The following is a 1,001,116-nucleotide window of genomic DNA, read 5'->3' on the forward strand; positions in this document are numbered from 1 at the left end:
CCATACACACACAAAAAAAGCTCAAAATAGACTAAAGACCTATAAATGTAAGACCAGATACTATGAAACTCCTAGAGGAAAACATAGAACACTCTTTTACATAAATCACAGCAACATCTTTTTCGATCTGTCTCCTAGAGTAATGAAAACAAAAGTAAAAAATAAACAATTGAGACCTAGTTAAACTTAAAAGCTTTTGCACAACAAAGGAAACCATAAACAAAATGAAAAGACAACCTACAGAGTGGGAGAAAATATTTGCAAATGATGTGACCGACAAGGGCTTAATTTCCAAAATATACAAACAACTCATACAGCTTAATATCAAAACAAACAACCAAATCAAAAAGTGGGTAGAAGACCTAAACAGATATTTCTCCAAAGAAGACACACAGATGGCCAACAGGCACATGAAAAATGCTCAACATCGCTAACTATTAGAGTAATGCAAATCAAAACTACAATGAGATATCACCTCACACCAGTCAGAATGGCCATTATTAATACGTCTACATATAAAAGTGCTGGAGAGGGTGTGGAGAAAAGGGAACCCTCCCACACTTCTGTTGGGAATGGAAATTGGTGCAGGCACTATGAAGTTTTCTTTAAAAAGTAACAATAGACTTACCATATGATCAAGCAATCCCACTCCCAGGCATATATCTAAGAAAGATGAAAACTCTAATTTGAAAAGATAAATGCATCCCAATGTTCATAGCAGCACTATGCCTGAATCACTTTTCTATACATCTGAAGCATTGTAAGTCAACTCTATTTTAATAATTTTTTTAAAGGGAAGAAACGTTATTTAAAAAATAAGCACAAGCAGCATTTTCAGGTTGTGGTGCAAGTTGTTCTGCAGCTTTAACCAACAGTATGGAAAGTGTCAGTGGAGCTCCATTAGAATAGCTGGCAAGCCCTCCTCTGCTGACAACTACTTTTCACTATTAAAGCAGCCTATGGCTGGCTACTACCATCTGGTAGAGGATTTACACTCACCAAGGGCTTCCTTGGTAACTCAGACAGTAGAGTCAGCCTGTAATGTGGGAGACTTGGGTTTGATCCCTGGATCGGGAAAATCCCCTGGAGGAAGGCATGGCAACCCACTCCAGTATTCTTGCCTGGAGAATCCCCATGGACAGAGGAGCCTGGTGGGCTACAGTCCATGGGGTCACAAAGAGTTGGACATGACCGAAGAGACTTAGCACACACAAGGAATACCAAGTTGACTGTGCAACTCAATTGTCAGTTATATGCTGTGTCCATCATGTTTTAATTATCCATCAAGAATTAAATCCACCAAACCATCAAATCAAAGTGTGGCAACTTTCCATTCTTAACTGAAAGTGGTATTAATATATATGAAACCAGAACTAAGCAGGTTCAGAAAGTTCAAGCAAACTATACCAACAGCTGGCTCTGACTTCCCGGCTTCACCACCTCCCACACCCCCATGGCCTCAGGGTGAGTCCATCATGTCCAATTATCAGAAGAAGGTAAAGCACATGCCTTGTCTACAGATGAATTGATGTGATACGCTGGGACCAGCAAGAGTGGAGCCTACACCACCACACCACGCTCAGAGATGGCCCTAGAAAGCAGTGATAAATTAAATAATCCTGGTGGGCAAAACTTCAAGTGACACATCTGGTCATCTACTTTGTGTGGAAGGAGAAATGGCCTAGGATGTAAATCTATAATTATTCATAAGCCACGCCTGATGATTGGCTGCTTGCTCGGAGACTTACAAAACTGGTGACAGGGAAGTCTTAGGTTAAGATATGTGGGTGGATCTTTCAGAATAATTACAGAGCATGAAGATGTTAATGGCCCAGGTCCATGTCTGCCAGAGACATTCATGATAGAGAAGGTTCTCAATAATCAGGTAAAAAAGATAACCCATTCTTTGCATGTCAGTCAGCCACCCTAGGGCTTGATCCAAAGAGGTTACACAACATAGTTTTGTCTTCAATAAATCTAACCTGGCTGCCACCACTCCTCAGTACCTGAGCTGTCAGAAACAGAGGTCAAAGCTGAGAGGCCAAAATGGCATCATTACCTGAAGGCAGCAGTCAGCACCATGGAAGGGATAATATCAGTCCTCATGTGAATAGACTCCAATTCAGGGTATGGATCGGAGAAGGTACTGGCGACCCACTCCAGTACTCTTGCCTGGAAAACCCCATGGGCAGAGGAGCCTGGTAGGCTGCAGTCTATGGGGTCACTAAGAGTCGGACTTCACTTTCACTTTTCACTTTCATGCATTGGAGAAGGCAATGGCAACCCACTCCAGTGTTCTTGCCTGGAGAATCCCAGGGACGGGGGAGCCTGGTGGGCTGCTGTCTATGGGGTCGCACAGTCAGACACAACTGACGTGACTTAGCAGCAGCAGCAGGGTATGGCTTTGCCTTCCCTCTCAGCACTTCTGCTAGCCTCTCTTTCTCAGACATGCAGAATGCTTAATTCATCCTCTAATATTCTTTACCTTGAAGCATATAAATATTTTAGCTCAAGTATTTTGAAAAGAATCATCTTTTGCCTCTATTTTTAACAAATATTTCTACAAGAAAAACCTCCTTAAATACATGGTCTCTATTTATGATTATGTTCAAGGTTTCACCAAATGAAGACGCTGCAAAATCAAAGACCTTCTAAAATCATTCCATTCTAAAACCGAACATAAATGTTTAATTAAAGTAAAGGTTCCATCAAGAGATTCTTCCCACAGTTCAATATATTCCAAGATGCAATTACAGTAATTCAAAATTAAATTTTAAATATAGTTTGCGATCTCATTGTTTCATCTGTTCTGTTTTTCTCTTGCCTTTTATAGAGATAATTTTTAATGCCTTCCTATTCACAAGCTTTTTTCTACCTCAGTAATTAAATTTTACCAAAAGCTTTCAAAAGCTGAAGTTTTTGGTATTTCATAACCTTTGAATACAGTAATTTAAAACTTTCAACTTTATTTCGAACAAAATACAAACAAAATTTATCAGAATCTTTTGCAGAAAGTTCAATACCATTGTACAACACACAGGTTGGTTTTCAAAGGTTCGAGCAAACATGAACTATGGCTTATAGCTGGCAGCCGAGAGAGAAAGCATGTTTGATCATCTAAAATATTGTTTCATATTCATCAAATGCATCATTTTTTGATGAACACACACACAAAAATACTTTACCACAAAAATTTTGTCACTCAATTACAACAACTCTGATAATGTATAAATATTTGTAAATTTTGACAACTAAATCTTCTGTTTTGATTAGTAAGATATTATAGCTTCTTTGGATGAAATTATAAAATATATGTGCATCACAATCAATAACAAATATGTTTATGCTCCATAAGCATCTTAATTTACTAAAAGCATTGTTCTTACATTACTTGGCCCCACCACAATTTGTATTTGTCATTAACACCATAAAAATAAAGCATTTTTCTCTAATGTTAAACATACATCTGAATTTATAATAGCATTAACAATCATGTTCCCTTCAACAGAATGAACTTCTAAAAGCTTCATTTTAATACCATGGAGCAGATGAAAAAACACACACACTATTGGAAGTGACTTGTTTGAGGACTCTCAGGCCATTAATATGAATCCATCTTTACTTAACTGTTTATGAATTTCCTCCAATACTGGCCGAAGATATCAACAGCTATTATTTCACTATCCATAAATAAAGAAGAAAATTTGAAATTGAAAATGAGCAAAATTCATTTAGAATAATAGTTATTTGATCTAAATGATAAGTCATGATGGGCAGAGTGATGTGTAGAAGCGCCACCTACAGCTGCTGATGTTAGCTCATCATCTTCAGTGGTCTTCTTTTTTTAATCAATTGTTTATTAGAGTTTAGGTGATTTACAATGTTGTGTTAGCTCCTGCTACACAGCAAAGTGAGTCAGCCATTCATATACATACAGCTACTCTTTTCTAGACTCCATTCCCATATAGGTCACTGCTGCTGCTAAGTCACTTCAGTTGTGTCCGACTCTGTGCAGTGCCATAGACAGCAGCCCACCAGGCTCCCCCGTTCCTGGGATTCTCCAGGCAAGAACACTGGAGTGGGTATATAGGTCACTACAGAGCAGTAAATAGAATTCCCTGTGCTATACAATAGGTTCTTGCTAGTTATCTTTTATATATTTGTTGTTGTCACTGTTTAGTCGATAAGTTGTGTCCAACTCTTTGCAACCCCATGGACTGCAGCCTGCCAGGCTCCTCTGTCCGTGGGATTTACCAGCCAAGAATACTGGAGTGGGTTGCCATTTCCTTCTCCAGGGGATCTTCATGACTCAGAGATTAAGATTAATCATTAAGATTAAGATTAATGTGTCTCCTGCATTGGCAGGCAGATTCTTTACCACTGAGCCACCTGGGATGCCCACCTTATATATATATATATAAAATCCATTCCTCTGTTGATGGACATTTAGGTCACTTCCATGTCCTTGATGTTGTAAATAGTGCTGCAACAAACATTGGGGTGCATGTATCCTTTCAAATTATGGTTTTCTCCAGGCAAGGGCTTCTTAAAATAACCACTAGCTTTTGAAGCAGATATGATGTTTCTTCGTGAAATTTGTATCTTCTGGTTTTCATGCGGTTGATAATAACACTATGGGTCCCAGAGTGGATGGTAAATATTGACAAATATTTTGGGTAAAGTTATATATTCATCATCAACTTTCTTAAGTAGACAATTATTACTTAATTTCCCATTAAACGTGGACTGCCGGTTTTTTAGATTTTTGCCAGCAGGCAAGTGAATCAAAAACAAACTAAGGGACTTCCCTGGTAGTTCAGTAGCTAAGACTCCTTGCTCCCAAAGCAGAGGGGCTGGATTCAATCCCTGGTAAGAGAACTAGATCCCACATACAACAACTAAGAGTTTGAATATCAAAACTAAAGATCCCACATGCTGAATCTAAAGGAACTCACATGCCACAGTGAAGGTAGAAGGTCTGGTGTGCTGCAACCTGGCACAGCCAAATTAATTAATTTTAATTAATAGTTGTAGTCATTCAACAATACAATAAGAGATAATGCAAGCTCATTCAGACTACTGCCTGCATTATCCATGACAAGATAGCCTCTACTTACCACACACATTTATGTGTACCTATCACATAATTTCCTATATTTCCCAGTGACTGACTGCACACATCTTGAGTGTAAGTATGGCTTCACACATCTTGCAGACCACAGTACAGGCCACTGTGCAACTGTCCAGCAAACCAAGTGCCTGATGAGGGCAGCAACACTGAATACATCTCCCACTACCATCTGAAACTGGACAGGGTCATCTGTCCCCAGCCTGCCATATCTTGAGTAAATGTTTTATCAACAAACATCCTGCATGCTGTCCTTGAAAGGAAACTGCTACTTAGATTGCATCAGGAAATTGGTTTTTTCTCATCACTTTTCAGATTAACCACATTTTCATGTAAGAATTGTGTTCACTGCATCACAAACTTTTACATGAGAGTATGGTAGAAGCTAGATATATGTAGTAGAGGTCTACGAAGTCCACCTCAGCTTGTTTTAATGCAATTGCTAATAACAACAGTTTGTTTAGAAATTAAAAATCTAGAACAAACAATAAACTTGTCATCACACAAGCAGAACAACCATAAAATGAGATTGACCAAGGAAAACTGCTCTCATCACCCTGTCAAAGGGGAACTTTATATGGAAAGCACTGACAGCGACCATCTGAACTCTTCCATCAACATTGTTGTTTAGTCGCTAAGTTGTGTCTGACTCTTTGCAACCCCATGAACTGTAGCCCATCAGGCTCCTCTGTCAACGGGATTTCCCAGGCAAGAATACTGGGGTAGGTTGCCATTTCCTTCTCCAGGGGATCTTCCTGACCTAGGGATTGAACCCAAGTCTCCTGCACTGGCAGCCGGATTCTTTTTCACTGAGCCACCTGGGAAACCCTCTATCTACTGTATGAACCCTGAAAGTAAGACAGGCAAATGGTATATGTGTACTGCTGTGCTGCGATTCATGGGGTCGCAAAGAGTCGGACACGACAGAGGGACTGAACTGAACTGAACTGAACTGATGGTGCAATACTGTAGCAAAAGTACTGTTGCTAAGAATTTAAAAATTAACCTGAATCTAATCAAGCTAATTGGCAGTTCCAGGAAATGTGATGAAGCTATAGGATAGTCCTCTAAAGTTAAAAGTTACTTGATTCCTGGGCACCCTGCCTACTTAATAATTACAGAAAGGAGTAATAAGAAAATGACTTGTAAGACTAGGAAAAAAAATTTTTTTTAACTTGTCTAGAGTGAAAATTTAAATCACTTCTTTTTCTGAATGCTATTTTCCAAGATTGGAAGGCTTGTCTGAAGATGGTGTTATGCCAGAACCCAGTGCCAAAGATAAAAAGTTTTGATACACTTGTAAGAAAAATGTGTAGTAAGCTTAGCCTTCCAGAAACATGTCTAAAAGTACTCAGAACCATGGATGGACCTTGGAGGTCATCTCATTCATTCCCTTCACCTTACAGGTGAGGAAATTGAGTCCCAACGCGATTAGCAGTTTCCCGGGTTACCAGATCTGGATCCAGGTGGTCCCCTTTCTCACTTTAAGCAGCCAGCGGTGGTACAGGTAAACCAAAGGTTAATATTCAAATCATCCAGAGGTTTCACAGTAGGAGAGGCAGATACTCTTTTAAACCCATAAACAATAAACATCCTTCAGAGCTCTTGGGGGAATAGAACATAAAAATACAAACTGACATTTGAAACATAGTGGGAAAAACTTGGGAGGGCTCACCCTGAACATTACCTAATACGAGTGCTGCAAACCAAAATAATTCCTAGGATTTTTCATACATATCACAAGTCATTTCCAACCAGTCCCTATCTTGATTTCTCCAGAATAAACTCGGTGGACTCCAAATTACTGTCATCAGTTCCAGTGCTCAGTATTGCTTTCAAAATCCTAGACAGAAGTTTTATTCACTGTGGATGTCTTCTACCAAGTCTGAGAGCCAAAAAGGAGCTTGGGAAGAAAGATGGAAAAGATTTGCTGGATGTCTCATAGACCTAGTCATTATATGTAAGCCACTTATTTCAAAGGGGACTTAAAGTTTTGGTGGATAGGTAAGAGGGAGGGGTGGGGTGTCATGTGTTTAAACCTTCCTGAGAGGCACTGCAGTGTCCTGCTAAACAGCACAGTTCTTGGAACCAGTAGTGTTAGTCGCTCAGTCATGCCCAACTCTTTGCAACCCCATGGACTGCAGTCCACCAGGCTCCTCTGCCCGTGGGATTCTTCAGGCAAGAATACTGGAGTGGGTTGCCATTTGGAGCCAGAATGTCCGAGTTTAAATCCCAGTTCCATAACTTGCTAGCTGTGTGATCTTGGGCAAGGTACATAATATCTATTATGTGCCTTAGTTTCCTCATGTGTAAAATCATAAGAGAACTTAGCTCAAACTCTTGTTATAGAGATTAAATAAGCTAATGCACACAGAGCCCGTGGAACATTGTCTGGCATACAGCAAATGTGTAATTAAATGTTAACGGATACTATCAGAGGTCATTTCTCTGGCAACCACTGTTATTTGGAAAAATGCCCAAGGAAGCCTTCTACAAGACCTGGGCACTACCACCTGAGTCAACCTACCACCTGAGTCATAGGCATGTATCAGCTGACTTTTAAATGCTAACATGTATCTTGCTCCCACCATACAGCAAATTATGAGTAACAGTCAATGTCTTCCTCCAGTTGTCAGCCCTTGAAACAGCTTCATAGTCACTCATTCAAAATGTTTTTGGGGAGGACTTCCCTGATGATCCAGTGGTTAAGAATCTGCCCGTCAATACAGGGGACATGGGTTCAATTCCTAGTCTGGGAAGATTCCACATCCCATGGAGGAACTAAGCCTGTGTGCCACAGCCACTGAGCCCACGCTCTAGAGCCCATGCTCCAGAACAAGAGAAGCCACTGCTATGAGAAGCCTGCATACTGCAACTAGAGAGCAGCCCCAGTGCATCAACAAAGACTCAGCACAGCCAAAGATAATAAATTTAAAAAATGAGGTTTTAAAAATATATCTTTGGGGAGTGCATGTGTTCATTCCCTGCAGTGTGTGTCCGACTCTTTGTGACCCCATGGGCTGTAGTCTACCAGGTTCCTCTGTCCATGGGATTTTACATGCAAGAATGTTGGAGTTGATTGCCATTTCCTCCTCCAGGGGATCTTCCTGACCCAGGGATCAAATCTGTCCCCTCTGCATTGACAGGCAGATTCTTTACCACCAAGTCACCTGGGAAGTTCCTATTCCCCAAAACAGTGGGGAAGGCCAAATATTCACCTACAGCAGGAGTTCCCTATCTGGGAAGAAAAGCAAACCATACACTTAGGTGGGAACAAGAGAGTTAAACAGATGAATGCTGAGAAGCACCAGGCTGGATGTGACCCAAGAGAAAGTGAAGCAAGTGCCCCTCCTGGACGTGTGGGACCCTTGGAATCAGAGCAGACAGGAAGCTAGACATCTATATGCCCACATATAGACAGGACGGACCCCACCCCCACCAAGATTAATTACCACTGGGCTGCCCAAAATAAGAGCAATATTATTTTTTAAAAGATATAAATAAGCAAACATCTGTGTAAAACCCAAATAATCACATAAACCCACAGTGAGACCTAGGACCACAGACAAGGCTATACTGAGTCACCTCTGGGTTTCCTTCAGGTGGTCTCCTTAAGGGGACATGCTGGGCCTCTGTGAGCACTGGGATTTCTTCCAGCTTTCAGAGCTGTGAGGCCCCAGCTCTATGACTCACCACATCACTCTGCCCTGCCCCAGCTCTCCCAGAGTTCTGCAGATGCCTGCCATGAATGCACATCTTCTAAACTGTCGATTTGTTCCTTTAATAACTTTTAATGTCAATTTATCCAGCACAGTCTGTGCAGCAATTTATGAGTGAGTGGGAGGCAGAGCAAAGCCGAGCTAACCAGGATGAGTCAGCTTTCCCAAGTCTCCCCCTCTATTAGCAGAGTCTGGAGTGGGAGAGGGACTCCTGAAGGCTTTAAAACTCACATTGAAGAGTGGGCTTTTGCCCAGCTGTCTTCACACAATCCAGCCTCTTCAAAATGAGAGTTTATGATGGTCACTTTCCTGTCTGGGTGGTTGGCCACAGCTACCCAGAGCTGGCCTCCTCAGGACCCTCTTGGAGAGGTCCCCGATATCCTCAAAAATCCCAACCTCTTTTCTAAGAGGCATCAGAAACAGTCTTGTACTTTCAGCCAGAAAGACTGCTTGTCATGAGCCTGAGACAGGAGGCTAACATGACCCTGAGTTTATAAGCTGACCTCGAACTGGCACAAACATGGTGAAAGACCCAAACTATGGCTCTGGAGTGGTCAGCACTCATGTTCAGGTCCGTCCAGGAGGCTACAGGACATTCTCTTGCCTATGCTAAAGGAGAGATATTCCATTCTTCTTTTTTTTTTTTTTTTTTTAGTACTGTTCATTTTGTTATTTGTACAGAGTCATTTTTGGTAAGTTTTATTTCTCTAAAGGTGGATCTATTTCCTGTGAGTTTTGAACTTAACTGGCATAAAGTTACTCCCTATATCTATATGTTTAAACTCTGCAACATCTATAATTGTGTTCTTTCTTTTTTCTTTTTAATTTTCTTTTGAGCCTTTTTTAAAATGAGTAATCTTACATGACTTTTTCCTATTTTAAAGAATCACATTTTTTGCTGAATTGATATTTCCCATTTTCTGAGATATTCCATTCTGAGGCCACTTGCTTGAGACCTGTTCTCTTGCAGATAGCACTGGTCCCTTAAAACATGACCCTAAGATTCTGAAAACATAATAGGAATGTAAGAAGTCTGTGTGAGGTGAAAGTGGTGCTGAAAGAAAAGCATTGCCACTTCAAAGTAATTTGGTTTGTAAAGAGATAACAGCTTGAATGTACCTTCAGAAGACCCTTTGTTCTAGAAAAACCACTCAAATAGGCCATTTGAGTAGGTAAATATAAAGCTGAAACTTTTCACGTGCTCCCTGACCTCCAATGGTTCGACTTAATGATTTTCCAACGTGGGAAAATGATACTTATTCGGTAGAAACCACTCGTTGAATTTTGAATTTGGATCTTTTCCCAGCTAACAATATACTATCCCATCATCTCTCATGATGCTGGGCAGTGGCAGTGAGCCACAAATCCCAACCAGCCACAAGACCACAAGGGGAAACAGCCAACACACTTAAAACCATGCTAGACTCACACAGCTGTTCTGTTTTTCATGTTCAGCACAGTGTTCAATAAATGGTGTGGGATATTCAACACTTTACTATAAAATAGACTTTGTGTTAGATAGTTTTGCCTAACTGTAGACTAAAGTAAATGTTCTGAGCATGCTGAAGATAGGCTGGGCTAAGCTGTGATGTTCAGTAGATTAGGGGTATTAAATGCATTTTTGCCTTATGATATTTTCAACTTAGGATGGATTTATTGGGACATAACTTAAAAGATGGACTCGATAAAGTACAGAAATGGTATGGACCTAACAGAAGCAGAAGCTATTAAGAAGAGGTGGCAAGAATACACAGAGGAACTGTACAAAAAAAGAGCTTCACGGCCAAGATAATCACGATGGTGTGATCACTCACCTAGAGCCAGACATCCTGGAATGTGAAGTCAAGTGGGCCTTAGAAAGCATCACTATGAACAAAGCTAGTGGAGGTGATGGAATTCCAGGTGAGCTATTTCAAATTCTGGAAGATTATGCTGTGAAAGTGCTGAACTCAATATGCCAGCAAATTTGGAAAACTCAGCAGTGGCCACAGGACTGGAAAAGGTCAGTTTTCATTCCAATCCCAAAGAAAGGCAATGCCAAAGAATGGTCAAACTACCGCACAATTGCACTCATCTCACACGCCTGTAAAGTAATGCTCAAAATTCTCCAAGCCAGGCTTCAGCAATATGTGAACCGTGAACTTCCAGATGTTCAAGCTGGTTTTAGAAAAGGCAGAGGAACCAGAGATCAAATTGCCAACATCCGCTGGATCATGAAAAAAGGAAGAGAGTTCCAGAAAAACATCTATTTCTGCTTTATTGACTATGCCAAAGCCTTTGACTATGTGGATTATAATAAACTGGGGAAAATTCTGAAAGAGATGGGAATACCAGACCACCTGATCTGCCTCTTGAGAAACCTGTATGCAGGTCAGGAAGCAACAGTTAGAACTGGACATGGACCAACAGACTGGTTCCAAATAGGAAAAGGAGTATGTCAAAGCTGTATATTGTCCCCCTTCTTATTTAACTTATATGCAGAGTACATCATGCAAAATGCTGGGCTGGATGAAGCACAAGCTGGAATCAAGATTGCCAGGAGAAATATCAGTAACCTCAGATATGCAGATGACACCACCCTTATGGCAGAAAGTGAAGAGGAACTAAAAAGTCTCTTGATGAAAGTGAAAGTGGAGAGTGAAAAAGTTGGTTTAAAGCTCAACATTCAGAAAACAAAGATCATGGCATCCGGTCCCATCACTTCATGGGAAATAGATGGGGAAACAGTGGAAACAGTGTCAGACTTTATTTTGGGGGGCTCCAAAATCACTGCAGATGGTGACTGCAGCCATGAAATTAAAAGATGCTTACTCTTTGGAAGGAAAGTTATGACCAACCTAGATAGCATATTCAAAAGCAGAGACATTACTTTGCCAACAAAGGTTCGTCTAGTCAAGGCTATGGTTTTTCCAGTGGTCATGTATGGATGTGAGAGTTGGACTGTGAACAAAGCTGAGCACTGAAGAATTGATGCTTTTGTACTGTGGTGTTGGAGAAGACTCTTGAGAGTCTCTTAGACTGCAAGGAGATCTAACCAGTCCATTCTAAAGGAGATCAGCCCTGGGTGTTCATTGGAAGGACTGATGCTAAAGCTGAAACTCCAATACTTTGGCCACCTCATGCAAAGAGTTGACTCATTGGAAAAGACTCTGATGCTGGGAAGGATTGGGGGCAGGAGGAGAAGGGGACGACAGAGGATGAGATGGCTGGATGGCATCACCAACTCGATGGACATGAGTTTGGGTGAACTCCGGGAGTTGGTGATGGACAGGGAGGCCTGGCGTGCTGCAGTTCATGGGGTTCCAAAGAGTCGGCCATGACTGAGCAACTGAACTGAATTGAACTTGATCATAAGTAGAGGAAGATCGTAATTGGAGAAAGAGACTTTTGAAACACTGTTGTGGTCTTAGGAATGAAATCCTCCGTGTCATCATGAAAAATATTGTCTATATATAAAATATACTTTTCACCCTACACATGTATTTGCCTTTAGAGAGACTTTTTTCATTTTAAGTTTTAAGACTGACTTGAGATACCTTTATGCAGGAAACCTCCTGTTTACTCTTGGGAGGATATGAATGTTTTCATTTGACCAGGGCTATCAGGGAATTTGGGCATGAGAATCAGAAGCTGAAGGAGATGTTCTCAAGAGAGGTTAGATGAAAACCCAAACACCAACAGTGCAGCTGCAGAAACCTGCAAGGGGCATGACACTCATCTATACTGCTATCCCCAGGATACAATATGATTTGTGTTTTACCACCTTTGGGGCAAGGATGCAGATTCAGAGGTTTCCACTGAGCTTCTCCACTATATTAGCTCTTGCTGCATACTCCTAGGCTCAGATATGGGAATTCTTCCAACTACCAAGTATGTCCAGTTCAAATATGTGTTCAGGAATCTGGGAAATAATTGCAAAGTAGGTCTTCAGGCCAGTGGAACCATGGTGAAACAGAGTCTGACCAGGACTTCATTTATTATCTGGCTTCTATATCTCAGCAGTGGTGCTAATGGTAAAGAACCCACCTGCCGATGCAGAAGATGTAAGAGTTGCGGGTTCTATCCCTGGGTCAAGAAGATCTCATGGAGAAGGAAATGGCAACTCACTCCAGTATTCTTGCCTGGAGAATCCCATGGAAAGAGGAGCCTAGTAGGCTACAGTCCATGGAGTCACAAAGAGTTAGACACGACTGAAGTGACTCAGCACGCATGCACATGCCTCAATTCTACCAAGGGGGCCATAACAATGCTTTAGTCACACCATCAGTGATTACAGAACTCTGTGCCCAACAGTATTTGAAATGTCTGGTTATTTTCCTCTCCCCAGAGTAAAATTACCCAAGCAAATTGCCGGAGGTTGCTTTGGAAAAGGACTAAGAGACTCATTACCGTATGGACTTGCTGTAGGGTTGCAGGATTCCTCCTCCCAGGAACCTTCCTTCTCCTTCAGCCAGTGGGCCCTGAGCTTTAAAACCAGATTAGATGAAGAAACAGGGCAAGGACCTGACTTTTTACTGAGATGCCTTCAGCCTCCTGATAATCTATCCTTGATCTCTTTTACTTGCTTTATTTGAACAATATTCTTGTCAAAGCATCTATCTTGCCCTTCAGACATGTTTCATTACTCATCTCCATGGCTCTCAACACGTCATGTCCCAAGGAATCCATTCAACTCTGTTACTCATAAAGAACGCTGTGCCACCTAGACTCTATTACTCAGAATTTTATTCTCTCATTGTTACCATTGTTGCTCCCACCAGTGCACTCTCTTCTATCAGTGGTATTGCAGTATCCTATTCTAATTCACAAGTGAAAGGTTAACAAGTTTAATTGTCCTGCTGCTGCTCCTGCTGCTGCTAAGTCACTTCAGTCGTGTCTGACTCTGTGCGACCCCATAGACGGCAGCCCACCAGGCTCCCCCGTCCCTGGGATTCTCCAGGCAAGAACACTGGAGTGGGTTGCCATTTCTTTCTCCAATGCATGAAAGTGAAAAGTGAAAGTGAAGTCGCTCAGTCATGTCTGACTCTTAGCGACCCCATGGACTGCAGCCTACCAGGCTCCTCCGCCCATGGGATTTTCCAGGCAAGAGTACTGGAGTGGGGTGCCATTGCCTTCTCCAATTGTCCTGCTACAGCCTGCCAAAAACTCTCCAAACTCCTCATCTACCAGTGATGGGCTCCTCGTTGCCAGTCATCCAATAAGAAACCCAGTTCCAAAATCCTACTTCTGGTCCTAAATATCTTAGATTGAGTTCCTTAGGAAACGAACTATGAGATGGAGATCTTTTTTGTTGGAGAATGTTGTAAGAACAACTGAAAGGGAGTTTCAGAAAAAATCAGATTAGGCAGAGAGAGAAATTGAATTATCATGGAGATGCAATGAAGGTCTTAGCTCTGGCCCTTCAGGACTGTCCTCAGATGAGTCGAGGATGATTTTGCACCGCATTTCATCCTGTCAGTGAATGTAGGATGCTTAGAGAGAGGTATACCTCTGGGTGAGATGGTTCCCTTAGGCTAAAGGCAAGACCCAGAGAGCTATCTGCAGCTAATACTCCAAGCAGCTGAGAAAATGAGTGTCTCTACACTGAAGAGGACATCTGGGTGGTGTACCACAGCATCCTCCACTGGGACCAGGAGAAGTGAAAAAGCAAACAAATCTGCAACCCTAATGCCAACTGGACCAGAGCTGGCTATAAGCAACACTAACAGAAGAAGTCTTGAGAAGTTTTATTTAATTTGTGTTTTTTTTGAACAGTTCGAATTAAATATGGAGGAACATTACTTACGCTCAATCCAAAAGGTCTACAATGTTCAAAATTATCTTCCTTGTATAAAACAGAGAGGAAACAGACATTCCAAATATTATTACAGACCTGAGTTTCAAAACCTCACTCTACAGGTTCATGTCTCAATAAATAACACAAACAAGTAATTATTTATTTTAGAGTTTATGGTAAAAAGATAAGTGCTTAGGGAGAGGTCACATGAGCACAGGATAGAAGGTGTGTCTCTCTGTCTAAAATCCAATAAGCAGATTCTCACCAGTACCTGAATCTGCCAGCACCTGGATCTTGGACTTCTCTGTCTCCAGAACTGTCAGAAATAAATGTCTGTTGTTTAAGCCATCCAGTCTATAGAACCTTCTTATAGTAGCCCAAGCAAGCTAAGATATTATATTGCAGCTACTAATTATTTGTTTGATAGCCTCTTCCTTCACTTATATTACAGTTCTTCAAGAGCTAGTCTTATATACATTTGCCCTTCATGGTGCCTAACCACAGGCACCTGACTACATAGATGCTTATTAAATGTTTGTTAAACCTTAAAAAAGAATGAAAGGGAGAGAGAGAGAAAGAAAGAAAATGCTATTAAAAAGAAAAAAAAAACAGCAAGATAGGGGCATTCCATAGTTAAGGGAAAGGAGTGCAGGGCAGTTTGCACATTAAATAAGATGATCATGGTAGAGTTCATTATGAAAACGAGTTTTTGGACAAAGAGAGGTTAAATGAGGAAGTGAACCTTGATGAAACTTAAGTGAAGGGCATTCCAGGCCGAGAGAGCAGCCAGTGCAAAGGCCCCAAGATAAGACAGGAGCATGTCTTGGTGTTTGAAGAGCAATAAAAATGCCAGTGTGGCCAAAGTTCAGTTCAGCTCAGTTCAGTCATTCAGTCATGTCCCACTCTTTGCAACCCCATGGACTGCAGCCTGCTAGGCCTCCCTGTCCATCACCAATTCCCAGAGTCTACTCAAAGTCATGTCCATTGAGTTAGTGATACCATCCAACCATCTCATCCTCTGTGGTCCCCTTCTCCTCCTGCCTTCAGTCTTTCCCAGCATCAGGGTCTTTTCCAGTGAGTCAGTTCTTCACATCAGGTGGCCAAAGGATTGGAGTTTCAGCTTTAGCATCAGTCCTTCCAATGAATATTCAGGACTGATTTCCTTTGGATTGACTGGTTGGATCTCCTTGCAGTCCAAGGGACTCTCAAGAGTCTTCTCCAACACCACAGTTCAAAAGCATCAATTCTTCGGCGCTCAGCTTTCTTTATAGTCCAACTCTCACATCCATACACGACTACTGGAAAAACCATAGCTTTGACTAGATGGACCTTTGTCGGCAAAGTAATGTCTCGGCTTTTAAAATGCTGTCTGGGTTGGTCGTAGCTTTTCTTCCAAGGAGCAAGTGTCTTTTAATTTCATGGCTGCAGTCACCATCTGCAGTGATTTAGGAGCCCCCAAAAATAAAGTCTATCACTGTTTCCATTATTTTGCCATTTATTTGCCATAAAGTGATGGGACTGGATGCCATGGTCTTAGCTTTTTGAATGCTGAGTTTTAAGCCAGCTTGTTCACTCTCCTCTTTCACTTTCATCAAGAGGCTTTTTAGTTCCTCTTCACTTTCTGCCATAAGGGTGGTGTCATCTGCATATCTGAGGTTATTGATATTTCTCCTGGCAATCTTGATCCCAATTTGTGCTTCATCCAGCCCAGCATTTTGCATGATGTACTCTGCATATAAGTTAAATAAGCAGGGTGACAACATACAGGTTATGGACCTGAGACAAGAGACTCAACCAAGAGCATACATTCTATTTCAACCAGATTCAGTTAAGTAAATAAATTTGGGAAAGAATACACCACTCCTCTTACACAAATTTCATTTATGCTCAGTGCTTTGATAGCTTTTAATACATTCTATGTTTGCATAAAAACAATTTCATGCACTTCTTTAACATATTATTTTAAATTCAAAAGAAATTATATATCATTGTTTTCAAATTACATATTTCCCCTTGGATATTCTGATACAGCACCTCTCCACCCCGTCTCCTCTCCTTTCCCAGAGCAATATTTTCTCCAGTGAGTCCCTTAGGGCTACCAAATGAGCAACCCACTCCAGTATTCTTGCTTGGAGAATTCCATGGACAGAGGAGCTTGGCAGGCTACAGTCCATGGGGTCGCAAAGAGTCAGACATGACTTAGCAATTAAACAAAAACAAAACAAACAAACAAAAGTGAGTCTTAAACTAATTTGAACTATCCTCCATTCTTATAGGTCCCTCCAACTGGCACTCAACCAGTCTTTTAACACTACTCAGTAGTAATAACTAAAAGATTTATGGGTAGAAACCAAAATTAGAGTTCATTAAACCAAAATTAACATGGAATTACTGAATTAACTGGAATTTACTGAAGCCACTTATTCATTATTCTAGTAAGTCCGGCAGCCACACAATCTTTAGCAAAAAAAAAAAAAGCACAAGGGTACAGATTTGTAATTTCCACAATTTTCTGGAAGCACCCTCTGCTACTAGAGTACGGTAAGCATTGTTGTCAGTTGGTTAGAGTTTCCAGTTGCTGGGGTTTTTTAAATCATTATTATTATTATTTATAATTATGAATTACAGTTACTATGCCTTTATCATTAGCAATTTAGTTTGTCGTGAATTATTTGATGTATTCATATATTTTTAAATGGTCTATAATTTTTAGAAAATTAGACTTGACTTCCCTTGGTGGTGCTGTGTACTTAGTCACTCAGTCGTGTCTGACTCTTTGGGACCCCATGGACTGTAGCCCACCAGGCTCCTCTGCCCATGCGATTTCGCAGGCAAAAGTGCTGCAGTGGGTTGCCATTTCCTTCCACAGGTCCCTTGGTGGTCCAGTGGCTAAGACTTGGAGCTTCCACTGCAGAGAGAGCAGGTTCAATCCTTGATTGGGAAACTAAGATCCTGCATGCAGTGTAGCACAGCCAAAAAAAGTAAAACTAGAATTGAAAGCAATTTAGACAGGAGTTATCCATACTACCATTGCTAAAGCCATTGTAAATGTAACCCAACAAAAATCGTGTGTATAGTCATTGTTGGAACCGATGAAAAGAAACACCTTTGCTTTGTTCAGAATCGTAGGAGGAAAGTATTCAGTCTTTCACCGTTAAGTATAACGTTAGCCGAGTTTGTTACGGATGAACTTTATTAGAGTGAAGATGGTACCTTCTACTTCCAATGTTCTGAGAATATTTATCAGGAATGGGGGCTAAATTTTATCAAATACCTTTTCTGCATTTATCCAGATGGTAATGTGGTATGTTCTTTTATATTAACATTTGATTGACATTCAAATATTAAAACAATTTTACATTCTTTTAATTGATTCTACCTGGCTATGATCTATAATTCTTTTATTATATTCAAATTAGCTGATGCTTTGTCAAGGATTTTTACATCTGTGTTCATGAGGGAATCGGTTTGTCATTTTCTTTGCTTGCCATTTATTGGTCAGCTTTTGGTAACAGTACTATTTTGGCCTCATAAAACAAGTTGAGGCATACTCCCTTCTCTATTTTTTAGGGGAATTTGAGTAAGATTGATTATATCTCTTAAATGTATGATATCATTCACAAGTGAAACCATCTGGAACTGGAGTATTAATTTCTTTAATAAATATAGGGCCATTCAGATTTTCTACATTGTTGTGTCAGTTTTGATAAATTCCACATGTTTCTCATGAAATTTGCTCAGTTCTTTACAAGTTGCTATATTTATTTGCATAAAGAATCTCATAATATGCCCTCTATATTGTTCTAATGTCTGTAGGATCTGAGAAAATATTTCCTCTTTGATTCCTAATATTTCTGAATTCAGTAATTTGTGTCCTCTCTCTCTGAATATAATGTCTGTTTTACCCTTTAGTTTTTGCCTCATGGATTTTGAAGTTCTCTTAATAGATTCATAAACCTATGTATTTATTATAAATTGACCTTTATAATTATGAAATGACTCTTTTCATCTTTGATAATACTCCTTACCTTCAAACCACTGTCTGACTTTAATATGGCCATTTTTATGATTATTATTTTTATGATTATTATTTTTATGATTATTATTTTTATGCTATCTTTTTCCATCCCTTTACATTCAATCTATATCTTTATATTTAAAGTGCATCTTGTACACACAATGTTTGGTTTAATCTTATTTTTCAAATAGCCTGACAATATCTTCTTTTAATTGAAATAATTAGCTATCAACATTTCATGCAATTACTAATAATACTGGTTTTAAGCCCACTACCTTGCTATTTGTTTCCTATTTTTGCTGTCTGTTTCTTGTTCCTCTGATGCTCTTTACTGTAGTTAGGTTTGTTGCATATTTTTAGTATTTAATTTTAACTACTGGCTTTTTATATGTACTTTTTTAAGTAATCACTCTTGAGATTACAATAGTTATTCTTAACTTAGTTCAGTTTCAATTCAGTTCAGATCAGTCGCTCAGTCGTGTCCGACTCTTTGCAACCCCATGAATCGAAGCACGCCAGGCCTCCCTGTCCATCACCAACTCCCGGAGTTCACCCAGACTCACGTCCATTGAGTCAGTGATGCCATCCAGCCATCTCATCCTCTGTCGTCCCCTTCTCCTCCTGCCCCTAATCCCTCCCAGCATCAGAGTCTTTTCCAATGAGTTAACTCTTCACATGAGGTGCCCAAAGTACTGGAGTTTCGGCTTTAGCATCATTCCTTCCAAAGAAATCCCAGGGCTGATCTCCTTCAGAATGGACTGGTTGGATCTCCTTGCAGTCCAAGGGACTCTCAAGAGTCTTCTCCAACACCACAGTTCAAAAGCATCAATTCTTCGGCGCAAAATTTTACCACTTCAGGTAAATGTATAAATCTTACAAGCTTACAACTGGGAGGAAGATCCCTTTAAAGATCTGTTCTTTGTGCTACTGTTGTCATATGTTTTTACTTCTACATGTGTTATAAACCCCAAAACACAATGTCATATTTTGTTTTAAACTCTGAGTTGTCTTTTAAATAAATTGAAATTTAAAAATATTTTTAAAAAACATTTTAAAAAGTCTTTTATATTTACCTACCTAATTTCTTTTTCAAAGAAAAATTTGAAATTTCTTTTCCTTTTTTTTTGGCCGTGCAGCATGTGGGATCTTAGTTCCCTGACCAGAGATTGGAGCCAAGTCTCCTGCCATGGAAGCATGAGGCACTAACCACTGGACCACCCCAGAGAGCCCCTTCTTTGAGGGTTCTACATTGCATTTTCCAGCTCCCAATTCCTATTTGGAGCCACTTTACTTCAGTTTGAAAAAGTTTCCTTTAACATTTCTTTTGCAGGTCTTCTGCTGATGACTTTTAGCTTTTGTTTCTCTGAAAATATTTTTATTTCACAGACAGTTAAGGCTGTTTTCTTTGGACATATAATTCTGTGTTGATAGCTGCTATTGTGGTGTCTTCCCCAGAACTTTAAAGACAGTAGTTGCACTGTCTTCTGGCCTCCATTGTTTTTGAAGAGAAGATACTCAGTCTTCTTACTGTCGTTCTTTATATGAAATGCATTTTCCCTGGATGACCTTAAGATTTTCTCTTTGGTTTCAGCTTTTTTACTTTAATGTACTTAAGTGTGATTGTTTTCTATGTATTTATCCTGATTCAGTTCTACTGAGCTTCTTGGATCTACAGATTTTTTTCACTAGATTTGAGAACTCTTCAGTCATTGTTTTTTCAAATATTTTTTCTTCCAATCTCTCTCTTTTCTACTTCCGGGGCTCCAGTTACATGTGTGTTAGATATGCATATCATAACAATCAATATCATCATGTGGGGCATTGAGACTGTCTTTTTTGAAGTCCATTTTCTCCATGTTCTTAAGATTAAATAATTTCTATTGAGGTGTCTTCCAGTATGCAACTAATATCTGGACTACACTCCCAGAGATTTAATCTGTCTGGGGTAGGGTTCATGTTTAAAGACCTTCAAAAGCTCTTTATATTATTCTATTGTGCTGCCAGGATTGAAAACCATGAGTGCAAACTATATGTAACATAGAAGAGACAATGAATTCAGCCTTGAGATGGTTTAAATTTGGGGATGCAGACAGGAGTCTCAGCACCACGAGGGAGTAGTGGTGCTTTTGGTGCAAAGATGCTAACCTAAGGCCCTTCTCAGGGACACTCAACTTCGGATTCTGTTGGACCTACTGCTGTAGCTTCATTAGAGCGACCATAGCTTCACCAGCTCTTACAGAATTCTCGTTCGGTTCCCTCAGCAGACTCCTGGTCTTCCTCTGACCACCCAGTCCCATCTGTCTTTGTCTGTTTACTTTCAGGGCTCCCACCTTCACTTGCTTCCTGCTCGTTATCTCTCAATTCTGGATTCTTTGGACTCCAGCTGTCATCCTCACTTCAACAGTTCATCTATCAGCCAGAAATGCTCTGGAGGTTCCCTCCATGGAAGTTGTATGATCCTGGCCCACAGAAAATTGTTTCTCCTATGAAATAACTTATACCTGATCCTTTATTAAACTGTTCTTTTTAAAAATGCCAATAATATAAATAAAACTTCATAAGAAACTAAGCACGAAAAATAAAGATAGATCTTCACAATGTCTAAAAGAACCTATAAACATAATTTCTTAACCAAAGCCCTTTTAGAAATCTGATATAGGGGTTAAAGCATGACTTTGACCACCAAAAAGATCTGGGTTCAAATCACAACTCTACCACTTATTAGTTATGTGATCTAGGTCATATTATTTGTGATTTATCAGAATCAATTTCCTCATGCTTAAAGTACGTAAAATAATGTCTATTTCACATGACTGTAAATATTTTAAAAGTTAAGTACATGCAAAAGAGGAGACTTTTGTTTCTGACCACAACAGAGTAATTGGCACTGGACTTTCCTTCCTACCATGAACAACTATAAAACTGCTTAAAATACACAAAACAGTTACTTACAAGAACTGGACAGAGGTAAAGCAGGACTGTAATCCTTGAGAGAAAGGAAATACCACATAAGGTGAGCCCCACATTTACCCTGGCTGTCTGACTGGAAACCACTTTAAAAAGCCAAGTAGAAATTACAAAAAGGCTAATATCTCAAGCGAAAACTTAACTGGGTGAGGTCAGTAGGTGACTGGAAACTGAGTGATTAAGTACAAAGTCCTAGGTTAGGTACTTTCTCATATATTGTCTCATTTAATCTGGAAGTCATACAGGGAAGTTGGTGTTACTATTTCTACCTTTTTGGACTCACTCAGCCATTTGCTTTGAATAGAAATCATTTTATCAGAACCAAACATCTGACTTAGAGTGTGATCTTCTTTACCAATGTATTAAGTTTTTTTGTTTGGTTGCTTGGTTGGTTGGGGGTTTTTTGTTTGTTTGCTTGTATTTATTTATTTTGGCTGTGCCTGATCTTAGCTGTAGTACTTGAGATCTTCGATCTTCATTGCCACATTCAGGATCTCTAGTTGCAATATGTGGGATCCAGTCAGTTCCCCAACAAGGAATTGAACACAGGCCCCCCCCAAGTTGGGAGTGCAGAGTCTTAGCCACTGGACTACTAGGGAAGCCCCCAACCCATTTTAACATGGGTATAAATGTCTTTGCAGATTGGGGACTTCACTGGTGGTCTGGTTGTTAAGAATCTGTCTTGCAATGCAGGGGACACAGGTTCAATCTGTGGTCAGGGAACTGAGATTCCACAGGCTGTGGAGCAACGGGGCCTGAGCATTGCAACTACTGAGCCTGCGCACAATTGGAGTCCATGCACTGTACTGAAAGATCCTGCATGGTGCAACTAAAACCTGACACAGCCAAATAAATGAACAAAAATAAGTAAATAAATATATTTTAAAAATGTCTTTTGAGTTTCACCCACATGCACAACTTCATCAAACAGCAAATGGTGGAAAGGATAGTGGTGCTTGAGGCCATTCACTCCTCCAGCCAATATTTGCACTAAAGCAAGGCTCATCTGTAGATTTTTAGCTGTTTCCATTAAGTCTTCATATATTGCCAAGGTGTGCTCTCTACAAGAAAGCATGACCTTGATTTCTAGAAAAATTAGCATGTTGAAAAAAATCACAAGGAAACATCACAATGTCTGTGTTATACTGAAATTATTCCCCATTTCCAGTTACACTTGATGAAATTCTCATTAAAGAAATCAGTATTGAGGTAGAGTGGGCTATAACAACAAAATTCTATGAACATCCTAAAAAGGAAGCAATGGCTTTAGTCAAGAAACCAAAAGGCTTCCCAAAGAGAAAGAAACCTGGAGAAATAACCAGCAAGTCAAGAGCTGAGCTTAAGTGGAAGTCCTTTCCCAAGAACAGGAGAAAAGAGTGGGGAGCCAGCTGTGAGCCTGGAAACTAGGGAGAAGCTGAAGAAAGGAAATATTTGGACACTATGCGGAGTTTGGACTTTGTCCAGTGTGAAATGAGTTTTCAGTGATTTGGAGGCAGAGAGTGGCATGATTAAAACAGCAACAGAAGCACAGAAAACTGACTAAAGAGGAGAGAAGTTAGTAACATGGAGAACACTTGGGAAGGCATTACAAATTCAAGGCAAAAGATGCCAAAACTTACACCTCTCTCTTTCTTTTTTTTAACTTCCTCTATTTATTTTATTTTGGGGCTGCATTGGGTCTTAGTTGCAGCATGCGGGATCTTTTGGTGCAGTGCAGGGGGCTTCTCTCTAGTTGAGGTTTGTGGGCTCCCTGTAACTGAGGGATCTTGGCTCTCCAGTGAAACACAAAGTGGAAGTGTTAGTTGCTCAGTTGTGTCCAACTCTTTGAGACCCCAGGTACTGCATCCTGCCAGGTTCTTCTGTTCATGGAATTCTCCAGGCAAGAAGACTGGAGTGGGTAGCCATTCCCTTCTCCAAGGGATCTTCCTGACCCAGGGATTGAACCAGCATCTCCTGCATTATAGGCAGATTCTTTACCATCTGAGCCACCAGGGATGGCTCAGGGATGGCACCAGGGAAATCCCTTAATTCCCCAACCAAGGATTAAACCCATGTCTCCTGCATCAGAAGGCAGATTCCTCACCACTGAACCACCAGGGAAGTCCCATACTTATACCTCTTTTATTCATATTCAGTTTCCAGTTGGATTCAAACTATCTGCATGTGAACTTGAACTCGTCACTAAGCTGCTGCTCTGGGTTAAAATGAACTCTTGGCAACCGGGCGTTCATTCTTTTCTCTTCCATCCTGGAAATATCAGATTGGAGTCTAGGATGGAAAATCCATTTTCTCCAGGGACAGTCCATAAAGTATAAATGCTGTCTCACACTTTGCATAATGTAATGCATGGCCAGTCCTGAGCTTCTGGCACAGAGCACGTTCTGGAATCCAGAAGTACCTTGGAAGCAGTGGGGCATTCAATCAGGGAGCCACTGATTCCCTTCACTCTTTCAGGGTTGGCGCAGAGACAAGGGTTGCCAATGCCTTCACTCTGGGCATCCCACATTTTGACACTCCCTGCCTCTAAGCTTAGTGTAAAACGTCACTTATTCTAGAATGCAATGTCTCAAAAATATGACCCAGTGACCTGGTATCAAAGGATCTTTGCTCCGAAAGCACTGAGCACCTATCTTTCAGACACTACTCTGAATACAAAAGATAAAAAGATCTGGTTGTCCCTGTCCTTAAAGAGCTCAATGTCTAGTGGGGGGAAAAACTGCCAGTGAACAATCACTATCCAATCCAATATTACACATGTTCCAGGGCAGATGTATCCTGAGGTATATGAGCTCGTGAGAAGAACACATCTAACTCTGTGAAAGATGGGGAAGAGTGCGAGACAATAGGCTAAAGCTGTCCAAAATGATAAAAGCAGGAGTTTGTTTGGTGGACATGGGCATGCTAGGGAAGGAGACTTCGTGGAGCAAAGGACCAGGGGCAAAGTACAGTATAGTACAGTACGCCAAACTCCAGGAGCAGGAGGCTCTCCTTTGTACTTGGGAAAAGGGCAGAGATGAATGGACTAGTATATGAAGATCATGAAATGATCTATGATTCAGATTTAGAACTAAGCCAAGTGATCTAGTTTCTGTGGGATGCCATAAAAAGGACACAAAATGAGTGGCTTAAAACAACAGAATTAAAAAAAAAAAAAAAACAGATTTTTAATATCTCTCAGTCCTGGAAGCTACAAGTCCAAAGTCAAGGTGTCAACAGGGCTGTTCTCTCCCTAAAGGTTCTAGGGAAGAATATTGGCTTGACCTCTAGCTTACACCACTCACAAAAATAAACTCAAAATGGATCAAAGACTTCTACCGTAAAGACCAAACTATAAAACTCCTAGAATAAAGAGTAGGGAAAAGCTCCTTGGTGTTGAACTCAGCAGAAATTTCTTGGACATGACACCGAAAGCACAGCAACAAAAGCAAAAATAAATAAGACTACATCAAACTAAAAAGTTTCTGCACAGCAGAAAAAAATTATCAAAAATAAATAAATAAGAAGGCTATCTATGGGAGAAAGTATTTGCAAATCATATAGAATGAATACACGATAAAGGATTCACATCCAAAATGTATAAAGATCTCATACAACTCAATAGCAAAAAAAAAAAAAAAAAGCACAATTTAAAAATGGGGAGAGGATCTGAATAGACATTTTTCCTGACAAGTCTTTTCTTTCATACAAAAGACAAATAGTTACATGAAAAGTTGTTCAACATCACTAATAATCAGGGAAATGCAAATCAAAAGCACAGTGAGACTTCACTTCATATCTGTTAGAATGGCTGTCATCAAAAAGACAAGATTAACAGTGTTGATAAAGATGTGGACGAAAGGAAATCCTTGAGCACTGTTGATAGAAGTGCACGTTGGTACAGCTGCTATGGAAAACAGTATGGACATTCCTCAATCCATTAACAATAGAATGACCTACGACCCAGCAATACAGCAATGTGTCCAGAGGAAAAAAAAACAGGATCTCGAAAAGATATTTACATTCCTTGTTCACTGCAGAATTATTCACAATAGCCAAGATATGGAAACAACAATCAAAGGATAAACAGATAAAGAAGATGTGAGATATATACATATACACAGTGTAATATTATTCAGACATGAGAAAGAAGGAAACTTTAGCATTTGTGACAATTTGGGTGAATCTTGATGGCATTATGCTATCACTTAAGAAATAAGTCAGACAGAGAAAGACAAATACTATATGGTGTCGCTTATTGATACATGTGGAATTTTTAAAAACCTGTAGAGTGGCGGTTATCAGGGGCTGGAGGGTGGGAGAAATGGAAAGATATTGGTCAAAGGGTACAGACTTCCAGTTATAAGAGTAACAAGTTCTGGGCATCTAACGTACGGTACATAATAATGCTGTATTACATACTTTAAGGCACTAACAGCATAGTTCTTAAATGCTCTCACGATCAAAAAAACAAAAGAAATGGTAATTTTTTAAAGACTTTTTTATGTGGACCATTTTTAAAATCTTTATTGAATTTGTTACAATATTGCTTCTGTTTTATGTTTCAGGTTTTTTTGGCCACAAGACATGTAGGACCTTATCTCCCCAACCAGGGATTGAACCTATATCCCCTGCATTGGAAGGTGAAGTCTTAACCACTGGACCACCAGCAAAGTCCCAAGAAGTGGTAATTATGAGATGGGATGGAGGTGTTAACTAATGCTGTAGTGGTGACCATTTTGCACTGTATAAATGTATAAAATCAACACACTGTATACCTTGCATGCCCAGTCACTATAGTTGTGTCTGACTACTTGCAATCCCACGGACGGTAACCCACCAGGCTCCTCTGTCCATGGGGTTCTCCAGGCAAGAATACTGGAGTGGGTCACCATGCCCACCTCCAGGGGATCTTCCCAACCCAGAGATCGAACCTACATCTCTTATGTCTCCTGCATTGCAGGCGGATTCTTTACTGCTGAGGCCCACTGTATACCTTGAACTTATACAATGTATATGCCAATTATAGCCCAGTAAAACTAGAAAATAAAATATAATGAAATATAGCAAAAGCAACAAGGACTTTTCAGCTCCATGCCATTTGGTGCCAGAGGTGCTCTCCTAGGGGCCCTTAGGCTCCAGAGAGAGCAGCCTGCACACACCCGGGGGCTGCGGCTCTGCTCCTGAGCTGCTCCTTCAAAGAGCCAGTGGTGGAGAAGGAGGGCACACATTCAGGCTTCTGGTGCTGGGACACTGGTACCCATCCTCCCACCATCAGAAGGAACAGGAGAAAGGCAAAAGTCATGAGTGTGGATCCTTTCTATTGAAAGAAGCAAACAAAAACTCAGTGGATCCATCCAATGTGTGTGCCTGTATGCTCAGTCGTGTCTGACTCTTTGTTACCCCATGGACTGTAGCCTGCCAGGCTCCTCTGTCCATGGGATTTCCCAGGCAAGACCACTGGAGTGGGTTGCCCCTTCCTTCTCCAGAGGATTTTCCCGACCCAGGGATTGAACCCACATCTCAGGTGGATGCTGCACTGAACCACCTGAGAAGCCTCAACAGTCTCTGTAAATTATTCCTTAGAGACATCCTAGCTTCCACCCACACTAGCCCCCAAAGAGCCCTGCCCTGCGCTATCTCAGGCAGGCCCCCTCTCAGGCCTGGCCCGCACCATCCCCACCTCCTGTTCTGTATGCAGGTGAGGGTTTGATAATGAGATCAAATGGAACCCTGTCTCATCCCTCTCAGGCCGAGCCACCTGGATATTTTTGAGGCTATTTATAGATTGATAAATTAATAATAATAATAATACTTCAATCATTCTGTAATTCTCAGCGATGGCTTGTACCTAATTTGCATCACAAATTGTTTCCCCAGGGCACTGGGAAAAGAGCCACGTGAAGAATAGGTTATTTATTCATGAGAACAGTAGAAACTGTTCTTCCCTTGCCTCCTAAAGGAGTCTTGATTGCTCAGCTGAGAGAAAGGTGCATTAAAAAGACGAGTGGGGAGCGGGGGGCACCCTTGACATTTTGTCCACGATCATGAGCAGGCTGCCTTCTCAAGCAGGCACAGGAGGAGAATGATGCCCCCGCAGAATCCCGACCCAAGGGCAGGAAAACAAAAGAGAATCCCATTTAGAATTACAAGGTCAACAAATAACTCTCAGCTGCCTCCCACTCTTTTCAAAAACTCATCTGGTTTTCCTGAAGCCTTGATGAAAAAGTTGTCTTTCCAGCGGCCCTGCATGACTGATGGGGAAGCCTCATCCTCTGTACCGACGCTGGAATAAAATGGGCTCTCCCGGAGACAAAGGAGAGCCTGGCAGTTTGGACACATGCTGGCTTGCGTGTCCTCCTCCCGGTGGGGCTGAGCCTGCTGGCCCACCGGGGGTCTGCTCCACGATCTGGCCCAGGGTCTTGCATCCGGAAAGTGCTTAGAGAAGTTGCTGAATTGAGCTCATTAAGCCCCCTATCTTCCTCTAAAATCATTAAAGATCATCCAATTTTCAAAGGCAAGCCTCAGGACTCCCAGCATCACTGCTCACAGTGTGGTCTTTGGACTCGCCACTTGCCTTGGGGGTTTGTCAGACGCAAAGAATCTAAGGCCCCTGCCTGGAGCTGAAGAGTCAGAATCTGCAGTCTTGTAAGAGGCTAGGTGGTCTGCATGTGCCCAAGTGTGTGAGAAGCACTACTTTAGAAAGTCTACCCTTGACCTCTGAGTCACAGGTCAGTGGACTTCACATTCTTTTACTGACTCAGAAGATGTCTATGAAGCAATATATGCATTTGCTACAGCTGTCACAATAAAACATCAAGACTAGGGGGCTGAACCCCACCCCCAGTACTTTAGAATGCAACTGTGTTTGGACATAGGGCCTTTAATGAGGCCAGTAGGGTGGGCCCTAGTCCTACAGGACTGATATCCTTATGAGAGGAAGTAATTAGAACACAACAGAGATCTATTTCCTCACAGTCCCAGAAGCTAAAAGTCCAAGATAACATATTAGCAGGGTTTTGTTTCTCCTTGGATTATAGATGGTTGTCTTTCTGCTGTGAGCACACATGGTCTTTCCTCTGTGCACGTGAGCCTCTGGTATCTCTCTGTTGTGTTCTAATTACTTCCTCTCATAAGGACATCAGTCGTGTAGATTAGAGCCCACCCTACTGGCCTCACTAAAGGCCCTATGTCCAAACACAGTTGCATTCTGAAGTACTGGGGGTGGGGTTTAAAGATTCATTATATAAATTGGCGGGAGGTGGGATGACACAATTCAACCTTAATAAGCATCACCATGTCCAGGCACTGTGCTAAGCCTAGGGTTACACCCATGAAGGGGACAAACTCAGTCCCTATTTGCAAACAGCTTATAATTCCTCAATGGTCACATCTCCCCTCTCATCTTGGCTACTCTGATCGTGGCGTCCAGCTGGGCTCTGGTCCACTGTTAGACCCCACAGGTCTGAAAGGGCTGGGCTGTCTGCACTGACCTCTCACCCAGCCCACCTGGAAGAACAGCTTGTTTCCTCACCCCTTGGCTGGGGAGAGTGGGTAAGCCTTGAATGGAGCCCAGTCAAAACAGGAAGATCCCCCCACCCTCCCCAAACAAAAATTTTCTATAGGTGCTGGGGAGTTCACTGGTGGTCCAGTGGTTTAGCCAATGCCAGGAACACGGGTTCAATCCCTGGTCCGGGAAGATTCCACATGCCGCGGGACAACTAAGCTCATGTACCACAACTATTGAGCCCAAGAACGGCAACCAGAGAAGGTCTGGGAGCAGCCATAAATAAATAAAAGCCTCTAGATGCAAAACATTATGGGCAAAGCTATGTGGAGAAACAGGATATTTGCAGACCTTAATTCCTTTTTAGGTAATCCATCTTTTTTTCTCTGGTTTCTTCGAATATTTTTCTTGCCTTTGAAATCCTGAATCTTCAATAAGATTTGTCTGGAAGTGGAATTATTATTTTCTTCAGGAATCATTGTGTTTCTTGAAATTGAGGATTGATATCTTTTACCAATACTAAGTTCAAAGTTATTAGCTCTTCTAATATTTCTTTTCCTTTTATAACATTTTCCCTCTGAGAACTCTTGGTAGACATAGTTTATATATTTTCATTCCATCATCCATGCTTCTTAGCATCACTTATATATTTTTCTATCTCTTTATCTCTGCATTCTTGGAACTCTCTTCAGAAATTCCAGTTGACTATTTCTGTATTCAACTATGTCTATTCTGCTGTTCAAACTATTCACAAAATTTTTTCCAATATTTTTCTAAAAGTTCTATGTGATTCTTTAAAATTTCAGTTATTTCCTCATGCTATCTTGCTCTATAAGTTTTAAACCCTTTCATATTTTTAGTCACTTAAATATATTCATCTTATATTAACAATATGAATTTTTATTATCAAAATATGAATCTTCATTTTCAAAATATTAATTTTCATTATAAAAATATTAATTTTGCCATTCAATTATCTAAAGATTTTAGGGGTCTAGCTTGATTTTTTGTTGTCTCCACTGTACAAATCTTTTACCTCCCAAGTTGGGAAAACACTGCCCTTTCAGAACATCTTTGCGTTCATTCCTACAAAGACTCCTAGCTCTTTGTATCCTCAGTCTGGGGACAATCTTTATTAAAAAAATTTTTGGCTTGGCATCGGCCAAACCATATGGATAGTATAAACTCACTACCCAAAACTCAGGCCAAACATACAGTGTGGTTATGAATTTTGGTAGAACAGAGGGAGAAGGGATTTCTTTTCTCCCACCCCAAAATAGTCAAGCTTCCTGTTCTCTTCTGTGCCAATGCAGATTTTCCTAGTCCACTCTGTCACTGAGGGTATAACCATCTGAGCATGTGGGTTTAGGGAGGAGCTTAGTTCCAGCTTCAGTTCCAGCTCTTTTTCATCAGCTCATGGCCTCATAGCCTATCACCTTGTGGGCATTAAAATCCAAGTTTCTAGAGCTACGGGGTTTCCTCTTTCTCTCAAAGCTAGCTAGTCATTCAAAAAGATCTTTGCCATATTTTGTCTAGAATTTCTAGATATTTGCAGACGGATTTGAGATTACCCAGTTCTACATATCTGGAACCAGCATGGTCACTGAAACAGGAGTGTTCACTACCTGCCTGGTTTTCCTCCAGTTCCATTCAGATCCCAACTATGACAATCTGGCTTTTGCTCCTCTCTTGTCTAGAGCACTCCACTCTAATAATGCCAAAATGCACACACCAAATCAATCCCTCAACCTCAAATGCCCCTGTACTCTTCTTGACCTGTTTACTCAACTCTCAGTTATCTATTAACCTCTGCAGGGCACATTTCATCTTCTCTAAGAAGCCTTTCCTTGAAACCTCTGTCGTCCCACAGATGCTGGTGCTTATTTCTGTCTGACTACATTATAATGAAAGCATATTTCAGTGTCTCCCTTCCCATTTAAGATCCTTGAAGTCTAGCACCATGATTTACTCATTGTTATCTCCAGAACCTGTATCTGACACATTTGTTTTTGTTGTTCAGTTGCTAAGTTGTATCTGACTCTTCATGACCCCATGGACTATAGCCCACTAGGCTCCTCTGTCCATGGGATTCTCCAGACAAGAATACTGGAGTGGGTTGCCATTTCCTTGTCCAGGGGATCTTCCCGACCCAGAAGTTGAACCCGCGTCTCCTGCATTGGCGGCGGATTCTTTACCAGACACCTTAGTTAGCTGAATAAATGAACACAGGCCAGTTCCAGAATTATTGCCTTTAAAAGGTGTAGTAGTCCCCTCAGAAACCTGAAACGCTTCCAATTTCCTACAAGATGGTTATATGCAAAATAACCACTGGAGGAAGAAGAGGGAAGTATGTGAAGCTCAGAACACTACACCCCAGGGACAGATAGCACTCCATACTCCCTGTCCTCACAGACGACAGCCTGAGATATGAAAGATGTGAAATCCAATTATTAATAAATGAATGTTGGTGACCCTCCCATGACTTGCCATAAAATGTATTCCAAAGCTTCAGCCCGTCATTCAAGGTCATCCAAGACCTAACACTTAAGTGGCCTTTCCAATGTGGTTTTCTGCTCCATAAACCTTGTTTCCCCCAAATCATTATGCATCTCATATGATCACCCCTTGTCCCAACCCCCCTACTCAGGCTATGTACAACAGCTCAAAAAGAGATGAGTTTGTCATAAGCACACTGTTTACCTTTGTTTCTCACTGCTGGCTTACTTTATGCCTTTTACATATATATCAAAGGAAACAATACATTTAACTGTGTCACTCTTGGCTGTAACAAAACCCTCTGCTCTTTTTCTACCCTACCATAAACTTCATATCAGAGTCTGTGAGAAACCCTCCCACAGTCTACTCCTACAGCTCTGTTCCAAAGGAGAAAGAGTGAGGAAGGAAAAGGGGCTGACACTTCAGGCCTAGCGTGGCTCCAAGTGGCAGAGCCATCTCTGCCTCCCCTGACTGCCCTAAGGACAAGGCACTGACTGCTAAGCTCCCTGATCTGTGGCACACCGGAGGACTTCTGTTCTTGAGATGTCACTTTTCCCAGTGAAGTGTGCTGTCCTGTTGAAAAGGACTCAGATGAACTGATTACTCTGGAATAAGTATGTAATTATTTTTGTGGTCAGCTGAGACAATATCGCATGGGAAATGTGAACAGATGTTGCCCAGAAAAGAATTTAGTTTGGCACATGGAGAGACATAGTGGGGAGAAAACTTCCTCTGACTGCCTAAGGAACTGCAAACAGCTGCCAGTCTGCACAAAGCTCAGTCTAAGAGGACGTCCAGCAGGGAGGAGCATTCATGCCCCAGCGGCCCCACCCTTTCCTGGTACAGACAAAGACACTGAGGCCACAGAGAAAGTAGGGTCAGGAACCATATCTGCTTCTTTCATTTTAGGCTTTCTCTTTCTGGAAAATGCAGAAAGAACTGATAGCCCAGAGAATTGTTTTCTTTGGATTTTCCTACACAGAGAGTCACAATGAAGCATTTCCAAGTATTTTTAGGCTATTGAGAAGCCAGTGGACTCCATGAGTGATTGACATCCCAGAATAGCGTCTGTCCTTGGTGAGGCTTCTGCTCACTTCATGGCTGTGTGAATGTGGATTGCTGAGCACTGAGCTCTGAGCACTGAGTTCTAAGCACTGAGTTCTGAGCACTGAGCACCAGGCACTGGGCTCTAAGTACTGAGCACTGAGAACCAAGCACCAAGCTCTGAGCACTGAGTTCTAAGCATCAAGCACTGAGCTCTGAGTGCTGAGTTCTGAGGACTGAGAAAGACCTCCTAGGTTGTCAAGCTCATTAGCCTCCCTGTGAAAAGGAAGCAATCATTCATTGGATCCTGCCAGGTTTAATGGAACTTGTCCCAATGCTGGGAAAGTATATATATGTATTTCCTCTACATTCAGAAAATATTCTGAATATCTTTTCTACTCTCTGTTTATCACTGAATGCCAAAAGGATCCTGAATTTATTTCAGGCCCTTGGTGCATTCCAATAAGAGTTCTGTTTCTCAAGGTTTCCCTGGACTTGGCCCTCTCAGAGGAGACAGCAGGCATGGGTGAAGACCTTCTGCAAGAACTCACCTTCCCTCTCTTCCTCCTCTGCCAGGTCTTCCCTTCTGGCCCCAGTACCATTAATCCTTCCTTCCTCTGGTTTCCCAGAACACTTTTTAAAACCTCTATTATAACACAACAGTCTTGTGTTCAAGAATCGATGTCCTCACAGGGCTCCCCAGCCAGTCTCTGAAATCCAGGCAGGAGGGACTGAGTCAGTGACTGTTATACCCCACAGAGCCCAGCACATCTCTGGGTACATTCAAGATGCTCAGTAATAACATGGCTGATGATGAAGGCGTAGGTGAACACATGACTCACCATCTTTCTCTTCCTCCTCCTCTTTCTCCTGAGTCCCAGGCTGCCTTCCCATCCCCATATCTTCCTCCCTAGACTCTGAAAGCAGGAGTTTTAAGAGTATAAAGTGCACAACACTCCTGCAGGTAACCTACATTTGCATTTCAGGAATGTATTTCCTTTCCAACCTTGGCCATGACCCTGACCCACTGGAGATTTTAAAAATTATTTGCACATAGTTAACAATACTGTATTTATACTTGAAATTTGCTAATAATCTTAATTATTCTTACCAAAAAAAAGGTAACTGTGAGTTGATGGATATGTTAATTAGCTTGACTGTGATGAATATTTCAGTGTATATCAAAACATCACACTGCACACCTTAAATATATACAACTTTTATTTGTCAATTTTTCCTCTATAAAGCTGGGGGTGGAGAGGAGAAATTATTTGTACAGATGAGAAAAATAATCATCTTCATGCTCTCTTCTGTTCTGAATGTTTCTAGAATTACAGAGGCTTGGAACCATCTGAAAGCTCTTTGAAATTCAAACCTAGGGCCCCTGGAAGTTTCTTTGAAAGCAAACTCTAGGGTGAGCAGAGGGGAGGCAACTGTTTTGCATAAGGGCCAACTTAGGGGAAATAAACTTTTAAGGGCTGTATTTTTCTCCCTTGGTGGGACGTGCATAGAGATTTACCTGGTTTATTAATTAGAAGAATGTCTAGGAAGCAATTGCCACTGTTTTTCTGTCACACCCACCTACAAATGTTCAAATCTGGGTTGATTTTAGGAAAGATGCCATCAACTAAGCTTTCTAACTTTCCTGTCATCTCTTCCCTACCGGGAGACCAGCCCCTGGCTGTGAGCTACTCAATCCTGCTGCAGAGGGGTTTCTAAACCCCAGCCAGCCTCAGTACACAGAACACAGATCAACCCCATGCTTCCTGTTCCAGCTGCCATATACTCTTTAGATACTAACAGTTAAGGACCCCAGAATTCCACTAACAGCAAAATCCTGCAGTCATATGGCAGATGTTAAAGAGCACAATGAATTAGGAACCTTTAGTTAGAGATGTTCAGGTGGATACACCATTTTCACCAGACATTCTAGTCCTTCATTGCCAAATTAACCCAGATCTCAAGACCCTGGGGATCAAACCCTGCCAGGTGTATGCCTCCTTTGTAAATATGCTCCACTGAGAGGAGGAGGTGAAAGGGGGAGGGGGGAGGAAAGCGGGAGGGGGAGGAAGAAGGGAGAGAGAAAGTGGGAAGAAGGAAGAGGGCACATTTGTGGTGCTTAGCTTAACCACATCATCAGAATCAAGACATACATTCAAAACAACGCTGTGTTCATCTCTACCTCACGTGTGCACACACGCTCACAAGACTAGTGTCTTAACTGGAAGAGAGTTATGACAAGGGAACTTTCAAAAGGCTTCTGCTTTTATTTGCATTTCCGGAGCTTTTCTCTTTCAGTAGGTATAAGAGGCACTGCTGAGAAGCAGATCATTTGTCAGCGAGCCCTTTAATTTAGGCAGTGTTTACCTGATGCACACATTACACGAAGACAGAGCCTGTGTCTGCTGTCTGAGCTCAGAGCTGAGAAAGGCAAGGTGCTGAAAAGGTGTGATGCAAAAGGCTGTATCCGTGCTAGGGGGACAGCCTCTGATCAAAGCCTCATCCCGGTACTGAGCTGGGACTGTGCGATGCTGAGTGCTTCTCGCTTGATGCCAGGTATTCCTCTCTGAGTACAAGTGGGCAGTGCTAAGTGCTGGTTCCTCCTATACCACTGCCCCACCAAATGCTCACATTCTTGTTGCCTGATAAGACGTGCACTGAATACAGCCATACATCCGACATTCTCCTCTCTGCCTGCTGTTTCCCTTAGGTCAGGTTGTTGGAAGCTTTCTGCTTCTCCTCCTACCTCTGGTTCTGCCCCCAGAGACCTCCTATGAACCGCAGGAAACCCAGAAGAGAGCAGAGCCAAACTGGCCCCTCCCTGGGGATCAAAAGTTAAGTGCCATCTCCTGCTCTCCGGAGACCTGCCTGTCAAGCTCTGGAAGTGAGTTTGAAGACCAAAGGAGCCTTGCCCCAGAAGCCTTTGCCCTTCACTGTAAATTCTTAGCCCTCATGTCCTGTGTCTGTGGTTCAACAAATATTTCAGTTCAAGCTGCTGATACAGGAGCAGATCCCTTGCTCCTTATGTGGTCAGAGCCAAAAGATTCTTGAAAGAGAAAATAAATCAGGTTGTTCCCAGAGCTCACCCTTGATTAGCTGCAAATGTGACTAATTAGTTCATGAGTCAGTCTCAGGCAAAGGTGAGAGCCCTTGAATTTGGATCTGAAGTGTCCTCACAAACAAGGGGAGTGGGCACATTGCCCACTGTGAAGCTCCCCCTGAACCTCGAGCTTCCTGTCATTCCATCAGTCACAGATGACTTGAGTTACAGTCAACAAAAGGTTGCAAGAAAACTGAGTCAAGAGTTCAGCAGAGGAGTTACAAAAAGACTAAGGCTGTCAATAAAATCTTATCCTGAGATTCAAGGGATGAAAGGAAGCAGCAGGAATCTGCAGACGTGTTGTTGATTAGCACAGTTACATGAGTGGGAATAACCCCTCTGCACCGGGAGGTCTAACAGTACCCTAGGGACCATGAAGGAGGAACCCCACCTTCACCCCAGTGGAGCAGCTACACTCTGAGAGTGGGAACTGTCTGCCCCATGTTGCATCTCCACCTGCAGTCACTCCAGTGCCCACCCGCAGTGCCCTCTACCCGTGGCACTGAATTGAGACCCACACTGAGTAGTTCCACAGGACATGCAACCTTAGACCTCAGTCCAAGCCTTTTTAATACACTGTGTCCTTAGCATCGTGTTTTGGTGCCCTAAAGAAAAAATAATTATGAGGTTTGAGCCCCGCTTCTAGTTTAATTAAGAAGACAAGGTTAGTCCATGAGATGTCAGAGAATGATATTAGGCAATGTTTAATTAATTGCTAAATTGTGCAGAACAGAGTTGATTGGCAAGGAAACCAGGAGATGGAAGTGAGAACTGAGAAACTGCTGGCTCCCATGTTAGACCTTTCACCTGTGTGGTTCCTGCCACCTGCCATTTTTTCCACTTAGTTAACTGCATCGCCAAGGAAAATGAGCAAAGCTTGAGACTTGAAAATAACAGATGGAGGGGCAGAAAGAATGAAGAAGGATCCCAAGTTTAGAGGCTGATTAAAGAGCGACCAAGAGGAGATAAATAAGCAAGAGGAGCTGCACTAGGGGGATCAAGGGAGAAGGTAAAGAGTTCAGTCTTGCCATTCTAGCAACAAAGGTCACGGGGAGTGTATCAGTTATCTATTGCTAGGTAACAAATTACCCCAAAACTCAGTGGCTTCAACAGCATGCATTCATTATCTCACAATTTCTGCCGGTCAGGAATTGGGCACAGCTGAGTCCTTCTCCTTGGGGTTTAGAGCTGTGCTCGAGGAGTCGGCTGACCTGGGTTTTCATCTGAAGTCTTGGGGTGGGGACTAGGGCACTTACAAGCTTATTCCAGTGTCTGGTATCAGGATTCAGTTCATGGGCTGTTGTGTGTTGAAGCCCCAGGTTGTTGCTGGCTGTTGCATGAAGGTCACTCTCAGTCCCTCACCACACGGGCCTGTTCTCTATGTGGCATCTTCACCAAACTGGGCAAACCACAAAGGCAAGAGGGAGAGTCTGCTAACAAGGTGGAGGTCACACTTATTTGTAACTTATCACAAAAGTGATACCCTCCAATATTGCTATATGATATCTGTCAGAAGCAGGTTACTCAGGAGGGTACAATCATACACAGTCATGAGTACCAGGAGGCATGGATCACGGGGCTCTGTCTTAGAGGATTGTGGAACTGAAGTTGAAGAACAAGAGAAGATTCATCTAAATGGAGAGGAGGGTTAGATGATTAAAAGGAAAGAGTATTTCATATATAATATGTTTGTGTATATATGTATGTATATATTGCCTGGAGGATCATTCACATTTAAAAATGAGAACAGAGAGGTAGGGAAATGGGAAATACAAAATGGGACAAAGGAAAATTGAGAGGATAATTTCACCAAATCAGAGATTATCACTTTCTTCTAAATCTAGGAGGAAAGTCACCTCCTCCAGGAAGCCCTCTTAGACTGATTTGGCTATATCTGATCCTCTACTAGATACTGGTTCATCACAGAGTATCCAAGAAGCTTACAAGTTAGGAAGTTAAGACAAATTCATAAATAAAATTGTATAAGATAGAAAGCAATAGTGGTAGGAGAGTGGTATACATGAGATGGGAGCCACAGAACAGCTTAGTGGGAGAGACTGCTTCTCCTGGGAAAATTAGACTTCTGTATGTATCAGGCCAGTCTATGGGTTGTTTTTATTTTAACTCTTATTGCCATGCACAGTTTTTGTGCCTCTGGGATGCCTCCCCCGCTGGGTCACGTGGCTAAGTGTAGGCAGAGCCCACATTTTCGAGACCCTTCCTACATTCCTTGGGGTCCAGATGATGTCCCACATTGGCCAGTTCTCTGGAACTGCCTGCTGAAGACAAAATTTCCTCTTGTATCGTCTAACTAGCAGAAACACAGGACACAGAAGAATGCCTGAGAATAACTGCAGCATTTGAAATATGCTTCCAGCATTTTAAAGTCACTAGGCTCTTAGCAGACAAAGGCCTTCATTGGAAGAAATTATTTTTTTCCCCTAGCAGGCTAAGTGATGCTTTTGGTGAATCACTTCTTTACTCAGTTTTTAGATTGCATTTCACAAAATCACCTCAGGGGCAAATCTCTCCAAATGAAACTGTTAATAAGACTAGATAAAATCATGGCAGCTTTTCCAACCATCCCTGGAGGTCAACCACATCACAAGCCCAAACTCAAACTCCATTTGTAAATCTCCTGTACCAGTTCTAGGGGGGTACACATGACCCACCTGTCCTTCTTCCCTTCTCTCTGGGTCCCTGGGTGCTACTTTGAAGAAAGCAGATCCTGGAAATAAACATAAAAAGGCAAAACCACAGATAGAAGGAAAATAGGCATAGAGGGTCAAGTTTCTTCCGAGAAAGGGCTCCTGATGACCCAGGGCAGAATTGAGGCAAGCATCACTCCCACAGCAGAGGCAGGAGGGCGAGAGTAATTTGCACTCTGCCCCACGCAAAGCCGAGCAGACAGCAGTAGGTCTGTCCTCAGCAAAGGCTGCCTCTGAGTTGACCACTCCAATGATGTGCTCCCTCTCTGAGGCCTGGAGGGAGGCTAATAAGAATTGGCAAGTTGCCCACATCCCATTTATCAATTCATTGATAATTCCTCTGGGCTGCCAGTGTATCTATTTGACTCCAAATAGATCACAAAAATCAGCACTGAGATTTCTTTACCCTTTCTAACATTTCTTGAGGGAGGAGTAGAAATTCACTCTGAACAGTCTGGTGACCAAGGGTTAGTTTTCTCTTTTCTCCTAATACACAGGGGCCCTGGTCCACTCAAATATGCCTCCCGGAGGTGAACTGCTGCACTGGCTGGCCCTGCCTGCTGCTTATCTAGTGCTTCAAGTCTCAAAGTGTAGTCTGTGGACCAGCAATATCAGCGTGACCTGAAACTTTGTAAAAATGTAGGCTCTCAGGCCCCACCCGACACCTGAAGAATCATATCCTGCAGTTTAACAAGACTCCCCAGAAGATTCGTGTGTGTGTGTGTGTGTGTGTGTGTGTGTGTGTGTGTTAGTCACTCAGTTGTGTTGGACTCTATGCAACCCCATGGACTGTAGCCCGCCAGGCTCCTCTGTCCATGAGATTTCCCAGGCAAGAATACTGGACTGGGTTGTCATTTCCTTCTCCAGGGGATCTTCCTGACCCAGGGATTGAACCTGGGTCTCCTGCATTGCAGGCAGATTCTTTACTATCTGAGCCACCAGGGAAGCCCCAGAAAATTCATAGGCACCTTAAGAAGCACTACTCTAGACCAGTAATTTCAGTCATAAGAATTTATTCTCAGGAAATCATAAGATGCACAGATATCTGTGTTCACTGAAGAGTTGTTCATAAAGATAAAAATTGGAAACCCATCAAACGTATTGAAGCCATATTTATTGAATGCCTACTATGTGACACTGAGGAACCAGGAGTGACAAAACAGATAAAGTCCTAAAAAATACGTTGCTGGTTTTGTTTCAGATGGAACATTTCATAGTCATTTTTAAAATGTCCTTTTAAAAAAACATCCTACTTTTAGAGCCCTATTTCCTTCCCTCCAGGATGGCTCAATAGTTGTGATCCTCTCCAGGCAAACAGCTCATGAAGGCTGCCAGGCTGGGGACGTTTCCCTTTACTAAACAAATAAGCAAACACAGAAGGGTCACCGCTGTTGGGGCACACTGGAATTGCATGTGAAATGAATCAAGATTCACTTCCAGGGCTTGTGCTGTAGGAACGTGACTGTTTGCTTTCCCTTTTCCCCTGATTTTCCCATCCCCCAGGACATAATCTACTCAACCTCAGCTGCACATGGTCCCCTCCGCCTTATCTCCACAATGCTGGGCAGATTTATGTCACTATATCTGTTGTTTGTGTGTGTGTGTGTGTGTGTGTGTTTCCCTAAGAAGACAAGTCAGATAAGCATGTTCAATTTATAAAAATGTAACTTTATTCAACTACAGCCACAAGAAGAGTAATAAAGCCTGAGGAGAGGATCTTCTAGAGAAGATAGCAGTATTACCTTGCCAGCCCAGGGCTGGGGTTTATGGCTACTCTCAATAGTTGCCCATAAATCACTGCTTTGCTTAGTATTATCCAAACACAACAAAGGTTCTCAAGCAACGCTTCTTATAATAAGGTAAACTGTCAATGGCTATACTAAATAAAAAACAAAAACAAAAAAACACCCAACAGTACAATCCCCAGCCAGAGGAAAGTCTCCTTGTCTGTATCACAGCCACGGCCCAGGTGGTTCTACCTGCAGGGCTCACACATGGAGGCTACTCCCCACCCCCAACAGGAGCCGAGGTCCCCTCCCGGCTTCTCAGGGAACATGGATGCTGAAAATATTCAGTTCAGTGGCTCAGATCAGATCAGATCAGTCGCTCAGTTGTGTCCGACTCTTTGCGACCCCATGTGTGCAACTTTTTGTGACCCCATGGACTGCAGCATACCAGGCTTCCCTGTCTATCACCAACTCCCAGAGATTGCTCAAAGTCATGTCCATTGAGTCAGTAATGCCATCCAACCATTTCACCTTCTGTTGTCCCCTTCTCCTCATGCCTTCAATCTTTCCCAGCATCAGGGTCTTTTCTAAGGAGTCAGTTCTTCGCATCAGGTGGCCAAAGTATTGGAGCTTCAGTTTCAGCATCAGTCTGAAAATATTAGACCAGCTGAAGTTCACCTTATTGGTTTCTTATCTAATTCCCTTCCTCGATCACTCAAACTTATTTGGTCTGCTACAGCACTTCCAGTCTCTTTATTCTCACTTCATTATCTCCCATCTTTATTGATTAATCTCACTCATTGATTAATTCAACAATAAAGGCCCAGACTGTGTTGGGTGTCCACAAACTCTAATAAGCCAAGGAGCTCACATCCCATGTGTGGAGAAAGACATGTGAATTGAGCCGGACGGCCTCGGTGTACATGATGCCACCAGTACTGGGAAGCCATATTTATTCTGTAAGACTTAAAATGGCCTTTCCCAGTGGGGCCCCTTCCGGTCTTCAAAGCTTCTGTTTTGTCTACTACTCATCCTTGGCTCTGGAGAAGGCAACGGCATTCCACTCCAGTACTCTTGCCTGGAAAATCCCATGGACAGAGGAGCCTGGGGGGCTGCAGTCTCTGGGGTCATTAAGAGTCAGACATGACTGAGCGACTTCACTTTCACTTTTCACTTTCCTGCATTGGAGAAGGAAATGGCAACCCGCTCTAGTGTTCTTGCCTGGAGAATTCCAGGGACGGAGGAGCTTGGTGGGCTGCCGTCTATGGGGTCGCACAGAGTCAGACATAACTGAGGTGACAGCAGCAGCAGCAGCAGCAGCATCCTTGGCTCTGAGTTTCAGCACCTACTGAATTCTCTCCCTTCATTGCTCCACCTGTGTGAGCTGTCCCCGGGCCATCTGCATCCTGTGACCCACTCTGGACACCACCCTACCTGTGTCACTCTGAGAGGACCTCCGCCTGGCTCCCCGTCTCTCTCTGGCAGAAAAACTTGACTTTTCCCCACTTTTATCATAAAGAGTTCTTCCCCTGCCTGCCTGTCTCTCCAAGTCTTGTTATAAATCTGTGGCAAGTTCCAGCCGTGGGCAGCACAAATTACAGTCTTTCAGCTGTTCTCTTCACCTGAGAGCTTCTCTGCAGAAGGATATAGTAGGGATTTTCCTTATCCACCTTTGATTCATGACACATTTGCCCACACACATTCATGCACACTCTCACACACTTATACCTACACTCATACATGCACACATGCACACTTTCTAGAAAGACGAATGAAACTGAGTTAGGTTTTTTATCTTTCCCTTTCCCTACTACATACAATTACAATGCAAATATGAAGAGTGATACAGGCAGAGAGATTTTTCTCACAAAAGAAGATATCCAAATTGCTCACAAATGTATGAAAACATAGCTTCACGAGCCATCAGGAAAATGAAAATTACTGTGGCATACCATTACAGACACACCAGAATGGTTAAACAGAAAAGACAAACCATCTCAATTGTTGGCGAGAATATGAAGCCACTGGAATTCTCACAAAAGGCCAGTGGGAGTGAAACATGAAGCATGCACTTTGGAAAAGTGAAAGTGAAAGTCCCTTAGTCATTGTCCGACTCTTTGCGACCCTCGTGGACTATACAGTCCATGGAATTCTCCAGGCCAGAATATTGGAGTGGGTAGCCTTTCCCTTCTCCAGGGGATCTTCCCAACCCAGGGATCGAATCCAGGTCTCCCACATTGCAGGCGTATTCTTTACCAGATGAGTCACAAGGGAAGCCCGCACTTTGGAATACTGACACTATTTACTGAAGTCAAACATATACATATGCCAGAAATTCCACTCTTAGATTTATACCCAACAGAAACACATACAGATATACCAAAAGACACAAACATCAGTACTTGTAGCAGCTGTATCTATAACAGCCAAAGCTGGAAACAATCCACATAAAATAAACTGTCAAATATTCATACAATGGAATATTACACAGCAACAAGAATGAACAAGCATTATAACACACAACAGCATGGAAGAATCTCACAAGCATAATGTTAGGTGAATGAAACCAAATGTAAAAACTACACACTGTATGCTTTTGAAATGGAGCAGGAACCTCTGGTCCTTGCCTCCACTGTGTCCCAGCAGGACCCTCTGGTCCTTGCCTTCACAATGTCCTCTGCCTGCCTTTTGTCTGTGGAAAACTTTAGTCAAAGAATAAGTTTAATCAGAGAAATGAGAGCATGCAGAAACAAAGGAAAACAGTCAAAGGAGACCGATAATAATAACGTAGTCATTAAGCGTAGTCAAGAACCTTTAGGTCCTTCTCAAGAGCTATAGGTAATATTCTGAGCCATATCCTGGGAGCTGTCTCATAGATACTGAAACGCCCACCAGGTGGAGGTTAACTACATAGTGCCTAGACTGTAGCCATGACAAAAGCTGCTGCAGTCCCCAGAACTGGCCTCAAAGAAATGGAAACAAACCAACCTTGGAAGTGAAGATTAACTGTACCTAAAACAATAAAGATGACACTGGTCAGACCACCAATGACCAATTTCAAGATGACTGTCAGAGCTGATTGTGCTGTTTCTGCCCGTAGTCCCCTCACTCAGCCTATAAAATCTCTAACCCACTGACTGTCAGTGGGGGGAGTCAGCCTTTGGACAGACATCTGCCCTCCGCTATGGTTGCCAGCATCTGATATAAAGCAAACTTTCCACTAACCTGATCTGTTTATTGGCTTTTGAGGCAAGCAGGTGGAGGCAACCCAAACCTTTCGGTAACACTTTCACTTATAGGAAGTTCAGAATAATTCTATGCTTCTAGAAGTCTGACAGCGGTTCTCTGACTGGGAGAAGTCTCTAGGGTGGGGCGCAGGTAAAATTCTATTTCTCAACCTGGGTGCAGGGTACACAGGTATCTTCTAATTTTTGTATGTTTCTGTGTGTTCATTATCCTTCAGTTAAAAAAAAAAAAAAAAAGTTTTCTCTTTTAAAATCCCATGTGATTAAAAAGAAATTCCAATGCAGACATTTCAATGAAAGAGGATCAAATCCAAGTCCATAAGTGGCCTCCAAGTCCTGCAAGTCTGGCCTGGCTCTGTGACCTTCACCTTCTGCAGCTACTGCCTGGTCACTAAGCACAACCACACTGTCTTCTGGTTGCTCAGACACCTCTGGGCCTTTGCTCCCCTCTCTGTCTGGCGTGTTCCTCCTCCAGGTAACGGAGGCTCACTCCCTGATTTACTCAGAATACTACGCACACACCCACATTCTTCCTGACCACTCAAAAACTCGAAAACAGCACACACACAAGCTCCGTGGTTACCTGTCTTATCCTTCTTCCCAAGACATATCACCACCTGCTACTGTATTATTTGTTTCTTGCCCTCACTGTGATATGAGCTCCCCAAGGGTGGGAACTTTTTCTATTTTACTCATTGTGGTATTGCCAGTGCCTAGAGCAGGGATTTGTTCAATACATGAATGAATAAAACTCAAGGGTGAGGATGGGTCTTTATTCAACTTCCCATCCCCTGTGCCCAGCACAAAGCTTGGTCCTTTGCAGATGCTCAACAGATGTGTAGTTGCTTTGGCGTGGAAACCACTTTGCCAATAAACCTTCCCGTGGAAGAGGACAAGGTCTTTTGTGAGCAGTATATGTATGCTACCATTTTCATGTTGGCTCTGAAAAACAAGGCAAGCTTCTTGAGATCTACAGTAAGGCCACAGATCTCACTTAAAATACACAAAACCAACTATAAGAAGACATATCAATGCAATGATTCAATATTCCTCAAACCTAAGGGAGTAAGAAAACAATCCTCCTGCTTGGTTGAAAGTTTCCTGCAGAGACGACTCTTGAATGACAAGCAGTGAGAACACACTGGAATATCTATTTGTCTGATAACAAAGGCTTCCTCCCTGCGGTGCAATATTAAGTCCGCGTCTTCAGGAGAATGACAGAAAGCCACTTTCTCCCCATGCCCCAGTGACTCACCCATCTTTCTTTGTGTAACCATCGCTGGAGTAAATAAGACTTTGCGGAGCTGTGGAAAGATGCGTACAGCAGCGACTAGGCCAAACCTAGAGCTTGCAAGTCACACGGCTGCAAAGGCTGTGCGGTGGGCAGAGCAGTCAGAGGCAAGCGCAGGTTGTCCACCGCCCAGGCACCACGAGCACTCCTGCAAGCAAGTGCTGGAGGTGGAGCCAGGCTTGGCACAGTCCTCAACCCCACCCCCGGCAGGGCAGCCTTGGCCCCAGGAAAACTGGAGCAGACCTGCCCCTCCACCTCTTCCTCCTGGGCAGCTTTGGGAAGATGGGAAGGAGCCCCCTGCTCACCCCCAGCACTGCCCCACTGCTCTCAGGGCTTCAATGACGCCCACATCCACCCTTCTAAAACCTGCTCTCCGGAAAGGATCCCAGACTCATTCACACTGAGGTGGACAGATTGATAACAGCTTAAGCAACTTCTTCAGTTAAAGGTACATCGGTTCGGATTTCTTTGGGAACCCAGTTGAACTCATCCTTTACTCTCTTAGGTATTCACTGGTGGCTCAGATGGTAAAGACTCTACCTGCAATGCAGGAGACCCGGGTTCAATCCCTGGGTGGGGAAGATCCCCTGGAGAAGGAAATGGCAACCCACTCCAGTACTTTTGCCTAGAAAATTCTATGGATGGAGGAGCCTAGTGGGCTACAGTCCATGGGGTCGCAAAGAGTCGGACATGACTGAGCGACTTCACTCTACTCTCTTAAAATCATCTCTGTCACATTTATCTACCTTTCCTGAGCTTCACTGGTGGCTTAGGTGGTAAAGAATCCACCTGCAATGCAGGAGACCTGTGTTCGATCCCTAGGTTAGGAAGATCCTCTGGAGAAGGGAATGGCGACCCACCCCAGTATTCTTGCCTGGGGAATCCCATGGACAGAGGAACCTAGCAGGCTACAGTCCATGGGGTCGCAAAGAGTTGGACACAACTTAGCAATGGAGCACGCAGGCATACATGCATGCACATAGAACTGTATATGGATTTTAGGGAAGGAAGGGATGGTTTCTGGTTGGGAATAATCAGAGGAGTGTCCAGGTTGGCCAAAGTCAGTGAGATGGACCCTGAAGAATAGAATGGATTTCCATGGACAGTGATGGAAAAAGCATGAAAGGCAGAGGACAACCAGGAGCAAAGATGGCCTGGTAAGAAAGTACAGCACACGTTTGGAGGTCAGAAGTCACTCACACCATGTCCTTTAGGACCATTTGTGTGAGATGGTGGCAGATGACAAGGCTGGAAAGGGGGACATTCTTGCAAAGCCTATAGACTTGCTACGACTGATATTTCATCCAACCTGAGACATTGTAGATTTTGAAGCATATGCTAAGATGCTTTGGCTATGTCTGACTCTTTGCAGCCCTATGGACCATAGCCCGCCAGGCTCCTCTGTCCATGGGATTCTCCAGGCAAGCATACTAGAGTGGGTTGCCATGCCCTCCTCCAAGAGATCTTCCTGACCCAGGGATCAAACCCACATCTGTCATGTCTCCTGTATTGACAGGTGGGCTCTTTACCACCAGGGCCACCTGGGAAGCCCTTATGTAGCACATGGTTACTTTATGTCCCAGAGCACCAAATCAAACCGCGACAAAACACTGATGGTAAGACATACCCCAATTTCAAAGATGCTAAAATATAATCCCCCCATGTCTTAGAGATGATAAAATACAGTAAGTGAGGAGACTGAAGCAGTGTACTGGGGAGAAGAAAGCACAAAGGATCATTTCAGTGACATGAATTTCATTGGCCTCAGAACAACAAGAGTTGCTCTGACATTATAAGCATGAGTGAGGCAAACATTTGGGGCTAGGAGCCTTCATAGTCCAGTATCCTTTCCTTAGACAATTAGAGCCAAGGAGACTGGTGCTCTGCCCTGCTCAGGCCATGCTGCCCTCCTACCCAGACTATAGCAAGCTTCTCATGAACCCCTACAGAGAGAGAGATTGAACTCAGAAGCATCCCCTGATATCTTCTCCAGAGCAGACAGCAATGGCTCTGTTAATAATACACTGAAAGAAAGAGGACTGGCCTGTGGGGCTATCTTGTTGCATTGTCCTCAGATTATGGAAACTGAGATTGTTCTTTTTTTTTTTTTTTAATTGAAGGATAATTGTTTTACAGAATTTTGTTATTTTCTGTCAAACCTCAACATGAATCAGCCACAGGTGTACATATATCCCCTCCCTTTTGAACCTCCCTCCCATTTCCCTCCCCATCCCACCCCTCTAGGTTGATAGCCCTTGCTTGAGTTTCCTGAGCCATACAGCAAATTCCTGTTGGCTATCTATTTTACACATGGTAATGTAAGTTTCCATGTTACTCTTTCCATGTATCTCACCCTCTCCTCCCCTCTCCCCATGTCCATAAGTCTATTCTCAATGTCTGTTTCTCCATTGCTGCCCTGTAAATAAATTCTTCAGAACCATTTTTCTAGATTCCATATATGTGGAATACGATATTTATCTTTCTCTTTCTGGCTCACTTCACTCTGTATAATAGGTTCTAGGTTCATCCACCTCATTAGAACTAACTCAAATGTGTTCCTTTTTATGGCTGAGTAATATTCCATTGTGTATATGTACCACAACTTCTTTATCCATTCATCTGTCGATGGGCATCTAGGTTGCTTCCATGTTCTAGCTATTGTAAATAGTGCTGCAATGAACAATGGGATACATGTGTCTTTTTCAATCCTGGTTGCCTTAGGGTATATTCCTAGGAGTGGGATTGCAGGGTCATATGGTGGTTTTATTTCCAGATTTTTAAGCAATCTCCATACTGACTTCCACAGTGGCTATATCAATTTACATTCCCACAAACAGTGCAAGAGCGTTCCCTTTTCTCAACACCCTCTCCAGCATTTATTGTTTGCAGACATTTTGATGATGGCCATTCTGACAGGTATGAGGTGATATCTAATTGTGGTTTTGATTTGCATTTCTCTAATAATGAGTGATGTTGAGCATATTTTCATGTGTTTGTTAGCCATCTGTATGTCTTCTTTGGAGAAATGTCTGTTTAGGTCTTTTTCCCGCTTTTTGATTGGGTTGTTTGTTCTCTTGGTATTGAGTTGTATGAGCTGCTTGTATATTTTGAAAAGTAATCCTTTGTCAGTTGTTTCATTTGCTATTATTTTCTCCCATTCCTAGGATTGTCTTTTCACCTTGCTTACAGTTTCCTTTGCTCTGCAAAAGCTTTTAAGTTTAATCAGGTCCCACTTGTTTACTTTTGTTTTTATTCCCATTACTCTAGGAGGTGGGTCATAGAGGATCTTGCTTTATGTCATCGAGTGTTCTGCCTATGTTTTCCTCTAAGAGTTTCATAGTTTCTGGTCTTACGTTTAGGTCTTTAATCCATTTTGAGTTTATCTTTGTGTATGGTGTTAGGAAGTGTTCTAACTTCATTCTTTTACCTGTAGCTGTCCAGTTTTCCCAGCACCATTTATTTAAGAGGCTATCTTTGCCCCACTGTATATTCTTGCCTCCTTTGTCAAAAATAAGGTACCTATAGGTTCATGGGTTTATTTCTGGGCTTTCTGTCTTATTCCATTGGTCTATATTTCTGTTTTTGTGCCAGTACCATACTGTCTTGATGACTGTAGCTTTGTAGTATAATCTGAAGTCAGGAAAGTTGATTCCTTCAGCTCCATTCTTCTTTCTCAAGACTGCTTTGACTATTTGGGTCTTTTGTGTTTTAATATCAATTGTGAAATTTTTTGTTCTAGTTCTGTGCAAAATGCCATTGGTAGGTAATTTGATAGGGATAGCATTGAACCTGTAGATTGCATTTGGTAGTACAGTCATTTTCATAGTATTGATTCTTCCTACCCAGGAACAGGGAATATCTCTCCATCTGTTTATGTCATGTCATCTTTGATTTCTTTCATCAGTGTCTTATAATTTTCTGTGTACAGTTCTTTTGTCTCCTTTAGGTAAGTTTATTCCTAGATATTTAATTCTTTGTGTTGCAGTGGTGAATGGGATTTATTCCTTAATTTCTCTTTCTGATTTTTCATTGTTAGTAAATAGAAATACAAGTGATTTCTGTGTATTGATTTTGTATACTTCAACTTTGCTAAATTCACTGATTAGCTCTAGTAATTTTCTGATACAATCTTTAAGGTTTTCCATGTACAGTATCATGTCATCTGCAAACAGTGAGAGCTTTACTTCTTTTTCAGTCTGGATTCCTTTTATTTCTTTTCCTTCTATAGCTAGGACTTCCAGAACTATGTTGAATAATAGTGGTGAAAGTGGACACCCTTGTCTTGTTCCTGATCTTAGGGGGAATGGGAATGCTTTCAGTTTCTCACCATTAAGAATAATGTTTGCTGTACGCTTATCATGTATGGCCTTTACTATGTTGAGGTAAAGGGCCATTATATGTCCATTTTTTGAAGAGTTTTAATCGTAAATGAGTGCTGAATTTTGTCAAAGGCTTTTTCTGCATCTATTGAGATTATCATATGGTTTTTATCTTTCAATTTGTTAATATGGTGTATCACATTGACTGATTTGCATATATTGAAGAATCCTTGCATTCCTGGCATAAACCCATCTTGATCATGGTATATAAGCTTTTTGATGTGTTGCTGAATTCTGTTTGCTAAAATTTTGTTGAGGATTTTTGCAACTATGTTCATCAATGATATTGGCCTATAGTTTTCTTTTTTGTGTTGTCTTTGGTTTTGGTATCAGTGTGATGGTGGCCTCAGAGAATGAGTTTGGAAGTGTTCCTTCCTCTGCAATTTTTTGAAAGAGTTTTAGAAGGATAGGCACTAGCTCTTCTCTGAATGTTTGACAGAATTCTCCTATGAAGCCATCTGGTCCTGAGCTTTTGCTTTTGGGGAGATTTTTGATCACTGCTTCAATTTCAGTGCTTGTAACTGGGTTGTTCATAATTTTGATTTCTTCCTGGTTCATTCTTGGAGATTGAACTTTTCTAAGAATCTGTCCATTTCTTCCAGGTTATCCATTTTATTGCCATATAGTTTTTCATAATAGTCTCTTATACTCCAATACTTTAGCCACCTGATGTGAAGAACTGGCTCATTGGAAAAGACCCTGATGCTGGGAAAGATTGAAGGCAGGAGGAGAAGGGGATGACAGAGGATGAGATGGTTGAATGGCATCACTGACTCAATGGACATGAGTTTGAGTAAACTCCAGGAGTTGGTGAGGGACAGCGAGGCCTGGCGTGCTGCAGTCCATAGGGTCACAAAGAGTTGGACATGACTGAGTGACTGAACTGAACTGAACTGAATATTCTCTTATACTCCTTTGTATTTCTGCATTGTCTGTTGTAACCTCTCCTTTGTCATTTCTAATTTTGTTGATTTGATTCTTCTCTCTTTGTTTCTTGATGAGTCTGGCTAAAGGTTTGTCAATTTTGTTTATCTTCTCAAAGAACCAGCCTTTAATTTTATTAATCTTTTATTTCTTTTTCATTTATTTCTGCTTGGATCTTTATGATTTCTTTCCTTCTACTAATTTTTGGGTGTTTTTTTCTTCTTCTTTTTCTACTGTTTTAGGTGTAAAGTTAGGCTGTCTATTCGATGTTTCTCTTGCTTCTTGAGGTATGATTGTATTGCTATAAACTTCCTTCTTAGGACTCCTTTTGCTGCATCCCATAGGTTTTGAGTTATGTTTTCACTGTCATTTGTTTCTAGGAATTTTTTGTTTTCCCTTTTGACTTCTTCAGCAACCTGTTGGTTATTTAGAAATGTGTTGTTTAATCTCCATGTGTTTCTGTTTCTTACAGTTTTTTTCTTGTAATTGATACCTAGTCTCATAGCATTGTGGTTAGAGAAGATGCTCGATATGATTTCAATTTTCTTAAATTTACTGAGGTTTGATTTGTGACCCATGACGTGGTCTATCCTGGAAAATACTCCATGTGCACTTGAGAAGACGGTGTATTCTTCTGAATTTGGATGGAATGTTGTGAAGATATCAATGAGATCCATCTCATCTAATGTATCATTTAAGACTTGTGTTTCCTTATTAATTTTCTGTTTTGATGATCTGTGCATTGGTGTGAGTGGGGTGTTAAAATCTCCTACTATTATTGTGTTACTGTCAATTTCTCCTTTTATGTGTTAGTGTTTGTCTTATGTATTGAGGTGCTCCTATGTTGGATGCATAGATATTTACAATTGTTATGTCTTCCTCTTGGATTGATCCCTTGATCATCATGTAGTGTCCTTCTTCATCTCCAGTAATATTCTTTATTTTAAGGTCTATTTTTTCTGATATGAGGATTTCTACTCCAGCTTTCTTTTGCTTCCCATTTGCCTGGAATATATTTTTCCACCCTCTCACTTTCAGTTTATATGTGTCTTGAGGTCTAAAGTGGGTTTCTTGTAGACGGCATATATATGGGTCTTGTTTTTATATACATTCAGCCAGTCTATGTCTTTTGGTTGGAGCATTTAATCCATTTACATTTAAAGTAATTATTGATTTATATGATCCTATTGCCATTTTCTTAATTGTTTGGGGTTGGTTTTGAAGATCTTTTTTCTTCTCTTGTATTTCTTGACTATATAAGTCTGTTTAACATTTGTTGTAAAGCTGGTTTGGTGGTACTGAACTCTCTAACTTTTGCTTGATTTCTCCATCAATTTTGAATGAGCTCCTTGCTGGGTACAGAAATCTTGGTTGTAGATTTTTCCCTTTCAGTGCTTTAAATATATCCTGCCATTCCCTTCTGGCCTGCAGAGTTTCTGCTGAAAGATCAACTGTTAAGCATATGAGGTCTCCGGTGTGTTACTTGTTGCTTCTCCCTTGCTGCTTTTAATATTCTTTCTTTGTGTTTAGTCTATCTTAGTTTGATTAGTATGTGTCTTGGTGTGTTTCTCCTTGGGTTTATCCTGTATGGGACTCTTTGCGTCCCTTGGACTTGATAGACTATTTCCTTTTCCATATTGGGGAAATTTTCAACTATAATCTCTTTAAAAATTTTCTAATACCCTTTCTTTTTCTCTTTTTCTGGGACCCCTATTATTCCAATGTTGGTGCATTTGATATTGTCCTAGAGGTCTCTGGGACTATCTTTAGCTCTTTTCATTCTTTTTACCTTATTCTGCTCTTCAGAAGTTATTTCCACCATTTTATCTTCCAGCTCACTGATTTGTTCTTCTGCTTCAGATATTCTGCTACTGATTCCTTCTAGAGTATTTTAAATTTCAGTAATTGTGTTGTTTGTCTCTGCAGGTTTATTCTTTAATTCTTCTGAGTGAGTGAGTGAGTGAGTGAAGCCGCTCAGTCGTGTCTGACTCTTTGCAACCCTGTGGACTGTAGCCCACCAGGCTCCTCCATCCATGGGATTCTCCAGGTAAGAATACTGGAGTGGGTTGCCATTTCCTTCTCCAAGGGATCTTCCCAACCTAGGGATCGAACCCAGGTCTCCTGCATTGCAGGCAGACACTTTAACCTCTGAGCCACCAGGGAAGCTTTGTTAATTGATTCTTGCATTTTCTCCATTTTGCTTTCAAGGTTTTTGGTCATCTTTGTTATCATTATTCTGAATTCTTTTTCAGGTAGTTTGCCTATTTCCTCTTCATTTATCTGGACTTCTCTGTTTCTAGTTTGTTCCTTCATTTGTGTAGTATTTCTCTGCCTTTTCATTATTTTTTTTTTTTTAACTTATTGTGTTTGAGGTCTCCTTTTCCCAGGCTTCAAGGTTGAATTCTTTCTTCCTTATGGTTTCTGCCCTCTAAGGTTGGTCCAGTGGTTTGTGTAAGCTTTTTATAGGGTGAGATTTGTGCTGAGTTTTTGTTTGTTTTTCCTCTGATGGGCAAGGCTGAGTGAGGTGGTAATCCTGTCTGCTGGTGATTGGGTTTGTATTTTTGTTTGTTGTTTAGATGAGGCATCCTGTACAGAGATGCTATTGGTGGTTGGGTGATGCTGGGTCTTGTATTACAATGGTTTCCTTTGTGTGAGTTCTCACTATTTGATAGCCTCATCTGACTTAATCTTTTTCCCTGGAGCTTATGTTATAAGGTGATCAAATGAAGGAAAAACTTGAGTTTATCTGATTGGTGATAAGGGGATCCAGTCCCCCAGGTGATTTTGGAATTAAGCACAAGGTAATGGAGGAGCCTGGTGGGCTGCAGTCCATGGGGTCGCTCAGAGTCGGACACGACTGAGTGACTTCACTTTCACTTTTCAGAGTCGGACACGACTGAGTGACTTCACTTTCACTTTTCACTTTCATGCATTGGAGAAGGAAATGGCAACCCACTCCAGTGTTCTTGCCTGGAGAATCCCAGGGACGGGGGAGCCTGGTGGGCCTCCGTCTATGGGGTCGCACAGTCGGACACAACTAAAGCGACTTAGCAGCAGTAGCAGTAGCAGCATGGTTAGTCCTCTGGTATTCTAGGGTCTTGGAATCAGTGCTCCCAGTCCAAAGGCTCAGGGCTTGATCTCTGGTCAGGAACAAAGATTCCACAAGTGGTTTGTTATGGCATTAAGTAAGATTAAAACAAATATCCAAAAATGAGAAACCAAAGATGAACCCCAGACTAAATGGCAGTTACAAAATCATGCAAATAATACTTAACATAATGGAATATACATATATACATATACACCCATAAGCAAAGTCAAAACAGTCCAACAAAAATAAAGTACAACAGATTGACCTGGAGAATAAAGGAAATCAAAAATTATATTTACCAGTTAAGAACAAAACTAACTAAAGCACAAACTGGAAAACAAAACTAAAGCAAGGTGCCAAGTCGGGAATAAAGCAATGAAAACAAAACTAACAAATATATTGAAAGAAAAGAAAGAAAGAATAGCTATGCAAAGTTAGAGGTAGATGAAAATTTATATACATTAAAGATTAACTGCAAGGGGAAAAGAACAGTAGGAAAGGCAAACAAAGGAATAACTGTAGAAAAAATATAATAGGTTTAAAAAAATTAAAAGTTAAAATTATAAAAAAGAGAAAAGATTTTTTTCAAATGGAAGAAGAAAAGGAAAACTCCACAGAACTGCAAAAGCCCAATGTAGATGCAGAGGTTTATAACAACAATAAAAACTGTGACTGAATATACACATATTTATATATACCCATCAGTTCAGTTCAGTCGCTCAGTCGTGTCCGACTCTTTGCGACCCCATGAATCGCAGCACGCCAGGCCTCCCTGTCCATCACCAACTCCCAGAGCTCAAAACAGTTCAACAAAAATAAAGTACAATAGCTCGACCCGGCGAACAAAGGAAACCTAAAATTATACCTACCAGAACAAAACTAACTAAAGCACAAACTGGAAAACAAAACTAAAGCAAGGTGCCAATTGGGGAATGCTGCTGCTGCTAAGTCGCTTCAGTCATGTCTGACTCTGTGTGACCCCATATACAGCAGCCCAGCAGACTCCTGCATCCCTGGGATTCTCCAGGCAAGAACACTGGAGTGGGCTGCCATTTCCTTCTCCAATGCATGAAAGTGCAAAGTGAAAGTGAAGGCACTCAGTCGTGTCTGACCCTTCAAGAGCCCATGGACTGTAGCCTACCAGGCTCCTCTGTCCATGGGATTTTCCAGGCAAGAGTACTGGAGTGGGTTGCCATTGGGGAATAAAGCAATGAAAATAAAACTAACAAATATGTTGAGAGGAAAGGAAAGAAAGAAAAGAAAGAAAGAATAGCTGTGCAAAGTTAAACAGAGGTAGATGAAGAAGATTCATATACATTGAAGATTAACTGCAAGGGGAAAAGAACAATAGGAAAGGCAAACAAAGGAATAAATGTAGAAAATATAATAGGTTTAAGAAAATTAAAATTATAAAATAGAGAAAAGAAAAAAAAATGGAAGAAGAAAGACAAAAGGAAAAAAAGGAAAACTCCACAGAACTGCAAAGGCCCAAAGTAGAGGCAGGGGTTCATAACAAGAATAAAAAGTGTGACTGAATATACACATATACATATACACCCATAAGCAAACTGACCTGGCAAACAAAGGGAACCAAAAATTATGTCTACCAGAATGAAACTAACTAAAGCACAAACTGGAAAACAAAACTAAAGCAAGGTGCCAATTGGGGGTATAAAGCAATTCAAATAAAACTAACAAATATGTTGAGACTAAAGGAAGAAAAGAATAGATATGCAAAGTTAAACAGAAATAGATAAAGAAGATTTATATATATTAAAGATTAACTGCAAGGGAAAAAGAACAGTAGGAAAAGCAAACAAAGGAATAAATATAGAAAAAATAATAATAGGTTTAAAATTTTAAATTAAAAAAAAAAGGGAAAAAAAATCTCCCCAGAACAGCAAAAGCCCGGTATAGAGGCAGAAGTTTATAACAACAATAAAAAATGTGACTGAGAAAAAAAGAAAAAAAAAATCCAAAAGAATCCATAGAACACATCAAAACATAAGAACAATAAATGTTTTTCTTGAGTCACTGCAGTCCACTTCACCTCCCTAGGATGTCCTCTAACAAACACTGTGCTCATCTCTGGACCTGCTGTGAGGGTAGCTCAGATTCTAATCTGCTCCTACTCCTCTGTGTTCTTGCCTCTAATGTCCACAGCTATCAGAGCTAGTGTGTTTTCTTTTGTGGGAGCTCTCAATGACCTTTTATATATTCCACAGAGAGTCTGCCTAGTTGATCTGCAGCTGTACAGCTGGTGGGAGGGTTTGGGGGTCTTCTTCCTTAGTCACACTGCCCCTGGGTTTCAACTGTGGTTTTATTTCCACCTCTGGATATGGGTTGTCCACTGGGGTTTACTCCTGAGGCTGCCCTGGAGGCCTTGGGTTTGCCCCTGTGAGGGCCAAGTGTGGAGGTGGTGCAGCTGCCTGAGGCACAGGGGTTCTGGCAGCACCAGGGACTCAAGGGGGTTGGCGGCCAGGGCAGCAGGAAACACAGTGCTCTAGAAGGGTATGGCAACCCGCACTGGCCAATACGCTCCAGCATTCTTGCCTGGAGAACTCCCCTCCCTGACAGAGAAGCCTGGCAGGCCACAGTCCACAGGGTCGCAAAGAGCCGGACACTACAAACCGACCCTGTGTGCATAGGTGCAAGACTTTTGTTGCCTGTGGCAGCTCTGCCCCAGTGACAGTTGAGTGTGAAGGTAGTGCAGATGCTTGGCTTGCGGGGGCCCTGGCGGCGCCAAGTGTGCAGGGACACGGATTGGCTCCAACTCAGGAGTTAGGGCCCTATCAGAGTCTTTTTTTGAGCCTCTTGTAGCTGGCGGTCAGAGGGGCTCTTTGCCCAGTCTTTCTCTGTAGCTCTGCCCATTCAGGCACTTAGAGGGCTTCCTTGCCTGGGGTCCTTCTCTGTCGTTGGGCACATCAGGCACATAGAGGGGCCACCCCTCCCCTCTGGGGTCCTACTCTGTGGATCAGGGCATCAGGCTTTGATGGGCCAGTCTCTCTATTGTTCAGCTGCCAATGCGGGCGCGTGGCGGGATAGAGGCTATGGTTATGGCTCCACCCCCTATGCAGGACTCAGCAGTATCACCTTGCTTCCATGACTGCCAGGCTTTCCTCCACAGGCATTTCCCACCACAGTCTCCTCTCTCACATCCCCTCCATCCATCTCTCCACAGTCGACAGCAGCCCTCCCCCTGGGATTGCTCCACAATCCCTAAACTCCAGCTCCCAGCCACCTTGCTGTCTAGGGTATGTATGGCTGTGGCAAGGACTGTCGAATTCTCATCCCATTTAGGCTGCCACAGATCAGCTGTTCCCCTCTCAGCCTTAAATGTTTCTCCTCTGACTCAGGCAGTTGCCCCAGTGTGGGGATAGGACCCTTGCTTCAGTTCCCCCACCCTACATGGGCAGGTCCAGTCCTACTAACAGTCCCTTTTCCCCCCTAGTTCCTTTGTACTACCCAGTTTTGCATGGGTCTATATCGAAAAAGCAAGAGAGTTCAAGAAAAACATCTATTTCTGCTTTATTGACTATGCCAAAGTCTTTGACTGTGTGGATCACAATAAACTGTGGAAAATTCTGAAAGAGATGGGAATACCAGACCACCTGATCTGCCTCTTGAGAAATGTGTATGCAGGTCAGGAAGCAACAGTTAGAACTGGACATGGAACAACAGACTGGTTCCAAGTAGGAAAAGGAGTACGTCAAGGCTGTATATTGTCACCCTGCTTATTTAACTTACATGCAGAGTACATCATGAGAAACGCTGGACTGGAAGAAACACAAGCTGGAATCAAGATTGCCGGGAGAAATATCAATCACCTCAGTATGCAGATGACACCACCCTTATGGCAGAAAGTGAAGAGGAACTAAAAAGCCTCTTGATGAAAGTGAAACTAGAGAGTGAAAAAGTTGGCTTAAAGCTCAACATTCAGAAAACGAAGATCATGGCATCTGGTCCCATCACTTCATGGGAAATAGATGGGGAAACAGTGGAAACAGTGTCAGACTTTATTTTTTTGGGCTCCAAAATCACTGCAGATGGTGACTGCAGCCATGAAATTATGACCAACCTAGATAGCATATTCAAAAGCAGAGACATTACTTTGCCAACAAAGGTTCGTCTAGTCAAGGCTATGGTTTTTCCTGTGGTCGTGTATGGATGTGAGAGTTGAACTGTGAAGAAGGCTGAGCACCGAAGAATTGATGATTTTGAACTGTGGTGTTGGAGAAGACTCTTGAGAGTCCCTTGGACTGCAAGGAGATCCAACCAGTCCATTCTGAAGGAGATCAGCCCTAGGTGTTCTTTGGAAGGAATGATGCTAAAGCTGAAACTCCAGTACTTTGGCCACCTTATGCAAGAATTGACTCATTGGAAAAGTCTCTGATGCTGGGAGGGATTGGGGGCAGGAGGAGAAGGGGACACCAGAGGATGAGATGGCTGGATGGCATCACTGACTCAATGGACGTGAGTCTGGGTGAACTCCGGGAGTTGGTGATGGACAGGGAGGCCTGGCGTGCTGCAATTCATGGGGTCCCAAAGCGTCGGACACGACTGAGCGACTGAACTGAACTGAACTGAACTGATATATTCTTTTCTGCTGTTCAGGTGCTCCTGTCTGCTCTCATCTGGTGTTGTGCGTGTACTTCTGTGTCTGAAGGCTTACTCCTGATGTATGCGTGGAGAGAGTGAGATTGTTCTTAACAATACATTTCCTAAGGGAAGCAAGGGGCCTTTTTTGTTTGTTTGCATCGTTATAATAAAAGAACCTCAGGACTCCCCTGGTGGTACAGTGCCTAAAATCTGCCTGCCAATGCAGGGGGCACGGGTTCTATCCCTGGTCTGGGAAGATTTCACATGCCATGGAGCAACTAAAGCCCACACGCCACAACTGCTAGAGCCCGCGTGTTGCACTATGGAAGCTCTCTCCACAACAAGAGAAGCCACTGCAATGAGAAGCCGATGTACCTCAGTGAAGAGTAGCCCACACTTGCTGCAACTAGAGAAAGCCCCCACGCAGCAATGAAGACCCAGTGCAACCAACAATAAGTAAATAATAAGCAACCAAAAATAAGTAAACAAGTAAATGAATAAGTAATAATAATAAAAGAATCTCCTCCAGCTCCACCTTTGAAGCCCAGAGAAACCACAGATTAAATCTTTGATAATCATCAGTAGACATAAGGGAGGAGCAAGCAAATCTTAATTTCAGACCAGAAAACATCCCTTAGACACACACACACACAGTGAGGGAGAGATTTGTAGGAGAAAAATAGATATTTTTGATTCTGAGTTGTTGGCTGTCATGAGATTTTCAGACACAATCTAGAAATGGTTGACTTTCAATTTACCTTATGCAAGTTACTGCTGGATACACATTTGTCTACAGTGACATTAGAAGCAGCAAACCAAGGACTTACATGCATATTTCATTAGTAGATAATTATGTTCCTTATAATTGGTTTCTAAATCAGACCATTTCACACAATTATGGTGTTTTCTTTGACTATTCAGTCAATCAGAAAGATAGTAAGAAAGTTCTTTGTTATCAAAAGGGTATATTCTTAACCTCTATTACGGACTAAAGGAGATAAACTAAAATAAAATACAACTATTTTTGCATTCATAGAATACTCCTTGTTAAAATACATCATAGATTCAAAAGGAAGGAGAAAAAGACAAAGACAAATGTTTCTAAATATATTTGGAGTGACAAAATACCAAAAGGGGAATTTGATGGTGGGGGCAGATTAAAGATATCAATAATGAAGTCAGGCTGTTAAAATGCCAAAATCATTTTTCACTCGAATGAAAAAAGAAAACTGGGTCATAATGAAGGCCGCAAAATAACTGCTAACGAAGGAGTAACGTGAGCCTGGCACTCAGAAGAATCGAAGTTTAGTCCTTAATTAAGTCAACAAACATATCCTGAGCACAGTGCTGGGGGCCAAGGACACTGTTGTGAGCAAAACAAAGTCTCAGTGCTGTTGGAACTTAATGCCAACACCTGAACTCACACACACACACACACAGGACTTAGTGAAACAGCAGGGCAAGTTCTCAGCAAGACTGTATAAGGCAGAAGGTAAGAGAAGAGACTGCAAATCTCACCTTTACTAACTCATCTTGGGCAACTAACTCTCTGTGACTTTGTTTTACCATCTATAAAATGGAAATAGTACAAGTACACCTACCTCATAAGGATGTTTTATCAATTCCATGAATTAATATATGTAAAGCACTTAAAATAGTGCTGGAATGATGAATAAACAAATAAGGGAGGAAGCAACTTTTGGAGGTGATGGATATGTTTATGGTACTGATTATGGTGATGGGTATATACACAGTCTCCAAACTCAAGTTGTATACATTAATTATGTCCAGCTTTTCATATCTCAATCATATCTTAAAGTGGTTTTAAAAAAAACCTGGGTGTAGTGTTGTCATTATTTTAAGTGTTAGCTATCAGTATTCTTCCCAACCTCTTTACAGCTTTCCTCCAGAGTAAGAATGCAGTCATGGAAATTCTAGGGACCTATTTGCGACCCTGTAGCCCGCCACACTCCTCTGTCCATAGAATATTCCACGCAAGAATACTGGCATGGGTTGCCATTTCCTTCTCCAGGGGCTCTTCCTGACCCAGGGGTCGAATCCACATCTCCTGCACTGGCAGGCAGATTATTTACCACTAAGCCACCTGGGAAGCCCCTCTCCTTATTCACTCCCCGCTTAAAATACTGTCTATCCCAAAAGTCCACCAATAGCTCTGCTGCCAGAATTCCATAATCCCAAGTCTTAATTTGGAAAAGGGAGAACTATGTTCATGGATGAAATTTTGTACTTTAAAATTTCTCAAAATACATTTTTTCCTATATTGCTGATATCTTTTTACCTCAAGTTCACCCACTAGAGATTAGTGTGAAATAGTGTCTGCTTTAGGCTTTCCTGGTGGCTCAGCTCAGTATGGGAGACCTGGGTTCAATCCCTGGGTTGGGAAGATCCCTTGGAGGAGGGCATGGCAACGCACTCCAGTATTCTTGCCTGGAGAATTACATGGACAGAAGAGCCTTGTGGGCTACAGTCCACGGGGTTGCAGAGTCAGACATGACTGAGCGACTAAGCCCAATGTCTGCTTTAGCCTAACATTTGGTATTTAGATCTTAAAAATTAAATGAATAATATGTCACTGTTTTCCAAACAAGTTTGAGAAACACCCCTTCAAGTTCAAGGTGTAGTCGTGGATATAGGTGGTGTAACTCCTATGGGCATTCTGTGATGCAAAGGGAAGGAAAAGAGGAGCAAGAGTTAGAACTGCCTCCAAGACCATGAAATGTGGTGTGTTTGAGGGTTATTTGATGAAGAGAGTAAAATTATGGCAATGAATGAGGCAAGTATTTAGAGTGAGGTGGTCTCTCAGAGCAGGGTTCTCTGAATAGAGAACATCCATGCCTTGACCTGGCTGCCTGACACAGGAGATGGAGGTCCAAGCATCAGTGGCCAAGAATGGTGAGGCCAAGGGGACAGTGGGACAACAGGGGGACAGTGAAGCTTGGCAGGGATGGGTGAAGCTGGAGGGTCCAATACCAACTTCCAACACATCTTGTTCACCTGCAGCAGCAGCCAGTGCTCAGAAAACACCACAAATGCTGAGCACCCCTCAACTGTCTTATGTAAGGCAGGGAGGCTGCTGCATGAGAGCTGGAGGGGACGGCCTGTTTCTATTCAGAACACCCTTGGGGGCCCCAGAGAGACTTTTTCTCAGGTTCTCAATAGCCTGCTTCCATCATACATGTTGTTGTTGTCATTGAATCCCTAAGTCATGTCTGACTCTGTGACCCCATGGCCTGCAGCACGCCAGGCTCTCTTGCTATTCACCCTCTCTCTGAGTTTGCTCAAACTCATGATGTTGAGTCGGTGATGCTATCAAACCATCTCATCCTCTGTCACCCCCCTTTCCTCTTGCCCTCAATCTTTCCCAGCATCTGGATCTTTTCCAGTGAGTCGGTTCTTCGCATCACATGGCCTAAGTATTGGAGCTTCAGCTTCAGCATCAGTCCTTTCAACGAATATTCCAGGTTGATTTCCTTTAGAATTGACTGACTTGATCTCCTGCAGTCCAAGAGACTCTCAAGAGTCTTTCCCAGCACCACAGTTCAAAAGCATAGGGCTCAGTCTTCTTTATGGTCCAACTCTCACATCTATACATGACCACTGGAAGAACGATAGTGGCAAAACATGATCCACTGGAGGAGGGAATGGCAAGCCACTCCAGTATTTTTGCTGCAGGAACTATCTGTGAGGACCCTCCAAGAACACAACAGGAGCCCCCTACAGAAAGAATGAGGTTGGCAACTTTGTGGCATTTTTCTTCCAGAATCCAATTTAGACATTTAAGCTGTTTAAAGAGATAGTGTGCAGTACGGAGGGAATAAAGGGGCCCACAGGAACAACACACAAGCCATGCTTTGAGGGCTCACTTCAGAGGATCCCCAAGGTCAGGACACCAAGTGGGCTTTAACAAGATTTGGTCTTGGCTCGGGTCATTCACTTTGGCTTCACCTTTGCAGAGGCACTGCCCACCAACTGTCCATTGTTCCTTCAGGTACCACTCAGCCCCCTGCTAATCAAAACCCTAGTTTGCCACATCACTGCTGCTATCTCACCACCACAGGCCACCGTACTGATCTTTTCCCTACTCGCACCCATCCATATGCTCTCCTTCATTTGTTTCTTGGCTCCCATTCTAGACAAGAGTGATAGTGAGACTCTGATTAAAACACACACACACACACTCACACCAGGCTTTGTACACCCAGATGGGTCTTATCCATCATAGCCCTTTTGAGGTTATACTCATTCTAACAATCTGATAGCAGAGTCAGCTCTCCTCTGCGAATTTACCTTCAGACATTTATCATCCACAAAAGAACACTGTCTCACTGTGTTTTATCAGACACCCTCACCCTAGTTGAATGCAAAAAGCCCTGATCTTGGAATCAAATGACCTGGCTTTTTAATCTTAGATTCACTACCTACCAACTTAATAACCTCAGACTTAATCCACAAGAGTAGATGTCTTCATTTCTAAATGGGAACAGTAATACCTGCCCTAGTTTATAGGTGTTTGCAAGAAAAAAGTAACTCTATAAGAAAGCAGATTTAACACCACAGAGCATGATATTAGATTTTTAAGTTGTTTTTCTCTCTTCACTTTCCATTTTGTTCATGGGGCACCTTACCAACTGTCCTCTCACCTCTACTCTCTAGAGAAAATACCCATTCATTCATGAAAGATTTATTGCATCCCCACTATGTGCTGGGAACACAAAGCTGAATAATTGTGTCCTTGAGGAGCCCACAGAAGACAGAAGTGAGCAGATACACCTGTGAATGGATGAATAACAGAGTAAATGGATAAAAAGTCCCAGGAAGGCCATCTACATATGCTAGAAAGTGACTATTTTTGTCCAAAGGTGCAGGTGGTATAGGCGAGTCAATTAAAATTTCAAAAAAAAAGACAGATGATAGTGGAACTGAATTTATTTATTTATTCTTTCAATAAACATTGATTGAGCACTGACTATGTGTCAGGACTGTCCAAGGCATTGGAGACATAGTAGAAAACAAGGCAGGCAAGATTATTGGCCTCATGGACTGCATAATAAACAAGTAACAAAAGTCGAAGAGAATCTCTGACTGTGACAAGAGCTAACATGGAAATAAAAGGAAGATGTGACAAGGGAATGGCAGTATTGAATCATGCATGTGGCTGCTTCTCTCCTTGCCAGCCTCTCTATGGAGCTGTGTCTCTATTCTGATGAGCTGATGCTGTGAGGAACTGTAAAAAGTGATCCTCAGACCACAGGACACTGGTGTCAATCAAGTACTGTCAGTCACAGAGACCTTGTTCTTAGACTACATTAAGCAGGTAAGCACATACTGTATAGAACACCCAGGTTGGTTGATGTGTCTCTTTCTTTCATTTATTTATTGAACATATTAATTATAGAATACCTTCAAAGCCCCAGCAGTGGCATCTATTCTGTGATAAACAGGAAAAATTGAAGGCATGGTCCTTGGGCACATAAGCTTACAAGTTAGGAGAAAACAAGACCTAAAAACCAGATTCAAAGAGTTACCACTTTAACATGTGTAGTACAGACTGCATGGGAGCAAGATCACCTGGAAATCTTCTTGGCAAAGTTGAGTCTTAACCCAGCCTCAGAGGATGAGGCAGACAGGGATTACCAAGATGCGGGTAAGGGTACCTGAGAGAAGGACAGAAGGAGGCGGGAGCAGGATGGATCCTAAGTCAAGCCTAGGGAGAATGCAGGAAAGAGACAAAAGAAGGAACTGATGCACAGTCCCTTGGACAGCAAGGAGATTCAACCAGTCCACCCTAAAGGAAAGCAACCCTGAATATTCATTGGAAGGACTGATGTTGAAGTTGAATCTGCAATACCTTTGCCACCTGATGCAACAGCCAATTCATTGGAAAAGACCCCGATTCTGGGAAAGATTGAGGGCAGGAGAAGCGGGTGACAGAGGATGAGATGGTTGGATGGCATCACTGATTCAACGGACATGAGTTTCAGCAAACTCCAGGAAATAGTGAAGGACAGAGAAGCCTGGCATGCTGCAGTCCATGAAGTCACAAAGAGTTGGAGATGACTGGGTAACTGAACAACAACAAAGGTCCCGATATGAGCCAGGTGCTGCGAAAACCTCATCTCATTTACTCTTCCCAGCAATCTGGAATAAACTGTATAAGCTCTAACTCACAGATGAGAAAACTAGCGTCCACGGTGGGTAAATACAGTTGATCCTCATTCCCTGTGGATTCCATACTTAGGAACCCACCAACACCTTAAACATGTATTTGTAGCCAGAAATCAAAACTCGCGGCACTTGCAGGTTCATCTGGGATCACATGCAGAGCCACAAAAAATTTGAGTCATCTGACATGCTCCTTCCAGGTGAGGTTCAACAAGGCAATGCTCAGCCTTCTGGTTTTATATCTCATAATATTGCATCCTTTTCATAGTCTAGTACCATCCTTTTTTCCTTTTTTCTGCTTTTTATTGGTGACTTCACTGTTTATATGGCCCCCAAAAGTAGTGCTGGGGTGCTGTCTGGTGTTCCTACGTACAAGAAGGTTGGAATGTGCTTTACAGAGAAAATACGTGCGTTAAATAAGCTTCCTTCAGACACGAGTTACAGCGCTGTGACTCTGAGTTCAATATTAATGAATCAACAATATATATTAAATAAGTTGTCTTCAAACAGAAACACACACAAAACAAGGGTATGTACTGATCTGTTGACAAAGATGCTGTGAGCAGAGGCTCACAGGAACCTCACCCTGTATTTTCCCAGGAGCAGTGGTTCAGTATTTGCTAATTCAGGGTTCACAATGACTTTGTAGAAAAGAATTGCCATGAAAAATAAGAATCAACTGGAATTTGCTTAAGATCACAAAGCTCAGACTAGAAATCTATCCTTTCTGATTCCAGAACCAATGTTCTTTCCACCTGCTCTGAAAGATGGAGGTGATTCCAGGTCATCCCAAAGTGAATGTTACCATCAATTTACATGTGCTAGAAAAGAGTATCTCTAAAGGGCCATTTTCAAACTGCTGGCCAAAGAATTGTTCAGTTCAGTTCAGTTCAGTCGCTCAGTCATGTCCGACTCTTTGTGACTCCATGAATCGCAGCACGCCAGGCCTCCCTGTCCATCACCAACTCCCGGAGTTCACTCAGACTCACATCCATGGAGTCAGTGATGCCATCCAGCCATCTCATCCTCTGCCGTCCCCTTCTCCTCCTGCCCCCAATCCCTCCCAGCATCAGAGTCTTTTCCAATGAGTCAACACTTCTCATGAGGTGGCCAAAGTACTGGAGTTTCAGCTTCAGCACCATTCCCTCCAAAGAAATCCCAGGGCTGATCTCCTTCAGAATGGACTGGTTGGATCTCCTTGCAGTCCAAGGGACTCTCAAGAGTCTTCTCCAACACCACAGTTCAAAAGCATCAATTCTTCGGCGCTCTGCCTTCTTCACAGTCCAACTCTCACATCCATACATGACCACAGGAAAAAGCATAGCCGTGACTAGACGGACTTTTGTTGGCAAAGTAATGTCTCTGCTTTTGAATATGCTATCTAGGTTGGTCATAACTTTCCTTCCAAGGAGTAAGCGTCTTTTAATCTCATGGCTGCAGTCACCATTTGCAGTGATTTTGGAGCCCAAAAATAAAGTCTGACACTGTTTCCACTGTTTCCCCAAAAGAATTGTTGCTGCTGCTGCTAAGTCGCTTCAGTCGTGTCCAACTCTGTGCGACCCCATAGACGGCAGCCCACCAGGCTCCCCCGTCCCTGAGATTCTCCAGGCAAGAACACTGGAGTGGGTTGCCATTTCCTTCTCCAACGCATGAAAGGGAAAAGTGAAAGTGAAGTCACGCAGTCGGGTCCGACTCTTCACAACCCCATGGACTGCAGCCTACCAGGCTCCTCCGTCCATGGGATTTTCCAGGCAAGAGTACTGGAGTGGGGTGCCATCACCTTCTCCAAAAAGAATTGTTACTCATATTTAAAACCAAAGAATAAAAAACCACTCCATAAGCAGGAGCTAGTTGTTCTTCCCTCTGGCTTGCAACATTGTCAAGGCAACGTGCTCATTATCCACAGGTGCAGAGGCACTTTCCTCCACAAAGCAATGGTGCCTGGCATTTGCAGTATTGGATAGTCCTTTGCAAACCAATCAACATTGAAGTTGGGTTTAAGTGGCAATGACATGGTTGTCTGTGTGGTGTCAGGCCATCTGTCCCAGCCCTGATCCTCTGGATTTAAGAATGTGGGGCCAGGAGGCCCAGAAAGGCAAGCCCCATGGATTCACAGAGGTTGTCAGTCAACAAGGAATGGATGAGCTCACATTCAGAGAAAAACACAAGAGCACGAATCCGGGAGAAGGACAGTCTTATAAATTACCTTCACTTCTAGACCAGCCCAAACTATTCTGAGTATTTTTCTTTTCCTTTCCTTCTCTTGTTTTGAGCAAACAATACAGCTTTGCAATGCAATCCTCAGTGGTGCAAAAACATTCTCTGTTTGTGTTTGAGCCTGAGTGACATAGATGGAAAAACTACCAGTACAAAGAGGATATTCATTCCTGTACACCCTAAGATGCAATTTCATGCTTTTATAACATTAATGTTTTTACAATTAGGCCCAAATTTTGCAGAAAGGACAACTCTTCTCAGAAAGGACATTATAATGTGCTATCCTGGAGGCTCTTTTCTCCTGTTAGCCATTATGAGCTAATTTAACTACATTAAAATCCTGCTGGGTATGTGTCTAGGAGTATAAAAGAAAATCAAGACAAGTAGCAGAAAATGCTGTCTGCTCTGGATCTTGCAGTTCCACTAAATATATTACCACTTCCCCCAGTGTAAATGAACATTCACACACATATTCACATATACAACAAAAAATTTTTATTTAATAAATATGGTTGTGTACTCAGTTGTGTCTGCCTCTTCGCAGCTCCACGGATTGTAGCCCGTCAGGCTCCTCTGTCCATTGTATTTCCCAGGCAAGAATATTGGAATGGGGTGCCAGGCCTCCTCCAGGGGATTTTCACAACCTAGGGATCAAACCTGCATTGGCAGATTCTTTACCACTCGCGCCACTATATTGCATAATAAATTCAATATTTTCAATAAATTGAAAGATGAGTTATAGCAAAGGTGGATATGTATTCCCCAAAGGTTTTGTGAGTACTGATTTCACTGTGAATAATATTTTCATAAATCTTTAGAAAACTACTTAAACTATCTCTCACTTTCAATTTAGTAGGATATACCTACTCATACACTGGAATAAAATACTCCTAACATGACACTTTGTCCCAAATGAATAGTGAAAATTCAAAAGAAAAAAAAAATCCTGTGAGAGATTGTGTCCCATGAGGTAGAAATTATAAGTTAATAAATCATCAAGGCAATTTTAAAATAACTTTTTGGATTATAATGACATGTATTGATGGGCCTACACAATAATGATAACCAAGATTAGATAGTGTGGAAAGTATCTTTATTGAGCTCCTTATTTTCTGTGACCAATTTCCTATTTCATAATTTTAAAAAATTTTGACCTAATAAATTAATATAGCTTAGCCACCTCTGAAGGGAATTACTACTTATGACCATGTCTTTTTCTTACCAAAATGTAGTTGAATATTGCCTATGCCCAAAATTCATTTAATTAGATGTGACAAAGAAACAAAGACTATAGTTCTCCACTATTAAGGAACAAAGACTACATCTACAAGTCTTCTTAGGGAAACCTATATGCTCTATGACTTATGACATTCAACCTCATGCAGTAAAGAATGTCACTTCCTGGCAATCCAGTAATATTAACAAATGTGGGAGTCTTAGAGAAAATAATACTGATGAAAATGATAAAATCTCTTTCACTCATAAAGGTAATTTACAACTCTCGAGGCTTTACAAAGCCTCCAGACAGAAGTTGATTCTAAAGCTTTACTCACATGTAGCTCTAGCTTCATTATATACAAAAAGAAAGTATTTACATATTAGTCAACACCTCTTGTTACACCTATATAAATTAACTTGCTCAAATAAAACAAGGTATCAATTAAATTAGTCATGATAATTTTATTCCTCTTACCAAGTAACTAGCAAAGGTATGACTATTGATAGATTCTGGTCAGTGACGTACTAGCAAAAATCTGACTGGAAGTAGGGAGACAGTACGGAAAAGATATCTTTGTTAACAAAAAGAGACACACAGAAAATCCTCTCTCCTTCTGCTATTATCAGGCTAATTGTGGTGACAGGAACTGCTGCAGCCATTTTGCAACCATGAGGACAAACCACAATGCTAAGCAGTAAGGAACCTTAGGTTCTTGAGCCAGACTTCCTGTTATATGTGATACATTTTCTTTTCTTTTTATATGCCAGCATTTATTTCTTTTTTATTAAACTTTTAATTCTGTATTGGGGTACATTTTCTTTTCTTTTTACATGCCAGCATTTATTTCTTTTTTATTAAACTTTTAATTCTGTATTGGGGTATAGCTAGTTAACAAACAATGTTGTGATAGTTTCAGATGAACAGAGAAGGGACTCAGCCATACTACAGTTTCTTTTTTGTGTACGTCAATTGAATGGGGATTTTCTTTTTCTTGTAGCACAAACCAGATGTTCTATTAAAGACTCCAATTAACTCTATTACCATCAGGATTCTGGAGCTAAAAGTAATCAAACCAGGTAAACAGTACCAACAATGTAAAGTGTCCTGGACACTGTATTCGCTCTGAGATTTTATAATAGAAGATACGTATATAAGTAGAAGGAGAGAGTGCTGCAGGGCATATATGTGGCACTGAAATAGTGAGAGCCAAAAGGTAGCCCCTGGATCCAGATAGAAAAGATGCTAACACCCCCAAAGAACATAACAGAGGTGAGGTGAACTAGTATATGCTTCCAAGGATATAGTTAAAAGCTCATGTGATGAGAAAAATCATAACACAGAGAAGCATCTTCAGAAACATGTATTGCTTTCACCTGTGCCAAGACCATGAATGACATAAAACTGCGTTTCTATAATGCACACACATTAGGAAGTACAAAGCCTGAGGTTCTTGATTTGCGTAGAGATAGTTGTGCTCCTCAAGATGGCTTACTGCTCGCTAGGTGCCTTGGGCAAGACCCCAGTGGCAAGCTCCAGAGGCACATAGCACCCTTGGAAACATCTACACATATCATTTCTCATCCAGTAGGTTGAAGGGTAGTGTGTGATACAAGAAACAAGACTGGGCATCTAATTGAGAGCTCTAGGGCTTCCCAGGTGTCACTAGTGGTAAAGAACCTACCTGCCTATGCAGGAGATGTAAGAGATGCAGATTCAGTTCATGGGTCTGGAAGATCCCCTGGAGGAGGGCATGGCAACCAACACCAGTATTCTTGCTTGGAGAATCCCATAGAGAGAGGACCCTGGCAGGCTTCAGTCTACTGTGTCACAAAAGAGTTAGACATGACTGAAGCGACTTGGCAGGCTAAGGCTTATTTCTCAGCACACAAGCAATCTTGTTTTATACGATGTGGTAATTTCATGTACCATCAGGAGCCCCTAGCAGTTCTTCTGTTTTTGTATATAAGGAACCCCCTTCATTTTTGTTTCAGAAAAATAATGTTCCCTAATGGACATGGAACAACAGACTGGTTCCAAATTGGGAAAGGAGTACATCAAGGCTGTATATTGTCACCCTGCTTATTTAACTTATATGCAGAGTGCATCATGTGAAATGCTGGGCTGGATGAAGCACAAGGTGGAATCAAGATTGCCAGGAGAAATATCAATAACCTCAGATATGTAGATGACATCACCCTTATGGCAGAAAGCAAAGAAGAACTAAAGAGCCTCTTGATAAAAGTGAAAGAGGAGAGTGAAAAAGTTGGCTTAAAACTCATATTCAAAAAACTAAAATCATGGCATCCAGTCCCATTATTTTATGGCAAATAGATGGGGAAACGATGAGAGACTTTATTTTGGGGGGCTCCAAAATCACTGCAGATGGTGACTGCAGCCATGAAATTAAAAGACATTTGCTCCTTGGAAGAAAAGCTATGACAAACCAAGACAGCATATTAAAAAGCAGAGACATTACTTTGCTGACAAATGTTCATCTAGTCAAAGCTATGGTTTTTCCAGTAATCATGTATGGATGTGACAGTTGGACTCTAAAGAAAGCTGAGTGCCAAAGAATGGATGCTTTTGAACTGTGGTGTTAGAGAAGACTCTTGAGAGTCCCTTGGACTGCAAGGAGATCCAACCAGTCACTCCTAAAGGAAATTAGTATGCTGAAGCTGAAACTCCAATCCTTTGGCCACCTGATGCAAAGAACTGGACTCATTTGAAAAGACCCTGATGCTGGGAAAGACTGAAGGCAGGAGGAGAAGGGGACGACAGAGGATGAGATGGTTGGATGGCATCATTGATTCAAGTTTGAGGAAGCTCCAGGAGTTGGTGATGTACAGGGAAGCCTGGCGTGCTGCAGTCCATGGGGTCGCAAAGAGTCCAACATGACTGAGCAACTGAGCTGACTGAATGGAAAGATAAATTAAGATTATTGGGTCTAATTAACCACTTCACACAAGGAATCTAAGGCTGAGAAAAGTCTTGTGACTTTTTCAGGATCTCAAGCCAGCACTAGCACCTACATCATTTCTCTCACCCACAATATACTCTTGCTCCCAATAAACACAGTTTGACTTAATTTGCCAATAATTCATTTTGTCAATATTATTTTTACTTTGATTGTATATTCAAAGATGGTAACAACTTTATTTACAACCAACTGGGAACTAATATAGTTTTCAGACTCTTTTTTTCGGTTCAATGGTGGAGCAAAAAATAAAAGCCCCAGGATCTACTGTATAGCACAAAGAACTCTACTCAATACTCTCCAATGGCCTACATGGGAAAAGAATCTAAAAAAGAGTGATATATGTATATGTATAACTGATTCACTTTGCTGTACACAAACTAACACAACATTGTAAATCAACTATACTCCAATAAATTAAAAAAAAAAACAAGAATTAAACCCTGACAACCACAAAGAAAATAAATACTAAAAAGGTATAAATCTAATGAAATATGTATACTCTTTGCTACTCTCTCATAATGCCAGGTCCTTCAAAATAATATTTTAGAAGATTTGAAAAGCTTCAATATTAGAAACATTCACAGAAATTATTCTTATTAACCTCAGAGGTGTTCTTACCACACATGTATATATGATCAGAGGTCCCTCTAGGTCCACAGAAATTAGCCAGTAGTTAATGTTTACATACTGTTGACACAATCCTAATCGTTATCTGATAAGTAGCTCAACAAAGCTCATGTAATTAATGAATCTGATGCTTTTTGCTAAAATTTAAGGATTTCTACAGGCTTCCAATGGAAAAAGCTGACCTTACAAAATGCCAGTTTTATACACCCAGCTGTAATTGTTTGAATGGCGAGACTGCCATTTCAACGTTAAACTTATTGATCTGGCAACCTCATTACAAGTTGATCTATGAAAGATTAACTGAAAACTATGTTGCATGATGAATAATCCTAACGTTATAGAATAACTCAATTGCAAGATCTCTAAGAGGTGTTCTGAAAGTCTCACAGTTTGTCACAGGCTCTTGCTTGACATAAGTGACTATTGTTAGGGCTTGACAACTGTTAGCTGTACAGAGATTCGAGTTGTTTAACTGGCTTGGAGCATCATCATTTGATGATGCAAGAGAACAATTCTCTTGCCCTGAGAATCAATTAGCAAGTGCTCAGTGTCTCTTGGACTCTGGCATCCTATTATATTCTCTAGATGGGTAGATATATTTAGGAGCATATAAAATGCCACTTCTCAACTTCCAAACAAGCTTACTCCGTTTTTAATTAAATTTCTCGAAGCAGTTTGTCAACCTTGGCATTTACACACAGAACATTGACAATTATGTAAACATTCTTAAGAGATCTGTTTAGAATGTTTCGAGCTAAGAAGCACAATGCCAGAGAAAGGGCAAAATGAAAACACTAATGCGGTCTTGCTCACATCACAGCTCTGGAAACAAAAGCCGTTCAGCAGAGCATCCCCACAGACGGGAATTGTGCTCACGCTTCACACCCATCCGGTAGACTGAGGGAGAGGGAGGGAGCCACGGGGAAGGGGAGACACGTTGAAAGCATGGCCAGGCACACTGGCACACTTCCTGGGGAGCTGTACAATTTATTTCTGGAAAAATATTTAGAAACCCCTGTAAGAACAAGCAGTATCCACTAGGGGCCTAGTGCTTAGAGCTAGTGTCACCGGCGAAGCCTATTAACAATTCCTGGGAAATAAAAACAGTCTAGGTAATTAAATTAGTCTAACCTTCCCCCCACCACCCCCGCCCTTTTCCTTTGTGCTTAGTCTAGTCTCACTTGCTCACAGGGGGCCGCATGCAGAGGCCGTGGACGCGACACTTCAGTTCGGGTGTTCAGTCCAGCATGCCCGGTGTGAAATGACACGCTGACACAATTCCGCGTGTAGAAGCATCAGGAGCAGCACCTCAGCCTAAGATGGCGGCGGTGGCAGGCCGTGTGCAGGGAGGCTGCCCGGACACGGTTTCTGAGGCAAGTCCAGCACAGCCCTGCGGCCTCGCGAGAAGCCCTGGTCCTTCCCGGTGAGCAGATCTCTGTATAGCAGCCCCGCCTTCTGAGAGAGCGAGTCCTCAGGGCAGAGGGTTCACCTGTCCACTCTTTGATCAATTAACAAGACTTTCCTTCGCTTCAGAACCAAATTTGGTCTCCTTCTGCGGGTGCGAGGGACCCCAGGCAGGAGGGCCTGGTTGGACCCGGCTGGAAAGGTCGGTAACACTAGCCCAACATTCCTATCAGAAGGGTACAGGGAGATGAAGGGAGGGAAACAGAGACAGAGATAGGACTAATGCTGATACTACGTTCCTATAAAGGAAAATGCAGCAGCTTGTAAATATCGTTCTCTGAAACAGAAATGTCACCTGGGTTGTGAGTATAGATGAAGTCAGAGGAGTAACTCTCACCAGATGTGGCAAGGCACTTCCAAGGGTCTCTTCTTGCTCTTGTGGACACACAGGGCCGCTCCCATGCATGTTCCCTGGGCACTGAGCCTCCATCCGCTGGCACCTTAAGTGTCCAAGGGGTACTGCCTCGTGGAAGGGCCACAGGGCTGCCTCTGGGAACCTACACCCTCCTGTTTGCCATTGCCGCTCCTCGGACCCTCACAGTGCACTCAGAGCTCCACAGAGGGGGAAATATCTTCCTTTCCTTTTTAGGTGACATTCAGTCAGAGGTGTTGCTAATCAGCGCAGCTTTTCTACCAGGGACTTGCAGGGTTTTGGTCACAGAGCCGTTGGCTGTTTACTTCCAGGCCTCTGTTTAGTGCACAGACTTGGGCCAAGAGCTAGTCGAGTGAGAGAAACCGCAAACCCTGCTCAGAAATCCTCTCCTTCTGGGAACCAGGGCTCCAGGGTGCAGGGTACCGGCTGCCTCATTGTCCTTGGGTTGAAGGGTCTTGACTCCAGCACACTGGGCTCTTGTATCCACCCTCCCCTCCAAATCCACCAGATACCCAGAGACACCAGAGTCCAGAATTAGAGATATTTTCCATGTGTTTCTCCTCTATATCTCATTTTAACACCCTTACTACATAAACAAAAATGTATATAATGTGCTCACAGCATAATAATAAATGAAATGCCTGTTATAAAACCACCCGACTTAAGTAGAACAGACCCACTACTACCCTGTGTTCCTTTCCTGTCCCAGGCTTGGGCTCCTAGCAGGTATAACCTTTCTTGAATGTCAGTTTTCTCATTTTCTTGACTTTTTTACATATACAGTTTTATCACATATGCTTATACTCTCTTATTCCTAATTTTAAAAGGAATACTTCTAATAATTACTTATGGAAAATATTTGTTATTGGCAGATATTCTTTATCAGATTAAGGCAATTCTATTTCACTAAGAGTTTTTATTTAGAATGTTTAATTTTACCACATGCTTTTTCTGCCTCTGTTGAAATGATCATGTTTTCTTTTTCTTTTACTCTATTAAAATGCATTCCTGGAATAAACCCAGAAATTTGAAAGCCCATTGGTTTATCTCTTCTTTTTAGAATATATGACTAGGCTCAGTTGTTAATGTTTGTTTGGGATTTTTAATCTACATTCATAAATGTAATTGGCCTGAGGTTTCCCATGCTATATTTGTGTGGTTTTGATATCTAACTTATAAGTGTCATAGCTTATGTCATGATTTAGAGTTTCCTAAAACTCTGATAGGACTTGCCTGTAATTAATTAGAGCCTTCTCTTTAAGGATATCTTTACTGATTCTCTATAATTCTAGTTATACTTTTTTCCTTCGAAATTTGTCAGTTATCTAAATTTTCAAGTTAATTGGCACAAAGTTGTGCATGATATTCTCTTGTTATCTTTTAAGTCTTTTCTCTGTCTATATGTATGTTCCCCATTTCATTCCCTACCTTATTTGTGCCTTTTCCATTAATATATCTAAATAAATAGATTCTTTATAAAGAATCAATTTTGTTGGCTTTAAGTCTGTTAGATGTTTGTTTTCTGTTTCTTTGATTTCTACTCTTCCTTCCTTATACTTTTTAAAGAATTGTTTTATTTTCTAGTATCTTGTTGCTTAGTCGCTAAATCATGTCCAGCTCTTTTGTGACGCCATGGCCTGTAGCCTATCACGCTTCTCTGTCCAAGGGATTTCCCAGGCAAGGATACTGGAGTGGGTTGCCATTTTCTTCGCCATCCTAGTATCTTAAGTTAGGAGTTTTGCTTACTAATTTTCAGAGTATTCTAATGTAACCTTTAATGCTATAAATCTCTTACGTATTGCTTTTGCTCCATCTCATAACAGCTGATATCTATTATCATCATGGATGATACTAAAATTTTAAATCTCCCTTATGATATATTCTCTCAATCTTCAGATGTATGGAAAATTTAATCTTATCTTTATGGAATTTCAGTCAGAAAACAAAATGTGGTTTACATAATATCAGTTCTTTGAAATTTGTTGAGAATTGCTCTATGGGCTAACACATGGTCAGTTTTTGTAAAGTATCCACATGTGCTCAAGAAAAACATGTTATTGAAGTTTATTGCACATCACACTAATTGCCCAACACATCAATATTTTGTTCAGGTACTCTGTATCTTTACTAATTTTTCATTTAACTTAATAATTGAGAGAATTAACTTACCTATTATAATGGATTTGTCCCTTACTCTTTTTTCATATAATTTGATGCTATTTTACTAGTGCACAAATTTAGAACATATGTTCCCAGTAAAAATGATCCTTTTATTATGTAGTGATAATGTTTTTTGTCCCAAGGTATCTATCTCCTCCTTATATACCATTCTCAGCTTTTATTTTGTTAGTATTTGTCAGGTGTATTTTTCCACGTTTTAATTTTCAATGCAGCATGAGTTTCATGCTGAGTCAGGGAAGAAATGAACTTTTTAGCATTTAAACCAATAATAAAATTTTAGGATTTTTTTTAAAGACATTTCAAGTTATTTTTTTAACATAAAGGAATTTGTTAGTTTTACATGTCAAATGAAAACTAATCTAAGACAACAGGTCCATGGCTCAATCAGCCAACACTCTTGCCTGAAAACAACTGACATTGTCTTCCAATCTGTTATTCCCATCTTTTGGACCTTTGCTTTAACAATTTTGCCTAGACTCCTAATGTATCAATTTTATCATTTAAAAAACTTTGTGACTTTTCTGCTCACTTTATTTTCAATAACTTTTAAAAACCATAAACAGTAAAACCCACCCCTTACCCCACGTTAAACCCCAAGGGCTTCCCTGGTGGCTCAGAGGTTGAAGCGTCTGCCTACAATGCGGGACACCTGGGTTCAATCCCTGGGTCGGGAAGATCCCCCGGAGAAGGAAATGGTAACCCACTCCAGTATTCTTGCCTGCAGAATCCCATGGACAGAGAAGCCTGGTAGGCTACAGTCCAGGGGATCGCAAAGAGTCGGACACGACTGAGCGACTTCACTTTCACTTTCACCCCAAGTTAAGATGTTGAATTTCCTTTTCATGTTTAGTCCATGCATACAAACAATATGCCTATCTCTGTAGAAACAGAGACAGATTAGATGAGGGACCCAGACAGACCTAAATTTAGATCCAGGTTGCCGTTTTCCATGTGGCACTGCCAAGATTAATGGGTTGTTAAATCATCTCTTTCGGTTGTCCTGGAATGTTGTGTAGGGCTCTGCGACAGAAAAAGCAATCGGATCACCGGTGCTGAGAAGACGAAAAGCACCCAATTGGAAGGCACCCGGATGGTGATATCACCCGCGGTTCAGCGCGAGCTCCCTGCCGGCTGGGAGGAACACTCAGCTCGGGGAGTCAAGTGGAGACAGGGAATTTGGGAGGTCAGCGGGACAATGGTGTGACCCGGCTGTATCTGGAGTCCTGTATGTGGATGCGGGAAGTCCGAGGCACCGGGGACCGGGCCTCGAAGGCAAAATATGCCTGTCTGTGATCACCCTTCAAGGGCCCTCCCAAAGAGCTCTTGAAGGAGGAACGAAGGCTAGAGTCCAGGGTGTGGGGTCACCTTCTTCTGTGGTCAGGGTCTCCTATGACCCCGGGCGCCAACTCAAGAGGCTGTCTGAACCAGGTTACAAATAAATTACATTTGTTATCAGAACCCCTGAGTTTCGGAGATAATAATAGTAGCTATCCCACAGAATTTCTGGGAGGACTCAAAGAGATAATAATAAAGTACTTTTTCTGGGTGTTCTCTGGACCCCCCTCCTCAACTTTGGCTCTTGGAATCCAACACAGCTCTTAAGGATGCACAGTCCTTATCCTGGCAAGCCACTTTCTCAGACAAAATCTCTTTTTAAAAAAATGACCCCAAGCTATTCTTTACCCAAGCTCAACATCTGGTGCCCAGATTCTGTGCCGTGGACCAGCCAGGCCAGCGAGAAGGGGAGGGGGGTGGGGGAATTACTTGCCAGGCACTGCCCATGTGCAGCCTCCCTCCAGCTGTCTTCTTCAGCTCCCTAGCCTGGGCCAAGACACCCTGCAAGCCCTTCACCACGTGTGTTGCAGAGTAGGGGTTGTGGGGAGAACTTAAAAGCATGGCTTTTTAAGGAATTCTCCAGGCAAGAATACTGGAGTCGGTAGTCATTCCCTTCTCCAGGGGATCTTCCCAACCCATGGATTAAACCCAGGTCTCCTGCACTGCAGACTGATTCTTTACTGTTTGAGCCACCAGGGATCTTATATATAAGATCCCTTATAGCTTTTCTAAACCATTCTCAAACCACATTTTAACACCACATTTCCTGGAGGTGGTGAGGGTCAATCTAGTCTTCCTCTGATCATGGCTCCACATCCTTGAGCTCTAAAAAGTTGTGCACCTTATTCACTGATCTCTAAACACATCAATCTATGAAGTTTGTTCCACATTTGAAATCCTTCAGCCAAGAAAATAATCCTCAAGTGAAAACCACCTTTTTTTTTTTTTTTAATTAGTCACTCTTCATTTGAATGCTCTAGTTTGTTGGGTTTTTTTTTTTTTTGGTCTCGTTTTTGTTTTGTTGTGCAGCAGAAAAAACTGTAGACTGAAGTAGAGGAAAGGGGAAATATAAAACTTTACAGGCAAAGAGGGATAATTACTTCTGTTGTATTTGTCTTTTGGATTGGATTACTGTGATTGCAAACGTTATTTCTCTTTCTTCAGCTCTACAGACATATCAGTCCAAGTGTCAATGATATTTAGACCAAGGATAGCCATGAAGAGTCGGACACGACTGAGTGACTTCACTTTTCACTTTCATGCATTGGAGAAGGAAATGGCAACCCACTCCAGTGTTCTTGCCTGGAGAATCCCAGGGATGGGGGAGCCTGGTAGGCTGCCGTCTGTGGGGTCGCACAGAATCGGACACAACTGGAGCGACTTAGCAGCAGCAGCAGCAGCCGCAGCCATGAAGAAAAGAAAGAAAGCCAAAGAGAAGAAAGCTGACAGGCAGGGAATAAGAGCCAAGGAACAGGAGTCAGAAAGGTCAACATTTCCAAGGGCTTCAGAGCTCACAAGAAAAATGGAATTGAGGGTCAGTGCCAGGCAAGGGAGCAGGAGCCAGAAACTACAAGAGGCAAGCACACCTGTTGCTAAGGCGCTCGCTGTGGCAGGTGGAATTTCCTGGAGAGCCACACCAATATTCATCCCTTTCCCAGGCTCGTCTTACAATATCACTGATGCTTCTCCAACAAGAAGTGGGGGCTGTATTCAGGACAAATGGCAAGTATGAATGTAGAATATATATCTTCAGACATTCATTCATTCAGACATTCTTAGTTCATACTATGCTTCCCTGATAGCTCAGTTGGTTTTAAAGTCTGGTTTTAAAAAGAATCTGCCTGCAGGGAGACCCCGGTTCGATTCCTGGGTTGGGAGGATCCACTGGAGAAGGGATAGACTACCCACCCCAGTATTCTTGGGTTTCCCTTGTGGCTCAGCCAGTAAAGAATCCACCTGCAATGTGGGAGACCTGTGTTCGATCCCTGGGTTGGGAAGATCCTCTGGAGAAGGGAAAAGCTACCCAGACCAGTGTTCTGGCCTGGAGAATTCCATGGACTGTAGAGTCCACGGGGTCGCAAAGAGTCAGACACGACTGAGTGACTTTCACTACACTTCACTTCAGACATTCAAGTACTCACAAAGTATACTTTCCATAACCCTTTCTTAGGAATTTACTTGAAGATGACTTCCAGCAAAATAAGGAAATTATCTAAGAGGAAGACCTGAGATTTAGGAAACAGATTTTACCTAAGAGAAGGAAAGTCCAGAATGAGAGCTGTACAGAATGATAAAACTCTAGGAGAGATGTTCAGGTTTAAGCATTGGGGGTAGGGTGAAGATGGGATTCAAGAGATTTTTTTTCTGAGAGTTTGGGACATTTAATTGCAGGTCATTCTGTAATACTAGATTTTCCCAACTATGTATTCTTTATAAAAATTAAAAACTATCTTATCAAATAATATTGATATTCTTCATAATTTGTGGTATATACTTATGGCTATTTCTTTGCTTAGCTCTTATGAAGTTTTCTAGTTTTCTACTTATTTTAATCCTTTTTTCAGTGGTTGCACTGGTATAGAAAAAGTCTGGTTTTAAAATGTAGGATAAATAAGATTTCATGAAGGTCTATAGCCAAAGTATCAAGTTGGGCCATTTAAAAGGATAACCTAATGTTTAACAGATCATAAGCAGAAAGCACAGGGCTTAGTCTCAGATTCAGGTTTGTTTAGGATTACAGAAGAGATACAATAAATAGGAACCAAGACAGAATCAGAGGTGTGGAGAAATCAGAACCCTTGTGCACTGTTGATGGCACAGCCACTGTGGAAAACAGTACAGAAGCTCCTCAAAAATTTTAAAAAGAATTACTACATGGCTCAGCAATTCCAACTTCTGGGTATATACCCAAAAGAATTGAAAGCAGGATCTTGAAGAGATATTTGCAACATTCATGTTCTAGCAGCATATTCACAGTAACTAACATGTAGAAGCAACCCCAGAGTCCACTGACATGAATGGTGGTTGCCAGGGCCTGAAGGAGGGGGAAATGTGGAATCATTGTTTAATAGGTATTGCATTTCAGTTTTTCCAAAAGAAAAACGTTTTAGAAATAGATGGTGGTGATGGCTATAATTATGAATATAATTAATACCACTTAACTATGCACTTACATATAGTTAAGATGGTAAATTTTGTTTGGTGAATTTTACCATCATTTGAAAAAATCAGAAAAAAAAACAAGATGAGTGGGCAAGGTGAACTATAATTTGGACAGTGGGCAAAGGTCAGCAATTTGAGCAATTACCAAAGGTGGATAGTACTGAAGACAGCAACATAGTCTGTATATTCCCTACCTCTGTCCCAAGGCAGCAAATATAATACAGATACCCTAACACACACCCACACACACCCACGTGTTAACTCAGTTCCCCATGACTGTATCTCATTTTTTCAGTTAAACATATTTTAAGAACCAACCATTACCCTCTTGTCCAAAAGTGGGTAATGATCCCAATAACTGAATTACTGACACCTGAAAACTTCATCATCTACAGTTTTTTTCTTTGCACACACAATTTTATTTGATTGACTATACTTTGAGGTTTTAGTCAGTTATTTACTGCCATTTTATAGATAAGGAAACTGCAGCGCAGATATGTCAAGTAACTTGACTGAGATCATACTTCTACTACATTTGCAGAGCCAGTAAAATTAAAGCACTGTTTGTCCACACTTTACATAAGGAGTATCACATGGAATGAACATATCTACATAAAGTTTCAATAAATGTATTTTCCATGTATGTAGCCATATCATTCAAATGTATATAGACAGGAATAAAAACTTATCGAGTGTGGCAAATCTAATGTTGACATATAAATTTTAGGTAAACTTGAAAGTACCCTTAAGGATCCCTTACATCTCCATTGGTTTTATATACATAACCCAAAGCAGTGATTTCCATGCATGCTAAAATTTGACTTATCAATGTCCTAAACCTATGAAAGGCACAAAAGGGAGTATTCAGATGGCCAAAAAGTTCATTCAGGTTTTTCCACATTTTATGGGAAAACCCAAACTTTTCAGCCAACCCAATGTATTTAAGATGTCAGGGCAGTTAAACAACTTTGCCTTTAGGATAGCTATGAAAACACTGACAAATGGAAAATAGATACTGCTTCTTGCAATATTTACTTCATTTTATTTAAATATTTGCCTTTTATACACTTACTCATTTTTTTTTTTTTTGCCACACCAAGCCACTTGTGGGATATTAGTTTTCAGACCAGGGATTGAACCTGTGCCCTCAGCAGTGAACGTGCAGAGTCCTAACCGATGGACCGCCAGAGAATTCTACTTACTCAGTCTTTAATACTATATGTTGCTGAGGTGATTAAAGAAGCTAGTGGAGTCACATCCCCATATCTTTCATGGGGACTGGTTTTAAAATCAGTGTATAAGTTAAATATGATGTGGCTCTACTCAAGTATTATGGCTTTATATAAACTTTATCAATGGATATTTAAAAGTACAATTTCTAGTGTGCAATAGTCAGTAAAATTGTCTTCTTGCCTTTAGAAAGAGGACAGAAAAGTTGATAACACTTAGGTGAAGTTATAATGTCAATTAAGGAGTGGGTGAAGGAAGAAAAACCACTATAGTGAAAATAACAGACATTCAGAAGGATAGGAAGAACATCCTAGTCTAACAGTGTCACAAGGGCCAGTCAAAAGCAGGTGATAAAGAGAAGTCCTGAAGAAAGAAGATTGAGAAGAAAGGATTAGATTTGGTCATTGGTGATCTACAGTAATAATTCCATAAAATAAGCTGCTCTGGACAGTAGGAACTCTGAGAAACTGAAGTGACTCCAACTTTCAATGATAAACAGCAGTAGCACACCCAGACATGCTGAAGATAATTAGCTTTTGTTTTTGTTTTTTTAAAGCGGCTCTGGAAGGCTCTGAGATGATGCATTAAGTATAAGCTTAGGAAACTTTCATCCCCCAAGCAAACAAAAAGAAAATGGGTAGGACTACAACGTAAGTGCTGGAGTCAAGATGGGATTCCATGGGATTCAAACAGAAAATTAAGTGCTGGCAATTATCTTCCCTCATAAAATGAAAGCAGATAACACACACATGCACATGTACTCCAAGATAAATCCACAAGAGAAAGAAATTTAAAATTTTGTCAAATTCAGGCAAGAAAAAAAATCTTTAACAAGAAACACAACCTAAAATGCATGCTAGAGAAGCATTGCAAGGTTCAAGTTTAGATGTGGAAGACTATTAGAAAATCTCTGAATATCTGAAAGGAATTCTAGAAACAGAACAGAGAAAATGAAGGGGAAAAAATAAGTAGTAAAGATAGTGATATGGTATTTTAAAATCAGATGAGAAACAAAATGGCAGAGGGAAGCTGGGAAAGGAGTATCAAATACTTGTATCAGGCATAGAGCTTTTAACATCCCAACTTTGAAATATATGAGTTAAAACTGATATAAGGAGAAATGGATAAGTTCATGGTCTTCATTGGCCACATAAAAAGACTATCTCCTAAACTAATAGGTTTGACAGACAATAAAACCAAGATATATACATTTAAATAACCAAATATGTTCAATCCAGAACATTCATACACACACACACAAAATTTGGTACACAAAGCACTGTGAATAAAGCTAAACAAACCTTCTTTTCAGACACATATGGAAACATGCAACAAAAATTTCTTCACACAGACCAAGAATCAAAATTACACAAGTGACATTCTTGGCCTACATTTAGTTAAATTAGAAGTTAATCACAAAAAGATAACAAAATAACCAACCCCCTCCCCTCAATCCTACCAACATTCAGAATTTTTCTTTTTTCAAGTTTGCAGGGAGAAAAAGCCCCACTAAGCTTAAGACTCAAAACAAAAATTATAAGCTGTTTAGAAGTGAATAGTAAGGGATAACACTACAAAACCAAACCTTTGGATTGTAATCAAGCTGTAGTTAGAAGAGCAACATATATATTAACTAAAGATTAAAGGTAATGAAGTAAGGATATAGCCCAAGAAACTAAAGAAGAATTAAAAAATTCAAGTTGAAAAAAAGGAATAAATATTATTGCAGAAATTACAGAAACATGAAACAACAAAATTGCCTACATGAAACCTCAATCCAACAAATGTTTAAATCTAGACATGCCAAGGAAAACATGAGTTACCAAAATCTCACTTCAGGAAGAAGTGGAACACTTGTAGATGAACTATAAAAGAAGCTAAAAAGATGATAAAAGTTACAGCTCCTAGAAAAGCTTTCAAGGCCCTCAAGGAGTAAGAGTAAAGGAGTGAGGGCAGACTGAGCCGGGGTTCCTTATCCATCAGCGACAATGAGGAAGAATAAGTTGAAAGGAAAATGGGAGTTTGCAAGACTGTTATGAAGTAAACCATACAAAACTACTTATGGATATTAAAGATAGATACCAACTACCCTGTCATATTCACAAATGGAAATATTTCAATATTGTAAAAATGATCATTTTTTTCAAAACAGTTTTTTAGTTCAGTGCAATCCCAGTAAAAATCCTAAGGACTTTTCCCAGACTCTGGCAGCTTGATTTTAAAATTCATGTGGAGGTGTAAAAAGACAAAAATAGCCAAGACAATTTTGAATGGTAATATTAAGGAAGATGCCTTACTATAAAACTATAGTAATGAAAATATACTAGTTGCAGAAGAACATACATAAACTAATGGAACACAAAAAGAGAGCCTGCTGCTGCTGCTAAGTTGCTTCAGTCGTGTCCGACTCTGTGCGACCCCATAGACGGCAGCCCACCAGGCCCCGCTGTCCCTGGGATTCTCCAGGCAAGAACACTGGAGTAGGTTGCCATTTCTTCCTCCAATGCATGAAAGTGAAAAGTGAAAGTGAAGTCGCTCAGTCGTGTCCGACTCTTTGCGACCCCATAGACGGCAGCCCACCAGGTTCCCCTGTCCCTGGCATTCTCCAGGCAAGAACACTGGAGTGGGTTGCCATTTCCTTCTCCAATGCATGAAAGTGAAAAGTGAAAGTGAAGTTGCTCAGTCATGTCCGATTCTTAGTGACCCCATGGACTGCAGCCTACCAGGCTCCTCCGTCCATGGGATTTTCCAGGCAAGAGTACTGGAGTGGGGTGCCATTGCCTTCTCCCAAAAGAGAGCCTAGAACATTATAAATATTATAAATATAAGTATTATTTTATACTCCCAACCTATAAAGGCACTTGGTATATGATAGTATTTAAATCAAAGCACAAAGAATAAACCAGTAAGGAACAGTGCTGAGGTGAATGGCTATGCATTTGAAAAAGATAAAATAAGACCCCTAGCCCACAGCACACACACAGTTAATTTTAAAAGGATTCAAATCTAAAAATTAAAAGCAAACAAAAGCTCTTATGCACTGCTGGTGGGACTATAAAGTAAAACAACCTCGTGCTTTAATGAAGCATATTCATTAAGTTTAACATTTCCATTCAAAATAATTGTCTATGAGACAGGTTGTTCACTTTGGCCCTGGTTTGTAATAGTGAAAGTGTAAACAATCTGATAACAAGGATAAAAATATGAAAAATGATTATTGGTGCTATAAAAATGGATTAACTGTGGTATATAGTCAAACAATAGAATGCCTCACAAAAGCAATTAAGGGAATTTTGGACTTCATCAAATCTGACATCACGATTTAAGAAGCATCCTAATTTCAGAGATGTTGAATCATGAAAAAATAGAACAACATGTAATAAGCATGGCTATACCTATTCCTCAAATACACAGTATTGGGTGAAAAATAGGTTTCAAAATTATAGATACAATGCATTTCCCCATAAAGTTTAAAAATATACAAAATAGACCTATGCATTTAAAAATATATACATATGTAAAACAAGGATGAAAACATGAATGTAAATGATACACATTAATATCAGGATATTTATCTCCTAGTGAAGGCAATGGCACCCCAATCCAGTACTCTTGCTTGGAAAATCCCATGGACAGAGGAGCCTGGTAGGCTGCAGTCCATGGGGTCACTAAGAATCGGACATGACTAAGCAACTTCACTTTCACTTTTCACTTTCATGCATTGGAGAAGGAAATGGCAACCCACTCCAGTGTTCTTGCCTGGAGAATGCCAGGGACAGGGGAGCCTGGTGGGCTGCCGTCTATGGGGTTGCACAGAGTTGGACGCGACTGAAGCGACTTAGCAGCAGCAGTGAAGAAAAGGGGACAAATGAAAAAAGGTTATAAGTTTTAACTATATCTTTTAGTATTTTATTTCTTCTTTAAAAAAAAAATTAGGAATGCATCTTTTGCATAGTAAGTTTACTCTTAAAATATAGTAAATAAACATTGCTTGCTAAACATTCCTGAGAGATTTTACTGCTTACTCACAGCAAGAGCAGAGAACGTGTGTGTGTGTGTGTGTGTGTGTGTGTGTGTGTTGGGGGTGGGAGGAGATACTGAGAACTGAAACAAATACAGTGAAGTATTAACATCTTTTATATTTGGAGAATGAGATCATGATGGTCTGCTATATTATTTCCCAGATGCTGAAAATCTTTTTTACTGGAAAAGTGAAAAAGTAAAATTTTAAAAGGCACCAAGTACAATGTAAAATGTGAGCTTCATGAAGACTTCAGGAAGTAGATAATTCCTACATTATATAAATTGTTTTATAGAAAAATAAGAGACAGCTTTCCAACTCATTTTAAAGGCTAGCAAAACCCTTCACACCAAAACTGGAGTAAGGAGAACACAACAAAGAGAATTACAGTCTCAATACTCGACATGAACATAAGGATACTGAGTAAAATGCTGGCATGCTGGATCTAGTAGGATGACCAAGTTGGGTTAATCCTGCCAAAGCAAGCAAGAGTGATTCTATTTATGAAATCTATTAATATAATTCATTACACTGATAATTATATATTTAAAAAAACATAAACTGACATGCAAACATGGAATTCAACACACATTCCAGATTTTATTTTTTAATAACCCTGATTAGACAGAAATAGAAACTTTCTTAAACTGCAGAAGACAGGATGCTTTCTATTTAACAATGCTCTGGGGATGCCAACCAACACAATTAGATCAGAAAAACATGATGTAAGTATCAGAACAATCTGAAATACTGACAAAACTGTTTGCAGACAGTGTCACCTAACGAATCCAAGAGACTTAACTGAAAGACTCTTACAACTAGTAAAAGTTCAGCAAAGTGGCTGAAAACGTAACACAATAGGTATAACCAGTTAGAAAATAGAATAACAACGTTAGCAATGACCAAAAAAACTTGTAAAATATATGTTTTAAGATGCAAAGCCTATTCTTATAAAGAAAATAGTAAAATTATATTGAAAGGAAGGACTTTTAAAAAATCTATCTCAGTGGGCAGACTCAATATTGTAAAGATGTTGATATTCTGAGTAATAGAAAATAACCAGAATAGCAAAGAACAACAAATAAGACACTGTTAAAATTACATTTTAGGGAAATATCTCAGACTAAATATAAAACCTTATCATATTGATATAGTAACTACATTATATGTTGGTTATAGGCAAAGACAAAGAAATCAATGACACATGAGCCCAAAATCATATCCAGGTAGACAAAGATATTTAGTTCATGATACCTGTGGCATTTCAAACCAGTGGAGATAAAAGAAATTAGGCAATAAACTGTATTAAGAAAAGCAACCACACACTTAGGAGAAAATAAAGTTAGAACACAATCACACACAATATACAAAAGTAGTCCCCAGATGGGGTAAATGATTTAATGTTAAAAAAAAAAAGTATACATATTAGAAAACAGAAAAGTATTTTTAAAAATCTTGTAGATAGCACAAAACTCCAAGGCCACAGTGAAAAATACTGACAGATTTGAGCTCACGAAGAGGAAAAACTCCCAAATTATTACAGAAATAATGACAGAAGACATCAACTGGGGATTCCCTGGCAGTCCAGTGGTTAGGATTCAAATGCTTTCACAACCATGGCCTGGATTGAATCCTCTGTCAGGGAACTAAGATCCTACAACCTGTGTGATACAGTTAAAAAAAAAAAAAGCTTAAGAAGATAAGTGAGTCACCAGAAGGTAACTTCCACAGATTTAACAAGCAAGTAAATAATGTGAGAATATGTACAGAGCTCATGGAATAAAAAGTAAACTCACTTTATTATATATGCTAGCCAAAACCTACAGTACTTTTTATAACAAAATGTAACTCGGTATAGCTAAAGTCCATAACCCATCCCTACCTCCTCCCTTTTTGCCCAGAGATGAGTAACAACAACGATAAAAAGAAACAGTTAAATAGAAAAACAGGTAAATACAAACAAGTAGTTCATGGACTAGAAAGAGCCAATCAAAAAGAAAACATATGTGACAATGGTCTTTCATTTCTAATTGGAGAAATGCAAATGAAAACAAAGTAATTTTTATCAGCTGACAGAAGTTAAAACCAGCATTAACTGGTAGACTTTGGGGAAAGCAATTTGGCAAAACTTAAAATTTCAAGGAACTCCACAATCCTCTACACTGGAGTCTATTTCTTATAGGAAATCTGGCACTTCAGCACAAAGACATACAGGAAAGATCATTTACTGCCTCATTTGTAACAGTGAAAAATGTAAATAACTCAAATGCCCATCAATAGAACATTGATTAAATAAATCATGGCATAACTACACAATGAATTTTATGCAGCTGTTAAAAGTGTGCAATAAACCCATATGTGCTGATAGCTTTGTAAGTAGAGGAAAAAATGGTAGAAGGGCATAACATGGTCCCACTTACATAAAAACAAAAGCTATACAGGTATGCATGAGGAAGTGTAACTGAAATCCTGATCAGGTGAAGGGTAATTTTCATATTTTTGCTCTGAATTTGTGTTTCCACCTCCTTTCTCTGGTGAAATATTTAGGAAGTACATATGTTAAGGTTTCAAATCAAAAAAGATGTTCAACTGGCTGTTAGTTACTGTGAACACTGTCTTTATCTGACTAATGAAACTATAGAACTCATCTAACAATTACTAATTATGAACAGTCTGAGGCTTGATGACAAGGTAATTGCTTCTTCAGAGCAAACTACTAAGCTAATCTTAAGAGTTAACTAATTGGACTCCCTATTTATAGCCCGTTAAACTGTATTACACATTCTTCTAAAGCTGTTGCATTAAAATTCCTAACATTAATAGTTTAATAGCTTCTTTTGCTCTAAAAAGTCATGGGTAGCTCCCTGAACTGGCTTTGTAATTCAAAGCCCCACACCATGTTCTCCCAAGCTACTTTTGCACAGGTTATCTCCCCACTACCCAACCACAACTCAGAAAGCTCTCTTGAGCCAAGTTGATTGATCTCACATCCCAAATGAACACTTTTAGTATGCAGCACCCTCCAAACATTCACATACCATCTATAAAGGGTGAACAGTATCATCTCCTCTCCAGGATTTTTATTCATGATACCTATAGGCCCCCAGGGGGTACAGAAGACTATCTAGTGAGACCAGTTAAACCCATCTATTCAAGAATGGAAGCTGTCACGTAAATAAAACTTACATTTTTATCCATCACTTTCTAGGATCTCAGTCTGAAGCATCGAATATGCTTTCAGTAAAAAGCAAGCAGTATTGGTTTCAGTAAGTTATTAGTATTTGAATTCTAGTCCAAATGAGCAGCATAAAGATCACTTCAGACCATCAACTCTGACTGGCTCTACCCTGTGACCTTTGGGCAAGTCTAGGTTGCTTTGTAAAATGTTGAAAATATACATTTCTCAATGGGAGATATAGTAATAGGGTATCCAATAAAATGTGGCCCAGTATTTCCTTGACTGGGAAATTCCAACATAATTTGAGAACTGTATCATGACTTCTTTAAGACACATTAACATTTATTCCATCAATTGGTTTGATGATTAATATCTGAGATAGCAGAAAGAGAGCACACTTCTGGAGTAAAACAGATGTGATCAACCCCTCTGGCATCACTTCTAAGATGAGGAAGCTTGAGTAAACCACTCTCTGACCCTCAAGTTCCCTCATCTGTTAAGGAGCACACCATCCACTACCACACTGAGCTACAGTGAGGGCGGGCTACGTGACCTAGTACACGGAAAGCCTTTAGTAAGGCTATCTGGCACAATAAATTATCTGACTTCATCTTAAATAAAATAATGTCATGTTATTTATCTACATTTTAATAAGGTAAATTTAGACTTATTCAATGAGTGTTCTTGACTACTAAGTACAAGGCACTGTGCTGCGTGCTGGAGATAAAACTAGTGAACAGAAACCCCATCTCTGTCTTCATGTAACTTACAATGTTGGAGGCAGTAAGACCATCCAAATACCAACTGGGCTAAGAGGCTCTATAAAGAAGTAAACTAAGAGGGCATACAATAGTAGGGTTTGTCCTCATCACAGAAACCTACAACAGCTTCCTCGGGGAAAATTCTTGTTGTGTGAGTATGAGACAACTAGATGCAGCAGAAAAAGGAAGAGGGCTTCAGGCACAAAGAACAGACTATACTTTATCTTTTGAATGTCCATATCCCTTTATACGCACCCTAATACCTAATACCTAATAGCTTGTACCTCCGGCAACTAGGTGTAAGGGAACAGTGTGGCTGACACAGACTAAGAAGAAAGGTCTGGCTAGACAGGAGTGACCAAAGATGCAAAGCTGTGTAGGGCGCATTATCCTAAAGGCAACAGTGGAGTGTTAAGGGATTGTAGGGTTTACACTGCAAGATCTGTTGTTGCTGCTGCTGCTGAGAGGATCACTCTATTTCACAATGGTCTGGCTACACTGTGAACATCAATTTGAGCTCAGGCAAGAGCAAATGTGACAGACAAGTTTGGAGACAAAGACATGAGAACTTAAAGTAGAAAAATTCCAGGAGCAATCAGAAAGGAAAATCAACAGGACTTAGTGACAGATGAGAATGTAAGCATAAGGACAAGGAGGAGAAAGAGGGAAATTTCTAGGTTTCTGATTTGTGTTACTAGCTGAATACTAGCTCTACTTTCAGATGTATGAAGACGACTAGATCCCGGAAGGAAAGGTTATGCATTCAGTTTTAGACATGTTCAGTCCAACATCTTTTTATTTTTAATTAAAAAATAAATAAAAGCAGATTCAGATCTTGCCATTCTCCTACTCATCAAAGACAATGGATTCCCATCAAACTCTGAACAAAACTCCCAAGAGCACACAGGTATGGTCTAGCTCTTTGCTGGCTTCTGACTTTCCCTCCAGCCCTTTTATCCGTTGTTCACTTTCACTTCAGAAACACAGCCTTCTTGAAATCCCTAATGTGCTCATTCTCCCCTAAGGACTTTTTGTACGTAACTCTTCCCTCTGCCTATAATACTCTTTTTCCCCTCATATGGTTTGGTTCGATTCCCTCACTTCATCAAAGCCCACAATCAGATGTCACCTTCTCAGAGAACCTTCTTTGATGATCCTTTGTAAAACTACCCTCCTGTTGAGAGTCTGGGCTGGAGGGAAAAGCTGAATGAAATTATAGTCTTGCTGTGCTAAAGGGAAAGGCCTTCACAAAACACAAGTCCCAAGACTTTTGAAACAAGTTTGAGTCTAACATAAGCTGCAACCCAAGCCCAATTCCATGGATTGAGGTAATCAATTGCCTAACAGAAAACAAAGCAAATTCTCTCCTGGGGGGGTGGGGGTCGGGGGGGGAATCACATCAACTTCAATCCTTCAGTTCTTTTATGCACATTCTCCTGCAATAGAGAAAAAAATTAAAAGCCCTGTAAGGTGAGAGAAAGGAATGTGACCAGAAAAAATGTGACTGATAATGAAGAAAAAAAGAATTAGGCAATAGTATCAGGTCCACAGATGATCAAGAGTTAGTTATATAATTCCAATCTCTGCCAGTTGCATATTTTTATAAATGAGAGAAAAGCATAAAAAGAGACATTCAACAGAGAAATGAAATCTATAAAATATAACTGGACATTCTAAAACTAAAAAGTATAATGTTTGAAATCAACTAATCGGGTGGGTTACATAGAAGACTGGATGGGGCAGAAGACAGACTTGATAAATCTGAAGACGGGTTAATAGAAAATATTCAAAACAGTGAAGCACAGAGAGAAAAACAAGTAGAAAGAACAGGGAAAATGAGAGTGAAGTGAAAGTCGTTCAGTCATGTCTGACTCTTTGCGACCCATGGGATAAGTCCACGGGATTCTCCAGGCCAGAATACTAGAGTGGATAGCCTTTCCCTTCTCCAGGAGATCTTTCCAACCCAAGGATTGAACCCAGGTCTCCCACATTGAAGGTGGATTCTTTACCAACTGAGCTATCAGGGAAGCCGTATTTATAACTGGAGTGTCAGAGAGGAGTGATAATAGAGTAGAAGTAATTTGTGAGGGTTATCTTTCAAGACTGATGGAACATATCAATCCACAGCTTCAAAAGCTCAGGAAACCCCAAGCATGACAAATAAAATGAAAACCACTCAGCAAAGTCAAACTGCTAAATACAAAGATAAACAGAAAATTCTAAAAGCAGCCAGAAAAGACAGACATGTTACCTACAAAGAGCAAAAGGGTTTTAAGCTGACTTCCCAACAAAAAATACAGAAATGAGAGGACAAGAGAATGCTAACCTTTAAGCTGCCAAATAAAACTGCCCATCTGGGAATTCCACATCCAGGGAAAATACCCTTCAATAACGAAGGTGTGATTAAGACCTTTCAAACAAACAAAAAAAACCTGAATGAATTAACTGCCCCCAACCTGCACCATAAGCAATACCAAAAGTTCTTCAGGCCAAAGGAAAATGAAATACGTGGAAACACAGAACTATCTAAATTAAAAGAAAAAGGCAAAGAGAAAATTATGAGTAAACAAGTAAGAACACTGATTATTGAAAGCACTGATATTCTGACATTTAAAACCAAAAGATGTATTAAAAAAAAAAAGAACAAAAAGTAGAGGCACAGCAAATGAAGTTGAATTGTTTTCAACTTCTTGCATTGTTCATAAGGTTATAAAAACATTAATACAGGGTAGACTATAATAAGTAAAATATAGATATTGTAATCTGCAGGTTAGCCACTGAAATAATAACACAATCAGGTATAACTAAAAAGCTAGTAAAAGAGAGAATATAGCAAGAAGTACTTTACTGAGCCAAAAGAAGGTAGGAAAAGGAGAACATAAAGGAATGAAGGAAAAAAATGGCAAAAAAAGAAAATACCAAAAAAAGCTACCATATCAGTGATTAAACCAAAAATAAGTAGCCTAAACACTCTAATTAAAAAAACAAGATTCTGAGATTGGCTAAAAGAACAAGACCAAAGGATAAAATGTTTACATAATAACACGCTTTTAAACATAAGGACACAAACGGGTTGAAAATAACAGGACAGAAGTTTTGTCATGCAAAGAACAGTTACAACAAAACTGGTAATGGCTATATCGATTATCAAAGCCAGCATGATGTATTCATACAGACAACAAGTGACATTTTATAATTATAAAAGTGTCAACTCAGCATAAAAATGTAATGAGCCTAAATTTTACTGAAAAACATAGCTTCCAAGTGTATAAAACAGGTTCTCCTCCAATCATTTCTACTCTCTATCCAATCTGTCCTTTTCTAATCTCCACACTTTCTACCATATGATATGATATTAAATACTGCTTGTTGTTCTCCTTATTCCCCCACCTCTCTGTGGAGGACGTGAGCTCCGCAAGAGCAGAGACTCACTATCCTGATCACACTTGTCCTCTGTAGCCAGCCTAGCACATAGTAGGAATTCAATAAATATTTGCTGAATACATTAACAAAACTGCCACAACATTTCTTAGTGCTTACTTTTGAAGTTGATACATTTCTTTTCTTCAGTTATGCAATCATTTACATAATACTTAGTAAATCTCTGTCGGCCAAGATTTTGCATGAGAAGTTCAAACAAAAAGTTTGAAAAATGTTACTAGGAAATACACTTTTCTCTTCATGAACCAAAGGCTCCAAAAGTAAAAATCATTAAAATATGACCTCCTCCACTTAGTAAACATTTAAATATAAATGAATATAGATTCACATAAATAAAATAATACAATTATATATTAGCTTCCATGTTTATTCAACTTCACAGAAAATCCAAAAATGTGTCTGAAAATTGGTTATCTACCTAAATACCAATTGTTCATTATGGTGACATAATACTATATGGTAGGGGACATATGCCTAAGTTAAACAAATTCTTAAATTCCTGACATTCTTTAAGTGGGCAAAAGGAAATCTTAAAAATCAAACTTAACAAGTTGTAAGAAAATACAGAATGTAATTTAACCTTTAATGCCTGGAACAAGTTGTACAGCCACATTTGTAATTTACATATACAGTGGAGATCACTGAAAAAGCTTCCTGTTGCACTGCAGCAAGAAATTTTATTATAATGTAGATTAAACGGATTTGCTACAGAGTGCAGCAAGATAACCTCACTGAAGAATCGTAAGATTTTCATAGTGGAACTTGTTACAATGAGTTAAATATTTTCTTAATTTTATACAGTACATATTTTCAAAATGAACATTATCACTGAAGAGTTTGCTAACCACTGTTAGCAATTAATGTTTTACACATACTTAATTTTACTTTAGTTATAGTATGTGGCTCTCCAAATGTTAGTACATGAAATGTTAAGTTTAAACATAATAATAAGATAATCCCCTAAGATTACTCAGGACATCAAAACTTTGATCATTATTGCACCTATTTTTCTACAGAAAAATGGAAAATTTACATTGTAATCCTCCCAAAAAGTGAACAGACAAGTTACAAAATCACAGACTCATTGGCATTGAACAAAATCTACAATGAGCATTTTGTGTGAACTAATATACAGAATTAAATGTGCAATGAAATTTGGTTAACTATGATCATGCAAATAAAAATCCTCCACAATCATTTTTTCATTATGTTTTATAAAATGGTCTTAAGGATATACTTCCATAAACATTTCTGATGCAATTTAGTCAAAGACGAAAATACAAAGCTATCCCTTATTCTTTATTTTATAGATTTAAAAACATGCCTTTGTACTGCTGAAATAGAAATAGCGTGTTTGGGAGAATTGAGCTAATGACACGTTTAAAAACCAGCTGTATATTGGTCCAACATTAGCTGCCTTGATACATAGCAGCCTCCCATTATCACTGGTGTCAGTACTGTTGTAAATGAAGAATAGTTAAATATTGAGAGATTAAGACACAATTCAAAACTTTTTTTTAAATAAAAGGCCCTTTCATAAACATGAAGAAATTTTTAAAAGAAAAATAATCACATCAATTGTGAGTATACACTGGAAAATAGTAAACCTCATTTTCCAAAATAGTAGTTTCTTTATTATATCCCCCATCTATTATAACCAATCTTGGAAATATACCTTAAACATAATGGTATATTTAAATGAAAATGCTCCATTATTCACTGTGATAAATAAGTTAGAATATGATTTTCTTTTCTGATGGTAACCATGAAAAAAATGAAAGAACAGCACCTGAAATACTAAAATGAATGTAGGTAAGCATTAAGTCATACCCTATATGTTTTGGTTGAAAATACAGTTCATAAAACTGTATAAAGGATACTGCCTTTGTTTCTATATTTTGTAGATTACAACAAAGAAAAGAAGAAAGATATGCTCTAAACCCAAATAAATTTCCACTTCTCTCAATCTGGACAAGTGGAATTTCATTCAAAGTTCATAAGACTGTGGTACCTACAGTAGCTCATATAGTTGGATATATCACTCCCACCCTGCCCCTCCCCCCAAAAAACAATTTTTGGCTCCAAAATAAAGTACAATAATAAACTCTTGATGAAAAACTATGTTATGGGGCAATCTATCATATACTATGGCTAAATATGAATTTACAGAAAAGAGCACATCCCATTTTCAGCACTTTTTCATAAACATGCAACTCACTATAAAATACAAAACACTTGCTTTCAAGAACAGCTTTATAAAGACACACTGCATCAATAAAATTTTTTTCTTTCTGATTAACTTTACACTGTTATGGAGAACCGAAACATTTCTAATGTGTATATATCAGATTTTATATTATAGTGTAATAATTTGCATTTTCTGAACATAACGTTCAAGAGGAAGTATCTATACACAATAACATTCTAGACTATCAGAAACTAATTCAAATTACAGAATTTTATTGATACAGTAGATTAATAAAAACTGAAAAGGGATGATAAAACGGGATAAAGAATTCAGTACATTATTTTAATAACACACTCTTTAAAATTAAAATATTTTAAATCTCTCTCTTTTTAAAATTTTCATTGCCATGACAGGCCAGAAAATTCTGGGACCAATACTGAGGTGTAAAATAATCAAACAACTTCAGGACTGTTTCACCATTTGTGTGGCGTCCTCCCATCAGAGGCATGATTCAGGTGTGATGGCAGACCACTTAGCACCTCTGCAGATTAAGGATGCCTGGGAGTAAACACCAGCTAATAGACGTACGGGAAAGAGAGCATTTCAACGCTCCAACAAACAGTGACATCAAGAAAATGACACCATTTGTTGAAAAAAATTTTTTTTCACAGTAAATTGCAGAGAATACAAATACAAACACTGACAGATTACTGCTTAAGATCTATCCTAAAGAACTCTTTTCAAATCAATAGATCCAATAAACAGCTGGGCACTGTCAGTTTAAAGCCGCAGATAAAAGCTATACAAGCACTTTAGAAGTCAGAAACATTTAAAAAAAAAAGAAAGAAAAACATATTTACAAGTTTCTTCTTTAGTTTATGTCTACATAGCCATCACACATTAGACTCTTTCACAGACTCCATAGTCAATGTTGTCACCATGCGCATGGCTAAAGTGTGTGACCACAGACACATGAGGTCATCAGAGTAAGGTCCAACTGTCCACTCTTCAGCAGTCCCATTTTGTGCATCAAAGGCTTTACTCAGCCTGAAGCTTGACAACCATTTTTTTCAAAGCTCTCACACAGAAAGTTATTAACGGCATCTGTTCATCGCCTTTCTCTTTTAGAACCTCGCCGCCGCACCTTGAAAGAAACATCAACGGGTGTAATTACCATTGTTTTATAACCAATTATTATTCTTAACATGTTCCTGATAGTCCTTTCTTAAAATCTTTCTCCTACATTAACTTTCTGTCTTAGCATCACATACATGAATGCTCATAAACAGCCTTTCCCAGGATTAGCAAAAGAGAAAATATTTTACTTTTCTGTTTAATAATTTTAAAGAGAAATGAACAGAAGTCAATGTCAACAGCAAAAAACAATGACAAATATCACCTTGTTATTTATGTGTCTGTAGTAAAGGATATGAATTTAGGCTTATAGCTACCTTTCTCAGAAACTACCTATTGAGTTTGGATCATAACAACTATCAAAAACATATAAAAAATGTGGCAAGTACTAATGAAAGCATAAAATTTCAGATAAAATAAGTTTAGTATTATCAAGAGGAACATAAACTTATAGTTTAGTTTTCCTTTAATGAAGCCCTCAGTTACTATGTACTCATGAGCCTTATTTTTATATCTTCCCCCCATAAAAACCCTTTACAAGCCAAACTAGTTTGAGACCAAAATTCAACATATTTTTTTCCTCTGGTCTTCAACTAATTCAGATAAATGAATCCTGATGCAGACAGAGGTGCTGATTATATTAAATAAGACAGAGAGGCAGGGGTCAACTCTGGGGCTTGATCACAGGACACACGTTTCTCAAACAAAAAACTAAAACTAGCTAAGCTGATCCACAGATTCAGCATGAATATTAGCAATACACAGCTCTTACTTAGATGCATCAATTATATTTCTTCCAAAGAGAAAAATCGGAGATGTGACAGGCAAAGTCATTCATTATTTTAAAAAGTATCTTAGGAGGCATCACGTTCCTACTTTTGTGAAAGAAAGGTCTATTGCCAATTTTTATGAATCCCAAACGCTAATTTTATTTGAAGACATGACTTTATTCTACATGACTGACTAACTTCTAGTTGCTACTGAGAAACTGAAACAAAAGATGTATACGAAATATTACCAAGAGTATATATAACAGATACTGGGAAAACTTAAGTGCATGCGGTGTCGTCCTGAGACTATCACTTGCTCTTCTCTGTATTCAGTTGTACACTGGACATTTACACTCTCACTAGGCTACGTCTATTATTCTCACTTGGTTTCAGGTTTTCATAAATTATATTTTCTCCACAATCTAAGCTGATAGATGAACACACTACAAACAAATGAAAAAATACATATATATTCAGAATTATTAAGTAACGGCAAGTGCTAAAAGAATCTGACCACTTATCAACTCTAATTCTATTGAATACATTCCATACTATCACACATGGCACTTTAAAAAACACATACATTTACTGTAGAGACTTCCTCTTCTTCTGTTTCTTCCTGTGGATTTTCATCATTGACAGGAGAGCTACCCTGAAACACATCTATTTCTTCACTTGAGTCATTTTCTTTAGTAGCTGCTTGTTTAGAGCGTCCTACACGGCTAGAGTAAAACACAGGTAAAATAAAATGAGCATTGTGATCTTTAAGTGGTAGTTTACTTCATAAGAGGAAATGCTTTAAATACTTCATAGACTTTCCCTTATTATCATTTTTACCCTGAATTACCATGTAAGCCAAGAAATATTTTCCTTACATTCTAAACCCTAAACCAGTACTTAACCCTAGATTGTACTGTTATTTGGTAGATAACAAATAACAAAAGTCAGGGTGACTGAAACCAACGCCATAAAGGATTTTAAAATATAACCCAAAGTCTACTCTTCCTTTTATCTTTCCCAAGTCTGTAAAAGGCATCTATGTCTACTGAGTCACTCAAACCAGAAAATTTAGAGTCTTCCTTAATAGCGTGCAATTCTTTGTCTGACCTAAAGATTCTACTTGTAAAGAAATCTCAAATCCATTCACTTCTCTCCATCTTCACTGTTACATCGTACATATTTCTAAACCATTCTCATCTTTTGCCTCTCTCTAAGTAATCTTTTAAAAATGTAAAACAGCTGATCTCAACACCCCTGAGAGAGGCCCCTACTGTACTGAGAGTAACTGCATTAACCTCCTTGATAAGTACATAAGGACCTTTAGACTGGCCTTGCCTACTTGTCAGTTCTCATCTTTTTCTATACCCCAATCCCCTGAAACTACAATACAGCAAAAACTTTGCCTTCCTTCGGCTCTCTGAATTTGTCAAGATTTTTCCCACTTCAGAACCTTCCAAAACAGGGTCCCCTCCACCTGAAATGTTCCTCTCCCTACTCTCTAGAAGTCTAACTCCTACTGTTCTCAAGGAATCAACTTGAGGAATCAATTTGTTCTCAAGGAATCAACTTTCCAAAGAGAAAACTTCCCCAGTTCCCCAGCCCTCTCATTACACTCTCTTACAGCACCCTAACTTTGTCCTCCAAGGTACAGTTCACAACTTATTATTTCACATTCATGTGTGATTATTTAATAACTACATTCCCTTTTAGATGGTAAGTACTTTAAGGATGTCTGTTTTCTGTCACTATATTCCTTAGCACCTAATACTCTCTGATACATAGAAGATACTCAAAAATATGTAACAGATACCACCATTTAATTAAACGTATATATCTGTTGGTATTTAATTTAGAATTTCCTAATCATTTCTATAAGCAATTGAATATATATACTGTTTAATCTGTACTCAAGCCAATTTACTCAAATTTACTTACTTGATTCAGTTTTTCAGAATTAACAGAAGAAAATACAGGGAAAATAATACAATCTTGCTCAATTCCACTAAGATCAGAACAAGAAAACAAGCAAATCGTAACATATGTGATCACACTACCTCTAAAGAGGGGCTTTCCAGCAAAAAGAAGTTAGGCTGTTAAGACAGGATCATAGACACTCTCTCTGTGTTGATTTTTTTTTAACAGAAAATACTTGCTTCATTTAAAATATTCCCATGAGGAGGACTTGTGTCATTTTACAAGATAACATGATAATCATACAAGCCCTTCATTTTATGATGCCCAAATATAAACAAATTAAAGTTACAAGCATGAAAGATATTCACCCTATTATTTTGTTATAAAATTAATCATCGAAATTTAAGCTATCTTAGGAATTTTTTTTTTAAACAGTGATTTTTTTCCATGGCTGAATACAAACACATTTATAAAGCTGCCACAAAAATGTACTTACCTTTACTTTTTACGTGAAGGAAAATTAAACGGAAAAAGGTGGGAAGTACTAGCTAGATACTTGGTAACTTTTCCTATGGAATACATAGGAACAGGAAAAACTATGAACTGAGTGTTTAACCAAGGTGTGCTGCCAACTCTGAAAAGTCAAGCCACTGAAGTATGGGATTACTTTCAGAAAAACTGTAAAATTTCTAACAGACAACATTCTACTCTGTTTTTGCTTTAAATGAGAAAGAAAGTGCCAAATTTACAAATTACAACATTGATGCCCCTGCCACTTTAATAATCTTGGACATAGATTTGTCACTGTAACTCTCCTATAAACGTGTACTTGTGTGATCATCCAAATCTATATATAGATACAGATGTGTTAATTTGATTAGAAAACAAACAATATCAAGACATCAAAAGCTTGAGATCACTATGTGATAATTTCCACCAATATACTTAGGAAAAATGACTTTCCTACACTGATCAAAGAATGAAAGCAAAAGTGTATAAGCTATTTTTTTAAAGCTGCTGAGGAAAGATGGAAAACCTGTGGTGTGGAGTAACAAGAAAATGTGATCTATGGTATGATTATTTAAAGATACGCCATCGTCTCTTTAGGTACCAAAAAGTGTGTACTGGAAATAATAAACTATTTGGTATTTATAACCATTTGTCTAAAACCTATAAAAATGTACAAATGTCACCAAAGGATGATTGGGATATCAATCACCTAGGTAAGTTTACAAAAATTTTATCTTACCTAGTATACTAGGCTAAATATACGGGTGGCTCAGACAGTAAAGAATCTGCCTGCAGTGCAGGAGATCTGGTTCAATTCTTGGGTCAGGAAGATCTCCTGGAGAAGGGAATGGCAACTCACTCCAGTATCCTTGCCTGGAGAATTCTTCCCTGGAGAATGGACAAGGGAGCCTGGTGGGCTACAGTCCAGGGGGTCACAAAGAGTTGGACACGACTGAGCAACTAACACTTTCAATATATATTGCTATACTTAGAAATTTATGAATTCTTGCAAAATAATTTGAAACTGGTTTGAAACTTAATATTATTTACAACTTACACCTTTTTGGGGGGTTGTGATGGTGACGGTGTTTTTGACGGTCCTCCTCGTCCTTTCTGTGGTGTGGACTGTGTGGGTTCAGCTGCAGTAGTGTCAGGAGACTCTGCTCTGCTTTGGGGAAGACCCGGATGCAGACAGCACCAAGTTATGATTTACAGTACAATAACGGACGCATGCAGTTCAGAGTTGCACACACTTACCTCTGCTGTGCTCTCCTTGAAGTCCGGTGCTGTTTACTTTTTGACTTCTGCTCTGTGTTTCCACTTTGTCTTTCTTCTTCCTCTTCCTCTTCTGCTGCTGAAGGTCCAGATTTTTTTTTGCTTCCTTTTTTGGATGTTTTCATCGTTGGCTCTTCTTTGGGTGTACCCCCACCAAGAGGTTTTGGTGGTCGGCCTCGTTTACCTTTTTTTGGTGGACTGTTCTGTTCATCCTCATTTTCTAGTATATCTTCTTTGAGCCTCTTTTCCTCAGGCCACTGCTGTTCGTCTGACTCTGAAGCTGTATGGCCTCTCTTTCGTCCACGCTGACTGCCTTTAGGTTTCTGTTCCTGTACCAACTTGGAAAGGTCATCCATGCCTAATTTCTCTTCTGAATCTGTTACAGGTGTCTTTTTCCGGCTTCTTGGTTTGTCCAATTCAGACTAGGAATAAAAGCCACGATTTCAAATATAAAACTTAGTATACATTATTAGTGTGTGTGTATGTGTGTATATATATATATGTTCAAGAATAAACAAACGAACAAAATCTGTTATCCACTTCAGTTATAAGAATGTACCTAAATAAGGTCTAGAGGTTTTAAGCATATCAGAACCATAACTACCTACTTGCTTTTAATAACAATTTTCTAATATAAAACATAATCTGGGGGTAAGAGGGTAAATTTTTATTCTTACTCAAGCTAAAGAGCCTCAGATGAAACCTCTCAAGATCAATAGATGATTAGATGATAAATTTTTGATGAAGAGCTAGTCCATTAAAAAGAACATTCTAAATTCAACGCTTAAAAGGAGTCATAGTTCAGTACTCATTATGAAGAATTGCAGTTGTTTCTTATTAGTATCTGTTGTCTCTACCAAGTTTTAATTGGCAACTTACTTTCAAATATTTCACAAATGTCTATACTGTTTCAATAATAAAATCAATGTATTTTCTTGAAAAAAGAAAAAAAAATCTATCTGGTCTACTAAAAAAAGAGAAAAAGCCAAATTCAATGCTTAAATAATAGACAACTACACTGAGTATAGTGGATCTGCATTTGATAGTCAATTTAAGTAATCCTAATTTTACCACACAGTGTATATAATAAGACATAAATATCAACTATGTAATGCATAATGCATACACATCATAAAAGAACTATTTTATTTCATAAAGGAGGTTGCAAGATACAAAAGTTAAACATATTCATCATTTATTAAAAATTCTGAAAGCATTTCTGAATCAAAGATATCACTTCTTCCCAGATACAACAATACAAAAATCAGTGACTTTCAAATTTAACATAAAATCCCAGTCTACATTCACAAAATTTAAGCCTTGACTCGTAGATGGAGATTCTTTAAAGAAATTCTTCAAAGAAACAAGGAAGAATATGTATGAATTTGTAATTTTCTCCATAGGTATACCATGCATGTAAAACATATAAAAACATGTTTGTAGTACTAAGTTAATTTCCAAATGGTTTGTTCCAATTTACATTCTTAAAACATCAGTGAAAACAAAAATTATCAGATTACTTACAATTCTTCACGTTTAATTAGTCATTTGTGTTTCCTATCTGTGAACTGCCTAGTTATGCCCCTTGTCTGTTTATTGGAGTTTGAGTTTTAATCTACAATATTCTACACTTTTGTGTATACTTTAGATTTTATTTCCTGTTTGTTGTGAACTGAATTGTGTCCCCACAAAATTCACAAGCTGTAGAATTCTGATATTCTTTGGAGATGGGATCTTTGGGAGGTAATTCTAAAGTCTAAAGGGTGGGGCCCTCATGATGGGATTAGTGTCCTCAGGAAAAGAGACACCAGAGAGATCTCACTGTCTCTCTCTTCACCAGCTTATTGTTGTTCAGTTGCTCAGTCATGTCTGACTCTTTGCGACCCTATGAACAGCAGCACGCTGGGATTCCCTGTCCTTCATCGTCTCCAGAAGTTTGCTCAAACTCATATCCTTTTACCACTGATAAGAACACAGCAAGAAGGGAGGGTGTGTGAGGGTGTGTGCGTGTGTCTTCAGTCGTGTCCAACTCATTGTGACCACATGGACGGTAACCCGCCACACTGGTCTGTCCACGTAATTTTCCAGGCAAGAATACTGGAGTGGGTTGCCATTTCCTACTTCAGGGGGTCTTCCCCACCAGGGATCGAACCCAGGGTAACCATCTGTAAACCAGGAACAGAGATCCCATCAGCAACTGAATTGGCCCACACTTTGATCTTGGACTTTCCAACCTCCAGAAACATGAGAAAATTTGTGTTGTTCAAACCTTCCAGTCTCTGGTGTATTGTTATGGTAGACATTATCATATTTTGTTTTAGGATAGGATGTGAGTTGAGGTTCTAAACTGTTTTACCTACTCCCACTGCCAAAGATACATCCAATCACTTCAAAATCAATGATATATTATGCTTCCTTTACTTTGTATTATTTTTCAAAAACAGTAATATTTCTAGGTATTAGTAAAATACTATGCAACAAAAGCACAGTATTTTACTAATTATAACTAAGTATGTTTGTCTTTGGTTGGGCTGATTTTATCATTACTCCTCCTTTGCATCCATTTATTCTACCCTTGAGCTTCCTTAGTGACTCCATGGTAAAATACACCTGCTAATGCAGGAATACACAGGTTTCATATCTAGTCTAGGAAGATCCCCTGAGAAGGAAATGGCAACCCACTCCAGTATTCTTGGGAATATTGGAAATCCTGGGAAATTCCACGGACAGAGAAGACTGGGCGGGCTATAGGCCATGGTGTCACAAAGAGTTGGACACAACTTGGCAGCTAAACAACAACATTCTTCGCCATGGACTTAAAATCACACTGGAATTTTACAATGATATTTTCACTTAGAACTATCATCTTTTTTTATTCATTTATCCCATGAAGGAATATGGCATGTCCTCTGTCTCTTCTATGTTTCTCAGTTTTGATGTTTCCTCCACATAGGTTCCTCCTCCTCCTTTTTAAGGTTATGTTTAGATCCCTCTATCTAATTCCATTGTAACGGTTATTGCTGTAAAGTAAATCTCTTTTCCCCCAAGTGTCTATCTGATATAAAGTAAAATGACTGGAGTAAAGTTAGTTATATATATACATACAAACATACATCTACCATGCTAAATTTAGTTTCTCTATTGCTTCTTATTTTTTTTAAGAGTATAAAAATAAATATCTCTTCTTTTTCATCATCATACTTTTGGTTCCTATTTCATGTCTTTCAGAACTGGCCAAATATTCTAGAACAATAACAGTGGTGGTAACTGGTTGTATGTTTTGTTCCTGATTTTTAATAAAAATGCTTCAAGTATTTTGCCTTTAAGAATAATAATTTTGACCAAATCACTGACTACTGACTTCAACAGATAAAACTTTTAGCATATAATGAAGTATGTTTCTAGCATTAATTTACAAAGAGTTCACTTTTGCCAAGAATGAAATTTTATTTATATCTGATTGACATGATCTGAGATTATCTTGTTAGCATCTTTTATTTAGGATGTTGATTTGTTATATAAAAAGATTTTTTAGCATTTAAATTATCCTTGTATTCTGGGAAGAAAAAAGGCATATAAATGTTTGGTTTTAATTTGTTACTATTTTTCTAGAGTTTTGAACATAAATTAAAAATTAATTGTCATTACTTAGAGAAGGGAAGAAAAATATTAAAATAAAACTAAAGTTTCCAATTATAAATATTACAATTCATTTTGACGTCCAAAGATCTGAAAAAAATGGCTGAAATCTTAATGTTCTGGAAAAGGCTGGTGGTAAAAAGGAAATTCAATGTCTGTTTTCTTGACAGTATCATAAAATAATCTAGCTTCCTAAAGCACTAAATTCTCTAATTTTTCATTTGTACTGTACTGTTTTCAGAACAGAGGGGGTATAAAATCGACATCAGAAAAGAAATGGGGAAAATGTTAATTGTAAAACTAAATTATTATTGTTCAGTTGTGTCCAATTCTTTGCGATCCCTGTCTTCATTATCTTCTGGAGTTTGCTTAAATTCACATCCATTGAGTTGGTGATGCCATCCAACCATCTCATCCTCTGTTGTCCCCTTTTCCTCTTGCTCTCATTCTTTCCCAGCATCAAGGTCTTTTCAAATAGGTCAGTTCTTCGCATCAGGTGGCTAAAGTATTGGAGTTTCCATTTCAACATCAGTCCTTCAATATTCAGGACTGATTTCCTTTAGGATGGACTGGCTGGATCTCTTTGCAGCCAAGGGATGCTCAAGAGTGCCAACTGTTGTGGTTCTCCCACACCACAGTTCAAAAGCATCAATTCTTTGGGGCTCAGCCTTCTTCATAGTCCAACTCTCACATCCATACATGACTACTGGAAAAACCATAGCTTTGACTATATGGACCTTTGTTGGATAAGTGATGTCTCTGCTTTTTAATACATTGTCCAGGTTTGTTATAGCTTTTCTTCCAAGGAGCAAGTGTTTGGAGCCCAAGAAGATAAAATAAGTAACTGTTCCCACTTTTTTCCCATTTACTTGCCATGAAGACTGGATGCCATGATCTTAGTTTTTTGAACGTTGAGTTTTAAGCCAGGTTTTTTCACTCTCCTCTTTCACCTTCATCAAGAGGCTCTTTAGTTCCTCTTCACTTTCTGCTGTTAGGGTGGTATATCATCTGCATATGAGGTTGTTATTTCTCCTGGCCATCTTGATTCCAGCTTGTGATGCATCAAGCCTGGCGTTTTGCATGATATACTCTGCATAAAACTTAAAAAAGCAGGGTGACAATATACAGCCTTATCATACTCCTTTCCCAATTTTGAACTAGTCCACTGTTTCATGTCTGATCTAACTGTAGCTTCTTGTCCTGCATACAGGTTTTTCAGGACAGGTAAGGTGGGCTGATATTCCAATTTCTTTTAAGAATTTTCCAGTTTGTTGTGATCCACACAGTCAAAGGATTTAACATAGTCAGTGAAGCAGAAGTAGATGTTTTTTAGGAATTCTCTTGCTTTTTCTATGATCCAACAGATGTTGGCAATTTGATCCCTGGTTCCTCTGCCTTTTCTAAATCCAGCTTGTACATCTAGAAGTTCTAGGTTCACTCTCTGCTGAAGTCTAGAAGGATTTTGAGCATTCCCTTGCTAGCATGTGAAATGAGCACATGTATGGTAGTTTGAACATTCTTTGGCATTGGAATGAAAACTGACCTTTGCAGTCCTGTGGCTGTATTTAATATAAATGTACATGAACAATAATTTTGCAGTGAAATTTCAATGTGAAGCTGGTAGTATACAAAAAAAAACAATACTTTTCCACTATCTATTGGTCTTTAAACTCAACTTCTGTTTCATAATGTCAGCTCTCTAAAGACATTTCAGTTGGAACAAGCTTATTAATAAGGTTCTTCTGAAAATGGATGCAAAGTTACACAAAAGATGGCAAAAGCCTTATTAACTACACGTATCAATCTCAAAAGCTTGTAAATTCAGAACTGTTCTGTGAAAACATGGACTTTATTCTGCATTGCTCCAAAATGTAAACTAGATATGGAATTTATAGGATAACAAAATATTAACCATGTTTTCTAATTTGGGGGGGAAGAAGAGCAATATATGTGGGTGTGGGTAACCTACCTGAGGTCTCCAACAAATGGGAGAAATTACAGGCTTTCCACTTAAGGCATTTTCAAGCACATGGTAACTAACTCTCATAAATTATAGAGAAGGAATTTCTGCACTAAGGGAGAGGTCAGATTAGAAGACATAAATAGCTTTTCCCACTCAAGGATTCTTCTATAAATCCAGATAACAAGGTTCCTTTCTGGCTAAGCAATCAATTTTTAATTCTGCTTGGGTGAAATTTTTAAACAGCCAATAATAATCAGAATTAACACTATGGTTAAGATTGAGTAAGAATTTTAGAGTTTTAAGTAGAAAGAGAAACAATTTTCTAAAATAAGGTATTGGGAGAAACCTGAAAAAAACTGAAAATCATTTAAACTTTGTGGGATATGTAAGTTTGGGCCACTGGAAGACAAGAAGTACAAGAACTATTTCAGAAAAAGCAATGTATTTATTAATAATTTTTCCCTCTATTAATCAAGTAGATGAAAACACATTAACTTTTATTATGATAATTATTAATCAAAAATATTAATCTTGATAACAATGAAACAGCAGCAACCACCATTCATTTGGGCTAATTCATTTATTCTGATAAACTTTACCAGCTGAGTATCCACACTTCACTAATAAAGAAACTAATTCAGGGAACCTAACAAGTTATTCAAGAAATGTTTAGAGCTAACCTAGAAAGTCAAAATGTACTCCATTATTAATGCCATTGAGTTGTGTTGGAATACGTAACCGTATTCTATATCCATACTAAAAATGCCAAATTGTCTTCAAATGATAACTATAAATTATGTCTATAACACATATCAGTATCACTGCTATTAAGATTTAAAAACTAAACAAGGACTTTATGAAAACTGTAGCATTTCCAACATTTACTGGAATCATATTTAGTAATTAAAGGCTCAGGAAATCAGCTAAGATGGAAGAACCTTTAAGAATTCTCATTCTAGTCTCTTCTCTAAGGCTAAGTCTAAACTCATTATGTTTAAAGAAAAAGAAAACAAACACAAAAGCCAAGCAGTTCTGAGAACAGAACAGGCATGTTTGAGTCCAAAGCTTTAAAGAATAAAGACTGCTTACTAGAATGATAAGACACACAAGAAATTCAATATACTTAAATTACATGGTAGAGGATAATTATAAACTCAAATTTGTGATTAAAACCACTGAAGTAAAATCATATGTCAAACTTGAAAGTAACACTCACTAGTTTCCGTGTAAAAATTATTATTTACATAGAAAGAATTACTATTATTGTACTTATTATAAAATCAAACGAAATATCTCACCCTTACAAGATCAGAGTCATCTCTCTTGTCACTTTTTTTTCCCGGCAAAGGTGAAGACATTGTGTAATCTTCATTTTCACTGTGATCCATTTCAGAACTATCAAGCCTTTTAATACAGATATTTGTTATTATTATTACAATCAAACCTTAAAAGTTCTTCCTGTTCCCAGAGTAGCTTTATAGCTTTATGAACAAAAAGTTTCATTCTTTCCAAAAAGTATCCACTTTATTTTCATGGTGGTTTAGTCCCTAAGTTGTGTCTGACTCTCTTGCCATCCCATGGAATGTAGCCTGCCAGGCTCTTCTGTCCATGAAATTCTCTAGGCAAGAATACTGGAGAGGGTTGCCATTTCCTTCTCCAGGGGCTCTTCCTGACTCAGGAATCGAACCTGGGTCTCCTGCATTGCAGGCAGATTCTTTACCAACTGAGCTGCAAGGGAAGCACTTTAATATATTTAACACCATTTGGCTATTTTCCAACCTTCTCCCTTTTCATGCCTACCTGAGATTACTATTAGCTGATTCTAGCTCCTCTATTCTCCATCAGTAACCTAGGTAATCTTCTAAAAGCACAAATTAGATCACTAGACTCTACATCTTCCAGTTTTACTTAGAAGTCAAACCAAATCCTTTACATTATCCACAAAGGGCAAACATAATCTGGCTACCTCTCAACTTCATCCCTGACCATTATTCTAATCCCTATTCTCCAACCAAAGTGATCTCTCACACACACCTAGCCCATTCCCTTAGAAAGAGTCCTGGTGAACAAAAAACAACACAACTTAGAAACTAAACAACAAAAATGCCAAAACTAGTTAAACTGTAAATTATTTTCCTTTTTTCTTTAGAAAATAAAAAATTGAAAGTACACAGCACAATTTGAAAGCACATTTTTAAACTTTTTTAAAACAAAAAAGTTACATGCATGCACAGTAAAAGAAATTCAAAACCACATCAGAGCATCTTCCTCCTTCCTACACTAGATTACTGTATGAACTATGGAGATGTTGGGCATTCTTCCTAAAACTTTTGATGCATGTACAAGTACACGTAAATACAAATTCTTCTTAAAACCCCAAAATACTTTACACTGTTCTATTCTTTGTCTTTTCCACTCAATCACATATTGTGGAAACTCTTCATATGAGCTCATACGTCATCATTTTTTAAAGGAGTATGTATTCCACTGTATAGATGAGCCATAATTTAAAGATTTACATTCACTGGACACTAAGTTTGGAAACCAGCTTATGTCTTACAACGGATTGCCCCAACAAGCTAAAATATGAAAGGCTATGGAGTACCCATCTAAGTGAGTAAGCAAATACATTTACCTTGTAAATGGCTCTCAGTGTTAAAAAGGAATGTACAGATATGCACTGACTTTCATTCACTGACATTAAAGGTAGAAGACGTTATTTTAGATCTCATAGCCTTGGTGGATTCCTTAATGTAAAGCATGGTATTTCTTGTGTACTTACCTCCCTTTTATTCTTCCAGGAGAGCTTGGATTTGAGCTGCTGCTTGCGTTGCTTACAGTTTCCATTCGTGATGATTTTGTCTGAGATTGTTTGCCTGCTGATGAAAGCGGCTTATTAACAGCTCCTAGAACATTGGTTGTTTTGGGCTGAAATGAAAAATGTGTATCTCTTTCTATTTGATAAAAACCAAAAGAAATTTAGATGCAAAGAATCACAAATAACACCTGCCAAAGTATTTCCATATATAAACCATGAAAAGCTTGCCTATCCTTAAGCAAAATAAGAATTATAAACTGAGTATCACTTGAATAAATAAAAAACTGTATTAACAGAATAACAGTTAAGTTTCTAAGTTATCTACGGTAAGAAGGCTTACAAAGAAAGTGAGAACACAAAATGTATAGTCAACAATGAAAATTGACAATTAGACTCTTGCCAGGGAAGGATATGTCTTTTTACTTTAATACTACAGAATAAGAAATTTAAGAAAGAAGATATCCAGGGTTTTACCATAAGTTAAAAAATATGTTCTATATCTCAACCTACATCTATATAGTAAAAATAACTTTTTCTTACTAAATGGAAGATACTGAATATTTGTATTTTCTTTTGATACACCAATTTAAAAGAAATACAAAATAATATAATAATACCAACAGTCACACTAAAATAAACTACCACATAAAAATTAAAACAATTTTCAAAACATACTTTTCCAGGAGTGAAAAATGATTTCATTTCTGGAGGCAGATAATTTTTGGTGTTACTGAAGTTCTGGAAGCAAGGGAAAAAAGACAGTCAATGACTTCTGAAACACTGTATCTACAAAGCAATTCAAAAGTCAATAAAACTTAAATTAGAACAGCTTTTGTTTTAAAGTGCATTATAAAATACATATTTATTGAAACTAAAAATCAGTTGAAACACAAAATTTCAGTCACTGATTTTAAATGCTGTAATAGCTAAAACTAACCTTGTACTAACTCTAGTATTAACACAACATTTTTGAGCTCTAATATGCTAGAGCTGTAAGAGCACCTGAACAAAAACATGCTTATATAATAATACTCTCCAGGGAAGAGACCACATATATATATATACTACTTTTATCTTAATCACAAAAAAGTGAATGCCTAAATGCAGACAGTCCCTTTTTAGGTGAACCTACAAGGCCTATTCCAATCTCTATACACTGGGGTTAAGATATTAACTGGTATTCTGCTTTAAAAAAAAAGGGGGGGGGGTAATGACTGTTTTCCTCTCACTTAGATAGACTATAAACCTCCAAGAGATTCTTAAAAATACCTTTTTTAGAATAATACTATACTTCAGTTTTCTGAAAGTGGTTTGGGAAGATCCCTGTAATGCTTCCCAGGTATTAAGCCTGCTCCAATGTCAGTTCTCTGATTGTTTCACACCAGTTAGAAATTTCAAGGGCTTATAATTTCAGACTGTATCAGCATTCTCCTTCCTGTTTTGAATCAATGGCCATTAACTCATTAATTTATCAGCTTTGATCACATTTTTGCCTGTGCTCTTAAGACTAGCATAAAACTCAGAAAACAATAAAAATTTTAGATCATTTTAACTCATTTCTGAACCTATTTGTGTCCTCCAGCTTAGCCCACATTCTGATCTTGAACATGGTTAAGATTCACGGTGACCTTTCCCCATGACATAAGTAGTGGGTCAAGTCTTGACATTGATTCCTCCTGATCTTCCCACAACCTAGTGGTGACAATATATTTTATTTCAACTTACACAAATAAATCCTAAAATAACTACCTTGTCAGGCTGGGTGAAAAAACGAGCTGGCAGTACCGGGTCTTTAGGAGATTCCAAACTATATGTGGTGCTTTTTGACATGATGATATTCATGGCAACATCACATACAGTATACAGTTTCTGCAATGGGTGTTAAACAAAAAGAAAAAATCAGGTACTTAAGTTGGCAAACTAGACTCTGTGAATTAGGAGTAATTCCAGAACGTGCATTAAGTATGTAGTTTTCAGGACAACAGTGTAAGTTAAAATACTTATTCTATTATTGTAATTAGTTTACTAGTAACAGCATTACTACTATTCTCTACTGATTCTATATTAGTAAGTCTAATTACTAACATGAATACTACTATTTACTACGAGCAGCAAAGACTCATGCTGTCTAGAGAAGTCTTATACCCTATGCTCAAATGCTTAAAGTCAATACAGAATCATAACTATTTACAAAGAATTACATACTTCATTCATTTTTGCATCATCTGGTCCTTGAGCATCTTTTGTTTGTTTAATATTTTCTACCATCTTTCTGATAAACGCATGACTATTATTTTCATTTTTAGCCATTAGTATTTCCAGAACAAACCAAAGACACCTAAAAAATACCAAGAAAAAAAATTCACTATTAAATATGGATATAATTCTAAATATAATGAACTCTAAGAGCAGACAAAATTAAAAAGAAACAGCTAAAAATCAATAGAGAAAAAAAAAGTACATCACATACATATTACAACATATCAGCAATGTAGGTATGAGTTCATAACATCCTTTCTCAAACTCTCACTAATTTTCCTAGGTAGACAGAAAAGTTAAAAAGAAACAGAAATGGTAGAAATAAAGCAGTGATCTTAATCCCGAGCTGTGGCAGGGATGGAGGGCTCCCTGAAGCAGTAACTGGGTCACAAAGTGAAGACTCTCATGTGCTAAGATTGACCGCGGTTCTGACTGCAGTCTTTAGGAAACTCTAACAACCATTAAGAGTCTTCATCAATAAATTGAGGGAAAAGTCAGGGCTGACAACTTACATACTAAAGAGAAAAAAAAGTTTCACTACTTCAGTTTCAGGGTAATTATATTAAATTCTATGCAAGAAAAAAATGAAAGTCCTTTGTCTCTGTATTATGCATACAGAATGGGACAGAGTGATAGTACAGAGGAGAAAACGGGAGAAGAGGGAAATGTGAAACAAGGCATCAGTTCTAGAAGGGAGAAAAGTAACCTCTGAGACTGCAGGCATAGGTTACGGTTTCTTTTCTCTGATAGAAAGGAGATCACTCAGGGCTGTACTAGACCATTTATAAATACAGCCCCAAATATTTATTTAGTAAGTTTCAAGGAATATTTTATCATTAAAAAAAAAAAACCCAAACCAATGTGTTCTGAGAAAGAGGAATGGCTAAAAGTTTTCCTTAGTATAATCATACTAACACAGAATTCATTTTGGGAAAACTAATTGCTTATTCTTTAAAACTAGAAACTGTGGCAAAAAGAGGGCAAAAGCCTTTTCTCTTGTCATGAGAAAATTACCAGTAATTTAATTTTATTCTCTTGAAGCACCACAAATACTTAACTATAAACTATTTCTATGAATCAAGAAACCAAGAGTTATTTTTTCTTTAATAAAGAAGCTAAAAGCATAAGAAATTAATTTTTCAAAACCACAGAGGTCACCCTTTACTATAACAAAAATAGGATTTCATCTCTATTTAAGGAAGTCTTACAAAGACTTCTCTAAATATCATTATATTCCCCCATCCCACACCCTGGCAGGTATATTCTTCTGGCATCTGAACAAGAATCTTTCAAAGAACTACAACTGTCATAAACCTAATCAACTAAAGTATGGGAACAGTTCCCTGGTTATCAACTTGGCCCATTATTAAAGTAGACCATCTTTCTTCCTTGTGGAGAAAGACAGGAACTGCAAAGGAAATATGCTTACCATGTGAATAAGAGTATTAATTCACTCCACATAAAAATCTATACAGTGCTTCAGAAGAAAGTAGGAAAAGATAAGAATTACAGACAAACTTTTTAATGGATAACTTCAATAGAAAAGAAATGCCAGACTGGTAGAGAAACAGGACAGTAATACAGTAATTATGCTAAGTTGTTTTGGGAATTATATAAGAAATGAAATATGAAGAAATGGTAGGAAAAAAGAAAAAGAGAACAAATAAGGTAAAGAACCTTAAACTCCTAAAAAATGAAATAAATTTAATATACTAATTATAACTGAGATTCCATTATTAACAGGAAACAACTTCAGAAAATATGAAAATGGGATGGAAAAAGTCTTTACTCTTTAACGTCTTTAAGTTGTTCAATATCTTGTACTTTGACATAATCCGGGTCATGCGCCAAAAGGTGAATTGTATATGGAACAACATATTCAGGTAGAAGAGACAATAATTTTTCTGAAAAAGAAATAAAACAAAAACATCTAGGTTAGAAAACCAAATCTTACTCGTTCTCTTTCTCTCTCTGATACTCTATTTCTTGTATCCCAATAATATACCACAATATCACTGGAAGAAAAATACACTGAAAGGTCCAGTGCTGAGGTACATCATAGAGTTTATCCAGTTATCCATCATGGCCAATACTGATATGCCTACTAAGTGCACCCTGTGCCAAGCCTACAAAGATACATATTTCAATTTTCAACAGATATGAGGAAAAAGTGACCCAAACTATACTCAAGACTAAGGAACATAAAATCTATTTTTCTTATTAGTAACTCTATGTTCAACATTCCCTTGTAAGTTGCTGTGCAAAAGGTAAACAACTAGTAAATCTTTCAGTCAGTATGGCACAAAAATAGGAAGTAAAGGTTGATACTATTTAATACAATTTGCAACATAAAAACTGACAGAAAGGAACAGACATTGTTTCTAGGGCATTTTATATAACAATGAAGTATCTTTTCAGTTTAAATTCAAATGTTTTGATTTTTTGACTGAGGATCAGTAGGGGCCATTACACATAGAAATGGAAATCCTAACTAGTTTTAATAAAGGTTACTCAAAAGACCAAGATTCATACTCTGAGCAATTCTTTTTATATTTCCTACTCTTGCAATTTTAAATCAAATGTTCAGTCTAGAGTAAAATAATGTATGTGTCAACAAGGCACCAAATTTTCTTTATTCCTATCACTGAACTCAAAGAGAATAAGCTTGTGTGTAATATTCATTTCAAGGTAGGTACAGAAGAAAAAAATAACAAGGTTCAAAATTCAGTGAAATCTGAATTAAAGGCTATCTAACATGTACTGAGTGTTTACTCTTTTCCAGACCTACTATTTTAGTAGGGCTTACTATTTTAAATATAAAGATGCGTAAGACTAGACACACACACATAAAAAAAGACTAGACAAAGACCTCACACTGAGCACAGACAGGACCAGGACAGAAGCCCACCTTCACCATGGACAGTACCCTAAAATAAGAACAGCTAATGACTTCTGAGTACTTTTTTGAACCATGCATTATGCCAGGTGCTTTATATATACAACTTTTTAATCATAACCACCATAAGATACAAGTAAAACTATACCAATCTTACAAAAAGGAAACTAGGGCTCAGACTGCATAAACAACCCGCCCAAATACAACCGGTAAATGGCAGAGGTGGCAGAGGTGAGATTTAACTCCAGAACTCTCAAGGCGAAGTAGGAAGAGAAAGAAAGAGGGTCTCAAAACTGTATTTTAAAGGATTCAAAAGGGGCAAACTTCTCTCCTTGGTTTTGTTTATTTGTTTGGCCAGAAGGGGGAGGCAAAATTTCCAGAGTTGACAACAGAGAAAAAAGCTGGCTAGACAAATTTCAAATAATCCAGAGTACAAGGAGCAAAGAATTTACATTCTGGAGTAGCTAGAGAGAAAGTTTAAAACTCAGGCTGAGAGTTCACTACAAAGTGTCATGCTAATGAGCTTCTACTTGATCCTCTGAGCAGAAAGGAGCCAACCAAGGTTTCAAGCAAGAAAATGACGTGAGCGGATCTGTTTTAGGAAGATAATTTTGACAGTGGTGTGGCTCGGCTGGAGGCAGGGGAACATTTACAACACGGAGTTAGTCAGGAGTAGATATGATAATTCAAGTGAAATACAGCAGGATAGGGGAGTTGGGGAGAAACAGTGAAGACACCCAAAAGAAGAATTAAGAGGATTTAGTGACCAATGAAAGGAAAAAAGGAGGCATGAGGAATGCCTCTGACTTCTGACTTGCGTAACTGGATGGCTTTTAATGCTGTTGATCAAGTCACAGAAGTCAGGGACACAAAAACTAGTAAGTGTGGACGGAGTGAGGTAAACAAATTTTAAAAAGGCACACAGGACCCTGATATTAATGTCAGCTACAGGTGAGGACAACCAATAAAGTTTAAAGACCTGGACTTTTTTAAACTAAAAGAGAACTTAGACAATCTTCATAAATGTACCCCTTACTGCTTCATTTACCTCCAAAGCTCCTGCTTTTTCCCCTTGGCCTTTTAGTCAGTTGCATAAAAAACTATGAGTTGATATTTAAATACCCATGCATTTATATTTTAAAATGACCTTTTACGAGGAAAAGTTGCTGCTGAAAAACAGTAATAACAACTTACTTAATGAGGGCTGATTAGAATATAATAAACAACAGTAACGTCATTTTGTGCTCCACAAAACTGAAACTGGCAAGATGGGAAAGTATACTCTTCATTTTCACACAAGCTTACCGCTAACAGCTGCATGCTGTTTCAGATACTCGCGTCTCACATTGATATTTTTTACCAGACACTGCCTGGCATGAGCTCTTCTTTCTTTTACAGGGTCTTTTGCACAAAGTGCACAAATTGCCATATACTCAAGTGGAAGCCGTAATCGAGAAAGGCCTTTGTGAAGTTTCTGAGCAAACACTTGTCTTACTTGATAGCATTCATCCTGGAAGACATAATTATTCCACATGTTACCTACATGGTATCAGAGGAAGTAACAATTTTGGATAAGAAATCCACTATATCAGGTAATCAGAAGAATAAACATAGCACATGTACCCACAACCAGTGCTCCAGTTCACAGGACTAAGATGTGACAAGTTAATATGGAGGCCAGAGTGATAACTTGGACCTTAAAATGACTACCAGCTACCTGTGTGAGAACACACTGAATAGATAAAAACTAGTATATATTAATCCACCTTAACTTAAATGAGATATGTAAAAACAAGTCTGAACACTATCTTTTATTTACCTTTTTCATTTACTAAGATAAAACTCTGTCCAATTTATATATTTAGTTCTATCATTTAAAAAAACTGTTCAGATTAAAATGCACAACTCCAAAGGCAGGAGTTACTAATCCATTTCAGCAACATCACATTCCTCTTAGTTAACTGCTCATCACTGTGCCTGCTTTTCTCACACCACTCGCTCTCCTAAACCACCCACCTCCACTCTAGTAGCTAACCCGTCCTCATCTTCAAGGACAGCTCCCATATCTTCTAGAAATCACTGTGTAAATCTTTATCCTGAACCCTCTGTGCATATCTAGTACTTTGCTCTGCTAGTACTCTGTGCATATCTCCAGCCTAGGATTTCAGTTCAGTTCAGTCGCTCAGTCGTGTCCGACTCTTTGTGACCCCATGAATCACAGCACACCAGGCCTCCCTGTCCATCACCAACTCCCGGAGTTCACTCAGACTCACGTCCATCGAGTCAGTGATGCCATCCAGCCATCTCATCCTCTGCCGTCCCCTTCTCCTCCTGCCCCCAACCCCTCCCAGCATCAGAATCTTTTCCAATGAGTCAACTCTTCGCATGAGGTGGCCAAAGTACTGGAGTTTCAACTTTAGCATCATTCCTTCCAAAGAAATCCCAGGGCTGATCTCCTTCAGAATGGACTGGTTGGATCTCCTTGCAGTCCAAGGGACTCTCAAGAGTCTTCTCCAACACCGCAGTTCAAAAGCATCAATTCTTTGGCGCTCTGCCTTCTTCACACTCCAACTCTCACATCCATACATGACCACAGGAAAAACCATAGCCTTGACTAGACGGACCTTTGTTGGCAAAGTAATGTTTCTGCTTTTGAATATGCTATCTAGATTGGTCATAACTTTCCTTCCAAGGAGTAAGCGTCTTTTAATTTCATGGCTGCAGTCACCATTTGCAGTGATTTGGGAGCCCAAAAAAATAAAGTCTGACACTGTTTCCACTGTCTCCCCATCTATTTCCCATGAAGTGATGGGACCGGATGCCATGATCTTTGTTTTCTCAATGTTGAGCTAGCATTTAGTACACAGTATGAAAAGGACTGGTTTATCTGTCTTATGCAGTGCTATTTCTTGAAGCCAAGCACTGAGATTTTATTCCTCTTTGTGCCTCAAAACCTAACACAGTGTCTGCTACACATTATGAGAATTTTTTCTAAACTATAGGGAAAAGCTCAATATGACTTTTGAACCATATATGAGATATACAAAGACTTTCATTATTACACTCCATCAATGAACATAATGTGTGGTGTGTTTCATATTATTGCAACTGTATGTTTATTTCTTCTATCTAGAATGCTAATTTTGCTTTTCTTCAAAACCCAGGTTGCAACATCTTGCCCTTATCTTTAAATCCTTATTTTGTGCATCTTCTTTCATTTACTTTAAACCTCAGTTTATTACAATACCAAACACCCACTTTTTAAAAAAGTAGTCAAGTGCAGCTACTATGGAGAATAGTATGGAGGTTCCTCAAAAAACTGAAAGTAGAGTCACCATACAATCCAGTAATCCCACTCCCAGGCACATAATCAGCAAAACCATAGTTCAGAAAGAGACCTGCATCACCACGCTTACGGTAGTGCCGGTTACGACAGCCAAGACCTGGAGACACCGGAAAGGCCCATCCACAGACGAATGACAATACAACTCAGCCGTAAAATTAATCAAATACTGCCACTTTGCAGCAGCAGGAATGGACCTGTGGATTGCCATACCAAGTGAAGTAGGTAGGTCAGAAAGATACTATCACTTACATGTGGAATCTAAAATAAGACACAAATGAACCTACCTACAAAACAGAACAGACACACAGAACAGACTTATGGCTGGTTGCCAAGGGGGAAGGTGGAGAGGGGGAGGGAGGAAATGGTAGTTTTGGGTTAGCAGATGCAAAGCATTATACACAGAATGGATAACAAGGTTCTACTCGATAGCACAGGGAACTAGATTCAGTATTCTGTGATAAACCATAACGGAAAAGAATATAAAAAGAATGTGTGTGTGTGTGTGCACTACTGAATTATTTGGCTATATAGCAGAAATTAACACACTATAAATCAACTATACTTCAATTAAAAAAAATAGTAACCAATAGACAGAACTACTATCTGTTATCTATCCTTATCCTCCACAAAACAAAATTAAACTTATATTACCCCTTCCTCATTATTACTCCTATAGGGAGAGTAATTTTCAGTATCCAATTATTCATTATGAAAATATCCAATTACAAACAAACAATATAATTAAAAGTCAATATATCACAAATATATTCATAAATGAACAAGCTACTTGTAAGAATATATTATAGATACAAACTAGTCAATATTATACTGGAGAAGAGAATGGTTACCCATGCCAGTATTCTTGCCTGGAGAATGCCATGGACAGAGGAGTCTGGGGAGCTATTGTCTATGGGGTTGCAGAGAGACAGACATGACTGAGCAACTCTCACTTTCACTCAATACTATTATCTAATATAATAAGCTATAGTGGAATATAACCGCAGAAGCAACCGGCATCACTACACTAGTCATACCTAAAACTAACACAATACTGTAAATTAAATATACCTCAATAAAGCAAGCAAGCAAACAACAACAAAACACTGAAGAGCACTCAAATATCCCTCCACACTACTTAGATACATTTCCAAAGCCATGTTTCTGTCATTCTTCAGTAATCACTGACGATCTAATAGTACAATGCAAATTAATTACAATGTCAACTGTGAATCACAGCAAAGGTAGGAGAGTTTCAAAAGGTCATTAAGATAATGTTAGAAAAAAACTGTCCAATCATATGCAAGGCAATTGACATTTAACAACAAAATATGAGAAAATTGACAAGAATGATGATCCAATGGGTACAGCGAAAGAGAATCACCTAAATAAAGATTTAAAAGATGTGCTCCTGGGAAATGAGGAAGTCTTCCAATGTTTGCTCTTATTTTTGCAAAGATTTACCCTTTTCACTAGTTTATAAAAAATAATATGAAGTAAAGAACATATTTATCCTTTCAACTAGGTTATTAAACCAGTCAATCTAAAGGAAATCAACCCTGAATATCCAATGGAAGGACTGATACTGAAGCTGAAACTCCAATACTTTGGCCACTGATACAAAGAGCCAACTCATTAGAAAAGACCCTGATTCTGGGAAAGATTGAAGACAGGAGGAAAAGTGGATGACAGAGGACAAGATGACTGGATGGCATCACTGACTCAATGGACATGAGTTTGGGTAAGCTCCAAGAGACGGTGAAGGACAGGGAAGCCTGGCGTGCTGCAGTCCATGGGGTCACAGAGTCAGACACAACTGAGCAACTGAACAACAAGGCTATTAAAAATATGAAGTAAAGATTTACACTTTGACTACGTTATAAAAACATGTGAAGCAGAGGATAGAGTGACACAATTTTTATCAGGAAAAATACACTCTCAAAAAAGCAGACACTTTATACTTTCATGTTTATGGTTATAACCAGTAATTGGTTCAATATAAGGAAAGTGAAAGTGAAAGTGAAAGTCAACTCAGTCGTGTCCAGCTCTTTGCGACCCCATGGACTATACAATCCAGGGAATTCTCCAGGCCAGAATATGGGTAGCCTTTCTCTTCTCCAGGGGATCTTCCCAACCCAGGGACTGAACCCAGATCTCCCGTACTGCAGACAGATTCTTTACCAGCTGAGCCACAAGGGATCTAATACTACCAAATACTTTTCTGAGATAAAGTTCCAATCAAAGCTTTTACTCCCTACTAAGAAATTCATTTTAGTCTGCATATTAAATAAACTTTTGTGTTAATTTCTGCTGTACAGCAAAGTATACGTTTTAAGTGTAAATTATTCTCAGAGTTATTTGTAGTATCTTGTAAACAGTTCAATTATTGTGTGTATTACATTGTATTAACAGCACTTATATTTTCTGTTCTCCTAAGAGCTTATCTTCTTAAGGGCTATAGCCATGACTCACCTTTGTATCTGAAGAACCTAGAACAATGCATAGCACATAGAAGTACACAGTAAATTTTCATGAAGTGCATTCAAATTCTAAAATACCTAGACTGGCCTGGAGAATTGTAGAACTGTATAGTCCATGGGATCGCAAAGAGTCAGACATGACTGATTGACTTTCAAGGGCTTCCCTGGTGGCTCAGCTGGTCAAGAATCTGCCTGCCTGCAATGAAGGAAACCTGGGTTCGATCCCTGGGTTGGGAAGATCCCCTGGAGAAAGGAAAGGCTACCCACGCCAGTATTCTGGCCCGGACAATTCCATGGGCTGTATAATCCATGGGGTTGCAAAGTGTTGGACACAACTGGGCCACTTTTGCTTTCAAGATTGGTATTGAATTTTTATTCTTCCAGATTTACTTTCTATTCAAATGCATGACAAAGGCCACTGAGATACAACATTGCCTTTAAAGAGCTGAACTCAAGTAAACACAAATAAACCATAGGCATGTAACTAAGACAAGGCAAGTAAGTATGTATCGGGACTGTAGATAAAATCTGTAGGGGATCCAAAGGAGATCTATTGTATGAATTAGAGCTAGTTTCGTGGAGAAGACTGTGTCTGAGCCTTGATTTGCAGAAAGGGTTGGATTTGGGTATGCAGAAATGAAGAGGGTGAAAATAAAATTAGAGGGAGGCAAACTACAGGTACATAAAAGAAAAAAAATGTTTGGCTTCACTGAAATAAACATAGGTAAAGGGTGGTGTGCTAAACAGAATTTTAAAATGTATCAGATCAGATCAGATCAGTCGCTTAGTCGTGTCCAACTCTTTGCGACCCCATGAATCGCAGCATGCCAGGCCTCCCTGTCCATCACCAACTCCCCGAGTTCACTCAGACTCACGTCCATCGAGTCAGTGACGCCATCCAGCCATCTCATCCTCTGCCGTCCCCTTCTCCTCTTGCCCCCAATCCCTCCCAGCATCAGAGTCTTTTCCAATGAGTCAACTCTTCACATGAGGTGGCCAAAGTATTGGAGTTTCAACTTTAGCATCATTCCTTCCAAAGAAATCCCAGGGCTGATCTCCTTCAGAATGGACTAGCTGGATCTCCTTGCAGTCCAAGGGACTCTCAAGAGTCTTCTCCAACACCACAGTTCAAAAGGATCAATTCTTCTGCGCTCAGCCTTCTTCACAGTCCAACTCTCACATCCATACATGACCACTGGAAAAACCAAAGCCTTGACCAGACGAACCTTTGTTGGCAAAGTAATGTCTCTGCTTTTGAATATGCTATCTAGGTTCGTCATAACTTTCCTTCCAAGGAGTAAGCATCTTTTAATTTCATGGCTGCAGTCACCATCTGCAGTGATTTTGGAGCCCAGAAAAATAAAGTCTGACACTGTTTCTACTGTTTCCCCATCTATTTCCCATGAAGTGATGGGACTGGATGCCATGATCTTCGTTTTCTGAATGTTGAGCTTTAAGCCAACTTTTTCACTCTCCTCTTTCACTTTCATCAAGAGGCTTTTGAGTTCCTCTTTACTTTCTGCCATAAGGGTGGTGTCATCTGCATATCTGAGGTTATTGATATTTCTCCCGGCAATCTTGATTCCAGCTTGTGGTTCTTCCAGTCCATATGCAGGTCCAAATATTAGAAGGGCTTGAATGGCCTTCTAGGTAAAATATATGCAATTTTTCTTTCTTATGAGTACAAGCCCATAAATATTTCTGACCAGGGGAATAACATGACCAGAAGTTGATAGGGAAATTTAACCCACCATAGAAAAGTCTCCCAATGGCACAGATGACAGCTAACGATGGGTACAGCAATCAGAATGGTTAAGGTTAAGAAGGTATGAATAAAAAAGATGTAACAGATATCAAAGGACAGAATTATCTAGATATCAAAGGACAGAATTATCTAGATATCAAAGGACAGAATTATCTGTACTTTTGTGACAAGGTGCAAACACAAGCAAATAGTCAAATATAAATCATGCTTTTAGGTCTAAGAAATGCCATTCACCTTTACTTAATGTTTACTGAGGTTCTCTGTGTGTCAGGAAAGAATAGATTTGGGAGAGATTCAGTCTTACGTTCTCAGGAAATAAAAGTTTGAAATTTCTGTTTGGCATTGGAAGTGGGTCCAGAAACTTGAGAAGGGCCAAAAAATGTAGTCGTGAAGTATGACAAAAATCAGGAGACAAAAGCCAAAAAAAAATATTTCAAAAATAAAGGTGCAATGAGTCGTGTCAAATGATGCCAAAAGGACATGTATAATAAAGATTAAGACCATTGGACTGGGGGACTTAATTAGATCATTTTTGGAAAACAGTGAAAGCAAATGCTAAAACGTGAGCAGGTTAGAGTGAGAGGATAAGACAGCAGAGACAAGCCTGTGGTTGAAAGGAACGACAAAATTAGGAAAAAGCTTTGTTTACAATAGGGTAATCCCATATTTGTAAATTGTGAGAATGTGCTAATAATTAACGTTTTACAATGAATACATGTTTCACAGTCAACAGAATTCTAAAACAACCTTTAAACTTAGGTAATCTGAACTTTCGCATTGGGAATTTGATGACTGAGACAGTAACATATACAGTATGCTAGAAAACAAAGTCTCTAGAATTTAACAAGCATGGATGTTCTCTGGACAGAATGGACATTTAACTGATGATCTGCACATACTGACTACACACAGCAAGTTTCAAACAAAGTCCATCTTTCTTAACATCCATACTTGCCCTAATTTTTTAAAAAAATTTCTACTTAACAACCAATACCACTAACACCCTAAGAAATATCAGACCAAGAGTCCAATAAATCGATAGACTGCAAGTACTACCAATTTGAAAAATTAATTACATACGTTGTTTTCTAAGAAATTTAATATGTTATTTTTTAAACAATTCTCATTTTATGGCAAAATAAGGTTATCTCCAAAATTAAAGAGGGAATAGTAAACCAGAAAATTATGGGCTTCGCAAAAATCTCATTTCTCATATTGACTAGTCAAGTATCTGAATAATAGTACCAAAACTAAAATCATAATAAACAGATGTTTTAAATACTGAAGTACCACAAATACTAAAAGTCAAAGAACACAAAGAATCATGTTCTGTACAACCAACCATTTTCCTTACATTGATAGCTAAAGCACACAGCTGATACTGTTCTAACGTGATAATCTCATGGTAACAGGGCTCCTGGGCCAGCTTCACAATTGCGCTCCCAGCAGCGAGTCTCAGGCGTGACATATCTGGTTTACTGAAAAATAAGCAAGAAAGAATATGAATTAGATTTCTAAACATCTGCACAAGAATATTCCTACTTTGTGTATCTAATTTTATAAAAATTCCTCTGGCCTAAAAAAAAAAGGCAGAAAACAATTCAGTGGTACTGACCACTATATTATGTTTGGAAGATGGTGTCCAACAGAACAAAATTCTTTGCTTGAACACAAGTCTAAGCTAGTCATTGAATTCTCTTGTTCTATACAGAAAGCTTTCAGCCAAGCCTAGGACGAATCTATTTGTATGTTCAGTTATTAGGTCTCAAGTCTTCCACTATGGATTTTTTCGGGGATATGTGTTTACTTATGTATTACGCACAAAATATCATAACTTGCTGATCATTCAACTAAAACTATGGTGTTAAGTACAAAAGAAGTTAACATAAAAGCAGGTACAGTAGATTAAAAAAATTACTATTTTTAGCTAGTATTCAATTTTGAAATATCATCAAGAGCCTCTTTTTAAGGGAAGAAAATCTGTCGTAAAATGGGATATATTTCAGCAATTAGGAAATCCTTGACTAGTAAATATATTTAAATAATCCTTCCTAATACAGAGACATATCAGATGAATTACTGATTCACTGAAATATTGTAAGGAGGGAAGTTGTAACTACTTAATTAGGACTCCCTATATAGCTCCATAGTAAAACATTATTATTTACTATACATACAACAAATACACCATAATGAGAGGGATGTGAAAGAGATAAATCTTAATCTTCCAGGATGCAAAAGAAACAAATCTTAATCTTCCAAGATCTAAAGATCTAGTTGGTTTAAGACTCTTCCTTTATCTTTCTAACAATTACGTAAAAATATTTACAGAGTGTATGACAACATTAAAGGTTCTGAAGTTACAGGTTGCAGAGATATTTTCAGTTCATCAATAGCAATATTTCAAGTAGTTATTATAAGATAAATCACTCAACCACCGCTAAGGAAAATCTGATTTCCTTGTTGGAATTTAGTAAATTTAAAAAGTAACTAATTAAAATACTTTGTGTGTGTGTGTGTGTGCGCACTCAGTCGTGTCTGACTCTTTGTGACCCCACGGAATGCAGCTTGCCAAGCTCTTCTGTCCATTACAACAATGTTTTTGAAGACTAGTTTAAGAACACAGACCCAACAAGAGCTCCTGCAGGTGGACGGGTCTGGCCTTAGCAGCTGTGGGCTTTGTGGGCACATACACTCGGGGACTGGGCCAGGTCAGGGTCTGCAGTGCCTCCATAGCTCCCACAGCAGGTCCAGGGGTCCAGGTATGCAACTACTACAGTCTTGGGACCTGACTTCAGCGTATCTGCACTGGTGACCTTGTGAAAACAACTCCTGAGAGACACCAAGACCAACTGCCAGCATAGCCACACTTGAGGTGAGGCGAAGGCAGTGCCAACAACAGTGCACTTTGTGAGTTCACACAAAAGGTGAAGCTGACACAACGGAGCATACTCACAGGTACACAGATCCAGTGGAACAATACTCAGTGGCTCCTCTTCTGGTAGGGGGTTCCAATCCTACCTCCCTTGTAGTGCAGATCAGAAATGGATCAGGGGCTTCTACTCCCAACAACTTGGGAGCAGACCCTGCCCCAACAGGGCAATGACAACCACAGACCAAAGAGGAGGCCTGGTTGATAGTTTGTGCAGGCTCTGGTCACTACAACATCTGTCACCGCTCCTATCAAGGGGATAATGGCCAGCATACACGGAAGAAACAGGCTGCAGGCATCCATACTAAAAAACTGCCCTCACACCAAAAAATATTAAACTCACACAGGCTACACAGGGTCACCCCCACAGAAAAACAGCCCTCAAAGACCACAGCAGGTAACTGCTCTAGACTCACAGAGCAAAAGAAATAAAAGTAAAATAAAGAAGCAGAAAAAGCGCTCTCCATTAATAGAGAGAATTCCCCTTTTGAAAGAACAATGAAACAGACTTCTTCAGTCTAACAGACACTGAATTCAAAATGGAGAAAATGAATGAAAATACTACAGGAATTAAGAAAGGCCACTGATACAGATGCAGATTATTGTGAAAAGGAATTGGAAACTATAAGCAGGGGCCAAGGAAAAAAACAGAGAATTCATTAGAAGAGACCAAAGCTGAACTAAAGGCTATGGACAGCAGAAGGAATAATTTCCATTTATTTAAATGGAAAAATGAAAAATTTCCATTTTTCTGGAAGACAGAAAAATGGAAATTACCCAAGTAGATCAGCAGACAACCACCCCCTAAAAAAAGGCAATATAAGAGACCTATGGGATAATATGAAGCATCCAAATCTATGTATGATAGGGATTCTGGAAGAAAAAAAAGAAAGGGGAATGAACACGTCCTTGAAGAAATTATGGCTGAAAACTTACCAGGCCTAAAGAAAGAAACAGATATCCAAATAGAGGAAGCACAAAGTGCCCTTCACAAGATAAATCCAAACAGATTATACCAAGACACATTATAATAAAAGTGGCAAATGTTAAAGAGAGATTTTAAAGGCAGCAAGAGAAGAAAAGTTAACTACAAGGGAACCCCCAAAAGGCTATCAGCTCATTTCTCTACAGAAACACTGCACGCCATAAGGAAGTAGCAAGATATATTCAAAGTCCAAAAGTGAAACATCTGCAACCCAAGATACTGTACCCAGCAAGACTATCCTATAGAATAGAAGGAGAAATAAAGAATTTCTCAGAAAAACAGCAACTTAAAGAATACAATACTAAACCTATCTTAAAGGAAATATTGAAAGGTCCTTTCTAAGTAGAAAAGATGCAAGAATCTATAAGAAAGAGAAAATCACAATTGGAAAGTAAATCACTGAAATAAGTACACAAATTCTTCAAAAAATAAAATTACTGTGAAGCCAATGATTACCAAAACGAACAGCCAAAGTGTCACTATGAGGATGTATAAGGACAACAAAATTATAAAATGTGGGAGAGGAGAGTAAGAAAATATAGATTTGTCTTTTCCTAGAATGTGTTTCAGTTTGTACGATTACCTAAATCTAAAGCAAGTAGGTATATTAACAGGTTTAATATATTTGAAAACCAGGGCAGGCACAAATCAAAAACATAACAACAGATTAACAAAAATCAAAAAGAAGAGAATACAAGAATAATACAAAATAAAACCATCAAATCACAAACCTAAAGTCAGCAGATGGAAGGAAATAATAAACATCAGAGAGGAAATAAATAAAACAGAGATTTAAAAACAACATCAAAAAAAAAAAAATCAATAAAACCAAGAGCTGATTCTTTGACACGGCAAACAAAAATTGACAAACCTCTGACCGGGCTCAGCAAGAGGACAAGACTCAAATACACAAAATAAGAAATGAAAGAGGAGAAATCACAACTCAAACTGCAGAAGTACAAGGAAACTGAAAGAGAATTACTATGAACAATACTATGAACCTAGAAGAAAAGGACGACTTTTTAGAAACATACAGCCCACTAAAAAGCAAGAAGAAACAGATAACCAGACCAATCACTAGAAACGATACAGAATCTGTAATTAAGAAAACCAAACCAAAAACACTGCCTACAAACAAAACTTCAAGACCAGATGGCTTCACTGGGGAATTCTATAAAACATACAAAAAAGAACTTCTTAAACTCTTCCAAAAGAGTGAATAGGAAGAAAACACTCCCAGAGACATTCTATGAAGTCACCATCACCCTGAAGTCTGGCAATGAAGTTACCGAAACCAGACAAAGACACCATCAAAAAAGCAAATTACAGGTCAATATCTTTGATGAATAAACACAAAAGTTCTTAAAGTATCAGCAACCTGAATTCAACACATAAAAAAGGTCATACACCACAACCAAGCTAGATTCACCCCAGGGTCACAAAGACAGTTCAAATCATGCAAATCAATTAATGTGATACACCACATCAACAAAAGAAAGGATTAAAACCACATGATCACGTCAGTAGATACAGAATTGATAAAAGTCAACATTCATTCATGATACAAAACCCTTATGAAAATGAGTACAGAGAGAACATAGCTCAACATAATAAAAGCTATTTATGATGAACCCACAGCCCATATAATATTCAACAGTAAGAACTTGAAAGCCTTCCCAGTATACTCTGGAAAAAAAGGATGCCCACTGTCACCACTTCACTTCAACATAGTATTGGAAGTCCCAGCTAAAGCAGAGTAGGAAATAAAAGGTATTCAAATTGGTAGAGAAGAGGTAAAAATTATTATTATATGCAGATGATACTACATAGAAAACTCTAAAGACTCCACACAGAAACTACTAGAACTGATAAATGAATTCAGCAAGGTAGAAGGAGACGAGATTAATATACAGAAACAGGCTGCATCTCTTTACAGCAACAGTAAAATATCAGAAAGTGAGTGTAAACAAACAATCCCTTTTAAAACTGTACCACCAAAATAAAATACTTAGGAATAAACCTGACCAAGGAAATGAAAGACTTATATGTTGAGAAATACAAAATATTAATAAAACTGAAGATGATTCAGAGAAATGGAAAAACATCCCATCTCTTGAATTGAGTATTAAAATGGCCATACTATTCAAAGCAATCTACAGATTTAAGGTTATACCTATCAAATTACCCATGAGACTTTTCACAGAATTAAAACAAATAATCCTAAAAGGTAAACAGAACCAAAAAAGATTCAGAATTGTCAGGTAATCCTGAGGAAAAGTATAAAGCAGGAGGCATTGTCCTCCAGACTTCAGACAATACAAAAAAGCTACCATAATCAAAACAGTATATTATTGGCACAAAAACAGACAAGTGGATCAATAGAACAGAACAGAGAGCCCAGAATAAATCCACAAACCTGTGAACAATTAATCTTTGACAAAGGAAGCAAGAATATTCAATGAGGAAAAGACAATCTTCATCAAGTGGTGCTGGGAAAGATGGACAACTGCATGGAAGTCAATCAAGTAAGAATACACTCTCACACCATACACAAAAATAAACTCAAAATGCCTTAAAGACTTAAAAACAAAACGACACGATAAAACTCACAGAAGAAAGCCTAAATATTCTGACATAAATCACACAATTGTTCACAGGTCAGGCTCCCAAGGCAATAGAAATAAAAGCAAAAATAAACAAATGGGACCTCATTAAACTTACAAGCTTTTGCAGCAAAGGAAACCACAAACAAAATGAAAAGACAACCTAGGGATAGGCAGAAAATATCTGCAAATGATGTGACAAATAACAGCTTTCTTTCCAAAATACAGAAACAGCTCATAAAACTCAACAACAAGCAAGCCAATCAAAAAATAAAAAATCTAAATATACATCTCTCCAAAGGAGACATACAGATGGCCAACAGGTACATGAAAAGATGCTCAATATTGCTGATTACTAGAGAAATGCAAATCAAAACTACAATGATGTACCACCTCACACCAGTCAGAATAGTCATCATTAAAAAGTATACAAACAACAAATGCTGGAGAGGGTGTGAAGAAAAGTTCCTTCACTGTGTAAGGACACTGTTCTTACACTGTTCGTAGGAATGTAGATCAGTGCAGCCACTATGGAAAACAATATGGAGGTTCTTCAAAAAACTAAAAACAAAGTTCCAGCAATTCCACTCCTGGGCATACATCAAGACAAAACTAACCTTAAAAAGATAAATGCACCCCTATGTTCACTATTTGCAATAGCTAAGACATGGAAACAGTGTAAATGTCCATCGACAGATGAATGGACAAAGAAGATATGGTACATGTATACAGTGGAATATTACTTAGCCATCAAAAAGATGAAATTCTGCCATTTGCGACATGAATGGACCTAGAGATTACCATACTAAGCAAAGTCAGAAAGAGAAAGACAAATACCATATGATATCACTTATATGTGGAATTTAAAATGTGACACAAATCACAAATCTACAAAGCAAAAACAAACTCACAGAAATAGAAAGAAGACATGTGGTTGCCAAGGGGGAGGAGGTGTAGAGGAGAAAAGGAGTGGGAGTTCGGGATTAGCAGAGGCAAACTTTCAGCTGTAGGATGGAGAAACAACAAGGCCCTACTGTATAGCACAGGGAACTATTTTCAACATCCTGTGACAAACTACAACGCAAAAGAATATGAAAAGGCATGTATGTGTGTGTGTGTGTGTGTGTGTGTGTGTATTTAACTGAATCGCTTTGATGCACAGCAGAAATTGACACATTATTGTAAATCAACTGTACTTCATTAAATTTTTTAAAAAAATGCAGACAGATCCAATGTAATTCACACACACTTACAGAATTCAAGAACACATGTGATTTTGTTAAAGAATACTATGAATAAAAACAGGTGGCATGAGACCTAAGTATGCACATAAATAATGTAATTAGTAAATTTGAGACAAAATGTATCAATACTAAGGAAATTTTTCTAATTATTATGTAACTCTTGGATGCTAACATAAATTATAAGAGTAGAAGGTAGAGACAACTAATTTTACTGAAAAGGTAATAAATGAGTTATACATGTGGAATACCTTACAGAACTTTCTTTTTATTTGATCTGTTTGAGAAGAATGTGTTAATGCTAATATTCTATGCAAAAAGTACCGTATGCGCAAAACATATAAGAAATGAAGCAAAGATGGCAAAGTATTAAGCAGCTGACAATTACCATTTATATTTGGTCCTGAAGACTTTAAGCTAGATGTGTACACACACACACATATATATATAAAAGGTGGGGGAAGTTACTCTTATATTTTTAACTACCAATAAGATGTTATAAATGGTACCTGTATTTTCACAGAGGACAAACTTCTAAATTTTAGCTAATTCTGACATAACCACTACCATCAATATATCTAATTACTATTTGCTGGACAGTGTTTTAAATACATTAAATATACTACCTTTTTTGATTACCATAATAGCTAGATGAGATAGGCATTAATCATCATCTCTGTTTTATAGCTGAGGAAACTGAGGTACAGAGCAGTTACAGTAACTTGCTGAAAGGTACCAAGCTGCTAAGATGTGGTCCCAGGATTTGAATCTGGAATCCAGAGTTCATGTTTTCAATCACTAGACTATACATCTTTCAAACAAAACACAAACAAAAAAGTATATGTATTTTTAATACTTTGTGTCAAGTGTATTTTCCACGTATGCATATATTTTTACTTCCAGAGAGCCAATTCCATTGCAAAAGACACTGATGTTGGCAAAGACTGATATCAAAAGGAGCAGGGGATGAGATGATTAGATAGAATCACCAACTCAATGGACATGAGTCTGAGCGAACTCCAGGAGACAGCGGAGGACAGAGGAGTCTGGTGTGCTGGAGTCCATGGGGTCGCAAAGAGTCAAACACGACTTAGCAAAACTAAACAACAACAACAATACTTTTGGAAACAGATTCAGATAAGCTGTTTTCTATTTGGTCTGTTCTTTTGTATTTAAATATTAACAAGAATGTAAAACACCAGTTACTGATTGGTACATTAACAGTTTCATATAAGGTATTAGAAAAAAGTAAACATCTACTGTTAAAAATACTTAAAAGCATTCAGCAGTAATCTGCACTAGACATGGGACTGTCATTTTGAAATAACCACTATACAAAAGCCTATTACAATAAAAGTATATGCATATCTACAAATCTGTATTATTTTGTTTAAAAAGAAACCATCATTCAAAAATTACATCAGATGTTAACATACTGTGTAATCCAAAGAATGCTGGAGCTGTATTTACATACCTAATTTTCCCTTGTTCTGTCAAGTCTCCATCACTGTGCAATATTGTTGTAAGCAATCTTAAAGTAGAAGTTCCTGATTTACTGTGATTATTTTTCATTCCAAGTAGCCATCGAACCATCATTTTAATAGCCTGAATCTATTTAAAATACAAATTGACACAACATTGCTACTGTTCAAAGAAACTCTACATTAGCTTTGAGAAAGAATGAAGAAATGTTTTTAATAGATGTGTTTTAAGAATAGGAAAGAAAAAATTATTTTTATTTGCATGTGTGAAGATAACTGAATGTTTTAAAAATGTTCCACCTCCTGGTAACTGACGAATGGTTTATCTAAAAACTGGTTCTTACTGCTTTTTAAAAAATGTTTCTCAACACTCTACCCTTTAGAATCCACAGTAAAATCATGTTAACTTCCCTAATCCATAAAGTTCCCAAATGCAAACCGTATTTCATCTTTTGTGTCTAAGAGTTTATACCACCTTACATTTGTACTGCATTTTTCATAATTATGCAGTACTTACTATCAATATCAGTACTTTAATACCTGTTACTGCCTCTAATATTTGGAACAACCCTTTCTGAAGTGGTACAACACATTTTCTCTTTTTTACATATTACCTTACTTTTTATAGATCTGAAGCTTCAGAGCTAAATGGGTTTCAGACTATGGTATGTGGCTTACACTCTTCAGATTCTCTTCCTTGGCCACTTCATAACCATGAACTTAAGTGCAGGCAGCCTGCCTTCTAATACAGTGTTGTCCAACTACACAAAACTGCTGCTTGAGACCAATGCAGAGAAAACTGGTTCACACTTGAACTCAAAAGTTTCCAGCATCATTCAATGATGCTAAAGGAAGACTGCTCTACAGGTCTGGAGAAACAGTATCAGAATCTGAAACTGCAATAATGTGAAAAAGTAGTTCACAGTATGAAACATAAATATACAACAAAATTATTTATAAGAAAGTATAATTAGAAAAACAATATTTAATGTATTTGTTCTTGGCCTTCACACCTTGTAATATAGACTGAGGTCTATATTACAGACTACATACGGTTTTAGAGAGGTAATACTCCTACAGAAGCGATAAGCAATCTTTTATATACAACTTCTAACTCAAGAAATTACAGGTTGAATTTTTTTAAATAAAAATGTTTATCAAATCCCATGGAAAAGATGTGCGTGCATGCTCAGTTATGTCCAACTCTTTTGTGACTGTATGGGCTGTTGCCTGCCAGGGTCCTCTGTCCATGGGATTTCCCAGGCAAGAATACTGGAAACGGGTTGCCATTTCCTCCTCCAGGGTATGTTCCTGACCCAGGGATTGAACCCTCGTCTCCAGCACTGACAGGCAGATTCTTTCTCTTGCATTGGTAGGCTGATTCTTTACCACTAGTGCCACCTGGGAAGCCCTGCTGAACAGTCTTAAAACCTGGATGACCATCTTTACTGAAAAGAGAAGGTACTTAAAGCCAGCATTGTCTTCTGCCATTAAAATATTGATATCTAAGAAAAAGTAACATGGAAGGAGTTTTCACTCTTTTTATTTTCCAAACTAGATTATGTGCAGCTCCCCAAAGTCTCAGGTTTCTCAGTATCACCCTACACTCTCATGGCCCAAAGGATGTCATAGAATAAACATAAAAACTTGAATTACTTCAATAGCCATATCTTTATAACAGGAACTATTAACACCTATAATATAATAATAATAGGGTAAGTAGATTAAAATCAGCAGATCTGTGCATGTCACTCACTTTGACCATTGTTTCAGGTGAAACCTCTTCATCTGGAACCCAAAGCTTAGTTGTCTTTTTTCCTGGAAGCTAAACAAAAATTAAGGACTTTAAGATACAAATTCTCATATGTAATTAATATATAGAGAATGAATGAAATCTTTACCTTCTACAGCAACAGTCATTATATATGACTACGTTTTCTGTTACTTACGCAAAAAGTTTGAAAGACCTGTCTTCACTAGCACCAAAATGAACCTTATGCTCCCAGCTCCAGTTGGTTCTTTGCAAGTATGAGACAGGACTGACTTTAACAACTTATGTACACTTCCTTGCTTAACCCCCTTTAAGACTAATGTTTCATTTATTTAAGGCAGCCGGCAAGGAATAGGATAAAAATCAATGGAGCCAAAAAGGATACAGATGAGCCTTGAATAAGACAAGTTTGAACTGTGCAGGTCCACCAACATGTAGATTTTAAGTGAATACATACTACAGTAATACACTATATACAATCTATGTTTGACTGAACCACAAACGTCCAAGGAACCACATACAGAGAGCTGACTATAAACTGTAAAAAGATTTTTCCACAACACAAAGGGTTGGCAGCTTTAACTTTGATTTTGCTCAATGGTCAGCTGTAGTTCATAAACAAGGGGAAAGGTAGCTGCAAAAAGTCTTGAGCAGGGAACAAATATAAAGGCTTGCAGCTGAAGTAACAGAAAACATACATCAGTATCTTCCTACTTAAAGGCAACACACACTCACACCCACACACCCCACCCCACACCCATCCCTCTTACCCCGGTAGCTGGGCTGGGAAGCAAAAAAGTCAGTGTTAGTCAGTCATGTCCAACTCTTTGTGACCCCAAAGATTGTAGCCGGCCAGGATCCTCTGTCCAAGGAATTCTCCAGGCAAGTATCCTGGAGTGGGTAGCCATTCCCTTCTCCAGGGGATCCTCCTGACCCAGGGATCAAACCCAGGTCTCCTGCATTGTGTACTGTTTGCCGTCTGAGCCACCAGGGAAGCCCAGAAAACAAAACCAAAACCATAGAAAAATTTCAAAAAACAGAAAATATACAGCAAAAAGAAAACAAACAAAAAAACAGAGCTAGAGGATTGACATCTCCAGAAAAACACAGAAAACACCCTCCAAAAAGTCATCTTTTTAGAACAATCATAGAGTAATATGGAGATGATAAACTGAAAGTATTAAGAGATGTGAATTTACAGTAGCAGCCAGGGAATAAGTAAGGTGATCAAAGAGCTGAACCCAATCTTGGAACACAGGAGATCTCATTTTCCCCTCAACCTGACATGCGCCATTTCTAGTTGGAAACAGAAATTTGTCAAAGAGCACCTCAGATGACCTTCTAGCAACAGGATAGGTAGTTCCAATACAGAAGGCAAGTTCCCCAGACACACAGAGCTATTTACAAATAGTTTAAGGACCAAGTCTTCAGGAGAGAAGCACCTTCAAAGCATGAAGTGGAAATAATGAAAAAAAGAATCTCATTAGAAACATACTGACGAAATTTCTGAACCAAGAACATCCCCCAAAATCCCAAAGCTCCCATAGAGGAACCTACCAAAAAAAACAAGAACCAGATCAACTTCAGATTTCTTGGTGGCAAGACCACATGCCAAAAAACAATGTTCTGAATTTTCCACAGCCAAGAGAGTTGAAAAATAAAATTCTAATATTTAAGAATAGGGAGAAAAATATTTTCAGAAATCTTTCAAATTACAAGCCAGTTTGAAAGAATTATTCAAAGATGCCTTCCACATAAATATTTAATTCACAAGAAAATTCAATCAGCATAAATTATTACAAATAGAAAATAAAAAACATCGTAAGATCTTCCCTGGGTTGGGAAGATCCCCTGGAGAAGGAAATGGCCATCCACTCCAGTACTATTGCCTGGAAAATCCCATGGACAGAGGAGCCTGGCAGGCTACAGTCCATGGGGTCGCAAAGAGTCGGACATGACTGAACGACTTCACTTTCACTTTCTTTTCACAAGATCAATAAACAGACAGGTTCAAAAATTAAAAAAAAAAACATAATAGATGCAATAAAACTAAAAACAAACACACAAAAAATCTAAAACTAATGGACAAATATACTAGTCAAGATGAAAAAGCATATAAACGGGGTATGGAGTTAAATGGGATACTAATATTTTAATAAAAAGTTTACTGACATATTTTTCTTTAATCTTATAAGATACAAAATTATGAACATCTGTAAAACTAGCAGGATAATGTCAAATAAAAATGATTTTTTAAAAAAAGATTAAAAATTTCATCATTATAACAGAACACTTGAATATACCTCTTTCAAAAACTGATAGATTAAGTTGAGATGAAAAAAGGTAAGTACAGAAAATACATGTAGAAATATAAGAAAATATGTAGCAATAAAATATTTATGGATAAGGAAACGATCAAAATGAGCCTTTCTCATAATTATGATGAAAAGTGAAAAAGAGTTTAGCACAAGATAATAAGATTAAAAACTATAAAATAACTGCCCAAATTCACCACCAACAAAATAATTCTTAAAACTGAAATACCTAACAAAGCTGTATAAGAGAAATATTTAAATCTGCTTACAGAGAAAACTACAAAATTTTAATTAAAGACACATTGTAGATGAGCAAACTAAGCAATGGGAAAAAATACAGGCTGTATAAGAATGATAGCACTGCAGATGATTGGAAGGAGAGAACACTCTAGAAATTATGCTGGGAAAGTTGGTTCTCCTAATGGAGAACAGAAAGAAATGGAGTTCTTGAGTCACAGCATACAAAAAAAGCAAAAAAAATCAAAACCAGATGGATTAAAATTTTTATGTGTGAAAAGAAAACCTTAAAACTTTAAAAACAACGTATGAGAGACTATTTTTATGACAATGGCATAGGAAATAATTTCTTAAGATATAAAAAGCACTAACTACAAGATAAAAGAATGATAAATTTAGTTACATTAAAATTAATAACTTTTGTTCAAAGGACACTATGAAGGGAATAGAAAGATACACCATAAATAGGATTTTATACATTTTATGAACACACTTTAACATGTACCTGAAAAAAATATGTGTGTTAAGATTACCTGTGAGAAAAACATAAACAACTCAAGAAAGAAAAAAAGGCAAGACATCAAGAGGAATTTCAGAAAAGAGGCAACATGAATGATGACTAGACACATTCTTAGTAATCAGGGAAACGCAAATTAAGAGATATTACTTTATATTAATTAGACGGACAAAAATTAAGTAATTTGACAATAATGTCATATGCTGCTGAAAGGAAAATAAGGTTTTACAACTAGTCTGAAAAATACTTCAGCAATAAATTGAAAAATTAAATGTATAGACTGATGGTCGTAAGTATACCACTCTTGTGAATGTAACCTGGAGAAATTTGTACTCATAATGCATCGGAAGGTTCTATAAAGAAGAAAAAAAAAAATCACAGGAGCACTGTTTAAAACAAGAAAGAAATGGAAATATACCATGTGTCCATTAAGAAAATGAGATATACTTCACACAATGATATAATAAAGAGCAATGAATGAATGAACTACAGCTAGATTCAACATCAAGGGTTATTCTAAGAAACAAATCCATAATGATAACAGCAAGTCACTATATACCATATATTGATATATATATATCATAAACCTTAGGAACAAGCAAAACTAAACAGGTACATTGTTTTGAGATAAATATACAGTTAAATGGTGCTTTGTGGTTAGCTGGGGCAGGAAAAAAACAGAAAAGTTAGGAGAGTAACATCACCAGATGCTAACAGTTCTTGGGTATTGAAAAGAGAATAACTGAGATGTGAGCCTGGCACTAAAATTGCTTTTCTGATATATAAATGATGGCTGATTCTGAAAGTGAAAGAGGTTTAAAGGTTGAGCAATGTTTTGCATCACTGTCACAGAGCTAGAAGGAAAAAGAAAATGGAATTCTGAGTCCAATAAAGAGTAGAGTCTTTGTGTGGATCACAACAAACTGTGGAAAATTCTGAAAGAGATGGGAATACCAGAACACCTGACCTGCCTCTTGAGAAACCTATATGCAGGTCAGGAAGCAACAGTTAGAACTGGACATGGAAGAACAGACTGGTTCCAAATTGGGAAAGGAGTACATCAAGGCTGTGTATCATCACCCTGCTTATTTAACTTATATGCAGAGTACATCATGAGAAACGCTGGGCTGGAAGAAGCACAAGCTGGAATCAAGATTGCCGGGAGAAATATCAATCACCTCAGATATGCAGATGACACCGCCCTTATGGCAGAAAGTGAAGAGGAACTAAAAAGGCTCTTGATGAAAGTGAGAGGAGAGTGAAAAAGTTGGCTTAAAGCTCAACATTCAGAAAACGAAGATCGTGGCATCCGGTCCCATCACTTCATGGCAAATAGATGGGGAAACAGTAGAAACAATGTCAGACTTTATTTTTCTGGGCTCCAAAATCACTGCAGATGGTAACTACAGCCATGAAATTAAAAGACGCTTGCTCCTTGCAAGGAAAGTTATGGTCAACCTAGACTGCATATTAAAAAGCAGAGACATTACTTTGTCAACAAAGGTCTGTCTAGTCAAAGCTATGGTTTTTTCTGTGATCATGTATGGATGTGAGAGTTGGACTATAAAGAAACCTGAGCACCGAAGAACTGATGCTTTTGAACTGTGGTGTGGGAGAAGACTCTTGAGAGTCCCTTGGACTACAAGGAGATCCAACCAGTTCATCCTAAGAGATCAGTCCTGGGTGTTCACTGGCAGGACTGATGTTGAAGCTGAAACTCCAATCCTTTGGCCACGTGATGCGAAGAGCTGACTCGCTGGAAAAGACCCTGATGCTGGGAAAGATTGAGGGCAGGAGGAGAAGGGAACGACAGAGGACGAGATGGTTGGATGGCATCACCGACTCAATGGACATGGGTTTGGGTGGACTCCAGGAGTTGGTGATGGACAGGGAGGTCTGGCATGCTGCAGTTCATGGGGTCGCAAAGAGTCGGACATGGCTGAGCAACTGAACTGACTGACTTGCTAAACAACCTTGAGTTTTGGGTGGATCCCAAATAAAAACACCCTAAACATAAAAGTGATCAGAAAAACAATCAGCCTCTCAAAAACTGAAGCCCAGTTTCCAATCACTGCATTCTTGATTGAATGAAAATTATTTCAGAGCAGCTCAACTGCCTATCACAGAAGCAAAAATAAATCTTCTTTGGAAGAATTATAAAATTATCCAGAGCTTCCAATTATCTCTATAACTTTTCATATACAAAGCGTGCAGCTCAATCAACAATAATGTGTACAAGGTAAGACCTGACCAACAATCAAGCGAAAACCAGACAGAGAAAAAGAGCCACTGGAGATACAGATATTGAGACTAACTCACATAAATTTTAACATAATTAGAGGTGCTGAAAGATTAAATGGTAAGAAAAAGAATTCTGGCAGGGAACTAAAAATTTTATTTAAAAACTCTAAGGAAATTACAGGAAAAAATATATAAACATTGCAATTAAGAATTCAATTTTATGGGTTTAACATAAGACTCAACAAATCTGAAGAGAGGATGAGTAAATTCAAAGATGGGTCAGAAGAAAGCAAAAATGAAGCATGAGCAAGCAGAAACAGGTATACCTCGGAGATACTGCAGGTATGGTTCCAAGCAACCACACTAAAGCAAGTATTGCAATAAAGCAAGCTACACAATGTCCTGGTTTTCCAGTGTACAAAAAGTTATGTTTACATGATAATATGGTCTATTAAGTGTGCAATAGCATCGTGTCTAGAAAAACAATGAACAAACCTTAATACAAAAATATAAACGAAAAAGCTATAATAACTATTAATAGTAATGACTATTCAGGTCTTTCGCCCATTTAAAAAAATTGGGCTGTTCGTCCAGTTGTTGAGTTTTAAGCCTCTTATCAGATTTTATGATTTTTCAAATATTTTCTCCCATTCTGCAGGTTCATTTTTCACTTTTTTCAAATTAATAATTCTCTTTTTTTAAAAGGATATAATTGGCATATGACAAATCAGTTCTACAGGTATAATGATTCAGTATTTACATATATTGTGAAATGATCACCACAGTAAGTCTAGTGACTACCCATCACAACACAGCTACAATTTTTTTCCTATGATGAGACACTTTCAGACCTACTCTCAGCAGAAACTTTCAGATATATCAGGCAGTATTAATGATGATAGTCACCATGCTGTACATGACATTCCTTGACTTATTTTCTAACTGGAAGTCTGTACCTTTAGAATTCCTTTACCCAATTCACACATCCTTCATCCCTAGCCTCTGAAAACTACCACTGGATCTCTGTATCTATAAGTTTGAGAGTTTTTGTTGCTGTTATTTGGGGTTTTTTAAAATTTGATACTGCATGTAAGGAACATCACATGGTATTCATCTTTGTCTATTTAACTTAGCATAATGCCCTCAAGGTTCATCCATGCTGTCACAAATAGCAGGACTTTTTCCTTGTTTTTAATGACTGATCAATATTACATTGTATATATACACCACTTTTTTCTCTATCCATTCATCCATTAGATGGACACTTGGGTTGCTTCCATGTCTTGACTGCTATAAATAATGCTGCATTGAACATGGGGGTGCAGAGATCTTTTTGAATTAGTGTTCTCATTCCCTTCAGATAAATACTCTGAAGTATTTATTACTGGATCATGTGGTGCTTCTATTTATTTATTTTTTCCCTATTTTTAATTTTTTGGAAGATTCTCCATACTGTTTTTCATGGTGGCTGTATCTATTTATATTCACACCAACAGTGCAAAAGGGTTCTTTCTCTTCACATCTTCACCAACACTTATTATCTATTTTATATTAGTCATTCTAAGAGAAATGAAGTCCTATCTTTTTGTGGTTTTGATTTGCATCTCTCTGGTGATTACCGATGTTGAGCACTTTTCATACAATTACTGATGACTTGTTTGCGTTCTTTGGAAAAATGTTGCTTCTGCCTATTTTTTAATCAAACTCTTTTTCTGCTATTGAGCTATACGTGTGATTTATACAATATGGACATATTAGGTACATGATTTGCAAATATTTTCTCTCATTCTCTCAGTTTTTGTCTGAAAATGTGTTTATGTTGCATTCCCTTTTTAAAGGATATTTTCTCCAGGTTTAGAATTCCAGATTGGTACTTTTCTTCCACTCAATAATTTGAAGTTATTATTCCATTATCTTCCATTTTCTAATCTTTTCTCGAAGTCAGGTGACAGTCTTGTTCCCTGGAAGGCTTTTGATTGGTTCTAGTTTTACTATGATGTATCTAGTGAGCTTTGTGTTATACTGATCCTACTTGGAGTTTGAATGTATAGCTTTGATGTCTTTCATAAATTTTGAAAAATTTTCTGGCATTATCACTTCAAATACTATTTCTGTTTCATATTCTCTTTCCTATCTTACTGTAGTTCTAATTACACACTCTAAATATACAAATTTTTACTGTAATCCAACTGTCTGACATACTTTTTCTATACACACAAGAATTGTCTCAATAGGCTTCACAAATGCTGTGTTTTCTACAAATTGAAGGTTCGTGTCAAGTATCTATCAGTGCTATTTTTCCAACAACATTTGCTCACTTCATATCTGTCACATTTTCATAATTCTTGCAGTATTCCAAATGATTTCACTATTATTACATTTGTTATGGTGATAAGTGACTAGAGATCTTTAATGGTACTACTGTAACTGTTTTGAGGTGCCATGAATCACACTCTTTAACACAATGAACTTAATCAGTAAACGTGTGTGTTCTGACTGCTCTACGGACTGGCCTTTTCCCCATCTCTCCCTCTCTCCTCAGGCCACCCTATTCCCTAAGATACAACAACACAGAAATTGGGAAAATTAGCAAACCTATCATGGACTGTACATGTTTAAGTGAAAGGAGGCACTGCACATCTCTCAACTTCATAGCAAAAGCTAGAAATGATAAAGCCTAGTGATGAAGGCATGTCAAAAGCTACTATTAGCTGAAAATTAAACCTCTTGGGCCAAGTTATGAATGTGAAGGATAAGTTCTTGAAGGAAATTAAAAGTGCTTCTCCAGTGAAAATGTGAATGACAAGAAAGCAAAACACACTTACTGCTGATACGGAGAAAGTTTAATGGACTGGAGGGGAGATCAAACCAGCCTAACATTCCCTTAAGCCAAAGCCTGATCCAGAGCAAGGCTGTAACTCTCTTCAATTCTGTAAAGACTAAGAGAGCTAAGGAGGCTCCGGAAGGAAAATCTCAGGCCAGCAGAGATTGGTTCCTAATACTTAAGAAGCCATCTCTATGATACAAGGTGGAGCAGCAAGTCCTGATGCTGAAGTTGCAGCAAGTTATCCAGAACATCCAGCTTAGATTATTAATTAAGGCGGCTATGCTAAACCGATTTTTAACACAGAAAACTATCTCCTATTGGAAGAAGATGCATTCTAGAACTTTCACAGCCAGAGAGAAGTCAATGCTTGCCTCAAAGCATCATAGAACACGCCTACTTTTGATAGGGGCTAATGCAGCTGGTAACTTTAATCTGAAACCAACGCTCATTTACCATTCTGAAAATCCTAGTTTTACGGTATTTTTTTTACATATATGTATATCTAAAAATACACAAACACATGCATAAAACTCCACATGACTGTAGGGGTCAATTCTCCAAGACACCCAAACATACCCTGCCCCAAATATTCACACAATGAAGACAGAAAATCACTATATTTTTCCCCAGTATTTTCCCTCAGGGATCTTTTAATTCTCTATTGTATGCATAAAATGCAACAACTACTATCATGACAACCATACTGCAAACTAACCTGTCAATCTTCACATATTTAAAAAATAGATGCCATTACAAAACTTACATCCCTATAAAGTTGAAAGAGACAGAATCTGGTGGTATCTTGTATTTATCAAGGAAAGCATTCCAGGTCATAGCCCTGTGCTCAACTAAAGAGATGTTTCAATGTTGTTTCACTTTTAATGAAGATGCAGCATGGTAAAAAGATGGGAAAAGCTAAAAACAAATCAACCAAACTGAAGTGCTATTTACATCATTCCACTTCTCTTTTTGTTGCATAAAATTTTAGAAGATAGCATTATGAAGAATACACATCTAGAAAACATAAATTACCCGATCATTCATCAGAAGATCCTTCACAATGAAAGTAGCTACCAAAGACTTCAAAGGAGCAGCAAATTGATCTGGTGCAAGGAGAGCAATGTGACCAATAGTCACCAGTGGTGTGATGAGATGCTCCAGGTTGCTCGGATCTAGGCTCTTATGCAGAGGCTGAAAATGAGGAAAGGAAAATGATAAACTCCATAAACATGCAAATAAACTGGTCACATGTCTCATCTACAAAAGCTAAAAACCACACAAGTTCAATACATGGTATAAGCAGTGGTTCAAGTTACATCTAACTTTTACTGACAACTTTTATTAACTAGAAGGCATCATATTTAAGTACTTTCAGTTTTTCCCAAATTATATTTTAGATTGCATATATAAATATGTCAGCAACTGCTGAAAGTTGCTCAGTCATGTACAACTCTTTGTGACTGCATGGACTGTAGCCCATGAGGTTCCTCAGTCCATGGAATTCTCCAGGCAAGAAACTGGAGTGGGTAGCCACTTCGGCTCACCAATGCCTACTTCTATTCTACTTTCTGGGCATAAGGATGCTTTTCTATGTGCAGTCAGAAGTTCTGGTTACCAGAATGGGGATGAAAGTAAGGTATGCCATGTCTGAACTGAGGCAGACATGAACAGTGTATCTTTTCCACATTTTCACTCTATTTACTCACTGGTGGCTTAATACAAAGGATCCAATGGGACTCAAAGAGAAAAAGTGAAAGTGAAAGACAGTGAAGTCACTCAGTCGTATCTGACTCTTTGCGACCCCATAGACTGTAGCCCACCAGGCTCCTCTGTCCATGGAATTTTCCAGGCAAGAATACTGGAGTGGATTGCCATTTCCTTCTCCAGGGGATCTTCCTGACCCAGGGATCGAACCCAGGTCTCCCACATTACAGACAGATGCTTTACTGTGTGAGCCACCAGGAAAGAGAAGCCACTAGTCAAAAAGGGTCTGCGTGGCTAAAACACTGAATAGAATGCAATCAAAACACCCAAATGGACTTTTATCACGAGCAAAAAATAAGCTTTCATTATGGATAGTTACAAGCATTTTTGTGGATTTTTATAGCATCAAACATTAAGTATTATAACTAATAAAACTATTTTATTAATCTTATAGTAAAATAAAAATATTATTTTAATAATCATTTTGCTATAACAGAAGGAGACTGCTTATTTACTCACATAAGTTGATACCTAAAACATATTGCTCAATTTTTAAAATAAGATAATCAGAAGAGTGGCTATAGCACACTATCATTGGCATGAGAGAGGGGGAAGGGGACAAAAGATGTGTTTTGTGTATTTATATTACTTGTATAAGAATAAAATAGCTCCTGAAAAGTACAGTAGAAACTGGTAACACTGGCTGCCTCTGAGAAAAGAAACTGGGTAGCTGGGGAAATGGGGTTGAGATAAAGGTGTAGGTATTCTCCTATACTGAACACCAAGCATTCTAGGCTTGAAAAAACAACACAAAACTGTTCTTTTCCAACACATTGTGGCAATATGAAAAGCTTCACTTAATCAAAAGTAATGACAGTACTTCTTGCTGTTCTCAATGACTCCCTCAATACCTCCATTGCACATCTAAGTGATAACTTGTTTACATGAGAAACAGATAACTGATAGTGTACTTTTTTCCAATTCATTTATTATATTGTGACAATTTTCCACAATAAGATATTAAAATCATTTCTGAAAAACCAAAATTAATGATCAGTCTCTGGATTAATCAGAGAAGGCAATGGCAACCCACTCCAGAACTCTTGCCTGGAAAAATCCCATGGACAGAGGAGCCTGGTGGGCTGCAGTCCATGGGGTCGCTAAGAGTCGGACACGACTGAGTGACTTCGCTTTCACTTTTCACTTTCTTGCATTGGAGAAGGAAATGGCAACCCACTCCAGTGTTCTTGCCTGGAGAATCCCAGGGACGGGGGAGCCTGGTGGGCTGCCGTCTATGGGGTTGCACAGAGTCGGACACGACTGAAGCGACTTAGCAGCAGCAGCAGCTCTGGGTTAACAGTAATCTGATAAAGGTTAGATGTGTCTGTGAAACCTTTTCTCAGAAAGCCAGCCAATCTTCTATGTTATAGGAGAAGGATTACCAGGTAGGTTCTTGTAAAGATGAAGTTACAGATATTAAAATTAAAAGTAACCAATAAAGTCAAGCTATTATCAGCATTTTCCTCCTCCTCATCATTGGAGGGAACAAAAAGATTATTCAAGAAAAAAAAAAAGCTTTCTAGAAATCAACATGAGTCCACTGAAGTCATTCTCTTATTAAAAAATTAAATACTATAGAATATTACCTCCACCTCAATTTTTAATTATATTATGATTGAGTATCTATAGCAAAGATGCTGTTTAATAGATACAGAAAACTTTTTTTCCTCCTTTACTCCGCCTTTAATATAAATCATGAAAATATGACAAAATTAGCATAAATACTTCTAAAATAGACAGCAAGTCTGTGTATTTATGGTGGGTTAGTTTCAGCATAATTTCCAAATTGTTTTGACTTCATTCAAGGCTCCTAGACTATAACTACAAGATTTTTATAAATTTTCTGTTTAGCTTCTATTTGCAGTAAGAAGGCTAAAACTAGATTATAATAGCTTATAGTGAAATTGCCATACTTAGAAAGGGTACTGGTAATTCAAAGTACAGAAAAAATAAAATACATGCTGAAAAGACAGTCAGTAGGTATTTGGTCCTGTCCCAATACACCCAATAAGACATTTGGTCTACACACAAAGGTCCTTGATATTTGTTCATATTTGGTCCTGCCCAAAACATTCCAAGAGACATTTGGACCACACCAAAAGGTCCTTGATACTTGTTCCTGTCCAAAATATCTGGCATGGACCTAAACTGCAGTGGGTGTTTTGGAGAGCACCAACTATCAAGGATCTTTGGGTGTGGATCACATGACCTGCAAAGGAAAAGGCACATTTTAATCTAATATGAAATTAGGTCAGTCATTAAAGTACAAATTTATTTAACTTTAATTATAAATTATTATTCATGTATAAAACCCCACACACTTCAGTAGTATTTCATATATAGAAATCTAACTTCCAAAATCTGTAAACTGATAGAATAATCACCTATTACCTACTATATGAGTAACTATGATTTTATATGTAATTACTTATGAATGAAAAAAGTTTCCTAATACTAAATGTATAAAGTGACTTCAAAACTATTATACAACTGCTTGATTTCTAAAGAGCTAGCATTAAAAAGCTGAATCATCAGATATTTTCAAATTTTAACCAATCATTAATATTGATTATACTGATTCAAATTTGGAAAATTACAAAATGATACATCTCCAAACATGAACATTCTGTAAACTCATTCATATTTTTTTAACAATAACATGAAACAAAAAAATTTTTCTCTTTTTACCTCAAATATCTGTGCAAACTGGGTTTCTTTACTAGAAAATATTGCATGGATACAATGAATAGCGTATTTGGCTTGACGGGGGGGTCCTTTTTTAGACTTGTGATGTAAAACAGGAAGCAAAGCTCTAAAAAAAAAAAAAAATTACAGAAAAACAATAAACCAGAAAAATCATTATGACTTCCACTAGATACTTTAATGCTTGTATTTTTAAAGTAATGTTTCGTAAGAACAAAGAAACAAAAGTCATAGCATCTACTCACTCATTTTCAATCATCTATAATTTTGCTTTATAAACATCTATATTAAAATATAATACAAATACAAATAATTTTTCCTTTTTATTTATTAGTTATGAATACAAACAAGAATGGTAACCCATTTCTTCTTTTTAATGTCATTTCCATTAGCCTTTTCTATTTTATTATCATTGCTATTACTTTAGCTAAGCTTTTGCTACCTTACACCTAAGACCACCATAATGGGACTTAACTTGCTTCTTCTTTCTAAAGTCTCTTCCTCTTGCAGTTCATCTTTTAATCTATCCCCAAACAATCTATATGAAGGGAAATTTGATCATTTAACCAATACAAATTGAGTACTTGCTATAATGCCAGGCATTATTTAAAGTCCCAAATTGGTGCATTCATTCTACCAGCATATTAGGGATAAGACAAATGATAACACATTAAGTTAGCAAAACATCTGTTATGTTAAATTGTGGTAACTCCTATAAAGGGGGGGAGAAGAAGAAGAGGACAGCAATAGGGAACAGGCGTAAGTTTGTGACTGTGTTACAATTTTACATGTGATGCCTACAGAAGATCACTCTAGTAAAGCAACACTTGACCACAGTTATCAAAGAGGCAGGGAATGGGTCATCTAGCTACCTGGAAGAACACTGATGTATCATATCACTTCATTATATACAAACTTAAAGTCCTGAATAAGGCAGGCTCTCTTAGTTCAACTATTTTATATTTATTTCACAGTGGAATTAACTTCTGAATTCTCCTTGCCCAACTCACTGCTCCAGTTTAAAAAACAATCAGAGATAAATAATTCATAATAATAATAGCAGTTGCAGAAAAGATAACAATAAAATATAATAAAAAGACAAGTGACCAATTGAAGGGAAACGTCGTATTTCTGGTTACAGAGAAATGGTAAATATCCATAAAGTGTAAACACCTACAAACAGATAATGAAAATACCAATAGTATCACAGAAAAATGGGTTGGACATAACAGTAGAAAGCTCTTCAAAACCACCAAAAGTTCTTCAGTACCACCAAACCAGTTTTACAACAAACGTTAAAGGGACTTATATAGTCAAGAAATACAAGAGAAGAAAAAGATCTACAAAACCAACCCCAAACAATTAAGAAAATGGCAATAAGAACATATGTATCAATAATTAAATGTAAATGGATTAAACGCTCCAACCAGGAGACACAGACTGGCTGAATGGACAAAAAATAAGACCCATATATATGCTGTCTACAAGATACCCACTTTAGACCTCAAGACACATATAGATTGAAAGTGAGAGAATAGAAAAACATATTCCATGCAAATGGGAAGCAAAAGAAAGCTGGAGTAGCAATCCTCATATCAGACAAAATAGACCTTAAAATAAAGAATTTTAGAAGAGATAAGGAAGGACACTACATAATGATCAAGGGATCAATCCAAGAGGAAGGCATAACAATTGTAAATATCTATGCACCCAACACAGGAGCACGTCAATACACAAAACAAACACTAACAGACATAAAAGGAGAAGTTGACAGTAACACAATAATAGCTGGAGACTTTAACACCCCACTCACACCAATGGACAGCTCATCAAGACAGAAAACTAATAAGGAAACACAAGTCTTATATGATACATTAGATGAGATAGATCTCATTGATATCTTCAGGACATTTCATTCAAACACAGAACACACCTTCTTCTCAAGTGCACATGGAACATTTTCCAGGATAGACCACATCTTGGGTCACAAATCAAAACTCAGTAAATTTAAGAAAACTGAAATCGTATCAAGCATCTTCTCCGATCACAACACTATGAGACTACATATCAATTACAAGGAAAAAAAACTGTAAGAAACATAAACACATGGAGATTAAACAACACATTTCTAAATAACCAACAGGCTATTGAAGAAATCAAAAGGGAAATGAAGAAATTTCTAGAAACAAATGACAATGAAAACACAACAATACAAAACCTGTGGGATGCTGCAAAAGCAATTCTAAGAGGGAAGTTTATAGCAATATAATTCTACCTCAAGAAACAAGAAAAACATCTAAATACACAACCTAATTTTACACTTAAAACAACTGGGAAAAAAAGAACAAAAAAACCCCCAAAATTAGTAGAAGGAAAGGAATCATAAAGATCAGAGCCGAAATAAATGAAAAAGAAATCAAAGAAACAATACTACAGATTAATAACACTAAAAGTTGGTTTTTGAGAAGATAAACAAAATTGACAAACCTTTCACCAGACTCAAGAAAAAAAGAGAAGAATCAAATCAACAAATCAACAAAATTAGAAATGAAAAACGAGCAGTTACAAGAAACCACGCAGAAATACCAAGGATGATAAGAGACTATTATGAACAACTATATGGCAATGGCAACCCACTCCAGTACTCTTGCCTGGAAAATTCCATGGACGGAGGACCCTGGTAGGCTGCAGTCCATGGGGTCCCTAAGAGTCGGACACGACTGAGCAACTTCACTTTCACTTTTCACTTTCATGTATTGGAGAAGGAAATGGCAACCCACTCCAGTGGTCTTGCCTGGAGAATCCCAGAGACAGGGGAGCCTGGTGGGCTGCCGTCTATGGGGTTGCACAGAGTCGGACACGACTGAAACGACTTAGCAGCAGCAGCAGCAGCACGGCAATAAAATGGATAAACTGAAAGAAATAGATTCTTAGAAAAGATCAATCTTCCAAGACTGAACCAGGAGGAAATCAAAATTATGAACTACCCAACCACAAACACTGAAATTGAAGCTGTGATCAAAAATCTCCCAAAAATCAAAAGCCCAGAACCAGATGGCTTCACAGGAGAATCTATCAAACATTTAGAGAAGAGCTAATACTTGCCTTCTAAAACTCTTTCAAAAAATTTAGAGGAAGGAACACTTTCATACTCATTCTACAAAGCAACCATCACCCCGATACCAAAACCAGACAAAGACAACACACATAAAAAAATCTACAGGCCAATATCACTGATGAACTTACATGCAAAAATCTTCAACAAAATTTTAGCAAACAGAATTCAGCAACACATCAAAAAGCTCATACACCATGATCAAGTTGGTTTTATGCCAGGAATGCAATGGTTCTTCAATATATGCAAATCAATCAATGTGATACACCATATTAAGGAATTAAACGATAAAAATCATATGATAATCTCAATACATGCAGAAAAAGCCTTTGACAAAATTCAGCACCCATTTATGATTAAAACTCTTCAAAAAATGGACATAGAAGGAACCTACCTCAACATAGTAAAGGCCATGTATGATTAGCCTACAGCCAACATTATTCTCAATGGTGAAAAACTGAAAGCATTCCCCCTAACATCGGGAACAAGACAAGAGTGCCCACTTCCACTTTCACCACTATTATTCAACATAGTTCTGGAAGTCCTAGCTACAGCAATCAGAGAAGAAAAAGAAATAAAAAGAATCCACATTGGAAAAGAAGTAAACCTCTCACTGTTTGCAGATGACATAATACAAAGAAAACCCTAAAGATAATATCAGAAAAGTACTAGAGCAAATCAGTGAATTTAGCAAAATTGTAGGATACAAAATTAATACACAGAAATCACTTGAATTTCTACATACTAACAATGAAAAATCAGAAAGAGAATTTAAGGAATCAATCCCATTCACCATTGCAACAAAAGAACTAAATATCTAGGAATAAACTATCTAAGGGGACAGAAGAACTGTACAAAGAAAACTGTAAGACGCTAGTGAAAGAAATCAAAGATGACATAAACAGATCGAGAGATATTCCATGCTTCTGAGTAGAAAGAATCAATATTGTGAAAATGACTATACTACCAAATGCAATCTACAGATTCAATGTGATCCCTATCAAATTACCAATGGCAGTTTTCACAGAACTGGAACAAAAAATTTCACAATTCATATGGAAACACAAAAGACCCAAATAGCCAGAGCAGTCTTGCAAAAGAAGAATGGAGCAGGAGGAATCAACTTTCCTGACTTCAGATTATACTACAAAGCTACAGTCATCAAGACAGTATGGTACTGGCATACAGACAGAAATATAGACCAATGGAACAAGACAGAAAGCCCAGAAATAAACTCACGCACCTATGGGTACCTTATTTTTGACAAAGGAGGCAAGACTATACATTGGGGCAAAGACAGTCCCTTCAATAAATGGTGCTGGGAAAACTGGACAGCTACAGGTAAAAGAATGAAATCAGAACACTTCCTAACACCATACACAAAGATAAACTCAAAATGGATGGAAGACCTAAACCTAAGACCAGAAACTATAAACTCTTAGAGGGAAACATAGGCAGAACACTCGATGACATAAATCAAAGCAAGATCCTCTATGACCCACCTCCTAGAGTAACGGAAATAAAAACAAAAGCAAACAAGTGGGACCTGATTAAATTTAAAAGCTTTTCCACAGCAAAGAAAACTATAAGCAAAGTGAAAAGATAAGCCTCAGAATGGGAGAAAATAATAGCAAATGAAACAATTGACCAAGGGTTAATTTCCAAAATATACAAGCAGCTCATACAACTCTGTCAGAAAAACAAACAACCCAATCAAAAAGTGGGAGAAAGACCTAAACATACATTTCTCCAAAGAAGACAAACAGATGGTTAACAAACACATGAAAAGGTGCTCAACATCGCTCATTATTAGAGAAATGCAAATCAAAACTACAATGATATGTCACCTCACACTGGTCAGAATGGCCATCATCAAAAAGTCTACAAACAATAAATGCTGGAGAGGGTGTGAAGAAAAGCAAACACTCTTGCACTGTTGGTGGGAATGTAAATTGACAGTCACCATGGAAGATGGTATGCAGACTGCTTAAAAAACTAGAAATAAAACCATCGTATTGCCCAGCAATCACACTTCTAGGCATATTAGCCTGAGGAAATGAAAACTGAAAAAGACACATGTATCCCATTGTTCATTGCAGCACTATTTGCAATAGCTAGAACATGGAAGCAACCTAGACTCCCATTGACAGATGAATGGATAAAGAAGTTGTGGTAAATATACACAATGGCATATTACTCAGCCATAAAAAGAAACACATTTGAGTCAGTTCTGATGATGTGGATGAACCTAGAGCTTATTACACAGAGTGAAGTGAGCCAGAAAAAGAAAGATAAACATTGTATTCTAACACATATGTACGGAATCTAGAAAAATGGCACTGAAGAATTTACTTACAGGGCAGCAATGGAGAAACAGACATAGAGAATAGACTAATGGACATGCGGAGAGGGGAGGAGAGGGTGAAATGTATGGAAAGAGTAACATAGAAACTTACATTACCATATGTAAAATAGATAGCCAACAGGAATTTGCTGTATGGCTCAGGAAAGTCAAGCAGAGGCTCTGTATCAACCTAGAGGGGTGGGATGGGGAGGGAGACGGGAGGAAGGTTCAAAAGGGAGATGATATATGTATATCTATGGCTGATTCATGTTGGGGTTCGACAGAAAACAACAAAATTCTGTAAACCAATTATCCTTCAATAATAAAATTAAAAAGAAAAAAAAGAACTGGTTACTAATACTTTTACTAATTCATTTTATATATATATAATCATCATAGATTTAAAAGTTTTTAAATAAAATCTTAGATTATTAAATAAAGAATCTCTGGCTCATTCAGAATATATGTAAAATCAAGTGTAGTCTACATTATTTTTTCTTTTTAAAACTGCTTGCCAGTTACTTATTCAGTGATTTAAGTTTTCCTGACTAATTTCTTTGTTAAATATTATACTCCTCACTACTAAAGGGATAGTACAGGGTTGTCAATTTCTCATACACTTGACTTTTAAATCTTCTGATTTTTTTACTCCTATATTTTCTGAATGATTATTAGTGGAATATAAAGAGAGCCTTTATATCGGAGAAGGCAATGGCACCCCACTCCAGTACTCTTGCCTGGAAAATCCCATGGACGGAGGAGCCTGGAAGGCTGCAGTCCATGGGGTCGCTAAGACTTGGACACGACCGAGCGACTTCACTTTCACTTTTCACTTTCATGCACTGGAGAAGGAAATGGCAACCCACTCCAGTGTTCTTGCCTGGAGAATCCCAGGGATGGGGGAGCCTGGTGGGCTGCCGTCTATGGGGTCACACAGAGTCAGACACAACTGAAGCGACTTAGCAGTAGCAGCAGCAAAGACAGCCTTGGATTTCTAGATACTCATATGGCCATCTTGTTTCTAGTAGTTCTGCAGCTGATTCTCTTGGATTTTTCTCTTAGAAATATGATAACTTTGCTTCCTCTTTTCCAACAAATGCACTTTTTAATTTTATTTTCTTATGTAATTATATTGGCTAATGCTTTCAAAACAATGTTAAATCATGGCAGAGTTAGTGTATTTTCTCATCCTGCTACTGATTTTACTGGGAATGCTTGTGTATTACCATATGGTGGTAGATATTGGTTTGAGATATTTGGAGAAGGAAACGGCAACCCACTTCAGTACTCTTGCCTGGAAAATTCCATGGACGGAGGAGCCTGGTAGGCTACAGTCCATGGGGCCGCTCAGACAAGACTGAGAGACTTCACTTTCACTGGTTTGAGAAGTATGAAGGCATTAAAATCCTGTTTTGTTGGGTTTAACTATAAGTAAACTGATTTTCCTTTTTATTAGAAGCCCTTTCAGCATCTGTCAAAAAGATCTATTGTGCAGCCTCTCCCTTTTACTCATTTATATAAATGAATTATAACATGAACATCGAGTTTTCTTCTAATAGTAACCCTTTTTGTATTCCTGGAATTAACCAACATTTGGCCATAGTGTATTCTTGCTTTACTATAGTAAATTCTCTTTTTGCATTCAATTTTCATCAATATCAAAAAAATTTGTATCAGTTTTCTTTTGGAGGGGTATCTTTTATCTGGTTTTAGCATTCCTACCAGTTACCTTGGCTTTATATCTAAATGCTTTCCTTTCCCCCTCATGCCTGGAACAATTAAAAAGATTTAGAATTTCTACATGGTTTTATATATTTTTTATATATATATATTTGAAATACCCCTTTAACATAACTTTTATTGGCCCTTATTATTATTAGAGGGTAATTTTCTGAAATTCTTTTATAATTATAGCCTATTAGGATTTTTCCCCCCTACCTTCTTCCTGAGCCAATTTATTTACATCACCCTTTAAAAATTCAGATTTTCAAATCTCTAAAACATAGATATAGCCACACCTAAAACTTGAATACTGAAATTAAAATGAGAAAAGACAATCAGATATGCAAATAAGAAAACAAAAAGTTTGATTTAAAGGCATAAGCAAAAGTGAATGCAAAGGGAAAAGGGCACACAACTTGGTAGAAAGAGTGACCTCACAATAAAAAGGGGATAACACATTTTCTAAATCCTTGAATTCTAAAGAAAATCCTTCATTTGCCCTTAGCACAACTTAGCTAATTAGGAAAAACTTTAGTTACATTCATTTTCTGATCAAAACTTCCTAACTGTTGAATCATTAACTGTGGAAATCTTACGTGGTTGAAAAGAAATGTCAGCCCCATTACTGTTCTTGCTGTGCAGGATTTACCCTTTTTTTTTTTTTTTCCTTGATGTTTATGAAATCACTTCCATAATCTCTGAAAATTCAGTAAATTTCATTAGGATATTGAGAGAGCTAATCCTGAGACAGGTTGATAAGGAGTCCAGGACTATCAGTGAGGAAGAGGTCCAGAGTCCTCGAGAAGGACAAAGGGTTCTAGGGCTCGAGAAGGAGAAAGGGTTCTAGGGCTTTCAATAAGAAGAACTGCTTTGTCTCACTCAATATAACAATGTATCTTGCCTGAGAATATGTTTGTCCTTCTTAACAGGAACCTTCTGACTTTTCTTGTTACCTTGAGATGTGTATGTTATGGGAGTGGGTCTCTTAAGACCTTTCTATTGTTAGTTCTAATCTTGCTAATTTAAGATATATGTTGTGGGAGTGGGTCTGGGAAAAGTATATGAGGCCTTGGTAAGACTATTGGGGGGGGGGCACTCTCTGTCCCCCTTCTGATGAGTATGTCAGAAGCTTTCTCTGTCCTTTTTCACTTTAATACAACTCTGCTGCACAGAAGCTCTTGAGTGATCAAGCCTGGTCCCTGGTACCAAAGTTAAATCTTCTTTGGAGATCACAAATCCGACACCATTCACAGTAAGCTATCAATACCTTCCTAAAACATGAGTACTCTTCATTTCCAGATTCATGTTTTCATTCATTATTATTATTATTCATTACTATTATTTTTAAAAATTTTCCACTTTCCATTATACTGTTGTCTTCTCCACAGAAACCAATCATGACTTTCCATCAACTGCAATTCCTTAACTGCATTTCTTTCTTTCCCCACTATACCCATGTTCTATGCAGTTTCCTTAAGTTCAACAGACACCTTCCTGATTATTTTCAATACTGTTTACTCTGCTCCTTGCTGTTTATAATAAATTTCATTCTATAACAGAAATATGTTCCTGCTCCTCTTTATCCTTAGTTCTGTCATTTCTCTTTTTATGCTATATTATTTTTGTTCCTTTTTCCGAGATGTCATTTGCTGCTTAATTTTCTTGGCAGCTTAGAAGATATGTCTAAAATTCTCTTTTATCCAACAAGAATTTCATTCTTCCTAGTGTTAATCACCTATCTTTTGAACACTAAAATATCCTCAAAGGATCCATGTTTGTCTATTTATCTGTATTCTGTTAATTCATCTTTAAATAAAAGAAATTCTCTTTGGCTCTGCCATTTAAACAAAAATGTAGATGGTGTCTTCCTGATGACTGAACATTGGACACTTCTTTCAAAAAATTAACAGCAGAACTCCCACCTGAAACTACACTTGCTTAATCAAGTGGATAAGTAGCATGGAGAAGGAAGGCGGGAATAAAGGTAGTGAGTCCTTTATTTCTGTTTAATTTCTCCTCCAAGTCTGCTTAAGCTCCTCCAATTGAGAACCAGCTTCACTTGGACTATGACTGTATCCTATGCTAGAGGGGACCGTCAGTGTTGGCACATCTAACTATTCTCGAGTGAGCCAGATTCCTGAGAGACTTACTGAGACAGAATGGAACCCATAATTCACCATCATTTTAGTTTAGTAGATCAGCACTTACTTTTTTCTTTTCCTGTAAAGTCGGTAATAAGACATTTGATTCACAACTCTAAGCCTTACCTCACCCAAAAGCTTTACCCCTATTAAAACCAGAGAAAAAAGGTACGACCACAAAGTTTTTCCTTTAGTTCTGCTACAGAAAAATAAGGTTCCCCGACTGCATCACCGATACAATGGACATGAACCTGGGCAGGTTTTGGGAGGTGGTAAGGGACAAGTCATAGCAAACACCCTCTTCCAACAACACAAGAGAAGACCCTACACATGGACATCACCAGATGGTCAAAACCAAAATCATATTGATTATACTCTTTGCAACCAAAGATGCAGAAGGTCAGTCAGCAAAAACAAGACCGGGAGCTGACTGTGGCTCAGATGATGAACTTCTTATTGCCAAATTCAGACTTAAACTGAAGAAAGTAGGAAAATCACTAGACCTCTCAGGTATGACCTAAATCAAACCCCTTATTATTGTACAATGGAAGTGAGAAATAGATTTAAGGGACTAGAACTGATCGACAGAATGCCTGATGAACTATGGATGGAGGTTTGTGACAATGTACAGGAGACAGGGAACAAGACCCTCCCCAAGAAAAAGAAATGCAAAAAAGCAAAATGGCTGTCTGAGAACCCTTACAAATAGCTCTGAAAAGAAAAGAAGCCAAAAGCAAAGGAGAAAAGGAAAGATATACCCATTTGAATGCAGAGTTCCAGAGAATAGCAAGGAGAGATAAGAAAGCCATCCTCAGTGATCAGTGCAAAGTAATAGAGGAAAACAACAGAATGGGAAAGACTAGAGATCTCTTCAAGAAAATTAGAGATACCAAGGGAACATTTCACGCAAAGATGGGCTCGATAAAGGACAGAAATGGTATGGACCTAACAGAAGCAGAAGATATTAAGAAGGGGTGGCAAGAATACACAGAAGAACTGTACAAAAAAGATCTTCACGACCCAGATAATCACGATGGTGCGATCACTCATCTAGAGCCAACATCCTGGAATGTGAAGTCAAGTGGGCCTTAGAAAGCATCACTATGAACAAAGCTAGTGGAGGTGATGGAATTCCAGTTGAGCTATTCCAAATCCTGAAAGATGATGCTGTGAAAGTGCTGCACTGAATATGCCAGCAAATTTGGAAAACTCAGCAGTGGCCACAGGACTGGAAAAGGTCAGTTTTCATTCCAATCCCAAAGAAAGGCAATGCCAAAGAATGCTCAAACTACCGCACAACTGCACTCATCTCACACGCTAGTAAAGTAATGCTCAAAATTCTCCAAGCCAGGCTTCAGCAATATGTGAACCGTGAACTTCCTGATGTTCAAGCTGGTTTTAGAAAAGGCAGAGGAACCAGAGATCAAATTGCCAACATCCGCTGGATCATGGAAAAAGCAAGAGAGTTCCAGAAAAACATCTATTTCTGCTTTATTGACTATGCCAAAGCCTTTGACTGTGTGGATCACAATAAACTGTGAGAAATTCTGAAAGAGATGGGAATACCAGACCACCTGACCTGCCTCTTGAGAAATCTGTATGCAGGTCAGGAAGCAACAGTTAGAACTGGACATGGAAGAACAGACTGGTTCCAAATAGGAAAAGGAGTACATCAAGCCTGTATATTGTTACCCTGCTTATTTAACTTATATGCAGAGTACATCATGAGAAACACTGGACTGGAAGAAACACAAGCTGGAATCAAGATTGCCGGGAGAAATATCAATAACCTCAGATATGCAGATGACACCACCCTTATGGCAGAAAGTGAAGAGGAACTCAAAAGCCTCTTGATGAAAGTGAAAGTGGAGAGTGAAAAAGTTGGCTTAAAGCTCAACATTCAGAAAACGAAGATCATGGCATCCAGTCCCATCACTTCATGGGCAATAGATGGGGAAACAGTGGAAACAGTGTCAGACTTTATTTTTCTGGGTTCCAAAATCACTGCAGATGGTGACTGCAGCCATGAGATTAAAAGACGCTTACTCCTTGGAAGGAAGGTTATGACCAACCTAGATAGCATATTCAAAAGCAGAGACATTACTTTGCCAACAAAGGTCCGTCTAGTCAAGGCTATGGTTTTTCCTGTGGTCAGGTATAGATGTGAGAGTTGGACTGTGAAAAAGGCTGAGCGCCGAAAAATTGATGCTTCTGAACTATGGTGTTGGAGAAGACTCTTGAGAGTCCCTTGGACTGCAAGGAGATCCAACCAGTCCATTTCGAAGGAGAACAGCCCTGGGATTTCTTAGGAAGGAATGATGCTAAAGCTGAAACTCCAGTGCTTTGGCCACCTCATGCGAAGAGTTGACTCATTGGAAAAGACTCTGATGCTGGGAGGGATTGGGGGCAGGAGGAGAAGGGGACGACAGAGGATGAGATGGCTGGATGGCATCACTGACTCGATGGACGTGAGTCTCAGTGAACTCCGGGAGTCGGACAGGGAGGCCTGGCGTGCTGCGATTCATGGGGTCGCAAAGAGTCGGACACGACTGAGCGACTGATCTGATCTGATAGTTTATACGTTTAGTGTGTGTGTATACATGTATCTCCAAACTCTGATCTCTGATCTGTACTGGAAAGTCACAGTTCCATTACAAGGAAAATTCACGTTCTCCAGGCTCCCTTAAAAATTAAGAAGCCAGTTACAAAAAATAGTTTCTTGCCTTTGCCAAAATATACTGTTACAATATTCTGGGTGTTTCAATTATCATTTAAATAATGCTCTTTTCCTATGTATCAATAGTTTCTAGAACTGATTAAGCTCATGTGAATAGAAAGGGATAACAAAACCTATACCTGAGCCTCTAAAATGCTAGCTTTGTCCAAGTCTCTCTCTGAAGAAAAGAGCCATAGTCAACTTCAACATGAAGAAACACAGTACCCCAACCACTACTAACTAGACCAGAAGCAATGAGCTACAGGTGAAACCAGTCACCAGTGACTAGGGCAGTATCAGGACCAACTACCAGCTATGCTCCCCAGGAACAGGATGGAGAGATGAACACACAGAAGCAAGGAGGGATTCATAAGGAATGAAGATGTATTCCTTCTGAGCTATTATAGAATCCTGAACCATAATCAACCACTATTAGAGATCTCCAGGATAACAGCATAATTTCCAAATTTTGGAAATACTAAAACACACAAACACACACAGAAAATATATTGCTGTTAGGATGATTATTCCATGCTTCTCTGCTTCCCTGTGTCAAGTAAAACAATACTTCTGAAAATTTTCAATTCAATACTCATAATAAGAAGAAAGTAAAGTGCTATGGACAATCCTGCTGAAATTCCTCTGGAGTTTCTCACTGGACCTTAAATTCGCATTGTTTACCCTATGGCATAATATGCCAAGGAACTCTTTTGCTATAAAAAACTGTTTTCATTAAAATCTTCAAACAAAATTGATGCTTCAAAAGGAAATGCCATGGTCATCTTACATTTTTATGAATCTTCTAAAATACCAATCAATGCCTTCTCCAAGGAAATAAAGACTCTAAATAGTTTAGACTTAAGATAAAACTCAGACATTATTTCCTCAAAACTTAAAATTGACTCCAACTATTATGTAAATCAAGAAACAGCAAGTTATTTTTTATTTTCTAGAATATTTATCAGAAAAAAACTCAACTCACGATCTGATGTGTGGGAAATCCTCTTCAATTTTGCCTCCTGTGTTTTTGAAAATTTGAAGTGCAGCTTCTGCTACTTTTTCATCATCCATTTTCAGACAAGCCAGGAGAGACTCAAATGTTTCAGCAGAATGAAATGAGATTGGATGTGTAAATGAGAGTACCTAAAAAATGATCATAAAAATGATCTATAAATCCTTTTCATCTTTATAAATCCAAAATGTTACACACTAGAAATGTTACAAATCAAAGTAAAAACACAAGTAATTATGCTAAAAATAAAAGAGAGCACTGTAAGTAAAATTTAAGACTTACTCAAATATATAACAGAAACATTCTTGTGTAGGAAGACTGTACAATCTAAAGAAAGAACTATCTTCAAAATTAAACAACACACTAACATAATTCTCAAAATAATCTGGATTTGGTTAATGTTTGGGGAGGAGGGGTGGAAGAAACTCAAGGTAGGAGAAAAGGAAAATGAGAAGAGAATTTAACAAAATACCTCTATTATTCTAAATATAGGTCATTAGAAGAAGATAATAACATTTTTGGAAAAAAGTAATCTAAGGAAGAGGGTAAAATATCAAACAGTAAAAGAAATTATAAGGTTACAATAATCACACCAACATAGGACTAAAGAAAAAATAAAGCAATAAATAGACTTTACCACATTTAAGGTAGAGTATAATAGATTATAAAGACAACAGAAAATAACTGAAAATGGATGAAATTTTTAATAAACAGACCTAGTAAAACTGGGTATAGCAATCTGAAGGAAATCAAATTAGACCCTCCATTACAATCACACTTTCAAAATAAATATCTGCTAAGACATTAAGTACATGATTTAATTTAATCCCTGTGAGATAAGTATTATTTCTACCTCCATTACACATGAGGAAGCAAAAGCAATTAACTTAGAGCAACTATCTAATAAATTACAGTAAAAAAAAATCAGACCTGCTTTATGACACTCTTAAAAACACTGTCTTAAAAAACACTGAGAAAATGTTAATAATTTATTATGGGAAAAATGAAGATATAAAATTGTATATTCAGTCTCATTTCAACTGTACCAAAGAGTATATTTTTCTATAGATTAAAAGGAAACAAAAGAAATATTTATGAATGATAGGCTTCTCAATGTTTTCTTCTTTATGACTTTATATGCTCTAAGTTATCAACAATTAACTGATATTTTTGTAATAAGTAAAAGGCAATGGTATATTTTAGCTAACGAAATAACATATAAAATGGACTTTAAAATTTTGGTGCTTTCTGTGGTAGAGTTAGCAAGTTCTTTGCACACTAATGAAACCTTCAAATTATAATCCTTAATATAATTAACACTAGGCTATATTATATAATTTAAACATAAAAATATTAATATTTAGCTTACAATGTTAGAATACATAATTTCAAAATTACCTAAAAGTGATTAAGAAAATTTTACTTTAGATTCTATTAATCTAGAAAAGCAAATCTCAAGACTAAAATGTACAAACTATATATGTAACAGTTATCTCATTAAGCACTTAAGTGCCTAAATTTCAATGTAAGCATATTTACCTTAAGTAGTTCAAGACCGGCCCTGATGGCTTGATCAGTTGGAACACCCTCATCTTCATCATCTGCTGTTCCATCTATTGATTTGTTCACTTGCTTTATAAGAGCACTAAAGTATGACAAAAAAAATTTTTTTTCCATTTTTTCAACTCTTTTTTTATTGGCAATGTTTAAGAAAAATAATCCCGAGTATTTTCTATACAGACCAGAACTAAACCACACACAAATTTGATACAGCTGTTTCCCAACCATTATGGCAAAACAAAAAGCTGTAATAAGTATTTCGAGATGCTTCTTTTTGAAATTGTATTTCCCTGTGTCCATTCAAATGAGGTTAAAATGTTATCTGACTTGCTGTTTATTAACGCTGTATTTTTATTCTTGTATTTGCTGTGTGAAGTTCAGGTCCAAACATGTGAATCCTAAGAGATGTTTTCCAATTATCTAACGTTCATTATGGCTCCAATATGTAGAACAACATATATGGAAATAAAGGATAAATGGTAACATAAAGCACTTTCAAACAACCTAGCAAATATTATTGTGTCCGGCACTGTTATGAAAGCCAGAAAGGACTGCTTCTGACAGGTGTAAAAATGTCATACAACAAACATACAATAAATCCTCACTAGAATAGATGGAACAGATCACAAAGGAAATACAATATTTTAAAGTTTTCTTCTAAAAACAAGCTTAAGTGACTTTAAAATAATCATTTGAAACACACTGTCAATTATCCAAAATACTCATTTTGTTTTTACTACAAAAAACAAGTTAACAAATATCAAGTCAGAGACCTAATATAAACCAAAATACAAGAAAATTCAATTATTTAATGTTTTTTAAAATGCTTAGTAGATTTATGTTTCTACAAAAATATGTACTCAAATCTAAGGTCAAGATATGAGTCAAATACATCTGTTTTCCTTGCAATATCCTCTTAAATTAATCATTCCCTTAACAGTTAAAATCACTGAGGATGTTTTCTGTCCTGTTCTGCCCATTTTTCCTCCTTAACTATTTCTCATAGCTCCAACTACTCCAAATAAAAATCTTCAGCCTGAATTCTCTTCCCAAATATTCATCAGTTCCAAGGTTTTCTTTACCTAAACGTACCAAAGGAATGAAAAATGCCATATATCCAAAATGAAATTCATTTCTTTCTTCCATGACTAAGAGCAGGAAGCTCTCTGTCTAGTAAGGGGAGGCCAAAGGCCAAAATAAGTGAATAAATACATTAAAAAAGATAATCAGGCAACAATAAGGACTGGAGAGAAGGCCAGGACAAGTGAGGCTGGTTAGCAAGAGCAGTGAGGAAAGGCATTCCCGTAGGGGTGGCGCTGCTCTTGTTTAGTTGCTACGTCATGTACAACTGAGCTAGTAACCACAGAGTCAGAGCCAGTGATAAAAAGCACCAACCTGGAGAATCAAAGAGAATCAACTGAGAAACTATTACAAAACACCAAGAGTTCAGTGAGGTGACGCCAACAACACTAAAAATCGACAGAGCTATTCTGTATTAGCCAAAGCCACCTTAAAAACACAGGGGGGTGAGGGGTGGAGGAAATCTATTTATAATGACAAGTCAAAATGTATAAAAACTAGGAATAAAAAGTTTTAAATGCACAGAATCTGTATATAACTTCTAAAATTATTAAAGGGAGCAAAGAGATTTTAAAAAATCAAGACAAGTATTTTCGTAAGATGGAAACAGTATTACACGAATAGCATTTGCCACTGTATCTAAAAATATCTTACAGGAACACAACTTGGTGTGGGATAAGATTCAACACATGCATTCTATAACTCATCTGGAAACATTAAGTAATGTTTGAGAACAGCTAGTAAATATTAAGGGAGGAGGGATGAAAGAACTTTCTAAATGAAATTTAAAAATTTATCATAAAAGCCTTAAAATACAAAGAAACAAAGGGAAAAAGTCCAGTAAGACCCTAAATATTGTTAAGAATTTATCCTACAATAAGGGAATGTCTCAAATCAAATAGGAAGGAACCAATTTTTCAATAAATGGTTTGATACAACTAGCTACTAGGCTTTTAAAAAAGGATGGATATCTTATCTCCACCTTACAAGGAAATGGATTCCAGAACAATTAAAACCTAAATGTAAAAAACATAGCCACCTAATACAATGGCAGAAAGAAATAAAGGAGACAAATCATGTAATTTAGTATTTATTAATGTCAAGCACAAATTTAAAAGGCAATCAAACTGTGTTAATAGCCTTATTTCATAAAGCATTCATATAATCAATAAAAAATGACAATTTCTCTAAGCCACTTACAGAAAAATAAGAAGAAAAGCAATTAGCCAAGAAACATATGGGGAAAAAACATTCAACTTTTAAACAGTGCCATCATTCACTGCAGCCATAAAATTAAGACACTTGCTCCTTGGAAAGTTATGACAAACCTAGACAGTGTTTTAAAAAGCAGAGACATCAATTTGCCAACAAAGGTCTGTTGTCAAAGCTATGGTGGTTTTTCCAGTAGTCATGTACGAATGCAAGAGCTGAACCATAAAGAAGGCTGAGTGCCGAAGAACTGATGCTTTCGAATTGTGGTGTTGGAGAAGACTCTTGAGTCCCTTGGTCAGCAAGGAGATCAAACCAGTAAATCCTAAAAGAAATCAACCCTGAATATTCATTGGAAAGACTGAAGCTGAAGCTGATCTTTGGCAATCTGATGCAAAAAGCTGACTCACTGGGAAAGATTCTGATGCTGGGAAAGATTCTGATGCTGGGAAGGATTGAAGACAGGAGGAGAAGGGGACAGCAGAGCACGAGATAGTTAGATGGCATCACCAACTCAATGGACATGAGTTTGAGCAAGCTCCAGGAGATGGTGAAGGACAGGGAAATCTGGCATGCTGCAGTCCACAGGGTTGCAAAGAGTTGAAAATGACTTAGCAACTAAACAACATCATTCACCTATAAAATGGCAAAGACTGAAAAGGGTACAGCCACTACTAGGAAAAATTAGGTGAACTGGACACTCCATGACTACTGGTGGGGAAGAGGGTGGAACCTTTCTGCAGTGTGATAGTTAAACCAAGAGGGCGCTGCAGCCAGACTTCCTCTGTTTAAATGCCATTAGCTACTTCCCAGCAGTGGGAAAGTTACTCTAACATCAGTGTAGCTCACTGTCCCTTTCCTGTGAACTGGAAATAGTAATATTTTTTGCCTTATAAAGAGGTAAATGAGTTAAAACACATAAAACAAAGAGTGCACACTATAAGCACTAATGGCTATTACCTGTTATTATGAGTTATGACTGAACATATCTTATGTATTACCAACCTACAAAGACATGCTTTGGTCCTCAGTCTTTTTGTTCATAAAATGCATTACTTCTGGAAACTTTATCTTAACTTTCAAAAATACTGCAATAACATGGTTTTATCTTTCTGTAATTTGATTTTAAAAAATTGTCATGCCCAAACAAGAAGCATATCCTTTCTCAGCAGCTCCCTTCATTCTTTTCAAGGTACTACTATTCTCTTCATCATCTGGATTTGACCCCATAAACTTCTCACTCCTCCTCCATTTTATTCCCCATTTCCAGTAAGAGGACCCGTTTCTAAGGTTGTTCTTTTAAAACCTTCCTCAAATATGTTCTTTCCTTTTCCATCCCACTATCGTCATCCAAAGAAAATTATAACAACACCTTAGCAGGCTCTCTCTTCTATTTCCCTCCTCCTGTTCATCATCAATCATTCCTGCTTCTCAACAGACCAAAGAACAAAGTAAAAGCTCTAAAGTCAGATCCTAAAGGCTTTCCACAATCTGACACCAAATGCTTTTTGAGGATCACCTCATAACACTTTTACATTTCTCCACAGAGTAACTTAAATAGATGGCAATCATTTTCTAAATATCCTTATTCCTTCCTATCCAGTTAGCTTGGCTTATATAAAACTCAACACCTAGAATTCTCCTCCCATTTCTTGTAGAAATAAAATCTTACCCATTCTTCCTCTCACGTCAAATACTACCCTCTCAGAGAAATTCTTTTAATCCTTTGAGCACTATCTGCATCAATTTTATGCAACTATAATATAATCTCTTAATTAAAATTCTTATTCCACTACTAGACAGAAGATTAATGAAAAGCATAAAGTATGCTTTGCCAATACCTAACTAGCCTTGTTTTAAATTAGAAGACATTGGATTTAATTAATGAATTTCAGTCTGATTCAGATTTTTCCTTGTAATAATATAAAGGATTCCAGTTTTCGTTTTGTGCCCTTTTATTTTTGAAACTGAAGAATACTTTCCTCAAACAAAAAACAAGGCAAGACGAGTCCAAAATGAAAAACAGGCATCCAACGTAGTATCCTCCTCCACTACAGAGGGTTACAAGCCAAGAGCTATACCTTACGCCCTCCCTCCAAAAAAATCCCCAAAAGGGCTTTACTGAGGACAGTGTACCATTAGTAGTATTTTAGATTCTAATATACCTCTGAAAGGTACTACTGCTCACTAAAAAAAGAACATGCTTTCCATATTTTATAAGTAGTCCTGTTTTCAACTGGTTGAAACATTTCAGGAAAAGTTTAAAACAAACAAAAAAAGGTTGTTGGGGGTTGGGGGGGGACTTCACTGGCAGTCTAGTGGTTGAATGGCTCCACACTCCAATGCAAAGGGCATGGGTTCAATCCCTGGTATCATGCTGTATGGCATGGCCATAAATAAATAAATAAGAAAAGAGCTCTTCCCACATTTTACAAAACCAAGTACAGACATAAAAAGAAAGTATTTTCCAAGATGTCAAAGTCAAGTGATATCAAACCTGAAACTTTAAATGAAGGCTGTCTTAAAAATAACATTTTTAGTTCTCAGATACCTATGAAATGCATCATATGCTGTTTTATAACATAATCACTTTATTTTCTTTTCCAGAAGGTAGAACTGCAACTTGTTTCTATCAGTTAACCTATGTGAGCGAACTAACCAGTATACTGTTAACAGATAAAAATTAGGCTTGTATTGACAAATTCTCATCCAAAAAGACTACATAAAATTAAAATAACATGAAATACTAAATACATACAGATATATACACAGATGAGTATATAGCCATTATGTATATACATAAATCTATATGGATTAGTGCCTTACAAACAGCAGACACTCAATAATGACTACTAAAGCATGAATAAATTAATGGTAATGAAAATTCAATATTTTCATTAAATACCTGATAGACTCAGTATCTATGTGCACAGGTGCTATCCTCTCCAAGAGAAACTTGATCATTTCCAGAAAAGGATTTGTAGGCTGTTTGGGGTTGCCCAACTTCTTAGTTATTTCACGCTGTAATGGAGATGTTTAAAATATTACAAAAGTATGTTTAAATAATTCATTACATTAAAATGTTAAGAAACTACTATAATTAAAATCACATAGTGCCAGTACTATTGGTATAGTATTGGTGCAGGAATAAACAAATCAATACAAAAAGACTAAGAATTTAGTATAGGAAAAAGGTAACATTTCAAGTAAACAGGAAAAGGATTATTCAATATATTGTTATACTGAATATACTGGAATAGCTCAATAGACATTTTTTAAAAATAAAAGCAGAGTTAGATTCCTATCTCACATCTTACACCAAAGATATTCCAAAAGGATAAAAACAAACACAAAAGAATAAAACCAATTGGGATATCAAACTTCAACAAACAAAATTATCAGGGGAGCGTATTAAAACTACAGATTCCTGGGCCTCACTGTGAAGATTCTCATTTAGTCAATCTGGGGTAGAGCCAAGAATCATCTTTTATAGAAGAATTTAGGAAGATACACGGGCAACAGATTAAATAATACTGACGTAAGTAAATATTGTCATTGACCTGCAATACAATGGGATTTCATAAGCAAGACTTCAAAGGCAAAAACCTTGAAGAGACCGCTGACAAACTTAGTGAAATAACAAAACTATCATATGTAAAGGGCATCATAAACAAATGAAAAGGGCTAAGCTACAATTGTTGGAAAACTACCTGCAGCCTAATTAACACACAACGCCATGACATACTAACGAGCCAATGAGATAAAGACAAATAGTCTAGAAAAGTAGGCAGATTAAAAACACAAAATTTACAAAAGAAATAAGAATGACTAATATATCCAAGGAGAAAAAGTGCTCATATGATTAGCAACCGATTTTATAAATGCTATCAAAATAATGTTTTTGTTTGAGTTTTGTGTTTCCAACAGTGATACTGGCCAATAGCAAATTTATCCTTAAGAAAAGAAATCAAGATTGTGTAAAATTATTAAGCTATAAAGATTATTTATTTTTTACATTAATCAAAGACTGGGAAAAAATTTAAATGTGTAACACAAATGGGGACCATTCAATAAATTATGGCACATATACTCAATGGTGTGCTATGTTGCTACTAAAAAGAATATAGTAAAAGACTAATGAAAAAGTAAAATATACAAAGCTCTGTATAATATAATCTTATTTTAGAAGAACATACACCATAACATTAACAACTGTGTCCACAGAGTAATTACAGTTTAATACATTATTATTTTTGTGATATTTCCTAAATTTTACATAATGAACATAAATTATTTTACAAAAGGGGACAAAAAAGGATTTGTGGGCTTCTCCAAACATTATGGAGGAGCCTGGCAGGCTACAGTCTGCACAGAGTCAGGGCTGCACAGAGTCAGACACGACTGAAGTGACTTATCACCAAACATTAACTCTTTTAAATTTCTCTCCTTACCACACAACCTTCAGCCTGTTTGCAGGAGCATGTTGGACTGACAAGTACTTCTAACTGTTTTCTTATTTTCTCATCATCTTCTAACACTTGTGTGAATTTCTTCATGAAATCCTGAGCCTTACCAGGATCTGGCAAATTTCCTTAAATTAAATTAAAATACAATTTTAGATATTTCCTGAAATAATAAAACAGCAACATTTTTCATTCTTTACTTTGATGAAGAATCCTAACATACAAATTCATTTAATTTAATGAGATAAAATTATACAGATCCTTTAATAGTGAATTTTCACAAGTAAAAATTTTTTCCTACAAACATTAAATAAAATCATTGTGAAGGACCATCTAGCCAGAGAAAGATCAAACTGGTTAACTTTAAATAACTCCATATAATATCTGAAGGCCTTAAATGTCAACCTGAAAAATGCCAATTTTATTACTGTCCCATGAGCTTGTACATACATTGTTCTTTTGTGATTCACAGCAAGAGATCAAGATCAGTAAGATTTACCTTGAAGAAACTATGTTCCTGTTCTACACTGTTTACTGTTAAAACATCCACAGAAAATGCACACATGCATCTGCGAGGTACCAAGACAGGCTGAACAACATGGTCCAGGTGTTACTGCCAGATATGCCACTACCACACGAGAAAGTCTGAGCTCTTACAGAATCAAAGATTAGTTTTATACTGCTCTCCTAATACATCACTAACCAAAACACTTATGAAAGCTAACAAAATATCCATCATAACATCGTTTTTCTGGCTGCTCACAACTGTAATAGAGAATCAGACTAGGTAGAACCCTGCTAATAAACAGGGTAATACAGAAACATGGACTCTAATAAAAGTAACAGAAACCTGTTGAATCTTAAAATATGAATACAGTAAATGCAGTCTTCAAGTTCATATATGACTCTGAAGTTCCATTTATATCTTGGCTACACGACTGAACATGGTAAGAACTAATCTCCTCCCCCCAACTATTTGACTCTATAACCTTTCCCTATTTCCATAACACAAAAATTCTACTGTACTGTTTATCAACAGTTTTGGAAAAAGTCACTTTACAGCCCCTCCACAGCATCATATTAAGGCTACAATAAAGCATATCACCTAAGAAACAAAATGAAAAGAAAGTGAAGGGAGAGGGAGAGAGGAAGCAAAGAGAGGAGAAAAGGAGGAAGGGAAACACAGCAACAAAAAAATCCCTTTAATTCAAGATTCTACAAACATACTTGACCACTGGAACTCTTTTTTTTCTGATGGTACGACTAATATGTTCAGGATATTAACATCCCTTGGAGCAGAATTTGGGAAATATTGTACTTGTTGGAAGAAAATGGATACAAGGTTAAAACAGAAAGACTACAGGAGATTATCTCCTTTAGGGGATACTGTCCACAGCCAAACCACCAGGGAAATACTTATTTAAAAGCAATAGCATGAAATCACTTGCTTTAAGTTATCCAAAGGGACTGAAAACTAATTTAACTGCTTAGGACTACAAGGTATTTTGATGTGAAATTTCTACTCATGCCAGAGTTTCTATCACTTAGTCTAATACCCAATGAATTAGGTTACTATTCTTTTTAGTGTCTTAGCATACTTCCACATACATACTGGAACATTTGTTAACATCTCAAAAATCCGCCTAAGATCTCTTCATTAGCCAAGTGGAAGCTCGGTGCAAGCACTTCCCCAGGTGCTCCTGATCTTCCCTCCACCTTCATGCTGTACACAGTGATCTCTGAGGTGAGAGAAAAAGCTAGTGCCCTGCAAAAAAAACTACTTTTCCCTGCCCTGGACAAAGGAAACGTGCTACACAACCCTTTAATATTCCCTGTTAAAGGCAATTAAATAACATTTTATTTGACATAAAACAAATGTTTTATTTGAAAACATTTTATTTGAAAGCAAAAAAGTGAATTAACTTTTTTTTTCAAAAAGAAATTTGCAGTTATTAAGTACATCCTTCATTCTAAACTTTGACTCACAATGAAATTAAAGCTTCAGAGAGATTCACATTAGAGCAAACAATAGGTAAGCACAGGCTCAGTTTTTAACAGCAAGCTTACATAGCAATTTGAATGAATTCTCAAAAATAAATTTATGCAATAAAACCTTTATCTAGCTCTTGCTCATACCAAAACACAAAATAATTCTGTGCAGAATGCAAAATACATGAAAATAAGGGGAAAAAAAGGAAAGCTGAGTATGCTGGGGGAAAGGAAAAAAATAAAAATCAACTAAAAAACTTTAATCTTTTCCTATATTATCATAGCCTAAAATGGAACTTTGAGGAATATTTTATACTACCAAAGAAAGAAATGTCTCAAATAAACCTTAAATTTTACATATAATATTTGAAGTAACTTACTTGTAATAACCATCACTTTTGAAAATATGGCCTTGACACTGGCATCTGTCTGAAAAATCACACAAAAAAATGCAAAATTAAAATCTCCTAACAATAATCTTCATTATATTCTTCAGAAAGTTAAGCATAACCCACTCACACTCTAGGCCCACGCCAGGACCACCAGTATATGCTCCTTCTTTAGACATGTTTAAACCCCCGATAAACTGAATGAAAGAAGTGAAGTCATAATCCACCCTCGTCACTTCTTCCCTCATCCTGTTTTGTCATCCTCCCAAAAGGGAAAAAAAAAAAAAAAAAGATATGATTGCTGCATCAACCTTTTGGGACACAGAGGTATTTTGTTTTTCTTAAGTATACTCAAAGGACAGGACAACTTAGTTTAAAAGGGGAACAAAGTAATCTGGAAATGTTGGTTTTCACATTTGTAGTCTATCTCAAACAAAAAACTGACAAGTATATACTTCTGATTGAACTGAGGTATTTAAGCCTGAGGATTATGATACATAAGTCAGGAAGCCACTGGGAAGACGCTAGATGAAGACAATTAAGATGCCACTAACATGTACAAAAGATTTTTCCAAGAGGGCTAGTTATATGCTGCATCAGTGTAGTATAATATTTCAGTGAATGAATGTCTTCATTACATTGTGCTTCATGTAACATATTCTGTAAAGTTATGGGTATGAATGATGTTTCTAAGAATGCTAGTTATTCACTGCATCAGGTTAGTGTTATTTAATGAAAAGAAACATCATCAACAAAGTACAATACTGCAAGTCACTTTGAGAGACACTGAGCAAATCAGTTAAGTTAAATGAAATAAGTAGAAGGGCTACATTGCTAAGAAAGAATAAAATTATCTTAATCAGAAGGAATAAAGAAGTAGTCAAAGAAAAATATTAAATATCTAGGAGTCTTCCTGATAAAATAGGCAGAATTATAAACAGACAAAAATTAAATACAGCTTTGGTTTTTTTTTCTAACTTTAACTGTATAACATCTACTAGAACTCTCAACATAAAGTGAGTATTAAGTATGTTGATACATGGCAAAACCAATACAACATTGTAAAGTTAAAAAATAAAATAAAATAAAATAAATTTTAAAAATAAGTAATAGACTTAATTCTCCTTTCACTACAATGCCGCTTTAGAGTACCATCCTCCTCCATTCTGTTTCTTCTTCAACCCCACCACACAAGAATGAGAATTCTCTCTTTGATTTAGATAACATGTTAATTATTTTAAGACAATTTAAAGGAAAATACCGCAAACTAGAAGGGAATAAAACACTGTAACTGAATTGAGACTGTATTTTATTCCTAGACTGAACAGGAATATCATGAGACCCTGCCAAGTTTTTATCAACAAGCAAAGAGAAGAAGCTCACACTAAATAAATTTTAAAGGGAGAGTGAGAGTCAACAAAGCTATTCTTGATTACAGTCTCATACATCACACTGCTCAACACACAACCTATACACTTAAAATGCTATTCGGCTGCTATTATGACTTTAATAATGCTTTCAATCAGGAATAATTTTATACACATGCAAATGAGAACATCTCACATTCTAAAATAGTATGTTTGCAACTTTAGAGGTAGTAAATTAATACGTCTCTAGGTGACAAAGAGGAGCACTTTATCTAGAGCTTATTATCTGAAACACTCTTAACACTGCATTATAACACTGACTAAAACAAATGTTTATTGGCTGAAACACACTAACTTAACTGAGATTTTCCAATTTCCCTCCTTCGCACAGAAGTACTGAAATAGCACAATTACTAAAATAATTTTAAAGTCATTGTGTAACAAGGAAAAACTTACTCTAGTAGGTTCAACATAATCAGGAATCACAGAAGGTTAAATTATGTTCAATAAGTCATAAACAAAGAGATAATTGTTAGCCTATAAAACAAAAATACTACTCAGTTGTAAAGCTTCAATCAGGCAAACAAGGGTCAAGAAATGTCTTATTACTACTACTGATTTAGAGGTTAAGAAAAAAGTGAGGTCACCATAAACCACTCAAACAACTACTGTTAGCTCACTGATTTTTAGGGCAAATGGCAAGATTTACACCTAGGAAAACTGGAGATGTTCTCCCTTAGATGAAAAAACTCCATTCTATTGACTTCTGTCCTATGAACAGAAAGTGTATGTTGTGGGGAAAGGGTGAAGGAGTCAACTATGTGCTGAAAAAGAAACAAAAATAACACTGCTGTTTTCCCTGGATGCCATGTAAAATGACTAGACACACTGATTTTTCAATGAATTGTATCTTTTATAGGCCTACATACAACATTCTCAAACATCAATTGGATGAATAACTACCATTAAATTATAATTATGAAGACCAGGTAATACATTAAAATTACCATAATATTAGTTGTAAGTAAAAATATCAAAATACTAAACTATAATTACATGATTTTAAAACTTTCTATAACCACAAGACTATACAAAGACGATGGCAGCATTTCAGTGCAGCAACATTAAGTGTAATTTTACTTTTTATATGCTTTCAATAATGCTGAGTTATTCATCTTTTTTTTTTTAAAGTTACCAAAAAAGGCTTAATTCTGAGTACACAGAAGCACATTCTGTTTCCTGTTGGATATCACCTTTTGCAGATACAGTGAATTTAAGTTTTTCTATGTAGTAACTTTCTTAAAAATTTCAGTGTTCTAAGTTAGAGATCATAGGTTCTAGAGTCAGAATTGTTCCACCCAGAAACAGCTGTTCAACACATAGCAGAAATGGTGATAACGTACTTTGGGTTGCTTAATTAAGTCAAGCAAATCCTTTACTTGATGTCGGAGCAGATTTTGACACTTCCACATTTCATTCAATGCTCTGAAAAACATAAACACATAAATTTAAATAACAAAATGGGATAAAAATCCTTCTAGGATATTCCAACTATATTATTTTTTTCTATAAGTTCAGATTATAAAAGGAGATGACAAAGATAGGGTAAAAGTTACAGGAGCTAAACAACTGATGATACATGGAGAGAGAGAGAGGAGTCAAATAGAAGAGATAATAACATTTGGGGAGATGCGCATATCAAAAGAAAGGGATTCGTGGTGATTGTTTTTCCTTTTGTATAGAAATAGGGAAAATTTCTCATTAACTGGAACACATTTGCAGGCAAGGGCATAGGAATTAACTGAGGTGATTACAAACTTGAGAAATAAAGCAATATTTAATGGAATAATATCTTGCAGTAGGTAGGATGAAAAGGAATAAAAGACAGAAAACAGTGAGCTCTGAGATAATGGGGATACTTTTTCCTGAAAGAAAAATATCATAATTTTACATAATATATATTATATACTTTATTAGTTATTTATAAATTATATTGTTATATAAGTGAATATTCATCTTACACAGCAAAAATTTTGATGTCCCCATAACACTTTTATTGTTTTCGGGCAGAAATTTAAAAAAGAGATTTACATAAGAAATTTATATTTATATATAAAATATATATAAACCACAGAGAGCAGTTAATGTTATTTAAATGCTGAGTTATAGAATATCAGAACCATTTATATTTAAAATTTTAAAAAAGAAATTTTCCAAAACCAAATACTACTTCTCATTATTGTTTTCAATTATCTATACTTCTATTGGGGCTTCCCAGGTGGCACGAGTGGTAAAGAATCTGCCTGTCAATGCAGGAGACCAAAGAGACTCAGGTTCCATCCCTGGGTCAGAAAGATCCCCTGGAGAAGGAAGTGGCAACCACTCCAGGATTCTTGCCTGGAAAATTACATCGACAGAGGAGCCTGGTGGGCTATAGTCCACAGGGTCGCAGAGAGTCAGACATGACTGAGCACATACTTTCTATTAACTCCATTATCACAAATACAAAGCACTGCTCTGAGACAATAATTTAATGCAGACATATATAAACCATGTAAAAACATTCATTTTCTTTTGATAGACAAAGCAATTATCTGCTTAATATTTTCATTCTCAACAGCGTGTCTTAAAAGTACTTTTGTATTTTTTTAAAAAGGAGATAAATTAGCAGAAATTTGGACACAAATTCCTTTATAGTAGTCCCTTATAAATGGTACTAGCAAAACAACAGTACTGGGGCATTTTCATCTTAAAATACTATACTTTACTGTTTTCAAGGTACTAAAGTTCCCTAAAGTTTAACAGGCACATTTCAAGAATGCAAACATCAAAAGAAAAATGAACATTATCCAGAGGACTGAAAAAGTCTCACAGCAAAGTAGCAGTTATGTAATTAAAACAATAATTTTGAAAGAAACAGAGCAGTCATCTGTGAAATTACTTCTGAACCCCAAAGTCAATGAATTCTCTCCATACCTACACATTTTATCACTACTTGTAACCCTAAAACGCCCTGGATTTTGAAACTTGCTTTCACTTAAAGCAGAAAAATAAAAAAGAAATTATCTTACCTATTATAGTTGTTTATTAATTTAAAGATGAAATCTTAAGTAATTCTAAACCTTATTATAAACTATAACAGTTGCAGCTTAAGTCAAAAAGTGACCATTACATACCAAGAATTTGTACTGTAACAATCAGGAGGGACACCCCCTCAAGCATTTTAATCAAATTATATTAAGCAGCAAAGACAATGTGTCCTTGTGTTTTGCCTTTCTAAACAGCACTTAAGGGAAAAAAACTGTACTAGTGGAAGCAGTATTACTATACTAGGAAGACAAGTATCCATCCATTCATTCAATATTAGTCTGAATTCCAGCTCTGTCACTAAATAAAAGTGAAAAATCTGACTAGAGCCTGGATACTCTTACATTTGTTGACTTTTTTTTTTTTGATTAAGTGACATTTTAAGTAGACAACTAGTCCCCTCACCCGGCTTCTCCTCATTTGCACCAATGCACTACATGTTTGTGTCATTTCAAAGAAACAGAACTGCCACTGAGCTACAGAAACCTGTCAAATGTTAACGAGAACCTCTCCTCCAATCTTCTGCTCTCAAATGGCAAACTACCCGTCAGACTCAGCAGTACAGAACTGTCTAGAAGAGAGTCTGATCGATGAAGGAGAAGACACCACCAGGACACCTGATAGTACCACTTACTCTCACGGATAACAGCTGCTCTGGGCAACTTGGAGGAGGTGGGAATACACAGCATGATCAGAGGGCACGCAAGCTGCCTCAGTTCTCCTCTCTAATCATCAAGATACTCAGTTAACTTAGTGACCCAAAAGTGGGTACATATCAAAAAGTCTAAAATACAGAAGACACTTTGTCTCCCCCAAAAGAACGTCATCACAGAATAAAATATATGGCTCTTTCAATAAATAAAAATCCTTACCAAACAAATTCTTAGCAGGAACCTGCTTGTTACACAGGAGCTATTTTAAATACCATTCAAACTAATTAGAGGTCATAAATTCAAATGACTTTCTGGGTTTGAATGGTAATACAAATGCATGAAGTAGGACAGGCATTATAATACAGAGTAGTGAGCACTGTGGTGAAATCAGAAACATTAAGTAAAACATCAACATCATTAGTATTCAGGACAATGGAAAGAAAATGAGACAAAATTTCATACCCAAAAGATTCACAAAAAATAAAATGCCAGACAGAGGATGGAGAAACTTAGAAACCACTGGCAAGAGTATAAATTAGTATAATCATATTGGAAAATGATTTGACTAGTTTATAATGCTGGAAATGTGCATCCTCAGCAGTTCCACTCATAGCTGTAACTCCAATGATCCTAAACCTTGTCTGCCCATTAGAATCCCCAGAAATGCTTTTCTAAAAACCCCAATGCACACACTACAAACTAGACAAATTAAATGACAAACTGAGGGTGAGATTCATGTGTCAGTGTTTTTTAAACCTTTCCAAATGATTCCAATATGTAGTCAAATCTGAGAACCATTCACAACTATACCTCAGAGAAGTTCTTGCATGTTTACTAAACTGGAAAATGTTCACAGAGGCATTATTTGCATTATTAAAAAATGGAAACAACACAAATGTCCATTCTTTCCATGCACTCAGATCTGCAATGTCAAGATGATGGAATAAAACCGTGGAATAATGACAAAGTAATTCAATACCTCAGTGAAAATGAATGACCCATAAGCTCTGTAGAGAGAGTGGATGAAGTTTAGGAACATTACAGAATGGTGTGAAAAAAAAATCGCAGAAGAGTATACCCACAATCACTCCATTTTTATAAAGTTCAAAAATGATCAAAACCAAAAAATATATAACTAAGGGATACATATATACATATAATAAAACCATTCTTTAAAAGGAAATGAGAAACACAAAATTAAGGTTAGTGGTTTCCTGAGAGGAAGGAGGATGAAAGAGGGTGGGTGGTAGATTCATAGACAGTTATTACTATGCTTCAAAACTCATCATTTCTTTGGGTGCATAAAATACTTCATGACAGTGAATGTAAAGACTTTTGGAGAAAATAACCACAGACAAAACGTAAAGAATAAGTAATAAACTGTTAAAAACCATCAGGTATATAGTTGGTCAGTTAATTCGAAAAAGTTGATTAATAGGAAGTAACAGACAAAGAGACAAATCGAATTAATGGAGAACTCACAAATGGATAACACAGTTGTATAGAAACTTGAGAGTGTGGGTATTACAGGGAAGTCATTAGAGAGAATAATGGACTTGAATATCCATGTAGAAAATAATATAAGATTTTTATTTTACATCATGCAAAAAATAAATTACAGGAAGAATAAAGATCTCAATCTGAAAAGCAAATCTTTAAAATTTTATTCAAAAATATAAAACAACAAATTAACCTCAGCATAGAAAAGAATTTTTAAAATGCAGAGAGAGCACAAGCAAAACCAAAAAGACTGATATATTTGGTTATATTAAAATTAAAACTTTTGGGAGGAGGGTTCAGGATGGGGAGCACATGTATACCTGTGATGGATTCATTTTGATATTTGCAAAACTAATACAATTATGTAAAGTTTAAAAATTAAAAAAAAAAAAATAAAACCACTGCAAAAAAAAATAAAAATAAAAAATAAATAAAATTAAAACTTTCGTATGTGCTAAGACATCATAAGCATTGTTAAAAACATAACTATAAGCTCTAAGATATATTGTGCACATACCTGACAAATGTTTTAGTCTATAGAATGTATAAAGAAACTTTACAAAAAGTTGATTTAAAAAATAATTTCAAAAATGTTATACACACACACACACACAAACACACACACACACACCCCTACCTTACTTATTTTAACTTAAAAGAGATAAGTATTCATGCACTAACCAGCCATTTTTGTAGAAATCAATTGATCTACAGATTGGAATTTACTTTCAGCTTTTCCATGAAATTATTTTTCAGTATATCTCAAAATATATTTTCAGTATATTATTTTAGTTCTGAAACATTTATGTTTTGTGTATTCTATTCACAAATTTTTAAATTTTCTTTTCCATTTCTGGTATTAACGGTTTCATTAGTTGTTTGCTCCTATGGGTTTGCAAGTTATACACTGAAATTTTTTTAGGGGTGACTCAAATTTTTAATAGGTATAGCTGGTCTAATGAATCAACATGTCATATCTGTCCTCACTCTTATACGACAAAAGAACATCAGAACACTACCTGCCATCTTAACATGTTGTTATCTGACAGTGTGCCCCCTCCCAGGGAAAGAAAAGGGTATCTCAGGGACTCTCACGAGCTCACAAATTGTCGTAGGTTGACTCAATGTCAGCCTAGATGCTAACCTACTTTTTAATACAGATCCCAACACTCGTTTAAGAAAACTATCCTATTCCTTCTGGATTTAGTTTCCTTTTTTATTCTTTAGTAATTTTTTCAAGTAGGATCTATGAGTGGTGAACTCTCACTTTTTGCTTAAAAATGTCTGTAATTCATTACTACTCATGAATGACAGCTGAACTGACTCAAGGCATCTAGACTGGCTGTGACTTAAAATAGTTTGTTCCAAAAGGGATATACATATATATATCATACCTCATCCATGCTAAGAGGCCATCAACTGCGCCATGAAGAAAAGGATGCATTCCAATTTCAGAGATGTTGGCATATGAAAACTTAAGGTTTTACAATCAATTAAATACAGTGGAAACATATTTTACAATATGCATGGAAAAAGAATGAGTTTTGGAACCAGGTAGAACTGAATTCAAATTCTGGCCTTGTCTCTTACTACTTGCATAATTTTATGCAAGTTAACTGATCTCTGTGGGATTCAGTTTATCACGTGGAAAACAGAAAAAATATCACTTATGCTAGGAGTTGCCAAGTTTTTTCTGTAAAAGGCCAGATGGTAAATTTCACAAGCTTTGTGGGTCATAAGGTCCCTGCTGAAATTACCCAACTCTGCCAATTGCAGCAGGAAAGCAGACACAGTTAACATACATTCCTGTGCCTGAAATACAGTCAATATTAAGAAATGTACATTTTCTCTCCTACAATCTTTTTCTCTACATTTCTGTAAAAGATATAAACAGACATGTAACAATTTCCATGGGGGAAGTGAAGTGAAAAATCCGATTAAGCTGTGACAGGAATGAAAATTAGGTACAGCTCCCTAGACTTCTAATTTCTTCATCTGTAAACCCCATTAGCTGAGGGTTAAGTTACCCATTTACTAGAATACTAAGGATCTATACTTTCTGAAACCTAGAGCATATCAATCTCCAGGCCTCAATTTCCTAAGCCTCAGTACAATTCAACTGGCAATTCCTCTTCCATGTACAAAGTGCCAATTCTTTACAAAGGCCGTCAAAAGCACTTTTTGAATGAAACATGGTCATAAAAATATATCTTTGCTTACATTTATGCAAAACTATAACACCTGTTGAGATTATGCAGCACAAAAATATGTATCCTACTGGTTTACACTATAATTCAAATCGGTATCAGGTAAAAATAAGAAAGTACTACTTTCACAATATGGACCCTTCTGATGCCTTAAGGAATATAAGCAGAAAACAAAAAATACATCAATATTTCTTGAGATAACAGAAAAAACTAAATCCTAAAAGCTACCCAATCAATCAGCTGTTTTTCAATTAGTTACAAAAATCCTTGTTAATCCCATGTTAGTAGCAGTACTTTCTGAAAAAATATCCAAGTATTCTATTGTGTCTCACCATTTAAACAATGTACATTACATAAACTGTCGACATTAAAAATACAGTTGTTTTCATTTCCATAAAATCCAGTATACTGCAAAAGATGGAGAGAACAGAGTTTGACATTTGAAACATACTTCACTGCATTTAAATCCAGGGTGGCATACAAGTAATACAAGCATTTCATGCGTTCTGTTGTTTCCAAATTGTGGGGGACCATGTATTGAGCAAAGATCCGTTCAACAAGCAATCTATGAAAAAACATAAAGTACTCTATTAATTTCTATAAATATGTGTATTACATATGTATATAAATTTCTAAAACATATAAAAATACATATAAGAGAGCTTCTTCTTTCTGAGTGGAGATGAGATTTGCAAATCAAAAGATTTCTTTAACAAGAAGAGCCTCCCCCATCCCACAAAAAAAATGGTAGCTGGATATACAAGAAAGCTCCTATACCTAGCAAAGATAGCTACTTCTGCATGACCCTGGGCAAGTTATGTACTAGGGGATCAATTTCATTAGCTAAATAATAAAGGGTTAAAAAACTACACTAGAACTTTCCAAGTGACAAATTCTAATCTAAGTTAAAACTAACAAGGAAATATTTGTCTTCTGAGTTTCCATAGTGATCATCATGAAAAACGACCTAGATGAACAAAAAGAATAGGGGAAAGGGGAGCTACCAAATCAAAATGCAAATCTCTGTGCATTATCACATGCTCAAAAAGCTTAAAAATGTCAATTTTTTAAAAATAGTAACTGTGAAATTTCTTAGATAGTATCAACCTAAGAGTTTCTACTTCCTATACCTCTTAAAATTCTAAGATGTTCTACTGGTTCTTAATTTTCTTATTTTGATCCTTATGGGTAAGATCATTTGGACCCCACTAAAAATTCATCAAGTCAATGCAGACTGCAAGCAGGATTTACAAGTCTACTAACTATAGAATGGATAGGTTCCATACAATATCTAATCTTATATACTGGAATAAAAAAACACAAAGACTATATTCAGATAATGTGTTTTTATATATAAATTTATAAATTATTTTTTAGCCTTAAGTAGGAACTGTTTTTATTTAAAATGCCTAAATATAAAAGGTGTATATTTGACTTTTATTTGAAAAACAATGTGAATCCTTATAATACAATTACCTATGAAACAAAATTTAAATTATAATTGCATACATTTCTACTTTCAAATATTACTCCATTAAAATACAGTATATGAAAATGACCATAAAAGATGTATCCATCCCTAAAGTTATATGTACATCACTACTTCATTTATGGCTTTGGCAGGAAAGCAACTAGTCACTCAAAATTTTTAACTTGCAGTAAAAACCAAAGATGGAGTTTAAAGTTATAAAAAAAAAAAAATAGTTCACCTAAAACAACAGCTCAACAAGTTATATAAAACCAAAAAGCACCAAACATTTTACTTATGGTCTTTTTAACTTACCTATCATCAATACTATTTTGATAATATATATGGAGCAATTTGTCTTTGATCCATGAAATCTGTTTTGCAGCATCTTTCCCAGCTGCTGATTGTAAAGCATATTTCTTATAAATCTGGGCAAGTCCCATCATGGCTTCTTTGCGTACTCTCCACTTAAAATAAAAACATTTTTTTTAATAATTCAAAAATGCCTCCTTATATTAATTCCTTCAAGTTTAGTTACCCCCTTTTTTATTTACTTTACACAATATATTTTAATCATACCTCACTTACTAGATGTTAATTTGCAATAACTATGAAAAAATACTATTTTAATATTTACTGCATCAAGCATAGACATCTATTAATATATAAATAATTTTAATGCTTTGATATCTCCTGGAGAAGGAAATGGCAACCCACTCCAGTATTCTTGCCTGGAAAAATCCCACGGACAGAAGAGCCTCTTGAGCTGCAATCCATGGGGTCGCAAAGAGTCGGACACGACTGAGCAATTTCACTTTTGATATCTTAGACCCTTACCAACCTCTAAAAACAAATTTTAATCACAATCTACTTAATGTCATTTAGAATTAGTGAGGGAAAACATGTTACACCAACTTTTAAAAGGCAAAGACAGTTAAGCGCTATTCCTTATAGAATTTTTCCAAATTATGGTCTATATTAAACATACTTGTAAAGGTACATAGAATAGTGGCTTTATCAGATGCTGAATGTAAAGACACATTAGTGGTTCATTTACCTGGGAAAGACATTCAGGTGTCAGAATAACATATTCAAACTATTTTTTTAAATGAGTACGTATCTGCTATATATCTAACATTAATTATCTCGGTATGAGATTAACCTTAAATTTTACAGCACTGTAATCAGTAGGATGTTAGTAATATTTAGAACTTCACGAATCTGCAAAGACTATTCATTTATCCTTTGCAGTCATAGCAACATTTTTCTTTTGGTTTCTCTTTTAATTACAGTAAAGAGTAGTCCTTATTTCGTCCATCCATTGCAAAAACACTGAAATAAAAGACTTCAAAAGCTTTACTCAAAATTCAATACATTTGTAAAAGCTGTATATCCAATTTCCTATTTTACCTCTAGTTCCTGAAACTGGTGTTTTAGGGAGAATTTAAAGATACAGAGCAAATTGTAATACTACCAATAATGTAAATACATTTAACAACATTTTGGTATTCAATATATACAGAATGACCCCAACAGTCCTACAATGAACACAACACGATGATCAAACACATGTGAAGCATGATCCCAACAACACACGAACTCTGACCATGAAAAAGATTACTCGGAAGGCTGTCACCCTAGCATGATGCAAACCTCTTTTTCTTCCTTTACAACTTTTGGCCTTTTCATTGTTTAGTACCCTACTGATATATTCAATAAAGACAAGTCTAAACTTATAAGTTGCTCTAAATACCTACAGATTTCACAAGAAAACCATGCAACTCCTGTCCATCTATTCTCCACCCACAACCAGCATGATCAAAGAGAGAATTAAATGATGAAGAGAGCACAATCAACCCTGTAAGCAACTGTCACAATGTTGTAAAGTATTTGCCTGGTTAAAGTTATTCATAGCTACCAACAAGCCTCCTGCTTTCTTTGCCAATTAACCCCTAAATACATCAAAGATTTTCATCTTTCACCAAAATTACTCTTAAGTCTAAGTCTATAAAATCCATGCCATGAAGGAAAGGCTATGGGGAGGAGGGGAGAATGAATATTCACTGAAATACTAAGCACCGAATACATTCGAGGCAACAAGGAATACAAACACATCAAGACACAGTCAGTCCCCTGTTCGAAAACCACTAACTAATGAGTGGAGCTATTTGGTGCTCAAGGAAGAAGGTCTGGGGTCATGGAAAGTAGGCGAGAAGCATGCTGCTCTGCTCGGGTTAGCTTTGCCATGTTGAAAACATCTTTTATTTTCTATTCCATAGAAATTATAATACAATCAGCTAGAGGACTATGAATTGATACCCGTATGAAAGGAAAAAGAGAAGTTGTGTCAGAGTTCTTTACAAAGTCACTTATTAAGATTAGTGTACAGGTTAAATATCTGACTAATCTACCACTTAGACCTGTCCCATTTGAGGATGAACAAATAATATGAACAAAATTTAATGTAACAAAATGTAAAACCTTCTTATAAACATTATTTTAGATATTAAAATGCTGCCCCCCAAAAAAGAGCTAATTTCATTTAAATCTCAATATTTGCAAGTGAAACTCTATTAAAACTTCGAGTATTCAAAATACAAACCTACTAGTAATTATTATTCCTACTTACCCGTTTGTCTAATGTTCTCTCTCTCACAAAATTAAGTAAGTGATCATTGACCAGAAGAATATCTTTTTTAGCAGCTGTAACTATAGACACAATAACATCATGCCTAATAGCTTCTTCAGGGTCATGTGACCTCACTTTAAGATACTCTGAAAGATAAAATTTTATTTTATTAAAATGGAACTTTGATAATTAAAATGTCTTAAAAGATTGCATAAGACCTTTGAAAGTAAACCACAACCACAACAAAACCTAAGTAGAAAGTTTAATGTTTCAAAAAATATTAGTAGCAGGAGAGACAGAAAGGAAGAAAGAGAAGGAAGAAGGAAGGAAGGTTAGTCCTTCAGTCAAAATACAGTAGTTTACATGCAACTGAGTAGTAAATCCCCTCCCCATCTATGGGGCAGGGTGGATGACTTAGGAGTTCCTAGGCTCATTAATTCAACAAGCCACATAAATGAATCAAGAAGTATATCAATATTTCACTTTTTTTTTAATGGTTAAAATATTCAAGTCAAGTGGTTCTGTTGGGAAAAGACTAGAGAATATAAGTTTCTATCTCCCTTAACTAAGCAAACCCTTAGTGAGGTTATTGAAAGATTAAGTTAATTTAATGGCAGCAAAAAAACAGGATTACAGGCAAGAGCATAAGACAATTCCACTTAACTCAACTAAAAGAAAGACCAAAGGGATGACAGAAGAAATGAAACATTAAGCAATTATGAGAGACTGGAGGAGAATATTAAAGCAAAAAACATGGGAGTTCAGATCTGGCACTGAGAAAACTGAAAAAAAAAAAAATGAACAATCTTCAGTAATGATATATTAGGCTTAAGGAAGAGGTACCATAAATGAACATATTCCCTGGTGGCTCAGATGGTAAAGAGTCTGCCTGCAATGCAGGACACCCAGGTTTGATGCCTGGGTCGGGAAGATCCCCTGGAGAAGGAAATGGCAATCCATTCCAGTATTCTTCCCTGGGAAATCCCATGGATGGAGGAGCCTGGCAGGCTATAGTCCATGGGGTTGCAAAGAATCGGACAAGACTGAGCACCTTCATTTTCACTTTCACCACAAGTGAACATAAATTATTATTCAGCTTTTTAATTAGAAGACTAGTAAGATATAATTTTGTTGTTCGGATCTGGAGTAACATATATAGCCATGTCTATAAACAACACACAGTGCTTATGATTGTAAATGGATTTACTACTCAATAAATGAACAGTTAACAAATACAATGTAAAAGCTCATAAAACCAATGCCCAGGTCCTAAGCTCCTCCACCTTGAGCATTCTCTACCAAATGGAATTATTTCAAACAGTGAGAAAGACAGTATGTGTGATAGGCAATGAAAAGTGGATACAATAATACAGTACAATAATACAGAACAGAAGAAATCGCAGAACAAGACACCAAAGGCCAGTCTTCATCCAAAGGTGATGCTGTATATATGGTGGAACTGGAAGGGAGTCCTTTATTATAAGCTCCTTCCAGAAAACCAAATAATTAATCCCAACAAGTACTGGTCCCAATTAGACCAACTGAAAGCAGCACTCAACAAAAAGCATCTGGAATCAGTCAACAGAAAACACAGTCTTCCATCAGGATAATGCAAGACTGCATGCTTCCTTGATGACCAGGCCAAAACTGTTACAGATTGGCTGGTAAGTTCTGATTCCTTGCATTATTCACCAGACATTGTACCTTTGGTTTTCCATTTATTTCAGTCTTTACAAAAAAAAATTTTCAATTCTGTGGATGACTGTAAAAGGCACCTGAAACAGTTGTTTGCTCAAAAAGATAAAGTTTTGAAAAGATGAAATTATGAAGTTGCCTGAAAAATGGTAGAAGGTTGGGAAACAAAACAGTGAATATGAAGTTAAATAAAGTTCACAGTGAATATAAAGTTTAATAAAGTTTTTGGTAAATGCAAAGTGTGTGTTTTATTTTTAAGTTAAAAACCTGAAGGCCAACCCAATAATAATAACCAATAATATGAAAGTTGGGGAAGAGACTGCTCAGAGTTCAAGTATTCAAGGGTCCTTGATTGCTCAGAAAGAAGCTAGTATTCTGATTAACTTTAGACTTAATTAGTCAACTATGCGGTGAAAGCATGAAGGAGAATGTAACTTTCAGGCCCATGGGGATAAAAACAGAAAAAAGAGAAGAAAATACACTGAGCAGATGAGAGGAAAAATAGAAATAAGAGAAGCAAAGAATAGGTGTGTAAAATAGAAAACACAAAATAAGATCATAGGAATAAGTTCAACTATGTCAAATTCAATATATATTTTCAATAAAATTTTTAAATCACTTTAAGAATACTACATATAATTTATAGATACGTACACATGCAACATAGAAAAACATGAACAGGTTGTAGACCAAATTTAATAGAGAAGTTACTTAAAGTAGGAAAAAAGAATCCCTTGTGAAAAGTGTTTCAACTGTATCTACAATACAATCTAAAATGTATTTTCTTTTTCTCTTTTAATCTCCTAAACTAATACAGCAAAATACTAACATTTCTGAGGAAGACAGTGGCTGCTATATTCATCTATATTTTCTGAACTATTTCATGATTTCATATCTGGCAACAGTTAGATACATAATGAGAAGGCAATGGCAAGCCACTCCAGTACTCTTGCCTAGAAAATCCCATGGATGGAGGAGCCTGGTAGGCTGCAGTCCATGGGGTCGCTAAGAGTCAGACGCGACTGAGCGACTTCACTTTCACTTTCACACAATGGAGAAGGCAATGGCAACCCACTCCAGTGTTCTTGCCTGGAGAATCCCAGGGACAGCAGAGCCTGGTGGGCTGCCGTCTATGGGGTTGCAGAGAGTCGGACACGACTGAAGTGACTTAGCAGCAGATACATAATATTCCCATTACTATAAAAAGTGAAATACCTTATGAATTTACAGATTTCAGGAAAGTTATCTCCATTAAGCATGGTTAGTTTATAAATTAATGACTCTCACATAAGTTTTCAAAATATTAAAGACCACTGAAGTCTTATAATGTATTCAAAGTCAAGACCTATTCAAATCTGAATGTCTGAAATACTTTCAGAATTGCTCTTAAATTAAGAAACCAACACTGCCTCTGATAACACTACTTTTTATGTATGTGATTGTAGCCTATGTACTAGGAGGCAAAATTCCAGCTTCAGAGAGTAACTACCATGATGGTGAATTTGAAGACTTCACCCACTAAAATCACAAAAAAGGTACAAAACAGAAGGTTTTTGTCCTATACATAAAGCCTATCTTTTTTTTTTCTCCAAAGAGCACCAAGGAATATTTGCCATTATGGGTATAAACTACCTGTTAAGTCCTTTGCTAAATCAGGATGGTTCATGAGACAATGGCTAGCAAATTTCACACATTCCAGGCGGATTGGTACATGGATATCGTTAAACCTGAAAAAATACAAAAGCACAGAGTAATCTTTAGTATAAGAGAAACAGATGTGTTCAATCTGCACTTGATTTATATTTATTTCTCTAATTAAAAGAAAAAATATACAGCATAATTCAAAGCATAAAAGAATATCTTAACAAAGATTTGTAAACTATGTATGTACAAATGCTATGGAACCTTTATATTAAACTAGGTCAATCTCCTGTGAGAACTATGTACTTTTGGCAGCATGTTTAAACAATACACATTAGGCTCAAAAATAAGAACTGGAATGACAAAATTTTTCCTATAAATATTATACTTTCAAATATATATGCTTATGCAAGTGTTAAGTATATACATAGTTCATGGATACATTATTAAATCCCATATTGAAATGAGAACTCTTCCTCAAATTATTCTTTCTTAAATAGAGAACATTCACAAATGTTTCACAGATCCTGTACTAAACCCTGTATTATTTTATGACTTTAAAATTGTGCCAATAATTACTTCTATCTATTATAGTTAACCATCATAATTATTTACACTAACATTAACTAACATTACACTAACATCAACTAAATTAATGACTCTCACGTTTTCAAAATATTAAAGATTCAATTAATTATTAAAATTTTAAATATTAAAATTAATTCAAAAATTAAAATATTAAAAAATATTAAAAATTTAAAATATTAACATCAAATGTTTACATAAAAATGTAGGTATCTCAGTATGCATCTCTGGAAAGTTAAAACTTTTTGGCTGATGTGTTAACTATCTTTAACTTTTATATTTCCCCTCTCTTTTTCTTTTCCCTTATAACCTGGTGAACCAACTGTTTTGTGTTTATGTGTGTAGTGGCTTTTCACAGTTTAGACTGTACTAATCTTATCATTCTGATGTCAACTACCAGGTTCCCCTCTCTCCTAAATCCTGCAAATTAGTAATCAGGTCTACAGATTTGATCATATTCAGGTTCATTTTTTTTAAAGCAAAACTACTGGATACAGTATCATGTTCCTCCATCAGGAAACATATAGTCTAGTTATCTCTAAACCACCAATGTTCAAAGCCTATAATATACCTAAATTCATTATGAAGTACAAAACAGAGATTAAAAAAAAATACATTGAGTAAGAAGAACAAGATTTTCCATTCAACATTTTTGGATGTCTTAATTCTCAGAGATCAAAAAGTTTCCCAATCTTATACCACCTAATACCGTAAGAGACAAAATTTAGCAACAAAAAGATAAATAGCAGTCTACTGAATGAGTAACAAATTACTCATAAAAGCTTAATATTATGGGAAACAAAATGCTTCATGAAGTATACTCAAAAAAAGTTACATAAAATCTAGTCTTTATTCTCATATGGTTTCCTGAGTAATTTGAATCTAAATACTCAATCTATGTACTCTACCTTCTCAACTAAACATGTACCATATAACCATTAAAAGACATCTTTAAATAAATACTCTAGCTCCTTAAAATGGGTAATATATGATTGTTTATGCCATTAATAATACAAGGAAAAACTACAATATAATAAAAAGGTAACAAATTTAAATTAAAATTCTACAATGGTCTGGTGAATCCAAGTCCTGATTTAAAGATATATTAAATGTCTTTACGTAAAATTATATTTTTTGTTTTTAACACATCAAATAAAATACATTTTGACTTTATTAGTAGTTGCATAATTTAAACATAAAATATTGTGCCCTCTTGCTTATTAAGGTGAAAAAATCCAGAAATCAAACTCAAAATGACAATGGGCTAAGATTTATCAGCTTAACACGCCTTGTTAAATATTATTATTGAGCTACATAAGAAATAAGAAATCAAAAAAAAATTTAGCGCTTAAATGTATAAAGGCTTATCTCTTCATTTAACAAATTAGAAAAAACAAGTCCAGAAGAGATTAAATGTATTATAATCACTGATGGCTCTGGTAGTGAAATAGAAAGAAAAATGGCAGTAACAATGCAAATATTTCAATACAAAGAAAATAGAATAAGATTCAATCTTATTTACTTGTTTATTTATGACTTAACTGCATTATTTGTTATAAGCATAATAAAAAAAGAGGGGGTGGGGGGTGGAATCCTCCTCTATCCTCAAGGTCAAAGTAGGTTTCAGCCAGGACACTGAGAAGTGGTTTTAATATATTCAAGATCAGGGACATCTTTAGAAAAGTAATAAATTCCTCACACAAAAAAATACACATACACATTCAAATTTTGCAACCAATTTCAGAAGGTTTGTAGATCATTAAAAGCATACAAGAAAGCCCAGATTATCAATTCTTCATTATCATAAGAAATGTAGAAAGGAGGTTAGTAGGGGAAACATACACAATCATTTATTTACCCATTCTATGGATACTCTTATCCTTACAAATCTCCAAATAATCTAACTAAATATAATTTTTTTTTTGTGGAGGGGCTATATCTCACAATGATGTATTTGCAGTTGGAATGAATCACCGCTATGTAATAATACACTTCCATTTCATGATTATAATACTTTGTAAGATGGCTATTTAAATATATCATCTTTTTTTTAATTTAAATATATCATCTTTTAAAAATTACTAAAAAAAAAATTTTTCTGAAGACAAAGAAGGGGAATTTGTAAACATGGCCAATCACTATAAGCATCAAAAATTTCAAAATACAAAATCCTTCATTTACAAAAAAATCCTAAATGTGGATGTTGTTTTATTTTATTTTATTTTTTTTGAAAAGCATACACGTTAAGTTTTTTTTTTTTTTTTTTACAATTGATACACAAGTTTATTAATTTAACACTAATTTCTATCCTCCAAATGGAGTCATTCTCTACCTGACTTTTGCCCAGGTCAAAAACAGATGGGTTAAATTGGATAAGAATAGGAGTCATCACCTCTGAATCTTTCAAGTCTTTTGATGCTACCATGAACCTACCATGTTTTAAATTAATAAGTAGACATAAACACATATTACTTTAAAATAGGACACCAAAATCATATACCTGCCCAAGTAACACTGCCAAAGTGGTTTGTTTTGAGAAGCCAATTCTGAATCCTTTGCCCCAAACATTTTTGCCAGTAGTTTAACAACTTGAAGACGTTCCTCATTATCATTGCTCTAAAACAAAACACAACCACAGCTTTACAACCATGAGGTAGATATACTCAGAATAATTTTTCCCATTATTTCCCTTAAAAAACCTTGAAAACTTTCTATGAATTTCAGTTGAAAAATTATACACAAAAAAATGTTCAATATATTTTTCACAGAATTAAATGTTATCTTCAATGCTCTAATCATCTCAAATTACATTAAAGGAGTACTCCTCTACATGAAAATTCACCCCCAAGTTTGATTAACACTTAATGGCTTGGCCTACAATTGAGGCTTGTTTCCATTCAAAATCAAAAACTAATTCACATCAAACCAACTTGGGACCCTTGAAAAACTATCCGTGGTTTTTAAGAATAGACACTGACAGAGGCCAAGCCTACAGTAAAGAGAGAATTATGTATGACTGTTTAAGCCCTTTGTAGAAATAAATAAGCACTAAATCTCCCAAAAGGAGAGTCAGTTCATCTACATACAGCAGATTCCTAATGGTGTTTAACAATGTGATGAAGCCTCACAGATAAGAAAACTAAAGTCTCTGTTATACATACAACACAGTACTCTGCAGATAAGAAATCAAACTTCATTATTGATTTTGGTGCCTCTAATACATGACAACATTTAAATGAATGAGCCAGCCACAATACTAGACTTAAACACAAAATGTGAGACTGTTACAAAGCATTAATAATCAAGTTACTTAGATGGCACTGTATAGATTTCTTTTAAAATTTTAAACCAATGCCAAAGCCAAGCATTTAAAGACTATGATATGACCTGACTCCTCTTTATTATTTCTTTCGCTATTCCTCCAAAAAAGTACATTTCAAACCTGACTGAACATTAGAATGACCTGTAAGCTTTTAAAAATAAAAACAGCTAACCAAAAACTCATCTCTGAACTCCACTGCCTGAAATTCTGATTTAGGTTAATGCCTGCACATCTGTCTGTTTCTTAAGGCTCCACAGGTAAAGATTCTAATGGGCAGACAAGGATGATTTAAACTGACTTTATGCAACCACGAAACTGTAATTTGTGTTCTGCAAATTCACTCAGCACCTTCCTACCTCTCTGTGTTTCTGCATGCTGTTCCCTTTGCTTTAACTGTATGCTGTTTGTATCTTTTATGATACTTATAATATCCGGCCTCTTATTAGATAGATATGGATTTTTCCTCTCCCTCCCATAATGGATGTTAAATCTGCTGGAAGCAGCAATGCTAATTTCCTATTCTTATATTTCTTATAGTATTTAATATTTTTATTAGATGAAATCAAGCCAACAAATAATTAAAGGTATGACTGCCTTCAGCCTCATCAAAATTGTTAGTGATATGAAAAGAGGAGGCATAGGAAGGCTAGTGAATCAAATGGCTCAGTTGGCAAATACATCAAAAAGATACCCAGAATAAAATAATTATTTGCTGCATTTTGGAGGTAATTACACTATCAACACAGATTATTCTGTAGCTTTCAAAGAGACAAATTCAAAATTTTAGAAACAAGAAACAACACATAAATCATTTAACAACTTTTCTGGGTGGTACAGTGCGGTTCATCAAAAAGTATTAATTATAACCAGATTTATTTAATCTTTATGTAACAATCTGAAAGAGAAAAATATGCCCAAAACCTGCAAATGAAACTCAATTTGATGGCATAATTTAATGCCAAGGCAATAGATTCTAGAAAGTCACCTGAAAAGCAAAGGCACTTTCGATACAGGCTAGGCAAGCAAAGATAACACTCATAAAGAAAAATATTTCACCCTATGTGGATAACAGACTCTAAACCATTTTTATGGCACAATCAAAGGGTCTGGGGAACCACTATAAACTATGCCTTAGAAACGAAAAAATTAGTCACAACCCAGAAAACATCAACTGGAAAACTTTCATCCTGCTAATCATTAATTATAAGCAGATTCAATCTGCTAGGCACCATGACAGCCACTAGCAATACACAAACAGGCAAGGCACAAACATGTAAATAAGTAACAGTAATACACCATCACACTTAGAACATTCAGTTAAAACCACTGAAGGATTAAAAAGCCACAAATAATGGTTTTTGCTAATCTAGTTGATAAAACCATGTTTTTACAATAGTTACCTTCAATTTAAATTCAAGCTGGGGTAAAACTGAGAGCAGCAAATGACTATCAATATTATAGAGCTCCAAAATTAAGTCAAAGACATGCTCTGACAAATCGCTGATAGATGTTTTCCCAAGCATCAGAACCTGATTAAAAAACTTTTGAGAAAAAAAATTTATTAATAGAAGTACCATGGATAAAGTGAATTTTCTGAAATTTTATTATTTCATTAAATTCATTAATATTCTATACAAAGTCAAAACAGGCATATCAAAATGTTTTCTAACAGAAGGTGGGAAACCACTACAGATCACCAAAAAAGATAAAACACAGAATTCATCTCATACATAGTAAAAGACAAGAAATTTCTATTGATTTATCAATTAGCATATCAATAAACATCCTACTTACCAAACACATTTTATTCCCCATTATGGTACTTACCATATTTTACTGTGTATCACAGTTATTTGCATACACGTCTTAGTTTCTCTACTAGATAAATTTCTTAAGGGCAAGGATCACATTTTGTTCATCACAGCAGTATGGGAGAGAACAGCATGGAAGACAAAGCCTTACACCTTCATAGTAGGAGCCAATGCCACTTTTAAAATATGTAATTTTATATTTACAATGTAAAACAACGTCTAATACTTTTTATCTTCTTTTATATTCTGATAAACAATGTGTATATACATATACACCCACACAAAGGTTTATAGCACTAATTAAATTCCAATTAAAAGCACACACAAACAAAAGAAAATCCAAATGTGAACATATTTCTTCTATAAGCAGCCAGCACTACCTTCTACACTCAAAACATTTATCACATTACTACTGAAAATGGTAAAAAAAAAAAAAACCCCATGGCGTAATGATCAAGTTCCTATCTATTTAAAGTCTTCCAAAGATGTAAAAAAATTAACCCACAGAATATCCTACATATTATCTCCTTGAAAAAGGCATTGAGTATTCTCTACATCATACAAACTGCTCTGATCTCTTCTTTCTGTGACAATTAACATACAACTTGGCTTAATTAGGTTTTCTATCTGGAAAGTACAGTCAAAGACTTCCATTTCAACATCTTCTCTGCTGGCCTGTAGTTCTTGGGTTGTTTTTAAATGAAGTTCTTTGGACTTATGAACCTGTACAAACTACCTAACCATGAGGGAAGAAAATAAAAAATTCTATTCTACTATTATTTATTGGTTTTAAAAATAAGTTGTTTGTCTGTGATGTTCATCAATTTTGTGTGAAAAGAATTTCAAGACATCAAAGATTAAATTCTCATTCAAATTGAAGATAAAATGGCTTTTTTTTTTTTCCATTCAAAAACTTTCTCCTGTTTAAAAATAAATATAGCTTTCCTTAACAAAAGATAATTCTTTTCAATCTGGCCACCTTGGTGCTCAAATCATCAGTCTGGGAAAAACTTCCATCAGTCTGGGAAAGCTCATTTGAAAATGGAAGTGGGGGAAAAAAAACATTGCCTCGTTTAACTTCTTACAAATTTCATCAAAAACATTTATTTGACACTTACAATCTCCACGTATCTCCAAATCAGTCTTTGCTGTATAACAAGAGCCTAGTACAATGCCTGACAGTTTAAATTCAGTTTAAATGAATGAATGATGTGTAACAGGTACTATGATACAACTATAAGTAAAACAACTTCCTGAGGTGTATACTTCAGCAGAAGAAGCAAATACATATTTGACTGAAGTATCTCCCTCTAAAAAACATGAGTCTTTCCATTACAAATGGTAACTAATTTTCACATAACGTTAAATAACAACTGCCTCCTGATGAAAGAAGTAAGGGGAATAAGTTAAACACTGGTAAGAAATTCTACCTTAAATTTAGATGATCAACTTTAGTTACAAAATAACTGACACTAAGTGAGATTAAGCAATTTAACCAAATTTTAACTATATCAAGACAAACAACATATTTTTTCAATGCAACAAAATAATTTTGTGCCATCCCCTAAAACCTGCCATTAAAAAGATCTGGTAAAAAGTAATATTACCAAGAAGTGATCCATATAGGGAATTTTTTGAACTGTCACTATGTACTTTCTGTTTTTGATACTGTTGTACCTTTTTAATTACGTACATGTACTTTTTAGTTTTGTGAGTTGTCAAATTACAAATTCTATTTTAAAAAATAACTTGTAACACCAACATGACTTCTTAAGTTCTATATATAAAAACATCACTATCTATAAAAAAAAAAAAACTTCAATGTGTCTATATGCATGAGAGTGAAAAAAGACACAAGTAAAAAAGAGAGAAGTGGGGTTATATTACCTTGATAGCCTACCTCTATTTTTGCTTGTTAGTTCTCTACTAGGAAGATAAATGAACAGTGGCTTTACATGTACAAGTCCAAAAAGACTGAGAATGATTTTTACACTGTACTAAAACCCCACAAGACAATTAAGCTCACCAGAAAGTATTTTACATGTAATTGTAGAGGTCTGCAGTAGAAAACTTAAGTAGATTTAGAAGGGAGAACAGGAGAAGGGGAAAAAAGCAATTCTTAACGACATATTAGCCAACTATCGAATAAAGCAGGGGAACAAGAAAAAAAGGAAAACAGGGAGAGAGAAGAAAATAGTGACAGAGTACTTGGAATAAATATGGAACTGAAGGTGTGCTCAGACCATTCTACTCATCCTGTACCTCCTGCCCCCATCCCCAGCTTCTGATAAAGACAAAGTATAGAGTGGGCTGTCTATTATCTGTAGCAAGAACTAAGAGCAGGAAACATAAGGTGTAAGTGACAGGGAAATGTTTTTACCTTGATATATCTGGGATTATTAGAAGTGTTTTTATCTTTCTTTTAGCTTTTATCATAAATATTTTCAGACATACACAGATGTTGAGAGAACAGTATAATGAACCTAATCACCTCATTCTATTCCAAATGTTTTTTTTATTACCCAATCAAATGTTTATTTTCCCAATCCTAGAAAACATACCAACATAGTATACAGTGTTATTTTCTTATTTTTGTACCAGAAAACGGCATCAGAAAAAGTGTTTCCCTAAAAAAACTGGCTTGGCAGTATCAGCTTAAATAAGTGACCACCAGGAGGAGCTCACCTAGTGTATCTAAAATCCATGGAGACAATCATTCACAGGCACTTGAAGCAAAGGAAAAGGGAAGGGGTACTTAATAAGAGTACTTAATAATGCTTAAATGTGGCTCTACAGATTTCAAGTGCCATTGTGTCATACAAACAGAACTCAATCCACTCAATCTAAGCAATTTATTCCAGCCAATACACAACACTCACAAAACTTGCAGAAATCAGTATTTAAGAATTCCCTGGAAATCTTACTGGAGCTATTCAGACAGATTACATAATTCAAGTCTCCAGTTTCTCAAAGTTCACTCTTCAAAACAGTTTCTTTATAAATCAAATACATTTTTCCAAATCATCACGTGCTTACAACTATTTAAGCAGTAAGCCAGCAACGAAGACTGGAATTTACCAAGGTATTGTTCCATTTCCATGATACATTTTTATATACCAAATTAAATTTTGTATGCTTCAAGAAAAAAATCTCCTTCAATAAACTTCTAGAAAATTAAATACATAATTACAAAAGACTTTCCTTCTTAAATTTTTCCAAGAAGACATATTTACATACTTTACATTTTCAGATGTGGATAAAAGTGGAAGGCAGGGTGGAGACAGACCTGCTACACAATTCCAGAGGCCAACATCAAGACTGTGTTCTGGATCTGCTCCATTGGATGGAACCAATTCACATGGAATACAATGTGAATGGTGCCATCTAGAGTTGTGCAGCTCACCAGAACTGCGGGGGTAAAATAAAACCTCAACAAGCTTCTATCAGTGAACCTAACAGACAGAATACATTTCTCCTGAAAACAGAGAAGAAGGTCAATCTTCAGTAAGTAGACCTGAGATGATAATGAAAGGGCTTTTTCACTGCAATTCTTTCCCATTCTCAGAAAAGGTAGATTTATATGGAATCTATCCCAAGGAGAATAAGATAGGCAACTTTCACCACACTGCTGTCATTCATACTTGCCTTCAATTTTTATGTCTTGATATTAGTTCATATCTTCTTCTTGTACAAATCAATTTAATTTCCAAAAAGCTGTAAGCAACTTCTCTGAATAATGAAAAGTTCCATATGATTTATCTAATTACATTTAACTCAATTTCCAACAATAAAACAGTATAGTTTGCTAACCAAAATAAAAACTGTTTTAGTTACTACACAATTTGAAAGAAGAAAATGAACAAAAAGATAGAGGTAATCTAGAAAATATTAACCAATAACAATTTTAAATAAGAAGGGGAAAGAAAATACACTTAATGATTAAAACAATAAAAATCCTGAAGTATGTACTACTTGCCAAAATTCTGCTTCAAGCAGTCTTTAAAATTTTGGCTACTCTTTCTGATAACCAATTGGACAAGGAAGACTTACATTCGTAATATATGGTTCAATAGCTTGAGCTGTCCTCTTCAGTAAAGCCTTTGCCAAATCGTATGCTTGCTTGTTTAAATTCTGAGGGTGGAGGGGAAAAATACCTATATTATACACCACTAAATATGAAAAAGAAATGTTACCTGTATTCAAAAAGCTACTCTTAAGTAAATAAATGAATGAGAAAACTCTAAAATTCAATTTGAATAAAAGGGAGACAGCAAAGACACTTTTCTCTGAAGACTAAGTAGTCTAGTAGATCTTAAGATCCCCATTTAGTATTTTAATACATAATATGGGCATGCTTAGTCGCTAAGCCATGTCTGACTCTTTTGCAACACCATGGACTGCAGCCCGCCAGGGTCCTCTGTCCATTGGATTTCCAAGGCAAGAATACTGGAGTGGGTTGCCATTTCCTTCTCCAGGGGATCTTCTTGACCCAGGGATTGAACCTGGGTCTCCTGCACTGCAGGATTCTTTACTGTCTGAACCACCAGGGAAGCCCATATAGCATACTATAGCTTATTTACTCATTCTCCTATCCATAGACATTAAATTGTTTTGTACATGGCTCCTTGCACATAAAAGAAATAATCTTCTATAAATACTACCTTTACCATTTTTCAAATGAGCTGTTTTGCCTTATTCGTGTGAAGTTTCTCTATAAATTCTATCCACTAAATATCTGTCAATTATATGCACAACATATCTTAGAGTTACATTTTTACAATGCTTATGGTGTCTTAGGACACAGAACTTTTAATTTTAATATAACCAGATATATCAATCTTTTCCTATTTGGCTTGTGCTCTCTCCACTACTTGGCTTGTGTTCTCTCTACATTTTTAAAATTCTTTCTACACTGATGTTAATTTGTTGTTTTATATTTTTTGATAAAACTTTAAACACTGGCTTTTCATATTTAGATCTGTATTCTGCCTGTACTTTATTTTTATGCATGGTGTGAAATAAGAATCTTGTATTATTTTCCACATGGACATTAAAGTCCATTATTCCCTCCAGAGACTTCCCTGTAATATCCATACTCAAGTTTCTATACAACTATGTATCTATTTGTAAAGTATCCATTACTTCCATATGTCCCTTGGTCTATTACTATTACTGCCTGATTTTACAGTCAAAGAGACATATGGAAGCAATGTCTTAACATCAGGTTAAGGTAAGTCCCCGTTTTCTTACTCTTTTTCAAAAACCAATTTGTCCAACTAAACACACATGCTCACATACACACACATTCACAATATCTATTTTGACTGGATTATCTATTAGTATGCAGAGGAATGACATTATTATGATACTGAGTTTCCCATCACATAAACGTAACAAATCATGCAACATACTGAAGTGTTCTTTTATACTTTTACATCAACTGCAATAATTTTCAACACTAAGGTCATGTACAGTGTTATTAAATTTCTAAGTAGCTCAAGTTTTTGTTAAAAGCTACAAATAAAATTTTTTTCCAAATTACACTAACAGATTTTTATACATTGATCTTATACCTAGCAACTGCAGAATTTTCTTACTTGTTCTAGAAACTAATTCGTACATTTTTTTTTCTGTACAAGCAGTCAGAACAGAACATCTGCAAATAATTTCAGTTTTGTTTCTTCTTTCTAATCCTTTTTTATCTTTTGTTTGTATTGTTTTATTCCACCAACTTAAGGCCTCCAGTTAACGTAGATTAGAAACAGCATACTTGTTTCTTTCCTGAGTAGAAGTGACATTTTTATAATATCCCTAACTTCAAAGAGAATGCCTCACATTTCACCATTAAGTGCAGTACCATATACAACCTTATAAGGTTAAAGAAATTACTTTCTATTTCAAATATGCTAATATTCTTTATCATAAGTTATACTGAATTTTAGCAAATAGTTTCCTTTATAGATCTACTGATATTTTTTTCTCTTTGCTCTGTTAATTTCCACAAATATCTTAGCCTACTATTAACCATCTCTGTATTCCTAAAATTAAGTCAATTTGCTCATTACCAATATTACTTTGTATCGTTCTAGATATTGTCCATTGCTATTTTATACTGGATTTACATGAGTATGCTGCTGCTGCTAAGTCACTTCAGTCGTGTCTGACTCTGTGTGACCCCACAGACGGCAGCCCACCAGGCTCCTCTGGTCCTCGGATTCTCCAGGCGAGAATACTGGAGTGGGTTGCCATTTTAAATTAAATTATCCTCCTTTCTTGCACTTGGGTTTTGTCTAGTTTTCCCATGAAGATTATATTCTGCTTATAATGTGAATTGTAGAATATGCCTTCCTTTTTACAATCTGGAAAAACTTTCTAAATATCAGGATTACATGGCACTTAAATGATTAATAGAAATCTGCTAGTGATGAGTTTTAAGTTCTTTTAAGCTCGGTTTGCGGAGAAAGCAATGGCACCCCACTCCAGTACTCTTGCCTGGAAAATCCCATGGACAGAGGAGCCGGGTAGGCTCCAGTCCATGGGTCGCAAGAGTCGGGCACAACTGAGCGACTTCACTTTAACTTTTCACTTTCATGCATTGGAGAAGGAAATGGCAACCCACTCCAATATTCTTGCCTGGAGAATCCCAGGGACAGAGGAGCCTAGTGGGCTGCCATCTATGGGGTCGCACAGAGTCGGACACGACTGAAGCGACTTAGCAGCAGCAGCATGCTCAGTTTGAGTCCTGCGGCTATTACTATTATTACTGTTATGGTTGTTTGGGAGGAAGAGTTTGTTTGTTTTATGGACAGAGTTTCTAAAACCAATTAATTTTTTTACTGGTTAAAGGTTATTCAAAATTTTCTCTCTTGAGAAAAAACTGGCAAGTTATATTTTCTAGAAATCTGACCAATTTCAAATATGTTAGCATAAAATAATGTTCATGGAATTGTTTTTGATCTTTTTAATGTTTGTTGTTCTTCATTTCATTCTAAAACTGTTTATTAATACCATCTCCCTTTTTCTGATTTGACATGACCCTGCTTATTTAACTTATATGCAGGTACATCATGAGAAACGCTGGACTGGAAGAAACACAAGCTGGAATCAAGACTGCCAGGAGAAATACCAATAACCTCAGATATGCAGATGACACCACCCTTATGGCAGAAAGTGAAGAGGAACTCAAAAGCCTCTTGATGAAAGTGAAAGTGGAGAGTGAAAAAGTTGGCTTAAAGCTCAACATTCAGAAAACGAAGATCACGGCATCTGGTCCCATCACTTCATGGGAAATAGATGGGGAAACAGTGGAAACAGTGTCAGACTTTATTTTTCTGGGCTCCAAAATCACTGCAGATGGTGACTGCAGCCATGAAATTAAAAGACGCTTACTCCTTGGAAGGAAAGTTATGACCAACCTAGATAGCATATTCAAAAGCAGAGACATTACTTTGCCAACAAAGGTTCGTCTAGTCAAGGCTATGGTTTTTCCTGTGGTCATGTATGGATTTGAGAGTTGGACTGTGAAGAAAGCTGAGTGCCTAAGAATTGATGCTTTTGAACTGTGGTGTTGGAGAAGACTCTTGAGAGTCCCTTGGACTGCAAGGAGATCCAACCAGTCCATTCTGAAGGAGATCAGCCCTGGGATTTCTTTGGAAGGAATCATGCTAAAGCTGAAACTCCAGTACTTTGGCCACCTCATGCGAAGAGTTGACTCACTGGAAAAGACTCTGATGCTGGGAGGGATTGGGGGCAGGAGGAGAAGGGGACGCCAGAGGATGAGATGGGTGGATGGCACCACTGACTTGATGGACATGAGTATGGGTGAACTCCTGGAGTTGGTGATGGACAGGGAGGCCTGGCGTGCTGCGATTCATGGGGTCGCAGGGAGTCGGACACGACTGAGCGACTGATCTGATCTGATCTGACCTAAATTACCAACTTTTGGTTTTTCTGAAATCAGTCACTGTGTTTTCCATTTGATTAACTTCCATTCTTCATTGTTTACTTTCTTCTACCATTTGTACACTCTAACAATATTTTTATAACTTTTTGAGCTGAAAACTATAAAGTTGTATTCAAAATGTTTAACTTGAATCCCAGAGGATTCAATATATATCATTTAATGATCATTTCTAAATATCTAGTAATTTCCATTATGCTTTATTCCTTTGACAGATTAATTATGAGTGCCACAGCACTGTTAGCTTTGTGTTTTAAAATCCTCAAGAACCACTAGTCTATTAGATTTATAATTACTGGGAAGTTTTTAAAATGGCCCACCAAATTGTGAGTTTGTCCTTATAATTTTTCAATATATGCTTTATATATTAATATTTTTAGCCTATGTAATTGCAAGTTAGATATCATTTTAGCACTATAATTTATCACTGTATAAATCCCTTCTCTACCCACTAAAGACTATACTACCTAAAATCAATACAAGCTACTTCAGTTTTCCTTCAGTTAGCATGTGTTGGCAAATACTTTTCCCATCCTTTTAGTGTCACCTTTGATGAAATTATTTTTGTTATCTCTTATTAACAATGACCAGGTGGATTATTTTTAATCTAATCTGATAACCTGAAGTAGTAAATTTGGTCCATTTACATTTATTTTAATTCTTCCCTGCATTGTAATCCTTAAAATTTTAACAAAAGTATTTCATTTAAAGTCCAAAGTAAATTTTTTACAGCTTTATCCTCCTGATCATCACCAGGATCATATCACTCACTGACTCCATTAAGTCATTCAATCTTACATGGTATTTTTATCCTGTGGTTTAGGACCATTTTGTTAATATCCCTTTAATTAATAAGTACAATTTTTACTACTATTGTTTTTGCTTTATATCAGTTCTTACTTAGAGCATTTTGTTGCTCACCACTACTACTTACATTTCACTTCTTTCAAGTTTCAATTTCCAGTATTCTAAAGTATTTGAAGAGTAGTAGTTCTTTCAGGAAGGGTATATTGACAAGTTGTATATTTAATGTCTTAAGTTCACTCAAACTGGATAGCAACTGTGTCTGTGTAGTTATTTTATTAGCACTTTGTGAAATACAGGGCCATTATCCTCTGGCATCTGTCCTTGCTACTGAGAAGTCAGTCATCACTTTAAGGTTTATTCTTTGTCAGGGCTATGCTTTTCCCCTCTGGATGCTTTGTATGAATACATTATTTCTATTTCAGCATTCTACAATTTCTCCAGGATGTGTCTGCACTGAGTTTTGTTTATATTCTGATCATGACCCTTTGTTACTTCACTCATAAATTTATGCTTCTCATCAATTCTAGAAAATGTTAAGCAAATATATACTTGCATATAATTTCTGTTTCCATTCTTATTTGGTGTTCTTTATCACTTTTAGATATACTGGACCTTTCCAGTCTCTCTTTCACCTGTTAGAATCTTTTGTTTTCCTTATCTCACTGTATTTGTATAATTTCCTCAGATCTATGTCCTAGTTCTCTAAATGTCTGTTACAGTCCAATAAAGATTTTGATCTCAATGACCATTTTTAATTTACACTTTTCTTTCCCCCAACCTTACACCTTCTCCTTTCCTATGCCTAGCTACCATGTTTTTAACTCTTATACTCAGAGGCATTAAGACATAAAATCATTATATTTAATTCTGTTAAAGGCATTTATCATTTTTAGCTTATAAATATATTATCTGAATTTTTAGTTAGTGCCTGATTTTTCAGTATTCAGGCACTATTTTAAAAGTTTGGAAATTTTAGATTATGAGGTCATTTTTCACTGGCAATATTTCTGAGAAAGCAGTATAGCTATAAACTTAAATTATATTTTGCAAGAAAGGTCTTAAGTTTACAAAGACCTTTATACTGGTGAATCACAGAACCAGAGTGTTAAGTCATTTTCAAAGAATAAAACACACAAACACATATACACACACAACTTGATTAATATTACCCAGGCAAGAAATACCAGTGCCATCAACATTTCCTTCTTTCCAAATTAGTAAAGACTTCTCTTTTAATTTCACCCCTCCTTTCAAACTATACTATCACTATCTTTTACCCAAGGCCCTAATTGGTTATGTATCTCCCAACATATATAAGAGAATCAAAGAAAAGAAAATGAAAGTGTTAGTCGCTCAGTCATGTACAACTCTTTGAGACTCCACAGATCATAGCCTGCCAGACTCCTCTGTAAATTTCCAGGTAAGAATACTGGAGTGAGTTTCCACTTCCGTCTCCAGGGATCTTCTCAACCCAGGGATTGAACCCATTTCTAAGTAGCTATTAATATATTCCTTGAAACATAATCCCATACAAAACTGAGTTATTACAGATATTTTATCACATATATTACATCTGTTATCTCTTCTTTCCATTTAATTAATGACTATTAAGTGTTTCATGTTTTCAGTTCAGTTCAGTCACTCAGTTGTGTCCGACTCTTTGTGACCTCACGAACCACGCCAGGCCTCCCTGTCCATCACCAACTTCCAGAGTCTACCCAAACCCATGTCCATTGATACAGTGATGCCATCCAACCATCTCATCCTCTGACGTTCCCTTTTCCTCCTGCCCCTATCCTTCCCAGTATCAGGGTCTTTTTCAATGAGTCAGCTCTACACATCAGGTGGCCAAAGTATTGGAGTTTCAGCTTCAACATCAGTCCTTCCAATGAACACCCAGAACTGATCTCCCTTAGGATGGATTGGTTGGATCTCCTTGCAGTCCAAGGAACTCTCAAAGGTCTTCTCCAACACCACAGTTCAAAAGCATCAATTCTTCAGCACTTTCTTTATAGTCCAACTTTCACATCCATACGTAACCACTGGAAAAATGATAGCCTTGACTAGATGGACCTTTGTTGGCAAAGTAATGTCTCTGCTTTTGAATATGCTATCTAGGTTGGTCACAACTTTCCTTCCAAGGAGCAAGCGTCTTTTAATTTCATGGCTGCAATCACCATCTGCAGTGATTTTGGAGTCCAGAAAAATCAAGTCAGCCACTGTTTCCACTCTTTCCCCATCTATTTGCCATGAAGTGATGGGACTGGATGCCATGATCTTCGTTTTCTGAATGTTGAACTTTAAGCCAACTTCTTCTCTCTCCTCTTTCACTTTCATCAAGAGGCTCTTTAGTTCTTCTTCACTTTCTGCCATAAGGGTGGTATCATCTGCATATCTGAGGTTATTGATATTTCTCCCTGCAATCTTGATTCCAGCTTGTGTTTCCTCCAGCCCAGTGTTTCTCATGATGTACTCTGCATATAAGTTAAATAAGCAGGGTGACAATATACAGGCTTGATGTACTCCTTTTCCTATTTGGAACGAGTCTGTTGTTCCATGTCCAGTTCTAACTGTTGCTTCCTGACCTGCATACAGATTTCTCAAGAGGTAGGTCAGGTGGTCTGGGATTCTCATCTCTTTCAGAATTTTCCACAGTTTATTGTGATCCACACAATTATGTTTTACTAAACACAATTAATGTTCATTAACATTAATCAATAAATCTCCAAAACTAAGAATAAAGCAGGACAAACTGCATTTTAAACATAAGTAAATTCTGGACCCTACTGTTGACAGATTTTAGATATATATTCAAGTATATTTTGCTACTTACCTTATGAGCAGGTACCAGATTTACCAAAACTGTATCCAAAAGCTCCTGAGATACTGTATCACCTTCACAAATAATAGAACTCATGAGATCCACCATATGCATATGAACTTTCTGATTGTGGCCATTGCTGAAATTCAAAATTGATATTTCATTTAAATTTAAGCATACCTGAAATTTATAGGATTTAATCATAACATGGAACATCACACTTTATTTTACAATGATATTAAGGTATTAATTAAATACAATTGTATATATTCATTTAAAGCTTCCTTCTCTCCAAAATCTTACAGTAGCATCCAAAATATTTTTTAAACTACATTTCCAAGATTACGTTTGCTAATTTTTATCAGTCTCACAATCAAAAGTAATTAAATCAAATGTAACTTTAGTTTGGCCTTAAATTCAGAGCATCAAACTGCTTTGTTGAAGTTAATTCTAACAGATGATTACAAGGAATACACAAAAAACTAAATGATTCACAGGAATTAAGGGGTCAGTAATATGTGATTTAAACAAAAGAAAAATAATATAATAAAAATATTTTTATATCAGATTAATGCCACTCTTGTATTATTCTCTACAATACAAAATTAGCTGTATTTATTTTCAAAACGTATCTATAAAAATCATGTTAATGAATTCTTAAGTTACAAATATAAGCCTTCTGATATTCATCATAAAAACACAGTTTATGCAGATTCATTTATAAGCTAAAAATTCTTTATATTTAAAAAAGATTATAATTTTAGTAAACTTACTTTATAACTGAAAATAATGTTCTGTATAATTGGGTAAAAATTTCATTGCTGTCTTCCAACTCAAAGCATATGTTATATGACTTGACCCAAGCAATGTTCTAAAATTAAGAGGTGAAAAGGGTAAAATTTTAATTAGTAAAAATATACATGTTAAGAAACCATTTTAAAATGTCACTTCAAAATATAACATACTGCTTACCTCAAGTAAATAAAAATATCTATTGAATTGTGGGCTCTTTGTATCTTCTAGTCCCTTCAACTGCCTTGTTATAAACATAAATATATCCTTAAAAAAAGGGACAAAGTTTTGTTTAGATTATGAAAACATCCACTAAATTCTTAAAGATAATTCAGCACTCATATGTATCTATGATGACAAAACTGTAAAGAACCAGTTTAAAAAAAGAAAAAAAAAACTTGCATTTGCCTCAAATTTTTTAAATGTGCATTATCATGAAAACACCAAATTTCTTAACCCCCTTTAAAGGAAGACAGTAAATCATTTACCATGATCTAAAAGTAGAGAAAGAAAAACATCTTACAGTAAGTTAAAAACAACAGCCCTGAAAACCGAGTAAAGTAAAACTTATGCTGTTATTAGAACGAACCCGTTGCAATGACTGAAAGCTGATTTGATCAGGTTTGTGGAATGGCATTATATATGGTAATTGTATAGAAAGAACACAGTTTAGGAAACTTAAAATTGCAAAACAAAATCACCAAGTGGAAAGAAAATAGACTGCAGAAACTTAGAAATTTTAAAAAGACCCTTAGAAGTTAACTTGTCAGGCTTCCTACCCAGTCATTATAATTATTAATACTTGTTTTTCCCTACAATTTATCTATCTATCTCCATCTCTTGCTTTTGACTTTTTATTACACATCCCTTTATACCCGCGTACAATAGGTTCAGCATCACTTTGAGTCAAATTTGTATGGAGATGATGTCTTTGGAAAATTTGGAAAAGGCTAAAATTATAAAAGCTAATTTTAGAAAGGAAGCATGCTCATCTGTCAAAAAAAAGACAGAGAAAAAAATTCCCTTATAAGTAAAATGATAAACCTTATTTAAAAGGGAAGAAACAGAATATGCAGATTACTAAGTAGCTTTCCAAAAAAAATACTATCAAAAGTACATTCTTCAAAAATGGTTACTAAATACAACTACTCCTTAAATCAATTAAGTACCTCAAATTAGAGGTTCACAATTCATCTGGGTACACAACTGCACCGACCAGCTCACATTATCTACTTTAAGTCTCCGAGCATTCTCAAATCTTATAATTCACTTTACTTTTAAATGACAAATATTGTTCCCTATCTCCCCAATTGTGAGATATATAAGACAAACATGCCCACAGCAGTTTGGGCATTCCTTACCGGAATCCTGGCTCAAGGGATCAAATGAGCAGGTTTCTCATTTCAGTTTTTAAAATGCAAGTCCCTGACTATAGAACCAAGTCCGGGCTGTTTTTCACCAAGGTAAACCCAGTTCCCAACAGGTAACTAACATAAACACTTGTTAAATATAATAAATCTAAATTGTCTTTTTTAAATTCATACTCAGTAATCTTCCCGTGGGACTCATTTTCTAACCCACGGTTTCCGCAGTTATCTTTTATTACTGCTGGTCTTTCTAATGTTCTTCTAACCTGCCTTACTCAATATTTTTTTGCACAGTTATACTTATTTTCATTCTTTTTATCCACTGGATTTACCAGGTTATTCCCTTTCTTTTTCCATCTTTTAAGAATCATTTCATTGACATGCCTTTACTTAAAACTACCATAATAAAGTATTAGGTATGTTTTCTACCTTTCATTAAAAATTTGCCCATTGTATTTTCTTCAGAACAATGCACATCACATCTTCCATTATATGAATTAGGATTCATATAAATTCACATTTACAGTAGATACTGTCTTTTCAATAATGAACATGGTCTTCACATGAATTTTTAAAAAGGAAAAGGAAGTGTACCCCAAGTGATAGCACTAATGATGACATAATTTTAAAAGTATAGGAAATTCCCTGGCAATCCAGTGGTTAAGACTTGGCACTTTCACTACCATGGCCAAGATTCAATCCCTGGTCAGGGGACTAAGATCCCACAAGCAACACAGAGTGGCCAAAAAAAAAAAGTATACAATACACTTTACTAATCAACTTCTTATTGTGAAGATCAGAACTTGTTTTATAAAATTAAGTACTAATGGGGAGGAGGAAATTCTACAGAAAATAAAGAAAACAAAAATAGTTTAGCAAAAGACTGCTGCAATTAATGTCAAAGACCCCAAACAAATAATCTAAATACTTTAATACCCGTTTCAGTTAGAAAGATAAAGTATCAGTCAATCTTGGCAGTTCTCTGAATCAGTACTTGCCTTTAATTTATCAGGGGATGTATAAGGAGCTTCAGGAGCATAAATTCGGAAAATATCAGCAAGGCAGCAGGCTACCAGTAAGCGAACATCTTTATCAGGATGCTTGAGGAAAAAGTCTGAAGCAAGATGTAAAGCTAGGTTTAAATAAAGCTCCTTTTCTTCTTCAGAGTCCTGGTCCATATCCATGAAAGTTTTCACAACCATCTATATAAAGATAAAATGAAATCAAATAATGACATCCTCTATGTAAACATATATTCACCTGAAAATAAAAACCATATTAATTACAAAGGTTAACTTTCAATAAATACACTTTGTTTCCTCTAAAAGTATCTATCTGTAGCATCCAATGAAGTACTTCCTGTGCTACAGTAAAAGAGAACATGAGGTGGACAGTTCATTAGTAAGACTCAATAGCATGTGTAACAAGTGGGACAGAAACAACAATCATGAAGAATTACATAGTTGAACTCTGTGAAGGGCTTTCTCTAATTTCAATATTAGCAGCCTGCACTATTTCTACTTCACATGAGACTTAACAAAATTGCCGAACTTGTCAGGGACAACGCAAAGGTGACCATCTGGCATCCACTAGGTGGTGCTACAAATACCAATGAACAAGTAGGACTGGACTGGGCCACTGAGACACATGGCACATGGATCTCCACTCAGCTGCAGAGTGAACACTTGTGGGTAATGAAATGCCCAATGTCATACTGAGTTCTCACAGCAGCTGTGGCTAACAGTGTTCCTCACAGGACAGACCCTCAGTTCTACAACACCGGAATCCAGGACCAGGCATACACTAATCCTTCCAGTCTGGCACTACATTAATTTAAGGGTACACTGTCCAGGGCTACTCTCCTAACCTCTTAATTTTATTACTTTTAAGATATATGCTTTGACGGACTTAGGTGTATTATGGAGGGAGGAAGGGAAAGCTACATGCAAGGAACTCGTTCTTTCCTTGGAATCTCTTCACAAGAGTGAGAGAGAAAGTATACTTTGAATAAAATATTACAGGAAACTCTAGGAATTATAAAAACAATGACATCTTACATATTAACAAGATTTTCTAAAACTTAACAGACGGAAGTGTAAATTAGAAAAAAAAAGCAAACTAAGCAGATTATTGCTGGGCATAAATGTCTACAAAATAAGGAAAGGATACTACAAGCACTGTATGTGAACACAGTGGCAATCATTCCACCAAAATAAGCAAGGGTTAGATAACAGGAATTTCTCAATACTGTGTACAACTCAAATGGTGCTACAAACTCTTGAATACTTCATGCTATGCTATGCTAGGTTGCTTCAGTCATGTTGACTCTGTGTGACCCCATAGACGGCAGCCCACCAGGCTCTGCCATCCCTGGGATTCTCCAAGAAAGAACACTGGAGTGGGTTGCCATTTCCTTCTCCAATGTGTGAAAGTGAAAAGTGAAAGTGAAGTTTCTTAGTCGTGTCCGACTCTTAGCAACCCCATGGACTGCAGCCTACCAGGCTCCTCTATCCATGGGATTTTCCAGGCAAGAGTACTGGAGTGGGATGCCACTGCCAAAGTCCTTAAATTAAAAAAGATGTCTGAGAAAATAACATCCATAAAAGACACTAAATGCTAAAAGCTTATAAGTGGAATCTATCTCTGTGTTTACCATTCATTTCTTAGCAGACAATAAGGATGATATCATTGCTGAAATATAAACAAATGTGAGGAAATAAACATACTTTTTCTCTAAAAATTTAATAGGTCAAGAAAATGTAGATACTCAGAAATGAAAAATACCATATACAGTTTGCAGCTTAACCATTTCTAATAAAATATACACAAACTCCCAACTAGATAAAAGATCCACATATTGGTAAACTTAATCTGCTCAAAGATGCCTTTTGCTTTGAATAATAAACACCTTATATCTGTCATTCCAGTATTGTATGCATAGGCTACAATACTAAGATTTTATGTGAAATTTATAATAATACAAGGGGTTTTTTTCTTCTAATAAAAATAATCATGCAGCAATAAAGTAGTATTGTAAGGCTCCTGGGCCTTCAGTGATTAATTATGGCAAACTTTCTACACTGGAAATATACATAAATATTAATAACCGGCAATATGTCTAGGTGGATACAACACTGAAGGGAAAAAAAATGCTTAAAAATAAAGAACATCTGAACTAATCAGTTTAATAATCTCCTTGGCCACTCTGCTCTTCTAACCATTTTAATCATGAAGACCATCAATGATGGTGAAAGATGAAATATTATTCAAGCAAACATGAAGAGTTTAACCATACAGTGACTGCCTCATGAATGGAAGTTCGCCATCCATCTTGACTCACTGCTGCACATCAGAAACCGAGAGCTAAAAGTAAAACTCTTTAATTTCATTTCAAAATACAAGAAAGTAAAATGTAGACTTAATACTCAGTAGAAAGAATTAAATCTTTTAAATTTAATTTTTAATAATTAAAAATCAAATTAAAATGGTTGTTTTTATAAAATAAATGAGATATCGGAGAAAGGAGACAACTTTCGACAGATAATAAGGAGTATAAGCATACTGGGGATTTGTCTTTTATACCCAAGTAGAGCCTGTTGGGCTACCGTCTATGGGGTGGCACAGAGTCAGACACGACTGAAGCGACTCAGCAGGAGAGGAGGCCCTAAAAATCCTAAGCTTCACCTTTCCAACTATGCTCCAATTAACAATAGCTAAGGAAACTCTACAATTCTTTACCTATTCCACTTTCTTAGCTCCTAATTACAGCTAACTAGTTTTGGCCATGAAATATGCCAAGCTGCCTTACAGCCCTTTATGATTTACCAAGGCGCTTTACCAAGCTGCCTTACAGCCCTATATGATTTCTGCAGGTGCTCTCCCCAACTCCACTTATCCTAAACGGATGCCCAAAGGACATAACCTAATTCTACTCACCTTTAACCGTCTCACCATCTCTTCTTTAGATATTTTATCTGAGATTTCCTTGACACCAGGAGGATAGGTAATTTTTCCATCATTGGTCCTTGTCTTTGAATGAGCCATGATGGAAATATTTTTACCCCTAAAACAAGAAAACTATTAGATGCAAACCAAAAAAAAAAGCATTAACAATATTCATAATAAACATGAAAAAAATTATAACTATTTCCTAATTTATAGTAATTCATTTATTTAATTAATGAAAATCATTTTATTGAACATTTCTCCAAATTTTAAAATTTTATTTTTACTTTCATTTCCATTAGTGACAAGCTAAGTTATTTGAACTAATCCTTCAATTACAAAAAAATATGATTTTATTTAATTATATACTTACCTACATATATAAAATAGTATATAATATTTATAATATATACTACAAAATTATACATATATATAAAATACATTTTTTTTTTTTTACAGTATTACAAATTACTTGGGCCAAAATCTAAGAGAATTCAGGAATCCAGAGAAGTAAATGGAACATTATATCTACTTACACCCTGAGCCCATCTGCCAACCCTGACAAATCTAGAGTTCAGTTTCCATGATCTTACAGGCAAAGGAGGACAGACTCCTGTCAAGATAGAACATCAAACAAGAGACCCTTCCTGACATTAATGTAGAATACTACCCCAACCCCCCAAAGATAATGCTTTCCAAGAGTTCGCTGCATTCCAAAGCACGGATTTTTATGCTACAGGAATAAACCAACTTATTTCTCATTAGCAAAAATGTGTTGACTGTAATGGTTCCTATTTTGATTAATAAAGATGTGTTTGAGCCTAGCTGTGTGATTTAAAATTCACAGTCCAAAACCACAGTTACTCTTTCACCAACCTAACAATTTTATCCAGCTAACTAGCATAACCATGATACTAACACCCAATGAGAAAAAGAGAAAGGGAAAAGAACCACCAACAGGTCTTTTCTGTTTACAAAGTTTTTAAATAAAATACTAGGAAAAAAAAAAATACTTAGAAACCAAATGTAGCTGCAGATAAAAAACTGGGTTTAATCCCAGAAATCCAAGGTCGAATTCACCATATTAACAGAATAAAAAAGAAAAATCATGTGATAATCTCAAAAAATTAAGAGACAATGTTTGAAGAAAATTCAACATCAATTTACAACTATAAAAGAAAATAAGGAAAAAAGTTCAACAAACTAAGAATTATATGAAAGATTTCTGAATCTGAGAAAGGTAAGATGCTACACCCTACAGCATAAATCATGCTTATTGATGCTCTTCTGAAAATGTTTTACCTATTTTCAGGACAAAAAAATACCTGCTGTCATCACTTGTTTAACCCTGTAATAGAGATGCTGCTGAAAACTCAAGATGAAAACTTATAAAAAATGCAGTGACAGATTAATTATACATCAGCATGAGCAATCTTATTGGACTAATAAAAATATTCTAAAATTGGACTATGGTGAGTTTCACATCTCAGGATATTTACTAAAAATTACTCAACTACACACTTGAAATAGGTCAATCCTATTAATTTTATGATCTATAAATTACATCTCAATAAAGTTGTTTAAATTTTTTACATTCTGAGACTTTCATATCTATATGGAAAAAGATGACACTGTACCCATACATCACACCATACACAAAAGGAATTTCAGGTCGATTAATGAAATAAATATTGAGGCAATTGGAAAGGATTTTAAAATATAACGTAGGAAAACAACTTCACAACCTCAGGTTAGGAAAAGCCAAGAATCAAACCTACAGCTGTTTGTGTTCCTTCAACCAAAGAAGATATTCAGTGAATGCCTAGGATAAACCATTCTACAGGAAGGTAAATATAAATGTGATAGGATTCCCAGTTTTCCATAGAACCTGGAATATAAGAAAGTCTCTCTACCTTGCCTCAACAGAAGCAAAAGCTGTTCATCTTCCTTAACAACAGACACATGATTATGACCACACACTACAGCTTAATAATGTAGACATGGTTCCATCTGTACAATCAAAACTTTATCAAGAACCTATTATTTGCATGCCATTCTAGAGTGGCTATAGGGCCACATGAGTTAAGATAGGTCTCAAAATTGACAAAGGAAACAGACATTACCCCTAAATGATTAAATCACAATAAATCCTAAAGTTATCAACAGAAATAACAAACAACGAGCCTGGAAAAATAGAAGATTGAAAGAAATCGAAAGTAGATGGGGGTGAAGTGTTAACAACATACAGAACAAAAGGACAGAGAAAAGAATCTGAATAAATCCCAGAGAACAAAGTTCAGAATTTGTTACTGGTCTAAAGCCATGACTAAAGGAAAAAGTGGAAGGAAGTAAAAGGGAGCAAAGAAGGAAAGGTAGAGCAACAAAGCAGCAGGGCTCTCAGTTTGCACTTCAGCTTCATAAGCAATGGTTTTGTGAGCAGAGGTTTGAAATACTTCTGTGAGTATACACATGGGCTGTTTCCTCAAAGTAAAGATAAATTCACTGGTCCCTCTCTATAAACAAACTCCATGTACCTTGAATTTTCAAGATTATGTTTAAACTTCTCCCAACCTCCTTAGGCTGAGCTTGGCTCTTCCTCCTACAGCTTGGAAAACTGTGAACATATCATAATAAGCATTTAATCACATCGCATTTAATAAATTCATTTGTCTGTTTCCCCTACTTGACTATAAGCTCCTTAAAACAAGGATTTGTTGTTCAGTCACTAAGTCATGTCTGACTCCTTGGGACCCCGTGAACTGCAGCACGCCAGGCTTCCCTGTCCTTCACTATCTCCAGGAGTTTGCTCAAAGTCACATCCATTGAGTCAGTGATGCCATCCAACCATCTCATCCTCTGTCACTCCCTTCTCCTCCTGCCCTCAATCTTTCCCAGCATAAGGGTCTTTTCCAATGAGTCAGCTCTTTGCATCAGGTGGCCAAAATATTGGGGCTTCAGTATCAGTCCTTCCAATCAATATTCAGGGTTGATATCCTTTAGAACAAGGATAGTATGTATCATTTTAGGCATCCTTAGAACACAGTAGGTGCTCAAGAAATACTTGCTGAATCAATGACCAGAACTATTTTAAGAGCTGGTGGCTCCAATAGGAAGTACAGACTAGGCAGAGCAGAAATCAAAACAGTAAGAACAGGAAACTGCTATAAAATTCCAATAAGAACTAACAAGGAACAGACTGCAGGGAATGACTAAGAATAAGAAAACTGATGCAAAGACTATGAATGCTTACTTGAGAGAAGTAGAAGATGATTACAAGATTCAAGAAAGTCAACCATTTAAATATCTACTGAGAACTTACTTGGTGTGACAGCAGTTCTCTAGGCACTAAGGATACAATGGTAAGCAGAACACATAAAATAATTGCCCTCATCATAAGAGAGATAGGGAAAAACCAGTGAGAAGTCAAGTTTTTGGAAAAATTAAGTTTGGAGTACAAGGCAACTAGAGATGTTAAGCTGAAGTTCTAGAGAAAAGTCAATGAAAGAAAATACTTTAGCACCACATATAGCTTACGCTTTGGGGGCTTACAGAATCAATAAAGAAAATGTGTAGGGTGAGCTGAAATACAGAGAATAAACTCTAAGAAATATCTGTACTGATGTGGCTGGGTTGGGGGTGATCAGGAAAGAAAACAGAAGAGGGTCAGAAAAGAGAGAAAAATATTGCTTTTTAACTAGGAAAAAAAAATGTTTGAAGATAGAGAGATGGTATATAGTGTTAGTGACTTTGGAAATACACACCACTCTTTCAAGATAACCCCAGGCTCTTGGACTTGGTAAAGTGATCTCTTTATGTACTTCCCAGACAACAACAGGAATAAACACCAAATAATAATGTAAGAGAAAAAAGGTGGAAAGGAGAAAGAGAGAAGAAGGAGAGCAATGCAGAAGATGAAAGGAAGATTACAGTAAAGAAACAGGCTATTCAACTGTTACGGGAAGTCAAAGGGGAAAGATACATTGACACACAGCTGTTCCTCTGAAATAGTGTCAAAGAAATTATTTGACATTCATTTTGTGTTGAATTTCAATAGTATACATTATGATAGAGCAAATGAACTACAAATAAGAAAGTAGTAACTTAAATTATTTATATACAAACAGGCCTGTGTCAGAGTCCATTTACACACTGTATATAAATGTACTAGAGAGTACATACGTATATGGACTTCCCAAGTGGCTCAGCAGTAAAGAATCTGCCTGCCAGTGCAGGAGATCCAGGTTTGATCTCTGCCTGGGAAGATCCCCTGGAGGAGGGCATGGCAACCCACTCCAGTATTCTTGCCTGAAAAATCCCATGGACAGAGGAGCCTGGCGGGCTACACAGTCCATTGGGCTGCAAAGAGTTGGGCACAACTGAGGGACTTAAACACCTCACACATATATGTATATATTAATTTCAAATACCATTATGTACCTATCATTATAAAACCTACAGTTTTGTATACAGAATGAACAATGAAAAGCAAACTATTCTAATACTAAAGAGTTTACACAACCACTGAGTAAGTTTCATACAGTCAGCAAAAACAAGACCAGGAGCTGACTGTGGCTCAGATCATGAACTCCTTATTGCCGAATTCAGACTTAAATTGAAGAAAGTAGGGAAAACCACTAGACCATACAGGTATGACCTAAATCAAATCCCTTATGATTATACACTGGAAGTGAGAAATAGATTTAAGGGCCTAGATCTGATAGAGTGCCTGATGAACTATGGAATGAGGTTCATGACACTGTACAGGAGACAGGGATCAAGACCATCCCCATGGAAAAGAAATGCAAAAAAGCAAAATGGTTGTCTGGGGAGGCCTTAAAAATAGCTGTGAAAAAAAGAGAAGCGAAAAGCAAAGGAGAAAAGGAAAGATAGAAGCATCTGAATGCGGACTTCCGAAGAATAGCAAGAAGAGATAAGAAAGCCTTCTCCAGCGATCAATGCAAAGAAATAGAGGAAAACAACAGAATGGGAAAGACTAGAGATCTCTTCAAGAAAATTACAGATACCAAGAGAACATTTCGTGCAAAGATGGGCTCGATAAAGGACAGAAATGCTATGGACCTAACAGAAGCAGGAGATATAAAGAAGAGATGGCAAGAATACACAGAAGAACTGTACAAAAAAGATCTTCACGACCCAGATAATCACAATGGTGTGATCACTGACCTAGAGCCAGACATCCTGGAATGTGAAGTCAACTGGGCCTTAGAAAGCATCACTACGAACAAAGCTAGTGGAGGTGATGGAATTCCAGTTGAGCTATTTCAAATCCTGAAAGATGATGCTGTGAAAGTGCTGCACTGAATATGCCAGCAAATTTGGAAAACTCAGCAGTGGCCACAGGACTGGAAAAGGTCAGTTTTCATTCCAATCCCAAAGAAAGGCAATGCCAAAGAATGCTCAAACTACCGCACAACTGCACTCATCTCACACGCTAGTAAAGTAATGCTCAAAATTCTCCAAGCCAGGCTTCAGCAATATGTGAACCGTGAACTTCCTGATGTTCAAGCTGGTTTTAGAAAAGGCAGAGGAACCAGAGACCAAATTGCCAACGTCCACTGGATCATCAAAAAAGCAAGAGAGTTCTAGAAAAACATCTATTTCTGCTTTATTCACTATGCCAAAGCCTTTGACTGTGTGGATCACAATAAACTGTGGAAAATTCTGAAAGAGATGGGAATACCAGACCACCTGATCTGCCTCTTGAGAAATATGTATGCAGGTCAGGAAGCAACAGTTAGAACTGGACATGGAACAACAGACTGGTTCCAAATAGGAAAAGGAGTACGTCAAGGCTGTATATTGTCACCCTGTTTATTTAACTTATATGCAGAGTACATCATGAGAAATGCTGGGCTGGAAGAAGCACAAGCTGGAATCAAGATTGCTGGGAGAAATATCAATAACCTCAGATATGCAGATGACACCACCCTTATGGCAGAAAGTGAAGAGGAACTCAAAAGCCTCTTGATGAAGGTGAAAGTGGAGAGTGAAAAAGTTGGCTTAAAGCTCAACATTCAGAAAACGAAGATCATGGCATCCAGTCCCATCACTTCATGGGAAATAGATGGGGAAACAGTGGAAACAGTGTCAGACTTTATTTTTTTGGGCTCCAAAATCACTGCAGATGGTGACTGCAGCCATGAAATTAAAAGACACTTACTCCTTGGAAGGAAAGTTATGACCAACCTAGATAGCATATTCAAAAGCAGAGACATTACTTTGCCAACAAAGGTTCGTCTAGTCAAGGCTATGGTTTTTCCTGTGGTCATGTATGGATGTGAGAGTTGGACTGTGAAGAAGGCTGAGCGCCGAAGAATTGATGCCTTTGAACTGTGGTGTTGGAGAAGACTCTTGAGAGTCCCTTGGACTGCAAGGAGATCCAACCAGTCCATTCTGAAGGAGATCAGCCCTGGGATTTCTTTGGAAGGAATCATGCTAAAGCTGAAACTCCAGTACTTCGGCCACCTCATGCGAAGAGTTGACTCATTGGAAAAGACTCTGATGCTGGGAGGGATTGGGGGCAGGAGGAGAAGGGGACGCCAGAGGATAAGATGGTTGGATGGCATCACTGACTCGATGGACGTGAGTCTGGGTGAACTCCGGGAGTTGGTGATGGACAGGGAGGCCTGGCGTGCTGCGATTCATGGGGTCGCAAAGAGTTGGACACGACTGAGCGACTGAACTGAACTGGAGTAAGTTCTAAGAAAGTGGTCATTAATTAAAAGAAACATATTGGTAATTTAAAAAATCATACTAACAATCCTAGAAAGGGAAAAAAAAAAATCAATGAAATCATCATTCTACCCTAGATGTAAATAAATGTTCACAAGATGCAATAAAGACTGCAGTAAAAATATCAAGGTCCTTTCAATGAATGGGAAAAAAGAACACAGCATTCACTGGATTAAACCACAAGGGTGAGAACAATATCAACAGTCATTGGTAAACTGATCTGGGAAGAAATAACAACAGGTATCTGTCATTTTCATAATAATTTTTCTTAAACACCCAGTATGTAGCAACAAGTTTATCAGAGTCACAGAAATCAAATCTAGTCACTACTAGAATCTCTACTTGCCCATGTTTATTATTACAACTTGCTTTTCCTTCTGGGACTTTACTCCAGGTTTAAGGTGGAGTTGGAAAAAAAGATTTTGTGAAGTCTGACAGCTGTAAAAGGTAGGCTTCCTACAACTGGTACCTCTTATAACCAGCAGATGGTGCCCTCCATAAATATCAATACAACCCTTCCAGTACACTGACAGAGAGAGTAAGAAGGGTTTCTTCTTGGCCAGAGATAACTGAAAAAATAATAAGAGCGTGTTCTAAAAGAAAAGAGATAAAATAAATTACATTTTTCTCCTTTAAGTATATAACCTTAAGGCTACATTACACATTTTCCAACTACTAAAACAAAAAGTTTTTTTTCCATATAAATGCTACCACTAACCCAACCATTCAGACTGAATCATCTTTATTAATTCAAATTAAGTATATTTAATAGTTATTCCTCTATGTTTTGGTACTACAAAGTAATATTAAATGCTTCAGGAAGTCATTTTAGAAAGCAGACCCATTTTGTTCATATTTTTGGTAATGTTTATTTATAAATGATTAAACACACGGTCACTCTCCTGCCTACATTCTTTTCAAGGACCATCACGGAAGCAGAATTAAAAGCCTGAGAACATCTCAACTAGCACCACTTTCTAACTAATAAAGTGTTCTGACAAATCCCTTTAAAGTAGTATTTTATTTTAATAATGATAATATCTCTCATTTATTAAATGATTGGTATTACAGTCCATTGGGTCACAAGAGTTGGACACAACTAAGCGACTAAACAACAACAACAAAATTTCCTAGTCAGTGGTCAGCTCAATGTCCCATTCACTGAGGGATATTATGTAGTTTCTCTGTTCACATCAAACCTCAAGCACACATTCTTATTAAAACTCCCACTCTCAGTAGACAGCCTCTACTTCCCTGAGAAAACAGAAGCTCTGTCACACAGAAACTTTCCCAGTCTCCCATTACTAAATCTGTTGTGACTGGCCATAAATTTTGTTCGGGTTTTTCCATACAATCTTACAGAAAACCAGAATGAACTACTGGCCAACCCAATACTACAAGTGTACCAAGTCCCTCCTTCCCTTGTGTTAAGGGAAATATGTAACCCTCTTCACGTCAAAAACGAATCCCTCCACAAGTGCACAGAAGCCCATCTTCTACAGGTTTCTTAGAGACTTTCACTTCATCCGTTCTCTCTTCTTGCTCAGCATCTGTATCCTCTGTGTCTACTAGATCCCTTCCCTCAGTGTTCAGCATAAGCACTCTGTTCTTGTGCGGAGAGAAATTTGGGCAAGAAGGGAAAGGAAAGAAAGTACAACATGCCTGTTTACTTTCTACATGCCTCTAGCTACTGTCTTCTCTCTCAAACCACCTTCAGAGCCAAGCTTTCCAAGAAGTAATCTGTACTTCCTCAGTTCCCATTTTCTTATCATACTAACCCAATCCTGTTTCCAGCATCCTCCAACACCAGCAATACTGCTTTTGCCATAATCACTGAGGCTGACTTCAAAAATTACAACAGATTTTTCTCTTCCCTCTATCTACAGCCTTGCAATGTGATTTTGTGGCTCCTCTCATCAAGAAGAGTTTTTCCAGCACTTGAATTTGAGACGGTCTTATGACTTTGGTCACTGGGACACTGGCAAGCTTAAAAAGTGCTTGTGTTTTGGAATTTATTGACTTGCATTCTTGAAACTCTTCCTAAGAAGAGCACACGCATGGAAGTTATCCCACTGTAAACTGAGACATATACAGAGAGAGATCTCAGTTATACCAAGCATGACCATCATGAAGGAAGCCAGTCCCAGACAAACTTTTGGGTGATCACAGACACATACTTGTAGATGTATGAGCAAGCCCAGGTCAATCAGCTAAGGCTGACCCAGATCAGAAGAACTACCCAGTTAAGCCAAACTCAAGCTGCCAACCTGGAGAACTGCAAGAAATGTTGGGTGTTTAAAGCCATTAAGTTTTGGGGTGATTTGTTATGCAGTAATAGCTAACTAAAAGTCATCACTGCCCTCCACGTTGCCAAATAAAACACTTTTCCAATCCTAATTTTATTGCTCTGAGCAGTATGACACAGTGGAGAGCAGACTCCTTTCTGAAACATTCCTTTCCTTTGATTTCTACTACATTTTACCTTTTCCTGGTTTTTCTCCTATTACTAGTAACTGTCTCCTTTGTTTCCTTTTCTTCTATCCAACCTCTAAATACTAATTCACCAAGGCTTAATTCTATTTCCTCTGTTCACTTCTTGGTCTACATGTTTTTCTCCCAAGGCTTCTGCCCCAAGCTTTCTTAAAGCCACTTCAAAATACCCCACCAAGAGGTCTCTTCTGAACTCCAATCCACACATACCACCGCCAACCTAACATTTCTATTTAGGTATTCTCAAAGGTATTCTCTTCCCCACCCCGGGAAGAGAACCTGGGTCTCCAGTATTGCAGGCAGATTTTTTACCAACTGAGCCATGAGGAAAGCCCTATTCTCAAAGGGATCTTGAATCTAAAAAAACTCAAAACCAAACAACAAACCAATTTCTTCCTCTTCCATTAAGCACTCTTCAATCTTCTCTCTGCATAGGGAGTCCTGGTGCATCCAGTGTTGCTCCCAGAAAACTGGGCCTAACCTTTGACTATTCTCTTTCAACACTTAAACGCAACTATCAAGTCCTGTAAATGCCATGTACAAAACAAAATGGAATTCAGCTTCATTTGTCCATTACTTCACTATAACCTAATCTTAGTCACCTCCAATTCATCCTTCACACAGCAGCCAGATGATCTTAATATGCCAATCTCTTCATATCTATTGCCTTAAACAGGTTCCCACTGACTTAGAAATAAGTTCAACATATAATAATCTGACCATTTTATCACTACACTTCTATGTCATAAGGCATCAAACCAAGATCCTTCTAAGTGTCTGCTCTTCTTTCTGCTTCCTCTTCTCTGTCTCAGAGACACTTTACCAAATTTGCCCAAGCTCAGTTAAATCTCTACTACATGCTCTCACAGCACCCTTGCACGTTTCCCTCAAAAATGTAACCATAACTGTAAATATTTATCCTCCAATGTCTGTTTACCCTTCTAAAGTATAAAATGTAACAGAACAAGTATCCTATGTTGTTCACTGGTGCATATCTAATGCTAACATGAAGGATAAAAAGAGCTCAACAAATATTCTGTCTTTATTCCAAATACTAGTAATAATATGATGAATCCTATATTATGCCCACTTTAAAAGTGAGGAAACTGAAGATCAGAGATCAACCATGCTGAAGTTATTCAGCAACTAAACTGAGAATAATCAATATGTGATTTTCAATACTTATTCCCTTAACCTAATTAACTTCCAATCTTTGGAGCACACTGAATCCCCTAACACTCATGACCACAGTTCAAGAGCATCAATTCTTCAGCACTCAGCTTTCTTTATAGTCCAACTCTCACATCCATACATGACTACTAGAAAAACCATAGCTTTGACTAGACAGACCTTTGTCAGCAAAGTAACATCTCTGCTTTTTAATATGCTATCTAGGTTAGCCATAGCTTTTCTTCCAAGGAGCAAGTGTCTTTTAAATTCATGGCTGCAGTTACCATCTGAAGTGACTGTGGAGCCCAAGAAAATAAAGTCTCTCACTGTTTCCATTGTTCCCCCATCTATTTGCCATGAAGTGATGGGACAAGATGCCATGATCTTAGTTTTCTGAATGTTGAGTTTTAAGCCAACATTTTCACTCTCCTCTTTCACTTTCATCAAGAGGCTCTTTAGTTCTTCTTCACTTTCGGCCAGAAGGGTAGTGTCATCTGCACGTGTGAGGTTACTGATTTTTCTCTGGCAATCTTGATTCCAGCTTGTGCTTCATCCAGCCCGGTATTTCACATGATGTACCCTGCATATAAGTTAAATCAACAGGGTGACAATATACAGCCTTGATGTACTCCTTTCTGAATTTGGAACCAGTCCATCATTTCATGTCTGGTTGTAACAGTTGCTTCTCGACCTGCATACAGATTCCTCAGGAGGTACATAAGGTGGTCTGGTATTCCCATGTCTTTCAGAATTTTCCACAGTTTGTAGTGATTCACACAGTCAAAGGCTGGTTGTACTCAATAAAGCAGATGTTTTTCTGGAACTCTTGCTTTTTCTATGATCCAGTGGGTGTTGGCAATTTGATCTCTGGTTCCCCTGCCTTTTCTAAATCCAGCTTGAACATCTGGAAGTTCTCGGTTCACATATTGCTGAAGCCTGACTTGGAGAATTTCAAGCATTATTTTACTAGCATGTGAGATGAGTGCAATAGTGCAGTAGTTTGAACATTCTTTGCACTGCCTTTCTTTTTTTTTTTTTTATTTTTATTTTTTTTTGCACTGCCTTTCTTAGGGATTGGAATGAAAACAGACCTTTCTCAGTCCTGTGGCCACTACTGAGTTTTCCAAATATGCTGGCATATTGAGTGCAGCACTTCAACAGCATCATCTTTTAGGATATGAAATAGCTCAACTGGAATTCCATCGCCTGCACTAACTTCCACCAAGCACCACTAGCAGTGGTGCTTCCTGAGGTCCCTTGACTTTGCATTCCAGGATGTCTGGCTCTAGGTGAGTGATCACACCACCCTAAATATCTGGGTCATTAAGATCTTTTTTGTATACTTCTTCTGTGTATTCTTGCCACCACTTAATATCTTCTGCTTCTACTGCTGCTGCTGCTGCTAAGTCGCTTCAGTCGTGTCCAACTCTGTGCAACCCCATAGATGGCAGCCCACCAGGCTCTGCCGTCCCTGGGATTCTCCAGGCAAGAACACTGGAGTGGGTTGCCATTTCCTTCTCCAACACATGAAAGTGAAAAGTGAAAGTGAAGTCGCTCAGCTGTGCCCGACTCCTAGCGACCCCATGGACTGCAACCTACCAGGCTCCTCCGCCCATGGGATTTGCCAGGCAAGAGTACTGGAGTGGGGTGCCATTGCCTTCTCCATCTGCTTCTACTAGGTCCATACTATTTCTGACCTTTATTGTGCCCATCTTTGCATGAAATGTTCCCTTGGTATTTCTGATTTTCTTGAAGAGATTTCTATCTATGTCTTTTCCATTCTATTGTTTTCTTCTATTTATTTGCATTGATCACTGAGGAAGGCTTTCTTATCAATCCTTGCTATTCTTTGCAACTCTGCATTCAGATAGATATATCTTTCCTTTTCTCCTTTGCCTTTAGCTTCTCTTCTTTTCTCAGCTATTTGTAAGACCTCCTCAGACAGCCATTTTGCCTTTTTGCATTTCTTTTCCTTGGGGACGGTCTTGATCACTGCCTCCTGCACAATGTCACGAACCTCCATACGTTCTGACAGAATGTGGTCCACTGGAGAAGAGAATGGCAAACCACTCAGTATTCTTGCCTTGAGAACCCCATGAACAGTATGAAAAGGCAAAAAGATAGGACACTGAAAGATGAACTCCCCAGGTTGGAAGGTGCCCAATATGCTACTAGAGAAGAGTGGAGAAATAACTCCAGAAAGAATGAAGAGACGGAACCAAAGTGAAAACAATGCCCAGTTGTGGATGTGACTGGTGATGGAAGTGAAGTCCGATGCTGTAAAGAACAATATTGCACAGGAACCTGGAATGTTAGGTCCATGAATCAAGGTAAATTGGAAGTAGTCAAACAGGAGATGGCAAGAGTGAACACTGACATTTTAGGAATCAGTGAACTAAAATGGACCATCATGGGTGAATTTAATTCAGATGACCATTATATCTACTACTGTGGGCAAGAATCCCTTAGAAGAAATGGAGTGACTATCACAGTCAACAAGAGTCTGAAATGCAGTACTTGGGTGCAGTCTCAAAAATGACAGCATGATCTCTGTTCGTTTCCAAGGCAAACCATTCAATATCACAGTAATCCAAGTCTATGCCTCAATCACTAATGCCGAAGACACTAAACTTGAAAGGTTCTGTGATGACCTAACAAGACTTTCTAGAACTAACACCAAAAAAAGATGTCCTTTTCATTATAGGGGACTGGAATGCAAAAGTAGTAAGTCAACAGATACCTGGAATAACAGGCAAGTTTGGCCCTGGAGTACAAAATGAAGCAGGGCAAAGGCTAATAGAGTTTTGCCAAGAGAACACACTGGTCATAGCAAACACCCTCTTCCAACAACACAAGAGATGACTCTACACATGGATATCACCAGATGGTCAACACCAAAATCAGACTGATTATATTATTTGTAGCCAAAGATGGAGAAACTCTATACAGTCAGCAAAAATAAGACTGGGAGCTGACTGTGGCTCAGATCATGAACTCCTTATTGCCAAATTCAGATTTAAGTTGAAGAAAGTAGGGAAAACCACTGGACCATTCAGGTATGACCTAAATCAAATCCCTTATGATTATACAGTGGGAGTGACAAATAGATCCAAGGGATTAGATGTGATAGAGTAGTTGGCTAGGGGTGAGAAATAAGTGACGACAAAGGGACACGAGTGATGTTTGGAGGGCAATGACTAAAAATCATTAGCTTGTACACAAAATCAATGTTTTAAAGGAAAGACAAATGAAGGAACAATCCATTCTATCAGAAACAGCAGGGAAAGCGGTCAGCCACATTGGAATTTAAGCCGTGGCAGACAACAAGGTGGCTAAGGGAGGACTCCGGGCAGAGAAAACACGGAGCAATGAGCAGAAGCACAAAGACACGCTGAGTGTGAGAAAAGACAAGTCCAGGCATCTGTGACAAGATATGTGTGTTTCCAAAAATAAAATATGAATCAGTGGAACAGGATAAGCCCACACACCTATGGTCAATTAATCTATGATAAAGGAGGCAAGACCACACAATGTTGTAAAGACAGTCTCTTCAACAAATGGTGCTGGGAAAACTGGACAGCCACAGGTTAAAAAAAAATGAAAGTAGATCATTTCTTAACCCTGTACATAAAAATAAGCTCAAAATGTATTAAAGACCTAAATGTGAGACCAGACACTGTAAAACTCCTAAAGGAAAACATTGGCAGAACACTCTCTAACATGGGCTCCCCTGATAGCTCAGTTGGTAAAGAATCCGCCTGCAATGCAGGAGACCCCAGTTTGATTCCTGGGTCAGGAAGATCCACTGGAAAAGGGATAGGCTACCCACTCCAGATTTATGTTATTTCTCTAACATAAATCACAGCAATGTCTTTTTCAATAAGTCTTCCAGAATAATGGAAATAAAAGCAAAAATAAACAAATGGGACATACTTAAACTCACAAGTTTTTGCACAGGAAAGGCAACAATAAGCAAAATGAAGACAACCCACAGACTAGGAGAAAATATTTGCAAATGATGTGACCATGAAGGATCAGTCCCAGAAATTTACAACCAGCTTATGACACTTGATAGCATCAAAACAAACAACCCATTCAAAAAGTGGGCAGAAGACCTGAACAGACATTTCTCCAAAGAGGACATACAGATGGCCAACAGGCAGGCACATGAAAAGATGTTCAACATCACTATATTAGAGAAATGCAAATCAAAACCACAATGAGCTATCACCTCACATCAATCAAAATGGCCTTCATTAAAAAATTCACAAACAACAAATGCTGGAGAGGGTGCGGAGAGAAGAGAACCCTTCTGCACTGTTGGTGGGAATGTAAACTGGTACGGTCACTATGGAGAACAGTAAGGAGGGGTTCTTTAAAAAACTAAAAATAGAGCTACATATGATGCTGCACGGAGAAGGCAATGGTACCCCACTCCAATACTCTTGCCTGGAAAATCCCATGGATGGAGGAGCCTGGTAGGCTGCAGTCCATGGGGTCGCTAAGAGTCGGACATGACTGAGCGACTTCACTTTCACTTTTCACTTTCATGCGTTGGAGAGGAAAATGGCAACCCACTCCAGTGTTCTTGCCTGGAGAATCCCAGGGATGGGGGAGCCTGGTGCGCTGCAATCTATGGGGTCGCACAGAGTCGGACACGACTGAAGTGACTTAGCAGCAGCAGCATGATGCTGCAATCCCACTCCTGGGCATATACCCAGAGAAAAACATGATCTGAAAGGATGCACGTACCCCAATTTCACTGAAGCGCTGTTTACAACAGCCAAGACATGGAAGCAACCTAAATGTCCACTGACAGACGAATGTATAAAGATGTAGTACATATATTCAATGGAATATTACTCGGCCATTTACAAAAGGGAAATAATGCCATTTGCAGCAACATGGATGTAGAGTGTCATACTGAGTGAAGTAAGACAGAAATATCATATGACATCCCTTATATGTGGAAGCTAAAAAGAAATGATCCAAATGAACTTACAAAACAGAGACTCACAGACTTAGAAAACAAACTTTAGAGTTGTCAAGGGGAAGGGATAGTGAGAGACTTTGGGAAGGTCATGCTCACTGCTATATTTAAAATGGGTAGCCAACAAAGACCTATTGTACAGCACATGGAACTCTGTTTATGTGCCAGCCTAAATGGGAGGGGCATCTGGGGGAGAATGGATACATGTATACGTAGAGATAAGTCCCTTTGCTGTTCAGCAAAAACTGCCACAACACTGTTGATCGGCTATACCCCAATACAAAATAAAAAGTTTAAAGTTACCAAAAAAAAAAAAATTTAAAAAGTGTTTCCAGAAGAATCTCACATTCTGCAAAATTAACACTTAAAAATAACCGTTCTAACAGAACATGAGCAAAACAACCACAATCGTAATAAAAGACAAGCACAGTGAGTATCCACTGGCAATTGTTACCAGCATCATAATCAAATTTCTCAGCCTTAAATCTCAGAGTTCAGGTTTCCCTTTCAAATGCAGGCTCCTGAAGGCACTTACTTCTAACAGGAAACACTGTGGCAGAATTAAAAATGTAATCCAGTGACAGTCTTCAATTTTTTGTTAAAAGTAGAGAAAACAGCCTCACAGATATTTTGCCTATATTCGCAGCTGTACCAGAGGCTTAACAGAAATGATCAGAGATTCTTGATACTACTAATAAATCTTCTGCTTATAATAAACAGGCAATTTCTCATCTGATTTTGAGCTTTCTCCCTTTTGCACTGCATCTACAGATCACTCACAGAACATATTTTCCTTCAGAGCACAATAAATCTAAACAATCTTTTTGTCTCACATCTAGATCTAATATGACTTCAAACATTAATACATGGTATTATATTTTAAGATTTTTTTTTAATTTCACTGAGATATAATTAACATATAACATTATATTAGTTTCAGGATTGCAATATAATGATTCAACATATAGACACATTACAAAATGATCACAATAAACCTAGTTAATATCCATCACCATACAAACTTTTTCTTGTGAAGAAAACTTCTAAGACCTACTCTCTACTTTTCAAACTTACAGTAAGATGTTAACTTCAGCCACCATGCTGTGCACCCCGTGACTTATTTTTTAAGGAAGACTGTGCCTTTTGCTCTCCCATCCATTTCATCCACGTTCCCCTTCCCAGCTCTGGCAACTATAAATCTGTTTCTTGAATCTATCAGTGTAAGTTCTGACTTGATTTCAGATTCCATTAACAGATATAAGTGAGTTTACACAATATGTCTTCCTCTGACTTATCCATCCATGTTGCTGCAATGTGAGAATTTCCCTTTTAACAGCTGGATAATATTTCAGTGTCTGTGCATGTGTCTCACATTTTCTTTAGTCATTCATCCATCAGTGGACACGATGCTTCCGTATCTTGTCTATTGTAAATAATGCTGCAAGGGATGTGGGAGTGCATGTATCTTTTCAAGGCAGTGTTTTCATTTTCTTGGGATAAATATCTAGAAGTAGAAATACTGATCATAGGTCAGTTCAATTTTTAATTTTCTGAGGAACCTCCAAACTGGCTGCACCAATATATATTCCCATCAGTAGTGTGTAAGAGGTGCTTTTTTTCCACATCTTCACCAACATTTCTTGTCTTTCTGATAATAGTCATTCTAACAAGTGTGATCTGATCTCACTGTGATTTTGATTTGCACTGAGGATTTTCAGCTCTTATCTTCAATGTTAAAATAATATCTTTGGAAGAAAGACTGCCCTTGAATGCTTCCAAACATTGATGTGCTAGAAAACAGACATTTATGACCAATGATACTTCCACATTACACTTAAATTATTCCTCCACTTACCACAGAGCTAATTATGCTACAGAAACATGTGGGACAGCAGAGCAGGGTTAACAGTAATTTATCTGGATGTGCATGTGTGTATGTGCCTACGTGCACATACAGGTGAGGAAGATTATAAAAGAAATTGAGACCAGTTAATTTCAGGCTTTCCTATATCCCTGATAAGGAGTGTGGTCTTCATCACATAAGGTGGTTATCGTTTTTCTTTGTTCTCTAAAGAACACAAAGAGCAATCACATTTGTATTTTAGAATTCCCAAAGACAAGAGACACACCACCTGGAACACAAGAAGACTACTGGAATATATGAGAGGTTCATAGACATAGCAGGAAGAGAACGAAACATCCAAAGAAAGAATATAATAGAAAATAAGAGAGAAGTATGATTTAATGGAAGAAAATAATTAAGACAACAGCAAGCAAGCTTTACCCCAGAAGAGAATAGAAATTATCCTGACCCTTTCTCAGACCAAGACAGGGATGGTCATTTATCTCCATGGCATCCCTGTGACTTCCCCTAAAGCTCTCCACACCTAGAGAACTCAGAATGAAAACAAAATCTGTTTACAAAGAGTTGCTGTGTTCAGTAAGGTGCTCAGTGTAAGAAAAATCAACAATGTCAACTCAGAGAGACCTAAACTTTCAATTCAAAACTCAATATATCCTGCATAAAGCTACATCTACATCTCTTTAAGACTACAATAAAATGGGCATAAGTGTATCATTCATACTGATATTTAAGGGACATACCACAACATTTGCAGAATAAAGTATAATTATTAATTCTACTTAAAGTGTCAATCACTCAGTAGTGTCCGACTCTTTCGTGACCCCATGGTCTGTCGCCTGCCTAACTCCTCTGTCTGTGAGATTTCCTAGGCAAGAATACTTGAGTGGGTTGCCATGCCCTTCTCCAGGGGATGTTCCTGACCTAGAGATCAAACCTGGGTCTCCCGCATTGCAGGCAGATTTTTTACCAACCTAGCCATCAGGGAAGCCCCTACACATCATTAAAACTAATAGTATATTCACAATGACAATCAATAAATCTGCTTCAAAAGTTATGTACTTATTGTATTCTAAACTTTTCAGAGAGTAAATTTTATGTTCTGCTCTTACCATGATGAAGTTTAAAAAAAAAAGTTAAAAACCTTGTAGATGAACCATAATGAATAAACTGGGCAATGCTGGGAGAAACTGGAAGATAATTGTGGATGTAAAGGGCACCAAAATGTTTAATAAACTGCTCAATAAATTTCTCCTAATGGGAAAACATAAAAAACTATCATAGTATATCAAGTATTTGAAAATATTCCTGACGACATTAATTTTGAAGATATGTACAAGTTTTTGAATCTAGTCTCATTATTAGTTTTCTGAGTGATTAGTTGAATTATGTCTAATAATTCCAAATTATTTATTTGCCCCTTTAGAATATTTTGCAACTGCATCATCCTAACTGGGAAGCTGCTTCTTACTTCATAGGAGAATTTAAAAGATTTTTCTATGGTTAATAGACATAATTGCCAATCATCTACCATATATTCTTCCTGACTAAAATCAACTCAACTTTTTTCTGTCAGTGATGTCCAAACAAAGATGCTGCATTTTGTTTTGTGCTTCTTTTATTTTTCTAAAACAGCTTTACTGAGATATAATTCACATACCATTCAATTCACTCTCCATTTAAACACATTTTGTTTTTTCATTCATCTGTTGATGGACATTTGGGTTTGTTTCCACTGGTAGCTACTGTGAATAATACTGCTATGAATATCCAAGTACAAATATCTCTTGAAGACCCTGGTTTCAATTCTTTATGGTATATACTTAAGATTTTATGGATTCTTTCCAATCCACAGATTCTAGAGAAATGTGTGTTCATGTCCTTTCCCCAATTTTTAAATTGCTTGTTCTTTTATTGTGGAGCTCCAAGAGGCCTTTAAACATTCTGGATATCAGACATCCCGAAAATCTGGAAGTTCGTATCAGATACAATTTGCAAGTTTTTTCCTCCCATTATGTAGGCTGTCTTTCACTTTCTTGATAATGTCCTTTGAGTCACAAAAGTTTCTAAGTTTTATGTAGTGAAACCATTCATTTTTTTCTTTTATTGCTCATGCTGCTGTTATCATATCTAAAAATCTAATATCAAACCTCCAAAGTCATGAAATGTTACTCCTGTATTTTCCTCTAAGCATTTATGGTTTTAGTTGTTTAGGTCATTGATCCACTCTGAGTTGATTTTTATGTACTGTTTGAGATGGAATCCAACTTCATTCTTTTCCATGTAGAAATCCACCTAGCTGCTTCACTATCCTCTGTTGAAGACTACCCTTTTTTTATTTGATGATTTTTTTTTTAATTGAAGTATAATTGACTTAAAAGGCTATGTTAGTTGCAGGTGTACAGAAAGTGATTCAGATATACATACTTATGTGTATGTTCTAAGTTGCTTCAGTTGTGTTCAACTCTTTGCAATCCTAAGGACTGTAGCAGGAATTAAGACTCCTCTGTCCATGGGATTCTCCAGGTAAGAAAGAGTACTGGAATGCATTGCCATGACTTCCTCCAGGTGATCTTACTGACCCAGAACCGTCTCTTATGGCTCCTGAATTGGCAGGCAGGTTCTTTACCAGCAGCACCACCTGGGAATCTCATGTATATGATTACACACACATATATATTTTTTCAGATTCTTTCCCATTATAGACAATTACAACATACCAAATACAGTTCCCTGTGCTATACTGCAGGTTCCTATTGCTTATGTGATACATAGTATATTTATATTTATAAATTCTAGGATCCTAATTTATCCCCTCTCCCTTGTTGTTTCCCCTTTGTTGTTCAGTTTCTCAGCTGTGTATGACTCTTTGTGACCCCATGAACTACAGCATGCCAGGCTTCCCTGTTTTTCACTATCTCTTGGAGTTTGCTCAAATTCATGTCCACTGAGTTGGTGATACTATCCAATCATCGAGTCCCCTGCTGCCCCATCCTCCCCTAGCCCTCAATCTCTCCCAGCATTAGGGTCTTTTCTAATGCGTCAGCTCTTTGCATCAGGCGGCCAAAGTACTGGAGCTTCAACTTCAGCATCAGTTCTTCCAGTGAATATTTAGGGTTGATTTCCTTTAGAATTGACTAGTTCGATCTTCTTACAGTCCAAGGGACTGTCAAGAGTCTTATCCAACATCACAATTCAAAAGCATCAATTCTTCAGCATTCAGCCTTCTTTATGGTCCAACTCTCACATGAATCAGATCAGATCAGATCACTCGCTCAGTCGTGTCCGACTCTTTGCGACCCCATGAATCGCAGCACTCCAGGCCTCCCTGTCCATCACCAACTCCCGGAGTTCACCCAGACTCACGTCCATCGAGTCAGTGATGCCATCCAGCCATCTCATCTTCTGGCATCCCCTTCTCCTCCTGCCACCAATCCCTCCCAGCATCAGAGTCTTTTCCAATGAGTCAACTCTTCGCATGAGGTGGCCAAAGTACTGGAGTTTCAGCTTTAGCATCATTCTTTCCAAAGAAATCCCAGGGCGGATCTCCTTCAGAATGGACTGGTTGGATCTCCTTGCAGTCCAAGGGACTCTCAAGAGTCTTCTCCAACACCACAGTTCAAAGGCATCAATTCTTCGGCGCTAAGCCTTCTTCACAGTCCAACTCTCACATCCATACATGACCACAGGAAAAACCATAGCCTTGACTAGACGAACCTTTGTTGGCAAAGTAATGTCTCTGCTTTTGAAGATGCTATCTAGGTTGGTCATAACCTTCCTTCCAAGGAGTAAGCGTCTTTTAATTTCATGGCTGCAATCACCATCTGCAGTGATTTTGGAGCCTAGAAAAATAAAGTCTGACACTGTTTCCCCATCTATTTCCCATGAAGTGATGGGACCGGATGCCATGATCTTCGTTTTCTGAATGTTGAGCTTTAAGCCAACTTTTTCACTCTCCACTTTCACTTTCATCAAGAGGCTTTGTAGTTCCTCTTCACTTTCTGCCATAAGGGTGGTGTCATCTGCATATCTGAGGTTATTGATATTTCTCCCGGCAATCTTGATTCCAGTTCATGTTTCTTCCAGTCCAGCATTTCTCATGATGTACTCTGCATATAAGTTAAATAAACAGGGTGACAATATACAGCCTCGACGTACTCCTTTTCCTATTTGGAACCAGTCTGTTGTTCCATGTCCAGTTCTAACTGTTGCTTCCTGACCTGTATACAAATTTCTCAAGAGGCAGATCAGGTGGTCTGGGATTCCCATCTCTTTCAGAATTTTCCACAGTTTATTGTGATCCACACAGTCAAAGGCTTTGGCATAGTCAATAAAGCAGAAATAGATGTTTTTCTGGAACTCTCTTGCTTTTTCCATGATCCAGCGGATGTTGGCAATTTGATCTCTGGTTCCTCTGCCTTTTCTAAAACCAGCTTGAACATCAGGAAGTTCACGGTTCACGTATTGCTGAAGCCTGGCTTGGAGAATTTTGAGCATTACTTTACTAGCGTGTGAGATGAGTGCAGTTGTGCGGTAGTTTGAGCATCTTTGGCATTGCGTTTCTTTGGGATTGGAATGAAAACGGACCTTTTCCAGTCCTGTGGCCACTGCTGAGTTTTCCAAATTTGCTGGCATATTCAGTGCAGCACTTTCATAGCATCATCTTTCAGGATTTGAAATAGCTCAACTGGAATTCCATCACCTCCACTAGCTTTGTTCGTAGTGATGCTTTCTAAGGCCCAGTTGACTTCACATTCCAGGATGTCTGGCTCTAGGTCAGTGATCACACCATCGTGATTATCTGGGTCGTGAAGATCTTTTTTGTACAGTTCTTCTGTGTATTCTTGCCATCTCTTCTTAATATCTTCTGCTTCTGTTAGGTCTATACCATTTCTGTTGTTTATCGAGCTCATTTTTGCACGGAATGTTCCCTTGGTATCTCTGAATTTCTTGAAGAGATCCCTAGTCTTTCCCATTCTGTTGTTTTCCTCTATTTCTTTGCACTGATCGTGAAGAAGGCTTTATCTCTTCTTGCTATTCTTTGGAACTCTGTATTCAGATGTTTATATCTTTCCTTTTCTCCTTTGCTTTTCGCTTCTCACATCCATATATTACTGGAAAAACCACAGCTTTGACTACATGGACCTATGTCAGCAAAAGATGTCTCTGCTTTTTAATATACTGTCCAGGTTTGTTATAGCTTTTCTTCCAAGAAGCAAGCATCTTTTAATTCCATGGCTGCAGTAAACATCCGCAGTGATTTGGGAGTCCAAGAATATAAAATTTGTCACTGTTTCCATTTTTTTCCCCATCTACTTACCATGAAGTGATGGAATCAGATGCCGTGATCTTAGTTTTTCAAATGCTGAGTTTTAAGACAGTTTTTTGACTCTCCTTTTTCACCCTCATCAAGAGGCTCTTTAGTTTCTCTTCACTTTCTGCCATTAGGGTAGTATCATCTGTGTATCTGAGGCAGTTGATATTTCTCCCGGCAATCTTGATTTCAGTTAGTGATTCATCCAATTCAGCATTTTGCATAATATATTCTGCATATAAGTCAAAAAGTAGAGTCACAATATACAGCTTTGATGTACTCCTTCTCCCATTTTGAACCACTCAGTTGTTCCATGTCAAGTTCTAACTGTTGCTTCCTGACCTGCATACAGGTTTCTCAGGAGACAGGTAAGGTGGCCTGGTATTCCCATCTCTATAAGAACTTTCCACAGTTTATTGTGATCCACAGAGCCAAAGGCTTCATTGTAGTCAATAAAACAGACATTTTTCTGGAATTCCCTTGTTTGTCCTAAGATCCAATGGATGTTGGCAATTTGATCTCTGGTTCCTTTGCCTTTTCTACATCTAGCTTGTTATCTGGAAATTCTTGGTTCACATACTGCTGAAGTCTAGCTTGAAGGATTTTGAGCATTACCTTGCTAGCATGTGAAATGAATGCAATTGTGCAGTAGCTCATTCTTTGGCACTGAAATGAATATTGACTTTTTCCAGTCCTGTGGCCACTGCTGAAATTTCCAAATTTGCTGAAATATTGGGTGCGGCACTTTTACAGCATTATCTTTCAGGATTTGAAATAACTCAGCTTGAATTTCATCACCTCCACTAGCTTTGTTCATAGTAATGCTTTCCAGATGGCGCTAGTGGTCAAGAACCAGCCTGCCAAACAGGAGACATAAGACATAAGAGCAATGTGTCCGGGTAAGATCCCCTGGAGGAGGGCAGGGCAAACCACTCCAATATTCTTGCCTAGAGAATCCCATGGACAGAGGAGCCTGGCAGGCTACAGTCCATAGAGTTGCAAAGAGTTGGACATGACTGAAGCAACTTAGCATGCATGTAACGCTTCCTAAGGCCTACTTGACTTCACACTCCAGGTCATCTGGCTCTATGTGAATGACCACACCATCATGGTTATTTGCATCATGAAGACCTTTTTATACAGTTCTTCTGTGTGTTCTTGCCATTCTCTGTGGAGAGTTCTGACAAAACATGGGTCACTGGAGAAGGGAATGGCAAACCACTCCAGTATTCTTGCCTCAAGAACCCCATGAACAGTATGAAAAGTTACTCAACTATTTACTTGAAAAATAATTTTTAATCTTTTTTAAAAAACATTTTCTCAGAAAAACAAATTTGCAACAGGAAGAATGTCAATACATAAAATGGTTTTATTACCTTTTACTTTGAAAGACACTTCTTTTCAATCCCCTGGCAAATAGACATTTTCTTCCACTACACAGGTTAAAAACTCACAGAAAATGAACTATATTTTTAAAATACCAATCAGAAATAAACTTTAAAATAAAGACTGTCTTCTGAGATGCGAGCAGACAGCCCAGTAGACTAGCCTGGTACAAATATCTGTAGCTTATCCTATGAGGGTGGTTGATTTTCAGTCTTCTAAGTAGAAAGTAACTATCTGCTTAAATGCTATACAAACTGTAAAGTGCTACACCTATAGTTACCAAACTGTACACCAAGACATCTCAGAACACCCTGGACTTCACAGCAAATTCACAGATATTGTTGGATATTTTTAATTACCAAGAACATAGCAACTGTTAACAGCTGTCAGACACCAAGTGAAGCACTAGCTCAAAGGAGTTCCATCTCAACATGGAATGATCGTTCTACATACCTTTTGATGGTCACCATGTGCAGAAGATATTAAGAAGAGATGGCAAGAATACACAGAAGAACTGTACAAAAAAGATCTTCACGACCCAGATAATCACGATGGTGTGATCACTGACCTAGAGCCAGACATCCTGGAATGTGAAGTCAACTAGGCCTTAGAAAGCATCTCTACGAACAAAGCTAGTGGAGGTGATGGAATTCCAGTTGAGCTATTCCAAATCCTGAAAGATGATGCTGTGAAAGTGCTGCACTGAATATGCCAGCAAATTTGGAAAACTCAGCAGTGGCCACAGGACTGAAAAAGGTCAGTTTTCATTCCAATCCCAAAGAAAGGCAATGCCAAAGAATGCTCAAACTACCGCACAATTGCACTCATCTCACACGCTAGTAAAGTAATGCTCAAAATTCTCCAAGCCAGGCTTCAGCAATACGTGAACCGTGAACTTCCTGATGTTCAAGCTGGTTTTGGAAAAGGCAGAGGAACCAGAGATCAAATTGCCAACGTCCTCTGGATCATGGAAAAAGCAAGAGAGTTCCAGAAAAACATCTATTTCTGCTTTATTGACTATGCCAAAGCCTTTGACTGTGTGGATCACAATAAACTGTGGAAAATTCTGAAAGAGATGGGAATCCCAGACCACCTGATCTGCCTCTTGAGAAATTTGTATACAGGTCAGGAAGCAACAGTTAGAACTGGACATGGAACAACAGACTGGTTCCAAACAGGAAAAGGAGTACATCAAGGCTGTATATTGTCACCCTGTTTATTTAACTTATATGCAGAGTACATCATGAGAAACGCTGGAATGGAAGAAACAAGCTGGAATCAAGATTGCTGGGAGAAATATCAATAACCTCAGATATGCAGATGACACCACCCTTATGGCAGAAAGTGAAGAGGAACTACAAAGCCTCTTGATGAAAGTGAAAGTGGAGAGTGAAAAAGTTGGCTTAAAGCTCAACATTCAGAAAACGAAGATCATGGCATCCGGTCCCATCACTTCATGGGAAATAGATGGGGAAACAGTGTCAGACTTTATTTTTCTAGGCTCCAAAATCACTGCAGATGGTGATTGCAGCCATGAAATTAAAAGACGCTTACTCCTTGGAAGGAAGGTTATGACCAACCTAGATAGCATATTCAAAAGCAGAGCCATTACTTTGCCAACAAAAGTTCGTCTAGTCAAGGCTATGGTTTTTCCTGTGGTCATGTATGGATGTGAGAGTTGGACTGTGAAGGAGGCTGAGTGCCGAAGAATTGATGCTTTTGAACTGTGGTGTTGGAGAAGACTCTTGAGAGTCCCTTGGACTGCAAGGAGATCCAACCAGTCCATCCTGAAGGAGATCAGCCCTGGGATTTCTTTGGAAGGAATCATCCTAAAGCTGAAACTCCAGTACTTTGGCCACCTCATGCGAAAAGTTGACTCATTGGAAAAGACTCTGATGCTGGGAGGGATTGGGGGCAGGAGGAGAAGGGGACAACAGAGGATGAGATGGCGGGATGGCATCACTGACTCAATGGACGTGAGTCTCAGTGAACTCCAGGAGTTGGTGATGGACAGGGAGGCCTGGAGTGCTGCGATTCATGGGGTCGCAAAGAGTCGGACACGACTGAGCGACTGATCTGATCTGATCTGATGTATCTTTGAGAAACTGGGTTTAGGCAGTTGATGTGATAAAAAAAAAAAAAAAGTACTGCATAGAAATCAATGTAAAATAGGAAATGCAGGTGGCAGTGTGTAATTTACTTCAGAACGTGCACGTGCCCAAAAGGCACACATTGAAAATAAGAATAAACCTTAAATCTTTTTCAGTAGAGTTTCTGATTTTACAGTGGTCAACGAATAATAACATTTCTCTCTCCTCTTCCCCAAATCAATTAAAATAGCCAAAGAAATAAAAACTATGGGAAAAAAGTATAGCAGTGTTAGCAATCAGAAGATCACTGACAATGCTGATAGTCAACACAAGTAAAACCAGGTCTCACTAAACCACCCAGACTCAGAATTAGGGGATGGGGAACTGCATGAAGATAGGAAGATAAAAGCTCCTTAGATCTGGGCCATCACTATCAACAAACAAGCAAACAGAATCTTCCAATAGCACACTCTTACCACTGCTGCTGCTGCTGCTAAGTCAGCTCAGTTGTGTCTGACTCTGTGCGACCTCATAGACGGCAGCCCACCAGGCTCCACCGTCCCTGGGATTCTCCAGGCAAGAACACTGGAGTGGGTTGCCATTTCATTCTCCAATGCATGAAAGCGAAAAGTGAAAGTGAAGTCGCTCAGTCCCGTCCGACCCTCAGCAACCCCATGGACTGCAGCCTACCAGGCTCCTCCATCCATGGGATTTTCCAGGCAAGAGTACTGGAATGGGGTGCCATTGCCTTCTCTGACTTCTACCACTACAGCAACTCTTTTCCTAATTCCTGCTAATAAGCTCAGGTCAAAAAAACACAGCAAACAGGATTCTGAAAGTCCACCAGAAACCAAAAGAAAATTAAGATAGGTAAAGACTCTACATCTGAGCTTTCCTGACTTGATGTAGTTTCCAAGATAAAACAAGTTGGGATTTTGCGACACAAATGCTCTCTCAGCCATCTGTTTTGTTCACAGGAGACACAAGCCTTACCGGTGTGCTCCTAGCCCACACACCCTAAAAATAACCCTACTTTTAAAGCCTGTCTCAGTTGGTTTACCATACCAGGGATAACACACAGAGAAGGAACTAAAGCTACCCATTCCCTTAGAAGGACCCATCTGGAGAAAGTGACCCTAATTCATACAATAGCTAAAGATGCCCACACCTGCTATCAATAATGACTAATTTAGAATTCATTTACAACTATAACTGCATAAAGAAAAATCAACAAGCACATCAGAAGACTAAAGGAGTCCAAAAGAGGTACACAAAATAAGAATCAGAGCACAAGGCTAAATAAAATAAAGTCAATACAAGAAGACACAACAGAAATACATTTTAAAATCTTCATTAATTTTAATGAAATTATTCACTGTATTCAAAGAAAGGTGGATAGGTTTGTACATACAGTAACTAAAGCAAGCTGGAGTGAAAAGCAGCAACAGTGAAATGAGAATTCTAGTGACTTGAGAGCAGGACAGTTCAAACTGGAAGGGATGAAGGGAGAGAGAACTAAGTACCACCAGAAGCAGTGAAAAGCCCAACTGAGAAGACTGAACACCCATATCCAGCAGTATACAGTCAGTGTATTATGAAAAGCCCAACTGATTCAGCAGAAAACTGTTACCATATTGCTAAACACATACAAAGAAAACTCTACAAGGACATTTCCATACTCCATCATCACTTCCATACTCCCTACCTATCCAACCCCGTAACAATAGTATGCTGAAACCTGGGCAGTAAGCATTATGCACATGGAGATGCCAGAGAGTAAATGTCTGTATCAGCACTGTGCCATCTGTAAGAAGCTGAACCTGACAGTCATCCTTAAAGTTCCCAGGGCATAAATCCTGTTATCTGAGCAGATACAAAAACAAATCTTCTGTGGGCTTAAAAAAAAACCTTCTCAGCGTACTTTCCCAAATCTTCCACATACTAAGCTCAACAAAACATGAGTCGTACTCAAGGATCAACAAACACACAAGGAAACGAACATCACTGAGAGACTGAAGCACCACTGAATTCAGATATCAAAATTTAATCAAAAAAAGGTAAAATATAGCTGAAATGTTTGAGAAAATTTTTAAATGAAATTATAAAATATGATAACAAAGAGGATGCTGAAAATAACCAGAAAGACTGGGGTGGGGAAAGAAAACAAAAAAATGTAATGAAAAGTAATAGCTTATTTCAAAATTTCAATTGACCAGTTAGATTAAAGATGGATGTGTTTTAAAAGGCAGCTATACATATCACAGCACTGCACAACAGAAGTTTCTGCAATGGAAATGTTCTGTATCTCCAATGTTAACATGATAACGATAACCACTAGCTACAATTAACACTTGAAATGTGACTAATAAGTCTAAGAAACTGGATTTTTAATTTTACTTAATTCTCATTAATTTACATTCAGACTTCCAAAAGTGGCTAGTGAGTACTACATTGGACAGTGTAGCTACATTATGACCAAAATGGGTTTATCCTAATAATACAAGGTTTTGGTTTATACCCAGAAAAATCTATCAACATAATTTACAATATCAAGAGGCTGAAGGAAGAAAGAAACATCTCAACACATGCAGGAATCAATACCCATTTGTTAAAAATACAAGAAAATATGCTTACCTACAAATATATTCTACTAAAAACCAGAAACAAACATCATTCTTAACAGGGAAACATCCTCTAAAGCCAGAAACAGTAGTAAATCCTCTATCACTTGTCCTTCATGTGCACTTAGTCATGTCCAGCTCTTTGCAATCCCATGGACAGGAGCCTGTCCATGAAATTTTCCAGGCAAGAATACTGGAGTGAGCTGCCATTTCCTCCTCCAGGGGATCTTCCCAACCCAAGGATCGAACCAGCGTCTCCTGTATTGGCAGGAAGATTCTTTATTACTAAGCCACCCAGGAAATCACTACTCTTTAATATTTACCTGAAGATTCTATCTAGTACACTAAGAAACGGAAACCAGTAGTATAAGGAATAGAAAGAAACTCTAATTATTTGCTGCATAGAAACTCATAAATACCAAAATATTCAAAATTAAAAGTCTAAGTATGCAAAAATCCACTGTATTTCCATATACCAAAGCAACTGAAAATGTAAATTAAAAAAGTGTATCTCAAGGTATACCTTTAAGATCTAATGAAACATATTTAATTAAGAGCTATATGATGAAAACTCTAAAACCTTACTAAAAAACATTACATAAAATCTAAATGCTTACAAATATACACTATGTTCAAATCATTAATATGTTTGATATCAAAGATGTCAATTTTCCACCAAAGTATCTTATAAATAATGCAAGAGAGCATGTGAAAGACTTTAGCACCAGATTTAAAAATTATTTTTGTGTGCAAAAAGCCAAAACACATGTGAAGAAGAGTGGGGGGAATTTGCTCTAACAGGAAAAGTTTTATGGTGAGGACAGACAGATTTGGAACAGAAATGAGTCCAAAAATAAACCAATACACATATGGTAACTTGATTGTGATAGAGTTAGTTTTGCAATCAATACAGAAAAAGTGTACCTTTTAATGAAAGAATCTGAATATTCATAAACAAAAAAATGGATTTCAACCTCTTTCTCACTACTGATGGGAGAAAAAAGAAAAACAAAAGGAATTCAGTGAAATGAAAGGAAAAGACAAAGGTATAAAACAAGAGACATGTTTTATTACCCCGACGGAACGATTTCTTAAACCAAGTTAATATAATATAGAAACCATGAAATAAAAAATTGATAAGCTTTCAGTTCAGTTCCATTGCTCAACTGTGTCCAACTATTTGCAACCCCACGGACTGTAGCACAGCAGGGCTCCCTGCCAATCACCAACTCCCGGAGTTTACTCAAACTCATGTCCATCGAGTCAGTGATGCCATCCAACCACCTCATCCTCTGTGTCCCTTTTATCTTCCTGCCTTCAGTCTTTCCCAGCATCAGAGTCTTTTCAAATGAGTCAGTTATTGGCATTAGGTAGCCAAAGTATTGCAGTTTCAGCTTTAGCATCAGTCCTTCTAAAGAACACCCAGGACTGATCTCCTTTAAAATGGACTGGTTGGATCTCCTTGCAGTCCAAGGGACTCTCAAGAGTCTTCTCCAATACCACAGTTCAAAAGCATCAATTCTTCGGCGCTCAGCTCTCTTTATAGCCCAACTCTCACATCTATACACAACCACTGGAAAAACCATAGCTTTGACCAGACGGACCTTTGTTGGCAAAGTAATGTCTCTGCTTTTGAATATGTTCTCTAGGTTAGTCATAACTTTTCTTCCAAGGAGTAAGCATCTTTTCATTTCATGGCTACAGTCACCATCTGCAGTGATTTTGGAGCCCAGAAAAATAAAGTCTGACACTGTTTCCACTGTTTCCCCATCTATTTCCCATGAAGTGATGGGACCAGATTCCATGATCTTCGTTTTCTGAATGTTGAGCTTTAAGCCAACTTTTTCACTCTCCTCTTTCACTTTTATCAAGAGGCTTGATAAGCTCTACTTCATTAAAATACCTCAATATGGGAGAATATATTTACAACTCAACTTTTTTTTTTAAGCCAGTAACCAGAATATATACAAAGAACACCTGTCAATATGGAGGAAAAACACAACCCAACAGAAAAAAAAAGTCACTATCAGGTGCATTACAAAAGAGGAAAAAATACCCATTAAACATTTGACAAGTATTCCCTCTCTCCTTTGTAATGAGAAAATAAAAATTAAGACCAAATAGGGAAGGATTTTTGCACATAGTTCAGTTCAGTCACTCAGTCATGTCTGACTCTTTGCGATCCCATGCAGTATGCAACACATACTGAACCAGCAAAAATTCAAACAGGTAATAATGCCATTATTAAACCAGATGCTAGCAAGGGAATGAAACTGCCACAGTTGCTTTAAACTACTCTTAGGTAATCCTTGAGTCTCAACAGGGCCCAGCCTCCTCCCAAGCACAGGTAACAAACCAGAGCTTCACTTGCAAAAAAGAAACCAACAACATTGTTTCCCACACTGGCCCCTTCCTTTCCAATGCACATGATTTTCAATGTTTATAACTTATTTCTCATATTTTTATACTGCCAAGACACCCAAACAATGAGGGCATGTGCCTGCCTCCTCTATGACCACTGCACTCCTCTTTGATAATGAAGCTGCAATGAATTCAAGGTAGTAGTCATTTCTGTTGCTGTTTAGTCATTCAGTCATGTCCGACTTTTTGTGACCCCATGGACTGCAGCATGCCAGGCCTCCCTGTCTATCACCAATTTTCAGAGCTTGCTCAAACTCATGTCCATCGAGTCAGTGATGCCATCCAACCATCCCATCCTCTGTCATCCCCTTCTCCTCCCGCCTTCCATCTTTCCCAGCATCAGGGTCTTTTCTAATAAGTAGGCTCTTTGCATCAGGTGGCCACAGAACTGGAGCTTTAGCATCCACCTCAATTAAATAGACCCCAACTGGCCAAGATAATCTGAAATAACGCCACCTCTCTGGAGAGTAAATAAACCATTTACAGTACAACAGATTTAAGCTGATAGTTCAGTTCAGTCGCTCAGTCCTGTCTGACTCTTTGCGACCCCATGAATCGCAGCACGCCAGTCCTCCCTGCCCATCACCAACTCCCGGAGCTCACTCAGACTCACGTCCATTGAGTCGGTGATGCCATCCACCCATCTCATCCTCTGTCGTCCCCTTCTCCTCCTGCCCCCAATCCCTCCCAGCATCAGGGTCTTTTCCAATGAGTTAACTCTTAGCATGAGGTGACCAAAGGATTGGAGTTTCAGCCTCAGCATCAGTCCTTCCAATGAACACCCAGGACTGATCTCCTTTAGGATGGACTGGATGGATCTCCTTGCAGTCCAAAGGACTCTCAAGAATCTACTCCAACACCACAGTTCAAAAGCATCAATTCTTCGACACTCAGCTTTCTTCACAGTCCAACTCTCACATCCACACATGACCACTGGAAAAACCATAACCTTGACTAGATGGACCTACGTTGGCAAAGTAATATCTCTGCTTTTCAATATGTTATCTAGGTTGGTCATTACTTCCAAGGAGTAAGCGTCTTTTAATTTCATGGCTGCAATTACTATCTGCAGTGATTTTTGGAGCCCAAAAAAATAAAGTCTGACATTGGTTCCACTATTTCCCCATCTATTTCCCATGAAGTGATGGGACCAGATGCCATGATTTTCATTTTCTGAATGTTGAGCTTTAAGCCAACTTTTTCACTCTCCACTTTCACTTTCATCAAGAGGCTTTTTAGTTCCTCTGCACTTTCTGCCATAAGGGTGGTGTCATCTGCATATCTGAGGTTATTGATATTTCTCCCAGCAATCTTGATTCCAGCTCGTGCTTCTTCCAGCCCAGCATTTCTCATGATGTACTCTGCATGTAAGTTAAATAAGCAGGGGGACAATATATAGCCTTGACGTATTCCTTTTCCTATTTGGAACCAGTCTGTTTTTCCATGTCTAGCTCTAACTGCTGCTTCCTGACCTGCATACAGGTTTCTCAAGAGGCAGATCAGGTGGTCTGGGATTCCCATCTCTTTCAGAATTTTCCACAGTTTATTGTGATCCACACAGTCAAAGGCTTTGGCATAGTCAATAAAGCAGAAATAGATGTTTTTCTGGAACTCTCTTGCTTTTTCCATGATCCAGCGGACGTTGGCAATTTGATCTCTGGTTCCTCTGCCTTTTCTAAAACCAGCTTGAACATCTGGAAGTTCATGGTTCACGTACTGTTGAAGCCTGGCTTGGAGAATTTTGAGCATTACTTTACTAGCGTGTGAGATGAGTGCAATTGTGCGGTAGTTTGAGCATTCTTTGGCACTGCCTTTCTTTGGGATTGGAATGAAAACGGACCTTTTCCAGTCCTGTGGCCACTGCTGAGTTTTCCAAATTTGCGGGCATATTGAATGTGGCACTTTCACAGCATCATCTATTAGGATTTGAAATAGCTCAACTGGAATTCCATCACCTCCACTAGATTTGTTCATAGTGATGTTTTCTAAGACCCACTTGACTTCATGAATTCCAGGATGTCTGTCTCTAGGTGAGTGATCACACCATTGTGATTATCTGGGTTGTGAAGCTCTTTTTTGTACAGTTCTTCTGTGTATTCTTGCCACCTCTTCTTGATATCTTCTGCTTCTATTAGGTCCCTACCATTTCTGTCCTTTATTGAGCCCATCTTTGCATAAAATGTTCCCTTGGTATCTCTAATTTTCTTCAAGAGATCTCTAGTCTTTCCAGTTCTGTTGTTTTCCTCTATTTCTTTGCATTGATCACTGAGGAAGGCTTTCTTATCTCTCCGTGCTATTCTTTGGAACTCTGCATTCAGATGCTTATATCTTTCCTCTTCTCCTTTGCTTTTCGCTTCTCTTCTTTTCACAGCTATTTGTGAAATAGCTCAGACAGCCATTTTGCTTTTTTGCATTTCTTTTCCATGGGGATGGTCTTGATCCCTGTGTCCCGTGCAATGTTACAAACCTCCATCCATAGTTCATCAGGCACTCTATCTATCAGATCTAGTCCCTTAAATCTATTTCTCACTTCCAGTGTATAATCATAAGGGATTTGATTTAGGTCATACCTGAATGGTCTAGTGATTTTCCCTACTTTCTTCAATTTAGTCTTAATTTGGCAATAAGGAGTTCATGATCTGAGCCACAGTCAGCTCCTGGTCTTGCTTTTGCTGATCGTATAGAGCTTCTCCATCTTTGGCTGCAAAGAATATAATCAATCTGATTTTGGTGTTGACCATCTGGTGATGTCCATGTGTAGAGTCTTCTCTTGTGTTGTTGCAAGAGGGTGTTTGCTATGACCAGTGCGTTCTCTTGGCAAAAGTCTGCTAATTTTTGCCCTGCTTCATTCCATACTCCAAGGCCAAATTTGCCTGTTACTCCAGGTGTTTCTGGACTTCCTACTTTTGCATTCCAATCCCCTATAATGAAAAGGACATCTTTTTTGGGTGCTAGTTCTAAAAGGTCTTGTAGGTCTTCATAGAACCGTTCTACTTCAGCTTCTTCAGCATTACTGGTTGGGGCATAGACTTGGATTACTGTGATACTGAATGGTTTGCCTTTGGAACAAACAGAGATCATTCTGTTGTTTTTGAGACTGCATCCAGGTACTGCATTTCGGACTCTCTTGTTGATCATGATTGCTACTCCATTTCTTCTAAGGGATTCCTGCCCACAGTAGTAGATACCATGGTCATCTGAGTTAAATTCACCCATTCCAGTCCATTTTAGTTCACAGTTTCCTAGAATGTTGACTTTCACTCTTGCCATCTCCTGTTTGACCAACCCCAATTTGCCTTGATTCATGGACCTAACACTCCAGGTTCCTATGCAATATTGTTCTTTATAGCATCAGACCTTGCTTCTATCACCAGTCACAAGCTGGTAAGGCTTGTGACTTAAGCTGATGAGTGAAAGTAAAGTTGCTCAGTCATGTCCGACTCTTTGCAACCCCATGAACTGTAGCCTACCAGGCTCCTCTGTTCATGGGATTCTCCAGGCAAGAGTACTGGAGTGGGTTGCCGTTTCCTTCTCCAGGAGATCTTCCCAACCCAGGGATCAAACCCGGGTCTCCCTCATTGCAGGCAGACGCTTTACCATCTAAGCCACCAGCCAGGAGTACTGATTCAGAGGTGGTTCAACCACAGCTCAGGAATTTGTTTTAGATGAGACAAATAAGAAACATGCACATGGTTTCACTTCTCACTAGAGTGCAATCTCTCTCTTGCAGATGAGTTCTCTCTGCAAATACTGTCAACATTTATAAATGGATGAATTATATAGACAGGCAAAAGAAACAAAAAAAACACTAGATCATCTAAATTAAAACTGTTCACTACTACTGATTTATATATCTCTATATAAATCAGATCTATAAATGGATGAATTATATAGACAGGCAAAAGAAACAAAAAAAACACAAGATCATCTAAATTAAAACTGTTCACTACTACTGATTTATATATCTCTCAGAGTAAATCAGGAAGAGAAATTCCTTAATATAACAGTAATTCAGAATTAAAGAGCAAATAATTAAACTTAGTTACAAAACACCAGAGCATTTCCATTTAAACAAGTGCAAGATACAAATGCTCACAATAACTATTTGGATTCGTAAAGTGTCAAAGAACAAAACTTCCCAGTCCAACTATATTCAACCAGAAAAAAAGAGGGTTTACTACCTTGGGAAAATAAATAGTAATCCCGAAGGCTTTTGGTATGATTATATTACTCTCTTGACTCTAATTCTATCCCATTTCCTTGACTCTTTCTCCTCCACATGCCAGTTTCAACCCCAAGATATTAAGCAAGAGCAGCATGAACTACATTCTTTTGTATTTACATGTAGACATGGGTTTAACAGAAAAGTAGTGAAAATTACCTACATGTCCTACAACAGAAAAGTTAAGCAGTTGTGGATATAATTGTACAAAACTAAAACTGATGATCCAATTTATGAGCTGACTCAGACCAAAGACCAAAATACATCAAGTTGGAAACGCAAAACAATATACACAGCATTATCTCCATTTGTGTTTTTAAAATATTAAAAAAAAAAATTTTTTTTAAAGAAAAAGTAATTGCCAATTCATGCTTAGCATCTTGACATATTTCTAGAACTCAAGATGTAACTACTAGGAAAGTGTTTGGCTTCAGGTAAGTACGTTATGAATACAGTATTCTGAAAACAAAAGTCTACTCCTAGGTTGACAAATTACCTTATTTAACACAGTAAATGAAAGAATAAAACTAGCATTCACTGCACACCTATCTGCCAAGAACTACATAAATTACTTTAATGTACGCATCTTTCCAGGAACCATGAGATGTATGAGTAGGTTCATGCTTAGAAAGGATTAATAGAAGCAACAGGTCCATAAGCCCAACAAGGTCATACCATTTGTAACTTGACAAAGCTGCAATTTAATTTCAAACTTAATTCCAGTGGAGTGTTATTTAGCCATCAAATTAAAGAAGGAAATCTTGTCATTTCAACTACACAGATGGAGCTTGAGGGTATTACGCTAAATGAAATAACTCAGAGAGAGAAAGACAAATACTGTATGATCCCACTTACATGAGGAATCTAAACAAAACAAAACACAATTCATAGACATAGGGAACAAATTAGATTGGTGGTTTGCCGGAGCTAGAAGGTGAGGCTGGCAAAATGGGTGAATGTGGTGAAAAAGTACAAACTTCTAGTTATAAAATAAGTTATGGGGATGCAAATGCAGCATGGTGACTAAATACTGCACTGCACACTTGACATTGGCTAAAAGAGTAAATCTTAGAAGAAAATAAAGTATAACTGTGTGGTGATGGATGTTAACTAGTGTGATCATTTCACAATATATACAAACATCAAATAACTAAGTTGTACACCTAAAACTAATGTTATATGTCAATTATATCTCAATTTTTAAAACATGTTAACTTTAGTAATTAGCCCTTATATTGCAGTAATTCTCCAATATTAACTTCCCACAATTTGCCAACCCTTAGAAACTCAATGTCCTTTTCCTTCTCCTTGTCACTTCTCTAAAAAATTCACTGTTCTTTCATTAGTCTTATTTGTAGGGTCCCAGCCAATTAATTTAGAATGGAGAGAGAAAACAGATTTTTCTTCTCCCATACAAAAGATTAGCAAGAAAAAGGACAGATAATACTCACGTATGTATAGGAGCTCACAGAAGAATGTGACTCAAGGGGATGTTTAAAATCTGGGTGGGGCTTATGTAACATCTTAATAGGGGAAGGGCACTGATAGGAAAATAAATGACTTTTTGAAAAGATTAATGGGCCCTGACAAGAGCAGAAGGGAGATTCAGTTTTGGGATAGTAGCTGTGGAGACCTCATCTCCAGGGGTAAGAGTCAACCTTCCCTACGTTGACTGCTCCAGTTCAGTTCAGTCTCTCAGTTGTGTCCAACTCTTTGCATCCCATGGACTGCAGCATGCCAGGCCTCCCTGTCCATCACCAACTCCCGGAGTTTGCTCAAACTCATGACCATCAAGTAAGTGATGCCATCCAGCCATCTCATCCTCTGTCGTCCCCTTCTCCTACTGCCCCCAATCCCTCCCAGCATCAGGGTCTTTTCCAATGAGTCAGTTCTTCACATCAGGTGGCAAAAGGACTGGTGCTTCAGCATCAGTCCTTTCGATGAATATTCAGGACTGATTTCCTTTAGGATGGACTGGTTTGATCTTCTTGCAGTTCAAGGGACTCTCAAGAATTTTCTCCAACACCACAGTTCAAAAGCATAAATTCTTAAGTGCTCAGTCTTCTTTATGGTCCAACTCTCACATTCATATATGACTACTGACCTGCCTCTTGAGAAACCTATATGCAGGTCAGGAAGTAACAGTTAGAACTGGACATAGAACAACAGACTGGTTCCAAGTAGGAAAAGGAGTACATCAAGGCTGTATATTGTCACCCCGCTTATTTAACTTACATGCAGAGTACATCATGAGAAACGCTGGGCTGGAAGAAGCACAAGCTGGAATCAAGATTGCCGGGAGAAATATCAATAACCTCAGATATGCAGATGACACCACCCTTATGGCAGAAAGTGCAGAGGAACTAAAAAGCCTCTTGATGAAGGTGAAAGTGGAGAGTGAAAAAGTTGGCTTAAAGCTCAACATTCAGAAAACGAAGATCATGGCATCTGGTCCCATCACTTCATGGGAAACAGATGGGGAAACAGTGGAAACAGAGTCAGACTTTATTTTTTGGGCTCCAAAATCACTGCAGATGGTGACTGCAGCCATGAAATTAAAAGACGCTTACTCCTTGGAAGGAAAGTTATGACCAATCTAGATAGCATATTCAAAAGCAGAGACATTACTTTGCCAACAAAGGTCCGTCTAGTCAAGGCCATGGTTTTTCCAGTGGTCACGTGTGGATGTGAGAGTTGGACTGTGAAGAAGGCTGAGCGCCGAAGAATTGATGCTTTTGAACTGTGGTGTTGGAGAAGACTCTTCAGAGTCCCTTGGACTGCAAGGAGATCCAACCAGTCCATTCTGAAGGAGATCAGCCCTGGGGTTTCTTTGGAAGGAATGATGCTAAAGCTGAAACTGCAGTACTTTGGCCACCTCATGCAAAGAGTTGACTCATTGGAAAAGACCCTGATGCTGGGAGGGATTGGGGGCAGGAGGAGAAGGGGACGACAGAGGATGAGATGGGTGGATGGCATCACTGACTCGATGGACGTGAGTCTGAATGAACTCTGGGAGTTGGTGATGACAGGGAGGCCTGGCATGCTGCGATTCATGGGGTCACAAAAGAGCTGGATACAACTGAGTGACTGAACTGACTGGAAAAAGTATAGCTTTGACTAGATAGACCTTTGTCAGTAATGTCTCTACTTTTTAATATGCTGTCTAGGTTTGTCATAGCCTTTCTTCCAAGGAACAAGTATCTTTTAATTTCATGGCTGCAGTCACCATCTGCAGTGATTTTCAAGCCCAAAAATAAAGTCTGTCACTGTTTCCATTGTTTCCCATCTATTTGGCATGAAGTGAAGGAACCGGATATCATGATCTTCATTTTCTGAAAGTTGAGTTTTAAGCCAGCTTCTTCACTCTTCTCTTTCACCTTCATCAAGAGGCTCTTTAGTTCTTCTTTGCTTTCTGCCATAAGGGTGGTGTCATCTGCATATCTGAGGTTATTGATTTTTCTCCGGGAAGTCTTGATTCCAGCTTGTGCTTCATCCAATCCAGCATTTCACACGATGTACTCAGTATATTAAGTTAAATAAGCAAGGTGACAATATACAGCCTTGACGTACTCCTTTCTCAATTTGGAACCAGGTCGTTGTTTCGTGTCCAATTCTAACCATTGCTTTTTGACCTGCGTACAGATTTCTCAAGAGACAGGTTAGGTGGTCTGGTATCCCATCCCTTTAAGAATTTTCCACAGTTTGTCGTGACCCACACATTTCAAAGGCTTTAGCACAGTCAATAAAGCAGATGTTTTTCTGGAATTCTGCCCCAGGAAGGGGATTTACAACTGAGTTCTTCAAGGAAGCTCCACTTTTAGGCAGATAAAGAAATCTCAGGAACTCAAATGTTTTCTTCTCAAAATAATTTTTATACCATGAGAGCTTATTTCTGGATCTCTTTATATGTCAAGACAATAGCAAGAGAAGAGAGAGACTGGGCTCAACTCTGAATACAACAAGGATAAGTGGAGATTTATAACCAAAAAAAAAAAAAAAAAATAAAACTTTCGTGTTTCAAAGGGTAACATCAAAAAACTGAAACGAATACCAACAGAATATATATAAATCATATATATCTGCTAAAGGGGCTTGTATCTAGAATACATTAAAAAAACTACTAAAACTCAACTGTAAAATGGACACAGGAACTGAATAGCTTTCCAAAGAAGATACTGGATTGCTCCACATCATTAAGAGGAAATGCAAATCAAAACCACAATGAGATACCTGCTCACACCCACTAGAATGGCTATAAACAATTATCATTCAATCAAAAATAAATAATTTTTTTTAAAAAACAGACAATAACAAGTGTGGGCAAGGATGTAAAGAATTAAAATCTTCATACACTGATAGCAAGAATGCAAAATGGTGTAACAGTTTTGAGATTTCCTCTAACAGTTAAATGGAGTTAGTATCTGATCCAGCAATTCCATTCCTAGGTATATACTCAAGAGAAATAAAAACATATGTCGGTATATAAACTTATACATGAATGCTTATTACAGTATTACTCAATAATAGATAAAATGGCAACAACCCAGATGCCCATCAATTAATCAATGGATAAAATACAGTCTACCCATATAATGGAGTATTTGGCAATAACAAAAATGAAGTATGATATATACTTCAAAATTGTGAACTTTGACAACATCAAGCTAAAGACACGATTACAAAGAATCAAATATTCAAAGATTCCACTAATATGAAATGTACTGAATAGGGAGATCTACAGAGACAGAAAGCAGATTAATGGTTGAAGTGGGGAAGGGAAAGGGGAATGAGATGTTAGGGGGTACTGGGTAAGAGGTGTTGGGTTTCTTTGAGGGGTAATGAAATGTTCTAAATTGACTGCAGTAGCAAATGCACAATTCTGTAAATATACTAAACCACTGAGCTGCACACATTAAATTAGTGAACTGTATGGTATGAACTATACCTAAACAAAGACGTTTACAATACCAGTGGGATGAAAGTGATAATAAATCATACAAGCAAAGAAGAGAAGTCTGAAAGTGTACACCTGGAATAAGGAAACCTCTGAAAAATTTCACTTGAGCTAAATTTTGAAAATGATGCACAAAGTTGCCCACAGAGCAAACCAGAAGAGGACTGCAGGTGAAATTAAAAGCATGTGCAGATGCACAGACATGCAAGAGAATATGACAGTCCTGGATAATTTCACACAGCCAGAACTCAGCAATTCTGTTGTGAAGTAACTAAACATTCTGCTGCAGAGGGAAACAGAGACAGATTCACCAAGAGCCATGAACGCTCAACTTTATTGTTTTTAACTTGCATTTATTTATTTTGGCCTTGCTGGGTCTTTGTTGTTGCAAGGACTTCTCTAATTGTGGCACAAGGGTTTAGTTGCCCCGTGGCATGTAGGATCTGTGACCAGGGATTGAACCCATGTCCCGTGTACCGGGAGATCCTTAACTGGACCACCAGGAAAGTCCTTCAATTTATTTTTTCTTGTAAGCAAGGTGAAGTTAACATTCTAACCAAGGGAATAAAATGATCAAATGTGTTTTACATAAACTATTTTGACAGTTCCTGGAGGACAGACTGAAAAAGGTAGGAATGGAGTTAAGAGATTGATTCAGAGGCTACGATATTAATTTAAGAAAAAATAATGAGCTCTTTTTTGTGGCACCTCGGAGGTGGTGAGCAGCTTCAGGATGAAACTGAAGATCTCCTTCCCAGACATTAGATGCCAAAAGCTCATTGAAGACAATGAGAGTGAACTTTGTACTTTATGAGACACGTGTAGTCACAGAAGTTGCTGCTAATGCTCTGGGGGAAGAATGCAAGGGTTAGTTCTGTGGCAAGTCAGTGGTGGGAACGACAAACAGGTTTCCACGTTTTTTCACCTATGGCCATGTCCATCTGCTACTAATGGGCAGTCCTGCAAAGACCAAGAAGACCGGAAAGAAAGTGCAAACATGTTCAGGGTTACACTGTGGACACCCATCTAAGTGTTTTCAATTTGTCGTTTTTTTTTAAAGGGAGAAAAGGAATATTCCTGCAGGCACTGATACTGCTGTGGCTCAACAACTGGGAACCAAAACAGAACTCCCAAACTGCTAGAATTACCAAACTTTTCAATCTCTCTAAAGACCATAATGCTCTCAAGCACGCTGTGAGAAAGCCCCCAAACAAACAGGGTCCGAAACTTAGGGCCAAGGCACACAAGAGTCAGTGTCTGTATTTCACATGTTCTGCAACACAAACATCAGTATATTACCCTGAGGGAACAGTGTACCAAGAAAAATAAAGGCTGACTGCAGAATATGCTAAACTTGTGGCCAAGAAAATGGAGGAGGCCAAAGAAAAATGCCAGAAAGAGACTACCAAGAGAGGGAGGCTGTCCTCTCCAAGAGCTTCCACCTCTGAGGCCAGTCAAAACTAAGATGTGAGTTGGTTCCAGGACAGAGGTGACCCGACTGCCTGAGGCTCATTTGGCAGGTGCAGAAGTCTCCATGCCCTTCCCAATCATGTCTGAACCAATCCGAGTCCTTGTGACTGGAGGAGCTGTTCAAATTGCATATTCACTGTTGTACAGTATTGGAAATGGATCTGTCTTCAGTAAAGAATGGCTTATCATTCTCGGCTGTTGGCTATCACTCCCATAATGGGTGTCCTGATGGAGCTACAAGACTGTGCCCTGCCCCTCCTGAAAGATGTCATCACAACAAAGAAGAGATTGCCTTCAAAGACCTGGATGTGGCCACTCTTATGGGCTCCATGCCAAGAAGGGATGGCATGGAGTGGAAAGATTTACTCAAAGCAAATATGAAAATCTTCAAATGCCAGGGTGCAGCCTTGGACAAATATGCCAAGAAGTCAGTTAAGGCTATGGTGGTGGGAAACCCAGCCAATACTAACTGCCTGATTATCTCTAAGTCAGCGCCATCCATCCCGAAGGACAACTTCAGTTGCTTGACTCGTTTGGATCACAACCGAGCTAAAGCTCAGACTGCTCTTAAACTTGGAGTGACTTCTGATGATGTAAAGAATGCCATCATCTGGGGAAACCATTCCTCAACTCAGTATCCAGATGTCAACCATGCCAAGGTAAAACTGCAAGGAGTGGAAGTTGGTGTTTATGAAGCTCTGAAAGATGACAGCTGGCTCAAGGGAGAATTCATCAAGGCCGTGCAATAGCATGATGCTGCTGTCATCAAGGTGCAGAAACTGCCCAGTGCCACATTAGCTGCAAAAGCCATCTGTGACCACGTCAGATACATCTGGTTTGGAACCCCAGAGGGAGAGTTTGTGTCCATGGGCATTATCTCTGATGGCAACTCCTATGGTATTCCTGATGATCTCCTTTACTCGTTCCCTGTTACAATCAAGGATAAGACCTAGAAGGTTGTTGAAGGTCTCCCTATTAATGATTTCTCACGTGAGAAGATGGATCTTACTGCAAAGGAACCAGCAGAAGAGAAAAAAACTGCATTTGAATTTCTTGCCTCTGCCTGACTAGACAATCATTTCAATGTTACTAAATGCTCCAAAGCTGAAGAACCTAACTTTCATCTTTGACTCTAGTGCGAAATAATAATGCCATATTTAAATTACTTGTGAAAAACAACACACTTTAAAGATTGTGTGCTTCTTGGTACAAGTTTGTAATGGTACATGTTTATTATCATACTGTTACTGCCGCATTCTAAAATAAATATATATTCAAGTGAAAAGAAAAACAAAACTAAGATGTTCTCAGAGTAACAATAAGGTCAGATGTTAAAAAAAGAAAAGAAACAACAACAAATAGGAGGAGCTACACTAAACCGGAAGCAATAAGCATACAGGAGAGGAGACAATGTGAGGAAAAAAATTAATTTTAATAACTAATGGAGAGAAAAGAAAAACTAATTAAGGAATGAAAATCAGGAGTAAGGTCAAACTTCAGATGTTGATTTGAGGGTAACCAACGTTGAATAGAAACCATAGAAATGAATGACACTGTGCAAGAAAAGCTCCGAATGGAAAGGGTAGGGGGGAGACAAAATACTGTGGAATAGTTTTTCCTCAAATTGAACCATCCCTATAAAACCAATTCACATTAGTAAAATCCATAATTAGTGTATTAAGAAACTAACCATAAAGGTCAATACTACTTCATGAAAAAATTAGATGGCTCTAAAAAGAAAAGGGTGATAATTTCAGTCTCATTTAATCTTTTCAACTGAAAAGTTTTTACAGTTTCAGCCTAAACACAGCAGAGGAAAAGGAATAACAACATACTTCATACCTACCTAGCCTGAGCTAGTTCTAAACAGTTAACATCTATTAATTCATTTAATCCTCACCAGCAACCATGTGACCAAGGTATGAAATCTCCTTTCCTAGAAAGTGAGGCATAAAGAGGTTAAGTAATTTGCCCAAGGCTAAAAGGCCCATAAGGTGTGGGACAAGGACTAACAAAGCTCCAGAGGCCACATGTTTTACCACTGTAGTGGCTCTCAAAGTCAAGTACTAGGCTTTCAGGGTGAAAACAAAAAAAATGTTGGTTCAAATGTTGGGTCTACCACAAGCTTTCGCATATTGGTAACTTAAGCAATTCGGTCTGTCTCCTCAGCCATAAGAAGGAAATAATGATAGCATCATAGGATTATTGTTAAGTATTTTAAGTCATAAATACCACACACCCAATTATTACCTTCCATGACTTGCTTGGTGGTTCAGATGGTAAAGAATCTAACTGCAATGTGGGAGACCTGGGTTCAGTCCCTGGATTGGGAAGATCCGCTGGAGAAGGGAACAGCTACCCACTCCAGTATGCTTGCCTGGAGAACTCCACGGACAGAGGAGCCTGCCAGGATACAGTCCATGGGGGTTGCAAGAAGTCGGACACGACTGAGCAACTTTTACTTTCACTTACTACCAAACAATAATAATAAACATATACTGAGCACATATTGGCAGACATCAAGACACAACCAAAGACACTTCACACAGACTATTTTATCTGATCTTCAAAATAGTCTCAAAAAGAATCATTACTCTCCTAGCCATTTTTACAGGTTAGCAAACAGATTCGAAGAGATGAAGAGACTTGTGCATGGTTGTGTTGTATGGTAAAATGACTATAAAATGGCTCCAATTCTCCACCCCTCCTAGATCCAACTCCTGGCAATGTGATAATGCAGCTCCCCCCACCAAGAGGTAGAGCTGATTTCCCCATATCCTGAATGTCGTCTGGCCTCACAACTTGACTTGAACCAACAGAACGTGGCAGAAAAGATGTTGTGTCAGTTCCCAGGGTGAGGTCTACTTGTTTCCTCTCTATCCTAGGTGACATCAACTCAGCTGAAATGAGCCAAATCTAGCCCAGATGATCGGAACCATCCATGTGACCTACAGATTTATGAGTAATAACACGCACTCTGATGAGTAATCACACACACTCATTTTAAGCCACTGACATGGGGGTGGGGGGATTGCTACAGAGCAATAGTTAACTGAAACTTAGGATAAGCGTGACTATAGCCATGAAATTAAAAAACGCTTACCCCTTGGAAGGAAAGTTACGACCAACCTAGACAGCATATTCAAAAGCAGAGATATTACTCTGCCAACAAAGGTCTGTCTAGTCAAAGCTATGGTTTTCCCAGAAGTCATGTATGGATGTGAAAGTTGGACTATAAAGAAAGCTGAGTGCTGAAGAATTGATGCTTTTGAACTGTGGTGTTGGAGAAGACTCTTGAGACTCCCTTGGACTACAAGGAGATCCAACTAGTCCATCCTAAAGGAGATCAGTCCTGGGTGTTCATTGGAAGGACTGATGTTGAAGCTGAAACTCCAATACTTTGGCCACCTGATGCAGAGAACTGACTCACTGGAAAAGACCCTGATGCTGGGAAAGATTAAAAGTGGGAGGAGAAGGGGACGACAGAGGATGAGATGGTTGGATGGCATCACCGACTCAATGGACATGAGTTTGGGTAAACTCCGGGAGTTGGTGATGGACAGGGAGGCCTGATGTGCTGCGATTCATGGGGTCGCAAAGCGTCGGATGTGACTGAGCGGCTGAACTGAACTGAGGGATGAAATTTAAAGCCAGGTAGTCTGACTCTAGGCTCACCCTCCTAATCACTGCATTATTATAATTTCTAGTTTCAGAGTAGATATGACACACAATGCTACTATACTATTTTCAGTTGTGAAAATAAATGAAGTCATTTATGTTCATTGTTCTGTATTCTTTAATTTATAAAAGCTCAAAATAGTAAATGTAAGTCTCACCCTAGAGGTAAACAAACAAGTAAAAAAAATCTAAAAAGTATATCAGATCTAGATTCAGAACTCAACTGTTACCAACCACCAGTCCATTATTAAATACTGGATAGTGAAAAGTAAAAAAGAAAAAAAATAATGCACATTTTGAATATATTTACACTTCTTTCAAAATAAATATTTAGTACAGGGTATCCTGATTAACTCCCCAAGTATTATGATATGTGCCTATATTAATTTGTATTAACTGTCACTCTAAACTAATTCACTTTGCTTCCCAAATCACTGACACACATAACACACCACATCACTTAGCCACCTATATGCATCTATGGCCATACTGTTCCTTTGTTAGATTTTAGTTTCCACCAAAGAATGCAGAAATGATTCCATTAAACTGGAAGTTAAGACTGCCACCCAGCCACTTTGGGTTATTCATGCCAATGAATCAACAAACAAAGAAGGGGTTACAGAACCGATTAGGGTGACTGACCTCACAATCAAGGGGAAGTCTAGTGCCTACTACACAAGAGGGGCTCCCAGAAAGTATGTCTGGAATGCAGGAGTTTCTCTGGGAGGCCACTTAGTATTTCCATGTACTGTGATTAAAGTCAATGGAAACAATCAGGCAGGACTGCTAATGACCCAGACCCTTAAGGAATGAAGAGTCATTCATTGATGAATGACTGAAGAGTCAACCATCAGGCAAGAAACCACCATGAGCTGAGATACTGCCAAGAGAGGGAATACGGAGTGACAGCAGAAAGTAATTATAGACAGCAACTACTACAACATGACTAGTTGTAGAAATGAAAATTCTAATGAGTATTCTTATGATACAAAATATTTCTACTTATATTAACCGATTTATCTCCCTTTTGATAATCATCTGATAGTACCTAATCACATATCATATCTTGGTATCTGAATTACAGGAAGTTAAGTAGAAAATGTGACACAGGTAGAAAGGAAATTAACCCACCTATGGATAAAGAGATTTTGTATTCTCTCTTAAAGAGAGGATTTGTATGTTATCAGATGAACAAAGGATAGTTGAGTTACGTTCACCAGAAGTATAGTTTCACAACTGTCTTTATCTGTAAGATAAATACGATGAAAAGAGGTGTGCATTGGTGCCACGGTGACAAAGGATGGTCTGTGATGGCTTTTTAACTTGCTGGGTAGCAATTATATTTTTCCAAATACATTTTTCACAGTTCTGGGTTTGGTTCAGTTCAGTTCAGTTGCTCAGTCGTGTTCGACTCTGCAACCCCAGGGACTACAGCATGCCAGGCCTCCCTGTCCATCACCAACTCCCAGAGCTTGCTCAAACTCACATCCATCGAGTCGGTGATGCAATCCAGCCATCTCGCCCTGTTGACCCCTTTTCCTCCTGCCATCTATCTTTCCCAGCATCAGGGTCTTCTCCAGTGAGTCAGTTCTTTGCATCAGGTGCCCAACGTGTTGGGAGTTTCAGCTTCAGCATCAGTCCTTCCAATGAATATTCAGGACTGATCTCCTTTAGGATGGACTGGTTGGATCTCCTTGCAGTTGAAGGGACTCTCAACAGTCTTCTCCAACACCACAGTTCAAAAGCATCAATTCTTTGGCGCTCAGCTTTCTTTATAGTCCAACTCTCACAATCATACATGACTGTCGAAAAAACCATTATTTTGACTAGATGGACCTTTGTTGGCAAAGTAATTAATGTCTGTGCGTTTTAATATGCTGCCTAGGTTGGTCATAACTTTTCTTCCTTTTAATTTCATGGCTGTAGTCACCATCTGCAGTGATTTTGGAGCCCAAAGAAATAGTCTTGTCACTGTTTCCACTGTTTCCCCATCTATTTGCCATCAAGTGATGGGACCAGATGCCATGATCTTAGTTTTCTGAATGCTGAGCTTTAAGCCAACTTTTTCACTCTCCTCTTTCACTTTCATCAAGAGGCTTTTTAGTTCCTCTTCACTTTCTGCCATAAGGATGGTGTCATCCGCATATCTGAGGTTACTGATATTTCTCCCGGCAATCTTGATTTCAGCTCGTACATCATCCAGCCCAGCACTTCACATGATGTATTCTGCATGTAAGTTAAAAAAGCAGGGTGACAATATACCCTGACAATATAGAATTGGCTTAAAAAAAAAAAAAATCAATCCCCACGAGATACAGAAGACAAAAGAAAAGCAGCCACCAGGTTTGGAATGCTAAAGTTCAGGGGTTATGGCAGCCCTCACACATTGTCAAGGATCTCTGGCTCACCTTCATGGGCACAGGGCGGCAACCGGCCTACAGTTTTCCTAGCTTCTGTCAGATCCCCATCTCTCCTTTGCCAAGTAATACTGAGGCAGGCCTTTGTGCATCTGCACAGTTAGGTGTATCACACCTACTGCAGGATACCTACATCATCAAGGTTACAGGTGTGGAGGCAGTGAGAGCCATGAAGGTTCAAGTCTGGGCTCACAGGTTTCAACTCATTTCTATAAGTTCCGAAAATTCTTTGTAGTTCCAGGTTAACCTTACTCTCCATCACTCCATGTCCGTGTTCAGTTCCCACTTACCAGCCCTGCTGACATCAAGCCCAGCATCAGATTTAGTGTATATAACCAGTTCCTACAACTGGGAAACATTCAAAAGAAGAAAATCATGGCATCCGGTCGCACCCCTCCATGGCAAACAGATGGGGGAAAAGTGGAAACAGTGACAGATTTTATTTTCTTGGGTTCCAAAATCACTGCGGATGGTGACTACAGCCATGAAATTAAAAGAAACTTGCTCCCTGGAAGACAAGCTATGACAAACCTAGATACATATTAAAAAGCAGAGGCATCAGTTTTCCAACAAAGGCCTGTATAGTCAAAGCCACAGTTTTTTCAGTAATCATATACAAATGTGAGAGCTGGACCATAAAGAAGGCTAGGCCAGAAGAATTGATGCTTTTCAACTGTGGTGCTGGAGAAGACTCTTGAGAGTCCCTTGGGCAAAGAGGTCAACACATTTCAGTACTTTTTTTTTATAAATACCAAGAGAAGTAAAAGTCAAACACACCTGAAAACCACGTTTTCTTCCAATAGTACCTAGTCCTGGGTTCCACTGCTATCTATCAGAGGCTGGTGCTAAGAAAGTGGAAAAGAAACAGCAGAAGAAATATGGCTGTCCCTTTCACAAGTTTTTGCAAACACTGTTCAGCTCCAGGCTTTTCATTAAATAACTACCTACTTAATCCAAATACATGATGTAATAATACTGTGAGTCTCTATCTTATTCTAAAAACACAGGCCTAAAACAAGGTGTGTGTTAAGTCAGCAACTGTGCTTCAGGCCAGGTGAAATGAATGAAAATGAGTCTGAAGAATTCTAACAGCTTTTATCAACTCATTAACCCTTCCTCATAAAACAATTATTAAAAAAATTCTGGGTAAAATACTTTTAAAAATGATTTGAAGGCAGAAGAAAGCACCAAGAGTAGGAAGAAATTGGAAATTTGACCACTGAAAGAAGGGAAGTACATTGGAAGAGGTTCAAAGTTACACAGCTTTTTCCCTGAGGGTACTCCCCATCTACAATGGCACAAGACTACTAGAACTCAAGCAAAAAGCTGCAGGCTTATTAATGTCATGGCCACAGAGTGGTTAAAAATTTAGAGGGCGAATTCAGAAAATGAGTGAGTCACAGAAGCAGAAACCTCAAAAACTAATACAAACTCCTTCCAATTCCTCACTGACCCCTGAGTTGAGTATGCTCACAGAAGACTCTAAGGAGCCCAATGGAAACAAGAGGAAAGCTAAAAGAGCCTTTGAGCAGCAATCTCAGCTGCTCACACTGCAGAGGAGACAGGAACCTGGCCAAGTCATGAGGGCTTAAAAACACCTCAGGTGCTCTACAGACCCATCTGAGTCTGCACAAGCTCAAGGTGATCAAGCAGTTAGTTAATTACACTCATCAGAAGAAAAGAGAATTTGGAGATAAATCATCCACAGTGTCCACTCTACAATCAAAACTTTCTAGACATGAAATGTAGCAGGGAAATGTGACCTACTGTCAAGAACGGGAAAAAAGCAATGAATTTTAAAAAACATGAAACAATTTAGAGGAAAGGATTAACAAGCAAAGACTTTAAGCTGCAATAAATTTGTTCAAAGACTTAATGGAAAGCACGGTCACAATAATCTCAATAGATAAATGTAAATAGTTAAAAAATGAAGTACTTGAGGCTGGTGGCCTGGAGGCTCAGAAGTAAAGAATTCACCTGCCAATGCAGGCGACACAGGTTCAAGCCCTGGTCTGGGAAGATTCCACCTGCCAAGGAGCAACTGAGCCCGTGTAGCACATCTACTGAGCCTGTGCTCTAGAGCCCACAGGCAGCAACTGCTGAGCCCGTGTACCACAGCTTCTGAAGCCCACGCACCCTGGAGGCTGTGCTCCACAATAAGCCCACGCACCACCGCTAGAGAGGGGCTCCCACTCGTTGCAACTAGACAAAGTCCAAGTTCAGGAACGAAGACCCAAGCACAGCCAAAAGATATTTTTTAAAAAATGAAATACTTGAACTGAAAAGTACATTATTTTAAAGTGGGTTTAGAGATATCTGCATCCCTGTGATCACTGCAAAATTATTCACAATATCCAAGGCATGGAAATAACCTAAATATCCATCAGTGGATGAATGAATAAAGATGTTGTGTATATATTCAAGAGAACATGAGCCACAAAAAAGGAGATTTTATCATTTTGTACAACAGGGATGAACCTTATGGACATTATGTTAAGTGAAATAAATCAGACAGAAAAATAAATACCGTGTGATCTCACTTTTACATGGAATCTAAAAATTCGAACTCATATAAACAGAGTTGACAGGGTGAGGGGGAGTGAGAAGAAATGGAGAGATTTTTGTCAAAGAGTACAAACTTTCAGTTTCAAGATAAATTGTTCTGGGGCTCTCATGTACAGAATGGTGACTACAGTTAACAATACTGTACTGTGTGCTTGAAAGCTGCTGAGAGTAAATCTTAAATATTCTCACCACACATACAAAGTAATGTTAACTATGTAAGATGACAGATGTGTTAGCCCACCTAACTATGGTAATGACTTAACAATATATACATACGTATCATGCTATATATCTTACACTTATCCAATATTACTTGTCAATTACATCTCAATGAAATTGGAAATTAAGTATTTATAAATATATGGGGGTGGAGAATGGGCTTGACAGCATATTAGAAGCAATATAAAAAAGAGGTAGTGACTGTGAAGACAAATCTGTATAAGTCACTCAACTGGAAGAACTGAGGGGAAAAGACTGAAAAAATCAAAAACAAGAGAGACTCACAGACCCATAGTACATTTTTTTTTTCCTAATAATTTTACTTCCCTTATTTGTCTGTGCTGGGTCTTCGTTGCTGTAAGGGCTACTCTCAGGTTGCAGTACGCAGTCTTCTCATTGTGGTGGCTTCTCTCATTGCCAAGCACAGGCTCTAGGGAACAAGGGCTTCAGCAGTTGCAGTGAGTGAGCTCAGCAGTTGTGGCTCCTGGGCTCTAGACCAAAGGCTCAGCAGTCATGGTGCACGGGCTGAGTTGACCTGAGGTATGTGGGATGTTCCTCAATAAGGGATTGAACCTGTGTCCCCTGCATTGGCAGGAAGATCATCTTACCACTGAGCCAGCAGGGCAGCCCCCCATAGTACTTTTAAGCAAAAGATCAAAAATCTCAAAGAGAAGAGAGAATGAGGCAGAAAAATCATTTTAAATAATGGTCAAAAAACTGGTGAAAAAATCAATTTGCAAATCCAATGAGCTCAACTCTAAGCAGAGTAACAAATGAGAGAAAAAGAAAAAAGAATATCAAACTGTCAAAAATTAAAGATGTAATGGATACCAGAAGACAATTAAAAAAGGATCTTTAAAGCAATTAAAGACTGTCAACCCAGAATCTACATCCAGCAAAAATATTCTCAAAAAATGAGAGTAAATATATATATATATAAACATTTACTAAGAGTAATATAATTTTAAATTATAATTATAAAAATGTAAGAGTAATATATTTACTCTTAATAAATGTATGTATATCTACTCTGAGTGTGTGTGTGTGAACATACATAAGCTGAAGACTTTAATCACTAGACCTAAACATTATGCCGTGTTAAAAGAAAATTCTTCAAGTTGAAAGGAAATGACATCAAATGAAACTTAGATCTATACATATAAAGAAAATCCAAAATAATTATGTAATTAAAAAGACTCTCGTTTCTCTCCCTAAAAAAAGGCAAATGACTAAAGCAAAAATAGCAATGTGTTGAAGCAAAAGTTAACATACCAATAGTACAAAAGTTAAATGTAATTACGTTTTTTAAGGTTCTTTCATTTTACATCAAGTGGAATAATGTTAATAGTAAGTGAACTGTAAAAGCTAATCATGAATACTGGAATCCCTACAGCAGCCACTTATACAAAGCCATACAGCTTAAAAAGCCCAATGGCAATTTATTTTTAAAAATCTGATCAACATAAAAGAACTGTGGGCAGTAAGAGAAGGAAGAGAGGAGACAAACTGATAAAACAGAGTAATATGGAAGACTTTTAACCATATAAATAACATTAAATGTAATGTTACCAAATCCTCCACTCAGAAGCAGAGATTATTAGATATGGTTACTATTAAGGGAGGGAAGGAGGAAGGAAGGAAAGGAATAAATCCATTAAATATATGCTATCTAAAAGAAACATACTTTTAAAAACAAAGACACAATCAGGTTAAACATATAATAATCAAAAATTATACACCATGAATATAAATAGTAAACACAAGGGAAATGGTATGAATAAATCAATTAAGTGAATAAATTAATAAATAAAGCCAACAAAGTTATTGGAAGAAAATAAATCCACAGTTATATTTGCTAATTTTAATAACCCCCCTCTCGCAGCTACTGAAATGATTATAAAGCAATTCATAGGCAATAAATCAGGTGCAGCAAACTACAGGACCGCTACCCATCTCTGTAAATAAAGTTTTATTAGAATGCTGCCACACTCATTTATTTACATATTGCCACGTTACTTTTGCACTACAAGGGCAGGGTAGTTAAAACAGAAACTGTGTAATTCACAAAACCTAAAATATTTCCTATACTGCCCCTTGCAGGATGTTTTCTGACCTCAAATATCAATTATTACTATTTACCAACTTGACTTAATTATATAAGACCATATATCACACCATAAAATAAGTCCACATTTTAAAAGATGAAAATTTTTCAGAGTTTAATCTGTAATTACAACAGAAATACATTAAAAAAAATCAATTACAGGGACTTCCCCAGTGGTCCAGTGGTTAAGGCTCCACACTTCCACTACAGGGAGTGCGGGTTCAATCCCTGGTCGTCAGGAAAGTAAGATCCCACATGCCACACAGCGTGGCCAAAAAAAGAAATCAATTACACAAGCTATTTGGGAAAAACCAAAATATTTGAAAATTAAGCAACACACTTCTAAAAAAATTCATGAGTTAAGGAAATCAGAAAATAGTTTGAACTGATAATGAAAATATATAGAAATGTGTGGAAAATATAACTTTTTAAGTGCTTATTTAAAAAAAGAACTCAAATTTAAACATCTAAGTTTCCGAATTAAATATATAAATTTCTAGCTTAAGGAGCCAGGGGTTAAAAGAATACATTAAGCCAACAGAAGATAAGAGTGAAGGAAACTATCAAGATAGGCACAAGTCAATTAAATTATTGAAACCAAAAGCTGTGGAAAGAAATCAAATTGCTAAACTCATAGCAAGAATGACCAAGGAAAAAGAGCATTAAAAAGGGGTCACAACAGCTCCTACAAAATTTAAAAGGATCACAAGGGAAAATTAAAAACCTTCTGCCAAGAGGGTTGATAACCTAAATGAGATACATATATACCGCCTGTAGAAAAAAAAAGACAGAAAATCCATATAATCATATAACTCAACATTCAAAAAACTAAGATCATTTCATCCGGTCCCATTGCTGCTACTGCTGCTAAGTTGCTGTAGTCGTGTCTGACTCTGTGCGATCCCATAGATGACAGCCCACCAGGCTCCCCCATCCCTGGGATTCTCTAGGCAAGAATACTGGAGTGGGTTGCCATTTCCTTCTCCAATGCATGAAAGTGAAAAGTCAAAGTGAAGTTGCTCAGTTGTGTCCAACTCTTAGCCACCCCATGGACTGCAGCCTACCAGGCTCCTCCATCCATGGGATTTTCCAGGCAAGAGTACCGGTCCCATTACTTCATGGCAAATAGATGGGAAAACAATGCAAACAGTGACGGACTTTATTTTCTTGGACTCCAAAATCACTGCAGATGGTAACTGCAGCCATGAAATTAAGACACTTGCTCCTTGGAAGAAAAGTTATATGACAAACTTAGAAAGCATATTAAAAAGCAGAGACATCACTTTGCTGACAAAGGTCGGTCTAGTCAAAGCTATGGTTTTTTCAGTAGTCGTGTATGGATGTGAGAGATGGACCATAAAGAAGGCTGAGCACCAAAGAACTGATGCCTAACTGTGGTGTTGGAGAAGACTCTTGAGAGTCCCTTGGACAGCAAGGAGATCAAACCATCAATCTTAAAAGAAACCAACCCTGAATATTCATTGAAAGAACTGATGCTGAAGCTGAAGCTCCCAGAACTGACTCAATGGAAAAGACCCTGATGCTGGGAAAGACGGAAGGCAGAAGATGAGAAGAGAGGATGAGATGGTTGGATGGCATCACCAACTCAATGGACACGAGTTTGAGCAAGCTCTGGGAGACGGTGAAGGATAGGGAAGCCAGGTGTGCTGTAGTCCATGGGGTCACAAAGAGTTTGGACACAACTTAGTGACTGAACAACGTAATTATATATTTACCAAAGAAATGAAATCTGTTAAAAAAAATTTCCCCGCCACACAACATAAAACCCCTCCATGCCTACATGGTTACCAAACATTAAAGAAATAACAGTAGTCATATATAAACTATTTCTGAAAACAAAAATTCTTTTAGAAAGCGAAACATGTTATCAAAAGGCATTACAAAAAATGATAATCATAGACCAACATTCCTCCCACACACAGACACCAAAATCCTTAACAAAATATTAACAGATCAAGTTCAGAAACAGATAAAAAGACAATATATTTACGACCAAATAAGATTAACTCAGGAATGCACAACTGGTTTAACTTTCAAAAATAAATAAATACAATTCACCATAATAACAGAATAAAGTCATCTCAGTAAATGAAAAAGGGGAACATCTGACAAAATTCAACACCCATCTATAAAAATTAAAATATCAGTAATCTGGAAATAGAAAGGAACACCCTCAATGTGATTTCTTTTAATCTACAGAAAAACCACTGCTGACATTCTATTTAATGTTAAGATACTGCTTTCCCCTTAAGATGTGGAACAAGACAAGACTGACTATTATTACCCTTTCTCTTCAACACTAAATTGAAAAGGCTAGATACAGCAATAAGGTAAGGCAAAGAAATAAAAAGCTTATAAAGATGGGAGAAAAGGGAGTAAAACTGTCTTATTAGTCACAGATGTGGTTATTTTTGCAGAGAAAATCCTAAAGAAGCCACAAAAAGGCAATTGGAACTTAGTTCAGCATGGTCAAAGTATATGCACACAAGAATTGTTACAACTACTGTATTTCTACATACTAGCAGCAAAAAATAAAATTTAGAAAATAGCATCAAGAAGAAAAATCTTCAGGAATAAATACAACTGCAAGATCTCTATGAAGATCATTAAAATGTTACATGAACAAAATTATATTACATAATAAGTGTATTACCATAACATATTGATACAGAAAAACCTATTTTACTCCACTGATGTAGAGGTCTTGTATATATACATACATGTATATAAAATTTGTTTACAGTACATATCAAAAAAGATGACCCAATAAAAGGAAAGGTAAACAACTGTATTAATCAGCCACTGATGTGTAATAAATTCCAAAACTTTAGCAGTTGAAAATATTTATTCTCTCACACAGTTTCCAAGGGTCAGAAATCCAGAAGCAGCTTAGCTGGTGGGTCTGGCTCAAGGGTTTCTCAGGAGGTTGCAAACTATAGTTGGGTCTACATTCAACTGAAGGCCAGAGGATCTGCTTCCAAGAGAAAGCCTCAGTCCTTGGTCACAAGGATGTTGGGAGACAATATTCCATTTGTCTTTCACATTTCTGCACACTTGCAGCTGAGGATCTCACTGCCCCTTGTTCCCGGCTTTCCAAAGATGTTTATAGATTGGGAAAGATTGGGAAAATAAAGTCTCCTTCAGAGCAAATAGCAGGTATGCTTACTGTGCATTAAAAAATGTCCAGGTGCCCTATGCTCAGAATTCCTTTGTAATGCAAGCTCTGCATGTGCAGCTGTCATCCGATCCTCTTCACATGAAGTGTGATCTGGAGACTGAGGAACTGGTGCAAAAATGCTCACAGCACCCAGGCCACTACAGTAGCTGTGACAATGACCTGTCTTCCGACTCAGACCCAAGATTCGTATGCCTTCTATCAGCATCCATGAAACTGCAGCAGGCTAACCTGTTAACTAGCGAGTAGGGTAAAATTTCAGTGGGCCTCTCTACAACATGGTAGCTGGTTTCTCCTACAGTTAGCAACGAGAGACAGAAAGTGACCAATACACAAGCCGCTGTGCCTTTTATAATCTAATTTCAGAAGGGACTTTAACCATATTCTACAGGTTACACAGACCAACCCTAAAATCATGTGCAAGGTAAATACAAAAGGGTGCAAATACAAGGAGGCAGGGATCAAGGGAAACCATGTTAAAGGCTCACTATCAAATTCAATATTGTTACAGGTCATTTCTCCCTAAATGTAATTCTAGAGCAACACAATCACAATCCCAATCAATATCCCAAAAAGTTTTTTTTCCATAGAAAATTCACAAACTGATTTTAAAATTTATATAGAAACACAAAGGAACTAGATGGCCAAAGAATATTAGAGGATTCACACAATTTGATTTCAAGACTTATGGCAACAGAGATAATAATAATACTAGCATAGGGGGACAATGAGATCAAAGAAACAAAATTGAGTCCAGAAACAGATCCACATGTGTGCACAAGCAATCCTAGACCAAAACACAACAGCAATTCAGTGTAGCAAAACAAAAAAATATTTTCCAACAATGATGTTGAAATTGGATATTTTTTTTAAATGAACCTCAATCCCTACTTCACACAACACACGATAGTTCAAGATGGACCACAGCCCCATCCATAAGACTATGAAATTTCTAAAATAAACAAGGGAAATTAGTTTCATGATTTCTGAGTATGCAAAAGCTTCTTAGAACTCAAATCTATTAAAGAAAAAGAACTGAACTGCATCAAAATTAAAAACTTTAGCTTATCAAAATACACTGGTAAGGAAAAGACAAACTTACAAACTGGGAGAAAACACTCCCAGGACATTGATGCTACAAAAAACTTGCATCAAGACTATATTAAGAATTCTTACACATCAATAATAGAAAGATAACCAATTCTTTTTAATATGCAAAAAACTTAAGAGGTATTCTACAAAATTATTAACAATTGTCAACCATATGAAACATCATTAGCTAGCAAGGAAATCCAAAATAAAACCACAAAATACCATTTCACATCCACTAAATAGCCAAAATTTAAAAGAATGACCATGGGCTTCCCTGGTGCTCAGTGATAATGAATGTGCCTGCCAATGCAGGAGACAGAAGTTTGATCCCTGATCCAGGAAGATCCCACATGCCCTGGAGCAACTAAGCCACGCGCCACCACTGCTGAAGCCTGTGTGCAAGAGCCCTTGCTTCACAGCAAGAGAAGCCGCAGCAATGAAGAGCCTGCGCATCGCAACTGGACAGTATTCCCCACTCGCCGCAATTGGAGAAAAGTCTTCACGCATCAAGGAAGACCCAGCATGAACAAAAATGAATCTAAAAAAAAAAAGATCATTCAAGTACTGGAAAGGATGTGGAGCAACTAGAAAACATAGTCACAGTGAAGAGTATTTAAGAGAAAATTCCAAAAAACTATGCAACAGTTTTTTACATAGTAAAACACACATCTGCTTGTTTTTTAATTTTATTTTTAAACTTTACAATATTGTATTGGTTTTGCCAAATATTGAAATGAATCCGCCATAGGTATACATGTGTTCCCCATCCTGAACCCTCCTCCCTCCTCCCTCCCCCTACCCTCCCTCTGGGTCGTCCCATTGCACCAGCCCCAAGCACCCAGTATCGTGCATTGAACCTGGACTGACGACTCGTTTCATACATGATATTATACATGTTTCAATGTTATTCTCCCAAATCTTCCCACCCTCTCCCTCTCCCACAGAGTCCAAAAAGACTGTTCTATACATCAGTGTCTCTTTTGCTGTCTCGTATACAGGGTTATTGTTACCATCTTTCTAAATTCCATATATATGCGTTAGTATACTGTATTGGTGTTTTTCTTTCTGGCTTACTTCACTCTGTATAATTGGCTCCAGTTTCATCCACCTCATTAGAACTGATTCAAATGTATTCTTTTTAATGGCTGAGTAATACTCCATTGTGTATATGTACCACAGCTTTCTTATCCATTCATCTGCTGATGGACATCTAGGTTGCTTCCATGTCCTGGCTATTATAAACAGTGCTGCGATGAACATTGGGGTACACGTGTCTCTCTCAATTCTGTTATGCCCAGCAGTGGGATTGCTGGATCATAAGGCAGTTCTATTTCCAGTTTTTTAAGGAATCTCCACACTGTTCTCCATAGTGGCCGTACTAGTTTGCATTCCCACCAACAGTGTAAGAGGGTTCCCTTTTCTCCACACCCTCTCCAGCATTTATTGCTTGTAGACTTTTGGATCGCAGCCATTCTGACTGGCGTGAAATGGTACCTCATAGTGGTTTTATTTGCATTTCTCTGATAATGAGTGATGTTGAGCATCTTTTCATGTGTTTGTTAGCCATCTGTATGTCTTCTTTGGAGAAATGTCTATTTAGTTCTTTGGCCCATTTTTTTATTGGGTCATTTATTTTTCTGGAATTGAGCTGTAGGAGTTGCTTGTATATTTTTGAGATTAGTTGTTTGTCAGTTGCTTCATTTGCTATTATTTTCTCCCATTCTGAAGGCTGTCTTTTCACCTTGCTAATAGTTTCCTTTGTTGTGCATTAAACCAACAATTCCAATCCTAGTAATTGACTCAAGAAAAATAAAAACATGTTTGCAAAAAGATCCATACAGGCCTTATTCTTAAAAATGAAAAAACTGAAAATAACTCAAATACCCATCAACAGAAGAAAAAATAAGCTTGACACATTCATCCAATGGCATATTACTCAGCAATAAAAAGGACTCTGACACATCCACCCTCACAGATGCGTCTGGAAATATATGTTAAACAAACAAAGCTAGATACCAGAAAAGAAGACACTGTACGAGGACCAAACAAAATACCTACAATGTTAGAATTCAGAGTTTTTGGGGGAGAGGGGAACTGAATGCAAAGGGTAACCAGTGAACTTTCTGGGATGAGATGAGAATGCTTTATCATCCTTTGGTTACCAGTTACATGAGTACAACTGTCACACCTAAAAGTCACATCTAAAACAACTAAGGTCTGTACATTTTATTGTATTTAATAAATATCTCAATGTAAAAATTAAATTTTTAAATAAATGAGTTCATAGTATTAATTTTCCTTTTTTTTCCTTTGTCCTGGGTTGTCTACATGTAGTGTATGTATACATGTATCAATGGGTTCTCGGTAATTATCTCTCATCATCTATGTGCCAAACACTAGGCTAGGTTCCGTAAGTCCGTAAGTTCATGCCCTCAAGAGGGTAACAATCTAGGGCAAAGAAATACACACCTAGTAACAGTACACAATGCGAGGGTTTCCATTATAAGGGTATACACAGGGGCCTGAGCGAAGACTCAGGCGACAGAAAAGCCTCTTCATTGGGTGGAGAATGACAAGCGCCAACTGTGGACATGTAGACAAGCAGGAACGGACCATCATAAACAGAGAAATACCCCACGCAAAGACACGGACAAAGGGTCGAACTCGACAAGGAGCTAGGAGCAGTCCAGTGTTCTGGGAGCTGGAGAAGCTATGAGGTGCCATCCTAACGCTACGGCCCTTGGGCTATGGAGCCAGTGAAGAGCCACTCGACAGTTTTAAGCAAGGGAATGATGCTTTCAAATTTGCAATTAGAACTATCACTTTGCTAACAGTGTGAATGACAGAAAGCCTAGAAGGGAGTAAAAATGGAAGCAATCTGTCAGAGGACAACTGCAACAAGCAAGTTGTTTCCTTTTAAAAATTCAACCAAGGCACATGGACTGAAGAGAAATTGAAGAATCCCCAAAATGGACAGGAAAATGACTAAAGATTCAGATCAGACAGTTCACAGAGAAAAAAAAATGAAGCTCAAAATGGCCCAAACAAATGAACGGATGCTCAACTTCACTCACAAGAAATGTAAAAAATGAAAGCTACACTGAGGTATCGTTTTTCACCTATTATACTGGCAAAAACCCAAAAAACTGGACTGTATGCTGTAATGACAAGGCTATGGGAAAACAAGTGTTCTCACACATACATTATTGTTTCAACCCCTATGAAGGGCGACAATATCTATCAAAATTGTATCTCATTTATTCTTTAACCCAGCAATTCCACTTCTAGGAAATGAATCTACAGACATGCCTGCATATGCACAAAATAACAGGGGTACAAGGTTGCTCATGCAGTATTTTTATAATAGTAAAAACTAGAAACAATCTTACTATATACATCACTGGGCTAGTTAAATCACAGTTCATAAACAAAATGAACACTGCAGCTGTGGAGAGGGACAGAGCACACATATAGCACTTTATATACTGATACTGAAGGTCTCCAGGGTGTACTGTTAAGTGAGGAAAATAAAAGGCAAAGCAGTTAAAGTTTCCAGCATTAGTGTAAAACGTGTGTTGGGGTAAGAGAAGGAATGGGGTGGGATAAATGTGTTTGTACAGGGCTGTATTTTTTTAAATCCTCAGAAGAATATAAGAAATCAATAATATTGGTAAACTACTGTAGGAGTCTAGGAAATATACAGATGAGGAAGGATACAGGTAAGAGACTTTTTATTGTAAGTCTCTTTTTGCTTTTTTACTTTTGAAGTATTACTGCATATATAGTGTTTAAAAAAAAAAAAAGACTTTGAAACTACTGTATCAGAATCAACAGGATTTGGTAACTCAAATTTGATTTAAGAAGTAAAGGAGATGGAGGGGTCAAGATAACACTCAGATTACTGACTTGATACAAATCTAGTCATTTAACTCTCAAAAAACAAAAATATCCTGTGTTAACCAGATGTTAAAGGAGACAGCAGTGCGGCTCAGCTGGGACATGCACTGGAGGTGCTGTGTCTGATGGTGCATGAGAAAAAGGACAGGAAACTGAAAAGAAAGGTTACGGAAGCCTTGGAAGGAAAAAAAGAAAACATTTTATATGAGCCTAATTTACCGAGGAACTATTTATTCTATACACGCAATTAACCTGGAGAATAAAACTAAAAAGGCAACTAACTCAAAGTGACAGCATGGCCACATAATCACATCCTGCTCTCACAGACACCAGGCTCTCACTACACACTTGTTTATTTCTTGTACTTAGGTAATTTGCCAAGTTCAGAACAGATTAGGAATACCAGTGCTTAGGACTCAGTCCTTTCACTGTTGAGGGTCCAGGCTCAATCCTTGGTCCAGGAACTAAGATCCCACAAGCCTCAAGTCTAAGCAAAAAATAGACAAGTTATCTTTTAAAAAAGAATGCAGGTGTAGCTACCAGAGGCAACCATTTGGGAGCAGCATGAGGCAGCAAAAAAAAAAAAAACATTATGAGGATACTACCAGTATTTCAAAAACCAGCATTCTTCAGGTGGTCTTCACAGAGCCAAAGTCCCATATTTTATCAACTAAGACTTGGCCAGAATGGTCTCTACTTTAGAGAAGTTTTTCAAGGTTCCTATACTCTTAACCAAATCTCCCTTTATCAAATTTCCAATTTCAATAATTTTTATACCTTCCTGAAAGCACTTATTCTACCTCATTTTATAATTATCTTACAATTATAACTGGTATAACTAGTATTTTAAAATATGTCTCTTTCTTCCTACTTGAATAAAGATCTTTTAAATGAAGGAATATCTTTCATCTTTATATCTGAAAACAATTTCTTTGGATAGTATAGCATGTAAATATCCATTCAACAGAAAATTATCCATCTTTGCCTTCTCTAAAGTGATACAAATGGTCTTGCCACAAATAGTCTCTCTGCCCCAAGTTAAAAAGTTTTTAAATTAAATATTACATATTAATCACCAGGGTAAGCATTTGGCCTGATTTATACCTAAAATTAATGAGATAAGGGGTGACTGGAATCGACTGCTAATGGATTCAGGGTTTCTCTTATAAAAGACAAAGAGCAAAAATCGTGGCAATGGTTGCACCTACAAACATATTAGGAAAAAATAAACTGCACACTTTCATCAGGTGAACTGTACGGAATATGAGTCACATCTCAATAAACCTGCTTTTAAAATGAGATATCTGCTATTATTCCCACTTTACAGATTAAGAAACTGAGGCTTGGTGAGATTAGGTAATTTGTCCACAGTGACACAGCTAGCTACTGATGGAGGCAGGATAAAAACCAGTCTAGACTCTTGTCTATATGCTTAACCACCTTGCTCTTCAGCTCTCCTTAGCAAGGGACTTCACTCCTCAAGCACCCTATCAAATAGCTAAATATGTTTCGACTTCAGTTCAAGTCTTCAATGCTAGGGACCTTCCAAACCACAAAGCCCTGACCTAATTGTTAACACCATAAAAGTAGAGGAGAATGAAAAGCAAAAAGCTGAAAAGAAAGGGACCAAAGAGACAGAGGAGGGGAAAAAAGTACTCAAGAGCTATTAGTTCAAAACTTTCCATTCTGAGCCTAAGACTACATGAAACATTACTACTGCTTGACTGCTACCATCAAAGCTGGTGGGCAGGCCTAATTCTCCCAAACTGGGGGTTTCCTGAACTAGTTCGGCCAAAACCAGGATTTTTTGGCAACAGACACATTTAGGACCAGATCATTTTTTGTTGTGGACGGCTGCCCTCCTCATTGTGGGATGTTCAGCAACACCCTTGTCTCTATTCTCTAGATACCAGCAGCACTGCTCTCCCCCTCCTTCCAGACCCTCCCGGTGGGACAACCAAAATGTCTCCAGGCATTGCCAAAGGTCCTGAGGGGAGAGACCAGGGAAGGAAAGGGTGTTCAAAATCACCCTGGTTTGAGAGCCTAGACTAAGGGTACAAATGATAAAGGGCCATCCATTTGATCGGTCGTGCTCAACAATTTGCGACCCCTGTAGCCCACCAGGCTCCTCTGCTCATGGAATTATCCAGACAAAAATACTGGAGCGGGTAAGCCATTCCCTTCTCCATGGGATCTTCCTGATCCAGGAATGGAACCCACGTCTCCTGCCCTGAAGGCAGATTGTTCACCATCTGAGCCACGAGGGAAGCTCCACTTTAAGATAATAGTGTATATAATAATTGAAGATAGATACGAACATTTTTTTAAACTTTACTGAGACATCTTTGACATATAAAAATGTAGATACTGAAGGTATATGGCTTAATCTTTTGATATATGTATGCACATATATATCATGCATATATCACATATATGCATATATGTATATGTGTATATGCATATACATACATATGTCATACATATGTGTATGTATGACATGTATGTATCATTGTGAAAAGATCAAGGTAATTAACATCATCTCTACATGTCACATTTGGGGAGGGTGAGGTGGGGTAGGGGGTAACAGATAAGAGTCTTTTAAACCAATTGCCTCCCAAGCCTAAGAAAAAACTTAATTCATTAAAAAAAAAAAAAAAAGTAAAGCTGGGGTGGGGACAGCATGGGGGATTAAATGGGAACAAAGCCAGGTATTCATGCCAACATCCCAGGTTTCTGCAGTTCAGCACGTAAGGTCCCTGACACTAGCAGAATATCAACTATAAAGAGGTACTACTGAAGATCACAAAATAGATCTAAAGGATGTTAGAAACGAGAACTGTTCCCTTTGACTGAAGGAAAATCAGTTTCCCTTATAGAAAAACCGTCCCTCATCTCTGGAGGAACTGAACTATCAAAGTCAAGGTTGCCACCCCCACCAGGGAAGAGGAACAAATCAAATGACAGCATAAATAAAAAATGAAATGACAGTTGGGGCAAGAGGGGTGAGTGGTGAGAGAGAACAAGCAGACAACAGGAGACAGAGCTGACCCTATATAACATTTACTTGCCCTGACTCTCAAATCTCCATTCCTGCCTTTATATAATGTTCTGTTAAGAACAAGTTAAGGGTTCTCAATAACCTCATGTTAACCTTTGGTTACCGTTCACAGCCCAACACTGTAGCCTCTCCATTCAGGGCATTATTCCCCATGGGTTCTGAAATCTTATTCCTCTTGGCAAATTCCATCTCCCTCAAACCATTTTATGGAGAAAGGGGGGCATCCAGATAATTAACCTACTCAATCTAAAGTATGTGCTGCAAATAACCGCTGCCCAATAAGTGTACGAATTTTATCACCATCCTCATAATCAGCAAAATGCAAACCCGAAACAAGGTTCGGGCATGCAGAGCTGCTCAGTTTTGTCCAACTCTTTGCAACCCTTTGGATTGTAGCCCACTGGGCTCCTTTGTCCTAATGGTTTTTCAGGCAAGAATACTGGAGTGGGTTGCCATTTCCTATTCCAGGAGATCTTCCCCACCCAGGGATCTAACCCACGTCTCCTATGTCTTGTCTCCTGCATTGGAGGTGGATTCTTTACCCACATCAGGGAAGCCCTTTTAAAAACAAGGTACAAACCTCTCAAATTAAATCAGCAAAAAATATAGCTTAATAAAGCCCAATGTTAGCAAACATGTAACAGGCATAGTCATATACTGTTGGTTTGTATAAACAATTACATCCTAAATACCACTCCAAAAAAGTCAGAATATAGTGATATATGCATATAATACTCTAATTATTTTTAAATTATGTTGATCTATATGTGCCAATATGAGAAGAGCTATGTGATATTAACTACAGAAAAAAAGTAAACTGCAGGAAGAAGTAAACAAGATAGTTTTTTATAACAACAACAAGTAAGGTATAATACTTTTCTGTATAAATATTTTGAAAAGTAAACTTTCTGAAAACTGCTAACAATGGATTACCTTTTAGGGGGAAACTGTAAAGTAGCTTTTATTTTTACCTTTGTGTACCATAAGAATTTTATCATATACATGTGTAACTTTTAGCTTAAAATCCACGATTCTTTAAAGTACTTCTTTCCTCCTTCTCAACCTTAACAATTACTCTCACTACCAACTCTCCACACACACACACCCAACTCCCATCCCAATATTTGAAGGCTAACTGAAATTGCCTGATGGAATTTCAACTACTTAGGGATGTATTTTGTAAATACATTTTGGATAAGTATCTGGGACTTTCTTTAAAATCTCTTCACTTACCTCTCTACAACAATCTGAGAGATGAAAGAGAAAAAGAATCCCTACCCTGCCCAGGGAACCACAGACTTGTCTCCTTTTGGGCCGCCTAACCATTCCCGCCTAGAGACAATGCTTGTGGTTATAATGTCTCCTCCTTCGCTCTCCCACATAAAGAAGAGCAACTTCAGCTGCCACTGCAGAGGGAGGAGAGCCTGCCCCTCACAGAATCACTTAACAACAGGGGTCCTACTCTGGTTCTCCTCAGCTCTCACGGCCTTGGTGCAAGTGGCCAACCACCACCCTAAACTTCTACAGAGCAGAGCCTCAGTCTTGTTGGTTGCGTCATCCCTGGTACAATGGATACATGAAGCTTAATATTTGTTCATTAAACTGAATCAGGTCAGAGCACTCTCTGTCAAAGAGAGGAAAGTCAGTAGAGTACTTCTAGATTATGGGCCTTTAACAATGCCTCATATTAGCTTCCTGCTTATCAGTCTTTCCTCCACTCCTCTGAGCTAACTTGTAAACTTTACACTGCTAAACCAAGTATTCTAATAATTGCTTACTACTGATGTGCTCAGTCATGTCCAACTTTTTGCAACCCTATGTTCTGTAGCCTGCCATGATCCTCTGTCCATCGGATTTTCCAGGCAATACTGGAGTGGGTTGCCATTACCTCCTCCCAGGGATCTTTCCCACCCAGGGGTCAAACCCAGGTCTCCTGCACTGGCAGGAGGCTTCTTCACCGCTGAGCCACCTAGAGTTAGGGCACTGTAACTATAATGTATATTTTTAAGTATCTCAGAGTTATGGCTATAAGATTTATTTTTTAAACTAAATTTAACTAATCTGAGCTTAATCTTCATGTTTTTCTCACTGTGTATGATCACCCCTACCAACTGAAACAATTAAAGCAAACTTATCCTTAATTGAACTAATTAGTAAGAAAGGGTTATAAAACCTTTTTCAACTATTGGGGAAAATGATTATAACCAGGTGGTTCATGACAGTGTAGTGTGAGGAAAAGCTGACCTCTACACTCTAAGGAGACAAAATTTTGAACAATTTGGCAGCTTCTTAAATAAGCGTAACAAGTAAATACACTCTCAAAAAAATTACTGGGTTTATTTTTGGACTAAGGATTTTTGGACTTTTTAACATTCCCAAACAGGAATACTAAAAACCAAATACAATTTTCTCCAAACACCTACTGTAATTGGAAGTGACAAATGACTTGTGTAGCAAATTGAGTTTAAAAGTGAAAAAATACACACTCATGTATACATACATCTTACAACAAAATAAAGTTCAACACTAACTTCCAAGTTACTCTGGCTTATAAGTTTAACTAAGAATAAATAAATGCCTTTTGTAAGGCATTTATTTGTCAAGCATTGTAACACAATAAAAAGATCAAGCAACTACAGAAGACAGAGACATGCAAGAGGTTATCTTCTGAGACAATTTAAGTGGACTGAATCCTGGATACAAATTATTAAAACCAGACTCTCAAACAGATGGTTAACCTCCAAACTTTATTTCTTGGTTGAATGAATGAAAAAGGGAGAAGGGAATAGAGAATACTACGCTGTCTGGCAATAAGTGTACATGTTGCTTAAGTCCTGAATAAAACAATACAGGCCATGTGGATGCCTCTAAGCCTCCAAGAGATCTAGAGGCTGTCTCAATTCCATCATAAGAATATGACTGTGACTTTGGATAAATCAATCGAAATACAATCTGAACTTAATTTCTCATGCATATGATGATTGGAGATCTAAGTTTCCTTATAGCCTGCTAACACTAACAAAGGAAATACAAATTTATTCTTTTTTAATACAAATTATACACAGTACTTGTCATCCCAGTCAAACCACCGTGAGCTCTCCTGTTAGTTCTAGGCATCCCTGGTTTAAAAAAAAAAAAAAAAGGAGCACTGAGGAAGACAGGACAATCCTAATCTTCAAGAAAAAGAAGCAGAAAGAACACAATCTCCCAAAATATTCCCCTCTGCACAAAGTTTTGCCCTCTTCACCAGAGCAAGCCCTGTCTATTATAGAGTATCACTTTATTTTAGGCTTAACAAATTATTGACAAAGCCTGATCCGCAAAATGTAACTCTCTGTGACAGTTAAAGATGAAAAATAATTTTTAAATAAATTAAAAATTTAAACTTTTAATCAACAGCTAATTCAATAGAAGTGCTTGTCAAATAACCTTAGTAAAAAACATTCCACGACAATATGAATCATGTTCAACATCACATTACCTCTAATTCTTGAGGTGGGGGGGGGGGGGCGGGGGCATAACCAGACAAGAATGAAAGTGACAGCTGCTGTAAAAAATAAAGTTAATACAAACAGAATCAACCTCAACAAGAAAGGAGAAAATAAGAAAGGGCAACAACAACAACAAAGAAAGGGCACAAAAGTTCTTTACGAAAAAACAAAGGCCAATACAAACACTAGGGCTTCCCTGGTGGCTCAAATGGTAAAGAATCTGCAAACATTACCTTGTCATTTAAAATACATGTTTAAGTAAAACACTGAGGATAATTTTTTTAATGATCAAAAAAGGCCAAAAACAAACAAACAAACTACTCCAGTAATCAAAGAATGTCTAAAGTGCACTCTTCCACATACATTTGTAAATTTATTTTGAAAGAATAATGCTCTAATTCAAGGGGATATTTTTTAGTTAAGTTTTTCAGAATAAATCTACCTCAACATAAAAAGTTCCATGTTGAAACTTTCACCTATAAATCGCTACAAATTTTAACTAAGTTTTCTGCTATCACCAGACGATACCAAATTAATTGTTTCACAAACTGACCTGCATACACCGTAAGAATGCTCATTTTATTGTCCCTAAAACTGCTAACATCTCTGACATACGTACAACCTAAATAAGTGTCCTTTCTAGCCCCCCTTTTTTTCACTTAATACCATTTTTATGTTTTTAACCATTTTATTTGACCACTCCATACGTGAGTAGGATCCTCTGGAGAAGGAAACGGCAACGCACTCCAGTACTCTTGCCTGGAAAACCCCTTTGACAGAGGAGCATGGTAGGCTCCTACAGTCCATGGGGTCGCAAAGAGTCGAACACGACTGAGCGACTTCACTCACTCACTCACATACATGAGTAAGGAAAATGCTCTATCTTGAAACTTCACCTACATGTGTTGAGAACAATGATTACACTGCCATTCAAGTTTTAAATAATTATGACTTATTTACAGCTCGTCTCATATATAAACACACTTGAATTTTTAAAGATTAGGAAAACAGCAGAAGACCCCCAACTCACTCAAGACCGCAGACCCACCGTCTAAAGGCTACATCCAAAGTTTCCGAAATGGTTTACTAAACAGGGTTTATAGGGTCGTTCAGGACAGAACTGCCCATCCATCATTCCATAACACAAGTGTGAGAAGAGCGTTCAAGGCACGTTCTCCAAAATGAGATACAGGGTTCCCTTTGGGGGTTGGCTAAGATGCCTAAAACGTGTGTTAACTGGTTAGGGACCTGCTCTTCCAAACCCTACCCCGAGATTACACAGAACACAAATGGAACGCAGGAAGGGGCAACTCTGAAGACGAGGAGGTGCCGGGATTCAGGGTTCAGATTCATTTGCCTCGAATACCTGGACGGCTGCTGAGCGCAGCTTTAACGCATATACCAAAAGGCAGCCAACAGCTAGAGAACCACACACCAAATCCTTCTCCCGATCAGAAACTTTTCAGGTTGTCACCCAGACAAGAGACGGCACGAACGTCAACTCCTACAGCCGCACAGGGCTGGCACGGGTCGTTCCGACTCGGAGGCTTCCTAAAGGAAACTCACCCCCGGGGAAGGACTCCTTCTCAAACCGGGTCCTCGGGTGCCCCCTGCACCAGCTGCGGGAGGCGCGGCGGGCGCGCTTTATACCTCCGGACGCCGGCAAGTAACTGTACGAAAATGTCACTCGGTCGGCCCACGGTCGCCGCCCGGAGCAGAGGAGCTGCGCGGCGCGGGGGACCCGGCGGCGGGGTCCAGGGCGCCGAGGCCCGCACAGCGCTCGGGGTCCAGCCGGGACCCGCGCTCCCCGCCCCTCGCCCGGAAGGGGGGATGGAAAACCCGCCCGCCCGAGAAGGATTCAACAGGAGCGCCGCGCCGCCCGCCTGCCGCCCGGGAAACAGCCGCCCGCCCGCCGGCCGGCCGGCCGGGCGCGGGGGGGAGGGGAGGGGAGGCGGCGGGGCGCGGGCGACCGGCGCGGACCCCCGGCCGCGCGCAAGGTCACCGCCCCGCCGCCCTCGCCGCCGCTGGCGCCCCGGCCCGGCCAGGGCGGCAAGTTTAATTTCTAGTCGGCGGCGGCTGGAGCCCGCGGCGTGGAGGGAGCGCGCCCGCCCCGGGGCCCTCCCCACCCCCACCGGGCAGCCCCGGCCCACGCCCCCGGCCCGCGCCCCGCTCCTCCCGGCGCCGCCGCCGCCGCCGCCGCGCAGCCGGCGGCTGCAGCCCCCGATGCCGGGAGGCGAGTCGCGGCTGCCAGGCGGGCGCCGCTTTGAGCCCCGCCAAGACACAGCCGCGGCGGCGGGCGCTGAAAAAAATGGAGCGCGGCGACTGGAGAAGAGAGAGGTTTTCTCTTCCCGTTAACTGAATTGTTTCCTACCTCCGGGTTCCCGACTCGCTACTCCTCTCACTCCGCCGCTCTCCGGGATCCGCCGCCGCTGCCGCCGCATCCAATCGCCTCCTCCCCCTCCCCTTCCGCAGCCAGCCCGGCCGTTCCTCCTCCTCTCCGCTTCAAAATGGCGCCAAGCGCTCTTCGGCGGCTGCTCCAATCGAACCGCCGCGGACAGCACCCGGGGGCAGGCAGAGCGCCGCGTTGGTGCGCAGCGCCCCCTACCGACCCGCCGGCCCCGCGCGCGCGCACGCGCGCCCCCGCTGGCCCGCCCGCCTCCCCTGTGCCCCGCCCCGCCCCGCCCGGAGCGCGTCCCCGCCGCCGCTCCGCCCCGCCCAGCTCGTCGCGCGCGCACGCAGCCACACGGGCACGCCGCCGCTGCAAGACCCGCAGCTGTCAATGCTTTCTCTGCCTCTTAAGACTTTCTTGACTTTTCCCCAAAACCACACAAATTGTTATATATTTCTAGCTTTATGGATAAAAGTTGGAAATTTTTCAAAACAGTGAAATTCAGTACGAATGTTGTGCTAAGTAAATAAAATTGGGGTTAAGTACTTTGCTCCTTTACTTTTTGAGATGACGTAGTCATCTCAAAATGTCATAAAATAGCTTTTTTATCCACTATGTATGTTATGTCTTTAACCCCACAGCTTCCCCATTTTCAGGTATTGTTTAGGAAGCGGGAGGAGGGAGGAACATAATAATTACATCTGTAACAAAGCATTCCATTCATTCGTCCTATGACAATTGTTATTGGAGAAATAATCTGAAGATCACCGGACCCCTTCCAGAAGGTGCCGTTCCTTCCGCCTTCAGCTGTAAGGTGGTATGTTAAAGTTGATCTATCGATTACTATTAGGATGGAGAGAGGAAAAAATAACTTTAAAGGCCTCAATGAAGCATAGTTGCTAACGAAACTGTTTTATGCAACAGCCAATAGATTTGAAGAAATTAGTAATATAAACTTTCATTTAAAGCAACACTTTGGGAAATTTTGAAAAGTTGGTGTTAAAAGAAAAATAAATTTCTGTGTTAAAGGCTTTTTAAAAAAACAACCAAATATGGCAGCAGGGTATAAATGGGAAATCTCTGTACCTTCCTCTGGATTTCCTGTACACTTACAGCTGATCTAATAAAAATGAAGTCCAAAAAATAACCAAGTTGTAATTTATCAGGAGCAATATAATTGAAAGTGGCACCTGTCGGCCCATGCTTCTATCAGCTTTCCACTAACACTCCACTAAAAGATTATTTTCCTTTCCATAGGGATTGGCAGATAAAAGAGACAAGGAGGACAAAGGCAGTGTGATTTCCACACAGGGAGAAGAGCTAGAAGGGAAAGGATGCCACAAAGGGAAATAATGTTAAGGGTTCCAAGGTGACTTTGCCTACAGTACAGCTCAAATGCCAAAGCCAGCAAACGTTTAAGCCAAGACAGTTTCCTGCTGACTTTCTTTTTAAACACTATCTTAGAGGTCTCATCTTGTTAAGCTCATTTGGTTAAGTCTTGAAGCATCTTTTACCTACCTAGTAACCAATGGTACTCCTGATCTCTGATACAGACATTAAACTGAAAGTCTTAACTTCTTTTATTCTGAAGAAATCTCTGGGATCTTTGGGAATATGTGTATATATGTGTTATCTACAGACTTGTAGAGTCTTCCAGATCTCCTTGGAGTTAAGTAGCATAGGTCACCATTATAATTGAGGTTCTGAGCTGCTGACTGAGAATTCCTGATGCACTGGGCAGAACAGTCAAAGCAAAAACTGTTCACTCTTATCCAAGGTTAGCACTCAGCAGTGTGTGAAGTCAATGGGCCTGATCCTGGTTAATGAGAGCAAATTGCGCTTATTTACACTGTAAATCCACACTGTCCAAAAGAAATATGAACCATGTATGTAATGTGAAATCTTTTCATTTTAAAGAGAAAAGGAACCAGTGAAATTAATTTTAATATTTTATGTAACAGTATATCCAAAACGTTGTCATTTGTGTTTGTAATCAATATAAAATTTTGTTATTAATATACAATCACAGATAATTTACATTCTTTTGTTCATCTTGTGAATTTTACACTAAAAGCACATTTCAATGTTTCAAGTGCTCAATAAGTACTTGTGGTGGGTTTTCCTGGTGGTCCAGTGGTTAAGAATCTGCCTTGCAATGCAAGAGACACGGGCTCCATCCCTGGTGTGGGAAGATCCCACATGCCATACACCCCCTCACACCTTGCCACAACTGGAGAAAACCAGCATGCAGTAAAGAAGACCTACCGCAGCCAAAAAATAAAATAAATAAATCTTAAAAAATAAAAGTACATGTGGCTAGTGGCTTCCTATGGTGAAGAGTACAGCCTGTAGACTCTGGAATCAAAATGCTATTTTTTAACAACTTGTAATAAATATTCAACATTGTTTCATGGTGTATTCTTTGCAACTGTTGAACTCTGTTAAGAATTATGCCAGTACCAGTTGAAGTGCATGTATTTAAAATACATAAAAAGAAATGAGGATAATTTGAGACCTCTGGGACAACATCAAGAGCACTAATACTCACATTATATGGGTCCCTGAGGGATAAGAGAAACAGGAAGGGTCTGAGAACATATTTGAAGACATAATAGCTGAAAAATTCCCTGACCTATGAAAGGAAACATTCACCCAATTTCAGGAAGCACAATCCCATATGTGATTAAACCAAAGAGGAACACACCAACACACAATTGTATTCAAAATGACTAAAATCAAATACATATGAATAAGAGTATATATTCATATAGTATTATATATATAGTGTATATATATTATTTTATGCTCATGTTTTTCATATTGAACAGTGACTTACTCTAAATTTCCTATGGACATGAGTCTGAGTGAACTCCAGGAGTTGGTGATGGACAGGGAGGCCTGGCGTGCTGCGATTCATGGGGTCGAAAAGAGTTGGACACGACTGAGCGACTGATCCGATCTGATCTGATCTGATATCATTGGCTTAGATATTTAAGAAAGCAAATGAGAATTTATTTAAAGAGCATTGGATCACAATAAACTGTGGAAAATTCTGAAAGAGATGGGAATACCAGACCACCTGATCTGCCCCTTGAGAAATTTGTATGCAGGTCAGGAAGCAACAGTTAGAACTGGACATAGAACAACAGACTGGTTCCAAATAGTAAAAGGAGTTCGTCAAGGCTGTATATTGTCACCCTGTTTATTTAACTTATATGCAGAGTACATCATGAGAAACGCTGGACTGGCAGAAACACAAGCTGGAATCAAGATTGCCAGGAGAAATATCAATAACCTCAGATATGCAGATGACACCATCCTTATGGCAGAAAGTGAAGAGGAACTCAAAAGCCTCTTGATGAAAGTGAAAGTGGAGAGTGAAAAAGTTGGCTTAAAGCTCAACATTCAGAAAACGAAGATCATGGCATCCGGTCCCATCACTTCATGGGAAATAGATGGGGAAACAGTGGAAACAGTGTCAGACTTTATTTTTCTGGGCTCCAAAATCACTGCAGATGGTGACTGCAGCCATGAAATTAAAAGATGCTTACTCCTTGGAAGGAAAGTTATGACCAACCTAGATAGCATATTCAAAAGCAGAGACATTACTTTGCCAACAAAGGTTCGTCTAGTCAAGGCTATGGTTTTTCCTGTGGTCATGTATGGATGTGAGAGTTGGACTGTGAAGAAAGCTGAGTGCCGAAGAATTGATGCTTTTGAACTGTGGTGTTGGAGAAGACTCTTGAGAGTCCCTTGGACTGCAAGGAGATCCAACCAGTCCATTCTGAAGGAGATGAGCCCTGGGATTTCTTTGGAAGGAATCATGCTAAAGCTGAAACTCCAGTACTTTGGCCACCTCATGCGAAGAGTTGACTTATTGGAAAAGACTCTGATGCTGGGAGGGATTGGGGGCAGGAGGAGAAGGGGACGCCAGAGGATGAGATGGCTGGATGGCATCACTGACTCGATGGACGTGAGTCTGGCTGAACTCCGGGAGTTGGTGATGGACAGGGAGGCCTGGCGTGCTGCGATTCATGGGGTCGCAAAGAGTCGGACACGACTGAGGGACTGATCTGATGATTAGCCACTAGAATTAGTGATAATTCTCAGCAAGCAGTTAAATTTAATACCAGAAGCATACTAATAGTAATACATGAGCTCCTTTAAACACATCTCATTTAGAATAAAATTTCTTTATATGGTGTTAAAAATCATTAGTAATAGAACAATCTGGCCGGATGACTGAATGGAATAAAAATGAGCACTCTCTCCCTAAACGCCTAGTTATATTTTGACTTTTAATTAAGTGTCTGGCATTCAGGGCAGCTCCTGCTACTTGTTGACTACGTAGCTATGAGGCTATGAGGGCGCTACCTCTATTTATTCAACCAGATTCGCTTACTCAGCTTAGCCACTTTACTCGTCATTACTCTGAATTTCGCTTCCCACAACCATGCTGCTTTGGCCCATGACTTCCTTTGCCTGTAGATTTACCCTTAATTTTAATTTTCTTTTTCTCTCCATAGTCTTACTGCCTATGTTATTTATAAATAGAAAATGTTTGCCTCACTATTTTTAAAAAGGGCAAAAAAGGAAACACTCTCTATCCTTTTTGAAAGATCTCAATCTTCTCCCCAAACAGGGTATGGATTCTATGTGTATGTGCTTTTTTTTTCTTGGCCATGTTGCACAGCATGTGGGATCTTAGTTCCCAAGGAGGGATGGAACCCACGCCCCCCTGCGCTTGCAAAGTCTTAACCCCGGAACCGCCAGTTAAGTCCTTTTGTTTTTCTCTGTGGCATGAGAACTCTGTATATGCATATTTTAAAAGTCTGTTCTAAGTTCATATCACATCTATCCATTGCAGAGGGGAGACTTCCTTTATATAGGATCAAATGAGGTGTGATTTCTTATTAAAAAATGTACTTCAGATCAGATCAGATCATTTGCTCAGTCATGTCCGACTCTTTGCGACCCCATGAATCGCAGCATGCCAGGCCTCCCTGTCCATCACCAACTCCCGGAGTTCACCCAGACTCACGTCCATCGAGTCAGTGATGCCATCCAGCCATCTCATTCTCTGGCGTCCCCTTCTCCTCCTGCCCCCAATCCCTCCCAGGATCAGAGTCTTTTTCCAATGAGTCAACTCTTCGCATGAGGTGGCCAAAGTACTGGAGTTTCAGCTTTAGCATGATTCCTTCCAAAGAAATCCCAGGGCTGATCTAGTCCTTTATTTACTTGATGGTTGCTTTTCAGATTTTCGGTTTGTTTATATACATATGTATATGTATATACATATACACATATATAATGGTGTTAGAGCTGGTTAGGAAAGGGTGTCAGAAAGATGCCATGAAAAGATTTTGAGAAGTTTAGGGTTCATAGAGCATAGAAATGATCACCTCTTTCAATTTATTTTATATAAAGAGACTGAGACTCAAATAGATAAATGATTTGTCCAGGAAATCCATAGTCAGGGGAAATTTTTTTAGTGACTCTCATCATCTTCCAATTAATTTAGAAAGAATGTAATTTAAAGGGATTCCCTGGTGGCTCAGATGGTAAAGAATCTGCCTGCAATGCAGGACACTCAGGTTCAATCCCTGGATCAGGAAGATCCCCTGGAGCACAGAATGGCTACCCACTCTAGTATCCTTGCCTGGAGAATTCCACGGACAGAAGAGCCTGGTGGGTTGCAATCCACGGGACTGCAGAGAGTTAGACAGGAATGAATGACTAACACATACAGACAAGTAATTTAAAAATCTCATTTCATCTCACAAATATGTAATTTCTTTTTAGATTAAGTCCCATGTAAGTCACAAACAAATATAAACTTGTGGAAATATTAATTGAATTTTGAGAGGATAAGAAAAATGGATCCTTAAGTGTAGAGTATGGTTACTTGAATATTTTCTCTCAAATTTGTTATATATATATATAGTATATATATATATTACATATGCAATATATGTATTTTTAGACTTTACTTTTTTTTATTGTGATTAAACAAATAATAAAATTTACTGTTCTAACACTTTAAGGTGCCCAGTTCAGTAGTGTTAAGCATATTTACATTGTAAAACAGCTCTCCAGAACTTTTTCATCTTGCAGAACTGAGACCCTATACCCATTAAGCAACAACTCCCCTTTTCCCCTTTACTCCCATTCTATCTTGTTTCTATGAGTTTGACTACTTTAGATACCTCATGTAAGTGAAATTATACCGTACCTGTCTTTTCATGATTGACTTCACTCAGCGTGATAGATTTTACTTTTTAAGAGTTCCAAAGCTAGATAATTGAGAGATTTTTAAGCAAAATATAATATCTCCTGTAACCATATAAAGAGGAACTTTGTTTAGGAAAGCATTTATCATCAAGTCAACTGCAGGAAATTAAAGAGGTACGGCTGTGCTTAGTTCCTCAGTCGTGTCCGACTCTTTGTGACCCCATGGACTGTAGCCCACCAGGCTCTTCTGTCCACGCGGGTTCTCCAGGCAAGAATACTGGAGTGGGTTGCTACGCCCTCCCCAGGGATCTTCCTAACCCAGGGATGGAACCCAGATCTCCGGTATTGCAGGCAGATTCAAGATGTAGAATTAAGAACAATTTCACTTGAAAATAATGAGAATGACACAGGATAGTTTAGAGTGAAGCTCTGAATATGAGTGCCAGAGTATATTAGTTCCTATACTTCATATATATCAGTACTCAACCACCAATCTGTCTTTATTTTACATAGTCAACAAAATCAATGTGCCAGTGTAAAATAGCCAAAAGCACGAAACCAGTTCTTCGGTGTTATGTTTCTATTCGAGGCAGTCTATTTTTGTGCATGGGGTAATAGCCCACTGTATATCCAACCAAGTTTGTATCACTTTTCATTCTAGGTAAATTCACTTGACTCCTGATAGTCCTCTTCACAGATCTATAAAAAGCATACTTTGTTCTAATACAGGAATTCTCTTTCTTGTCCTGGTTACAGTAGAAAAAATATAGTAATATTTGAAAATTAACTTCATTCAGCAGCCAGCAGATGGAGCTGTTGAAAAATGTTGCCGTTACTTTAAAAAACAAAACAAAAACTAATTTTACTGAAATAAAACCAGTTTTCAGTTCAGTCGCTCAGTCGTGTCCAGCTCTTTGTGACCCCATGAACTGCAGCACGCCAGGCCTCCCTGTCCATCACCAACTCCCAGAGTTTACTCAAACTCAGGTTCATTGAGTTGGTAATGCCATCCAACCATCTGGTCCTGTCGTCCCCTTCTCCTCCTGCCTTCAATGTTTCCCAGCATCAGGATCTTTTCAAATGAGTCAGCTCTTCGCATCACGTGGCCAAAGTATGGGAGTTTCAGGTTCAACATCAGTCCTTCCAATGAATATTCAGAACTGATTTCCTTTAGGATGGATTGGTTGAGAGTCCAGGGGACGCTCCAGAGTCTTCTCCAACACCACAGTTCAAAAGCATCAATTCTTCCGTGCTCAGCTTTCTTTATAGTCCAACTCTCACATCCACACATGACTACTGGAAAAACCATAGCTTTGACTAGATGAACCTTTGTTGGCAAAGTAATGTCTCTGCTTTTTAATATGCTGTCTAGGTTGGTCATAACTTTTCTTCCAAGTAGCAAACATCTTTTAATTTCATGGCTGCAGTCACCATCTGCAGTGATTTTGGAGCCCAAAAAGCTATATTTTTGATGTGTAGATAATGAGTTTATGGTAAAGAAATCTGAAAATGCAGTAAAGATTAAAATGAAAAAGAAATCAATCATAATCATGCCACCACATGAAGTTACTTTTAATGCTTTTAATATATTCTATTCATATATTATATATGTTACAAAATATAATTTTATATTTTATAACATAATATATATTTATCTATTATAAAATATAATTTCATATGTATTATATGTATATATAATGAATTTATTTTATATTTTATATATATTTTGTAAATTTAATATATCAAGCATACATTTATAATGTTTTATAATCTGCCATCTCTCCTTGAAAACATCAGATATTTGCTTATACAGAAATCTCCAGGGATAATATTTAAAATATATGTAACTATACAGGACAGGCAAGGATCAGTCAGACAGATACAAGCTGTAACTTGAGCAAGATGCTGAATACTCCCTGCTGTGCCAGGCGTTCACCCTCTAGTTGAGGATAGTGGGTAAAGTCTGCAGGGTGACAGGGAGGGGCTGGAGTACCCAAGGAGGAAGGAGAATACTCAAGGTGCCAGGAATGTGACCATATAACAACCTTATAGAAGTATTCTACTGATACAGCCACAGCATGGCACAACAGCTGAACTATCAGCTCTAAAACATTTGGCAAAATATACAGATCGTCCCCAGCCTATGGTTCAACTTATGATGTTGAGTTTGAATCTAATGATGTGGGTACGGTACTCTTGGGGTGCTATGCAGTGGAGGCAGGCCATAGTCATATGATCATGAGGATAAATAACCTATATACTTACAATCAGTCTGGACCCATACGATCATTCTTTTTTTCACTTTCAGTACAGTACTTAATAAATTAAAAGAGATAGTCAACACTCTATTATAAGGTAGGCCTTGTGTTAGATTTATTTTGCCCAACTGTAGGCTAATGTAAGTGTTCTGAGCACATTTAAGGTAAGTTAAGCTAAGCTGTGTTTACTGTTCCAAAGGTTCAGTTCAGTTCAGTCGCTCAGTCATATCCGACTCTTGCGACCCCATGGACGGCAGCACGCCAGGCCTCCCTGTCCATCACCAACTCCCGGAATTTACCCAAACTCATGTCCATTGAGTCAGTGATGCCTTCCAACCATCTCATCCTCTGTCGTCCCCTTCTCCTCCCATTTTCAATCTTTCCCAGCATCAGGGTCTTTTCAAATGAGTCAGTTCTTTGCATCAGGTGGCCAAAGTATTGGAGTTTCGACTTTAGCATCAGTCCTTCCAGTGAATATTCAGGACTGATCTCCTTTAGGATGGACTGGTTGGATCTCCTTGTAGTCCAAGGGACTCTCTAAAGTCTTCTCCAGGCTAGGGGTATTAAATTAATTTTTGACTTACTGATCTTTTCAACTAACAATTGGTTTATCAGGCTGAAACCCCACTGGAAGTTGAGGAAGATATGTACAAGAATACACAAACTTAGAGGACTTCTAGGAAGGAGTCTGAGTAGCTTGGGAACAGTGGTGGAAGAGAAATATATCACTACATTCCCTTTGGTACCATGATTGTGTATTTAACGTTAAAAAGATTTTAAATAAAGTATCGTGAAAAACTTTTAGGTGAATAAATATGCACTTATATCATTACTCTAGTGACCATATACCACTATTTCCTATGTAGCTATACCATAATTTACTTAATGAACCTCTGTTGTTAAACAGTTCAGTAATGAATTGTAACATAAAATATGTTTAAATTCATGCATTCACAATATATTTTAAAAATAAAAACACTTAGTAACTGCTGGAGGTTGCTAATGAACCAACTCATTATTTTGAAATCTAGCAAATAAAGAGGAAGAATCCGTCATTTAACCTGCCTGTTGTGTATAAACTATAGCAGTGGGTAATCAAATAGTTTTCTGTGAACAGAAGTAATCCAGCTAATAAATGAAGAAGGAATGACAGAACTAGAATATCATCATATTTTGAAATCAAAATGAAAATAATAGATCCAGACACTGAACAAATACCTGCTAACATCACCTAGAAAGACAACTGAACATTAGATGCTCCCTGACTGAAAACGTTAACTGTACCTATTCAGTAATATTGCTGAATAACCCAACCTGAATCTGATCAAGTCTCTAGATGCAAGTACCAGTTTACAAGAAGTATGGAGGGACATAACATGGTTTCTTAAATTCCAAGGGTTAACACCCAAACCAGAGGAAACAAAAACAAACAAATGGGACTACAACAAACCAAAAAGCTTCTGCACAGTAAAGGAAACCATTAACAAAATGAGAAAAGCAATCTACAGAAAGGGAGAAAATATTCGCAAGTCATATATCTGAAAAGGGATTAATATCCAAAATATATAAAGAACTCAGGCAACTAAATAGCAAAAAAAACCCACCAAAACCTGATTATAAAATATGCAGACGAACTGAATAGACATTTTTCCAAAGAAGACATACATGTGGGCAATAGGTACATGAAAAGATGCTCAACATCTCTAATCATTAAGGAACTACAAATTAAAAACACAATGAGATAACATCTCACACTTGTCAGAATGGATATAAATAACATGTTGGCAAGGATGTGGAGAAAGGAGTATCCTTTTGCACCACTGGTGGTAATGTAAATTGGTAAAGCTATTATAGAAAAAGATATAGAACTTCCTTTAAAAATTAAAAATAGAACTTCCATAAGATCCAGCAATTTCATTTCTGGGTATTTGTCCAAAGAAACAAAAACACCAACTTGAAAAGATATATGCACCCCTGTGTTCACTGCAGCATTATTTACAATAGCCAAGATACAGAATCAACTTCAGTGTCCATCAATAGATGAATGGATAAATAGTACATGGTTCATATATATATACTATGGGATATCATTCAGCCGTAAAAATAATGAAACCTTGTCATTTGCAACAACACAGATAGACCTTGAGAGGAAAGGACAAATACCATATGATCTCACTTTTACATGGAATCCAAAACAAAACAGACGAAAAAAAGCTCCTAAACACAGAGAATAGATTGGGACTGCCAGGGGTGGGGATTATAGGGGAAGGTGAAACAGTAAAGAGGGTCAAGGGTACAAAGTCCCAATTGTAAAATAAGTTATGCGGATATAATGTATAGTTGATAATACTATATTGCACATTTGAAAGTTCCTGATAAGTTTTAAAAGTTCTCATCACAAGAAAAAAATTCTGTAACTATTTATGATGATAGATGTTAAATGAATTTACTGTGGTGACCATCTTGTAATACATACAAATATAGAATTGTTGTATTATCCACCTGAAACTAATATAATGCTGAATGACAATTACACCTCAATGAGAATATAAATTTAAAAAATTAATTCCAAGGGAGAATAAATGAGAGATGAAAAGGGAACCTAATACTAAAAGAGGTTAACTGAACGTTGTGGTATTTGGACTTACTTGGATTCAGATTCAAGAAAATAAACTGTAAAATGTAATTATAACATTTATGATACATTTTGGAATTATAAAACTGAATACTTAATATTATTGCTTATTTTTAGGTATAATAAAGTAATGGTATAATGGTGATATTAAAAAATTTAACTGATACAAAGTGTTCTGTTTCTTGATTAATTATCCAGTGTGTTTAGTTTGTAAAAATTTGGTAAGCAGCACCTGATTAAAAAATGGACCAAAGAATTTTATATAGATAACCCATTAGCATAGGGAAAGATATTCCACATCATATGTCATCAAGGAAGTGCAAATTAAAACAATAATAGGGTATCACTACACACTTTTTGCAATAGCCAAAATTCAAAATACTGACAACACTAACGGAGAAGGCGATGGCACCCCACTCCAGTACTCTTGCCTGGAGAATCCCATGGACGGAGGAGCCTGGTGGGCTGCAGTCCATGGGGTCGCTAAGAGTCGGGCATGACTGAGCACCTTCACTTTCACTTTTCACTTTCATGCACTGGAGAAGGAGATGGCAACCCACTCCAGTGTTCCTGCCTGGAGAATCCCAGGGAAGGGGGAGCCCGGTGGGCTGCCGTCTATGGGGTCGCACAGAGTCAGACACGACTGAAGTGACTTAGCAGCAGCAGCAGCAGACAACACTAAATGCTAACAGGTAGCGGGGAACAAGAACTCTCCTTCATTGCTGGCTGGAATGCAAAAATGGTATGTTACTTCGGAAGACAGTTTGGCAGTTTCTTACAAAACTAAACATACTTTTGCCATAACATATAGCAATCCCACTCCTTGGACTTACTCAAGGGAGTTGAAAGTTCATGAAAACCTGACAAATGTTTTATAATGGGAACCAAGGCAGTTCCCTGATCTTGGAGGTCTTAGGATTCCACTAGACTCAAGGCAATGGCATGATCTCTTTTCTGATGTCTTACCTAGGCTGTTCACAGAGTCAGTCCCTTCCACTCTCTGATGATAAAGAAGACAATGCTTTCAGAGGAGCTCTTCCTCTTAAGTGTCATTCGAATGAGAATTTTAAAAGCAAGAAAAAAGATTGATAATAATCTTTCAGTCAGTTCAGTCTTTCAGTCGTGTCTGACTCTTTGCAATCCCATGGACTGCAGCACGCCAGGCTTCCCTGCCCATCACCAATTCCCGGAGCTTACTCAAACTCACGTCCATCGAGTTGGTGATGCCATCCAGTCATCTCATCCTCTGTCATCCCCTTCTCCTCCCACCTTCAATCTTTCCCTAATAATCTTTAGTGAAAATGAAAGTAAGAATTATCATTTGACCAAAAGGCAAGCTATTGCAAGTCTCCTTCCTCCCATTATTGGACGCCATAAAAAGGGCTGGCTTCGTGGATGTGGAGCCTGCACAGCAGTACAGGGACCTGTGCTCAGAAGGACTGGTACTTCATTTAATGCTCTGCTGTCTTGAATTATCTTGATTCTTTAACAAGGGGCCCTGCATTTTCATTTCGAGCTGGGCCCCACAAACCATGTCACCGGTCCTGCCCATGAGCTTTCTGCAGGTAACTCTTAGCCTCCTTGGCTGCCACTGGTCTGTCCCAGGTTCCCTTTGGGCCCTGCTGAGGACAGAAGTGCCAGCCAGTGCCAACCAACCCATTCTATCCATTGGCATCAGAAAGTGAAACTCCTAAATCCCCTCTTCCTCCTAGACAAATACACAAGTGCCTTTTGTTTATGGATTTTCCTGTTTACAAGGAAAACAGAATTACCAAAGGGACCACTCCAGAGGTTTCAGCTACACAGTGCCATAGTGATGGCCCGTGTGTCTGCAGTTACAGTGTCCCTTCTGCAGTGGTCACAGGATTAGCTCAAGTGACTGTGAGTGATAGTTGCTCAGTTGTGTCCGACTCTTGGCCACCCCATGGACTGTAGCCCAGCAGGCTCCTCTGTCCATGGGATTCTCCAGGCAAGAATACTGCAGTGGGTTGCCATTTCCTTCTTCAAGGATTCAGTTCAGTTCAGTTCAGTTCAGTCACTCAGTTGTGTCCGACTCTTTGCAACCCCATGAACCGCAGCACGCCAGGCCTCCCTGTCCATCACCAACTCCCAGAGTTTACCCAAACTCGTGTCCAGTGAGTCAGTGATGCCATCCAACCATCTCATCCTCTGTCGTCCCTTTCTCCTCCTGCCCTCAATCTTTCCAAGCATCAGGGTCTTTTCAAAAGAATCAGCTCTTCGCATCAGGTGGCCAAAGGATTGGAGTTTCAGCTTCAACATCAGTCCTTCCAATGAACACCCAGGACTGATCTCCTTTAGGATGGACTGGTTGGATCTCTTGCAGTCCAAGGGACTCTCAAGAGTCTTCTCCAACACCGCAATTCAAAAGCATCAATTCTTTGGCACTCAGCTTTCTTTATAGTCCAACTCTCACATCCATACATGACTACTGGAAAAACCATAGCCTTGACTAGATGGACCTTTATTGGCAAAGTAATGTCTCTGCTTTTTAATATGCTGTCTAGGCTGGCCATAACTTTCCTTGCAAGGAGTAAGCGTCTTTTAATTTCATGGCTGCAATCACCATCTACAGTGATTTTGGACCCCCCCAAAATAAAGTCAGCCACTGTTTCCACTCTTTCCCCATCTATTTGCCATGAAGTGATGGGACTGGATGCCATGATCTTAGTTTTCTGAATGTTGAGCTTTAAGCCAACTTTTTCACTCTCCTCTTTCACTTTCATCAAGAGGCTCTTTAGTTCTTCACTTTCTGCCATAAGGGTCGTGTCATCTGCATATCTGAGGTTATTGATATTTCTCCCGACAATCTTGATTCCAGCATGTGCTTCTTCCAGCTCAGTGTTTCTCATGATGTACTCTGCATATAAGTTAAGTAAGCAACAAAAGTAGGAAGTCAAGAAAGACCTGGAATAACAGGCAATTTTGGCCTTGGAGTACAGAATGAAGCAGGGCAAAGGCTAATAGAGTTTTGCCAAGAGAATGCACTGGTCATAGCAAACACCCTCTTCCAATAACACAAGAGAAGACTCTACACATGGACATCACAAGATGGCCAACACCGAAATCAGATTTATTATATTCTTTGCAGCCAAAGATGGAGAAGCTCTATACAGTCAGCAAAAATAAGACCAGGATCTGATTGTGGCTCAGACCATGAATTCCTTATTGCCAAATTCAGACTGAAATTGAAGAAAGTAGGGAAAACCACTAGACCATTCAGGTATGACTTAAATGAAATCCCTTCAAGGATTAGCTCAACCCTGTCCCATTTCCACTCGCAGACCCAGGCTGCTGGGTTGGCAGGACTCATTTCTCCCCAGAGGCCCTTCTGCCCAACACAGGTATCAGAGGGAACTTCCACAGAGAAACTGATACACTATCAAAGTGAAATGCCCCCCACCAAAGGGGATGATCTCATTTTGTGAACAGAAGGAACAGAAAAGAAGTGGCAAGGAAGAAACCCATTCACGTGTGTATATATTTGCACAAACGTTGAATGACGTGGAAGTGGACTTTCCACGATGTTAACATTGGTTATCTCAGAGTATTAGGGTTGGAATGAGGGCTATTGGGAGATGATTAGCTTTTCCTGTATATACCTCTGTAGTATTGACTTGTTACAGTGAATATATATACATTATGTACAGTTTTTACAAGTTCAAGTACATTTTATAGCATCCTTTTTACAATGATCAAACCAAAATTTTATAATAAGTTTTACATGAACACATTGAAATTCTCCTAAAGTTAAATTTGGGCTTCCCAAGCGGCTCAATGATAAAGAAGCCATCTGCTGAGCAGGAGACATGGGTTCATTCACTGATTTGGGAGGATCCCCTGGAGGAGGAAATGGCAACCCACTTCAGGATCCTTCCTAGGAAATCCCATGGACAGAGGAGACTGGTGGGCTACAGTCCATGGGGTCGCAAGGAGTCGGACACAACTTAGTGACTTAACAACAACAAAGTTAAATTCATTTACACATTCTCTACAAGACATACTTCTGCTTTAAGTTAGAGCCAACACAGTTATGTAGACCCAGAGGGCAGATTACATGGTTCCAAATTCCGGCGCTGCTGCTTACTGGCTCCTGACCCTGAACAAGTTCCAGTTATGAAACCCTCCGGGGCCTCAGTTTCCTGCTTTGTACCACAGGGATGATAATAGTATCTCCTTCATAGGACTGCTCAAGAGATTCAATGATCCAATTAAGTAATGTATGTAGAATAGTGTCTGGCACAGAGTTAAGTTCTGTGTTAGTCACTTTTATGCTTTCTGGGTTGAGAACTTATCATTTATGAATGTAGATTACTGTACAAAAGCTGAGGGCTTTGAAATACAATATTATTTATTGCCACAGCACTAAAAATCTCCATAGTAATATATCTGGGCAAATGCACATGAAAGTGCCAGGCAGTATGAATTTTAGGTGACACGCTACCTATATAACAATTTTACTAAAAGCCTTGACTATTTACTACGATGTTTAGATTATTATAAAAGGAAGGTTCTCAGGTTATAGCGTATAAATAGTAAACACGGAGTAAAGCAGGCAGCAAGAACACTTTTGCATGAATATCAAATCTGGCACAGAAAGCATCACTTGATGTTTCAGGATTATAAAACGGCCCGGCACTGTGTGATGGGCCGAGGGAGGACCCTGGTAGGTGCAGAGATGTGGATGTGCTGAGGAGGTAACAGTATGTAGGTTTGGTGATGCCTTCTGGAACACTTCTCCACATTTTCACAACCAGAAGGGTGGAAACAGGCTTTGATACAAAGAGGCAAAAGACACTGCCTGTAGACTGTCATCTGATATCGTTATTGGGTATTGTTCCCATAATTCCTTCTTAATCTGGCCAGAGTTGGTGTCTATGGCTAGCTCCAAGTAATGTAACTTCTCTATCCTTTCACTATTTCCACTCTTTTTGTGATGACATTCACTGTAACAAGATGAGGAAAAAAATTAGGAAAAACACTACTGAACCATCCTTTAATCACTCTCCTCTCATCAGCCTTAGATAATGACTGAACTAAAAATAAATTCAGCTTCTGCATTTCTAGATTCTAAAAAAAATACTGTATTGATGTAATAAAATATCACTATTTTAAAAATAATTTTTACTGTATGATAACCACAAATATTTATAATGGAAAAATCAATAGATCACATCACTGATGGGAAATTAGTGAAACCATAAAAAGTCAAACGTGACATTTTATTGGAGCTGCATGTTCTTTTAAAAAGCAAATATATTGACTAGTTCTTCTGAAAGATTGCTTATGAGGTATAATTTCCAATGACTTTGGCACTAAAGAGTCAAGAAAGATGTTATTTCTGCAACTCTTAATTAGAAGCATAAAAAGCTTCATGAACAGAATCAATAAAAGGTGTGGGAATTAATTACTTTCCATGAAATAAAACTATAAAGTATATTACTGCAAAAGTAATATATTTCTTTTTACTTAAATTTCTTGTTCTGAAAATTTTTGTTCTAGATATAAAATTTAACAAATGCAGATTTTCTTTATGAAGGAAAAGAAAGTGAAAGTGAAGTCGCTCAGTCGTGTCCTACTCTTTGTGACCCCATGGACAGTAGCCTGCACCAGGTTCCTCCCTCCATGAGATTTTCTAGGCAAGAGTACTGGAGTGGGTTGCCATTTCCTTTTCCAGGGAATCTTCCAGACCCAGGGATTGAACCCAGGTCTCCCACATTGTAGACAGACGCTTTACCGTCTGACGAAGTCTTTATGCTGCTGCTGCTGCTGCTAAGTCGCTTCAGTCGTATCTGACTCTGTGAGACCCCATATACGGCAGCCCACCAGGCTCCCCCGTTCCTGGGATTCTCCAGGCAAGAACACTGGAGTGGGTTGCCATTTCCTTCTCCAGTGCATGAAAGTAAAAAGTGAAAGTGAAGTCGTAGGATTAAAAACTTATGTGGCTTTATAGCAAGATAGTTTTAAGGAAAGCTTCCTGAGTGATCTCTGAAAATAATTGCTTCTTCCAGTTTTCGTATCATTTTATTTGTGTGAAGTCTGGAATACCATATCCATGTTTGTTTGTTTTTTTTAAGACTGACAGGAAGTGGGGATAATAATGAGAATGTACTGGATAGAAGATGCAACGGTGGGCAGACCAAAACCTGGACCAACTGGAGAACTAGCTGGCCCTTGCCTTGGTGTCTTTACCACCTTCCTCCCTGTCACTCCTGCTAGGGAAAAACTTTCTCCTTTGTTTCTCTGAAGGGAACAGTGTTACCTTAAGGGACTACTAAGCACCATTAATTCAGTTCAGTTCAGTAGCTCAGTTGTGTCCGATTCTTTGCGACCCCATGAACCGCAGCACGCCAGGCCTCCCTGTCCATCACCAACTCCCGGAGTCCAACCAAACTCATGTCCATTGAGTCAGTAATGCCATCCAACCATCTCATCCTCTGTCGTCCCTTTGTCCCCCTGCCCTCAATCTTTCCCAGCATCAGGGTCTTTTCAAATGAGTCAGCTCTTTGCATCAGGTGGCCAAAGGATTGGAATTTCAGCTTCAGCATCAGTCCTTCCAATGAACACCCAGGACTGATCTCCTTTAGGATGGACTGGTTGAATCTCTTGCAGTCCAAGGGACTCTCCAAGAGTTTGCGCCCAGCTTTCTTTATAGTCCAAATTTCACATCCGTACATGACTACTGGAAAAACCATAGCCTTGATTAGATGGACCTTTGTTGACAAAGTAATGTCTCTGCTTTTTAATATGCTGTCTAGGCTGGCCACAACTTTCCTTGCAAGGAGTAAGCGTCTTTTAATTTCATGGCTGCAATCACCATCTACAGTGATTTTGGAGCCCCCCAAAATAAAGTCAGCCACTGTTTCCACTCTTTCCCCATCTATTTGCCATGAAGTGATGGGACTGGATGCCATGATCTTAGTTTTCTGAATGTTGAGCTTTAAGCCAACTTTTTCACTCTCCTCTTTCACTTTCATCAAGAGGCTCTTTAGTTCATCTTTACTTTCTGCCATAAGGGTGGTGTCATCTGCATATCTGAGGTTATTGATATTTCTCTCCCAATCTTGATTCCAGCTTGTGCTTCTTCCAGCCCAGCGTTTCTCATGATGTACTCTGCATAGAAGTTAAATAAGCAGGGTGACAATATACAGCCTTGAAATACTCACTTTCCTATTTGGAACCAGTCTGTTGTTCCATGTCCAGTTCTAACTGTTGCTTCCTGACCTGCAGGAAGCAGGTCAGGTGGTCTGGTATTCCCATCTCTTTCAGAATTTTCCACAGTTTATTGTGATCCACACAGTCAAAATCTTTGGCATAGTCAATAAAGCAGAAATAGATGTTTTTCTGGAACTCTCTTGCTTTTTCAATGATCCAGAGGATGTTAGCAATTTGATCTCTGGTTCCTCTGCCTTTTCTAAAACCAGCTTGAACATCTAGAAGTTCCTGGTTCACGTATTGCTGATGTTTGGCTTGGAGAATTTTGAGCATTACTTCACTAGGGTGTGAGATGAGTGCAATTAATGGTAGTTTGAGCATTCTTTGGCATTGCCTTTCTTTGGGATTGGAAAGAAAACTGACCTTTTCCAGTCCTGTGGCCACTGCTGAGTTTTCCAAATTTGCTGACATACTGAATGCAGCACTTTCACAGCATCATCTTTTAGGATTTGAAATAGCTCAACTGGAATTCCATCACCTCCATTGACTTTGTTCATAGTGATGCTTCCTAAGGCCCACTTGACTTCACATTCCAAGCTCTCTGGCTCTAGGTGAGTGATCACACCATTGTGATTATCTGGGTCATGACAATCTTTTTTTGTACAGTTCTTCTACATATTCTTGCCACCTCTTCTTAATATCTTCTGCTTCTGTTAGGTCCATACCATTTTTGTCCTTTATTGAGCCCATCTTTACATGAAATGTTCCCTTGGTATCTCTTATTTTCTTGAAGAGATCTCTAGTCTTTCCCATTCTATTGTTTTCCTCTATTTGTTTGCATTGATCGCCATGGAAGGCTTTCTTATCTCTCCTTGCCATTCTCTGGAACTCCACATTCAAATGGGTATATCTTTCCTTTTCTCCTTTGCTTTTCACTTCTCTTCTTTTCACAGCTATTTGTAAGCACCATAAGGAAATATATATATTGTTTTCATATACAAAATGTCTCGTGTCATTTTGGGAGCAGGGCAGTCCAAGTCAGACACGCAGGACAAATAAACTGGGCCCTGGCTTATGATCTTTTGTAAACTGTCTATAATTTATTTTCAAATACTTTAGCATAAATAATATATCACTGTGTATATGTTAGTTTAAATCTGTATCATAAGGATGCTCTGTATCTTACTGAGGAATATATATTTTAGAGATGGTTAGCTAACATTTAAAAAAAAGGTTACATTCCAGAGTATGTACTTGAGCATTGTTAATTAGCATATTTGGTGTTAGAAATGAATTTTTGGTGATGAAATTACTGGTGTTTAAGATATTAAAAAGCAGAGATATTACTTTGCCAACAAAGGTCCATCTGGTCAAGGCTATGGTTTTTCCATTGGTCATGTATGGATGTGAGAGTTGGACTGTGAAGAAAGCTGAGCCCTGAAGAATTGATGCTTTTGAACTGTGGTGTTGGAGAAGACTCTTGAGAGTTCCTTGTACTGCAAGGAGATCCAACCAGTCCATCCTAAAGGAGATCAGTCTGTGGTGTTCATTGGAAGGACTGATGCTGAGGCTTAAACTCAATCCATTGGCCACCTCATGTGAAGAGTTGACTCATTGGAAAAGACCCTGATGCTGGGAGGGATTGGGGGCAGGAGGAGAAGGGGACAACAGAGGATGAAACAGCTGGATGGCATCACCAACTCAATGGACGTGAGTTTGAGTGAACTTTGGGTGTTGGTGATGGACAGGGAGGCCTGGCGTGCTGCAATTCATGGGGTCGCAAAGAATCGGACACAACTGAGCGACTGAACTGAAGATATATGTGTAACTTTACACATGGTTAAGTATGTTGAAATATAGGAACAGTCCTCACCCTCGCATTAACAAGGTATCCTTTGAACTGGTGTGAAGCTTTATTCTGAAAAAGTTTGTGTTCAGCCATTAATTTGGAGAGTTCCTGTTACTTGTCATCCATAAAGTAATAATTCACCTCTATTATATTGGTCTTAATGAAGTCTTCATGTAAGTTGTGTTGGTACATTTGTGTGTGTGTATGTGTGTGTGTGTGTGGTTGCACCTATGGGATCTGAGCTCCCCGACCAGGGAATGAACCAGACCCTCAGTTGTGAGAGTGCAGAGTCCACACCGCTGGAACACCAAGAAATTCCCTGTGTTGGCGCATTTAAGGACAAAGTTGGGACTTTGAGCTTACAAAATAGGTTTACAATTGTTATTATTTTGTTCTGTGGCAGTTTGCTAATAAATGTCTATATGTGTGTCAGAATTTAGTCTGAGATTCACTTTCTTTATAACTGGTAGTAAAGCTGTGTCAAGGAGACATATACAAATCTCCTCCATCTCCAGACATTGCTGGCTACTTTTGGCAGAAAAGAACTTCGTAATTGCAATAGGCAACCCTGGCATGGGTCCATTCCTAAGACTTATCTATCAGGATGGAGGAGGGGCAGGAATTCTCTGGTGGTCCTGCTGCTGCTGCTAAGTTGCTTCAGTCGTGTCCAATTCTGTGAGACCCCATAGACAGCAGCCCACCAGGCTCCCCTATCCCTGCAATTCTCCAGGCGAGAATACTGGAGTGGGTTGCCATTTCCTTCTCTGGTGGTCCAGTGGTTAAGAATTGATACCTTCACTGCTGTGATGCAAGTTCAATACCCAATTGGGGAGCTAAAATTGCACAAGCCTTTTGGTGTAACCAAAGAAAAGAGTGGGGGTAATAGAAGAGTGGCTGGAAGAAAGGATATGGACTTAAGGTATGGGCCTACATATAAAGGTACAACCAGATGAACCAGTGTAAATATCACCAGAGAGTGTTCAGAAACCAGGAGAAAACAATCCTATCAATTTTGAGTTTGTAACAGCCAGAGATGGAAAGGTTAAACATAGGAACATGAACAAAAAATGTGAGGAGAGCAAAATATGGTAAATTAAGGATGTTTAGAGAAAGACTGGGAGAGACTGGGAAAGTGGGACTCCTTATCTATTTTGTTTCTAATTTCTCCATCAGTTACTATATAAACCTGATTCAGATATAATAAAAGAATTACAAACCAACATCACTTACAAATACTTTACTGGAAAAATCCTAAGTAAAATATAGTGAACAATTCTAGTACTACATTAGAAAAGAATGTACTATGAACAAGTGGGTCATATTTGAAGGTATAGTTCAAATTAGGAAATATTAATATAATACCCTGTATTAATATGTCTTTTAGATGGACCGACAAAGGTCCATCTAGTCAAAGCTATGCTTTTTCTAATAGTCATGTATGGATGTGAGAGTTGGACTATAAGGAAAGCTGACTGCCAAAGAACTGATGCTTTTTAACTGTGGTGTTAGAGAAGAATCTTGAGGTCCCTTGGACTGCAAGGAGATCAAACCAGTCCGTCCTAAAGGAAATCAGTCCTGAATGTTCACTGAAACGACTGATGGTGAAACTCCAATACTTTGGCCACCTGATGAGAAGAACTGACTCATTGGAAGACTCGGATGCTGGGAAAGACACAAGGCGGGAGGAGAAGGGGACGACACAGGATGAGATGGTTGGATGGCATGACCGACTCAATGGACATGAGTTTGAGCAAGCTCTGGCAGTTGGTGATGGACAGGGAAGCCTGGCATGCTGCAGTCCATGGGGTTGCAAAGAGTTGGATGTGACTGAGTGACTGAATTGAACTGATATTAATATGTCTAGTTGATGAAAAAATGCTTTAACAAAATTCAACACTCAGTTGAATAAAAATACTAAAAAATACTAATAAAAGAACAATAATAATTAAAAACTTTTACATAGAAAAAAACCCCTAGGTACAGGAAAAAAAGACAAATTAGGAGAAAATATCACAAGAAATATGCTAGATATAGGGGCTTTCCAGGTGGTGCTAGTGTAATGGATCCGCCTGCCAAAGAAGGAGACGTAACAACACACTGGTTTGACCCCTGAATTGGGAAGATCCTCTGGAGGAGGGCATGGCAATAGACTCCAGTATTCTTGCCTGGAGAATCCCATGGACAGAGGAGCCTGGTGGGCTATATTCCATGGGATCACAAAGAGTCAGACACGACTGACGCAACTTAGCACACACACACATGCCAGATGTAAAGCTAATATCCTTTTTTCAGTTCAGTTCAGTTCAGTCGCTCAGTCATGTCCTACTCTTTGCGACCCCATGAACCGCAGCACGCCAGGCCTCCCTGTCCATCACCAACTCCCGGAGTTCACCCAAACCCATGTCCATCGAGTCAGCGATGCCATCCAACCATCTCATCCTCTGTCGTCCCTTTCTCCTCCTGCCCTCAATCTTTCCCAGCATCAGGGTCTTTTCAAATGAGTCAGCTCTTCACATCAGGTGGCCAAAGGATTGGAGTTTCAGCTTCAACATCAGTCCTTCCAATGAACACCCAGGACTGATCTCCTTTAGGATGGACTGGTTGGATCTCTTGCAGTCCAAGGGACTCTGAAGAGTCTTCTCCAATACCACAGTTCAAAAGCATCAAGTCTTCGGTGTTCAGCTTTCTTCACAGTCCAACTCTGACATCCATACATGACCACTGGAAAAATGGGACCTTTGTTGGCAAAGTAATGTCTCTGGTTTTTAATATGCTATCTAGGTTGGTCATAACTTTCCTTCCAAGGAGTAAGCATCTTTTAATTTCATGGCTGCAATCACCATCTGCAGTGATTTTGGAGCCCAAAAGAAGACCTCCGTAATTTGATGTAAAAATGATATCCAGAAGATACTGTTAGCTGAAAAAAAAATTGAAAATTGCATATATGGTATGTTCACTTTGGAGTAAGAAAAGAGAAATAAGAAAACATACATATGTCTGCTTATTTTTTGCAAAAAGAGACATAAGGAGGATACATCAGAAAACAAGAAAATTGTATATATATAAAAGGTTGTAGGAAAAAGTGTTTAAGAGAGAGGGAAGAGAGTGATATTTCTCTGAATATACCATTTTGGACGGTTTACACTTTGGGAAACATATTATTCTACATATTTCAAAAGTAAAATGAAATCATCAGTAACGGAAGGAAAAATAAACCAAAACTGGAAATAGAAAAAAAATAAACTCAGGTGTATTTCAAATAACATAAACCCATGGAAATGTAATAGGGTAGTGCAAGAGAAGTAATTCAAGTTATTTTTGTACCTAGTATTTTGACTTTCAACCCTCAATCTATAGAAGAAAAACTACAACCAAGGCTTGAACCCTTTTTAGTAGGTTTGCTTAGGTAAATATGTGAATTTAGCAATTTTGATGTGTAATGTAGGATTTTATGTGTAATGCAGGATTTTATGTGTAATGCAGGATTAGGAAAATGTGCTATGAGGAAACAAGGTTCTCACAGTTGAAGAAGGCAGACACAAATATGAAACGGGAATGGCAACAAAGAACACTGTAAAGCTACTATACATAGAATGGATAACAACAAGGTCTTACTATATAGCGCAGGAAACTATATTAAATATCCTGTGATAAACCATAATGGAAAAAAAATATAAAAAATGTATTATACATAAAACTGAATCTCTTTGCTATTTAGCAGAAATTAACACAACACTGTAAATCAGTTATACCTTAATAAAAAATTTTTAAGAGAACATTGTGGAATTATATTGGAATTTTAAGTATCAATATTTATGTTTTCTTAAATAAAAAAAAAAGAAATCTGTTGCCCTCTCCCCACCTTCTGTCTACTGAGATGACCTGAAAGCAGTAGTACTCTAGTATCAATAAGCACTCTTAGGGCCAAAGTCTTAGCTTCTAAATACCATTCTCCAAGGGGGAGGGGGGGCAGGGAAGAAACCAAGATTTGGAGAAATTTTTGATTCCAGATTATGAGTAATGAATGAAGCCTGGAAAATCCTGTGCCACAAGATAAGGAAGTACTCAATGTGTAGGTCAAAAGGAGCCACCCCAAAGCTGGGCAAACCTCAGGTAATTTGAGCATCAAAACAAATAAGGATGGGGATTTCCCTGGTGGTCCAGTGCTTAAGAATCCGCCTTTCAAGGCAGGGGATGATGGTTCAATCCCTGGTCAGGGAACTAAGATCCACATGCCAGAACTGAGTCCTAGCACCACAGTGAAGATCCAGTGTGAAAAAATAAATAAATAAGGAAAGGAGAGAAGAGACATGTCTCCTATGCAGGAGAATTCACAGTAAATTACTTAAATACTCTAATGAATGGAGAGCACTCCAGAAATGTGTGCTGTGCACAATAACTTCCTTCCAAGGAGTATGGCAGGGCAAGCAGGGGAAAAAGAGTAACTTTACAGTGAAGAAACCTGACCAACACTACTCTGTTGATCAACATATACAATCACAAACTATGTTGGTAGTATGTACACCTGCTATAATGTTATGAAAATGACACTTTACCTCTGTGGTCTCCCTCTCAAAAACCCATAATTTCAGTCTAATCATGAGAAAAGAATCATATAAGTTCTAATAGAAGAGCATCCTACAAGGTTCCTGACTAGTTTTCCTTATAATTGCCAAAGTCATCAAAACCAAGTGGAGTTTGAGAAACCGTCACAGTCAGGAGAGACTAAGGAGAGATGACAACTCCATGTAATACTGCATACTGGATGGAACCCTGGGACACAAAGGACATTAGTGCAAAACTAAGGAAAAACGATGGTCTGTCCTTGACGTCAGTATATCAATATTGGTTCATTAATTGTAATGATGTACTATAATACTGTAATACTATATATATATATATATATATACACACACACAAAACATAGATCAGATCAGATCAGATCAGATCAGTCGCTCAGTCGTGTCCGACTCTTTGCGACCCCATGAATCGCAGCACGCCAGGCCTCCCTGTCCATCACCAACTCCTGGAGTTCACTCAGACTCATGTCCATCGAGTCAGTGATGCCATCCAGCCATCTCATCCTCTGGCGTCCCCTTCTCCTCCTGCCCCCAATCCCTCCCAGCATCAGAGTCTTTTCCAATGAGTCAACTCTTCGCATGAGATGGCCAAAGTACTGGAGTATCAGCTTTAGCATGATTCCTTCCAAAGAAATCCCAGGGCTCATCTCCTTCAGAATGGACTGGTCGGATTTCCTTGCAGTCCAAGGGACTCTCAAGAGTCTTCTCCAACACCACAGTTCAAAAGCGTCAATTCTTCGGCGCTCAGCTTTCTTCACAGTCCAACACTCACATCCATACGTGACCACTGGAAAAACCATAGCCTTGACTAGACGGACCTTTGTTGGCAAAGTAATGTCTCTGCTTTTCAATATGCTATCTAGGTTGGTCATAACTCTTCTTCCAAGGAGTAAGCGTCTTTTAATTTCATGGCTGCAGTCACCATCTGCAGTGATTTTGGAGCCCAGAAAAATAAAGTCTGACACTGTTTCCACTGTTTCCCCATCTATTTCCCATGAAGTGGTGGGACCGGATGCCATGATCTTCGTTTTCTGAATGTTGAGCTTTAAGCCAACTTATTCACTCTCCTCTTTCACTTTCATCAAGAGGCTTTTTAGTTTAATTTGAATCTAATCACGAGGAAACATCATAAAGGTCGATGAGAGAATTTCTATTTGAGGATGAGTCTGTCGCTGTAAGGGGATGGATTGCTCTTGGTGAGCCCTCTCGGTCATAAGGCTGTTAAATACTCCAATGCAAACATTAGAGGCTGTGATTTTAACTATAATATTTATAAATTAAAACGCTATGGCAACGGGTTTACTTACATACGTATTTAAATACGTGTGACTACTACTACTACTAAGTCGCTTCAGTCGTGTCCGACTCTGCAACCCCACAGACGGCAGCCCACCAGGCTCCCCCGTCCCTGGGATTCTCCAGGCAAGAACACTGGAGTGGGTTGCCATTTCCTTCTCCAATGCATGAAAATGAAAAGTGAAAGTGAAGTCGCTCAGTTGTGTCCGACTCTTCGCGACCCCAGGGACTGCAGCCTACCAGGCTCCTCTGTCCATGCGATTTTCCAGGCAAGAGTACTGGAGTGGGTTGCTATTGCCTTCTCCGCAAAATACGTGTGAAGAGATAAGCAATTTCTCTGCAGGTGAAGGAGTGGGTCTAGAGAGAGTGGGGAGACGGTGGGAAGAGAAAAGGGGCCCTGAGCAGAGGACTGCCAATTGTTCGGTTTGTGGTTATTTCTAATCTAACAAACACTTACATAGCACTTACTTTTTACCAAGCCCTGTTCTAAGCGCTTTCCACAAGTTGACTTTTAACGAGAAGGCTCAGAAAATGGTCTTTAGTTCGCAAAACAAAATACAGCTATGACATTTTAAGTTATTTTATCACAAGTACTTTTATCTGTATATCAAGGCTCAGCTGCAGTGATTCTCTTCTTGGACAGAAAAACATGAACCTAGAAACGATAGAAAGCCTAGTTGGCGAGGTGAAATGTTAAGACCCTTTTGAAAAGTTTTTGAGTATCCCTAAAAGCCTTATTTTGAGGATAAGGAAATGGCAACCCACTCCAGTGTTTTTGCCTGGAGAATCCCATGGACAGAGAAGCCTGGTAGGCTGCAGTCCATGGGGTCGCACAGAGTCGGTCGGACACGACTGAAGCGACTTGGCAAAAGCCTTAAAGCATGTACTCAGAACAGTTTATGTATCTGCATATATTCAGAACAGCTTATGTATGTGTTTTGGATGTCAGGCACTCACAGTGTCTTTTCATTTAGGGGTGAACACCAGACCAGGTCGATGCCTATTTTAGCCGAAGTTGGTATTTCTAAACAACGTCCCGCCTCCAATCTAAGAACTACTTCCGGCCTTCGCTTTTTGTCCTCAGCGCGTATGTGAAGCAATGCATTCTGGGAGACGTTGAGATTTCCAGGCTGGGTGTGAATTCCGGACTTCGTTTCCCACAATGCCTTGGCGCGAATTCGTAATTCCTGCCGGGGTAACTGTGAGGTGGTCGCCATCTTGCGTACGGAGTGGCGGCTTGTTTCTCGGCTCCTGAGGTCCCGGCTTTCAGTCCCACCCGGTATCTGTTTGGGGAAGGTCTCTGCGGTTCTTTCACCTACTGTTTTGAGGTCAATGCAGAACTGTGGTATAAGGTGAGTAAACACACCATTTTAAGCGAGGTGGGGTTGTGGTGGGGAGGTTTTTCAGTTTCTTTCTTCTTCCTTAAGTGGCTTGGCTTCTCGCCGGCGCTTGACTGAACCCTTTAGGTTAGCTGTATACAGAAGCCGGGAGTGAACCTTTGGGTCTCGGAGCTCTTTGGAATTCCTAGATAGAACCTGAACGTGTCTCCTTTGGGACAGAAAAATTGGATGAAGCGCTTTTGCCCGGGCTGCCCTGTTTGGAGGTCAGGAGGCCTTAGGATTCAAGTTGTGTATAGGCCTCTCTCCTTTCTCTTCCCTGGGTCTTTTCTGCTGTTTATAATGAGGAAATGAGAAGCTGAGAAGTGGCCTAGGAGGGGCCTGTTTCTGGGAGATTGGCGTTCTCTTCAGGTGTATTTTCTTTCAGTCCCCTTGGGGCCGTCTTGTCCCACTCGTGTTTTTGCCCTTTCCTTTTGCTCTCGTGTTAGAGAAAGGAAGACCAGAGAGCGGGCGGAATGAAGTACTGACCAAAACAGGCTTTTGAATTGTACTGTTGAGGGTCCCCCAAAATTTTCAAGGGAAGCAGAGTTTATTTATCTACGAGATGGACGAACCATCTGGAAAAGATGAGGGCTTTGATTTGGGGAGTTGCCAGATTTCTAAACATCACATATTTCTGTCATTCTCAGGACAACTTAAGTTACTGTTTTTTTCTTTAAAATCAATGTAATACACACACTTGGGGACACTTTTACTCTCCTCGCAAGAATAGGGCCTATAAAGACTGACATTTCAGTTAATCTGACGTTTGATTGCTAACACTTGTGGTTGTGTGAGGTTTGCTAAGGACCTAGTGGTTTTAAACAGGAAGACATTTATGATACAGTTTATTACAACCAGTTTGGATCTTTGTCATTTTGGTTGGCACACTTACTGTCCTTTTTAGTACACGATTGTATATCTGTGTCATTGAAATGTGTATTACTGATTGAGCTTTCCAAGCTTGCTTTAGTTTTTGCTTAGGTTCTCGAATTCAGAAATACATGAGTTAGATTAAATAGGAGATATAACTTTCTTTAAAAAAGGATGTTTATTTACCTTCAGTGAAACTCCTGCTTTAAATCACAATGTCATAACAGTAGTACGGGATTATAAAATTACAACTTTAAAATTTTCGTGTTTTGTGAAAATGGTTTTTAAATGCTTATATCAAATTGTTTTCTTCTGTTGTTTCTGAGGAAATTTTTGTTTAGGTTTTTAAATTATTAGTTGTGTGATTTTCTCCTCAGATGCCTTATGGTGAAGTTGAAGCTAAATCCATGGGACATGAGGAAGAACTACTAAGTGAACCATGCTCCAAGAAATTGAAGTCTACTGAAGAGGCATATGTTTTCCCCTATCATGGTAGTGGTAATTTTTACAGAAAGCAAGAGAAAACTGGAAGTGATTGGACCCCTGTAACCATCACTAATGTTAGAGGACATAGTTATCTTCAGGAGGACAAAACCCAAACTACAGATTTGCTGAAACCTGAGCATGATGGGATGCCTAGCGACAGACCGGATGTTATTGAGTCTGTTGATTCACAAGTTGTACAGGATATACATCCTCCATTGGTATCCACAGATGATGAGATATATAGCACAAGTAAAGCATTTATAGGACCCATTTACAAACCCCCTGAGGAAAAAAAATGTAATGACGGGAGGAATCAAGCAGACACTATCAATGGTAGAGATGGCAAAAGAAAACAAAACAAACAGAAATTTAACTCCAAAAAATCAGAGATTGACAATGAATTGTTCCAGTTTTACAAAGAAATTGAAGAGCTTGAAAATGAAAAAGATGATTCAGAAAGTAGTTGTAAGGAACCCGAACCCTCTGAGAAACAACTCATTGCATATTATCAGAACCCTAATAATGATCTGTTAAAATCTGAAGAAGAAAAGAAAAAATATCTTAGTAATGGCCTTCAACCACATTGTGGTTATCAACAGTGGGTGGAGAATGAGCCAGGTAAATATCCTTGTAATGGACAAATGATACCTACATTTTGTGATGATTCATTTACTTCCTTCAGGCCTGAGTGGCAAGCAATGGATTCTTTTGTAGTACCACAAGACCCTCATCTTCCCAGTTTTAACTATCACTTAAATATTGAAAGATTCAGTGTTCCACCAAATCCACCATCAAATATTTTCCATTCCCAGGATGACTTTGAGATGCAGAATGGATATTTTATAAATAGTTGTCATGCTAACTGGGATTGTTTGACTTTTGATGAGAACAATGAATATACTGACTGCAGTAGTGATCATCCCTCTAGAAATGACTACAGTGTGCAAGATGGGTATGCGAGTAATGGTTTCTGTGAAACCAGTGAAAGATACTGGAAAGATCCTTCTGTGGAGGAGTGTAATGGAACAGACAGGTTTATAAACCAGCAGTTTGAAGAGGAAAAGTTACATAAATTGCAGAAGTTACTTATTCTTTTAAGAGGTTTGCCTGGTTCTGGGAAAACGACATTGTCTCGGTAAGTAAAGGATACCAAGTGAATACTTGGTAATTTATTGCTTTAAGATCATGATAGTTGTAATCAATGGCAAATGCTTTTATGTGTCTTGTAAAAAATCTTTAATTTGTTATACTTGAGAATGGCATATGATGGTAAATATTTTAAAAGATGTTTTCTGATAGAGGAAAGGAGAATTGACATATATATTCTTATTAAGATCCTGTTAAGGACTTTAAAAATAGATTCACCATGTGAAATAATGGCTGTGATGAAAGCAAATGCTATTTGAGAACTGTGCTGCCCTTCAAGTCAGCTATTCAAGAAGAGTTGGATTCATAGGTAGAAAACTTGAGCTTTGACTCAGTTATTTCAGTTTGTGACCTTGGACAGGTTTCGCCGTTAATGAATACTTATTTTTCTGGAATTATGAGTAGCAATGAGATAACCCAAGGAGAGGAATTTTGAACTTGTTTTAAGAACTGTGTCGTGTTTGTACCATTGTTGATGGAGGGAACCTGTTTGCAGTTTCTTTAAGAGTTTGAAGTGAGCAATATCTGAAATTAGTGAAGTTAGAACTGATGATGTTTTATTGTGTGGTGAAATGTTTCAAATTCCTGTCTTTGTTTACATTTTTAAAATATTGATGCAGTCAAACACATTTGTGCAGCTATGAAAAGCAATACAGATTCTTTGTAGTTTATATAGGATGATTTCGAGGTTTATGCTAGATAAGAGGGAAAAGAGTTTATTTGATGTCTGTGTGATGATAAAAAAGTCAAGGAACTATTTTGTAAATGGTTTATATTTATTTGCAAGACAGTCTAAAAAACTTACACAGTATTTCTTCAGAAGCAAGAAATTAGAGAAAGATTTAAGTTATATAGACATTTCAAGCTAGATTGTAAACTGTTATTTTGTGAATGAATTTTAAGTCTGCATTTTGATTCCTTTTTAGTGAAAATTTTGTAGAGAAAATGATATTTCAACCCTTCTTTAGAAAGGATAGAAATTAGGAATGAAGTCTTAAAAACATGAGCGTTCTTCTAGATTTGGAATATCAGAAAAGAGATGGTTGGAAATTGGATGAATGCATCTTCTGGTGAGGACCTCTGGTATAGAATGCAAAAAGAAGGATTAGGTTTGGAACAACATATTGGAGTGTGTTGAAACTGAAAATGAGTCAAGTGTAGTGGCAATTCAGTAGAAGTTCAAGGAGACGTAATTGTAGTGGGAGATGAGAGGTGATTATATTTAATATGTTGTTGTTCAGTCACTAAGTCATGTCTGACTCTTTGCGACCCCATGTATATTTCTTTATTTGAGAAATTAGGTGTAATAAGAATGGAAGTTACAGTCACAACTACCATTTATTTATGTTACTGTTTTTAGGTTATAGAGTACTTCCGTATATAACCATCTTGGGAGATGAATTAGCCTTTTCACTTTTTAGAAGCAGCAGAGGCTAATAAAAAATGAGTTCAGGTTCAAGGACTTGGGAGAAGTTGTAAAAACTGATAAGAGATCAAAGTGGGGATGTAAATGAGGGTGTGTATCTTACCTAATCCTTCACTTTAATATCTATCACATGGGTTGCTCTATACCTGACTCCTGGCTTTGAATAGCTTGGTTAAAGCAGCAGAAGTATCTCTTTAGGTCAGCACTTTTTTGAATGAAGTAGGAATGGTTATTTGGGATTGGATATGAAGCCACATATTCTCTAGTGAGGAATGGTTTCATGTAGGATTTAGCTTTTCAAATGAGCTTTGAAAAAAGGAGTAAAGATTTGGAGGATCAGAGTTGAATTAATTTGGGGCACTAAATTAAAATATAACATTGTTTAGTATTGATATGTGGTAATGAGTTATAGTGAGTTAGATAAATTTCAAATTCTTTGGGGATAGTATTCAAGTCCCTTTCTTCCTTTAGTCCTTACCTACCTCTTTATCTTCATATCCTTGTGCACTTGAACTAGTACCCTGCCCTCCACTGCAGGAGACATAATATGTGTCCTTTCATTTTTCTCAGGATTTTACTTATTTAGAGGTTTTCTTACTTGCCTCCACTTTTGATGTTTTGGTTTCTCATCTCAACCCTCAAGACAGCATTATCTTTATTTACTGATAACTGACCTAAAAGCCAACTTGGTTACAAGTGGCAGACGCTTAGTGTTTACCACAACTTAATGAACAGATTTTGATGAAACCAGTCTTACATTAAGTTTGAATACAAGTACAGAGTTTAAATATTTACAAGTAAACCTGTGCAAACCAGTTCACACAACTTCTGTAAGTATGACAAGGTGCCAGCTCTTTATCCTCTTAGGTAAACTGACGGCCTTTTGATGAAAGGTTCATTTGAGGCAGAATTCAACAATATTCTAGAGATAGAATTTTGTTGCTGTTGCAGTTGGCAATCAGCCAAACTGAATCCTTTGATTCCATGATTGGTCTCAAGACCATTTAGGGATCAAGTTTGGGGTATCATTCTTAGGGGTGTGGGCTAAAGATTTTGCTAGATTCTTATACTGTGTTCTTGCAAGGAGGAGGCATAAATCGAAATTACTTCAGCAAATCCACATTCCTTTATGCTACAGATTTCACCAGAGTATTATCAGAAGCAGTAATTTCATCATATTAGCAAAATGTCTGGAGTTGATCAGGAGTAAAAGATAGTTGAAGTACTTGTCAGAAAGAGAAAGTCCTACTCTGCTGGCTTTGGTGATGAAGGGACCATGAGTCAAGATGGATATGTAGGTTGCTTTTAAAGGAATGCTAATCTGACCACAACTGATATTAACCTAATGAAACTGATTTCAGACTTCTGACTTTCAGAACAGTCGGATAATAAACCTGTGTTGTTTTTAGCCACCAAGTTTGTGATAATTTGTTACAGCAGCTATAGAACACAACAGTTTGAAGAGAGGAAGAGATTTCATTTTTCCTTCCTTCTGTTGGAAAAGCTCTTAGTTTAAACTCCAGAGGAAGGATTGACTTTTTCTTATGTAGAGTAATTTTCTTCTTTCAAGGAGTATTTTGAGAATGAAGTGTCCCAGTAGTCTTGGGCCAGAGGATATGCAAGGCCACTCAGTACATAAGGAGGTAAAGAATTCATGCAGTATCAGTTTTACTCAGAGGTTTTTTTTTTTTAATCACTTCTGTTTTTAAATATATATGATGTGTTATAGAAAACATATAGTTTTTAGAAATTAAAAAAAATAAAGCAGGAAAATTACAGTGATTCTATATATAGTAGACCATTTTGGGGAGTAGGACTCTCAAAATGACGCTTAAAGAATACAGCTCATTTGTTACTCAAGTGAAAGAGTGTAAGTACAGAGTAAATTTTTTATCTATGGTTGTGTTACAAAGTTCCCTGAAGCTGACTTGTTAAAGCAATAAACATTTATTGTCTCACAGTTTCTGAAAGACAGGAATCTGGATGCCTCTTGTTCAAGGTCTCCAATGATGCTGTGATCACCATGTTGCTTTGGGCTGTGTTTTGGTCTGAAGGCTTGTCTTGGGGGAAGACCGGCATGGAATCTCTCTCAGAATTGTTGACAAGACTCATTTCCTTGTGAGCTGTTGGATTGAAGGCCTCAGTTTCTTGCTATCTGTAGGCTGTAAGGTCCCCTCAGTTGAGGGGATTATCCAAGGGTGTGGACGCCAGGAGGTAGGGATGTTATGAGCTATTGGTTTTGGCTCTTCCACCATTGTTTATGTGATTTTGGTGGCCTGATTTCAGAAATTATTTTCATTTCTGAATTTGTTTAATACCACATTGTCAAGGTTGTTGTGAGGATTAAATGGAATCATAAAGGTATATATATAAAATGCTTGGCACATACTAGGTCCTCAGAAAGATAGCTATTTTGAAAAAATACGAATCAAGTGGCCAGTGGGACCACATCTGAAGTTTTTATTGTATACTTGATTTCTTAAAAGTCTAAATTTTGGCATTCTGAGAATCCATTTTAATACCTGTCGTAACTTGGGAGGGTTCTAATAGAATCTAAGAATTTTGAAAATACTGATAGTCTTAAATAATTTACTTTTGGTTCAGATGGTTGATATGACATTAGATATATCTAGATTGATAAAGGTATTTTTGAGATAATTCAGGGAATTTTGAAACGATGCATGAGCAGTCTAGGAGGAAAAAGTCTCCCCAAGCTAAAATTATTTGCTGTTGTTATGATTTATACACCTAAGATATTCTTCATTGAGATTTTCTCATGTTTGATGTTGACATGGGTTAATGATATAAATTGATTTACTATCCCTTCCCTCCCCACTTTTTTTTTTTTTTGGGAGGAGGTTAAGCATTTCTTGGGTACAGAAGATCCTATACTCTTGTAGTACGGTATTATTAAACCTAGAGGATCACCTGCTAGTAAAGTAGTAGAACAGATGGGAAAAAAAAAAGAAACATATATGTTATCTAGGAAAGATAGTATCAGGTTTCTGGTACTTTGAAACATAACTAGGTATCATCTAGTTGGTTATGATCAAAATATTTTTAGACAATTGAGCTTTGGTTTGGAATGCTAATATTGTGGCATTTTTTATCACTTATAAACAAATAGGATGCCAAATGTGTTAAATGGTATATTTTGGGAAAATCATGGCCAGTTAAAAGAGAAATCTAGCTTTATCCTCAAACAATTTAAACCATTTACTTTTTTTTAAGATTTATTTTTTAATTGAAGGATAATTGCTTTACAGAGTTGTGTTGGTTTCTGCCAACTTCAACATGATAAACCATTTACTTTGGTTTGTTTAAAGTAATTTGAATCAGAATTCTATAAGTGGAAGTATACAGTACATTTTTTACATTTATATATGATTTTATTTTTGTATAAAATATATGCAGTTTTATCTGAGGAAAGGAGAGATGTTTGTTTTAATAGTTGAAATTCTTTGTTACTTTTATTAGGAAGTATTCTTGAATCATCCCAGGACAATATCATCTCTCCCACCACCTTCTACTCCCTTCCCCTTCTCAAAAAGAGATTATAGAATTACATATGCTCAGTTGCTTTAGTCCGCTCCATGAACTGTGACCTGCCAGAGGGACAGAATCCCTCTGTCCATGGGATTCTCCAGGCATGAATACTGGAGTGGGTTGCCATGCCCTCCTCCAGAGGATCTTCCTGACCCAGGGATGGAACCCACATCTCTTAAGTCTCCTGCATTGGCAGGTGACCTCTACCACTAGCGCTACCTCAGAAGCCCAATACAATGATAATCCAACTGCCTAATGGTTGAAGGAGGGGAGATAAAGTGAAAGTTGCCTCAGTTGTGTCTGACTCTTTGTGACTCCATGGTCTGTACAGTCCATGGAATCCAGGCCAGAATACTGGAGTGGGTAGCCTATCCCTTCTCCAGGTGATCTTCATGACCCAGGAATCAACCAGGGTCTCCTGCATTGCAGGCGGATTTTTTGTTATTGTTGGATCCAAATTGTTCCTACTGTCTTTTCCCTTTTCTCAGCACATCTCTAATCTCTTTCATGAGTCGCTGGTTATGGGAATTCTCTTACACTGAACACTTGTCAATCTCTCTGTGCTTAGGAGTTAAAGGTGGTAAATCGTGAGAACAGACCTTGATTACCACTGACTTGTTCTGAGAGTGTGTTCTTTGTTCAGTATTTAGTAGTTAATTTCATTTAGTAATTTAATCTCTTAAAAGTTAAAAACATGATTATACTCTGGAGGATCATTGACTGTTTCACAGCCTTAAACCACAAGTCTCACTTTCAGGTCATGCATGTTTGTGCTTTATAGAAATAGTATATCAAAGCTGTCAAAACTTACCTTTATCCAAATGTAGTTTTCCCCAGATGAATTGCTTCCTTAAGCTTGCTTGTCTTAGGTTACCTATTGTGTTAAATTTAGGCAATTTTAGACACCAAATACAAATTCACTAAAGTTAAAACATGGAAAGTTGACATCATTTTGAATTGAAGAATGTTTTTAAAAGTTGCAATATAAAAAGAAAAAAGTTGCAATATAGAAGCCACTTTAAATAGTTTTTATTACTGGCTATTATTATGTAGATTTAAGTGTGAAGTAATATTTGGAATCTGAAAGCTTTTAAAGGTTCAACTCTTGTGCTGTTCTGCCTCCAATATATTAACAAATATGTACCAGCTATTCATTTAATAATCTTTCCTATGTGGCTTATTTCTGATGGTTATAGATTTTATAAATGGCACCTTTATGATTTCTTTTATTAACAGAATTCTGCTTGGTCAGAGTCGTGATGGCATTGTGTTCAGCACTGATGACTATTTTCACCATCAAGATGGGTACAGGTATAATGTTAATCAACTTGGTGATGCCCATGACTGGAACCAGAACAGAGGTTTGTTTTGGGCCAAGTCTCCTGGGATAGAATATTTGACTAGGAGTCACAATACCTGAATTTTTATTCTTGACTTTTTTTCTTTTTACCAACTGGATGACTTTGACAAGCCATCGAAAGAGCTTTGAGACCCAGTTTTTCATCTCTTAGAAGCAGTGATAATCATACTTACTCTACCTGATTGAGGTGAAAATCAGAGAATGTAGTTAGAATATTTTTTAAACTGTAGATAGTGTACATAAGCCAGTACAATAAAAGTATAGGATGTTTTGATATACTGCTTTATACCTCATGAACAAATTCAGAAAACCTCTGATATTACCTCATGAACAAATTCAGAAAACTTTGATATTTTTGTAATGTGTTACCAAAAGTTATTTCCTCGAATAATGCTAATATTTTCTAAGGCTTAATGTCCATGAATATTAAACATTTTTTTCACTGATACAAAAAAATTACTTAATACACTTTTTAGAGGCACATGGGTCAAATTTGCTTTAATTTCGGAATAGTAATTATTAACCTTGGCTGAACATTTGAATCACTTGGGGATTTTTTTTTTTTTTAAACTCATGCCCAAGTATTAGCCTCAGAGATTCTGGTTTAGTTAGTCTGATGTCCTTGTGTGCTCATTCACTTCAGTCATGTCCAATTCTTTACGACCCTGTGGACTTCCAGGCTCCTCTGCCCATGGAAGGATTCTCCAGGCAAGAATGCTGGAGTGGGTTGAGATGTCCTTCTTCAGAGATCTTCCTGACTCAGGGATCGAGCCTGCGTCTTCCCAGGCTCCTGCATTGCAGGTGGATTCTTCAACCACTGAGCCATTGGGGAAGCCCCTGGTTGGTCTGGAGTGGATCTAAATATTAGTGGTTTTTTTTTTTTAAGTTTCCTGGATATTCTAATGTTACAATCAGAATGGAAAACTATTAATCTAGAACTGTGTAGGTACATGCTTACACTATAATCTGATTTCTTTTTTAAAAGATTAAGAATGCATTGATGATGAAACATTATTTAAACCTAGAGTAAAGCGATTACAGTGAACAGCCTATTTGCTTCCTTGTGGTAGTCATTTAACTTGTAGGATTTATTTGGTTCAACCTTTTTTTCTTTGTAAGTAAACGGTTGTCCCATTTTTAGTGATGCTAAGATCAGTAGCTTCAGAAGAACAGTCTGCTCCCTGTTTTATTCAAGAATGATTGTTTCCTTAATCAGTTATTTCATTAAAGTTGCAAAATGATTTTTCTAGGTCTGTCATTCCTTCTGTGTTCAGTGGCTAGAATTCTTCTGTAATGAGGAACGTCCTCTTACCTAGAACTAGCAACTAGTGTTACCCTGAAGTACAGTATGTACAGGAAAAAGCAGCATAAATGCTTTTCTTTCTAATTCTCACTTTTCAAAGTAAGGAATTTCAGTGAGGATATTTTTGAATAAAAAGTTTAAATGTCAGATAAGTTTGATTTTAAGACTATTTTCTAGTATTGATTCTAGGATTTCTCCAAATATTTATTTTAGAAAAAAATTTTTTTTAATTAATTCTTTTTTATTTTTTAAACTGCTGCAGTGTTACTACCCAAGTCAAATAAGGATCATACTGGCAGTTCCCAAAAATGCTTAGAGTTATTGGCCCAGAGTTAAGAGGAACAGAAGTAGATGATAAGGGGAATGAGGCAGTATATCTTTGGTGAACTGGAAAGTTTGTTTGTGTGGGACATTTTTTTTCTTTCTGCAATACTAGACTATTTTATTAAAATGTTTGTGCCGTGTGACTTATACTTGCTGAACATATTAGTGTCTAGATAAACAACTGGTTTTATTAGTATAGTAAGTGTGGACTTTTCCAAGGTAATTTTTAACCCTTTCAAGGTAATGATAACTGGCAATTGCTGGACATTTTGAAAGCTGTGAGCATTACGTTTAATTTACACACATTTATTGAATACTTTTAAGTGCCAGTCATTATTCTGGGAATATCAGTCTGCCTCATGTTTATTAGAAGAATCTAAATTCACCTTTAACTGCTTATAAATTTAAAATATCTCTAAGATGTCGTTATTCTCTTTCTTAGAGTATGGTGGTTAATTTGTTTGAGAAAATGACTCTCTTTATTTGAGTATTCAGACATTGTTTTCTTAGGACCTTTATTTTCCTGGAGTGCACTGGAATGTGGTATTGGACGATAATTATTCATGGAAAGAGAATAATATCTCCATTCCTGCAAATCAGATATTTATTTGGTTAATAAGCTCCTTTTGTAGAACTTGACTCCTTAGAGGTGTAAGCCTGTCTATCAGACATTAGGAGAATTACTTTAATATTTTTTTTTTAAATGAAAGTATGATCACTGTTTGGGGTGAAGCAGTGGGAATTGATAGCATCTTGGTATCCTGTTTGTGACCCAAGTTGTAACTTTCTTTTAATATTTAGAGACGTCGTCTCCCAAATATGTATTTACATTCCACATTAGTCATTATTACTTAGCTTTTAAAATTCTATCTTCCCTTAGACATCTGTATAAATGTTTTCATTATGTGAAACTTAGTGGTTTGAATTCTAAATCCCAGCAAAACTTACATATCATTGCATTTTGCCTCAGCCTTTTAAATTTTATAGTGGGGAGAAGGAAATGGCAACCCATTCTAATATTCTTGCCTGGGAAATCCCATGTACAGAGGAGCCTGGCAGGCTATAGTCCATGGGGTCTCAAAAGAGTTGGACATGACTTAGCCACTAAACAACAACAACCATCCATCCATAGCCCCACCTGTTAGAGGTAATTTGTGTTACTCTTTTGGAGTGATGCTAAATGACCTGTTTGTTAACATGTAAATTCAAAGCACTAACTGATTTGCTCTTGGAGCATCTGAAGCTTCCAATATGAGGAATTCTCAGGTTTCTCTAGGAAGAGGCATGATACATGAATCTGAAACAACAGCCAAGTCAAGAGGTCCCCCGAGGGCCAAGGTCAGAGAGGTCAGAACCATGAGAGGGTGATCCTTGAGCAGACGCCCAGGATGGAGACAGAGCCAAAGGGTGGACACCACCCCTCCTCCAGCTGTGGCCACTGCAGGAAGGTTTCTGAGAGTCACAGGTCCACTAGCCTCCTCCCCATCCAAGTGACTGCTCTTCTACAGCTTTCTGTGAGAACAGTCTTAAATGGAGTCTCTCTCATAAATGATGGAACTCGGTAAAATAAAATAAATTTTATAGTGGGCTCTTAATTGTCTTGCCTGTCATTAACAGGAATCGCTGTGAAATAGTTCTCACCTCATACTGGAATCAATAGCTAGAGACAGGGAGATATAGTTTGAAAAGTTCTGTTTAGCTCAGCTCCCAATTTCAGAAATCATTGTCCTAAGAAATATCCACAAAGTCAGTTGAACTTTGGAATTTAGCTGCTTAGGATGTGAGTAGTGATAAATCCATAGCACTTTTTTTTTTTTTTTTTTTACCTAAGTCTCTTATTTCGAAAGAATTACTGGGAATTTTACCTATAGAAGACAACTTTTGGTGTCTTAGTAACTTTTCTCATCTTTATAGTTTGCCCAAAATGAAATCAGTTACATATTATCTTGTAAATTGCCATTTTCTGTTAAAAGTCTCCATCGTTCCATATCATTAAATGTTTGTCTCTTTTCATACTCAGACCATATTCACATGTAACTTGTCCCTACATTTTCTGTAAATGAAAGCTCTAGACTGAAGTCTTCATTAGCTGTAAGTTCAACAGAATATTTCCCCTAAAATGTCCTTTACAGCTAGTTTTTCAAAACCAGCATTTGGTCTGAAGAAAACCCATTACATATGTTTATGTCTCTTAATTCCACTTAATCTAGCAGAGTCCTTTTATTTCCATGCACTGACTCTAGAGATTGCACAGTTTTGTTTTTAAGTACAAGGATGTAGAAAATTGCTTAATGAATGTTTAAATTTTATTTTATATATTTTTATCTAATCGTTCTGTTTTTTGCTTTTTAAATTTATTTTTTATTACAGCAAAGCAAGCTATCAATCAGGGGAGATCGCCAGTCATAATAGACAACACTAATACACAAGCTTGGGAAATGAAACCATATGTGGAAATGGTAAATATGAGATATGAGAGAGTTTTTCTATTCTTTTCAGCTTTTTTCATATTCTGAAATTTCAGTTACTTTGATGTTTACTATTAAAACATTTGTCCTTGTTCTCTAAAGAGGTGTGTCCATTTGCTTAATTTTTTAAAAATTGAGAATGGTGCTTATTAAGCAATATGTTCATCTTGTTAGTTTTGCCTGTACTTGAGAATAGTGATTGGAATTTGACTGTTAAGTAGCCTGAAAATTTTTATAAACCATATTATTTTAAAGATAAATTTGTCTTGGTTGAGCAAATTGAGAAGTATTGTCTAAGTGAAATTTGTATCTGTCTTCCATCTTTTTACTTTAAGAAGTGTTCTCTGGGTTTTTGTTTTCTTCCTTTCTTTTGTGTAGGCCATAGGAAAAGGATACAGAGTAGAGTTTCATGAACCTGAAACTTGGTGGAAATTTGATCCTGAAGAATTAGAAAAGTAAGGCACTCAAAAAATTTTTAATCTCGTCTTTTTTTTTTCTTTCTTCTTTTCATGATCAGTTTCTTTACTAGCTTTTGTTTGTTAAATCTTTGATACCTATGAATAGGACTATTACTACTACTACTCACTTTGTATTAAGAGGAGCATTGGCTTAAATGCAGCTTGTTTGAGGCTCTTTGCAGTATTAAATTTCCTTAAATGTTCTTTGTTAAGTGTGTTTGTCACTTCTTCTTACGTGACTTCCTGCATTGGTTCCCAGTTTATTGAATGCTAGTGGAGATCCAGAAAACAGACAAAAACTAGGACTTTCCCTTCAGCTTTTTTGCTAGGCCACTTCTCTGCGTTGCCTTTCCAACTTCATCTCTTTCCCATTTTAGATCCCATCAGCTTTTTACCTGATGCTTTTCTCTGCAACATATCCATTATCCGATAGCCAAGATCCAGGGAATCAGTGTGTTTAAGAATTCAGATTTTTTTTTTTTTTTTCAATTTTAGAAAGGTAATACAGAGCCTGTATCTAATTGTTAGCACTCCTAGCAAGAGTTTGGGGCAGCATGGCATAATCAAACATCTCAGTGTTTCTGCAGCAGATTGTGAATGATCAGTCTATTCAGTTGAGAAAAATTTACATGGTTTAATGTTCGGAGTAGATCATGCTGCCATATGAGTACAGGCATGGTTAGACTTTGCTTCTGTATGAGTCAACAGAAAACTGAATTTTCAGAGTATTTTAGATTTCAGGATTTGTGAGGGATTGTGGTCTTGTATTATTTTCAACCCTGGTCTTCCATTTGTGTTTACCTTTATCCATTTTCCCTGGTTTTCCTGACAGTAAATCATTTTTCATTTCTTCATTTTCACTCCTCCCACCCCATCTTGGGTGACAACTTTTAACTCACATACCTTACAGTTTACCCATTAAAAGTGTACAATTCAATGGTTTTCAGTATACTCACAGAGTTACGCAACCATCACCTCTCTTTTTAAGACCATTTTTTTCTCCCACATGTTTCCCTCTTCTGCTTAAAACTGTTATTCTGTGTATGGTGTTCAACTGCTTTCTTTCCTCCTTGCCTTTTATTCTTTTTGTATCTTTGAATTTTTATTCCTTTGGTGATCTTTCTTTCCCTTTCTAATTTGCATGCCAAATCAAATTTATGAAGAGTTAAACTGGTAGATATTATTAATATCTGGTATTCTTTGCCTGCCCTCTGTGTAATTATTGCTCCTCAGGTAGAAAGAAGAGAGAGTTTAAAAACTAAAGATATTTGGCTTATGTTGAATAAGTGAGTTAATGAAATTGTTGTACATTTAGGCTTTATTTGCATTTGAGACTGTTGAAACATTATAATTCTTTTTTTTTTAAATTTTTTTATATAATTCTTAATATAAAATAACTTTACAAAATAAAGTCAATTTAACTGCTATCTAGTATAGTTTGACAGATTTTTATGTCTTTTTTTCTGGGAAGATGAGTTAGCTTTAGTAAGTCTAGAACTTGATTTTTATGTCTTTTTTTCTGGGAAGATGAGTTAGCTTTAGTAAGTCTAGAACTTAATAAATGTAAAATATGTTCTGTGTGTTTTGCCGTGTCCAACTCAAGTTACAGAAAACTACAAGGGTTAAATTCTTAAAAAATTTTTTTTGAGAGACAAGAATAATTCGTAAACTACTTTTTGCTGTCAAAATTAAACTCACAGAAAAGTATATAAAAAATACGTAGCTTAACAAATTTCATAAGTCAGATATTCATTTAACTATTACTCGTGTCACGAGAGCTTTACTAACACCTAAGAAGTTTTTTGAATTCCTTTTCCCAGTAACAGTTCCCTACAGTTACTTGCTTGCTGTTCCTTAAAGCTTTTTTTTTTTTTGCTTTTAAAAAAATCCTTCACTTTAGCACCATAGTTTAATTTCTTTCAAAGTTTATATATTAATAAATAGAATTACACAGTATATAGTCATTGTCTCTAGTTTCTTTCATTCGATACTATGTTTGGGAGATATGTAAAAATTGTATCTCTAATAATAGTTTGGTGTTGATAATAAATTTTTTAAATGCAGATGTGTTAAAAATAACTTTCATAAGTTAAACATATTTTATATTGATTTTTGTAAGTCCTAGAAACCCACGCGCAATTCTTCTGCAATTCTCAAAACGGTGTTGCATAATCTTTTTATTTTGTTGTTTAAAAGTTGGGGGTCATTAACTCAGTGGTTCAGTGAATCAGTAGTTAGTTCTATGTGAAGAAAGTATAATCAGTTAACATTTTGCTGTGATATATGGTATTTTAAGCCTTTTTACTATATTGTTTAAAACTGAGAGAGCCCTTTTTTTAGAGGTGTATCTTCTAGTATTTATTTGCAAAATATAATTTAGACTCTATTCTGCTCTGTTACTCTAAAATAGGTTAATCCTGTACATTCTTAAAAAATAGAATTAAAATCCTTTTCTTTTTTGGTAGGAGGAATAAACATGGTGTGTCTCGAAAGAAGATTGCTCAGATGTTGGATCGTTATGAATATCAAATGTCCATCTCTATTGTAATGAATTCAGTGGAACCGCCACACAAAAGCACACAAAGACCTCCTCCACAGGAGAGACAGAGGTGGGGAGGCTCTCTAGGCTCACATAATGAAGTCTGTGTTTCAAATAATCATTAAGTTGGCTATTTTCAGCTAACGCATTTGTTGCTTGCCCTTAAAAAAAATTAGTGAGCCTGTCTTGAAACTTAAGCAGTTTCAGATTTTAACAAAAGACCACGTTGCCTCACAAAAGATGTTCCCAGCAAGTTGTTTAAATTCTGAAGTGTAAATAAAAATTATATAAAATTGTATTTTAAATGTTTTTATAATCTTTTGTTGTAATGCTTTTGGTTATTATGAAGACCCCTGAGTAGAGTGGGTAGGAACCAGAATGTTTTTCTATAATTGAATTTTAAACTGATTTTATCTTTTGTAGATGTCAGACAATTTTATAGTTCATACCTAAATTCAACTTTTCATAAAACTTTAGTATTTTTCTTTGACTACCTTAAATATATAAGAAATACTGACTTGTTATAGGAACTGTAGTTGATTCCTCTATTCATAATACCGGTAAAATTATGTTTTTCTGCAAATTCATCTTTGTAAAGTATTTCTAAGCTGTAATTAGCATATCACTTACTAAAACAAAATTCTTTGTCAAATACCAATACAGTAGGTATATCAGTCACCAGGGGTTTTTTCTCCGTAATTTACGTTTTCATCACCCTTCTTCTTAAGGCATTCCCTGTCTCTCCATACTCCCCAATTCTGGAATGAAAAACAGGGCAATCACTATATAGTTTACAAAAGCTCTTCGTGTTATTCTGATAATATATTACTTTTCTCTATTTAAATTAACACAGGATAATTCTAGGGTAAAAAATATTTTAGACAGCTCCTTAGCATTAATTGTAGGAAGATTTGTCCTCTGGAATGTTTTACTTCTCCAGGTTTTAGCTTTTCTTTAAGGACAACTGTGTATCTCACTTTATCATTTTTATTAGATTGTGTTCCATCACTTAAAATTTTAAAATCGAGATGGAATTCATTTCAGAGATCTTGGGCAATTCATCCTAATTTTGCTTTGATTTATCCATTTTTAGGAAAAAAAAAAAACAAGCTATTTACAACGGTTGAAAATTTTTTATGTGTTTTATTTACATGGTAATAGTTCATGTCCTTTAAGTCTTCTTTCTCCTAAACCAACCTATCCTAAATCCTACAGTATATTTTTTTCTTTAATTTTATTTTAGATGGAGTATAGTTGATTAACAGTGTTGTGGTAGTTACAGGTGTAGAGCAAAGTGGTGAATCCCATAATCTTTCGATGTTGTTTTAAAACTTTTTAGTGTTTTTTTTCCAGCTTTAAATGTTCTCTCGCATCTTTATATTACTTTTTAAATAATATTAAATTATTAAGTAATACTACTTGCAAGGCTCAAAACTAAACATAGTACTTTTAACAAGGTCTTTATTACATTGCCTTTAATGAGATAATATGATTTTTATTTGTAGTCTCCAGTACTATTTACATTTAAATGAGTATTACTGTATTTTATTTTAACACATATGTATGTTTGTATATATTTGTTCATCCTAACTATGATACAGTAGAAATATACTAACTCATGTTTTATGTATAAATGTATATACAATTATGTGTTCATGTTTCCTTTATTCACTATTTTCATAATTCTTCTGTTTCAGAGTAGTACTTCCTGGTATTTGGGCTTGCTTTTCCCAGCATTTTATTATGTAAATTGACATTTTGAAATAGAAGGATTTAATTTTGGGACACGTGAAACAACTGTTAGGTATATATTGTGTGCTCCTTTCTCTTTGTCTTTATAAAACTTTATTTAGAAGTAATAGTACCATTAGGTTTTGAACAGCAGCCAGATTTATTTCAAGGATCTAGAGAATTGCCTTTGGAAGATACAAATGATGAAGCAACTTGTTCGTAATAGTAAGTCTGTGAAATAAATTTCCAGATTTTATTACAGATTAAATGTCATCTAATATTTCTGAGTAGTAAAGAGATCGTTAATCATTACCAAATATTTTTAAAAGTTATAAATGTTTACTGAGGTGAGGTGGTAACATTCTAGAAGACGTTTTTGTTGGGGCTTTTTGTGTTTTTTTTTGTTTGTGTTTTGGCCACACTACTTGGTAGTATGTAGGATCTCAGTTCCTTGACTAGGGATCGAACCTGTACCACCTGCATTGGAAACATGGGGTCTTAACCACTGGACCACCGGGGAAGTCCCAATTTTTTTTTTATTTTAAGACAGAGTAAATTAAAAGTTCCCCCAAGCATTCTGACTAATGTTATTTTTTACTTTTAAACGGTAACAGAACAGAGAAATAAATATACAATAAAAGATGAAATTCACCAATTAAAAGTTTTTTCATCCAAGTTTTTCCTTCTATTCAGACATTCTTTTTTAAAATTTAGATATTTTCTAATGGACTAGCTCCCTCTGCTGCTTCCTGCCATTCTGAGTTGGTCTCCATCACACAGAAAAAAATGGGCATTACTCATCATATTTAACTAAGGTGAACAATTTAAACAGTATATAGATTCTAGTCTGGTTCAGAAAGATTCTTTTTGAAAAGTAAATTTACAGTTTTCTATATGTCAATACTGTCAATAAAAATATTTGTGTGGTAATTAAGTTGAACTTTTGATGCTTTTTAAATTGATCTTTCATTATTCATTTTCCTAAAAGAAAATATTAGCTTTTTAATATGTGTTTTAAAGTAAGATTGTTTACAGAAGATTGGGTTATATTTTGTTGATGATATGATAGGGTGGATTTAACTATTTGAAGTGTGCTTATCTCTTACCTAATTAATATATATAGGTTATGAAATTTTCCAGTTTTATATATAGGTAAGTTTTGAAAGAATTTATGATATCAAAGCATATAAAATATTTGTTTCACCCATAATTGAGTTTTTGCTATGGTGGAAATGTCTGATTTTCTGAGCCTGGTTTTCTAAGTATTTTCAGAGAAAATTGGTGATGTTCTGTTTGGAAAATGTTGAAGAAATGTGGTTCATGTATTAGTACCTTGATGAGATAGGTGTCCCAGGGTTTACTGAAGTATCATATAGTAGTGTAACATAAATGCAGTCACTGAGGACTCAGTTATTAGGGCTGGAGTGTATGTTTGTCTGTGTTTGTCTGCAACCCTTTATAAATAGAGTAATACCTCTTAGTCTAGAATCATAACAAAATACAATGTTACTTAGTTTTGTTACAATGACCATTCAAAATAAACATTTGATGGCAGCAGAACAGCAGATCATTAGTGGGTTTTAGAGTTAAATTTTGTACATTACAATTTATAAATAAAACTTTTTTTCTCATTAAAATTGTTAGCTGTAATTTTTGTGAAAGGAAAGATTATATTAAGGGATTAATAGATATCCTCTTTGGTGATGGTTTTCTTTTTCTTTGCAGTTAAATAAGACTTGCATATTTTATTTTAAAAATTAAGGTATTATTAAAGCAATTGGCTTCCCTGTATGTATGCCAGATTTTTTTCCTTAAAATATCCTAAGGATGGCAAGAAGTAGTATTAAATGAATTTGTTGAAGTAGACTCTGAAGAGTAATTAGTGATTGTCTTGTGTGTATTTTTTATTCCTTTGTTTCCTTTGCTAAGCAGCATTTAAATTAATTCAATTCAGTTGATTCAAATTGCCTAAGTCTTAAGTCTAAACAATTTTCAGTTTTGCCTAGCTGTAAATTTCAGAGCAAATCTTGAAAAGTTTATAATTATGATTTTTGCAACTAAAATTAGAAAACTAAAAAAAAAAAAATAAAAAATAAAATAAAATTAGAAAACTTAGATTCAGTATCTTTATATAGATTGTACTGAATGGCCTAATTTTTGTAATGGAATATACAGTTTTGAATATCACCTATGGAAATTCTCAATACAGTATTGCTATCAATTTACACACAGAAACAAGGGGAAAGAGTAGCATAAAAATCTCTGAAAAGATCCTCAGAGAAAAAATGAGTTATTTTTGAAGCTAGAACTGTGTCAGTTTGCAATGTTTTGACTTTTTGTTATCTTTAGTAGAGGATAAATTTTGTTTATTTTGGTCAGTTAGATTAGAAATAATCTTTTTCTTCCCTTTCCTCCTAACAAATTTTATTCTCTGAATGATAACCCTGTCTCCTTCCAGGTGTAAAAATTGCAGTCATTACAATGCACTTCCCAGCATGAAGTCCATTAACTTTAATAAGCTGTCTTAAGTGTGTAAAAAAGTAAACTGTTTTATCTAATATGGACACAGCCATACTCTAACCCCTAATCTTAGAATTAGATATAGTCACATTACCAAAGCATTGTATCTACTTTGGAAATGACTGAAGACTTCATTGGTATTGTGCAGTTGTTAATATTTCCTTGTTTTTTTTTTTTCAATTGAACTGTTTGTAAATTAATGGGAAGATGGAGAGGTTTTTGAGACAGCCTATTGGGCTTTTTGCCTTTCAACTTTATTATAGGTAACTAAGGGGGAAAAAAACTAAGAATAATCTGTTCATTCGTGGTTAAAATTGTGTTCAAGTTCAGTACAGTCTATTAAAATACACTTTATTTGGATTATTTTTTTGTTTTGCAGTTTCATCTGTATCCTCAGATACGACATGTAAAGATAAAGTTTTACCCTACAACAGTAATTATAATAATTATACAACTTTTTTACCGTCTCTTCAATTGTAGTTCTGGATTCTTCAGTCTTTTTTAGTATATCAGAATGAAAGAAAATTTGATTTGGAAAAGGATCATGAGTTCTTTCTTTTTATTTTTTTTTCTTTTTTAAAAAAATAAACATTTTTTCATTTTCTTTTTTCTTCTTAATGGTATTAGAAATCATGTTTCTTTCATAGTCTTTTCCTATACATATTTTCTTTTTCTTCACTCCATTTTCTGCTCAGCTATCTTCATGTTAACTTCATAACATTTTTAATGAAGATGGTGGGATGGTAAGTTTCTGTCAAAAACAGAGGTAACTTTTCCCTTCTGTGTACGGTTGAAGAACTTTGATATGAAAATAGTTGGAAAGGTTTATAAGAATCTCAGTGTTACTCGTTTGTTGTTGTTGTTTAGTCACTAAGTTGTATCCTACTGTTTTGCCACCCCCTGTGACCCCAACCTGTTTAGCCCTCCAGGTTTCTCTGTCCTTGGAGTTTCCCAGGCAGAAATACTGGAGTGGGTGGCCATTTCCTCCTCCAGGGGCTCTTCCAGACCCAGGGATCAAACCTGTGTCTCCTGCTTGACAGGCGAATTCTTTGTTACCACTGAGCCACCTGGAAAGCCCTATTCACTGGTTAGGAATCCCATAAGCATACTGTAGTACTTGGATGTATGTATTTGAGAAAAACTTATTTTATAGTACTCAAGCCTCTTCCTGATAGACTACTTGATAAAAGTAGTTGGAAACTCACTCTTATGGAATTCACTGTTGTCATGATTCTTTTATGTGGCCTTAACTGAATGCTTCTGAAAGAAAGCTGAAAGCTATTTTTGAGTTCAACTTTTACAGGTGATTCTTCATATTCTCCAATACTACTACAATGAGCAATAGGAATTTAGTACAAACAAGCCTTAATTTAATAATATTTAAGTTGCCACCATTTAGTTAACGCCTGTCAGTGCCAGTCCCTTTTCTAATTGTAGATGTGATTTTTATAAAATACCCTCACTGTAATTTTTTATAAAGAGGAAACAGAAACTTAGAGAAATTAAACAATTTATCTCCTGTGACCATAGTTTCTCTGGGAAGTGATGATAACTAGGAGTCATATCTAGTTCAGATGTATTCTTCATTGTAGCTCATTTTATCTTTTAAACCACGTAGTTATCTTTGGTTAAATTCTTGTTATTAATTTAGGGTCTTTTTCTAGGCAGCAAAGAAATTCCAGTGGAAAACTGAGTGCATCTTTATGATACGTTTTTGAGTGTATAGGGTTAGAGGTATTTTGACTCACCAGTGAAGCTGAGTGAAGAAATCTGAAAGTGACCATTTATTTAGAATGCTTCAGTTCAGTTCAGTTCAGTTGCTCAGTCATGTCCGACTCTTCGCGACCCCATGAATCGCAGCACACCAGGCCTCCCTGTCTATCACCAACTCCTGGAGTTCACTCAGACTCACGTCCATCGAGTCGTTGATGCCATCCAGCCATCTCATCCTCTGTCATCCCCTTCTCCTCCTGCCCCCAATCCCTCCCAGCATCAGAGCCTTTTCCAATGAGTCAACTCTTTGCATGAGGTGGCTAAAGTATTGGAGTTTCAGCCTCAGCATCAGTCCTTCCAGTGAACACCCAGGACTGATTTCCTTTAGGATAGGCTGGTTGGATCTCCTTGCAGCTCAAGGGACTCTCAAGAGTCTTCTCTAACACCACAGTTCAAAAGCATCAATTCTTTGGTGCTTAGCTTTCTTCACAGTCCAACTCTCACATCCATACATGACCACTAGAATGCTTATTTTAAGTCAAAATTGAAAGCTTGGATGCTATTTAGTGTATAATTATTTTCTGCAAAGTATACATTGATAGTTGATAATCATATTTCAGCAACATCTTTTGAATTGCATTTTTATATATGCTGTTGTGCTTTTACATTTTAATATCTCCTGATTTTAGCTAGCACTTGAAATATGTAGTATTTAATAAATGGATTGTTAAATTGTGTAAGCTATTTGTTTTGCTGATTAATTTTGAGAGAGTATGGGGCTTTCCTGTTAGAGGAGTCTTTGAGGGAGTTATTTCCTAAATAGACCAATACTGTTTTAAGTGATGTTAGTGTATTTTTCTTTTAATGGCCACTTATTTATTAAGTGTGCTAGCAGTAGCTGTCATGGAAATCACATCAGTTTTCTGAATTTCTGAAGAATTTATGTTTTTTTACCTTTTGTAATAGTGTCCTTTTTTCTTTTATGTTGTTTACATTAATTTTCTAAAAGAACAATAAAGGTGCCTGTTAAGTTTTCTATAGAAATAAAATATTGAATTAATTAGATTCTGTAAGGAAAGCCTTTGAGTACAAAATGAAGGACTCTTACTGTTGAAAATGTGCCTTATTTTGTTTTAGTTAACTTAAAAAATAGAAGGGCTGGATCTTACTTGATTTTTCTTAATTCCTTAGAGTAGTTTCTGGATTTTCTTTTTGTTGTTGTTTCTAAATTGGAAATCAGAGGTAGAGTTTTTGTTAGAGTGGAGAAGAAATAGCATTGGTTTCATGAATAGATTAAAATAGTTTTTGGTTCATGAAACTGCATTATGAGATTAAGATTATTGAAATATTATATAATGTAACACTGACAAAGATATGGTTAAAACATTTCATTTTGAATATAAGTAAATTGAAGCATTTATAAGAAATGTGATAGGAGACCTGGGTTAGACATTTTGAATTAATTAGAAAACAGTAAGGAAAAAAAATTTAGTTCTGGGGAGTGATAGGAAAGAAATTGTTAAAGCTGGAGAGCTAGTGGTCAAAAGTGGTAATTTCTCCTTCTGCATCTTCCATTTGCTGTGTAAAGACCAGTAGAGCCCAGGCATTATACTAAGAAAGATTATCTTTCTCTGGTGGCTCAGCTGGTAAAGTCTTTGCCTGCAGTGTGGGAGACCTGGGTTCGATCCCTGGGTTGGGAAGACCCCTTGGAAAAGGTAAAGGCTACGCACTCCAGTTTTCTGGCCTGGAGAATTCCATGTGCAGTTCATGGGGTGGCAAAGAGTCAGACACAACTGACTGACTTTAATTTTCACTTTCTTAAGGGCATGAAAGCATGGTCTTCCTTGTGTTGTCTTTGAAGCTTTGTCCTTTAAAGAGTCAATAAATATTTGTTGAATATTAGACGTCTTCTCCAGAAAATAATCAACCTCTTGATACTAAGGGCCCATTCATCTAATTAGAACAACTGTATAGGGCAGTTCATAATTTAGGAAACATGGAAATACAAAGTTTGAATTAGTTGTGTTTGATTGATACTTGCTAAGAAAGAGCGTCCAAGCAGAGAGGACGGCTCATCCATCTAACTTGTTTTATCTAACAGTATCAGAGCCTTTTGTGTGAAATTTTGAATCTTGTTAGTAGTCTTTAGATTTGTGATCTATGATCAAAAAATTAAATACTAGAATACAGGTAAGTAGGGCAGCCTTGAGACTTTGTTTCTTTTAAGATCATTTAGAGATTTTTTTTTTATATTTTCTTTAACACTTCTATTCTTCCTCTTAACTTTCCCCATGAGACTTCATCATGTCTCACTTGGACCTAGTAGTCTCTCCACATTTATCTTTGCCACAGGGTATTTAGAGAAATGTATAACTTAAACTTTTTTTTAAGTATAAATTACATCCCTCCTGCTTAAACTCTATGTGATCTGGCCCTTGGCTTCTTCCCTGACCGTGTCTTGTATCCTCTGCTCTTCATTTACTACATTGTGTCTATAACTGGCCTTTTGCTATTTTTCAGATATGCAAAGTTTGATCTTGCTTTAAACACTAAGCTCTTTTTTTCTTTCTGGAATGCTCTAAATTTTTTTTGTTGTTCCTATGCCTAGCATAATTCTAAGTATTTAATCTCACCTCAATGTCACCTCCACAGAGAGCCCTAACTATTCCGATCTAAAGTAAAGTAGCCCCACCTCTGTCACTCTGTTAAACCGTCCTGTTGTTTTCATCACAGTACCTGTTAGTAGTTGAAGTTACCTTATTTAATACAATTTGTTGGGGGTCTTTTGAATTAGAATGTAAGTTCTATGATAACCTACTTGTTCTGTTTATAACTGTCCTCAGAACCTAATCCAGTGCCTTTAGTACTGCAGGGCCTCGTGTGTGCGTGTGCTCAGTCACTTCAGACTATTTGCGACCCTATGGACTGTTGCCTGCCAGGTTTCTCTGTCCATGGGATTTTCCAGGCAAGAATACTGCAGTGGGTTGTCGTGCCCTTTTCCAGGGGACCTTCTGACCCAGGGATCGAACCCAGGTCTGCCGCATTGCAGGCTGATTCTTTACCACTGAGCCACTGGGGAAGCCCTTCTTTTAATAGTATTACTCCCCAACGGTGTTTTCTTTTTAAACCTGTCCTCTGTGCTCCAGATTATATACTTAACTGCCTAGTTGAGATTTCTACTTTAAAGCCTGAAAAATTGAATCTGTGATCTGTCACATCTATGGAACTCCAGAATTTTCATTCATGGAGAATGGATCTACCATCCATCTATTTTTGTAAACAGATACTTGAGAGTCTTCTTTGATGCCTTCTTTCCTCCTTCATATTCAATCCATCAACTGGGGTATTTGAATTTTACCACTTAATTATCTCGAGTCTCTTCATTTTTGACTGCCATCTTTGTATTGCATTGGCCAAAAAGTTTGTTTGGGTTTTTCCATGAGAATAGTTTGAATTATCATCTCTTTTGATGCTGGGGTCCCCACAGCTGTACTTTCTGTATTCTAGCCCTTTTTCTCCACAGTCTTAGAAGACTGAAATATAATGTATATATAGAAAAGTGCTTAAAGTTTAAGTATATAGCTCAGTAGATTTTCACAAAGTGAACATACCCATTAAACCAGAATCCTACTCAAGAAGTAGAACATTCCCAGCAAATTAGAAGCCCTTAGTGCCCCCTTTTTTCCAGAGTGATCTTTGTAAAATGAAAATATGATCATGAATAAAACCTTTCAGGTGCTTCCCATTGCTGTTAGGATAAAGACCAAAAACCATAATGTGGTTGATGTGGCCCCTACCTTCCTTTCCAACCTCATGTTTTATTACTCCTCATACTTTCTGTGTTCCAGCCCTACTGTCCATTTCTCAATTTCTTGAATGTACTGTTCTGTTCCTTTTTCCTGGAAAGTTCTGTGTGCACACACCCTTTCCATACTCACCCTTCAGATTTGAGCTCTTCAAGGAAACCTTTTTGGATGTAGCAGGCAGGCTTGGTGAAGTCCAAAATACATATTATATGTTCTCATGTAGTTTTTTTCATTAATTTGTATGAGTATATGATTATTTCCTCTCCCTTTTATTCTTAAGTACCATGTGTCGGAGGTTGTACCAGTTTTGTGTGCAGTTACATGGTCATCAGAACAATGAGAAAGAGTGGTATTCAGTGTTCATAGAATAAGTGAATATAGAATAAGTCTCACCTTGTTCTGGGCTTAATTGTGTTCTCTTAAAATTTCATGTGTTGGAAGTCCTGAACCAGTATTTTGTAATGTGACTATTTTCAGGATGTAGGCCCTTTAAAGAGCTAATTAAGGTAAAATGAAGTCATATGATTGGACCCTGATCTAATATGATTGGTGTCCTTAAGAGGTGATTAGGATACAGACACACAAAAAGGGAAGACCTTAACAACACTGGAGGAAGACAGCTGTCTGCAAGCCAAGGAGAGAGGCTTTTGAAGAAACCTATCCTGCTGACATCTTGAACTTCTAACCTCCAGAATTGTGAGGTTAATTGCTGTTGTTTAAGCAACCCTGACTGATGCTTTGTGGCTTTGGAAAACTGACACAGATTTTGGTACTGGAAAGTGGGATGCTGCTCTAACAAATATCTAAGAATGTAGAAATGGCTTTAGAACTGGCTATTGCAGAGGCTGGAATAATTTTGAGCTTCATGTTAGAAAAAGCCAAGGTTGCCTTCTGTGATTATAGGTAGAAATATGAACATTAAAGCTGATTCTGCTGAGGGCTCTGAAAGAGGGCTATCAGGATTATACACTTAGCATGTATAATCATATTGATAGAAATAAGAAAAGGGTGCTTCTGATAAGGTCTCAGATGAAAGTGAGGAACGTGTTACTAGAAACGTAAGGAAAGGCAGTCGTGTTATATAAGGTGGCAGAAAGCTTGGCTAAATTGTGTTCTTTGGGTTTGTGGGAAATTGAACTGTTAAGTGATAAACTTGGATATTTAACTGAAATTTATAAGCAAAGTATTAAAAGCGTGGCCTGGTTTCTCCTTGCTGCTTATAGTAAAACACGAGGACAAAGATAATTGCAGAAAGATTTATTAAGCAAAATGGAACCAAAACTTTGAAGATTTGGAAATTCTCAGCCTATGCATGTTGCAAAAAATTAGTGTGTACTGGAGACAACATCAAGGCTGTTGCTAGACAACCATTTGATAAAGGGAGTATGGACATGTGACTTAGGGATTTATAAAGCCATCTCAGCAGGACCTTAGATGGGGTTATGGCAGCAGAAACACTACCAGCTTGGACTGAAAGGGACAAAGAGGATGAAATGAGGGAGGCTGTCAGACTTCTGAGATTCTATAAGACAAGTCAGTAGAGCTATCTTTGTCACCTGGCTGAAAGCATGTGTTTTCCTCCAAGAAAAGAGTAGCATGACCCTGAACGTAGTTTAGAGGTCAACAGGGCTGCCACGGCCACCATGGGATCAGAGCACCAAGCCTAAGAGGGTGGGGCTCCAGCCCAGTGGGCCCAGAATATTGGGTCATAGATTATTCTTTATTGTTGATTATTAAATATTATTCAACATTAAAATCTTATGAAATTTGCCTTATTATAGACTTGCTTGGGACCCATCATCTCCTCTTTCTGATTTTTCCTTTTTGGAATGGAAACATTTTGAAAGCAGATAAGTTGTCTGCCGTCACATGGTTAAATAATAGCTGAAGAGAAATTTTGCCTCAGGATAAATCATATCTCAAGTTGACCCACAGCTGGTTTAAATGGTATTTAGATAAGATTTTTGGATTTAAGAGTTGCTGCTGCTGCTGCTGCTGCTGCTGCTGCTGCTGCTAGGTCGCTTCAGTCGTGTCTGGCTTGTGTGACCCCACAGATGGCAGCTCACCAGGCTCCTCCATCCCTGGGATTCTCCAGGCAAGAATACTGAAATGGGTTGCCATCTCCTCCTAGAGTTGATGCTAGAAGGGGCTTATACTTTGTGAGCTCTTGGAATGGGATGAATGTGTTTTGCATATAAGAAGGACATTAGTTGATGGGAGGCAAGAGAGTGAAGTGTTGAATGGGCTGAATTATGACCCCTCAAAATTCATATGTTGAGGTCCTAACCCCCAGTACCTCAGAATGTAATTATATTTGGAGATAGCACCTTTAAAGAGATAAATTAAGATATGGATGGGCTGTAATCCAATATAACTGGTGTCCTTATAAGAACAGGAAATTAGGACACAGCCATAAACAGAAGGAAGACCTTTGAAAACACTGGCAGAAGAAGGCCATCTACCAGTGAAAGAGAGAGGCCTTAGAAGAAACCAACCCTGTGGACACGTTGATCTCAGACTTCAAGCTTCTAGAATTGTGAGAAAATAAACTGCTGTTAAAGCCACCCAGTCCGCATTTTGTTACAGTCCTAACAGTTATTGTATCTGATAGTTGAGAGGTGCTTGTAAGGCATTTCTTCTGCAGTTCCTTTATGTGTAAAATGAGGGCATTTGACTTGGTCAGTGATTCTTAATTTTTAATTTAGTTCAAAACTTTCTGAAAATGGAATGTGTTTAATTAAGAAATGTATAGCGGGCTGCCTGCCCTGTGAGCTCTTCATTGTGCAACCTAGTTCTGTGTTTCAGACACTATCTTTGCTGTACCTCAGAAACTTCCACTTTTAGTGGAGCACAGAATTTCAAATTGCAGCTTGGGCAAGTCACTTAGTTTTATGAAACTTTTCCTCTTAAATGAGAACACTTTCTTAAATAGGATTCAGTTCAGTTCAGTTCAGTCGCTCAGTCGTGTCCGACTCCTTGCGACCCCATGAATCGCAGCACGCCAGGCCTCCCTGTCCATCACCAACTCCCGGAGTTCACTGAGACTCATGTCCATCGAGTTGGTGATGCCGTCCAGCCATCTCATCCTCTGTCGTCCCCTTCTCCTCCTGCCCCCAATCCCTCCCAGCATCAGAGTCTTTTCCAATGAGTCAGCTCTTCGCATGAGGTGGCCAAAGTACTGGAGTTTCAGCTTCAGCATCATTCCTTCCAAAGAAATCCCAGGGCTGATCTCCTTCAGAATGGACTGGTTGGATCTCCTTGCAGTCCAAGGGACTCTTAAGAGACTTCTCCAACACCACAGTTCAAAAGCATCAATTCTTCGGCGCTCAGCTTTCTTCACAGTCCAACTCTCACATCCATACATGACCATTACTAGATGGATTATATGAGTATGTTAGAATTTCAGCTGAAGTAGCTTTTGTGTTAACCTTGAAACTGATTTTGTTTGCCTTTTGATGATTTCACTTCCTTATACACTAGAGATGGCAGAGAAGGAAACAAAGCAATTGGTTGAATTTTATACTAGTTATGTCTAAAGGATAAAGTCTGTTTTTTTGTTATTTAACAAAGATACTCATAATACTCATTAGCAAGACAGTCAGAAATTAAGCTGTGTAATACTTCAAAACAGTTTGGGATGTGTGCCTTTTTGTGGAGTGGCACTAATTTTTCATTTGTGTTGTATTGACTCTTGGTATGATCGAGTCAGTTTGATATTCTCATCTTTATTGACAAATATGATATGATTAGTTTCACAGAGCAGTGTATTGGCCAGATCACACAAATCCATTTCTTTAACAGAAAAAAATTTTTTTTTAATGTCAAGCATAATAAAAATAAGGAGCTTTTCCCCACCACCCTTAGTTTTCATGAATACATTTTTTCGTTCTGTTTTTCATCACAACCTTCTGTGTCATGTTCGTGTGACAGTGAGATAGATATCAGCTTACCTGTAGTTATGTGAAACTTAAGTTAATTGTACGCTAGGCGTCTGTGAAATGAGTCATTCAGATGGGAATATCAATTTGACTGGATGTCAGCTTTCTATTTTGGTAGTGCAGTCCAGAAAGTGACAGAGTTGTCACAAGATTCAGTAGACAGGAGAAGAAGGCATTTTTTGGAGGGTCAGAGAGGAGTAATATTTTAAGGTGTTTTTTTTTTTAATTTGTAATATTTTAAAGTTTTTTTTAATTTGTAATATTTTAAAGTATTAATTATTAGTATCTTGTGTTTATTATTTTAAATGATAGTATTTTAAATTTTTGATAACATACCATTCTTTTTGAATCATTTCTTAGATTATTTTCTACTCTTAATAGTGCAGTAGAAGAAATTATTATATATTTAGAAACAGTTTACCTATAGAAGAATGAGGTTTTCTAGGGGCAGTATAGATAGTGCTCAATGGAGAAAGGAAATCAGAAGAAAAAGCAGCTAATCAGGTTTTAATTAATTTGCTGTTGAGGCTTTGTAAGTAAGATGTTGGTTGTGTTGTGAAAATAACGTGGAAAGTTCAAGAAATGTTTGGTCATATGAATTCTTCCCTTATAGGAACTGGATTAGACCTGCTGAAGTCACAGAGTCTGTAGCAGGTCTTTCGCCTGAAATTCAGGTGAGCATCTTACCAAGCGTGGTTTAAAAGAGCCGAAGTAGGTGTTAACATAGTTTGAGAAAAAACCAAGCATAATTCTGAGGAAACAATAAATCCAGTCAATGAATAAAAAACAAAAGCATAATAAACTGGGAGACAAAGAGGGACCAGAAACTGAAATGCAGTGGAGTAAATGAGTAAGGTTGAGTGCATGCAGGGGTGACACTAGGCCATTGGCAGGAGTGGTACTGAAGGACTGGAGGCTTGTTTTCCTGATTGTTTCAGTGTGTCATTTCTTGGTGAGTGATGGACTGATACTTTGTGGGCCTTCTAGCTTCTGGCAGTCATGAGAACATGAAATACTGGCGGGGGTGGGGGGGTGGGAATAGGGCTTCCTCTGAATTGTCCTGCTTGGTGCATATCAGAATGATTTATGTTGTTTCTAAGAACATCAGGTGTATCTTGACTTTTGGGACAATCTGTGCAGATACATAGCAGAAGTACTCAGTGCAGTGAGAAAACATCAGGTGTAAGCTATAGTTTCTGGAGATGGAATGGTGTTTTCTGATTGAAGGAATGTGGTTGAGAAATAAGAACCAGTAGTGAGAAGGGTCAGTAGAATGATTTCTGGATGAGTGTGTTGCAGTGGAGTTAATTACTTTTCCACTGTTGATATAGTACATTGGTAGTCAGTGAGTGAAATGTGGAGGACTGGACATAGGAAAAAGTGGAATTTAGTAAGGGAAAATAAGTAAGGGGGAAAGGCTGTAGACAGTAGTAACTGAATGGTCAAAGGCTCAGAGATGGGTAACAGTATTGAATTTATTCATGCATATATGTATTCATTCAGCAGTGTTTCATGAGTGCTTACTATGTGCCAGGCATTGTTTTAATGATAGCTGCTGCTGCTAAGTCGCTTCAGTCATGTCCAACTCTGTGTGACCCCATAGACAGCAGCCCACCAGGCTCCCCCATCCCTGGGATTCTCCAGGCAAGAACACTGGAGTGGGTTGCCATTTCCTTCTCCGTTTAATGATAGATTGGTGAGCAAAGCAGACAAAACCTCTGCCCTTCCTACCTGAGTCAGGGTAGGGAAGCAGACTGAATCAATAAACAGGTATCTGGGAGGTCAAATGGTAAGTACTGTGGACAAAATTGAAGCAGCATAAGTGGTATAGGGAGGATGAGGCTTAGTGGAATGTGTACCACTTTACTTGAAGTGATCGATAAAGGCTGAATTGACAAGGTAACATTTGAGCAGAGACTTGAAGAAAATGAGAGTGAATTAGCAAAGAGAGAAGCAAGGATGGAGCATTCCAGACTGAGGGTCCTGCAAGTGAGAGCTCTGATGAGGTGGGACTGTGCTTTGTGTGGTTAAGGAATAGTAGGATGTCAGTTTTCTTGGAGCTAAGTGAGCAAAGGGCAAGGTGGTAGAAGAGAGAAAGAGGAAAAAGGAACAAGATAATAATGGGCCTTGTAAATTATTGAAGAAATACAGACCTTTACTCTGCTTGAGATGGGAAGCTGTTGGAGAGTTTTGAGCAGGGGATGATGTGATCTGACTTGTGTTTTAAGTTATACAATGTCAGTTCTGGCTGCTGTCTTGAGAATCACTTTAGAGATATAGGAATGGAAGCAGGGACTAACTAGACAGCTCTTGGAATAATCCAAGTGAGAGGTGATTGAGACCTCAGCTAGGGGACAAGGGTAGAGGTAGTAAGAACTGGTTGAAGCTAGAACTGACAAGATTTGTTAAATACATCAAATAATGGGTATGAAAAGGATGGAGTTACAGTTTACTAAGATACAATATAGGAGGAGCACATTTAGAAGGGAAAACAGGTGTTTTCCTGTTTAGTTTTGGGCATCTTAAGTTTTAGGTGCTTTCTGGACATTGAGTGGAGATGTAGAATATATAGTGTGTTTAGAGTTCATGGGAGAGGTCTGGGTTGGAAATACAAATTTGGGTGTGGATGGGAGAGCAGGCTTTCTATTGTTGGTGGAGCATAAAGTTTAGTCTAAAGTGTAACCAGAAGTAACTCCAAGACATCAGCAGTTCTCAATCTTGTCTACATTGTAACACACACAGAAGACAAAATTTTTAGAATTTGCTGGAGTAAATGGACCAGGCTACTCTTCCCAAGGCTTCTGGTCCTGGAGCTCAGGAACTCCACCTGCCATGGGCTCCATTTAGTAGTCTTATCTGTCAAGCACACTAGTTAGGAAACTCTACTTTAGAGAAGGGGCCTGATAAAGGAGACTGAAAACACAGTGTTAATGAGCTAAGACTTACCTTGCTGACAGTAGGGATCACAGAAGAGATTTTTACCAGAAATATGACAGTTAATATTTGTTTTAATTGGTGTTTTTCAAACTTTTCGTGGTGAAAAGAGTTTTGTTTTTTTTTTTAAATTTTCCAATGCATTGCAGTCATAATTTAGTAAAGTATAATTCAGTTCAGTTCATTCACTCAGTCGTGTCTGACTCTTTGCAACCCCATGGATTGCAGCACGCCAGGCCTCCCTGTCCATCACCAGCTCCCGGAGTTCACTCAAGACTGACGTCCATCGAGTCAGTGATGCCATCCAGCCATCTCATCCTCTGTCGTCCACTTCTCCTCCTGCCCCCAACCCCTCCCAGCATCAGAGTCTTTTCCAATGAGTCAACTCTTTGCATGAGGTGGCCAAAGTACTGGAGTTTCAGCCTTAGCATCATTCCTTCCAAAGAAATCCCAGGGCTGATCTCCTTCAGAATGGACTGGTTGAATCTCCTTGCAGTCCAAGGGACTTTCAAGAGTCTTCTCCAGCACCACAGTTCAAAAGCATCAATTCTTCGGCGCTCAGCTTTCATCACAGTCCAACTCTCACATCCATACATGACCACTGGAAAAACCATAGCCTTGACTAGACGGACCTTTGTTGGCAAAGTAATGTCTCTGCTCTTGAGTATGCTATCTAGGTTGGTCATAACTTTCCCTCCAAGGAGTAAGCGTCTTTTAATTTCATGGCTGCAGTCACCATCTGCAGTGATTTTGGAGCCCAGAAAAATAAAGTCTGACACTCTTTCCACTGTTTCCCCATCTATTTCCCATGAAGTGATGGGACCAGATGCCATGATCTTCGTTTTCTGAATGTTGAGCTTTAAGCCAACTTTTTCACTCTCCACTTTCACTTTCATCAAGAGGCTTTTTAGTTCCTCTTCACTTTCTGCCATAAGGGTGGTGTTATCTGCATATCTGAGGTTATTGGTATTTCTCCTGGCGATCTTGATTCCAGCTTGTTTCTTCCATTCCAGTGTTTCTCATGGTGTACTCTGCATATAAGTTAAATACACTGGGTGACAGTAAAAAGTGAATTTACTAGAGAAAATTTAATATGTCAAATACTTTATAATTCAATTCAACAGATACAAAAATTATTTTCAAATTCCTGCAAAAGTTACTGGTTTCTCATGGACTGGCATTAGTACGGAAAACACTTTGAGTAGCATTGTTTGGGATGGAGCATACTTTACAGAGTAGTAATAGAAAGAAGAAAACTTCTATGGACATGTTACAGTTAGTTGGAAGAGCACCAGGTGTTTTGTGGTGTTTGTTGAATGACCTAAGATAAGATAGCCTAGCTGGATGATATTTTGGCAGAGGCATGAAGCTTACTGGTGGGGACTTATTCTACTGACAAGTGCCCTGGCCACTCTAGTGTAATCTCCTCCATTTCTCCTCCAGCATTCTACTCTTTGGGAGTCACCCTCGAGTGGCCTGTCCTTGGTCAAGTGTAGCTTATGTCTAACCATATCTTGATTGATAGAAGTTTGATTATTTGTTCTGGCCTCTTGTGAAGTGACTACCATGAAAGAAGAGTAGAATGGTTAGCCCTTCTGCACAGTTAGCACATGAAGCTACTCTTATCCTGGTAGAGCCAGTTTTCTTGCTTCTCTGTTTTTGTTCCCCTACTAAAAGAACCAACATTTATCAGGGAAAAATAAGAGTTCTCCTGAACTGCTGTTGTGTTTTTCTTTTTTGTATTTTGGAGGACCTGAACTACACTCTGGAAGTGAATATACCTATCCCAACAGGGATGTTATTTACTTAAACTTCCTTTTTTCTTTCTTTAAATATTATTTACTTAGTTGGCTGCACTGGGTCTTTGTTGCAGCATGCCAGATCTTAGTTGTGGCATGCAGACTCTTAGCTGTGGCAAGTGGGCTCTGGTACCCTGACCAGAGATCAAACCTGGGCCCCTCCATTGGAGAGTTCTAGCCACTGGACCACCCAAGAAAGTTTCAATTTTCTTTTTTTCTTGATTAAAAAAAAGAGCTTGTTTGTCTGTAATAAGCACCAATCTACCTCAGTTTGTGCAAACCACCCCCTACCTAACCCTGCCTACCTTAACTTACGCTGCTGCTGCTGCTGCTAAGTCACTTCAGTTGTGTCCGACTCTGTGCGACCCCATAGACAGCAGTCCACCAGACTCTGCCGTCCCTGTCTTAAGTCTTGGGCAAGAATAAAGAGAAGGCACTATCAGGTTAGAACCCATATATTTAAGGTAGCTGATAGATTCACAAGTTGTCCTTGGCATTACACTCTGAGTCAAGAAGTCATTGCAAAATGGCTCTTGACTATGAAGTCTGAATTTGGAATGTAGTGGCACGTCAGTTGACTGACCCACCCCTTCCTCACCAGGGCTGAGTCTCAGATATGTCAGAAGGGTGGTCAAAAAGCAGAAGTAGCCCAGTTGCGCACCCTTTTTGCAGAGGTAGTCAAATTATGTGGTTGGTGTGGTGGGGCCAGTCAACCAGCTGGCACATTAGCGTCTTCATAGCCTTCTCAGGGCTTCCTTTGTGACTCAGCTGGTAAAGAATCCACCTGCAGTGTGGGAGACCTTGGTTGGGAAGATCCCCTGGAGAAGGGAAAGGCTACCCACTCAAGTGTTCCAGCCTAGAGAATTCCATAGACTGTATAGTCCATGAGCTTGTAAAGAGTTGGACAAGACTGGGCGACTTTGACTTAGCTGTCTTCAGTTGAAATCCCGAGAGAAGCTGCAGTTGCCACAAGTAACCACGTGAGGGCAACTCGGGAAACGGTGGTAAGAGATCACAGCCTTCTGGTCAAGGGCTCAAAAGGGCACCAGGTGTTTGCTTGCTGGGGTGCCACTGCCACGACCACTGATACCTCATCTCCCACTGTGTTCCAGGCCATCTCGGGCCCCTTTGTTCCAGGGGACGCAAAGGAACAAGAGCTGATTGACTGCCTGCTGAGGTGACTGGTGCGAGGTCTGTTCTTGACAAGAACCATTTGAATATCTCCAGGGGTAGGAAAGGCAGGAAAAGCATAGGTTAGCCCTTGAAGTCCCTGAAGGGAGCCAGTGGCAGTGTTCAAAAGGCATGATTTTTGGGTGGTTAATTTCATGGGTACCAGTCAGTCATAACAGACTGGTTACTGTGCTAGAGAGAAAACCTATGGGTCCTTTGGGATCAGTCCTTAACCTGTTAGTTGATGGTAAGTGGAAGATGGGGTGGGGGTAGTGTCTGGAGAAGGAGTTGGTCAGTGAATTAAGAGGGAGTGCAGGGTACTATATGCAGAAGAATTGAAGCACTTTAACAAACTGTGTGGCCACAGAAACATACTAATTAGTCCTTTGAGATCTGAGACTCATGGTCTCCTATATCCATGGCAACTTTTACAAGCCTAAGAAAATTGTGTGGTTTCTCCAGTTTCCCCCTAATTCTTTTGTAGGGTAGGTAGAAACAAACAGCATAATAGAATTTCTGCCATCCTTTTCAGTCACTTGATTTTTTGATGTATTGGGTATAAAGGTACAAGCTCTAACCCTGTATATCGATGGATATAAAGATGGTCGTGACACACCTTTCTATATTTACTTGACATTTATATAAAAAATTAATAGAAATTAGACCGAAAATGTGACAAGTACTGTACCTGGAAACCTAAGACATATATATAGGAAGCAGATGAAAAAGTATCTTTGATAATTATGCTGATACAATTGAAGGAGAAAGAATGCTATGGAGGTTTCAGGCAGTAAGAAATTGAGCGGGCTAGGTTTGAGTATGTTGGAGATGGCTGAATGAGGGTGAGAAGGGATAAAACATTGCTTCTAAGTAGAACAGCAACAAAGATAGTATAGTGAATAGAATACTACAGTCACAATCAAGAAATTAGAATCATTGCTCTCATACTGCAGTTTTGTGGCCCTGTACAAGTTGCTGTCCCAGTTTGTGACTCAAATGTTACATATAAATGTCCTTTTGTTTCCTCATGAATACTGTGAATATTAATGAAATGCTATTTATAACATTCTGGATTCTTCAAAAAATACTAAACATTATACATATTACTGGCAGAGTATTTTGATATAGTTTTTTTTTAAAACCCAGTTTTCAAAAGTGGATTATTGGGGCTAAAAGGGATTTACAGGCCATCTAACTCAAATCTCACATTTTGTAAATGAGGTAATTAAGATCCAAGGAGGTAAAATAACTTACCACCTAAATTCAGTGGAAGAACTAGGACTAGCATCCAGCACTCCTAGTTTTCAGTCATTTTTTTCCTTTACCAAAATTCTTTCCAGTAAGTATATATAATGAGTAATATTAGCCTGTAATGTTTGAATAGTTCATCAGTAAGTGAATCCTTGACAGTTGTAAATTGACCACCCAGAAAAATTCATGGAAATTCTAAGGCAATTTTATGAAAGTTGATTTCCTCCTTAATTTTTATATCAAAAACAACATAAAGCATCATTGAAGATAGGCTCAGTTTTAGTATTTTCTTGAGTTCATTTAACATTTTAACAAGAAACCTTGACGAGATATTGCTGTAATTTGAAGATAGTAATGGAGTACTTACCCAACTCAGCAATGCTTGACATCAGAGTTCTTTGTGAACTAATTTGTTGAATAATTGTGGGAATATTGGCTGATGATAAAAGCCTAAGACCAAAGTCATGTATCAATATAAAACCTGAATGCACTGTATATAGCTAAGGTTCTCATCACTTTTACACAATGTAAAGGTAACAGTTCTACATGTGCAACACAGTGATGCACAGGATACATGGAGAAGTAGAAACGGCATCAAAGAATTGAAGCTGTATGCTGTATGCTGCCTGGAAGTCAGCCAGATGTGTTGTGAACCATCTCTTAGAAAAGTAAAACTGTGGAGGAGTGTCATTTTCTGAACTCTTTGACCATAAACCTGAACCCACTACAGATTCAACTTTTTAGACAGTTTCTTCTTTGGAACATAATCTTAAAGGGGGAAAAAAATGAAACCGTTTTTCCCCCTTTAAGATGATGGTACAGGAATGCAGCCAGCCCATCACAAAGGTTATATATAGTCTGCAACCCCACTGACACTGTATATGCTAGGGTCCTCTTAATAGATAGTATGTCATGAAACAAAAGGAGCAACTGCAAGCTGGAAAGTGAAAGACCTATCAGTGTACTCTGAAGTATGACTTAAAACCATGCTACTGAGCTATGACATGAAGGAGGAAAAAGTGATGGTAAAGTTACTATACTATGCAGCATTCACAGGTCCTTCTGAGTATTTCAGTAAGACAGCTCGCTCAATTGTGACTGACAGGTATGCAGTGAGGGCAGTCATCCCAACTACACAGTGTAGAAATGATCTTTTGTGCTTGCATTGCTTTTTTGGACACAGAAACCTGGATATAAGTTATATGTATAAATGATTTAAGCCTGACCTAAAAAATTTTCATACAAAAGGAGATGAAGCAAAAGTCAGTCCTTTTTATTCATGATGCCCTTCATAATCTAGTTAGACAGCTTTGTGTGCATCCTCCAGGCCCTTTTTGTGTCTGAAATAGACACACAACATGTACACACATGATGTGTATGTACATTGATTGAGAACCTCCTGTGTTCCAGGATCTGTGCCAGATGCTTTTTCACTCAAACACAACAGAATGGTTCACTCACTGGGGAGTCATTGCCTTGTGAACTTTGGCACATGGCTAAACTATCAAAAGATTTAAGAGTTTACTGATTTGCTAAATAAATGTCATGTGCTCTGTACACCCACCAAGTCCATATGCAGTACCATTCAAAGACTTTTCTGAGGCAATTTACTTTTTTTTTTTTTTTTGTACAAGACCTGAATGAGGCTATTTTAATGATTTCCCTACCACAAATATTTTAGCAGTAGCAGGAGGTAGTAAAGTTGGGGCAGTCCTAGAGAGAATAGGGCTGATAACCTGAAGACATCTGAGGATGCAAATGCAGGTAGAAGAACTCAAGAAGCTTAACTATGTGGGGTGGTTTAAAAGAGCCAGTGAGTAGCTCCCATCATTTTAAGTCATTTAAGATGTAACTATAGACCGGTATAGTAATGATAACTTATTTACAGTGATAACACACGGAAAGCAAAAGTTTGTTAAAAACTTCTAAGATCATCAACCATTTTCCAGTGAGTGAAATTGTTGTGTCTGTCAAATAGCTAAGTTGTGTATGGTTTGTGCTGAAAAATTCGGGCAACAAAGATGCACACATTTTGTTGCTGTCAGTGCTTTCTACTTGCATAAATGATGAGCTTAAAATAAATCCACAGTTTTAAATGTATGAAGTTTAAAATTTATGCTTATGAGACCAGTTTTGAAAGTTTTATTCTTAGAGGGCATGATTCTTTTTTCTTAATCTCATGTTTGAAAAGAATTTTCAATTTAGTTACTGTATTCATTTTAAAACAACAGCTGTGACTGTTAAATATGTCAAACATGTTAAGAACTTGAAAAGTTGTAGCAAATCAGGGCTGTCTTAACAATGCCAGCTACTAATGAGGTTTACTAAGTAGGTGTAAGTTTGTGATTTGAAAGGCTATTAGTATCCTTTTTATGCCTAGTATAGGGATGAATTCTTACTTTAATCATGTTAATTTCTAATAAGAAAATAAAGCTAGAGAATATGTAGGAAAATCAGTTTTGAAAGTTTATCTTGGTGTTTTGGAATGTTTATAAGATTGTGCATGGATATCACAAATAACATTTCAGTCTTAGGACAAGAAGTAAAATTAAACAGGCTTACCTAATGCATTTTTCTTTTCCTATAGTTTTCAGAAAGTCATTTAGTTTTAGTATTTAAACCATTGTATTTTAAATCTGTCAGGCCTTTTGTAGGGGTATGTGAAAAGACTTCTTTTGCAAAGCAATATTTCTCTGTTCCATATATTCACATTCCATAATAAATGAACATTTTAAGTAGGAAAATTTTCTGATAATAACACTTTTTGCTGTGTTTTTGTTGTTATTATTGCGAACTTCTGGGATTTTTGTTAGTTTTACTTTTTCCCTACTGACTATTGGCTTAGCTGCTTTTGTAGCCTGAAATTTCTTTGATATGAATAGTCCCAGCAAGAGGTATTGTTCATAATTACACATTACTAGAGCTTGTTCTGTATCCACGGAAGTTCTCCCTTTTGTATATGGTCTGTGCTTAGGATAATGTGAGCAGGATTAGTCAGGTAATAATAGTGATGTTGGAATCCATTAATTCTTGTATCTCATGACAAATTACATGGTCATGATGAGTGGGGGAGCAATATTTGCATAGTGTTTTTAAGATGCAAACTTTAAATGCCAGAGACCTCTACCACCCACCAGATGTTTAGGGAAAATATTTAAATCTCATTGTCTCTATAGATTGGTGTGGTTAATAGTAAATTTCTTCTAGGGTCATTATGACAGTTATTAAATAAGGTAGTACATGGAAAGCATGTACAGTAAGCACAATGAGGAAGACTATTGATATGATTTATGGTTAATAACTGAGTAAGAAGAGTCATTTGAGACGCGAAGAATAGCAAAAAGAAAAAGAAGCACCCTGACCCTTTTTCCTGGAAGATTCCAGACTTCTGAATTCTCTCTGCCTGGGTTAATTGTACATTTTCAGGTTCTGAGCCACTATCATAGGGACATATGTTCATCTTCAACCGTGGAAGCATTAATACATCTCAGTTGAGGCTGCGAGAGTGTTTTTCAGCTTAAGCAGGGTGAAAAATGAGGATTTACTCTGATTACAAAATTAAATATTTCACTTCCCACATATTTGTGTAAGTCACCAACCTGTGACTCAGAGAAAAGCAACAGCCTCCACCGTTTATCTCGTGGTAAAATTTTCATTCAACAGCAGCTCTAAATCACAAGCACTGTGCTAGGGACTGGGAGCAGCTGGGAGCAAAATGGACAAAACTTCACAAGAAGTCAAAGAAGACAAGTCAGTTATACTGTCTGTTAGATGGAAATAAGTGCTGAGGAGAAAAAGGAAGAGACTAAGGAGGGCCTGGCCTGGGGTAGGGGTGTTTGGGTTGAGGGTTGGGAGGGAGGGGTGGCTGCCATTTTAAATACAGGGACAGGATAGGCCTTACCTGAGAAGTGATATTTAAGCACCTTAGTTTTCCTAATTTTGGTTTAAACAGCTATTAAGGGAATTTTTAAACAACATATAGTCCAAGCCTATGTTTTTCAGTGTTTTATTATGATGATATAACAAAATAAATTATATTTTTCTTTGTGAATAGTGGGTGTTTGTGAAGTAATGCCATTAGTATAAATTGTTGTTCATTAGCAGTGAAAATGAACCGCAAGTATTTTTAAAAAAGAACTAGAACTGCCAAAATCTTGGCAATTAAATTAGATTTGTAACAGAGAGGAGAAATGTAATTGATAGAATTGGAGTTAGTATCTTAGAATATTGAACTCATTTGCCTTATTAATCATGGATTTTATGCATGCAGTAGTGTGATCTTGTCAAGGGAAAATAAAAAGACTTTTCTGTATTTGAAGCAATCCCTTTGCTGTAATGAGAATTTACTTGAAAAGGTGTTAGAAGATTTGGAAATTAGCTACTTCCCTTGGAGAATTTAACTTTCAGGCAAATGTTATTTTAATCTGATATATCTTAAAATATATGCTGCTTTATATCGATACGTTTTTAAAGAATTTGACTAAGGGTGGACATAACAAAATCAATGTACTTAAAAAAAATTAGGTTTTAATTTTGAGAACTTGCAGTTATTATTGGCAGTAATAAAAGCATGTCAAGAATTATCTCAAAGTGAAATCTTTGAGATAGAAAATGGAAATAGGAAAATTAATTTAATATACTATACTATAATTTGAATTGGAATTATTCTTGTTCATGACTATTGAAAATATAGAGAAATCACCAAATAGTAAAATAGCTTTTTTTTAAGAAGACAGTTATTAACAGTAATTGCTGAGTCTTACTAGCTAGAACTGAGTTTGCACACAGGCTTTTTTGTGTGTTTGTGGGGGGTGGATTAGATTTATGTTTATTAGTTCAAATATGTTCAGTAAATCCATAAATGGATTTGTAATTCTAGAGTAAGGCTTAAATATTGAGAAAGCACTTTTGTATGTTTTTTCTCTTTGCTTTGCCTAATTTGTTTACTGAAGAAAGCCTTTATTTTTCTACTACAAAAGTAGTACATCTTCAGTGTAGGAAATTCTGGACATACAGAAAATGAAAAATACAATGAAATCAACCTCCATAGTTCACCACCATTAGTATTTTGCATATTCCTGTGTTTTTAAACATATATGTGCATATTTAAAAATATGTAAATATGCAAATACATCAGACCTTTATCATTGTGAGATTTGTAATTTTGACAGCTGTATAGCATAATTTATTGTTTTTACACACAATAGTTCATACCTCTTAATCCTCTACTCCTATATTGCCTCTCCCCCTTCCCATTGCCTCTCCCCCTTCCCTCTCCCTACTGGTAACCTTTAATTTGTTCTCTGTATCTTGATTCTGCTTCTTTGGTTATATTCACTTGTTTGTTTTATTTTTTAGATTCCCCATGTAAGTGATGCCATACAGTGTTTGTCTTTTTCTTTCTGACTTATTTCAGTTAGTATAAGTCTCTCCAAATCCATTCATGTTGCTACAAATGGCAAAATTTTATTCATTTTTTATGGCTGAGTAGTATTCCACTGTGTGTGTGTGTGTGTGTGTGTGTGTGTGTGTGTGTGTATGCAGTATGTCCCTGACATTTGAATGGGCTCTGTTCTGAGAGTGCATTCATAAGTCCATTTAGTTTGTAAGTCCAACAAAGTTAGCCCAAGAACCCCACTAACACAATTGACTATATAGTACTGTACTGTAATAGGTTTATATTTCTCACACAGTAATACAGTAAAACAAAAAATTTTAATCTTACACTAACTTGAAAAGATTAGTAGTACAGTACAATAGCTGGCATATAGGGGCTGCCGTTAAGTGAACAGGCAAGAAGTGTTATTGACTGGAGAAAAGAGGGTAGGAGGAAGATGTTCGAGCTGAAGGAGCATCAGCGATAGGAGATGGCGGGCAAGGTGGGATTGATGGAACGCACATATGCATCTTCTAAAGTTTGCAACTTGGAGGTTCATGTGCAGGGGACTCACTGTATATAGCACATTGTCTTTATCCATTCATCCGTTAATAACACTTAGATTGCTTCCATATCTTGGCAACTGTAAATAATCCTGCCATGAATGTTGGAGTGCATGTATTGAATTAGTGTTTCTGGTTTTTTTTGTTGGTACATGACCAGGAGTGGAATTGCTGAGTCATGTGGTAGTTTTAGTTTTTTGAGGAATCTTCATACTGTTTTCCATGGTGGCTACACCAGTTTACATTCCCACCAACCAGTGTACCAAAGTTCCTTTTTTTCCACAGCATTGCCAGTGTTTGTTACTTCTGTCCTTTTTGATGGTAGCCATTCTGACAGGTGTAAGGTGATATCTCATTGTGGTTTTGATTTGCATTTCCCTCATGGTTAGTAATACGGAGCATCTTTTCAGGTGCCTATTGGCCTTTGCATGTTCTCTTGGGGAAAATGTTTATTCAGTTCAGCTCATTATTAAATTAGATTATTTATTTTTTATATTGAGTTATGTGAACTGTTTATATATGTTGAATATTAACATCCCTTATCAGTCATATCGTTTGCAAATATTTTCTCCCAATTCAGTAGGTTATCATTCAGTTTTATTGATGGTTTCCTTTGCTGAGCAAAAGCTTTTAAGTCTAATTGGGTCCTACTTGTTTATTTTTGCTTTTATTTCCTTTGCTTCAGGAGACAGATACAAAAATATATTGCTACCATATGTCAAAGAGTATTTGCCTTTGTTTTCCTTTAGGAATTTTATGGTTTTCTAGTCTTACATTTAGATCTTTAATCTATTTTGAATTTATGTTTGTATATGGTGTTAAAAAATGTTCTAGTTTCATTCTTTTGCATGTAGCCCTCCAGTTTTCTCAGCACCACTTAATGAAGAGATTGGCTTTTTCTCCATTGTATATCCTTGCCTCTTTTGTCATAGATTAATGGACTATAAATGTGTGGGTTTAAGGGATTTCCAGTTTCTGGTAATGTAAATTGGAGGAAGAACCCAAAGAAATCTTCAAAGCGATAGGAGTGCAAATTATAGGTTTTTGTGACTTTTAAGCAAAACCTTATGGTTATCCTGCCTAAACTGGATTTTATAACAATTGTTTAGTACTTCATCTTTATTGGGTCATTTATTTAAATTTAATTTTTTATAGAAACTTCTGTTCTTGTACTCATTCTACTGATTGACATAATGTTTAATCAAACTACATAACTGTAGTACAATTATGATTATTAGTGTAAACAGACTTGGGGGTAAATTCCTCTGACTCCTTGTAAATATGCAGCTCTAAATAATAGGAGGAGAAAGGTATGGTTGTACTAGAAAAGAGCCATCTAGCTGCAAACATTTTGTGTCATTGGTATTAGTTATTCTTTTCTGCAGAGGCAATGGAAGGAATCTGTCAGTTAGGTAGAGGTCATTTAAGGGCATCCATATTAATCTTTACAACTCTGCAAGAAGGTAATGTTATCTCTGTTTCAGAAGGGAGACCTGGTTTGCTCAAGATCCCCCTTCTACCTTATTAATAAATCAAGACTAGAACCTGGACCTGGATTATTTCAACAACAGTCATTCCATAAAGCTGTGAGACCTCTCTTTTTTTTAACTGAGTTTTACTTCATGGGTTGCCCATGCTTCATAAATTTAGTATCTAGACTTCTGCAATAAGTAATAATCTTCCCGGCTCCCTTAATTATTTTCCTCATGAAGAACATGAAGCAATAACTTTTTTCTCCCCCAGCTTTGGCTATATCTGGATGTTCTCTCACCTTTGTCTTCAGGTCACAATTCACTTGGTCAGGTTAACTTTCCCCTGAGCAAACATTATCTTTCTGATTCTTAAAAGGTACACTCCATCCCTACCCAGGAGCTTGAATTCTAAGCCATTATCTAAAAGCTAAATCTTATTTTCAGAGATATGTCACCATTTGTTCTTGTCTTATTTCTTCCATTCTTTTTGAAAGCTACAGCTCATTCCTCCAACTCTCCTGATTTCTTCTCCATAACTAACTTATATTTCATGATGCTTCTTTTCTTTTAATGGTGCCATTCATCCCTAAATAAATCAGCATGAGTGCAACATAGGTTTGATGAGCCTTTTACACTTTATAAATAAATGTGTATACTGACTAGGCACATGTAGTGCATATACATTCTTGAAGAAGTTATCCCCACCATTACCACTTCTCTTATCTCCCACATGCTTCACAAGTCCCTGTTACTGGTTTGTGTTTCTTTCCAGAAGGCCTGTTCCAAGTACTGGGACAAGTGTGGTCACTATACAGGTTTGAACCAGAACAGGTCTCTGACACACTTCCTTGTACAGTTAGTCTGATTTTCATACTTCTGGGCTTTGTATTTTTAATAAAAATCCCAGTCCTTAAGACTCCTTGGATTAAGTTTTAGCAAACTGCTTTAATAAATTGCCTGATCTGTCAGATTTTAATAGTCTTTTAAGCCACCTCTTTCTTTCATGATCCATGTTAAATTCTCTGCAGGTATCATGAGTTTTCATCATTGGTAGGTTTCTACTATCTTTTCTCTAATTAGATATCAGATTGTTCAGTTAGGTTGCTCAGTCGTGTCCGACTCTTTGTGACCCCATGGACTACAGCACGCTAGGCTTCCCTGTCCATCATCAACTCCCAGAGATTACTCAAACTCATGTCCATTGAGTTGGTGATGGTGTCCAACCATTTCGTCCTCTGTTGACTCCTGCCTTCAATCTTTCCCAGCATCAGGGTCTTTTCCAGTGAGTCAGTTCTTGGCATCAGATGGCCAAAGTATTAGAGTTTCAGCTTCAACATCAGTCCTTCCAATGAATATTCAGGACTGTTTCCTTTAGGATGAACTGGTTGGATCTCCTTGCAGTCCAAGGGACTGTCAAGAGTCTTCTCCAACACCACAGTTCAAAAGCATCAATTCTTTGGCGCTCAGCTTTCTTTATAGTCCAACTCTCACATCCATACATGACTACTGGAAAAACCATAGCCTTGACTAGATGGACCTTTGTTGGCTAAGTAATGTCTCTGCTTTTTAAAATGCTGTCCAGGTTAGTCATAGCTTTATTATCAGATTATAATTCATTTAAAAAAACATAGGAACTCATGAGGAATATTAGAGAAACGCTTATCTTTTCTGCTTTCTATAGGGACAGATTAATTTGCTGATTAAGACTCTGAGCTGGAATTTGAGGCAACTGACTCAGCAGCACTCCCTCCAAATCCATACCTTGCACAGATTTCTTTGTATCAGCAAATGGCTTCTTCATCCTTTGAGTTGTTCTGGCCAAATCTTTGCAGTCATTATCTTTTTTCTTACTCTCTAACCAATTGATTTTCAACTCTTACATGTCTTTCCTTCAAAATATGTCCAGAATAGGATTACTGACTCTACCCCATGACAAATGAATTAACTCCAGGAGGAGCCCCTGTGTTCATCAGCCTATCTGAATTATAAGCCATCTACTCTGGTCTTTCCATTTCTCATATAAAATCTTGAAATAAAGTGATTAGCAAGATGGTTCCTGCTTCACACTACCTTGTCTCACTTTCTGTTGTTCTTTATTTGCTTTGATAACAGAGAAAAAAAAAGTCTCAAGACAGTGTTAGGTTAGTGATAGCATGAGTTAAGACCAAAGAACTGCTTCGAAGAAAAGGACTCAACTCTTAACCAGCTGGGTATCTCTGTGTTTATGGACATGTGAGAATTTAAAGATGAGAGGAGGAGAAAGAGAAGCAAAGTGTTTTTGTAAAATTCTCTTTTTAAGTTGACGGGCAATTTTGTATAATGGGTAAAGAATATAGAATGGAGAGCCAGTGAGCCTTGGTCTGAATCCTGCCAGTAGCCATGTGACCTTGGGATTTTTTTCCCCTGGCTTTATTGAGAAATAATGACATCAGTTCAGTTCAGTCGCTCAGTCATGTCCGACTCTTTGCGACCCCATGAATCGCAGCATGCCAGGCCTCCCTGTCCATCACCAACTCCCGGAGTTCACTCAAACTCACGTCCATCGAGTCGGTAATGCCATCCAGCCATCTCATCCTCTGTTGTCCCCTTCTCCTCATGCCCCCAATCTCTCCCAGCATCCAAGTCTTTTCTAACGAGTCAACTCTTCGCATCTGGTATATCTGAGGTTATTGATATTTCTCCTGGCAGTCTTGGTTCCAGCTTGTTCTTCTTCCAGCCCAGTGTTTCTCATGATGTACTCTGCATATAAGTTAAATAAGCAGGGTGACAATATACAGCCTTGACGTACTCCTTTCCTATTTGGAACCAGTCTGTTGTCCCATGTCCAGTTCTAACTGTTGCTTCCTGACCTGCATGTAGGTTTCTCAAGAGGCAGATCAGGTGGTCTGGTACTCCCATCTCTTGAAGAATTTTCTACAGTTTATTGTGATCCACACAGTCAAAGGCTTTGGCATAGTCAATCAGTTCAGTTCAGTTCAGTCGCTCAGTCGTGTCCGACTCTTTGCGACCCCATGAATCGCAGCACGCCAGGCCTCCCTGTCCATCACCAACTCCCAGAGTTCACCCAGACTCAAGTCCATCGAGTCCATGATGCCATCCAGCCATCTCATCCTCTGTCGTCCCCTTCTCCTCCTGCCCTCAATCCCTCCCAGCATCAGAGTCTTTTCCAATGAGTCAACTCTTCTCATGGGGTGGCCAAAGTACTGGAGTTTCAGCTTTCGCATCATTCCTTCCAAAGAAATCCCAGGGCTCATCTCCTTCAGAATGGACTGGTTGGATCTCCTTGCAGTCCAAGGGACTCTCAAGAGTCTTCTCCAACACCACAGTTCAAAAGCATCAATTCTTCGGCGCTCAGCCTTCTTCACAGTCGAACTCTCACATCGATACATGACCACAGGAAAAACCATAGCCTTGACTTGACGAACCTTTGTTGGCAAAGTAATGTTTCTGCTTTTGAATATGCTATCTAGGTTGGTCATAACTTTCCTTCCAAGGAGTAAGCATCTTTTAATTTCATGGCTGCAGTCACCATCTGCAGTGATTTTGGAGCCCAAAAAAATAACATCTGACACTGTTTCCACCGTTTCCCCATCTATTTCCCATTAAGTGATGGGACCAGATGCCATGATCTTCGTTTTCTGAATGTTGAGCGTTAAGCCAACTTTTTCACTCTCCACTTTTACCTTCATCAAGAGGCTTTTGAGTTCCTCTTCACTTTGTGCCATAAGCGTGGTGTCATCTGCATATCTGAGGTTATTGATATTTCTCCCAGCAATCTTGATTCCAGCTTGTGCTTCTTCCAGTCCAGCATTTCTCATGATGTACTCTGCATATAAGTTAAATAAGCAGGGTGACAATATACAGCCTTGACGTACTCCTTTTCCTATTTGGAACCAGTCTGTTGTCCCATGTCCAATTCTAACTGTTGCTTCCTGACCTGCATACAAATTTCTCAAGAGGCAGATCAGATGGTCTGGTATTCCCATCTCTTTCAGAATTTTCCACAGTTTATTGTGATCCACACAGTCAAAGGCTTTGGCATAGTCAATAAAGCAGAAATAGATGTTTTTCTGGAACTCTCTTGCTTTTTCCATGATCCAGCGGATGTTGGCAATTTGATCTCTGGTTCCTCTGCCTTTTCTAAAACCAGCTTGAACATCTGGAAGTTCACGGTTCACATATTGCTGAAGCCTGGCTTGGAGAATTTTGAGCATTACTTTATTAGCGTGTGAGATGAGTGCAATTGTGCGATAGTTTGAGCATTCTTTGGCATTGCGTTTCTTTGGGATTGGAATGAAAACTGACCTTTTCCAGTCCTGTGGCCACTGCTGAATTTTCCAAATTTGCTGGCATATTGAGTGCAGCACTTTCATAGCATCATCTTTCAGGATTTGGAATAGCTTAACTGGAATTCCATCACCTCCACTAGCTTTGTTCATAGTGATGCTTTCTAAGGCCCACTTGACTTCACATTCCAGGATCTCTGGCTCTAGGTCAGTCATCACACCATTGTGATTATCTGGGTCGTGAAGATCTTTTTTGTACGGTTCTTCTGTGTATTCTTGCCATCTCTTCTTAATATATTCTGCTTCTGTAAGGTCCCTACCATTTCTTTTCTTTATCGAGCCCGTCTTTGCATGAAATGTTCCCTTGGTATTTCTAATTTTCTTGAAGAGATCTCTAGTCTTTCCCATTCTGTTGTTTTCTTCTATTTCTTTGCATTGATCGCTGAAGAAGGCTTTCTTATCTCTTCTTGCTATTCTTTGAAACTCTGCATTCAGATGCTTATATCTTTCCTTTTCTCCTTTGCTTTTCACTTCTCTTCTTTTCATAGCTATTTGTAAGGCCTCCCCAGACAGCCATTTTGTTTTTTTGCATTTCTTTTCCATGGGGATGGTCTTGATCCCTGTCTCCTGTACAGTGTCACGAACCTCCATCTATAGTTCATCAGGCACTCTATCTATCAGATCTAGTCCCTTAAATCTATTTCTCACTTCCACTGTATAATCATAAGGAATTTGATTTAGGTCATACCTGAATGGTCTAGTGGTTTTCCCTACTTTTTTCAATTTAAGTCTTAATTTGGCAATAAGGAGTTCATGATCTGAGCCGCAGTCAGCTCCTGGTCTTGTTTTTGCTGACTGTATAGAGCTTCTCCATCTTTGGCGTCAAAGAATATAGTCAATCTGATTTCGGTGTTGACCATCTGGTGTTGTCCATGTATAGAGTCTTCTCTTGTTTTGTTGGAAGACAGAATGATCTCTTTTCATTTCCAAGGCAAACCATTCAGTATCACATTAATCCAAGTCTATGCTCCAACCAGTAACGCTGAAGAAGCTGACGTTGAACAGTTCTATGAAGACCTACAAGACCTTTTAGAACTAACACCCAAAAAAGATGTCCTTTTTATTATAGGGGACTGGAATGCAAAAGTAGGAAGTCAAGAAACACCTGGAGTAACAGGCAAATTTGGCCTTGGAATACGGAATGAAGCAGGGCAAAGACTAATAGAGTTTTGCTGAGAAAATGCACTGGCATAGTCAATATATCACTTTAAATTTAAGATGTACAATAAGATGATTCCATTTACATACATTGTGAAATGATTACCACAATAGGTTTAGTTAACATCCATCAACTCGTGTAGATGCAAAAAGATGAAAAAAATTTCTCTCTTTGTGGTGAGAACTCCTAGAATCTCCTCTCTTAACAACTTTCCTATGAATCATATAGCAACTATAGTTACCGTTTTACTATGTTAAATCCCCAGTGCTTACTTATTGAATAACTGTAAGTTTGTACCTTTTGATCACTTTCCTCCAATTCTGCCCAACCCCAATCCCCACCTCTGATAACCACAAATCTAACCTCTTTTTCTATGAGTTTTTCCTGTTCATTTTGTATTAGAGTCTACATAGAAGTGAGATCATACAGTATTTGTCTTTCCTTGTCTGACTGATTTCAATTACCATAAAGTCTTAAAGGTTCATCCATGTTGTCACAAATAGTAGAATTTCCTCATTTTTTATGACTGAATAATAGTCCATTGTATATGCCACAACTTCTTTATCCATTCATCTATTGATGGGCACTTGTTTCCATGTAATGCTTCTGTGAACATGGGGTACAGATATCTCTTTGAATTAGTGTTTTTATTTCCTTTGGATATTTTCCCAGAAGTGGAATTGCTGGGTCACATGATAGTTCTATTTTTAACTTTTTGAAGATCCTCGATGCTATTTTCTATTGTGGCTGCAGTACAGAAAATCCTGAAGTTTCTCTTTGTTTCAGTTGCCTTTTTGAGATGGGAGTAAAACTGGCATTTGCCTTATTACATATGGTTGTTATGAAGAAGATTAGGTAAGTTTGTACATATAAAGGAGTTAAATAATCTTAATACAGAGTAAGTGTGCATTAAGTAGCTTTTTTTTTTTTTAAAGAAAAAAAACAGTTTTCAAAGTAGCATTGTGGACCTTAGAATTCCTGGTGGCATAAGGAGGTCTAAAAATTTTTGTGATGAACTATATATAGGAACCCAGTTCCTTAGTTTAGAGTTCTCCTTCCTTGTGCAGTAGAAAACTGTTTAAAGGGACAGTGGCTACACATTAAGTGCATTCAGCTCCACAAAGTCACAAGGCCTGGAGTGAATCTTAAGTCCATTTAGTCCAATAAATAAAGCAACAGCAAACACTCATTCTTTTATACCATTTAGTCCAATAAATAAAGCAACAACAAACTCGACTCATTCTTTTCCTCTTTGCCCTACAACAAGATGGTGCATGTTTGGACGAAGACAGTGGAGTTTGTTTTCAGAACAGCAGACCTGTCTGCAGTATGTATTTTACAACTGACTGCACCTTGGACTTCAACTAGACCTTTCATTGGAGTCTGCTAGAACTGACCATGAAGGAGAGTTCTGCCAAAATTGCCATTCTTTACTCCTCATCCTTTTTATAGAAACCCCATCTTAACTGCTTGTCAGAATTTGCTGTCCTTAATGTTCTTTTTTATGTTAAAATTTTTTTTTTAAATGAAGAATAGTTGATTTACAATCTTAATGTTCTTTCTAAACCAACATCAAGGAATATGTAAACAAAGGCAGCAGCAATTAGTTAACAACGAATGAGGTATTCAGGGGTCTTGCCTATTGAAAATTGCCCAGCAACATGGGATGGAATAAATCAGGCTAGAGGCTGGGGTAGTTTTAATAAGCTCTTCTGTCCAACGCCCAACCAATTTGACTGATTTCTCTTTTCCTCATTATCTTTCTCTACTTCAGTATTTGTTTGCTTGTCTAATTGTTTATTTTCCGTTCCTCTTCCTGGGATTTTTTTCCCTCAGCTACGTCTGTTGTCCTTCCTCCACTACATTTTAACTCTATCTGTACATTGTGGAAGAGAAGATAACCAAACCTTTATATTTTAAATTAGAATATTTCCTAAGTCCTCTGTTTTTCCCTCAGGATCTAAGATTGCTTTTAATTAAGGGACACTGTGAACTTTTAGTGTGCTTGATGTGAACACTACTGCTCATTTGGGTAGAAAAATTTTCACTTGAAACTGTCCCTGCCATTGTAGGATAGTTAACACCCCTGACTATAGTGCCAAGTGCCAGTGACCCAAAAATGCCTTCCCACATTTCCACACACCCCACAGAGCAGTGGTGGAGCCTCTGATTTAGAACCACTGCTTACTAACCTATTAGAAGCATATCATCCCAATACTGAATTTGGCTGCTCATCATCAGCTGTTCTTTACAATTTGATGGAGCATCTTAGTTGGCAAAATTTTTATGACTAGAGAAAATCTACTACTTGAGCCATTAAAGCTGTGTCATTTAGACTGTATCTGTCACTTTTCAAAATTCAAGATGTTGGGAAAAGTAAGTTGTTTATTGGTGTTTTGCAGTGCTTAGTCACTCAGTCATGTCTGATTCTTTGTAACCCCATGGACTATATCCCATCAGGCTCCTCTGTCCATGGGGATTCTCCAGAAGAATACTGGAGTGGGTTGCCATGCCCTTCTCCAGGGGATCTTCCTTACCCAGGGATCGAACCCAGGTCTCCCTCGTTGGAGGCGGATTCTTTACCATCTGAGTTACCAGGGAAGCTATACACACACACACACACACACACACACACACTTCATATATATATATACACACTTCATATATATATATAAACTTCATATATATATGTATACTTCATATATATATATATTGAGTATCTTAAGGAAAACATTAGATTTTCCTAAAGTTACTTGTTTATGAAATGAGTTGTAAGTTTCTCAAAGTGTATTCATTTTTAATTTAGAGGATTAAAGTTTATAGCTCAGTCAGTAAAGAACCTGCTTGCAGTGCAGGAGACGCGGGTTCGATCCCTGGGTCGGAAAGATTCCCTGGAGAAAGAAATGGCAACCCACTCCAGTATTCTTGCCTGGAAAAGCCTATGGACAGAGGAGCCTGATGGGCTACAGTCCATGGGGTTGCAATAGTCGGACATGACTTAGTGACTAAACCACCACCATAGTACAAAGTGCACACACACTTTAGACTCTCTTGTACTAATGATTTGTAAATCTGCACATTGAGTATAATGTTTTAGTTTATATTGTTATACAAGTAATTAAGTTATAATTTTCTTTTTATATTTCAGAGAAAGAGATTTGAAGAAAACTGGGCACAGGTTCAGCAAAGCCAGGAAGAGAAACAGAAAAAGAAGTAAAAAGCAGAACAGTCATAATAAAATCATGGAGGAAAACTCATTTGAAACCTTAAATTATCTTACACCAGGAGATCAGGACCCATCTCAGAGTGAAGAGGAAGACTTAGAAGAGACCAAAAGGGAATCAGAGTGTTCCTTAACTGTTAGTCTGAGAAATGAAGTGGGAGATTTTTTGAATGTCCATAAGGATAAAAGACAGGAAGACATAAATTCTGAAAACAGTTTGCCAGATGTTATGTCTGTTGTTGAGTTGGACAGTCCACCAAAGAATTACCTCCCTAAAGATAATGATGACTTGTTTCTAAGTTTGTCATTGATGCCAAATGAAAGTTCTGTTTCTCATCCAACAGTGACTCAAAATATTTCCTGTGTAGCAAGTGATGACTGTTCTGTTACAGAGGTAGAAAAGCGTATTGAAAATAGGAGTATCATGACATTAAACACCCAGGACAAATTTGCTGAAGCCCCATGCTTATTTATGCAGAAGGGAGAGATGGTAGATGAGAGTCTCCTGAATGAAACAAGTCTGTGCCATCAATATACATCTGGAACATCAGATAAAGCTTTAAGAAAGGAACAAGCAGTAAATACAACTAAAAACAATAATTGGGCTTTTTTCTCAAATGATTTGTCTGATGGTGATTTACAGTTGGGCTCTGATAGACAACCCTATTTTGGTAGCTGGCCTGAGGGGCCTCATAAGTTTATATGTGAACAGAGACCAAAGAAAGATAGACGGCAAAAGCTGGCTCATCCTGACAGCAGGGGGCAGTTGATCAAATTGATCTCCACTTCGGAAGGGCCGGGAGACAGTCCAGAAACATTGATAGAAGAGAAGCTATCGATAGAAAATGAAGACTTGTCATCTCCAACTGAGAATATAGATTCTGTCATAGAAACAGAGACAAATATCTTTGAAAGCCAGATCTTTAAACTGGATATCCTGAAGAGTACCTTACATTCAACAGAGAATAAAAAGAGGCAGAAAAGGATTTTCAGTCTGGCACCAAACTTTAACTTACTGGGACAGAGTCATACCAATGTAAAAGAAATGGGGAAATGTGACTTGTTAACAGAAAGCCAAGGACTAAAAATTATTTTGGAAGAAGAAAAAGATGAAATTTCAGAAATAAATAATGAAGAGAATAAGCAACACATTATGACCTTCGATTATCATCCGTCATGGTTTTACTTTGACATTTACTTTGACATTGTCAAAGATTCTCTTCTAAATGTTGGTGGACAATTTTATTCTCATTACCTGCTATTTAATAGAGTAAGGCATTCTGTGTATTTTTACAGAAACCCCATTCCTTCTCTTATGCTACACTATCCATCTAGCTTTTGGAAGATATCTTTTTCAGGCAAGAAACTGTTTTCGACTTTCAACTCTCAGAGAAGAGTAGATGATAAACTAAATGATGTAAGGTTTACTTCTTCAGAAATTTTAAGTAGCCAGCCTGATACTTTGTACTCTTCTAGTGTCACCTCTGATCCTCACTCCTTAAATCAAAGTTTTGTTGAAAAGCTAAAGACATGGGAAGAACCTAGGCCTTTATCGTTCCTACAAACTCAGGATAACCAAGATTTAACAAGCCCTGACTACTTTGATTCTCTTGAGCTACCATTATCACAGGAGTTTGCCTTTCAACTAGTAAAGCTTTTTGGATCTCCTGGAGTTCCAGTGGGTAAATTGAGTTTATTTGGTACAAATAAAAAGTCCAGTTTAATATATGTGAGTAATTTTTGAGGTGTTTCTACCTCATGTTAGTGATTTCTTACAGTTAACTGATCTTGCGATGCTTTTCAGAGATGGAAGTGGAGGATGTATAGCAAATGGTGCTTGATGGAGTCAAGCCCCAAGTCCCACTGCCAGATCGACCAGTAGTCTGAAATGTCTTTGAGCATGTTGAATACTTGGACTCTCAATTTAAACAGACAGTAGGAAGAATGAAGAATGAGACAGGCTAACAGTGATTGGTAACAAATAGAGATGGACTGCTTTATTTTTGGAAAAATCTTTCTGCTTTCTACATTTCCCTTGTTTAGCATATGACCCTTTCTCATTCACAGTTGGGCTTGTAGATATGAGAATAGTAAAATGATGGACAATGAAAATTAAGTGATGAAAAAAATACCTGAAATCAGTTTTAATTTTTAAAGACTGTCTGAGAAGGGTAGTGAAAAGAAGGTTAGGAAGGAGTCTGACTGGTTGACTTTTTTTAATATTATAAGTAATATTGTTATAACATTATAAGTAAATATTCTAAGTAAATTTCCTCTAAATAATATGCCTATTTAAGATACTGAATATCTTAAAAAGTAAATGAACATATCCCAATTTTTCCTTGTCTGTAAGTCAGTTGCACATGTTAATGATTTCTTGTAATTATATGTCCCCTTGCTTGGGGACAGAAGCTGTAAGAGCTAAGAAGTAAAGCTCCAGTCCCTGCATCCAATATCTTCCTGATAGTCTTTTTCTTCTGCACCTACCATTGAGCCTGTGATTCTCTCACACTTTAACTTCCAGTGGTTTTTACTTTGCTCCTGAACTTCTGCTGTTTTCCATGTATTTGGTTAAATCAGCTCAGACCCAAGATTGGTTAAATCTCAGAGTCTGAGGACTGACAACTATCAACCTGTTCTGGTGTCATTCTTACCATTTTTATAAACTTTATGAACAACCACATCGTTACGGTTTGCTGCCATTTTCTATCTTCCTAGATGCACCAAAGAAACATACCAATTTAAAAAGTTAAATTGCATTTGCTTTTAAGCCAGGAATCTTATTCCAAAGTTCATATTCTGAAATTATATGCATAATTCTTTGTGTCGTTTTGTGCCATTTTTCTGGGAGAAAGTCCTTAGATTTTATCAGGTTCTCAGGGATGACTGTGACCCCAAAATGTTAATAATCACTGCCTTAGATCAGCACCAGAAAGCATGAAGGCACTAGTGGGAAAAGATTCTAAACCTCCTCCCCTGAATGCACAATACCATCATAATCAACAATAATGATCCAGCATCCATTAATTAAGCTTTGGAAAGCTTTTTAGAGGAAATAGACCTCATTCATCAAGTAGCTTACCTTCTAAATGGGGAGACAAGACTAACACAAAACAAATTATTGTGCATAGAAAATATAAATGATAAACTTATGAATATTTTACGAGTGAGGTTAGCTGTGCCAAAGGGATTGTAGAAGAGAATATGGGGTTGTGGTTTTGTCTGGGATGGCTCCAAATGGGAGTGAATTGTAAACTGTGCTTATATCATACAAATGTGACTTAAAAGAAAAACAGAGGGAAAGAATTTTACATTTGGAAATAGTGTATGCTTGAAAAATTCCTGCCTGGCTAATCCCATGGACAGAGGAGCCTGTCAGGCTGCAGTCAATGAGGTCACAGAAATAGGATCTCTTTGTGAAATGAGGTCTGAGCACGAGCACAAGATGCTTAAAAAAGGAAAGGAGAAAACTCTTAAGTGGAGGCTGTAAACCAATTCGTTTATAGCCGAAGGTCGAAGGAGCAAAGCTCTGGCATATCTACGGCCTTGTCAATAAGACAGGGAACTTGGATTCTATTATTAGGAAGTCTGTAGAAATTGTATTGTTGGAGAAGACTCTTGAGAGTCCCATGGACTGCAAGGAGATCCAACCAGTCCATTCTAAAGGAGATCAGTCCTGGGTGTTCTTTGGAAGGAATGATGCTAAAGCTGAAACTCCAGTACTTTGGCCATCTCATGCGAAGAGTTGACTCATTGGAAAAGACTCTGATGCTGGGAGGGATTAGGGGGCAGGAGGAAAAGGGGACGACAGAGGATAAGATGGCTGGATGGCATCACGGACTCGATGGACGTGAGTCCGTGATGCCATCCAGCCATCTTATCCTCTGTCGTGTGAGTCTGGGTGAACTCCGGGAGTTGGTGATGGACAGGGAGGCCTGGCGTGCTGCGATTCATGGGGTCGCAAAGAGTCGGACACGACTGAGCGACTGAACTGAACTGAACCGAACTGAGACACAGTAGGATTATATAGTAACCATATACAGACCTGAAGAAACCAAGCTACTCGTGTTGCTAGGGATGTGCAAGTATAGGAAGAATATCTTGTATGGTTTAATTTGGCTGATTTGTTTAGATCAATGTGTGGACTTGCTTATGAGTATCTTAATTGTGAGGATTTTCCCCCCCATACACTCTTACGTGGAAGGAGCAATTTGCAAGAAGACTGAACTTGCTGTGCTTGCAATATTCTATACAATGTCTCAGGAAAGGATGCCTGCCTAAATTTTATGCCCTGTGACAGTACCTGCTGCTGATGTGCATATATTTGTATTTACACGAGAATATGAACTAAGATACACATCACTTTACATATATACCTAAGCATTTTTATTGAGTCTGGGTAGCGTTTGCTAATAGGAATCTGAGACAAACTAATTCCTGCTTTAGCTGTCACTGAAATAGCTTCAAAACCAGGCTTTTATCATTATGGAGGTCTAGATATCATGTTTGCATATCTTCATATTCAGGGTAAAACTATGTGTGACAGGAGAGATGAAATTTGTTCTCTTCCCCCCGACCCCCAGAATCTTTGTTGCCAGAAGACTGTGTGGTTCCCCTCGACCGGAAGACACTAAAGATGATCTACCTACAGTGGAAGGCGTCAGTAGAGGTATATTTTTATGCTTTCAAAGATCTCTAACTGGTTTCTCTTTTTTTATTATTAATTTTTAATGCAATTTGTAAAAGTTACTTTCCATTTATAGTTATTAGAAAATACTGTCTATACTCCTTGTGTTGTATAATACATTCTTTTTAAAATAATTTTATTTATTTATGGATGTATTTTTGGCTGCTTTGGGTCTTTGTTGCTGCACGTGGACTTTTTAGTTTCTCAGAGCAGGGCCTACTTTTAGGTTGCAGTGTGTGGGTTCTCATTGCCATGGCTTCTCTTGTTTCAGAGCCTATAGGCTCTAGAGCACAGGCTCAGGAGTTGTGGCACACAGGCTTAGCTGCTCTGCGGCATGTGGAATCTTCCTGGTCCAGGGGCCCAAGCCCATGTCCCCTGCATCAGCAGGTGGATTTCCAACCACTGGACCCCCAGGGGAGTCTGTATAATACATTCTTGAGCTTATCTTACACCCAGTGGTTTGTACCTCCCACTGTTCCACCCTTATATTGCCCCTGCCTCCCATAACCACTAGTTTTTTCTCTGTATCTGAATCTGCTGCTTTTTTGTTTTATTAATTAGTTTGTTGTATTTTTAGGTTCCACATATGATGTTTATAGTATTTGTCTTTTCCTTTCTGATTTATTTCTTAGCATAATGCCCTCTAACTGGTTTCTTAAAAAAAAAGAAATCCTGTTCATCAAATGTAACATGAAGAGCTACATCCCTTGTATTAGAGAAAGGATGTATGTGAATGGTTGGATAACCTATGCATGTTTCTTTCAATTAGTCCCAGAGAAAAAGTTGCATTTAACTCCCTAACGTTGTTGTAGTGTAGGCTGGTATAAGGGTCAACTGTGGGTGACTCAGGTGCCTGTTTTAGGAGAGTCATTTATTTTTCTTTACATCTTTTTCTTCTGTCCACCCCTCAATCTTGTTATAATAGAGTAACAGCTACAAATTAGATTCATATTTACTTAACTTGGAAGCACCTCATTATTGGTACTCTGGTGGCCCATGATGGTTCTGACAGGCTATTAATTTCCCAGGCAGCTGGAGGAGGACTGGCTGAGAAGGTTAGAAAGGTAACGGAGACTCTGGAAAAGCCAGTCCTCTGTATCATGTAATGAGGAGAGGCTGGAATTCTGTTTACCTTAGTTGGTAGTTACTTAAATGTGCCCAAGGGCCATGCTAGAGGTACATTTTGAAATAAATAGTAAAATCAAGGTTTAGGGAACCATTATAGAATTATATGTTCAGGATAGTAGGTATTTCTTATCTTTTCATGTAAACACAGCTATGGGAAAAGTAGATTCATTTGTGTGCTCAGGTAGTAAAACCAAATACATTTTTTAAAAATTTCTTTTTTCTCCTCATTTGCATGGTGACCTTGTTGCTACCTAAATACATACACACACACACACACAAACGCATGGATACTTTAAATGTTTAAACTGACATTTGTGTTTATTAGGTTTCTTTCTCATTTGGGGAGTGTTCCTAGTGAGTTAAATGATGGTGTAAAAACTTAACCCCAGTGCCCTATAATTAATCATTATTATTATATGTATTTTAATTATAATTTCTAGAAAAGACAGAAGAAGATTGGTTAAAAAAAATGAGAATTCCTTGAACTGTAAGTACTACTTATTCTGGAGACCTGTATATGATCAGAAGGAAATGGATGTTGACATTATTTGGTTGTAATAGCTCATATGTACAATTGAAGAGTAAATATAAAAAATGTAGTCTGTTCCCATAGCAACCCTGTGTGCTGTTCACATGTGATGTTTTTATTTCCTTTAAATGTAGATCTTTTTGTGAAATACAACAAAGCTTAGATTGTTGCTACCAAATTTATTTTCCAACTTTATTTGTTAGAATATATTTTAGAGCATTCTGTCAATACATAGTTTATGATGAATTCTCTTCCCCATCGCCCCCCTGACAGATTGATATATGATGAGGGCTGGGAATTAGGGATATAGGTTATATTTAAATATTAAAAGATTCTCTAGGAAAAGAGGTAAAATATGTAGACAAATGCATGTTATATTTTAAACTTGACACAAACTGACATTAAAATAAACACATTGCACTTTTTTTTCAAATACCTAAATTATGAGATAAACACAGCTGCTACTATTTCAGTATATATCTGCATTTGATAAGAATTGAATATACTCTGCATTAACCATATGTTTTCTCTTTTCATTATAACTCTTATTTCTAAGAGTATTCTGTGTTTCCATTTCTCAGCTAACTCAGAAACGCACATATACCCAGTAAAAATATTTCTGTTTGTTTTAAATAAGGTTCTGCTGAAAGAAGGGGAAAGGCTAAAGATTTGGGAGAAGAGATTAGATATTTAAAGGACCCACAATGGCAATCCACTCCATTGTTCTTGCCTGGAGAATCCCAGGGATGGAGAAGCCTGGTGGGCTGCCGTCTGTGGGGTGGCACAGAGTCGGACACAACTGAAGCGACTTAGCAGCAGCAAAAAATGTGGGATAGATAGAGGAGGCGAGGAGATTCCAGAGAAAGGACTTGAACAAATTCATTCATTTGTTCAGCAAATGTTTATTGAGTTGCCTCAGTTTAGACATTTTTCTACACACCGAGGATGTAGCAGTGAAAACTGGCCTCATGGAGCTTATGTGAGGATTGAAGTTAGGAAGTGAGTGTTTACCTTTCCCCTCTGTGTGACAGCAGGATAAACAGCACACAGTAAGCATGGGCATATTTGGCAGTGGCTAATTCGGCAGGTCTTTTCTATATGCTGATTTTGTGTCAAGGACACTTTATGAACCATACTTTTGACTTTTGTGTTCATCTTTTACATTCATGCTAAACTGACTGCCCTCTGTGAACCTCATAGAGCAGACATCTCTAATTATTAGTCTTCTCTTGTTGGGGAATTTTATGAGTGCTGTAGCTATGTACAGGATTTTTATAATTGTAATGATAATGGGCCTTTTGGTTTTGTCTTTGGCATAATGATCAGTGGGCCTCAAGTGGTAAACAGAAATTTAAAAAGAAGGAAATAGCAAGAGAATGTGGTTGGCTCTTGGAGCCTCAAATCCTCTTCCTGCTGGTGGCCAGAGTATTTATACTGCCTCACTCCTTTAAGGAGGTAGGGCAGCCTGCTGGAAAGAGAATGGGGATTCCCATCTTGAAGTTCCTGCCGACCGGGTATGTGACCTTAAACAAATTGTCTTCTCAAAGCTGCAATTTTTTCACCTGAAAAAAAAAAAAAAAAAAAAAAACTGGTTTATGATACTCATCTGTCATGGGGATATTAAATGAGGATTAAATGAAATAAATTGTGCAAAGTTTTTGAAAAATAATAGGCTCTTAATAAGGGTTAATTCCCTTCCCCTGAGTATCTTTGTTGGTTGCAGCTTTGATTTGAAGTGCTCCTGGCAGAGCAATGTATTGACTTAATAAACTTGTTAACACATTTGCATGAATTAAGTGTATTTATTTTTAACTTTACAGTGTAAAAAGCTGGATCATCAGGGAATGGGACATAGACCAGGTTTTGATTTAGAAACAGAAGGTTGGGCAGAATCCAGAGGACAGGCTCTTGAATGAAGCAAGACCAGGCAGGGTGTGGGAGCTGTGGGGACAGTGTGAAATTCTGGATGCTAGTTGTAGGGGTGTGTAAATAGTCATGAGCTTGGGAAACTGACAACAAACTCCATTCTTGTCACCATTCTGTCTGGACTTGTCTGGGCTTGTGTTTGTTTGCAGTTGAATTCTCCATCTTCCAGGTACTGTTGAAGATCCTGATCATCAAGAAAGAGAGCTCAGTGCCAACCCGAAGGATAATGTAGAGTGATATAGTCATTGGACTGAAATTGGTTTGAATAATCTGTTCAACTATTCTGATCAGTTTCCTGAATACTAATAAAAAACTCAGCAAAAGAGGTAATAACTTGAATAATTTATTATCTAATTTTGAAGATACTTGCCCTATTTTATTTCATGAAGAAAATAAGACCCAGGAAACTTGAGTAGATTATTTTAAAAACTGCATTGGAATAGAAGGATAGGCCCCTTTACCCAAATGTGGGTCAATGATTCCATTTGTAGAATTTCAAATCCAGAAAGCTCTGAAAACCAAAAGTTGTTTTGTTTTGTTTCTTAAATGTCTGGCATTAAAACTAAGTTGGCAGCAAAATTTGACCTGAACAGTCAGGTTAGTTGTACTCCTTATTTACCCCAGTTAGTGTGACTTTTCAGAAATTTCACTGGAGAAATATTAATGTGTTTAATTACCAGGGGTGCCCTAGACCTCACTCAGAACTTTCTGAATTCTGAAACAATTCTTACCTCAAGGATTTTGGTTAGGGATTGTGGGACTTGCACTATACTACAGTAACTATTATTTTTATTATTGCTATTATTTTAGTTTAATTGTACTTAACAGATTTCAAATGTGAAAATTCATATTTGAAAAACAAGGTGTGATTTCTCATTATCCAACATGTAGGCATTTATGTAATCCCTATTTTCAGAAAGGGAGCATTGCCTACCTTATCTTACCTTCTACTCTTCTCATCCTGTTTTATCTTCTCCAGGGAATAAACCTCCAGGCTTCTCTAGAGGGCCGGCAGCTGCCTGTCTGTGGATGTTTGTTTCTTAAACAGACTTTTAACTGACTTTCCTATTTAGAGCCCCACCTCTAGCCCTGAATTTTCCAGTTGCTGAAATTTTAGGGGTTATGCAGAGTAAACGGTATTTCTTCTTGGCTTTCTATAATTCAAGTTTTGTTTCTTAATTGTTTTTCCAAATTAGTTAACACTAGGCCTTTTGCTTTCCAGTTTTTAATTATTTTGTTGCTGTGATCTTTTTTCTTACAGTTTATATTAATACTTAAAAATAATAATCATATCCCCATTCTCCTAATGCTCCCCCCACCCCCCAAAAAAAGCCTCTACATTCTCCTGGGGTTTCAATGAGAGAGTGGAAGCTAACTATTTGTATTCCTTCTGCTTGGTTGGGAATTGAGTGTTCTATTTAAAATAGCTCAACATTTTCCCTAGTTCATTTTGTACAGTTTCAGTTTATCTTTCTGCTAGACCATAAGTCTGATCCAGACAGAGACCAAGGTATCCAATGTTTGATTGAACTCCCTGAGATCTTGCTCTCTGTGCAGGCTCCTAGTGCTGTTGTGAAACTGGACTCACCTTTGGCCTAGAATGGAATGATTTCAGACAAGAGATGATAAGTATTAGGGTTGAAACACAGATGGCTGCAGAGGAGACTGGCATCTGGCAAATCTTTGCTTTCTTAGGGCCCTTCAGTAGCAACATTTATGGATTTCTAATGAATACACCACCATGGCTGTGCATAAGGGTAATAGTATAAATATTTAACAGTGAGTATGGCATAGCTAATGACCAATTCTGAGACTCTGTGCCGTATTGAAGCGTATCAGCTAACTATCCACCCAGGCTTGTACTTAGGGTCCAGGATGCCCCCAGCTTTCTCCAGCCACTACCTTTATTACCTTGCCCTAATTTCCAGAATGAAGCTTTAGAAAAATGGGCTGGGATGACTTTCCCCACCTCCCAGGCTTCCTCTTCAAATCTTACACTCCTCAAGTGTCCCTATGCATAGTGGCAAATACTTGGTGCTTGGAAACAGATTATGGTTATCGCCTTGGGAGAGGCGTATGACCTCAAATAGAGGGATGGGATGTAGGAGGCAGTGGTAATGTGAGGTTAGAATGAGCAAAGTCAGTCTTATCCAGAGGACATTTCTTTGTTGGCAGACTTATCCCAGGCCACCGAGTCCTGAGCATTTCCCCTGTTGATTCAGCCCAGCAGACACTCTGCATGACTGCCGTCCCATTGTCCCCCTTCCCTAATCTCTTCCAGCTTCCTGTATCCTTCATCCAGCTTCTAGGGGAAGGACGAGGGAAGAGCCAGAAAGGAGGAGTTTTAGTAGAGAGGCGCTACCTCTGAATGGCCAAATAGTGCAGTGCAGACTGGTGGAAGGTGAAAGCTGGAGGTGCTAGAGCAACAAGGGGTCCCCCAGAGAAACAGCTACGGAGGCACAGATGGATGCTTTCCTATTCTTTCAATTCATGTCATTCATATATATATATATATGTAACAAGGTAAAAATGTATATAAGACATGTTTTTGAGTAAAAATTCAGATCAAAACTTTTGGTAGGGAAATCAGATAAAAGCTTTCGGTAGGGGAAGAAAGGACATAGAATGAGAATTGAGAAGCTACTACCTCTATTTTAAATGATTCTCCTCTGTTACAGGGTCTTTGGTTACACCGCTTTGGAAGCTTCATCTTGGTTTCAGACTTTCTGCCATATGGCATCTCCAGGGGAGAAACCTGGGGCTGATTTAAGCATTCCAAATTGTGGAGTATTTGGAACTGTAGATTCAAGGGTTAAATTTCTGGTTTCCATGAGCTCTTCCTGTGTACCCCCTTGTTTTTCCACATCTTGTTAAGCAGTAATAATTAGAGAAAGATTTGAATGTTTCTTTGCTTGCCAAAAACTACTTCTAAGATTATTTTCTTTACCTCATCATAGCAATGGTTTGTAGGACAGCAAAGTGAGATTGTGCTGGTCATCACATTCTAGAGGAATAGAATAGAACTTGAGAGCTGAAAAACCTGGTTGGATGAACTGAGGGCATGAAGGAGTGTTAATCACAGGGATCCTCTGACCCGGGGTAGCCCTCCTCTCTGGAGGCTGCCACCTTGTTAGGGCAGTGAGGATCTGACTGTAGACGTTATCTGAGAGTACTGTGACCCTCAGAACTGCTGATGTGGTCACTGACTGTGTTTACATTACTCCTCAGTTGAAGTTGTCCCTATCTTTGTTCAGTCTTAATCTTTAGTAAAGCCCATGCTCAGACTCATTCACTGAGAAGGCAGTTCAGGTCCATATACAATTATTGAGCACCTCTGAACGTCAGAGGCTGTGTTAGCTCTTGGGGTGACAAGGGTGACGCTGTCTTTGCCTTTGAACTTAGTCTAGTGGGAAGAAACAGATACACAAACAGCTTAAACGAACTGTGGTTCTGAGGAATAAATTGGGGAAAACAGAGCCTATTGACTAGTTAAATCTGAGAGCTAAGAGAAAGAAGTGTCTAGGGTCACTTTCAGATACTGCCAGCCTTTTTCTCCTCAATTCTGTCTGTCCTTTGTACTTTCTTTCAACAGATCCACTTTGCTGGGGGGGAGGGGGCACAGTCCTTAAGTGTGATCCCTGAGCCCCGACTTCAGCTGTCTGCTCTATTCTCCATCTTCTCACAGGGCAGGAATTTCCAAAGCTCTTGCCTCCAGCTCCAGGCCTCTCTTCTAACAGCACACTCACATTTCCCAGGACCTCCTTCATTGCTCCAGCTGCCCCCTACACTGCAGTCTCAGTGTGCCCAAACTTCTAGTCCCCAAAGCTGTGTGTCCTGCTGCCCTATCCATGCTGCCTGGGACACCCTCTACAGAAGGAAATGGAAATGGACAGAAGTCGCATGCAACATTGTCCAATGTATGTATGTCAGCCACATACATAATTCAGACTTTTCTACTAGCCACATTAAAAAGCAAAAAGAAACAGATGAAATTAATTTTAATAATATATTAACCTAATGTACTCACCATACTATCATTTCAACACATGAATATAAAAGTTATTGAGATATTTTACCTCATTTTTTTCATATGGAACCTTCGAAATTCAGTATGTATTTTAATCTCACTTGAAAGTGAAAAGTGAAAGTGAAAGTCGTTCAGTTGTGTCCAATTGTGTCCAATTTGCGACTCCTGGACTATACAGCCCATGGGATTCTCCAGGCCAGAATACTGGAGTAGGTAGCTGTTGCCTTCTCCAGGGGATCTTCCCAACCAAGGGATGGAACCCAGGTCTCCTGCAGTGCAGGTGGATTCTTTACGAGCTGAGCTACCAGGGATGCCTCAGTCTCACTTGGACCAGTCATATTTCACGTGTGGCTTGTGACTCCTATATTAGAGAACACAAGTCTAGAATGGAAAAGGTAGTATTTGAGGCTGGGCAAAAAGTTCTTGTAAGAAGTATGCTAGGATACATAGAAGTATGATAGGATACATACATGATAAGCATCACATATTTTTATGATTCATCTATAGTCTCTGTTCCTTATGGTTTTCCCCTAATATTTAGAGAAGCTTTTGAGATTTCAGTGTTTCTCAGCAGTGCTAAAAATCCTTGCTCAGATGCTGGGAAGGGATATGTCAAGAGAGAGTAGCTCACCGCCCTGTCCTCCTCTGCCCCTCCCTAGTAGAACCCCAAGAGGAAGGTGAAATTCTGAGCATAGAGCCCCTCCCTGCTTGGAGAGTGCCTTCCAGAGCTCATTGTGCAATTCCTGGGTTTTGTTTTAGAAGTAAATTGCTTTTCTTCACAGTTCCTTTTCAAAATTTTCATACCTTAGCTGCCTGAAACAAAATGTATTTGCTTTACAATGGTTATTACAGCCCAAGCCACCATGTATCTGGGATTTTTCCAGGATGGTGTTAATTTTCAATACTGTCTCTTTCAGTCCACGCTTCTTAGATTTTAGTTCAGAAAATAGGATCTTTCTATCACACTCTTGAGTGTGAAATATTGGAAGGTACTGTGGTGATCAACCAACTGGCGCTCACCAGTTCCCAGAACTTAGAACTGAATTCTGGATGCTTCTCTCTAGTGTCAGTAGACTGCTCCTTTCCCTGGGGAGCTGAAATAGTTTCTGGGGAGACCATGTCTTTTCAGGCAACAAAGCGTGTACCTGGGCAGTAACCCTTCTTTCTCAGGAGGCCTAGTTTATACTACTGTTCATAAATCTGTCTTGAGTTTTAAGGGGTGCCTTGTTTTAAAGAAGAGATTTCTAAAGTTATGTAGAAGCAACAAAGCTTTCTAAAAATATTTTTGGCCCGCTGATAAAGAAGAATTAAAAAAAAAAAAAAAAGGGTGGAGGAGGGGAGAATTATACAGGTCCTGGGAGAGTGGCATTAGCCACTGGGACACCAGCCAGATATTGGTGCTCACAAACTGGGGGAGACTATGGTTTTTACTGTTACTGTTCAAAATGCTGTTCACGTTCTCTTCCTCAACTAAAATTATTTCACTTTCAAGGCCTAGTGGGCGGTGGGATGGGGTAGGGCTTTTGCAGAAGGCCTGCCTTCCACACGGGCCGCCCGGGGAAGTGACCAGTGTCCTGCTCGGTGGGCCCAGGGCGACAGGGGCAGGGAGGCATGGTCTGGGCTGGAGGTGAGGGTGGGCGGTGGGAGGGGAGTGGAGGTTTTCCCGGCTGTCAGTCTCCCAGCGTCCCCGGCTTTCCAGGTAGGGACGACCCCTCCCACGCAGCGCGGTTCGGGCGGGTGGGAAGGAGGGGCTGGGCTGCGAGCGCCCGCCCCTCCATCTATCACATGGCCGGAGAGCCACAAAAACAACAGCTTTGGCCAAGACCGTGACTTCAGGAAAGGGAACGCAGGGCTCTCGCCGCCAGCCCCCACCCCATGGAGGAGAGTTTTCTTGAATCCTTTGGGAGGCTGAGCCTCCGGCAGCAGCAGCCACCGCCGCCTCGGCCGCCAGCCCCGCCGCCCCTGCGTGGGACACCTCCGCGCCGCCACAGCTTTCGGAAACACCTCTACCTCCTGCGAGGCCTCCCGGGCTCGGGGAAAACTACACTGGCCAGGTAATGATGCGCCGCGCGCCGAGTCCCCGTCGGGCTCCGGTCCAGCCCGCGCCTGCCGAGGGGAAGCCGGGCCACCCGGTTCCCGGCCGGGCCGCGGGCCTGAGACGCGGCGGCCCGTGCCGTGGGTTCCCAGGCTGCGCCCTCGCGGGAGGACGGTGGTCTGCACCGCGCCTGGCGCGAGCCCCCATGGCACCGCCCCCCCCCCGCCCCCCACCGCGCGGACCCCTGCCAGCGGGGCTGGACGCCTTCTCCCCGACTCTCGCAGCCTGGGGTCGGGGGCCCAAGGGCAGCCTTCTTTGGGAAAGCCCGATGGCGACTGCAGAGGAGACCGCCGGGCCGCCCGCTGGCGTGCAGGCACCCGCCACAGTGCGTCAACAGGCGTTTTAAACCAGAGCGGAGACGCTCGGGCCGGGGGTCGGGGCCGGGCCAGGGCGCGCGATCGCGTAGAATATCTGGCAGGTCGAGGCAGCCCCGCGTGTGCTTTGGCGACTGCGGAGGCGCACAGGTGCCCCTGGAAGGGGGTCGCGTGGCCTCGCAGGCCGTCACCGACACAGCCTTTCAACTGTCCCCAAGGCGCCCAAATTAGTTTACCCGCGAATTGCGTCAGCTGCCCCCGTATCGGGGCAGCGTGAATGACACGGGCTTGTTGCCTTGGCCACCTTGCTAGGCCTGCCGCTCCAGCCTCAACTCCCACCACTCTGCAGCGTTGAACTGTTTCTCTCCTTGGCTTTGCTGACGCTGGCCCGCCTGCCTGGTTTGCCTTTGCCTGGCTTGCCCCTCCGTTGCCCTTTCTCTTAACTGATTACAACAGCGCTTTAAGACTCAAGTCTGTTATCCTCGTACTCAGGGCTCCTCCGCTTCCTGTTTACACCTCTGCGGCTGTGCTCAGTTTTGCACATGGTTTTGTTTATCCTGTAAGTTTCTTGAAGGTGGGGGCCATATCTTACCCTGCAAAAGCGCAGTGTCTGGCAGTAGTATGTGTTCAGTAGAAGTGGTCCCTGGCCCTCAAAGAGCTTTCCATCTCACCAGAGACATAAGGCTAGCTAGCTGTAGAATCATAGGGGCTGGCCGTGGAACTGTGGAACCTTAGAAAAAGAATCCAGGTGGCAGCGTACAATCAGAAGCGGATTTGAATGGTACACAAAGAACGTGGGAGGAAGGGTTGGGTCCTGTAGGGTCAGGGAAAGATGACAGCCCTGGGGATGTTCTTCCAGTTTTAATTAGGATTCCTGGCTGATTTGCCTTTAGCAAAACCTTATTGCTACATTTTCACAGATTCAAGGAACTGGTGACTTCCAAATGGCCATTGGTACCCTTTTCTAAGAACGACACACATTTCAATAGGTCTTTTCTCTGAGTGGAGAATGGGGAAGCTTTCCTGGAACCTGGCAGAACTTGATTATTTTATGATAGTCATGGTGGGTACATCTGTTACCAACCAGATACTTCTTGCAGTCAAACCCTCTTCAGTTTTACTTTGGCCTTGCTGATCTGTCGCCTCTCACACACTGTGTCCAAGAAGGGAATAAACGTCTTTGGCCAGATTTTGTTTCGAGCTACCCAGAGGGGAGTAATATGGTGAGTGCAGGGTGCACAGAATTGAACAGCAGAAGTGGTGTGTTTTAGGCCTCAACTTTCTTCATTTCCAAAGCTAGTGCATTGGCCTGGTTGATCTTAAGGTCCCTTCTGGCTCTAACAGCTACACTTTTAAGATTTTAATTCCTGGTTGACTTTTGGCCAAGTGGAAGACACCAGATAAGAGACCAACTTATTAAAGAACGTCTCTCTAGGAATGGCTGCCATGAGCACTGGCCTGGAAGTCTGAAGACTTTGCTTTTAGATCCTCATTGTCACAAAACAGTTTGGTGACTTTGGACAGTCACCTGTTCTTTACTTTCCTTATAAGTGAATAGTAAGAGATTAGGTTAGATGATTTACTGAAGATCTTTCTAGCTCTTAATTTCTAATTGTAAGACTTAAAAGTGTTTTGTTAGTAAAGGCTAGGTAAAGAGCTCTGAACTTTGAGTCAATTTATGGCTTTTCTTTTTTTCTGGCCGCACCCAATGGTTCATGGGACCTTAGTTCCTGGAACAGGGATCGGGCCTGTGCCTCTGCATTGGAAATGCAGAATCTTAACTACTGGACCACTAGGGAAGTCCTAATTTATGGCTTCAAATCCAAGCTCTGCCATGGAATAGCTGTGCTCTCAACTCCTCAGTTTCTTTCCCTGTTAAACAGGGAAATCTGCTCCATCTGCTTCAGAGGACTCCTGTGAGGATTACATCTGTGTGAGAGAACTTGTTAAACCTTAAACCGCTGTATACATTTTAAGAGGTGTTCATTTCTGCTGAAGATGTTGACCAGCTGAGATCATCTTCATGGTGTTCCTGGGGAGAAGCCTGACTCTGAAGTGAAGGAGGCAGCTGGGAGCTGACGTTGTGAGGTCTCTTGATAGGCTGGACCTGGGCAATTCTGAGAACACAGAACTTTGGCCCTGCTTTGAGGTGGGTTGTGTATTTACATGGAAATCAGGAGAACAGGCAAGGATACAAGCCACAGCTCAGCAAGGAGAGAGGCCTGCAGTGAGGATGCAGAACGTCACAGGCCATTTGTGGGGAGAAAAGGAGGATTGCAAATTGTTTTTAAAAAAAATACACGTAGGTAAGAAAGTAGTAAAAACTGTAAGGCTATCTTATGTATTGTTGGATTCTGGGAAATTCATATTTTTATTATTCTATGTATATTCCAAATTTTCTATAATGAGCATGTATTTCTTGAATCAGGAAAATAAAACTTAAAAAAAAAATTGGAGGAGATCTGCTTTTACAAATGCAGGTTCATCTTTTTTTCTACTTAACTTTCATTTCTCATTTGATTAAACAAATAAAAATGCTTTTGAAATTAGGCTCTGTCTGGTGTCCCAAATCAATGTTAGATTTCTGTGCTTTTCATCTGTATGTTTTCACACTTTGCAGGGACTGGAATGTGGAAAACATCTATTTAAATTCTATGGGCATGTTAAAAAACAGTTGAAGTTTTTATCTGCCTTAAAATTTTTAAGTACATCAGAGTACTAAAAAATTAGCTTCCCTGCTATATGTGTTTTATCACCTTTATTTCATTTAAAAAGCATTTCAAAAATAGGTTATTGTCATTGGCCTGTAAACTCTACTTCCAGGAATTCATCCTAAGGCAATAACTGGACAAGTGCATGAGATTAGAGGGATGTTAAGCACAGAGTTTTGATGTCCTAGAAAAAAATGTGAGCCAACTTAAGTGTACAAAAATAGAGGATTGGCTTATAAGTCACGTGTTATTAATGAAAACATAGATGTACGTTTGACATCTATGTTCTAATATACACAAAAATACCATTTTTTGTTTTAAGAAATGTGTAAAAAGATAAGTATCTATAGTTGATTTTTAGGCAGTGGGTAGAATACAGACTTTTGCCCCTGACTTTCTCATTTTTTTCTCAACTTTTTCCATAAAAAGTTTGCAAACTTTTTAAAGGTGAAAATAACTTTTTAAGTTAACTGCAAGTAGTTTTATTCAATAACTTGGCTCGATAGACATAGGTTGTATGATGAAGCATTTATTAAATAACCAAGTAAATCAGTAATTTTTTATATAAAGGGCTTCCCTAGGGTTATTCTTGGTTTGGACATACAAAGAAGTTTTTTTTAATCTGTAAGGAGACTGATTTTAATTACTCAGGGCTATTAATTGTTTAATTATGAACTATTTTATTACATTTTATTAGCCTGTGAACTAGTATAGATCATTTGATTGAACACCTCAGGTTCTTTTTCATTAAAATGGAGCTAATATTCCTTTAGTTAGTTTATTGTGAGGATTTAAGATACTGTGGTAAACAATCATCCTGTTGCTTGGGGCTGGTGCCCTGGGATGACCCAGAGGGATGGGATGAGGAGGGAGGTGGGATGGAGGTTCAGGATGGGGAACATGTGTACATCCGTGGTGGATTCATGTCAGTGTATGGCAAAACCAGTACAATATTATAAAGTAATTAGCCTCCAGTTAAAATAAATTTATATTAAAAAAAACAATCATCCTGTGATTATGAATGTGAAAGCACTGTAGAATGTGTGGTCTTCATAAATACCAACTATTGTTAATTATTCACTAGTCAACAATAGAAGTATTTCCTAAGTACTGATAAGACTATTAACACCTCAGATGGTAAAGAATCTGCCAGAAATGCGACCTGGGTTCAATCCAGGGTTGGGAAGATCCCCAGGAAGAGGGCTTGGCAACCCACTCCAGTATTCTTGCCTGGTGAATTCCCATGGACAGAGGAGCCTGGTGGGCTGCAGTGCATGGTGGCTCAAAGAATTGGACACGACTGGTTGGATGGCATCGCTGACTTGATGGACGTGAGTCTCAGTGAACTCCGGGAGTTGGTGATGGACAGGGAGGCCTGGCGTGCTGCGATTCATGGGGTCACAAAGAGTCGGACACGACTGAGTGACTGATCTGATCTGATCTGAAGTGACTAAGCACAGTAAGGTATATATAATATAAGGTTGAGAGAAGGAGCCTACACATGACTAACAAATGGAAGATAGTAACCAGCACACTGCTGTGGGTAAGTAAAGTCTCATGGGAAGTAGCCTCTTCTGTGCTGGTGGTGGTCAAGGCCAGTGGAGTCACTGAGGATGGTTATTAGGAGGATAGGATAATTAGGGAAGAGCTAGTCTCTTCCATGTGGAGGTGGTTCTCAGACTGCCCTGGAAGACCAGGAGGATGTCTGAAGACCAGAAAGCCAAGGAAAAGGATTAGCATCATACATAAGATGATGGGGATAGGAAAGACCTTGAGTGTTCTAGGCTCACGAGTAGCAGGGCTTGATTGCAGTGAATTGTTCATATTGAGTGTGTTGGTTAGGTAACCCCATGGCCAGACCACGGAGAATGTTAAAAAGCTGGATAAAAAAGTATAGGATTGAGAGAAGAAATAGAATTCCAATTCCAAGACCCTTTTACCCTCAGCAGGTGATCCAGAACTATTTGTTTCCACAGCTGAACTGATATATACTCATTTGGATCTGCACCTGTTCTTTCCTCTGACTTCAATGAAAACATCTGTGGATTTCTGTTTACTTCTGTGCTTTCTTCTGTGTGTGTGTGTGTAATGTCCCCCCTTTGAGGACATTTTAACCGTTTTTAAGTGTGTCCGATTCAGGGCTATTAATTACGTGATATGCTGTCATCACCACTGTCTTTTATAAAAAATTTTTATCACCACAAACAGAAACTCTATCCATTAAGCAATGCATCTCCCTTCCCCTCAGCTCCTGGTAACCTACCTCTGATCAGTTTTCTATTTCTGTATTTGACTACTCTAGATACCTTATGAAAGGGGAATCATATGGTATTTGTCCTTTTGTGTATGGCTTATTTCACTTAGCTTAATGTTTTCAGGGTTCATCTATGTTATAGCATGTGTCAGAATTTCATTACTTTGTGACTGAATAATATTGCCTTACATGAATATATGACTAAAACATCCTTTTGAAATGGCAATAGTTTAGGGTAGTCTTTTTTTTTTTTTTTAATTTTAATGGTCTTGTTTGAAAAATTAAAAGTTCTCAACCTTAAGTCAGTTCATGCATTTTAAATCTTTAAGTTTGAGTCAAAGCAAAGCCTGGGGACCATGCTTTTATGACACACATCCTTTGCAATGTTTGTTTAGGCACCATCAAAAATGGTTTGTGATATGGATTCAGTAGGCTCAAAGGATATTCACTGACAGCTGTCTTTTCTCCTTATTCATATGTCTGGATGACTTGTAATTTTCCATCAAGAGAAATAAGTTTTCATTATTTCTTGGCACCAGAGCTGTCCAAGGAGGTGAAAGGATGCTTTCCTGATGTGATGCAATGATAGAACAGAGATGGGGACGAAGGTACACTTTAAACCAAATGCAGTTTAAAAAAAAAATATGAGAAGCAGTGGGAAGAGGGGATTAGTTAGGTTAACTAAGTAGTGAGTAATTAGACCCCAGAGCATATTCGCTCCACAGTGCTCTGGACCATGGTGTTTTTAATTATGAGGCTAGGGTTCTCATAAGTAAAAGCAAGGTCAAAATAGAGAGTTTGTAGTATTCCAGGTCTGTGTGTATGAAAATTAGAGCATCAGGCAGGTGCCATCTCAGATTTTTAGCCACTCAGGTCTACTTGGAGAAGCTACTGACTTTTTATATTTTTAGTGATTTTTTTCCTAAGGTGGTTCCTGAATCTCTTCTCCCCAGTGCTGAGAGTCCTTGCAGTGCCTCTCTCTGAAGGTTGGGAAGAAACAGGACTATATATGCTACCTGTGATCACGGAGAGTAAGAACACACAGTGCAGTGTCTTTTCTCAGTCGTGTACTAGAAAGGTAACAGGAGAATCACCACCACTATAGTCTTTGAGCTACTGGGGTATGGGAAGAAGATCCTACTGAATTTGGGCCATGTAATGTCATAGGTGTGGTTACGATTAGAGAAGCAGTAGAAATAGAGAAAGAAACGAAAGGGGAAGAATATTCTCATAGGAAAATCTCAGGAAAGGATCAGGAAGTTCTCACAGAGTTCATCTAGTCCAAGCTGAAGACACTAAACTCTAAGAAGTTATATATCTTTTTTAAAAATTGTATTAAAGTATAGTTGATTTACAGTGTTGCGTTAATTTTTTCTGTACAGCAAAATGACTCATATATATATATGTATATATTCTTTTTCACATTATTTTCCATTATGGTTTGTCACAGAATATTGAATATAGTTCTCTGTGTAGGACCTTGTTGTTTATCCATCCTACACATAATTTCCTCTGCCAATTCCAAACTCCCATTCCTTCCCTTCCCTCCCTCTTCCGCTTTGGTAACCACAGGTCTGTTCTGTATATCTGTGAATCTATTTGTTTTTCATAGATTATGTTCATTTGTATTGTTATTTTAGATTCTACATATAAATGATATCATTTGGTATTTGTCTTTCTCTTTCTGACTTTGTTTAGTACGATAATCTTTAGGTCTGTTCATATTGCTGCAAATGGCATTATTTCAAGAAGTTACATATCTTGATCAAGGTCATAGTGGATAAATTCTCCTTATTTCAAATCAGACTTTTTTCTTCTGCACCAAAGGAAGAGGCCAGTGAGAGTGACCTGATCAAAGTGTAATGAGGTTGATTTCAATCTGTTGTGTAATGAAAAAACTTGTCAATACCCTATAAAAAGAGCTTGCTGCTGCTGCTGCTGCTGCTGCTAAGTCGCTTCAGTCGTGTCCGACTCTGTGTGACCCCATAGACGGCAGCCCACTAGGCTCCTCTGTCCCTGGGATTCTCCAGGCAACAATACTAGAGTGGGTTGCTATTTCCTTCTCCATTGCATGAAAGTGAAAAGTGAAAATGAAGTCGCTCAGTCGTGCCCAACTCTTAGCGACCCCATGGACTGCAGCCCACCAGGCTCCTCCGTCCATGGGATTTTCCAGGCAAGAGTGCTAAAGTGGGTTGCCGTTGCCTTCTCTGATAAAAAGAGCTTAGTTTATCTGTATTTCAACCGTCAGGGTAAGGAACCCACATGTTATTACGTGATTCCTTCTCGTCGGAGCATGACTGAGTTGACCAACAAAGCATTAAACATAGGAGAAACCTGTGGCATTGCTGAATTCTCTGGAAAGTTGCTGTTCACACACAAGACATTGAAAGGAATTTCTGCTGGAAAGTGCAGTGGAGCCACTCTGGCACATGAGGGCTAACTAGGAGTCTGGTTTGGAATCTCATAAACATGCCCTGCTTTGGAGGTGTGAGGACGAGAGTGAGCCTGGGGTGGCCTGGGAACTATTTACTGGAATGCCCTTAGCCCCTGTGGCTTGGCGGCGTTCATGAAGCTGGTGATGGCTGAGCTCCATCTGCCTAAGGGCAAGGCTTAGCCTTGGCTTTGCAGTTGGCAGCACCAAGAAGATCAGCCACACCTTGATCAGGCTCAAGATTTTTACAGCTATGTCTCCCTCCCCATTCTCCTCAGGTTGCTGAGTTGCTGAACCTGTTTCCTGCCTCCCAGCTTACAGTCATTGGGGAAGATTCCGATAACATCTAGAGGAAGTACTGGAGTCTAGGAAGAATGCTCTTTCCCAGTCTCCTTTGGGGATAAACCTGAGGTTTTGGTAAAATTCTCAACACATAAAGAGTAAATAGAAATTCTCAGAGATTCTTTTCAACCCTATACAAAGTTTGCATAATTAAGGCAACAAAACCTGATATTTAAGAACCACTCATACACTTACCAAATATTTATTATGTCTCATGTAGAGTAGAGCATTGAACAAAAAAAGACAAAATCCCTGCCTTCATGCACCATATATTCTGTGAGAAAAAAAATTTTTTTTCTTTTTTCTGAAAGGAAGGAAATTTTAAATAACACCTGCTCTACTTTTCAAAAAAACCTAAAATATTTCCATTTCTATTCCACTTGAGGATATACCCTCAGGAGATGTTCTACATATTCACAAGGAGATTGGCACAGTGATGTTCACTGAAAATTTTGTTTATGGTACAGAAGATTGCAGACAACCTCAGTGTCACTAGAGAAAGAAGATAACTGTGGTTTATTTTATGGCCCTCAGTTACAGTTGTTTAGTGTAAAGCTCTGAGGCCAGAAGCCTGGGTTTTAATCCATGTGTGCCACTCACTTGTCTTTTTTTTATTTCCAGGCTTTATTGAGGTGTAACTGATAACATTATGTAAGTTTAACTTGTAAAGTGTGTTGATTTGATACCTTCCTGCGTTGAAAAATGGTTACCTCTGTAGTCTTGGCTAACACTGCCATTGTGTCACATAATCACCATTTCTTTTCTGTGATGAGAACATATTAAGATCTACTCAGCAGCTTTTTGGTGCATAATACAGGATTAGCAGTAACCACCATGCAGTGCATTAGATCCCCAGAACTTAGTCATCTTTTACTTGGAAGTTTGTACCCTTTGACCGACATTTCCCACACCCTCAGCCCCTGGAAACCATCACTATACTCTGTTTCTATGAGTTTGACTTTTTTAGATTCCACGTATAAGTGAGGTCATATAGCATTTGTCTTTGTCTGATTTATTTCACTTAACATAATGACCTTAAAGTTCATTGATGTTGTCACAAATGGAAGCATTTCCTTTTTCCTGGCTGAAAAATATCCCATTGCATATATTTACCACATTTATCCACTTGCCCACTGCCAAACACTTGTTTTCATATTTTGGCTATTGTGAATAATGCTTTAGTAAACATGGGGAGTATACAGATAATTTGAAGATCCTGTTTTCATTTCCTTTGGGTGTAAACCAAAAGTGGGATTACTGGATCTCAGGGTAGTTCTATTTTTAACTTGTTGAGAAATCTCCATTCTGTTTTCCACAGAGGCTGCAATAATTTACTTTCCTTTTAACTGTGCACAAGGGTTTCCTTTTCTCCACATCCTCATAAACACTTTTAATATCTTGTTTTGCTGATGATAGCCATTCTAACAGGAGTGAGGTGATAGTTCATTGGGATTTTGATTTGCATTTCCTTCATGATTAGCACTGTTGAGCACCTTTCTATGTACCCGTGTGCCATTTGTGTGTCTTGGGAAAAATGTCTATTCAGATCCTCTGGTCTTTTTTTAATTGGATTTTTTTTTTTTTTTTTGCTAATGAGTTGTATGAGTTATTTACATTTTTTGGTTATTAATCCCATATCAGATATATGATTTGGAAATATTTTCTTCCATTTGGTAAGTTCAGTTCAGTCACTCAGTTGTGTCTGATGCTTTGCAGCTCTATGGACTGCAGCACGCCAGGCTTCCCTGTCCAACAACCAACTCCTGAGCTTATTCAAACACATGTCCTTCGAGTTGGTGATGCCATTTGGTAGATTGCCTTTTTATTTTGTTGATTGTTTCCTTTGCTGTGTAGAAGCTTTTCAGTTTGATGTAGCCTCTTTTACTACTTTTTTGCTTTTGTGGCTTGTGCTTTTTGATGTAATACCTAAAAACTGATTGCCAAGACCAGTGTCAAGGAGATTTTCCCCTACGCTTTCTTCTAGGAGTTTTATGCTTCAGGTCTTACACTTAAGTCTTTAATCCATTTCAGGTTTTTATTAGTGGCTTGAGATAAGGATCCATTTTCATTCTGTTTTAACCACATAAAAGCTGAAATTTTAGATGGATTGAGGAGTGAAATATAATAGAACATAGATGAATATTTACATAATCTTGGGTTGGGAAAGACTGTTATAAATGTATTATCAAAGACAGAAAGTAGAACGTAAAAGATGAGTTCATGTGACTAAGAAAAGTTCTGTTAATTGAGACTTGTATGTTAGAGTTCATTATAAACAAAATTAAAAATAAATTGAGGTACTTAATAAAGATTTTACAAATTAATTTAGCCATAAACCTCCCAATAAGGAGGTTTTATCAACAACCACAGGACATGAAAATGCAGTTCACAAAAGAATATCTCTAAATGAGCAGCACACATAAGGAAAAATACTTAAACTTGCTGAGAATCAAAGAAGTTGGGGACAAACTAAATACCTGACCACAGAGTATTGGTTAAGTAAATTATGGTTCATCCATATGAATAACTCATCAAAAATAATGTCATAATATGACCCAGCAATCCCACTGATGGGCATATACACCGAGGAAACCAGAATTGAAAGAGACACATGTACCCCAGTGTTCATCACAGCACTGTTTACAATAGCTAGGACATGGAAGCAACCTATATGTCCATTGGCAGACAAATGGATAAGAAAGCTGTGGTACATATACACAATGGAATATTACTCAGCTATTAAAAAGAACACATTTGAATCAGTTCTACTGAGGTGGATGAAACTGGAGCCTATTATACAGAGTAAGTCAGAAAGAAAAACACCAGTACAGTATATTAACACATATATAAGGAATTTAGAAAGATGGTAATGATGACCCTATATGTGAGACAGCAAAAGAGACACAGACATAAAGAACAGACTTTTGGACTCTGTGGGAGAAAGTGAGGGTGGGATGATTTGAGAGAATATATATATGTTTCAATGTATATTATCATATGTGAAATAGATCGCCAGTCCAGGTTTGATGCATGAGACAGGGTGCTCAGGGCTGGTGCACTGGTACGACCCTGAGAGATGGGATGGGGAGGGAGGTGGGAGGGGGATTCAGGATAGGGGATACATGTACACCCATAGCTGACTCATGTCAGTGTATGGCAAAACCCACTACAATATTGTTAAGTAATTAGCCTCCAATTAAAATAATTAAAAAAAATAATGGCATAGAATCATACTTCATGAGGTGGGAAATAGTTGCTGTGGAAATAAGTTTAGTGAAGAGAAGTTGATATTCTCTGCATTATGTTTCTGTTTTTATGGAACAAAATATCAGATGAGAAAAAAAAATTCTATCTCCTGGAAAGACAATCAAAATATTAGTAATTATTTTTAGGTTGAGGAATATAGGAACCTCTCCTGTGTCTCAGTTTTCTCTTCCAAAATATTTTGCCTTGAATATGTGTTACTTTGCTAATTAGAAAGGAAAAGTAATATTTTTAAGGTTGGTGTAGAGCAAGACACAGGAACCAGTTTGAGGGGGCACCTGCTTGTCAAATTTGGGACAATTTGAACATCATAAAGAATGACGATGGTAAGCATTATTAAAAGGGGAAAGGGAAGAGTGCTCTTCTTTACTAAACAATGCCACCTAGTAAATACAGAAGAAATTACATGAAGTAATAAGTATTCTGCTATTCCCAGTGTAATAACTCACTTGGCAGTGATCAGCAATGAATATAAAGCTCATTGAGGGAAAGGTTGTTGGGGAATAGGATGTTACACGGGGCCTCTCGTTACATCAACTCCCCACCCCCACCCCAACATAATGTAGTATCACAAGGGGAGCAATACTAGCTGATGCCACCTGTTAGCCAAATGATAAACTTAGCAGGATGGTACAGATGGTCATCATGTGCAGTCAGGTACGCAAACATCACCTCTGTATTTTCCTTCCACAAATGTTTAATCTGGATCTAATTATGAGGAAAATAACCAGGCTAATACAGAATGTGGGGCATTCTCAAGCCAACTGACTAGACTCTTCAAAAAGGGAAAGCAGGGAGGGAGGTTCAAGAGAGAGGGGACAAGTATATACCTATGACTGATTCACGTCGATATCTGGCAGGAACCATCACAATATTGTAAAGCAATTATCCTTCAATTAAAAATTTTTTTTAAAAAAAAGGGAAACCAAAGAAGGCATGAGGACAGTTCTAGATTAAGTGACACCAAAGAGACGTTAATAACTAAATGCTGTACTTGAACCTGTGAAGATGTTATTCGTACCATGAAGGACATTTTAAATTTAAAAATCTATTAACATTGGCTATTATAAATAGCTAAGGCCTTCCCTGGTGGCTCAGAGGTAAAGAATCCACTTGCAGTGCAGGAGATCCGGGTTCGATCACTGGCTCGGGAAGATCCCCTGGAGAACGGAATGGCTGCCCACTCCAGTGTTCTTGCCAGGGAAATCCCATGAACAGAGGAGCCTGGTGGGCTACACAATTCATGGGGTCAGAAAGAGTTGGACACAATTGAGCATGCATGCATTATAAATAGCTGTAATATAAAATTGTAATATAAATTAGTATATAATTTATGTATAGTATATATTTATAATATTTATAGTTTATAATTCAGTTTTTAAGTTGTGATGTGATTATTTAGGATAATGTTCTTATTTATAGAAGATACTTGATAAAGCATGTAGGAACAAAGTATCATGATGTCTGCAACTTATTTTTAAATGGTACATCAAAAATACACATGTGAGAGAAGTAAAATAAATGAGGCAAGACGTTAACATTGTTAACAAAAATGTTAATAATGGAGGGTAAGGAGTGTTCATAGTATTCTTTCAACTTATTTCTATAGGTTTGAACATTTTCTAAATGTAAAAGGTTGTGGGGGGAAAGTTTAGGTGGAAATAAAAAGGAGTGGGAAAACTATGGAATAAATGAGACTTAAGGGATGTGGGGACCAAATGCAAAGCATGGATCTGGTTTAGCTCTTGATTCAAACAAACCAATTGTAGGAATTCTGAAGATCAGCCCTGGGATTTCTTTGGAAGGAATGATGCTAAAGCTGAAACTCCAGTACTTTGGCCACCTCATGCGAAGAGTTGACTCATTGGAAAAGACTCTGATGCTGGGAGGGATTGGGGGCAGGAGGAGAAGGGGATGACAGAGGATGAGATGGCAGGATGGCATCACCAACTTGATGGACGTGAGTCTGAGTGAACTCCGGGAGTTGGTGATGAACAGGGAGGCCCGGCGTGCTGCGATTCATGGGGTCGCAAAGAGTCGGACACGACTGAGCGACTGAACTGAACTGATTTATGAGACAATCAGGGAAATTTGAACACTGAAAAGATATTTGGTGAAATGAAGTATGAAGCAGATGAAGCAATACTGGCCATATAATGATAATTGTTAAAGCTGGACTGTGGGTACATGGGGAATGATGATGTTATTCTATTTTGCATGTTGGAAAATTCCAGTAATAAGGGGTACAACTCAAAGTTACATACTAATGTTGGACTTTGTCAATGAGTGGGTGAGTGACTAATAGATATCTAAATATATTCAAATGTTTCTCTATTGTTAAACTAAAGAATTACACAAAAGAGTGATGTTATGAAATCAAGATTAGAACCTAAGTTACTCTCATAGTAGTAGTGTCAGGTGAGTTTGGGGGGCACTGCAGAGGTGAAAATTATGTGGGTGTAATTGTCTTTTTTTTCCCCCCTTTTTTCATTCTCAATTTCCCTAATGCATGAGGCTCCTGACCACCATTAAGAAAGCTAGAGCTGGGGCATTATGCTTGTCACTTCTGAAGCTTATGGAATGGTATTTATTGCTTCCACTGAAGTGTTAGACTCTCAGGATTGCCTATTGAATCAGTTCTTCATTTAGTTAGGAGAGCTTTTAAGTCTTGAGTATTCAAAATGTACCATGACTGCCAGTGCTGATTTAACATTCAGGTGAAGGTAAAACAAGTTTTGAAAGAATGATCATTCAGCAAGATCAGAAAGTCCACCCTTTGATCTTCTCCAGTCCCCCAGTTCCATTAGAGTTGTAAAGGTGAAAAACAGTCCTATTTTTCCTGCCTGTTTGTTAGGAGGACCATATAGGCTATGGTCACATGTGTCTTGGGAAATGATGAGCAGGTGGTTCAGCTTCATAGTGGTCCTGAACAATTTAACTTTTACTCTAAGGCAAAATTTTGCAAACAAGGCGATACTTTGCTGTGTTTTCTTTTTTGCTTTCTAGAAGGGAATAGAATTCAAATAAAATGTGAATTGAACACATGCCTTAAAAGTTTTTTTTTTTTAATGAAAAATTAGAGTATTAACTTCTAGTAGATAATATAAACCATAAAGAGGAGATAAAGCTATGTCTATGCAAAGAAAAACTCCATTTTGAAAATGACAAAACCAGAGCTGTAAGTGGCAGACTTAATAGGAAAACAAATGAAGCCAGATTTAGAAGGGATATTTAAGAAGTTCTGGAACTAATATCCAGAGTTGCTTAACTTAGTACACAAAAGATAAGGAAAACAAGTTACACAATATTATTTAAACTCTGAATGAGACTTTCATGTTTAGACTAGATAATGATGAAAAGAATTCAAAAACCGTAGAGCATTTACGAATATAAAATCCGCACACCTGAAAGTGCAGTTAGTGTTGCCCTTAGGTTTTCTTCTAAGGTGTCTTTGTAATAACTGTTTGCCCTGGAGGTTAACGTTTGGATATCTGATTTGAGCTTTTCAGTTTGAGTATCTTTACGGTTAAAAGACATTTACAAAGAAACTATGCAAATCCGTTTTATCAGATCTTTATACTTGGCTTTTGTGTCCGTTTCTGTATCTGTGGTGTATTTAAAATGGCCAGATTTTCTTTGCCACCGCTCCTAGCACTCCTACATTGGAGTGTACACACTCCAGTGCACTTTACTACGATGGCATGTAAACAGTTTTGGATGGAAAATCTGACTTCATTTGTTATTAATAAAATAACAGTACCTTGTGTTTGTAAAGTACCTTACCTCTTGAAAAATGTTTTCCCGTACCTCACCTCATTTCGCTCTTACTAGAAGCTCTGATTAATAGGTCGTGATATTATACAAGTTTTCAGTCAGGAACACAGAAGCTTGGAAAGAGAGGCCACATGACCGTGGTGGAAGAGTCAGGAACTGAACCCAAGTGTTTCCAGCAGCTTAGGTGCTTTACTCATTATCTGTGGTTTCACTGCCTTATGCTCTTTCCTGATTAAAGAGCATTCTTCTTGATGGAGAAGAACAAACAGAGCTGAATAGTTCTGTTTTCTTTTTACATTTCCTGCTCTTGTTATGTTCCAACATATTTTTTCTCTTGTTTTTTTAAAAATCTTACTTATTTTTGGCTGCGCTGGGTCTTCGTTGCTGTGTGGGCTTTTGTCTAGTTGTGGCAATCAGGGGCTCCTCTCTAGTGGCAGTGCGCGGGCTTCTCATTGCAGGGGCTGCTTGTTGCAGAGCATGGGCTCTAGGCATGCTGGCTCAGCAGTTGTGGTGCACAGGCTTAGTTGCTGTGCAGCATGTGGAATCTTCCCGGACCAGGAATCAAACCCACATCCCTTGCGTTGGTAGATTCTTAACCAGTGGATCACCAGGGAAGTCCTTCCTCCAACTTTTAAATATCTTTTTATTCTGAGCACGGCCGTTTTGTTATGGACTGTATCTGCCTGGTCAATTTGTTTGAAGTTAGAATTACGCTGGGGAACCACACAGGGAGAAGGGAGAGAACCATGTGCTCATTGTGTCGGGCACTGCGCAAGGCGCTTCCCCAGGTTATTAGGTAGTCATCCTTACTTAGCAAGATGGGTGCTGTTATCCCCAGTTTTTACAGGTGAGGAAAGGAGGATCAGCAATTTACTTTGTTACTGTCTAGCACAATAGCCATCTTCTCCCCCAAAAAAGTCTGAATAAGGATTTCATGTAGAAATATCTTCTCTTTGAAGTTATTTTGTGCAAAACTTCATATGCTTTTTTTTTTTTTCTTTCCTACGTTAAAGAGGGGACTCCATGATGCTTTTTCTTTTTTTCTGTGTGGTATTTTCATATTCAGAGAGAGTGATAGAAGTTTAGGAAAGCCTAGGGAATGTTGCATCTGCATCTTTTCTTCTGCTGGTTTTAGAATTTGGTTTAGGTCACTGCTAAAGTACCTGTGAGGGGTAGCACACACATCACTTTTATCTACATTTCATACCTCAGCAAGAACCAGTGTCTCACATGGGTCCTTATGGAGAACAGAGCTCCAAGGCGAGGGGACCCAGGACAGGTAAGGGGGTGCAGGAAGGGGCTGCAGCAGGGGTACTTGGGCAGTGGTGCATCACAGAGGAATGTCAGTGAGGGCTGTGCCCACTCTTGTCACCCCTGCAGCGAAGCCTCCAGAGTGTCATCTAGAATCAGCTCTGGTAGCTGCAGAAATCAGCATGGTGGTGATCAGCACTTGTTAAAGAGTTGGGCAACACACACAGTCCCCTCTCAGCCCTCTCCTTACCCCTATGAAGGAGCGATACCTTCTAGAGAGACTCTCTCTTTTTAAAATGAATTTCAACAACTCAAACCTGGTGGTCTCACAAGTATAAACTGCTAAATGTTAGAGATAGAAGGAAATGATTTATAGTATGAAAATGCATAGTCATAAAATAATCTCTTGTTTCCCCACTCTCCAGACAGTTGCAACACGACTTTCCCAGAGCCCTGATTTTCAGCACGGATGATTTTTTCTTCAGGGAAGATGGTGCCTATGAGTTCAATCCTGACTTTCTGGAGGAAGCTCATGAATGGAACCAGAAAAGAGGTGACAGATTCCTTTCCAAGCTCCTGGGAAATCCTCTTGTGCACATAGATTGTAGCTCCTGCAAAATGAAAAAAATTTATGGAAGGAGCTTAATCTAAAGTTCTGCCATTTTTCTTTCTCAAACAGAATGCCAGAGTGTAATCTCCCTAGATTCCAGGAAAAAGAAAATTATTGATAATGGGTTCTGAAATAGGTAGTATTAAAGTTGTGTAATGAGGACATCCTGTAATAAAAATAACAAAATATGGAGTACACTCGCCCTTCTGTGATTGTTGCATGTTGTTCACTGTTATATAACATTGTGTTGCAGCAAGAAAAGCAATGAGGAATGGCATATCCCCCATTATTATTGATAATACCAACCTCCACGCCTGGGAAATGAAGCCCTATGCAGTCATGGTAGGAAGAAGTATCATTCTGAATTTTCAGTTCTGGACATTTTGTGAGAAAGTTGAAACATTTGTTCTTTCTTCTTTTTTTGGTCTTCTGTGATCTCATATTCATTAATAGTAGTTCTCCCAGGAATCAGGTAAAGAGGTTTTATTTTAGTGTTTCTCTGCCGTTCAATGGCTGAAATTTGCTGAGATGCTAATACTACCTCAGGGTACATTTTAAAAATAGCCCTTGGTCTGAATTCTTGACAGCATTTCTGTCTTGGTTGTTTTCCTAAGGGAAGGCATCCGTAGGAGCATCTGCTGAAACCTGCTGAGAAGTGCTGGACTAGGTGATGCCTCCAGTGGAGCTGTAGATGATGTTCTTAGGACAGTTGTCTTTGCCACGCTGGGGACTTCAGTGCTATGTGGTGCTGCTGCTGCATGGAGTTCCAGGGCAATGAATTTCTTAGTTTAAAAACAGATTCAGGAGTAACGCTGTAACCCTATTAAGATATTAGAATACAAATATAAATGCACATATAAAGGTAACAGTTAAGCCATCTACTGTCAGAACAGATGAATGAAGCAATGTGTACATTTTTCTTTATTTATGAAGTATGTATGATCTACTTTTCAGACATATTTCATCTTTTGTGCTAATATGTTTTCATTCCTTACTGCATGTAATAAGGAGAAAAGATCCACAAACAGGGAGAGGAAGAAAACAGCTGAGTATTCTCCCTACTTGGCTAATTTTAAAGTGAATCTCTAAAACTGGACTCATGGCAGCCTGTTTTTAAGCTTTTTTTTTAAATACTTTGGGCACAGTAGCTTAAATAGAGGTGTGCTTTTGTCTAGATACTTTCATCAGTTTTACTTAGGCCCAGACTGTGGGACTTTGCTGAATGTAGGACATAATGAGCATCAACTTTGTGGTTACTTCAGTTCATGGATCAAACATCCACTTAGGAGAAAAATGGACAGGGATATGAAGAGTCAGGTTAATTAAGGCACAACCCAGAACCAAGAGGCAGGGCTTAACTGAGAGTAGCTTAAGGGAAGTTATTTTACTTTTTGTTTTCTAATTTCTAGACATGCACAATCTTTCCCAGCCATCCACAGCTACTACTAAGACACAGAAACTAGATATTTTTCACATATGATATTTGATACCCTTCTGAAATTAGAAGTGTCCATCTAAAGAATGAAGAGGAAATCCCCTTACTTAGCACATTTTATTCTGTATTTTATAACACAACAAACAGTAGTCATAACAGAAAGTTCAACTGGAGATAAAATAAGTAGTAGTCCGTTAATTAATGCAAAGAACATTTGATGTTTCCATGGAAATGGTAATCATTTTCTAAACTCAAGGAAATATGGCACAGTGAATTGAGCCAAACTATGTGGCATGGATGGGAGAGCTACTTTTTGGAGGGAAGAATGTGTGAAGTATGTGGAAATCATTTTTATTTCCCAAGCTCTGTGCCTCTGGTACTCTCACTTTGTAAACCAAGCTGTGAGGACTAGCCAAGGCACTTGATGCCAGTGAACCTATGATAATCACATATACGGGACTTTGGGAAACCATTGGAATTCATTGCTCATTCCTATGGACAGGGAATTTAAAACTAGTTCAATGATCTATCTTTTTAAAGGTTCAAAACAAAGAACTTTGTCGTTTTCCTACATAGTAGATAGAATTACTGAAAAGTTATCATTGGGAACCATAATATAATCTGAGTGTGGCTAAGTATGGATATGTACCAACTGTATTTGTTAACATAAATTAAGGCATTAAATTACTGGTTAAACAAAAGGAATGTTAGAAAAGATTTGTAGTAAATGTTAAATGGCAGCATAAACATTCCCAAACATACATACCATGTCTTCAATGTTTTATGTACTTTTGAAAAATCAGGCACTTGAAAATAACTATGAAGTTATATTCCGAGAACCTGACACTCGCTGGAAATTCAACGTCCAAGAGTTAGCAAGGTACTTCTTTGTTTTTCTAGCTCCTCATTATGTATCCTGCTATTTTCAGGTATTTCAGACCGAACAAAAGAATCTTTTCAGGCTGGAAATGGACATGGTAGTTTTCAGGCCAGAAATGGTAATTCTTGGAAATTGATAACTTTGGAATTATTAATGTGAAAGACTTTACTTTGGGGTCAGTTTTCTAATATAATGCTAAATGCTAAATCTTGGCTTGGACTTGGTCCTCAAAAAGGACATATTTAACATTCTGCTAAAATGCTTCTTCATTAATGGACATTTAAAAGCACTTTCCTCTGCATGGGATTGCACTTGTGAGTGGTGTTTTTGCACTTAGGCTAAACAAAGACCTTCAGATATTGAACAGTCTGTGGTTCATTTATGGTCTAGATGCTGCTTCTAGTTTGTAAAGCAATAAATGTCCAAATAATACTAACTTGTTGATTGAATGCATGGGTTCTGATAATTCACCATCTGTGCTATTTGGTAATGTCAATGATTTAAAGTAACCAGTGAGGTCAGAATTTACTTTTTAGGAATAAGTCTAATTCATCTTATGGTTACAAGCAGATAGTGTTTCCCAAGGGATGTGTGAATCACCTCTGTCAGAATCAGCTGAGGTGACTGTTAAAATCCTAGTTCATGGAGCATCCCTGGTGGTCCAGTGGTTGAGAATCTGCCTTGCAATGCAAGGAATGCTGATTTGATCCCTGGTCCAAGAGGATCCTATGTGCTGCAGAGCAGCAGTAAGTACGTGCATCACAACTACTGAGTCTGGGAGCTGTATCCACTGAGTCCACATGTCACAACTCCTGAAGCCACACACCTAGAGCCCGTTCTCTGCAACAGAGAAGCCACTGCAATGAGAGGCCTGTGCCCCGCTACTAGAGAAAGCCCCTGTACTGTGGCAACAAAGACCTACCACAGCCAAAAAATAAATAATAAGATTAATATTTTTAAAAGTCCTGGTTCATGGACCCCATTCTTAGTTGAAATCTCTGATAATTACATTTCAAAACTATATCCCCAATTGATCCTCATGTCCATGAGAATTGAAGAAATGTTGTTTTAATAAGGATCTAGAAGTATCTAAGACTGACATAAGTGATTATAGATATATGCATAACAAATTGGCAAACACATAAGAAGAGCTCATGGTGCTCTTATGTTTTGAAGCACAGAATTGAGATTTCCAGAAACAGAGCATTTTTTGATGTTTTAGCTCTTTGCTAGCCCCAGGGTAGTTCGGGGGTGTGCAGGGCCGCATGAAAAACAATTGAGCTGAATGATAACTGCTTAACATGATGTTTTGCTTTTGTCAGAGTTCCATCCTGAGAATAGGGAGTGCATATCTGTGTAATAATACAGGACTTATAAACTACAAACACTTGTAAAATATAACTCATTTTGATATGCTGCCTTAACTAAACATTTGCATTTCTTTTTTCCACGTAGAAGAAACATTCATGGAGTCCCAAGAGAGAAAATACACCGAATGAAAGAACGGTATGAACATGATGTTACCTTTTACAGTGTGCTGCACGCAGAAAAACCAAGCAGAGCAAACAGAAACCAGGACAGGAATAATGCATCTCCTTCCAACGGTGCAGGGTACTGGAACACCTATGCAGAGTTCCCACACCGGAGGGCGCATGGCAGCTTCACTAATGAGAGCTCCTTTAACAGAAGGGGTGGTTGTCACCATGGGTATTAGAGGCCTCTCTTATGGGCATTCCGAATTTTCCTAAATCAGTTTTTACTTCAATTTTTGGTATTTATTCTCCGTTCAGTGGTAGTCAGAGCTCTAATTCCAGTGTAAATAGTCAAGCCTGAGAGTTTCTGTGCAGAAGTCGTTAGATGCCTCTTCAACAAGCATTTGTTAAAGTGATCCTATGTGCATGGTCTGATGCTGGGAATTCTGCCGATTTGATTAAACAAAATCCTTTCTCTAGGGAAAGAACTAATTCAAAACTGAAACCTGAGAACATACCCAAGAACGTAATCAACCACATAGGCTCATTAATGAACTGTTTTTAATATAAAGCTTCAGTAGCCCTTTCTCTGAAGCAGTCTATTTTTTCAGGAAATTCATCTCCATCAGGAAAGTTGGAAAGATGGAGGAGAAATAGTAGGCAGGAACAATTTTTTAGTGCCACTGCTACTTTTGATCATCTGTGTATCCAAAAATGTGAGATGTGTGGCTGTAATGATGATATTGATTTTCCTTTAAGATGAAGACATCAGGAAGTATATAGTGAAGTCACTCAGTCGTGTCCAACTCTTTGCGACCCCATGGACTGTAGCCTACCAGGCTCCTCTGTCCATGGGATTTTCCAGGGAATAGTCCTGGAGTTGATTGCCATTTCCTTCTCCAGGGGATCTTCCCAACCCAGGGATCAAGCCTGGGTCTCCCGCATTGCAGGCAGACACTTTATTGTCTGAGCCATCAGGAAGTATACACCTAAGGGAATATTGTCTTTCGAGGTAGACACTTTGGGAGATTATCCCTTTATTTTAGCGATGTGTCATTGTTAGAAATATCTGTTAGGAAAATCAGTGTCATTGTTTCAAGTCACATCTTGTGTTTTAACTACCACTTTATCAAACAGGGTTAAACCTGTTTGATAACAGGGATAAACCTGTTTGGCTGTTGAGCTAACAGTGTATATAAAACAAGCCTGCCTTTATAAAACACCAATTTTTAAGAGGAATAATTAAGCAATTTTTAAAAATTATTCCTATAAACGTGTATTATCAGTTGGCAGCGCCAAAGTTTTGGGCGTACAAGGAATGAAGCATCCAGAATGTCCTCACATGGAAACAGGAAAAGTCATGCTCCTCTTATAAGGAGCAGTCTGAGTGTTTTGTGAGGCATTAAGACAAAGTTCTACTACAGTTCTTATATTAAAATTGAATTTATGAATCCAAATCAAATTTTAACAGGTTGGAATCAGATTAATTTGGTGTGAGACCACAGATAAGACCATGTAGGATGTATGCTTTATTTCTTGTTGGCCAACAACTTCTTTCTAATGTTTTGTGAAGCATTATTTTAAGTGTTCTATATAATGGTGCTTTTATGGTTATTAAAAATTATATATGGTATTGCTTTATATGGACTTGTCACTGAATCTAATTTTGGGGGGTTTAAGAAAATAAAAAACTTATTTACCATAAATTCCACAAAATTCTACCCTATTAAGAACTAGTTTTTCTATAACTATATTTACCCATCTTCTTTAATGACTAGGAAACACAGAGGTAAAGATAAAAGCAACTTTATATTTTACTTGTGTGTATAAATTATTTGATCTCTATACATTAGAAAGACTGTATTACTTTAATATTCCATATCTAGTATTATTGAAATCTATTCAACATCTTGATGATTACCAGCAATGATCTGTAATTTTTTCATTAACATTTAAAAAAATTGATGTCTCCTTTGAGTAGCAGAATTTGCCCAACAAACTAAAATTAAGTGAATTTGAATGAATCTAAAGTATAGTTTGGCTAAATTCTGTGTATCCAAGCTTAACACATAATAATCTAATAATGATGATAATCCACATTAACAGTACTCCTGTTTTCCAGACCCTAGATAGTCCTGGGTAATCCTAGTCAACATGGTCCCTAGTCAGTGCAGAACTAGGTCAGTGTGGGTGGCTTGACTCATTTAGGATAGTAGAGGTGAGAAGTGTCAGAGGGTCCAGATGAGAGTGCCTTTGCTCAATCCCATAGGAGCAGCTGAAGGATCATAACTCAAGCCCTCCTGATTTACTTCTGACTCTCTGCTTAGGGTTTCTGGTTCACCTGGCCTGGGCGGGGCTACTTTGTATTTGTCCTACTCTGAATGAGCTCAGAATAGTTCCCTGCTACATTTGCCTTTTGGGGAGCATAAAATTAATAAAATGCCACCAACTTTGTTTATCCCATCTAGAAATGACCTATTTTTTCTTTCAACACCCATGACTCCTGATTTTAAAAAATTTTTGAACACTTAACACTGACTTGTTTTGTGCATTCACATTTGCATTACTCACAGGGTTGGCAGAGTGCTTTATACACAAGAGGCTCTCATTAAGTGATTGTTGAGTAACACAAATCGCTTTTACCATTTACCCCTTATCATGCAGTGTACATTGATGACTTTGTAATCATTAAATTGTCACTTTTGAGGGGACAATATCCATAGGTACTCAAGCTTCACATTTATATAGCTTGGCTATATTATTTACAGTTTATAAACAGCAGAGTGTATGTTAGATGTCTCCATTATGGGTAGTCTAAATGCTAATGAAAAATGAAAGAGGTTATAGGTTAAGTTTTTTCAAGAAACAAAAAGGCTGAATTCTTATAATTCTTTCTGTTCAGCTGAGACTCAAGTTTTATTCCCTGTTCTAGTGTGTGGATCATTGGGAAAATGATTAGGACATGAAGACCAAATTGTTTTATGAAAAAAAGTTAAATCACATTAACAAGACTGGCAGAACACTTAAGTTAAAAAGAACAGCAGAAGAGACTATTATGTTAATTTTTAGAAGCAAGAAAAAACATGGGTCACAGTTATGGAAGGAAGAAAATTGCTTTTTAAAAGGATTTATTCTTGGCTTTAAGGTGTGTTTATAATGAGATTTAAAAACAGGATATTGTATATAAATTTAAGACATACTAAAACACTTTATGCTCTTAGCTCCTAGTTTGAACTGCTTTCTCTTTTTCCTCTTTTTAAAGTAACAAATGAGAATACCATCTTAAATTGAATGGTTCTCATCTGCTTTGGTGGTTGGAGAAAACTAGGTTTAAAAGGGACTGCTTGCTGACTCCTGTGATAGGACTAAAAGCAAGGAAAATCAGTGCCAATTTGAAAGAAAGATTTTCTCTTAAGTTGCAGTCCAGATGATCATTTTGTTAAGAAATAAAGACAAATTAACACAATGAAGTCTGTTTCTGATTTAAAGTATTTCAACTTTTAATAAATAATTTAATTTTACAGATCAAAATGGCATCAAAAAAGGAAGTGCACAGAGGGTTCTGTTTTTCTTGTAGTCATGCTGACTTAAGGATGAAGAACTGGTCGAAAGAAAACACCACTATAATATCTTACTCATCTTGACTTTTTTGATCAGGAAAAACCTGTATTAGAACCAACATGTGCATTATGAAAAACTGGTTCATAGTGGGTTACCTCTTAAAAACAAACCTAAAATGGAACTAAACCAAAAAGAATTATGTGAGTCAAAATAACTTTACTTAATTTCCTGTAGTTACAAGGACACAATCTAAAAGAAACAGTTGTGTTTACTTCATTTGTAATACTTACAGTGATCAAACCCAGTCATAAAGATTTAAAGGAGATTTTCTTGATTAGTTAATATACAGTTACACAATTTTAAGATATATAATTGAAATAAGAATATACCAATAAAGAAAAAGGGAAAGAGCATTTCTGTGATATACAAACCACAGATAAACTTTTAACTATTTCCTTCCTTTACTCATTATGCAAATTCCGATATACAGTTTGAAACTGTGTATGTTTTACAAACTGGAAAGGTTGAGTCAGTAACTAATTTATTGTCATTTTGGTTTCTGTCGCCTTTGCAGTCTCTTGGATCTGTTTTTTATTGCACTTGTGTCCGGAATATTAGTCTCCTGTTCTTCAGTCCTGGCTGGGGAATTCTCTCGTTCTTTGATCACAGATGTAGTGTAAGGCCTTTTCAGTCCAACATAATCCTTAGGACTAGTGGGAACAGTCCTGGTGGTCTTACTGATAGATGTAAGTTGATTTCCTCCTGCTGAACCAGATAAAAGGGCTTGGGTATTTATCAGTGCAAGTTCTTCATCAGCTATCGAATCACTTTCCAAAAGAGAAATGTCGTTAAATTTTTTACGTGGAGTCATCTGAGGAGAATTCAATTTGTTTTTCTTCATAGGTGTTTCATATTTGGTGCCACAACTCCGTGGTGGCTGAAATGCCTTCTGTGCAGCTTGAGAAACAAATGTACAAATGGGACTAACAGGTGGGGGTACAGGCAGTCTACTCAAGAAATCCAAGGCTCTTCTCTTTTTGCAGCTTTTTGGGTCATCAGTCTCTCTTTCCCCTTTGCAACAAGACTTTGAAGTCACTTGGGCTGATACAGGTGTGCAGACAGACTTCTCATTTAGCTTACAAAGTGATAATGGACTTTGGTAATTCATCTCACTACTGGGAGAAGACAGCTAATGGAAAAAAAAAACAAAGAAGTAGCCTATATAATTACGTCCTAATATATGAAATAAAATCAAATTAGCTTTTATTAAAAAGTATTTAAACATACAAATTCCACACACTTTCACTCCCCTAGTGGCTATGATTTCAAGAGACATTAATATTATTATTTTTATTCCAGAAGGAAAGATTGTTGCATAAGAGGATATAAAAATGACATGAAAATAAAGATGAAGAATAATTGTAGTAAAAGCAAAAAGGAGGTCGGAGACATAATTTATGCTTTAATCTTTTTGTTATTAACAGGTTAAACAAAAATAAGCATTTTTAAATCATTTTAAGAACACAGCCTATGTTCCTACTTTTCTAGATTGTGACTGGAGGCAAATGCTTAACCCCTGTATGTCATAGTTTCCTTGTTCGTAAACTGTAGATAATTTTTATCTCAGGGTTGTTGTGAAGGTTAAATGAGTTAATATATATAACTTAGCAAGTTTAGCTACTTAAGAACTAGTCTTTAGCCAAAATTACAGACTTTAGCTCGATTTGCCTTTATTGTGATTTAAAGAGTTATACTGAGCTTAGAAACAACCCTAATTATATAGCATAGTCCTCTGAGCAAAAAGACATGGGCAAAAACGTCTTCTCAGTCACGTGTACTGGGAATGCTAAAAATGAAAGCACCCATTTACAAAATTTGCCCCCACAGAGTGTTACATTCTGGCTTCAATAAACAAGATAAACTTTCCAGGTAGTCTATACCTATAGGAGGCACTAATAATGACACTTTCTAATTAAGTTTAATTACATTTTATCATGTTTACTAGGTATACATCAGAATATATTGTTGCCTCTCTATAGAATATTTATAAAATCTGTTAAATTTAGATTAACTTACCGGAAACTTATTTCCTGAACCAAGGACTGTTTGAGCAGTGGGTGGTGCTGAAGTACAGTCTTTAGTTGGGGTGGACCACTTGGGATTACTTGCATTAAGTAAACGAATCAGCTTGTTTTTTGCATCCTCACAAAACGTATCAATATTCTAAGAAAATAAATTGGAAAAGCTGGTTTGTAAAATGCAAACCTATACATTCATATGTTTTCAGAAAATGTTACCTTTAAAACCTGAAATAAAAAAATGCAGACCAGAAAAAAAATGAGACACCCCAAATTTGATAGCAACTGTCAAATAATTCACCAGTATAAAAATGCAAAAGCTACATCAGTGATTAAGAAGACCTTAATTGTTAGAGGGAGAGAAGGAAAGAGGGTGTGTGTGTGAGGGAAAGAGATATCCTGGGTCAGGAAGATGTCCTGGAGAAGGGATAGGCTACCCACTCCAGTGTTCTGGGGCTTCCCTGGTGGCTCAGCTGGTAAAGAATCTGCCTGCAATGGGGGAGACCTGGGTTTGATCTCTGGGTTGGGAAGATCCTCTGGAGAAGGGAAAGGCTACCCACTACAGTATTCTGGCCTGGAGAATTCCATGAACCATAGAGTCCATAGGTCACAAAGAGTCGGACACAACTGAGCAATTTTCACTTTCAAAATGAGAACGTCTTCATGTCTGTTCTAAGAATTAACTGAAATAACATACAGGCTATACCACTTCCTAAACTGTACTTCCAGAAGTCACAAAGGGTCAAATAGCAGCAGTTTGGTTATGGTTTAACCTAATTTATCACTATTTTGTTAAAATTTTAAATGATATGTAAATGAACTGCCCTTGAAAGTTGTCAGAGAAAATGTAGGGTATAAACAGTAAGTACTCCACAATGGAACCAAATAGTGAATGTAACCCCCAGTTTACATTTACAGCCCCCAGTTTAGAAGCCATAAATAAATTAGGGTGTTGTTATTCATGATGTACATTGAGTCCAGGTAGAATATTATACAAACTTTATATAGCTAATGCTTTTAAAATAGAATTTTATTTATATGAATTCTGAATAACATATTTCAAATATTAAATTACAGAACTAAAAGGCTTATCTTTTACAGATTTTTATTTTTACAAGTTAGCATTTATAAAATGCCAAATTTTATTAGGAGGCAGCACTGCATGGTAGTTAATAATAGTCTGGACTCTGCATTCAGATGGCTTAAGCATGAATCCTGGTTCTACCAATGTGGATGTGTGACTTCTGTTTCTCATCAATGAAATGGGAAAACAGTTCCCTACATTATAGGGATGGTGAAAAGTGAAGTTGCTCAGTCGTGTCTGACTCTTTGCGACCCCGTGGACTCTAGCCTGCCAGGCTCCTCCGTCCACGGGATTTTCCAGGCGAGGACACTGGAGTGGGTTGCCATTTCCTCCTCCAAGGGATCTTCCCTACCCAGGGTTGGTGGGGGCATTAAATGAGACTGGCTTACAAGGCCAGATGTACAGTAAGTACTCAGTAAATTTTGTTCTCCTATTTGGTATTATTTTAAATCAAAGAGGTATAAATGATAAAATAGTAGATATGGAGTTTAAAATGTTAATTTAGAAAGTGTTTTTTTTCTTTTATGGCCATTCCACATGGCATGCAGGATCTTAGTTCCTGACCAGGTTGAACCTGTACCACCTGCAATGGAAGCATGGAGTCTTAACCACTCAACTGCCAGGGAAGTCCCTAGAACGTAAATTTGCAATCTACATATTAACTGATTACATTGCCATGTGCTGTAAACCACGGGTAACATATAATTCTTGTTACCAATTTCCAGTTTGCCTACATGGTCTACATCCCTGAACATCCTTCTCACAATTTTTCCTAATTTGGTTCCTGTCAAATCATTCTTTCGTCCCTGATGGCTGTCACTCACCATCTCCTCAGGTTCATGATTAATATATGATAAAATCTCACATTATATGTCAACTATCCAATTTTCATAAAAGCTGCCACTTGCTTGACATCTGACTGTCAAAATAGGAAAATGCCAACATGTATGGTAATGCTCAAGGCTAATTTTACCTCAACAGTATTTTTCATTTTGTGGAATGTCTCTTGAAAATGGCCCTCCTTAGGACTGGCAGAAAACATGGAAAAATCTCCAGCAAATAAAGTAGGAATTCCCAATTTACACCCTGGTCGCCACTGGAGGTTGCTTGCAGCAATTAACATGTGAGGTTTAATAATGTCCTCATTAAGATCTATCCAAAACTTTATTGCCAATAAATTATGGCATTCATCTGACAAATAGACCAAAGGAGCAATACCTAAAATGGAAAAAACAAAAGCCAGAAAATAAAAAACTTCACTTATATATACTGGATAAATTTTTAAATATAAGGAAACTCTTAAGTATGGCCATTTATTTTGTGTATGCTAATAGTAAAAACAAACCAAAATAACTAAATTTAGGAAAAGCTCAGGATTTTAAACAGCTCAGGACCTGTTGCTTATGGTGCTAACATTTCAACGCAGTATGACAACACATTCTGTTACAGAGGCCATGGGGAAGCAGGAAACATGTAAGCTGAGTAGTGAATAGGGAAAATTCATCAAGATGGGAAGGAAGAGGGCATTCTAAGCAAAGTGAATGACTTTTTCAAGGTAGGAATGTTAAATATTTTAGTGTGCCAAGAATGTAAAACTAAGTAGCTGAGGTTTGTGGGGCGGTGGCTTAAGGCAGGAGGCTGAAGGCTTTTTCAGGCATCGGAAGGAGTTTGTATTTCATTTTCTAAGGGACAGGGAGCCACCGAAGATTTTAGGCCAAGAAACCTCATGATCAGAGTTGGGTATTGGAGAACTGGTACTTCAGGTTTAGGGTGGCACTTTGAAACTTTCTAATAGAAATTTCTCCCACTAACACTTGACATCAAACTAAATAAAAAAAGAAAGAAATGTCTACCAATAACATACAAATAAGGCATATCCTAATATAAAGTTTAAGAACTGGTGATGAAAGAAAGAAACAGGTTGTAGGACAGAATGAAGCACAACAGGGCTCAGCTTCTAGTCTCCTTCTCCACACTGGTAAGAGAACACACATTTTAAGAATTCTTTTATTCTTAAATCTGAAGAAAAGCAAATAGAAATAATCAGAAATAATGAAAACGGCTCTAGTCATGGGTTGAGTTGTGTCCCCATAAAAGATGTTGACATCCTAACCTGTGAATGTGACCTTACTGGCAAACAGTGTTTGCTAAAAAATCAAGTTGAAGTTTCATTTCAGTACATCCTGACTGAATGTCCTTATGAAAAGGGAGAATTGGACACAGACATGCACACAAGGAGACTGCCAGGTGAAGAAGGCAGAGCCTGGGTGAGGCATCTACAAGCCAAGGAAGGCCATAGCCTCCTGGCAACCATCAGAGGCTGGGAGTGAGGCACAGGACAGATTCTTCCTCAGAAGGAACCCACCCTGCCAGTACCTTGATTTTGGACTTCCAGCCTTCAGATAATATGTTGCTTAAGTTTGTGGTTCAGCAGATGAATGAATACATGGGGCTACTTGCTGAACTAGGGAAAATGATCTGCAACACAGTAACTTCCAGGGATAATGGGAATAAACAGTGGATAGCAACTAAAACACCCCACCTTCATACAGTAACTAAGAGGGGAAAAACTGTTCTTCAATACCACAGAAAGAGAGAGTCAACTGCATGAGGTGTTGGCAGGTCCCTCTCACACAGCTCACCTCATCACCACAATCTGCTGTGGGACCATTAGAACTAGTCTTACGTCTGTCTCCAAGAGAAACTGTGCATCCCACACGTGCAGTCCCTGGCCTCTGCACACTGCCTCTCTGGACACCGTGTCTCACCTCTCCCTTGTCAGCCTCACCTCTCTCTGTGGTATCAAATGCCTCTGACAGGCCTAAGTCAGGCCCTGGCTCTTTTCTCTACCTACTCCCACACCCAGTGACCTCATCCTGTCTCCTGAATTAAAGCATCACCTGTATGTTGATGACTTCCCAACTTTTATCTTCAGCCTAGACCATTCCCTTACAATATCCAGCTGTCAAGTAGAAATCTTTAGTTGATAAAGCTCCTGGCCTTCCCTGCCCACCTGTTTTTCTTGCGTACTCCCCTCTATATAGTAACTCCATTCCTCCAGCTGCTCAGACAAAACCTCGGCCCTCACTCCTTGATTCTTCTCTTCATCCACACTGTCCCCCTACCTTCAAAATACAACCACAATCTGACTATTCCTGGCCACTCCCTGTTGCTTTGTTTGCTCCAAACTATTATCAATTGCCTAAATTTCTACAATAGCCTCCAGCTGATTTCCCTGTTTGGAGTCTCACGCCCCCCTGCAGTCTATTCTCAATAGAACAGCCTGCGTGATCCTGAGAAAACCTAGTCAGAGGGTGTCACAGTTCAGTTCAGTGGCTCAGTCGTGTCTGACTCTTTGCAACCCCATGGACTGCAGCACACCAGGCTTCCCTGTCCATCACCAACACCTGGAGCTCATTCAAACTTAAGTCCATCCAGTCAGTGATGCCATCCAACCATCTCATCCTCTGTCGTCCCCTATTCTTCCTGCCTTCAATCTTTCCCAGCATCAGGGTCTTTTCCAAAAAGTCAGTTCTTCGCATCAGGTGACCAAACAATTGGAGTTTCAGTTTGAGCATCAGCCCTTCCAGTGAATATTCAGGACTGATTTCCTTTAGGATTGACTGGTTTAATATCCTTACAGTCCAAGGGACTCTCAAGAGTCTTCTCCAACACCACAGTTCAAAAGCATCAATTCTTCAGTGCTCAGCTTTCTTTATAATCCAACTTTCACATCTACACATGACTACTGGAAAAACCATAGCTTTGACTAGACGGACCTTTGTCGGCAAAGTAATGTCTCTGCTTTTTAATATGCTGTCTACGTTGGTCATAGCTTTTCTTCCAAGCTATGCACTCAATATGCCAGCAAATTTGGAAAACTCAGCAGTGGCCACTGGACTGGAAAAGGTCAGTTTTCATTCCAATCTCAAAGAAAGGCAATGCCAAAGAATGTTCAAACTATCACTCAATTGCATTCATCTCAGGCTAGCAAAGTAATGGTCAAAATTCTCCAAATGAGACTTTGACAGTACATGAACCATGAACTTCCAGATGTTTAAGCTGGATTTAGAAAAGGCAGAGGAACTGGAGATCAAATTGACATCAGTTGGATCATAGAAAAAGCAAGAGAATTCCAGAGAAACATCTGCTTCTGCTTTATTGACTATGCCAAAGCCTTTGACTGCATGGATCACAACAAATGGAAAATTCTTAAAGAGATGGGAATACCATACCAGACCACCTGACCTGCCTCCTGAGAAATCTCTATGCAGGTCAAGAAGCAACAGTTAGAACTGGACATGGAACAACAAACTGGTTCCAAGTTGGGAAACGAGTACATCAAGGCTGTATATTGTCATCCTTATTTAACTTGTATTGACTTATTTAACTTCTATGCAGAGTACATGTGAAATGCTGGGCTGGATGAAGCACAAGCTGGAATCAAGATTCCCGGGAGAAATATCAATAACCTCAAATATGCAGATAACACCGCCCTTATGGCAGAATGCAAAGAACTAAACAGCTTTTTCCTGAAAGTGAAAGAGGACAGTGAAAAAGATGACTTAAAACTCAACATTCAAAAAACTAAGATCATGGCATCCGGTCTCATCAACTCACAGCAAATAGATGAGGAAGCAATGGAAACAGAGAGACTTTATTTTCTTGGGCTCCAAAATCACTGCAGATGGTGAATGCAGCCATGAAATTAAAAGATGCTTGCTCCTTGGAAGGAAAGAGGGTGTCACTCCTCTACTTGAAACCTTCAGAGAGAGAATTCATGCAAGGCCCACACCGTAATTCAGTCCTCCACTGCCTCTTCCCAGCTGTTACTGCTCACTCGCTGGCCGCTGCTAATGCTTTTAGGCACCAGGGTCATTCTCTAACGTGACCTTTGTCACTGCCACTCCTTCCTGGAATGTGCCCCCCTGACCCCGACCAAGATGCCCACATGCCTCTCTCCCTCTAGTCCTTCAGGTCTCATCCAGATGCCACCTTTGCAGTGAGATCTTTCCTCACGTTGCTGTCTAAAGCTGCAGTCCTCTCCCCTTCCCCCATCCTACCTGTCACTCCCTCCTTCATTTTCTTCCTTAGCCACACTAAGAAAACTGGACGTGCTACTTATTTTGTTTGTGATCTCCCTCCCTAGCCATAATGTAGGCTCCATGAGGGCAGGGATATTTGCCTGTTTCTCATTGCTATGCACCTAGGCATTTAGAACAGTGCCTGGCACATGACAGGCATTCAATAAATGCTGATTGAAAAAACTGAATAAACATTACCCACCCTCTATAACAATAATAATGATGTTTGGAATCACCCAAATATGACAAGATGAAATAAAAATGCTACAAAAACCATGTAGTATATTAACATACTATGGTTAAAGAAAAACCCACAAAGCACTAAAACGCAAGTAAACAAAAACACATTAAGCAAAAAAGAAAAGAACATAGCACAGCCCAAAAATAAAACTAAAAGAAAATTTCTGAAGTCTTCAAAACTGACTCATGCTATTGTACTTAATAGGAACATAATCAATAAAATAAAAGCTTGGATATGAATATTGGATGAAAAGTAGTCCTGTAAGACAAAAAGGAGACTGCAGGATCAAAGAAAGAAACTGAGGACACCAATAAACTATAATGGGACAAATGCATGCATTACAAATCACAAGGAATAAAACATATTGCAGAAATTACTAATATACAATCATGGTGAATGGAGATGGAAAAGACAGAAGCAGAGAAAAGGTTAAAAAAAAAATCCAACATAAGACTAACTGCTGGCTTTGAAGTAGAAATCCTACTAAGTGAAATAAAAAATTTATTCAAAGATATTACAGAATTTATCTGATACAAAGAAAGCACTGAATCTACAGATTATTATTTAGCTGCACAATGTAGTTTGTGGAATCTTAGTTCCCCAACCAGGGATTGAACCTGGGCCCCCTTAACAATGAAAGCACCGAGTCCTAATCACTGGACCACCAGGGAATTCCCTGAATTTGCAGATAAAAAGGCCGTCTGTGTTTCAGGAGAACTGTATAGAGTGTTTATAAGATACAGCTTGAACTTTTGGACCTCAAAACATGTTCTTCAGACATCTAAACATAAAAAGAAAATCACCTAAATGGGAAATTTTAGACTGTTCAATGTCAAAAGAGGAATTTCTACAAAGTTCTGAGGGGAGGGAAGGAAAGAAAGCAAGATCCTATATAATTATGCCTGCCAAGACACAGTCCCAGAATTAGGGCAATAGTTTCACATTTCAAACATATGAGGAACTCCTGTAATATGGCACAGTTGAAGCCTTCTTGAAAAAAAGACTGACGATAAACCTTAGCCAAAGAGCTGAGAAAGCGAGAAGCTGTGACAGAGAAGTTGATCAACAAGGAATCCATGGATCTGAGACCCTACCCTAACCTGGCACTGTTTTAAGAGCTGACGATACAGCAGTAACAAAGTCTCTGCCCTTAGAGAGCTAACATTCCAGAAGAGGGAGATCAAAAAAACATAGTTAGGTGCTGGTGGGTGCTATGGAGAAAAATAAGGCAAAAAAGGGGAGAAATAGTGCTCAGTTGGGAGCAGGGGAAATACAGCTTTTACAAAGGGGCTCAATGAAAGGCCTCTTAGGCGGCTGCGTTTCACCAGAGGCCCGAAGGAGCCAAGGGAATGTGGGGACAGGGTTTCTAGGAGAGGGAGCAGTGTAAAGGCTCTGTGATGAAAGTGAGCGCAAGAATAGCAAGGAAGGTGTTAGCACAGCTGAAGGGGAAGGGGGCCCAGAGTTCTGGGGGGAGGGGTGGTGAGACCAAATGCTAAAGGGCCTGGCACAAAATTACCAATAAATGGAAGGCTTTTGTGCTAAAGTTGAGACATAAGCTGGGCACATAGTTTGCAGATAAAATCTATGGAACAGGGTATGGAAGGAGGAGTGAACCATGTCATATTGATGGAATAAAGTAGAGATTAATTTGCCTAAGATGTTAAAGAGTAATAAAAACTGAGGTAGGAGGTGAAGGCTTGATAGCTCAGTTAACTGCAGAAGGAGATTATTTTGTAATCATTACTGTGGTACAAAACATTTTCTAGCAATTTCTTTAAGTAGCACAGAATGGCATATAAGTTGTTTCCTTGTGATATTCTAGAACTGCCTTTAAGAATCAAGTTAAAACAAATGTACTTTCAAATCACTAGTTACCAAACTTGTCAATTAGTGGCTTCAGTTAATCATAAGGAAGATAAATTTTCAAATATAATGCTTTTCCCAAAGCATCCATAAAAAAGCTACCATTAAATACACTGTATATTACCTATTTTTTTCACAACAGAAACTACAAATCCTATTAGGTCCACCTCAGAACAAGGCGGCTGGAAGTCTGAATCCAATAATTTGTTGAAGTGAAGGGGCTCCCTTGGCTGATAGATTTGTAATAGAATTTCATCTGAAGCCTACAAGAAAAAAAAATCAGAAAAATACATGGATTCTATAAACTAATACGCATTTATCAAAATTGAAAAATTATGAGAAGTTTATACCGGTAGTTGTTGATACTGAGTCTTTTTTGTTGCTGTCAACTGTATGTTAGCTTTTTCATATTTACTCTTAGATTTTGATGCTGTGAGATGATAGATTCTGTATCTCTTTCCCTCTGTTAACAGGGAGTATAGTTCTGATGATGGACGCCAGATATTTAATATAACTATTGAGAGAAAGAGGAAAAAGACAAATTATAATGGAAGAAATGATAATCATTAAGAATCTTGTTTAAAAATAAATACTGAGGACTACAAAGATCCAAGGGATATATTGTCATTTTGTGGGCACTGGGAGCCCATTTTGTCTCCCCTGATATATACTCACTTAACTCTTGATCTACCATTTGAAATAATTTAATAAGATAATAATTTTTTAAACTTAAAATTGATTAAAAACAAAAACTCTCCATACTGACCTGAATCTTTTTCCTTTCTCTTATAGCTCATGATACGCAGCTTCCATACAGGTGTAACGTCCCTTGGCAAAATCTGTTCCCCTTGCTCAGCAGACTCCATAGCCTTCCTGAGTTCCACCTGGATCTGGGCTTGCTTCTTATCATTCAACATCTGTCTGTGATTATTCAAGGCTCTTAACTGCTCTTCACTAAAATAACCCTGTGGCCAATTGGTATATTGAGGCAGATGATTTTGGAGTATAAAGCAAACAAAACAGAAATAAACCACCTCATCTAGTGGAGACGAATCTCTTTAAATGGGGATAAAATACAACAGAATTGAGTTCATGTTAAGGATGTGACAATATAAAAATTGAGATTTATGTAGTCAGTTTATCACATAACAGGTATTTTCAAGTGCCTTAAACAGTTTACTAATCCTTGTGACAAATTTACCTAGGGCCAAAACAACCCCTACGTATAAATATACTGTAATAATCATAATGATCAACACTGACATTATAAATGCATCTGAATGCTTATGATATTTCAGAAACAAGTCTATGTATGTGTAATGTATTAATTCATTTAATTCTTACAATAATCCTATGAGGTAGGTACTGTTATTGTTTCCATGAGGTAGGTGATGAAGCTGAGGTACAGACACAATAAATAATTTGCAGAGCCATACAGGCAGGGGTTGGCTCAAGAGCCCTCCATTTTTAGCCCCTGTAGTATAATTTCATTAACTCTCTGGAACAGTAGATACAATTTAAAACAGGTATGTACTATAAGCACTTATCTCTGTCTCTACATTTCTCTCCCAGTCATTTAGCAAACTGGTGTTTGAACCTCCTAGGAATCTCACCCAGTGTTAACAAAAAATAAAGGAACCAAAAATAAAATAAATGGGAATTCTGACACATAACCCACTAGACTGCTGCTGACTCACCCATGTTAATACCTGAGTCTATACTGGGAAGGGGGACCCTGTGCCTTACAAAGATATTCCTAAACAGGCAGTGTTTAGGTTAAACGTTAATTTTAAAAAAATTATGTGATTTCAGATGCCCCACAACAACTAAACATTATCACTGAAAACATGTCCTTTTAACAGATATTTTAGAAACTGATGGCAATTTCTTTCTCTAAGAATGATAATGATACCTTTCTTTCAGTGAATCTCTTAGAACCACATAAACTTAGACCCTTAGAGATAAGCCACCCTCAGGCTTTCCCAGGCAGATGGTGGTGGAGGAGGTCTGAGGTCTGTCCAGCTACACAGGGCCAGGGTCTAGAACTTAGTCTCCCCGCTCTCATCCTGCCCCCTACTTTCTCCTTGTAAGTAAATTCTATAAAAGGAAACCAGAATAATATTTTGTTAAATTTTATGGATGAAATTAAGACCATGTTTTCATAAGCGTCAACAAACATAAAGAGACAGAGACAAATAATTTCTCAGGAAAGCATAACAAAGCCATACAGACTTGTAGCAACTGTACTCGCAGGCTTGAAAATCAGACTCACTATCCATTGAGACAGTCTGTGTTGTAACATTTGGGAATACAGGGGAATTCTATTCAGAACAGCACTGCTCACTCTCTGAGCAGAGCAGTGTTTACTTTGAGGGCCCACTTAAAGCCATATACATTTACTGTCATCAAATAAATGATATTAATCAATAAACTGTCTTCCTAAAATTTCCCCTCTTCTCCCTATTTAGCAAAGTAATCTTAGAAGTTGCATTAATTAGATACCCAGGTGTCTAAAAATTTGGGAAGTAGATTACCTTAATATATGAAATGATGTTTTAATAATAACATTTATATAAAACTTTGCAACAATACTCTGTATATACATTATCCAATTTGATTCTAAAACATCTTTTGTGGCCATTTGACAGCTATTTTATCTATTTGCTTAGCTAATAAATGGTAGAGCCATGGTTCTAAAGCCTGTGCTGTTTGTAACACACTTTAGTGTTACAACTAACTATCCTTGAGTAGAGGATCATGAAATAAACTCTAGGCAGGATCTGAAGAGCTGAGGAAACTGAGACAGTGCTTTGAAGATACTTGTTTTACCTTAAAAACAAGTTCTGACCACATTTTAAACCATATTTAATATATAAAATTATTTAACCCTCTCATCCTCTGTTTGGTACAGAAGTAGAAATGTACCACCCTGGTTTGGTACATCACTGAGGATCCTAGAAATGTACACATCCTCTTTGAGAAACACAGCATTTCAACATACTGTCTCCCGTAATGACCAGATGAGTGATGACAGCTTCCCACCTTGAAGGATGAAGACTAAGGCTTCACTTACTTACTTCCTGCAGGCCCACTTACTGTCTCACCTCAAGGTAACTTGGGTCTGGCGCGTTCTTCACAGCTTCATAAAGTTCTGCACCATCTTGCAGAGCACGGACTTGCTGTCTTGTTAGTGCACGTGATGGTATACATTGTTCTGTCACATTTTCTAGAGAAAAAACACTAAGTAAGCTAAACTATGAATTTAAGAACACTGAAAACTATAGAACTCAGCAAAAAAAAAAAAAAAAAGCACCCAAAGAAGGGAGGTTAAAAATAAACTACTTATCTGCTAAAAGTTCTCCAGGAAAATTTGAAACTAGTGTATTAATGGTTTAAAAAACTGTCATACAGAATTTACTTCATTAGAACAATTTGTAAATTAAAGTAAATGATTTCATGATTCACCTAATTATGAGCTAGTGGTAATTTTAAGCAAATCAAATATTGAGAATCCCATTTTCCTTCAAATTTATATAGAACATGAAGCTAAATAATAAAATCATGAAGAAATGCAGAACATAATATTTTCCACAATAAAAAAGGTAGATAAGAAAGTAAAATTTCATGTCTTTTAAGCATAAAACACTATGATTTTTATTATTCAAATTGATGCCACTGGGGAAAACAAGCTCAAGCTCCAGGTATAAAAACATAAAAATTAACAACTACAAGAGCAAAAATGCAAGTTCTGTAACACAGATAAAGACACAGAGGATAGAAAATGACAAATGGTTTGGGGAGAATAATCTGATAGTTCTTTCCCTTGTTTTCCTTTCTCTAATACCAAAAATCGATGCCACAAATACTCTAGTTACTAAAGCTCAAGGGGGAGTTTAATTAAGACTTCTGAAAAGTGCTGTAGGTCTATAATGTTTAATTGCCTAAGGCAATTTGTGAGGTTCTAAAAACTGTGGTGAATAAAGATCTGATATTTTGGGGCCAATTCAATGCTTATCTGTATATCTATGTAATTTTTTTTTTAATCAAAAAATTCAGATTCAGAATCAGAAAAAAAAAATCTATTACTCAAAATGAAACAATTAACCCAATTAGAAGCTTCTAAAACTTTATTTTCATATGAAAAAAAGATCTTGTAAACACAACTCATTTTACCTTCATGGTCTTCAAATTCTGCTTGAATTTTAGTGAACAGGGCTTCCAGCTTCTTTTGCTGAGCTTCTGCATATTTTGTTGCTTCCTTTTCTTCTTCTCTTTCATTGCGAAATATGTATAATCCAGTTGATGTCTTCTCCATCCACTGTTAATAATGTGTCAAACAGAAACATATGGTAGGGAGGGATCATTCAAATTAATCGTCTCTATGGGAAGAAATACTCCCATGGATACAGGAGCCTAGTGGGCTCTGGTCCTTGGGATCACAGAGTCGGACATGACTGAGCATGCAAAAGAAGAAATACAGAGTAAGTTTCAAGAATATATCATACCTGTATAGGGTATGCTCTCTGAATAATTATATCAACGCAACCAACATTTCCTCCATCGCTGAAGAGTGATGACAAGGGAAGAGGAAGAGGTCTGGGATCAGGGGAGAATCCAAGTTTGGCATACCAGCAAGCAGGTCGAGTGCTATTAGCAGAAATCTAGACAAATTAACAAATTGATTTATAAGTGAAATATATATTCACTTCTACTTCAGATTTCATAATTTTCCTTCTTTTAGGGTTGATCTCACTGTGCAACTTCAGAATCATGGAGACAGGCAGTCTAAAAATGTCTTAGGGACAGATCCATAGTGAAGGGCTGGGAATAAGAAAGACCAACACTGAACTTAGCAGAAACTGTACTAGAAGCAAGGTAACAGAAGAAATGTCTTCAAAATTCTGAAGGAATTATTTCAACCTCAAATTCTGTATTCAGTCAACTTTGTAATAAGATAAAAAATTACTGCATGTTTCCTTTCTCAAGAAGCCTATGGTAGTTGTCTGCCTTAAAACCAGGGAACAAATCTAGAAAGATACGAAATCCAGGCTATGGGGCTTCTAACACAGAAAGAGGTGAAAATAATCTCAAGAATGGTAACTGTGCCACATACATGGACAATAACCAATTGGGAACTGAGCAGGAATATGGAGAAATCCGAGGAATCTTCAGGAAAAAGAAATGAAACTGATAAAGGTATTTTAACATAGTGAGATGATTTTTATGTGGCTCTTGTGTGGAAATGAGTTGGTAATAAGGATAAAAGAAAATTAAGAAAAACAAGACAAGACATTTAATAACTCCAGGGAAAGCAGTAAGTTGTAAAGAAAGGAAATGTAAATCATAGTATATTGTATGCTGAATTGAAGCCCAAGTTAATAACAAATTATCTCTTTAACTTAAAAATGATTAATTTATTAAAATGCTTTCCTGAAATAGTGATTCAAAATATAACAGAAGTAAATTCTTTACAAGGTTATTTCATAAGTGAATCTGAATGTGCAACATTGCAATCATTTCTGATAGCAATATTGTAGACTATTCAACACTGACAAAGTCCTGTTACCTAGGTTTAAATATACATAGAGATGAAAAGTGTACTTTAGTATTATATATTCAAGAATCACTGAGACTTGATGTTCTAATCACACTGAAACAGAGATCTGGCCTAGTCACCAGGGTGGAAGGTGAGCAATATTATGAGGACAACATGGTGGCAAGAGCTCCAAGTATAAAAATCAAGCATCTGATGCAAATTTACTCCTATTCTTTAACTGCAACCCACATTGTTTTAGCTCAATAAATATCTGTGGCTTTCCCCCCAAAATATTTAACTATCTGAGAAACCTGCCACTTACACATACAGTATCAGTACATTTTTCAAAAACTGAAACATAATAGGCATAAGTAAATTTAAAATGTAAATGTAAAGCCTCTCTAGAATTTAACTGAATCAGTGCCTGATTTTTACCAAGAGTGTGCATGTATTTAACTTACCTTTAACATAAGAGATTCTGGGGCTTCAAGAGGTGTACAGGCATCAGGAGAGCCCACCAGCTCTGCTCCGTGAATTACGATCTTCTGACCCACAGTCAGTCTACCGTTCTTTAGGAGAGCTGAGAGGGGAGGGTCCACCTGGGCCTTAATAGCATACCATCCATCTGTAAGTTGGACAACGGCCACCTTTGTGGTATCCACACTGCTAGTCTTATTGCTAGAAGGTTCAGATATATCTGTGCTTAATGAAATTATTTCAGAAACACAGAGAACAAGTGTTTTTGCAGCTGTGTCATCCCTTTCCATTATCTTTTTTATCGCTGATCTTTTGCTTCTATCGATTTCCACATCATATCTAAAAAGAAATAGAAAAATGCATTATTTTAGGAATTGTGAGTCTAGAATTTCACTGTAAGAAAAAAGTCACTGAAAAATTGAGAATAAAAATTAAATAACCTTTACTGAAGAAATACCAAGACCAAAGAGAATTTCAAAGATGATAGTTGGCATTATATTAAGTTTTATACTGCTAAAATGAGTTAAATATTAATCTTCCCCAAATGCAATAATGCTTTACTTGTCAAATTCATATTCTCACGTGCCAAGAGTTTGAGAAGAGGGGAGGACAAAAGGGAAGCAAGAGGTATATAAATGTGCAATTGATCTTAAATGGGGCTGGAGGGTAACATGAGAACTATGCTATGCAAGTGGGGTAGCAACTATCATGACAACTGGCTAGTCATCCTTTATGATGGACAGTCACAGGTGGCTTACAAGTCTGACCCATACCACAATACAGGATTACATAATAGGATGCTTTAAACTTGCCTGTATTTTAGTTGAAGAAGTACCCTTTCTGGGTTCAGGCATCTATTAGCAAATTTCTTAGGAAAGGCAAATTCCATAGCTGCTAGTTTCCATATAATCCATCTATAATGATTATAGACCCAAACTCTAGAAATAAGCTTTGGATCCACACCTGGGGTGTCACACAGAGCTCTGAACAAATAAAGGGAGAATGAATAATAAAAACCACGTAAGATGATACTGAGTTCAATAGCCCCAACTATTCTTTGCACAAAAACTAAATTGTATAAGATCATTCAATAAGTTTTTTATAAGTTAATATATAATCAATAAGCAATTTAACTTTAGAAAATGATTTGACATGTATCAAAATATGCTAATGAAAATTTCACATATTATTCAATACACTTGTTTCAACTGAAAAATAAGACATTTAAAATAATTATATTTTTAGATTATATATTTCTTATTAAAGAGATTGTTTTTAGAAATCACCCAAGAATTTCCTTCTCTAGTCCTGGTTCTCTTAATATCTACTCCTTTCTGCTCAAATCTACAACCCCTCTGCCTTTCCCATTCTCACTCTCAGTACTAATGTGACTAGAAGTAATTAAGAGAACATCCATAAACATTCACCCTCTGGTCTACCAACCATTGGAACTGGTACCCTCACATGTTGCCTTCTTACTCTGTTTAAAAAGTTGTACCTCTCCTCACTCAATTCTCTCTACCCCACTTTGCTAGTTTTATCTTCAAAGTACTTACCACTTTTTAATATACTATATGATTTACTTAGTCCTTTCAAAAATTTTCCTTCCTTGTCTCAAACCCCTCCACTAGAATATATGACTTACTAGGGCAAAGATTTTTTTGTTTTGCTAACCCTAGTACCCAAGATATGAGCAGTATCTGGGTATAGTAGGTCTTCAGTAAATATCTGCGAACTGATAAAAAGGCAAGCAGATAAAGAGGCAGCCGCTCTTTACCTAACTATCTCTGAGAGACTCTTCTTGCTTCAATAAACTTTCACTTTCTTTTTTTTTTAAAAAAAAGCTTGAGCTTCAACACTCAAAAGATTTTTGAACCATGCCCACTTGATTACAAAATAATCACTATTAACCTCTAAACTATGTGGTCTTCTTAATACAATTAAGCATTTGCCCCATATGTCAAATATTGATTCTAGTTGGAAAAGTAATAGTTGTTACTTTTCCAACTAGAATCAATATTTGACATATGGGGCAAATGCCAAGATGTAAATACATTCCTGTTTTAAAATACTCTAAAAACAAGAAAAATTTAGAGAAAAGATGCTTTACCACTTTTCCAAAGCTGTAAATTTTGGAAAGATAAACCTAGATCTCAAAAATAAGGGTGCTAGAGAAAGTTTCCCATTGCTTGTCACTGGCATTAGGTAATAAATACCTTCCCTGATAGCACTTTAAATTCTGTTTGTATAAACATTAGAATCCTAAGAGGATAAACAGTTTCTAAACTGTTGGTTGAAGTTTTAGGGCCACTGGGGTTCTCTAGTTATTTGGTATTACTGATATTTAAGTATTTCTAATTTTAGTATTCATATATTTACTGAAATACACAATGAAAGAGAATATGCACGGAAGCGTGTCTGTGTGTGTGGTTTTACAAGAAGGCCAACCCATACTTAATTTTTCTTATCAGTCTTTATTTTGTATAAGCAATAAGAATAATATCCTAATTTAAGCAGAACCAATTCAGTAAATCCTAAGACAAACCAAAATTCATTTTTCAAAAGATTTCAACAGAATATCAACTGAACCACAAAGTGCTTAAAATGATTCAATGTATAAGCTTTTTGATTTCTAGTCAAGTTTTTAAGTTCGAGAGAGAGAAAGAAAGATGAAAAAGGGACTCGTAAGAAAGAGAGAGATGATGGAATATATAATATAAAATTTCTCTTTGCAGAGAGTACCTATAAAATTCTTCTTTTCCAGCCTTTCCATCATTGGAGGGTATGAGCCATCCACCATCAGCCAACTGTATTCCCTTTCCAGTCCATAAACTTTCCTTACCAAAATAATCCTGAGTGTGAAACTGAAAAGCCTCTGCATTTTTGCTGTTAATTTTTACACAGTGTTTAGAAACACCATACATATATAGCTGGACAAAATAAATGATAGAAAATTTTGAAAATGAGTAAAAAATCATCAAACAAAAGAACATGTTTCACAGAAAAAAACAATTATAACAAGCCAAAACTGAATTTACCCAAAGTTTTTCATTTAAATATGAAAACATTCACTATAAAAATACATAACTTGCTTACTGGAAGCTAAAAAATTTTTGTGTAATATAAATGACCCTCAAGAGTCTGCAGCACCTTTCTCATTCCCTTGGGGTACCTGCTTCCAGCGCTATGTGTGGTAGAAAGTCGTTGTGGGGATAAAAAAGTAACCTAATGTTTTAGAAAACCTCTTAAGTTAAAAAACTTAGAAAGGGCCCAGACTCTCATCTCTTCATTGCTCCAAATTCTAACTAGATAGAGCTGGCTTAGTAAGAATCTCTTTTAAAACTGTAAATGGCTCTTAGCAGGTTCAGGGTTATGAGTTATTCACACTTCCTCTAACACCTAGCTGAAAGCACTTATAGTACTAAATGAATACATTTTGAAGGGGGAAGAGAAGCAGTAACTTTAAAGTACAGATCACTCTGGTGGAATAAAGCAGCAGACAGGAAGGAGGCTGCCAAGGTAGGCCGATTAGGACATGATTTTACTCGTCCATTGCCCCAATTTGTTCTTTAAACAAAACAATTTGGAGATGCCAGTTAATAAAGCAACACATTGCTGTAAGAGTTATTAGCACTGTAGACAAAGGCATACCTGTTTGTGAGAACACGCAGAGGGAATTCGGCCTTCTACTGCCTCTCTGAGAGGGATTCTAGGCATAGTGGATGTTTTTGCAAGATACAGACTGCCTGGCTGTGGAAAAATACATTGCCTTTGTTTCTTTCTAATTCGCATATCCTGTATATCTCTGGCATTCTGAAGATTTGTAATTGAATCTATTAAAGAACAAACAGCAAAAACTGAAGTTGAATATAAAATTTTAAAAGTACAACCCTTGTTTTATAAAATCGTATCAATTTGCTCTAACTTTAAATCTTAAGGGATGAAAAAACTTTCTACTTAAAAAAATGTATAAAAGAACAGAAATAGATTGTTTTTATTTTGAATTTGGGAGAAAATTAGCAGCCTGGTAAAAATATAATCCAATAATAGCAGTCCTAGATTGTATGTCTAAAACTGTTTTGTTTTTTTTTTTAAACAAAAACATCTACAAGTAGTTACCTTTGGAAAAAAACATTAGAATAATTTAAGCTTTGGACCTGGCATTACAAAAGATTTTGCAATTAGTAATCACAATGAAAGTGGGAAAAATCCTCTCAAGGCATTATTTAATATAAGAAATAAATAGCTGAAAGGCAAAAATATGTCAACACAAATTGTTACACAATACCTAAAGGTTCTTCTTCACCCTTGGTGAAAAGTATAGTTGTTGTTTGATGAATTTCACAGTTGTTAACATTGTTTTCACTGTCACCAGAGCCATGCTCATCTATGTTTTTTTGTTGTTTGTTTTCCTCCAAATTAGTATTCTTGCCAACAAACTGCTCATCTCTGTGAATGTGTGATTTAGTTTTAAAAGGTGGGACAAAGACTTTCATGGGTTTGCCTATAGTTATCGAGTGTCTCCTTTTCTCATTCCTTGGGTCAGGAACCTTGCCAAGTGGCTGCCCTGAAATTGATAAATTGCTTGAAGACTTTCCCAAAGTCAGGTGTTCATAAAAGTGAGACTTAGATAAAAATTCTTGACCAGGTGCAGTGAAATTTGGGGTCTGTATTTCTTGACGTTCCGTAGTTATGCTACAACAGGGAGAAAATATTTAAGTTTATTCACCAGTAAATGTATAAATGTTTCTGAATATTTTTTTTTTTTGAGACCCTCAACTGCTACATGGCAATCCTATTCTGATAACCGTTTTGCATTTCATCATGGTTGCTCTCCAAAAGAATACCACACTCTGCAAGTCTGTCTCTCTCACACCAACTCCCAGCCTGACTTTATCACCTGCAAATAACAGAGAAGAGTCTCTCCTCCAGTTCAATCACAGCTCCTCACTTACCTCCTTCACCAGACATCTCTCTACCCGTTCTCATCTCATGGTAACCCCTTCACCTATACTCCTGGCCCCATTTCGTATCTCAACCTTGGGAGTCTCACTCTTGCAATGATCATTCCATATCCTTCCCTTCTCATTCATCATCTGTTACACCTTTTTCACTCAGAAAGTCTTGCCCACCCTTGACTTTTTTCTCAGCCTTATCTCCCCACTTCAAGGTAATACTGTTACCTATCCCTCGTGGTCAACCTTCTTCTACAGGTAATCTAAACTAGATGTTTTTACTTCTTCACTTTCTACTCATTGAACTCTCATTTCCCCCATTATTCTGTAGAAATTGTTTTCAATAAAGGTGCTAATGATCTCCCGAAGCCAAAATAAATAAAACTTCATGTGTAAATACATTCAGCTTGACCCCTGACAGTTTTGAAAACTTCCTTTTTAAAATTCTCAGCACCAACATTTACACCACGATTTTCCCTCTTTTTCCTTCTGTCTTTTTTAAAGTGTTTTTTTTTTTTTCTTCTTCTTCTTTCTCTTAAAAACATTCCTACCTCTAAAGTTGGATTTATTCTGTGGACACTTTGCCTGGGTGATGTGAATCAGTTACATTGCTTAAATCACCATCTATCTAACAACAAAAACATTAATCTTTGTTTGACATTCCCCAGATGTTATTCCTACACTGTGAACTGCATCAAGTATCAGACATCCCTACCTTGATGTTGCACACTCATCTCAAACTCAGCCTGTCCAAAACTAAAACTAATTACCTTCCCAAGCATAGAAGTTCTTCCTCCATACTTTGTTGAAAACCTCATACTTTCTTTCACCCAACCCTAAACCCTTGGAACTTGAAGTTACCCTAGAATTTATTTAGTTATCCATTCATCTAGCCAGCAAATAATGTGTTCCACTACATGCCAGGCAGTATTTTGGCTGTAGGATATAGTGACAAACCAAACAAAATCATTTACATTCTAGTGGAAGGAAACAAACAAATGTCAGCTGGTATAATATGCTATGGAGAAAATTAAAGCATGATAAGGGGGACAGAAAGTGTCCAGGAGAAATAAATAAATGATATTTTATACACTGATGAGGTGACATTTGTATAGAGACCTAGAAGAGGTGAGAGAAAGACATGTAGGGGCTTGGGAGGAGGCTGTTGGAGCCAGAGCGGACACCACATGCTAGGCTGGACACACATGTGCCTGGAGCAGAGTTCAAGGGGAAGTCAGCAGGTGAGACTGGAGAGGGAGCAACAAGGCCAGATCACAGAGAACCTGGGTAGCACGGCAAAGAATTCCAGCTTGTATTCTGAGATGAAGTCATGGAACAGTTTTTGAGTCCAGAAATGACATAATCTGTCATATCAATACTTTAAAAAGGACCCTGCCAGCTGCTTTGCTGAAAATTCACTGTGTCTAGGGAGGAGGGAGGAGGCAAAGTCAGAAGCATGGAGACCAAATCTATTGAAATAATCCAGGGAGTTTTATGATGACTTGAACCAGGTGTTAAGGGTGGGAGGGGTGAGAAGTGATTGGATTTCGGGTATATTTTGAAAGCAGACTTGTTAGACTTTTACATTTATAGGATAGGACATCAGCTTTGGAGATGTTAAGTTTATGATGGCTACAAGTCACCCAAATAAAAATGTCAAGCAAGTAGCGGAATGAATGAATATATTGTTTTTCGAAGAAATCTGGCTTAAAGATATGAATTTTGGAGTTATCACCAAATAGATGGTATACAAAAAGTCATGAGAGCAGATGAGACAGTAGTGGGGAAGGGCAGGAAGAGAAGCCATTTGGAGCTGAACCATGGGGTAATTTAATACTTAGTGGCTGGGGGAAGAACTAGCAAAGGAAAGTAAGAAAGATAGCCAGTGGGACAGGAGGAGAAGCAAGAGAGATGGCCCAGAAGCCAGAATAAAGTGTTAAGAAAGCAGGAGTGATTAACTGTGTCAATGCCACTGACAGGTTAACACAAGGATGGGGGACAATGTGGACTTCACTGGTAATCTTGATGAGGGGTGGTAGTGGGTGGTGATAAAAGACTGAGATGGGTTCGGGAGAAAAAGGGAAGAGATTAAGTAGAGAAGCTGAGTTGAGACAATTCTAATGAGATGTGCTTTAAGTGGGGCATGGAAATGGACTGGTGGGATAAGAGGAGTCAAGAAAATCTTTTCAAGATGGGAGATTTATAGCAACTACCTATACTGATGGGCTTCCCTGATAGCTCAGTTGGTAAAGAATCTGCCTGCAATACAGAGAACTGGGGAGACCCTGGTTCAATTCCTGGGTCAGGAAGATCCCCTGGAGAAGGGATACGCTATGCACTCCAGTATTCTTGGGCTTCCCTTGTGGCTCAGCTGGTAAAGAATCTGCCTGCAATGCGAGAGACCTGGGCTCGATCCCTGGGTTGGAAAGATCCCCTGGAGAAGGGAAAGGCTATGCACTCCAGTATTCTGGCCTGGAGAATTCCATGGACTCTATAGTCCATGGGGTTGCAAAGAGTCAGACACAACTGAGCGACTTTCACACTGATGGGACTAGTCCAGTAGGAACGAAAAATTATCAATGCAGGAGGGAGAGGTGACAATTGCTGGACTTGTTTCCTTGAATAGATGATCTAGATGTGATCAAATGCACAGGAATGAATAAACCTGCTCCAAAAGTTACTTTCATTGATTTCTTTTAGTCTATTGTTTTTAAATATGAAGACTATTGTGAAAATGAGGAGTCTGCTTTGCAGCTTCTATAATCAAGACATCTATTTGAATCTACTTGGGACATATTTTGCCACTCTCTGTTAATGACTATCTGGCCATATGGGGAATCTATCTTCCACTCAATCTCTACTCTACCACACGTACTAACTAAACGAAGCCTTTGTTGTTCTTTAGTTGCTAAGTCATGTCTGACTCTTGTGACTGCATGGACTGTAGTCTGCCTGGCTCCTTTGTCTATGGGATTCTCCAGGCATTCTCCAGGACTGTCCATGGCAACTGAAGTAGGTTGCCATGCTCTCCTCCAGGGGATCTTCTTGACCCAGGGATCGAACCTGGGTCTCCTGCACTGGCAGGTGGATTCTCTACCACTGAGTCACCTGGGAAGACAATAAATGCCTTTACTTCCTTACTAATCTCCTTGCAGTAGTTTCTCTCTGATCTAATTCTAAAACATACATCTGGTTATGTCACTTCTCAGAAACATCCAAAGACAAACTATTGCCTGTCCAGGTTTTGATTTGTCAGAAATGATATCCAGGAAGCTTTCCTTTTTAGTCTTAAGTGTTAGTCGCTCAGTCGTGCCTGACTCTCTGCGACCCCATGGACTGCAACCCACCAGGCTCCTCTGTCCATGAGATTTTCCAGGCAAGGATACTGGGGTGGGTTGCCATTTCCTTCTCCAGAGGATCTTCCCAACCCAGGGATCGAATCCGGGTCTCCTGTACTGCAGGCAGATTCTTTACCGACTGAGCTACAAGCGAAGTCCTTTTTAGTCTGACTCTCCCCATTTCTTTGTTTCCTCCCTATCCTCACCCCACCCCCATGCCTGACAAATCCCATGATGAAAGTCACACAGCTTCTTACTGCATCCAGATTTGCAATGACCTGTTTAACCAGCATTCTTTACATTCCATCTGAAGTACTTTCCCTATTAAGCTTTTGTCACATAATTAGCTGCCAATTTTTCTGTTTTCACATCACTTTGTTATATTCATTTTAGTATTTATAGGACAATAATTCTTGTCATGCCTGGCTCTAAGGCAAGCAATCCAGTTGGACTTTTGAAGTTTTCTTCTTTTTGCATGGTCTGTTTTCCCTAAGCTCCTTTTTTGCCTTCCCTTTACTTTGGATACTATCTCTCACAGGAGCTTTCTTCCAGTGATGAGTGATTTTTGATTTTCTGTTCTCACTTAAGAGTGAAGCACTGAATAGCTGACTGGAAGCTGTGTGCTGGTGAGCTTGTCAATTGTTGGCTTCACTGTCTGGCAACGCAGTTTAATTTCAATACCTGCGACTATCAGTAGCCTTTTCTATTGGGCTGGTCCTAAGACCCAGAAAAAGAATCATTCAGTCTTTTGCCTAGAGGCCCAGCTGCCAGCATTTGGGAGCCAAGTGTGGGAACCAGGCTAGGGGTTCTCACCACTTGAAATCCAGATTTTTACTTAATCTCTGTTTTCAGAGCCTTCCCGCAGTCCCATGCCCAATTCAGAATCTCTCCAATTCATCTTCTCCAGAGAACGACCTTCTGGTCTTTTGGTAGAAGAGGGATTTTTTGCCTGCCTGCAGTGGGGGAGGGGAAAATCTTACATGGATTTTCAACTAATCTTCCTATTTTCTACTTCACCTTCAGAAGTATATGTTGCTGCCAATTTGAGTCTTTTTCAGGTTCTTTAGGGCAAACTGGGTAGCTTCTCTGCCTGTTCTAATGTTAGGCTTTAGATTTCTATGTCTTTCTAAGTCATTCATGATTTTAGCTTCAAAAGTTTTGTTATTTCAGGATTTTCCTGGTGCTTCAGTGGCTAAGACTCTGTGCTCCCAATGCAGAAGGCATGGGTTCAATCCCTGGTCCTGGTCAGGGAACTATATCCCACATGCCACAACTAAGAGTTCGCATGCTGCAATTAAGACCCAGTGCAACCAAATAAATATATAAATAAATAAAATAAATATTAAAAAGAATATTAATTTTTAAAATTTGTTGTTTCTTCTGAAACAACACTGTACTTGCAGACTAATACATTTAAAAAATTCTGTTGTAACTAGTATGGTTTTGAGAGGGAAGAGAGATAAAAGTATATTTTTAATATATGTCATCTTTAATTTTTCTTTCACTTTTATTAATATAATTGAGATATATGTGTGTGCTTAGTCGCTCAGTCATGTTCAACTCTTTGCGACCCCATGGATTATAGCCAGCCAAGCTCCTCTCTCCCTGGGGATTCTCCAGGCAAGAATACTGGAGTGGGTTGCCATGCCTTTCTCCAGGTGGCTTTCCCAACCTGGGGATCTAACCCAGCTCTCCTTCATTGCAGGCAGATTCTTTACCATCTGAGCCACCAGGGAAGCCCATGAATACTGGAGTGGGTAGTCTATCCCTTCTCCAGGAGATCTTCCAGACCCAGGAATTGAACCAGGGTTTCCTGCATCGCAGGCGGATTCTTTACCAGCTGAGCTACCAAGGATATGCCACCTTTATTAATTGGTTTTGAGTAATTTCTATATCCTGCTGAACTTTAGTACCTTATCCATAAAATTGAAGTAAAATCTATATGTCTACAAAGTTATTAAAGATGAGATAATAATATGTGTAGCAGTATCAAGTACTACCAGAGTACAGAATTACTTAATCCTGATGCAGGCTCACAAAAAAGGGAAGTGTTAAAGTCTTCACCGTATGTTAGAGCCAGTATATCTATAAATATATTTTAAAAACCCACACTTTAACTACACTATATTAGTAGAATTAAAAAAAATTAAACATGTCTTACCAAGAGGGTCCACAGGTAACTGGCTCTAAAGAAATGTGATGCATAAACAACCTTCTATCTTTCATTGTGCCTAAAAATATATATTTCAATTATGTATTAATGAATACATTTTATATATTAATGAAAATCTAATGAGAGATTTTATTTCCTATGTCTGTTCATTATACATTATTGTAACTAACAAAAATTTGAGAAAATTATACATTAAAATTTTTTCAATGCACATAATGAATGCTTAGTTCATAACTATCAAAAAATTTGGTTCTCAAATTGATAATGATTAATACCAAATAACTCACAGTGCAAACATATATATGAAATCAGTATAAATTTAGTCAGCTGATATTAATCAGAACTTGAAGGCATTAGTGAATTGCCAATGAAAATATAAATCTTTAGTTTTATGAAGGTTGACAAGCTAACCTGTAGATATTATTCATTTTCAGTAGGTAACTTGTGATTCTTAAACCTTCCACTAGTCTATTAGTAGGGAGAGGACTGGTTGAATAAACCAGAATACACTGATACCGCCATGTGATCAAATACTACATAGTCACAAGACAGAACAAGGAAGATCTCTCAATGCTCATTTACGCATGATCTCCAGATAAATTCGAACTTAACAACAAAGAAGGTACAAAACCCTGTGCACACTGATATCTTTTGAGTGAGAAAGAAAAGTAATGAGAATATATATATATATATATATACACACACACATATTTACTTATTTTTACAAAAAGAAGCCCTAAAAGGATAGACCAAAAACCATTAAAAATAGTTACCAATATAATAAGCAGGAAGTGAGGAAGTTGGTGAACAATATGGAGGAGACAGTGATGGAAATAAGACTTCTCTGAGTAAATATTTCTATAGTTTTGATGAATGAACTACATAAACATTCTATTTATTCAAATATAAAATTTAAAAAGGCAAATCTTAAAATTGAAAACAAAGTGAAACTAATTAATCTAACCCAATTATTGAATTGTTAACCACAAAAATTCTTCTGAGTGACATCTGAATAGAGAACTTTAACTATACATTCCTTATGATATATGTTCTTAGGACAAAATCTGCAAAGAAAACTTAAATCTCCATTAGTAGTTTATGAATAGTAACAGTGGTACTGTAAACTTGAAGCTATTATACATATACTATAAGACGGTGATTCTCAGAGTGATCCATGGAACACTGGAAGGGAGTACCCACAATCCTTAGAGGGGATCCAAGCTGTCAAACAACCTTAATAATAATTGTGATTAATAATAAGTAGTAGTAGTAGTTATATATATCTTTCTCACTGTGTTGACACTGGCATTGCTGGTATGTCCTGCTGCATACTTTAGTGTGATAATTGTCTAAAGGAAATGCACTTTATGTGAACTGCACTAATCAACTTTCCCCCAAAGAATTCCATTTTTACTTGAAAGCATAACCAACAAACGATTTATTCAGAGTTGGGTATTCAGCAAATACTTCTTCAAAAATGAATGAAATAAGTTCATCACTACAAAAAAACAAGTGAGTATTTGCTGCGAAACAAACTATTGTAAAGTTCAAGCTTTTAAGCAAAATGACAATTTTAGAATGCTTATATCTGGTTGTTACCTTGACAATTTCCTAATACTACATTTTTAGATTAGATCAGTGGTGACATTAACAAAAGTAGTTGTTTAAGATTGTATAATGTATCAATGTTGGAAGAGCTACATAACTCTGAACTAATACTCTCAAAATGACTTAAGTATAATATTTAATATTTATAAATACTAAAATTTTTCAATTTTAATGTTGACTATGATAAACAGAAATTGAAATAATCCACATAATCAAATGCTCTTGAGGATCGTCAATAATTTTTAAGAGTATAAAGAAATTTTGAGAGCAAAAAATTTGAGAATCTTGGCTGGATAATAAAGCAAATAAGTAAATATGTTAATGTTATTAGAACCAAGAATACAGCATTTAAAAAAATAATAACACCAGCAGCTCTGAGTGTAGTTAGCACTCAAATCTTGTTTTTTAAAGAGTATTAACCACTGAAAGGATCTCTGGAAATTCTAAGGACTCTAGAACTGGGGTGAAGAATTACAATGACTTCCTAGAAATCTTTCTGTGATAATACAAAGCAAGAAAGTGTTCAAAGGTTAATTAAAGCATATTAAAAACAAAAACTCTTAAGAAATACTTGAAGAGGTCACTACTTACAAATTTGAAATGATGTGAGCATCAAAAAGAATGTTACCTTTTGTAAAGAAATACATTATTTATAGTGTTCTTTTAAACTTTATATCCACATTATAAATAAGAATCTAAGAAATCAACTGTATCTAAAAGAGAAAGAAAAAAATTCCTTTACTACTCTTAGTAGTGATTATTATACCAACTACTCTTTACTCTGAAAATTGGGTGAGTGAAGAGAAAGAATTCAATATTTATCCTGCCTTTTTAGGAAGAACTATATAGATAATCCCCAGCTGTTAAGGGAAAGCCCTTCCTTGCTGAAGAATCCCAGCTAATAAATGTATAAAAAAATAACAGAATTTTAAAGTCACTATTTTTCAATCTCCAATTAAATAATCGAGTCTGGTAAATATTATGAAATCAACTGAATTGTAGAATCCAGCTTTTTATTTTAAAACTCCTTATTTGAGTATCATTTCACATTTCTCAATTATGGAAAAACCTCCACATTATACTTGGTAGTATGAAGGAAAAGCTCACATAACAAATAAAGCATGATAGCAAGACACAAGTTTTAATAAACCACACTGTAAAGTCTTGCCCAATTATCCATATACCCAAAAAAGGTGAGAAAAACAACTTTAAGAATATTAAGTACAGTAATTAGAGAAGGAGAAAAGATACACATTAAAAAGCATATTTTACCATCTGGAGTGCTTTTTGAAGCCTTTAAGGATTTTCCTTGATTTTCTATTGTCCTGTCAAATTCATTTAACAAGTTTCGTTTGATTGGGGGTTCTCCTAAAAAGAAATTCCCATACATGTTTTTAAAGCAAATAACATCAGTTTTATTTTTCAAAAGCTATAGTCCATTTTTAAAAACTAAAGTACTGGCTCTTACAATATGTTAAGTAAAAAATACATAATAATTATAATTTAAATAGTGAACATTCTATTTTTAAGTGATTTTTATAATTTTGTAATTAATTTTTCAATGTCAATTTAATTTCTATTATTTTTTGACCATTTAAAATACTACTTTTTAATTGGGTCCAGGAATAAACAGATGTACCAGATATCACAGATAATCTTTTTTTTAATAAACTGCCACTTGATGTAACTTCAGGCATATTGGCAATAAGGACAAACAAAAAAATGTCTTCAAATAAACTTTTTTTTTTTTTTTGCATTACACTCAAGAAGGAATTTATTATATAGGTCCTTGAACTAGAGTCAGTGGGTAGGAGAAAAGATTTTAAATTACCAAAATTAAAGTACTGGCAAAAGTAATATGTACTTCTTATTTAAAAACTCTTCAAAGGCTTAGAATAAACTTAAGCCATAATTGAAGTTACGAATTTCTATGCCATACTGAGATAACGTGTTAACAGATACCTTAAAAAATATATATATTTGTTTATTTGGCTGTCTTGGGACTTAGTTGAAGCATGTGAGATCTAGTTCCCCCACCAGGGATTGAACCCAGGCTCCGTGCATCGGGAGGGTGGAATCTTAGCCACTACACCACCAGGGAAGTCCTGATACTTTGTTTTAAGATGTTTTTTGATTTATTAAAGGAAGTGAACTTGAAGGATTTAATAAGTAAAAATGTCCTTGCAAGCCTTTATCAAATGTCCGATTATAAAGTGATTTAATTGTTTGACAAGAACCTGTACTATAAAGTAACCAGAAGCTGATTGTGCCTAGTCACTCAGTCGTGTCCGACTCTGCAACCCCATGGACTGTAGCCCGCCAGGCTTCTCTGTCCATGGGGATTCTCCAGGCAAGAATACTGGAGTGGATTGCCATGCCCTTCTCCAGAAGCTGATTAAGCTATATATATTTATATCTAACAATAGTGAGGGAAATGAAACAATGATGCTGTTGACCACACTTAGTAGAAATCTGAGTTGTTATTCCTAGGCATAAGGCCAACTTACTTTAGTGCACACATGAACAAAACAGGATCCTATAAATAAAGACATTATTTTCTATAAAAGAATTATGAGTATCTTTAGCATCTGCACCTCAGAATTTTGCACTAGAGAACTGCAACAATAAGGTAAGTATTGTAAACTTACTACTCTGCCTGTAACATGAACTTAGTATAGAATATGGCATGGATAATACTTGATTAAGGAAGTCTCTATCCACCAGGATGACTTAAGGGCAAAATGTACCAAGTGTAAGAATGAACTGACCATCTTCAGTGTTTTTGTCTAACCATCTTCAGTGTCTTTCTCTATAATGTGAAGGGCCTGGACAAGAAGACTTGTGAAAACTCAACTACTCTATGAGTCTAGAGTTTTTAAACAGGATTGACATGCTTCAGATCATTCACTTAAAAGCTGGAGAGTTACTTTTGGCATTTACTTTAATTGTAACTAATCAACAGATTTAATTATTTAAGATCATTCCTAGTCAAAGATACTAACAGAAAGAAAAAAAAAAAATCAAACATCCAATTAACTTCATAATTGAACTGAGTTGTTAAATATACTATATTTAAAAGAGAAGTCAGAACATAGTCCAAATGGCATTAAGATCAGAATACTATTTACTAAAAACAAACTTATCTTAGAACACCTGCTAGATGAAAAAAAAAAAAAGGCAAGCTAACCAACATCTATAGTCAGAAACCAGCTTTTAAAGTTCTTAATAGCCAGAGTCTGAAACTTTGTTCTCTCTCCCCATCTCTATGTGTATGTATATAAACATGACTTAACCAATGACTTCCTGGTACACAGACTCAGCAATATCAAGAATGAAACCAAACTGCACACACAAGTCTGAAAAATGTACTTAGTGTATAATTTCCTAATTGTTACAAGCTAGCATACCAGAGGGAAGAGGCAATGGCAACCCACTCCAGTACTCTTGCCTGGAAAATCCCATGGACAGAGGAGCCTGGTAGGCTGTGGTCCATGGGGTCGCAAAAAGTCGGACGTGACTGAGCGACTTCACTTTCACTTTTCACTTTCATGCACTGGAGAAGGAAATGGCAACCCACTCCAGTATTCTTGCCTGGGACTCCCAGGGATGGGGGAGCTTGGTGGGCTGCCATCTATGGGGTTGCACAGAGTCGGACATGACTGAAGCGACAGCAGCAGCAGCAGCAGCATCATACCAGAATTATTAAGGACTTCACAATTTAAAAAGCAACTGGGAGACCAAAAGGCAAAAACAGACACTTACCGACTGTGACAAGTGCATCTCCTCTTCTTTTTTCTATTCTTGAATTTGACAAAACCGTTTCCTTATTTTTTTGGCATGTAAAAGGAGAGTGTTTCGCATGACTTGGAAATTCAGAATCTGTCAGCTCACCATCTTCCATAAAAGCTTTAGCAATCTCTACTGCTTCTGTTTCAAAATAGTTCTCTGGGTCTTTGGAGTCAGTAGAACAAATTTCTGTATTTGTTTTCACAAGATCAGGAAAAGTTTCCGTTTTCCCAATTTCCTTTTTTATATATTTAGGCAAAGTTTGCTTTTCCCCCAAAAGATGAATGTTGTCAGTGTGTGATACTCTGGTTCCTAATACTGACTGTTGTTGGTCTTGCTTAAATTCAGAGAGATACGAAGAAACTTTAATAGAGTGATTATTTTCTGATGAAGCACTTTCAATGTTATAGTTGTTTGATAATTTAAATTCTTTATTGTAGGCTTTTTCCATTTTGGAGCTTACAGAGTGTTCTGGGTTTCTTTTATCAGTACAAGAGACAGGAAGTATCTTTGATACATCTTGCCTAGAAGTAGGTGAATGCTGGAGACTATATTCAGTTCCGATTAAATCGAATTCTTCAAACATTCCCTTAACTTTGCATAAGGCACTCTCAGAAACTGGAACGTGTTTTCCACTTGCTGTACTAAATCCAGAGAAAGCAGATGATAGTAAATTTGGGGGGTTATGTGTCATAGTATTTTCTTTTCTTGTGAATATGTCTGAATGCTCGTCATTACTTTTAAATGATACTCTGGAAAAGAACTGCTTGGCACGGTCTTCTGACTTAGAAAATACCTGTCTCGCTTTTTGTAATGCAGAATCTGACACTTGGACAGATTTTCCACTTGCTGTGTTAAAAATCCCACAAGCATTCATAGAAGAGACAGACCTGGGATGCTTTCCCATGTTAAATTTACATCTATCAGAAGTTTTCAAATCAACATGACGAAGTGGTATCTCAGAAACTTTCTCCAATCCAGAAATACTTTGGTCATGTTGTAAAATCGGTTCACTTTGAATGTCAGGAGAAACATCATGTGAATGCATATTATGTTCTTCATTATCTGGAGAGTTAGGGAAAATAACATCCTCTGAGTCACCCAATGCCTTATGAGAATCTGTCACAGTTTTCGTTTGGTCAGTGCCTGATTTCGTCTCAGTGTTTTGCTTAGTATATATGTTCCTGCAGTTGTCTGTAAACCTCTCTCTGACTGTTGTTTCACGTGAAACAAAGGCTATTTGATCACTTGCTGTACTGTATGCAGGTGGTTCGGTCTCAAAATTATTTGAATTAGATAAGGCCACTTCAACAGCTGTCTTTTTATTTTTGCATGGTGAAAACTTAGTCACAAGTTTCAGAACACAACTATCTTTGTCTACAGCTTGTGGGTTTATGTTTGCTTCTCTTATGGTGGGTATTACTTCAGAAAAACTAGTGTTTTTCCTGCCTTTGACATTCTTTACTACTGGCTCAATACCGGAATTATCAATTTTATTTTTTGAGAGATTCTCTGATTTATTAAATCCCTCACTGGAATGACAAAAATCAGAATATGAATAGCTGTTAGGCATGCTGTTGTTTAAGGAAGTTGAATCTTGCTTTTCAGAGAGGCTTTTGTCATTTTCAGTTATACTGTTTGAACTGTTTCCACATGAAGGATTTCCTACGTAATCCCTAGTATATTCCTTTAAACATATAATTTTGGAGGAATTTATTTTTTCTGGTTGATCATTCAATTCTCCTTCTCTAAGCCATTTCTGGGCTTCAAGTAGTGAAGCCTGACTCACAGAAATTTTTCTACCATGTCCTGTGTAAAACGCTAAAGCTGAGTTTTCAATGGCTGAACAAGTGGAATGGTTTGTGTAACACGTTATAGGACTTTTTGCTGTTTCTTCTTCCATATTTTCATGTACTTTAACTTTCAGAGAGACACTATGTGATGTGTGGAGATTTTCAGTTTGTCCTTGTAAATGATCACTTAAGAACCTGGGTGGCATGGCAGTCTCCTCAGAAACAAGCTCTTTCTCCTCTAGAGAATTCTGCATCTCTTCATGCTTTGGGGCAGTTCCTTTAACTATCTCACATGCTAAGTCAAGCCCTTCCTTACAAACCTCTCTGTCCATTAGCATTTTTGCCCCTTGGATAAAATCAGTCACTTCACTATTGTCTTGCTTTGTTTCATCAAAAAGATTTTTCACTGTGTCCAAAGACTCTTTGGCAATTTTTACTTTTTTCCCACTAGCTGTATGGAAACCCAACGTGGTTGGTTCTTTGATCTTTTTGAATTCACATTTTTCTCTTTGCTGCAGTGTCAGTATTTGATTTTCAATACCAGCTGGGCTGCTTTCTTGCAACATTTTGTTTTTGAACATACTGGTTTCCTCATGACTTGAAATGTCTATTTTGTTGATATTTATGCCAGAAAGTAATTCAGAATTTGAGGAATCTGAAAAATTATTCAATTCTTTTTCTGTACATTTTTCATCAAAGAAATTTACAACTTTATTTAAAGACTCCTTAGAGACCCTTATGTTTTTCCCATTTGCAGTCCAAAAGGACAAATCAAAAACACCAAAATCTTTTATATTTTGCCTCATCTTATTAGCAATTGGCTCCTTTTTATTTGACTTATTAAATGTTTCTTCAGCTTTCATAACTTCCAAACAAGTTAAATCTGACAAACTTTCTTTAATTGGAATGTTTTCCTCTTTCATAAAGTGATGAGATAATTTCAGATGTATGTTGTATTGATCAGTATATGGTAAGCCACTTTCGTCTTTATGAACATAAACTGTATCATTTTTACTTGAAGCACAGCCATCAGATTCTCCTAAATTACAAACAAAACCAATACATTTGTTATCTTTGTTTTCAGTATTTCTCTTGAAATCTTCAGTATTTTCTTTGACAAAAATGCTGGTGGTCATTTCAAAGTTACTTTGTAGTATCAGTTGGCATTTATTATTTTCCTCACTTAAATTTTTATCATTGCTATAATTTTCTACCTTAAACATAGAAACATCAGAATTGTTACACTGATTTGAAGAGAAACTTCCTGGATCTACTTCTGCAGGAGTTTTCTCACTAACTTTCTCGATGTCACTGAACAGTTTCATGGCTTTCTGCAATGCTTCATTAGAAACATTCAGTTTTGTGCCACGGGCTGAATAAAAGCCCCTAAACTCTTCACCTTTATCTGTTAAAGAACCAGAAACACTTTTGTTACAGTTGGTTGTTGACAAGCAGATCATCTTTTGCTCACGTCCAGCTAAACCTTCACATTTCTTGCTATCTATGTGACTGAGAGATGGGGTACTGGCTGTGAGATGAAGATCAACATCTTTCTGCTCCTCAGAAGTGGTATTCAAGACAGTCATCTGGGTTTCAGGCATTTCAAATGGATTACTCTGTAAAATGTGGCTTGGTTTTCTGAACTGTGTAAATTCAAACTGACTTCCTGATTCTTCCAATATTGTAGAAAGTTCTGTAATTTCTGCCTTCTGGCTGGGTGTTAAATTATGGTTTGAATTGAAGTCTTGCTTTAAAGATAAAACTGGAGGAGTTGTGTGACTGTTTTCACCATCAGAAACAACTGCACCACTCTGCACATACCCACACACTGTATCAACTGACTGTGAATCACGATCATGAGGTTGGCCTCCTTTCCTTTGATTTTCTAATGATTTTACAATTTCAACCCAAGGTAAGCTAGCAGGATAATGTTCTTCAATATCCTTGAAGAGCATTTTGCTTTTCTTAATGTTGTGTTCAGAGAGTTTTATCTCTTTATTAGAAGCTGTTCTGAAGCCATTTCCAAAACTGTGACTTGAAGTCAAATCTGAGAGTCCTGCCCATTTGTCCTTGCAAAAGTTATTTCTGTTTGATTTTGTATCTGTATCTAGGGACACATCTGGCTTTGAATCTTGACCTAGAGTCATCTTTGGTTGTTGCTTTACGCTATTTCTATTCTTCTCTATAAGACCATGGACTGTATTTGATGAGACAGAATCTTTTGTAATGGACACTTTGGCTGCTTGTCCACCATCCATATCTGTACTTGTTACTCTAACAGAGTTTTTGAGAACAGGTTCTCTTAAACAACTGAGGTCTGCCTCATGAACTTCCTTAATGTTTCCTAAAATAGGAATATTCCTTTCACTAGTTGTTTGAAAGATATAATTATTTTCACTGTCTGGGGAGAGTTCTTCAGAGTTTGGGTTGACAGTTCTTTTTGAAATTAAAGTAGTTTCTTCCTGGTCTTTATGGATGACTGTGAGATTCATATTTTGGTGGCATTGTACTTTCACAGAAGGTAATGCTCCTGTTATATATTTTTCAGGTGACAACATCTCAGCTTTCTTAGAATTTTCATTTAAAACACATGTTTCTTGATTGTCTTCCATGGAAATATATTTAGTTAATTCAAAACCTGCTTCACAATTCTTAGATTTTATTTTCTCTGACATTTTATATGATTGTTTTCCTCTAGGAATAACAACTGGATTTGACAGAAGATCCTTGGAGCTAGGAGTTAAAATGGTGGTATTATCATGGTCATGTAAAAAACTTTCCTGGAATTGGAAGACAGTATCATTACATTCCTCTGAATGTGGCAATTCAGGGCAACATACTACAGGCAAGACTTTTTCCTTTATATCTGAAACACCTTGGCTTTTTGGATTATCTTCACAATGCTTGTCCTGCAAGCATGATACATAATCAGTTTCTGTGGTTATAAATGACTGCCATTTTTCCTTATTAATGTTTGTTTCTTTACAATAAAGATCCTGAGATATTGTTTTATTAGTAGAAGAACTGCTTTCATTATTAAAACATTTTCTCAGAACTGTCCCAAAAGAGCTGGTTAAAGACAAAGTTGGTTCTTCAGAATCATTCTGTGAACATTTTTTTTGGATAGAAGAAGGCAATGAACCTAAGCATGAAGACACAAAGTGACAAGATAAAATTCAAGTATCATCAATCACATTCACTAAATATTTTAAAGATAGTGTCTAAAAAGATAGTGTTTAAAACAAGAATTACGTGAAAATCAAGAAGTGAATGTCAAGTTTAAAGGAGAGAATTCTAAATATTCTCTATTTTGAAGTTACATTTCGCAACTAAAGATACAGAGGACCTAGTATTTTTAAATAATATTTATCATGTCAATTAAAATTAGTATGTAGCTAGTTGCCATAAGTAAAATTCAAAGTATTTTTGTTAGAAAATAAACTTGGAAAAGAATTCTTTGCTAATATTGATGTAATAGGAGTTAGAAAATCAAGGTAATGAAAAGGAACTAAAAAAGTAACCATTTCCTTTGGTTCAGTCTTTCACATTGAAGAAAAACAAAAAATGAACTTTAAAAACAGGTTCTACACATGAAGGGCCTGAAATATTACTTAATCTCAATTATATATGCAAATATTTAGTTAATTTTATTGACCTTCTGAATCTATTAACAAGTCAAAATTATTAGTCTCATTTTATTTATTCACTAACCACAGTTTTGTTGGTTTTATCTCTGATTTATACATTTTCCTCTGGAAATTAACCTAAATCTCAAACAATTCTGTACTCCAGTTCCACAAAGCCCATTGTTCATTACAATATTATCACCCACTCAAATATTCTCAGAGGGAGATAAAATCACCTTTTAACATACAGTTTGTATGTGTTAAGTCATGTCTGATTCTTTGCAACTAAATGGACTATAGCCACCAGGCTCCCCTGTCCATGGAATTTTCTTTCTCCAGGGGATCTTCTCGACCCAGAGACTGAACACACATAATAGCTACTGATAAATAAACTTTTGCTCAAATAAAAAATGGCTTTTACTATGCACACTGCTGACACTAAGATATAGTAATAACTCTAAGCAACCTCTAAATATTTAAGAAAACTGTGTAACAACAACAAAAATGTCACTATTTTATGACTGCCTTACATTAAACTTAGCTAACAATTAGCTTTTTTTCCTGTTTTTTACCTGCTTTAGAGAAAATACATATTAAATAGCACAACATATTTATAGAACTGTCCAACTTGCATATAACAAATACTGAAAATTAGAGCAGGAATTAAGTAGCCAAGCTCTTGGTGTTTATCAATCACATGCTCTGTCTCAAGAGTTATGATTTTATATATATACATATATATATGTGTATATATATATGTATATATATATATATATATACACACACACACACCATGCAAATTGATCCAACAAGTTTGAATGGAATGATTCTGAACACTGGTAATTAAAGGCCTAAACAACGTCTGATATGGAATATATAGATTTTTTTTTAAATGACAGAAGACCAAAAAAATTATAGAATGAAAGTAAGCAGTATGTTTTTAAAAAAGGTTAAAGATACACATGTTCAAATTAAAAATTTATCACCATCCATAAAACTATATACACTATTTACATACACACAAAGAGGTACCTGAATCAACATTTGTAAATGTATGTGGTGCCTCCAAAGGCTTTGCTTCAAATTGGGCTGAAGAGTTAGTTAGTTCTGATTCTTGGTCTTTCTGTATTTTCAGTCCTTGATAAGCTGTTTTATCATTTATAACATAAATAAACTTTTTTGTTTTCTTTTTCAAAGTGGATATTAAACCTGTGTTCTTCAAAGCTTCTGAAGTGTATTTGGTAGTGGCTGGCCAGCTCTCATTATCCCCTGAACTTGAACATACAGAATCCTCTTTCTGTGAGTAAATAGTTTGTATTTCTGATTCACTTTTAGAGTCTTCTGGTTCTTTTTTCAAGTTTGAATCAGTCACATTATTTGAGAAATCTTCTCTAAATATCTTTTCAGGAGATTCTCTTATCCTGAAGATAGATTTTTTGGTGTCCTGAAGTGGAGAAGAGTCACTTAGTATTTGCTTTCCCACAGTAGTGGGATCTTCATGAGATTCAAGACACTGCCCTTCATCTGTCTTGTTTACCACTGTTTCCTTATTTAATATCTTCACTGTTTTTGATATGCTTGAAATATGTGGCAAAGAATTTTCTAAAGTAATGAAGTTGGTACACTCTTTCTCTGTGCCTATGAGGTCTTCTTCTGAATTAGTTTGGTCACAAGAGGAAATATGCAGTAGAGACGTTTTCTGCACCTGGGTTCCATTTAGACCCGAGAGTGTGAGCTGAGACCATTCAGAGACTGAAGATGGTAAAACTTCCCTGGAGATTATGTCAGTTCCATTCCCAACGGGCTTTTGCTTTATTACATTTGAATCTAATGGATCACTGTCATTTGGTTCTGTTTCAGATACAAATGAATGTTTACTTTCTGTCATTTCCTTTTTAGCTTCTTCACATTCATCTGTTTTTGTTTCATGGAAAATATTTTTCCTACCCTTGCCAGTTTTTCTTTTTTGTAGCTTTTTTGTTTTATATTTAGAAACACATACTGGCAAACTATCTTCTTCAGAGATACCTGCAACTGTTTCATGTACTTCATGTTCTAGGACATTTGGCATTGACTTTTCAAAATGGTCTTTGCAGCTATTTACTTTACGAAATGAATCCTCTAACATTTTCTCCAATCCTGTTAAAATTTAAAATATAAGTATTACTAACAACATTTTATAACACAACCATATAATTTATATTACCCTCAAACCTTTTTCATAGAAATAGTATAAACTAAATAATGCATAATTTAGCATTTGAAGAGCTATCCTGAATGCTAGCTATGTTTTGGGTAGGGAGACACCAACCTTGCCCTGTTCTTCTGGTCAAGACTGATTCCAGTGTACTCATAGCCTTTTATTCACACTCAATCTCTAATAACCTTTCTTTACCAGGTCTATACAATAAAGTTTACTCAATTTTACTATATAAACACAATTTAATATTAAAATTTATCAGATTGTAAGTTCCAAATTAATTTTGTGGCCCTACAACCAACAGTAAAATCTGATTTTATACAAACACACACATACAAGATACCCAATCCTACACATTTATACAGTTATACACACATACTAAGAACATGCAGTGATCAAGACCATCCCCAAGAAAAAGAAAAGCAAGAAAGCAAAATGGTTGTCTGAGGAGGCCTTACAAATCTGAGAAAAGAAGAGAAGCTAAAGGCAAATGAGAGAAGGAAAGATAAACCGATTTGAATGCAGAGTTCCAAAGAACAGCAAGAAGAGATAAGAAGGCCTTCCTCAGTGATCAATGCAACAAAATAGAGGAAAACAATAGAATGGGAAAGACTAGAGATCTCTTCAAGAAAATTAGAGATACAGAAGATAATAAGAAGAGGTGGCAACAATACTCAGAAGAACTATACAAAAAAGATCTTAATGACCCAGATAACCACCATGGTATGATCATTCACCTAGAGCCACACATCTTGAAGTGAGAAGTCAAGTGGTTCTAACGAAGCATCACTATGAACATGGCTAGTGGAGGTAATGGAATTATAGCTGAGCTATTTCAAATCCTGAAAGATCATGCTGTTTAATTGCTGCACTCAATATGCAAGCAAATATGGATAACTCAGCACTGGCCACAGGACTGGAATGGACCAGTTTTCATTCCAATCCCAAAGAAAGGCAATGCCAAAGAATGTTCAAACTACTGCAGAATTGCACTCATCTCACACGCTAGCAAAATAATGCTCAAAATTCTCCAAGCCAGGATTCAATAGTTCATGAACTGAGAACTTCCAGATGTTCAAGATGGATTTAGAAAAGGCAGAGGAACCAGAGAACAAATTGCCAACATCCACTGGATCATCGAAAAAGCAAGAGAGTTCCAGAAAAATATCTACTTCTGCTTTATTGACTATGCCAAAGTCTTTGACTATGTGGATCACAACAAACTATGGAAAATTCTGAAAAAGACGGGAATACCAGACCACCTTATTTGCCTCTGAGAAATCTCTATGCAGGTCAAGAAGCAACAGTTAGTAACTGGACATGGAATGACGGATTGGTTCCAAATTGGGAAAGGAGTACATCAAGGCTGTATACTGCCACTCTACTTATTTAACTTATATGCAGAGTACATCATGCAAAATGCCAGACTGAATGAAGCACAAGCTGGAATCAAGACTGCTGAGAAAAATATAAATAACCTCAGATACGCAGATGACTCCATCCTTATGGCAGAAAGATAAGAACTAAAGAGCCTCTTGATGAAAGTGAATGGGGAGAGTGAAAAAGTTGGCTTAAAACTCAACATTCAAAAAACTAAGAACATGGATGGCATCTGGGCCCATCACTTCATGGCAAATAGATGGGGAAACAGTGATAGACTTTATTTTCTTGGGCTCCAAAATCACCGCAGATGGTGACTGTAGCCATGAAATTAAAAGATGCTTGCTCCTTGGAAGAAAAGCTATGACAAACCTAGATAGCATATTAAAAAGCAGAGACGTTACTTGGCTGGCAAAAGTCCATTTAGTCAAAGCTATCATTTTTCCAATAGTCATGTATGGATGTGAGAGTTGGACTATAAAGAAAGCTGAGTGCAGAAGAATTGATGCTTTTGAACTGTGGTGTTGGAGAAGACTCTTGAGAGTCCCTTGGACTGGAAGGAGATCAAACTGGTCAATCGTAAAGAAAATCAGTCCTGAATATTCATTGGAAGGACTGATGCTGAAGCTGAAGCTTCAATACTTTGGCCACCTGATGCGAAGAACTGACTCACTGGAAAAGACATTGATGCTGGGAAAGATTGAAGGCAGGAGGAGAAGGGGACAGAGGATGAGATGGCTGGATGGCATCACCAACTTGATGGACATGAGTTTGAGTAAGCTCTGGGAGTTGGTGATGGACAGGGAACCCTGTCATGCTGCAGTCCACAGCGTCACGAAGAGTTAAGACACAACTGAGCGACTGAACTGAACTAAAGAATATGGAACATTCCAATAACCTGATTGAGTAACTTTTGGTGTATCTGCAACCATGCTTACTTCCTAATTAGAGATAAGGTCTTAACATTTTGTTAGAAAAATTCTAAGTCTTATTGTACATCTCTAAGTTTTGAGTTATGGATTTTGTTTTGGGGTCACAATAGCATCTTTGAATAGTATTGTCCTAGCATGATGTTTAAACATTTTAATCTAAATGAAGTTAGTTTCTGTTCTCAATACCTTCAGTAATAAAGAAAGGAGAAGTAACGTTTTTTCTCTTTAAGAAAAGATGAGCAATTATTTCAATGATGTCAGTTAAGAACAGTCATTCAATTAAACAGAAGGGCTTACCATGACTTTCAGCTTTTGTTTGATTTTTGTTGTCACTGTCTGGCCCAGAAGGGATAAACTTATTATTTTTCAGACTTTCATCATGGTTAGAAAAATATGTTTTCAAAATCTGCAAAAGTTATATTTTAAAATCACTAGTATAGAAATTGTCACTATGCACACAGTATATTCAACTTATTTTTAAATAGAGAGACAGTAGATTTTCATAGGAAGTCAAAGAAAATCACATATAGAAACAGGTTTAGAGACTTTCCTAAAGGCTTATAAAATCATAAATTAAAGAATGAAAAATTCAAGATAAATAATTTCTCAAGGCATTCAAAGCAACCACAACAGTTTAACCACTTTGTCATATTTACTTACAGCAGTAGTATCCCTAGGAAACACAGCTGCAGATGCTTCCTCATCTTGGACTGTAAAAAAAAAAAAGAGTTCAATTTACCTATACTGTATTATACATCATACACTAAAATTAATGTAAAACTTCTGTATTTTTCAGTTAGACCTCAAAAGAAACATGCACTGTTGGGTTAAATAACACATTTAAAGCAAAATGAATTAATCCAAGTATAGTAATTAGAGAGGTCAATCAACACAGTGGATAAGTTATATTCACATTTCCTTAGTACCACTGATAAGCTGGTAAGAAACTATAGTTCAATGATTCTAACTTGAAGATAATACTGTCCACAAAGGCTTAGAGAATCAGATTAAGTTGTGAAACCATGATTTAAAAGCCAAAGCTTATAGATTTTAGTATTTATTTAGATAATACAGTTGAAAGGTATATCATGTTAAATACTTCTTACTTTTCAACATGCTTTAACCTATATTATTTCATATAAGCAAGAAAAGAAGACAGTTAAATGCCCAACTAAAGAGGAATCAAAATGTAATGTAGTTTTGCTAAAGTAAAAAAAATCCCAGTTTGTATATAAATAAATTTGATGCCTCTAAAATACTATTTGCTTCCCTGGTGGCTTGGATGGCAAAGAATCTGCCTACAAGGCAGGAGACCTGGGTTCGATTCCTGGGTTGGGAACATGGCAAACCACTCCAGTATTCTTGCCTGGAGAATCCCCATGGACAGAGGAGCCTGGTGGACTACAGTCCATGGTGTTTCAAAGAGTTGGACACAACCGAGTGACTAAATATGGCAAAATACTATTTGATTCACTTGAGATTTATCTCGATCAACACTACATAGAACAAAATTATTCTGAAATAGTAACATACCTAATGAAGATAGATTCTCTAATCTGGTTACTTATTATCTTTTCATAAAATGTTTTAACAGAAGCATTACAGGTGATAATTTATCAACACTGTCTTATATAATATACATTCACAGGTATTACCTATGAGCACAGTAGAACTAAGTGTTGGTGGTGTGGCCAAAGAACTTGACCAAGACATATCAGGATCCACCTCAGCTCCTAAACTTTCAGAAATACGTTTCGGTGTCTGACCCTGGAAATAAGAAAAATCATTTATTTCACAGAAGTGAACAGATGCTTGAGAATTTTTCTTTTCACTTATTTTTTTTCATGTATCACTTATCGAATGCCTATGTGAGTCAGCAGGTACATAACGGTAAGACTCAGAGCAAAATTATGACAGCATTGTCAAATTCTCAATTACTACATAGTACTACACAGTAAAAATAAACTATTTACCTTTATGAGCTTTGGTGTATGAAATAAACTTCCACATACCACTGGGGATAAAACAAGAGACAAAATTACTAAGTTTTATATTTATTAGAATTAAGAGTATATGAAAAATAAAAGGCCCTGTTTTTAATCATACCTGACTTTTCTCTTTGTGGTGTTACATGTGTACATCGCAGAACAACAGGACTAAAAGGAAACAAAACAAATCCCTCAATTATTCAAAGAGAATGAAAATAGCAAAAAGAAAAAAATACTAATCTTATTTTAAAAAAGGAATCCCAGTCATATCAATTAGAATTATACTAGTTTGTAATATTCATAGATTACTTTTTTAAAAAGGAACTATCTCATGAAGAATTAAGTAACTACTAAGTTATGTTTAAAATCCCTATTGAAAGTAATGTATAAAGTAATCACAAATTTTAGGTGCTAGGAATCGTATATTTTGAATTTAAAAATTATATAAAGTGAATCTATGACAGCATCAAACTCTCTGCACAGATTCAGAGTATACAAATTATTTTAAACTGGATATTTCAAAGACATTGCTTTTCATCATTTATTTTTGTTACATAAAAATTCCACAGATACACAGAAAAACAGTGAATTAAATGTTATAAGAAAAACAGAGTAAATGTTTCTAATGTAAAAATTATTGTACTCAAGGATTCAATCTAAAAGGAAATTATTTTAAAATAGAAGATCCTCTACCAGGCTCTAAGGCAAAATATTACAATGATGATTAGATTCATCTCTATAAAAAAATATCACATATACGAAAATGTTTAATACAATCGCTTCATCATACCTTTCACTAAGAGAGGAATTTGGAGGTGGGCTGATAACATCATTTGCTTGATTGATTTTAGCCTTCACCCTGCAACAACTTTTATGTTTACTGTTGGCAATATCCTTTCCTGAAACATACAATAATGCAGTGAGGATGTGTATGTTCTGGATTGTGAATTTTTATTCTGTAGAAGTATTTAAAAACAAGTCTCATCTATACTGGAAGGAGAATATATGCGGAATTCAGTTTGAAGTGAATTCCTTTCCAAAAAGTGATGTCTCAAAGGATGTCTGACTCCATTCAACATTTATGTATATAAATGCATAGAACACTTTGAATATGGTTCAAGATCGGTGGTTTCCAGGGGTCTAGGGGCAAGGAAGGGTGAATAGGTAGAACACAGGGGATTTTCAGGGCAGTGAAACTATTCTGTATATACTGTAATGGTGAGTACATGACATTACACATTTGCCGAAGTTCAAAGAACTATACAAAAAAATGAACCCTAATGTAAACACAGGATTTTATTTAACAAAAGGTATCAATACTGGCTCAGCAATAAAAAGAAAACACAAAAGAATAGAAACTGTAAGAAATAAAAAGCAAAAAAAAAAAAAGAAAAAAGAACCGGGCAAAACAAAGTTCACATCCTAGTATTTTCCAAATAACCTGAGAATCTCATAAATAAGCAAAATGATGGTTAAAATAAACTCATGTGATTTTATGCAAAAGGAAAGACTTATGAGAAGAAGAAATAGCAAACTTCCTCATGGAATTTAATGGATAATTTTTTAAAAATATTTTAGATATTAGAAGTGAACTAAGTAGGTGAAAAATAGCTTAAGTCTTACATATCAATACTGAATTTAAAGTAAACTTAAAAGCAAAAGGTCTTGAGACTAGTCAACAGAATTATTAATGTACTATAAGCTTAAAAAAGTTAATGCTTCTGTTGTGAGTCCACAGCAGCCTTATTAATTCATTCCTATCCTTCCCTGGTTATAGAAAGACCAATCCCAGCAGATTACAATTAGAAAATAAACCACCAATTCTAGGTATGTCTTTCAAGGTTCAGTTGATTCATTATACGCCATTTTACAGAGGTTTTCCTGACCACACTAAGACAGATGGCTGTTTCCTTTGCTATGCCTACAACACAGCGCTTTGTACATGCTCCTATTATAACATACACCAACCAGCATATTTGTGTATTTTCTCCTATACAGGACTGAGGTCCAGAGGTCAAAGGCCATCTTATTCAGTTTGTATCCTTAATGCCAAGCAAGCTACTAGGCACAAAGTAAGCACAGGATGTTTGCTGAATGGATGATTCCCTTTCTCAAATGGATGATTTCCACATTTCATTTGTTTCACATTCCCTGAGGCTCTATCCTAGCCCTCATCATGATCAGTTTTCTCACCAGATGTGATGACTTTTTCACTTTTCAAACAGAGTTGATTCCTACAGCTTTCCTACCTGTATTCTTTCTTTAGCTTCAGACTTATATCCTCCAAAAGTTCTTAGGACATCAACACCTTCACATCCCAGTACTATCTAAAATTGCAGTCCAAACCTAACTTTTTTTCAAACCTCTTCCCTCTCAAACCGGCTTTTCCCCCAGAGCTTACAATTTCTACGAACGTCACCACTATGTTCTCAGTCATGCCCTGGACCTATGATTTGATTCTTTCTTATGAATTCTCTATATTGAGGTTACTGCAGGGTCCCCTATTTCTACCTTCCATATCCACTTTCACGACCATTATTCTAACTCGGGCACTTGCCTCCCATCACCTGGAACATTATATATATGTCTGCTAATTGATATCAGTCCTGGGTGTTCATTGGAAGGACTGATGCTAAAGTTGAAACTCCAGTACTTTGGCCACCTTATGTGAAGAGTTGACTCACTGGAAAAGACCCTGATGCTGGGAGGGATTGGGGGCAGGAGGAGAAGGGGACGACAGAGGATGAGATGGCTGGATGGCATCACTGACTCGATGGACATAAGTCTGAGTGAACTCCGGGAGTTGGTGATGGGTAGGGAGGCCTGACGTGCTGTGATTCATGGGGTCGCAAAGAATCAGACACGACTGAGCGCCTGAACTGAACTGAACTGAATTGATCTCCCTGCCTGCAGTCTTGTCTATGAGTCGCCAATTAGTTTAAAATGTACCATCATAACCTCTATTTCCAGAGATTTTAATTTAACAGATTCAGATAAGTGCTTGGAATTGTCTTTTTCAATCAGCACTTCAGGAGAGTCTAATGGTCCAGGCATCACATTTTGAAAAGCACATCTCCAAAGACAGCTGCCAAATCTTTAGGCTTTCTAAACAAGATATTCATTTATTCTACAAATACTTACTGAACACCTACTATGTATGCCATTAGGTATGCAATAACATGTTAAGAAAATCTTTGCCCGTTACCTATACCCCCTTTCATGTGTACGCTTCCTAATACCATGAGTTTCCTCTTTCATAGCACTTATAGGACAATTGCTTAAGTAAGATTCCTTCACTAGAAGCTAAATAAGTGAAACAGAGAATACTTCCTAGAAGCTAGGAAGTATACTTCCTAGAGAGATGAGTCAAGATCTGAAAGATGAGTGTCAATTAGCTAGGCAAAAGCTTAAAAAGTAAGTACTAGGCAGTGGTAACAATATGTAAAGAGCCACAGAGCATCAGTTCAGTTCAGTTGCTCAGTCGTGTCCGACAATTTGCGACCCCATGAATTGCAGCACGCCAGGCCTTCCTGTAGTTCCAAAAAAACAAAATTCAGTATCACTGAATGGTAAACTGAGCGTGTCTAAGAAGGAAATTACGGCAAGATGAGGCAAGCATTAATGAGAGAACAAATTATAAAGGACCATGTAGATCGTATTAAAGAGTCTGGATTTTATCATGAGGGCAAAAGGAGGTAATCATAGGTTTGAAGCAGGAAGTAGCATGATTAAATTTACATTTGTTTTCTCTGTTCAACAACTTATCAAATAAATTTAATTTCTTTAGCCCAGCATGCAATGTCTGCCACCGATCTGCCTTTTTTTTTTAAGCCTCAAGTTGTTTACTAGTCCTTTTCAAACATATAACACTCCAGTCTGAATTACTTGATATTAACTTCACAAACTACATATTCTTCCTCATGTTCTTTCTATGCCTAGAACATGCCCACTCTACTCCATCTTCAAATTTCTGAATCTCACTTATTCTTCAAGGTTTAATTCAGTTGAATTATTTCCTTAACTGCCCTCAGTACTATTTATGCTTTCTTTCTTAATTCTCATTATCCTTTTTGTACTTTTCTTCTGACATGTACCACATTCAACCTTAAACTGTACATAATCTGTATACTGTTAGCTCCTCTTACTAGAGAGTAATACTCCAAAGAAAGAGTATGTTATTTCAATCAAGCAAGTGATAAGTATATAATCTTCTTATATGATAAGTTGGAGAAGGCAATGGCAGCCCACTCCAGTACTCTTGCCTGGCAAATCCCATGGACAGAGGAGCCTGGTAGGCTGCAGTCCATGGGTTCGCGAAGAGGCGGACACGACTGAGTGACTTCACTCTCACTTTTCACTTTCATGCATTGGAGGAGGAAATGGCAACCCACTCCAGTGTTCTTGCCTGGAGAATCCCAGGGATGGGGGAGCCTGGTGGGCTGCCATCTCTGGGGTCACACGGAGTCGGACACGACTGAAGCGACTTAGTAGCAGCAGCAGCAGCATATGATAAGTTGTAAACACCTGGCATACAGGCCAGAGAAAGTGCTACCAAATCAAAAGACATTATAACTATTGTTAAAAAAAAAAAAAAAAACTCTGTCCTCTGTGACAGCCTGCAAAAATACAGTTTAGTTCAACATCAAAACAAGCCCTAGGTTTTTCTATATAGGAAAGATATAATTTATCAAGTCTCAGTGGGTAGGATATATTAATCAAAGGAAGGACAAAAAGGAACATTTATCAAGGACCTACATTATTTTCTTTAATCAAAACCTAGGTAGTATTTTAATCATTTCCACTTTTCGGGTGAGAAAAGTGGCCAGAGATCAATGTGACCAACCTGATGTAGTTAACAACAGAGTTGGGATTTTTAGCACAGGTTTGTCTGAAGTACTGGGTCATATTTTCCTAGTCAACTACATCACATTACTTACCTGAATCCAATCTGAATTTATGTAATTCCTTTAAAGGAGATTGGTACAGTGGCAGAGTTAGACTTTGCTCTTTGAATATTACAGGAGTTGAAGCCAACTGATGATAAGGTTTCCTTTGTGGTGTTTTAAATGGGTTTGTTTCATTACTGCTGATTTTATATTCTGATTCTTCTAAAGGTTCAGAATTACAGAGTGGAGCTTCTGAAGAAAGTTCTTCAAACCAATTAAGGCTTATTGGTCCTAAATCTGTAAGGAAAATAAAAATCGTGACACAATAAAACCCATCAGCCAGTGAAGATTATGATACAGAAAAGGATGCTTGAGATTTTGACTGTGAATTACATTTGCTGCTGCTGCTGCTGCTAAGTTGCTTCAGTCGTGTCCGACTCTGTGCGATCCCATGGACTGCAGCCTACCAGGCTCTTCCGTCCATGGGATTTTCCAGGCAAGAGTACTGGAGTGGGTTGCCATTGCCTTTTCCGGTGAATTACATTTAAGGCATACTAATTAACACATTATTAACTGGAGGATTTTTGCAGAAGCTAACACCAGTGATTTGTTATACAAGTAAATACTGAAGCTTCCCTGGTCAGTAACGTTTGTGTAACAAAGACGTATTAATACTTATTTGGTCAATAATGAGTTCAACAAGTTCATTAGTCTGTTCTTTTATGAATCTGTAGGAAGGTAGAACAGAAACTTCTTACAAGATTACTAGCTATATTAGTTCTTCTAAAGTTTTCTTTTATATTCACGATTCAGAAATAAAAATCATCCACAATAAGAATGCAACCCACAGATACTACATAAATGGCTGTGACAAATCTACAGGTACACAAGACATATAAACTCACAAATCAAGTGGAATAGATTCTCTGCTAGAGAACAAAATGTCTCTTATGTTCTGTACTTAAAGTAGTGGTTCTCAAAATGTGGCCTGTGGACCACTTAGGGGGAGGTTCCCCAAGACCCTTTCAAGGTATCTGTAAGGTCAAAACTGTTTTCATATTAGACATCATTTGCCTTTTTCCCAATGTTGACATTTATAGCAGTGGTGGGTAAAATTGGAGACAGCTTTGCCTGAATCATGGCAGTGGCCACAAACTGTACTAGGAGTTACTATATTTTTCATCACCATGAACTTGTTACAAAAAATCAAAAAAGCAAGTTTAACTTAAAGTGTCCTTAGTGACAAAATGGAAAGCACACATAAAAGCATTTCTGCATAACTGAAGTACAATAGTTATTCGGAAAAAGCACTCATGTGATGAGTTGTGAGCTGAATTAGCACTTTTCATGGAAAGCCCTTTTTGCTAGAAAGAATGACAAGTTATTTTGAATTGGGTATTTGGTGGACATTTTCTTGAAATGAATTGAGTGAGTCTGTTACTGCAGGGAAAACAACAGTTTGCTGCCAAAGATAAAATGTGAGTTTTCAAAGGAGAATTAGAACTTCGTTCTCTGTGAGCTTGACATCTTCCCAACCTGAAAAGACTTTTCTGATGAGATCAGTGAAGTAACCAATGTGATTTTTTAATAATGTCTAATGGAATGTGTCAATATTTGGGATATTTGTGTAATTCAGAACATCAGTATTTTTCAAATAATCAAACCATGGATGATGTCACAACATGGGTAAAAGATTTATTCAGGAGCAAGAAAGACTAATTGAATTTAATGTAAAAAGAGTATAAAAAATTCATTACATGGTTTCCCACATTGCAACTTTTAAGAAACTCCCACTTAAGTTTGGTATAATACCAAAGAAAACTACCCACAATAAAGTGAAAACAGTTAATTAAAAACACTCCTTTTTCTAACTACATTTTCTGTGTAAGGTATGGTTTTCTTCATATACCTCTATCAAAACATATTGTAAAGAATTAAATGCAATTCTTTGAGAATGAGCATGAGAATCCAGCTATCTTCTATTGAGCTAGATAGTAAAGAGAACTGCAAAATTTTAAAGTAATGTCACTCTTCACATTTTTCTTGGAAAAGTTATTTTTCATAAACATATTATTCATGTTAATATGCAATGAGTTTATTTTTGTTATTAACTTAATGTTCTTAAAAGTTCTTAGTTTTAATTTCTAATATGGTAACCTAGACAAAAGCTCTCAGTCCTCAATCATTTTAAGAGTGTAAGGCGAACTGAGACCAAAAAGTTGGGACAACTTCTGCTATTATGTTACTAATGCTTCTGACTTGCTAGAAAGTCTGCTTTAAAAACAGTTCTACTCATCAAGGGGCCAGTTTCCTCTTTATCCACCACAGGTTCTACACCGATCATTTGGTTAACTGTAAATGATTACTTTTCTGATTTATGACTTCATAAAGCACAGTTTATGGTGTAAACAAAAACGTGAAGCACTGGACTCTTTTCAACAAGCATGCATAATTACATTTTTCTGAAAACATTTTTCTCAAACGATCAATTCGTATAAAAAATCTGTTAATACCTGCTTTGTTGCATCGCGCCTTAAAAATGTCAAAAAAAGTTGGCCTCTCTTTGCATCCAATCGGCATTTTTATCTACACTATTGCTTCAGAGTTTGGTGAGTCTGCAAAAGAGAACACCAAAATACACTTTACACAGATGCAGTCCTTGCTAAATGAGTCTGAGGTAAAACCGGAAGCGGTAAACCTGCCTGAAGCTACATTGTTTATTTTAAAACAAGAATCGAACTCACCGCGGGGAATTAAGTATTCTGTATTTGTGCAGTCCAATAGAGCAGCCATTAGCCACATGACTCATCTCAACTGTGGCAAGTCTGCTCAAGAACAGAATTTTTAATTATTATTTAATCTTCATTAACTAGTCACGTGTGGCCAGTGGCTGCGCAGTTAGCAGAGGGCTATTAGATAAACACCGGGTAACAATTCCCAATCAGTAAATTTTCGTTAACACAGCAACTACCTGGGAACTAAGCGATGAGGCAGATACAATGTGCCACAGACTATGAAACATTTTCCAAAACAGCAATGTTCCGGTAAAGTAACTTCATCGTGATTCCAATGAAGGAAATTTCAGCCTGGGACATGTGGGCCGAGCGGAGCCCGAAGCTGGGCCACGGACTTCCGGGGACGGGGCGGGGGGGCTGGAGCCTCCGGCCGAGGAGCTGGTCCCTTCTCCCTGTCGGTGCGGGGCTGGCAAGGACCAGCGAGGGCAGGAGGCTCGGTTCCCACCCGAACACCGGAGGCGCTCCCCGCCGCCTGAGACCGCGGAAGGCTGCCCATCTCCACCCCTGCCAACACTAACCGCCTTCAGAGGTGAAGCTGGTTTATTTTTTTTGGCCAGAGGAGTCTGACAAAACGCGCCGGCACTCAGATAAGAAACCGGATCCCTCACGCTCCTTCGCGGAGACCCACCGCCCCAGACAGCAAACTTCAGCAGCCGCACCTCCGCCCACCGGGTTTCAGATTCTCGCGCCAAAAGCCTGCTCTCGGGATATGTCGCGCGATGACGCCATGACGCAGCACGCAGCGTATACGCCCACCGGAATCAGAGTTTGGCTGCGCCGTAAGTGCTGCCGCTTGTGGCGAGGGCTAAACCTTGTGTCATTCCGGAGTCGCTAAAGAAAGAGTCGGGATACTCGTTCTCTTCTTCCGAGCCTTCAGAGTACCAAGCCGCGCTGTTTGGAGGGACCACGCCCCATGTATACGCCCTGCCTTCCCCTCCTCCGCTCCGTCTCTCGTTTGGATGGCCGCCCCCAGCCCCGACGCGGCCTGCGGTCTGTGAAAAGTCTTTGTTCTCTACTAAGAGGGCGTCGCCCAAAGTGGGCAGACGTTAGAAAACCCCGCAGTGGTCAGTCGGCGCGGATAACTTCTTCCCCAACGGAGAGCTCCTTATAGAGTGGAAGGGGCTGAGATTTGAAGCCGGAGTACATTGGTTATAGACTGCGTGTTGCTGTTGGGCAGCAGAATTTCAAAAACCTCTCAGACTCTCCCGGCTTGAAAAGTTGTTAAGCCTATCTCAAGTCTCTTGTAGTTTTGGATAATACTTCCTCCTGCAGGCTTCCGTAGTATCCTTGACGTATCCTTGACGCTCCTAGGGTACTAAGCACCTGTTTTGTGCCTGACTTGCTCTTGAAACTGCCCTGGAAGACAGCAGTCTCACTCACAGAGTATGGGCTGTGGCTAGCACAAGGCTTAATTCAGGTGTTTATCGTAGGACCTAGAAAGCTTTCAACTGGATTCTGAAGGTGATAGTGGCTCATAGGGCTTGCTACTATACAAAAGCTCCTGACCAATGAACAGTGAAAGCAACTTTGGATTCGAAAAAGGGTGCCATTTACTTGGTACCTGAGGTGTCATTTTAGTTTGATTATAATCCTTGGCTGTAGACACCTTTCCAATACACATAGATACAAAAGCATGTGATCATCTAGGTCTAAATAGCACAGATACCCAGGCCTGTGATCTTTAGCCAGTAACAGCTACCTCTTAATGAGCATCTGTGAGTTATTCTTTATGCTTTATAAGTAATATCACATTTAACCTTATGATAATCTTATAAATTTTTTAGTATTGTCAGATGGGGAAACTGAAACATCCAGTTGATTTATAAATAATATCACATTTAACCTTATGATAATCTTATAAATTTTTTAGTATTGTCAGATGGGAAAACTGAATCATCCAGTTGAGTAAGTTGTCTAGTAAACAAGGCCCAGGTGGACAGAGGGGTCCATGGGGTTGCAAAGAGTGGAACACTACTGAAGCGATTTAGCATGCAGCATGCAAGTTTCTGTTCAAGTCTTTTACTTAAAATACTTAACTATCCTGTGATTAAGTCTGCATTTAACCTCTAAGAACAGTTTGCTTCTGAAATTTCCCCTTTTGGGGAGAATTCTCACTAGAGTGGACTAATGAGACCGGTTGGCATGTTATACAACCCTCTGAAATATATTTTTTCGCTAAGTACACTGTCCCCCCAACCCCCATAACTATGCTTCTTGCTGCTGCAGAACCAGGTTTTTTACATTTATGTGTCCTGCCATAATTCTGTCTTCTTTATGCTCACTCTAATAGTGCAGCAGCTCAAATTTTGCTGCTTGTATTCAATCTTTTTTATTTTTAAAACACAGTCTCTGAAATTGTAAGTCAGTATAAGATTAAATTGGAGCTTCCCGGGTAGCTCAAATGGTAAAGAATCTGCCTGCAATGCAGGAGACCTGGGTTTGATCCATGGGTTGGGAAGAAGGGCATGGCAACCCACTCCAGTATTCTTGCCTGTAGAATCCCATGGACAGAGGGGCCTGGTGGGTTGCAGTTCATAGGATCACCAAGAGTCGGATGACTGAAGCGACTATGCATGCATAGGAATAAATTAGAATTTGCTAATTAAGGCATGTGTGTGAATAAGAAGTTAAATGAAAAACAGCTTTGAAAAAAAAAGATTCAAGAGCAGTGAATTGAAGAGAAACAGAGATCCCAATTAGGGATCAGGTGGCAATTAGGCCTCTCTAGGTAGGGATATCGCCTTCCCTCCTCCAATTTGGGTAATAGGCAGCAGCACTCGTCAGAATCTGAAATAAATGGAGAAGCTCCGGAAGAACGTGAACCAACGTGACCCGGAGAAAAAGGGGGCGGATGAAGGTGGAACACAAAACAAGGCCTGAAACAAACTGCCTCGGGATATTGCGCTGCGCCTGGGCGCCAGGTGGTAGGATGGAGCGCATCTTCTGTGTTCCCTACAGCTTGTACCCGGGCTATGGGAACATGCTACGTTTGGGCCAGTCTGGACTCTCTGAGCCCAGACAACCGCACTGGAGGCAAACCAATGTTCCCCCGACTTTCCTGGCCAGGCCCAGGCTGCTGATGCCCTCCAATGCCTCCGACTGCTGCGTGGACCCTTACAAGAGAGCCCAGCTCATGGCCGTTTTCTCCCATATGAACCCTGGCCTGAGCCTGCGGCTGCGCAAGGCCAACACCAAGGATGTGGGCGTGCAGGTGAGCCTCCGGGTGGGCAAGTCGGTGCAGTGCTCTCTGGGGCCTCGCACCCTGGACAGCCTCTCCCCCTGGGGCAGCGCAGGCCACAGGGCACCCGCATCTGCATGGGGCGTCTCTTCGTCGGTGCCCGGCCACTGGGGTGAGGTGCGACTGCGGGAGGAGCTCTCGGGTCCTCCCGAGGCTGGCCAGCCGCCCCCGCCACTACCACCACCATCACCACCACCAAGGTCGGAAGAGGATCCCCCTGAGGAACTTCAGCCACGTGAGGAGCTGGTGGAGGAAGACTCCTCGAGTCCTCGGAAGAGGAAGAGCAAGCCGGCCCCGGTAGACTCCAGCCAGCCGCTTGGGAGGCCCAACTTCCAGGTGAGCTTTCTCTCCCCTAGCCTTAGCCTTCTTTTTTTCCCCTGCCATTTCTGGCTCCATGAGAGCAGAATCTTATTGCGCTTCCTCCCTTTATTTGATAAAGGAGAGAGGAAGTTCTGAAAACATGTATTTTACATGTCCTGTGCGGGTTTTTAAAATTTATTGATTCGACTGCTTTGGGTCTGACTGGCGGCACGCGGGATCGTTCCTTGCAGCGCGCCTGCTTTGCTCTAGTTGCGACTCTTGCTCTAGAGCCCCTGGCTCAGTAGTTTCGAATGTGGGATTCTTAGTTTCCAACTAGGGGTCCAACCCACCTCCCCGTATTGGAAAGCAAATTCTTAACCACTGGACCACTAGGGAAGTCCCTGTGTTTTTGCTTTGTTTCTTTAGCTTTTTGGTAAAATAAGCCAACTTTAAGCCTGTGAAACCCCCAAAGTTTGGGAACCATAGCTGTTGCAAATGAGGCAAAAGAGGGGTTTTGGGTTTGTGATCAGATCTTCATTTTGTGCAGCTGGTGCTCATGGCCTTGGGGAAAACAGATTGGAAAAGCCTGAGAAGCTAGAAGGGTCCCAGAGTAATCAGTCCTTGACAGCTGAGTTCATGTACTGACCTTGAGAATAGCTATGAGTGAGGTTAAGGAAGCTTCCTGTGTTTTACTTATACAAAACCACAAGGATAGCAGGATCTGGCTTTTTATCCTCCTCCTTCCTTCACCCCTCAGGGCTTCCGTTGTGTGGCTTAGTTGGTAAAGAATCCGCCCGCAATGCGGGAGACCTGGGTTTGATCCCTGGGTTGGGAACATCCCCTGTAAAAGGGAAAGGCTACCCACTCCAGTATTCTGGCCTGGAGAATTCCATGGACTGTATACAGCCTATGGGATCACAAAGAGTTGGACACGACTGAATGACTTCTCACTTTCACTTTTGACCCCTCAAGATAGTAAAGGATTTTTCCTCCTTATTTGCAGTTTTTAGAACCCAAATATGGCTATTTTCACTGTAAAGATTGTAAAACCAGATGGGAGAGTGCTTATGTGTGGTGCATCTCTGGAACTAATAAGGTAAGTGAAAGTGAGTGGGAAGTGGGAGAATGGGGTGGGCATGGATGTTAAACGGAGGAAGACTGTGTGTCTTAATGGAATGTGACCATAACGCAGCCTTAGTGCCAAGGACATAGTAGGTGCTAAGCAAAGGCTTGGACTGAACGAAATTGGGCTGTCCACAAGAGCTTGAGCTCCTGAACCACATCCTGGTGTTAAATTTGGTTTGGTAGTTGCATTGGACAAAATGTTACCTTATTTAGATGAACTCTTGACCTTGTATACATTGGGAGTTGTTATAATTTTTTTTTAAATTGGGGTATATTAATAGTTGCCTTACAGTGTTGTTAGCGTCTGCTGTACAACCAAGTTAATTAGATGTGTGTATACATATATCCTCTCCCTCTTGGACCTCCCTCCTATCCCACCCCCAGTCCGGCCCATCTAGGTCACTACAGAGCACTGAACTGAGTTCCTTGTGCTATACAACAGATTCCCCCTACCTGTATAATCAGTTTTTAGTTGGTGTATTGTAACAGATTTGGGCTTTAGCTCTAGAAAACTTCCTCTGTCTGTCCACAAGGTGGGGCAGTGAGAGAAATAATTTATTGTGAAGGTTAACATTGAGAGACTGACTCATTTAGGCTCCATGCCTTAATTTGAATCAGTTGTCAACATACTAAGTTTGGGAAAGATTTCACATTCTGCATTTTTAGATTTTCCTGAACAGTCAGACTTCTGTGTGAGGAGCAGTAGACGGGGACTGAACAGCTTCTGTCTCCCTTCACTCCGCACTTGCCCTTCATTTTGCAACAGCCTACACCTAGTCTCTCTGATTAACCTCTATAAGCATTTAAGTTTGAGGCCCTTATGCTGTTGCATTTTAGATAACTGCTTTTCTGACTTAAGGAGTATAGAGGAAGAGAGCAAGGAGGTATGCAAGATGTGAATGAAAAGTTTTTTTTTTCCTTTTGCACTAGCCATTTACTAGATCCTGGAGGTAAAATAGATATTTTAACTAAACTAAAATTACTTTCCTTTTCTTGCTATAATAAAAACAGTGGGTTTAATTCAAACACTCATGATTTTAGAATACAAAAAAACAAGACATAGAACTCATCCTGAAGAAATTGATTCTGATAAGAATGATGCAGACAAGATGAGATTGGTGATCTGTGCATTGGCACTGGTGGCATGGAAGTGGTACAAAAATAATACAGGAGGGGGATGATTAATTCTATCAGAGGGAAGGCATCTTGTTGTCAAAGTATGATTTTAAAGGTTTATAAATTGAAGTGAGAATGCGCAAAGCCTAGAAACATGTGGATTGGTGTGTAACTGTAATTAATTTGAATTTCAAATGGAGAAATACTGAAAAAATTAGAAACGGACAAATAGACCAGGACAAAAGAAGGTCAAGTGTGTTGTCTGCACAATGAATAAAATTCAAATAGCTGCTGCTTACTGAAGAATTTTACTGTAGTACTTTCTGTACATTATTGGGTAGTTGTCAAAACTATAGAAAAAGAAAGTGGCATTGTCTCGATTTTACAGGTAAAGAAAATGAGATTCAAAAAATAAGAAAAAGTGACTGATAGCACCACAAGAGCTTAAGACTTCAGCATAGAGATTGGGCAAAAGCAAGCTACAGGGTGAAGGAATGGATTACTTAAGAACTGGGAGCCTAGGGTACACATAAACCCTGTGTAAAAGACAAATTTCTCTTTAGGTTTATTTCAAACAACTCTGTTGCAAATGCCAAAAGAGTTTTAACCCTTATCGAGTGGAAGCAATCCAGTGCCAGGTAAGCAAACTGTGTATTTCCATTGTGTCCATAATGTTTTCATTATTAAACATGAAGCTTCTGTGGCAAAATATTAGGATTTGCTAGATGTGGATATTTGTGTAGGAGTGTTCGGTTTGCTGTATGCCGGGGACCAGCCCCGGCTGATCCAGGGTATTCGAAGGAGAGACGGCATAGGCGAAGATCAGGAAACAATTGCTTAATTAAACGTTAATTAAGGATATAAAGAGTAATAGAATGAGGATAGCTCAGTGAGGAAATTTCAGTGAAGAAAAGAGGCTGAAATAAGGATAGCTCAGTGAGGAAATTCAGTGGAGAAAAGAGGCTGAATAATTCAGCCAGAAGGTAAGAGAAAGAATGACATGGTGAGACCAAGTTTCGGTGAACAAGGCCCGCACTTTATTTTCCAAAGTAGTTTTTATACCTTAAGTTATGAATAGAGGATAATGGGGGAAGGGGTAGAGTCATGCAGCAAGCCAGGCTTTCTTCCTGCAAACTTATCATATGCAAAAGCTTAGGTGATTTGCATCATCTTCTGGCCGGTAACATTTTAAGACCCTTTCTTCAGAAAACTTATTTTTCTCTAAAGGTGATTGGTCAGGAGCCACCCTCCAAAAGCATTAGATAAAGTTGCATTCCTACAGAGCAAAGGTGTGGTGGGCTATAACAAGAAAAAGAATTAACTCAAGGGTCCCAGGTTACAAACATTAAAGCTACTACTTACACCAATTATATTAATCAATACACTGCCAGGGACACAGCAGGTAAAGGATATGGAAACTTAGCAGCAAACATTGGCCCAACAAGTGAAAATCCCTTCACCAATACAATTTCTAATCAATCTTTTAACTACTCAAAAGAATCTGTGTTTAGACAGTTTAGAACATCTCCTGCCTCTCACAGTTGGGAGGCTCTGAACAATCACATGTGGCCGGAAAAACCTATTCAGGCAGGCTAGAGGATTTCCAAAGGAGTTTGTAGGTTAAACACTGTCACACCCAGGAATTATTAACTGGAACTGTAAGCTAACTTTTTTCAGAGAGAGGTAGTGGGGGATAGCCCCCCGTAAAGTCAGAGGTGTAGGTGGAAGCACAAAGCAGAAAGTAGGCAGACTCTGGTTTTGGGGGTAGATGCTCGAGAATTTCCAGGGAGACTCCTGAGGCTTGATCCCGCCTTTGCGTATGCCAAGCCTCCTTCCTCATGACCTTTGCCAGGGACGGAGCTCGCTCCCCGCAGCTGTATGTTTGAATTTTTGTAATATTTTAGAAAATAAAGCATAAATTCTACTCTTTGGGGGGGAAGGAGGAGATTTAAGTTGCCTAATGTGGTTTTTTACATATGTGGTATGTGTGTTTTTCCTCAAACATCTTGTGAATAGTTCGCATGTAACTTAATAGGTAACCTTTACTAAGCTCTTGGTAGTGGTGGTCATATCTGACTCTTTGCAACCCCATGGACTGTAGCCCACCAGGCTCCTCTGTCCATGGGATTTACCAGGCAAGAATACTGGAGTGGGTTGCCGTTTTCTCCTCCATATTAAGCTATGTGCCAAACTTGGAGCCATGTGCTTTTCATTATCTCCTGTAACCTGACCTTTGAAGTAGGTGTTATTCCCATGATACAGAACAAAAAGCTAAAGTTCAGTAAGAAAGTAAGTTGCCCAAAGTTAGACAAATACTAAATATTAGAGCTGTAATCAGATTCCATGGTGTCTCCAAAGTCTAGGGTGTCACAGAATTCGATGAGCTCTTAAACAGCTTGCAGGAGATAACTCTTTAAGCTTTTCAGAAAAGTGTGACATCATTGATTTTCATAGTAAGAATTTTTACCTAAATCTTTCACTTAAAAATATTTTTATACTACTTAGAAGTAATTTTAAAAATTAGTCTAATATTTTTAAACTATTGTCTTTAGTTTTTCTAGTCTGACGTTCTCAGTCAATTTACTATAATTACTTTGGATTTAAATATATCTTCTTACTATTATAGACTTCCCTGGTGGCTCAGATGGTAAAGTGTTTGCCTACAATGGGGAAGACCCAGGTTCAATCCCTGGGTTGGGAATATCCCTTGGAGAAGGAAATGGCAACCCACTGCAGTATTCTTGCCTGGAAAATCCCATGGATGGAAGAGCCTGGTAGACTACAGTCCATGGGGTTGCAAAGAGTCGGACATGACTAAGCAACTTCACTTTCTTTCTTACTATTATACTTCTTTTACTTACTGTGTTCGCTTGAGTGTTTTTTTTTTTTTTTTTAATCACTCTCCCTTATCTTGGCAGTTATTCATTCTTTAGTGTTCTTCAAGGTTCATATTACAGCATGCTTAAGCAATTTATGTAGATGTTGATCTTACCATTCCTTGACAACGCAGTGACCTTAGAACACAAAGTCGCTCAGTCATGTCCAACTCTGCGATCCCGTAGACTGTAGCCTACCAGGCTCCTCAGTCCATGGAATTTTCCAGGCAAGAGTACTGGAGTGGGTTGCCATTTCCTTCTCCAGGGGATCTTCCCAACCCAGGGATCGAACCCGGGTCTCCTGCACTGCAGGCAGATGCTTTACTGTCTGAGCCACCAGGGAAGCCCAATCCCTTATCACTTCATCCTAACTTCTTTGCTGTTATTGTTGTATATTATTTTTAAACTTCAAAAGACATTAATTTTGTAGTCTAGTTAGTTTTAACTGCATATTTACTGTTTCTGCTGCTTTTAGATCCTTTTTGTATCTGGGACCACTTTCTTTTTACCTGAATACCTAATTTTAATATTCCCTATAATGCACGTCTGAAGGTGACACCTTTTGTTTTGTCTGGATAGCTTTTTTTAAAGGTTATTTTTGCTGAGTGTAAAGTTTTTAGGTTGGTAGTAGTTTCTTTCTGCCCCTTAAGGATCTGACGTTCATTGTTTCTGTCAAGTGGCTGTTGGTCTCATGCAGCTCCTTTGAAGTAATAGCTCATTTTTTTCACCTTAAGTCTGTTTGCTTTTAAGATATTTCTCTCTGCTTTAATTTTTAGAAGTTTTATAATTCTATGCCTAATTGTGGTTTCTTTGTATTTACCTGCTTACAATTTTGCAGTTCTGTAACTTGGAGACTTCTATCATGTTTGGAAAATTATCCGTCATTGTAACTTAAAATATTACTTCTACCTCCATTCTCTTTTCTTCTAATTATTTATGTTAGAACTGTCACCGTATCCCTTAAATCTTTTATGCTTTTTTTCTGTGTTTACTATGCTTTTGTCTCTCCTTGCTGCAGTTTGGATATCATCTACTAAACCATCTTTCGTTTCTCTCGTTTTCCCTTCTGCTTTTCCAGTGCAACTACCTATTTAGTTATAGATTCCCCTTACTTCATTTTCCAGTACTAGAATTTTTATGTCTTTATAAGTGTCCATTTCTCAGCTGGAAATACCAGCCTAATTTCTTTGAGCATATTAAGCATCATTTTCTTAAAATCTGTACCAGAAAACCCCCATTAGCTTAATCACAGAAGATTGTAAGGAATCCACAGAAGGAATGTAAACCTCTTCACATTCCTTGGTTTTCAAGGAATTGTTGTTCTGTCTCCTTAGATACTTGGTTACTTTTGAGTGCTATATATTGTATGTGAAAAATTATAGTGATAATTTGAGGCCAGAATAGTATCTTTTCACAGAAGACTTGTTTGCTTATGTTAGGCAGATGAAGATACTAGCAATTTCTGAATACTATTTGCCAGTTATAATTGAGCTGTTTTGAAGTTAGGCTTCAGCATCTGTGAAGGCTGATGAATTTTTGTTTCATTCTTACTCTAGGGTGTAGCCTTTCAGGGTCCCAGCACAAAACCTGAATTGTTAACTGGTGCTCTCCCATTTTGACATATTTAAGATTCCTCAGCCTCATCAGCTTGTGAAGCTCATTTTCAGCTTCCTGTTGTCTTAAAAATTTACCTGTTACAGAATTGCCTTTGAAGAGAAACTAGTCCCAAATATCAGGCTCATCTCTGTTTCTCGGTTTCCTTCTCTGGGATACTTTGGTAATTCTCCAGTGCCTTCAAGTAGTTCTTGTTTTTAATTAGTATCTTTGCTCAGCTTGTCTAGTTGTCCTAAGAAGACTTAGTCAGAACTACCTAACCTACCATTACCGAAACTAGAAACCTACCTTTAGAGTAAATCGTGATTTTTTTTAAATTACAATTTTTTTTTCATTGAGCTTTTTATTCTTTATAAAGGTGATGTGAGTACTAAATGGACTTATATATAAAGTGCTTAGAGCAGTACATAGAGTAGACACTATGTGAGTATGTTACTGTTAGAATTTTCTTAAGGATGCATACTCGTCAGCCGGAGGGTGGAAGATATCCAACATTTGATAAACCATATGAGACTCATTTGGAAAATAAAAATGCCTGTTTTCACAATATAAAAGGTAAAGCTTGACTTATTCTTTTTGGCTATGGACATATGCAGAAAATATAGCAGTGATCATAAATTTTCACAGATTAACAGGATTGGGAAGGTGGACCAGGGCAGTATACCAGTCTCCTTGGGGTGTGATTTTTTTTTTTTTTTTTATATCAGAAGATAGAATGGGATAATGGTTAAAAACACTTCAAATTCCAGCAAAGATTAGCCATGTCTGAAAAGAAAACATTTAGCTTCCTCTAGAACAGGGGTCCCCAACCTTCAGGACCTCATGCCTGATGATATGAGGTGGAGCCAATATAATAATAATAATAATAATAATAGAAATAAAGTGTACAATAAATGTACTTGAATCATCCCCAACCCACCACCCACCCCAGTCCATGAAAAAATTGTCTAAGAAACTGGTCCCTTGTACCAAAAAGGTTGAGCTGCTGCCTAGAACATCCCTCCCTCCAGTCTTAACCAAAAATACTCCAGATATTCTGAAATGTCTGCTAGTAGGTAAAATACTACCAGTTGAGAAACACTGCAGTTCAGGTAATCAAATCACTTAATACTCACTACTCCTCACTCCCACATGGCTACAAATGTGAAAACCTACATAATGAAAAGACTCTACACAATTTTAACTTGTATAACTTCTCTTATATCTTCTGGATTGGCTCAGCAATCTTTTCTTAAAGGTCATCTTTGGCCATTCATCTGGGAAAAAAGTGCATGACACTTTATGGGCAGTGAGTGGTTTTGTAAAACTTAGTCTTGGACTTCTCATGGGATTCAAAGGATAAAGATAGCAGGGATGAGTGGTAGGGAGGAATATTTTCATTTGAAGAACTAAACTTGATCATTTAGTGCCCAAACTGTTGCTTCTTTTCTAAAGACCTGTTCAAAGTCTCGTTGTTCCTGCCCTCAAAAGAAAAGACACATCAATCTAAGGAGGCCCCATCGGCAGGAACTGTGTGGCCGCTGCAAAGACAAGAGATTCTCCTGTGGCAGTATTTACAGCTTTAAATACATCATGTGACAGGCAGTGTGCTTTGTTCAGGAGACCTGAACTCTTCTTGTGATTTACTGTATAGTTCCTTTCTTTCAACTTGACCCTGACCTGGTATTGGAAGATGGATTATGCTTTTGTACTTTTTGTAGTTTGTGTGACAGTTGTCGATGTGAATAGAATTAAATAAATGCATGTAAAATAGACTGTGAAGGGACATTAATTGGTGAAAGTCACTCAGTCATGTCTGACTCTTTGCGACCCCACGAATTATACAGTACATGGAATTCTCCAGGCCAGAATATTGGAGTGGGTAGCCTTTCCCTTCTCCAGGGGGTCTTCCCAAGCCAGGGATAGAACCCAGGTCTCCCACATTGCAGGTAGATTCTTTACCAGCTGAGCCACAAGGGAAGCCCAAGAATACTGAAGTGAGTAGCCTATCCCTTCTCCAGAGGATATTCTAACCCAGGAATCGAACTGGGGTCTGCTGCATTGCATGCAGATTCTTTACCAACTGAGCTATCAGGGAAGCCCCATTAATTGATGATCCTCGGGTAAAAACATCAATAAAGCATTGGGAAATGGTAGACTCTATCGCTAATACAAATGGAACAATGAAAGGGAATAAGAGTCATTTGACAAACTTTTGTAAACTGGGTGTTCTAAGTGTCAGGAATATAGAGACAATCAAGGGGGTTCTTGCCTTCAAATATATGTAATCATTATATCAAATGCTTAAATAGCACTTAGTATATGCTAGGCATTGTTGTAACTCATCACAGCAGTTGTATTGCACTTATTTTTAATAGATGAGGAGAAGGAGCCACAGGAAGGTCATAAAGTCAGAATTTAAATCTGGGTAGACCAGTACATTCTCTACAGCTTTAGCTACTAGTGATATGTTTATATTTTCAGATTTAGATGTGTTAAGTGCAGCGAAGGAAATGGAGCTGTAGTAGTGACTCCTTTAGAAAGGGTGGTTGAAAAGAAGTGACATGAGAACTGAGATCTGTAGGATGAGGGAGAGCTGGGAGAAAAGATGATTTGGGTTCCACAAAAACAAGAAGAGCAAAAGCCCTGGGGGTGGAGCATGTACTTGGCTTGTCTCAGGAACGAGAGTCCCTGAGGCTAATATCAGACAAATGCTGGAGAAGGCAGGCTCAGGTCAAGCATATGGCAGCCCATAAAAGTATTTAAAGAAGGCACTAACATCAGATTCTTACTGTAAAAATTGTACTGCTATGAGAGAAGATCAGGTAGAGTGGAAGGAGGAAGACCAGTTAGGAGGTTAACAAACATACAAGCAAAATGATGGCTTGGAAAAGAGTGGGTGACCATGGAGATGGAAAGAAATACATCAATTATAGATAATGTTTGAAAGTGGAATGTACAGGATTAGAAGTGGGAGATGGTGAAATGATGACTTTATATTTGAGTTTTTGGTTGAATGGAACTGAGAGGTATGACAGGAACATATTCTGGAGTCAAATTACCTAGCTTCAAATCACTGGTGATACTTAGGAGATGTACAGTTGTGGGTAAGTTACTTTCTCTCTCTTAATTACTCCTCTGTAAAATGGGCACAATACTAGTAACTATCTCTTGTGGATGGTGATGGGAGGATTAAAGCAGCTGATACGTGTTAAGCACTTAGGTTATTACGTGTAACAGGTACACAGTAAACTTAGCAGTCCTTTTTTGGTGGGACTGTGTAGTGAAAAGGGAAAAGGCTTTTGTTTTAATAGTAACTTTGAAATATTTGAGACTCCTTCCAAATGGAGTTGTCATGTAGGCTATTGCTTATATGAATCTGGAATTTAGGAGAGGAGGTTGGAGCCAGAGAGAGATTTGGAGATTAAAAAATATATAGTTCTTAAAGCTGTAGCCCTAGATGGAGAGTACACACAGACGCCTGGGGCACACCAATACTTGGAACAATAATTCTAAAACTTTAACGTACCACGAGTTACCTGGTGATCTTGTTTTTTTGTTTTGTTTAATAAAATCAATTAATTTGATTTCAACCATTATTAAAAATTCTTTATGCTGTGATCCCTATCGTAAGTTGACTTGTTTTTAGCTTAACTTATCTTTTCCCTCTTCTGTGTTAGATTTTTAAAAATCATTATATTTATTGGCTATGCTAGGTCTTCATTGCTATGAGGGCTTTTCTCTATTGTGGTGAGTGGGGGCTACTCTCTAGTGGTGGTACATGAACTTCTTGTTGCGGTGGCTTCTCTTGTTGCGGAGCACAGGCTCTAGGGTGCATGGGCCTTCAGTGGTTGCTGCACTTGGGCTCAGTAGTTGTGGCTCCCAGGCCCTAGAGCACAGCCTCAATAGTTGTGGCACACAGGTTTAGTTGCTTACTCCGAGGCCTGTGGGATCTTCCTGGATCAGGGATCGAACCATGTCTCCTTCATTGGTAGGTGGATTCTTTCCCACCAAGCCAGTAGGGAAGCCCTACTATATATTCAAGATTTTAATTTAGAACTTTTATGGTCATTATTATGGCTCTGCCAGGACCTATGATGGGTTTTTCCCAAAGACACTGATTTTCAGCTTGGATCCACATTGCCTTGTTTTTTAATTTATTTTTATTGTTTATTTTTTTGTGATTTCATTTTGTATTGGAATATAGTCGATTTACAGTATTGTATTCATTTCAGAGATACAGCACAGTGATTCAGTTATACTTGTACATGTTTCTATTCTGTTTTAGATTCTTTTCCCTTTTAGGATCTTATGGAATATTGAGTAGAGTTCCCTGTGCTATACAGTAGATTCTTGTTGATTATCTATTTTATGTATAGTAGTGTATATATGTGGAGAAGGCAATGGAAACCGACTCCAATACTCTTGCCTGGAAAATCCCATGGATGGAGGAGCCTGGTAGGCTGCAGTCCATGGGGTTGCTAGGAGTTGGACACGACTGAGCGACTTCACTTTCACTTTTCACTTTCATGCGTTGGAGAAAGAAATGGCAACCTACTCCAGTGTTCTTGCCTGGAGAATCCCAGGGATGGGGGAGCCTGGTGGGCTACCATCTGTGGGGTCGCACAGAGTCGGACACGACTGAAGCGACTTAGCAGCAGCAGCAGCAGTGTGTATATGTTGATCCTATCAGTCCTACTTTAGTCGTTCAGTCATGTCTGACTCTTTGCAACCCCCATGGACTGCAGCATGCTAGCCTTCCCTGTCCATCAGCAAACTGCCTTAGGTTGCTCAAATTCATGTCCATTGAGTTGGTGATGCCATCCAACCATCTCGTCCTCTCTTGTCCCCTTCTCCTCCTGCCTTCAGTCTTTCCCAGCATCAGGGTCTTTTCCAGTGAGTCAGTTTTTCTCATCAGGTGGCCAAAGCGTTAGCGCTTCAGCTTCAGCATCAGTCCTTCCAATGAATATTCAGGACTGATTTCCTTTAGGATGGACTGGTTGGATCTCCTTGCAGTCTAGCGGACTTTCAGGAGTCTTCTCCAACACCACAGTTCAAAAGCATCAATTCTTTAGTGCTCAGCTTTCTTTATAGACCAACTTTCACATCCATACGTGACTACTGGAAAAATCATAGCTTTGACTGTACAGATCTTTGTCGGCAAAGTGATGTCTCTGCTTTTTAATATGCTGTCTAGTTTGTCATAGCTTTTATTCCAGGAGCAAGCATCTTTTAATTTCATGGCCGCAGTCACTATCTGCAGTGATTATGGCTGCTGCTAAGTTGCTTCAGTCCTGTCCAATTCTGTGTGACCCTGTCCCTGGGATTCTTCAGGCAAGAACACTGGACTGGGTTGCCATTTCCTTCTCCAATGCATGAAAGTGAAAAGTGAAAGTGAAGTCACTCAGTCGTGTCCGACTCTTAGCTACCTCATGGACTGCAGCCTGCCAGGCTCCTCCATCCATAGGATTTTCCAGGCAAGAGTACTGGAGTGGGGTGCCATTGCTTTCTCTGCAGTGATTATGGAGCCCAAGAAAATAAAGTCTGTCACTGTTTCCATTGTTTCCCCATCTATCTGCCATGAAGTGATTGTTAAGTTAAATTGTCAAGCTCTCTTTGCTGTATTCCCCAGTTGGCACTCTGCTCATGCTCAGTTTTCCAGATCTCTGCTCATGCTCAGTTTTCCAGATTGAGCATTAGCTAGCTCTGCTTTTAATTGGTTGATAGCACTTTTGGTTTCCCTTCTTCACCAAGTCAGTCTCCTGTAATCTTTTCTTTAGAATACTTTTGTTATAACTGTATGTATGGATGTGTGTGTATATGTCCCATTATTTCTGTAATTACCTCCTTCATCTGCTTGATCTCCTCCCACTAGAACACAGGCAAAAGTCACCTCTAACAAGAAATCAGCACAAACCACTCAATCAATCTTTCCCTCCAAGGGCAAAAACCAAATGGAAGAAAGAAACAACCCTAAAGTGTGGGAAAAGACCTCAAGTGGAGCATGTTAGAAAAAAATGATGAAAAGACAGAGAAATACAGCACAAATGAAAGAATAAGGTAGAAACACACAAGACCAAATAAACGAAGATGAAATAAGCAATCTACTTGAAAGAGAATTCAGAATAATGATAGTAAAGATGCTTCAAAGACTTGAAAATACAATAGAGAAAATGCAAGAAACATTTAACACAGTTAATAGAATCACCAAGGACATACAAGAAATAAAGAATAAGCAAACACAGATGAATAGCACAATTACTGAAATTAAGAAATACTCTAGAAGGAATCAATAGCAGAATAACTGAGGCAGAGGAATGGATAAGTGAGCTAGAGGATGGAATGGTGCAAATAACTGCTGAAGAGCAGAACAAAGGAAAAAGAATGAAAAGAATTGAGGATAGCCTCAGAGACCTTTAGAACAATATTAAATGCATCAACATTCAAGTTATAGGGATCCCAGAGGAAGGAAAAACAAAGTCACTGAGAAAATTTTTGAAGAAAATAAGTTGAAAACTTCCCCTACATGGGAAAGGAAACAGTTAATCAAGTACTAAAGGGACTTTATAGCCAGTAAACACAAGAGAAAGGAAAGACCTACAAAAACAAACCCAAAACAATTAAGAAAATGTCAACAGGAACATATATATTGATTATTACTTTAATATAAATGGATTCAATTCATCAACCAAAAGATACAGAATAACTGAATGAATACAAAAACAAGAGCCAAATATATACTGCCACAAGAGACCCGCTTCAGACCTAGAGACACATACAGACTGAAAGGAAATGGATGGAAAAAGATATTCCATTTGAATGGTAACCAAAAGATAGCCAGTGTGGCAACTCTTATTTCACACAAAATAGACTTTAAAATAAAGAATATTATAACAGACAAAGGACACTACATAATGATCAAAGGATCAATCCAAGAAGAAGATATAACAATTGGAAATATTTATGCCCCCAACATAGAAGCACCTCAATACACAAGGCAAACACTAACAGGCATAAGAGGGGAATTCAACAGCAACACAGCCATAGTGGGGGACTTTAACACCCCACTTACACCAGTGGACAGATCATCAAAACAGAGAATCAATAAGGAAACACAAAACTTCAATGAAACATTAGACCCAATGGATCTAATTGATATCTTCAGGACTTTCCATCCAAATGCAGAAGAATACACTTTGTTCTCAACTGCACATGGAACATTCTCTGGGATAGACCACATCTTGGGCCACAAATCAAGCCTCAGTAAATTTAAAAAATTGAAAATATATCACGTATCTTCTCTGACCACAACACTATGAGACTAGATATCAACTACAGGAGAAAAATGAAAAAAAACACAAACTCAGGGAGATTAAACAATTCATTACTAAATAACAAAAAGGTTATTGAAGAAATAAGAAGGGAAATCAAAAGATTCCTAGAAACAAATGACAACAAAAACATGACCACCCAAAACCTATGGGATTCAATAAAAGCACTTCTAAGAGAGAAGTTGATAGCAGCACAATCCTACCTCCAGGACAAGAAAAACTTTGAACAGGCAACACTCTACATTTAAAGCAGCTAGAAAAAGAACCAAAAACCCCCAAAGTCAGCAGAAGGAAAGAAATCATACAGATCAGAGCAGAAATAAATCAAAAAGAAAATGAAGGAAACAATAGCAAAGATTAATCAGACTGAACACTGGTTCTTTGAGAAGATAAGCAAAATGGACAAACCACTAGCCAGACTCATCAAGAACAGAAGGGAGAAAAATCAAATTGACAAGATTAGAAATGAAAAAGGAGAAGTTACAACAGACAACACAGAGATGAAAAGGATCATAAGAGAATGTTATGAGCAACAATATGCTAATAAAAGGGACAACCGAGAGGAGATGGACAGATTCTTAGAAAAGTTCAACCTCCCAAAACTGAATCAGGAAGAAATAAAAATTACAAACAAGCCAATTACAAACACTGAAATAGAAAGTGTTATCCAAAATCTCCCAAAAACAAAAGCCCAGGGCCAGATGGCTTCACAGGGGAATTTTATCAAACATTTAGAGAAGAGCTAATGCCTATTTTTCTGAAACTCTTCCAAAAAATTGCAGAGGAAGGAACACTTCCAAACTCATTCTATGAGGCCACAATCACCTTGATACCAAAACCAGGCAGAGACAACACAAAAAGAAAATTACAGGCCAATATCACTGACAAACACAGATGTAAAAATCCTCAACAAAATTCTAGCAAACACAATTCAACAACATATTCAATAGCTCATATACCATGATCAATTGGGTTTATGCCAGGGATGCAAGGATTCTTCAATATACACAAACCAATTTCAATGTGATGCACCATCTTAACAAATTGAAAAATAAGAACCATATGATCATCTCAATAGAGGCAGAAAAAGCCTTTGACACAATTCAGCACCTGTTTATGACAAAAATGCTTCAAAAAATAGACACAGGAGGAACCTTCATCAACATAGTAAAGGCCGTATAGAATAAACCCACAGCAAACATTATTCTCAATGAGGAAAAATGAAAAGCATTCCCTCTAAGATCAGGAACAAGACAAAGTTGTCCATTCTCATCACAGTTATTCAGCATGGTTTTGGAAGTCCTAGCTATGGCAATCAGTGAAGAAAAAGAAATAAAAAGAATCCAGATCTGAAAAGAAGAAGTAAAACTCTCTCTTTTGCAAATGAAATGATACTACACATAGAAAACCCAAAAGAAACTATCTATTTTCTAGTAAAAGAAAATTACTAGAGCTAAACAATGAATTTAACAAAGTCATGGGATACAAAGTCAATACACAGAAAATGCAATGCCTATCAAACTACCAATCTTTTGCAGAACTAGAACAAAAAATTTCACAATTCATATGGAAACACAAAAGACTCCAAATAGTCAAAGCAGTCTTGAGAAAGAAGAATGGAGCTGGAGGAATCAACCTTCCTGATTTCAGATTATACTACAAAGCTACAGTCATCAAGACAGTATGCTACTAGCACAGAAACAGAATAAAGACCAGTGGAACAAAATAGAAAACCAAGAGAGAAAACCACACACTTATGGGTACTGTTTTTGACAAAGGAGGCAAGAATATACAATGGGGCAAAGATAGACTCTTCGATAAGAGGTGTTGGGAAAACTGGACAGCTACATGGAAAAGAATGGAATTAGAACACTTTCTAACACCGTACACAGACATAAACTCAAAATGGATTAAAGACCTAAATGTAAGACCAGAAACTATAAAACTCTTAGAGGAAAGCATAGGCAGAACACTTGAACTTAAAAGCTTTTGCACAGCAAAGGAAACTACAAACAAGGTGAAAAGACAGCCCTCAGAATGGGAGAAAATAATAGCAAATGAAACTGACACTTTCCAAAATATACAAGCAGCTCATACAACTCAATACCAGAAAAAAGCCCAATCAAAAAATGGGGAAGTGACCTAAAAAGGCATTTCTCCAGACATACAGATGGCTAACAAGCACATGAAGAGATGCTCAACATCACTCATTATTAGAGAAATGCAAATCAAATCTATAATGAGATACCATCTCACACCAGTGAGAATGGCCATTATTAAAAAGTACAAACAATAAATGCTGGAGAGGGTGTGGAGAAAACAGAACCCTCTTGCATTGCTGGTAGGAATGTAAACTTATACAGCCACTATGGAAGATGGTATGGAGGTTCCTTAAAAAGTTAGGAATAAAACCACCATATGACCCAGCAATCCCACTCCTAGGCATATACCCTGAGAAAATAAAAATTGAAACAGACACATGTACCCCAATTTCGACTGCAGCACTATTTACAATAGTTAGAACATGGAAGCAACCTAGATGTCCATTGACAAATGAATGGATAAAGAAGCTGTGGTATGTATATACAATGGAATACTACTTAGCAGTCAAAGGGAATGCATTTGAGTCAGTTTTAATGAGGTGGAGAACCTAGAGCCTATTATACAGAGTGAAGTAAGTCAGAAAGAGAGAAATATAAATATCACATGCTAATGTACGCATATGGAATCTAAAAAGATGGTAATGATGAATTAATTTTCAGGGCAGCAATGGAGAAACAGACATAGAGAACAGACCTATGAACACGGGGATGGGAGAAGGGAGAGGGTGAGATGTATGGAGAGAGTAACATGGAAATGTACAACACCATATGTAAAATAGATAGCCAATAGGGATTTGCTGAATGACTCAGGAAACTCAAACAGGGGCTCTGTGACAATCCAGAAGGGTAGAATGTGGAGGGAGTTATGAGGGACGTTCGGGACAGAGGGGACATGGGTGTACCTATGGCTGATTCTTGTTAACGTATTGCAGAAAACCACAAAATGCTGGAAGCCGTCCCAAGATGGCAGAGGAATAGCACTTACTGACATAAATCACAGCAAGATCCTCTATGACCCACCTCCCAGAATAATGGAAATAAAAGCAAAAATAAACAAATGGGACCTAATTAAACTTAAAAGCTTTTGCACAACAAAGGAAACTATACTCAAGGTGAAAAGACAGCCTTCAGAATGGGAGAAAATAATAGCAAATGAAATAACTGACAATTTCCAAAATATACAAGCAGCTCAATACCAGAAAAATAAACGACCCAATCAAAAAATGGGCCAAAGACCTAAATAGACAGTTCTCCAAAGAAGTCATATAGATGGCTAGCAAACACATGAAAAGATGCTCAGTATCACTCATTATCAGAGAAATGCAAATCAAAACCACAACGAGGTACCATCTCACACAGGTCAGAATCGCTATCAAAAAGTTTACAAATAATAAATGCTGGAGAGGGTGTGGAGAAAGGAAACCCTCTTACACCATTGGTGGAAAAGCAAACTAGTGCAGCCACTATGGAGAACAGTGTGGAGATTCCTTAAAAAACTGGAAATAGAACTGCCATACAACCCAGCAGTCCCACTTCTGGGCATACACACCGAGGAAACCAGAATTGAGAGAGACACGTGTACCCCAATGTTCATTGCAGCACTGTTTACAATAGCTAGGACATGGAAGCAACCTAGATGTCCATCAGCAGATGAATGGATAAGAATGCTGTGGTACATACAATGGAATATTACTCAACTATTAAAAAGAGCACATTTGAATCAGTTCTAATGAGGTGGTTGAAACTGGAGCCTATTATACATAGTGAAGTAAGTCAGAAAGAAAAACAGCAATACAGTATATTAACGCATATATATATGGAATTTAGAAAGATGGTAATGATGAACCTATGTGCAAGACAGCAAAAGAGACACAGATGTAAAGAACAGACTTTCGGGCTCTGAGAGAAGCCGAGGGTGGGATGATTTGAGAGAATAGAATTGAAACATGTATATTACCATATGTGAAATAGATGACCAGTCCAAGTTCGATGCATGAAACAGGACACTCAAAGCCAGTGCACTGGGATGACCCAGAGGGATGGGATGAGGAGGGAGGTGGGAGAGGGGGTTTGGGATGGGGAGGTACACATGTACATCCATGGCTGATTCATGTCAATGTATGGCAAAAACCACCACAATAATATAAAGTAATTAGCCTCCAATTAATAAAAGAATTGATAAGCTGGACTTCATTAAAATTAAAAACTTCTGTGACAATATCAAGAGAATGGGAAGGCAAGCCACAGACTGGGAAAAATATTTCAAAAGATGATAACATCTGATAACTGTTATCCAAAATATACAAAGTGAAAGTGAAGTCGCTCAGTAGTGTCCAACCCTCAGTGACCCCACGGACTGCAACCTTCCAGGCTCCTCCGGTTCATGGGATTTTCCGGGCGAGAGTACTGGAGTGGGGTGCCATTGCCTTCTCCAAAGAACTCTTAAAACTCAGCAACATGAAAACAATCTGATTAAAAAATAGGCAAAGACCTGAGCATAGACCTCACCAAATAAGATATATGGATGGCAAGTAAGCTATGAAAGGATGTTGAACATCACACATCATTAGAAAACTGTAAATTAAAAAGATTCCACTATACATCTATGAGAGGCTTCCCTGGTGGCTCAGTGGTAAAGAATGTTCCTGCCAATGTAGGAGACATGGGTTTGATCTCTGGATTGGGAAGATCCCTTGGAGAAGGAAATGGCAACTCATGCCAGTATTCTTGCCTAGGAAATCCCATGGACAGAGGATCCTGGCAGGTTATAGTCCATGGGGTCACAAACAAGTCAGACATGACTTGGTAACTAAACAACACACCCTTATGAGAATGGCCAAGATCCAGAACACTGACAACACCAAATACCCTAAGGATGTGGAGCAAAAGGATTTTCATTCACTGCTCTTAGAAATTGCAAAATTGTGCAGCCACATTGGAAGACAGTTTGACAGCTTCTTACAGAACTAAACATACTCTTACCATATGATACAGCAGTTGCACTCCTTGATATTTACCCAAATAAACTGAAAGCTTGCGTTCACATGAAAACCTATACACGTATGTTTATAGTGACTTTACTCATAATTAACAAAATTTGGAAGGCACCAAATTATCTTTTGGTACATGAATAGATAAATGAACTATGATACTTGAGACAATAAAATACTATTCAGAACTAAAAAGCTTTGAGCTATTAAACCATGAGAAGACATGAAGGAAAGTTTACATACCTTATGATTCCAAGTATATGATGTTCTGTAAAGGCAAAACTATGGAGATAGTAAAAAAGAAAAATCAGTGGTGTCCAGGGGCTTAAGAGAGAGGGAAGGATGAATCAGCAGAGCGCAGAGGATATTTAGGGCAGTAAAATTATTCTGTACATCACTGTGATGGCAAATGCATGTTAAAATACATTTGTCAAAACCCATAAAACACCAGGAGTGAACCTCAGCATAAATGATGGACTTTGGGTGCTAAAATATGTCATCATAAGTTTACTGATGGTAACAAATGCACTCTGATGGGGGATGTCAGTATTGGGCAGATTGTAAGGTGTTGGGGGAAGGGGCTATATGGGAATTCTCTGTACTTCTGGCTCATTTTTACTGTAAACATAAAACTATTCTAAGAAATAAATTTTATTAACAAAAATTCAAATAAAAACACAAAATTCTGTAAAGCAATTATCCTTAAAAAAAAAGACTGCATAGCAACTAGGATAAAAAGTAAAAAAAAAAAATTAAAGGGGGGAAAAAAAAACAACTTATGGTTACCAAAGGGGAAAGGTTGGGGGAGGGGAGGGATAAATTAAGAGTTTAGGATTAACACTGATTCATTATATTCTTTGCAGCCAAAGATGGAGAAGCTCTATACAGTCAGTAAAAAAAAGACTGGGAGCTGGCTGTGGCTCATATCATGAACTCCTTATTTTGAAATTCAGACTTAAATTGAAGAAAGTAGGGAAAACCACTAGACCATTCAGGTATGACTTAAATCAAATCCCTTATGATTATATAGTTGAAGTGACAAATAGATTCAAGGGATTAGATCTCATAGATGCCTGAAGAACTATGGATGGAGATTTGTGACATTGCACAGGAGCCAGCAATCCAGACCAGCCCCAAGAAAAAGAAATGCAAAAAGGCAAAATGGTTGTCTGAGGAGGCCTGACAAAAAGCTGAGAATAGAGAAAAAGGAGAAAAGGAAACATACACCCATCTGAATGCAGAGTTCCAAAGAATAGCCAGGAGAGATAAGAAAACCTTCCTCAGTGATCAGTGCAAAGAAATAGAGGAAAACAAGAGAATGGGAAAGATTAGAGATCTCTTCAAGAAAATTAGAGATACCAAGGGAACGTTTTATGCAAAGACTGATACAATAAAGGACAGAAATGGTATGGACCGAACAGAAGCAGAAGATATGAAAAAGATGTGTTGAGAACACACAAAAGAACTATACAAAAAAGATCTTCATGACCAAGATAACCATAATGATGTGATCACTCACCTAGAGCCAGACATCCTGGAATGCAAAGTCAAATAGGCCTTAGGATCCATCGCTACCGACAAAGCTAGTGGAGGTGATGGAATTCCAGTTGAGCTATTTCAAATCCTAAAAGATGATGCTGTGAAAGTGCTGCACTCAGTATGCCAGCAAATTTGGAAAACTCAGCAGTGACCACAGGACTGGAAAAGGTCAGTTTTCATTCCAATCCCAAAGGCAATGCATAAGAATGTTCCAACTGTCACACAGTTGCACTCTTCTAACATGCTAGCAAAGTAATGCTCAAAATTCTCCAAGCAAGGCTTCAACAGTATGTGAACCAAGAGCTTCCAGACGTTCAAGCTGAATTTAGAAAAGGCAGAAGAACCAGAGATCAAATTGCCAACATCCATTGGATCATCGAAAAAGCAAGAGAGTTCAAGAAAAACATCTACTTCTGCTTTATTGACTACTCCAAAGCCTTTGATTGTGTGGATCACAACAAACTATGGAAAATTCTGAGAGAGATGGCAATACCAGACCACCTGACCTGCCTCCTCAGAAATCTGTATGCAGGTTTCAAGAAGCAGCAGTTAGAACCAGACATGGAACAACAGAATGGTTCCAGATTGGGAAAGGATTATGTCAAGGCTGTATATTGTCACCCTGCTTATTTAACTTCTATGCAGTGTACATCAAGTGAGATGCCAGGCTGGATGAAACACAGGCTGGAATCAAGATTGCTGAGAGAAGTACCAATAACTTCAGATATGCAGATGACACCACCTTATGGCAGAATGAGAAGAACTAAAGATCCTCTTGAAAGAGGAGTGTGAAAAAGTTGGCTTAAAACTCAAAATTCAGAAAACTAAGATCATGGCATCCAGTCCCATCACTTCATGGCAAATAGATGGGGAAACAGTGAGAGACTTTATTTTCTTGGGCTCCAAAATCACTGCAGATGTTGACTACAGCCATGAAATTAAAAGATGCTCCTTGGAAGAGAAGCTGTGACCATCCTAGACAGCATATTAAAAAGCACGCACATTGTTTTGTCCACAAAAGTCCATCTAGTCAAACCTATGTTTCCGGTAGTCATGTTTGGATGTGAAAGTTGGACTATAAAGAAAGCTGAGCACTGAAGAATTGATGTTTTTGAATTGTTAGAGAAGACTCTTGAGAGTCCCTTGGACTGCAAGGAGATCCAACCAGTCCATCCTAAAGGCAGTCAGTCCTGAATATTCATTGGAAGGACTGCTGCTGAAACTGAAACTCCAATGCTTTGGCCACCTGATGCGAAGAGCTGACTCAATTGGAAAGACTTTGATGCTGGGAAAGATTGAAGGTGGGAGGAGAAGGGGATGACAGAGGATGAGATGGTTGGATGGCATCACCGACTCAATGGACATGAGTTTGGGTAAACTCCTGGAGTTGATGATGGACAGGGTGACCTGGCATGCTGTAGTCCATGGGGTTGCAAAGAATTGGACACGACTGAGCAACTGAACTGAACAGTTGATTAACAATGTTGTATTACTTTCAGGTGTCTAGCAAAGTGATTCAGTTATACATGGATCTGTAGCTATTTTTTTTTTCAGAATCTTTTCCCTTATACATTTTTAGAGAATATGGAGCAGAGTTTTCTGTGCTATATAGTAGATCTTTTTTGGTTATCTATTTTAAATATCTTAGTATATATATGTCAATCCCAAACTCTCAATTTGTCTCTTCTCTCCACTTTTCCCCTTTGGTAATCATCAGTTCATTTTCTGAGTTGTTTCTGTTTTGTAGTAAGCTTATTTGTATCTTTTTCTTTTAGATTCCTCTTACAAGTGAAATTGTATTTCACTTATGGTATTTGTCTTTCTCTGTCTGACTGACGTAATACTATAATCTCCAGGTCCATCCCTGTTGCGCTAATGGTATTTCATTCTTTTTAATTGCTGAGTAGTATTCCATTGCATATATATCCCATCTTCTTTATCCATTCTTCTGTCCATGGGTGATTAGGTTGCTTCTGTCTCCTGGCTGTTGTTAACAATGTGGCAGAACAATAGGATGCATGTATTTTTTGAAACCATGGATTCCTCCAGATACATGCCCAGGAGTGTGATTGCTGAAGCATATGGTAGCTCTGTTTTTAGTTTTTGAAGGAGCCTCCATACTGTTCTCCATAGTAGCTGCACCAATTTACATTCCCACCAACAGTGTAGGAGGGTTCCCTTTCTCCACACCCTCTCCTGCACTTATTTGTAGACTTTTAAAAACATTTATATTTATTTAACTTTTGGCTGTACTGGGTCTTCATTGCTGAGTGCAAGCTTTCTCTAGTTTCAGTGAGCAGAGGCTACTCTTGTTGCAGTCCTTGGGCTTCTTATTGTGGGGGCCTCTCGTGGAGCACGGGCTTGAGGTTCATGAGCTCTAGAGCACTGGCTCAGTTAGCTATGGTCCATGGGCTCAGCTGCCCCAGGGCATGTGGAATCTTCCTGGACCAGGGATCAAACCCATTTTTGCTGCACTGACAGGTGGATTCTTTTTTTTGGCTCTGCTGGGTTTTTGTTGTGGGTTCTCTCTAGTTGTGGTTGATGAGCAGGGGCTACTCCCCATTTCGGTGTGCAGGCATTGAGGTGGCTTCTCGTTGGTGGAGCATGAGCTCTAGGTGTGAGGGCTTCAGTAGTTGCAGCGTGAGAGCTCAGTAATTGTGGCACATGGGCTTAGTTGATCCGAGGCATTCCCAGACCAGGGATCAAATTTGTGTCCATGGCAGGTGGACTGTTATCCGCTGGACCACCAGAGAAGTCTGGCAGGTGAATTCCTAAGTGCTGGACTACCGGAGAAGTCCTGTTTGTAGACTTTTTGATGATGGTCATTCTGACCAGGGTGAGGTGATACTTCATAGTTTTTAAAAAATAATTTTATTGAAGTATAGTTGATTTACAATGTTGTGATAGCCTGAAGTGTACAGCACAGTGACCCAGTTACACATACACATATATTCATTTCCTCACAGACTCCCATTCAAATAAGCCACATAGAGTACTGATTAGAGCTCCCCATGCTGTACGTAGGGTCCCTGCTGGCCATCCGTCCCATAAGTAGTAGACCATGTGTGTCCCTCCCAAATTCCTGATCCATCCCTCCCCATCCCTATATTTGTTTCCCTCATCATCTTGGCAGTCACAAATCTGTTCTTGATATCTGTAAGTCATTTTCTGTTTTATAAATACATTCATTTGCATCATTTTAAAAAAAGTTAGATTCCACATATAAGTGATATCGTATAATTTTCTTTTTCTGTCTGACAATATGGTCATTTGGTAATGTCTAAGTCCATCCATGATTTTGCAAATGGCATTTTTTTTAATGGCTGAATAATACTCCATTGTATATATGTACCGCATCTTTGTTCATTCCTCTGTCAGTGGGCATTAAGTTTGCTTCTGTATCTTGTCTATAGTAAATAGTGTAGCAGTGAAGTCTGGGCTGCATATATATTTGGGAATTATGGTTTTCTCTGAGTATATATCTAGAGTAGGATTGCTGGGTCATGTGATAGTTCTATTTTTAGTTTTTGAAGGAATCTTCATATTGTTCCCCATAGTGGCTGTATCAGTTTACATTCCCACCAACACTGGAAGAGGATTCTCTTTTCTTCATATCTTCTCCAGCATTTATTATTTTAAGACATATTGATGATGGCATTTCTGACTGGTGTGTAGTGATACCTCATTATAATTTTGATTTGCATTTCTCTAAAAAAGAGCTTCACGACCCAGATAATCATGATGGTGTGATCACTCACCTCAAGCCAGATGTCCTGGAATGTGAAGTCAAGTGGGCCTTAGGAAGCATCACTATGAACAAAGCTAGTGGAGGTGATGGAATTCCAGTTGAGCTATTTCAAATTCTGAAAGATGATGCTGTGAAAGTGTTGCACTCAATATGCCAGCAAATTTGGAAAACTCAGCAGTGGCCACAGGACTGGGAAAGGTCAGTTTTCATTCCAGTCCCAAAGAAAGGCAATGCCAAAGAATGCTCAAACTACCACATAATTGCACTCATCTCACACACCAGTAAAGTAATGCTTAAAATTCTCCAAGCCAGGCTTCAGCAATATGTGAACCGTGAACTTCCTGATGTTCAAGCTAGTTTTAGAAAAGGCAGAGGAACCAGAGATCAAATTGCCAACATCCACTGGATCATGGAAAAAGCAAGAGAGTTCCAGAAAAACATCTATTTCTGCTTTATTGACTATGCCAAAGCCTTTGACTGTGTGGATCACAATAAACTGTGGAAAATTCTGAAAGAGATGGGAATACCAGACCACCTGACCTGCCTGTTGAGAAACATATATGCAAGTCAGGAAGCAACAGTTAGAGCTGGACATGGAACAACAGACTGATTCCAAATAGGAAAAGGAGTACGTCAAGACTATATTGTTACCCTGCTTATTTAACTTATATGCAGAGTACATCATGAGAAAGGCTGGGCTGGAAGAAGCACAAGCTGGAATCAAGAGTGCTGGGAGAAATATCAATAGCCTCAGATATGCAGATGATACCACCCTTATGGCAGAAAGTGAAGGGGAACTAAAACGTTTCTTGATGAAAGTGAAAGAGGAGAGTGAAAAAGTTGACTTAAAGCTCAACATTCAGAAAACTAAGTTCATGTCATCTGGTCCCATCACTTCATGGGAAATAGATGGGAAAACAGTGGAAACAGTATCAGACTTTATTTTTTGGGGCTCCAAAATCACTGCAGATGGTGATTGCAGCCATAAAATTAAAAGACGCTTACTCCTTGGGAGAAAAGTTATGACCAACCTAGGTAGCATATTAAAAAGCAGAGATATTACTTTGCCAACAAAGGTCCGTCTAGTCAAGGCTATGGTTTTTCCAGTAGTCATGTATGGATATGAGAGTTGGACTGTGAAGAAAGTTGAGCACCAAAGAATTGATGCTTTTGAACTATGGTGTTGGAGGAGACTCTTGAGAGTCCCTTGGACTGCAAGGAGGTCCAACCAGTCCATCCTAAAGGAGATCAGTCCTGGGTGTTCATTGGAAGGACATGCTGAGGCTGAAACTCCAATCCTTTGGCCACCTCATGCGAAGAGTTGACTCATTGGAAAAGACCCTGATGCTGGGAGGGATTGGGGGCAGGAGGAGAAGAGGACGATAGAGGATGGGATGGCTGGATGGCATCACCAACTCGATGCACATGAGTTTGAGTGAACTCCAGGTGTTGGTGATGGACAGGGAGGCCTGGTGTGCTGTGACTCATGGGGTAGCAAAGAGTTGGACACAACTGACCGACTGAACTGAACTGAATAACTAGTGATATTGAATATATATTATCATGTGCCTGTTGACTGTATGTCTTCTTTGGAGAAATGTCTGTTTAGGTCTTCTGCTTATGTTTTGAGTCAGTTGTTTGTTTTTTTATATTGAACTGCAAGAGCTGATTGTATATTTTGGAGATTAATCCCTTGTCAGTTGCTTCATTTACAAATAACTTCTCCTATTCTAAGGGTTGTCTTTTCATCTTGTTTACGGTTTACTTTACTCTGCAAAAGCTTTTAAATTATACTTGGTCCTGTTTGTTTATTTTTGTTTTTATTTTCATTACTCTGGGAGGTGGGTCCAAAAAGATCTTGCTGTGATTTATGTCAAAGACTGTTCTGCCTATGTTTTCCTGTAAGAGTTTTATAGTGTGCAGCCTTACAAAGATATTTAATCCATTTTGAGTTTTTATTTTTCTGTTTGGTATTATGGAGTGTTCTAATTTCATTCTTTTGCATGTAGCTGTCCAGTTTTCCCAGAACCATTTATTGAAGAGCCTGTCTTTTCTCCATTGTATATCCTTGCCTCCTTTATCATAGATTAGGTGGCCATGGGTGCCTGGGCTTATCTTGGGATTTCAGTCCTGTTCCATTGTTCTTTGTGTCTTGATTTTAATGCCAGTAACATACTGTCTTGATTACTGTAGATTTGTAGTACAGTATGAAGTCAGGAGCCTGATTCCTCCACCTCTGTTTTTCTTTCTCAAGGTTGCTTTGGCTGTTCAGGATCTATTGCGCTTCCGTACAAATTATGAAGTTTTTTATTTTAATTCTGTGAAAAATGCTGTTGGTAATTTGATAGGGATTTCATTTAATCTGTAGATTGCTTTGGGTAATATAATTATTTTCACAATAGTGATTTTTCCAGTCCATAAAACATTGTGCTGCTGCTGCTGCTAAGTCACTTCAGTCGTGTCTGACTCTGTGTGACCCCATAGACGGCAGCCCACCAGGCTCCCCCGTCCCTGGAATTCTCCAGGCAAGAACACTGGAGTGGGTTGCCGTTTCCTTCTCCAATGCATGAAAGTGAAAAGTGAAAGTGAAGTCACTCAGTCGTGTCCGACTCTAGCTACCCCATGGACTGCAGCCTTCTAGGTTCCTCCTCCATGGGATTTTCCAGGCAAGAGTACTGGAGTGGGGTGCCATTGCCTTCTCCGATAAAACATGGTATATCTCATCATTTGTTTGTTTCATCTTTGATTTCTTCCATCACTATCTTACAGTTTTCTGAGTAGAGGTCTTTTGTATCCTTAGGTAAGTTTATTCCTAGGCACTTTATTCTTTTTGTTGCATTGGTAAATGGGATTGTTTGATTTGTTTTTGTAGGTCTTTTCTTTCTTCCTTCTCTCTATGGTTCCTTGTGATTTGAGGGCTATCTTTAGTGTTGTTTGGATTGCTTTTTCTTTTTTGTGTGTGTATCTCTTGCCGATTTTTGATTTGTGGTTACCGTGAGGTTTTAAATTTTTTGTTAGGATTAAAGTCACATAATATAAAACATAGTATTTTAACCATATTTAACTATATACTTCAGTGGTACTAAGCACATTTACATTGTTGTGCAACTCTCATCATCACTCATCCCCCCAATTTTTCACCTTCTTAAACTGAAACTCTGTCCCCATTAGACGCTAACTCCACATTCCCCCTCCATAGATCCCATTCCCTCCATCCCGTGGCCCCGTCTATCAGTGTGCTTTCTGACTCTATGAATTTGACTATTCTAGATATCTTATATAAGTGGAATCAAACAGTATTTATCTGTATTTCTGATTTGCAAACAGGTTCATCTATACCATTTCTCTAGATTACACGTATGCATTTATATGATACTTGTTTTTCTCTTTCGGACTTATTTCACCCTGTATGACAGGATCTAGGCCCATCCACATCTCTGCAGATGGCACAATTTCATTTCTTTTCATGACTAAGTAAGAGTCCATTGTATATATCTACAACATCTTTATCCATTCCTCTGTCTCTGGACTCTGAGGTAGTTGACTATTATAAATAAAGTTGCAGTGAACATGGGGTGTATGTATCTTTTGGAATTAAGGTTTACTTACACACACACACACACACACACACACACACACACTATAGTTCTATTTTTAGTTTTTTAAGAAACTTCCATACGGTTCTCTGTAGTGGTTGTATCAGTTGACAGCAGATGGCCATTCTGATTGGAGTGAGGTGATACCTTATTGTGATTTTGACTTGCATTTCTCTGATAATTAGAGATGTTGAGCATCTTTCCATGAGTCTCTTGGCCATTTTTATTGTCCTCTTTGGAGAAAAGTTTTATTTTGGATTTCTGCCTAAATATTTTTTAAAAATGTTCATTAACTCAGCTTCATTTTATTAAATATCAAGACATAGTTATATTACAAAACTGTATCACATAAAATTCTATTAAAAAAAGGGTTTTATAGTTTATTCTTGCTTCTAAGTCACTTCAGTCGTGTCCGACTCTGTGCGACCCCAGAGACAGCAGCCCACCAGGCTCACCCGTCCCTGGGATTCTCCATTCAAGAACACTGGAGTGGGTTGCCATTTCCTTCTCCAATGCATGAAAGTGAAAAGTGAAAGTGAAGTCGCTCAGTTGTGTCCGACTCTTAGTGACCCCATGGACTGCAGCCTACCAGGCTCCTCCATCCATGGGATTTTCCAGACAAGAGTACTGGAGTAGGGTGCCATTGCCTTCTCCAAGTTTATTCTTATGGTTTGTTAAATGTTTCTTGCCAGTGAATTGCATTTAATAAAATACACTTGATTCTAAGGCATACTGAATGTAATATCATGCCCTATGTTTCATCATTGTGTATATTATTGTATATACACACAATCACAAATGCTTACATATATATGCACATATATATGTACATGCACATACATATATCCACACATGCATATTTATGAAGATAAATATATTTGTTGTTGTTTAGTCACTCAGTCATGTCCAACTCTTTGTGACCTCATGCACTGCAGCATGCCAGGCTTCCCTGTCCTTCACTCTCCTGGAGCTTGCAGAAACTCATGTCCATTGAGTCAGCGATGCCATCCAACCATCTTATATTCTTTATTCCCTTCTCCTCCTGCCTTCAGTCTTTCCCAGCATCAGTATCTTTTCCACTGAGTTGGCTTTTCGCATCAGGTGGCCAAAGTATTAAAGTTGCAGCGTCAGTCCTTCTAATGAATATTCAGGATTGATTTTCTTTAGGATTGACTGGTTTGATCCCCTTGCAGTCCAGGGGACTCTCAGGAGTCTTTTCCAATACCACAGTTCAAGAGGATGGTCCAACTCTCACATCTGTAGATGACTACTGGAAAAACTGTAACTTTGATTAGATAAACTTTTGTCAGCAAAGCGATGCCTCTCCTTTTTAATACGCTATCTAGGTTGGTCATAGCATTTCTTCGAAGGAGCAAGTGTCTTTTAATTTCATGGCTGCAGTCACCATCTGCAGTGATTTTGGAGTCCAAGAAAATAAAATCTGTCACTGTTTCCATTGTTTCCCTATCTATTCACTATCAAGTGATGGGACTGGATGCCATGGTATTCATTTTTTGAATGTTGAGTTTTAAGACAGGTTTTTCACTCTCTTCTTTCACTTTCATCAAGAGGCTCTTTAGTTCCTCTTTGCTTTCTGCCATAAGGGTGGTGTCATCTGCATTTATGAGGTTATTGGTATTTCTCCCGGCAGTCTTGATTGCAGCATGTATTTAATCCAGCCTAGTGTTTCCCAAGATGTGCTCTGCATATGAGTTAAATGAGCAGGATGATAGTATACAGCCTTGATGTACTCCTTTCCCAATTTGGAACCAGTCCATTGTACCATATCTGTTTCTAACTGTTGCTTCTTGACTTGCATACAGGTTTTTCAAGAGGCATGTAAGGTGACCTGGTATTCCCATCTCTTTAAGATTTTTTCCAGTTTGTTGAGATATACACAGTCAAAGGCTTTAGCTTTCTCAATGAAGCAGAAATAGATGTTTTTCTGGAATTCTCTTGCTTTTTGTATGATCCAACAGATGTTGGCAATTTGATCTCTGGTTCCTCTGCCTTTTCAAAATCCATCTTGAATATCTGGAATTTCATGGTTCGTGTACTGTTGAAGCCTGGCTTGGAGAATTTTGAGCATTACTTTGCTAGCATGTGAGATGAGTACAGTAGTTTGAACATTCTTTGGCATTGCCCTTCTTTGGGATTGGAATGAAATCTCATCTATTCCTGTGGCCACTGCTGAGTTTTCCATATTTGCTTGCATATTGAGTGCATCACTTCAACAGCATCATTTTTCAGGATTTGAAATACATCAGCTATAATTCCATCACCTCCACTAGCTGTGTTCATAGTGATGCTTCATAAGACTTGGCTTTGCACTCCAAGATGTCTGGCTCTAGGCGAATGATTACACCATGATGGTTCATGAAGATCTTCTCTGTATACTACTTCTGTGTATTCTTGCCACCTCTTCTTAATATCTTCTGCTTCTGTTAGGTCCATACTATTTCTGTCCTTTATTGTGCCAGTCTTTGCATGAAATGTTCCCTTGGTATTTCTAATTCTCTTGAAGATATCTCTAGACTTTCCCATTCTATTGTTTTCCTGTATTTCTTTGCATTGATCACTGAGGAAGGCTTTCTTGTATCTCCTTACTGTTCTCTGGATCTTTGTATTCAATTGGGTATATCTGTCCCTTTCTCCTTTGCCTTTAGCTTCTCTTTGATTCTTAGCTATTTGTCTGGCCTCCTCAGACAACCATTTTGCCTTTTTTTTTTTTTCCCCTTGGGGCTGGTCTTGATCACTGCCTCCTGTATGATGTCACAAACCTCCATCCATAGTTCTTCAGGCACCTGTCTATCAGTGCTAATCCTTTGAATCTGTTTTTCACTTCCACTGTATAATCTTAGGGATTTGGTTTAGGTCATACCTGAATGGCCTCATGGTTTTCTCTACTTTCTTCAGTTTGAGCCTGAATTTTAGAAACTCTAAATAAAACTTTAAATCACTAGTTTTTGAAAATGTAGAATACACTCTGTTAGAGTTAATAATGTTATATATTTTACCTAATCAGAGTGGCCAGTTATTTAACAGTCAAAGATTTTCAAAGAGTTTACATTAGGTAAAATGCAGTTCATTGTCAGGAAAAGTACTGAAATTGTTCTAGGGGAGTAACTTTGAGAAGATAATATCAATGATTCAGATTAACTCTATTGACATATACAAGTTTATTCCTGTTTTTATTGGCATTTTACTTATTTTTTTTAAATTTTATTTTATTTTTAAACTTTACATAATTGTATTAGTTTTGCCAAATATCAAAATGAATCCACCACAGGTATACATGTGTTCCCCATCCTGAACCCTCCTCCCTCCTCCCTCCCCATACCATCCCTCTGGGTCGTCCCAGTGCACTAGCCCCAAGCATCCAGTATCGTGCATCGAACCTGGACTGGCGTCTCGTTTCATACATGATATTTTATATGTTTCAATGCCATTCTCCCAAATCTTCCCACCCTCTCCCTCTCCCACAGAGTCCATAAGACTGTTCTATACATCAGTGTCTCTTTTGCTGTCTCGTACAAAGGGTTATTGTTAACCATCTTTCTAAATTCTATTATTGAGGTATAATTGCTTTACATTGTTGTGGTAGTTTTTGCTGTACAGCGAAGTGAATCTGCTGTATGTATTTATTTGTATATATACACACACACATATTCTCCTTGCTCTTGCACCTTTTCTTCTATTTCTGCCTTCCCGGGTCATTACAGAGCACCAAGCTGAGCTCTCTTTGGTATACAATAGCTTTCCTCTAGCTATCTGTTTTACACATGGTAGTGTATATATGTCAATCCTACTCTCACAATTCATCACACCCTCCCCGTCCCCTTTGTATCTACATGTCTTTTCTCTACATCTGTGTCTCTGTTGCTGCACTGCATATAGGTTCATTTCTACCATGTTTCTAGTAACACATATAAGTGTTAATGTACAATGTTTTTCTCTTTCTGACTTACATCACTGCATATGACAGATTCTAGATGTATTCACATTATTATAAAGGACCCAGTTTTTTTCTTTTTTATGACTGAGTAATTTTCTCATTGTATTCATGTAGCAAATCTTTTTTTTTTTTGTAGCACATCTTCATTCATCTGTTGATGGACATTTAGGTTGCTTCTGTTTCCTGGCTATTATAAATAGTACTGTAATGAACATTGAGGTACATGTATCTTTTTGAATTTAGGTTTTCTCAGGGTATATGCCCAGTAGTCGGACTTCTGGGTCATATGGTAGTTCTGGCATATTGAGTTCAGTACTTTAACAGCCTCATCTTTTAGGATTTGAAATAGCTCAGCTGAAATTCTATCACCTCCACTAGCTTTGTTCATACTGATGCTTCCTAAGGCCCACTTTACTTCGCACTCCAGGATGTCTGGATCTAGGTGAGTTCTTGCCTCCCTACTTTTGCATTCCCCAGTCTCCTATGATGAAAAGGACATCTTTTTTTTTTTGGTTTAGTTCTAGAAGTTCTAGAAGTAGAAAAACATCTACTTCATTGACTACACTAAAGCCTTTGACTGTGTGGATCACAGCAGACTATGGAAAATTCTTAAAGAGTTGGGAATACCAGACCACCTTACCTGCCTCTTGAGAAAACTGTATTCAGGTCAAGAAGCAACAGTGCCGGACTTGGAACAATGGACTGGTTCCAAATTGGAAAAGGAGTATGTCAAAGCTGTATATTTTCACTCTGCTTATTTAACTTATTGCAGAGTACATTATGCGAAATGTTGGGCTGGAATCAAGATTCCTGGGAGAAATACCAATAACCTCAGATATGCAGGTGACACCACCCTTATGGCAGAAAGTGAAAAGGAACTAAAGACCCTTTTGATGAAGGTGAAAGAGGAGAGTGAAAAAGTTGTCTTAAAACTCAGCATTCAGAAAAAGAAGATCATGGTATCTGGTCCCATCACTTCATGGCAAATAGATGGGGAAACAATGGAAACAGTGACAGACTTTATTTTCTTGGGCTCTAGAATCACTGCAGATGGTGACTGCAGCCATGAAATTAAAAGAATCTTGCTCCTTGGAAGAAAAGCTATGTCAGACCTAGACAGCATATTAAAAAGCAGAGACATCACTTTACTGACAAAGTAAATAGTCATGTATGGATGTGAGTGTTGGACCATAAAGAAAGCTAAGTGCTGAAGAATTGATGCTTTTGAACTGTGGTGTTGGAGAAGACTCCTGAGAGTCCCTTGACTGATGCTGAAGCTCCAATACTTTGGCCACCTGATGGGATGATGCTGGGAAAGATTTAAGGCAGGGGAACTGGGTGACAGAGGATGAGATGGTTGGATGGCATCACTACCTTGATAGACATGAGTTTGAGTAAGCTCTGGGAGTTTGTGATGGACAGGGAAGCCTGGCGTGCTGTAGTCCATGGGGTCACAAAGAGTTGGACACGAGTGAGCGACAGAACTGAACGACATGGTATTTCTATTTTTAGTTCTTTTAGGAACCTCCATGCTATTCTCCATAGTGTCTGTATCAATTTGCATTCCCACCAACAGAGTAAGTGGGTTTCCTTTTCTCTACACCCTCTCCAGTATTTACTGTTTGTAGAGTTTTTAATAATGGCCATTCTGACTGATGTCAGGGGGTATGTCATTGTACTTTTGATTCACATTTCCTTAATAATTCTTGACGTTGAGCATCTTTTCATGTGTCTATTGGCCATTTGTATGTCCTCTTTGGAGAAATCTCTATTTAGGTCTTCTACCCGTCTTTTGATTGGGTTGATTGTTTTTTGTTTTTTTTTGGTATTGAACTGCATGAGCTCTTTTTGTATTTTGGAGATCAATCCTTTGTCAGTTGCTTCATTTGCAAATATTTTCTCCCATTATGAAGATTGTCTTTTCATCTTGATTATGGTTTCCTTCACTGTGCAAAAACTTTTAAATTATCTCCCATTTGTTTATTTTTATTTGTATTTTCATTACCCTAGAAGGTGGCTCAGAAAAGATCTTGCTGTGATTTATTTTCAAGAGTGTTCTGCCTCTGTTTTCCTCGAAGAGTTTTATAGTGTCCAGCCTTACATTTAGGTATTTAATCCATTTTCAGTTTTTATTTTTCTGTTTCGTGTTATGGAATGTTCTAATTCCATTATTTTCCATGTAGCTGTCCAGTTTTCCCATCACTTACTGAAGAGACTTGTCTTTTCTCCATTATGTATTGTTGCCTCCTTTATCACAGATTCAGTTCAGTTCAGTCGCTCAATCGTGTCCGACTCTTTGCGACCCCATGGATCGCAGCACACCAGGCCTCCCTGTCCATTACCAACTCCCGGAGTTCACTCAGACTCACGTCCATTGAGTCAGTGATGCCATCCAGCCATCTCATCCTCTGTTGCAGATTAGATGATCATATATGCATTGGTTTATCTCTAGTCTTTCAATCCTGTTTCATTGCTCTACAGTCCTGGTTTTGATGTCACTGCCGTCTTGATTGGGGCTTCCTTCATGGCTGAGTTGTAAAGAATCTGCCTGCCAGTGCAGGAGACTTGAGTTGGATACCTGGGTTGGAAAGATCCCCTGGAGAGGGAAATGGCAGCCCTCTCCAGTATTCTTTCCTGGGAAATCCCCCATGGAGGCTGACAGGCTGCAGTCCATGGGGTCACAAAGGAGTCAGACATGACTTAGCGACTGAACAGTAAACAACGGTCTTTGATTACTGTAGCTTTGTAGTATAGTATGAAGTCAGGGAGCCTGATTCCTCTAACTCTTTCTCTCTCAAAATTGCTTTGGCCTTTCAGGGTCTTTTGTGTTTCCATACAAATTATAAAAGTTTTTGTTCTAGTTCTATGAAAAATGCCATTAGTAATTTGATAGGGGTTGCATTGGATATGTAGATTGTTTTGGGTAGTATAGTTATGTTCACAATATTCTTCTGATCCAAGAACATGGTAATCTCTCCATCTGTTTGTGTTGCTTTTGGTTTCTTTCATTAGTATATTATAGATTTCTGAGTACAGGTGTTTTGCATCCTTAGATAAGTTTATTTGTAGCGATTTTATTTTTGTTGCAAAGGTAAATGGGATTGTTTACTTAATTTCTGTTTCCAGTCTTTCATTGATGGTGTATAGGAATGCCAGAGATTTCTGTGTATTAATTTTATACTCTGCAGGTTTACCAAATTCATTGATTTGTTGCTGCTGTTGTTATTTAGTCGCTAAGTTGTATCCAACTCTTTGCTACCCCATGGACTGTAGCTCTCTAGGTTCCTATGTCTTTCAGTATCTCCCAGAGTTTGCTCAGATTCATGTCATTGAGTCAGTCATGCTATCCAACCATCTCTTCCTCTTCCGTCCTCTTCTCCTCCTACCCTCCATCTTTCCCAGCATCAGGGTCTTTTCCAGTGAGTTGGCTCTTCACATCAGTGGCTAAAGTATTGGAACCTCATAATCAGTCCTTCCAATAAGTATTCAGGCTTGATTCCCTTTTGCATTGACTGGTTTATCTCCTTGCAGTCCAAGGGGACTCTCAAGAGTCTTCTCCAGCAGCATAATTCAAAGTATTAATTCTTTGGCGCTCAGCCTTCTTTAGTCTAAATCTCACATCCATCCAAGACTACTGGGAAAACCACGGTTTTGACTATATGGACCTTTGTAAGCAAAGTGATGTCTCTGCTTTTTAATAGGCTGTCTAGATTTGTCATAGCTTTCATTCCAAGGAGCAAGCATCTTTTAATTTCCTGGCTGCGGTCACTGTCCAGAGTGATTTTAGAGTCCAAGAAAATAAAATCTGTCACTGCTTTCATTTTTTCCCCTTCTATTTGCCATAAAGTGATGGGACCAGATGCCATGATCTTATATTTTTGAATGTTGAGTTTTAAGCCAGCTTTTTGACTCTCCTCTTTCACCTTCATCAAGAAGCGCTTTAGTTTTTCTTCACCTTCTGCCATTAAAGTGGTATCATCTGCATACGTGAGGTTGTTGATATTTCTCCTGGCAGTCTTGATTGTAGCTTGTTAAATAAGTAAGCAGGGTAACAATATGCAGCCTTGTCGTATTTCTTTACCAGTTTTGACCAGTCTGTTGTTCCATGTCTGATTCTAACTGTTGCTTCTTGACCTGCATACAGATTTTTGGAAGAGACAGGTTAGGCAATCTGGTACTCCCATCTCTTTAAGAGTTTTCCACAATTTGTTGTGATCCACAGAGTCAAAGGCTTTAGTGTAGTCAGTGAAGCAGTAGTAGTGTAGCTTGGAATCACTTTCTTTCTCCACGGTCTAGTGAATGTTGACAATTTGATCTCTGGTCAAATTAGAAGAGGGTGTTTGCTACGACCAGTGTGTTCTCTTGACAAAACTCTGTGAGCCTTTACCCTGCTTCATTTTGTACTCCAAGGCTAAACTTGCCTGTTATTCCGGGTATTCTTCTTGACTTCCTACGTTTGCACACCAGTCTCCTGTGATGACAGTTTTTTTTGTTGTTGTTGTTAGTTCTAGAGGATGTTGTAGATCTTCATAGACCTGGTCAAGTTCAGCTTTTTTTGGCACCACTAGTTGGGGCATAGATTTGGATTTCTGTGATTTTGAATCATTTGTCTTGGAAAGGAACTAAGATCATTCTGTCGTTTTTAAATTTGCACCCAAGTACTGCATTTCAAACTCTTGTTGACTATGAGGACTTCTCCATTTCTTCTATGGGATTCTTACCCACAATAGATCAGTAGTTTTCTGGTGGTATCTTTAGGATTGTCTATATAAAGTGTCATGTCATCTGCAAGCAGTGACAGGTTTACTACTTATTTTTCAATTTGGATTTCTTTAATTTCTGTTTATTCTCTGCCATGGCTAGGACTTCCAAATGATGTTGATTAATAGTGATGAGAGTGGACATTCTTGTCTTGTTCCTGATCTTAGAGAAAATGCTTTCAGTTTTTCACCATTGAGAATGATGTTTGCTGTCAGTTTGTCATACTTGGCCTTTCTTATGTTGAGGTAGATTTTATCTTTTTGCCATAAATGGGTGTTGAATTGCGTCAGAGGCTCTTTCTCCATCAAAATAGATTTTTGTGGCATTTTTATTCTTTCATTTGTTAATATGCTGTATCACATTAAGCAGTCCCCAACCTTTTTGGCCCCAGGAACTGTTTTGTGGAAGACAGTTTTTCCCACAGACCCAGGGTGGGAGATGGTTTCGGGATGATTGAAGCATATCACTTTTATTGTGTACTTTATTTCTATCATTATTATGTCAGCTCCATCTCAGTTTCTGGGTCACCTACGCAGCGGTATTAGATTTGATTATATCACAAAGCCACCCCTCCTCCTATCCCTTTGCCATTTCTTCTGTCTTTGGATGTAAAATACCTCTTTTGGTAGGTTCCAGTCTTTTTTGTTGATGGTTATTCAGCAAGTAGTTCTAATTATATTTCATGAAGAAGGTGAGTTCAAGTTGTTTTACTCTAGCATCTTGTTTCCCTTCTTTTCCCTGGTGGTCTGTCTTATTAGTTGGATGTTCTGATTCAGTGGGTCATGGGTCTCAGACTTAGCATTTGGGAACTTCTTAGATTAGCAGTCAATGCCACTAGTCTCCTGACTACACTTTAGACAGAAAGAAGTTTTTAGGTTAGATGAAAGAGGAGGTCAACAGGATGGTGTCATGAAAGCAAATATAAAACAGTATTTCAAAAAGGAGGAAGTGTTCTGATCCTTTGGTGAGTAAGAAAGCTGAAGATAGACACGTCTTTTAGATTTTGTGACGTGAAGGTGTCTGGTCATCTTGAAAAAGAGAAGCTTTAATGGACTGTTTGGATAGAAGCCAAAAGTAATAATGTGAAGGCAGTAAATAAAGAGAATACTTTCTAGAAGTTCTGTTAAAAAGCAGAGAAATAAGTGATGCACTAAAAGGAGGTAGAATTGAGTAAGTTTGTTAATGGAAATAATTCAGTAGAGGGAAGCTGATGTTACAGAAGCAAGAAAACATTCCTGCAAGTACAAAACCTGTGAAAAGGGAGAAGAGATATAGTCCAGACCTGGTGGGAATAGTGAATTTCTTCTGTCAAAAGATGGTACAGCTGGAACATGGACTTGAATTAGATAAAGACAGGTTTATAGATTTGGGAGTAAAGATAAGATTATCTGATTTCTTAAATTGATGTATAGTTGATTTACAGTGTTATATTAGTTTCAGGTGTACAACATGATTTGATATTTTTATAGATTATACTTAAAATTATAATAAGATCCTGATTGTATTCCCTGTGCTCTACAGTACATCTTTGTATCTTAGTTTATACCTAGTAGCTTGTACCTCTTGATTCCCATTTCTGTATCTTGTTCCTTCCTCAAATCCTTCCTCTCCAGCAACCATCTGTTTGTTCTATGAATCTGTGATTGTTTCTGTTTGGCTGTGTTTCCTCATTTGTTTTTTAAATTCCGAATATATGTGAATCATATAGTATTTGTCTGACTGATTTTACTTAGCATAATACCATTTGGGTCATCCATTTTGTAAGAAATGACAAGATTTCATTCTTTTTTATGGTTGAGTAATATTTATCCATCTATCAATGGTGCTTTGTTTCCATATCTTGGGTATTGTAAACAATGCTTCAGTGAAAATAAGGGTACATGTATCATTATGAATTAGTGTTTTCATTTTCTTCAAATAAATACTGAGGAGTGGAAATGCTGGATTATATGATGGTTCTATTTTTAATTATTTGAGGAATCTCCATAGTGTTTTCATAGTAAATCCTTACCAATTTATATTCCTACAATCAGTGTACCAGTGTTCCCTTTTCTCCACATCCTTGCCAGCACTGATAATTTGTTGTCTTTTTTTATGACAGCCATTCTTGAGATGAGGTAGTATCTCGTGGTTTTCTAAAAAAATTTTATTGAAGTATAGTTGCTTTACAGTGGTGTGTTAGTTTCTCATTATGGTTTTGGTTTGTATTGCCCTGATGATTACTGATGTTGAGCATCTTTTCATGTGCCTATTGGTTATCTGTAAAGTCATCTTTGTAAAAATGTCTGTTCGGATTTTTGCCCATTTTTAAATCAGGTTGCTTGTTTTCTTGTCAGTTTGTGTGATCTCTTTATATATTTTGGATAGCAACCCCTTATGAGAGTGGTCCCCACCTTTTTGGCACTAGGAACTGTTTTCATGGAAGACAGTTTCTCTAGGGACTGAGGTAGGGGGATGGTTTTGGGATGACTCAAGTGCGTTATATTTATTGTGCACTTTATTTCTAGTTTAATGCTGCTGCTGATCAGACAGGAGGTACTGGTCCATGGCTCCAGAGATTTGGGACCCCTGCCTTATTGGATGTATCATTTGCACATATCTTCTTCCATTTAGTAGCTTGTGTTTGGATTTTGTTGATTTTATTTACTGTGCTAAGTTTTTAAGTTTTAATAAACTCTCATTTGGTTATTTTTGCTTTTGTTTCCCTTGCCTGATGAGACAGATCCAAAAAAATATTACTAAGACTTAGGTCAAAGAATGTACTGCCCATGTTTTCCTCTAGTGGTTTTAAAGTATCTGGTCTTACATTTAGGTCTTTAATCCATTTGAGTTTATTTTTTTGTATAATCTTTGTAAGTGTTCTAATTTCATTCTTTTATGCATAGCTGTGCAGTTTCCTCAGCACAGCTATTGAAGAGACTGTCTCTTCCTAATTATATATTTTTGCCTTCTTTGTCATGAATTAATCAACCATATGTGAATGGCTTTTTTGGGGGGATCTCTTTTCTCCCACATTTCTCTATGTTTGCTTTTGTACCAATATCATACTGTTCTGACTACTGTAGTTTGTAGTATAGGCTAAAATCAGAGAGCATAATACTTTGACCTTACTACTTATTTCTCAAGATTACTTTGGCTACTTGGATCTTTTGTGATTCCATACCGATTTTAGGATTATTGTTTTGGTTCTGTGAAAAGTGTCATGGATAGTTTGGAGATTGTTTTAAATCTGTAAATTGCATTGACAGAAGTATGGACAGAAGAATTGTAACAAAATTCTTCCAATCCATGAACATGGGATGTCTTCCCATTTATTTGTATTATAGTATCTTCAGTTTCTTTCATCAGTGTCTTAGAGTTCTCATGGTGTAGGTTTTTTAGCTCCTTGGTTAAGTTTATTTCCAGGTGTATTATTCTTTTTTTGATGTGATTGTAAATGGAATTGTTTCTTGCTTTCTATTTTTGATACTCCAATGCTAGTGTTTAGAAAAGCAACAGGTTTTTGTGTATTAGTCTGGTATCCTGCAATTAATTTATTTCTAATAGCTTTTTGGTGAAGTCTTTAGGTTTTTTTTTTTTTTATGTAATAGCATGTCATACACAAATAATGACAGTTTTACTTCCTCCCTTACAATTTGGATGCTTTTTATTTCTTTTTTTCCCTTTAATTGCAGTGCCTAGGACTTTCAATAACTTGTTACGTAGAAGTGGTGAGAGTGGGCATCCTTACCTTGTTCCTGATTTTAAAAGAAAATCTTTCAGTTTTTCACCACTGGATATGATACTAGGTGTGGGTTTGTCATATACGGCCTTTATTATGTTGAGATGTGTTCTCTCTGTACCAACTTTTCTAAGAGTTTTTAATCGTGATTGGGTATTGAATTCTTGTCAAATGATTTTTCTATATCCATTGAGATGGTTGAGGCTTCCTCGGTGACTCAGTGGTAAAGAATTTGCCAACCAAACAAGAGAAGTGGGTTCGATCCCTGGGTTGGGAAGATCCCGTGGAAAGGAAATGGCAGCCCATTCCAGCTTTCTTGCCTGGGATATCCCATGGACAGAGGAGCCTGGCAGGTTACAGTCCAGGTTACAACCCAAATAATTGGATATGACTTAGTAACTAAACAGTAATTGATATGATCATGTGATTTTTTTTATCCTTTCTATATAATATGTTATAGCACACTGATTTGCAGATACTGAACCTGAACTGTCCTTGCATCTCTAGAATAAATTCCACTTGATCATGATATATGATCCAGTTTGTATATTGTTTGCTAGTATTTGTTGATTATTTTGCATCTATATTAATTAGGGATATTGGCTTGTAATTTTTTTGTAGTGTCTTCATCTAGTTTTGGTATAAGGGTAATGGTGGCCTTGTAGAATGAATTTGGGAATGTTTCTGCCTCTCTAGTGTTTTGAGTAGTTTGAGAAGATAGGATTAACATACAAAGAATGATTAACTCTTCCTATATGTTTGATAGAATTACTCTGTGAAGCTGTCCAGTCCTGGACTTCTGTTGGGAGTTTGTGATTACTGATTAAATTTAAATACTGAATAATTTAGTCCCTTCAGATTATCTATTTATTTTTCTCCTTTCCACTTAAGGTCAATTTATTCTTTATTTTTAATTTTTTTTTAATTTATTTTTCATTGGAGGATAATTGCTTTACAATGTTCTATTGATTTCTGCTGTACAACAGTGTGAATCAGCCATAAGTATACATACGTCCACTCCTTCTTGAACCTTCCTCCCACCCCACCCCTCTAGGTTGTCGCATGGAGCACTGAGTTGAACTCCCTGTGTTATACTACAACGTCCCACTAGCTATCTATTTTGCATATGGTAATATACATGTTTCAGTGCTACTCTCTAATTGTCCCATCCTTTCCTTCCCTCACTGTGTCCACAAGTCTGTACTCTATATCCTTGTCTCTATTCCTGCCCTGTAAATAGGTTCATCAGTACCATTCCTCTAGATTCTGTATGTATACATTAATGTATGATACTTGTTTTTCACTTTCTGACTTCACTCTTTAACAGGCTCTAAGTTCATCCACCTCAATTTAGCTGATTCATATTTGTTCCCTTTTATGGCTGAGTAATATTCCATTGTGTATATGTATCACATCTTCTTTATCTATTCATTTGTCAGTGGATGTCTAGGTTGCTTCCATGTCCTGGTTATTGTAAATAGTGTTGTAGTGAAGATTGTGGTACATGTCTTTTTGAATTTTGGATTTCTCAGGTTTTTTTAAAATTTTTACTGAAGTATAGTTGACTTCCAGTATTATCTTAGTTTTGGGTGTATAGCAAAGTGATTTGGTTGTCTGTGTGTACTCTTTTTCAGATTCTTTTCCCTTACAGGTTACTACAAAATATCAAATATAACTCCCTGTGCTATTATATAGTAAGTCCTTGTTGGTTATCTCTTTTATATATAATAGTATGTATATATTAATACCAAATTCCTAATTTATCCCTCCCCCACCCCTTTCCCCTTTAGTAGCCATAAATTTGTTTTCTATGTCTGTGGGTCTATTTCTGTTTTGTAAATAAATTCATTTGTTTGTGTGTATGTATACACACACACATATATATATTTTAGATTCTAGATATAAGCTATATCATATGATATTTGTCTTTCTCTGACTTCACTTAGTATGATAATCCTAGATCATCCATGTTGCTGCAAATAGCATTATTTCATTTTTATGGCTGAGTCGTATTCGTGCGTGTCTGTGTGCATCTCACATCTTCTTTTGTCTGTTGATTGACATTTAGGTTGCTTTCATGACTTGTTTATTGTAAATAGTGCTGCAGTGAACTGTGGGGTGATAATCTTTTTGAATTATTCAAAATTTTTGAATTTTTCTGGATGTATTCTCAGTAGTGGGACTGCAGAATCATATAGTAGCTTTGTTTTAAATTTTTAAGGATCCTCCCTACTGCTCTCTGTAGTGGTTGTACCAATTTACATTCCTATCAACAGGGTAGGAGTGTTCTCTTTTCTCCACACACTCTTCAGGATTTATTATTTATAGATTTTTTTTATGATGGCCATTTTTACCAGTGTGGGGTGATACCTCATTGTAGTTTTCATTTGCATTTCCCTGATGAGTAGTGATATTGATCAATTTTTCATGTACTTTTTGGCCATCACTGTGTCTTCTTCTTTGGAGAAATGTCTATTTATGTCTTCTACCCAGTTTTTTTATTAGATTGTCTTATATACACATACATATATATTGAGCTGCTTGAGCTGTTTATATATTTTGGAGATTTAATCCCTTGTCAGTTGCTTCATTTGCAAATATTTTCTTCCATTCTGAGAGTTGTCTTTTTGTCCTGTTTATGGTTTCTTTTGCTGTGCAAAAGCTTTTTAGTTTAATTAGGTCCCATTTGTTATTTTTGTTTTTCCATTATTCTAGCAGATGGATCCAAAAATGATATTGCTGTAATTTATGTCAAAGAGTTTTCTGTTGTGTTTTCCTTTGGTAGTTTTATAGTATCTGGTCTTACATTTAGATCTTTAATCCATTTTGAATTTGTTTTTGTGTATAGTCCTAGAGAATGTACTAATTTAATTCTTTTACATGTAGCTGTGCAATTTTTCCAACACTACTGATTGAAGAGACTGTCTCTTCCTCATTATATATTTTTGCCTCCTTTGTCATGTATTGATCAAACATATGTGCATGGTTTTCTTTTGGGGATCTCTGTTCTGTGCCATTGCTCTATGTGTCTGTTTTTGTGCCAGTATCATACTGTTTTGATCACTGTAGTTTTGTGGTATAGTTTTAAGTCAGGGAGCCTGATTATTCCAGCTGTTTTTCTTTCACAAGTTTGCTTTAACTTCTTGGGTCCATCCAAGAAAAACTTTGTGTTTCCATCCAAGTTAAAATTTTTTTTCTAGTCCTGTGAAAAATGCCATTGGTAATTTGATAGGGATTGCAATTGAATCTGTAGATTGCCTTGGATAGTACAGTCATTTTGATGATATTGATTCTTCCAATTCATGGACATGGTATACTATATATTTTTCATCTGTTTGTGTCATCTTTAGTTTCTTTCATCAGTGTGTTCTCCTTAGGTAGGTTTATTTTTAGGTATTTAGTTCTTTTTGATGGTACATGGGATTGTTCCTTTATTTTCTGTTTCTGGTCTATCATTGTTAGTATATAGAAATTTAACAGATTTCTGAGTATTAATTTTGTAATTTTGCAACTTTACTAAATCCATGGATGCACTCTAGTAGTTTTCTGATAGTGTCTTTAGGATTTTCTACGTGTAGTATAATGGCATCAGCAAACAGTGACAGTTTTATTTCTTTTCTTCTCTGATTTCTGTGGTTTGGACTCTAAAACTTTGTTGAATAACATCCTGTCTTGTTTCTGATTTTAGAGGAGATGCTTCCAACTTTTCAGAAAATAAAATTGATAAGCCTTTAGCCAGACTCATCAAGAAAAAAAGGGAGAGGACCCAAATTTTTTAAATTATAAATTAAAAAGAAGTTACAACCAATACCATAGAAATGCAAGGGGCCATAAGAGATTATTCCAAGCAACTATACGCCATTAAAATGGGCAACCTAGAAAAAAATGGACAAATTCTTAGAAAGGTACAGTCTCCTATAACTGAACCAGGAAGAAATAGAAAACATGAACAGACCAGTTACAAATACTGATGTTTAATCTTTGATTAACAAGTTCCCCAAAAGCAAAAGTCCTAGACCTGATGGCTTCACAGGTAAATTCTATCCAATTTTAGGGAACAGTTAACACCTAGCCTTCTTAAACTATTCCAGAAAGTTCAGAAGAAAGAACACTTCCAAACTCATTCTATGAAACCGTTAATCACCCTGATACCAAAACCAGACAAAGATCTGCAAAAAACATCAGCCAATATCACTATTAATAATATACTTAGATAAAAAATAATTAACACTAGCAAATGGAATCCAACAATATATTAAATTGATCATACACCATGATCAAGTGGGATTTATCTCAGGGATGCAGGGACTTTTCAGTATCCATAAACCAGTCAATGTGATAGAATATGTTAATAAATTGAAGAATAAAAACCTTATCATCTCAATAGATGCAGAGTACCTTTTGGTAAAATTCAACATCCATTTGTTAAAAAAGCTATAGACAAATGGGTGTAGAGGGGACCTACCTTAACATAATAAAGACTATATATGACAGACCCACAGCTAACATTATACTCAACAGATTCTTTCTTTCTGGTTCAGTCTTGGATGATTGTATGATTCTAGGAGTTTATCCATTTTTTTAAAGGTTGTCCAGTTTGTTGGCATGTAACTATTCATAGTATCCTCATGATTGTTTGTATTTCTGTAATATCAGTTGTAATCTCTTTCACTTTTTTCTCTTGTGTCCTCTTTTTTTTTTTTTAATAAACCTGGCGAAAGACTTATCAACTTTGTTTTTAAAAAATCAGCTCTTGTTTTCATTGATCTATTTTTTTAGTCTCTGTTTTCTCTTTTTGATTTTTATTATTTCTTTCCTTATACAGACTTTGGGCTTTGTTCTTTTTCTAATTTCTTAGATGGTAGATTACGTTAGGTTGAGATTGTTGTTTCTTCAGGTATGCCTATGGCAACCCACTCCAGTACTCTTGCCTGGAAAATCCCATGGACGGAGGAGCCTGGTAGGCTGCAGTCCATAGGGTCGCTGAGGATTGGACACAACTGAGCGACTTCACTTTCACTTTTCACTTTCCTGTATTGGAGAAGGAAATGGCAACCCACTCCAGTGTTCTTGCCGGGAGAATCCCAGGGACGGGGGAGCCTGGTGGGCTCCTGTCTTATGGGGTCGCACAGAGTCAGACACGACTGAAGTGCTTAGCAGCAGCAGCATATTGCTATAAACATTCATCTTAGAATTATTTTTGCTGTGTGTCATAGATTTTAGAAAGTTGTGCTTCTGTTTTTATTTGAGTTTGATATTTTCTAATTTCCTCTTTGATTTCTTCATTGACATATTGGTGGTTTTAGTAGCATGTTGTTTAGTCTCCACATGTTTGTTCTTTTCTCATTTTTCTTCCTGTAATTGATTTTAATTTCATACTGTTGTGGTTAGAAAAGATACTTGGTATAATTTCTGTATCTTATAGTCAGTGAGACTTGTTTGTGGCCCAGCATGTGATCCATCCTGGAGAACATTGCATGTGTATTCTGATTTTGCATGAAATGTCATGTAGATATCTATTAAGTATAACTAGTTTACAGTGTCATTATTAACTTTTCCTTATTGAAATCCAGTGTTTCCATATTTTCTGTCTGGATAATCTGTCTGTTGATGTAAGCTGGGTGTTAAAGTCTCTGCTCTTGTTTATTGTTCTCAGTTTTTCCCTTCATTTGCTTTATATACTTAGGTATTTATATATTATAAGGTACTTCTTATATATAATATGGTATATTATACTATATATAAGGTACTTGTATATTATTATATATAAGTTATATAGGATTAACTAGCATTATATTCTCTTTTTTATTTATCCCTTTATCAGTATATAATGCCCTTCGGTGTTTTTTGTTATAGACTGATTTATAATCCACTTTGTCTTATGTGAGTATTGCTACTCTAACTTTCTTGTCATTTACATTTGTGTGAAATATCTTTTTCTATACCCTGATTTTCAGTCTGTGTCTTTTGTTCTTGTTTGGAAGAATTAATATTGTTAAAATAACCGTATTACCTGAAATAATCTATAGATTCAATGCAGTCCCTACCAAAATACTCATGACTTTTTTCACAAAAATAGAGCAACCCCCAAATTTATACAGAATCAGAGTTTTGAAAAAATAAAGCAATATTTGTTAAGAACAACAAAGCTGGAGGTATGCCTGATTTCAGTCTATGTTACAAAGCTATAGTAAACAAAACTGTTATGGTATTGGCATAAAAACAGTGACACAGGTCAGTGGAGCAGCATAGAGAACCTTGGGTAAACTCAGGCACATATGGTCAATTAATTTATGACAAAAGGATCAAGAATATACAGTGGGAAAAATAACAGTCTCCTGAGTAAATGATGTTGAGACAATTAAACGGCCATGTTTAAAAGAATGGAACTGAACCACTATTTTACACCATACACAGAAATTAACTTAAAGACTTGAATATAAGTCTAAAAACCTTAAAACTCCTAGAATAAAACACAGGTGGTAAATTTCTGATGTTGATCTCGGTGTTATTTTTGAATCTTACTTCAAAGGCAATGACAGCAAAAGCAAAAATAAACAAATGAGATTATAAACCAAAAAGCTTCTGCACAGGGAATGATACCAGTAACAAAATAAAAAGCCAGCCTATTGAATGGGAGATGGTATTTGCAAATTGTATATTGAATAAGGGGTTGATTTCTAAAATATATAAAGAACTAATACAAGTCAATAAAATATCCAGTTAGGAAAATGGATCTGAATAGACATTTCAAAAATGACATAGAGATGTCCAACAAACACATGAAAAGATGCTCAACATCCCTAATCATCAAAGAAGTGTAAACCAAAACCACAAAGAGATATCACCTTACACTTATTAGAATGGTTACTCTCAAAAGGAGAAGAAATAGCAAATGTTGGCAAGGATGTGAATAAAAGAAAACTCTAATGCACTGTTGATGAGAATGTAGATTGCTGCAGCCATTGTGGAAAACAGTATAGAGGTTCCTTGAAAAATTAAAAATAGAACTACATATGATCCAGCAATATGACTTCTGTTATTTATTCAAAGAAAATAAAAACACTAATTTGAAAAGATACATGCACCCCAGTGTTCAAAACAGCATTATTTACAATAGCTGACATATATAAACAACCTAAGTTTCCATCATTGGATGAGTGGATAGAGAAGATATGATGAATATGTACAATGGACTACCATTGCTGCTGCTGCTGCTGCTAAGTCGCTTCAGTCGTGTCCGACTCTTTGTGACCCCATAGATGGCAGCCCACCAGGCTCCCTTGTCCCTGGGATTCTCCAGGCAAGAACACTGGAGTGGGTTGCCATTTCCTTCTCCAATGCATGAAGGTGAAAAGTGAAAGTGAAGTTGCTCAGTCCTGTCCGACTCTGAACGACCCCATGGACTGCAGCCTACCGGGCTCCTCCATCCATGGGATTTTCCAGGCAAGAGTACTGGAGTGGGGTGCCATCACCTTCTCTGGACTACCATTCAGCTGTACTAAAGAATGAAATCTTGCCATTTGAGACAACATGGATAGACCTTGAGAGTATTGTGCTAAGTGAAATAAGACAGAATCAAAGACTGTGTAATTTCACTTATTTGTGGAATCTGAAAAAACAGACAAATCAAACCAAACTCATAGGTACAGAGAAAAGATTGATGGTTGCCAGAGTTGGAGGGGGCGGTTGGAGGGTAAGCAAAATGGGTGGAGATCAAGAAATATAATTTCCAGTCATTATATAAATAAGCTTTTGGGAGGTAATAACATCATGATCAATAATTGTTGTTGTTCAGTTGCTGAGTCATGTCCAACTCTTTGGACCCCAGGGAGTGCAGCATGCCAGGCTTCCTTGTCCTTTACCATCTCCCTGAGGCCTCTCAAACTCATGTCCACTGAGTCAGTGATGCCATCCAATCATCTCATCCTCTGTTGTCCAAATCTCCTGCCCTCAATCTTTCCCAGTATCAGGGTCTTTTCCAGTGAGTCGAGTCTTCACATCATGTGGCCAAAGTATTGGAACTTCACCTTCAGCCTCAGTCCAATGAATATTCAGGGTTGATTTCCTTTAGGATTGACTGGCTTGATAGCCTTGCTATCCAGGGGACTCTCAGAAGTCTTCTCTAGCACTGCAGTTTAAAAACATCAGTTCTTTAGCACTCAGCTTTCTTTATGGTCCAGGCCTCACATCTGTACCTGACTACTGGAAAAACCATAGCTTTGACTGTATTGCTTTGTTGGCAAAGTGATGTCTCAGCTTTTTAATACACTGTCTAGGTTTGTCATAGCTTTTCTTCCAAGGAGCAAGCATCTTTTAATTTTATGGCTGTAGTCACCATCCACAGTGATTTTAGAGTCTAAGAAAATAGTCTGTCACTGTTTCTATTGTTTCCCCATCTATCTGCCATGAAGTGATGGAACCAGATGCCATGATCTTCATTTTTTGAATGTTGAGTTTTAAGCCAAATTTACTACTCTCCTCTTTCACCTTGATCAAGAGGCTCTTTAGTTTCTCTTTGCTTTCTGCCATAAGGGTGGTGTTATCTGCATATCTGAGGTTATTGGTGTTTCTTCCAGCAGTCTTGATTCCAGCTTGTACTTCATCCAGCCCGGCATTTCGCATGATGTACTGTGCATATGAGTTAAATAAACAGGATGACAATATACAGCCTTGACATACTCCTTTCCCAGTTGGGAACCAGTCTGTTGTTCCATGTCCGGTTCTAACCACTGCTTCTTGACCTGCATACAGGTTTCTTAGGAGGCAGGTAAGGTGATCCCATCTCTTTAAGAATTTTCCACAGTTTGTTATGATCCACCCAGTCAAAAGCTTTAATGTAGTCATTGAAGCAGAAGTAGATGTTTTTCTGGAATTCTCTTGCTTTTTCTGTGATCCAGCAGATGTTGGCAATTTGTTCTCTGGTTCTTCTGCCTTTTATAAATCCAGCTTGAATATCTGGAAGTTCTCGGTTCATGTACTGTTGAAGCCTTACTTGGAGAATTTGAGCATTACTTTGCTAGCATGTGAAGTGAGTTCAGTTTGTGTGGTGGTTTGAACATTTTTTGGCATTGCCTTTCCTTGGGATTGGAATGAAAACTGACCTTTTCCAGTCCTTTGGCCACTGCTGAGTTTCATATTTGCTGGCATGTTGAGTGCAGCACTTTCATAGCATCATCTTTTAGGATTTGAAATAGCTCAACTGGAATTCTATCACCTTCACTGTGTGTGTTTGTAGAGATGCATCCTAAGGCCCACTTGACTTCATATTCCAGGATGTCTGGCTCTAGGTGAGTGATCATACCTCGTGGTTATCTGGGTCATGAAGATCTTTTTTGTACAGTTCTTCTGTGTATTGTTGCCACCTCTTCTTAATAGCTTCTGCTTCTGTTAGATCCATGCCGTTTCTGTCCTGTATGGTGCCTATCTTTGCATGAAATGTTCCCTTGGTATCTAATTTTCTTGAAGAGATGTCTAGTCTTTCCCATTCTGTTGGTCAATAATATTCTGTTGCAACATTTAAAGTTGCTGAGAAATTAGCTCTTATAAGTTCTCATCAGAAGAAAAAAATTTTTTTGTAATTTTCTGTGGTGACAGATGGTAAATAGACTTACTGGGGTGATCATTTTGCAGTGCCACAGGTGTCAAATCATACCTGAAACTAATGTATGTCAGTCATACCTTTTGTTGCTGTTGTTTAGTCCCTCAGTCATGTCTGACCTTGTGAGACCCCACTGACTGTAGCCCGCCAGGCTCCTCTGTCCATGGAATTCTCCAGGTAAAAATACTGGAGTGGGTTGTCGTGCCTTCCTCCACAGGATTTTCCCAACCCAGGGACTGAACTCTTGTTTCCTGCATTGGCAGGCAGATTCTTTACCTCTGAGTCATTAGGGAAGACCCAATTATACCTTAATAGGAATACAAAAGAAAGGTGTGGGAAGGCTGTAGATAATGGGAATTTGAAATTATCAAGAGCATAAATTGTATTTTAGGATTGACTGATAGCATTGAGGGCTCATTTTGAGGGTTAGCACTCTTAATTAGGCTTGGTTACAGTTGTATTCTAGTAATATCATGGTTCAGCATGTGTACATGTGGAAAGGTTTGAACTAGTTGAGTAAGATGGGGGAAAGATATTTTTGACTGTCAGCAAGGGGGTGATTATAATCCATGAAATTTAACTTGTTCAAAAGTGGAGTGAAGGTAGGTGGTGGGTAGTGGCAAAAGCAATGAGGTCTACAGATCCATTATGCATGATAGGAAAAGAAATGCTGGAGAGGGTAGGGTTCCAGAGTTAAAGGGGCCTGGAAGTGAGTGAGTGAGATGCTTAAACATGAGATTCTAGAGCTGTTGCTATGGGTAGGATTTTGGTATACTATGAAGCTGAGTGAGCTTCCCAGGTGGCTCAATGGTAAAAAAAAAAAAAAAAAAAAAATCTGCCTGCCAATGCAGGAGACTCGGGTTTGATCCCTAGGTTGGGAAGATCCCCTGGAGAAGGAAATGGCAACTCACTCCAGTATTCTTCCCTGGGAAATCCCTTGGACAGAGGAGCTTGATGGGCTGCTCTCCATGGGGTCACAAAAAGTCAGACACGACTGAGTGACCGAGCATGCATGTACATGAAATTGGGTGGCCAAGTTGGGACAGAGGGAAGCAGAGATTCCTGGAGGTAAGAATGTTAAAGCCGAGAGGAAAAAGATACTGTTCAGGTTAGCCACGAGAATGTTGCAGTCCCTGGGAATGATATCAGGCATTTTAGAGGAAGACAGTGAGCAATAAGCTATGGTTTTAGGTCAGCTGTTCTCAGCCACAGCTGCAACTTAAAATCCTCCAAGGAACTTTATAAGTAACCATGTTTGGGCGCTATCCTGAGGGTTTAGTTTAAGGAATCTGGAGTGGGACCTGGGCTATAGTATTTTAAAAGTTTCCCCAATGACTCTAATGTGCTCTGACATTCACAGACCACCACTGTGTATGATCAGGATGGTGATGGGCTTGAGGAAGGAGGATGGTTAGTGCAGCTGGGCAGCGTGAATTTTAAAGTGTCTGGACAGTGTGAAATAGAAATATGGAGAGATGGGTTGGAAATCTTAGAAGGGAACAAGGAGGAACTTTGTCAGCCTCCTGGCCCAGCCAGTAACTCCCAGAAGCCAGTGGCAAGTGGCCAGTGTTCTTGGAACCCAACGTTAACATACTGTTTCAGAGCAAGAGTTTGTTGTTAAAAGCAATTCTAGGCTAGAGGAGATGGTGACAGAGAAGGAAACGTCTGACAGGAAACTTCTTTTAGTGTACTGTGTGAATTCTAGTCACTAACTTCCGGTGACCTCAAATGCTAAACAAAGTAACAGTGACAAATTTGGTGTTGAATCACACAAACACCCTCTGTGGAAAAATGATGGCGGCATGAACTTTACTGGAGAGTAAATTTCTCCTAATTCAATGACTTTCAAAGTGAGATGGTTATTAAAATGCTAGTTTGACGGACCTTGCTCTGGATTTACCTGAGTGGGTACTTTTGATGACTTTTGACTCTGGTGATTCTTAGGTTCAAGAACCATCAAAGAATGTTTCAGTCTTGGCAGTGGATTAGAATTACTTGGGGAACTTGAAACAGCCCTGGAGTCGTACACGTCGGGCCAGTTAAATCAATCTCTGGAGGAGTGGAGTGGGGCATTGTTGTTTTTTTAGTTCCCTGCACAATTTAATGTGCAACTAAGGTTTCAAACTCATTGCTGTACACTCTGATTCTTACAGGAGAGACAGGTGTGTACCCTATTTTTTCCTCAGAGGCTGTATATATCATATATATGTTTATAAACTTCTCAGTCACTCACTCACACATCCACCCATTTGCTCATCTGCCTTGTCTTGGTTGTCTGATTTGGCATCTCAGAGTTAATGTGTGATAGTAAAGCTTGATTTCCACTTCCCAAATGTCCACTTCCTCGTCTTGGTAAGCAGCCACTCTATTTTCTAGTTACTTGGGCCAGATTTTAGAGTTGCTGACATTTCTGTGTGTCATCATCAAGTTCCGTGAGCTCGATATCTGAAATACGTCCAGAGTAGGCTCATTTCTGATCACCTCCGTTGCTACTGTGCTAGCCCAAGCCACCATGTCTCATGATTACACTGTGGCAATAGTCTTTTAACTAGTCTTCCCACTTCTGCCATTTTATAGTCTACTTTGCATATAGCAGCCAGAGCGGTCCTTTTTTTTAAAAACAAATTTCTTTATTTTTGGCTGTGCTGGATCTTCGTTGCTGTGTGTGCTTTTCTCTAGTTGTGGCCGGCCCACGCTCTAGTTGTGGTGCATGGCTTCTCATTCCTGTGGCTTCTCTTATTGCAGAGCACAGACTCCAGGGCGTGTGGTCTTCAGTAGTTGTGGCACACGTGCTTAGTTGCACCAGGGCCTGTGGAGTTCCTGGTCCAGGGACCGAATCTGTGTCCCCTGCATTGGCAGGCAGATTTTTTTTTTTTTTCTCTTGGAGGATAATTGCTATACAATGTTGTAGTGGTCTCTGCCATACATCAGCATGAATCAGTCAAAATTATATACATATAGCCCTCCCTTCTGAGCCTCCCTCCCAACCCCATCCCACCCCTCTAGTCATCACAGAGAGTCAGGCTGGACTCCCTGTGCTGTTCAGCAGCTGCCCGCCAGCTATCTGTGTACACATGGTAGTGTGTATATGTCAATGCTACTTTCTCAGTTTGTCCTCCCCTCTCTTCTCCCACCGTGTCCATCCCTACTTGTGGCAGGGCAGACTGTTCTCTACGTGTGCGTCTCCATTTCTTCTCTATAAATAGGGTCACTAGATAGAATCAGTCATTTTACATTCCATATATATGTATACATTAATATATGATATTTTCTCTTTTTGACCTACTTCACTCTGTATAACAGGCTTTGGCAGGCAGTCTTAACCACTGGATCACCAGGGAAGTCCCAGAGTGATCCTTTTTTAAAAAATTATTTTTTTGTGGTTAAAAAAAAAAAAATATATATATATATATATAAAACATGAAGTTTACCATCTAAGTACACAATTGAGTGACATTAAGTATATTCACCATGTTGTGTAATGCTCACCACTATTTCAAGAATTTTTTCATCATTCCAAGAAGAGAGATCCTTTTAAAACATAGGTCAGAGGTCAGAGGGTGTCACTGCTCTGCCTCCTAACATCCAGTGGCTCTTCATTTCACTCAGGAAAGGCCCAGATTCTTCCTGGGCCACATGACCCTTTGTGCCACCGTCTGGCCACTCGCCTCTACACTCAGATCACTCAGGTTTCTGGCTTCCTTTCTGTCCCTTCAGCAGGGGATCAAGCTCCTGCTTCAGGCTCTTTGCACTTGCTTCTCTCTTTTCTGGATCATTCTTTCCCCAGATATCTATTCTGTGTCCTCACTTCATTCACACTTGCTTAAATACTATATTAGAAAGGTTTCTCTGACCCCTTTTCTGACCCAGAACCATGTCCCAGTTACTCTGTCCTGTTTTTTTGTTCTTCATGGCCTGGCATAGATAAAACAAGCTCATCTTCTCCATGAAAACATAAAATCCTTGAGGACAGGGATGTATCTGTTTTGGTATCTGCAGTATCCCCCAAAACAGTGCCTAGCTCAGAAAACTGATATGTGATAAATATTTGCTGAATAAAAGAAAAAGCTCAGCTCATGATAGGCATTCACATAGTAATTGATTCTGAGTAAGTGTATAAAAAAGCTTTAAAAAGCCTCCAATTTTAATAATATATGATTAAGATGCTGTAAAACCACCCATGGATACCGACATTCATGTTTTTTGGACAGATATTTAGAAGCAGGTGTAAGTAACTAATACAAGCAGTCTGGAGGTCCCCTTATTTTTTGTTTGTTTTTAAGTTTTATATTGGAGTATATTTGATTTATAATGTTTTAGTTTCTGGTGTACAGCAGAGTGTTTTAGTTATACATGTCCATATATCTATTCTTTTTCAAGTTCCTAACCCATTTAAGTTATTAGAGAGTCCTGAGTAGAGTTCCGGTGCTATACACTAGGTTCCCATTGTTTATGTTTTATATACAGTAGTGTGTATATGTTGACCTCAAACTCCTAATATATTCCTCTCCACCCAGATTTTCTCTTTCTTAACCATAAGTTTGTTTTCAAAGTCTGTGAGTCTGTTTCAGTTTTGTAAATAAGTTCCTTTGTATCTTTTTTTTTTTTTTTAGATTCCACATGTAAGTGATAACATATATTTGCCTTTTCTCTGTCTGACTTAGTATGATAATCTCTAGGTCCATCCATGTTGATGCAAATGGCATTATTTCATTCTTTTGTATGACTGAATAGTATTCAGTTGTGTATATATACTGCAACTTTATCCATTTATCTATCGATGGACACTTAGGTTGCTTTCATATCTTGTGCTACAATGAACATTGGGGTACACATATCTTTTCAAAGTATGGTTTTCTCTACACATATGCCCAGGAGTGGGATTGTAGGATCATATAGTAGCTCTATTTTTAGTTTCCTAAGGAACCTCCATACTGTTCTCCATAGTGCTGTTTTAATTTACATTCCCACAACAGTGTAGGAGGCTTTCCTTTTCTCCACACCCTCTCCAGCATTTATTTTCTTATTCTTCTAAGGGAACCCTGTTTAAAAAGTTTTTTGTATTTATTATTTATTTTTGGCTGTGCTGGGTCTTTGTTGCTGTGTGGGCTTTTCTCGTTCCAGAGAGCAGGGACTACTTTAGTTTTGGTGCATGGGCTTCTCATTCTGAAGAACAGGCTCTAGGGTGTGTGAAGGTCAGTAGTTGTGAAACATGGGCTCAGTAGTTGCAGCTCCTGGCCTCCAGAAGACAGGCTCAGTGGTTGTGGCACATGGGCTTAGTTGCTCCACGGCATGTGGAATCTTTCCAGATCAGAGGTTGAACCCGTGTCTCCTGCAATGGCAGATAGAGTCTTTACCACTGAGCCACCAGGGAAGCCCTCCACCATTGATTGTAGTTTTTTTTTTTTTTTTTCTTTAATAATGGCCATTCTGACCAGTGTGAAGTGATACTTCATTGTAGTTTTGATTTGCATTTCTCTCATAACTAGTGATGCTGAACATCTTTTCATGTGCCTCTTGGCCATCTGTATATCTTCTTTGAAGTGATCTATTTAGATCTTCTGCCCAGTTTTTGATTCAGATTTTTTTTTTTCATATTGTGCTTCATGAGCTGTTTGTATATTTTGGAGATTAATCCCTTGTCAGTTGCATAGTTTGCAAATATTTTTTCCCACTCTGTGGATTATTTTTTCAGTTTGTTTATGATTTTCTTTGCTGTGCAAAAGGCTTTAATAGGTATCATTTGTTTATTTTTGTTTTCATTACTCTAGGAGGTGGATCCAAAAAGATAGTGCTGTGATTTATGTCAGTGTTCTGCCTATGTTTTCCTCTAAGAGTTTTAGAGTATCCAGTCTTATATTTAGGTCTTTAATCCATTTTAAGTTTATTGTTGTGTGTGGTGTTACGGAGTGTTCGAATTTCATTCTTTTGCATGTAGCTGCCCAGTTTTCCAAGCACCACTTATTGAAGAAATTATCTTTTCTCCAGTTTTTATTGTTGCTTCTTTTATCATAGATTAATTGACATTAAGTGTGTGTGTTTATTTCTGAACTTTCTATTCTGTATGATTGTGCCAGTACCATACTGTTTTACTGTAGCTTTATTTTTTTTTAAGATTTATTTATTTTATTTTTTGAATGTGGTGGCTCTTTGTTGCAGTGTGCAGGCTTACTCTAGTTGTGGTGAACGGGGATTCTCATTGTGGTGGCTTCTCTTGTTGTGGAGCGTGGGCTCTAGGTGCCCAGGGTTCAGTAGTTGGGCTTGTGGGCTTAATTGCTCTGCTGCAGGTGGGATCTTCCTGGAGTGGGAATTGAACCTGTGTCCCCTGCATTGGCAGGCAGATTGTTAATCCTTGAACTACCAGGGAAGCCCTTGATTACTATTGTTCTATAATACAGTCTGAAGTCAGGAAGCCTGGTCCTCCAGCTCTGTTTTGATTTCTCAAGATTGCTTTGGCTATTCGGAGTCTTTGTGCTTCCAGACCAAGATGTTTTGTTCTAGATCTGCAAAAAATGCCCTTCCATCATTTGGTAGGGATTACATTGAATCTGCAGATTGCTTTAGGTAGTATAATCATTTTGACAATATTGATTCTTCCAGTCCAAGAACATGGTGTATCTTTCTATCTGTTTGTGTCATCTTTGATTTCTTTCATCAGCATCTTACAGTTTTCAGAGTACAGGTCTTTTACTTCCTTGTTGTTCATTGTTCAGCTGCCCAGTCATATCTGACTCTTTGAGATCCTGTGGACTGAAGCATGCCAGACCTCCTTGTCCCTCACCATCTCCTGGAGTTTGCCCAAGTTCATTTTCATTGCATCAGTGATGCCATCCAGCTGTCTCATTCTCTGATGCCCTCTTCTCCTTCTGCCCTCTATCTTTCCCAGCATCAGGGACTTTTCAAATGAGTCGTCTGTGTGCATCAGATGACCAGAATACTGGAGCTTCAGCTTCAGCATCAGTCCTTCCAGTGAATATTCAGGGTTGATCTCCCTTAAGATTGACCGGTTTGGTCTCTTTGCTGTCCAGGGGACTTTCAGGAGTCTTTTTCTGCACCACAGTTCGAAGGCATCAGTTCTTTGGTGTTCTGCCTTCTTTGTGGTCCAGTTGTCACAACCATACGTGACCACTGGGAAGACCATAACCTTGACTATATGGCCCTTTATCAGAAGAGCATTGTCTCTGCTTTTCAACACAATGTCTAGGATTGCCATCACTTTCCTGCCATGAAATCAGAAGATCTTCTTGGCTGCAGCCACCATTTGCAGTGATTTTGGAGCCCAAGAAGAGGAAATCTGTTACTACTTCCACCTTTTCCCCTTCTATTTGCCATGCAGTAATGGGGCTAGATGCCATGATCTTAATTTTTTTAATATTTAGTATTAAGCCAGCTCTTTCCCTCTCCTCCTTCACCCTCATCAAGAGGCTCTTTACTTCCTCTTCGCTTTCTGCCGTTCGAGTGGTATCATCTGCATGTCTGAGGTTATTGATGTTTCTCCCACCTATCTTGATTCCGGCTTGTAACTTATCCAGCCCAGCATTTCTCATGACGTGCTCAGTGTATAGGTTAAACAAACAGGGTGACAGAAGACAGCCCTGTCATACTCCTTTCTCGATCTTGAACCAGTCAGTTGTTCCATACAGGGTTTAACTATTGCTTCTTGACCCACATACAGGTTTCTCAGAAGACGGGATGGTCTGGTATTCCCATCTCTCCTAGAGCTTTCCACAGTTTGTCATGATCCACATAGTCAAAGGCTTTCATATAGTTGATGAATCAGAGATAGATGTTTTTCTGAAATTCCCTTGCTTTCTCTATAATCCAGTGAATGTTGGCAATTTGATCTCTAGTTCCTCTTCCTTTTCTAAACCCAGCCTGAACATCTGGAAGTTCTTGTTTCATATAATGCTGAAGCCTAGCATGCAAGATTTTAAGCATGACCTTACTAGCATAGGAGTAGAGTGCAATTGTCTGATGGTTAGCACATTCTTTGGTACTACCCTTCTTGGGAATTGGGATGAGAATTGACCTTTTCCAGTCCTCTGGCCACTGCTGGGTCATCCAGATTTGCTGACATAATGAGTGTAAAACCTTGATGGCATCATCCTTTCTGAATAGTTCTGCTGGAATTTCATCACATCCACTAGCTTTATTAACAGCACTGCATCTTAAGGCCCACCGGACTTTGCACTCCAAAATGTCTGGCTCTGGGTGTCTAAACACACCATCGTAGTAATCTGGTTCATTAAGTGCCGGGGTCCAGCCCCGGCTGATCCAGGGTATTCGAAGGAGAGACGGCATAGGCGACCTATTTATTTAAGTATTTTTCAAAGATATAAAGAGTAATAGAATGAGGATAGCCCAGTGAGGAAATTCAGTGGAGAAAAGAGGCTGAGTAGCTTGGTTTACGTGGGAGACCAATAAAACTTCAAGACAAGAAGTTTGCACCACTTACGTAGGCCGCAGGCGTCCTTCCGTTCTCCCGAAGGAGAGGAGACACTGAGGCCTCCCCGGTCGGATCTTAGAAGCCCAGGCATAATTAGCAAGCATGGCGGGTTCCGCGCTCCAGATGGAGACTCAGCCAGAATTTGGGAGAGAGAGCGACATGGGGAGACCAAGTTTCGGTGAACAAGGCCCGCACTTTATTTTCCAAAGTAGTTTTTATACCTTAAGTTATGCATAGAGGATAATGGGGGAAGGGGTGGAGTCATGCAAGGACAGCAGTTCCTGGTTCTAATCGAAGCCAGGCTTTCAAACTCATCATATGCAAAAGTTCAGGTGATTTACATCATCTTCTGGCCAGGAGGCCTGTTAATATTTTAAGAAACTTATTTTTCTCTAAAGGTGATTATTCCAAAGTCAGGCACTAGCCTCCAAAAAAGCATTGGACAAAGCTGCATTCCTATAGGGCAAAGGTGAGGTGGGCTCAATCAAGAAAAGAATTAACTCGAGGGTCCAAGGTTACAAACATTGAGGCTACTACTTACATTTCTGTACACCCATTATATCAATCAATACACTGCCAAGGACACAGTAGGTAAGGAGTATGGAGATTTAGCAGCAAACATTGGCCCAATAAGTGAAAAACCCTTCACCAATACAATTTCTAATCAATCTTTTAACTACTCAAAGGAATCCGTGTTTAGACAGTTTAGAACATCTCCTGCCTCTCACAGTTGGGAGGCTCTGAACAATCACATGTGGCCGGAAAAACCTATTCAGGCAGGTTAGAGGATTTCCAAAGGAGTTTGTAGGTTGAAACACTGTCACACCCAGGAATTATTAACTGGAACTGTAAGCTAACTTTTTTCAGAGAGAGGTAGTGGGGGACAGCCCCCCGTAAAGTCAGAGGTGTAGGTGAAAGCACAAAGCAGAAAGTAGGCAGACTCTGGTTTTGGGGGTAGATGCTCGAGAACTTCCAGGGGGACTCCTGAGGCTCGATCCCGCCTTTGCGTATGCCGAGCCTCCTTCCTCATGACCTTTGTCATGGGTGGAGTTACTCACGCTGGCTCCCGGCAGTGATAGAATTCCAGTTGAGCTATTCCAGATCCTGAAAGATGATGCTGTGGAAAGTGCTGCACTCAGTATGCAATATGCCGGCTCCCGGCAATTAAGATCTTTTTTATACAGTTCTTCTATGTTTTCTTTCCATTGCTTCTTGATTTCTTCAGCAGCTACTAGGTCTCTACCATTTTTATTCTTTATTGTGCCCATCTTTGGGCAGAGTGCTCCCTTAATGTTTCCAATTTTCCTGAAGAGATCCCTAGATCTCTAGGGGAAAGCCCTTTTGCTGTTTTCTTCTATTATTAAACATTGTTCATTGAGGAAGGCCTTCTTGTCTCTTCTAGCTATTCTTTGAAACTCTGCATTTAATTGGATGTACTTTTCCCTCTCTCCCTTGCTTTTTGCTTTTCTTCATTCTGCTATTCATAAAGCCTCCTCAGATAAACCACTTTGCCTTCTTGCTTTTCTTTTTCTATTGGATGGTTTTGTTCACCACTTCCTGTACAGTATTATGGACCTCTGTCCATAGTTCTTCAGGCCCACTATTATCTAGATCGAGTCCCTTAAATCTACTCATTAACTCTAATACAAATTCATACAGGATTTAAGTCATACCTGGCTGGCCTAGTATTTTTCCTGGTTTTCTTATTTTAAGCCTGAATTTTGCTATGAGAAGCTGATGATCTGAGCCACAGTCAGCTCCAGGTCTTGTTTCTGCTGACTGTATACAGCTTCTTAATCTTCGGCTACAAAGAATGTAATCAATTTGATTTCAGTATTGACCATTTGGTGATGTCCATGTGTAAAGTCGTCTCTTGTATTGTTGAAAAAGAGTATTTGCTATGACTAGTGCATTCTCTTGGAGAAGGAAATGGCAACCCACTCCAGTGTTCTTGCCTGGAGAATCTCAGGGACAGAGGAGCCTGGTGGGCTGCCATCTCTGGGGTCGCACAGAGTCGGACACGACTGATGTGACTTAGCAGCAGCAGCAGCAGTGCATTCTCTTGGCAAAATTCAGCTAGCCTCTGCCCTGCTTCATTTTGTTCTCCAAGGCCAAACTTGCCTGTTACTCCAGGTATATCTTGACTTCCTTCTTTTGCATTCCAGTCCCCGATGATGACTAGAACATCTTTTTAGAGGTTTGTTCTAGGAGGTCTTCTAGGTCTTCATGCTATGCTATGCTATGCTGAGTCACTTCAGTCGTGTCCGACTCTGTGCGACCCCACAGACAGCAGCCCACCAGGCTCCCCCGTCCCTGGGATTCTCCAGGCAAGAACACTGGAGTGGGTTGCCATTTCCTTCTCCAGTGCATGAAAGTGAAAAGTGAAAGTGAAGTCGCTCAGTCGTGTCCGACTCTTAGCGACCCCATGGATTGCAGCCTACCAGGCTCCTCCGTCCATGGGATTTTCCAAGCAAGAGTACTGGAGTGGGGTGCCATTGCCTTCTCCGCTAGGTCTTCATAGAACTGATCAACTTTACCATTGATGGTAGGGGCATAGACTTGGATTACTGTGATGTTGAATGGCTTTGCCCTGGAAATGAACTGAAATCATTCTGTCATTTTTGAAGTTACACCTAACTACTGTATTTTGGACTCTTTTGTTGATTATGAGGGCTACTCCATTTCTTCTATGGGATTTTTGCCCACAGTAGTAGATATAATGGTCATCTGAATTAAATTTGCCTATTTCTGTGCATTTTAGTTTGCTGATTCCTAAGATACCTATGTTTATTCTTACCATCTCCTGCTTGACCATGTCCAGTTTTCCTTGATTCATGGACCTACTGTTCCAGGTTCCTATACAATACTATTCCTTGCAGCATCAGATTTTACTTTCGTTAGTAGACACAGCAACAGCTAGCATCATAGCCACTTTGGCTCAGCTGCTTCATTCCTTCTGGGGCTATTGGCAATTCTCCTCCACTCTTCCACAGTAACACATTGGACACCTTCAGACATGGGGGACTCATCTTTTCATGTCCTGTCTTTTTGGCCTTTTATACAGTTCATGAGGTTCTCACAGCAAGTATACTGGGTTGGTTTGCCATTCCCTCCTCCAGTGGATCGTGTTTTGTCAGAACTCCCTGCTATGACTCGTCCATCTTGGGTGGCCCTGCACAGCATGGCTCATAGCTTCATTGAGTTACACAAGCCCCTTTGCCACGACAAGGCAGTGATCCATGAAGGGACTTACGCTTCCTTAGGTAGGTTTATTCCTAGGTTTTTATTCTTTTTGATGATAAATGAGATTGTTTCTTTAATTTCTCTTTCTGATCTTTCATTGTTAGTGTATAGAAATGTAAGATATTTCTATGTTAATTTTGTATCCTACAACTTTACAGTCAGTCCCCTGCATATGAATGCTTTCCATTCCAAGAGCATGTTTGTAAGTCCAGTTTGTTCATAAGTCTAACAAGGTTAGCCTAGGTACCCAGTGAACACAGTCAGCTATATAGCACTATAGTAGGCCTGTAATATTTTTTACACAAATAATACATAAAAACAAACAAAAAAATAAACATTTTTAATCTTAAAATTGTTGTTCAGTTGCTAAATCGTGTCCAAATCTTTGTGACCCCTTGGACTGCAGCATGCTAGGCTTCCCTGTCATTCTCTATCTCCCAGAGTTTGCTCAGATTCATGTCCATTGAGTTGATGATACCATCCAACCATCTCATCCTCTGTTGCCCCCTCTCCTGCCCTCAGTCTTTCCAAGCATCAGAGTCTTTTCCAATGAGTCAGCTCTTCACATCAGGTGGCCAAAATATTGGAGCTTCAGCATCAGTCCTTCCAATGAATATTCAGGGTTGATTTCCTTTAGGATTGACTGGTTTGATCTCTCTGCTGTCCAAGGGGCTCTCAAGAGTTCTCTAGCACCACAATTCACAAGCATCAGTTCTTCACTGCTCAGCCTTCTTTATGGTCCACCTCTCACATTTGTACACGACTACTGGAAAAACCATAGCTTTGTACAGACTTATGTCTGCAAAGTGATGTCTGGTTTTTAAAACACTGTCTAGGTTTGTCATAGCTTTTCTTCGAAGGCATCTTTTAATTTTGTGGCTGCAGTCTCCGTTGCAGTGATTTTAGAGCCCAGGAAAATAATATCGGCCACTGTTTCCACTTTTCCCCCAGCTATTTGCCATGAAGTGATGGGACCAATGCCATGATCTTAGTATTTTCAGTGTTGAGTTTTAAGCCAGGTTTTTCACTCCTCTTTATCCCTCATCATGAGGCTCTTTAGTTCCTCTTTAGAGTGTATCATCTGCATATCTGAGGTTGTTGATATTTCTTCTGGAAATCTTGATTCCAACTTGTGATTCATCCTGCCTGGAATTTTACACCATGTACTCTGCATATAAGTTAAATAAGCACGGTGGCAGTATACAACCTTGATATATGCCTTTCCCAGTTTTGAACCAGTCTGTTGTTCCATGTCCAGTTCTAACTATTGCTTCTTGACCTGCATACAGGTTTCTCAGAAGGCAGGTAAGATGGTCTGGTATTCGTATCTCTTTTAAGAATTTCCCAGTTTGTTGTGATCTACACAGTCAAAGGCCTTACTGTAGTCAGTGAAGCAGAAGTAGATGTTTTTTCTGGAATTTCCTTGCTTTTTCTATAATCCAACAGATGTTGGCAATTTGGTCTATAGTTCCTCCGCCTTTTCTAAATCCAGCTTGTACATCTGAAAGTTCTCGGTTCACATCTGTTGAAGCCTAGCTTGAAGGATTTTGAGCATTACCTTGCTGGCATGTGAATTGCGAGGAGGTGTTTGGTATTTTGAACATTCTTTGGCATTGCCCTCCTTTGGTGTTGGAATGAAAACTGGCCTATTCCATACAGTACCTTGAAAAATACAGTAGGGTACAACATCTAGCATACAGGGGCTGACATCGCGTGAACAGGCAAGCAGAGGTACTGGCTGGAGGAGAGAGAGGAAGTGGGATGTTGTAGAGCTGAGGGATTGTCATCAATAGGAGATGTAGGGCAAGCTGCAGTTTCACTCAAGCTTCATATTGATGGCACAGGTTCTGGGTCCTTACTGGATTCAATTCTATCTACCCTCTTGAAAACATCCAGTGATGTCAGGATAGTAGCTCTTTTTTTCTCAGTTAGGGTTTGGGTTAGGGTTAGGGTTAGGGTTAGGCTTAGGGTCAGGGTTAGCGTTAGGGTTAGGGTTCATGTACCCCTCACCCCAAAACACCGCACCCCCAAATTCGAGTTCAAGTTAGCGTCAGACTTAGGGTCAGGGTGAGGGTTTGGGTTAGCATTAGGATTAGGGTTCATGCACCCCCTCACCCCAAAACTCCGTACCCCCAAATTCGAGTTCGAGTTAGCGTCAGGCCTAGGGTCAGGGTGAGCATTAGATTTAGGGTTCATGTACCCCTCACCCCAAAACTCCGCACCCCCAAATTCGAGTTCGAGTTAGCGTCAGGCTTAGGGTCAGGGTGTTAGGGTTAGTGTTAGGGTTAGGTTTAACGTTAGGGTTTGGGTTTGTGCACCCCTCACCCCAAAACTCCGCACCCTTTCTGGAGTTTTTTTTAAATCATAAATGGCTATTGGATTTTGTAAAAAACTTTTTCTTCATCTATTGAGGTTGATTATGGTTTTTATTCTTCAGGTTGTTACTGTGGTATATCACTGATTTGCTGACACTGAAAAAATCCTGACGTCCCTGGGATAAATTCCACTTGGTTGTGGTTGTGATCCTTTTAATGTATCTTTGGGCTTGGCTTGCTAGTATTTTGTTAAGGATTCTTGCTTCTATGGTCAACAGTGATATTGGCCTGTAATTTTCTGTGTTGTGATGTCTTTGATTTTGGTATCATGATGATGGTGGCCTCATAGAGTGAGTTTGAGAATGTTCTTTCCTATGCAGTTTTTGGAAATAGTTTCAAAAGGATAGATATTAATTAATCTGTAAATTTTTCATTGAATTTGCCTATGAAGCTTTCTGGTCCTGGACTTTTGTTTGTGGGAGTTTTGAAATCACTGTTTCAACTAAAGTGGTTGTGATTGGTCTGTTCATATTTTCTATTTCTTTCTGGTTCAGTCTCAAGGGATTGTACCTTTCTAAGAATTAGTCCATTTCTAATAGGTTGTCCATTTTATTAGCATATAGTGGCTTATAGTAGTCTCTTACGATTCTTTGTATTTCTGTGGTATCAGAAAGAGAAAAGCAAACATTGTATATTAATGGATATATGCATCATGTTTTCATAGGTTTTTTCTCTCCTTCCTCTTTTGTTCTTTTCTCTTGTCATTGATGACTGTCTCCAGTGATGTGTTTGGATTCCTTTTTCTTTTTTGTGTGCACATCTGTTACAGGTTTTTGTTTTTTTCCCAAAGACTTTGTTTTTGCCTGTGGTGCATCTTCTTTGCTGCGTGCTCTCCTGCTCTGGTGGTTGTGGGCAGGGGCTACTCTTTAGCTGCAGTGCACAGGCTTCTCACTGTGGTGGCTTCTCTTGTTGTGGAGCATGGGCGCCAGGGTTTGGGCTCAGTAGCTATGGCGCATGGGCCTAGTTGCCACAGTATGTGGAATCTTACTGGACCCAGGATGGAACCTGTGTCCCCTGCATTGGCAGGTAGATTCCTAACCACTGGGACACCAGGGAAGTCCTATTATACATTTTTGGTTTGAGAGTACCATGAGGTTTTGATATACCAGTCTGTGTATGTACAAGATTGTTTTAAGTTTGCTGGTCTCTTAATTTTAAGTGTATTTTCAATATCCTGCGTTTGTACTCTCATTTTCGATTTCTGGTTTAAGTATCATATTTGTGTGTGGATACTTTTCTACCCTAAATATGTGTTTGCCTTTACCAGTGAGCTTTCTGGTTCATAATTTTCTTGTTTCTGATTGTGGCCTTTTATTCTCTAAAGAAACTTTAGAGAAGTTTCTTTAGCTGATTTGGTTGTGTTAAATTCTCTTTAACTTTTGCTTGTCTATAATGCTTTTGATTTCTTTGTTGAACCTGAGAATCTTGCTGGTTAGATAAAGTATTGTTGGTTGTAGGTTTTCCCCTCTCATTACTTTAAATTGTGCCACTCTCCTGTAGCCTTCAGGGTTTCTACGGAAAAATCAGCTAATAACCTTATGTTATCAGATAACCTTGTATGTTATTTGATGCTTTTCTCTTAAAAAAATTTTTTTTTCTATTTGTCTTTAATTTTTGTCAATATGGTTAATATGTGTCTTGGCTGATTCCCCCTTGAGTTTATCCTGTGGGGACTTTACACTTCCTGGACTTGGGTGACTATTTCTTTTCCCCTGTGGGAATTTTTCAGGTATTTTTTCCTCAATTATTTTCTCAGGTCCTTTCTCTATTTTCTTCCTAGTACCCTTTTAATGCAAATGTTTGTGAGTTTAATGTTGTTCCAGAGGTCTTTTAAAGTGTTCTAATTTCTTTGCATTCTTTCTCTATTCTGTTCCATTGCAGTGATTTCCACCATTCTGTCTTCCACCTCACTTATCTGTTCCTCTGCCTCTTTAATTCTGCTATTGATTCCTTCTAGTCTGCTTTTCATTTCAGTTATTGTTTTGTATATCTCTGTTCTTTAAACTTTTTAGCTCTTTGTTAATCATTTCTTGTGTCTTCTCAGTCTGTACCTCCATTCTTTTTCTGAGATCTTTGGTTCAGTCGCTCAGTCATGTCCAACTCTGTGACCCCATGGACTGCAGCACATCAGGCTTCCCTGTCCATCACCAACTACTGGAGGTTGCTCAAGCTCATGTCCATTGAGTTGGTGATGCCATCCAACCATCTCATCCTCTGTCATCCCCTTCTCCTCCTGCCTTCAATCTTTCCCAGCATCAGGGTCTTTTCCAATAAATCAGTTCTTCACATCAGGTGGCCAGAGGGTTGGAATTTCAGCTTCAGCATCAGGCGTTCCAATGTATATTCAGGACTGATTTCTTTTAGGATTGACTGGTTTGATCTCCTTGCAATCCAAGGGACTCTCAGGAGTCCTCTCCAACACCACAGTTCAAAAGCATCAATTCTTTGGTGCTCAGCTTTCTCTATAGTCCAGCTCTCACATCCATACATGACTACTGCAAAAACCGTAGCTTGGACTAGACGGACCTTTGTCAGCAAAGTAATGTCTCTGCTTTTAATATGCTGTCTAGGTTTGTCATAGCTTTTCTTCCTAGGAGCAAGTGTCAAATAATTTCATGGCTGCAGTCACCGTCTGCAGTGATTTTGGAGCCCAAGAAAATGAAGTCTCTCACTGTTTCCATTGTTTCCCCATCTATTTGCCATGAAGTGATGGGACTGGATGCCATGATCTTAGTTTTCTGAATGTTGAGTTTTAAGCCAGGTTTTTCACTCTCTTCTTTCACTTTCATCAAGAGGCTCTTCACTTTCTGCCATAGGGTGGTGTCATCTGCGCATCTGAGGTTATTGGTATTTCTCCCATCAGTCTTGATTCCAGCTTGTGTTTCATCCAGCCTGGCATCTCACATGATGTACTCTGCATAGAAGTTAAAGAAGCAGGGTGACAATATATAGCCTTGACGTACTCCTTTCCCAGTTTGGAGCCAGTCTTTTTTTCCATTTCCGGTTCTAACTGTTGCTTCTTAACCTGCGTAGAGATTTCTCATGAGGAAGATAAGGTGGTCTGATATTCCCATTTCTTTAAGAATTTTCCACAGTTTGTTGTGATATACACAGTCAAAGGCTTTGGTGTAATCAATAAAGCAGAAATAGATGTTTTTCTGGAATTATGCTGCTTTTTCTATGATCCAACGGATGTTGGCAATTTGATCTCTGGTTCCTCTGCCTTTTCTAAATCCAACTTGAACATCTGGAAGTTCAGGGTTCATGCACTGTTGAAGCCTTGCTTGGAGAATTTTGAGCATTACTTTGCTGGCGTGTGAGATGAGTGCAATTGTGTGGTAGTTTGAATATTCTTTGGCATTGCCCTTATTTGGGATTGGAATGAAAACTGACCTTTTCCAGTCCTGTAGCCACTGCTGAGTTTTCCAAATTTGCTGGCATATTAAGTGCAGCACTTGCACAGCATCATCTTTTATGATTTGAAATAGCTCAGCTGGAATTCCATCACCTCCACTAGCTTTGTTCATAGTGATGATTCCTAAGGCCCACTTGACTTCACATTCCAGGATGTCTGGCTCTAGGTGAGTGATCACACCATCGTGGTTATCTGGGTCATGAAGATCTTTTTTGTATAGTTCTTCTGTGTATTCTTGCCACCCCTTAATATCTTCTGCTTCTGTTAGGTCCACACCATTTCTCTCCTTTATTGTGCCAGTCTTTGCATGAAATGTTCCCCTGGTATCTCTAATTTTCTTGAGGATATCTCTAGTCTTTCCCATTCTGTTGTTTTCCTCTATTGCTTTGCATTGATCTCTGAAGAAGGCTTTCTTATCTCTCCTTGCTATTCTTTGGAACTCTGCATTCAGATGGGTATATCTTTTCTTTTCTCCTTTGCCTTTAGCTAGTCTTTTCTCAGCTATCTGTAAGGCCTTCTCAGACAACCATTTTGCCTTTTTGCACTTCTTTTTCTTGGGGATGGTCTTTGATCACCACCTCCTGTAAAATGTCATGAACCTCTGTCCATAGTTCTTCAGGCACTCTGTCTATCAGATCTAATCCCTTAAATCTATTTCTCACTTCCACTGTATAGTAGTAAGGGATTTGATTTAGGTCATACCCGAATGGTCTAGTGGTTTTCCCTACTTTCTTTCTTCATTTAAGTCTGAATTTGGCAATAAGGAGTTCATGATCTGAACCACAGTCAGCTCCTAGTCTTCTTTTTGCTTACTGTATAGAGCTTCTCCATCTTTGGCTGCAGAGAATTTAGTTAATCTGATTTTAGTATTGACCATCTGGTGATGTCCGTGTGTAGAGTCTTCTCTTGTGTTGTCGGAAGAGGGTGTTTGCTACGACCAGTGCGTTCTCTTGGCAATACTCTGTGAGCCTTTACCCTGCTTCATTTTGTACTCCAAGGGCAAATCTGCCTGTTACTCCTGGTATCTCTTGACTTCCTACTTTTTCATTCCAGTCTCCTATGATAAAAGGGACATCTGAGATCTTGGGTCCTTTATTATCATTACTCTGAATTCTTTTTTGGTTTGACTGACCATCTTCATTTAACTTATTTATTCTTCTAGGATTTTATCTTGTTCCTTCCTCTGGAATATATTCCTCTGCTGTCTCATTTTGTCTAACTTTGTGTGTTTACTGTCCCACAGTCTGCCGCACTATAGTTCCTCTCATTTCTGGTGTCTTCCCTCTGGCAGATGAGTGTGGTCCGAGGCTTGTTCAGGCTTCCCGGTGGGAGGGATTCATGCCAGCCCATTGATGGATAGAGTTGGGTCTTAGCCCTCTGGCTCTGTCAGTTCAGTTCAGTTCAGTCGCTCAGTCGTGTCCGACTCTTTGCGACCCCATGAATCACAGCACGCCAGGCCTCCCTGTCCATCACCATCTCCCAGAGTTCACTCAAACTCACGTCCATCAAGTCAGTGATGCCATCCAGCCATCTCATCCTCCGTCGTCCTCTTCTCCTCCTGCCCCCTATCCCTCCCAGCATCAGGGTCTTTTCCAATGAGTCAACTCTTTGCATGAGGTGGCCAAAGTACTGGAGTTTCAGCTTCAGCATCAGTCCTTCCAATGAACACCCAGGACTGATCTCCTTTAGGATGGACTGGTTGGATCTCCTTGCAGTCCAAGGGACTCTCAAGAGTCTTCTCAAACACCACAGTTCAAAAGCGTCAATTCTTCGGTGCTCAGCTTTCTTCACAGTCCAACTCTCACATCCATACATGACCACAGGAAAAACCATAGCCTTGACTAGACGGACTTTTGTTGGCAAAGTAACATCTCTGCTTTTCAATCTGCTATCTAGGTTGGTCATAACTTTCCTTCCAAGGAATAAGCGTCTTTTAATTTCATGGCTGCAGTCACCATCTGCAGTGATTTTGGAGCCCCCCAAAATAAAGTCTGACACTGTTTCCACTGTTTTCCCATCTGTTTCCCATGAAGTGATGGGACCAGATGACATGATCTTAGTTTTCTGAATGTTGAGCTTCAAGCCAACATTTTCACTCTCTTGTCTAACTTTCATCAAGAGGCTTTGTAGTTCCTCTTCACTTTCTGCCATAAGGGTGGTGTCATCTGCATATCTGAGGTTATTGATATTTCTCCCGGCAATCTTGATTTCAGCTTGTGCTTCTTCCAGTCCAGCGTTTCTCATGATGTACTCTGCATATAAGTTAAATAAGCAGAGTAACAATATACAGCCTTGACATACTCCTTTTCCTATTTGGAACCAGTCTGTTGTTTCATGTCCAGTTCTAACCGTTGCTTCCTGACCTGCATATATGTTTCTGAAGAGGCAGGTCAGGTGGTCTGGTATTCCCATCTCTTTCAGAATTTTCCAGAGTTTATTGTGATCCACACAGTCAGTGACTTTGGCATAGTCAATAAAGCAGAAATAGATGTTTTTCTGGAACTCTCTTGCTTTTTCCATGATCCAGTGGATGTTGGCAATTTGTTCTCTGGTTCCTCTGCCTTTTCTAAAACCAACTTGAACATCTGGAAGTTCACAGTTCACGTATTGCTGAAGCCTGGCTTGGAGAATTGTGAGCAGTACTTTACTGGCGTGTGAGATGAGTGCAATTGTGCGATAGTTTGAGCATTCTTTGGCATTGCCTTTCTTTGGGATTGGAATGAAAACTGACCTTTTCCATTCCTGTGGCCACTGCTGAGTTTTCCAAATTTGCTGGCATATTGAGTGCAGCACTTTCACAGCATCATCTTTCAGGATTTGAAGTAGCTCCACTGGAATTCCATCACCTCCACTAGTTTTGTTCATAGTGATGCTTTCTAAGGCCTACTTGACTTCACATTCCAGGATGTCTGGCTCTAGGTCAGTGATCACACCATTGTGATTATCTGGGTCATGAAGATCTTTTTTGTACAGTTCTTCTGTGTATTCCTGCCACCTCTTCTTAATCTCTTCTGCTTCTGTTAGGTCCATACCATTTCTGTCTTTTTTCAAGCTCATCTTTGCATGAAATGTTCCCTTGGTATCTCTAATTTTCTTGAAGAGATCTCTAGTCTTTCCCATTCTGTTGTTTTCCTCTAATTCTTTGCATTGATCGCTGGCTCTGTCAAGAGGTGTGTTTATAGGTATCTGTGAGCTCAGGAAGACTTTAAGCAGCCTGTCTGAAGGGCAGGCCTATGTTGTTTGGCCTCAGGCATCTCAGCACTGTAGCCTTTGTGCTGTTGGGTGGGGCTAGGTCTTGGCCTCAAAATGATGGCCTCAAGGACCGTTCATGCAAATGAGTACTCCCCAATACCTCTGCCTCCAGTGTCCTTGTCCCTGCAATGAGTCATAGCAGCCCTCTGCCTCCCCAGGACACCATCTAAAACTAGCAGGTAGGTCTGGGCCAGGCTCTTATGAAGCTACTGCTTTTTCTGCTGGGTCCCAGTGTGCATGAAATCTTATGTGACCCTCCAAGAGTGGCATTTTTGCTTCCTCCAGTTCTGTGGAGTTCCTGCGGTCAAGCCCCTCTGGCCTTCAAAGCCAAATGTGCTGGGGGCTCCTCCTCCTGATGGCCAGACCCCCAGTCTGGGGAACCTGACCTGGCACTCAGAATTCTCACTCCTGTGGGAGAACCTCTGTGATAAAATGATTTTCCAGTTTGTGGGTCACCCACTCTGTGGGTATATGATTTGATTAAATGGCAAATGGAACCCTCCTACTGTGTTGTTGTGGCTTCTTTTTTGTCTTTGATATAGTAGATTATCTTTTTTGGTGGGTTCCAGTCATTTGTTCCCCATGGTTGTTCAGCAGAAAGTTGTGATTTTGGTGTTTTCGTGAGAGGATAAGCTCAGGTCCTTGTCCGGGGATCTCTCTGAGGGTTCTCTTAAACTGCAGATTCTGAATCTGTAGGTCTGGCGTTAGGACCTGAGGATCTGTGTTTTCTGCCAGGCTCCCAGAAGAGGGAGCTAATGTTGATCTGTGTGCTGAGCAGCGAGGTTGTAGAAAGGATAATGCCAAGCTTCGGAGAGGGATGTGCCTTAAATAGTAGTGCTGTTTACTGCTTTTTTGCTAAAGGATATGATCAAGGATACAGATGAACACCCACAGGGAACAGGTGTGTAGCCAGGGTTTGGGGAGAGGGCACAGAGCTGCCATGACCTTTACCCTCCCCCCACCGCCACCTTATTTCTGTAATTCCACAATTCACTGAAAGGAATAGCGTTAAGGTTTGGAACCTGAAAAGCCTTTAGAATCAACTCTGTGCATGTTTGTACACACGTGTGCAGTGTTAAATTACAAGGATCTTTACCTCACATCTTTACTAACAGTAACAGTCTTACCTGTCGGTGGGAATAGGACATTCACATGCCTCTAAAATGTATGGTGCTTTTACTGAAATACTCAATTTGGACACTACAGGCTAATCATGTTATGTCTTAAGTTGCAGTACAGCTGCCTGAATTGCCTTTTTGTGCCAGTGGATAAAGTGTGTGACATTCTGGGGCTAAAAAGCATGATGGTAGGAGGAGGTGTTCCTCCTCAGAGGTGAGGAGATAGGCATCTAAAGGAGAGGGCAGATATCCTACTCCTCCTCTCCTGTGTCTACCCCTGGGGAAGTGAACATTAAGGCTTCAGTAACAGAGGGAGAACACGATACCCCAGGAGACTTGAGGGCAGCTCTAAAGTCACTGATTGTTGGGCTCCGCTGGGGCCTGTCTGCAGCTTCAGGGGGCCCTTCTGCTTCACTAAGGGAGAGGAGATTAAGAAGCAGGAAAAGTAGAACTCTTTCACATTAACCTGTTTAAAAAAAATAAAAAAACAGAAAAAAAAAAAAACCCCACTACTACTCATAACTACAGATGATATTACTGAAAAACTCTCTTTTTAAAAGAATAACCCAATCATGGTGGTTCGTTGCTGGGTAAAAGGCCACGGTGGAAAATTCAGTCACGACTAATCAGTCCTTTCTAGTGGGGGTCCCAGCAGAACTCAGAGTTGCCTAGTGTTGTTAACCACAGAAACCTGCATTTTGTGAAATTTCCACCCCCTCTGCCCCCCAAGAGATTGTGATTCAATTTTTTCCTACAGATTATGGTTAATCATCTTTAGGGTAAGTTGAAAATCATCAAAATAGTATGTTGACAGCAATGTCCAGAAAGTCATTAAAACCCAGTTAATAATTGTATCTGTGCTAAAATTAAAATCTTGGATCAGACTCTGTTGTGGATACTTCTAGAGAATTACTACTTATGATTTAGTTGTATATTAGGAAACAAGTTACGTTGGTTAATCTAAGGAGTATAAGTAGGAAGACCATAGAAGTTAGATTGTTGTGTGTTTCCATGATCCCATTTTTTGAGTTGGGTGAAGAATAGATGGGTTGTGGTGAAAGAATAGAACTCACTACTTTTTCCTTATCATTAATGGGTCTCTTTCAAAATTTTAAGGATGACAACCTAATGATAGGCTGTGGATAATGAGAGCTCTTGTTTTCTGGTTTCTTGCTTCTGATTGTAGTGAGAGCTGGTTGAGGGTTACAGTCTTTGGTGTCCACCTCAAGAGGTTACAGAGACCTCCTGTTTCCCAGGGTCATAGTACTTGCTTCACAACCCCCTGGCTGCCAATCATGGAACACACGAGTGTGGTACTCCTTGAGATTGTCACCATGGCAACTCACATGCAAAAATATAAATCAAAGCAAAAATCTTCATTAAGTAGAAATAAAACCTGTGGTCAGTATGATTTTTTTTTTTTTTTTTACTTTAAAGGCAGTTCTAAACAGAATGTCAACCGAGATTACATCACAAAAACTTTAAATGTATTTACAGAGTGAATAAGTTACATAGATAAACTTTGAATATGTTTCTGATGTGCAACAGGTTTACATGCACACAGCTAACACTTGACAGCATTAAATTTAAGGAGAAAACTTAAGAATGGCCCTTTACATATATATTACAAATAAAATGACATTTCTTAAGAAACAAAGTGACAACTCATATTTTACCTTTATGTCCTATTTCTGGCTATCCACGTGGATATTAAAATATGCATGCGTAACAGGTGGAGAGACTTGGAATTTATAATGTGGATGTCTTTCACTTTTTTCTACAAAATGGCAAAGTTGGTTAAAATTAACACTCACCCTTCTGTAGTATAAATATGTTCATAAAAGCAACATTCTAGTAAAAAGCAGCCAAGATCCTTAAAAAAAGGTCTATCTGGACCATTTTTGGTGCGAGGGTCTTAATCACAGACCCCTGCAAAGAGATCCAGGGCTTTCCGAGACAGTAGCCTAGCAACATAAGAAAGGTACTTCGTAGCAGCTCCTTTTAGATACAGTAATGGTATTCAAATTTCAGTGTACATTAAATTGTCCATTTACAATTCCCTTTTCACATACACAGGCTGTCAGCTTTTGACCGTCTTACAGTTTTCAGTGGCCAGCTTCATTCTGCCTGCTCCTTCCTCAGCTCACCTCACACACACACAAAAAACAAAGGTTAAAAAAAAAAAAAGGAAAAAGAATGTACAAGTTTTAGAATATAAAATATTTTTTAGTGAAGAAAACATTGCACTTTTGCCAATCTAAAATTGTTTCTAGAAAGGAGGGTATTGTTCAGAGTAGTTGGCTTTGGTATGCAATGGAAGTCACATCTTCAGTAGTGAGTTTTTGCTCAGTAAAAGGTTAACGCGATTTTGTGCCACACAGGATGACGGATGGAGGCTGTTCCAGAACGGTCCTATGCTACCTTGGTTCTTAAGAGTATTGCTACACGTGGGAAGTTCTGCCATCCTCTTTATGAAAAGTCCTGCAGGTAACAAGAGGGAGAACAGTCTGACCAAGCCTTTTGAAGGCTGAGAAGACACCGAATGACGTCATCCCAGCACGGCAGCACCCCCAGCTTGGCGCCCATGGGGGATGGGAGGCTCCTGTCAGAGGCTAGTGCCGGACACGCTGGAGTCGGGAAGGAAGGCGGTGAGGACCCGGTAGCTCTGGGCCCTGCGGATCATGTCCCGGATCTCCATGTTCAGCTCCATCAGCTTGGTGCAGATCTCAGTCAGGCTCTGTTAGACCCCACCAATGCGTAAGTGCCCGTCTGTCCCAGAGTTTGATGACGGAAATAAATATTCAGCAGTGTCTGGACCTCGTCGTCAGAACTGCTTCCAAAGATGTCATTGGGCCACAGACTTCTGCAGGCAGAAAAGAGTAGCAGAAGTTAGAGGCACTGTTATTTATAAGGTTGAGTCTTTTTTTTTTTTTAATATAAATTTATTTATTTAAATTGGAGGCTAATTACTTTACAATTTTGTATTGGTTTTGCCATACATTGACATGAATCCGCCACAGGTGTACACGTGTTCCCCATCCTGAACCTCCCTCCCACCTCCCTCCCCTTTATTAGTATAAGAAAACTACTTTATGAATACAAAAGCTTTATTGAGGTAAAATTCACACACTATACAATTCAGCCATCCAAAATATAATTCTGTGGCTTTTTTGGGTAATCAGAATTGTGTAAATATAACTATAATCAATTTTAATATTAATTGTTATTGGTTTTGGTTAAAAAAACTAGAGAAGAATATCAGGAATAGGGGGATTTTCCTCACTGTCTAGTGGTTAAGCCTCTGAGCTTCCACTGCAGAGGGGAGTAGGTTTGATTCCTGGTTGAGGAACTAAGATGTGGCCAAAAAAAAAGCCAGAATGGAATCCTATAATCTTAAAACATTTATTTGCTATAGCATTGTGGTTACAATGAATGTGAATATACTATCAAAATGTAGGGAGAAAGTCCCAAAAAGGATACATTCAAAAAATTAGTTTTAAAATTATTTTGGAGTATACTTTCAAGTGTTTAAACATTTTAGAGATGACAGATAACCAGAACCAACACTCATATTTCAGACAATAAGTTCTGAAACCTGATGTTTCTGTCATGGTAATCGGAAGGATCTGAGGAGACTTTATATAAACATCTCAATGTTCCTTCCACAGTGATTTAGTACCTAGCCCTGACAAAGTGACTGTTAGGCACGCATGTATTTTAACCATCTCTAACTAGCAGGCTTCCCAAGTGGCACTAGTGGTAAAGAACCGGCCTGCCGATGCAAGAGACTTAAGAGATGCAGGTTTGATCCCTGGGTCGGGATGATCTCCTGGAGGAGGGCATGGCAACCTACTCCAGTATGCTTGCCTGGGAAACCCCATGGACAGAGGAGCCTGGAAGGCTACAAGTTCATGGGGTCAGAGTCAGACGTGACTTAGCAACGAAACAACAATACAAATAGTCCCGTTACCTGCATTCCCTTATTTGCCGTAAAGCCTTGCCAAGTTCATTGTTCTTCAAGCACTCAAGCATGGACTGGATGGCTGCCTCAGTGGATGTGAAGGTTGGCTCGGACCACACCCCCTCGACGTAAAGAGGGTCAGCTGCAATGGCTGCAGTGGCCTCCTTCAGGTTTTTCTTTAGGTCACTCAGTTCCCTGGACATATTTAGCAGCTGTTCAAAAAAAAAAGTATTTTTAGTATATTTAGTTGCAGGCTGGATTTTACACCCCCAATTAAAATTGTATGATGTCTGGTTAAGCACAAGCTTAATATCTCAGTAAACTAAAAACAGGACTGATGGAACTATACTGCTTGATATATGTAGGGCTATGGAGCTGTATGCATTGAATAACTGTATCAACAGCTGGCATACTCTGCTTGTATAAAAGATTGACTCCTCTTAATGTTTTCTATTTAAGTAGAAGGGAACACATAGAGATAAAATGCACTAAGAGAACAGGCGGGGGAGCTGGGTAAAGCTGGGTTTAGATGCCACTTGTGCATTCTTGACTACTACATGGTCAAGCAGATAGACTCTTATGTGCCTTCAGTGCTGTGAGACTGAAGATGTTATCCACCTCACAGCTTATTTAAACAGTTGGGCACATAAGTGCCTAATAAATGTAATCACGAACATGGACCTGTTTGAAGAATAAATTTTTATCCCTAACCCTATGCATTGGGAAAAGATGAAAGACATAATTTTAAGAGAGAGGAGGAAAAATCGTAATGTCACATTAGTATTAATCACAGAGGTAAGGATATTTTCCCTCAGATTCACTGGAACCAGAAGATCCTGTGTTATTAAGAAATAAACCATAAAGAGAATCTGTGTCACTTCTAGGGCCCCTGAAGTGTACTGTTGAAGATAGCTGTATTGCAATTTGACCTCAAGAGCATTTAAAAAAAGAACAGATGTGAATTTAAAGGTTTTTTTCCTTTCTAATGCAAACTGAGGATGACTGTTTTCTTTGGGAAGTTGATTTACCCAATATCTTTGCCTTTCTTCATTCCCAGCTTGCTCACTGAACAAGCTATAGAACTGAAGCCCTCAAGGACAGTCTTCACGCAGATGCTGCTTAGACACAATGATACACTCCAGCCCCAGGCTCAAAATTAAAAGAAGTTAATAAGCCTTTTATATAGTTGTTAGACTGTCTTAGACACATAGTTTTTAAAGCTTGAAAGTTAATCTCTTATTTGAAATCTAGGTAAGTTTTAAATACTGAAGGTGTGTGGATCTCATCGCTAGGGTGAGCACCTCCCTCAGCGCTGTGCCAAGCTGGCTCCCCGGGACCCTCAAGGCTGTCCTTGCATTTTGTGTCCAGGTAGGTCACTTGCCTCGCCCAGTCCTGGCACCACCAAAGGAGCATGGAAATAAATAGGAGACACTAGTGTTTTAAGACTTGTGCTTAAGTGAAATGATTATAAATGTTCAAGTGATTTTATTACACACAGACTGGTCGGGGGCAGAACAAAGGAAAAGCAGTGCCGAGCTCATGGCAGGACCTGGGGCTGGGGGTGGGGTGCTCACCTCTGGCGTGGAGCTGACTTCGTGCACCTGGCCGATGAGCTTACAGTAGGACTGAAAAAGCAGCAGCAGCTGGAAGTGTAGCTTATACAACCTCTGACACAGTTCCAGTTGCTAAAGAGAGAATTTGTGTAGGAAGAAATAGTTACTAAGGATCATTCTTACATAGTAAGTGAAATCTTAGTGGAGACGAACATTTTTTCTTTTTAAAACAAGGAAGCGTAACTAGCTGTTACCATTCTAAATAACACAGAACAATAAAATCCAATCAATGAATATCAGTGAGAAATTCACAGTATAATATAGAATAAAACAAATCCTGTAAGATTACTAAATAGAATTAGTAGCTATAAAGGGACTTGGTGAACTGCCAAATTTCCATTATATTTGTCCATTAGATTTAATATCTACAAATTACAGCTGTGGTTGTGTTAATTTTTATAAGCTATATGTCTTTTAAAACATTTTCTTTTTATTAAAAGTATATTTGAAAGGCACGACATTAAGTGGTTCTAGGTGTCAAAATTTATCAATTCAGGAGACACTCGAGAGATTATTCCTCGTGACGATTTTGGCTGCCACTTACGGTGCAGGCACGGATCTTAAAGTTTGTAAACACCGGAAAAGTCATGTGATTGTCTAAGGTTCTGTGCCAGTTTTACCGACAATGTTTCTACTCAGTGCTCAACAGATACATGTTGAATTAGATATAAAAAGGGCCCAAAGTGCTTACAAAAAGGAGAAATGATGAAAAGCATGCAAAACTTTCTGTGGAAAGAATTTTTAAAAACTATTCCTACAAAATGGGCCTTAAGCCCTATAGACACCTCTGGAATTGAAAATGTTTTCATTATATAGCATACATGTACTGTAAAGTAAGGATAAACCATGAGTAATTCCAACACCGATGATCATGACTACTGTTTGAGCTGTATCTGCTTAATGGCCTCTAAACTTTGCCTGTTTATCCCAGGAAAGGGTTAGCTGCTAAGTAGAGGATGGGATTCTGCCAGAGGAAAAAGGACAGCCTTCACCAGATAGAACTGCATGGCTCAGCAGTCATCAGTGAAAGTGGGTTAAATATGTGGCTTAAACCAACACTTCACCATTCAAATGTGGTTAAGTAAGGATAAACAGGGCCTTTCTTTTACTCTTGGTGTGTGTGTGGAAGTTGCTCAGTCACGTCCAACTCTTTGTGACCCCATGGACTATAGCCCACCAGGCTCCTCTGTCTGTAGGGATTCTCCAGGCAAGAATACCGGAGTAGGGTGCCATGCCCTCCTCCAGGGGATCTTCCCAACCCAGGCACTGATCCAGGTCTCCCGCCTTGCAGGTGGATTCTTTATCATCTAAGCCACCAGGGAAGCTTAATATGACTAAAAAGAATGCAGAATTGAGAGCTGCTGAGGTGCTTAGGTGACTGCTGAGGTGACGTAAAATTTTTTTCCCCAGATCACTTTAAGGAGAGAAATGACAAGAATTTAAATTTAGGTTTTTAGGAAGAATATTCCATTAATGGTATTATTAACATACGTTTGATCCTAATTTTTAAAAATGACTCTAGTTCGTGCTAAGACCATGCTGGATAGAGTTTTTCTTTCTCCTTTCTCCCTGGCCCTTAGGGTAGGGGGAAATTCTACTTAAATTTATGTGATCTCTCAGTGCTTATAACAAGCCTAAGTTTAAAGAAGTAGCTATACTCACTCGTTAATGCAAATTAGGTCTTTGGTTGTTTTAGTAACACATTTTATGATCATTTAAACTTTTGTTTGTGGAAACCTGTCAAAATCAGGTATTAAAGACAACTTTCAGATAAAAAAGTATCATCTAAAAACAGAATGTTACCTTTCACAAGTTAGGGTGAAACCCAGCTATGAAAACCCTGACTTTTCTAAGTGTTCAATAATGGTAGTTATTACTAGAAATACCCCACCTAGCGCATGGGAGTTCATAGCAACATAGGTTTCTATTTTGGGAGGAAAGCAGCCTGGAATCTAATAAAAACTACATGTCTTAGTCTACCAAGTAAAAGAAAATGAAACAAAAAAGGGAAAAACATGCTAAAAGATATAATAGTCACAGTAAAAATAAGATTTGTTATGGGTCCATGCCTAAATGGACAAAGTATGAAAGAAAGTTAACTTACTGCAAGAGATTCCATTTGCTACACAGCAAGCATGGCACAGGAAACAAAGGAAAGGAAAGAGAGTACAGGGTCAGTGTACTGCATGCAGCAGAGAGCACGGCCCTCTTCAAGAGCAGAGCCGTCCAGCAGTATTAGCATCGCTCGCCCCACCGTGATAAATGCTTGCAAATGTTGTACCCATTCAACATGCACAGCAGTCCAGTTTAAGACAAGCTCTAATGGGAAACGTGTCATTGGAAAACATAATTTGCGATCCTTTAGATTCTCTTGATTAGTTGCTTTGTTGATCTTGGAGGCCGTAAGTGAAAACTTGTATTGCTTGAAGATTTTAGTGTTTAAATGTGAATAACATGTAAATGTAGTAAAACTGTGAAGATGCCATTGGATTAATTTGGAAGAACTACCCGCCCCAAACAGTCATTGCTAAATGTTAGTTAAGGCAGAGTCTCTTATGTGCTTGGCTCCGTATCTGCTGAACTATGACTATCTAATTAGCATATAATTAACAATCTAAGTGGCATTTTCTTTAGTCCTATTGCTTTCCACATTGAGAATATCTGACAGGAGTGAGTGAAAGTCACTCAGTTCTGTCCGACTCTTTGCGACCCCATGGACCTTATAGTCCATGGAATTCTCCAGGCTAGAATACTGGAGTGGGTAGCTTTTCCCTTCTCCAGGGGATCTTCCCAACCCAGGGATTGAACCCAGGTCTCCCGCATTGGAGGCCAATTCTTTACCAACTGAGCCACAAGGGAAGCCCTCTGACAGGAGAGCTATATATTACTTCAAAGGATTGAATGTTGTCTTTATCCTCCCAAACAAGTGTGAGCTATAACAAGTAACCTTGCATTTTATTTTTTATAATTTTTCCCCCATTAGTGAATTTCTAAAAGTCTTCTAGAACCAACCATTAGTCTAGAAGAATATAAATTTGTACTTGGGCCATGTTCAGCTACAGCTGTCATATTTTTGGTGTCACCATATTGTAATCATAGACTTGTTAGGGAAGGTTTCTGTATGTGGTAAGAGATTACCACAACCTGACTGAATATTAAAAAAAAAAATCCACTTGGCCATTTCTAACTATGGGTCAATACATCTGGTTCTGGATTTTCAAAATATTTAAGGATCTTCTATTTCTAATCACCGATAACAAAAACCACTTACTTTAAAACTCTTTCCCAAAAAAACCTAAATTATCATCAGTTTAATATGTTGTACTTAACATAAGGTACAGTATACAAAAAATAAAGCCAGCAAATTATTATTAATAAAACTATCAAATTATTAGTATCTTCAAACATAAAGCATCATCAGTACCAACTCCCTCACCCCCTGCCTTCTCAGGGTCTCTTCTTGTCTCACTTGCTAGTAATACCGTGTGGGTCTGGCACATTGATGACTGCTGTATCAAGTTTATTGAGTAGTTTTTTTGACCCTGGCTGTAAATAGCTTTTAAAGCTTTAAGCCTGTGATAAAGATTATACAACCCAAGTTATTTACTATTTTCAAGAAAACTTTATAACGATTATGCTAGACATTTTTATAACCAAACCTTACATACGACTGAAAGACAGAGTCACATAAGAAAGGATTACAAGGCTAGTCTTAAATCTACACGTACAGAGTCTCCACTGTGAGGACTTTTTAGAAAACATCAAATTTGATTGAAATGTTAGTAAGCACCTTAGCATGTAACTGCTTCTCCCATGGAATTTACTTTCCAGAAGCATGGAAAGAAGCAAGTACTGAGCAATTACAGGGTCTTATGTGAAGAAACTGCTGTCTTTTTACTGGTTTCCAAAACAAGGTTGTAATCCCAGAAGGTCGTCAGATCAGCTAAAGGAAAATCTTCTCTGTTTAATGAAGGCCAACGAGACTTTCTGACTCCAGCCTCGTGCTAAGGAATTTCATTGTCAACAAATTCCTCCCACCTGGCACTCAGGGCACAAAATTGTGTTTCTTGGGAGCTGGCCAACTTGATGAACACCAGTTCTCCGAGTCCTTCTTACACACTCCTTTTTAGGTAGGCTAGTCTAAGCTGCATTGATATTTACTATCTCAAAAATCCTTTCCTTGGCCTCAGGCTGGGACCAAGTTTGCATTTAGAGTTTCAAAAAGATAGTGAAAAATGCCTTTCAAGGAAAATGTTAAGCTTTTTCCCCGCCCTGTGCTAATATTTTCTGGTATCCAGGTTGTAAAAATAATCCCTTGAGAAATCTTTACAGATGTATTTGTTTTTGGTGATTCAAGATTCTTTTGAAAATGTGGAAATGTCACTGTTTTATTTGGTCACAAACATTTTCTTTAAGCCCTGTTCCTATACACCTGATACAGCGTGATTTATTGAACTGGATTTAGAGGTATGTTTTCTCAAAATGAGAAGAAAAATTAAGTCAAGATATTAAGAACCCACCGTAGACAAGGTAGCTTTAAAGCCTAGACATCAGCGGTAGCACAGCCATTCTTGTTTGTCTGTACTCTGCTCTGAAAGGAGTGCTTTGCTTATGACAGCTAGTTAGGTGAAAAATCTAAGAATTTTTCTTTTTTTTTGGCATGCAGGATCTTAGTTCCCTGACCAGGGATCAAACCTGCCCCTCCCTGCATTGCAAGTGTGGAGTCTTAACCACTGAACCACAAGGAATGTCCCCCCCTTAGAAATTTTTGACATGTCAGAAGGTAAGTCACAGTATTACTGTTAATATATTAGCTATGGTTTTCACCATGTTTAATCTCTGAAAGTCACTGGTTTAAACTAAACTTGATAGAATTTAGAAAATCTAGCCAAGTGTTGAAGCTTTCCTACTTTTGTGTTGCATGTGTTGCTTCAGTTGTGTCTGACTCTGTGACCCTAGGAGCCCCTAGGCTCCTCTATCCATGGGATTCTCCAGGCAGGTGTACTGGAGTTGGTTGCCATGCCTTCCTCCAGGGGATCTTCCCATGCCAGGGGTCGAACCTGTGTCTTTTATGTCTCCAGCATTGACAGGCAGGTTCTTTACCACTAGCACCACCTGGGAAGCCCACTCTGTTATATAGATGCTTGTGACCTCCTGAGCAGGTAGAAACAATACGTTCTCACTGTTGCTAACATCACTTGGCTCTGGCACATTGATGACTGTTGTATTACATTTATTGAGTAGTTCTTTTGGACATTTGTCATGAATATCTTCCAAAATTTTGAAAGATAAATACGTTTAAGCCTCTAATATAGATTGCACAGCTTGAAGTATTTACTTTTCAAGAAAACTTCCACTTCAGGAGGCATTTCCTTAGTCAGTCTAGAAAAGAGATTCCTTATAGAGAACGACTGACTATCTGAAGTTTAATGGGTTACAGTTTAGCTGGAGAAACATTTTGTCTTGTTCAACATTTAGCTTGTTGTTCAATCTGTAGAACAGAGGTTGCAGGCTTCTCCCATTCATGGATTAGGCAGGGATAGGAAACACACAACCAAGAGGGTTAGTGTCCAAGAAGATTCTATGATGATTTGAATGTAATAAAATGTAGTGGGGCTAAATGTAAATTATTGTACTTGAGTCCATAGGGTCGAGTGTTCAAGTAGTGCTCAGAAATGGCTGTGAAATTCCATGTCCATCAGCTAAAATCACTTACAGCAGATGAAGCGATGACCTCTGCAGCTTTCCCAGGGCCAGCTCTGCAGAACCAGGAGGTGAGCTGTGCTAATTCACTGAAGGCTTGAGGTTGTGGCCTGGAGAGCCCAGAGCTGCAACGCTTTACCCTCACCTACATTTCTATGAACTTCAGCTCCCCAGAAGCCACTCCACAATGAATTCCACGGGCAATGGAGAGGTCAGTGCTGGCTTTTAAGTCATGTAGAGATGTGTCTGTCTTCAGGATGTGCACAGGTGGAGAAAACACTGGTAAAGCCATGTCTGGGACTCACACGCCCACCTTGTTTTACATCTTATTAACTGTGCGCTGTGCCTCATTCTAGAACTGGTATTGTAGTCACCCAATAGCCTAAAGTATTAACTAATCATGCCTGCCTTAAAAAAAAAAAAAAAAAAAACAACTTCTGTTCCAAAATCCTTCTCACATATTAGAAGCACTTTTTTCAGGAGCATGGTTTGTTCTGTTTTGTACACGCACTGGGAATCCTCCTCCAAGGCTCCTTCCAGGAGGGAGCCCAGCACGGGGGCCCTTGCGTCTTAGTACACAGAGATGGTTCTCACAGCAGCAAAGAGGAACACTGGCGTTTTTCTCAAAAGGCACAACTCTTTCTACTTGGCGTTCACTTCCCCATTTTGGGGCCTAGGTACAGAGGCACATGTTCCTGTCATAAAGAAAACAACATCGTGATGGTTGGCTCTCACCTGCAGGGTCAGGAACTCACTGCACAAGGATGGTGGAGAGCCACCCAGCTCAAGGTGGCTGCCACTGCTGCTGCCACTGCTGCCACTTTAGGAAGGCAGGCCTGGTGTTGCTAGCTTTTAATTTTTTTTATTTTAAGAGATGCCATAAATGCTGTTTTGAGGGTATGTGTGAACAATTTCAAGTTCACACTTGTTCAAATGTGTTCACACAAGTTCAGATGTGTTCACACAAGTTCAAAATGTTGAATCAATTAACTTGTACAAGCTGAATAAAACATGTCTGTGAATTGGTTATAGCTTATAGGCTACCTAAGTGTAAACTCTCCTCATTAATTTGATGTCACAACTTTATACTGAGAATAGACAAAAAGTCAGAAAATATTCAACATCTAGAAAACAATTATATTCTCTTCCACAAATTCCACAGTAATTTCTCACTTATGTCACCTGTTAAGAATGACTAGAAATCGGCTACTGCCATTATGGGGCAAGCCTTGGGGTCTGGAGACTTCACATGCCTGTCTGTACGTGGTCATCATCTCTGGCCAGCTGACATCTCTAACTGCTCAAGAGTTTGCTAGGTTTAGTAAGGTAAGCACTAATCCTTCCACAAAGTCCACGCTTGTCTGAAATAGAATATACACGTGGAGTAATTTCTGTCATGTTGACTTTGCAATTTATATCCAGATATAATTTTATTTTCCCCAGACATAGATTCTTCAAGTGAAAGCTTACTTCCTAATCCCTGCTTCCATCTGTCGTCATGCAAAGAGTGCTCAGAATAATGGGCACCATCAAACTATTCCAGAAGACAGAGAATCTGACTTAAAAAAGAGAGCTGGAGTAAATCACTGGAGGATAAGCAGTGCTCTGAGGTCAAACATTTGTTCGGTTTTTCTTTGGAATGGAAGCCAAATGGTAGCTCCAATTAGAAAAATAATCTCCCACCAACTCTGGATATAAGATCAATATTGAAATGGAGCAACACCATCATTTCTGCACAAGGCCCACCTTGAAGGTGATTTCTCATCCTTTGAAGGCCCCACACTCTGACATGCTTTTCTCGATGTGATAGTGTAATTACAAGTGGACATCTCTGCCTTGACTAGTAAGTAGCCTCCTAACCTGTCTTCCCAAATCCTCGCTTGCTCACTAGGTCTATTTTCACAGGAGTGTGGGAGAGCCCCAGTCTAATCACACCCTCCTGTTAACAACTTTTAATTGGTTCCCATTGATGTCAGGATAAGCACCCAAGCCCTGCATGGTCTGGCTTCTGCAACTTTTCTCCTGGTCACTTCCTACCTGCCTTGCCACACAGGATCCCTTCAGTCTTCACAAAGGGTCATTTTCCCTGCCACTTTGGGGCCTTCACAGGCTCACCGAGCCCCTGCCTTCCACCCTGCAACCCCTGGCACACTCCAGCTCAGAGCTGAGATCTCTGCCTGAATGGCACCTCTGTGGAGAAGCCTTCCTGGAACCGCCCTCTCATTAGGCCAGGTTTTCTGCTATATCCTTTCATAGCTCACTGTTCCCACCTTTCCTTAATGGCACTTGTCACAGTTTACACACATATGACTGTTAACGTCCATCTCCCTGAATAGATCAGAAGCTCTACCCAGGCAGAATTCACTGTTGTACCCACCATGGGGACCACTCAGCAGTAACTACAGAATGAGTGACTTCACGCTTTTCTGCCGAGTTTCTTTTACAAGGCGGCACACATTTATAAGCCAGCTGGACTGAGGTGTATACTTAAAGCAGTTCTAAATGAGAAGAAAAATCTGAGTGACTGCTGAAAGGTCAACAGAGACTTTCTTCACTGAAAGAAGTGGTTCAGTGAAGAATTAATGATTTTTTTCCCTCTTTTTAAAATTTTTAATTGAAAGATAATTGCCCTATGACATTGGTTTTATATTCTGAACGAAGAACAGTTTTATTAGGAAAATGGTTAGTATAGTTAGTGTCCAGCAGAAAGGTTATTTTTATACTTCTGCTTTTCCAAAAAGAAGACCCTCCCCCACCAATCCCATCAACACACCATCATGCTTGGCTCATGTCATTCTTGCTTACTGTACAGGTCTCGTGGGAATGTATGGGATGATGCTTCCTCCCTCTTCCCAAGTTCCACGCTTCTTGGGTATATCAAAACCAACACACAAAGTCAGAGCACAGAAAAGATGAACTCTAACAGGTGTTCATTACCTTCTCCTCTGAGTCCCCGGGTTGACAGGTAATCACTCCATCTCTCGAGCCTCCTGCAAATGTCGCCTTACAGTTTGCGAGCCACTGTTGTCAGAGAGAGAGACACGGGTGAATTCAGTGGTGGCTTAAGAATGTGTTTACTGTAAGAAAGACCTTACAATAATAGCCCAGCTATTTAAAGATTCTGCCAGCTTAACTATCTAGTATAGTAACTAGTATAGATGTGAAAGGAACCTTTGGGTAGAACACAGCAAGCCCCGAAGAGCTGAAACTCACACTTGACATCAAAAGACTGGCTTGTTCACCAACCAGAATTAAAGGATTACTTTTATTAACTGATGCCCGAGAAGCTGGAAAACAGTGAGTGAAAGAGCCACAGAAATAGAAGACAAAGGGAATTGCTGCAGTAGAATGTTAGAACTCTCTCTTTGACAGTCATGGAAATGTAACAAGAAACAAAAACTTAAGAATGAATGTCTTCTGTGTATGAGGTACTTGTGCAGGGCAGTTTACATACACTCTTTCTATTTCAAAGGCAATATTGAGTTGGAGTTAACAGCATGAACCTTTGAATCCCACAGACCTGGGTTTAAATAACTACTTTTCAACCTCCCAGCTAATGAGAAGAATAATAGCAACTCCCAGGGTAGTTGCAAGCATTACATGATTTGAGAGAGATAACTCTTACCAGGTTATTGGATATATAAAAAGGACTCAGGAAAATGACAGCTGCTGTGACTATTATAGCATATCACTGTCTTATAGATGATGAATCTGAGATGACAAGAGGTTAAGTAACTTATCCAGGGTTACTAACCCTTAAGAAACTGAACTGCAGTTTGAGTTCAAATTCCATCTGACTTCAAAATCCACGATCTTTTTATAGTGTCTGGTCTACGATGGGAAGTGCTCCCTGGAAATTACACACAAATATTTGTTGGAAATCAGGAGGTCTACATGGATGGTTTCTGAATCACTTCTGTCTGTAACATTTTACAGTTTACATCTTTGAAGGAAGGAGGAAGAAAAGAGCAGGAGCTGAGGCCAAGAGAAACCACGGTGATGGGGAGAGACAGCTACTGAGAGTGGTGGAGGAGAGAGATGAGATCCATCTCAACCAGTTTTGGGTGAGGCGAACACTGGAAGGACGCAATTAACAGTTTTATTAATCAATTTCTGAGAAAAGAGAGGTTATAATGTTGATAAAGTGATACATTAAACAGATACCCACTTTCCCCAATTTCTTGGTTAGAAAAATTATAGGGCTAAAATTGAAAGCTGAAAAAATTTCTCTTTTGTAGGTATCATTTTTATATAACCCATACTATTGATAGTTCTACCACCATTAAGTTGGAAGACTGGATACGTCTGTCTTCTCCCAAAAGGGCCTCTCTTGTGTTATTCACATCGCCTCCCAAGAGCTCATGGTGGTTGGGTTCATTTGGTGTTAATGAAACTTATATGCACAGAGACACAGACGCTTACTGAGAGAGTGGCCTCTTTCCTGTTGTTGTAGGTATCCAAATATTCTTGCAGTTCTAAAACACTGAACTTGAGCTTGTCCAGAAGTCCACAAGAAAGGAGCTAATAAAGACAGGAAAATAATTTGTATTAAAATAACTTCCAGAGAGACACCTTGACAAAGGCATGGCCACACAGAGAGAAAAGAGAAGTATATTTAGATGTAATATAGAGTGTGTCGGGGGTGACATCTGTTTTAATAACCCGTACAGTCTGTAATTTTGCTCCACTCTCAGAAGCAATTGCACTTGAATATGACTTGCTAATTTAAATTTCCTGTGAAGATACCCATTTCCCCCATATCAGTTTAGACAGACAGATCTTAACAAGCATTCTACAGAAGCCTGCATTAAGAATCGGCATCCATTTTATGCATGGACTCCAGTGTCTTCATCCAGTAGTACTCCGGGAAATGTGAAGACAGACCTCCAACTAGGTCTTTGTATTTAATTTGCATTTTAAATCATTTAAGATGGAAAGATTTCTCATATCGTATTCTTTGCTGCAAGACAGCCAACCACTAATCAAGTTCTTGGAAAGAATGACTCTTCAGAGACTTTCAGAAGTGAAGCACATCCTCACTGTCTCTAAACCCCAGTAAGTCCTGAGCAGATGAGACGGTTCTGTGATATGCATGGGGGTTGGAAAGAGGTGCCCCTCTCCCCTACAGAGAGCTCGCCGGTCTTGGAAGGTTAGCATTGTGTTTATATAGTCACGATTCAGCAGTCAGCCAGCGACTACTTTAATTATCCTTCAAATTTATCATCTGCAGTGGGGCTGGACGAATCCAGCAAGAGGGCAGGTGGTCTCTTAAAAGAAGAGAAAGTGATGACATGGTGCCTCTGGGGATCCATCTGGCTGGCTGACCTGGCATCATGGGGACTGGCTAGGGCTGCTCTGAGAGGTTAGCTCACCATGTTCACAGCCTTTAGGGTCATCAGAGAGAAGCACCATGGACACAGAGGGAGCACAGGGCTGGGGAGGGGGGTCTCTCCCTGATCTCCTGCAGTGACAGCCTTGGCTGGCCACGCACAGCCATTCCTGTGCAGACCCAGGCCTCTGGGGCTCCCATCACCACACAGCGCTGCTCACAAACACCGGAAGTATCTTTCCAACAAACTGTAATTACACACGTGCTTCCCTGAAGTTCCACACTCTCCGCTGGGCAGGCCGTTGACCATGGGAGTAGGCTTGGGATACTCACGGTCTCGGCGTCCACGAAGAGTGTGGGGCACTCGGAGCAGGAGGTAAGCATCTGGGAAGAGCTGACAAACTTGGATCCAATGCCCCGGAGGTTATCGCCAAGGTAACTGGCTGCGTCACAGGTTAGGAAGCAGAACCTCTTCTGAATATTCTGAAAGGCAACATAATTACTATTTGTAAAGGCCATGTTTTAACTTAGGCACTAGAAAAAAACTTCTTTAATTCTTAGGAAAATATCAAATCAGCACAGGTCCTGCATGTAGTGGCAGGCCTGTGTGTGTGTGTGAGATAGGAACAGAGTGAGTGTGGACAGTTTCTTCCTAAAATGTCATTTCCCAATGTGTGGATGCCCATGTATCTTTTAAATAAGTGCTGCTTTGCTTTTTTGCTGATGGCCAGTGCCAGCCAGAATCTTTTGCCTAGTGTGTTTGTCAGATGAGTAAGTTCTGAGATTACTTCAGTATGGGTGAGAGGAAAAAGGTCATGAGATACGACTCCTTTCTATCATTCCCAGATCACAGCTCCCAGAGACAGGAGGACTAAAATGGAGCCACAAAGTCTCTGAAGAAAGAAAGAGTATATTCTGTGTGGGACCTGTCTCCCTGAGAGCTTTGCACATTGTCACCTCATCAGTGCTCACAACCAGGTAAAGAACCTGAGGTTAAGAGAGGTCAGAGGACTCGAGATCATGCAAACAGTAAGTGATGGAGTAAGGGTTCTAAGTTCACATCCCTTTCATAAGTGATAATGCTTTGTAAACGTTACTATTCCTCCTATACTGCCTGAAGAAAAACCGTAATTAGGAAGAATCTGACTCATGGGGCCTGTGTCAGTGACAAAATGAGAACATTTTTAGCCCCAACTTCCAACTCAAAATATCTTTTAACAAAAAGAACAAAATATTTAACCAAATAATAATTCCAGATCTAGGCATTCGCTTTTCCCAAAGAGATTTCATACCTTTTGAGTTGGAGAATCTAATCCACAAGAAATCCTCTCTGCCCTGCTATGGGGTACTTAGCAGGTCCCCCAAACAGCAGCAGGCTCTTGGTTCCTTATCAGTTATACTAGAAAAAAATGCCAACCGTGCTGCATATTATTTTTATTTAATATATCTGAGAGTCTTGTTATAACGCATAACATTATGTCTTATGGTAGTGTTCGTTTTATGTGCAATTTAAAATACTTGACAGAATGCTGCAGCTGAGAGGAGCAGGAAATGCCGTGTATTACAGAGCTATTAACAGATGACTGGCAGAGTGAGGAGGAGCCAGGTCCTCCAGGAAGTTGGGTTCTTCTCTCTCACCCAAGAATATGGTCAGACCTGGGTTTACATTTTATTGGACTGAGAGGCTGGGAACTTTAGCGCCACCTATGACTTCCATATAAAAGCAGCATGTGATTTGGTGACATTGTGCACACAAATGACAATATTCTAACCCAGGAGCACAGGAAGGAAGTAGAGTGACGGAGACGCTTGGAAAGCCATCCCTGCTGGACCATTAGAAACCATTTCCTTATTTTTAAAAGCAAAGTATTTTTGCAGTTAACCTCCTCTCTACTCCGTCCAGAATCCACCAAATACAGGGCAACGTGGTGTCCAGACCACAGGGGAATATCGGGAAACTAAGTAAACAGCCCCAGTGAGGGTGTGATGAAAGAACCGTAGACTGTGTGTCTGAAATGTGCTTCATTGCCAGCATACTGGAACAGCGACTTTGCTCTCAATCACAGAGCATCTGATGGTAGCTGAGAAAGTTCTTAAAGAAAAATGTAATATTAAAAAAAATAGGAGAAACACAATTTGTATTATTATTGCAGATAAATGTCTTAGGAATTGATCCAGTCAACTGATAAAAAAAAAATCCAAACTCTAGTGTTCCTCCCAGTACCCAGCCCCATGTACCAGCTCACATGACAACCTGTTGCTGTACTGGCATTACGTGGAAACTATACTTTTGAGATGTACATTAAAAAAGTTTTTTTCCTGCTGCATTTACTGAGCGCCTATTGTGTGTGAGCCACTGTGCCAGCCACTGGAATCAAAGCAAGACACCGTTACCTGCCCTCCCCTGCAGGAGACAGACACCTAAACAGGTAATTCCAACAGTGTGGCAGATGCCTGGGATCCCAGGTCAGGAGTGCAAGGGGAGAAAGAGCTAAAGGAAGGCCTCATTCATGGAAGTGCCACCCCATCAGGGATCTGTATGTATTGGGAGCACAGCTGAGGGAAAACAGGAGGTGATGGTTCTCGGCAGAAGGAAGAGTCCTGCTCAGGACTATAAAGTTGAGCGTGCAGTCTAGTAACTAGTAAGACAGGATCACAACAGCCAAACATAAATAAACACGATTAACCATTACTTAAACACAGACTTTAGAACAATATAATAAATTACATTGTTCCTGAATCTTTACAAATTTACCTCAAATGGTAGCTTTGGGATAGTTTGTTTTTAAATTTCAGTCTGGCTTAATGTTAGGGTGTTTCTGGATTCTTATCTTTCAGCAGCCCACTGTTTCCTGTTTTAAGGCTAACAGTCCCTCCAGCCCCCAGTTCATCCCAGACAGGTCTCATGAAAAGTAAACTGGAAAACTTGTGAGTGGGCCACACAAATAACAGAGAATATGGAGACACTAGCTATTAGTACTATTGGTATACAATCCTCTAAGAATGGAAGGGCCTCCAGGCTCAAAAACCGATTTTACTTTTATATTAACTAAATTATGGCTTCCTGAATTTGCAATTATTTAAAGCAGATGATCCCATTTTTTCCACTTTTCACATAATTCCTTATTTTCCTATCTCTCCCTTTTGCCATGGTTCTTCCTGAAGGTGATCAGAGGGCCCCATTCCTCCATCCAGCACACATTACCATGCCTTATCTCATGATGTCCTCAAGAGAATCAACCTCTCAAAAAGTGTCACAGGCCGGCAGGTTGAAGGAATTCATGGTGAGTGGGGATAAAAGATAAGGAAAAACCACGAAGAAGAAAGAGGTACACCAGAGGTCGAAGTGGAAAGGAGCTGGAGGATGGGCTTGGCTGAAGACGCCACCTGTGGTCCCGAAGGCCTGGCTGCCTGCCTGTGCCTGATGACGCCAGTGAAAGCCGGAGGGGCCAGCGAGGATCACGTTCCGGCAGCCCGAACCACCCAGCACAACATCTCCACAATGAACGGAAGAAAGGATGAAGCAGAGGAAACTGAGGACAAAGTGTAGTGTAAACCCAGGGAGAGACCAGCTGGCAGCCGCGGAGCCTTTGTGGGCAGCGCACCTTAAACAGGGAGGAGAACACGTGGAACGTGTACACAGCACAGGAGCCGTCCGAGTCGCACATGAGCTGGTTGATGTGGCTGCGCCAGGCCTCCTCGGCGTCGTCACAGGCCGTGGGCTGAAAGGCGGCAAGGATGGCCGAGAAGAAGGGCGAGGGAGGGGGCGACACTCCCCTCTCACCTTCCCCAAAGCTGGAAAAAACGCAGACAACAAAGTCAGGAACAGCGTCCTCCTCACCTTTGCCAGCAGTGTCGGTTCTCACCCGAGGCACCCTCCTGCCCTCTCCTCCCGTGGGGGTTGCTTCTGGAGCCTGGCTCTCAGTCAGAGGTCTTGAGATTCTGATTCTAGAAAAGAGAATTTTTCACCTCTAGGATTCCGTAATTCCCAAGATTCCCCAATTCTGATACGGGACCGCTTTTTAGCCTTCAGCAACTGACCCTCACTTTCCTGCCGGCCTTTCCCCAGACACAGGGCACATTCACTCCTGTGCTTTGACCCATTTCAGTCTTTCATTTTTCACTTTAAAAAAATGAGAAAAATTTTGAATCTTTTCACTTTTCCTTTGTGGAGGGAGAGTAATAGTGGGTGCATACACATAAATGACTAGGAGAAAAAGGGCAGAGAAAGGAAAATAAGAGAAATTCACAGTGAGACAGAGGGAAACAAAGGAGAGAAAAATAAATGAACTGAAAAGTCAACATTTCTTCTCTAGGTATCACCCTAAGCTGTTTCTCTGACAAAAGGATACGTGTCACCATAACAGAAAGCCTCTGTCTAGCCACGTCAGAAGCAGTGTTCAGAGGAGTGATTTTAGGATTCTGACTTTCTTCTCCTGAAGCAGATCTGTAGCATTATCTGTGATTTATCCTAGATGCCACATTAAGTTTTTTTAAAAAAATCTATTCCTTTATGTTTCCTGTTTATATTCTCTGACTAGATCTCACTTGTCTCAGAAATGTCAGTCTTGAAGCTGAAAGCCACCCACATTAAAAAAAAAAAAAAAAAAGTAGGTATGTAGCTCATAAAGGGCCTCTTGTTCTGGTCTTTTAACTCAAGATGGGAAGAACTCCATTTCCAAGCCTTGCCAAGCTAGCTTATCTTCAAAGCTTACAAGGTCTGGACCACGTCCCCAAGGGCTCCTTTTTGGCTTTTTATGTTATTCCAGGGCTTTAGGGCTTCCCTGGTGGCTCAGTGGTAAAGAATCTGTCTGCAGTGTAGGAGACGCAGGTTTGATCCTTGGGTCAGGAAGATCCCCTGGAGAAGGAAATTGCAACCCACTCCAGCATTCTTGCCTGGGAAAATCACATGGACAGAGAAGTCTGGCGGGCTACAGTCCATGGGGTTGCAAAGAGTCAGACACGACTGAGCGCCTGAGTACATTATTATTCCAGGGCTCTAAGAGTTCCTATAGGCATAGCCTTACTGGTTCCGCATAAGGCCCTACACTGGAGCTGGAAGATTCCTTACTGGTTGACAGCCTTCCAAGTCATGTCAGCCCGGACTCCTTTGCGAGGAGGTCCCAGAGGCACAAGCCTGACGTTAAACTGGAGTTGGAGCAAACCCAATATGACGTGCCGTGTACACCCTTTACCTGGCAAGAGTGAAGTGGTCCAGCGCTCGGTTGCCTTTTTCTTCTGCGTCAGTCGTATCCAGGCTAAAGCTGTCGCTGCATTCGAAAGTGGCCGGGAGTTCATTGATGGAGCTGGAAAGGTCATCCTCCTGCACGGTGGCGTCCTCCTCTTCCTGGACGGCATCAGCCTGGGAGCAAAGGAGAGAAAGGAATCCCCCAACATGTAAGGATATCCAGAGGCAACTCTGAAATCCAGAGAATAACGGAAATCGGGGGCATCTGTCTTCTAGCTATGGTATAGTCAATTTGTGTAACCAGACTCAAGAATTCTCTGAAGCATTGTTCTTTATCTTCTTTTCAGCCTTTTCTGAGAGAGTTCCCAAAGAAGCTGTCAGAAGATTACCATATTTGATCCACACTTAAGGAGTATAAATGCTAAACTTGGAAGCGACCCCCTGGGTCTGACCTCCACTTTCAAAGATGAGGAAGTAGATACTCCACACAGGAAAAGGACATGCCTAATACCAGGTATGTAATCAGAGCCAAAGCCAGGGTGAGAGACACCCATCTCTGGATTCAGAGCTCTCTTCGTTGTACAAGCCCAGTGTTCTAAAGCAAGTTACCTGGAGTTAACTCTCCAGTATATAATTTGTAGTATGTCCAATGTTACCGATAGAAACTAGAATTTAGAATCATCAGTGCCTGGCATAGTAAAGGCTCCTGAAGTCTCTGCCATGCCCATGAGTGACCCAGAGCTATTCACTGAGCCCGCCTCTTTGACAGGCCTTCCATACTGAGCATCCTCTGAGCTCCACATACATATATGCTTCACTCTTGGGAATATCCCCTGAAGGCAGCGCATATATATATGAGAGGCTGCTCTTGGGTTGCCGTAAAGTGTAGAATGAGCAGGGAGATGAGACGTCTCTAGGGTGGCAGAGCTGGGACCACTGAGAGGCAGGAAAGTGACTGGCAGGTCAAATGGAAAAAGAGGCTGGGCTTGAACCCGGGCCAGAGGGAAATCATCTGGAGGACCAGTTGTTCTTCGGGAGAGGAAGGAAGGCAGCCTGACCACAGAACAGAAGAGAGGAAGAAAGCTTGTGTACGTGGTTCAGTGAGTCATTTTCTTAAAGACAAAACCAGGGCAAAATAGGCATATGAAATAGAGCGTTATCACGGTTGACATCTGGCTGCCCCTTTAGTATTTTGAATCTAGGATTAAATAGGGAAATTAGGAATGTTTACAGATATGTTAGGGAAATAGGTTATCTCATGTCTTTGAAGGAACTGCTTATAAATACTGAGTTTCAGGGGCTTATCCATATCTGTCTCTTCCTGCTCTTTAAAACTAGACTGGTGCCAACGAGACTGCCGACTGGTCTGGGTTATTAATGTATGTAAACTTAATCTACTAGGGATAGGCTGAGATCTTATAAAAACATCTTGTTTTCTCTAACAATACAGATAAATCAAATTTTGCAGAAGCCCAGCTGATGTAAAAAACAGAGATAGCTTTTCAGAAATTAAACTCAGCCTTGCCCTGATAGATTTCTTTGTGAGTCCATGAAAATATTACTTAGGCAGTGCTTTGTATGAGAAATCTATATAACTTAGCATTCAAAATAGACAAGTTGACTACTGCAAGACTGAGAAATAACATATGCTAATAATAACTTCACATTTATTTTGTGATGTCCGTTCCATGAAGTTTAATTTCAAAGGTTCTGGCATTTTAATCTCAGGTTTCCTTTCTGGTCCCCTTTTTGGCTAGAAAAGGATTCTGCTAATTCTCAGAATCCTGGTCACAGTCCTTTTGTAATGGGGAAATCTTAGAAATAATTATTTTTTAAGCTTCAATATTTTTAGGTGATTGCAGTTTGGTTGGTTGCCCTTGGTTTACAGTATATAGATTTTGCTAGATCTCAGATATATTTTTAGTACACTGTATAAGGATGCAGAATAGCCAGTATTTTATTTTTCTGTAGAAGCATCAGAAAGAATATACTTTTATAAATCTGTTTTCTATGTATGTTTTCCTGTTTTCTCTTTTAAACTTAAACTACCATAACCAAATTCAAGTTAAAGAAAACTTTAATCCTAATAGTAATAGGCAATTTTGGAATATCTAATATAAGAAAATAAAGTTCTATACTATTGGCCATTTATGTGGATACATATGTGAACACAGTGTGGAAGTTGATAGTTTTATGGACAAAATGGCTTATGCAAATCAATAAAATAAACCTTAAATGAAATACACATTTTAAAGTTTTTCTAAAAAGCTGACCTTTTAAATAAGGAAATTCTATCCATTACTTACTTTTCTCCTCAGAGAGCCGATTAAGACAGTTTTGTGCATAATACTGTGATTGATACTGAAATTTGTGATAGCCCAACAAAAGGCGAGAATGCAATCAGTGCACAGCCTGTATAATTGGTTCCTACATAGGAAAAAATGTCACCCAATCTATGCATACACCCACACCTCACTTAACAGATTGTTTTATAAAAGTCATGACAAAGAACATCAGTTTCCCTGTCTCAGCCATCTGAGACATTTGTTTTGCTGTTAATCAGCAGTGTTTGTGCTCTCTGGAAAATGCAAAACGTTTCATCTTAAAAGGACCTCAAATCAAATCTCTTTCAACCAACAAGAAGATGGTTGCTTAGGTCTTTTGAGAGTAAAGCAACTTCAAAACCTAGGCTCAGGGGCACTAACAATTATTTCATAAAAGATAAAGATAGTCCCTCCACTTATAACCTGCTAAGAATGCTCAGAAAATTGGAAATACGTTTTTTTTTGGAAAGAAAACCACAACCAACAATTGCCAAAATCTCTTCACCTTTGAACCCTCAGAAATATGAAGATTATTCATATCAGGCAGAGCAGCATCAAAGCTAGCCATCCTGGTGTTAAAGGAGTGAGGGTCAGCAGGGGTCAGATCACAGGCGGTCGTGAGTGATTCCATGGGGTTAGTCTCCTCCGAAGGGGAGAGATTCATGATCTGTCGAGAAAGCAAAAGAAACATGTCGTGTGACGTTCCCATTCTTTACAAGCTCTGATTACTTTTTACATAAGAGTACAAACCAGTGTACAAGCTGGTTGCTAGGACAGGTACTAACTATTGAACATAGTAATACATACTTCCCTGTCATTAGAACTTAAACACCGCAGCTGGCAAGGCCCAGCACTGTAAGACACAAAGACCCCTTCTCTTTCCAGATAACCCCAGCAAAATGTCTTATTTCCTCAAACTTCAGATGTTGGAGGAATTTTTTTTTTTTTTTAAAGAAAGAGTTCAGCATAATAAGTTATTTAAGGAAAATCTAGGCCTGAACAAATCTGATGGCATTCAGGGCTGATGAAACCCCTAGTGGTTGTCTCCATTTGCACCCTCCAAAGAAGCTGGTTAGAATCAGACAGACCCCACCCGACAGTCTCAGATTTGAGTTTGGCAGCTGTGGGAAGTTTCTTTAGTTGCAACTGGAAACTGCCCTGCTGCCTGAATGACAAAGAGCAGTCTCCCAGTTTCTTGGGAAGAAGAGGTGGAGAGTTCCTACTTACGAGGTCAGAGTGCTCCAGGATCTGGCTGGTGGTGAGGTCCTCCTCCTCAGAGGACTCGTCAGAATCCTCGTGGTTCATTTTATTGAGGCTGGGAGAGCTTCCTGAGAGCTGGCGCTCCTCCAGCAGCTGCAGGTCACACTTGTCCAGACTGTCCAAAGAACGCCTGCGGACTCCCCAGTTGAAGTTGTCCATACTCTCGCCCTGAAATCACACCGTCAGCTGCTTTTTAAGGCCAGAATTCTCCCACATGTACAGCTTCACACATCTAATCAGTCATAGCTTAGCATCGATATTTTCATTATGAATTCTCAAGCCCTCACCTCATGGACACGGGCACCAATGATTTTGCCTACGTATTGTGAAGAGTAGTAAACAGCACACTGTTTTCACCTAAATACATGTTAAGTCACAGACAGATGTGATCATACACTCTTCTTTGGCACAGTGGGTAACACTGTTTTACAAGTTGATTTGGGAGTACTCTTAAAGAGCCATGTTAACAAAAAGCTATCAGAAAGAGACTGTTAATATCAACAGAGGTGTTCCTTACCTACTCCCTGACCCCCACTGTTTAGTACTGTTGTCCAGAGAACAAAGTAAGGGCTATGCTTGTGGCACAGTCCACAGCTTCTGGGTATTAAGTTGAAGAGCATTAGGTACACATTCCAGCCTGTTTCTGCCACAGCAGTTTTCACAGATAAAATGCAGAGTTAAAGGGTGTCAGAGAGCAGCTGGGCACAGTCAGACGATCATGCACGATGCAGAGGCCAGAGCAGCAAGGCTTCAGTTTTGCTTTAGGCTCAGCTTTAAACAATTGTCCCAACACAGGAAACAGTTCCCTCCCTGGACCTGGAAGGATTGACCTGGTACCAGGGACTGTTGCTGAATTGTACATGTGTGCTGAGAACTGGGCTAAGCGGCAAGGTAGAGTGTTACAGAAAGATTCCAGATATATCTCAGGTTGTCTCTACAAATTATCATATATTAAGTAAGTTCATTTAATTGAATATAATTTCTTCCCCCTAAAAACAAATGTGGGTTTTATTTCTCTCCAGGAATAAAGCAAGAGAAATATTACTCACCCATTGGTGAGCAAATTTGAACCTAAACCAAATAGGTAATCTGAATAAAATCTAGCACAGAATCTTATCATGTACATTAGCCATTTTAAACACAGATGGTTCACTGAAATAAACTTTCTGATGAGAGCTCAGTTAATAGCATAATCATATAATTTCAGGGAGAGATGTAAATTACTATTAAAATTAATGAGTTTTTTCCTCTGGTTTTATGGGTCTATTTTTTCTGGCTTCTAATAAAATAAAGCCTACCATTCTAACAGATCTCTGGTATAATGCAACGGGTAAGAATCCTGAACACATTCTAGATATTATGTGGAAATTATCATTATTCACACCATTTATGATATTTATGATTATCCTTAGGACTGTTTGATTATACGACTCAGTATTTGATTTCTATAGTTTATAGCTCTGTCTGTACCTTTTATCTGTAACTACTGTGCTACATTACCACCAAATGATTGTTTTTATTTATTTTTTTTATTGAGGTAAGTTGATTTGCAGTGTTATACAATTGAAGTGTACAATATAGCAATTCACATCTTTTTAGATTATTCTCCACTTAAAGTTATTGTAAAATAGTGGCTGTATTCCCTGTGCTGTATAATATTTCCTCCTAACTTATTTTATACCTAACAGTTTGTTTTTTAACCCTGGTAGGGAAGGCTTACTATTGTGCTGGTATTTTAAAACAGCTGTTTCACGGAAAGAATGAAAAAAATGTGGAAGAGGCAAGAGTTCCAAGAAGAAAAAGAAAACACAGTATGTGAAGAAATAAAGAGGGTAAAGAAAAATGAGATTACAAAACAGAAAAAGGAATGTGACAATTACTGGGTGAAATGTACAACTGAAACAAATTCACAGCACTGATTCTCTTGCACTGAATCAATGGATGGATTGGATGAACTGTCTCAGGCAGCAGTTCTGGAAGTCGCCCACCCTGAACCTGGCTCACACTGAGCTGGCAGAGAGATATATCCAGGGCCAGGAGCGCTGCACTGGGCACAGTGCCGCTGCGTTGATCTGACCACAGCTCAGGTGAAGAGGAACTGGGAGTCAGGGAAGCTGTTCTCGCAGGGATAATATTTGGTGTCCTGCTGGAGGATGCAGTAACTGCATCGGAGGCAAGGATGTTGAAACCGTTTCCCTAGTGGCGGCTGAGGGGTTGAAAGCAACAGTAGCCTGGCCTGTGCTGGAGTCTGTGGTGATTGAAAGTCCTCCGGGCCTTCTCACAGCACAGGACCACCCCCACTCGCAGAGCTGCCTTCTAGCTCCCCACACCCAGATGTCGTGTTTGCATTTTACGTCACCTTTGGGGTCAAAAGCCAAAACTGTGTGTGTGTGAGAAGACTGAGAAGGTGGCTGGCTATCCTTGATGGACAGTGTGCATATGTCGGTTATCAAACCTAAATAACCACTCAGGCAGAGTTCATACCGAGATGAGAAAATACTCACAATGGAATACTGCAGAAGTGCTGGAAATCATATTCGTTGATATTGGAATACCAAAAAAAGAATTATTGTTGAAGGAACGTAGAAGTCAAAACATGTTCCCCAAAATGACCCTACTCAGACTTAAGCCTATAAGACTTGGATATAGTGTGCTCATAGGTCACTCTGTCCAGGATAACACTGGCTTATGCCTGTTGTCTGGGTGTAATCATTACCAGACTCCTTTTTAGTTGCAAAAGGTCCTCACTTGGATAGTCATTCACCCTACAAAGATAGCTCTTAATTCCTAGAAAATAAAAGCAGTTGATTGGAAGTGGACGTGGTGTATTATTTAGATAAAGCTTGTTGATTTCACTTTTAATAAAAGAATTAAACCACAAACCCAAACCATTCCAGTTGTGCAGCTGCCTAATGAAAAATTATAGGATTTCTATGGATCATACTTAAAAACTCACCTTCCCTCAAGGGAGAAAATTATGCAACTTCCAGAACTAGACATATAAAGATTTTAAAACTACATTTTAAAATGTATTTACACTTTCAGAAAATATTTTCTTCCTCGAGCAACCAAGAAAAATACTTCTATCACACACATCTCAATACAAATGTGCAAATAGGCATACATACTCTCCAAGGGGAGAAAAAGCAATTATGTTGTTATAAATCTGCAATGATGCAAAACACCTACTAGCGTATCTGAATTGAAAATAGTATCATCTTACCTGAAGTTCCTGGGTAGCAGATTGAATGGACAGAAAAACAAATAAGAGGTCTATTTAAAATGATTATATTACAGATACTCAAGTGCATTTGTCTTAGTTTTAACACAACAGCCACTAACAGTGCTACCAGTATATACTTCAGTAGAGGCGCCTTAAGAAGCAAAGATACACAAACCCGAAAGAGGAGAAGTAGTACCAAACACCGGAAATTCAAGGCCTCTTAGCAGTGGATGACGTAGCGGGTAACAAATCACAAATACAGTTTCTGAAATAGCTTTCCACTTCAGTGACAACTTTGGCCTGTCTCCTCAACACTTTTTTTTTTTTTTAGAATGTCTAAATTTTTATTTGTGAGAAAACTGTGAAATGTCATGGAAAGACTAATGAGGGTCATCTGCTGGGGGAGAAAAAGGTGGCATCACCTCATCCTGCCCACAAAACCAGAAGTGTTTGTGATCGGGCTGTTTCACTGCTGAGGTGCAATTAACAGCAAAGACCCAGCACCCTTTAAGGATTCTGAAGAGTTCAAGGCAAACCTTTCAAGACTTAGTCATACATTGAGACTAACGAAAGGAATAGACATGACAAGAAACTTGTTTGTCTTTTTTTATAAATGCGTTTTGATCTAGAAGCCAAATATGCTTACCTTTTGTAGAGGAGGAAATACTGAAATTATTCATCAGTGACAGTACAGAGGAACAGACACTTAGAATGCCTATTCTGTGCCCAAAATTATGTGAGAAGCTTTACATAGGTCACCTTACTTGATCCCTCACATCAGCTCTACAGGCAGGTATTATCATCCCCATTTGATAGATGAGGAGCCAAGAGAAGCTGCTTCGCAGATTAAACTGGGTCAGAGGCTGAGCTAAAGTCAGAGCTGGACCTGCTTTGACCATCTGCGACTCTGTAAGTAGGCTAGAATCCCTTATTGTAACCTTGTGGAGAAGTAACATTCTCAAATAGTTTATCTTATTTGGATAAAATACATACTGTCACACTCTTGTGTTTCTTTTAAAATCATAATCATACAAAGTAACCACTATTTTTTTTTTCTTTCTAGTTCTTATTGGCTAGGACAATAGAGAAAACGCTACAAGGAAGGCATAGTATCTATCACTTGCTGTCCCTGACAAACATTAGCATAAAATTTGTTTTCAAATGATGAGCATCTAAGGTTTTCCTTATTTTGATAGAAATTAACTCTGCAATTGTGTCTGATTCTTCTACTTGATAGCATTCCTGCCAGATCCCTTCACACAGCCCATTTGTCTTTGTATGAGACGGGAAAAAATGATGCTTCTCTTGTTTCATCAATTTTTCCCTCCTCATTTTAACTTACAGAGTGAAAAGGGTACTACCTAAGCTTGAATTCTAGCCTGAGAGCAAAGATGAGGTCAGTTGCCAAAATTAGGAAGTTAATCTTTTGACATTCCATTTGACATTCCAAAATGACCTCTAGCTCATTTTGAAAATATTCAAAACAGCTGTATTTTGCATTACACTTTTTAAACAGTTTTCACCACATGTACTTGTTGATTTCTTTATTGCTAGTTATGGTTAACACAGAAAACTGCAGAACTGTTTCCTGGTTCAAGAAAATTCAAGGTGAAGAGCTGACATGTTTTAAAGGTGCTTTGCAGTCAGTGCCTTTAGACTCTTAAAAGGACTGGATCTGATAGACCTGTTTCCAGGGGAAGAATTGGGGAAGGAAACATTCTTCATTCTGAGGACATGACTCTTCCTTGCTGGCACAGACAGCCAGGGTCGTCAGTGGCCAGTAAGGACAAAAATGGACAGCTCCGTGACCTAGCCTTGACACGAGTGGATTGGTCAGCAGGTGTTCTTTTAGGGAAGGTAAGCAGTTACCTGAAGTATCATTTCCCACAAGTTTATAATTAGGAGGTGCCCACCTGCCATAGGGCTTCCCTGGTGGCTCAGATGGTAAAGAACCTGCCTGCAATGCAAGAGACCCAGGTCCGATCCCTGGGTTGGGAAAATCGCCTGGAGAAGGGAATGGCAACCCACTTCAGTATTCTTGCCTGGAGAATGCTATGAACAGAGGAGCCTGGCAGGCTACAGTCCAAGGGGTTACAAAGTCGTGTCAGACTTGACACAAGTGAGTGACTAACACTACTACTACTACTTACCATAGGATATGACAAGCTTGGAATCTGGGCTTCCATTTGAACTGTGTGACTGGCAGAAAGCCCTCTGTCTGGGAAGTATAATGTGGAGCCCAACACACACCAGGCTGGGTAGCAGGCATTTTTACAGATGGCAACCTCATTGAAGGGAGCTTAGTGCCCATCCCAGGAGGAAAAAGCCTGCCTCTCAGCTAGAATATGCCCCCAAGCTACTAAAACAATGCTCCTCCTTCCACTCCCAGTTTTCAAAAACATGACTCATAACTGAAGCAGCTTATTACCACAATTATCACTCAGATACACAGATCTGCATCTGCCTGTTCAGACTTGAATTCAGATGCTCCAGGTGTCAAAAACCAGCCAAAAGCAGAGCCAGGAGCTCTCTTACACGTTAAATCTAATTTCAAGTTCTGAGGAATTCAAACAGCACAAAAATGCCAGGCCCTCGGGCTCCGGTCGCAGGCTGTAGCAGGCAAGCTTTGAAATCACCACATAAGAGCAACTTCATGCTTAATGAAATGCTTTGCCTGTTTTTCCCAGGCACCAGAGAACAGGCTGAGACCCTCAATGTTTCTGGTTTTTTTTTTTTTCAAGTTCACCTTTGGACTAGACACACACAGAGTCTCCGTGTGGCCATTCAAAGTCAGATCTCTGCCATTTAGAAAGAACTTGGAACCGCTTTGGCCCTGGGCTCAGACAGGAAGGGTGGGGTGACTTTTGACCAAGTTAAGCTGCTGTACTTTAAATAAACTGATCCAAAATAAAGTTTACAAGCTTTCTAATTAAAGAACTCACTATTTAGCAGGTAGAAAGAAACCGTTTCATTAGCAAAGAAAAGGCTGAGCGGATGGTTTTCACTGAGCCTGTGCCTACCTCGCCATCCTCCAGCTCCACGTCTAGGAAGTCGAAGTCTCTGAAGACCCGGAACTGCTGCTCGCTGTTGGTGTCATCCATGTTCTCCTGCTCCCGGGCCCCGTCCTCGGACGACACCAGGCTCGTCTGATGCTCCAGCAGGTCCAGGTCCCCGCACGACGAGAAGATCACCTGTGAACCGAGAGGGCTCTCCTGAGAAACCGCTCTCCCTTCGGTGGTTTGAGCTACAGAACCCGTAACTGGCTCCTCGTAGCACTGTATTTCCAGTACACACCTAATTCCTTAAGTGGGTATTTTTAGAATGTTCTCTTATTATTTATGTTGGACAGGTGCCTTCAGATTAAACTCGTTGCAAAGACGCAAGTTCACGTACTAGGAAAATGTTAGAGTCAAATCGTTGCTTCTTAATGAAGACTGGATCCTACGTGTGTGTGTGTGTGTGTGTGTGTGTGTGTGTTTGAACTGAGCGTGTCTGTGTTCACAGACAGTCTACAACAGCCAAGAAATTTTCCATTGTTTCTACACTGACTGAGGTTAGAAACTGTATAGATTCACATACACATACACATCACATACATATTATCACCTAAGAGTTTAAGGACTACTGATGCCAACAAAATGTGTTACTATAGAACGAACTGTGAGAGCAAAGGATTTAACCCTTCGAGAGAGAAATCAGGAACTGGTAAAGAAAAAGAAACCTAAGTCAAGAAGTACAGAACTTGTTCATTTGAATTACAGAAGAGAAGCTGAGCAGCCGTGTTCAGAATTCACACTCAAATTCCTGTCCTGTTGACTTAAACAAAACTTTTTTTTTTCTACTAAAATTTTAGTATGTCAGCATTTTAAAATTATATGTATAGGTTCATTTTTCTTGGGCCATTTTAATATAACTTCTTAGGAATAACAGACTTGACATAAATCTAAATGTTTTGCTCTGCAGCCTCTCCTGAACATATAGACTGATATTAAACAAAATGAACAATGTTCTTTTAATTTAACCATTATAACCTCTTGGTCTTCCTTGAAAGTAAAATTTCATTCATAAGAATTTAAATATAACAACTGTCTCTCAACAGGAAAAAGTAAATGGATTTTAAATATACTTTTTTTTCCTCCTGTGTTTTAAGAACAGTCATAGGATTTGCACTAGGTTTTATACAACGGCACAACACACAGTCCGTACAGGGGTTGCAAATGGGTACCTGAGATAAAACAGCACTGATGACCAGCCACCTAGTCAGGGAGAGATGAGAGACTAGAATTCTTTTTTTTTTTTTTAATGTTGTGTCAGTTTCTACTGTATAGCAAAGTGAATCAGTTATATGTGTATATATATCCCCTCTTCTTTAGATTTCCTTCCCATTAGGTGACTACAGAGCGCTGAGTGGAGTTCCCTGTGCTATACAGGAGGTTCTCATTAGTCATCTATTAGTATTTTATACATAGTATCAATAGTGTCTGTTCAGTTCAGTGGCTCAGTCGTGTCCGACTCTTTGCGACCCCATGAATCGCAGCACGCCAGGCCTCCCTGTCCATCACCATCTCCCAGAGTTCACTCAAACTCATGTCCATCGAGTCAGTGATGCCATCCAGCCATCTCATCCTCTGGCGTCCCCTTCTCCTCCTGCCCCCAATCCCTCCCAGCATCAGAGTCTTTTCCAATGAGTCAACTCTTTGCATGAGGTGGCCAAAGTACTGGAGTTTCAGCTTTAGCATCACTCCTTCCAAAGAAATCCCAGGGCTGATCTCCTTCAGAATGGACTGGTTGGATCTCCTTGCAGTCCAAGGGACTCTCAAGAGTCTTGTCCAACACCACAGTTCAAAAGCATCAATTGTTCGGCACTCCGCTTTCTTTATAGTCCAACTCTCACATCCATACATGACCACTGGAAAAACCATAGCCTTGACTAGATGGACCTTTGTTGGCAAAGTAATGTCTCTGCTTTTGAATATGCTATCTAGGTTGGTCATAACTTTCCTTCCAAGGAGTAAGCGTCTTTTAATCGATATTGTATATATTGTCAATCTCAATCTCCCCGTTCATCCCACCCATCCTTCCCCTGCCTGGTATCCGTATTTGTTTCTACATCTATGTCTCTGTGTCTGCTTTGCAAATAAGCTCACTTGTGCCCTTTTTCTAGGTTCCACATACAAGTGGTATCACATGGTGTTCTTCTCTTTCTGACTGACTTCACTCTATGACAGTCTCTAGGTCCATCCACGGAGAGACTAGCACTCTGATTGCCTCAGCTGAATGCTCCCTTTCCTAGTTAGTGTGGCTTTTCGTATTTGTAACACAGTAAACAGTTCTAGCTTGAAAGGCCACAGCACAGAAGCAGGCAGTTGGGATCTGAAGGGGAAAGTGTAACCACAGGGACAGAGAGAAGTGGCCCTCGCTGGCTGTGCTGCTGTGGAGATAAAGGCTGCCATTCCCCTTCCTGGTGGGCTGGGAGGCACCGTCCGCTCTCCCAGTTGTCATCCCTGGTCCCTCTGCCCTCCGTGATGTCACAGGAGCAGCAGCAAACCCACCAGTCAGCAACTTGGAAGGTAACTTCAAAGGAGGCAATGCTTCTTGCTGGAGCACATTCCAGGGTGATAATAAGTATCAGCCTTTACTCTAGGAATCTATGAGTCTCTCAAATTTCACACAGTCATGAACTACATTAGCATATACATTTTGGAATTTTAAAAGCAATTCCACAGAGAAACCGTTTGCTGGTTCTTACTTTACTTGAAAATAACTTGGTTTGCAATCTTTTCTGGTTACTAATAAAGATGCTATAATACAGATGAAATAAAAATACCTGGCAAAACCAAACCTTTTGCCGCAGTGTTCGCACACATAATTTTAATTTTCTAAATGTTTAAAAAAGCTTCAGAAGTTAACTTCTGGTACTTATTATTCATTTTATTTCAAAGCCCAATGGTATATATATTTTTCCAACTGTAAAATCAGTAGAAGTTTATGCAAGAAAAAAACATATCACTGTTTGCACCTTTACATGAGTAAAATAGTGACATCACGTTAAGAAATGTGTGTACAGAGTCAAATTATACGCCAAAGGAATGTATATCGCGTACAGCAGTGCAGCAGAGTCACATACACCTATTTTAAGAAAGTCTGGGTATATTCTTTAAAAATCAAGATACTAAAAAATAAAAATAACTTGAGTTTTTATTTACCAACTTGAGTTTCTATTTGCCAGCTGGAGCAGACAGCCAATAACATCTTTCAGTGTTTCTGAACTAAGTAAGATTAAAAATCATAGTGTGGAGACAAGTCTAAGAGATTGATCAAGATGATGGATATCACACTTGTAATTCATAGTTGAATCATCTAAACTACGAGACCAAAAGCAATACCAAAAGCGAAATAAATATGACACACGACAGAACTTACGGATGGATTCTTGCTTAATCCTACTTCCTGGCCACACAGAGAAAGGACGTGCACCAACTTCTCTTTGGTCCTCTTCTGGAAAAGAAGCACACAGGTTTTAATCTGGGGACCTGTGATCAAATCTGGTCTCATCCTGTGGCCATCAGCCACACGGGGCTAATTACTGAGATGTACCCAGTGAGAACAGAGAGATGTAAAACACAGGAAGAGCTGGTATGAAAGAAGAGTGTGAAATAGCTCATCAATGACTAAATACTGATTATATGCTGAAAAATATTTTAGACATATTAGCTAAAATGTTACTAAAATTAACTTGACCTGCTTTTTTTTTTTACATTTTTCAAAAGATGACTGTTAAGAATACTTAAATGAGGCTCACATTGTATGTCTACTGGACAGTGCTGATCTGAACATTCCTAAGGGAGAAGATATGAAAGTCAATCCCTTGGTTCTTAGCAGATACTCATTACTCCCCTTGGTTATCTTTCTTGTGTGCTACAACTTTCAGTCATTAGCAAGCCCTTCATTACACCTAAATTAAATCTCTTATGTTACAATACAAATCTCTTTACCCCAAATGGGAGGATAGCTTTACTTTGCGCAGATTTATATTTGATTATTTGCAAGCCATGTTAAATCTTTCTCAACTTATTCTTCCTATAGTTAAACAGATTCAATTCCTTTTGCTTTTCTTCATAAACCTTACTTTTCAGTTCCTTAAGCATTGGGATTCTTCACAAACCATCACATTTTCCAATGACATAGATAAAGTAGGTCTCAGAATGATGGGTGAGTTGAGAATGAAAAAGATGAGTAACCAGAGCCTAAAAAATGTCAACATGCTTCAGAACTACTCTTAAAGCAATCACCCTAATCGCTTGAAAATGACTTTTTTCCTTTTTAACCTGATTTAAGTTAATAGAGAGCCTGCAAGGAGGCCAGGATCATTCACAGATTTTCCTTCTTGATGTAACTCAGTTCCCTGCATCCTTCTTGAGACACTCAGTATGGTGTCACTTCAAGGTCAAAGACAGGAGGCCCTTGGTGTTGAAGAATGGCAGAAGATTCCTTAACCTCTTTCTCTAGGTTTTAGTGGGCATTCTGCAGTTCTGGGAAGGAATCAACACAGAGGAACATGGAACGGGGCTGTGCATGTGTCTTTTTTCCAAACCCCCAAGAGAGTAGAGCAGGTTCTCTGTCCAGCCCACAGTGAACACCCGCTGAGCACCAGCTCGGCTCCAGCAGGGGCTGTGCTGGGGGCTCCATCTTCCCAGCCTCTGAGAGAGAGGATGAGTCCTGCTGGGCGTGCACACTAAGGGGTTTCCCTCTGCACAGCGTCCACTTCTCCTTCTCCTAGTAACGCAGCTCCTTTTCATATTGGGATGGCTCTTCTCCCACCAGGAGACACTTTTCCTCCCTCGTAGGGATTGCAAGAATCCTTTCTCTATAATGGGGCTTCCCTGGGGGCTCAGATAGTACACGATCTGCCTGCAATACAGGAGACCCAGGTTCGATCCCTGGGTTGGGAAGATCCCCTGGAGAAGGGAATGGCAACCCACTCCAGTATTCTTGCCTAGAAAATCCCATAGACAGAGAAGCTGGTGGGCTACAGTCCATGGGGTCAGCCAAGAGTCAGACACGGCTGAGCGACTAACACTTTAATTTTCTCTAGAATTGCTGTGGATGTCAGGGAGGGAAGGCCTCTACCCCGAAATGGTCAGAGACAAAGACCATGTAAATCTGGAGCTGCCAGAGGTCGCTGGTACCTCACAGGGAAGAACCTGCCTGAGGATGAAGTCAGCAGAGAGGAAAGCAGGACTTTGGGACGGGAAGGTGGGGCCATAAGGAGGAGGGAGAGGGTCTAAGGATTGTGTGTGCTAGAATCCAGCTCCACTTGAAGCCACAATACAGGAGTGAACACATGCCTTTTTCACTTCAGGCAGTTTTTCACTGGGCTTCTGGCACATGTCACCCAAAGAGCCCTAAATAATGCACAGGTTTCACTCGACAGCAAGTCCGGTGACATCAATAACCCATAGAGTGAATAGAGACAAGGCAAGCACGGAGGAATCTGGGCGCCTGCTCTGCTCATGTCAGCCATGCGTGAACCCCTTGACTGGATCCAGGGCCAGTCCACAGGACAGCGTGCAGCCCTGCCACAGAGGATTGGTTGGGAGAACTAGGATTTATTATTTGGAGGAAAGAGGACTCATCTGGGTGAGTGGTAGAGGGGGTAGGTTAAGTGTCTGAAGGGCTGCCATGTGAGAGATCTGATTTGCATTTTCTAAGCCTTAAGAGAACTAGGATCAATAAGTAGAAGCAACAGAGTATCACACTTCAACTCAACATAATGAACTCTTCAAAGAGTAAAGGGGTCCCCTCGGAATACGGATGCCATGAGCTCCTCATCACTGAAGTGCTGATGCCCAGGTGGGTGACATCAGGAGGGTGGCTGCCCAAATCGCGTATCACAGCTGGATTCAATGGGCCCCCTAAGCTCCTGTCCAATCCTGCGAGTCAAGGACTCTTTACCTGGGAGTACTGGGGCCTTTTCCAGCTGACAGGGACAAGGACGTTGGAGTTGGAGCCTGAGGAGGTGGAGGATGCACTCCGGGTGACGGCCATGGCCCTGGGCTTCCCATCACGCCCAGAGGAGTTCTGCAGTTCATCATACCGTCTCCCAATGATGGGCGTCTGCAGGGAAAAGAGCAGAGAAGCATACATTCTTCTGTCTCATCCACAATCCTTAGTACGTGGCTCGGTCTCCCAGCAGCAACCAAGAACTGCTTATTTGATGAAAATGTAGAGAAGTTCAGTGTTACACGGAGGCTCATTTCCCTGATGTTCAAGAACACATCCTAAACCATTTTGCTTCCCTAGTGGCTCAGATGGTAAAGAATCCGCCTGCAATGTGGGAGACTGAGGTTCAACCCCTGGGTTGGGAAGATACCCTGGAGAAGGGAGTGACTACCCACTCCAGTGTTCTTGCCTGGAGAATTCCATGGAAAGAGGAGCCTGGTAAGCTACAGTCCCTGAGGTTGCAAAGAGTCAGACACAACTGAGTGACTAACACAAAAACCATTTTGCATCTTCAACACCTTCCCACCCTCTTGAGCAACTGAAAACAAATCCAATTGCTTGTTCTTAAATGCACTTCAGAAATGACTGTAAAGATGAGAAGGGAAACATGCAGGAAAGCAAATTATTTTCAGATGTTTAAGCTTGAAAGACTTTTAAGACCAAAATTCCTTCCCTTCATTCCAACCTGTAATCACCAACCTTATACTCTCAAGTATTTAAAAATTTATTTAAATCTATGTTTTCAGTTATTTAAATGAAACAGTCAGGGCCAGGTTCTTGGGCAACATTTAAGAAATTTCACTTCCTGAGAGGTCTGTAATGTGGTAGCTGGGGAGGCAGCACCTCCCAAACTTCAGCCCCAAGGGGGTCTCTGCAGAAGCCTGTTCACAGGCCCACATTCAGAGATGAGAGACACTGGCTGGGCGTGTTCCACCTGTCTCTCCAGGCCCATCTTTCTGGAGCAACTGGGTATCTGGGGCGTGCAGCTGACTGGCTACAGGTCTTCTGTACCTCTTTTGAATAGAATGCTAACCGGTGCTGCTAAGTCGCTCAGTCGTGTCTGACTCTGTGTGACCCCATAGACGGCAGCCCACCAGGCTCCTCCATCCCTGGGATTCTCCAGGCAAGAACATTGGAGTGGGTTGCCATTTCCTTCTCCAATTTGGAACAGAATAAACTTTAGTAAAAGAGTAAGCACCCCTCTCCTACCCTAGCAATATAAACTGTTTAAAATGGAAAAATACTGATTTGATACCTTAATGTCATATATAAACATCACAACAGTAGCAATAAACAGCATCTCACCCTGAGTGTTGAATGGTCAATGGGACGATTGTTTGAAAAAACCCAATCTGGCTGCAACTGAGCCGATAAGTTGCATGTCAGCAGACCTAGTTTATTCCTTCAGTGAACTGATTCATTCAGCCAAGCTGAAGCATGTGCATGAAGTACGTTCATGCATTAGACACTGTACAGACCGTAATTACAAAGTGGACAGACCATGGTTTCTGCTTTAGGGGGCTTAGCGGTCATGGGGTAAGAGAGACAGGAAAGCAAATGTATTTTTATATCTTAGACTAACATACTTAAGTGCAGGTTTCCAAAAGTTTGTTCATGGACCAGCAGGTAAATCGGACTATTTTGTGTCCTCTTTTCTTCCTGACTCCTTAGTTTGGTTCATAGGTCTCTTCTCTCCACACTCCTTTCTTTCTCAAGGCAAGAATTTAAATGGTGGTACTGTAAAAAGCAGTGTGGGAGACTTCCCTGATGGTTCAGTTTTTAGAACTCCATGTGCCCACTGTAGGGCCCGTGGGTTTGATCCCTGGTCGGGCAGCTAAAATCCTGCATGCCATGTGACCCCACCAAAAAAACTGAACTTAATAAAAATGAAAACACAACATATCAACTTTAAAAAATTGTTAAAGAAAAAAAAGCAGTGTGGCTTGGGGAAATGACCATAAGGGCAGATTCCATAAATCTCGGTCATTCACTGGTTTGGCTACAGTTCAGGAAAGAAGGTTGCAGATACCAGACAGGACGTGGCAGCAGTCAGATAAAGAATGAGTGAAGCTCACGGTTTAAAATGCTTAAGATCATTCCATTTTAAAAATTGTCTTTTCTGTGGAATCGTTTTTACATAACTGAGGCTAGCTTCTATTTTTAAAAGCTGCCAAATGAGAGCCCCTGTGAATGTGTTCTTAAAAAAGAAAAAAAATAGGACCTCATTAGGCCTTAGAAGCTTTCATGTGACATAAATGTAAAGGAAGCCCTCCTTCTCCAGGCAGCTAGTTTAGAACTTTGCTCCTATGCATTCACGCTAAAGTTCACGGGAACAGTTAACATACCTCTGAGATATCAAAGTGGAAGTCTAGGGTTTTTCCAGGTAATTCCTTGGATGAGCTCGTCCACACTCGATGTATTTCTATCTTTGAGAGGTCGCTGTGTTGGTAGGAAGGCAAAACGAGGCTGGCCGATCGAGAAACCACCAGCTTCAAAATATTCAGAGCTTCTCTCCAGTGAATGCTCTGAAGGAAATGAAACAGTCAATACTTAAAAACTTACTTCATTAAAAAAAAACTAACATGCTCCTAGCTACTGAAGCTTCTCATGACCTGTCAGAACTCACTGATTTAAAACAGTGCAGGAAATCCTTTGATAAGTAAAAGGCAAATGACATAAAAAAGATAATTTATCTGTAGGAGGAGCTACATTTAGGAAACAAGCAAATAAAAAAGAACAGTTTTGTCCACATTCAAATAAACAAGTTTAAAATAACAAGGTACCACTTTTGCTAATGAGGTACTTCCTTAATTTGAAAAGCAAAACAAAACAAAAAAAGCTCCAGCCCCCATTGCAGTTACGCTACTGTTCCCTCACTCCTCAAGATTCTCCCTGCCTCCAGTTTCCATCTACGCTTCCCACTTCTCTGGCTCTTTCTGCTCCATTTGCTTCCTGGGCGTCTGACCTCTGCCCTCAGCCCTCTTCTCTTCTTGTCCGTGTCTTCCTCATGACCTAACCCCAGAGTCTGGGAACCATTCTTAACTCCCCTCTTCCCTTCCTCCTGAGAATCTGACCCCTACCCCTGCCCACCTCCATTCCTGTTGGCACTGCCTCAGCTGAATCCTCCTTGGACTATTTCAGTGGTCTCTTAACTGGCTTCCCCACTTGCAGCCTCTCCTTGGGTCCATCAAACCCATTCCAGCTACAGTGATCGTTCCAGAATCTTCAGCTCAAGCCACTTCCCCGCTTAAACATCTTCAAGAGCTCCCCCTGGTGGACAAGGAGGAGTCCACACTCTTCGAGCAAGGCCTACGTGGGTAATCTCCCCCGGAATTCGCCATCCCAGCTGATGTCTCTAGCCTCTGTGCGTTTCCTCATGCTGTTCTCTCATCCTGGAATGCCCTTCCTCTCCTTCCTTATCAAACTCCTACTCTTCCTGAAAGTCTCACTGTGTTTCACCATCTTTGTGTCTCTGACAACTCCCAGGCAGACCGAGACACTTTTCCCATAAAAATACTGAACATGGATAACCAGCCTGATAAACGTTATTATTTGTCTAGGACTTGGAATAAAAGCACATGAAGTAAAACGCATTCCCTTCATTGTTAACTTCTGCACAAGGGAGGTCATGGTTTGATATGAAATTAGCCACCATTCAGTAAAGATCTCAAGTACCAGGGATGATCCACAGGCCTAAGAACAGGTAGTCTAATAAAACAAATTTTTTTTTTTTTTGAACAAGGGGCAAAGATGTGAACTGCCCCTCTGTCTCTCGTGAGTGTCAAGTGAGAAAGCGATAATGAACATCTACCACATGGTACAACTGTTACTGGAGCAATGCCACTTGGAGGAAAAAAAAAGCTTGAAAATCATTTTTAGTATTTGCAAATTCTTCAAGTAATGTGACTGGTGAAGTGAAGATGGGGAAAAAAATGTTTAAAGTTGTCAAGCTTAGTCAATGAATTTAACCAGAGAAAGCCGAGCATTTGCCCTTGAACTCTGAAACTCACCAAGTACACAGTATGTTTTGTTTGTTGGAGTATTTTCAAGTATAAGTATGCCGTTTCTTAGCCTTAGTTCCTTCGACCCTAAGTGACAATTTTCTCCTCTGAATTAACCCTTCTCATCTAAAACACCTGGTCTGGAACCAGGCACACACAAGTTGCTTCTTCCTTCTTTGAAATAGAACCCCTCAAACAAGACCCTGCCCCTGCCCCCCAAGCCAGGACATGCTTTCAGTATCTGGCCTTTAAGCGCGGGAGGCAGAGACGTGTCCTCTGAAGGCTCAGGAACGCGCTGGGGCCTGGTCCTGTCTTTCTCCTCAAGACACCGCTCAGGGTGCTGGTCAGCCACTGTCTTGGCCGCTCTCAGTGTGTTACGGACATTGATAAATGAACGCGCAGCCTGGCACCCATAAAACCATGGCCAAGTACAAGCTGCATACAGAGGATGTCTTTCTGGAACAACTATCTGGAAACATGCTGGTTCAATACTCACTTGCACGTATTTTTCAATGGTCTTCAGAACTTCCACGTTGAACTGCTTTACAGGAACGACAGAAAGGTCCATGTAGCTGAGCAGACTGTGGATCACCTGCAGGAGGGGCTGCTGCATGCTGGGGAGGCCCTTCTCCAGCAGCTGTGGGGGCAACGGCAGGGTGAGTCATCTGACACCAGGTTCCACACAGAAGCACCACGGTCTCCTAGTACCTTTACGACTGCGCATTTCCTTAGAAAGGAGAAGAAAATCCTAACTGCTGAAGAGGGGGAGATGTTAATCAAAGGCAATGCTGTAGGTCTGATATATAAATGTAATATTCAGGGACTTCCCTGGTGGGCCCGTGGTGAAGACTCTGTGCTTCCACAGCAGGGGGCACAGGGTGTGATTCCTGCTTGAGAAACTAAGATCCCACAATGCCATGCAGCACAGCCTAATAAATAAGTAAATAAAAGCTCTTTTAAAAAAGAAAAATGCTTATAAAAATTTTTTTAAAGACCTAAAAAAATTCACACAATGGAATACAACAAAATAAACCTCAAAAGGAAAGCATCAAACACCACCAGTGACTGAAAATTACAAATGAAAACAAAAGAGATACATTTACAAGTTATCAAATTGATGATGGTACTGGGGAGGCTATAGTAGGAATAGAAATCATCGGTGGAAACGGTAACTTGGATAATCTGGCGATTGAGGTCCAGATAACTAAACGGGTTCATATCTTTTGAAATAGTAATTACATTTTTAGGAACTTTTCCAAACCTAGAGACAGATACCAAGATTTAAGTATGAGATTTCACCAAGGCATTACTTATAATGGTAAAAAAAAAAAAAAGAAAGAAAAATCCCACACAAAACAAGAAAGCTCTGTGAGCAATTTAAATATCAAACACTAGGGAAGTGGATACATAAATTATGGTAATCTGTATGATGAAATACCATGTATTCAATAGAACATTTTTAAAGACAGTAAAAGATACTAGCTATATTAAGTGAAATGATAAAGAAGGGATATATAGTTTCTGTATAGTAAATGATGCTAACACTGATGTAAATGGGTGTGTGTTATACAGAAATAACACAGGAAGGACACCCAACAAAACCTTACTAGTCTTTCTCTCTGGATATTTTTAATTATTTTGGATGATTTTTTTTTAACTGTTCTGTACCTTCTGAATTTTCTGCTATGAACACACACTGCTTTTATAATCAAGGAAGAAGTCAATGATATTTTCAAAAAGGAAAGAAAAATAATGAGCAAATTGATGTGACAGACATAATGAAAAAAGTTACTGTTCAAAACTAAAAGACAATAGAAATGATTTAAAGAAATGCTGAAATTCCACATCAAAAGTGGAGGAACTGAACAGTTAACAAATGAGGAAATAATTGCACAAACATATTGGGTGGAAAAATGAGTATCTTCAAAAATATATGCTCTGTTAATGAGTTCAGAGCTCACAGCCATTAAACATAGTTAAGTCCTTAAATAAGATTTGAACACCCAGAATAATTTGAATAAAATCTTCCTGTCTCTGGCATGTGCTGACAGGTACCAGGGTAGTGAAAAGGAGTTTACGCTTTGGAGGCAGCTATACATCATTTCAAAGGCTGCTCTGACACCTTACACTCGTGGTAGGTTACTAAACCCGCTGATTCTCAGATTCTCTGTTATAGTCACTGAGTTATTGTTAGAATTAGTTGTTCTAACTGATTCTATACAGCATCTACAATAATACATAGTAAGTGAATACATGATCAGTAAACGAAGTTAAGGCTCTTATTACCAGTTTCACACACATATTTTACCCGTGGTGGTGGTGGTGGTTTTTTTTTTTTTTTTAATTTTATTTTTAAACTTTATATAATTGTATTAGTTTTGCCAAATATCAAAATGAATCCATCACAGGTATACATGTGTTCCCCATTCTGAACCCTCCTCCCTCCCCATACCATCCCTCTGGGTCGTCCCAGTGCACTAGCCCCAAGCATCCAGTATCGTGCATTGAACCTGGACTGGCATCTCGTTTCATACATGATATTTTACATGTTTCAATGCCATTCTCCCAAATCTTCCCACCCTCTCCCTCTCCCACAGAGTCCATAAGACTGTTCCATACATCAGTGTCTCTTTTGCTGTCTTGTACACAGGGTTATTGTTATCATCTTTCTAAATTCCATATATATGCGTTAGTATACTGTATTGGTGTTTTTCCTTCTGGCTTACTTCACTCTGTATAATAGGCTCCAGTTTCATCCACCTCATTAGAACTGATTCAAATGAATTCTTTTTAATGGCTGAGTAATACTCCATTGTGTATATGTACCACAGCTTTCTTATCCATTCATCTGCTGATGGGCATCTAGGTGGTGGTGGTTTAGTCGCTAAGTTGTGTCCGATTCTTGTCAGCCCGCCAGGCTCCTCTGTCCACGGGATTTTTCAGGCAAGAATATTGGAGTGGATTGCCATTTCCTTCTCCAGAGGATCATCCCGACCTAGGAATCGAACCCAGGTCTCCTGCATTGCAGGCAGATTCTCTACCGACTGAGCTATGAGGGAAGCCCACTATTTTGCCCATAGAAACTATAATAGATTTTATCCTCAATTCAGGAACTTACCTCTGCCAGGTAGGTAACCATATTCAAAGTGACGTCAGCATAGGCTTCATGAAGGTACCGGCAGACCACATTGACCCACGTGGCACAGTCCCTCGTGTAGCTGTGTGTTTTATAAAGAGTCATGACGTGTGCAAGATTGGAAAGTTTGGGGTTCTTCTCTTCCAAACAAACCTTTTACGAGAAGAAAGTCAACTAGTGATACAATAGCCTGATGAATGAGGAAGAAATGTTAGCAATTTTGCTCTAAGCCCCAGCAGCCTGGAAAACTGATCGATACATTTTTGGGGGCAGCTGCAGAATACTTAGTCATTTAATTTTCACCAATTTTTTCCCACTTATTTTCTCAATAATGAAATGACCATGTGAATCAGCCGCCCAGAAACGTGAATTACTAGTGATATCAGTTAGTATCTTCAGGTTTATGAAACGTTATCACCCCGAGCCTGGTAACCGCTGTTCAACATCGGGTCTTGGATTTGCCTGAGGGTGAAGCCTTAAGGCCTACCTGAGCGATTCTCTCAGCTACATCCTTACAGAACTGGTTGGGGTTTTCAAAATGCTGTATCAGCTGGGGCAGAAGACACAAGACATTCAGTGGAAACCCTGGATTAGAGAAGATACAAACGGAGATACGTGAATATGGTGCATTTGAGCCATTAACAGCATGAAGGCCTATTACAGATTTTATTCCGAGGAGATGCAAAAGCAGCCTTTTGAAGTAACTTTGATCTAACATAAAATCCATGATAAATGTACAACCACAATGGCATCTGTTCAAAGCAGGCACTGAAGTAGATTTGCAATTTTCAGATACAGTGCTGTCATGCTATCGACTGTTGCAAGTAAAGATTGTTGGCATAGATTTTAAAAAGCGGATTAAAATGAACAGAAGCACTAGTTTGAAGTTTTTATCAAAAAAATGTATTTCAAGGAAAACTTGTTTGAAAAGACACAGGCCAATCAATTTAAGTTATCAGAAAGATTCTTTGAAATGATGAGGAGCAGCTTAGTTCTACTGTATTAAGCTTTGGCTTCCTGGAAAGAATTGTGGGCCACATGCCATGGTATTAAAAATCTGGTTTGCTGATTTAATTCAAAACAACAGGGAACCAGGGGAACTTTCAAGAGGAAAATAAAGGCTCAGAAAAATAAAGGATTTAAGAGTTAATAAAAAAGAGAAAATGTCTATAAGAGCAATGGAATAAACTAGCACTGTCTGCAACGTGATCTGGAAAGCAGAAACAAAAATCTCATGTATTATTCTTGCCCCTTTTATGCGACTGCCTTAAAAACATCTACAATAAACATAGTTCAGACTTATACAGGGCTTCCCTAGTGGCTCAGTGGTGGAGAATCCTCCTGCCAAAGTAGGAGACCCAAGTTCGATCCCTGGTCCAAGAAGATGCCACGTGCTGCAGAGCAGCTAAGCCCACGCACCACAATATTGAGCCTGCGCTCTAGAGCCTGGGAGCAGCAACTACTGAGCTGACGTGCCGCAACTGCTGAAGCTCACGCAGCCTTGAGCCCGAGCTCCGCAACAAGAGGAGCCACCACAGTGAAGAGGAGCCCCCGCTTGCCACACCTGGAGAAAGCCTGCTTGCGGCAAAGACCCAGCACATTAAAAAATAAATTTAAAAAGATTAAAGAAACACTTCTATACAAATTTTAAAAGAAAAAATAAACTATTCCCAAAGAACCATTTTTAAACACAATCATTAAAAGCGCTAAGCCCACATTATCTTATTACACGAAACACTCGTTCCACCATGACCAGAACTCAAGAGTGTGAGCTTTACCAATGGCTTGAGATGAGTCCACCATGGATACTCTGGACACTGGAGTCAGCAAGCTGAACAGCTGCAAGGTAAGGTCGGTGGTGGTGAGGGAGGTGAACCCCTTCAGCAGCAGCTGCTGCAACCCCGAAAAGTCTGCCCACTTGAGCTGCGCCTGCAGTTTCTCTAGTTTTTCTCGGTTCTCAGCTTTATCAAGTGGCATGTGAGCCAGTAGTCTGTTCAACAGCCTCAGGGCCATTAGGTATTCAAACTCAAAATCAGATTCCATCAAAGCCACTGTGACCCAAAAGATGGTGGCCAACAGGTTGGTTGGATGGTTTATGTGAGATGGGTCGGTGAGGCTGTCCTTCAAGGAGGACGAGCTTCTGGTTTTCGAGGAGAGGCCTTGTTGGGTACAGGCCTGAATTCTGTCCAGGGTGGCACTCCGAGGTGGGTCTGAGGACCGGTCGACAACACCGAACTTCTTGGGCACTGAGAAGCTCCTTTGATGCCGGCTGCGTTCTGCAGTCGCCGTGTTGCCGCTGGCTGCCCCAGGGTTCACGTTGAGTTGGCCTGTGCTCTTTCTGCTCGCCGTCAGCTTAGTGTTAGAGCTTAAGTCTGGTGATGAAGAGCTGGGTATAAGAATTAAAGAGGTCAGTAGGAATCCAGTGCATTTCAGTGAAAGGCTAGTCCTTTTAAGATCCATCAACAAAGTGGGGAAATCATTCCTTGGAAATATTACTTTCTAATCATTTTTTTCCATATTCTTAAATGAAAAGGAATATGTTTCCTTATTCTTAAATATAATGCTGTAAAAAACCAAACTTAACCACAACAATCCTCACTAACAAAACAACAAAACCAAATACTGACTTTAACTTATTGAAAAGTTAAAGAAATAAGCAGTTGGCTCTAAAGTTTACTGATCATTCATTTAATTTTTGTTTGAATTTAGGTGAGAATAATTATGAAATAAAATGTATCTAATAGGTATAAATGTTAATACTTTATTAACTGACTGATAAAAGGAACAGATACAGAAATATCTAGAAAGAAAAATGTAAATGCTTGTGTTAAAGGTCAATTTTTGTACTTATAAAATTTATGAAAAATGATTTCTAAGTGTATTCCTATCAACATTGTTGCTGAATTTTTACTGATATAGATTAACCTGTGGGTTTATACAGATAAATATATATGATGTTAGTAATTACACTAAAATTACCTATTATAAAAATGTTCACCTTAAAAATGAAACAAGGCCCAACCTGCTATAACTTTACTGATTCAATTTCAAGCAAGATCAGCTTAATTTTCCAAACAGAATATGAAACTGTGAATGATTTAAAATGGGTTATTAAACATTGACAGGAACAAAGGGAATTAAAAACTAAAAAAGAAAGATCCTAAGGTAGAAATTTCTTCAAGTAAAATCAACATTTATTTCAAATGTTTTTATGGTGATGGATCAGATAAGTCTTGTATATATGCATTTAAAAAAGAATGCTTTGTTTCTATAAAATGTGATAAATAGGATAAATACATAAAATATGAAAAAATACTCATAGAAATAGGAAATTTAAAAAAACGAATATTTGTATTACTTAGAAGTAACACATTGTCTAACTTCCTGTGTATATATGTGTCTGTTGTAATTTCCTTTTTTTTTTTTTTAACTGAAGGAAATGTCATACATACTTTCTCGGGTCACAGACAGACTTCAAAAAACTAGATTTGTTCTTTAGACTTTGCCCAAAGTCCAGGCTTCTCCAAAATATTCAGTACAGTGTATCTGATTTTAAAATATTGTTCAGCTGATGCTCACCGAGATAGTACAGTTAAGAGATCAGTGTTCTTCAAGCAGTCAGACAAGTTGTCCACGGCAGCTTCCAAGGTAAGAAGGGCTTCCATGACATAACCCTGCCAGACACACAAAGACAACATTCTGTGCCACTTACAATTACTGCTAGCATCTTGAAGATAAATTTAATGGATACAAACTTTATTCAAATACTGATACCATCTTTGAAAGCTGGACAGTCATGGCTACTTTAATTTACAATGAAATTTTAAGGGCTACTTGGGAAACTCAGATGGCTTAGGAGTTAGCAGGTAATCATGATGATTTCTCTCCCTAGATGTGAGGTTTTCAACAGATCAGTCTCATTCAAAACCCAACAGGGAGGGGTAAGGCTACAGTGGGCAAGCGTGGCCCCTTGCTGAGGGGATGGTGGGCATTTGAAACACAGAGTGGAAACATTTGGAAGCCAGAGATTAAGAGATGAAGGATGAGAAGGGCTGTGACTCGGGACATTTTAAAGTGTGCTTCCAATGGCCAGAGGAGGAAAAGAAGCGAAAGTCTCCAGGTGTACAGCCCTCTGAGATGCAGAACATTTCTGATGGAAAAGAAGGCCTTCCCTCAGCTGCAGAGCTTGTAATGCCCCTGGCTTTCCACCTGTTCAGCTGTCCAGTCTCTGGGTTCCACAGTCCACAGGGTCCTCTTGTGGCATCTACTCTGCCCACTGTTTCTTTAGCTTTTCTCAGTTTATGGAAAGCCAGCCATACAGACAGGAGTGGTGCTCTGCACAGACAAAATAGCACCCTCCCTCCCTTCTCTGGGTGAGGAGGCTGCACAACTGCATCTCAGGTTGTTAGTAAAAGGACAAAAACAAGACAAAATACCTCCCCCAGGCCCCACCAAACAAAATCAGTAAAAACAAAGAGTCGCCAAAGGATTTCAGTTATTGGCTCAATAAAATTGTCCACTGAATTTTTAGAACAGCACCCCCTCTGGAGAGATACTTGTAATAACAAAAGTCAACCTCTAGAATTTTTGGCTGGGATAATTGGCAGGAGGAAGAAAGTTCAAAGAAAGTCATTAACTCCTCATCTCTGCACTGAGAGAAGGGTGAATGCCCCGCTTTCCTTCGGTACCTGAATCTCATCTCCGTGCTCGCCAATCACCTCCACCAGCCTGGAGAGGAGGTCCGACAAGGCGTGTGCTGACAGAGGTTGTTTGAGGGCCCGGAATATCTGGAAGGAGCGGCCGGCATAGTGCCGGGAGGAGCTGGCGAGGGCCGTCTGCAGCGCCACTTCACTCAGGTGCTGCTCCAGGTGGAAACCTAGGGCACAGGGGCGGGAGCAGGTCAGCACTCAGCTGCTCACCGAGGCCACCAGCCATCTGTGCGCTTACGACAGGCTGGCTGCACAGCGCCCCCTCCTGGTGGTACTCAGTAAAAATGAACCCTGTGATTGGGATTGACAGACATACACACTGCTATGTATAAAACAGACAGCTAATGCTTGTGTGTTAAGTTGCTTCAGTCGTGTCCAACGCTTTTGTGACACCATGGACTGCATCCAGCCAGGCTCCTCTGTCCATGGGATTTTCCAGGCAAGAATACTGGAGTGGGTTGCCATTTCCTCCTCCAGGGAATCTTTCCGACTGTATCTAACTGGCATTTCTTAGGTCTCCTGCATTGTCAGGTGGGTTCTTTTCCACTAGCACCATCCGGGAATTCCTATAACAAATGAGAAACGGCTGTATAGCGCAGGGAACTCTATTCAGTGGTCAGTGGTGACCTGAATGGGAAGGAAATCCAAAAAAGAGGGGATATGTGTATATAGAAGGCTGGTTCACTTCGCTATACAGTAGAAATGTTCACCTTAACACAACATTGTAGAGCAACTATACTTCAATAAAACAAAAAATTAAAACCAAATCTGAATCAATCTTAAAGGGACACAGTGGAATAGAAAGAGTTTGGAGCAAGCTTTGTGGAGTAGAAAGCTTCAGAGCAATATGGTCCTGATTTTAAAGGAGAGATTTGGGACGCTGGGAAAGAAATTTATTCTGTGACCCTGTTTCCTTGTCTTTACCTTGTGAATCAGAGCATCCACCTCAAAGAGTGGTTGTGAAAATCAACTTAAAAAGGGCTTAGAGTGGTGTCTGACACATCACTGGTGCTTACAAATGTATTATTAGTTATTGTGCTGCTACTGTTTGGCATCATTCTTCACACTTTTCACATAGAATATGTTTGCTCCTTTGTCATACGAGAACCGTTAGACACAAGTCTTGTGAATGAAGAGGAAAGTGATGAGTGGATCTGACCAGCCAGGCGGCACTAGTGGTAAAGAACCCTCCTCCCAATGCAGGAGACGTAAGAGACATGGGTTTGATCCCTGGGCTGGGAAGATGCCCTGGAGGAGGGCATGGCAACCCACTCCAGTATTCTTGCCTGGAGAACCCCATGGACAGAGGAGCCTGGGGGGCTATAGTCCATAGGGTCACAGAGAGTCAGACATAACTGAAGCGACTTAGCACGTACACACGCATGTACACAAGCACAACCAAAGCCTGGGCCAAACTCCCTGTTCTTCAGAATCGTCCATAAACAAGCAGACATGGAGGTGCAGGCACTGCAAAGAAGGCAGGGATTGGTTGAACTTTCACCTCCTGAGTGTTTGTTCTTCCAACAGCATGAAGGTAATCTCAGCCCTCAGAAAACCATCTGATCATAATAAAATGAAAACGTAAGGGAAAACCCATGGCTGGAGAAGGCAATGGCACCCCACTCCAGTACTCTTGCCTGGAAAATTGCATGGACGGAGGAGCCTGGTAGGCTTCAGTCCATGGGTCCGCTAAGAGTCCGACACGACTGAGCTACTTCACTTTCACTTTTTACTTTCATGCACTGGAGAAGGAAATGGCAACCCACTCCAGTGTTCTTGCCTGGAGGATCCCAGGGATGGGGCAGCCTGGTGGGCTGCCATCTATGCGGTCACACAGAGTCGGACACGACTGAGGTGACTTAGCAGCAGCAGCAACAGAAAACCATCTGATTATAGTAAAATGAAAACGTAAGGGAATATCTATGGCTGAATTCTGGGCCATTAAATCCTCCACTTGTTGCACCTCTTTATGTGCAGAAAAACCAGGCTATGCGAGTCAGTGGACCTGATAAAAACAGTGATTTGTGCTGCCTCCGTGATGGAGAGGCTCTGGGGGCACATTGGATGGTTCCATGAACATGGACCAGGAGGGAAAATTCAGTGTTGCTGTTCCTGGTGCTACTGCCTGGCTGGCTGAGCCCTGGGACATGCAGTACACCAAATAAGACAATGCTCCTGCGGCGTCAACCAAGTGTCCTGGAAAACAGACTTCGGCACGTTCAGGGTAGGAAACACAAGATTTAACCCTTACAGGTAGTTCACAACCTATGAATGGATATTTCAAAATCGTTTTTTACATCTTTGTTTTGCTTTTCAAAACATATTTTTCTATTTAAGCCATTTTATATGTGGAGGTTAGGTCCCATGGTGATGAATAAAAACTTCTTTAAGTCACACTGTTGGAGGGACTCCCCTGGTGGTCCAGTGGTTAAGACTCTGCACTTACACTGCCTGGGAGTGTGAGTTCAATCCCTGGTCAGGGACCTACGATCTCACATGCCACAGTGTGGCCAAAAAAATCTTAAAAAAAAAAAGAAAAAATAAATCATACTGTTGGAAGTATTCTAGTAGGATTGCTGACCCCCAACCCCCTAAGATGATGTCCTTTGGGAAAAGCTATTTAATGAGTGGCAGAGAAAAGAAAGGGGCTTCCTAGGTGGCTCAGTGGTAAAGAACCCAACTGCCAATGCAGGAGATTTGGGTTTGATCCCTGGGAAGAGAAGATTCCCCTGGAGGAGGAAATGGCAACCCACTCCAGTATTCTTGCCTGGAGAATCCCATGGACAGAGGAGCCTGATGAGCTATAGTCCATGGGGCCACAAAGAGTTGGACACAACTGAGCGACTAAACAACAACAACGGAGAAAAGAAAAAGGTTTCCTTTTCTCCCTGTTACACAATGAAGCCACATTTCCCAGTCCTCCTCACAGTCGGATGTGACCTTGGGCTTGAGTTCTGGCCAGTGGGACAGGGGAGATGCGCTGGATGCCACACTCAAGGCTAGCAGGCAAACTCCCCTGGGGTGACCCTCCACGCACTCTGTTCCTCCACCTGCCCCTGGACACAGAGGGTTGAGTAGAGACCCCTGAGCCTAGCGGGGGGCAGAGACACAGAATGGGGGGGTTCCCTGAAGCACCAGGTGGAAAGCTGCTCCCAAACGTCCACATTGAACTGTGAAACAGCCTCTTGTGTTAGGTCTCTGAGCTTTGGGGCTTATTTACTACAGCAGCTATGCTACCCTGACTAATACAAGTGTTTCCAGGAACACATCTTATTGTGCTATACTGGAAGTAGGCAGAAAGCAGCCACGTTCAAGGAAATTGTAGTGAGTAAAAATATCTTGAGAAAGATGTGAAAAGACACAGAATATTCTAAGTGAAAGTGAAGTCGCTCAGTTGTGTCCAACTCTTTGCAACCCCATGGACTGTAGCCCACCAGGCTCCTCTGTCCATGGAATTTTCCAGGCAAGAGTACTGGAGTGGGTTGCCATTTCCTTCTCCAGGGGATCTTCCCGACCCCAGGGATTGAACCTGGATCTCCTGCATTGTGGGCAGATGCTTTACTGTCTGAGCCACCAGGGAAGTCCAGAATGTTCTAAGCAGCCTGAAACATGCTCTGAGAATATGCTATACATGGCATTCATACTTTTTCTCATTTTTAGTATCTTTATACCATCAAGTGGAGAAGGAAATGGCAACCCACTCCAGGATTCTTGCCTAGAGAATCCTGTGGACGGAGGAGCCTGGTGGGCTGCGGTCTATAGGATCGCAGAGTCAGACACGACTGAAGCGACTTAGCAGCAGCAGCAGCAGACCATCAAGAGTTTTACACAAATGAAGAGTTCACATGCATCACAAAATTTCTCCTTCAAGGCTATTGAAATGACTTTTAAGTGGGGGAAATACCAGTAAAAGCAGTCTTAATACTTCAAAGAAATTCCAAAGGGGAAACTCAAAACAAGAAATGGCAATTCCATTCTGGGAACAACTTTCCCATTTCAGTTTAACAGTATTTTTTGTTTCTTAGCATGTATCCTCTGATAATGAAAAGATATGTGGCTTATCTGGAATGTTTCAAACTGTAAAATGTGCTAATTATCAGAGCAGCCAGAAGAGCCACTGAGACATATTTACTATGGCCAGCCTGCTGAGTGAGAAAAGGCAGAGATAGCTGTTTATCAGGCTGAGGAACCAAATTTAAATTTCATACACATATCAGCTCTGCCCAAGCTGATCTGAATGGAATCCAGCTAAGGGCTTAAATATTGTGCGGCTGCTGCTGCTGCTGCTGCTAAGTCACTTCAGTCGTGTCTGACTCTGTGTGACCCCAGAGACGGCAGCCCACCAGGCTCCACCATCCCTGGCAAGAACACTGGAGTGGGTTGCCATTTCCTTCTCCAATGCATGAAAGTGAAAAGTGAAAGTGAAGTTTGCTCGGTCGTATCCAACTCTTAGCGACCCCATGGACTGCAACCTACCAGGCTCCTCTGCCCATGGGATTTTCCAGGCAAGAATACTGGAGTGGGCTGCCATTGCCTTCTCCTATTGTATGGCTACTAGTGTCTAAATTAGCATCAGACCGTGTTCAGAATATTGAGTGGTCACTGGCACAGGACTTGTCAGCAAATACTTTTAAAGCCCAAAACATTTTATTGAAAAATTATTCTTATTTAAGAAAAACCCAGTTTGCAAGACGGACCATTTTCTCCCAGTTGAGTCTGATGACAGTGAATAAAATTTCTTTCTCATGGCCTTCTTTAAATAAAATTAATACAGGCACCGTTTTGTTGTAGTGAGGGAAATAAAGCAAGAGAACAGAGACACTGGGGAAATCGTTTGCTAGAGCATCATGCAACTACGTGTGACGTTAACTATCATTAAGTTAGGCACACCGGAAAAAGCTTCACTACCCTCTGTGAATATTCCTTGGCTATTGCTGCCAAATGGAGAATTTTACACACACACACACACGCGCACACATAAATACACACACAGTGTGTAGCTGTACGGGAAGAATGAGCTCCGTTGCAGAAAAATGCTGAAAGTGGGCTTTGTAGAAACAGGATGAAGTACCTGATTTGGAATCTCTGAACACGGATACAACGTGACGTAGAAAGTTGGTGAGTTGTTCAGCACTCTTTGAATTCTGATTTTTGGGTGTGATGTCCTCGTGGCACCAAAGTGGACCAAACGCCCTTCAACAAAATACACAAACTGTCAAAAATGTAACTATCATTTTGCACAACCATATACACAGTTCTAACTCCAAAGGGGCAACAAACATTTTTTTTTTAATTTACTTATTAATTTGGTGGAAAATTTCAGTCTTATAAAGCTTAAGAGCACACTCAAAATAGAGCTACTTAACTGGGTGGAGACATACTTTTTCATATGTTTTGCTCACAAAATTAAAACTTCTCAATTCACCAGGACAGTGTTCATTCAGCACGTAACAGTTTCTTTGTCTTAAATGAAATGATGTAACACGTCAAATAAAGCACAGATTTAGACACAGACCCCCTTTATACACTTCAGAATGTGCAGAGGTAACATTCTATCAGGATCACACTGTAGGTGAAGTCGCCAAACGCTGTAGGACACACTGAAGATACAACCTCTGCTGTCTACTCGGTGCCTCTGTGCTAAGAGCGGGGGGATCCATGTGTGAGACTCTCAGAGAACGCCATTCACAGCACTGACATTGCTGAGCGGTAAGAAAGCCTTTCTTCCCCACAAACCAGTCAGGTCTCTGAGACACCCTGTAAGGAGGCACCACCAGCCCCTACCTGAGCTTTCTGCACGTTAAATTCTATATTGAACTGAGCTAACAGAAGCAGGAGATATTAAGAAGAGGTGGAAACAATACACAGAAGAACTATACAAAAAAGATCCTCACGATCCAGATAATCACGATGGTGTGAACACGCAGCTAGAGCCAGACATCCTGGACTGTGAAGTCAAGTGGGCCTTAGGATGCATCACTACAAACAAAGTTAGTGGAGGTGATGGAATTCCAGTTGAGCTATTTCAAATCCTGAAAGATGATGCTGTGAAAGTGCTGCACTCAATATGCCAGCAAATTTGGAAAACTCAGCAGTGGCCACAGGACTGGAAAAGGTCAGTTTTCATTCCAATCCAAAGAAAGGCAAAGCCAAAGAAATGCTTAAAATACCACACAATTGCACTCATTTTACAGGCTAGTAAAGTAATGCTCAAAATTCTCCAAGCCAGGCTTCAGCAATACAGGAACTGTGAACTTCCAGATGTTCAAGCTGGATTTAGAAAAGGCAGAGGAACCAGAGATCAAATTGCCAACATCCACTGGATCATCAAAAAAGCAAGAGAGTTCCAGAAAAACATCTATTTCTGCTTCATTGACTATGCCAAAGCCTTTGACTGTGTGGATCACAACAAACTCTGGAAAATTCTGAAAGAGATGGGATACCAGACCACCTGACCTGCCTCTTGAGAAACCTGTATGCAGGTCAGGAAGCAATGGTTAGAACTGGACATGGAACAACAGACTGGTTCCAAATAGGAAAAGGAGTACGTCAAGGCTGTATATTGTCACCCTGCTTATTTAACTTCTATGCAGAGTACATCATGAGAAACGATGGACTGGAAGAAGCACAAGCTGGAATCAAGATTGCCGGGAGAAATATCAATAACCTCAGATATGCAGATGACACCACCCTTGTGGCAGAAAGTGAAGAACTAAAGAGCCTCTTGATGAAAGTGAAAGAGGAGAGTGAAAAAGTTGGCTTAACGCTCAACATTCAGAAAACGAAGATCATGGCATCCGGTCCCATCACTTCATGGCACATAGATGGGGGAACAGGGGAAACAGTGGCTGACTTTATTTTTCTGGGCTCCAAAATCACTGCAGATGGTGATTGCAGCCATGAAATTAAAAGATGCTTATTCCTTGGAAGGAAAGTTATGACCAACCTAGACAGCATATTCAAAAGCAGAGACATTACTTTGTCCACAAAGGTCCATCTAGTCAAGGCTATGGTTTTTCAAGTAGTCATGTATGGATGTGAGAGTTGGACTATAAAGAAAGCTGAGTGCTGAAGAACTGATGCTTTTGATCTGTGGTATTGGAGAAGACTCTTGAGAATCCCTTGGACTGCAAAGAGATCCAACCAGTCCATCCTAAAGGAGATCAGTCCTGAATATTCATTGGAAGGACTGATGTTGAAGCTGAAACTCCAATATTTTGGTCACCTGATGCGAAGAGCTGACTCACTGGAAAAGACCCTGATGCTGGGAAAGATTGAGGGCAGGAGGAGAAGGGGACAACAGAGGATGAGATGGTTGGATGGCATCACCAACTCAATGGACATGGGTTTGGGCAGACTCTGGCAGTTGGTGATGAACAGGGAGGCCTGGCGTGCTGTGGTTCATGGGGTCACAAAGAGTTGGACATGACTGAATGATGAACTGAACTATGAAAACTGAACCAAAAGCTAAATCATTCCTTGAAAAAACCATAAAATCTGAAAAAAAACGGGATCACTCGCAGTTTTCTTGACTTTGATCTCTTATTAGTTGGATTCCTTTTCCATCATGTGTCTGATTGTTTCTGATTCCTGAATTCCATTTATAAGTGACCCTTTGGACTAGACGAGCAGACAGAGGTCCCCGCTCTGCAGCTGCTACTGGGTTGACCATGGCTAATACTTTGGGTTTCCAGAGCGATGTTCTCTGCCAAGTCTTGGAACTCCCAGAGGCTGGTAGCTCTAATAGATGGTGAAAGTCATGCTTGCCTCCTGCCCGCATCTGCTACCTGCTCATTAGGCAGGAAATCTCCCTGCTCCTCCACTGTGACATCAGGGGAGTTGTAGACAGCGCCTCCCAGGGTCTGCCTCGTACACAGACGCCAGCAGATGCAATTCAGAAGAGAGGAGACTTCATTAGAATTTTCATCTGCGGTTTTAAAGTGATGGCACTCTTCCAAAAGACTGACCCCAAAACAGCAGCCCATCTCCTGACTCCCTTACCTGGTCGTCAGAAATTCAATGAGCTTGTTTGCCTTCTCATCTGAGTCGGCAGCTGCGTCCGCATCTTCTACCTCCTGGGTCATCTGTGGGAGGTTCCCACTGCTGCCTCCTAGACTGATGCTGGATGAAGTGGAGCTGGAGCTGAGCCCTGAGTCTGGCACCGGGGATGACTGGTCCTCTCTCAGGAAGTCGAAGCCACCTGGTGGGAGACGAAGTCCAGGTGGGATGTGCAGGGCAGGCAGTGAATGAGGTCGGGAGGTGTGCATCAGGAGGTGTGCCGTTATTTACATTTTTGGGGAAAAAAACACTTGATTTTTGACTATGGCTATGATTAAACACGGAGAAGGCAATGGCATCCCACTCCAGTACTCTTGCCTGGAAAATCCCATGGGCGGAGGAGCCTGGAAGGCTGCAGTCCATGGGGTCGCTGAGGGTTGGACACGACTGAGTGACTTCACTTTCACTTTTCACTTTCATACATTGGAGAAGGAAATGGCAACCCACTCCAGCGTTCTTGCCTGGAGAATCCCAGGGACAGTGGAGCCTGGTGGGCTGCCGTCTATGGGGTCGCACAGAGTTGGATACGACTGAAATGACTTAGCAGCAGGATTAAACAAGACTGGAACTCTTTCTTTGCTTATGGAATAGTTGCACTGCTGTGTAAACCAGTGTGATTTGGTAATAGATGGTGCTCTGCTATTTTCTACTTTGGTGTCTTTTTTTCCCCCCTTTTCTCCCCCAAGATACCACCTTTTATTTATCAGACTGGTAAAGACAAACAAGTTTAGTAATAGTAGGCGTGCAATACACACTCTTGAATACTGCGGGTTTAAATTAGTGCAACAATCTTGGAGAACAATTTGCAATATCAATAAAAAAAATTTAAAGACATCCATCTTTTGTTTGACCCAATAACTACAAACTAAGAAATGTATCCTGGAGATATACTGATTAAAAGTACATCAAGGTATATGAGCCTAGGGGCTCATGGAGGCATTTTGTATATTGGCCAAGAAGCAAAACAGACACAAACCAGAACAATTTCTCCAGGTGTGGATAAGAAACATATGAGTTAAGATACGTGGTTCAATGGATACTATGCTGCTGCTGCTGCTGCTAAGTCGCTTCAGTCGTGTCCGACTCTGTGCGACCCCATAGACAGCAGCCCATTAGGCTCCCCCGTCCCTGGGATTCTCCAGGCAGGAACACTGGAGTGGGTTGCCATTTCCTTCTCCAATGCAGGAAAGTGAAAAGTGAAAGTGAAGTCGCTCAGTCGTGTCCGACTCTTAGTGACCCCATGGACTGCAGCCCACCAGGCTCCTCTGTCCATGGATTTTCCAGGCAAGAGTACTGGAGTGGGGTGCCATGGATACTATGCAGGACATAAAAAGGATGGCATGGAACCATTTGTGCTAAGATACAAAGATCTTCAAAATACCCAGTCTTCTGATTAAGCTCACTTAATCAGCCTTTTTCTAACACTTAGCAAATCATTTGATGCTCTGGTGTTTTAACTGACGCTTTCTGCAAAAGAAGTGAGTGTGTGTGTCTGTGTGTGCATGCTTTCACACGCCCACTGACTGATGAATAGCTCTGTTACACATCTGTACCTAACTGTGCTGTAGGTAAATTATTCTTGGGTAACAGATGATTTAACTATATGACATGATACTATTTTTGAGGATAACAGCGATAAGTAGGTTATACACAATGTTTTGCATAAATGTGCCCAGAACTCTGAATGTGTATATTAATTTACTGTAATTATGTCTCAAGGTACATAGGGAAATGTCTGGCGCCTTGGTGACACCTGGTCTCAAAATGCTGCAGGCGGTCACTGTTCTGCACACTCTCCTCCATGGGTGTTCCAGACTCATGCTCTCTCAGTCAATGGATATTAATTTTTTTCATAACATATTTAATGAAAATATCAATCACAGTAATAATTTAAAAAGTATATTTGGAAATATGAAGGATTTAACATCAAGTAAAATAGTGCATGTTTATTGTGCATAATGGTGCATATTTTATCCCTTAGAAAGCCAGGGTGAGGGTAAAAGCAGAGACATTGATGTGGGCTCCAGGGACACCCCCAGGTACCCTTAGACTTGTGACACTGTCTCAGGCTCCCGGCCCCTCCTCCTTGTGTTACCTGTGTAGAGGTACTCGGGCTGATAAGCTGGCTGAACAGTTAGAGTCTTGGCTTCGCCCATCTCTCGAGTCTGCAGGAGCACAGAAGCAATGGCATGGAAATTGCTGTTGCAGGAGAGGGCAATCAGGAGGTGAAGAAGCAATTTTTTGCTGTGTTCAAAGACTTCGGGCCGGTAATGGTCCAAACCTGGAACGAAACGGTGCAATCTCTTAATATAAACAAACCTTCAGCTCGTCTGGATTCCAGGGATGGCAAAGATTCCAAGATGCCCGGGAGGAACACGAGGAACACGTCAGACGAATGTTTAGTTTCCTTTGTTAGTTTGTTACCGACATAAAGAAATCAGGCTTAGGAAAATCAGATGTTTTCTTCCTTAAAAAATGTTCTTCTGAAATGCTGACAGATGGACTTTTCTTGACCTCTCTGTAGCATCTGACATGCTTAGCATTCCTCTTTCCTGAGATGTTCTCTTCCCTGTTACTAAAGGTTTCTAACTTTATCTCTCTCTTTCTGAGTCTCCCTGCCTGGCTGATTCCTCTTTCCATTTTTTTCGCTCTGCACCTTGGGTATTTTAAAACCTCAGTGCTTAGCCGACCATGTTCTACATTCTTTCTCTCTATGCACTGACTGTGTCTCGGGGCTTTAAATTTATCATGGAGAACCAAAGCCCCTGAAAGAAGTCCAGCTTGTTTTGAGTATCTCTACAGAAGTAGCATGGATGAGGTACCATTCTCTGTTATGGTGCCAGGACAACTTTAAACAATGACTGATCAACTGGAATTATAGAGATGTCACAGAAAGGATGGTGAAAAACAGAAGATATTAGGTATTTCAGAAAAGCAGGATGGCCACGTAAAAGGGCAGCTCCCTGGGATGACTTGTGTGGCACTCTAGTGGCCAGAATTCCTCTGGGTCCCAGGCTTACCTAAGAAGACAGCATGGAGCAGCAGCGGGAGGTGAAGAGCCCAATCCTCTCTGACACTGTGGTCCACCACCATCTCAGTCATAAAGATGACAGCGACATTGCACCTAATCAGTGAAAGTGATGCCGTCAACGCCATGTCCGAAGAGGACGGGAACAGACCGACAGGCCGTTGGGGCACAATCCCGTCCAACTCATCAGCCTTGGAGAATTAGGTGAGACCCTGATTCCAGGAAAATGGAGTTTAACTTCTAATACAGCACAGAGCTCCATGAGGATAAGAAACTTCACTTGAGCTAATTCACATAATGGGGACTCTACTGGTCACTTGAAAACAAGGGCTGAGGGATGAAGAGACTCGGAGGACAAAGGTTCTTTTTGTTTAGCTGCTCACAATCGAAAAGGCATAACAGAATGAACGCCCACACTAAGGGCACGTCAAGGGAAACTTCAAAGGGCTGCAAGGCAGCTTTGCACACTGGTTAATGTTCGACCAAAGTCAGTCAGTATGCTGAGAGCTGCAGTTCAAGTCGCTTGTGTTCCCTCTGGTTTCAAACATCATTTCAACTGATGGGACCTGGAACAGGTTTCTCTTTTCATAGGAAGAAAAATCCAGTCAGAGCTAAGCGGTCACTCCCCTCTATCTGCACGTGCTACTCACCTGTGGAGTGGCCCCCGGGGGGTGATGGTCTCTGGGAGGTAGTCCACCAGCGGGGCCCAGCACCCTCCCGTGCAAGGCATGGGTAAGGGCTGCGGCTGTTTGGTCTCTGTGATAGTCAGAAGCCAGCCGGTGTAGGGAGAAATTGGGTCATCTGTAGTGTGAGAAGGACGAATGTGCTTCATTTACAGGGAGAGAAGCTGCTTGTTTTCCCAACTTGCCTTTTTAGAAAGCAACTTACAAATTTGTGCTTGTAAAAATAACTTCCTAACCATTCCATTTGGTGAGTATGAAATTATATGATCTAACCATTCCATTTGGTGAGTATGAAATTATATGATCAAATGGGCTGGAATTACTTGATTAAGTTTCTTTCATTCCTTTATTTCTTGGATATCTAATTTATAGTTATTCATTATAGACCGACTGAAAACATAGATACAGAAGAAAAACCCTACATCACGTGAATTCCCATCACTGTGACAACTCACTCCTTCTCTCGTCTCCTCCATCTCAGTAAAACGTGATTTCTTATTTTCAGTTCACTCAGGATGGGAGCCTGGGAATCCTCCCTGACTTCTCACTTATATATATATATATTTTTTTAATTTATTTTTAATTGAAGGATAATTGCTTTACAGAATTATGTTGGCTTCTGCCAAACATCAACATGAATCAGCCATAGTTGCTTATATTTCTAATAACCATGATGATGGTGGTAGGGACAGTAATAATAAAAATAATAAAGTCAGAACTAAGGGAGAGACAGCTTGGGCTTCCTTGGTGGCTCAGTGATAAAGAATCTGCCTGCCAATGCAGGAGATGTGGGTTTGATCCCTGGGTTGGGAAGATCCTTTGGAGAAGGAATGGCAACCCACTCCAGTATTCTTGCCTGGAGAATCCCATGAATAGAGGAGCCTGGTGGGCTATAGTCCATGGGGCTGCAAAAGAGTCGGACGCGACTGAGCAACTAACAACAGAGAGAGGTTACTTTATGTCAGGCAATGGTCTATATATTTCATGTATAAATAACCCAATATAACCCAATGATAGGTACCTATTATCCCAATTTTGTAGAGGGGACGCTGAGGTTAAGTAACTTGCCACCAGCCGCATATTCAGTAAGCTCTCCCTCAAAACAAACCCAAGAGATGACCACTTCTCACCATCTCTATCACTGCCATCCTGGGCTGAGCCCTCACCATTTCTCCCAGGAGGCACAGCCTCCTACCACCTCCCTGCCTCCATGCTTAACCCTCTGCAGTCTATTCTCAGCAGAGTGGCCAGAGTCATCCTCCTTTTTTTAAGATTTTTTTTTTTAATGTAGACAATTTTTAAAGTCTTTATTGAATCTGTTACAATATCACTTCTGTTTTATGTTTCATTTTTTTTTGGCCTGAAGGCATGTGGGATCTTAGCTCCCCAATCAGGGATTGAACCCACACCCCCTGCACTGGAAGGCGAAGAATTAACCACTAGACCACCAGGGAAGTCCCCAGAGCCATCCTTTGAAAACAGAAGTCCATTCAGAGTCCCTTTCTCTGCGTACCACTGGCCAGTGGCTCCCCTTCACACTCAAAATGAAATCCAGCATTCACTTCACACCAGGCCCTATAAGGCCTGACAAGACCTCCCTCCTGTTTCTTGGTTTATTTCCTATTTCGTGCCCTCTGCTCATTGCACCCCAGACACCTTGCCTTTCTTTGCTGTTCTGTGACCATGCCAGATGCTGTTCACCAACTTTATAGACTAGGTCTGAATCTGTTAGCCTGTCCACTTTATCCAAGGTGGTATTTTTTTTTTTAAATAAGAAAATACTTTAAAGAGGCTGCACCTTTCTTTTTAGATAAACCCAGACTAGGAAGCGCTGGGCCATGAGGCCTCTCCTGATCCCTTCTCATTCTTCTTAGCCCTGCTCATACCCTCAGGAATTCAGGCAGAAAATAACTACCCCTGACATATATCATACAGCCAGTCATAAGGTTTGGAACTAAGCTTGCAAACCTTTGCTTCTCTCATGGCATAGACTGTACCCATCACTGGGTAGCTAGAACCAAAAATGCATCAGGCAGGATCGAGTTACCAAAGTTCTGAGGGTACTTATGCCCTACCGGATGGACTGCTTCATCTGGGACAGCTGAAGTCAATTCTGTTACTTGACAACTAGAAAAGGATTTTAGCATTTATTTTATGGACTTTCTATGATGAGGATCTGTTTGAGTAGCTTGATTTCCATTTTTCTTTGACTTGAGAAATTTAAGATTTGAGCTCTCAGTAACCCAACTACTTACTCTGAACTTTAATTTCCCTGGTTAATATCAGTAATCACGTGAAGAATATTACTGACACATGACTCAATCAAATTCAAGTACCATACCCAGTAAGATGCTGTTTATGCCAGTATGACAAAGTTATAAACATTTCCGGGTAAAACAGAGGCCATGATGATAATACTAGACTACTCTTTTGCCTTATTTTCATTCACAGTAGTTTTTCTTTCCCTTTATACATACTTCTATTACTTTTTCTCTTTATCCCTAAAGCCAGTGATCTGAGTTTATATAATGACATGGTTGCTCATTTTGTTATAAATACCCTCTGAAAGTCACTATTTTAAAATACATAAGGAATGTAAAGTTTCAATACCAGAGGGCTCTGAAGATGTGTTTTCAAAATGATTATTACTTTTTTACAGTGTTTTCTACCAAATTCTGCGTCCTGAGCCCAGAACAAAGAGATACACTTTGATGGAATCAACTGGTCGAAGTGCAACAATATTCCTAATGTAAAACCCACAGTCATAGAATGTTATGCTTCTTTACAGCACGCCTGTCACATTCTGGGGAAGCCAGGATTCGACTGCCTAACATTTCCATGACTCAATTTTTCTGTCCTCAAAATTTTATGTTACCAAGGAGATAACATAAATTTTATGTATAGCAAGGACACTGTTCTTGAACCAACAACTCCATCCCTCAGGTATTGCTCTCCTCATCTATAAAATGTGGTCCTGCCTAGAACTAATGGTCTGTGCTCTTGAAATGCAACTGTTTGGTGTCTGGAAGGCCAAGTACCCTGATGGGCACAGAAATGAGGGAAAATGCATAAGCCTCCCCTGGCCCCAGCTTCATACTAACTGTTCTAGAGAAAGGTTTTATAGGGACACAGTTAAAACTTGGGCTTCCCAGGTGACCCTAGTGGTAAAGATTTTGCCTGCCAATGCAGAAGACGCAAGAGATGTGGGTTCAATCCCTGGGTCGGGAAGATCCCTTGGAGGAGGGGATGGTGACCCACTCCACTATTCCTGCCTGGGAAATCCCATGGACAGAGGAACTTGGCGGGCTACAGTCCATGGGGTCACAAAGAGCCAGACATGACTGAACACATGAGCACAGTTAAAACTCAACCTGAGTATGGCAATACCACATGGATTTCAGACATTCCTTCCGCTGATATTGTGAATGGTGAATTGCCTATCTGTGCATTAAGAAGTAAAACTGAAATGTAGTGTCATTAGAACTACTGGGTTGGCCAAAAAGCTTATTCGGGTTTTTCATAACATTGTACTGAAAACCCTGAACAAACTTTTTGGCCAACCTAAAATACTTAGCTCTCACCGTACTCTGCACATTTCCCACAAGAACAAAATAATTCAAAACAACCAGTACAAAAGCTCCGTGCGCCAACTTACAAATTGGATCTAACTCATGAGATATCATATTATGATTTCCACCCAAACAAGTAAGTTCCAGAAGATAGTTTACCAATTTCCTTACACAGCTAATATGTCACTGGGAATGTTCTCTGTTTCCAGAATTCCTACAACTTGTGAACAAGTAACTGAGACCACTCCCTGACCAATGACCAATAAGCGTACAACCTGTCCGAGACTTAAACAAAATCAATGAACGCGTTGATCTTTCCAGTTTTTCCAGCTTCCCAAGGTACAGTGTGATTCCTGGGACAATCGTATCTCCCAGTCTGGCATGGTTTTCACTTGGTCCCTGAGAAATTAAATATGAAAACAGATCTATCCTGGGTGAGCTGACTCACAAAGCTTAAAGGTTAAATCCACTCCCAAGACAGGCAGGAGAACTGAACGGAAATCTTTGTTTTCAAAGAGACAAACTTGTACTAGCTTTTTGCCAAATGCATCACCCAGGAAAAGGGCCAAGAAGACAAAAATACGGTTTTAGGTAGTAGCTCAAAGTCTTCCTAATTCTGATTCATCTACTGTTTGGTTTGTTTTTACTTTGAAGAGACTGACTCTCTGCATGGCAGGATTAAATGGTTACTTAATTATTTGCGGGCTTTTTACTGATCAGAACAAGAATAATCATGATACTCATTTTGCATTCACTAACCATTTGCCCTCCATCTGAAACCCCTCAGCCTGTTAGTGCTTACTTTTATCCTCATCGTATGAGCCTCCTGAGCTGTTGCTGTATCTTGACTCCAGACGCGTATGGGCTCTGATGACGTTACTAAACCTGCAAATACAAGAACGGCCATCGTGAGATATTGACACGTGTGTTATGTGCTGAGACACAAAAATACTATTATTTAGCGGTTGATGATGCTTTTCCTAAAAGAATACTGTAAACAGCGTACCCCATACATTCCCTTTGTGCTCAAGCAGGTCAGTGGTCACTCCTGCTCAGGAGCACAAGTTCAAACCTTGAAAAGAAAAACATTTGAAGACTAATATGTGTGACTCCAACTAGAAAATTATAACATCTGCTTGGAAAGAAGACGGGCATGATACTGAATAACACGAATCCTTGATTCACATGGTAACCTGGCACATGGTAGAAATAACGGCCGAAAGATTGAATCAGTGAAATAAGACAGACCCGGAAACATACGAAAATAGTTTCATAACAAATTTTGAATTTCACGAGCTTTAATGTTTTCCTTAAAAGGTTTTTAGGAAAAGGTACAAGTAGAGGTATAATACAATCAGAGGGCCTCTTTCTGTCTAGTCTTTCTGTGGCTTAAGAAGTAATCAAAAACAAACAAACAAAAAAAGAGGTCGAAGGATAACTTTTAAAAGAGTGTTTATTTATTTGGCTGCATCCGGTCTTAGAGCATGTGGAATTCCTGCTGCACCATGAGGCATGGCATCTTTCACTGCAGGGCTTGGACTCATTAGCTGTGGTACAAGGGGGCTCTGGAGCGTGTGCGCTCAGGAGTTGCAGGGCTCGGGCTTAGTGGTTCCACGGCATGTGGATCTTAGTTCACTGACCAGGGACTGAACCCACATCTCCTGCACTGCAAGGCAGATTCTTAACCACTGGACCACCAGGGAAGTCCCCAAAGTATAACAACTTCACGTGCATTATCTCGTTTAATCTCACTCACTCATCTTTGGGATACACACCATTTACTCTGTCACTGAGGAAACAGACAGAGTGAGGCAAAACATCTTGCCCAGCATCAGCCAAAGAAGGTGACGGTGGGGACACTTTCAAGGCTGTGCTGCCTCTGAGAAGGGGGGACGCGTGACCTCAGGCTGAGCTCTCGCTCCCCCGCTCGGTGACCCTGGGCAAGTTCTTTACCTCCTTGGGGACCCCATTTCCACACCTGCCTAAATGAAATAATAATAACAACACTTCAACATTTATTTTGTTGGGGCTGTTGTAGGAATCAAAAGGAAGGATGTGAGAAAGTTTCCAAAACTATGAGATGCCATCTAACTATAGAGTATTAATTATCATACTCTTGGATTTCTAGAATGCCTTTTCAGGGCACCAGAGACTTACAAATCAATAACATGTTTATCACCCAAAGATCTATAAAGTCAGGCAAGGGTGTGGCTTAGGGGAAATGAGGGTGAAATGGTATGTCTATTTATTTATTTTACATAAAATGATACAAAGCGTGGTTTGTCTGTATTATTGACAAGGTTTTCTATTGTAATTGATATGAGACCAATACTCTTATTTCCCTCTGAAAGTGGGAAAGTGCAGGGTCCCAGCTGTCCTCATCAATGTAGGGAGAGAGAGGGAAATTTCAGGAAAAAGTGCCTTTTCAGGATGTGCCATGAAAATGCTACTTTGTCCCAGGTGTATAACCTCAGAACACTGCCACAGTGATGTGACTGCTGAATTCAGAAGTGTATCAACTATAAAGCCTTTGGTTTCATTCACTCTGTAGACATTTGCAGCAGCTTTTTTTTTTTTTTTTAAAGTCCTGACAAGAAATCTTCCCTAGTAACGTTGTATTTCAAACATTCTTCATTCTCACATTTTTTGGGCTATTACTTTGTGAATCCACAACTTCTTTTATCAAAAGATAAAAGACATCTGCTGAGTTTCATACAGATCAGACCCCGTGATTGTCTAAATCAGACTAGTCCTTAAATGAAATTGGAAAAGTGACCAACTTATTACCTTCTGAAGAAGTTCTACAATCATATTTATGCTGATAAATGCAAAGATATAAACAGCACATGCAGAACCCAGACACCATTCAACAAGGAAGAAAAACAGGGTGATGAAAGAATCCCACATCTGTAGATTCACAGCAGGCAGAAATCTGCTAGCAACTCAAGATGGTGATTTATCTTGGTTTTACAATCGTCTTTAGGAAGGCTGGGCAGGGAAGAGCTATAGAACGGATGGTAATTCGTCTCTTTTCTTTTTAAGACAGTTTTAAAGGATTTCTAGGGGGAGTTTATGAGGCCAAGATGAAGGGGAGGAGAAAGCCCCTTCCACATTTCTTATTCTGGAGAAGATCAAAACCATAGCACAGTGAAGTGGATGCTTGGCAAAAACAAAAAGTAAAAACTGACTCCCAAGAGTAAAATCTGTTCCTTTGCTTTCCTGGTTGAAGAAACTAATTTTGGGTCTAGATCCTAGAAGAATTTCAAGGATTAAGCAGACTGAATAGTCTTTTAATATAAAAGTACATGTCTTAGAAATGTATCATAAAAATAACTCTGCTAAGACTGGGCTTCCCAGGTGGCTCAGGGGGTAAAGAACCTCCTTGCAATGCAGGAGATGCAGTAAATATGGGTTAAATTCCTGGGTACGGAAGATCCCCTGGAGGAGGACATGGCCACCCACTCCAGTATTCTTGTCTGAAGAATCCCACAGACAGAGGAGCCTGGTGGGCTACAGCCCATAGGTCACAAAGAGTCGGACACAACTGAAGCGACTAAGAGAAAAGCTAGAAAGATGAAGTGTTTCCCTAAGCTTTCCCTTGCTGATTCTTCTCAAAATTAATACATAAGCAACTTTCTGTGGATTACTAATCTCTATTCCTGTATTAACACAGATCACCAGAAACTTATATAGCTGGTTTATTGCTTTTAGTTCCTTATAAACAGTCCTTTCATGGCTTTTATTAAGGGTTGATGTATTAAAAATACTTACAGGGCTTGTTTCTGCATATTTTACAAACTGTTATTTTAATTAAAAATATGTATTCATATTATTGTTTAACTGAAAAAACTACATGATAAATACTTCTTAGAACCTAAAGGTACTTATTTAGTTGCTGTTTTTCAGTCGCTCAGTCACGTTTGACTCTTTGTGACCCCATGGACTGCCAGGCTTCCCTGTTCTTCACCATCTCCCAGAGCTTGCTCAAACTCATGTCCATTAAGTCAGTGATGCCCTCCAACCATCTCGTCCTGTCGTCCCCTTCTCCTCCTGCCCTCAGCCTTTCCCAGCTGCACTGGGTCTTTTCCAGTGAGTCGGCTCTTCACATCAGGTGACCAAAGTACTGGAGCTTCAGCATCAGTCCTTCTAATGAATATTCAGGATCGATTTCTTTTAGGATTGACTGGTTTAATCTTCTTGCTGTCCCAGGGACTCTCAAGAATCTTCTTCAACACTACAGTTCAAAAGCGTGGCTCAAATGGTAAAAAATCCACCTGCAATGCAGGAGATCAGGGTTCAATCCCTGAGTTGGGAAGATGCCCTGGAGAAGGGAATGGCTACACATTCCAGTATTCTTGCTTGGAGAATTCCATGGAGAGAGGAGCCTGGTGGGCTACAGTCCATAAGGTGGTGAAGAGCTGGGCATGCGTGAGTGACTCACTCACACACACACACACACACACACACTTATTCTTTTACCCTGATTCCCTGTAGCTCAGATGGTAAAAGACTCTTTCTGCAATGTAGGAGACCTAGGTTTGATCCCTGGGTCGGGAAGATCCTCTCCAGAAGTAAATGGCAACCCACTACACTTGCCTGGAGAATCCCATGGACAGAGGAGCCTAGCGGGCTACAGTCCTTGGGGTTGCAAAGAGCTGGACATGACTGAGCAACTAACAATATTGGTTTTAATGGTTCTTTTATTATAAGCTATCTGAATGTTTTTGTCAGTAGCTATGGTATTATTAAATATTTCTGAATTACATCAAAGAGCCACTGCTGCTGCTGCTCAGTCACGTCAGCTGTAAAGAACCTGCATCAGGACAGTGGCTTTGTACAAGTCCATGGTGCCCCCTGGAGCTCAACAGTGCAATCAGGCGACTGGTATTCCCAGAAACTGAGTCACAGCGGAGCCAGACCATCAGTATCTCTGACCAATACCATCTCTGTAGACTCTTTGTCTAGAAGGACTGAAAAGAACAGGGTAAATAACTGTCTTCTGTAATGGGGTCAGCAAGCAGGAGGGAGAAAGGGGCTGGAAGCTGTTTGGACAGCTTATCTACCTCTAGGGCTGTGACATTTCTCCAATTTTCATTTATATGCTAAATAAACGTTTTAAAACATGATTACTATGTGCAGCACAGTAGGGTAATCATTAAGGATAGAAATATGTCTAAGAGCCATATAATCTCTGATTTCTAAGAATGAAAAGGTAATGGTTGAGACACAAACGTGTGTACAAGTACCCATAAATCAGCATGACAAGGCTCACAGGGAGGAAGGTGATAAGTAGACTGCAAAGAAAAATAAAGATGCTTTAGGCTGAGAGCACAGTCCACCATCAAAGACAAGACAGACTATATTAGAGAAATAGTATAGGTGAAATACAGGGTTAATGTAACAACAGTATTCTGTGTGATAAAATATTAATGTAGGTGTGATCATATATATAATCAATTAATCTACCTACAGGTAGATACACAGATATAGTCAGTATGAAGGAATTAGATATGCATGACTATGTAGGTAGCATTGGGCTTCCCAGTGGCCAATAGGATACAGTGATAAAGCAGGAAAGCAGGAGATAAACAAGAAAGCCTCTTTCAGATATTATCTGGTTGCAATGTTATAGTGATAACTGGCTTCTTCATTTTAAAGGCCAGCACTAAAGATTTAGGCAGGACACCCATGACTCTGGTCCTAAAGGGGTCTTTTAAATGAGATGATAATATATGGAAATATATCACCTTTCTACCCTCAGTATAATTAAGATGAAAAATTCAGACTATACAATGAATGATAAAGAATGTTTTACTCCCACCAGAATACAGAAATATCTTTAGAGAAATATGTGATTTTTTTTTTCTTTTTACCATTAGGGAGTTTTCCAAAGAAGGTACCAGCAAATACAGATGAAAAAATAACATGTGAATTCCCTTTGATCTGAAGGGAAACTCAGACGATGAGCATTTTGCCTTAAGGCAGTGCAGTCAGCCAGTAATCAGCATGTTGAGGAATTTGCTGTGGCTGACTTAGAGAAAGAACTTTCAGAACTCTAGCCCTGGGTCAGAAAACTTCCACCTGATGGGTTCTCATGCACACGATGAAATCACAAAGCATCCAGGGGCTTTTAAAGCTAAATGCATTACTTTCATTATGTGATCCACTAAATTTTCTTCAGTATGAATCTGTACCTCATTTTTTTTTTATTAATTTAAGTGAAAGGGTGCCCCATTACTTTTTACTAGAAAACACTTAGCCTTATAAGTTTTCAACATCATGAGAATCATCTTAATTTTTATTTTCAGATTTAAGGCCTGTTTATCTCTTTTGGTTTGTCTCTCTGCTCTTCACATTCAACTGCAGTAAACAGTGATCCATATGGTGCTTACTTATGAATAGTTCCTGGGCAATGTGAAAGCAGAAATATGAATAAGAGAAATACTACTGTTAAAGAACTAAGGGGAAGGACATGAAGGTTTCTTTCAGACAGTGTTCTTAGTTAACCGGGTTTCCCTGGTGGCTCACAGGTTAAAGCGTCTGCCTGGAATGCGGGAGACCTGAGTTCAATGGCTGGGTCGGGAAGATCCCCTGGAGAAGGCAATGGCACCCCACTCCAGTACTCTTGCCTGGAGAATCCCATGGACGGAGGAGCCTGGTGGGCTACAGTCCACGGGTCGCAAAGAGTCAGACACGACTGAGCGACTTCACTTTCACTTAGTTAACCAAGATGTGACAGGGTTAAAGGTAAAAGAAGAACGGTGATGTGTCATAGAACTCATCTCAAGATGACTACTCTAAGGGATTATTTAAGAACCAGATTTGCAAATTTCACATGGCTATTCCCTCTAACTCCAGATGGACTGTGCCCACGAGCAGAATAAGGTGTGGTTGTTATTAAGCCTGGGGGTAAATAGGCTTCAGCCACTAGAACAACATCCCTCTTAATCTCTGCTCTGGCTTTGCTCAGGAAGAAATGGTTATCTTTAGGGATACACAGAGCAGTCTGAAAGTCAATCTGTGTTTCTAAAAAAGAAAGGATTTGTGTATGAGTGTGTGAAATTTATGAAGCCGTGCAAATGTTACTAATGCTTTGCATAGACAATTGCTGAAAGTTAAGCTGCATGTTAAGCCAAATTTGTGCACCAACCTCTCATCAGATTCTTTCAGTATCTTGCTCTCCTCAGCGTCTGGAAAACTGTCCTGGCCGGCAACGACTGTATTGCTGCTGGAGGTGGTTCCTGTAGATGAGATTAAAGAACAGCTCAGAAAGAAATGCCTGTCGTGGGGGTCAAGCTCAAGTCTTAAGTGATTCCAGGAAAGGATTTCCTGTAAAATCCCCTGTTTGAAAGATTCCTTGCATCTTCTGCACAATCTCAGACCCTCTGAACAACCTTCCAAGCCCACACCACTGAAGCAAAGAATCCAAGACATCTATTATAGTCAAACCAAATTCCTCAACTCTCTTACAAAGTGAGGCTACAACATTCTTGAAACCCTCTCTTCCTGGCTACTTAGGTAATGCGCTTATTTATAGTGGCCAGTCCTGCCGTTAGTGGCTCTAGCATTTCTGGTTCCAGGAGTTATGAAATGAATGTTAGAACATTCCAAATGCCTAGAGCTTCCAATCCCCAGGGCACCACGTCTCTGTGAGATCACTGCTCAGGCAGCAGGGTCTGGGGCACAAAGAGGGCATAAGAGACCAAGGCAAAAGAGGAGACAGGTTTGGAGGCAATCATGGTGTTAAGGGCAGCAAAGGGAAGACAGCATCAAGGAGTTTGAGGAGGGTGGTATATATTTCATACAATGATGCTGGGAGGCCAACTGAAAAGTGGTAACACTGGTGGAGGGGGGCAGTTTAGTCAAACCTAGGAGAATATCGGCCAAGAGAATCCCATTAGATACAAGAAGGAGGGTCCAGAAGTGAGATTCCTCCATGACTACAGTGTCCACCGTAAGCTCAGTCTAAAATAAAAATGTATATTATCATATGTGAAACAGATCGCCAGTCCAGGTTCGATGCATGAGACAGGGTGCTCAGGGCTGGTGCGCTGGGACAGCCCTGAGGGATGGGATGGGGAGGGAGGTGGGACGGGGGTTCAGGATGGGGAACACATGTACACCCATGGCTGATTCACGTCACTGTATGGCAAAAACCACTACAATATTGTAAAGTTATTAGCCTCCAATTAAAATAAATTAATTAATTTAAAAAAAAAAAAAAAAAAAACTCTGTGGCATATGAGTCCTGGGCTCTCGATTGTTGGTTATCCTTACAAGACCATTCCATTAATCAGACAAGGCGCCAAGAGTCTCTGCTATCCTTAAGCCTTCTCTTAGATGAATGTATTGGGTTGGCCAAAAAAGGTGGTATGGAAAAACCCAGACAAACTTTTTGGCCATACCAGTATATGTAGGAATAAGAATAAGCAGCAAGCACCTACTCATACCCCTTCAATGCTCTACATGAAGGAAAACCCAGAGTTTCGGGACAAGGCATCCACCCAGCTGCCCAGACCCTACCGGAAGCCGCCGCCGAGGCCTTGCTGCTGGCTGTGAAGCGGTAAAAGGGCGGGTTGTCGCAGTGCTGGACGATGGGGTTCACCGGCTCCGTCTGCTGCAGCTCGAACAGCAGCTCCTCCATGGTCTGGATGGTGTTGTTCCGGCACAGGTAGACGGCCACCTTCTTGATCTGAGACGAGAAACGGAACACAAGGGATATTTCCCAGAGCAGCCCCTGGGGATGTGAGGTTGTCGACAGCAGAGGTCGTAGCCCGTTCATTCTGATGACTGCGACACCTCCCAGAAGCGCTCACGGTCCTTCTCTCCTAGGACGAGCCAAGGGTCTGGATTACGGCTGCCCGGCGGGGGCGGGGAGGGGGAAGGATGGGAAGAAGGGACAGTTAGGGAGCTGGGATGGATATGTACACACTGCTACGCTTAAAATGCATCACCAACAAGGACCGACTGTGGAGCACGTGGAACTCTGCTCGGGGTTATGTGGCAGCCTGGATGGGAGGGGAGTCTTCATCTGGCGGAGAATGGATACCTGTGTATGCATGGCTGAGTCCCTTCGCGGTTCACCTGAAACTATCACAATACTGTTAACTGGCTAAACTCCAATAGAAAATACATTTTTTTTTAAAAGCCAATCTTCAACCTAAAGACAAAAACAAAAGTCACCTTTTCTCACATGTACACCTGACAGGAGGGGGTTGTTAAAAGTCTTACCTTCCCTCATGGCTGAGTTTACAAAAGCTACTTTTGGGATAACTTGTGGGCTAAAGACGACTTCTATCTAAACTTAAAACTTGCCATCTGGGGGCCTCCCTGGTAGTCTAATGGTTAAGACTTCACCTTCCAGTGGGGGCAGGGAACTAAGAACCCACATGCCTTGAGGCCAAAAATCCAAGACATAAAACAGAAGCAGCATTCTAACAAATTCAATACAGACTTTAAAAATGGTCCACAAAAAAGACAAAAATCTTCCAAAAAAACAAAACAAACCTTACCATCTAAGGTCTTATCTTGACAAAGTATTTTATTTATGCAAACCATGGGAGAAAAACTGCTAGCTGTGTTCATTTAAAAAGGAACTCAGTCTCCCGTTACTCCCTTCAACCAGAGAAACAGACGAGTTTGAGCTGTTTGCATGGTTTTAAGTTTTAAAAATAACTCTGGATTAAATCTCTGCATTACTGCAACCCTCAAGCCTGAGGCTCAGCAGCGGCAATGAGGCTTACACGGCCCAGAACAGCAGGGCAGGCAGGCATGAAACCTCTCAGAAAAACAACCAGCAAAGACACCAACTGTGCAGGGTTTTCACAACGCAGGCATTTCACTGATCACCTCACCTTTAACTACAGACAGGACGGTGGGCGTGTCACTAGGATTTTCCTGTTGCTTGTTTCTCTCTTTTACTACCTATCTTTGAAGAGATAAACTGGAATATTCTGCATATTTATTGTTTTAAGAGCATCAGGATGTAAACACAGAACAATTTTTATTAATAATAATATAATGTGTTACCTAGTTTCTCTTACATAATGGGTCTAATGTTTCTAGAAGAAAGATTTAGGTAATTACGAAAAGAATGCTACTGCTGCTAAGTCGCTTCAGTCATACTCCACTCTTTGGGACTGCATGGACTGCAGCCCACCAGGCTCCCCTGTCCCTGGGATTCTCCAGGCAAGAATACTGGAGTGGCTTGCCATGCCCTCCTCCTTCCCCACCCAGCAATCGAACCCGTGTCTCTTACGTCTCCTGTATTGGCAGGCGGGTTCTTTACCACTAGTGCCACCTGGGATGTGGACTCCTTAATTTCAAAGTTTCCGGGTCCAAAGACTTACAAAGGGGATGACAGAGACGCCACGAGGACGCTAGCTTGCAATGCAGGGGGCAGAAGGGAACTTTTATGTACCATCTAGAAAGCTCACAGGAGATGAGCGGGACTGACGAAATCTGACACCTCTATTCTACTCGTGCGATGATAACATTCTGACCTGCAATAGTGGATGGAGCCAGAGACAGAATAAGGACCCCAGCCTTGGAGGGGCACTCACATAGGGCAGGAGGAGCGTGTCGCTGCTGACCCCGCACAGGCTGATCAGGAACTGCAAGGTGATCCGCAGGTTGTTGCTCCACTTCTCGTTGTTGGCTAATGCATTCCAGGCATTTTCCATTTCCGGTCCAGGAACTTCATCCCCATACTGTAACCGACAAAATAAAACCCGGCCCGGAAGATGCGTGGGAAAAATGTGAGGATGCAAAATGTCTGATGAAAAGTCATTTCAAGGGTCACAGTCATCTCAAAATCGTTAAGAAGGGGGAGAATGGCCACACATCACAAAGATGCTACTTTTCAAGAATTTATAATGCACACTTCACTACTGCACAATACTTATTCACATGATGATTCAAATGCTGCTGCTGCTAAGTCACTTCAGTCGTATCCGACTCTGTGCAACCCCAAAGACGGCAGCCCATCAGGCTCCCCGTCCCTGGGATTCTCCAGGCAAGAACACTGGAGTGGGTTGCCATTTCCTTCTCCAAACGCATGTAAGTGAAAAGTGAAAGTGAAGTCGCTCAGTTGTGTCCGACTCTTAGCGACCCCATGGACTGCAGCCTACCAGGCTCCTCCATCCATGGGATTTTCCAGGCAAGAGTACTGGAGTGGGGTGCCATTGCCTTCTCTGGATTCAAATGCTAGGATCATATAATAAGGATGATAACTGGGATCACGATTACAACTGTGCTAAAATACACATAATGAAGTGACCCACTGTAATCATTTTTAAGTGGGCCGTTCAGTGGCCTGAAGCACGTTCACACTTGTGCAACCGTCCCCACCATCCACACCCTATTGTTGGGACTGTTAATGGCAGGCACCACTTTCCTGGGGTTTGATTTACCCCGGGTTTCCTGGGACGCGGGAGCCCGTGAGGAAGGTGCAGCTCCTCAGTGCTTACCTTGGCCGTCATGTACATGAGGTTGTTCAGCACCAGGGACGTCGCCTCCGGGGAGCCCCAGCCACTGCCTTTCAGCCCCTGAGAAGCCGTCACGTCTCCCTCGCGGTCCTTGGCTTCGTCCTCGGGGCTGCTGGGGCTGGACCCCGGGAGGAGCAGCCTGCTGTCCACCAGCTCGATGTTGTGCAGCCAGGGCAGCAGGTAGGTGAGCATGATCTGACGCCCGTTGGGATGCGTTGTGGGGAAGCGCTGGCTGACCTCTGCAGAGAACGGCAGAGACCGCAAGCCACGTCATTTCATCAGACTGAACCAAAAGGTAGCGGAAGTACTACGTTGGAGCAGACAAAACAGGAATCAGAAGGACATATGCCCAGATCCCAGTTTGTCCACATACTAGCTGCATGAGGCTATGGGTTAGTTACTGGAGTTCTCTGTTCCTCAGTTTCCTCATCTGTAAAATGGGCCAATCAGGTCCCACACTAGTTGATTGTGAAGATTAAAAGACACAATATGCCTGTCATCCAGCAGGCTCTTAATAAACAGCAGTTAGGATTATTATGGGTTTCCCTGGTGGCTCGGACAGTAAAGAATCCGCCTGCAATGCAGGAGACCCGGGTTCGATCCCTGGGTCAGGAAGATCCCCTGGAGAAGGGAATGGCTACCTACTCCAGTACTCTTGTCTGGAGAATTCCATGGACGGAGGAGCCTGGCAGGATACAGTCCATGGGGTCACAAAGAGTCAGACAAGACTGAGGGACTAACACTTACTTAGGATTATCATAATAATGACTGTTATTCTCTCCATTATACCTAAATTTTACAAAGTGCCTTGCATGAGCCATGAGTTGTTAAAAAAGTAAGCTTCAACCCTCCAGGAAGAACAAACCCAGTGTGTGATGTCCCATTTGTGGTGTCCACGAGAAAACTGCCAACTGTGTGGAAGGTGTGTGCTTGATGCTGCGCTGTGTCTTATGAAATAAATGAGTCCAAAAGGTACAAGTGTATGGCCAGGCTTCTCACCATTACTTCCTCTGATAGCGTTTCTGCATTGTTTCACTGGCAGCAGCGTTTCGTTTTATAATCTGAATAAGTTTTCTATAGAAACCCAAGCACAGCTTTATATACCTGCTGCAAGCTCTGAAGTCATCTCCTGTTTCTAATATTTGCGGAAGAATTCGTTTTATCCCAAGGGACATTAGAAAGCTTGGCCTAATGCATCTGTTACCATCCCGCATGGCATGTAATCTCATTTAGAGAGCTCGTGCCTGCTACACAACAGAACAACACAGATGCCAGGAGATGAGCCACTGTATCCTCGAAACAGAGACTTTAATTGATTTGGCCTTTTTCCTAAAATTACAACTCTTGTATTTTGAAGAGTAAGAGTATATTTAATGCTGTGCTACAAGTCAGACATGTTATGCTGTTATATATCACACAGATCAAAATCTCAAAATTGACTTAATGTCCAAACTTATATGGATGTGATGACTGAAACTATGGACTTTCATGACACATATTCAGATCCCTATAAAAGCACACCACTTATTTAGTCCAATATACCGAACCTTTTCTAGGCGTAAAATGCTCTTCCAGGCCCCAAGGAGACAGCAAAGATTAAAGATGTGGTCCTCTCCTGATAAGGAAGCTCTGAGACTAGCTGCGTCTACAGATAACCCTGGGGCCAGGTAGAAAGTGACGAATGACGCAACAGAGGCACAGAGTCCTTTGGGGTTCGATGGAAGAAAATGATTCTGCTTATAAAGATCTGGGGCACTTTGATGGCAAAAGAACCATTTAAACTCTGCTAGAAAGGACTGGGGCAGGGGGAGGTTCCTTGGTGGCTCAGTGGTAAAGAATTTGCCTGCAAACAAAGGAGATGTGAGTTTCACATCAGGTCAGGAAGATCCCCTGGAGAAGGAAATGGCGCCCCACTCCAGTATTCTTGCCTGGGAAATCCCACGGACAGAGGAGCCTAGGGGACTATAGTCTATCGGGTCCCAAAGAGTCGAACACAACTTAGTGATTAAACAACAGAAACCACTGGGACTTGGGAGAGAAATAAGTCTTTCCAGTCATAGGGACAACTATTGTAAGACGGTCATCTTTCAACAGTGGTATAAAAAATCTATAGACTTTTTGGAGCAGTAATCGCCTTCTATCATATTACTTATTTATGTAAAACAAGTTTGTATTTATAAATTTCATGTTTATACAATTTATAAGCAATTTCCTTATTGATGCTGTTTACTACATCTTGTCTGTTAGTCGTAAGTCTGAGAGGGTAGGGATCTCTGTTTGGGATACCCTACGCTTTCAGATCAGTTGTAAAGATGTTTTAAAGAGAAAAGAGAAAAAAAAAAAATGCTGTGACATGCAGACATCATTCACCTCTCCAGAAACGAATTAAATACACTGTAAAACAATGTCAGTGGGATGCTAAATCATTTTCTGGCTGTTTGGGCAAGACCTAAATAACTGGCTTGGCTTCTTACAAGGAATTAAGTCATATGAAACTACAGGCAGTAAAAATCTCACCGCGGGGTTTTTAATAGTAAAGGCAGTATAAACAAAGGCTAGGATTCCATTATAATCTCCTTATTTTTCCATGCCATTTTATAAAAGTTATTTCTCATAAGTTGAAATAGCCAAAAGGTCAATTCTTGACAGAAACTAAGGCTGAACTTGCTTGCAACTCATTACATGAGCTTTTTTCCTTGTCAAATCTGCTAAACTATGTCTCTTCTCTCTCTCCAATTGTCAGACTCTCTCCTCTTACCAGCTTCTCCCTTGAAACAAGCTCAAATCTAGCTCATCCTCTGACTGCATTCACTGTAAGCCCCATCCTCTCTTTCATTGCTTCTTTCTCAGCCAAGCCCCGAAGGTCTGGCTTCTGCTGCTACTTCTCCCTGGAAATGATAGACAGTTACCAACGAACTGTGAAATTCATAGGGTTATCTTCAGACTTTATCCCCCAGGGTCTCACTATTCTGTAGGAGGCTGTGGACCACTCACTCCCTCTACCTAAGTCCTGTCTTCTCTAGGTCTCCATGAAACACACCATCTAGGTGTTCTCTTTCCATAAACGTGCCTCCCTTCCCTCTTTGCTCCCTCACCCTTCCTTGGCCTGGTCCTTAAAAGTTGGGGTCCAGGTTTTTTTCTTTCACTCTGTACTCTCTCCATTCATGACCTCATTTATTCCTGTGGCTTTGTCCTAAATGGTCTTCCATGAGCTACTACCACTGGGCTTTCCCTCTATACACAAGGGTGTCCAACAGATACCTGAACCCGATAACCCAAACTGATCTGAGTGTGAGCTCATAATCTCTGCCTCGCCTGGACCCTCCTCTTCTCCCCGAATCAGCTCTCCAGATGGCGTTACCACTCCCCTACCTCCCAGATAACACACCAGGCATTTCCTCCGTGTGCTCTGCCCATAGCCCTTGACTCTGGTCTCCCCCTCTGCTCTCATGCTCAGGTCCTCATCACATCCTCCTTGGACTGGTGTCATTGTCTCTCAACTGCTCTCCTCTCTCTAGACGGGATGTTCTGTCATCCATTCACTGCACTACAGGAAGAGTCTTTCTAAAACTTCACTCTGATCTCACCCCTCTCTCTTCTTGTTTGAAACTGATGAGTGGCTTTCAAAACCCAAGCAGCTTGCTTGAACGTCAGTCTCTGACCTGCAAACTCCTAGGAACACAATAAAGGCCTTCCAAGGTTGACTTCTGCCTCTCTGTCCATAACCATCTCAAACTTTCCCCCTTCTCTGCATGTTATATTAGCCAAACCCCCTATATAATCTCGCAAATGCATCAAGTTATCTTATACCTCTAAGCCAATGCATACGCTATTTCCTTGGCCTGTAATGCCAATCCACTTGCCAACTGCAATGTCAACTACTTATCTGCTTTGCAAATTTCTACTCTTCTTTCAAACTGCAGCTCAGACATCAACTTCTCTGGGAAGTCTTTCCTGATATTCTTGACCCAATGATTGATGACCTCTTGATCTTCCATCTCACAGAATGTGCATCTCATACAGAGTGTAATTTTTAAAATTACACTTGCTACACTGTATCACAATCATATGCTTGTACATTTTTCTCTATTACTAGACAATGAACTTTGATGGGAGAGACTGCTTTATTTGCCTCTGTATTTCTAGGATCCAAGCACAGTGCCTGGCGTACAGGCAGCACTCAAATCTTGGTCAAAGTGAAGAAAAATAAATGTTAGTTTTCCAAGAAGAAAATTAGTTTATCAAAAGGTTTTTCTTGAGTCCTCCTACTGTTTCAATTACAGTGCAAGGATGTGACCAACCTATCTCAAATAAATGGATTTTCCAAAACATTATTCACAAAGATTACTCGTAAATTTGTGCCCTAAATCAAACTCTCAACAAATCATATATGTAGCAACATTCAAGCTGCAAAATTCCATCAACATCATCACCAAAAAGCAACTGACAGCAATTACTTGTATGAGAAGTTGTGTGTGTGTGGGGGGGGGCGGGGGGGCGGGCACATGCTCAGTCGTGCCTGACTCTTTGTGACCCCATGGGCTGTGGCCCACCAGGATTCTCTATCCATGGGATTTCCCAGGCAAGAATACTGGAGTGGGGTGCCATTTCCCCCTCCAGGGGATAAGGTTATATCACTCATATTTAATTTCTTGGGAAAGTTTTACATACATAGTGATTATGACTCATCTAAGCATCCTCATATTTGTGCTATGCTTGTTTATACCCACACTGTTTTAGATACACACACTCTTTCATATTTAAGGGTATTCTACAATTTACTTTTATATGTAACTGAACTTGCATGCGTGCTCAGTCACACAGTCGTGTCCAACTCTTTGTAACCCCATGGACTGAACTCCGCCAGGTTCCTCTGTCCATGGAATTTTCCAGGCAAGAGAACTGGAGCAGGTGGTCATTTCCTACTCCAGGGATAACTGAACTTGCTGCTGCTGCTAAGTCTCTTCAGTCATGTCCGATTCTGTGCGACCCCATAGACAGCAGCCCACCAGGCTCCTCCGTCCCTGGGATTCTCCAGGCAAGGACACTGGAGTGTGTTGCCATTGGGCATTGGGCATTCGGCTAACTGATCTTAGCCCAATGCAATTTTGATTGACGAATTTATTATCAATAATTTTGACTCTCAATAACACTAGAATTTTCAGAGTAAGAATACTTAGGGCAGAAAGGATCACACATGCCATGACTGACTATTGCACGGTACCTGAGAAGAGAGGAAGAGTGAGCTCGGGGTACATCCTGGCCAGCTCGCACGACAAGAAGGCCAGTGACACGCTGTAGAGGGGTGGCAGCGGGCCGTGCGTCCCGTACAGGATACTGCCGGGTCTTTGTTCGGCTACTTTCTTCGAGTACACAAAAAGCTTTGCTTCGAGGATCTAGAAAGAAGTAGGACAGTAGCTTCGTGTAAACACATGTAAAAATGTGTATTTGTAAAACTGAGATAATATTGTTACCAGTTTTCTGCTATGACTTGTTCAAATTATACCATTCTCATGTGTCCACAATAAAAAAAAGAAATATACAAGTTATAAACAGTATGAAAAAGCATTGGCTGGTTATCTCAAGAGTATTTATATTGAATACAGTCTTGTAATAAAACTAATGAATGCATATTTTAATACTGTATGAAAGGCAAAGCATCAGTTACTGCCTAAGTTTAGAGATAATTATTATTTTCTCACTCATCATATCCACCAGTGATATGCAGAAATACATGAATGTGTATCAATAAACAGCAATCCAGTGATCAACGACCACTTCCATTTTCTGTGTTCAGGTATGGAAGTTTCTCTGCAGTCAGTGATACGTGCCTGCATGAGCTGCATGGAGATTTCATAAATCTCTCTGTTGGTGTCAGAGGCCTTGAACAGAACAAGGTTTAACAGCGTCACTATGTCAAAGGGATAGTTCCTAAAACAAAACAAAACAGTACAGTTTATGCGATAGCCTGGCTAGTAACCTTGACAAATCACTACCTCTCAAAATTCTAGATGGCACACTGACCTCAGTCACACTTACTAAGGACATTCCCAAGCCCATTTCACCGTTCCCATCTGCTGTTTATTAGTAGGTGAAGGGAAACTGCTCTGAGGTTAAAACTGAATATTGTCAAATCAGCTCAATGAACACATAAGTCTACCTATTGCTAATAGATTTTTGATGAAAACCAAGAACAAGAGGAAAAGACAGAAGACAATATGTCTAAACTCAGCAGCTCACTAATTTAAAATATTTTCATTCGATCCATCTAAATGTATTGAGCACCAAACATCAAACAACTGCAAAGTACTGACGATATTAAGTTAGTCAGGCTGGTGCCCTCTCTTAAAGGAAACTCACAGTTGAGTTAAGGAGACAACTATACAGTCTAGTTATGAGGAGGAACCTGGGATTGTCTGTAGATGATACAAAAATCCTGACAAGGGACACTACATCAGACTTGGGGTTAGAAGACACTCTTCCAAGGAGGAAACAAATAAACTGAGTCCTGAAGCACCAGGAGACGGGGGATTGTTAGCAAGGCCACGGAAGGGGTAACATGGGGTACACTCTATGCATAGAGAATAGCTTCTTGAAAGATTATACATGTCAAAATACCCCTCCCCCAGTACACAGGATTTTAAACCTAAATGTGCTCATACTACCTACATGTCCACGTTTCACTGGACAGTGAGGCTCACCTTGGTTTTCTCAGCAGCTGTACAGGGTTCCACAGTATCAAGGGTCTGACACTCAGTCTCGTCCAACTCTTTGTGACCCTATGGACTGTAGCCCGCCAGGCTGCTCTGTCCATGGGATTTCCCAGGCAAGAATACTGGAGTGGCTTGCCATTTCCTTCTCCAGGAGATCTTCCTGACCTAGGGATCGAACCCAGGTCTCCTGCACTGCAGGGAGATTCTTGACCATCTGAGCCATTGGAGAAGCCCTGCTCCATACTATGGACAAACCATAAATAACCACTCTTATCATGGATGCTGTGCCGCCTAGACCTCCCTTTAGGTCAGAGGTGCTCCATCCTCCCGCTACCATGCTGGAGGCTGATCTCTCTGGTTGAATCCTTCTCTGGGAACCGACTAGACCAAGGTCATGCACGCTCCCCAGCAGTGCTTCCCGTGGGATTGCTTTCCTCTACTAGGTCCTGTCTCCCTCACTTCCTCACAGACGTTGATCCCAAGCACATTCCCTAATAAATTTCCTGAACTCAAATCTCCACCGCAGGGTTCTATTTCCTGGGAAAGCCAGCCTTGGACACACACTGACAGATGTTTAAAGGTTATTTTCATTTTTTTCACTATGATAACTTCGCAAACACCAAATGGGCAAGTATTTCTTTAGAACAGATTTCTAGACAAGGTCGTGCAGGGTCCAAGGGCATACTTAAAATTTTGGTAGATACTGCTGCTATACTACTGTCCAAAGTGGTTTTACCAATTAGCACTCTAACATGATTACTTTTCTAGGACTATAATTTTAAATGAACAAAAATGCACGAGGTTGATGAGAAACTGGGCAAAGCTGCCCAAATGATGGTGGTGAGGATGGGGATGAGCCGTGGGTAATGTTTATGTTAGGACATGCTGACTTTGTGCGAGTTACCATACCAAGTCCTTTACCAAGATTTCTGACTTAATCTTCACAACAAGGCTGTGAGGCTTAGAGATGTTAAATTCTCACTCAAGGTCAGGGAGAAGGAGTGGAGCCTGGATTCCATCCCAGATTTGTTTGACTCCCAAGAATTCAAACACTTATCCACTGTGCTGTCCACCTCCTAGTCACCCCACAATAGGTCATTTCATGACCAGTCTAATTTAGAATTCTTATGACCTGCAGTATCTGGAAACAGAACTTTCTGTGAAAACAGAAAGGTAACTTTCTTCTGAGCCCTACAGTAGCAGAGATGTCTTATGTACATTGCTGTCTCTGATTCTGGGACTTATTACATATATATTTTTATATAAATAAACACTGGAAACTACTAGGGATCACTGGGGATTTAAAGGCAGGAGAAGAGTAGACAAAGCTGCCCTCTTATGCAGCGTTATGCCCTTAACCATGTAATCAGGGAATTCAATTAGCTGCTTAAAACTGAGTTATGGAATTGAAGGGGAACCACACTGAAAGAAGCAATACAGATACAGAAAATTAAAGAAACCCAGAGAAGGAAAAAATCAGAAAGCTGTCCAATGAGTGCAAGAGTACAAATAAAACATCTGTACTTAGACATTTAAAATAGGCTTAGAAACAGAATATTATATTTTTCAGTATTTAATTATTCAGCATAGACAGTGGAAGGATAAAAGAAAGACAGCTATGATCATACAGAATAAAAATAAAATGGTAAAATAAATACAGAAGGTAGATGTGGTTCAGAAAGTAAATAAGAAATAAAACTGATTTTTTTTTCCATCTGAAAGAGAGGAAATTTTGAAGAATTTGAGAAATACCCATTAGCTCTGGCTTATCTAGAATTAATTGATGAAACTCAAGATAATTTTGAGTTCTTCTAAAGAGAAATGGATTTTACTAGTTGATATGATTACATTATAGCTCTTTGCCACCAATAGCTGTTGAATAAGCATAGTAATAATAATAGTGTTTACAGGGTGCTTAGTATGTGCTAGACCTTTGGTCAAGATCCTTACCCTAACCCTGTTACCACTCATATTTCACAAATGAGTAAGCATTTGAAGTAAGTTGTTCAAGATCACACAGCTTAATGAAAGACAGAGCTAGAATTCAATCTCAAGACATTATGTTTCCAGAGTCCAAATTCCCAAACTCTGTGCTCTGCCGAAATTCTCCAGGTGACACAACCAAACGGGGCCGCACATCACCAGTTAGGGAGGACGACTGGAATTCCTGAAAGACAGGCTTCCCTGTCTTCTTTGGTAATAGATGGATGCTATTCTCTTAAGAAATGTGGGGCATTTACTTTTAAGAATTCAAGTTTTGAAGTAAGTCAGAAAGAGAAAGACAAACACTATATTAACACATATATATGGAATTTAGAAAGATGGTATTGACAACCCTACACGCAAGGCAGCAAAAGAGACACAGACGTAAAGAACAGACTTTTGGACTCTGTGGGAGAAGGCGAGGGTGGGATGATGTGAGAGTAGCATTGAAACATGTGTATTACCATATGTAAAATAGCTGACCAGCAAGTTTGATACATAACGCAGGGCACTCAAAGCCGGTGCTCTGGGACAACCCAGAGGGATGGGATGGGGAGGGAGGTGGGAGGGCACATGTACATCTGTGGCTTATTCATGTTGATAGATGGCAAAAACCATTACAATATTGTAATTATCCTCCAATTAAAATAAATAAATTTTAAAAAACTTGATTAAAAAAAATAATTCAAGTTTGCTGTACCTGATTTAAATTAGGAAAGACTTATAGTTAGGGCAAGACAGGCATATAAACAACAATGACAATAAAAATCACCTCCAAAAATAAACCCAACATAATTCTTTAAACCTCATGCGAAGAGTTGACTCATTGGAAAAGACCCTGATGCTGGGAGGGATTGGGGTCAGGAGGAGAAGGGGACGACAGAGGATAAGATGGCTGGATGGCATCACTGACTCAATGGACATGAGTTTGAATGAACTCCGGGAGATGGTGATGGACAGGGAAGCCTGGCATGCTGCGATTCATGGGGTTGCAAAGAGTCAGACACGACTGAGCAACTGAACTGAACTGAATTCTTTAAAAATTTAAAACTTTGATCTTGTATATACTTCTAAAACATCTATTAAATATATTTGAGGAGTATTCTGGAGAATAAGAGTGAAAACAATGAATTCTTAAGTATTTAATTAAATGTGAAGAGAATTCTGCTGAATTAAGCCAGTGATTGGAAGCGGTCTTACTTTTAACAGAGAGCACATTATTTACCTTGGTTTACAACCTCGAAAAGCCATTTAGTCTCTTTCTCAATTTCCTAATCTGTTCTAAAGTGATATAATTTATGGAATTTATGGAAGACTTAATGAGAACACACACAGGAGCCAAACAGTTAGTGGAACTAATGCTGCCTGTCAGGTGAACTATTGTCTTTTGTGCTAAATTATAGTACTGAGCTGCATTTAATAGCTTTTACTCAAATACGAACCATATCATGAAAAAGCCTTCAAAACTAATATTATCAGTTTTACAATCACTTTCTATTTTTATCTTCACTTTCCCTGGTCTTATTCACGTTCCACTCTGACTTCCAAATCTCTCAATGTCAGCAGAGTCAGACTGTAGTTATACTTACAGTTATAATTTTGACTGGAGGCCAACAAGCTCACAAAACACACACACATTTATAGAAATAAAAGGAACTGAAAAGAATGCGGAGAACCATTTTTTCCTACTGTCACAGCTGTCGAATATAAAGATTTATATACTAGCTATGTAAAAATTCTAAAGGCAGAAAAATTTAATCTACATTTTTAAAATGTTAAATCCTTTAGGTATTTTAAAGTCAATTACAAGTGGTTCCTTAATAAATGAATCTGCCTATAAATTGTCATATTCCTACAAAAATACAGCCAATATTCGATCATATATTGTAAATAAAGTAATTATATATATACTAAAATAAAGTAATTACTTTACAGGAAGAATTCTTTGCTTTAGAGTATGTCTTGTAGGAGTTACTGTTCAGATACCTTGTTTTCAGAATTTAAAACATGATCTAGTTTGTGTGTAACTTTTCAGGAACAGATTATTTCATAAGTGATTTGGGTTTTTTTTTTTTTTTTTTTTAGAAGTAAACTTGCAGAAGACAAAGTCTAAAACATCAGAAGTACTTTTGAAAAAAATACTGAAAACCTAAGTGCAGAGTTGCTCAAACAAATCTGGAGACTTATCTAAACTACAAAGACTGACAATTTATGGGAAAAGAGAACAAATTCAGGCCATAGCTGAACTCTGAAATTCTGAACATCCCTGTGGTGAGAAATGACAAGTGCTGGTCACTGTCTTAGCAGAGAGGTCACAGCCATGGCAGCATCTGGCCCTGACCTTCCCTCAGAATAGATGTGTCATGAGTGTAAGCTGACAGGCAATATTTGTTTAAGAAACCAGAATATTTTAGGATGCTATCTTTCAAAACCTACTGTAAACATAGAGAGCTTTATAACCTAATATTTTTGTGACTGGGATATTATTGGAATTGAGACTATATTGCTAAATTCATAAAAACATTTATTTGTGCTCCCTAAAAAAACCCTAGATTTATTCAGAGGAATGCACTGTGATATTTTATGAGATGGCCATGCAATGAAATAAATTTGACTAAGACAGTTCAAACCAAGTTCACTGGGAGAAGGGCGGCAAAGAGAGGAAACTTTTATTCCTCTTACTTTTGTCAGATGAACTTATGATCCAAGTCATAGATTCTAAATATGTTCTTTAAAATCAAAGAGCAGAAATTTGTTTTTAGAATGTTGAAATACCCGAAAATAAAACAATTCTCCAGAGAAAGAGACTTTTATAAAAAAATATTATTTTGTTAATATCCTATAGGATAAATGTCATTTATTTAGTATTGCTAACATCAAGAAATAAACCAATGGAAAATCAGACAGTTTAGATTATCATCTGATATGACTTTTATGGAAATTAAAATCTGTGTATAATAAAAAGTTTACTACTAAGATTATGGAAGATGAATGCTTTAGACATGAAACGTTATCTACCATCTTCATAAAAGAAAAATACTAAAGAGAAACTTGTCTCCTTAAATAGCATGTTAATTTTAGGTTTATTGAAAGTAGATGTCTTTTAAAATTGTTCTTATTAATTTAGAACCATAAAAGATTGGAATTTAAAATGAATTTACTTTTATTCCCTTTATCCGGTAGCTCAGGATAGCTATTTAAAATGCCATATTTAATTAAAAGGGACAATTAACAGTCTATATGAGTCCTTTCAAAAATAAAGGTGGGCTGCCTTCTCTCCATTTGTAATACATAATAAGCTCTATCTTGGGAAGAGCTGTTGTAATCTTGGGAGTCTTTATTAACCCTTTCATCTTAGCTATGAAATTATTTCAATAAACTGTAGAGATGAACGACTCTGCTGAATGACTGATTTACATAGCGAGGGCAGTGTTTTTTAAAAGCATAATCTCTGGAATCCCAGGAGACACGTTTTTTTTTTCCCTCTTCTTCCTTTCTCAATTTTTGTTCAAGAGAGATTTAATGTTTTTAGGTTGCTTCCTGAGTTTAGTTTGGTCTCAAAATGGCTGCAGGGCTTATAGTTCATACTTGTCAAAAATATTTCTAGAAATTCCTTAAATGAAATCTTGGTCATTTTCAAAGACTGCGCTAATACTTCATTATAAATTTCCAGGCTACTAAAAAAGAAGGGTGCTTGAACTACAAACCATTCTCCTGGTAGAATGAAAACTCAATGTAGCTGTGAACTTAGAACAGTCTATCTTCTGGGGAAGGATAGGCCATTTCTATTTCCTTAGGATTTACTCCACTTGGATATCTGCAAAAACATCAGCTCTCAATTCTCAATCAGTTCTCAATATGATGAAGAGCAACCTTAATCTGTAGTTGTCAGTGACCAGTAGCTTCCAGTTAAAGAACCCATACCTGCTTCCACACACAGTAGCTATGGCTTTGAAACAACCAGACGCAAGTTGGTAGGAACCAGTGTAGCATCGGTCAATCGCCCAGTTGAAAAGATTTATTTGGTCAGGATTTAGTTCCAGTAGCAAGACGACAACCTCACAGCCAAGTTGATGAACCTGAATACATGGAGAAAAGCAATCCCTCATGTTTAATGAAAGACTATTCTAGGAAAGACACAACAATCGAGCTTAGTGAATGTAAACTGGGCCAAAGGAAAGTGAAGACCGAACATCCATCTTGATTAATTTTTATTCCACAAAAAGGTCTTTAAAAGGATGCAATATTGGAACTGGAAATTGAAATGTATAAACTAAATTTGAGTCACTGTCAGTCTATCATACAGTCTATCATTCTCTATTTTTAACTCTGAAAAGGTGACAGACTTCATTGGCAAATATTTAATACTTGAAAATATTTGTTTAAAATATTTTTGAACAATACATGTATTTGGTTTAAAAAATTAAATATATAAAAGGAAAGCCTTTATGCATACAAAATCTTTTACGGAAAAAGATCAGAGGAGTATGTTTATTAGGCTTGATTACTAAATACACTGTGTACACCTTAGCTGACAATCTTTGAGAAAGAAATATGCTATCAATAAACACTTTTTAATCAGACTTTCATATGAAAAGATCACCATGCTAAATAGAACAGGATCATTAACTGATGATTCTTGAAGCTACTGTTAAATACTGGATGGTTACATTCATCCAGGACAAGCCTGGTGTTTGGGGGCTATTTTCCCCTCAGAAAGTAACATTTTCCCACTTCTTGCTGAAGTTATTCATTCTCCCATCCATAGCAATAATATTGGAGAAGGAAAAATTATGACTTGTTTGTTCTTATGTTATAGGGTATGGGCCCAGAACTTTACTGTATATCAAAATTACTTAAAATTTTTTTATTGGTGCATAGTTGGGAAAAGAAAGTAAAAGTGAAAGTTGCTCAGTCGTGTCCAACTCTTAGTGACCTCATGGGCTGTAGCCCTCCAGGCTCCTCTGTGCATGGGATTCTCCAGGCAAGAATACTGCAGTGGGTTGCCATTCCCTTCTCCAAGGGGTCTTTCCAACCCGGGTCTCCTGCATTGCAGGCAGATTCTTTACCATCTGAGCCACCAGGGAAGCCCTCCTCAAGAATAACCATTCTCCTGATTTCTGGGCTCTCCAAGTGATGTAGTGGTAAAGAATCTGCCTGCCAATTCAGGAAACACAAAAGACATGGGTTCAGTCCCCTGGTTGGGAAGATCCCCTAAAGTAGAAAATGGCAACTTGCTTCAATATTCTTGCCTGGAGAATTCCATGGACAGAGGACCTGGAGGTTGACAGTCCATGGGGTCACAAAGAGTCAGACACGACTGAGCACAGCATCCTGATTTCTACCACCACTGAATAGTCAGAGCTGTTCGAACTCTATCTAAATGGAATTATGGTATTAATATGTAATATATATAATTTTGTGTCTTTCACTCAATTTATGTTTAAAAGGCATCTACATTTATTTGTTTTCATTGTTGCATAATATTCTAATTCATGATTGCTCCACAATTTATTCATTCTACTACTGATGAACATCTGGGTTGTTCTAGCTCTTGACTTTGTAATACTGCTTTAAATATTTCTGTATATGTCTTACATTGCATGTACTGGATAATCTCTTTTGTAAAGTGCTTGTTTAATTCTCTTGTTTTTTTTTTTTTTTTTATGAGTGTCTTTACCTTATTTATTTGTAGAGGTCCTTTATATATTCCAGATAAGAATTCTGTTGGTTCCATGTTGCAAATATCTTCTTTTACTCTACAACCAGCCTACTTACATTCTTAATGGTGTCTTTTGGTGAAGAGAAGTTATTAACTAGTCTTTCCTGATGGTTAGTAATTTTTGCATCTTGTTTAAGAAATCTTTCCCTAACTCCAGGGATTAAATTATCCTATTTTATTTTCTAGAAACTTTAATTTTTCAGCTTTCACATTTAAATCCACAAACTCCTTTTTCCCGTTTTTATCTTACATTGGCACACAGTTCAGTAACAGTGCTGTGTCAGTTTCAGGTGTACAGCAGGGTGACACATGTACACATACATATGTGTCTATTCTTTCTCAAATTCTTTCCCCATTTAGGTTATTACACAGTACTGAGCAGAGTTCCCTGTGCTATACTATAGGTCCTTGTTGGTTATCTATTTTAAGGATAGCAGTGTATACATGTTAATCCCAAACTCCCAAGCTATCCGTCCCTGTAACTCTTCCCCACTGGTAACTGTAAATTCATTCTCTAAGTCTGTGCACCTGTTTCTGTACAAACTGTTTCTTCTTTTTTACTCCTGCTATCTTTTTTTTTTTTCCCTAATCCATTGGCTATGATCTTTAGTATAATGTTGATGGAAGTAGTGAATGTGGGCTTCCTGGGTCATTCTAACCTCAGATAACACTTTCAATATTCACTGTTTAGTACAATGTTCACTATAGGTGTTTTTTTTAAAGATACCCTTTATCAAACTAAGTTTTTTTTATTCTTTGTTTCATTAGGAATTGCCCTCATGAATGAATGTAGAATTTTATTAAATGCTCTTTCTGCATCTTATTAAGATGATCAGAAGATACTTCCTTCCTGAGACTCTATTAATATAATTAATATACAAATGAATTGAAGAACATTTGAATATTAAAACAATCTTGCAGTTCTTGAATAATCCCAACTTGATCATGAGGAATCCTCTTTTTAACATACACTGAATTCAATTGTTTAATATTTTGCTTAAAGTTTCTATAACTATGTTCAAGAATGAATTTGCCTTTTAGTTGTCTTTATTATTAAATCCTTGTCACGTTTTAGTATGAAGGTTATGTGGGTCTCATAAAATATATCCAGATGTGTTTCCTTTCTATATGTTTTCTCCTTAAGGGTTTGTATTAAATCTTTGCAATCTGTTTCTTAAGTGTTGAATTAATCCATAACGTCAACTGGTCCTAAAGTTGTCTTTGTGAAAACACTCTCATTTATAGATTAAATTTCTTTGCTACTTATCTGACTATTCAGATTTTCCATTTGTGCTGTGTTTTCCAGACACTTGTCTATTTCATCTAGAATGTCAAGTTTATTGGCACAAAGATGTTTATATGTTGTCTTATTTTTAGCATCTGTGGCGTCTGTAGTAATGACCCTTTACATTTCTAAGGTTGATTGACACATGTCTTATCTTTTCTCATCAGACTTCCCATGGATTTACTAATTTTATTAGTCTTAACAAATTCAAGTTTTTGATTTAAATGTGCATTCTAGTAATTTTTCCTCTTTAATTAATTTGTACTCTTATCTCTATTATTTGCTTCAGTGTGCTTTTTTTGAGTGTGATATGCTTTTTCTAACTTCATGAAATGGATTCTTAGGTGACTGACCTCAGTATTTTTTCTTTCCAATATATGATTCATCCTAAGCAAGGCCTTATTTACAACCCACACGTTTAGTAAGTAGTGTTTTCATTATTCTTCAGTTAAAAATATTTTTCTATTTTTATGTATTCTTTAAATCACTGTATCTGGAAGAGTATGTCTTAACTATCTTTATTATCTATTACTAGCTTAGTGTCACTGTGATTAGAGAATACAGCCTGTGTCATTTCAATCATTTGAACTTTGTGGAGACTTGCTTTATGGCCTGGTTTATGGTCAACTTTGGTAAATGTTACTATGTTTTTTATTTTGATGCATCATAGTGTAATGTAAGCAACAAACAAGCCTACACTTCTGTGGCTAATGTGTGAAGAGACTGTGTTGTGAACAATGCTTAGACATGTCAGTACCAACTGAACCAAGACGAAACAATCAAGACATTTAGAACAATGTATTTTTGGCTAGTACTTACTCGTAAATCTTGACAAGCCAGAATGTTGTCAAGCCACTTGTATAGGTAGCCATCTGGGGAAAGGCCCACGTTGTCAAACACTGGGCCACAGCACAACACTGCTGACATTGCCTGAAAACAAAACAGAACACAACCTCCAAGTGAGTCCTGCATGACTGAATGATGCGCAATTGACTTTAAAACACATACTACCAGATTTATAAACAACAAGGGTCTTTTAGAGCAATGCCAACCCACTACAGTACTCTTGCCTGGAAAATCCCATGGACGGAGGAGCCTGGTGGGCTGCGGTCCATGGGGTCGCTAGGAGTCGGACACGACTGAGCGACTTCACTTTCACTTTTCACTTTCATGCATTGGAGAAGGAAATGGCAACCCACTCCAGTGTTCTTGCCTGGAGAATCCCAGGGATGGGGAGCCTGGAAGGAGGCTATCTATGGGGTCTCGCAGAGTCGGACAGGACTGAAGTGACTTAGCAGGAGCAGCAGCTTTTAAAGCAGTTATGTCTACAAGATTTTAAAGTATTCCTTAGTAGATTCAATTAAAAAAAAGCCAGATTGCCAATTTTGTCTCTTTTTACAACAGTTAAAACCTGTAAATTGAACTCTGTAGACATGTACTTTTATAATAAATCTTTATAATGTATGGCTGAGATATTTAAAACAAAATGACCATTTCACAGGATTTAAAATAAGCTTACCTTCAGTGATTTCAAGTGAATGAATTCTGCCTATGATAAATATAGCTTTTCAAATTTCGTTTTGATGACAAATATTTGACCAATACACTGAACTCAGAAACTTAACAAATATTTGACTAATGCACTAAACTGGCAAGCCATGAAAAATGTGGAAATAGATAACTATGATTTTAATCAAAGCTAAAGAAAATGAAGAATATAAACTTTAGTTCCTTTGAGGTGGGGAGAAAGCAAGAGAAGGGAAGATCTTTTTTTTAATGAAAACTTTTTATCTTATATTAAGCTAGTCAATTAACAATGTTGTGATAGTTTCAGGTAGATAGCAAAGGGACTCAGCCATCCAGAGAAGGGAAGACCTTGAGTTACTCTCTAATCAATAGGTCCAAATGACTGTCAGGGCCATGGCTTATATTAGCTCCACTGAGGCAAAGGTGAATTTGACAGTTAGCAACTTCTGATATGTATGACACAGTCAACATACAATTAGTTTTCTAAAGGAAATTAAGCTGTAAGGAATCATGGTTCTGAAAATTTTCAACAGTCCTGGTAGTGTAGAAGCTTATTTCTGTGAGTCTTCTAGGATGGAAGGAGATTAAAAAGAGAATGCGGCCCTTCACGGGTTTTGAACATGAGGATATATATCTATATCCATATACATTTTAAATTGGAAGTTAACTGGCAAGGCAGCTACTTAAAGTGAAAGTCACTCAGTTATGTCTGACTCTTTGCAACCCCATGGACTATACAGTCCATGGAATTCTCCAGGCCAGAATACTGGAGTGGATAGCTATTCCCTTCTCCAGGGGATCTTCCCAGCCCAGGAATCGAACCCAGGTCTCCCACATTGCAGGCAGATTCTTTATCAGCTGAGCCACAAGGGAAGCCCAAGAATACTGGAGTGGGTAGCCTATCCCTTCGCCAGTGGATCTTCCCGACCCAGGAACTGAACCAGGGTCTTCTGCATTGCAGGCAAATTCTTTACCGACTGAGCTATCAGGGAAAAATAAGCAAAAACTAAGGTTTTCATACAGTAGAAATCTTTAGATAAAAATGGAACCTTGGAAAAGTTCTGCATTATGAGCAAAATTGGAATATTTACATGGTTAAACAGCAATCTCTATTTTGTTCATGTGCAGATATTTTAGAATGTATAGAGTGTATAGATATTTAGAATGTATAGAGTGAGGTTATTGTTTATATAGGTGTATATACTTGATTTTTTTGCATGTGTGTTTGTATTTTACCATGTCATACCATATTATTTATTTTACCCTTATGTAAGGCATGGTTGTTTAAGGAAAGAGATCATCAATCTGACAAGTCCTTCATGAGGCAAAGGTGACCTACCTTTAACGCACAATACTGGTATCTTGTAATCTGATGATTTCTGTCACTGTAACGATCCAGGGGCGTGAACATAATGCTGAAGGGTCCTGCCCATTGGCTAAATAAGATGAAAAGATGATGCCTCAGGCTTTGCTGGGGGAAGAGAAATCTTCGGTGGTGAACTAGAGAGAAAACACAGGCTAAGAGTCTACTATACTGAAAAATACAGTGAATACAGTTGACATTGCTATTACGCATGATTCCTACGTTTTGGGGAAAGGAGTAATTTCATTTTCTAACTCAAGATTTCTTTAGGTAATGAAACATGGATTTAAAAAGTCAAGCCTATTTTTCTTTCCTCTCCTAATGTGTCAGTCAACAGCATCTTGTCTCAGAGCAGGAAAACAGAAAATGGATTCCCAGACACTGTTTTCTAAGTAATGTCTAGAAAAACTGCAACACCTTCCACTCAGCTACTCCTTACACAGTAAATGTTCTCTTAACTGCTGCTGTGTCTTTAGGAAGAACTGTAAAATACTATGTATAGACTGTCCATTTCAAACAAAAATTCCTTAACTGAGGAAGTTAAATCATAATTTAGGGTCATCAAAAATGAGGAGAATTGGTAATAAAGTTTTACAACATCATAATGTTAAATCATAATGAAAAAGCAGAACAGATGATTTTCAGATTATATATGTCACAAAATTTTATAATTATGTCACAAAATTTTAATGACAGTAGTCTATTTTTACACCAAACTATTTTTATTCTCTTTTGCTTCTATTAGACGAAAATGCTTTAGACCCACTTTGTTCTATGAAAAAAATAACATAATATAATATTATTATAATTATAATATTAATACAATAATCAATAATATAATTTATTAACATATATAGAATTCTATATAATATGTGGATTGGATAGAATCAAGAGCAGAAATATTGTTGAGAATATTATATGTTCACAGATGAGCAGAGTGAGAATGAAAAACACGAAGCCTCAAATGTTCCCTTTGAAATACTTTCTTCCTATAGAAATCACACAGGTTCATTTTCAGATGGGAACCAAAACAAAGAATAGAAATAATCATGAGCACAAAGCCAAATGCAATTCCTATTGTTCCTCTTCCAACTCTGTGCTGCATGCCCACAATCTGTTCAAGCATATCTTCAAGTATTTCCAAACAAATAAATGACCCATCCCAGACCTGCACACAGGCCAGTAGGTTCAGAGAGGAAAACACGGCAATGAGGACCACAAATGTCACTTCAAGCATGAAAGGTAATCTGCAGTGATGCATCGCTGTACCTGGAACACGCTGAATCAAGTTGGCAACCATGGCACTAAAATGTGCCCGGATATCTTTAAGAATTTCCACTTCTTTATCATTTTCAGCTTCTAAGAGCATGCGGGTCAGGTCCACGTATTCTAAGAACAAAGCTCCAAGGGCTAAAGTGTCCCGTTCTAAGGCTCCATTGGTGCTGGAACAAAAGGAAGTGAAACTTTTAGATGGTTAGTCTTGATGTCAAAGGAGTATATGCTTCACAGAAAACAAGGTTCACTGTCAAAACTCACGTGCTAAATTTGTTCTTGATGTATATGCAGTGTATATGAAAAAAAACCAAGCTCTTTTGGACCTTTCTAAGTAAAAGTTACAGGTCGTGTGTGTGTGTGTGTGTGTGTGTGTGTGTATAAAATAAAGAACAGCTAGCGGGAAGCTGCTATGTAGCACAGGGAGCTGAGCTTGGTGCTCTGTGATGACTGAGATGGATGGGATGCGGGAGGGGTGGGAGGCTCAAGAGGGAAGGGATGTATGTACATTTAGCTGATTCGCTTCATTATACAGCAGAAACTAACACAACATTGTAAAGCAATTATCCTCCAATTTAAAAAAATCCTTTGATAAACCATAATGGAAAATAATATTAAGAAAAATAATGTGTGTGTGTATATATATGTATAATCAAATCACTTCACTACACAATAGGAATTAACAACATTGTAAATCACCTATACCTCAATAAAAATAAGGAGAAAAGAAAAGAGAAAGGAAAAAAAAAAAAACGGGTAAACACATCAGTTTAATGAGCAGAGTTCAGCTCAGTATAATTTCCTTCCTACCTGTCACTTATGACACCAGCATCAGCCAGAAGTTCAAAAATTCGAAGCAGTTGTAGCCTTAACAAGTCTCGCCGTTCTCGGCGTTTTTTGTTCTGTTTAGGAAGAGGTAATATCACTTATAAATGTGGACACAATAATGTCAACTCTGCTTTAAAAAAGAAAGATGTAATCTAGTCATTTTTAATTTTCTAAACACAAAAGACAAAAAAGTACTTTTTTTGCTACCTAATCCTTAGAGAAATGCTTGTTATCACAAGCTATAGAGAAATAGATCACAAGTGGGTCAGTAAATATCTGAGCTGGAAATGTTGAGAGTCAACAAGCCTCATTTCCTGGAGGCTCCCAGACACAGCTGAAAAACTAAAGCATCAGAAAAAAGTGAAAAAGCACTCTGGACACTAACAGTCGCACCAAATCTGGTAACACTGTTCTTGTGCAAATTGCCAGGCTTCCGCTGGGAAGCTTGTATCTTATCTACTACATAGGAAGCTTCTCTTTTAGTCTTACTCTATTTAATTTCTTATTCTGCTGCATTATAAGTTTGTCCTTTTCAGAGTTCACTTCAAGGAAAATAATGTTGAAGAAAGAGCTTTATACACTAGAGGAAACAAATAATGTTCCTGGTTTCTCAGCTCCTTGTAAAAAAAAAAAAAAATAACTGACTAAAGTCCAAATTCAATCTTAAAACTTTTGCAAAAAGACTATAATATTTTAACATACACATGATTATTTAGGTTCCTTTTCTTTCACAAGCTTAGGACTTAAAATCTTTTAAAGTGGGACCCAGATTATACTAAATACTCAAAGAAATAATGAAAATAACCAACATTAAAATAGTAAGATTCATTGTTAAAAGCATGTTAATATGTTCGTACTCTTGACAGCAAACCACTGGGTATGGTTTAAATTCACACTACTGTCCAGATAAACCAAGGCATTAATTATTCAAATTCAAAATCTTACCTCTGGCCTTCGTTCCAGAGCCTCTTTCATTAATGGATGAAGTTCTTCTACCAATTCTCTATGAATGAAAAAGGTCAGCATTTAGAATTCATTATTAATTGACACCAACTTTGTCACAATATATAGCCATTCAATACCCCCAAATCTGCTTTTTAAACTTTGCTTCTGACATCAAAATCTCCCCTGCCTTCCATTTCCCTGTCGCGTGGTGAGCTAGAAACAGGCAGCGGCCTGCACTTTGTATAACCAGTCTTACCCCAGTGCTATGTGTAAAATTTGGACTCACTACACATTTGTTGACTTAATTTTGATTTAATATTCTGGAGACTCTATGGCAAAAACCCCTACCTGAACAATTAAGTCAACAATATTTTGTGTTTACTAAATTCAAAGCACTTTCTCACAGGCTGTGGGAATGAAGATTAATAAATTTTTTAATTCAATTAGAGCAAAAGAAACAGATGCGATGACTATGGTGCCCCTTTTGGAATCTGTGCTCAGGGGACTGTCTTAAGAGTTCGTTTTAAAATGAGGTCTTTTGGGAATTTCAGAGATAAACTCTTTTATTTGAGCTAGATAATGAATGTACTTTTTGGCAAGTATTTCAGTATTGAGGTGCTCATCAAAACCTTTTCTCTTGTGTAGTAAAAGTAAACAAATTTTTTCATATCGATATATGTCTGATATTACATGTATACACTTCCATCTGTTCCCATTTGATCAAATTCTCAGCTTTATACCCACTAATCAGCTGTTGTCTTTAGAAACTAACTGCTTTGTCGTAACAGACAGCATTAGGAGGTCTAGCCTGTGGCTAGGTACTTTGTCCATAATCTGCTCCATGTTTGAAAAATCTTGTATTTCCTTGCAGAATATTTTGTACTATTATTAAACACAGGGAAATCCAAGGAAGGTAAACTACGGCATTCTCTCCTGACAAATAGAAATCCTGCATCTCATTCCAGATTCCTCCAATACAGATGCTAGAATTTCTCCATCAAAGAAATGGAAATAACACTAACAGAGTCAGTGTTACTAAATAACAGGAATAGTCTCCTCACCTAATAGCAATCTTTATGAAACATTTACTATGTACATTTTTACATTTAATGCCCTCAATAAATCTGTACAATAGATTCTATAATTATACCAGTTTTTTAAAATTAGAGAGATACAATTTATTTTTATTTATTCTAACAATTTTACCAGTAAGGGCACTGAGACATTGATTTTTCTGCATCCAGGTGGCTGGTAAATTGCATCATCTTTCCTGTTCCTAGGAATACTGAGAGGGTAAGATGTGCAAAAGAGCCTTAGGTTCTTTGAGAAAGACATTAGGTGATTGTTTTTACTATCCTCTTGTAGTATTTCTATATGACGCACTGTCTTAACTAATGAATCAATAAGTAGTAAAACACTGGTTAACTGGCACCCAAATAGTCAGAACTCAGTTACATTTTTAAAGGATAAAATCCGAGTGTATACTGTAATATATTTTTCAGTCACTCCTAAAATGTCTCGTTAATCTTTATTTTTTCAATAAATTTCTCACAGATGCTTGGAGCTTTCCATTTTCTGTGTACATCAAAAACTTAGATTTTTTTTTGTCCTTATAGGCTTTTATTGGCAAATAAAATTATGAGAGGCAGCCTAAACTAACATTTTATGAGGATTCTTTGAAAATGCTTTGACACTGCCTTAGATGAAATGGTTATTGGATTAGAGGAATCCAGACAGTGAGACACTGGCGGTTCTCTTAAGGCAGATACATCATCTTATAGAAAGACTAGCATGTGTGACATGTCACAGACACCCCTGAAAATATTCTGTCGATGATCAACCTTTGAGAGTCTGTTGTTTGAGTGGCTGATGAGCAGACTCTCACTATTTTGATGTTACGGCCTCTGAACAGTCTAGCTAACTGGGGACTGACATTGACTTCATTAAAAGTTTAAACTTCATTTAAAGTTATCTAAAACAAAGCGTGTATGTGAGAGAACATCTGAAAGGTAAAATCAGAGTTGCAATGACTGAAAGTGAAATTTGAGGCAATCACAATGTCACATGCATAAAAACCCACGAGGACATAAAGGGAACCGTGCAAAGCCTGCAGCCTCTCCAGGCACACACCAACACGCAAACTCAAACTTGAATTGGAAGCAGTAACCATGAGAGCAGGAGTAGATACAAATTCAGAACAAGATTACCATACCTGAAGACAAGGGAATTTGTCCTTCCAAATCCTAAAACTAAGGATTCTGTGATCTCAATGCCCTCAAGTCTCATCAAAGGCACCAACTGCTTTAACAGAACGCCCACCGACGGGGTGCCTATGGCCTGAAACAAGTTGATGAAAAGTGAAAAAGAGGTAACATGATAACTGAGGCTTCCTTTAACCAATGATGATTCCATTATAACAGTTTTCAAGTACTGAACCACATCCCAAGGCACTGCCATCATTTCAGGAAAAAAAACACGAAAATTTAAAAACAACACAATGAATGCAGTTTTCACCTGGAACAAAAAATCTAAAGAACATTCTTATTATAACAGTCTTCTTTAAAAAAAAAAAAAAAAAACAACAAAACTTTTTTTTTTTTTTTTTTACCACTGAGCCACAGGGGATCTCAGCATTGAAACATGTACATTACCACATGTAAAACAGATGACCGGTGTGAGTTCAATGCATGAAGTAGGGCACCCAAAGTCGGAGCTCGGGGACAACCCAGAGGGACAGGGTGGGGAGGGAGGCGGGAGGGGCGTTCAGGATGGGGGGAGGACACATGTATACTTGTGGCCGATTCATGTTGATGTGTGACCGAAACCATCACAATATTGTAAAGTAATTACCCTCCAATTAAAATCAATTAATTGAAAACACAACTGTGTAAATCCACAAAACCATCTGTAACAAGATAATTTAATCAAGACCCAGGTTAAAGGTGAGTACTCGATGAGGCGAGAGAGAAATGCGGTATGTGGGACACCAAGCCTCAGGGCACTGATAAATACCAGTCACTCTACGATTTCCAGCAAGTTCCTTAACTTCCCTTTATTTTCAGTTTCTCAATTGTCAGGGGAGGAATAATAAATTATTCACACAAACACGCAATGGAATTTAGAAATGTGTAGGATGAAAACTCTGACCCCATATACTCCAGATGGCAGGCACAGTGCAACATGCACTGTGAACTCTAGACAAACAAGCTAAAAAAAAACCTTACAGAATAATTCTTCTGAAGCATGTCATGTCACCTTGTTATCGTAGCTCACTGTACCATCAGGTGTCGTGGCCATTATTTCTGGAGTGGAGGCTCGCAAGTGTCCCGGGCTCATAATACTGGGTTTTGCAACTCCAAAACAAAGAATAAGGTAATTTCTCCACAACATAACGTAGTTGTCTCCGCTGCCGGCCGTGCTGGTTTTCTTGGCATTAATTGGGCTACTAGAAATGTGGGGTCGAAAACAAGAGGGAAAACTAAGTTCTAGATTTTAAGGTGTCACTTATTCAACAAAGATGCTGGGAAGGGCCCCAGTTGAGTTGAACAATTACCTGTCCAGGACTGTCTGTCTGGACAGGGAACGTCTCTATTGGTTGGAGAGTTGAATAGAACTTACTACCGTTTCAACCAGTAAGAGGCTGAGAGTCTATAGTCAGATAATCACACTGACGATTAAGGGAGGGGGAAAACTAGCTCCAGACATGAACTTTTAACCTGTTTTTACTCAACACTAAGAATTCTGTAGTAGGATGTTCAGAAACTCCTACATGGGCAGGGGGGTTCTTAACCACTAGCGCCACCTAGGAAGCCCTGTTCAGAAGCTAGAGGATTCTATCCCAATCTCTAACATAAAATGTAAAAGGGGGAAATTACGGTGAAACAAGCAGAACAGAGGGAAGCGCAGGGGCCCCTTACTTCGGGTCCACCAGGGGCATCACGGACTGCAGCCGCGTGAAGGCGTAGGGCCAGGCGTAGCTGAGGGCGGTGGGGCAGTGCTTGGGCAGGTTCTCCTGCCGGAGGAAGCTGAAGAGGCAGAGCACCCAGGGGTCCTTGACAGACTGGGCAAAAATCCAGACGTGGGAAGGGCTCTTCACGTCGTAATGGCTGTTGACCAGGACAGCGTTCCACTCCACCAGCCACTGCAGGTCCACGCTGTGGGTCAAGGGTAGGGTTGCCTGCAGGTGTAAGAAGCAGGCTATGATGCGATGCTGAGCTGCACGGTCAGTGTCCTCGCGGACCCAATGCCTCTTCCTCCACAGTGCTCTGCCCGTCTACCTCTGCCTCGGGCCCAGCTTGGAATCTCAAACACCCCTTCCACGGCACCCCCGCCACGCCAGACCTGGGCTTGCGGTCATGGTCATTCCTACGTGAGGCTATGGGTAGCAGAAGTGGTGTTTCAATGTCACAGAGCCCTGCACACTAGTACCCAGGAGCTGACCACTAAATACTTGTCAAGCAAATATACGACATTAGTTAAACTTAACCACAGATGTGCCAATTTGCATTTCTGAAAAGCTACTAATCTCTGAGATTTGTGTGTTATTACCTCTGTAATTAGGCTTTTTGGTTGTTTTTTTTTTTTGCTGTGCCCTGCAGCATGTGGAATCTTAGCTCCTCAACCAGGGATTGAACCTGTGTGCCCTGCAGTGGAAATTCAAGAGTTCTGACCACTGGACCACAGGTAAGTCCTTGTAATTAGTATGTTTTTTTTTTTTTTTTTAAGTCATGATTTTTGTTTACCTTTCCATCAGTCAGCTCAGTTGTGTCTGACTCTTTGCGACCCATGGACAGCAGCATGCCAGGCCTCCCTGTCCATCACCAACTCCCAGAGTCTACCCAAACTCATGTCCATTGAGTAGGTGATGCCATCCAACCATCTCATCCTCTGTCATCCCCTTCTCCTCCTGCCCTCAATCTTTCCCAGCACCAGGGTCTTTTCAAATGAGTTAGCTCTTTGCATCAGGTGGCCAAAGTACTGGAGCTTCAGCTTCAACATCAGTCCTTCCAGTGAATATTCAGGACTGATTTCCTTTAGGACGTACTGATTGGATCCCCCTGCAGTCCAAGGGACTCTCAGGAGTCTTTACTTGGACTGAAATACCTTCCCTATGGCTTAGGGAGATGGCTACATGTAATCCCTTTTACGAAGGGCATTTTACTGATGCTTTTTTGAGGTTAAGATACCTACTTATTTTTGTCCTATGATGTCAAGCCAGAATACATTCTAAAACCCTTTGAAAGGTGCATGCTACGTTAGTGCAAAGCACTTTGGTCCTGTCCGACTCTGTGCAACCCTGTGGACTGTAACCCACCAGGCTCCTCCTCCTCTTGCCTAGGATTCTCCAGGCAAGAATACTGGAGTGGGTTGTCATTTACCCCTCCTGGGGATCTTCCCAACCCAGGGATCGAACCAGTGTCTCTGATGTCTCCTGCATTGGCAGGTGGGTTCTTTACCACTAGTGCCCAAAAGATACCTGTATCTATATTTAATATCTATACATATAGGTATATATTTACATACTGATAACACACAGTTTCATGTATTTCATTCTCTTTTAAGTCCAGACTATCAAACTTGAGGAAAGTTTCAAATAATCTAGCTGCTGGGCCAGGAGATAGAATTGCTATTATATCTGTCGGGCACGTAAAGTGCTCCATTTTACCTGCAGGGTCTCTGAGTTCCCATGGAGCAGAGGGATGGCCAGTGGCCTCCATGGTTAATGGACTGAAGAGGCATAGCTTCGGCTTCAAAGCCCGAGACTTAAGGCTCCAACACTGGCTCTGCCCAACGCCAGTGCCCTGGGAACATCTCTGAACCCCCCAGAGTCTGTCTGCTTAATTTATGACCTGGAAATGACAGTGCTGACCTCACCTAGTTTTTAAGTAAATGACACGAGATGAGGGATGTCAAACCCTTGCACAAAGCAGGCGCTGTTTCCCCCCATGCCTCTGCTCCCCTTTCTGTGCATCTTCTCACATGCGTCCCTGTTGACCTGGCCACCCCGGCTCAAGATTTAGATTCTGACAAACACAGAACAAAACCACGTGAACAGAATATGATCTGAAGGGAAACAAGATAAGTATATAAAACAATTACACCTGATGGTCTTATTTCGTGTAAAAGCAATCTGAATTTCCAGACGAAGAGGTGGTGGTGGTTGTTGTTTGGTCCCTAAGTTGTGTCTGACTGTGTGTGAACCCGTGGACTGTAGCTTGCCAGGCTCCTCTGTCCATGGGATTCTCCAGGCAAGAATACTGGAGTGGGTTGCCATTTCCTTCTCCAGGGAATCTTCCCAGCCAAGGGATCAAACCCAAGTCTCCTGCACTGCAGGCAGTTATTACCACTGAGCCACCAGGGAGGGAGCACTATTCAGTGGTAGCATTATTCAGTATTACTGTTAAGGTTTGCACTGCTTGGCTAATAGTTTTAGTAATTTCACTAGTTTTAGTAATTACTGTTAATATTACAACCACAAGCAAGAACAGGGCTACTAAAAATAGGGACCTCTGTTCAATCTCAGTTAGAAAAGCGCACAAATTTATTTATAGCTCTTTGTCAAATATGCTTCTCTTCATTTATAATTATTTGCCTGGAATACACAAGGGGCATGAGCAATGTCAATTCTACAGATCCGCTCTGCCTCCCTTCAGTCATTTACCTAAAATCAATCCAAGTCTCATTACTGTGTTATACTGATTTTTTTAAATCAAGTAATTAAAATCCGTTTTACTTTCCCTTCTACTTGATCAGAAATTAAAAATTTGCCAATATGTGCTTTAAAACAAAGACTGTCCAATAATAATTAATTTAAAAAAATAAAATAAGACAAAGAATGTATTTGTGTAGCAGCTTGTGTCAAGCTCTATTATGCTCAGAGTCCAGATATGGTCAAGTTCAGGCCCTAACATACTATGTAACTATGGCCTCATCATTTTTGAGTTTCTATTCAAAAAAGAGAATAACTGTGAAAGCATCTTGTAAATTGTAAAGCACATTAATATAGGCTATATAGAGCTTTAAGTGTAATAAATAAAACCAATACATTTTTTAAAGGATCCTGAGAAATTTCTGAAGTTTCAGTTTGCAAAATTTGTATCCATCTTCCTCAGATTCAAATTCTGTTTTAAATAAAGTTTTTATTTATTTGGCTGCTCCAGGGTTTAGTTGCAGCATGTGGTATCTAATTCTCCAACCAGGATCCAACCTGTGCCCCCTGCATTGGGAACGCAGAGTCTTAGCCACTGGACCACGAGGGAAGTCTCACAAATTTTCCTTTAAATTTATCTGAAGGTCTCCAGAACTAGTATCTAAAAAACTAAGTCTTGTTTTCCTAAGCACATCTGTGTCAGTCTATTAACCTGACATAAAACCCCAGAATTCTTCTACATAGTTTTTTTCTTCATATCTCTTTTCCAGAGAGGCCCAGAGCTTATACTTAATGATTATCAGCAAGCAGGATCAAACGTGTACTTACTGAATCCGAAACTGCTACATGAATAAAACTTTCGAGGATGGAGGAACTTAGCTGATCCATGACATCAATCATAGGTCTGTCATCGTCCTGTACAGAAGGGAGGCGATTAGTCTCCATGGGAAAATGAGCCCTTCCACCCTCCCCACCGCCTTTGTCCAGCACAAGCAGCAGAACAGCTTGCAAGGTAGTGATAAGGGTTTTCGCACAGAAAAGTGAGTGCCGAGGTGTGAAAGGTAGGGGGTAAAACTCCCTGCGGTTCTGAGTTTAGTCTTACAAGCTTCAGAGGAAGAAAATTAGAGCTCCAATTTGACCTCGTACTGAAAAAGACACTTCAATTTCAAAAACTCATGTACATACACTTAATGAGACTGGAATCTAAACCTTAGGATCACACCTTATTCACTAAAGTGTTCAGGTCGTCATTAATTTTAAGGAATGCAAAAGCCACGAGAGTATGCTTTGCCAGACCATGATAAGGCTACATACTTAAGTCACTGATCTGCTAAAATAACATTAACTGTTGACTATGATTGAATTTCAGTCCCAAAGAAAGTGCACCGGAGACCGACCGCACCCTCTCTGCGGTCCCTATGTTGGGCACAGCTATTTGGTAAAAGAAGCAAACTGGGAAAAAAGCACAAGAGAAAACATCTTACAGGAAATTCTTCTACATGAATAGTGCTTATACACATGAACATGTGTATATTTGCCATTTTTAATATAGAGAGGCTCAGAAATATGAAATCATTTAATTAGAACCCTTATAGGAAAGCTTCGGAATGTCCTTACTTGGAATGTCCTCATTCATACTTGCATATGAATGAGAATGATTTCAAAAAAGTTGTGGCTGAAAAAAACAAACAAAAAAACAACCAAGCTTACGGATACAGAGAACAGATTAATTGGTTCCCAGGGATTGGGGGAGGGGTGGCAAAATGGGAAAAGGAAGAAAACAGTTATAAACTTCTGGCTATAAAATCAATAAGTCACACAGATGTAATATACAACATGGCAACTAGAGTTAACAAAACCATATCGCAAATTTAAAAGTTTCTAAAAGAGTAGATCTTAAAAGTTGCCACAAGGAAAAAAAAATCCTGTAGCCGTGAGTGGTGACGGATGTTAATTACTTGTTGTGGTGAACGTTTCACAATATAAACAACTATGGAATGCTGTACACTTGAAACAAATACTGTTGTATGTTGCTCGTATCTCAATAAAAAATTTTACCTAAAAAGACCAGCTGTGGCTGGTTAAAGAAAGCACCATATGAGAAGCATACTTAACACAGCTTGCTGAAGTAGCAAAGAACCTGGGCTTTAGAGGCATATATAAATATGGTTTTCAATTCTAGCTCTGCCACATCCTAGCTGCTGATTTTAGGTATGGCATTTAACCTCCCTAAACGTCACTCTAAGAATCTGTGCAATGGGAACAAAAACAGTATTGATTCTCAGGTTTTTGTGAGGTTATACCTGAGGTTATTCTCAGGTAATTATTAGCCTCACAATAATAATTATCATTATTACTATAGAGACTTAATGAAGGTTTATCGAAATACACCATGTCCTAAGAGATCCATTCACGAGATCCCAGAGATGTCCTAAAACACATCAGAAAGCTTGCTGTAGAAATGTGAACAGAAAGGACTGGGATACATTTGAAAATATTTTGTAAAGACAATGATCATTTTAAAACCAAGATTAGTGATTAAGAACAAGAAAATGGAAAGTAGCATTCTTCTAAATAAGCATGTGAAGTATGTCCTTCTTTCATCAACTTATGGATAGGGTTTGGCCACCTGTGCTGAAAGGCAATGAACCTTAACCTTACCCCTTAACCAAAACAAGGGCGTACAGCACTTGACCGAGTGCCGAAGAACAGCTGGAGACAATCATTAATTAACTAATTAGCTCATTTCTCTTGTCTCAAGAGGACATGCTTTCTTGTGATGCCATTTTTGTATCACTATTGAGATTAAACAACTTTCAGTAAGATAGAATGTTTGATACTTTGCTCATTCTAAACTGGAATGCATTGTTTTAGTTCATTCTCTACTATAAATGTAATAACAACTTAATTCTATGTACTCTGAACATTATGAAAGAAAATGTTCTGTTACTGAATCATAAGATTCACTTCTTCCCAAAGCACCATCACGTAGAAAATCAGGAATGGTCTATTCTATTGCCCACAGAATATATAACTTAGTTCCTGCAGATCAAAAGTACGATTTCACAATTAAAAACCCACCCTCTTTCAAAAATTATTTGTTGACATCATGTGACATGAAAGTACATAAAATAGTAATGCATTCTTCACAGTTTTTAAACTTTGAAACTGTTGAAAGATATGAATTGGAAAATTCAGAAAAACAATCCGTACCTCAGGCTGACCCAGAGCGACAAATAAAGCTCGAATTTCCTTGAGTATTAAAACAGACAGTTTGCGTGTGGCCACCTGGAAACTGCAGAGTAAAACCAAGGCAAAACCTTCCACAGCATGGAGCACGCTGCAGTGGGGACCTCGCTCCGACTGGGTTCGGTGGCTGGAGCCGTTGGCAATTAGCTGTCGCGCAATGAAAAGAAAATTCTATGTTCAGAGAAACAACGGTGGAAGCAGTCGCCACTCCTCTATGTACGTCTGGCACATTTGACCTTGTAATGCCAGCATAAATTACACTGGCTTAGAACCAGACGTGTCTAGGAATTCATTATTATTCATGAAATACCACAGATCCCTTTTTGTTTTCAGATCACTTACTACTGTGGAATACCATCAACCCTCTGGTAGTTCTAAAAAGGAATACCTTTTCAAAGACTATTAGTAAGAATAAAAACCACTTCTATCCACACCATTTGAGATGACCCTATATATTTAAAGTGACCTAATTTGGTTTTACTTAAATTCTCTATAGCGAATTCTCTATTTTAGTTAATTAAATTGAAGTTTCAAACGTTGACTTTCTAATCAGATTTGGTGACCTGTTTTCATGTTAGTTTTTAATCTGGGTTTTGCACGTTAAGGAGAAGGGTTCTGAAACTTCCCAAACCAAGTGAGTCTAAAACAAGAGCAAGCACACAACAGGGCAGATTCCGCCTTCATTTCCAGCTTCCTTTTATAAGCATGTGCAACCCTTGTTTTCCTCCTTGTCATCTTTCGGCGAGTATAGGACACAAGGATGGAGAAATGCCCTGAACCTGCTCTCTGAGGTCAGCCCATCTGGGATCTAAATATTCTCATACTTCCTGAGCCTTGACATTCCTCAGACCCTCAGTTAAGCTCTTCTGCAGCCAAACAGTTCCTCTATGGGCTCATTGCCAGTGCCAAGTCATGCTGCCTGGGTTCTCCTCTGATTATACTCCTCCTCAGTGTAAATGAGGAATGCTCTTCAAAATGTTATCATTATTTTTTACCATTCAGGTTTGAGGCATGAAAGAATAAAGAAACCACAAGCCTACTTTCTTCTCTGGATAGTGGAGAAAGCAACTAATTTGTGGCTGACTAAGGAAATCCAACCAGTCCATTCTAAAGGAGATCAGTCCTGGGTGTTCTTTGGAAGGACTGATGCTAAAGCTGAAACTCCAATACTTTGGCCACCTCATGCGAAGAGTTGACTCATTGGAAAAGACTCTGATTCTGGGAGGGACTGGGGACAGGAGGAGAAGGGGACGACAGAGGATGAGATGGCTGGATGGCATCACCAACTCGATGGACATGAGTTTGAGTGAACTCTAGGAGTTGGTGATAAACAGGGAGGCCTGGCGTGCCACAATTCATGGGGTTGCAGAGAGTCTGAGTCACGACTGAGTGACTGAACTGAGGGACAAAAGAAACCAGTGGGCAGCTAACTTTTATATATCCGCATCCACATCTAACCCTATATCCATATTCATATCTATATCCGTATCTGCTTTAGATTCATATCCACATCAACCTCTATAATGCACATCCAACTCCATGTTTATACTCATATTCATATGCCTTAGACTCATAGCCATCTCTGCTCTAGATTCATATCCATATCTACCTCTATAATCCACTCCATCTCTATATTCATATATCTATATTCATATACCTTAGACTCATACCAATATCTATATCCATATCTGCTCTAGATTCTTATCCATATCTAGAGCCATAAATACATTCATATCCAGTTCTAAATCCTAATTCATATCCACATTCAGCTCTAGATCCATATGCATATCTAGATACATATCCATACCTAGATCCATCTCCACATCTACATCTAGATCCACAGCCACCTCTATTATCTCTTCCCTATGGTCATCTGCTCATACAAACAGATTTTGAAACCTAATTCTCTGAAAGAAAACAATTTCTACTTTCTAAATGCTTTGTTAGTAAGTCTAACCTGATGTGACATAATCATGCCCTGAGTTTCTTGGTCACAGTTTAAGCAGATTGCAAAACTCAGGGTCACTCCTTGGAAGAAACTTCCTAGACAGCTGAAAGTAAGAACCAGCAGGTTCTCTGGGCTGCCACTTATATATATATATATACACACACATACATACATACACACATACTCTGTAAAAGAACATCAATTAATGGGAAGAGGGTGAAAATTACCTCTGCATTTCTGATTTTGTTGGCCTGTTCGTAGACTTTTCCTTGCGTTTGTATGACCAGTTTCCACTGGGTAAGCAGCTGGAGCAGGAGCTTGAGGGATGAATCAAGGAGTGTGTGATGCATGTCATTTACTTCCCGAAGCAGGAAGTTGGTGAAGCCAAATAGGACATCTTCCCTCCAATCTGAGAAGTCAACAAGTAAACCCTGAAGAGAATTCTGGGCAATATGTCGCAGTTCATCATCCATATGAATAGAGAGCCTGTAAGATGAATAAAGACAATGACGTCATTTACTAGTTTTCCTTCTATAGCCTAAAGGAACACATATAGGGCTTTGCTTTTATCTGTGTTTGAAAATGGGTTACCCTCACCTAATATGACAGTTTTCACTCAGCTCTCCTAATGTTAACATCTTATGTAACCACGGCAGTTGATTAGAACTAAGATGTTAATATTGGTTTGATGCTATTAACTAAAATACAGATTTTATTCAGATTTCACCAGTTTTCCATTAATGTCCTTCCTGTTTCAGAATGCAATCCAAGGTACCATGTTGCATTTAGCTGTATATATTTTTTAATACATTACTGACTATAAAATAAGCTCTAATAGTATCAAAGCTTATGACTCTTCAAGATGGTACTGGAGAAACTAAGGGACTCGTCCACAAGTTGAGTGAAAATGAATAATTAAAAGTTAGGTCAGTTATCCTCAATTGGTTTTGCCCCCACCAAGGGATTTTTGGCAATGACTAGAGACATTACTGGTTGCCAAACTTGGGAGGGTGCTCCTGGTATCTGAGTAGAGGCAGAAGCCAAGGATGCTGCTAAACATCCTCCAACGCACAGGACAATGCCTATGACAAAGAATTATCTGGCCGAAAATGCTGATAGTCAACAGCTTATTCTATGATCAGTATTCCATGTTATAGCTATATCATAGTTTAATATTCATCCTGAATGGCATAAGGATAGTTTCTGTGTTTTGATTATAAGAAATAAAGCTTCTATTAACATTCATGTAAAATAAAATGCTGATAATGCCAAAGTTGAGAAATCTTGAGTTTGTCAACTGAAGAATAACTGTATTTGTGATTTAAGCTAGAACACAAATAATATTAAATCTCAACAATGGTATGCAGCATTAGAGCTAACATCACCCTTTATAGATTTACTCATTCACTTATTTAATATTCACACATTTTTGAGGCCCTCCTAAGATTCAGCCCTTGGATTGGCTGTGTTTACCGGGTAGAGTGTTAGCTAGAGTGAGGTGTGAGACAGGCCTGGAGAGGGAGCGGGGTGGTTCGGTAGAGGGTCTGTGGGCCACCCAAGGAGGTGATGTAGCACTAAGAGGTTAGCGTGTACACTCTGGAGTCAGAGCACCTGATCGCTGTCTTTGCCTCTGTCACGCACAGCTATGTGACCATGTGCTAGTTGCTGAACCTCTCAGCCTCTGAGCCCCAGTCAGAAGACTGGGATAACAGCTGTACTTGTATCTCATAAGCCTGCTGTGAGCTCCTCTGAGATGATCCACGCACAGTGTTGAGCAGCACACCAAGCATGGAGTATATGTGAGCACCTGGTGCATGGGAGCTCTTATTACTGGAAGAAAATGAATTGACTCTGAAAGTTACAGGGGGAAGTAACAGGATGAGGCTCACATCTGAGGGAAAAATAAGTTAGGCAGGAATACGGAGGGTGCCTTGAAGAAGTCACAAGACTGAGGGCAGAGACCATCTGGGAGGTCATTACAGTGACTCAGGCACCAAGTGGCAGGGGCCTGACCCAAGGAAGAGAAGACGCGAGGAAGGGAGAGATGGAGAGTGAAGATACCTAGGATACAGACTTTCCAGGGCTTAGCAGTCTGGAAGTGTTCAGTGTTCAAGAAGAAGGTGGCCGAGTCAACAGGGGCCCCCATTAAGTAGAACATAATATCCTCAACCAATAGAAAAAGAAATTGTGAACCAGAGTGGTTAAGGAACTTTCTCAAAGTCCAGGATTCCAGCTCAGGACTTCTCATCTTTAATGCAAAGTTTTCTCCAAAAAACAGGTCTGGAACAGTTACATATTTTTGAATAGACAGCATTTCAAAAACTTGATATGGAATATCCTTATTCTCTAGAGCAGGGGCTCCCAACCTCCGGGATCTAATGCCTGATGATCTGAGGTGGTGCTGATGTAATAATGATAGATATAAAGTACACAATACATGTAATGAGCTTGATTCATCCTGAAACCACCCCCCTGCCCATTGCCCCATCTGTGGAAAAATTGTCTTCCATGAAACTGATCCCAGGTGCCAAAAAAGTTGGGGACCACTGCTTTAGAGCATGAAGTACACTAATTGGTCCAAATTTGACCAGATAACCAGGCAAAAGCTCATTCATAAGCAGGAAAGATGTATTTTCTGTTCTAAAAGCAAGTCAAGTTCTACAAAGATGCTGAGAAGGAAAAGCTAATTCTTCAGGGCAGACTTGCTATTAAGTCTGCAATTATCAAGCAGATCACAGTTGCCAAAAGAACACACAGAGGCCTTAAACCTGGGGCTTCTAATTAAGGACCAAGGCAGGCCATCACAAACTTCCTTTGTATTTCAATCCATTTCTGTTATAGAAACCACCCAGTTTGTGCTATTTTATTATATATAAGAAATCAGGCAGGCACATTTCTTTAGAGTCAAAGTCAAGAAAAAAACCATGGCACGGTCCATTTAGATGAAGCTTTTAAGAAGTTCCAGTACTTTCGGATCTCCAATGAGACTCACTCTACTCTTCATCTCACTTTGTCATCATTCACAATTTGCAATCTGGAATCTGTCTTCATTTTAAACTGACAGTGTGGGATCACAATAAGGACTCTGAGAGTCTGAAGTTGGTGCAGCCCTTGCTATTTTTGGTGACCACTGCTCTTGAAATAATGGTATTCACATGCTTGACTGGTGAAAACACTCAAAAACATTCCTGGAGTACGAACAGACAGGACCAGGGAGGGGAGAGAGCTTTGGGAATAGAAGGCCCAGTTGATAACAGAAGTGGAATGTTTGTGGAAGAAAAAGGTCCAGTGTCACGGAACTGAGATGGGGTGAAAATAACATCAAGGCAAGACTGAGTGGCAGCAGGTGAGAGAGAAGAGGAAGAAGTTGTGAGAAGGGTTGGGGTCCCCCCACCCCTGCACCTTGTGCTGTGTGATCACATACAATTGCTGCTTCTTCTACCCAGAACTTTCTCATTTTCACTTCTGTTAGATTTTTAACCAGATAATCACAGCATCATCTTGTGAAACACACGGGACTGAATATTATAAAAGAGAAAGTGGGAAAAAGATTTTAGCTAACTAAAAAGGAAAAGAAGACTCAGAGGTAAACGAGAAAGATGCTCAGCCACCCCGAGGATGCAGGAAGTGGTGGAAGGCTGTGTGGTGCTGGCCGACCTACTCTCAGCCTCCTGGTCCAGTAAGTGATGAGTGGCTGAGGAGAGGGCGCCCCCAAACCCCCGCAGGGCCACCCCACTGAGAAACCGGAAAAGGATGGGTTCTTGCCTGTAACATAAACACCTGTGATTACAATAAACAGCAGTCCTGTGAGAATCTGGAGGCTGCAACTGAGAGAGAAGAGAGACGTTTAGAGAAGGCAACTCAGGAAGTCTGACCAGCTTGGGGGACCTGAGGGAAAATTTCTAAGAAGCTGATCTGGTTTCCAGGAGCCGAAAATGGGGTCACAAGTATATGGTTACACACAAGACCACTGACAGGGCTTGAAAGGACTCCACCGTGACACAGGAGTCAAGCATACCCCAAAAATCGCTACTGCCAATGTCAACTGCATGTGTCATCCCCTCATCCCCCTCTCCACTGGCAGCTGGCATGGGGTTCAGGGACCAGAGTGGCCTGATTCAACAGGTGGCCACGGCCAATGGTCCCGAGGCCCTGCTTGGAGTCCGGGGTGTAGGTCAAGGGTGTAGTGTGAGCACTATGCTGAGTAAGGATGTGGGTAAAGTGGGGAAAACCCAGAGCCTGAACAAGGCCACCTTCTTTGTTGGTCAGACCAGACAAACCACTGAACCAAAAATAATTCCGTAAAGGTGAGCTCCACTTCAGGTGGAGTTGGCTCAGTCGCTTTGAAGAGTTTTGTTGCTGGAGGTACGCTGGGAGTGATTGCAAATTCACAAACTACACCCAGAAGAAAAGCTCCATTAGGAAGGACAGCCTCCTTTCAACTCTGGCAGGACTGACCAAAGGTTATCAGACGTATGAGGGACCTGCTGGCCCACAGCATCACCAAGGGCAGAAGGGGAAGAAATGGTTGTGAAGGGAAAGCCCAGAGGGAGACCAGGGTTTCTAAGAGGAGCAACACATGCTGATAAGTGGACTGTTCACCTCTGTAATGTTCACACCAGAAGCAGTGGAAATTTCCTCTCTAAGGTGTTAAGAGAATGAGCTTCCACTGTTTACAGTGCTTTGAACTACATCTCAATTAAAATGCAAAAATAAGATGAAGTGTTCTAACAAGGACCTACTGTGTAGCACTGGGAACTCTGGTCAATGTTACGTGGCAGCCTGTATGGGAGGGGAGCTCGAGGGAGAATGGAGACATGTGTAATACATGTAATGTGTGGCTGAGTCTCTTCCCTGTTCACCTCAAACTGTCACAAACATTGTCTGTTTATTGGCTATATTGTTTAGTTGCCAAGTCTTGTCTGACTCTTTGTGATCCCATAGACTGCAGCCCGCCAGGCTCCTCTGTCCATGGGATTTCCCAGGCAAGAATACTGGAGTGGGTTGCCATTTCCTTCTCCATAATTGGCTATACCCCGGTACAAAATAAAAAGTTAAAAAATAGTAAGATAAAATTATAAAGTAAAAAAAATATAATTAAGGGGTTTATCGAGGCAGTTTGTTCTCACCTGGCTACTCAAAACAGCCACCCTCTGCTATATACACACAGGCTAAAGAACCAACGATGAATGGTAAATTTAAGTATTTTTCAGATACCACCAAAGGTTGTGGAACTGTGAACGCATGACCTCAAAGTTCTATCAACTGAAAAGAAACACTGCATAAAAAGTGCATAAATTGCATAAAACCAATGACATCTGTCACTTCCATTCTGCTTCAGGAAAATTCTATAAATTTGAGCAACTGACTTTTACTCTTCTGAAATTCAAGCTCCTTGTCTGAAAATAGGAATGAACGTGTGCCCACTTTCCTAACGTGTATATGAAACTGCACTGTACATCGTGGCATAGTATGTTATTCAGATTCAAAGATGCCTAAAAATAACAACTAACATTTGCTCAGAGCTTACTGTGCTCTAGCCCTGATGTTAAGTGATTTGTATGCATTGTTTAATTCTCACAAGCCTATTTCATATTGTTGAAAGGAGGGTCAGCAAACCCTGAATGCAACTAGAGTGCTACAGGAAGTGACGAAGAGCCTGTGGACTGTTGGGTGGACAGGTCCTTCCTGTTGTCAAGGGCAGAGCAGGAAACATTCAGGAAGTTAAAGAGAAAAAAGATGGCAATTGCCAAGGAGAAGAGTAAGCTCCCCCATCTTTGCTTCTGGTTCAGACAGTAAAGAATCCACCTGCAATGCAGGAGACCAGAGTTTGATCCCTAGGTTGGGAAGATCCCCTGGAGAAAGGAAAGTCTTCCCATTCCAGTATTCTGGCCTGGAGAATTTCATGGATAGAGGAAACTGGCGGGCTACGGTCCATGGAGTTGCAAAGAGTTGGACACGACTGAGCAACTAACACTTTCACTTTTCACTTTGACTTGAATTGCTGGGAAGGGAGCCTCTGGAGGACAACCCTTGAAACTCCTGTCACTAAAAACTGACACTTGCCATCTACCTCTACAAAGATTAAATTATGAGCCGTTGCAGCTGCTGACCTCCAACACCTTCTGAAAGGAGTTTCAGGATGGAGATCAGGAATGAGGCACACTGTGCTCTGGGAAAAACTGGCAGAGCAGGCCTTCAGATAGCAAGATATTTTCAGAAGATTTTATGAGCCTAATTCTTGTATCTCCTCATATCTAGAAAAGCACGAAAATCCATCATGGTGACATGTGCTCCTCACAAATAGCAGCTGCCTTCAAGAGACTAGCAGAAACCTTCTGCAAAAAATATATAATCGATTTCACGTATTTCCCCTTCACGGAAATCACATATATACTTGACCTTCCACAGAGCTCTTTGGAGCAGTTTCTCAGAGCTGTCTGAAATACTGTCTCCCGGGCTACAGCCCTTACTTTGCCCCCAATAAAACCTAACACAACTTTCACCCTGTATCAGTATATATATATTTTCAGTCGACACTCATTCAGGGAACTGAGCTGTGAGGGGCAGCAGAGCCTGCGTGAAAGTTGGTTTGCCGATTATGAAGCAAACCAAGTTTTTCTCCGGTAAAAATGTACCATGGATGTACACGAGACTGTCTGAAATAAAAGGGCTCACACCTCTCTGATGAGACCGTGTCAGAAGTCAACTGAATCCAAATGTGACTGGACTGTAGGGGAATAAAGTGAGTGAAGGCTTGGAACCCACATTTACTGCTCTTCAGCTCCTTCACTCCTGTCCTGTGACCTTCTTGAGAGCTGAAGGGGATCGTTTTCTCATAGGTCAATGGACCCAGTGTGAGGGCCAGCTCTCTGAGTTATCCTTCCCCTGAGAGAACGGCCTCCAGCTTCTTTTGAAGCTTATGAAAAAGGCCTCTTCACAGGCTTCCCATATAAGTCCAGTCATCTTCTCGACTTCACCCCGAGACTTGAACTCTCAAGAATATTTATTTGTTCTTTCCCCTCATAAAAACAGGACCCATTGCTTTGGGCTCTGTAAGAATGTACACAATAATAAACACAATACACTATAAATAGCATTGCCATTCCAACCACGTCTGACAGAATTCCCTCCTGACATGCCAGGCACGGAGGGTTTGCAGACCCAGGCGTCACTGGACGCTAACAAGGTGATTCCAGAGGTAAGACTCTCCCACTCAGATTTACAGCAGAAGAGCACTAGAGATATTACCAAAAGGCTGCACGACATTTAAAAACTTAGCATTTCAAAGGGCTTACTTACATAATCATCACCAATTAGAAAGTCACTGAAATAAGTGAACTTTGCTTCTACTTCAATTTAACTGATAACTGTCTTTTTCCTGTTGACATTTTCTTTCAGATGAACCAAGTGCTGCCAGGTCATCTGTCTTTCAGCCCTCTCAACAGGCTTGTAAGAAAAGACAGGCTGAGGGGTTAAATACTTCGTCTAGATCACTTGGCTAGTCAAATGGCAAAGCAGAGAAGCAAAATTCGAGATTTCCCAATGGAATCAGTATTGGTCCCATTTTGGGGCACCTCCCCCACAACTTTCAAGATGCTGGCCCCTCATTGTCTTGCCTGGAAAATTCCAGGGACAGAGGAGCCTGGCAGGCTACAGTCCACGGGGTCACAAAGAGTCAGACACAGGTTCAGTTGAACTTGAGTGGCCACGGAGAGTGGTCTTTTGTCCCCTGATTCCACACTGCCCCTGAAGCCCTCTCACTCAGCGCCTCTCCTCTGTGGAAATATTAACACTGGTCTTCTGGTCACACCACCCTCCCCACTGCTGTCTATGGCAAATGGACAGGCTGCACCTCTACGTTTTGGGAGGACTTTGGCACTTGTCTCACAGCTTTTCTTTACTGTCAGTCTTTGCTATCATTCTGGGAGACTCTGTATTAGCCTGGATGGTCCTTTAGAGTATCTTGGTCTCTTTCTTCCTTGGCTCCTCCCATCTCCAAATAACCATGTTTATCATTCACTGGGAATCCACCCTCTGTGCGTAAGTGCTAAGTTACTCAGTCGTGTTTCACTCTTTGCAACCCTACAGAACTATAGCCCGCCAGGCTCCTCTGTCCATGGGATTTCCCAGGCAAGCATACTGGAGTGGGTTGCCATTCCCTTGTCCAGGGGTTCTTCCCAACCCAGGGATAGAGCCTGGGTCTCCCACATTGTAGGCAGATTGTTTACCATCTGAGTCACCAGGGAAGTCCCATTGATAAATAAGGTTATGCATAATACATCTTTAATCCAATCAGCATCAATATCTGTTATCCCTCTCTGGGCTTCCCAACATTATCAGATTAACCAGCCAGAAATGATACTTTCTTTTATCATGTTATTCTCCACAAGTCCAAACACCTCAGCTAGTAGTAAAGATTAGTTGAAAATATGCCTCTCCAGTCATTTCTATTTCTTTTTATCATGGGGTTTCCAAACTCCTTTTTCTTCTCTTTTTCAAATTATGATGACTTTTGCTCTTCCTTCTTCCACCCTTCCCACAAACCCCATTTCTAATGATTCTGTCTTTCAAATGTATTCAGGTTATAGGTCACTTATGATTTTTAAGTTAAAGACATGCATAATTGTCAACCAGAACTTCAGATCAACATGAGAAAAATCAAGCTTACTTAACTACAATAATATCATTTCATTCAAAGCAAATTAACCTGAGGTTCAAGCTGGACTGTGCGTTCTTATGGAGGATGGTGCGGGATAAATGTATGGATTTTGGAAGCTTTCTGAAGTACAAAACTTAGCTTGGGATCCCTGTTTCTTGGCCCTCCAGGGGTGTGGGTCTCAGATTGAGAATCAGATCCTGGATGAACTTTATCCTGAACAGACTCATCTCATGTCCTGGTCCCGCCTCTGTCCTTGTCCTCACGTCACTCCTTCTGCATTTCTGATTCTGTCTTTCCTTCAAGGGCAGCTCAAGTTCCACCATCTTCCAGGAGTCACCTGCTGCCATCCCCAGACCACAGTAATCCTCCTACCCTGTGATTTCAGGTATCACATATTTTGTGTGCCATTAATTTGCAGAAGTTCAGGCTTTAGATTACTACTTACCTTATGTGCTTATGTCTTTGCTTCTATATTGAATTTTAAACCTCTTGAACATAGGAGTTAAAAAAAAAACTGAAACCAAAAACATTTCTTTACTCTTTCTGGGCATGCTAGACAGTACTGAGAATTAATAAATGTCCATTTTTTAATGATCATTCTTTTAGGAATCATGACAAAGGATTAAAACTGAGTTTGGTCAAAAAAGGCCCACCACAGTCCTCACCTACCTCGCCAGCAGGTCAATAAGTTCAAGCTTTGACATCCCATCAGGAAGCAGTCGAGGAATAGCAGCAACACAGGTCCTGAAAAGATCTATTTTTGGCTTTCTCTCACCCCTGGAATGTGAAGACAAAGTTTAAACATAAGTCAAAGGTTGTGAAAACATTTTTAAAAATTGGTCAAATATGTAAACAAAGACTAGAATCAAGGCCTTCTGAATCACCGCCTGGTGTCTGCTCCATATTATTTTTTAAAAACAAAACTATTTTAGTGCTCTTTTAAGCTTTAATAGCCTCAAAAGTATAAATGATAGAAACTCACAAAAGCTATCCTTTGATAGTTTAATTTTAAAAATTCCTTTTATACTTATTTAGTTTGTGAGTTCTCAATAATACATTTTTAATTAAAATTTTTTGTTTTATCAAACATCAGCTAGCTTTAAAAAAGCATTACAATTAAAATTCCATGTTATTCTTAATATTTATGCCCTTTATAGCTTGGCCAGTTCTAAGAGAACTTACGAACATGTAAATGTTGGACAGAGATAAATATCTGAAGAGGAAAATGTCAGTAGCAGAAGCATTCTATCATACATCTTTCCATTCAGTGGCTTTCTGTAGGTTTGGTCCCTGTGGGCTGCCATAAGGATACTGAATTTACTAAAATGCCTAAATGCACCAGCATGTAATAAATGTATTGTAGTCATTCCTACATTCAGCATTGAAAAACAGGATTTTAATATATACAAGAAATGGTGCCTCTAACAAACACAAAATCCGAAAGCTTCTCTCTCTAATGAGTTATGCTTCTTCTCTTAGAGTCCCCACTGCTGGTTTTCACTTTTTTTTTTAGTACATCCCAAAATAAGTCTTTCATATTGTCAAGTAAAATCCTGAAATGTATATAATTGTGCACCAATTTCTGTTTTTTAAAATTATACCAATGGTCCTGACCTCTATGGAGATTTCATCTTTCTAAGATAATTAATGTTTTCTATGGGGCTTCCCTGGTGGCTCAGCTGTAAAGAACCTGCCTGCCAATGCAGGACATGCAAGAGACTCAGGTTCGAGCCATGGGTTGGGAAGATTCCTGGAGAAGGAAATGGCAACCCACTCCAGTATTCTTGCCTGGAGAATCCCATGGACTGAGGAGACTGGTGAGCTACAGTCTACGGGGTCACAAAAGAGTCAGACACAATTGTGTGACTAAACAAACAACAATGCCTTCTATATTCTGCTGTAAAATGTGAAGGGAAAACATAAATTTGGTGATAAATTACTTCAATTTTTACTAGTTTAAGTAGGTAACTGATTCTTAATCATATATTTTATCAATAACCTTTATGGGAAAACTAAATTACACATCAAATCTTTGAAATAACTTAAGTGATAAAATAAAACAGCATATTTAAATTCTGATTTACTCCTCTGAGAATAAATGTAGAATCGGCACCAAATTAACACAGTCCTAGGGATTAGGGGCAGGAGGAAAAGGGGACGACAGAGGATGAGATGGCTGGATGGCATCACCGACTTGATGGACATGAGTCTGAGTGAACTCCAGGAGATGGTGATGGACAGGGAGGCCTGGCGTGCTGCGATTCACGGGGTCGCAGAGAGTCGGACACAACTGAGCGACTGAACTGAACTGAACTGAGGACACAATAATGAAAATACAAAGTAGCACAGAAGCAATTTCTTCCTGGAACAGCATATTCTATTCTGTGTCAGAACAGAAATGTAACGAGCAGAATCCATGCTCTCTGTAAGCTAAAGAGGATAATCGGACAGCAATTTTGCTCTGTGACTACTTTTTAGCATGTGTTTGTAACTTTGTTAGGAATGAATACAAAACTGTTTATGCAAAAAATAAGAGACATCTGTCATTTCTAAAATACTTTGTTTTTGTGGGAAGTTGTAAAGATTATTTTCTCTCATTTTCCATGGTCATTTTGCAGGGGATGTACACAGACTCTGTACAGTGGCCTCCAATCAACTGAAGGAAGGAGCAGACTTCAAATGATATCTGTGACGGCCGGACAGAGTTAGAGCCTGGTGACTGATGTGAGTGCTCATGTGTGACACACAGAGTCATTTCAATAGCTCTCCTGATGTGCTCTCCAGATGTTTTAAACACCTGGGATTACTTTCCTATCTGCCGGAAAACAGCCTGACCCTGCCTGGCCTGATGTGTATGACAAATTCTGCCAGACAGAATTCCCCGCTGATAAAGCAAGCCCAGATTAGAAACTCTCAATGGTGCCTGGTTTCCTTTTACTGCAGTCCTCACTCCCTCGGCTTTTATAGGAAGTGTATGAGTCCCCCAAATGACGTGTGTGTGTGCACCCAGTCCTGTCTGACCCTTTGTGGCCCCGTGGATTGTAGCCCGCCAGGCTCCTCTGTCCGTGGGACTCTCCAGGCAAGAATACTGGAGTGGGTTGCCATTTCCTACTCCAGGGGGATCCTCCCAACCTGGGGATCAAACCTGTGTCTCTTGTATGCCCAGCATTGGCAGGTGGGTTCTTTACCACCGGTGCCACCTGGGAAGCCCCAAATAACTTAGTATTTATTAACAGACATTATATAATTATTATTAACAATCATATTATTGTATTTACAATTATTACCATTTTTGCCAGCATAAAGCACAAGAGGGATGAGAAATGGAAACAAAGCAACACAGAATGCTTCATGTTCAAGTTCACACCCTACACAAGGCCTGGACCAACCTCAAATACCAACTCCAATAACCATTTCCATTAGCATGGTGTTGACCTCAACTCTCTTTCCCTAAATGCTTATATGATTCTCTAATGTTTCTCCTTGTTTTTTAGAAATGCAGCCATGAAATATTTTCCACTCAAGGGTCTGCTTTAAAACCTAGCACAAAAACTCTTTCTAGCCCAATTTGAGGGTCTTAAGATGGTTGACTAGGAAAAAGTAAAGAATCACCTTAGAAAAGGTTTGAGGTATTACTAAAATACAAATGAAATGTTTACACTTACATTTAAACCTGTACCCTTTTAAGGTTTTGAATATGTTTTAGTCCTGACCTGTTCTATGACCTCTGCATTACAAACATAGTTTTCCTTTATTTATTATTATTGTTTTGGCAGCACCACATGACTTGCAGGATCTTAAGCTTCCCAACCAGGGATGAAACTCATGTCCCTAGCAGTGGAAGTGTGGAGTCATAACCACTGGAAGGCCAGGGAAGTCCCTCATGGTTTTCTTTTAAACATCTTTCAATTCTTGACTGTTTTCAAAGGAAACAACTATATGGAGGAAGTTTTAAAAGCACTTCTTGTATCTTCTACATTATCAATTGAAAATTGCTTAAACATATTCAAAGAGTACATAATAAGGAAGTTAAAGGTTTATGGACAATCTGGCAATTTGTGGGATAAGTACTAGAGCTGTAGACAAGATATTCACTGTTATTAACTTTGGTCACTATCACTTCTGCTATCATTTCGGCTGAAATGTCTATAGCAACGTGCACTCCACACCATTTCAATCAAATGATTGGCAAGCTACGGAAAATATACATTGTATAACCCATTTTTATAAAAAAAGTATATATTTGTGTTGACATTGGGAAACTCTGGAATAAATCACCCTTAATAAAGGAAGGGCTGCAGATTTTAAGTGGAGCTCTGTAGAGGAGGTTTTCATTTTAACTTGCCATGCTGCTAAATATGCTTTAAAAATAATTCTGTATTTTTAACTTTATTTTATCATGTTTTGTTTCACTGTACTTTGCTTTTAACATACTAACGTTAATACACACCTATAACATGAACTTCCCTACACAGGTAACAACCTTCCTGCTAATGGTAATACTTAGAACTGGATATGCTAAGAATCAGCCTGCCAACATGGAAACCACAGGAGATGAGAATTTGATCCTTGGGTCAGGAAGTTCCCCTGGAGTAAGAAATGGCAACCCATTCCAGTATTCTTGCCTGGAGAAGTCATGGACAGAGGAGCCTGGCAGGCTACAATCCATGGGGTCGCAAAAGTTTGGACACGACGGAGCACACATGCTAAGTGACAAAAGAAAATTTTTCTAATTATATTTTTAGAAATTTATGACACAGGTGCCAGATGTAATTCACAGTTCAAGAAAGTCCAAACTTTCTTAAAATGAAAGGTCACAACCAAATCCATGTTCCTGCCATAAGCAATCAAAAGTAGCTAATACAAATCGTGTGAGTTTCTAATGAAGAGCACTAATTACAAATCTAGATCTCAAATTTTGGCTAAGAACATCTGATTTCTACACTTTAAGCTACAAATACATTCTCAAAATCCAGTATTTCTATGACACGGTTACATAGAGAATATTCAGTTCAGTTCAGTTGCTCAGTTGTGTCCAACTCCTTGCGACCCCATGAACCGCAGCACGCCAGGCCTTCTTGTTCATCACCAACTCCTGGAGTCCACCTAAACCCATGTCCATTGAGTTGGTGATGCCATCCAACCATCTCATCCCCTTCTCTTCCTGCCCTCAATCTTTCCCAGCATCAGGGTCTTTTCCAATGAGTCAGCTCTTCGCATCAGGTGGCCAAAGTATTGGAGTTTCAGCTTCAGCATCAGTCCTTCCAGTGAACACCCAGGACTGATCTCCTTTAGGATGGACTGGTTGGATCTCCTTGCTGTCCAAGGGATTCTCAAGAGTCTTCTCCAACACCACAGATCAAAAGCATCAATTCTTCAGCACTCAGCTTTCTTTATAGTCCAACTCTCACATCCATACATGACCACTGGAAAAACCATAGCCTTGACTAGATGGACCTTTATGGACAAAGTAATGTCTCTGCTTTTGAATATGCTGTCTAGGTTGGTCATAACTTTCCTTCCAAGGAGTAAGCATCTTTTAATTTCATGGCTGTAATCACCATCTGCAGTGATTTTGGAGCCCCAAAAAATAAAGTCAGCCACTGTTTCCACTGTTTCCCCATCTATTTCCCATGAAGTGATGGGACCAGATGCCATGATCTTAGTTTTCTGAATGTTGAGTTTTAAGCCAACTTTTTCACTCTCCTCTCTTCCTTTCATCAAGAGGCTCTTTAGTTCTTCACTGTCTGCCATAAGGGTGGTGTCATCTGCATATCTGAGGTTATTGATATTTCTCCTGCACTCTTGATTCCAGCTTGTGCTTTCTCCAGCCCAGCGTTTCTCATGATGTACTCTGCATATAAGTTAAATAAGCAGGGTGACAATATACAGCCTTGATGTACTCCTTTTCCTATTTGGAACCAGTCTGTTGTTCCATGTCCAGTTCTAACTGTTGCTTCCTGACCTGCATATAGGTTTCTCAAGAGACAGGTCAGGTGGTCTGGGATTCCCATCTCTTGAAGAATTTTCCAGAGTTTGTTGTGATCCACACAGTCAAAGGCTTTGGCATAGTCAATAAAGCAGAAATAGATGTTTTTTTGGAACTCTTGCTTTTTCGATGATCCAGCAGATGTTGGCAATTTGATCTCTGGTTCCTCTGCCTTTTCTAAAACCAGCTTGAACATCTGGAAGTTCATGGTTCATGTATTGCTGAAGCCTGTCTTGGAGAATTTTAAGCATCACTTTACTAGCGTGTGAGATGAGTATTAAGCAGGTTTAACTCTCACATTTCAGGAATACTCACTAGAAACAAGTGAACTTATGATTCTTAAAGATGGTATGACTGTAAACTGGTGGTGTTGCTCTAGCACATGGGCTTGGGAGCAAAACATCACTTCTGAAAACTGTGGACCAGAAAAAGTCTTGGGTCCATTTTCTAACTTATTGGCCTAATGATACTTGAAACACAGCCAAAAAAAGATCAATCTTGGATTTGACTTTACTTTTACAGTTAGCCAAATATTATCAAACTATGTTTTTAATATCCCTAACACTTCTTTAAAGGAAATCAACCCGGAATATTCATATATTCCTTGGAAGGATTGATGCTGAAGTTGAAGCTCCAATACTCTGGCCACCTGATTCAAACAGCTGACTCACTGGAAAAGACTCTGATGCCGGGAAAGGTTAAAGGCAAAAGGAAGAGGGTGGCGGAGGATGAGATGGTTGGATGACATCACCCACTGAAATGACATGAATATGAGCAAACTCCAGGAGATTAGTGAAGGACAGGGAAGCCTGGAGTGCTGCAGCCCACAGGGTGGCAGAGTCAGACACTTAACCATTGAATAACAACACTTCTTAGAGCTGACTCTAATAAGATGAGAACAATATACAAATTAAAGGAGAAAGACCTCTCTGGTGTCTTTTGGTTCATTAATCCTTCATTGAAAACTTAGTCCTCATTTATACTCACGTGATCATGTCTTCGGGTTCTTTGTTTAACATCTGGACATTAGTCAGCATCATACACCTTCCTACTTCTTTATCAAGGTGCCTTAAAATGTTGTCCACAGCTTTTCGTACTTGAGAGTAATATAATGACATGCCTGAAAAATATGCATTACAGTCACATATTTGACTAAATCTATCAAACAGTGAAATGCCCAGTTTATTTATCCTCAGTGATGTATTTTTTATTGAAGACTTTCTGTGAGTCAATGAGTTCTTCGAGAAGAGTCTAATTCTGCTAATTAGACCAGCCTATTTAGCAGAGTTTAATTCTAATTCTAATCTCTTATCTGCAGGATTCTTAGCATAGCGCCCTCATGTCGTAGGTGTTACCCAAAGAATCATTTAAATTTAACACATAGGAAATCTAATTCTTCAAAGGCAAATATTTTCCAGAAGAGTTAAAATAAAAAAGGAAACAAAAAAATTAATAAAATAAAAAAGGAAACAAAGTTCCATGCTGGAATTTTCATATTTCTGTTTAGTATTAAAAAAAAAAATCACCTTGATGAATGATTATCTGAATAAAAGGTAATAAAAGACAATGCTCATTTGGGGTTAGAATTTTAATAACTTTTTATTATAAATATAAAGATAATTATATTTTCCTGAAATAAACATTTTTTTAGTAAAAGTAATAAAACGACTTCACATTATAAATTTTTAAATGAAGGAAGATGTATTTCAGTGTTATTATTTTTATCACTCTCAGCTGAGTGGAAGACAAATGTGTATAGAATATGTATTTCATATATGTATATACATTTTCTATATTTATGTATATAATAAAAATGTAAATTGCTTTGCATCCAAAATTTGTACTTTAATGAAATAATTATTAATGGTTATTTCTCATGTATTAAAATTTTTTGAACTCATTTAACCATTTCATAACTAAGATAAATATTTTAAAGAAAAAAGTTTCCTCATATGTTTCCTCCAGGTCTTTGGAATCAAGGAACTGTCTTAACAAGTTGGAAGCATGTTTGTAAATTCACAAACTCAGTAAAAAAAGAAACAAATGCAAAAAGTTATCTCTTTGGGTTAAGATAGTTAAATTAAAAAGAAAATAATCTTATGTAGGCGAAACCCAAAATACACCCTGGCAGATATGGGGTTTGGCATGTTTAAAACACAGATTAAACTAATTTCACTGAAAAAAAAAAAAAAAAAAGGAACCGTAAAAAGGGATGCGGGAATGAATAAGTGAATGAATATATTTTTATGGTTGCTTTATAAACAGGATTATCTACCAAAGGACACAGATATCTTAGAAATTTATTGTAAACTGCAGATAATCAATATTAGAAGTTTGAAAAGACCAAACTTAGATAAAAATCTAACATTTAAACAACAAAATGTTTAACAGGAAGTTCCAAAAAGTTTAAAGGGCAGTAAAACAAACCACAGACTGAATCAAAACAATTAATGTTGAAATGTCTCATCAGCTACTTTTATGAATATTTTTTAAAAGTGTATCTCACTAAGGGTGAGTATCTGTTGGTCATTTTAAAGGCTTAATAAAACCCAGCATGAACACATCTTTGAAACCCACCTATCATTTTGGCTTCCTCTTCAGTTAGCGTCTTACTCAGATACGTTTTCTTCACCCTCAGCGTGTTTCCTGAAGGGAGAACAGCCCCGGTAACCGGCATGGGAGGTTCTCCATCTTTCTGCTGCAAGCTATCGGCTATGACCAAGAATGCCCTTAAGCCAATATTCATTCTCTGTAAGAGACAACACGTTCATGATGAAGAGAAAGACCCAGTTACTGTCGTGAAATCAGACCAGCAGTCCTTCAGAGGAAGTTAAGCATGGCTTGCCATCTAGATCAGAGTGGGAAAGTCATTAAAAAGGCATGAGTTTAGGCCAAACCTGAGAGAATAAATGGACATGAGTTGTAGCAAGCTCCAGGAGATGGTGAAGGACAGAGAAGCCTGGTGTGCTGCAATCCATGGGTTCGCAAAGAGTCGGACACAACTGAGCGACTGAACAAGAAGAGAGTAAAATTAAATTTCTGACGCTTTTGTTGCTGCATCACAAGGAAACAACTGGGAAGATTTTCACCAAACTCGCAGGGCGCGTTAAGAGACAAGAAGACTCATTCTCTTTGGGGGATCCACCTCAAAGGGACAAGCAGCCACCCTCTGGAGCTGCTTCAGTAAGGTAAACTGAGGTCAAGAGAAGTCTCTTCCGTCTCCTGGAAGGAGACATGTTAATTCACATGTCTCCTTCACAATGACTGGATGAAAAAAAAAAAAAAAAACAAACACCAAACAAACAGAGTTCTAACTGAATCACAGAAATAAGAGTTGTCTGCTCTGAACTGCAGGTTGCAGACTTTGGAGTCACAAAGGCTGGTGAATGTGAAAATAAATTTAAAGTATTCAAAGCCATAGAACCTGTTACTGATAACAACACATAAGCTTATAAGAAGAAATGTCCTTCTGGGCCAGGTCATTATCTTCCTCAGTCGCAGGTGAGACATAATATTGGCTGTAAAATATGACGCAGTTTATCTTCCTCAGTCTCAGGTAATGGCTCCAAAAGATGATGCAGTAAGGGCAGAAGGTACTAAAACATCTGTTCTTCCTTCAACAGCCACGTGTAAACATTTACACTCATATTTTCAAACCACATCAAATTAATAAGTTCCCTAAGTAGACTACTCCCTAATGCAGAAAATAATTACCAGTAATAACACTGATAACCTAATTACAATTTATTGAATTCTTAAAGTATATCCAGAACTGCACATTAGCTCTCATCTTTAAAACAGCCATGCAAGGAAGGTACGATTATTCTTATTTTTCAGGTGAGGAAACTGAGGACCACGTAACTAGTAGGTGGGAAGCTAAATATGCAAGTTGAGTTTGCCTGGATCACCCATCCTGTAGTACATGATTACACGTACTTATAAGACGAAGCAATACTTCGAGTTTTATTATTTATTTTAAAGCTGTCCTTCTTTATGGCTGCACCGGGTCTCTGTTGCTGCACACAGGTTTACTGTAGTCACAGCCAGTGGAGGCCACTCTAGCTGTACCACACGGGCTTAGCTGTCCTGTGATACGTGAGATCTTCCCAGATCAGGGACTGAACCTCTCTGTCCCCTGCATTGGCCGGTGGACCCTTTATCACTGAGCCATCAGAGAAGCTGTGACTTCTAGTTTTAAACTATTAATTCAAGCTTCAAGGAGTAGGGAGATTTTAAGCAGGATGTGGGAAACATTTCTCTGGCCCATTCATACCCAATACAGTGTGTATTTTATGACTTTTATGGTCTTCACTAATATTCTCTCTCCATTTTCTAAGATGAACAAGTATTAATTAAAAAATTGACTGTATATTAAAATTCATTAGTTCCCTCATTTATTTTAGTAGTTCTTTCTGAAATATTTTCTAGGCTTGTGGATTTTTTTTCAAGACACAGCAATCATTTGGGTGAGGAAATACAATGTTCAGTTCAGGAGACGCAGTACCTATAGGATGACCGTGAGTTGACGTAAATGATCAAGCCATTATCTGCAAGTGGATTATCCAATTTATGAGCCAGGCTGCCAGTTCTCTTAGTTTTCCTTTCCTCTGAATAGTATCCAGGACAGAAGTAAGTTGGAATAGTTTAAGAAGTATATTTTTAACTTAATTTCAAAAATAATTTCTTCTCATGTTTTATATAGCTCTGTATCATGCCTCTCCTTCTAGTATCTGTCTGGTCTTAAGAAATTACTTAACTTTCTCAAGGCCAAGTCTCAGGTTCCTTTCTGTAGAAGGAGAATACTAATACCTATTGATCATATAGGGCTATGGTGAGAATTAATGCTGGAAAAGTTCCTACTAGCAAATATATTGTAGGCAAGAATCTTCAGTTTTCCTATTGAAGTCAAGTTTACTGAGATATAATTCACATGTAGTAAAACGCACTCCTTTTCTAAAGTTCTTCCAATTTTGAGAAACATAGTCTGCTAACTATCATCATCACAGTCAAGATGTAAGATATTTCCAGCATCCCCTAAAGTTCCTCTGTGTATCTGTAAAGTCAGTCCTCTCCTCCAACCCCAGCACTTTACTATCAGTGTCTAATTTCTGTCTATAATTTTGCCTTTTTTAGAATACGATATAAACAGAGGCAAACAGACACAACCTTTTGTGTCTTGCTTATTTCGCTTAGTGTAATGCTTTGGAGGTGCTGCTGCAATATCAATAGTTTGCTCCTTTTTGTGGCTGAATAAGTACTCCATTGTATGGATGATTCATAATTTCTTTAGACACCCACCAGCTGTTGAACAGGAGTGGCTTTCCTGTTTTTAGTCATCATGAATAAAGCTCCTATAAATATTCATACAAACCTTTATGGACATAGGTTTTAATTTCTCTTGGATAAATACCTTGGAATGGAGCTGCTGGATCAAATGCCAAGTGTATATTTAAACTTATAAGAAATTACCAAACTTTTCTAAAGTGGTGGTACTATTTCGAATACTCACTAAAATAGTATCAAGTTCCAATTGCTCTGTATTCTTCTCAGCATATCTCACTTTAGTTTTAATTTGCATTTCTCTAATGATTTATGATGTTGAACATCTTTTCTTGGGTTTACTGGTCATATGTATCTCTTCTTTGGTAAAGAGGCTCTTCATTTTGCCCATACAAAAAGAATACAAAAAACTGTATTATTGAGTTATGATAGTTCATATATATTCTGGATAGAAGAGTTTGTCAATATATGTTTTGCAAATATTTTCTCCCAGTCTTTGGCTCTACGCTTCAGTAAACATCATTTTTTAAAGTGCATACTTTACGATGATGATGGTCAATTTATCAACTTTTTATTTTGTAGTTTATAATTTTTGTATGCAAAGAAATTTCTGTCTACTCAATGTCACAAAGATTTTATGCTTTCTTCTGGAAGATTTCTGATACAGGATTTCACATTTAGGCTTATGATTTAAGTTAATTTTTGCTGACAGGGCAAATTATGGGTTGAAGTTCATCATGTTGCAAGTGATTGCCCAACTGTTTAGCACCATTTATTAGAAAGACTATCCTGGGATTCCCTGGCTGTCCAGTGTTTAGGACTCCGTGCTTCCACTGCAGGGAGCCTGGGTCTGATCCCTAGTTGGGAAACTAAGCTGTATGTCATAGTCAAAAAAAAAAAAAAAAAGACTATCGTTTATCCATTGAAAAGCTTGGAACTACTGTCTCTAGGCAAGAGAAGACTCTTTAGTCAGTGGGTCATGGGCCTCATTTCAGCCAAAATGCCCTGAATTTACACTGGATCCCCCGCCCCCCTCACTGGCCTACTGACTCTGACAGCAGCCACTGTGGACCCCTGTGACATCACTAAAAACTAGACAAACTCCTATTTGGGGCTTGTTGGGCTCAAGGTGCTGCTCAATCTCAGCACCAAGAAGAGCAATCAGGGTTTGAGGGGAAGCAAGAGGGTACAGGGAGGCTTGGTTCCCTTTGCTGCTAACCAGCTGCCTGTTCTGAGCCTCTGGGCTCTGGGCCTCCTTCCTCACTGACATGATGAAGGAGCCAGACAATATCACAGTGACGACAGGAACAATCTTTTAAAAAAATTTCATGGTGTGCAATGTCTTACAGCTACTAAAGGTGGAAAAGCTGGTGGCAAGCAGTAAATTCAGTCAGTGTTCTCTCTACAATCTCACAGGTACGAGGCTGAAAAGAGGCTGCTTGCCAGGCATATTTCTCTTGGTCAACACTCTTTTTCGAGGTCCAAAACTGAGTGTGCTTTTCATGTGCATAGGCAGCCCCTCCCCTTGCCACCCTCTAGGAAGTACATCATATCCATTATACACTCATTTCTATGATCTTCCTGGCCCTGGAACTATGATACTGCCACAGAATCAAATATGCAAACATTAACTTATTTAATTTCACTATATTTAAGTATTTTATCATTGCATGTATTGATTCTTCTCTGCTTCATCACTTCCCAAAACTCTTCAATTTGCTAATCTGCCTCAAAATAAGTTTTAAGTATTGACTCTTCTAAAATAAACCATCAGACTGAGAGTGACAGATTACCTTTTGGAACAAGGTTGACTTCCTTCTGCAAGAACAGAATATGATATGATACCAACCTTTAATCATTCTAAGTCTACTCATCCAAAAATCTTACTTCTGAAATTCCACCAGCTGTACTATTTTTGTCAAATACCATGGACAGAAAACAATAGGAGACTTTTTGGAGAAGATGGGCTTCACTCCACTCCCCATGACTGCAAAGTGAAGACACGCAGAAGGGTCATTCTTACCTCTGGATTGAGACTGAAAGCTTTTGCTGGTTTTCCCACACAAAGGAAATCAAAAATGATTTCTTTCATTGCAAAATCTAAACGTTCCTATAGTGAAAAAGAGAAAACAAAACAAAGTGTTAAAATACTCACTTAACATGAAAATGTCTGTTTTCATCACATGCACCCAACAGGTGGCTGCTGAAAGAAGAGAGGTCCTGCTTCATTTTATGCATCACAGAGAATCCCTGGTGGAAATCCATGTCCATCTGAACCTTTGGTTCAGTTTTCATGGGATGTGTGGAGATGCTATCATTCTATAATATATGAAATTAGACCCTAATACACAGAATGACTAAAAATGAGAACATGACAAACCAAAACATTCTGAGCATCTGGGCTTATATGCACTACAAACTCCTCCTCCTAGTCCTGCAAATGCTGACAACTTCTTAAAACTCAGTTTAAAAACATAGTTTTTAAAATACCCCTACAAAATGATCATTTTCTTTTGTTATCTAACATTTCCAATCCTTTGGCTTATAACAGACAATTGTGCAAGGGAAATGAATAATCAACAGATGACACATTAAGGTCACTTAAATGAGAACATTTAAGCCAGATTCTAATAATTTGAGACAGTGACTACTAAGATCTGTCATCTTCATTTTATACAACCTATTTTAGAATAATCAAAGCACATTCTCAGCCACATGATAACTTAATGTAGAAAAGTTCTGTTAATTCATCTGCCTGCAAAGCGGCGGATGAATTAATGTCCATAATGGAGTAATGTCCTTTCCCTAAGTACAAATATTACAGAGGCATTTCATTATACTAAACACACAGAGAGATATCATATATTAAATTACCTGTAAAGTAGCAATAGAACCTTATGTCTTTATATCAACATCAATTATACTTCAACAGTATTTTCACATTTGTTATTTCCCTTTATCCACACAATATTCTGAGGGATACTAGGCAAGCATTCCTATTCGCATTTTACAAATAAAGACACCTAGAATGAAAATGTTCCAGGACTTCTTTAGGGTATAGAGCTGGCTCATGATTTCCTACGTGGTGGTAGTGGTAAAGAACCTGCCTGCCAATGCAGGAGATGCAAGAGATGTGGGTTCAGTCCTGGGTTGGGAAGATCCCCTGGAGAAGAGCATGGCAAGTCACTCCAGTATTCTTGCCTGGAGAATCCCATGGACAGATGGAGCCTGACAGGGTACAATCCACAGGGTCATAAAGAGTCGGACATGACTGAAATGACTTAGCACTCATGCATGCTAGCTCATGGCAGAGGACAGACTGTAATGAATGCCTTTTCATGCTTCTCCATAAATCACAAGGAAGTCAAAGTGGGGATAAAACCATTTACACAATGTTTTAAAAAATAGAAGTCCTGGGTCTAAATAGTAAACTAAAATTAAATGTTTCATATTATTGGACCCAGTTCTTAAGTAGAACAGTATGTGCAAAGTGCTTAGAACAGTTCTTGGTTTGATATTAGCTTGATAAATGCTACTATTCATGTACATTCTTCTTTTTCACAGGGTGAAAGTTAGAGCATTATGATTTACTCATCCAAGTTCAATAACTGTCGTCTTCTGATTTCCTGCAAACATCAGACTCAATTTCCTCCAGACTTGTGGAATCTAGAGCAGAGAAGCAGGAAAAAACAGAGTCGAGGGGTCAAGAGACCCTTTTGCTAATAGTCTCTGTGACCTTAGGTGAGTCACTTAAAACCTGTCTCTCAGTTCCTTCGTTTGTCAAATGCTGAAAACACTTGGCACACCATGCCACAATTTGTTTTGAAGCAAAAAAATAAGCTATGTGTGAAAACATTTGCAAAACCACTCTGAAAAGTCTATACATGTAAGATATTATTTTAGACTCTAGGTCTGTTAGTAATTCCAAAGAAGGAGGTGGCTACTTAAAGGCAATTAGAAGACTCCCAGAAGCATCTCCATTACCTGGGCGATGAACTGGATGATTTTCACAAAGATGTTGAGAGGCATATCCCTTGGCACCACACCACGGGACCCTTTGGGGAAAAGTGTTGTGATGATGGTTATAAGACGGCTGAAAGATAAGGGGGAAAAAAAAGAGAAAACAAGCAAGATTGGCTGAGCTCCAGTACTTTAAGGGAAAATGGTAGATGCTTCATCTTATCTAAGTATCAGAGAGAATTCAGAAAAAGAAAACAAACCACTTCATTTTTTTTCCATTAGCATAATTACTCTATGAAAAGTTTCTCTGGAAAACTAAGGGCAGCTGGAAAATTATAGCCATTTCCTTTGTTAAAGCGGCAAATATAACCCTGACACAGAACTTGGCAATCCCGGTAGAAACTAGGGTTTCTGTCATGGCTGCTGAGCTAACGTCTAAGGAAAGCCTGAAAATGTCCAAAGGACTTAGATCTTTTAGAAGCTGTCAGCTTTGAACAGCTTCTAGTTCGGTTAGGGTGGGCAGCAATGAAACAAAACACCCTCTTCACCGGCTGAGTGGTTACCATTAACTTAGTAATGGGGTTACCGTGAACCCAAGCCAGCTCCTTACCTCTGAGTAGCTGTGTTGCTTTCACATTTAATTCGGATCATGTAAACCCACAGTAATCTGTACAGAGATTCCAGTGCAACTCGAGCCATCTTGGGGTCTTTATTCTACATCGGAAACCAAGACATAAGATTGCAGATTAAATGGTATGATGTCACTCTTCACTTTCTTAGAGGTCTTTCGCTTTTCTGTTACTCCTCTTCCCTGTTCATTTATTCATCTTGTTGTAACCATTTTTGCTGTTCTATTCTTAGTGTAGATAATTGGGTCCTGATTTTTGAAGATTTCATAACTGCTTAGATATAATCTAGGATAAGTTTACCTTTAAGCTACTTGCTGAATAAAGATGAGTCACATAAATAAATTGGATGGAAAAGACTATAGGGAGTAGCTTTTTAGATTTAGGAAAGATAGATTCCTTATGCCAAAACAGTTTTAAAATAACTTGATGTGATCATTATAAAATTTGAAATTTCTATTAAAAAAATTGAAATTTCTACATGCATTTTGGTCTCATTTTGGCTTTTTTTCTTCTATTGATCTAAATAAATAAAATGATAAAACATCATTTTAATTTTTGAGGCCTTATGACGTGTTTTATTATCTAGTATGGCCTATCTTCCAACATCCACTGTTCTTTTTCTTCCTATTTTTAGGGTTTTCTCATATATTCCTATATGTTTATTCTTCCAAATAAACTTTATAACTACTTTTCTAGCTCCAGGGGAAAAAAAAGTCCCAACTTTTTAGAAGCATGCTAAGTCACTTCAGTCGTATCTGACTCTGTGCGACCCCATAGACGGCAGCCCACCAGGCTCCCCCGTCCCTGGGATTCTCCAGGCAAGAACACTGGAGTGGGTTGCCATTTCCTTCTCCAACGCATGAAAGTGAAAAGTGAAAGTGAAGGCGCTCAGTCGTGTTCGACTCTTAGTGACCCCATGGACTGCAGCCTACCAGGCTCCTCCGTTCATGGGATTTTCCAGGCAAGAGTACTGGAGTGGGGTGCCATTGCCTTCTCCTTTTAGAAGCATACATTTACACATAAAGGATTTTTTTTATCTTTTAGTAAAACAAGTGATAAAACTTATAATTTGTCATATGTCTTAGATACATACAGGAACTTTAAACTAGTAAAGTTGCATTTAAATAGTCTATCATTTAAAAATGTCAGGAATTCTAATTATCCTTCCTCCAGACCAGCAAAGGTCTCTAACATGCTTACACACTAGTTTAAAGCAGCTTCTAGACACACATTGCCCGGGTTTAAATCCATCCTCACTCTGTAATTTATGAGTGGTATGGCCAACCTCTAGGACCCTCCATAATCTCTCTGGGCCTCATCTTCCCTGTCTGTGAAATGATGCTAACCCTCCCTCCCTCCTAGGACTGTTAAGAGAACTAAATGAGCTAGTGCACAAAGGGAATTTAGTTCCTGCCCACAGTAACTATTATTATATACAAGACACAGATCTAGCAGCAAAGGAGATGTAGTCCCTGACTTCAGGAAGCTGCCATTCTAGTGGGAATATCTCCACCTTTGTGAGTTTCTCTTTACTTATAAAAGTATCCCTGATGCTGGGAAAGATTGAAGGCAGGAGGAGAAGGGGATGACAGAGGATGAGATGGTTGGATTGCATCATTGACTCGATGGACATGAGTTTGAGCAAGCTCCAGGAGATGGCAAAGGACAGGGAAGCCTGGTGTGCTGCAGCTCGTGGGGTCAAAAAGATTCGGACATGACTGAGCAGCTGAACAACAAATCTTATGTTTGCATAGTGTTTCATTCACAATTTTCTCCCAGGCCTTATCTCATACTCTGAGTCATGATCCAGTAGAGCAAGTTATCATCTAACTTTCATTGATGAGCTTAACTAAACTCTCCAGTTTCAATGATTTGCATCACTGTCTTCTGTTCAACTTCTCTTATACTTTTTTCCTGTCCCTCTACCCACAATTATCTTTTTGATGCATCTTATTGTGACTGATGTTCTTTCATTCTTAAGAATACATCTGAGACAGTCTACTTTTGCTCCCATAGAGACCAAAGAGCAAAGTGGCTGACTTCAGGTTTTGCTTTGTTTAACCCATGTTTTCCTGTACTGGTAATTGAATTTTAGCATTCCGAGATGATATGACTGGTCACCGCAATTCCCTCCTAACATGATTTCCCTGGCTTCTCTTCCATTCTCAGCACTATCAGATGATATTCTTAAACTGCAACCGTGACTGTTTACTCCTCCCTGCACTTCAAGTTCTGAAGTGGCTTCTCAGCACCTCCTGGACAATGTCCAAATTCCATGATGTGGTGCAACAGGGGCCTCTGGTGACCTGGCTCCCCCATCCCTACCTCCTGCCTTCGCCTCGCCTCCGGTGTGCTCTCTGCTGTTACATCCCTTCTGCAATTCGTTGAATGCCTGGAATGCCTTCCTGCCCTTGTTCTACTTAGAAAATTCCTACTCCCCAGCAAGATTCATTAGGTGTCACTCCTCTGTTACATTCCACTGCCCCTCCCTCCTTCCTCCGCCCTGGGGAGATTACCAGGGGCTCCTGCTGTCTGTCTTCTAGAATGTTGTTCTCCTGTATGTTTCCTACCAGACTGTGAGCTCCAGGACTTCTGGATTGTTCACTGTTGTGCCCTCAGTGACTGCCATACAGCAGGTTATTAATTTAAAAAAGAAACTGTGGGAGGAGGGTTTGGGGGAAGATGGGTACATGTGTATGTATGGCTGAGTCCCTTCACTGTTCACCGGAAACTACCATAACTTTGTTAATCGGCTATACCCCAATACAAAATAAAAATTTTAAAGTCTGGGGTCAAAAGGCAAATTGAATAGTAGCTGAACAACCTGAGGCATAAGCAAAATTTCTTTATATAGGAACTAAAGGCAACCCTTAGTACATAGCTGAAGCTAATCGACATGATACAATATTACTAAATATCTCACACTTGTATCACATTTTGCTATTTCAAAAGTACTTTCATAGCCCATGACATCAACTGGGAGGATTCTGTCTTTGACAGAAGTCAAATCACTGGCTCAGGTCTTCAAGTCTGTAAATGACAGCTGGGATAGGAACTGACTTCTGCTCCAGTAAAGACTATTTTCTCAGAAACTGGAACATGCATGTTACAGGATACCCACTGTATCAGGCATTGTTATCAAAGTTGTATGTGTATTAACTCTTTTTAATTCTCAGCACAACCTACAAAGTAAATACTGCTACTGTGTCCTTTTAAGGATGAGGGAGTCAAGACCCAGAGGAGCTAATAAGTGACAGAACCAGAATTAAAACCCAGGCAGTCTGGCCCCAGTGTCTTCAAATCATGAATGATTTCAGTTTAAGATTATATGAAGGCTGCTCAAATATGCTACTGGCAACGACTAGATTGTATTCTGCTTGAAGACAGGACTTCTTCACTGCCTTCATATTCCAACAGCAGCTAACATACAAGGTCTTACTATACCATCTCAGGATGCTGACATTTTTAACCTATGTGTCAAACCACTGACCTCTGTGTCACAGATCTCTACTGTAAGACTGAAAGACTATTCTCTTCTTCCATTGGCATATGCTTCTCAATTAATTAGCCAATAATTTCTTTATAGCAGAGCTGAGGTTACATTGATAAAACTGTTCAAGAAACGAGTAAGTTTCAGAGTGGATCTTCCAGACTTTACATGACATGTCAGTCTGCCCAATCCCAATCCCAGTCTGCCCAAACCTTCTTTAAACTGTAATCTTTTGACTTAGCTAAAGCAATTCAGTGTGAACAGTAATAAGTAATAAATAAGTCACTGATAACTTGGCTGGTGATAGGGTCATTGGATAGACCAATGTTTCCCATGATCCATCAGTTGACCACTTGTACCCAGCCACCCAGACTTCTTTGATCTCACTATACTTAAAACTCTTCTAGTTCTCTCTTCCATTGCAAGTAAAGGGACTTAAGTAAACCTGTTGCTTTCTGCTATAAGTCAGTGCCTATCCCAGTCAACACCTTCCTTCTTTTTGGCATTTCCTTTTGATACCTGGAATCAAATTACTTTGATCATAATTCAATCTTTTTGATGACTGTATTATCCAAATGACATCATATGATATAGTTTAGGATAACCTCTAAAATTACCATACTAACAATTTACAGAGATTATTTTTTCTATTCACTGGCTGAATAAAAAAGGCATTAAAAAAAGTAAGTAACACACCTGTCATCTGCTCACTAATTTTCTGACCCAATGTATGTGTTCTATTAAAATTTATAAATTCCACTTTGAAATGTACCTTTGATGGATCTGAAACATAGATGAGATTGTCTCAAATTTATAGAAATAAAGTTATATTAAAACAGAATAACTACTTCTTGAAAACTATTTTAAATAGCTAATACTGTACCATTTAAACATAGTATTTACCAAGAGGAGAGTAGTTGTTTTAAATAGGACCATACATTTTAATGTATTCAGGCAATGACTGTGGAACCCTTAATATATTACTCAATGCTTCCCCTTTGTAAAATAAAGACATCATTGCTGCTGCTGCTGCTAAGTTGCTTCAGTCGTGTCCGACTCTATGCGACCCCACTGACGGCAGCCCACCAGGCTCCGCCGTCGCTGGGATTCTCCAGGCAAGAACACTAGAGTGGGTTGCCATTTCCTTCTCCAATGCATGAAAGTGAAAAGTGAAAGTGAAGTCGCTCAGTCATGTCCAACTCTTCGCGACCCCATGGACTGCAGCCTACCAGGCTCCTCTGGCCATGGGATTTTCCAGGCAAGAGTACTGGAGTGGGGTGCCATCACCTTCTCCGAAGACATCATTAATACCCTTATATTTACATGAAAAGTTAAAAACACTCCTTTAACTTCACTGTGATTATTACACATGAAGATATATGATAAGATTCATCAAAAAAATTAATGGCAGCCAAACTTTGATATTCTTAATGGCAATCAAAAGACCTTTCTTGTCCCCTCCCCTCCCTGCACCATTCTGAATGTGTGATTCTCTATCATTAGGTCCTATTTGATTTTCTTCATAGCAGTTAGCACCACCTGAAGTTTTTGTCCTTGCTGTTTACTTGTTTCTGGTCTGTCTCCTCCACTGAATTACAAGGTCTAAAAGAACTGCAGCGTCACTGTCTCATTCATCACTTATTCCCAGCATCTGGAACACTGCCTGGTACATTTCTGGTGAAGAATTGATGACCAGCTGACTAAGTGAATGCATTCTAGTCCTAGTGCAAATAGGGACTGAGATGAAAAGAGAAATATTTTTAATTCTGTACTGTGGTTTCTAGGACTTTGAAGCTATGCTGACTAATGTCTAACCTTCAGATGATACACCTTCAATATTTCTGAGCATTTTAAATACAGCAGTATGTACATGTCAATCCCAAACTCCCTAACTGTCCTTCCTTTCCCCCATCCTTCCCCACTGGTCCTACTGGAGAGCACAGGGGAACTCTGCTCAATGTTATATAACAGCCTGGATGGGAGAGGAGTGTGGGGGAGAATGGACACATGTATATATATGGCTGAGTCCCTTTACTGTCCACCTGAAATTATCATAACATTTTTAATTAGCTATACGCCAATATAAAAAGAAAAGTTAAAAAAAATATTGCCACCTGAGAAAAATTTCTGGTAAAAACATAAATAACAACATGAAAGCATATGGGGAATTCAATGCAGGCTATGATATTGTCATGATAATCCACAACATACATTTAAAGGCCCTACTGCTGGCCTGGCTCATAACTAATCTCCAATCAATGAGACCTCTTCTTGTTATTAACTATATTGTATAAATAAATTTCTTAACTTTTGAGGTTTCTTTTCTTTTTAATAAAGAAGACTTCACTGGTTTTAATATGTATTAATTATTGTAAGAAAAAGAAAATGTAAAAGTTCTTCCAATTATATCCATTTTCAAGGACAAGAAACTTGCACATACTTATAATGAATACGTAATAATTTTAATTTAAAAAACTATTAATGGGGATTCATGACAAAATATGAAAGCACTATTAAATCAAGTTTTTAAAACATATTTCCCTTTTTTAGAATTAGATATACTAGGGTATACAGGAAGGGAATATAGCATTTTTTAACAGCTCAGTATATTCAAATTCTGACATAAAATTCATAAAAGCATATAAGTACTGGTCCTCACTGACCAGAGGTTCCTGAAAGATGTCAAGGTCGCGGTGAGAAGGTGTAGTAAATTTCTCACCACTTTACAAGGGCAGCTTGCTAACACACAGTTGACCGAGTTAACAAGTGTAAATAAAGACTTCACGTTTGTGTGACCGAAGCAGCCTGCTCCTGACAGGCTGACGCTGAGGATAAACCAGGGCCCGACATTAAATGAGCGCTGAATCTGAGACCTTGTTTACTTTAAAAGCAGATTTTTCATGCTCATACACATTTCTACTCCGCCCTATGTCATGCTGCCACCTTGACAACTCTCCCCGGCAGAACACATCAAAGGTGGCCACCAAGTTCGACACGTAGGGGCAAACACGGGGTTCATTATGCCTGAGCGCGTGTAGGGGCCGGGGGGGCGGCCAGAGGGACAGTGAACAGAGGAAAGAGCTGGACTGGAGGTCCTTTTTGAAATGATATGGTTGGCTCTAAACCCCACAAAATACTGAAGCCATTCAAGACAAAGTGTGCTCCTGAAACCATGTTAGCTTTTCCTCGGGTATTTCTTGCCTGTTGAGGACTCTTGAGGTGGTTTGGAAGGTTTTCTGTATATTAATGACATTTTAAATGGTCCCATTTAATCCTTACTGGGTTGAGTTCTAAATACATGTGCTACAATTTTGTTTCAACTGTAGCTCATCAAAGATTTTCTATACCTTTTACCCTCGAGGAGGTGAATTTCGACCATTACCTACCCATAAAGTGAAGGATCATTGCCTTTCCTTTGCCCAGTAACTACCTGCTTTATGCTTCACTGGGCACCTGACCTGTCGAAATGGCACAGGTGTCTCCTCACTCCCAGCTTTTGCATCCCTTGTCTGCCACATGCATTTTGAAACTTCATTACACATCCCCCATTGAAACATCAAGCTCCTTGAGAACAGGCACCCTGGATCTAGTTTTTATATAACTGACTTTCCTATCTTCCCCACTTTGAGTACCTTTCTGATCTTATTGCTTTCCCCATTGGGAAATCCTGATGCTTGAAATATTCACATGGGGAAACATCATCAGCCCTTCTCTCAAGGGCTGTGTGTAACTCTCTTACTAAGTCTTTTTGGTGGGCTTCCACTGACTTTCACATAGTATTCTAACTGTAAAGCAATTAAAATAGGTAACTAATGTGAACCTACTGTATAAAACACGGAATGCTACTCAGTGCTCAGAGGTGACCAAAATGGGGAGGAAATCTAAAAAAAGAGGGGATATGTGTATATGTATAGCTGGTTCACTCTGCTGTACAGTAGAAATTAACACAAAATTGTATAGCAACTATGCTTCAATAAAAATTTTTTAAGTGGCTGATTTTATACTTAAATATAAAGCAATTAAGTTCAAAGTAAGATTATGCTACTGTATTTCAAAAGCAATTCTGGACACAAAAAAATGTTGGTCTTTTGGGCCACAATAGTAAATTTTAATGCAAAACACTATTTTGATACTAAAATTCATCACAAACATCTAGCATAAAAAATACAGAAAACTGAACGTTCTTAATCAAGTCTCTCTTTTTTTTGTTTTGAACAAAATGATCTTTTTCTTTGTGTAAAATGTAGAAGAAAAAACATGTTTAACTAGAATAACTGAATAGCATAAAAGTGGATGAAGTAACAACAAAAAATGACATTAAGCTGTGTGTTAGAGGCATATGACAGATGGATAAATCCCTGAATAAAACCTCTGAAAGTGGCCATTATATAATAGTTGATATCCTGAAAAGCACTTTGTTTTCCAGAATTCTTAAAGGCTTAATTCTATATCCACTGCTATTATATTTCCCTGCCAATTTGAAGAAAATAAATGATTCTAATCTTGGATTTCACAATCAGCTTTCAGAGCCAGTATCTAGCTACTGCTTCAAACAGCTCCAATGCAGATTACTGTGTCATGATGGTAAATGCCAAAATAATATAATTAATCTTAACCACTTCACTAAATTAAAGTGTCTTAAAATAAAAAAGACAAGACAGCATGTACAAATACATACAGGATTTTATAACTAAATATATATATTTTTTAAATTCTGAAGAAGCATTAAAATTATAAAAGGAATTCAATATTTTTGGACACAGGAGAAAAATTACGATAATTAGGTGCTATTTGCTTATATTAGAAATGGTGTTCACTTAGTTGACTTTTATCAACAGGTCACTAAAACTTAAAATCTATTCACCATGTTCAAGTTTTAAGGCAATTTAAAAGCTAATCATTATGGCTGTTTTAACTCTAAGTTCCCAGGTTTCAGGGTCTTCCCAGGTGACTCAGTAGTAAAGAATCTGCCTGCCAATGCAGGAGCTGCTGCTGCTGCTAAATTGCTCAGTTGTATCTGACTCTGTGTGACCTCATGGATTGTAGCCCACCAGGCTTCTCTATCCATGGGATTCTCCAGGCAAGAATACTGGAATGGACAGCCATTTCCTTCTCCAGTTAATGCAGGAGACTTGGGTTCATTCCCTGGGTCGGAGAGATCCCCTGGATGAGAGCACAGCAACCCACTCCAGTATTCTTGCCTGGGGAATCCCATGGACAGAAGAGCCTGGTGGGCACATAGTCCATGGGGTTGCAAAGAGTCAGACATAACTGGGCAACTGAACATGCATGCCTCGGTTTCAGGGACCATGCCTTGGCTCCTTCCATCACCCATTGTTCAGTGAGTGCCTAGGACTAATAATTGAATATCATGTGGCTTGAATAGAATACCTTCAAATAATCACAAATAACAGGGACAGGAAATAAGTGCTTTCTGTTAGTAGGTCAATCCTCCCCCGCAAACCCCTCTGCAAATAATGTGCTGACCCAAAAGTTCATTCCGATTTTTCCACAACATTTTACAGAAACTCCAAACGAACTTTTTGGCCAACTTAATGTTTTCCTAGCCTGGAATGAGTCAGGGGGAGGCTGGAGCAGATTTGGGTGAGCTTCCGAAATAATTTCACCTGCTTCTGTCAGTGAAGTGTGACTTCCTCTTTTTTCAGTCATTTAAAGCCTGACCATAGATGCATACAGGCTTCTCAGGAGGCACCAGTTGTAAATAATCTGCCTGCCAATGCAGGAGATGCAAGAGATGTGGGTTCGATCCCTGGGTCAGGAAGATCCTCTGGAGAAGGAAATGGTAACCTGCTCTAGTATTCTTTTTTTTTAATTTATTTATTTTAATTGGAGGATAATTACAGTATTGTGATAGTTTTTGCCATTCATCAATATGAATCGGCCATAGGTATATATGTGTCCCCTCCATCCTGAACCCTCCAGTATTCTTGCCTGGGAAATTCCATGGACACAGGAGCCTGGCAGGTTACAGTCCATGGGGTCGCAAAGAGCTGACACAGCTGAGCACACATGCATACACACAGATGCATACAAAGGGGCATTTAATTCTACCTTTCGAGTGATCCTTATTAGATAAGATTTTACAACACTGTAAAGCAACTGTACTTCAATAGGAAAATAAGTGTTTTTTAAAAATTTAAAAGACTCCCCCCTCAAATTTGACATGATTTCTCTTATCCCCAATCACCTTCTACAACGGACTATATTTAAAAAGGAAAACGCTCATTAATACTTTCTTCATTATTCCCATAGTACAGGATCATTTCCCCCACAAACCTCAGGAGTCACTCTCAGGAGCACACACCAGCCTCAGACACATAATACGTTTTCATAAAAGAGTTTTTCGAGCTGACAAATACTCACTTTAAGGTTGGATAAGCAGTTGTTGAGGAAAACGTGCCACCTGTTCAGGAACAGCTGCTTCTGGCTGACGCAGAGCAGACAGGTCACCAGTGGGTACAAGGCCTGAGGAGAGAGAAGAGGAGGCCACAGGATGATGTAATTGCAATCACTCAGGTAACACAGGCTCTCTGGAACCACCGTCCATCCATCCAGCTCCCCCGTGTGCCATACGGGCCAGGCTCTGTAACACACCCACGCCCAATGGGTGCTGCGTAGAGGTGGGCATTTTGCAAGTGTTTCTGAGAAGGATGGAAATGGAATACTCTAGAGTTGTGTATAGGATTGGGCTTCCCTGGTGGCTCAGTGGTAAAGAATATGCTTCCCAGTGCAGGAGAGGTGGGTTTGATCCCTGGGTTGGGAAGATCCCCTGGAGAAGGAAATGGCAACTACTCCAGTATTTTTGCCTGGCAGTTCCCACAGACAGAGGAGCCTGGCAGGCTTCAGTCCATAGGGTTGCAGAGTCAGACGTGACTTAGTGACTAAACAGAATCAACAATGTACAAAGTAGAGTGAGTTTCATGGATCATAAATAGAAATCTGATTCACTGATTTAGTCTTCCCTTATGAATTTTAAAAACAATCATAGATCACTCTCAATCCTCTGGAAAAAAAGGAGGAAGGCACACTGACTTTGAAAATGTTACTGGTTTTTGCTCATAAACATCTATTAGTTTGTCCCTGTCTTAGAGGTAGGTGTATATATTTTCTTTTGCATGCAATCTTCCTGTAATTAAGGAAGATTCCTCAAGGAAATGTTATTGCCCTGGTAAACTCCACCAAGACAAATTTAACCGCAGGAGGAATTTGCTTACAACCGAATAAACAGAGGTGCTACTGTGGTTTTCCTGCTTAACTGGGCAGGTTTCCCGCAGCAACTGGAGAAGACAGAAAAGCTGGTGGGTGGTTTTTACAGTATACATGCAGAACTCACCACCATTTTGCTGAACCAGATAGTATATACCTTAATGTCTCCGAAAACAAGGGCTAGTGAAGATTTAAACAAAAATATAACTGGTTCATCCATTAACTTGAATTAGAAAAAATCTATTGCCACAGTGAGATTCAGTGCTTAACATTCCATTAACTTTTTTTTTTTTTTTAAATTAACTTAGTTTTAAAGTGATGTTGAACTACCACTGTCATTGAGTACAACTCTAATTACAGCTGGTAATTTAAACACAAAATACAAGCAGTCACAGAGACCACAGAAGGTAGACAAATGAACAAATCTGTCACCACTTCCAGCAAAGCAACTCTGAGTATTTGCTCAGATAATGGTGGTAATGTTCATACTTTAAAGAGTAACATAAACAATACTAGAAATCAGCAACCCAAGCATCCAGCTTCCTCTTTACCATCGCAGGTACAGCTGATCTACCACCTTCCAATTCATAAATCAGAGCTTTATTCTTTATTCACCACCCCAGACTTTGTAACACTCCCAGGCCCAACGGGTGTTGTGCAGATGTGGGCATTTTGCAAGCGTTTCTGAGGACAATGGAGGAAAAAGGGTGATGTGATTTTAAAAACTTCTATGCTGCTTTTCACCACAAAAGCCTTCCCCAAGACTGTTTTCTCAGCCTTCAGAGAATCTTTCCCATGGGCAGCTCTCTGTGTTCTAACTCCCTTTCCTGTCTGGTTCCATTTTGATTCTGAAAATCAGGATGGGAATTAGCCAGTGAAAATTCCTTGGGCTTGAGAAGAGAAACTTTTGTTAACATCTTTAGCCTTCAGATTGGAAAAAGTACAAATTAAAATAAATATTAGGTTAAACCAATCTTTGAACATAAACAGCAGAATCTTTAGGACTAGTAGGGTCTTTGAGGTAACATGGTCTAATTCCTTCCGGTTACCATGATTCAATCAATGTTTAATATTAGGTACCAGCTCCAAATTCTGAAATGTTGCCTCTTTGAGAATCCCATGGACAGAGGAGCCTGACAGGCTACAGTTCATTCAATCACAAGAGTTGGACATGACTTAGCACTTTTTGAGGGAGCTGTAGGTAATTCTCCCATCTGCGGAACTCTTATGACTCTCAAACAGACTTCAGCCTAGGAATTTGGGTCACTGCAGTTTTGTGTTTTGAATTTTCTCACAGTTACTAACCAAGGAATGCTTCTTTCGAGAAGAAAGTTCCAGCGTGGTATCATACAGGCTTTCAACGAAGTTTCTGAGGCAGGGAACATTAACTTCATTTTTAACAGCCTGAAACAGAGATGCGTGTTCATATTATACTTAATGAAATTGCTGATTCTCTAATCCAATTTGAAGAGATTCTTTAAAATGAAAATGTAACTTACAGCAGCCACTGGGACAAGAATTTCAACAAACAGCCCAGCCAAGGCGTGTTTGATATCTTTGTCTTTGACCTCAAGAAAGTAATGTGCACATTCCTGGGAAGCAGAAAGTCAAGGGAGGGAGAAAGATTGAAATGTGCACAGAAAATTGTAGGTAAACAAATTTAAGTCAACAGATCTTAATTCAGTAACACTCAATAACATCGCATACACCATAATCTATTTTTAAAAAATCATTGGAGTCCAGCATTTATATTTAAGTTCACAATAGCCTCCAATGACATTTTACAGGGCTGGTTTTCTCACTCTCCCCCTAATTTCTATCCCAAAATCACGATGCTGAAAGGACAAAGTGTCTATAACCAGTAAGCAGGTGTTCATCCCCTGACTTACTGGTTGGTTCATTCATTTATTTCCAACAAATTGCTATTGACTAGCTACTATGTGGGGGAGCCCTGGGTCCTTGAATAACCCACAAATACAGATCCCCAGAGAAGGAAAACACGGGGAGAGATGCAGAAGACATTCAACTTGTTTTAGGCCCTGACAACCCTGGGCACAAAGATGTTTACTTGTTAGCCCTGACTTTTTAGGTGTTTATTGTTCAGATAGTTTCATGAGCAAGTCTGGAATGCTTCCCTTCCCCACCTGGGACAAGGAAACCTTTGGAAGCATTCCTCCAGCAAGGAGGTCTTTGCCTGTGGACTCCTGACCCCAAAGGGTGCTTTTGGTTGCCTGGGGAATAATTTATTAGAAGAGTTGGCCTGTTTAGAATTCTGCCAGCCCCCTTCCCCTTCCTGACTTTTTGGGTCTTAACTTACTGTGGTCTTTTCCAGATGTAGCTTTCATGGAAGAATCCAAGGTTACAGGTACTTCTGATGACATGTAATATGTGTATCAACTATTACCACTTTTTTTCAGTCCACATTGAGACTATCAGCAGCAACAGTTACTCAAGTCCCCAGTGTATGAATATCATACTAAGACCTCAGTCCAAGACAGGCATTGCCGGCATGCAAAGTCTTTGAGACTGTTTTCCCTATACAGAATGGGGCATTATGGTTCCCAGAATTATGGTCCTTTTCCCACATTATTTTGCATACATATGTAAATATCATCTCAAACTGTCATGCACATACACATATACACGAATCATTAGCATGAGAGAGAGAAAAATAGTATTTACTGAGTCCAAGAATGCTCAGAACCACCTTCCAAAGTGAGTGTCGCTGTTACCACTCTGCAGGAAAGGTAAGTGAAGCTGGGAGGAGTTAGGTTGTGACTTGTCCAAGGTCACAGAACTGGTAAGCACTGAAGCTTGTATTCCTCAAGTTTGATATGGGCCTATATTCTTTTTTTAAACAGCTTTATTGAATACAGTTCACATACCATGCAATTCACTTTTATAAAGTGTACAACTAGATAGCTTTTAGTATATTCACAATTGTACATCTTTCATCACAATCAAATGTAGAATCTTTTCATTATCACAGAAAGAAACTTTGCACCCGTGAGCCAGAAGGCCGGCCCTCCCTAAGCACAGCTGCCTCCTCCAGCCCAACACAACTAACCTATTTCCCATCTCTGTGGGTTTGCCTCTCCTGGACATTGGCTATTAGGAATAATGCTTCTGTGAACACTTACATTCAAGATTTTGTGTGGGCATACATTTTCATTTTTCTTGGGTATAATATACCTAGAATTGGAATTACTGGATTGATGATTCTAGATTTAAATATTTGAGGAATTGCTAGACTGTTTTCAAAAGCTGCTTGTCTATTTTACACTTCCACCAGCAGTGTATGAGGGTTACCATTTCTCTACAACCTCACCAACAGGTAACTTGCTGTCATCTGTCTTTCTGCTCATACTCATCCTAGCATGTATGAAGTGGAACAACCTCCATTCATAACCCTGGTATTGAAACTCTTTATTAAGGTTCCCACTAAATCTAATTCACAGCGCCATTAGAAAAAAAATCCTTCAGATACTAAAGTTTTATAAAATCTAATACAGCTGTGTACTCTGGGAAATCCTTATTAGCAATAATTCTTTAGTACAAAATGGTGAACACTGTGTCACAGACACCTAAACCTAAATGGTTTAGTTGATTTTTACAGTAAGTATAAGGATTTCATTACTTAAAGTTCTGATGCCTAGAAATGTTAACATTGCCAACTCAATGCTATCGATCTTAAAAAGTAAAAAATAAAGCCATATTTTATTAACAGAATAATATGCAACCAATGAGTGAAAAAAAGAAAAAAAATCTACAAATAAAATTCCACTGTACACCTACTCCAAAGATGATATGAGTTTAAAAATGAAATTATATGCCTAAAATTCTATCACTAGGTTATGAAACCCACTCGCCGAGAATGCAGGAAACACAAGAGACATGGGTTCAATCCCTGGTTGGGGAATATCCCCTGGAGGAGGAAATGGCAACCCACTCCAGTATTCTTGCCCAAAAAATCCCATGGATAGAGGATCCTGGTGGGCTGCAGTCCAAAGGGTCACAGGGAGTTGGACACTACTAAGCAAATGAGCACATGAATTATTGAGAAAAAAATAGTAGGACTTTAGTGAGTGGGTTCTCACCTTTCAGGTCAGTCACTCTGAGGAGGGAAGATGCACACGTTCCCGCCCAAGACAGTACCTGCATAAACTGGAGAGAGGCCTCAAAGTCCTCCACTGGATACATCTTAATTCGGAAGAACTTCATCCCCATTATCAAGCTGATGATGCTTTGAACGATATATGGGCTCTGCTCTTTGTGCCGTAATTCTTTGAGCTCTGCCATAAATTTCTTCTTTACAGCAGGGAATCTAAGAAAAGGACAGGAGTGATTTGTGAAATGATGGGTAGGAATGTGGGGGAAATGCGAGCCTCCGACATCCAGGAGTGACAGCACAACTGACGGGGACACGTTCCCATCAGCTGAAGGACAATGACGGGCATTCTGTAAAAGTCTTGACATTGGGGCTGTGGTAAGCATCCAATCTTGTTTCTTCCCTTATTCTACCAGACGCTCAACGTCTCCTTCAAGCTAGGGAGAAGAGGCAAGGTTATTTAGAGCCCTTCCAAATGCTCTAGCTCTTAAATTGAAATGATGAAAAGCTCCATTTCCTCTGGCTTAGCAATTGCCTGGGTACTTACAGAGCCCAAGGGCCTGAAGTATCCAATTGTGAACAGATGAGCAATAATATATTATAGGAGGCCAGGTATTTCTGACAACAGCAGCAAATAATGCCAAGTCATATTTCTACATCCATTTACAAAGTTTTCTGTTGTTGTTTCTTTTACAGTTTTAGGTTAATGATTATTGAGAAAAATATTTTTAGGTTGAAGGAAAAATCTAGTAATGGGAAAATTCAAATCATTTCTAAAAGATGACTAAGCTGTCTAATACATGTATGGGATTTTACAACTAAAAAGAGACGATCCCCAAGGAACTTAGGGTATTTATACAGTTTGAAAGTAAAATAATATTAATAACATTAATCACAACAACAACATTATCATAAAAAGTTTAAGAAAAGAATAGATCCTAAGAGGGTGGAGAAGTAGCAGATTGTCAAAGTGCCGAAGGGTAAAGGAACATAAACAAACAAGTTATCCAAGCTATATCTGAGATGGCTGGTTTGACTATCAGTTTAAAAAAAGGAAAAACAAGGGTAGTTTTCTAAGATTCACTGCATTCTGTTTCCTGAGTTTCCACATAGGATCACTTAGGAACAAGACATGATCAGAAAGGGTGATTATGTTTATAAAAGTTGAAGGCCAATTAACAGAACCCCAGAAGTTTGGAACAACAACTCTCAACACCTCAGAGTAGAAATTTCAGGACATATAAAGTAAATATATGGACACAGTTTCACCAACAGGCAGTGCAGGGGGTGTGTGTTTGGCAAGTTGGGTGGAAGGGGCTTCATGAGAACTGGCCATTTTCTTGTTCCTGGTTTGAGTGCGGGAACTGTTACATTTGGTAACAGTTTTTTAAAATCATATTTTCTAAACAATTTATGAGTTTTTCTTTATGTCTGCTGTGTAGAGTAAAAAAATTTTAAGAAGGCAATGGAGCAGCATAAGTAGTGAATGCGTTTCCATTTTATGAAGAAACAAGTCAGAAGATCAATGTGACAAAGATGAGACTCAAACACAGACCTTCTGATGTGAAATCCAGAAATGTCCACTATTTTGCTGCTGCCTTTGACAGTTGCGAGCTGAGAAATGTAGTCCCCACCCTATTTAGAACAGTGTGCAGTTTAGTTGGCAAGATAAAACAATGTAGCACTGACCATGAGCCATGTGAATAATAATAATTTCAAAAATAACAATAACCATTACTATTATTTGAGGTATGTTAGCAAGTGCCTGGGACTCTTCCTGGATCTCTCTGGTCCTTCAGGAAGGTGAAATGCCCCAACCCAGATCATTCTTCACACAGATCATATTTCACACTGCCCTTTATGTGAATAATACACCTAAAGGGGCTGGGGGCAGGCACTGGAGAATGAAGGGGCTCTTTTCAGCTGGATAATCAAAGAATACATTAGAGGGGATTTATGTTGGGGTGAAGGGTGAGCAGAGTTTTAACCAGGGACAGATGAAGGACAGGAAGCAGAAACATCATGGCAAAGAGACAGGAGTGACATTTCCAATCAAGATTATAAAATTTCACAGTTTCAAACTAGACTTTTTAAGAATTCCATTCTATTCTTTTTAACTCAAGCTATTTCCAAACACTAAAAAAAAAAAAAATCTATGGTTTTAATTTTGAAATGAGAGACTTTAAAAGGAAAAGGTAACTTTATAGGTTAAAGCTATATGGTTTTAAAGATCACATGATACTTAGAAAGCATGCTTTCCTTTTCTAATCCATGACTAAAACAAGGAGAGGTAGGGAAAGGCAGGTTATTTGTATATGTTATTATTTCAACATTCTCACAAGTTAGTGGCTAAATGTCTATTTTTCATTTAAAAATAAATATGGCTATGTTTTACTTTAAAAAGTTCTAAATGACATAAACATGTTATTTTAAAATAAAAATAATCTAGAAACCTACTCATACTTAAAAGTTATTTTCCCTTAAAATAATTTTAGGGAAAAATAAATTTCTTTTCAATAACCATGCTTTTAGTGTTCAATATTCTTTAGTAAATACAGTAACTAAAAACTTTTCAGTCTCCTGCTTTAAAATGTATAGAATGCACAATATTTATATTATTATTAAGTGAGACTATAAAATATATACATTAAAATTATATCATATAAAAAAAGAAAAAATTTGAAATTATGAATCTTAAAAACAAACATCACTATTTAAATGAATATACCAGACTTTAACCCCCAAAACTTACCTTAAAAAAATCTAATTTTAACTTTAACTTTGAAAGTGCTAAGACCCTGGGTGAATATCACTTAATAGCAAAAAAATTTCTGATAGGAATTAAGCACATTATCACTAGTAAGAGTAAAAATAGTGTTTCTGCTTAAAGACCAAACTCAGCATTAATAAATAAAGTCAGAATGAAGAAAATATTTTGTATATATTACCACTGGGATCTAGATATAAAATCTAAAATTAGAATTGTTACATTACTCAAGTTTATTTTTTTAAGAAAGATAACCATCCTGTATCAGATAAGCATACATCCTTTTTTTTTCCCCCACCGAGAACAAAGGAAGCAGTAATTTTCTAAGGCGACAATAAAGAAATGGTTCTGGTATACTAATGAGAAGAATGTAATACGATAATTTGTAGTATGACACCCAAAAGGTTAACTCTATACTGACCATTTGAGAATTTATCACTGTGATTACTATATATTACTGCAATTACTTCAAGAACCTATTGGTGAAAGCATTTTCTTGTGACTAGAAAGTGCTGGACAATTATCCAAATTGAGGCATTTGTTATAGCCTACTATTGCAGAACTGAGACAAATATTGACATCATGAAAATTGAAAAAGTCACTATTGGCAAGAAACAGTGCCTCAGTGGATCATAAATCTGACCTAATGTGGAAATTCCTACAACCTTAAAGTGTTGTTTTAATTATGACATCTCTCAATTCATTCTCAATTGAAAATCGATGTAGCTAAGGAAAGTCCTTCTATAGGAACTGATATTGTTAGGTACAGTTCACAAAAACTAAGAAAAACACAAGAAGTCATTTTTGGCATACTAAACTTTCCAAATGATTGTATAAGTTATGCCGGGATAATTACAAAGGAATATGATGAGATTTTCAGGATTTGACAAACCAGCCAAAATACATATTAACAAGTCATTTTTCTGATCTTTTCTAGGTATGAGGTAGAGACATATGAGTTAATTTACCAGATAACTGTAACTTATCCCTTCAAAAAGCCAGTACTTTCATTATCTACTTGTAATAGAAATCTCTCCAAAATGCATTATACATTTTTTTAATGACTCATGAGCCACAATTATTACAATGGGCTATATAATAAAAGTACAATATATATTCTCATGCAAAATGCTCCAGGTAATTCTACTGTTTAGTTCTTATGTATGCTTGGGTCCGTTTCTTTCCTCTCTATTGCTGTCAGGTTTTGAGGCTGAAATTTCTCATTGCGTAGGTGTACCCACATCTCTTTCATCTAATGCGGACGTTTTATGTGTTAGAATAGGTAGTCAAGATGAACAGACAAACATGGTTAGATTAAAAAAGTCATGTCAAGGAGTTTTTGGGGTCTGTTTCCTGAGTTATATCTACCGTTTGGCTAGTTAAATTTGCTGAGTAAGTGCTTTTAAAAAACTTTTGTTTTTTGATAAATTGAGTGTTTCCACGCTGCTAAGTTAGGAAATTCCATCTCTTGAAGATAAAAATCTTTCTGAGGGTTGCATTTCACAAAGATCAGGGCATCACTGTTGTTCCAAGCTGGTCTCTTGGCTTGGATTCACATTGAGTTTCTGGCTCACTTGGCCTAACTTAGGCATCCAAGATCTTGCCCTATTTGCCTCTGGGTTGAATAAGATGAAGATGGGTGAACAGGGTGTGACATCACTTTTGGAAGAAGTATCTTATTGCTAATTGTCTAATACCATTTTGTTCTAGCCTGCTAAATGGTGTTATGGGGCCAGATAAATTTAGCAATGAGAATTTTCCAACTTGTTTCCATGACAGAGTCTGGGACATTTATAGCTCGGCTGAATTAAGTAAGGTCTATAGTAAAGGGACATTCTAGAATGGAATTTTCCCATTCATGGATGCTACACCGTAACCACCCACTCATGGAATATAGAACACAAGACTTTTAAAACTGATAAACTTCTTTGAAAAATTGAGCAGGAAGAAAAGTACTTTGGTTAGGCCATTTCCTTCTTGGATGCAGTAGTCTGAAACTCATGGACTCTTGGTAGCATCAGGCCCGACTGCCAAGTGAAAAGGGTAATGGAGAAAACAAATTGGAAGAAGACGTGGTACTTGCCTCAGGGAGCTTCTAGTGAGATTCAGCAACAGGACACACACAGCAAAAATAAACCCTAAGTTTCTTGTAAGCTCACACCCTTCCCCTTTCTGGGAGTAGGGCCGGATGGCACAGACACTCATGGTTCTTATGGTGAAGGATTCTGAGGTTCACTTACTTAGCTTGTGCCAGCACACCAATGACTTCTGCATACAGGTCTGCCACAATGTGCATATTGCCAGTGTTAGGACCAAGGTACCTAGACAAGATACAATTAGACAAGTGAGGAATCCCCCAGGTCATCTGAGAAGAGCAAACTCAATTTCTTTTTAAGCACCCGACTTCTTCAAAATTTGAAGGAAAGAAATTACTTTACCCTTCTTTGTACTTAAAGTGCTTGAAAGCCAAGTTAATAACATCATGTATTAAACTGTCTATTACAGGATGAAGTGGAATCTGGAAAAGAGAAAAGATGGTTCTTAGCTTGGAAGGGAATATTAAAGATCAAATCAATAAGAGTACTTCCAGTGGACTATAGACAGCCTTTAGCCATCAAGCAATATAGTTCATGTGACATGGTATTTGAAATTCATGGACAATTTAATAAACTTAGACCTCAAAAATATAAGTTGCTATTAGATAAATAAACCTTATCTAAAGGTAACATTAAATTGATGACCTACCTGTTTCAAAACTTCTATTAATACTAAAGAAAAAATAAAATCAATGGCGAGGTCCCGTCTTTCCATTAAATAATCTCGCTGCTGTTCATCACTGTAAAAGTTTAAAATATTCACATTAAATAGGCACTAAAGACATTCTCCAAGTGATATAATTCATCAAAAATCTAGGATTCATCCCCAATGGGCTGCAAACCAATTTTGTTATGACAAGACTGCAGTGATAAATACACACTGAAGTTATTCCTATAATAAGTGTGGTGTGATGGACACACTGTGGATCAGAGTATCTGACATCATATTTTAAATGTTCAACCAAGTCAACTTGAGTCACTATTTGGGAACCGACAATCTCACCTTGTGGACCTTCCTAAGGTACCTTTCAATTTAGGAATCCTACCGTCTTGAAGATGGAAACAAACATGACCCAGGGCTCCCAGGCTAGAGATAGACACTTAGAGGATCTTGTGAAAAGATCAAAACAATGGAAAGAAATAGTATGATTATCAATGGGAGTAGGACTGTAGCGGGTGAAGAAGGATCAGTGTTAAATGTTGTTCCCCCTGCCTTCCCGGCCCTTTCTCTTGACCTTTTGCCACTTGAGATTAATGAGAGGAAGAAAGAAGATGTCAAGGGGTGGTGGAAGAGAGAAAGATTAAAGAGCAGATGGACGAAGAGGTAGAAGGGGCAAAGGAGAGTCATCTGAACTCATCAAAAGTTAGGGAACAGAATAAGCACTGTCAGGAGGACAGAAGTGTGAGTTTTTACCTCCCTCCCTTCATTTCCTGCTTCTCTAATGAACTGATTGAGGGCTAATTTGGAACTGAACAAATGAAGGGACTGCCAAGCTCCTTACCAAAGAACGGTGGCTAAGAGCGTTGGCTCTGGTGTGGAACGGTCCTGGGTGAAAATTATGGCTCTTCCACTTACCAGTAATTTTTCCATTTACAAAATGGAAATAATAACAGTCATTATAGTAAGGTTTGCTTGAGTATTAAAACGTGTAAGTATTTAGTAGAGTCTCCCAAACACACAACTGCTCAGTACTTGTATATTAAATAAAACTCATGAGAAAGGATGATGGAATTTGGATTTGCCAGGCAGATATTTTCAAAATACTTTTAAATATGGAACGTTTTTCTCTTCAGTCCAGAGAGAATGAGAAGAAAGCATATAAAAGATTTAAAAAAAAGAACTTTGGAGGAGTTCTGCAGCCTTGAGAGCGTCCAGTTAAGCCACCAGGTGACAGAGCAGGTCAACAAAGAAAGCTGCAGCTTTAACTTGCAAGGGGAAATGTATGAACCGGGTAGGAGCTCATTCTTCAGGATCATTAACAAACAGTCCTGCCAGGAGGGAGAGCGATGGACCAAATCATCTACCTGGAGCCCTTCAAGACCCACCAGAATTAGAAAGTGCTGCTGCCAGATGAAGGGAGGAGAGGAAAACATATGGAGCTACGTTAAACACAGGGCGTCTGCAAGTCTGACCTAGAGATTACATCATGGAGAAGAGAAGCAAGAAGTCTGTAGACCAAAGGGAAGGCAAACTCTCAGAGATGGCCAGCAGACGTGGAGAGGGGAGGGCTACTGGGGTCTTCAAAAGGGGCCAGAGGACCTTGAGAAAGTAGCAAAACAAAAAAAATTGGGGGTAGAAAAAAAATTAAACTCCTGCTTTGACTTTATTTGATCAGTCAATTTATGCTTTCAAATAAAAGGAAGACATATGCATTTCCAATAATGAATTCACGTTGTTGCTGGTTTGTGGTCTCTCTGCCAGGAGCCAGAGGCATGTGACAAATTTATTTGGCAGTCAAAATGTTGATATTGTACTAATCTTAGAAATCATACACAATCTTAGAGATCATAACCCAAATACACCTCCATCACATTTGACTGTTTTCAGTTGCTTATGCTTCTTCCTAAAGTTCTCTTTTCTTGTTTCTAATAAGAAAAACCCCATTGTTAGCTACCTCATGTTCTAGAGACCCTCATTCTTTTGGTTTTCTCCAAAACACATATTCTCTCTAAAACACATTCTCTCTCATTTTAAGCTTCCAATTGCTAACTAAAACACAACTGAATTGAATTTCACTGTACCAGTTCTGTATTTGATCTTGACAATTACTCTGATCTCCTGGAAATAATCAGTAACACAATCTAAAAACCAATTATTTTCAATTCATACAGAAATCAGTTTATGAAAAATCTAGTTTTAGTAACTCAATTCTGAAAAATAAAACTAAAACTAACTGAATTAAGCTCATTCAAACTGTCCCACTTTCCACCCCTAGAAAGTTTTAGTATCTATTAATAAGCTGCCATGTTATACAGGGAAAATACTTAATTAATAGGTGGATGAACTTATTAATCATACAGACTGAATCATTTTCAGACACAGAATTGAAATTCTACCTTTAAATTTGATACATTAAAAAGTAATTTATGAGAAACTGCTAATTGCTATGGGTTTCTTTTTAGGGTAATAAAAATATTGAATGAGACAATGAGATGGCTATACAACCTTGTGAATAAACTGAAAGCACTGACTCACACACTTTAAAAGGATGTGTTTTATAGCATATAAATTATCTCCGTTAAAAAAATCCTCTTCAACTAGAATAATTATTCAATATACAAGTTATTAATCTCTCCTCCAAACAAAATAAGTAAATAAATCTTGCATAAAACTCAAGCATATTGCAACATGAAATTACAAGTTCAGATGACATGTAATTTGGTAAAATAATAAGTCTTCAATTTCAAGAGAAGTTTACATATTTTTAAGCACTGGAGTGTCAAGAAACATGAGAGGAATAAATCACTCACAAGTAGGAGTTAATATCTGATTTTCTGAGTGATTAATTTCCATCATATTGTCTTTAAAAGCATTAAAAAATGTATAATCCATGTGGAGAAATCTGTGCTTTTAAAATAATCTCTCATTCCTTAAAGTAAGATAAATGTATTAAACCTTCTTATTTGCTACCTTGCTTTATTAGGTTTATTTCAAACACACAAAATTATACATATTTACTTAGAACTCTGGGGGACATACATTCATTGGACAGATCAACCAAGCATCTTAAGTTTTATGCCTGAACAGCACAAGTAGCAGCAAGTTCTACTTTTCAAATCCACAAGAGAAGGGAACCACAGAACAAACAGGCAAATCTCAGCCGGGAGGGAAGCTAGGGATGGGGTGATCTGACTTCCCACTTTTGCCCATGAAGAGGCTGAGGTTCAGACAGGTGGGGAGTTGCCCAGAGTCTCATGGCTAATTGGTGGCAATTCTGGGACTATCCCCAATGTCCAATCCACTGACCTTCCCACTGCGTAATCTGGGCGCCCAAGGTTACTAAGTGAATCCGAATATCTAGGGAATGTCCTGCAGGGCCTGCTGCGGGCTTTCTGCCTTTAACTGTGCACCAAAGGAGAGAGAGCCCAGGAGAGAAGCAGGCAAGGGGGTTACCTGGGGTCTTTGACACCCTGCCCCCACCACTGGCAAAATAAAGTCATGGAACCATTTCAACCTGTGGCGGCTCACAGCAACTAACATTCCGAAGGTGCCACCTGCTAGAAAAGGGGCCCCTGCAGCCTAGGCTCAAGTGTAAAGAGATCAGAAGGTCTAGTGGCATTCCCACCTCCCACTCAGATTGGTTCCTTTCTTTTTTCCTAAAAAGAAAGAAAGAATAATCCTCATAATCCTTATATAAAAGAAATGTACCTTTTGGATTTATTGCTGGTTCTTGGTCTGTACTCATGTGATTCATCCTCAATGCCATTTTGCCTTTTATACCAGTCAAATAATGTACGTAGAATGGAAGGCAGGCAGTATTCAGAAAGGGAGCTCATTGAACTGATGACCTACAGAGAAAAGCAGGTGATTAAAAAAACTTGCGTGGCACTGCCAATTACTGAGAAAGTTTTTATTTCACAAATAACTCCAAACCATAGGCACTACAAAATATTCTTATTCATCACACTCCTCTCCTTAATAATCTTTTTAGTACATGCATTCCCAAGAACCCAAGTTTCTTACTGTTGACAGATGCTCTTCACACAATAGTAATTTTGTGGCTTAAGAAAGTTAATTACTTTGACTCCCTTTCATTCTAGAAATCAGATGTTAATTGCATGGACCGCAAAGAAATTATTTTCACATACCACCTAAGAAGTACAGTGCCTTGTACTTCTTAGATCCTCAAAAATGCTTGTTATACAAATAAATACATTAATTAATATAATTATACTAATGGCTTAGGTGAAATAAACAAGTTTACCCCCCAAATAACCTAAGTTGTAATACAACTTGGAGAAGGAAATGGCAACCCACTCCAATATTCTTGCCTAGACAATCCCAGGGACGGGGGAGCCTGGTAGGCTGCCGTCTATGGGGTCGCACAGAGTCGGACACGACTGAAGCGACTTAGCAGCAGCAGCAGCAGCAGCAATACAATATATGGTTTTCTGCCAGTTATCAATCATATACAATGTGAAGTATGCCTCAAATTAGACTCAATAAGTGAGTAGCAATAACGTACCCTGTGTTAAAGGCAAACATCTCCCCTCTTCTTCAAAAAACAAACATGCTTTTGATAGATGAGTTATTCTACTTTCCTTATTTTGGAAAGATTCCTGATCTTTTACTATCATCCCCAAAGTGAGACTCAATCCATATCTCATATGCAAAAATGATATCAAAATGGATCGTAGATCTGAGTATTACATCTAAAACTATAAAACTTCTGAAGAAAATATAGGAGAAAATCCTTGCCACTTTAAGGTAGGCAAGGATTTCTTAGGGACCAAACCAAAAGCAGAGTTCATGAGAATTCGACCTACTGAAAATCACCAAAATCAAAAATTTATGCTTTTAGAGGGATATTGTTAAGTGATGAAAGGACTAGCCATAGACTGGGAGAAATTATTTGCAAAACATCTCTCTGATGAAGACCTTATAACTGGAACATGTCAAACTACAATGAGTTAGGTATTAACTACTTAATTAACAAACAGTACAGGCAAATCATAAAGCCTAGTGCTGATGAGACAGTGATAAGACGAACATGTTCATACACTACAGATAGACGAAAAAACTGGCATAACATCTGGAAGATAATTTGGAAATACTTATCAAGAACCTAATAAAAGCATCCTTAATAAATCTACTCTTAGGCATTTCTCTCAAGAACATAATTAGAGACGAGTAAAAATGTTTATGACAGCCTTATTTAAAACAAAAAAAATGGAAACAAATGTCCAACTATACGTGTAAATACCTTAATCCAATGTAGAATTTGATGTAGACTCTCTATGAAACCATTAACAATCTTGCTTCAAAAACACTTCATGTTGTAAAATGTTCAGGATATGTTAAGTGAAAAAAGAGTAAAAGAACCTATATAAGTATAGGGCTTCCCTGGTGGCTCAAACAGTAAAGAATCCACCTGCCAATGCAGGAGACCTGGGCTTGATCCCTGGGTGGGAAGATCCCCTGGAAAAGTAAGTGGTGACACACTCCAGTATTCTTGCTGGGAAATTCAATGGACAGAGGAGCCTAGTGGGCTACAGTATATGGGGTCACAGAGTCAGACATGACTGAGCAACTAACACTTGCACTTTTCTTTCATTGTATAAATATGCAGGCATAGAACATAAGACCAGGAGGAAATATACTAACATATTAAGAGTGCATATTAAAATCAGGAGTTCTCAGGAGAGAGATCACTGGAGATAGAGGATGGATGGGAGTTTAAGAGAAATGAAGGTAGGATTTTACCTGGACCTTTTAAAAAAAGGGTAGAAATTTAAAATGATAGTCAAAAAAGAAACTAAGTAAGGAGCCTAAGCAGGAAATCCTATGGTTGGGAAGGTGCAAAATAGTTGTTTGTTGATAATGATTATACAATTAATGAAGGTTTTGAAGGAACTGAAAGAAGAAAATATCTGACTGGTATAGGGATTCTGGCACACCAGAGTGAAGGGAAACAAAGTTGATGATTTTAAGTTGGAACTAAATCAAAAAAGGTACTTGAAAGTGAAAGTGAAGTCGCTCAGTCATGTCCAACTCTTTTGTGACCCCATGGACTGTAGCCCACCAGGCTCCTCTGTCCACGGGATTTTCCAGGCAAGAATACTGGAGTGGGTTGCCATTTCCTTCTCCAGGAGACCTTCCCGACCCAGGGATTGAACCCGGGTCTCCCGCATTGTAGGCAGACACTTTACCGTCTGAGCTACCAGGGAAGTCCAAAAAAGGTATTTAATGCTAGTCTAAAAAATTTCCGTTTTCTTCTCTAGAAAATGAGAAGCTCTGAAAAGTTGCTGAGTAGAATACTCAGCTCATAAAAACAGTGTTTGGGGAGGTTTAATCTAGCAGTGGCATGCAGGCTGGACCAAAGGCGGTTAAGAGAACACACACACACACGCACACACACACACACACGCACACACACACTTGAATAGAATAAGGATAATCCTGCAACAGCCCCAGGCACACAGTGCTCAGGGCCTGAGCTGGGGAGGTGGCAGCAGAAATGGAAAACCTTAGTTAACCTAAACTATTTCTGTAGTTAAGCAGGCGAGACTTAACTTCTTTTATAAAGCAGGCAACTGGAGCCATGGAAGATCAATGCTTCACGTCACCAGGACTTTCCACTGTCACCTTTAAAGCAAGCCCTAAGACTGAGCAAGGCAGTGATGCTGTGTTCCTCAGACCCTATTTCTTGACAGCTTATTTCATGCTCTCTCTCTTATATGTATATAATTCAACATTGCATTATCTTTAGTTATGGGTTAATATAATAATATTAAAAAAAATAGGCTATTGCTTTCAGCTTGCCTGGTGAACCTAGTCACTCTTACAGGTTTTTGTAATTTTAAAATATCTAGTTTTTTTTGTTTTTGTTTTTGTTTTAAAGAGCTACCCGCTACCCCCACCCTCCAATACTGTAACATTCACAGTCATAACAAATTTTCCTGCTCTTCCTGTGGATAAAACAGCAGAAAATTTTTGGACGAAAGCCAACTACAGTGTGTCAAGGGTTTCATTTACTTGTTTTCTCTAGTTACCCAAGCATCAGAAGGATATTTTCCTCAAGTCACCATCATCTAAAATATTTTGAATTGGTAAACGAATTGGCTTCCCTAGTGGCTCAGTGGTAAAGAATCTGCCTACAATGCAGGAGACCAGGGTTTGATATCTGGGTTGGGAAGATCCCCTGGAGAAGGAAATGGCAACCCATTCCAGTATTCTTGCCTGGAAAATCCCATGGACAGAGAAGCCTGGTGGGCTACAGTCCATGGGGTCACAAAAGAGCTGGACACGACTTAGCGACTAAACGACAACAAAACGGAGGGGGTTCCTCCCACAGCGGTAAAGGGTTCAGAATTCAGAGTCCCTGACCATGGGTTAATTCCATCTTAATTACTGAATCTGTAATAAAAGCTTAAAGTAGCTACCATTATATTTCAATAATTTAAGAATACTTGTGCAAATCTGGATAAGATGCTAAGGAGACATGATAACTAAATGGAATGTGGCATCCTCAACGGTAACCTGGAACAGAAGACACACATTAGGGAAAAACAGATGAAATACAGAGTTTAGTCCATAATATTGTACTGATGTTGGGTTTCTTAGTTGTGACAAATATACCTTGATAATATAAGAGGTTAATAGCAAAAACTGGGTGTGGGGTATATGACAAGCGTCTGTACTACCTTTGCAACTTTTCTATAAACCCAAAACTACTCTAAAATTAAACACTGATTTAAAAAAACATTGGGTGGGATATGTACAAGCTCCTTTACTTACTTCAGACCCAACAAGGTGCTGGAAACCTGTGTCTGACTCTTAAATCTCTCCAGGTAGAGCATTCAGCTACTTCACTTAGGTGTAACACACAATCCTCTGGAGAAGGGAATGGCTAACCACTCCAGTATTCTTGCCTGGAGAATCCCATGAATAGAGGAGCCTGGCGGGCTACAGTCCATGGGGTCACAGAGTCAGACACAACTGAGCGACTAACACTTTCATATTCCCCTTAGAGAATGTCAATACTGTTTTTCAAACCCCGGCTGTAATAATTTTTTCTATGCCTGAAAAAGCCTTCCTAAAGCCATTCTTGGTATTATATCTGTTGAGCATACTTTCCATGGCAAGTACACTGAGATCATCTTAGAAGAGATGAAAGGTCAGCATGGGGTGGCTGTGTGTGTTTTTTCCATCTCTCTGTTACTGCCCTTTTGAGTTCAGGCTGTCAGGAAGGAAGGGTGGAATTCGCAAAGACCTGGCCCTCAAAGCTCAGGAAGGGAGTAAGGTCTAGCTGGCTTCTTGGTTGCTCAGCTCCTTCATTTACTGGAAGCCGAGCCAATGGTGAGATGAATTCTAGCTCTGTGTCGCTGTGAAAGGGGAGGAACATTTACAAAGATGTTCTTGTTGCGTTTAAATGATCATATTCTTCCATCACAGATGAGCTAGGTACTGGGCAGCTTGAGGACCTGAAGCGCACAGAATCACAGAACTATTTCATACTGGTGTTTTCTTTTGGGGGTGGGGGGGATAGAGGGGAATACTAAATGTACTTTGCAAATGTTTTCTTAATGTTTACTTTGGCATTTTATATATAAATAGGCTAAAAGAGACTGTCCATTATGCTGTAGCTATGACATTAATTTTTCATAAGCATTTTATTATACTTGCTGAATGCAAAGAGGGAAACTTCAGACATAAATGTATGAATAATTACTCAGTGGAGTCATTCTGTATTTTACAGTTATAAGGCTGACTACTCATGAGTGGTGCATTTAATAAATAATTTTAAAGTAACTTCATTGATGGTTTAATTTCTCAAACTAGTTCAGGTGGCCAAGTGTCTGGGGGGTAGGGTTCTCTCTATGTGATACCACAAAATATTGATCTATGAAAGCAGTTCAGATGCAATTTCTTTTTACTCGATCACATTTCATACTATTGCTAGATTAAAGTATTTCAATGAGTGATGACAGACACCAAATGCTTAAGAATAATTTATTATAAAACTTAAAAATGTAAAAATCTATTTGTTAAATATGTTTTCTTGCAAATTAGGAAAAGATCTCCATTATTTAATTTTAACACCTTTGTCCACTTTCTGGTCCACTTCCACTGGTGAATAATTTAAGAAACACCGAATAACACTAATGTGAATCCAAAGCCAGCCAATTTGTTTTTACTCTCACTTATATATTTTACTTTTCACTTATACATTTAAAATAAGATTTTCACTGAACTGCAGCATGAGACTCCATGTTGAAGCACTAGAATTTCATCTGCCTTCTTCTGCAGGAAAATCATTGTTACCCAAGATGGTAAGAAGTTATTTAGTTCTATTATAGATTTGTAAGAGATTTATGTTACCATGTGTTTCTTGGCCATAGACGGCATTTTTAACGTTAAGGAACTAAATGCCACAAAAGGACATAAACATATACCATCTAGAAGAAAATCCCAAGAGTAGTTAATGAGAATGTTTGAGCAACTTACTTGGAACATATAGAGATGACACCAGTAGAGAACAGGTCACAATGAACTGTAAACAGCTGCAACTACTCAAAGTAGCCTATCTGAAGACTGATCTTCACGAGCTGAATTTTCATAATTTCATTAGTGTACTGGAAGATCACACGGTTTTGGATTCAGGTTACAGCTCTGCCCTTTATAGGCTACAATGAGCTTGGCCATGTTGCCATTTCTTTGAAGCACTAAATGGGATTTAATTCTTCTCTACTGGGCTTTTACGGAGACTAAAGGAGACACTATAAAGTGTGGGGCTCACAACAGACCTTCAAACATGCCTATTTCGTTTTTCCCCTCTTCCATTTCCAAATATTGAAACTGAAGCTCAGACATAAAATATTTTGATTTTGATAAGATCATAGGCTAAGTTAATGACTGAAGTTGATGACAGATTTAATCAGAGCGGATAAATATTGCTTTTAGGTATAGACTCGGCCCTCTGGATCCACAGATTCCACCAACCACAGTTCAAAAATATTTGGAAAAAAATTCCTTAAGTTCGAAAAAGCAAAACTTCAATTTGTCACTCTCTGGCAATGATATGAATCCTATTTATAACTATTTATGTATCATTTACATTGTAATACATAAGTAATCTAGAGATAATTTAAAGTATACGGGAGGATGTGTGTAGGTTATATGCAAATGCTATGCCACTTTACATAAGAAACTTGAGTATCTGCAGATTTTGCAGATTCTGGCATTCGGGTACCCAGAGGCCCTGTTATCAATGCCCCGTGGGCACCCAGGACAATCACAGTGGGGGAAGAACAAAGACCCACCTATCTCATACTCAAGCACAAACAATCAAGGTGTCCACTGGAACCTTTTGTTAGCTTGCATTCCTGAACTAAGCCAACTTTTCTGGCCCCCAGCAGATGTGAACACAGCCCCTCCCAGACGGTTACTGGAGATGCCTCTGAGCAACGCGTGTCCTACATCAGCTCCGAACAAGAAAAGCAGCAACTCCAGACTCCCTGAGTTCACTGCAGGCACAGCTCACTCTAAAGTGAATGGGAATAGGACCCTGAGATAGTAACTGTTCTGGAACCAGAAACAATCTGTTGAAAAAACCAATTATCAGAAGTCATGAATGATTCTCAGAAACCTCAGCCATCCTGAAAAAGGGTGTTGAGCCCAAATGTAAATGAAGAACGAATACACACACAGATAAATGAGTAAACCCAACAAAAACGAGCATGGAGATACCGAGAGCAGAGAAGTGGTCACCCCAGGGAAGAGGTGGTGGACAGGAGAAAGGGTACATGGGGTCACCTTTATGATGACAGATGGAAGCTAAACTTTGAGTGCACTGCAGTGCATACTGAAATCAAATTATAATCCTGTACACAGGAAACAATTTGTTAAAAAAAAAAAAAAAAAAGGACATACACTTGGTAGAAAGCCTTAAGCTCTTGTATTACATGTGGCAGAAGAGGGTCCTATAGACACACACAGCCCTCATTTGATTCTGCTCTCCCCTCTCTGACCCACGCAAGACCGGTCCCTCTTCTGGCCAACTGCTTCATCAGCCCACCATGTACTGCCGATGCTTACTCTTCCTGCTTCACTTTATTCCTGAAACCTGATTTCTGCTCTCACCACAGTCCTGTAACACACGCAACTCTTCTTTTTAGCATCCTTTGCTGTTGTTCAGTCACTCAGTCGTGTCTGATTCTTTGCAATCCCGTGAATGGCAGCACACCTGGCTTTCCTGTCCTTCATCATCTCCCTGAGTTTGCTCAAACTCATGTCCATTGATTCAGGGATGCCATCCAACCACCTTACCCTCTAAAATCCTTCAATCAGTTCAGTTGCTTAGTCGTGTCTAACTCTTTGTGACCCCGTGGACTGCAGCACACTAGGCTTCCCTGTCCATCACCAACTCCCTGAGCTTGCTCACACTCATGTCCATCGAGTTGGGGATGCCATCCAACCATCTCATCCTCTGTCTCATCCTCTAGAATCCTTAGCTGCTCCCTTACCTGAGTTCCACTGCACTTGAACCATACTTTCTATTCACATTGTAGTGCTACTTGTTCAGGTATCTATCTTCCTCCTAGAATTGAGAATTCCTGGAGGGTAGAAACTCCCTTGCTGCTCTGTAAACTCAGCACCTTGCACAGACCCTGGCATGCTTTGGGCACTCGATGTTTGTTAAATAGAATGGAAATGACTCCAAATCATCATTGAAAACTACAGGAACTTTTTGTTTCTCCTTTTCTTAATCAATATTGATTCTTCTTATATAATGTTGCTTATAATCATCCTTTCTTTCTGCTTCTCTGCCTCCGTTTTAGTTACAGCCCTTTTTGCCTCAAATCATTATCAATGCTCCAACTCCCAAAATGCCTCCAAACTTGAAGGATCTCTCTAGTCATGGACACTGTTCCCACAGGCTTTAACATCAAGTCTCCACTTTGATCTTTCAGCTACTGACATGTAGATGGTGAGGTCCTTCCAACTGGCATCAAGGTCTTCCCCAGTCAGATTCCTTCCTATCTTGAATGCAGGGACCACATCTTACATCTCTGTCTCACACAGGGTTTTGTGTGTATGTGTGTACACGCACACACACACACACACACACACTCAATAAATGTTTGCTAAAATAAAGAACTTTATTACCAGGACAGTTTTTCATTTATTTTCAAGTGCTGAGTAATTTACATATTTAAAATAAGTTAGTGGCAGTATGTGTTTTCAGAATGCTGTTGGAAATCTTGTGTGTCTTTATTAATTCTCATTCACATAGGAGTTTTTCATCAGCAGGAACTGGGAACCCTCCAGTTCCTTCGATGGAAGGAAGGAACCCACCAGGCTCCTTCAATGGAGTCTGTAGCACCAAGGAGGCGTCCCTAGCATGTTCTCCTTCCATAGATGGACATCTGTGTGAATTTAGATTAACATCCTTCTGCCTGGAATTGAAGTAAGGGGAATTACAGAATTTAGACCTTTGATATCAAAATGCTAAGGGAGCTTGATACAATCATGGCCTTGCCATAGAACCACAATTCTTATAATTTGCTGGTAAAACAGTACCAGCACTTTCAAAGGTGATTTGGCTGACATTTTTTTTTTCCCCACTGAACCCACAGGGGAACCAACTCCAGTCAAGTTTCCTTCTGGCCTGGGAGTTGTGCTATCTCTTTCAAATGAGATAGATTTTGTGGGTTGGTTCTCAGAGGATAATCTTATGTGCCTTATTTGAAAGTTCTCAGTGACTATCTCAATATAGGTTCACTCCAGAAATGTCTTTAATACAGAGAGATGTGTTACAGGTTTCCTAGGTGGTGCTAGTGGTAAAGAATCCTCCTAACAAGGCAGGAAATGCAGGAGACGTGGGTTTGATCCCTGGAGAATAAAATGGTAACCCACTCTAGTATTCTTGCCTGGAGAATCCCACAGACAGAGGATCCTGGTGGGCTACGGTCCATAGGGTCACGAAGAGTTGGACATGACTGAGCACACATTTTCATCTATTTATCTGTGTTACAAGCATGGTTCTCAAGTGTCAATGTGTGTGGCGGTCACCTGGGGGTCTCCTTAAGCTGTAGAGTCTGCCTCAGTGTATGCGGCCAGGGCAGAGAATCTGCGTTGCAACATTTTGAGTAGCAGGGTTATAAGTGTTATAGCTAATTAAGCAGCAAAGTTGGGATTTAAACCCGGGTCCATCTAATTCCAAAGTCTATCTCTTTCCCACAATGCTGAAATGCAGAAATAGAGTGCTGAATAATAAATGAGAAATTGTGTTTAAGCCAAATTATTGGGAATAACTACTATATGGAATGTTAGAATACAAAAGTATTCTTCTCCAGGAGAAAAAAAAAGAAAGAAGTACATTAAGCTGGAGGGGGGGAAAAGCACAATTTTTTTGAGGAACACAGAGTGATAATCTAAGAGGATAGAGACAAAGAAGATAAAATAGAGTGAAAAATTGTGGAAGACAGATAATATTCACATTCTTAAAGAGAATAGAAAGAGCCACACTTGCTATGACTATAATCCCCAAGGGCTGACCCCACTCACTCACTCCAGGTCCCTGACTGCCCAAGGAGAAGCAGGTGACAGCAACTAGGGATAATGTGAGATGAGAGGAAGCTCCATGACCCAGAGAGACGAAGCCCACGCTCCACTCCACCAGCGTTCCAGGAAACAGCCAGTTCTGCCAGCGACAGAGTGCAAAGCCAGGGCCATGCAAGCCTTCCAAGACTGGCTATGAGTGCAGACTTGTGAGATCTCACTCAAGGAACAGCTTGTAAAATAGAAAATGGGGGATTCTGTCTCAATAGTCAGTCCTTACATTTTTGGGTCGAACACATCTGGACCTTAACAGCCAAAGAATTTTTCTCTAGACGCCACATTAAAGGCAATTTCAAAGCTACAGAAAGTGTACTCTGCATGTGTTGTCCATAAGACAATATAAAACCCCCACTGTATTAGACCAGCCCACTGAGCATCTAGCAGGACTTTGTCTCCTCCACTGGCACCAAGCGAGGTTTTTAAAGAACATGCTGTCTTCTTCGTCATTAACTACAGAAGTTTAGGAAACACCACACACACATCTCCAGCCTCCTCTGATACCATTATTCACTGTTCTAAACAGACATAAAGCCCTCCTGAAGTGACTCAACCAGAATATGTAAGATCCTCGTTTCCTATGTTTATCATCTATGTTTAGAGCCAGAAGTCCTTTAACCAGTCCTGATCTATTTTTCAAAGGACCTTTGGTTTACTCATTTATCACTTTCTCTAATGAGACTCTAAGTTACCACACTTGTTTGTATTACTGTTTAGGTGGTTTCTCTCTCACAGGATTGTGAATTCTTGAAAGGCTAAAACTTGTCCTAAATTTCATCTCTCCAGAACCTAGTGCCGTGTCAAGCACAACAGAATATTGGATGCAAACATACGTAAGCTCTAGTGCAGAGATCTGGTCATCAATGGTACCATTTATTCAGAAGAATCTCAAAAAGTTTTTGAATGGAAGTTGCTTCATCTTTTCTCAGTTCCTTTAATTCTTATACACAAAGATCCCACAACCAACCAATTGAGGACCTACTCATATTACTTCAGCACTTCAAACCAACAGGCATTTGTTGAATGGCTACTATAAGCTGTCACTATAAAAGCTGCAGGACTTAGCTCCTAGGTTCACACCCCTGCCTCCTCCTTGAGGAAGTTCATCTACACGCCATAGTGAGTCCTCAGCCCTTAGCTTTGTATATTTTGAAATAAGTAAAAACCAGAATATAATACATATTACATACTTGATCAAACTGGGGGTCTTCTCCACGTTGTAGAGATTTTGTCAATGGCTTTTCCTAGAAAGAAAAACATGTAAGAAAAATTACCAGAGGCTCTTATATATTTCAAAAGAAAGGCCATTATTGTTAAATTTTTTCTCATCTATTTCTTCCTTTATGGGAGACAGAGATGACAGTTTTCAAATAAGAAACTCTTCTTTACTATTCAAACCTTAAAGTATAGTGTTTGATCACCACCACCGGGATTTTTGCTATTCATCTTCACATATTTGATCAAGACATTCAAATCTGAAGTAGTAATTGGCCCTATGTATTTCAATGAAAATCACATGATACAAATTAGGGAATTTATTTGAAATTTTAGTACCTATCTCAGAACTTCACAGATAATAAAAAGTTGAAAGTGACACACCATTTCAGGTCCCAAGATTTAGAAACAAAATACATTAAGTCCCCTACATATGAATGAGTTCCATCCCAAGAGAGCGTTCATAAATTCAATAAAGTTAGCCTAGGTACCCAAATAACATAATCGGCTATATAGTACTGTACTATAATAGGTTTATAATACTTGTCACGCAAATAACATGTACATAAAAAACAAACAGAAAATAAAGGAAACATTTTAAATCTTACATAACCTTGAAAAGTACAGTATTACAGTACACCAGCTGGTGTACAAGGGCACGTTCACATCTTTGAAAGTTTGTATGTAGGGGACTTACCGTAGGCCTAACTATTGGTCCGGTGTTTAGGGACAGCCTACTAGTCATAGTTACTAGTGTAGGTGCTGAATTTTGAGCGTGATCTTTTGACTTGTAACGCATCCAAATCTCAGCAAGAATAAGCTGGGTAGTGACAAAGGTCCACACAAACAAATTTTCCTAACCGTGATGTCTTTGTTTACATTAGGAAGACTTCACTGACCTTTCAGGAGGGCATTTTATAACTATTTATCCTTAATGTTCTTTGACACAGATAGGGAAGCTAACGCCGACCCAAATTTGGTTTAAGATTAGAAACCATGTAAAAAGTTATATATCAAAAATTAAAGCTTTACTTGAGCCAAGGTAGATGTTCTGGAAAGAGTCCGTTCACATTTTGCTGACCACAAAGACCCTTCCCTTGTCTCATTTCTCCAGTCTTCTTCGCCACATCCATGTGTATGTCTATACACGCCTAAGGCGGAGGTGTGCCCCACCCTCAGCCCCCAGGGTCTCTGTTCTTAAAAAGATGGGCTCAGTCTGGGTACACGAAGCTTAATGGAGAACGGTGTGAATTAACTGCTCTGTCTCATTTGCAAAATACACAGCTTCAAAATGCAGACTCATCATAAGTGAGGGGACTGCTGTGTTCTTAAGGGCTAATAAACGTTTTCTCTTCAGAGTATATTACCTTGAACACACAGGTGGAAGAGCAGACATCAAAAAGAAACTGAGAACAAAGAAGAGCAAATAAAGAGACAGAGTCAGCTGACCGTATGAGAGCACCAACTCAGCAAATAAATTGTGAAGCATTTCCTGTGTTTTAATATCATCTGAAGCCCTTTGTAAAACAAAATACAAATGTGAAACCAAAGAAGTGAAAACAGGTGGGGCCAGGTTCCATAGACATCTTTGGAACAAACCCTGTAGAAACATTTCTATTCCTTGTTTTATTTACTCATCACCCAACAGTAATGGAGGGCTCACAAGGTGTCAAATGAGACTTAGGTGGGGATGCTGACCAGCACAGTGTTCCTGCCAGGGGGGATAAGAAGCTGAAATGCTGAGTATTACCTAGACTCATTCACCAGTCAAATCTCAGCTACTGTCACTTCCTCAGGGAAGCCTTTCACTGAGTCCTCTCCTAACACCTGCTCCACACCCCCACATGCCTGCGAAGCTCTGCGTATGTACCCTTTCATGGCACTTATTACCCTGTACAAATACACAACCAAGAGTGATCAGTGGATGGCCACCCCTAGTGACTATTCTAAGCTGCAGAAATGTAGGACCCTCTCTTTTTCCCAGCACTTAAAGTCACAGGGCAGGGCGTGGCTTGGCAATGGCTAGACAAATGCCAAATTAATCAATCATATCTCTAGGCTGAGGATGTCCAGTTTCTCCAACTAAGAGATCCTCTTACTGGCATGTGTCTGTTTTGTTGTGATAAACTTTTTAATATACTTTTCACTGTGGCAAAATACGTATGACACAAGATTGACCGTTTTAATGATTTTTAAGTGTACAATTCTGCAACAATAAGTGTTGTTCAATCTTCACCACTATTTTGAGGACCCCGTTAATGTCAGATATTTTTAAGAAATTCTCAACCACAAAAGACTTACACCCTAAACACAGAAGATATTAATTCTGTTAAGTTACTGCTATACTCCTAAGTCAAGTCCATCAGCCCATTACTTGAGTTCCATGCCCCAGTAAAACAACATATCTGTATACTGAGTTCTCCCGAACTGTTCTTACACAAATATGCTGTCTTAATCACAGTCTTTGAAGACTTAGTTTAAATGTCACTTCCAGGATTAAGCTATTCCCCACTTTCCCCAAGTAGAGTCATCTGTTGTCACATGGCACTTAGTTTGCATCTACTCTGGCCAGCATTTCCAGTGTTGTAACTTATCTGTCTCCCTACACTCCTAGTACAGAGCTGAAACTTTTCAGTAAGGTTTCTTAGATGAATATAGTCATCCCCAGGTGGTGCAGTGTTAAAACAATCTGCCTGGCAATGCAGGAGATGCAGGTTCAATCCCTGGGTCGGGAAGATCCCCTTGAGTAGGAAATGGCAACCTGCTTCAGTATTCTTACCTGGAAAATTCCATGGACAGAGGAGCCTGGAGGGCTACAGTCCATGGGGTTGCAAAGAGTCGGACATGACTGAACACACACACACACTTCGATTAGATGAATGTATCCCTATGCATTTGGAAAGATTGCTCTGGACACAGAGAATCAAGTTTACTTTTTAACATTTCCGAAGTTATCTTTGCATCAGCATAGATTTTATCAGTGTCAAGAGGTTAAAAAGTAGACCTGGGAAAGACAGCTTCATACTGGCTAAAAAGTACAGGGAAAAGGAAGAAAGAAAAAGAGAACAAAGGAAGGGAGAGGAGAATGAAAGCAAGAAGGGAAACAAACTTGCTCAAGCTCAGAAGAGTCATCTGAACACAGAGCAGTCCAACAGGCTCATGCCCACTTGAGAAAAGAGAACTGCAGAGGCATGGTTCTGCTTAAGATTCTCCCGCAGATCAGCACATGCCATCTAAGGTCTGTAAGAATCCAAGGTGTACACAGTCAAGACCAAGTAGTTCTCAAAGAGCAACAAATAAGCAGTAAAATGAGATTGTGCTTAGTTGCTCAGTCGTGTCCAGCTCTTTGAGACCCCATGGACTGTGGCCCACCAGGCTCCTCTTTCCATGGGGTTCTCCAGGCAAGAATATTGGAGTAGGTTGCCATTTCCTCCTCCAGGGGATCTTCCCAAACCAGGGATCGAACCCAGGTCTCCTGCATGGCAGGCAGAAAAACTAGATTAACACAGATTAAATAACAGGTACTTATAGAACAAGTAGAAACTGACCATGAAGGAGGAGGCTCAAAATAATGGACTCATTTGTTCAGTAAGAACAGTGTGCTTTGTATGCTTTTAAAAATTGTCTTTGTTCTGTATTTTGGTGCAAATTTACTTATTTACTAAAGGTTCATTAATTGAATTGAATTACACTTTTGTTTTTCAAAAATCATTCTAAAAAACTCAAAACTGTGGGGGTGACAAATTCCAGAAACTTCTTAGTGGTCCAAAGCTGGGAGACCTTAGCCTATAACTTGACCTTTCCCAGAAGCTCCAACTCACTGGGTTGACAGAACAGAAGGGCTGAACAAACCCAAAACATCAAGAGACTCAGCACTGAACATGAGGGATTGCAGACAGGACAAAGAAAGCAAAATGGATGCTGTCCCTCCTGATGGAAGCAAATATTATGAAACAGTCTTGACCCAAACAAAACAAACAAAAATCCGGAATCTAACCAAGTCTTTAGATACATTTCCAATTTTTAGGAAACACAGGAGTTAGAGAAGGAGTAAGAGGAATATGTTACACTAAATCACAGGGATGCAATTGGCAAGATCCAGATGGAAAGAAACTGAAGTAAAGAAAGGCACTGCTTCAATAAAAAGGTGCAAAGAGAAATGGAGGTGGAGCCTATTGATTTTTTAAAAAAGGCTATTGCACTATGTGGATTTGATCTGGATTCTGATGCAAATAATCCTTTAAGAGAAAGTACGAGATTCATGAGACCATCAGTGATTTGAACACATTAGATATCTGATAATGTTATGGGATGATTTTTAACTTTTTAGGTGTTGCAATGGTCTTGTTCAAAAAAGAATCAATCTTTTAGAGATACACTTAGAGACTGAATGAAATGGTTTCTAGTGTTTCCTGCAAATACTTCTGGGGAGGGGTGCTGGGGGTGTAACAAATGGGCCATGAGTGGGTAACTGCTGAGATGATCACAGTGGTCATTACACAGTCTTCCCACTTTAGTCCATGTTTGAAATTTTCCATAAAAAAAAACAAACAAAAACTAAAAACAGGGTATCATGATGTATCACTTCGGTTATCATTAAATTTTTTTTTCAATAATGTCTCACTTTCTAAGATGGAATCAGGCACTGAAAACTGGTTTCGACAGCACTTATCCAACCCTGTGTGTGTGCTGTATGTGCTCAGTCATGTCTGACTCTCTGCGACCCCACAGACTATGGCCCGCCAGGCTCCTCTGTCCACGGGATTGTCCAGGCAGGAATACTGGAGTGGGTTGCCATTTCTTTCTCCAGGGGATCTTCCCGACCCAGGGATCGAACCCTAGTCTTCTGCGTCTCCTGCACTGGTAGGCAGATTCTTTACCACTGAGCCATCTGGGAAGCAACTCTTTATCTTTTCCCAATGGAGCTACAGAAGGAAACCCCCTTCATTTCTTCCCATTTCTAGGCAGGATCTGGTGGCGAGCATCTCGCCTGCCATGTGAAAAAGCAAGCTGCCCTTCTCAGCCTGCACGGTGGGCTTTTCTTCAAGTTTGCTTCCCTTGAATCAAAGAGCACTGCTGTCCCGACCCATCCAAGAGGATTTCGCCTGTCACGAAGAAACCAGTAGGGGTTTCGAGCACTTCCAAAGGTAAAGAGAAAGGTCTCTGTTTGTGCTTCTCACACCTCAGGATGTTCCAACCTCTCCCTCTCTTAAGAAAACACGAACTCTAAAAGCTCTCTGTGTTCATACCTGCCTAAAAAGGCCACTGACTTCTACCTCCATTTCCAAACAGTTTCAGTGCACGCTAACTACATTTTCATTTTACAGTCTTTCCACACTGGACCTCTCTGTAATCTGTAAGCAAGAGAAAAGATGGCAATAGCAGTGACGCAGACATGGCAGTGAGACAAGTCTAGAGTCTCCTTTACCAAAAGGTGGTTTATTTCGGGGATACAAGGGGCTTATTTAGTAAATAACTTTATACTTCTGAACTTTTAGTGGCCCCCCAAAATCCCCAATGTGCCCCACATAGGTAGGACTTTGCTAATTTCAAATGTTACCAATTATTACTAATCTTAAGAGATATTTCAATAAACATGCCACTCAGCAATGCCACTGGAGTTAATATGAACGTATTAAATTTGTTAAATATGTCACCAACCTTGCTTACGAGATGCTATTTTACTGTCTTTTAATTATCATGTCACAGTTCAGTGCATGGACTGTGGATTGTGAGAGATTTGACTTTGACTCCAAGGTCCCTCAGTGGATCTCACTTAACTTCTCTAAGCTTCAGTTAACTTTTAGGCAATGTAGGGATACGTGATGCCAACCTACCTCACAGAAATGCAAGATGAATGACACAGAGTACTCAATAATTGAGAGTTATTACTATTATTGAAATTCCTTTCAATACCATTATTACTAGAACTAGATAAAATTAAGATGTGTAACCTCTTTCATAATGTGCAGGAGCTGAAACTAAGTTCCACCTTTTTTCCTGGGGCAACACCCACCCCACTAACATTAATTAAACCTTTAATTTAGATTCCTGGAAGCTTCCAAGTATAACTAGAAAGCTGCATCACAAAAAGGAGAAAAGAAACATTATAAAGGGTAATTATCCCTTTCTCTTAAAAAAAATATAACATTGTTACAACTTTAATTCTCATTATGTAATTTAGAGGAACCCTTTTAATGGTAGGATGCTAAAAAAACAACCAAATTTTTAAAAAAGAACAACAAACACCAAACTTCTCCAGTCTTGAAGCTGTAGTATGTTTGTATAACAACACATTTATGCATCACTGACTTAGGATTTTGATGTCATCATCAGTGAGATTTTATAATACATATGTGTGTTCTTCCCTGATAGCTCAGTAGGTAAAGAATCCGCTTGCAATGCAGAAGACCCCAGTTCGATTTCTGGGTCAGGAAGATCTGAGGAGAAGGGATAGGTTACCCACTTCAGTATTCTTGGGCTTCCCTTGTGGCTCAGCTGGTAAAGAATTCGCCCACAAATGCAAGAGACCTGGGTTCGATCCCTGGGTTGGGAAGATCCCCTTGAGAAGGGAAAGGCTACCCATTCCAGTATTCTGGCCTGGAGAATTCCAAAGGGGTCACAAAGAGTCGGACACAACTGAGCGACTTTCATTTTCACCAGTGACAGACTTTATTTTTGGGCTCCAAAATCACTGCAGATAGTGACTACAGCCATGAAATTAAAAGATGCTTGCTCCTTGGAAGAAAAGTCACAACCAACCAAGATAGCATATTAAAAAGCAGAGACTACTTTTCCAACAAAGGTCCATCTAGTCAGAGCTATGGTTTTTCCAGTAGTCATGTATGGATGTGAGAGTTGGACTATAAAGAAAGCTGAGTGCCAAAGAGTTGATGGTTTTGAATGGTGGTGTTGGAGAAGACTCTTGAGAGTCCCTTGGACAGCAAGGAGATCCAACCAGTCCGTCCTAAAGGAAATTGGTCCTGAAAGTATTCATTGGAAGAACTGATGCTGAAGCTGAAACTCTAATTCTTTTGCCACCTGATGTGAAGAACTGACTCACTGGAAAAGATCCTGATGCTGGGAAAGATTGAAGGCAAGAGAAGGGGACAACAGAGGATGAGATGGTTGGATGGCATCACCGACTCAATGGATATGAGTTTGAGTAAACTCCGGGAGTTGGTGATGGACAGGGAGGCCTGGCGTGCTGCAGTCCATGGGGTTGAAAAGAATCAGACATGACTGAGCGACTGAACTGAACTGACTGAAGTAGTTAACAGAAAATTTTCAGAGCTGAACTTCTGCAGCTGGGATTTCTTTCCTTTACAAGAACACGGGATGGCGGGGTGGGGGCAGTAATGAGCAGTGAGCTGGCCCCTTCAGAGCAGAGAATGCTGCTCAAGCATTTCATCTAGAACCACCACCTGCAGCGGCAGGCACTCTCCTCAGGCTGAACCAAAGAAAACAGGGTTCAAAACATCCTCATCTCTGACACGCTTTTTGTTTCCATTAGATATTATTTGTGCCAACTTTGACCCAACCTTGGAAACATACCTAAGGCACAAGCCCAAGAAGCTCCAGTTCAGAATATTGGCCATTTCGCCCACAGAAGTCTCTCCCTACACGAGGGGCAATCAGGGACCCAGGGCTTGGAGTCACCTTGGATAACCTCTGTATCTTGATGCCTGCAGGGATCACTGAACTTCTACTGGAAGAATCAGCCCTCAGTTCATCCACAGGTAAAAATGAGCATTACTTCATGCCAACCTGATTAGCTCGCTAATAAGAATTCATAAGCACTAATTAAAACCATTCAGATCTAATGGAAGAAGGGGCTTCAGTTCAGTTCAGTCACTCAGTCGTGTCCAGCTCTTTTCGACCCCATGGACTGCAGCACGCCAGGCCTCCCTGTCCATTGCCAACTCCTGGAGTTTACTCAAACTCATGTCCATTGAGACGGTGATGCATCCAACCACCTCATCCTCTGTCATCCCCTTCTCCTCCTGCCTTCAATCTTTCCCAGCATCAGGGTCTTTTCAAATGAGTCAGCTCTTTGTATCAGGTGGCCAAAGGAGTGAAGTTTCAGCTTCAGCATCAGTCCTTCCAATGAATATTCAGGACTGATTTCCTTTAGGATGGACTGGTTGGATCTCCTTGCTGTCCAAGGGACTCTCAAGAGTCCTCTCCAACACCACCATTCAAAACCATCAATTCTTTGGCACTCAGCTTTCTTTATAGTCCAACTGTCACATCCATACATGACTACTGGAAAAACCATAGCTTTGATTAGATGGACCTTATTGGTAAAGTAATGTCTCTGCCTTTTAATATGTTGTCTAGGTTGGTCATAACTTATCTTCCAAGGAGCAAGCATCTTTCAATTTCATGGCTGCAGTCAATTAAAAGTGCTTGCTCCTCGGAAGAAAAGGGGCTTACAGGAACAGATGAAACTGGGTTTCCTTTCGTTCTATTCAGTTACTAAATGGATTTCTTGAAATAAGACAATACATGCTGATTCTTAAACAAAATATTGAGAAAAATCCTGAGATCAAGAAAATGATAGAGAACATCTCAAATCAGCTACAGGTACCAGCAAGTAATGGAAGCCCACTCTAGTATTCTTGCCTGGAGAATCCCACGGAAAGAGGAGCCTGGTGGGCTACAGTCCATAGGGTCCCAAAAGAGTTGGACACGACTGAGCAACTAACACTTCCACTTTTCAACAGCAAGTGAGATGCTGCCTGGTACCCTGGGATGTGAAATGAGAAGGTAGATTCAAATCTGGAGGAATATTTTGCATTTGTTCTAAAAATTAAAAAACTCTTGAGAGAATCTGTCCTATTTGCAGCTGGCTTTGCACATTTCAGAGGAGTCAGTTTCTCCAACAAACCTAACAGTTTCTAGGACAAATCCATTATTTGAACACCAGAAGGGAAACCTCAATTAAAATTATTTACAAAGTTAATATTCATTTTAATTGAACAAAAGAGAAGCTCCCACAGGCTTTAAAAAAAAAACAACTATGGCTGCTGCTGTTGCTAAGTCGCTTCAGTCGTGTCCGACTCTGTGCAACCCCATAGATGGCAGTCCACCAGGCTCCGCTGTCCCTGGGATTCTCCAGGCAAGAATACTGGAGTGGGTTGCCATTTCCTTCTCCAATGCATGAAAGTGAAAAGTGAAAGTGAAGTCGCTCAGTAATGTCTGACTCTTCGTGACTCCATGGACTGCAGCCCACCAGGCTCCTCCACCCATGGGATTTTCCAGGCAAGAGTACTGGAGTGGGGTGCCATTGCCTTCTCCTTAAACTACGGCAGCTACCAAGAAATTTAAGATGCTACCTTCTCTCATCTTTTTCTGGCTTACATTCTATTTTGTTGGTATTTTGACTTTTTTTGTCCCAACATATCCCAACTGTGCAGGGGCTTCCCAGGTGGCACAGTGGTAAAGAACCCACCTGCCAATGCAGGAGACATGGGTTCAATCCCTGTGTTGGGAAGATCCCTTGGAATAGGAAATGGCAACCCACCCCAGTACTCTTGTCTGGAGAATCCCATGGAGGGAGGAGCCTAGTAGGCTGCAGTCCATGGGGTCACAAAGAGTTGGACACAATCCGGTCCCATCACTTCATGGGAAATAGATGGGGAAACAGTGGAAACAGTGTCAGACTTTATTTGGGGCGCCAAAATCACTGCAGATGGCGACTGCAGCCATGAAATTAAAAGACGCTTACTCCTTGGAAGGGAAGTTATGACCAACCTAGATAGCATATTCAAAAGCAGAGACATTACTTTGCCAACAAAGGTTCGTCTAGTCAAGGCTATGGTTTTTCCTGTGGTCATGTATGGATGTGACAGTTGGACTGTGAAGAAGGCTGAGCACCGAAATATTGATGCTTTTGAACTGTGGTGTTGGAGAAGACTCTTGAGAGTCCCTTGGACTGCAAGGAGATCCAACCAGTCCATCCTAAAGGAGATCAGCCCTGAATATTCATTGGAAGGATTGATGCTGAAGCTGAAACTCCAGTACTTTGGCCACCTCATGTGAAGAGTTGACTCATTGGAAAAGACTCTGATGCTGGGAGGGATTGAGGGCAGGAGGAGAAAGGGACGACAGAGGATAAGATGGCTGGATGGCATCACTGACTCGATGGACATGAGTCTGAGTGAACTCTGGGAGTTGGTGATGGACAGGGGGGCCTGGAGTGCTGCGATTCATGGGGTCGCAAAGAGTCACACACAACTGATCGACTGAACTGAACTGAGCACACACACACATCCCAATTGTGCATGCCACATCCACTGAGTGGACATTTACACATGGATGCATCTTTCCCTGCCTCCTCTGGGACCTTGAATCATCAATCAGCTCTTCACTCCGCAAAGGTCAGTCTCCCTTGCCCTGCTCTCCTGGCTCTTGTGCTCACTTAGAACTTTTCATCTTAGCCTTCACCACACTTCCATCTCTGGCTACTGCTTTCTTTCTACTCCCTTCTCATCCTTAGTTCTCCAATGAGTGATCTACACTTTCAGTCTTGCCCTTCCTCTCCAACTCTTTCTTCAACCACCTGCAATCTGACCTTGTGTCATCACTAAAAAACTGGGCCCCTAGAAGCCCAGTGACTTCCCAAACAACAAATCTGGCGGCCATCTCTCAGCACTTTTCTTTTTGGAATTCTTAGCTGCAGTGAAACACTACTGCTGATTCCTTTTTCTACCCAATTCCTTCCATCCCCCACTTTTTCTCCTCCGAATTCTTTAGATATCCTTTCTCTGTGTTCCTCACAGGCTGGTCTTTCTCCTCAAATGTTTATGTTAACCAGGGATGCTGCTGGGGATGTGAAATCAATCATGTTCTGATTTATCTTCTGATAAGACTACGGTTTTTCCGGTAGTCACATCTGGATATGAGAGTTGGATCATAAGGAAAGCTGAGCGCCAAAGAATTGATGCTTTCAAATTGTGCTGGAGAAGACTCTGCAAGGAGATCAAACTGGTCAATCCTAAAGGAAATCAACCCTGAATATTCACTGGAAGGACTGATGCTGAAGCTCCAATACTTTGGCCACCTGATGCGAAGAACTGATTCACTGGAAAAGACCCTGATGCCAGAAAAGGTTCAAAGCAAAAGGAGAAGCAGGCAGCATAGGATGAGATGGTTAGACAGTATCACTGACTCGGTGGATGTGAATTTGGGTTAACTCTGGGAGATAGTGGAAGATAGAGGAGTCTGGCATGCTGCAGTCCATGGTGTCACAAAGACTCAGACATGACTCAGCGTCTGAACACTACCACCACCACCACATCACAAACACACACACACCCTTCTCAGACTAACCAAGCCACCTCTTGTCAAAGAAATTCTACCCGTAGTACCAGGTTCATTTATTCCACCACACTTTCCCTGATCACTCCTATAAGAAGTGATAGAGGTTTCACTCTTACATAGCTCTTTTGCTGTTCTTTAGTTCCTGGGTACCTAACAAAAGCCATCCTGGTTATTCTCATACATTTCCCTTCTCAAGTCAACTAGAGCTTGAACTTTGAAGTCAATCAAACCAGGATTTGAATCAGGACATTAAGCCCAACTACACCACCTTTGGTACATCTTACTAAATCTCCCAAGTTCGGCTTCTCTGACCAAAAAACTACGGAGGCCTTGAGTATAGTGGTTAACAGCAAGACTCCAGGAGATGGATGGTCTGTGCTGAGTCCCAACCCCATCATGTACTGTGTGACTTTTGACAAGTTGCTTCCTTGTATGTGAAGTGGGGCATAAGAGTACCTACTGATCCCATGATGCTGATGTGAAAATTAGGTGAGTTGATATGATTCAACTATTAAGAACAGTGCCTGCACTCAATAGGTACTATACAGAAGGATGAACTATTATTATTATTGCCCATGTGCTAGGGTTAAGGTTAAAACTAGTGCATCTGAAACGTGACAGAAAAGCCCCAAAATAAAAACCTGTCTTATTCTTCTTTGTATAATGCATAGTCTCAAGTACAATCACTTGCACTTGAAAGTTAAAAAGCAGTGTCTGTCTATCTGTAAGCTACTTTCACAACACTTTATATAATATACATTAGTATAATTGTTAGCATGACCTGTGAAAATCAAGACTTGTGCTGGTTACTCAAAAATACAGAAAACAAACTTATGGTTACTAAAACGAGAAGGGAGGAGGGGATAATAAAAGCTTGGGATTGGAGATATACATTACTATATGTATTAAATAATACACATAAAAATACAAGGATCTACTGTATAGCACATGGAACTATATTCAGCATCTTATAATAAGCTATAATGGGAAAGAATCTTAAAAAGAATAAGAAAAAAAAAAAAGACTTGCGTTGGTCAAAATTGTGCTCAAACATTCTGTTTTGACCCAAAGACCATTTAAAGGTAACTAAGTATTAATAAGCACATTGTGGTCGCTGGTGTGGTTCATTCGCTCAACTGTGTCCAACTCTTTACAGTATATACATTAAATGGAATTCTACTCAACAATAAAGATGAATGAGTTACTGATTAATAATAAATGGATACTGCCTCAAATGTACTATGCTCAGTGAAAATCAGACACAAAAGAGTACACCCTATGTGGCTTCCATTTATATAAAAGTCTAGAAACTGGGAATTAACCTCCACACAGATCAATAGTTGCTCGAGGCCCCAGGTGGTGCTATGGGCCTGCACAGGGCCTCAGCAAACTCCTAAGGATTATGGAAACATTCTGGATCTGGATGGTGGTGATGCTGACATGGGTGTGCAAATTTGTCAAAATTCATCAAATCATAGATTTTAATCCCATGTAGCTTATTGTATATAAATTGTACTTTAATGATACTGATTTAAAGTAAACCTCTTCACTGAGTGAATGAGAAGAATCCCTCATCTGTCTGAAAGGCATTTTATTTTCTTGAAGACCAAAGGGAGGAGGGTAGGCAATTCTGTTAAAAACCACCTGATAAAAAACAATCCTGATAAAAAATAGCACGAAGAGTGCAGGGAATGCTGCCACTCGGCCATTTGTGAATCAGAATTTGGCTTGACTCATGGGTAAGCATTTTCCTTCCTCTGAAGGTTCCACAGTCCATTAAGTATCTTGAATTTTGGTTTTACTCATGAGACCAAACAGGCAATTTCATATGCAGTATTCTCATGATCATCGTTATATATGTTCATTACATACCCAGATTTGTGCAGGCAATCAAAACTTCCCAGCTAAAACTGAAATGACCCAGTTACCTTAACCAAGGAAAAAAAGGCATGGTTTTCTGGTAAAATAAAAACTCCAGAAGATAAAGATTTGGAAAAAAAGTAGATCAAAATCTACTCACTCTTTTAAAGTGCTATTAACCGGCAGTGTCTGGAATTAGTAGTGGGTATTGTACAGCTTTGTGAACACTCACTGAATTGCACAAAATGATGAACTTCATGGTATGTGAAAGTGAACAGGAAAGTCGCTCAGTCGTGTCTGACTCTTTGTGACCCCATGGACTGTAGCCCGCCAAGCTCCTCTATCCACGGACTTCTCTAGGCAAGAATACTGGAGTGGGTAGCCGTTCCCTTCTCCAAGGGATCTTCCCAACCCAGGGATTGAACCCAGGTCTCCTACATTGCAGGTGGATTCTTTACCATCTGAGCCACCAGGGAAGCCCTCATGGTATGTGAAGTGAAAGTCACTCAGTCCTGTCCAACTCTTTGTCACCTCATGACCTCATGGACTATACAGTCCATGGAATTCTCCAGGCCAGAATACTGAAGTGAGTGGCCATTCTTTTCTCCAGGGGATCTTCCCAACCCAGGCATAGAACCCATGTCTCCCACATTGCAGGTGGATTCTTTACCAGCTGAGCCACCAGAGAAGCCCAAGAATCCTGGAGTGGGAAGCTTATCCCTTCTCCAGTGGATCTTCCCGACCCATGAATTGAACCAGGGTCCTCTGCATTGCAGGTGGATTCTTTACCAACTGAGCTACTAGGGAAGCCCTCATTAAAAAAGCAATACTTACATGTTAGGTCAAACAAAAAACTATTTAAAGATTATATTACCTAACCTTCCACAAACTTCTATAACTACAACCTATGAATTGAGTAGAAATTCCTAAAATTTGAAAATACCATCAAATGGAATGCTGACTTTTAAGAATCACTGAAGTTGGAAATATTAGATATACATGTAAATGGAAATAAAAAATACCTAATAAAATATGTCTTCTTGTTAATGCATGACTTTTAGAATTTTAGCCAGTTAAAATTACTATGGTGCTGAAGACTACTGCTGCCTGAAACTGTATCACTGACTTTCAGGAAAGTCAAATGCAAAATACTGTGTGGAAACATAGCAGTATTAGATCATAGTGATTTTAAGAATGGGCCTTCAATGTTTATTATGTCACATTAATGAACTTACTTTTATTGGTATTTTCTGTCACTTTAAAAATGATGTATTTTCAAATGATCTTTTGTGTTAAAACGATATCTCTATAAGCAGTAAAGCTAAGCATATAATCAAAAAGGCTAGACTGGAGATAACTTGAGGAACAACATTCCCCTGGTTTTGTATTCTCAAAAAGAAGCAGCTTTGATCATCTTCTCATAGTCACTGGCCATAAAAATTATAGCCTCACTCATGAATGAATTGAACTGGATACTGTTACATTGAAATAAAAAGCTCTCTGGTGCTTTTTTCTTTTTTTTAAAATGACTTCATGATACTTTCCATATGGTTTATTGGCTGTAAGGTTCAATCGAACTTTCACTCTCATGGTATACTAAATTTCATTTCATGGCCGAAAAAGCCCATTTAACAGTCACAAAGAACAGCTTTTCATCTGTATCAATCCAAGAATATTCCTAACAAGGCAAACAAACTTCAAGTTGAACAGTACACGGAAAAAAAGTGAGTTTGTGAGCTCACTGGAAAGATCACGTCATTCAGCCGCCCAGTGCAACCTTTCAATGATTATGTCTGGTTTCAGCTACTAATAGAATTTTGTTTCTGGCTTAGGGTGAGTTTTCAGATTCCTGGTGAAAGTCTTACTAGATTAAGTAAAGGGTGCCAGGTTGAGCTGCTTTGCTAAGAAAAAGCTATTTTAAAAGTTATATATTTATTTATAACTTGGAAAATAATCCAGTACTTTGTCAAGAGTGATATAAATATTTCTTATCTGACCTGAATTGTTTCTTAGTCTCCTTAAAGGACAGCACTGCTTTAATTCTATCTCTATACTCAGTAGGAAAGTAAATCTAGAAATTATTTTTATTCTTTTCACATTTCCCTTATTAGGTTTGTTGAGCAAGAGTCTCTACTAAGAGAAGTTTGGATAAAAACACTAGCTGGTTGTCCTTCTGGAAAGCTAACTTGAATCCACAGTGCAGAGAGATACTAAAGGTGCTCTTTCTGCTATTTGCACATCTTTAGATGACATCTGTGTAACATCTGGTTGTCAGACTGGCATATGCAACAATGAGAAAAAAAACACCCCACCAATTTGCAAATTCTGATCATGATGAAATATTATCTTGAAATGTCAACACTGAGGTTAGTGACTGGCTATCAGCCTTCCCTAGTGGCTCAGTTGGTAAAGAATCTGCCTGCAATGCAGGAGACCCAGGTTCGATCTCTGGGTTGGGAAGATCCCCTGGAGAAGGGCATGGCATCAGACTCTAGTATTCTTGCTTGGAGAATTCCATGGGCGGAGGAGCCTGGTGGGTTACTGTCCGGGGGTTGAAAGAGTTGGACACAGCTGAGCGACTAACACTTCTCTTCATCAGGCTATAAGCATGACTAATTATAATAGTTTTCATGAAAATCCACCATATAAAGATCCCAATTTAATTAGAGACAGTAATTCTGTCCTTCAATTAGTACAGCAGGATTTCCTAATTCACAAATTCCTTAAATATTAAAAATAAAAGTTCCTGATGAAAGGATCTGATATCTTCTGATATCTAGACATCAGCAGACAACTGAGGTATCTGAAGAGGTGAGACACAAGACCACAGCAGAATGTTCAATCCATGTACAGGCCAGAGGCACCAGAACAAACGAAAAAGAGCTCTTTTATAACTACAAACAGACTACAGAACAACCGTAGTCTCTTGGCTCTTGTCAGATCCGGTCTGAAATCCTAAGAGGAGGTTGGGTGAGTGTGTATTTCACTTACAAAAGGCTATGCTTCCTTACAGCCACAATCAGACTCATTAAAACTACTAGAACCCTCTCCGTACTTGGCTTGTTGGTGGCAGGTCACCTGTGTCAATGTTACGGCACAGTGTCCTGCTCAGTTAGGGGTTAACTGGAGAGCTATGCTGTTGCCAGTCTGTGACATCAGGCAGAGGAGGAGCTGAAAGCCTGAGATGCAAGGCCAAGAAACAAAGGTGTGTCAGCAGGCAGGGCCGCCTGAATCTAGAACCACATTCACATGTGGTAATGCAGTCGATAGCTAATTGCTCAGGCTTTCCACATCTGTGCCAGCTCACTGTGACTGCTGTCCCACAACCAAGAGTGGCATCCTGGATTCTTTAAACACTTGTACATCAAAACACTCTTCTGTGTTACTTCTAGTTTATTTTTGTTGTTCAGCTGCTAAATTGTGTCCAACTCTTTGTGACTCCATGGACTGTAGCCTACCAGGCTCCTCTGTCCATGGGATTTCCCAGGTAAGAATACTGGAGTGGGTTGCCACTTCCTTCTCCAGGGGAATCTTCCCCACCCAAGGATCAAACCCATGTCTCCTGCATTGGCAGATGGATTTTTTACCACTGAGTCACCAGGGAAGCCCCATAGTTTATTTTTAGTCTTATATTAAAATATAAATCATGTACGGTAGTCTGTACGGATGTGAGAGTTGGACCATAGAGAAGGCTAAGCACCAGAGAATTGATGCTTTCGAACTGTGGTGCTGCAGGAGACTCTTGAGAGTCCCTTGGACAGTGAGGAGATCAAACCAGTCAATCCTAAAGGAAATCAATTCTGAATATTCATTGGAAGGAATGACGCTGAAGCTCCAAAACTTTGGCTACCTGATGCAAAGAGTCAACTCATTGGAAAAGAGTGATGCTGGGAAACACTGAGGGCAGGAGAAGGCAGCAACAGAGGGTGAGATGGTTGGATAGCATCACCAACTCAATGGACGTGAGTTTGAACAAACTCTGGGAGATAGTGAGGGACGGGGAAGCCTGGCGTGCTGCAGTCCATGGGGTTGCAGAGTTGGACACAACTGAGCAACTTCACTTTCACTTTTCACTTTCATGCCTTGGAGAAGGAAATGGCAACCCACTCTAGTGTTCTTGCCTGGAAAATCCCATGGATGGAGGAGCCTGGTGGGCTGCAGTCCATGGGGTCACGAAGAATCAGACATCACTGAGCAACTTCACTTTCACTTTTCACTTTCATGCATTGGAGAAGGAAATGGCAACCCACTCCAGTGTTCTTGCCTGGAGAATCCCAGGGACGGGGGAGCCTGGTGGGCTGCCGTCTATGGGGTTGCACAGAGTCGGACTCGACTGCAGCGACTTAGCAGCAGCAGCAAGCAACTGAACAACAGAAATTCCCTGACTTGTGTCTCTTATGTTAGCAAACCAGCTGTGCTTAGTTGCTCAGTCGTGTCCGATTCTTCGGAACCCCATGGACTCTCGCCCGCCAGGCTCCCCTGTCCATAGGGCTTGCCTAGGCAAGAACATTGGTGGGTTGCCATGCCCTCCTCCAGGGGATCTTCTTGACCCAGGGATCGAATCCAGGTCTCCTGCATTGCAGGCAGATTCTTTACCATCTGAGCCACCAGTGAAACGAACAAGTTAGGTCCCATCATGTGATTATTAAGACTCCCTCCTGCATCCCTCAGTTAGCATCTCTATGACTGTCTGTCACCCCTCACCTAGGCTCCAAGCTCAATACAGGGATACTATTGCCTCCATTAACTGTTTTGTGAGCAGAGGCTACCAAGACTTGAGCAATTCCAAAAATAAAACCTTCCCAATGTCACATGGGTTTTCATCTGAAAAGTGTTTTTAAATACCAGACTGTTACAGGACGGCAAGCTCTGCTCAGTTCTAGGCTCTAATGAAGGACAGGATAAAAGGGGTGTGTTCTCTGAGGTGATGCAGGTCTTTTCCTCTTTCCAGGTATCAGAGAATAAATCACTTGCTTTCTAAGTCTTAGGTGAGTCAGAATTTCTTATTATTATTATTGGCATTGTATGCTGATAGACTGTAGATCTGGATGAAAACTCTGCTCCGTACCTGGTTTCGCTTCACTGCAGCTCCCGGCTAAGACAATGGTGGCTTTAACCTGAGTGGATGCACTGGGATGTGACTTATTCACTCAGAGATGTGGAGAGTTAATGCTTACATTTGTTATGTACACCAGAGGTAAAACTGGGCTTGACTCTAAACATTTCATAAAAGAAAAAACCATGATGAATCACACTTAAGTGACTTTGTTGGAAGCACAGGCTGGTAGCAGAGCTCTGATGAAAAACCAAGTTTCCTGTGTATTGGCCAAATTACAGGAAGGAGGGTGGACAGAACAAGCAGTCTGAGAAGTGTGGTTGAAGATTCTTGAAGGCACACACTTCTGGTTATTACATACGTATGTTCTGAGGACATAAGGTACAGCAGGGTGACTACAGCTGACAATACCGAGTTGAAAGTTGCAAAGAGAGTAAATCTCAAGAATTCTCAGGCTTCCCTGGTGACTCAGTAGTAAAGAATCTGACTGGCAACGCAGGAGACATGGGTTCTATCTCTGGTCCACGAAGATCACACATGCCTTGGGGCAACTAAGCCTATGCACCACAATGACTGAGCCTGTGCTCTAGAGCCCGGGAACCACAACTCCTGAAGCCCAGGGCCTGTGCTCTGCAACAAGAGAAGCCACTCCAGTGAGACTAGAGAGTAGTCCCTGCTCTTCCCAACTAAAGAAAAGCCCATGCAGCAACAAAGACCCACCACAGAGAGAAATAACTAATTTCCAAAAGTTCCTTTAAAATAGGATTACATTAAAAACTTCTCATCACACACACACACACACACACAAACTGTAACCATGTAAGGAATGGATGTTGACTAAACTTATTGTGGTGATCATTTTATAAGATATATATGACATTGGCATGCTGTGCATCTGAAACCAATACAATGTTACGTACCAATTTTATCTCAATAAAACAGGAAACATCAGTTTGATTAGATGACTAATAAAATTAGATTATTTTTCCTTCTGAGGTTTTCAACACATTTAAATACATGAGTGAGAGAAAGGAACGTTCTTGAAATTTTCCGAACGTGTTTTACTTAGCTGAGTAGTCCAGCCTTTTACTTTTCAGGCCGTTGGCTTCCCAACACTACAGTGTTCCTACTTGTCTCCCAGATCCCTACGCTCAAGACGCTGTGAAATTTCCTCTTGGAAAGCCTTGGAAAACCATTCTACGTAGATCCACTTCAAATCCCTGGTTTCACTTCCTAAGTCCTCACAAGGTACACCCACATAAACCTCAAGTATTGATATTTTGCTGGCTCTAAGGTGAGAGAGCAGGGGTGTTGCCTTGTCATATAAACTTTTGTTAGTTTGCCTCGTCACCTCTCAGAGCTTAAGTCCCTAAAGAATCTACACCAGTTCTGCCCAAATCAGCTTTGGCTATGCCTTTCTCATCGCCAAGGTGGAGTTCAGAACAACCACCTGACAATGACAGGGCATGGCCACAGCAGGCAGCCAGCCACTCTGCTCAAGCCTCGACTCCTCCTGAACAGCACAGCGAGGAAGCCCCAGGATGACCGCCAGAGAAACACACTAGGGGATTTACTTAGTTGATACCAGTTTCTAGGCGACCATGAGAATCATGGTGATGGTGACAACGCAGCATCTGGCAGGTGCTAGGAATTATGTCAGAGCTCCACCTATTACCCTGACTTCTCTCATCCACCCACGAGCTGCTGCTGCTGCTGCTGCTAAGTCGCTTCAGTCGTGTCCGACTCCATGCGACCCCATAGACGGCAGCCCACCAGGCTCCCTCGTCCCTGGGATTCTCCAGGCAAGAACACTGGAGTGGGTTGCCATTTCCTTCTCCAATGCATGAAAGTGAAAAGTGAAAGTGAAGTCGCTCAGTGATGTCTGACTCTTCGTGACCCCATGGACTGCAGCCCACCAGGCTCCCCCGTCCCTGGGATTTTCCAGGCAAGAACACTAGAGTGGGTTGCCATTTCCTTCTCCAATGCATGAAAGTGAAAAGTGAAAGTGAAGTCGCTCAGTGATGTCTGACTCTTCACGACCCCATGGACTGCAGCCCACCAGGCTCCTCAGTCCATGGGATTTTCCAGGCAAGAGTACTGGAGTGGGGTGCCATTGCCTTCTCCCACCCACGAGCTAGGCTCTTGCAAATGAGGAAAAAAGGAGAGGGACTGACTGGCCTTCCAACACTAAAGAGGTGGAATCAGGATTCGAATTCAGATCAGCCTGGATGAAAAGCTGCTTTGTTTTCAGCTTTATCTCTTCTCGCCCATTAAATCTCCAAAGTCAAGATTATGGGAGCTAATGAATTCTGAAAGGCTGGAGAGTCTTGATTTTTTGGAAAAGAGTTTTTTGAGAAGGTAATCGCCTGTGACTCCTAGTGACAGATGCTATATAAATGGAGAGACGCAGAGATAATGAAAGCGTATACTCTGAGGCTTAGTCTGACCGCTAAGAGTCAACCTGACGCTCCTCTCCACACACTGCTTGGGTGAAGTGGGAGCAGCAACCATATAAGTGAATAATAAGGTGTCCTTAGATGGCCCAAGGCTGAAGGCTAAGAATTAACGTCTACTCAGCAGACTGTAGGGCTTTCATCTGCTGAGCGGTACAAAGGACAGAACAAAATCCATTATTATCAGTTCAGAGGTTGGCAAGATGACCCTGAGAAACATACAGGATCCTACATTCTTTTTGAACTACCATATTAATATTTTTTCATCCATTCATCTATCCATTCCTTTTATTCATATACTTATTCATTAAAAAAAAAACACTTACTGTCTACTGTGTATAAAGGAGACTTTCTAGACATGGAGATATATGTGTATTTGTATGTGTGCGTGTGTAGATAAGACACAGTAATGCCTGTAAGGAACATAAAGGATAGTAAAGTGCATCTTTTTTCCTTTCTTTCTTTTTTATGGCCACTCCCTATGGCTTGTGAGATCTTAGTTCCCTGACCAGGGATTGAATCTGGACCCTCAGCAGTGAAAGCAGTCCTAACTGCTGGTCCTCCAGTGAATTCCTAAATTCTTCAACTTAAAAAAGAATTCCTGTATCCTTCACCCCTACTCATCATAAAAATATACATTTTATATCAAGGTCTGGTAGATATACACACAACTGAAAGTTTCATAAAATAACATGTACCCTTAAAACCTATAATGTCCTGACATTTTTCTATTCTATTCTATTTCTATTCTAATCTATTCTAATACTCTTATTTAATGAAGCCAGATTGCTTGAGATAATGATACGGTGGTTCAGATAGAGACTTACAGGTACATATATCCACATCTGTATAATTGTGTGGAGTCAGGGAAGAAATCAAATAACCTTTCCAGATGATGAGGTATTTGAGTTGGGCCTTGAAAGATGAAGGCAGGATGAAGAGCTAAGGGTATTCCAGGAAGAGGGGCCAGTGGGCTATACACATGCTGACAGGCAAGCACATCCTTTCTATCTCCCATCCACGCTAGACCACTCACTCCTGAAGGTGTCATTGACTTTTAGCATCTGTCCTCTGGTCCTCCATCATCCTCACCTGAAAACCTGCTCTCCTTTGACTCCACCTATACAAATCATCAGTTCAGTTGCTCAGTTCAGTTCAGTCACTCAGTCGTGTCCGACTCTTTGCAACCCCATGAATCACAGCACGCCAGGCCTCCCTGTCCATCACCAACTCCCAGAGTTCACTCAGACTCACGTCCATCGAGTCAGTGATGCCATTCAGCTATCTCATCCTCTGTCATCCCCTTCTCCTCCTGCCCCCAATCCCTCCCAGCATCAGAGTCTTTTCCAATGAGTCATCTCTTCGCATGAGGTGGCCAAAGTACTGGAGTTTCAGCTTTAGCATCATTCCTTCCAAAGAAATCCCAGGGCTGATCTCCTTCTGGTTGGATCTCCTTGCAGTCCAAGGGACTCTCAAGAGTCTTCTCCAACACCACAGTTCGAAAGCATCAATTCTTCAGTGCTCAGCCTTCTTCACAGTCCAACTCTCACATCCATACATGACCACAGGAAAAATCATAGCCTTGACTAGACGAACCTTTGTTGGCAAAGTAGTGTCTCTGCTTTTGAATATGCTATCTAGGTTGGTCATAACTTCCCTTCCAAGGAGTAAGCGTCTTTTAATTTCATGGCTATAGTCACCATCTGCAGTGATTTTGGCGCCCCCCAAAATAAAGTCTGACACTGTTTCCACTGTTTCCCCATCTATTTCCCATGAAGTGATGGGACCAGATGCCATGATCTTCGTTTTCTGAATGTTGAGCTTTAAGCCTGTCCAACTCTTTGTGACCCCATGGACTGCAGCACATCAGGCCTGTCCATCACCAACTCCCGGAGTTTACTCAAACCCATGTCCATCGAGCTGGTGATGCCATCCAACCATCTCATCCTCTGTCGTCCCTGTCTCCTCCTGCCTTCAATCTTTCCCAGAATCAGGGTCTTTTCCAATGAGTCAGTTCTTCCCATCAGGTGGCCAAAGGATTGGGGTTTCACCTTTAGCATCAGTCCTTCCAATGAATGTTCAGGACTGATTTCCTTTAGGATGGACTGGTTGGATCTCCTTGCAGTCCAAGGGACTCTCAAGGGTCTTCTCCAACACCACAGTTCAAGAGCTTCAATTCTTTGGCACTCAGCTTTCTTTATAGTCCAACTCTTACATCCATACATGACTATTGAGAAAAACCATAGCTTTGACTAGACAATCTCCTCACTCTTCCTTTTATTCATCTTGGGGTCACCCCATCTTGCCATGGGAATGTTTGCTTGTATAGGAACCTCACAATGCAAAGACCCACCCTGTCCTTATCTGCATGAAAGGCAAATCAAGAATTCTGTAGAGGGCCCTGGCAGGATAATAGACCAAGATAATGCAAAGGTTCACAGGATATAAACACTTGAAAATGGTGAGTGGAATATAGGACTTTTTAAAGTGAAGAAATGAGTCCACAAGAAAGGAAAAGGGAAATGAAAAGCAGAAAGATAGGAGGTGATACAGTGGATGCACAGAGGGAGGACTACTGGTCTCATTATGCCGGAGGCTTTTTGTTGTTGTCCATTTGGGGACAGGAAACAAAGCTGTGAACCTTGAGAGGTGGGGCACTAGAGATAAGATGCCCACATAACGTGTGGTCCTCAACAAGGAAACAGTGGGCTAGGGACAAATCTATGTACTGGCACAAGAAGATGAAAAGATATTCCAATGGTCCCTGCCTCAGTTCTAGGTAAATACAACAAAATCCTCCCCAAGAATTTTAAACCACAGTCTTAAAAGAGTTTGGAGCTTATATTTGTATCACCTTCCAGGTACAGAAATTCCCAAACCAAGAAATTAATATAATATTTGGCCCAAGACAGTGAAGATTCTGGGGCTAACCTAAGAGAGGACACAAACAAAAATGTATGTTTAAGGTGATCAAAGACACAACAGAAGTTCTAAACATAAGGTACCCCTCAAATTAAAAAAAGTCCTCACCTAAATAGATTTTAAAACATACTTCTAGAAATAAAACATTATATCACTAAAGTTATAACTCTCATTGGACACGTTATACAACAGATTAGACACTGCCCAAGAGTTGTCATGGTTTAGCTGCTAAGCCATGTCTGACTCTTTGGTGACCCTATGGACTATAGCCCATCAGGCTCCTCTGTCCATGAAATTTCTCAAGCAAGAATATTGGCGTGGATTACCATTTCCTTCTCCAGAGTATCTTCTCAACCCAGGGATTGAACCTGTGTCTCCTGCATTGAAAGGTGGATTCTTTACCACTGAGCCACCAGGGAAGTCCTATAGCCTGAGAGAGGATTAATAAATTGAAGATTAGACCTGAGGAATTGACTCAGAATACAGCAGCAAGATAGAGGGGTAGAAATAATTAAAGAAGGGTAAAAAGACAGGTAATAGAGCAATGTGTATCTAATATGAATGCCAGAAAAAAAGAGGAAAAGTGGAGAAGTGGTAATCTTCAAATAATTAATGGCTAAGAATTTTCCAAAACTGATGAAAAACATGAGCCTTCAATTTAAGAAGCATAAAGTCTCAAACAGGAAAATAGAAATAAATCCACATCTCAACACAGAGTGTAGTGAAGCTGCAGAAAGCTATAGACAAAGCAAAAAAAACACAAAAACATAAAAGCAGACAGAGAAAAAAGTAAATAATCCACAAACAAATAGCAAATCAACCAGACTGTTCAACAGCAGTGCTAGAGGCAACATGGTGAAACTTATTGGCAAAAGTCTGGAAGGAGGATAAATGTGAAACTAGAATTCTATTCTCAGCTGAAATATCACTGCTCATTCAGGGGAAAATCCAAGCGTCTGAGATAAACTAAACCAAGTGGTTTACCCGCCACTGATTATACCTTAAAGAACTATAAAAAGATACACTTTGGGAAAAATAAATTTGAAACCAGAGGAAAAGAGCAGGAGGCAAGAGGGACAGCAGCTGCTACTTGCTGTTTTCTGTACTTTCTCTGTTTTGAGATAAAAGTATAAAAAATTACAGATGACCCAACTGACCTTGTTTAAAACACTGCTTGGGAAAAGTGAAATAATAGTAAGACCAGCCAGGAGCAAATGCTATCAAATGACCTCATAAAGCAACAGAAATTGAGTAAAATTATTGACTTATCCATAAATATTAATGAATATGACCTGAGCATCTTTTAGGTATGAAGAACAATATTGCTAAACTGGTGAAACATCTTTAACAAGAAAAAAAATCTAATATTTTATCTTCATGGAACATCTTTGTTTCCTGTCCTTTCCCCCCCATTTAAGTTAGCTATCTGGACATCAGTAATTCATAAGTACAATTTTAATTTAACATTGTAAATAACTGATCTCATGCAGCCTAACTGATGTGGAATTCTGAAGGTTTCAGTCTTTTAAAAAGAAAACAAATACAGATTCCTGAGTAGCCCCATAAACAATAAATCAATACTTCCAAGTTTTTAAAAATTACCTTTGCTACTCCCATACAAGTTTTAATTATATTAGAGATAAGACAATACAACTTTGTGATATGATACAAATCCACATGAATGCAAACTTTAAAGGATCCAACATCTTTCTAAATAAAGTCAACTTCTGTAAGAGAAATACTAGGGACATTTATTCAGAATTGACTTTAAACATATTACACATATATCAAAAATAACACCTCTTCTTACTAGGGCTCTAGAACAAAATGCCAAACACACATTTAAATTAGACTCAGGTAACAAACCACAGCATCTACTCACATTTATTGTCCAATAAGTAAACAAATTCAAGGGCAAAAATTACTAAGCACTTTTCAACAGACAAGAGAAGGAAATGGCACAGAAGCTTATACCTCTGCCAAAAAATACAAGAGGATTAGTCTCATTTTATAAAAAGCAACAATACTGAAAATTGATTGAATACATTTCTTTAGCTAAAAACACAATGTCCATCTACTTGGCCATCAGCATCTAGTAAACTCTCTCACCCTGGGCACACAGTGAAGATTTGCTGATGAAGACAGCTTACACTTTTTTTCATTTTTCTTGTTTGGGGCCCTTTAAATTGTCTCAGAGAAAGGAACAGAAATGTCTACCTCTAATTAAAAGCACGCTGTGGAACATGTTAGTTTCTCAGACATAATGTTTACTCCAAGAAGAAAAATGTTATGCAAACACATTCCAAACGAAGTAAACTAAAGACGAAGAAGTTAAACCCAATCTAATTCACTTCCTGAATCCTTAAACAACAGCACCTAAACTATTATTTTAGAAACAGGGATGTTCACAATCCAGCCTTCTAAGTACCTCTATTCACCTCACGCTAAGTCGTTTCAGTCATGTTTGGCTCTTTGCGACCCCATGGACTGTACCCGCCAGCCTCCCCTGGCCATGGGATTCTTCAAGCAAGAATACTGGAGTGGGTTGCCATTTCCTCCTCCATGGGATCTTTCCAAACCAGGGATCGAACCCATGTCTCTTATGTCTCCTGCATTGGCAGGCAGGTTCTTTACCACTAGCGCCACTTGGGAAGGTGTAACTTACTAGTTTCTTGGAAAAAATCTACCATGATACACAATTTCAGAGAGCCCTGATGTGTTTTGGCACGTTTCCTCTGTCAATGAGTGAAAGGATTCTTCCTTGTGCCTTTCCTCTTTCTTCTTCTTAAACTCTCCCAGGATCTTTGGAACCCAGGTAGCTCCCTACCCTCCATCTTGGGGAGGTGGCCTGGCTCCCCCCACACCTCCCAAGGAGCTCAGAGGCTTCCAGGGATCAGCACTGTTTTGAGCAATGGGAATGAAGGTACGTGATTCTTTGGACCCCATTTACAGGAAAGCCCTCTGTTGCTTTCAGTAATACTTTACTTAAGTCTCTTAAGTAAAGATACCATAGAAAGTATCTTCCTATGAAGATGCCCATGCAAAGACTGGCAGAGTGTAGAATGGTTCTGAGGTAGGCTCTGGAGAGACCCAGCTTGAATTCAAATAAAAACTGTGTGACCTTGGATGATCACTTTTGCCTCTCTGTGCCAGCTTTCCCCATCTGTAAACAGGTACACAAATACTCTCTACCTAGGGTCATTGTGAAGATTAAAGGATATATAATACATTAAGCACGGTGCTTGGCACACAGTTAAGCACTCCAGAAATATTAGCTATTATTAGTAGTAAAAGCACTAGAAACACAAACACATGGGTGAATGGGGAAAAGCTAGAGTACTAAGGTTTATTATAAATGATTTAAACTGTAAAGCCAAGAAAACATTTTCCTTAATAGGAAGTTAGAATTCATTGATCTAATAAAAACGTTTAAAGGCAAAGTTTGTAACTTTTGGGTTACAAATATTCAAAGCATTTAAATATCCTTGAATTTTGATTTCCAAATGTTAAATTGTGATTCTTATAAAGGTTATTATTATTATTATTATTGGTAAGAGTTTTTGTGTTTTTTTTGGCTGCCTCACATGGCATGTATGATCTAAGTTTCCTGACCAGGGATTGAACCCACACTCCCTGCATTGGAAGCTCAGAGTCTTCACCACTGGACTGCCAGGGAAGTCCCTCATGAAGATCATTTTGAAAAGATGATGCTGAGTATCATAAGTTTTTCAAGAGACTTAGGCTATGGGCTCCTACAGTCCATAGGGTTGCAAAGAGTTGGACATAACTGAAGTGGCTGAGCACGCACAGGCTATGGGCTCAATATTATATTTAATTATTTTAAGCTATGATGCCTTCAAGCCAACCTCAGACCTCTTCTCCTGTCCCAATCTTTTCACAGGAGGTACAAAGCCAAGCTTCACAGAAAGAGCGGCGTCATTCTGAATTCCTTTCCTTTCTCTTATTGTGAGTGGCCCGCCAAGGTCAGGAGACAAGTAATCTGAATATTCCAATTGGACTTTTTTCCTTTCCACTATCCTTTTGAGATTTAGCACTCTGTCTTTAGAGCTCTTGTTAAAGTAATTAACATAAGCCTGAAGCACAAGCCTTATTTTGCAGCAGAATCATTTGCAAAGAAGATACGGACTACTGACTTGAAGGGCATTAATCAATTTAATCAACAATTTCCTGTCTTCCAATTTTCAGGTAACAGAATGGTACTTATGAATGAATCAAAAAACTTCCTTGGATAATATGTCACAGAGACCATCTGTCTATTTGTTCTCAGACTAGGAGCTCTGGCAACCCCTTGAAGGATGATGATTTTTTTTTTTTTTGTCTTTTACTTTAAAGATAGGACAAAAGATTTTGACTAAAGTACACAGACACAGCAGAGACTATGAACACAATTTTTCTACAATTTTAATACTTCTTAATGTCAAATTAAGCTTATCTGTCCTAAACCCAGTGGTGAAGTACGCTGCTGAGTTCTATCTCCTAATTATTTTAAGGTCCTTGAGCCTCAATTATCTTAAATCAGGAAACGTAAATATTATCTTTTAAAACTATGGATGGAGGTTCATGACATTGTACAGCAGGCAGATATCAAGACCATCCCCAAGGAAAAGAAATGCAAAAAGGCAAAATGGTTGTCTGACAAGGCCTTACAAATAGCTATGAATAGAAGAGAAGCGAAAGGCAAAGGAGAAAAGGAAAGATACCCATTTGAATGCAGAGTTCCAAAGAATAGCAAGGAGAGATAAGAAAGCCTTCCTTAGTGATCAATGCAAAGAAATAGAGGAAAAAAATAGAATGGGAAAGTCTAGAGATCTCTTCAAGAAAATCAGAGATACCAAGGGAATATTTCATACAAAGATGGGCACAAGAAATGGTATGGACCTAACAGAAATAGAAGATATTAAGAAGAGGTGGCAAGAATACGCAGAAGAACTGTACAAAAAAGATCTTCACGACCCAGATAATCACGATGGTGTGATCACTAACCTAGAGCCAGACATCCTGGAATATGAAGTCAAGCAGGCCTTAGAAAGCATCACTACGAACAAAGCTAGTGGAGGTGATGGAATTCCAGTTGGAGCTATTTCAAATCCTAAAAGATGATGCTGTGCAAGTGCTGCACTTAACATGCCAGCAAATTTGGCAAACTCAGCAGTGGCCAACTGGACTAGAAAAGGTCAGTTTTCATTCCAATCCCAAAGAAAGGCAATGCCAAAGAATGCTCAGACTAACTCACAATTGCACTGATCTCACACGCTAGTAAAGTAATGCTCAAAATTGTCCAAGCCAGGCTTCAACAGTACATGAACCATGAACTTCCAGATGTTAGAGCTGGATTTAGAAAAGGCGAGGAACCAGAGATCAAATTGCCAGCATCCACCGGATCATCAAAAAAGCAAGAGAGTTCCGCTTTATTGACTATGCCAAAGCCTTTGACTGTGTGGACCACAACAAACTCTGGAAAATTCTTAAAGAAATGGGGATACCAGACCATCCGGCCTGCCTCTTGAGAAGTCTGTATGCAGGTCAGGAAGCAACAGTTAAAACTGGACATGAAACAACAGACTGGTTCCAAATTGGGAAAGGAGTACATCAGGGCTATATATTGTCACCCTGCTTATTTAACTTATATGCAGAGTATATCATGAGAAACGCTGGGCTGTATGAAGCACAAGCTAGAATCAGGATTTCCAGGAGAAATATCAATAACCTCAGATATGCAGATGACACCACCCTTATGGAAGAAAGCAAAGAGAAACTAAAGAGCCTCCTGATGAAAGTGAAAGAGGAGAGTGAAAAAGTGGGCTTAAAGCTCAACATTCAAAAACCTAAGATCATGGCATCCGGTCCCATCTATCTAGCAAATAAATGGGGAAACAGTGGAAACAGTGACAGACTTTATTTTGGGGGGCTCCAAAGTCACTGCAGATAGTGACTGCAGCCATGAAAGTAAGACTCTTGCTCCTTAGAAGAAAAGTTATGACCAACCTAGACAACATATTAAAAAGCAGAGACATTACTTTGTCAACAAAGGTCCATCTAGTCAAAGCTATGGTTTTTCCAATAGTCATGTATGAATATGAGAGTTGGACTATAAAGAAAGCTGAGCACTGAAGAATTGATGCTTTTGAACTGTGGTGTTGGAGAAGACTCTTGAGAGTCCCTTGGACTGCAAGGAGATCCAACCAGTCCATCCTAAAGGAGATCAGCCCTGAATATTCATTGGAAGGACTGATGCTGAAGCCGAAACTCCAATACTTTGGCCATCTGATGTGAAGAACTGACTCACTGGAAAAGACCCTGATGCTGGGAAAGATTGAATGCAGGAGGAGAAGGGGATGACAGAGGATGAGATGGTTGGATGGCATCACTGACACAATGGACATGAGCTTGAGCAAACTCTGGGAGTTGGCAATGGACACAGAGGCCTGGTATGCTGTAGTCCATAGGGTCGCAAATAGTCGGATATGACTTACCAACTGAACTGAAGTGAACTGACTGAAAAATTACCTATGGTATCAAAAAGGACTTCCCAGGTGGCAGTGGTTAAAGAATCCATCTACTGATACAGGAGACACAGGTTCGATCCCCGGGTCAGGAAGAACCCCTGGCAGAGGAAATGGTAACCCGCTCCAACATTCTTGACTGAAAAATCCCATGGACCAGAGGAACCTGGTGGGTTACAGTCCATGGGGTTGCAAAGAGTCAAATATGACTGAGTACACACACACACACACACACACGATGTCAAAAAACATCCATCCTTCATCCCTTCTTAGAGCTGTAAAATCTATATTCGACATCAAAAAGGACTGAAAAGGACACAAGTCTTCTGTGTGTACTCACCAGGGGTTCTGCCATAATGATGCGAATCTTGCGCTCAGCCTGAGTGGTGAAGTTGACAAATAAACTCTTGAGGACATACTCTCCGGGTTTGCTGTCTGGGTCCACACTGATGGGTAACATGGTTGGGGGCCCTTTCTCCTTCTGTGTGCCAGACACAGGTGGAACTGGAGGCTTGATATAACCGTTGCCAACTGGAGAAGCTGAAAAATAGAATGGATATTCTGATCGGCTGAAAATAAATCATCGATATTCAGATTGGCAGTGTTAAGCCATAAATATAAAGATATGAATCACATGAAGAATGCTGTATGCAATATTATAACCTGGCCTTACAGTGTCACAATTTAATTATTTTGATTACACACGTGTGCATTATGTCATACTTGAATACATCAAAATACTACTGGTTACTGTACTCAGGTAAATAGTGTTGCAAGTACATAATACAGCTGATAAATCCTAAAACATTTAGGATGTTTTTAGCTTCTTTTTTGTATTCCAGAAAAATGGTCTAAGGAAACACACAGTGGAAAACAAGTGATTTTCTTAACCTGGTTTTCCTAATGACCAGGAGCTGTCTTCTGTGCTTCATGCTAATAACAGAAAAGACGCTGAGGTCATCCCTTCTGGAAGTTTCCAAGAGTCAATTTTCAGAAGCCCCGCTAGCTCTTGTTCCCAAAGGGGTTGTCCCTCTTGAAAGATAAAAGGCTCAGGAGTGCCCCCTCTATGCCATCCAAGGTGTGGCTTCTCCCTCTCACCATCCTTTGGTTCAAGTTGGGATGTCCCTCCTCATCCCTTTTAAAATTCACAGATTACCTGCTTGGCTGAGATTTTGAACAGAGGCCCATTATCAGAGTTGCCAGTGAGTGGCCTCCTTAAGGATGCAACAGCTGGACCACTGTTTTAATTAGTCTAAGAAAAAAATCTATTCACAAATGAAAATTTTATGCCTCTCCACTTTTAAGTGGGGCTTCCCAGGTGGCACTAATGGTAAAGAATCCTCCTGCCAATGCAGGGCACAAGATACACAGGTTCGATCCCTGGGTTGGGAGGATCTCCCTGGAGTAGGAAATGGCAACGCACTCCAGTATACTTGCCTGGAAAATCCCATGGACAGAGGGGCCCGGTGGGCTTGGTTCATAGGGTCAGAAAGAGTCGGACATTACTAAAGCGACTTTAGCATGCTACTTCGGACTATCCTTTGTTCAATTCTAACACGCACTAATAGCCCCTTCCACCTAAGTACCTATAAAATGGTCAGTTATCAATATTCAAGGAAAGAAATATGAGAGTAGGTGGGCTTAGGAGGAAGGCATTAGGAATGCTGAGGACAGGACGATGATAAAGTAAACATTTAAAAGGGAAGACTTCATAGTTTGGGGTGACTGGATACAGAGATTAATGAAGGGAGTAAAGAAAGAAAAGCTGATTCCAGTTTGGACACTGGTTTGGCTCTTAAGAGAATGGTGGGATGTCATTGATAATAAGGGAGGGAAAAATTCTCCATGAAACCTGAAACATGCTTCTCAACACTACAAATAAATTCAAGGCCTCTCTTATCTTCTTTTTGTGAAAGTCACTCAGTTGCGTCCGACTCTTTGCAACCCCATGGACTATGCAGTCCATGCAATTCTCCAGGCCAGGATACTAGCGTTGGTGGCCTTTCCCTTCTCCAGGGGATCTTCCCAACCCAGGGATCGAACCCAGGTCTCCCACATTGCCGGCAGGTTCTTTACCAGTTGAGCCACAAGGGAAGCCCTATCTTCTTTTTAACTCAAGCCAAATTCAGGAAGCCAGGCAAAAATTTTACTAATTTCATGGAATTACCAACATGTTTTCATGTCATGCAGATTCTGTCATCTTTTCTAATGTCTCTTCCTCTATAATGCATGTAATCTCCCATACAGCTGGAGGCTCCCTTACATCTGGAAGATCTTCACATATCTCAACCTCCATTAAACTTTAAGAATATGGCCTCTCAAGTTATAAAAATAAATCTGTTGTATACGATTCCATTCTCTCTCCATTCTCACAAGCTCCATCCTAGTCTAGGCCCTTGGAAACCTACAGTTAGATTATTACAGCAACCCCATTGCAGGTTAATTTCACTCATTTCACATACCAAACCCATCTCCCTTCAGCTTAACTGTAACACATTTTAAAAAATATTTATTTATTTTTATTGGAGGATAACTGCTTTGCAATACTGTGTTGGTTTCTGCCACATAGCGACATGAAGCAGCCATAGTTATACATAGGTCCCCTCCCTCTGAACCTTCTTCCCAGCTCCCACTCCTCTAGGTTGTCACAGAGCACAGGTTCAAGCTCCCTGTGGTCACACAGCAAATTCCCACTGGCTATCTATTTTACATATGGTAATGTACATGTTTCCAGGCTATTCTCTCAATTCGCCCCGCCCTCTCCTTCGCCCTCTCCTTCCCGCTCTGTGTCCACACATCTGTTCTGTGTCTGCAGCTCCACTGCTGCCCTGCAAACAGGCTCATCAGTACCATCCTCCTAGATTCCATATATATGCATCAATGTGTGACATTTGTTTGTTCCTTTCTGACTTACTGCACTCAACATTTTCATCGGCCCTCAATTCTCATCAGTAAGCCTCAAAGGTAGGCCGCAGTTCTGGCTGTCCCAAGGCCTGGGGATGCCCCGGCTGGCCCAGGAGCACCCCGTTCTCAGCTCTGCCTTCCCGCTTTCCCTCCGGCTGCTGCTTTCTGTTTTTCCCTGCTCATCTCATCCTCCTGGCCTTTCAGAACCACACCTACTTGCATCTCCATAAAACTTGTTCCACCAGGCCAGTCCTCAGTGTGTGTATAACAAGGTTTAAACATTTAACTCTCGCTCTCTGGCCCTTGGACATTCCCACATGACTTAAGGAAGGCTTCAGAGATAGTTGACAAGTGAAAGCATTACCAATTGGTCACATGGTTTTGCTGAGGGTTGGCTCTGTAACCAAACCATATACTCCTAACAGGGCTGTAGCCTCCCAGATCTAACAGAGTTCTTTCCACAGATAATACTTAATAAATCTCCTTAAATAACTCAAATGACACCGTACTTTATTTCTGTATGTCTTGAAGTGATTCACAAGGAGGGAACTCTATGAGAAGAATCAGGGGCCAGAGTCTTTAAAGGAATAGTGTGAAGTATTTGCAATGAAGAGTCATTATCAAATGGCCCTGCTAGCAGATCATTAGAAGGTGCTGTTAATTCTAAAGAGCATATTCAAAGATCAAGAGATACAAATGAAGGCCTGGCTATTCCTCTACTGTGTTACCTCCTACTCCGAGTAGAAGAACTTGGTGGAAGTAGGAGGACTCCCAGGCCCAAAGCACAGAAGGACAAGGAGTCTCCATGAGATTTCATTCTAACGCAGTGGTCCCCAACCTTTCTGGCACCAGGGTCCGGTTTGGTGGAAGACAAATTTTACCACGGACCATGGGGGGATGAGGGGGTGGTTCTGGGATGATTCAAATGCATTACATTTATTGTGCACTTTGTTTCTCTTACCATTACATCAGCTCCACCTCAGATCATCAGGCATTGGGTCCCAGAGGTTGGGGACCCCTGTTTTAAAGTATCGGTGGCACTGTGCCATAGGACTGAGACTGAAATAGAAACTGAAAGACTCAAAGTGGAGGACTTTTTATTCCCTTTAGTTGTCCACAGAACTTAACCTTTTTCTAGAAGACAGCAATAATAAGCTTGATGGGATATGCAACTGCAAGACCAGATCCATCATTATAAGACTCTAGGGGCCTGAGAGTCCTGACTATAATGAGAGGATTTTCTTAACAGTGACCTCTGGCAGTCCTCCTGCAAGGCTGCATTTTGAACCAGAAGGGCTGAAATGCAGATACCAGAATGTCTCCCAGACAACTTGTGCATTTAAAAAAGGCCAAAGAACCAATTCACTGCTATCATAAAAAACAGTATCTGCCTGTCCTTCAAAGCCAGACATCCTGTGACTACAAAAGTCTGTGTACAGCCTTAGCAGGCTGGAACTATCCTAGCTCAGCAATGCCCTGTGCCAGAGCTGAAAGTGATTCAAGGAGAGGCGCCCATTGTTCTGGCCGCCAACAGATCAGCTGGGCAGACGGAGATGCGGGGAGAGGCACTGAGGTAGGCGTAGGTGTCCTTGATCTCGATCCATGCACACCTTTTAGTAACCCCTCCCAGAGCATACTCAGTCACTCAGTCGTGTCTGATTCTTTTGCAACCCTACGGACTGTAGCCAGCCAGGCTCCTCTGTAAATGGGATTCTTCAGGGAAGTGGGTTGCTGTGCCCTCCTCCAGGGGATCTTCCTGACCCAGGGATTGAACCTGCACTGCAGGCAAATTCTCCACCGCTGAGCCACCAGGAAGCCCTTTTTACTCTTCATCCTACCATAATTAATTCATAAATAAATCTAGTTTTTTGTTAAGATAATTTTCAGGGCGCGACTCAGTTATTTGGTAACGACACAGTTGAGAAGCAGAAACTACATGTTCCTGACAGTCAAAACTGAGTTACACAGTTCATACTAAACATGAAACCAGGACCATTGGGAAAAAATCATTACAACCTCCCTCAGCACTGACTTGATCTTAATCTACACACAATTAAAATCAATGGTCTAGTTTCTAAGTTCACAATAGTCTGGAAACAGAAAGTACAAGGGAAAGGTACAAAATCTACAGGTAGAAACACTAACAAAAAAAAGAAAAAGAAGGCAAAACTCTCAAAAGCCACCAGAACTTAAAAATGCAGCTGCCTGCACATATATATGCAATCTAGAAAACTGGTACTGGTGAACCTGTATGCAGGGCAGGAAGAGAGATGCAGATGAAGAAAATGGACTTTTGGACACAGTGCGGGGAGGAGAGGGCGGGACAAACTGAGAGCGGCACTGACAAATATACACTACCATGTGGAAAAGAGACAGCCAGTGGCAACCTGCTATAAGGCACAGGGAGCTCAGCTCAGAGCTCTGTGAAGACCTAGAGAGGTGAGACGGGGTGGGGTGGAAGGGGGGTGCAAGAGGGAGGGGATATATGTATACAGACAGCTGCTTCATGGGCTTCCCTGGTGGCTCAGCTGGTAAAGAATCTGCCCGCAATGTGGGAGACCTGGGTTCGATCCCTGGGTTGGGAAGATCCCCAGGAGAAGGGAAAGGCTACCCATTCCGGTAGTCTGGCCTGGAGAATTGCAAGAACTGCATAGTCCATGGGGGTCGCAGAGTCAGACATGACTGAGCGACAACTTTCACTTTCACAGCTGGTTCACGTTGTACAGCAGAAACAAACACAACATTGTAAAGCAATTATCCTCCAATTAAGAAAAAAATGCAATTGCTGGACGCTGTTTGGTACAGGGACACAGAATACAACATTCCCACAGGCTTGGTGGCAAGGATATCACCATCCTGCAGTCTGTCACAATTAATGTTTGTGGTGATGACCCAGAGTCCCTTGGAAAGGTTAAAATAAGTTAAACTTCTAGTCCTGTATTTGAGAAGGTGGGAAAGAAGAATGATATAAATTTCCAAAAGTTTTCCATGTCAAAAGGGAAAAAAAACTAGAAAGAGGTTTTGGTGTATTAAGGGGTAAACTGTGCTGTTGAGAATTAAATCTATTTTTTCATAGGTCTGATTTTTAAAGGATTTTTCATTGAAACATATAAACCAACCACCAGTTCAGTAACAGCCACATTTGGGCCCCATCCTCCAGCTCTGCAAACTCAGGCAGTTACAGTCTGCCTCCTGGCTCCACATCTGTGGATTCCACCAACCCTGAAAGGCAAATATTAAAAAAAAAAAAAAAACAAAGAGTTCCAGGAAAACTTGAATTTGCCATGGGCTGGCAACTATTTACACAGTATTTACACTGACTGTATTTACAACTACTTATATAGCATTTGCGTTGTATTTGGTCTTAATAATTGAGAGATGGTTTCAAGTATGTGGGAGTAAGTGTGTAGGTTAGATGTAAATACTACGCCATTTTATATAAGGGACCTGAGAATCCATGGATTTTGGAATCTGCAGGGCTCCTGGCACCAGTCTTCTGTGGGATATTGAAGGACAACCCTACAGTCTGAGTCCATCCCTCTCCACTGCTTTCTATCCAGCCAGGCAAGCAAGCCCATCCTCACTTCAGGGTCTGGTCACTACCCTCTCCTCCTCTGGCTGGGTCTGGGCTCTGCCCCACAGTCCACCCAGTTGGGGTGGGGAGTTGAGGTGGGGTTGAGAAAAAGGGCATGACTTTCAGATATTAATCAGGTCTCTAAATTATTGAATCTTTCTGAAATCTGCTTTCTCTTTATATTTTTTCATTTACATTTTAATCTCAGATTAAACACATTCTAATTCTTCTGTCTTAAATGGGTTTTGTGGGTGGTATTTTATTATATTTATTCTAAATTCCATTTCAGTTTGGTTCTGCTGGATGGTTTCAGGAGGTGTCTCTCCCCATTTCACTGGGTGTCTATTTCTTACACTGAGCAGGGTCCACTCCCTACTCTGTAAAACATGTTTTAGGCCTTCGTGGCCCACTTGTTACCTCTTTATTAGATCTATTTCCAGCTACAAGTGATGATCTTTTGAATGGGACTGTTTTTCTCTCCAATTTCATTGACTAATACCTTAATTTTTAGTTTGACTGCTCTTAGCTGGCTAAGGTCTTCAGTACAATTTCCCCAAGTTACCAACATTTCCAGGAATTATAAAACTGCAAATGGCAACACCCGTACAAACGCCCCCACAACTCATAGTTCAGCTACATTTTTATCATGACAGTAAAGGAAAGGAAAGGCTATAATGAGTTTCCTCATGTAAATGCCCCAGAGGCTAGAAGCGGCAATCTATGCTATAGGAAAGCAACTGGTTTTCTCAGTTAGATTTTAAGAGATGTTAAGACCATTGCTCTGGAGAAGGCAATGGCAACCCACTCCAGTACTCTTGCCTGGAAACTCCCATGGACGGAAGAGCCTGGTAGACTGCAGTCCATGGGGTTGCAAAGAGTTGGACACAACTGAGTAACTTCACTTTCACTTTTCACTTTCATGCATTGGAGAAGGAAATGGCAACCCACTCCAGTGTTCTTGCCTGGAGAATCCCAGGGATGGAGGAGCCTGGTGGGCTGCCGTCTATGGGGTCGCACAGAGTTGGACACAACTGAAGCGACTTAGCAGCAACAGCAAGACCATTGCTCATTACAGCCTACCATTCATCCATCCATCTATTCATTCATTCAGCCATTCACTTTGATTAATATTTAATGAATGAGGGCTGAGGTTTCGAGCTCTGTTCCAGGCACTGGGAAGATAGCTGTGAACAAAACAGATGGGTCCTGCCCTCATGGAGTTTACAGATTACTGAGACAGGATCATATAATCAGCAGTTTCACATGTGTACTGATGCTAAAGCTGAAGCTCCAGTACTTTGGCCACCCAATGCAAAAAGCTGACTCATTGGAAAAGACCCTGATGCTGGGAAAGATTGAAGGCAGGAAGAGAAGGGGATGACAGAAGATGAGATGGTTGGATGGCATCACCAACTTAACAGACATGAGTCTGAGCAAGCTCTGGGAGTCGGTGAAGGACAGGAAGCCTGGTGTGCTGCAGTCCATGGGGTCGCAAAGGGCCGGACACAACTGAGCGACTAAACAACAACAACAAACACAGGCACACACAATGTGTTAGATTGCAATACATTCTAAAAGAACAAAGGGAAAATTAAATTGAGTGAGGGAACAGAGGAACCAAAGGCACTCAGATGTTCTAGTCTGGAACTGCTGTGGAGAGATGAAAGCCCCGTGTACTCATGGGGTGCAAGGAAACCTAGAGTGCTTGGCTGTGGGGTGGCAAGGTCTGCTTTCCTGATCCATCCCTATGGCCTGCCTGTATCTCTGTCAGTTTGATTGAAAATGAAAGTTTTAACCAGCCTGTAATGGCTTGAATCAAAATGATGATGGCACACCCTGCTTCTTTACCTCCTTCGCAAGTACAGGACACACAAAGGGGCCATCTCTGCTGGCTCTCGGCAGCTCACAAAGACAGACAACAAGGAACCAGCTTTTCAAAACACTCAATGCTTTTTCTGATGTTTCTGTTATTGGAATCACACTCTGCACATTTGAAATAAAAAATGACTTTTTTTTTTTTTTTTTTTTTTTAAATATCCTGAGACGGTAGGTAATAACTGTTTAAAGAGGTACCCCTCCCAGAAAGGGAGATCCACTTATACAACTTTACTTTCCAGAGATCTGTGTAACCCTACCTTTCAACACAGGAGTAAACTGATCAGATTTCTCTGCAGTTGGACACAAGTTATTCTTTCTGCTGATTCTCAGTGCCTTGTTCACTTCGTAGGTTTGGAGGACAAACCTCTTTCATAAACAAAAGCTGGGTCCTTCTTTAGGGCCACACTTTCCCCCCTAGTCCATCCTTTCCTGTAAGACTTATTTTGTTTACTGGGATTACAGGAACATTTCATAAAACATAACAAACCAAGGATGACGCAGCTACTGTGAGAACATGTCACACTGTGTATAGAACAATAATAAATTGTCCACTAATGAATTTATGAGGGTGCTTAAGAAATGGCATTTTAAAAGGACTGCAAATACTCAAAATGACCAGAAACCCTCAAGGTCATGGAAAGCAAATTAGGATGAAAAGAAAAAAAAAATAACCCTCCAAGTATGATTGGATGAATTATTTTCCTCTGATGAACATTATTAGGAAGTGGAAAATATTGGGATAAAACGAAACAATTAGCTTGAGCAACAGAAAAACATTTCTAAGGAGATGGAAGATTCCTCAATAATATTATACATTTCAAAGTAGGTCAAGAAAAGACTACAAGGCAAAAATACTCAGAAATAAATTTTGCCTTGGAAGAAAAATATATTCAATGACATGTTAAATTCTGCTCAATCTCCATAAAGTTTTCATAATGTGCAACGTTCCTTTCATTTTTGATGACTACATTCCTGCCTTTTCTTACACTATTTGGCTCTTAATTTTATAGTTTTCAAATTGTGTTCCTTCAAGTTTCAATTTCATAAGATAGCTCTAGGATAATTAATATCTTTAATCCTCAAAAATAATCCTAGTAGGTCAAACAATCTCCTTTTCACAGCCAGGACCGTGTATGTTGAGAGAGGTTAAGTGATTTGTCCAAAGTCACAGAGTGGTTGACTCTGGATCTGAACCCATGTCTCCTTGACAGCTTGTGAACTTCCTGGATCACCCTGTTTTTTTTTGTTTTTAAAAACAAACCAGTTGCTTGTGATGAAGACTAAATAAGATAAGTCCCTTTGCTCACAGGGTTTTTTCCCTTTGCTAGTTTGGGGACTTCAAAGGATGATAGATAAAATATAAAAGTTGTAATTTGGAGGCTTCCTATAATAGAATTGGTTAATTTCTACGAAAGACTCATACAACCTCCAGCCATGGGTCCCCTGCCAAGCTGTCTGCCTTCTTGAACTTGAATGTATCTTCTAGTCATTAGATGAGTCCGAGAAAGGCTAGGAGCATAAAAAATAATCAAGAATTGAGGCCCCATCTAAATACATGAAATCTGATTAATGACACGCCTTAGAAAGGTACCAGAGAAGGCAATGGCACCCCATTCCAGTACTCTTGCCTGGAAAATCCCATGGACAGAGGAGCCTGGAAGGCTGCAGTCCATGGGGTCGCTAAGAGTCGGGCACGACAGAGCGACTTCACTTTCACGCATTGGAGAAAGAAATGGCAACCCACTCCAGTGTTCTTGCCTGGAGAATCCCAGGGACGGGGGAGCCTGGTGGGCTGCCGTCTATGGGGTCGCACAGAGTCGGACACGACTGAAGCGACTTAGCAGCAGCAGCAGCAGAAAGGTACACACTCTTCTTTCCTGATGACATAACCTTTAACTGGTTGTTATCCTAAGAGGAAGCAAGTGAACTTGAAGGCACAGTACTCTGTATTTACCACAAGCTGTGGCCTCTCAATGCAGTTTTGTCTTTAGTCTCCCAAAGACAGAATACCCTGGAGAGAGTAAAGTAGTTCAATAAAGAGCAAGCATCAAGTCATTGCTCTGTTTTCTTTCTCTCTTCCTTTGCCTTCCAGCGTTTTATCTTGGAGGAACGACAATAACACTTCAGTGATCTCCTTTATAAATGTCTGTCATCTGCACAGATGCAATTACATGGACTTTCCCCCCGATTTTCAAAGTGTAAGTGCTGTCATCAGAGCCTGAAGGAATGTTTGCCGAGATCTGTGAGCAAAGGAAGATGAAGTTACACTGACATTTCAAGGTCCTTTCTCACCGAAAGGAGATCGGGTAACCTGCTAGAGACAGGATAATCCTGAATTTCAACTTCCTTCTCCTCCTGGACAGAACCAACAGACTGCTCTCTTTTAGGGGGTGCTCGCCGGCCTTTCTCCCCCTCTTCCTCCTCTTCACATCTTCTCTTCCTTTCTATTTTCTTCCTCTTCTGGCTCATTTCATGCAGTCAAATCTCATTAATTAGAAATTTCTTAATTCAAAAGTGGTGATAAATTGGACAAGGCCTTACGCTGTCATATGTGAGCTGCTGACTTTCAATGGGATGCATCGGTCCTCAGAAACTCTGTACACAGATTCACCGGGAAGGGTTGGCCCCTCCTGATTCAGGGGCTCTGGGGTAAGGCTGGATAATCTGCATTTCTAACCAGCTTCCAGGTTATGCTGCTGGCCCGGGGACCACACTCAGATCTCTGAGGAAAGTAAAGAGGACTAACTAATGAATCCAGTTGACAGAAGTGTTCTTCATTCCTTTCGTCTGCAGCAAAACTGATATGTTTTATGAACTCCAACTAACTTAATGCTTTGTAAGCCAAACACAGAGAGAGCACTGCACGGAGACTCCGAGGTCTGAGTCCCAGCACGGCTCTGTGTGACCCAGGGGAAGGAACCTGAAGCACCTGGGCTTCCCTTTCCTTACCTGTCTTCCTAAAGAGGCCAGGCCTCATTGTCCTTTCTAGCTCCAGTATTCTATGACTGTGTAAAAATATGCACTGACAACGCATAAGTGAAAGTGAAAGTGGAGCCGACTCTTTGTGACCCCCTGGACTATATACAGTCCATGGAATTCTCCAGGCCAAAATACTGGAGTGGGTAGCCATTCTCTCTTCTCCAGGGGATCTTCCCAGCCCAAGGATCGAACCCAGGTCTCCCACATTGCAGGCAGATTCTTTACCAGCTGAGCCACTAGGGAAGCCCAAGAATACCAGAGTGGGTAGCCTATCCCTTTGCCCATGGATCTTCCCGACCCAGGAATTGAACCAGGGTCTCCTGCATCTCAGGCAGATTCTTTACTAACTGAGCTATCAGAGAAGGCTGACAACGCATAAAACATCACTTATTCAAAACTTCCACAATTCAGCAACTTAATAATCAATACTTGCCTTTCCTTAATACAAATTAGTGAGATTCCATGGTCTGTCTTTCCTCTAGAAGAAAGTTTGACAAACAATCCTGACCCTTCTAGTGCTACCTCCACTGCTCCTCTGGCTCCTATCCACCCTTCTGAGACTGGCAACTCCCTATGCTACAGGTGGACACATGAGGGAACCTGACTATGCTTCACTATAAACTCAGGACTTAGGTCAACATTAAAAATAAATATTTATTTATTTTAGGCCAAGCCGCATAGCACATGGGATTTGTTCCCCAAGCAGGGATCCAAACCGTGCCTTGTGCTTTGGGAGCAAGGGGTCTTACCCACTGGACCACCAGGGAAGTCCTTCATGTCAACATGTTTTTAAAAAAACATGTCCTGAGACTGCGCCTTTCACAAAACTCTGGGCTAGACCTAGGAAGACAGAAGCATCAACTGTCCCCAGCCACTGATTCGCCAGACTTGGTGGAACAGACAGCATCTGACCCAAGGCTGAAAGGACAGGTAGGACTCTGACGAGCAGAGATGAGAAAGGTGCAGCTGAGGCAAGGGTGCAGCGTGGCAGACATCTAGAGACATCAGCTGAGGGTCTCTTTTTGTCCCCCCACCCCTTGTCGTCCTACCATGCACCCGCATCACAGCACACACGTGCAGGCTATTTTCACCAAGGCACTGAGAAGTCCTCAAGAACTGGACCATAAAGATCCCAAGCCCTTAGCACAAGGCCTGGCATAATTAAACAACTGAACTGAACCCATCTGCTTCCACGGTAGTCTCAGTGTGAACAAAATAATTCAACAAGTACATACATATGAAAACTTAAACTCGTAAGTCCTATTTAAAAAAGTAGGTCTTTAGTTCTTATTATCAGAATTAAGAGCTTGGATGACAAGTCAATGAATGTGGATCTTACTTGAAGTTAGCACGTTTCCCGGAGAAAAGTTGGATCGATATTGTTATATAGGATGGGCTACAAAGGGGCTGTTTGAGGGACAAATTAAAGACCACTGTACTCACCCTGAGAAAAAATAATGAAGGTGGGAAGCTGGATGAGGCCTATCAGAACAGAAAGGAAGGTCCTACACATTTTATAGAGATGACCTGAAATCCTGTAACATCACAACTTCCAAATAAGGAAATCATGAAGAGATGTTTCCTGGTGAGATGTTATCATGATTAAGGTGTTTAAGATACTTCTTTAGAATACTGACTCTAGCAGCTTTCTCAAAATTCCCTCCCTGTGGTAGGATATTGGTCAAAGTTCTTGACCCCAAACACTGAAAACAGTCAGCTATGTATTCCTGAGAATGGCAGAGGGCTTCTGAGTCTCCTAGTGTGAGAACAGAAATGACCTTGGCAGTGGGGCCAAGAGGGAAATGTTTCTCACCCTATGTCCAAGCGCATCCAGTTTTCAAAAACACTAGAACTAACAACCATTTATAAGAAATAATGGGGATATAGAAGCAAGTTAAATGTCACCCTAGGAAACAAAGGAAATAATCCAGAATTAGGTCCATTTTATAAGAAAAGTGCATTAATTTCTTTAAGTCAATGAAAGATAAAAATAGGTAGAATGGGGGCCTTCCCTGGTAGTCCAGTGGCTAAAATTCCACGCTCCCTAAGCAGGGGGTCCGGGTTAGATCCCTGGTCAGGGAACTAGATCTTGCATGCCCCAACTAAGACCTGGCACAGCCAAATACACACACACATACATACATAAGTAGGTAGGATGACTTAGGAGACAGAACCGCCAAACATAATATGCAGGTCTGCTGCATGATTTGAGCAAACCAACTGTTAGAAGTCATTTTTTTAAAATGTCAAAGCATATTGAATATGAATTTGAATTTGGATACCAGGTAACAAAGAATCATGGTTAACTTTGTTAGGAATGATAGTAGTATTGTGGGTAGGTAAGAAAATACCTATATTTTCTAGACTGTATACTGATTACATGGAGTTCAATGAAATGATATCCATAATTTACTCAAAATACTTGAGAGAAAAAGATCTCTTAAATGTATGTATGAAGTAAACACGACCATAGCTTGACAACTGCTCAAACTGAGTGACGGTGATGTGCTGCATATTGCATTTGTATGTGTATATTGTATATTCTTTCTCCTTGTACATGTATTTGAAAATTTTTCATAATACAACACTTTGTGAAAAAAACTAAGGCTCATTTGTTCAGTTTCCATTATTGCCTTCTAGTGGCAATAATGAAGGAATGCTATAATGATATAAAAAACTGAATACCATCTATAATGTAGGTTTGATCACATAAGTAGAATATTCACTAAGACTTTTAAGTCCAGCCACAACCTTTCACATTAATTAAATGTGTTGGACTGAATAGTGTGTATCTTGGAGCATTTACACGTAGAACACACAGCAAAGGTGAATGTAGGTGGGATGTCATTTACACAGGCATCCTTGATCATACCTATGTTACAATATAGTTTGAGTCTTTTCAGAAATATTGTTGTCTGAAAATACTATGAGTGAGATCAGTTAATCAATTTGCTACATAACAAATGTTCACTGAATCCTTAATATGTTAAAAAAAAAAAAAAGGTGTTAGTCACTCAGTCATATCCAACTCTCTACAACCCCATGGACTATAACCTGCCAGGCTCCTCTGTCCACGGAACTCTCCAGGAAAGAATACAGAGTAAGCAGCCAGTCCCTTCTCCAGGGGATCTTCCCAACCCAGGGATTGAACCCTGGTCTCCTGCATTGCAGGCAGATTTTTTTTTTTTTTTTACCATCTGAGCCATCAGGGAAGCCCAATATGTATAACATGCTCTTCAAAATTCAATAAAGAAGAAAAAGTTTAAAATTTAGTATATTCAGTCACAAGATACCACAAGCAGCATGTCTGCAATGAAATAGAATAGGAAACCACAGATGAGAAAAACAGCAGAGTGATGGCACATTGTATAGTGAGGGAAAGCACTGTTTCACGACACTTCTGTTTCCCATCCCTGTCTATGTTCATAGATAGGTCCCTGTGTGTGCTCTGGGCCTAACACAAAATGTGTTTCTTGCTGTGTCACGGTCAAGAAGGCTCTAGAGGCTGTAGGAGCAGCAGTGGTATGTGGGCTGCTATGTGGGTGTTAGACTCAGGCCCACCAGGAAGGACATACCCAGCTTCTTGGGCTATGTTATCAGAACCATATTAAAGCCAGGATCAAGGGTAAGAGAAGTGTTTGCAGCTGCATTAGTGGGTGCATGACACAGGGACCCAATCTGGAGGGACAATGAAGACAAGGCAGGCTGGCTATGCGGAGATGACCACCATAAAGCAGAGCCAGAAGCCACCCTCTCCTGACATCAAATCTCACAAACCTAAGTTCTAGCTGTTCCCCTCTAGGATCCCCTTGGAGACGACATGATGCGGGACAGCAGGTGAGGGGACTTGAAAAGGAATCTGATCCTATGTATGTCTTTGCTAATATAATCTACATCATAAAGTAATATATATACACACCAGTACAATATACATTACAATATGCATTTTGCTATCAAATACATTCACATACATATGTTTACAGTACTATACCTACATGTATGTATGATACAGATGCTCTGCATATGCATTATGCTCTGTTGACTACACCAAAGCTTTTGACTCTGTGGATCACAACAAACTGTGGAAAATTCTTAAAGAGATGGGATACCAGACCACCTTTCCTGCTTCCTGTGAAACCTGTATGCAGGTGAAGAAGCAACAGTTAGAACTGGACATGGAACAAGGGACTGGTTCAAAATTAGGAAAGGAGTACGACAAGGTTGTTTATTGTCACCCTGCTTATTTAACTTCTATGCAGAGTACCTCATGCGAAACACCCGGCTGGATGAAGCACAAGCTGGAATCAAGACTGCCAGGAGAAATATCAATAACCTCAGATATGCAGATAACATCCCCCCCGCCCTTATGGCAGAAAGAGAAGAGAAACTAAGAGCCTCTTGATGAAAGTGAAAGAGAAGAGTGAAAAAGTTGGCTTAAAACTCAACATTCAGAAAACTAAGATCATGGCATCCGGTCCCATCACTTTATGGCAAACAGATGGGTAAACAATGGAATCAGTGACAGAGTTTATTTTCTTGGGTTCCAAAATCACTGCAGATGGTGACTGCAGCCATGAAACTAAAAGACGCTTGCTCCTTGGAAGGAAAGCTACGATCAACCTAGACAGCATATTAAAAAGCAGAGACATTACTTTGCTGACAAAGGTCCATCTAGTCAAAGCTATGGTTTTTCCAGTAATCAGGTATGGATATGAGAGTTGGACCATAGAGAAAGCTGAACATTGAAGAATTGATGCTTTTGTACTGTGGTGTTGGAGAAGACTCTTGAGAGTCTCTTGGATAGCAAGGAGATCAAACCAGTCAATCCTAAAGGAAATCAGTCCTGAATATTCATTGGACGAACTGATGCTGAAGCTGAAGCTCCAATACTTTGGTCACCTGATGAGAAGAACTGACTCATTGGAAAAGACCCTGATGCTAGCAAAGATTGAAGGTGGGAGGAGAAGGGGACGATAGAGGATGAGATGGTTGGATGGTATCACCAACTCGATGGACATAAGATTGAGCAAGCTCCGGGAGCTGGTGATGGACGGGGAGGCCTGGCGTGCTGCAGTCCATGAGATCGCAGAGTTGGACATGACTGAGCAACTGAACTGAAGTGAATACATATGATAACTCAAGATATATTTGCAACATCTATAGCAAGATAGTCAACTGAAGGTGGCTCAGAGGTTAAAGCATCTGCCCGCAATTCAGGAGACCTGGGTTCGATCCCTGGGTCGGGAAGATCCTCTGGAGAAGGAAATGGCAACCTACTCCAGTATTCTTGCCTGGAGAATTCCATGGACGGAGGAGCCTGGTGGGCTACAATCCATGGGGTCGCAAAGAGTCGGACACGACTGAGTGACTTCACTTTCACTTTCATAGCAAGATAAGGACTTCCAATGCAGGACATATAATAGAAATTACACAAATATTTACGTCATTGACACTGAATTAACATTAAGTGATAATGAACTCACTAACATTTCACTGAATAAGTGAAATCCTTGATAGTCTGGTAAGTCCTTCATTTTGTCAAGATCAAAGTATTTATTAAATTCCTCATTCATATGTGCTTACTTGGATGCCAAATCATTTAATAAAAAATATTATAGGTCTTATTCGGAGAAGGCAATGGCACCCCACTCCAGTACTCTTGCCTGGAAAATCCCATGGATGAAGGAGCCTGGTGGGCTACAATCCATGGGGTCGCAAAGAGTCGGACACGACTGAGTGACTTCACTTTCACTTTTCACTTTCATGCATTGGAGAAGGAAATGGCAACCCACTCCGGTGTTCTTGCCTGGAGAATCCCAGGGATGGAGGAGCCTGGTGGGCTGCTGTCTATGGGGTCGCACAGAGTTGGACACGACTAAAGTGACTTAGCAGATAGGTCTTATTAAATTTTTAAATAGTTATGGAACTGTACAATGACTGTAAAATTCACTTAATAGATACTTGCCTACCCCAAGTTTATCATTTCAGGTGATCGTAAATCTTTCGATTCATAGAACCATATTAGTTCTATGAAAAGTTAAGTTTATAGATTGTGAGCAAGAGAGATATTGAGTTTAAAAAGAAGTTGAGCTGGCTACCAGAGCACACAAGTGGTCTGTCCAGCAGTAACATAGCAAGGGTCAGTAACATTCCCAAGAGATATCAAACAAAAATATGAATCATTTCATTAAGTCCTATTATGGTGGAATATTTTTCCAAAGGCATAAAACTGTAAGTTTTGCCTTTTAAGTTGTATGCTTGTTATACGTTAAAAAAAATCTCCTGAGAGGAAAAAAACAGTTTCCTAATATACTCCACTTTATAAACCATAAAGGGGTAAATTAATGACTAATAGAGATTTTATCCCTAGAAATAGAGTGGTATTATATGCAAATATCTAGTAGTCTTATTAGAGATAGTGCAGTAGAATAATTAACAAGTAATTAAATCTCCCAAATCATTAATAAAGAAAATGCTTCTCCTCTACTAGAACAGTATGTATGACTTTACCATTTACAAATTAACTTTTTCCTCTACTTTCATTAAATAGAAAGTTAAGTGGTTGATATCCAAGTTGCATGTAATTAACTCTGTGTCATGGAAGTTTCCTCTCATTAATTTTTTGGAACTCCTGTACAATACTGCTCACAAGGTTATGATAGAGCTAATGGAACCAGGCTATTTTATTTGGATAAAGAAAAAGCAGCCACATGCAATTTGGATCCAGTTAATGTTGGTTAACATATGGCATCCTGATTTTTAGTTCCTACACAAGAAAAGAAAAACAGTTTTTAAATGTTGGAGAAGGCTAGGCCCAAAGCAAAGGAAAGACTGCTTTAGGCCCATTTCAAGGTTTAAAACAAAACAAATAAGGATATTTACATCAACATTTAGAAGAAATCATGCATAAACCCTACCTCTGCTGTAATATTTAATGGGATGTTAACTATCTTCCAAATGCATACTAGCAATTTTTTTTTATGGATTAGCAATTTTATAGAACAGAGAGTCAGACCAAATCTTTTAGTAGAATTTCAGTGCACAGAAAAATTCCATGACATCACAGCTTTGTTGTTCCACAGACTCATACACAAAATTAACCAAATCTTAACCTCAGAAACAACCCCAACAATTGCAATCTCAATCAGAAATTCTAAAGGGTATTATTCCCGTCTCTAAACAAGTGACATTAGGAGTAATCCCTGCATAGAGATGCAGGTGTCCCTACCACCCCCATCCATGGAAACCTTTAAGAGAACCCTCTCTCCACCCAGAGTCTGATAACCAATGACCCACTCCACACAATTATCAGCCTTTCATACCTACCAAGCCCTTTTATGAAGCTGATCACAGAGGATCGTCTCCAACAAGCTGTTGTAATCTCCATGAGCCTGAAAAGGAACCCTAACTCACAGTCGGGAACCGTTTGCAGAGACTATGTTCCGAAGCAGAAAAAGAGAGTGACTGAGTCCATGATCCCGCTGCTCTCTGCCACCATAAGTGTCCCGGCCACCAGGTGGGTCTCCTTTATTTCTGGCCCAAGGTGTATTTTTAGTCAGGTGCTAAAACCTACAGTAGAAGACAAACTAAAACAGGCCTTCCGTCCAGGGCAGACTGTTCATACCAATGGGACAATTTTTAGCTGCTCGGTAAGACAGTGACCTACAACTTGCAGAGTGCCTGTATGTCTATATTTAACCACAAGAACATACTATGCTGCCAGATTAGCCAAGCTGCTCAGAGCACTCCAGGAACATGAGCCTGACCCCCAGGGCTCGCCACAAACAGTCCACGCATTCCGAGTCCACGCACGCCCCCAGGGAACAGCCCACCAGGCTGCACTCGTGTTCCTGTGACCGGAGAAATACAAGAGCAAAGATAACACAGGGTGGGTGATAAACCGTTGCTTTGGGAACCAGGACTCTTGGCCACAAGTGCAAACAGCTTTAAACAGCTTAAGTTCTTACAGACAAAACGCAATAGCAGAGAATCCCTATCTGAAGCCAAGTCAGTGAGAAACTACACTCTTAAGGAAGATGAAATGCTGAACATCTGCTAACACAACCGGTAAAGAAAAGTGATCAGGGTGGAAATCTACAGTTCTATTATTTTAAAAGGCACAGCCTAAATCGACTTGTGAAAAACTTAATTTATGAAGGAACCAATACTGGTGATGACGATTAAGCGTTTCACCTTCAAAGAAAATACAAGATTAGGCCAGTGAGGAGACTGGGAAGGAAAACGCAAAGTTACTTAAAAACAGAACAGAATTGTAACTGAGCTTTCAATGGGCTTTATTTCTGACAGAAGAATTGTATGAGGGTCAGTGAAAGTGTATTTTCTTCACTAACACAGCTGTGAAGAGCAAGAAACCCAAGTCATTTTCTATTCTTGATTTACTCAGGGTAATTGAAGGTTTGCTAGAGCAACATAGGTCGAAATTACAAAACAGCATGGTATGGTGAATTGACTGATGAACGGAAACATTTCACAGGAAGGAGAAAAATGTCCAAATTCCCAGAATGAACACTCTAAGTGTTTCAGGCAAGCTCAAGGTCAGCAAAGATGCCACTGTGGTTCCACAGTATCTTACACATTCAGGGTTTATGATGCGTTTTTTTTTATTATTATTGGCTTCCCTGGTGGCTCAGACGATAAAGCATCTGCCTGCAATGTGGGAGACCCATGCTCGATCCCTGGGTTGGGAAGATCCCCTGGAGAAGGAAATGGCAATCCATTCCAGTATTCTTGCCTGGAAAATCCCATGGATAGAGGAGCCTGGTAGGCTACAGTCCATGTGGTCACAAAGAGTCGGACACAACTGAGCGACTTCACTTTCACTTTATTATTATTATTTTAGAGTTGATTGTGGTGCCTATGTAGCATCTGATTTGTTTTAATGAAAGGGGTCAAAACAATTACAATACAATAGTGTGCTGAGGGAGGTATCTGAGTCTTGAGTATTGAATTCTTTCAATTCTCCTTTTTCAGATCTACATTGGAGTCAAGACTCAACTGAAAATCTGTACTTTGTCAGCTTCAAATCTCTCAGGCTATTATTAGGCCAACCTTTCAAATGATGTGACTGTCATTCAATGACAAAAAACATTACTTAAAAGAGCCTCAGCAAAATAAGAAAAAAATTTTCGTTTTTTCTTTTCACTCTATTACAGATATTAATTATCAAACAGCATTTAAGGGAAGTACAAGGGAGAAAGAGGTAGAAAAAAGAAATAATATTAGAGAGACATGGAACTGGAGTCAGGTACTCTGCCAGGCATTTCGCGTGTATTATTAAGTCCTCACAACAACCCTATAAGACAGGCATTACAATTCCATTCTGGAGTCGACAAAAGGAGTTAAAAATAAGATTTCTCAAAGTCATTCAAACATAGGGTTGTCAGACTCCAGAGTCACTACATTTATTACTTTTTATTCTAGTACTTTCCTTACTATGAATTGGAACTTCTACACAATGGCAAACTTAGAGTATTTATTTTGGTAAACATTTTGAAAGAGCCTCCAAATGATCTACCTTTTTAATCCAGAAACTTCACATATCTAAAACCCCAGCATTCATGAATCCCTGAGTGGAGTCTCCATGATGCCCTCATGATCTATTCATCCTTCTGCAGTAGCCTGGCCTGTATCAGTCTGGGAAACATCCTAAGGGCGATTCACATTGTTCTCATCTTTGGATTCCTACAAGAGTTTGGATCCCTAGAATTAATGAATAATACAAGGTTTCTTCTGGAGTCAAAAACAGATGGCACAAAGTCTGTCCACCTTTGTTACTAAGAATTCCTACCTCACCTCACCCGTCTCTACTCAGAGCTTTTTTCTCCCACTGGACACACCATTCCAGCAATCCTGATCTTGCCTCAGTTTATGTTAGACTGAAAGCATCAAATCGTGGATAGGTGAAGGCTCCTATGGGCAGGCACACTGACAACTGAGTAAGTGAAATATGTCAGCTGATGGCTCATATGGATAGAAAAACCAGAAGACAACAAAAAGCAGACATAAAACTTCTGAAGGACAGCAGCCTTAGGATATTTTAGTATAAAAAGAGACCATCCTGAGCTTTCCTGGCGATCCAGTGGTTAGGAAACTTGCCTGCCAATGCAGGGGAGACGGTTTCGATCCCTAGCCCGGGAAGACTCCACATGCTGCAGGGCAACTATGCTCGTGTGCCATCACTACTGAGCCCACGCACTGCACCTACTGAAGCCCACGGGCCTAGAACCCATCCTCTCTGCAGCAAGAGAAGCCACCGCAATCAGAGGCCCGCACACCACAGCTGGAAAATAGCCCCCACTCACCATAACTACGGAGAAGGCAATGGCACCCCACTCCAGTACTCTTGCCTGGAAAATCCCATGGGCAGAGGAGCCTGGTAGGCTGCAGTCCATGGGGTCGCTAAGAGTCGGACACGACTGAGCGCCTTCACTTTCACTTTTCACTTTCATGCATTGGAGAAGGAGATAGCAACCCACTCCAGTGTTCTTGCCTGGAGAACCCCAGGGGTGGTGGAGCCTGGTGAGCTGCCGTCTATGGGGTCGCACAGAGTCAGACACGACTGAAGCGACTTAGCAGCAGCACTGTAACTAGAGAAAAACTGAGTGCAGCCATGAAGACCCAGTGCAGCCAAAAATAAATAAAATAAGGTAGCCACATATAATGAATCTTTAGTAATCAATACATTTGCTGACAATCTGAATTCACTTAGACATGGTTGAATCATGACAGCCTCTGACGGCACAGATACAATACAGAGAATAGTAAAGTACACTTTGGAAAGAATTCCATTCAGTATTATTAAACTGAAATGTTTTGACACATCAAGGGTTAAACTTCATGACCTGAAAAAATTTACTCAGAGATCATTTGTTCCCCAATGACGCCAAATAAATGTCATGCATTTTAAACTATATTAATGTAATCTAAATTTTATAAATAACATAAAATGGACTGCTGGCATGCTTAATTGATAGTTCCATAATAATCCTCAAATATTAATTGAATGGTGACTTTAAAGTTGATGCTTTTTATTACTTTAACAGTTAATCTAATATTCATAAAAATTTCCTTTCTGTATCTGTGTGGCCTGGTGGCCTGACTGCAAATATTTTTAAGTGCAAGTGAAAGCCCAAACTGGCTGTTTCTATTTTCACAAGCTTAGAAGTTGCAAGGACATTCCTGAGTGTATCTGGTTAACCTCATTGCTTTGGGAAAGACTGTTTCTAGGCTACTGACAGACTGATACTATTTCATGCTACTTGATTAACATGAAGGTTAGATTATATAACCACTTTCATCAAATGGGACCTACAGAGCTGTATGAACCTTCCTTAATGTATATTATAATCTACCTTATTATATTATGGGAAGCAAGAAATAGCCTTTTGACACCCACTCAAATTTTTCTAGCATGGAGAACAAGTCAGCATTTAAAATTACGATACTGAACATTAACTATATCAAAACCCTGAAGTGATAAGAAACTCAAGCTGATAACGATTCTTTCTCTTTTTTCCATCATTGGTCTTAAAAACCCAACATTTCTCACTGAGTCTTTAGAACCAGTGTGTGATATATTCAATGAAATATTTCAGTAATAAGATGTTACATGTTATTTGCATAATCACATGCACATTAGCCTTTCTAGAAATTTAGTAAATACAAGGGGCCTCCCCGGTGGCTCAGCAGTAAAGAATCTGCCTGTGATGCCAGAGACATGCAGGAAATGCAGGTTCGATCCCTGGGTCAGAAAGGTCCCCTGGAGGAGGGTATGGCCACCTACTCCAGTATTCTTGCCTGGAAATCCCCATGGACAGAGGAGTCTGGCAGGCTGCAGTCCATGGGGGTCATGAAGAATTGGACATGACTGGGCAACTAAATGACAACAGCAAATACAAGTGCTAAAACGGTATCATTCACCCGTGGCAGATGCATGTTGATGCATGGCAAAACCAATACAATACTGTAAAGTAATTAGCCTCCAATTAAAATAAATACATTTAAATTAAAAAAAATAATAAAACAGTATCATAGAAACATGGCAGTTAACAGTAAGATGCCAGTGCCAAAAGGATTATGTATATCTTTTCACTACTTTTCCATGACATAACATAGTACAGAATATAATCATTCACTTGGATTAACAAATCTTTCAGAGACAAAGAACCTCTGAGACTGTCTTAGGATAGAATCCAAATTAAGTACAACGTGAGCAAACATCCCATGCAGCCTCACCCCTTCCCTGCGGAAACCACAGTAAGGGCCAAGAACCTATCAAAGACAGTGTGTCATTCATTATGCTTGGAGGCAATGGCTATCACACTGGCTTCTAGTTGTAGGTGGCAACTGCCAAGCAGGTCATTACCTACAGACAGATGCAACAAACAAATGCAATCCGAAAACATTTACCAGGAAGGCCTCTAGGAAAATACTGGTTTGTTCCGGTGTAGGGCACCCCTGGAACCCAGCCACTGTTAAAGCAGTGTTCTACCAACAGGTGTGCAATACTTATGACATACAGATTGTCTGAACCTACACAGAGCCTCTCTTTAAACCTCCATGTGACACCCGTTCTCTTGTAAATTACCAGGTGTACTTAGGCCCCACCTTGGAGAGGAAAATCAGAAGGCGTTCTATGCTAATAAGAAATGAAAGAACTTACTTGTGTTAGACATACTCTAAGCGCTTCTTCTCCAAAAACTTTTCTCTGAAGATGAATCAGTTTAGAAAAACACTCCCCAGTTCCACAGCAGAAAGTGCAATACCTAACCAGATCTCTCCCTGATCTATAGTCTTTTAATTATGTTTTATTGGAGGAATACTGTATTGATCCTATTTCTTGAGTTTAATGCATTTATTCTGGGAGGGCTGACAAAGGACTCTTTACAGCTCTTTTTATAGAGCTCGGGAGCTCCATAAAAAGCACAAATTCCAGGACAAATTTCACCAATTTCTGGTGAAATTGGTGGAAAGTTGTGATCTATCTTTTTTAAAGGCTCCACAAGTAATTTGGATGTGCAGCCAGGTTTGGAAACTACTGGTGGCCTCTGGGAATATTTAATTTAAAAAAATGATAATTTAGTATGCTATAAAACTGTCTCCCCAGACAGGGGAATGGGAGGGTTTAAAACAGTTACCATCTTGAACAGAGCTGTCAAGCTAGTAACCTCATCCTTACAACTCAAAACATAATAAAGAACCAGAAAGTAACCTCCCCGCAAACTTGGAGCTCATTTATGTTGTCCTTAATGTGTTTTTCATCTCGAAACAGCCTCATAGCTTCTTTGCCCAAATAGATGTCACAAAACTCAAGTACACAGTCTATTTGAGTTCTCACTGCAAGTCTAACTTTTATTTGCATACAACTCAGGCAGGTTTATTTGTTCAGTTTTCAAACCCTCAGTGAATTGGATGCAGAGAAGGCAAGATGTAACAAATGATCACTTCATAGATGCAAAAATTCTAAAATACAACTAATGACAGTGCCAACAAAAGCAGGGCAATATGTGCCCTTAGAGCTAAGCCTCCTGGAAACAACAGTCCACAAGGACATTGCTGACTAGTGGCCCAGAACAAAAAAGAGGGGCTCTTCAAGATGTATTGCATTAGGGACTTTTCTGGTGGTCCAGTGTTAAGACTCCACTTTTTTCCACTGCAGAGGATGAGTGTTTAATCCCTGGTTGGGGAACTAAGATTCTTCAAGCCATGCAGCATGGCCAAAAAAAAAAAAAAGATGTATTGCATCAATAGTGGAGGGTGAAAACTCAAAGGATTTTCATATTTTTACATCTAAATACTTAATACAATGAGCTTGATAATGGGAGCTCAGAGAGGTACAGTTAAAATGAGAGGAAACAACTATTGCATCTGAAAAAGCATCATTTAAACCAATATTTCCAACTTGAAGTTTTGACTGGTCCTGAAAACACTAACCTTCTTGATCAAGTATGCAAATGCTGGTGAAACAGCTCACGCCAGGAGCTTAAGGAATGAGCTCTATCCCTCCCTTTTGACTATTCATTAAGAAAGCATACAGGAAAAAAAAAAGCATACAGAAAACAACAATATCTAAAAACCAGTTACACTGAATGTTCAAGAACCATTCAGCTAAGTATCCCATATCAATTTCCACCCAACACTTATGAATCATCCGTACTGGTTTTATGTAGGAGTAAAAAAGAGGCATTCCCAAAAGAGAACTTTATACATTAGAAATGAACATACTAAAGGCACCACTATGTGGGGGATTAAAATGGTTGTTTTTCTTTTTTTTTTAATTTTTTAACTTTACAATATTGTATTGGTTTTGCCATATATCAAAATGAATCCGCCACAGGTATACATGTGTTCCCCATCCTGAACCCTCCTCCCTCCCCATACCATCCCTCTGGGTCGTCCCAGTGCACCAGCCCCAAGCATCCAGTATCGTGCATCGAACCTGGACTGGCGACTCGTTTCATATATGATATTATACATGTTTCAATGCCATTCTCCCAAATCATCCCACCCTCTCCCTCTCCCACAGAGTCCAAAAGACTGTTCAATACCTCAGTGTCTCTTTTGCTGTCTCGTATACAGGGTTATTGTTACCATCTTTCTAAATTCCATATATATGTGTTAGTATACTGTATTGGTGTTTTTCTTTCTGGCTTACTTCACTCTGTATAATAGGCACCAGTTTCATCCACCTCATTAGAACTGATTCAAATGTATTCTTTTTAATGGCTGAGTAATACTCCATTGTGTATATGTACCATCGCTTTCTTATCCATTCATCTGCTGATGGACATCTAGGTTGCTTCCATGTCCTGGCTATTATAAACAGTGCTGCGATGAACATTGGGGTACACGTGTCTCTTTCAATCCTGGTTTCTTCAGTGTGTATGCCCAGCAGTGGGATTGCTGGATCATAAGACAGTTCTATCAAGTTAAATTTTGCCTTTACAGGTGAATGAAGAAGCAGGAAGAAGGGACTTTGTCACATAGCTTTTTACTACTAAGGAGGCCTCTATCCCTGTTGCCTGGAAAATCCCATGGGCGGAGGAGCCTGGAAGGCTGCAGTCCATGGGGTCGCTAAGAATCAGAGACGACTGAGCGACTTCACTTTCACTTTTCACTTTCATGTATTGGAGAAGGAAATGGCAACCCACTCCAGTGTTCTTGCCTGGAGAATTCCAGGGATGGGGCAGCCTGGTTGGTTGCCGTCTATGGGGTCGCACAGAGTCGGACACGACTGAAGAGACTTAGCAGCAGCAGCAGGCCTCTATCCCCAAGACTTTTCATCTCCACAACCTTGCTCTGCCCAAGGACCCTTTGAGACAACTCAGCCTACAGCATGGTTTCTACATTCTACTTTGGATCTGGAGTTGATGATATATTTGAGAATCAAAAAATATGGTCTAAGAAAGGGTCCTCCTTCAGGGTCCTCCAAAGCAGGCAAAATAAGGACTCCAGGGCAGCCAGGATCCATAAGTCCAGGTTTAAGAGGTACTTGCCCCACGATTAGCCGTGGGACCTTGGGCAAGTCAAGCAGTTTGAGATCCAGACTTTTCAGTCAAAAGATAATGGATTCAGACACTTGCTATGAAAAAACAGCCATCCTCCTGCAGCATTTTAAAAGCAACTAAACATTACTTTGGCTAACCTAGAGAGCTGTATTCAAAGAAGATGTCATCAATCTAGCAGGCAGAACAAGCTGAGTGTCAGATGTCACCACTAAGCATAATCAGTATAAGGCAACTCCCAAGATGAAATCCAGGTTTAGAATATCTTTATTTTTTATTATGAAATGATTCAGCTGCCTAAAAGTCTGGGGACCTACTAAAAAACAATTCAAGATAATTTTAGCTGTGCTGTTCAATACCAGCCACATAAAACTATGAAGCGCTTGAAATGTGGTTAGTGCAATTGAGTTACTGCATTTTCATTTTAATCCGTTTAAATTAAAATTGAAAACTTGATACTTGATTCAGTTATAGGAAAAAATTTAGGTACATCTGTAATAATTTGCATATGTACAACTAGTTTTTTAAACTGTAAATTTTATGATATCTAAATAGAGATCAAGGCTTTTTGGCCAATTTGGTATTCAAATTTAGATTCATTGGTGGTTTGAGATGAATGAACACTGGATTTTGGAGAATTATTCCCTCTAGAAAGAATATGAAATATTTCATTAATAACGTTTATGGTGACAGAGAAACAGACATAGAAAACAGACCTATGGGCATGGGGGGAGGGGAGGTGGGAGAAGGAGAGATGTATGGAGAGAGTAACATGGAAATTTACAATACCATATGTAAAATAGATAGCCAGTGGGAATTTGCTGTGTGACTCAGGGAATGCAAACAGGGGCTCTGTGACAGGCTGAGGGGTGGGATGGGGAGGGAGATGGGAGGAAGGATCTGGAGGGAAGTGACATGAGTGTACCTATGGCTGATTCTTGTTGATGTATGACAGAAAACCACAAAATTCTATAAAGCAATTATCTTTCAATTAAAAATTTTTTTAAAAAGAAAAAATGTTTATGATGATTACATGTCAAAATAATATTTTAAATATACTGGACTAGGTAAAATACTAAAAGAAATTGAAGATGTTTTCAAGCTTTGTTTAATGTGACTACTAGAAAGCTTAAAACTGCAAAAAAGTCGTGCATTATATTTCTATTGTACATGCTATTATCCAGACCAATTACTGCTTTATAAAACTTAGACATATGGGAAACCATTTTTGTGACTAAACATGGAAAGCCATTAAGAAAAGCCACCTTTTTGCATAACCATGAATCAGTAAACACCTCTAGCCATAAATATTCACAAATAAGCAATAAAATATTGATGTATTGATTCAATATGTGAATATCTATTAATCACTCCAAAAACTATCAGGCTGGGTAAGACTGGGAACTTGGTTTTAGGGGGACTCCATTTCAAGACTGAGGAGTTAGCTTTATGCCTGCTTGAAGCTGAAAAAGTTAAAGTAACTTGTCCAAATCGCACACCCAAGGGACTCCAATACAGTTCTCCTGACTCAGAAGTGTGTACTGTTCCTGCTATACCAGACTGCCTAGAAACTGAGATGCAAAAACACCATAAAAGATATCTCAGATATTAAATGCTTCCACATGGCACCCAAATCCACATAAAACCAAAAACATAAAACTGACTAGGAAACAGATTTTTAAACATCTTAATACTCCCTTAGCCCTGTCTAACTATATCCCACACGTTACAGCTGAGTACACAGGAATTTGGGATAACCACTGTATTACCATCAGCATTCTTACTAAAAATCATGGATTCCCAGTTTGCCTGCCTCTTGAGGGTCACTTCTTTGCAATTCAGGGCAATCCAAAACACCTACTGCAGTGCTCTGCACACAGTGGGTTCTCAGAGTGTATCTGTTTGTTTACAGCTTTAATTTGGAAGCCACAGGAATGAGGGAAGAAAAGCTGGTAAAATGGTCTGACAAAATGTGAAATCCTCACACAGAGACCACAATCTTGATTCATACTGTTCCCACAGCAGGATCATTTCATCGGCTAATCCCCACCTGAAACCTCAGAGCCCTTGGAGTGCTAGGGAACACGGGCTCCTATTCAAGCAGAAAACTCTACTGGCAACTGTGTGTCTGAAGCTTTGGTGGGCTTCTGTTTCATTCCAGGAGGTAGGTCTTGAATTCCCTTCAGCTGCTCTGGCCAGCCACACCACCACTCCCTTCCTCTGCTTCTTCACTCCAGCCACACACTTTTTGGTTGACATGCCTTTTCCTCCCAATCCTGCCAATACATCTTCTCTTTCAAAGACCTTTTACAAATCCAACTGGTACCACAAAACCTCCCTTAACCAAATGAAAGGGCAACGGTTCTTTTCCTCACCCAATTACATCCTGGGATGCAATAACTTTGAGCCCTCAGAATGGAAAGGGATGGAAATATTTAAATATGTATCTATATGAATGGAGTTTTGTTACTGTATAAATTTAAATATGTATATGTATGAATGGAGTTTTGTTACTGTGTAACTTCTTGGTTTATGGTTTAAAGTATTATTTCTGTCTCAACTATACGGCTGTTAGTTCATTTATTTAAATAATTCTCATTGTTAAGTAGCTTTTTTTTTTTTTTTAACTTTTTAGTCCTTTTTTCTTTTTTCTGGCCTCACAGCACAGCTTATGGAATCTTAGTTCCCCAACCAGGGACCAAACCTCCATCCCCTGCAGTGGGAGCACGTGGTCAACCACTGGACTACCAGTCCCTCACTATTAAGTAGCTCTTTAAGAACTTGTTCACATGCTGATGTGTCTTCCTGAAATACTACATGTGGCAGATATGTAATTATAACTTTAAGTTCCTTTATTGTGCAATATTCATTGAGAGAACTAAATGCTCAAGACAGGATAAGTGTAAGGTTTACACTGCTGTTTTATGACAAATTAGGTGCATGTCTGCCTTACTTTCCTACGTGATGACAAACCAGCTGCCATGACTTATTAATTGTTACAGAGCACTCGGCGGCATTCTGAAGTAGTGACGGCCATGCCCTGGCAGCCCATTAAAGTGAATACAACTTCCAGCAGTTTCCTCACGTAAGGGCAGGGAGGAGGCACTGGGAGACTCTGATTCAACTAGCCTAATGGGATAGAGTTTGAACTGGCACACAAACACAGAAAAATATGTCATCATCGAGTTGCCTAAGACTAGGAGAGATTTTTCTCCTAGAGAGATTTACGCAAGTCCACATGGCCTGGGAAGCACGCTGGCTCTCTCTAGAAGGTAGACAGGAACTCGAGAGCCAGTCCTAGGAGGACCAAACCATGTATGGCTATGAATGCACCAAAAGGCAACTAACAGAGATCACATCATGCTGAACCTTGTCTCTTAAACAGTGTTTGTGACCTTTCATGAAGCACTGCTTTCCTGTGAAGTCACACTACACAATCCTGGGAGATTTCCATATACAAAAATTGGTTAGACAAATTAGGGGATGTCCCTGAAGGTCCAGTAAGTTGAGACTCCATGCTTTCTCTGCAAGGGTTGTGGGTTTGATCCCTGGTTGGGGAACTAAGATCCCACAGGCTGTGTGACGTGGCCAAAACAAAACAAAACAAACTGGTTAGACAATTTAGATGAACTGATAACCTGAAACCATCCCAAAGTATTCCAGAGGGCTGTGCAGCATTCATTAGAGCCTTATTTGTGCATTTAAATGATTCAAGGTGCCTTGCTCATCTGAATTTTATTTTATTGAAACACAAAATCTCTGTCCATCTATATAATCTGGGAATAACCATGAACCAAACTCAACAATATATATCAGCAAGAAAATGCCTCTGCTATTCTGGTGCAATAAATTAAGTGAGATATCAGCAGGTAACTCCATCATCACCTTTTAGCTTCAACACAAATATTCTAAGAGCACAACTCCCATTCAACGTATAATTTCAAAATGCTGTTCCTCAGGAAGTTGCTTCTGTCTCTTGCCCTCTCTTTTTTAAGCCACTTGCATGAGCTACATCATCATGCATATCAATATCATGTGTTAAAACCAAGCACAGCCTCAGTTTAGGGAGGACTCTGAGCCCTGGCAATGCTAACCCAGACAAGTTGCTTGAAACTGTCCCCTCCTCTCCTTCTCCCTTACTTTTAGTTGTGTCATCTCTTCCCTGGGTTATCCTCATAGAGATTCTTCTACCTCCACTTTCAACCCAAATGCTCAGCATTCCCTGGAATCTGTCCATGTTGCTCCCGCTTTAAAAAGCTGTCGGGCACCACACTTGAAAATGTGTGGGCTATTTTCAGATATCTTTTCATATTCATTTCTAACATAAATCCCCAGTGATAAGAGACTGACTGTGTACTATGTGGAGAAGGCAATGGCACCCCACTCCAGTACTCTTGCCTGGAAAATCCCATGGATGGAGGAGCCTGGTGGGCTGCAGTCCATGGGATCGCCAAGAGTCGGACACGACTGAACGACTTCACTTTCACTTTTTCACTTTCATGCATTGGAGAAGGAAATGGCAACCCACTCCAGTGTTCTTGCCTGGAGAATCCCAGGGACAGGGGAGCCTGGTGGGCTGCCGTCTATGGGGTCACACAGAGTCGGACACGACTGAAGTGACTTAGCAGCAGTGTACTATGTCAATACCTTTAGACCATGAAATGTTTGCACTTTGCTTCATGTCTCTGGATATGTTTCACTGTCTCCTGGTTTATAGTCTATGGGAACTTGAATAGAACTTGTATCCTGTTGTTGCGTGAAAACTGTATAAATCTTAATTATGTTGAATTGGTTTATAGTGCTTTCCAGGTCTACTGTATCCTTCTACTTTTCTATTCATTAAGTTTTGAGTTTGATATTGAAACTCCAACTAAAAGTCTTAATTTATCTACTTTAAAAATAATTTTAATATGTAGTAGAACCATATGTAACTTTGCTCTGTATTTTCCAAGTCTCCTGTAAATGTGTTAGCATACTTTCAAAATTTTAAAAATATAAAAGAAGAAGAAAAAAACAAACAAAAGCAGTGGGGCTTGCCTGATGCTTTCAGGACAAAGCCCAGACCCTTCAACAGCTCCTTCAGCGCTCCTTATGATCTGATGCAATTGTCTGCAGGTACCTTCTGTGACTCTTCTGGGACCCTGAGATCCGGCCGCTCCCTGAATCCATTAATTTCATAGCTCCCTGAATCCATGAATTTCATAGCCCCCAGCATTTGATCACGCTCTTCCCTTTGCTCTCCTCTCGCCTTTCTGTAGCATTCTTCAAGTTCAAATGTCACAGCCTCTTGGAACAATTCCTCTGCCTCTTCCCTCCCACATTAAAAAAAAAATTAATCAGTTTATCCTCTGGATGATTATTTATGTCAGTATCCCTGAGTCCAAGCACAAGGCCTGGCACAGAAAAGAACATTTATCTGATCAGCATTTTTGTTCTCCGCAACTTCCTTCTATCTCTCCTTTCATCAAAGCCAGCTGTCTTTGACTGTAAAGTCCATAGAAGGCAGGAGGTGGCCCTGCTGCGTAGGCTCTATCCGGCCTGGTGCCCTACTCAAGCAAGCATCCAATAATTTGTAAGAGAAGGGAAAGGCTGTTGATTCACTGACAGGAACTTCCTGAAGCTCATTCAGGCATGTCCAATTTGATGCTCTGAGTAAATCCATCTTAACTGTCAGGACTGTGTTTAGAACTTTTTTCTACTAAGACAATCAATTTCTCCAAATATGAAACAGCAGCATCCCTCCCATGTAAAAAGCCCTTGATCATAAAGAATTATTTCTGTAATCTCACTAAAAATAGTTTCCTTCTAATTTGGCAAAAGTGGCTGGAAGGTTTAAAAGTAAAGTTAAATCCATTTAACTTAAATGACACTATGCAAATGTAGGAACAAGTGAATATATTTTCTAGAGAAAGCAATCTTTGACAGTGTCAACTAATTTAAAACAAACCAAAACAAAAAACCAATCACAGAAATATTCCTTGAAGTGGCTGATTACTACATAAATACATTATTTCACTCTAACTTCGTCTTGAGTTTCATGGATACATGGGCCCTGAGTTCTGTGAACACAAAGTCCGTCCATGTTGCTGCCAAATGGCAAAATTTTGTTCTTTTTATGGCTAAGTAGTATTCCATTGAATATATCTATACTACATCTTCTTTATCCATTCATCTGCTGATGGACACTTAGGTTGCTTCCATATCTTGGCAATTATAAAGAAGGCTACTGTGAACACTAGAGTGATGGATCTTTTTGAATTAACATTTTTTTTGGAGGAGGGGGGGGGATATATATCCAGGAGTAGAACTGCTGAGTTTAACTTATTAAATCCACTCAAAAAAAACAGGTGAAGGTCACAGAGGGAAAGAGACTTTATAGCCAAGGCTGGATGTTGAGTCCCAGCTTAGAGCAAACTCCCTCCATCCCCCAATACAGAACATTGTTACTGCTTGCTGGGAGCTCATCCATGATGGGATCAATGTAAGTTATATTTGGCCACAGGCCTCCTATACCCATTCAGGTAATTTTACTCACTGTTAATATGTGACAGTTTCTTATCAAGTGCCCATGTGCCCTGAAAGGTATGGGGAATATAAGGATGAACAGATGGTGGATTCTTAGCCCAGGAGTTACCTAGACCACACAGCACACTTACATGACACTGTGGCCACTGCTGCTGTGGAAGTATGTAGAAAGAGCAGGGGAAGCGGAGCAGTCAGAGAAGACTTCACCCCGAAGGTGACATCTGGACTCGTACTTGGGAGAAGACTTTGGCTCAGGTCCAAAAAACACATGCTTAAGGTTTTTGAACTGTGGTGCTGGAGGAGACTCTTGGACAGCAAGGAGATCAAATCAGTCAATCCTAAAGGAAATCAATCCTGAATATTCATTGGAAGGACTGATGCTGAAGCTCCAATACTTTGGCCACCTGATTCAAAGAGCCAGTTCACTGGAAAAGACCCTGATGCTGAGAAAGACTGAAGGCAGGAGGAGAAGGGAACGAAAGAGGATGAGATAGTTGGGTGGTATCACCAACTCAATGGACATGCTGCTGCTGCTAAGTTGCTTCAGTCGTGTCCAACTTTGTGCGACCCCACAGACAGAAGCCCACCAGGCTCCCCCGGCCCTGGGATTCTCCAGGCAAGAATACTGGAGTGGGTTGCCATTTCCTTCTCCAATGCATGAAAGCGAAAAGTGAAAGTGAAGTCGCTCAGTCGTGTCCGACTCTTAACGACCCCATGGACTGCAGCCTTCCGGGCTCTTCTGTCCATGGGATTTTCCAGGCAAGAGTACTGGAGTGGGGTGCCATTGCCTTCTCCCAATGGACATGAGTTTGAGCAAATTCCAAGAGATGGTGAAGGACAGGGAAGACTGGTGTGCTGTAGTCCAGGCGGTCGCAAAGAGTCAGACACGACTTAGCAACTATACAACAACACAGTTGAACTCATGTGAGGCTTGCAATACAGGCTTCAGCTATAGCACATACTCATACCCTGCTGCACTAGCAGTCACTCCACACAACTCTGAATTCAGAGATTTTCTGAAGTTCCAGAAATACACCTCTTTACCAAAAGGTCTACAGGGAGTGGTAAAGACCAGATCGCCAAGGCAAGATGTTACAAAGAGACTCCAGGACTCTGTGGTCCCTGGCCCTATTGTCTTAGCAATGAACAAACATGTTAAAACCATTAACTCACAGAGGAATTTAGATAAGCATTAATTAAATAATAAGAATGGCCACAATTTATCAAGTAATTACAACAGTGAGGCTGTATATTAAACACTTTATAAACTTTACTGTTGTTGTTCAGTCAGTAAGTCGTGATCCACTCTTTGTGACCCCATGAACTGCAGCACACCAGGCTTCCCTGTCCTTCACTATATCCCAGAGCTTGCTCAAATTCATATCCATTGAGTCAGTAATGCCATACAACCATCTCATCCTCTGTCGCCCCCTTCTTCTTCTGCCCTCAATCTTTCTCAGCATCAGGGTCTTTTCCTTCGCATCAGGTGGCCAAAGTATTGGAGCTTCAACTTCAGCATCGATCCTTCCCGTGAATATTCAAGGTTGATTTCCGTTACAATTGACTGGTCTGATCTCCTTGCTATCCAAGGGACTCTCTAGAGTCTTCTCCAACACAACAATTTGAAAGAATCAATTCTCTGGTGCTCAGCCTTCGAGTGGTCCAACACTCACATCTATACATGACTACTGGAAAAACCATAGCTCTGACTATATGGGCCTTTGCTGGCAAAGTGATGTCTCTGCTTTTTAATATGCTGTCTAGGTTTGTCACAGCTTTCCTTCCAAGGGGCAAGCGTCTTTTAATTTCATGGTTGCAATCCCCATCCACAGTGATTTTCAGTTCAGTTCAGTCACTCAGCAGTGATTTTAGAGCCCAAGAAAATAAAATATGTCACTGCTTCCAGTTTTTCCTCTTCTACTTGCCATGAAGTGATGGGACTCATTCAATTATTTTTATAAAGAGATATAATATATATTAAAACCTTTCTATAGAATCAGAGTGGAAGCACCTTGCTCAAAGTCACATAGCAAGTTAGGGGCTGAGGCAAAGCACATGGTCATAACTATCCCAAATCACACAGAAAAAAGTAAATCAAACAAGCTTAAATCAATTCTTTCCATACTTTGTATTACAATCAAAATTAATGAACTCCAGTGGTCAAAGAGGTAGAAGAATTAAAAAAGGACAAAAACAAAGTAAAACATCATGGTTCCTCCACGTAAAGAAGGGTCCATGTTGAAGAACCACAGTTTTGTGCGGGGACTGAAGCCGTCCTTACACCAGAACACAATGAAGAACTAGGTTTGAATTATGGCCCTTTCTCCTTTGTGCCGCGTGACCAGCACTGCATCATTTCCTTCTGCAGCAGGGCTTGGTGAAGGGTGTGATTCACTTCTGTTTTTCAGTAAGAAAAAAATAAAAGCAAGTAACCCCAATGAGATGACACTCTTGGCTGGTAGTTAACTTTCCACTTACAAGGAAGGAGATGGAGCCTTGGACCCAAGCTCTGAGCACACATGACTTTGCCAGCCCAGCACCATCAAGCCTGGGCTGTTCTTTGGCACGAGTTGAACCCTGTCCATAAGGAACTTTCTAGCCTCCTCTCCACTGTGTGGGTCTACAGCAGAAACCTCATGACAACACTGAGCTGAATAGATCAGTTGAGTGGTCATCTTTCAATATAACACATGGTTTAATCAGACACAGACCGAAGTGGGGAGGGATGGCCTCGGAACACCGTCAACAATTTATCCTTTCCCCAGAGCCTGAAGAGCACTTTCATTCTCCTGGCCCAAGAAGTGACAGTCTCTGAGTCACTCCCTGAAACAAGAGCCTTATCTGGCAGAACAATATGATATTTAATGAGCTCACTGGGCCAGTTTGAAGACTGTTATTTTGTGTATAAAGGACACTTGAGAACTGTTGAGTGGCCCTTCCATCACTGGAGTTTGGACCCTTCATGAGTAATTAGAGCCTCGGCCTGAGTTAGTGTTTTATTAGCAAATAAGTATACTGAGCTCTTTGTTTTTCACTTAACTATAAGCCAGCTTTTCCTCAATTTCTGCATCATGCCCACCAAACCCAGGCTCTTCAACTCTCACTAGCATGAAAATACAGAGTAGTATGTCCTACTCCTTCTACCTTGAATTGTATTCCCTGCCCTGAACCAACACTGCACGCCTGGGCCATGACTGTGATGACAGAGTGTGGGGTCAGAGATGGGATCCAAGTCTGTGTTCTACCAAATTTTTTCTTTATGACTTTTTTTATTTGTTACAGGACTGGGTTTTGGAAAGCTTTTTATTAAAATATCTCATTAATATGCTTAAAATGTAATGAAATAGCTAATAATATTGCATACGAAACTATACTTATAAAATGTGATGGAGAAAGAGAAGAAAAGGAGAAAAGAAAAAAAAATTAATAAGGGAAAAGAACCCAAATCAAGAAGAACATGAAAGGAAAAGAACAGAAAGAAGTAAATAATCTACAGAATTCTTAAGCCTACCAGAACAAACAGATTGGGTAAACATGGTCAAGACAATGAATTCAGATGATGATGCGAGTTCACAATGATATTGTAATTATTCAGTATGCTTGCTACCATCAACATGAGGCCGACCCTGCCTGTGGGAACATCACTCTCAGTGCTGACACACAGTTCCAAGGGCCAAGGCGAAGACCACCACTCAAGGCTGTGGAAAAGACCAGACTGTCCTGGGAAGGCAGAGAGGCAGGGGCAGCAGCAAGGCTGGCAAGGAGGAGTTAAGATGCTCCAGGTGAGGGGTGATGAAGACCTGGAGCAAGGCTGTGGTAGAGGGATGGTGACGGAGACCCAGATGCAGAAAGAAGCACAAGACGTCTCAGCCAGGTTTTGAATGAAGACCAAAGGGTTGAAAACAGCTGAGTTTCTTGCCTGAGACGACCCCTAGAGAAATTCAGCATCTATAATGAGAATACTGAGCACAGTAAGGACCTGGAGGAGAGAGATGAAGCTACAGCTTCACCAGGCTGTTGAGAAAAAGATTCAGCGTTGGAGAGGACTACCAGCAAAGCAGGGAAAGAACAGAAAAGCTGGCCTTCAGGGTCGGTGAACCACATTTACGTACAAACAATAGTCACTCTTACTCAGAGACACAATTCATCTTTCATGGGGTTGGTCCCTCATCATACTCAACTGTGATTACTGATTTATGTAGGTCTCTTTCACCAGACAATCCTCTCCTTAAGAGCAGGAACTTGACTCATGTTCAGCTTAACGTCATCGCTGGTCGTTAGGATTTAGTTTTTGTTTCTCCTTCTGCTGTTTTCACCGAACTATGTGTCCCAAGGCTGGACGCAGCATGTCAATCAGAGTGGCCAAGAATGAATTGATCTATTTTCAGGAACAAATGGGCATTCCAGAAGTTCCCCCAGCAACCGAACCGCAGTTGCAAGCTTGCACTGAGGGCTGAAAAGGCAAGCACCTGCATCTTTCAAACGTTCTGTTGGCACAGCAGCACAGGAGACGGGGGCTGGGCAGGGCTCCTGCTGGTCCACCGGCAGAACAGAGGCTCTGCAGGTGGAGCTAAATCTGAATCCAGCTGCCAGTGCTTACTCACGCCCTTCCCTTGGGGAAGTCATTTATTTTAGGGTTTTTACCTGTGAGGAGACATTTGCCTCACCAGGATTTAATGACGTTTAAATGAGATGGCACATAGCACGCTGGCTGAAACCGAGCCAATTCTTCTTATTGGACTATTTGTAAGATTAACTTGGGGTGGGGGAGGCCATGGACAGGTAAAGTCAGGCTTAAAGCCCTTTCAAATAGCTGAATCTGAACAATGAGATTGAAAGCTAAACCTCACTGGAAAATACTGACATTTCTATGTAAGCAGAAACATCTGAAAATAGGAAAATATTTGGTCATTTTTGGGTAACAACAAAATTAAGGATATTTCATCTGCTACTCGGGGAAGGTTATGGCACCCCACTCTAGTACTCTTGCCTGGCAAATCCCATGGATGGAGGAGCCTGGTGGGCTGCAGTCCATGGGGTCGCTAGGAGTCTGACTCGACTGAGCAGCTTCACTTTCTCTTTTCACTTCCATACATTGGAGAAGGAAATGGCAACCCACTCCAGTGTTCTAGCCTGGAGAATCCTGGGACGGGGGAGCCTGCTGGGCTGCCGTCTATGCGGTCGCACAGAGTCGGACACAACTTGAAGCGACTTAGCAGCAGCATCTGCTACTGCCAAATGGCATGAATTAATACTGTATTTTTTCATTTTAATCTAACAACAGATTTGAATATACTCATTACGTTCCTTTGCGTTTTTGTCTTTCAACTGAGAACTAGGTACAATCTCAAGTTTCTGATGTAGTAATATTCTTCCTTACAACTTGGTTTTTTAAAAAAAACAAAAAATCAGATTCAATTTGTTATTGAAGGGGCATAAGAAAGGAAGCATCAGAAAATGCTCCTTTTTCTGAAACTGGAGGCAAAGAGAGAAAATTTTTATTTTGAGTACTCTCAAAACTCTTTGCCACTGCTTCTTGATACACATCACTGTGGTAAACTGCTACGAAGTACATGTCAACGTCCTTCTGCTCCTACCTGAGGTTCATCAATTTTACCTACTGTTAATCAGTATCTTTAGGGCTTCCCTGGTGGCTCAGACAGTAAAGAATCCGCCTGCAACGCGGGATTTCTGGGTTCGATCCCTGGGTCAGGAAGATCCCCTGGAGGAGGGGATGGCAACCCACTCCAGTATTCTTGCCTGGAGAATCCCATGGAGAGAGGAGCCTGGTGGGCTACAGTTCATGAGGTCGAAAAGAATCGAATATGACTGAGCGACTCAGCACAACACTTCATAATTTAGTGTTTATCCTAGAGTCTAGGTTTGATTCCCAGCTCTGCCACTTACAAATGGTATATATCAAGTTGGGTCATGGTGAAGATTAGAGAAAATGATGCAGGTAAAGCATTTAATAACAGCACTGATACTTCCACAAGGGCTTATAACATCAGCTATTATTATTACGTTTAATGCAATGTTACATAACAACAGGTGGTCATTAATAGTCATCTGTAATTGTACATTTTATGTTTTATGGGGGTTACTACTGGTGGCTCTTGCCTGGGAAATCCCATGGACAGAGGAGCCTAGTGGGCAGGAGTCCACAGGGGTCGAGTGTCCAAAGAGTTGGACACAACTGAGCGACTGAACACACACTGGTGGCTCCCCTCTCCCCTTGGTAAAAGACTACTTTGTTCAGGTAGCAGGCAGAAGTCTTATCTAAGACTTTGGTCCAGAAGGTGGACCAAACCCAGTGCAGGGCATGAATCAAGTTTGTTGAAGCCAACACGGTAATTCCATTCAACTTTGCCAGTGACTGGCATGTGACACAATTCCAACCAGAGGAATACAAGAAGTTTGCTGGGGTTTGTTTGTTTGTTTTTTTAGCAAAATCTTCTCCTTCCTGCCAGAAGACCAACCCAAGTGGGCCTCCTCCCTTCCTCTCAAGTAGAGTGAAGATATTTAGAACCAAGGTAGTCATCTTGTTATCATGCAGTACCAGTCTAAAGATGGATGGTCTGGGTCCTCCAGGTTCTAAAGCCCCTTGGAATCGCCCAGCTTCACCCAGGCTGTGGGTGAGGCATGCTAATTAAGTCTTCATTCTTTCAGCCATGAGAAAGTTTATCTATTTTGTATAGCAAAGGCATCCTAGAATGATACACAGTTCACATCACTAGATGGCAAAGTTAGTTCTATGTATTAACCATACCATTATACCTGTGAATGGCAGGTTTTTTGAGTGGTGACAAGAGGGATTTAAGATTTAGAAATGAAACTCACTGATGTTCAGAATGCTACTCAATTTCCAATTTCTATTTTTTCTTTCCTTTTTTAAAAAATAAATAAAGCAGTTGACTAATCACAATAAGAATTTGAATTTCAACTCCTTTGTCCCTCTAAGAAAATGGTAATAAGCACTGAAATGGCAAACAGAACAGTTAACAAGAGAAAGAAAAGCAGCCAAGGTGAAACAGATTTGGGGATATTTAAACTGTGATAGAATCTTCATTCTCATTCATAATTGTGACCTTTCTTAAAGTTCAAGCATTTAAATTGTTGGTTAAAAATTACTTGTTTTTTTAAGTTGAAAATGGGCCAAGTTTTCAAATAGCTTCCAAATGGATATCTCAATTGGCATAAACTAGGATTACCTTTCCCATAATGATAAGGACTGGGGATTTGTTTAGTAAATGGAATGCAAAATCAGGAGGCAAGACTAAAATGTCTCATTTTCTTGTTTGCTAGTGATTGTATTCAATCAAGTAAAACAGAAAAAGGACAGGTTGTCGTGGAAGAAAAGATGAGGTCAGGCCTCAGGGTCACCATTAAGTCAAGAAGGAGGGGGACCAAAGACCCAGAGTGGCCCAACAGGGGGTGAGCTTCTCTACAGACTCACCAAGGAAGCCATGATTCTCATTGGAAAAAAGTAGATCAATACAGAGGTAGGGGACTGTTGCTGCTATTGTTCAGCTGCTGAGTCGTGTCTGACTCTGCAACCCCATGGACTGCAGTTCGCCAGGCTTCCCTGTCCTTCACCATCTCCCAGAGTTTGCTCAAACTCCTGTTCGTGGAATTGGTGATGTGAGGTGCAAACTATTATGCACAAGATAAGCTACAAGGATATACTGTATAACCCAGAGAATATAGCTAATATTTTATAATAAGTACAAATGAAGTATATAACCTTTAAAAATTATGAGTCAGTATTCTGTACACCCACAACATACACTATTGTACATCAATTATACGTCAACTAAAAACAGAAAAATAGACGATTAATTCTAGGGCGCTGACACAGTACATGTAATACTAAGGTTAAGTCCATGTTGTCTTTCAACTGCAAGGCCTCACTTTGGGGGAAGATTTGTTAGAAACGTGGTTTTCAAAAACTTAAAAGTTGAAAAGCAGGTTTTTTATTTTTTAAAGGAAAACTGCAATTTATCAAATTCTCATTGTTGCTCTAACCTGTAAATTTTAAACTGCTTATAATCTGCCAAAGTCATAGGCAAGCTACTCAGCTAGAGCAACTTTTCCAGTCTTAAGATTCTTTAAAGCTGTCACAGGGCTTTCTACCTAGCTGCAAGCATTATGTAAAGGTCAACAGTATAATAAACCAAACAATGTTTCAGACAGATTTTCTAATAGAACCCTGCATCCTTATGAACTTTATTTCAGTATGGCTTAATCGAAACATAGTATCTACTAAAACCTTGGAGAGTATCCTTGGGCTGTAGCCTCCAGAACGCCAGCCATCTCCATAAACACTTTATCTCGCTATGCAGAAAGAAACGCCTGTCTCCAGATGAAGAATGCCAGCCCCTCAGATTGGAGACAACCCTGTTCAAACTCCCTGAGTTAGACACACAGTCACTTTGCTGTAAAAATAACGACAGGAAGAACCCAATAGGCTGTATAATGCCACAACTTTATCTTATTCAGGATACTGAAGAGCTGGTTAGCTCAAGAAACTGACCAAGCTTGGAAAGTCAGAGACGGGTCTCCACTTATCAGTCAAGTTCAAAAACCTACAGCTCACCCTCCTTCCGTCTGGCTTTAACGGAGCGGGAGAAATAACTGACAAATATCACGATGTTGACATAAACCTCTTTTTTTCAGTGGCAGCATTCAAAACCCTTCACACAAAACAGCTACAGACAGAGTCAGGTTTGTTCCTTCTAAGTAAGGAAGTGAGGGAAGGAGATGATCAAGGTCACACACAGAAAAATAACAGAAAAACAGGGAAGGAAAACCTAATCTTGTATTTGCACAATTGAAGCATCTTATTGATTTGACAGTTACATAATATATCATTTTCCTGATTTGCCAATTCCTTCCTACATAAATATGGCATTCAAATGGAATTGTACTCAAGTATTACCCTAGTTAATCTAATACCCTCTCCTTTTCACGTTGCCAAAATACATATTTACCTGTTTAAATCCTAACTCAAAGAAGTCAGCCTAGTGTTTCTTAAACTTAGGACAAAAAAAATTGAACAGAGATTTAATTGTATATTCTATAGTGTTGTGCTTGTGGCATTAGCTGAGAAATCCTAGAAATTTCAAAGCTGTCTTCACTGCTCAACCACTGTGCACTTTTCAACTGAGAACAGCAGAGGCAGTTAGAGTCGTATATCAAATTAGAGTTGATAAAAGCACTTAATGTAGATTTGAATGCCTTCTTGAAAAAGATTTCAGCTCTCTTAAATTGACATGACAACAAGTTCTTACAGCAGCATAAAAAGTATTAGCTGAAATGTTACGGCTTTGGCTTAAATTTCCATCTGTAGCTCATCAAATGACTAAAACAGTAGAAAGGAATTAAACCAAAATCAGACTCATTACAGAGTCTGATATGCTGGCAGAATATAAACTTTCACTACTTAGCATCTGGAGTTTTGGATGACTAACACTGAAATGCTTGTGCTTGTGTGTTCTGTAAAAAAGAAGAAGTGTTTGTAACAATATAGGTGAGATATATGATCATTAAACAACTTACAGAAATATACTTCACACACACACACATCCCTTCTCTCTTAAGCCCCCAAATATTCTGAAGGGCGATCCACCTCAAATGAAATATAATGGCTTTAAGTTAGTCCTATGCCAAAATTCTGATAAACATCGTAACTCTTCACATTTTTCTAAGGTAAAGAATGTTTGAAACCCTTGCTCTCCCAAATACTGACATCTGGTTAAGTGTTCCAGAGTAAATAATTTACATTTCCTCCTCTCCTTCAGCCATCCTGCTAGAATGGAATATTGGAAAATGTTCTCACAGGACTTTGCCTGTAAACACCAGGCTTCCAATAGTTCTCTGACGCAGTGAAATACATCCAGAAAGTTAACGTCAACAGAGTCTTTCAAACACCTCCTCCCAAATAAAATTCTCTAGGGCACACAATCTTTCTGAAATATCACTGGATCCTCTCCTAGTCCTGGGAACTTTTGCATTACTCGTCCTGTGTTCTGAATCTAAAAAGGAAGGAAGGGAAACTCTGAGACCTCTGATGCTGGGATCCAGGTCTGAACGAGCGATGACGCTCCCAAAGCAGTGTGTCCAGTGCACAGAAGATGCTCAAGAAGAAAGAAGTAATGGACAGTGTCTGCCTTGCTTCACCGACAGTATCAAGAAGCAAAGCATTCTGGAGTAATAACCAAGAAAAGCTGATGCTAAGATAGTAAGTTTTTTGAGTGTGAATATAAAGCAGCATTGAAGAGTAAATTAAAACGTTCTAATGGAAAAGGCTATTTCTATTTCTCCTCCAAAACTGGGAGATGCATTTCAGCTCAAAGAGACAGCATTCTTTTATTCATACAGCCAACAGTTCTACAATGGGACAATATTGAAGTGAACATGATGAATGGGACCTATCAAATGAGAGAGATTAGTACAAAGAAAAAGAGATAAGGCTGTGTACTATCTTTTCCATAAATGCCACTCTCCAGGAAGTGGGTGCCTGCTAAACCTTCTGCCCTGGGGTCATCTGCAAATAGTGGGTGATACCCAAAAGGCACCATATTGTGGAATATTTGAAATGTTTAAGTGTTCAAAAGAAACTAAGAAACGCTAGGGTACAAATAAATTCAGGAATTTTTCATACAGATGTGTTTTGGATGGACTCACCTCTGTGTACCTTAGGTGATAAATGCCAAGCTATACTGCATTTCAAAAGTCCCATGCAAAGGTCAAGCCCACGGACTAAGATCATTATTTGCTCATTTGATCTGAAAACTCACAAAATATACCTACATGCTGCCATATGGGTATCTCATGCCAGAGAAGATAAACGTTGGGAAAATTAAGCCTTATTATCCCAAACCAGGAACATTCAATAAGCTAGTTTATTCCTAATCAATGCATCAAATTCTTCAAATGAGGTAACGTAGTGTTTGAAGGTGCTGAGCAGACTACAAGACACTAAATAATTTAAGGTTTAGTACGAAAAAAAAACCTGCACAAAAGGTTATATTCAGGGCTGTCAATCTATGGAACATTTCCAACACAAGTAAAATGTCATTTCTCATCAACTCAAACTTATTTCTGAAGCCAGCTCATTCGAAGTATCCCACCAGGCTCAGAAATAAAGATGTAACTAATAAGATGATCAGGACTCATGGAATCTATTCAATTCCTTGAACTGTACCCAAAAGTGAACTAGTGAGTCATGGGTATTAAACTGTTTTGAAACAGATGTCTTTTAAATAAAGGGCATATTTGCATGTTGTATCAGTTGAAACATCTAAATACTGGTAACTTTCTCAAATATCCTGGGTGGTTCCCAGATTGTAAAACTATCCAGGTCATCTCTCCTTCTTGCCTACTACCGTTTGCCTTTCGGACTATTTCAGTTCTTGCTGACAACTTCTCCAAGCACCATGGAAAAGTAGGCAAAGAAGCTAAAACTGAATCATTTTGGGTGGCCAGTCTTGTGGGCAGCGGGGCTGGTTTACGGTGGCAGAGACCAGAGCTATCAGGTAAGCCAAGACACCCGAACTACAGACACATCTCCATCATCCTTGGAAATAGTCTCCCTGTTCTGATAAAGACAATTAAGAATTTGCTACTGATTCAAAAAAAAAAAAAAACCCCACAGCATAGCAGAGAAACGTCAACAAGCAAAGGACAATTCTAAAAGAAGACCATTAATACATTCTTATGTATTTGAGTTATTTAATTATGCATTTAATAACTTTTAGAAATGGGGGAAATCAACATAAAATATTCTACTAGAAGAAATGTACCCTTTTACATGCATCTTTTGTGAGTACATGTATGTGAAATGACCATAGGGTGCAGAGCTGCCTATGTATTGTATTTAATAATGAGAGTGAAGAATCGATAACACTTAAGTCTTTCAAACAGCTATGTACTAAGGAGATGATGTTCTCCATCTTGAAAGAGAAAAAGAGAGGAGGGGTGGGTGGGGAGAGGGAGACAGCTCTTCAAAGGTACACAGGGAAGGAAGAGGCTAAGAACTGGGTAACTCGGTCAGTCAACAAGAATGAAAATACCTATAAAGCACTACATTGCCCAAAGTGTTCTTGATCCTTTGGTCATTCTGTGGGTGATTTTTAAAAAATGAGATTATCACTGGATTCGGGGAGGGGCTGATGGCACTTTACTACCATCCTAGCTTTGAGCAAATCACTTTTTCGACACTCATTTTTCTGATTTTCATCTGTAAAATATAGGTAATACATGACCTTGCAGGGTTACTGGGAAGAGTAAAGATAATAAACAGAGTGGTCATATGCCCTCCTTTGCCCAGGGCAGTCCCTGTTCATGCCTAGTATCCCAGCATAATTATTAACTTTCACTCGCAAGTGTCTCAGTTCGGACAAACAATGATGTGGTTTGCCCTACATATAAATTACCAAGTATAACATCTGACACAAGGTGGGCCCTCAGGCACTGTGGCAGCTACTGCTACTCTAGATTCTAGGATTTTTCATGCATTTCAACCTAAAAAATAAACCCTTAAAAGCAAATAAAAATCTCAAATTTGCTTTTATCATAAACCCAGGATACATCAACTCTTTCTCCTTGGAGAGAGTGGGTATTGATTTGGGGTTCCACTTCTCATCAGGACCATCAACTATTTTAGCTGATGTGAAATGGGAACAGGAACCCGGGGTAACTCTCCTCTAGATGCCTGGAACAGTGCTGTGTGCTCCCCACTGTTAGAAGAGCCAGGTGGGTGCGCTTGCACTTGAGTTGTACAGCTCTACTGGACTCAGGCAACCTGGCTAACCTCTTCAGCTTTTGACGTCTTTAAACCAACTCCAGGGGCCTTCCTGGTGCTATAGTGGATAAGAATCCATGTGCCATTGCAGGAGACATGAGTTTGATCCCTGGTCCAGGAAGACCCCCACATACTGTGGAGCAACTAAGCCCATGTACCACAACTACTGAGCCTGAGCCCAGGAGCCGAAAAAACGGAAACCACATGCCCTAGAGTCCATGCTCCACAACTCGAGAAGCCACTGCAATGAGAAGGCCTGCTCTGCAACTAGAGAAAAGCCCGTGCAACAGTGAAGATCCAGCACAGCTCCCACCTTCCTCCCCCACCCCTCAAAAAAAACCCACTCTACCAAACTAAACTAACACCTGGAGATGTCTAAGGCTTTCTCATAGCATCTTTGTGGTATTCTGTGACATCTACAGGGATCACTAAATATTGCTCTGCGGTGGATGGATGTGTTTCCAATCCTCACTTCCACGTGGCTTCTCTTCGTCCTCAGAACTGACCATATACTAACCGCATTTCTGCAGCAGACAGAAACACTGTCCTTATCACCACAACCTAAATCATATCTGAGAAATGCCACACTCAACTCTTCCACTAAAGCAAGTTTCTCTACAGCAAGATGAGTCATTTTAAATGTACAACGGTCCCTTCCAAAACGGGCCTGGGGCTTGTTCAGTTCCCTGCTACTGCTAAGTTGCTTCAGTCGTGTCCGACTCTGTTCGACCCCATAGACGGCAGCCCACCAGGCTGCCCCGTCCCTGGGATTCTCCAGGCAAGAAGACTGGAGTGGGTTGCCATTTCCTTCTCCAATGCATGAAAGTGAAAAGTGAAAGTGAAGTCGCTCAGTCGTGTCTGACCATTCGAGACCCAATGGACTGCAGCCTACCAGGCTCCTCCGTCCATGGGATTTTCCAGGCAAGAGTACTGGAGTGGGGTGCCACTGTCTTCCCTTAAATGTACAGCGGTCCCTTCCAAAACGGGCCCAGGGCTTGTTCAGTTCCCTAGAACAGTTTATTTGTCAATAAAGTTCCCGTTCCCTGAGAGCATTAACAGACATCCAGAGGTTTCTTATCTCTGTGGGGTTTGCAAGATTTGTCAGTTTTGCAGAAAGGATACAAACTGCCCTGCCTTGCAAAGATGGAGACATTGAAAGAACCCTACAGGCCCCTTCATCCGCTCGGCTCCATGTTCACTGCATATTATGGGGTGGGGTGAAACAAAGGAATGCTGGTTAGAAGTTTCAGATAGGTAGGCAAGCCTACATACCAGCTCTGAGCCTCCATACAAAGCAAGCCCTCCTTTCCATGAAACAACTGGGAACTACCTGCCCTAAACATTTTTCTGTAGCAAACCTGGAAGGCCAAGGTGACTTTCTGCCACTGAGAATATTCCCAGGCCATCTCCCACGCTGCTGGAAGGTATGTACTTAGGGAAGGTAGGCATATTCCAATAGTAGCTGAGGTGGAAAAGGGGGCGGGGGTAAAGTTAAAAAGGAAATCTAGAAAAACAAATGGCCCAAAGCAAGAGGTTTTAGTAAATATTGACTACTCACAGAATCCACTGAGGCTGTCAATGCTAAGGTGAAAAATGGTCTAAGTTTGATTTTAAGTGGGTTTAGAAGAGGGGGAAGCATTAGAATACATGCATATTCTTTTAATACTTATTGAGAGTCACAATGTGCCGGATATTGTGCTAAGTATTAATACTTGACATCTTAATGCCTCACTTACTGTGAGGTATTGTTGTTGCCTCCACCTTACAGATGAGCAAACTGAGGCAGAGAGTAGTTAATTGATTGTCCAAGGGATCACAAATGCAGGAGCTAGAGAAGTGGACCAAGTCTATCTGGTTCTGCAGCTTGTCTGTTCCAGGTGAGGGCACACCAGGTTAGGGGGCCAACGTGTGTACAGGCATGGACTGGACAGCAAGTTGCTGAAACACAGAGAGGGCAGCGAATTAACTATGGCTGGAGCAGGAGAATATAAACAAGGAACTCAAAGAGGGTCCTGTGTAGTGGTCACTGACACTCGGGGGCAAGAAGGGCTGAGAGGAAGTCTTTGAAAAGCTGGCAGAAGCCCCTCCAGGCTGCTCTATGCCAGGTGGACCAGGTGGAGACCACGGTGACACTCCAGGTTAAGCCGGGGAGGGCCCATGGTGGCCATGGCCATGGACAGCAAGGGGGCACACCTGTGAGAATCACTGACCAGCTGGGGAAGGCCTGGATAAGAGTGGGAAAGGAGCAAACAGGGACGGGTGTCCAGGCGGATAAGGAAAGCAGTGAAGTCTGCAAAAGACATTTTATTTCCGAACATCAAGGCCATTTTGAGTTTCCAGCTCCATTAAAATGAAAGTGCAGGCTGACAGAGAGGGCAAGCCTGTGAAGAAGGGAGTGTCAAAATGAACAGTGAAAGAAAAGCTAAGACACCTCATCAGGCAATGACTGATGTAATTGACTTGTTCACTCTTCAAGGGAGACAAGTATATACAAAATCACAACGTGCCATTAAAAAAAAAAATATGAAGATGTAACTCTTAACCTGGTAAATGCTCAAGGAAGCCTCTTTCCTCTTATGACCACCTTGCAAAGCAGTCAGACGTAGTTATAGAGTTTGTTTTATTGGTTTTTAATTGTCACACTTTCATAAATAAACCCCACTGCATAATTAGAGGCCTGATTCTCCATTCTGGGTGGGGGGGCCCTCACCTCTCAAACCTGTGATGCTGCGCCAATGGGCCGCCCACCCCAAGGTGCATCTTCTCAGCCTTGGGGCCCTGAGCAGGCTGAGCTCCCTAAAGCTTCCGTTTTTCACTTTGTCTTCCACACAGACGAATTCCTTTCTCTCTCTCTTTTCTTTTTTGGCCACTGAAAGCATTTAAAGCTGAGAGCTACAGTGTTGCACCAAGCTTAAAGAAGACTCAGCCTAAGGTGCATTTCCACTTCCTCTTTTAAGAAAGGACTGACAGACAGTCTGACCTCCCCCCAAAGGCACACTAGAGAAATTACCAAATTCACTCTTGTGCAAGAAGCAAATTAAGATTGAGGGTGAATGCTGTGTCTTATTCACCTCTGTAGCTCCACAGCCTGGCATGTAGTAGGTCTGGAGTAAACATTTGCTGAATGAATGAAATAATTCAAATCTGTGTCCCAGAAACTCTCAAAGTAGAAATGAAGAGTCATTCTGAACCATCTCCTGATGTGAGCGCAGGGTGGGGGAACGGAGAGAGTTTAGGAAGGGGGCAGAGAATATAAGCTTTGTCTAGAATAATCTGAAAATAGACAAGCGGAGAAAGGTTTTTAAAAAATCCCACTGGCCTCAGGATTGTCCCAACATAATTTTCTATCTAATGAGGCAATGACAGAAATTGACAGAAGAAAATAATCTGGTCTTAACACGCTCAAAATAATGATTCAGTATCACTGAATTTGAAACCACGGATTTCAAACTCACAGTAAGTCTTTCCAGAAATTGGAAAACTGCATAAAGAACCTTGTATGTCCAATTCTTGTCACTAATCAAAGGGGGAAATAGACAAAGGAAGATTCATCCTTATGTGTGAAGTATTAACACAAATAATGAATCCAAGATAAATGAATTATGATTGTAACAAAGGAATGTTGTTGGGGTGACAGTATTACTCCCAAATGGCTTCCCACTTATAGAAAAACAGCTTCAGACAAGCCCCTTGGTGTATACAGTGGCGCAAAATGACCTGGAAAAGATGGTTTCTATGGATAGCATAAGATGCATATCCCTGAACACCTTCCTGCCGAAGGTACTCTGTCTCTTTTTTCAAAGCAATTAAGTCACAGGTTTTCCTGCCCCTGTTTTGTTTACATACGAACAATCTTGTCCACAGGTCATTTGTGCAGGAGATAATTAATCACCAGCTCTTGGACCTGCAGGTAGGTTAATTAGCATGCATGCAATACAACATAAAATTTTTCTTGGAAAAAAAATTTTTTTTTAATTTCAAACAATTCAGGACCTGTAATACCAGCCAGTCTTTTAATCCAAAGCAAGTACAAAGGCTGATCAGTGAGATAGAGAAGACTTTGTTTTTAAACTGTTCAGAAAATGCAAGGCATCACTGATCACCTGAAGGCCTCATTTTAATTTGATTCCAGATCCATGATGCCTTAGAGGTTGTCTTTTTGAAAGATCTTCCTGTTAAAAGCTTTAAGTAGGTCAGAACCCTAACTTCAGAAGCCATAACATTCTGATATTCTAATAAATGATTTTACGGTCAGCAACTCACTTGTTTATGTTTCAGAAAAGCACATTATCTGGACTACGACGAACATCAGGATTTTTTTCAATTCAAGTATTAAATACTATTATATTAACATTATATACTAGTATAATTCTGAACACCAACCAATGGACAAGGAAGAGACAAATCTGCAAGCGCCTCTATATTAAAAAAAGATGAGCCAGGTTTTGGACCATTAAGTACTTTTTATTTCTTTAGACAATACCCTAATAAAACAATTATGAAGTACTCTGAAGCCCTGCCACACCCCTTTGACACTTCATGAAATCATTTCGATAAAACCTGAGCACATTAAACACACACCAAGCAGGAAATGCAGCCTGGAATACCCCGTCCTGCCCTCACCAAGAGTCTGAAGGGCCATCTCACTTGAAAATTTAATCAAACCACATCTACCGTAATTCCACCACAGCCTCTGCACTTCAGGAAGGCTAGTTCAGTCTCTGACATTTTGATTTTCATAGCAGATGGAAGCGAAAAAAAAGAAAAAACTTCCTGGGCTCACAAGCCTATGCTTTTCGCTTGAGGCTTTTATTGCTCAGATCTTACGCAACACCCAGCAAACAAACAAACAAAAAAGGTTATTTTCTGTTACTCACTATTACTCCAGGATTTCAGTAAATATTTGATACTGATCTCGAAGAAGCCGGAATCCTGCTGGCTGGCCATGTCGGCGGCATACAAAGAGCCTGTTCCCGGGGCTGGACCGTGAGCCGCACGGAGCAGGTACCGGGCGTGGGAGGGATGCGCTGGTCACAGGTTCGTGATGTAAGCGGGGTCAGCGGCTGGGAGGCTGGCTCTGCGGGTCCACCTCCGGCGAGTCCTCATGAGAAGGACGCGGCGGAGCGGGAGAGGGATGCTCGGCCGCTCCTCCTCCCGGTCCAGGACTGGCTGCCTATTCGCCGGGTGCGGATCTCTAGCCCTGGGAGGCGTCTGCCAGTGCCAGCGACGCCGGCCGCCGGTCGCCCACACGCTTGGCCCGGCAGGTACGGGGCCAAGGAAGTCCCACCTGCACCGGGTGAGCGTGGGGGCGGGGGGTGCCCCACGGCACCCCAGCACGCAGGGCTGGGGATGCGCCAGGAGGGATGGGCCAGGAGGGATGCGCCGGGAGGGTCCCCCCTACCCCCGCCCCCACAGTCCGGGCCCGACTCAGCCGTGGGAAAAACCTCCCAGCTCCTGCGGATCCTCGCCGGTGAGCCCCGCTCCGGGTGAGCTGCTCCCCGCCCCCCGGAGGGTGCACCGGCCGCGCTCCCCCACCCGCGTCCGTCCCCGGAATCCACACAGCTACGGCGGCCCAGTGGCACCCCTGGATCTGGTGGTGGATCTGAAAAGCGTCCTCCGTCCGCCCCTCCGCAAGAGGAGAGCTTGATAACAACAGGATGTCGGCCGGGGCTTTTCCCTCCCCTCCTTTCTGTGCTGCTCCCTCCCAGAAATGCTGACATTTTTGAGGGGTACCCACCCCCTACCAACGTGTGCATCCGAAGGGGACAGTACCAGCCACGAAAGCTCGTGTACAGAACGCCAGGCTCCACAATGCATCCGGCAAGCCTGTGTATTCTAAAAATCCCCGAGCCCAATAAAGCTTATTTTTTATTTGTATTAAAAAGATAAGCAAAGGCGCTGTATTCCTGGCTACACAATGGCTTTTTTCCTCCATGAAATCTTGGTATCAGGTGTCCTGACTTCAGTTAGCGTGGTTTCATGTTGTTATTTAGCTTGGCTAGGGGATTGGAGTCAATACTTTAATCTTCACAGGCTACGTTTGTGCAGGTGGGATTTGGCTAAACATCCTATAAACCATGAATCCTACCCCCATCCCCAGTTCATTTATGATCAACATATTGCAATGGGACTGATAAACTATGCTAATAATTATTTCACAAAATAATCTGAGCGCCCCTCCCCCGACTCAAAGTCAACCGGGATGAACTGTTCATTTGACAAATGGCAGGGAGAGAGTATACTTTCTCTAAGACTGAGAATTTTAAACATTTTAACAGGAAGGAGAACCTTTAGGACTGTGTCCTGAAATGCCCCAAGACACTATCAATACAATCAGCTTTCTCTTCAAACTCCTTACACAAAAGGCAAGAACCCCACCAAGAATTCCAACCATTCCTCAGTACTGTCTTAAAGTGTCCTCAGACCGACTGAGTTTTCATTTACATGCTTACCAGAGTTAATGAGCTAATTTCGTTTTATCACCTGTATTTTGAATATGTAGATTCTAGGTGAAACAGGACCCAAAGGATTTACGGAATTGGTTGTTACATTTGAGAACAAAAACTAATATCCATGCCCCCCTTTCTGGTGCCTCCCCCACTATGGACGGCAGTAATGAACAGGAAAGCTTCAGGGTGCCTTGGAGTTAATGAACACAAAGCCCCTCAAAACTCTTCAGAACTTTCTAGCTATAAGATCTAAGGCAAGCTACTAACCTCACTAAACCTTAATTTCCTCATCTGTAAAGTGGGGATTATAGTGGTACTGATCTCACTGACTTGCTGGAAGGATTAAATGACATTATGAAAGTGTTCAGCATAGTGCCTTGCATAGAGTAAACAATTAAATTTTGTTACCTTGACATTTATTATGAACTCTTAGGGACTCTAGAATCGAACTTTTAAATTTAGGTTAAATACATTTTTGGTACCATTTAAGGTCTATCACTTCTGAACACCAGTGGTAACTATTTGGGGACAGTAAGTTGGAGGCATTTAAAACAGCTACAATAACCAAACATGCTATTATATACTGTTACTCAAGTCAGATTTTCTCTGACTTTTAAAGAGATCTTAACTGGCTTTTAGAAGTTTTCAATCCTATTATAAACATATTTTTTTAGGAGTTAAAAATACATGTGACTATCATATTAAACGTATTAATTTGTTGAGAATGCCACTCATATACAGTACTTCAAGAGGAAGCTATCATAAAATTTTAAATGCTATTTAGAAAAAAATGTTTCTAATGGCATCTAGTTTTCCCTGTGAAGAATGAATCAGCAACTAACAGCCCAGTTATTGTCCATTAGAACCAGAAATCTGGTCCGGTGTAGGCTTTTTTTCTCATTCAAGTACCTTTAAAGAGAGCATATATTGTGAAAGAACAGAAAAGGCCTTTTGTTTTGTTGAAAGGCCTGAAAATCAAATAGAATGACACCTGCTGCAAGCTGGGATAAGACATTTATCCTTTTGTTTCCTCTCTAGGTAGGTGAGGGTGGGGTACTTACTCTAAAAATGTAGTCAGAATGGGCACCTGGACAGAGGTACTTAAATACAAAATCTGAAGGCACCCCTGGCTTCTTATGAGACATCAGTCGTCATTTAAGATGAACTAAAGCTATTTCAGCTTTTGTATCTGTAAAAAGAGGAACCCTTCTTTAAGAATCTTAGGAGAACGTGAATCTTTAGGAGTTAGGCAGCGATGTTAGGGGCGGAGAGAAAAGCAGCAGAAATACAGGAAAAACAGGAGGTCTTAGGGAAATGGTATCAGAGAGAGAGGAGGGAGTCAGAAAGTGACCTGAGACTGTGATAAGTATTAATGACACCATCTGCATTTATTGAAAAGTATTAGAGTGCGGTTTGGATCCCTGGGTCAGCAAGGTCACCTGGAGAAGGGCATGGCAACCCACTCCAGTATTCTTGCCTGAAGAATCCCATGGACAGAGGAGCCTGGTGGGCTACAGTCCATGATGTTGCAAAGAGTCAGACATAACTGAAGTGATTTAGTACGCATGCACACAATATTGTGCTGAAAGTCCCTACTTTATCATATTTAATCTTCACCCGGAGACAATGAAGTGCTATTAATCGCCCCATTTTACAGATGAACAAATGGAGGTTTAAAGAGGCATAAAATAAGGTCAAAGGTGAAAGTCATATAGCTGATAAAATTGAGGCCTGGCAAATTTTAGAGCCTGAGTCACTTATTCTAAATTATATGTATTTACTTCAATCACAAGCAAGACCAGAATCATGCTTACCAGCTTCTTTAGCGAAAGTTCGGGAAGAGATGCCAAGACCTTCGTTATCACTAAAAGGAGTGCAGGAGGTCCCCTGGCTCTCCAGGATTCCTCACTGCCTTCCTGTCCAGCATTAGGCCAGAGGAAGTTGTTCCTTGGGGGCTGCAGCCCAACCCAAAAGGAATCTAGAGAAGAATGCCATGATTTTTCACCTTGATCTGATTACCTGCACAGGTTGCATTCTGTCTAAGGGATGCTTGACTTGTGGTAGGGGTGGGGCGAGTGAGGGTGGAAATCTAGTCTGAACTCCACTTTCCAAGCTGGTAAAGGGGTGGTAATGGGCTGTGTCCAGCCTGGTGTGGGGCTGCATCTACCCTTTACTCAACCCACAGGCGCATGCCTAGTTGCTCAGAATCCACATCTCCTGTGTCTCCTGCATTGCAGGTGGATTCTTTACTGCTGATCTATTGGGGAAGCCCCAACCCACCAGAAGGGTGCTTTTTTGTGATCCAGATTCCTAAGGGACTGAAGGTAGCCTAGGGTGGTGCAGCAGGAACTAAGAACACAGTATATATCAAGAAGGCAGAGGTCAAGTGGTCACCCTAGGCCCCAGATTGCTGGGTGGCGTTGAGATGACGGTGGTAAAGGGTTCATGGATTATATTTTACAACCCATAGCATTTCACATCCTGCCTGGATTCTGATTATAACCAAGAAGTGCAATTGGTTTCTGTTCTAATTCATATTTAATTTTCCCTTTTCTGTCAATTTTGAGACTGAAATGTGTGGTACTCAAAAAAAAAAGGCAAAAACAAAGCAAGGCAAACCATCTGGACGCTTGCCAACGTGAAGAGCCATTACCTAATGATTTGAAAGCGTCTGATTGAGTTGAGTGGGTTAGCACTGGAATCCAGCCCCCCCCCCCCCTGTGGATGGCTGCGCGTGGCTCCACACGTGTTACTTATTGTCACAGTGATGTGTACATGCATGCACAGAACGTGTGAGGCAGAGGAGAAATGTCTTACCAGCGTCCCGAGGAAACAAAGGAAAATCACGTAATGTCAGAGAAAATCCCTTTATCAATTTTTGATAAAGGGAAAACTTGGAGTTTCCGGTTCCAAAACAGCACTAAATATATCACATCCCTACTATTCCACACGTTGCTTCTGTATAAGAACAACTCCAAGTCAAATTAAGCAACGCCTGGATTGAGTTGGCAAGACAGCAGCTGAGATCAATAGAGACAACTGTGGAGAAAGGGTTTTGTTTTTCTTTAAGCAGTAGAAGAGACCTTTTAGAGACAATCTAAAGAACAAATGATCAATATCAATCGTAAGCTGCTATTTTGGTCTATGCATAATTTGGGCTGATCTATCCTATGCTAAGAAATTAGAGAAAGAAATAGGAAGTGATGCCACAGAAACGTTCATCTCATAAACATGAAATGTGATAATCATTCCTTAAAAAAATCAACATCATATACAAATCTTCCCAAAAATAGATTCTACAAGTTTTGAAAACATTTACTTCATTACTCTCCAGTACAAATAATTCTTTGAAATGAACTGAAAGACATTTAAATTTTTTTTGAACACGACAGAACTTCATTAAGGCAGCTTGTTGCTACACAGATTCAGACATAAACAAGGAGAATCGTGTCTCCTAAAATTGTTTTCATTAAAAAATAGCAGCAGAACCCAGTTTTCTTCCTCACTCACCTCTCCTACAAAGGGGTTTCACACGGAACCAGGGGACACGACAAAGGAACTGGACGCGGGTCTAAGGCACGGATATCTATCTGCTGGCCTGGGTTTCTTTGTCTGTAAAATAGCGCTTATCACACAAGTTCTTTATGAGAGTTAAGTGAAGGCACAGGAAGATGACAACTGTTAAGTAGCCATCTACAGCTGGCAATGAACCCAGAACACTCAGCACAAAATGCCCCCTTCACTCCAGAGCCAGGTTAGGGAAAGGGGCAGAGAGGGACCCTGCTCATCACAGAGGGTCCAGCCCTCCAGCCACCCACCTCTGCTGGCTACCAAGGGAAGGCTGAATTTTTGCAAAGGTAAAGAAAGCTTAAATGTGCACATACAAAAAAGTATTATTTAGTGTTTTAGTGCTGCTAACTTCCAGTGCCCAGGGTAAAGCTGAGCAGAGGTTCTGGTTAGCTTAGTGTCAGCTCAATATTTATCCAATTTACTCCTCCCGTTAAGCTCTCATGGTAGGGCCTGCATGTTTGTGCTGTGGTTCATATATATTTTGCAAGTATAAAGATTTGACCTCAATTTCTGAAGAGTAAATATAAGGCACTTGTATTTAATAGTGTTCAGACAGATGTGCATGTAAAGAGAAAACGTGGAAAGGTTACCTCCTCTGACTTTTATCACAAAGGCACTGATAACTTGCCTACTCTACTTTCATATACCACCAGCAACCTGAAGTACCATTTACACTGAGATGCAAACAGCTCCAATATAACTAGCTTCAACAGCTAACAATGTAGGGTTATAAAATAGTAAGCCCTTTGTTAAATAAAAAATGGCACTTGCTACAAAATATTTAAATCTTCTCTGAAGAAGTGAAAAATGACATTTGCTTAGTACATCACATTTGCCAAAAATGCACAATAATATTTAAAGTAAAAAAAAGTTTTATTTATATTAATCATCACTCTTCCCCAAACACTATTTGCCATCTAAATGAGAACTAAGAAAATGTTGGTTCTTCCCCATAAGCATGATAATTTAACAAACCAAAAAGGAGCCTTCTCATAGTTACATTAAAAGTTCTGAGTATGGTAAGCTATTTCTTTTTAATGATAAAAATTGAGTACTTTTTAGAGCTAGAACTAATTTCCCACTCATATTCCCAATTTCATGCATAAAAATAAATATGAGAGTTTAAGTCATAAGGGTCAGATCAACTTTTCCTCAAAGGCACCATTTATTGTATATAGTCACTGAAATCTATACAAAGTCAATGAAATTGGAAAAAAGTCAGAAGTTTTGATTATTTTTTATACCCGCACTACTTAACATTTTATGTATGCTAAAATTTTGTTCTTTCTTCTAGGTAGGGTCCCATATTTACAGTTACCTACCAACAATAGCTGAATGATTGGGAATCAGGAAATTCTTTATTATGCTCCTAATTTTGACCTTGCTACTATGACCTTGGACACATCTCTACTGAATGAAGGATGCTGGTTCTTATCCCCAACTGCCTCATCTCTTGGGCAGGCCAGCCTTTGCTTCTCCATCCTATGGGGAGGAACCACATCATGATGAAAGCAGAACACTGGGCAATAAATTATTTCATGTAAATCTTTGGCATTTATTCTTTGGATTTTTGGCAACAGATTCACCTTCTCAACTATGTTTTGATAAAGCTAGCATCAAAAATATCCAATACAGAACACACACTGGCTTCGGAGTAGGAGAAGCAGACACAGGACCAAAAAATAATTGGGAATTAAATAAATCAATATGAAAATGATAGTGCAGTCTATTGTGAAATGAATGAGACAATATCAAAGTGATTTAATCAGGTTAGAGGAAAATGGACAAAACTATACAACTGGACACATCCTGGAAACCAGGGATAAACTACAGCTGACTAGTGGTAAAGAATCTGCCTGCCAATGCAGGAGACATAAGGCACGTGGGTTCAGTCCCTGGGTCAGGAAGATCTCCTGGAGGAGGAAATGGCCACTCACTCCAGTATTCATGCCTGGGAAATTCCATGAACAGAAGAGTCTGGCAGGCTAGGGTCCCAAAGAGTACTGAAGTGTCTTGGCACTTAACACAAAGCCAGGTTATCACCACTGAGATTAAGAAGAGTTGAACGAAGCAATTAAAAGATATACAGAATGTCCCTTCATTTGGAAATAGAGCTTAAAAAACAAGAGTCTGCCTCACTGAGCATCACTGACTAAATCTTCAAAATGACCATCTGTTCCTGGGGCCGTGTGGTTCAGACCCTCCGATTTCTGCCTGTAGTACATTGGGGTCTGGGCCCAACGGCAGTGAACGAGAGAAAACACCAACATTAGATAGATGCTCCTTGCACAGGCTCAGTTCAAACGTGGTAGGAAACGTAACTGTGAAGGGTTGAGTGTGTTTTGGAGGATGGAGAGAGTCTCGCAAGGCATGTTTTTAGAAAGGGTGGGGAAATCGCCACCCTGCTCCGACCAGACAGGCAGCGCTTTGTGTAGGAGGGTGGGGCTGTTAGAAACTGGCTGAATGATGGAAGGGAGCAGCTTAACTACAGGCTGGTGGGGAGAGCAGATACAAATGCTTAGGAGCCAGAAGGGAGAATAATGATCTTTGCAGACGGTCAGGGAGGGTGAGGTCACTCTGAGAAGCCCAGGGAAACAAGAGGTGGGAGGTAGTGAATCTGACCCTCACAGCGTTAGCTATGGAGAAACCTAAACCCACGGTCGGCCCCTCTCCCCGTTTACCACCACTGTGAGCCACTTGTGCGTCTGAGCTAGTCCCCTCCCATCCATAAGATACACGTGATTCGCGAGCATCTGCTTTCTACACAAAGTTGTTTCATGATCTCAGAGGAGGTTCTGTAGATGAAAGGGCTTTGTATTCCCAGGGCACCAGTGTTAAGATGCTCAGAGCTCCATCAGTTTATGGATCAGACCAACAAAAGGGTGGGAGGTCCCTCATCACCCCTTTCCTCTTAAACACTGTCACCCTCCCAGCTACTGAACAAAGCCTGCTGGATTTTTTGCTTTAGGGACACACCAGGGTTGTCCTGCTATTTAAGTGGCCATTTCCAAACTCCAGGAATCTGCTGGTGGTTTGCCTGGGTCTTCTCCAAATGCCACTTCAGCCTCTCTGGATAAATACAGGATGAGTGGCAAATGTCTGCCTGGGACTCCACCCGACCTCAAGACTTATTTCCATCTTCTTTAATCTCCAAGGGAATATCCCTTGGAACTTCTCCTTTTCTCTTTCTTTAAATTAAAAAAAAATATATCGCTTTGCCTATGAATTCTTATATCATCATCTTGGTATGTTACTCTCATGTATACAATTAAAATTTTTTGTTCATTACAATATTGAGGAGCAGAACAGTAAAGAAAGAGGGTAAAGATTGTGGGGCTTCCGTTGGGCTTTTGGGTAAGATAAGATGGTGGGCATTTCTGATAATAAAAAGTGTATTAGGAAGAAGGCTGACTCTGGAATGAACATAGCAATACTCTCCCCTTTGGCTCTCTAGGCTTCCTGGGTGATGCTCGTAGTATAGAATCTGCCTGCAAATGCAGGAGCCTCAGGAGATGCAGTTCAATCCCTGGGTCAGGAAGATCCATTTACTCTTAGAGATGAGGAAATGCCAATGGATAGGGATCTGACAGCTAGGACCTGCTGGAGTAACAGTAATAACAACGATGAAGATAACGGCTGGTTATGTGAATTGAGCCAGGATTGGAGCTCACATCTGACACAAGGCAGGTGATGTCCATATAAGCAACTTAAAATTTTCAAGTACCTACATTTATAATAAGTAAAAATAAACGGGTGAGATTCAATATATTTTATTTAACCCAACACACCAAATATTATCATTCAGTGTGCAATAAAAAATACTTGTGAAGTATTTTCTCTTTTTGCATGAAATATTTGAAATCTGTTATGTATTTTATAGTGCATCTCAGCTTGGACCAGCCACAGCAGTCCCTGTGCTTGGGAGCTGCATGTGGTACTGCCTCCCTTATTGGGAAGACAGCTGTAGGGGGTTCTGAACTATTTGGGGGGCACAAACCCCTTTGGCAAAGCCCAGTGACTCCTTCTCAGAATGTGTGTGTGTACATGAGATCAGAGACATGGGCTTATAAGGGAACTAGTTATTTTTGAATTAGTGTTTTCATTTTTTTCTGCATATACACCAAGGAGTAGAATTGCTGGATTATATGGTAGCTCTATTTTCAGTTTTTTAAGGAACCTCCATACTGGAGGTTTTTCACAGTGGCTGCACCAATTTATATCCCTACCAGCAGTGTGAAAGGGAGAATCAGTTATTTCAAAATAGCTATCAAATTATTTTAAAATTTTAAATTATGGTATTGTATATATCCATTTCTTTAATAGCTTACTGAACACAATTGAGAGATGAGCTTAATAGTTAATAATTTTTAAATAATGAACATAACACTGAAATCGACCTAAAGTAACTAATGGGATGAAACTATCTCTGATTTCAATTGGTAGTGAAGTTGAAGGTACTGCTAATACTAGGTTTATTGCCTATACCGGTAATTGAGGAAAACGGAAGATTTCAGTTAGAAGTTAAGGAAAAGTAATATGGAGTTTTTCCCCATCTCAGCCACAGCAGCAGCAGCCCATCAACCCCCTCAGTCGTATCTATGGACCTGCTTGTATCAGTCCTTCATTCCTTTTAACAGAATTTCCTCTAACCACTGGCCTCCACTGCTCCCGAAACACCAGATCTTCCAGAAGAGCTCAGCTTCAGGTGATTCTTGAAGATGGTGATAAAGTATTGCTGCACATGAGATACGCTTCTCATGCTTTTCTTCTAATTCTCTTGATTGTACTTCTTTCTCCCTCTACTACCACTTGTTCTTCCTGTCATCCCCACTGCACCCTGCAGTATCTTACTCTACTATGAAATATTCAAGCGATACATAAAGAACTATTTGTAAGTGAAAATCATAAGTATCACAGGACTTTTCCTAGAAACCACAGGTACGACACTCAGATTTATTGCTTGACTATAGAACACCATCTAATTACAATCCTCACATTGTCAAGTACATGCAACACAACTCATCTTTGAATATGATCTAGACTGTCCATGTTCAAGAATATACTATATAAAATGTCATTTTCATAAGTTAAATAAGCTTCTCCCCCAAGCTTGTGCATTGATAAATTAATGGATGACCTAAATTCTTTGACTATCCAAATGGAAAGGAGATAAGTTATTTTTTACACTTGGAATAGTACTCTGATCTTAACAGCTAATATTTTAAGATTTCATTTTGCTTTGAGTTGTGGAACTCATTGAGTGGATTGAAACCAGCCTGTTTCTCTATTAAAATAGAACAGGAAGAACACTGAGTGCATCATGTAGTAATAAGCTGAGCACAACTTCATAAAACTTCCATTATATATACACACACACATATATGCATCTGTATGATATATACATACACACTTGTGAACGATGGGTTGCTATATAAAATATGTAAAATATTCTCATGCATCACGGTCAAAAAAGTTAATAAAATCTTATACACTGCTGATGACAATGCAAAATGGTTCAGCTGCTATGCAAAAGTTTAGGAGTTCCTCAAAAAGTTAAAAACAGAATTACCAAATGACTCTGCAATTCCCTTCTTGGTATATGTCTCAAAGAACTGAAAATGAGGACTCAAGTACACCTTCATAGAAGCACTGTTCACAATGGCCAAAGGTGGAAAGAGCCCAAATGTCCGCCAGTGGATGAAGAGATAAATTGTTGTACATCCATACGGTGGAATATTATTCAGTCATAAAAAGGGACAAAGAACTGACCCATGCTACATGGATAAGCCTTGAAAGCATCACATTAAGAGAATGAAGCCAGACACAAAAGGCCACATCCTGCACGATTCTATTTAGAAAAACACCCAGAATAGGTAAATCTATCGAGACAGAATGCAGATTGACTGTTGCCAGGGATACAGAAGGGGGAATTGGGGAGAATTCCCCAGTTAGGAATCTGCTTAACACTTAAGGGGTTCTGCAGAGCAATAGAGGTAGTGGTTGCTCACCATCGTGAATACACTAAATGACACTGAATTGTCACTTTAAAATGGTTAGTTTTATGTCAGGAAATTATTTAAAAAGGAAAAAAAAAAGTTCGAACGCCTTAGCCCTAGAAGGCTTGTCCCCAAGTCTACGGTTCCGTTTGCGTGGGGACCACTTGCGATGCTGCTCCATCGCCACCTAGTGGTGAAGAAGATTCCTGCCTGGATCCAAGGACTAAAGACTCCTGATTGCCAGGGAGCCACCCTCACATCAGAGCAACTTTAAGATTGGATTCAAGTCAAGGACTTTCATGAGGCCTCTCTTTCATGAAGTGTCCAGACGATACAATGATAACCTCCCGCCCCCTTGAACTTTGGGCCAGGAAGGACGGTTTCCAGTCCTGGCTCTAAAATAGGTCTCAAGAAGTCACAAACATCTCTGGGATTTGTTCATCTGTCTATGAACCGGGACCAACGCTCTCTGGAGCAGGATGACCATAACGGTTCACAGAGCAGAAAGAATGCACCTAGCAGGGAAATTCTAACTACGTGTTTACTCCCTTCCTTATTCTTCATTATCTCTGTAGCTACTCAGTAAGGACTTATGAACTGCAAAAGAGATGACTCGTATCTCCAAGAAGGTATCCCTGCTTCTTGTCCTTGGAAGGAAGGTGAAAACTTGGGTGCTTGGAGCAGAGAGGCAGGGATCTGAAGAGTGCAAGCACAGGACACAGAGAGGAAGCTAAACGAAGACAAAGGTCCGAGGAGAAAGCAGCGAGGCCACGGGAAGAGGGAAGAAAAGGAAAGATCTAGTGGACTTTCTAGTTCGTACTGTAGGTGTTGCTTCAAAGCTCCTAATCACGGGCAGGCAGGAGCGGGTAATCTGGAGAGGGAGAAGCCAAAAACTACACAAGGCAAAGTATGTGAATATTTTCATAAGTGGGCTTTCATCAAAGAGTCCAGCTTCAAAACATGTTCTATAAAAGTGGGGTGGAAGGCATACTGAACTGTGAGACATAGTTACACAAAACAACCAGAAAAGACAAAACTGTGTGCTTTTCAGATTAGCAGGGAAAGGGTATGTGCAAGTTCAAGGGTAAAAACAGAACACAGAGTAGGGGGCATCATGAAATTAATTGGATGCAAAACAGGAAAGAAAAATCACCAGAGCAAATGCACTGCTCCCATGGCAGAATACTCTGGATTTGTAAGGAAATTACATCAAGTGGTGCAATATGGCATTAAACAAAATATTGATTAAACAAAATCAAAACAGCCTTCCTAATATATTCGATACCTCTGAGAATGCTGACCCCATGAGTGGGGCAGACGGTGAGTAGACAGGAGCCCTGCCAGCAGGTGCAGGGAGCCAGGCTGCCCCATCGGAGCTGGGGAGCATGGGGGGAGCAGGGCTCCCATCTCTGCCTTTCTCTGCAGCTGTCAGGTCTTGCCTTTTCCCCTCCTGCCAGCTAAGGGAGGACTTTGCCTCACAGGTGGCATCAGTGTGGAAGGTCCTCATTTTTCAGCCACTGAATTTCCTAAACCACCACCCCACGTCTCTGGCTAGATGGAGGAGATGCCTCGTCTGACCCCATCTCTGCCCCCTTGCTGGGACCCCATGCCCTCAGTCTCTTGTATCTTAACCTTTCTCTTTCTGTAAGATCTTTCTGGTCTTTTTGAAATTGCTGAATACCGCTCATCTAAAAGTATACAAGAAACAGTACGAAACCCTTTCTTTCATCCCACGTTTCCTTCCCATTCCTACCTTCTCCTCCCGACATCCCCACTGTAGCTTCACGTCTCAGCGAGGCTGCCTCTACACCTCATCCCCCATTTCCCCTTCAGTAGTTCCAGTCTATCTCCTATGGCCGCACTTCTGCTAAGGTGACCAGTAGTCTCCAAGGAGCCAGCGGACACTGCTCGGTCTTTCATTAAATGGCATCTCAGCAGCGTGTGCTGCACTGACCCCCACCCTTCTCTAAACTCTTCTCTTCTTCCACAACCCTCTGCTTGCCTGGTCGTGCACAGCTGGCCCTGCCTGAGTCTCCCATCATCTCCCTTGCTCTTCCTTCCCCATCCTCTGGCCACCTCGCCCTGCCCCACCTCAGGGTCTGGACAGTGCTACTCCACTCCCCATGTGCTTTCTCTGTTCTCTTTGGCTAATCCTGTTCATCGTGCCATTAATCAAAACATCACTTCTTCAGAGACACCTTCCCCTGCCGTCCTGGTCTAAATCTGGACCCACTGTTCAAATTCCTCATTGCTGCTTTTAATAGCCCTTATCACAGTTTGCTGTTGTGCCTTTACCGTGTGACTTTTCCCAATACGCTTTCCTCTCTCTTTGGACTATCATCTCCACTAGGGCAGATTCCATGTTCCCGGTGTTCACCGCTTCACACCAGCGCCCTGGGACCCCAGGTGAGCCCAGTCATCATGGCACACAGGAGGCCCTCGGGAAATAGTCAGTGAATGAACGGCTATTGGGGTAAATGAATGAACCAGCAAGTATTCTAACCAATGGCAGGGCGGTCAAAGCACAGCGATTTTATACTGGCGGCTCCAGGCCTTTAATCATTTCCATCGGAGCTGTCCATAATCTTCCAGGCTCCCAGATATCTGTTTGAACAAACTCCCATTTTGGCCAAGAGGAAGCGTTAAGCTGGCAGCACAAAGAGGCAAAAAGCCAAGAGGGATGGAAGATGGAAGAAAATGGTCTTGATTTTCTTGGTGTTCGATTTCTTATTTCCTGGCCACAGTTTCCAACCATGTCAGCTGCAGATAAGGCTCATTCTTAACTGTGTGTTGTAGGCCAAAAACTCTAGGAATCATGCAAAGCATGGGAGGTATGTGGAAGGGAAAACAAAAACCAAACGCTGAAGGCAGAATCCAAGTCCGCTGGACCTGGAGGAGTGGGTCTTAGACGTCACCCAGTCAAATTCACTCATAATGGATGGAAAACCCAAGCCTAAGCTGGAAGGGACTCAGCCCAGGTCCCAGCACTGGGAGAACTGCCCGGATGCAATCCCGCGCCCTACTACAAATCAGCAGATGCCCGTTCGGGTAGGACGCCAGGCGCTCCTTGTCACACGATAAGGAACGAGTCCTCCGTGGAGCTGGGCCGCACCTGTCCTATTCAAAGCATCAGGGCCAGAACATCTCTAGTGAGAGTCTGAAACTTTTTCTACTTAGGAGTAGCAGGAGGTATTAGAAAGTGGCAGGCAGGGGTCCGAGATTGACTTTGAATCTAAAACTTTTGACGCTTGTCTAATACCACGCTGCCCAGGAGCCTGTTGAATTGATGCTTGATGGAGAATGCCCTGCCACACATGGTCAGCTGGGCTGACCGTGGACTCAGCAACACCTGATGAAACCAGGAACCACCCTGTCTTCCTGATAGCCAAGTTTCTTGAACATGCACACACTTTCTGAAGACCCTTCCTAATCTCCCTTGCTCTCCAATTTGCTGCCATTCCAGCTCACTAGTAATGAGTGTGCAGGGACCACCATTGCCCAGGCCCCAGGGAACCTTCTAGTCCTCACCTTCCTTGGCCTCTTGGCAGCATCTGGCTCTATCGGTCTTTTTCTTTCGACATTTTGACTTTACTTGGCTTCTGTGGTATCATTCTCCTCTGTTCTCCCTCTACCTCTGGTTTCATGGCCTTAAGGGCTCCTTCCTCCTCCAACTCTCCCTTCAATGGTAAAAGTAACTCAGACTTCCATTTGAGACCTTTTCCTTCTAGTGTGTGCTCAGTCTCTTCCAACTCTTTGCAACCCCGTGGACTGTAGCCCGCCAGGCTCTTCTGTCCAGGGAATTTTCCAGGCAAGAATACTGGAGTGGGTTGCCATTTCCTCCTCCATGGGGTCTTCCCAACCCAAGGATCGAACCCATATCTCTTGCATCTCCTGCATTGGCAGGTGGATTCTTTACCACTGTGCCATTCATAAATGTCGCTTAAGGAATTTCATCTAAACACTTCAACTGTTATGCATGTTTCCTGAATATTTCTACACCTCCTCTTCCTGCTGATACAGGGTACCTCTTTACATTTTGTTGTGTCTCCACCTGGATACCCTGGAGGTGCCTGAAATTCAACATCTTTAAATCTGAACTCACCCAGTCCCTCCCCCGGTTCCAGCTGTCTCCTTTACTGCCCGAATGGTGCCACCATTTACAAAGCGACTCAAGTTTAGAAAGCCAAGAACCCCCTTCCTAGTTACCCCTACAACCAAAGTCTCAGCAAGCCCTGTCTATTCTCTGTCTTACATATTTCTTGTCCCCATCTTCTCGTCTTCATTCCCACCATCACTGTCTTAATTCAGGTCCTAATGATTCCCTGCCAGGCTCAATGCAACAGTCCTCTCATTAGTCTTGCAGTCCTGCCTACAGCTGCAGCTTGTTCAATGGCTCTCTTATCACGTTGGGGATCAAGTTCAACCTCTGGCATCATCCTAGACCCTTTCCTACTTCTCCAACTTCACTCAACCCTGTGCTTCAGCCAAAGGAACCTCCTCCCACTGGAGGAGGAAAGGGCAACCCACTCCTGTTTTCTTGCCTGGGAAAGCCCATGGACAGAGGAGCCTGGCAGGCTACAGTCCATGGGGTGATGAGAGTTGAACATGACTCAGCAACTAAACGACAACAAAGCATTCGTTGCACAGTCTTGTAATTATTAGTTTACAGTCTGCCTCCCTGCTAAACTTTGAGCTCCTCCAAAGAAGTGGAAGACCATGCCCCTCAACTCTGATGCACCAGCATCTAGCGTGGTGCCCAGAGTATCAGAGAGTCTATAAAACACTTGCTGAGCTTTATTTTTGTGGGTGAGCCCGCCAGCAATGGCTCTACCATCCCCCTCAGTACACTAATTATACAAAATGCATCCTTTTGCTGTGCATCTGTCCAGTGGCTTTCTTCAAATCCACAGATACAATAGAAAGGAGAACAACTAATTGTTTCATATAAGCCAAAGACTAAAAATCATATGGCGGTGTGGAGTAGACTGCGTTTACTAAACTACCCGACCAGAGATGTAATTCTAGAGACTAGTTTTGAAATCTTTTGCCATTACCACAAAATTTCCTTAAATGCCATATGTTCAACCCTTAGAAATAGCCAAGCAGATGCAGGATGTGATCCGTGAAAGTCTTATAATGCTCTGAAAACACTTGTCAATGAGAAAACAACTTTACACACTTACCCAGCTGGTCTTCACAGAGAAGGGACTCCAACGAAGGGCAGCCACCACAGCTCACCATGACTTTCTTTTCCAAGAAGGAACTGATTGATTAATGCATCTTCACATCATGTGAAGCTCTGTACATTTTAAAATTTTACCAGTGGAGAAACTGAGGCATTCAAATAAGATGGCTGTGGCCAAAGCATGAGTCCAAACACTGCTTTTATATTTGCAAACTTTGTTCTCAGGGCCAAGTGAGGCTACGTGGTGCATTCCAGAGTCTAACTCTGAGGCAGTTACCATTTTATGCGTTTGTGCTTCCAGCACCTCAAGCGTTCTGGCGTCCTCTGAGGTCACAGCCACGGCCTGTCTGGGCTGTTGGAGCCACTGCAGGCTCACCTGCGGAGTGTTACCTGCACTCACTCTGCTCTCCACCCGACACAGGTTGCCTCTTCTGACACATGGAAACACTTGGAAGCATGAGAACGGTTTGCTTTGTAACCGAAAAAAAGTTCCCAACATGTCTCGGGATGCATAGTACCCAGAAGCTGGCTACTGGGAGGTCAGGGGAAGACCCACTGCACATGAAAGAAGACTGGCATCAAAAAGTGGCCGCCCCCTGCCCTAGGTTTTGCTTATAAAACTGTTTGCACCAATGGGATCGCACCTGTGGTAGTTTAACACAGGTGTGGAGAATCCTGCGAAGAATCAGAGCTCTTATTCAGATTCCTAACTACTCTGGCCCTTACCCAACTGCTGCTTATTTGGAGGCTGAAAACGATAGCACCTGCAGCTGGGACTGCTTTGAGCAGACTGCATCGTGGGCTACAAAGGTTTTTTTAAAATCAGGTAGAGGACTCTCACTCTCACATTTAAACATAAAAATGTATGTCTCGACTGCTCTCCTAATTTCATCAAACATGTATATATGTAGAGATATATACATAAATGGGCTTCCCAGGTGGCAGCAGTGGTAAAGAATCCACCTGCCAATGCTGGAGACACTAGACCCGAGTTTAATTCCTGGGTCCGGAAGATTCCCTGGAGGAGGAAATGGCAACCTGCTCCAGTATTCTTCCCGGGAAAATTCCATGGATAGAAGAGCTTGGCGGACCACAGTCCATGGTATCACAGAGTCGGACACGACTGAGCATGCACACACACACACACACCCTGGAATCACCTCCACAGCCAGGTAATACAGGCTTAGTAGAACCAAAACACTCTTTTCTCACATACTTCTAGTTAACGAGACGAACAAAAGCAAAACCAAACAGAGCAAGTCGAGCAAAGAATCAACCTGATTTTCTGTTACGTTTTCTGAAATGCCAGTGATGAAGAATAAACACTAAGGGACATCCCTGGTGGCCCAGTGGCTAAGACTCCACGCTCCCAATGCAGGGGGCTCGTGTTGCATCCCTGGTCAGGAACTAGATCTCACATGCCACGACTAAAGACCCCACATGCTGCAGCTAAAGGTCCCGCATGCCTCAATTAAGACTTGGCACAGCCAAATTATTTAAAAAAAAAGAGAGAGCGAGCCAGCACTAGGTCCACTCTGACCACAGCAGCCTCCTTGCTGCTCTTCACACAGCCCAGGCCCAGGGCCCCTGCACTCACTGTCCTCTGCCTGAACTCTCTCTACCCAGATGTCCACATGCTTTACCATTTCTCTTTCTTCAAGTCTCTGCCGATCAGCAAAATCTGACCATTATCTATAAAGTAAGATTTCACTTCCCTGTTATTCTCTTCCTTTCCTTCATTTTTATTCAAAGCATGTTTCATTATCTGAATGTCCACATTCATAGTCTGTCTCCCATCATCAGGAGAATACAAGATCTGTGAAGGCAGGGGTTATGACTATTTTATTCCCGGTTGTAATCCTAGCAACTCAGAAGAATATAGGGATGAGATGAGTACTCAAGGAATAGTGACTTTTTTATGGCTGAGTAATATTCCATTGTGGGGCTTCCCTCATAGTTCAGTTGGTAAAGAATCTGCCTGCAATGCAGGAGACCTGGGTTCGATCCCTGGGTCAGGAAGATCCCCTGGAGAAGCAAATGGCAACCCACCCCAATAGTCTTGCCTAGAGAATCCCATAGACAGAGGAGCCTGGTAGGCTACAGTCAATGGGGTCGCAAGAGTTGGACACAACTTAGCGACTAAACCATCACCACCACCACCGATATTCCATTGTATACACTTACCACATCTTCTTTATCCACTCCTTGTCAATGGACATTTAGATTGCTTCCATGACTTGGCTATTGTAAAGAGTATGGCACCTATCAATCTACAATTACATATTTGTTTGTTCACTTGTTTATTGAAAGCCTTCATGGATATCATTTAAGCTGCAAAGAAGCCAGGGACGTCGTCTGCCAGTTTCCCTGCTGCAGAGCCAGTGTCTGTGTAGTAGTACCTACAAAGTAGCCAGCGCTCAGGGCAGACTCACTGAATGAATAGCCAAATGAATGAATCAACTGTGCAAAGGATGGAAGGAGGTGTGACTTAAAAACAAGACACGGAAAGACTTGGCACTTCTTGTTGACTGCAAGTTCAATGTCAGTCAATATGCCGGGGCTTTCAAATGTAATCGAGATATCTAGCGCATAGGATGTGACCATCCGGCCTGATTCTTTCTGTGGAGTAATCTGCCTGCTTGAGAGTGTTCCAACATAAGAGTATATGTTATGGGCTGAATGGCATCCCCCATTAAACGCATATGTTAAAGTCCTAACCCCCAGGACTGCAAAATGTGTGTAGCTGGAGTAGGGTCTTTAAGAAGGTGTCTGTGTGTTAGTCTCTCAGTCGTGTTCAACTCTGTGTGACCCTACAGACTATAGCCCACCAGGGTCTTCTGTCCATGGGATTCTCCAGGCAAGATTATTGGAGTAGGTAGCCATTCCCTTCTCCAGGAAATTTTCCTGACCCAGGTATCAAACCCAGGTCTCCCACACTGCAGGCAGATTCTTCCCCGTCTGAGCCACCAGGGTTCAAATAGGGCTTCACAGGCAATGCGGGAGACCTGGGTTTAATCCTTGGTTTGGGAAGATCCCTTGAAGAAGGTAACGGCTACCTACTCCAGTATTCTGGCCTGGAGAATTCCATGGACTGTATAGTCCATGGGGTCGCAAAGAGTTGGACATGACTTAGCAAACTGGTATACAAAAGTAGCTGCTTAACCAACTAAGAATGTATAATTTGAAAATTAGGTGAGTTAAAAGGGTAATGAGCACTTTTGTCAAATACCTAAGCAATGACTATAGGGAAGGAACTATATGGGGAAACTTTCTGGCAAAAAGAGACACCTGAAAATGGAATGAACAAATACCCTAACACATAATTTACTTAAGTCCTGAACTTATCAGTTATGGCTGAGTCCTCTAAACTTAGAGGACTCAGCTCCTCGAAGACAATAACATAGCGAGTGCTCAGTGAATATACTGAGTGAAGGAATTTCTTCTAGAGGCAATGCATTTCCTGTCACTGGAGATATGTGAACAGAAGTCAAACACACTGTCGGTGAGGATATGATTGAGACGTTTCTGATAGAGGACACACAAGGTTAGGCTACCTCGGGGTCCTATTCAAAGCTGAAATTTTATTAATCTGATTCTCCTACTGATGAATGAAATACAGGTAAGGTCCACATCTAAACATCTGTCTTCATGTGTGGATTTTAGTCCGAGTATCAGGCCCATGCACTTATATCTTGCATTTCTTCAACATGAATGTATTATCTCCTGACACAGAGAAAAAAAAATTAGTATAATTTACTATAAATTGTTTGCTTAAAGCCAGCTCTTTTCACTTTTTTTTTTTTTTTGAGGAAAATAGACATTTCTGTTTCTTATGTCTGTTTAATTGAAGGCATGAGTTCCAGCAGCAGAAGACTGTGGAGTTTTAATAAATGTCTCGTGATGAATAATTAATAATATTAACAGTCATCATCTTCATACACTCCTAAGAGCAGTGGCAGATGGTGAATTCTGGCTGTGTCTAATTCTCGCTGTGCCTGTGGCTGCCCATAGATCTTTCCAGAAGCCAGCATTCAAAGAACACAGTGAAACTCACAAGAATCTCATGAATTTTGCTGCTGTTCCAAAGATTCTTCTGGCACAGACTCTGCTCTAGCAGATGAGCCGGTACACTTTCAATCACAGCCATTCAGCTAAAAAAAAAAAAAAAAAAAACTACCAGATGACCTTACAGAGATTTTGAAAAACAGGTCTGTCCTTGAATACAAAAGTGTAAGGGAGACAGGACACCCTCCTTCCTCTACCCATGGACGATCCCAAATCCCAAGGTCATGATTCCAGGTCCTTCACGTAGCTCGGACATACTGAGCATGATGGTGTTCAGGTAATTGAAAAGCACAAACATTTTCAATAAAGAACATTTTTGTTTCATAATTCACTTTGGCAGATGTTTAATGTTTGCTGGCTCCCAGAAACCTGATTTCCAACTTGCTGAAATCCTGCCATGTGCCCAGAACAACACTCCATATGGAGCCAAGATGGCAACTTCTGCAACCCAACATATGTCAGGTTTGCAATACCTCCACTTCCATGTTTGTTTGTATTTTAGCTGTACCTCCAAAATATTTATTTTCATAAGGAATCTCATCACTCCAAGTGGAACCAAAGAAATGATCAACACTGACTGGCAACCAGATTTAAAAAAAAAAACAACTTTGCTATGACATAGATGGTGAGAAGTCAAACATGATTACCCCTGCAGTAGCAGTGCTCAATACTGAAAGGCAAACCATGCTGAATAATTGCTAACCGTCAAATTTTCCACCCAACTCCAACTTAATACATGACGCCAACATGAAGATACTGGGAGAAAGGCAGTGACAGCAAAGAGGAGTTGCCAAGGATAGGTTTATCTTCGTCACTGGAAAAGCAGGACTTGTATTACTCAGGACTGGTTGTCATTGCTGTTGTTCAGTCACTAAGTCATGTACGACTCTGTGACCCCATGGACTGCAGCATTCCAGGCTTCCCTATCCTTCACCATCTCTCGGAATTTGCTCAAACTCATGTCCATTGAGTGGATGATGCCATACAACCATCTTATCCTTTGTTGCCCACTTCTCCGCTTCTCCCATTTCTCCTCGATCTTTCTCAGCATCAGGGTCTTTTCCAGTGAGTCAGCTCTTTGCATCAAGGATTTGGAGCTTCAGCTTCAGCATCAGTCCTTTCAGTGAATATTCAAGGTTGATTTCCTTTAGGATTGACTGGTTTGATCTCCTTGCTGTCCAAGGGAGTTTCAAGGGACACTCAGCCTTCTGTATGGTCCAACTCTCACATTGATACGTGACTACTGGAAAAACCATAGCTTTGACTATACCTTTGTTCTGTGTCTCTATAGGAGGTTTTCTGAAAGACTGTATTCTTGTGTTTAAGGGCTTCCCTGGTGGCGCAGAGGTTAAAGCGTCTGCCTGCAATGTGGGAGACCTGGGTTTGATCCCTGGGTCGGGAAGATCCCCTGGAGAAGGCAATGGCACCCCACTCCAGTATTCTTGCCTGTAGAATCCCATGGATGGAGGAGCTTGGTGGGCTACAGTCCACGGGTCGCAAAGAGTCGGACACGACTGAGCGACTTCACTTTCACTTTCACTTTTGTTGGCAAAGTGGTGTGTCTGCTTTTTGATATGCTGTCTAGGTTTGTCATAGCTTTTCTTCCAAGGAGCAAGCATATTTTAATTTTGTGGCTGCAGTCACCATTCACAGTGCTTTTGGAGCCCCAGAAAATAAAATCTGTCACTGTTTCCACTTTTTCCCCATCTAAGGCAGGACTGGTACTATGTATCAAATGTCATTTGAGGCTCAGGGGGTCTCAAGAAATATTTGTTATTCTGTCCAGTGAATTCTGTTCTGTGAATCATTTCTAAGCGGACTTTGAAAGAAAATGTTACCCTGGCATATTACAGAGGCTTGAGGTGGCACTGGCATGGCAGAAACCACATCAGACTCAGAACTGCAAGATGTGTGTTTAAGTCTAAACTCACCAATTAACCAACTGGTGACCCAGAGCAGGCCATTTAGTTTCCCCATTCTTCAGCTCCTGCCAATAAAAAAGCAGGCTTCCTTGGTGGCTCACACATTAATAATACATACCACTGGATGTGTTAATTAACTAGATGAGGGGAATATTTTCAGTGTGTATGTATATGAAATCACCACTATGTACAATTTAAATCTTTCAATTTTAAATGCCAATTATACCTCAGTAAAGATGAAATTAAAAAAAAATACACACCTCGTAGGACTATAGTAAAGATAGAGATAGGATATGTGCACAGCAAGGCAGAGGCATCATAATGATATTAATAACATCATGGCACCAACAATAATATTTATTGAGAGACTGCTTTGTGCTAGCGACTATGTGAAGCGCTTTTCCTGTACCACTGCACTGAATTGTCAAAGCAAGTCTTTGAGTTTGGTGCTTTATCCCTATTTAATAGATGAAAAAACTGAAGTTCAGAGAATCCAAGGTCACTCAGATAAGAAATACTTGTTTGGCTGATGGGATGGAATTTTTATAAGCTTTACTAGTTCCATAACTGAACACAAATTTCACCTAATCTTATGGAGTTAAATACCTTATTTTAATTTGAGACCTAATATTTATTAAGTGTCTTCTATGTGCCACAGAACGGGCTATTTTACAGGTTATCACACTTAAGCCAAAGACCTGTGTGTGTGTGTGTGTGTGTGTGTGTGTGTGTGAGAATGAGGTATTACCCCCATTCTAAAGATGGGTAAACTGAGATTCCCCAGGCTTATTGCCTAAGGTGATGCATCTGTGAGTGATTCTGATCCCAAACCCAAGTACAGCTTAGCACACAGCCTTCCTTTAACTTTGTGTGCTCAGTGACTCTAACATAAGTCATCTGAATGGAGGCAATAAAAAATAATAAACTGTTATAGTAAAATATGGATAACATTCTCTGTTTTCTAATTCTCATTTTCAGTTGAGGATTACTAAGCATTCAGTCCAAAATCCAACCATGAACATTGCATTTTCACTGGCACAAAGAAAATGAAAACAAATCTCTGAGAACATTTTTTAAACATGGAACTTACAGTTAACATCAGGTCTTTTAAAGTAGTTCTGGCCAAAAGTAAATAATCAGTCTGGTCCCTACTCTGCCAAACAACTTTCTCTACATTTTTTTCCCATCAGACAAACTTCTCCTACTCACCATCACCACCACCACTGTTCTCTTCCCACCATCACCTGGGCCACTCCCCTGGTGCCTCCCCCCCAACCTATTGTGTTCATTGCTACCTCCCAGCCTTTGTTACACTCTCCTCCCTTTGCCTAGGATGTGTTCCTCTTCAGCAGTTCAGACTCCCTCCGTCACATATAATGATACTCCAACCCTCGCATTCCAAGAGGAGTGATCAGCTCTTCCTAGTCTCCTAGTGTATTTAATGACGTCTCTATTCCTCCTGGCACTTGCTTATTAGCTTTAATGCTTCTAGATACATAGCCCATCTCTCCAAATGGATCCTTATGTCCTTGTGGACAGACTATCTTTGTTGTTTTCCTCTGCTCTTGTATTTAAAAAGCTCTTAATTGTTTTATAACAATGGGAGAGTACTTTCCTAAGGGAAAACATCACGGACTCCGTAGTGGCTAGCATTTCTTTTCTTATATATTAAGCAAGAAAGATGATCTCCAACTGGGCACAGACCACTGATTTTCTTCTAGGTTTGCACAATCTAGCATTTAATAGCTTACTTGTAATAACAATGAAGTTTGATAAAAGTGGCATGTATTACTCATAACATGAAGGTGATACCAGCTCCTGTGAAAACACGGTAGATTGTTCCTGAGTCCAATTATTGACCAAGTAGCTACTGAGTATCAACTAACTGCCTCATGCCCTGTTGGAAACTCGGATTCAGTAAGATATGGTCTTGACCCTCCATAGGCTTACAGTCTGGTCGCAAGACAAAATGGTGATCATTCAATACAACAGTGGCTAAAATGTAACTTTCTATAACAATTATACCCGCTTAATAATAAAATAGAATCAAATTTACATCCTTAATGTTCCATGGCAGTGTTCTTAAAGGATGTGAAACCACACTTTAGCATGATTTTTTAAAACGTGTGGAGATGGATTTGGTCACACCAGTGATGGAGGAGGGGCTGCCAGCATCACATGGACAGGAGGCAGAATGGCTCCATGTCCTGCAATGCCTGCTGCTTTCCCGCTCACGAAGAACCATCTCCTGTCCCACTGACATCCACATGCTCCCCCTGACATCCTTGAACATGAAAAACTCACTTATAATGATCTAAGTCCAGAATCTAACCCTTGGACATGTAAACAAAGTGTTTTTGCATAGGTTACATATCTTCCACATTTTCAAGGAATGCAACTGCTTTGTGTAAGTGGAGGAGAGATGGTACTTTGCTGTGCAGGAGCTTCAACAAGAACTGGTCATCCATTTGGAAAATCCAAACACTCAGGGCAATGCTACACCTGGCCCACATCTGGGTCAGTCTGCCTGGGAGGCATGCATTCATGATGGCTCTGGGACAGGTGCAGGCACCTGACTCTTTCAACGTGTCCCTCTAAGTGACAGTGACAGAGGATGGAAAGTGCTGATATTCCGAGCAGTTTATCATGGGTTACTTTTCTTAGCTTTCTCTTTTTATATCACAGATAGGAGATACAGATATTTAAGTACAGATTTTTTAAAAAGACATTATATGGATAGGTGAGTTGTATTACTTTTTGATTTCATTTCAGGATAATAAAGGAGATGTGACAAAATATTTCTGATAAAAGGGGGAGTTGATCATTAGATCAACTTATCACGGTCGAGAATCACTAGTTCTAGGCTCCTAAAGAAATTTAAAGACAAAGTTCCTGACATTAAGAGGTCAAATTCCTGCCTTCTCTTTTTTGGCATTTTCCCTCTTTTATCTTTGCATGCCACGACAGGGCTTCCTACAGTCAGCTACGCTTCTGCATTGTGGGTGTTTTTAGCAGATCCCATTTGATCTCTGCATTCTTCCCGCAGTGAGTGGCACTGGTATAGATTTGGGAAAAGAGAAAGCAGGCAGACATATATAAAGAGAGAAAAATTTTACCACCAACTACTACATTGAATGAGCCATTACAGTCCTCCTAAGAGGAAGGCAAAAATTCATTCAAAAGAGAAGTCAGAAAGTAAGAAGATACAATCATTTAAACCATTAGGACTTATTTATTAAAAATGGAAGTATTGGAAGTATTGGAGTAGGAAATGGCAACCCACTCCAGTATTCTTTCCTGGAGAATCTCATGGAAAGAGGAGCCCAGCCGGCTACAGTCCATGGGGTTGCAAGAGTTGGATGTGACTTAGCGATTAAACCACCACCAGAGAAGTATAATATAAATCCATGCTCTCACATGCTTGCAACATAGCTAAACATACAAACGCTATATGCAATTTCCTCTACACCAAAGTGTCCTGACACAAAGTCCCCTGAATTCGACAGAGGAGGTACGTATATGCTACCCAGTTCCCAAGGGTACGCCTGCTGGTGGGCTACCAGGAAGGTGGCTCAACTAGAAAAGCGATACAGGCTAAATCTTGGGGACAGAGGAAGAAAAGAACAGTAAACAGCCAAGGGACTATCTCATAGTGAGGGAAAGCAAGATGGCAAATATTCATGAGAAGGTGACAACTGAACTGAGTGATTTTATAGCAATATCAAAATTAAAGTCATATTTATATATATTCAGTAAATAAGTATAATACAGACTCATTTGGGGGCAGCTATGCAAGTATATTTTTAAAGCAATTTTACAATAATCTTAAGGGATTTTACTGGTGGTCCAGTGGCTAAGAATCCACATTCCCAATGCAGGGGGCACAGGTTTGATTCCTGGTTGGGGAACTAAGATCCCGCATTCAGGACTGCTACTGCTAAGTCACTTCAGTCATGTCCGACTCTGTGCGACCCCATAGACGGCAGCCCACCAGGCTCCCCTGTCCCTGGGATTCTCCAGGCAAGAACGCTGGAGAGGGTTGCCATTTCCTTCTCCAATGCATGAAAGTGAAAAGTGAAAGTGAAGTCACTCAGTCGTGTCCGACTCTTTGCAACCCCACGGATTGCAGCCCACCAGGCTCCTCCACCCATGGGAGTTTCCAGGCAAGAGTACTAGAGTGGAAAAAAAAAAAAAAAGAAAGAGTACTAGAGTGGGGTGCCATTGCCTCTCCAACATTCAGGACAGTGTGACCAAAAAGACAAAAAAAAAAAAAAAAAGGCAAAAACACAATCTTAAGCATTTGGAAGAGTAAACTGTTTTAAATAAATGATCTGCATGTTGATTATCTTGAGGTACATGATTTTGGAATTATGGGTTTATATATGGTGGTAGCATAGGGCAGTTTAAACAGGAATTGAGTCACACTGACAGTCACAGCACTTTTATAAGGCTACACAAAATCACACTCCTTAGGCTACAACACATTAGTAATCTGAACAAAAAGTTACAGCTTAGAAAATTATTTTATTGGGTAGGACAGAAAAATGCTAATTCTCAAAACAGTTCTCAAATATATCACCAGCTAAACAGGAATCTAACCCTGACTATTTTTAGAGTAGAATATGATGTCTCATTTTTGAGAGACTAAAACAATTTTGACTTTTCCTTTTTTTAAAAAAATAAAGGTTTGACTGAGTTTCAGAAAGGCGACCCATCCTAATTGGTTGTCATTTTTACTCTATTATTGCATAGATTTGGGCTGCTTCTAAGGTGGAGAGCATCCTGGCCTGCCATGAGGCAGGCAATTCTGAAACACTCAATTTCTGACACTCGATTCCTCCCAGGGCTGCCTGGTGGAGTCACTCAACAGCTTAATCTATGAAACGAGGCCACTCTGTCCTGGCCCCACTGTGACACCCGCAAATGCTCAGGAGACAAGACTTGATTTACTGTGTTCTTCTAACTCAACCACGTGCCTCATGTTCTAGGATATTCTGGGAGAAAAAGTGACCTCCAGGGAAGATCTTTTGTCATGGACAAATAAGGTAATCATTAAAGCCTGGAAGCATATTTCCCCTTGGCCTCTGCTCTTAAAGGAATTTATTCTTCATGATTAAGATCTCATCTCAAAATGTTCTTGTAGACTAGGCTGAATGAGGATGTAAGCACAGCCTTGGGAGGAGAGATGCTCAACTGCAAGCTGTCTTGGAGACAAGCAAGAAGGTGCTCGAAAGTTGTTTCTCAAAGATGTACAGCCCCTCCCTTGCTTTTCAGAGGATAAACAAATGTCACAAAATATCTGTCAGGAAGCAAAATATGACCTAGAAATTAAAAAAAAAAATCTACAAGTAATTATCAGAGAGTGGCACGGTAATTTCAAGGAAAAATATAATTCAGGCCTCATCTATTTATTTAAGCTGAATTATAACAGATAATTCGGAGAAGGCAATGGCAACCCACTCCAGTACTCTTGCCTGGAAAATCCCATGGATGGAGGGGCCTGGTGGGCTGCAGTCCATGGGGTCACTAGGAGTCGGACACGACTGAGCAACTTCACTTTCACTTTTCACTTTCATGCATTGGAGAAGGAAATGGCAACCCACTCCAGTGTTCTTGCCTGGAGAATCCCAGGGACAGGGGAGCCTGGTGGGCGGCCGTCTATGGGGTTGCACAGAGTCGGACATGACTGAAGTGACTTAGCGGCAGCAGCAGCGTAAGAGATAATTACAATAACACCTGCTATGAGATAACGTATTATAGTTTCATGAGCACAGGACTATATATTATGGATATTCTTATACTTTATCTATTTTAAGTATAGAGAAAAAAATTAAACCTATTTTACAAATTAGGGGCCTGGGGCTCTGAAAAACCAATTCCTCTTTCGAAATGGGTGATAGAAGACTGGAAGGTGAAAACCCATCTCATATTTGAAAGGCCAGGGACCTCCCTTTAGGACTGCTAGCCCGTGACAATGGCTTCCCCAGTGGCATATACAGTAAAGAATTCGCCTACAATGCAGGAGACCTGGGTTTGATCCCTGGGCCAGGAAGATCCCCTGGAGAAGGGAATGGTAACCCACTCCAGTACTCTTGCCTGGGAAATCTCATGGACAAAGGAGCCTGGCGGGTTACAGTCCATGGGGTCACAAAGGGTTGGACACAACTGTGCGACTGAGCAGTCAGTCTCTTTCTCGGCCTACAACCTACATCCCGCGGGAGCGAGCTCTTCATGGCAAGCGTTCTCTCCTACAAATCAGTTATGTTCTTTCTATCAGCTACCTGCAGCATGCCTGGGCTCACATCTGCAGCAGCTCAGCCCCTTCACACCAGCTTCCTCACCTAGAAACCTGGGGGCTCTGATGGGAGGCTAAAGTCCCATGAAGTCTAGTGAAGGACAACAGTGAACACAGTCCAGGTCCTGAGAGCCAAGTTTCGCATGGGTCTCTGCAACAAAAAATTCCACCGTTCCACCTGGGACCCTGAACGTCGGCACTCTGGTTTTCGTTTTGGCCTGTTTTATCAAACCAGTCAATCCTACAGGAAATCAACTCTGAATATAAAGGACTGATGCTGAAGCTCCAATCCTTTGGCCACCTGATGCAAAGGGCTGACTCATTGGAAAACACCCTGATACTGGGAAAGATTGAAGGCAGGAGGAGAAGGGGATGACAGAAGATGAGATGGTTGGATGGCATCATCGACTCAATGGACATGAGTTTGAGCAAGCTTCCGGAGATGGTGAAGGACAGGGAAGCCTGACGTGCTGCACTGCAGTCCCCAGGGTCACAAAGTCAGACACGACTGAGCGACTGAACAACGTCAACCTGCCCTGACGGTGCCAAGTCACGCAGCTGAGGCTGGCAGGACAAGAGAAGACTTCACCTCCCCACCAAAATGAGTTGGGCCACCAGATCTTGGTGAAGGAGGTTCAAGCAGGAGAAATGCATCCCACCCCTCTCCTCACCCTCACCCCCAACTCCTACCACACTGATGATAAGCCCCACTCCCAAAGTGAATGAGTGACTCGCACCTTTAAGAGAGCTGGAATTTGTTCAGGGTCCTTCTGAGCTTCTGAATCCCCCAGGGATAAGGAGCTTGAATTCTGGACTCCACAACAGGGGAGCTGAACAGATCTTGGTCCAATTCAGCCCTGAGACTGAGGAAATAGCCACCAGGAGCCAAGCTTCTCCCCAGACATGTAAGTGACCCTAGAGACAGAAGGAATAAACCCCCTCGGAGGAGGGAGCTGGATACCCTTGACCCGCCTAAGATGATCCGGCTTGCGAGCAGTGGATATCATGGTCCAAAAGGTTGCATCTGTGCTCATTCCAACCCTTATGTTTACAAACCATTTCGTTATTCTTGATATCATGAGTGTCTAACAATAATCCTCTGAGATGATGATGGTTTCACAATAAAATTATATCTTCATGAAAAAAAAAAAAACATCTCCTTAATCATATCTCTTTTTCCAAGAGATGACGTGAAAGGCAGAATTTCTAAAATTGTCCCCCAAAGCTGTCCTGCTCTAATCCCCATGAATTTGATGGGATCATGTTATGTAATGTTATGTCACATGGCAGAAATGACCTTAAAACAGGGAGATTATTCGAGCGGGCCTGATCTGATCCCAGGACCCCTTCTAAGCACAGGACTTTTGTTGGACTGGTGGCAGAAGAAGAGAGAAGCTTGGAAGCACAGGGGGGGTGTCAATGTGCCACTTCTGGCTACAAGATGCAAAGAGCGCTAGCTCACAGCCAACAAGGAAACAGGTCCTTGGTTCTATAATAACAAGGACCTGGGTTCCACCTACAGCCTGAATGAGCCTGAACATGGATTCATCTTTTGAGCCTCCAGGTCAGAGCCCAACTCAATCAAAACCCTGACTTTGGGGATTTCCCTGGTGGTCCAGTGGTTAAGAATCCATCTTGTAAGGCAGGGGACACAGGTTCAATCCCCCCTCAAGGGAGCTAAGATCCCCCATGCGGTAGAGCAACTAAGCCCTCGCACTACAGCTACTGAGCCCACACGCCACAACTAGCGAGTCCATGCGCTGCAACAGAAAGACCTGCCGTGACACAATGAAGATCTCACACGCTGCAACTAAGACCCAAGGCGGCCAAAGAAATTAATAAATATGAAAACAATCACCAGATTTTGGCCCATGGAGCCTCAAGCAATCACAACCCACTCCAGTATTCTTGCCTGGGAAATCCTATGGACAGAGGAGCCTAGCAGGCTACAGTCCATGATGTTGCAAAAGAGTTGGACATGACTGAGCAACGAAACAACAACAAAACCTCTAGCAGGGATGAAGCTTTGACCCCCACCTGACTCCGCACCCAAGGAAACTGTGGGGTAACAGGTGGGTGTTGTTTAAATTGCTAAGCAAGTGGTAACTTGTCACACAGTAACAGAAAATAATACAGACGATCTGGAAGGCTCAGAATTAGGACTCATCCTTTCCCTACACTTACACACACACACACACACACACACACACACACATGCCCATTCTGTCCTGGTACTAAATGCTACTCTGCGCTATTTATCACATTTCCCTGCTGCTGCTGCTGCTAAGTCACTTCAGTCGTGTCCAACTCTGTGTGACCCCAGAGACAGCAGCCCACCAGGCTCCCCCGTCCCTGGGATTCTCCAGGCAAGAACACTGGAGTGGGTTGCCGTTTCCTTCTCCAATGCATGAAAGTGAAAAGTGAAAGTGAAGTTGCTCAGTCGTGTCTGACCCTCAGCGACCCCATGGACTGCAGCCTTCCAGGCTCCTCCATCCATGGGATTTTCCAGGCAGGAGTACTGGAGTGGGGTGCCATTGCCTTCTGCTTCCTCACTATTTCAGTAGTCATTTCATGCTATCTCGTTATCTCTCATCTAGATTCTTATCTGGCTTCCCTCCCTCTAGTTTCCTCACCCTTTAATCTGAGACAATGCTGCCAGATTTGGTTTCATAACTTCATAGTTCCCAACACTAGAATAATGGGAACAGGAATGAAGTTCTTAATAGCCCATGGTATCATTAATAATAAGAAGAAGATGAATAAAGGATGATATGGTGAGGCTCTTTTTCATAAAGTGAAGTGAAGTGAAAGTCCCTCAGTCATGTCCGACTCTTTGTGACCCCATGGACTATACAGTCCGTGGAATTCTCCAGGCCAGAATACTGGAGTGGGTAGCTGTTCCCTTCTCCAGGAGATCTTTCCAACCCAGGGATTGAATCTAGGTCTCCTGCATTGCAGGTGGATTCTTTACCGTCTGAGCCACCAGGGAAGCCCTCTTTTTCATAAAACTAAATATTTTATATTTGAAGAACTTATATTCTAATTTTCCTTAACTTTTATTGCTATGAAATGATAATCATGACTGTAGTAGTTGTTGTTTAGTCGCTAAGTTGTGTCTGAGTCTTTGCGACCCCATGGACGGCAACACGTCAGGCTTCCCTGTCCTTCACTATCGTTGCAGCAGAATTGGTCACAATTCTTGACTGTTTGTTCGTCCCTCTGCACTGTGACCCAGTAGCTCCTTCCAGCAAGAGGAGGAATGCCATCTCTCCAGCTCTTGAATCTGAGCTCGTGTGTGCCTTGCTTTGGGTGGTAGGACTTGTGTGCTGGGGTTTCCTCTCCTGCTGCAGAGAACCCTGAGACACACTGAAATGAGCCAGGGCTGGCCTTCTGGGATTAGAGACCGAGTGAAGACAGGCCCTGTCCATCCATCTGAGCTGCCCACCCTGAGGGGCCAGATGGCATCCAGGCTACCCAGCTCCAGGCCGGCAGGCCCGGAAAAGAAGAGCCTTGGAAGATACTCAAAGATGATGAATGGGCGCTGCTGTAAGACGCTGCATTTGGAGGGGGTTTCGTATGCAGCAAACTGATACAACAGAGAAACCAATTTGAAGTGGTTTAAAAATAATACTTCCACCATTCTTGGTGGTCCAGTGGTTAAGAATCTGCCTGCCAATGCAGGGGACACTAGTTCCATTTCTGGTCCAAGAAGATCCCACATGCCGTGAGCACTAAGCCCGTGCACCATGACGGAGCCCATGCTCTGTCACAAGGGAAGCCACTGCTCTGAGAGGCCCGCACACTGCAACAAAGACCCCGCGCAGCCGAAAGCGTAAATAAAATGATATTAAATTTAAAAAATATATACATTCTTGGAAAATAAAAAAATGAATACTCCCTGTAAGTACTTCTAATTTTTAAGTATTTAACTGGTTCAGGAATTCTTTTTTTTTAAATCTTAAAACTATTGCCTTAACCCACAACTCTAAATATGTCTTTATCTTGCTTAAAAGGCTATGAAAACTGTTCTGAAGAGGAAGATTTGGATGCCTATTTATATAGGTATTTTTCTGCTTGATAAATGATATCAGGTCAAAGAGCAGAGGGATGAGGGAGAAAGCTGCAGCTGGAGCGGGTGGAAGTCATGGTTGGGGGCAGTCAGGTCGAGGTGAAAAGATCTTCTGTCAAGAGCCTAGAGAGCTGCCAAGAAGCTTAATTAACCCAGATCTATCTTTCTTATTGTTTCCTAGAGAAACCACCTGCTGGGTGATTTAGCCTTTTGCTCTTTGAACTTCTTGGGTGTGGTCTGCTCTACCCCAAAGATTCTGGGCTTCCCCAGTGGCTCAGCAGTAAAGAATCTGTCTGCCAATACAGGAGTCACGGGTTTGATCCTTGGGTCAAGAAGATCCCCTGGAGGAGGAAATGGCAACCCACTTCAGTATTCTCGCCTGGAAAATTCCACGGTCAGAGAAGCCTGATGGCTACATGCTGCAGAGCATGGCCAAAAAAAACCCCACAACTGAAGTTTGAAATGGACAGATTTAACAACAAATTCAACACAGCCACAAGAAAGAATTGGTGAACTGGAAGATGTATCTGAGGACATTTTCCAGAACACAGCACAGACAGAGGAAGAGACAGATGACACAAAAGAGCTTAAGATACTGGCTTAAGAGAACAAGAAATTTTAACATCTAAGTATAGTTCCAGAAAAGTAGGATGACATTTTTTGACTTATGACTTCAGGATTTTCCCCAACTCTGTCAATTAAATTGAATTTATAAGCAGGGGAAATTCATCTTGTGAAAGAAATGGAAAAAGAGGACTCTCAGTGTGGTACAAACAGGATTACAAGATCATTGCTAGGTGCAGTAAGAGAACACCAAACAGAAATATTGAATTTGGGGAGGGCTCATGCACGGTTAGACATCTCTGTCATAGATGTATTAGTGGTGGGGAAAACAAGAAAAAAGGTTGACGAACTCAGTCAGACAGGCATTCTGAGATTTGTGGGTTAAAAGAGTTGAAATCTCATGTCAACTCTTAAAACATTTCCTTAAGAGTTGTTCTAAGAATAAAAATAAAAATAGCTAACATTTATAGAGTGGTTACTGCATGCTTGAGCTTTACAAATATGATCTGATTTAATCTTCACAATTACAAGAGGCAAGTTAATCATCATTTGGACGTTTCGGTCTTAGGAACGAGGCTTTGAGAGGTCAAGGCCACATGTTTAGTAACTGGCCGGACTAGGATTTAAATTCAGGCCTCCCAGGAACTTCTCTGGGAATCCAGTGGCTAAGACTCCATGCTGCTAATGCAGGGGGCCCACGTTTGATGCCTGGTCAGGGAACTAGAACCCACATGCCACAACTAAAAATCTTCCATGCCACAACGAAGATGGATAATCCTGTGGTCCACAACAAGACCTGGCACAGCCAAATAAATAAAAATAAATATTAAAAAATAAATAGACACAGGCCTCCTGATTCCAGAGCCACACTGCTTTGGATAAACACAAAAGGTAATTTTTAAGGAAAAAAATAGAATCAATGCTGGATTTGGACTCAAAGCAATGTGATTTGAACTCAGCTCTCAGCTCTGTCATTTATTGGAGAAGGCAATGGCAACCCACTCCAGTACTCTTGCCTGGAAAATCCCATGGACGGAGGAGCCTGGTAGGCTGCAGTCCATGGGGTCTCGAAGAGTCGGACACGACTGAGCGACTTCACGTTCACTTTTCACTTTCATGCATTGGAGAAGGAAATGGCAACCCACTCCAGTGTTCTTGCCTGAAGAATCCCAGGGATGGGCTGCCGTCTCTGGGGCCGCACAGAGTCGGACACGACTGAAGCAACAGCAGCCGCAGCCGCAGCCGCTGTCATTTATAGTGTTTCTTAGTAAGTTACATAAACACTCAGAGCCCTAGTTTTTTCATTTGCCAACTGGGGATAATAGTATTATTCGCTTCCTATGATTAGCTTGATAATTAAATATTAGGTTATATATGAATGCATAATATGCTTTACAAATAGAGGATGTTATTCCTAACTATGATCTTCTATAACTTGGGCATGCTCCAGTGTTAGATGCATTTAATATAACCAATTGTATTCCAAATATTCCAAAAGTAATGGCTGAACCATTCATGCGTAATCCAGATGCAGAAAATTCAAGGCAAAAACTTTTAGCTAAACAATATAATATGTGGAAACATTTTCTTTTTGTCAGAGCTACATATTCTTTCCCATAAACTCCAGGGGCTGGGAAAATCTGTATAAATAGTCAATAGTTAAGCCATAAACAGGATGTTATGGATGGAGAGAGGGTAATTTACATTCCAGAATGTACTTCATCATGTCAGGTAAGTTTCCACATCATCTATTTACCATTGTCCAGGAAATGAACCTAAAAGAAAGCGTTTCCTTCTCGTGTATGGGTGCGTATGCTAAGTCTCTTCAGTCGTGTCCAACTCTTTGCGACCTTATGGACTGTAGCCCACCAGGCTCCTCTGCCCATGGGATTCTCTGGGCAAGAATACTGGAGTGGGTTGCCATGCCCACCTCTAGGGGATTTTCCCCACCCAAGGATTGACACTGTGTCTCCCGCAACTCCCTGCATTGCAGGCAGATTATTTACCGCTGAGCCACTGAGGAAACCCTTCCTTCTCGTGATAAGTGGTAAAACATCACTCACCAGTAAAGAATCAGCCTGTAAAGAATGCAGGAGACTTGAGTTCAATCCCTGAGTCAGGAAGGTTCCTCTGGAAAAGGAAATGGCAACCCACTCCAGTATTCTTGCCTGGGGAATCCCATGGACAAAGACCCTGTTGGGCTACAGTCCAGAGGGTCGCAAAGAGTCAGACACAACTGAGTGACTGAGCCACATGCACAGAAAAGAGTAAAACCTGTGGGAAACGAATTGACATCATCATAGCGATCACTGAATTTAAATTGATATGTTTTGTTGTGCCTCGCTTTTTCAAAATAAGCATCTATTAAAATACCCCAGCCAAGAGAAGAATATTCACGTATGACTGGAGATATTAGCTTGAGACACAGTTGGCATTTCCCCAGGGGATGTCTCTGTCCATTAGGACACCATCATCTTTGCCCATCTAGATTTAATCTCTTGGGAAAATAAAAACTCTGGGCTTTGTTTTTCTTATAGTTTTTTTTCTAATTGGATTCAGTCCAGTGTATTATTCTTCCCTCCTTTGGCACCTAAGTTGGAAGAGAGAAAACATCATGTTCACATGCCTACGTCCAGATTTTCTCAAGTTATGACCCATGTGCTGTTTAATGTCCTATTTTGGCTAAATTATCTCTCCCGTGACATGTCATTTCAAGCTTTTCATGCTTCACAATCAAAGATGCAATGGACTGGAAAAGGGACTTTGAGAGATCCCGTGTCAGAGTATAAGGCCTTTTAGCTATTGTTTTTACTAAAAAGGCGTGAGGTACCACAATGGATGCTAAGGGATTGTTATTAGTTGTTCCATACTTTAAGCAAACAAAGACTGTGTCAGTGAGGCAAACACAAAGTCTTCAAAACACCTTTCAATCACTTGTACTCTGCAACCCTTCTAAACAGATGTAAGGAAGCATCCATAAAATCAAATAACCTTCACAACTGAAGATGAGCCTTTCATCTTGGGAAACGACTTCTCTTACTTTCTTTCAGAATTATAGGTCTTCTTTTGGATCCATGACCTATTCACCTCTGGATTCCCAAGGCAAGTATTATGCCTGGTGTGATAATTAAGCATTTGGTGGGGCTTCCTTGATGGCTCAGATGGTGAAGAATCTACCTGCAATGCAGGAGACCCAGTTTGATCCCTGGGTTGGGAAAAATACCCTGGAGAAGGGAATGGCTACCCACTCCAGTTATTCTTGCCTGGAGAATCCCATGGACAGAGGAACCTGGCGGGCTACAGTCCATGAGGTCGAAGAGAGTCAGACATGACTGAGGGACTAACACTTGCAACTTGCACTTGGGTGAATGAATGGATATCAGGTCAAGAAATGACAAGGTATTTAACTGTTTGATTGGATGCAAAATGAAATTTTGTTTTTACTGAGATAGTAAAGATTTTACGTGATGCAGGAAGATACTAGGTCAGGAGGTAGCAGGTGTGGGAGAAATAGGAAGCCAGGAAGGAGACAGACAGACAGCAGGTCTGCTGAAAATCAGGGTCACAGGCTCTTCCCCACTTATGAAACCCATTAAAAATCCCAAACGGGCATCTGCCCACTGTCACCACAGAATAAAAGCAGCAAAATATCCAAGTGGAAATCATATGAGGGGCAGCAATGGTACCAGGGTGGCTGGAAGATGGCAGGAAATGCAAAACTCCAAGGAAAGATTTGGAGCTTCACATAGAGAGCCTGGAATGCCATTAAAATGGTTTTAGATCTTATTTCCATGGGCAATGCAGAGCCATTGAAATTTTTAATAGCATATTAGATATGCATTTCTATAACATGCAACACTTCTTAATCTTCTCCAACCAAATCAGAGCTGGTACCAGCTCTTGCCCCTGTTACTTACTGGTCTCTGGTTTTCCCCTCCTTCCCTGGATCATTCGAGAACCCCTGGTGACTCTGACTGCCACAACAAGGTCCGCCAGCCTTCTGGTTCCTAAGCTGAGCACAGTTAAGTCCTCACTGCTAAGTCTTATTTTTCTTTTTTTTCTCTCTTTTTTTAAATTATGAAAGTATGATAACATATTTACAGGAGACTTGGAAAATACAGAACAAAGTTACATATAGTTCCATTGTATATGACAATTATTTTTTAAGTAGATAAATTAAGGTTTTTAGTTGGAGTTTCAATATCAAACTCTTATTTTTCTTAAGTGAAGTGAAATTCACATGTATAAAACAAGCCATTCTAAAGTGAACAAGTCCCACTAAGTCCTCAGACCCCATCCCTGCTTCACATGCTGCTTTTGGGCTCAGGTCTGACGTTGCTTCCCCCATGAGGAGGCTAAGTCTCACCGGTTCCCCTTTCCATCTCAAATGAGGGTGTATCTTGAAGTGAAGTCCCCCACAGGAACTCCACTCCCTTTGCCTGAAGTGAGTGAAAGTCATTCAATCGTGTCCGACTCTTTTTGACCCCATGGACTATACAGTCCATGGAATTCTCCAGGCCCGAATACCGGAGTGGGTAGCCCTTCCCTTCTCCAAGGGATCTTCCCAACCCAGGGATCAAACTCAGGGTCTCCTGCATTGCAGGCGGATTCTTTACCAGTTAAGCTATCAGGGAAGCCCCCCTTTGCCTGAAGGTGATCTCAGATGCCCCCTGCTCAGACTCCCAAGGTCAAAGCTCCAGCCACCCAAGCCCCGCTCCCTCCCACTTCCACCTGACAGGAAGGTCCAAGCGCATGGGCATCCTCCTCTCCCAGGACCCTCAATTCTGCCCGCTTCCTGCCCAGGTGGGTCAACAAGGCTACTTTCCTCTGATTCCCACCCCACCTTTCACCTGAACCAAAAAATTAATTCCATCACTTTCTGATTGCTCATCAGAAAGAAGGCTCAGCCTTTAGGACCCCCACCCCTCAAAAAACATCCCATTTTTTGTTCTGAGAAAGAGCAGGTAATTGCTTTTAATACATCTCAATCTTCCCTGTGAGTTAATTCATCTTCCTCATGCCATGAGAAGAGCAGACAGCAAGACTCCTCGGCATCTTAGAAACACACACATGGACATACACGTGAAGCTCCATTGCTCAAGCCTTTTGATGAGACTCTGTTCTACCAGTTTTATGTAAAAGTTTCAAATCATTTCTTGAGGGTGTTTTGGATGGGACAGGATATGGAGAACATGGGTATTTGTCGGGGGTAATGGAAGTTTCACTAGTGGAGGACACACCGTGGGGAAGGTGGTGACCCTAACCTGCCACCCAGGAGGTACATAGCGTGTGCTACTGGTGGGTCCATGTTCATCAAAAGCTGACATTTTTGTTAAACGTGTGGGGGTAAAAAGGGGCTTCCCAGGTGGCGCTAGTGGTAAAGAACCCGATTGCCAATGCAGGAGACTTTAAAGACGTGGGTTCGATCCCTGGGTCAGGAAGATCCCCTGGAGGAGGGCCTGGCATCCCATGCCCTCCAGTATTCTTGCCTGGAGAATCCCATGGACAGAGGGGCCTGGAGGGCTACACAAGGGGTGGCAAAGAGTCGGACACAACTGAAGCAACTTAGCACACTGGTGCAAAAAAGAGGAGGATGTAGCACTCGGCATATTTTGTACATTCCCTAAATATGAAATAGTAAGATCACATGGGAAGGCAAAAGAAGCCTGAGTGGTTTACTCCAGGAGGCCATACCAAGCACCTCTTTTTTACATTTCTGGTTATTAGGCTAAGAGAAAACCAATAATTTAAGCAACTGCTCAGTCTCCTGTTTCACAGATGGCATCTCATGTTGTCTTCTAGTCCACCTTGAATTCGCATTCCCCCCAGGAACCACCAGCCTCAATTCAGAGGTTGACATCAGTTTCTCAGCTGTAGGTACACTAATGTCTGTTCCTTCATGTGGGACCATGAGGGCAGTTTCAGGGATTCATTCCACCACCAAGAATTACTTGATGTAATTATTCAAAACTTAGCACTTTACCAATTAAGCATATAAAAAAAAAAAATCAGACTTGGAGCTTTCAAGAGGACCCTCCTACAGTCATGGGGAAAATGTTCCCTTCCGAGAGGGATAGATTAGTAGGTACCTGGCCGGACAGGTAACCTGGGAGTCTGCCCTGGGAACACAGCCCAGAACAGTCTTGCAGGCATTCTCTAAATTCAATACCTGTTTGTTCAGGTGCCCTCTTTCTACCACGTGCAGCCTACCTGGCTTTAATGATCTTTTCTAGCAACTAAAAGAGCAACAAGTCAGCCCTTTGTCTCCATTCACTCTACCCTTCCTCCCTAGCATTCCCCTACATTTATTATTTTACAACATTTTCTCAGAGAGTTAGAACACTCTGAATGGGTCAAAGGTGGAGCAAGAATCCACATGTTAAAGAACCTCTTGTGTAGACGGCTAAAAACCTAGAAAATGATTAGTGCATTTTATCATTCTTAATTTTAAACATTCTGACTTTTGCTCCTAACCCTGCAGGACATCTAAATACTACATAACTAGGTCTCAGTTTCATTAAAATCATTTGGTCACCTTGCATAGTGATATGTCTTTTGTTTATTTCTTATTATATACTAATATATTCTACACATAATTCCGTATATTATATACACAATTTCTGTTATTTTCACTTGGACAAGTTGAATTATAAGTAGATTTTAGTATATCTGATAGTCTATAAGATCTAAATTTTGATACATCAGTGAGAGCTAAAAAAAACTATTAAAATCCCTTTTCTTTCTTAACCAAACAAACTTGGCTTTAGATGTTGAAAAGCTAAATAACAACTCCTTCTTTCACTTTGTATTTCTGCAGCAACCCTCCATAAGCACATCTCTTGCACAATAGGGCGATTTTGAACATAAGGAAATGCGAAAGAGAAAAACACCTGAATGAGGGTGATCCTTGTTACACACAGAGGTGGCACAGATGGCTCCCTTCTGCTCTTCTACTTCCACATTTACTGAGTATCTACTATATGCCAGGCACTGGGTTTTGTGCCAGGGACACAAGGCATGCTTTGTGTCCTCACTGAGTCAAAGGCTAGACCAGTACTATCCAACATGGAAGCCAATAGTCCCACCTGGCTACTGAGCTCTTAAGATGTGCTCTCTAAAACATACATCAGATTTCAAAGACTTCGTAGGACAAGAGAATGTAAACTATCTCAAGAGTGATTTTTACAGTGATCACATGTTACAATGGTAACACACTGAACATACTGGCAAAGACTATGAGAACCTGCATCTCTCGGGCAGTCAGATAAACAGCACTGGGAGTGTAAGGAAGGTTGTGTTGGGGCACTAGGGGGATTCACTTGTGACAAATAGGGCAGGATCAGATGTGACTTGCTTATTATTTACAAGACAAAAGTAAGAATTATTTTACATCACAACACAATCCTCTACAGGGCCTCTGAATTGAATCTCTTCACACTAGAAGACCTCTTAAGGTCTATCAATAGACCAAACCTTGAAAACTGATGCTTCAAGGAAAGGAGGTGTGGTGGGGTGGGTGATGAGGGGCTAGGGGCCTGTTGGGATGGGAGAGGCTAAGGGCGGGTTTTCTCATGGGAAGAATTAGAAAGCAACATCAGGAGATTCAGGAGAGCAAGAGCATGATGAAGACCATGAAACTTCTGTTATTGGTCTTGGAGAAATTACAACAAAAGGAAGAAGTGGTAAATTTCAAAGAAAGGGGACAAGAAATTTTCAGAAGGGAGAAGAAATATTCCAGAAACTGCAAAGCTCTAACATGGATTTTATGTTTAAATCCAAGAGCAAATTATATAACAAGTAGCTTTTCAGTACTTCAAAAACAAATCGGTAATCACTGGGAACTAATAGTTGTTCATGATATTAACCTCTACCTGTGTGTGTGTGTGTGTGTGTGTGTGTGTGTGTGCGCGCGCGCGCACGCGCGCGCGCTCAGTTGTATCTGACTCTTTGGAACCCCAGGGACTGTAGCCTGCCAGGTTCCTCTCTCCATGGAATTTTCCAGGCAAGAATACTGGAGCAGGTTGCCATTTCCTATTGGTAAATTTAAAAGATCATGGAAATGTAGGAAGGAAGCTTGCAGAATCTTTCATTAAACTTTTATAGATAATCCAGAAAAATATAGACCTGATACCATACTTGGGAACTTCACAATCACACCAATGAGGGTCAACTTACGTGTGTAACACACAGAAGATTCTCAGTTAACAGCGGTTTATTGAGTGAATGTTTGGATGATGAGTCCTTACCAGTTCCCCTTCCCAAGCAGTTCGTGCCCTTTCCTATGTTCCTAGAGCACTGAGTTCACGTTTATATCACACAGCACACTCTAGTTAATTTTTATTGTCTGTCACTCCCTCCAGCACATCATAAAATCCTCTAGTCAGAACCTTATTCACCTTTTGTCCCCAGGGCCCAACATTACACCTGAAATAGCATGGTGCTCGCTCAGTGTTTGTAAATAAAACAAACAAAAAACACAGAATACATATTCCCAAAGTTCAGAAAGTTTGGGGATGAAAGTACTAAACTCTCTTTATAAATGATAACACGATAGGACTACCCTTCAAAAGGCAATACAGTCTTGATCTGGCTGAGTGAAGAGCCCATCTGTCACTCTGGCAATGCTCAGACCACATCGGAGGAGTCAGCACCGTGTTTTAAAAGGAATCTTAGGGATTCCCTGGCAGTCCAGTGGTTAAGTGATCCACATTCACCTTCCACTGCAGGGAGTACAGGTTCAATCCCTGGTTGGGGAGCTAAGATCCCACATGCCTCATGGCCAAAAAAAAAAAAAGGAAAAACATAAAACAGAAGCAATACTGTAACAAATTCAATAAAGACTTAAAAAAAACTTAAATTAAAAAAGAACCTTGATAAACCGAGGCCCAGGATATCAAAAAGTACGGAAACAAACTCAGGAACAACAAGTTGTAAAATGGGAGATATTTAGATTAAGAAAAGATACTCAAAAGAAACACAATCCATTTCTTCAAGTCTTTACAAAGGGCTGTCACGAAAAAAAAAAAAAAAGAGTGGATTTACTTTCTGTGTCTTCAGAGCTCAGAACCAGGGAGACTGTACAGGAGGTGGTCAATTTGATTATATCATGAGGACTAGGTTCTAGCAAATTAGAGTTACTCACTACTAAAAAAGACAGATTTTTAAATGATGAAACTCCTTGTCACTGAAAATTTCCAGACGTGGTCAAAGAACCATTTAACAATCCAACAGATGTATCAGAGGTATTATGCTGGGCATCCATAGGTTGGAAGAAAAGACGGCTAAGGCCACCACCCAGCTTCTGTGTAATACACCGCGTCTACGGCATTACTCCTTCTAACACAGGTTCCAGCACTGTCTTCAGTTTATATACCTCACATTTCTCTATAATTTTCATTATAGGCACTGTGTTTTCTATTATAATATTCTCTCATTTTACTTTGGTTAAGCTGTTTGACTAACTAGCTGTATGCTATGGAACTATCAATAAACATGGTAACCTTTAAGTACTTCCTTTCATCAATAGATAATTGGATATCTCAAATTTAAGTCTTCCTCCCTTTCCAGTTAAACTACATAGGTCAAGTGGCTGTCATCTTTTCAGAAAAATATGGCATTTAATTGCCATCTTTCATCATACCTTCATCTAGATTTCTGTTTCTGCTTTTCTTCTTTACAAACTTATATCCTTGATTTCTAGCTACACTCTAAACAAATCGCACATCTCCAGATTATCCCCAACAAGGCATTCAAATATGTCTAGAACAGGCCATTAAGAATACAAATACATTTGGGAGCCCAGCCCTGCGCTCTGTGATGAGCTAGAGGGGTGAGGTGGGGAGGCTGGGAGGCAGGCTTAAGAGGAAGGGTATATTATACACATATGGCTGTGGAGAAGGGAACGGCAACCCACTCCAGTATTCTTGCCTGGGAAATTCCATGGACAGAGGAGCCTGGCGGGCTACAGTCCATGGGGTAGCAAAGAGCTGGACACAACAGAAGCACCTGAGTGCACACGTAGGCACACTTGTGGCTGATTTGCATTGCTGTATTGGCAGAAACCAATACAACATTGTAAAGCAAGTGTCCTCCAATTAAAAAAAAAAGAATATAAATATATTTGAATAAACCATCTGTAAGAACAATTGGTTGACTGTTACATATTTATCTCTAATTTTCTAGTAAGTACAATGCCTTAAAGAGTAACTTTTCTTTGTGGAGTAGTTTTCCAATGCAGCTGATTTCTCAATATTTTCCATATGATAGTCAAGAAGAGAGAAATAAATGCAAGTACCATTTTCTGAAGAAACTAGATGGGGAACAGAGAAGTGAGATGTGAGATATATATATATATATATATGTGAATATCTAGAATACAGAGTAGAAGAAAATGGTTTAATAATATGGAAACAAGTAAAGCGTTATGATAGGAATATCATTTATTGGCTGGTAGTGGATTTAAGGGTCAGGAGATTTGAGATCTTCTGTTCCAGGAACATAACAGAGCAAACAGCTGCTTTCTGGGTGGTCTCATGACACCAGGTTGACCTTTACCGGAGCAGTGTACTACAGAAAACATTCTTGTCCACTTTGCAACCTCAGCCCCAGACTTTGTAGGACTTGGAATATTGGAGATGCTTAATGTTGGTTGAGTGAATACGTGAATGAATAAATGGACCAGATGCAGGTCAGGAGCATAGTGGGAAGGCTGAAATATCAGCAATATATGTCCTGCTGGTTAAACCAGATTAGAGGAGTGAAAATGTTAATGTCAGCACTGAACTAATGTAAAGACCTTGAGGAATGAATCTCAAGAAAACAGAAAGGCTTCCAGTGAACAGAGGGGCAGGTCACTCAATATCATGTAGGTCAAGGAAGTAACGAGAGAGTCTATGAAGTCATGATGGCAGATGTCTGCCAGGCTTCCACATCACGTACACCCATACTAAAGGAAACAATTAAAACCAGCTATATTTGGAAAGGCATCTGCTGGGTACAGGCTCTTTAGAGATGGAGAAGAACTCCCACGGTCAGCACTCTGACCTTGGCAGAACTCCAAACAAAGGAACCATGGGCCACTGGCTCTGTATACTGACCTGTGTCCTAAGATGTCACTTTGAGGCAGACCCGGGATTCAAATACAGGTTCTCTGTCCCTTGGTCTGGATGTCACTTTAATTCTTTTTTTCCCACACTCCAAATTGTTGTTTAGTTGCCAAGTCATGTTCTAACTCTTTGTGACCCGATAGGCTGCAGCCCACCAGGCTCCTCTGTCCATGGGATTTCCCAGGCAAGAATACTGGAGAGGGTTGCCATTTACTTCTCTAGGGGATCTTCTGGACTCAGGGATCGAACCTGAATCTCCTGCATTGCAGGCAGATTCTTTACAAGTGAGCCACCAGGGAAGCCCTCATACTCCAAGAGAGAACCCCAATTACAACTCCCGAGTGACAAGGGACCTTAAAGGGCTCACATTCCCACACCCGTCCCCCAACCCCGACCCAGGCTCTCAGGATTTCTCCTTAAGACTTCTTTAAAACTCCCAGAATCATTTGCCAGGGGTCTCCTACCACACTGATCTTTCAATAGGCCCTTCATTTCCCATCAGAATCAGTTTTCCTAAGTTTATGTTCAACCTCCCAAGTGATATAAAATGTATTTAAAACCATTTGATAATGGGGGAATACAACTATCCCATTACAGTCTCAAAATAAAAGGGCTTTCAGTCTTGTGTGCAAACTTGGTGTTGGGAACAGGGCATTGGTGCAGGCATGGCCAGTGGCTCTGAAGCTCCACACATACTAATGGTACGTTAAGCAACTCTCACCTGGCTTCCCTGGTGACTCAGACGGTAAGCGGCTGCCTGCAATGCAGGAGACCTGGGTTCAATCCCTGGGTCAAGAAGATCCCCTAGAGAAGGAAATGGCTACCCACTCTAGTATTCTTGACTGGAGAATCCCATGGACAGAGGAACCTGGCAGGCTTCAGTCCATGGGGTAGCAAAGAGATGGACATGACTGAGTGACTAACATTTTCACTTTCATGCAATTCCCAGGCTGGGGTGGGGGGAGCTGATGCTAACAACCTGGGACTGTGCGTCGGTGGTCCTAGGCAGTGATGAAGCTCAAGGAATGAGTTATCTCCATAAGGACACATTTCATCAGGAAGGAGTCTAAATTACTCAGTGCTATGTCTCAGTTTGGCAGACAGCCCATTAAGTTTACTGGCCTTTAAGAGAACAAATGTAGATCACAGCAAAGTCCTAGAGATGTTGGAAAACATAGGTGTAACTTGGCCCAGGGGAGAGAGTCTTATGCCAGGTTTTTTGGAAGGAAAAATGACTCTGTTGGAACAGAATGTTTTGGGTGAAACTTTACTTAACTGGGATTTCTAGTTTTATCCTTCCAGTAATCAGCCAGGATTCATCTCCTTCAGGCTTATGAAGTAAGTTACTTTATAATTAAAAACTTGGCACTGGTCTTGACTAAGGAGTGGATAAGGGCAAAAGAAGCTTTGTTAAGAAAAATATTACAAAATAATCATGGTTAAGGAAAAGAATGCAAACTTTTGAGATAATCTGCTCAAACCAACATATTCATTTATTAAATCATTTTATTTCATGATCATGCATGTTTTCTTAAGAAAATATCTATGGTTACTTCTTGGAAGTATTCTTAACAATGGAAATGAAGTTTGTTTTTATAATAAAATTGTTACGAAATATTTTATACAGAATCTTACAGTTAGAAGGTAACTGAAGAAACAGGCTTGGGAGCCTTGCTCTAAGGGTCCTACTACACACTGATGCAAAACATGGAATGTATGCACAGTCCAACCAAAACATTGACACAAGACATGAAAGAGTTACTACAGGAAAATGACTGGTTCGTGAAAATGAAGTTAGAACTGCTTTTTACAGAGTTGAGAGAGCAAACCAGAAAACACTCCTGTTTATATCACTCAGATGTGCTGGCTAAAGCATAATACACAATTGTTAACACGCATGGCTAACTTTGTAAGAGAGAAGGGGAAACACAGGGTTCCTAAAATGCCCAGGAACTGACAATCAGTGAGACACGAGGTGACATGACGGTGGCCCTGTGACACAGTCATGGGGAGCAGTGGCTGCTCTTGGGAACTTAGGAACTTGGCTAGTGTGGAATCAGGAAACAAGATCTGGGGCTCATGGAAAAACATGTTTTTGTAGAGATGGATAAGTAGATAGTCCAGAGAAGCCTGGCAGGCCACAGCCTGTGGGGTTGCAAAGAGTCGGACATGACTTAGGGACTAAACAGCAACAGTGTCAGTAGATAGTAGAACCATTAAGACATTTCATAGAAATGAAGTCCACCAACGTCAGGAAACAATGGTTATCTCTTTGGAGGAAGAAATGGGGAAGAGACAGAGATGGAGACTTAGCTGTATCTGCAAAATTTAATTTCTGACATGATTAGCATCTGTTTTATTTTGAGGGTGGGTGCACAGTATTTGATACCACATTTGTTATTCCTTTGTTTCTGAAACTCTTCATAATTATTTTTTAATTTAAAGAAAAAGACCAGTTGTTGTTATTGTTCAGTCACCAAGTCATGTCTGACTCCTTGTGACCCCACGGACTGCAGCACGCCAGGCTTCCCTTCCCTCACCATCTGTCCATTGAGTCAGTGATGCCATCCAACCATCTCATCCTGTCGCCCTCTTCTACTTCTGCCCTCAATCTTCCCCAGCATCAGGGTCTTTTCCAATGAGTCGGCTGTTAGCATCACGTGGCCAAAGTACTGGAGCTTCTGCTTCAGCATCAGTCCTTCCAGTAAGTATTCAGGGTTGATTTCCTTTAAGATTGACTGGTTGGATCTCCAAGGGTCTTCTTGGAGGGTCCTCTCCAGCACCACAACTCGAAAGCATCAGCTCTTTGGTGCTCTACCTTCTTTATGGCCCAGCTCTCACATCTAAACATGACTACTGGAAAGACCATAACCTTGACTATACGGAACTTTGTCAACAAAGTGACGTCTTTGCTTTTTAACACAGTCTAGGTTTGTCATAGCTTTCCTGCCAAGAAGTAATCATCTTCTAATTTCATGGCTGCAGTCACCATCCACAGTGATTTTAGAACCCAAGAAGAGGAAATCTGTTACCGCTTCCACCTTTTCCCTTTCTATTTACTATTAAGTGATGGGACCAGATGCCATGATCTTAGTTTTTTTAATACTGAGTTTTAAGCTGGCTTTTTTACTCTCCTTCTGTACCCTCTTTGAGCTTCTTTAGTTCCTCTTTGCTTTCTGCTATTAGAGTGGTATCACCTGCATATCTGAGGTTGCTGATATTTCTCCTGGCAATCTTGTTTCTTCCATACATCTGTTGATGGACATCTAGGTTGCTTCCATCTTCTGGCTCTTATAAATATTGTTTCATAGAACACTGGGGTACATGTTGTCTTTTCAAGTTGTGGTTTTCTCAGGGTATATGCCCAGTAGTGGGATTGCTGGGCAGGTAAAGAATCTGCCTGCAATGCAGGAGACACAGGGAGACGTGTGTTTGATCCCTGGGTCAGGAAGATCCCCTGGAGAAGGAAAATGGCAACCCACTCTAGTATTCTTGCCTGAAAAATTCCATGGACATAGGAGCCTTTGGGCTACAGTCCAAAGGGTCACAAAGATGTGGACATGACTGAGCGACTAAACACAACACACGGTAGATTTATTTCTAGTTTTTAAAGGTGTCTCCATACTGCTTTCCATAATGCCTGTATCAGCTTATATTCCCATCAACGGTGCAGGAGGATCCTCTTTTATCCACATCCTCTCCAGCATTTGTTGTTTGTAGATTTTTTGGATGATGGTCATTCTGAATGGTATGGGGTGATACCTTATTGTGGTTAATGGTTAAAGCAGTTGTGGTACGTTTATATAATGGAATATTACTCAGCCATAAAAAGGAATGAATTTGAGTCAGTTGTAGTGAAGTGGATGAACCTAGAGTCTTTCAGAGTGAAACAGTCAGAAAGAGAAAAACAAGTATTAACACATATACACGGAACCATACACGGAACCTAGAAAAATGGTACTGACGAACCTACTAGACAACAAACTTGTGGATACAGTGGGGAAGGTGAGGGTGGGACAAGCTGAGAAAGTGGCATTGACATATATATACTGTGATATGTAGAACAGATGATTAGTAAGAAGTTGCTCGATAAGACAGGAGCCCAGCCTGGTGTTCTGTGATGACCCAGAGGGGTAGGATGGAGGGAGGGGAGGGACACACACACACACGTAAACAAGACTGATTCCTGTTGTTGAACAGCAGAAACGAACACGACACTGTAAAGCAATTTTCCACCAATTAAAAAATTTAGAAACGAGATAAGGTTTTATGAGGCAAAACTATTCTCTGTGTCTGGGCATGTCCATGTGTCATCTCTGAGAAATGTAACCCTATGAATCTGCTGAAGTCAAACCTCTGAATAAGAGAGATCACATGTGAAAACAGATAGAGACGTCACTCACTGAACAGTTCTGTCTTTCCAGTCATCAGGACTCTGCCAAAGAAAAATATCTCTAAGTGCATAATGATGGAGTTATGATAAGAGTCCCGTCACAGTTTCATTATTTTCACTACCCCAAAAATGTGCTTGCTACTTTCTCTACAAGAGGTAACATCTGATGACATATTTGACTATTTCACTGGATAAGCAATGAGATGCAGGAAATGGACCACAGCTATCGGATGAGCAGAAACGGATTAGATGCTGCTACTTTTTTTGTTGTTGTTGCCACTTGATATTTTTATAGCTTTTGTTTTTCTTGAAAAGACTTCAAAATGTATGATTAATAAAATGCACGACTTTGGGAAATTCCATTTCTGGGTGGTGTGAGAAAGTGGAGTATGACTTAGAGGAAAAAACCCAAGGGCATAGTTGCAATAACTGCTTACGCCATTCCTCAGCTAGAAGCCTGGATCATCCCAGCTTCTCAGATTTTATATTTTACAATCCAATGGATTTTTTTTTTTATCAGAATGGAATCCCCCGATATATAACGACCATCTTCTAAAATCTGATACATAGATCTTAACTACAGCATTATTTATCAAGGGTTAAACACAATATCCTGATCATTTCAGATTATCTCAAGAACAAGTTTTTAAATTGCTCTTTGTCAGCTTTTACAACTTACCACATATTGAATTGTTCAGCTAGAAATAGTCCATACAAAATAGCAGTTGCATGAAAACCAACATTCTCTAGTATTGATAGCAATTTGAATTTTGGCCTACGGAAAATATAATTTATAAAAAGGTCAGTGCCTTGAGAAGGGGAAAAGGGCTAGTTGAAGTTCCTTTTCCTATTGTCCTTTCATAATCTCTAAACATAACATTTAAACTGTCATCATGAATGCACACATCTATTTACATGGCTATAAATCTGTCAAATTATAGCCATTTGGAGAAGATTCTCACAGAATTTTTAAAAAGCCTCAGACTTGATAACAAAGTATTGGCTCAAGAGCCAGGAGACAGAAATTATTTTTATCACTTTGCTCCAAATTCACTGAACAACCTGCAACCAACCATGAGCTCAAAGTGACCCTGCTTCCTGCCTAATTTTAGGGGATATTCTGGGAATCAGAGGATAATTTTGGGACACGTAGGACAGCTTATTTGACAAAGATACACATTAATGCAAACATTTCCTTATATAGAATCTGTCTAGTGTGTGTTACTGCTGAAGAGTGAGAGTTTTTTAAAACACTCCAACAAACCCAGAGATTTAAAAGATTGGCTTGCACTTTTCCTATTCTACATTTTAATTAGCAGCATCGCCATCTACCAAGCTGCACAATCTAGTGATGCTGGTTAGAGGTAGGGGGATGGGGAAAAGTAAACTAATTGATGAAGTGCCTACAACATACTAGGCACTTAGACCTACTGTCTCTCTCAGTCTTCACAGCCATCCTATTTAATAGATGAGGAAATGAGCATAGAATGGCTAAGAAACCTGCTTAAAGTCAGAGCTACGGGTCTATTTCTACAGTTACTTCTTGTCTATTTCTTGATTCTATATTTCTGTCCTCGCATCCCTGGCACATGCTTCCAATAGGCTACTGAGCCTTAGAACTGTGCCTCCTCAATATTTCTTAAACGTATGACTCTGTTTTAGTCCAGGCCCTTATCATTTCTCATCTAGACTAATACACAGGTTTCCAGTGGTTTCCCTGGCTCTGAAGTTTATTTTTTCTTGTACTGTGTTGGCCAGAAAATTCATTTGGGTTTTTCCATAGCATCTTACAGAAAAACATGCACAAAGTTTTTGGCCAACCCAATACAAGGATGTGTAATCTTAAGTTATTTTTTTCAAAAACACAAAGCTATTTATGTCCTTCTCATTGTGTGTCTCTCTTCCTCCCTGGACTATGAGTTACTAATTAACAAGGGTGACATCAGCAAGATGACTGGCTAGCAAGCTGCAGGCCCTTGTTCTCCCATGGAAATATCAAAGGATCAATAATATATGCACCAAAGCAGCTTTGTGGGAACTTGAGAACCAATTAAGAAGCTGCAGCAACCAAATGAATGCCTAACCAAGAAAAAAAACCTACACTCAAAACAATAAAACAGGGGACTTCCCTGGAGGTCCAGTGGTTAAGACTTCACCTTCCAAAAAATAAAAACTTAGAACAGTACTTTAACAAATTTAATAAAGAAAAAAAAAATCAGTAAGACATTTTGGACATTTTTGCTCACCTTTACTCTATCCCTTCCTGATATAGCATGACGTGGTCAGGTTGATGTCAACCAATTTCTGGTTCCTCCTTCAGGACACAATGAAATGGTAGAACTTGTTTGCAACACTCTGTTTTTTTTGTGGGAACTGGTTTCCTCCTGGCCTGATTCAGAGTATTGATGGGAATGGTGACATATTTTGGCTATCAGGTTGGAGGCTACAGAAAGCAGTGGGGGGTGAATCAGCCTGTGACAACTTCAGGCCCATGGGCACCTGAGGGCAAGAGATTACAGGCAGAGGAATACAACAGAACATCTAGGGTCCTGAGAGTGGGCAGGGATAAGATTGTTAGGAAAAATAAGAGATTTTTTAAACTGCCACATATACAGGAGAATTGGAGGGGAGAAAAGCAACTGTACAGGTGCAGGGAAGATGTATCCTCAGAAAAAAGCTGAAACTTAAGCCTTCATCCCAGGCTGATTAGTGAAGACCCTCCTCTGCGCAGAGCCAGTCCACAAAGACTGAGTGAAAAAATGGCTTTTCAAATGCCCAATTTTCACCAAAAGATCACAAGACATAAACAAGGGCCATTGCTTATGGTAAACAAGGGCCATTCAAAGGAACAAAGTTAACCTCCACAAACCAACCCTAAAGAAACACAGGTCTTAGAGTTACCTAATGAAGACTTTAAAACAATTTTTTGAAGTGTGCTCAATGAGATAAAGAAGAATACAGACAGACAACTAAATAAATTTAGGAAAACAATGCATGAACAAAAGGAGACTATCAATAAAGAGATTATTAATAAAAAAACCATTGGGATTGACACATATACACTGAAAGTTACTCAGTCGTGTCTGACTTTTTGCAACCCCATGGACTATATAGTCCATGGAATTCTCCAGGCCAGAATACTGGAGTGGTTAGCCTGTCCCTTCTCCAGGGGATCTTCCCAACCCAGGGATCTAACCCAGGTCTCCCACATTGCAGGTGGATTCTTTACCAGCTGAGCCACCAGGGAAGCCCACCAGGCTCCTCTGTCCATGGAATTCTCCAGGCAAGAATATTGGAATGGGCTGCCATTCCCTTCTCCTGGGGATCTCCCTGACCAGGGATTGAACCCAGGTCTCCTGCGTCACAGACAGAATCTTTACCATCTGAGCCACCAGGGAATCCCAATATATATACACTACTATGTACAAAATAACTAACGAGAAGCAACTGTATAGCACAGGAGACTCCACTCAGTGTTCTGTGATTACCTAAACGGGAAGGAAACACGAAACAGGGGGGCTAGACGGATATGTCCAGTTGATCTACTTTGCTGTACAGCAGAAAGTAACACAACGCTGTAGAGGAACTATACTCCAGTAAAAATGTTTTTTAAAAAGAGAACCAAACAGAAACTACCAAGCTGGAAATAACAAATAACTGAATTAAAAAATTCACGAGAGGTTCAACAACGAATTCAAACAAGCAGAAAAACAGAATCAGAAAACTTGAAGATGGGTCATTTGAAATTTATTAAATCTGAGGAACAAAAAGAAAAAGAATGAGGAAAAGTGAAGAGAACCTACAGGACTTATGTGATACCATTAAGCAGATTAATATATGCATTATGGGAGTGCCAGAAGAAGAGAGAGAGAGAGGGGGGCAGAGAATTTATTTGAAGAAAAAATGGTGAAAATGTCCCAAATTTGAAGAAGGACATGGATATATACATATAAGAATCTTAATAAACTCTAAGTAGGATAAACCAAAAAGGATGATTATAAACCAATAACCAAATAATAATCAAAAAAAGAACCAAAACAGAAGACAAAGAGAGAATCTTGAAAGCAGCAAGAGGAAAGTGGTTCATCATATACGAGGAAATTACAAGAATAACATCAGTGGATTTCTCAGCAGCAATCTTACAGGCTAGAAAGCAAGGGGATGATGTATTTAAAGTACTGAAAGAAAAAAAAAATCACCATCTGAGAATACTACATAAGGCAAAACTGTTCTTTAGAAATGATAGAGAGAAACTGAGACATTCTCAGGTGAACAAAAGTTGAGGGAGTTAACACTAGACCCACCCTACAAGAAATGCTAAAGGGAGTTCTTAAAGTTGGGACAAAAGGATGCTGGATAGGAACTTGAAGCATATGACTGCAGAAGTCCTCTGGTTAGAGTCAACATACGGACAAATACAAAAACCTGAATTCTTACAATTTTGGTCCATAACTCCACTACTCAATTTTAAATAGGCTTTAAAAGACAAAAGCATAAACAACAGTTATAAATCAATGGTGACAGGTACACAGTGTACCAAGATGTAATTTGTGACGTCAATAATGTAAATACAGGTGGGGCAGAGACTTAAAGGAGTAGAGTTTCTATATGCAGTTGAAGTTATCCCTTAGCTTCACTGAAGTTGCTTCAGTCGGTTCCGACTCTGTGCCACCCCATAGATGGCAGCCTACCAGGCTCAGTTTAAAATATATAGTTATAACTTTAGTGTGTTCTGCAATCCCATGGCAAACACAAAGAAAACATCTACAGAACGTAAGTAAAAGGAAACAAGAAGGAAATCAAAATATGTCACTACAAAAAAAAAAAAAAAAATCAACTAAACACAAAGGAAGGCAGTAAGGAAGCAAATGAGGGACAAAAAGCAAAAATACAGAAAACAAAGAATGGCAATAGTAAGTCCTTCTATAGTAATTACTATTTCTAAGATGTGGGCCATTTTTAAAGTCTTTATTGAATTTGTTACAATACTGTTTCATCTTTTGATTTTTTGGCAGTGAGTCATGTGGGATTTTAGCTCCCCAGGGAACAAACTCACACCCCCTGCATTGGAAGGCAAAGCTTAACCACTTAACCACCAGGAAGTCTTTAAGTAATTACTTTAACTGTAAATGGATTAAATTCCCCAATCAAAAGATGTAGACTGGCTCAGTGGATTAAAAAAAACAACCAAAAACAGAGTCCAAGTATATGCTTTCTACAAGAGACTTACTTCTAAGGATCAACAGACACAAATACTTTGAGAGTAAAAGTATGGGAAAACATAATTCATCTTAGTAATCAAAAGAGAGTGGGGGTGGTATACTAACAACAGAAAAAATAAACCTTAAATCAAAAATTGTTACAGGAGACAAAGAACTTTATGACAAAACGTTCAATTTACCAAGAAGATAAAACAATCATGTGTGCAATAGACATCAGAGCTGCCCTAAATATGAAGCAAATATTGTCAGAGTAGGAGGGAAAAATACAGGCATAGCTTGTTTTTTTGCACTTGACTTTATTGTACTTTGTAGACAGTACATACTTTACAGGCTGAAGGTTTGTGGCAACTCTGCTGAGCAAGTCTATAGTACCACTTTCCCAACAGTATTTGCTTACTTGGTGTCTCTGTGTCACATTTTTGTAATTCTCGTAGCATTTAATCTTATTATTATATATGTTATGGTGATCCGTGATCAGTGATCCTTGATGTCACTAACATGAGTCACTACAGTCTCAGCTGAGGTATGCATAACTTAGATATTATGAGTTCATTTCCAGACCACCACAGTAAAGCAAATATTGCAATAAGGCAAGTCCCATGGATTTTCTGGTTCCCCAATGCATATAAAAGTTATATTTACACCATACTGTCATCTGTTACGTGCAATAGCATTATGTCTACACACATACCTCCATTAAAAAATACTTTATTGTTGGATTTCCCTGGTGGTCCAGTGGTTAACAGTCAGCCTGCCAATGCAGGGGACACAGGTTTGATCCCTGGTCCAGGAAGATTCCATGTGCTGGGAGGTAACTAAGCCTGTGCACCACAACTACCGAGTCTGTGCTCCAGAGCCTGAGAACTGCGACTGCTGAGCCCGTGCACGCTAGAGACTGTGCTCTGCAACGAGAAGCCACCAAAGTGAGAAACCCAAGCACTGCAGCTAAGACTAGCCCCGACTCACCGCAACTAGAGAAAGAAGCATACACCAATGAAGACCAGTGCAGCAAAAAAAACTCATCTCCCTAATTCTTTAACAAAGAATACTTTAAATACTTTAATGCTAAAAATGCTAAGTGTTGTCTGAAAATGCAGGATTGCTACAAGCCTTTTAAAAACAGCAGTATCTGTGAAGTACAATAAACAGAAGCTTGATAAAAGGAGGTATATGTCATAGGACACTTGAATACTTATGGGCAAGTTCTAGACCACTGCCTGGCATGCAGTAAGTTCTCAAAGTCTTTGCAGCATAAATGACTTGAATGAACGATCCGGTACATGATTCTTCTATGAACTGCAGCCACTGGTGAGGGAATCAACGTGGAAAAATGATCATAACAATACAGATTACAATATTTACTAATACAGAAACAAAGATCGGATTAAGCAGATTGATCCTAGTCAATGATGGAGTGGTCAAAATCAGTAATTGGGGACTTGGAAGAAGTATATATTTTTAAAGGTGTTTAGAGGGATAAATAAGACATGTCACAACAGTGTTAGTGGCTTAAATGATTCTCAGTGTATTCATGCATTGATGTATTAATAGATCAATTATATTAATAATTTAAACACGAGAGTAACACAGGGGTAAATCATTGTAATGGGAAGCACAATAGTTACTGTTAGGTGATGAAGGTCACCCAGCTGTGAAGATCAGTGGACTCTCTGTGCTCCTGAAGAAAAACCTACCTGGGGTTCATGGAGTGCAACCGAATAGGAATGATCCCAATGTTGCCTGGACCAAAGAACTTTTCCAGTTTGCCCAAGTCATCCTTGGAAGCCTTAGTGTGCACAAACGAAACTTCTGTAGACTAGGAGTTCCAGATAGGAGAGGAAGACAAGGTGAATAAAACCAAAAGGATTTACACAGCTTTTTTATGAGGCCTTAACTACTTCACTTTTGGCAAATGAACTTGGGCCTTTGGAGGAAATTGTTGGTGGAAACAAACAACAGATTAAATCCTTCTGTGGTCTGGACTTCCCTGGTAGCTCAGACAGTAAAGAATCCACTTGCAATGAGGGAGACCTGGGTTTGATCCCTGGGTTGGGAAGATCCCCTGGAGGAGGGCATGGCAACCCACTGCAGTATCCTTGCCTGGAGAATCCCCATGGACAGAGGAGCCTGGCGGGCTACAGTCCACTGGGGTCACAAAGAGTCAGACACGACTGAGAGACTAAGCAAAGCACAGTGGTCTGATCAGTGTGTCTGCACCACCAGTAACAAATATCAGAGGGCTGTGTATGAGCAAAGATGGTAGCTCCAAATGGAGCCAGACATAAAGGAACTGCGGTAAAAGTCATGAGAGGGATGGGGATAGAAAACTTGAAACACCAACCTTTGAAGCATCTTTTTACAAGAAAGTCTGACTGAGTGACTGAGCAGGCACATACACATTCCAACTGGAACTCCTGTAAATGCAATGGCCCTTTAAGTCTCTATCTCACTTCACTGATAAAGAAACCAAGGGGCAGAGTTAGTAGGATTAGTAGACTTATCTCCCAGAGCCAGTAGATTCTGTTCTTTCTGATCAATTTAAATGTGTTATTCCTTTAAAATTCACATAATTCAATAGCTATGCTTTTCTCTATGTATGTGCTTTGGAATTCCAATCTGTTCCCACAATGATTCTCTTCTTCTAAATAATGAAGAGTTCTGACAAAATGTGGTCCATTGGAGGAGGCAGTGGCAAGGAGTATTCATGCCACGAGAACCCCATAAACAGTTTAAAAAAAAAAAAAAAAAAAGGAAAATTGCATAAATTTCTCTTAAAGAATAAATAACATCAGACAACAGATGAAAAGTTTAAGTAGTAGCGCATTTCCCACATTTACTAGAAAGACAGACTTAAGAATGAGCACATTTACCCCTTCTGAGTAAAGAAGCACCAATATTACAACTGGAAATAGGCAGTACATAAAACTTTGGTGCCAGAAACAACCTTTGTGATTAGATCTTTTTTAGATGAGCAAACCCCAGGAGAGGTCAAGCAAGCTGCCCAGAGGCTAGTTGTGGATTAAAGAGCCTGGATGAAGAAGTCTAGGTATTGGTGTGAAGTGAAGTTGCTCAGTCATGTCTAATTCTTTGTGACCCCATAGACTGTAGCGTACCAGGTTCCTCTCTCCATGGGATTTTCCAGGCAATAGTATTGGAGTGGATTGTCATTTCCTCCTCCAGGGGATCTTCCCAACCCAGGGCTCGAACTCCGGGTCTCCTGCATTGTAGGCAGACGCTTTACCGTCTGAGCAACCAGGGAAGTCCTAAGGTATTGGTGTAACCCCCAACAAAGGTGAGTTGCCTTTAGGAAAAAGTATAGCTCACTCTATGCAAGTCATTCAACTCTAAAAATGAAGAGATTTTTTTTCACAGCTATTTACCTATATTCCAGTCACCCAGAGCACACCCCAAGCCTAGAGAAGATAGATCACCCAGAAGAAACCAGACTAACAGTGGCACCACACCTCAAATGATTACTGTGGAAATACATATTTGATTACGGACATGACAAGTCAGGAAGGCTCGACCTGCCTGGAATAGGTGTGGAAGGAACTGTTATTAAATATTTACACAGCACTGATACACAATAAGTATAATTGTGCCAGACATATAAAGTCCTTGCCCGAGGGAGTTTGCCGTCAGCTGTAAAGCTGGTTATTCCTGACATAGCTGTTGTGTTGCTTCATCAGGTAAACAATCCATTCCATACATCAAAGAAGCATCATTCTGATGAGCTTTCTTCAGAATAAGATTTTATACCTGATGATTTAATGCAGAAGTTACATATACTTGTCACCATATGAAGTTTTTGGAAATTCACTTTGATTCTCTGACAAGCTTACAGTTATTTCTTTCTGTTGAGTCTCTTCATTCTTCCTACTTAACTCTTCCACAGTGTTGCACAAAACACAGTTATATTCTCTGCTACTGCAACATGTATAATGATACCAGCACAAGTGAAGTGCTTTAGAAAGTTTTGATTTTGTAAATCTACTAGCTAAAAAGAAATTGTCAAAGAATTGTAGCCAATCATGGATGCAGGAGCAAAATAAATTAATAAAGGATACTGACTCAAAACATTAGGCAACTTGATGGACACACGAGCGGCTGACCTCAGTTTTATACAGGATACAGTAGGTGGGGAAGGGAAGTGGAAAAAATGATGCAGCCTTGGATGGAAGAAAGATTTTATCTAGCTCATATGATGCGCAGAAGAGATTACATTATACCTCTCACTTAACTCAGAGTGAGTGAAGTGAAGTTGCTCAGTCGTGTCCGATTCTTTGCAACCCCATGGACTGCAGCGTCCCAGGCTCCTCTGTCCATGAGATTTTCCAGGCAAGAGTACTAGAGTGGGTTACCACTTCCTTCTCCAGGGGATCTTCCCAGCTCAGAGATTGAAACCAGGTTTCCCGCATTGCGGGCGGACGCTTTACCTTCTAAGCCATGAGGGACTTACTCAAACCTGCAAAGAATTTAAAGTAGTTAATACTACAAGGAAAAAATCCTCTTGAAATGGGATATGCTAAGACAAGAGTAAAACAACAGGAGTCCAGAAGCTGAGGGATTTGGATAGAGGAAAAGAAACCACTTTCACTGGAAAACTAATATCAAGGATGACTGTCACTTCTTGAGAAATAATTTAGCTTTGTGCTTGTTACTGATTGCTAAGACAGACTGCTGCTGCTACTGCTGCTAAGTCGCTTCAGTCGTGTCCGACTCTGTGCGACCCCATAGACAGCAGCCCACCAGGCTCCCCCGTCCCTGGGATTCTCCAGGCAAGAACACTGGAATGGAGTGCCATTGCCTTCTCCAATGCATGAAAGTGAAAAGTGAAAGTGAAGTCGCTCAGTCGTGTCTGACTCTTGGCGACCCCATGGACTGCAGCCCACCAGGCTCCTCCGTCCATGGGATTTTCCAGGCAAGAGTACTGGAGTGGTGTGCCACAGACCAGGCAGTTAATATGTAGACAGACAGGAAAAGTATCCATTCGTTCATTTTCTCAGGAGCTTTCTCGGCAGCTCAGTGTTAAATAATTCATCTGCCAATGCTAGGAGACACAGGAGATATAGGTTTGATCCCTGGGTTGGGAAGATCCCCTAGAGGAGGCTATGGCAACACACTCCAGTATTCTTGCCTGAAAAATCCCATGGACAGAGGAGCCTGATGGACTACAGTTCACAGGGTTGCAAAGAGTTGGATATGACTGAACAACTGAGCACACACACTCATTTGTTCACTCATTCATTCATTCATTCATGGATATACTGTTTCTGCCTTCAAAAGGCTTGAAGCAGAGACGGTGGTAGTAACAATAGATACACACAGCCTTAAACACCATAGAAATGTGTAAAGACCTCCAAAACAAAAGGTAAGATAACTAAATTATCTAAGGGTGGGATTACAAGGGACAGTTTGAGAGATAAGGTAACATTTGAGCTCAGCCTTAATATTTATTTATTTGGTTGCAGTGCATGGTCTTAGCTGGCCCAGGGCATGTGGGATCTTTGTCTCCCGACCAGGGATCGAACCTACATCCCCTCCATTGAAAGGCAGGTTCTTAACTACTAGACCACCAGGGAAGTCCCTGAGCTTAGCCTTGAAAAAGAATATAACAAATAAAAGCAAAGGGGGCAGATGAGGAAGCCTGTGTAAAGACCCACACCAGTCAGAGAGGAGCAGGACCAGAGAGTGTCCATGGTATCACATGGCTGGGAAGGCGTGCAGGACAAAGGTGAAGGACATGCTCAGATGAAGGACAAAGCCTTCATCTGAGCATGGGGCCAGCCTGGGAGGGCTCCTGGGTCTTCAGTGCCATGCTCAAGAGTGTAGTAAAGACAGTGAAAGTAAAGAAACCACCAGAAAGGAAATGCAGGTTATTAGAAAGTATCTCAATGTTTAAAAGAACAAAAGCTACAAGAAGATGACAGATACAGTTCTAGACTTCAGAGGGGTCCTTCAAATAGCAGACATGTTTGGGATCAGATGCTGTTTTTTTTTTTTTTTTTTTAATTTTATTTTATTTTTAAACTTTAAATAATTGTATTAGTTTTGCCAAATATCAAAATGAATCCGCCACAGGCATACATGTGTTCCCCATCCTGAACCCTCCTCCCTCCTCCCTCCCCACACCATCCCTCTGGGTCGTCCCAGTGCACCAGCCCCAAGCATCCAGTATCGCGCATCGAACCTGGACTGGCAACTCGTTTCTTACATGATATTCTACATGTTTCAATGTCACTCTCCCAAATCTTCCCACCCTCTCCCTCTCCCACAGAGTCCATAAGACTGTTCTATACATCAGTGTCTCTTTTGCTGTCTCGTACATCAGGTTATTGTTACCATCTTTCTAAATTCCATATATATATCGTTAGTATACTGTATTTATGTTTTTCCTTCTGGCTTACTTCACTCTGTATAATAGGCTCCAGTTTCATCCACCTCATTAGAACTGATTCAAATGTATTCTTTTTAATGGCTGAGTAATACTCCATTATGTATATGTACCACAGCTTTCTTATCCATTCATCTGCTGATGGACATCTAGGTTGCTTCCATGTCCTGGCTATTATAAACAGTGCTGCGATGAACATTGGGGTACACGTGTCTCTTTCCCTTCTGGTTTCCTCAGTGTGTATGCCCAGCAGTGGGATTGCTGGATCATAAGGCAGTTCTATTTCCAGTTTTTTAAGGAATCTCCACACTGTTCTCCATAGTGGCTGTACTAGTTTGCATTCCCACCAACAGTGTAAGAGGGTTCCCTTTTCTCCACACCCTCTCCAGCACTTATTATTTGTAGACTTTTGGATCGCAGCCATTCTGACTGGTGTGAAATGGTACCTCAGAGTGGTTTTGATTTGCAATTCTCTGATAATGAGTGATGTTGAGCATCTTTTCATGTGTTTGTTAGCCATCTGTATGTCTTCTTTGGAAAAATGTCTATTTAGTTCTTTGGCCCATTTTTTGATTGGGTCATTTATTTTTCTGGAGTTGAGCTGTAGGAGTTGCTTGTACATTTTTGAGATTAGTTGTTTGTCAGTTGCTTCATTTGCTATTATTTTCTCCCATTCTGAAGGCTGTCTTTTCACCTTGCTAATAGTTTCCTTTGATGTGCAGAAGCTTTTAAGGTTAATTAGGTCCCATTTGTTTATTTTTGCTTTTATTTCCAATATTCTGGGAGGTGGGTCATAGAGGATCCTGCTGTGATGTATGTCAGAGAGTGTTTTGCCTATGTGCTCCTCTAGGAGTTTTATAGTTTCTGGTCTTACGTTTAGATCTTTAATCCATTTTGAGTTTATTTTTGTGTATGGTGTTAGAAAGTGGTCTAGTTTCATTCTTTTACACGTGGTTGACCAGATTTCCCAGCACCACTTGTTAAAGAGATTGTCTTTAATTCATTGTATATTCTTGCCTCCTTTGTCAAAGATAAGGTGTCCATATGTGCGTGGATTTATCAGATGCTGTTTTTATCCCACTTTTCAAGGAATATTCTAGGGTGTATAGGATGGCCAAATTACTTATCCAGGTCCACACTCTGTTACTGGAAGAGAGGAAAATATGACACAGCTCTGGGTGGGGCACAGGATTTTCCTGAACATCCACTGAGGGCAGAAATCACAGGATAAATGTCTCAGGAACATTAAAGAAATAGAAAATTTAGCTCTTTTAATCAAAAAGCTAAAAACTGAGGTAGAAGGATGACAGAAATACGACAAAAGACTAAACTCATTAGGAAAGATGGTATTGATGTGTACATATTTCTTTACACAACAGAACTGACAGCTTTCTGAAAAGTGCACATTTCTGTAAAACAAATTTTTAAAAATACCTTACTGGGGACTTCCCTGGTGATCCAGTGGTTAAGACCCCGAGCTCCCAAAGTAGGGGGCCTGGGTTCAATCCCTGTCAGGGAACTAGATCCCACATTCCACAACTAAGAGTTGGCATGCACCAACGAAAGATCCCACCTGCCACAACTAAGACTCAGCACAGCCAAATAAATACATTTTTTAAAAAGTCTTTCTTAAAAAATGAAATGCATTCTGTAAGAGAATTTATTAATTTTTATTAACTGATAGTATGGATAATTTATACACTTTATAATAACCCTCTGATCAGTTTCTGGTTTGCATGATAATTAAATTAACTCTTAAAAGAGACATAGCTATCCTATAAATGGAGGGAAACAAAGCTAATATCGAAAAATGTTGCCCAAATCAATGTGAACTTATCACAACCACTCTGGGTATTAAAAATAGAAAATAATGTGGCCTTCTGCTAAGCCACGATGGTCTTACTTCCTGATCCCTTAAACCTGTCTTCTGTTCTACCTCACTGGAAGATGGGAAGCAAAGTTCCCTGGTTCAACCCAGAGCAAGCTCTGTCCTCTATGTAACTTGGTTACATGGGTCACTGGGCTTGTTCAAGTGAACACAACATGTTTGACAAGATAAATCCTCTGAAGATGGGAAATACGACTCTTATCCGCTACTAATGAGTCTACCAAAGTTTTAATGGACAGAGCTTCTAAGCAGAGTGATTCTGGGCTTACACTATAAGACGGTCTAGCAATAAATAGGATGATGGAGAGACATCCCAGTGGGGGTCTTTCCAGGATTCAGTAGGTACGTTCAATATGTAAAGGAGGAAAACCCTGCTATGTGACTCCAACTGGCTCCTATAGAGGATGAACCTTATTAGACTATAGAGTTTCTCAAAGATGCTGAAGACTCCTCAGTTCAGTTCAGTCGTGTCTGACTCTTTGCGACCCCATGGACTGTAGCACGCCAGGCCTCCCTGTCCATTGCCAACTCCTAGAGTTTACTCAAACTTGTGTTCATTGAGTCGGTGATGCCATACAACCATCTCATCCTCTGTCGTCCCCTTCTCCTCCTGCCTTCAATCTTTCCCAGCATCAGGGTCTTTTCTAATGAGTCAGTTCTTCGCATCAGGTGGCTGAAGTATTGGCGTTTCAGCTTCAGCATCAGTCCTTCCAATGAACACCCAGGACTGGTCTCCTTTAGGATGGACTGGTTGGACCTCTTTGCAGTCCAAGGGACTCTTAAGAATCTTCTCCAACACCACAGTTCAAAAGCATCAATTCTTCGGTGCTCAGCTTTCTTTATAGTCCTACTCTCACATCCATACATGACTACCAGAAAAACCATAGATTTGAGAAGATTCCTCAATCAGAATCAAATCATGACTATTAAAAGTAAGTACTCTGAGTGCCCAGTTGCTAAGTCGTGTCCAGCTCTTTGAGACCCCATGGAATGTAACCCACCAGGCTCCTCTGTCCATGGAATCCTCCAGGCAAGAATACTGGAGTGGGTTGCCATGCTTGCCTATAGGTCATCTTCCAGACCCAGGGATTGAACCTGTATCTCTTTCATCTCCTGCATCGGCAGGCGGGTTCCTTACTACTCAGCTACCTGGGAAGCTAAGTATTCCCCAGCCAACTCCAAACCGGATGAGCCAGCATCTGAATTTAATTTTAACAAAAATTGAGATGGTTCTTATGTACCCTTAAGATAACCATGGGCTTAAAGGAAGTAACCTCAGATGGCCCTTTGATTTCAATAAGCGCCTCAGTTGTTCCTGGATGTGCTGTGATAGGCCTGAAGAAGAGCTGGGGGATAAGAGCTGGAAAGATCTGAACTGTTCTATATGACAGAGGGAGAAGAACATGAAATTCTGGAGACAGGAATAGACAGGAATTGTGGTAGAAAGGAATTTGAAAGAACAGATGGGAGAAGAAAAGAAGAAGACACCAAGATGTCCGGAGGTTGAAGAATACTGGTAGAGTAGACACTATACGAGGGTTTCCCAGGTGGCACTAGTGGTAAAGACCCTGCCTGCCAATGCAGGAGATCATTCCATTCAGCGATTAGTAGCATACAGCCATGTGAGACGTTAAGATGACAACCGTAGAGTAAGCAAGGGCTTGTAAACACTCTGGCCCAGAGCAGAGACAGAACTCCAGTCAGCTGATTTATCTGTATTTTGTGAGCAACAACTACATTTTTTTTGGCCACACTGCATGGCACGTGGGATCTTCGTTCTCCGACCAGGGATTGAGCCCCATTGGAAGCACAGAGTCTTAACCACTGGACCACCAGAGAAGTCTCAACAATCACATATTAATCAATTTTAATGTGTTCATCCCAAATGTCCACACTTTAAAGAAGCAGAACCCTCTACTATAGCCCCTGTCAGAGTGTGGTGGATTTTTGAGTAAATTTTTCAACTCCTACACATTGTGTTTTCCAACTTAAAGAAAGCAATGTGTAATGCTAGACTTCTGTCTGAATATCAGCATCTCATATATCAGTAATTTCTACCTCTGCTGCCCAAATACAACTGAGTTAGGTCTTAACATTGTTTTAAACCAATAATGTGCAGGCTGAGCTGGGGAGCCTTTCCAGGAGTGACAATGAGGAGAAGCCAATGGACTCTTCCAGGCTTCCTCCATCACCCTCCCCATTGCTCCAATTTCCTACAAATCAATTCCCCGAGGCAGTGGTTGGGTAGAGACACACAATCCATTGTTGTTTGGGGGAACAACACTTCCTGTCTTCTACTCTTCCTGTCTCTATTTATCTTGTGTTAGCTCATCATTATTTTCAATGTTTGGAAACTTTAAAAGAGCCATTTATAAAGAGAACCATTACTTATCAAATAAACAAGTATTACACTCTTGCTGCTACCCTCCCTCTGAACCGTCTCAGTGACATTTAAGGAGCTTCCCAGAGGGCTTCCCTGGTGGCTCAGGAGGTGAAGAATCCGCCTGCCAATGCAAGAGACCCGGTTTGATCCCTGGGTCAGGAAGAACCCCTGGAGAAGGGAATGGCTACCCACTCTGGCATTCTTGCCTGGAGAATCCACACGGACACAGGGGCTTGGTGGGCCACAGTCCATGGGGTTGCAGAGTCAGACACAACTGAAAGACTAACACATTCAGTCATTCTACTCCCCAGAGGCAAGCACCAAACCCAGTTTCATTTTTGCAAGTCATTTTGCCCTGTCCGTAGCAGTAAAAATTTTAAACTAAAAACCACCCCACAAATTCCCTGCTGTGATGGGAGGGGTGATTGTGGATGTAAGTATAACATTATTTTCTTTTTGCTTGATTTTTTTTTTTCCAAGATCCCTCTGCTGAGTATGTTATATAAATTCCTTCTGGACTTCCTTATCCCCAGCCATGACCCCATTGATGGAGATTTTGCATTTTCAGTTCAGGTTGTTCATGAAGGATATAATTCCAGACCATTTCCTGCTTGCCGCCCTCCATGTTTATGCTTGTGGGAGTATTTGGCATAGAAATCAGAAGCTTATTTACTGCCAATAAAATGGCTTCTACCATTATAAATATTCATTAAGCATGGTTAAGCATATAGATTTTAGTCACCTGTCTTTTTACTAAAGGACTGAATAGTACGGGTATATTTGAAACAGCAGAACACTTTCTAATTTAGCATAAATTAAGACAAAGTACAAGGCTACAACACTGGGTTTTTTATAAAGTCTTCCAAAACTGCATTGCCTTTTATTTAAATAATTATGTAGCAATTTGTGGCATCTTTATTAAAAGTAATTACATTTTGGCAATATTTCTTTTGAGAAGTTGCTCAGCTGTTATTTATGGATGTGATTCAATAACAAAAGGGAGTAAGTCATTCTAGTTTATTTCTGAATAATGCAGTTTCTGTGCAGCACTAAGTATCATGCATGATATTCATCAACTTTTATTCACTAAATATTTCTGTATTTTATTATATTACTTGTACTGTTTGACAGTGTTTGTTCTTAAGGACTCAAATGTTTCTTACCCATCCCATTGATTTTGTTAATTAAGGCTGCTATAGCAAATTATTGGACTTCCCTGGTGGCTCAGATGGTAAAGCGTCTGTCTACAATGCAGGAGACCTGGGTTCAATTCCTGGGTCCGGAAGATCCCCTGGAGAAGGAAATGGCAAATTATTATAGACCAGGTGGCTTTGACAACAAACATTTACATCTCTGGTTCTGGAGGCTGGGAAGTCCCAGATCAAGGTGCTGGCTGGTTTGGTGTCTAGTGAGACCTCTCTTCCTGGCTTCTTGCTGTGTCCTCACACGGCAGAAAAAAAAGTGAGTGTTAGTCGTTCCGTCATTCCAAGTCTTTGTGACCCCATAGACTGTAGCCCTCCAGGCTCTTCTGTCCATGGAATTCTCCAGGCATGAATACTGGAGTGGGTAGCCATTCCCTTCTCCAGGGGATCTTCCTGCCCCAGAGATGGAAAGAGAAACAAATCAAAAAGATCACCTCTCCTCTGTATCTTTTCACAAGGGCACTAATTCCATTAATGAGGGCTCCATCCTCATGACCTAATTGCCACCAAAACTCCCATCTCCAAATGCCATTGCATTGGGGATTACTCAACATATGGATCCTGGGGACATAAACATTCAGCCCATAGCACATTGTTACAATTTTTTAAATGGACCAAGGGGTGGGAGGAAAAGTTCTAGTGTTTCACCCTCTGATGTGAGCAGGGGTTAGAACAAAGACCTAGATGAACAGTTTGTAAGATTATGAGTGGGAACCAGGAGGAAGTCTCTATATAATGGAACTCAAACCCAGGCACTGTTAGGAGAGAAAATGCAGGTTCTCTTCTTGCCCAAGAACATACTGATAGTTGAGGTGGGTGGTGGCTGGGTGTGAGAGGGAGGGGAGCAGATGACAAGAGGCTGGGATTGGCAGGGGCCGGGGTGGGGGCGGGGGGGAGGCGGGTTTCTGCTTCCTACGTGTGAAACAGGAGAGAGTTTAAGAACGACTTTGATCTTTAGTACCTTTTCTACTTCTTTTAAGTCAAGAGTTCTCTACTAGGGGACGGGGACAAACGTCCCAAGTATGTGGGGAAAATTTTCACATTGCAGTTAGAAGCCCAGCCCCTGCCCACCAGAGTTCCTCAATCCAATCTCCAGGGCTGTGAATTCTGAAAAACCTCCTTCAATAATTTGCATTTGCAATATTGATTGAAAATGAATGCTCTATGTTGCTAAATTAATATTCCTTTAGTTGTACAAGCATTTGAAAATCTCAAAAGACAGGAAACCCTTCCTGAGCTGGACTCTGGGAAGGAACAATGGAATTATGACCCCTCTCCCAGTTAGCTATGTTCCAGAGGGTGCAGAAGAGGCCCAAATTACAATAGGTAAACAACCCCTCAGCAAAGCCCCCTGATGCGGAGGACAATTACGGTCCCCTGGCATTTTCCTGTAGGAGACACTCCACTGCCAATTAGGGCTTCTGTGATGACACGGTGTCAGTATTGCTATTAGCTGGTGCAACACAGAGGTTTAAATACTGGTGCCAGAGAAGCACGAACACCCAAATTAGTGCACCCTACTGTCCCAGTAAAAAATTAGATAGGGAACAAATTGCTGTGTGTCAGTGTCTTAACCATCAACTAGGCCTTCACAGTGCTTTGCATCTAGTAGACATTCAACAAGATAGCTTAGATTTTTGTTGAATAGATGTTGTGTTTCTCATGGCATAGCTTCCTTTATCCTTGGGCACTGTTTTTAAAAAATAACTGTTTATTTATGTTTGGCTGTGCTGGGTCTTCACTGCTGTGCAGACGTATCTCTCATTGCAGTGAGCAGGGACTACTCTCGAGTTGCGGTGCACAGGCTTCTCATTGCAGTGGCTTCTCTTAATGCAGAGCACAGGCTCTAGGTGCATGGGCTTCAGCAGTTGTGGTGCATGGGCTCAGTAGTTGTATAGTTCCCAGGCTCTAGAGAACAGGCTCAGAGGTTGAGGTGCACAGATTTAGTTGCTCCATGGCATGTGGGATCTTCTCAGACCACAGATCAAACCCGTGTCTCCAGCACTGGCCAGGTGCATTCTTTACCACTGAGCTCCAGGGAAGTCCTTATCCTTGAGCTATTTTGATACTTAAAATAATGTTTCATTAAACTGAATCTTTCTGGCCCTTAATTGCTCCAAGACGCCATCCAGTATTGATTATCCATCAAGAGGATTCAGTCTTTCTTAAGTATCAGGGTGGGACAGAAGAACGTGATTTGATAGCTGAGGGAGTACCATAGAGAAACCTGATCTACTGACAAAGTACGCAGCATCTTCCTGGTTCCTCCACCTTGGGGCTCTGAACTCCCAGGATGTTCAAAGATAGCTCTGATAATAAGTTGTTTGGCACACAAAAAAATTAACTCATGTCCCACTCAAGATGGGAGGTTTTAAACTTGTGACTGAAAAACAACCCGACCATTTTGTAATGAAAGTTTTTACATGCATGTCACCCAAACATGACTACGTGTTTAAGCTCATTTTGTAAACCCCTATTCCTAAGTCTACATTTTCCTAGACTTTAAAGAAAAGTGGGAGGTATTCTAGTTAAAATGTGAAGGTAAACATTCTTTACAGACTCCCAAAGTATTTGAAGTAATGGAATGTTGGGGTCTGGTCATTTATTTATTTAACTGGGTAACTGGATGACCATTCCCCCTGCTAAATATTTGTTAAAAGTACATTCCTCATGAAAACAGTAAAAAATATTTAAAATTATCACTGAAGTAGCTTGAGTAAATATGAAGTTGCTCAGTCATCTCCAACTCTGTGTGACCCTGTGCACTGTAGCCCTGCAGGCTTCTCTGTCCGTGGGATTCTCCAGACAAGAAGGCTGGAGTGGGTTGCCATGCTCTCCTCCAGGGGATCTTCCTGACCCAGGGACTGAACCCAGGACTCCCTCATTGCAGGCAGATTCTCCACTGTCTGAGCCACCAGGGATCTTAATATAAATTTATGTGGATGTAAGAATATATAATCTTTTCACAGTCTAGATATGACTACTAGAACTTAAATGTTAAGAATGGAAATAAGTTTGTGGGAGCATTCAAATTTGTACAGCTATACATTTGCTATAGATCAGCAAATGGAAATGAACTGCTTTTAGAACAAGAGTGTTTAAGCCACCTCTTAATATATCGTAAGTCTTCAGAACCATATTATTTGTATTTATTTATCTTTTTATGACAAGGGGAAAAAGTCTGAAGTCAAGCTGTAAATCTAACACCTTCTGCTTATTCTGGGTCCCTGCATAAAGGTAAAACTTATTTCCCTTTGTTTATCATGCATGTTTATAGTATTAGCATTTTTGTTTTCCTTAAAAGTAACTGGAGCACCATATTAATAGCTTCATTAAAGGTTTTTGGCTTTGTCTCTTTTTAGAAAATAGAACAAAGCAAAACGAGAACAGAAATTTTGCCTTCCTGAAGAAACTTGTCCAAAAAATACATTTGATTAAGAAAAGAGGATTCCTTGGGTAAGAAGAGAGGATTCCTTGGGTTCTGCTGCACTAATATTTTTGAGTAAGAAATACTGTAAATATTTTATGTTTTTAACTTTTGATTTTGTATTGGTATATAGCCAATTAACAGACAATGTTGTGATAGCTTCAGGTGAACAGTGAAGGGACTCAGCCATACATACACATGTAGCCCTTCTCCCACAAACTCCCTTCCCATCCAGGCTGCCATATAACACTGAGCAGAGTTCCCTGTGCTATGCAGTAGGTTCTTGTCGCTTATCCACTTTAAATATAGGAGTGTGTATCTGTCCATCTCCCTATCCCTAACTATCCCTTCCCCACATCCATCCCTCTGACAACCACAAGCTCTTTCTCAAGTGTCATACTGAATGAAGTCAGTCAGACAGAGAAGGAGAAATATTGTATGACATCCCTAATATGTGGAATTTAAAAAGAAATTATACAAATGAACTTACTTACAAAACAGAAACAGACTCACAGACTTGGAGAAATGCTATAAATATTTTAAATTAAAATGTCAATTTTTTTTTTTTTGGCTGTGCCAAGTGGCTTGCAGGATCTAAGTTCCCCAAACAGGAAGTGAACTCCAGCAGTGAAAGCACCAAGTCCTAACACTCAACCTCCATTTCCCCAAAATGTCAAATTTTTGACATTCAAAAGTTTTGAAGTCTAAATACTCCTAATATTTAAAAAGATGAATTTCAAGTGGTTAATTCATTTATAATCATATAGATAAGCTATATATTATATATAATTACAAACCAATTACCATTCTATTCCAACTTTTGGTTCAAAGGAAAGCCAGGGCTGAATTTCCAAAAGCAGAGCCTTAGACGAAACTAAGAAAAATTATTAAACATAACAAGACCACAACTAAGTTTTGAAATCACCGACAGTGTTGTTACTTATACAGAACAGTTTTTTTTAGAGGCCTGTCATGACAACACTCTCAAGTTTGATAATTCATGTTGAGAAAATATATGGATATTTATATCATGACAAGAGTTTCTGTGTTATCCTTTTTTCTTGGAAAATGAAATTAACAGGTCTTTAGTAGCATCGTCTCCTTACACATTCTGTGTAAGGAGAGGGCCTGGTTAGCACCTTAGGATAATTCTCCAACCATGAAGATTTGCAAAAGTGTTCCAATCACACCTACCCATGAAAAGTACAAATTATGAGAAACAAGACCTTTGATACTACCAAAGTATAAGCGAACACTGTAAATTCCAGCTGTGTATCATTTCATCATCATACATTATTTCATTTAAGTTTCATGTGACTCGGTGACACTGGATTTTCACCCTCATGTTACAGATGAAGAAATAAAAAAGTTTCCCAGAGGAAGAATAGAAAGAAGTCTCCAGTGTTTAATAGCCTGGAAGTTTACACTTAATTTCAGTTTCACAACTGTTTCATTTATTTATTTATCTATTTTTTCCAACAGAAAGCATTTGTTCAGCAACTAGGAAAATAAATAAATAAAAGGTTCTATGAGATCAAGTGGCTCATTTGAGGTTACACATTTAGTAAGATGCAGGGTTAGAACTTGAACCCAGTTGTGAGGTACTTTGTGAAATCCTTCAGCTGGAACTCTTTCACGAGAGAAGCAGTTCAAACTCATGTCTTTGGGGCTTTCTGACCTTAGTCTGGAGCACAGCCACCTCTGGAAGCTGCTGCAGAAGGAAGTCACATGACCTGATGGGCAGGAAAGATGGACGGGGGTGGGGCCCTGGATTGGTAATGACACATTCATTCGCACCTGCCTCCACCCTGTCTGCCCATCTTACCACCTCCAGGGCACCTCCCACGTCAAAGCCCTGAGGAGGGTGTTGTGGGGACACCCAGGTATGGGAAACATGGGTCCTGATGTCACCAAGAGAAGCCACTGAACCCAGCTGCACAGGATCCCAGGAAGCCCAGTTTACAGCACATCTTTAAGGAGGCGCTATGGCGGCCTCTTGGTCCCTGGAAGGCCCTGCTGGACCGTCATCCAATCACTACTCAGCAGAGGCCTGAGTGACAGAATTCTGACAGCCAACACAGTACTGGGGGAGGCAGCTTAATTACAGTCCTTCCCCACGCCCAGGATAAGAAGCTCCCAGGAGGGCGCCCAGCCCAACTCTTCAGCCTCACTGTCTCCTTCTGGCCACCTCGGGGAGCCCAGAACCATCTAGCTGCCACTGTTCTTACTGCTTCCCTGTGTTTCCAATAAAATCCTACGTGCAGCAAGGGGAAATTTTACTTTGTTTTTAGTGTTTAGTTGATAAGTGGTGTCCTGACACTTTGCGACCGCATGGACTCCTGTCCACCAGGCTCCTCTGTCCATGGAATTTTCCAGGCAAGAATACTGGAGTGGGTTGCCATTTCCTCCTCCAGGGGATCTTCCCAACCCAGGGATTGAACTGGAGTCTCCTGCATTTGACAGGCAGATTCTTTACCACTGAGACACCTGGGAAGCCAGAAATGTTCAAATTCTGTTATATTATTAAAATGATATAAATGACATTTTTTTTTAGATTGTGGATTTTCTTTTTAAAAGAAAGCCTCTGGAATAGAACTGATTTAAAAACGAGAATGGAGGTTCGCTTATATCACTGGGATATCTGCTATGTGAGTCCTGCCTGGAAGGCCCTGCTCCTCGTGGCCCCAGCAGACTCCCCACACTCGTCCTCTAAGCAACAAGGAAGTATGCGGAACGGCCTGTTTCCTCCAGGCAGATGGCTCCTTGCTTCTCAAACAGATGACTGCAAAATCCGTAGGATATTTTAAGACTGAGCAGATGAGATGCATCAACTTGTCTGCTTAGGAGAGCTGAGTGAACAGCCTCTGACACCTGGGACCTGAGCCCCACTCTGTTCCACGTGCAGGAAGGGATGCTCACTTCAATCTGAAATGCCCATGGGTGTGGTATGTGTTAGGACCACTTCTCTCTCCTCCTTTGCTTTCTTAGATCACTGAGCTGAGCCCCCTGCTCTGAAGCTGCTGGAATTCTTTCAGGAGGATGAGGAAGTCAGGCTGCCTGCCTGCTAGGGACCTACCTACAATTTTGTTTGGGGGGGTGGGGTGCTGCACCAGGTCTTAGTTGAGGCATGTGGTATCTAGTTCCCTGACCTGGGAATGAACCCAGGCCCCTGCATTGGGAACCCAGAGTCTTAGCCCATTGGACCACCAGGGAAGTCCTGAGACCTACGTACATTCTTAATGCCTGGCCTGGCAGAACTGAGATGGTGGAACTTCAAATGAGCAACTCAAACTAGTTCTACTGTTGAGGTTTCTTCAAGAGAAAGATAAATGGTTAATTTTTGATGATTTTGTAAAAATCATATGAATATGATGTTTATATGTACTGGTTTTGTGTACGATTCATTGCTGTGAGTATGGTGTCCCCTCATTCCTTGACTCAAGAGTTATTTGCCAGATTATCCGGTATGCAAGGCATCCTGCTAGGAAAATTCGTTTCCATCAGTCACATAAGAAACTGTCTTCTTTTTTGCTGTCTTCCCAAGGGCTAGAATAGATCCTGGGATACAGAGGATCCTAATACATTTTAATGAATGAATTACACACTGAGACAGGGGTACCTGCACTCCCCCTCACCGGGAGTTCCTACAGTGACGAACATCATTAATAAAGACCTTGCCCTTTGACAGTCTCTACTGCCAACTAGTTCTTTTCTAGAGCTAGAATGAGATGGGCTCCACAGGATGGACACTGCCTCACAGTAAATTAGTTAACTCACCACTAATTGAAGTTAATTAGTTAACTTCACTGAACACTGACCACCTATGGTGCCCAACTCCTCCGATACAACTGGGCTGCTCGAAGACATATATGTCCCTGTTTTCAAAGAGTTTCTGTACAAAACTTAACAGTTTCCACCAAGCAATAAAGTACTGAACCCTTTCACAACCTAAGACAACTGAACACAACCCCAGGAAGAAAGGGAAGGACTCTATATGCAGTAATGAGGCCAAGGAGGTGGTCAGCACAGAGGAGAATGCAAGAGAGGCCAGAAGACTGGGTGATTAAGAAGACAGAAGTCGCAAATCAGGCCTTGAAGCCCAGGTGGAGAAGGGAAGAAACAGCAGAACGGGAACACAGGCGTGTGTGCAGTGTGTGTGGTGTGTGTGTGGTATATGTGTGTGTCTGTGGTGTGGTCTGTGGTGTGGTGTGTGTGATGTATGTGTGTGCAGTGTGTGTGTGGTGTGTGGTATGTGTGCGGTATGTGGTGTGTGTGTGGTGTATGTGTGTGCAGTGTGTGTGTGCGGTGTGTGTGGTGTGTGTGGTATGTGTGGTGTGTGCGGTGTGTGTGTGTGTGTGTGTGTGTGTGTGTGTGTGTGTGTGTGTGTGTGTGTGTGTGGTGTGTGCGGTGTGGGTGTGTGGTGTGTGTTTGTGTGTGTGTGTGTGTTTGTGTGTGTGGTGTGTGTGTATGTGTGTGGTGTATGTGTGTGCGGTGTGTGTGTGCAGTGTGTGCGGTGTGTGTGGTGTGTGTGGTGTTTGTATGTGTGTGGTATGTGTGTGGTGTATGTGTGTGTGTGTGGTGGTGTGTGTGTGTGTGTGTGTGTGTGTGTGTGTGTGTGTGTGTGTGGTGTGTGTATGTGTGTGGTGTGTGTGTGGTGTGTGTGTGTATGGTGTGTGTGTGTGGTGTATGTGTGTGTGTGGTGTGTGTGTGTGTGCGGTGTGGTGTGTGTTTGTGTGTGTGTGTGCGGTGTGGTGTGTGTTTGTGTGTGTATATTGGGAGTGAGAGAGGATGGGAGGGTGAAAGAGGCATACAGAGCGCACAGGCACACCAGGAGCTCACTCTGTCCATCACAATTTGAGTCAACTGAATATTTACTGAGTTCATGCTATGTGCCAAGCATTGTGACAGGTACAAGGGACACAATGGTTAACAGGACTGATATGGTCCCTGATATGGTCCCTGGCTCCCGGGCTAGCGGAAGATATAGACAAGTAAACGGATAATTACAATACAATACGATAAGTGTTATGATAGGGAAAAGTCCAGGTGTCATGAGAAGGAACGGAGAATGGACCCAACCCAGATGGGAGGGTCAGGAAAATTTCCTGGACGTTTCCTAAGAAGGTGGTCAAGCTGACACCTGAAGCTAAGGTAGGAATTAGTCAGGTGTAACTGAGCATGTAGGTGATACAGCACTTAACCCAGAAGAGCAGGTGTGATGGGCCACGGGGATCTGAAGTGGGCTGGGTTTGCAGGACAGCAAGAGGAGGAATGCTAAGAGATGGGCCAAGGACAGAAGCACTGGTTGGGTAAGCAGTCTCATGTACTTTGCATTAAGGAGTCTGGACTTTATCCTAAGAGCGAAGGGAGTCACTGAAGAATTTAAGGGAATGAAACAAACACATTTTCATTTTGGGTAGATAACCATCTGACATGTGGGATGGTCCTTAGAGGAGAAATGGGCAATAAGAACAGAATAACATGTAGCTTGCTTCTTCATGGTCCAACCTAGCCCAGTGTAAGAACTAAATGAATATTTCATGAGTGAATGAATGAACTGATCAACACAGCAGTCAATCGCTTGGCTCAGGATTGAGAACAGGGGACTTGAGATAGAGGATAATGCTATCTGGGAGTCTGTAAGGGTCAGAGTGAATACACATCAGAACACTGACACGTCTTCAATCTTGAATCTCATCAGACAAATGATAACAACAATGATCATTTTGAGTTGGTGCTTAAATTCCCCTGATGCTTGGTCCCACATTATATCTGCTCTTTACGTGTCACTACATATCATATAGGGGCTTCCCTGGTGGCTCAGCTGGTAAAGAATCTGCCTGCAATGCACGAGACACTGGTTCTATTCCTGGGTTGGGAAGATCCCCTGGAGAAGGGATAGACTACCCACACCAGTATTCTTGGGCTTCCCTCACGGCTCAGATGGTAAAGAATCTGCCTGCAATGTAGGAGACCTGGGTTTGATTCCTGGGTTGGGAAGATCCCCTGGAGGAGGGCATGGCAACCCACTCCTGTATTCCTGCCTGGAGAATCCCTGTGGACAGAGGAGCCTGGTGAGCTACAGTCCATGGGGGTCGCAAAGAGTCAGACATGACTGAGCACAACAACACACTTGATGTACACTTCTCTTTCAGCTGACCTTCAGGAGCTGCGGTGGGTTTTTCAGGCCAGGGTATTTCTAAGTCATCTATCGTAAAAAGAAGTTAGTGCAACCTGCATGACAGTGAAGTTGTGGTTTATTTGAAATCGAATGTAGACAAAAAAGAAGTAGCCAGCATTGTTCAAACTTCAGGCAGGTAACTCTCCACCTTGTCACCTGGATACCGTGGCACACAGGGAAGCTGTTAAGAGTTCATCCCCTCTTGCTGTCCCCAAGGTGGGGAATGGCAGCAGAACTAGGCAGAAGAAAAAGAATGTCACTGAAGGCCACAGGGGTCGGTGAGGTGGCTCGGAAACCACGAACAGCCCTTTAGGGACACAGTCTACTCTAAAACCCAGGTCCCCTAAGTTCAGCGCCTCTTTCACAACTCCACCCTGTCCAGTTAATTAGGACAGTCCAAGATCTTAGAAAGGAATGACTTGTGTGAGGTTAGAGTTAGAGGTCTTCTCATAATTCTGTGATTGTAGCTGACAGCCTGGAGCGAGATAACCTTCTAGAAAGAGAAGGCAAAACGGAAATGGGGGCTGGAGAGGGCGAGATGTTCCGGATCTGGCTGTCTGGAAGTGTGGGGGAGGGGTAGTAGAGAAAAGCCTGGTGAATCATGACACACGTGGATCCAATGTTGTTGTTGTTTAGTCGCTCAGTCGCATCCCACTCTTTTTCGACCCCATGGACTCTAGCCTGCCAGGCTCCTCTGTCCATGGGAGTTCCCAGGCAAGAATACTGGAGTGGGTTGCCATTGCCTCCTCCAGGGGATCTTCCTAAACCAGGGATCGAACCTGTGTCTCCTGCACTGGCAGGCGGATTCTTTAGCACTGAGCCACCAGGGAAGCCCATATGGATTCCCGTACATTAAACCAAAAACAAGGAGAAGAAAGAGCGGAAGGTGAAGAACAGGCCTGGGAGCAGGTTTCTGAAGAAGGGCTAGGGAACCAGCTCTACAGAAAGCATTCCGTGTCACACAGGCTCAGGAGAGTGAGGCAGGTCTGGGCTCCTCATTACTTTCAGATCAAAGAGAACAGGCAGAAAGTTACTGTGTTTTTAGATACTTCAGACACTCAAACACTCCTCCTCACAGCCTTGTTTCCATCATCCCCTTCCTTCTCCTGCCAATGCACCTACACACGTACACCTCTGGCCCACTGCAGCCCGGGCTTTGCTTTTTCCTGCAGAGTATTTCCACACCAAGGTAGCATCACTGACCCAGGAACTTCATGAACACAAGAACTTCCTTATGAACTGAAATTTTCAGCTTGTGGCCTTGGTAGCTCACATTTCTAAATCATCACCTAGCTATTCAATATTTCCTAAAATAGTACAAAGACTCTGAGGGGGAGTCTGTTTCATTTTTATGACGAACGAAAGCTTGAATGAATTCTCCTCGTTTATTTTCTATCATCACAGAATTAGATTTCAGCAGCTGGGTCTAATCTATCAATCTAACCGATCAATCAATCACAACAAAAGGCCATTTTCAGTTTCTCCAGAAAATTCCAATGCAAACAGTACTGAAATAAGTTGACTAAATAATTCATCCTCTCCAGGGATCACGCACCAGTGAAACCTCAGCGAGAGTTCACTGTCGCAGGCACCTTATACAATCTACAAACCTGTAATACCAGGCTTGGCCACCTAAGGCCACCACCAGAGTCTCTTTATCGAGACTGAAATCTGGGAGTCTTCTGAGCTCCAGTACACTCCACCATCTACACTGTTTAATCGAGCCCTTTACTACAAATGGTTTTAGGCTCTAATGCAAGACAGGAATTTGAAGCATGCATTTGAGTATTTAATGGCGTTAATTTCTGGTGCACACAAACATCAGCTTCACTCAACAATCCAATAATCTTGCAAAATAAAGAAAATATGTCAGAAAATGAAATGTAGCATGGAATTCTCCAGGACTGCAAGCAAAGCAGGTCCCAGATTCCGCAGCCCAACAGAATAGCCGCCTATTCACAGATACTTAGAGTCAAAGAGTCACCTATTTACAGACCCTTAAAGATATGAAAATAAATCAAGAAAAGAAAAAGGATGAGAGTGCTTTCAGGTGAAAGAATTGTTCTAATTTTTTTTTTTTTTTACAATTAAACATGTTTACTGCCTCAAGTTCTCAAACATGTCCCAAGTTAATCTGAAATGTAACACATCTGATCGTTAGAAATGAAATACAATCCTTGTTGTTGTTGTTTTAACCGGCAGGCATCAATTGAAACAAATCCTACCTGGAAATATGGATGGTCTCTTTTTTGGGCGCCTCAGGTGAATGGGTTCCAAGTTTCTAAAGTTTCTTTGAAGTCTTGCTTTAATATCATTTCCTATGAGTAATTCAGGTGGCAGGCTGCTCCGTCTTGATTTATAATCATTTTGTGATGAATTTAGTTTGTTCTTCGTCCTGGAATATAAATTGCTGTCATCAACCGCCATGGTAGGAAATACATTTGATTTTCCTGGCAAAAAATTCTGAAAAGCCTAACCCGGGCGCAGCCGCCTCTGTCTCCACCCCAGACTCAGGAGTTCTCATGCTTTGCCCCGCACTTGTTTGGGAAGCTTAGCAAGTTGATAGGCGTGGACTTGAACAGGTGTAGAATTACTAAGCAGCCCCTCCTATCCACGGTAAAGAGCACAGGGGAGGAGAGATCTAAAAAATCATTAGGTGCAGGAGGCTGAGGAATGCCAACAGCTGTGGCACACGGGTAATAAAAGGGGCCAGATGAGTGCTGAGCGTGATCTCTGTTTTATTGGTGCGACGCCATAAAGCAACCACAACTTACTCTTTCAGAATGAATACCTATGCAAATCACAAGCCTAATTATTACTGTTTTCTGAAACTCTTGGAGATTTTTTTTTTATAGAAGTTTTTGGGAAACAGTTTTACATTCCCTCCTACCTTTTTGTTTCACACGACACAGGCAGAGCAAACGTCTGTCTTTACGACATTCCTTATCTGGCGGGCAGTGGACTGGAAGTGGGCTGGACGGAGATGACAGATGGCTGGGATGAGCAGGAAGGACCCCGGGGTGGGCGTGCATGAGCAGCAGTGCCGCCGGGAACCCAGTGCAGCCCCCCACCCTTGCCTCCCCTCCTGCGCTCTACCTGGAAGATGGCTTCTGGGAAAGGTCAGCTGTCTGACAAGGTGAAGTCAGAGGTCTAGCCAGTGAGCTGTGACCTACCACAGATGGCACCCTCCACTCAGCCAGTGGAAAGGACCCTGAGGTCTCTGCCAGGATCCCGCCTGGCTCGCAACTAACGTGGCCAACTGGTTTGGTGGTCTGAGAAAAAGCAGCATTCACCAGATTCCAGCTCGACCTGTCCCATGCTTGCTTTCTCTCTCTTCCAGACTTTGCATTCATACATCCTTTGTTCCCTTCCCCCTTGCTCCATTTATGTGGAAAGGCTCTGCCCTCTTTTCTCTGACTCTGCAGAACTCATAGTTCTACCATTTATCCTCTCATGTCCCAGGGCTGGGTCTCCTCTCCCCTGCTCCTCCTGGGTCTCTCTCTCTCTCTCTCTCTCTCTCTCTCTCACACACACACACACACTCCCCTTATGTTCTGTCTGACTGCAGTGTGAGTCAGAAGATAAAGATGATAAAATCTGCCTTTTCTCTTCCCAGTGCCTGGAATCAGTAGATGCGTAACATTATAAGGGATTTAGAGGCTGTTTCAGAAATTACTGTTTACTTTGGTTTGTGCTTGTATGCGTGCCTGTGAACAGACTGTTTGCAAGCCTCTGGACTGTAGCCGGCCAGGATCCTCTGTCCGTGGAATTCTTCAGGCCAGAGTACTGGAGTGGGTTGCCATGCCCTCCTCCGGGGATTTTCCTAAACCAGGGATGGAACCCACATCTCTTTATGTCTCCTGCATTGGCAGGTGGGTTCTTTACCACTAGTGCCACCTGGGAAGCCCTTACTTTGGTTTACTGTATATCAAGTAGGTTAGATTATTTGATAGAATGTAGGAGCTGGGTCTTTTCACCTGAGTATAAGTTTCATTCTCTTTTCTCCTTTTAGCAAATAGTTCTTTTTACAACAGATTTTCTGAAGAGTAAAGTTTTTTGTTTTTTTTTTTAAGAAGTGTGTCCAGATTAGGGTTGCACTATAACCCATAAATTATAATTATAATCCAGCAACTGTTTACATATTAGATTATTAAGTTATTTTACTAAGTATACACCATTTCCCTTGCAGGACTTAAAACTATTTTGTCAAGTTGGAACACACCACAAACTTCAAAACAATGAGTGGCTTGTACAAAACTATTCTGAAAAGCCCATGAGACTTCTTGAATCTCCCTTAGCTTAATAAAAACACACTTTTTTTTTTTCCAGAAAGAAATTAAAAATTTCTTTTTTAATTTTAAGAAATTAAAAGTAAAGCATTACTTAAAGTTTGAGGTAACGAGTTAACAGGAGAAAAAATACATTCCCATAATAAAAATCTAGAGAACAGTGGTTAAGGTCTGAGTCCTTAACAGGGTAGAGCCCTAGGCCACAAAATACTGGATGTTAACAGAGGGAAATCTAGCAAAGATAAGCTGAAAGTCGAGCTTTGAGGGACTCTATTTCCCAATTCACAGTATCCTCAGGGGACTGAACAAGAGTGCAGACGAAATGAAATGGAGCCTCAGAAGCAAGGTGTGATTATTGCATAGAGTGTGGGACAGGCATGGCTGCCCGCGGAGAGCCTGGCTGCAACACAGGGTTAAGAGCTCAGGCATCTGGAACACAGTAACAACAGCTGTGGTTGCTGCACACTTAATACGGCCAGGTTCTGTGCTAAGCTTTGGACATGCATCATCTCACGGATCCCTCCTAATCCCCCTGTTCTACAGACGAGCACACCGAGACTGCCAGATGCCAAGGAACCGGGGAGAGGAGGTCGGAACACAGATTTGACCTGCCTCCAATGCTTCTGCCCAAGTCCATGCTTTAAGCTACACCATACTGAAGAAAACAAAACAAAAACTACCATACTCAAAAGTACGCCATGCTGCATTCTTAAAATGTATACGTGAAATCTGAAAGAACTCTAAAGTCTTTCTCTACCTTCCTAAGACAAGTCTAGGTTTTAGGCAGATTTCCATTGCGCCACTGAGTGAAGGAGGAGGGGTCTGGCTGACCTAACTCCAGCCCCCCAACACCACCCCCGCTATTAACCCAGCTGTCAGGACATTTGTAACATCCATGGAATGGCAGTAAGAAAAAGCAGAAGGAGAATTCAGATTCTTGCTTTAATAAAATGTATTCAAGTTGAGACTTTGCATATTAAGATGCCTTTTAGATAAACGTATTACATTTTCCTGAGATTTAAATTATAATTAGGGGGAAAAAAATCCCACCCCACTTGAAGGTGTCCCTCATCTCCTGATCTTCTAAAAATAAAATGATGTTAGAGAGGGTTCTAGGGTTCCAGATATTCTCAATGTAACCCTTCTCCTGCCCAACTATTCTCCACTCATTGGGAATAAAAAAAGATATGACTCTAGTCATTTAATATGTTTTCTTAAAGAGAAAAGTGAGAACAGCTTAAATGTGCTATTATTCAAATTTTAGGATAATGATAAAAGGGCCAATTTTTATTTTAAAATAGTATTAAATTTGTGAACATGAAAAAAATAAACTTTCCTTTCAAAGTATTTAAATTGGTTGACAAGATGAATGATAATCAGCCACAAAGAATTCAGCTTGGTTTGGGCTAAAGGAGAATATTCACAGACTGTGATGTTAAGTCCATCTCCCCCTCTTCATGGTAACAGTCACAAGTGGAATTTCATTTTTTTTTCAAGTAGTGCAAAGAATGATGTTGATATTGGGCTCTGAGCTCAAAGAAATCTTAGAGTGTAATTAAGTAATTTAAAATATATAATTGGACATCTTCTATTCCTATACTTTTAATAACCATGATGCTTTAAAGGTTTCCATTCTCCTAAAAATCCAATATATTCATCTCCTTTGAATTATTCTAATATCTTATACTTCAAGAAGCTGTTTATTTTTTTTATTAAATGATGTTACCATCTCATGAACATCTTGAGATGTTACCATCTCAAGAACATAAAAACGTTCTTCCTGCTAATAAGACATTGTCTTCTTTCTCTTTGAGTGTTCAAATGTTCCATAGAAAGACATTTATTTCCTTATTTTATGGCTATAATTTTCTTGCAAATTTTGGTAGTTTTAAGAAGAGAATTTTAAAGTGAATTTTGGTAGTTTTAAAAAATCTAAATTATTTGAATTTTTTGAGTAAAAGGCAAGTTGAGAACTGTACAATTTTATAACTGTCACCATCTTGCTCATTATCACCTTCTGAGAAATGATCCACCAGGATTTTAGGCCTGTTAAGATTCACCCAATAAACTCCCAAATCTCAGTCTGACTCAATCTGACTCTCAATTTTATATCCTGCAAATATTTCTGAATTTTTGAGCTCTCTATTCAGTTTGTAAACTGAGAGGACCCATTATTCAGTGGGTTTGACACCAGGAAAAAAAATCATTGTACAGAATATCAGGATGAAGAATATATCACCAAGCCAAGCTCCACCGAAGCATCCCTCTGAGAGGTCACCTGCCGCCTCTCACTGCCGACACATCTCTGCCTGGTGTTGTTAGCACACCTGCAGTATTATCCAGGGTGTGACTACAGCAGAAGAAATCTTCCCTCAGTTCCTAAAAATACAATGGAGGTTTTCAGTATTTATCTCATTGGCTGTCCCTGGCAAATTAACACTAATGGCCAGCCTTTCCCTCTTCCGATTCTCTGCTCCCTTGGTGTCCTTGACACTAATATCTCTTGTTTTTCGTCCTCCCTCTCAGATCCCTTATGCTTGGATTCTTTCAGGACTCCTTAGAAGTGTATTTTCTTCCCTCCTTCACTCTCCCCTTTTCTTTGGCCAGCCCACTGGTTGAGCATCTACTTTGTGTTTGATCCCTGGTCTGGGAGATGCCCTGAAGAAGGAAATCCCACTCCAGTATCCTTGCCTGGGAAATCCCATGGACGGAGGAGCCTGGTCGGCTATACAGCCCATGCGGTTGCAAAGAGTCAGACACAGCTAGCAACTAAACAACAACATGCCTGACACCGTGAGAAGTCGAAGGTCTCTGCCCTCAAGAAGCTCTGCGTCTGGGAAGGGAGCAGACCTATAACAAACAAGTTACTGGCGCACAGAGTGATCCCTCTGTGCAGAGGTGAGGTAGAGAAAGCTACTTTGTCAGCTCTTTCTGGTGGGGAGGGGACTGGGAAGGGAAGGGTTTTCAGGGAAGAAGGAGCGAGTTCGCAAAGAAAGATGGAGGGAACCAAGGCAAAGGCACTAACACGTGACATCACACCCAATGCCCACACGATTCTGCACTGACACTGGGCCTGCCAGACACGGCAAGAGACGGAGCGATCCCAGCAGACAGGGGACAGAAGGAAAAACCGTAAGCTGGCATTACTATACATATTTCTAAACACCACCAAAAACTGGACATACAGAAGACAATCTCCTTTAAAAAAAAAAAAACTGACTCCAACCTTTCCAAACACTTTGGTAATTCTGAACGAAATTTAAAAAGACATTTAAAAAAAATCTTGCTCCAGTAAGTAACCCTTCTTCTGAACCATCTTTATTTATTCCAGAATCTATGATACAGAGGCTTGTGGAAGTAGACTCTTACCCAAGTTTTTAATGTCATACAGGCTGTACCTTTTTTAAAAAAGCTTTCAAACCAGCTCTTACTGGCTTGAAATCCAACTTTATTTGCGCTTGCATTCTTCTTTGTCCAATTTTGCAAGTCTCAGCAAAATGCCAGCATAACTGCCTGGACTGTTCTCAAATGAAGGTAGGGCTTAAGGGCACATTTTTCTGGGCTTGTTGAGGAGCTCTTTGAAGAGAGGACAACATAAACAAATCTCCCTCCTTGCCCCCAACACACCCACACGGTCTGCGAGAGGAAGGATGGGTAGCTAATTTTTTCTTTTTAAGGAACTGAACTGAAATTTGCATAAGAGAATTGAAGTGTTTATTTTGTCCAAATACTAGATGGTGTAACCTCAGAAATGCGGTTGCTAAAACCAGGTTGACAAGTGTCTGCTGTCACTCAGACAGCCTCAGCAGCGCTGTCACTCAGTGGGGCTCAGCCAAGGTCTCAGCCCCGACTTAACTTCCGTCTGCGTATCGAGGACGTTAAGTCCAACTCCACCTCAAACTTCTCCGTGGTGTGCTAGATCTGAGACGGTGGGTGGTGTACACATTTGTCAAAAGGAATCAAACTCTATACTTTTAAGTATGACAGGTTTCCCAGGTGGCTCAGTGGTAAAGAATCTGCCTGCCAATGCAGGAGATGTGGGTTTGATCCCTGACTCAGGAAGATCCTCTGGTGAAGGGAATGGCTACCCACTGCAGTATTCTTGTCTGGAGAAATCCCATGGACAGAGAAGCCTGGTGGGCTACAGTCCAGGGGGTCACAAAGAGTTAGACTCAACTGAGCACACAGTACACACACACACATACACACACACACACACACACACAGGAGCAATTTATTATACATCAATTATACCGCAATACAACTTTTTTTCAAAAGGCAAAGTTATACTTCTCCCCCAGTGCATTCAACCAAGATTCAGACATATTCTGGGCTTCAGTTAATAAAATTAATCAATAAAAGTAGAAAAAATTCCAATTGCATCATCTGTCTCAGTTCAGTTCAGTCTCTCAGTCATGTCCGACTCTTTGCAACCACATGAACTACAGCACGCCAGGCCTCCCTGTCCACCACCAACTCCCGGAGTTCACTCAGACTCAGGTCATCTGCCTCAAGGGGGAGTAAAAAATACACACAGACTCAAGAGTTATGTGAGTCCTTTTCACTTAAGAATTTTCTTAACCTGAATCATGTCTTCAGTGTTCAATTTACACACTGCAGAGCTCCAAGAATGCCTGAAAGACGTCTATCTGATAATCCCATGTAACACATTCACTGTGAGTTGCCCAGAGAAGGTGCTCAATAAATACTACAGAATGAACAACAAGTAAATGAGTAAAAGACTGCAATTGAAAGAAAAAAAAAAAAACGAAGGCATGTCTTAAGAGGAAGTTTCCTTACAAGCTACCAAGAAAAACCATGAGATCTTTTAGGCCAAAGAACTTCAAGATTAAGATAAACATGGGTTATCTTAAATGACTTGGGTGTAACCCTGCCAGACACTGAGAGCTGGATGAAATGAGCTGGTTTGAAAATGAGTCAAAGTCGCTCAGTCACGTCCGACTCTTTGCGACCCCATGGACTATACAGTCCATGGAATTCTCCAGGCCAAAATACTGGAGTGGGTAGCCTTTCCCTCCTCCGGGGGATCTTTCCAACCCAGGGGTTGAACCTAGGTCTCCCGCATTACAGGCAGATTCTCTACCACAAGGGAAGCCCAAGGATACTGGAGTGGATAGCCTACCCCTTCTCCAGCGGACCTTCCTGACCCAGGAATCGAAACGGGGTCTCCTGCACTGCTGGCAGATTCTTTACCAGCTAAGCTACCAGGGAAGCCCCTGCTGGTCTGAAGACTTCCCACAATTTCAGATGCTGCTGACATTCTTGGGACTCTCCTATGGGAACCTTCCAGACTTAAGTGGCAGCATGAGTGCCTGCACTGGCTTTGTAGCTGGATCCAACACTGCACTGATCATTCAGGTGACATCACCCATTTAACGAAAAACTGTGAAATGTCATAGTCACTGAACTAGCTCTTCTGTGCAAATTCAGGTGTTGTTCAGTTGCTAAGTCATTTCCGACTCTTTGCAATCTCATGGACTGCAGTACACCAAGCCTCCCTGTCCTTCACCATCTCCCAGAGCTTGCTCAAACTCATCTACTGAGTCAGTGATGCCATCCAACCATCTCATCCTCTGTCGCCCCCTTTTCCTCTTGCCCTCAATCTTTCCTATCATCAGGGTCTTTTTCAGTGAGTCGGCTCTTGCACAATAAAAAAATTTTATAATTCACACCATTTAAATCCCAAGATAACTTTATATGGTTAGCATTTTTTAAAAAACATCTCATTGCTTCTTATGCAAACGAAAGTAAAAAATGAAGTCTCTCAGAAACTGATATTAAGCAGACCAAAACCAACTCTTAAGAATGTAGATTTAAACATCATAATTTAAAAATCTGATCGAGCAGACAGAGAATTCTCTACCCCAAAATAATGTCTTAAATTTATTTAGAACATCTAAAAAATGATTGGCTTTGCTGGTGGCTCAAATAGTAAATAATCTGCCTGCAGTGGAGGAGACCTGGGTTCAGTCCCTGGGTCAGGAAGATCCCCTGGAAAAGGGAATGGCAACCCACTCCAGTATGGACCACGGACAAGGCCATGAAACAAAATTCAAAATACCAGAATTGTTTTTTATCATACTCTATGAGATATTCTTTTATCACAACCCAATAAAACTGGGAGTCAATAAAAAACAGCAACAAACATTTTCTTTTAGTCTAATGCTGATAATAGTCTTTGTTATGTATTCTCCTAGTCATGTCCTGTCTAAGTATTTTTCCTGTAGTATTTCCTTGGTCTTCATGAGTGTGGTACCACCACTGCCTCCACTTTATAGAGGAGGAAACTCTTTAAGAGGGGCCAAGAATAGTGCAAGATGCAAGAGGGTTCTCTTTTCTTCACATCCTCTCCAGCATTTATTGTTTGTAGATTTTTTGATGATGGTCTTTATGACCAATGTAAGGTGATATGTCATTGTAGTTTTGATTTGCATTTCTCTAATAATGAGCAATGTTGAGAATCTTCTCATGTGTTTGCTGGCTGTCTCTATGTCTTCCTTGGAAAAATGTCTGTTTAGGTGTTTCGACCATTTTTTTGATTGAGTTGTTTGGTTTTTTCATATTGAGTTGCATGAGCTACTTGTATATTCTGGAGATTAATCCTTTGTCAGTTGCTTTGTTTGAAAATATTTTCTCTCAGTCTGAGAGGAAGGCTCAAGAGCAAGGGCATATATATATGTGTGTGTATATATATATATGTGTGTGTGTGTGTGTGTATATATGTGTATATATATATATATATATATGCTGATTCATCTTGTTGTATGGTAGAAACTAACAAAACCCTGAAGCAATTATACTCTAATTTAAAAATTTTAGCTTTTTAAAAAGTTAAAAATGAACAAAAGAGGGGCCAGGAAACCGCCAGGCTCCTTTGTCCATGGGTTTTCCTAGGCAAGAATACCGGAGTGGGTTGCCATTTCCTTCTGCAGGGGATCTTCCTGTATCTCCCTCTTTGCAGGCAGATTCTTTACTGTTGGAGCCACTAGGGAAGCCCCTTGAGAAGCTGCATTAGTAACTAATTACAACAAAGCCTACTAAACTCTCTAATATATAATTTCCCTTATGATTCTTTGTTTCCCAACTATCTCCAGGCTCTTCTCTTTTGATTTTGTCTTCCCTCTCTCTGGTGTCTTATCCTTATCAAAGCATCTCCTTTGCTCTACCCTCATTTTGGGGTCTTTTTTTTTTTTATACATAACCAAGAAAGAGCAAATGAATCAAATGAGAAATTTCAAATGGTGTCCTTCCAGTATCTCTCCCTTGGGTGTTGAAAGGAGCCACTATTTTATTTCCTTTCTCCATGAATTCAATTCCAACTCTGGGTTCCAAATGTCTGTTGAGTCCTAGCCAGCTTCGAGGAAACTATATGAAAACTTGGAACTATCTTAAATCGTAATTGTTGTTGTTGTTCAGTCGCTAAGTTATGCTCGACTCTTTGAAACCCCATGGACTGCAACATGCCAGACTTCCCTGTCCTTCACCATCTCCCGGAGTTTGCTAAAATTCATGTCCGTTGAGTCAGTGTTGTCATCCAACCATCTCAGCCTCTGTCATCCCCTTCTCCTCCTGTCTTCACCAGTAAGGTGGGCCTCAAATTTTCAATTCTCTTAGGCCTCCAAATCATCTCAGAAAGATCTATCTGTTCTTCTAGTTATTTATTTATCATTTTCTAAATAAAAGGTGATTTAATTTATATCATATTCTCCAAGCTAGGAAAGGTTGAAGTATCAGAAACCAAACTTCACATAAGCTGAACTAACATCTTTCAACTCTGCCTCCATAAAACATAACTGCAAATGTATATTATTAACTCAGGATGAATAGCTAAGACACAGGATCTTAAGACAACTCTTGAAGCAGACCTATTTTTGGTTTCTTGCACAAGTTCATGGTTCTGTTGCTGGTTTTATAAGCACTATTAGTAATTAGGATTGAAAGGAAGGCAGATATTTTCATAGTAGCTAAATCTAAAAAAAAAAATTTCCTATTTCAGATTCTTTCTAGCTGTTTTTCTAAATTCTTCTTCTTTTTTTTTTTTTTTAATTGCAAAGAACATGTTTGTTGCAGAGTATCTGGAAAGCACAAAAAAGTAATAAATAAAAGACAACCATTGTCAACATTTTGGCATTTTTGGTTCCAGATTCCAGGCTTTGTCTTACCATCCCCCACCTGCCCAGATTCAACCTCAGAGCCCTTTCTCATCCGTGAGAGGGGTACCATGTGACTGGAGGGGCCAGTGTGTCTGAAGCCACCCAAGGGAGACCAGTGAGCGGGGCTGTCGTGCGTACTGAAATGCGGTGGGTAGACACTGAAAAATGAGTGAACATCTCTCCCCTGCAGGGCAGCGGCTTCTCAAGTCCAGTGACCAGTGCTTGTGGAGGACCGAAGATCAGATGTGCCTCATCCTCTGATTTTTCAAGAAAAGCTGCTGCTGCTGCTAAGTCACTTCAGTCGTGTCCAACTCTGTGCGACCCCATAGACGGCAGCCCACCAGGCTCCCCCGTCCCTGGGATTCTCCAGGCAAGAACACTGGAGTGGGTTGCCATTTCCTTCTCCAGTGCATGAAAGTGAAAAGTCAAAGTGAAGTCGCTCAGTCGTGTCTGACCCTTCGAGACCCCATGGACTCCAGCCTACCAGGCTCCTCCATCCCTGGGATTCTCCAGTCAAGAACACTGGAATGGATTGCCATTTCCTTCTCCATTCAAGAAAAGCTAGAAACCCTGATTTTCGTGGTGTTGGAGAAGGCTCTTGAGAGTCCCTCAGACTGCAAGGAGATCAAACCAGTCAATCTTAAAGGAAATCAACCCTGAATATTCATTGAAAGGGCTGATGCTGAAGCTGAAGCGCCAATCCTTTGGCCACCTGATGCAAACAGCTAACTCACTGGAAAAGATCCTGATGCTGGGGAAGATTGAGGGCAGGAGGAGAAAGGGGTGAGGAGATGGTTGGATGGCATCATCGACTCCACAGACATGAGTTTGAGCAAACTCTGGGAGGTAGTGAAGGACAGGAAAGCCTGGCGTGCTGCAGTCCATGAGGTCCCAAAGAGTAGGACATGACTTAGCAACTGAACAACAACAAGCCTGATTTGTAAATGCTGGCTTCAGGTTTTTGTTTTTCTGGTTTTGTGGGGAGGTTTTTGGCCATGTGGGATCTTAGTTCTCTGACCAGGGATCAAACTCAAGCCAGAACCCCCTGCACTGAAAGCTCAGGGTCTTAACCACTAGACCACCATGGAAGTCCCTGACTTCAGGTTTTTAAAGACAGGATATAGGCCAAAGAAACCAAAACTATGTATCAATTGAGGCCTGTGGTTTAACCCCCTTCCCTGGGCCACATGGTCAGTCTTTATAGAACTTGAGTCAGTGCCTTAAACCATCCTTTTTTAAGAGGGGTTCTAGTGACAGAGCTGTGTCCAGGTGAGAAACATCTTGGAAGTTCTGCCAACAACTGTCCTCTCTTAGACAGTCAACATGCAAGAGTCCACGTCTTAGACTTTTGAGTCTTGCAGCAAAGAATCAACCCCACTTAACTCTGTTTAACTGGCATTTTCCAAAAGTGGTCGAACTGAAAAGTCTCTTTCCCCTTGTTTTCTCTGTAACAATTATTAGTATCCTTCAAGCCCTCATGTTGTGCAAAACAAAAGGCCATTTGCTAAGGCCTCTTTGGGCCTTGTGACAGGCCACAGAGAAGAAAGGAACAGCTTTACATCTTTGCAGGCTGTTTGCCAGGTCCGCCCTCCCCTACTAGGAGAACAGATCTCAGTGCGAAGCAATCAATACAAAACCAACTACTGTTGCCTGTGCTGAAAAAGATGGACCAGAGAAAAGTAACTTCAAATAATTTAACTCAGACTCAGAAATCCAATACAAGCCACAGGAGTATCCTTACAATTATAATTTATCCAGGCAATGAAAGAAAAGGGGTTTTACTCTTCTAACACACGCCAACTGTTGGAAGGGGGCAAGGGAAGTCAAAATATCATTATATTTTTCTACAGATTGTCCTCAAAGTAGACAGAAAATAACTGAAACTCAGCAGTGTTCTCACTCAATCGGTAGTTACTCTGTTACACACAAACCTGTATTTTTCTTGTTGTTGAACAAGTTTCTCCACAAACGATCAGTTATCACACCACCTTGATGAAATGCTGCCCTATTAGGGAGGTCAGTTTTTTTCCATCTGTGACTGCCTGTGGTTTCATTTCAGTCTTTACAGGGATGTAGAAGAGGTTTGACTAGTAATTTGAAAAAAAAGCTGTTTTGTGGTTTTCCATTTTTCCACAATAATTCTTCTGAAATTCTCAAAAATGACCCACTGCCTCAGCTCCAGCTTTCATATGCTTCTATTTTTGTCAAACCTTTATTTTTATTTAGTGTTGATCAAAAAGCCACTGTTTATAACTGTGGTTTCTTTCATTTCCACTTTCTACATTGACAGAGGATTCCTACAGTAATGAAATGTTGACAAATTCTAAAACATTTTAGGGTTTTGTAGAAATTAGCATGGAATTCTTGTGTAATTCAGACTTGAAAAAATGATAGAATATTAATCAACTACTACAAATGTTTATTTCTTTCCCATTCCAGGAGAGGAACCATGAGAAATAAAATTATTTAAATCACTCAATATGAGTTCCCTGTACTGAGGTGTCATTTAGTAAGGTAATACAAAAGATAATACCGAGAAGGTCATCCTCAGTATCTCAGGGGCAGTGGTTCCAGGATCCATCAACAGATGCTCAAGCCTCTTTGGTAAAATGTCGCAGCTGGCTTAATTCAAGAAAGCAGAACCTGTGGATGTGGAGGGCCAGCTGTATATATTATACTATATATGTGAGTGCATACATGCTGAGTTGTGTCCAACTCTTTGGGACCCCATGGACGGTAGCCCGCCAGGCTCCTCTGTCCATGGAATTCTCCAGGCAAGAATACTGGAGCAGGTTGCCATTTCCTTCTCCAGGGAATCTTCCTGACCCAGGGATCGAACCTGCATTTCCTGAATCTCTTGCAATGGCAGGCAGATTCTTCACCACTGAGCCACCTGGGAAGCTCGTACAGAGATACACATATGAAGCTTCTTTTCCCTAGAAAACGTCTACAATTTAACTTCCACCTTGAAATACCAAAATGACTTAAGTGAATGCCCAGATCTAAAAATCAGCAGTATTTTGTACAGTTTACTAGGGGGTGGGAAGTGGGGTACAGAGGCTAGGTGATCACATTAAACACACTGTTACAGTGAGTGGGCTGGAGTATTAATGGTGACTTTATCAGATACTGAAGATGTAAGTGGTTCTCTTGTGACTCTGTGTGAACATTCTTTTTCCCCAAACCAGTTAGTCATTTGCATCTTCTTCTCACATCCTGTAGCTGTCAAATGCTCTTCCTTGACATGGATAAAAGCTGTAATTTTCTACATGCAGTGCTCTTTTTTTGGAGGAGGTATGTGGTTTTGGTTAATGTTGTTTTGTCTACATTCCTTGAGAACATTTCTTCTGATGCTATGCTTCACAGAAGATTTCCTATTTTACTAATCCTCAGTGGGGGAGGGGAGCAGAAAAAGACATAAGTGTATCTGTGCACACATCTGTATCTTTATCTCTATCTTTATCTGTATCTTTATCTGTATGTCTAAGCAGCCTGGGATTTTGTGCGTGCTTTGTGCTCAAGCGCTCAGTCATGTCCGACTCTTTGTGTCCCTATGGACTGTAGCCCACCAAGCTTCTCTGTCCATGGGATTCTCCAGGCAAGAATACTGGAGTGGGTTGCCATGCCCTCCTCCAGGGGGTCTTCCCAACCCAGGGATCGAACCCGCATCTCCTTGTCTCCTGCACTCAAGGTAGATTCTTTACCACTGAGTCACCAGGGATTTTTAGACAGGTACTATTCACTGAGGGATAACATTTCATCACCCTGTGCTCTTTCTCAAGTACTGGTGGTGTGTTCTTCAGATACATAAATTCCTCAGACCTATGCCACCTGGTGGCGCTAGTGGTAAAGAACCCGTCTGCCAATGCAGGAGACGTAAGGGACACAGGTTCGAATTCTGGTTCGGAAAGATCCCCTGGAGGGCATGACAACCCACTCCAGTAGTCTTGTTTGGAGAAGAGAGAAGCCTGGCCGGCTAAAGTCCATGGGGTCACAGAGTCAGACAGGACTGAAGCAACTTGGCACGCACGCGTGCTACCACCTCATCACTGGGCTCATGTCCAACTACCTGATGTTCATTTCCATCTGGGTATTCAAGATCACTCAAGGCTCAACAGGTCCAGCCCTGAAATCATCATTGTCTCTAAATTGCTACCCACCCTGCATTTTCTTGACCACTTGGATTTCTAACTTAGGAATCACTCTAAATTCCCTCCTCTCCCCGACACCACATAGAGTGCTTAGCCAGTGCTGCCAATTTTACCTCTTTGAATGCGTCACTTCCTCTGTTCCTGTCAACCTTGTCCCAGTGCAGGTCTCCATTAACTCTTGCCTAGACTCGTCCTAATGCCTTCCTGGGTCTATAGGTGGAAAGCCAATGAAGGCTCCATCTCAATACCTTGGCATCATTAAGCCTTCGCTGCACGACCTGGGGCCGGTTCACCTCCTTATACTCACCTCTTACAACAGCCTTCTTTGCACTGGCCTGTTCAGCAATGCTCAGCTGCACATGGTTACATTCTGACTGCTCCCCACTCCCAGCCGTCTCTCAATTAATGTCCTAGTTCTCATTGCTGTCTTCTCCCGGGGTCCTTTTCTTACCCTCTCCTTATCCCTTAATTCCCTTCGCCCTCTCTGGCACCACTTCTCTCCTACCCTGCCCCCAATTCCCCAGGCTCCATTAAGAAACTATTTCTGGGGACTTCCCTGGCGGTCCAGTGGTTAAGGATCCGTGTTCCAACGCAGGGACACAGGTTTGATCCCTGGTCGGGGAACTAAGGTCCCACATGTCGTGGGGCAACTAAGCCCGTGTGCCACAACTGAGACCCAGTGCAGCCAAATAAATAAACAATGGGAAAAAAAGGAAGAAAGAAACTTTCTGGCTTTTCCCAGCTACTTTAGTAGCATCTCTGAGCTCCTAGCTCCCTCAGCTTCCCACTGCCTTTCCGACACTGTTTTATTATGATCTGCCCGTGCATCCTTATTCTCCCTTGCTGGCATATAACTCACTTCTTACACATCTTTGCTCCCTGGGCTGTGGCACTGGATGGTCACCCTTCTGACTTATTGGGGCCACCTAAGCCAGGCTCCTAGGGCTAAGAGCAGAGGGCAGAGTGGGTTCCAGGAGAACTGTGTCTCCTGACTTCTTGCAGCTTCTAGAAGCAATTTAGGGCTGCAGGATTTTATTTTCATACACTCTAATACAAATACCTAACTGGCTGACATCAGCGGAAGAAAGGAAGTTAGAAAAAGGAAAATGAGTTCAACACCCACTGAAATATGTAGGTAAAAGGCTGATGTGTTAGGATAAGGCCTGAAAACCAGACTCTAAACTTCCCAGGTTGATTTTCTTGATTCACATATGGTGTAAACCTGACCATAAAACAACTGCTTTGGTTAAGTTTCAAAGGAGTGCAAAAAAAAAAAATTTTTTTTAAAGTTATTTTTTAAAAAAATATACCGAAAAAGAGAGAAAGAAGAGAAGAGAATTCTAGTGCTAATTCATTTAATTGATACTTAATTTAGAATCTAAATGATACACAATAGATTTCGGCAAGGACAGCAGCCCCATTCCAAGGGAAGAGGCAGGAAGACAGAAGGGTAAAGCGTTTTCTTGTTTTTTAATTTTTAACTGGAGGATAAATTGCTTTACAATGTCATGTTAGTTTCTGCTGTACAACAGCGTGAATCAGCTGTATGTATACATATATCCCTTCCCTCCCACCGACCCACCCCATTCCACTCCTCTAGGTCATCACAGAGCACCAAGCTGAGTTTCTTGTGCTATATAGCAGCTTCCTGCTAGTCACTTATTTTACACATAGGAGGGTATATATGTCAATGCTATTCTCTCAATTTGTCCCACCCTCTCCTTCCCCACTGTGTCCACATCTGTTCCCCACGTCTGCATCTCTATTCCTGCCCTGCAAATAAGTTCATCTGTACCATTTTCTAGATTACGTATATCAATATAGGGGCTGGAAGGGTGGGGGCCTGGCTCTACTGTCTGCCACCATGAATGGCATCTCCTTGTGAACCTCAATCCCCTTCTGGAAACAGTGGTCTCTGAACATACCATGGGGCTGGTGGAGGTACAAATAGTATACCCACCAAGGGCTGACCCCCTTGGGGTCATACATATGATGCTATGGCCCTATTCCATTCAATGCATCACCATATTTACTGAGCTCTTTTATGTATCCAGGGGTGGAAGGTGGGAATAAAGAATAAAAAAACTCCTGAGCTCGAGGAATCACAATTTAATGAACCAAAGAGAACAACTCTACCTGACCTCATGGACTGTCTGGCTATTATAAAGAACAGCCGGGAGAAGCTTTGAGTAGGAAAAAGGGGAAGGGGAGTAAAGGAGTAAAATTATTCCCATGGCAAAAACATCCAGCACTTTACATAGAGATGCTCCATCACAAGATTTCTGTGAGTTTCAGACTCTTCTAGGTGTGTAAATGTATGTGCATATACACATATGTATGTATACATACATGTGTATACACACACATCCATCTTTTTACATCTTTGTTCTCAAAAGGTCATCAACATCCAGTGTTAAATTAAAGCAATGAACTTTCATAAGCATTTGTAAGTAAAAAGGAAGAAAAACTCATTTTCGAATCCCTGTCTACACCACTTTGCTTTATGCCCTATCCCTGTTACTGCGGCTGTTGAGTCCTCAGTCGTATCCAATGCTTTGGGATCCCATGGACTGCATGCAGCCCACAAGGCTCCTTTGTCCATGGGATTCTCCAGGCAAGAACACTGACGTGGGTTGCCATGTCCTCCTCCAGGGGATCTTCCTGACCTAGGGATCGAAGCCGGGTCTCCTGGACTGCAGGCACATTCTTTACCACTGAGCCACCTGGAAGCCCCCTGCCCCATCCCTCCACATTCACTAACACAAGTCAGGGCAAGAAAGGAGGATAACGGAGGGAGCACAGCGGCATACAGGCCAGACGCTTCCGCAGTCGAACTGCTCTTGTTCCCTTTGCTCTTCTCCTCTCCCCGCCCCCGCTGCTGAGCTGACTAGCCTCAGCATAGCTGAGGGACATAGCATTCAACGAGATGACAGTCCTCCCAGGCAGCTCAGTCAGGTCAGGAGGCTGGAACAATGGGCTGGGGTGGGGGATGCGGTCAGACTGGAACAGAGTGGGAAGAGGGAGGCTCTCTCAACCGGGAGGTCTGGTTGGAAGCCCGCAGTTAAAGGAACGTGAGCTCCTTTAGGACAGGTGCAGCTCCAGTGGTCTGAACTCTAGTCCCAAAGCCACCCTCTACAGGTCCTGCACCCTGCCTGAATCTATGGGCTTATTTATACAGCTTGTGTCAACACAAACTAACCTCTGTCCCAGAGACAGGGAAAAACAGCGCTCAGAAAGCCTTTAGCTGGCTACATTAAGTCCTGGCCTTTTGAGAGGTTGCCCAAGCTTTAGACAGGTCACATTCCCACGAGAAATGATCTCTCTTTACTATATTCTCTTTTCTTTTTTTTTTTTTTGGTTAAGCAGCCATGGAGGGTGGTGAAGTGGAACAAGAGGATCACAAAAATTGTTTGAGATTTCGCTTCTGCAAGCAGCTGGCTGTGAAACACGTCTGTTTGCCTTCTTAACACAGAAGACAAGAGGTTTGAATTATATGGTTTTGACAATTTCCTCCACTTCTAAAACATGTGACTCTAGGGGACAAAATGCAAGTGAGACTGCTATTATTAAACAGGAACAAATTTAAACAAGCAAATTAAATATATATTACCTAAGATGACAGAAATAACATAAATCTAAAGAATACGGAAGGGGAATAGTTAAGAGACATGTAAAACCAGAAAGTAATGAATTAGAAAACTGTAAAATTGATGAATCTAAGAATGTATGTCTATACGTGCTCCATTGTGTCCGACTCTTTGTGGCCCCATAAACTGCAGCCCACCAGGCTCCTCTGCCCATGGAATTTCCCAGGCAAGAATACTGGAGTGGGGTTCCATTTCCTACTCCAGGGGATCTTCCCAACCCAGAGATCGAACTCAGGTCCTCTGCATTTAAGACAGATTCTTTACCATCTGAGCCACCAGGGAAGCCCCCAAACAGACAGAAAGGGATTTTTAAATTAGAATATATTAGAATATATTCTAATTACAAAATATAGGACTTAGGAGAAGCAAGGGTGTGAGAAAGGGAGTGGTCAGTGTGACCCCAGGATTTCTAGCCTGAGAAATTGGATAATGCTCTTAAGACAGGCAAGACAGGAGGTGGAAAAATTTGGGAAAATACAGGGTGAGTTCAGCTTGAGTTACCTGAGAGACAGGATGTGTAAATACCCAGGGACTAGGGGTGTGGAGTTTGGAGCTGAGGAGAGTCCGTGTGGGGCTGATGAACCAGTCACCAGTGTATTGTCCTTGGGTGGTCGTAGAATTTAAAGAAAACAGGACTGACTCCAAAAGAGGACTTTAGAATGGTAAGCAAGGGTAGTATGAACCCAGTTCTTTTTTTCTTTACATGGAAAAGAAAAAGATCAGAACTAAAATTAGAGAAGATGTGAAGACAATGATATCTTGAAATTCAAGGGACAAGAGCTTTTTAAGGTGGGGAATTTCAGAGACAAAAACGTAAATACAGCGCAGACTCACTGGACATTGGGGTGACCTGCCCTTTGAAGGAGGAGGGCTTCCTAAAGGACTTTCCACTAAACTGTAGGCTGTATGAAGGCAGGAACCGTGTCTGTCTTGTCCGTCGTGGGACAGCACGTGCTTGGTCAGTAAGGGTTTAGTAACTGAAGACTGTCATGTGAGCTGGCTTGGAATAATGTCAGAACCAGAAGCCAAAACATGTCAGCTGGTTGAAATCAATTCCCTTCTTTGGACCCTCCATTGAATAACAGAGTATGGAGAGACAGCTGATTTTTGCTGTTTAAAACGGTCTTCTTAATAATGCCTCCTAATCCTTTTCTCCTCATCCTACTTTACTACTTTAGTTATTTTCAGAGAAAATACGTTTTTCTACCCAAATGGCTGTGATTCAAAGGCTCGAGTTAGGGTGAGCTCGCCTTGTACGAAAGTAAAATGGTCTGATTCTTTAAATTCCAAGGGGAAAGAAAGTGCAATGAAAATATTTTTAAATAATTTGATGCAGGAAGATATTAACCCTGAAATTATCTAAAATTCATTCTTCCTGCCTGAAATGAGTCCCTGCTCTCTCCTAAGCAGACTATGAAACATGTCGGTAAAACTTTTTTTTTTTTTTTTTTTACTTTTTCCACATAACAAGTGGTATAAATATCTTGTGGTTTAATGACAATCTTTTTGAAATCTAGTTCAATTTTTGCAAAACTCCCTCAAAGATTATGTGCGCCATGGATTTGATATTTCAGAGAGCAGATGCTACCAAAGTCAAATAATCAGTGATTTTGATTGTTTGAAAATCTGGTTTATGTAAGAGTTTATTTATGCTGACCATATGAAACCATCTTTAATATGGCCATTACTTTTCCCACTCATGTTAAGGTCATAGTAAACATCTCACAAAAATAAACCAAGAGTCATCTTTTTCATCTTTTACCCGGCATTTCGGTGTGAATAAATACATCCACACAGGTTTGATCCCTGGGTTGGGAAGATCCTCTGGAGAAGGAAATGGCAACCCACTCCAGTACTCTTGCCTAGAAAATTCCATGGTCTGAGGAGCCTGGTAGGCTACAAAGAGTAGCCCATGTCCATTTCCCATCTCCACAGGGTTGCAGAGTCAGACATGACTGAGCACACACACATGACACATGACTCATGACAACAGTTTGAAGAACCAAACAGATAAATGAAAGGAAGAACAAATTCATTCTAAAAAGGAAATGTTTGACCACTAAGATGGGCTTCTGTGTGACAGGATGCTTCTTGGACACTGGGACCTCTGAGTCCATTTTCTATCTTTAGATACATCTGAGTTTGAGAAATAGTCAATCAGATTTCTGAAAATTTGAGTATGAGTACTCTCCTACAATTCAAACAATGGTTGCCATTTATTCTGGGTTAGATAAGCAGATTTACTTTTAGAATATGAAACTTTACAGCTATGTACATGTAAAAATCCTGAAAAAGTCAGGAAATAGGGGTCTGTGTATTTTCCAAAATAAACTTTCAGTGTTTATTATTTTGTTTTTCCAATCTTCCAAAAATTCAATTTTGTAGGCAGCTTCAGCTCATCCCATTTGGAAATCTGGAGTTCAGTTTCTAGCAAGATCCCAGTTGGCCCAATGAAGCTTAGAATGATGTGCTGAGCTATTATAAATATTTGAAGAATGAGATAACCTATTTCTTCCTTTCATCAATATAAAGGGAAAGTCTTTGGAAAGAGGAAAATTGATATAGTAAGAATGTGCTTCTGTTGAAGGAAAAAAAGACTGCATGAGGAAAGCAATCTTTTATCCTAGCTCTAGTATAGTCTCTCAGTTTCAGAGTTCTTGCTAATCTCTTCTTGGGTAAACCACATAGTTAGGAATAAATGGATTAAACACTGTCCTGTAGTGATCTATACCATTTATTGGGAACGGTCCTAGATTCAGTATTGAATTGCTTTTTCACTGTGCTATATGAAAAAAATTCTCTATGCTTTTCACATTCTTTCTGCTTTTATGACAATGCTATTTACATCTGAGTCATAGCTTTCTTTCAAATGTCTGGTGATGACATTGTACAAGGAACACCATACTGAAAATTAATAGTGTTCAATTTGAATTCTAACTACCTTTTCTGCTTGCTTTCTAATGGTGGAACCCGATTACCTTGCTCTTCAAACAAGAATCTAGTTTCTACCGTCTCACAAGCTGAGAACAAACCAGCTGCCTGGGGAATGTCATTTCAAGCTAAATATGATTCAGTCCCTTAAAATATGACTTAAAGCTTTACTCCAACAGCAAATGGAAATGTCTGTGTGATGTAAGCCTCAAATTTTATAATTTATATATGGGATTCTTGACTTAAAAAAAAAACAACTTTTACCGATAGAACAAACATACACTAAAATCAAGAAAGTGAAAGTGAAGTCGCTCAGTCGTGTTGGACTCTTTGCGACCCCGTGGGCAGTAGCCTGCACCAGGTTCCTCCGTCCATGGGATTTTCTAGGCAAGAGTACTGGAGTGGGTTGCCATTTCCTTCTCCAGGGAATCTTCCCAACCCAGGGATCGAACCCAGGCCTCCCGCATTGTAGACAGACACTTTACCATCTGAGCCACCAGGGAAGTCCTAAAATCAAGAAGCATGTATCCAATAACTAAGGGGATGTATGAAGTACATTAAGATACATAAGACAGAGTTCCTGTCCATCAGGAATCTAAACTCTATTGAGTATGAGAATGTAAACAATAATCTGAGACTTCAATGACAGTTCACCAGACGTAAATGACAGTTCAAGACGAGTGTGGAAGAGCTGGCATGTCAGTACATGATTCATCTCAAAATGAATCAGAGAGACAGTAACTGTAGGTGCTAATGAGTTGAAAGTTAAAAACAACTACTTTATTTGGGGATGAGCAGGAAAACATGAATGGAACTGATTAACTAGGAACTGGCTACCAAAAAGGAATACTTTGTTTTGGCAGAGAAACTTCTGGAAGCGGTGGTGGACGCCAAAGTGTGGAAATGAGAAAGCACTTCAGACAATTCTGACCACTTGCTCTTACTACTTGCCTACCTTGTTGTGTTAAAATGAAGAAAACAGTGAGAACACCTTTATTTAGCAAAGGAGCCAAGTTTTTTGGTATAACCAGATGTACCAGAACTAAAATAAATTGGTCCAGAATAGCAAGCTGCATAAAATAACAAAACCACTTGCTGCTGTTAAAGTTGGCTTAATTATAGCCAGTAGTTACTCAGTATAAGAAGAAATAGGCACGTTTATAGCAAAGGAATGAGTCCCAAATCCAGAACGACTTGGTTAAGTGTTGCCTATAATATCTGCTCACAAGTACTACTTCCCATCGGCAGGAGATGTCCTGTCTGTTACCAAAAACAGGTTAGGTGTTGACTTGGCAGAAAGTCAATCCAACTGTGATGACTGGATGCAGAATTATGAATGGAAAAGTCAATGGTTCATAGACTCAGAGTTTCTCAAACTTCTATGCACATAAACATCACTAGAGGAACTGGTTAAAACACAGACTCTTTTATCAGTAGGTCTGGGGTAGCGGCTGAGATAAGTAATTTACTTGTTCATTTTGGTGATTTATAATTCCCTCCCCTTCCCCTCCCCCTTCTAAAGTGTAAATTCCAGGAGGACAGAGGTCTCAAGTCCATAGAACAGTGTCCAGGGGCTGTGAGGCACTTGGTCATCTCATACTGAATGCGCGAATGGCGTTACCAACAAACCAGGGAATGGGCCAAAACGCCAACTCTGACTTTGGGGGATTAGTCTTGCTCAAGAGACATTGCTTACTTATTAAGATTGAGATTAGTTGGCAACAAGGACAGAGGTGAACGAGTAGCCAGAGGTGGCCACAAAGTTTATATCACATCATTTGCAGAGTCGCCACCTTCCATGTGGGGCTCAGCCTGCCTAGAGCCCCATGCTTCATTTGCATGTGTGTGTGTGTGTGCATGGTCACGTCTGACTCTTTGCTGCCTCACTGTAGCCTACCAGGCTCCTCTGTCCGTGGGATTTCCTAGGCAAGCATATTGGAGTGGACTGTCATTTCCTCCTCCAGGGGATCTTTCTGACCCAGGGATCGAACCCGGGTCTCTTGAACTGCAGGTGGATTCTTCACCACCTGAGCCACCGGGGAAGCACCCAGCCTTCACTTGCCCCATGCTAAATGGGAATCAACTGGGCATAAATTTCAGCTCCTGTTCTGGCTTCCTGTGACCTGTGCTGTCCACTGGCTCTGAAGCTCTCTGGGGTGCTCATCCCTATAGCTCTGAGCCTTCCCATCTCACCAAGTCTTCATCCTGTGTGGTTTTAGCTTAAGACCTGAATTTCACAATACCCTGGCTGTTGACTTTCTAAACTCTGTCAAAGTTGAAAGAGATGGGCATCAACTTGGCATCTAGCTCCAAGCCACAGGGCTACCCTATGAACTCCTAAGGACTGTGAACCTTCAATCTGTCACAAGTGTCCCCAGGAGACTGAGCCATTGCATGGGCATCTGGAAAGCCTTATCATTCCAACCTTGTAACTAGGGAGGCTGGGTGTCTTTTCAGACCAGTTAAATTTCCTCTGTGTGTTTTATGTTCATTTTCTTTGCTCAGTTTTCTGTTAGGCTATGCTTCTATATCTTATTGATTTATAGGTTGAAAATATATTCAGGGACTTCCCTGGCTTCCACTGCAGCGGGCACAGGTTCGATCCCTGATCAGGGAACTTCAGGTCCCACATGCTACACAGTGCAGCCAAAAAAAAAAAAATTCTGGATACTAATTTTTAATCACTTAGAGCCAATGCAAATATCTTCTTCCATTATGTAGCTTACCATTTTGCTCATAGGATTTTCTGTTGAACAAACAACTTTCATTTTAATGTAGGCAGACTTATCAACTGTGATTGTGCTTTCTGTATCCTGTCTATAAAATCCCTCCATGATATGAAATTTTGCAGACATTTGTTCTTACATGTGTGTTGCTAACATTTAGGTCTTCAATCTACCTGGAATTTATTTTTGTATGTATATGTTACGAGTCAAGTATCAATCACTTCCCCTACTTTATCTGCAATGCCAATATCTGATGCCATAAATTGAGTTTCTATATGTGCATGGATTGGTTTCTGGGTCTCAACTTTGGTCTACTTTTAATCCCTGCACCAATGCTCCTTTGACTAAACCAGTGTAGTTTCTAAATAAATTTTGGTATTTGATAGAGGAAATTTCTCTTGATAGTCTTCAAACTCATCCTAGATAATTTTGTTTATTGTGCTTTCTACATGCATTTGGCTTCTACAGCGCCACACTCCCACACACACACAACCTGCTGAGAGACTGATTGAAATTTGATTGAGTTTTGAAATCAATGATGGTGAAAACTGGTTTTGATATTGAATCCCACCATGTAGGCACGTGGCCTCTCGCCTTTGATTTGCATCTTATTTTACGTTCTTCAGTGTGCGGTCCACACATGGTCCCTCTCTGCAACCCCACGGACTGTAGCCTGCCAGCCTCCTCTGTTCATGGAGTTTTCCACACAAGAATACTGGAGTGTGTTGCCATTTCCTCTTCCATGTTCCTCAGTAATGTTTTGTAATTTTCTCTATAAGGCCTTGAATATCTTTTAGATTTATTCCTGCCTTTTAGCTTTTGTTACTGTTGTGAATGAGAACCAACCCCCGCCCCATCCCCTTGACCCCCTTTACTTGACATGGTTTTTCTTTGGAGCCAGAAGCCTTTAGGTGTCTGCAGGTTGACCTTGCTTGTGCGGCTGTTTGGGTTCTTGGCTTCCCTCAGGTTAATACGTCTCCCGTTTTCAGCTACTCTGGAGAAGAGCAGGATTTGGGATATTACCTGAGATATGCCTGACTGATCCTTCAGACCAGACCTTGTATTACTGACTTTGAGGCTGTGAGGCTGGTGAGGGGCTCACAGAAGGGAAGGGCATCCCTCATTTTTAGAGGTCCCACTGCACCCAGATTTCCTATCATGAGCCTCATTTTCAGAGGCTTAAAGCAATTTATCTTTCCCAAAGTTGGTAAGTCATGCCCACGCACAGCCAAGCCTCTGGACTCCAAAGCCGAGGCTCTCACGTTTACTACTCTTCTCCTTCCATACTTCCTGGATGAAACCAAACGCAGGCCTCAACAGTGAGCGTGGACCCAGCACTCTAGCAACCTGATCCCCACGGCGGCTCCACCTTTATCCAGAAACCCAGGCTGGAAACCCGGGCATCACAGATGCACACTGTCTGCGGTTGTTCAAGTGCGGAATCCTGGGACCCTGCCTTCCAGGTGCTTCCGAATCACAGCCCTCTCCGCATCCTGGCATCACTTCCCCCTCACTGCCAGCACCTCCTCATGCCTTTCCCTCCCCCTGCACGGCCCTGACCTCCCCGTTGAGCGATCTTCCTGTTACATAAACCTGATCGCATCTCTGCTGTGTTTAAAATCCTCCAGTGCCTCCCACTGTAGCTAGAATAAGACTCACCTCCCTCCCATGACCTGCGAGCCCTTTGGGCTCTGGTTCCTGCCTTAATCCTGCCTTATTCCTACCTCCTGCTCTCTTCGCTGCCCTCTGGCCCTAGTGATCATCACTCTCTCTGCCAAGCGCTTCAGGACCGTGGCACCTTTTTCCCTGCTCATCTCTTCCAAGGATGTTCCTCAGCCGGGTCCCTGCACAGCTGAGTCATCCTTTTTTTTTTTAAGGTTTATAAAATAACATTTGTTTCTTAAAAGTTAAACATGTGCATAATAGGAAACCAAAAAAAACCACAAGCAAAAACCAAATTCATTCATAATCACAAGCAGTTTACCATTTGATGTGTCCTTACAGGTCTCATTTGTGTATTTTCCCAACTAAGCACTCATTTTTCATGTGATTCAGATCATACAGTCACGGATCATGCAGTTTCACACGTCAGGTTACGGCTGAGTCTTTCTGTCAGGTTTCAGCTTAAATGTCCCCTCCTTCGAGTCCTTATCTAACCACATCCCTAAAGAAAGAGCCCAGCCCCCACCTGGCCCCCCAAGGAAATCTCCCCAGTATCATCTGCTTTATTGCTTCATTTAATTTACCACCATCTATATTACATTTTTTTGTCCATACCAAAATTTACCTGAAACATAGTTTTGGCCACTCCTTGCATTTCTTTACCCCAGTGCCTTACAGAATGTTTGGCTGCGGGGGAAACAAGGTTTTCTTTTTTTTTTAATTGTGGTATAACAGACATAAAGTAAAATTTACCATTTTACGTATGTAATTCTGTGGCATTAAGTACACCCACGACGTTGTGTGAACATTACCACTACCCATTTCAAGAACTTTTTTTCACCTTCTCAAACAAAAACTCTATTCCCATTAAATAGTAACTCCGCACACGTTCCGAACCCCAGCCCCTGGTAAGCTCTGTTCTTCCCATCTCTCTGAGTTTGGTGACTCTAGGTACCACACACAAGTGGAACCACACAGCACTTGTCCTTCTCTGTCTGGCTCATCTCCCTGAGCGTTCTGAGCACCCCGTTTTCCAGGCTCATCTGTGTTTCAGCATATATCTGAATTTCATCCTTTTTAAGGTAAAATGATATTCTATTGCATGTATACACCATATTTGGTTTATCCATTCATCTATCAATGGACATTAACTTTGTTTCCAACTTTTGGTCATTGTGAGGAAGGCTGCTGATGTATTAACTTTATTTGGGGGGGCCACACCATGTGGTTTGTGTGATTTTTAGTTTTCCGACCAGGGACGGAACCCGGGGTCTGGCAGTGAGACTGTTGAGTCCCACCACTGGACCTCCAGGGAATTCCCATATTAATTTAAAAAACATGTTTATTGTCTGTCTCTCCTCACCTGATTGTAAGCTCCCAAAAGACAGAGACTGTTGAAAGAGAACAGTGCCTGGCTTCTGGCAGGAAGAGTCTAAGCTAAGTGCAGTGTTATCAGCTGAGTGTAATATTACAAACCAAATAGTCACACTAAATAAATAGAACAGAAATGACTCCTGTCTCCCATGGGTTAGCAGCAGCTCTTGGTTGGGTGACGCTGGGGGGACCCAAACCAATCTCCTTGCCTCTTGTCTCACTACTTTTCAACCCATTGTGTCTACTTCTGCAAGAGTAATACCTTTAAAATGTAAATCTGATTATAACCCTCTTCTTAAAGAGGGTCAATGGCTCCCTATTGTTCTTATGTGCTGAGTGCTAAGTCACTTCAGTTGTGTCCAACTTTGTGCAACCCCATGGACTGTAGCCCTCCAGGCTCCTCTGTCCATGGGATTCTCCAGGCATGAGTACTGGAGTGAGTTGCCATGCCCTCCTCCAGGGGATCTTCCCAATCTAGGGATCAAACCTGTGTCTCTTATGTCTCCTGTATTGTCAGGTAGGTTCTTTACCACTAGCGCCTCCTGTGAAGCCCAAACTTCTTGCCAGGGCTTCCAAGGCATGGGGTAACCTGGTCTGGCTTAGCCATTTCAGTCAAGCTCAGATTCCAGCCACAGTGGGCTTCATTCAGCTCCCTGAATGGGACTCAGTACCTCATGGACTTCATCTTTGGCTACGTCGGGTCTTAACTGCAGCATACTGGATCTCCGTTACGGCTCATGGATTCTCTAGTTGAGGCACATGGGCTTAGTTGCTCCTCAGCACAGGGGATCCTAGTTCCCTGACCAGGGATAGAACCCGAGTCCCGACTTGACCACCAGGGAAGTTCCTCTCACAGGCTTTTGAAGATGCTGCTCCTTTGCCTTAGAAATCTCCTTTCCTGTTTCATCAGTTCCTACTGATTTGTTTGGACAGAACTTACAGGAGAAGCCTATCCTGGCACTCTGAGTCTGGGCTAAATTGTCCCTACTGTGTTAGTACGAACTGCCTGTTTGTCTTTGATCTCATGACTGTAAACTTCATGAGGGCAGGAACGAGGTCCATCTAGTTCTCCAATTGAATCTTGGTGCCTAGCATCCTGCCTGCATCCAATAAGGGCTCAGTAACTATTTAGTGAACGAATAAATGAATTTCTAAGCCTTACCTTTTGTGTTGAAATAGAATCAGTAAGTTTATACTTAATAGATTAGGAAATATTAACATTATAATGTCTAGGTGTCCACAAATAGTGTTTTACAAATGTGGCCCATCTGAGGACTCTGGAAAACATTTTTTAACCTAATTACCTGAATCTCATGCATCACAGTTCAGAGCTTTTCCTGTGTGTCCATCACAGCACTGGGAAGTCTGCTGCCACCAGGTGTAGGCGGGGATCAATTAGTAATCGTAATTGAAGCGTCATGCAGTCAATTACTAATTCTAAGCTGCTCAAGTTGAATTCCATGGCTATTACATCATGAAACCTGGGGAACTACAGAAAATAATTGAAAGGGGGAGAAAAAAAAAAAAACAAGAAAAAATCCTGGGCAGACACTTTCTCTACAGTGGCCAAGAACTTGGGAGTACCAGACAATTATATCCACACATTAGGGGGAAATAATGTGGGCTGGGCAGAGTTGTCTGCTTATCACTTAATCACTGGCGTGAAGTGGTAAGAAAGACTCAGCAGACAGCAGAAGGATTAAGAGGCAAATGGGTCAGTGTGTCCACATAACCCAGAGACGAGGGTGCTAGACATGTGGACCTGAGTTATCTGGTTTCGCACACAGACACACAGATTTATGTCCTCGTGGCCCGTGAATGAAAGACGAAAGAAAGAAAGGCCCCTGCCATAGTTTAAGGTCAGCCCACTCTATGGTGGTCCGTCCTGTGGCTTGGGGATCGTACTAAAGGTCGCCCTCTATCAACAGTGAGCAGATTTAAAATGCTGTAACACTAGCGCTTAATACATCAAGCTACGTTGACGTCCACAGAAATTTTAAATGTTTATCATCTTGACTTATGCTCATCACCAAATGACCTTTATCACTTGGTTCAAGACGAGGCCAAGACTTAAACCAGTAGAGATTGCTTAAATAAACCGCGGTGCATTCATACAATAAAAGTCTATCCCACCCCCAGCCCACACACGGTGACGCTGTAGATCAGTGACCGGGATTTGGGCGTTTAGTCGCTGGCTAAAATACAGATTTCAGAACCAAACCCTGGAGATTATGAACCTCAAGATCCAACTAGGGCCAAGGATTCTGAATTTTTTAAAACCATTCTCCTTGGTTGCATCAGGTCCTAGTTGTGACACATGGGATCTCTCGTGGCAGCATGCAAAGTCTTGATTGCAACACGTGGGATCTAGTTCCCCGACCAGGGATGGAATCTGGGCCCCCTGCATTGGGAGCGAGGGATCTAAACCACTGGACTACAGGGGAAGTCCTGGAATCTGAATTTTAACAAACATTCTCCTGGAAGATTTTTATGCAGTGTGTTTGTTGATAGGAATCATATAGAGACCAGACATATTTATGTATTAATGGGGAGATTATTAAATGAAAAAAAGAGACTAGAAAACAGTGCACATTAATAAAACTGTGTATTATAACATAATATCATTTTAAAATACCTAGATAGATGAAAGGTGGAGGGGGTAAGTGGGAGGGAGACTGAAAAGGGAGGGGATATATGTGTACTCATGGCTGATTCATGTTGTTGTGTAGCAGAAAGTGACACAACATTGTCAAGCAATTATCCTCCAACTAAAAAAAAATTTTAAAACAAGAAAGACAAATTAACACAGATATGTATAGAAATAAGTTTGGAAGGACAGACACTCAGATGTTAATAGTAACCTATGTGAGAATATGCTGTTTTTCAAAAGTATTTTTGCTTTATGTATTTTCTAATTTTCCATAATGGATTTACACTGCTCTTACACTAACAAAAAGATATTTTTAATTATAAAATAAATATTTACCAAACTCCTAATGTGTACTGAGTGTCAGGACTACAAAGATGAAATCAGGCCCTGATTCTTCCTTCAGGCCCTGGAGGGACTGGTTCCAGGTGCATCGGACAGGTGGGTGACACTCAGTGCGAACACTCAGGACCCTCCCCACACCCGACCAAGGCAGCCCAGCTGTCAAGTTGGGCATCACAGCAGCACACACAGATTTGGCTGCAACAGAGCCAAGAAGGGCCAGGAAAAGGATCAGCAATATTGTGGATGGAGAATGAATTGCTGTCTTACAAACGGTGGGATTTTTTTTTTTCCTGATGAAAGAAGCAACAACGGGAGTTGGTGATAGACAGGGAGGCCTGGCATGCTGCAGTCCATGGGGTCGCAAGAGTCAGACACGACTGAGTGACCGAACTGAACTGAACTGAAAGAAGCATCAAAACAACAAACAACACAAACTCCAAAACAAAACCCAAACAGAAAACAACTACCCCAAATTCCAACATAAAAACAAACAAAGCAATAACATAAAAACAAATGGCACATATAACCCTGTATTGGGACCTCCCCGTGGAGGGACCAGAAGATGCCTGGTATGTTGGGGCTGAGGAATTCTTGCTGGCTCTCCCGAAGGAAACGGCAACCCACTGCAGTATTCTTGCCTGGAAAATTCTATGGACAGAGGAGCCTGGCGGGCTACAGTCTCTGCGGTCACAGAGAGTCGGACACAACAGCACACATGCCTGCCTTCTCACCAGGGCTTCCCTAGTGCCTCAGACAGTAAAGAATCCACCAGCAACGTGGGAGACACAGGTTTGATCCCCGGGTCGGGAAGATCCCCTGGAGGAGGAAATGGCAACCCACTCCAGTGTTCATGCCTAGGAAATCCCATGGACAGAGGAGCCCGGCGGATTACAGTCCATGGGATTGCAAAGAGTCGGACACAACTGAGGGACTAACACTTTCTTCCTTCTCCCTTCTCGCCAGGCTGGGATTCTGAATTACCTGTCCTCTGCCCAAATCCTACCCAGCCTTCAAGCCCAGAGAGCCCTTTCCCTTCTGCAAGTCTCCCCCCAGCCCCTCCACTCCTGTAGCATCTCCACCCTTTAAACACAGTTTTACCTGATACACATGTGCAAAATTCTGTATGTTTGGTCAGTGTTATTTATCTCTTGGATTAAATTGTCATGTGACAACTTCTTAAAAGGAAAATACCTTGTTTCTTCAAGTAGACTGACAGATCTTGAGGGGAAGCAAGGATGATTTAAAAGAGAATTCTAGGCCCGCAGGCACATAAACATTAGACACTAAATTCCCACTTTTAAGTTAATTTATATCGAATAAAACTATTTCATTTAGAATTCTGAAATAGCTTAGCATTGTAAAAGAAAACCTTCTGGTTAAACTGTTTGTTTAGGACTAAGTGACAGTGTAATTTTCTAACTACGCATACTTATCTACTTTTTAGCACGGCTACATTATCCTGGTGCATTCATACGCTTTATTTTAAATTCAACAGCAGGCACATATTAATATGATGACTACATCCTGTGAGTCTAAAAGCAGGTTTGGGAATAATTCCTTTCTTTAATATCTAGCAGATTCTAATATCTTTAGTATTAGAACTATTAGGAAAGTTACAGTTTTAGAAGAATAAGATATGCTTTCCTTCAAAAACAAAACTAAGAAGAAATTACTAAAGATTCTTTTAAATTCAGCATAGGAAGAAAAGACCTGCTTTTGAGAAAACATTGATTAGAATGATAACTAACAACAAACGTTTGACTCATATCATAAATCTATGTTGTGTAAACTCCAACAAATGTGTTCAGGACAAGGCAGTGCAATATTTTAAAAGCTTTTAACAGGGGTAGGGCATTGGGGTAGGGATGAAGTGGGAGGATAGGGTTAACAGATGTAAGCTATTATATATCAAATGGATAAACAACAAGGTCCTACAGAATAGCACAGAGAATTATCTATTCAATATCCCACGATAAGCCATAATGGAAAATAATATTTTAAAAAAGAATGTAAATAAATAAATATATGTATATATGGGGGGAAATATATATATATATGTGAAGCTCCAATACTTTGTCTACCTGAGGCGAAGAGCCAAATCATTGGAAAAGACCCTGATCCTGGGAAAGATTGAGGGAAGGTGGAGAAGGGAGCGACAGAGGATGAGATGGTTGGACGGCATCACTGACTCAATGGACACGGGTCTGAGCAAACTCCGAGAGACAGTGAAGAACAGGGAAGCCTGGTGTGTTGCAGTCCATGGGGTCACAAACAGTCGGATACAAACAACAAGAGTTGTTGAGCAACTGAACAACAACAATAATCAAACCACTTTGCTGTACAACAGGAATTAACAACACTGTAAACCAACTGCACTTCAATAAAAACAGTATCTTGGTGGCAGAGCCAAGGGAAATGCAATCACATAACAATGTCACTCTAGTGCCCTCTAGTGTTCCATTTGCAGCACGCTTTTTTTTTTTTTTTTGAGTGCATTATTTGCTGTAGCAGTTTCCACAGCTATTTGCAAAGAAGCTCTTTGGGAAGCCACTGGAGGAAAATATCCCAACAGAGAAAACCAAATACTGGTTCTTACAACCTGATGGTGCGCTAATTATGCTTGTACACACGGTTTACCTCTCTCTGCGGGGGCTAGAGCCGGCACTGAGCTTATTCTGCCTCATATAGGTGAGTGGAGTCAGTACACTAGGACTCCAGAAGGAAATCTTTGTAATCCTATTCAATGTTTGTTTCGTGGAAAATTTCCGTGGGAAGTCACAGGTGACGTGCCGAGAGCCGAAGGTTTGGTGGACACCTGCCGCACTAAACCTGCTTTATTAAAGAAGCTGGGTAAATGAGATGAGTCAAGATTCATGGCCCTAAGCAAAGTCAGCTTTTTCTTGTTGTTGTTGTTGGGTCAGAAATGCAAATATGCTCGTGATTACATACAGATTTAGAACTGACTTCAGACTTGGGAGTCAACCTAACCTGAAATATTAAACTAGTAACTGCTACTCAATAAATATTCTAAAACTAAGGATTGATGTTTGCTGTTTAGTTGCTCAGTCATGTCTGATTCTTTGCGACCCTATGGACTATAGATCTCCAGGCTCCCCTGTCCATGAGATTTCCCAGATAAGAATACCAGAGTGAGTTGCCATTTCCTTCTTCAGGGGATCTTCTCCACCCAGGGATTGAACCTGCGTTTCCTGCAATGGCAGGTGGATTCTTTACCACTGAGCCACCAGGGAATCCCAAAACTAAAGGATAAAGTATGTAAATTGTAACTAGACACAAACAAAGAAATGAATACCCAAACAAATCTAACCCATGTCCTCTAATATAATGAATACAAATCTCTGAAGGAAACACACACAGATTCTAATGAGGTGGTATTAAAGTAGCAGAATTATATTTCATGTTTCCTTCCATAATATCCTTTCTTCTTTTTTTACTTCTGGTCATGATAAGAGATGACTTTAACATTAAAGGAAGAATTCCCTTCAATAAACAAATATTCTGAAAAGGAGAATGAGCTTGCTCAGGTCTTCCTGAAAATATACGTAAAGGAAATTAGGGCAAGGGGAGGGGGCGTTTTTGTTCTGTTTTCAAATTTTACCAGTTTGTAAGGATCAAACTTTTACTCATGATAAATTCACCTGTTGCCTTCTACCTCTCTATCATCTAATCTGAAATCCAAGGGCTAGAAGTTGCTGTCCTCATTTCTGCCCATGGCTGTCCTGTCGCTTTCATTGTCACAGCTGAGTAATTGACAATTTATGCAACCCAGTTCATCTGCTTAGCAACAGGAAGGGTGGGGCTCAAAACAGATTCAAACTACACCAGTAGCACTCTGCAATTGTGAAATGAGAAAGGAGGAATGGGGAAATGGCTAGAGGCCATATACAACTATTTTCAATACTAAGTAAAACCATCTTCAATGTTTTCAATCCTAAATCCCCAAAGGATAAACCCTACAAGGAGTGTTCTATACTCTCCCCATACAAAACTCTGTAAGTATAGTCTTAAGAGCAAAGTGTGATCAGAATGCCATAAATAGTGCTTTACTGGCAAATAAATAGAAAGCTCCTTACCCCTGGATCTCTAAATGGGTCAACAGTCTTGGCCTCAGAAATCTCCTTAGGGAAAGGGTGTAGCTTAGCTGAGAGTTAGATAGACTTAGGTTCACACGGGCGCTTCAGCCCCACAGGTGAGAATCTCCACATGGTTAGTTCTGACTGAGAATATCCCAGGGCCATGCCTGCTGTACTTTTTATTTCATTTGGTAGCAGAAAAAAAAAAAAAGGAAGGAGGACTGGTGAGAGAACCATAGCCATCCACTGAAGTAGTTCTTAGTACTGCAGACTTTCTGGTTCTGCCAAAAGACCTGAAGATCACGGCCACAATCTTATCAAATCAATGAGAATCTAGACATCCTGGGTCATAAGGATCCTGTCTCCATGTCACATTAACCTCTCCCATGCATCTAATCAGAAATTCACAATGCCAACATGCTTCTCTTTTACGGCAGCCTTGATCACAAATGCAGAAGAAAGAGAGTTCAATGAACTGAACTGGCCAAATAACAGGAAGTTTTATTTTGTATTTTTTTATTTTTTGATTAGTTCTTAGGAATTTAGCAAGATCAGCCAAGTCCTCACTATGAAATAAAGCAGACGTCATCAATTTCCCCCAAACAGATTTCTCTGTTGCTTGAATGCATGCACTCATTTGCTCCAAATATGTTTTTTGAGCATCTTCTACAGGCACCGTTCCAAGGACTGAGTTTACTATGGCAAAAAATACTTTCAAGGCCCTGCTCTCAGAGCCTACAGTATAGGGATGCATGCCTGCACACAGACTGAAAAGTGAAAAATTTATAAACAGATAAGAAAGACAGTATCAGATAGCAACGAATACACAGGAGGGAAAGCCGAGGGGCAGGATAGGGGGTGACTACTTTAGAGGGATTGTTGTGGGAGGCATCTTCCAGCAGGTGCATTAGGCTGAGATCTGAAAGTTAAGAAGGATCCAGCCACTCAGAGATGAGAGCCAAGAGCTCATACAGCAGAGAACTTATGCAAAAGCTCAGTGGTAGGAACATATATGATGTGTTAGAGAACAAGAAGGAAACACTATACTGGGGTGTGAAAAAAGGCAGAGTGACAGAAATCAATACTGGAGACCCAGGCAGGACCCAGGGGAGGCAGGGGCTTTGTTATCCAGGACAGAGTCTGGATGTCATGGCAGGTGGAGGGGACGCCATTGGGGAATTACAAGTGGGGGAAGGAGAGTGTGATAAATATTAAAGCTTCTCAAAGATCACTGTGGTTGCTCTGCAGGGAAGTGACTTCAGGAAGTCCCTTCAGTCGTGTCTGACTCTTTGCGACCCCATGGACTGCAGCCCATCAGGTTCCCCTGTCTATGGAATTTTTCAGGCAAGAATACTGGAGTGGGTAGCTGTTTCCTTCTCCAGTGGATCTTCCCGACCCAGGGATTGAACCCAGGTCTCCTGCATTGCTGGCGGATTCTTTACCATCTGGGCCACCACGGAAACCCAAGAATACTGAAGTGGGTAGCCTATCCCTTCTCCAGGGGCTCTTCCCAACCCAGGAATCAAACTGGGGTGTCCAGCATTGCAGATGGATTCTTTATCAGCTGAGCTACCAGGGAAGCCTCTAAATATCTCTAACCGTATAAATACATGTTGTAACGCATACACTGAAAATAGGCTTTATCAATATTGATCGCCTTTCTATTTCTTTCCTACTTTATCTTACTCTATTGAAAATCAAGGATATTCCATGCAGGAAAAAAAGAAAATTAAAATCAATTAATGGCGACCCTTTGTAGAAAACATTCTTTTCTGAAAAAAATTGAAACCACTTGCTAAAATAATGTTTGGTCAGCATCTCCGGGTTTCAATGATTCAAGTGATGTATTTTTCCCATTTTACTGCAGAGCACAGTCTACTTTGTGTAGAACTTGCAAGTGAATCTTAGTGATGGAAAAGAAGGACTTGTGTGTCCCACCCAGAATTCTCATTCTTTCTGTTTTTACTTAGATAATTGTCTTTACATGTTGGAGCATCTCCATATTAAGAGCCTGGGAAATTTCCACCCAGAGCCACTGAACTGAGTTGCTGGTGGGACCTCCCACTCTGTCCTCTGAACACAGGACTACCCAGCACACTCCCCTCTGGCGGAGGCCACTCATGAGCTATTGTCATTGTGTTGGTGACAATTTAAATTTCTCCACCGCAGCTACACTCCCAAGTGCCTAATCTAGTACTATGCAAACAGCAGTTAAAACATCAATTCACAATTTTTCAGACAGAGGAGGACCAAATTTCCATTAACTTTAATTGATATTCACGCACAGCTGCCTCCATTTGAACAGGAACATAAGAGAGAGACGAAAATTCAGTGTGAGATGGACAAATACAGGTTAGTTAATAGACCTGTTCTTAGAGGAAATAATTTTTAATAAGTGACAGCTGGCTAAGACATGAATCAGAACAATGTTTTTCTTCATTGCTCTAGATGGAGAGTCACTTAAAAAAAAAAAAGCTTTCTTTTGAAAGCTTCTATCTAAAAGCAGCCTTTACTTTTAATGTTTTCAAGTCACATCCCTGGATAAGTCAGTGTAGAGTAAAAAAAAACAGGTGTTTCCTGCAACTAGCATTCTCTAGTATCAGAAATTCTACATAGCGATTTCAAGACCCCAATAACAGAAAGAATGCTACCTCCCATTACCCTGGAGCTTTACAACGAACAAAGAATCTTTACACACATGTTTCACTGGGTGCAGAAATCCAGTATCAAATACTGTATCTCATCCCATGGATGAAAGAGCTGAGGCTCAGGGGGACTGAATGGCCATCACTAGATGAGAAAGTTAGGAACTTGAGGATTTGAGATAGAGCTTTCTATCTCAAGTTAACTGGGTGATTCTGCGAAAGTCACTTCTCTCTACAAAATGAAGGACTTGGATTAAAGATGCTCATGATTCCTCAGATTCTGAAATTATACTAAACAGACATACGACTGAGCCGAACATTCTACCTGCCTATTGGCCTACATATTATATTTCTCCCTGTGCTCTGGGACACAGCAATTTCAGTCCTACTGAGTAATGCCATCTTAAGTCAGCTTTAAAGTGAAAGCTGGTTAAATTATTCATTTGAATGCTCTTTGGGAAATTACAGTCATCTTTGAGTTGATCCTGTGTTTCCCATCACACTATCAGCTTCTGAAAACATTCTTTTTTCTTGTATTCCCTATTCAGTTATCAAGTATCGACTAAGTATTTAATGTAAAAGATAATCATAAAGGCATAATTCAAATTTGGTTCATGAAGAGTTTATAACAAATAAGATATAAAAGCTCAATCTAGGTGAAACAACTAAAGTTCAACAAAAAGCTGAATTGGATTATATAGGCTTTTAGTTAAAGTGCAAATTAACAGCAAATATCTGCTCTATTCATGCTTAGCACTGTGATGGGGAAAATGGAAAATAAAAAGGACTCTCCCTGGCCGCCTCTTTTTCAGTTTCCCTAATTATGAGAATTTGTGAATTTGTGATTTTCCAACTATTTCATGTGTATGAGTTTATAAAATAATACACAGCATTTCTTAAGGGCAAGAATAGTTGTGTGTATGTGTATAAGTAGTAAGTTGAAATCTGTAGATCTGATTTTTCTATATAGCTTATGGAAAAATCATTCTCCTGAATCTAGAATTTTCATTTTAAAGAAATATTTTCTTCTTAAAGGAGCTGAGAAATATTGAAGTAGAAAAGAAGGTGCTTTTACATAGAAAAAGCCTGAAGATAGTGAGGGACAATTGTTGGGGTGAGATTTAGGGAAAAGGTGCATTAGATTAATATGTTTTCTCTCTGCTTGAGGTTCTAATCAATCAAACAAACAGGACTTCCCAGGCAGTCCAGGGGTTAAGAATCTGAACTTCCACTGCAGGGGCGCAGGTTCACTCCCCAGTCCAAGAACTAAGCTCCTGATGCTCGAGGGGTGGCCAAAACCAAAATTAAACAAGCATTTCTGGAAGACCAACCATGGCCAGACACTGGAGTCGGCGGTTGCAGGAGGTGGGGTGGGAATGAGGGTGCGTTGTGTGCATGCGTGCTCAGTCATGTCTGACTTTTTGCGACCCTGTGGACTGGAGCCCTCCAGGCTTCTCTGTACATGCGATTCTCCAGGCAAGAAAAACTGGAGTGGGTTGCCATTTCCCACTCCAGAGGATCTTCCCGACCCAAGGGATCGAACCTGTGTCTCCTGTATGGTAGGTGGATTCTTTACCACTGAGCCAGGAGGGAAGCCCAGGAAGGAGGATAACAGAGATTAAATGCCTTCTGACACAGTTCCCACCAGGATGACGCTGAGGCTGAGGTGCTCCCAGGGTTACCCAGGCCCCTGAGGACCCCAGACTGGCAGGCACCATCTGTGAGATGGAGTGGAGCTTTCTTTCTATAGACCTATCTTGTCTGAACAGGTTCTAGAAGGATGACTGTGGCTTCATTTGCATCATATGGCACCAAACTTTTAAAAGACCACTCAACAGTGCCAATTTTTGGATATAAATGTTATCTACTTAAGCCACTGCAAGAGAAAGACTTTACCATTATGTCATCAATCATAGGAGAAGGCAATGGCACCCCACTCCAGTACTCTTGCCTGGGAAATCCCATGGAAGGAGAAGCCTGGTAGGCTGCAGTCCATGGGGTTGAGAAGATTCGGACACGACTGAGTGACTTCACTTTCACTTTTCACTTTTATGCATTGGAGAAGGAAATGGCAACCCACTCCACTGTTCTTGCCTGGAGAATCCCAGGGACGGGGAGCCTGGTGGGTCGCACAGAGTTGGACACGACTGAAGCGACTTAGCAGCAGCAGCAGCAGCATCAATCATAAATATTCACAGCTCAGCTATTTAATATGACATGCTTATAAGCAAAGCCATTGAAATCCACTTCTTCTGGATTTTAAGACTTGTTCATACAAAGAAAATGAAAAAATATCAAGAGAAGAGCAATGATGGAATTTAGTGATAATCTGTAGAAATCAAACTTCTTTAAAAAACAGGCATAATAATTACTGTATCAGTCAGAACTGTTTTGAGTCTGGATCTAGCTGAAAGTTAAATGGTGGTCCAGTGGCTAAGACTCCATGCTCCCAATGCCAGGGACCTGGGTTTGATGCATGGTCAGAGAGCGAGGTCCCACATGGCTGCAACTAAGAGTTCACATGCCACAAGTAAAGATCCCATGTGCGGCAACTAAGATCCGGTGCAGCCAGATTAATTAATTTAAAAACAACAATAACTACATTAAAAAAAAAAAAAGTTAAACGGGACTAGAAGTCTGTGTTTGGAGTGGGAATAGGGGATGGAGCTTAATGAATCAAATGAAAAGATGACCAAGCTTTGGGAGGACAGGATCTGGGGCCGCTCCAGTGGCCCAGGCTCTAGAACTAGACACTCAGATGCTGCACCATGAGTTCATTCTCCCCACCGTGAACAGGCTTTGTCACAGGAGGAGAATCCTCGGCTCTGGGAGCACAGGACAACAAAGCTTGTCTTCTTCACCAGCTTAAGCCTGTGAATTCCCCAAGGAAGAACTTGTTTTGGTCTGATCTGAGTGAGAAGCAGTATAATGTGACTGGTTTAGTTGAAATATCTCTCCCTTCTACTAGAACCCCATGGTCTGGTAAAGACCTTGTCTTGGCAGATGGGTGGGTGACAGTGTGGAAAGATAACACAGGAAGTGAACAGTCTACCACAGATGAAGACTCTCCTAGGGCCCAGGGGTTTCACATGCAGTGTTCTGATTAATTATTCCAACAACCATGAAATGCAGGTATTATTGATCCCATCTTAAAGACTGCACAAGTGGTATCTGGCTTTCCTAGCATCATACAATTGGATAAAACTACAGGAGAGACTGGTGGGCTACAGTCCACGGGGTTGCAAAGAGTCGGACACAACTGAGCACCTTCACTCACTCACTCACTCAGTCACTCACAGGAGAGATTTGGACCCAAATGGATCTGATTCCTGAACCCACCCAAGTTCCTTCCACTACCATACTGCCTTTTATAAATTAATTTTTTCCTAAGTACTTTTAAAATTTATTTTTAATTAGAGGATAATTTAATTTTTATTAGAGTATAGTTGCTTTACAATGTTCTGTTAGTTTCTACAGTAAAGCAAAATGAATCAGCAATATATATACATGTATCCCCTCCCTTCTGGACTTCCTTCCCATTCAGGTCATTACAGTGCATTTAATAAGTAGAGTTCCCTGTGCTATACAGTAGGTTCTCATTAGTTATTTATTTTATACATAGTTTCAAACCTCCCAATTCCTCCTCTGCCCCCACGCTGTCTTTAAAAGAAAAAAAATGTCAGGAAGCCTTCATCTAGATTTTAAGAATGGTAAATATGTGGCACATATATATATTCCTACTCTCACATTCTGTATCCATACAGACATTACTGGTTGATCACAGATCCAGACTTCTTGGCACAGCTGTTCAGTCAGGACAGACTGGGACATGAATTGAGACCTCTCTGTAGTAAGTACAATTGAAACACTGTCTGTAGCTCTTTGTGATTCTGAAAAGGCTTGCCTTCTTTCACTACTAACCAAACCTCAGTCATCTTCCTGTGATTTTTTTTTAAGCATTATACCACCGGATGATTGAGGCAGAAATAAATGAAATATTAATGCTTTAGATCAGAATGTGCAAAGCTAGAGGCAACAGCAATACTTTATTCTGAAAAGCATATAACTATGGGCCTTTGATTCTGCTCATTGACATCTAGAATTTAACAAAAGTGTCTGATTAAGAATCAGTGATGGAATTTTAAAAGAGATGGTGTAAAAATTAGCTTAATAACTTTCTTCAAGAATGAAGTTTTGCTTGGTTTCTCTTGTCCATTGAGCTAAAAGGAATTATTCACTGGAGGCTAACATTTAGCTAAGACAGAAATGCAAGGATGGAAATAAAGAAGAAGGGGGGGATGAGAATCATGTCCTATGAGGGATGACATCCTTTCAAGTTTTAATGGGACACAGAAGTGAGAAAAGTGGAGCAAAGTGGAGAAAAGCTGGCAAGTATATTTGAGTGCAAAGCCTGGAGAAAAAAAAAAATAAAGGCTAAAGCCACTAAACCAACTCAGAATATTAATATTTTAAAATACCACTGGAATCAAGATTAGCAATATTTTCCATATATGGTTCAAGTCTAACAGATATATTTATTTAACAATAAATATAGATTCTGGCCCATGTGACCTGGGTTTTAAAATAAATCAGGAAAAACTGAGGGACCGGACAAAAATAAATGTTAATAAAATCTGCCTAGCTCTTCTCTTTTGTCCACTTTGCTTGGTTTTTATGGAAACCTATTTTGCTGCCAGAATCATGTTTCTATTTGATACAGGTCAATTTTTATATTCTCCCAGAGTTATAATGGAGAATGCAATAGATCAATGAGAAATAAATATGGGAATTATAATTCCTACAAACCAAACAGAATTGTATTTCTCTGAAAAGTACTTGCAATTATATGGTATTAACACTATCTAGGTGATTATTCACCTAGATACTTCTGTATCTGTTCAGCTTCTTTATTATTTTATCATGAATTACTTCCTCTGAATAACAAAAACAATTGATGCTTCTACAAGCATTTAAAGTTCATTTATTTGAAAAGCACAAGTTTTATTGATATAAAAAGCTCAGACTCACCAGGACATACTTCTTGGTGCCCCACTGCAGATGGTGATTGCAGCCATGAAATTAAAAGATGCTTATTCCTTGGAAGGAAAGTTATGACCAACCTAGATAGCATATTGAAAAGACATTACTCTGCCAACAAAGGTCCGTCTAGTCAAGGCTATTGTTTTTCCTGTGGTCATGTATGGATGTGAGAGTTGGACTGTGAAGAAAGCTGAGCGCCGAAGAATTGATGCTTTTGAACTGTGGTGTTGGAGAAGACTCTTGAGAGTCCCTTGGACTGCAAGGAGATCCAACCAGTCCATTCTGAAGGAGATCAGCCCTGGGATTTCTTTGGAAGAAATGATGCTAAAGCTGAAACTCCAGTACTTTGGCCACCTCATGCGAAGAGTTGACTCATTGGAAAAGACTCTGATGCTGGGAAGGATTGGGAGCAGGAGGAGAAGGGGATGACAGAGGATGAGATGGTTGGATGGCATCACCAACTCGATGGACGTGAGTCTGAGTGAACTCCGGGAGATGGTGATGGACAGGCAGGCCTGGTGTGCTGCAATTCATGGGGTCGCAAAGAGTCGGACACAACTGAGCGACTGAACTGACTGACGGACTGACTGACTCTTTCTTTTCTATGTTGTTCACACCTGCCCATGCTTCTGACCCCTGGCTACAATGTTTCTGAAACTCTCTCTTTTCACTTTGATCACTATTTCCTCACTCATAACTCTTTAGTTGAAATGCAACCACAACACTGGTAACAAAGTTTTGGAAGAGATTGGCATAATCCCAAAATGTTCAGAATCCAGATATCAGAAGAGAGGAAGAGGAAGATGCAATTCTAAAAAAAAAAAAAAGACCATCAGTGAGATGGGAATATAAGAAAGATTCTGGGGACCTCCCTGGTGGTCTGGTGGCTAAGACTCCATGCTCCCAGTGCAGGGGGCCTGGGTTTAATCCCTGGCCAGGGAACTAAATCCCACGTGCAGCAACTAAGAGTTCACATGCCACAATTAAGACCCAGTGCAATCAAATAAACAAGTATTTAAGAAAAGAAAAGAAATAGTCACTCTCCCATAACAAAAAAAAAAAGAAGAAGGATTCTGCTTGGCTTTAAGATGGTAGAAGGGGCCATGAACCAAGGAAAGTAGGCAGCCACTAGGAGGTGAAAGAGGCAAGAAAGGAGATTCTCCAGCATCTCCAGAAAGGAATTATAACCTTGAACTTGGCTCAGTGAGATACGTGTTGGACTTCTGACAGACAGAACTGTAAGAAAACCAACGTGTGTTGCTTTAAGCCACTAAGTTTGTGGTTCTTTGTTAAAGCATCAGTAGGAAACTAGTACATCTTTGTCTGGTCACCACAAATTAAAATACAACCAAATGTCACCATAATCTAGTCCTGACTAGGACTCCACTCCAGTAATTAAGTACGAGGAGAATGTGGCCCCCCCACCAGCCTCTAAGGAGCCACACATGGGACAGTGCTGAGTGTCACTAAGAGATCCCCAAGCTTCCAGCGTCCAAGCTGAGCAGGTGCCCCCAGCAAGCCCTTGGCTTTGCAGTGAGTCGCAATGCCGTGGTATCGACACTCTCTAGGAGGGTAAGTACCTCTTCAACATCTTTATTATCTTATCCACGGATGTGAAACTTCTACAGCAAGCTCCTCCATCTGCACTGGGAATTGAATTCCAAGCCCTCCTCTGCAGGCAGTTCCTGCTGGGACCGTCAGCACACAGTTCCGTCACCCATCAACGCCCAGACAACCTCCTCTACTGCCAGGGTGCCATCTGCTAACCACCCCCTCTCCCACCACTCCAGGGTGTTCCCTACCCTGAACTTTCTTCCTGCTTCTTTGAGCCACCACAAGCCACAGGAGGAAGCCAGAAAGACACTGTTGTACTTCAGAGGATGTGCTGCGCTAAACTGCAGGTGGCTGTAGTGACAAAGAACATGCCTGCCAATGCAAGAGACTTAAGAGACACAAGTTCAATCCCTGGGTCAGGAAGACCCCCTGGAGAAGGGCATGGCAACCCACTCCAGTATTCTTGCCTGGAGAATCCCATGGACTGAAGACTCTGGCAGGCTACAGTCCATGGCATCCCTAAGAAGTGACTTAGCACGCGTGCAGACTGCAAGTTCAAGTCACTGTTCTGGGGCAGGGCTGACAACCAGCTTAAATGCTAAACATAAAGCAAAGACACACTGTACCTGAGAAGAAATGAGCTGCCTTAAGTGGTTCACCTGGAGTTGACAGCAGCTCCCAGAGGATGGAGGACCCACAGTTAGCTAGGCTACAGGATGAAGGAGAAGATGCTGTGGACCACACATTAAAATATCTACAGAATGTTAAGGGAGAAACTTCCTCTTTCTGAATATAACACTTAAATACATTTTCATTTTCCACATATAAAATGTACTAGTGGTCATAGTAGTAGTAGTACACGTGGGCTTCCCTGGTGGCTCAGTTGGTAAAGAATCTGCCTGCAATGCGGGAGACCTGGGTTTGATTCCCTGGATTGAGAAGATCCCCTGGATGAGGGCATGGCAATCCACTTGCCTGGAGAATCCCAAGGACAGAGGAGCCTGATGGGCTATAGTCCACGGGGTTGCAAAGAATCGAACTCGACTGAGCATGCATGTACTGCTACTGTGCTATGTCCACAGAATTCTCCAGGTAAGAACACTGGAGTGGGTTGCCATTTCCTCCTCCAGGGGAATCTTCCCAACCCAGGGATTGAACCCACGTCTCATGCACTGCAGGTAGATTTTTTTTTTTTTTACTGCTGAGCCACCTGGGAAGCCCATATAAAATATATTAACCTATAGAATTCTGTACAGGAACTAACTGACCTTTCACTTGTAACACAACCTTCCACTTGTAACATTTGGCCATTTTCTCCTCTGATGGACTTCAGTCTAGGTTGATGGTCTAACACACGGGAAGCCTCATTGTGGTACAACAGACCCTCAGAAGTCCACATCCCAGTCCCAGGAGCCTGGGAATATGTCACTTGCTTGCCCAAACAGGCTTTGCAGATGGGATTAAGTTAAAGATCTCAAGATGGGAGATTATCTTGAATTACTTGGGTGGGCCCTACATATAGTCATAAGGATCCTTATAAGAGGGAGACGGGAGGATGGGAGTCAGAGAGGGAGACGTGACTACGGAAGCAGAGGTCAGGACGGGCAGGACCAGAAGCCAAGAAATGCAGGAAAAGGCAAGAAAAGGATATTTCCCTAGAGTCTCCAGAAGGAATGCAGCCCTGCTGACCCATTTTGGATTTCCGGTCTCTGGAAATGTAAGGGAATAGGTCTGTGTCATTTTAAACCACAAAATTTGTGGAAACTTGTTACAGCAGCCAAAAGCAACTAATACACTGAGTATGGTGCGTAGGGCATTCTGTGTGATCTGCACAAGGCAAAATGTCAATAAACAGTAGGCGTCAGAAGAGCATTAATATTAAGCAGCTCCTAATTGGGCTTCCCAGGTGGCTCAGGGGTAAAGAATCTGCTTGCAATGCAGAAGATAATGGTTCAATCCCTGGGTCAGGAAGATCCCCTGGAGGAGGAAATGGCAACCCACTCCAGTATTCTTACCTGGAGAATCTCGTGGACATAGAAGCCTGGTGGGTTATATAGTTCATGGAGTTGCAAAAGAGCTGGACACAACTTAGGCACTAAACAACAACAATCATTTATATTACACATAAAATAAACACAAGAAACAATAACTAAGTTCAGATTTAAACTCTCCAGTATGAGGTTTTAGGGTATTTAAAAAAACTGGGTCTGATCTTAGGATCCAGTGGTTTAAATCCTATCATTTTCCACTCGTTTCTTCCACTTTATTTTTCTTTCTTTATACCATTCTCCTTGTACTCGCAAGGTCAAAGTTGGTGGTCTAAAATTATCCTTTTTCTTGTCTTAGAGTCATGCCCAGTCAGGAGAAAGCTCTGCTGTGGTTTTCAGCTCCCAGAAACCCCACGGGGCTGCTTAGGCAGCTATGGATGGCGTCTGCTTTATTTTGAGGTGGAGTCCTGTTGCGAGGGTGGGAAAGCAGTTCTCACAGGGCTGGTCAGGGGGCCGGGGGAGGGGAGGGACCGCCCTGCCTCTCCCTGTGTGCCGGGGTCGCTGTTCTCACCCACAACTGTCACAGTCACAGAATAAGCCTAGACAGTCCCTTTTGGGGGCTGCTGTCAAGGACTAGGGCCTGCGGGGTGGGGCGGGAGGGTGGGGGGCTCCTCCGGCTGTCGGTCATTTCAGATGAGCATCTTCTAAATGGCAACTCTCACCACTGGGGGTCCCTCTTCACAACAGGCTTGTCTGGAACACCTAATAGCAACCCTAAAAGGCTTGCTATCTGCTGATTTTCTTCCCAGCAAAGTGACACGGAGGCATTTTTCTTCAAGCTTGGCACTGAACCACATTGACATCTTTATGCGAGCGAGCACAAAACACTCTCTCAGGGAATTCCCTGATGGTTCGGTGGTTAACAATCTGCCCTGCAATGCAAGGGACAAGGGTTTGATCCCTGGTCGGGGAACTAAGATCCCACACACAGCGGGGCAGTTAAGCCTACCTGCTGCAACTACTGAGCCTTTGAGACACAACGAAGGTCCTGAGTGTCGCAGTTAAGACCCTCCACAGCCAAACAATAAATAAATATTAAAAAAAAAATTATCCTGAACTTGAATACCCCTTCCTCCCACTCATTCTTCAAGCACCAAATCTTTGTTGTTGTTGTTCGGTCGCTAAGTTGTGTCCGACTCTGTGAGCCCCTGGACTATACAGCATGCCAGGCTTCCCTGTTCTCCACTGTCTCCTGGAGTTTGCTCAAATTCATGACCATTGAGTTGGTGATGCCATCCAACCATCTCATCCTCTGCTGCCCCCTTCTCCTGCCCTCAATCTTTCCCAGCATCAGGGTCTTTCCCAGTGAATCAGCTCTTTGCCTCAGGTAGTCAAAGTACTGGAGCTTCACATTCAGCATCAGTCCTTCCAAAGAATATTCCAAATTTTGAGAACGTTTCTAATTGCTCCAGCTTGTATCTCTCCCACCCTGAACATCTTTAACACCCTGAATATCTCTAAATTTGTTTTTCTTAATTTTCTGTTAAAATTACAATTTAAGATAATCACAATCTGTCTATAGTAGGTCGAGTGTTTTGAACACTTTTCCCATTGATATGACATCAACAATAACAATCCATCAGGGCCACCACAGAGAGCTGGACGGGCCCTGTGTTTGCTCTGGTTAAGTCCTGTCACCAACATTCACTAAGTGTGCATGATGTGCAAGACACAATGCCCTGTGTACCATGAGGATCAAACTGTACCTTTATTCCCCATAAAACATTACTAGTTTTATTTTATAGACAGGACACTGGCGTTCTGAGAGGTAAATTGTGCAAAATTACATAGCCTCTAAGCTGTAAGTACAGTCACAGATGTAGAAAACAAACTTAAGGCTACTGATCAGAGAAGGGGGAAGGAGGGATAGACTGGGAGATTGGGATTGATGCATACCCACTACAATATATAAAGTAGACAACCAATAAGGACCTACGGTATAGCACAGGAAACTCTACTCAATACTCTGTGATAACCTGTATTGGGAAAAGAATCTAAAAAAGAGGGGATAGAGGTATATGTGTAAGTGATATATGTATATGTATAACCGATTCACTTTGCAGTACACCTGAAACTAACACTACATTTTAAATCAAATATACTCCAGCAAATTAAAAAAAAAAAAAAAAACAAATGGACAAAGGCCCATGGTGGCGGGGGAAACTTCACAAACACTGGAAAGATTTGGATAGTTAAATATTGTCAAAAATATTCGTGAAAATAAGTAGGTGTGGGAGTGTTGCTAATGGGTGAGACTGTTCGTGTGTGAGCACAGTGGGAAATGGAGAATCTCTGTACCTTCTCTTCCACTTTTGCTGTAAACTTAAAACTGCTCTAAGAAACAGTCTTTGAAGAAATAAGCAGAAATAGTTCAGCATATTCTACTTAGCACAATCTAAACTCTCCAAGGGTGGAGTGAAAATGTTCTATGATATCATAACAGGACCCTGAAGATGCTTGAGAATATATTCATTGTTTAACTGCGATATTATTAATTTCCTTCATTGGATCCTCGATTTACTTAGACCTTATGTCCTAAAATGCCACTCATTTGAGCACCTGACTCTCAGACTATGCAGGCTCTCCCTCCTGTCGCTCATTTGCTGACCCCTGACCTGGGCTGAATCAGTTCCCACGTGTCCGATGTGTGATGAAACAACAGAAGTATTACTGATGGGCAGCCCTCCCGGGCCCACCTTTGAACATGGGGTTAAATGTGGAGCGTGTCCACTTGTGTTCTTCTGACACCTCTTTAGGAATGTTACTTTTCGGGCTTCCCTGGTGGCTCGGTGGTAAAGAATCCACCTGCCAATGTGGGAGACACGAATTCTATCTCTGATCTGGGAAGATCCCACATTCCGCAGGGCAACTAAGCCCCTGTGTCACAACTACTGAACCTGCGCTCTAGAGCCTGGGAGCCGCAACTACGGAAGCACTCTTTCCTTAGAGCCCATGCTCTGCAACAGGAGAAGCTACAAGAAGCCCATGTACCACAATAGAGAAGCCCCTGCTCGTCACAGCTAGAGCAAAGTCTGTGCATCAGCAAAGACCAGCACAGCCAGAAATAAATAATAAATAAAATTACACACACATATATATATGTAAAAGAATGCTACTTTTCTAGTGAGAAATCATCCGCCGTTTAATTTTCATGACTACGACATGGAAGCACCGACTGATGGCAGCGTGTGGACCAAGGGGCACTGTTTCACTCTGAAGATAAATGTACACACGCTCATTAAGGCTATTAATGTCATCACTGTAGTCTCCGATTTTTTCCTGGGCCGGCTAGACTCTCTCCAGGAGCCATTAGTTCTTTCATGCGAGGTGCTCAAGAGCATAATTATCCATCTTGTCAGGAGAGCCAATTAATGACATGACGTGGCCCCTCCCTCAACATGGTTTTGTTTCCTTTGCTTGTACCCAAGGTAAAAAAGAAAAGAAAAACAAAATGAATGACTTTCTTCATGTCCATATCACCTTTCTGGCAATCACGGACTTACTGATTTACATATGAAACTATCAGGAACTTGATACTATACACAGTTTTCTCCATATGCAGTGAAAAAGAATGACTCTAGTATGTGTAATTTTGTTTTGTTTTGTTTTTAGTATGTGTAATTTTGAATGACACTTATTTGAAAAGTGAAAACACATTTTATACTATTGCATTCAACACCGAAAACAACATAGTATATAAAATAGATTTAAGCAGAGACTATAAACCAGGAGACACTGAACTTGAATAGAATGTGTATCTAGGTATTGTGTGAAAATTGTATAAATTTTAATTATGTTGAAAACTCTGCAACACAAAAAATAAGCCCTAGTATATAGATTTTAATTAACAATGTAATGACATTGGTTTATCAATTCTAACAAATATGGTATGTTAATGCAAGATGATATTAATAAAGGAAAATCGAGAGTGAAATGAGAACTTTCTCTACTATCCACACAAACTTCTGTTAATCTAAAACTGCTCTAATAAATAAAGTTGATTAATTAAAAAATACACACAATTCTTATATGCAACTAAAAAATAAATTTAAACAGAAATTCTTGCTTATACATTTCTTCTTAAAGGCTAAATGGTTGATATTTCTGAAGTCTGACCTCATAAATGACACTAAAAGGCAGAGAAGGAGAGCCAGCTCTTAATTTCTTAAACTTCCTATCAAGCTTCATACAAAGCCAAGTAACCTTCATAAGGGAAAGTAAGGGAAGGAGAAAACATTTTAAAACCATTTTCACAATTGGCTGACATTTAGAACAATCTAAAGCGGAAGAAACCTAATATCCATGTATCAATTTCAGATTAAGATTTAGACGCAAGGTGCAATGTTGCCAGGGTGAATTCTATAAGATAATGCACAAGAGGAGCCAGGCGGGTGAATAATTGATCTACGTCTAAGATTAGAAAAGCTACTTTACAGGCCGTTCCTGTGTGACAGGCACTACAAGGTCTCAGATGAGCAAGTGATGGGCCTGACGGCATCCCGGGCCATCTTGTGTGCCCGGTTCTATGCTCGTCACCACACAGAACAGAGACTGAAAAAGCAGACAGCTTTGTGTTAAATGATGCCGGTTATATGATACTGTTCACGATGCAATAAAGAGGCAATTAAAGAAGGGGTAGAAACGGTGGTGCTCTGAGCTCAGAGCATGCTCAGGTATGCATCTCCCTGCAAACTCACAGCTGCTCTGGGGACCCTTTACTGCACCTGCAGAAACTGTCTCAGATGAGTGACTGCCTGAGTGGATGTGTCTCACTGGCACAGAGCAAAGGACCCAAGCCTTATGCCTCATCTTTCCCTAGATCCTAAGTCCCTCTTGTCAGTATGCTTTGGAGATGTTTTCGTGTCAACCCTTAGTTTTAGACAAATGGTACTTTTGATGCACTGAAAGCAAAGCCAACACCCCCTTCCAATCCCCAGCTAAACAGAGGTTTGTTCCATTCCATGAGCAAAGGTATAGAAAGTGTCTTTAAAGGTGGAATGTCTTCCTTTTATATTTTAAGCAGATCAGGAGATGCGACAAGAAGTCCTGGTCACAAGGATGTTTATCTTCACTTGCTTCTACCTGTTGGACTGCTCTGGTTTGTCATGCCCTCATTAGGCGCAAAGAATATGCTGAATACCAAAGACGAGCAAATGGAGAATTAACAGTGCACAAGCAACCCATAGCCCTGCCACTATCACAGGAGATGGCAAAGCTGAAGAACTCTTATGCCAATTATCTATTAATGTTTATGTATTATATTTCCATTATATAATATATTACCTATTATATATATCTATCAATATTTATGCACAAGAGAAAGGGCTGGAAACCTGGCCTTGTTGTGTTCCTTTTCATTTAACCTCCTCGTGACTCTGAGTTCTGTCTTAAGGAAATGAATTGCCATATCTGTTTTTTTTTTTTTTTGCCATATCTGTTAATGACGTTTTCCAAATACTCTGGGCACTGACACGAAGGTTGGCATCTAAGAGGCGACCATGGTAGCACGGAGCGTGCTGGCAGCAGCTGGCCGCAGAGTTAGCTGCTTGAGTGCCTGGTGCTTAGTAGGAGCTTCACTGTGCGATGGTTTGTTCACTGATGCCACTGAACTGCTGTAGTGCACTGCGCCTGCCCCTGAGGCATTCAGTCATTCAGCCACATTCTTGAGGAGTTTAGGGGCTTCTCCCATACTGACTTGCCTCAATTAATCCGCAGGCAGATGGATACCTGCCAAAGATTCAGCCTGGCAAATCCTACTCAGGCAGGACCATATACCAAAGCACAGCATGCATTGTGCACTGACAACAGACGTTCATTTCGAACATTAAACTGAGCAACACTTAAAAATAGCAACAGGAATTAAGTGGCCATGATGACATGCCATGTCTCTGCTGCTTCCTTATCACCATTCCTGGCTTTCCCCTCAGTCATCCTGCAAGAACTAAGGGTTCAAAGATAGCCCAACCACTCACGAATGTGTGATCTGGCCTTGAGAAAAGAAGAAAGCATTTGGAGGTTGCAGAAAAGGAGGCAGAACCCAAAGTGAACGAGGCCGCAGGCATGGGGGTGGCTCAGCAGGCAGGGGGCCTCCTGAGTTGCGACTGCCAACCCCTGCTTCCCCACAGCCCATGATGAGACAGGCATGGTTTCTGCATAGAAGACACAGGACACAAAGTATACACACACAGGCGCATGCAAACACACAGACTTATATAAATGCACAGCAACATCTGGGCCAGCTGTAGACTTTGCTCCCCAGCAGGCAACTCAGACACCAAGACTGACCCCAGGGCAAACAGAAGCTCCTTGTGATTTACTGAAATCAGCAAGGGGAGGGGCTGGGGTGCTCCATCTGGACACCTTGTTTAGGGCTGCACTTGAAGAAAAGGGGTGGTTTGCTTGTGGTAGTGCAACTGGACACACTACTTTCCCTTTTTTTTTTAATATTTATTTTTGGCTGCACTGGGTCTTTGTTGCTGTGCGAGCTTTCTCTAGTTGTGGTGAGAGGGGCTACTCTCTAGTTGCGGTGCGCAGGCTTCAGTAATTGTGGCTCCCAGGTTCTAGAGTACAGCCTCTATAGCTGTGGAGCACAGGCAGGTGGGATCTTCCCAGACCAGGAATCGAACCTGTGTTCCCTGCATTGCAAGGCGGATTCTTAGTCACTGAACCCCCAGGGAAATCTCTGGACATGCTACTTTCTTTCTTCCCTTTCCCTCTCATTAGTTCATTCGCCTCATTATTCATGCGTGCTGCTGCTGCTGCTAAGTTGCTTTAGTCGTGTCTGACTCTGTGATACCCCACAGACGGCAGCCCACCAGGCTCCCCGTCCCTGGGATTCTCCAGGCAAGAACACTGGAGTGGGTTGCCATTTCCTTCTCCAATGCATGAAAGTGAAAAGTGAAAGTGAAGTTGCTCAGTCATGTCCGACTCTTCTCGACCCCATGGACTGCAGCCTACCAGGCTCCTCTGCCCGTGAGATTTTCCAGGCAGGAGTACTGGAGTGGGGTGCCATTGCCTTCTCCGTATTTGTGCATAATTCTGAACAAAATACTGTGCTAGGATAGCTTCGAAACCAGTGATCATGAAACGGTTAAAGAGAAAAACATAAACGTCTCGAGTAACGCATCCAGAACAGGTGGATTGTGGGAGGTATTATAAGGTTGGGTTCATCCTCAAAAGGGTTCTCTTCTGCCAAAAACTGGATCAAGATATGAACCTCAAACACTTCTCAATTGTCACAGCCCAAGAAGCAAGATTAGACAGAAGCATACTTCCAGAGAGAGAGAGAGAGAGAAAGGGAGACAGAAACAGAAAGAGAGATGGGTGTGCATTCCTGCTATGAGAAATAGCTGAGCAGGCATTTCCCAGAATGTTCTGAAATCTGTGTGGATAAATTTATGTAACAGTAGAACCTCCAAGTACAGGTAGTAACTAGATCCTCTAAGGTCTGAACTGAAGCACCGTGAGGTAGAAGTGTCTCTGCAGCCTGTCACAGGGGATCCAACAGAGCGTCCACCCAGACACTAGATAAATGTGATGGCGCAGGAAGGGATAAGAAATCTGAACCATAAACAAGGAGAGGATCTGTGCCGCCTGGGATGCTGATGCTCTCTGAGCCTCTAGGACAGCAAGGAACCGGGGCATCACGGGTAAGGCAGGGTGAGGAGGACCACGGGGTAAGAGTTACCTGTTTTTGTTAGGAAAACCATGATTCAACTTTTCTCAGGTAAATCTTTCTTTGGGAAACCTGAGCCAAAGAATTTCGACAAACAGCTTTCTTGATTCCCAAATTCCCATTGAGGTGCAGGTGCTCAGGGAACAGAACTAATCAAAAACAGCCTCGCTCATTATTTAGTCTTGCTGAGGGCCCTACATATTACACTGGGAGCCGTGGAAAATACACTGAGGGGTAAGAAATGGGCTCTACCTCCGGGCCCCACCCCACCACTGAACAGGACAAGTGAACAGTTTATACAAATAACGATAATTGGGTGTTGAACTGGGAAGTCCCAAGAAAGAAATGCAGATCAAGCACTGTGAGAATCGCTTAGGAGGATAAATGACTTCTGGCTGGAGGCTAAAGCAGGGCACTCCTGGAGGCCAGAAGTCTGTGGCCAAGAAGGCGAATCAAGAAGGCTTAGAGCCGGGGCTTGGAGTGACACGGCTCGGAGCTGAGTCCTGGCTCCTCCATCCCAGGCAATTCACCAAACTGCTCCAAGCCCCAGCTACTGCAGTTGGTCGATGCAGACAAGAACAACGGACGCAGCCCTCCAGTGCTACAAGCATTGCTCTATGGAAAGAACAGCGTCTGGCACTTGGTGGACAGGCTCAATTAACGTTAGCTGCTACTAATGTTCTTAATGAGGCCTTGGCTGGACCTGGCCTCAAAGGCTAGACATTATTTTGAATTGTTGGCATGGAGGTCAGGCTGTGAAGGGGAAGCTGTGACAAAAGCCATGGCAGGAGAGGGTGGTGTGACATGTCCTCGCTACCGCCCCGCCTCCCATCTCTCCCCTCCATCCGGCAGCTCTGCTAAAGCAAACGTGATGCTATGGTTGGAATGAGAAGTGTTTTGTGTCCTTGCATGACCTCATGGCAGCTTGTTCCTCCCGCACGTGTGAGTGAGCATGGAGGTAAGGCAGAGAAAGGATTAACATGGTCCAACCTCTGTGCACATGGGCTGCTAGTGTCCAGTGACATTCCTATAGTGGCCACGCAGGTCAGTCACCGCCCTCAGGATGTAAAACGTAAGACTCCTCCTGAGCACGGTGCCCTCTCTCAGGGTTCCAACAGGAAACAAGTGGTGATTATTAGGACTCTATTATGCTGGAGTCCAGCCCGGCAGGGCTCGTAATCTCCTCTAAAGAGCTACAGGCTTTAGAACAAGTGAGTATAAAAAAGCAAGAGCCTTTCACATTCTGGAATCCCATTCTCAGTGTCTTTCAGTCAAGTTACAGTTTCGAACCAGTGGGCGGTTCAACAAGGTCATTGCCGGATTGCTTCCAACTTGAAGGAACCATGTAATGTGAATTCAGTCAACGCAGGTGTGTTATCTGTTTCTGAAGGACATTCAATGTGGGATTAAAATGGAAGGATCAACAGTTCTTTGCTTTTTTCTTCAATTTCCACCCCCAAAACACAGGTCTGGATAATTATCAAAACCAGTAGGAATATTTCACAGGAGTCTGTGAAGGCTCTTGGTTCAATTCCATTCAACTCCTATTGACTGGTGTCAATGCACAGAGTCGTACTAGGGATGCAACAGTGCCTAGGAAAGTCGCTGACTTTCCATGTTTTATGATCTAACTGAAGAGACAACTAAGCACACAAGAGAAACTGCTGAAGCACACTGGCAAAAAGCTCAGACACCCGAGCTAGGGAGTTGCTGCATGCCATTGTTCAAATGACTGAATCTTCCTGTGCCTCAGTTTATCTCTAAAAAGATACAGTTGTTTCTACCTCCCTCATAGAGTGGTTGTGAGGATGAATTAAGTCCCTATGCAAAGTACTTAGAGCCTGGCACAGAGTATCAGTTATTAACTATTGTTATTCCAGCTACAAAGAGGTTTAAGCTGCAACCCCCTCAGTGTGGCAGATGGGCCATTCTGAGGTTCAGCTCCTGCTCCTCCACCAACACAGACTCAGCACCAGCCATATCTGACTCTATTGCAGAGAAGAAGCCAATTCTGACTCCATGTTGGAACTGTTCCTCGGACTTGCTTTTCCTTGCTTTTGTTATTGTAATCACACAGAATGGCCTGCCTCAGAGAACCCTGCCCCTCTGGCTGACTGTAAACTAAAGTGCTTTTTTCAGAACCCTGTCCCCCTGTAAATGGCAGGAAGGAAGAAATTAACACATCCCCTGCCTGAGACTTGCCATTCTAGGAGATGTTTACAGGATAAATGGCCTTATCACTTTGCTTCCTCACCTACTCTTCCATCTCTGATCTGTGAAAGAAAATCTGGCACCCAGACCTCTGTAAGAGGGTAATTTTGAGGCACTAGCCTGCCATCTTCTTGGTCAGCCGACTCCCCTATTAAAGTCTTTTCCTTGCTGCAATCCCCCATCTCTTGGATTCATTGGCCCCTCCTGCGGCAAGCAGAGTGAGCTTGGACTTGGTAGTTAGTCGCTCAGTCCTGTCTGACTCTCTGCGACCCCAAGGACTGTAGCCCACCAGGCTCCTCTGTCCATGGGATTCTCCATATAAGAATACTGGAGTGGGTAGCCATTTCCTTCTCCAGGGGATCTTCTCGACCCAGGTTTCCCGTATTGCAGGCAGATTCTTTACTGTCTGAGCCACCAGGGCAGCCCCAAGGGCAAGTTAACCTGACTTCAAATCCCGTTCCATCACTGGAGAGATTATTTACCATAACTAGCTCTTATCCTGGAGAAGGCAATGGCACCCCACTCCAGTACTCTTGCCTGGAAAATCCCATGGATGGAGGAGCCTGGTGGGCTGCAGTCCACGGGGTCGCTAAGAGTCGGACACGACTGAGTGACTTCATTTTCACTTTTCACTTGCATGCATTGGAGAAGGAAATGGCAACCCACTCCAGTGTTCTTGCCTGGAGAATCCCAGGGACGGGGGAGCCTGGTGGGCTGCCGTCTATGGGGTCTCGCAGAGTTGGACACGACTGAAGTGACTTAGCAGTAGCAGCAGCTCTTATCTTACAAAACATTACTAGTTCCTTATTCGTTTGTCTCCCCCAAGTTGACTGAGCTACAGTGAGGCAGAGACTTGTGTTTGATTCATTTTTGTGCCCTGGACTGCCTAGCATGGGACATTTGCTCAGTAAATGGCTGTTGAATGAATGAATGAATGAACACTTATTGCCAGCAGGAGCATCATAGAGATGTGAACACAGGGACAGTGTGGTTGACGGGATAGGGAGCTTGAGGACTAACATGTGAATGTCATATGAGGGGTATGTCACCAAGAGTGTAGATGTGGGGCTCAGAATCAGGGTTCAAACCCCAGGGCGATGGAGAGACAATGGAAGTTTTTGACCAGGTGATAAATAATGAGGGGACTTCCCTGGTAGCTCAGGTGGCAAAGAATCTACCTGCAATACAGAAGTCCCAGGTTCAATCCCTGGTTGGGAAGATCCCCTGGAGAAGGGAACCCAACCTGCTTCCCAGGTGGCTCAGGGGGTCAAGAATCTGCCTGCCAATGCAGGAGATGTGGGTTGGAGCCTGACAGGTTACAGTCCATAGGGTCGAAAAGAGTTGGACACTACTGAGCATGCGCGCGCACACACACACACACACACACACACACACACACACACACCCCCAAACGATAGGACTGACTGTAGGAGGGGAAGTAAAGGGCCAGATCTAGGAAGCATTGAGGAGGAAGATTTTATAGAACCTGAAAATTTGATGGATTGGGGGGGAAAGGTAGAGTCATTAGTGATGAAGTGAGTGATGGTGCCAGGAAAAAGTTTACAGAAAAGATGTAGAGTCTTTTTCACAATAAATCTGTTTTGGTTGCAATTCCATTTTTAAAAACTTTCTTTACCATTGACAAAAATAATATATTTTTACTGTAGAAAATCTGAAATAGGCAGAAAAGTATAAAGAAAACTGAAAGCATCTGTAATCTGGCCATGCAGAGATAACTGTTTCTAACGTATTTGACAACTGTCATGTAATCTCTTTTCAATGCATATATATATAGGAAAGATTGAAGGCAGGAGAAGGGGACAACAGAGGATGAGATGGTTGGATGGCATCACCGACTCAATGGACAGGAGTTTGGGCAGGCTCTGGGAGTTGGTGATGGACAGGGAAGCCTGGCATGCTGCAGTCCATGGGGGTCACAAAGAGTCAGACACAACTGAGCAATGGAAATGTATATATTTGCCAGGTTACATCTTGGTATATGGGTGTACACATTCACACAATTACACATTATATAAATGTGCACAATTCACACTGAACACTTTAATAAATGTTCTTAGGACTCCTGATTTTTAACACTGTCATCAGTGAATCATAATTCATATAATTCCCTATCGTTGTTCACCTGGGTTAACTTCAATTTCTCACTGCTACAAATAATGCTGATGGAAACATCCTTACACATAAATTTTTACTGGTATTTCTAATTATTTCCTTAGAAAAGATTCTAAGTCCTAAAGTGTATGATCACATTTAAAGCTTTAAGTATCTGTTGCTAAATAGCTTTCCAGAAAGGCTATTTTAATTTATACTCCTCCCAGCAATATATGAATGCCAGTATTAAATGTTATCTTTTTAAAAAAGAATTGCCAGTTTAATAGTAGAAATAATCTCCATCTTATTTAAGTTTGCATATCTTTAATTTCTAGAGATAATGACTTTTTTACACTAACTAGTGACTTACATTTCTTCTTTTGTAAAGAAAAATCATGTCCCTAGTTATGTCCTATGGGCTTCCTAGGTGGCTCAGTGATAAAGAATCCACCTGCCAATGCAGAAGACACAAGTTCAATCCCTGGTCGGGAAGATGCCCTGAAGAAGGAAATGACAACCCACTCCAGTATTCTTGCCTGGGAAATCCATGGACAGAGGAGCCTGGGGTCACAAAGAGTTGGACATGACTTAGCAACTAAATAACAAATCATGTCCTGTGTCCATTATTTTCTAGGAGTGGTAAAGGTTTTTATAATTGATTACCGATTTATTTATATATTAACGCTTTGTTGATCATACTCACTGCAAAATCTTTCCTAAAATGTTGCTTTATATTTTTGATATGTAGAGATTATTTGCAGTTAAATTTATCAGTTTATCAATTTTTCTTCTGCAGCATTTTCCTGGCATTTATGCCTCTCCCAAACTAATTTTCCAAGTTTATTTCCTTCTTGATTTTTATGGTTTTATTTGCTACACTCAACTCACTTAATCCATCCTGAATTTATTTTAGTGCATGATGTAACTGAAAGCTCTCCCAACAACGGGAAGAATCGATCTGTAAGTAGCAACGCACAAGGCATGTGCTGTGTTCATTTTTAAAACATAAGGGTGGATAAACTGGACCATCTGCGATGCAGAACTAGTACAGAATCTCATTTACTTTCTCGGCTTCAAGATAATGTCGTCTTCAACAATGAGACTCGGTACAGCACATGACAGACAAGGGAGAGTTTGCTTTCCTAAGAAAGCAAATCTCTAGAGAACGAAGAAATTCAATCACTTATGCTTTCTCCTCTAATTGCTGAAATCTGGCTGCTTTGAAGAGCAGACATTCACATAGCTCCTGAGCCAGTCAAGGTCACCTGGAGATGCTGCTCCTGGGGGTGGGGCACTGCCGTCCTGAGACTAGATATCCTACTGGGGTGTCAGATTCCCTTCCCACCTCACTTTTCTCTGAGACCAAGAGAAGATGAATCTGACTCCAAGGGCATTTCAGCATACACGCAAGACCGCTTTGAAATAAAACCGTCAGTATCATAATGACAACAAAGTGAAACAAACTCGCTCAGGGACGGAGACAAACTTTTACATTCAGTCGACCGTTCAACTGAACTGAGGAATGATCACACTGGGCAGCCGTTCAGCAAGGACCTCACGTATTTCCTGCATTACCTGGAAGTTTCTATCTCAATAACACACTCATTCCCCAGAGTATAATGAATTCAGCCCGGATTAACCCAGCATACATTCTTTCTCATACATACTTCATTTCATCCTCTTAACTACTGGTCAGTTGCTTCGAGGGACACTGCACGGCACGTGTGGGAAATGAGGCACCGAGACCTCAGAGAACTTCTCAAGATCTCAGTCTCCTGGTGCCCACCTTTAGGTCCTTCCTTTCACTTTTGTGCTACGTCAGAAAACACTGCAAACAGTCTGGGATAGTTTTAACACATTATTGACAGGGGGATTTTTGCAGAAACTGATGCCTGTGGTGTTAATTTTCTCTGACCAACAATGTGTTAAAAGCTCCAGAGTAGTATGTTGTGACCTTGGATAAGTCATTTAACCTTCCTAGGTATTTTTTTTTTAATGTTTTTAATTGTAGCAAGGTATATATAAGGTAAAATTTACCACTTCATCCATTTTAAGCACACAGTTCAGCGGCAATAAGCACATTCTCATTGTCATGCAGCCATCACCACCATCTATCCACTTTTCATCTTGCAAAACTGAAACTCTGTTCCCATCAAATAATAACTCCCCACTGCCTCCTCCTCCCAGTCCCTGGTAACCACTATTCTAACCTTCTGTGTTTATGAGTCTGACCACTCTAGATACTTCACGTAAGTGGAATCGTATAGTACTTATTCTTTTGTGATTGGCTTATTTCACTCAGCACAATGTCTTATTTCACTTAGCACAATGTCTTCAAGTTTCACTCATGTTATATATAACATGTGACAGGATTTTCTTTCTCAAGGCTGAATAGCCATTAAGCTATTTTTTATTAATACATATGTATGGCATTTCATCTATTTATATCAAGAGAAGCCTGGTGTGCTGTAGTCCATGGGGTCGCCAAGAGTCAGACATGACTTAGTGACTGAATACACAACACACACATTGATGGACAGGCTGTTTCCACCTATTGCCAAGGGTGGATAATGCTGCTATGAGCACGGGTGTACAAATACCTCTTTGTGTCCTTGCTTTCTATTTTGGAGGGTATATCCACACATATATCCAGAAATGGAATGGCTGGATGATGTGGTACATTTTTAATTTTTTGAGGAATTGCCACACTGTTTTCCAAAGTGGATGCACCCTTTTCATCCCCACCAGCGGTGCACAAGAGTTCCGATTTTTCCACATTCTCACCAACATTTCCTCCTTGGATTTTTAAGCTATTTACTCATTCGTTGAGTAGACATTTGCACAAATCCTGCCATATACAAGATGCTGGGGCTACAGTGAGGAGCAAGACAGATTCTGCCTGCCCTGGAGAAGCCTGCAACCTGACACAGCATAGGGATGGTGAACAAACACAGGTAGGATGAGTGTTTTTTAAAAAGGAGGAATGCAGTCAGCTGAAAGAATGAAGAGCTTATCCCAGAGGCTTTCCAGCTCCAGGTTCCGTGAATATATGAAATTTTCTTTCCTAAAGGCACTTGAGTTAGCTGGGCAACCACTGCCTAGATGTGGGATACATCTCTATACATTTATAAATATGTTCACACACATTTGCATTTGTGAAAACTAAGGACCCTTTATTGTCCTTAACCAAACCTAATACTGTATGTTGGATGAGCCAGGAAAACTGATTTAAAACACAAAATGCTGGGAACAGAGGCCACAAACTGGCAACCTGAGGGCCAGACCCATAAGATGTTTTAAAAATTTTGAATTTGTTGCCAACACTTAAAAATCAAGACGTTTCTCACAGGACTCTGAATTTCTGGCTTCCCTGAAATAAAAACCAGACAATCTGCCAGCTCAGGGGCTATGGCAGGAATGAGCTGGGCTGAGAACAATTTGGCTCATTCTAGAAAAGTCACAGCTTATCACTGGCACCATTTGGCCTCTTGCTCCATTTTTCTCACATTTTAGTCCCTGTAAGTCCTCGGTCTAGAGCTGCGCTGTCCAGTGCAGTAGCCACAAGCCACAGGTGGCTGCTGAACACAGGAAATGAAGCTAGTCTGACTGAGATGCGCTGCAGGTATAAAATACACACCAGCTTTCAGAAGACAGTAGGGAAAAAATGGAACATATCCCATTAATTGTTTTCTATTCATCACATGTTGAAATGATAATGTTTTGGATGGACTGAGTTTTAAATGTATTATTAAAATTAATTCACTTGCCTTTTTTTTTTTTACTTGTTTATATGCATCCACTGGAAATTTAAAATGACATGTATGGCTCACATGATATGCCTTTTCCATTACAGAATATCTCTGCAACTCTTCTCCCCAGAGGGAATGATCATTTCAATATCAACTCCTTATAATGCATAACTGTGCATTCCATTTATTAAGCAAGAAAACAATTCCAGAGTGGAAAAAACTGATTATTTAAATCAATTACAGTTCACATAAAAACCTGAAATCATGGCTCTTCTATCACTTTCAAACACATTTATTCCTCTCCATACCTTATTGTTGCTTTGAAACTTTATAAGCACTCCAGTATTTGGCTCCTATTTTCTTTTCCCTAGGGTACTTATGGTAACTTACAAGGTAAACTACTCACATTTATTTATGTCATTTATTTTTTAAAAAACCGAATGTTTATTTATTTGGCTGTGCTGGGTCTTAGCTGTGGCATGTAGGATCTTCAGTCTTTGTTACAGCACCCAGAATCTTTAGTTGCAGCATGTGGGATCAGTTCCCTGACCAGGGATGGAACCTGGGCCCTCTGCACTGGGAATGCAGAGTCTTTCCAGTCTAAAGACACTGGTCCACTAGGGAAGTCCCTGATTTTTTTGTTCTCTCTCCTTTATCTCATAAATTATTTCTACAGAAGGATCATCCTATATAAGTCTGACTCTCGAGGAAGTATTGATATTGACAATGACAAAATAGATGCCTTTAAAATGAAACCTAGCAATGAATCGCCAGTCCAGGTTCGATACAGGATCCTTGGGGCTGGTGCACTGGGATGACCCAGAGAGATGGTACAGGGAGGGAGGTGGGAGGGGGGTTCAGGATGGGGAACACGTGTACGCCTGTGGTGGATTCATGTTGATGTGTGGCAGAACCAATACAATATTGTAAAGTAATTAGCCTCCAATTAAAATAAATAAATTTAAAATAAAATAAAACCTAATCCATTCATCTAAATCCTTTCCACAATTCTTGTTGTAAAGGATAAAGACTTCTGGCCTACTAAGCATTTCCAAAGAGCCATTAATTTATGATTTTACTGGATAAATTTCTTTTTATAAACTTTTAATTTAATTTAATTAAATAAGTGGACTGTTACAATTAATTTCCAGCAGGTATGGGACAAAAAGACTGCAAGCCAAGACCATAAGAATCATTCTAACTGGTTTTCTTCTTCTTTTTTTGGCAAAGATATCACTTAAATTACTACTCTTTTTCTTACCAAAGAAGATGTATTAAAATTAGTGAAGTGAAAGTGTTAGACACTCAGCCGTGTCCAACTGTTTTCGACCCCATAGACTCCTCTGTCTATGGGAGTCGCAAAAATCTGAAATCATGGCTCTTTTATCACTTTCAAACACATTTATTTGTAGCCCAACAGGCTCCTCTGTCCATGGAATTCTCCAGGTCAGAATACTGGAGTGGGTAACCATTCCCTTCCCCAGGGGATTTTCCCAACCCAGGGATCAAACCCAGATCTCCTGCATTACAGGCAGATTCTTTACCGTTTGAGCCACCAGGGAAGCCCAGAGTGTTAGTTGCTCAGTCGTGTCTGACTCTTTGTGACCCCATGAACTGTAGCCCACCAGGCTCCTCTGTCCATGGAATTCTCCAGGCAAGAATACTGGAGAACACCAAGATCAAAACGTGTAATAAAAATGGTGTGTCAGAGCACTCACTGCTAACAAGTCCCTTGATGCCTTTAAAAATACTTTTCCCATCTCTTGGGTTATTTTTTCCCTAAAATATATATGCTAAAATGTAGTTATGCCAACGTAGCTTCTGTCTCTGCTTCACTACCTGCTTAATTCCATTCACTGACATTTCACAGGAGCACTAAGAATTCAGTGTATCTCAGATGACAGAGGAGCCTGGTGGGCCACAGTCCCACCAGGTGGGTCACAAAGAGTTGGACACAGCTGAAAGCGACTTAGCACAGATGAAAAGAAAGCTTTAAAAAAATCACATTTAACATTAGTAGTGATGAAAATAGCAAGACAAGTGCCTTGCACATGGAAGCAACTACGCTGGCTCTTCCCATGCATTTCAAGAAGAACAATGTTTATGTTTTACTAAACAGGAGAGAGGAATACTGTAGATACCCTGAAGAACCCAAAAGCTCACTGAATTTGAAGCTGAGAAGGAAGTACTCCATTTCTTTATGAACTCAACCATCAGAAGAGTCAACTATTTTCTGAAACATGAAGCTGGCAGCACAAACACATGTGATCCTTTGCTCTTGGTTTTAAATATAAGACCTATTGACAGCTGCCTCCTCCCACCAGACACTCAGAATAGATTATAAGGTTTTCTACCTTAAAGCTTTCATTCATGCCACTGTCGGCTTGCCATGTGAGAACATTTTCAGAGCGTAGATTTAGTAAGAGTCTTCACCCACAATGCTATCAGGCAGAGGCTACTGTCAACTTAGGCTGGCTGAATGAGTCCTGGCTTGAGTAATAAGAAGTTCCGTGAACACACAAAATTAAGTGGAGAGAAACAGTACTCACGAGACTGGTTGGGGATACGCGTGAGGTCTGGAAGAATATTTACTAGGATGCAAGTGTTTGGAATGTATGCAAAGGAGTCTCTGTCAGTCTAGGAGAGCGCCAGCACCCTGAAGCCCTACAGCACCACTGGAGTGCCTGGACGAGAAGGACTGCTGACTCTGATAATCAGCAGATGGCTTGCAAGAATAATGCTTAGCATACTGTTAAGCTCATGGTGCTGCTCAGAAAACAAGTCCACTGGGGTCTTCTGCCCATGGAATTTTCCAGGTGAGAATACCGGAGTAGGTTGCCATTTCTTACTCCAGGGGATCGAACCCGCATCTCTTGCATCTCCTACACTGGCAGGTGAGTTCTTTACCAATGCACCACCTGGGAAAGCCATATTATGATGATATAGAATAAATATCATATATATCTTTAAGTTGGAAGCAAATCTCTAGGCTTTCCTGGTGATCAGGTACATTTTCAGAAATAGCCATCACAATCTCAAAGATAAAACTCATAAGCACCTGAATATTGGCATCTCAGAGCTTATGTTCCCACTAGGCATAAGGGTTTTTTTCTCAAGAAATAAATTTTGATTCCACGGTAATCTGAAAATTCTGGATTTAGTTAGGGACACCTCACATTTGAACCATGGGCTCCTATGGAAATTACATTTCAAAGTTAGTCCTAATGTTATGATAGCAGCTGGCACCTGGGTTCTATAATGATGTCTACCCACTAAGGCCTGGGACTGAGGCCAACAATTAATTTCACATATAAAAAAAAAATCACTGGAAAAGCCTCCCATTGCCTTTATTTTTCAAGAAAGAAAAACTGTTACAGAGAAAACAAAAATGTATTATAATCAAGAAGCTTAGACATTATCTATCTAGAATTGAATTAAATTGAATTAACTGTGCTGTTGGAGAAGACTCTTGAGAGTCCCTTGGACTGCAAGGAGATCCAACCAGTCCATCCTAAAGGAGATCGGTCCTGGGTGTTCATTGGAAGGACTGATGTTGAAGCTGAAGCTCCAATATTGTGGCCACCTGATGCGAAGAGCTGACTCATTGGAAAGGACCCTGATGCTGGGAAAGATTGAGGGCGGGCGGAGAAGGGGACGACAGAGGATGAGATGGTTGGATGGCATCATCGACTTGATGGACATGGGTTTGGGTGAATTCTGGGAGTTGGTGATGGACAGGGAGGCCTGGCGTGCTGCGGTTCATGGGGTCGCAGAGTCGGACACGACTGAGCGACTGAACTGAACTGAACTATCTATCATACTTACAAATGATAGATAATGCTTTATGAACCTAGAGGCATTTACAACTGTTCTGTTGCTCAGGAAGGTACTTAAAAAGCAGGGAAACAATCTGAGAAAGATTTCTAGCCATCTGTGACATATCCTTAAATATAAGTGTACATACATACATGGGCACGCATACATTTGTCCACAGAACACACACACACGCACTTGTACACACACTTGGGTGAACTATCTCCGTCTCTCTCTTTTTTAAAAAATTGAGATTTTATTTATTCATTTATTTTACTTTTATTTTTTTGGCCACAGAGAATGGCATGTGGGATCTTAGTTCTCATATCCCCTGTACTAAAAGCACAGAGTCTTAACCACTGGACCACCAAGGAAGTCCCTCCCTGCCCCCTGGCCCCTAAATATAGATACACACACATACACATATGCATATATATTTGAAGGGATTATCTAACACATATATATTTATGATCTATGATATATATGTGCACGCACATATTTATATACATATATATCATAGATGGTCCCCTCTAAACAGATATACACTAAAATGTTATACATACACATGACCAGGTCTCTCCACAGGCTAACAGCATCACATTTCAGGCACCGCTATCACAACATCGGGTTCCCAGATTCCTCTTCCACTCTGATGCACATCCGAGGGTAACGCTAGTGCTCTTTATCTGACTTAGCTTCACGTTTCCACTGCATCTCAATTCCATTTGTTACTTAATCTGCAGTCAGTCAGACTGCACTGAAGTTCAAGGTACGGGGCTACTGGAAGGCATGTGCGGGCATCCATCATGGTCATGAATTGACACAGTTTACAACATTTCACTTAGCAAACATAGAGACTTCAATGCAAACAACATATCAGACTGAATTTGGGTCCCCCTTACAAGATCATAATAAACAATTGTTAAAAAGTACTTAAAAAAAATTTGACAAGAAACTTGAAACAAAGGACTAGTTCCATGCAAATGAATCTCAGGGATGCGTGAGCAATAACAAACCACGTGACTCAGCCTTTTCCGCGCAGGCTATGTAGCATCTGCTGACTTTTCACTTGAAATCCAGAATTTCACTTAATCCTCTGAGCAATGGATCAAAAGCCGGGCCTCAGATTAAGTAATGGCTGAATACTATTTAAAAATAGTAGGGGTGGATTCCCAAAATAAGAATTTTCCATCTGTCTGGAAACAAAAAGGTCCCTGTAGATTTCCTCTATTGGCAAGGGAGAAATGAGCCTATCTTGGGGTTAAAATTGCAAGTGAGCTTTCATTCTGCCTCCATTCAAATTTTTTCTAGTATGCCACTGAAGTAGAAATTTTGAAAACTTACATAACGACTTAGTTGTGGAGTAAGAATAAAAAAGAAAACATATCTTCATTCAAACAGAATCAGTTGGCTGTCATTTAATTAAATTCTATTAATGAATTTAAGCTAAGCTTAAACCCGGGCTAAGACTCTCAAATCTGAACTAGAAGTTAGACTCACATTCTTGCCCTACTATGTAAGGCACACACATTTACATCTATAATATTCAACTTGAACAGATAACTAATGTTGCAAAATCACCACTGCCCTGGTGTATCTCAGAGGATGTGGAGTAATTAAATTAAAAAGACAAGAGTGTGCAGGAAACATTTTCCTGCCTTTGGGTCATTAATTATGAATGTCACTTTCTCAAGCTAATTTTCATAAAAGCCTCTTTTGAACCAAATGGCTATTCCTGCCTAACATGCTCTTTTCTTTCCCTCCCCTTTAACAGAAACCTTTGTTATATACTCTGTGATAATCATTATTTTCTTCCCTGGTGCTTTACTGAATTTTTAATTTTTTTCTTTGTCTTTTTTTGTCTCAATTAAAACCAGTATTTGGCTTCTTGTGAACAATGCTAACCACTTCTAGAATCCCTTTATCTTCATCCAACGAGGGGTAGATTTTTCTAGCTGAGACTTTCCTTGCCCTTAAGTCCATATCCTGGAATTTTCTTAATGACACTGGCCTTCTCAGGATTTCCTGATCATCTTTCCATGTGCGCTTTCAAGGCAGGTCACGTCCAAGCTTCAACTCTTTAAAAAGTTCATATTTCTGAACCCAAAGATCAAACGGAGTACCACAGTCGACAACAGCAGATATTCCATAAAAGAATCAAAGCAGAGTAAAAGGAGCCCCCTCACCCCAAGCAATATCCTACCTGGAATGCAGATGGAGCATCCGTTTCAAAAACTTCTTGGGGAGCTCCAGGTTGCAGGGTGGTGATGAACAGTAAGAGATGCTCTGGACCCTTCAACCTCACTTGCAAGTTTAGTGTAGACATAGCCTTGAAGACTCTGCTTTTTCTTGCTCGTTTTTTTTTTTTTTTTTTTTTAATAGATTCTACTGTTGGTCGACTGCCCACCCTTTTTATTGATCACCTGTCCTCAAATTCTATTATCTGCCCTATGTTTGCAGATCCCTGATCTGACTGCCCAGCCCAGATCTCTTCATCCTGTGGAATCTTAACTGTCAGTTATCTCTGCAGCATCTTCTATGTGGCAGCTCATTGGTAATTCAAGTGTAACTTGACCAAGATTGTTGTCTAAAACTTAGCAGGACTTTCCCCTGGGTGGCTTAGTCTTGTCATCTGACCCTTGCCTTTCAGCATCTTTCTCTAACTCCACTCTCATTGATTTGCCCCTTCTGGCTGCAAGACTCCCTTTTTCTTTTTTTAAAAAAATATTTATTTGGCTGCACTGTGGCACATGGGATCTTTAGCTGCAGTGTGAAAACTCTGAGTTGTGGCATGTGGGATCTAGCTCCCTGACCAGGGATCAAACCCAGAGCCCCCTCCATTGGGAGCATGGAGGCTTAACCACTGGACTACCAGGGAAGTCCCCGCAGAGCCTCTGGTTCAATCCTATTGAAGGTGCATTTTCATGGAAGACATGGAAACATTCTTAAGTAACTTGTCTTTCTTTTTGAACCTATAGAAAAGAGAGAGGTCCCACTTTCCTGAGTGTTTAGGATCACATTAGCACCCATGGGATAAAAGTCAGGGCAATGCCCCATTAAATTGGCAGGCTGAAATGATCATTCTATCTTTTGGCTTTATTAGGTGTGTTACTGCCCATTTACACTGAAGAGAAAAGGCACTGGAGTCTGCAGAAGGCATAAGACAGCACGTGCCTCACACTCTTCATTTGACGTCTACCACCGCAACTGATGGGGCTCCCCAAGTGGCACTGGTGGTAAAGAACCCGCCTGCCAGTGCAGGAGATGGAGGAGTCATAAAAGATGCGGGTTTCACCCCTGGGTTGGGAAGATCCCCTGGAGGAGGGCAAGGCAACCCACTCCAGTATTCTTGCCTGGAGAATTCCATGGACAGAGGAGCCTGGCAGGCTATGATTGTTAAAACTGCAAAGAGTCGGACACAACTGAAGTGACGTAGCATCCACACGGGCACTATAACTGAAGCGACCAAGCAATATCCTACTGCACAATGCAACTTGACTTCCCCTCAGCTTTACTGAGACATAACTGACATATAACACTAGGCGAGGTTAGTATGTATAGCGGAATGATTTGATATAAGTATATATTACAGAATGATCACCACAATTGGTTGGGTTAACATCTGTCACTTTACACAGTTACACATTCCTTTCCTTCGTGATGAGAATTTAAGATCCTCTCTTAGTAAGGATATAGGATACTGTACACTACACTCCCAGCACTTGCTTATCTTATAATTGGGGCTTTGTACTCCTGGGCCGCCTTCCCCCGTTCCCCCTAAACCACACAACAGAACTTTTTTCCAGTTAATTATTTATTTATTTATCTGGCTGCACCAAGTCTTCACTGCAGCACACAGGATCTTCGATCTCCACTGTAGCATGCCAACTCTTAGTTGCGGCATGTGGGATCTAGTTCTCTGACCGGGGATGGAGCCCAGGCCCCCTGCACTGGGAGCAAGGAGTCTTAGCCACTGGACCACCAGGGAGGTCCCTACAATGCAACTTTAAACAGACATGATTTAAATCCCTTAGCTACTATATTCCCCAAAAGGTAGTATCCACCCACAAAACCAAGTAAGCCAAGGGCCCTGACATCTCTAGAAGGAGCTCAGCAGGACCAAAATTGGCAGAACATGGACAAACTTTGGACATTATGGCCTTTAATGGTGCAAAATATGCCCATTTTTACTGAAATTGGGAGAGAAGTCCTTTGAAGACATTGTGATATTCTAGGAAGGTTCTGAGGAAGCGGATGAAACAGGTTTTCTGAGTGTGAACCTAGATAGATCAAGAGTGGGTTGGCAAACTAAAAAAAGAAGGAAAATAAGTAAATGACCAACTGATAGTAACCTCATTCTTACATCCTGAGTAGTGAATTCACTTTGAACTTGTCATGAGAACTGAATTCACTTTATATTCTCTATATCCTTATGGAAATCTTTAAGTGCAGTCAGGATCTTAGAATTCATTTATTCTAAGACTCTTGTTTTACAGGCAAGGAAAACACACACACACACACACACACACACTGGGAAACCCCCTCACCAGAACCACAAAGCCAGGTGGGAACAGATCAGAATTCATTCATTGCTGTTCCAGGTGGGAACAGCAATGAGATCAGAATTCATCAGATTCATTCAGAATCTGTCTCCTTCTCAAGATCTGTCCATGTCCTGGTAACCACCTCCTTTTCCTCTCTCACTTATGACATTGTTGCCCTTTCCAATTCAAGTTTGAAATCATCAAGCTCATGTGGTTGAATCGTTTGTTGTTGTTCAGTCACTCAGTCGTGTCCAACTCTTTGCGACCCCATGGACTGCAGCACACAAGGCTTCCCTGACTTTCACCGTCTCCAGGAGTTTGCTCAAACTCATATCCACTGAGGCAATGATGCCATCCAACCATCTCATCCTCTGTCACCCCCTTCTCCTCCTGCTCTCAGTCTTTCCAAGCATCAGGGTCTTAGTGTTTTGCTTTGTTCTTTCTTTCATCTTGTTTGTTTTTGTATCTGGCAATGTTCCCAATTCAGGAGGCAGGTGGCCGGGCAAACACAGATACCTCGTGTGGCTTGCAAAGAGCACTGTGATGCCTTTTAGTTTATTCTGAGGCCTTACATTGAGGATCTACAGGTTACGGGGGTGTTGTTATTGTTATTGTTTTATTACTTGGTTCCTGAACTCCCGACACCATTTTCTGTCCTCCGCATGTACCCCTGCCACTGCCATTCTGGGATTTCCTTGCTCATATACAGTTTGAGAAGACAGGTCTTTTCATTACTTTGATCATGTTGCACACAATAATTCTGCGTTGATTTAATCATCTTGGTTTCCTGATCCCAACCTGGAAACATCTCTTCGGTGCATGACTACTTCTCCTGATTTTTCTAACCAAGGCTCCGCTCACTTATCCTTCAACGTTATTATTACTAAGCTCTGGAGAGTCACATCGAAGGTTAATGTCTCCCTTTTCCCCCCAGATGGGAGGTTGAGCTTCCCGCTGAATCTCCATCACCTAATAAATCATTTTTCATTTCATTCAGTCACTCGAATTTTTTATCATAATGTTCCTCCTTTTGCATTCAATTAACCTTCTCATTTTTAGGGTCAAGGTGAACGAAGCATTTATTCTTTGCTTGTGAATCATCCTATTCAAAGTCATACTCCTTTCGAAAGCTTCTCTTCCTATTCTTTACCATTGTTAACTTTCTGTGGTTACATCTGCATCAAATTTTTGCTTTGCTGATGTTGTTGACCATTTGGGTAGGGGTTTATCTTTCATTCGCTTGCTTCACCACCTCCTGCATACTTTATATAAGGTAAACATATTCTCAACCTCCACAGACAGGCACATAGCTTCTAAGCCATCCCTACAGGAACAGGAATGGTGTATAGATGTGGGACATGGGACATGACCTCAGTTCAGATGCGGTCATGTGTACACAGGGCTGGGCTAGATGTGGCTAGTTGGGCGGCTTCCTGATCTACCTTCCCACTGTCCTGTCTTGGGGGACAGCCCAGCTCCTGGGTGTGGTGTTCCACTTGCAGAAGGTCCTTGGTTAACATGCGCTGGTGCTCCGGGTAGTAACATGCTAACGTGAGGTCCCTAACAGCACCAAAGCATTAACTGATCACGCCCCACTTTGAGCCACCACTGAAACACATCTGTGTTTCTACTAGAGTGCTCCTAACTCTTGTAGTTGCATCTGTTTCCCCATCCGAGTTCAAGCCCTGTGAGTGTCTGGTTCATATTTGGATCTTCACAGCTGGGGCTTATCAAGCGCTTAACGAATAAGACTTCTACGTTCCTGAAATGGCTCCCTCACTCTCAACCCTGGACCCAAATGCCCAATTTTCCTTCTGTAATATTGACTTTATGAGTAAATACACAGCGTGACAAACTATTAGGGAAATCAGAACCATGCAGGGATTACATTTTTCACAGGTGAAACGTTCTTTAGAAGATTTATACTATATACCAAGTATGATTAGAGGATATTTGAAGCATTTTGCAAGTTCAGCAGTTGGCTTGGGAAGGGGAGGGAAGAAGGCCTGTAAACCAAAGCAGTAATCCCTCTCTCTACCTCTGGTAAAGGGGCCAACCAACCACAGGCATATGGATCAGCACTGAGAGATCCCCACCTATGCCTGGAGTCCTGTGTGATCCATCGCTCCTGAATCCCAACTGTAACCCTTCAACTGCTCCATTGAGACTGAACGCTTAGAGAAAAGCCAGACTAGAGAAATGGCAACAAAAAGCTTAGGGCGAGGTGGTAGGGAAGGGAAAAGCCAGGAATTAGGCTGCTTGGTCAAGGGGAAAATCCAAAATAAATGTCAACATCTGGACTTTGTTTAGACTGTGGGCAACTATTATTTGTTTAAGAAAAGTGAGTTTTCGCACTGTCTACCCCAGCTCCCCTCCCCCATCACCAAAGTGGCATTTTGCGTCCTGTCTCCCGTCTACCCTTCCAGAAACTTGATCTACCCAGCTGCACTCTTAAGATGCTGGAGGCTGCTCTTTCATCCCCAGCTCAGCATTTGATCTTCTAGGTGCAATGTGAATGTTTGCTGAATAAACAAAGGTTGACTAGGTGCCATGAGAAAGAGCAAACATTTCAAGAGCACTTCCTAACTTGCCTGATTTATAAATATTAACTCATTTAATCCTCCTTAATACAGACACTGCTCTTTTTCTCCATTTATGGATGAAGAAGCACAGACAGGTTAAAGCACCAGCTCTTGGTCACATAACCCAAGCAATCTGGTTCTGGAGTCTATGTTCCTATGTTGCTTCTTGTGTTACATATTTTACATAAAAATGATGATTCTTTAAAACACAATGATTCCCTTACTCCCCCCGCACCAAATAAATGTGTCACTGTGGATGATGAAGAAAACTGCTCAAATACTAAATAAAAGTAATAGGGCTTTATAGAATTTCTATGATAATATCTGAAAAGTATATTGATGACAGCCTTGAAATAGCTCAATTATCTTCTCTGCTCCTTGGAAGAACCTGTAGACTTGCTGTTTGTACTTTTTTCTAATTCAATTTTACTTTTTTCTTTTTAGTGTCAAGACTCTACATTTTGAAATGCTATTTAAAATGTTTAAATATTTGTATTATTTGCCTTATCATTAATTTGCATACAAAATATATCATAAATATAGTTTTGAAATATTTAGGATACTTAATAGCATGAGCTATCAAACAGTTTACACTTAATGTCATATTTTGGGGAGAATCATACAAACATTCATTTCTTTTGTCTAATTACAGAAACTTTAAATACATTCATTATTTTCCTAGAAAATTTATTTTTCCTAAGCATAAAGAAATAAACTATCTCTTGATCACTATCTAAAATGTAATTGAGAAAATATTTCCATATTTCAAAAAATTTTTAAATAGTGTGATGATGCTTAAGCTTTTCTGACCAAGATCTACAGTAAGAAATATATATTATAATCCAGTACCAACATAGGTGTACATATCTATATGTGTATAAAAAATTTGTTTTGCAAAATATTTAACCTTATAGCATATGACACACTGGTGTTTCTAATTTATTCCACTTAATTTTTTTTGATAGCTGATTTTGGGCTTCTCTGGTGGCTCAGACAGTAAGGAATCTGCCTATAATGCAGGAGACCGGGGTTTGATTCCTGGGTCAGGAAGATCCCCTGGAGAAGGAAATGGCAACCCACTCCAGTACTTTTGTCTGGGAAATCCCATGGACAGAGGAGCCTGGCGGGCTACAGTCCATGGGGTCACAAAGAATTAACACGACTGAGGGACTAAGACTGGAATCACTAAGTCAATTTTCTGATCCACTGATCGGTCATTAACAGCTCATGATCTGCAGTTTTTTGAGACTAAAGAAGCGGATTCTGGAGTTCACTAACTTTCTCCCTTCGATCCTGGTAACAGCAGATGACTTAAGAAAAGCTTGCTGGTCATAAGGAGGGCAGGAGTCCATAAGACGCTGTCACCTCAGGCAACAGGAAAGGCACCAAGTCAGCGTGGTGTGCACTTGCCCCATTTTCTAAGGACAGTGGCCTCCTGATTAATTACTTTGCAAATTACTCATTAAAACTTGGCTTTGCAAAGTTAGCCCTTGGTCCAGTTATTGCTGCCAGATTTCCTGTTTACACTGAGCTCAGTGTATTAGGTTATTGTCCCCACTGGGAAGTGCTTTAGACAAGGAAAAAGAGCGAATCAAAGCAAGAAACCAGACTCCCAGCATCATTTCATGGCACACCCTGACAAAGAATGAGTGAACAATAAAGAACTGTAGGGAAGTCTTGAAGACTGCTGTAGACATGAGCTGACTGAGATATTTCTATAGCAAATGGTCCACAAAGTTTGACAGAGGGTGATGAATGTGCACTCCTTTCTCCTGGCAGTCACTGACAGCAGAGCCCACCAGTAACTTCAACTATCACCTAAAGAGGTTTCATGATTTTCTGTATTTTCTAATTTCCTATATCCCTAAACTAAGAGGCAATGGTAAAGCCTTCCTGTGAGTAAGCTGATACACATTTTGTCCTGGTGTAATCACTGGTCATAGCAAACACCCTCTTCCAACAACACAAGAGAAGACTCTACACATGGACATCACAAGATAGTCAATACTGAAATCAGATTGATTATATTCTTTGCAGCCAAAGACAGAGCCAAAGATACAATCAGCAAAAAACAAAAAAACAAAACTGGGAGCGGACTGTGGCTCAAATCATGAACTCCTTATTGCCAAATTCAGACTTAAAGAAAGTAGGGAAAACCACTAGACCATTCAGGTATGACCTAAATCAAATCCCTTACGATTACACAATGGAAGTGACAAATAGATTCAAGGGATTGATCTGATAGACAGAGTTCCTGAAGAACTATGGACAGAGGTTCGTGACATTGAACAGGAGGCAGTGATCAAGACCATCCCCAAGAAAAAGAAAGGCAAAATGGTTGTCTGAGGAAGCCTTACAAATAGCTATGAAGAGAAGAGAAGCAAAAGGCATAGGAGAAAAGGAAAGATATCCCCATTTGCATGCAGAGTTCCAAAGAATAGAAAGGAGAGATAAGAAAGCCTTCCTTAGTGATCAGTGCAAACAAATAGAGGAAAACAATAGAATGGGAAAGAGTAGAGATCTCTTCAAAAAAATTAGAAATACCAAGGGAACACTTCATGCAAACAGGGGCACAATAAAGACAGAAATGGTATGGACCTAACAGAAGCAGAAGATATTAAGAAGAGGTGGCAAGAATACACAGAAGAACTACACAAAAAAGATCTTCATGACCCAGATAATCAAGATGGTGTGAATACTCACCTAGAGTCAGACATCCTGGAATGAGAAGTCAAGTGGGCCTTAGGAAGCATCATTACACACAAAGCTAGTAGAGGTGATGGAATTCCAGTTGAGCTATTTCAAATCCTAAAAGACGATGCTGTGAAACTGCTACATTCAATATGGCAGCAAATTTGGAAAACTCAGCAGTGGCCACAGGACTGGAAGAGAGGCAACCTCAAAGAAAGGCAATGCCAAAGAATGCTCAAACTTACCACACAACTGCATTCATCTCACACACTAATAAAGTAATGCTCAAAATTCTCCAAGCCAGACTTTAACAGTGCGTGAACTGTGAACTTCCAGATGTTCAAGCTGGATTTAGAAAAGGCAGGGGAACCAGAGATCAAACTGCCAACATCCGTTGGATCATCGAAAAAGCAAGTGAGTTCCAGAAAAACATCTACTTCTGCTTTATTGACTATGTCAAGCCTTTGACTGCGTGGATCACAACAAACTGTGGAAAATTCTACAAGAATTGGGAATACCAGACCACCTGACCTGCCTCCTGAGAAATCTGTATGCAGGTCAAGAAACAACAGTTAGAATTGGACATAGAACAACAGACTGGTTCCAAATTGGGAAAGGAATATGTCAAGGCTGTGTATTGTCACCCGCTTATTTAACTTCTATGCAGAGTACATCATGAGAAGTGCTAGACTGGATGAAGCACAAGGTGGAATCAAGACTGCCAGGAGAAATATCAATAACCTCAGATACACAGATGACACCACCCTTATGGCAGAAAGTGAATAAGAACTAAAGAGCCTCTTGATGAAAGTAAAAGAGGAGAGTGAAAAAGTTGGCTTAAACCTCACCATTCAGAAAACTAAGATCATGGCATCTGGTCCCATCACTTCATGGCAAATAGATGGGGAAACAATTGAAACAGTGAGAGCAGTGAAGACTATTTTTTTGGGCTCCAAAATCACTGCAGATGGTGACTGCAGCCATGAAAATAAAAGACACTTGCTCCTTGGAAGAGAAGTTATGACCAACCTAGACAGTTTATTAAAAAGCAGAGACATTACTCTGCCAACAGAGGTCCATCTAGTTAAAGTTATGGTTTTCCTAGTAGTCATGTATGGATGTGAGAGTTGGACTATAAAGAAAACTGAGCACTGAAGAATTGATGCTTTTGAACTGTGGTGTTGGAGAAGACTCTTGAGAGTCCCTTGGACAGCAAGGAGATCCAACCACTCGATCCTAAAGGAAATCAGTTCTGAATAGTCATTGGAAGGACTGACACTGAAGCTGAAACTCTAGTACTTTGGCCACCTGATGGGAAGATCTGACTCATTTGAAAAGACCGTGATGCTGGAAAAGATTGAAGGCAGGAGGAGAAGGGGATGACAGAGGATAAGATGGTTGGATGGCATCACCGACTCAATGGACATAAGTTTGAGTGAACTCTGGGAGTTGATGATGGACAGGGAGGTCTGGCGTGCTGCAGTCTATGGGGTCACAAAGAGTTAGATAGGACTGAGTGACTGAACTGAATTGAACTGAATCATATTTCTGCCCCAAATCACGTGCATACAGATACCTGCTTCAATTAAAGTGGCTACTGCAGACTCACTTATTTTCTTGATTTCAGAGTTGAGAAAAGTGGCAATCAAAAAGCCAATTCTTAGTTTTGACATTTCCCTGTTGTTTTCCTATTTTATATCTCGTTTAGTTCTGCTCTAATATTTGTTACTTCCTTCCGTCTGCTAAATTTGGGTTTAGTTTATTCTTATCTTTCTAGCTCCTTGAGGTGTAATCTTTGAGATCTTTCTCATTTTTTCATCTAAACATGTATTGCAATGCACTTCCCTCTTCTATTTTTGTTTCATCCCGTAAGTTTTGGTAGTTTTTGTTTTCATTTTCATTTGTCTAGAGGTATCTTCTAATGTCCTTTTTTATTTCTTCTTTGACCTAATGGTTATTCAAGAGCAGGCTGTTTAATTTCCACATACTTGTGAATTTTTCAGTTAGTTTTAGAAAAGATAAGCAAAATTGACAAACTCCTACTAAGATAAAAAGAAGACTCAAGTAAATCAGAAATGAAAGAGGAATCGTTACAACTGATACTACAGAAATTAAAAGGATCATAAGAGACTACTATGAACAACAATACACCAACAAACCGGATAACCTAGAACAAATGGATAAATTCCTAGAAACATATAGCCCACAAAGACTAAATCATGAATAAAGAGAAAGTATGAGCAGATCTATAAGTGTAGAGATTAATCAATAATCAAAATCTCCCAACAAAGGAAAGCACAAAAATACTTGGCTTCATGATGAATCCTACCAAATAAAGAAAAATTAGTGCCAATCCTTCTCAAACTCTTTCCAAACACGGAAGAAGAGTGAACACTTTCAAACATTTCATGAGGCCAGCATTAGCCTGATACCAAAACCAGAAAAAGACACCACAAGAAAAGAAAACTCGAGTCAGGGACTTCCTTGGTGGTCCAGTAGTTACGACTAAGCAATATAGGGCCTATGGGTTCAATCCCTGCTTGGGGAGCTGAGATCCCATTGGCCCCACAGCCAAAACACCAACACATAAGACAGAAGCAGTGTTATAACAAATTCAATAAAGATTTTTCCAAAAAATGATCCACATCAAAAAAAGAAAACTATAGCCAATATAGCTGATGAATATAGATGCAAAATTCCCTATCAAATTACTAGCAAACTGAAGCCAACAGCACATGAGAAGGATTATATACCACAACCAAGTGAGATTTATCCTTAGGATGGAAGAATGTTTCATATATGAAAATCAATTAATGTGATATTCCATATTATCGGAATAAAGGATAAAAATCACACGATCATCTCAATACACACAGAAAAAGCATCTGACAAAATCTAACAGCTTTTTATAATAAAAATTCAAAACAAACTAGAAACAGAAGGAAATTACTTCAACATAATAGAGACTAATTATGAAAAACCCACAGGAAACATTATACTTAATGGTGAAAAACTGAAAGCTTTTCCTCTAAGATCAAACCAAACATCTTCAAGCAAAGGAAACAATCAACAGAATAAAAGGGCAACTTATGTAATGGGAAAAAATACTTGCAAACTGTACATCTGACAAGGAGCTCATCTCCAAAACATATAAGGAACTCCTACAACTCTGAAAAAAACTGGGCTAAGGACTTAAATAGACATTTTTCCAAAGAAGACATACTGATGGTGGAGCCATACATAAAAAATGTTCGGTGTTACTAATCATCTGCTGCTGCTGCTGCTGCTAAGTCGCTTCAGTCATGTCCAACTCTGTGCGACCCCATAGACGGCAGCCCACCAGGCTCCTCCGTCACTGGGATTCTCCAGGCAAGAACACTGGAGTGGGTTGCCATTGCCTTCTCCAAAGCATGAAAGTGAATAGTAAAAGTGAAGTCACTCAGTCGTGCCCGACTCTTAGCGACCCCATGGACTGCAGCCTACCAGGCTCCTCCGTCCATGGGATTTTCCAGGCAAGAGTACTGGAGTGGGGTGCCATTGCCTTCTCCTACTAATCATCAGGGAAATGCAAATCAAAATCACAATGAGACATCATGTTACACCTGTCAGGATGGTTATTTTATATGGAAAAGCATATATAAAAAATGTTCAATGTTACTAATCATCAGGGAAATGCAAATCGAAATCACAATGAGACATCTCGTTACGCCTGTCAGGATGGTTATTATATATGGAAAAGCAAACAAACAAGAAACAAGAAGTGTTGGCAAGGATGTGGAGAAATTGGAACCCCTGCATTCTGTTGGTAGGAACACAAAATGGTACAACTGCTACAGAAAACAATATGGAGCTTTTGCAAAAAATTAAACACAAAACTACGTAAGATTCAGCAATCCCACTTCTGGGTATTTATCCAAAATACTTGAAATCAGAATCTTAAAGATATATTAGCACTCCTTTGTTCATTGTATCACTACTCACAGTAGCCAAATGTGGAAAGAACGTAAGCAGCCCAGATAAATGAATGAAGAACATGTGGCAGATACAGACAATGGAAGACTATTCACCTTTTAAAAAGAAGGGAATTTTGCAACATGTGACAACATGGATGAACCTTGAGGATATTATGCTAAATGAAATAAGCCAATCACAGAAGAATAAATACTGCATGATTCCACAGACACGAGCTATCTAATGAAACAGTCAAATTTCTAGAATCAAAGATTGGAAAAATGGGAAGTTACTAGTCAACTGATATTAACAGTTCAGTTAAGAAAGATAAATACATTCTAAAGATCTTCTGTAAAACACTGTACCTAAAGTCAACAACACTGGAACGTACACTTAAGAGTTGTGTTAAAAGAATAGCTTTCCTGGCTTCCCTGGTTGTCTGCTGGTTAAGAATCCACTTGCCAACGCAGGGGACACAGGTTCTATCTCTGGTCTGGGAAGATTCCACATGCCAAGTGGCAACTAAGCCCGTGCACCGCAACTACTGAAGCCTGTGCATGGCAACTAGAGAGTAGCTAAAAATAATAAAACATTCTTTTTTAAAACAGACTGGCTCTCATGTTAAGTGCTCTACCCACAGTTTACAAAAACAAGTAGAACTACTATTAGCAAAAATTTTCCTGGGCAGGATGAGATGCAAATGAGCTAGCTTTCTCTCTTCCTTCCCACCGCCGGCTAGGAGATTATGGACAGACTCTGCCGGTCACGTAGTTTGCTGTCAAGAGGTCTCCCGTTATGCACAGGAGCCTCATCTCCACCTCAGGTGAAGCACAGCTTCTCCACTGATGCCAAACAGCCTTTTCTAAACTATGACAGGGGCAAGAACACAATGAGGGTGGCTCAGGATTAGGATGTCTGCCCTGCTGCTGCTGCTGCTGCTAAGTCGCATCAGTCATGTCTGACTCTGTGCGACCCCAGAGACGGCAGCCCACCAGGCTCCCCCGTCCCGGGGATTCTCCAGGCAAGAACACTGGAGTGGGTTGCCGCCGTTAAAACCAAGAGTTAATACTAAGAGGTACCAAGCTCTGGTCCTGTGCACGTGTGTTCAGTCACTTTAGTTGTGTCGGACTCTGTGATCCTGTGGAGCCCGCCAGGCCCCTCTGTCCATGGGATTCTCCAGGCAAGAACACTGCAGTGTGTTGCCATGCCCTCCTCCAGGGGATCTTCGCAACCCAGGGGTCAAACTCTCATCTCCTGCATCTCCTGCATTGGCAGGTGTATTCTTTTAACCCCTGAGCCACAAGCTCTGGTCCTACATCATATCAAAACCACCAGGAAAGCTCTGACCTTTTGTATGTCTAAAAAAATCAGCCCTGCTTCAGGGCTTCCTTTCCTTCCTGATTGGTTCTCTAAGAAAAGAACTTTGAACCTCACACAATCGAGTACTGAATTTTCCATAGTTTAGTTGGTTCCTTGTTTCTCTTATGTTCATCTCCTCTTTTCAATGGCCTTTGAGTTATTTATAGACTGGAATTCTGTCCTGCATTTTTCTTGCACCGTCTTCGCCTCCTCAGGCAAGGACACCCATCTGATGTCTCTGGTCTGAGCAGATGATTTCTGGGCCTACCTGGTGAGTGGACTCTAGGATGGGAGTAGCTTCTGAGAGTGTCCAGGGAAACTGACACTCCTCTAGTATCATCTATCAGCATAAAGACTGTCTCTGATCCAGTGTAAAATCTGAGAAAGCAGTGGTCCCCAACACTGTAACAGCAAGTTCATGCACCAGGCCACAGTATGCTCGTGTGAATGTCCCCAGTAAAGATTATTTGAAACAGATGATAGGCTACGGTCCTTTAAAATTGTTTCTAGTAAATAGTACATTATTTTTCACCAGTTAATTTCTAAACACCTTAGATATGAGGTAGGTCTAAACAGAAAACCAACTTTACAGCTCTTGAAAGCCTTGTAATCCACATCTTTGTGCACAGGAAATCATACTAGATATTTTATTTCAGACATTTAGGATAGAAGTATTTGCTTGTCATATGGGTTTAAAATGCAACAAATTTCTGTGGACAGAAAAGTTATCATACAAATACTATATGGAAGCCTTCCTGTACTTTATGTCCCAAAATATGGTTAATTACTATAAAAAATAGAATATACTCCAAATGGTAAATTTGTTGAATCATTTACTTTTATGCTGTCACTCACATATAAATAAAATTTCTTCACTGACCAAGAGAACAATAAACCAAACAAATATAGGACAAGCGGGGGTGGGGAAAATAAATCTGACATTTTTCCTAGTGCCTGGGTTTGACTGTTTATTATATTTCTAATTATAGAGCACGGACAGGGCTGTTTTAGGCTGGAATGCAAAATTTGTGAGAAGAGATCATTTCCAGCACAGAGTCAGAGCATTTCCTAAAGTATCATTAATCTTTCTTTGGTCTGCCCACCCTACCCCCTGCCATCAAGACATACAACACAGATGTCTTTTAGTTTAATGATACTAGTTTCCAGGTAACCAAATTAGAAATGCAGAACATGGCCCAATGTTGATAAGCCAGTATGGTCTAGTTGATTACATCTTCCTCAGGTAATTTCTCAAGAGTCATTAGGATGCTACTTAAACATACCTAAACACAATCCAAACTTGTTCTCCGAGATTCATCTCCCCGTCACTGACAATCTCATTAAGACATTCTAATCAAAAGCCATATGCGATGAAATCACCATCCCCTACCACTTCAGCAGATAAAGTGACCTTAGTGCCTTTCCCTGACCAATAATAATGATGCTGCTGGAGTGGTCACATAACTCACGTTCTTGCTCTGACCTACTGACTTTTCACTTCATCTAAGTGGCTCACCTAGATACGCATGCTCCCACCCAGACCAGCTAAATGGCATTGTGTTGCTGTTGTTTAGTCACTATGTCATGTCCGACTCTTTGTGACCCCATGGACTGTAGCCAACCAGGCTCCTCTGTCCCTGGGATTTCCCAGCCAAGAATACTGGAGTAGGTTGCCATTTCCTTCTCCAGGGGATTTTCCTGACCCAGGGATCAAACCCTGTGTCTCCCACACTGGCAGGTGGGTTCTTTCCTGCTGAGCCATCAGGGAAGCCAATGGCATTGTGATGAGGGTCTGATTTTCAAACCTAAGATGTAAAGGGACGATTTATTGATAGAACCATCCTGTGAATTTCACTAATGAAGAAAAGCAACTAAGTACTTCTGGTCCCGGATGGCTTGGGGGCCTAAATTATCTGGTTTACACCTGCAGAGTAATAAGTTGTGTTGATCAGCTGCCATATCTCCAGGCGACTGGGATTTGTGAAGGAAAAAAAAAAAGACTGTAAACAACTCTAGTCTGGAACTTAAAGGGGAAAAAAAAAAAAAATGCTGATCCAGGACAAAAGGAGAAGCTGCTGTGGTAACCAGACTTTTCTATATAACAAGTATGTTTCTGCCTAATTCCATAGCATCTAGTTACGCTATTAACAGCCACCGCCACCATGACTATATAGACGTTTAAAGCAAGCAAACTGTACACGTTTACATCTACTGGCTCTATGTGTCTACTCGCAATGCTGAAAAAAGCATTGTGAAATAAATACATGTTGGAAGAGGCGTATGAAATATGGAGACACTGTCTCCATTCCACAAAAGAATTAATTCGCTGAAAATAAATAAAAATTACTTTTTGATTGTTAAGCATGTACTGGAAAAGATTCTTTTGTAGGGCTATATACATAGAAACCCGGAGACGGCAATGGCACCCCACTCCAGTACTCTTGCCTGGAAAATGCCATGGATGGAGGAGCCTGGTGGGCCGCAGTCCATGGGGTTGCTAGGAGTTGGACACGACTGAGCAACTTCACTTTCACTTTTCACTTTCATGCATTGGAGAAGGAAATGGCAACCCACTCCAGTGTTCTTGCCTGGAGAATCCCAGGGACGGGGAAGCCTGGTGGGCTGCCGTCTATGGCGTCGCACAGAGTTGGACACGACTGAAGCGACTTAGCAGCAGCAGCAGCAGCATACATAGAAACCAAGTCATCAAGCCATTTAGTGTGTAGCCAATTACTTAAATCTGAGAGAAACACAACTCTAAATTTATTTAAATCTCTCTATACTTACTAACAGAGAAGGCAATGGCACCCCACTCCAGTACTCTTGCCTGGAAAATCCCATGGATGGAGGAACCTGGTAGGCCGCAGTCCATGGGGTTGCTGAGGGTCGGACACGACTGAGCGACTTCACTTTCACTTTTCACTTTCATGCATTGGAGAAGGAAATGGCAACCCACTCCAGTGTTTTTGCCTGGAGAATCCCAGGGATGGCGAAGCCTGGTGGGCTGCCGTCTATGGCGTCGCACAGAGTTGGACACGACTGAAGCGACTTAGCAGCAGCAGCAGCATACTTACTAAAGGCTTCCCTAATAGTTCAGTTGGTAAAGAAGCCGCCTGCAATGCAGGAGACCCCAGTTCGATTCCTGGGTTGGGAAGATCCCCTGGAGAAGGGATAGGCTATCCACTCCAGTATTCTTGGGCTTCCCCTGTGGCTCAGCTGGTAGAGAATCCGTCTGCAATTCATGAGTCCTGGGTCCGATCCCTGGGTTGCGAAGATCCCCTAGAGAAGGGAAAGGCTACCCACTCCAGTATTCTGGCCTGGAGAATTCCATGGACTGTATAGTCCATGGGGTTGCAAAGAGCTGGACATGGCTGAGCGACTCTCACTCACTTCACTTCTCACTTCATACTTACTAAAAAGTTACACAGTCATGCATAGTGATGATGTGAGCTCTTCAAAACTCCCATTTACTTTCCCCTTAGGTCCTTATCATTTGCATTATTTTATCACTTGTGTTATTTACCCTACAACATGTAAACACATGTGTGCGAGACGTCAGTCGAGTCTGACTCTTTGTGACCCTATGAGCTGTAGCCCACCAGGGCTCCTCTGTCCATGGGATTCTCCAGACAAGAATACTGGGGTGGGCTGCCATTTCCTTCTCCAGGTGATCTTCCCAACCCAGGGATCAAACTCACAGCTCTTAAGTCTTCTGCATTCGGAGACAGGTTCTTTACCACTAGCGCCACCTGGGGAGCCCTTACAACACATAAAACATAAATTAAGCCAAAATTTCTGGTCAAGGTAGAATTAGGAGACTGACTTCAGATGAAGCTAGATACAGGGCTTTGCACTTACAGTTTCTAAAGAGCTCAAAATTTTTAAATTAAAAGGTCCAGTCAGAATTTTACCAATGTCACAATAATGAACTAGAAGCTATTCTTTAACCCAAATCGATTTTGAGAATAATTAAAGCCAATGAGTTTCATTACCCTGAACTACATGTTGTCAACACTAACTCTCTTAGTATTTTATCTATTTATTTGGCCGCTCGGGCTCTTAGTTGCCACACATGAGATCTTCGTTGAGGCAAACGGGACCTAGTTCCCTGTTCAGGGATCAAACCCAGGTCCCCTGCATTGGGAGCTGGGAGTCTTAACCACTGGGCTGACAGCGAAGTCCCTCTCTATTTTTAAAAGAACAGAACTTGCAAAGCGCTCTCTCTAGCATAAGAAAGGTGTGGAGCCATCCAGGTAACAGATGTAGATTAAATACTCCAACAGGAATGGGAAGAGCATTTCCTCCCTCAGGATCCGTGGAGGAAATGGGTCCACAAAATCAGGGCAGGGAAGAAAGCACAGCCTTCTGGAGTAACTTGGCTTAACGGACAAATGACCTCACATTTCTAGTTTTACAGCTGCACGAAGTACATCCATGCCCAAGACATCCAGAAAAGGGAAAGTTAACTTCAACACTGTTTTGGAAGACAGTGTCTTCCTTTAATTAATAGATTCCAAAAAAAGTTAGCTTATGTTATGTAAAAAACTAACATATTTGGAATGCATTGTCCTGTGTGTGTGCTCAGTTGCATCCAACTCTTTTTGACTCCATGGACTAGCAGCCCGCCAGGCTCCTCTGTCCATGGGATTCTCCAAGCAAGAATACTTGAGTGGGCAGCCATTTCCTCCTCCAGCAGATCTTCCAGACCCAGGGATGGAACCCACATCTCTTGCATTGGCAGGCAGATTCTTAACCACTGAGCCACCTGGGAAGCCGTTATTGGTGTTTAGTAGCTCAGTCACGTCCAACTCTTAGGGACCCCACGGACTGCAGCACACCAGGCTTCCCTGTCCTTCACTATTTCCTGGAGTTTGCTCAAACTCATGTCCATTGAGTTGATGATGCCATCCAACTGTCATCTTCTGTCGTCCCCTTCTCCTCTTGCCCTCAATCTTCCCCAGCATTAGGGTCTTTTCTAATAAGTTGGCTCTTCCCGTCAGGTGGCCAAAGTATTGGAGCTTCAGCTTCAGCACCAGTCCTTCCAATGAATAACCAGGGTTGATTTCCTTTAGGATTGACTGGTCTGATTCCCATGCTGTCCAAGGGACTCACAACAAGCATCACCGTTGGAAAGCACCAGTCGGCACTCAGCCTTCTTTATGATCCAGCTCTCACATCTGTACATGACTACTGGAAGAACTGTAGCTTTAACTATATGGACCTTTGTCGGCAAAGCCCTGTAATGACAGATAAGTGAGGCCTTGTTGTGCTTGTGAAATCTTGAGTGACCGACTTTGCATAAGCCCTCCAAACAGCACACTAAGCTCCTGCTGATGCCACAGGCAGTGTCCTCCTTGTAAACAGAGGGATCCACCAAGGCTTAGGCAGTAATGGTTTAGGATCAACTCTGGGACAACCAGATTAACTTCACTCAGTCATTGCTTTCTTCTGCTTTGGCTGGTTAATCCTCAAGCTCTCTTTTCAGTCAAGCATATCCTCTTATTTAATGGGCTTTCAAGTAAAACAGAGACCACCTTGCAAAGTATTGCAAATAAGTAAATCCATCCAGGAAAATCCAGAAACTCCACTGAAGTTCACAGATAAAACTCATAAGTAGATCCAGTATTTTAAAAGATTACCAGAAGGGAATTTAGCTAGTCACATCGGCCAAATAAAAGTTACTTAAACTCTCCTCTGGAAAATAAGCTTTAGCCTTTTCTACCATACTGATAATAATGGTGATCTGAAGATATTATTAGCAAGCTTTTAAAAATAATTTTATTTATTCACGTAGTTTTGGCTGTGCTAGGTCTTCATTGCTGCTTGGGGAGACCTGAGCTTATTGTGGTGGCTTCTCTTGTCGCGGTGCACAGGCTCTCGGGCTCACGGGTTTCCACAGTTGCAGCACGTGGGCTCCACAGTTGCGGCTCCCAGGCTCTAGAGCGCAGGCGCAGTAGTTGGGGCACACGGGCTTAGCAGCTCTGCGGCACGTGGGATCTAACGGGGTCAAGGATTGAATCCATGCTCTCCTGCACTGGCAGTCGGATTCTCCACCACTGAGCCACCAGTGAAGCCCAGATGTAAAGAGCAAACTTTTAAAAATAAAAATTTAATATCTTTACTTCTTTTTCCTGTATGTATATTTGGTCAGTTCATCACCATGTGAGACAATAAAGGACAGCCCTTAAACTCTCAAAACCTAATCCCGTATGAAAAGGACTTGGTTATGACTTGGTGGTATTCTTGTTTGTATTTCAGATCAGTCATGTTTTAAAAAGGAGACTTTAATTTATATATGTCATTCAGGCACCCATTCTTTTCATATTGACCAATATTACCAATACTCCTGAGGAAATTATATCCTAGGTGAAAAACCAAATGAATATAATCAATTCTCACTATACTTCTGATCCAAAAGGTCATGTAAATTATTGTCAGTAGAGTGTATTTTAGAATTCAGAATTGTGAAACGTGTATTTGGACCTTAGCTGTTTGGGGCTACACACAAAGTTGTAGGACTCTATGTCCATTTTAGCAAAAATAATAAAGGTTCTTTTGCAGAGCCCGACTGGCAACTACTTTGCCCACTTCCACTATATGGTCCAGCATCTTCCCAGAGTCCTCAGCTCATGTTGGGAGTGGACAGTGTCACCCCTCTCACACATACTGTTAAACCTCATCAGAGCAGCTTTCCTCTGATTCTGTGATTTCTTGGGTTCAGGAAGGTAAGGGTTTGGGTTTAAAATGCCCCCTAAACCCCTGTAGCTTAACTCAGAGGTTTAGAACACCTCAAACTTCTTTCCTTTCAGGACTTGAATAAAACTTAGGAGTCAGCAAAGGGGAGGCTATTTTCAACAGGAGAGAAAAGCTAGACCATGGATCTTAAGCACTTTGTAGCCACGGATTCCTCTAAGATCGAAGAACTTGATCGAAGCAGTGGACTCTTTCCAAAAAAAGAAAAAAGAAGGTATTTGTGTGAAAAACACATTTTCGAGAGAGAGGTCATCGTTGTCTTGAAACACATCCAGGACGCAAATGAAATCAGTCACGCCATGGCCACCTCCCCAGGCTCCTTGCTAGCTTTGGACTGTGTTGCTCAGATTTTAGTCTGGGGTCCAGCGGACTTGGTGCCTGGCTGGGTCAGTGGGCCTGGGGCGCTCTGTTGAGTGGGAGAGGAGAGGAGGGGCACAGATCTGGGTCCTGCCTCCAGCCTCCTAATTGGCAGTCCTCACACTCAGCCCTGGCTGAAAGCTTAGGCTGCTATGCCAACTCTGACTGGTCTTCTTCTAAATAGGGGTAATTCACATAGAATTCTTTTCAGCACTTCCAGGATTCCTCTCCGGGACTAAAGACATGATCCAACAAGAAATCGAGTCTGACAGTTTCAGCAAAAATACAATTAAAAGCACATACTAGAAGGTGTTCGTGTCCCATGGCCATTTCTGATAAATACCCTGGATGTTTAACAAACACTGGGGAGAAACTGAAAACGTCCAAAAGCCACTCATCCCATTTGCATTGGTCTGTAAGTGCTGGCAAATGTCGATGCTGGGGAAGGCTTTTAATGTTATTGATAGTTTATTCAAATAGGCCGGAGTGGTCCCATGGGGCCTGAATCACTACTGTTGCTGAGGAATAAGCCACTTATACAGCAAGACGGTTGGAATGCTCAGAACTAAGTGCTGGCTGTGCCTTAGTCGAAATGCCCCTTCTCAGCATCTATGACATAACCAGAGGGCAGTAGCCCTTTCCAGCCACAAGAGTGCCATGAAAGCCAGTGCACGGAAAGGCTTCCTTTAAGAAAAAACAGAAACCAAAACCCCACAATCTTTTAAACAGGGAGTGCTGTTTCAGGAAATGTTAATAACTGTGATGGTTGCAGAGAATACCGTGGTCCTAAGGTTTGTTCTTTCGGATGTATCACATATCTTCCCTGAGAGGACAAGAATGTCAGAGCATTGACCAGCAGGAAAGCAGGGGGAGAAGAGATATGTCAGGACTAAAGGCAGGCTTGAAGCTGGGGGAGAGAGGAGCAGACAGGACAAGCAGCTGCCCACGGTGGCCGGGGAGGAAAGGATGGATGTGCATGCACACAGGCGTGTTGAATGCCCGGCAATGTCAAGGCTCAGTGCTCCTTGATGGAGAAGGTATAAGAACAAAAACATGCATGGCTAGAGAATGGTGACTCTGATTCTTTTTTTTTTTTTTTAATTGGGGTATAGTTTCTTTACAATGCTGAGTTAGTTTCTTCAGTACAATGAAGTGAATCAGCTGTGTGTATACCTATATCCCCTCCCTCCTGGACCTCCCTCTCGATCGCTCCCCCATCCCACCCCTCTAGGTCCCCACAGAGCACCGAGCTGAGCTCCCTGTGCTACACAGGCAGGTCCCCACTGCTATCTGTTTGACACGTGGCAATGCACACACGTCCATCCCAATCTCCCCGCTCATCCTCCCCTCTCCGCCCCCACCCCCCTGTCCACATGTCTGTTCCTCACCTCTGCATCTCTATTCCTTCTGGCCATATACCCTGAAAAAACCATAATTCAAAAAGACACATGCATCCCAGTGTTCGCTACAGCACAATTTACAATAGCCCAGAACATGGAGGCAACCTAAGTGTCCACTGACAGATGAACGGATAAAGAAGATGTAGTAGATATATACAACATACAATGGAATATTAGCTATAAAAAAGGAATGAAATTGGGTCATTTGTAGAGACGTGGAGTCTGTCATATACAGTGAAGTAAGTCAGAAAGAGAAAAACAAACATTGTATATGAGCGCCTGTATGTGGAATCTAGAAAGATGGTACAGATGATTCATTTTTTAAAAGTGTATTTGTATGAATATACATACACAGAAATACACATAGACTTGTGTGTGTATATAGTTTTTTTTTTTTTCGCAGAAGGGTGGAAATTAGATGGCAGACTGAAACAGAGGAAATAATGTTTAAAAAAGAAAAGAGTATCAATTACTTAGAACTTAATGTGAAGAGCTCTGATGGGTTTTTGGAAAACCTAGATAGATAAAAGCAACTTATAAAACACCTTGCTTAGTACCCTTCACAGGGAAGGCAGGAGAGGTTTCAGAGACATACACTCAAACTGTAGGATCATAACGACAGGCTGTTTGCTCGTCTGTCTGATAACCAGATTTTGGCTACCTCATTGCTCATTAGGCTCTGAATCAGGGGGATAAAAGAAGAAACTCAAATCAGTGCATTGGTGAGCAGCTCTAGTTGAAAGATGGACAAGGAGGAGATTTTAAATTCTCGTGAAGTTCGGTTTTCCACTGTGGGGTTTAATGATCTTGGTGATCTTGGCTCCCAGGGGAAGCAGTAACTGAGAGCCAGCTGTAGAAATGGGGAGGGAGTAAGTATTCTGAATGGCAGGTTTTTATCGGCAGATGGTCCTGGTTTTAAGAAGCCAGTTGGCAGGGCTGTGTATCTCCCGACCTTCACCCGTCAGAGGACGGGAGGCAGAAAAAGCTCATTTGCAGTTCCATGTCAGAAACACCAGGGTGACACCGAGAACCTTCAGGAGATAAACAGCAGGAGCCTCAGGATGAGAAGGATACTGGGCAGAGGCAGGAGTGCAGATGGAGACCTCACACTGTGCAAGTGAGGCCCAGCTTGGGGGCTTAAAAGCTCCACCAGGCAGACAGCATGTTTTGTATAGAGTTGGACAACGTCCTCAGCCTCGGGGCTAAGTGGAGGCCTTTCTAGTGTCCTGAAATACAAGGGCCAAGGTCTGTTGACGTTTGTCTAATAAATCTACATAATGGTTTACTGTCATGGTGAGAGATTTGGGATAAACTGTGCTATGTGAAAAAAGCAGCTTATAAAACAGTATACTAAATGATTCAGTCTTGTATACATCTATAAACGAAAAAAAGAAATCTGGGAGAAAATATGCAAAAATGCAAACAGTGATAATATTTAGGAGGTGGAATTATGGATGGTTTTTATATTCTTCTATTTGCTTAACTAAATCTTTAAAATTTTCAACATTATCCAGGGAATACTCCAGGCAAGAATACTGGAGTGGGTAGCCATTCCCTTCTCCAGGGGATCATCCTGACCTAGGGATCAAACCAGAGTCTCTGGCATTGCAGGTAGATTCTTTACCATCCAAGCCACCAGGGAAGCTCACTGAACATATTACTTGCATAATAAAACATGCTAACATTAAAAATATATCTAATGTATTTTGTGCTCAGTCTCCTCTGCCCATGGAATTTTCCAGGCAAGAATACCAGAGTGAGGTGCCATTTCCTACTCCAGGGGATCTTCCTGACCCAGGAATCGAACCCCAGTCTCTTGTATCTCCTGGACTGGCAGGCAGATTCTTTACCACTAGCGCTACTTGGGAAGCCACAGGGTATTTTATACAAGTTAAAATGTATTACAAATGTATAAATGAGGTGTTCTATAAACATGACATTGGACTTGTGAGGAAAAAAAAAAGTTATTTCTTAATTGATTTCTAAATACTTCAAAGTGGATGTACCAGAATCTCTTTAAGGTCTAGAGGAATACCCTGTAGGTTTCACTAGCTACAATATATTTACAAGAATGTTGACGGTCACTAACTACTTAAGACCTTGTAATTACATGTACTCTTTCTATATAGTTACTGCTTCAAGAGTACACCAGAGGTTGCCTATAGTTTTCTTCTTACTTGAGAAGACAACAGATACAGGACTCAAAGGATAACAGATGAAGATTCCCCAGTTCTTGACACCGGAGTGTTGAGTGAAAACGTGCCTTCTGTGTTACTTTCAGTGGATTTAAGTCTACTGTTTTGCTGAGGGGGTGAGGTTCCCACAAGGATTAAGGCTGCTCTGCCTCCCTCCATTTTTAAAGTGCTTGCTCTTCCACTTCTGCTTCCCTCACATCCAGTTACTCTACAGAAGGAAGAAAATATCCATCCAGGTGGAGAAGAGAGGGTTCTAGATGGGACTTAATGGACATCAGTAAAGAAGCTCCTGTGGACCTGTAACAGTGAACAGCTAGGAATGACTGGCTGCTATGGCAATGGGCTAAATTTTTTTTTTAACTTTATTAAGATTGTTTTCAAGTTTTATCTGGCTGCACCACGTCTTAGTTGCAGCACCAGAATCTTTGAGCTGCCACATGTGAACTAGTTGCAGCACGTGGGATCTAGTTCCCTGACCACGCACTGAACCTGGGACCCTGCATTGGGAGTGTGGAGTTCTGGCCACTGGATCACCGGGGAAAAAGACAGCAATGGTAACAGGTAACCACTGTGCACTGGGCTATAACGTGCTTGATACTTTATTCATATTCTCTTGCAAACGCAAACTCACCACCAACTGGCTGAGTATAGAAATGAACGAAAAAAAAAAAAAAAAAAGAAATGAACGGCCCCAATTACAGACAAGGAAGCTAAGTCTGAAGGGTGTTAAGCACACCCCATGGGAGCATAAAGTCGGTGCTGCATCCCGGTCAGATGCTCCAGGTTCTTCTCTCAGCCTCTTCACTGGATATCAAGGTCACCCAAAGCAAAACAGTTAACCTCTTTGTTGTTCAGTTTCCTCATCTGCAAAACAGAGACAGTAACAAGGTTGACCGCCCAGGGGCTGTATGAGGATTAAACGGCATAGGGGGACAACAGAGAGCCTTTAGCTGGGTATCAGCCACACAGCCCCCTCACTGGGCAATGATGCACTTCTCACTCCATGACAAGGGGATGGCAAGCCCACGTCAGTCTGAGTCGAAGCTCTTTCCACCCCCCAGACACACCTGATATAACATAGCCACTGCTCAAGGGACCTCCCAACCTTTGTTCTGATCCTTTCGATGGGCTGGAAGGTCACTGTCCAGCCACATGCAATACTCACAGAGACAGAGCTTCTACCTCCACTTCCCACAGAGATAAGAAAAACAATGCTGGAGTGGACATGTGATGAGAATTGAGAGCAGATTTCAAACCCTAAACTACTGTTTCAGATAAGTGCACTTTTAAGGCATATAACTAAGGCAGAGACACTGTCTAATGTGCTACTAATACCTCCAAGGGTCCAAACTGTAGCCTTTTATGAAATTTGTTTCTATTGTCTGGAAAAACAAGAGAAGAAAATTCTGATATGTAATTCTGTCTCAAGTGGTTTCTGAATAAAGCCCTTACTATTGAGTGGTGTTTCAAGGATGGTTTCTGTTGTTTTCTGGTTTTTAGGTGTTTTGTGTGTTTTTTTTTTTTAATTGGAGTGCAATTATTTTGCAATGTTGTGTGATTCAACCAAATGAATCAGCTATATGTATACATATGTTCCCTCCCTCTGGGACCTCCCTCCCACCCATCTAGGTCATCACAGAGCACTAAACTGAGCTTCCTGTGCTTTATAGAAGGCTTGTTTGTTTGTTTTCCAGTAGTGCAACAAATGAACAAGCAGTCAGTGGATACAGAATTCCAACTTCCCAATTACTTCTGATCTTTGATCTTTGTCAAAACACAAACTACGCCTTTAAGTGGTAGTGATTAATGTATATGTTTTACACTCTGGGCCTATCATGCAATGATCTCACATTTGTACATCAAGGACCAAAACATCTGCTTCCCTCCCTCAACCCCTGGAATGTGTGACCAGGCCACACATCCCATATTCATATCAACCCCTGACATATTTTACGTATGCTTCCATTAGCCATGTTCTGTCATGCTGCCTTTTAGGATGGTTTTATTACGGATCATTATTTAAGTGATTATCAGGTTTCTATATTCTAATGTATTTGTCTTATAAGATGACATGAATATTCAGAAAAGTCTTCACTGCTTTCAGACTTGGGATAAAAAAATGACTCTGCTTTCTGTCTGTCCATTCCTCCTCCTCTTCCTCGCTTTTCCTTTTTTATTAATAAGACTTTATTCTTTCAGAGCAGTTTTAGGTTCACAGCAAAGTTGAGGGGAAGGTACAGAGATTTCCCGTATATTCTCTGTCCCCGCACATACACCGCCTCCTTCACTGTCAACCTCACCATCAGAGTGGGGACATTTGTTACAGCTGATAAACCCACACTGACACTTCATAATCACCCAAAGTCCATTATAGTTAATGGTTAACGGTATGGTTCAGCCTCTGTGCTGTCCATTCTGTGGGTTTAGACACACGCATAATGACATGTATCCATCATTACGGTATTTCTTTTTTTCCTCTCCAACGTTTAACACTTATCAGAAATTAATGCAGTATTTGCTTAAGGCCAAAATGTAAATTATTCTCTTTCTTACTGTTTTCTCTTCAAGCTATTGTTCTGTTGTTCTAGCAAGCTTCCTTAGGTAACTGAGTCTTTTTTCAAAAGCTGTATTTTGTATTTGTATGTGTTAAGCTCCCTAAATAATCTGAGTCAAAATCTGTATTTTCTATACCATTATTTTTAGTCTTCCTATCTTACAATCCAATATTGTAGAATTTTAATAATGATCACTCACAATACATTTTTTAATTTGTTAAGGAGAGTTTATCTTCATGACTTCCATTCTTTAAAATTTCAGGTTTGATATCCTTGATTCTTTATACTAAATGATTTAGATATGAAATCACAAGGTATTTTGTGAGGATTTCTATTCATAAGCAATAAGAATCTTGGACCAAAGAAGGATGGGAATACCTGTGTCAACCAGTCAAAGGATATTTTTTAATTCAGCAAGTAATCATTAAGCCCCTGCCATTTGCAGGCACTTTTCTAGGCTCCAGGGCTGAAGAGATCAGCAGGGAGATGCCTCTTTCCACCCACTCCCAGAAGAGAGCAATTCAAATTCACAAAGGTTAAAGTTAGAACATAGTTACCAAGAATAGCTCCAGGAAGGCTGTCCCTTCTCCCCGCAGCCTTCCATAGGGGGTCTCACTTAAGAATCAACACAAAGAAAGAGGTCCAGAAAGCCAAGGACTCCCAGGGATCGCTGACATTGAGTAACACCTGAAAGCAACATTCAGCTTGATGTAATTGTCCATTACATTTCTTGGCCGATTCACATATGTCTGCATATTATCTCATTCGACTGAATATTCCATTTTCACATGGACCTAATTCATGTAGGGAATCAGGTTAAAAGGCCATAAAAGCCTGGATTATGAAATGTATGTGAGGTTGAGACGTAATTCATCACTGGAGTGGATAAACCCAAAGACCATCCTGACCAACGTCAAATCCAGGTCAGCAACTAAGCCAGGCAGAAATGCTTTCGCTGGCCAGTTTTGGCTACCATCACTACTTTAACTAAAGAGTTATGACATCAGTGTGGAAACACAAAGGCAGAGCAGCTGTGTGTTACAGTGAACACATTTCTGCAACTTCCATCAACACAGATGAGCTCCTACACAAACACAAGAATGATGTGTGCAAAGTCACAGACTAGGAGGAATTGCACGCGGAGGGCTACTGCACAGCTTTCACTACAAAGGAATTACCCTTCTTACATGAAGAGACTGACCTCCTGCTTATGTTTTCATGATTATTTCTTAACATGCATGGTCAAGATTCTAAGGAAAAAGTCATAGGATTCTGAACACGTTATAACCATTAACCAGCCACATAAAGAAAAGTCAAGAGGCTGCTCAGAGGAAGGACTCATTTACTTCACTGTGGGTCCAGACACGCCATCCTCAAACACCCCCGTTTTCATTATTAAGAGCAATGCCTTGAATCTAAACCCAGGTCCATCCCACTCACTGCCTTCTCCATCAGTGTCCTTAAAGCGGACACTTGTCAGTCAGGTATACGTGAAACATTCTACGCTTAGACTTGTCGCCACCACACATCCTATAATTGCCTTCAAATAACTCTCTCCAGTGACATTCTTTTCTGTGTATGTAAACCATCTGCTCATCTGATCGATATTGCCTGCAGCTGAGAAGAAAAGGATGCTTCACGTTATTTCGAGTAACTCACCTTTAGCGATCGACTCCTGAGCACACCACTCACCTACACTAAATTCACTTTCCAACTTCAATTTCACTCTGACAAACAACCTGGGGGCTCAGCTGGTAAAGAATCTGCCTACAATGCCGGAGACGTGGGTTCAATCCCTGGGTCGGAAAGATCCTCTGGAAAAGGGAAAGGCTACCCACTCCAGTATTCTGGCCTGGAGAATCCCATGGACAGAGGAACCTGACCCCCAGTCCATGGGGTCGCAAAGAGTCAAACATGACTGAGCAACTAATACTAACTTTTTCATGCTTCCTGACTCTTACTGATTTTCCAAATCCACAGTGAATAAGCCCCCAATATATAATTACCTTACAGATTTTCAGATCTTAAAGCTGAAGATGTATCTGCTTAAGGGTTCATTTATGTTTTTAGAGACTTGGGTTTTGTCTTTGTCCTGGGTGGTTCATCTTTCATCTGGGGGTCCTCTGGGCAGTGTACAGTCTCTCATTTTTGCTCTCTCTCAAGATGAACAGTGCACACCTGATACAGTATCCAGCACAGTCTGACTGTGAGCACGGCTGGACCATCTGGCACCACAACTTGGATTTAATGAATGTTGACTGGATGAGACCATGTGTCACATCCTGAGCTAGGCACCTCCGCATGCTTGGCTGCACCAGAGCTGAATCCATTAGTTGACTATTAAAAAAAATCTCCGGGTAATCAACCAAGCCTTTTATTTTCTGTATCCTGATGTTTTGACATCTCGGGGTGGGGAGGGGGTGCCTTGAGGACCCTGGAGGGAGTGCCCTTCTCAGGCTGAGCCAATTCCTAAAGATAAAAAGACTGGCCTTCCCACAAGCCTTTCATATGCAAACCAGCCGATCCTGAGGCCACACTCCTAACCACCTCCTTATTGGCTCTCTCACTTGGGCCACTCTCTGCCAGCTGTCATCATCAGCCTTTGAAGCTTGGAGTTTAACAAAATGACTGACTCTGTGAATGAAAGAATGAATGAAAACATGCAAGATGGTAGGCAGGTCAAGTTCCCCAAGCTAAGTGGGCACAGATTAACATATTTCATTGATAAGGTTCATTTTTTTCCCCCGCACTTTAATATCTCTGAAATCAGGATGGGTCTTAATAAGGACAGTACCTTAAAATGACTGACAACTTGGCAGTAGTCACAGCACAATCATCATTTCCCTGTATTTGCATCAACTTGGTCACCGCTATTCATTTTGTCATTGCTTCCACTAAGAGGCATCGTTGGCATTGCACGTATTCTGTTAAATTGCCATTTAAATGGCTTTCAAAAAGATTACACCATGATTTGGCACTTAAAGATGTTACTGTGTGTACACCAAGGCAAACAGAGTAGTGGGGTCTAAATATTCTGTTACTAAAGGAAACATTTGTCTTTGTTTAGTGTTTACACATTACCTTGCAAAGCAAAATCCAAATGCTTAACTAGACTGAAGGAAAACACAGAAGAGGAATCTGTGTTACAGTTCGTAACTAAGACATATACAAACTGATTGCCTATCACACCATAAGCAATGCTACTGAGGTACCAGCAGTAAAAAGTACCACAACTGATGGAAAAGATGAACCTTGAAAGCTGTGAGATGCTAGCATGACAATTTCATGCAGTGTCTTCCTGGAAGACCACTGTTAGAGTGGCAAGTCATAATATAATTGGCAGTACTTTTTTTTCCTCCCTGTATAAGAAAAATCATGCTATGTCCTACATTCTGATGACATTCCCAATTTGATGAAATACAGAAATAAAGATGGGTTGCCAGTTAATAAGAGGTTTTAAAACCTGAATAGAATGCAGAGTGGAAGTTTGTTGACTGTGGACACTTTTAGGTTAGTGAGGTATCTGCGTGCTCCCAACTTCAGGTTGGCTGTACCATGTCAACCATCTGGTACAGTTTTGCAGATCCCCAGTCATTTAAAGAAGTCGGCTTCACTCTTTCTCCCTGCAAATGGTTTCGGTACATTTCCCATTCCGGTGCGAGAGTGACAATGAGTACACCTCATGTTCCACTTTCCCAACTTTAATTAGTGCTGCTCCAGTTTTCCACAGTTTAGAGCTATCAGAGGGGAGGTGCAAGGGCTATCTTCTAGACTGAAACCTCACCACACTGTGGGGGATGGAGTAAAATGATTAGACAGGAGAGCCCATATGAAATCCCAAAGCACGCACACAGGACTTTGAGATGCTGAACACTAGAGTAACATGAGTAAAATGCCAACTACGAGGACAGGCTTCCAGGCAGCATATGGTCACAGCTCAAAAATGCATTTATCTCTTTTTAGCCTTAGTACTGCAAACCATTTCAGAACCAGAGGAGAGTTGAAGACTATAGCAAGGGAGAGAACAGACATACATACAACCCACCTAGGGAAGAGAAGTGATAAAAGAGTAACTGTAGATTATAATAAAAGTCACTTTTTTTTTTTAAGATATATCTTCAAACTCACTATCACAACTGTGATACCATGTTTCCAGACCCTTCACCCAGGTGAAAACTGCCTCAGTATAAAAGTGAGTAATCAAATCAGAAATAGGTGATCACCTCCGTCCATCACGAAGACAACCAACCAGTCATAGCGTTTCTATACTGCGAGTACATTATCTTTAACAGTGCTGACAACAGGCCACCACACACACGGCATTTGGTACTATTGAGAAGGCCTGCTTCCTGCCCCTAGGGTCTTTGGGTGAGTCTCCTTTCTGGTCAGTAGAGGAGAATCCAGGGGTTCCCTGGACGAATACCATCTTCCCCAGAGACCTTGTTTCAGTCTTCCGCTGTAAGTAGGCAGGGCTGTGTCAGGAATTCTCTGACAGTTGGTACAGGAGGGTGAGTGTGTCCCTGTGAACACCACAGGGGAAGCGTGGCTGCCAGCTGGTGGGGTGTACTTATCTGTGCAGACTTAAAATAGACCTGAATGGCTGAGAGGGGAGAAACTGCTCCTTAAGCAGCAGAAAGGGAAAACACTCATCTGCCTTCTGGAACCAAGGTATTAGGAAGGGGAAGGTGTTTATATGTTTGGAGATTGCCATCTGACTTACATCCTGGGTGTAGGGGAGTGGGGGTACTGTGCGGAGCCCATGATGTCAGTCCCTGATGTCAACCCCTGATGTCATAGTGGCTGGGCACACAGTGGTGGGCTCCCAGGAGAAGACACTCCATAAAGGGCTCTGACCCAGGAGGTCAGGAGACGCAGTCTATGTTGCCATGCTGGGATTTCCTAGTATATCATCACACGGATAACTCTCTCCCTAGAGAGTCCAAGAGATAGCATAGGTTAGTGGAAACGAACACCAGGCAGGAAGTCAAAGACATCCAGGTTCAAATTCCAATCTTGGAAGACTGCAAAACTCTTTAAATCCTAAAGTAGGGGAAGTGACAAGAACACATCAGGGTGACTGTGAGAATCAAAGTTACATACAAAATATCTAGGACACCTGTATGCTCTATGTATATGCTGTATATATCGTGTCACCATGGACGAAGGAGGTTTCCTGCTCTTTTGTATGTAAACGTTCTTATGGAAGTGATGGGACCTGGTGAAGGGAGAAACAGTGTGGACCAGAACAAGAGGCCAGTGTCTGTGGCTAAGGCAGTCTGCAGATACTGAAGGTATTATGAAGTTGTCTTATGGTATGAATACTCTTGGTAAGAAATAAAGTACCTGTGAGAATCCACACGTATGATCAGGCTGATGAGAATGAAACAGAATTCAACACACACTTGTCGACATCTGCTCATTTCAAGTCCCTATGATAAACACATGGCCACCTCTACTCCCAGCTACAGTGACGACAGACTGTTCCTACAACCTTGTGTAAAACACAGTACTAACTCTATTTCTCTGCATTTGAGGAAGTTTCGTCAAAGCAAATAATCCACATGGAAACCCATCTTTTTCTGAAGGCTGAAACTTTTTCCCATCGTCAAGTGAATCAGTGCGTTCTGTATTCTTTTTTTTTCCCCACCCTGCACCCTGAGAGATGGGCCACAGCTTCTACTCCCGTTCCTGTGCTCCACACCCCAGCACGCTGGAGAAGCCAACTGTAAGCCTAGTGGCATGAAAAAAATATTCAAGATGTGACACAGAAGGAATCACCGGCAGCTCCAACACACTGTTCAGGGACCTTTAATTAGAAGGTGCGGGAGACTGAACTACTACCTTCGGCAGAAGCCACAGCAGGGGTGGGGGGCTCTGGGTGCCTGTCCCCTGCTCCAGTTGGGGTAGGGGGGAATCCCCATCGAGGAATTTCCTCGGGGAAGAGCCTGCGTCGGGAATGCTGCTGGGGGGAGAGTGGATGTGGGGAGAGGTTAGAAAGTGGCCTGGGTTCCCGCTTGCCCATATGCAGGTCACGGGCGTTCCCGGCAAGGACGACCTGCCTCCCCTCTACTGGGGCGCGCCTCAGGGACCCCCGAGTCCGGCTCGGCGCGTCTCAGCACCAAACTTTCTCCCGGAACGAGACCTCTTTCGAGCCACGTGGGGTGGGAAGGGAAGGGGTGGCAGGAGGATGGAGGGCGGCAGGGCCGCCAGCCGCGCCCGGGAGAGAGCCCTCCTCCCTCAGCCCGCTTCCCTCCGCCGCCACCCTCTTCCTCGCGGGGAAAGCTGCCCAGACAGCGCCGCCCCGCCCGGCCCCACCCACCCCGCGCCCCAGCCGGGGCTTCACAAAGCGGCGGGGCCGGCGCTGCGCCGCCCGGGGGCGAGGGGGCGAGCTCCGCGCGGTACCTTCAGGAAGAGGTCGGGACACCGGCGCCTGAGGAGACCCGCCGCATCGCCCGGACGCAGCCGCCGCCGCCGCCGCCGCGGGAGGCTGTTCCGCTGCGCCGAGACCCTGTGCTGGCAGGGGCCCTGCGCCGTAGCCGCCGCCGCCCGTGCTCCCCGCGCCGCGCCGCGCCGCGCTTGCTGTGCCCGGGCTCCGCTGCCCGGCGACCGCCACTGTCAAGCGGAGCCCCGCCCCCTGCGCGCCCGGAGAGCCGCGGCCCTCGGGACGCGCGGCCGCCCGGATTGGCTGCCAGGCCGCTGGCTCCGCCCCCTTCCCCATGGCCGCGCCCCTCCCCGCGTCCGTGGCGCGCGCGGCTGCCGGCTCTCTCCCAGGGGCGCCGCGGAGGGTGCGGTCCCGAGCTGGGCGAGGCTTCCTGCGGGCGCCGCGCGCTAGAGACTCCGCTCCTGGGCTCTGCAGTTTCTCCTTGGTCCGCCCAGGAATAGACACCCACAAAGGGCAGAAAAAGAGAAAACGTTTTCTCTAGGGCCCTTCGCGGGGAAGGCAGCGGCTGCAGCAGTTCTGGTATGAAATCTTAATTACAGGAAGACATGTATTAGGAAGCCTATTGGAATTATAGCCAGAGGGGTTTTGCTTTTTTTTTGTTTGTTTAACCTCTTGCACAGTCCAAACTTCTTCATTTTTAGGAGGAAACTAAATCCAGTTCAACAACTTACCCAAGGTCACAAAGCAAGGAGATTGATTTTGTACTTCTTCGCTGAATCAGAACTGCTTCTGCTCTTATGTCTCAGTCGGGCACAGAGATGCGTTCTAATAGTTGATGCTGTGTACACAGTGTAACAAGAAATTAAGAATCCATAGAGACAGAAGGTAGATTAATGGTTGCTAGGGGCGCGAGGCGGGTTGGCGAGTGACTGCTAATGGGTTGGGGTTTCTTGAAGGTGACGAGACTGTTCCCTCAGTTTGTTAGTGGTGATGGATGCACAGTTCTGAATCCACTAAAAACCACTGCATTATATTAATACACATTGTGTGAACTTGTGCAAGCTTCCCCACTACCTGAAGTAGAGTGTTTCTATGAAACCTTTCATAAGCCAAAAGGGCAGAAAGCACAAAAGAATTACCTTGGGGCACATCTTGCTAATGAGCACACAAAATCAATCAAGATAAAGCACAGATGCTCACAGACTTAGTTCAAATCTATGGCAGATTGATACCGAGATGCCCAGTATAGTTGGGGGCAGGAGGTGGAGCTTGACACTGCCTCTGTATACTGCTGCTGCTACTGCTAAGTCGCTTCAGTCGTGTCCGACTCTGTGCGACCCCATAGACGGCAGCCCACCAGGCTCCCCCGTCCCTGGGATTCTCCAGACAAGAACACTGGAGTGGGTTGCCATTTCCTTCTCCAGCCTCTGTATAAGCTTGCTGCAAATCGAGTGCTGAGTGCTATTTTTGCCTTTTGCCTTTTACATAAAAGCAAAAACCCTCTTTGGATTTCTTTTGGTGATCGAAAACGGTAACTAATGTGGTTTTTTCATAACAAGTGATACCCAGTAAACTTTTGAAAAGCTGAGGTTACCTGGGAATTACATCTCAGTGCTCTTATCATAAAAAGTCTTTCTTTAAAGGGAACTTTTCATTTACAATTTGTAGATCATGGATTCAGTATTCTTAACCCCTCAATTTAATTTTTTTCTTGTCCCACTTAGCTTAGGGTCAAGTCTACCAAAGCAAGAGTTTCCATATCTTCATCACCATCATAGCTTTGACTCCTGGTCTTGATCTTAAGATAAATTAACTGATGACCGTTCGCAAATGAACATATAAAAACTTCCACAGAAGGATCCACAGGCCAATTCCATTCCAATCAACAGACCCAAAAGATACAATTTAAATGAAGTTCTAGAATAATTTTAAGATGTTCTTATTGACTCAGGAATAAATATTTGCATGTACACATATACATTTGTTCAAAAAGGCTGTGTAATTAAGTACAGTGGATCATTCATAAGTTCACTCACAGGTTCTGTTCCTCTTTCCCTTTGGAATGTGTACTTATAGCTTTCCTTTCATTTTTCAGAGCATCACAGTTACCTTTCTATATTGTATATTATTGGGAGAGATTCCTCCTGGTAATCTCCAGTCCCTCCCCATGCCTCAGGGAATTGACTGGGAGCTCTAAGGCTTTGGAAGGTCTAAGGACCTTAGAGATTTTCTAGTTATGCAGTGACCTCTTCCTGTCTACAGGTTCTGAATCCATGGATTCAACCAAGGACTGATAGAAATTATTTGAAAAAACAATTCCAGAAAGTTCCAGAAAGCCAAACTATTTACAAAGCATTTACGTTGTATTTACAACTATTTATATAGCAGTTACATTGTATTCTGGTGGCTCAGAGGTTAAAGCATCTGCGTGTAATGCGGGAGACCTGGGTTCAGTCCCTGGGTCGGGAAGATCCCCTGGAAAAGGAAATGGCAACCCACTCCAGTATTCTTGCCTGGAGAATCCCATGGACAGAGGAGCCTGGTGGGCTACAGTCCTTGGGGTCGCAAAGAGTCGGACACGACTAAGCGACTTCACTCACTCAAAGCTGTTATAAAACTATGTAGACAGTTATAGTGCTTTAGGGAAACACACAGAAACATGTAGTTGGAGTATGTCACAATCCTGTTCTTTATGGGCAGAAATTATGATTGGTGTACATGCATCCATTCATTCACTAAGCCATGTGTCTTTGCCAGGTACACTGACAAGGGTACAAAGATTAATAATACACGATCTCTGTCTTCAATGGGTGCCCACACTGTTAGGGGGCACTTGTTATAATACAATAAGTTGTCACTCCAAGGAGGTAAAACAGTGCCAGGTTTAATCCTGTTGTTGTTGTTCAGTCCCTAAGTTGTGTCCCACTCTTTTCGGCCCCATGAACTGCAACATGCAACATCCCTGTCCTTCACCATCTCTCGGAATTTGCTCAAACTCATGTCCATTGAGTTGGCAATGCCATCCAACCATCTCATCCTCTGTCATCCCCTTCTCCTCCTGCCCTCAATCTTTCCTAGCATTAGGGTCTTTTCCAATGAGTCGGCTTTTCCCGACTCAGGTGGCCAAATATTGGAGCTTCAGCATCAGTCCCTCTAATGAAAATTCAGGGTTGATTTCCTTTAGGATTGACTGGTTTGATCTCCTTGTTGTCCAAAGGACTCTCAAGCATCTTCTGCAGCATCACGGTTTGAAAGGATCAATTCTTCAATGTTCAGCCTTCGTTATGGTCCACTTCTCACAGGTTTGGGTACTAAGACCTAAGAAAGGACCTTGGCACAGTCAAAGAGAGACTGGAGTTGGGTGTCTTAGTGACAGCTGATGTGGCCCAGGGTGGGAAGTGTGGCAGAAAGTGAAGCTGGACAGTTACTCCCAGGACAAAATATCACGGTGGATCAGAACTCAGTTCAAGAGGGACAGCTTAATCAGAAAGTGAAAATTTGAATTTCTCTGGGTCTTTCTTATCCCTGGTATAGTGTGCAATTTTGGTGAATGGTCTTACTCTAAACCCAGTTCCATCATCTTGTTGGAGCATCATAGTACCATTAGCTGGCCTTTGCTTCTACCCTTTTAGCACACAAAGGGCTTTCCTGCAGTTTCTCCTGAAGGTGGAGCGGTGAGGGGATGCACTCAAGACCTCGTGGATTCTGAATAGTGGAGCTGGGACAGAACTCCATCACTGAACTCTTGAGCTAAGAAAGCTTTTTAAGCTGCAGAGAATGAAACTGTTTTTACACTTGGAGTTGATCTACTTTTTGATCAGGAAGTAGGACTATTACAGGCCCTAAGAGGGACAAAGAAAGAAAGAAAAAAAAAAAAAAAAACAGCTACTGATCCCCTTAGCTCCTTAGTTGGGCCTATTCTGGATAATCCTGGATTCCAGGCTTTATTTAAAAAGTGGCTCAACAGTTTGAAAACTGGAGGCTACCTACATGTTTTGTCATGATACAACTGTCAGCATACCAACAGCATTTTCTTTTCCTCCACCTTTTCTTTTCCCCTCATGGGATTGTGGACACCTTTTGCAAGCAGGTACTGTTATTTGTGAATTTCCTGATTTCCCCTCCCCCCACTCGCATCTCCATTTATCCTTACCCTGTCCCCTTCCCCACCCCATCCCTACCATTGGAGCCCAACAGGCCCTCAATGAATGTTTAAGTGCTCCATGTCATTCTACCATCAAAAAGGGTATCATTTTTCTTTTCTCACTAATTGTTTATAGCACTGACATACTTTATGAAATTTGAAAATTAATTGGGCCATATAGTATGTACGCTCTGGAGTTCTGGGGTATAGTTGTAAGAATATTAGCGAATCACATTCCACACTTTAATAAGCTGTGAGTTGAACTCTAAATCTAAATGCCTGAAATTTAAAAGTTAGTCTCAGTCTAGGAAGGCACAATATTAATATTTTAACAGTAAATAAGCTAAGTATTTGAAGCAGAATAATTTTCATATTTGTTGTAGAATTTTTTTTTCCTTCTGAAGAGAGAATTTCCTAGTGGTTTTAAAGAATCTTTGAAATCTTTTCTAAATCTCCTTTGCTTTTCTTTTTCTTTTTTCAGATCATCCTTTTAGTCTCGTTTTTATCGTTCACAAGACTGTGATATCTAATTAACACTGAAGCATTACAAGTCTCTTTTTCATAAATCTCCATGCAAAAATCTAGGGAGTCCACAAGAATGAGGGAGAGCTGGTTTCCCTGGAGTCTAAAGCTGGGGGGAACCAATGAGAAGGCTGGAAACATTCCCCCTGCAGGAACAGATGTTGCCCTCCCCGAGGAGTTAGGATGTGCTGCAAGAAATGAGATAATGAAAATAAGCAAACTGCTTTGTGAATGTTATCAAATATCATCAGCCCCAGACAGATAGCTCCCTAAATAAGTATCCTTTACTGATAAAAATAAAAAGCTGATGAACATGACAGTTTCCCTAATAGTTTTAGGAAAAAAAGTGCTTCGCACAAAAGGATTGACTTAATCAGAGGGCTTCCCAGGTGGCTCAGTAGTAAAGAACTCACCTGCAAATACAGGCGATGTGGGTTCGATCCCTGGGTAGGGAAGATACCCTGGAGAAGGGAATGGCAACCCACTCCAGTATTCTTGCCTGAGAAATCCTGTGGACAGAGGAGCCTGGCGGGTTACAGTTCATAGCGCCTCAAGGAGTCAGACACGACACAGCAGCTAACACTAACACAACTGACTTAACTGGACCACATGGAACAAACAGAGTGTGGGAGTAGTCCTCAAGAGGAGGGAAGAGGTGCCATTGGAGGGGTTCAGGGGGTTGTCAGCCATCATCTGCCCCCAAGCTGTGGCTCAGCAGCCTTCTAAGCAGCCTTCCTTCGTTCCAGGTCACTTGGCAGAGAGCTACTGGGACAGTGACTGCCTCTGCCCTTGGGATATTGATGCGACCTGCTTCTATGGGAGAAAAGCCAATCAAAGAGGGAGGGAACATGTATATGACTGATTCATGTTGCTGTACAACAGAAACCAACACAACATTGTAAACCAATTTTCCTCCGATTAAAAAATAAATACAAAATACAACAACAACAACAAAAGACAGAGGAAGCCAGCATGTTCCCCTGCTGAGTGGTCCGCTCAATGCTGGTGTGTCCAATCAGCTAGCCAGGGGTCCCCCTTTCTGTTCTAGGAAAATTAATATATCTTATGACAATATTTCAGGAAAGGATACATGCAGACGGTGACTACAAACGTTGGTAACCCCATGAAAAAGAACAATTTTGTAGGTATTGTGAAAATTGTGAATTAAAAAAAATCAAAATTAATGCTACCGTTTATTGCATACTTTTAAAAGTTCACAGTGGGGACCCATTCCTTGGGCTTCCCAGGTGGCACAATGGTAAAAGAATCCACCTGCCAATGCAGGAGACTTAGATTCGATCCCTGGGTTGGCAAGATCCCCTGCAGAACGGAATGGCAACCCATTCCGATATTCTTGCCTGGGAAATCCCATGGACAGAGGAGCCTGGCGGGCTACAGTCCATGGGGGTCACAGAGTCAGACACGACTGAATGACTAAGCACATCCTTTCCCTAGCTGAGAAAAGAGCACAGGATCCTGTCTGGATGATCAGGGGAAGGTCATCATGATAGGGACGGATTCTGAGCTGACAGTGACAGATGAGTGACGAACAGTAGTCTGAGGATGGGAAGGAGGGAAGAGCACTCTATGCTGAGTAAACAGCACCTCGGAAGTCCCTGGCAGGCCAACTTGACGCAGATGAAGTGCAGACGGGGTGCGTGTTTCTGTTCATCTAAACTGCTCCAACGTTCTCTGCCTGCGTGTATGACAGATCCCCCACCTCCACTTCCAGGAAAATAGCTTTGTACTTGAGAGAAAAGAAACAGGCTTGAAGCAACTTGGCTGTTACCATAGAGAATAAGGAAATAAAAAATTTTCATATTATGTAAAGGGAAAGTCAAGCATGATATGTAATTATTCAGAACAAGCCACTAAAAGGGCTCTTCAGTACAATAAAAAGGAATAGCTATCCCAAAGGAAGCTACTGTTTTGACATTTAACTGGGAAGCCATCCAAAAATTTAGACTAGGATTATAGCCCTTGACTTTCTTTTGGAAGACATCTTAGTGATTATTCAGAGAAGCTGATGTTTGCAATTCTAGTTACCTTCAAATGATAATAAAACAAAACCCAAAGGAGGCATATGGAGAAGATTGACAGTGAAATCGTTCCTTTTTAAATTGACTTGAAGCATTTTTTGATGTAGCTAAACTTGTCTCAAAAAATGAACTCATCCTTTTTACTTCTTAACTCTCTCTTTTTGATTTCTTTTAAAAACTACTATAGCCAGGTTGTCTTTGACCACTTAACATGGAAACAATCATGTTACTCCTTTCAAAGGATGTAGGTCTAGTTATGAAATGAACTAGAGGAGCTCTGACATTGGTGGTGACTGCAATAGATGGAGGGCTGTCTCAGGACCGGTTCAGGGTAAGTGTTTTCTGGAAGATTTGAATCACCTAAGCTAGTTCTGCAGATTTGGTTCTCGTTTCCAGCTAGCACTTCACTGCTTTTATCAGGTTAAAAGACACCTGACTACTGGAAGAACCATGTGTATGTTACACTATATATAACTAACAACTGCAATGTTTTCAGTTTTAGGTTGGTTCCTGAGGCCTTGTGTTCTGCAACCCTCAGTGTGATTTAAAAATCACATGGATGCTGGGACCTCCCTGGTGGTCCAGTGGTTGAGAATCCACCTGCCAATGCATAGGACACAGGTTCGATTCCTGGTCCAGGAAGATCCCACATGCAACGGAGCAACTGAGCTCCACTTAGTTGCTTAGACCTAACTAAGCCATTATGTCACAGCTACTGAGCTCAAGCACTGCAGCCACTGAAGCCTGAGAACGTAGAGCCCATGCTCTGCAACAACAGAAGCCACTGAAATGAGAAGCCCTATGCACCATAACTAGAGAGTAACTCTTGCTCACTGCAACTAGAGAAAGCCTGCACAGCAAGAAAGACGCTGCTGCTGCTGCTGTGCTGCTCAGTCACATCTGACTCTTTGCAACCCTAGCCTGCCAGACTCCTCTGTCCATGGGATTCTCCAGACAAGAATACTGGAGTAGGTGGCCATGCCCTCCTCCAGGGGATCTTCCCAGCCCAGAGATCGAACCTGCGTCACTTATGTCTACTTGCACGGGCAGATGGGTTCTTTACCACTAGCACCACCTGGGAAGCCCAATAAAGACCCAGTGCAGCCACAAATAAATAAATAATAAATTAAAAAAACCAGATGGACACTTGTTAACTAGACAGCGTGGAGGGCTCACGTGAAGACTGGCCACCTGCAAGGGCCTGGAAATGCGACGATCAGGGCAGATCCACCTCTACCCCTGCGCAGAGTCTGGAAATCCCCGACAGCAAGCGTCTCCCTTACTTCAGAGAGCGTCTCCCTTATTGAAATGAAATCAGGTGAAACTATACTCAGCAGCCACCTTGAAGACAGAAGTGTAAATTACAGCTTGAGGGATGGGAATGGACAAGGGGAGGGAGATTCCCACCTGAGTTGGAATGTGGAGATTGAGAGACTGTACTGAGAGGATCTGGATTGTTTTCAGCACATTTGCAGAATTATTCTCAGCTTCCATCTTGCACACAGCTCACCCTCTGCCACTCTGTGGGTCAGGTGTGGTTCAGCGGACGTGTCCTTGGGTCTGCCTGCAGACATCAGAATTTCTTGTGAAATCTTTTATGTATTTCATTTCCACCCTAGACTATATGTTTCTAAGTAACGTATTTCTCTCAAAGTCTTTTCAAACCAACATCTACCAAGGTCTGAAGTAAGAAGCTCTGAGTATTTAACAGTTAAAGCTTCCAATTTGAGGTCACTATTCAATGGCAACTAAAACTACAATATATTGTAAATTTAGAATTTTCAGGCATGTGCTGAAAAGTTACCCAAATTATAGATTCTCAAGTGCCAAAGGATTAGCAAAATATATAATTTTGGTGGATTTGCACACTTAATTATTATAAATAAAAATTATATTCTCAATATATTTTTGTTTGGAAACAAATCAACTCAATTATATATAAACTAAAGATGAATAGTAATGAGTGTTGTATCAACTGTAGCCTGATTTGTATGAACCAGGTTAATGTAGTATTATTAATTAGTTTGATTACAGTCTATTTATAGAGCATGAATTTAAAAATCTTGAAGTAATATGTAATCATAGAGTAAATTTTTTTCCATAAAAATGTGTCTTAATTTCCCTAAAAGTAAACATGGGAAGAAAAATTACAAACCTAAACTAAAGCAAAATATATTTATATCTGTTTGCTCTTTCAATATTCAAAAATTCCTAAGGACCTAAAAACCCTAGCAATTACTTTATATTTGTTATAAATGTTGTTGATTTGTTATTTAGTAATTGCTCTTCATTAATGTACTCCCTACAATATTGTTATCTTGTTTTTCCAAACATACATTAGAAAAATGAAATAAGCATTATATAATCAATGGAAAATAATACTAAGCTCATAAATAATATAAATGGTCTTTTTCTTATACTTTAAAAGAAATGTTAGGATAAAAGAAACTTACAGTTAATTTTTACCTTAATCATTAGTCAGTGGTTGTGGTAGCTACGTATTACTAAAACACAGAATTTAGCTGCAGAAAATCTATGTTTATGCTGTTCAAGTTTAATATTCTTTCATCCTTTAGTTCATCTCCTCTGTGTGTGTGTGCGTGCATGCGTGCACATGTGCACACACACACTCAGTCTTGTCCAACTCTTTGCAACCCTATAAACTGTAACCCATAAGGCTCTTCTGTCCATGGAATTTTCCAGGCAAGAACACTGAAGTGGGTTGCCATTTCCTTCTCCAGGGGATCTTCCTGACCCAGGGATCAAACTCGTGTCTCTTGTGTCTCCTGCATGAGCAGGTGGGTTCTTTACCAACTGAGCCATCAGGGAAATAATATTCAAGTTTAATATTCTTTCATCTTTTAGGTTCATCCTTTAAGTTGGTTAAATCTAAGTATTGTCCCTGCACAATCAAATCATATAGACCATATTGAAAATACAGTTTTTGGTTTGACAAAATATGTCTTTGATTTTTCTAGAAAATAAAATGTGCATGCCTCTAGGATGAATAATGCCCAAGTATGCATTTAAAATACTTTTAGGTATTGATTTTTAAATCATATTTCAGAAACCATTATAACTGTGCATACAAACACAATTACAGACATTTCTGTAGTATTCAGTAATAGCTGTTGGGTCAGAGAAATAACATATTTAATTTTTAAAACAATTTAATGCCAGATGTATTATATATACCCATTATAAGTTTGGATTTAAGATATTTGACTAACAGACAAATACAAGGAAATAGTCCTACTTTACATTCCAAGAAATTAACTTCTTTTCTGGGTCAGTTATTAGGAGAGGAAGCCCAATCCAATATAATCTGGTTTATTTTAAAATATCCATTAGGTACATTGACACAATTGAACTTTTCTTTTAAATGTTTCTTTTTTAAAAAATTTTGTTCCTTAATTATAAAAAGATTATTCAGATACTAAGGGGAAAATTGCTAAAAATCATACAATTTGATGGTATAAATTAATAGCATTAATTGCACAACAAAATATTATGCTAACCAAAATAAGCAGTTATGTAATGGCCTTGAAGCAAATTGAATAAACTCTTCATCTCAAAAAAAATCATACAATTTTTCTCCACCTTGTGAAAATTGAATCTTTAGTCAAGGCTATGAAAAAATAAATTATTTCTTTCTTGCAGTGATGATTATTAATTTTGACAACCTGATATTAAGCAAAAGTGAGTAGCACTCCAACCTTGCAAAACTTGTTATAGTTTTTGTGTTTCTAAGTCTGTATTTTAATATTGTTTTCTTTTCACAGTGACAACTCAATGAACAAGTCATTCAGGAATAAAGTTTCTTTATAACTGACCAAAGTTGACAGAACTGATCTACATGAAAACGTAGAGGGTAAGCTCTTTGGCTTTGGTCTTGGCAGTGACTTTCTCTTTATATTTGACACCAAAAGCAAAAATTAAGCAGTGGGAATACATCAAACTAAAAAGCCTCTGCACATCAACAAAATGAAAGAACATGCAACCTAGGGAATGGGAGAAAATATTTGCAACTCATATATCTGCTAAGGGGTTAATATTTAAAATATATAAAAAAACATATACAACTCAAAGCAAAAAAAAAACAAACAATTCAATTTAAAAATGGGCAGAGGAACTGAACAAGCATTCTTCTAGAGAAGACACATAAATGATCAGAAGGTACATGGAAAGGTTTCCACTTTCTTAATCATCAGGGAATTGCACATCAAAACTACGTTGATACATCACCTCACACATGTCAGAATAGCTATCATCAAAACGACAAGACCGATGAACCTATTTGCAATGCAGAAATAGAGGCATAGAGGTAGAGAATAAATGTATGGACACCAAGAGGGGAAGAGGGGGTGAGATGAATTGGGAGATTGGGACTCACATACATATACTACTATATAAACAGATAACTGATAAGAACCTACTGAATAGCATAGGGAACTCTACGCAATACTCTGTGATGACCTAAATGGAAAGGAAATCCAAAAAAGAGGAGATATATGTACACATTGTAGCTGATTAACTTTGCTGTACAGTAGCAACTAACACAGCATTGTAAAGCAACTATATTCCAATAAAAAATGAAAAATAAAAAAGACAAGAGATAACAAGCATTGGCAAGGGTGCAGGGAGGAAAGGGAACCCTTGTGCAGTGTTGGTGGGAACGTAAATGGTTTTAGCCTCTAAGGAAAACAGTTTGGAGGTTCCTCAAAAATTTAAAAATAGAATTACCATTTGATCCAGCAATCCCACGTCTGGGTATACATCCAAAGTAAACGAAAACAGAGTTCCAGAGAGATGGCTGCACTTTCACGTTCACAGGAGCACTGTTTACAATAGCCAAGACGTGGAATCAACCCAAGTGTCCATCCACAGAAGAATGAATAAAGACGGTGCGATGTATACATGGACGATCTCCAACTTATGACAGTCTGACTTATGATTTCTGACTTTATGTTGGTGCAAGAATGATATGCATTCTGTAGAAACTGTACTTTGGATTTTGATCTTTTCCTGGGCTAGTGACAACATGCTACGCTATTCTCTCGTGTGGTTCTGGGAGCCTGGCTCCCAGTCAGCCAGAGGAACACGTGACTGCACAGCTGACACTCCTGTTGCCATTCCATACCCTTAACAACCATTCTGTTCTTCACTTTCAGTACAGAATTCAATACATGACATGAAATATTCAACACTTTTTTGTGTGTGAAATAGGCTTTGTGTTAGATGGTTTTGCCCAACTGTAGTCTAATGTTAAGTGTCCTGAGAAGATTGAAAGTAGACTGGGCTAAGCTACATTGTTAAGTAGGTTGCTGTGCTATGCTAAGTCACTTCAGTCGTGTCCGACTCTGTGCGACCCCATAGACGGCAGCCCACCAGGCTCCCCCGTCCCTGGGATTCTCCAGGCAAGAACACTGGAGTGGGTTGCCATTTCCTTCTCCAATGCATCAGAGTGAAAAGTGAAAGTGAAGTTGCCCAGTTGTGTCCGACTCTTAGCGACCCCATGGATTGCGGCCTAACAGGCTCCTCGTTCCATGGGATTTTCCAAGCAAGAGTACTGGAATGGAGTGCCATTGCCTTCTCCAGTTCAGTAGGTTAGGGGTATCAGATACATTTTCAGCTTATGATATTTTCAGCATACAGTGGGTTTATGGGGCATAACCCTATCATAAGTCATGAAAGGTCTGTAAATACAATTGACTGTGATTCAGACAGAATAATATAACAGAGAAGGATATGCTCTTATTTGTGACAAATGAATGGACCCTGAGGACATGATGCTAAGTGAAATATGCCAGAAAGAGAAAGAAAAATGCCACATGATATCATTTATATGTGGAATCTGAAATAAATAAATGACTAAATAAAATAAAATTTTGGAAATGTCAAACAAAGTGTAGAAAAGTGGCTGCTCTGGGATAAGGAAGGAGGGAAAGAAATAGAGAGAGGTTGATAAAAAGGCAAAACAAAAATAAGCAAAATTGACCAAATTTAAATCATATACCTGTATATTAATCGTGTGAAACACAGCTACCTGAATATGTTAACAAGAGGAATAAAAGTCTCTTTCAACCACATACATGTCTTAACATCCAAGTGAAAGGCAGACATAAAATGTGTTTAGTTGTTCAGGCGTGTCCAACTCTTTGTGACCCCGTGGACTATAGCCCTCCAGGCTCCTCTATCCATGGGATTTTTCCAGCCAGAATACTGGAGTGGGTTGCCATTTCCTACTCCAGGGTATCCTCCCGACCCAGGGATCAAACACATCTCTTGCATCTCCTGCATTGGCAAGTGGATTCTTTACCACTGGGCCACCTGGGAAGCCCTGCAAGCATAAAGGTCATTCTGGAATGTGTGGAAGTTGATGAAATCTGTCTTGTCCCTGTCCCCACTGTCCATTCCATTCGCTTCACCAAATGAGTGAATGATTTGTCTCTAGTTATTTTGTATAGTCAGGACTTTGGTGCAACATCAGTGATGTGGGCCTGTTGCCAATTTATAAGAATAAAGGAAGGGTTGCTGTGTGGGGGGTTATGCTTCAGGTGTCCTGAGATCAGGAGATGGTGGCAGGTGTGTGTTGTGAGCAGTGGCATTTGCTGAGGTCTTCTTCGGTACTTTACCGCTTACTATCATGGCTTGGCTTCTCCATTCATCGTGGTTCACTTCCCGCCATCCGCTTTGCTCGGTTTCTGCTCTTCCCGCCCTGTCTAAATGCCAGCTGTGCTTCTCACAGGAAACTGCTGTTTACTGTCACTGCTGATCAGCCTCCCCAGATACCCTTGGCAATCTCACTCTGTTTTCACAGCCTCTACCTCAGGAAATGCAGAATGATTCTGCTGGGGGAATTTTTTTTTCTTTTAAACATTTTATTAGAGTATAGCTGAATTACAATGCCTTGTTAGCTTCAAGAGTGCAGTTCAGTGAATTAGTTATACATTCGTGCATGCTCAATCTTGTCCAACTCTTTGTGACCCCATGGACTGTAGCCCACCAGGCTCCTCTGTCCATGGGATTCTCCAGGCAAGAATACTGGAGTGGGTTGCCATTTCCTCAGCCAGAGGATCTTCCTGACCCAGGGATCAAGTCCATGTCTCCGCACTGGCAGGCAGATTCTTTACTATTGAGCCACCTTTGAAGTCCCTATATATATCCAGTCTGTTTTTTTTTGTTTGTTGGTTTAAGATTCTTTTCACTGGAGGAATTTTAAAGCTTCATGATTTTTTTTCTTTGTAAATATTAAAGTGAAAATACTGACAGCATGTCTGGGTACCTACTCCTTATCATTTGGGTGGCACTCTGTACTTTAATACATCATAGTTCTTTCTTATGCACAGGACACTGCTCCTTTAATTGTCTCATTTTGGCACATTTATCCTTCAGGATTGCCAGATCAGAGGAGATCATCATTGACAGACATTTCAATCCTCTCTGTTCTGAAGCCAAGTGTACTCTCAGACTGAGGGAATTAAGGGAATCAGAAAGGCTTTTGGTGAGATAGCATCAATGTTCCCAGAACTCTGAAGGAAGGAAACTGGAGGTAGAGGGCCTTGATGTCAAGAGATCAGGGCTGGGAGGAACCTCCTCTGATTGGGGTGAGAGTGGTCATTCTGGCTGCAGTTATCTGTGCACCCCAGGCAGATGGAGCCTGGCCCTTCTTAGCTGTCAAGTGTGAGTGTCCATCATTAGACTCTCTCATGGGAAAAATGGTTCCCACAGACCACTTGTCTTTAGGAGGTTATTAGTAACATGCATTTTTTACATGTTATCTGGGAGTAGCCCATCCCTACAAGACTCTTTTCTGTAATACTATGTTAGCCTCTGGATTAACTGTGTGCTCAGTAGCTCAGTCGTGTCCAACTCTTTACAACCCCATGGACTGTGTAGCCTGCCAACCTCCTCTGTCCATGGGATTCTCCAGGCAAGAATACTGGAGTGGGTTGCCATCTCCTCCTGCAGGGGATCTTCCCGACCCAGGGATTGAACCTGCCTCTCCTGCATTGGCAGGCAGATTCTTTACCAGCATGCCACCTGGGTAGCCTCTGGATTAGCTAGTTACCCTTTAAAACCCAAGGGCGTAAGAACCCACTGACTATTGGGGTTATAAGTGGAGAAATAGTACATACCTTGGATTGATGGTTGGAGGTAAAATAAGGATTCTGAGTCATGGAGAGCCAAATTAGGGTGAGGAGCTTGGGAGACCAAGGGACTGCAAGAGAAGAAATCTGTGCAAAGTTTGGTAGATCTAAAGAGTCAGAGAAAGGAGAGAAACAGAGAAGGGTAGAGAAGAGAAACTTAAAACACTTTGCTTTTTTGCATTTTCTTTGTTTAGCCTAGATCTTATTCTATTTACTATCAAGTGGACTCCACTTTCTTTGTTAATTATTTGTTAATATTTTGGGGGAAATCAAGGATAATTTGTTCACTTTTGTTTGCTGATGTTGACAGAGCAGTTTCATTTCCAAGAGTAGGCTTTTGTTTTGCTTTGTTTTGTTTTTTTTTAAAAATTAGTTTTATTGGAGTATAGTTGCTTTACAATTTTGTGTTAATTTCTATCATACAGCAAAGTGAATCAGCTATGTGTAAACATATATCGCCTCTTTTTTGGATTTCCTTCCCATTTAGGTCACCTCACAGCATCAAGCAGAGATCCCTGTGCTGTACAGTAGGTTCTTACTAGCTATCTGTTTTATGCATAATGTCAATACTGTATATATATCAGTCCCAATCTCCCAATTCCTCCCACCCCTCCTTTTCCCCTTGGTATCCATATATTTGTCCTCTACAACTGTGTCTCCACTTCTGCTTGGCAAATAAGATCATCTATACCATTTTTCTAGATTCCTCTTATATGCATTAATATATGATATTTGTTTTTCTTTCTGATTTACTTCACTTTGTATGACAGTCTCTAGGTCCGACCCCACTACATGCAGTCTCTGCATCGTCAGTCTCTCCTTCCACTGTAAATCCAAAAGTCCATCATTGTCCTGATTTCCAGCTGAGTTACTATCTCTCTGATGAGATTCCTACTTATGAAGAAGCTTCAATGACAGGAAGAAAAGTGAACCAAGTTGTACTTACAAAGTTCTCTAGCCAGGATGAGCTGTGTGTGTGTGTGCTCACTCAGTCATGTCTGACTCTTTGCGACCCCATGGCCTGTAGCCTGCCGGGCTCCTCTGTCCATGGTATTTCCCAGGCAAGAAAACTGGAGTGGGCTGCCAAGCTCTCCTCCAGGGGATCTTCCTGACCCAGGGATCAAACCTGTGTCTCCTGCATTGGCAGGCAGATTTTTACCACTGCATCACCTGGGAAGCCCAGGATGGGCTGACACATCAGCAATATAACCCCCTCCCCATAAAATCATTGTACTATAACTTCCTATATGGGGAAACAATGCAAACAGTGACAGACTTTATTTTCTTGGGTTCCCAAATCACTGCAGATGGTGACTGCAGCCATGAAATTAAAGTTATGACCAACCTAGACAGTCTATTAAAAAGCACAGACATTACTTTTCCAACGAAAGTCTGTCTAGTCAAAGCTATGACTTTTCCAGTAGTCATGTATGGATGTGAGAGTTGGACTAGCAAGAAAGGTGAGCACCAAAGAATTGATGCTTTTAACTGTGGTGTTGGAGAAGACTCTTGAGAGTCCCTTGGACTGCAAGGAGATCAAACCAGTCAATCCTAAAGGAAATCAGTTCTGAATATTCATTAGAAGGACTGATGCTGAAGCTCCAATACTTTGGCCACCTGATGCAAGGAACTGACTCATTTGAAAAGACCCTGATGCTGGGCAAGATTGAAGGCAGGAGGAGAAGGGGATGACAGAGGATGAGATGATTGGATGGCATCACTGACTCAATGGGCATGAGTTTGAGCAAGCTCTGGGAGTTGGTGATGGACAGGGAATCCTGGTGTGCTGCAGTCCATGGGGTTGCAAAGAGTTGGAGACAACTGAGTGGCTGAACTGAACAGATAACTTCCTATACATTAACAGGACTTGGGCCCATATATGTCCTTTATATCTGTTCCTGTCTACTGCGAGCTCTCTTATGTCTCATGTAGTTCATTTATATCCAAGACTACAGGTGTTTGTGTAGCCTAGGATCTGAGTGTGTAGTCACAAAATATATTGTGTAGAAAAAATTTCTTGGCTGCATCATGCAGGATCTTAGTTCCCTGACTAGAGATTGAACCCAGGCCCAGAGCAATGAAAGTGCTGAGTCTTAATCACTGGATGGCCAGGGAATTCCCTTATATAGAAATGTTTGTGTGAAATTTGCAGAGTCCTTTGACAGTCACTCAGAGTTCTTGATTTTTTACATCTCTTTATGAGCCTTAAAGGGGCTTCCAACTTGGCACAGTGGTAAAGAATCTGCATGCCAATGCAGAAAATACAGGAGATGCAGATTCAATTCTTGGGTCAGGGAGATCCCCTGGAGAAGGAAATGGCAGCCCACTCCAGTATTCTTGCCTGGAGAATCCCATGGGCAGAGGAGCCTGGCAGGCTACAGTCCTTGGGCTCAGAAAGAGTTGGACACAACTGAGTAACTGAGCATTCACATGCACATGAGCCTTGAAGAGTTAGTTATAACCACCTCTGAGAATAGTCCAGGGGAATATTTTTCTAGAGCAATCTGAATGGTTTAATGCTGAGAAGGATGAACTTAAATAATAAGCAAAGAAAAGAACAACTCCAGAATCTATTGAATAACAAATCATTGAACCTCTTACATTCCATAGAGTGTTTTCCCAGGATACATCTTATCTTACTGTTAAGTCCTCAGGACCATAACTGTGTAAGATAGATGGGGAGGAATTACTCTTGTCTTAACCAACACTTGAGGTTCAAGAGAGTAAGAGGCTTGTTTAAGATCCCACTGCCTTAATTTGTCTTTCTGTGTTCTCATTGTTAGTGTATAGGAATGCAAGGGATTTCTGTGTGTTAATTTTATATCCTGCACTTATATCTAGTCACTGAGAAACAGAAAGAGAAATTAAGGAAACAATTCCATTCACCATTGCAACAAAAAGAATAAAATGCTTCAGAATAAATCTAGTAAAGAAACAAAAGATCTATATATAGAAAACTATAAAACACTGATGAAAGAAATCAAACATAACACAAATAGATGGAGAAATATACTATGTTCATGGATTGGAAGAATCAATATAGTGAAAATGAGTGTATTACCCACAGTAATCTATAGATTCAATGCAAACCCTATCAAGATACCAATGGTATTTTTCAGAGAACTAGAATGAATAATTTCACAATTTGCATGGAAACACACACACACAAAAAAAACACAAACAAAACCTTGAATAGCCAAAGCAATCTTGAGAAAGAAGAATGGAACTGGAGGAATCAACCTGCCTGACTTCAGGCTATACTACAAAGCCACAGTCATCAAAACAATATGGTACTGGCACAAAGACAGAAATAAGATCAATGGAACAAAATAGAAAGCCCAGAGATAAATCCATGCACATATGGACACCTTGTCTTTGACAAAGGAGGCAAGACTATACAGTGGAGAAAAGACAATCTCTTTAACAAGTGGTGCTGGGAAAACTGGTCAACCACTTGTAAAAGAATGAAACTAGAACATTTTCTAACACCATACACAAAAATAAACTCAAAATGGATTAAAGATCTAAATGTAAGACCAGAAACTATAAAACTCCTAGAGGAAAACATAGGCAAAACACTCTCTGACATAAATCACAGCAGGATCCTCTATGACCCACCTCACAGAGTAATGGAAATAAAAGCAAAAATAAACAAATGGGACCTAATTAAACTTAAAAGCTTCTGCACAGCAAAGGAAACTATAAGCAAGATGAAAAGACAGCCTTCAGAATGGGAGAAAATAGTAGCAAATGAAGCAACTGACAAAGAATCTCAACAATATACAAGCAGCTCCTACAGCTCAATTCCAGAAAAATCGGATCAGTTGCTCAGTCGTGTCCAACTCTTTGCAACCCCATGAATCGCAGCACACCAGGCCTTCCTGTCCCTCACCAACTCCTGGAGTTCACTGAGACTCATGTCCATCAAGTCAGTGATGCCATTCAGCCATCTCATCCTCTGTCATCCCCTTCTCCTCTTGCCCCCAATCCCTCCCAGCATCAGAGTCTTTTCCAATGAGTCAACTCTTCGCATGAGGTGGCCAAAGTACTGGAGTTTCAGCTTTAGCATCATTCCTTCCAAAGAAATCCCAGGGCTGATCTCCTTCGTAATGGACTGGTTGGATCTCCTTGCAGTCCAAGGGACTCTCAAGAGTCTTCTCCAACACCACAGTTCAAAAGCATCAATTCTTTGGCGCTCAGCCTTCTTCACAGTCCAACTCTCACATCCATACATGATCACAGGAAAAACCATAGCCTTGACTAGAAAAATAAACAACACAATTAAAAAATGGACCAAAGAACTAAACAGACATTTCTCCAAAGAAGACATACAGATGGCTAACAAACACATGAAAAGATGCTCAACATCATTCATTAACAGAGAAATGCAAATCAAAACCACAATGAGGTACCATCTCATGCCAGTCAGAATTGCTGCTATCAAAAAGTCTACAAACATAAACGCTAGAGAGGGTGTGGAGAAAAGGGAACCCTCTTACACTGTTGGTAGGAATGCAAACTAGTACAGCCACTATGGAGAACAGTGTGGAGATTCCTTAAAAAACTGGAAACAGAACTGCCATACGACCCAGGAATCCCACTGCTGGGCATACACACCGAGGAAACCAGAATTGAAAGAAACACATGTACCCCAGTGCTCATCGCAGCACTGTTTACAATAGCTAGGACATGGAAGCAACCTAGATGTCCATCAGCAGATGAAAGGATAAGAAAGTTGAGGTACATATACACAATGGAATATTACTCAGCTATTAAAAAGAATGCATTTGAATCAGTTCTAATGAGGTGGATGAAACTGGGACCTATTATACAGAGTGAAGTAATTCAGAAAGAAAAACACCAATACAGTATATTAACACATATATATGGAATTTAGGAAGATGGTAATGATGACCCTATATGCGAGACAGCAAAAGAGACACAGATGTAAAGAACAGACTTTTGGACTCTGTGGGAGAAGGCAAGAGTGGGATGATTTGAGAGAACAGCATTGAAACATGTATATTACCATATGTGAAATAGATCGCCAATCCAGGTTTAATGCATGAGACAGAGTGCTCAGGGCTGGTGCACTGGCACGACCCAGTGGGATGGGATGGGGAGGGAGGGGGAGGGAGGTGGGAAGGGGGTTCAGGATGGGGAACACGTGTACACCTATGGCTGATTCATGTCAATTTATGGCAAATACCACTACAATATTTTAAAGTAATTAGCCTCCAATTAAACTAAATAATTAAAAACAAACAAACAAACAAACAAAAAATGATCACACTGCCTCTCCGTGGCTGATCTGGGACTTGAACCAGGTCTTTTGATGCCTGATGTGAGATTCACATTCCAATTCTACCCAAGGGTCTGGCAACCTCATCTTTCTCTTATGGTGTTTCACCAGTTGGTGTATTCAGAAAGCAGACTCTGAGACAGAGTTTAGTGTTGAAGGGATTCGTCAGGGTGTACTCGGGGTTGACACCTGTGGAAGGGAGTGGGAGGAGGCAGATTAGGTAGAAGGAGAGGTGAGCTGGGCTGCAGGACCAATGCCATGGGAGCTCTGGATCCAGGCAGTGTAGTCCCAGGTCTCCCCTTCAGTGACTGTATTTCTTTCCTCCTGAATTTGTCAAGAGCAAGGATTATTTATGTCTCTAATGTTTACTGCCATGTTTACCACATAAAAGGCACTTCATGTTTTCCAAATGAATAAACACAGTTGGAAAGAACCAAAATGTTTCACAGTAGGGAAGTGGTTAAATCAATTAGGATTAATACTTCAGTGGAAAATCATGCATCTCAATATAGAAAAAACAGCAATTGTGAAAACTAGGGAACATGAAAAAAATTTACACTCTTGAAAAACAGCACAATGTAATCATACATACATATGCTAGATTTGAAATGATGGAAATGTATATATTAACATAATAAAGGCCAGAACATAAATAAATGAAAGTCATATTATATTAAATTTGTGGGATTGTGGGTGGTTTGCATTTTTTTGTTTGTCCTTTCAATGTTGCCATAATTTAGTTTGTGTGATATTACTTACATTGTTGAGAAGACGAACCACCAGTTGTGGCTTTGCCAGCATCACTGTCAACCTGGGAGTGAGCCTGTTGGGTCTCAGCAGTGAGATGGGGTTTAGTGAGATGGGGTTTAGAGAGATGGGGAATAGACCTGGCAGAGGAAGCTATTCAGCAGCTGTGGATATCGGGGAAGGCTGAATCCAGCCCCAGGAAAGCCCTTATCTTCTTGCTAGAGGCTATTACAAAATCTTTAATTCTTAAATTGAATCTTAATATCTGCTGATTCAAAATTGCATTGAGTTAATGGAATTTTGTTTCTTTGGATTCGTGTTCACTTGTCATAAGATGTTTGAATCATTTAACAAGTTTTTAATTCAACACAATCATGCAAGTTCAATATTTTGGTGTATTTTCTAAGCTTCGCATGGTCATAGACCAGGAACCCATTCAGGGATTGCTGTCTTTTCTTGCAAAGACCTCTCTCCTCTCTTGAATGGGCTTTGCAGATGACTTAAGAACATTCTGGCATTTTTGTTAGATAGACATTGCTTCTATTTTGGTTTAGTTTTCTAAACTCTCCACTGTGCTTCAAGCCTGACACAGTATTTGTATAAAAGTTTAAAACCTGATTTCACTCTTTCTCTTTGAATCCCTTCTCTCTTCTCTTACTCTGTGAAGCAAATTCTGCCTAATAAAACTCTGCTGTTTGCTCAACCACTGGGCAGTCTCTTCCGAGCCTGGGACTCCGAGGTCTGTTCTCTGATGTGTTCCATTCTCTGAGCAAATTTTCCCCATCTCGTGAATCAAAGTCAAGGGCTTTACTCACCTTCTATCATCTCTGTATTCTGCACAGCCACATTCATCTTCAGTGCCAGGAAGAAGGTCGTCACATAAGCTCACTCCTTTAAGAAAGTCTGATGTCACTGAAAATTACACAAAAGGTACTCTATTCAGTAGATAACAAAGTTGTGAAAAACTCTTACTGGAATCTCAGTGTCTTCCTCTAGGTAGACATATCCCTGTGTATGTTTTCTTGTACACTGACAATCTTTACCTCCTAATGTGGCTTTGAAGACCAAAGATGTAGGCAAGGAAGAGAGTAATAGAGATAGAAATTTATATTTTTTTATATATATATATATATATATATATTAGAAAGTTAGAAATATATATATACATTTAGAAATTATATATAAATTTAGAAATTTATTATATATTTATATAAATATATATATTTAGAAATTTATTATAAATTTATATAAATATATATATTTAGAAATATATATATATATATAGGGCCTCCTTGGTGGCTCAGCTGGTGTATGTGTGTGTGTATATATATATATATACATATATATATACACATATATAAATAAAATAAGGGCCAGAAAGTTTCATTTATCCAGGATGCTGGGAGATGTGTTCATACATCCCAGCATCCTGGATAACACCATTGTAGCTATCTAAAACCCTTGAGTCATTCTGGATAACTAAATAGTGATTTCAGGCAGCCAAGGATATACACATTTCATTCATTCATTCAACAAATTCTTGAGCACCTACTATGCATTAGGCACTATTCTAGGTAACCATTTATCCATCAAAGCTTAAGTTTGGAATAAATTCCGTCTGAAATCGTTTATATTTCTTTTCACTTGATCCTTTCTATAGTCAGTTCAGTTCAGTTCAGTTCAGTCACTCAGTCATTTCTGACTCTGTGACCCCAGGGACCGCAGCACATCAGGGTTGCCTGTCCGTCACCAGCTCCCAGAGCTTGCTCAAACTCATGTCCATTGAGTCGATGATGCCATCTGACCATCTCATCCTCTGTTGTCCTCTTCTTCCTCTGCCTTCGGTCTTGCTCAGCAACAGGGTCTTTTCCAATGAGTCAATTTTTCGCATCAGGTGGCCAAATGGAGCTTCAGCTTAAGCATCAGTCCTTCCATTGAATATTCAGGACTGATTTCCTTTAGATTGACTGGTTTCATCTCCTTGCAGCCCAAGGAACTCGCAAGAGTCTTCTCCAACACCACCGTTCAAAAGCATCATTTCTACAGAACTCTTATACTAATCTAATCTTTTCTTGGTGACAGAAGATTCGATACAGTTTGGTAGGGTATAAAGAATAATATTGAGTGTTGAGAGAACTGAACTTTAGTGGGTTTCCATTTCCTTCTCCAGGGGATCTTCCTGACCCAGGGAACAAACCCAGGTCTCCTGCATTGCAGGAAGATGCTTTACCATCTGAGCTACTAGGGAAGCCCAGAGAAATATATAAGGGATCACAAATAATTTTTAGTAGAACTGAAACCCCATGGACTGTAGCCTGCCAGGCTCCTCTGTCCATGAAATTCTGCAAGCAAGAATACTGGAGTAGGTTGGCATCCCCTTCTCTGGGGGATTTTCCCAACCCAGGCATTGAATCTGGGTCTCTTGCATTGCAGGCAGATTTTTTACCATCTGAGCCATGAGGTTGCAAAGAGTCAAACACAACACACACGTATATTTCTCTACAGATTGTTTTCTATATAAAAGTTCTTCATAAACTATGGAAGGCTATTCACATCTAAGGCATCATCCTTATGAACAGTAATTCTAACACTGGGCCATAATACAGACATTTCTTTGGTGTCAACTAAGGTGGATGAAGCATTTGCCCCTATACTAAATGAATCTAGATTTCAGGGCTTCTAGTGTTTGTATATATGGGTAGGGGGGCTGAGTTGGGTATGGGGGCATTTCACCAAGCTTGCAAACTTATTTTGAACAGATATGAAGTGAATTTTCATACTGTTTTCCTTTTGTTTTCAGAAAGACTTGTAGGGGGAAGCTATTTTTCATAAAATTTGTTCATGCTAAAGGAAACCCGAAAATTTCAAAGCTTTTCCTTCTGTTTTGTGCAGCCAGAGGGTGGAGACCTTAAATAGAAGGCCCTTTGTTTAGCAATGTAGATTCGTATTTTGGATAAGCAAGGGTAGGCTTGAAACTCAGTTTGGGGCAGAGGTTAAAAAACAAAACTCTTCTGAAGGAGGGATTAACAACTTATGGGATGGAAGGCTGGCAGTCAGGGTAAGGAGAAGGTATATGTGCATGCATGTGTGTGTATAACAGAAAAGCCCCCAAAGATGGAGACAGTGTGGACCTAAATGTAGAGATAGAAATGGCTGAATGAAGTTTTAGAACACATTTTATTCAAGTTCTTTTTTTGACTGAACTGCAATCTGTCTTCATTATCCTCAGCTCTAAGTCTGCAAACAAGTAGCTCTGTGTTAGCGATGATGCCCAGAGTTGAGGGGTAACCCAGTCCTGCCTACAACATCCCTCTGCTCTGCACCTGTGTTGTTGGGAGGACCAAGGCCTGTGGCCCAGACAGATGAGGCTAGAGGAAGCCCAGAGCAAGAGGTCGGGGGGAAGGAAAGGGCTCACAGAAGACGAACTGACTTCGCCAATTATAAATCCCCTGAGAATTTAAAGAAACCTTGATTGACGACACCTCAAGACATGTTAATGCCATGATATGCAGGATCAGGGCTTAAGACATTTACATTTTAATTCTAAATGATGGTGGGGACTTCCCTGGTGGTACAGTGGATAAGAATCTGCCTGCCAATGCAGGGGACACAGGTTTGATCCCCGGTCCAGGAAGATTTCACCTGCTGCAGAGCAACTGAAGCCTGTGTGCCCCAGCTACTGAGCCCAGGTGCTGCAAACTACTGAAGCCCAAGCACCTAGAGCACAGGCTCCCCAACAAGAGAAGCCACTGACTACAGTGAGAAGCCCCTGCACTGAAATGAAGAGTAGACCCAACTCACCGCAACTAGAGAAAGCCCGCTGCTGCTGCTGCTGCTAAGTCGCTTCAGTTGTGTCCGACTCTGTGCGACCCCATAGATGGCAGCCCACCAGGCTCCGCCGTCCCTGGGATTCTCCAGGCAAGAACACTGGAGTGGGTTGCCATTTCCTTCTTCAACACATGAAAATGAAAAGGGAAAGTGAAGTTGCTCAGTCGTGTCCTACCAGGCTCCTCCGTCCATGGGAGTTTCCAGGCAAGAGTACTGGAGTGGGGTGCCATTGCCTTCTCGGGAGAAAGCCCGCAAGCACCAACAAAGACCCAGAGCAACCATAAGTAAATAAATAAAATTGTTTAAAAGATGGTGGAACCACAGAAAGGTTTATGAACTAATATAATTGATAACAATGTATACACTGGCAAAGTTAAACAGATAATCACGTTAGTGATACTTGCTTTAGGTCTTTTTTAAGAACAACTGTTTAAGACAGATTAATTTTTTTCTCTCATTCCCAGAGGTAAATCCTTTCTTAAAATTGCAGAATATCATTCCCATGGCTTAAATATGTAAGGGGACACATTGTTTTGTGTTGTAAAATTTTGGGTAAATGTTATACTGTTCATCTTTTATAACTTACACTGTTCATCTTTTATAATTTTGCTTTTAATCAGTATTATGCTCTTGACATTTCTCTATTTGATACATGAGATCACTTTAACTGCTATATAAGAATTGTTTTAATTACCATCATTTATGCATTCTTCTACTGCAGGACAGTTAGATTGCCTCTGCTTTCACGCAAATACAAATACTGAACACACATGGTAAGATTGAGCATCTTTGTATTCATCTGTCTGTGCCCATGTGCTGCAGTTTCTCCAGGGTGAACACCTGCAAGTTGAATTGCTGGTTTGTGGGATGTCTTAGCCTGGATTCCCTCAAAAAGCCAGAGCCTGAATCAAGGCTTAAGAGCTGATGCTTTGCTAGGAAGCCAACCCTAGAGCAGTGGGGCTGAGGGAAGCAGGATGCAAGGCAGAGAAAGATGAGGACAAGTGCAAGGTTTGTGCAAATGCCATGGCTTCAGAGCAAGCCAAGAAGAGTGGCTGGGCAGGTGGACCCGCTTGGCCAAACGGGGTGTCTCTGGACGTAGGCCATAGAGGGACATATTCCTAGGAGCAGTGAACTGGAGGAGGACAAGTGGCAACTGATCTGCTGGCCCGCCTTTCTCTTCTCTCTCCTGTGGACAAAGTCCATTCGGGGAGAAGTCAGTCACCCTGCAGTTTCAGACATCGTCATCCGGAGCTGCTGCAGAAATCCTCCTCCACTCTCACCCTCCTGTGGCCCGCACAGGAGGTGGTGGAAGAGCCAGAGACCCTTGGACACCTGAAATGTTGGAAATCAAATACACTTCAATGAAAACAAAGTAACTTACTGACATTTTCATTGACACATAATTGAAAAGGAAAAAGGAAAGTGAAGTCGCTCAGTCATGTCCAACTCTTTGCAACCCCACAGACTGTAGCCCGCCAGGCTCCTCCATCCATGGAATTCTCCAGGCAAGAATATTGGAGTGGGGTTGCCATTTCCTTCTCCCAGGGGATCTTCCTGACCCAGGGATCAAACCTAGGTCTCCCCCATTGCAGGAAGACTCTACTGTCTGGCCACTAGGGAAGCCCCGAAGCATAACTGACATAACCTCATATTGGTTTCATGTGACAACTTGGTGATTCGATCTTCAGGAGGGCGGCTCAGTGGAGTGGTGAAGGTGGAGGTCAGTTGTTGAGAAGTCATAGGAGGTGAGATGCTGATGACCAAGAATGCACCATTCTTTCAAAACGTTTAGCCATAAAGAGAAGACAAATTCTATAGGAAGGTACAGGATGGGAGGACTGTTTTCTTGTTGCTGAGAATTATGAGCATTACCAGCTGAGGAGGAAGAGCCAGCAGAAGGAGGGAGACATTGTTGACCAGCCAGGAGTCAGTTTATGGCTGATGGTGCAAAGTTGGAGGTAGAGATCAATCCTGGGTCAAGAACCACATGTTCTAAGCTGGTTCCATGGGGGAATTAGATAAGTCATAATCTCTTTATCCTAACAATGCTTTCCCCAGGAGTATGCCGAGTCCTAAGGGCTGGACATCCCAGTGCATCTATATCTGTTTTAGAGGATAATACAGGTGACAGTAGACCCACTTTTACACTTATGTGAAGAGACCAGTCTGTGATTTGTAGTTAGGTTTGCTTGTTAATTACCCTGATCTCTGCATTCATGGACAATGAAAGATGAACTCCCCAGGTCAGTAGGTGCCCAATATGCTACTGGAGATCAGTGGAGAAATAATTCCAGAAAAGACTGAAGAGACGGAGCCAAAGCAAAAACAACACCCAGTTGTGGATATGACTGGTAATGGAAGTGAAGTCCAATGCTGTAAAGAGCAATATTGCATAGGAACCTGGAATGTTAGGTCCATAAGTCAAGACAAATGGGAAGTGGTCAAACAGGAGATGGCAAGAGTGAACATTGACATTTAGGAATCAGCGAACTAAAAAAAAAAAAAAAAGGAATCAGCGAACCAAAATGGACTGGAATGGGTGAATTTAACTCAGATGACCATTATATCTACTATTGTGGACAAGAATCCCTTAGAAGAAATGGAATAGCCACCATAGTCAACAGAAGAGTCCAAAATGAAATACTTGGATGCAATCTCATAAATGACAGAATGATCTCTGTTTATTTCTGAGGCAAATCATTCAATATCACAGTAATCCAAGTCTATGCCCTGACCAGTAATGCTGAAGAAGCTGAAGTTGAACGGTTCTATGAAGACCTACAAGACCTTCTAGAACTAACACCCAAAAAAGATGTCCTTTTCATTATAGGGGACTGGAATGCAAAAGTAGGAAGTTAAGAAATACTTGGAGTAACAGGCAAATTTGGCCTTAGATAATGGAATGAAGCAGGGCAAAGGCTAATAGAGTTTTGCCAAGAGAACACACTGGTCATAGCAAATACCCTTTTCTAACAACACAAGAGAAGACTCTACACATGGACATCACCAGAAGGTCAATACCAAAATCAGATTGATTATATTCTTTGCAGCCAAAGATGGAGCCAAAGATACAATCAGCAAAAAAAAAAAAAAAAAACCCCAAAAAACAAAACCAGGAGCAGACTGTGGCTCAGATCATGAACTTCTTATTGCCAAATTCAGACTTAAATTGAAGAAAGTAGGGAAAAGCACTAGAACATTCAGGTAAGACCTAAATCCCTTATGATTATACAGTGAAAGTGACAAATAGATTCAAGGGATTAGATCTGATAGACAGAATGCCTGAAAGAAATACGGACGGAGGTTCGTGACACTGTACAGGAGGCAGTGGTCAAGACCATTCTCAAGAAAAAGAAATGCAAAAAGACAAAATGGTTGTCTGACAAGGCCTTACAAATAGCTGTGAAAATAAGAGAAGCAAAAGGCAAAGGAGAAAAGGAAAGATATACCCATTTGAATGCAGAGTTCCAAAGAATAGAAAAGATAGATAAGAAACCCTTCCTCAGTGATCAATGCAAAGAAATAGAGGAAAACAATAGAATGGGAAACACTAGAGATCTCTTCAAGAAAATCAAAGATACCAAGGGAACATTTCATGCCAAGATGGGCACAATAAAGAATAGAAATGGTATGGACCTAACAGAAGCAGAAGATATTAAGAAGAGGTGGCAAGAACACACAGAAGAACTGTACAAAAAAGATTGTCATGACCCAGATAATCACAATGCTGTGATCACTCACCTAGAGCCAGACATCCTGGAATGCGAAGTCAAGTGGGCCTTAGGATGCATCACTATAAACAAAGCTAGTGGAGGTGATGGAATTCCAGTTGAGCTATTTCAAATCCTGGAAGATGATTCTGTGAAAGTGCTGCACTCAATATGCCAGCACATTTGGAAAACTCAGCAGTGGCTACAGGACTGGAAAAAGTCAGTTTTCATTCCAATCCCAAAGAAAGACAATGCCAAAGAATGCTCAAACTACCACACAATTGCACTCATCTCACACACTAGTAAAATAATGCTCAAAATTCTCCAAGCCAGGCTTCAACAGTACGTGAATTGTGAATTTCCAGATGTTCAATCTGGATTTAGAAAAGGCAGAGGAACCAGAGATCAAATTGCCAATATCCGTTGTATCATTAAAAAGCAAACAAGTTCCAGAAAAACATCTACTTCTGCTTTATTGACTACGCAAAGTGTTTGACTGTGTGGATCACAACAAACTGGAAAATTCTGAAAGAGATGGGAATACCAGACTACCTGACCTGCCTCCTGAGAAATCTGTATGCAGGTCAGGAAGCAACAATTAGAACTGGACATGGGACAACAGACTGGTTTCAAATAGGGAAAGGAGTACATCAAGGCTGTAAATTGTCATCTTGCTTATTTAACTTATATGCAGAGTACATCATAAGAAACACTGGGCTGGATGAAGGACAATTTGGAATCAAGATTGCTGGGGGAAATATCAATAACCTCAGATATGCAAGTGATACCACCCTTATGGCAGAAAGCGAAGAACTAAAGAGCCTCTTGATGAAAGTGAAAGAAGAGAGTGAAAAGGTTGGCATTCAGAAATTTAAAAAACTCAATATTCAGAAAACTAAGATCATGGCATCTGGTCCCATCACTTCATGGAAAATAGATGGGGAAACAATGAAAACAGTGAGAGACTTTATTTTGGGGGGCTCCAAAATCACTGCAGATGGTGATTGCAGCCATGAAATTAAAAGATGCTTACTTCCTGGAAGAGAAGTTATGACCAACCTATACAGTATATTAAAAAGCAGAGACATTACTTTGTCCATGTAGTCAAGGCTATGGTTTTTCCAGTAGTCATGTATGGATGTGAGAGCTGGACTGTAAAGAAAGCTGAGCACCAAAGAATCGATGCTTTTGAACTGTGGTGTTGGAGGAGATTCTTGAGAGTCCCTTGGACAGCAAGGAGATCTGACCAGTCTGTCCTAAAGGAAATCAGCACTGGGTGTTCGTTGGAAAGACTGATGCTGAAGCTGAAACTCCAATCCTTTGGCCACCTGATGTTAAGAATGGACTCATCTGAAAAGACCCTGATGCTGGGAAAGATTGAAGGTGGGAGGAAAAGGGGACAACAGAGGATGAGATGGTGGATGGCGTCACTGACTTAATGGACATGAGTTTGTATAAGCTCCAGGAGTTGGTGAGGGACAGGGAAAGCCTGGCATGCTGCAGTTGCAAAGAGTCAGACATGGCTGGTTGACTGAACTGAACTGCATTCCTAGATTCTGCTAGCAATCAACTGCCTGATTTTTAGGTTGTACTTACCGCTGTGTTGTTGGAAGTGCCTGTATCTTAGAAAAGCTTCAGTGTCTGAGGCTTCACTTCAGTCTTTTTTTTCCAGAAGAGAATCTTCCTGGAAAGAAATTCACTAGAAGGGGTGGATTTCAGAACACGGGTGCTCTGTGCATTGATTTTTCCTGAGAAAAGGGAAATTGAGAATCGAGTAATCCTTGAACTTTATATAAACTTTGAGATTTTTAATCTACACCAACCTTCAGCATATGTTTTAATCTACACAACAAATCTCTCCAGAAACCGTACAAGATTTCAGTTTATGTGATATAATCTTAAGGAAAGTTGGTTACATAGAATGAAAGAGATTGAAAAATATTTGTCTGAGGTCCTGTAAGTAGTTGATGGCTGACCTGGAATTATGGTGCCAGTCCCCTCACTTGTGATACTATTTCTGCTTGTATTAAATTTGTGTTATCTTTGTCTAGAAAGTATATGGCTTTCATTATGAAACCTATACTGAATCAAACACCCTTGAACCATGAATTTAGAGAGTCACTAAATGAGTAAATGCTTTACTAGGTCCTGTACAGACCAGGAATAATTTCTTCTGTTTTATAAAGTAGTTACGAGTTTATAACTCAAGCTCATTATGAGTTTGCTTAGGTCGTAGAGGTAGGAGTGCCACCAAGGCTAGGACCAGGCTGTTCAGACAGCAGTTCCCCTCCCGGATCTGCAGTTTTGTCACTTGGCCTTTCTGTTCGCTATTTCGTCATTTATTTAATTTATTTCTTCTGTCTGTGTCATGTGGAGAAATATCCTGAAGATGAGTGTGATGAAATACATTGAGTAATAGGTCTCAATTAGCTTATAGGGCTTTGGGAAGTATTTCTCAAGGACTCTGAGATCTCCCACTGAAAAGCCATTTAAAAGGAGAACCCTTTCATTTTATTTTCCTGGTTCAGAAATAAATGCTATCATTATTAAATATGCATCTTCTGTCTTTCATAAATAAGAAATCAGACAACTGATAATACAGATACATACATGAACAAATAAACACATACATATAAAGAGAGCTTTTTAATTTCTCTCTGTTACTCACCAGGATAAGGAAATAAGTAAAACCATAAATTCTTATCTTCCATGTTTTGTTTCTTGAGTAAAGTTGCCTAAGGCTATTTATTAAATAGAATTGTATGCCTGTTTATGTCACACTGCAAAAATAAAAAAGAAATAACGTCTTATATGCATTCCTTGTTAGTTTTGGAAGATACATTTCCTTCAGACTCTCTTGGGGTATTTATCACATGATAGGGTGGATATGATGGATATGAAATCTTTACTATTTCTCACCTCTAACATGTGCACTCTTTGGATCTCTGCTTATGAACCTGAGGATGCTAAAGCAGAGAGAAGATTTACCTGGGGCATTAGACACAATCTTAAAAATGTGTCATGAGTAGATAGGTAGCAAATGACCAAATACTTACTTGACCTGGCAACAAAGTCATCCTTAGGAGACAAATGCTGGAGAGGTGGGTCTGCTTTTGTGGCTCCTTGATGCTACAGAGACCAGTAGATGAAGCTACAGAATTGGGGTGCAAGATGAGGTTGGGGGGAGGTGATACTGCTAATTACACAAAAGCTCTGATATCCTTAATTTAAGCTATTTCAGCAACTGTGATGGGCATTGTTGTTCAGTTGCTAAGTCATGTCTGACTCTTTGCGACCCCATGGACTACAACATGCCAGGCTCCCGGTCCTTTCCTATCTCTCAGGGTTTCCTTAGATTCATGTCCATTGAGTCAGTGATGCTCTCTAACCATCTCATCCTCTGCCACCCCCTTCTCCTACTGCCTTCAATCTTTCCCAGCATCGGGGTCTTTTCTTGATGGGCATGGGCTAGTTTAATCAGATATAAAGCAAGAATAAAACATGGTGATATAATAAAGCCAGGCTATACAGTCATCAAGACAGTATGGTACTGGCACAAAGACAGAAATATAGATCAATGGAACAAAATAGAAAGCCCAGAGATAAATCCACGCACATATGGACACCTTAACTTTGACAAAGGAGGCAAGAATATACAATGGAGAAAAGACAATCTCTTTCACAAATGGTGCTGTGAAAACTGGTCAACCACTTGTAAAAGAATGAAACTAGAACACTTTCTAACACCATACACAAAAATAAACTCAAAATGGATTAAAGACCTAAACGTAAGACCAGAAACTATACAACTTCTAGAGGAGAACATAGGCAAAACACTCTCTGACATAAATCACAGCAGGATCCTCTATGACCCACCTCCCAGAATATTGGAAATAAAGGCAAAAATACTTTACATAATTGTATTAGTTTTGCCAAATATCAAAATGAATCCGCCACAGGTATACATGTGTTCCCCATCCCGAACCCTCCTCCCTCCTCCCTCCCCATACCATCCCTCTGGGCCGTCCCAGTGCACCAGCCCCAAGCATCCAGCATCGTGCATGATATTTTACATGTTTCATTGCCATTCTCCCAAATCTTCCCACCCTCTCCCTCTCCCACAGAGTCCATAAGACTGTTCTATACATCAGTGTCTCTTTTGCTGTCTCGTACACCGGGTTATTGTTACCATCTTTCTAAATTCCATATATATGCGTTAGTATACTGTATTTATGTTTTTCCTTCTGGCTTACTTCACTCTGTATAATAGGCTCCAGTTTCATCCACCTCATTAGAACTGATTCAAATGTATTCTTTTTAATGGCTGAGTAATACTCCATTGTGTATATGTACCACAGCTTTCTTATCCATTCATCTGCTGATGGACATCTAGGTTGCTTCCATGTCTTGGCTATTATAAACAGTGCTACGATGAACATTGGGGTACATGTGTCTCTTTCCCTTCTGGTTTCCTCAGTGTGTATGCCCAGCAGTGGGATTGCTGGATCATAAGGCAGTTCTATTTCCAGTTTTTAAGGAATCTCCACACTGTTCTCCATAGTGGCTGTACTAGTTTGCATTCCCACCAACAGTGTAAGAGGTTCCCTTTTCTCCACACCCTCTCCAGCATTTATTATTTGTAGACTTTTGGATCGCAGCCATTCTGACTGGTGTGAAATGGTACCTCATAGTGGTTTTGATTTGCATTTCTCTGATAATGAGTGATGTTGAGCATCTTTTCATGTGTTTGTTAGCCATCTGTATGTCTTCTTTGGAAAAATGTCTATTTAGTTCTTTGGCCCATTTTTTGATTGGGTCGTTTATTTTTCTGGAGTTGAGCTGTAGGAGTTGCTTGTACATTTTTGAGATTAGTTGTTTGTCAGTTGCTTCATTTGCTATTATTTTCTCCCATTCTGAAGGCTGTCTTTTCACCTTGCTAATAGTTTCCTTTGATGTGCAGAAGCTTTTAAGGTTAATAAAATTAAAAAAAAGAAAAAGCAAGAGAGTTCCAGAAAAACATCTATTTCTGCTTTATTGACTATGCCAAAGCCTTTGACTGTGTGGATCACAATAAACTGTGGAAAATTCTGAAAGAGATGGGAATACCAGACCACCTGATCTGCCTCTTGAGAAATTTGTATGCAGGTCAGGAAGCAACAGTTAGAACTGGACATGGAACAACAGACTGGTTCCAAATAGGAAAAGGAGTACGTCAAGGCTGTATATTGTCACCCTGTTTATTTAACAGGGTGTTAAATAAACATGCAGAGTACATCATGAGAAACGCTGGACTGGAAGAAACACAAGCTGGAATCAAGATTGCCGGGAGAAATATCAATAACCTCAGATATGCAGATGACACCACCCTTATGGCAGAAAGTGAAGAGGAACTCAAAAGCCTCTTGATGAAAGTGAAAGAGGAGAGTGAAAAAGTTGGCTTAAAGCTCAACATTCAGAAAACAAAGATCATGGCGTCTGGTCCCATCACTTCATGGGAAATACCTGGGGAAACAGTGAAAACAGTATCAGACTTTATTTTTCTGGGCTCCAAAATCACTGCAGATGGTGACTGCAGCCATGAAATTAGAAGACGCTTACTCCTTGGAAGGAAAGTTATGACCAACCTAGACAGCATATTCAAAAGCAGAGACATTACTTTGCCAACAAAGGTCCATCTAGTCAAGGCTATGGTTTTTCCTGTAGTCATGTATGGATGTGAGAGTTGGACTGTGAAGAAGGCTGAGCACCGAAGAATTGATGCTTTTGAAGTGTGGTGCTGGAGAAGACTCTTGAGATTCCCTTGGACTGCAAGGAGATCCAACCAGTCCATTACGAAGGAGATCAGCCCTGGGATTTCTTTGGAAGGAATGATGCTAAAGCTGAAACTCCAGTACTTTGGCCACCTCATGTGAAGAGTTGACTCATTGGAAAAGACCCTGATGCTGGGAGGGATTGGGGGCAAGAGGAGAAGGGGATGACAGAGGATGAGATGGCTGGATAGCATCACCGACTCGATGGACATGAGTCTCAGTGAACTCCGGGAGTTGGTGATGGACAGGGACGTCTGGCATGCTGCGATTCATGGGGTCGCAAAGAGTCGGACACGACTGAGTGACTGATCTGATCTGATGTGTTAGTTTCAAATGTTAAATCTACCTTACATTCTCAATTTATATCATATTTGGCCATGAAATATTGTCCTTCATATGCATTTTTCTATTTGATTTGCTAAAATTTTGTTCAGAATTTTTGTACCCTGTTTTATACGAAATGTTGTTAGGTAGTTTAATTTCTTAAAATATATTTATCTGTTTTTGGACATCAATCTAAAAAAAATTGTTTGTGGATAGACAAAAAAAAAAAAAGCAAAAATAAACAAATGGGACCTAATTAAACTTAAAAGCTTTTGCACAGCAAAGGAAACTATAAACAAGGTGAAAAGACAGCCTTCAGAATGGGAGAAAATAATAGCAAATGAAGCAACTGACAAAGAATTAATCTCAACAATATACAAGCAGCTCATGCAGCTCAATTCCAGAAAAATAAACGACCCAATCAAAAAATGGGCCAAAGAACTAAACAGACATTTCTCCAAAAAAGACATATAGATGGCTAACAAACATGTGAAAAGATGTTCAACATCACTCATTATCAGAGAAATGCAAATCAAAACCACAATGAGGTACCATTTCACGCCAGTCAGAATTGCTGCTATCCAAAAATCTACAAGCAATAAATGCTGGAGAGGGTGTGGAGAAAAGGGAACCCTCTTACACTGTTGGTGGGAATGCAAACTAGTACAGCCACTATGGAGAACAGTGTGGAGATTCCTTTAAAAACTGGAAATAGAACTGCGTTATGACCCAGCAATCCCACTGCTGGGCATACACACCAAGGAAATCAGAATTGAAAGAGACACGTGTACCTCAATGTTCATCACAGCACTGTTTATAATAGCCAGGACATGGAAGCACCCTAGACGTCCATCAGCAGATGAATGGATAAGAAAGCTGTGGTGCATATACACAATGGAGTATTACTCAGCCATTAAAAAGAATTCATTTGAATCAGTTCTAATGAGGTAGATGAAACTGGAGCCTATTATACAGAGTGAAGTAAGCCAGAAAGAAAAACACCAATACAGTATACTAATGCATATATATGAAATTTAGAAAGATGGTAACAATAACCCTGTATGCAAGACAGTGAAAGAGACACAGCTGTATAGAACAATCTTTTGGACTGTGTGGGAGAGGGAGGGGGTATGATTTGGGAGAACGGCATTGAAACATGTATAATATCATATGTGAAACAAATGGCCAGTCCAGGTTCGATGCATGATACAGGATGCTCGGGGCTGGTGCACTGGGATGACCCAGGGGGATGGTATGGGGCGCGAGGTGGGAGGGGGTTCAGGATGGGGAACACGTGTACACCCATGGCGGATTCATGTTGATGTATGGCAAAACCAATACAATATTGTAAAGTAAAAAAAAAAACCCTCCCTTTGAGGGGTGGGGGGGCGGAAAGCCAGGCTATGTCTAGCACAAATAAAGCTGATGGTTTTCTGATGGTTTCTGATGGTTTTCTGTTTATATATTCAATACAGAATAAGATTATATATCACTAAGCTATTAGAACTCAATTTTGTACTATTGGTTGGCATGCCGCTGACCAATACGCATCAATAACCTCCATTTCTTCTGACATATGCTGCTAGTTTCCATGCTGCATCTGCCCTTGTGCTTCTCCTCATGCCCAAAGCTCAATAGCAAGAGCGCAGACACTCAAAAACAGTTCCCAGAGCCTCACTTCCTGGCCCATGCCTGATGCCTTTCAGGAATGGGAAATTGGGAGATACACATTTGTGCTAAGACTGAAATACCCAAGGCTTAGGGTCTATTCCTTATTTATGCTTCTGATGTTGGGAAATGTATTAGGAAATAAATCATATGATGTTCAAGGACTAGAAAGGACATTTAATAAAATAGGCACATGGGGAAGTAACTAATCATAGTGAGGAGACAAGAGGAGGAAAATTTGAAACTGTAAGAAAAAAGGGCAGCTTTGTCGATGGGGAGGGAAATTATTTCTAGAATAAATGTGGAAAGGTTTCACTGATGTCAGAAATATCTCACGTGATCAAAATAAAGGAACTCACGTGATGGTTTTAGTCAATATTAGATAATAACAGTAGGTCACCAAAACAGGTGTGATGCATCAATTCTGGAATTCCTTTCATCCTGGGTGCTACTAGATAAATAAGCAGTAGGAGGTGGTCTGGGGTTCTCACCTGCTTACATTTCATCTCGTTAAGGGAACTCCGAAGGAAGTGAAAAATAAAGAAATTAAGTTACTGCTTCATGATTTGGAAAAGGGGGGGAAGAAAAAAAAATGTAAAAAGCATCTTGTTAACTGAGGTTATGTGTTTGTTTCTGAGTTATATTCTCTACTAGAGAAAAAGTGGTTAATAGTCAATAAGCCCTATCACTGGTCTTTGCTGGTCTTCCCTGGTGGCTCAGCAGAAAAGAATTTGCCTGCCAGTGCAGAAAACACAGGAGACATGAATTCGATCCCTGGGTCAGGAAGATCCCCTGGAGGAGGGCGCAGTAACTCACGCCAGGATTCTTGCCAGGAAAATCTCATGGACAGAGGAGCCTGGCAGGCTACAGTCCATAGTGTCGGACATGACTGAAGCTACTGAGCACATGAATGTGGTCTTTGTTGAACTTAAAATAATACACAGACAATTGCAAAATAGAATTTTATTTACCTGATTCTTTTTTTCACATATAATCTTTCAGTACAAAAACATGTCCAGGCCTTCACAAGTGCTTTTCATTTTCCAAAACGAACAAACTTACTAGCTTTTTTGTTAAAAACAGTGGGAATTTATTTGAGTCCAGTATTCTTAAATCCCCCTTCACACTTATCTGTGTGTTCTGTGAAGGCAGAACTTGCCAGCAATAGGGATGATGCTCTAGAGAAATTATATTTTAAAACATATGGAAATATAGTTTTTGGCAGTTGTAATGCCCAATTTTCCTCTGTGGTATGGGCAACCTTAAGAAAAGTATTTTGAGAGCACAGCTCTTCTGACATCACATACAAGCCAGAAAGGTGAAGGGTACCAGGTGAATAGTCAGCACGCCCCTCTGGTCATATATTAGACTTCGAGCCTTGTGCAAAGTTCTGCTTTCAAAGCTGCCGCTCCACTGGCCTCCTTAGGGAGGACTTGAGGTGAGTGGACATCTCAGAAGTCCTTTTGCTATCACTTCAGCAGGATGCTGATGGATTCATTTGACGTTGAAAAAGCAAGGAAAGCGATTTAGGCTTAATGCGATTATGGCCACGCTAGAATTAGATGTCATGAATGTTTTTATTTAATGACAGTGCAACTCAATTTAAGAGCAGACTGTGCAGGGCCAAAGGGCGGGCATCCATTGGTAGGTTGGCCGTGCTGCTGAGATAGAGGTCCACTGCCCATCAGCCTGCTATTTATGGGTCATTAGTGCCTCGCAGGCACGTCGGGGTGAGGAGACCCTCAGGTACAGTCCTCAGGTGGTAAACACCACGGCTGCCATCGGAACGTCATGCCCGACACCCTCCTACTATGCTCCCAGTGCAGTCAAGTTTTGCTCTCAGTAAAGATGAAAAGCGTTGCAGGCGTCATCTTCCAAACGCTGTGCTTTTTCAGGTAGTCCCTTTGAAGCCCAGTGCTCCAAAACCGTGACTAGGAAATTGGTTTCACTATATTGTCCTCGAGGTTTATTTTGCTCAAAGCCCCAGGTTTAAGTGCGGAGGAGTCATCCGCCCACATGATGGAAGTAGACACGCTTTTTTTTTTAGTTTTGAAAATGGATTTTCTCCGATGTTTGTGCAGCAGCTGTTTCAACTTGTCCTTGAAAAAGCTGGTTGTGAGAGTGTAGAGGATTGGGTTCAAGGCACTGTTTACTGGAAGGAAAAAAATGACGACCCAGGAGGTGATTGTGTCTGGAGAAGGAAACGAAACGTGAAAGAAAGGTGAAGATTTAATACACACAAAACACATTACATGCTATAGTTAATGCCATTTTTGAGAGGGCTACCTGTTCCATCTAAGTCTTCTCTGACCTTATGGAAAATCTCTTTGCCAGAAGAGCATAGGAGCTACGGATTCAAGGTCCTACATGAACTTTTCTGAGTTTTAGTAACTACTCTGTATTTGTCGTAAATCAATATGGGAGGAAACATTATGTGAAAACACTTTATAAACTATAGATTGATACGTACTTTTCTAGTTTCTTTTGCCTCTCCTTATAGAAAAATAGGAAAAAGAGCAATTAATTGGACAATGTCCAGGAATCTTCTGGTTTAGAGTCAGATCTGAACTTGGTCTAAATTTCAGTCCTGAAGATCTTCTTGCCTTACACTACTATATTCAGAATGGAGTCAGAAGATCTGAGGAGCAAAAAATATATATCTCAAAACTCAGTGAATTCCTTCTGTGTGAAGCCTTTCAAAGGCTAATAGAATATAAGGGAAATGTAAGGGAAATGTTTCACAAAAAGGGAGGAGATATTTTGGATGACAGAGCATTTTCTGAATTTAGTTGTCCCTTGATATCCACGGTGGGACATACACCAAAATCAGCAGATTCTTAAGTCCCTTATAAAAAATGGCATAGCATTTGCATGTAACTTATGTACATCCTCCCTTTAAATCATCTCTATATTACTTATAGTACCTAATACAATGTACTTGAATGTAAAGAGTTATAAATACAATGTAAATACTATGCAAATATGTGCTAACACAAGGCAAATTCAAGTTTTGTTCTTTGGAAATTTCTGGAAAATTTTCCCCCAATACTTTTGGTGTGCGGTTGGTTGAATCCATGGATTTGGAATGCAGAGGTACGATGGGCCGACTACATCATTTACTTGGTTAGGATGAAATGTGTTTTCCTCCTCAAATAGAGCCTGACCCTAGGCTTGCACACTTCTTAGCTCTGAGACTGTGGGCAAATCACTAAGCTCCCCAGACCTCAACTGCCTTATCTGTGAAAGGGGCTGATGATAACTTACATGACTGATGTCCGGGAGCTGGGCCGGCTCTGCGGACGTCCCTTTTCAGCACTAAGCCCTGTGGTTCTCCAGACCCACCACACTCTGCTGCCTCCTCCCCTATCTTCAGAGTCAGAGAACTGTCATCTCGGGAGACCAGCATCCTGCCTTCCCCTCTCCCACTCCTTTGTGACTGCAACCTCTTGCTTCCCCACCCCGCAGTTTCTTATCCTTCACACACTGTTGCTTGCTCTTCTCTTAGTCCCGCTCTTCCCTACATCCTTTCTGTTCTTCTTCCGGTTTGCTTTCCATCTCTTCTCTGACTACTTATCTGCCCCTTCCTCCTCCCCTTTGACCTCTCCCTTCTCCTTTTTCTATGTTTGCCTCTCCTTTTTTCATCCCGTCTTCTCTTTCTTTTCCTTATTTCTTTTTAACTGGAAAGAATATGAAAGAAAAACATTTGTATTTAGCATATCTTAGATTGATTCAATGAAGTTTTATATTACTATATATTACTTGTCCTTAATTTTTTAAAAAATTAGATACAAACAGTATGTGATGGAAGAAAAACTGTTTTGTTTTTTTTTTTGTCTATTGAGTCCTTAAAGGAAGCTGTGATCAGGAATGAGGTGTCCCGTTAGTCTCAGGGTCACTCGGTGGTGTAAGGTTAGATCATCTCAGGACTGAGATGGGAGGGCTGAAGCCGGCTTACCTTTGTGGCTGAGCCCAGGTACTATTGGCCACCTGTCATGGTGGAGAAGACCCCACAGTTCTTGGAGGGTGGGGAAGGGGTGGGTTTAAGTTTTCCCAACACCATGGGAAGTTGGGCGAGGAAGGAGAGGCTTAGTCAAGTGTGGTAAAGACTTTTCTCCTGGTTCCACTGCGACATTCAAGACAAACCTCAAACTGCTGAACTATAAAATGTAGAGAAAGACTAACGTGTGGCCCAATAATGTTTCATAGTAATTTCTTCCTGATCTGGTTCCCTATCATGGTCTGAAATGTCTTAGACTTTCTCCGAGAATGACGATTACTACCCCTGCTATCAGGCTTCCCTGGTGGCTCAGTGGTAAAGAATCTGCCTGCAAAGCAGGAGATGCAGGTTCCTTCCCTGGAGAAGGAAAAGGCAACCCACTCCAGTATTCTTGCCTGGGAAGTCCCATGGAGAGAGGAGCCTGACGGGCTACTTACCCTACCATAGGGTCCCAAAAGACTCGGATAGAACTTAGCAACTAACGAACTACCACAACCCCTACTATCAGAAAACCTTGTCGTGAGACTAAGCTGATAGGTTAAAGGGATGTGGTGGGTGTTGTGTGGCATTTGTAAGACATCTGACAAGCCAGAGGGACATAAATAGTTGGAGGAGATTTTTACTTAAAGAGTCTGCCTGCAATGCAAGAGACCTGGATTTGATTCCCGGGTTGGGAAGATCCCCTGGAGAAGGAAACGGCAATCCCCTCCAGTATTCTTGCCTGGAGAATCCCATGGACAGAAGAGCCTGGGAAGCTATAGTCTGTGGGGTTGCAAGAGTTGGACATGACAGCGACTAAGCACACACACACGTTTGTTACTTAGCCATCCACCGGGCCCAGTGTGACAACCACATGGCCAGGGCCGTGAAACAGACTAGTGGTTCTTAACCAGGGGGGTGCACCTCAGAATCACAGGGCGATCTTTTCTAAAATATCCATACCCAGGCCTTGGTCCCTATAGACTGAATTCAGAGGCAGGCTGGAACCTGGGCATAGATATTTTGTTCTGTTTTACGCACCCTTGGTGAAGCACCACTATCTAGCTCCGGTGGAAGTGAGACACTAAGATGCGGTTTTTCTCTATCTCCTGTGTTTTTATTATTCTAGTCAGGCTTACACCATTATCCAATTCCTATCTTAAAATACTGATTATAGAACACTGAGGAGGGCTTCCCTGGTGGCTCAGTGCTAAAGAATCCGCCTGCCAATGCAGGAGACATGGGTTCGATTTCTGGTCTGGAAATATCCCACATGTTGCAGAGCAGCTAGGTCCATGCACCAAAACTATTGAGCCTGTGCTCTGGAGCCCACGGACTGCAACTGCTGGGTCCACATGCCCTAGAGCCCGTGCTCTGCAACAAGAGAAGCCACTGCAATGAGAAGCCCGTGCACCACAACTCGAGAGGAGCCCCCACTCGCCACAACTAGAGAAAAGCCCGCACAGCAAGCAAGGCTAGAACAGTAAAAAACAAATAAAATTATATATATACACATATATATTTATTTTATTTATATAAAAATATATATGTAATATATAATATATTTTATTTATATACATATATATGCGTATATAAACACTGAGGAAATCATAACTCAAGCTGTAGGGATTTGTGGAGAATTCACTACACGTAAGACCCTGTATTCTGACCTCGTCAAACAGAGGACGAAAGCAGACACAACGTGCTTGGGAATCATAGAAGGGACTGACCTGGTATTTCCACCCGGGAGAGGGAAAGGATTTTAATTACAAATACAGGAATCCAGCAGATGGCTTCAGAGAACACTATAAAAAAGAAACGGTTCGCGACAGCCACCTCTCTTCCCATGTGACTCCTCACATCTGAGGTCTGCAGGGCAGTTTTTTGAATGGAACAGAACATGACAGTATAGGAAAACACAATAATGAGGAAAGCCAGCAAGTTCACACCTGTTGGGAAAAGCACAGCTCTTAACATCTCGGGCGTATACATCAACAGCAGAAACACTGTATTACTTAGATGTTTGGTATGGTGCCTTTTCCAAGAACCATTCTTTGTATTAGCCAAGTGGTAATCAGGTAAAACCCTGAACTCACGGCTATAAACTGGAATAAAGGCATTGGGTTCGCCAGATCAAAAAGATATTTCAAATACATAAACACATTACCAAGAATTATAGACTTTGAAATTCAGATCTAGGTCTATCATGGGGTAATCTGTAGCTTTTTTAAAGCAGGAAAAAGGCTACTTAATTTTTTATCTCTCTGCAAATTCAAACCTTAAGGGATTACTATAATCACATGTACATATCAAAAAATCAATATGCCCTATTCCTTTATCTTATAAATATGATTAAGATAACCTTGGGATATCAAGAAGATAATAGCATCAGAAACATTATTTCTCATGTTTATTGGTCTTAAATCAAAATAATACCTAGGACAAAAAAAAATCTTTATTTTCCTTCAGATTGTCCATAGTCATCTAAACCCAAATTCAGAACTCTTTAGACTATTTTAGAAAAAAGAAGAGTAAGAGAAAAACTAAAAAGTCAACTATATGAATTACTGCTTTAGAGCCACTTATCCCACGATCGTGACTTTTTGGTCACTTTGTTATATTCTTGCTACCATAAAAATCCTGAGGGCTCATCTTATTCCTTATAGTGAATGTAAAATATCCATATAATTTCAAAGTTGTTTTAAAACGTCCATCTGAGTAGATGGTATGTAAGACTAGTAAAGTCTAGGGAAAAATACTATAAACTCATGGTGTTTCATTTTTTTTATCCAAAACATTTCGCATGGAATCTCATTACAAAACCATACAATTGGATTTCACAAAATGGGTTGATCTTAGGTCTACTGTCAGAAAGTTAAGAATAAATAAAAAAAAAGACTGTTAAAGATGTTTCTCCGGTACAAATCCTGAAAACAGACCTATAGAAAGGTTCAGAAGTGTATGTTCTGGAAACACCATAGGAATGTGAGATGTTAACAACAGTGGAATCTGGTGAGGCATGTCTGGAATACAGGAAACTGTACTGTCTTTGCAACTTTTCTCTAAATCTAAATATATTCTAAAATTTATAAATTATTTTAAAACTATATATTCTTATTTTTAAGCAAAAATATTGGCCTTTAAGTCTCCATGTCTCACACATAAGCTGTGTAAACGCAGATGATATTTGTGTGTGTGTGTGTGTGTGCGCGTGTGCTAAACCCTGTCAACCACCCCACACCTCCACCACAAGATCCAGCCACACAAACTTCTTTTGCCCTGTATCTGGGCCTGTTCCCTGGCTGCGGGTCTCTGACTCCTGGAACACAATGTCTGCCTTCACTTGGCCCGTGTATCCTCATGCTTTGGGCCCCCATTTGGGCTAATTTTTCCTGAGGCGCCTTCCCCGGTCCTCAGATCTTGGGCTCCTAGGACAGTCTGCACTCCTCCTTCCTGGCTTCTGTCAGCTGGTGACACAAGGACGTGTTTACTTGTCTTCATCCTCCTTGCTGGCTGCAGGTCTGTGGGGACCAATCTATTTGATCTCCAGTACCCAGAACAGTGCCTGGCCTATAGTAGGTGCTCAATAAATCCTTTTTGAATCCACGAATATAAGGTAGTTAGTGTGTGTGTGTGTGTGTGGCTATGCGTGTGTCGGGGAGGGAAGTTTTCCATGAAGTGCAACTCTACTGGGAACGGCTTACATTACTGCAGACATGATATAGCCATGAAACACAACTACCAAATAGGCTTGTGTGTGAGAAGTATTATTAAAATGGTGCAAATTAAGTGTTTTCTTTTTCAGAGGGAGAAGGAATAGGACCAGAATAGCTGGGAATTGTGCTTAGGGCCATTTTGTGATGGGCTTTAAAGTGACTAATTTAAACTTAACCCTGGTTGTAGGGGTTCCTAAAGGTCTCCAAGCAGAGGATACTCAGTCCTTGGGATACTCAGGTGGTGAACAGATAAACAGGAGAGCAAAGACCCCAGAGGCCAAAACACCAGCAAGTACTAATGTAATAATTCAGGGTGAAGGTCATAAGGCTTTAAAGAAAGGTACAGCAGCAGATAGAGACTGAAAGAAAGAGAAGTCAGAGGCATATTTTGAAGAAAAAACATTTGATGAAAAAGAAAGGATGACAGAGCTTATTTCTTCCTTAGATGAGGGGACCAGATGCGAAGGGGGGAACTGAATTGATGATACAGCCCTGGTTAAAGACAGAACACAGAGATGGCCTTAGTGCTAAGCAAGAGAGATACCTATTAGACAATATAAAACATTTTTTTAATCTTTAGGGGCTAAACTTCTCATTCACTTGTAATAGAAAATGTTGGGTTTTCTTTTCTAACAAATTAGGGAGAATTAAGGAAATGGAAAAGCACCCTTCTGTTGCTGACTCTAGAGCTGCATTTATGAAAGGCAATAAACTTTTCTGGCATTTCCATTCAAATAATCTCCTGCTAGTGAATTTCAAGAATTTTGTTATTATTATTTATTTGGCTCATATCTAGACTGTGAAAAAATGAGTTCAAATAACTTGGAAGGGTCACAGGACATGGCAGTGAACTGGAATTCCTCCAGATCATTGTCATTGTGTATGAACATAAAATCAAAGGGTCTCACAGATAATAAAAAAGATCATTTGGAGATCCTGACAGTATGTTTTTGTTTTTCATACTAAATCTTTTAATAAAAATTTAATAAAACACTTATAAATATGCAGCAAGAACTTTTCTTTAAAAAAAGGAGACAGTCTTAACTATATTTGCTTACTTTCTGAAATGGACAAATATGGCTTTACTGAAATTTGAGGTACTTCTATCAAAATGATGTTTGTCCAGGAAATGAGAAATAAGTTACCTAGGAAAATTCCAAGAGAATACCCTTTGCTTCCAATATCTTCTGTTTGGTCATAATAAAGTGGGAAACATACTCCATTTTTTCCATAAAAGTTTCCAAAATAATCCTCTTTCCACAATGGAGTCACAGCTATTAAGAACCCCACAATCCAGATGCAGATGAGGACGGCCAGGGTCTGCCATTTTCCAGGACGAATGTTACTGAAGGGAAAGACAACGGCCAGGAACTTCTCCAGGGTCAAGTATGTGAGCAAGAGGACAGAGACCTCAGTGGACAGCATGGCCAGGAAGCCCAGGAGGCGGCACTGCAAGCTCTCCATCCACAGCAGCGCATACTTCTGATACTGCCCGCGGTACTTTAGATCGCAAAGGCCAATGAAGAACAGATAAACACCCATCAGGCAGTCCGCACCTGTTGAAGAATCACAGAGTGTGTGTTGGCAGTTTCAGCATCTCTGTCTTCGTTTTCTGATTAGATCTGCTTCCTCTATACTGTCCTAAACGAACTAACGTAAACACCCACAATAGTACTTAGGAGTACTGTTTGAAGTCAACAGACTTCAAAAGGTATATTATCTCTAAAGTACTACACTGCATCTTTATAATTTTGAAAAAGTGGTGGTAGGGAGATAATTAGGGTTGTGGGGAGCCTGGGCTTCCCAGGTGGCGCTAGTGGTAAAGAACCTGCCTGCCAATACAGGAGACATAAGAGACACAGGTTTGATCCCTGGGTCGGGAAGATTCCCTGGAGGAGGGTATGGCAATCCACTCCAGTATTCTTGCATTGAGACTCCTATGGACAGAGGAGGCTGGTGGGCTACAGTCCATTGGGTCATGTAGGGAATTTAGGTTTTAAACAGTAAAAAATATAACTTACATATTTAATAAAAGGAGTAATTTTCTGGGCTTGAGGAACATGGATGTTACTGCAATTAAAGGTTAAACAAAGCATAGTTTTGTAACCTACAACCTGTCCTTCTATAATCCATCCCTTGACTCATTGACTCCCTGTTACTTCATTTCCAAGACATAAATCACTGCAGACTCATGCAATCCAGAACAGAGTAACCAAAGAGAACAATAGGACTTTCATACTTAAAAAAAAATTTCCCAGAATATGTAACTCATATTAAATGCCATTTGCTGAAGGCTGATATAATCTAGAGCACAGCACACTGAAGATACCCTTAATCCATTTACACGGGAAATATACTTACAGCAAAGGATTTTGATGGACGTAGCGTGAGTCGTGTTTTCAGCTTTAATGAAAGATCTCATGCCAATGACAAAAAGATTTCCAAAGCAGGTTATGAAAGCTATAACCCAGACAAATACTCTGAGGATATTGTTAGCCAAGAGGTCCTCAAATGAAGAAATGCCGTCAGTCAAGGGCATACATATTCGGACATGGGGAGCATAGGAGCAGTATCGAAAGTTTTTGAAATAACTAAAGTCAAAGGGAAAAAAGAGTCACTTGACAGCAATGACACAGAGACGACAGGTGCAGTCCTATCTGGGGCTGCAGCTGTGGAAGGTGTGTGGCTTCACTAGGCTTGGTTATTTTTGTTTAGTAGTGATTATGGGAGGACAGAGTTCTTCATTCAGTATTACTTTACTCTAGGCAGTGTTCTTCCTTTAAGGTGAAGAACCTGAAGAACATGGGATCTGTGGCAAGGACGTGAGAATGGGAAGTCTCCAGGGCTCTAATTTTCCCTGCCACATTGGGTGTGTTATAAGAAGTTGATGGGGGTGTTATAAGAAGTTGATGGCCATTGTGAAACTGATATTTAACAAACTTTCAGGGGCTTGGGTTTGGGACATTAAGATTCTCACTAAAAACATTACTTACTTTTAAGTCTATTCCCTTAAACTAGCCTTCTTTTCCCTGGTAGGGGCAGGAAGGGAGGGTCCGTGAGACTAGGAAAATTCAGTCTCATGGCAGCGAGTAGGAGAAGCAGCTACACAGATTCCTGGTCAGGGCCTGGAAGGACTTAAACCATTTCGAGAAGAAAATACAGGCTCGTCTGTGATTGGTGTGTTTATGATCTAAGTGTGTGCAATCTTCAAGGGTTTAAACTGGGGAGGTCATTTGGATTTAAGGTCATTCTCCAAACATGTTATTTTTAGGATTTTCTCCCATAAAACTCGTTCTATTTTTTTATTCATTTACCATTTCTTTCACTTCCTTTCTCATCTAATCTTTTTTTTTTTTTTTTTTTTAATCTGTTCATTCAATTTTGCTAAACTAGCACGTTAAAGAAAGCTTTACTTTGCCTGGCTTCCAGGCCTCCTGTGATTGGACCCCTGGCTACCCTGATGATTTCACCACTTCCTGACCATGTTCCCTCCACCCAGACACGTGGGCTTTCTTCTGATCCTCAGACAAGCAGGTTCACCTTCTTTTCAGTGTGCTGCTTTTGCTTTTCCCTCTGCCTGCAAGAACCTCCCCCCAGAATTGCCTCCCTCCATTCAGGGCTGCTTGACTGTCACATCTCTGACTTCTGGGGGAACCATCCACATTCCCTTCCTCCATCCCTTGAACTCGCAACACTTTCCTTCCCAGCATTTCTTCATCATTTATTTGTTTCCTAGTTTACTTTCTGGCTCCCGAAGCTCCATGGAAGCTCCATGGGGCAGATTCTTCTCTCTCTTGCTGATCCCTGTGTTCCCCCTGGCCTGAGGGAGGCCCTGGACACACACATGTGTTAGGCAAGCAGATGAATGGTTTAGCTCTGGCTGTGTCAGGTACCCCCATCCTCAAATAGCAGTGGTCCAGCCTCTCTGCCCGCTGTGACCAGGGCAGGTGGGCAGGTGGAGGTATTTCAATAAACAATGGACAAGGAAGATGAAAGGAGAATCACTAGGTCCCTTAGTAGGGAAGGAACCACGTTCACAGACTTTCTGTTAATTGTTGGGTCCTTCTTGACCTCAACCCGAGGTTCACATTTAAAGCAGCTGCTTCTCCATCAAATTCTACAAAGGTTGAATTTCTCTGTTCTAAGAAGACCTCACATTCTGCCCGCAACAAGGAAATGCTAGCCTCATTAAATATTTATCTACTGGAGCCACAGAAGGAGAAGTTATGAAAACCATTTGGATGTACATCAAATACTTGTCTTTGGGTAATCAGTCCTGCTGCATAAACATAAACAAAATGTTCTCCCCAAAGTGCACCTTCACACTAACCATTTCAGCCACTTGCTGCACCCAACTTGATATCTTACATCGAATCCTCCCTATTGTTGTGGATGACAAGGGTTAATTTTTGAAATCAGAACATATAGGTTACACAGTTGATAAAGAAATGATCATGTCATATACACATATATTAACACAACTTACACAGTGCACTTTAGCCAAATATATTAACGTGACTTATCAAAAACTACTATAAAGATGAATTACCTCCATTTTGCAGTGCACTCAGTAACAGAAACAACACCTGGAATTTATATAGCATCTTTCTTCCTAAGGGCTCAACTCTTAGAGTGGCCGACTGCTCACTCATGTGAGGTGAATTAATGTTTCCAGGTCTCTCGAGTACCATTAGCCAGGGACTTCATCTTGTGTAATATGTGGCATTCTGGTACCCTGATCTCTTATTGGGCCTCAATTGGATAAACAGCGTGTTTCCAGAGAGAAGTGTCATTCATGTCGGCACATCATAATATTGAACTCTATCTGAACAGGGACCAAAGGTGACAAAATTAAAAAGTTCTCAACAAAAAAGACTTTTTCTTGCATAAAAACACATTGCAGTGATACATTAGACAGTTTACGCTGCAGCATCTGTAACATTTCACCATATGTTCTTCTCTGTTCTTTCAGACATACATACATGTAGGAAAGATTCTTCATGGGTTGAAACATCCGTGTGTTTATATTCGGAATCTCTATCCTTTCCAGGTCTCTGGAAAATAGGCACAATAGGTTTCTTGATTTTAGGGTTTAACTTTTTAATCATTGTTTTCTTTGCCGATCTTAAAAACCATGCTTCAAAATCTTCTGTTATCAATTCAAAATAGGATGAAAATTTTTCAATAAACCATTTTAGAAAATTGCCATTTCTATTTATGCCTCCCAAAACTTGGGGTTGATTTTGTCACTTTCACATG

The 1,001,116-nt window shown here is 39.9% G+C and overlaps 7 protein-coding genes, 1 long non-coding RNA gene and 1 pseudogene across 37 annotated transcripts in view; 4 read left to right on the forward strand and 5 right to left on the reverse strand.

The window, feature by feature from the left end:
- Positions 1 to 94,509: 94,509 nt before the first annotated feature.
- Positions 94,510 to 277,992, reverse strand: PDS5B (PDS5 cohesin associated factor B). 4 transcript variants are annotated; one of them, XM_070380439.1, is made up of 35 exons: positions 277,863 to 277,992; positions 208,024 to 208,150; positions 205,086 to 205,289; positions 202,901 to 202,987; positions 202,702 to 202,799; positions 201,941 to 202,067; positions 194,391 to 194,471; positions 189,930 to 190,070; positions 187,708 to 187,823; positions 184,614 to 184,708; positions 181,287 to 181,432; positions 178,973 to 179,124; positions 177,641 to 177,754; positions 171,146 to 171,227; positions 168,367 to 168,415; positions 165,986 to 166,125; positions 164,440 to 164,555; positions 159,225 to 159,330; positions 157,656 to 157,816; positions 144,621 to 144,744; positions 141,201 to 141,359; positions 132,017 to 132,085; positions 130,254 to 130,390; positions 122,373 to 122,496; positions 114,736 to 114,940; positions 112,324 to 112,438; positions 110,481 to 110,613; positions 110,025 to 110,144; positions 108,951 to 109,013; positions 108,240 to 108,385; positions 106,762 to 106,861; positions 99,838 to 100,277; positions 99,638 to 99,745; positions 96,740 to 96,878; positions 94,510 to 95,396 (listed from the first exon to the last, which is right to left on the reverse strand). In XM_070380439.1, the coding sequence occupies exons 2-35, from the start codon at positions 208,129 to 208,131 to the stop codon at positions 95,361 to 95,363; spliced, it is 4,341 nt and encodes a 1,446-aa protein (XP_070236540.1). In that variant the 5' UTR covers positions 208,132 to 208,150; positions 277,863 to 277,992; the 3' UTR covers positions 94,510 to 95,360. The 4 variants fall into 4 exon arrangements, with proteins under 4 accessions (XP_070236540.1, XP_070236538.1, XP_070236539.1 ...); XM_070380437.1 differs by having other exon boundaries at positions 106,756 to 106,861; XM_070380438.1 differs by lacking the exon at positions 277,863 to 277,992 and adding an exon at positions 277,058 to 277,076 and having other exon boundaries at positions 106,756 to 106,861.
- On the forward strand, positions 249,435 to 252,516 carry LOC138990196 (malate dehydrogenase, cytoplasmic pseudogene; annotated as a pseudogene).
- Positions 277,993 to 305,107: 27,115 nt separating the features above from the next.
- N4BP2L2 (NEDD4 binding protein 2 like 2) lies at positions 305,108 to 372,118 on the forward strand. 11 transcript variants are annotated; one of them, XM_070380447.1, is made up of 10 exons: positions 305,108 to 305,254; positions 306,529 to 307,772; positions 313,992 to 314,116; positions 318,113 to 318,201; positions 318,589 to 318,665; positions 321,134 to 321,277; positions 358,135 to 359,891; positions 362,793 to 362,878; positions 364,465 to 364,511; positions 366,649 to 372,112. In XM_070380447.1, exons 2-9 carry the CDS (start codon positions 306,529 to 306,531, stop codon positions 364,486 to 364,488), a joined length of 3,546 nt encoding a protein of 1,181 aa, XP_070236548.1. In that variant the 5' UTR covers positions 305,108 to 305,254; the 3' UTR covers positions 364,489 to 364,511; positions 366,649 to 372,112. The 11 variants fall into 11 exon arrangements, with proteins under 11 accessions (XP_070236548.1, XP_070236546.1, XP_070236547.1 ...); XM_070380445.1 differs by having other exon boundaries at positions 305,120 to 305,254; positions 366,629 to 372,113; XM_005891009.3 differs by lacking the exon at positions 305,108 to 305,254 and having other exon boundaries at positions 307,632 to 307,772; positions 313,992 to 314,066; positions 366,649 to 372,118.
- Positions 372,119 to 372,243: 125 nt separating this feature from the next.
- N4BP2L1 (NEDD4 binding protein 2 like 1) lies at positions 372,244 to 436,171 on the forward strand. 11 transcript variants are annotated; one of them, XR_011466307.1, is made up of 8 exons: positions 372,244 to 372,560; positions 389,368 to 389,495; positions 389,806 to 389,894; positions 391,791 to 391,867; positions 393,323 to 393,373; positions 410,162 to 410,360; positions 433,615 to 435,841; positions 435,950 to 436,171. XR_011466307.1 is itself a non-coding variant. In XM_070380459.1 (6 exons), exons 1-6 carry the CDS (start codon positions 372,382 to 372,384, stop codon positions 410,165 to 410,167), a joined length of 522 nt encoding a protein of 173 aa, XP_070236560.1. In that variant the 5' UTR covers positions 372,244 to 372,381; the 3' UTR covers positions 410,168 to 410,182. The 11 variants fall into 11 exon arrangements, 7 of the variants coding, with proteins under 7 accessions (XP_070236560.1, XP_070236558.1, XP_070236559.1 ...); XR_011466308.1 differs by lacking the exon at positions 410,162 to 410,360; XR_011466309.1 differs by lacking the exons at positions 391,791 to 391,867; positions 410,162 to 410,360 and adding an exon at positions 391,917 to 391,985.
- BRCA2 (BRCA2 DNA repair associated) lies at positions 410,197 to 449,408 on the reverse strand. Of its 3 annotated transcripts, XM_070380442.1 has the most exons (21): positions 449,242 to 449,400; positions 448,442 to 448,543; positions 445,980 to 446,225; positions 441,833 to 441,941; positions 441,161 to 441,210; positions 441,028 to 441,068; positions 440,710 to 440,821; positions 439,715 to 439,764; positions 439,352 to 439,460; positions 435,575 to 436,681; positions 429,100 to 434,058; positions 426,610 to 426,705; positions 423,718 to 423,787; positions 417,552 to 417,958; positions 416,915 to 417,096; positions 416,006 to 416,193; positions 414,076 to 414,246; positions 413,248 to 413,602; positions 411,756 to 411,911; positions 411,424 to 411,568; positions 410,197 to 410,476 (listed from the first exon to the last, which is right to left on the reverse strand). In XM_070380442.1, exons 2-21 carry the CDS (start codon positions 448,506 to 448,508, stop codon positions 410,343 to 410,345), a joined length of 8,754 nt encoding a protein of 2,917 aa, XP_070236543.1. In that variant the 5' UTR covers positions 448,509 to 448,543; positions 449,242 to 449,400; the 3' UTR covers positions 410,197 to 410,342. The 3 variants fall into 3 exon arrangements, with proteins under 3 accessions (XP_070236543.1, XP_070236544.1, XP_070236545.1); XM_070380443.1 differs by lacking the exons at positions 410,197 to 410,476; positions 411,424 to 411,568; positions 411,756 to 411,911; ... (3 more) ...; positions 416,915 to 417,096; positions 423,718 to 423,787 and having other exon boundaries at positions 417,826 to 417,958; positions 449,242 to 449,404; XM_070380444.1 differs by lacking the exons at positions 410,197 to 410,476; positions 411,424 to 411,568; positions 411,756 to 411,911; ... (6 more) ...; positions 426,610 to 426,705; positions 429,100 to 434,058 and having other exon boundaries at positions 435,549 to 436,681; positions 449,242 to 449,408.
- Positions 449,409 to 449,410: 2 nt separating this feature from the next.
- On the forward strand, positions 449,411 to 535,875 carry ZAR1L (zygote arrest 1 like). 2 transcript variants are annotated; one of them, XR_011466306.1, is made up of 6 exons: positions 449,411 to 452,297; positions 453,265 to 453,357; positions 455,066 to 455,140; positions 526,546 to 526,921; positions 534,405 to 534,521; positions 535,387 to 535,875. XR_011466306.1 is itself a non-coding variant. In XM_005891007.2 (4 exons), the coding sequence occupies exons 1-4, from the start codon at positions 451,575 to 451,577 to the stop codon at positions 460,568 to 460,570; spliced, it is 1,035 nt and encodes a 344-aa protein (XP_005891069.1). In that variant the 5' UTR covers positions 449,411 to 451,574; the 3' UTR covers positions 460,571 to 460,746. The 2 variants fall into 2 exon arrangements, 1 of the variants encoding a protein (XP_005891069.1); XM_005891007.2 differs by lacking the exons at positions 526,546 to 526,921; positions 534,405 to 534,521; positions 535,387 to 535,875 and adding an exon at positions 460,427 to 460,746.
- On the reverse strand, positions 526,770 to 775,049 carry FRY (FRY microtubule binding protein). The gene is given in 63 exon segments (XM_070380441.1): positions 526,770 to 526,903; positions 526,906 to 527,027; positions 528,135 to 528,337; positions 529,700 to 529,810; positions 531,843 to 531,860; positions 538,379 to 538,462; positions 539,864 to 539,962; positions 541,104 to 541,253; positions 544,376 to 544,565; positions 545,966 to 546,132; positions 548,788 to 548,949; positions 549,510 to 549,710; positions 555,786 to 555,956; positions 559,189 to 559,263; positions 561,721 to 561,882; positions 564,114 to 564,293; positions 566,266 to 566,406; positions 568,888 to 569,058; positions 569,393 to 569,490; positions 570,684 to 571,291; positions 572,485 to 572,579; positions 573,594 to 573,781; positions 578,686 to 578,807; positions 581,616 to 581,814; positions 583,768 to 583,953; positions 584,693 to 584,796; positions 585,351 to 585,501; positions 589,755 to 589,837; positions 596,103 to 596,193; positions 597,476 to 597,644; positions 599,515 to 599,661; positions 600,421 to 600,677; positions 605,663 to 605,834; positions 606,270 to 606,369; positions 613,059 to 613,213; positions 616,961 to 617,071; positions 619,008 to 619,168; positions 620,301 to 620,473; positions 621,114 to 621,205; positions 622,077 to 622,134; positions 624,289 to 624,413; positions 625,332 to 625,521; positions 625,994 to 626,253; positions 629,554 to 629,640; positions 631,939 to 632,121; positions 634,150 to 634,408; positions 643,254 to 643,361; positions 649,561 to 649,693; positions 651,151 to 651,322; positions 655,877 to 655,963; positions 657,838 to 657,946; positions 658,424 to 658,527; positions 668,317 to 668,418; positions 670,465 to 670,563; positions 670,659 to 670,751; positions 673,315 to 673,483; positions 678,275 to 678,355; positions 678,473 to 678,552; positions 678,780 to 678,870; positions 682,500 to 682,639; positions 693,602 to 693,655; positions 724,107 to 724,306; positions 774,833 to 775,049. Coding segments are annotated over 63 exon segments (9,057 nt in total). The 5' UTR covers positions 774,903 to 775,049.
- Positions 775,050 to 794,813: 19,764 nt separating this feature from the next.
- Positions 794,814 to 952,161, reverse strand: LOC138990197 (uncharacterized). 4 transcript variants are annotated; one of them, XR_011466314.1, is made up of 3 exons: positions 951,942 to 952,161; positions 852,491 to 852,660; positions 794,814 to 795,306 (listed from the first exon to the last, which is right to left on the reverse strand). It is a non-coding gene; the product is annotated as an uncharacterized lncRNA (long non-coding RNA). The 4 variants fall into 4 exon arrangements; XR_011466312.1 differs by lacking the exon at positions 794,814 to 795,306 and adding an exon at positions 831,528 to 833,255; XR_011466315.1 differs by lacking the exon at positions 794,814 to 795,306 and adding an exon at positions 839,975 to 840,746.
- A 37,011-nt stretch (positions 952,162 to 989,172) lies between these two features.
- RXFP2 (relaxin family peptide receptor 2) overlaps positions 989,173 to 1,001,116 on the reverse strand; it is a 198,058-nt gene continuing 186,114 nt past the window's right edge. The window contains exons 15-19 of the mRNA XM_070380214.1: positions 1,000,840 to 1,000,911; positions 998,219 to 998,448; positions 997,003 to 997,413; positions 993,872 to 994,090; positions 989,173 to 990,356 (exon numbers count right to left, since the gene is read on the reverse strand). Of these exons, the coding sequence (XP_070236315.1) occupies positions 990,097 to 990,356; positions 993,872 to 994,090; positions 997,003 to 997,413; positions 998,219 to 998,448; positions 1,000,840 to 1,000,911 (1,192 nt within the window). The 3' untranslated portion in view covers positions 989,173 to 990,096. The remainder of the gene's footprint in view (positions 990,357 to 993,871; positions 994,091 to 997,002; positions 997,414 to 998,218; positions 998,449 to 1,000,839; positions 1,000,912 to 1,001,116) is intronic.

The sequence above is a fragment of the Bos mutus genome, chromosome 12, assembly GCF_027580195.1.
Source record: "Bos mutus isolate GX-2022 chromosome 12, NWIPB_WYAK_1.1, whole genome shotgun sequence".
Classification (NCBI taxonomy): Eukaryota; Metazoa; Chordata; class Mammalia; order Artiodactyla; family Bovidae; genus Bos; species Bos mutus.

Bases quoted from the DNA above. Each gene is read 5' to 3' on its own strand.
- PDS5B (XM_070380437.1), bottom strand. From the start codon at position 208,131: ATGGCTCATTCAAAGACAAGGACCAATGATGGAAAAATTACCTATCCT. The intron at 168,416-171,145 runs GTACGTTATCAC...GTGATTTTTCAG, and splicing joins ACTTAATTAAGCAACCCAAA to ACAGATGCCAGTGTCAAGGC. The intron at 100,278-106,755 runs GTGAGATATTTC...TTTTATTCCTAG, and splicing joins ATGACTCTGATCTTGTAAGG to TCTGAATTGGACAAACCAAG.
- N4BP2L2 (XM_070380447.1), top strand. From the start codon at position 306,529: ATGCCTTATGGTGAAGTTGAAGCTAAATCCATGGGACATGAGGAAGAA. The intron at 318,666-321,133 runs GTAAGGCACTCA...CTTTTTTGGTAG, and splicing joins GATCCTGAAGAATTAGAAAA to GAGGAATAAACATGGTGTGT. The intron at 362,879-364,464 runs GTATATTTTTAT...TATAATTTCTAG, and splicing joins AGTGGAAGGCGTCAGTAGAG to AAAAGACAGAAGAAGATTGG.
- N4BP2L1 (XM_070380456.1), top strand. From the start codon at position 372,382: ATGGAGGAGAGTTTTCTTGAATCCTTTGGGAGGCTGAGCCTCCGGCAG. The intron at 389,496-389,805 runs GTGACAGATTCC...ATTGTGTTGCAG, and splicing joins TGAATGGAACCAGAAAAGAG to CAAGAAAAGCAATGAGGAAT. The intron at 391,868-393,322 runs GTACTTCTTTGT...TTTTCCACGTAG, and splicing joins AACGTCCAAGAGTTAGCAAG to AAGAAACATTCATGGAGTCC.
- BRCA2 (XM_070380442.1), bottom strand. From the start codon at position 448,508: ATGCCGATTGGATGCAAAGAGAGGCCAACTTTTTTTGACATTTTTAAG. The intron at 416,194-416,914 runs GTATGCCTTTGT...TATTTTGTCCAG, and splicing joins CTGCGTGTTCTCACAAACAG to CTATATATGTATGGTGTTTC. The intron at 411,912-413,247 runs GTAAGTTAAATA...TAATTTGTCTAG, and splicing joins CAGAATCTCTTATGTTAAAG to ATTTCTGCTAATAGCACTCG.
- ZAR1L (XM_005891007.2), top strand. From the start codon at position 451,575: ATGAAGGTGGAACACAAAACAAGGCCTGAAACAAACTGCCTCGGGATA. The intron at 453,358-455,065 runs GTAAGTGAAAGT...ATTTCTCTTTAG, and splicing joins GCATCTCTGGAACTAATAAG to GTTTATTTCAAACAACTCTG. The intron at 455,141-460,426 runs GTAAGCAAACTG...TCTTTTCTAAAG, and splicing joins TGGAAGCAATCCAGTGCCAG to ACCTGTTCAAAGTCTCGTTG.